Source organism: Euwallacea fornicatus, chromosome 1, assembly GCF_040115645.1.
Source record: "Euwallacea fornicatus isolate EFF26 chromosome 1, ASM4011564v1, whole genome shotgun sequence".
Lineage (NCBI taxonomy): Eukaryota > Metazoa > Arthropoda > Insecta > Coleoptera > Curculionidae > Euwallacea > Euwallacea fornicatus.
The window spans coordinates 6,413,599-7,267,288 of NC_089541.1; the positions used below are offsets into that span (position 1 = coordinate 6,413,599).

At 35.6% G+C, this 853,690-nt stretch overlaps 57 protein-coding genes, 7 long non-coding RNA genes, 4 other non-coding genes and 1 pseudogene across 123 annotated transcripts; 29 read left to right on the forward strand and 40 right to left on the reverse strand.

The window, feature by feature from the left end:
- Positions 1-4,596: 4,596 nt before the first annotated feature.
- On the forward strand, positions 4,597-42,716 carry Oamb (Octopamine receptor in mushroom bodies). The gene is made up of 7 exons (XM_066287714.1): positions 4,597-4,871; positions 24,404-24,640; positions 28,376-28,586; positions 34,158-34,402; positions 35,180-35,482; positions 39,719-40,027; positions 40,482-42,716. Exons 1-7 carry the CDS (start codon positions 4,605-4,607, stop codon positions 40,578-40,580), a joined length of 1,671 nt encoding a protein of 556 aa, XP_066143811.1. The 5' UTR covers positions 4,597-4,604; the 3' UTR covers positions 40,581-42,716.
- Positions 42,717-43,989: 1,273 nt separating this feature from the next.
- LOC136342177 (facilitated trehalose transporter Tret1-like) lies at positions 43,990-50,630 on the reverse strand. The gene is made up of 6 exons (XM_066287740.1): positions 50,339-50,630; positions 50,038-50,281; positions 49,810-49,985; positions 48,769-48,924; positions 45,789-46,042; positions 43,990-44,625 (listed from the first exon to the last, which is right to left on the reverse strand). Exons 1-6 carry the CDS (start codon positions 50,442-50,444, stop codon positions 44,098-44,100), a joined length of 1,464 nt encoding a protein of 487 aa, XP_066143837.1. The 5' UTR covers positions 50,445-50,630; the 3' UTR covers positions 43,990-44,097.
- Positions 50,631-50,765: 135 nt separating this feature from the next.
- LOC136342186 (uncharacterized) lies at positions 50,766-53,460 on the reverse strand. The gene is made up of 6 exons (XM_066287752.1): positions 53,309-53,460; positions 52,643-52,850; positions 52,366-52,583; positions 51,600-51,749; positions 51,298-51,521; positions 50,766-51,130 (listed from the first exon to the last, which is right to left on the reverse strand). Exons 1-6 carry the CDS (start codon positions 53,327-53,329, stop codon positions 50,869-50,871), a joined length of 1,083 nt encoding a protein of 360 aa, XP_066143849.1. The 5' UTR covers positions 53,330-53,460; the 3' UTR covers positions 50,766-50,868.
- Positions 53,461-54,399: 939 nt separating this feature from the next.
- On the reverse strand, positions 54,400-58,604 carry LOC136342195 (cuticle protein 18.7-like). The gene is made up of 4 exons (XM_066287764.1): positions 58,469-58,604; positions 55,277-55,499; positions 55,074-55,228; positions 54,400-55,021 (listed from the first exon to the last, which is right to left on the reverse strand). The coding sequence occupies exons 1-4, from the start codon at positions 58,478-58,480 to the stop codon at positions 54,611-54,613; spliced, it is 801 nt and encodes a 266-aa protein (XP_066143861.1). The 5' UTR covers positions 58,481-58,604; the 3' UTR covers positions 54,400-54,610.
- Positions 58,605-61,926: 3,322 nt separating this feature from the next.
- TRNAG-GCC (transfer RNA glycine (anticodon GCC)) lies at positions 61,927-61,997 on the forward strand. The gene has a single exon. It is a non-coding gene; the product is annotated as a tRNA-Gly (tRNA).
- A 1,950-nt stretch (positions 61,998-63,947) lies between these two features.
- On the reverse strand, positions 63,948-64,018 carry TRNAG-GCC (transfer RNA glycine (anticodon GCC)). The gene has a single exon. It is a non-coding gene; the product is annotated as a tRNA-Gly (tRNA).
- Positions 64,019-71,933: 7,915 nt separating this feature from the next.
- Positions 71,934-115,724, reverse strand: LOC136342138 (sodium-coupled monocarboxylate transporter 1). 5 transcript variants are annotated; one of them, XM_066287678.1, is made up of 9 exons: positions 115,470-115,724; positions 89,705-89,966; positions 88,605-88,927; positions 86,159-86,313; positions 84,442-84,582; positions 82,374-82,592; positions 81,399-81,672; positions 75,294-75,544; positions 71,934-73,156 (listed from the first exon to the last, which is right to left on the reverse strand). In XM_066287678.1, exons 2-9 carry the CDS (start codon positions 89,910-89,912, stop codon positions 72,766-72,768), a joined length of 1,962 nt encoding a protein of 653 aa, XP_066143775.1. In that variant the 5' UTR covers positions 89,913-89,966; positions 115,470-115,724; the 3' UTR covers positions 71,934-72,765. The 5 variants fall into 5 exon arrangements, with proteins under 5 accessions (XP_066143775.1, XP_066143766.1, XP_066143785.1 ...); XM_066287669.1 differs by lacking the exon at positions 115,470-115,724 and adding an exon at positions 100,547-100,872; XM_066287688.1 differs by lacking the exon at positions 115,470-115,724 and adding an exon at positions 96,654-96,811.
- LOC136342203 (uncharacterized) lies at positions 92,888-119,070 on the forward strand. 2 transcript variants are annotated; one of them, XR_010732611.1, is made up of 3 exons: positions 92,888-92,997; positions 118,452-118,631; positions 118,924-119,070. It is a non-coding gene; the product is annotated as an uncharacterized lncRNA (long non-coding RNA). The 2 variants fall into 2 exon arrangements; XR_010732614.1 differs by lacking the exon at positions 118,924-119,070 and having other exon boundaries at positions 118,452-118,847.
- Positions 119,071-122,558: 3,488 nt separating this feature from the next.
- Octalpha2R (alpha2-adrenergic-like octopamine receptor) lies at positions 122,559-251,150 on the reverse strand. The gene is made up of 5 exons (XM_066287726.1): positions 250,241-251,150; positions 144,180-144,384; positions 137,316-137,530; positions 130,254-130,792; positions 122,559-126,997 (listed from the first exon to the last, which is right to left on the reverse strand). Exons 1-5 carry the CDS (start codon positions 250,838-250,840, stop codon positions 126,910-126,912), a joined length of 1,647 nt encoding a protein of 548 aa, XP_066143823.1. The 5' UTR covers positions 250,841-251,150; the 3' UTR covers positions 122,559-126,909.
- An 8,984-nt stretch (positions 251,151-260,134) lies between these two features.
- LOC136350751 (germ cell nuclear acidic protein-like) lies at positions 260,135-260,929 on the reverse strand. Its single transcript, XM_066302798.1, has 4 exons — positions 260,826-260,929; positions 260,731-260,776; positions 260,294-260,679; positions 260,135-260,239 (listed from the first exon to the last, which is right to left on the reverse strand). Exons 1-4 carry the CDS (start codon positions 260,904-260,906, stop codon positions 260,231-260,233), a joined length of 522 nt encoding a protein of 173 aa, XP_066158895.1. The 5' UTR covers positions 260,907-260,929; the 3' UTR covers positions 260,135-260,230.
- A 293-nt stretch (positions 260,930-261,222) lies between these two features.
- Positions 261,223-262,718, forward strand: LOC136350759 (uncharacterized). The gene is made up of 2 exons (XR_010734200.1): positions 261,223-261,489; positions 262,174-262,718. It is a non-coding gene; the product is annotated as an uncharacterized lncRNA (long non-coding RNA).
- A 4,390-nt stretch (positions 262,719-267,108) lies between these two features.
- On the reverse strand, positions 267,109-272,286 carry LOC136350823 (uncharacterized). Its single transcript, XM_066302909.1, has one exon. The coding sequence runs from the start codon at positions 272,284-272,286 to the stop codon at positions 267,109-267,111; it is 5,178 nt and encodes a 1,725-aa protein (XP_066159006.1).
- Positions 272,287-277,909: 5,623 nt separating this feature from the next.
- LOC136350829 (regucalcin-like) lies at positions 277,910-281,124 on the reverse strand. The gene is made up of 7 exons (XM_066302921.1): positions 280,967-281,124; positions 279,322-279,733; positions 278,954-279,139; positions 278,693-278,896; positions 278,428-278,637; positions 278,183-278,370; positions 277,910-278,126 (listed from the first exon to the last, which is right to left on the reverse strand). Exons 3-7 carry the CDS (start codon positions 279,114-279,116, stop codon positions 277,950-277,952), a joined length of 942 nt encoding a protein of 313 aa, XP_066159018.1. The 5' UTR covers positions 279,117-279,139; positions 279,322-279,733; positions 280,967-281,124; the 3' UTR covers positions 277,910-277,949.
- Positions 281,125-293,128: 12,004 nt separating this feature from the next.
- LOC136345551 (para-nitrobenzyl esterase-like) lies at positions 293,129-297,415 on the forward strand. The gene is made up of 11 exons (XM_066294035.1): positions 293,129-293,231; positions 293,282-293,416; positions 293,465-293,617; positions 293,667-293,820; positions 293,872-294,069; positions 294,120-294,304; positions 294,356-294,527; positions 294,578-294,744; positions 296,675-296,840; positions 296,893-297,022; positions 297,103-297,415. Exons 1-11 carry the CDS (start codon positions 293,148-293,150, stop codon positions 297,290-297,292), a joined length of 1,734 nt encoding a protein of 577 aa, XP_066150132.1. The 5' UTR covers positions 293,129-293,147; the 3' UTR covers positions 297,293-297,415.
- A 24-nt stretch (positions 297,416-297,439) lies between these two features.
- On the forward strand, positions 297,440-300,022 carry LOC136345498 (juvenile hormone esterase-like). The gene is made up of 11 exons (XM_066293898.1): positions 297,440-297,574; positions 297,647-297,784; positions 297,835-297,990; positions 298,045-298,195; positions 298,248-298,445; positions 298,522-298,706; positions 298,759-298,930; positions 298,990-299,156; positions 299,221-299,392; positions 299,446-299,572; positions 299,631-300,022. The coding sequence occupies exons 1-11, from the start codon at positions 297,488-297,490 to the stop codon at positions 299,818-299,820; spliced, it is 1,743 nt and encodes a 580-aa protein (XP_066149995.1). The 5' UTR covers positions 297,440-297,487; the 3' UTR covers positions 299,821-300,022.
- A 309-nt stretch (positions 300,023-300,331) lies between these two features.
- Positions 300,332-301,841, forward strand: LOC136345981 (protein PET117 homolog, mitochondrial). The gene is made up of 2 exons (XM_066294799.1): positions 300,332-300,663; positions 301,485-301,841. The coding sequence occupies exons 1-2, from the start codon at positions 300,572-300,574 to the stop codon at positions 301,636-301,638; spliced, it is 246 nt and encodes an 81-aa protein (XP_066150896.1). The 5' UTR covers positions 300,332-300,571; the 3' UTR covers positions 301,639-301,841.
- Positions 301,728-305,367, reverse strand: LOC136345398 (uncharacterized). Of its 2 annotated transcripts, none has more exons than XM_066293771.1 (10): positions 305,023-305,367; positions 304,623-304,919; positions 304,265-304,573; positions 303,949-304,212; positions 303,232-303,433; positions 302,986-303,120; positions 302,765-302,928; positions 302,472-302,710; positions 302,153-302,417; positions 301,728-302,100 (listed from the first exon to the last, which is right to left on the reverse strand). In XM_066293771.1, the coding sequence occupies exons 1-10, from the start codon at positions 305,066-305,068 to the stop codon at positions 301,856-301,858; spliced, it is 2,166 nt and encodes a 721-aa protein (XP_066149868.1). In that variant the 5' UTR covers positions 305,069-305,367; the 3' UTR covers positions 301,728-301,855. The 2 variants fall into 2 exon arrangements, with proteins under 2 accessions (XP_066149868.1, XP_066149792.1); XM_066293695.1 differs by having other exon boundaries at positions 304,623-304,925; positions 305,023-305,364.
- Positions 305,368-306,761: 1,394 nt separating this feature from the next.
- On the reverse strand, positions 306,762-308,205 carry LOC136345676 (uncharacterized). 2 transcript variants are annotated; one of them, XM_066294322.1, is made up of 5 exons: positions 307,906-308,205; positions 307,703-307,851; positions 307,426-307,648; positions 307,246-307,369; positions 306,762-307,052 (listed from the first exon to the last, which is right to left on the reverse strand). In XM_066294322.1, the coding sequence occupies exons 1-5, from the start codon at positions 307,943-307,945 to the stop codon at positions 306,887-306,889; spliced, it is 702 nt and encodes a 233-aa protein (XP_066150419.1). In that variant the 5' UTR covers positions 307,946-308,205; the 3' UTR covers positions 306,762-306,886. The 2 variants fall into 2 exon arrangements, with proteins under 2 accessions (XP_066150419.1, XP_066150336.1); XM_066294239.1 differs by having other exon boundaries at positions 307,703-308,044.
- A 953-nt stretch (positions 308,206-309,158) lies between these two features.
- On the reverse strand, positions 309,159-310,281 carry LOC136345918 (uncharacterized). Its single transcript, XM_066294659.1, has 5 exons — positions 310,142-310,281; positions 309,934-310,088; positions 309,607-309,829; positions 309,426-309,549; positions 309,159-309,368 (listed from the first exon to the last, which is right to left on the reverse strand). Exons 1-5 carry the CDS (start codon positions 310,179-310,181, stop codon positions 309,254-309,256), a joined length of 657 nt encoding a protein of 218 aa, XP_066150756.1. The 5' UTR covers positions 310,182-310,281; the 3' UTR covers positions 309,159-309,253.
- Positions 310,223-315,025, forward strand: LOC136345800 (uncharacterized). 2 transcript variants are annotated; one of them, XM_066294446.1, is made up of 5 exons: positions 310,223-310,341; positions 310,397-310,539; positions 310,596-310,821; positions 310,875-311,004; positions 314,540-315,025. In XM_066294446.1, the coding sequence occupies exons 1-5, from the start codon at positions 310,311-310,313 to the stop codon at positions 314,667-314,669; spliced, it is 660 nt and encodes a 219-aa protein (XP_066150543.1). In that variant the 5' UTR covers positions 310,223-310,310; the 3' UTR covers positions 314,670-315,025. The 2 variants fall into 2 exon arrangements, with proteins under 2 accessions (XP_066150543.1, XP_066150629.1); XM_066294532.1 differs by lacking the exon at positions 310,875-311,004.
- LOC136350837 (uncharacterized) lies at positions 314,340-329,888 on the reverse strand. Its single transcript, XM_066302933.1, has 15 exons — positions 329,700-329,888; positions 329,019-329,286; positions 328,540-328,968; positions 328,290-328,486; positions 327,747-328,238; positions 327,611-327,690; positions 327,254-327,345; positions 325,098-325,123; positions 319,479-319,667; positions 318,745-318,795; positions 318,430-318,694; positions 317,868-318,214; positions 317,654-317,812; positions 317,035-317,236; positions 314,340-316,975 (listed from the first exon to the last, which is right to left on the reverse strand). Exons 1-15 carry the CDS (start codon positions 329,770-329,772, stop codon positions 316,183-316,185), a joined length of 3,663 nt encoding a protein of 1,220 aa, XP_066159030.1. The 5' UTR covers positions 329,773-329,888; the 3' UTR covers positions 314,340-316,182.
- Positions 329,889-330,095: 207 nt separating this feature from the next.
- LOC136345617 (uncharacterized) lies at positions 330,096-355,859 on the reverse strand. Its single transcript, XM_066294150.1, has 11 exons — positions 355,551-355,859; positions 336,319-336,472; positions 335,459-335,590; positions 332,816-332,940; positions 332,551-332,751; positions 332,323-332,500; positions 332,059-332,270; positions 330,859-331,042; positions 330,677-330,797; positions 330,452-330,621; positions 330,096-330,399 (listed from the first exon to the last, which is right to left on the reverse strand). The coding sequence occupies exons 1-11, from the start codon at positions 355,590-355,592 to the stop codon at positions 330,365-330,367; spliced, it is 1,554 nt and encodes a 517-aa protein (XP_066150247.1). The 5' UTR covers positions 355,593-355,859; the 3' UTR covers positions 330,096-330,364.
- LOC136346031 (uncharacterized) lies at positions 331,038-332,540 on the forward strand. The gene is made up of 2 exons (XR_010733256.1): positions 331,038-331,245; positions 331,302-332,540. It is a non-coding gene; the product is annotated as an uncharacterized lncRNA (long non-coding RNA).
- LOC136344561 (uncharacterized) lies at positions 340,742-345,799 on the reverse strand. Of its 2 annotated transcripts, none has more exons than XM_066292170.1 (2): positions 343,729-345,799; positions 340,742-340,819 (listed from the first exon to the last, which is right to left on the reverse strand). In XM_066292170.1, exons 1-2 carry the CDS (start codon positions 345,612-345,614, stop codon positions 340,750-340,752), a joined length of 1,956 nt encoding a protein of 651 aa, XP_066148267.1. In that variant the 5' UTR covers positions 345,615-345,799; the 3' UTR covers positions 340,742-340,749. The 2 variants fall into 2 exon arrangements, with proteins under 2 accessions (XP_066148267.1, XP_066148353.1); XM_066292256.1 differs by lacking the exon at positions 340,742-340,819 and having other exon boundaries at positions 341,708-344,704; positions 344,762-345,799.
- On the reverse strand, positions 351,484-353,244 carry LOC136350701 (uncharacterized). Its single transcript, XM_066302688.1, has 2 exons — positions 352,752-353,244; positions 351,484-352,695 (listed from the first exon to the last, which is right to left on the reverse strand). Exons 1-2 carry the CDS (start codon positions 353,167-353,169, stop codon positions 351,893-351,895), a joined length of 1,221 nt encoding a protein of 406 aa, XP_066158785.1. The 5' UTR covers positions 353,170-353,244; the 3' UTR covers positions 351,484-351,892.
- A 7,557-nt stretch (positions 355,860-363,416) lies between the features above and the next one.
- On the reverse strand, positions 363,417-365,041 carry LOC136347714 (uncharacterized). The gene is made up of 2 exons (XR_010733532.1): positions 364,415-365,041; positions 363,417-364,323 (listed from the first exon to the last, which is right to left on the reverse strand). It is a non-coding gene; the product is annotated as an uncharacterized lncRNA (long non-coding RNA).
- On the forward strand, positions 365,042-367,655 carry LOC136347208 (elongation factor Tu-like). The gene is made up of 7 exons (XM_066297010.1): positions 365,042-365,215; positions 365,306-365,596; positions 365,668-365,950; positions 366,307-366,515; positions 366,777-366,977; positions 367,031-367,232; positions 367,289-367,655. Exons 1-7 carry the CDS (start codon positions 365,179-365,181, stop codon positions 367,479-367,481), a joined length of 1,416 nt encoding a protein of 471 aa, XP_066153107.1. The 5' UTR covers positions 365,042-365,178; the 3' UTR covers positions 367,482-367,655.
- Positions 367,656-371,487: 3,832 nt separating this feature from the next.
- Positions 371,488-456,354, reverse strand: Epac (Exchange protein directly activated by cAMP). 8 transcript variants are annotated; one of them, XM_066294987.1, is made up of 21 exons: positions 456,182-456,354; positions 436,480-436,622; positions 424,192-424,283; positions 405,122-405,268; positions 397,970-398,021; positions 393,690-393,851; positions 392,973-393,143; positions 387,980-388,163; positions 387,463-387,608; positions 385,452-385,596; positions 385,127-385,309; positions 382,617-382,811; positions 382,456-382,533; positions 381,419-381,574; positions 377,380-377,504; positions 377,080-377,327; positions 373,755-373,867; positions 373,483-373,674; positions 372,207-372,349; positions 371,944-372,150; positions 371,488-371,751 (listed from the first exon to the last, which is right to left on the reverse strand). In XM_066294987.1, exons 1-21 carry the CDS (start codon positions 456,208-456,210, stop codon positions 371,627-371,629), a joined length of 3,036 nt encoding a protein of 1,011 aa, XP_066151084.1. In that variant the 5' UTR covers positions 456,211-456,354; the 3' UTR covers positions 371,488-371,626. The 8 variants fall into 8 exon arrangements, with proteins under 8 accessions (XP_066151084.1, XP_066151172.1, XP_066151257.1 ...); XM_066295075.1 differs by having other exon boundaries at positions 382,456-382,520; positions 382,604-382,811; XM_066295160.1 differs by lacking the exons at positions 436,480-436,622; positions 456,182-456,354 and adding an exon at positions 429,385-429,580.
- LOC136347763 (uncharacterized) lies at positions 382,308-387,466 on the forward strand. The gene is made up of 3 exons (XR_010733537.1): positions 382,308-382,520; positions 382,604-382,823; positions 387,291-387,466. It is a non-coding gene; the product is annotated as an uncharacterized lncRNA (long non-coding RNA).
- LOC136347581 (uncharacterized) lies at positions 414,277-414,949 on the reverse strand. The gene is made up of 3 exons (XM_066297742.1): positions 414,837-414,949; positions 414,523-414,780; positions 414,277-414,467 (listed from the first exon to the last, which is right to left on the reverse strand). The coding sequence occupies exons 1-3, from the start codon at positions 414,897-414,899 to the stop codon at positions 414,336-414,338; spliced, it is 453 nt and encodes a 150-aa protein (XP_066153839.1). The 5' UTR covers positions 414,900-414,949; the 3' UTR covers positions 414,277-414,335.
- Positions 438,066-444,795, forward strand: LOC136338763 (putative ankyrin repeat protein RF_0381). The gene is made up of 2 exons (XM_066281458.1): positions 438,066-438,232; positions 441,925-444,795. The coding sequence occupies exons 1-2, from the start codon at positions 438,067-438,069 to the stop codon at positions 442,893-442,895; spliced, it is 1,137 nt and encodes a 378-aa protein (XP_066137555.1). The 5' UTR covers position 438,066; the 3' UTR covers positions 442,896-444,795.
- Positions 456,355-456,783: 429 nt separating the features above from the next.
- On the reverse strand, positions 456,784-464,148 carry LOC136347011 (sedoheptulokinase-like). 4 transcript variants are annotated; one of them, XM_066296737.1, is made up of 8 exons: positions 463,808-464,145; positions 463,456-463,527; positions 461,748-461,976; positions 461,226-461,485; positions 460,909-461,174; positions 460,171-460,446; positions 459,924-460,119; positions 456,784-457,983 (listed from the first exon to the last, which is right to left on the reverse strand). In XM_066296737.1, exons 3-8 carry the CDS (start codon positions 461,964-461,966, stop codon positions 457,797-457,799), a joined length of 1,404 nt encoding a protein of 467 aa, XP_066152834.1. In that variant the 5' UTR covers positions 461,967-461,976; positions 463,456-463,527; positions 463,808-464,145; the 3' UTR covers positions 456,784-457,796. The 4 variants fall into 4 exon arrangements, with proteins under 4 accessions (XP_066152834.1, XP_066152914.1, XP_066152998.1 ...); XM_066296817.1 differs by lacking the exon at positions 463,456-463,527 and having other exon boundaries at positions 463,808-464,148; XM_066296901.1 differs by lacking the exons at positions 463,456-463,527; positions 463,808-464,145 and adding an exon at positions 463,000-463,124.
- LOC136347258 (uncharacterized) lies at positions 463,254-471,131 on the forward strand. 2 transcript variants are annotated; one of them, XM_066297149.1, is made up of 5 exons: positions 463,254-463,295; positions 467,498-467,656; positions 467,788-467,955; positions 469,656-469,823; positions 469,886-471,131. In XM_066297149.1, exons 1-5 carry the CDS (start codon positions 463,269-463,271, stop codon positions 470,654-470,656), a joined length of 1,293 nt encoding a protein of 430 aa, XP_066153246.1. In that variant the 5' UTR covers positions 463,254-463,268; the 3' UTR covers positions 470,657-471,131. The 2 variants fall into 2 exon arrangements, with proteins under 2 accessions (XP_066153246.1, XP_066153304.1); XM_066297207.1 differs by lacking the exon at positions 463,254-463,295 and adding an exon at positions 467,377-467,414.
- A 1,689-nt stretch (positions 471,132-472,820) lies between these two features.
- On the forward strand, positions 472,821-491,254 carry Lk6 (Lk6 kinase). Of its 2 annotated transcripts, none has more exons than XM_066296476.1 (7): positions 472,821-473,330; positions 480,562-480,792; positions 487,583-487,824; positions 487,885-488,184; positions 488,362-488,670; positions 488,726-488,917; positions 489,139-491,254. In XM_066296476.1, the coding sequence occupies exons 1-7, from the start codon at positions 473,288-473,290 to the stop codon at positions 489,304-489,306; spliced, it is 1,485 nt and encodes a 494-aa protein (XP_066152573.1). In that variant the 5' UTR covers positions 472,821-473,287; the 3' UTR covers positions 489,307-491,254. The 2 variants fall into 2 exon arrangements, with proteins under 2 accessions (XP_066152573.1, XP_066152655.1); XM_066296558.1 differs by having other exon boundaries at positions 472,823-473,330; positions 489,142-491,254.
- Positions 491,255-491,331: 77 nt separating this feature from the next.
- On the forward strand, positions 491,332-492,235 carry LOC136347650 (dynein axonemal light chain 4). The gene is made up of 3 exons (XM_066297873.1): positions 491,332-491,768; positions 491,831-491,914; positions 491,972-492,235. Exons 1-3 carry the CDS (start codon positions 491,697-491,699, stop codon positions 492,131-492,133), a joined length of 318 nt encoding a protein of 105 aa, XP_066153970.1. The 5' UTR covers positions 491,332-491,696; the 3' UTR covers positions 492,134-492,235.
- Git (ARF GTPase-activating protein GIT1) lies at positions 492,205-497,791 on the reverse strand. The gene is made up of 13 exons (XM_066295968.1): positions 497,619-497,791; positions 497,424-497,557; positions 497,211-497,320; positions 496,610-496,799; positions 496,423-496,553; positions 495,874-496,048; positions 495,743-495,815; positions 495,123-495,305; positions 494,870-494,982; positions 494,555-494,815; positions 494,246-494,404; positions 493,983-494,192; positions 492,205-493,606 (listed from the first exon to the last, which is right to left on the reverse strand). The coding sequence occupies exons 1-13, from the start codon at positions 497,674-497,676 to the stop codon at positions 493,409-493,411; spliced, it is 1,995 nt and encodes a 664-aa protein (XP_066152065.1). The 5' UTR covers positions 497,677-497,791; the 3' UTR covers positions 492,205-493,408.
- Positions 497,784-499,653, forward strand: Tfb4 (transcription factor B4). The gene is made up of 6 exons (XM_066297613.1): positions 497,784-498,288; positions 498,584-498,809; positions 498,866-499,081; positions 499,148-499,283; positions 499,343-499,379; positions 499,462-499,653. The coding sequence occupies exons 1-6, from the start codon at positions 498,062-498,064 to the stop codon at positions 499,523-499,525; spliced, it is 906 nt and encodes a 301-aa protein (XP_066153710.1). The 5' UTR covers positions 497,784-498,061; the 3' UTR covers positions 499,526-499,653.
- Positions 499,654-500,411: 758 nt separating this feature from the next.
- Positions 500,412-505,210, reverse strand: Miro (mitochondrial Rho GTPase). Of its 3 annotated transcripts, XM_066295694.1 has the most exons (13): positions 504,824-505,210; positions 503,368-503,671; positions 503,203-503,311; positions 502,992-503,144; positions 502,612-502,940; positions 502,360-502,553; positions 502,031-502,165; positions 501,848-501,978; positions 501,576-501,791; positions 501,328-501,524; positions 501,239-501,277; positions 501,074-501,145; positions 500,412-500,624 (listed from the first exon to the last, which is right to left on the reverse strand). In XM_066295694.1, the coding sequence occupies exons 2-13, from the start codon at positions 503,658-503,660 to the stop codon at positions 500,492-500,494; spliced, it is 2,001 nt and encodes a 666-aa protein (XP_066151791.1). In that variant the 5' UTR covers positions 503,661-503,671; positions 504,824-505,210; the 3' UTR covers positions 500,412-500,491. The 3 variants fall into 3 exon arrangements, with proteins under 3 accessions (XP_066151791.1, XP_066151872.1, XP_066151961.1); XM_066295775.1 differs by lacking the exon at positions 501,239-501,277 and having other exon boundaries at positions 504,824-505,200; XM_066295864.1 differs by lacking the exons at positions 501,074-501,145; positions 501,239-501,277 and having other exon boundaries at positions 504,824-505,202.
- A 622-nt stretch (positions 505,211-505,832) lies between these two features.
- On the forward strand, positions 505,833-507,365 carry LOC136347445 (mitochondrial E3 ubiquitin protein ligase 1-like). The gene is made up of 4 exons (XM_066297487.1): positions 505,833-506,194; positions 506,302-506,617; positions 506,671-507,155; positions 507,208-507,365. The coding sequence occupies exons 1-4, from the start codon at positions 506,090-506,092 to the stop codon at positions 507,325-507,327; spliced, it is 1,026 nt and encodes a 341-aa protein (XP_066153584.1). The 5' UTR covers positions 505,833-506,089; the 3' UTR covers positions 507,328-507,365.
- LOC136347361 (chromosome partition protein Smc-like) lies at positions 507,309-509,719 on the reverse strand. Of its 2 annotated transcripts, XR_010733491.1 has the most exons (6): positions 509,452-509,719; positions 509,202-509,391; positions 508,777-509,148; positions 508,620-508,730; positions 507,957-508,569; positions 507,309-507,897 (listed from the first exon to the last, which is right to left on the reverse strand). XR_010733491.1 is itself a non-coding variant. In XM_066297318.1 (5 exons), exons 1-5 carry the CDS (start codon positions 509,487-509,489, stop codon positions 508,012-508,014), a joined length of 1,269 nt encoding a protein of 422 aa, XP_066153415.1. In that variant the 5' UTR covers positions 509,490-509,719; the 3' UTR covers positions 507,309-508,011. The 2 variants fall into 2 exon arrangements, 1 of the variants encoding a protein (XP_066153415.1); XM_066297318.1 differs by having other exon boundaries at positions 507,309-508,569.
- LOC136346690 (uncharacterized) lies at positions 509,551-515,207 on the reverse strand. 5 transcript variants are annotated; one of them, XM_066296311.1, is made up of 8 exons: positions 514,272-515,207; positions 511,871-512,016; positions 511,457-511,812; positions 510,736-511,213; positions 510,456-510,686; positions 510,096-510,385; positions 509,948-510,041; positions 509,551-509,684 (listed from the first exon to the last, which is right to left on the reverse strand). In XM_066296311.1, exons 2-8 carry the CDS (start codon positions 511,904-511,906, stop codon positions 509,661-509,663), a joined length of 1,509 nt encoding a protein of 502 aa, XP_066152408.1. In that variant the 5' UTR covers positions 511,907-512,016; positions 514,272-515,207; the 3' UTR covers positions 509,551-509,660. The 5 variants fall into 5 exon arrangements, with proteins under 5 accessions (XP_066152408.1, XP_066152171.1, XP_066152245.1 ...); XM_066296074.1 differs by lacking the exon at positions 509,551-509,684 and having other exon boundaries at positions 509,784-510,041; positions 514,272-514,582; positions 515,106-515,207; XM_066296148.1 differs by lacking the exon at positions 509,551-509,684 and having other exon boundaries at positions 509,784-510,041; positions 515,106-515,207.
- An 865-nt stretch (positions 515,208-516,072) lies between these two features.
- Positions 516,073-519,589, forward strand: yellow-c (L-dopachrome tautomerase yellow-c). The gene is made up of 7 exons (XM_066301928.1): positions 516,073-516,332; positions 516,652-516,807; positions 516,863-517,046; positions 518,596-518,822; positions 518,883-518,997; positions 519,051-519,242; positions 519,294-519,589. The coding sequence occupies exons 1-7, from the start codon at positions 516,112-516,114 to the stop codon at positions 519,435-519,437; spliced, it is 1,239 nt and encodes a 412-aa protein (XP_066158025.1). The 5' UTR covers positions 516,073-516,111; the 3' UTR covers positions 519,438-519,589.
- Positions 519,590-519,808: 219 nt separating this feature from the next.
- Msp300 (Muscle-specific protein 300 kDa) lies at positions 519,809-654,983 on the reverse strand. Of its 10 annotated transcripts, none has more exons than XM_066301872.1 (46): positions 654,687-654,983; positions 651,622-651,910; positions 615,789-615,850; positions 612,496-612,591; positions 612,267-612,443; positions 611,851-611,877; positions 610,942-611,098; positions 610,631-610,883; positions 609,950-610,574; positions 609,638-609,839; positions 609,294-609,528; positions 607,679-609,236; positions 601,064-607,577; positions 600,609-600,897; positions 600,206-600,549; positions 599,937-600,152; positions 599,277-599,887; positions 598,620-598,694; positions 598,114-598,364; positions 597,341-598,052; positions 595,841-597,281; positions 591,663-595,717; positions 591,434-591,607; positions 591,208-591,318; positions 587,617-590,634; positions 582,313-582,414; positions 582,044-582,247; positions 580,653-580,804; positions 575,258-576,068; positions 575,046-575,204; positions 574,702-574,914; positions 574,465-574,647; positions 574,178-574,255; positions 554,153-572,596; positions 552,651-552,758; positions 545,896-546,069; positions 537,673-545,628; positions 536,654-537,610; positions 530,577-530,879; positions 527,777-528,034; positions 524,634-527,629; positions 524,507-524,545; positions 523,488-523,860; positions 522,896-523,300; positions 522,491-522,552; positions 519,809-520,942 (listed from the first exon to the last, which is right to left on the reverse strand). In XM_066301872.1, exons 1-46 carry the CDS (start codon positions 654,945-654,947, stop codon positions 520,711-520,713), a joined length of 55,962 nt encoding a protein of 18,653 aa, XP_066157969.1. In that variant the 5' UTR covers positions 654,948-654,983; the 3' UTR covers positions 519,809-520,710. The 10 variants fall into 10 exon arrangements, with proteins under 10 accessions (XP_066157969.1, XP_066157922.1, XP_066157930.1 ...); XM_066301825.1 differs by lacking the exons at positions 651,622-651,910; positions 654,687-654,983 and adding exons at positions 622,072-622,525; positions 630,709-631,002; XM_066301833.1 differs by lacking the exons at positions 611,851-611,877; positions 651,622-651,910; positions 654,687-654,983 and adding exons at positions 622,072-622,525; positions 630,709-631,002.
- Positions 646,969-650,558, forward strand: LOC136350343 (serine/threonine-protein phosphatase PP2A 65 kDa regulatory subunit-like). The gene is made up of 5 exons (XM_066301916.1): positions 646,969-647,124; positions 647,173-647,553; positions 647,610-647,804; positions 648,737-648,842; positions 648,909-650,558. Exons 1-5 carry the CDS (start codon positions 647,053-647,055, stop codon positions 650,537-650,539), a joined length of 2,385 nt encoding a protein of 794 aa, XP_066158013.1. The 5' UTR covers positions 646,969-647,052; the 3' UTR covers positions 650,540-650,558.
- LOC136343290 (uncharacterized) lies at positions 652,207-654,730 on the forward strand (annotated as a pseudogene).
- Positions 654,984-657,373: 2,390 nt separating the features above from the next.
- On the reverse strand, positions 657,374-660,091 carry LOC136350576 (zinc finger Ran-binding domain-containing protein 2). 2 transcript variants are annotated; one of them, XM_066302443.1, is made up of 2 exons: positions 659,931-660,091; positions 657,374-659,735 (listed from the first exon to the last, which is right to left on the reverse strand). In XM_066302443.1, exon 2 carries the CDS (start codon positions 659,729-659,731, stop codon positions 659,099-659,101), a length of 633 nt encoding a protein of 210 aa, XP_066158540.1. In that variant the 5' UTR covers positions 659,732-659,735; positions 659,931-660,091; the 3' UTR covers positions 657,374-659,098. The 2 variants fall into 2 exon arrangements, with proteins under 2 accessions (XP_066158540.1, XP_066158530.1); XM_066302433.1 differs by having other exon boundaries at positions 659,921-660,089.
- Positions 660,092-660,833: 742 nt separating this feature from the next.
- On the forward strand, positions 660,834-661,801 carry SNRPG (small nuclear ribonucleoprotein G). The gene is made up of 3 exons (XM_066302457.1): positions 660,834-660,992; positions 661,067-661,214; positions 661,632-661,801. Exons 1-3 carry the CDS (start codon positions 660,961-660,963, stop codon positions 661,680-661,682), a joined length of 231 nt encoding a protein of 76 aa, XP_066158554.1. The 5' UTR covers positions 660,834-660,960; the 3' UTR covers positions 661,683-661,801.
- A 2,383-nt stretch (positions 661,802-664,184) lies between these two features.
- LOC136342342 (probable sodium/potassium/calcium exchanger CG1090) lies at positions 664,185-672,518 on the reverse strand. Of its 2 annotated transcripts, none has more exons than XM_066288064.1 (13): positions 672,125-672,518; positions 670,581-670,763; positions 670,366-670,512; positions 668,886-668,945; positions 668,694-668,835; positions 668,531-668,641; positions 668,292-668,469; positions 667,820-668,109; positions 667,597-667,764; positions 667,358-667,543; positions 667,204-667,306; positions 667,020-667,150; positions 664,185-666,948 (listed from the first exon to the last, which is right to left on the reverse strand). In XM_066288064.1, exons 2-13 carry the CDS (start codon positions 670,758-670,760, stop codon positions 666,749-666,751), a joined length of 1,896 nt encoding a protein of 631 aa, XP_066144161.1. In that variant the 5' UTR covers positions 670,761-670,763; positions 672,125-672,518; the 3' UTR covers positions 664,185-666,748. The 2 variants fall into 2 exon arrangements, with proteins under 2 accessions (XP_066144161.1, XP_066144151.1); XM_066288054.1 differs by having other exon boundaries at positions 672,225-672,517.
- Positions 672,519-673,709: 1,191 nt separating this feature from the next.
- LOC136342387 (uncharacterized) lies at positions 673,710-678,086 on the reverse strand. Of its 2 annotated transcripts, XM_066288134.1 has the most exons (3): positions 677,940-678,078; positions 676,062-676,157; positions 673,710-675,600 (listed from the first exon to the last, which is right to left on the reverse strand). In XM_066288134.1, the coding sequence occupies exons 2-3, from the start codon at positions 676,117-676,119 to the stop codon at positions 674,366-674,368; spliced, it is 1,293 nt and encodes a 430-aa protein (XP_066144231.1). In that variant the 5' UTR covers positions 676,120-676,157; positions 677,940-678,078; the 3' UTR covers positions 673,710-674,365. The 2 variants fall into 2 exon arrangements, with proteins under 2 accessions (XP_066144231.1, XP_066144240.1); XM_066288143.1 differs by lacking the exon at positions 676,062-676,157 and having other exon boundaries at positions 677,940-678,086.
- Positions 678,087-678,329: 243 nt separating this feature from the next.
- Ctu1 (Cytosolic thiouridylase subunit 1) lies at positions 678,330-679,830 on the forward strand. Its single transcript, XM_066288155.1, has 5 exons — positions 678,330-678,552; positions 678,611-678,961; positions 679,017-679,205; positions 679,257-679,461; positions 679,519-679,830. Exons 1-5 carry the CDS (start codon positions 678,508-678,510, stop codon positions 679,827-679,829), a joined length of 1,101 nt encoding a protein of 366 aa, XP_066144252.1. The 5' UTR covers positions 678,330-678,507; the 3' UTR covers position 679,830.
- Positions 679,831-680,185: 355 nt separating this feature from the next.
- Positions 680,186-686,004, forward strand: LOC136342363 (uncharacterized). Of its 5 annotated transcripts, none has more exons than XM_066288086.1 (7): positions 680,186-680,735; positions 680,831-680,932; positions 681,197-681,441; positions 684,314-684,790; positions 684,842-685,117; positions 685,170-685,334; positions 685,514-686,004. In XM_066288086.1, exons 1-7 carry the CDS (start codon positions 680,696-680,698, stop codon positions 685,787-685,789), a joined length of 1,581 nt encoding a protein of 526 aa, XP_066144183.1. In that variant the 5' UTR covers positions 680,186-680,695; the 3' UTR covers positions 685,790-686,004. The 5 variants fall into 5 exon arrangements, with proteins under 5 accessions (XP_066144183.1, XP_066144191.1, XP_066144200.1 ...); XM_066288094.1 differs by having other exon boundaries at positions 680,187-680,735; positions 681,209-681,441; XM_066288113.1 differs by having other exon boundaries at positions 680,689-680,735; positions 680,831-681,086.
- On the reverse strand, positions 681,466-683,765 carry LOC136342497 (putative ankyrin repeat protein RF_0381). The gene is given in 2 exon segments (XM_066288360.1): positions 681,466-682,230; positions 682,233-683,765. Coding segments are annotated over 2 exon segments (1,140 nt in total). The 5' UTR covers positions 682,894-683,765; the 3' UTR covers positions 681,466-681,751.
- A 185-nt stretch (positions 686,005-686,189) lies between the features above and the next one.
- On the reverse strand, positions 686,190-692,711 carry omd (integrator complex subunit 5 omd). Of its 2 annotated transcripts, XM_066287945.1 has the most exons (13): positions 692,303-692,711; positions 691,763-691,955; positions 691,560-691,685; positions 691,261-691,496; positions 691,072-691,207; positions 690,935-691,014; positions 690,742-690,889; positions 690,536-690,691; positions 689,977-690,483; positions 687,523-687,728; positions 687,179-687,466; positions 686,802-687,113; positions 686,190-686,754 (listed from the first exon to the last, which is right to left on the reverse strand). In XM_066287945.1, exons 1-13 carry the CDS (start codon positions 692,531-692,533, stop codon positions 686,530-686,532), a joined length of 2,844 nt encoding a protein of 947 aa, XP_066144042.1. In that variant the 5' UTR covers positions 692,534-692,711; the 3' UTR covers positions 686,190-686,529. The 2 variants fall into 2 exon arrangements, with proteins under 2 accessions (XP_066144042.1, XP_066144052.1); XM_066287955.1 differs by lacking the exon at positions 692,303-692,711 and having other exon boundaries at positions 691,560-691,665; positions 691,763-691,887.
- LOC136342455 (uncharacterized) lies at positions 688,560-689,745 on the forward strand. The gene is made up of 3 exons (XM_066288289.1): positions 688,560-688,710; positions 688,768-689,044; positions 689,104-689,745. Exons 1-3 carry the CDS (start codon positions 688,654-688,656, stop codon positions 689,520-689,522), a joined length of 753 nt encoding a protein of 250 aa, XP_066144386.1. The 5' UTR covers positions 688,560-688,653; the 3' UTR covers positions 689,523-689,745.
- A 147-nt stretch (positions 692,712-692,858) lies between the features above and the next one.
- On the forward strand, positions 692,859-700,452 carry cdm (importin-13-like protein cdm). Its single transcript, XM_066287935.1, has 16 exons — positions 692,859-693,197; positions 693,763-693,930; positions 693,985-694,137; positions 694,220-694,338; positions 694,387-694,524; positions 694,577-694,772; positions 694,832-695,044; positions 695,097-695,541; positions 695,638-695,819; positions 698,845-699,009; positions 699,065-699,250; positions 699,303-699,440; positions 699,576-699,807; positions 699,864-700,016; positions 700,068-700,242; positions 700,295-700,452. Exons 1-16 carry the CDS (start codon positions 693,045-693,047, stop codon positions 700,386-700,388), a joined length of 2,910 nt encoding a protein of 969 aa, XP_066144032.1. The 5' UTR covers positions 692,859-693,044; the 3' UTR covers positions 700,389-700,452.
- LOC136342295 (dynein intermediate chain 2, ciliary) lies at positions 696,167-698,537 on the reverse strand. Its single transcript, XM_066287969.1, has one exon. The coding sequence runs from the start codon at positions 698,354-698,356 to the stop codon at positions 696,167-696,169; it is 2,190 nt and encodes a 729-aa protein (XP_066144066.1). The 5' UTR covers positions 698,357-698,537.
- Positions 700,453-700,767: 315 nt separating the features above from the next.
- Positions 700,768-702,788, reverse strand: LOC136342436 (pre-mRNA-splicing factor ISY1 homolog). The gene is made up of 6 exons (XM_066288251.1): positions 702,560-702,788; positions 702,475-702,497; positions 701,723-702,090; positions 701,520-701,669; positions 701,354-701,463; positions 700,768-701,277 (listed from the first exon to the last, which is right to left on the reverse strand). The coding sequence occupies exons 1-6, from the start codon at positions 702,560-702,562 to the stop codon at positions 701,116-701,118; spliced, it is 816 nt and encodes a 271-aa protein (XP_066144348.1). The 5' UTR covers positions 702,563-702,788; the 3' UTR covers positions 700,768-701,115.
- Positions 702,789-702,973: 185 nt separating this feature from the next.
- LOC136342440 (ras-related protein Rab-34-like) lies at positions 702,974-704,613 on the reverse strand. Its single transcript, XM_066288265.1, has 6 exons — positions 704,393-704,613; positions 704,034-704,135; positions 703,855-703,919; positions 703,647-703,777; positions 703,373-703,580; positions 702,974-703,143 (listed from the first exon to the last, which is right to left on the reverse strand). Exons 1-6 carry the CDS (start codon positions 704,611-704,613, stop codon positions 703,079-703,081), a joined length of 792 nt encoding a protein of 263 aa, XP_066144362.1. The 3' UTR covers positions 702,974-703,078.
- Positions 704,614-704,793: 180 nt separating this feature from the next.
- On the forward strand, positions 704,794-706,754 carry RpL23A (ribosomal protein L23A). The gene is made up of 5 exons (XM_066288168.1): positions 704,794-704,926; positions 705,243-705,506; positions 705,568-705,866; positions 705,947-706,068; positions 706,433-706,754. The coding sequence occupies exons 1-5, from the start codon at positions 704,890-704,892 to the stop codon at positions 706,698-706,700; spliced, it is 990 nt and encodes a 329-aa protein (XP_066144265.1). The 5' UTR covers positions 704,794-704,889; the 3' UTR covers positions 706,701-706,754.
- Positions 706,755-707,210: 456 nt separating this feature from the next.
- Positions 707,211-708,408, reverse strand: LOC136342461 (corrinoid adenosyltransferase MMAB-like). 2 transcript variants are annotated; one of them, XM_066288313.1, is made up of 5 exons: positions 708,284-708,408; positions 708,039-708,227; positions 707,877-707,980; positions 707,779-707,822; positions 707,211-707,726 (listed from the first exon to the last, which is right to left on the reverse strand). In XM_066288313.1, the coding sequence occupies exons 1-5, from the start codon at positions 708,349-708,351 to the stop codon at positions 707,496-707,498; spliced, it is 636 nt and encodes a 211-aa protein (XP_066144410.1). In that variant the 5' UTR covers positions 708,352-708,408; the 3' UTR covers positions 707,211-707,495. The 2 variants fall into 2 exon arrangements, with proteins under 2 accessions (XP_066144410.1, XP_066144400.1); XM_066288303.1 differs by having other exon boundaries at positions 707,779-707,980.
- Positions 708,409-709,483: 1,075 nt separating this feature from the next.
- On the forward strand, positions 709,484-711,368 carry LOC136342354 (probable tRNA (uracil-O(2)-)-methyltransferase). The gene is made up of 3 exons (XM_066288075.1): positions 709,484-710,200; positions 710,261-710,494; positions 710,561-711,368. The coding sequence occupies exons 1-3, from the start codon at positions 709,484-709,486 to the stop codon at positions 711,350-711,352; spliced, it is 1,743 nt and encodes a 580-aa protein (XP_066144172.1). The 3' UTR covers positions 711,353-711,368.
- Positions 711,359-712,379, reverse strand: Sbds (SBDS ribosome maturation factor). Its single transcript, XM_066288279.1, has 2 exons — positions 712,165-712,379; positions 711,359-712,104 (listed from the first exon to the last, which is right to left on the reverse strand). Exons 1-2 carry the CDS (start codon positions 712,293-712,295, stop codon positions 711,471-711,473), a joined length of 765 nt encoding a protein of 254 aa, XP_066144376.1. The 5' UTR covers positions 712,296-712,379; the 3' UTR covers positions 711,359-711,470.
- A 197-nt stretch (positions 712,380-712,576) lies between these two features.
- Positions 712,577-774,298, forward strand: ssh (Protein phosphatase Slingshot). Of its 6 annotated transcripts, none has more exons than XM_066287880.1 (12): positions 712,577-712,783; positions 723,638-723,690; positions 750,493-750,727; positions 754,647-754,822; positions 757,676-757,741; positions 767,720-767,942; positions 768,284-768,525; positions 768,589-768,751; positions 768,801-768,969; positions 769,028-769,297; positions 769,470-770,222; positions 770,520-774,298. In XM_066287880.1, the coding sequence occupies exons 1-12, from the start codon at positions 712,730-712,732 to the stop codon at positions 771,587-771,589; spliced, it is 3,474 nt and encodes a 1,157-aa protein (XP_066143977.1). In that variant the 5' UTR covers positions 712,577-712,729; the 3' UTR covers positions 771,590-774,298. The 6 variants fall into 6 exon arrangements, with proteins under 6 accessions (XP_066143977.1, XP_066143969.1, XP_066143998.1 ...); XM_066287872.1 differs by lacking the exon at positions 712,577-712,783 and adding an exon at positions 715,011-715,390; XM_066287901.1 differs by lacking the exon at positions 712,577-712,783 and adding an exon at positions 722,042-722,064.
- On the reverse strand, positions 720,365-722,033 carry LOC136342505 (uncharacterized). Its single transcript, XR_010732656.1, has 4 exons — positions 721,788-722,033; positions 721,492-721,626; positions 721,395-721,441; positions 720,365-721,035 (listed from the first exon to the last, which is right to left on the reverse strand). It is a non-coding gene; the product is annotated as an uncharacterized lncRNA (long non-coding RNA).
- Positions 774,299-774,817: 519 nt separating the features above from the next.
- Alg14 (ALG14, UDP-N-acetylglucosaminyltransferase subunit) lies at positions 774,818-776,547 on the reverse strand. Its single transcript, XM_066288323.1, has 2 exons — positions 776,123-776,547; positions 774,818-775,471 (listed from the first exon to the last, which is right to left on the reverse strand). The coding sequence occupies exons 1-2, from the start codon at positions 776,127-776,129 to the stop codon at positions 774,819-774,821; spliced, it is 660 nt and encodes a 219-aa protein (XP_066144420.1). The 5' UTR covers positions 776,130-776,547; the 3' UTR covers position 774,818.
- A 585-nt stretch (positions 776,548-777,132) lies between these two features.
- Positions 777,133-815,796, forward strand: Smg6. 5 transcript variants are annotated; one of them, XM_066287826.1, is made up of 28 exons: positions 777,134-777,394; positions 777,606-777,899; positions 779,151-779,321; positions 779,381-779,706; positions 779,759-779,976; positions 780,066-780,296; positions 780,645-780,778; positions 780,837-781,090; positions 781,140-781,294; positions 781,409-781,438; positions 781,591-781,677; positions 784,063-784,608; positions 784,664-784,980; positions 785,233-785,449; positions 785,503-785,581; positions 785,720-785,830; positions 786,069-786,086; positions 787,463-787,684; positions 787,737-787,798; positions 787,864-788,009; positions 801,307-801,577; positions 801,634-801,734; positions 803,342-803,619; positions 805,641-805,826; positions 813,446-813,593; positions 813,804-814,112; positions 814,408-814,620; positions 814,767-815,796. In XM_066287826.1, exons 1-27 carry the CDS (start codon positions 777,355-777,357, stop codon positions 814,539-814,541), a joined length of 5,085 nt encoding a protein of 1,694 aa, XP_066143923.1. In that variant the 5' UTR covers positions 777,134-777,354; the 3' UTR covers positions 814,542-814,620; positions 814,767-815,796. The 5 variants fall into 5 exon arrangements, with proteins under 5 accessions (XP_066143940.1, XP_066143923.1, XP_066143948.1 ...); XM_066287851.1 differs by having other exon boundaries at positions 777,625-777,899; XM_066287843.1 differs by lacking the exon at positions 781,409-781,438 and having other exon boundaries at positions 777,133-777,394.
- Positions 785,824-789,387, reverse strand: LOC136342510 (uncharacterized). Its single transcript, XR_010732657.1, has 3 exons — positions 789,097-789,387; positions 788,809-788,975; positions 785,824-786,071 (listed from the first exon to the last, which is right to left on the reverse strand). It is a non-coding gene; the product is annotated as an uncharacterized lncRNA (long non-coding RNA).
- Positions 815,797-844,065: 28,269 nt separating the features above from the next.
- On the reverse strand, positions 844,066-844,137 carry TRNAE-UUC (transfer RNA glutamic acid (anticodon UUC)). Its single transcript has one exon. It is a non-coding gene; the product is annotated as a tRNA-Glu (tRNA).
- Positions 844,138-846,467: 2,330 nt separating this feature from the next.
- TRNAE-UUC (transfer RNA glutamic acid (anticodon UUC)) lies at positions 846,468-846,539 on the reverse strand. Its single transcript has one exon. It is a non-coding gene; the product is annotated as a tRNA-Glu (tRNA).
- Positions 846,540-853,690: the final 7,151 nt, after the last annotated feature.

Here is an 853,690-nt window from a genome sequence, read left to right on the forward strand (position 1 = left end):
ATATAAGTTTAAATTTAAGAGGTTTGGTTTCAAATATGGGAATTATGTAGCTACACTATCGATTTCCTTATCTACGGGTTAGAGAATTTTTTACAGCTCTTATTACATAAAGCATAGACAAATATTTCGACTACAAATAAGAAAATCAAACAAACCTTTAGACATTTAACTCTGACTCGCTAGGGGACGTTTCTCCTGATAAACGACCTGCAATAACTAAACGTCCTGCTATAAATTCACACCACCTAAAGGCAAATGTCAAGAGAATTTGCCTTGAATTTATGTTTAAGATTTCCCAAAGAATTACAATCCTTGTCGAACACTATCAATTAGCAATAGTTTTTTTTTAAACAACAATCTTTCATTTTTTTGCAACTGGCCGCTGGCCAAAGCCATTGTAGAAAAATCGTTACAAATGCTGATATTTATAGACTAACGGGTCGTTATAATGCACTTCAGTAGTATTTAATTTTCGGGTTTTGTTTTTAGCTGAAATTTTTATATACCAGTTACAATAGAGAAAACGATTAAATGAATCCTGAACGAATCTCAATTTACTCAAACAGTAGTTGGTTTTGGGCAATTAATAAACTTGAAATATTGCAAACGACTTAATTTAGTTTTATTTAACCGCACTGCGGATTTTCTTCTAGTACTGAGGTCAAATTGTCCAAAGTTGTGAGGTAAAAATTTTTAATTTTTTTGAGGTAATTATATATTAATTCTTTAGTTAAAAGCATGAAAAATATTTTTAAGAGGAGGTTCTCTAAATTGATTTTTCATTTATTAAATAATAATTGATACACACTCTAGCTGCTTTTAAAATCTAATAAGCTTCTAATTCAAATACCTGGCTCTTCTTTTTTGAATTCAACTTCATTTCTCTCTCCCTCTTAGTGATTTATTAAAATTTAATCCAGACAGATTAAATTTAAACTGCAGGAATTATTTCCTTCGGCTTCAAATGCTTTTAATCGTCTAATGAATTTTTAAATATATTACATAAACTGAAGGTACAAACTTACGCCTGTTAGGAAAAGGTTCTATGGATTATTCGTAAAGTCAATGCAAAGTATTTGTCATTGATATATGTTTTAATGGAGACTTTATTTTAATTTTTTGATTGTTATGCAATAACAGTTAAACATGAGATGAGCATACAAAGAAGGAATTTTCAATTTTTAAATTAAATAACCTTCTTTTTGAATAGTTACAAAGGCATATTCTTCATTTTTATCATGAATCTATTTTTTTAATTCTTGTATAATTTTATGTAGATTTAATAAGACATAATTTTTTAGGAATAGAAATAGGCGTTCTAAAGCTTAATTTTCCCAAATTTGTATAATAGTTCCACCCATTTCGCAGATCTGCAAAATGACCATTGTTACGTTAGACTCACTGTACGAAACTACAAAATTAAGATCTCGAATGAGGGTCTCGAACGAGCTAATAAAAATCCTATCCCATTTGAAATTTTGCCCACAAACCCAAGTATTAATCCGCCTGATACTCTCAGGAAAAAAGTTTTAATGTTAAAAACAAAAAGTGTATTTATAAACTAGGCCGTTTCAATCCCGATATAGAACCGACCGACACTTTAACCGAAACAAACTCCCGACTTGTGAGCCACTAAATAAAAGTTTAATTCTGTCTTTATGTGGCCAGAACTGGTCAGGATTCTCCAATTGAAAGAAAGTTGAGCCTGTCCTAATCGGCTTTTCTTAAATTGAATTTTTAGCGGTGATAATATTGCTGTCCGCGTTTATCAGAGCAAGCTCAGAAGGTGACACATCAGAAAACGCATTTCTGTTTATGAAAATTTCTTTCCTAACAGAATACAAGGTGGAGAAAGAGCGCGCGTGCGTGAGAAAGAGAGAGGAAGTTCCTACTCGAAGGTCTAGAAAATTATCATCTCAAAATGGTTATGTGAGGTGTATATGGCGTTCCATGAAAAAAATTGGAATGGTGAGAGGAAACTAGACTCCGAGAACTTGTAGGTTACCACACGCCCTGTGGGTTTTTCTGATCGTTTGTATCGCTTAGAAGTGCAAATTGAAAAGCTAACCATATGCTTAAAATTTATCATACACAATCATATTTACTTCTCTTTTTATATATTTAATGTTAAAAAATACAATTAAATACAAGTTAAACTTGTAATTGCGCAAAAACAATAAAACATGGAAGAAAATTCCGTTTAAAATGTGAAATATCCAAAATAATAATCTTCTACAGGCAATTTTATTAAATTGGTCAACAAGCATGAAGAAAGCTCTCACAGGCTGTCGGCATAAACTGAGGATTAAACACTTCGGAGTTTGATTTTTACACAAAGCTATAGTTTATGCTTTTCTATATCTGCCGCAGGAGAAGTTCTTTGTTTCATTTAACTGCTAGAAGGAGATTAAATTCTCCAATGGAGTTTCTGCAGCTGGATATTAAAGTGAATTATTATTTCCATTTGTTTAGGAAATTGCACATATTTTATATCTCGTTTTATCCTTCACAGCTATAGTTATTCTTTATTTGAGCTGAAGCTTTTGTTGGGAGATTTAATTGTAGGTTCACCAGAATACCATAGAATTACGTTAATGTGAGTCAGATGATGCGTTTGCATCATTGTTTGTGACTGCACATTGGTATTTTGCGGCACAAATATAATCTTGATATCGAAAAAATCTGAAACAATTTCCTAGTTCCGTGATATAAAAAAAAAGTTAAAAAAAAATCTTAATATTCGTGGCTAATCTAGAAAGGGGAGGTTGCAAAATTCTCTTGGAAGAGGCTACATGAGATCTAAAAATAATTCAAAACTTTAGATAGTTAATTACGAGACACAGAACTACAAAAATTCCAGGGAAACGGACAGAATTCTTATGTGTATAAAATAGCAAGGCCCATCTAATGTCATAAAACTTTCTGGTCAATTGTAACTTATAATATAGCTGTAAAAAAATACATTTGAACTAAAATTTTCGGATTTAATGGATTTTCCGTAATTATGTTTGTTTGTTACCGACTTGAAGAATCGCACTTAAAAAATTTCGAAAATTTGTGAAAATTTCCAAAACCTACTTTTCTCCAGCTGTAAAACTTTAAACGCCTGTATCTCGGAAAACCGTGGAGGAGCTGCTTTAAAAATAGCGTAAATTAATTGTTTCGATGTATTCTACGGTCCTACATATATAAATTTTGAACATCTTAAAAATTTTAAGATTTTTCAGAAAAGTTCCAAAGGACGTATCGGTTACTTATTGTTTACTCTACAAACTGATCAATTTTTAAGATTACTTTGAAATGCAAAAAAAAATTATCGCTTTGAAACTCTCGAAACTCAACTTTTTCAAGATTTGAAATTCCAAATATGTTGATCTAGTTAAATTTTCTACTTAATTTTCTTCTGTCTCTTTAAAGGTTGAGAATTTAATTTTAAGCTGCTATTGAGCAAATTGTACTATGGGCCAAAAAAGCAAGAGCCTTCCCTTGTATTTTCAAGCTAAGGAAGGTCAACTTATAGGGGATATTTTAAAAGCACATTTTCTTCTACGGTTTTAATAAGCTTTCAAAGAGCAAACTCGAACTTCAGTTGGATTGCGCAAGGTTTTAATTTTCTTTCAGGTTTTTCTTTCAAGTTCGCAATAATAGGATTTCTTCTAAGACTTCGAGCTTTTACTTTTTTCCGGTCTAACTGAGCATTATTAATAAAGTTCTACTGCACCATATTCAATGATTAAATTATAAATTTTAAAAATTTGAGTTTCAAAAGATGACAGTATTAGGTAAACACAGTTGTTATTTTCGCTGTTTCCAGCGGGAACGCGGCGAGAAAGGAAACGGCAGTGGTGTTATCGTGGAGGTACATTCGAACGTATAGTCAAGTGCCTTCAATGATAAATATTGTAATCTGTTCCGTTGTTTCGACAATAAAATATACCCTGTACTGACCTCTGCATTTAAATAATAATTAGGTATGTTTATAAGCTTCTACGATTTTTGATTCTATACCAGACTGCTAGGCACTATTAGGATTTGAGGTCTCAACAGTTTATATTATAAATCTATAGAGCCATTTCAATCAATTTAGCATTAAAGATATTATAATTATCCGTAGCGATGGCTGATATATTAATAATATGGATAGCCGAAATTCGTCTATTTTCAATTATCAATTCGTATAGTTTTATACGGGCAACATTCCCGTCTAAACTAATCATAAATAAATTAACAGTGTACATTGGTATTTTCATCAATAATTTGACAATCGACCAGCGGCCAAAAAAAATTCAACAAAACCACACAAAAGGCTTATCCATCTTTTTCATCATCAGGCATTTTGCCAATATCATCACCTAGGTAATACAGCCGATGCATTGTTCATATTGTGATGGATGATTGGAGCAGAGTCACGTATTATATCCAATTTTTCCTATTTTACTTTTAAATAAGACTTCTTTTCCAGGACTACAAAAATGGCTGGAACTGGCACTTTCATCCTTCAAGCTGAAGACAACCCTCAAGCAGAGCCCGAAGTAGCCGACCATTGCGCGATACAACATGCATACGTTTAAAGGGTGGTCAGTTCTGGCTAATATGTGGATGTAATGCGAAATACACTAAGCGAGCCCGCATGCGCGGAGTTACTGGAAAACGTTCGGTGGTTTGATGCGACTGCATTGGCCAAACTGACCATTTTGTTGCTGATTGACGTCATGGTGATCGTTGGCAACTGTCTGGTTATAGCCGCAGTGCTGTGCTCGTCCAAGCTACAAGTGGCTGTCACAAATATCTTCATAGCTTCACTAGCGGTAGCTGATTTGATGGTCGGAGTTGCAGTGTTGCCATTCTCGTCGGTGTGGGAAGTGTTTAAGGTAAGATTGAGTGTAGCTGAGCCGTATGTTGAAAGTAACAGGTCAAGTATAGAGTAAGAAGATAATTCCTGTGGTTTTTCTGAGTTAATTTATATGTATAGGAATTTAAAAAAATCACATTTGCGAAATGCTTGGTGCAGGTTTAGAGTGTTAATAAATTCTTTCACACATGCATGAATTTTATTCAGAAAATAATGGGAATATTGATGAAGTTTGAAACCAAAAATTGATTTTAATGTCTTTATTGTTCTTTGTCGAAAAAAGGACTATTACGTGAAGGTGGTTTAAAGGGCATATAGTTTTGAGAAGAATTAATGAGAGACAATTGTAGGAATTCAGGAAAATGGTAGAAGCAAAAATATTATTTGAGCGATCACTCAGATTTGTTTATATTGGCAGCAAATAAATTTTTTAGAGTTTTTGGTGATAACCATTATTTTACAATATACGAAAAAATAATGGGACTTTGGTAGAAATACAATGTAGCTGATAAATTCAACGCAACTCACTTTTAGCAATTTATCTAAAATGTATTATATATCAGTCTATACAAAAATTCAAAGAAAAATGTAAAAAATGTAAAGAAATATTGAAGCGCTACGAACGATCAATTCAAACTAAAAGTTAACGGCTATCATTAATCATATCCATAATCATGTCATTAATACTGCAAAAGATTATCTTTTTCATACATTTGAATTATCCAGCTTGATGCCATTGCTAGGCAACTAGCAATATATTATAATTTAACTTAAACGCCTACAATGCATGTCAAGAGACAAGAAACAACTTTATTTTATGAAATTGTGAATTAATTATGATTTTGGAATTTTTAAATTATATTAAATGACGGTGAAGCCTTTTTGCGGTCAAATACAGTTATTGGAAATATTTACCGTGCATATAAAGTGGGAAATAAAGGTATTGCTTTCTGACGTTTCGTTCACTACTACAGTAGATGTTAAGAAAGGCGATGAGATAGGGGCAAAGTGATCTTGCGTATCTCTTGATGTTGACTAAAGATGTAACTTGAGAGTCCGGCGGATTTATTCGTTCGTTCTCTGTGGGGCGGAGCATCGGCGTATATAAAGTGCGCTTGCGTAAAAGGAGCGTGATGTAGTACGAGCTACAATTCAAGTTTTATTACCCTCTGTTTGTTATTGACGATATAAAATGTTTTAAATAAGACACACCTCTTAGATCCCGAATCTCTCCACAATTAATAGAAAATTGTTTCAACTATGATGAAAATATTTATAATACCCAACATGGAAATGCATTCAAGTTTGATTTCTTATGCATTCAGAAATTCTTGCAAAGACTAACATGGCATGATTGGAGTAGGTAATCGTTATTTTCAAAGAAACCACTTTTAATGGTGGCACTGTTGCCTCATATTTTGATGGCAGTTGCCTGACTATAAATTGAGTAAAATAGAACGAGAAATCAGAGGATTTCCATGTAAATTATTTAGCCGATACCATCAGGAGTGCATTGCCTTTGCTTGTAAATTGATTATACCTTAAGACACATAACACGTAGGGAAATTAGGTTAGTGGGATATCAATGGACGTTATTTCGGATTTATGATGGTTTGGCATGAAGTTGTGTTTAATGGCAAAATGTCTGGTTCTATGGATTTAGGTTTCTAAGCGACTTTTGTATTGTAGCAGTATTTAATCGAAGGATGATGTTTGACTCTGTATGCTGAGTTAACAGTGATATTGATTTTTATTTATAATATAAATGATGCTCATAGTTTAAATTTAGCAATTTATTCATTACGACTGAATAAAAGCCACACTCTATTTACCGTTTGAAAAATATGAAACACTGAAAAACTCAGAACTGTCAATAATGAGGCTGAATTCAAATAAATATGAGTTCGTAATCTATACTATCTGATAATATTATAGGCAAATAAATTCCTTAATGTTTCAACAAATAAAATGTCAGTTTGTTTAACTGTTAGAGCGATACAGGATAGGAGTTTTCGAAATAAAAATTTTAAAACTTTAGAGGTTCTCGAGTTATAGCCTCTTGGATTTGAAATAGGTACGAAATTAGAGGAAGAATTTTTGATTCATTATGACATGTGAAATGCCCTATGGTACCTATTTTATTATTCTCATCAAAAACGTAAATAAAATCCTCTCGACAATGCAAAACAATGCAAAATGAGAAAATGGCTGGGAAACAATTTATCATTTCCGAAAATATAAACCGTGTGTTTTATTTAGCTTTCTCCTCCAGTGCGCGTAACGAGTCCTGGATTTTCCGCATTTCTTGGACGAATCTCACAGGTGCCAGTTGGGGAAGATAAATAAGCCTAATATGATAAACAGTTTCAGGTGCAGTTTCATTCACTTTGGAGCCATCACTTTGAGCCGGAAGCAATTTGGCGAAACACTGCTTATAAATCTTAATGAATGTCAACCTAGCGACAGCCTTAATTGCATTTTAGAATGCTTTCGTTGCTTTAGTTACCGTGGATGAACCTGTTAACCAGAAAATGACAAAGAACATTGAGTACTCCATCTCAGTAACCGTTGTTGGGATGTAGAAGGCAATGAGTACAGGAAAAAGATAACAAACTAATGAATTAGTACACTCAATTTGGGGTCATAAAATACTCTCCAAGTGCTGCGGGGCACTGAATTGAAAGAAATATGACCGGTTTGGACACCAGATAGATGTTATTAATCTATGGGGTGCACGAGAATTTATCAGGCTCGTAATCAAGTATGTTGTTCTGGCCTCGAAACAATTAATGTTTTCTGATCGTGGAAATCGGCCACAGACTTCGACTTAATTAGTTGGTTTCTCTTTTCGGCAGATTCGTAAAAATAGTGTTTAATAATCAATATATTTGTAAATTTCTCGAAGTTAGAATTCTTATTAATTTCGAATTTTCTGCATTTTGCCGACAACTGCAAAACTAAGCACATTCGTATCTGAATAAATCCTGAAGACATGTCTCAAACAAATATTATTCCTTTTGTCTTTCATATCTCGTAAGGTGGGAGTGAAGCGTTTCGTAAAGCACATTTTAATCACGTTCAGATTGGAGGCGTGTTTGAATGCGAATCTGCTGTTTTCCAGGACACTTTCGAAAAGTAAGCGGTTTTCCCAGCATGTAAAATATTCAGGAATCTTGTAAGCCATTGTTTCGGCTCATTACTTTTATACATTATTAAAAAGATGATTTTTGTTCGTTGAACTGAACGCAGCGTCGAGCACACAAAATTCTAATTATCCCGTTTTCACTTCAGCGTCTGTGACGATATTATTACTTTCAGGAATTAAAACTTTTTCCAGTTAATGGGGAATCATCATACCCTGCTGGCCTTTGATGAGGTCCATTTAATAATACACAATGTCAAGAGGATGCTAATTTTATTTATTGGAGGAGCTAAAATTAATCCGAATTTAAATGCAAGGGAAAGGAACAATTACTTTAAACCAAGTGGTCTTTGCGTGCTTTAACATTTTATCTTGCTAAAAGACAAAAATAATGTTCGTTTATTTATCTCCTACAGTTTACTCAAAATCATCATTCTAATGAATTATTAACTCCTTAAACACTGTTATTGGCACTTTGATCATTAATCTTTCTTTACCTTTACCGAAGATTAATTAGCTCCAGCTCTCAAAGAATCAATTTTCGGAGTCGCGTCTTTTAATTTTAAATATTGAACACCCGGCAATGTGCTTAAGCCTTCACTGCTAGTAAACATAAACAGGTGTAGCGAAGCTTTAGAAATTGCCTCTGTAGTGGTTTTCTTAACTCGTGAAAAGCGCATAAAGGAGAGCTTTCCCTTGGGATCTTCCCGAGACTCGTGCCCAATAGATTCGGTTTTCTTGGAAATATAGGTGGGTCAAAACAAAATAATTTCTAGGCTTTACCTGTCAAGCACGTGCCGTAGATTTGAGTAACAAAGTCTTGAGATTGAAACGAAAAGAACGTGCGAGGGTCGAATTTATATTCGGAAAGACTTGGGAAATAAAACTTTTTCCGCATTACTTGACAGTAACTTGCGAGGATCGTGAGCAATAAGCTTGCTATTGTTAAGAACGAAATGGCATCTGGGTTATAGTGAAGGAATGTAAATTAGCTGCATTGGAACAGTAAAATTTCTTGTCTTTATATTGTCAAGTTTTCCAAGTTCGAATGATCTTACAAAGTTGGGAATAAATTCTGTAAAATTTAATAAATGAGAAAAATACTCCAGAACAGAAAAATGTGAGTTCTTTTAGGCTGATACAAATTATTATTTGTTTATTTAATTTGTTTTCCTAATATCCAATTATCCTAGTTTTGACCAAATTACTGAACATAAATAATAAAAAAAAACTTCTCGCTTCAATTATTTTTGGATTTTTAAGGCCTATTTATAATACAGAGTGCCTCAAAAACACTTACATAAATTAGTATGTTGTAATATAGATATATAAAGAGGGCTTTAAGGCACGTGTGATATTCCAGAACATTACGCGCAGTGCTTTATTCTGTAAGACTCACGGGCTTAAAAATTTCTTATACTCGAAGATAATACACTGTATCATTATACAAATACATTAAGATACAACTAATTATTGCTTTTAAGCGTCAGGAATGGTTGTTTTTGTGCGTTAGTGTCAATAGATTCGTCAAAGTGTTTAGACTATATTTCGAATGCACAAATTGATATGTATATAGATTTGTTTCTCTAGGAACCCCAAATGCACGATAAAGACCGTTTTATGCACTCTGCATCGATAAAATAACATGCAAATTAATGAGTGATTAATAATCTTGGTTTCTATTAAGGAATTCACTAAGCTTATGCGTTAAGTACTCTCGATTATTAATCGCCATCATTAATAGACATGTCCATTAAATAACCATTCCATGGCGTAAATATTACACCATTACATTATAATTTATTTGAGATTATAACAAGTATTGAAAAAGAAATCTAGTTTGAGGATTAATATTTTGGATCAGATGTTAGTATTAGAAACAGAAGTAGTAAGTAACATAAGAAAATTGTTCAGTTTTTCCTCTCTCTTTAAAAAATAATTGAGCAATAATAAAATACGAAAATAGAATAATTATGTTTTAAAATATGTCCGACAATATTAAGAATTCTAAAATTTTTGAACAAGTAAACTTATATGCTACTACCTAATAGTGTCATTTTGACCCATTTAAATCGGATCTTGTCTTACCATTCCTGAGATCATATAGTGAACTTCAAAATTAGTATACTCCATACAAAATTGTATTTAATATTTCAAAAACTGAAGAAGCTTTGAAATGATAACATTAGAAATTCTTTCGTGTTGCTCCTGCTGTTATATACAGGGTGTACCAAATTTAGTGCACATCATTGTTAACTTTATTCTGAGCAGAGATAGAACCCTAGTTTAAATTATAAAAAGTTGTATTTTCTTGGGCTGGTTGCGAAAGTGATGCTAAAAAAATTGAACACCACATTGCAAAGATAATAAAAAAACACTTTTGTAATGGAACACTGTGTATATTTATAAATGAAACTAAAGTCAATATAAATTTATACAAGAAATTTTAGTTACTTTTGTGTTTTAAATGAATAATTTTTGTTAGATATTATGTATGATTTTTACACGTGCGTACTTAATTTGGTACACCTAGTTCATTCTTATCATTTTTCTATTTCTATACCAATAAATGGTAAATTATATAACGATAACTTATAATCATGGTATAATCATTAAAACTTTAATAAGGTTATGACCAAATGGTTCGTATAGCTCTTATTCTAACGGTGTTATCGGACTAGGTAAGTCATAGAAAAAGTGCTGTAAATTACTCAATAACAAGTAATGTAACTCTTTTTGAGGATATTACTGACCTCGCATGCGGCTCGCTCGTGAACTTTCGCCTTGCATGTAATATGCTGCTTATTATATTTTAACTCAATGAAACTAATTATAATTAAGAAATTGGCTTTCATGCATGAGAACTTGTATAAATTATTTAGGATTTAAAAAAATGCTAAACTTTTGTTACTGGATAATTTATTACCTGAACTTAAGTTTTGTTTCCCAAATTTTTTACTTTTTTACCCGCATTTGGAAAAAGGAAGATTAGAAATGGCCAATTTGTTCGCAACTAGGTACAATATTAAAATATTTTAGCTTAAGCATTGTGCAATTTCAAATTTGAAAATTCTCCCCTGTAATAATGGGTCAGAGGTTTCATTGCTCTATTTCCCACTCTTTGAGGGCCAATAATAATACAAAGGCGATTATCTCTTCTGGTTAGTGTGTCATTTGCAGGTGAAATTGTATCCGACCTTTTTTCATTCTTATGGGAATTTTCGCCAGCTTTTATAGAACAATAGAGCTTTCCAATAATACGACTGATTTTCTAGGAAATATTTGTGGAGCTGTCTTCTAATGGCCAAAAATAAAATACGTTCCTACGTGTCAACAATGAGATTTCGATGATCATTCATGCAAATACAGAATAATAAAATTCAATTCCAATTCATCAGAATCGTGTTTTGTAGCAGGTTATTGTCGAAATCGGTGTTCGTTTCGAGCTAACGTGTTTACTAGCTCAGCTTCAGTCATATAATGTAATTAGTGGTATATTTGTTCCATTTAATTAACGCAGTAGGTGCTCTGAGTTTTGTTTTATTACGTACGTTCCTGGCTGCAGAACCTGATTCGAAGCTAGGTTGCTATGTGGAAATCGTCGCTCCCGATCCAGTTTCATTGGATTAATTCGATCTATTTTCAGCAAATTTGGTCATAATTAAAAATAGTTTTTAAAAAACTTGAAGTATTAAAACTGTTGACAGAAGACAGCAGAGGTAATCCGGCAATCGTGGTGGGACACTATAGATATCAGGGTATTAGTTAATTGAATTGTCTCTTTAATAGAGATTGTAAAGGAATTTCAGGGTTTCGTGTAGGTGTTTCTATATGTTCTTTGTTAAAGGTTATGACGTATTCATTAATCATGTACAGTTGTTCGTAACTTTTGCCTATTATATTATCTACAATGGCACTGAGTTTTGAATAAATAGGGATGCATTCGGAAATTTAAGTAAAGCCAAGACAAAAATTATTTCTATTATGTGATAGTAACATTTCCTCATTAGAAAATTAAATTATTTCACTTTGTCAACATAAAAACTTTTAAATTCACTTAAAATGTTATGAAACGATGTCAAAATGTTTTACTCAAACCGTCTGAACGTTACAGCCCATACAAATGCTAAAAATTCGATAATTTTTTCAGAAATTATAACTACGCTGACTTTCAAAAAAACCGCAACACCAAGAAGAACGCATTGTATGTATTTGAAATTTTGGTATGATTGTAGACTTGTAAAGAGAAAAAAATGATAAAAATTTCAAGTTCGTATTTTAATGCGATATGAAGTTTTTCTTTACTTTTTTATCTGTGACGATCGTCCTTTTTGCAAATTTTTTTACAGGCGGATAGCGATAAAGGTATTATTGTTAGTACCATATTAAATGTGTGGTAGGGCAAAATGCCTTGTGTACGCCAAAATACAGTTTATCGGCAGTTAACTCCCTTTGAAAGGGGAAGAATTGTTGGTATGCATGAGGCAGGTTTACCTTTCCGCGAAATAGCACGTAGATTGGATCGAAACGCATCAACAGTGCTAAGAGCTTCGAGAGATTGGTCTAACGAAGGGTCAGTAAATCGTCATCGTGGTAGTGGCCGTCCAAGAATGACGAACCGACGCGAAGACCGGCGACTTCGTCGTTCAGCGACAGTCGCCCCGTTTGAAACAATTCCGTCTCTTGGTGCTAACTGGGTAGCCACCCTAAATCGAAGGGTCTCCCTTGGTACGATGTATCGCAGAATTCGAAGTTTTGGACTAAATTCATATCGTCCTATGCTTCGGCTTCCATTATCACGAAACCACAGGGTGGTCCGACTGGAGTGGTGTCGTCTGAGAGTGCAATGGGTGGATGAGTGAAGAAGAATCGGGTTCGGTGATGAGAGTCGATTTTGTTTATGACGATCTGATGGACGGTTACGTGTTAGAAGGCGCAGAGGAGAGCGATTAAATTTGGACTTTTTGGAAAGGCGTCATTCTGGTTTAACACCAGGTGTCATGGTTTGGGATGTCATCCATTATGGTAGTCGGTCTCCTCTTGTTTTCATTTATGATAGATTAAATGCTCAGAGGTACATTAATAGTGTCTTAGAACCGGTTCTTGTACCATACATGCACGACCATCCTGGAAGCACATTTCAACAGGATAATGCGCGACCACATGTAGCCAACGATACTTTGAAGTATTTGGAATTTGAAAATTTGGATACTTTGCCTTGGCCAGCTCGGTCTCCAGATTTGTCCCCAATAGAGCATGTATGGGATATAATGGGTCGGAGACTTCAACGTTTAGCTTGCCCTCCAGAGGCCATAGATGAACTCCGCGAGAAGGTGCAGATTGCCTGGGATACAATACCACAGGAAGATATTGACAATTTATTTTTAAGCATGCCACGTCGCTTACACGAATGTATTAATTTAAGAGGAGATACCACCCATTATTAAATTATTATTAAATTTTTTCACTTATTCACAATAATTTTCTTTTGATATTTTGATCGTTTTTATCTATTACCCGACCCAACGTAATGTCAGAATTTCTAACGAATACGATGTGTTCTTCTTGGTGTTGCGGTTTTTTTGAAAGTCAGTGTATTTACAACTTATAATAATTAGTGTGGAAACTCTAAATTGGTCACGAACCAGACTTATAGGTTTGTAAAATAGGTCCTAGATTGTCCCACTTCCATATCTTGGTCATTTTTACATTATGCAGCCTATTTTTTAGCAGTTGCTGGTAAATAGAACAGTAGATATCAAATCACTATTTATCAGATCTCGGCAGGATTTTCGTTATTTATCGAAAATATACAGGGTGTCCTCGAATTACGTGGCCAAAATAATACCGCAGATTGTTTGAGTGAAAATAAGTCGATTTAACTAAACTTCCCTCAGTCCAAAAGTTGATAATTATGGAGCTACGGGGTGTTAAAGTTGAAAAAAAAATCACATTTTCTTTAATATCTTTCGATTTCGTTGAGTTAATTTCACGAAATTTCATATTTGAGGGTGTTTTAGGATACGAAATTCAAATTTATTAACGATTTAGTTGTTTCTTCTAGGGGGCGCCACAAGCGACCATTAGGACACATTTAAATCTCTGTAACTTTTTCGTGCCACGGTGTATATTATTTTGATATTTAAAAACCTTTTTCCCTACCTTTTATACTTAGAAAAGGTATACTTTATTGACGTCGCTAGAAGCAACGGTTTTGGAGAAAAACGCATAATTCTAAGGCGCTGCATATTTGCGTTAGCGCTTTTAAGTAAATAACTCAGTTGGCTATGTTTTTAATTGACATTTTAACACTTGAATTTGTTTCTCAAATGTCAGTTTTTTTATTTAGCCCTCAGTTTTTCTTGTCAGTTTCGCTTCTTGTTCCTGTAAATATCCATAGGTATGGCCAATAAATTCACTTATTCTGAAATGGTGGATATGCTGTTAGTTTATGGACTTTGCCGTTGTAATAGTCAAAAAAGTGTACGAGTTTACAAGGAAAAATATCTTTTCCGTAGAATTCCAAATCGGAAAACTTTTGTTAATATTGAAAGGCGTCTCCGCGAAAATGGCAAGTTTGAACCTGGGCATGCAGATTCTGGACGCGGACGAACAATAAGTACAGTAGAAATGGAGGAAGAGGTTTTGGATGCTGTTCAAAGAAATCCAAAGGCCAGTACACGAGGTGTAGGACTGCAATTGGGAGTTTCGAAATCACTAGTTCATAAAGTTTTTCAAGAACAATTGTTGCACCCCTATCATATTCAAAAAGTTCAAGACCTACAATTGCCAGTGGATTCTGCTCAACGTTTAAATTTTTGTCGGTTTATAATCCACAAAAGAATCGAAAATCCAAATTTTAGTAAGAAAATTTTGTTCGCAGATGAAGCTGTTTTTACTAGATACGGTATTTTTAATATGCATAATGAACATGTTTATGCTTATGAAAATCCTCACGAGACAACAGTGACTCATTATCAGCATTGATTTAAAGTAAATGTCTGTGCTGGAATAGTAGATAATTTTATTGTTGGTCCCTTTGTAATGCCAGATACGCTGAATGGTGATAACTACTTGAACTTTTTAGTACAAACTCTACCTATCTTATTAGAAGATTTGCCTTTACTCCTTCGTCGTGATCTTTGGTTTATGCATGATGGCGCACCTCCTCATTTTACTTTAAATGTAAGGCAACATTTAAATGAGGAATACCCACAACGTTGGATTGGAAGAGGAGGTGATGCACCTGTGAATTGGCCGGCTCGATCACCAGACTTGACACCCTGTGATTTTTTTTATGGGGTGCCTTGAAATCAAAAGTTTATGCATCTCCAGTTCATACGCGACAAGAATTGGAGGCAAGAATAATTCATGAAGTGGAATTATTGAAGAATACCCTTGAAATATTGTTTAGAGTACAATGTAATTTCTTAAAAAGGATGAACTTATGCATACAGGAAAATGGTAAACACTTTGAACATTTGTTATGATAGCAGATTAAATGAAAAAAATTAAACCAACAATTTCCATAAGTTAATTTAATTAATTAGTAAGTGTTATTCTCGCTTGTTGTTGTTTCTTTGTTAATTATTATTTTTGTTTTCTATTTAATAATATCTGATTTTGAAAACTTATTGTTATACCTTTACTAATAATTATTTTTGAAAAACTTAATTCTTTTTAACGGAAAATAATTTTAAGGTAATTTGCATGCATCATCAGGCTTAGATGCATTTTTCACCAAAACCGTTGCTTCTAGCGACGTCAATAAAGTATACCTTTTCTAAGTATAAAAGGTAGGGAAAAAGGTTTTTAAATATCAAAATAATATACACCGTGGCACGAAAAAGTTACAGAGATTTAAATGTGTCCTAATGGTCGCTTGTGGCGCCCCCTAGAAGAAACAACTAAATCGTTAATAAATTTGAATTTCGTATCCTAAAACACCCTCAAATATGAAATTTCGTGAAATTAACTCAACGAAATCGAAAGATATTAAAGAAAATGTGATTTTTTTTTCAACTTTAACACCCCGTAGCTCCATAATTATCAACTTTTGGACTGAGGGAAGTTTAGTTAAATCGACTTATTTTCACTCAAACAATCTGCGGTATTATTTTGGCCACGTAATTCGAGGACACCCTGTATATTATGTAGATCGATATGAGCCGAAAGGTTATGAATTCATTCAGATGAGATATAAAAACAGAAAATTTGACTTCGTATAAAGCACCGATTGCTTAATTTTTTTATTGTTTCTAAATAGTTTTCTGAGAAAAAGGTCAATACGTTTTTGATCGAAAGCTGAACTCATGGAGAAGAGAGCGGATAATACAAGTATTACTGAATTTCAAACTTACATAGTTTTTTTAACTTCCTATCGATTTTGATAATTTTTTGTCAAATTGTAGGATGTTTATTTTAGTCATTATTATAAATTAGTTGCGCCAAAAATTGTGATTATTTTGCCATTATATATGATTGGTAATGATACATCAATTCTTTAAAGAATTACAATTTTTTTAACAAAAAGATGCGATTTACGAAAAAGAAAATCAAAACATATCAAACAAATAAATAATAATAAGCAACATAAATTAATAACCGAGTTAAAGATAAATAAACACTAATAGCGCGTAGTTCCTCCTAGTGCTCTAATGACAGCTGCCATGAGGCGAGGTGAGCTTAGGACCTAATTAGCAGTTTGTCTTAGCGGAATATTTATATTTTCTTCAAGAAGAGCTACTCGAAGGTCTGCAACGTTTTCTAACTATCTGTTGTAAATACATTTCCCTATTACGTTCCACAATTGTTTGATTGGATTTAGGTCAGAGCTACGAGGAGGCAGATTTAACCTATGTAATTTCATTTCATCTAGGTATTTAGTGACAACTATTGGTTCTTGATTAAGATGTTATTTTTACTACTGCTTATTCGACAAGTACTAATTTTCGTTGGTAAATCGTATCTTTTTGTTAAAACAAAATTGTAATTCTTTTTGAATACGGATGTATTGTTATGAATCAAAAAAAAAAATGTTAAGGAAACATAAAGTTTTACAATTGCATACAATTGCCTTCAGATTCTTCCACAGGATGTTCAGAAATCTAGATCAAAAAGCACCTTTTAGTTTCACCTTTTATAATGACAAATTAATTAGAATTTTTGGTAATATCAATATCCAGTAATAATTAGAATGGTTATGGCCACAGTTTGTCACAAAAATGATCAAAATCGATATAAACCTAAAAAAGCTTTGTCAGATTGAAATTGAATCATGTTGTCCGGTTTTTTACGTTCAAGAGTGTAGAAATAACCATTACCGTATAATCACTCTTTTTCATTTCCTTATAATTTTAATTAATTTTATAATGAATACATCTATATAGCTTTTACATTTTCGGATGGTTTCATTAATTTTCGCACATATTTCGTATTTCTTTTTATAGTCAATTTCTCGCTTAAATTTTTTGAATGTCTGAGTATTGTCACCAGTGGCATTTATGTATATAATTAGCAGCCCAAATACAATTGTATAAGACAATCGAGCCAAAGGAGCTCAAACTCCATTTTAGAGCTGGGAAATGCAGCTTGCTTATCTACATTCAATTAAACTACTAACAATTAGCAATGTGGCTTTGCAGTTATTTGCTACAGGAAAACAGCTATTGTTTCAAAGCTATATGACTATACAACGCAAATTAAGTAATTGGGGTCCAATTGTATTACGCGCTTTACCATGTAGACTTCAGTCTACTGATTATTAGTTTAAAATAAAGGTGTAACATGGAAATATGTCATGAGAAAAAAATTAAAATTTTTATGTAGCGTTTCCTTGTCCTTCAAAACACGAAGCATTACCAATTCGTGACATCCGTTCCTCCATTTCCATAAATATTAACAGCTTAACAATAAAGAATAAGGTTTATTTCTATTTGCCAGTGAATTTGAATACATACTTTTATGCATACCTAGAAGCTTTCCGACAATCAATAGCATTACTCATATCGAAACTTTTGCAGTCACACATAAATTATTATCTATGTAAGTTCGCATCCATAATGGATTCGAGCATAAAAGATTGAACTTTGAGGAATCTACTCGGATATTTTATTGGTCGTAATCTCAAAAAAGTCGAACCAAGATTGTGAAATGGCTGCTTCGTTTCTTTTAGCATATTGACCGTGTCCTGAAGGAATTTTGCTCTTGGGAGATCAATGGGCGTAAATATCGGCTATAAAATAAAGTTGAAGTTGAAATTTATTATGAAGTCAGTAATAATTGCTACAATAAATAGTTCTGAAATTGTTCCGGAGCTGATACTTAAATAGGGAAAATTCTTTTATAGTTCTAAGCTTAATGAAGTAGAACATATGGAACTTCATATTCCTTAGGGGTTCCCCAAAGTTTAACTTTGTAGATCCGTTATTCAAAGGGCCCTTTTAAAAGAAGCAAACGAAATCACTGTAATCCTTATTAATTTACTGTTTTTTTTTTAACTTTTAATTGTCCAGTTGGAATTCATATGTTCCTTGTTTTTGTTCCTCAAACCCGCTTCCAACAAAAAATCAAACACGTTGAATTATCCAGTTGGAAATGGGAATGCAATTTCCCGTCCCACAAGATTGCGAATTGTATTTCTTTGATACGAATAGCGGCACGAATTGCATACTAACTGCGGTCTTAACGGCTTTAAAGAGGGGTAAATAGTTCTAAAATTTTATGATAAAAAACGGCTTTGATTTTCTCTTTAAAATTGGGACTTGACTACACATTAGATAAATTAGGAGAAAGTATATTAGCAGAATATCTCGGTATCTATACGAGAGAAATTCAAAATAGTTTATGATATATACAGAGTGTTTCATGAACATACCGACAAATTTTCAGGGGATATAGATCTTATAAAAACAAGTATTTAGAATGGATAAAGTTAGGTTCAAAATCATTCATTGGTTCATTTCCAAAATACAGGGTGTTTAATTTTTCATTTAATTTTTTTTTAATTTTTCAAAAACGGTTAGCAAAATGGATATAAAATTCCGGGCGCGCTATCACGGCATCAATGTGCACGTTCCCGAGTAGGCAGAATACTTTCATTTACACCAGTGGCGTCTGTGTGACCATTTAATGGGATGTTTCTGATAAAAGAAATGATGCGCCACTGACTTCTTTTATACGAATATTTCTTTCATAATATTTCATTAATTCTTAATAAAGACGGCCTCTTAGTGTTTTGTTGTTCAAGTGCCCCTTTTCGAAATAAAAAAAAAACTATTTCCCATTCATTTGCCTACCCAAAATACCAATGTAGGCTTCCAAGTGCGATTTATTAGAATCATTTATGAGGAATTAATTTGATTTTATTTTGACAGAGGTGAAGGACATGAAGACAAACAATTTTATGTCCGTATTTCTAATCGTTTTTTAAATTAAAAAAAAATTAAAAACTAAAAAGTAAATACCCTGCATCTTGAAAACAAAGCGATTTCTGACCTAACATTATTCGTTCTAAATACCTGTTTTTATGCACTCTTCCGAAAGGTTATCGGTATATTTATGAAACACCCGGTATATGATAGGCATTATTCGCTGAGGCAAACGTTTACTTCCCGAGCTCTAGGCGAGGGGACAAGCATCCCGAGGGAATAATGCTCATAAAAAGCTAGTATAATGGCATATTTTGTCCACTGCTTTTGTCCGTCCCTGGGGTATTAAAAGATAAAAAATATGGAAATATCTTTCGTCATAGAAAAGTTAAGAGCCTGTGCGAGTTTATCCCTCGATTACATTATTAGGTGTAATGTAGTATCATATCAAACATAAATAATGTGGTATCATATCTAACTCATATCCCTTCACTGATTTCCTTTCAAAATATCCGGAATGGGATTTGAAGGATCATGCCTTCAAGGTACCAAATATTTGCCAATTTTTTGTGGTTAAATTGCTATGATGAAATTTCATATATGTTGCGATTTGTGCCCTCAGGCCTTTATAAAGAAACGTCGTTCAGAAAGCTTCCGTATGAAACTTCTTCCTGATTAGGTCGTGTGTAAAATTCGAACTGCAGACGGGAAAATTGAAATTCACCTTCTTCGAAGCCACGAAGGTAGAATATTCCTGCTGAATCGATTTCGATAGGTATCGTTCTCTTAGGATTAAACAAAAAGCAATGCCTCGAGTTCCTTAAAAATAATTCAAAACCTCTGTCTGAGGAGGATTTAAATCAACAGCTATAGAGAATCTGACAACTGGGGTAGTTGGTTAACACATTAGAAACTAAACGGGCAAGTTGCTACTAATTATAAATTACAACTGCAAAAAGGAACATTCAAGTTATTCCGGAATTAAACGAGGCCCATTTGCGTTATTTATTACGGTCGGAGTTTTTTTGCTTTTTGCTTAATTTTAACTCCCATAAATTAGTCCTAAAGACGAGTATTTAAAAATATTATGAAAAATCTGAATTCATCAACGGTTGAGGTACACTTTTGCTCTTAAAAGTACCTACACATCAGGCCATTTGTTTACGGTTCGAAGGGCGCATTGCCTGGTGCATAAAAAACTTCCCTTTACATCCCTTAAATCCTGAAGCAATAACGATAAATCTCCGGGAAAGTGCAACGTGAATCAGCAAGGAAAACTAATATGTGCGCTTATCTTTATGCATGTCACAAAATGACGCAGATTAACTCGGCTGCTGCAGTACTAAGAGAGAAATATATAGTATTAAGATAAATTAATGCGCTGCACTCCTGCCGACACCCTAAAACTGCTGCATTGTTAATTTAATACTTAAAGAGTGAAGTGGAGTTTAAAGTTTAGAAGTTGCTCTCTTCATTTACTTTGTAATACAAATTTGTTTTGAAGTACTTGTCATTATAGTTCATGTTAGTTCTGGTCAGTCATGAAAAAGGATTCATCAAAAGGATCCGTTCGTTTACGAACTAATCGATTTTTCTTGACCTGCCACGAATGACTTTTTATCCGGATTTCACCTCACTGGCTGTACCGGCTAATTTAATTCCAATTAGCTTTGAAACAGTTTCAGCTCTCTATATTCTATTAACGATTCAGTACATTTAATTTAGCCCTTGCGCATTTCCAATATTAGGTATGATAAATTTTGAATGATAATTATTACCGTATCGTCATGCTTGTTTTTGACAGTGGTTTGGAACATTTTTGTTTCTCTATGATAGTGTTCTATTATCTCATCCCATCTAACTAGTGAGTGTCGCAATGAACAGACTCGTTTATCTGCCTGACGCAGCTAAATGTTAGTCGATTTTTTCAGATTTATTTCATTTCATAGCCTGAAAAGCATTTTAAATTGATTCTGTAATATTTTTCTATAATATTCGATCGAGAATTTCCAATTAAATGTATTAAAATATCAAAGCTAGCCCAACTATAAATTCAAGGGATGAGATTGATCGGAATATTTAATGGAAAAGTTCATTTCCGCAGGAAAGTTTATTGAACAGTGTGATTCGGAAGCCACTAAAGAAATTCAGTCTTTAATTTTAAAGAATATTAAATTTCAGTTTCGGTTAAAATTTGCTTTCGCGAATAAATTCCGGCTGAGCAATTATTTTTCTGCAAAGTTTCAAAGTTCCTAACTTCAGTTATGAAGAAAATTGGTTTTCGTTGAAGTTTAAATAAAATTTGCAATTTAACACTTCAATTATCGAACAACATGAGCAAATCTTTACTAGAATCATGGGGAAAATCATTTTCCATTTGCCGGACAGTCGAGAATTTGTAATCAAATTTCATACATCTAACTAATTATCGAGCAGAAAGTTTTGAGATATTTCATTTAACGCTAATAGGACCCCAATTAAGAAACAAGAAACTATTAGTTAGTGTTTTGATAAAGTTTCCAGGATGCTTAAGGTGCTGCCTGTGATTTACTGGCAAAGCATGTGGAGCCACGTCAATATGGATCCTATGCCTTTCTGATTAAACTTCGACTTAAAAGTATATGTTTTAAGCCATTATGCAGAGTACGGCATGGGAATCGAGTGCTTTTGAAATGATCACAGAATCTTTAGCTTTTAATATATAATTTGTTTTTTATTATAACAGCATGGTCGAAAACATAAAATTTAATAATCATGAACAGAAAATTACATTTGGCATGTACTGTCCACTCTTGTTGATGCAATGTTGAAATCGTTCGAAAAAATTTTCTTTCAGCCTTTTTAGCAGATCTTCATAGATTTCGGTTATGTAATGTTGGATTACTTCTTGTAATGTGCGAGACATAGCCTCGTAAACACGGGTCTTCATTTAACCCATTAAAAGGAAATTACATAAGGATAGGTCAGATAACCGAGGAGGCTACAAAATGTCGCCAAATCTGAAAATTAGATGGTTGGGAAATAATAACAAGCAAAGAAAACAAACAAAGCGTGGGAACAGAATCATGTCGATTAATATCGACTCTGCGACGAAACTCACGGTGAATTGCGGTCACAGAGTCACCACTCCTAACAAAACAAGCATAAACGAATATTCGATGTTTTAACGTTCATGACGGCTCCATGGTGGCAACGGAGAGATAATAATAAAATGCTATGAGCCATAAAATGAAATGTCTTTCGAAGCACAACCTTTCTATTGTAAACGGTCGAGTAGTGCTCGTTCTAAAAACGCTTGGTTCTCGTGCCGCACCCTGTATCATATTATTCCGAAACAATACTCTGAACGCAAATTTTGAAGATAAGCGTTAATTATGGCTTTTTAACAAATGAGATATCAAAAAACGCAATTCATGGAAGTGCGGTTCAATTTACTTCCAAAACCTGATTAAAAAAAGCAGATAAAAAAAGGCTGATAAAGTATTTAAACATGAAGGTAGAGACGTAACACAAAAGAGACGGGAAAACTCCTGCTTTTAGGCTCAGTCTTTGCAAAATTGACTGTTAGCTGATATGTACTGCCAGAAGATCGTTTTCAAGTTATTTTATGTTATTAACGGAGTATTTAAGGGTTTGTGTGTTTACAAAGAACCCCTTAAATCACCAGGGCAAATGATCGACACTCGTGAGAAATATGAACTGAAAGGACAAAAATCAAAAGATAACAATTGTCGCAACGAGCGTGGCCTTTGATCAAAACACTTTCTGCAGTTAAAATAAAGTGGGTAATGATCCGAACTGCAGGATCCTGGTTAGTTTGCTCCCAGGTTCCCCCGAGGAAAATGAGCCGTAAATGATTTGAATTACTCCCTTGGCCATTTCGCATTATTGATATCTGATCTATTCTTGCCAATGCGGTCCCAGCAAAAACTGCAGAGGAAGAATTTAATAATCTCTAAATGTTTGGAGTTTCCCCAAATTTTTTCTCCCCGAATAGGAAATTAAAAGGAGATCCAATAAATTTACCTTCTTCTGTATCTACAAAACGATATTTACCGTTCTATAAGAAAGTCATAAATAACCTTTTTGAATTATAAGCAGGAGAAACGAAGATAATGCCGCCTCTTTTGTTTCCGCTTCAGCGGGTAATTAAATTGATGACACAATACAGCAGCAGCAGGCGGAGGTTATTGTCACGTCTTTGAATTCTTCAGAGAACAAATCCCTGCAACGTGATTTATGGCCGTGGAACATTAAAAATGTAAAAAATCATCAAAGTTCGATAATGAACTCAGACCGAAAAATCTAATTACATCCTGAGATTACACAGGCTTGCAAGCTCAAACAATTTGCATGAAAATTCCATCGTTAAACAACTTTCGTCTGCCACTAAATCCCCTAAATCTCCTATGACAAATCGCCTACTAAGGCAAGTCCCAACTAACGTAAAACCCTGAAGACAGATAGAAGTTTTAGCTCGGCGAATCCCTTATGTTTTTATTACCTGACAAAATATTGCATTGGGAGATGGGAGAATTTAAAATTCATTCGACATACTGGTTCAGTTTAAAAAACTTCAATCTTAGAGGGAGATATGGAATAAAATTACTTGGTTTATGGCTCAGTGACGGATATTTACAGCCCACATTAAATCATTATTCTCGACTTCAATTTCCCCCTTTCTTGTCATCTACTAGTTTTAAGTGTAATAACCTGGATTATCTTGATCAAACATTATTGATCAGTTTCGCCAAGTCAAGTCCTACAGTCGATTGACGAACTACCAAACTAGTTGTTTTTACCATCATTCAAGTTGGATTCATATATATTTAATCAGATTTCGTCGGTTTAAGGGACAAGGAAAAATTGAATTTCTCGTCAGGTCGACATTTCGCTGTAATTTAAACATTTCCTCGGTGCTAAAAAGACAAATAAAATACAGACCGACTATCAAATATTCTGCAAAGTGGCAATCACAAATTACATTTTTTAAAATGACAAAAATATATCTAGATACTTTAAAGTTCTCCTTTGTTCCAGGTTTGGACTTTCGGGAATATCTGGTGTAGAATTTGGCTAGCAGTGGACGTCTGGATGTGTACAGCTTCCATTCTGAATTTGTGTGCGATTTCACTGGATAGATACGTGGCAGTGACCAGTCCTATCACTTATCCCAGTATAATGTCCAAATCTAGGGCCAAGATGCTGGTGGCTGGACTGTGGATACTTAGTTTCGTGATTTGCTTCCCGCCATTGGTCGGATGGAAAGATTCAAAGGTAACGTTGTAACGGTGGAGACATTTTCAAATAGGAAATTAGAAAATCTGAAAATAAACGTAGTCATCGAACAATAACAAGTTTCCAGGAGATAATGCAGCGACCCATTTAAAGCTGTGATTGAAGATTACTCAAAAACGGTATGTTGTATGAAAAAAAGTTTCAAATAAAAGTTGTCCGGTAAAGAGGAGGACACGTCATAAAAATAGTGACTTTTAGACAAAAAGTTATTTCAAGGGCACCTTTTTTTCAAAAGGCAACCTCCTGTTTTTTATCGATCCTTGCAAACCTTGATAAAATGAACAACTTTTATTTGAACATTTTTTTTATTAGACGTTTTGCTGCGAAGTTATCTTTGATTTTTGTCTAATTTTTGAGATAATCGAAATTATTGCATATTTCTGTAGAAAACTTTTGCAATGCATATTCAGTTTAAAATTTATAACAATCTTTGTATTTAATTAAAAAAATTATTTCTATGAAAAAATAATATGTTTTTTTATTTGACCAATTAATTTAAAATCCTAATTTGTGAAACTGATGGAGGCAAATGTTCAAAAGAGTGTCCTTCCTGCTTCAAACACCTCTCAACTTTTATTCGAAAAGAATTGTTTACTCTGCGCAAAATCTCCCAGTTTATCAATTAACACATATTTTCAATTCCCCTTTTCATGTCATCTGCAGTTATTGGCACTTCTGCATAAACGTTCTCCTTTAAAAAAATTCAGAGGAAAAAATCTGGTGTGATCAAATCAGGCGACCTAGGAGGACAGTTCACTGAACCGTTTCGTCTAATCCATCTATTTGGGTGCATCTCATCCAGAACCTCACGAGACATTCTAGAAAAATGTGCTGGACAGCCGTCATGTTAATACTGCATCACCCCTCTAATCGCAAGTGGAATGTTTTCTAACAATTCCGGAAAATTATTACGCAAGAAATTGCGGTATATTTCTCCATTGAAATTTCCTTCAATAAAGAAAGGCCCAATTAACTATTCCCCAATAATACCGCACCATGCATTCACCAACCATGGCCTCTGATGTTCAATTTCTCTAAGTCAGTGTGGGTTTACAGCACTCTAAAAATGCAGATTATGGCGATTCATTGTACCAAGGTGTGTGAATGTGGAGTCATCCGAAAACAAAACTTTGGAGAAGAAATTTGCATTTTGATTTTATTGCTTCCTTGTTCAATTACAAAAATTGACTCGGTTTTCAAAATCAGTTTCGTGGAGTTCCTGATGTAATGAAATGTGTAAAGGATAGTACTATTTCACCTTCAAAATTCTTTAGACACCTGTCTTTGAGATTCCTGAGTCAGCAGTAATTTGACAACAACTTATATGGGGATCAAAGGCAACAATTTCAAAAACTGCTGTTTGATTGCCTTCATGTGTTGCACTTCGGGAGCGATTGCGTTTTTTGTTTCCAACGTTCTCATTTCTTCCAGGCTCTCCATAAATAAGAACCATTCATAATTTCTCATTCAAAGTGTAGCAATCCATTTCGATTATTGAATTTTGATATAAAAAAAAAAATTTGAATAATTTCACACAAAACAGATTTATTGTCGAAAAAATAATCTCGATTTCGTGTAGCCCTCGTCATAAGGTAGACTCTCATAACAGAAAATTTTAGAAAATATTTGTTTCCATAGGAATAATTTTTTTGATTAGATACAAGGATTGTCATGAATTTTAAACAGAATATGCTCTGTAAAACTTTTTAGAAAAAAAGCAATAATTTCGACTATCTCAAATATTGGGCAAAAATCAAAGATAACTTTGCAGCCAAACGTCTAATAAAAAAATTGCTCGAATAAAAGATATTCGTTTTTTGAAGTTCTACGAGAATCTGTAAAAAAATACGGAGTTGCCATTTGAAAAAAAAATTGCCCATGAAAAGACCTTAAAATGACGGTTTGGCTAAAAACCATTATCTTCATATGGCTCGCTCTTTACCAGATAATTTCTTAATTGAAACTTTTTTGAGTAATTTTCAATCTCAGCTTTAAATGGGACATCCTGTACATGCAGCTTATGCTGACAGGTAATTTACAGAATATTCTGACTGCTGTATGTGACTTTTCCATTTAAATAGATTGCCGTGTAGGATAGCCGCAAAATAGGGAAAAAATTTCTGCCACTTTTATACCATTGGGATTGCCCTAATACTTTTGTACAGTTTTTGCCCTCCACATGAAAGAAAGCTTGGAGTTAATAAATTGAGATCATATACAATTGGTAAAAGCTATGGCTATATCACTCCGAAATCTGAAAGGAGTACATCCTTTTCAACCCTTGATTGCGTGGATCCAGGATCATTATTATTTACGACATTCCAGACAATAGTTCTTCCATTCCTTTTTCTGTTCCCTCGAGAACAGAGACGCCCCCATTTCCGCGTTTTATTTTTTCGCTTTTGATATACACCTCGCATTTGCGAGCCTACGACTTTCATTCAAGGAAAGTGAATGCAATTTTTTAGCAGAAAATCAATCCTGTACGTTACTAGTCAAGAGCAGTGAAATGCCAAAGGTTGTACTTCTGAGTAAATCCAGAATATCTCAATAAACAAGAGCTTTATATTTCTATTAGAACGTAGCCAATTTCGATAAGGAAACAGGCGTAACACTTTCCGCAGTTAACCCTAATGCTTGACTTATCAGCCCTTCTTACATTTTAGGGCCATTAGGCTCAGTGCCCACACACAAGAAGTGAATACTTGTTTTGAATTAAGTAAGTTGTGTTGTTACTATCGAGTAGATGTATATAGGTTGAGAATATAGGACCAATTGAAGGTAATAGAACATTCGTTTGAATTAAAAAATTAATTGAAATAGTGCTTCCTTTAAATATTTTCTTACCTTGAATGCCCTATAGGAATATTTACACAACATTCAAATTTAAACTTCTCAAATTACTGAAAAATTACTTATTGCAAGTCGAAGATTCATTTCAACATCATTTATAGTTAATAGATACGCAGACAAAACTGTAAATTGATATCCTTAACTCGAGAAAATGCACGTTTGGCATATATATGTATGTTATTTCCCTTCGAATACTCAATAACGTGTTTTAATATACAGGGCGCTCCAGAAAGGTTGTGCGAAACTTAAGGAGGTTGTAGGTAACATTGTGGTGAACAATTTTTGTATAGAGACTCAAATCAAAAATAAAAATATTGAATATCATTCAAGCATTCACTTTTTACTGTGCACTTAAGAAACGTTTCGTTTCAGATGTAGAAATTCCTACTAAAACGCTCTAAAGCAGTATTTTTCAAATTAGCACATATAGAAAACTCCTTCATGGAAGTAAATGGACAAGTTTAGAATTTAAAGTTAGTGCCATAATTCTTCCTGAACGTTAGCTGTGTGGGTTGTTTGGGTATTCCAGGAATTCTTAAACTCTTTATTGAAATAGAGCTCTGCAAACTTACTTTAAGTGCCTCTATAGAACTAGTGAAACACGTGCTTTCAGGAGCTCCCATAAAGGAGATTTTCGGGGAGATGTGCCTTTTGCGAGAGCTTTTGTAGAGTAGTGAATGAATAATTGAATTGTAACTTTGTTTTCTAAGCTATTGCTCTTTACTGGGAGTTTATTGAAGCATTCTGTTGAGCTTCCTTGCATTTGATTTCTAACCAGGAAAACTCATTACTCTTCATCTCCATAAACTGCGAGAAGCATCCAGAGAGATTTCCAGCGTTAATAGAATCTTTTCGTTTCAGTCGGGCGATAACGAATCGAACGCAACCCTTTTGGAAGACAATCCACACTGTCCCTGGAAATGCGAGCTGATTAACGAGTCTGGATACGTAGTTTACTCTGCCCTCGGGTCCTTCTATATTCCCATGTTTGTCATGTTGTTTTTTTATTGGAGAATATACAGGGCGGCAATCCGGACTACGCAGGCGATCAATCAGGGTTTCAAAATAACTGGTAAGTATAAACATGCTGCTCTGAGGCTTGGTATTTTGAACTTCTGGTAACTTTACCTATAAGGTAATTTTCGTGGAAATTAACAAATTGCCAAATGCCCCGGTCTAATTTCGTAGTTTCTACGCAAATTACCCTGCTGGTAAAGTCATTAGAAGTTTGACAAACCCGGTCGGATTACGTTGAACTACTCATAACGTTATATGAAACCTAATTTCTATAAAAACGAAGAAGTTATAGTTATATGCACCAATTTGGTTTTTAATGAAATTATCCTTTTTGGTTAACCTGAACTAACCTTTTTCAATAATTTAGAAGTAACTAGCAATTTTCACATATTTACCATCAAACGTTCTTAATACGAGAGTTTTCTTGTCTTGTCATTTTGTTTGATGTACTGAGTAAAATTTGATATAAAAAACGTATTTCTTGGAGTAAATTTTCATTTTTAACTCGAAATTCGGAATGACGTGAACCTTGGGACCATAGAAAAGTCTCTTTTTCAGATTTAGTAACTAACTCTGGAGCTATTTTAGTTCGGTAATACGGAAATATATGAAAAAAATTCGGAACTGGCCAATTGAACAAGATCGTAATCGCAACATTAATTTCGCAATCAAAAGTACTGCTGCATTAGACTGCGCTGCCTAGCGGCCAATAGGCAGCATTTTCTGGACCATAAAACCAAGAAGCTATGTAGCCATGTTCTTGCATTTTAATTTTCTGCCAAAGTTACCTGAGCATTGATTTTTCGACCCTAACTGATTTGAAGTTGGAAGAGTGCCGGATTCTTGGAGGGAGAAAGTTTAATCGAATCAACGTCTCAAGTTAATCTCTAGAAGTTTAATTTTTGATTCGAAAGAATGGCAACGCCCCACTGATTGAAGATTTACTAATTAAATTATTACACAAAGTTCAATGGAGCGCGAAAATGCTCCAGGCAGGTAGGACTCTCACCTCTAACAAACTGCCATAAAGCCTCTTAATTATCGCTGATCTAATTTTTAGGTCTCGTCACTTTCAAATGTTATTGTAGAAGGTAAATTGTCCAGTGTCTTACTTGCAAGTGACCCATGTCAAAAACAAACTAGGGCACCCTAAACAAACACACTAACACAAAGCGAAACCGTTCTAACAACTTCACCATTGCCCGAAAACCGGAGCGCTGTTTTGCCTTAGCTGCTAATGGTTTTGATTGGCGGAAAAGTTTAAAAGTCTTGATGCCGAAACTAAAACTTGAACCAATTTGTTCTGCCTTAAATTGGGAGATCCCGATTTAATTTATCCAGTAGCAGCATTTTAATTTACTAGAACGAAATGGAGCCAACAAATAAAACACCACCGAGTTGGACAGTGCATCGGTCCAGATGTTTTGCTTAACTCTGTAGAAACATAGCGTTGGCTCTTTGTTTGCAAAGTGAGGGACAAGGCAAGACGTCAAGTGAATTGGACGGAACAAATATCCCTTCATTTTCTTCGGCCATTCTGTAGGGCTTAAAAGACTGAACAAGATTACTTATTATCTATTTGGTTCGCCCTCTTCTGTATAGCTCCTAAACATTATACATGGGGAGGAAGGGCCGGGGGTGATTAATTTCCCACTCAAAGGTAAAGAGCTAGCTCTAAGCATCTTGTTTGTTCTTTGGTCAGTTTCTAATCCGCTACAAAAATAGATTTTCATTATACAGGGTGTCTCTAAAAGGTCTGTACAAAATTGTACCACAGATTTCTGAGGTCAAAACATGACGATTCAACCCAATTTACATTAGTCCAAAAATGGACGGTTTTCGAAATACAGAGAGTCAAAGTGAAAACAAAAAAAAGCAAAAAAATTAATTTCTTGGTTGGTAATGCTGCTATCTACACAAAATGTCGTATCGGGTGGTTTTTAGGGATAAGAAATCAGAATCCGTTTACATTTTCGATGCACAATGTAGAGGGCGTTGTCAGCGCTCGATGAACCCTCTTTAAAAGGGCATAAATTTTTCATCACCCGGTATAAAATTTATTTATGACTAAACTTGTGTTTTCCTACATTTTTTAAGGTAAAAAGGTCTCTTGTTAAAAATCTCACGAGGCTTCCTTCTTGAGATACTTGAAGCTTAAAATTCGCTGCATGTCTTGAACAATAATTTTAATGTACTACATATCTATTCTTACAGTTGGATCGAAAAAAATCAAAACTTAAAAATAGATTACAAATTATTTGAAAGCATAGATACCAAACATAAACACGAAAAAATTATACTTTTAGTGGATGTTCGAAATGACCACCATTAACATGCATACAAAGATTGATCCGACGCAAGAAATTAAAATGTACTCTATTCATCAATTCTTCGTCGTTCTTTAAAATGTTTACTGCATTTTGAATTCGTCCCCATAGTTCCTCTTCACTATATATGGCCGTGAAGTATACCATGGACTTTAGAGTCCTCCATAAAAAATAATCCATCGGAGTTAAATCCGGTGAGCGCGGTGGCCATGGTACCGGAGCATCATTTCCTCTATCTATCCATCTTTGTGGGTACTGTTGATTTAAATAGTTGCGCACATTTATAGTAAAATATGGCGGAGCACCGTCGTACATAAACCACATATCTTGCGAAGTTGTAAAGGAAGATCTTCCAATAATTCTGGCATTGTAATTTGAATATGTTGCAAATAACTTTCACCACTTAATCGGGGCGGCAAAATGACAGGACCAATAATAAAATTGTCAAATATTCCTGCCCACAGATTAATCTTAAATTCATGTTGATAATGTACCACTTTCGTAGCATGCGGATTCTCATCAGCATAAACATGTTCATTGTGTAAATTAGTAATTCCACTTCTCGAAAAACAAGCTTCATCCGTAAATAAAATATTAGTAACAAAATTTATGTTGTATTCTCTCTGCTCATGGATAAATCGGCAGAAGACCAGTCGTAGATTGAGATTCGGAGGCAAAAGGTCTTGTACTTGTTGGATATGGTATGGACAAAGCAGTTGTTCTTTTAAAGTTCTATTAACAACATCTTTCGATACTCCTATTTCTAAACCTAAGCGTCTGGTACTTAATTTTGGATTTTCAGTGACTCGGTCTAAAATTTCTTCTTCAATTTCAGGAACCCTTGTCCTACGTTCCCGTCCATAATTAACAGTTACAGGAATAAAGCTGCCGGTTTCGCGAAGTCGCCTCTCGATGGCACCAAATGTTTGGTGGTTTGGTATGCATCGATTTGGAAATCTTTCGTTGTACACCCTAACACTTTCGCGACCATTTCCGTGACAAAATCCATAAACTAATAACATATCTGTCATTTCTACATTTGTGTAAACTACGGCCATTTTAAAAATTGAACTTGCACAAAATTTGAAAATTTACACACAACTTTGAAGCACCTTTAATAATCCACAACACCTATCCTACTCATAATAGGTACGAGTAGGTCCAATTTCATTTAAGTAGCATAAGTAACAAAAAATTGGTATGCACAAATAAAAACATGAAGATTTAAATAAAAGGATAAGAATTGAAGACTATTTTTAAGTTTTGATTTTTTTCGATCCAACTGTAAGAATAGATACGTAGTACATTAAAATTATTGTTCAAGACATGCAGCGAATTTTAAGCTTCAAGTATCTCAAGAAGGAAGCCTCGTAGAGATTTTTAACAAGAGACCTTTTTACCTTAAAAAATGTAGGAAAACACAAGTTTAGTCATAAATAAATTTTATACCGGGTGATGAAAAAGTTATGCCCTTTTAAATAGGGTTCATCGAGCGCTGACAGCGCCCTCTACATTGTGCATCGAAAATGTAAACGGATTCTGATTTCTTATCCCTAAAAACCGCCCGATACGACATTTTGTGTAGATAGCAGCATTACCAACCAAGAAATTAATTTTTTTGCTTTTTTTTGTTTTCACTTTGACGCCCTGTATTTCGAAAACCGTCCACTTCTGGACTAAGGTAAATTGGGTTAAAGCGTCATGTTTTGACCTCAGAAATCTGTGGTACAATTTTGTACAGACCTTTTAGAGACACCCTGTATAAAAATTTGATTATAAAGTTTATGGTTAATGTGAATAATTGTAAAGTTAAAATGAAAATACACAATCCTTTTGAAACAAAAACTACCAGCAATGATTACATCCCGTTATTAGTTCAGAGTATCGCAAACAGTACACGTCGGATGATTTTAAATGGGAAAATAACTTTTCAGGAAATTGAAATATTTATTAATCAACTTCCAATTACATATTTCGATACCAAATAGTTAAGATAAGCTAACTGTCAGATAAATCTGTTACGAATTTGTTCTGTGTAATACGAGCTCATTGCTACCCTCATCGTGAGCAATATTCCCTAAAATATGTTAATATCCATATCATGGCCATTGGGGTCATTACTAAAATACCGAACCACCATCATGGCGAGCTGATATAATATCGAAACACGCCGTTATATTAGTTAGCTTTGTCGAAAATAGAAAGTTCGCGTGCGTTCGCCCATTCTCTTTCCATAATAAATTAAATATTATATCGTTTTAGGTGGCCTACTTGAAATCGACTTTGCTAGGATTGTCAGCCGATTTTTCTTTAAATTTCTCATCGAATTTCTCAAAAAAAAGATCTGCAGGCACTTTAGCTCGTATCGCCGTACCAACCACCATTTAAAGGCAATTATCACAACTGAGCCATTTTGTACCCCCTTTCCCCACAAGACAAACAAGACGACCCCGCTTCCTTACTGTCTTTAACTACTCTATCAAAGCGTTTCCAAATATATTTTTGTTGCTCCTTCTTGGTAGAAAAATCGTTGACATTCAAATCTAGTTGATCATAACTAACATTCCCTTAAATTATGCACGTTCATAAGATAAAAATGTACACTGATGCTGGTAATACCATAACAGCGCTATGTTTAAACTTCCATCGCATAAATATTTTATCGTGTTCTGATTTACTTGTAATAATTGATTTTGTCCGGTTTCTGGTTCGATTTCCTCAAAATTTCTGTGATCCACTCCTTTAAATATTCATCAAGCTCTAAGCTTTGAGTTCCTTGTTGTCTTGAATACTGTCTGTTAATAATAAATCCCCTTTCTATATTATAGGGCTCTATGAAGCCCAATCTTCAGCAAACAGGGACCAAAGCAAACAAATCTTTGACCTATGCTGCGTGATAAGAATCTTAACAACACGGATGGGTTTGTATTATATTCGGGCAACGTGACACGTGATTACGAAAGATACAAGAGGAGACATTAACTTGCCATTACCAACACAATAAATGATTAAATAAACTCCTGGGAAATAATGTCTATAGAAATGTTCTTCGATACATTGAAGTAGCGTTTCTGGCTTCGCTCAGAATGCAGGACTTACACCTCGCGCTCATTTGAATTTGTAATATGAAAGAGCCCTAGAAACTGGTTTCCCAGACTGCATCTCAAGGGCGCGGATACTTAGTTTGCCCTTTATGATACAATTAAATCAGACCATTATGCTTTGACAACGCTTCGCGTTCAAGTTAATTGGGTGCATTAGGCAAGAAGACTACAAGTGGGCATAATTTTAAATTCCAGGTTCCCCCGGGAATCGCTTCGAGCAGCAGCGGCTTACATTAAGAATTCATCGAGGACGTGGCAGCTCCACTAAAGCGCCATATGCTTCTCCTAATGGAAGCAGCTACACGGCCACTACTACCAGCAGTGCATCCCCTAGTCCGAGAAGAAGTCACGACAGGAAACACGAGAGGGTTAAAATAAGCGTCAGCTATCCCTCCAATGAAAATTTGTCGTCGGCCACGTCTAGTCCTCAACTATTAGCAGTAAGTATTACTCACAGTGTGTGTCATAAATTCAAGAATTATACGAACAACATCAATAAAAGAGGCAATTTTAAAACTTTCATAGCGATTTCATGGAAACTGCACCATTGAGGCAGATGCAGCTGATGGGAATTCTGGGCTTTAGAGCCACGTCTTCTGTGTTCCTAACAGTTTCTAAGAACGTGCTAGAAAGAAAAGCGCCTCGTAAAAGCAACTATCGAATAACTTTATTTTTTCTATTAAAATTACGCTTTACTTTACTAAAACTCGAAAATGTGTGGGAGATCAGTTCCACAATAAGGTGAAAGTTAGAAGGAATAACACTTCTCAAGTTTTGTTTTTTTTCCGGGAAAATTTTTTTTGACGATTGCTCTTCTTGTGTTGTCGATTTTCATAGGGCTACGTATATTTAGAATATATTTCTAGAGACAACATCTGTGCCTAAATAATCATATGTAAAATGCGAACAAAAGAGAAAAAAGAGAAAAAAATTGAATGGTAAGGAGAAGGGGGAAGGGTGAAGAGGTATTGCCCTGTTTGCCTTTTAAGCTAAAGAGGGTTCAGAAGATATTTTTATTAAATTTTTTCTCGGTCCTTGATCTTATGCACAAAACATTTTATCGAGGCATTTACAAGCATCTAATATGAACTATTTCTTGCTCAACAATTTCGGCTTATTTCATTAAATTTTTTTAAAGATAATGCCTAACATTTTCCTAATTTTTGGCAACATTAACAATATCCCTATTACAACATGACCCTCATTATTTGTTTCAGGTAACACCTACTTCACCATCGGGCCATCCCTCCTACGTGGTCCATTACACCGCCAACGGCAAAGATTCTTCTACCACCATGGTATGCAACCGATACCTACACAATAATGACGGCAACAACCACCTAAAAGTGAATCGCTGCAACTCGGGAAAATCTCCCAACAAAAGGCGATCCAGTAGCGTGGACAGTGGCCGAGAAAGGGCTCCTAGTCCCAGCCCTAGCGCGCATGATGATATAGGTCTGGGGAGTGGAAAGTCCAAGTTAACCAATAGGCGTATGGGGAAGAGGAATATTAAAGCACAGGTAAAATACTAATATCAGCTTTAGATTTAAATTTTTATCTGCGAACATCATTTTTAGTTCTGGTAAGTTTTTATATGTCATAATCGATGATTTCGCATCTGTGACCAAATCGTTTAAAAAATATTTTTAAACGAAATAGCCCACATAACACCAATTTCGGCCCTAATTGAAAACTTTAATTTTATTAACACAACTTTATCAGTGAGCATGCTTGGTTTTGTCTCGAAATTGTCGAAACTTGCGTTATACGTAGAGCGCATGGAGCGGCAAGCGTCTCCGACTCCTCGTATCGCTTGCGCAGTACCGAATATACTACTTGGTTTTCTACTTTTAGGGATATGCAAGGTATTTCCTGTAACATCAAGTGAATTTAATAAGCTGATGTGTGCAGTAACCTTCATATAATGTCTGTCACCAAAAGTACGTTCCCGAGGTACACAGCGTTAACATTTCATAAATTTTCACAGTAATATTTAATAGCAACAATATTTTTAACTAAACGTTCGAAATACTAAGAAATAATGCATCTTTGTTTGTTACGAAATGGCGAAGAAATATCAATTGCTAAGAGCATTCTTAATGTGTCTAAGTCTTTTTGTAAACAAAAACATCATTATCGAATAATCTCCAAACGAAAACACAAGAAGAACCGCAAGAACTAGTTTTTGGCTGCGTGAAAACCTTGGAACCTGAGAAACTCACATGTTCATCTTGTTGTGTGAATAAAGAAAACGCAGTTGTTATTTCTGTTATATTTGAAATTTTCCTTATTCCTGAATGTGTAGGTACTTTAATCTAAGCACTGAATTTAGCATGTTTGTTGAAAACACTAATGAAAGTTAATGCGCCAATGAAAGCGATGTAAACGCGCAACATTATGGAATAATGATTTGTTTGAAGACGTATCTCAGCAGCAATGTATTATTAGTTGATTTTCACGTATTTTTCTTACATTATCTGTATGCAATTTTTTGTGCTGTTGATGGAATTCATTTAGTGGATTAATGTCGTATGTAAGAAGAAGGCGTGGGTAGATGTTTTCGAGTTTCAATTAATTTTTCTTGATTGGAATGCAAATAATTAGAACCCATAACTAAGCAGTTGCTTGCCAAGCATGCATAGCCAAACAAGTAGATGTTTATGAGGAGAACAGGAGAATTAAGCGAAAACTAAACAGCGCAGTTTATGTTTGATCGAATTCGTAAATATTCAAAACGACACTGTAGGTAGATCAGGTTAAGCAAAATGTATGAATGAAATTTTGGAAAAATGTGCGAAATGAAAAAAAAATCATTTTGAAAAATATTTAACATTGCAAGAATTTCATCAAGCTCGATATCCGCAAAAAAAAACAATTGTAATTCGTGTATTGTTTTATATTAAAGAATTCCACAAACTGTCGTATCCGAAAATGTAAACATAAATAGGGTATAATATTTTAAAAATGTACGTTACGGTCACTTTTAGATCTAACCGGCAAAGCCGAGTTACTTGAGATAATATTTAAATAGATAACTTAGTTTCATTATCCAGTGCCCAAATTTTTCAACAATTCTAAAAACAGTTTTCCATAAAAATCTAAGGGACCATCGCCTATCAAATCCCGGGGGTACAACGATCGATAATACATTGTTGGTTTATCCCGAACATGCTAAATTCTTCCAGTCAAACCATACATAAGAGATTACTCTATTTATCCATTTGCATTTGCTGTGCTAAATTTATTACAGCTCTATAAATTTATACGAAGAGAGCCTAAAACTGGAATAAATTCAGATTTAGCTTTCATAAATAATATGTCTTTCCTCTAGAAGAAGCCCTCATGGAAAACGTGAAAACCTGTATTTTGAATGTATTTCAATACGTATTTAACAGGGGCTTGCGAGAAAATTAGTTTCCTTTGCGTAAGATTTATCATTATAGATCGTACCTTTTGAGACTAAATTTTAGTGGTTGTTAAATATATGGGAATAAGAGACATCCTCTCAAACTAAGGAAATATAATTTAAAGAAAATACCCACTTAATTCTTGTAAGTTAAATACGACTCGAAGGCCTACTCGGCTTACTTATATAACTTTAAAATGATATTTAACCTAACATTCCAGGAAAATAATTATCACATTCATTCAAGATTAATAAATAAACTTTGCCATATGATCAAGCCTGGAATTTTCAAAACTAACTCTGAGCAATATGCAGTTTCCTTCTTTTGTTCTCAATACAATGAAAAATCCACAATCGAATCCAAACTCAGTTTAACTTTTTATGAAAAAGGTGGACTTAGCAAAGTAATTTTTTCACTATATCACATAATAATAAAACGTAAGTTAAAATAAATCCTAAAAACATATGGAAAGCGACGTTTGACGTTACGACCCCAACTCTACGATTTTTTTTTCAGGAACATATTTAAAAAAAATGTACATCGATGCATTTTAAACGGGTTTTATATGAAACATTTTTTGAAATTTTTAATCATTGAAAAGCTGGAGGATAAATGAATATTACCATACTCGGTAATCTGGAGCCAAAATACTTATTATTGACGAGAGGAAACATTAAGATTGTCAATTATTTTTCCTTTCTTTATTAAACAGTCAGTTAAAACCATCAAGATCAGCAAACGAAAAATATTCTATTGTATATATGCATAACGTATATATAATTTAAAAAAGGCATTTTTCCTAAAAAAAAATGTATATATGTATATATATGTCGGAGATTTATTAGTCCTTTAGTGATAAAGTGTAACATTACGAGCTGATAATATGACGAAGGGCAGGCTGACAGGGCCACCTTAAGGAAAAGCTCTGTCGAACGAGGTCGCTACCACCAAGGGCGAAATCGAGAGGCCATGTGTGCGAGCCTTCGTTGGAAACAGGGACTAGCAGGTACCTTATCCTTCGGATTTGAAGGACTCGCGAGATCTGGAAAACCAGAAACTAAAAAGGGACAGGCAGATTAGATTGGGAAGTAACGAGAAGCGCTCGTGTGATAGCAAATTCGTTGGTTTTGCCCTTTTTCTATTCTTGCTATTAAAAGTGAACTAAATACTTTATATCTTCATGGAAAACCTTCCTATTGATGATCCGACATATACAGGGTGTTTCCTAACTACGTGTAAAAAATTTAAAGGCGAATCCTCGACTGATTTTGAGTCAAAAATGTCTAATAAAGATATGTCCGCAAATGCCTTGTTTCCAAGATACAGGGTGATGACTGAAAGACGTTGAAAAATGTTTTAAAGGTTTCTAAAGGTTTGGTGATATTTACTAACTTGTTTATTGTTAGTTTTTTTTGCTACTTCCACTACTATAAACAAGATAGTCAATGTTATTTTGGTGTTTTACTCTCTAAAGTGAAAGAATTTAGTTCTGTGTCCCAAAAATTAGATTATACCTCAGTTTTGAAAATTTTTCAAATGCCTAATTACACTAATCAAGAAATGGCCAATATGGTTTTTGTTTACGGCCTTGCTGATGGTAAGTGTTTGGCAGCGAGGCGCATTTACATGGAAAGGTTTCCAAACCACCAAGCTCCCAACCACCAAACCTTTAAAAACCTCTTTCAACGTCTTTGTGATACAGGATCTCTTATGAAGTAATGGTGGTCATTTTCAGCAATTCTTATAATTAACCATTAAAGCATTCTCCCAAAAAATTGTCTTTTCTAAAATTTAAACACTCAAATTGAGTCATTTTGGAAATAAAATCTCTTTTTCTTGTCACATTTCAACACCCTGTATCTTGGAAACAAGGCATTTGCGGATATATTAGACATTTTTGACTCAAAATCAGTCGAGAATTACGACTTTAAATTTTTTACACGTAGTTAGGAAACACCCTGTATATATATATATACGTATATAACGCACCTTTCATAATCAAGCAGTCTATGATTGCTAACCAGTATCATAACGAGACCTTTCAGAAGTACAAAGAGGTAAGAATAAAGTGAATATAAGATTTGCTAGTTTTAAAGTTTTAACATCAAACAAAAACTTTCAATGCTGGTTAAAAATTTTTAATGACATTGAAAATACGATTTATATATAGATAACAAAAAAATGTCAATAATTTAAAATAAAATTAAATTAACCCAAATGATTAAAGTTAGCGGAAGTTTTAAGGGTTGCTTTAGTAACTTAAAAAGAAGCAGCTTATCGGTCGAAGAATGTAGTTGTGAATTTTTCGTTATAGACTCTGTTTTAAACTCCAACTTATATTCCCATCAGGTGAAGCGCTTCAGGATGGAAACCAAGGCTGCCAAAACCCTTGGTATAATCGTGGGAGGGTTCATATGCTGTTGGTTGCCTTTCTTCACGATGTATTTGGTGCGTGCCTTTTGCAAGGACTGCATTAATCCCCTAATGTTTTCGATCCTCTTCTGGCTGGGATATTGCAACAGTGCCATTAATCCTCTTATATACGCCCTGTTCTCCAAAGACTTCAGATTCGCCTTCAAGAGGATTATATGTAGGTGCTTTTGCACTGACAAAGGATCTCATAATTCCCGGCGGGGCTCGGACGGGTCACAATTGCAGGTCTGTATTTTGGTCTCTTTCGAGTGTTTAATTAATAATAAGCTGCATTATTTTTGAAAGCTCTAACTTTTTAATTTTATTTAACTGCAAATGTATTATCACGTTTTCACAAACAAAATCGAAATGACTGCGCCGCAAGTCGTCACGTTTTTTCATCTAAGCTTTTACTCCCCAATTAGTAATGATGTGATGAAAATGAAACTTTAGAGTGGAATTAAAAGAACACGGTCAGTTTTTATTAACCGGAACATTTTTCTCTTCAGTAATAACAAACTTCACCACATAATTAGTGTCTAATTCAAAGACTATATAGATATTGTCGGCCGGGTTCCCACGTTCCCCTCTGTATTTACAGGCTAAAAAATAGCACGTGTATGATTTTATTGATTTTTTTTTAGGGTAGTTCCGATTAGCTTCTCATTTTCTACATCTTTTCACCATTTTCTTGCTCCAGGGTCGTCAAAACAGATCTCCAAGTTACAATGTTCAAGGTCACGCAAACTCCTTGGGAGAGGAGAGCGATGTAGGTAGGGACCAGTCCGATTCCAGGTGACGTAACCCGTTTGATGTAGACACGGGGGGAGTCTTTAAATTAGCCATGAGCGTGGTCATGGGGTGACAAATGGAGAACCTCAAGGGCGGAGCTGTGGGATACAGCACTGAGTTGTAAGGATTCAGATTGGCTACTGATCTTATTGTAATATAGAAATTATTGTGATTTAGCCCTAAGTACCTGTGGAGCTTGAAGGGTTATGAGTTAAAAATGTACGGAGATTATGATCTCGTGAAGAAATAGGCTTGATGTTATCTTCTTGCCATGTATACGTATTATATTGTAACATATTATAGTTTAAGCTACAATTCAAAAGTGAAATTCAATCAAATAAAGTATATAGGATAATATCTTCACGATCAATCAATTGGCCTGGAAACTGCTTGAAACTTACAGAAATGTCTCTCAGGGACGTATTTCTTTTCTTGCTACAAAGGTTACAAAGGGACACTCTCCGTAGAGCACCCTTCAACTGTTTCAAATCAAATCGTCGAGATTTAGCCATTGTGAATCTAAGAATATCGAATTTAAGTTGTTGAGAATGCGGGAATTGCTTTTTAAAGTCGAGACACTTTTCTCCTGTATATTGTAATACCTTGTGCAAATTTGCCAAAATAACTTGTGATAGTTTGTCTTTACACATGAAGTACATTAGTGAAACTAATAATTTTGTAATTAGCGTGTGACAAGAACCGTTTCCCACACACGTGTGCGTGCGAAAAAATGCGATTTGGTTTCCAAAAATTCTTCAATTTTTTTGGAGCGAGTTAATTTTTATTGTTGGTGAATTTTTCAAACGCCTACTAATAGGTGGTATATTTTTAAATAAAATACATAACACTTTAGAATTTAACTGGGAATTTTTGCATTCATGTATAAAAGCGTAAGAACTCTACCTAGGTACTGATTTCCTATAGAAAAATAAAATATGAACATCCAAACACGTATTTATTTTAATCAAGTATTCTACATCGAAAAATAAATGAGAAAAAGAAATAAATTGTTAATTTCTATATTATTTCCTATCACAGCTCGACAATGATCTTATTTCACTGCCTAAGGAGCACCGAAGGCATGTTTTTTTTCCGAATTATTCCAACCTTCTGAGTTAAAAACATTCTTCTGGATTCATTTCTTTGAAGTCTAAACGTTTTAAGGAAGCTTTTATTTTTACTAGGTTTTATTTCCTATATTTGTTAGCTGCATAAAGCCCTTAAGGGCGGGCGCAGAATGCACAAATTGTGTCAGACAATTCGATTGAAGGGAGCAGGCATCATTTCTTCGCAGAACCTGCCACCAACGTAAAACATTCGTTTCAGGAAAAAGGGCTGTCTCATAAGGTTTTCATTTCTCGCATAGCTCTATAATGGGAATACGTCTGAAAATGCAGCTTTCAGGTTGATTGAGCCGTATTTTTGAGTGCTTTTGAACAACACTTGACTGTATTATATACTTATTATTATGATTCCATTACTCGTTTTGGAGAGGGAAAGATTAAACGACTTAATATTGAAATACTAGCTAATAACAAAGTGTACATACAATTATTTATGTATACCGTTCTAGCTTTAGACCCAACTGTAACGTCTTCAACAACGCACAGTCAATATTAATATTGTATTACAGTCTTATAAGTATGTATTTCTAAATTATCAGGGTATTATTACTAATATAGGTCTATTTAGTATGGTTTCCTTTGGTACTCAACGATGTTTCTCATTAGGTACTGACGCCTTTTAAAGCATTGTTCCGTTTTTTTTCTAAACGTAATCAGTAGGTTTAGTAATGTTGCTTTATTGCGCAAAAATGGGGCTGTGTCGTAGCCAAAAACTAGAGAGCAAAGTTTGTACATAAACAGTTAATTGTATGTAAATATTATATTATTGTTATATCTCTGTTATTGTGAAGAAGGTGATACTATAGTTACTGTTTTAATATATGTGACTTTTAAAAAGAAAGCATCAGTGTTGACTTTTTCGACTACTCGAGGTTATAAAAATATTTTCCGAAATTTAAATTACGTTACTTTTTTGTATATTTTATTTATTAAGTGTCAGATAAATATTCAACTTGCGTCCTGCTATTGCAGGAAATATAATTATGTACCTACCTGTGTATGATGTATTTGCTAGAATAATAAAGGCATCATGAATATATTACTGCATTTTGCTTGGCTTGATTGCAGAGCGGAACATGAAATCAAAACAGGAATTTTCATTATTCTGACGTAAGATGCAAGAAGTTTTGAGAAAACGTAAAACAAAAAATATCGAATAGAGGACAATTCAAAGGCGAGGTGTGTAAAAGTTGTGATTTTCCCTACAATGTTCATGCTGACATAGTTAAAACGTAGCAACATATCTGGTTTGTAATAATGGAAACATCATCACCTATGTAATTAACCTGCATCCTGCAGCGGCCCTTGATTAAAAGGATACAAAAGCTCGTTTTTAATTCGGTGTAAGTGGGTTTATTTGCATCTGTGACTTCATCTGTCATTGCATTTCATCTGGGAACAAAACAGCGAGCTGCAAGGATATATGATGTAAAATAGGGGACGTTTGCTCCCCGGAAATAAAATGCAATTTTATCTCTGGATGTATTCCGAAAATTTTTGGTTTTATCGTACGTAAAAGAAGTGAAAATAACTAGACGGCTTATCAAAAGGTGCAAATAAAGTAAAGTTTAGTTCTAACTTTTTATCGCAATTAGTTACAAAATTATTGATCGACATTGGTTATAATCTTAAAGCTCTTAAAAAATTTCACTTAATAACTTATGGATGTGGTTTGTGAATGCCCACCATGAAAAGTGGAAAATAGAAATAACAAGAACAGTCTGAAAATATCGCTAAAGACATCTTATACACCTGAAAATCATCTTTAGTCATATTTGAAAAAAATATTGAAAATGTATTTTTCTAGTTTCCACTTTTATTGATTTTTGCATTTTGACGGAAGATTTCGCTTCTTTTATTCTCCCGTCGAAAAATTATAAAATAATGCTGGCTCGAAGATTTTTACGTATTGAGGATGAAATGAACTGAAGAAAAAGCAAAAGGCATTCAGTTCAAGAAAATAACGGGAAACTCATGTGTTTAATTGGCGATGTGAACCAGAGAGTGTCCTTTGTTAATATCGGAAGGCAGCTGAACAAATAGATAAATTAATGAAAAAAATGTTCCTATAATTTAGATTTCAAAGCTAAACCCCCAGAAAGTTAACTTCAATTTCAGGGGAATTATTTCAGATTAAATACTCGATTTACATGAAACCGATTTTTTCCCTTTCGTGTTCCATTATCAGATTACAATGAAACACTATTTCGTTTAAATGAATAGTGAATCAGGCCCCCTTTATATACCGTTCCACTCCTGAATGCCTCAATTACTACTCATTAAAACAGCGTATTGAAGTAATACACGAACATATATTGCATATACTGTGAACCAATAGAGCTACTTTAACAAATTAAAAAAAAAATCACAGTCAAAATTTGTAAATCTATCAATTAAATGTTATACGGTCGTAGTGGTTTTGTCACCCTTCCCACAACTCTTACTTAACGCTCTTTGGGGCTCTCCTCTTAAAATGTCTGTAACCTCCTCAATGGTCTTGCCCTTTGTCTCAGGCACTAATAATACCACAAACAAAGTCCCACATCCACAGATGATACTAAAAACTATGAATCCCAATCCAATTCCTAAGTAATTTGTTAAATTGGAAAACTGATTGGTCACCACGAAAGCTAGGAGCCAGTTTAGAGACGCTGAAATGGAACTGGCAGTACCTTTCACCTTTGGATGGAAGATTTCGCTCATTATCATCCATGGAATTGGGCCGAAACCCACAGAGAAGAAGATAATGTAAGAGGTTACACTGAATAATGGTATGAATGTGTAAGAGGTGATGCCCATGTGATCGCTGAGGTAGAAATAGGTACCGAGGATTGCGAGGTTAAGGCACATTATGGAATCTGAAAGGATGAGGAGGATTTTGCGGCCTGCACGGTCTATTAGAACTGCCGAGCAGAGGGTGGCTATAACCTGAAAAAACAAGAGTTTTAGAGATTATTTATATCAGAAATATTGTAAATAGTATTAAATTATGGTTCTATATACAGGATTATTTTATGTTTGCATATAATGTTTTGAAGAGGCCGATTTCACAAGCGCTTGAAACTGTATTCGAGTTTCAAGTGAGATTAAACTAATTCGTAATAAGAGGACCCTTCCCGTATCTGGCTTTTTTTTAAATTTTCTCCTCCATACTGTACAGGATGATTTAATGCAAATAAACGATCATAGTTTGGATATTTTTGAATTTTTGGATCCTACTCACTTGAAATATCTTTCTGGTATAGATATTCCTGTACCTACTTATTGCCAGTACGTACTAATGTGAGGTGCTGAAAGCAAAATTTTTGTGTTTAAAGTAGTCTCATAGCGTACTTTTTACATTCTTTTCATCTACTGTTTCGGAGGTTTAATTTAGTATATACCCATATCTCATTTCTGCATGCAACCCAAGATGTCATATGCCTTCAGTGTAAGCTTTACCTATAAAACCTTTCTGAACGTTGTTTAACTACAAACTAGCAACCAGAGCTTATAAACAGCACTGTGCTACGACCGGTTTCGACAAGACCTATGACTCTTCGAACCTTGTGTACTTACCCCAAGCTGTTTATTAGGCATACAGTTTTGGAAATGAATAATGCATGGAACAAACAAACAAACAAGAAACCTTGCCAAATTTCGAGCTGTAAATTTCTCTGATTTTCAAATAAACGTCGCGAACAGTAGGAACATATTTGAATTCGCAAAATGCGGTCTCTGCTCGAAACGGCCCTTTTTTCTCATTAAAATGATGCGAATCTCTTGAAATATTGCCCCACATAAAATGGTACGAATGCACCCATGAAAGTTTATCATCGTTGAGTTTTATTCATTGTCTAAAGAAGAAGACATTCGTCAGTTTAATGCGATATCTAGGGGTAAAATTAGCGATATGAAATCCCTAAGCTAATTTTCATCCTGTCAGTATTTCAACGACATACGTGTCGCATTGTATGGATCAATTCCTGTGGGATATATACGGCAGTTATTGACTCCACAAAATCTCTTTGGTGAATCACAGGGGAATGTACATAACCTTTGGAAAGTTATTTGATTGATCACAATACAGAGAATAATATTGTTCAAATTACCTGAGCTATTCCTATCAAAACACTGCAGGTTCCTGGCTCGAATATGCCTCCCTGTTGAAATATGTTATTGCTGTAGAAAAGCACTGCATTCACTCCAGACAGTTGCTGAAAAGTCATGAGTCCAAAAGCAATAATCAGCCCTTTGAACGTGGCTTTGCAGTTCAACAGATCTGAAAGACTTGTCTTGTTCTTCTCCCCCTCTTTGAGCTCTTCCGTAATATTCACCAGCTCATCCTCGATATTGTAGTCGTGGCCTGAAAATTTATAAATCCACCCCTGAATAGACAAACAGAAAAAATCTGGGGCAAATGCCTAAAGAAATAACTAAAGTACGTGTTGGTAACGTATTCTTAAGCGCAACTTTCCACCACGCTTTGATGGCGAAAGCTCCATTCTCTCCATTATTAAAAGTTCATTGTGTGCCTGATGTTTGAAAGCTTTCCCAACGATATTCTGGATTTGAATAAAAGTAGCGAATATTTCAACATTTTTTTGGTTGCCAAGTTATATGATGTTTTTCCTGTCTAACGTGCCAGTAAATTTAGTTTATGAACTAATCTTCACGCTTATTTAGAAAGTTGAATCCAGACTCGGTAAACTGTTCGAAAAGAGGGAAAAATTGAGAGCTATAAATTGGCAAACCTTGATGATCAATCTGGCGAGATGCGGCGGAATTATTTCCAATTCCTCACTTGACTTCGTGGTGTATGCCATCTTTACCTTATTACACTTGGTATGATTTATGAAAGGAAATGAAGGTAATATTTCATTAAAGTATTTTGGTGTGCGATTGTGAGCTTTAAAAACACTTTTACGATGAAAATAATTTAAGAATAGTGCTAGAAAACGCGGAAGTTATAAAGTGGCAATTGATGCAGACGGGTCAGCGCTTACCATTGGCTCTGGTTGGGCCACTTCCTTATAGTGACCTAAGATCACATTTCCTGTACTCCACAATTAATTCGCTCAAGTTTATTTTAAACGAGGATACAATTGTTAGTAAAATTTAACGGTTTTAAGAAATAAAAGAAGTAAATTCCTGTGAAGTTGCAAAATAAGGTTCCGTTTAAATATACAGCGCTTGTAAAAAGTATTGCAACACATTTATAAATTTCATGCACCCAATATTAAAAGAAATGTTTAACGAGTAAAACTTTATTTGAAAAAATATATTCAATGTATTTTTTCGATGTTTAAATTTATCACCCCTATTCAGCTAAGTTGCTACTAACTTTTATTTTCAAATGAAACGGTGCAAATTGTAATATATCAAATGAAAGGTAATTTGATACGAAATTCACTGGTATACTCAAAACTGAAATTGAATTTACAGTTTTCTTAAGAAAATAAGACAAATTTGACATCTTGAAAAAATTCGAAGTTTTAACCTTTGCTGTCTAGATGCACAATCCATTTGTATTTTATTTTGAAAGAAAGTGAAAAAATGACAATAAGATGTAGAAATTTCAAATGGTCTTCAATGTAAATAAATTTTTAAATACAAAATATTTTGGTTCTAATATAATTAATCAGTAGTTGAATTTAATTGTTAAACATTTAGCACAGTTAGAGTATCAAAAAAAAGACCGTTCATCTTAGAAGCAAAGGAATGAAATTATAACTTTTCAGGGTTGTAGAGATCGCAAAAGAACGTACGAAGAGGTGCCCCTTATATTTAATGAGAGATATCACGATCCACTTATTGTTATAATAGAGATGTAGTTTGTTGGAATAATAAAAAATTTCACCAAACTGGAAGTGTGAAAACTACTCCAAAATGTGAAAAACCTCGAACAGCAACTTGTCGCGATAAAGCACTAGCGAGTCTTTTATCTATCGATGAAAACCCCATACAGTCTACCATCACACTTGCCGATAAATTTGATGTTTCTGTAAAATCAGTAAGCAATCTTTTGAAACGAGAAAAATTTCATCCTTACAAACTTTTCCTTACTCAAGAGTTGACGCCTAAAGATTTTGATCGCAGGATGGAATTTTGTGAATTGATGCAAGAAAAAGGGATTCAGGATAATAGATTGTGTTCTAGAATTTTAGTTTTGGATGAAGCGACGTTTCGCTTAAATGGATCTATTCATCAACATAATTTTTGGTCTACAGACAATCCTCAATGGATGCAGACTCTGCATACATAATATCCGTAAAAACGCACTGTATGGATGGATATAATCGGGCACCACTTCATTCGTCCATTGTTTATAGAGCGGAAGTTAAAAAACGTATCATACTTGCACTTATTACAAAATGAAATAGTTCCATCAATCGCCACAATATTTCTTGGAGAAAACAAGGAACAAATAGCCAATAATATTTGATTCCAACAAAATGGTATATCACCATATTATACTATCGCTCTGAGAGAATATCTCAATGAGATTTTGCCCAAGAGATGGATCGGTAGAAGAGTCGCAATGGAATAGTCAATCACGGTCTCCAGATCTTATGCCCCTCCATTTTTTGTTGGAGTCACTTTGATAGTACCTAAAACATTGTTCACTTTGAAGACGATTTGGAATTTTCACGTCTCATTTTCATTTTTTCAGTCTCTTTCAAAGTATAATAAGAATGGATTGTCCACCTAGGAAGTAAAATTTTAAATCTTTTTAGGACATGGGCCTTATCCTATTTTTTTAAGGAAACTGTAGATACACTTTTAGTTCTCAATATACCGTTGTATCCCTTATTGAATTGCCTTTCACTTGATATACTATAATAGGGGCCTCTCCAATTAAGAATAAAAAATTAGTAGGGGAAGCTGCATAGAGGTCAAAAATGTGAACAACAAAAACTATGCATTAAACGTCTTTTTGAAAATAAAAATATATGTATTTTTAGCATTTTTTTGTATCAGGTTGTTGAAAGTTATAAACGTGTTGCAATACTTTTTATAAGCGCTCTATGCTGTCACCAAATGGATCAATAACACTTTCCAAACATTTTGAGCCTAAATTGAGATGCCTACCTCTAAACCAAGTGAGGCTTTTATAGGCTTCTTCAAATCTGGATTCCTGGCATAAATAAACTGGCGATTCTGGAATAAAAGCAAACGCTAAGAGAAAGACGATAGGTAGTACTGACGACACAAGGGACAATGTTCTGATGTCTGGAACGATGTCACCTGAAATTAAAAAAATGAAAATTGAAGAAGAGTATGTATATCTCATGTACTCTGGCAAAAATATATACATATTAATAATACAAATCGTTTTAAGAAATTACTCAGTTTGAGAAAAGCGTAATGAGCCACTGGCTTTAATGGACCGTGATGGTTATTATATCAAGTGTTTAATATTAAGTTAAAATTAATAATAGAGAATAAAGTTATAAAGCAATATTATCGCTTTTCTGAAGTTCTTCTTAGAAATCTCTTATACCACACAAAAATCACGAGCATGAAGAAAATTTAGCCACATTCGCCTTTCATGACCTGAAACCTTCCAATCCTGTTTGAATTGATATTCCTCACAGTAATATAACTAGAACTCCTCAAAAAATAATACAGTTCCTCTCTATCCTGACATGTTCCATCTCGTAAGTATGTGTGGCACGTAAAAATAAAAACCCAGGTCTTTTACAGTTTCTCTGTTGTATTCGTTTGGGCCGAATTTTGGACAAAGTCAAGATATCTTTTCCAGACAGACATGTGTGTGAATATATCATGAAGAACTAGGAGTGAAAATGCAGATTTGCTCCCCCAAACAAAAAAAATGTAAATTTGTTGTTCTGTATATCCAAATATGCTGATTTTTGGAGCACAACTGCTACTTTTGCTTTAACACATAAAATCTTTGTGGATACATTTTTTTCCTAAAAAAGTACTTCAAAGCGTTAAATTTAGACAAGTCAATAAAGTTAATTATGGAAAATATTGCACCCAAAACGTGTGAAAGTGTATTTGCTGCACTGTGTCAATGCGTGCGGTAAAGTATCAATTTCCGCGCTCGTTAGTTAAATAATTATTGGCAACAGGCTTTAAATCGCCCTCTGTAGGTAATTGTCTTACCTAACAAATACTCGATAAGTATTCCAATGGTTATCTGTACTTGGAAAAACGTTCCTAATGTTCCTCTAATCGATATATGAGCTAGTTCTGAAACGTACATTGGGGCGGCGACACTGACTCCTCCCGAGACGATTCCTGCCAGGAATCTGGCGAAATACAGCAGATATAAATTGTGACTAAAACACAAGTAACACTACTAACAAACACTGCCATAAATCCAACACTTACTAAAAAAAGGCGATTATGATCCATGATATAAAAAGTGGAATTATCAGCACCTGCAGGGTGGTTTTCCTGCCTAAAAGGTGACACAATCGGCCCGCAGGAATGGCCCCTGCGAACGCCCCTAAGGTTACCAAGGACCCCACCCAAGCTCCTTGTGAAGATGTCATTTCCATTTCTTTTTGTAAAATTGGAATTGCTGACGAAGTCCATGAAAAAACCGTGCCTAGGCATATTGCTGACATTGTGCCTGAACAAAACCGTTTTTAGATTAATCTTTTCGGTACTTTAAACACCGGCTACTTACTGACAAATGCTGCTATAAATTGTGGTAATTTGTTGGGTGGCACCACGCCAGCAGAAGTCATCAAAATACTCCTAGAGTTTTCACTTAACAAAACCGGCCGAGTCATTTTCAAGTCACCAACTTTCCTTCATAAAAACCAGTAACTAATTAAAGCGTTTCATCATTTCTTAATTCTTATATATCTTCTCAAAGGTTAGAGGCCACATTGATAGACTCTTTACTACAACATTCATTCTAGTCGAGCCCCTCAAGATAACCAGAAAGACGTTTATTAAGTTTGATATATTGCAAACAGACTTTAAAGTGTTGATTCATTAAGATGTCATTGTTGTAATTCCAGGGTTTCGAAAACTATTAACAAGAAAGAGCTAAAACTAACTGATGTCAAGGTTTGCAACCTTTTTTTAACGAGCTTAAAGGCTAAGGATCAACAGGACGCAACGTTGCTTAATTATATTTCAAACAAAGTTTATAAAGTGTACACAGGATTAGGGTAAGTTGGTATAAAATCACAACAGCCATAAATCAGTCTAATATTGCACACTGGTGGAATAAGAGGCAGGTACAACTACCTTCTTCTCTTCTGTTACTGGGGCTGCTGGGGCAACATTGGGCTGAATCAAATGGTTCTTGTCCACAGGAATATTGGTAGCAGCCACTCTAAATCCAGCCTTATCTGCTATGTACGTGACCGTCTGGACTGTGCCATGGGCATCTATGTAAGAATAGCCTCCTCTGACCACTCCATCTGGGGTCTGGGTCTCGGACTTTGCGCTATGAGGTCCAATGTATCTAAAGCAAAATTTCAATTGGAAAAAAATCCCCCTGATTATTCCTTTATCTTATCAGTCATATTTTTATTTTGAGGGCAAATGACAAATTTATAAAATAAAAAGTTGTTTACTTTTGGGGTCATTGCGTTATAAAAATAAAGATAAGGTTTACCGTGTGTAACTTACCCATAAGAATACGCATTAAATCCATATGGCTCAGGAGTATAACTTAGCTGAGCCTGAGGGGCTACGGGCAAAGGGTTTCCATCACTCACGTGAGTTTGAATCGGAACAACGTGTCCGTTTAAATTCGCAGGTACAGGACTTAAAGCCACTTCAGCTCTAAGTTGACTCTGAAGAGCCTGTTCTTTGGCAACAGCAGCTAAGTGTTCTTGTCTAGCTTTCACTACCTGATATTTCAAATTATGGAATTGTGTTCAAAACATGAGATTATGAAACTTAGATAAATACAATTAACAGAAACGTACTTCTGGTAGATCTTGTACCGGTAATGGTGCCTGGGGTAGCCCATACCCTAACTGGGCTCTTTGGGTATTTCTGTAAGCCTCATGAAGAACCGCCAAGTGTTGGGCTCGGGCCAATACCACTTCTGGAAGGTCAGTAACCGGTTCTGGAAGCTGATAACTTACGATTAGGAAATCTAATTTTTATCATTTAAAATGCTGATCAAGAGCAAACTGGTCAATAAATTTTAATAGGGGCCAAATTTTAAACTTTAATACGATTTATCGGATTTGAGTTTGTTCATTTCAACTTAGTTCATGTTATTGGTCTTATTACTTGGGTAATTTGCATACTGCCACAGCATATGTAAATCTGAGAAGGTATCACAAGATATTACTATATATATATGTGTATATGTTAACTTGCAGGATTTACCGTGAAGTAGCCGCTTAGTGAATGGAAAATCCTTCAGGTATTAACCTGCTTTACTCATATAGCTCATAAGGAAATTTATATTCCCATGATGGAAAAACATTTTCGATATTTTATCTCTAAATTTAGCACTATACAAAAATTACAGTCAATTTACGTAAATTTTTTGTCTAATTAGTATTAAAGCATACTTCTATTTTTTCGAGAATCTCCGCAAGTCACTGCCGTAATGGCCGTACACCTAAAATCATCCTATTAAAGAAAATTTGGTAAACCCTTTTGAAGTTTTCTTGGTAAACCTTTAGAGTTGACATACATTTCGTTTTACCAACAAGTTTATATGGTAAAGAAATTTACCTCAGGAACTGCACTCTGAGGAACACTAACAGGATTGAAATATGGTACCGGTACTAGTTTATTCACTCTCTCAGATTTAACAGCTTCGAATTCAGCCAAATGCGCAGCTCTGGCTTGAGCAACATCAGCAGCTTCAACTGGTAAGTTAGTAGCAGCTACTCTGAAGCCATTTTGGGAGTCTGCAGTGTACTGGACGGTTTGCAAGTGGCCATCACCATCTGAAATAACATTAAGTTTTATTTAGTTACCTATTAATTTAGTCGTGTCTAAATATTACCTATATACGAATACCCTCCATGGGTGACTCCATCGGAGGTCTTAGTTTCACTTTTGCTGACGGTAGGAGTGGCATAGCCATAGACGTAGTGACCCAGCTGGTCTTGAGAGTGGTAAAGAGATTGGATTGGGTGGAAATATTCAGGGGATAATTTGATGGGTTCTAGAGAAGGTGCTGCCTCGCTTGAGATGAGGGCGATAGTGGAAACCTTAAAGTTTTTTAATCATAAAATTCCAATTTGATGTTGAAACTTATAATCGATTTTTCAATATTGTGTTAAGTTTACCCTAGATCACTTCTACGGGTCATAACATGGATGACCTGACATGTTAAGTAATAAGAAAATAAACTTCCATGTAGACAGAGTGTGAATGTAAATTTTTATTGGTAATTCCCATCATAGACTAAATAACATGCGCATTTCAGTCTGTCGTGATACCGAAGTGTTATCAATTTTTCTTCTACATAACATACGTGATCGTTTCGGGTCTTCGCTTCTATTAACTATCAAATTAGACTGAAATCTAACATAGCAAATCGTCTGGAATGTTCTTTTGTCTAATAACATTCATGAGTACATGTAAGAGATAGGTCCGAAATAATTAAATTAGTCAAAAAATGATTACCAGAACCATAAAAACTGCTACTTGCGAAATCAGCTCTTACCAGTAAATATCTGATGATCATAATTTCCTTCAATATGCACCTACTGAACCAACAAAGAACGACTTATTAAAACAGTGACCTTAACACCTTATATAGCACGCCCCGCCTTTGGAGAAAGATTTTTCATATGCTTCCACGTATCGTATGGACATATCAGAGACAAAACTGTCTCGATAATTAAAAGTGTAGCAAAAAAGAGTTTATTAATTCAAGGTTGCGAAATAAAGTTATGTAAACGAATTCGGGGTAAGCCCCAGGATCCAACATGAACGCGCTTCCTGATGGGTGTGCCCCTGATGATCGTAAGTCTTCGAAGATCCTTGACAACTGAAGAATTTGTTATGGTCGGTTTACTTGTAAACGAGTGCTGATTTTCATAATAACGAGTCTAACTGCACTTTGCGATTTTATAAAAGTTAACAATATCCCCCACTTTAAAGGGTGAGGCAAAGTGCACGGATTATTTATAGGTGCATAATTATAAAATTGGTATTTCGTATTTACATGAATGAGCTGCATTTCGGGACAATGTTTTAAGGGTAAATAACATGATTTTCCGACCGCAATATCAGTCCTCAACCGAAAACAAGGAGAAAATCAATCTGCTGACTGGCATTACGGACATTATGAAAACAACTCAACAGTTTTAATATTAATTTTATCATTTACTCAAATGCAAATGAACAAGCTTGAAAACACCCAGACAATATTGTAAAATATTTTACTTCTACGTGACTGAATTTACAGAATTCGTCGTGCTGGTAGGTATCTACTTTTAATACTTTTTCATCATCATTATCCTCCAACAAGGCGGAAAATTCAATTTGACCACACCGAAATTAACCCGAATACCTGCATTTCTTACACCCATGTCTTCAACTATGTAACCGATATGGTTTATCTATGTTAATTCTCCTTTGGTTATATCAAATTAAATCGCAGGCATAAGGAATCAGCAGAGCGGAAATATTCATTCGTGCAAGATATGCCGAATGTGCCAATATATCGGTTTTGACTTGAGGTAATAATGTGAATCATTAGCCGATCAAATGATTATACTTAAAACCCGTGGGAAGGATAAGCCACAAATATTTTGAGAGAGATAATATTTATTGCTCTTAATTAATACAAAAATGTCCTAGAATAACGGTAACTGTGTTGTTCCCCCATATAATTAAGACTCAATCAATATATACATTTGGCAACAAGGGTGGTTTAGGACCGACTTAATTGTTAACTAAGGCACCGCCAATGTTGCCAAGCCATAAACTACTCTTAGATATATCTTAGAATCTACATCCATCAATAGTAGTGTCCAGGGTGTCCACTCAAAGCCTGAGAATACGCAGCGAAATGGTAGGCTTTCGCGGCCTTAACTTCTTGAGTCTCCCGTGGCTGTCCATCATGCCCGATCTCAGCATAAGGGCCATAGTACCGTTGATGGTCATCTACGTAAGCTCCAGAGTTGTAGGGAGCGTATTGGGCGGGTCCTCCTCTGGTGGCTGCTTCAGCGAGGGCTGCAAAATGGTGGGCTTTGGCGGCTTGGACTTCTGGAGTTTCTTGTGGAACACCGTTAGGGCCGATCACAGGGATGTGGTATGCTCCATAGACGTCACGGCGCTTGCGTGAATGGAAGAAGGTGAGTGGAGTGGGGCCTGAACGAGATAAAGCTTCTGCGTGGGCTGCGAAGTGGGCGGCTTTCGCCACTTGGACCTAAATAGGTCATTGAGCAATAGTTTACAACTTCATGTGTAAATGCGAATACCTCAGGTGTATCTGCAGGATAGTTGCCAGCAATTATAGGAGATGAATAGAGAGGAGCGTGAACCCCATTTCTTTCGGCTGCTACTGCAAAATCATGATAATGCTGAAGTTTGGCTGAAGCCACCTCTGGAGTATCCAAGGGAAGGGCATTGTGTCCTAAAAGGGATCTTTTCAAAATCCCATTAACCAACAACAAAATGTTACCTAAAGAAGGTATTCCCGAGAAGGCAGTGAAAGGTGCAGAGCCGTAATAAGGTGCAGCTACAGACACCCCTGAGTGAGCTGAAGCTAGAGCTGCAAGGTGGCTAGCGCGAGCTGCTTGTACTTCATGGGGCTCCACTGGCACCCCATTGGGCCCTATGACAGGGATGTGTTGCGGGCCTACGTAGATGGCGGAAGCCACAGCAAGGACGTAGGAAACTAGCACCTGAAACGTTTACTCATGTTAATACGCGGAAGCAAAACTTGTTCTGGCATTTGCCCCACATCTTGATATGAAAATGTACTCAAAACAATATTCTGCTATAAATCGTAGTATATTCGAAAGAAACTGGTCTTATGGACAGTGGCTTGAAAAAAATAATTTACCTTGCCTAAATAACATTAGTAGGGTAGAAATTTGAAAGATGCCATGTTCATAGGAAATCAACATGTGCTATCTGCACCCTTCATTTCATATTTTCTGAATTAGAAAATAATGTTTTAGTAATTAAAATTGAAGTTTCCGGACGCAGACCGACAATATATGTAAATTTCAATAGACGCTTTTATTACATTTACATTTTGATAACTACTCTTGGTTCAACTGAATCACAGTCGATACTTTCTGAATTGAAATTGATGCTTTTCGAATTAAAATTGACGTTTTATGAATTACGATTGACTATTCTGAATTACACTTGACGATTTCTGACCTGCAGCTGGAAAATACCGATGCTTCCAATATCGAATGCTACCAGCAAATATATATTAAGATTTTATTCACATCAATCATTATATTTGGATCTTTCCGCTTCACTCAACACAATCAAAACAAAAGCAACATTCCAAACAAGGTTTTCTCAGAAAGGTCAACAAATTAGTTTTCTATTGTATTAATAAAATATGTTAGTCTATTAAGTTATGATTTATGGCTGTCATTGATTGCAGACACTTGCTCGCTTTACTGCAGAAACTGCGGATAAAGTAAAATAATCGTGAAATGTCATTGATGTTTGATTAATGACCGAGTTTTGGTGTTGAGTAATCGGTAATTGATACAGATAGCGGTGATATATGGTTCTGACAGGACCTTGTTAGGTTGGTGTGATGTAAATTCAGTTCGAGAAAAGAAGGAAAGCGTGCGTTAATTTGCATAAGTAGGAGTGAGGGCAATAATATAAACTTGTAACTGTGTTTAGAATAAGTAGAGCTTCGATTTTGCATTTAATATCGCCTAGGAATTTCAAGTATGTGAGCATTTGGTATGTTAAGAAATATCTCAAAATTCGATCCTCCAAATAGAATGGTTAATCGAAATTATATTTTTCAATTTTTGATATAACCACTTAGTTACCCGCATATCTACAGGTTGTCTATTATGCACTTGTGCAAACTTCAAAGAGTGAATCATTGACTAATTTCAAGATTAAAAGTTCATATGAACGTGGGTCCGTATCGTCTTGGCTCTTGAGATACAGGGCTTCAAAAAAGCCTCTCAGATCAACAGATTTGAATCCATTGGATTATTTTCCGCTGGGTCACTTGAACTCACTAGTTTACTAATCTCCAGTCTACAATGAACCAGATCTAAGGAACAGGATATTTGAATCGTGTGCCATTATTAATCAGACCCCAGGTATATTTGAAATAGTTCGTTACTGAATGTTAAGGCGAACTGATTCATGCATTGCAGGATATAATAGATATTTTCAGCAATTATTGTAAATGTTATTCATATTACGTGCAAAAGAAGTTTAGTCTTATCGTTGTAAGTGATAAAAATTTGTTACAACATAATACAATCCACAAAAGGCCCATTTTCCGTTTATTTTTCAAAAAGTTTCACTAATTCAAGTAATAAATTTCTAACGTAGGTTTAAGTTTAAATGCGTTTTTCTTTTGAAACGACTGTTTTCAACGACAAGCATTTAAAGTTATGGTTACTTAAATCTAAGTAAAACACAACACATATGTGGCGCTCTCTAACGTTAATCAAAAAACAAGGTAAATATTTGAGTTCCTCACTACCGATATCCCTAGTAATCGAAATTTCTTCAAATTGACATGTTATAAATTTTTTTTTTGAAGCTCTGCATCTCAAGAACCAAACCAATTCATATCAATGTTCATATAAACTTTTTATCTTCAAATTACTCAAAAATTGACTCTTTAAAATTTGTACAAGTACTTAATAAACGCCCTGTATATTATATATGTTTATAATGGTAATATATATTGTAACAAATTATAATCGCAAATAAAGTAGTATACAAATTTCGGTGTCGAATCAAATGTGCTAAAATGAAGAAGCGACTTTACGAACATTTAAAAGAAAACAGTCGTGCAAGTGGTCATTTCTAAAAGTGATCCTGAATTTACTGCTTCTTAATAAGTGAATAAAAAATGTACGAAAATAAAACGTCTTTTTAGAGAAATGCAGTTTTTTACATTGTTCTAAATAGCAGATTAAACCTGAATTGTTCTTTTATTATAAGGAGAAATTAGACAAGAGTTAATGTAAGTGAAGTGCCTCTAACCTTGACTTTCAAAGAAAATGTTATGAACATGATGAATCGTTGGTAATGCATACTTGCATGTATTTGTAATCATGAAGACAGTGTAGAAGCAATATAGGATTTAATGATGTTTATACGGGAAAAGTTCTTTTGTTCCTATATAAATGTATTCAAAATATACATATACAAAACTAAATTAAAACTGTAAAAAAATTTGAATGCTAGATGGACCAAGTGACCAGATCATAGAAGAGTTTGGTATGAAATCCATAATATTTATAATGTTTAAACCAAAATAATGTGAAATAACCTTTGGACTACATATGGACCTCAATATTTCTAATTGAGGAAAGTTCAAATTAAGCGTTTGTAAGGTGTTTATTATAAATTCTATGAGTATCTTCCTGATTCTTCAAGAATAATTTCCAAAAATGTTCCCATATTTTTAGGGACAAAATAAAATAACCTAAATTTACCCAAATTATAACGAAATAGGAAACATATAAAATTACTTTTCCGAAATTCATAACTCATAAGTTTTTCAACAAAATCTCACACAAAGAATCACAAAAAAATTACTCACGAAACTCACTGAATGGATCGCACTGCTTCAAGCACTAATGCACTTGTCACAAAGCACCAATGTGGTACTGGTGCTAAATGGGTAGCGGATACTTACCAAAAATTTCATGATGGAATTGAAACTCGACCTCCTGTCAACTAGGACTGTTGAGTTGGTACTGTATGCTGATACTGGGACCCCGCCCGATATATATAAAGCCCCCCAGTGCGTAGCACCATCTGAAGAGCAAGGTCCCTTTCACTAAATGGATCTTGGATAATAATAGTTTTTGTTGTAGTGGAAATGGAAATTTGGTCTAAAGGAAAATTCAGTTGATTTTTGGACAAAAAAGTATTGAAATTTGAGATTTAAATGGAAAGTTTAATAATGCTGAAGTCTTAAAAAGTATGCTGAAAGGAATGGTACAAATACTGGAAAATTTCTTCTGCATGTGCAGGTTAGAAAATACGGAAACTGTCTGGGATCATAAAGATTCTTGTGACTTTCTATGTCGTTTTCCTTCACTTCCTACAGGTTTTAGAGGCATGTTTTAATTTTAAGTTTATAACTTAGGAAAACATTGAACTGTAATCAAAATACCCTATAATACGATTATTTTCAACTATCGCGGGGAAACATATCAGCGCAGTACCCACCCAATTAAATACTATAATTATCACGGGCGGTAGTTAATGAGTGTGAAATAGTGGGTAATGGTTAAGGTAATGATAATCATTAAAATTAAGCCTAGAAGGTAATTGGGCTTTTTAGTTTTGATTTCAGATTATGTATAATTATTACAAAATGTTTTCAAAATATGAAATAAATTAGTAGTATTGAAATATATCGCACACGAAATGTAAATTTTGATACCCCTTTTGAAAATCAGTTATTGAACAAGGTGACCACAATCACAAGGAAAACTAAAGATTTAATTTAAAATAAGACTTCCTCCGAAATCTCAAAAAGAGCACATTAAAGGGATGAATTCAGAACTAATCTCAAAAATTCACCTGAAATGTCTTGAAGAAAATATCTAGGATTATAGGAAAAAAGTCTTCTGAAGTAATCTGAAAAAATAGGGATAACCTCTTAAGCTCAGCTACTGGGTAAGAAATTTCAGAATTTTCCGATTAAAGTTATTTTATTCCAGATAAATAAAATTAATTTATAAGATTAGTCCGATTTACCACAAAATTGTAATACATTTTTCGGATCACAAATACACTTCAGGTGTGCTTTGATGTAATAGAATTTTAGTCAAGATAACACGTTTTATCGTTACTAGTTTTTTACTTCTTTTATAATGCAAAAGTTAGTACGATTATATTGTGCGGCAAAGTTCACATTTCCTAAAACATTAAATTCGTTCTGGTTCCTATAAATGGTACAAAAATCATTACAATGATACGTAATATCTAAGATAAAGTTAAAAAGTAATTGACGTAAAGCAATTTTCTTCTACTACTCGTCTAATAAATAAGCGCAAATTTTCATCCATCGTTAGCAAGGGACTAGTCAGAAAATCCAATGATTACATCTGTGATAATCAATGGTTTGCTAACAATCTATAAAATCTTTTGCTATAAGAGCAGCTAATTCTTGAACTCAAAATAAGACTAAAATCACTTCCATGAATTGAAAACCAAGCTTTAATGTAATCTCCAAGATTAAGGCTGCTTAACTTTGCAAGTCCAAGTTTTGATTCTGATTACAATGAACCACAAAGCAGAACTAATTAGAACACTATGCCATCGGGACTGTTACTACTAGTTACTAGTTTACAAATTCATTCATTAATGATACTTATTTATGCATTATTTTTCACTAGCAATACCCAGCAGAGTGAACCGTAAGTTAGGCCTATAATGCAAGGCAAAAGCATTTAGAGGATTTTTGAACATAATTTTTACAACATTTAAACAATAATAATAAATTGTGAAGGTTAATAAGTTCTAGTGACACAGTTCTTGAATTTCGAAACTATAAATCTTGCACCGCATTTTTTACTACTTTGAATTTTCTCACTTTGGATGAGGTGGTCATATCATCAGGACTATCCCTCATTAGAAGGATTTTTCCGTTAGTGTGCAAACAAAATCACCTTATTTTAACATACTCTTAATAAACATGTTTAAAAATCCATGTAGGTATATACTACATACGAATCATTAGTTGGGTTTAGTGTGTTATTGTTTTGTGTATTTACGGCTTGGCGGGCCTACAACATCAATTAGAGCATGACGAGAGTTATTATGGCATTTGCAATTTTATGTTATCCGAGATAATGCCATATTTAGAATCGATAAAAAATCACCAACGACCCGTGTTAATAGAATGATTTATGAAATTTTAATAAAGTTTTCGCTTGATTCGGACCGTAAATACACTTGAATGTGTGTTTTGATGTAATCGGATTTTGGTTAACATAACACGTTATGTGGCTACTACTTTTTGCTTCTTCTTCTATAATGCAAAAATCTATACCATCATATTGTTATCAGTAAAGTCCACGCTTCCTTTAGCATTAAGTTCGCTCTGGTTCCTATAAATGGTGTAAAACTCATTACCATTATATGTAACGCCTAAGATAACATGAAAAATGACTATAGCAAGGCAATTTTCTTCCACCAGTCGTTTAACAAATATGTAAATGTTCTGGGTTGTCCTTAGATAGAAAAAATTGATCTCAGTGTATATCCGGCTCGGCAAAATTAACGTATAGTATTTAAAGAATTCGATTTGCATTAGTTAAGAATCTAATTTATCAACGTTTTTGTCACATATGCCACATTAAGATCAAATGCTTGAAATTTTATAAAGTCGCTTTGGTCTTTTGAGAAAATTTATTGCACAATGTCGTGGTTAATGCCATGAGCTAGATTTCTAGGAGCGATATGCTCGATCGTGAAGGTTGGAGATTTTATTGAACTCTGAACTATCCTTATCCAAAACATAATTAAATCAGGCTTAAGAAAAGTGCCCCTTAAATGTATTAGAAGACTAATTTCCAATTATATGAGACGTCAACATTCATAAATTAAAGTTCATATTTCCTTTAGTAGATAACACTGAGACAGTTAATATCTGATTTACAATATTGTTCATATTGTAGCATTAATTAATACATGTTAAAGGATATGTGTGCACTTATATGAAAAAGGACATTCCAGTGTGACAATTTACGATTCCATTTGATTCGCTAGTCAATACAGTTAAGCACCACCATTTGTCATTTCGTAGTGAGCTTGATTGCGACGGCAGTCAAGTGGTCGAGTAAAGATTATAATTCCTCATTCATTTTCTTAGATAATGCACAAAATGTAATATCACGGTTTAATTATTATTATAGCTAATTATCAACGTTTAATCTAAGAATGTAGTAATGATATTGAGGTTTGAAAAAAGTAAATATGGACTCTTGCGGTCAATAGAATCAAGGTTGATTCCATATTCTTTATATTTTGTGGAGAAATATTGAAATAGAGAGTTTTTAGAATGTTAATTAACAATTTTTTATAGAATTATAAACCAATCTTTGAAAAAATAGGTCCGTAAAGAACACACAGGCAGAAGCATCGGTGGTTCAATGGTAGAATGCTCGCCTGCCACGCGGGCGATCCGGGTTCGATTCCCGGCCGATGCACTTTTTTTTAATTATTATTATAGATAGCCTTGGTCAAATGTGTTGAGCACCCCTATCAACGTCAGATATGTGATTTACCACCAGATAAATTAAAATGAAATTATTTTTATTCGCAAAAGGTATATGTTTTAATTAAAAAAATATTAACATTTTATGGGACCACCCTTAACCTTAATTACAGCAGCTGTATAGTTAGGTATGGTGTCTACAAGCTTTTTACACTCAACGGAGGAAATCGTTTCTCATTTCTTGTTGCAACACACTTTTTAAATGATTTTTAGAAGATATTGTGTGGTTTCAAATTTTTCTCTTTAATAAACTCCACAAATGTTCGATGGGGATGACATCGGGCCACTGTGTAGGCCATTCTGGAAGAGGAATGTAAGTTTCCCCAAACTACTTCATTGTATCCTTCGATTTGTGGCATGGCGCGTTGTCCTATTGATTGTAGTTCCTACGTGTTTGTGATGCCAAAAAGGTCCGAAATTGATAGTGCAAGGGCTAATTCCAAAACATTTCTGTATTTTGCGGAATTCATGCGTCTTTCACAAATCGCTAGTTTGTCCACTCCCGAAGTTGCCATTCACCCCCACACCATCACGCAACCACCACCGTATTTTACAGTAGTCACAATAAAATCTAGGTTGTATTCCTCTCTTTTGCTTCACCTGCCGTAAGTAGTTCCGGGGGTTGTAAATATCTCTTTAATGATAAAAATAATGATTATAAAGGGTTAGTAATTTTAGGTATTTACAAAATGTCTACTTCTAAAAACGATGCATTTCTAGTGAATATGCTTCAATTTTGCTTACCTAAAAGTTAAATTCATGTGACCAAATAATATTTGAACCTTCTTCCTTTGTCAAATTCCTGTATTTCAAGGCCTTGTTGTAGCGCGAATTCATATTGGTTTTTGTGAACAAAGTTTTTTTTTAGCTTTGCAGCCTTTCAAGCCAATATCGTTGCTACGTCTTCTCGCTGTGTTAGCAGAAATTGTTCTTCGCCTTTCCATTAAAAAGTCAGCAGCTAGTTGAAAACTTTTTTTTTTCAATCTTTTAATAAGGTTCTGATCAATTTTCAATTTTCGCGTTTTGAAGTCGTACGTTGTCGATCTAAGTTTGATTGATTCGCGTAGGACCTAGTTGTCTTAAATCTACCAAGAGTATATTGCACAGCCCTACGACAAACTTTTAAATCCTTGGCAATTTCAACTTGAGAATATCCTTGCTCAGACATAATTTGAGTTTGCACGCGTTTTTGACGTTGATCACTTATTTTGTGCATTATTTACAGAAAACAATAAAAATCAATCTCTTTCCCAAAAAATTCACTATAATACAAAAGATGTGTTTACAAGCGAAATTAAAATTCACAGTATTCAGAGAGAAATTATACACCAGAAACAAGTTTCATTACTGCCATTGTACTAATCCTCATAGCTATCAAATTTGTGGTGTTTATGTTGTTCATAAAATATGTATTTATTAATTAATATAAGCATTTTAGTATAATTTTCTTCTAATCATAAGACAGATATGGTGCTCAATACATTTGGTCAAGACTGTATATGTATCTGTTTTTTGAAGCTGTAATATCCAAAATTTACAAAATAAATTAAGTTTGAAAAACAAGTTCTCTTAAAATGGACTTAAACGATCGTTGTTTATTGAATGTAAAAAATGTAATAGAATAATAAACAAAATGAATTAATCTGTAACTTCGATTAAATATTAGCCCATCATAAAAGCTTAATTTCACCCTAATATCTATAATAATTGAACTGTGGGATTAATTAATGTTGTGTTGGTCTATTTTACGTTCAATAGATAACGAATTGTTTAGTAAAGTTTTACGAAATTTGTTTTTTCAACTTAATTTATTATATACAACATTTGCATTATATGATACAATAAATATAAGAATAATAAAATAAACATTGATAAAAAAAATTGCATCGGCCGGGAATCGAACCCGGATCGCCCGCGTGGCAGGCGAGCATTCTACCATTGAACCACCGATGCTTTCAGAATGTGTTTGTCTACAGACATATTCTTTCGAAGTTTGGTTTATATATACATAAAAAATTATATGCTAACATTGTTACATTTATTTCTAGTAATAAAAATGAATTGATATAATGACGTGAATTGAAATTAAAGCGTATCTATCTATATCATCCATTATTATTCATTAATTGAAACAACATATCAATAGAGGTATCTGTTATTTTAGCATGGATGATCGATGAGCCGATAGTAAAAAAGGTTTCTATATAATATCGAACTATTGAAAATATCGGCATATTGGGGATGTCCACATTTATCGGTAATACGAATTTCCTACGAGAGGCAGACATTATTTTTTCTACACTTTAGTATTGCCACAAAAGTTTATCAAAATCAATAAAAATTTTGTTAAGAGTAAGTAAACTTTTTGTTCCGCTGTGGGGCAGATCAACTGTTTATTTGTTTTAAGTAACTTAAAATGATTTGGATCTAAGTAACAATATATTGCACAAGGTTATAAAGTTCATTATTATAACCTGAACGCCATACCTTTTCCTTCTTTAAGCGAAAATGTTCCTAACGTAAAGTTACAGAAACTCATACATTATTATGGTTCCAGTGAGTTTTTGATGAGTACGTGTACGTGATTTCAAAATAATTTGAAACTTCATTAAGTTAGAGTAAAAATCTCTGTACAAGTCTTTGCTCTCATTAACTAAATTAGAGTCGTTTTCATTTTGGTTTTCTTTTTCTCTACTTTCCTAATCTGTATTAGCACACACTAAAGGAGAATAGTTCTCGTTCTAGACTATATGGAATTGAAGAGTACTGAGTCGTATACTCAACTTGCAACTTCTTTCCCTTAGTGACTGAAAAATTTGAATATGTAATAGATCATTGCTTCACGCCTCACTTATCGTGGGCGTACAAACCAACAAAACTAACTGGAGCATTAAATTCAATTACCATTTGCTCACACCCAAAAGAAAATGTAATAATACACAATAAAACTAAAACCATCACAACCATCTGGCACACCAAGTACCTCACTTTTTGTCGCAATACCTACGCAAAAATTACGAATATTTGGAACATTCTGATCAAAAAAAAATTCAACAGGTGTAAATTGCAAACTTCAGTTTGGTCTGATTACTTCAAGCAATTCTGACCTAAATACGTGATACCGAGACAAGTGTTGCACTTTATTCTGGGATTTTTTTCATATTGACTATTTGAATTGTTGTTTTCAAATACTGTACCTATACAAAAGGAAATTTGCGTCGGCTAGCGGCGTTTACGCCCTTATTTAAACAGACCATTCATTGTTAATTTTTCCCGTTAAATTCAAGGCATCAATTAAAAAGATTTTCACTAGAGAGCTTTACAGCAATTATTAAATCCAAGCTTGCAACACTTCATAAATCGTTAGCTGTTTAATGCCATTATAAAGGAAGCTAGAAAAATTCCTAAGTAGCGCTTATTTCACGGTCTCTATTCAACGTTGATTTACGTTTATTGCCAACCTGTCCTGTGCTTGATATAACTAGTTTGAGAAGGTCAGTTACAATTAGATCAATACCTCCAAAATCTCCTATGTAAGCAAGATATTAAAGGTGGGATTTGGTTTCAGGGTATGCCCAACTAATGCCGCATTGTTTTCCTTAGTGGATTCCTGCAGTAGGTGTAGGTCTAAGCGAGAACACCTATTCTTTGAACCTTGTCATTAGATTATAAACAATATTGCGACATACTGTCCTGGTATTTAGTATTTTTACGCCAAATTTCAATGCACAATGTGTCGCCACAAACAACCAAAAATTCTTAGCAATAGACAACAATAATTAGGTTACTGTTTATGCAAATAAAAATGTTACGCTTCTTATACGAAAATTTCTTTTCACGTGGGTCTAATGGAGTCACGTTGGAGGCAAGAATGATAATGGAACTAAATCAATTACCCGATGTAGCTTATGCATGGTAACGGGTGATCATGAAAAAACCCCCGCGCAGTAAGTAGTGAACCATAAACGTAGCGCGCTGATTAAGTAATTCCCTATTTATAATTACAGACATGATTGACAACCGATTAACGGATGAACTTAACCAAGACATTTGCCTGATATTTTAACTCCTACTTGAGATATTTTTAATGATCACCCTGTATAGCATTATGATAAGTTAGAATAAAATATTTATACCCCATAAACAGGCTCACAGTATGGAGCCAACATGGAATGTATAGAAATCATAATATTGTAATATGTGGGTATTAGAAAAAGCTGAAGCTTTTTATGTCAATAATCAGCATACTTGTTTGAATTTAATCTTACGCAACTCAAAAGATAACTTTCCTCTATGGAATATGACTGGCTTATAATGGATTCGAATCTAAAGGAGTGTACACTCTGTATATTACTAGATATAAGGACTGGCAGAATTGACGCCCCCTTCAAATTTCTAAAGAAAGATGAGTTTAATGCACGGCACTGGAAGCTATTTAGCATGACCTAGAGATAAAATTTTGTACAAAGGGAAATATCGGGAGGATTTGATTATTAACTTAAAAATACCGCGATAATTCTTATTAATATTGCTCAAAATCTCTTCCGACCCGAGATCTTTAGTATTTTTCACTTAATTCCACAGTGGAAGAAAGCGCATGTCTAAAATAGAATAGATATTTCCTAAATATAAACCGAAGATATGTGTAGCCGAAGCTTTAAAAAGAAAAAAAAATCAATATATCTATGAAAGATTGAGTAATATTTATCTACATTCCTATATTATCGCAGAGGAGTTTGAAAATAGAGAAATATTCAATTTAAGCTAATTGGAGATTTCATTTTTTACTTCAAAATTTTAAAACATTAACATCTTCATTGTAGTTTTATGCCTCGCACATTTTCTCTCACAGTGATGTTGAATCTCTATATCATTTCTATAAATCTTGTACTATTGGTGGGAATCTTTTTGCTACTCTTGTCCCGAAAAATTAAAGTCTAGGTTAGTTCAAGTTAGTTTAGATTAGGTCAAGATTAGTTCCTTCCTACATAGCGTCTTCACCTTGTAGTGGTGGGGGGGGGGGGGGGGGGGCTTGATGGCTCCTGCTCTTCTGTCCCCTCCGGCAAGATTCCTAGTGGAGAGACGGATGAGGAGGATACTGATAAAGAAAGACACATAAGGATGCAATGGGTGAACAAAACAAATTTGTATCCTAGGCGGGTGGCAACCCCGCCGCCGGCTTCGACAGAGTGAGAGCCCCGCTGGTCGGTGCTGGTTCCGTGCATTCTGGGGCGGGCCAAGGTTAGTGAAGGCTTCTAAGGGAAGTGTACATGGAGAGATGCTAAACGGAGCCCTCCATAGGGAGGGGAGAACTAAAGAGAGAAAGGTCTTGGACATATCTATGGGGCAAAAATCTTGGGGGAGAAGCATACAAGGAAAGGGAAAAAGTATGGAAACGTTTACATTAATCGAGACAATTGAAAAGGTTTCGGAGTTAATAACGGAAATTATAGGGTAAAATCGACGAAAAATATATAAAAGGATATTAAAAAAAATAAGTAAAAATTTAAAAAGAATACGAGAAATTTTCAACAGGGATATAATGAAAAAATTATTAGGAAAGAATAAGTATGACAAGACTGAAAGGATGACTTTTAACGCGAACGTACAAGCAAATGGACAAATAGAAACTAGAGATTAGGAGATACAAACGGGGATGGAATTAAATATCATGGAAATTACGGGTATTAAAAATTTTAGGGAATTAAAAAAAATACAACAACAAAAATGAGATACGATTTGGCATTGATAAAAACAGAAATTAAAAATGGAGACTTTCTGGAGACAAAAACAGACAAAGTGAAAGTGGTGATGGTTGACATTGAAAAGTGAATACAAAACAGGATCAAGGAAAGGTATCCAGAACTGATTGAGTGCACGGCAGAATTCGAAGTGATCGAACAGACGGTAAGATTTAAATATGGGATAGGCCAGAAACAGAAAAGCACGAGTATAGTGAGGATAAGTTGCACGGGGAGGACTGAGGACTTGTGGAGGAGTTGAGTAAAACTCAAAAGAGAAACGGAGCAAGAGGAGTTTGTGGCTATGCACGGATTGGAGGAGGCGGGCATGGAGAGAACTAAAAAAATGGTGGAAGCGGTATTTTGGATAGGAAAAATGAAGATAAAAATATATATGGACAATCGGGAAGAAGTGAGTGAAACGAAGAGTTCAGAGTTATTTAAGGTCATCAGGCCAGGGCAAAATAGATCACGATCAGTAAGGTCATCTCAGATCAAACCAAATCACTCTAGAGATGTGATGCATCAAAAAGCGATTTTCAAAAATAAAGACTTATTTATTGGTTAAAATGTCACATACCAAAAAGTTAAGTTTATAAAGTGTTAGCCCCTGGATGAAAACGGAACTATGCGTCAGAAAAAAAGAAGAAAGAGCATGTTCGCTGGATTGAGCATTTAGTCATAGAACGAAAGATTCCTTTGATATTTTTTAGTGCTTGTCATCGTTTCACTGTAATATTAATTCCTGTGTGATTTATTGCCCTTAAGCCGATTAGATCGGGTTGCAAATGCCAGTCATCAATCTGATATTACAAAAATTATAAAAAAACTGAGAAATTTGGTTTCAGATGTTTGCAAGGGGGTTCGATCACTAAGTTCATTACTGAGAGGGACGTTGGAAAAATTCGTCGAAAAGGCTATTTGAGACGCATCCCGTTCCTTAGAGCTCCACTTGTTAGAATTATGAAATATATTAAGGCCTTCACTTTCAAACAGAAATTCCGCATAGTCTAATGCTTAAGGGAATAAAACATCAATTTTTATTTAATCATCACGAGAATATATATTTCAGTTTCAGCCCGAATTTCTTTTTCAATCGGAAAATCAAATGCGATATAATTACATTTCAGTTTCAGCATCAATTTCTCTCCAATCTGAGCATCGTGGGACAACGTTTCAAATATTAACTGGAATTTCCATCTCATATAGCATTATTACCTTCAATCCAAATATCTGTTCGCCCTTAGCGTCGCGATAGGCTCACATTCATCACCAATTTGTTGTCAACTTGAGGATTTTGAAGCTTTTCGCAGACTTATAAATAATATATTGTCAATTTCAATTTTCTATCAAATTAGACTTCTCATCAATCATAACTTGGGGATCCACTATGATACAAATACAACTAAGTATTTAACCCCAAATTTCTTTTCCCGCAGCCTGTCATACATAAACTAACAAGTATATAACTGTTTCCAATTTATTTACAGCATCCATCTATGTACACCGCGAGGTTCTAAATTTTATATCCCTGGGTTAACTTAATTTTTTTTAAGTGTGTGTGTTATATGTGTAGGGTTACGTAACTAACCCTGCGCTTTGCTTTCGTGTCTAATCATTTTGTAAATATGAGTTAAGTGTAAGTTCGATAAGGATTAGACAGTAGGAATTACTTTTAAGTTAGAAATACCCCTTGAGGCACGGCACTGGTAAGCATTGGCTAGAGCATGAGAATTTCCCATGCCATGTCTTGTCGATGTTGGAAATCCCCGCAATAAACCTTGTTGGTTTCACAGCTGCAGTTCCAATTCCCGGTTAAGACGCCACGGTTTGATGCGGCTAATGGTGCAGATGGCACCCTGGTCAAGGTACGCCCATGGTCTATCACCATGGGTGTTGGTACTTAAGGATGGACAAGGCATGGAGGGCTCTCTTTTCTTGCCCTTTTTTTTGGGATACGGTCGGTCATTGTAACGCAGTCGTCATGTCCGCGCTCATTACATTCATTAGTCTGTATATTCCGTATTAATAAACGAAAGCTTGTATACCTTCTCTCTGACCTGTGATTTCATTACAAAGATATAACCAACATCATATATCTTAAGTAGTATCGAAAAACACCCGATGCTACATATGTTTGTAGTTTTTAATTCTTTCTGAAATAGAACTGGCATACTTAAAAAAAATTGTTTTATTTTCTATACTAGCAAAATCATTAAAAATTCCAAAAAAGTGTTTTACGGAATAGAAACTTGAAAATTTATTGTTGGGTTTATCTTTTAATTCTAAACAACTTTTCATAGTACATGTTTTCTCTAAAATTAAAAATAAAGGTAGTTTAATCAAGACCCATTTTCATAATTTTCGAATCTCCCTATATGAAATAATATATTCAAATTTTGTAAACTGCGCTTTGAATTTGCAGCTACGCACTAACTTTTACTAAGAATAAAATTTTCTGATAAATTCATATGAACAAAAGTGCCATATTGGGCGTACTTTCTGCAAGTCAGTGTTAAAACTTAAATCTTATATTCGTACGGGAAGCTGGCAGGATTATTACGTCATGGTTTTGTATATATCGATAAGACATCATAAACGTTGCCATGACTGGTCATTGTTATGGACAATGGACGTCATTCGGTGACACATTTTTTATTTCCGCTATCGATATTGAATCGAATATGGGGTTGGAAATATATTCAAATCCATAGCAATTAACAGAAAATAAAATTATACTCTAGTTTTATTGAAGGTGTTAAATGTGAAAAATATGTAATGAAATTGACGTTACTGTACATGGTAATAAGGTATTTACTTTTATTCTTAGATATAAAATTTATGTTCCATACCCGAGGAGACACGTATGGATGAGGACGGAGAGCTTTTAGCGGACACAGGAGGGTGAGGGCTGCGACTTGTACGGTAAATGGAAAGAGTGTATGGACGAGGAACAGCACCCTTCTCACGAAGTGATGCCTATTGGTGATTCCGGGGAACTTCAAGATGAAGATAGAGAAGTTTAATCGGTCGGTATCCCAAGAAATATCAACTCGATACTATATGGGCAAACAAGACCGCCATAGTGCCACGCCCACATGTCTGATTTACTAATCTGCTATAAACAAAATAAAAAAGAAGATATGAAATTTATAGCCTGCCTGTTTATGGGTTGAAAAAGATCATCAAAAATCTGCAATCAGGAACACTTTTTGTATCGATTTGAATACATATACTCGTACATGTACATGTGTCTATTGATTCTATTTGCAATATAACCTACCATATAACTAATATTAATTTTGCTGTCAGCTATAATAGCCATACAACATTTCTCCATTTTAATTGTTGTCAATATTCAATGGGTTTTAGATTATTTTTATCGTTATTGCTATTTATGACCAGTTCCTATCAGCTACAGCTCCAGTCAACACCTACCGCATAAAACTGTATTTTGTTTGAATTATGGTCCAACAGGGAGTACTTTTGGAGGGTTTAAAATGTGGTGTTCATAAAAAAAATTCATAAAAAATATATCTACTACCCACACTTAATATTAGTAGTCACACATCGTCAAGCGACACATGCAAATAGATTTGGACTTTTAAATGAAGTTTTTGCATCAACTGTAAAAGCATTTCCTATTGTATTCATAATAATTTTAATTGCGCAATAGCAATTCATAGGATATATAGCTATCTTAATTAAAGTAAGGTTCTTTCATAGTGTAATTGTCAGGATTTGGTAGTTGAATCAGCTCATTTGCCAGAAAGATTTGGCTTTAAGACAAAACAGACTATATAATAGGTTGAAATTTATTTCAAAATCTCAAGTTAATTCAATGTCAAATTTCATATAGGCACCTTAGATTGATAATTTTATACATTTCACAATTGTCTATTTTAGATATAAATATGCTAAACTAGCCTTGATTGCGTCCTACCGTGAGGCGTTCCTCATGTTATGAATAACCGAAAGGCTGTTGTCTTAGCATCGATTTGTTCTACATAAAAATTCGAATAAATGTCATCGGAAAAATTCACATTAAGCTGTAAGAACATCAAAGTTTATCAGCTGCATGGTCGTACTTCAGCTGTACTCAGCATGGCATATTAAAAAAAGACATATTTAAAATAAAAAAATGTATCTTTATTCGACCTACTTTTTTATTTGAAGGCCAACAGTATGTTTCTAATAAATAAGATTACAGGTTGGGATACGACTTACAGATAAGTACTTAATGCCTATAGAAACTTTTACATAGTATAGTACGTCTAGGAAGCCTGGATTTACAAAAGTAAAGATTTGTTTTCTTTTCGTTTGAATAAAATTTAATTACACATAAAAACTCACAAACTTGTTTTATTTGATGATGCGTTAGCAATTCATCCTTAAACAAATCTCGAGTGTCTCGGATATGCCTAACGATGAATTGGGTTAATTCATTACTTTCACCTAGTTCTTTCCTACTGACTCTAAAAGAGCTGCTACTAATTGAATTTTAGCAGTAATATTCAAAGTTTTACATTTTTTTTGTCATTTTCTATAAACGCTTTTCTCAACAAAATTCTTTCTAGACGTACTATACATTTATATATACTACGTACGAGTACCTATTTTGACGTCTCAGTTATGTTTTCTTCAATAGCGTAAGTCCCAAAAAAAGTAAAAAATCAGGGGTAAATTTGCTGATTAAAATTTTAAGAACAGTATCCATCAAAAACAGCATAATCTTCACGTCTTAAAAATAAATAGAACTTTCTTAAGTATACCTATCTTAATTAAAGTTACAAAAAGCGTTTAGAGGGCAATACAATACAGAAACTTTATTAATGTCTTTTATCAAAGTTATTAAGTACTGATACAGCTAGAGATCACAGACTTGCTAAGGCACCGAACCCAGTTCTGAAGAGCAGTTCTTATATACCGACGCTTTCAGATCAGTTACTCTAGCTCAAATCATAACTTTGTCTTGTAAGTACCATTGACTTCTTCCATGGGCATATCCGGAGAATACCCCGCATTCACAGTACCATTCGTAACATCACTCTTTTTCTCAACCTCTAAATCTTGTTTACTATGCGTGGCAGTACTGCTGCTCGCAACTGAGCTATTTCTCTTCATTTTCCCTTTAGGTTCTTCTATAAGGGCTTTTGAGACATATTGGCGTTTCTTTCCAGGAAACCAGTGCGCCATCTTACGCGCCCATGGATGTATCAGTTCTTCGTCGTATTGATCTGCTTCACTGGCAGTAAAGAAGGACACTGTCCATCCCACCAGGACGGTAATGATGCAACCCAGGATGGAGTAATACATGTAGGTTATTGAGTAGAGGGCTGTCAGTGGGTCTCTGCAATAAAAGAGGGGGTTTTAAGGAGTTTTAGGACCCGAAGTTGGTTATCTAATAGCAAAATCTTTTTCTAGTTTCCGAGTGAATTACAATAAAATCTGAATTTGTTAATAACATTTTTAGATGAAATTCTTTTAGTACAAATTAAGACTTCAAGAAACGATTTTAAATGGATAAAAAAGACAATGATAGATTGACAAATACAACTCAATTATTTCAAATTGTTTTCAAACAATGTTCGCCCGTTTGGGTACATTCAGCACAATGTTGACGTTTTTATTTTGTTTTTTACATGAATTAAATTCTTTTAATTCCGCATTGACCCTGAATGCCTCATTTGCGGGTCTCTTGCATTGTAGAGGTAATCTCTGGCAAATGGATTTGGACATACTTTCAAAATTGCTAAAAGAGGCATAAAAATTTCCCGATATCTGAGAAACTACATTACACATTAAAAAATGGTTTGCCATACATATGGAGCTCAAAAAGACGGTTAATTTGAAGCAATTTTTCAGTCTATTTTGGATATAAATCGTCAGTTTTTAATTGGAAATTTTTGAGAACATTTTTGAGGAGCTAGTTTATGTTTAATTTGGTTAATTTTTATTCTTTTTGACATTGCATAGCTCATTTTGATTTCGGATATATTTCGATAAATACGATTTAGACTTTGAACAGTTCCCGCTGCTTGTAGGTGCTTATTTTATAGTTAAAACACTATAAGCAGTGAGATACAAAGATATCTATTTTGTGGTTTTAATTTTATTTTTTATTTTTCATGGCATTAGCTATGATTAACTTCACATTCTGAAGTTCTCAGAAGTTGCCTACACGTGAAATTTTGCGTTTGCGTACAAAAAAACTTTTCTTAAGAAAACGTATTTTTCTTGAGAAGGGTTCTTTCCACATATGTTTAGTATTTGCTCTTTGTATTTCTCCTGTAATGTATTTAATAAGAAGATGAGGTAACTTTTTTTGGTTATGCACAACTTAAGAAGGCAGAGCTGCGCGCGTTCATTGGAACGCACTCCATGTCTAGTGCTTAAAAAGACCTTGTTTTATAATTGAATGTTTGTTGATTAGTATGTACATAGACATATAACGCAATTTCATCTCATGTCGTTTGGCATAATATCAAATTTAGAAGTAAAAATAAAATCCTATTAACTCCCTCAAATTTGATAATTGATTCAAGATTTTTACTAATAATTATTTTTATTAGTTCAGTTTGAGGGCTGTAAATTGGCCGTTAACAAATAACTGCAAGAAAACATTATTTCAAAGATTTATCATTCCAAAAGAGAGATTGATAGACAGTTCATCTCAAGGGCTGTAAATTGAGACCATTAAAAAATCACTCAAGGTGTCATTAATTTCTACTTCACTTCTAATCACTCAAGGTATCTGTTTCCAAATTGAAAACCATCAAAGACCCGATTTTAAGATATCTCCTTACAACTCGGTTATTTTCAATTCCACGACATCTTGTAAAAGGCGACTGATAATACAAACTTTACTGGGTTGTAAAGGGATGTTTAAGGAATAAACCGATCTTTTATATTTTCGAATGAAATGAAGAAAATTTTGGGTAAATATGTGACGCCAAAACAGTCTAGTGCAATTTTAATTTCTCTTTCTAAAATTACAAAAATTTTTGAAGATGTAATTTTCAAATTTTTTAATAATGTTATGATAATTTTCCATGAAAATATCAGAAAATAAATACTCTTAGCGGATTTTTCAAATTAAATAATCTGATCACCTTGGATTAGCGAAAACATACAATCCTGAAAAAGTTCCAGTCATTTTTCCCCAAAATCAATACTCGGAAGGGTAAAAACCCTCAAAACAGCAGATCCCATGTGTATGAACTCTCGGTTATTTATTGCCACCTGACTTCTGGACCCCCCCCCCCAAGAAAGATGATTAATTTCGTACTTTTCCCGAGACAAAAATAGCCGAAATTAATTTACTTTTATTTCACACACAAAATAATTTATTACACTTTTAGGAAGCGTAAAGCAGATAATAATTTCGGTTTTTCCTCGGTTTCGCGTCACGAACAATAAGAACTTTAGACAGGAATTAGTTTCATGCAACCGAAATTTATCTTTCAAAAGATTCCTCAAGTACTTACGATTTTTCAGCCCTGGTGGTATTTAGGGGGGCCAGGGGGTCGTTGTAGATCGTGTACGGTGAAATAGTGGTCGTGGGGGTCCAAGAAGCGGTCCTGTGTTCTAACTTCAGAATGTGATCGTTGAAGGAGGAGTTTGAGCAACCATCAGTGTGTAAAGGCAATTTGGCTGCTGGAGGTTTGTCCACGGTCAAACCACCGAAAGTTATCCACAGAATTATTATATGTCCTACCATGACCCCTATGGATGCTCCCTGAAAGTATAAAAAATTGCTAATCAAAGACACATGGGAATAAAGTAATTAATTTTTTTAATATTTGGAAGTCACCTTTAATCAGATAAATCATCATAAATCCCTAAAACAATAATGTTGACGTAAAGTGGGTGAAAGTGTACTTTAATGGTTAAAGTTTCATGATGGTTGAGCAAGCGAAGCGATAGAACTACTAAAGTATTTATCACCACGGACAATGAGGCTATGAACATGGAGAGGACTGAATGATTTAATGGAGAGATGTCGGCGATACTGGAATGTGAAAGGTTAACCTGCGGGTTCGCGTATGGGTGGATTTATGAAGATAATGCAAACACTTTAGCGGATAAAATTAACCATATGGGTAATACTTAATTAGGGAAGATTTAAACTCGGCTGAAAAGTGTCTTTACAAAATTAATATCTAGGGTGTGCTGTGGCTTCATGTTTGAGTGACTCCTCTAAGTTATACAAGTTTCCACGTAATAAAATAACTGACGATGTTAGTCAAAAAAGTTACAAGGAGCTCGTGAAGTTTGTTGATACTAGCAGTAACTTTATGTCGTCAACATCTTCGTCTGTAGTGCCAGATCTAAAAATAAACACTCAAACATAGTGATATTGCTCCTACAAGTAATGCAAACACATTTATTGATAACTTGGCATTCTTCTTATATGATTGACGGAACATGTTGAAGATCTCATATTTAGCCAAAAATCCATGAAAAAAGAGCCTCAGTATTCATTTTCTACTGTTCTTTTACTATATCAGGGAAACCTTACGACGTGGTCTGTAGATGTTGAGAAAGCGAGACTGAAGAAATTGTGTTAGCCTAAACAAGATTATGCAGCTTTTCAACCTCGTTCCATATGGTCTAGGAATAAAGGTTGTTTTCAGAGAATGGTTTTATCCAAAGAATTTATAGTCTTTTAAAGCACTTTTTATCACGACAGGTGTCTGATCCCGCTTTTTTTTATAAAGCTACCACGGACCCAAATTTTTGCAAATAATTTGTTGCGTTAGATCACATGAGCTCAAATTGCAAGCATAAAATTCGTTGTGGTGCCTGTTGTGGCCTACTCTTTGAATGGGCATGAATTTACCATAGAGCTCTATTCTTATGGTGACTGCTTTTATGATGGCTATTTCCCTCTAATTAAGTTTGCTTCTCTTATTCATGCCACGGGCTCATATCATACACTTCAGCCAAAAATTAGAATTGCAGAAAGCTCTAACACGTAGTTTTCCGTTGCACAAACGCGTCTATGCTAGACTGAAAAGGTCTGCTTAAGGTGTCTGCCACAGCTCCTCCATTATTTATGACTACATAACTTTTCTCATGTTGACGACATAAATGACGTGTGTAAAACTCTGGGGTCTTGGTTGAAAACCCTAATTTAGGGTTCGGACCGACACCGGTATATGTGGAAGGTTAGACATACGGTTAAGCTATCCTTCGACAGAATTGTCAATATTGGGTGTGGTTCGGAATGTGTTAGCTACGTTCACGAACTATTGTGTGAATATGGAACAAACGTTTTTTTTCTTTCCACACGTTTCTTTAATGAATACAAAATTATTAATTAATCGCTCCTATTAATGCACGGTTTGGCAAATTTGATAAATAGGCCGCGTTTGTAGTTCGCTATACTGACAAAGAGGATTTAGTATTATATAGAAGTCTTTTAACATCACGTACAGGGTGTGGCGCGGGAACAAAGCGTTTCCAAAACGAGTAGTACTTGGCAACATTCAATACGCATTTTATTCTTTGGCTCATAACTCTTTATTATTATCTTGCACTTGCCACCATGGAGCCGTCGTGGACGTTGGAACGTCGAATGTGTGTTTATGTTTGTTTTGTTAGAAGTGGTGAGTCTGTGACTGCAGTTTAGCATGAGCTTAGTCGCAGATTCGATATTAATAAAAGTGATTCTGTTCCCACCCGTGATACAATCATTACAGTGGGTTAAAAATTAGAGAACAAGAGGGTCAATAATGAAAAAAAGCCTTCCGGCCCTCAACGTATTGTGCGTACTCCAGAACACATTGAAAGGGTGAGGTCAGCGATACAGAGAAGCCCACTTTGTTCTGCTCGAAAACATGCCATATGTAATTTTCTGTTCATGATTATAAAATGCTATGTGTTGTTAAAATAAGATATGAATTACATATCACAAAACTAGCGATTTTATTATTATTTTAAAAACACTCGATTCCCATGCCACGTTCTGTATTATGTTCAATGGCTTTTATACTCTGTTTATAGTAAGAAGCTTTGAATGTTTCAAAATAGGCCGCAACCTCGAATTCCACCTTTTCATTATTGGCAATTCTTTCTACCCAGCCATTTTTTCAAGTTAGAAATAGAAAATAATCGGAGGGGGTTGAATCTGGCGAATAGGGTGGGCGAGGAAAAAGTTTGAAACCAAGGTGATTGATTTTGGCCACCGCGATGATGGAACTGTGGACTGATGCATTGTCTGGATGAAACAAGATTTTCTTTTTCGCCAAATGTGGTCGTTTTTTCCTAATTTATACGTCCAAATGCTACAGTCAATTTGTATAACATTCTCCGTTTATTGTTTTTTCTTTAGAGAGATAATCAATAAAAATTATCGCACGTGCAACCCAAAAAACTGACGCCATAACTTTCTCCACAAATGGAACGGTTTTCGCCTTATTTGGAACCGATTCTCCATTTTGACTCCATTGTTTTGACTGCTCTTTCGCCTCAGGTGTGAAATGATGGACCCATGTTTCAGCCATGGTTATGAATCGACGCAAAAAGTCCGCTTTATTACTGCGAAACTTTGCCAAACACTCCCTTGAAACCTCCTCACCGTGCTGTTTTTATTCAATTGTGAGTAATTGCAACATCCATCTTGCACACAGCTTTCTCCTATCCAATTGTTCGGTCTAAATGCGATGTATAGGATTTTTTGAAATGCCCATCTTCCAGTACAATTTCGCGGATTTTCATCACAATGGAGTGATCAAATCTGGAGTGTCATTGGGTCGACCACTGCAAAGTTCGTCTTGACAGCTGGTAGGACCGAGTTTCAACTCTACAACCCAGCATTTTTAGTTGTTAACGAAAGATCAGATTCCCCCATAGTAGAACCGGACTTTGCTTTGATGTTGGATGGATTAAGACTTTTCAAATAAAAATATTGAATCACGTATCGATAACCAATTTTTCCATGTTCACAAAATCACCAAAAGCGTTCACTAAAAAGGCTCCTATAGAAACATAAATCAAGGTAGCACCCTCCAACTTTAGACTTACGTTTGTAAGGTTAGGTCTTTGTACTATACGCAACTTTTTAATAAAAAAAACGCCATCTACATGCCCGTTCGCGTACTTCTGGGACTATCCCCTTATGTTTATAGAGACTTCTTTTCTTATTCTGATCCAAGAAAGATCTCCTTAAATTTTCGCGCTATGTTTAAGAAACACCCTATATATTTCTTCCCTTCGATGTTACACGCCAAGGGAAGAATTCTCGGGTTAAATGCGAACTTGACTATCTCGCTATTTGTAGCTAAAGCGGATTTTCCGTTAAATAAACTTAAATATTCTGACATGTGTGTGCAGTGTGCAGCCTGATTTTATTGCCAGAGGCAAAAGGTTTAAACAGTCGCTTTCGCGAGGGCACATGTAATGGGATTTGTCACTTCTATCGCTTCGTTGGATTAGTTGTCACTCGAAATGACATCGTTCACCCATGTCGGCATGCATGAGCTAAAATCCTAGATCCAAAGGGAGTTTTGCTCTAAAAACACCCTAGCTTTCGCTGCTAAGTCAGAAGTTAGTTAAAATTGTTCTCCAAAATATTACTTTAAAAATTTCGAACGTAGTCAACGCAGCGGTGCAGATATGTGCACGGGCACATGTATTTATAAATAGGATAATTCCGCATCTACCTGGAATCAGAATTAATTATTTTTTAAGCGCATTGCGGTGTAATTGCATGTATATGTGCGAGTCTATATAAAATATGAATAAAACAAGCTCCTTGTAAAAATAACTTGATACGCAATGCTCCCTTTGACGTTCCTGCAGAGGGCCAATTTCAATTACTATGCAAATTAATTATATACTTAAACGATCTGGATCATGTTTTCTGGAAAGTTCGCCTAGTAAACATCGCGATTTTTAATCAGGAAGTCTAGATTTAGGGCCACGAAATCCGGGAAAACAAATATTTACTTCTTTAGCTGATAATTGGCTTTGAACTTTACTCAGCTGTAGAGAGGTTGACGATGCGAATGTTTAAAATTCCCGAGTCACTCGCGAGGCTTTAAGCACCGCTTATCACCATTAATCAACGAACCTCCACTAACAGTATTGATTCGGCTTTCCACATGGACGTTTAAAAAATGACATTTAAATTATTATTAATCATCATAATGGATACGAGTCGAGTTCCATTTACATCCGAACCGGTTCCACGATTGATTAAATCCGAATTAGATTGATTGCCCTTTGAAACGCACGAATCATTTATGCAATTAGGAAGTTAGTATTAATCAGACCAAGAAATTTGACTATGTATATTCCAGCCGTTGCTCCCCGTTGTTACCTCAGGCAACTTTGGGACAAATAATTTACCCGGTTATGCCTTAATCATTGACGATGCATGTGGGGGGTGTGTGCGTGACTGAGTAACCCTGTCACTAATTTACTCCTTCCAACAACAATTAACTATTGTAGGTTACAAACAGAACTTCTTGTAGAGTAGAGTACCTACTTCCAGGGTTAAAAATTGATATGAAAATGTATGGCAGCCCTACCATCATGAAACATAGCCAGTATTTATTAATGGCACATTGTAACTTATCGTGAAGTGCTTCACAAGTTGCTGAGAACATCCCCATTTTAAATAAGACTAACAATAACAACCAAACGAGAATTGAGTAAAATTAAGTGCGCGTATTGCAAGTGAAGTTGCGTCGCAGAGTGAAATCGAATTCGAGCGTTGCAAGTGAAGTTGCGTCGCAGAGTGAAATCGAATTCGAGCGTTGCAAGTGAAGTTGCGTCGCAGAGTGAAATTGAATGTGAGTGTTGCAAGTAAAGACGCGCTGGAGATTAAAATGGAATATTTATGGCGTGCAGTTTCTTGAAAACAACAGCAAATTGCACATGTTTTGTTGAGTCCCCTCGCAAGATTCTACGACGATGGACATTTTCTAATACCAGTGAATTTAACTTTATTATTTTTATTTATCTATTGATTTTTTTTTAATTCAAAGACGAGTGAACACAAAATCGCAAACAAACCAATTTCTTATCAACAAACAAATTTTTTCATTGTTTACATAGTATTTAACTGAGATTGCATTGCATTTTTCGCTAAATTTATAGTTGTTTTTCTCAAAAACTAATCGATACATTTTGATGCGCAATACACGACTGAATGCAGTTTTGAAAGACCTTTAATGAGAGGTGTCACTTGATCACATTTAAAAAGTATCGATCATTTTGCACTATTGGTGACGTACAAAATTTTGAAAAAAAAACAAATCTCAAAAATAGTATGTTTTGTCATATTCAATGTTGCTTTGAATTAAAAAAAAATTATATATTTGTTAAAATACAAAGGGGGGTGAGCACAATATAAAGCCGAGCGGTATATGTTCTGAACGTTTGAGGCAAATAGTCAATTTTTTTTCTTCTATTTTGTTCGGGATTGTGTATCTGTCGTGAATATATGTATTTTGCTTCTTTTCCTTTGTTTTCTATAAGTAAACTAAAATAAAAAATACTTGTTTCTCGCGGTATATTGCGGTGACGTTGGGCTGAAATGATGGAGTGACACAGATAAATGGGGCGGTACAGGTGATATTTACCTTCCAGTTGGCCACAGGAATCAATATGGCCATAATGAAGACACCCAACAGTGGCCCTGAGGTGGCTGAAGTAACCAACATTGATGACTCAATAACTCCATCCAACAATCCAATCAAAAACGAGATGCCCATAATGATGAATCCGAAAATCACGCTGATGAGTTTAATACACAGCAGCTGCTTGGAGTCCGTCAACCCTTTCAAGAATGGCAAAGGACGCACGAAGTCCTCAAATGCCACTGTAGCTAACGAGTTCAAGATGGAAACGTTTAAGCTAAAAATAAGAAAGTTCTTATTTAATTTTGATGACTTATTATTAGATAAAAAGGACGTACATGTATGTATGTGCCAGATCAGTTTACAATGTTCAAAATTAAATTATAAATTAATCTTGGCGAAATGACGTTAGAGAAAATGTAGCCTGGCTCTTATGCTATAAAAGCCACACTTCCATTATTTTCCAGGGGTAATTTATAATCCTTCAACTTCAGTTTGATACGCAACAAAAGAGATAAGTTGAGCGAAAGTTCTCTACTATTCGTTAGGTTGTATGGTGTATTCGGGAAATATGGTTTTGAGAAATGTTTTGCAATAAGAAACATTCACTATATCAAGACCGAAAGGTTAAGGGATATCGGTATTTAATCACTAAAACAACAGTCCCCTTTAGTTATATCGCACATATTTGTGCATCGAGTCGATATTTTATTCCAAAGAAAGCATAATACTACAGAAGGATCTATTAGTGATTTAGGGCCTATTGTCCTTAAAGAGCATTTTTTATCGTCAGCCTTCGAAACAGACTCGTTCCCCGCTTTGCGATTGCTTTCGCCCTACCAACTCGCTTTTAGGATAGTAAAAGCTTTTAAGGAAATCAATTTTACAATTGTTTAAGGAAATGGATTTCCTTGCCGCGCTTTCTAATATAAATCATAATCAAATTTCTATGATATGTGGCTCATACATAGAACTTACCTGAGAGCCCCGTTGAAAAGACTGGCCATAAATAAGCCGAGAATCCCCGGCAAGTAGCTGAATCGGTCCTCGACGAAGAACGGAAGGATTTCGTCGTATTTTTTTATGTATCCGGATGTGAGGGGATCGCAAGAGGCGTATACTGCATAGACCACCATGCCAACCACCCAAGATAAGCTGAAGAGCACTGTTATGACTGGGATGTTCCACATCAGCGTCCTGAAAATTTATAATTTAGTAAAATGCAAATGAATTGAAGACATATTTAATATTGATTCTTTGGTGTGGTGCAAATCCACCGATCTTTCGTGAGCTCTGGTGAGATGGAGAATGAAGAAGAGAGGGTCAAGCCACCACCGACATTCAAAACTGTGTTAATTCGTTGTAACGACAATCAAGGTACTGAAATATAGGGAAATTAAGCCGGCTTCTCGGTGGTATGCTTTGGGAAGCCAAATTGGTATGCCTTTTTAATCGTACAAATGGAAAGGAGTAAGATCCAAGGTACTTGAGATCTTATGCGTCTACCAATTGCTGACCGCAATTGCGTCATGAAAGTTTCGATGAAAAATGTGGGTATTGATTCAAAACGTTCCACGAAATATTTTGATCTCGTATGAAAGATGAGTATTTCGTTTATCCCATATTTTGGTATGGGATGAATTTTTGGCTACTCTAGCTAACTTGCAATCCCAACTTGCATTTTTAGGTTACAATAACTATGTGAAATCAGAAACTTTAGTTTGCTTCGCGGAAGATCTATAGGAAATTATCTCAATAAATTATATGAAATTTGTCTAAACTTAAGTTCTTTTGTTTCGTTTCGTTCCAATGAAACGTATATAAATAAAACCAGTTAACTTTTCGAATAAATCATATGTAGCTTTGTTTGAAACAATATTCTTTCATTTTGCTACGTTCAGCTGAAATTGCTATGAAATCGTATTGATTCACTTCGCTAAATCGTCGCTATGAATTGTATTGCGAATTAATTTCCTCTTCCTGATTAGGCTGCAGAGAAGTTTATAAATTCAATGGATTTCATTTATTTCACTGGAAATCTAAAATACACGTTTGCTAATTAAATAAAATTTGGACGAAGTCAGTTTCTCCTGTTAAGGTTGTATATGAAATCGCGTTGATTAAGTTCGCTGAAACGTGCGAATGTAAGAAATCGGTGAATTATCATTTTTTGGAGAGTTAACTATTTTCTTTTACTTAGATTGCACATAACTGTATGAAATTAAACGAAGTTTGAAATCACATTATTTTTCTCTATTTAATTCACTCGATATTTTTTGTATATATTTCAATTGTGTGATGAAACTGAGAGTTCTATCCATGTGATGAGGACTCAAGTGATTTTTTATATAATTAGATCAGAGAGAAATTTGTGAAATTAGGAGCATTGAGTTTGCTTTCGGGGAGACCTGTGCAAAGCGTGTACCTATAAATCGCATGCAATTTGTGTGAAATTAAATTATATCGGTGACCTAAGGTTTTATGACCAGGTTCATACACATCTAGGAGGATGCAGTATCGGCTAGAAGACCTGTTTTAAATTGTGGCTATCGATATATTAAAAAATCTTTGTGGTCCGCCAAATTAGAGTGGGGTATCTATAAATTAAATAAAAAATAAACATATAAATAAGAAACTAATCTCTTTTGAGGGATTCTATACTTGATGCGGTAAATTCCGACAAGTTCAGGCAAGCACATTTCAAACTGTGCAGTAAAAAAGGAGACCCTATTACCCTTTAATATTAAATACCACACCTACATTACAAATAAATAAAAAGGTAATCCCAGTTGATGTGGCATTTTAATAAAAAAAAGTACACGAAATAACATCCCTTTTTTGACAGAAAAGTTATTGGATTATTTTCGTCCCTCGTTTTGCATAAACCCAACTGAAAACCGAAAAGGGGTTAAATTAGGTATGTTAAATACACAATTTTACTTGAAATTATGTAAACGAGCAACGAAATTATAATGTCTGAGCGAAATTAAAAAAAGTTTGCTTACAACGAAATAAGCGCCTTTGCTGCTCTTAAATTCTGACTTACTTTGTGACTTTTTTTTGAGAGTCCATGCTGCAGTATCTCTGGACGAAGTTTTGCTGACAGCCGAAGATGGACACAGACATGAAGAGCTGTCCGAGTACGGCGGAGGTAGTAGTGACGCGGGCAGTCGGATCAAGGTTCCAGCTATATAAAAATATAAATAAATTTCAACATTGTTCCATGTCTTTACAATAACTTACGGGCTAAAGGCAATAAATAAGGCCCTATTCCCACTATAACAGGAATTTGCGCAAATATTTTGCATTCTATTTTGGGCGATATCTTCGGAGATGGCTCCGCTTAGACGAGATGCAAATTCGCAATTTCTGGAATTTCGCTGCTGCATTTCATTACTAAACCAATGGTTTTACTATAATGTTTTTAAGATTCTTGAATGCACTCAACGTCAGGAATTTACACTCATTACTTTAAAGGAAATGGTTAGAATCAATTTTCAGGGAGGTTTATTTAATCACACACAAAAGGTGCGAGGTCGAACTGAAACACAAAGTCAAATGGGAGATTGAAATAAGCTGAAGCAGCTATTTGAATCATCTCCGATATTGGCAAAGACGCTTTGACTGATATTATCCTCGAGTGTTTGTTATCTCCTATACAGTTTGGAAGGTTATTGAAGAAATTTTGAAATTTGAAATTACAATTGAACGTTTTTGCAAAAGCTCGAATATTTGTGAGATATTTTAAATAAATTTATGTACCGAATCTGCACAGAACCAGAAAGATAATCTTTTCTGTTTCATTCATCATAATGTTTCGATTTGCAAAACAACATGAGAATCGATAAACTAAACGGCTGTAAACAGTCCGCTCGTATCTTGCCCATCGGCAAATCCATATTCATTGGGAACATCCATCAAAGCGTACCTATTTCAAAACGTCTATTCTGGCAAGCTGGGAAACAAACTTTAGTGCCTAAATATAAACAGCAATCTTTTTTGCAAAATCCCATTAATCAACGAATAATGTCAGTGATGTGGATCAACAAATATTATGTGACCCAAGTCCGGCGAGAGCTGCGCGCCATAGGATAGTAGGGGAGGTTCGGACACGAGGGGACATTAATAATTAATATGGCGTCGTTAGAAACATCGGCCTTGGATGCGGTCCAAACAATATATGAAATCCTTGTACTTGAAGCCTCATTAAAAGCACTGGATGGTAATAAATAATAATCAAAGCACGTCATATACTTAGACTGACAAGCCATTAACGAGGTTTTAGATCCTGATAATGATACGTCGGTTTTTAATAAATGCGCTTCGAAGGCCACGCAATTGCACCGAGCTCCCCTTTCTATGGGCACCATTTAACTTTTTAATGACAGATCTTATCTACAGTCGAATCAATCCAAACGCAAATTGATGGGTTCAGTTTTTTCTCTAAATCGAGTATCCGAATTGCATTTTAATTTAATGAATGTTTGGGCATTTTACTGACAGTTTAAAATTGGGGATGCGGTTGAAAAACATAAAGGCATTGGGGAGTATTATTTGAATTTGTATGATATACTGAGCACACGTGGAACGAAATATTAGGTTTATGAAATGTTATCTTACAACATTGTTGATTGTGCATAGTGCAAGTGCTGACCTACTGACCCTCACTGGAATGAAAAAAATGTCTCTTTCAGAGAAGTTTTTCATGTGTGCAATTATTATTAATTCGGTCAGTTGTTTGCCTAATAAGAAATTAAACTTACTTGAAGAAATTGAGCCTTCCATCTCTCTGTGTAATATTAAAGACATTCCCGAAGCCCCCAGCTTCGACGCACCCCTGGATGATGATGGCTACACAGATCGCGATCATGGTTAATCCCTGCATAACGTCGGCAAGAATGGCGGCTTTGAGTCCTCCCTGAAACGGCACAAAGTTAACCGTAAATATTTTCGACTTGTTTGAACTACATTGTTGTCCAGACGTTGCTTTTACATTATTAAAAGATGTGGTGCCTTTCAGTTTTGAGTATATTCGGGAGGAAAAAGGAAATTTCTAAAGGCAAACAATACACGTTGCTCCGCACCTAACGATTTCAGTAATATTTAAAGTTGTCATATGCAATATGATACAAATGATTTTTTTTATTTCGCTATATGACGAAAACATCATAAGAAAATGAGTTAACTTTGAAATGATTAAAGCTTCGCCCTGTATCTGCGGGAAGCTAGTTAAAGGCAAAATTTCTTTAAAACTTAACTTGAGGGAAAGTGAGCTTAAAGCTTGAGAAGTAAGAAGAAAGGCGGATATTCCAGGCCATCTAAAATTTCTCAGAGATATTCCAGAGTACGTATTTACTCTTTAATCCATTTTTCAGATCATCAATCAATCTCGATAACCCATTTAAGGGCTAAAATAGTCTTGGAAATGCCGCTTGACTGAAAGTGGGGTAAAACTTGAGAAATTACAAAAAGTGGACACTTCTGGCCTTCTGGAATTTTTTGGGATAGCTCCTGAAGAATAAATTTTCTGAGATGATATAATAAGCGTTATGAAAATTATTGATTATTTTTGGAATTTTTATTCTTAAGGTGAAATTTACAACTTAAGAAAAATTTGCAATTAAGTTGAAAAAACTGGGAATGTACGCAGTGCATAAATGTTTTTTTCAATTTAAGTTGGTGACTTAAGTTCACTTTAAGAAAGTTCTCTCGGGAGTAATGGTCCTTGCACTCTTACTCCATACGTGAAATCGGACAATTGCATATATATGCATTGGATCAGGTGTACCGATATTGAATTCCGCAGTTGTACTCTGTTTCTGTTGCTGTTTCTTGCTTATATCTACCAATTTGAATCCTGTGTCGACTCTAAACAACTCAATGGAAGTTTTGGAGTATTAGGAATTCATTTTAAGCACTTTTATTTTAGAGCTTCAGTGATAGAGTTTTGTACAGGTCATTTCGAGACATCTCGTATAATATACTATGCAATGTCTGCTCGCAATCTGCAATTCCTGGAAACTGGCATCGCTTAAGTATCAGTTGTGCTAAGATAGGGTATCCCGAAAATGCATGTCAAAAATGCTATCATGACATAATTTGGGCGGACACATTAAGATTTGGTTCAACGATTATTTAAAATCTCGTTTAGACGGTATTGATTGTGAAAGTTCTTGAAAAAAAAACATATTTTTTGCCATATCTGGAGAATGCTTCAATGGATTTTAACAAAACTCATGGTGCATTTATTCATTAATACAACGATTATTTTCGTGTCTATTCGCAGTGTGCAAGTAGTAAGTTCTTGGCCATCTTTGTACAAAAATGACCAGAATTTTTCACTAGGTAGCTGCATCGTGGTGATTTTTTTTCTGATGATACATTAAATTTTTCTGCAACTTTTTTTCTCTCGGAAATTTTTCATACCGTTAAAATTTGACGTGTTTTTTTTTCTGATACAGAACACATGACACTTGCGCACTGCGAATAAACATGAAAGATACACGAAAATAATCCCTGTACTAATCAATCGATGCACAGTCGGTTCCATTGAAATGCATTGAACTATTCTCCAGACATAGCAAAAATATGTTTCTTTTCAAGAACTTTGGCCCTTAATGGCGCCTTAGCGAAACACATTTTAAAAATAATTTTTTAAATTAAATTAATGTATTGGGCCAAATAATCTCATGTAACATTTTTGACATGCATTTTCGGGATACCCTGTGAACTGACAATAACCTTTTATCGACATCAAATAGAAATGGAAGTTCTCGAGTTAAATAGGCGGGAATGACAGGGATACTATCCTATGTAACGAAACGTGTCCTTCACAGATACCGAATTTAAAGAGTGAGTTGTTAAACCTGAATCACTTCATCAAGTTCAAATTCCAAGTAGGCAAGACAGCGAATCGTTATTTAAAATAATCAATTTTCAGCCTAGAAACCATACACATATTTTATTTCATTTTTATTCATTTCTTTGGAAATACCTCTGGGATCATATTAGGACTAGAGCAATCCAACAAAAAAGCCTGCATCTCACTGTCATCGCATATCTTCACACCAAACTCGTATGTCACTATTGTTCCGTTATTGAAATTCCTTATCCGCATTTCAACCGCGAAATACATTTGGCAGACCGGTTTTGCATTTATAACCACATAAAGGACATTTTGTACGCAAATATATAAAATTTCACGCTTACCAGAAGGTTAAATATGATGCTGATGATGGATATTCCGAATATGGAGGCCCAATACGGGATGCCAATCACAGTGTTCAACGCTACACAGGGAGTGAACACTGTGACGCCCTGATTGAGCATTTGACGAATTACGTAAGTTCCAGAGGCTAAACATCGGACTAGCCGCGATTTGAACCTCATATCCAAATATTGGTATACGGAAGTGATTCCTAAACTAAAGTACACAGGAACGAACACAAAACACACTATGGGGTAGGCCAGAACCATTCCGTAGAGGGTTTCCCACATTGCGCTGCCTCTATAAAAGAGCTCGGATGGATATCCTGAAATTAAGAAATGTGGTTACTTTCGGTTAATTCGTGTTCTGGAGTCAGTTTTAATATAATACTGCGAGACTAGAGATATGTGGTTTTCAAATGCAAAAATATACAGGGTGTTGCGTTTAAATCAATAAAGTTGCCTTCATCTCAAAACTATTGAGTTTTTTGAGTAGCAGATTTTCCCACAAAATCCTGCACAAAGGTTTAGTACTTTCAATATCTGGAAAAAATTTATGTTTAAAATATATAAGTTCGTCCATAAGGAGTGGCTCTACCAGCTCTATTTGCGTCTCGTGAGTGTAAGTAAGGATCTTTAAACTGCAATAAAATAAAAGAGGCCTTGAAAGCGCATTCTAGCTAACTGCACGTATATAATTTGGGACTAAGCTTTTAGAGGCAGTAAATGAGATTAAACACCTTAGCAAGCATTTTAGTATTAAAACAGCTATTTCTATGCCTGGTCCCTTCAGGAAAATAAATTCTTATTTACACTCAAGAAGAGTAGGAATATACGAATTTACATACGTCATTATTTCAGCAGGATTACCACGAATTCTCCTACAACAGGAAGAAAAACCATAGTAACCCTCGTTTTTTTCAAATTTGAATTTTACACATCTTTATAAAGCGTTTTTTGTACAAGTTTATTACGTCAAATTTCATACTATTCGAGTTTTTTTCCATCAGGAGATTTTTCAGCATTAGAATCGTATAAAATTTCCTGCCTAAAAGTTTAACTAACCTCCCGTATAATTTTTTTTAACCACAACTTCAACTTACCTAGGAAGGATCGGACGCCTAATGTTCCTCTTGCTATACTCAACATCATGGCGAACATGGAGACTTTCCCCGCTGCGAAGACATAGTCTGCCTTGGTCTTCTCTTTGGGTCCGAAGAAGCGAGAATATACGGCCACGAAAGAACTAGCAATCACGAAGATCACGAAAACTAGGTAATCCCATATCATCGAATTGTTATCTTTAGACATCTTGTTCGGTTTGTGTTCAGTTCGATAGAATTTTTGTAGAAATACGGTTCAAATCTGCAAAGAACAATTGTTTCTGTAAAGGAATTTTCATTTTATTTGTGACCTGATTAAATTAAATAAATTTACTTCTCAATAATTCAACTCGCTTAAAATTCTTAAGGAATCATATTAATTGGTTTTAGGATATGTCACCAAGACATTATATAAATTTTCCTGAAGATGTAAGAAATCAGCACCAAAGTTACCAAAATTAATTCTCAAAGTTTCAAGTATTTTGAATGCTCAAAAGACTTTCCACATCATTAAACTTTTTTCAAATAAATCTTTGAAAATATTTCACACTTTCAATTTTTAAGAAAAAAGAGTTTTGGATTAGATTATATCGGATACCGGTCATATTAAAACCTATACAGCTAATTAGCTACGGTCACGAAACTCATGATTTGATTGTCGAACAAAAAAGCTTCTTTGATTTCATACGTTTATAAGTTACACATATTTTTTCTCAAGCTACTGTTGTAACTAAGAAAAAGAAACTAAGAATGTGTGCCTGATATTTCATTTTATGTAGGTCTCCAAGAACGAACGAAACCACTAGTTTTTGGGACACATTTATTCCTTCGTCCAGTATCTAGCGATTTTACTGTGATAGGTATTTTTCAAAAAGAGAAGATTAAGAGTATTTCATAGTGGTCGAATATAACAGGAATGTGTTGATGATGATAGAGTTTTTGCTGGAACAGCCAGTGGCGTACATCTTCTACTTCTCTACACTACGGTTTAACCACAATTAACTATAAGACTGGTTACTTAATTTTAAGTAATGCCTGAGATATCGCGTAAAGTTTTAATTTTAGTTCAAATCATGCCTGATTTTCTTAGAAAGTGAAGATATCACACAAATCTTAAATTCGAACAAATTGTGTATTGTGGAACTTGTAGGTAAAATTACGTATTACCTACCGGCGTTGTAAATTGATACGTGAGCAACAGCCGAGTCTTGCCAGAGTCAAACGGCAAGAATATGATTTTCGTATGAGGTTCACATATTATTTTTTCTGCAATTTACTCGAATGTGTAAATTTTAAACGTCGATGCGAGACCAGCCAGCAAACACGAGAATATTTTTCCGGTCAGTTATGTGCCCTGGTTGCGGAGTTACAGACATTCCTGACCGCATATATGAGCAAAACCTGGACCTACCTGGAACGATGACGTTTACGACACCAAAACACGCCAGAAAGTTGTAACTTTTATACGAATTGCAAAAAAAGAACTTTCTGCGACGTATTGGATTTCCTTCTTTTCCAAGAAACATGAAAAAGTGCACAGCCTAACAATAGAGTCACGGATGGCCCAATAATTTTTCTCTTCAACTTTGAGACTATTGTTTTTCTTCAAAATCCTAATTATGGTGCAGCCAATGATGACGCAAATTATGCAGAGTATAACACCTAAATCACGGATTTTACAGTTGTAGACACCTAACAATCAATCGCTTTATTGATTTCGTATGTGTGATATGAAAGAAATATCTTTATTTTATTAGGAGAAATACTTTTTAAATGTGTTTGAAAGCACGTTGCATATCGTGATATTTCAAACATTTGTAGTAGAGAAAACATATCCTGAAAAGCAATGGTGAGAAACAAATGGAAAATTGAAATACTACGAAAACCATTTGAGGAATAAGAGCAAGACAGCGGTATTGCACTAAAAAATTTAATCGTAAGGGAAAAATATAGAATCATCAATGCAAATACGCAATTGTAATGCCAGCATCAACATATATTAAGTTTGAAAAATGTTTAAATGTGTTAATGGACTTTATTGAGAAATATGGAAAGTTTATTTATTTTTCTAGAATTGAAAAACATTGAAATGAGGAATCATTTAGTAAGAGGATTGTAAAACCCGATAATGACGGCAGTACAAAATTAATAAATATATTTAACTATGATAGGTCTTCTCAGACGATACAATTAATGTCTGAGAAGTTTAAAGTCTACGACTTTATGAGCCGTTCCAGCTCTGCGTTTATTGGTAAGCGAATTTAATCTTCTCAGATTTTTCCTGCGACTAATGCATTTATTTTCCATTGTATTGCATTGAACAGGGTGAACTAATAACAGTACTCTACTGCGACCTGAACTCTATTGTAGTCCACTAAATATAAATATATCCTCCATGAAGTGCAATATACCATTGTTGGTTCGAGACCTACGACAGGCCTCGAATTTTCGTTTCGTTGTAGTTATTCGCTCAAAAAAAAAAAAAAAATTATATTCTTGAATTTCACTACAAAAAAATTTTCACCTTGGCTCTCGTAGGTTCCTACAGAATGGAGCTCCTGGGAGCCAAATCACAACTAGTTTATGCTGTCTTAAAGTACTCTGAGCTCTGTGATTGTTCCAGATAATTCAGGGACTGCAGTTTTGGCACTATAGTAAGTCGTTTCGTTTTTCAGACCCAGGCTATAGCCACATATGTGAATATTGGTTTCGCGACGGTTACGTGGCTCCAAAGAGTTTACGAGGAGCGTCCCCGCACATGTTCATGTCATTTACGAACGTTCATATATTTAAATTTTTAATTACGTATGCATTATCTTCAAACTAACCACGTAAAAGTAATATATATATATAGCAATTATTATTAGTATGGAAAAATTAAACCATGAGAAAACTTATGTATGCAAGAAATGATTGAATTCGTGACTCTAAATGCAAAATTTTTTTAACTCAATAATGGGCAAATCTTTGAATGATTTATAAGTTACCTTCTATAATATTTCGAAGTCTATGGAATAATACACAAACACAAGAAACTTTCCGGTAGGAACTAACATTCCACTACTGGCACTTATACGATAATAATATGCCAATACGGTATTTATTTAATATTACCATAATCTGCGTCAAAAATAGCATGCAATTTAGGTAGATTTTTTTGCACGTAAGAATGGTTAAAAATAAAACCACCTGCTGCAAATTACTTCGTTATTAAACCCTCACTCTTATAATAGTTTATTGTCCGATTGTGAGTTGTTCCTCGTCTACAGACATAACGTGATTGCGTTAACCAAGTGAGTAAATTTCAAATATATCCTTTAATTTGAAATTGCGGTGCAATTGAAATAAAAAAAAAACACTTCAAATCTGAAATTGGTTCGATTTATTAATATACATAATGACCCAAATAATTTTAAAAAAATTCAAAAAAGCATTCCTCGAAGAATAATTGTTAGATAATTTGCAGACACTTACCTGCTAGTATCTTCTCATGATAGTAGGTACTTGTCTACTTATATGGGTGCCCGCTCAATATTAAAATATATACATTTGGGACATGCGAGTTTGTTTTAAGTACTGATAGTACCGTTTACGTAATTAGGCTTAAAACAATTAAATTATTGTTAAGTCTAGCTTTTCACTCATGATTTGTAGGCATGAACTGAATGCGGTGGAAAAAATGGGGTAAATATTTAAAACGAAAAAGCAAACAAAGACTGACGTCTTTAATTTTTCCAATGGTTTTGTTTAATTTATGTTTCGTTTTGTGAATTAGCTTAAGAGACAGTAAATTAACTGACAACTTAATGTGATAAATAATACTTTTAAAAATACTTTTTTTAAATGAAAAAATCTCTAAGCAGAAATATATTGACATCAATTTTTCGGCTCTAAAAATAGAGTTTAAAAGGTACTCTGAGTTATTTAATACTAATAATGTAGAAATTAATCGTGTTAATTCGTTCCTAAAAAAATCATTCAAGTTCTAAAACTGGCCACAGATATTAGCAACAATAACATCAGAGTTCTTAAAACCGTTATAGACTAATAAACTCTTATATATAAGTAGAAGATATAATGCCGATTAGAAATTCCATGGAAATATTTGTAAAATAACGCAACAAATTATAATCAATCTACTTTGAATGGTAATATATTGTGCCTTGAAGAGGAGATTACAGAGGTGAAATGAAAAAGATATTTGTGGGGAACGAACGAGATTGAAAGAAGAAGAATTGAAAAAATGTTAATTTTGTGTTCTTTACGTACGTGGTGAAAAATAAAATTGACAAAATATGTAGTCATAAAATAATCTGCAAATAGAGTCTTTGCATTAAAAAATTTTAGGTAGCACGATACCTTTGATATTGTGTATGAACAGTAAAAGGCTCATCTTCATTGGTCAAGAAATAGTATATGACTTGGCAAAGCGCGCTGAAAAGTTCATATAAAAAGTAAAATTTTCCAAAAAAAATATAAGAATCGAAAGGGTCCGCCTCAGTAAGTCTGCTCAATAACCACTAGTCTATAAAATTTTAAAAACATAATAAACTAAATATTGGACGTAAACAATCAAATTTACGTCTAGATTACGCAATAAATGTTTCACAATTTGATAATGCACAATTAAACAACTTTAGAAGATGCGAAGTTTTGAAAACCGAAATAGCGATTTAATAGACCTTCCAAGTAAATGGGTTTCAAGAACAACTATTCCTGGGGTACTTCTCGCAAAGATGGTAAAATTTTTAATATTTCAATTTTGTTGGCTAACAGACACTGGCGTATTGGGCCACAATATTATAAGCATTTTTTAAAACCATTTTTAACTAGTTATATAAACTTTTTATAAATTCGGGAGGCACAGGATTTGCCTTTGGAAGCTGACACAATCCATATGTGAAAGAGTACAAATTTAATGGGTTTTAGAAGTTTTGATTTTTGTTTTGTGGAAAAACCTGAGATTGTAAAAATATTTTCAACCTAACGTAACTTCTAGTTAAACCGGAAACTGACCCTTATCTAATTTTTTTAAATGGATCATGGCCGTTTTTTGAACGAAAAGAGTTTTTTTGTCGAAAATAAACATGTATAGTCCATCAGGTGTTCGATCTTTAAAGATAAATGGTCAGGAAATAATGCCGCAGGGGGTGGCATTTGAAGAACTTGATAAAGCACGCAAAGTCTTTATGAGAAAGGCAATTAAGTAAGATATCAGTCTTCCCTATAGATTCCAAAATTGTTTTTTTTTTTAAATAATTCATACAGCAAAATCAAATACTTATAATACTTTTTTTCTAAGTACATAGTTCCACGAGTCATGTATAACACGAAAGTCATAATCCAATGTTTTTGACTGGAAAACCCTTTCTAATACTTTATCAAACAGTCAAAAACAATATGCAGCTGATAAGTTATTCTAGCCAGTTTTTAAGTGTTTGTTTTATCACTAGAAGCGAAAACACGTGAAATTTGATCAAATATGTCTCAAAATAACATAACAATCACGTGTAGGCACAAAATTGCGGGGTACACTGTTCTGGGATTAAAGGTTGGTGAGAAACCGAAATTGTTCACGAAACAGCCACATGAGGAGTTGAAAATAATTTGCGTCATAACGTTTTAAATAACTTTTTTGGCTAATTACCAAAAGCAGTCTCATGACTAAATCGAACTAAAAAAATGTCACATTTGCATATTGAGATATGTGGCATTTTATGAGCCGTGAAATTCTAATAGCTTACTTAAGCAATACTATGGTATGTTGCTACTTGAAAATTCATTAATAAAGAATAACAATCCTTCCGAAGTAAGCTCTTTGTAAACAATTCCTAATAGGTCAGACTTGGAATTTTTCCTACTTTGCTCGTCGCTTTAGAACAAATATTGGCAGTATTTCAACAAAAATCGTTCGTATACATTGTTTCAAGGGCCGTTCAAGGTACGTTCGGCTAAAGCTAAATTACACTACTTTGTCCCAGGCATCACCAATGCTTTATCTGCGCCTTGAACCTCTAAAAACAACGGTCAATTCGTAATTTTATCGTCCAGCCGGGTCCAGGTGATATTACATTCTAAGTTCAATAAAGCACGGTGGTTTAATGACTGAAACTTTGTAGTCTATTCGCATCGGAGGTAGAAAAGTTGAAAAGAAATTCGTCAAATAAAAAAAAGGAACAAACTGCTGTCGGTCTTTGAATGTGAGTGATAAGGAAGCGTAAACAGATGGTTTTCCAAGTGGAAAGCCATGTTATTGTGTTTGACGACTACTGTTACACTTTGGTGACAATTGGTTATTAATTTAGTCTAAACAAACCGAGCCTGATAAGTAAATGGATTGAATGATGCAGTAATAGGCTTGTTGTAACAACAATGGGAATCACGTTGAGCTAGAGCCAGGCAAGAAATCGGGATTTACACAACAATGACTGATTTTGCGTCAGCTATTTCGAGCAAGTTTGAATAGATGGAAAAAATGGTTACGTCATCGAATAGTCTTTTTTTGCAAGAAAATTACTTTTTTTCACAACTGTTTTAGTCATTTACGACTGAGTCTCAGGAATAAGGAACGGATTTGTTGCATGACATCATTGTGGTAAAATAACAAATGGGAAATTTTCTAATCCCAGTAACATCACGAAGAAAAAACTAAATTGGGAATTATAATTGCCGAGCTTCGATAGTAAATTTTTGTTTTAAATTTATTAATTTTCTAAAAAATCTATAATTATTTGTAATATGGATGGTGAGTCCCTTATGTGTGTCTAGAAAATTAACCCTTTTCTTTCGATTAACAGTTAAGATTAAATATTTATAATTTCTTGTAGAGACAAATAAGTCTTTTTCCATGGAAAGGACAAATGTGTATGTCAGAAGTAGTTAACGAATGTTATTGTTTTATAAAAATATAGAAAGACAAACTAACTAATTTATTATTACTCAACCGCACCTCTGTCTTTCTATATCTCTCCTTCCTATTTTCTGCTCTCGCCTTTCCTTCTCTGTTCTCAAGACGTCTAGTCCCAGAAGGGATTCCCCGACAGTCGGTCAATTGGTAGCAGCGCTAGTAGTAACTTCGTTCAACCATGCTTCATCCTTAGATAATGCTGTCAGTTTGCCGGTCATTATCGTTTTATTAAGTCTATTGCCATAATACTAAAATTTAAGAATTTCTAAATTTCCGACAGATACATATATCATTACAGCTGATGCGGAAAATGAGCCGCGCTCATTCTGCGGATAAAGGGAGATCTGAGTTATTTTCGAGTCCCGAAGCTACTCGATATATGTACGTACAGAACCATAAACCTCTTTTTGACACAATTTTCTGGATCTGGAGAATGGTAGAAAAGACATCACAGTAAACTGCATGCCTTATGATTCTCTTTTCAGAGCGAGTTGTGGGATCATGTTTGCATAATTTCTTAAGCCGAACCAGAACTCTTACTTAGGCCGCTCTAAAACATTAGCATTCCTACTTAAATAATTTAATTTGCGGCATTTGGTGAGAGCAATGCTGGCCTAATTCTTAAAGTCGGTCGGTGTACAGGGTAACCAGAAAATTTCTACACAAGCTACTTGTATGCTTTAATAAATTATTCGTCAATCTTTCTCTTAACATACTGGAACTTGTGCTCAGACTTCAAACCTGATCTTCACCTACAACATGCCCTTTTTCGGTTTAAAAATGCGATGCCTTGTTCATAACAGTTTCCTTGAATTAAAATCGGAAAAAACCTTGTCGAAGATCAAGATATTGACATAAAACATCTTGTAGATATGTGTGGTTGTTGATGAGACGTGCAAACTAAAACCGTTATTTAATTCGCAATGGTTCGCAATTTTCTCGTATATTCAACGTCCTTGACATCAAGAATAGCATCATACTGTTATGTTATTGTATTTACATATTTTTGTCTCAGTGATGTTTCATATTATATCATATTTGGGTGCAAATTGTAAACTTTGCTCAATACTGCAAGATTTGAATAAGGACCATCAGTTTCGAACCAAAAATATGATTGAAAAAGCATTGACTTGGATGGGCCTCTTTGTTTATTTTGGATCTCACTGCCTATAAAAATAAACGTTGAAGCTGGATTTGTGCCAGTATTTTTCGGCAAGTGTACGAAAACCTTATTGTGGAATTTCTATCTTCTCCGGGCGCTTTACTTAGGATTTTTCCTAAGCAAACTTTCGTGGAATATTCCCGCAATGAAATTAAATACTCCCTGTTGGATTTCTCTTGTAAGAACTATATCAAATAAAATGAATAATTAATAATTGTTAAAGTTCTTAGCTACCTACCTAAGGTGCGTTTTTTGCTTTCACTCGCTATAGGGAAAGTGCTGGATTAAATTCAATGATTTATGACATGCATTCATAAGATTCTAAGGTCTATTTCAATAATAATAGAACAAATTTGATAACATTCTCAACTAAAGACGTATTTCTCTAATACTCGAACAAGGCACGTACCTTCCTATTGAAATTTGTTTGAATAATGAATTTTTATTTGGCAAATTACAATAATGGCGAGAGAAGCTTTTGGGTTTATTTCATTTTGGAGCTGCAGGTTGGTCTTTGAGTAAATTGTAAGGTGGATTTCAATTATACAAGAATTATAGGTTTTCGTTGTAATTGTAAGAATACCAGTGAGGAGGTATATGAAGTTACACTAAAATAGAAAGAATAATTTATGAGCGACATATCGAAAACTGAGAGCTTCGAGAGAGCTTCTTATTTTTCAGTTTGCTATTTGTTTCAAGGCTTCATGAGCCGTTACTGAGGAATTGCGTCTTAAAATGCAGGCATTGGAAAATTTACTTCAGACAGAAAAACCTGAGTAAGATCTTGAAGTAAATAGACTCTTTATCTTGTTCATACATTCCTTGTTGGAACAAGCAGACTAATAAAAATTTGAAAATATTATGTTAGATATATTGAAAGGGAAATGAGGCAAATATTACTATTTAGAGAACAAATGGTAAAAAGTTAAAATTAGCAGAGCAAATGGAGCTTTTGCTGATTTTTGTTAGATTGGTAGGTTCTTTAAGAAAATATGTAAAACTTAAGCAAGATTCAAAGGTCGAGGTAGGAAAACTGGCAGAATAGAGCTGATCCAAGTTGGAAACTTTCTATTATTAAAAGTTTGATTAATGGTTAGTTCTAATTGTAAGGTCGAAAAATCGGGCCTCAAATAAGTAATTTTTGCTAATTTTAATAAGCACATTTTCCACAGTAAATTACAGAGATATATCAATAGGGACGGGCGGGAGAATTGGTGATAAATTCCTTTTCAAGATCGATCTTTTCACCTTGGCTGAGCAGTCGAATCAGAATGAGAACCGCTTGAAAGAATCTAGCAGGAAACTAAGAACTTTTTACTTTAACACTGTCGAACAATTTTTAAGGAGGATTTTTCCACATATATAAGAGTTTTCATAGAGATAGTTAAAAAGTTTTAAATTTCGGTGATAAATTTCCGTTCATCTCGTCTATCTCCATGTTGGAAGGATTAGAAGCAGAGGCATGTACGAGTATATATGGAGTTTGTGGAAATTTATGGGAATCTTTAGTAACCCGAATTAATCTAAGAAAAAACTAACACAAGTGACCTTAACAAAAACTTTTCAGGGATCTTTTTCGAGCAGACTTTCACTACTGAAGTAACTTACATAAGAAATTCATGAGTAATTAAAATTGAGTCATTTGAAGAACGACGTTGGATTTTTAGTCACTTCAACAGATGTGATCAGGGAATATAGTGAAATATAATGAATCGTAACTTTAGATAATATTACAAAAGATCAAACTGAGTGACAAACTTTTAGATTTAAACTAATAAGAGTTAAACAGGTTAATCCGAATTTCTCTGAACTGCTTTAAACTAGTAATTATTGAAATTTATTAATGTAATTATTAATATTGTTATAACATAAACGATCCTTGAATAATCGAAACTGACTTAATCGAATTTTTTACCGAATTATGTATTAATCTGACCCTGACCTGGTCAAACGACTAGATATGACTAAATAAGTTTCTAGTTTAATTGGAATGGGAGCGAATGAAAAATCTCCCTAATCGTTATTTAATGTACATTGCATTCAACCTCAAATGTTCAGGATTATTAAGGAATTAATCGCAGACACCACAAATCACAATGAAAACTTTCACTCTTTTTTCTGAGTTAGGTCTGCTGAGGTTAACAGGTCTGACAAAAGATTGTTTAGAATTCTTGCCTGACCCAAACTAAAAATTTAAATGATTACTACTAAAAAGAACTGACCTACTTCAAGGTCTACTCGGGCTCTAACTAACCTAAGTTCCTTTGAATCCAAAATTTAGAGAGGTCCTTATTAACCTATATTTTCGGAAACCCGCGATTCAAGTGAATTGAACTGAGCGGGGACTTTTTAGACAGATTCGCTAACTTGAATACGAAACTAACATAGCTCTTGACTAACCGAAAAATGTGTATAATTTTTGAGAGAAATATTTCAGGTTTCTCCTATTAACTTTGATCTCAGTGAAAGCTTCCCAGATTTCTTCGTTGATCTGAATTGACCTTGTATTTGCTAAAATGTTGCCTAGTTTGACTGAAATTTGCAGGACTTTTCACTAACCCTAATAGAAAGATATTTTTTCACCTACCAAAAGCTTTAACATCAACCAATCAAAGTTAGATCCAAACCGTCTCGAACGAAAACGCATTCTTCGCAAATCCAAGCCATCGCAAACGAAAATGTTTCAAAACATTTGGCTAACCTGAACTAACCCGATGCAGAATATTACAAGACCCTCCTTTAATTCAAACTGCTTTAAAATTGAAATACTCACTGACTTTTGCTGCAAAGGGCTTTGCCTGCATCAAGTTTGGCATGCGCGCAATCACCTCCTCAGTCCTCTCTAAGCACCGAACCGAGGTCCTTCGCGAACCACAAATCAAAACAACATATCCGTCCTCATTTTTTTTTAACAACCGAAATCACTGAATTATGAAATGATATTCCGGTGTTTTATCGCTTTGAAGCTAAAATGACCCCCAATGAGTGGTAACAAAGCTTATGAAGACGAGTCGAGATCAAAAGTCCGTGCCCAACACATGAGCAAACGGTCAGCCTCAGGTAAACTGATTTGGATGCTGAATCGTGCGATTTGTTCGCCCTGATGGGAAAGAAGATAGAACTTGTTTGACTTAAGGAAGATGAGCCAAGGGATTTGATTGGTCGCTCGCGGCCGGAGTAAAAGTCGAAACCCGCTATCAAACGATCTTTTAAACTTGACCTCCTGCTAGTTATTCATGTGCGTCTCCTAGACGCGTTATAGACAATTCTGAAAGCGTTTTCAGAAGATTTTTTCCCTTCAAAAACAAACTGGCCTTTGCGGCTTATAGACAGCCAATCGACATAAAAACACACATAGAAATTACGTACTTAAAGACGAGGCGTGGCGGAAAATAGCCTGGTCAGTTTAGTGGTCATGTATGTCGACGGACCTTTGCTATTAATAGAGCAGTCTTGCTATATTTACCAGTCGGAACTGGACTGACTGGAGAGTTGGGGAAATCCAGTTTTTCTTTATTGCCTCTTCGGTTTATTTGTTTTCCCATCGTCCTCGAACGTCTAGTCAGAAATCTAGGTTTGGATAGACGTGCGACGTGTTTACGTTCTTAGTGGATACAATTCTGAAAGGTTAATTTTCCTAGTTTGTTTATGTAGAAAAATAATTTCAGTATTTGGTTAATGGAGCGCATATATAGTGGAGTAAGAGATATGTTTGTTCAAGGTGAAAAGTCTTTAAGTGCCATTCTCTACGTGACTGCAATTATAAACGTGATAGTTGGGACACATTAAAAATTGATTTGTTTTTAGTCGATTTGAATAAATATTAAGCCAAAATAAGGCTTCAATTTATGGGCTGAGAACAAAGAGAATGGGGAAGTTTCAGAAAAAGCTAGAAGAGTAAATTAGACGCGGAAAGATAATTAATTACTCTGCAATAGATTACTTCTTTCGATCAATTGAGATTAATCGAAAGCTAGGATGAATTAATCAATACAAAATGGAGCTACCGTTGATTGCAAATAAGGGAAGCATGCTTCGTAAAATGTTCGAATATATAGGGTCCGCTTTTGAGAGCTGGCCCCATCTATATATGGAGAATTACAAGTTTAATGCATTTAATGAAGTTTGTATTTTGGTTTTGTGAAAAAAAACCGGACATGGTAAAAATATTCTCAACCTGATATGACTTCCGGTTACATCGGAAACTGAACCATTCCTTTTTTTTTTTTAATGAAACACAGTAGTTTTTGTCAGTGAAAATGAGCTTTTTGTTGATAATAAGCATAAGTTTCATAATAACACTGTACCGATTCTAAATTTTTTTTGTTTTATTTAGATTTTTACGACTTTTTTCACACTTGCTAAGATTTACTAAAATTCAATTATTTACAAAATAATTTGATATAAACTGATGAAGGAAATTTTAAATTACTGGAAAATGAACACGTTTTTATAGGCAATTACCAGTGAAATTAATTTACATGCAATTAAAAAATTAAGAGAGATATTTGAAAAAAATTATTTGAAATTTAGATTTTTTATTCAAAAAAGTGATTTTGTCAAATAGTGTCCTACAATTAGTTTTGGACCGTTGGACTAGTAGGGAAAAATAAATATTATACGATACACTTTATAAGTACCGAAAACTAATACTTTTTGAATAAATCGAAAAAAAATCTAAACTATTTTAACCTGCGTAGGTAATAGTTACATCAGTGCGCCTTTACACGATCAAATTGCTTAATGTTTATTTTATAATAACATAATAAACCCATGTTTACTATCAACAAAAAAAACGCTTTCACTAAAAAAACTCCCATTTTCTAGATAAAAAAATGAAACAAGAGTCAGTTTCTGGTGTAACCGGAAGTTATATCGGGTTGAATATATTTTTACAATGTCAGGCTTTTTCAAAAAACAAAAATACATTAAACTTGAAATTTGCCATTTACGGATTGACTCAACTCCCGAAGGCGGAGCCTGTGTAAACCAATGAGTATAGCACGCTAGCGGATAAAATAATAGTGTGATGCAGTTAAAGTTGCTTTATGCGAAACTTGCTTGTTTTCATTCTAGAGGGTGCCAACATATTTTTCTATTTTGTATATTGGGGAATAAATCTAACAGTTGTAATATCCCAATTATAAATTGCTGATAACTTCAAAAAACCGCAAAAAACAAAATCCAATGAGCTTAAGTTTGGGCTTTGTAGTGCTTATAGATTGTCAATACCCACACTAATTCATCGATTTTTACTCTTATTCATTTACAAGAACTCCCTTACGAGTATATGGAAATGAGCAGGATTGTCATCTTGTATGAAACCAAAACATTGTCTTAAGGCTAGAGGAACAGCTTTTAAAACTAGAGGTAACTCGTTTCTCAAGAAGTTTAAGTACCATTCATTATTCAGTTTTGCCGGAAGTTCAACTGGTTTCACAACATATGATTTGAAAATTCATGTTGAAACTGATGTTCTCTCATTAAATAAGGATTTTCTGTCTTTGTAAGTATCGTTATTTCTCCTATTAAATATACCTTTCCTTGTAAATGTAGGCTCCTCGCTGAACAATATTTTATTAAAGAACGATTATTCATGATGTTGCTTTCAGAATAACAAATTACAGAAATCAATTCTGGGTTGCAAATACCTTGGCAATAAATTTTGAATAAGCGTAAAATGGTATGGAAAAGCAAATAGCTTCTCTTTGCATAGAGATCAAGAAATTAATTATTTGCTGACCTCCGTCGTCTTAGAGATACGTCTAGTGTTAGTCTCTGGATCCTCCAGCATTCAGACGAAAAATTCCTCTTTCTGATTTACAGTAAGAATTTTTGGTCTTCCGTTATATGACTGCGAACGAAATGAACTAGTCTGATCCACTTTATTATAAAATTGTTTGTGAGTTGGATCATTTCGTTGTTTACCATTGAGCTAAATTTCCAGAAAAAAAAATATCATTTGGTCTTTCTATTCTTTTGACGAAAAAACTTAAGTCTATTCATAAAATGCAAAAAAAGCTTTGAAAATGTTTTGATAGGGTTGAATGAAAAAGTAAGCGAATTTGTGCTATTTGTTTTACAAGAAAAAAAGTTCAATTTTACCTCCAAATTATTTTCTCGTGCCCTATCTTCCGAAATTTGAATTCCCTGTTCAATTTAGCACCATTTTTTACACATTTTTCCGCATTTATCAAGAAATGGTATATATATCACCTTGTTTGATTTGATAACATTTTGTGAGTCGTAGTCATATAGATTCTAAAGAGCATCTACTATACGCAATGGGGCATTATCAATGAGATTTTCAAATTTGATTGCCCATCCTTGAATCGAATCCTAAGTGAAATTTTATGACGTGATTTAAATCAGCCATGAAACTTCTCAGTCTAGATCTCATAATTCCACCGGAAAGATTCCACCCTGTACAGGGCCATTCATTCTCGGCGGTCCACACATTGGATTCAAAACCGGTTGGGCACAGTGAAAATGTATTTTACCAATCTAAATAAGAATGCATAAGGTACTACAAAAGCTCTATATATTTAAATTTAGCAAGTGCAGCAGTAAGCATAAATTTCAAGAATTTCAAATTTGGTTTTTAATTTTAATTTACGACCACTTCATTTTTTCAGAAATCGAGATAAAATTCTTTACGTACAGGGTCACTCAAATCTAAAATCACACGCATATTTTGCGAAACTGGTCGGACATAAAATATATTTTTTACAAAACTAAACCGGAACGTATAAGGTATACAGACGCTCTACACATTTAATATAGGAAGCGCCGCCGGGATTTAAGAAGCACGTAACATGTCTTTTTTCTCTCAAAACTTTGAAGAGCGACAAATTCCGGCCACGTTTTGTATATAAAGTTTTTTGATACCTCTTATAACGCAGATGATGATCATAGTTTTATAATAAAATTCAATATGTTATGATTGAATTTTTCTCATGTTTAAATAGTAAAAATTCAGAAGTGCTCTGCAAATTTACAATAAAAGACTATACTCATTCGCTCCATTATACAGAGCGTTTCATAATAGTACTCAATAGAGAGATTACATGCAAAAAAATTCCTACCAACATGTGTCCCTAAATGCTTTGCCAGCTACTTACAGGGTGATTTCCGTCGTTCGGTTTTGCCGACGATACAATTATGTGGCGTCGCCGAGGTGCTTCTGTGTTGGGATTTTGGTGAAAGTTGTGTTTAGAAGAATGAAAAAATGGTATTCCAGAAATCTCCATTTGCTGTAGCCTTAGTACGATTAATTATAATTTTTAAGTGTAAACTCAAATAATATTGGACCGCAATGCGATAAGTGGTAGTCTCTGGCTACCTCTGGCTGGTTACTCACTGGTTGAATCACATCACCTCCCCGTGTGGTCTAGAGCTAAGGGGTTCTTGTCGAGATCATTTAGTGTCTTTTTTTAGTGCTTTAGTAGTTGACCCTTTCGGCTTCATTTAAACTGGAAATCTCTTCTCACATGTACAGAGACTACCATGGATATATATACACACCAACGTTTTGCAAGGAGATTGCTCTATTACAGCTCTGCCAATCACGAGAATTGCTTTTATTTGGAATGTTATCTTCCACCGTTCTGTTCAGATGTTTACCATCCAGTGTCTCTTTTTTTAAGTCAACAAGAAATTATTTAAGTGTGTTGGAATTTCATTGATAAATTTTAAATTTGAAAATAACTACTAAATCACAAAATTTTAAATTCATCCCACCGTTCCTACTTCAAATACTCAATCTCGAAGGCTCTTTTTGAAGTTATTTTTAATCACATCTACAAACCAATTAAAGTCTTCATAATATTTATAATTCAAAGAATAGCTAATTTTAGCATATTAGCAATAACAATGCAAATTTATGCGCTGATATTAATAAACAAACGATAGTTAAATGACGTTCTTAATTTCATAAATAAATTTATTAAATAAATAGTTGGCTTACAAGATAATTAATTCGTTGCTTGTCAAACCTAACTGGTTATGCAACAATAATGATCATATTTCTTCGAAAATACATAGCTTTGGTATAGTATTAGGTAAATTAATATTCAATTAAGGATTTATTCGAAGAATATACTAATTTTCTTGTTAAAAACAGAAAGTGTAGTTTTCCGTCGGAGTAGTTACGATATAGCATGCAATTATAAACGTAAATTTGCGAAAAATGGTGAAAATATGAAATGTTGGTTATATTCAAACGAAGTTGATAAGAGGACCAAAATTTTTGTCTGTTCTCGGAAGTATTCACTTGTTACATTTTTTGGAAATGAACCTTAGCTTCACTACTGATGGCGTTTCTAAAAAGAAATTTTTTCCATAGATCACAATTCCATGCGACTGTTTCTGTAATTTTTAATTATTATTTATTTACATTACTTTTACATCAAACCTTCCGAAAACATCGACTACAGACCTGCATGGGAAATCATCATGTACATTTCAACACGGAAGTTAAACTACAGTAAGCGCCGTAGGACGCTGTTGATGTGAAATTCTCTCCATTTCTATGAACTTCGCTGTGATGAACTGGAAAGTGGCTATTCTCAGCAAGATTGTGCATCTACGCACAATACTGAACCACTTTTTACATATTCTAATACTGTATTCTAATGGCCGATAATCAGTAGGAATACAACTAATGATTGTCCACCAAGGTCAATTACTTGCAGTCCTTACAGTCACAAATTAAAGCCCGAGTCATTCGACGAGTCGAGCGAAGCTCACGCTCACATTAAAATGAGCGCGGCAACCATTACAGCCCGTTTCATTACTAGAAGTCTCACGACATTCGTGCTCATACTCCAATGAGCGCGTCCACCATTTGAATGCATAGGAACGTGGCGTTTACTTTAATGTGAATATAGTGATTACTTCTCAATGTATTAAATTTTGAGTTTCGTTTGAACGGAGCGTTAGCACTTAAACAGCCTCGATAATTCTGTTTTTGGTGCACCTGTTAGAAATTTAAACAATTTAATGTAATAAAATAGAGGAAAAAGCGATTAAATTAATGCGAATTATGTTATTTTGCATAATATTATAGGAAGGATTGAAAGACCAGAACGTTTGGGTATCGAAAATGAAGCAATACGTTTTAAATAGCTTCTACAACGTTTAATGTTTAGTTATTTGAAGTTATTGTTAAGTTACAGTTATTAATTAAATGGGCATTTTTTGTTTATTTCATAGTTTGAATTGTCCATTTGTGACAGTAATACCTAACGGGTGACCCATAGAATGTTTCTGGTCAGTAGAAGCTACTTCTTCGCACACTTATAGATTCACTACTTATTGCGGTTATAAAATGTAGAACACTGTGTTTTATATCGATCATAATTTTATTTCAGTTTTACTCAGGTTTATTAGAACATTTTGAAAATATTCCTTCATCTGTTCGGTAGTAAGAAAATCCCAATTCTCGTCTTGTATTGGGCAGTATATTTATAATTTCTGATTTACTACCTAATATGACTTTTTCCTCTAACAATCAACAGAATTATTTGTGGGCCAAGTGTTTACCGAAAACACATTTAACTTTTTTCGTAAATTGGATTTTAAATCATACTATTTACTATATGCAAATGTTGTTTTGGAAATCTGCACGATTTATTTTTTATGGGTCACTTTATCTCACACTTTGCAGGTCTCTTTGGCTATTACAATATTTACCTCACTGTTAAAATTCCTGCCTTCTCCTACTGAAACTTCACCACAGATAATTCTGAAAATCGCACAAGAAATAATGACTAACGATATGGCCGCAGTTGAAAATTTCCTAACAAAAAGTAAATTTATTTATCACCTACCTGATAATGAATAATTCTGAAGTGAATAAAATTCGAGACCTTGTTAGCATTCAAGAAGGTTTATTTGTATGCTAAACATATTCTTAGGCATTAATGCTTTTTTAAATTATTGCCAAAATTTGCTAATTTATGACGAGTTCTGTCGCTAAATCCTGATTTTAGCAAATTTTAACCCGTTCTAGCTATCCATCTCAGATTTAATAGCAGATTCATTTCAGCACTGCTTTAAAAATTCAAAATCTGGTTTTCCCCTTAATACACCGCAGTTTCGAAACTTGCACCAGGAGCTAACTAATAAACTTGTTTATCTATTAGAAGTTTTCGATTGAAAGTTCCGTGGAAACTTCCAGGATGATGGTGTTCCCAGCTCTCTGCATAATTGGCATACTTTTCGGCAAATTCGTTTAATAATAATCTGGCAAAATGTAACGTTGTTAGTTTAAAACATGATCAAAAATGCAAACTATGTCACTAATGTTATGCATGCGGACTGCAATGCAATGGAGAGGTATTCAAGCGGGAAATGGGTTAATTAAATTTCTCCTGGCCATGGCAGAAATCCATATCACTGAGTGAGATAAAAATGATAATTGTGCATGAGTACTCCTAATGTGGATCGCGAACGAAATGTTTTTGTAATTAATACCTTTGGGAATGTAAATGTTTGACTCAGGGCCGATTAAAGGGGGCGATAGCGTGTCAATTTAGAGTTGCCCAAAATGATGGAGGGGAAATCGATAAAGCGTCGTTATTCATTGAATTTTTAGTAAACATGGAAAAATGAAAAAACCCCATAAGGGTGGACCTTCGTGACCTAATTACTTAATGGGTGTAAATACCTAATTATATCGCTGTATTTATCAACATAGTCGTCATCTCCATACATGGACTTAATCGATATGTAGATAAGTACCTTCTAGCCACGTGTCTTCATTTGAATTTTAATAATATCCGCCGTCAATATACACTGTAACCTACCTCAGGGCAAGGTGAGATTTACTCAACGGTCGTTTGTAATGTACAATCTCGAACTTCAGAACTGACGTTGTAACTTGTAATTCGTTACAACAATGTAAGTTTAAATGGAGGTGATTGCTTCGAACGGCAAAAGATGCTGTTTGATCTAAAATTTCTAAGATGTTCAAAACAATTTTTATCGTTCATCTCAAATGTTAGGATTTCGGGGAAAGCTCAATTCATTTAGGGAAATTGTTGACCAGAGACCAGACAAATGTTAAAGTTACTCTACTAAAATGTCCGGAAAATGTTTAATAGCTATTAACTCGGTAATTCCTTCAGATTGGTCGGAGTAATTATCTGTTTGCTAGACGGCAATACTAGAACCTAATCATATTACCAATACACCATAAATGATATTAGCACAAACTTAGGAGGTAATGTTAATAGTTTCCGACAATCTGCCCAAGATAATTGCGCCATAATGTAATTGGTCAATTATGTTTAATACCTCAATCAAGTTCTCTTATGCATGAAGATATTTGACTGAAAAAAGGCAAACTTTGGTATTAACCCACGCCAATGACGAAAAGACTCAAATCTTTGTTTGTATATTCTCATCTGCAAATTTTAGTGATTGACAAAGCCTTTAGCATTTCTATAGTTTTTGTTAAACGACCACGTTTCCGAGTTTTCATCTGCAGGCATACACAATGAGCTGTGGATGATTTCCCAATTATTGTGAACGAAGCTGGGATTGCCGAATTCAAATTGAACTACACAAAACGTGAAATCCATGCAAAAAAAGGTCATTTATTTTTCCTTGTTTTTGTGAGCATCGAAATGTCTTGACAAATGAGCAATGAAGTGATCTCATACTCGCTTGATGTTTAAAGGAAATATTGCTTATTTTACTGTCTTTATTCCAAGAAAAGCAATGGCGTAATTCAACGGTCATAGTATCGCAATACTATTTTTCCATCGTCCATTACGGTTTTGCCTCAATTACTTGTACCGCATGTTAAAAAACCGGAAACTTCAGTTTTACAATTGCCCCCTCGCGAGTTCAAAATTTCCATTAACGCTAACAGAGAGGTTTGGTTTTAAGCCGGGGCCCAGGTTAACCCTGGACATATGAGGTTAACATGGGAAATCATTTTTTGTTTTTTTTCCGGATTATACAATTAAAAACCATTTTATATGGAAGTCATAGTATTCAAGGCCGGCGATCATTCCGCAGTTTGTCGAATCTGCTAAGTAGAGACAGTTTGGTTTAAAATATCTCCAAATTTCACAAATTTGAATATCTCACGTAACCGTTCGAGACCATGATTGTTCAAATTGGTTGATGGTCAATGTCTCTTTGAGCAATTGATATGAATGTTTTTACAACCAATGTTAAAGTTTGTCGTTTTTGTTCACTTACTTGTTTCGTTGAACTTTAATATGTAGGTAGTTGTTTAATTTATTTGTTTTCACTTTTTCTTTGTTGCATTTAAATTAAATTTTTTTTTTTAATTATTTGACATGGGATTTTTACGCTTATGTTACGGGTGACCTCATGCTTGTTTAATTCTGATCTTGACTCTCACCAATCGTCGCTTCGAACGCGGGGCATTAAATTTTTTTTTATTTGGAGGGGTTTAGAGCCAACACGGCCTGAACGCTCGTAACGATGGCCGGTCATGAGTACTATGAACTCTATGTAAAAGTTATTCAATTAGATAATTTGGGCAGGCGCAAAAAAAAAATAAAAACCGATTTCCCATGTTAATGTCCTAACTCCAGAGGTCGCCTGGACACCCGGCCAAAGACATTTCAAGTACCTATGCAACATATGAACTACTTAAGCGAGCTCTAAATTTAAGCCTTCAATTTTGATTCCTCAAATGGGCACTTAAATTTATGTAACGGCGGCTTTTGTATTTGAGATGCCAACATTGACACGGAGGAAGGATAAAAGAAGAAAAAAGCAGCTTATATGGTGCATAACGCATTAACATAATGCATAAGGTAGGAAGTTCATCCTTTCAACTTTCTTACTTCGCATTATGTTGTGCGTTATGCGCTATATAAACCCAACAAACACCTCTCAAACAAAGCACACAACCGTGCCCAATTTGAGATAGCTGCTTTTACGTTGCGAAATTTCCCTCACTGCGGTAAATATAAATTTAATTGAATCAATAAAAATTTAAAATTGAATAGCAGACCGACAGAAATTTTGACTAATACAGTAATGCATTTTATGCTAAGCTAACTTTACTAGAACAGAAAACAAATTTGACCTAAATATTATTTCCCTAATAGCCCTATGGGCATTCTAAAGTTACTAGGTTTATTCAAACTCATAAAGAGAATTTACTATTCCAATAAAATAGTTTTTGGGAAATACAATCTCAAGTGCCTCGATGGGGAATGTTCTTGCCCTAGATGCAGAAAGTGTTTTCTAGATCCAATATTTAACTTTCGAAAATACTTTCGTGTCAATATGTTGAATGTTTGTAAGGCTCTGCATTAGATGCAAAATTTTAAAAAATCATTACATTTCTGGTTTTTTTTTGACTGATGTTCCAATATCAAATGCACAATCTTAAATTGAGAAAGTAAATTCTTTCTGGGGGTTACTGTCCTTATCGTCCCATATCATATTCAATGATTCATCAAAGAGAGCTTAACAAGCAAATAACTAGGAACTTTCTGTAGATAATTGGAATTTGGGCAAACAAAAGACAACAAATATCTGGGAAAAGAAGGTTTGACGTATTGTATATAAATGAATTATTATGGTGTATCTCCAGATGGGTATAAATTATACAAAAAAAAATTGTTTTAAAAGATGTGTTTTATTATAACTAATAAACCTCCAGAAATGTTTCCCGATATACACTTAATAATTGGGTGCCTCAGTAGATTTGAAACACAACCCTAAAACTGTAACAACTTCTCCAAAGCCTGAAAATTTAAAAACTTATTAAGAAAAATCCCAAAATCGATAGGCACTTGGCGGAATAAATAGTAAGTAATGCCAAGGCTCCAAATAATTGGAACAAATCGCTTAACTATGAAACCAAATCATAAGACAAGAAGCTGAGCAGATACAAATACCACAAAAAAACGAAAAATAATGAAAAACTGAAAAAACGAGTAAGTAGGTCCTATCCAAAGTTAAGTGAGAAGAAAAGCCATTTATTGTAATGAATTCTCTTATGAAAATATGTATACAGAACCCTACTAAAAATGTTCTCATTTGTGCTTTGCAAAATTGAAATGTTCGAGAATTACTACAAAATTTATACAATGGATTGACGTCAAGCTTTCAATAATTTCACAACAGAATTTTATGATAATTCAAATATGATTTTGGAAACAATTATAGCACACAATACCTCATATACACGTAACAGCATTGCCCAACGTTCCTGAGCTATATAAAAAATATATTTGTTGAATTTCCTCCTATAAAATGAATTATTAATCTCGCAACATTCTAGAAGTTTTTCCATCAAAAACACTGGTAAAGCCAGTGACTTGCATCGTTCATTACACACACAAAACCCAATTCTCTATTTTTAGATAATAATTACACTACATGATTATTATTGCTTCCACTTTCATCTATAATTGAATTGTCTGATCAACTATGAACAGTGTTTTGCCCCATTCAAGATAATGAACATACCTATTGCAATCTAAAACCCATAAAATGTTTAATGCGTATTGATTAGAAAGCATTTCTGTGTTGCACACTTTGTTTTCAAGTCACATAAAACGTTATATCAATGGAGGGAGGAAAAAAAAACAATTATTTGGACATTTTTTGTTGCATACAAATCCAGCCCTGTATTTATTTGAATGTAACAATAACATAACTGATTTTTTACTGTGTATTTAGCGCAATATCAAATGATTTATCTAGCCATTCAAAAACAGGCATTGTGCATATACCTTTCATTAAACCGGCACATATGAGGTTAAAGAACATGCAATGTAGGCATCATTAATCATAGTTAAATTATAATTTTAGTTTATACCGGATTTTACACTGTTTGCTTAAACAATACTAGTCTTATTTGTAGCTGATGACAATAAGAAATTTGCCATAAAACTGTGTTCCATCGTTAAAACTATTTGCCTTTGTGATTTCAAGGCAGATCAAATTAGATTTCATATTCATATTTAACTAGTTAGCAATTTCGTAATAATTTTCAGTGCAAATTGATGAAAATCCGATATTAATGAGTGAACTAATTATTCAGAACGTGAGAAAAAATGTGGGATTTTGTATGCACAAAAAGCAAACAATAATTTGCAAACAATTTCCCAAATGCATGAAGGTGAAGCATGCAAGGCTGCACTTTAGATAGCGCCACGCGAGTTTATGACCGCATCAGCGAGATTTGGTTTGAAATTGCTGGCATTTTATGGTCCGATGGCACTGTTAAAGTAAATGGAACTGTAACCCAGAGACATCTGAAAATAGGGCATTACAAAGACTATTAAGTGCCAGGAATTACTTTGGGGAATCGTTTGGACATTTCGGATAAAGCTCGATTTTATTCGGGCTGTTTCTTCCTGAAGAGAACTGAAAAAATCTGACCGACTATCTGTTCAAGCTGACGAAAAATATTGCTGCGAACTCGAACTCCGAATGATCCCAGTATGTCCACTTGCAACATAAATACTATTTATTGACCCTTCAAATATCTACAACCGCAGCTGCAAAGCTAATAGGCCACTAACAGGCCACTATTTCACTAGATTCTAAATATTTTATTATTATTTATTACAATTGCTTCGTTCTTATAACCCAGTTGTGCTAGGAACTCGCTTTTCTACTTCATTCGAAGCCTCTAAAACTCTAATGTGGTTATTTAGATAGTCCGCAAACGATCTTAAGATCACGGATGGCTCCTTATAAATCGCAGATAAAAGAGAAGAACCAATGGCAACAACACGGCTTTTTATGCATAAATTAATTTACTTGAATTCAATGGCTTCAAGATATGGGAAAACCTATCAAAATGTTTGAAATTACCAAAATAATTTATGAATCAAAACAACAAACACGGAAAAAAACATGAGAATATACCGGGTTCAGTTAAACGGTATTTGATTTCCGTGCTTTCTGTAAACACGTGACTACTCTAGGTCTATTAAATCCAAAACACCGATAATATTATTAACCGGAAATGTTAGCTAATATTGATATTTGCTGTTGTGTCGCTTATTGAGAAGTTGTTATCAAATCTTTTGTATAAATTAATCTTATCTTGAAAAACTACAAATATAATATAATGTAATAAATATACGCGCACAATCAAAAATGATAATGGCAATGACTAATCTTAAGTAATTTTCAGGAATTATGACTAACTTATATTAAATAGTGACACACAAAAATCGATAATGGTGAATTTGAAGGCCGAAAAACGTGCACACTATCGGAAAGTGTGCGTGTGCTTAAAATTTAAGATATTTTTAGCAAACTTAACCATTTGTATTTTTCAGTAACTTCGAGGAATTTCCGAATTTCAATCATCACATTTTTGCACCCGAAAACGCACTATTTAGACTTCAAATATTTCCCTAAATTGATTTCAAATTTAGAGACTTTAGAGTATCTTGAGGCTTTGGAAAGGCAGTTCGAATTTACGAAAAATTTACAAATTTAACACGAAACCCCGGGATAACGATGATCAAGTTTTGAAATATGCCAAAAAGACTCTTTCATCGTTACAGACTGAAAATTTTGACAAACCGTCCCAGATCCTGTTATCTGCTTTTGTCACTTAAATCAGCTTAATATGAAAGATTGAAAAAAGGTTATCGGAAAAAAATTATGCAAATGTCTGAAAAACAAAGGGGAATAGATTAAAACTGTTACGAGCCTCAGTCGTTTAAGAAAATTTCAGGATAATCCAAAATACCAGTAAAATGCAAATTACCTGAAAATTTATAGAATCCATAGAGGATTGAGAAGGAAATCGTCTCTAGCAGTATTGCACCGAATAATTTATAAAATAGAAACAAAAAAACGCAAAATAATTACAATAACTGATAGATGATGGGTTTGAATAGAAAAAATTAAAAAGAATAAATACCAAAAATATGTTACATGTATATTTTAATAGTATTTATTATTTGAATCAAATTTCATTAATCCGTTTGTTCTCGTGATCAATAAAAATTGAAGACTCATATTTAACTTTGGCAGAGATGTAAGTACATATAATTTTTAAAAAAGTGCTGTTCCATTATTTCATGAATAGCTAGTAAATGGAAAAAATCGGATGGGATGGACTGACGAAGTGATCAAAGTCACACTTCGTGAAACAACATTCAATAAATTGAACAATAATGATTTAACCGCATATAATGAAAACATCCGCATTTTGAGAGATTTACTTGGTCTTAATTATTTGTAATTTATACTCATTAAAATATTATTGTTGAATGTGGAAGTAATTTTTGTATATTTCTGACAGAAGAATTATTTTAATATCCCAGGCAAATTGCGGTTAAAAAATACAAATGATTCCAATGGCCACGAGGCATGATGTTTATTCGTAAAACGTGGGTACATATACGTAATACATAATTTGGATTAATTGCTGTTTATTACATAAGAATTTCGTTATTTGGGAAATACATAATTCATACTAACATGTTTAATTTTTTCACATTCACATTAACTTCTAATGCGAAGCTCTTAATACGGTAATAAATATCTCATAAACACCCAATGCTCACTTCCTATCTAATAACTTTTTACTGATACTAGTAACTAGTACTGCAAGGTACGATCTATGATCGTATGATCTCATGAATATTGCAATGCGATACTCCATGGGAACTATTCGTTCATTTGCATTATCATGGAGGTTTTAAAGGTCTAATGAGTCTTACCTTGTCTCCCTCGTAAACTCAATCACATGGTGGTCAATATTAATTTGAAGAAGATTCTCTCACATTTTTAATTGGACAGTCCCAAGGCTATCCACTTCTATTTACTACTAAGAAGATGTCCGAACCGGCCGATTTTGAATCGGTTTTGGCAGCCGTTTCTGGTGTACTTTTGCCCGAATAAACTAGCGAAGCCGATTAAAGTATATCGGACAAGTACTTGTACTTTAGTTGCTTGTCATTTACAGTATAAACAAATAATGAGTGTTTTACACACTACTAATGTGGCTATCGGTCTAAGAAAGGGAAAGGTTGTGGGAGAATCGCATTTCAACGTGCGTCGCCGTTTACCAATGCCATTCAACCTAAACCCATGTTTAGTGTTGTTTATAAACAATGAAGTTGATTAGGATTGGATGGAATCACCATTTTCTACGAGATGACGTGGTCTTACCAGGTTGTTTTTACTTTCTTCTAGGATGAATTCTGAACAACGTTGTTTTTCCCAGTACCCTAAATGTCGCTTTGAGAATATTTTAGTAGGAATTCTCTTTTCTGAGATTTACTATTTAACTCGAAAAATCGTACGAAAGTAATCGTGTGCTTATTTTCTCTCTAGATGGGCTACACACCAATTTCAGAACGCTTATCGCTAGTCCTAAAATATCCATTATCGTGGTATATGTTCTTTCTAGCCGATATATTGCGATACTATCAGGAAACTCTAGATTTTGATCGAAAACGTTCTTGTCCCGATGACGATTTCGAAGCGAAAAAAGCTAAACGTTCTTTGCTAAATCAATCTTGGGTATAGTACACTACGAAGATGTGAAACTCTCGCCATATTTGTCAATAACCAACATTTATGTTGAAATATACTCAGTTTCACATGAAAGGCACCACCCAGTAATAATAATAATTAAGTCTAGCTATTTTGACATAATAATGTTTCATAATGGGCCATCAAATGATCGCAGTTTTAGTAACAAAGAGAGAACGTCAATGGTTTTTTTTTGTTATCAACTGTTCGATTTTTTAGTCAATATACTCGTATAGACAGGGTCATTCACAGGGAGTGTCCTATTAAAAGTTTATGGGGTTTTAATATAGCTAAAGATCTGAATTTTGGATGCTGATGTTATGGAGTTTGATCTGTTCAATTAAAATATGGTACCATTGCGAAGTTGCCAGATCTACGTGTAAATGGCGACGACTTTGTTATTTTAAGTGACACATCCTGCAATTTATTACATTTGTGAATTGCCAGGAAGATTCAAACTCGAATTGATGTATCATATGTCATAGCTATGATGATCCATTTTCGAAATAATAGTTTTTTATTTGGCTACAAACCGCTCTAAATTGAGAAGCTCACATTTTTTCAACTATTATAGCTGGAAAGCTCAAAATTTGCGCTACGGACTATTATTAGTTATCTGTATCTTGTAGTATTATAAATTGTATAGATTTACCTACAGAGCGTGGGAAAATTAGTACGATATCAAAACGATATAAATATGAGTGTTAAATCAGAACCTTAAATTGAGTACCCCATATTTTTGGACGGCATCTGAGAGATCAATAAATTGTCTATCGTAACTTATTTATTGTACTATCTATTGATTTATGCCATTCTTTCAGTAGTTTTTAAAATATTTTCAAAACTAAAACCTTTGAGAGTAAAGGTACCATTTATTAGTTGCTTTGATTAGCAGGCTATGGGTTACTATGGAAGCATTATAAATAAGCAATTGTTTTTTTTTGTAATATTCTCTATCGCAGGGAAAAATATCATTTTTGAAAATATTTGGTACATTTTGAGGTCGACAGTTATCGACTGTATACACAATATATCATTAAATTTATATAGGAAATGTTGGTATCAATTAGTGCTCACTGCACCAATAAAATGAATGCTCAACTTCTTTTCATATTTGAAGATGGATAGATATGACGTCTGGGTCCTTGGAATTGGCTACCCCGGTCACCAGATCTTACACCGCTTGATGTTTATTTATGGAATGTCATTAAAAGTGGAGTATACCGGGATGAGGTGCAAAATATTCAACAGTTAAAAGAACGGGTAAGAGAAGCATGTGACCTGCTTGATTCAAATGATCCCCACGGAACTACAGATATCCATATTATGAATTCAATCCACGAATGTCTCAAAGCACACGGTGGCCATTTTCTTTGTGTTATGTAGGTCTAGTTTATTATAAAAGATGTTAAAATTTCGTTTATTTTACGTTACTAACCCATAGTCTCGTCCTAATCAAATTAACTGGTAAGTGATACCTTTTACTCTTAAAGATTCTAATTTTTGCAGATATCTTAAAACGACTGAAAAAAATTATATCAACATACAATAATTTTTTATAGAGAATTTATTGATTTTTCAGATGGCGTCCAAAAATATAAGGTGCTTTATTTAAGATTGTGATTTAACACTGGCATTTATGTCCTTCTGATATAGCACTAATTTTTGCCACGCACTGTGTGTAAATTCAAAAAATTTATATTACTACAAGATACAGACAGCTAATAAAAGTCTGCAGTTCAAATTTCAGCTCTTTAGCTGTGATAGTTGAGAAGATATACGCTTTTCGTTTTAGAGCTGTTTGTAGCCAAATCGGCTTAAAAAAAATTATATTTCGAAAGCGGATCATCATAGCCATAGCATACAGTACATAAACTAAGGTTTAAATCTTCCAAATAATTCGAAAATGTAATAAAATACAAGATATGCCATTTCCAATAACAAAGTTGTTGTTAGTTACGCATAAATCTGATAACCTCGCAATGATAACAATATTTTAATTGAACAGAACAAACTCTATTACATCGACATCCAGAATTTTAAATCTCTAGCTATATTAGAACCCCGTAAACCTTTAATAGAACACTCACCATGAATGACCCTGCATATATTATTTAGTATTAGTATCCTTCGCGCAGCCTTTATCAAATGACATTTTCCGATAGAATAATGCAAAGCCACATACTGAGAATATTATTCGAAGATGTCTAGAGCAAGCACAAATGGAAATGCTGCCTTGGCATGCACAGTCATCGGACCTATCACCTATTGAATATCTCTGGAACATGATGACTAGCCTTTTTAGAAATTTCCTGAGACCTCCAAAGAACTTGGACGACGTTGAGGTAGGATGGAATGAAATACCCCCAGGAGGATAGTGATTATTTCTTGCAAAGCACACCACGAAGAGTACATGCTTGCAGTGCTGTACGAGGTGAAGTCACTCATTATTAACTTCTTAAATAATAAATGTTGTTTTTTTTTACTGTAACTCTGATCATATGGTATTCTATTGTGAAGTATAAATTTCTCAAAATTACAAGTCTTAATTATTATTTTTACTGGGTGGTTCATTCTATATAAAAGTGAGTGCATATGGTATCACTAGTAAAACGACTTTCTCTTTCTTTTTTCCAGAAGCTAAGTAATGTTAAATGGTTGAACAACGTTCAAAGAAAGAGGCTTTGGGGCTCATTAGTGACTGATTTGATTTCGACTAAGCGAAATTGACTCTGTCAATTGCTACTCCTGGGTTTGATTTATTTAAATTTGATAAAAGCCTTTAGTCACCTATTTCAATTGAGAAAACCATTGGCCATGGCCACGTTAGCTTCAGCATGCTTCGTATGTCCGTTGCCTTCCCTACCAAGGAATATAGGGTGTTCCTAAATTATTTAAAAAAATTTTACTAGGTGGTTCTACACACCAATTGCTACCATGTAAGGGAAAATACGGGAGAATTTAGATTACAAAACACAAGTCTCCAAAAATATAAAAAAATAATTTTCTCAAAAGGAGCTAAGTTTTCCGAAATTTTCTACTCTATAATTTTGATGGCATTTAATGTGTAGCACCACCTCCTGAAGTTTAGCTAGGTACTTCAGGGACACCATCTATATATGATGAAAAAGTTTTTATGGATAAATACAAATGTAATGTAGTAGTAGCAATTCGTAAAAGAAATTCAGAGTTTTAGCAAAAAGGTTACGAGGATGTTGGTAACACATATTTCTAGTTATTAGCTAGCCGGGGATTTCCTGGATGCTGGGGATGCTGAGAAATTATTAATTTTAACGAACAGCGTATACTATATAGCTTAATCACGCAGCAGAAGCTTAGTACAGACACAGGGCAATTCAGAATTTTGTAGTCGATTGTCTGTTTTCAGGTGCAAACATTGATTTATCCGATTAGAGGATGCAATATGACAGAAGCAAATTCAACGTTAAAAGTTAGGAATTAATCAATAGAATCTAGCACTATATAAGGATACCGGCATATTTGGAGATTGTCGCTGATGCACAGTTATGGTACAATTTTAGATATATATTTTAACAACACGCAATTACAGTTAACTATTCATACATTACTCATCATGAATAATTCAGCAATTGTAGTGAATAATGTATTCGTCCATCGGATAAACCATCATCAAGGTAAACATAGGCGGAAGTCTATTAAGCAAACCAAACCCAATTAACGAGGGATGATTCGCGAAAGTTTACATTAGTTCCCATTAATATTTGTTGTTGTACTGAACCACTGCCTAATTAACTGTGAGTTATTTTGTCTTACGTTTAGCTAAAAGCATCCTCAGTGTTCGGCACATATAGGGTCCTGTAATGGTGTGTCAAAGTTCCTTAGACTTTGTACCAATGAAATTAACAATTTGTTTCTTCTATGGGATTACATAGCACGTAAAGGCGTATTTCCAGAAATTATTTTCTAATTGAAAAGGTGACCCCAAAAAGTGTGACGATCACAACTTTGTTTCTTTAAATGGAACCACTCAAAATGTTTTTCCATTTTGAATTGCTCGTAAAATTTTAAGGTCAGTTTATTTGGAAAAATTTGAAAAATTAGCCTATTGCTAGATTTCAGAGAAATTGATATTCGAGCACTAACCGCTGCGAATTTCGGAATCAGGCTTCTATCTAATACCTAAGAGTACCTAATAAGCTACGTTTTGTCTTATTTTCATAAAAAAAAGTCCGTCGCAACCGCCAAAACAGGCCTCCGAAGTTTCATGATTTCAAAACTTAACAACTTGCTTATTTCAAATAGAATGCCCCAATTTTCTTGAGGGTATCGTGTTCAGAATTCAAAAATTTGCGACTTTGGTTATCATCACCCTACCCCTAAACCCAGCCATTGCTGAGTATCCGAAAGTTGCCCCTATTTTTCTCCTGAACGTTTTGATAGTTATAAAAAATATCAAAACAGCAATAGTATATAACAATTAGAAATTAATGAAAATATGGAATCGTTTATTATTTATTTTATTATTTTAGTATATTTTACACATGGGACCAAATTTTTTTAACGGAAAAATAAAAAAATAATGTTTAACGAATTTTACACTGATATGATATTTAAACTAATTAAAATCTGAAAATGTTTAAACTATATATTGAGTTATATCTATGACAAACGTGCAATTGCGATAAACGTACTTCATCAGCTAGAGATAAAAAATGTCATTGTGACATTTTTCATAATTATCAAAACATTTAGAGGCCAAAAGAGGAAACTTCCAGGAATTCAACAATCGTTGGGTTTAGTGATATAATAATTTGATCAAAAGTAGCAAATTTTTGAATACTGAGCACAATACCGTCGAGAAAATTGGGGCTCTCTGTTTAAAATAAGCAAGTTAGTGAAGTGTGAAATCATGCAAATTCGAAGGCTTATTTCCGCGGTTGTGGAGGACTTTTTTTTAAATTATAATACCTCCAAATATAGCTTATTAGGTGCTGTTTGAGCCCTCGACGATTAATTGCGAAATTCACTGCGGTTAGCGCAAAATACCGATTTTTGTGGGACCTTGCAGCTGTCAAATATTTCATATTTGTCGAGTAACTCGAAAACAATTCATTTTAAAATAGGACACCTTGCATGAACAAAACCTGTAATTTATCAAGAAATTTGAAGATAAGAAAAAATTGACAAGTTCCATTTAAAGTAACGAAGTTGTATAACGTCACACTTTTCAGAGTCACCCTGTACATTAGAAAACAGTTTTTGGAAATTCTTCCTCATGTGTTGTGTAATTTTGTTCATAGAGAAGCTAAGAAAATATGACGCATTATTGCAGGACCCTGTATGTGACTGCCTACGATTCAACTTTCCACAAATTCCAGACTAAAGTAGTTTTAAGCAGAAATATTCTTCCAGTCCAACTGACAGCCCAACGTGGTGTGAAATATTCTATCTTCTTGACAGCCTTATGAAGAGGTTTCAAAACTTTAAATTTTTCCGCCATTCAGTCTATGTATATGCACTTTCAAAGAATCGTTTCGTTTCCATTAGGAGTGATTTATTGTTGCTGCTGGGAAATGCTTTTCCGCTTCTTATGTGTATGCGAGGACAAATTCTTTAAAATTATGTTATTCCTAACAATTTAAGACTAAAATAGGAGATCACATAATTTGTCTTTATTTCTATGAGCGAAAGTCCCGGAAACACACAGTTATCATAGATTAATGCAAATGGAGGTAAAATATTCTAGTTCGAGCGAAGCAGCTGGCTCTTTCATTTCCATAAAACCGGAGTGACATATTGACAAACACAGACTCGTAAGTTTCATGTTTATTTGCATTTATTCAAACAGTTCATTAAGTTTTACTGGTGACACTGGTTTGAATTGATTTCGGTTTTTATATTAAAGTTTCGCATATAATAAATTGAAACTCGGGTACAGGAAAAATCAAATGAATAATAAACAAGAAAGAAAAAGCACTAATCCGAAACCAGTTCAGAGTGGGATATATCCACATTTAATTATTTACCGAATGCAAATAATCAGTAGGTCGTTACTGTATAACCAACGGGTCACAGCGGTTTGGTCACCTTGTCATAGCGATCAAACCAGCAATTTCCATTAGCCATTTTCATTTTCGCTGCGTTCCTATCATTGCTCTATGGCAAAACAAACACAATATAAAATCTTAAGGAAACCTGAGGGTTCTCCACGGGAGCTGAGCCCTTCATTTTTTTGCCCCACTCACCGTGAACAACCCTCACCCCTCCCAAACCAATAAAACGCAACTGAGAAATTCTTCAAGATGTATTTATTTTTTAGAATTAATTATGTCAATAACCTTAACCTAAATAATAAATATTTAAACGTACTCACGGAAGATGTACACACACAAATATAGGACAGTATTACAGATAGATATAATAATAATCATCATCATCTTGTTTCGTAACAATAAGTAAGTCTAAAGACGTTTAACAAGATTATTTGGAGAGCAGGGCCGGAGTCGCCGGAAAAGCGGGCTCAGGGGCGTATCCGGCGATCCGTGTGCACGAGGGCCCCTGACCGGAAACGGGACTTTGACATGGTCGAAATCACATTTCCGTTCGTCGAACAGTCATTTAGCACCATTAGATTCGTTGCACAAGAAATTAGTCAAAAGGGCCTCGTCATGCCCCCGCTCTCGTGGAAGACTTCCTTCAGAGACCTTATAAAAGGCAATAAATGTATACTTTTTCATGAGCTTTAAAAAGCTGTCCAGCTGATGCCTGGATACTCTGGAAGAATGATTGTCTATAATAATAATAATAGGTAATAATATATTATAAACCGAAAGAATGTATTTCAACTGGACATCTTTTTGAGCAAATTTAGGACTTCAGCCTCTAAAGGTTTGATATTGTTATGTGAGGGCCGCAAAAAAAGCTCGGTGGAAATCTTTGTATCGACTTTTTGTATTGCAAACAAAATTGATTAAACCTGAGTTATCTATGTATTCAATAATCACAGAGAACACATAGATAATAAGGCCTTATTGGACCTCGCAGTGCGTTGGCTTTCTTGAAGCGAATTTTCCATTAACCAAGGATTTGATAACAGCTTAAAACTTACCGAAACTATCACTATTTACAAATTAAGTACCCGGCAGTAGTAATTCTGCTATTCTAAGGCTTTGTCCCCTATAAAGGAAAATAAAAACAAAACCGTAACGACTCTATTATTGCACTTTCCGAAATTTTTTTTTTACATATTTTACATCTTACATTGGAATGTCCCTAAAAAAGTGTAACTATACCTCGAACCGTACCGTAATTATTTATTTATAACCCTATGAGTACCCTACTTAAGAGACTACCGGGTGTTTCGAGATCTAAGACATCAAATAGTATGTTTTTGGTACAAGTCATAGTTTAATTCATTTAGATACATAAATGTTATTGTTTTTTAATTAAAACCGCTTACACCGTAAATCTCAGAATAAAAGCGTTATATTATCACAGTGGTAGTCATTGCTCCATATTGGTTTTTTCACAAAAATAGATTCAATGGAGAATCACTATAGGGTTTCATCATTTAAAATGTATTTTATTTAGTATTCTATATTACTAGTTTTTGAAAGATTCTTGTGTGAGATGTTTGATTTGAACATGGGTTTAAATTATAATACAATTCACAGCACTTTGTTTGTCTAACTTATTATTAATATGATAATTTCATTGCTATCCTCAAATATCGCCATAACTTTACAATGTATGACTGACATGTATGTATTTTTTTAATTTAATTTGATAAACATTTTTGAAGAAGAGAGAAAAGAGTTTTAGTATGAGAAGAATGTAGAATTTAAAAGCTGTAAATTACTCATTAGTGATATGTTTATATCCAGAAAAATTTGATATTAATAAACGGTATGTCTTAAGTTTTTGCGTACAGGATGTTTGATTGGGAAACGGACGTATATTAATCATATAGAAGTTAGACCACATTTAGGTTTTATTCTCATACCTTTGTTGAGTTAAAATGTCTTTTATTGATATCATACTTTATTCTTACCGATTCCTAATAAAATACTCTGCATGTTGCTTTTTAATAGGCAACAATAGAAAAAACAAAGTTTTAATAAAAGTCTTAAGTAAAAACTCATCTGAAATTTTAAATTAGTGAAAAAGCCTTAGTCTTATTTGGTCAATCAGGCCCTGGATATTTTCTTCTTAACAGGGAAGCCGCTAGAATTGTGTAGCCTGGCACATATCAAACAAATCAATCGAATGGTTCATTATTAATCACCCCCAAGATAAAAAAAGTACAAAATTGAAAAAGGTTCAAAATATGTATATTTTCCAGTGAAACATCTTGTATGAGAGATGCCACTCGAAGGGAGTTATTTTTCAGTTTAAAATAATACCATATATTAATAGATACACAGAATAATTTTAAACAAATGGTTAGTTTAGTAATATCCTTCATTTTTTTTTACAGGATTTTCTGGATTCATTGTTACTGATAACAAAAGCATTAAATGAAATATCATGAATGGAAGAAATAGAAATGCGGAGGAGAAAAAGCAAAAATCCAAAACAGCATAACACCTATAGATCAAATAGAAGAGACAAGTTTGACAAGATTGTAATCGGAAGCATAAATCACCGTCAAATTTCTAAAGAAAGCTGCAAGTTAAATTTTGTATTGGTTCATGGGTTTGTGGTTCTAATATAGTGGACATAAAGTTATGGACGATAATTTAAAAAAACCGTTGTTCTGTTTGTTGATGAATTCAAAAAATGTAAATATTGAACATTGAAGAAGCAAAAATATCCGAAATCTGAAAAAGAACAAACGCGTTAAAGATATTTGGGTTTTTCTTTTGAGAGTATACTGATAAATAAATGATTAATGGATTTAAGGGCAGGAAGCATATATCTATTGTGAAGGAAATAAATTGAAAAATTACTTTAGAAGTGGACTTGACTTCAGGAATTGTAAGGCAACAGTACATAGTTATTATTTGAGAATTTTCTATGTCTTCTATGCAAAGAGGGGTATGTTTACCTTGACTAAAGGGTGGGTGCGCCACGCGAATATTATCTACTATTAACTAGAGAAATTCTACAAAGTGTCAATAAATAAGGATTAAAAGTCTAGAACTACAACAAATGTAATAACATCGTTTTTTGGTGTATCAAGTCTATCTCTACAATCGTTGCCAAAATACTATGCACCGTATACATCAGGGTATTTGTTTTTTTTTATTTGATCATTATTTTTTATTCAACGAAGATTAAGCTATTGTTGGATCCCTCTTGGAGGGCTTCAACAATATTTAAAATATTTTATATAACACTAAGTATATTTAAGACAATCTTGTTACGCACTAAAAATTGAATCATTCTCTTTCTAAGTCTCTCCTAGTGATTCTCCATTTTGAAACAAAGACTCTCTAACGAACTGGAAGTTATCAACAATGTGTTCTTCGGGATGGATTTGATATTTTCCGTTTGCTTGTTCTGGATTTTATAATTCCTTCATATATACTAGATGAGGTCAATTACCATGAAGATTTCGTGAAACGTTTTATCAAAAAAAGTGCCCATCGATAAGAGAGAGAAATGTCCCAAGTTTCCTTGAAAAACTTGGCAATAAGTAGCAATTTTCAACTTTAACAGCAAACGGATTTATTTAGGGCTGGAAGAGAACTGAGACTTTTGAAATGGAAACTTTGAGACGTAACGCGGAAAGTTGTAAGACCCCAATTTATTTCCTTTCCGGAACAAGCAAGACGAAGGTTCCTTTCTAACATCCCGTAAGATGAATTAAATATAACATGAGATGAGGATTGTCGACAGAACAATATAACAGTTAAGTTGTGCCCCTAATGGACTGTAAATGCCGTTCATCAATTTTGCTTCTGCCATAACGAAGGGTTGCCCTGGAAAATGCCAGACTATAAAAATGAGAAATATCGCATCTCTCCTGACATAAATTTTCATTCCAGTTTAAAATGTCCAGCTTCAAAGTGAAAAATTAAAACGGCTCCGTTTTTAGAAGGATTTAAATAAAGAATTATTCGCGCTAAGGAAATCTTTGTGTGCTGCCTTATTTGACGCTGGTGTTTTCATCCCACATTCGTTTTAAGTGCAATTTCAAAGAGAGTCTTACTTCCACATTATATAAACGACCACGTTTTTGGCCATGCTGTCTCAAAAACAAATCGGACGTGTCCCAAATTGCGAATTTTTTCCCCGTAAATTTCCAATACCCAAGTTTTAAAAGCCTTCAAAAGCCCTTTCGGGCGTGAATGCTGTTATTCACAGTCCCTATATATTATTTTTGTGCCTGAGTTCTCATTTGATTGACACGCCCTTAATATGCCTTTTCGGGGGCTCATATCGAAATTATATTAAATCCGCCATAATTTAATTTGGAGCCAACGAAATTAAATTCGGCTTCTCTACAGTCCACTCGAGGAACCTATTTAGATAGATATCAACGAATAACAAAAATAGATCTTTATTAGAATTTCTTCTTAGGGAATTTTGTTATTTTGAATAATGTTAATGCCTATAAAGAGCACTCGGTGCGCTGCGGTACTGCGCAGTTCGAACGCGTCGACTTACGCACTCGTAGCAGCACACGTATGCTAAACATCACTTGAACAAGATGCGTCGAAACGCTCTGCGAAAGTCTTTGTTGAATATCGTGTAGATGGCGGGATTTAGAGCTGAATTCATATATCTGAAAGGAAAAATATATCTAGGCACTCATGTATTTTTACAACTCAAAACGTTTCAGTCAACGAATATTCTAAATATCATAAAATTAACTAAAACTAGGTACCTGAAATATATGTTCTTTCGCCTTCACTTTTCGCCAGATACGCGAAATCGTTATCATAGTTGAGGCTAAAATATTTCAATGCTTATCAACTTTGGAATAAACTTGAGTCTTCGACGTGTCTGGATTTCACCAACTACGATAACTGCTGATTTATATCTGAATCCAATTTATTCCGAGAGATTTCAAGAGATGACGGTATTTGTTTTTATTCTTGGGTTTAGCAATTCAAGTTTTCTCCTTTTTAAGAAAAGCTTCAGTTCATTAAAAGCTGGATTCAAAAACACCTTTTTACTATATGCGACAGATTAAAACATAATTATCACGTTATAATCAGTTTTGGGACTAATTCCAAACGCGAATATGACCTGATCGGCCGACAATAAAGAGATTCAATGTCTCTACCTCTTTTCCATCTAAGTATCTAATAATAACTTAGTCTCTTTGGCAATTTTTTGTTTCTTAATTATTCACCAATATGCTTAATGCATAAAGCTTAATGCAAGCAAAACTCGTGTATTTTTCTATTCTGATTTTCATTGCTCCTTTTTGTTCACATTTGGCATTAAAATGATCGTCTTTGAATGCTTGCATCAAAGAAAATTACCTAATTTTCACAAAAGAATTTTACCATTTTCTTATATTCTCTCTGGCCATTATTATCTTTTTGTATTATCCCATTGCCGAGGCTTGATATATATTATTTCTTACAACTAGGATTCTAATATAATCTTTGCTTCTTCTTGGCACTTCTCTGCTCTTTACATTCTGTGCTTTTTTAAAATTAATTTGGTTGTAAAAGTTTCCATTCGTTAATTTTTTTTAGCTTATTTTCTTTAATTACTCTCAAAGGACTCCCGCCTAGTTCAACAATATTTTTTCTTGTTTTTTTTCTTTTTTGATTCGTCTCTCTTACTAACACTATATCTTTTTTTACCGATTTGATTGATAAAATAGCAATCTCTTTTTGTGGTTTACTTGCAAGTGTGTTTCAAATTTTTTTGAGTGTTCACACTTTCTTAATCTCATTCCAAGAAGTATTTGTCTTGGCTTCATTTTTTGTCCAAAATATTACAAATCTTTTCGTTTTACTTTATTGGTCACTTAGATTAGACAAAGTATTCATTCTTAATATTACTTTTTAGCTTGTCTCAGATTTTTTTACTTTCTTTCGATTCACTTCAAATTCGGCGACATTTTTATTTGCAGTTCTCTTTAATGCAAGTTTCTGTTCTTTTTCGTGTTTCTGCTGTTGTGGATTTTTTTGTTACTTCATATTCTATAGAAGTCTTTTCAGTTTTATTCAAGCTTCGTCGGTAATATTTAAGTTTTCCTCACCGCTTGTCTCCTTTTGAGGATTTTAATCGGATAAAAAGAAAAAGTCTCAATTTTCAGAGATAGTCATGGGTGAAAGAAGAAAGGATAATTTCTGTAATTTTCGCAGGTGAGTAGCATTGTTTGTATTCTAATTTAGTTTTCTGGAACTTCTCTTACAGACGGATTCCTAAAGAATCCTCTTGAAAAAAACAGACTGTTTATTTTTCTCAATACTTTCTGCTCACTTTGTATTGGTCTGGTACAAAATTAACGACGATTTTTTTCAACAAATTTTATTTAACAAAAACAATAACAAAATTTAACGAAAACATATTTAAATAATTATCCTGGAACATATTTATCATCGACTTCAATAAACGCTTCTTAATTGCTTGGTAAACGGTCTATTCTACGGGTAAGTAAGTCATGGTATTTGAAGGCAACTCAAGCTTACGCCACCGGCCACCAAGTCATCCAAATCGTCATAAATTTTATTTGTTTGGTACTTTTTCAGTGATCTATTGACTTGGTAGTCCGTACAGCCTTCAATCAGTGAATAATGAGGTTATGGGAACAGATTCCATCCCTTATTGGAGATGGATTCGACGACACGACGCTCAACACGAGGACATGATGAAAGACGATATGGTTCTTTTTACACGATCGATTCGTCTCGATTGCAGCATGAAGACGGTTAAGTTCACTCAGGTTGACGTCGCTCTTGTTGTTCATCCTTGTCGTTTCAATAACAAATGCCGTTTGAAATTATACCCCAGTGGATGATTCCACCTCTCCACCCACCAGATGCGCCACGTGACTTTCTTACAGTGGACGTTTTCCGATATTCCTTTGGATAAAATCATGGTCTGGCGATACGCCTCCTTTTTTTCTTTGACGTTTTTGAACAACTAAGATTCATCACCCGTAACGAAATTCTTCTGAATCGGATTTTGGTTACTTCGTTGCAGCAAATCGGTAAGAACAGGGACATGCTCGGCTTTATTGTTGTCGGAGAGTTCGTGCGAAATCCATCTCGTCAATTTCCTCACTTTTCCGAACTTCTTGAGACGGCGTATGATCGTGGATTCGTTGACATTGAAGTCTTCGGCCAACATTCTGCTAGTCAGATTTTCGTTCTGTTCTACGGCCGCCCGAAGTGTCTGATTGGCGAAATCCGATGATCATCCTCTTTTATCTTCATCTACGAGGTTTATATCGCTCTATTCGACCTTATTGAACCATCTTTCCATTTGTTTCTGGTTGATTGTTGCTTTACCCACAAATTTCGTTGAAATTATGAAATGAGCGTGTTGCCTTTTGTCTTTCCTCGAAGTGATACAGCATAATACGGTGGATAGCGAGATGACTTTTAGTACGCATTTTTATTTCCGAAAGAGGGAATATTACTTTTTTTTTTTAACTAAACAAAACGCCAATTTTTTCACGAAAAAAAGCGCGAAAAAATCATCGTTAATTTTAATTAACCCAATATTTTGTTGGTTTGGGTAACACATTTCTCGCCTTGTCAACAGCAAAATGCAGACCAGCTGCTGTCTATATTACGAGAATTTTTACTCCCCTTATCTTCCGAACGAACCCCTAAAGCTACACAATATTTAACGAAATAAAAACTGTGACAGTTTCATTTTCCCGAAATTAACTTAAATGGATGAGCCCATTCCGTGACTTTTTTTAATGCGCTCCATTTAAGTAAAACAAAAGCAAAACAATATTCCGACTGGAACCCATAAAGTAGCGAAAACATCATTTAATTAAGCTCGAGAGAAAAATTGAAATTTGCACGTCGGAGACTGTAAAACACCCTCGAGGGAGAACTTACCCTAACCAGAAGGCTGTAGAGAAGGCTATGGGTGGAATTTTATAGGCCAGTCTTAATATGTACATAAAGAAAAACGGCAGCCAACACGCTATAAAAGAACCCATGATAAGTCCTAAAATTAACGTGGCCCTCTTTTCTTTTTTCCTAGCTATCCGTCTTTTCTCCCTTTCAGGGTCTCTGGGTTTTTGCACCCGCGGCACTACATGTTCGACCACCGGTTTGCTTTCCGCCCCGTTGCTCTCGCCGCCCTTTCCGGACTTCTTGTCGTCGGTCCGGCGATTTTTCGAGTGTTTGCCACGCCCGAAGATCGGTTTACACAACCGGAGTTTCAGAGGTTTCACTGTTGTGCACTGGGCCACAACGCCACTGTCCGAACTACTCGGATCGAATTCACTGACCATATCGGTATCGATACCCATCGATGGTTGGCGACTTCGGGCTAATGCTGCGGCCTGCTGTTGCAGCTCCCCATTTACGGAGAGGGTTGATCCTCGGAATTGGCAGGTTGACAACGTGTTGGGTCGTGGCTGGTTGCACACCTGCAACAGAAATTTGCGCTTTACACACATAAAATATCCCATTTTGTGCAAGAATTGAAGGAAAAAATGAGCTCATTGTTGTGTCTTTCTGCACTCTTTCACATGTAAAATCCAATCTCATATGAGCAGAAGCAGAAATTTCCACTGTAATGTCTGTAACAAACAACTTGTGAACAAAGGTATTTCACAACATTGTTTTTTTCTTCTTTCATTCTGTATGAGAGGAACGCCTTAAACACAAGTAGGGGTTGTTGGAGTAGTGGAGTTGCCGACTACGCACAGTTAAAATTAACTAAATTCACCCTTTAGTAAGGACTGCGAAAAAACTTTGTTAACATTTCGGTGACAAATCTGTCCCCCTCTTCAGGGCCTAGGACCAGATTATTAGGAAGATGAAAAAATAACAAAACCGAAGTGGAGGAATTGCGAACATGTAAAAAATGTAACCAACTCTGTAACGTTTTGAAAATTCCGCGTCTCAATCGCTGAGGAATTATCGACGTTTTTGGGATATTATAATTTTAATATGGTTGAGCTAGTAGAGATGATCAGTGTTTGATAGTTTTACCCAATATACGATTCTTTTTTTTTTCATTTTATTTTCCTTGTTGGTGATTTAGTCTAAGCGGTATTTGTTTGCGTGTAATTTTTCTTTATGTGTCTGTGGTCGGTCTTTAAATCATTCATAGGAAATCAAGTGTAACCCATACGTAATGCTCACTGAACAAGACACCACACATCGATTTTATTAAGAAAAATACACTTTCGCAAATCCATTTCCCCCCTTTAATGGATGTTCGAAATTGTGAAAACATATATGGTTATTCTCAGCGTTATTTTCTTTTTCTTTCAATGTTGTTCTCGATTTAGATTAGTTCGGGTTTAGATCAACTGAAAATAGTGTACAATTCCACCATTTCAATGACCTCCAATAACACTTGTGTATGAGTTGCTATTCACAGGTTCTCTGTACGAAAAAACAAACTTTGCTTACTAAAAACAAGCAGATAATATGATACTAGTCCTGTATATATGTTCTACTCGTGCTCACATCTAACCTCTATCAATGTTTAATAATTATTTGCAAGCAATAAAATGACCGCAAAACAGATTTGCCTGCAAATTGCCATTTTGTAATTTGATTACTCATTTTAGCCAACTTAGCCTCAATTTATACTAATTTTCTCACTTCTCTGTAAATGTTACAAAAAAACCTAAAATACATATGACCTAAAATTGCATATAAATGCCCTCTCAGCTATCCTTTTAAGCTCCTAATAAGCATGGTCAATGGTCAAAGAATGAACCCCATTTACGAACAGCATCAAATTTCCTGTGAATTGTTAATGGAAGCTCCAAAGCCCGCTCACCAGAAATAATACACTTCCACGTAACAAACAGATTACAATTTCTCCATGTCGGACGCATACATACTATCTCCATATGGAAAGCATTTGGTGGGTTGTGATTCGCACTGCTCCGAGTTTGCATATTCAGTCGCCAAATTGTTTTAAGAGCCTTTTGATTAGTTTGGTTTCCATTTGCTGTGTATAAATCAATATCCCGTTTAAGGAATCAAACTGGATGTCCGATAGTTTCTTAATATCTCAATTTGGCATGCACTGGTTATGCAATATGAAAGTTCCAATTTGGCCATAGTAGGTCGAGAACGTCCATAAGGACGCGGATAAAGGAAAATTGGCTTCGTTATCAAAAGCCAGGAAGAGGTTCGATTTTTAGGGTGACTTAGTGTGCTTAGATGGCGACAAAAAGATTCGTTTATTTGTACGACAGTTGTGTATAATATCCCATTAATCAAAATACAAAGAAGTAAGAAAGGAGGGGGAAAAATATTTGTCGGGTCCACAGAAAAGAGGGCGACATATTTGTTGGGGAGTTTCTAAAGCCGCCCTTATGAATTTAAATCAACTTTCCGAGCAATGGAAAGTATATAAAAGAAAGGCGGGATTTCATCTAAGTTTAAAAGCTTTTGAGGCTGTAGAAAAGTTTTATTGAATTTTAATTTGCACCTGAACTACCTAAGTGCAGCTCTTCTAAATAAAGTTTCTTAATCTTTTGAGAACTTTCCTGTGGCAGATTTTGAAAGCCTACTTCGGAGCATCATAATTTATTCCTAGTTTAATGATTGATCTAGGACATTGTTTGCTCTTCGTAACCGAGCTTAGGACATACGAAATCTTTTTAATGTATTTTAATTTGGAATCGAACGAAATTTAGTTGCAAATGAGCGGCAATTCAATATCAATCTGTTGACAGTCGCGTATTGCAGACATCAACCGAAAAACCCCCTTTCTTCTATAATGCCTGGAGAGTTATAGGCGCATTTTAATGGGGTATTTCGTGTGGCTCTGCTGCCGGCACATCGATTTCGTATTCATGGCGAAACGCTCCGGCAGCACATTTTTAGGCAGGAAATTGCTTTTGTTGCTCCATAAAAAATCTCTTACTCCATTTTACCTGGCGCGGAATTTTTTATCCACAATAGAGTTTCTGACTAATCCACGTTGATGACCACCGTCCACCATAAACACTAAAATTCGCCCTTATCTGGGCTGGACCACAGCGCCGCTCTTACCCTTTTAAAGTTAAGCAGATTAGCAAGTTTACTTTACGTCCTTGCCTCCGTGCAGGACCGGACCTAAAACAGCAGGGCTTGTTTATTTATATTATTTGGTTAAAGGTAGGCAATTCCATAACTGAATATTTATCGTTATGGCCGAAGCGTGCTTTAACTCTATCAAGTACTTATCGGTACCATAAACGAGAGATATTTGGTTTCGAAGCTAGTTTGTGGGATCAAGAGAAATTTGTGGCTTATGTAAACATCTGTATTATCTTACGAATTCGGGCCAGACCAAATCTAGGTTAATCTTATGATCATTGAGATGATTTGCAATACAAAGAAATAGAGTCGAAATCGAAATTTTTTGTTTTTAGTAACGACGCTGGAGAATTATAAATTAACTCGTGAACTTGAAGAATTAAGTCAGAAGTACAACTTGCGAATTTGTTAATGAGCGGACGAGTAGAAACACGAGTTATTCAATTAACTCAGTATTAAAGAAGAATGTTAAAAAGCAAGATCTCTACGCTACTAAAATTTTCAAAGGAAGCTGAAAGGCACGCACCAAGTGGTGAGGGATAAAATCCTAAAATCAGCCTGAAAGCAAAATGTTCCCAGTAAACCGACAACTCAACTTCAACTCAGGAGAATCTTCTCGTAGAATTAGGATTTCAACTCGTGAGTTTGCCAAGTGTTGCTAGGTCTAGCTCAAGAGTTCGACCAGTGACCTAAGACCGAACTCATGGGTTAATAGATCATTAACAGATAGGTTAAGCCACACAAAACATGACTAAAGTTAGGAACGAGCCGTGAGAATGAAAATTGCCGAAGTGTCCAGTTGGTGAAGTACTCTATCAAAAACTATCAGAAGTAGCACGCAATTCTAATAGCACGCAATTAAAATCGCAATTGTAATGGTGGTGAAAGTTGCTTTCTTTGTTAGCAAAGAGCTCCTGATTTAAATCTGTAAATCGCTGGATTAAATTCCTGAGGGTGATTTTTTATCAACGGGGTGAATATAAAATGGCCTTTAATTCCGGCAACCCTTTCGAGGGGTGCGGAATTGTCATTTATTTTAAATAAAGCAGGCACGGTTTTTGATTTTATGTATTTACAGGTGAAACAGAGGGTAAATGCTAATTAAGGCTGGTAATATTTCCTAGGGGTGGAATGAGAATGGGCTTAATTTGGAGATTTAACAGGCCGAGTTGAAAGAAAGGTAATACGAATGTATCATCAATGCAATAAATGGAGGTGAGGGTAATTTTTGATAATATAATGTTTCTATGGTCCAATAAATGAAAGTCTGGGCTACTTAGCTCGAGCCCTTCGAATTTTTTCCAGTGGCCCCAATTTTGTGTGACATATACTGTTTTTTACGAATATAAAAGAAAAACGTATAATTTTTAAACTGTATGCTTTAAAGCAAATTACATTTCAGTTATCACATTTAGAGGGGCTATCTTGGACAGCCATTGATCGAAATATTTTTGCACTTAATTCAACTTCTCTGAGAAAACTCCATTACTCACTTCGCGCACTTTTCTTTTCCGTTACTATTAACCCGTTGATCACTCGTCTAGCTCTATTATTTAAGAGAAGACAATTTGCTTTTTTCCTACTGTCTCGGCGAATAAAAAAATCACTTTTCGAAGGTCGGAGGAGCCTCAACATATTTCAGGTGATACGTGAAATTGATTCAAAGATACAAGGGTTGGGATTTATTAGATCAGCCATAAATATTCACAATTGAAACACGATCCGTCCCAAATGGCGCAATCATCAGTCACATGCGATTTGGAGGCCGATATATCAGGCCTGGTGCTATGGAAATCACGGCTCTAGATGGAGATTACGACGAAATGATTTCCAGTCAGGATCGATATTTCAATACAAGCTAAACATATGGATGGACCATTATGCACGAACTGGTAATTTTTTTTTTGGAGAAATCTTTCTTATTTAGACTGCAAACCAATTTCGAAATTCTACACGAAGGACAAATATCTTAAACGAAAAAGGAAAACCTAAGCCGAACATCAATCCTTACTCAAATTGTCGTTTGGGGATGATGTTAATGGGATTCTGGTGGTTAAACGACCGCTGCAGACAAATTTCTTTGACCTTACTCGTTAGTTTTAGGTTTTAAGTGGGTAGTTTCATACTTAGTGGGATAAGAAATACCCGAATTTATTGGGGTTAAAATGGGCCACGTTTTGAGCGATATTGCAGGGTTTCTTTGCAGAAGTTAAAGAAATATAAATTATTCGCTTTGGGTCTATTAAATACAAGAGATATATAAAGATATACATATACATAGACTTATAGAGCTAATTGAGGCGAGTAATTTGAGCTATCATTAACCGCAATTACTCCTAGCGTTTTCGAGACATCCACGGTCGAAATTTTAAAAATAATGAATAGTAGGTTTTTCGATTTGAATAATCAGTTTTTTTTTAGTAATGTTTCTCGGTCAAATATAGATCCTACTTGAGAAAAGGTTGATATTGTATTATTCGGAATTCTGGGGACTTGAAAAAAAAGAAACATGATATATTCCCAATTTTGAATTGTTACATATCTTTGTAATTTTTTTTATTTTTGAGTTATGGGCATATATATCGGGCAATTCTAGATAAATGTGACAAACAAATGTTTTGAAATTGAGAGGACGTAAAAAAAAGTAGAATAAAATCTTTTTTATTTTTGGAGACTCAACTTTTTATACTGTAATTTTTTTTTCAAAGTAGTCTTCATCTTTTCTTTGGGGCCAACATCGTTTTTTTAAAGGGAAAACTCATTTATTTTCAAGAATCAAATTCTTTGTTGACAGTAAAAGTGTTTTTATTTGCAACATTTTCCGCTGAAAGTGATAAAAGTCATAATAATATTAGATGCAAAATGAATACTTTATTAAACTTTATAAAAATATTGAAGCAATTTTATATGTTTTAAAGTAAATTTTACTTTATTATAAAAAAAGATCAGTTCAGCAAATGTTCGAAATGATGCCCCTGCTATTCAAGACACTTATTAATTCTGTTTTGAAGTGTTTGTTAGGTAACTTTTAGCATTTAAGGTGAGATCTTTCGACAAGCGTTTACGATCCGAATTTTCATTTCTTCGGCACTCGATGATAAACGATACGTTTCAAATGACTCTAGAAAAAAAATTTAGTGAAGTCAAATTTGGTGATCGGACTAACCAGTTAACTGCACAACCAGGCCCAACCTACCTCTGTGGAAAATATTCATTTAGAACGTCTTCGCAATTTTTGGCATAATGAGGGGATCAGCCGTCGTGTTGCAACCACATTGTTAACCATCATCCTAAATTAGCTTCGTCAAGGTGTGGTACATTTTCTAGCAAAAAATTTCGATACTTGTCTGCATTGATGTTTTCATCAATGAAGTGTGGCCCAGTCAGGTGCCTACCTAAAATACCACACCAAACATGCAAAGTCCATGGTCGTTGTCTTTCCATTTCATGCAACCGATGAGAGTTCTCAAAACACCAATAATGCATGTTGTGACGATCCACTTGCCCGTGGTTTGTGAAGCTCAATTCATCCAAAAATAGTACATTTTAGAGAAAAATTGCATTTCCCAGGACTTTATTTTTGTTTTGTATCTAGTTTTATTACGAATTTTATTCTTTTCAACAAAAAATGTGTCAAGCGAAAATATTTTTACTATGACCCAGATGACAGGCGAAGGTGAACTTGGGAAAAAAAATAGACAGCATAAAAAGTTCTCGATTTCAAGATATTTGCTTATCCCATGTATCTAAAATTGCCCGATATATCAGGCAGCCTATCTATAATGCTCCTTACCAACTATTCTCTCATCCTAAAAACTTTAACGCTCTTAGTGCCATGGTTATATTATTTAAAGGAATATTTATTTTTGCAATTAATTTAATGAAAACTGGAATGCCTACCTTTAAGGTGTCCTTTTGTTCCTGTCCGTCCTGTTGGTCATTGGCATTATCGCTGGTTGAAATGTCGCTGGCCAAATCGCATGTGACCGTTGGAATAGATATAGGAGTAGTGACTGGAGGCGGTGCCTCTATGGTGGCAATTTGTCTTTCTCCATCCCGAGGTGACGTATTGCTATTACGGTCCACCGAGGCACTTGCTTCCACTGTATTATGACCTGAAACGATTTTAGCCTATTTATCCTGCACTCTGCCACATGCACGTTATAAGGGATTCGTTTCAGAATCCCAGCTTCTTCTCGGAATCAAGTTTTACGAGGCATAATACCTTTGGCACTGTATTGTGTTTAACAAAGACTTCCTTTGTGCGATGGAAACGTTTTAAAGGCAAACTAACGATAAGGCCCCAAACTGCAACATTTCCACTATAGTTGACGCCAAGGATAAATAATAAACGACTCTTTTGTCTCGGAAATATTACCGTTCAAAGGGTCTCTCTTTTCAAAGTTAAAATTTAAGGTTTTACCCTCCACTGTCCTTCTGGAAATGACACAGTTCATTGCGCAAGGTGATCTCTAACGTTCCACTCGAATTCATAGCCTTTCATCACCCTTTGAATCTGGTGTTGGGAAAAAACCCAACATAAATCAGCGTTATCGCTGGGTACCAATTAGGCCCTAAAGACGTGGAACAATCCCTAAAACATCTGCTGCATTGCACCCCGCGATGCAGCACTTACCCTCACGTGTTTAAACCCGGCCACCGTAATGGCACTGGTTCCTTGAATTATCGTTGTCCCGATTTATGGGGGGCACCAGATAAATCTGTCAAGGAAACCAGAGAGCCACATCTGGGTTTTGACCGTGAAGATTCCTAGGAAAAAACTTTCCACAGAACTAGGGGGCGGTGTCAGTTGGGATTGGTTAAGATCTTTTCGTGGTAATCTCCCTCCAGCCCCACCATCCCTGGGACGCAAATAATTTAGGACTCCCAAAGAGCATTCCCTCAAAGACAACACTCGCGAAAGCTTCTTCCCGTTTTATGGACACTCTCGATCCTTGAACGCGGACTCCCTCAAAATCTCTCACTTAACTTAACTTCAGACTAGTGCTCTCTCTCTCTCTCTCTCTCTCTCTCTCTCTCCCGTTTCTTGGACACTGCTCGATCCTTGAAGCGGAATACCATCAAACCTCTCTCACAACTTTACCCTCAATCTCTACTCCATAACTCTTTTACAAGACACCCTTCAATCTTTATACGTATCATTCTCAGATCTCGGGCGAACCAATACCGACTCTGTAAATATATGTATAAAAAGTGTATATAAAGTTGTAAATCGTAGTGTAAGTTAAAGTGATATCCATAGTAAAAGTAAATTACTTAATTCGTGCTACGGAGTTTGTATTCCCTGAACCCTTGAACCCCGGTTACAATCAATTGACGCATCAGCGTCTGGTCCTTCGAATTAATAACACACCAGCAAAATAGGAGATACCTCTTCGGGTGCCTTGTGAGGCAGTCGTTACTGTTAGGCAGTGACTAAAAGCCCCTGGCCTAAACATCTGGACTGGTCCAAATTTAGACTGGGAATAAAAAACTGTTTATGAAACATCGAAAGCCTCCAAGCGGGAATAATTCCCTTCCATCAGGTTCTTTTATCGATTGCCGCAGCTGATTTAATCCGTTTAAATCCCCAATCCCGATGAACTAACCGCAGCTGCTTTCGAAACTAGTTTTCAAAGTCCCCGGGCGAGGCGAGTCCTAACTGTGCGCACAAGGTTAATATATTATTGGAAGTTTGACTTTTCATTTGAAAATATTTTCATATTATTGCAAAATCATTCTGATAGTTTGCATAAAGTTTACAAATATCGTGGTATAGTCTAGACTTGAAGAGGAACTTGTACAATCTTTATTTGATTTACATGAATATCGCTTTACTGGATAATTAATATTTACCCTTAAGGGTCGAAGGTGCTCGACTGTAAGCATATTCAAAGGGCTTTAGGTCGATGGCCATTAACTATTGTAGAGCCAGAGGGTGAATAACCAAGAACCCTCTTAAATATTTATTAACACTACTACTAAATAGCTATATTATAATCCTTTGTTTTGTGAACACTTCAGATAAGGGATACTAACATGCATATACAGGGTTCCTTGTATTAGATTAAACACTTTAAAAGTCTAATAAAAACTTCCTAATCGAAGAAAAAATCTTTTAGTGAACTAATATATAGCTAATTTTACAGGATTTATTATTAATTTAGATAACTACTAAATTTTTAAAAACTATGCCTTCTAAATGCTCTCCATCGACTTCAATGAAATTTTTAATTTCAAGTATAAACATTTTACATCTCCCGGCGTAGTAAATCTCAATCTTCTCTTGCAGTTTTATTTCGAATTCGCTCTTTCCAGAATTGCTGCTACACCACAGGAAACAACAACTTTTGGACTGGGGAGTTTTTCAATAAATAGTTCCGAAAATTTCATTTAAAACCATTAAGGAAAATTAAAGTGATAATTGTTACAGAACTGTTAATTTTTAAGATGAATTTAAATCTTAACAAAATTGATGATTTTTTTTCATGGATCAAGATTAAGATGGAGATTTGCTTCGCCAGGTAATGCCGAATTTCTGTACTTAAAATTCAAAATGGCAATGAAGTTAATAGAGAGCACTTAGAAGATAAGATTTTATTTAAAAAAATAGTTATCTAAATTAATAATAAATTCCATAAAATTAGCTATACCGTTGCATAATAAAATGTTTTTTTACTTTGATTAAAAAATTTCTATTTTCTGTTTAAAGTGCATAGTTTAATATGACGAACCCTGTACAAGAAGCTACTACATGTTACAGGGTTAGTAAAAATTGTAGAGACGGCTTAGGCTCAGTTTAAATGAAGCAAAACTGGTACTTGAATCATTATTCGAAACAACATTGCTAGAGCTAGAAGAATAGCATCTCTTAGAAAAGTAATGTATTAAAACAAAAACTTCATAAATACGGTTAATATTAACAGTAATATTTTTCTTGTGCGGTGATTCTAATACCTGTTCTGGTTTATCCACAGTGACTTTTCAAGCACGATAGTCTAATACGGCCGTAATATCGCTTGATAGATCTATCAAAAGTAGCTGTTAAAATTACCAATTTAAGTTCCCACCACGAAACTGAGACTAACAAGGCATGCCTATGAGTTCCGATTCCTATTGGCAGGAACAGTTTTGACACGGCTTTATCACCAGTTTGTTCCCAAAATGGTGAATGGTAATATGGTTTAATTGATTTTCAATGAGATATAGGCTAGTCTAAAGACCCACATTATTCCTTCTTGTTTTATACAATCATTTCGTATTTAAAATAAAGTGGCACCATTCTGTCATAATAAAATGGAGTCTAAAGTTTGAGTGAAAAACATGCAGTCAATACTTTCAAAACTTTCCGCAAACTCGCTGAAGTAAGCGTATACGTTAGGTAGCACATTCGAAAGTCAATAATGTCCTTTCAGAAAACTTCTATTGCATCAAAATCAAATTTCTTAGTCTCTAGGAACAGTACACATTATTCAGCAGTCTTCTAGTTCATAAGATTTTTTACAGTGGCAGAATTCTTACCTAATAGTTACCGCAACTTTAAAGTAATTTTTAGAACTTAGCAGCCACCAACAAATGTTACGATAAAGTTCTACTGTGATGGAACTCATTGGTACTTCTTTCTTGTCGCGTCGCTGTTGTCATATTTCTTAGTAAAATTTACGGAATTTGAATTTATTGTGAATAGTATTTGCTCTAGTTGGATTATTGCGATCGTAAAAATAGTTTCTAAAAAAGACGACCTACAAATTATTACTTACGTACATAAAATAAGTTACAGGGCTGATACCATGAAAAATGTAAAATTTTAGCCGCTATTATCTCAAAAACTGTTAAATATATGGGACATTCCACATAAAAAATACTAAAATATACTAGAATAAATTAATTAAAGAAACTACATACTACTAAACTTGGATGAAACACCTTCTTTTGATGTGTTCAGGTTATTTTCGAATATTTTACTAATCCTATAAACGTCAAACAATCAGTATATATTTTCGCGACTCCGTTCTCGGTGATCCCAAGATTCGGGATACTTTATTAGTCTTAGTTTCGGGATTAGAAATGGAAGATTTTCCATCAATTTGTTGCTATGTTTCATTAAAATCGACTGATTTGCTACATAGCTTGAGCAAAACACTTAAACAAACTGTTTAACTAGATCCACTCTAAAACCGAAATTCCTGCAGCATAAACTGCATAAGCCGGCAGCCATTACTACTCATTCCAAACGTAATTGAAACTCGGCAACGTCGCTTGGATAACTCGCTATTAAAAGTAATGACGGTGTATGAGAGTTGCCTGCTTATGCCACTAATAAAGGTTCAAGCGTTGTAGCCGCTTACTACGCAATTTTTCAAATGTTCTTTACAAAAGTTTCACGTATGAATTAAGTTCGTGTTTGAAAGTTGACGAGATTTACAGAAAATACTTTATAATTATTCATGTAACGTGATATTGTCTCCGTTATGCAGGGTGTTATTGAATAGGTATCTCATCTTTCCCAGGGTGATTTTTCAATTAGTTTAAAGACGGAAAGTTCTTATATATATATATAAAAGAACTTTCCATTTTTATACTATAAAAAAAGAAAAAATATATATATACCGTCAAAAAACCGCAACAAAAAATAAGAATCGACGTGTCCTACCATTTTTTCAAAAAACAAATATCCGATGTGTAACTGAATTTATTCCATACTTTATGTACACACTATATAGTATTTATGATACCCTCTATGAGATACAACTAAATTACTGATAATTTTGAATGTCTTGTCCCCAAAAAACCGTGGGGACGAAATTTCGTTAAATTGGCAGGAAGAGATCTAAAGATAACAAAGTGATCAAATCTGATTTATTTTTTCAAACTGATATCCCGTATCTTGAAAACTAAACTAGCTTAGACACATATTTATAAGGACTTTGCATCTTAGAACTACTTCAAAAATTACTCTGAAAAATATCGAAAACTTATTCAATAACACCCTGTAAATGCAGAGTAGGGTTACATTTTGATAACCATAATTGATTTTTTGAAACGTCGAAAGATAAATAGTCATGTTATGACCAATATAATGAAATGGAAGAAACCACAAAGTTTACTGGGATGTTACAAATGGCCAGCGTCCTAAAAAATCGTGCTGTAATTAATGATTAGATCTGACGGTGTAATGAACAGTTATAGCACTATAACTTTCTGGTCGAGATTATTCGAGATCTTCCTCGAACTAACAATCTTTTTTATGTATATTTCTAGAGTGTAATTCTCCTTTAATTCTTTAAGAATGCGACTTTAAAAACGTTAGCTTCATACATATACAGGATTCGCCATTACTCCGGCCTTGGTTCCTGGTGTCTTTGTATAAATATCAATATGAAATGTTTAGTATAGTACTCATATATATTGGAAAGCTGCATGATTTAATAATATTTTTGTTAATACAGAGTGTTCCGTTTTTGCTGGGCAGCATGAAGTTATAATTTTTTAAATAGCAACCCATATTTTTTTTACGCCATTTGATGAAACCTTAATTTGGAAGGAAAATACACTAAACATTTTTTAAATTGGTTGCGGTGTTGCCATATTAGAGAAATTTCTTTAAAAATGCATCATTAGAAAAAAATTATCACAAAACCGGTGTTTTTTGAAATTTTTAAACTTGTTTTTGTAAATTAGTAAATGAAAATCAGGGGTACTTAAAAACTTTAAAACATTTTTTTAATGCACCATACTTTTTTTGTATAACAGCGCTAATTTGCAAATTTTACAAATTGCTGAAATTCGTTTTTTTTTATAATGGTACCCATGATTTTATTTCAAGTCCTAATGTAATTTTTAATTCTCTATTAATTTGCAATAACATCTTTTCATCTAACATTTACAGTTATGGAGATATTTGCAAAATTTCAATCAAATTGCAACAGGCATTATTATAATCCAATAGATTTATTCTAGTAGGCTTTGCTTCTATTTAACAAAAGCACAAATTACTTATTTCATTTAGTTGTCATATTACCTGTCACTACCTTCTAATATGGCAACGCCGCAACCAATTTAAAAAATGTTTAATGTATTTTCCTTCTAAATTAATATTTCATCAAATGGCATAAAAAAATCATGGGTTGCTATTTAAAAAATTATAACTTTATGCTGCCCAGCGAAAACGGAACACTCTGTATAAACAAAAATATTATTAAATCATGCAGCTTTCCAATATAAATGAGTACTGTACTAAACATTTCATATCGATATTTATACAAAGACACCATGAACCAAGGCCGGAGTAATGGCGAACCCTGTATATATATATATAAAAATTTAAATCCTTTATTGATCTTTACGACATGCGAGTTCACCTTATTGATTATGGAAGGAATATTTTAATGTCCATTTTCTAATTTCCTAGAAAGAGTAAAGACAGTTCTAATTTCAAGTTAAAAAAAAATTGAGGGTAAGGAATGTTAACCACCCTGTATGCCCTTGGTAGTAATAACGAATCCTTGCTGTTCCTGGGAGAAAATCGTTTTCCCGTCTAATTAATATTTATCCCTCGACGACCAAAGGTGCTCAACTCTAGGCATATTCAAAGGATTTCCGGCTGATGGTCATTAACTATCATAGAGACAGGACGGCTAACCAACAACCCTCTTAAATATTTACACTAGTCCCATCAACCGCCAAAGCAACTTTTTCTTGTTTACAAAGATACAGAAACTATATTTATACGTGTTTACAAAGTGCATATCAAACAAGGCTTACCGTTTTTCACCGATCCACCCTTGGGCGAATTTGTGAAGCTGGTTTGTGCGTCCACCGGAGGCTTCCGAGGAATTTTGCGAATCCCTCTTCTTGCCCTCGCTTTAGCTGCGTAATATATCCGGATATACACGAACACCATGATGCATGATGGAATGTAAAATGAACCTAAGGCCGAATATAGGACGTAGCCCAATTCTTCACTTAACTGGAAAGGAAAAAAGATAATTAGCCCCTATTACAGGTAGGTCCTTAATGGAATATTGTTTTCGAATATATAAAATGAGATATTAATGGCATATTTTTTTTCTTTTTTTTACTTTCAATTCATTCCAATTTATTCAATCCCTTCAAAGCATTCCTTTAATTTTTGCAACCCGACTGTCCGAATCAGATTTTATAGATTAACATTAAAATAACAATGAACCTATGTGATTTTCCAAGATCAAATGATCAAATTGTTACCCCTAACATTCTTCGGATTTCAGAGTTAATCTGGCCTTTCCAAGTTTCAATTTATAAAGCCCATTTCTACGTTGAATATTAAATCCCACTGTGACACACCCAAAATTCCACATATGATACGGGTGGCGAGAATTGAATAGCAGACAACATGCAAGCTCAATCTCCAATTAGGTGCGCTCGATGGCTCAATAATTGGGGCGACTGTTGAATTACCCAGGCATCTATTGTTTAGTAAACTACTCAAAAATATTTTGTAAACAACCTTGATTTGTTCGAAATCGATGAACTATTCGACTATGATTAAGTATAATCGTATTTTCATGGAGGTTTTTATTTCGCACTAAGTATTTGGGTCAGGAGTGGTAATATAACGCCGCTCACGACCTAAAGTTCATTGTCAGCAAAAGGTCCATTAAACTTTAATCAATTTTGGCAGCAAGGGTGGCGCAATGGCATAAAATTTAATAACGTCACCTCAGACATTTTATTTTATTGCTTTTTCCGTGGCAAAATACCACGTCTTGCCATTTTTTCCCCGTCAATTTAATGATTCTTTTTGGGGAGGGGTAATGGAATTTCATATCAGCTCCTAGAGACCCCGTGCTTGGATAATGCTGATATTATTAGATGTCTATATGATTTGACAACTTTACAAAGAAGATTAATTTTTTTTCAATAGAAGACTGACTTAATACGAACGAAACACAATTTAAATAATTGCAAAAGTTCTTTCGAAGAAAAGGAAAATGATGACGTTACATTAATCTAGCAATTTTAAAAGTGCATAATGAGAACGAAAAGTTAAAAATGTATTCATGCCCGTAATATAGATTAAAAACATTATTATTGCAACTTACTCAACTTACAGTTTTTCCAGCTAAACGTAATCTAATTTCACTAAAATCTCGGTCTTATTTGTATAAACAAGAATAATATATTTTGAAACGATTTTGCTTCTCGTTGGGAAAGTCAAAAGTTTAGCGTAAGTAGAAATCGCTATAGTGGAAACTTTATCTGAACTTTCAAGTAATCCAAAGCAGATTAACCCACATTAAAGTACTCAAACTTTCAATTTCTCCTTCATCTTTAGTAGGTATAACTTTTAATTTTCTTTACTAAATTTAGTAATATTGTACTTAACTCATTTCGAAGTCGAAATTAGCGTAGAAGTACTCTAACTTTAACATATATTCGTCAAACCATCCGCCAACTAAGAGTGGATATTTTTCGTTGTTGAATTATTTCCTTTTTTTGGTTAAATTGTGTTAGTATTTGAACCAAAGATTCAACAAAAATGGTCGTAAATTATTTCACAATCTGAGACAAAAACGAGTAAAAGAGCTTATGTGGCCCTCGTCACTGTTTTAAAGTGGACTTTTTGTTGACGCCCCCCTTTTTGCGTTTGTTCATACAGGTATTTTTTTGTATTTTTAGTACTTTCTTTTAAAAACCGCTGCTTTTTTAGGGCTGAAAAGACGTGTAATTCAATTTTTTAAGAATGCAAAACTTCAACAACAGCTTCCACGACACGCGTCTTCGGGATGGAAAAACCCGTTTCCAATCTACTTTATTAAATTGTACTTTAGGTTTTTCAAGCAAGAACAGGAACGGCAAGGGCGATACAGACAATTCGCTTGATTTAACACGGTAAAACTTTGATGAATGTTGGGAACGTGTTCTCGACGTGGTTGGGATTTACGGAAAATTGAACAGGCTACAGCCAAAGCGACGTTTAATTTTGTTTTTAGCTTACAAAGACTGCTGTAACTCGTGAAACATATGGAAACAAGAAAACTTTTTAATTTCCTTCTTTAACTATTAGGTTGTATTGGAAAGGAGAGTTGGTTGAGAGATGGGGGTATTGCGAACGATCCCAATCTACCCCTTTGCAATCCATATAGGTTTCCTCTCCTCGTGTAAGACAGTCCGTCTTTTTTTCGAGGAAGGTTATCCTACTCTACTCAAGATTCCGAAATTCCTTCCGGAAGAGAAAGGAAATTTCGAAAATCTATGCTTAAGGCGTATTTGCTCGCATTATACACTTCTAAGAAGTTATATGAAGATTCTTCTCTTGCTGATTATTTTTAGAGCGAGCTGTCCTTTACAGAGGATGCACATGTCTACTAAGTTTGCGATGACCTGTGAGGACTGCCATCGCGTCCTCTCTGCATTACTCAATTATACTTAGTAGCCACGATGCATTCATTATTATCATTATCATCATCATCATCATTATTATTATTATTAATATCATTGCCATTTTTATTATTACTATTGAGATTATTATCATCGTAATCGTTATTGCTAAACACTCAAGATTAAAACAATTTTTTTTTATATTGATGAGCAGTTGTAATAAATGATGTTAAGGAAATATCTCCATATCGAACGAGTAAAACGAGCACAAGGGTTATCGACAGTGTATAAAAGTTGGGCAGTCAAGACTACCAGTTTAAATGATGCCCCGTTCCATTGGCATTAAATTTCAAAGGGCGGCTCGAATTAATTACGCACAAGCGGTGGCTGCATTCCCTTAACGACGTGCCTATCGATTGACCCTTTATCTGGTTTACAAGCGTACTCTTGTCCATCAAGATATCTTTCCTATACATGTCCGACTGACCTCTATCGAGATTTTTGCAGGTTATTTGAGGCCACTTTTAAAGCGTATCATAAAAGAATTCCAACCATCTCCGACACTTCAAAGCCCTCAAAATTCCATCACAACCGGTGGGATGTACAGAATTTCCAGCTGACCTGAAGGGGTAAATTGCTAGATCCACGGAATAACTCGTAGGAAAATAAATGGGACGCATTTTGCAGGTTGACCGTAGGATCTTTGTTATTACACGTGAAATTTGCCAGGGAACAGAAACAGATGGCTCCAATGAAATGAAATATCGGAATAGTTAATTGGAAAATGGTAATTAGAACAGAAAGACATTTCATAAATAAAAAGGGATAAAAAGTAAGAAATGTGAGTCACACTGTGAAAAATTATGCGACCAAAAGTTCATATATATTATAAAGGGTTGAGCCGCATTAACTCCGGTCCGCAGCAAAAACATCCTCTTAAGGAACTCAGGACAAAGGTTTAATTAAACGAAAACTTCAATTAAAAACCCGCTTTAGAAACTTTCCAGAAACTGAACTGAAACAACAAAAAGCCGTTGACGTCCAATTTACCTCGGCAAAAATTGGTTGTTTTGCTTGAAACCATCATCAAATCTACTTTGCAAATTGTTTTAGATGTGCCCTTAAACACTTGGCCGCGCTAATGGTGTCAAAGAAGTGCACCAATCTCAAACCCATCTGTGACAGGATTAATTTAAACTTCTCTCGTATATAAACTTAAAGTCTCCTCCCCCTTTTTGTCCAAGTTTATTAAATCTTGCATCTCTTGAGACACTTTCGTCACTCATTTTGCAATTTAGTCCAAATTGGATTTCAGTGTAAAACCGGTTACAGTATAAAGAACGAAATCAATGAAACAATACGGTGCTCTGTGGCACAATTACGGATATGATCGTAAAATCAAAATAAATTGGATATAAGTGTCAATAAAACGGGGGAGTTTATTTGCCAAAAGCAGGAACTCTGCAACGTTGTGCCATTAAAGTGGCAGTAATGTAAGGTGGAATGGCACTTTTATTAACAATCCCGATAAAATTGGCTGTAGGCTAAAAAATAGTCACAGAAAGAAGGAGAGTGACATTGCCACATGAATATTAATGGGAACATAGAACTTTGTAGGTTCCGGGAATAAGGTTAATTTAGGTTAGAAAAAGAAAGCGTTGCTGGATTTTCCTATTAAACGAAGGTGGAAGGTTCTTCAAATTACATTTTTAAAGTTCTAGAGTTTCCAGGTTAACTTAGGATCCATATCTGTGCATCAGAGCAATAAACTTCAACTCAGAAGATTCTAAATTTGCTTAATCTGAATTAACCTTAAAAGTTTCAAAGAGACGGAAAATACCCAACTTTAACCACTTTTTAAATTTTAAGCGGCCATCTTTTTAGGTTCCCAAGAACAATTACTATATATGTAATTTTCTCTAGTGGAAACGGTCATCACTCAGAGGGCGATTTCCACTTCGTCCCTTGGACACTGCATGGTATTCAACAGCTTTAAAGGTTCCGAAATTATCATCCGCAAACTTCTCCATAAGTTTTCCCAATGAACGAGATAGGCCACGTTTAGATGTGGTCTCCGACATGGTGCATTCTCACATACTACCCTCCATTGATTAAACGTACTTTCCTGAATCGCTGAACAACTGTGTGAGTCATAAAGGTTTGTATGCATAGCCCTAGAACACGTAGAAACTTCTCCTTCGGCTTTATTGGAGGCATTTAGAAGATGGTGGCCGGCCATTGTCTTTCCGGTAACTTGTACATCTAATGGAGCCACCATGGAAAGTCTGGACACGCACTGTGGTGGTTTTCTTGTGTTCTAGAACAGAGTTCTTAGGGCAGCGAATCCCGTCTGGTACCTTTCTCATTAATCAAGATGAAAGGGTGCAATTTTGGCAAACCGTTGTGAGATTTGTCTTCTAAGCACTCCATATGTGCGAAAAAAATGGAGGATGGGAGATTTTGAAACGAACGCCCTATGTACATATATGTCATTTTATATTTGAACATTTAAAATCTAAAAAATTATTTTAGAGTTCAAACATTCAATTTCATTGAGGCAATATGTTGTAGAAATTTATTTTCATAAAACTTTGCGTTTTTAGCTCCTTGAAATTTCACTCAATTCCACAATTTATTTTTCCGATGAACACGACACAGTATTTCAAACACTCTAACTAAGCGATACAAATCACCCGCCTCGATCCAGCCAGTTTCATGCACTCTTGACCACTCTCTAAGTAATAAACAATACCAAATTTACAACTCACCCCTTGACCATTAATTCCGCGCGCCCTTTGCCAATCAATATCGGTCAAAAGTGAACACTGACCAGTGCCATAAATTCCGATCTGACCTCCGGCGTACAGACACTTTCGAAAACAATATGTTGCAGTTAAGTAGAAGTAAAATGAATGGCTATCTCGCAGGCACCAGCCCTGACCAACGTTTGTTCGTAAAGGTAAATACAACATAATAAATATACGAGTATGGACGTATTTCACTAGGTTGGTATAAATACTGGGCTTCAGTTCCTACCATAAATCGTTGAGGTGTGCTCACCTTTGTTTCACTTCGAGATGTGTTTGAGCAAATTCGAGAGGCAGTTTAATAAATTATGGTAATACCCCCAGAAAATCTAAACGTTCAAGAGGGTTGTTGTCCCTTGTCAACATATCCCAAACATAAAATATAACCGAGTTTAAATTCCAAACTAAAGGGTGCCTATGCATAAAAGATAAATCTCTCCCGGGAATATATTTCGGCGCTAATTTTACATTCCTCCGCAAGTTAAAAATTGCTCGGGGATATTGTAGACACTTCCATACATATATTTCACTAAAAGCCTTTTTAGATCTACTAGCATGAAGTGCACGTATTACTCCGGGAAAAAGGAGGAAAATACTGGAAAGAATTTGAGCCAGTTGTGGCAATTTCTTCTAGAGGTACAAAAAGAGCTTTAAATAATTTTACACGCTGGATATACATTTAGGTATACAGGGCGATTCATGGTGGACACTAGGTTAGATGTTTGCGCTAAACGAGTCACATGATCTTTCCGAAAATTCGACCGTGCGCGCATAAATGCAACGTTGCCGCGTGTCCTAGAAAGTAGGAGTAACTCCAACATATTAAATGTGACATAACAAGAATACTCTAGAATACCATCAAGATTGATATAGGGATGAATGTTTGCTTGCTTGATTTAAGAACAGTACTTTTTTACTTTATGGAAAGATAAAAGAACAAATTTACATCACACCAGTAAACCGTAAAGAGGAATAGCCCTAACGTGTAAGCGCATTCGTGAATTTAATGTAAATGAGATTCAGAGAGCCACAAATTTGTGTGTAAACTTGCGCGTTTTAAAGTCGTTCAAATCCAATGGCTGTCATTTTGAGCATCTAACGTAAATATTAAATAATTGTATTATTTCAACAAGTTATTTATGGTCCATTGTGGAAACTTGTTCCACATTTAATGGCATTATCTTGCATGTGTATAAACGCGTAAATGAATATTTACAACCCCGCTACCTATCAAATTGTTTGAATAATTGCGTGGTACTTTTTTTTATTTTAGGGTAGGTATAGGAGCGTATTTCATGAATTTGGAGGGAATTTAGTGGTTTTTAGCACATTTGCTGATATAGAGAGCGTTCTATTAAAAAAATGTGCTTTAGGCAGGTTTAATGCCTAATCCCGAAAGCTTGAATTTTGTACAAGGTAGATCCAGTACCACATTTCTATGAAACAATGTCCAAAATTTCAGCATTTTATGAGTTCAAATAGCAATTTAACCATAAGGTTTTATTAAGGCTTGTGTTTAAAAAAATATTAGAATATTAATTAATATTTCAAACACTGCTAAAGATCGTTACAGGAGATGTTAAGTAGAAATTATAGGGGGGTAGCAAACGTATAAATTAAAAACATACAGGATCTCCCATTTAATATATCGAACTTCCTATTGCTGTCTTATATAAGATGTGATTATGGCAACGGTAATGCTGCATTGTTAAAAAATATTTTAGATCGAGAGAGCAAGACGGATTACGTAAACGTCTCATGGCCCATGGACAAAATCGTCCTAAATACACTATATGGGGTGTTAGGGAAGTAACTTTTTAAAATTTAACCAATAATTAAGAACATCTTTTTTAACAAAAAATTTTGTTATGACAGAGGTCCAAACTCTTAATAGTTGAAAAAATATATATTGATAACCGAAAAGCTCTGATGAGTTTAAAATTTTAATGACATGATGAAAAATGTACTTGACAGATGTTGATTGTTCGAGGTCTAACGAAAAAAGATAAAATTATTCAACAATAACATTGCTCAGAGCAATTTAAGAATTCATTAATAACAAATAATACAACTTAAACGGTAAAAGTAAACTTATGGGGCAATGCCGCACTGAACGTGACCGAGGAAACGGCGTTTATTGTTGTTATGATTGTTTTTTGCAATTCCTTAATACCCGGTAGGTGATAAAATTTGATCTTTTATTAGTACGTGAATTTATTCGGAGTTATTAGCACTACCTACGTGAAAATATATTCTCGACGAGAATATCATGAGATGCTTTTGATTTATGGAGAGACGTTACAAAATTCCGAAGGTTACGCTAATCGTTATCCAGAAAGAAAACTTCCAGCTCTACAAATGGAATTTTTCATCGTGTAGGAGGAAATTGATTAAAACGCTGTCGTGCACGCATGGGCTCACATAGTGGATATTCCAAACATTTAATGCAGTAAAAACAATAAGAAATTTGTGTTTTGATTGTGATGTGGGTGGTCTAAAACGTGTAACGGAACGTGTTATGCTAACTCGAGATGACAACAATAATTAAAAGTGACTCTTCAAAATAATAAAATAAGAATCACATAATATTTAAATTTTAACTTTAAAACCTATCAGATCCAAAGAAACCGTGAAAAAATGCACACCCTGATGATGCGGCTATTTAGGGAGGTAGCGAATTGCAATATACATGATGCGATGTTGCCAATTCTCGAATGTTTGGTTTTCATTTTAACGGTAAATGTTGGTATTTACGACCATGTTGTAAGGAAGTTTTTTATTTAAAATGATATACTTAATCATCAGTTAAATTTAGGAAAGTCGTTTCCCTAACACCCTGTACAGATACAGTATACTCAAAGAAAAAAAATGTTTTAATCCTTTATTAATCGCATGCTATATTGTGACAAAAATTTCACTGTTATGTTAACAGTTTGACATGCTCAGAAACTTAGTTTGCCTCATAAACTGACCATATAATAATTTTAATTGCATTTGGCGATAGCATGTGCAGGCGAATTTTGAACTTCTAATTAGAAGGCCCCCATGGATGAGACTTCCATTTAAAGTCCAGGAAATTGTAGTTCCCTGGAGTGTTTTTGTTGTTTGGTAAATATGCCAAAGTGTGTAGGTGTGTATATTAATGTATTTCTTCAGACGTAGAAGAGAGGCTAATAACTAAAATGCCTAATAACTTCCAACAGAATAATTGAGTTTAAAAACAGTTTGTAAATTAGGCTAAAAACACACCTAAAATTCTGAAAGAAACTTAGATACCCAAATCTTATCATTCTCGTCAAAATATCACTAATAGCAACAATTAGGGTTACTGATGTTTGGAATTGAAATCTAGATATTAAGTAACTCTAAACAATTATGGCCCGCAATACATTATATATCCGAACTCCTTAAATTTTCCAGAATATCAATTTGATTAAATAGTACTGTTCTAACTTCTTGATTTTTCTATCCACTTTGTGTCATCGATATAAATATTTAGTTGGAAAGTTTGCATTATCAATCAAACCCATTTGACTTCGAGCCTAGCACGACAAGGGTAAAGTTAAAAATATAGTAAAGAGAGGCAAAAATATAATGAACAATATTGCACATTCGACCCAAAAATTTCGATTTACTTATAAATCCTTGGAGAAGGTTTTAGCGAAGATTCTGCGTATCCATTAGAAGCAGTTTTTGCATCCAATGTCCTTCCTTTAGATTGAAGCTTTCAAGAAGCTTTTGAGTAAATCATCTTCTTACAGATCGTGCCACAAAAAGCGTATAATCCAGATATATTGTTAATTCACGTCAACAAACAGGTAATAAATTTCACGTTCCACTAGGTGGTTTTAGATACTTAAATTGGCCAAATTTAAGACATCACATAGAACAAAGAGTTAACTTTCTAAATGGGTTTTCCAGGCGCTTAATTAAGAAAAATCTTTCTTAAGGTTTTTATCAGATTCTTCTAATTTAGGTAAACACTAATTCCAAATAACAGCTATTCGACTATAGTAGGAAGAAGAATGTTAATTAAATTAAATTAAAGTTGAAGGAAAAAATCGTCTTCGTCAATAGTTTTACCAGATGCTTGGTTGAGGTTATTTGGACAATAATATTCTTCTTATGAAGGTTCGGTTTAAAGCACTATATTTCTCTCAAAAAGTTAAACTGTAGAGAATATTATGCTGCTGAAGTTGTAGATATAAAATTGGATGAAGAAAGCGGCGACAATCAACAAAATTTGAAGCGGACTTCTAACCGATTCAAGCAATTTAACACTGCTGATAGCACAACTCCAATGCCCCCAAAAATCCCCTCATTTCATTCGCATACTCCATTTCAAACCGACATAACTTATCACATTATATTTTCTCCAAGTGTTCCTGAGATAGCCTTTCAAGTCGAGTTACTCAATTTGCCGGAAAACTTGCGCTTTTGGATTGCCAACCTTAGATGTCTTTAAACGAACTTAGATGTCTAGATTGTTATGTAATGGTGGGTGGACTTTAGAATCAATATTTATAAGAGAATCCAGAAAGTGCTTAAGTTTGAGCAATTTGTTTAAATCAGATAAATTGTCGGAAGGGCCCGGAGCAGCTGGAGAAGTTGCAGCCTGGAAATTAGTTAATTGCTTTGGAAATTAGGTAAATCCTATGATTAGCAACCCTTGGGTACAAAATGATGTTTCCCTAGTTGGTTGCGAAACAAAATAAACTTTCAGGTGAGAAAGTTGCATCAAGGCGAAATTAACCTTTAAACCTAAAGCTGAGTTCCAAAAAGAGGTCTTTTTTCGGGAGGGTACTGCATCATTTTAGCGGGCAGTAGAACATTGCCCTTCAAAGAAAATATGGGTTGCATGAAGAATGCCTATTAATAAGCATATAGACAAGTTGTTAAATTGCATCTATTGTCCCATTCTTGAGATATTTACTTGAAATATAGGATGAACATGAAACCTTCTATCGTACTAAACCTTGGAGGCCAGTGTCTACGGTACTGGCCTCACATAAAACTAACTCAATGTCACTGATATCGGCTGAGTTACATCCGTTATTCAGGTTAGTTTAATTTTATTTTCCCGAAGCGATAACCGTTTTCAAGCGATAACGTGACCCATTTTTCCTATTTTATTACTGTTTAACTTAAAAGATAATTTATTGATATTCAAACGTAACATGCATTACGTATTCGTTGCCCAACTCTGGAATATCTTCTCGGCACATGTTTGTCCCGAAAACGGAATGTATGTTAACAAACAGACAATCCTCAATGACTTAAGTAAGTCCCAATACGACAGCCATCCAGAAATGTCCTTAGAGGAAGGTAGAGGCATTCGGATGTCAGTCTGTTTAGATTGAAATAAAGTGTCTGCAAGGTAATACGTAGGAGGAATCCTTGAGAGTGTTCTTTTGTGTATACTCACTCCCCGAACAGTCTGCTTTATTTATAGGGTAGTTTTCCAATGGGTATAGTTAACGATTTGCTTAGGTGCGGTTTAGGGGTTGACAAACGAGCGGTTCCTGCCTGCTTAATGCAGAATCTATACACCTTTCAGTGAAATCTATTCAACACTCGAGCAGCACTTGCAGGATTGGTGTCAATGGAAAGTAATAAATTACATTTGAGGTTTACTGCGAGTTCACTCTGCTGTCGTATAAAATATAGTTCCATACTTTAAGATACACGGAGATTTTTTTTTACGAAATAAGCTCTTTTTATTTCAGCATGTTTACATTATTATCTTTTGTATGAGGGATCGATTTATTCTGGCAAGCTTGCTCATAAAATGAAATGGCGTCTCACATCGGAAGCAGTATTTTTCCGAAAGCCATAAATTACGTTCAAAAACAGTTTAATCTCGAATTGTTGTAATAAATTCAATAAGAGGTTTAGCAGTGCTATATTTGAGATAAAAACTCAGGGGATTATCGAAAGGGAGGAGTGAGTGTCTGGATGCACAAAAGTTATATTTTAACTTGTATATCAAGAGTAGCTGAAACTTTGAAAGCGATAAAGAAAATGTAATTCGTGCCTGACTTAAATAATCTGTAGATGAAATATTTCTGTATTTATTCAAAAAATTTATAGGGCAGAAAAGCATAGGAAAAAAAAAGTATAGGAGAAAACTGTAGTAGGCATTGAAAATTTTCGAAAAACGACTCATTTTAAAAATTTCTTCACACCTTGTACCATGTTTCCTCAAACATATGCAGTGTAATTCAAAATTGAGTTCAAATACTTTGAAAGTATATTTGAGGTCAAAACATAATTGTTAGTTGTTTTAAAAAACTCAAGACGTAAAAATTTTAGTTTTTTTTTGGTCTACTAAATGCTGATAGTTCAATTTAGAGTTTCTCGATGGAAACATAAAATGTTCTTCTGAAATTAGATTTACATGATTTTTGAAGTAAAAAATCAATAGAGCGCATAAAAAACAAGAGCTTGTAAATTTTTCATGAAATTTGATCGGTGACTCTATTTGACATAATCGATTTTATCGCCGAGCTTTCGATGACTCCAGTTCCGAAGGCTTACATTTTACGTCACAAGTTTGTGGGAAGAAATAATCTCATTTTGACCTCAAAAATAATCTTTTTAAATATTTGCACTCAATTTTGAATCACCCTGTATTTGTTGTACAGAGCGTTAAAAATTAGTAAGCCAAACCGTTAACGACAGATTCTTTCTATGAGAATAATTAGACTTTCTTAATGCGATTTTTTTCTTTGGTGGTTTGTACTCACTACACACAGTAGTGTTGTTCAAGTTCAAGTTTAAGAAAAAAAATTATTTTATTAATTACTTCGACGTTTTTTAACAAATTTTAATGCAATTTTCCAGTGATGCACAGTTCGGTGAGATGCACTTTTCCTACAAGTTGGATGACAAAAATTGAACCAAAGTAGGGAAAATGGGGGGTTTCGACCCCCAACTTTTTTTGCAAATGTCAGTAGTGTACGTGTTTATTTTTTTTAAATAAATGTTCCTTTACCTTACTTTTTTATTTTTATAAAATTTTTATTTACCGTTTATTCGAGAAGATGTCCCAGCATATTACCTCTCATTACACGGCACCCATTTTTCACTTATATCGGTAATATACCTATTATTAATTTCTGCACAAAAGCAATTCTGAGCTTAAACTTTTTTACCCAAATTATAGAAAAAGTGTGCCTCATCGAACTGTGCATCACAGCAAAATTCCATTAAAATACGTGAAGAAAGGCCGAAGCTGTTAACAAAATTTACAATTTAACACTCTCTATAGAAAATATAAAGCGCCGAAAAAAGTCGCATAACGAACGTCAAATTATTTTCGTTTACGTAAATTGTTTTTTTTTTTGGAAAAACGAAAATTTGCAACACGCTGTATCTGTTACATTGGTTCCTGTTCGAAGCATTCTGCTAACTCCCACTCCACCACGAATTTTTGATTCTTAATTCCAATCGTCGTTCCTCACTTAATATTAAATATCGAACTCGATTACGTTTATTATCTTACCAGAGAAATCCTGGAATACAGTTCATAATAAGAAACATTATTCTTTGAGGTAAATATCGCTGCTATAGCTTGTACATTAAAACCCGAAACAGCTTGAATAATATAGAGATCTCGTTGAATTCGGACTTTTTTACGGGTCACTACTTCCTGCCAACACAGCCAACTGGTGCATCCCTAATTAAATCTTGCCAGACACAAAACAAAGAAATGCACAAAGCGCCAGGGAACTTTTTAATAAAGGGCTTTTTTAATAGTTTATTTCTACCGCATTTGTGAACGCAAACAGTAGTTCTTTCGTTATTAAACATGCCTCAAATTTATCTATCCACCTTCCTTTATCCAGAATTCCCACGGCACTGGATAATTTTCCCCAATTTGGTAAGCGATTATCGGGAATGAATGTTCCGTTGTAAGTAACTTCCGGTCTGGACACCTGGAAAGGTTTGCGTGAGTTTGTCGCTGTTCCAAAAGTGCCTGTTGCTTCCACACGTAACGCGATTTATATTTTTAGATTAAGAGGTGAAAGTTCAGAAGGTCTGCCGTTATTCTTTAAATTCTAGAAACATGGGATAATAAACATTCCTCAAAACAAACACAGCCATGGCGGAAATCATGCATTTATTTTCAATTTCCTTCAGGTAATAACAATTTTATTTAGCTTAACTGTAAAATATTGTTTCAATTTTCTTGCGATGGTGGCTGCTACATGAAGAAATAAGTTCCGAGAGAGGGTTTAAGAAAGGAAATATATCCTGTATAAACTATAAACGATTGTATTCCCGCCATAAGCTTGTTGGTAGCGGTACAAGGGTTTCGTAAATAACTCCTCTTCTATGATGGATAATTTCCATTTCCATGACTGATTTGCCATTTTCGGCGGCGGGGAAATTCAATAAAGAATTGGCTAGGTAACGGATTCCTATTATTCTCCAACAATGGAATTCAGGAGAGATAGATAGGTATGGATGGACCGATGGCAAATCTAAAAACTATGTTCTTGGCGCTTATTCCTTAGGACTCAAGAGGGGATATCGCAGGAAATTCGATTGTAAGTGGGTATATAAAAGGAGATTTATAACATAATTTGGCAATAAATTGCCTCAATATTACAGTCGTTATCGAATAAAGTGTGCATTGCATTCTTTTACTTCAGGATTTGTGTGTTCCGCAGTTTTCGGTTTTTGATTTCAGTGAGTTCGGTCTGGTACACAGACAAACACGATTTACTTCCATACTTAATCTATCGACTCTGAACATAGAAGGAGCCAAAATATGTGGCAATGAAGTTGTTTACATAAATAGTTTTGCAGATGTTTTCTTCACTTTTGCAACGACGTTCAAGTTGCAAACTAACCAAAGAGGAAAGTTCGAACTTGTTCCAGAATAAAGGAATGATGATAAAACTAAATTGAACCTGGATATCTCCATTGATTTTATTCACATTCAGGATCACGACAATAGATATCAAAGTGATCCCATATTTCAGAATCTAAAAGAGTTATTACAACCTGGTCTAGTTCGGGTTACAGAGCAAGGCCATTGCTCTCTTAAGTTTTCAGGTATCGGTGTTTAAATGTTGGAAAATAACTGGAAACGAATAGATTTCCAATAGGTTTCCCTCATTTTAAATGTTTAAATTATTTTTTCGGTCAAAAGTATCATCATCAAACAATTTAACATTATCGTGCGAAGTTAAACTTCCATTTTACGAGTTTATATTTACAATTTTGTTTTATTTTCTTTCTGTTTGTCATCATCCCTTCATCTCCATTATAAAATTTTCCACCTGGCTGACTCATGAAATTTCCTCCTTTTTTTCATTACCAGTTAGTTTCTTTCAGAGGCATCTAAGGCTTCTCTTCTATTTTTATTTTCCAAAACAATCTCTTCCATAAATTTGTTCCTTGCCTCCAAGAGATTGGTTGCTAATTAGCGGATCGCCCAATTTCCAGAGCAATTTACTAAGTTCAAGTTTGTAATTTCTCCAGCTGCGTCGAGACACTTCAACGATTTATTTGATTTAAATAAGTTGTCTAGGCTTGGGTCTGTTGTGGATATCGATCCGAAGATATTTGCCTATGAGAATTGGACATTTAAGGGGATGATTGGGAACCAAATTAGGTTCAACACAATAAAAATTTAAATTTATGTTGGAAATATGAGCAATTATTGATCAAAGAGAACACATTTCTGGTTAGATCGAAAACATTTTTATTGTAGGGCACATTTCAAGGTACATACAAGAAGGTCCCCTCTGTTATTCATATTTGCATGAACCGATCTCTTGAGAAAATACTTCAGAAGCACCATTTTATTCACGGGCGAAAGCCTTTGTTGTTTGCATGATGTCCCACTTTACACTCCGTTTTTGTGTTATTCAGGAATCCAATCCAGAGGTGGAATTTGTGAGTCCTTAAGCCAGAATCTTCTCTCTCTCTCTCTCTCTCTCTCTCTCTGTCTCTCTTTTTCTCTTTCTCCCTGCCTCTCTCTTTTTCTCTTTTTCTTTCTCTCTCTCTCGCTTTCTCTCTTTCTCTATTTCTCTCTTTCTCTCTTTCTCTCTTTCTCTCTTTCTCTCTTTCTCTCTTTCTCACTCTCCCTCTCTCTCTCTCTCTCTTACTGCCATTTAATCAGGCCCAGTGAGACAAGCTATTAGGCAAAATGTTAGAGACGACCATGAGGATTCATTCCTCAAATATGATTAGTTCAAGGCTCTTGGTAAATGTCTCAATAACTTCCAATTATTGTGGTAATTCCTGCTTCTGAATGCAGGTCCGGTTGCGCAAACGTTCCAGAGGCTCCACTTGTTTCCTTGATATACCCTAAAGCACAGTTCAACCGCCCAATGCTAGGATGGATTTTAATTGTACTTGCAGTATTTAATTATATTTACTTAAAGCAAGGCGGCTGTATAGCTGCAGGAGATGGAATTAATTTGGGAACTCGTAATTTATGCAGAAGGATTCGACTTAATGAGATTTTACTGATTGTTGCCTTATCGATTAAGGAGTGGGGAGTTCAGTTCCTCAGTGCATTTAAGTATTATAAATATTTCCGTTTGAAATGTGAATGTCTAAAAATCGCGGTGCAGCCATTATGTGTCGACCATCTGGCTTTTCGGCCCTTGCGACAAAAATATTTAAATTGCCCGTGTGGCCTCGAATAGGTGAATCGACTCTTGTTAAAGGTAAAAAGTTTTCGATTAAAATTGTTATTTTATGAGGTTCAGCCACGCTCGTTTAAAAACTAATTTCTAACATAATTTCACTTTTAGAAAATCAAATATGTCTTGAAAATTTACAAAAAACCGATTTTCCGGTAAAGCGTCTTTTGTGTATCACTTACGATATAATTAAAAAAGTTGTTTAGAAGGGGGATTTCAGCCTATACGCATAATTTGAAAGTTCTCGACCCACTTTATTTTATCACATTTTGTTGTGTTTTCCAAATAAAAAAAAAAGATGTTTATTAATGTTTGTTTCGTTAAAATGGTAAACTATTATTATTCGGTAAATTTAAAAACGTATAACTTCAAGCTCCACTAAATCTCTTAATTTGCAAATTTTTCAATTCGGAGTCGAAATTCTGTAAAAGTTGCCTGTACGAGTCCTCTAAAAATTAATTGAACTGCCTGCGTTATCCTGTTTTTTTTTTTAATATTTATGCATAATTTGGAATATGTTTTTCATAATTTATTGGATTTATTCTTACCCAATCAAAGTAGTCCATTATAGTAAGGTCTGGTAACCTGGGTGGCCAAGTTGTCCGGCTCATACCCCCAAACCATCTTTCACTGAATTGACCATTTAGTTAAAAAACAGTTTAACATGAGATTATAAACTTTTAAATTTATCTTTTGATAATAGTTTATCATTTTAATAAAACCAAAATTAGTAAAAATGAAATTTTTTGATTTGTATAATGCACAAAAATGTGAGAACTCAAATTTGGTCGAAGACTTTCAAATTTGGTCTATAGGCTTAGGGCCCGATTCAAAACAACTTTTATTAATAACATTATATCGTATTTGACCCAGAAAAAATACTTAATTTTATAGGAAAATAGATTTTTTTTTAATTTCAGCAGAGGTGAACCCCAAACAATGAAAATTTAAATCGAAATATTTTTACCTTTTTCAAAAGTCAGTTTAACCTATCGGGGGACACGCGGAATATATAAATAATGATTTTTAAAATGCAAAGAAAAGAGAAAATAAAATTACATTTAGAAATGCTCTGTTGAAGTGGTTCAAGAAAACATCGAGCGGGATTATCTTGTTTGTTGCAGTTTTTGTTATGTTTCCTGAGTAATATCTATTCTCATATTTCGAACCTGTTTAGCGAATCTCAGCTTCTTCTCGATTGTTACTCCTAAGTATTATTTATCTATTTAAATCTTTGCTTCTACAAGTAGAAGCGGGCTATCGACCTTTAGATCTTTCAATCCTTGAGGGTATTTATGAGTACATTTGTATACAATAAATTGGATTATTTAGCTTACTGTGGAAAATGTTCGAATAGAGTTGTGTTGAGGAATCGGAAACGGAAATGTTTTGTAAGTTTGCTTACCCAGAGAGGGTACACCACGATCGAGTTGTGAGGGTGTTTTTTCTAGTTTTTCTATATTTGTATCAGTCTCTCCGTTATCTTTGTCATGTTTGTGAGTTCGGAAAGCATTTTCTTGGAAAGGATTCCTAAGTGGTTTAGCTCCTGTTCTGATTTCGTGACTCTCTGCTATTAATATTGTGGATTGTGCTTTAATATGAGAGTAGAAATTGGGTTTTGGTGGCGTTTGGTGCTAATCTCCATTTATAGAATTATGTTATTATGTGGTCCGTTGCTGAATTAAGTCTTTCTACCCCATTCTCAGTCATTTTGTCATGTACGTACAATAAATGCGGTATCGTCAACGTATTACAATATGTATGCAGTTTTGTCTATATATTTTTTATCCTTTAAGCCATGGTTGTGTATATCATCGCAGTATACAGTATAAAGGAAGGATGAAAGCGGCGATCCCTGAGGGAGCTTTTGTTCAGGAGAAACAGGAAAAGGAAGGGTACCGTAAATTCGTCTCTTAGTTGTCTGTCTTCAAATACGATTTTGATAATATAAAATAGGCATTTTGGTGTTAGAAATTTTTATAATTTTGTATAGTAGATTACGTGCCACATGCTGTAAATAAACTTGCAGATCTACTGTGTGGATGTGTTGTTTGTATGCTGTTCGCCAAAACAGAGAGCGGGTGAATAAAAGTGTTTCGGCTTAAAGCCAAATTAATATATTGAGATATGTTTTCCTAGAAGTTCCTGAAGGTTGTTTTATTATTATATGGCTAAAGCTCAAGAACCTTACTTATCCTTACTAGCCCGGGAGTGATACGATAGATATGTAACTTTGCGTCGGAGTTTTCTTTCGCCTTTTTTAATGCTTTGTTTTCAACATTACCCAGTGATTAATTGTATTCTGCGCTGTAATTAGTTTGTATGCCAGATCTGATGGTTTACCAAGATTACACCACAGTTTCATCGAATTCCAGTTCTGCTTACCAATTATATGCTTTGTCCAAAGTCCCGACGGATCTCTGAAAGCCTGCTGCATTTGCATCAGCTTTATCGTTGTCTGTTTAATATTTTGTTCCATGTTCGCCGATTTTTCCAATATTGTTTGTTTTTTTTTTGCATCGTGATAGTATTTTCAAACTCCCTGCCAGTATTTTGCTAGTGTTAGGGACTCTAAGTTATTTGTTTTTTTGTTTTCTATTTATTTTTTATTGTTGTTAATGTTAGGTTTATTGTATACTGTCATTTACTCCCTTAAGTTACGCCTATGTACTGCGATACTTATTCGGAGAATACCATCTGGGTGCCAGACCACATGGCCCATCAGGCCAAAGCTAAGGATACGCTTTGGTTGGGGAATGTGCTACTAGTCGAAGAAGCTTTCTCTATAGGGACTATTGCTTTGATGGTCAATTTGTTGGACCCGCAATATTCCCAGAAAAGCGATTAGTATAGATATTCCCCAGATGGCCACGAGTTATGGGATGCGTTGTAGCCATAGCTTATAATGGTTCTTGGTGGTGGTGCGCCCCTGGTTGGAATTCTTCGGGGTTAGTACTTAAGGGATAATCGGAGCAATTTTCGCTCTCTTTTTCTGCTCTTCCTGTGGTCTGGTCGGGTGAAAGCTACGTCGGTGACGGGATGTGATCCGCATCATATCGTGTACCCGCCCAATAAGCATTCTCCCTATTCTTCGTTACTTAGACCAAGATTCTTACATTCTTTTGAGATAAGTGCATAGTTAATACAGTCCATTTTTACATAAAACAAATTGTCTTTGTCGTGTTTCATTTATCGAAGGAACACCCTTAACAGCTAGTATCGACCTAAAAACCTCTTTAAATTTCTGTTGAGGTTCTTAATTGTCTCTTTTAAGTCACTATCACGGTGAGCGTTGTTTTTCCATTTCTAATATTTTGGCCTCAAACTTATCAGACATTCCTAAAACTAAGTGAGCAAATCCCTCTCCGAACGTAAACACAAAGCCACACAGTGAATATGTAATACGAGGGCAAATTTTTAATTCGCCGACAATGTTTTCTTAGTGCAAAGTAGTGTAAATTACTGTTGTTGCCGACAAAGTTTCTTTGGAACAATGCGGCATTGTTTGCTTCGAAGTCTTGGTTCCTGCCAGAGTACCGCGAAATTTGAGAGTGCAACAACTTCAAATTAATCCAAATATTTGCACGGATGTATTAGCTGAACTGGCGATAGTGTCGAGTTGGTTTTCGGACGATGAAGTTCCAGCTTTATTTATAGTCATTTGACATTTATTAAAATATAATATTCTTGTTTTCATGTTTTCACACAATCAGTTTTTTAGGCTTAGCCCCATGTACAAATTTTCCCATTACAAGCCACTTTGGGATATAAATTTTCAAGTAACGAAATGCACCTTGGAAAGCTGTGCACGTAAATGTCTGCAACAACAGGTGTTTTGTAACTTTGCCAATTGAATTCCGGATTTGGCTTAAAAAGGCGAACCTAATTACAGTTGAGCTCTGGATATCCACAGCAACTGATTAAGGGATAATTTTGCCAAAATCTAGGCAGCAACGGGGTTCTTTTTTTAAGTCTGTTGATCGTTGAAATTTGATCTTCTGCTGCTGCTGTGATTTTTCATCAGATCTTCACAGTTCGGATAACATAGATTTTCTACAGACACAATGCCATCAGTTGGCATCGCAAATAGCAATTAATTAATTTACATAGAGTTAACTATACTCGACTATGCACTTCAAATGTCATTAAAATTTTCTACTTAAAATTAAAAAAATCTTTTACTAGATTAATATACAGGGTTGGAAGAAAATCCCGAATAGAATTTATATCTTTTCAACGAGTGACTTAAGAAAAAAAGGCTAAAACACGTGAATTGATTTCGAGTTGTATATACCTTTTGGCAATAAAATGAAATATTTTCCATCAATCCCTTAGCTGCAATCCTACCCAACTTGTTTTTATGGAAACATACGTCGTATGTGGGTTATGAAGCAAGTGAAAAATAGAATCTTACCATACCCTTTTTTTCTCTTACCTACGTAGTTAATAGGAAATACAAAAAATCTTTTAATAACAAAAAAATGACGAATGCTTTGTTAGCCGGATCTGCACGTTATTTAACATACCAGATGCTGAAAATTACCTACACCCTGTACTTAGTATGCTCCCATGCGATGCTGAGCCCCAATAAAAATTAATATCGATACGTTTATGCTTTAAAACTGAATAAAAAAAATGTATTGTTTATCGAGGCAATAAACTTAGTGCAAAAAATTCAGCAATTTTTTTCGCTTTTTGAAGTGCATCTTGATATGCTAAATAGCACTTTGCTTGTTTATATATTTTATCGATGTAAAAAAAAGTATCATTCAGAATTAAAGGCAGAATATCGATATTAATTGTAATTGGAGTTTTACTATCGCCTGGGAGCATGCCAAATAAAGGATGGAGGACATTTTTAACATTTGCTACGTTAAAATTGGACACAAAAGGAGGTTTTTTAAAAGAGTTTTTTATTTCCTAATAACCAGATAACTAAAATAAAAAAAAACGTATGAAAAAATTCTATTTTCCACGAGTTCTTCAAGAAGCCCACACACGACATATGTTTCGATAAAAAAAAGTTGAGTAGGCTTGCAGCTAGGAGATTCAAGGAAAATATTTCATTTTATTGTCAAAAAATACGTAAAATTCAAAATGAATTCACGTGGTTCGGCATTTTTTTTTTAATCAATTCATCTGAGTCACGTGTAGTTAATTCTATTCGATTTTGAATTTTAAGTTCAAAGCAATTGTGCATCACTCGATGAAGTAAATTTCAATCTATCCTTGCAGTTGCTTTTCGAATTTTCTCTTTTGGGTCCATAATTGTTGCTATATCAGACCAAACAATGACTTATGGACAGTGGAGTTTTTTTGTAACCAGTTCGCCAAAATTTTGTTTAAAAAAATAAAGAAAACTAAAAAACAAAAGTGTTACAAAACTACTCATTTTGATAATTATTTTAAAAATCTTAAAAAATTCAATGAAATTTTCTTTCGTGGATCAAGATCAAGATGCAGATTTGCTTCGCCAGGTAATGCAAAATGTTGAACTTAGAAGTCAAAATTGCTTTGAAGTTGATAAAAGGGCGTTTAGAAGACATGATTTTAAAAATTTAGTAATTATCTAAATTAATAATATGTCAATTCCATAGAATTAGCTATATATTAGTCCAATAAAAGTTTTTTTTACTTCGATTAGGATTTTTTATTTGCTTTTTAAAGTTCATAGATTAACATGGGAAACCCTGCATAAAGGTCGGAACAATGTTTTCATGAAATAGCTTAAATCGCGTAGATAAGTGTCACCTTTATTGATTTTTAATGGTTTTATTGTAATAATTTATACTTAAAGTACATAAAGAATGTAACTGGGTTGATTATAAACCTCGGCTCCGCCTCGGTTTACAAGCTTTAGCCCCATATTTTATTCACTCATTATCGACCTTGTAACGTTAATGATTATATTTTTTCGACATTTTTTCACCATGTTTTGCGACTATCGGGCAATAAAGCTGAAGAAAACGCCATCGAGAAGTTGCTCCGAGGAGGAAAATATCCAATTCTCCTCTTTTAAGCATCTCTGTACACGCTATCGTTAAAAGTATTAATTTATCCGTTGATGTCCAGGTGCTTTCCTAACTAATTAAAAATTCATCCGAAAGAATGCATGCTCAAGGCAACAGGTTCGAGCAAAATGGGTTACGTGAGGGCGAGATGCAGGAAAACTTCGGCTTCGATTTTATTCATAATACATTATCCAATTCGTGAGTTTTATGTGCATAAATTTAAAGCAGATTTTCCTGTTGAAAAAAAACGAAGAAACAAGTCTAATAAATGTTTTCACAACACGTAGCTTTCAGCGAACGCGGCTTCAGAGAGAGTTGCAAGTAATTTTATTTTGCAAATAAAAAACCGGTTTTCTTGTCTGGAGCTTAATCAGATCACGACGCCCGGATTGGAATTGGAATTTCAGATTTCAGAGCTTTAAGATTGCCTTTTTTACCCTACATATTCATTTCAGCGAAAATAATATGTCACAGAATGGGATTTTTGTTTTTGAGGGATAATCTAACACCCGGAGGCGATGCTTTCTTGAGTAAATTGAAATGCTGATAAGAACGCTTCCTTAAAAGTGAGGAAGCAGCTTCCATGAGTCTTAGATAATATATCAACAATTTAAGTAGCAATTTGATTATTTTTAAAATACCATTAGATGAATTAAAGAAAAATACATAACTAGATATATCCAGTATTTGTGTGTTTTGGCATTTTAGAGTGTTAATAGTTCAGGTCAAATGGGGACAGTCTTAAATGTTTTTATAGACGACTGATTATTTCAAAAATCCAAAGGTGGGACGGAATAATGAGCCTTTCTGGATTTAAAATTTTGAGCAACAAACAACGAATTCTCTTCTATCCAGATCCTTTCGGAATGGGCCGTCGTCCTGGAATAAGCTCGCATAATCCGTGTCTCTGTTCAAGAGCCGGATACAAAAGCTGATGATTACTACCTATTTTAATCTGTTAAAATTCTTTGGACCGGTAAAACGGCCCTGTGTTACAAAAGGTAAAAGGTTACCGAATGAAAAGGGTTCGCACTGAATAGGTTATCCTTTAGTGTCTTATCCGGACAAAGAAAACGTTAGGATAAGTTCGGCCGAATTGTATACTTACACAGAGGCAATTTCGCCGAAACGGGAATAAGCCCGTGTTTTAAATTGTTAGGGGAGTGTTTTCATTGGCAAGTTTCAAATTACTTTTTAATTATTGCAATAAATCCCCTAAAAAGGAAATTTCGCGTATAAAGATTACAAGAAAAGCATAAAAGTGTATGTTCCAGTTTGTCATGGAAATAGAAACATTTTTATGTAAAACTTTCAGCAAAACCACTATCATATACGATATAATGTTTTTACCTTTGTTTCTCTGAAACACAAAGGTAGCACACGCTTCTAATATGAGTATAAAGTTTCAGGGGCCTTTTGAATGCCATACCTGAATCCCTTCCCAAACTTTGGCTATACAAATGTAGTAAAAACTCGAATTTAGAGATCAAATATCGTTTGAAAGGTTCAAAAAACAGTCAACGCGACGTGAAATTTAATATTTTCAAACCTAAACTACACATTATCTTCAATTAATTACAGCACTCAGTAGTGGATTATTTTTGTATTTAGAAACCGAGAGAGAAAATTCCTCGAATTGTTACCGAGGCTTAACAAATGTCACTGCATATTATATCATTAGGGCGAAGAAGAGAAGGAAAATTTTGGGTTTATAGGGGCTTAGTTGCCATTTCCTTGTTCATAAGTGGTAGCTGCTGGGAGAGACGGTTGATCGAAGAGATAATGATCTAATTTTGATAAAGAATTGACTATTCAAGCTAAGAAATGATGATTCGATGGTGCAAGAGACTAGAATGTACATCTTCCGTTAAACCATAAGCTTGTTCGTCACTCCATGACCGTATTTACAGTTTCCGTCAGTTCTACCTTTTAACTAGGAGTTTTGAAGATACCTTTCTGACAGTTACTTCACCAGGACCTTTTAAGTCAATTTTTTTTCTCTGTGTCGATTGGCATCGCTTGATTTTGCTATTAATTCTCGCATTTGCATTACCCTATTTCTTATCATCGTCACTTTTCGTATCCATTTTTATTGATCAGATAGTCGAACTTCAGTATTCCATAGACTGAAATTTCAATTACATTTTCCTGTATCGTACAAAATCCAAAAGGATTTTAATTAAATTTTTATGTTAACCTTTTCGGAACAAATTCTAACGATTCCGCGTCAAGCGCACTTTAGATTACTTTTGTAATTGATTTTGCCTCTCCAGGGCGAAAATTTCAATTTTATCGTCACGTTCACGTGAAAGTTCTATCCAATGCAGCTTCTATGGCAGCCAGCTTAGATATCCATTAGGAACATTATTTGTTTGTCCGAATGCTGGGAATACATGTACAATTTACGCTTTAGACAGCAGGATTGGAGTAGTACATCGGATTCGATCCCTAATTGCCACAATAAATCAATCAACGTACATAAATATTGACATATTTAATTCCCAGGTCGGTTTCGTGCTATTATAATAGGCATATGGGCAATTTATATTAAAGGGTCGATCATTTATCTTTGTGTTCGAAACATCTGTTCAATACGGTCTTTACTCCACCGGGGAGAAAGCGAAAATTGTTTCTCCCGGAGCGTAATAATATCGATTAGTTTGGAGAATGATGTAATTTGTGGGAATAAAATAGCCAAAACGTTTACCGTTCTCTTGCTTCAGTTAGGTTTGAAGGGAATAATATGTGGAGTCGAAGTAAGAAATCCCTATTTTCTAAATTGAAATTTCCATTGGAAGCCGGAGAAGCCCAGAAAAGCTAGTAGGATCAAACATTTCCAGATGCCACACACCGAGGATTTAGTAGTAAATGAGACACGCTCTAACACTCTCTGTGCTTTATATTTTAGTTCCTAAATCATTTCATATTTAAGCCCCAGGTTTATCTTCAAGGAAAGCGTGTGTAGGCTTTCGCCAATAAGAAATAACTGGAAACTTTGAAGTTATGAGGGGAAAATCCATTAAATACACCTTTCGAGCTTTGTAAGAATTTATTAAAGTAAGGGCTATGCTGATATTGCTATCGCTCTTCGATCTGACTGTTGTGAAAAAAGTAAACTTTTATTGTAGTTTAAAAATTAGTAAAGTTTTACAGGATTTGCATTAATTAGGTCTCTTTTGTCTTCAATGGAAAAACTTTCTAGGGTATCTTTCCGTTTAATTATAGTCGACTAATTACACTGTGCTTCCAACTCTTTGTGTTTAAATTAATTAAATTTCGAACTTCAATCAGGCAGCTTTTTGAATTTTTGACGTAACGATTGCGACGCAGGTGAAAGACAAATTCGAGTAAGAAGTTCCACATAAAATTGAAAATCTACTGAAAACCTTTCAAATGAATTATTTAGAATTCAACTCGGAAAGCGTAGACGAACCTAGCTGATGCTCTATTGGGATGATTTGGTAGCAACAATTTCGTTTATCTCTCCTCTCGAGAACAAAAAACGTTTTTTTAGAATTTCATTACAAAAGGGTGGAGACCTTTTGTGGATATTATTTAATCCTGGCAAGCAACTATGTCACACAGATAAGGAAAGACTACAGGTTTCTCATAGACATCACTGAATAACCCCAGAAATGGCGTTGCTGATTTTATTATTCGCTTGCACGACTCTTATGACCACACATTGGTGACACTTATCGTCTTTTCCCTGGCGAATTCGCTCTGTAAAATCTTGCACTTACTTTAACGTAATGTCAATCCATAACATCTACTCTTAAGCTACCACAAAATCCGAGTCTGCCCTGACATATCCCTCTTCACGATATAAAGAACGTCACGACTTAATACTTCAAGAAGGGCTGTCTTAAATTTTATCAATGTATATAATAAATCTCCATGGTTCGTTGTATATATGCTCAGTGGTTTAAGAGATAAGACTTTATTAACGACACAAAAGAAGAAGAAAAATAGCCTTTCTAACCTCCCGAGGATACATCGTCTGCCATATCAGCCTCCCTACTGAGATCATACATATTAGGAACGATTAGTAATTAATTAAATTTTATTTTGGTACCCACTCGGAATGCTGAATTCAGCTAGACGTGGACGGTCAGCATGTATTTATTTATTAAAGACGAAAGCCTCAATAATTAATCAATAGGCCGGAGTGACCCATTTCAGCATTGCATTGTTTTTTTCAGGATACTGAACTTTATTAAAGCGAGCTATTGAATTCGTCAATGATCCCATTAATTCTTGATAAACAATCCGTCAAAGGATATTCCCTTTTTAACGCTGACAGCTTGCCAAGCCGTGAAATATGCTTTCCAATCCCTTTTGTGGGGTGTTTTAGGGATAATTACACATGCAGAAAGTTGTGGGCTGTGCCGTTGAGTGATCCAGTGAAGTGACAGCCCTGCTGTGAGTAACATATTGATTTTTTTAAGAGGGATTTAGGCTTAAGCTATGCCAGTAATACCTATGGTGAATAGAAACTAACAGACTCGAGAGGGATAATCAGCTTTGAAGTGCATTTCTCTGCTTCTCTTATTTTAATATTTCCCTTTCTCTTTATCTTTTCTCTCCAGAGGCTTCCTGAGGCTTTTTCAAATAATTCTTATCTGAGAAGATTAAGGGCTGTTACGATATTATGCCTCATTTCAGCTCGTTTAATTAACTCGAGCACCCCAAAGACCGGTTTTGATCCTATTAGATCTCGTCGGTTCGGTTCATCTTGAGTCAATTAAACGCAAGCAGAAACCGGCATGTCAACGGCAAGTATGTTGGGCCTGTAGGGAAATATCTTACCAGCGCCATCTGCCGTGTCTTTTTACTGCATCTTAACCAACTTCTCGAGTGCAAGCAGCGGGAGTTAGCGCACAGGCCCTACCTATAGCAAAGTGTAATGAAGATTAATGCGAAGAGTTAATTCAAAATACGGTGTCTTTTCTCAGATTTTTTTCCACAGTTAGTTGCATTCGTCCTCAAAAATTCTTATTAAATATAATCCGGTGTTTTTTCAAAGCTTTTTTTTCCTCCCCGTGACCGATAGATAAATTTACTGTTGGTTGTAGAAGGCCTAAGCTGGATTGGACTTTATTCCTTTATGTGCAGTATTATACCTATTCCATGCGGACATTCAGGACAAGAATAGGCTCTTTTGTCATTGCCGCGAATTTGCAATTTCGTTTTATTTTATTATTAGTTGTATTTACTTTTATTCCCGTTGTTCCCGGCGAACACCCCGCGCGGATTCGAGATCACTAGTGATTCGTGACTCGCCTCTGCAAAACGTTCCTGACATTCACTGAATGAATTGCGAATTTGTATTCCTGATGTTTTCAGCTCCAATGTTGTATAGAAGAACTGAGCTGTGTTTTAACCGTCGAGTTGCATGATCTTAAAATCCGTCGAACTGTTTGGGCCTCTACGTGATTTAGGGTAAATAAATTTAAATTTCTGTTGTGTAGCCTTTCTTAGCTTTGCTTTAGCAAATATTAAAATACGTGTGCTTTTAAACTGAGAAGATTTTGAGCGATCCGAGTTTTGTTTTTCGATTCGAACATCATGACTAGGCGAGTCTCCCCGGTGCTTTTGAAGCTTACAGACAGTTGTGAGAAGTGTCTGCTTCTCTCACAGTCGCAATAATCTCGGGGATGGGCAAACACCTCCACTTTCGAGTACTGCTACGTGTTTTTAGGCAGATTCTAGGATATGCATTTTAAAGGCACTTGGTTCAAATTTGAAAAACAGCTTCAAAATATCTCAGAATTCTCCTCAACAGAGATTCCTAAAGTTATAAGGATAACATGGAACGACTTTAAAATCATACAATCCGTGAAAGCATAATAAAAGTATATTCCTTTATGACGCCCACTTAAAAGTTTATAATAAAATTTTTACAAAGTCACACGCCTTTTATGTTTAAAGAAGCCTGAAAGGCGTTGTTGAGAAGTGCTCGAAATATTCCGTAGAATGAACAAGGTATGTAAGTAATGTAAACGAAAGAAGTTTAACAGCTTGTATTCATTTATTTTCCAATTTAAAACTGCTATAAAACTTCGTTGAGTGTTAATTCTTTTTAATTTTAGGCTGGTAACTTACCATTCCGATTGGGCGCGAAGTTCCTGAATATTTATCTAACCAGGGGTGAAGCTATGCTTGAGGAGAATCATGAATTTTTAAAGGTTCCGTGCAAGCGCGCTTGCGTCACAAAGATATTTGAAAAAAATTAGCGTCAATCATCGAATTTTTTTCCATAACAAAAATCTCGCAAAATTACTCTAAATCTCCTAAAGTTTACTCGCCCATAATACTCGTACATCATTCGTCCCGCTGCTAGTCTTTTCCTTCAAAGAAGCACTGGTCCCGCAATTAACAGACCATCGATTTTTGTATTAGTACCTTTATAAATTTTGCTTGTTTACGGATAGAATACATAATGTTTCCGATTAAATTTGCAATGAAATCCATAAATTCTGTTTGCAATTAGAGAGTTTTGCTTGGGATAATTAACGAGCGAATAATTCAAACGTACCCTGCGATCTTGTTTCAGATAATTTGCATCATATATTTATGTTTATCATCAAATCGATTCTACAATAATCCAAAACGGAATTTTGCAATGTTTGCGAATAATGGTGATTAAGCGGAGAAATTAAAAAGTAGCGGATGGTATTGCAAGTATTAAAATTGCTTGGACTTTTTTTTTTTTTTTTTTGAAACTAGTAAAAATACAAATATTCCGAATGCAGCTATAAATCCGGGGCAGAGTGTATTCGGAAATATACTGTTGTCTTTAGTTGACCCAGAATCCCCCGGGGAAATATAAAACTCGAGAAGATTCGCCGGTCACCAGATTAAATCCGCTTCCAAAGCGGAGGGAAGCTATTAAATCGTCAACTAAAAGCGTTCTCGCGGTTTTATGATGCTTTAATCAGATGGTTTACTGCACTATTTCTTGCGTGAATTATTAAAGCTTTGTTTACAGCAAACCAAAAATTACGAGCAGCAAAATGCGGCAACATAATCTGAAAATCTTGGATCATCACAAACGTTAAGTTTTACGTGGGGAAAAATCCGTGGCATGTCCTCGAAAGGAATGTAGCGTTCAAACAGAAGTGGGGAGAGGATGCTGGATAACCCGCCGACGAATGTTTGATGTTTCTACTTATTGGCATCATCACACACATCACGCGGCGCATGTCCAAACACATCGACGCATGCGGATGTACTCGGAAATGGATAGAAAGGAAAAAAAGAGAAACCACAAGACGTCAGTTCAGCTTTTGTGGATATATTCAAAATTTCTTCAATTCCACGACAGCTTGCCAAGGATACCTGCTGTGATTTAGCCAGCCAGAAATGTTAAAAATACATGAAAGATCGTACGGATGTAGATAAATGTAAGGAAAAGTTCATGACGTGTTCGTAAAATGGAAACATGAAGAGGATGTTCAACGGCTCGGCGACGCGTGTTTGTATTTATTGGCTTCATCAGACATGCATAAGTTTTACATCGGAAACCATTAATAAACGGAGATTAATATATTAATTAAATTCCTCAGGTAATCCTGCAAGCTGTATGCCTACTGCTACAGATTTGTTTGCCTGATTAAATATATTTAGGTCCTCTCAATTTTTGCCGAGCGGAAAATTCCATCGAGGTATAAATTTGCGTGAGAACATTATATATCTAATAAAAACCGTGTTTTAAATCAGAATTACCATTTTTAATGTCGTTATTTTGTCCCGGGAGATTGCTATTAATTAAAAACACACATAAAGGAAAAGGTACTTGAAAGGATTTGTAAAACAAGCAGATGCCTAATTGGGTGGCATGCTTCTAAGCTTAGCAATACAAATTTTAATTTTGTTTTCTCAACCTTAACTGGTTGAAGACAGAAAAATTTCGAGAAAATCGTTTCCTGTATGTCCTCTCCTCTGGAGGGGCAAATCCATAAATAAAAAACGAAACTTATCACTCCCCGGAGAGAATGCGACAAAGTTAAATCTTCTACACAATAAAGTAAGAAGTGGTTTTAAGCTCACTCATAACGCAGTAAATATTCCTTCCTTTAAGTTCCGACGTACTCTAGGGCGATAAAGGGGCCACTAAATCGAGCATAAACACAAATGGGAAAGGTCCTACAATAACCTAGAGGGACCCATGATTTGCCCTTCTTTTATTCGTCCTATACGCCATGAGTTATCCTAATGGGATCTGGAAAGTGATGGCCCACAGGACTGCGAATGCTTGATTAATCGTGAGTTTCTTCTATTCGTTAATATCTTGATACATCAGGAATATAAATAATTTGAAAAGAATCTTTTTCAGTTTATGCGAGTTCGTTAAACTAAATATACTATTATAACTATTTTAATTAGTCTATTCAGGATGCAAGGGACTCGAATTTTATCTTCCAGCCTCAAGCTCTCCAAACTCATCCCTATATTCAAATATACAAAACAAGCAAGCTCTTTATAGCCAGAAAATTACAAATCCACAACTAGTAAAAAATTTTGTTTTTAGCTGTCGATTACATGATATTTGGCAGCGTTATCTGAACAAAGACCGAATAATAACAATGGAACAGCTTTGGCATTGTTTCAGGTCGAATCAGAAATTATCATTATGAGTGTTGGGCAAAAAGCGATAAAGCGCTATATAGCAGGACGTTGTCCCGTTGAATCTTTTCAGGACTTCACTAAGGCGTTTGACTGCGTCAACCATTCAGTCCTACTTAGTAGATTGAAATCCTACGATATCCCGGAGCTTGCTGTCAAATAGTCTTTATTTTTCCAGGAGCGCTGATTAAATTCGAACTCAGCTGTGGCTAGTCGGGATCATCTGCCAGCTTTGGGGGGCTTGATGTGGGTTTGTCGCAGAACTCAATTCTGGACCCATCGCCGGTTGGTAGCTGAAGGATTTTTGGGTACAGGGATTAAATTCTAATAATTCTTAATACAGCTTGTAGGAGGTGCTATATTCGACGCCTTGAATACATTTAAACGATCACATATTCCTTGTGCGTTGCGAAGTTAGTTTTTTTTTGGCGAAAATAATGTCTCTCTAAGAAATGTTTGTGGAAAAAAGTGTACTTTATAGAAGTCAATTTCAGTTATCGTTACTGACTTGTTTCGCATTTTATCAAAGACTACACGTTTAAAGTAACGAAACAAATGTAATGACAGTGGTGACGAACTGTTCAGAAGTTATTAAATTAATACGAAGTACAAATTGTAGTTAAAAATGTTTTCCGTTAGTAAATTAAAAAAAAAAAAGGAAAAAATATTAAATTTAGATGACCTGTATTATAGAAATTAGATGTTTGCGAACATTTACTAACTTAAGTACCTATGTAAGAGAAACAAAGTACTCTTTTGTGTACGAGTTTAGGAATATACACATCATGCAATGAGAGTAGAAACCTCAAAGTCGGGAATTGCAGAGTACGCTTAATTTAACATCACAAAATAGGATGATCAAAAACTAAAGGAAGGACATTGAAAAAAATGGAGGTTTGAAAAAGTTGTCTTCTTTGAAAACAATCCAGGGGTTTTCATTAAAGCAAGTTTAGAATCGCTCCGGTCTGGCAAGCACTGAAACGCTCAAAAGCTTTGTCATGAAACAATGGGCGTGGCTAAGTATTCTGTAGTATGCGGCGAGTTGTCTTAAGATTTAGCCCTATTAATCTTAGATGCACCTAATAGTGAGTAGAGATAGCACTCCTCGAGACGTCGCGCGAACACCTTAACAAAGATATAGAAAGTCCAAAAATTATCATTTAATAAGACCAATGTTCATAGAATCTAAATAAAAAACAGGAGAAGGAATATGTAAAATAAATATGTATTTGCAGTTTATTTCTTGATGTATGCGGTTAGTAATTTACCGGGATCTGCAAACCCGTTTAATTTATATTTCTGATATTTAGCCCTCGAATCAGTAACTTCTACGTTTGCAGCATTTCTCCCCTATACCCCGAGGAGCACAACAGTATTAGTCTTTTATTGGCTCGTTTATTTTTAAAGACCGGATTTTAAAGCAAACTTTTAAACTACACAGAAATTCCAATTTGCTCTGCTTTTCAGCAAAGAATTTACTGAAACCATTATCGAGAGCTTGAAATATTGATGTAGGTTCTTTTGCCCAACTTTTGCTGTAACAATAGAGCCAAAATTGCTGCCGTAAAGCACGTTTCGTTTATCGAAGGAAATTTTACTTAAATTAAGCCGTTAAAAGTTTTAATTAAGTCGTCAGAATTTGTTTTTTTTTTTATTTTGACATTTTGTTAATATTATACAATCGGCTTGCATGGCCTGCGGTAATAAATTTACAGGAATTACTGCATAGCTCTGGACTGTGTTTAAATTTAGTGGCTTAGCAACTTGTAGGGCCGTGGTTTTTTAATCCCTAACATCTAATTTACAGCCATATTATGCGGCATAAATTTTTTGAATTGCTAACGAGCTGGAAAATGAAGTTTCCAACTGGTATTTAGCAACGAAATTTGTTGTATTCCCATTTACTAACCCCCTAAAAATGCTTTTAATTAGATAGGAAACACCACAATAGTTCTGGAACTTTTCTCCAGCCAAGAAATAAGTGTTTGGGGAGTTCCGGACTGGATATGAATCTTGCGAGGAATTGTTAAGTTAAAACTTTCCGTCGAACAACATCGTAATTCAGTTTGAAACTATTTTAGAGGGGGTGCCAATTACAAAGTTTTGGATGGTGATGAAAACGGAGTTGGATCGAAAGTGTCACGTCGAATTCGAGATAAAAGGCATTCGGTTTGGGACTACCTAGGACGTATTCGGGCTTTGTGAAGAGTTTTAGACGGCAACTGCTGTTATCAAAACTCCTCCTACCGTTGCAAGTCCACATAAAGTTGCGTGTATTTCGTTCAAAGTGCGACAAATTCGGTTAAACAAACGGCGTCAGATAGGAAATGTAATCATTTAAGCAACTAAGTATATACTTCCTTAATTACCTCTAAGCACGCAAGTCGCCTGAATTTTGTGTATTAAGCGATTAAACAGCCCATAAATTTCGACTTTCTTATGACGTTCCCGGGGCGGGAACTTAATAGCTTGGAAGGTACATTTCGAATCCTAAATCGCCCTCAAATGGCTCATTTTTCATCGGACTAATCTGCCATTTAATGATTAGTCCTCCTGAAATTTTTCACTGGGAATTTCAGCGAACAAGGAGTAGACCCAAGATTTGCATTTCTATTATACATAAATGTGTTCGTTTTCATCGTAGACCAATAAGTGTTCAAACTGTCGAGAGTTATTCCGGGCACGAATTTAAACTTTTAGGGGTTTTCAAGGAAGTTTAAAGTGTGGAGCAGCTTAGCCTTTGATTTAATTTGCAAAGGGCCTTTTACCGTCGGATTTGAGTGAGATGTGAGAAGTAAGTTTATTTGAGACTAGAAGTGATCTAAAAAGCAGTTTTCGAGCCTGATTATTTGAAAGTTCAAATTTGCGGGGCCACTTTGTGACGCTCATTTCCATGGCCACATGTGAGAACTTCGAGGAAATTATGTTTTTGGTCGTTAGTGCTGCAATTTCTACTGCTTATGATCGACAGAAAACTATTTAATATGTGTTAATTTCGTTAAAAATAATTTGAAACAATTGTTGAAAATGCCTCTCTAACGATACTTGAACACTATATAAGTTGGCACATAGAAGGTGGAATACAGAAAGGCCTCACAGGCGACGAAGAAAGAAGGTGGGTTTAGTGAACGGGCGGGTGATGTAATGGTCGGTCGAATTCCACACTACCTGGCTGCACGATATCGGGTGTCTTAAGAAAATTCTCACATCCTCGCAAAAAAGTGGGCATATGCCTAAATGGAGATATATCGGACCAACTGATACCGAAATAATTCCGTGGAAGCTCTCACATACACCTACAAAAATAGAGATGGTAGAGATACCACAAAAGGCTCTTCTGAGTTCTTTAAAAGAGACTAGCAATAGCTCAGACTTGTGGGGGTCACTCTACATCTAATTAACGCCGAACGAAAAAAATCAATTACCGAATGATGAATTTTTAAAGTTTATTATTTTGGTAAATCAACAGTAAACAGTATTTTAAGCAAGTATGCTAGTACACGTAATGGAGAGAATTGTGAATTTTAGAAGCAATATTGAGTTACAATAACACGGAGTTGCCAGTTAGAATCACAAAGCAGTTCATGTAAAACAGGGGGATTTATTTACATTAAAATGAATTGACTACGTTTAACTCCTGTTCCAGTTATCAATTCCCCTTGGAGAATTAATGGCGGAACTTATTCCACCTTATCCTAACTAAAATGTGTTTCTTGCTTAATCAAGGATTAATAAATTTTAATATGCGGGGTGTCTAGACGAACCTTGGATATAGGAGACTAACATGGGAACTCGGTTTTGTTTTTTTGCTCCTGTACGGACTATCCAATTAAAAAAAAATGCATGGAAATCATTATACACAAGACCGGCCATCGTTCGGTATTTTTTTTATTCTTCTATTTAGAGCCGTTTTAGCCCGTAACACCTCCTAATTTTAAAAATTTGATTGTCTCGCGTAACCGTTAGAGGCAACGATTGGTCAGAGTCAAAGTAAAAATCCTGTTTCAAATGAATTTTCAATTTTTTTATTTAAAGTTTTATTTAAATGCAACAAAGAAAAAGTGAAAACAAATAAATTAAACAATTACCTACATATTAAAATTGAACTAAACAAGTAAGTGAACAAAAAACTACAACATTGTTTCGAAAAACATTTACATTGATCGAAAAGACCATCTACAAATCTGGCCAATCGTGGTTTCGAACGATTACGAGAGACACATTAAAATTTTTGAAATTTTAAGGTGTGTCGAGCCAAAACGGATCTACTTAGAAGTATGTAAACATTACCAAATGATGGCCGGTCTTAAGAACTATGACCTCTATGTAAAAGTTCTTCAATTAGATAATCTGTGCATGCGTAAAAAAATAAAAACCGATTTCCCATGTTAATGTTCTATGTAGAGGGTTCGCCTGGACAGCCGATACATAATTTTAACGTGATTTTCAAGAATGAGGTAATTAAATTAGTGGTTCTTGGCTTTTTGGGAAAATCATACAGCTTTGAGCAATTTTGAGAATTAGTGGATTACTAGAGGATCTGTTTCGGTTATACCAGAGATTTTCTGAGCAGATGGGGAATTTTAATATTTTGAAATCATTCTGTTCGGTACAGTTAAATATTTCTAATAACCAAATAAGTTCTAAGGAGGGCATTTCTAGATTCAGGATATATTTTTGCCAGAATGTGAATTATTCTGAGTAACTTAAAATGATCACAATGAATTCTTCATCGTCGATATTTTCACAAATATCACCCGAATGCCTCACGAGATATTTTTTCGTAGCAACTTGGAACACACCTTCGTGTTACCAAACGACCCCAAAGAAATTTTGAAAATGTCGAATCGAAAAGAATAAGCTCACAGGGCCCCGAAAATTTTTAGAAGAGCCGTTTTCCAAAATTTAAAATTTCAGGCCTCCTTCACAAATTTCCTTTCGATATTTTCATATTGCAGGAAACCCCTTTATCTTTCTCAATAAATTACCATAATCAATAAACGTGTATCTAAGGTACGAAGAAATTTTAAATTAAATTTGACCGAAACTTGGAGATACTGAAAACTGATCAAACATGATACATGGCCGAAATTATTCATTAAAACGTGAAAATGAAAGAAAAGTGCGAACAAAGCGAGTGAAATTTATGAGAAAATTTTCCAGGGACTATCTATGCACGGAGTTCGGACAGCGCACCTTAAAATGATATCTTGAGCTATAAATAATTTTCTTCGCAGGAAATTAGTTTTCGGCTTTAAATTTAAATTTGCGCTGCGTAATTAGTTTCAAACAACTTTTTTCATTTTCCCCTCTAACTAGGAAATGTTCAGGGAGAATTATTCATAATTTCGCTATGCAGTTTCCGGGAAGGTTTGGATAAGTTCTTGAGAGACTTGTTAAGGTAATTAGTTGTAGACGACACTGAATAAGTGTGATTAGCAAAGTTCTAAACAACGGCTCATCGCCTTATACATTAACCCACTGTAAGGAGGAAACACTACACTTTATCATCTTGTTAAAGTATTAAGATATATAGGACCGCATAAAACTTGCAACTCGTTAAGTTTGATACTTTAGACATTAAGCCTGAGTTAGTTGGCGAATTCAACAAAACTACAAAAGAATAATCTCGGGGGGTAAAATAATGACTTGGCGTGCACCATGTGGAACAGTTTTTAACAACCTCGGCTCTGTATTACCTTTTAAGCTAGGGAGAATTATATGTGAAAGGAACAACACATATATCTCCGTGGCAAGTACCTTTTCTCCTGAAATCGCGACTAGTCATTAGGCTAATGATCCTAAAGCAAATGCTTCAATAAAGTATGTAGTTAAGGGAGAAATTCCAACCTGTTTAGGTTACTTCGGGCCTTTGAACTCGAACCAGCCTAAGCAGCAAATCCAAAGGTTTTTACCTGATGATAAAGTACCAACAAGCTGTTCAAACTTGGGAGGAGAAACGGAAAGTTACCTGAAAGAAATGTATATAATATTAATATTGTTTTAAAAAGGGAGCTAAAATAACATTTATATTAAGATTTTTCAGCAAATCCAGCTTTCACCATTCTTTCAGGTTGTTTTTATTCACAAATTACCACCCAAGACGTTATTAGGATGAAACTCTCCCGAAAGTATCCCATAAATATTTCCTTCATTATTTACAATAATCCTTACATTTTCTCATCGAAAAAGGCAGTTACTTTTATAACTCAGGACTGTACGAACTTCCATTATTAAAATGGACATTAATATGATTGATTGCATCAAAATAAATGTAATCCCAAATAAAAGCACGCTATCGTTCTCCATTATTAAATGATTTTTCACGACAAACTCAATTTGTCCTGATAATTTGGATATTAATCCCTTTTCTGAGCGATTCGTTGTTGAAATTTCTCACATTGTTAAATAATTTAAAGCAACGTTAGCTCTTGTCGTCAATAGTCTAAAACAATGGAACAAATTCATCGCATTTCGAAATTTTATTATTAAAAAATCACACTTGACAAATGGATTATGCTGTTAAATCAATTGCATTCCGCTGTTATGGCTTTGACAACTCTCAAATTAAAGTGCCTAGTGATTTTGTTTCTCTTTGGATTTCAATTGCCCATTGGAAAGTGTTTGGATTTTAAATGGAATCAATCGGTTTTCAAAGCCATTTCAACTGCAAAAGGAGTCATTTGTGGGAAATTTGTTTGCAAATCTTTACTTTGTTTATTCGAGGAAATAATTTAATTTTGGAACATTTGTAAAATATGTATTCCATTAAACTATCTAACGGATTGAACGTAGTTAAAATGTTGCCGCACATTTAGTCTACAGGCCTTATACCCATTTACCTAATGAGGTGGGGAATTATGAGAACAAAGGTTATGAAAACATGTCGTGGATGTTTATTTGGCTTTGTTTGTCTTTCTTTTTTGTTGGAACTGTGTATATAAGCTTGGGGGGAAATTTATGGAAAGGCTTGATGCCATCCAGAAATAGGCCCACGCTGAGTAAAATAAAAGCGACCGTGTCTCCCATATATCCTGAAAAGGTACCAACCGAAAACGATCGCTTTAATTATGGAAAGTTCGGGAATATATTGTGTGTGTGTGTGTGTGTGTGTGTGTGTGTGGAAATTGCTGATGATTTTATTTCGGTTGTTAAAAATTTCAAAAGCGTAGAAAATTCACTGTCCATTTTCTAAAATTCTCAGAAAATTTCTATGAATTGATGAAAGAATTGATATTTTCGGAAGGGTCCATCTAGGGATTTCAAATGCCTTCTTTAAATTCAGTTCTGCATTCTCCTACAGACAACTCTTTTACGTTCTCTGTGGATTTCTAAAACGAAAGTTACTATCCTGATTATGAATTCAACATTCCATTGGGGTTCTTCTAATGGGGGTTGTGTTTTCTAGAACAAACTTAATTTCCTTCCACTTTAACATTTTCCATGAAACCAAACAATTAAATTCCAATTACCGAACTCAACATTACCTTAATCGATACGGTTAAACTTTCAGATCCCGGACTCCGCTCCTTAATAAACTCAACAAACCACGACGCTTTTCCTTTTACCTGATTTCTCATCGAAGATTTCGTGACTTTCATTTCAAGAAAGGAGAAAAGAAATATCGTTCATCAAGATTCTCTCGTACAAAACTTCTTGATTTTTTGTAAACAATTAACTTTTTGCTTATTTCTAAGATGACAATGTAAATAAATTTTGACTGGAAAGTAGTGAAATAATGGCAAATTCCGAGACGGTGCCATATTAATGTGGGATATTAAAATAAAGGATATAATGGGCGAACGTTAACAGGTAATGGAAGGGCTAAAAACCATAATGGCTATACAAGCGCGGTGCACAATAAGCTGGAATTTGCCTCATTATTAAAAGGTCGGTGCTCTATTCTAAATGGAGGAATGTGGTGAAACTAATAGGTTCTTGGCCTAAACTATTTAATTAATAGGCCAATAAACTTTAATAATACAATTTCTTGTTTTGGCTCTATCGTAGTACATAATTGCCATTTTCGGGTCTCTGATAGAGTCTCATCCTCTGCAAATAACGCTGACAAAAGGTCCTAAAAGGAAAAGAAGGGAATATCTCCAAATAGAGGTGTAAAAAGCTGAAAAGTTTTCAGGTAAGGATGTCGAGAAGGTCGTCTTAATTCACAATATGTTTCACCGAGGGTATGGTTATTTGCATAAGGGATGTCCTACGAAATAGTATACCAGTGAAAATTTCGAGGAATTTCGTTCTAGATGGAAGGATATGTATGAAAATTGAATCGCTCAATCTTCGATATTCTTGCTGATATAAGCGGATAAATAAAAGAGAGGGAAAGATACCTCATTCACAATTCGATGATAAACCGGACCTATACCTTCGTATTTTCAGCAATAAATTTACTTTAAATTGGAACAGAGCTTTATCAAGGGTCCAGCTGGACATCGCATATCGCATAACTTCCAAACTGGGGCAAAGGCAAGGGACCAACAAAAACTATTCAGAGGTGCTTTTATGCCCACATCCAATTCTAGACAAATAAATATTTTATCTGGAGATATCTTTATGTGTATATAATTGATTCGAGAGTGGAAATTTGGGCTTATATCCAAGGAAAGGTACCTACACGTCTCTTTTATAGCTGCAATTAAATGAAGCTTCGAAGAATATTCGGAAGGGACTGCGTAAATTAAGCCTGTAGAAAAAGTTTTAGTCTCGGAAAAGTTTTTGTTGGGCAGATTTATTGATGCCTCTGTAGCGAAATTGTTATTTTTATTATTTAATGTTCTAAATCCCTCATTTAAATTTTTTTCAACTCCACGATAGAATCATACATAGAACACGTTTTGGACATATTTAAGTTCCAGTTTCCTCTATTTGAAAATTCCTCCTCCCCGTATACATGGTAAAATAATTTTTTTCTCGGGACGCATTACATTTACCCCCGACCACAAATTCTAAGCTACCCCAGTAAAAAAATAATCCTTTTCGGAGAAAGGGGACTCCATAAAGGCATCCATTAAGACGGATACAACGGAGAAAGGGAAATCGCATTTTTAACTCCTACTAGCAATCAATTTTCATTACGAAGATTTATTTCAACTTTTGTTGTTGTTTTTTTGTGTGTGTGAGCGCGGAAATCCTTTTCGCCAAATAAGCAGCATATACGGCTATTATTCTTTCTCACTTTGTGGAATAATGCTTTAAAATATCGGGATGGCTATTTGAGCACACGCGAATTTATAGCCTTTTGTTTTCTCTTTATTTTCGATAGAGAGAAAATACGAACTCATCAAAGTACAAAATAGATTCTATTTAGACTTAGTTGTGAGTTACATTAGGATGACTCTCTTTGCTTTTAGTGTAGTACCCAATTTTAGTACCTTGAGGTTTCACTTCCATCACGGACGCGTTACGCCGTTTAAGCTGGGGGTATAATGATTCAGATTCCGTTTCATTTTAGTGTAATATCAATGTAAATCGCGCGACTTTCGTCTTACTTTTGGCAAACAAGGTTAATGAATTGAAACCGGTGCATATCTATAACAAACGTCATGGATAATTTAACTAAATAGCCTTTGCTTTTTGTGTTCGGATTAAGCAGGTTTAGTTGACAAGTGTTCGGCGAACAAAGGGCTTTTGTCTCTGTGTAACGGGTTTTCTTGTGTTCTTTCCATTTTGGACTTACCGGAGGAGGAAATACAGTCTTGAATAAATTAGTTTATCTGATGGAGCATTACTAGCACCAACATCTATAAATTATTCGCAGGGCATTCCGCTTTATGGCTTTTCATACTTATAGGACATGTTTCGAGTTTTTGGCTCCTACAAGGAATTCCCGTGGATGCTTAAAGCACAGCACTAAAAATTGCATTAGAGGAAGCCATTTTGCGCGTAAAATTTTATGATACAGCTGATTCTATTACGGCCACTTTTACGATGGAAATTTAAAAATTCAACAAAAGGTCCTTCCGCACTATAAATTCCAGTCCAAAAATTTCAGCTGAAATATAATAATACATAGAGCTCTCCCCTCATATAAGACTCGAAACTAATCGATAAGAGATTTGCGGCTTAATTAAATTCAAATCCTGAATGTTGGTCCATAAAAACCTCATTAAAGCCGAATTTCTTAAGCATAAAACTTTATTGCGCCGTTAGGGCCAGTCATATTGCTACTGCATTTGGCACTGTATAGTCATAGGAAAGAAATATATTCAAGTTGCCTCGCTTTCGCCAATATAAAGTCAATGGGGAACGTGGAACAAAAACGAGCACCGAAACTGATGGTTGATTCGTGCTGGGGCATGTGTTTGTTTTTGTTAATAAACAATGCGGAACGTCTGCTATGTATCCAGAATTCAGAGATGGTCAGAATGAAACTTAATAAGCTGCCCCTCTGGAATTGCCACACAGAACAATACCCGAATATTCTAAATGAATAGTTGGTTTTAGTTTGACTTTATGTCGAGTGTTTTAGGATCTCGAAGTAGTTTTTGTCCTATATAATAATATTCGGATCGAGATGAAGAATAGTTTTGATAAGGGTTGACATACGGGTTCTCGTCTTGTTTTCGATGGTTTATTAAGCATGATAGAGTTATAGTCCTTCTCCTTGCGTAACTGAATATTCCTCGACGTAGGGAACCTAAATGGAACATCAGTTGCAGAAAATAAAAATATCGGTTTACATAGGGCCTTCCATTTAAGAAAACTTAGCTTTGGTAAATAACTTTTTCTGAGCAACCTTGTGTTGTTCGAACAAATTTTATAATGCACTTATGGATCGTCACTGCGCTTCCTGAAACCGAGATAAAAGTGTAATGTGACTTCGCCACCAATCATGTGTTACTAAACAATTCTCTATACAAAAATTCTGAAACTTCATTGGGCATTTTAAAACTTTAATTTGAGTTTGCATCGAGTACTTCAGGATTCGTAGGTACCTTTTGCATGAGTCTGCCTAGACGGACCATCAAAACGTAACGCATAAACTAAAAAAAATTAAATCTTTGTTTTAAAAATTTGTTGCTCGATGCACAAATACCGAATATGGCGATTGAAAATAATTTCATTTGAAAATGATTGTCTTTTAACGGAGCTTGTAATACGAAATCTCTGAATAAACCCTCCGACATTCCGACATGGAAGTTGCAGCTGTGCTTCTATTGTAGACTTTATATGTAACTTGCAACTGGAATATCTTTTCATTTGAACAAATTAGAATTTCAGAAAGAATGTCGTCTAAAAGAAATAACCGAAACACATCCACGAGATTGGAAGCATTTTAGCCATACCTGAAGATCTTGAGGTTATGTAAACAACATTTCTTGGCGGGGGTTTTCTCTTTTCTTTTGTCACCGGATTATTGGATCATTTATAACGAACTTTTACGAATAAAGTCTCCGTCAAAATGTTCTCCTCATCTGAATCTATACTTTCTGTTTCAAAACTTTGACTCGAAGCATGTGGAAGCATTTGTAAAAGTATATCTCAGCGAAGGGAATCAGGAAGTGAATTACTTTCTTGTGCATCGTCAATGGTTTTCTTCCACATGGAGCCAGATGGAATAGGAATGATATTGCGTTTTTTGATATAACTTCCTAAATTTTATAACTACTTTCCCCTCAATTTCATCCAGAATGGTGTTCTTTTCACCAGTATTACCATGATTAAAATAATCCACGTCCATTTCCGCATCATTATCTTCTGTCTCCCTTATGTCATTAAAGTAAGTGGTGGTAATAATTTGCATTTAATCCCCGTCATTTAAAACTTGTTTAGATCTTAGAATTTCTTTTCCTGCCCTATTATGCTTCAAACAATTAAAAAATGGCAAGGAAGATACTATTTTATAATTATTAAAAATTAATGAAAGAAGAAAAAGGAAACACAAATGCCAATTTAACGTAAAAATGTTTACACTTACTTTTTACATCCACTTTTTACAACCAAACGGATTGTATTATTTTCAAGTCGTCAAAATTTCCGTTGGTTTATAAAGGACGACAGAATTTATCCCTTCTCATCGAGTCCCGCCCAAGATTAATAAAATTCGAGTATTATTATCTCGTATGTATAAAAAATAATTTGTTAGTAAGCTTCAAGATGTATTTTCGGATTGTTACCGTTCCAAAAAGTGAAAAAAAAATAAAGGGAAAAAAGTTAAATAGCTTTCCCGTAAATCCAATAGGCTGCGCTACTCTCTATTCGAAAATTCCTTACCTTCGTCCGTCTATTACATGGTCATAGTAGTATTCTAAGTAATGCTGGGAGAAAGATGGGGCATTCTATATTTGTAGTTTTAGCTCATGTGGAATTCTTGAAAATTTGTTCATTCTTTGTAGATTCTGATGGTTGATTAAACACGACGGGGTTTATCATTTTTCGACGAACCTTTCCAAGATTAAATTGGAGTAGTATTATCTCGTCTGTATGAAAAATAATTTTGGAGTAAGTTGGCACAAGTATTCGGCGTTGCCGCAATCATAATAAAAGCTCTTTCCTAAAGCAGCCGACAATATAAAAGACGATTAGAATGCCGCCTCCGACCTCAGCCGTTGGCGCCACAAATAACCGAAATATGCTGATGCGCATTAACGCGTCTCCTCGTTTCCTATCAGCATTGCTGCATGCCGGCCCACAGAATAAGCATTTCTCTAATAAGTCTAAAAGGTACAATAAACTATCTGGGTGACACACAATAAGCCTACAAAATCGAATCGAATCAAAGGAAACGAGTGGCTGTAACGCGATATAAAACAGTTCGTGCGAAACCAAATGCTCATTTCAGTCACTTAGTTATTGTTCTCCTGATGGGTTATTACATTTCAGTTTGGCTATCTGGATGCTGAATACATACTACAGGATTTGCATGATTTGCTCGTATGAAAGGAGTATGCAAACAGTGGCGCTTTGACTGAATTTTATTCCCTCATGAATAACTGGTTCGAACTAGGAAATATTGATCAATGATGGTGGTGTGTAATGCACAATTTATTTCACGTGGTCCTACCTAACTGGCTCGTTAAAAATAAATTGGATGAGGAAGGTCGAGGTCATTGGGATTGGTCAGAAGTGACACGAATAATATCCCGGCAATGAATGGAATGAATTTTTTTTTTTTAATTAGGGAATTTTTGATGATTATTAAATTGCGCGAGAGAGGGGAATGAACGTAAGCCATTAGAGATTATAGAATTTGATGCGTTTCGAGAATGGCATGTTATAGTAATTGCATCGATCGACACGCATTGGGGACGCAGCGATATCCCGTGAAATCCGTCACATCACATGTATTTGAAAATGTCTATCAGATAACATCAACATCAACAAATCTGGATGAACCAATGATGTCCTGGATGGATATTTCTCATGTGGTGTAGATGGGATAGGATAATTATTTGTAGTCTAGATGCAAACAACAAGCTAGAGGACAAGGCTTAGAGATATGCAAATATTAGATCAAATTTCAAATTCACTGAATGTTGCCCATCTTTACAAGAATGTCTCTATAGATCTATTTTGTGGATAAAATTACCTGACATACCCGCTACTTGAAAAGATGAATATTTAAATTTTCTCTATTATTTGCACCCTTTACGGAACACTGCCGAAATATTGGAAAGTTCAATTCACAAAACAATGGAATATTCCATTTTTGTAACATGAGTTTTTTCGTTTACTAATGGTTTAGAATGCAATCCAGCTTACTATTTTAATCTCTGTGCATGAAGAGAGCGAAAGTTGCGAATTCAATATCGAACCGAACAACGATTTCGAATCGAAACCAAAAAGTTGCGTTTTGATCTTCTCAAATTATTGAGAATATTTTTTGGAGATGTCTTGTAATTCTGTTTTAAAACCCATAACATCCTGACATGTCCACTCTAGAACGGCGGACTTGTGAAATTAGACGAGAAACCAATAGTCTTTGAGTTGAAATTCCGTGAAAAATTTAATTTTTCCAAATTTTTCCACAATTTTTTCCCCTCCATGGCACTCCTATATGTGAACTACTCATTCGTAAGGAAGAAAATTAAGAAAAAGCATTATTTTTCCTCTTTCCATTCTTCCTTCCCATGAAGGTCACGTTTCTCACCTCTATCCCATCTCCACAGTTCGTGAACTATTAAAATCCCTGCCGTCTTGGCTATATCAACTTTAAATTCAAAACCGTGAACTCCATTTTCAATCTCCATCATTCATTCCTTTCAATTGTTGTGGCCCTAGAAAGTTACTAGAAGCGTTCTGAAGTATGAACATGTTATTGTAGCACAATGCTGGAGTTCATGTTATAAATGCATTTGACACGGAGAGGAAGGAAAGTGTTTTCTAATTGATAAATGTTGTCATAGAATGTGAGCGTGCACCCAGAGGCTGATCTTGCAATAGACCAGTACAAATTAAACCAAATAACCCATCTACCTTTTGCCAGACTGTTTTTTACAATAACGATGGAACCAGATTCAATAGTTTACTTCTCTTTCAAAAACCAATTTCTTAATATGCCTCGATATTCTATTATTGCGTACATGATGGATCACGTTTCATCTCTGTTTCCAAACACACTTGTATAACTCAAATTGATAAATCAAAACAAACCGAACAACAAAGAGTGTTTTTCTGGTATTGGCCAGATTCCAAAACATATATTGGCCCAAATATTTGCCCGATATTGATACCGCTCCACCCTAACGACGCGTTTCCTCCTATTTTTTCTCTAGAAAAAAAATCATACTACTTGCAAAGAAACTTTTAAAAGCAAAGAAATAATGAAATGCAAGTTAATGTCAGAAAGATAATGGGATTCTATGCAATAACTGAAATATGCAAAGCTGTGTGAAGTTTCATCTCTACATAAAATCGCATAAAAGAGCAACAGAAAGCAGATGTGTCCTTCATTTTTAACTAAAATTCGTAAACACACACATTGTCGAACATAAATTTTACTGAGCTGTGTTGGTTTTTATTGAGCATGTAACACAAGTTATCCGGGCACGTTCCAATTTTCTCCAACCGTCTTCCATCTTAAGCAATCGATTACTTATAAGTGGTCATTTGTGATCTTCTTTGTTCACATCGAATGGTCAGCTTTGAATGTCATATATTTCACCGAAATCCGCTTAAAAATCTAGGTCATCCGGCTGACCGCATTCTACATCCCATTCGGACCACTTTTCTTCATTCGGGCCTGTCGAACGCGACAAGACTCTGATACGACCATTACCGAAAATTTTTACCATAGATTTTAAAAAGAGTTGGAAAGAATGGACAAATATGGCGCCACTCCAATCCGGGTCGATATAACTTTATGAAAGTGTCATGAAATGTCGAGCAAGACCAGTGAAGTTGGAGGTAAAATTTATCTATGTAAAAACTTTAAGCGAGCTTAAACAGAACAAAGTCATTACTTAAATTCAGGCACTTCTGGTTCTATTCAATATGCCGCGCAGTTGGCGAAAGTTACATATTTACTAGGTTAAAAGTTGAGTGATTGATATTCATTTGGATTGGAGTTAAGTGTATTAAATTAGGAGGATGAGGAGCTAGGAATATCGGTGATTAATGAGCTTTTCTAATTATTTCTCCGACTAAAAAAGATTTATTAATAGGGCTTTGCCCCTCGGAATTAGTAATACGTCTTAATCCTTGCATTCATCAATCTACCCAGACATAGCTTAGCTCCTTTCGGTTCCCAGCAAGTTGGGATTTTATTTTAGCTTTATACCAGAGGAACAGAAATTAAAAGTCCAACCTGAGGTCGCATTTATCAAGATGTTTCAAGTAATTATTAATAAAACAGGTTCCAATAATTAATCTTCACTACTCCCCAAGTCTCACCCGTACAATTTCAACTAACGTTAAATGGGCTAGACATCAATCATCCGACATTTTGTCTATTCCGGGGGTTCTATAAATCTTTGGGATGGTCTACACCTGATGCTTCTTGATGCAATTCGGTCTTTTCGATTTATCAAGACGATGTTGGAATTATTTTGAAGCAAATTTCAGCAACTGTAAATTGTTTAAATGAGTGTTAGTAATATTGAGGGAGGGATGCGTTAGGGGAGAAAGGACGAAAAAGGGTAACTTTTTGGTTTCCTTGCAATTATTTGATTTTTGTCCTAGTATGCACGAAAGCTTACTTTTTACCAAGCTTTTAGGTGCCGAAACTTGTACTTATTCACATTAGTGTGGGAATTTTTTTCACGACAAAGTAATCGGAAAGGCTAATACTGGAGAAGTGGTAGATTTAGGGGTAAGAGGGCCTAGGTGCAAATCGGACTCAGTAAACTTTTAATCATTGGGGTGTGGAACTTTTTATGCTCCATTCGCCATGACCATGGCAGTGAATGACGTACTGCGTTTTTCGTAGATCCTTGGAGTTTTCACATTTTTAAGCCATTTCGTCACAGAACTGATGTTATTCATATAAAATCAATAAATATGAGGTTTCGAAATTTTAACTATTTATTTTATATATTGATTTTGACTCACCATTCGAAATCAAATCCACTTTTTCTTAATTTATTAAATTATCTGTTTCATTTTATGGCTTTTGCACTAAATTTTATTCTCTTTCCATCTGTATTAATCAATTACAATCAACGCGATAAATGCAAAGCAAATGTACTTGAAATTTTGCTGTTTCACTTCTTTCATTTTCACTGTACTTCTGCGTAAAAGACCAAAAAAAATTTAATTAAAATTAAGTTTGAACATTCATTAATATCAGTAACTCGTTTTCAAAATCTCTACATACATAGTTTTCCCTGATAAGCCATAATAGTTTCCTAAACGTTTCGATCATTTAACTTCCTTCGATATAACTCCGGTTTTTGGTTGTTATTTCTGATTTTCTTTTAAAAATTTTGTTTTATATGCCTTTGTATATATTGGCTTGACCCCGGTCCAATCCATCAGCTAAACTGTCTTGGAATAGTTGAAGAACCCTTCTAGACACCTACATGGTGTTTTGCCAGCACAACGCTAATACAGAAGCCGGAGGTTCTTTGTTGTCATTTATGATCCTCTAGAGATTCTCTATAAATCTAATAAATTTGAACTATGTAGATTCTCAAATCTCCATGTTGCGATTCGAAGTAATTCGATGTAAGGTAATAAGAGTCAAAAAACCTAAAATTTACATAGCTATAAGAATTTCTAATTCGCAAATCGATTGGTTAACTTATACTTCTTTTGGCTCTATAAATACCCGTTATCCAAAAAATTGAAATAAATGCGCACTGTTAGATGTGCCTTTCAGGTCACAGCAATCTAAGTCAACTTAAGCAACTTTAATAAATGACCTTAGTTCCAATATCGACGACTTCTAGAGATGTAAGACAATTTCGTTTTTGAGATACCTTTTCCGGAGGGGCTGCCAATAAACAATATGAAAGTTTGTGATATAAAACTTAGAACATTTCCAGACTTGGCGATTGCGTTTGTCGAAGTATGGCTTACACAATAAAGTGTAAGGAAAAGGAAGAGTTTTCTGTCATTTAGCGCAATAAAAAACATATTGTAGTAAAAAGTTTATATCCACAGGGATTTTGTTGAGTAAAATGATGACCGTGTTAGGGCACCGGATTGGTCAAATTAAAAACTTGATGTTACATTTGTAAATAAACAATGAATTATACGTCCATATTACTCAAAAACGCAATAACGCAAACATTACGCCCTTTTTAATTAAAAGAAGAGTGTTATGAGCCTTAGAAAGATGGAAAAAGGTTTTAGAACTACCATTAGTGCCATTAGTACACATTCGCTTAAAACCTGAAAATGTTTGTAATAATAATAGATTGTCTGAAGAACCGCAACGGCGAGATTTGATAAAATGTCTGTGAGCTTTGGCATGGTTTACCGGCTGGCTTTATAGAAATTAATTAATTCAAGTTTTAAACGTGCGGCTTGTGGCAACTACAATGTATATTAAATGTAATACAGAAGGTTTTTTAATTACTGTCGTAATTGGTATCTCGAAAACGCCGAATCACGAAATCGGCTAAACGGGAGAAAAGTTGCACATCTAGGCTTTTGATATAGCTCAAATAGCGTTGTCAATTTATTATTGATTTCTCTGATTCGTCAAAATATATAAAACTCGTAAGCACATTAAATTGAAAATGTTTCAAAACCGTGAATGTGCTTACAAAAAGTTTTTTTGCTAATCTATTCCTCTTTACGGCATTCAGAGTGTTACAGAGGTCCAAGAGCATTTGGAATTTAAGGTGTCGATACTACGAGTTTTGTTTTAGTGCGGATACTGACATTTTACTTCTTATTTCGTAAACGAAGTAAACGAACACCAGAAAATGATGATGAATTAAAATATATAAGGATGCACAGTGCATTATCGTCTTGGTCTATCGCCACTCATCCATGGAAAGCCAAGACTCCGGCTTTGGATTTAGAGATCTCGTAAGAATATTTACGAATACTATAACTCGCCCTAAACAAAGTCGCTAATGCAAGCACCGGAAAAACTATTAACATGATTTAGAATTCTCAAACGACGTCGTTATTCCTTATTTACGGCTAGTTGCTTTCCGCCTTTGCGTTTTTCCTTAAATATGCCACTAAAGCAAGTTTTCATAAATTTCCTTGTAATCTCACCTCTGTAGCCCGTTTATATCCAACCAAGGAAAGATGAACGTTATTACGTTGTAATTCGGTTAAAGCTACATGCACTTACGGACTAGAATTGTTTTGATTTAAGTTTCTCTTATAAAACATTAGCGGGCACTTTTTGCCCCCTCCGCAGCTGAAACTGGAAGGAACTTCTTTGTTTCGAAACTAATTTGAAGCTTCTTAATGCTGACATCAACACTATTTCACATCTGGGTCAAGATAATTTCCCCGTTGTGTGCTGTGAGTTGAATTTAGTGTATTGTCGACGATTCCTAGTCTTGAGCTAAAATAAAAAGGAAAATATGCGAGACGTGAAATGTGAAATCTTCCGGAATTTCTGCCACCTTTCTCACGGAGTATTGTCCGAAACTTCTCTCTTTATATGTTCGACTACAGCGATATTTCAGTGCTCACATTGTAAATAAACCTCGTTGACAAAAGAAGAATCCAAAGGTTTAACTCCAATATCCGCTTTTCCGCATTTAACCAGGACGATTAAATTTCCAAGCAGGCCACAAACACACAGGAATACTAATAGGAAATTACTTTATATAGATCAAAGAATGTATTTCAACTGGATTCTAGGATGCTGGCTTCATATCTTATTCAAGCCGTGGAATGACCATCAAGCATTTCCAACTTATTGGCCTATTATCCTGAATTTCTAAAGACCCGAAACTTTTCGCCATATTGAAAGCCCAAGTTTACAAGCGTGACCATACACACAGAAGCAAGTATATTAAATAAAAGTATTCAGACACAACTTTTGAATATCATAACTTCGGGGGCCTGCCAGGCGAACTTGGTAACAAGATAGAAAGTCGAAAAGTTGGTGCTGTCAAAACACATATTTCCAGAAAAAGCTCCGAGTGTGTTATTAGTTTAGTTTTAAAAGTTTGGCTACGCGGTACGTGTAGACGGGCCCTAAAACCCAGTCGAAATAATTTTGAAAAATCGATTTCGGTTCAGATAAAAGGAATGTCTCGCGGAATTCACGAAAAGTTGGGATTTAATGACATTTTTTTTATTTGAAGCTATTGTGGAGGAATTAAGGCATAGATACCGATGATATTTCTGGTTGTTATCGTTAGATTGCCAATAGATTTATCGTAAAAATAGGATTTGAGCTTACAAGCTTCTCGCACTCGTTTTATATGAAACCTATCAAATTGGCACAGTTATGAACCTCGAGAGAGAGAGAGCGACAGTCACACACACAGTGCTCACAACTCGTATTGCATCAATCGCAAGTAGTCAGGGGTATTCTTCAGACAGAACATCCCTTTCGGACGTACATTCACGTATTTTTAAATACTCCACTTGTATTTCTCCGTATTCAAGAACATCTCGAGCAATTTCCTCCGGTACTTTTTCCAAGCAACATATTAATAACAATGTGGTGGGCCCGGAAAAGCGTCGCATATTTAAAATTCAAATTTAGCGCTCCGCATTATGGGGAAGCAATTTCATCTCGCTAAGCTCTGTTCCGCTGTTAGTTATTGAAAATATGTTGCGAGAGACCTTTCGAGCTCTATTAAAATATATTTTTGCCCATTTTTGAGCTCTCCAAGTAGAATTTTTCGGTTATCGGCTTAAAATGCAAAAAATCCGCTGATCAATCAACTTGGTGCCCAATTATTCGGTTGCTCAGCAGAACCTGAGTGATTATAATTATATTTATCCGCAATATTGTTTTACTACAATTAGAGGCAGATTTAATAATGGAACGAACAAAACACTAATTATAATTCTACTTTGCAACTTCCATTACTATTTCATTAATTTAATGCCCAAATCGAATAACGAATTAGTCATTATTGAGAATATTTTTGTTTCATCCCTACACTCGCTACGGGTAATCAAGGGTCATAATTAATCCAGCAAGATTTACTTATTAATAATTGATGGTTTTTGTCTGCTTTTTGGTTAAAACATTTTAATTAATATTGATCACAATCGATAAATCAAGGCTACGACAGAGCGTGAAATGGGCATTAAAGTGCAGACTGAAGAGGCGTTAAACCGTGATGGCATCTGGATTCACAAATAATGGTTATTCAACTTCCCTATGTCTATCCATACGAATAATTCTATTTAATGCTAGATATCGCTCATTATTTGGTTCACATCAGTGAAGCGATTGATGGGCTAAAACTAAGAGATCTCATCTAATTTGGACCTCAATACGGGGTCATTGAAAAAGGTAAAATTAAATTTTAGGTCGGGTTAACAAAAATAACTAAATAAATGGAACGGTTCGGGTCAGCGCCCCTGTTTGGTTTATATGGAGTGCATAACATAATAACAGTCTAGGGCATGGAGCTCCAGTATTTAAAATTCAAATTTACAGCTCGGTGCTGTGAAGAAGCCATTCCAGGTCTTTTCGTGTTAGTGTTGATTAGTTAATTGCTGATTTCTTGGTTTACACACTACAACAGCAATATTCTCCCCAAATTCCAAGAAATCAAAACGTTCCCAAAACAATTTAAGTAATGTGAAATGAGTTTCAAAAATTGCATCGAATAATATAATAACGAACTCGGGGGTGACCACCCCAAATTAATTTATTGATTTTGTCGTTGTTGAATAAATAAATTAGTTATTTGAAAGTATTATTTTTTATGTTCTATGGAGCATCACGAATAAAGGCAACATCTGCTATGCATGCATAGTACAGACAGTGGAGAATTGTCATTTTTTTAAATTCGCAAATTTACAACTATCATGTGTCTTCTCGAAAAAATGTTCGCTGTGGGAGACCGAAACGTGTTATGGCCTAGTTAGAATTAGGTCCACGCGACATAAACGTGCCGCATGAAACACTAGTTATGGGATTTGCCATAAATTCACTTTTAAATTTGTATTCGAGGAAGGTATTGCATTATGAATAATACCGAGAATTTTTTGATGAACATTGATGAGAAATAATAGAAAATATCGCCAAGAGTACTTGTTTAGCCAAGCCGTGTAGCCAAGAGAGACGGTAGATTTTGTCCATTTCTCCCAGGGAGATTGTCCGTTTTAGTATATCAGCGAATGACGTTATTGCAGGTCATTTTAACATATGATTTAACTTCAACTGACTTTATACGAAAAACCTCTTTAACATTGCGGAAAGTTACACAGTATTTCATTCCACGAGACAGCGGTCATATTTAGACATACATTCTATGAGCCACGCGATATGGAAATATGTTCCGTGCGTTCTTTTTCTCGTAAGGTCATCACTAATTCTCACAATAACTCTAATTGCATTGCAGAAAAACCGCATGTTTCCATAAAAAAACAAATACATTTGTCTATATCTCTGGTCACATCAAGTCGCTAGACCTGTTGGTAGAAGTGAATAGACTATTTTTTACAGTACACACACTATCATGCTCCTTAAAATTTTGTAAAATTTCGCCAATATTTGCTGGTGTGACAAAATTATTTTCCAAACGCTGATTCAACATCATTCTAAGGTTCAAATAGGCACGTATAAAGTTATCCATCTTTCCCTCAGACATATAAGAAACGAAATAGCCTCAGCTTTTTTCCACTTTATAATCCTTCAAAACTTCTTTCTTCTGCCTGCGAATAATCCAAAAGGGTGTGGGGGAGGCCGAAAAGCCTTACAGTTCGTTAAATCAATGTCATACACCTATCTTTTCACACACTCGAGGACTTCCGAAAATACCCCTCTATATTACCGCAAAAGTTCTATAAACTACGCTTATCCTCTTCCGAGGCATTCGCCTTGTAAACTGCCAATTCTATCCATTCTATTCATAGTGGCAGCTTTGCCAAATGAAGCTCACCGATCCCTATTCGTGGTTTTGTCTAACTTATACACCTCCTTAATTAACATCCTGACTTGAGCATAAATTTATGAAAGTATTGGTACCGCCCATACCCAAGACTTTACCCACCTCGATAGCATGATTTTTGCTTAGTGACGATAAATATATTTTCATTAAAAAGAATATTACAATTCCACCGTAATACTACTAAACATATGAAGTCCAATGGACATTCCGATATTACACACAAATATACACATACACACACGCATATATAAACACATACATATGAAATGCACCACCCAGTAATAATAATAATTAAGTCTTATAATTTTGGCAAAATAATGCTTCACAACAGAGCATCAACTGATCAGAGTTTTTATTAAAAAAAAAACAATTATTAATTAAAAAGTTACTAATAAGCGACATCGCTTCGTACAGCAATGTACTTCATGTAATCTTGGCGGCATGGTATGCAACAAATGATCAATATCTTCCTGAGGTATTTTGTTCTATGGTATCTCAAGGTAGTGTCGTAGGTCATTCAAATTGTTTGGAGGCCTCGGTAAAGTTCGAAACTCGCGACTCATTATGTCCCAAGGATGTTCGATAGGTGACAGATCTGGTGATCGTGCAGACCAAGGCAGCATTTTCTTTTGTGCTTGTTCTAGGCACCTTCGAATAGTGTTCGTATGAGATCTTGCATTGTCTTGTTAGAAAATACCTTTTGGTAAAATCTGCATAAAGAGTTTTTCTCTTTTACTGAAACGCTGATTATTTAATGATCTATTATGAAGTACTTAATTATTATTATTACTGGGTGAAGCATTTCATATAAAACTGAGTACAACATGGGCAAATATATATGTGATAAATAACTCAAAATTTTGCCACCTATAGCTATCAAAATTACCACATTGGTAGCTGTCAGAAGAGATAAGTGAGTCCCTTTTCGATCTCCCAAGCTATGGAAAAATACTTGAAAAATGACACAAACATCCGACCCGCTCTTCAACAATATCTCAACTTCTGGTCAGCAATAACACCCTTTATCGTTGATGCCTCAACATCCCCCTCGTTACATTCATCTTCGGAAATATTTAGTAAAACCTTCATTAAACAAAGTTATGGTCTTCATATTTCAAAATTTGTTTACCGGCACACGCACTCCGTTCACTTTCTCCATCTGGTTACCTCATGGTTTCAACCCTAGAAATTTGTATAATAATAATAATTATTATTATTATGGTGCTTTCATGCCAATTATTCCCCATAAGAAAACTTAAGTTCTCCCCTGTATTTTGCTCATCTAATTTGGCCAAAAACGTTCTACCTTTTCAAGTTCAGAAAATCCGTTAATTACAATGGTCCTTTAAATCTTGTTAGAAAAATTATTTTTTAACATGCTAATTAGCGTACTCTTTGGGATGGTTTCAGATAAAAATCAGATTCATGAAATAGTATTACTTACTAACTATCTTACTCGTGACCACCAAGTGTTGGGATAATTCCCTTTATGTTCCTACACCACCTGGAATTTGCCCTTAGAAGCCCCTACAAAATCATCTTCTCATACAAATTATACTGATCAATAACCTGAACTAACCTGCACCGATATTTTACCTCTGGCCACAATGACACTATTTTAACTCAGGATCAAAAAATGCTTGAGAAAAATATTTATTAATTATTGTTAAATTTTTGTTATGTCCCTAACACAATTCCCTATTAACCTGTTAATTTATAGGAGGTGTCGATTTAATTTGAAAAGGTGTGGAGTTCTTATTCGATATTTCAAAAATCCAATGAAATTTACCAAACGCTGTTTTGAAATTTTAATTTCAAAATCAATTTTGTTACAATTTGTCTAATTTCAGGAACATTATTGGAATTCCTGGCGCTCTGTCTTACATCAACGATCTTTTAGTTGAAAATAATTTTGAAATTCCTGTGATCAGGGTTTTGGTCTTAATATTTCACTTCAGACATATATTTTATCTAGTCTTTCCAATTAAAATATATTTATGTAGGTTTTTCTCTCGTTGTCGAACGGTTGATGATTAAAAGAGCTCCTATGTTGAGTTAAGGATCTTTAGGGACTTTGAAATAATAGTCGCGTGACCTTAACGATACGGATATATTATTCAAATTTACAAAACGCGGGCACGACCCTTGAGTGACGAGTCACCACCAGGAAAGACCGACCAAAAAAAAGACCATCCCCGTTCTCCCAAGCCTTAGGTATTGACATCCATGGTTGTAAACTATGAACGTACCATGACTAAACAATTCTTGAAGGTATCGAGGCTGTTCTCCGTATGAAAGCGTTACGTCCGCAGGTGGCACCCAGCCCTTGGCGAGGACTTCGCCAAAGGGAACTAATGTTTCGCTTCCCATGTCAACAAAACATCGTGGAAAAAAAAACGGGATACCGGGTAACGCGAACCATAGGCGTAACATGAGGGCAAATCGGTCTCGCGCCCCATTCCCTAAACCTAACTTACAGAATATTTACAAGCTATGTACAACTAAGCGATCTGACAAGCAGATCCCACATTTATTTAAAATATATTATTTTAATGAGACCAAAAACCACTGGTAATTCCTTAAGCTTTATGGCTGAGACAGCAAATAACAAAGAATTAAGAGAAAAATATCTGGAAAAAAATAATGCCAATTTATTAAGGATGCAACAATGGAGGAAAACAATAAAATGTTTTATCGCGTATTCGAAAACAAATTATATCTCTGAATGAAAGAAACTTTTATTGAAGCAATAGAGGTCATATCATCGGAGAGAGGGATATAATCATAAACAAGACACACAGAAATCTATTAAAAAACCTCATCATTAGTGACATTCCCACTGAATTCGGTGAATCTATTTGCCCCACCATGACTATAAACCATTCCTCCTTCAATGGCTTTGGAACGACGCAGCTCCTTCAATTCGGAGATCACTGATAATTATCGAGAAATTTAATCAAATATTTCACCTGAAAAGGAAATGAATGAATGGTAAATGTTGTTGCTTTGAATTGAATATCTCCCCTATTCAAGGGCAACAAGTATAGAGCAAAATTTAAAATTTCGGGTTCTGTGGTGTCGGTTGTCGCCAACACATTTAAACATCTATTAAGGGAGGACAAATAGAGGCGAAATTCCGAAAAAGCTCACCCAAAATGAGGTAAATTCGTTCGCTGTACACCCATTAAAGTAAATGCTCAAATTTGATTGCGGGGAATTCATTTGGTCGGTCGTTACTTGGCTTTTAATGGCGAATTGTAATTAAATATAACCACTCGGAATGATTTTCCAGTTTTTCGCAATTCGCGCCATACGATAGATTATACGCGAAATTACAAACGATTATCGTTTGCTACAGCGACATTTCCTGGATATTAATCCAGAAATCTGGCGTTTTAAGTAACTTCCCGGGGTATTAAAAAAGAAATGTCGCCTAGATTTAATGGAAAAGAGGGTCCTTCCGGTTTCAAATTAGTTCCCGCTTGTCAATAAACGATCGCGTGTTTAGGAGGGAATTTGAAATTAAAAATTTCCTTTTGTACGAGTCTTCTTTCAGCCTTTACGTCATTACGGTCATCATAAATCAAACCGATGTATTCGGAAAAGTCTCCAGTTACACGCCATTTCTCTTTACCGGATGCAGAGGGCTCATATCTGGAGCACGTGCACTTAAAAACTGTGTACATAAAGCAGTGCTGTTTTATTTACCGCATTCGTTGCTGCCTCAGCTACAGTTTTAAAGGAATTCGGGACGACGTATACTGAATATTCCTGAAAAGTTAGATTAAAAGAAGCGTCGGAGGCAGCCGAATAAAGGCAGTAAATTTTATTTCCCCAGTTGGTTCAACTTTTTGGTATGCTAAATAACGCTTTCTGTTCATGATCGAGTCGTATAAACAAACACTGAGGAGAATTTTCAAATAGATGAAGAAAGAATGTGCGAACTTTGCATGTGCATGATATTTTTTAAATCCCACCTAATCCCGCGAAAGCAAATTAAACCGAGTATATATGGCGGAAAACGTGCCTGGTCATAAAAGAACAAGCATAAAATTAATGGAGGTTTTTACTACCATAATATGCCAATTTTTTTGCTCCCCTGCACCTAATAAACCCGAACCCTGTGACACCGTTCATTTATATTTAAACCGCATACACTCAAAAATAGAGCTGAATTTCGCTCGTTTTGCCTTTTGTAATGCGTTTTACATTATTGCATTGATTAAATCTGATTTGTGTTTTGTTTTCACCTAAGCTTCATACTTCCATGTTTTATGGTACAAATATCTTCCGCGTTCTGAGCAAAATGAAAGTCTCTTAAATCTCAATTCTAACGTCGTTTATTTTTGTATGCCTACATTGCACGTTGGAATTCATTTTATTTTATTGAATTTAATTTTAAAAAAATTTAAAATATGCAATTAATGTTCAAATTGAAAGTTCTCCTATCAGAAAATTTTACTTCCAAAATCCCCAATAAAATATGCTTTACATTCATGGTAAAAATGCATTTCGCCGGAACAAATTAGGCATGTTTTGGTTTGAGATATTTTCAAAGCCGCGGAAATAGCTATAGGCAAAGTCTCCCCGTATCTCGGGAAGTAAAAGAGATATTACTCCCTTTATGCATGCTTCTAGACCACAATGGGACGATTTATTGATATTTTTTTAGATCATTTGCCTAACAAATTCCTGATATATCGACAACGGGGCCTGAAAATCGAAAATTATTTTTAGTTAATTCAGAAGCAACGTTGTCTTTGTCTCATTCTGGCCTGGTAAATCGAAATAAGCTTTGCAAAATGGAAATTGTTTTATATTTAATAGGTTTAAACCATTGCATTTTAACGAGTTCATATTGATTAAAAAATATATTGAGTATTGTTACGCAAAATTTAGTTTTCGTAAATAAAGCTGCACCGTATGACTTGAAATAGTAATTTTACACCATATGCAGTTCCGAGCTTCTATGGTTTAAATATGTTGATTTCCAAGACCAATCTCAGCTTTCACGAAACATAGAATCTAAATTGCCTCTGCTGGGAAAAGAGGTCGACAAATAATACATAAACTGGGTACGATCCTGGTGGTGAAAGTGGTGCTTCCTAGCGACTAACCTGAACTAACCTGAACTGCAAAACTAACGAACGTGTCTTCATCGTCGGTAAATCAAGTTTCTGTCAAACGTCAAGAGCGATCCAGAAATGTTTTGCGCAATCCCCAAGAGCTAAATAGTCATGGCAAGATCCAGATTTCAGGCCAGAAAGTAGATTTACTGAATAAGATCCATCTACTGCAATGCAACCTTTGAAAATTAATGTAACTGGATTCATAACGACTCAGAACTGAGACACTACCTGGCCTGGAGGAGTAGTGAAATAGCGGCCCAAATATGTATCTGTAATCCTTGTTATTTACTGTTAAGAAATATGATGTCTCGTGTGTGTACTCCACGTGTCCATATGTCTTATGTGCTATATTGAATTTTGAACATTGAAAAATTCAGACAGGGTACAAAGTTGGGTCAAGAGAACATATTGCAGAAAAAAACCGTATCGGATTTCAAAACAGACCTTTCGGTGGTGCAGTGGGGAGAGTGTTGAGTTCACTGAGAAGTCGAGAAACAAAGCCTTCTAAATATAGGTCTTCATACCTTTTTTAAATTTTCTTTTGTAGAAGAAAAAACCTTCATAAGCACCCACTCGACTCGTTGGTTTGGCAACCGGGTTATGTGGGATTCGTCCCTGAAGGAAAAACCTACCCTCTAAAGCCTCGTTCTCTGCCATGCACCCTTCTGATTACCGCTGCTAGGCATCCCTTCGGACGGTGGCAAGTTCTTAGGCCTTCACACTTAAATTGGGATACAGAAGTGGGTTTGCGCTCTCATCCACGCAAAAGCATAACCACAAAAGAAATCTCAGAGATCAACGAAAACTTGATGAAACCGTGTCAGTTTCTTTTTGCTTTTAAATTATGCAATACACTAGATGCTACTCGCTATTAGGACATCATTTTTCAAAACTGTTGAACGTTAATAAAAGGCCACTCTCGAAATTAATTGGTTGTTAAAGGGCTCTTGAACACAAAAGTTTTGCAATAACAGTTATCTTCGAAGGCTTCATGCAAAATCGTTATAACGAAAAATTCATAAAAGTTAAATTTTACGATGAAAGTTGCTGGTCTAATGTTCGTACTTCCTGAGCTTCGATTAAAAAAACTGCCCTTTCCGAAGCAAGCAGCCTTGTAATTTATCTTGTTCATTATGGCGTAATTATGTCTCCCAGTAATTTTCCTTTTAACTAAGAGCAGTTTAAAGTAAACTATTTAGTTGTAAATATCCAACGAAAAAAAGAAAACGATAATAACATTAAATTGGCCCTTGCTGACACGTGGCATGGTCTGTGGTGTAACTACTTTATGAATATCTTTTATACTTTTCTAAAAAGCTGTCTGAGAGGAAATATTAATCATTTTTAAGAGACGACGCTTTAGAGTCGTCACAGTTGGCTGTCATTAAAGAAAAGCAAGAAAAATTCCACAATATGAAGTTTAATGGTTTGTATTACGCAAAGTATAAGCTAAAGACCTTCTGGGAATTTACGGTGGTTAACTCGAAGAAGCATTTACTTACATAAATGTGGCATAAATTAGGGTTGTTCCACATTTTCGGGGATCTCACAACATTCTGATGGGAAACGCAGCTGAATAAAATGTGCTCACTGCCAATTAAACGATTCAATCCGAAACAAAGAAAATTAAATAAAAATACTGTCGAAAATAATCCTTCTTTGTGCGGGCATCAAGAAATTTCCTGCAAGTAAGGCCAGCAGCAGCAGCACATAACATAAATCTTTCTCGTCCAGTGACTGGTAGGCGAGCCGCCTAATTTATAACTCAAAAATTTAAACGAAATTGTCCATTTTAAAATCAGGTTTCTCACGTCCTATTGCTGGGGTAGTCAGGAATGTTGGATCTACTAAGTAATTGCTAACGGTCAACCTCAAGAAAAGGAAAATGAAATTTCGATGCGTCATCAGAGGAGTTTGCGGAAAGTCGATGTAAGAAAAGGCACTCGTAAAGGATTTAAAAGGATAATCCCGGAGAGAGAATCAGATTGAATTTCGTGAACTTGAGAGGATAGAAAATGCAAATTTGACTTAACATTGTCTTCCCAAAAGGGTCACTCGTATTAGTTGAATAGAAGCAAAGATATTTCAACAAAAAGTGCCACCGATTTGAATCAAATAGAGCAGCACTATTTGGGATTTGGTACCTCGGATATGGAGCTAAAAGAATTGTAGTTGCACAATCAGTGCCGCTGAGAACACCAGGTACACTAAGTTTAGAGCTACGAGAATCTAACAATACCAAAATTCTTCTGAAATAAAGGTAAGTGGTTCTAATTTTCTAAATACCTAAAAAACTTGCGAGATTTCGCTTTGCCTGGCTCGGACCAAGTGAGATTAAATTTACTGGTATATTTTTTACATGCAAGATTTTAATATGAAACTTTAGAATATGGACTCACATCTCCATTATATTTTAAATCCTTTCATTTTGCCAAATGTTAAGATGAAAAACGCAAGTTTTGTTCCGAAATGCATGATAGAAATATCTGGCAAAAATTTATCAGAGTATTTGATTTTTCATATTTTGTAAATGTCTGACTGAAAACGAGGTCGACGAGTGTTCGAGAAATCTAATTTCATAACGATTTGTCAAACAACAAAACTGCAAATATTTTTTCTAATTAATTTGAAGGTCCATTTTAACTTAAATTTAAGTAAAAAAGTCCGGATTGCATAGTCTAGTTTTAAATCGTTTCAAGTATTGGATTTGACGTATATTTCTATCCAAAGGGCTATGAAGATTTTCTTGGCTAGATTTGTATAAAGACTGTAATTAATATTTTTATATTAAAATATTCTTCATTTAAAAATGTGGCACCATAATTTGAATTTTTGTCGACTTCGCGTTATTGTAATTGAAAGACGAAGGAACCGAAGGAGTGTAAGAAGGACAAAAGAGTTAACACGAAGTACGCGGGAAAACAGGAAGACAGTTTAACAAATGAGTAACACGGGTTGAACATGTGCGAGAACTGCATTAATCACCAGTTTGATAAACCTTACTATGAAAATTTGCGTATTAACCGATACAATGAGGAACGCATTATGAAAACGCAATATAGAATTAGTCACAGGTTTGCCAGTCACGAGATTTCTTTCAGCATTGGGTCAGTAAATGACAAAAAGATTACAACTGAGATCTCTCCGCATGCTTTATGAAATACTTCCGGCGTGGATATTATCTGATTATATCAATCTCGTATCTGTTGGAATAATTCTTCAGCGTTGACCGGAATTCTATACACGAAGAACTTTACATGGCCCCAAAGGAAAAAATCTAACGGCCCTAAATCCGGTGACCTGGATGGCCGTGACTGCGGATCAGCAGTTTTCCCAATGAAGTTGCATTCAGAAGGTAACATGCTACCATGCGAAAGTGAGGTGAGGCTCCATCGTGCACGAATCGCATTACTCTTCTTTCTGATAGTGGGACATTTTTTAATAGTTCAAGTAACATAAATTAGAAAAAGTTTTAAAAAAATCAGTGAAAAGTTTTTAGAAAGTGAAAAAAAAGTCAGTGAAAAATAAATAACAATAATAACCATAAATAACACTGCCAAATTTCAACAAACTCGGCTAAGGAATTAGTAAGATTTTTACAAAAAAAAACATTTAAAAAAAGTTTGATATCCGACATCTTCAAAACAAAGCATTACTGGACCTCTATTTATACGATCTTTTGGTCTTCGAGCCGCTCACGGAATCCCCCCTTGAGGTTTGGTTATATCCTCAAAAAACATCCTGTATGTGAAACAGGACTAATATCAGGACAAGAACGATGGGAAAATCAGGAACATGTGGATGTTTTAATTTTTCTTTTCAACGGGTACTATACTGTATGTCCTCCGCTTCAAGTTTGGTGGTATTACATTGAATCATATCTACTTGCAACATCAGCAAAATGGTTTTGGGATAATTGACAAGAAGGTAAAAAGTCTAAAGCTCTTTTCGTCAATTTCCCCGTATTAATCAGCTGTTCAAAAACAAACAAAACATTTAGATAGGAAAACAAACAGTACTGAACCAAAACCCTTATTGATATTCTTAATATTTGCCCCACAATTCTGGTCGCATATTTTCCCTGCTGAAACATAAATTTCCGCTATTGTTGGCACACTAATTGCACAAGTTGACTACACCGAACCCTTATTTTATTCAGGGCTCTGTTTGCAATCAGAACCGGGGGATAATTGAAGAGCATTTTCTTATCGATCCAGCCTAACTGGAAGTTAAATACATGACCTCCAAGTAACTTGGAATCGCTCTCTGGAATGTAGTTATTAAAATTCCTTGAAAGTCTTGCATGGTCTTGTTCTCTCTTTCCGTCTCTCTTTGACATCTTCGCAAATCCCGTAGCTTCATAATATTATCATATTGGTGTGTCTCTTTAACGATACTCTTTGCTCTATAAACAGCGACTTCTGAGAATGCTTTATTAAAATTCCGGCGATGATGGGTCTGCTACTAACACTCTTGGCAAGCTTTCTCTATCCATTAATCGAGACATTACACAGTACTGCCTGGAGCAATAGCTCGCTAGGAATATTACCAGAAATTGAAATGTTCCTGCGAAATATGCAAACACAATTTAATGGCACATATGCAGAGAGAGGCGAAGCTATTTATGCCTTTCCAGAGCACTGTGATCATGGGTTTTGAAAGACAAACAAACTTGCAGATTTATGGGTGTTTTTCTTTAGCCGGTAATTTGCTATCCCACACACTTTTTAGTCTGCTTCAATTTCTTTGTAACAAAACAGAATTGGTGCCCCAGCGACAATAGTGAATTGCGTCAGAGTCAAAGAACTAAATAAGAATTTGATGATAGGAAATAAGGGCATCGCGGCCTTGTCAAACTGGAAATTATTGGGTTTTTTTTGAAGAGAAATAAGAATATAGTGTAATTTATATTTGTGCCATCGGAAATTGCTTTAGTGACCTAGAAAGGCAGGGCTTTTTTACGATTAAAGCTCTGTGTGTCATCTCTCAAAGTATGCAGCGTGGCCCATTTAAAACAGTCCACCTGAAATACCTTGAATGGAATTTTTTTCTTCAGAAAATCTCGAGACACGTCAATTTTACTTTTAACGTATAAAACGTTTTTAGATCTTATATTCATAGGTCCAGATTCATCCCCCTAAACGAGTTGGCAACTTCTTCAAGAATCTTAAGTGGCACAGGGGGTCAAGTGACACGTCAAATCAAAGGTATTTCAATTATCTGTACAAGTATGCTGAATTTCCTGCTCCGCCTTTAAATATTATTTTTAAAAAAATTTAAAACATCGGTGAAATAAATCGACAAAAACGACCTAAAATTAATGATAATAAACTCACCAATTCTACAAAAAATTATGTTTATCGTCGAATTTTTAATATAAGGTGATGCGTTTTGTTAGTATTGAACGGATAGTTTTATTCAGATTTTATACTGATCAGGATTGTACCGCGAAAATTGTTGATTTATCCGACGATTCAAAATATCATGGTTCACACCACTGCAGAGAGGATTAAAACTGTCACCATCTATTTCAAAGACAATGAAATAGCTCGAGAAACTGCAAGAATTTTTAATGGAAAGCATTCCGGTAAGAATCTGAACCGTTCCTACGTGACGAATTTAATATCTAAATTCGTGGAGACCGGATCGGTTGCTCACAAAAAACATGAAAGGCGACAAACCGTTACCAACAAGGCTCACAGATTTCAATTTTGGGATATATTGAACTCGAACATGTAAATCAAGAAAAGTTTATTTCCAGGACCTGAGAATTAGGAGCAACATCAGGTATTACGCATAGGAATATTCAGAGGATCGTGAAAAGCATAATTTCCACCCCTATAAGATGCATCTCATTTATGAGCTCATTGAATATAATCCAGATCGCGGTATACAATTTTGTGACGAGATAAATGAAAGAGTTTGGATCAATCTCAATTTTTTATATTCTACATGTTTTGCTGAAGAATACACATTCTTTATGAATAGTTTCGTCAACAAACATAATTGCAGATATTGGAGTGATGTCAATCTTAAAATTAGGAGAGAACAGCATTCACTGTATCTGGGAAAATTTAATGTATGAGCTAGAACGTCCCATTCTTGGACCTATTTCTCCACCTGATAACCTGACGGGTGAGTCTTACTTCAATCTGCTTCAAGAATTAATCTACCCCAACATTGTGGATATTTGAAGTTAAAAACGACGATCAGATCCCAGAGAAAGAAGCATTTTTAAACCAGGATGGCACTCTGCCACACTATGCAGTTCCTATACGTAACTTTTTAGATCCACATTTTTCCGAACACTGGATTGGTAGAAGAAGCTTCACTAAATGGTTCCCAAGATTGCCTGATTTAACACTCCTGGACTTTTTCTTATGAGGCAATTTAAAAACTCTTGTTAATAAAACGAAATCTACCCGTTTAAATGATCTTTGCCACCGAACAGAGATAGCATGTGGTGAAATAACTCCCAAAATGCTACCAAAGATTCAAAAAGAGGTCGAACAAAGTCTTTATTATTGCATGGAAATAAATGGATCGCAATTGGAATAAATACATAAATAAAACATTATTTAAAAATTAATTTATTTCGATTTGTTTCATCGATGTTTTAAAACGGGTTTTTTACAATATTTAAAAGCGAAGTAAGAAAATGTCAGCGTACTTGTAATGAAAATAGCAATACCTTTGATTTGATGTGCCTCTTGGCTTCCCGTGATATTTACGACTCTTAAAGGGGTTACCATCCCGTTCAAGGGAATGATTTCTACACCCACATATTCATGATCTAAAAATGGTCCCCTTAAACGTAAAATTGACGTGTCTCAGTGTTTTTTGAAGGAAAAAATCATTCAAGATACTTGAGGTGGATTGTTTTAAATGGGCCACCCTGTATAATTAGGCGATATGGTGAATATGAAATTTAATTCAAAGAAATTAGAATTTTGTGGTGATCTAATCTATATTTGGTACCATAAAGAAGACCGTTGAACTGCAGCAAACGAAACTAAAATCGATTGGTTTCTAAGGACCAGTTCTCGGATGTAATCAATTTACCCTCTCCTAGGAAGTTTGAAAAATGCATATTCTCAAAATGTAAAAAAATATTAGCAGTTAACTAACGAATATACTTATGGGTCTCAACAAAAATATTTAAAACCATTACTAAGGCAACAAAACATATTTCACTTCGTGGAAAATCTACACCAACTTAGTACTCATTTCCGAGAACGTCTATATTTCACAGCTGCACAGGGTGTCCAGCCGATTTAGCATGGGTCGTTTGGGCAAAATTGTTATAGTTAATTAAATTCTTGACATAATTTCTGGAGCGGTGATTCCCATCGAGGCAAAATGGACAAGGTTGGTCAGAAAAAAAACTTAGGTACCAAAATCGATTTTTTAATGGAAGAGTCTGCAACAAATCGCCTTAATCTTCCTTATGTTGAATAAGTGACATAATTTTCCCTATGTAGATATCGAACGGTTTCAATTTTTATTTTCCTCGCAAATCGGATAATTTCGATGGCTGAAACGTTACGGTTAAATGGGTAAAGATTAGTTCGTTGGAAGAGTTGTTTACATTTTTTAAGATGTTTAGAAAAATTTATTTCATTCCCCCCAACCACTTCGTGGCTTTTGATTAAATAATACGATAAATTAGGGGAGACACTGCGAAACGAAATTTTTACCTACTTCTCTCTAATGTCTTAATATTAGCCAGAGGAAGAAATATTAAATAGTTTTTAATGATTCCGTTTGCGTACAAATCACCAATCAGTTAAGAGATGCAACGAAAAAAAAAAGATGTCTGCTTGTGTATTTAATCTGTGTGGAAACACTCATATTGAAACACAAATTAGATGCTACAATTTCCACCAGGCATGTGTATTTAAGTATGTTTAAGTATGTTTACTATCTTCACAAGACCTCAAATACACGTATGAACTGAAAACTGTGTGGACCATTATCCCCAGCCACAAGCATTATTCAAATGATCTTTTTGAGCACAAAATCCCAAAATGTTGAACTGACTTTTCAAGTGGGTTACACTTAATGCGGTCTTAAAACTCCAATAATAGACAACCAAGAAGCGTATAAAACGAAATTTCGTTTTTAAAAAGTTTCCAGACGCCATAAAACTGTGCTTATGCTCTTATTCGGTTAAAAGTTTCAGTGTGTTTGTCTTTTTTGGGCAGTAGTTGAGTGGTTATGAATTGCACTTGCACCCACTGAGTTTTCATGTTTGTTCGATAAAATGTGACATTAAGAGCGTGGAAATGTGTCCATGAAATTGATTTTAGTGTGGAGATTAAATAACGGTATTCATCTTTTCCCACGAAAATTTAGCCCATCGCAATTAAATACGTAATTAACCAGGATATTCGTAGGTTAATTAATTTTTGATTGAACAAAATCCCAGTGCCACATTAGTTATTGATTTAATACAAATTGAATTCCGGCAAATACCGTTATGAAAATGAAGCCAGGGGTCCCCAGAGATTGATTCAAAATTTATCGATACCCAGGCTTTGAGTAATAAAAATTCAAATTTCAAGCAAAATATTTTTGCAGTGCCGGATATAAAATGGTTCATTTAAAAGTCAGAAGCTAAAACAAGCTACTTAATCTATCCCAGTTAGATGGAGAGATAATAGAGACGATCCCAGCGCTAAAAGCGTACATTTCCTTACGAATTACTTTGCGTTTATAAGGCTTTGTTGAGTGAAAATGAAAAAGTAGTAGACGCTCTCAAACAATACAAAACGAACAAGACCGTTTACTTTTTCTAAAGAATTCCCTCTCTGATATCTCCCGTGTATTTTGTATACTTTCGCAGGGGAGATGAAAGTTTCAGAGATACAATGGAATCGGGTTGTAAATGACCGAAACTTTACCTGGCTACCTACCCTCGAGATTAAGATTAGTTTCGGAATTTTTGAGCGAGCTGCGATCGGCAATTTTGGAATAGTTTGTTTCTTCTCGTTTTACGTCATTCTACATTTTAAAGTTTAAGGCCAAACTTGAGCCGCTGATTCCAAAGGGAGACCCTTCGAAATTTATCGCAGAACCGCAGAATTTAAGAAAATTCTGAAGCCAACCTCGAAAGAAACGAATGAAAATTTCAACAGTAATTTTAAACGTGGGGCTTCTGAATTAACGACTAAATCGAAATTTGTTGAGCTCAATTTATTATTATCTTTAATGGGAAATGTAAATCTGTGATAACTAAAATTGTGCTCTTGAATTTTCAGTGATTCTAGCTCACAATAAGCTAAGAAAGCAACTAATATACGACAACGCATTTTTTCAATTAAAAGTATTTTTGCGCTGATGGGCTCGATTCGGTTCTCGTCAGCAAAGAATTTTCTTTTGCTTTTACAACCAAAGGGATCACTCTACCTGTTGTTCATTCCCAACTTCTGTGCAATTCTTCTTTGTTTATCTTTCGAGTTTTGGCGTCCCTTTAGATTCTGCCTTTTCTTTTTCAAATCTGGTAATGCAGTTTATCTTCTATATCTCACCTATATCTATGATATTTTTTCAGTGTTTTTACGATAAACATAGAGACTAATTTTAAAGAGCAGTTTCTCTGAAGTGTATGTTTTTTCGGCTCTAACTTAGTTTCTTCAGCTAAAAACAGAGATCTGACCCGTCCAAACCAAACGTTGACCTTTCTCGTCTTCATTAATAAGCTCCATACCTATGAGGAGGATTGTTCATATTTTGCTTTATCTCCTTTGAAAATATCCACACAATTAGAGCGATCGAATTGCAAAGTACTTTCAGTTTAAACTGAATAATTCATGCTATATATTCGCATCGTGAACCTTAGAATGCACTAGACAGATTTTGTTCAACCATTCCTATTTTCCTAACCCCTCAAATAAGTTAGTTGTTCTCCAATATCTCACAGAAATCCTTTGAAGTCAATCAGATCGCAAACGACTTGCATGGTGAAAGGGCAGAAACGGAACCGAGGTCCCAATTCTGTTTCACTGTATGTGGATTTAAGTGTCTGAGAAACTCCCTCTGGCACATCTATACAAATCGGGCTCTAATACTTCCCTTTTCTGTACATCAAGACGATACATAGCAAGGTGACCCGCTTTTTTGAAAACATAATTCACATTTAGTTACCTGCTAAGAATCAAATAAATGTGGGTGATCTCAGTACCAAACCCAAGCACATGAGAGGTACCTCATTGCTTCTGGTGTACAACCTGTGAGGGTGTGCAGCTGAACCATACCTTTAATTTTCTTCAGCGTAGAATGTATTTCATATAAGTATATTTTCATATAAGTATCTGCAGATTGGTTGAATTTCGCAGGACCCTTGGAAAAGTTCACATGAGATTATTATGAGATTCCCGAAGGTACGAATTCTTAACAAAAATGTGAACTACAACAGCAAATCTTTTTGAGAAATGGTGTGATATCTGGTACAACTCGATTAACCACAGAACTTACGTGAAAAACTATAATAAGATGTGCTCCAATCTTATAAATCAAGACCGACCCAAACGTTAGGGGAGGCAAAATAACTCATCCAACAGTTTTTTCCATTTAACGAATTTTGGTTCCTTTAAACTGCATCTAATTAGCCTTCTTAATTTCCTCTTTTCCACCCATGTAACTCTAAAATTCATTAACGATGACAGTCTTCGTACATCCTTAATTTGTTAGATTGTTGTCTCGTAGAGCTCCAATTTACGAGTCCATTGTCAAAACTCCCTTTCCGGTGCACAATGCATTTTCCGGTCGAGAGAACTACCACATTTACTTTCTTTTTGAACATTGACTAATTCGGACAACTTTTTCTTTTTTTTTCTTTTTCAGAGAACATTCGCAGATCTGGAATAATATGGCATCGGCAAATAGGAGCTTCTGGCAACAGATAATTTGTCAGTTCTACTAGGCAATGCTGGATTTTATCCTAGAATATGGGGAGGGCTTCTGGTTTTCATTTCTGAAGAAATTCATCCATGATTTTGTATTTAAAAAGGAAGCTGCATTGTATCAGATTTCCTAAATCCGTTCCAGAATTTTATCCGTTTTCAAGTATCATCTTTCTGTTTCGTTTACTGAACGTTGTCGATGATAATGTAGTTTATGCAAGTCATTATTTTTGTTTACCACAAAAAGTTGAGAAGTATTAAGTATATTGGGCAGTTGTAGAAATTATCTATATCCTAGAAAAGTAGAGTAAATAGTCTTTGACAGTCGTTCAGTTTTTCCTATTACTATACTGATTTGAAAATGGAGAAAAAATTACTGCTTTTGTTCGCATCGAGTAACATTAAAATCAGCAATCAAATGAAATATTTCTGCATCTACAATTATTACATCAGCATTTTCTCTTTTATTATACCCTAATTGGAACAAACAATCACTCGTATATGTTTATAAACAATAATTTCAACTCAATATTGCATTACAGATCAATTTACCGTTCGTTGTTCAACTTCGTTAGTGAAATGTTGTTTTAGTGTGAAATTATTTATCCATTTATTCTATTCTCATATTTAACTCTAATAAATATTTTTGTAAAATGTTTTTTTTAGTCACTTAAATATTCCCGTTTCGGGCCTCGTATCTTGCGCAAAAACAGAAATTCTGGTCGTAGAAAAGTGGCCATTATGACCATCTAATCAATCTCAATATAATCACATTAGTGTTTTTAGTACTCCGTTTGCAAGCAAGGCCTCACATACAAGTAAAGGTTATTCGAGCGATGGAATTACACACTATTCTCAGATAGGTCTAACAGATAGAATAACACTCATCTTTTACTACGGGCTCGGACGGAAAATCATTACTGAAGTTTTTTCCATTGTTTTCCTACCGAGCCCTTAGCAAAGGGTGAATATTATCCTCAGTTAGTTCAACTGAGGATACCGTGTAATTCCATCGTTCCAACAATCCTCACTTTTGCGTAAGGTCTTATTCCGAAACAAGGTAAGAAAAAACAAATAATGCGCCACAAACGCATAGAACGTAGTTATATTAGAGCGACTGAAAAGCAAGAAATACATTACGTAGATTTAAAGTTGCCCTATTGTGTTGTTATTTCCCATTTATGAGGAGACGTTATTCTGGTTTTGCATTCCCAGTCAGCTGCAATAAATCTTAAATTTTCCTACGCTGCCTGGTGTAATTTAGGCTTTTACAGTGGTTTACCACCGAGTCGGTGAATGTGGTGGCATTAAATTTGGGCCAATTTCATTAGACAAGGTTCATTTCCAGACAAAGTGACTGCCCAAAAATTGATAAAATTTTTAAGGATTTTTCCCATATAACTTTAACCTACACACATTTCAAGATCAAATCTCAATTTCTTACTTAATTTCTTCAATTCCTAAATCTTCCAAATCATGTAATTTTTTTTTGTTTGTAATTGCAATTCGACACGTCTGAACGGTCAATGGATGTGGACACACAGTATTTTTTTATTTACATTTGAATCTATTTCAATTAATATCATTTCTCATCATTTTCGAAGCAAAGTCGAAAGACGAAGTCAAAATTTATTTAAATTATAAGCAAAAACATACTGTATTATATGTATTGGCTGACACATACGCACTCGTTTGGCCCTATTGAATTCGATGAGAATGCGTAACCAGATTCCAGCAGACGAAAGTTGGGAAATTCTCTAATTATTGATTTTTTGTTAGGAAACTTCAACTTGAAATTATAATATGTACTGTAACAGAAGAAAATGAAATTCCATTTCGTTCCTAGGAATATCTTTATCTCTATTTTCCATCCACAGCGGCTGCAAGGGCTGCAATAATAAAGTTTTATTAATGTAGAATTTCTGATAAAGAGAACTAAAAGTCCAATATAAAATTCTCGTCATAGCAATATTTTGAATGAATTAACAGACGTATGGAATATCCATTACAACGGACAAATTGTTAAAAATTCAAAATGGTGAAAAGTGAAAGTTTGCATTTCGTTTGTGATCTTGAACCATTAAACATCACAGTCTTCGATATTAGTGACATGCAAATAACAAACTGCCGTTCAAATCAAGAATATCATGTTACATGTTAGTGAGTTTCACTAGTTCGTGCAATGGAGCAAGGCGAGTCGCTCCACTGCTAATTGATCTAGGACTTCACATCTGCGACTGATGCTAATAAGACCTATCAAACTTCTTAGCTTCAAGTTACCTAAGCTTATGTGAATGGAAGCTAAGATTCCAACTTTTAAGTCGCTTAAATTGACGATTCTTGCGATTCTAAGTATTAAGTGAAACTCTCAGAAATTTTCACTTGCCGCAGGATTCTTATTCATAAGCTGCAAAATTTTGCTGTTGTCATTGGCATTTCTCTGTAACTATTAAATAAGTTGAGAATATATTAAGTATTTTTCATTTGAAGGAATAAACTGTTCTCTAAATCTTTAGAAATTTTTGTGTAGTCGTAATTTTTCTCTATTGTTTTTTACAAATATTTAATTAAAATGTCATTATTTGTTGCTTAAAGTAACAATATTCTTTCCGAACTAACATTAGTTTGCCTCTCTCTCTAGAGCTGATATTGGGGTTTATGAGATTTTTTTTATATGAGAAAGCGTACTTTCAGCTAAATTTTGATTTTCATTATCATAATTATCCATTCTACAAATTTCCATTTTAAAAGTGGTATTTGCTGCCAAAAGCAATGAGATTTTGGATCAACGAACCTTGGCATCCCTACAGCTTTTTAGGCACTGTTGGTTCGTTATAAGCGATTTTATATTTAAAATGTTACACTCTGATGTATATTACCAGAAACCTTCATTATTGTAACATTCAAATTTTCTACATTATAATTTTAGTTTAAAAATAAAATTTTGTGCTAAAAGCCACGATATTTCAAATCAGCCAAATTTGAAATGCCTATGGTTTTAAACGGGCTATTGGTACACTTTTGAGCTTTTATGCTCATATATTCACAAACTATTTTATATTTGAAAAGTTGCACTTTTCTTAATATTATTGGTAATTTTACTTGTCGTTGCTTAAAACTTTCCAATATGCAAATTTTTAGGTTAGAATTAATATTCACCGCTAAAAGCAACAAGATTCTCAATCAGCCGATCTAGCATGCCTGTTGATTTTGAGACGCGACAGATACGCTCGCGGGTGTTTTCTATTTGAAAAGGCGTTTTTTGGCTATATTTTCACAAAATTTCATGACAGTCACGTTAATGTTTTTAAATCTATAATTTTTAAAATTTTAAATTGTTATACATGCTGACTGGCGGGAAGCAATGGGATTCTGAATCAGTTGACATTGACATGATTGTAACTTCAGAATCCATGCTTGGACGACCATGAACTGCTTTTTAAATAAAAGAGCATATTTTTCTCTATACTGTGTGAAATTTTCATTGTTGCAATTCTTTATTTTTACCGTCAACATATTTTTAATTCAAAATGTTTGCACTGAACGTACTTTTCTATACACTCTCAGATATTTAATAATCGTAATTTTCTACTGTTCCTACCGACAACAATTTTAAAAGTAGAATTTCCGAGTCAGTCGATACTGACATGATTATAATTTCTAAGGGAAAACTACACCATTTTTATTTGGAAAGATACATATACATATATCATCACATATAGTGATATATTTGACTATCTTCTCGGAAATTTTTATTATCGCAGACATGGAATTTTTCCATATAATTTGTACTTTTCCAACACGCTGGATATTTAGGATCAAAACAACAAAAGTGTTTCCGGGAAAGTTCCAGTCACTTAAGTCCACCATAAAATAAATATTAACTAAGTACAAACAGATGTACGAAGTACAACTTTTGTATGTGGTGGTATACTAAATAGAATTAGGTAGTAATTTACACCCATATAATACAAATGAATATTTGCAGAGGATTAGTAAGTGTATGGTATGTGCACTAAAACTGACAAATTACTAGGAAGTTAGATTGATGAGGGGTAAGAGTTTTCTAATTATTGTTTTGCGAATACCGCAACATGCAAATAGTCCTAATTCCGATTTAAATGGAGAATGTCAGGTTTCAAGTTATCGACGTTTCGCTTGTTCTCTGCATGGAAAATCATGACGGCTTGCAGTGCTTCATCATTAATTTTTATAGAAGAGATCAAATCATACGGAATGTAACTAGCATTCATTAAAATCGACTACTACTTAAATTTGTTATTTTGCGTGGAAGATTACTTCATTTGCTATTGTGTATCTTTTATTCCTATGAAGAATCCGAAAGAAAACATTCCAGGCCGTCTCTAAATTGATCGATTTTCTGCTTCTAACAAATCCAATGAGGATCCTAATTTGACCTTCTCAATGTTGAGTGAGATTACTCCTCGACTTTCATTTCAGTAAAATATCCTCGGAACACATAACATAATAATGAGGAATTTTGTCGGTTACATCTTAATGGGATTTAGTTATTTACTTCGCTGTGACCTGGCATGATCTTTATAATCAATAAAGATCTTGGATCATTGTCATATTGACCTTAACTACTGCAAGGATTCTGTCCTCGCGATATTGCACGAGTTGACGTTAAGTTTTAGATTGTACAAAGAACCTTGATTCAGACAAACTCACTCTGGAATAAAATCTGGAATCCTCTCATTTTACAGTTTCCTGCATCTACCATTACACACATAAACTTCCGCACACACATGTCATTCGCTCAAGTACCCCAACATCTAACGGCAGGCCACTTTACTTTCTAAAACAGCTGGTTTGCTCCCCTTCCCATTTTATGGACGCCCTTGTGAGGAAAAGAAACTCTTTGCAAGCAAAGGATGCGAAAGAGAAGCGTCACGTGACTTTAAGAGCGTAAGTCGCCCATTTTCCATTCTCCGGCTTCCAGGCTGGATGCATAGTTCGATCGTTCCACTTTTTTCCGTTTCCAGAGCGTGGCGCGTTAGTTTCGTAATTTATGACTTCGGATCCCCGTTGCCGGGTTTCGCTTGAGGTTAGACTCCTGCAAATTAAAGAGGATTTTTCAGCGCAGCGATTGAATCCACTCCCCTGGATTGATTTATAACTTGTGTCTTGCTCAAATAGGAATTAAGGAACAACTAGAGGCGTGTCTAATTAACACCCACTCCCTTGAAGGTGAAGGTCTAAGATGGCGACGCAATTTAAAGCAATACTGAGAAATCTACTAACTTGAAAAGTCCTACTTTGCAAAATGGAATGGAAATCTGCAAAAATGATATTTGGACCTTTAAAACCGTGAAACTTTAGAACGCAATACATTGCCAAATCCAAGTTCAGAAATATAAATTGGGTCATCAAGATATATTAGGAATATTGCGCCGACATTCCGAGCTGGCACAGAAGCCAGATCCCTCATCGAATCTATTAATCCGTCTTAGAGCCGTCTAATTATGAGCTAATTGCTTCTAACAATTCTCAAAACTTACATTTTCGATCCAATAAACCATGCGTTCATGAATTCCACAAGAATTCTAAGTGTCCCAAAACTACCGGATGTCGAAAAAGTGCCGGGATCCATTAAAAAAAAATGTAAAATGCAACAAATTTCTCTAAATCAACTTTAATAAGGCATTAAAGCATATATTGTTCATCAAGGTATGTGTTTGGTTCGATCAAGTTTAATTAGGCCGCATCACACGTGAGGCATATTTGCATTATGCACACTACCCCCTCATGGCCAATATCGCTTGTATCATTAAGGTAAAACTTGTTATGGGCCCTCATTACCAAATATGCATTCGGGCCGATCGTATCAAAACTATTTTGGAGAGAACCCCAAAGCCGACATTACAGTTGGACCAATTGTCGGTCTCCGGTGAGTTACGTACGTGATATCGAGTTCGGCCATAAAGTGGAAATGATAGAAACGCATTAGGGGATGGTAATTTCTGTTCCGGTTTAACAACCTGCTAAAACATTCAAATCCCATTAGCATTGTATTGACTTTGACACAGTCAAAATGCTTGCGGTGCCGGTAATTAATGAGGAAATTGGAAAAGCTTGCGCGCTGTTATGTTTTCTGGAAATTTGAATTTTCCCATTAATAGGAGAGCATAAAACGATGTTTCAACTCAATTTTCGTAGTTCAAGAAAATATTCCTTAAGTTTCCGTTTCTTAGGAATCAGAGAAACCATGTCGGAAAAAAAACTGTGAAAATCAATAACTTAACCTTATTAGTCAAATTGATCAATTTTAAGGACGTCTCAGTAACAAAGATAGCTCTAGTTTCTTGACCCCTAGAGACAGAATATCCATTTACTATGTTTCCATGCAAATTGAAAATCTTCTAAAAAAGTTTCGAGCTTTGATTTTACCATATAACTCCATTTTCAATTCAATTTCAATCTCGTTTTGCTTCGGGGCTGATTCGCGAATTTTTGGGATCATATCGATGGGCGTACATATTATACTCAAATACTCCCTTTCTTCTTCGTTTTCCCACCTCTATACTCGTCTCAAGATTGTTCAAAGTCTTTCCTTTGATCTTTTTAGCGTATTTCTATCAAATCTATTATTTTAAGTATCTTTTTTTTTATACTTGCATTTCCTTTAAAGAGTTTTTCATCCTTATCTTTTTCTTTTTCGCTTTATGTGTAACCTTAGATTGTCTCCTCTGTTCGATATTATTGGATATTATTTGTTTATTTGCTTTTTAGCTGTAATATTCGTTTGATGAAAAGGACGCAATTTCAAATCATATTTTTGGCTCGTTAATGGATTTATTAATTTTTACTTCTGTATTTCTGATCCATAGGTAGTATTTACATCAAACTCTCTCTTCTCAACGTGTCAATATCTTAAAAATCTTCTTTCCCTTTTTATCTTTTTAGGACACAGGCAAGATTGCCTGGATTCTGAATGGTTTCCCTAGTGAACCCACTGATTTGCATGCTAGAATTATGTGTGGTTAAAAATATCAAATGTTAATAAAAATGAATATAACATTTTTCTGATTTGGTCCGAATAGCGTAAATAAAAAACCCACCAACATTCCGATCTATTTTCGCTATGGTCATCATCACCATTCCCTCCATACATTTTATACTATTTATATAGAGTATGTATATATATATATATATATATATATATATATATATATATATATAAACAGCATTAATACCTAAAAAATCAGGTACCCTGTTTGAAATCTACGATGACAGTGTTTCAAGAAAATTAGTTCGAAAGACAGCATTCGTCCCAATTTCAACATCGAAACAGCCTCAGAGCTTTTCTTTAATAGACTTTATTTCCTTAATCCTCAACTTGATCTAGACTAACGAAGTTTCCGAGTAATATTTCTAGAAAAATGCTTCTTCTGAATAGAAATTGATAACAGGAAAAACACGAAACAAAATACCCGGCTCTTGTAGTAAATAGAGCGGATAACTCTCTATTCTTTGCCCGGTTAATTTATAGTTTTAAGTGTAGATAAGCCTCAATAAGTTTGCTCCTAAATTACTCCCAAGGAATTTCTATTTAACTTGCTCTAAAGCGGTGGGCGGAGTGCCAGTATTCCTCGAGGTCTAAGGTCGGGATTACGACAGTTTTAGCCGGAGTTTTGGGCGGGATTAGTTCTATGCTTTATGAGCTGTAATTTTTAAAACTTACAAGTTTTTTTTTTCGTTGACAGCTCTGCTTAGGATGGAATAGATTCCATCGATTATAGGCCAGGCCGAACTGCAATCAATTCCCTTCCCTACAAATTAGTTTGCTGGAGCGATAAATTGGACAATCAAGAGCATATCCCTTTTGAAATATGAGCCAATAGAAAACACGAAATATCTTAATTTTTTACTGTGGAAGCTTGTAAATAGAATAATTATCCACACGCAATGATTGACGATTTATTTATAGAGCTTTCTTCATAATAGATTTTGGCCTGGGCAAAACTTCGTTTTTTAATTAGCTTTTTTTACAAGTTTACGTAAACAGATCGCGGTACACCTCACGCTACGCTCCATCTGCTTTCAGTCTCAAATAATAAAATTAAATAAAATATTAATCTGGTATTCACAATTTCAACATTAGGCGAAGATTCATTAAAATAGCACCAGTGGATACAAGGAAACTTCTGAACAATTTTTTTTTATCATATAACAGCGCTAATGAATGAAAATAGGATACAATTACTGTAGTTTTAAAAAGCGACTGAACAAAGACAAATTGATTCTATCAACGTATAACATTCATTTGAGCACTCAAAATTCCCCCTATCCCCTTCAATTGCTGAATCCTCTTCCATTTTTCCTTTGTGGTTCCCGTTATAGGATAACTTTTCAGGGTAAAGCATTATGTATTTTTTTCCGTTAAAGTCAATATTTTTTTAGATATTATAGGTATGGGCCTTAACAGCGCTCTCAAAAACTGTTTGACGTAATTTACTGATTGTTGGGAAATATAACAAGTACACATACCGACCCCAAAGGAAAAATAAATTCATTCGAATTTTTATACATCGAAAAGGCATAAACGTAGTTAAATTTAATTTTTATTGGTGGATCGTCCTTTTTTACAGCATTCTTGTAAATTGTGGTGCCAAACCGATAAGAGATTATCAAAAACTAAAGACCGCGACATCAATCAATTGATGCCCGTAAATCTGCAATCTTTTGAGAAAATCGTAAATTTTCGGAAAAAGTCTTGTAAACAGAAATACAGGTGTTAAAGTGTAAAAATTACTCTAAATCTTTGTTTGGCAGTTTTATAATTTATGAAATATTTAGTTAAACGTTCGGGTGACTACTACTCGAGTTGTATACGATATCATATATCGGGTGGAGCTGCCAGCCTACAGATTTTAATAATTATCTTAGAGCATAATGAGTTCGAAAACATAAATAGAGGCCTGACTCAAAAACATTGATCATCCTGTAGATCGTCAACTCTAACTAAAAACTTATTCTGCGTATCCTGCCTTGGCGTTGTACCCCGCGTTTGAACTAAATATCTCATAAATTTTACGACTCGGTAAAGCTAAATTGAACACCATTTTCCAACTTAGCATCCTGTTTACACGACATGTTTGTATAATTAGATGTAGATTATTCTCTAATAATCTTTGAGCCACATTTTGCAATATCCAAACTTTCTTCTTCCGAAAATTGCTCCAGGTATTAAAATTGGAATTTAACATATAAGACGAAAATAGTGTTCCAATCTTATCGTTGCTACGTGATAAAATGCCTTCCTGAGTCAAATTAAGTCAGGATTAAGAAGCTTTTAGCAAGAAAGTTAGGAGGGAATTGGGGCGTTCACTGTGTCCTTAATTCAAATCGTCTTAAAAGTCGCAAATTTAGGTCAAACATTTCAAAAGCAAGTTGAAAATTTCGGACACGCAACCCTTCTCAAACAGATGCGAACTGGCTGCTTGCTCGACAGCTGATTATTAAGGCCAATTATTAAAGTTGAATGGCTGCAAATGTAGTTATCTTCAACAGTTCAGCCTACCCTTGTAGTATTATAGATTTAATCAGATGTAAAATATTCCCTAGTTTGAAATCGTCCTTGTACCAGGTTTATGCCTTAATTCCGTGTTATTATCTTTGCGCTTAATGTCTTTGGCAGAACGAGCTCTATAGAAATGGAAACTGCTTTACGTGCAGAAGAATTGAACGCAATGCGCGCATCATGGTTTCATTAATTCCGCAGCCCGTTTCCACGTTGAATAAATTTTAATTTTTAGCAGACATTGTCCACAATAATGCCATTATTATGGTAATATTTTTTACCGAAAGGTATATTGTCGGAAGCTTCGGCGAGGTGGTTGACGCGAAATTAAAACGCGAGCGAAAATTTTGATGGGCAAACTTGCACCGCAAAGCTTTTTGCCACACCGACGTTTTGTCCCCAAATTCCATTGTCCCGGTAATTGGTTTTACTAGCTAAACCAACTACATTAACTCAATGCATACTCTACCTCCGGAAAAATATAAAGTTAACATCCCCAAAGCCGTTAGCCCTGGGTTGTTTCATCGTGTCCATGTCCAAATCCGCAAAGAACTTGAATATCAAAATCCCTTTAATAGAGATTTAAATTTTAAGTGAATATACGTTTTGCTACAGGGTAGGAATCTTATCTCTCAGACAGAGCATTTTCGTAGGCAATATAACTGCGGATTAGCATATTTATTCAAATGCACTCGTCTGTGCGCGAATTAGAATCAGGGGCGGACTGCAAATGCCCCACGATTAATTCGTGACGCCACTAAATTACTCTGTTATCAGATGCGCTTCTGTGTTTGCAGAGACAGCTGGCTCTGTTATCAGCAGAAGCGTTTTTACCTTTTTAGACTAACTTCTCTTCATGAGCCAATTCGCCAATATTCCTTATCGGCCAATGAATGTAATGGTCTCAACATCGTTACATTCCCAAACGAGGACACTCCAAATCCAACGCGAAACGTACACTCACTAAGGGCAAAACCACCTTTGCTTCATCCCAGGTGTTTTTCAGCGAAATTGTGCCAGGGAGTCGCATATGCGTGAATTTCCCAACTTTAAATAAGCAAATTTATCATTAAGGGATTCTTGAAGAAAGCTGTTCACCGAGAAATATAGCTCCGATATTCCTCATCGTGAATTTAAGTACCGTGGCTTTGAGGGACGATCCAGGGGGGAATTAAATTTAAAAAGTTTTTGCTTGAAAACGATGATTTAGGGACATAATTAGGCCCACGTATTTCCGCCCAAATACGCCCAATTCAGGTCGAATATCCGTTTAAACCAGGTCCGCATGAGGGAAAGAAGTTAAGTTTACTCTGTGAATTCGTTTAATTTGATAGTATTTTGGCTAAAGATTTGCAGCAAGGGTATTCATTTCAAAACTTAGAATCCCTAGTTTTTCTTAATTGTAAAACATTCCAGAAGTTCCTGAAACGCGCCAAGAATATTTAAATTATTTACATCCCGAATATTGGCAGAAGAGTTAACTTTTTCAAGGCAAACTCCTTAGACCGAAAGTCATGTTTAAAGAAATCTTTTAAAAAAATCTTACATGAAAAGGTTTATTTTCTCCTTTCGGCCTTTCAGAGAGACAATTTTTGATTACATTTCTTACCAATCTAATAAACGTATAAGTATATAAAAAAAACCTTCAAAATTTCAAGCAAAAAAATCATAGAGAAAAGTTTTTAAATGAAAATGCTGAGGTGATTGGCGGGAAAAATTAAAACCACTATTCGCTCGCTGATGATTAAATTTAAGAGATAACTGCTAAGAAATGTAAGTTACAGGGATCATTTTCCATTACGTATTCGAAAACTATACCGTCCATTTGAGGTTTCTATAAATGTGGCTCCGGCACTTAGGATTTTGCCCCCAGAGAGTTAAGTCCTATGCCAATATTCGTCCCATCTGAAAATATCAATGACGTGTCTAAAGATTTTGCCGGAATCTTTAAAGTAAAGATAAGATAGGAGTGGTAAGTCTCGAATGGGCACTCTGCATATATAGTAAGGATATTCCAGCAGTTCTAATAAAAAATAATATTTAAAGGAAATTGTAAGCTTCCATCTATTGTGCTAGAGTAGAGAAAAGTTAGATTTTAGGTACGTTTAAATCAAGATATTCATAACATACATAGTTATTTTCACAACGGGATAGGAAAGTGCTACTTTTACTCACGCGAATAATTTGAGACCCAACGCGAAGCGGAGAGGATCGATATTCAACGGAGTAAAAGACAGTGCCCTCCAGAGATGGATTTCTTATTTTTTCTATGCCTAATATTCCGTTTTATGAAAAAAAAGCAGGTGTCATTCGACCAAATAGAACGCAGTCTGTAATAATATCTAGACGTAAAAAAAATAGGCTTATCGTTCCTGAGGATATGATTATAAATGTAATTGTTTCCTTCATTATCAAGAAAACGTCGAAAACGCAATTCACCAAAAAAAAAAAACATTAAATTGAGCGAAATAGGGTTGCCCCGCTAAATTCCAGAGGGAGATATTGTCATTAAATCTACTGCCTGAAAATTGATGGAAAGTATAAAAGAATATATCAGATTTAACAAATGGATGAACTGAAAGCCAAGCAGATAGCACAAGAAACAGCTTTAGTATATATTTCAACAAGTTCTTAAACTTCAATCCACTAAGGTTATAGAGCACATACTCGATGCTGAATCCTGAGAGCCCAGTTTCAAATAAAAAATGTCATTCAATTCAAGATCAAGATGATTGAGGTGAGTGCGGACTCGTCTTCGTTTGTTAATTTGATGGCCGTCGATTGAAAAACTCTATCGAATGTTCCGAGCAACTTGAAGTTATTGTATACGAACAGTTATTATGCAGTTAAATAGTTCAGGAACACCCCGAAGGAACATCAACATACTTCCCTTTAAGCCAAAGAGCACCCATAACTTCTTGATGGTATAAGTTCGCCAAAGACTTGTTTGATTTAACGTAAAGGCGCGGACGTACGCTAACTCCCACAGAAGCTTTTTCCGTCTCTTCAAAAGATTTTATTCTGACATCGGTAAATTAAAAGAAATTTGCGAAATTTCTTATTAAAATGAGGAGTGTGAGGTTAAATGATTTGAACTCACGCGGAATGCTTCGTCTTCTGACTGATATACGGAATCTACTTAATGTGATTTTTTTTTTTACGATTCGACATGATTCCAATTAAAATTGCGGAATAATGAAGATGTTTTGCATAACGACTCAAAACAAGACATCCAATGTTCTTTAAGATTGTTTATATTACATAGCTGTTGTTTGCCTTATCAAGCTGAATTTTAGTAAAGTTAATTCGCCTTGCCCCAACAACGTTTCCACACTTTTGAGAAGAGCAAACTGGGAAACCCAATTAAGCACCAACCACTTGGGCGCAAGTTATAATTTAGAAACCCCTTAATAATTTGAACACCGAACTTTGTTTGAATGGCTGCGGCTGTCGGATCGCGAAACTTTTATTTCCGTTTTATCAACTTCCTATTGCCTATTGATTGAGTCGGTATAATTCACTTAATTCGCAAATAAATGACGAAGAAATTCCCTCGGTCTTGTCTCGATTTGCGTAGAAGTCGCATTTCGTTCTATCAACTAATCTGAAAACAAGCAGTTAGCGAAACGGCCCCGACTGAGAAGTACCTAATTTTCTTCCGGTAAATTGCTCATCCAAACTTCTTCATTAAATATTGATACTTAAGTGGATATAAGGATTTGTTTTTGAACTCCAATATTTGGTTATCGCCAGCTTAAACTGCCTTCGAAATAAACATCATTTATGACGATCGTTTATGGCATCATTTTTAAACGAATTCAAAACGAAAACTCGGCTGAAAAGTGGAGAAGTGAGCGAACAAAAGCCGCTTTCGCAATAATTGCCCAACTTAAAGCTGATACTACTTATTTGCCTACTTTCAGCTCAATGGCCGCCAGACTAAAAACTAACTTTGCGTTTGCAAAGTGCAAAACTTTACGAGTAATACTAAATTGGTAGTACAGAGTAAATAAACGCGAATACAAAATCAGCGCCTTTCGCGGGAATAGCAATTGAAACAAACTTTGCCATTCACGATATAAACGCGCTTAAATGATATTCAGAAAGTTCCCAGTCCAGTGTGGTTGAGGTTTAATTCTGTTACAGAATTTGTGCTAATCGAAACAGTTGATTAACGTAGAAATTTAATTTGAAACGTAACAGTCGTTATCTATTTTTTGTTTAATTCCTGGACTCAAGGAGCAGGGGAGAGACGAAGTAATCCGAGACCAGTTGGAATTGCCGCCTGTTATCCACGAGAATTGATTAATTTGGACACATTCCGAAGAGCCAAAATCAACAAACACAAAAATGCAATACAAAAAACTTTCAGAGCGTACACCACATTGACTGTTAATTTAGTCACGAGTTTAAATATGAATTGAAGTACGTCATTACCGAGAGGAAATCACTTACCTGCAAAATTGGTATTCGTAATGTGCACAGGATGAGTAAACATTTGCTTAAATATTGTAATTTATGTTGAGAACATTGATGTCCGCGAGTTTAAGTAAAAAACGAATGAGGATGTTGGGCGCTGCATGGACACAAGCCTGATGAAGCGAATGAGTAGAAACACGAAGAAAATAAAGGAAAATTCCCCTTACAAAAGACTCCAAAAACTTGTAAAAGGTGTTCCATCTGGTGGTCCTTTTTTGAACTATCAATTTTAGGTATGCCAGATTTACAAACTTTCATATCCATGGCAAATGTGAACTGTCAAAAGTATGCCATTTGCAGATATGGTTTCGCTTACGACACAACAACGCATTTTAGTTATCCAAATTTATTACGAAAATGGTCGTTCAAAAAAAAAATACGTTTCGCAAATTACGTGAAAGTTTCGGTCGACACGCACGTCCAACTGAACGTGCTATTGGAAAAATTGTTGCTAATTTTGAAGAAACTGGTTCAGTGGAGGGTCGCAGAGCATGCCAACATGTTCGTCCAGTTCGTAGTCGAGATGTTGGGGCCACAGTGAGTGAAAGTGTTCGTGATCAACCACCAACATCGATCCGACATCGTTCCCAAGAGTTAGGCCTCAGGCCAACAACATTATGGCGAATTTTGCATGTTGATCTTCATTTGCATCCATACAAAATTCAATTAACGCAAGAACTAAAGCCAGCTGACCACTTACAGCGGCGCGTTTTTGTTAATTGGATGCTGGAAAGAATCGATGGATTTTCAGCAAAAATCATCTTTTCCGACGAAGCACATTTTTATCTTTCTGGCCACGTTAATAAACAAAACTGTAGGTTATGGGGAGCTGAAAATCCTCATGAATATCATCAACAGCCTATACTTGCCGAAAAAGTGACTGTGTGGTGTGGCCTATGGTCTGGCGGAGTTATTGGCCCGTTTTTTTTGAAGATCGTGAAGAAAAAGCCTAAATGTCAACGGAGATTGTTATCGTGGCATGATATCGGAATTTTTATGGTCAGAAATTGATCGGATTGGTGCCACTGATCTTTGGTTTCAGCAAGACGGAGCAACAGCGCACACATCTCGCCAAACAATCCACTTACTGCATGAAAAATTTCCGGACCGCATAATTTCGCGAAATTCGGACGTCAATTGGCCCCCGAGATCGTGCGATTTGACTCCATTGGACTTCTTCCTGTGGGGTTTTCTGAAAAGTAAAGTATATGCCAATGCTCCCCAAACAATTCAAGATCTCAAGCGCAACATTCGAACCGAAATTACGGCCATAGACCCGTTAATTCTGCAAAAAGTCATTGAAAATTTTGATGTTCGGATGATGTCCTGTAAACGGAGCCGTGGTGAACATATATATGTGCGATGTCGTGTTCCATACATAAAATGGCAAAGAACAACCTACAACTTTCAATAAAATGTTTTGATTTTTCCTCTTAAAAAGTGCGTTTTCTTTCACAATTAAAAAAGGACCAACAGATGGAACACCCTTTATATCAAAAGACATTTAGGATATCACTGATTTTGTTCTTGAGATATCGTATAAACATTGGGTAATTTGTAGATCAAAATTTATTCCGTAGAGTGCTAAATGCTGCCCATCAATTCCGCTGATAATTCATTACAAACATGTAGTAAATGAGCAGGAAAACAGGGTAAATCTGGAAACATTACGTTTCGCTTTCGTATTAGTTAGATATAGCAATGAATGTAGTAAATGTTGCATGTTATATTTAAATGTAGGCGAACAAAAACTGGAGTAGAATTTACCACAATTTAATGAAAATTTTGCGTAATATTTAGTTTTTTGCAGCAAATTGATTGATTGATAGTATTTTGCAATAAATTGATAAGACTTTGTGATGTTTTATGATTATAATAGCAAAGACAGACGCAGTGAAAGAAACAATAGTTTCCAACCGCGATTGGACGTCGATTGGAAGAAAAGTTCCTGCAACAATTTAAAGCACAGATTTGAAAAAACGCAATAAGCAAAATTTTTAAACGATTTGTAAGCAAAATTTTTTCATAGCGGGTGTTATCCTCATGTGTGCGGACGTTTGCGTATTCTCTTGGCATACCTAATATCAAATGGCGACAGATCTCATAAAGAATAAGTTCCCATTCCTCCCAAAGAGCTTGTCGTACCTGATTTATGGGTAAAGGAGCAGGAACACGACCTCGCATTCTTCGCCCAAGCATGTTCCACATACGTCCCATTGGATTCGGATCTGGACTTAATGACGACTGGTGCATAACACAAATGATGACATTGACGTGCATTATCGTGCATTAGAAGGAAGCCATACCCCAACAAAAGCAGCATAAGGAAGAACACACCAAAATCAATAAAGCCTGAGTACAAAGCACAGAAAATACATCAATAGAGAATAGTATTATAACTAAATGCCGAATTTCGCTACAGGGTATTCTAAATTTAGATTAAAGTGCATCATTTCCGTTCCCCGTACATCAGGTATGCATTTCAGCTTTTTTGAAATATCTCGAAACATTGTATTAACCTTGTACCATGTTCCTCTAATCTGTAATAAAGAATTTTAACATAGGACTAAAAGTAAAAAAGTTGGACGTGATCACATACATATTGTTTAAATTTATAGTTTTTCCGTTTTTAATACCGACGAGTGTATGTGTTGCAATATTGTTCGAAGAGGATGATCGGGCACACGTTTTCCAAACGCGATTTCAAAACACACGATAATAGGGAACTTGACTGGACATTCGAGGTGATTGCTACTGACTAATGCAGATATTTGAGGGCACCTATCTGTATAATTTAATAACCTCGAAAGTCAGTCTTTAATCATCTCTCGTCTCTTTTCATTACAGTCAACAGAGGAATTCAATTAAATCTGATCACCGGGCGAAAGCGCCTGAAAGCAATTTAAGCGCTTTATTAACTGAAATGTAAAACTTTATTTCAATTGGCCAGTGCCACAAAGGCGTTACTCTTTTTTCAGGTTTAAATGCAGCTGATGCCAATAGGGGATTTCCTTTCAAAACGACATTTTACATAATAAACGCCGAGTTAAGTGCCTGTTACAGCTAATGCGTTTGCAACTAGACCGGTGCCATCACTCAGGGCCGAATTATGAATTTCTTGGAAACTTTATCATCAAAAGCCTTAATGCGACGCATTTTGTGACCTTTAAAATATTATTCATATCTGCTACTACTAAAATCGTGCTTTATGCTCTTCAACACATGCAACAGCCTTATTGCCATTCAACTCGCGTCCGTTTTTCATTTTCCTCATTCTCTTCCCACACATAGTGGACTCTGTTTTAATTTAATTACTCTCCTCAATTGGCTTTGTACCAGCGAATATAAAGCAATTTTAAATTAAGTGCACTCTACCTTGACCAACGTTGGAATCAATTCTATACAACTCTAGCCTCGAAAAAAGTAAAAAGTCGCAATTCCTGCCGATTCGATTCGTCCGATTCCGCAGTAAATCCTTTAAAGTTTGTTTAACCGGACGGAGTTTTTGTATTGAATTCCCCCTAGTTAAGTTAAATTGGAGAATACGATAAAAGATCGGGAGATTTGTCTTCGGGGGGAATTCGGTCAGGATTGCCACGTTATCCGTCTTTGTCGGACGGTGATGGCCGCAATGGTAACGGGACTATTTGTATTCTTTTTCTGCGGTTTACTTCCTGGAAGGAGGAATAGTCACATCATGGTGATTTTGGGATTTTAATACGGAACGATGGACATGAAATTGAATTCAATGTAAAAAAAAATATTTTCAGCTTCAGGCCATCGTTCAGCCTTTACTCTAAGTTTGTTTCCATGCGTCTTGACGTTTCGAGCATGTTCTCAACCATTTCAAAAAAAAAACAAAAACACGATAGGCCTGCATTTAAAATTTTAGTTCTGTGAGAATCTAAATAGTAGATCTTCAAAAAAAGCGAACGAAGCTCTGTGATAGCTGAGCAAACCCGTTTTTGAAAACAGGGATACTAATGACACTCCTGAGAGCCATAATTACATGCAAGTAAATTAATTTCAATTTACTGGGGATTTAGTACCAATTCCGTTTTAACAAGTAGCAAGAAGGATCAACAAAATCAAGGGGCTAAGAGTTGGTTTTACTTTATCCAATGTTGATCCTGTACACCTCCCTGTAGCCCAATCGCACACTCATTTACAAACGTGGTCAGTTCTTCTACTTAATTCAGTTTCCAACAAATAAATCTTCTGATGAAATGGGTGGCAACTTTGGCAACTGGAGCTCCCTCATTTGCATTAGCTATTCTAAATCGGCGCAGCGTTACCAACCGTAGGGATTTTTCCTAAAACTGCTGAAGTCTTTCTATAATCGCTGGCGACCTCAATTCCTATCTGCGATTGGCGTCGGATTTGCCAAAATATTAATTTTCTTCCTATTATCGATTGCTTATTGGTTCAAAACCATCATAATCATAATTAACGACGATTATACTGTAATAGTGTTTCATTGCGAAGGATCGGACCTCCCCAAATTTTCTCCAAACGGAACTAAAATGATTATGGAGTTCTGTGTGCGCCCTACTGACAAACGCGAGAATCGTGGTACAAATGATGTAGCTTCTCTCAGACTTGGGCACATATTAATTGCAAATTTGGTTAAGTGCATCTTCTCATTCCAAAAATGTGGCAATAAAAAGGGGCCTGACCTAACCCCTGAAAAAATATCATCGAATAGATTATTTGATTGATTGTATGCACCATGCCGCGCAGACTGTTATGAGAAACGTGGGCGTCAACTTTGAACTAAATATGTGAAACATCGGAAAACCACAGGGGAAAAATATTTAAAATTTAGCTTTAATGTATGTTGTTAACAGCTTATAAAGTAAAGAAACCCCGGGGCAATGGCGAAATGATTAATGCCATAAAAAAGGTCTTAAAGGAAAAACCGTATGACAACTATTTCCTAAAAGACGACATGCTTTAGAAGTTTTTGTAATGACGACGAAGCGAGAGTAGTTCCAGGCAACTTCAATCATAAATCGTTAAACAATAGGAAGAGGATCAAATTGAAGATGTTTATATACATCTTAAACAATGTTAAGGACGATGTGTCATAATAATCAAGACGAAGAAATATGACGTTTTTTTATTATTCGTCTGCTACCCATTTGGAGCTTGCACTCAGTAGAAAATTATGTTTTTCTTACTACTTTGATTACATGTTTTAAAAGTAAGTCAGACCTCCTCATCGCATATTTTAATAAACCATCTTTTGTGAAATCCATTCATTTACCAGCTTTCATTAAAATATAATTCAGTTATTATAATTTCAGAACTCCCGTTTATCCCACACGAAAAATTGAATAAATTAATTTAATATTTTATGAACAAACACTGGTCCTAGATAAAATTAGTTTATTCGCTCCATATACGATAGAATATTATTTGCCAGCTTTAAATTATAATTGTTGGCACGGAAAATTTTCACATATTTTTAGCGGTTTGGCCTTTTTATTTTATGAATTAATATAACAATTTTAACGTCCAGTCTACGGTACCCTACACTGTTTGTTGTTTATTAAAACCTGCATGACAAAACGGTTTGGAGTACTAAATAACTTTAAAGGCGGAATAATTTTTTTATCGCTAATGTTTATAGAACAATTACGAACACAAAAAAAAACATTGATTAAATGGAAATAATCAAAGCTAAAATTAGGGTCACTTTATGTCGGCATTTTCAGTAAACAGTCCTTTCATTTAAGAAGCCCATTTACCTCCAATTTTACGACCAGAGTTTTCCACCATTTATCTGAGCAATTTCGTTTTTCTTGAAATTTATTTTCAGCCCTCTGACTGTGACAACGATTGATGTATTAAATCTATTAGAGATTAGAAGTATCCTACACAATGTTTTCTTCTGACATCGAAGAAGCCAACTTTATTAGAGATGAATTGATGAAGGATAAGGTAATAAAAACGAGACGTTATTGTGTCTCAAGAGATCCCCTATAATTTTATTTTAGTTTATATCCTTTGAGCTTCAGATGCTATAAAAACTAATTAGTATGGTATGATAAAGTTGGAAATTAAATGCTTAGAGAGTATTTACTTCAAACGCGCTGGCAGTACCACATTTCTATTAACCTACATTGATACGTAATTAGTAACTAACGGTTACATGTGTGTAAACGCTCCAAATGAAAAAAATATAATAAAACTAAACACCTGTCTAATGAATTAACGTGTTCAATGCAAAATAATTCGACCAAACATTTATTACAGAATGTGCCCAAAACTTCTGCGCCTATCGATTTCCGGGAATAACAGAAAATACATGATAATTTACCGAATTTCCAGTTACTTATACGTAAACGATATTGGAGCTGCTTTCTCCAGTTTCAAATGAGAAATCCAATTAAACGTCAACTCCTAGAAGCGAAGTTTGAAGTGATTTAAGCGCATTATAAGCTGAAGTGTGTTCAAGATTACCATTCTGATCATTTTCATTTTGTGGAGCAGAATGGTTGATGTAAACGTCGAAGACGTATAACTCACATTGTTGCATATTAAAACTGAGTCTAGATGTTATCCGGATTATTTTATTAAGTACATCTCCTAAAAACTCCAATAAAAAAAAAAAACAATTCTTGAAGGAAAAACAAGAATTGAAAACACATGATTGTCCACTGCATCGCACCTCCCAATATCAAGTTCGGTTGGCGGAAGTAATGAATGGATGAAACAAAACCAGATGTCTGTTCAACATCTATCTGCTGATTGTCAATCAATTGATATTGTTACGACTGGAGGGTGGCAGCCGCAGGTAAAAACAGCGGTAAAAAATGTTTATCATGGGGCGTTCGACGAGAGATTTACTGCTTCTTTTGATGTATGCAGAATATTTTGGTACGTTAATATTAATGTTTGTATGTTAGTGTTTAATTAATAAATAGTGTTTACGTTGCAAACGAGCTTACTAGAATAATTCGAACCCCGATGTCGCAACAATATACAGGGCCTGTCAAATATATGGAATAACGGCAAAACTATTTAAATAATTTTTCAATCAAAAAATCTTTCAAGTAAAAATAGCAGGCTGATTTGTCGCCATTTTTTGATGACATTGAAGTTTTTTCCTTGCCCCATGACAGTCCAATGAAATCCAACATTCCTTTTTGAAATCTGACCCTCTGTTTCTGATTGGTTTTTTAAAATCTACACTTATTTCAGCTTAAAAACACATCAAATGTTATTGGGGCTAAATAAGAAAAAAATATTTCCCTTGTTCTATTAAAAAAATCCAATTCAGTCAAAAAAGCTAAAAAAGCAAATTACTGCTTATAAGAATTAATTTTTATTTAATATTCAAAGCATTTGCTCAAAATTTCTTCCGTCGTTATCCCAACACAGTGCCATTCCTTGCATGAATGATCTTAAATCAACATACCTGTCTTGCTTGATCGATTGCATTATACCGATAATACAAGCCCTCAAGTCATCTTCGTTATTTAGCCAATCCTTGTAAACTTGATCATTTAAATTGCCCCAAAGGAAAAAGTCGCAGGGACTTAAATGAGGTAACCGAGCAGGACACTCTATTTCACCAAGCAAAAAATTGGCAATGCTTTACTTTAAAATAAACATGGAATTACTGGACTGCAGTTTACTTGATGTTTGAAACATGCATAGAGTGTTTACGATAGTTTCCTTTTTTAATTGAATTTCATTTTTTTAATGAAATAAGGAAAAATTGTTTTCCTTAAAATTCTTTTTCTAACTCCAATAAAACTTTGTATTTCTGTGTGCCCAAATAAGTGCAAATCCCATAAAACAAGTAACAAATAGAGCGTCCGAGTTTAAAACGAGAAGTTAGACTTCGGTGGACTGTTATGGGGCAAGGAAAAAGAAATTCAAAGTCATCAGAAAAAAAACACAAATTAGCCCTGAAACTTTTAAGTGGATCATTTCTTTGATGAAACGATTATTGAAAAAATGATTGCCGTTAATCCATACGTATGACGGATCCTGTGTACACGTTTCTCTTAGAAATGTCACTAGTCCATGTGAAACCTACATGAAGCCGGAATATTTCTATTCATTAAGATCCCCATGAAAGCAGGCCAGTAAAATTTGTGATAATATACTGGTGATATCACGAGGTGGTTTAATTCCGACGAAGGCTGGGCTAAATCATGAATATTCACAACAAATCTAAACTAATATTCACTTTTTTCTGTTTGGATCAATATGACGTTACTACAGGTAAAATTATTTTTCTTTCAGATATTCACGTTACAATCCCAGGTAGCAGAGACACATTAAATAGGCATTGCAAACTGGCCAGAGAATAACGAGAAATAAGCAGCAGAATGACGTGAAAGTGGCGAGAATATGACTTTCTAATGCACGGACCGATAATAATATTAATTAAAATTTATTTTCACGTCAGAAATTTGACGTTTTTTTCTGATTTAGTTACTTCACCATTAATTAAAATAAAACTATTTTGTAAAAAAAATAAAAAGATAAATAATGGGAGCACAAAATCAAAAAAAAAAAACAATTTTCTATCAACAAACAAGTTTTTTCATTGTTTACGTACTCTTTAACTGAGTTTGCATTGCATTTTTTAACAAATTGATATCTATTTTTGTCACAGGCTAATTGCTGGATTTTGAATCATTGTACACCATTGAATAGTAGTTTTAAAAGACCTTTACTTTGAGGTGTCGCTTGACCCATGTTTCTATTTTTTAAAATCGGCCGTTTTGTCCTATCGGTGACGTAAGCAACATTAAAACAATAAACAAACGCTAAAAATAGTATTTATTTATCTATTTAATGCTGCTTTTAAATTAAAAAAAATATATATAATATGTTAAAAAGTTAATAGGGGGAATGTTAGGGACTTTAAGTTATTGTCTTTTTGTTGTTGTTGATTTTGTTAGTTGTTAGTTATTTGTACTTTATCCCTTAAGCTGTATGTACGCTCATGTACTGCGATACTTATTCTAAGAATACCATCTCAGTGTCAGACCACAGTGTCCATCAAACCACAATCGAGGGTGCTTTATGGCTGGGAAATGTGCTACTAGTCAAAGGAAGCTCTCTCGGTTGGGACTATTGCCACGATCTGCAGTTCGGTGGGCCTGCAATATTCCCAGAAAAGCGACTTAGGAAGTAATCGAAGTAATTCGGATCTTTTTCTCTTCTCTTCGTGTTAGAGCGATATCGGTGTTGGATATGTGATCAAAATCATAGTTTGTAACCCGCCCAATTAAGCATTCTTCCTCTTCATACTTAGACCAATAAATTCTGTTATTAGTTAAAATAAGTGTACTTAAACACAGTCCATTTTGTTATAAATCAAATTGTCATTTTCGTCGTTTGGTTTGTCAAAGGAACTCCTTAACAGGGAACAATGTAGAGCCGCACAGTATATTAAAATGTGTGTAAAATCAAGTTCTTTAAACATGCCCTATATCTTGGAGGTGGAATGTCCATTTGATTTTTTTTTATATCGTTCGACGGACGCTGTTGACCTAAAACCAATTTAAAAGAAAGCCCTTTTGTGGTACAACAAATTAACCTGAAGTCTATCTGTGGCAAAAAGTCCCTCTCTTCAAGCTTCAATTCGAGACTTCCATGAGCCGTGCGGGGTTCTCCTTTGATTGAAGGCTAAATGGCACTACCATCACGAGGCAAGATTCGAAGTCGAAAAAACTTAAAGGAAAATTTTTAGCTGATCCATTTCAATTAGTTATCGCCTCGCTACTGTTGGGACACAAAACAACATAGAAAAACCAGCTAAAAGTTGCAACGAACGCTGAGATCATACAACCTGTACCGGGAACTTTCATTATTAGACCGTCAAAGTTTTTCAGGTAGAGAAGCGCTCCTCTTATCCTGAAAAGTTCTTTGGATACATTGTGGAATTGAGTTTCGAACAAGTTTGATTTACTTTAAGGGAACGTAATGATTTATGGCTGTTAGATTGATTGTATCGTGCTCGCAGGGGACTCTATCCGAAAGTTTCGCGGGTTTAACTTTAAGCGAGAAAAACGTACTTACCGATTTTCACACGCTTATACATTTCATTTTACTTCTGCCGAGGAAAAATCCATTAGTTCGAAATTCATCTCCGGGAAATTTCAAACCGGCGACAATTAAATTGCGCAATAATTGCCAACCTTAAACTGAAATTGCAATTCGTTTCCAGACTTGCAAATCTTGGAATTAGAATTCCGACAAAATTTCAATTCGTCCTTTTAAAAGTTTAAGTGGAAATGAAATAGCTGTCTTCTCTACAAAAATATGATTTGTTCTCCTATCTGCTCTTTCAAAAAAATTTATAGCTTGAAGGCAAGTCCTCAGACAAATAAATTAAGGACAGTTAATTATTGTTCCCCAGACTGAGATCAGACACAGAGGGTTTTACGGAGACAAAAAGTCAAATGCAAAGGTAGAAGGGATATTTACACGCCTACTTAGGCCCTTTTCTTGAACTCTACAAATTGAAGTAGTTAGCAAAACGCCCAGTGTATTTTCGCTTAGCGTTCAGGACAAATACAGACAGAAATAAGAGAGAATCTTGTTCCTATCGAAATTTTATTGTTTTTGTAAATTCCAATCGGAACCTTTTGATTGTTTGAACAATAGAAGGATTGATAAAATCTAGCTTCTCTTGTTTATTTGGGAAATTGCTTGCGGCGTGTTGACAGAAAAGCACAAAAGATAATCCTTTCTATTTATTATTTGCTGCCTCAACTATGTTGAAATAAGAATGGAGAAATGGAATTGAATCTGCCAGGGGGAAGTGGGGTTATTAATCAAGAGATACGGTTTTTTTCCAGTTTTACAACGTGATGCGATCTCCTCAAGAAGTCCTTGGCTACAAAGAACTTTTAAAAGATCCAAAAGTTCTTTTTAGGAGGAGCTAATAAAAGATGATAAATATCGTCTAAAATTGATATCGACAAAGTTGGCAGAGTCATATATGAAATCACCTCAATTAAATTTTATCAAAGGTACAAATATTCAATTTGAGGTTATTATGACTACCCAGTTAAATCACAATGATTCTCTTCGTAGGACTAGCTAAACTTTAGATGAATTTTGTGTGAAATCCGGTTCACTCAGTTTGGTAAATCGTGCATGAAACCACCCTACTTCCATTTTATCAGGACTCAACTTTTTTCATGTAAACAGGCTCCAAAAACGATTATGTGATATTAAGAGGATTCAATTTCCTTCTCGGAAGATTTATGTAAAATATGTATCTATTGCTCAAACAAATTTATATGCAACATCCTTCTTTTGTTATGTTAAGTTCACGTGAAATTTGGGTGAAATTCCGTTCCATCAATTTCTCAATTGCTCCATGAAACCGGATAATTTCAATTTTCTTCACAATATCATCAAATTAAAAAAAAAGGTAATATCACAATAATTTAATTTTCCTCGTACAAAATTTATGTAGTACGTTTGTAATTACTTTTAAATTAAGTGAAATCCCTGTGAAATCTGATTCATTTGAAATAAGCTTGTTTCAACTGAGGTTTGTGTGATACTATACAATCATTCAGTTTACAAAAGTATCCTATTCGCCATGTCATAAATGATTTCAACTTTGTAAGGGCGCATGCGTATTCATACTGCAATAACTAGGTAATCATAGAAAACCAGAAACCCTACATAAATTCGTCAAAAATCTAAGGAAATATTTTTTATTAATATACTGGAACTCATCAAGTATTGTTTTTAATTGTGCATTTTTTAATTTAACAGACATGTATATAAAATTACCCATGTAGTAAACAAATGTAATTTTTAATTTTTTTTCTTATAGAGTCCTATGTATATTATGACGGATTTGAGTTCTTTGAGAATTTGTGAACATATTTTATGTGACATACCCATGTCTAAATTCAACAGTTATTGAAATATTTGCGCAATATGATAATTAGACTGGTATGCTAGGTTTTCTGCTCTTACGCCTATGGACTTTTTTATATGGTTTTCTGAAACGAAGGATGCATTTAAATGAGCTCAACAATATGGAAGAATTAAAAAATAAAATTACTAAAGAAGCTAAACAAATATCTCCTCAAATAATAATAAAAATTCTTCAAGAATTTGAATTGCGGCTTGCCTATTGCCAGAAAATCAACGCGGAACAGCTTGAACATTTAATACATTAGATTATCCTAATTTATAGTATTATTTTTTAAATATTAATAATTCTACCATTTTTTCTAGTTTTTTTATTTCTTTTCGAAACCTTTTGAATTTAGATACGGGTATGTTTCATGCAATATATTCATAATTTTTCAAAGAACTCAAAAACGTCATAATATATATGAGATCAAAAATACATTTACCTACTACATGGGTAATTCAGTACACATCTCTGTTACGTCGAAAATACTCAACCAAAAGCAATATTTCACATGTTCCAAAATGTTCATGAAAAACATTTCCTTCAATTTTTAACGAATTTATGCGGGACTTTTGATCATCTCTGAATGAAACCAATAGTTTTAGGATACTTTTTAATCTGAACAAATTACATGTGATTTGGTTGAAATCTCGTCATTCCACCGAGTTAAAAACGCATGGGAAGTCAGGTTAACACAATTTTGTGAGGATTAAAGCCCGTTAAAATAATCAGATCATGGAATCTCAGCGGATGAAGAGCGTTTCGTTCATTTCAAGTTTGTATTATTTCCTATTAATTCGTTCCATTTGGCATAAGAAGTAACAAGGAAGCAGTCTGTTCCAAGCCAAGTAAAGAAAAATATTTAATTTCAGAGCCATGATTTTAAATGCCCCTCAATTGCGGAAATGGCCAGTCGGTTACTGAAACAAACGTGGTTCAATTCCACTATAACGTCGGATCGGAATGTTTCGCTTCTATGAACGGAATGTCCAATCGAGAAAATTCAATTCCTCTTATTTATTTGAAATAGCATAGTGGTTCTCTAATGGAAACTCGAAATAAGTTACGTATCAAAATGCTCTGCACTCGATTTTTTCGAGAGAAATATGTTTCGTTGTAACTGTTAACTGTCTAGGGAAACATTTTGAAACCTTCAAAGTAGCTGAATGCACATAAATGAACAGTGAAGCGAAAACTTGCTAAAGCTCATTACAAATTTGTTTAGAACCTATATAATTGAAGCAGAAACCACCCTATTGAGACAAGGCTTACCAACAAATTACTTTAACATGTTAGACAGTGCTGATAGAAGCTTGTGTAATCACTACGTATAATCTTAGTAAGTTTACTACATGGGAACATCTCATGTAGGTATAATACATCGGTGTCTATGCAGCAAACTTACTAAGTACATTGCCAAGCCTGTTTACATCATATTGTAACATGCTTTAAATTAGGTATGCACACCTATTGCTCAGATTTACAAAACAAATCAATACAACTTTTCAGACTCTGCCAAAGTCCAATAAATCTCACTTATTTGATTAACGATAGCTCTCTATGAACTGTATGAGCAGAGATACCAGTATGAACAACAATTGCACGTATACTTTGATAGAAAGCAAATAGCCTTGGACAGATTTATGGGAATTCATCCAGGGAGGAAAATTGGCATGCCCGATATGTAGCTGATTTATTTCCTGTTTACTTTATGTTCGAGAGAGCTATTGAGGGCTCTAATATTGTTGGAAGGCAGTTCCGAATTTAATAAGTCATTATCTAGTGAGGAATTTGCTCAAATTACCAGATGTTACGTGATTAACAAGGCGCTAAACACTTAAATAAAGGAACCGATTAGAATCGAAAATATTATCATTTAGAGCATTACTAAATGACGAAATGAACCCGAATTACATGCTTTTATAGCTGCTTGTTCGCATGTTGCAATAGCTCAAACAATTTATTAATGTTTAGCACACCAAACATACAAAGGTTAAAAACGACTATATTCCAGTTTAAGCGGGTAAATCTTTTAAAATTGCTGGTCGCATCCCTGTTCCATTCCGGCCTTTGTTGCAGTGCTCAACAAAAGCCCGTCTTGTAATTAGAATCCGTAACCGCAAGAGTTCAAATTAACTTTTAATTTGCTGTCTTTGCCATTAGCGCTGCTTTTTCCTACTGCCATCATTCGAACAATTTATGGTACAGATTGAAAATTAATTTTTAAACACGATTTCGGCATTGAATGATGATACGAAATCCCGCATTAATGTATCGGAGGTTTTACAACAAAAATAGGAGTTTTGAATCGATAAGTGTGCTTGATGTATTCCTCAAGACAGAAATAAACAGGTAATATATTTTGAGAAACATTATTAGTACCTACTTGTTGCACAAGGTATGTTAATCAATACAATAAATCTATCAATCACAAGGAATAATTTTCCTTCAGTTATTATCAACTTGATTATCCTAAGTGTAGATGTCTAAAGTGGTTTATACGTCATTACTAAATTTCTTAGTTTTTAGTTTGCATTTTATAACAAAGTTCCTAGATACTTAAGTTTTTTAACAAAGTGAATTAACAATTAATCAAGTAATTAAGTACTGAAACCTTAAAACTAAAGTTGATTTAATGGTGATGAAAGTTAATGTAGCGCTGAGAAGAAAAAAAACACATTTTCTCCAGCACCTTTTGTCTTTTAAGTATACCGAAAATGCGGCACGAGATATTGATTTGCCTCAAAAAGTATTTTTATAATGTCTTAATTTCACGTTTAAGCAATAAGTAATTTTTAAATGAACCTAATTTTATTGAAATTCAAATCAAACCAGTCTCTTCGGCTTTAACTAACCGTGCACCTCTTACCGGTTACAAGACCTCTACGCTTGACCTCATTAGGTTGAGGACACTGTATTATTAAATATAATCAGTCTAGCGCTTAAAAGGAGCAATTCCTAAATACACTTTCTTAGAGCTAACTATCTTGACGTAGTTTCCAACGACAAAAATTCATATATTTATATTGCACACCAGATATATTATTCGGTATTTAACATCTATTTCCATTAGGTTTAATTCATCTATACAAGGGCTGTCAGGTGTGGTCACTATCTCTGTCTTCGAAATAGTGGGAGTTATAAAGATGTTATATTTTTTAAAAGTTACAATTTTTGGTGATTTATAATGTACAGAAAACAACATCGCCAAATTGTTTTCGATTTTCGACATTTTACGGAACAATCCAGAATGAAACTATAAAATTTGATTTTTTCCAAATTTGGACATTTCGACCTTCACACAATAATCGGGACTGACTCTTATTTATGTAAAATATTAATTAAATCCTGTTCCTGGAAACATATTTTACTGACAATGCGGCCAACTTGTACTGGGAATGAAATTACTTGATTTTGCTCAGTTAAGGCGAGTCTATACAGAAACCAGATTTATTTTCATATTTAATTTAAAAAGTTGATTTACTGTTCACACAACAAATCCAATTTATAACTTAATTTAAAAGTTGCCCAAATATTTTAGCATATAATTATATTAAATCTAAATTAAATTAAGATGAAATTAAGTTTTTACATAAACCCACCGTTAACTTATGATATATTTGACCTGGCGAATAATCATTGTTGTTTCTTGTCGTGTGAAAAGGTGAAAAATCGCCTAAATCTGAGACTGGTCTTATCAAAAATATGGTCCTAAAGCAAAATTCAAAGCAAAAATTAAATTTCAAAGCTGTTAATTAATAGAACATTTAATTAAAAAAATTGTACTTTCCAGATAAAAACTCAATTGTTCTAGGCTTTCAATTAGTATAATGCAATACAAATTGGTCAAGTTGATTTCTGCCAATCTGTCTGGGTTTTATTTGTTTAAGACTAAGTTTACAGTGATATGGGCTAGGAGTTTTGAAATTGTGATTTTTAGAATACTAAATCATTAATTGCACGTTTGATAATCATAAAATTTTATTTTTTCTCTAGAATATTGAAAATTCCTAGAATAGTCAGTTCCGGCTTCTGTTTAATTAAATTATTATTCCAAACTAATAAACATATCCTGCGAACCATACTGCCAACTTGAATTCCGAATGGAATTTCTTGATATTGCTCAACTAGTTAATTATGCATTAGACCTGTCGAAGGGATATAAACAACATTTCCATCAAACTAGAAAGTAACTGGGTAATAGGGTTTCCAAATTTCCAAGTTCATAACTAGAACCAATTCTTCTTAATATAAATGTTAATGTAACGCCCGTTAACGAGCACACTGAAACAGGACGCGGCAAATCAGATTTGTATCTTTATCGACCCTTCAACGTAGGAGTTGCCAATTTAATGTCAAAAAAGCGATAAAAATCGCCATCAATTTAGTTTAGTGCTTCAGGGATTTGAAAAGTATTTGCAACGCTCTGAAGAAATATTAATCGGTCCAAATGGTGGCTATAGGTTATAGGTCATTTAAGCTTTAAAACTTTTCTGTGGAAATAATACCGGGATCGCAGGGTCGCAGTAGTTACAGTTCAGGGTTAGAACAAATGCGTCTTCATTCTTGAATCAGATATTGAAATAGCCGTATAATGTGAATATCGAAATATTGATCTTTGGTAGTTTTTTATACTTCAAGTGTTGACCCTTATAACATATAAAAGTTTTTTGATTGATCCGTCCACGTTGAATGGATCTCTCGAAGCCCCCGAAGGGCACACGTCTTGTTATCTCTGATAAATTCGGATCTTGGGATATGATCCGGTCTTCCTCCTTCGGGCGCTTTGTTACTTTTTATCCTGACAGAACTCAATATATCTGAATAATTACTACGACATAACCCGTATTCTTTTCTACATCAAGGACAAAAAAAATTAATTAACAAATAGCTCTTCCTAGGTACTTTCACCTTAATTCCCCTTCTAAATGTTTGATTTAGTCTATTGCAAGGCAATGTAAATACTTTTTCTAATTGGCACTTAATTGTACAGCTCGCTTTACCCTTAGAAGGGGCGTTGAGGCCCGAGAGATTTTCCCAAAGTGTTTCAGGCCTCCTGGATCTCGTTAAGAGGCCCCAAAAGCTCCAATTTTTTGACTACAGCGCAAGGAATTGTTTTGGATTTACGGGTAATTTTAAGTTAGATAACAACTGTCCACTAAAAGCATATTATTTATTGATCAACAGCCAATGACGATCACTTGATATAAATGACAAATATTGAATGAACAGTGCAAAACGAGGATGTTTAAATGTTGACTTTCCAGAGTTTAACCAATACCGGAATGTTTTATGTTCACTTCCACGTAAAGCAGGAAAATTCATCTCTGATGCCATTAAACGTTACAAGGGTAAAAGAGCCGTATTTACCGCATCGTTTTTAATGAAATCATTTTAGTATACATCGTTACAGCGTAAATTTTAAATTGAAACGCCATTTTTCGAGCCATTTTGACTTAATGACCGGTCGTAGTTAGCGTCTACAGCTACCGTTTATTGAAGATGACAACTCAGTTTATGGCCATTGAATATTCCAAAAAATTATTAAGGTTTTATATCTGTTGTGTTTATATTACGCACGTAAAATTCTATGCAGGGTGAAATGTGGATTTGACCTAGATTTTGTAAATTTAATGATGTCAATTTGAAGCTAAAAAAAGTAAAAAAAAACAACGTATGAGCACAAAATTACAAATAACCACAAATCGTGTTATTTCAATTTTGCATTCCCAAATGTTGATATAGTATATAGTGGTACGGAGAAACGTACAAAGTGGACCTTGAGCGATGCGATACCCAATGATGGTTGTTTTCGCGAAAGATAGCTTGAAAGCGAAGATAAGGGGTGTTCGAAAGGCACATGAGAACCCTTCAGCGAACCAAGAACTGTTGAAAGAAAAACCATTTAAAAAGGAATTATTAATTTCCACAACATCAACACAGAAAAAAACTTAAAAATTATCCCATCCAGGATGACTTTTTTAGTAAAGAACTGCTGAACCGCTATGGTGAACAGTATCAAAGAATATAAGATAAAGGACGAAATGACCTTCCGTGTCTTTTGGTATTAACTGAAGCACTAAATGGAAAGTCCGGTTTACTTACCGTCTCTTCCTGCGGTATATGACCTCTGATCGATATAATTGTATATATATTGCTATATCAAAGCTACCAAGGATATCTATAGTTAGAATCAGAGATTGTATCTTTTCCATGAAGTATGTTAAGTTCCTGATCAACGACGAGCCATTTGGTCTGTTTTCGGCCGCAACAATTTCGTGAGTTGTTGGGAAGTTTGTGAACATATTTCTTTGCAGATATTACCACAGCAATATTCGCTTTAATTCTATCTCGGTGCAACATGCACAAAAAGGTCTATATTATCCACTTATTGTTACGGTGGAAACAGTATGGGAAATTGCAATTTCAATCTGTTGGCATAGTTATCTCCGTAACAAGCAAAAGAAGCAACTTTTAACGTACGAGCCTGAAATGTTGGACACCAGTCGTAAGTGAGAAAAATAAATGACACAAGTGGGTTAAGAAATATTCTTGCAAATTGTGCACGTTATTTATCTACTATTTATCTGTGAATTTTTGGAATAGTTTTTTACACTGTGTGCAGGAAAATATGATTTTTTCCCTAACACTCATGTGTGTTAGCATTTATTTCCGTTACTAAAACCATTATTATATATTATGTTAACTTTCAGGGAAGTCGTGAAAAAAAGTATTTTTCTGCAATTCTTCGTCTTCAAAGTTACGGTGACCTCCCATCGTTGCCGACGTCTAAGTTGATTTATCTGTATTTCCGAGGTACACATAGTTATACTATTTACAGAGCGATGGAAGCTAAAAGTTTTGGGACATTTATTTACATTATTAAGCCGTTAATAGCATTACTGTAGCCTGAAAACTAACAGTGGAGTTGGTTAATAAGTGGAACAAACCTTCAGAAATATAGCAACCCCAAAGTGAATTTCCAAAACAACTTGACTTAAGGGTCCTTAATAATCCCTGAGGCATTTAAACTTAGTTCGTTAGCCCGAATAAAGAAGTATTTGCCTCAAAAAGAAATGAGAGTAAAATAAATTTAAAGTCCAGCTGACTAAGTTAAATGGACCACCCTGCGGACCACAATAACTGAAAAAATAATTTATTTTGTGACTGAATTAGTAAATTTATTCAAAGGAAAAATTAGTAAATTACCAACTGTTTTAAAGTTTCTAAAATCTGAGAGGTAACGAAAGTTAATTAATTAAAAAAAAAAACAAACGAGGGTCAATAGTATACACAGTATTTTATAGATGCACAACACACAGTCGACCGGCAAATTGTTCGAAAAGGACCAAAAACTTCGAAAACTTTTAATTTTAGTTCAACGACACCCCTCTAAGCTATTTGAAGGCACCCTCCGAAAAAACAAACTTCTTCCTTCTATATAAAATGAAAATAAAATATGGCTAATTAAAGAGAATCTAATGCATCAAAGTTTTAAATTCTGGACTCGCTACAACACTTCTTTCAAAGTTTCTTGAGAAAAGTTAAAAAGTTTATTAAGAAGTGCCGGAGAATTTTGAGTTGGAGATTATTTCATACCCAATTAGTTCCGGGATTTCTAAAAAAACTCGTCGTTCGGTTATAAAAAATAATTCAACGAGTTTCGTTCAAGAAAATTAGCATTTAACTGGCTTGTATCCATGTAACTTTTTTTTTCTCAACTAGGACGGTTTCTCAGTAATCTTCTGACTCATGTAAACAGACAAATGTTGCTTTTGATTGGCATTTTTCTTTGAAAGTCTCACATTCGCAACAAATCATAACAGATTTATAGTCAGGTAATTATAAATACCGATAGTTTACACAACACAGAAATCCAATCCAATCGGCACAAATCAAATAAAATATTATTTCAATTTCAGAAATAGCATACCGCGTCCCGATGATCGATAATTTTAAAATATGGTTACCAGCGGGTTTAATTTAGATTCCGGCGACGATAATTCCAGAATTTCATGTCCAAACTTCGGATATTTTTTAACAGTATTGGAAGGTAATCAGGGCTCATCTAATGCCTGACTCAATTACAAGTTTAATATCTCGAATCTGCTGATCTGGACGGATCTAGGCGAAAGGAACGTAAGTTTTCATATCACATTTGCTTGCGATATAAATACTCCAGTTTAGGTCACTGACATTATCAGCAAATCCCAAGTTATTTAAAATACGGGCCAAATCGAACTGACTGAAGTAGATTAATGACACTTATAGCAATCAGTTCACCCAAAGCGGAAGCTCTTGAATCTCGACACTAAAGTTCCATTCTAAATTGGTACCGACATTCACCAGATTAAAGTTAACATCGACGGTGAACTTCAATCACTATTGGTATTCGTTTAGTTTAAAAAATATCAGTTCCCTATTACTCCCCGAGGTGTTGTAAGTTGAGACCGGCGAAGCATTCGAGTAGTTTACAGGTTCGAGTCTATTGATCAAAATAAACCATTGCAAAATCACCATATAACTAAATATTGAAGCCAGTTATAAAATATCTGTGCAGTAAGTCCCTTCCCTGCTGCCCCACTTTTAAACGGCCATAACATCTTTATTATTGCCTCATTTCACAACGAATTTGAATGTTTTTCCCGAGTTCGGATATGAAAAAACTCAACTTCTAGGGTGTAAAAGAGAGCTAGTCTTAAAATACCTTTACGAGAATTGAAAATATAAAACCTCCATAATTCCTCAGAAAACTTAACTAAGAGAAATGAATATAGAGAGATTTTTGGAGAAATTACTCTACCGAGAGATAGAGTCCAATATAATATCATTATACGAGCTTTTTATGATAACTGTCATTCTCTAGGGAAGGCCTTTACATCCCGAGCCTCGAGCGAGGGGCGCAAGTCTCCCGTGCAAATAATAGACATTAAACGCGAGTATAGTAGGTACTACACTTTCTCCACGGCCATTTTTCATTACCAATGATACGACCTATTAAAACATAAATAACATTAGGCTTCAAAAATCATTGAAATGTGAAATTCGAATTTGAATATGGGCGAGCAGGTTGCCATGGCAACATGCATAACTCGAATGGTCAGCGGGAATAAAGACTTTATGTCGCGCAGATCAATTTATTAGTCTCTCTGACGCTATATAAGCCTTATTTAACACCAGTCAACAAGCTGAATATTAGTTATTGACTTGCACACCAATAATGGTAACGAACAAAAATTAATTAATAAGTCAAACAGAAGCAAATTAAAACTTGATGTATTATGTCTCATTAGAACTCAAATTACCCAAACCATGAAACTTTCATTGATGTTTGTAATGAAAATAACTTCTCATTAGGTGTTATATTCCAAAAAGCGATTTTAAGATAGAGGTTCAAAAGGACCAATTTCAATCGAAATAATGAAGAAAAGGATAATTTTTTTAGGTCGTTTATGAAACGTTAGTAATTAAGCTTCAAGGGATGAAAGAAACGAATTAACATTTCTGTATTAAATTATGACTTTAGATATTAATACACTAATAGACCGTGCTTGAAATTAGTACGAAACAAGTTTTTGGAATATTTTACGAATCCCACGTCAAAGTTTTTCTTTTATTGTTTCTGATGAGTCTTCAAAAAGCCGTTATTCTAAGAATGGGTACAGAGTGCCAAGAGCAGTCTAGTTCCAAAATTTGAAAACATTTTTTAAAGTTTGTTAATTTCTCGGTCACTGAACTCTCGATGACGCGCGGGCTCATGTTTAAAATACATTCTCGAATTAGTATCTCAAAATGATGAAGATTGCAAATTGTTCATAAACATTTTGTTTTAAAAAACACCGTTAAAAAAGTCCAGAAGAGTCAAATCAGGTGATTTAGGGGACCAGAGTTGTTTCATGTTGCGTCCAACTGCTCTGCCCCAAAACAGTACTATAAGGTGCTTCTAAACGCGCCTTGAATTATGTATATGTAGGAATTCCATTGTTATAGAACACAAATCGTCCCCTACGGCCAAAGGCATATCATTCAGAGACATTTGTTTTGAAAGAATATTAATCGCAACACTCAGTTATAAAAATTCGATTTTTTCGAGGCCACCGTCTATAGTTCTGTGACCTGCCACGCCATTAGATGTGAAGGGGATTTGCTCTGGCCATAATATTTCAAAAGGAAACTGCGGATTTTCTTTTCATATATCTTCAAAGCAAAATAAGAATCCTAGTCTCATGAAGAAATCATGTCTTTTCAAAGCACGGAATTTGTTTCCATGTAAAACGCAGCTAACACCTGTTCCTGGAATGTCGTGAATGGTTGCTCTCTTCATGTATTCCATACTTTCTTGTAATTCTAAATCTTTAGGGTTCTTAATTGCCTACGAGGCCTTTTGAAATTATTACCTACTGAACCACTTGATATAAATTTAGGTATTAAGTGAGGGACAGTTGATTGCCGAACGCGTCTTAATAGATTCCAGACGTTAAAGCTGGCAGCTACTTCTTAGTGAAATGTATTTCCTCCACACAAATCTACACGTAATCAACTTTTGTCGACAACAAAAATTGAAAGTCGCCCGGTAAATTTGAGAATTGGCGTAGGGATAAAGAATGAAAAATGAACAAGATTTTTTTCTTGGTGGTCTTTTCAATTTTTGTAAAATAAGTAAAAAAAATTTCCATGTATTGTGTACTTTATATACGTATAAAACTGTAGATACAAACTTCCGAATAGCATTTTTCCATTTTGAACGGATTTTCAACAGGAACATTCGTTTCATTCGAAATTACCATTCGTTCATTACAAGCATTTCTGTTCAAGACGTTCGGTTTTTAAAACTCGTTTTCAACGGTCGATCAGGCGTAATTAAATCACTTAGGATTTTAAATGCAAAATTACAAAAAAATATAACTACGCTATTCAATAGACTGTTCTCACCTGGCATTGTGGATACTGCTCATCAGCTAGTCTCTCCACCTTCCATCCCAAAAGTGGCGGAATGCAAATCAAAGCCGACAACAACCAAACGGCTGTAATCATGATAATGGCGCGCATTGGAGTACGCTTTTTTAGGTACTCGACCGCCTGCGTGATACTCCAATACCGATCCAGCGATATCAAGCACAAGTTCATGATCGAGGCAGTACTTAGAAGGACGTCCATAGCGGAATGGAAGTCACACCACCAAGCGCCGAAAATCCAGTAGCCCATCAGCTCGTTCGCGAGTGAAAAGGGCATTATGACTAAACCTAAGAAAAAGTCAGCTACAGCTAGGGAAGCTATGAACCAGTTTTGGATGTTTTTCAAAGCCTTCTCCGTGGTAATAGCTATAATAACGAGCATATTCCCCACTATCACTACAATCATGAGAAGGGTGACCACAATGGAGGCCACGACAATCTGGGGCAGCGTGTATCCGCTGGGGTAATGCTGCACCGCCACTGTAGCATTAGTATAATTGCCGGTGGAGTTTTCGGTCATCATCAGTATGTCTTCGACGGACAGCGCCGTGTTCGCCGTCAGATTCGACAATGCCATTTGAGTTTCGCTATATTTACAAAAGTTGGTCCCTAACAACACTATTTACAGTACCCGTGTTAAACCGAAACTTGTGCCGCCAATACTATGACGGTCCGAATTGAGAAACTAAACCATACGAAATCAAGCAGTTTGTCACTAACTAGTTTAGAATATCGAGATCGGTATGTGCGTGCTTCGTGCGAAATGAGGCGGCAGCAGCGGCGTCCTCGTCGTCGTCTTCTGCGGGGCCCCGGGGCTCACAGGGCATGTTCTCGCCTGAGTTGACGACCGCACACTGGATGAGGGCGAGAGCGACGCCTCACGACGCCCGCCGTCGCCGCCGAAGGTGCCCTCTCGCATGCGTCCGGCTTGCCAGCGCTGATCTTGCTCTTCTCAAGAAGCTAATAATTATAAATATGGGATTGCCGTTATTTGCATGGACGCCCCAGGTGGATTCCAATTCAATTTGGAAACTGGGTTTTTGCCGCCTACTTTGAGCGTTATTTGTGGTACGGCGCCACCACTGATTAAACATATTGAAGGTAATACATTATTCACTACAAAAACACATAGCTAATCACTAATGTGCATCACTAACCTGCACTAACTTAAATTGCTTTGCCACTTGTTTTTCTCAGGTGGGTTGTGCTGCACATATAGGGTGTCTATAGCACGTTCCTATTTCGTGAGAGAACTTTTACGCAAATGGTGGGATTAAAAGAGCTCACCTTGAAGTTTGTATGGTGATGCTTCCTAATGATATTGCAATAATTACTCGGTGAATGCGATCAGATCAACAAGTCAGGTCACCTTAATTAATTCATGCTTAGAAACTTCGTGAAACTCAATAGAAATCTCCCGTATAACAAAAATAAACAATAATTCTATATATTTAAAGAAATTTACTTTGTTTTTTGTATGCGTTGACTATACCCTCAAATTACCTTTTTTTGCTGATTTATGACTCATTTGCATGTACATACTCTCATTCCCTCCTCCGCATGCGTGTCAAAATTCATTCTGCGTGAATTTTACATATTTATTCATATTGCAAAATATTATCCTGGCTCTAAACTGCTAAACTAACAGTTGTAACTATTCAGATGTACGAATTAAAAATGAGGTAAAAAAATGGGTGAAATTAATACAAAAAGTTAGAGACTCTTAAGCTGGATTTATAAACTTTCTTGTTATTGGTGCCGTTGGAATAACAGAGCAAGAAAACAACATACAAACTCATAGTGTTGAACGAAGAATTCGCATGAACAGCCAATGTTTACTTGGAAAAGGAGTTTATAGATCCTCGTTCAGTTATTGGAAAAAAGAACTCAAATCATAAAATTTGTGCCATTACGTAACGCACAACTTGAATTTCAGCTGTAAAGAGAAGGGCAGTGCCATTTAAATTTTAAGGCTCTGCTTGGAGCGTTATTGCAGCTTTTGCCGTTTTCAAGATATTCGCATTTAAATTTTTCTACATCCTCTTCTATTTTCACATTTTCTTCGATTCTCTAACCGTTCAATGCCAATTCTCTCCTATAAATAGTTTTCCCTGGATTGTCCTTTGTCTCGAAAACCAAAATTTGCATTCCAGTAATTTGAGGTACAAATAGGCTGAAACTCTGCACGTTTAATATTGGTAATGTAGCCCATTTACTAAAGTAAACTAAACGTAGCTGATCAATAATAATTGTTTTGGTAGCCGATTAAACGTGCCGCTGCAATGGTGCTTAATTCAGCTGTATCCATAATATGTGTTGCGTATCGAAATATTTAGGTTTCGTTCCGTACCATCAGGTGCAATCAATAATTCGTTGCCCTCAGAAGGGTCTTCGTTCAGTATAGTCAGGTCAAAATGTAAACTAGTTGATTAACTTGAAGGAAAAAATGGGATGGAAAAAATTTAGATAAGCTCGAAGAACCGGAAGATATTGCAACCGTGGAAGTGTACATATAGAATGAACTAGAGAACATTAACCCTTAGAGGGTTTTCAAATTTTTAAATCGTGTTGAAATATGATTTCATAATATGGTATGACCCTCGTGCAAGCACTTTAGGAAGGAGACGCAGTTCGAAGAACGAGTTTTTGTGGATTGATCTTATATGCCGATATTGAAAATGGAAGATTTTTTCGCAGGATTAAAGGATAGATAAATCCAAATTTTCTCTTGAAAGGATTATCAACTTTTATGACGTGCATTTTCGGACTAAAGAAAATCGCATGTGAAAAAAGAAGCTTCGTTTTAACATAAATTTAGCGTAAACGTATGTGCTGATTTAATATGTAAGCATTTTGGTTGGTCCATATTTTTTGCCAGGCCATTTTATAATGAAAAAAAGTATTTAAAATTTTTAAGAAATAATGTACCAGACATTTCGCCCATAGTACCTTTGGATGTAAGACCTGAAATCATATATCAATACCACGAATGTCTCGCCCATTATCGGAGAGCAATAAGACAGTTTTCAAATAATCAATATCGATAAAGATGGACGAAATGGACCAATATCACGGCCTGCCAGATCTCCGGATCTGACCACATTTGACAATTATATTTGGAGACGTATGAAGGAATCGGTACACAGTGAGGAAACTCATGTTTGAGAACATCCCATCCGAAAAAATTAATAGGGCAGCAGAAGTGATGGAGGCTAAAATAAAGCCAGGAGTACGTACCACAGAGATGCGATAAGGACGTCGACGTTGTATGAGAAACGATAGTTCTCATTTCGAGCATAATAATAATAATCATAAGTAAATAGTATAATATATGCATAAATAATAATTACTTATTAATTCAATTAGTTAAATTGCCAGATGAATTTTTTCTGTAATTCTTTTCCTTTTTTGGTTAAATATCTTATGCAACGTTATGTCTGCGTCTATTAATACATCATTGGGAAGAACAATCGTCAAAGAAAGTTTTGAAGCTATCTGAACAACTTTTCCTTTGGCATCTTCCTTTTTATTCGCTTACAATGTCGAAGTTTGATATTCAAGAAATTTATTTTTAGAATTTTAAAGGGCCGCAATTTTTTTCACTTGTAGATCCTATCGCATGTTAGCTTTCGCTAAAAAATAAGAGGTCTATACGAAAAAAGATAGAATCAGATTAAATGTTGCGCTAAAGTTTTATCGTAACTTGTACGCAGGTAAGCAACGAATTTAGCAAAATTCGGAAAAATGGCACTTTGCATAATAGTATATATGATCAGATACCTTCAAAATCACCTTCCCTACCACCCTCTTTCGGATGTATACCGCAAACTAAACACCCCGTATAAGTACTTAAATTGTAAATTCCGGATGCGTAGCCTGCGCATCAAAAGGAACTTATTATCACTGCATAACGTTATTACACAGATTTCACTTCAAAAGAAGTTAGTTAAATTGTAAGTTAGTTTGAAACCCTAGTCTAAAGGGGAGTACTCTCATTATACTTTGTGAGTTCTTGGTGCAATATCTTATAACCAGCTCTAGACTAAACAAAATTCATCATGGAGAATTAGAGGCCCATCGAATTAATTCTTTCATAGATCCATACTTGGAAGCAATCGGCCGCTTAATTCGACTTTGCCGATTTTCACTAACACACTACTTAACAAAATTTGAGGATGCTTTCACATTATACTCTTTCGTTTGATTGTTTTCTATTTCTTTCTCACAAAAAAATACCGAAAATCTCAAATCCAACACGATTTCCATTTGGATGTCTATTATCGACTCTCAACAAAAACTTCAATACACTCCGTGTACCGCGTTCGCTGAATATAAATTTTTCTCTCCGAAGATATTTCGTGCATGCAGTTGCTTGTGCTAGTGAAATATAGCCCGTATGACGTAGGTAGGGATATTGCTATATTATGATATATTACCCTTCCCCATGGAATACAAAACTGGTGCGATTATTTTTATTATTACACAGGCCGTTGAACTAGAACTCATACAATGTGAAATTCCTTCGTTTTTTCTCTATATATTATTATATATAAGTTTGGGACCCGTTCGGGGTATGTGAATGGGAATTCTTATTATGACGTTGGGGAATTGGGAAATTTTCACACAGTCTGATATTTACTTCGCCTAAGGGACCCTTAAATTATGAGTCTGATTTTTGCATTACTGAAAATTGCCGCTTTGTGCAGAAATAACCGGCGCCCACATGCGGTCGTTCAAACAGAATCTGAGTTCGCATTACTAGCTGTTGTTAACGAGCATTATCATCGACTAATTAGCATATTAAAGATAATTCGTGGTGGTATTTTTAGTCAGGCGTATTCAAATATATGCAAAAATTGCAAAGGGAAAAATTCGCAAAACACCGTGTTTTGATAAATCAGCCCCCAGTTAATGGCATGCGGTCTACGCGTATATCAACATTATGCACGAGATATATAAATTATATTATGGTTTCAGTCGATGATTTGTGATTTTGTCCTATGTTTTGCGTGGTATACTTCAGTCCGCAATTACATCCACTCGTACTAATTAAACGATAATCGCACAGTACTTTTCAGCTAAAAATCTAATTATAAAACACCCAGGGACAGGCAAAATCGATCGGTGAAAAACTGGACCGTAACGAGTGGTGTTTTGCACAAAGAAAAGCGTTTACAATAAAATCGACTTGGTCATTTCGGCGTAAAATTGAGGCCGCTGGATACCGATACCGAGGGTTCGGTTTACAAAGTTATTTCTGGAAAGGAAAAACGGTTCAAACGTTTGTTTTGTATGGATCGAGCCGTCAAAAGATAAGGAAGAAGAGAATGAGAACTGCCCTCTTGGAAACTGCCCCCATGTTTACTGCTTTGTATTGAAGTGAGTGAGACTGGAACAGGAGAGAGTTTTTAATTCAGGACGGAGTAAAATCTATCTTCGACAAAGAATGGTAGACTATTAAACTTTTTTCTCAATCTTTCAATTTTTCACTTCTTTTCAACTCCACCACATAGCGTGAACATCACTAAAATAACCGTCAGTATTCTGTATCACCAAAAAGCCTCAGAATACATCTCTGGCGATGACACTTCAGATGGTTTGTCCTTTTTTCTGCGAATTCCTGCCTAATATAAATGAAATTATTATGTCATGTACAATAAAACTTAGGAAAATCCTCCACAAGATATTCAAGTTCTCAATCGCGTCATTCTGCTATAAGATGAACACGATGGGAGTTTCTGGAATGGTTGGGAAGCCAGAACATTTGACCAAGCCGTATAACCGAAAGTTTAATTACAAACAGTAGTTCGGAAAGAAATAACAAATGTTCGGAAGTTGCCGCAGTTTAATGCCTTTCGAAGATAATTTGGAGTTGCCTAGTATTTTTCTCTATTCATCATTCTGCCAACGAGGTCTCGTTTCCTAGAAATGCTTTGAGCACCCTCTCACGAAATAATTACTGATATTACCCCCGGTAATTACTTAGATTAAGGGAGTTAAAATAAAGGAAATGCTTTGGAGGAACATTAGGCTCGTCTTTGTTGCAAATCTACCCCCAATTTCAATGGAGTAGCAGCTCATTCAGACTTCTTTCCATTAGTAAGATTACAAGTTTTTTCAACTATCTAGGTAGGGATTGTTTCGGAGATTGCGATTTTGCTGAAAACAAATTGCCAAATTAATATTATCAAAACTTCAAATAAAACTTGAATTTTTCAGTTTTATTGGTAACACAAAAATGCGACATTCGAGGCTTAAAAATAGAATTTATCGATGAATTATTTAAATATAATAAAACAAAAAAGAAGTACAAATTTGTGTGAAAGTTCGTGACCCGAAACCGCATTGCGTGATCAAGATTCATAATTCCGTGACAATATGTTGAAACGGTTATTTCCAGTCATAATTGTTCATCGATACTTTAGTTTTCATTACATTTTTATAATAGATTATCATTGCCCTAACCCCTTCACCCCCACATTTATTTCGTAATCGATATGAAAAAAATATTACACAATAAGCTTCTCAGGTGTAGTACGCTTCCGCGTTTACCAAAACCGGAGTGACGAATTTTAACAGACAGTGGCGGCACAAGTTCCTTTAAAATATAATACATTTTTAAAATCATACCGCTGAAAAATATTAAATAGTACTACAAATTTACCATAACCCCTAAATGTTCTTTGTTACGCCGTCAGTTTTTCAAAATTACAATTATCAAATTTCCAGAATGTTATAAATATCCCTTTATCTACCCTTAAATGTGATAGTCAGCAACGAGTCAAGTTTCTTTGAAATTCAACATTTTACTAACATACAAATTACAAAGGTAAATAATTTTAGATTATCATAATTGGCTAATTGTGAATGACATGATGTGTTAAATGATATATATATATAGAGTGGCAGAGCAAGGAGAAAAAAAAGAAATCTGAAATATTTCTATTTTTGTGTTGGATATACCTTTTCACAAGGAAAATCTTCAAAAGAACACCCGACCTGCGTGTCCTTCTGAAGAAGTATTCTGGTAATCGAGTAGTGTGAAACTCGCCAAACCATCTATCCTCTAAAAATCTCGAAACAACTGGCAAACCATCCATAACCCGGAACTATCTTTGAGAGATATATGTAGAGGACCAACAATCCTGCATAAATTTGTTCAAAACTGATGAAAATATTTTTCATGAAAATACTGGCACATGTTAAGTATTGTTTTCAATTTCACATTTTTCGGCGTGACCAATATGTATACAGAGTTACCTCCATAAAAGATAAAAGTACTTTTTTTCAGTTGTTTCACAAATTTTGAACCTATTTGATGTAACATACCCATATTATAATAAAAATACAATAGATGGATTGGATGAAGGAGGCAATTAGAACGGCCTGCTAGATCGCCTGACCTCACCCATATGGACTTTTTATAGGGTTACCTAAAACGTAGGGTGTATGTAAATAAACTCAACAATATAGAAGGGTTAGATCCTATATACATATGTTACGACGAAAAATTCATAACTAAAAACAATATGTGACGTGTTCTATCTTTTCCATGAAAAATATTTCCTTCAAATTTAATTAATTTATGCAGAACGTTTGGTCCTCTATGAATATATTCAGTGATCAGGACGCATTAAATTCTGCTATTTACAGCGATTTCTATTATATTTATAATGTCCTTCTTGAGTAGCGGCCCGCTTCAATCGTTCCTTTTCTTTGACCATCGCAGAAATAGCCTTCCTTCAGTGGTCCCACTTGATTTTGTTTTCCAATATCCCGTTGATGAGAATTGTTGGAGTCAGATTGTTCAGACACTCGTTTAGCGTTTCTCTTTGTTCTTCGTATAACGGGCACTGAAAAATGCAGTGTTTTGCGGTGTCATTGGCTCCAAAGTTCTTGCAAACGTTGGATATACCCACGAAATGTTTTGCAGACCGGTATGAATAATATTGAATCTTAAAAAAATTACTAAATCGACCAGCTGTGATTATGAATAAATTGCTTACAAACATTTCTTACCTGCCCAATCCTTCAGCCCTTCGCTGCGCTACTAAGAGTGAAGACGACCATTACTCTGGCAAAGGATTAAGCAAGAAATTATGCCTTGATGAATGACATCCAATTTTCTTCTCCGATTCTATCAAAAAACATGACAATAAACTGGAATCTTAAAAGTGAATTTTAAGGCATTCATATGCAAATAATGTGTCCTTATATTCTGACACCGTTATAAAAGTGTAACGTGAAATATGAATTTATATCTCGCGTTTATCCCTTGTTATTCAGGCCTATCCAACAGCCGAGTGGTATTATGACAAGAAAAATATAAGTATTCAAAATGATGGATCATCTTAGTTTATAAAAAGGCCATTCTTTTCCCCGAAGACACTTAAGCTGACGTTTGTCGACTTTACTTTTGATCCCTGTCGTCATAGTTTGTAATATTTCTATTTGTCGTCGAGGGGTGTTGTATGAAGCAAACGACCCAAATACCACATAATGAGAACTAATATAATTGTTAATATGTCGAAATTCCCATTTGTGAGAGGTTTTTATTAGTACGAAATCACATTCAATAAGCTTAATAGAATGGACATCAGCTGCTGTCTGAGGACAAAATCCTATTAAAACTGGGGAAAAAAGAAAAAAGAAGATTACCGTTTCTAAGACTGGTATATACCTAGATATTAGCCTTTTTCATTGCTATTTATTACATTTTTTTTTTGGAAGAAGACAAGGGGAGGATGAAAATAAGACTAAGCATGAAGTTTTGGGATATAAGTAATTGCTGAATTAATCTGAGGCTTAGGAATCGAAATATGTCCTTTTCATTTCTCAAGCTGTAAGGTCTGTCTGAGAGTAGGTTATTCTATTTCCGGAAAAATACACTGCCCTCTTTGCATCGTAAATCTAAATAATTTTTTTGAAATAATTATTAAACACTTGTAAGGTTTGCCTAAATGATTTGCTTCAAGAGTTACAGCTATTTGTATGAAAGGGAATTGATATCTCAAGGAAACGTTAAATTCCCAGGACCTTTCACTTCTTGGGATTCTCAATGAATGTTAGAGTTTTGGTCCTTAACAGTAGACGTCCATTAAGTATTATTATTTCTAACTTCTAAATCAATTTATCCCCTACTCAAGCTTTTCTGTAGCTTTCAGTAACAAAAAAAAAGTTCTCTTCATCTTACTATTTGCCACCATGTATCTACAAGAGATCCGCTTAACTATATGTTAAATCCTTTATGGTCCAAGGATCTTTCAAATTAATAATTAAAAAAACTCCTCCAATCAAAGTATTTCTAGAAGACGTCGAAACCTTTTCTCTTGAAATATAATTTTCTTTCTAGCACCCACGAAAATACTTAAATTAAATAATTTTTACGTTACATAGAAACTAGGCCACTCTTTGTGAGTTATATAAGCTCTCTTTCCAGGATCAAAACAGTTTGCTGAGCCATTCAACATTAATTGTGTTTTGTAATTTTAACGGAAATTGGCTTTTAGGTGGCGGGCATTAAATTGAAAGCCAATATTTACTACTTTTATAGGTTTCCAACTGCAAACTTGCCAAGAAGCTTCTTTGGAAGTGGAAAATGCGCGTTAATGTGTTTATCTTAAACATATTTTAGATTTCTGCTTTGTGACGACGAAATGCAAATTTACTCAATTGTTATAACCACTCGGATTTAGGGTTGAATCCTGGAAATTTGTCGGAAATGATTAATTTAATGCAGAGAGTTTCTGGATGAGCCACGGAGAGCCTCAAGCTGATAGAACGTATTTCCCTATGAGTATTTGATTAATGACAAGAGATGTTGTGTGTGATTACATAGCAGAGAGGGCACGAAGCCTCTTAAAATACAAACTTTATGAAGTGAAACTGAAATTTTAATAATACATAGATATTAACTGAACAAAATAGATATTATCTGAATTCCATTTTCTTGAAAATAGCTTCATGATTAGGGTCCCTGTTAAAAAAACAAAATTCAGAATATTTACAATATAAAAGGTACTTTACTTACAGTAGTAGTTGTCGAAGAATTACTATTACCATTATCATCATCATTATTATCATCATCATCATTATTATCATCAGCATCATTATTATCATCATCATCATTATCATCATTATCATCATCATTATTATCATCATCATTATTATCATCATCGTTATTATTATCATCATCATTATCATCATTTTCATCATCAGGCAATACCACAGGGTCAGGACCTCCATGAGGAGGACAATACCACTTCACCCCATCTTCCACTCCGCTATTTCGTCCCACCACAACTCCCCTTTCTGTGGCATCAGCTTCAGTTGTATCGGTTTCAGTATTGTCAGCGTCAGTAGTACTAGACTCAGTAGAGTAATCTTCATTCGGTTCTTCAGTTTCTACATAGTAACCTTCAAAATAATCGAATTAGCATTTTTCCTGAAATATCTGACATAACTTACATTCTACTGCCAGTATTCCCATTGCGATTAATAGAATTTTATGAACCTGCATAAGGTTATTTAGAAATTTTCAAATTGAATATTACAAAACTTACCCTCATGATGGTTTTGTACTTAAATTCACTTGAGGAAAAAACGCACACTGAGGAAGGCTGGCACCTTTTTATATGCATCATGGGGAATGCACTTAAGTTTAATTGAGTTTTGTTGCTAGGTGCTATCTATGGAGGTAATGGCCGTTTTAATCAACTTCAATAATTTCGTATCGACTAAATGAGTGACTAAATGAGCCTTAAAAATATTGTTAATTTCAACCAAAGCAAGCTCTAATGCACTTATGAAAAAATTCATTTAACCATTAAAAATGCTGTTAATAATACGGTTATCTTAACAAAAATTTAACAAATTTTTCGCCTATAAATGATGACCATCAAATTATTTTTATATATAGTCTACATCATAGACTTACTATTTACATTATTTTTTAAATAATACCAAATACTGATATTTCAAATCGCACATGTGTACCATTGCCTATCGAAACTATTAAGGAAAATTTATTTTCCTTTCAAGTTGCCACACATTTAGATAGCACTTTGAATTACGCACGTGTGCAGTAACTTCGATGAAGGACGAAAATGCGAATATTATGTCGATTTGTTTATTATGCGCTTGGTTTAGAAAGTAAATGGAAAATGCTTTTAATAATGAAGTCATACAATCTTCTTTATTAATAGACACCTATAAGATATATTCCTGGTGAGTTTACAAACGAATGATTAATAATATCTATACCTATTCTTGGTTTTCTCAAATTTTGCAGTCACCTAAATGAGGAATTTTAATTAAATATGTATTTATAATTATTTTTTTATTACACAGGTTTTACACTCGCTGCAGCACTACTTTCATTTTAATGCACTAATAATTAAGACTGTGATATATATAGCCAACAGGGCTATTGAACTCACTTCAAAGCTTGATATAAATTCATCACCATAAAGCTGTCGTTACAAATAATTAGGTTGAGCCAATAGCAAATAAATTAAAAGTTTCCATACATAAATCAAGTTTATTTAATAAATATAAAAATTTTATATAGAAACGCGGGATAATTCAGTTAATGAACTGAGAATCGCTCTGAAAGTTTATCGCAAATCTATGTACAGTTACTTTTTTTTAGGGATCCGGCAAAATCATAGCAAAGGATGGATATTAAAATGTATCTATATGATTTTATAATGATAATATAAAGTTCATATTATTAATTTGATTTTCAGACAATTTACCAGTTGTAAGTCAAAGAGATGAGGTGTTCTGAGACATTATAACACGAGTTATATAAAATAGTATTTCCTAATAATTTTTACACATATTTCTCTGTAATTTCGCTCTAGGGGAAAATCGTCAGAAGAATAAGGCCTCAATCTGATATTATTCCAGCTGTACCTCGTATCTGCAGACCTACCGCATCCATTCTTCCAACATTTTCCGATGATGAAATTATCATATATCAATGTGGTCAATATGGCCTATCTACTGCTACAGACGAAACTATTTTGAACGAACAGTTTCGATATAATTCGATGGAAATGTCCTACTATCCAGATTCAGGAAGATTATTTTTACGATATTGAAGGCTCTGTAAATTTAAGGTATTTTCAAGGGTTCAGCACCTCAAATGAGATTTCCTGAAATAGTATAGGAGCCATATATTTCCAGTAAATGGAACATCGCAACTTCAAAAATTTTCCGTTATAAAAAATATTATGCTGTTTTCAAAAACATTCTAAAAGGGTCTCTCAATACTGATAGTCACGTAAATTCCAAATCAGTCTCCAGATGTCTGTGCCCATACAGAAAACGAACGAGAATCAAGACTGCCGAATGATTTGCTCCGCTGCTGCTCGAAGTTTGTCCTGCCAAGAAGCTTTGAGTTATTGCCACTTGAGGCCAACGATCCAGAAATAAACACTTCTGACTCGGGACGATTGCTTGTTTTTTCCTCTTCTGCAGCTTACGTAGGACAAAAAATTTAAACCAACTTATCGTATTTTGTCAACCGGTTTTAACAAAGTGAAGCTGAAAAAGCGCTTTATAAGAGCAAAACTAACGGAACAATTTTAGAGCGATAAAGGTAAGGAATTTTGCAATAGCACTTGGGAAGCAATTCGACTCGGAACCAGGCTTAATGAAGAGGGCATTCGTGCAAGCGTATTTTAAAGGATCTAATGCAACACTATCCTGATACATAACGACCTAATTGGACCGTGCACTTTCGGTTCGGGTCATTGGTTTTAATGGTGTATTAAGTCTGATAAATTAGTAGGGACCCGTACACCACTGTGAGTTCGCATTGTCTCGCCTTATTCGGTTGCCGTGTTTTTGTTGGCCACGGCTATAATAAGCCGTTTAATATTCCGCACTCATTTCAATTTCGTTCCGTTTAATAAAGGGATTGAAGGGCGTTTTACGAGCCCTTTATTTGCATATGCATTTTTCATCATGCGGTCGTTGCCCCACATTCCCGTCGACGATTTGTCTTGCAGAAGTGACATAGGGCCCTATTAAAAATCCCGCTAAGTTATTTGCGGGAAAGCTCCGCTATCTGCAACTAGTAATTTACTTGGAGTGTAAATTGGTCATGAAAAAGAGCGAAATAAGATATTCCGTTCCGTTTTAATCGTCGTTTTGAAACGGACCTGGAATGAGGATTAATCGCCTCGTCTGCCATATAAATAAAATTAATCCCGAAAATAGTTGCCGTCAATCCAGCGGTACAATGGCAGACAAGAGGGCGTTTCTTAAAAGGATTTTCTGTGTTGCTGCAGGACTTTAATGACAGAAGTGCCATTAATCACTAGTTTTTCTTTTGCCGCACAAGTGGATTTTTCATCGAGGGGACGGAATAAGCACTCATGAAATTAATTTGACTCAATTTTATTAGACATTTAGAACAATCAAAAAACACAACACGTAAAGTGCTTTAAAGCACACTCAGTTTATTATATATGGGATTGCATTTCGCTAAAGGAGGCTGACATGTGAATGCCGACGTTCGACGGACCGTAAACACATCCAACAAATCAATTTCTTCGGTGCAACGCTCGTTCATTTCGGTTCCACTTAAAAGTTATTGATGATTTTTCATTTGAAACGAAACAGCGTTATCGAAAACGGCAATCATTTAATGTCAGCTCGGCTAGTTTAACGGTGCCAAAGTTGCGGCAAAATCCGGATTCCGGCCGGATCAAACTTTGACGGTTACTAATTCACATTCGCTCGATGAGATACTAATTTGGGTTTTCTGGTCGAGCTTTAGAAGCTGATTTTTCGATAAAGGAATGACATTTAAGCATGCCTGTTCACGATTCTTTAGATTTAGTATGCAATTAAATGAAGTTTATTTGGACTACCGCGCTTCTTGAGCACTAAAGTGGTGTTAAAACTTCAGACTCTCAATTCACAAGGTATTTTTCAAAGTTCTCTATGACTAAATTTTACATAAAATTACGTCCATTGCAAAACTCGTCGCTTCACTCCTCGTTTTGCAAACTTAGACGGATGCGACAACTTATAAAACTTGTATCTTAATATACTATTTCCAGTGCGGCTCCAAACAAAATTGCCTACAATTTTTAGCCAATGTGTAGGTTTAAATATCTGAAAAGCGGCTAGACATGCATTCATAAATAGTTGCATTTTTGAAATGGGAGAGACAGGATTTTTGGGGTAAAGTTTTAAAATTTCAAAATTTTGATAGAACCGATTGTGACGGAAACGTTCACTTGACCGAATATACTGAACCATCATATACGTAACTCATGGGCAAAAATAATGTAAACAATTCGCGAAGAAATTTCTGAATACGTTGCGTGACGGCCGCTCTCGCCTGCGACTGATGCGCTACGCAGTACCTTTTGCTACGCACATGGAGTTTTAGTGAGTGTAACCAAGAAGCAATTAAGCAATCGATAAGTGCGAGGGAGACGGACTATCATTTGCCCTTCCATTGTCAGTGGTCATCTAGTGTCGTTAACCAGCAAGCAGTACACCTTGATTCGAGCATGGATGCAGTTCCGCGTGTCTTTGGAGGACGCAAATTACGGACATACATTCCGTTTTATAATAGATTAAAATTTTTGCATTATAAACGGCAGCTACAAGAAAATGTGTCTTTTCTAAAAAAGGATTTTATAGAAAGTGCTCAAACCGACCACCCCTTTGTGCTAAGCAATACCCAAGACCATCGTTGTTAGGGACTCTAAGTTATTGGCTTTTGTTTCTATTTATTTTTTTATTGTTGTTAATGTTAGGTTTATTGTGTATTAACATTTATTCCCTTAAGTTACGCCCATGTACTGCGAAACTTATTCGGAGAATACCATCTGGGTGCCAGACCACATGGCCCATCAGGCCAAAGCTAAGGGTACGCTTTGGTTGGGGAATGTGCTACTAGTCAAAAGAAGCTTTCTCTATAGGGACTATTGCTTTGATGGTCAATTTGTTGGACCCGCGATATTCCCAGAAAAGCGACTAGTATAGATATTCCCCAGATGGCCACGAGTTATGGGATTCGGTGTAGCCATAGCTTATAATGGTTCTTGGTGGTGGTGCGTCCCTGGTTGGAATTCTTCGGGGTTAGTACTTAAGGGATAATCGGAGCAATTTTCGCTCTCTTCTCTGCTCTTCCTTTTGTCCTGTCGGGTGAAAGCTGCGTCGGTGTCGGGATGTGATCCGAATCATATTGTGTAACCCGCCCAATAAGCATTCTCCCTCTTCTTTACTTAGACCAAGATTCTTTCATTCTTTTGATATAAGTGCAAAGTTAATACAGTCCATTTTACATAAAACAAAGTGTCTTTGTCGTGTTTCATTTATCGAAGGAACACCCTTAACAATCGTAGAATTCTCTACGCACATTATTTAACAAGTCCGGCGCAATTGATTGACAGGCATCAACAACTTTTTCGTCTCAACCCTACTGAATCATGTAGCCGATCTTCCTCCTGTTGGAAGATTTTTGATAGCTCCAAAGGAAGAAACCATTTGGAGTTAATCAGGTGATCGGGAATTTATCAAAAACATGCCCCTGATTGGATATGAGGTACTTTTAATGATCACCCTCGATAAGACCTTACCAGAGCTAAGTATGGATTTGTCCTCTGCCCCTAGCAATCGCTTGGCTGATTAAATTATGACGGTTTACACAATTAGGCCTTAGTGCCAGTTTTTGGTAACGGCAACTTATGCTAAACTTCTGCCGCTTCTCGTTAGGCAAACAAAATGTTCTTGTCTCTCGCTGAATTTGTCATATCTCGTGTTTTGTCTCGAATAAAATGTGAAATAAACTATCAGACACTCAATCCTCATCAGAATTATTTAGCAACCCCCCGATTCAAATGAAGCACAACTACAAATCGCCACCATACATCAAAATGAAACACTGCCTTCTGTCGGGAGCAGAAACTTGCTATGGACCTAAATTACAATCGCTGCGTTTGAATTCATTGTTTCAAATTCATTAGGTTTACAATTGTTTATTACAGATTTTATATCCGGATTTAATATTCTCGCATCGATTTTTTATGCGTATGTGCCTCATTCGAGTGTTTTTAATTGGCATGTCCATTATTAACAAGTGGCAAATTGTTGGTAACATTGTTGTTTTACTTCATTCGATCTAGCAAATTTTTATTCAAAATAGTTTGATTCGGTTTATGCAAATTGTTAAGGGTGTTCCTTCGATAAATGAAACACGACAAAGACAATTTGTTTTATGTAAAAATGGACTGTATTGACTATGCACTTATCTTAAAAGAATGTAAGAATCTTGGTCTAAGTAACGAAGAATAGGGAGAATGCTTATTGGGCGGGTACACGATATGATGCGGATCACATCCCGTCACCGACGTAGCTTTCACCCGACGAGACCACAGGAAGAGCAGAAAAAAAGAGAAGAGAGAGAAAATTGCTCCGATTATCCCTTAAGTACTAACCCCGAAGAATTCCAACCAGGGGCGCACCACCACCAAGAACCATTATAAGCTATGGCTACAACGCATCCCATAACTCGTGGCCATCTGGGGAATATCTATACTAATCGCTTTTCTGGGAATATTGCGGGTCCAACAAATTGACCATCAAAGCAATAGTCCCTATAGAGAAAGATTCTTCGACTAGTAGCACATTCCCCAACCAAAGCGTATCCTTAGCTTTGGCCTGATGGGCCATGTGGTCTGGCACCCAGATGGTATTCTCCGAATAAGTATCGCAGTACATAGGCGTAACTTAAGGGAGTAAATGACAGTATACAATAAACCTAACATTAACAACAATAAAATAAATAGAAAACAAAAAACCAATAACTTAGAGTCCCTAACATGCCCCCGGCCTTGAAGCGCTTGCAGCGTCTTCAATGACAGTGTTCGTCGGCAGGGGACATATCTTGCTAAAAGAGCGCTTCACCAAACCACTAGAAGTTCTCAAAGTAGCCACACGATTCACTCCATCCTGGCCAGGGTGTACTGCAACTACTCGTCCCATGCGCCATTTGGAGGGAGGAAGGTTGTCCTCCTTGACAAGCACAAGTACCCCTTCCTGGACGTCCTGCTGACGTGCCTTCCACTTGACCCTCTGCTGCAGTTCGCTGACATATTCCTTGCTCCAACGCGTCCAAAAGTGCTGCTTGATTTGTTGGATCCTTTGGAATACCGACAACCGATTTGCAGGAATATGCTGTAGGTCTGGGTCGGGCAACTCCGTGAGACTTCTTCCAATCAGGAAGTGAGCGGGTGACAAGGGAGTTAAATCATTGGGATCTTGTGACAAGGGAGATAAAGGACGGGAATTAAGTATTGACTCAATTTGTGCTAGTAGCGTAATGAGATGTTCGAAGGTCAAGTTGGCATTTCCCGCTACTCGTTTTAGGTGGTGCTTTACCGACTTGACACCCGCCTCCCAAAGACCTCCAAAATGAGGCGATTGGGGGGGTATAAAGTGCCATTGCACCCCCTCCTGGGCATATGAATTGGCCAGTTTACTCGATTCTTTAATCAAGAAATGGCCGAGTTCTGCCAATTCTCGATTGGCGCCGACGAAATTCGTGCCGTTATCCGAGTAAACGTGGCTAGGTCGACCACGCCGAGCAACAAACCGACGAAAAGCAAGCAGGAACGACTCGCTGCTTAGATCGGACACCAATTCCAAGTGTAAAGCCTTCGTCGCAAAGCATATAAATACGCTTACATAGCACTTAGACAACCTTGAGCCGCGACCCCTTTTGTCCCGTATATTGAGTGGACCCATGTAGTCCACTCCCACAAATGCAAATACGCTCCCACCAGTTAAGCGACTTGGCGGGAGGTCACCCATAAGAGGCGCCAAATACTGAGGGTTGAATCGCGAGCAGGTAACGCAATTCCTTACAACGGCCCTAATCAAATTGCGCGCCGCGACAACCCAGTATTTTTCTCTTAGGGATGCGAGCAATAGCTGAGGGCCGGCATGCATCAATCTCCTATGCTCATGTTCGCACAACATCCGCGTCAAACGATGTTTTGGAGACAAAAGCATAGGATGTTTCTTATTGAATTGATAAGCCGAGTTTCGCAACCTTCCCCCTACCCTCATTATGCCCTCACCATCTAGAAAGGGACTCAAACTTAACAACTTATCCTTAGGGTGCAAGGCGACACCCCTGCTGAGGCAATCGAGCTCGACTGGAAAGCTACTTCTTTGCGCAGTCTTGACCAACATTTTGATTGCCTCATTTAATTCCGAACTAGATAATGGCGTGCTGACGATGACCCCTTTCGATAACCTTAATCGACAATTGCCAACGAATCGAAGGACGTATGCTACGATGCGACTCAATCGATTGAAGTCAGAGTAGCGCTCGAAGAAATAGTCCCCTATGGCAACAAAAACAACAACTCTCTTTGGAACGCGGACCTCGGGCACCTCCTTAGGTCCTTCAGACACACTAGGCCAATGACTTTCCCTGGACTGAAGAAAGGAAGGGCCATACCACCAAAGACTAGACTCCATGAGTTCACTGGGAAAGACCCCCCTCGATACCAAGTCGGCCGGGTTTTCCCTAGTGGGGACGTGACGCCACTCACAATCCATTGTAAGCGTTTGGATTTGTGCTATCCGCGCGCTTACGAAGACCTTTAGGTTGCTGGGAGACATTTTTAGCCAACTCAAGACGATGGTTGAGTCTGACCAGCACACCTGCCTAACAAATTGCAATCTAGAGGCCGCCCTTACCTTGCTTATAAGTTTGGCCATGACCAATGCACCGCATAGCTCCAAACGAGGGATAGTCAGGGATTTCAAAGGACTCACCCTGCTTTTGGCGCATAATAACCTCACGGTTATATCGCCGTTTCGATCGATCGATCTGACGTAGACGGCTCCACCATAAGCGTCCTCACTAGCGTCAGAAAAACCGTGCAACTCATGGCACAAAGCATCCACGCATGCAATGTGGCGATCAATGTGAGTTCCATTGAGATTCGGCAACTCACTTCGGAATTTTGTCCAGGCTGTATGCAAATGGGCAGGGACTGATTCATCCCACGACAACCCTTCTTGCCAAAGCCTTTGGATTAGGATTTTTGCGATGATTACAGCCGGACATAGAAGACCCAAGGGGTCGAAGACTTGCGATATACCTGACAAGATGGTGCGCTTTGTCACTTTCACGTTCGTGTCAAAGGCCTGAATTTTGTACGACAAAACGTCTGACGAACAATGCCAAGTTAAACCCAAAATCTTAGCCCTTTCGTCCCCGTGAAAATCTAGCACCTGAAAATCCTCGTTTCCTTGACTCACCGCACGCAATATAGCGGGTTCGTTGGAAAGCCATTTCCGCAATTTGAAACCACCCCCTGCCAATGCAGCGGAAACTCTATGACACATTCTAATTCCTTCCTCAACCGAATTTATTGAGTGAAGGAAGTCGTCAACATAGAATGACGATTTTATCACCGAGGCTACATCAAGTTCACTCTCCTGTGCTACTTGATGTAGACACCTTACGGCTAAAAAGCTGGCACTAGCTTGCCCGTATGTGACGGTGTTCAATTCAAAAACCTCGATAGGATCTGAGGGCGATTCCCTCCAAAATATCCGTTGCAAAGAACGTTGTTTAGGCTCCACAAATACTTGCCTATACATCTTGGCGATATCCGCCGAAACCACAAATCGGAACTCGCGAAAACGAATCAAAATATCAAATAAGTCCGATTGGATCACGGGACCGACCATTTGCAAATCGTTCAGGGATTTCCCTGTTGAAGATGGCATACTACAATCAAATACGACCCTCAATTTAGTGGTGCAACTTTCTGTTTTAATAACAGGGTGATGAGGCATATAGTAGGAGACACGATCATCCTCATCAAGCACCCTAGTCATGTGCCCAAGACTCGAATATTCCCGCATGAAACTGCAATATTCTTCCCTCAAAGCTGAATCCCGGCTGAGCTTACGTTCTAGCGAAAGGAACCTATGGAGAGCTTTCGTCTTTGAATTCCCCAAGTCAGCGACGGGATGCTTAAAAGGGATGGCAACCATGAAACGGCCGTCGACCGAACGCCTATGCGTTCTTTGAAAATGCTCCTCACATTCGAGCTCCTCAGCCGACCAGGCCTTGGTCTCAGAGAAATTATCTTCGACCTCCCAAAATTTTTTCAAATCAAACTCAATGTTTGAGCCACTTGGCCGCGAATTTGTACTCAAATTGCAAATGGAGTTGATGCTACCGGGATTCGCCATTGATCCGGAGACAATCCATCCGAATCTGGTTTTCTGCAAGATGGGATTGTGCGGTCCAAGACTAATTTGACCGACACACAACAACCCATAAAACAATTCGCTGCCAATCAGAAGATCTATAGGGCCAGGTTTGCTAAATTCCGGATCTGCCAACGTGATGTTGGATGGAATATTTAGCCGACTAATATTCACAGGAGCACCAGGAATGAAGCCGGTGATCCTGGGCAAAACTAAACACTTTAAGGAAGACTTATAGCCACTGTGTCGCGCACAAACCTCGATGTGGCAACAGTGTTTCACCTCTGACGCCTTAGATCCCAATCCCCCGACTATTACTTCGAAATCGCCCAATTTTGTCTTCAGCCTCTTGCATAATGAAGAGGTAATGAAGTTTGACTGACTTCCCGAATCTAAAAGTGCGCGCACCTTTAAGCGCTTACCCTCGGCACTGACAACGTCAACTAGAACGGTGGATAGGAAGACATGATTATCCGAACTAAGTGAAGACAACGAAACCTGATGCTCCAAACTCTCCACTGGTTTGGGGGCATCGTCTTGCACCCTGACGGGTTCAAAGTGCAACAAGGTGTGGTGTTTAGCCGGGCACTTGCTGCAATTTCTCAAGCGACAATCCTTTACAGAGTGACCCGGCTTCAAGCAATTGAAACACACCTTGAGTTGCTTGACCTTGCCGAATCGTTCGTTGGGGGACATAGCCAAAAAACTTGGGCACTTAACTAATGAGTGTTTGGCTTTACACACTCCACAAGAAATATCGCTCCCAACGAAGGTTTTGGCGCTCGTCTTATTAGGTTTGAGTCCTACATTTCGTTCTGGTTTACTATTATTGCCCCTCTGACGATCGATAGCTTCGAGCATGTCCGCCCTGGCGCTCAAAAACTCTCTCAAAGAGTCCCATGAGGGGACCTCTTTGTGGGTGCTCTTCGCCTCCTCCCATTGCCTTTCCGTCACGGGGTCCAGCTTTGTGCTTATGAGGTAGGCTACCAGAACACCCCAATTTTCGGGTTTTTGACCCAGAGCAGTCAGCGCAATTAAGCTCTTACTCACGCTGTCAATTAAACTCCTCAATTTAGGAGCCGATTCTCTATGCATCGATTCCACTTCAACTAGAGTTTTCAAATGGATGTGCACGAGCACCCGCTTATTATCATATCGCTCACTCAAGGTTGTCCAGGCGATATCATAGTTGCCCTCTGATAATTCAAGAGTTCCCAAAACCCGAGACGCTGCGTCACGCAGCGACGCCCGCAAGTAATGAAACTTTTGAATGCGACTCAGCCTATCGTTGTTATGTATTAGACTAAGGTATAGATCTCTGAACCCAAGCCAATCTTTGAAATCGCCAGAGAAAGTTGGCAATGAGATAACCGGCAATTTGATATTATCTAAAGGGCTGGGAGATTCCGCCCCTTGCGAGGTGCCGCCTGCAGTGGACGCATCAACCCTACTGAATTTTTGCAGTAAACCCTTTCCTTTGGCCTTAAGTTCAAAGTATCTATTCTCAAAGTCGTCCCGCTCAACTAATTCGTCGTCGTAATCGTCAGCATGCAGCTCCAACTCACTTTGGATAGTTCCAAACCTCTCGAAAGTACCTTCCAATTTGTCGAGTCTCTCAATTATCTGCCCTATTTTTTCGGCACCTAGACCGCTACTTACATCTAACCTTTCGAGAAATTTGCTGAACATAGTGAGTTGGGCTTTGCACGTTCTCCTAGCCACGTTTAACCCTTTTAGCTCCCCAGCAGATGCCATGATCACAAAATCTCGATACACGCGTCTACCAGGTACGATCTGCTCTAATGCAGGAGCTCACAACAACGGCACGCAATTTGTAGCCACGCCAAGCTTTGTAATATGCGGCTACAAGTCACCGTGTGCGCAAAGGTAAAGGTTAAGCAGTACGGCACACAATTTGTAACCACGCCAAGTCTATATAGAATATGCGGTTACAAATCGCCAACTTTACGATACGAATGATCTAATCACTAGCAAATAGCACAAACGAAAGCAATACGGTTCAAAGGCAATAGGACAAGGACTTACCCACTTCCCAAACAAAGCTCCCTGGCTTCCACGATGATCCGGAATCACCAAGATTTCTTCTTACTTAGCCCCAGACGAACAGCGATTTTGTTTGTTGTTCTGGCACGTGAAGCAACTTCTATCACGCCTACAGAGCAACTTCTCGGTTTTGCACGCGAACAACTTCTATCGCGACACAAACACCGACCGAATGATTTTCCACAAGCCCGAATCCGGCTCGAAGGACCAAAATGTTAAGGGTGTTCCTTCGATAAATGAAACACGACAAAGACAATTTGTTTTATGTAAAAATGGACTGTATTGACTATGCACTTATCTTAAAAGAATGTAAGAATCTTGGTCTAAGTAACGAAGAATAGGGAGAATGCTTATTGGGCGGGTACACGATATGATGCGGATCACATCCCGTCACCGACGTAGCTTTCACCCGACGAGACCACAGGAAGAGCAGAAAAAAAGAGAAGAGAGAGAAAATTGCTCCGATTATCCCTTAAGTACTAACCCCGAAGAATTCCAACCAGGGGCGCACCACCACCAAGAACCATTATAAGCTATGGCTACAACGCATCCCATAACTCGTGGCCATCTGGGGAATATCTATACTAATCGCTTTTCTGGGAATATTGCGGGTCCAACAAATTGACCATCAAAGCAATAGTCCCTATAGAGAAAGATTCTTCGACTAGTAGCACATTCCCCAACCAAAGCGTATCCTTAGCTTTGGCCTGATGGGCCATGTGGTCTGGCACCCAGATGGTATTCTCCGAATAAGTATCGCAGTACATAGGCGTAACTTAAGGGAGTAAATGACAGTATACAATAAACCTAACATTAACAACAATAAAATAAATAGAAAACAAAAAACCAATAACTTAGAGTCCCTAACACAAATTGTACAATTTTTGTGAAAATATATTATCGGAACAGGCATTTATATATTATTAGAATTGATTGTCTCAATTTTATTTGCGTATAAATTTCATAGCGGGTTGTGTTTTCCGTTTATCCGATTATGATAAAACGAATATTTTATTGGAATCATAAAATAAACCCCTGAGAAATATCAGTTTTAATTTTTCGACATTTTCATTATTTACCGGTGCATTATGATGGAGCAAATGACAGGAATATTTCCATAATTCAATGACTCAATGGTCACTATTAACATCTATGTTATAAGGCCATTAGTCAAACGACCATTTTCTTAGAGGTCTGAAAATGGCATTTTTACGATTGTGGCAATAATTATTAATAAAGGCATAGAAGGGATGAAAGGATTCAAAAATAAATCGGGAAAAAAAATTCAATTCAATGTATCTGGCACAAAGAAACGCAATCATCAAGCCTCAAAAGAAAAATATTGTCTCTTCCTTTTCCAAACACCTCGAGGGTTATTTGCAATATTCACATTAAAGAGGTGATGAAGAGCTCCTGAAAAGCAATTACCTTTATCGATTTTATCGAGGGCGCTCTCAAAAGATATTCCTCACACGTGGCGGTAAACGGGTTAACACTTTTAATTCTATTTTATCGGATCATTCTTTTAGTTTCTTAATAATTTAACGAGGTTATTTAAATCGTATCTGGAAACAGTCTCATAAAGCCCCAAACTTTCCAGCAAACAAACTTGTTATAATTGTAATGGGATTTCGACCGAATTATGCAAAATAGCGATGCAGATGGAGAAATGGTAAGGATTTGGGGTCATGAGGGACAAGAGTGTTTTCTGGGAAAGATAGAAATTTCAATATTCCCCACCTCAATCGATTAAGTTTGAAAGGCATTTAAATAACAAAGAGAGACCGGATCTTTAGAACCTTTTCAACTGAAAAGTACAACAATGGCGGAGAACAAATTACGGCAAATCATTGATATATTGTCCATTTTTGGCTTAGAACAATCCGGGATATAATATATTATTTTCCTAACGGAAATGAGATGTCTCCAATGTGATTCGGTTACGTGTTTCAATAATATTTGTGTGAGTACGTGAGCAGAAATGTTGTGCCAGTTGTATGAGCTTGGGGATGAAATATTGCCTTTCAATGCCACAGAGTGTATTTCGGCAATAGATAAAGGTTCTTGTGTTGGCTAAAGCTGTAAGAGAAATGACAGAGTGAGAGATGAATACTCTTGACCTGCATCTATTTAAATTCTCTTTTTTTGAATTATTCAATTTTCACCGCTTTGTCCTTTTAATGCATAGATTTCATCCTTTAAAAGTACAAGATGAATTTTAGAACAAAAATACTTATTTTTCTACCGGCTGCAGAAAATGATCATTTCCACATCGGGTCGATCAGGAAATCTCCAATTAATTGGAACATTAATTTAAGAGAAGTTAGTTTCGCATAAAATCCAGTACCGCGTTAATAAAAATTTCTGATGTTCCCTACGGAAATAGAAATTTCTCGTAGTTCACTTAGATTTCAATTTACGACGGTAAGGAAAAGTTCTCATAGAGCGCACCTGCGATGCGTGTAAAGCTGGATGGTTGTTACAATTTCCATTTTCGGTCAGATCAGATTCTCATTCTCCCTTGAAATTGTCGTAATTTATGATCACCCAGAAAAATTATCAATTTCTATTCCTGAAAAGTTCTTCAAATTCAAGCAAGTAAATTTTACTAAATCACAAATTTTTCACTATTCTAGTTATCCAGGGCTTCTAGAGGGCTCAATTTTCACGCATTGAGGGACGAAATTTAGTTTTTTCCACGGTTTCGTTGAGCTACCAAGTTTTAAAATTGTCCCAATTCTTGTTTATTCCTTGCCGATAGGTTATAGAGCATGCAAAGAGCATAAGACTGAAGATTTTTGCTAAATTGTTGAAAATTATGTTAAATGTCTTATATTCCCACGAAGACCGGTTCCAGATCTTTTTGCGAATTGTGATTTGACGGTTATTAAGGTAATTTCCATTTTCTGTCAGGCTTGATTCTCAGTCATTCCGAGCAAAAATTGCTTTGAAAATTGTTTTTTCGGGCTTCTAAAATACCTGGTCGCTATACAATTTATCACATCATAACAGCAAATTTCAATTTCCCTCAGTCAAATAAATTAATTTTAAAGCTTAAAACAAAAAACATATTTCCCCATACAAGCGAGGCTGGTCAAAGAAGGACGCCGTTTTTGTCCCCAAAAGCAATAAAAGCCTAAATATGATGAATTGAGGTTAGGAAAAAATTCAAGCCAGAGAAAAATGGACCAGACAAAGCTTAGGTTGGACTGTTTTTATTGTTATTTGTTGTTCCATTGTGTCTTAGACGAAAACCCCCATAAGTTCGGTTTTTCTTGCAGCAAAAAACTACCTTTGACAGGTAAATACAATGGGAAAACTTTACTACAGTCCTGTAGAATAATTTTCGTGGAGCAATAATTTTCATTGATATATTGTCGATAACAAAAAGGATAAATGATGTTTGCCACCATTATTGGAGTCCAGGACAAACTACTGTCAAGAAACGTGGTTTCGTCCATATAAAAGTTTTAAAAGAGATAATACCAGGCAAAGCTGGAAGTTCGCTTGTTACGATATCTAGAAAAATATAGAGGTCCTGATAGGACCTATTTTAGAATCTCGTGGACGACCAAAGCTAGGCAACTTTTCGAATAATATGCAGTTAACTTTTTATAAATTCGGTCCGATTTATCTCGTGTCAAAAACAAAAGTTTCACTCGTAGTTTAGCAAATTTTCGGCGAACGTAAACATGGAGGCTGAGCTAAATCCCACGCAATTTTTCTCATATATATTTAAATTAAATATTCGCTATCTTTGCGAAGTTAAAATCGATTTACAGACGGATGTACAGGAATAAAAACTTTTCCCCCAACAGCGTTTGTCTTAAATCTCTTTCTGGAAGCGAATTATTCTTTCTGGAAAGTTGCGGAACATGGAGAAAAATAACGGTACTGAAACAACCGATTCTGAGGGCTATCGTACCTTGCCGTCTGCATATTTAGTCAGATAGTTGTTAACACTTTTCCTTCTGAAAGCACCTCAAAATTTCTTTCTTTTTCCCTCAAAATTATTTATAATCCGTTTTCCTCAAGATGGGATTGGGCTATAGAAAAAAGCCCACAATTCTCTCTATGATCGTTTTAGGCCAATCCGGATTTGGATTACGTCCCAAATGTATAATTTTTACACTACTTTGTTACTAAAAGAAATTTTCCTGGGGCAAGTTAATTTCTTTATTCAAACTAAGACACAAATCAGAAATGTGAATCTAGGAGACATCCTAAACCTTTAGGGTCCGCTTGGGTTAGACCAACCTTTGCACGCACTGCTATGGCATTTCGAAAGATTAATGCAAGTTGTCCTTAAACTTTATTCCCATAATCATCCGGATTCATCCAGAGTTGGACACCCCAAATATATCTTGAGAAGCCAAAATAGATTTTTACATACAATTTTCCTCGTGAGGTTCAAACATTATTCGCAGGCTCTTTAGAGTCAGTTCTGGTTAGGCCACATTTAGAGATTTATTACGAAATAAAGGGACAAATATTTCAATCCCAACTTTCCTTACCTTTTATGTTACCATCAAAGTCTTCCCTAAACTGTATTTGGGCACTCTAGATACGATGTAACAACAGACTCAAACTTCTCCCTGAAGCATAAACTCGAAATTTATTGACGTGGAAGGTCCATTTTGAGAAGTTAGAATTTCGTGAAATTTGCGGTATTGGTAAATCTCAAAATAGAGCTTTGGATTGCTTTCAACTTCGACTCTACTAACTGCGCCACTGCATTTGTAGCAATTCGGAAGCAAGATTTGCTCTTCTTAGACGAACAAAAAGACATAATAGAGCTCGGGATTCATTGGTGTAACACCGAAGGTCTTCAATCTTGGACAAGAAACGTTTAAAAGGAACGAAAAGAGAGGAAAAATGTAGAATAACTTTTGCTTTGTACTAATTTTTCCATCTTTAACTCAAAGCCTAATTTGAGAAAAACCGAGCCTTAGGTGGAAATCTTTGGATTTGCACGTTCAAATCGTATTCTTCACATATGGAGATAGTTGAAGTTTGCTCAGGCTTTGGGTGGAACAAGACACAAAGAACACAAACACATTTTGAGCTTAAGCCGTAAAATGTTTTAAGGTCTTTGCTGAAAACGGGTCTGTATCAAAACCAAATATACCTAATGGATCCGCATAAGGGCGTGTAAACTTGTCTCCGGGCGCAGAAAGTAGTAAAACGCGATAAAGTGCCTGTATAAACTTGGAAAAGGTATGGCATTTTTACGTGCTGGTAAATATCCAATAAAGCGCGAAATGATCTGGATGCTTAGGTATTTGCAAATGTAATTGAATTTCTACTATTGCAATTACTTAGCTAATGGAGGATTTATTGTGAACGGTATAATTTTAGACCTGTTTGTACAAGACGAAATCATTGGGGGGTAATCCTCTGGCACCCAGTTGTGTGATTTTGTACAAACACCCATCACCTGGAGCGTTTATTACGTACCCTGGTAACGGCGTGTTTCCAGTGGTCACGAATAATACATCCAAATCCGGGCCTCCCCAGGCCATTGCAGTTACCTACGAAATAATAAAAATGTATCATGAAATATTTCCACTTTGAATAAGGGTCATACCTGTTTTACAGGGATTTCAATAGTTTGTAGAATAATTTCAGGCTTGTTAGGATTAATTTTAACTATTTTCTTTTGTCCAAACACCGCAACCCAGATATTACCATCGGTATCTAAAGTCATTCCATCAGGGAGCTTCTGCAAGTCTTTAACTTTTTCAGTAATGAATATGCGTTTCCTTTGGGTGGTATCTGAAATAACCTTCGATATATTTTATAGAAAAATGCTTGACAAAACTCATTGGTGACCTGGAATAATTGATCCACCGTCGAGATCAAAATCGTACTCATCCACGCATCCAGACATACTGTCAATATAATAAAACTTTTTAATAGAATCGTTCCAGGCCATTCCGTTGGATATAGAAACATTCTCCAAATGAGTTTTCAGGTGATGTTGGTATGAGTACAGCTTTCCAAATGCGACTGCTTCATTTTTTAGGTCCATCCCAATAGTCCCTATAAAATGTACTTCATTGTTGCAGTATCTACAACAAAAAAGGATGAAGTTTACCAATCCATAATCTGCCCAAAGAGTCGCATTTTCCATCGTTAAATTTGCCATCTCTATCAGCATTGATGTTTGATCCTGGCAATTCCTCAACTTTTCCCACTTTTTCGGAAACTCCATCCCAATTCAAAGTCACTATCTCCGTTTCTTGACTAACAACGAATTTGTCTTTGAACGTTTTGATTGGGATTATGAAAGAAGGATTTCAGTCTAGAACCAGATAATACTTAAAACCAAATTGATTTCTCTCTTGCTATTGCTTGCCCAATGTTGCTTTAGCATGTTGACGCGTCGAAGGTGTGTACTTGTGGATAGATTTTCCGATGATGTCCACGAAATAGAGGCTTTGAGTTTTGACGTCCCAATGAGGTGATTCTCCTAAAATTTGAGGTGGGACTTCTTCAATTATCTCAATTACGGGATTCATGGCTTCCCCTAAGTTTTTTGCATCTAGAAAAAAATGTTTGGTGAAGTTTTAAAGAGGTTTTCCATTACAGAAGTGGAAGGAATATTTCGTGAGTAATATGTAATTTACAAATTGAGAAAAATATATTTTTTACAATGAAGGGGTTTAAAAGAGACATATTAACCACAATTTAACTTGAATGAAATTTGATTAAAACACCACCTACCCTTGAAAAGACATTTTTAGCTAGGGGAGTGAGTTACAAATTCCTTAGACGCCAAATTCCCGTCGAGAAGATCGATTTACAAGTTCGATAGACTGCCTGCTTTTCAAGATACTGGATGTCAAAGTTATAATAAAAACCCGTTATTTTATTATTTAAGGCAAAGTCTTACTAGCGGCTTTAATGAAACTTTGAGTGCTTGTTAACAGTAACAAATGGCTTCTTGTGACGTAATTTAATATAATATAAGAATTCCAGTGTCATCGCAGAAAGGTACTTTATTGTGGTTTATCGTAAAAGAATCCTGAATGCTATGAGTTTTTGAGAGTGTACTGATGCGGTATGCGGCGTGATCAGTAGTAACCCAGCCAAGTGACGTAATGCAACTGCGACGATACACTTGTTACACCATCCTCTGAAAATAAGGCAAAAGTTATCGTATTTCTAATTGAAATAATACGGCAAATGCAGAATTTATTCAATAAAAATAATGCATCAGACTAAACATTCCGGCGAAATGGTGTCTTCACATTAATTCGACAACAATATGATGCAGGAATTCTTTAATTCCATTATTTTCTGTTCTTTGATTCTATGATGGCATGCATTGGTTTAATTGTATCCATTGTCTAGCACATTATTCTTATAGATCAGAACTTTTTCAAAATTTCACCTATGGATATGATCACACTCAGGCTATATAAAAAAAAACTAAATGAGGCGTGCATTGTCACATGAAGATCTTGTACTTGTTTGGAAGTTGCTAATAATAGTCATAATCGTCTACGAAAACTAATAAAAACCAATAAGGGATCAGTTTATTTTACGAAATATCGACTTTTATTAAAAATATTACTAACTGGTTGATTCTTAAGAGGTGCAAATGAGTTGTAAAACTTTGGTTAATTTTTTTTTTCATTAAAACTTTGGCACAAAAATATTCTGAAATTAAAATCATTGACTATGAAACGTGCTATTTAAAGGTCATTTTATTATCACAGATTACGCAATATGAGGAAATTTGTTCAATCATTTACAGATATTGCACTTATCACATAAACATCCAGTATGTTACTTACCCAAGTGACTGCACTATTCTGATGTAATTAAATTTAACAAGCACTTACAGTACTATTAATAAAATAACCTTCATGGGTATAGTTAAATGTATAATTTTATGTGGTAACCTTTGAAATAGCAAATACAAATGTGCAATATTTTATGTAAAAAAAATCGGCAATCACTAAATTCAAGAATATGAATTATAAAACCGTAATATGACATCTCAATGAAATTATTTTGATTGTACTTAAAAAAATATCGTGTAAATAATAATCCTTATCAATTTAGATTTTCTTAAATGTTGTTCTTATTCAGAGATATATGTTATCTATGTGTGGTAAAAATAGCTAGGAACGGAAATAAAAATAGTTCAGCTTTTTCAATTATACAAAATTTTAGCAAGGAAATCATTAAATCGATTTAAAAAATGCAAATATCGATTTTATATCCGATATCACATTTACGGTAAAAAATACGAATTATTTTTTTAATCTTTATTATTCTTTATCAATGAAGTAGACAATTTAAGGAATTGAAGTGTGAAATTTTGCTTAAAAAATGTTTTTCCTGCAATTAATTAACTTACCCAGTCACTATTTTACGAAAATGTGTTTTAAACTCCAAAATTCAAAATATGCACTTCCATCAAATGTGAAGAGGCTACTAGAGTTCAAGATTCTCTTAAGATGTCAAAAGTGCCAGAGGGGTCTTTGAGATAAAAATTACTGTTCAGCGTCAACGCTACGATTATCCAATATTTCATATATCTTAAAAATATCTGTAATTGATTGATAAGTTATAAATAAGTTTAAGCTGTCTGATTATACAAGGTGTTATTGAATAACAGTCCGACATTTCACAAACTGATTTTTCAAGTAGTTTTAAGAAGGAAAGTTCTTATAAATATTTGTCCTACCTCATTTAGTTTTTAAGAGACGGGATACCAAAATTGAAAAAATAAATCGCATTTTCTTGGATATTTTTCAATTTTTTCCAGTTATTTTTGCAAAATTTCGTTTGCCGAACTTTTTTGTGATAAGAAATTTAAATTTATCAATCATTTAATTGTATCTTTTGAAGGACGCCACAATCGACCTCTAGAAAATACAACTAATCGAACTAACACAACTATTTGAAGGAACCTTATTTTCTTTCATGAAGTTGCAATCTTTATTTTATACGAAATTCCAATTAACACAATGATAATTCTTCTCGCCGTGGCCCGATGAGAATCTCAAAATAATGATAAGGTCTTCCGAGGTTTCTGAGTTAAGGCAGTGGGCAGAATCACGACAGCACCATTAACCATATACATATTTTTAAAAAAATTGATTGAAGTAAATTAAACTCCAACATTTTAAACCCTCACCTCATTTTCCAACAACGGCAACTAACAAATATTTACATTTCCACGAAAAAGCATTTTCCTCGGTTCTTCTTAACAGGGAGGGCGGTTTTGGGTCGGCATTTTAATGCACCTTAATCGGTATTATGTTTCGTATAAATTCCACTGTCATTCTCAGCAAAATAAAGCCCAGAAAATTGTTTTGGTAACGAAATTATTAATGCAAAAACTTTTACTAACTCCAGATTCTCTAATGCGAACGAAAACTTCGTACTCCGTAAAAAAATGTTCTAATAGAACGGGGAATGTAAGCCTTAAATGAGGTCTAAAATATCCCCTGCCAAGGGATTATTAAGTACGTAAGCTGCCCTGAAATAATTGCACCTTAAGGTAAGTCTTCATTCAGCTACGCCGAGGTTTGCATCAGACAAACAATAAACTAAGGCCTTGTCTAGAGAGGAAGTTAGCGAGCAGCAATCTAGGAAAGACGTTTATTAACTATTTAGTTAAATAACGGTAATCGTGGTGCAGATTAATGGGGTTGTTGAGAAATTACCGACTTTAGAAAAGCCTAAACCCGAGTCTTGCATATAAATAGGTTTAAGTGCAAATCTAAATTCGAATTCGTTACCAAAACATGCTTTAATTAGACTGTTTAATTAATGATAATCGTTTAGTTCAGCGAGATAGAGGATGGGCAAATATCGATGTTTACATAGGAAATCTCGGCAAAAGTACGAGATAAGAGAAAACGAGTAGAGCACACGATGTTTTTTTTTGGAGAAAGTCTAGAGAATATCGAATATCTGGAGATTCTCAGCGTCCGTGTCTCATAGAATAATTGAGAAATCTGATAAAAAAATTCTCAATGCCACACACATTAAAAAACAAAACATCTTGCAAAATTATTATTGTAATTTTCAACCCACATTAGGTAGCTGCGGTTATTTTTTTTATTCGTTGTAATCTGATTTAGACGGTTCAGTACTTTCAAAAAGTTTATATTTTTTAATTAATTACCCTGTAGGACCAATCAATAGTATAAGCGACTGAGCAATCGATCGACAGATGGTTGATTTATCGTTGACCAACAGACGGAGCCACCAACTGACCGATGCACAGACCGATCAATCATCCAACCCGCAAACCGAAAGACCGATTTACTGTCCAACTGTAGATGTCATATAAAATTGTAGATTGAATCCTCAATTTTAAATCCAAAATTGCAACAATGAAAAACAATTGGGAAATTAGTCGTTGTCCTTCTACGTCTTTGTAAACAAATTTCTTGTTGATCTTATTCAATTTGGTTCCAACCCATTAAAATATGCGATGTAAATGTGCCCAATGCCTAAGTAAAAACTGCAAAAACATTGGAACCTCGTTACAAAAAAAAATGCGAAAATATTATCACTTCTTGTCCTTTAGAGCACGCGGTAAATTAATATTACCGTACTCTATGTCTCTTCATTACACTTACGACGTATTGTAATATAGGGTGATCGCTAAGGGTGTTCCGATATTTAATGAGCTGATTTTTTGGATTGTTCTGAAACGAAAATATTATATAAACCTATGTCGTAAAATGAGTCATTTCCCAGATACACGATGTTAAATACTGTACAGTTAGGTTATAGCGGACCCTCAAAGAGCTTAGTTTTAGTCTGTTATGACCAGAAATCCGTTATAAAATATTGTTAATTTAAAATTAAAATAATACAGCATAAAGGAACTTGAGACAAAGGCAAAAATTGAGAATTTACGGGGAATTGCAGCTGTAAAGATTTTGACCAAATATGGATGAATTTAGACCTTTGTCTTGATAAGGATAAAAGAGTGAAAGTTCCTTTATGCAGGGCAACCCTTACAGGAAGAAAATGGGTTCCCAACATATGGTCATCACGGATATGATCGGACGGATTGCATAGGCATAGGCGTAGCCTGAGGGTACATTACACACTCTAGAAAAAAGTACCTTTGCAGACTAAACTAAAAAATAAACTAAATTAACTATCTGATATTTTGAAATATCATAGGCAACTAGATACATTGGAACTTTGAACTAAAAGACGCCAAATGGCGCAAGGAGCCATTATTTAGTGCATTCTGCAAAAACGCGAAGACTTAGCTATGAACACCCTAGTACCATTCGATGGGTATTTAAAAACTACATATCCTGGTAAGTTAAAAAATATGGCATTGCATTTAAATTAATCCAGTTATAGCCACTTAAAGTCCTCATTTGAATAGTTTTAATTTTTGCACACCCTGTATAAGCTGGCAAGTTTTTCATGATTGGGATATAAAGTATGATCCATTATTACACTACACTGTAAATTACGCTTACATAACTTAAATACTGCTTAAGTGGTTAAAACATGAAAATTAGGCCAAATTTTTACAAAATTTAAATTATTTCAAAAACCGTAAGTGCTAGGTATTGTAAACCTTATTAACACACACATTTATTTTGATCGGAGAATCCAAAAATGCAACAATATACAAGGGGTTCCATTTAAAAAAACACGACTTTGATACTTTTAGCACTTTTGGGACACCCTGTAAAATATGGAAATAATTTTAAAAAGTAACCATAATAGATCCCCATATAACCCAAAAGAAAAATTTTTAGAAAACCTCGTATTTTGGCCACAATATTCCGAGCCGTATAGCGTGAATAACCCTGTATATATACAAACATTTTATTTATTATTTAGGAACAAAATGTAAATTCTTAACTAAAAACATTTAAAAAAATCAATGGAAACATAAAAAAAAATAAATAATCTTAGTTTGAATAGCTTTAGATTTTTGAAGTTCTACAAAATTTGGCCCTTTTAAAGCAGCATTTGTTATATCTTCGGAAGCACTGTTGTGAGTACCCTTCAAATAATTTAGTACTGTGTTTATATTAACCACTACATCTGAACGGTTCGGTACTGGTATTTCGGCTTCTATGTCACTCTCGCTATCCGTTTCAACTTCATATTGTTCATTAAATTTCACCACTATTTGGCGCATCAGTAAGTGGTTCAGACGTTAATAATGCATCAACTAAACTATGAAATTTGTCTATTTGAAGAAATTTAGCAAAATATCTTTTGTAAATCGCTTTCCTAACCAGTTACTAAGAAGTAAATCTGTTTCCTCATTATCACCATTAGCGGTTTCACTACGTTTTCGTCGCAATCGTTCTGCTAAAGGCAAATCATCATCTTCTTCAAACTCATCGGCTCTAATACCGGAATATTTGAAACAACTTTTGATGATGTTTTTTGACACCATTTCCCATGACTGTCCCAACATATGTTGTGTATATGTATATACAGGATGGGCCAACGAAAACGAAACGGTCCATGTTTAGGGTTCTTAATGTGGTTTAAAAAAAAATCGCTCGAGCACATCAATTGATTTGTCGAGGGGGAAACCTTTTAGACTTATTTTTAAACCCCTTTCTTTAACCCCTTGAACAGGGTGCTATTCACCCTTAAAATCTTAAATGGAAAGTGGCGTTGAGTGACACCTTGTTTGAAAGGTCTTTCAATTCTTTTTTCAACGATGCCTGCTTTTTGACATGAAATATCATTTTGACATTTTAAATTAGAAATTTTTGTGTTTTATTTACAAAGACGCTTGCAAAATCAGAAAAATCATTTAATACTTAGACTTTAGTATTACTTAATTAAATGTTTCAACTACCCATCTGATAACCATGAATTGCATAATATCTACTCCGTTGAAACTTAAACGCTTTTAAAATTACATTGAGACAAACTGAAAATTGTAACCTTAAGGCAATAAACTGAATTGGCGGAACATTAGCAAAACAATACATTTTTATAAAAAGTAGAATGTTCGTCTAATCTCTAAATTTAAAATCTACATAAACAACAAATAAATTTACAATGGTAGAATTGGGCAGTACTACTTTAGAGGATAGTAAGGCAGTGGTTTGTACTGTGTTTTCGTGATTGTGCATAAATGGTTTACACTACAGCTGAAAGAGTTGAAATTATTGCAATATTCTCTTCAAATAATGAGTCTGGGTACACATCAGCTGAGATTTTTAACCAACGGCATCCATACAAACATGTCAATCGAAAGTATGTCCTCGAACTAGTGCAAAAATTTACCCAAACTGGTTCGTTACTTAACAAAAAGCGTGATATTGTAAATCCAGTAGTCAATGAAGCAGTGGAGGTAACTGTTATAGGTCGCATGACTCAAGATCAAACTTTAAGTATGAGGAAGTTGAGTGATGTATCAGGTGTTCCGCGAACTAGCGTACGAAGAATATTAAAAAACATAAATGGCATCCTTATAAAATTCAATTGGTGTAAGAGCTGAACGAGGATGACTTCGACAGGAGACTGCAATTCTGTGAAGTTTTTAGCCACTGAGCAAATCAAGTTCCACATTTACTATTTAACATTTGCTTTTCCGATGAGTGCTCTTTTTTTTGTCAATGGAACTGTAAACCGTCACAACTGTAGTTACTGGAGTGATGTAAACCCAAGAATTTTTACGTATGGGCTGATATTTTCGAAAACCATCTCGTTGGACCCTTTTTCATACCCGGCACCCTAAATGGAGAAATGTATTTGGATCTGTTACAAAATGCAATCGAACTTACCATTATTCAAATAATGGAAAACGATGAGCGTTATTTACCAAACCGATTAATGTTCCAACAGGACGGCACTCCTCCGCATTATGCACAGCAGGTGCGAATGTATTTAAACCAAGCATTTCCAGGAAGGTGGATTGGCAGAAGGGGTGCTATTGAATGGCCACCAAGATCTCCAGATTTATCTCCGTTAGATTTCTTTTTGTGGGGACACTTAAAATCTAAAATTTATGCTACCCAACCAACTTCCCTACAAGATTTACGGCAACGAATTATTAACGAGTGTCATCTTATAACACCAGAAATGCTCAATAATGCAAGGAATGGATTTGAGAAGTACTTGTATCACTGTATGGAAATTAATGGACAGCAGTTTGAACATTTATTAAACTAATTTTAATTGCAAGCGTCTTTGTAAATAAAACGGAAAAATTTCTAATTTAAAATGTCAAAATGATATCTCATGTCAAAAAGCAGGCATCGTTGAAAAAAGAATTGAAAGACCTTTCAAACAAGGTGTCACTCGACGCCATTTTCCATTTAAGATTTTAAGGGTGAATAGCACCCTGATCAAGGGGTTAAACATAGGGGTTTAAAAATAAATCTAAAAGGTTTCCCCCTCGACAAATCAATTGACGAGTTCGAGCGATTTTTTTAAAACCACATTAAGAACCCTAAACATGGACCGTTTCGTTTTCGTTGGCCCACCCTGCATATGGAGCAATGTTATCTAAAATGTTTCATCTTCTTGAGACGCATTTAGCAATTTAATCATAAATTTTTTACGATAATGCGATTTAACACAGTGATCTACAGCGTGAGTCGGGAGGATCGTGCCAAACTTCAGGAGCATGTTGTACATGAAAAATAAATGTAAAAAAACTCAAATGTTGTTATCCGATTTTCGTTTGTTTACAAGTTATAGCGTAAATAAAATAAAAACATAAAATTAGAAAAATGTATAAATTTCATAAGAAATTCCATAAATTAACGTTTGGATATCATAGTAAATGTTCAAAAATATTGCCATTAGCTTCTAAACATTTTCGGCTTCGTCTACGAAGAGCATTCGTTGCGCTCCTGATTGTTTCATGTCTTTCTTTAATAGCAGCTGCAGCATTTCTAATGCGTTAAATTAGTGCACTTCAGTTTTAAACCAACCCCACAAACAATAGTCCAGTGGTGTGAAGTCTGGAGACCTTGGAGGCTAACTAATAGGGCCACCACGACCAATCCAAGGCCCAGGAAAGGTACGTTTATGGTAAATAGAATCCTAGTTAAAAATTTTTATTTACGCTATAACTTGTAAACAAACGAAAATCGGATAACAACATTTGAGTTTTTTTACATTTATTTTTCATGTACAACACGCCCCTGAAGTTTGGTACGATCCTCCTGACTCACCCTGTATAGGCTGAAATTTAGCAATATAATTAGTTTTTGATATTTTCCAATAAGTAGAAGTTTTCGTTTTTCGTTATCAGTCATATTAACATACACTAAAACTGTAAGACGTGACTTAGATTGTTTCCCACCGATACATCGTTCGTCTTCGAACTTAAGGATTTTCTCTGGGGCAAATTTGTAAAAAAAAAACAATCTTGTCACAGTTAAAAATGTCATTTTGTTTCAAGTCTTTCCAAACGCAATCAATCCAATTCGAAACTATCACGTTGTTGACACTTGCACCTTCAACAAAAACTTTTCCAACGACAATTCTAGAGCGTGATTTAAATCTCTCCAACCAACCCGTTGAACATACAAAATCACTGCCGGCAATGTGGGCGAGTTCTTCAGTTTCAGCTTTTAAAGTTGGACCGCTTATAGCGTTATTCAAATTTCTTTGAATTGTGAACCATTTAAGTAAAGCATGGTCCATGTCCCGTCGCACAAAATTTTGTATTTTCCTGACCGAAACTTTCTTACGTTTTTGTGGGGCTTCCGATATTTTTTTCCTATATATCCATATTTTCAATACGATTTTTTTCGGCGACCAATTTCGGCTTAGGTAACGCAGGCTTGAGTACTCTCAATAATTAGCACTTTTTCTTTTAGATATATTACACTACGTTATCTAATTTTTAAATTTTGCACTAGGGTAAGAATGCACTCAAATAGGTTATGTATATGTATGACGATCGAATAAAGTTACTACCAACGCCGCTACTAAATGGCCAAGTGTCGGGAAATTCCCTTCTGGACTGGGAAACTCACCAGTATGGAAAGGGAAGGAGAAAAATGCCGGGACGAAATTAATAGTTTGTTTTTTTTTCGATAATAAGACAGCAAAAACAATAATGCGATAACGCCGATTGATGAATAATCATTCTTACTCGATCTTTTTTAAAACGAACGATTGACAGTCAGTTCTGCAAAAACCTTCGAAATCTACATGATTGTTTACTGAAATCTGTTATAACAGGTCATTTATTATTGAAGGGATTCGAAAAATAGTCTGTTATATCGGAAGTGTCTGTTATAAAAGAGTTCGTTAAAACAGAAAATTTTACATAACATTTAAATTGAAGTGGGCACGGACCCGACAAATGGTACGTTATATCCGATATGTCTGTTAGAACAGGATCCGTTATAATCGGACTCTACTACATTAAAAAATATATTTTATTTTTCTTCGTGTTTTCAAAATAGCTCAGGATATTTTGTTGGAACTCAGTATACCTACACAGTAGTCCAAATAGTACAATTTCCTTCTTTTTAAAGAAAAATGGTGTAACTGTAGATGTGCCTAGGGGTTACCATGTTAATTGTAATAGGGTAATAGGCAGTACGTCACTGGTATTTTCCAGTTTTCCAGATTAGATACATTTTTTTAAATAACCGATTTAAAATGCACCAAAAATGTCACTTGTGATTTTTTTTTTTTTTTTTTTTTGATAAAATAGATCGTTTTATTAAGACATCGTCGAGTGGAACTATGTGAGATAATTCGCAATACCCCTGATATTTTTAATCGAGACTCTATACAGAAAAGAATAGACGTATGTAATAAGGCAAATAGTGGTCATTTTCAACAACTGTTATAATGTATCCAATTTGGAAAATCCCAGTGGCGTACCCTCCATTCCCCTATTAGAATTAACATGGTAACCTTCATGCACGTGCTTGACTAGAACATTTTTCTTAAAATAAAAGAGAAATGTACTGTTTGGGCTATTTTGTAAATATAACGAGTTTCAATAAAATATCTTGCGCCAGTTTTGAACATAAAAAGAAAAATATTCTGTGTTTGTTAATATTTAACAGCCTCTATCTCGCAAACAACTCGTTTTAAAATATACGTTTATATAACATTTTCGTCTTAGACCGATCCAAACATTCAGCTCCTTAAATATCGAACCACACTTAGAGACCACCCTGTACATTACTTCCCGTACTAGAATCAGTGCGGCTAATGCTACTTAGAGCACGGCTCTATATAAAAGGAATTTCTTGCAGCTGCCTAGTTGAATAGTCTGTACTCTGTATTTAGATGTATGTTAAATCTGACAGAAATTCGACCACGTAAATTAACTAAAACAAAATCCTAGTCGCAGCTGCTATATTCCCATTTATTCGAATTTTAGTTAGGGCGTACGCCTTTGTAACGAAGTTTTCTTGTAAATCCTCGAGAAAGGCTCGGATAGCAGTGCAAACACATTTAACAAGTCATGTCTCCTGCAGGCGATAACCCTGCGACAATGGAACTTGTGTTGAGTTTGAGTATTCTTGGACGTGATCCTCTTGGAATGCTATTCCGATGAGACGCCCCGAAACATTAAAACCCTGTCTCGCTCTCGCACGCTCCAGATATCAGATATATAAAATTACGTCCTCCGTATGTTATCAAAGTGGTAAGTAATTAAAGGGGTTTGCTGATCGGGTTTGGAACTGACAAATTTTGCAAATTTCCTTTGTTCGAAAGCCCACCCAAAAAAAAAGAGGGAAACTTTCATTTCATTACTTCTAGAGCTGTCACATATTCGAAGAAAGGTGCCGAAAGCCCGGCCACTATCCGGAGAAGTCGGAAAACTTATTGCAACTTGTCCTAAGTAATTTTTTACGACCTGGCATCCAATAATACGATTGTGGCCTGTAAATGGAAGATAACTTAAAGAGGAGAATTAGAAAACGGAAAGCTAGGGAGGTGACGTGCATTTTCTGGAAATAGTTTTTCCATTCGACCCGATTTTTATGGGAAACCTTCAATAATAATCCCAATCTGGCGTTAATGATTTTGAAATTGACTCCCAATATTTTTTCTCTCCCGCTCTTGAAGAGAAATTCCTGATATCACTGCACCCACGTAATAAATTTCCATATTAAACCCATTGATAGAAGGGCCAATATGTTTGAAGGGTCATCCTAAAAGGGTTTAATTAAAATCGGAAAGGGTTATTGGGTTTTTATTCCCAAGGGGTTTTGCAAACAAATTTTTCCCGGATTTTAGAAAGTCCGCGTTTTAATATGGTGTTTTGCTAGTTATTTAAATGTAAGCACGTCCTAGAGATACGAAAATTTCATAGAGTCAAAAGCTCATTTGGCCACACGACAAGGGTAGTTTCTCTTTGAATACCCGTTGATCCATCCGTGTCAAAATCCACGAGAAAGCTCGACTTAATTATTCCACGAACATGGAAACTTTAGCCTAAAATGGGAACTTACGTCTGGGGCTATAATAAATCGCTTAATTTTAATGCAGCCATTTTGCTTTCGAATGAAATCTGTAGAAAGCCATAGGCTTTGTTGTCATAAATAAATCATCCCACTGTTTACAAACTGGTAGTTTCTGAAGCAAACGCCTCTTCGAAGCGGGTAATTAGATTTCGAGACGGAGGGTTGATGTTTAGCCTCAAAAGCCCAAATCTTCTATATATTTTATTACGTGGCTTTGAGGTGATTTGTTATAAGCAATTTTTGCCCCGAATATCTTTTATCATCAGCCACTGGTTGGTTAAGCACGTTGGTAATATCTTGTTAAAATTTCAGATTTATGGGTTGTTAGACTGCAGTTTAAATTGGGCTAGGGGCATGCTTTCAAGCTTATACTCCTAAAGGAGGAACTCTTGATTCGAGTGGTAAAACAGGAATAATATGTCTAATTATTTCTGGTCTTATCAGTGCAGAAGCAATGTGACGCTTCCAGGGACTTGAACTAGTGGCACCTTAAAAATTCTTATATGGAGACATCGTTGACATCTAATGCCCCTCGTAAATTGTCACTCGAATTTAAGTAGATCAAACAGTTTTTAGATGAAATAATCCAAACATCCACAGGCAAGTTCCTATGCACTATACAAGGTCCTGCAATAGGAAGTCAGACGTCCTTAGCTTCTACACGAATATAATTAACATTTTTTTTCTTCTGTAGGATCACCCAGTACATAAATGTTTAACTAATATTTAACAATAATGTAAACTGACTTTAAAATTTAACGAGAAATCCGAAAGTAATAAAAACATTTAGGAGTTCCATTAAAAATACAAAAGTTTTATATTGTAACCCATTTGGGGCTCACCTTGTGCATTAGAAAATAATTTCTGAAACTACGGCTTTATAGGCTGTGTAACACTGCAGATGAAAAAAAATGTTAACTTTATTAGTATAGAAGCTAAGGAAGTCTGACACCATTGCAGGACCTTGCATGCATTAAATAGTTACCTTACATCCGGGCACAGGTGTCCTATATTCGACTCTCAACGTGGGGATGTTAAGGAAACTATAGGAGATACAGAGTAGGTTAAATGAACATAAAGTTGTGTTTTTACGAAAAGAGTACTTTACCTTTTTAATAAAAAATAATTCGATTACTTCCAGAGATATCCGAAAAAAATCGATAATTGCTTTTTTCTTTTTATTTTTTTTTCTGCCTTAAATTACATAGAACTATGAAAATGGAGAACGCTTTTTTAAAACACCCTTTCTCGCGCTGCAACACAACAATAGTTTTTCGAAGATACAACGTTTCGATTTTTCAATACCATCATCAATTTCCTTTTTCCAAATAAGAACTCGACCGTTTTTTACGATTTTGGCTAGTTATTGATAACTAAACAATAACCATATGTCACATTTGCCGATTTGCGACGTCTAGAAAGTGCCTTAGAAAAGCTTTCTCTATTTTTTCATGTTTCTATTTAATTTAAGGCAGAAAAGAATAAAAAGAAAAAAACAATGATCGATTTTTTTCAAATATCTCTTGAAGTAAACGGACTTTTTTTAATTTTAAAAGGCAAAGTATTTCTCCTCCAAAGACACAACTTTGCTTCGACTTAACCCACCGTCTATCTCCTACAATCTCTGAGATCCCCATATTGAAATCGAATATGAGACACCCTGTATATAAATACACATTTCATAGTGCGAAATCCTAAATATTGTCGATGAACACTTTGCAAAAAATAAAAGTCCGCCCAACATTCTTCAGATTTACATATATAATCACCTTTTATATGCCATGTAAACTAAATTTATAAAAATACCGTCTTTGAATTTAAATCGGTCCCACATAGCCACCATGAATACCTAAATACCTCTGCTAAAAACCTTGTCCTTCAGGAAGACTTCAATAAACGAGGATATGCTCGAAAAAAATTCAATTCTTATTATTTTAACGTGGATACAACTTTAAATTCTCCGAGCAATTCAACAAAATTGGCTAATAGTTTAAGTTCAAAAACGGCATTATGTGGAACATATTCGTTAATCTTCCCGCTTAATTATTTCGGCTGAAAAAAATGCGATATTTATGATATTTAAATTTTAAATTAATGTGATCTTTTTTCAGACCCGTCGCGATGATTTCTCACGTTGGATATTTACTAATATTGATGAGCATCCCTGAAGTTCTCGGGATTAAAAAATTATCTCTGGCAAAAATGGTAAGTTATAATAAATAATCAAAGCCCAAATGAATTATATTTTTTTCTAGAACCAAACCCTACAAGTGAAAATAACGAATGGGATGATACAGGGCACTGAAAATAGAGGAGCATTAGGGGGGACTTATTTTAGCTATCAGGGAATCCCCTTTGCTCAACCCCCAATAAATAATCTAAGATTTAGGGTAGGTTTGTGTGCACATTTCAAACATCTTTAAAAATGCATGATGCAGCCCCCAACCCAGCCATCTAATTGGACAGGAGTACTAGACGCCACTCAATTTTCAGCTTGTTGTGCTGGGCTTCAACTGGCACAGGTTCTAAAGCTTAATTTCGTCGCCATGGGGGAAGAGGATTGCTTGTATTTGAATGTCTACACTCCTCAGGTGAAATACTAAAAATTAAAAATTAGAAACCTCAAAGTTGCGTTTATAGATTCCAAGTAATCCGAGTAAAATAAATTTACCAGTGATTGTGTTTCTTCACGGAGGAGCCTTTATCAGTGGTTGTTCAAATGAATATGGCCCAGACTATCTTATGAAGCATGACATCATACTTGTGACCTCCAACTACCGATTAGGAGTCTTTGGTAATAGCTTAAACTCCAAATCACCTATTTTACTGAAAGCAAAAAGCCCAGGATTCCTAAGTACTGAAGACCTAGAATGCCCGGGAAACATAGCATCCAAAGACAACTTGGCGGTCCTAAAATGGGTCCAAAGAAACATACAATATTTCGGAGGGGACCCAAATAAAGTGACCCTTCTTGGACAAAGCGCTGGTGCAAGCCTTGTAACTATCCTCCTCCTAAGCCCTAAAGCAAAGGGATTATTCCAACGTAAGCAAGTTTGTACATAATAATTTTACCTTTGTACGATATTGATATAGGAGCAATATTGATGAGCGGTTCTAACCTGCCCTTCTGGACCTACCAGACCGAACAAAGAAGAATCGCTTTCGACTTGGGATTTTCACTGGGCATAGAAACAAACAGTAGCGAAGTGCTTTTACAAAAATTAAGAAGCATGGACTTTAAAACTTTGACTAAAGCCCAAAGTCTCGTTGAAATACTGGTAAGTATGTTTCATGCTATGAAATTAATTATTAAATATCAAAAACCGTAGAATGTTGTGCGGGTTCTCACACATGGTCTACCATTTACCCCGAACATAGAGCCTCATCATCGAGGGGCTATATTGACTGATTATACCTACAATCTTTTAGAAAAAGGAAAGTTTATCAAAGTGCCAATATTAGCAGGAGTTACTTCATTGGAGATTACCACTTTTGACGTTGGTAAATTTCCCATGAGAAATTTTGTATAAAGACTAATATTTTCGTTGTAGTCATTTCAAAGTTAAAGCCATTTCTTGTGATATTTGATGCAAGTCCCGGATTGTATGTCCGACTAACGAAATCTTCTGCAATAAAGAGAGTTGTGGGGAAGAAAATTGCTGCTCAATTCTTCCAACGTAGCAAGTTCTCCGAAGCTGATCTTCAAGAACTTAATGAGGTAAATATTATGTAGTAACAAATTGCAGTTATTCTTGAAAATTCCATTAAAAGGTAAAGTGGTTAACATGTAAAAAATCTCCTTTATGATTCGCTAAATTTAAGTGAAGGTTCTGGACCACAGTTTATCACTTGATTAAACCGGAAATTTTTCACTTATAAGTAAAATTAATTTTACTCAAAATTCCTTAAAATACTCAATAATTTAAGAAATAAAAATGTTCCAAACTTTATTTATCATCCTGAATAACGTAATTGTAGACTAGTGCTTTTCACGCTACTGTTTATTACCGTATTCAACGATATTATAAAGATGCACTATTTTGGTTATTTCAAAATTCCTCGAAAACTTAATCAATTAGGGTACTTTGTCTCTTATGTAGCCAGCAAAATTAAAAAAAAAAGAGATAACTTCGTTATCAATATCTCTCGATTCTTTTTTTCCGATTAGATACATAAAGAATTCATTTTGCCTCCAATTTGAAATATGTAAAGAATCCGTGCCAACTTAAATTCTGTTAAATCTTAATTTTCGTTGCTAGATGTTACCATCAATATTTTAGGCAGCAATTCTTGTTTTATATCTATAAAAGAGTTCGTATAAATTAAAAAATTATTAATTAGAACATAACAAAATAATAATTTAAAACATCTTCAAACCACAATAGGATTTGCAGAAAAGCTGGGTTTCTTGATGTAATGGCGAATAATTATTATCCTTATTCTTCGTATCATTTATACGATGATTCTGAAAAAACAGTACTATAAGTAAATACGTGTCGGTACGTACATACACCACGTTATAAAACATAAAGATTTTATAAACATTTTCTCAAATAAATTCTCAATAAACAGATGCACAGATCACAGTAACTGATATGTTTTTTTATTATTTAACATTCCAGGAACTTGTAGAGATAAACCAACAACACTCACTATATTACTCATAATTTTATTTAATCTTTATGAAATGATTAGCATAAATAAATACAGTTTTCCATATCCGGTGGAGTAGTGAGTAAAAAAATCCAAATTTGTTCATATGTACAGGGCGTTCTAGTTACGACTCAACGCCCCTTTCATTTGTTGATAATCCCATATTTAGTTCAAAAGTTGAAAATATCCATTTTGTGCATTATTCTCAGTAGAAGTTAAAGATATCGTCAAAAAAATGTTTTGATATATAACCAAAAAGCTGCAATATAAAATTTCGATTTTTTTGATTAGACACTCTATGTATCATTATTCCATTAGATTCAGTTCTCATTGCTGATTTAAGAAATATAAAAAGTGACATTATTTCTACTCGTTTTTACGTAATCTAATTGCTTATGATCTATAAGTAGAACTAATCTTATGAAGAAGCGAGATTGGGCAACGGACTTTCCTGGTCCTCGCTTTTTCTTGAGGGCAAAGAGGCGATAATTAAAAATTTAGCTCAGGGCGTCAGATGTGGTAAGGCCAGCCCTGTCTATAAGGATAATGTGTAAGAGAAGCAAAACATCCAAATTTAATTTATCTATTGAAATTGATGTAATTCATTTGTCTTCACCTTATCCTTATGGAACACAAATAATTCGATTAAGTGAAAACGATTAGAGATAGGAGGCCGGATTCTTGAAATCTCAATTCGATTGAAATTGCCATTTTATCAAGTTTAATTGACTGATTAATGGACCTTTAGCAAGATTTGGCAAAGACACTTGAAAATCTCTGCAGATGAAAGGTCTTTGCAAAAATATCGAAATTTCTTTGTCGACTTCCTATTTAGAAAAGCAATTAAACTTGATGAAATGACATCAGAGAAATCAGCAACTTAGCGATCAAAATAATCGAATATAAGATTAAATAGCTAAAAACTCCATACATCGAGACCACTGTAATAGAAGTGGGTATTAATATTTTCGCGATATAATCGTTATTTGCTTCAGCTCCTCACAGACGAAGCTTTCTGGAGGCCAATGCGTAAAACCATCTCTCTTTTATCCAGACATGTCCCAACTTACTTTTACCAGTTCTCTTATGACGGGGCAACAGGAAGGCAACTTATAAAAACCTTCACTGGAAAAAATATCACTCGATATGAAAGGCAGCATGGTAGAATTAACACAAATTCAAAATTAATATTTTTTATAAGTACTTATTTTAGGAGTTGGACACGGTATAGATTTAAGCTACTTATTCCCTTTTGCTCTCATAAAAGGGCATCAGCCGAACGAGGCAGATAGACGCCTAATAACGAGATTCTGCAAAATATTTACCAACTTCGCGAAAACTGGGTAAGCTCCCTGAGCAATAAATATCTTTTGTAAAGGCACGAAATTAAATTTTTTATATTATATTATGTTATACATTCAAGGAATCCGACCCCGACTCCTGACGTGTTATTGGATAACATAACTTGGCCTAGAACAACCCAGGGCAGATTTCCATACATGAATCTCGATGAATCTTTCAGAGTCTCCTCAGATAGCTTCAAGGAAGAGAATTTCCAGTTCTGGGAGAGTTTGTTTAAATCTTATGCAGATAAGCCTTACGTAGTGTATTAAATGTTTTATTCAAATACTCGAATCATTTTAAGTTTTATTAGGTTAATTAAACAAAAGTACTAAGTTCGGGCATATATTAACCTTTGGTCAATAATTGCAGGGACAAATTATTAGGTACAACATATGTATATTTAATTATCCTTTTGCTAATTTAATTTTTTTAAGATAAAAATTTAGTTTTCAATAACAATTGAAATGAAGTTTGTTATTGTGTTTTATTTGTCTTTCCTCCAATGCTTTTCGCAGTGTCTTTGCATAGGTACAGTACCATTAGAAAAATTGGTAAGATTAACTAACGAATCAACATAAGTAATTTGAACGGTTCAATTCCCATCACTCTCTTGTTTCTTTAAGAATCAATCCTTACAAATCCAAACCCTGAGAGGCATTATACAGGGAAGTGAGCATACAACATTCAATGAGAAGAAAAGTTTCTATAGTTTTGTGGGAATCCCGTACGCAAGGCCTCCAATCGGATATCTCAGATTTAAGGTCAGTTACTATTATTGTATTATACTGAAGTCTAATTAGGAAGATCACAGGATCCGAAACCCATGCCTAAATGGATAGGTGTTTTAGACGCTACGAGACTAGGCCCGTGCTGTGCAGGTTTGGATTCTTCAGGTGTGTCTTCATTGGACTTAAGGGCTAGCGGTCAGGAGGACTGCCTTTATCTTAATGTGTATACGCCGATGAAGGTCTACGTCCAGTTCAAGTGAAAACTTTTCTTTAATTCACAATGAAATTTGCAGAACCTCACCTCACCCAAAGAAGCCTTGGCAGTAATGGTATACTTTTACGGAGGAGCTTTCTTCAGTGGTTGCAGTAATGAATATGGAGCAGACTTCTTCATGGAAGAAAATGTGATTCTTGTAGTTCCCAATTTTAGAATATCAATTTTTGGTGAGAAATCTTACAAAACCCACACCTTCGACTAAAATTTAAGTGTATGTAGGTTATTTGAGTACAGATGATTTAGAATGTCCCGGCAACTGGGCTTCAAAAGATCAGATCGCAGTTTTAAAATGGCTTCAATTGAATATTTACAAATTTGGAGGAAATTCGAAAAAGATAACCATTTTCGGACAAAGTGCGGGTGCTGCTAATGTAAATACATTACTATTATCACAGAGGGCCCAAGATTTATTTCACAGCAAGTATATTATATTAATCTATCAAAATATACACAAAATCCAGTTTGCCAGGCCATAATGAATTTTAATCTCTAGGGGCAATATTAATTAGTGGCTCTAGTCTGGCATATTGGTCCTACCAATTAAACCCAAAAAAGGTTGCTTTCGACATTGGAATTGGTCTTGGACTTGAAACCAACGATTCTGAAATTCTGATGGGATATTTGAGATCCGTTGACGGGGAAGATCTTCAACAAGTCCAAGTGCCTACCATTTTAACAGTAATTCTAAGAATCAGATCAATATTGTTATAATGACACAAGAATACTTTAGAACTTACCGGAAACTCTACGCCTAGGGCTACCACTAGCTGCAGTAAAGGAACCGTTGCACAAAGAAGCAGTTTTAACTGACGATCCCTATACCATATTGGAAAAAGGTAGATTTAACAAAGTTCCAGTTATGATAGGAGTCACCACAAGAGAGGGAGCTTATTACAGAAGAAGTATGTATATTTCCCATGCTCAAATAAAACAAGGTTTTTATGAATAAATGTAATTTTAGTTATCCACGCCCTTCAACCATTCATGGACATGATAAACTTAAGTCCCGGCCTTTTAGTTCGAATTGGTAAAGAGCCCAGATTGAGAACCAAAGCTGCACTCAAGGTGTTTGATCGTTTTATAAACACATCCAATGTTGCAAATGCTCAAGAGGCTGATTTAATAAATGTAAACTGCCTTCTTTTTTTATAAATTGAATAGTTATATTGTTTTTAACTTGTTTTTTTTTTAGCTCATATCTGAAGATGGTTATTATAGACCATCCAGAAAAACTGCCGATTTCTTAGCCCAGCACAGCCCTGTGTATTTCTATCAATTTTCATACGAAGGTGAAAAGGGTTTTAAATACCGAAATAGGCGATTAAATTTGCATGAAAGTAACAGAATAAAAAACATTAGTGATGGTGTGTCAGTACGAATATTAAAATTAATTTATCAATACAATAACTTTTTTTAGGAGTGGTCCACACGGAGGATTTGGCATATTTATTTACCTTCAAAGATATTGGAATGAATTTCAGTAAAAAAGATTTGAACATGGCAAAAAAAATCACAAAATTATATACAAATTTTGCCAGAGAGGGGTAATTTTGAATTGCAAATTAATTAATTAGAAACATATTGAAATAGGTGAATTTTTAGGAATCCTACTCCTAAAAAAGATGCCTCTTTGGATAATGTAACTTGGCCTATAGTGATTCCTCCAAAGTTCCCTTATATGAGGATTGGAGAGCAGCTCGAACAAGTTTTGGAAAACTTTAACGATAATAATTTTCGATTCTGGGAACAACTTTATGAGGCATTTGCTGTTCAACCCTATAAAGTCTTCTGAGTGAATCAAAAAGTCAGAAAAACGTCTTTATAATAGCGCAAATGGCTAATTAATGAAAAAGCCATCCGTTTAATATTTAAGGAAGTTTTAGAAATAATTAATCAAAATAACATTTATACTTGGTACAATATATTAATTATATTAATTTATGGCTCTACATAATAATTATGAAAAAGTAATATCAATATACGATCGATTTTTATTTCTAGATTTTATTAATGGCACTTAAAAGCTTATCTGCATAACTATGTCGGCTCAGTTGAAAAAAGTTAATTGAGTTTATACTCTAAATTAAAATTATTAATAAGAGTAAATTACAAGTAACAAAATTTAAATCTTCCTTCAGACTGCCCTGTATCTTTTCTTCATTCTCATTCCGATCCTGTTTAATTAACAAAGATTCAAATTTCACAGAGCTCCACATAAAATAGTGAATCCAACGATATAAAATTTCATTTATTGCGGAATTGCGTCATTCACATTCATTGGTTAAAAATATCAATATGGCGCTTATCCCACCAATCAAAATATTATAGTTTATAGCGTTCGATTTCCTCTCTAAGGGAATATAGCTTTAGAAAGTCCATCTTACCTAACTCTAAGTGTCTAAATACGTACCTAACCTTAAATTTTTAAATGTGAATTTTTAGCAGACTTTATGTTGTATTTTTAAAGAATTTTCCTTCATAACTTGATTTAAATTGTTTCATTTGTTTAAATGTATCTTTTTAAGGTGTAGTGCAATATTAGAATGTCATTAGCGTCTAAAATTACATTGGCATCTGCCACAGCATTTGCTCTTGGGATTATTTCCTATGTCCACTATAAACAGGTCTCTGATAGGTAAGAAATTCCAGTAATTTAATATTAAACAACTGTAGAAGGTATATGCATTCAGCTGGTTCCATATCGACATTTTTCAGAAATTAAATGATCTCACCAAAACTTAAAAATCACCAGACAAATCTCTTTAGAAAGTTCATCAATGAGTTTGTTCGGAAACGTTCTTAAGTTAGCTTTATTATCATGGGAACTCTAAGCAGTTCGTTTGCTTTAGATATAGAATATTATAGCTAAATAACCTGAGATTACTAACAGTTATTTGTTGCCACATAGACAATTGACCTAAGTAATTTCCTGACTAAGCATAATCATTAAAGTAGATATGTACTAACACAGAGTTACCCCTGGCCAGCCAAAATGGTCTCAATATTTATCTTTGGGTGACATCCTATCATATAGCCATTTGAAGATTTGTTTCATAATGTTTAGATGTCATTGCCGATTTTCTGTTATAAATACTTAGATTATTCTTTGGCACATTATTTGTAGTTTGCTGCAGTTAAAATGAAATATGTTTCATCATCAAAACAAAAAGGTTTCAGAGACATGCACTAAAAAGGATATTAAAGCAAAAAAAGTGCATAAATAGTTGTTATAACCTTTTGGGTCCCACTTCATTGTCCCCTGATTTTGACTATTAAGTGGTGGTTACTTGTTTCCACATTTCAGTTTGTTTCCCAGCTTTTTTTTTGCTTAAAGTGCAGAACTAAATTTTAGTTTGCTATGTCTAATTACAGGTGAAAACTCTTTGCACTTCTAAACTCGTTTATTACTGGACATTTTTTTTAAAGACCAACTTCTATATAATTTTTTTTTGACAGAGAAAAGCTTCATCAAGGGGTATTAAACGACATTGAAAGAAGACAACGTCGGAAAGCTGAAAACATATATGTTTTGCAAAAACAAAAAGACTTGGAAAAAGAATTCAGAAAGGCTGAATCTGCTTTACAAGAAACTGAAACCAGTGTTGGGTAATATGAGTTATGTGCATATATAAATATGATCATCTAAGTAGAAGAATTTAAATTAAACCTATACTTATCAATAATTATTCAGTAGTAGAATTTTTTAATTAACAAAATTATTTATTTAACAGAAAAAATAAAAGCAATCATGAAATTATTGTGCCACTTAAAATTTAAAGCAATAAATTATATGAACTATACATAACAATCTAATTAATGATTTTTTCCTACAATAAGTCTTCCCCATTGTCTGCCCATCTCACTCTCCGATTCTCCAAGTTACTAAAGCCCAATCCAAAATTTTTATGTAGCTCCTCTAATGAAGCCCTGCTATATTCTTCTTTGTAATGGTTCTTGTATCGACGTATCAAAGATAGGCAGGCGATTATGAATATCAATTGAACAATAATCCATGTTACGATTAGTCCAATTACTAGAGAAAAGTCCATGCAAACCTCATTGGTTGTATAGTCTTAAAAATGTCAACATTTCCATAAAGCTTACAGCGTTATTAAACTACTTACTATAGCCTGCGACCAGAATTTTTCCATCTTTGTTGCCTAAGATCAGCCTGTCTGGCCTGGTATTAGAATCTCTGACTACCATAACATATTCCAAAGGCATTTGATTAACTACAGAGCTTTGTGTAGTTCTCTGTTTTATGATTTTTAAAAAGTTTTGTTGAGTCTGAGCTTGAATCCGTTGAGTTCCATTAATAGTTTCTAAGAGGTGCGATTCAATCTCACGCCTCTTTCTGCCGTAAGACTGAGCGTTGTTTTCGCATTGAATCTAATAGAGAATGGCTAAATATAGTTCGCAGTTTTAAAATTCGCATTCACTTACAGGTATGCACTCTTTAGGGCAAAATTGCACAATTACACTAAACCTTACTACTGGAGAATTTGCAAATTTAAAAGCCTGAAATGTGGCCATTAATTTTTTGCCGGTGGTGGTCGATATTTTCTGCAACATAGGGAATATATTCAAGTTTGTAGGACAACCTCTATCATCTAGTAAAAATATGGATTCATCTCCCTTTTCGGTCATCGCGATTAGATGGCCCGCCCAAATATCATAAGTGCCTAAAATTTTAATATTAATAAAGTTATTAATTGAGTGTTTTTTGTATTTTAAACCGGCAGTTTCTTTCAATTCTATAATAAGTTGTAGCTCCTGACCAATTTGAGTATCAGAGGTCTCATCTTGGGTTTTCAAATCCACAACTTTCATCTCAACCACGGGAGCTACAGTTGCGTTGGAAGTCGTATTTATTAGCGGGCTGCCCTTATTTGGGAGGTTCCTGTAAGATTTTCGTTATAACATGTTTTCTTGACTGAGCCAAAAGGTAGCTAATTACGATGTGATATTTATTCCAGTTCCCAATAAAATTTTGCTTTCGTTTCCAAATATGCAACCCACTCTCATTATTCTGTCCGATTGAGTCTGAATTAGCGGATTATATTGCAGAATGAGGGTTCCTGACATTAACGTTCTAAAAAAAATGTTTTAGTAAATATTTCCATTACCATAACAAGTTTGAAAGGACTAGGATAATTATTGTTATCTTATAATTTTAGAAAATTGCCCCCTTGACACACTTTACCTGTTTGTAGGACTATCAGCCTTAACAATACCGCACTGACTCGTAAGCAGTTGCAATTTCAGCGTAACCATCGTATATTTTCCTTGACCTACCACGAAGCAAGCAGGATTTTCCGAATTTCGTTGCATATACAATTTCCCTCGGAAATCTATTTCTGGCTGATAACGGACAGTCATATAACTCTGGCTACATGACACAGTAACTTAAAAAAAGTTTTAAGTAGATATAAATCATGAGTTATATAAACAAGTTCAGAAAAAAATGGACACTTTTTTGCTGCGTCTAGAAGAGGTCAAGTTATGGTCTTTCTGAAGTAGGAACAAAAAAAATTACATTACATTTCTTGACCGAACTAGCCTGAACTGTTTCTTCCCAAATTGCACGAGCAATTAGGTACTAACGTTAACTTTTCGACAGAGGTTTGTACCATAATACCACTGGTTTGTTAAAAATTGATTAGTGATGTGCTGGTATCTATGCTAATAGTGGTATCAAAATTCTAGTATTTATTTTACTGAATAATGCTTCTAATATTTACATGATTTCATAATATTATCGTCAGATTAAATAATGAATTAGAAAAATGTAACTTTTAATTCCTACTCTAGGGAACACTTTCGGATTATTATAATGTTCCCTATATAGTGGTCCATTTGATATGTTACTAAAAAAGGCACCATTTTTCCTCGAAACACCTTGTATATTATAATTACTCACTATTGAGGCATCTGGCTTTTTCATAGTAGAAACCTCCTTTGTGAGGTGCCAAGATTCTTGGACCTCTCAATTTTGTGTCTTCGCTATGTAAGATGCACAATTGAAGGTTTGAAATCACACTAAAACCCCTGCAGTTGAATCCTTCGTAAATGTCGCATTGTTTTTGACAATCTTCTTTGCTCATTTTCTCGTAAAGAACATCTCCATGTAATTGGACGACATCTTCGTATTCCTCATAGGAGCAGTACCCCTCGTTGTCAAAGGCTATTAAACATCAACCAATGCTAATGACATTTTTAGAATTTTTCGATATTACCTCGTTTTGTAGAATCTCCGCCTTGATGCTCTAAATAATAATCATCATTAGTGGACACCCTATAGGCCATAGGGTTTAAGTGCCGATCAGCGCTGCTTAGGGTGCATTTCCCTACAGCTTCGTTGTGGTGTTGAGTCATGTAATTGAAGGATATTTTGAATTTTATGGATCTACACTGAAAGCCCCTTTCTTCCAGGCATTTCTGTTCACACTCCCTTCTGGAAATATTTTGAATCCCAAGAATTCTAGTGTCATTACCCACAAGTGTAGCTCCACGAACCGCTTCAAAAACCCATAATTTGTTGCATTCTAAAATTTTCCTTCATTGATGACTATTTTTATTGAAGAAATGTAATACCTGTTTTGAGACAGCTCTTGACAAACCAAGCAGCATCATTATCCACCATCAAACGAGTGTCTTTAGTGGAATTCGTAGCATCATATTCAAACCAATAACACTGGAGATTGTCATAGTACAAGACGAAACTCTGACAGGCTTCATTGGATTGACACATTGCCAAACAGTCCAAAGTAATCGGCCTCCCAGTTTCATTTGGTTTTAATTGGAATAACAGTTGGGTGGCATTGATGGGCGGTAGCCCAATGATTTTTTCAAATTTGATTTCGTTTTTTGGACAGTTCAGTACGTGGGCTCCTAAGACTTAACAAGTTTGCGAAGGTGAATAATTTCTATTATTAGCTACACAGTTGATTTTATCACTGAAAACTGCATTAATATACACAACCTTGCAACTTACCTGAATTTGCTTTAATTAAAATAAGAGCCCACAAAACAGGAGACATCGTAACTATTACACATTATATTCAGTGTTTGAAAGGCGCAGTTTGGTGTTGATAGGGTATTCCTGAATCATCACTAGTCGTGAAAACCATGTTATCAACCCGTAAGGATGGCACAAAATAATGAACACCGAATTGGTACCTTACTGACTATCGTGTAAGTACCTACTACCAGTATGCGTTAAAAAATTGCACTGCATGATTGACACAATCGAGTATCTGCATTACGCAAACAATAGTGTCCTTGCTGGAATGTAGGTGTATGGGGTATATTCGTATTGTGATTTGATTTTTTTTTATTCGAAGAGGTGATTTTCATCAGAAGTTTCTGCCCAAAAACTATTTTTTCTTGATAGGGAACGATAATTAAAAATAAAGTTTAAACATTTCAGGTAGGACTTCTTCCTGTGCCCGTGTAAGTGAAAGTTGGTTGCTAAACAAGAATGTTATTAATCATTTTTAAATCCATTATCATAACCATCCATTTCACCACAACAATGCCTATCAACACCAGAATTTTTTAACGTTATTAATGAATCTTATTACAATTTTTACCGGATCCAATAAGGTCATCGAAATGTTCTATCAAGGCATACAAATTTCCAAATCCAATATTAGGCAATAATTCGATGATATTCTATTACCATTGTTGTAATTTTCTTGTCAATTTACACACAAATATAAATAGGCCCAACATTATGTGGGCGATTTTCATGCAATTCTAATGAAATGACCAAATCTAATAATTTACGTGTGTGTTATTTAGGAATACGACCTGTGATTATTTTTGCAATTGTCTGTAATGATTGCATATTTTTCAGGGAGAGGCATTACCTGATGACTTTTTTGTGTTTGTCTCTGGGATTTTTTTCTTGTAAGTGGTTGTCAGAACCTTTTTAATTTTTAAGCCTTATATTTAGCCAAAATTTGTGACCCTTTTTTCAACTAAAATTTGTCAATTTTTAAAATAATGATTTTGATATGTCAATATCCTCAGAATTGGTGAAAGTTTTTTTTAAACTATTGAAAAGCTTTTGATGTTAATTTGGACTTGAAAAATGTCTGACTTCAAAGCCTTTTGGGAATTTATACATTTCCGTAAAGGTTCTCCACGAGAACTCTGCTCCCGACTCAGGGTTTTTTTTCTTCAATAACTTTTAGCATTTCTTTAGAATATATATTGGAATTACGCTTTAATCCAACAAAATAGAATGTTGCCATATTATGCTGTAAATACGCTCAGTTTTAAAAGAAATTGATGTGCAAATTACAATTATTATTAATTAACTTTACACTTGCATAGTGCACCATACGAGCAATGCTTAAAAATTGAAATATAATGCAAATCTATTTTATTTCTTAATTTTACTGATGATTAACTCTGGTGCGATTTCGACTGAAAATGCTCAATTGTAAAAAGAGCTTTAGTTTTTTTTTTATTTGCGATATGTATTTAGAAAGTAGCAATCTGCACCCGGAATTCACATGTGATTTGTATAGTATTAAGGTGTGCTATAGTACACAATGTTTAAGCTTTTATTGCCTACCCATCCATATCCAATTGCAATTACACGTTGATTAGTTATTTTCATTACCATTCATTAGCTAATTCTCGTGCTGTTGATCTAACAGAGAGCAAGTGTCAACATTTTTGTCCTTAGAAGTGGTTTTATTATATAAATAAATAATCAACAAATTGATATTACTAAAGTTCTTTAATCTTTATAATATCGAACCCACATTACACTAATATACAGGGTATAGTTTGAAGTGCTCTATCTTTCCTCGATATGTGGTTAGAAAGTTAAAGAAGTTATTTATTTAGGAAATCTGTGATTCGTCTAGTTCGATTTCCTTCGTAACGATGTTTTTACATATAGACAAAACACCCTCTTCCACGAAATCAATGAAAGCTTCCCTTGTAGTGGGGTGGCGGCAGGATATTTGCAGATGGGAAATCAAGCATGGCTTCAATTTTTCTAAAAGCCTAAAGACAAAAATGTAGTTAGTTTCAGTGCTGGAGTACCAAGAAATAGATGTCCTAATAAGTTTGCCAAAAGCTTTATTTGCATAGAATGCAGAAAATTAAAGTTAATTTTCATGTTTCCATGAAAGTTATTTTCCAGATAAAGTTACCAGGAATTTGACCCATTGGTCCTAAGTAGCTTAGGTTAACTTACTCGCATACTTCTTTAGCAGATATATAAGAGTTGGATCCCATATATTTCTCTTTAGTTGTCTCGAATTTCTTCATGCATTTTATAAGTTGGATGGTAGGAGTAGTGAAGCACCGATTTTTTAATTCTGTGATTCATAATCCTACTGTTAGAACTTTTTTATAACACTGCAAAACACCTTACCTAACAGGTGCTCTCCATTAGTTTTACATATATATTTCATCGATTTCAGTCCCATTCTAACTACCATGGAAGGAATTTTTCTGGATTTTTTAGGAAGACATTCCTCGAAAACTTGAACTGTGGGTTGTGTGCATTTTTCGAAATTGCCATTAAATGCAGAACAGATAGTCTCGTTTTCCATGTCTATTGATTCGCTACACTCATACAGTGCCATTATCGCGTTCTGAAAAAATGCGAGTTTTCAGAATTCACTTATAATTAATTCTGATAGTTCTACCTCTAATCTGTTGAGATATCCTGAACAAGTTGTCTTGATCATGGATCTTGTGATATTATTTACTGCGTTCTTAATGTATTTCAGTCTGGTGTTGCTAATGGATGGGTTTTGCGATTCTACGCTGCCAAGATAAAGTTGTCCTTGTGAAACTGGATTGAAAAATAAGAAAAGTATGATTTTTGTATAATATTTTTGGTTCTTACCTGCCAAGGCAGCCAGAATGAACACTATGGACTTAAACATGTTGTGAGTTCAGCTGTGAACTGTCTACTGACAACGTAAGAGTTTAAGGGGAGCTTTTAAGATAGTTCAGAAATGTATTTTTTTCATTTTGGTATTTTTCTTTAAGAGAAAATTTTATTGAATGTATTATTGTAGTCTTTATCATATATACGTATATAAGATTTATTACAAGGGTTCTTTAATATGATTTCAGGGCTAATTGGTGCAGCATTTGACCACGCAGTGAGCATTACCTTTGATATTCGGGAAATGCCTCTGTAGCAACAATCACTGGAAGATTTCAGCATATATATATACTTAATAGTATGAAATTGTTTTTAATTCGAAACGATGATATAAGGAATTGATATAGTCTAGGGTTTTTGTTTATTAGAAAACAGCAGAGCTAGAATCACTGGGTCAAAGATGTCAATTGCTTAATTACATGTTTATTATATTTTGCATTTTAATTAGTAACCAAATATTTTACATTCAATTTATGTTTAAAGAAACCTTTCAAATTGGATTTTTGAACTTTCAAAATTTATCTATAAGACATTGTGATAAGTCACAGAGAGGAGGATTTATATAAGCAAGTAAATAGAATTTATCTTAGAACATTTTAGATGGAATGGAATTTTGAAAGTAAATCATTGATACGTCTTGTATATTCGCCGATGATTTTTTCGAGACATGATACACTAAGTGATTTCTACAAATTTTAAAATTTTAGTTGTTGGGCACACTCAAAATGGAAAGTACTTTCTTCGAAAAGGTCCTTAAATGTACAGAAAAACTAGATATATGACATTTTCAGTACCGAAGTGAAAACTCTTTTAATTACCGCTTAGTTTAATTAATTACTTGAAAGAGTGGTAAATTAGATCCTGAAGAAACTTCACCTATTAGAATTTCCTGAATTATTTGAGATTATTTATAACAAGTAATATCAATTGAAGCTAATATATCTAACTAGTTCAAGTTATAAAACAAAAAAAAAATCGTGTGTGTATCATGAAAACAAAGCTTTTGCTCCCTTACGTTTAGATTATCTATATTAACTTTGACTATGGCTAGAATACAAGCAGAAAGGTATGTAGTGAAACAGTTGTGTATAGAAAAATTGTATCTATAAATCATCTCCAAAGATAATATTCGTAGATCAAAAGGTTGCTCAGGTCTTAATTTTATTGCATTTCAAAAAGTTAAGGGTTGTCGTAAAAAAGAACGCTCATCAGAAGAAAACAGACAAAATTTATATTTTATTAATGCGTGTTAGTTTTTCCTAGTAGAAAATGCTTTGTATTATTGTCTTTCCCTATATTCACATTATTTCGTACAAAGAAAATTCTGGTATAAACCAATGTATGCTTCTCTGGTCGTAGAATCTTGGCACGATTTTTGCACATGAGTATTAAAACAATCAGTAAATTGATCTAAAAACCTGAAAACAATAAAAAATGTTCTCAACATTTTCACTAATCAATATCCAATAACTCACAAACATATGGCGGTTTTTTCGGGTAAATTTTCGTAGTTGTACATCTCCAGTTCCTCTTTGAGCTTTCTAATGCATGTTCTGCTATAAAGCTGTTTCGTGCTTAAAATACAAGGATTTTCCAGTTCTAAAGAGGGCCATTATACCTTTGTATGAAAACGAATATTTTTGACAACATGTTTACCTAAAATATGAGCCCCATTGCTAGCGCAAACGTAGCGTACAAGTTTCTGAATGATATCCAACAAATAGGTAGGAATCCCCTTTGCTTGTTTTGGTACACATGCTTCAAAGAAGTTGATAAGTGGTGTTGAACAGTTTTTCAAGTTCTGCTCAACCACTTTACAAAGCATCATGTCATCTTCATTGATTTTTTCCGAGCATGTTTGGAATTCTTTTAATTTATCCTAAAAATTAAAAATGGATAACTTACGTTTGAGTGAAAATAATTCAGTGTTCCGGGGTTATAAAGATACTAAAATCAAAATTCCCCGGGAAGATAATAGTTTACCTTAATTTGTGGCGTATGATTCGGACAGATCTTAAAAAAAAATTGAACTGCATTGTCCTTAGCTTGTTGCTTTGCTTTGTGGTAATTATGGGAATTGAAAAATATGTTCTTATCATCTTCTTCTGGTTCAATTTGACTCGAAACTCTCCATATCACTGAATCAAGCCTTAAAGATGCCCTAAATTCAATGAAAAATTTCAAGACTCACCTGCACACGCAAGAACAATAAATTGAAAGAACTTTGTCATTTCAAAGAGGACTTTAGTTGTTATTAGAGAAAATCAAGTCAAGCACTCATACGATTACTGCAGATTGATAAACTGTGACGTTGTTTAATTTATAAATTGACTCCAGTTGTTGCTAACGTCTTCTCCAAAATGCAAAGGTTAATTTTGATATTGGCGCTCGGTAAGTTTTAATTTTTTTTTTGCTCAACAAGTCGCACTTTTTGATGTTCTTTTAGCCAGTGGAATATTAGCCCTTAATTATGTGAACAATCACTTAAAAAAAAACATTACTCATGCAAAAGTTCATGAGGTATTTCACAACAAATACACTAGAAAATCATCTGTGTCTAAGTGCACCAATTTTGATTGGAAAATGCATGTAAAACAACAATACCGCAATTATTCTAGAAGAATCTAGAATAATTTAAATTTTAGAATGCCACCTTGACAGCCACCGAATGCCTGAACAGTAAATTTGATGCAGAGAAATTGAGTTTTTGCCATTACACCGAAAGAGAATTGAGAAAGTGTTTAGACAAACCCAAACTCTTGCTGGACCAGTGCATGCCATCCAAATCCAAAGGTCTCCCTGATCTTGTTTTTGAGATGCTATTTGGGCTTCTGGACTTCATTTGCAAAGCCGAAGGGTTTCGACTGATCGGTAAGAGATTTATATAGGTCTTGTATTTCGGAACAAAAATTTATATTTTACAGAGCTTACTAATCCATGTATTACTCTTACATTAAGTAATTTTTCACAAAACACCTGCATAGATGAACTAGATGCTCAGGCAGAAAAGTTTATGGGGCCGGAAATGTGCCTTTCAAAAAGTCAACTTTGCCAGTAAGTTTCTATGGATTTCAGGTTTCTGTTTTTCGTCGTAAACTTGATTTTTGTGATTTATTGCTCTCGACCGAATTGCACCGTGAACATCAATCATAAGACCAGGGACACTCTGTAGTTTTATTTTCCAAGTGGATAGTCCCTGTTCCTGTGTCCTCGAAATACAGTGAAAGTCGAATTTAACGACGGCGGGGGGACCAAGTATGAAGGGTCGTTATATCCGGTCGTTGTTATATCAAGACTTGTTTTTTTTTATTATTAAAGAAACGTGAAAAAAACACAAGAATTATTAAACAAATTAAAAAGTATAACAGATAAATAGTAAAATATAAGTAATTTATAACTTCTAACTTATTTATGTTTACGTATGTGTGGTAAAAACACATTATTTATTCAAATAGTCTATAATTTTCGTTTGCTTTTTGTAACGTAATTTAAAACAAATGAATGAATTTTTTTTGTCTATAAAATTGATTTTATTCAGAACCCTTTTGTTGCTGGAATAACTGTATAGCGCAAATCTGTTCAAGGGTTTTACAACTTGTAGGGATTCTACAATTGATGGTAGCTTAAAATCTTCACCACCCTGAGAATTTTCATTACTTTTATCTTGAATTTCTTGAGTGGTGAGAATTTTGTTTGCATTTCGTTCATCAGATACAGCACCGTTTATTTCCAAGTTAAGCTTAACATTTTCAAAGTCAGTCCTTAATTCATTTGATAATGTTAGGCGTTCTTTTTTCAACGCAAAAGGCACATCATCTTCTTTTTCAAAATCAATATTTATCTTTCTTGCCACCTCAGCTAAAGGAAGATCGTCCTCCTCTTCAAAGTAGTCAGCTACTTGTGCTAGTTGTGAATCTGCATATCTAAAACAATTTGTGATTGTTTGAGGTGATACCCTATTCCATTCTATAAATATTATTCATATTGCATCCAAAAGATTAATAGCACGCTTTGTTTTGCTTATTTTTTCCTGGAGCTTTCTAAAATAAATTTTCATTAATCTTATGAAAGTGGTCAACTGGATGCAGAGTTGATCTGTCATTTGATGGAAGATATTGAATATTAATGTTCTCTAAATTTGATAGTTTTAGGTGCGTTGGACAATTGCTTATCAAGAGCATTTTTTTAAAATTCAGTGCCGCAGTATTGCTAAGTTTTTATAACGATATCTGAAGTTATTCAGACTTTTTTATTAGACATGTAGGACTGAAGTAACGACTTAATATTCTTGAAAACAACGGGGTTTTTGATTTTTCAATAACAATCAATTTTCATTTTTCTGATCCTGTCACATTGGCAGCAACAAAAAGGGTAACTATTTTCTTGAACATTTTTCCAACTGTATTCTTCTCTTCTTTAAATTTCAATGTTTTGTTGAAAGTCATTTTGTAGAAATCACCTATTTCACCTGCATTAAACATCTCATAAGTCTGGTAAATTTTTACCACTGCGACTAGTGGCTTCACCACTAATTTTTCTATGTACAATATTACTTCTTTGTCGGAAACTTTTCACTCATCTTTCTGAACATTTATTTTCCGAGCTTTTATTCATTATTTTAGCCAGCTGTGTCGCTTTTGTCTGTGGTATTACACTCCTGATCGTTAATCCTTTACTACTTTTCTTTTTAAACCACTTAAATAATGTTTCATTAACATCTCTATGATTAGATAATCTAAGCTTTTTCTTTCGCAGCAAATTTTCATTAAAGACATTCTTGATATTTTCTCCGTTCTTCCAAATTATACAAACTGTCGAATGCGATAAGTGCAACTTATTTGTAATATTATTGTTGCTTTCACCCACTTAAAGTCTAGAAATTATTATACCTTTCTCCTCAACGAGCAAAACTTTTTTTTCTGGAAGTCATTCCTTAAAACACAACAAAATTACAATAACGCAAGCAAGCTGAATATATACAATGAACACAGTCTCTAATTTGCATTGTCCTCGTTTATAATTCAGGAATTTTCCCGATGATTCCTATTCTTTCTACATTCTTTTAAAAAAATTCATTTTTTTCAGCTATTTACCGACATTAAACATAAATGAAAATATTGACTCATAAAAAACTCAGATTCTATGGCTTTAAATCAACATACTCTTTTGTCACAATTTTAGTTGTTTAATGTCGGTAAATAACTGAAAGAAATTGATTTTTTATAAGTTTATAGTAATTGCAATATAAAGTCGACACTGCCAGCATTCAAATATACATTTCGCCAAAAGAGACCGGAACTTATAAAAAAACGGTATTTTAGTAACTTTTATACAAATTTCAGAAAAAACACAACCACACATACACTCATAAAACTATACATATATATATATAGATATATATGCTAATTATGTACATATATTAAAAAGAAACTCTGGAATTTATTTATAAAGTCGTTAAAGGCACTCTTTTTTTTAAATGTCGGTTACTCTTTGAATAAGTTTTCAAAGAATGCCAACAGTGATAGCAAACCACCAAAAATGTTTTTTTAGCGGATGTTAATAACGATTTTTTTGCAACGGAGCAAATGCGAATCCAATAAAACGTACTAATTTCTGTTTTTATATGCGACTTATCACTATAACCGATGTCGTTATTCACGACTTTCACTGTATTGTCTTTATGAACACAAGGTGTTACTGTTTTCTATTTGCTACTCTAAATCATCACTAGCGAATTTCAGCGATAACTTGCACTAGTGCAATCATTGTGACAATTTCACTGATCGCCCTAGTAATATTGTAACAAATTGTAATATTTCGGTATTGCGACCGTATTCTTCGAGGATGTGATCGGTTGACGATGCTGCAAAACGATTATTTGCGTGCTATCAATAACTGTGACAGTCAATGACGTAGTGTATTTTTCTCACATTCTAAGAACTTTGAATGGTAAATGGCGATTTTTTTTCCCTGGAGCTTTCACCCTTTTAACATATTTTGAAACCATTCTGATTTTGTGAATAAAAAATTATTAAATATTTATGAATATCAGGTGTTTGGTTCTATGAAGCTTAAACATGTTCAAAGATAACGAATGATATTTTGCCTTATTATTTTTTAACTTCTTTCGGTGCGATTTTTTGCTGAATTTAAGCATTTTAACATTAGCTTACAATATTTTTGAACATAATTGACGTACATTATTTTTCTCGGTCTCTATAACATAAATTTTTGCGTAATAAAACGACTTTTTCTTTCACATTTTAACTTTCTAACCCTTTTCGATTCCGATACGATTTCAACAAACGGAAACCCTTATAATTTTTAATATGTAATCCTTGGATCATTAGCATATCATAATGTTTTGCTTACAAAACAATTTCCTGAAATTAATATTTAACTCATTTATTTTTGTTTCTATTGCACAATATTGGTATTGTAGGTAACTTTTACGTTGCGACACGTGTACTCGAAAATCCATTAACATATCACAGCCTCAAGACTGCTTCTTTCTATCTCATTTTTATCTGCTCAAATTTATTTCCTGTTCTGTGTTGTATATTCTGCTTGTTCTTCCTTCTTATTTCAGACTTATGAGAAGCTTCAAAACCTGCCTTGACTCTATTCTTAAAACATACTGCACCAGCCCTGTTACCAGAGATAACTTCTTTAAGTTTTATGACGTCATCCTGGTACCCTGCAAAAACCATGACATATAAGAGCTTTACTATAGTAAAACCAATGTGTTTCTGTAATGTATACTGATATATTTTAGTTGTATAATAGTAGAACAACAATACTGTTAGGACTTGACTAGACTGTCTCTTAAGTTTAAAAAGCTAAATATTAATCAACATTGTTTTGATCAGTTATCTGGGAATACTCCATTTCTGCTTATATCTTTTGAATTAACTATTAGGTATACATATTGGCAACGTTAGAAAATAAATTATAATAATAGGAATTCACGTAGAAAGTATTGTTCTATATTAATAGACACCGGTTATTAAATAGCCCAGTGGAAAAAAACTGTACCTTTAAATGAGAATTTAAATTATATTTTTTGTTCGTAAAATTGTTTTTACATAAACCCGCTTTAATATGAGACAAAACTTGAGTTGGCACCAATTGAGACGTTCAACTAACAGGTTTGGAATTGTATCACAGATCGAATAATGCGCACCCATATATCAACTTATTCTACTTTCTACCTAAATCTTAAAAAATAAAAATTACTTAAATTGACTGGTAAAATGTAGGTCGCTGAATTACATAACAATAGGGTGTTGTGATTAACCTCTGAAGTAGCGAAAATTGACATGCAAGAGATAATTGAATTGTAGAGCTGAGTTTGCGAAACAATGATATGTTCTAAACCTTAAACCAATTAGCTAGAGGGTAGTAACTAATCAAGTGCTTTGGCTTTGCTAATAATTTGTACCAAAATATACAACTTAAACAATTTACAAATACTTAAAATAAATAAATATTAACAATATGTCCTTTAGGAATATTGTGCTTCTTGGTTAAACAACGTTAAGGCACTTCGAAAATAACGTACTTAAATCACATAAGTAATTTTGCAACAAAATTGCTATAACAGAATACCTTTTTAACAAGAATACCCACGGTAGTCATTGTACTAACAACATACAAATAACAAGACAAATACTAAACCGTTGCGACGTTAAAATGCGTTATTTGAAGCGTTGATTCTATAGATCTGTAGTTTTGTTTATGTTGATATAGTTTCCAAAGATAAATAATACAGAATATTTTAAGTTGTTTTGCAATTTTAAGTTCTGGTTTTAAATACGAATGTCGAAAGAATAATGTGGAAAAATTCTCATTTTCTATACCATGTAAACTAGACATGCTAAATTGCCATCTCCAACAAACAGAATCAACTTTATTTAAGAAATTTTCAAAAATTGATATTTCCGAAACGGCTTAATCGATTTTATTGATTAGAAAATATTTTCATCTCTGAAAAATCCCCTGATTTTGCAATCCCTGTTTAATCACCCTGTATATTTCCAATTATAAATTCAGCTTTCTTGTTATTTTTAAATAATTAAAATCACTTAAGCCTTTCCAGATATTAATTAGGTATTGAAAATTGCTCTCCAAAGTTTCTTCTTTTCATTTTAAAACCTGATTTAGAATTTCGACACTAATACCTTCCCTTCATAGAATCTACACTTGAACTTTACCTTCATCCTTCGTCACAATTTATTTGCAATAGCAGTATTTCTTCACATATGCATCAGTGACGCAATAACTGTGAGTCCCATAATAATCCAACCTACTTACATCCCCCGTTTTTAGAGTGCTATTCATTATGTCACCAACATAACTTATGGTAGTTTCAAATATAGCCTTCGGATGCGTTTTCATGATTACCAAAATATATGAAGTTTTCTTATAAGACATCTTCTTCGACACGCTAATACTCACATCATTAACTGTATACTTCAAGCATTTATCACTCCCCAAATGCAGGTGTCTCTGGATGATCTTGCTAATTGTGTCGAGGAAGAATTGAGTGACTTTCTTCTCAGCTTTAGGTTCGAGTTTAGTTTTGGTGTAGCCAGCGCAAGTGCACCAATGCTGATTAATGGCTGCTTCCTCACAAGATCGATCCTTTGGTACTTCCTCAAACAGGGAGAGACATTTGGGGCAAGCATCACTAGGAACAGTGGTGTGGTTAAGCCCAGACATGGTCAAGACATGTTGTAGAGTCATGTGTAAATCATAAGGGGTGGTGAGTCTGTTCACATTGTGCTGGAAATTCTGATACTCTGTAGGGAAGCGCTTCTTGAACCATGGAGGGAAACCAAAATAAATAAATGGTAAACGCTCCTCCAACCATCCAGTTTCTGTAGTCCTAATATCACCAAAGCGAATTCCGTGATCACTGAGGAAAATTATCAGGGTATTATTGGTGACTCCTTTTTCGTCCAGATCTGAGAGGAAAGTTTTTATCTTTTGATCCATCATTGTAGGGGTGTTGAGCTCATTGTGGCTAAAGCAGTAATATTATAATGTTCGATTTTAAATGTGAGGAATTGATTGTGAAAGTACCTAAAAGTATTCATCCAAAAAAATCCGAAGTTAGGATGGTCCTTAAAGGTGTGGCCGAAATCTCTGATAAGATTGAGTATTCGTTCTCCGCTAGTTTCAGGGCCTGTGCAGAACGCCATTGAACTTACACTGACCTTTTCCAATTTTTCTGTGGCCATTATATACGAGCGGAAATAATAGTCGGTTGGGGGTTTTATGAAGCCTAAAACATGAGGAAAATATGGGCTTAGCTTGAGCAACTGAAATATTTATTCATTTACGTTACAAGACACTATGAGCCCTGAAAACTTGGCTGCCTTATTCGTTTTTTATTTTATTTATATTTTATATTTCATTTTTCAAAACAGTGCCATAAATTTTTTTCCAAATACGTTGACGTTTTTAAAAGTGTTACAGTATTATGATTTTGATTGGCAAACTGTTATTTTTAGGTAGAAAAAACAAACAGAACGTGCATATTTTCTGATTGATTGCACATATAGGTATTTACATTAAAAAACCCATAAACAGTGTTTTACCAGGCGAGCCAAGTGCATTTCAGTGCGAGTCATAGGCAGAGAATCTTGACTAGGCCTGCATGCAACCTTATAACCATCCCAATATTGCTTAATATCCCAACCTTTTTTAACATAGTTGAAAGTGCTTATACTAGCCGCATCCTCAGCATATCCAGTGATATATCCTAAGTCTCGATACTTGTACCACAGCATGGGACACTTGTCCAAAAATCCCGAATCTTTAGGCTTACAAACTTTATAGGCTGTTGTCTGGTTAAATCCTGTTATAAACCCTGCATTAGAACACAATACCCTAAATAATAACTTAATCCTAACCGGTAAATATGGCCATAAGATTCGGGAAAGTATTGTCATCCATCTTATTGTATCCTTTCAAAGGGATCCATCCTTGGTCTTCCACGTACTTATGAGTCAAGGGCAAAGCCCTGATGAAATTAAGCCTCGAAATGCTGTCTATTCCAATGAAAAGAACGCTTACAGGTTTGTCGTTACTATTGTTGAAACTATTGTCATAAAATTTCATCTTCTTCTGGACGTTTGAATTTATCCTAACGGAGGTATGGACGTTTTCGTAGACTTTCTTTCCTTTATCCATGCATCGAACCACAATGGCATCTTGGGTAATTGTGGCGTTGTTTTGAAAATCTTTGCATTGGCTAGTCCTAAAATAAGTTGAAAAAATGGTTAAAAATTATTTTCAACCCCCTTCGGAAGGACGCTGCACGAAAACGTCCGATTTATTGCAGGGAAAACAAACCGCTCGAGAAACTAAGGAATATTCGCGAATCGAAGAATTTTTTATGCTCATATACTATCCAGAATTCACAGATCGCTGAAAAATATTTCCTTGTTATTAGGTGTGATTCAAGAAACTTACTTAATAGAATCATCAGGATTTTTCTGTGAGTCGCTCCTGCTGACATCCGAATAACAGCAAGATAGAGTGTTATTAGTATACTGGGGGATGATTTCGGGGTTTAGGTGAACCGTTGCAATATTGTCTCGCTTTGTCACGTAGGTTAGTAACTCATTTTTGGTACAACTCTTGTACTTCAGCGGTTTGAAATACTTTTTGGCCTCGGGGGTAAAGACGTCCAGGTTGACAATCTTACACTTTGAACTTGACACTAAATAGTTTTTGTCTGAAAAATGATTTTTAAAATTTTTCCCCCTGGAGTAAAAAAAAGTTTACCTCCAGAAGTCTCAGGAATCTCTGAAGTTGCAACAGCAAAGTGAGTTGAATCTTGAAACAAACGTTTATTGTGAATATTTTATTTTTAGTATTTACTACTATACAGGGTGGTCTCCACGTAATGGATCGACAAGGATGAACGTTAATTTTTTCTGACACTAAGCAAGATGTCAAAATATCGACTATTGAGTACTTTTTTTACTTCATTGATGGATCAAGTGGTCGTTAAAATATACAGCATATATTTTTCATGCTGTTAGACCCACACTCTTGTCTTGTGGAACTTTCGAAGGATTTTCTAAACAACTCCCTCAGAACAGTCGAAATTTTATCAAAAGTTACATGCTTAGAAACAAAGATTTTCAAAAAGCTTAAACTAAGCTAGCTTCTCATAGTTCTTGCAAATCCTCTTAAAATTTAATTATTAAGTTTGCAAAAATTAAACCGACTTTGCCAAAAGGGAATCTAATGCAAACGCACAATTTGTTGGCAGTTCGAAGAAACTTTTAAGGATCAATTTATAAACCTTTTGGAATGTCAATTTTATTAGTCGATATTATTTCAATCTTCAAAATGACAAAAACGGGGAATTTCTTAAAGTTTTCAAAAGTTGATAAAGACCTATTTCTGTGAAACATTATAAACATTATAGTGCAAATTACCATTAAGAGAAAAAAAGTGATAATTGCCGGTAAACCTCGCTACTCACCAAATGAGAATGTATTAGTACTTACTTTCAATAATACCATTTATTTCCACAGACGCATTTATCCTGGTAGTATTTGTATTCACTAAAACTTGATACTTAAGTATTTTGGCATAATCGTAGTAGGATATAGTAATCAAAACACTTGCAGTGATGAACATAACTAAAACAATCTTCTTCCACGCACTACTAGGTATAGCTTCGTGCATTTTTATGCCTGAAAGGAAATTTGTATAAACACCTTTATTTTATTATTAAAACATTTTTAATTGTTGTTTATGGTTGAAATAATAACAACAGAAATGAGGTAATTTTCATTTTTAAATTTAATTGTTTTAAAACAAGAGGTCTCACTTTTCATTATAATTTAACTAAACTAAGCGCCTGATGAAGTGGGACAGTTAAAAACTTACCTGACTACTATATAACTCCAATGAGTTATGTGAATGCACCCTGTAATTAAAATATGAAAAAGAAGTGATAAAGAGAGCGACATTTCAATTTTTTTAACTACTAAAGCCTTTGTTGACACCATGTAGAACTAAGAGGAACTGCAAATAATACTCGACGATAGTGTCGCAGATATCGAAGATGGCCCTTTGAGTCTTCAGCTAAAAATCCAACCTTGGCAGACATGTTAAAGCTACAGTTCGCCAAAGTTCGCTTTTCTCTGTTACATTTCATCTGGCGTTCAGTTTAATTTTAAAAACTTGTGTAAATATTTATCATCACCTTGTTGAATTCTAGGATGTTTCTACACCGAAGTTTCTACTAACTCCCTTATTATCTACGTATTTCACACTAAATTTCTGCGGTATATCTTAGAAAAAAATCTAAATAGCAAATTTTTGACATGATCACTTAAACATTTCATGATTGTTTTCTACATAGGTACTTACCATAATTTGCAATAATGAACCAACACAATCAACGAAAGATACTAATTTATTACCACCCAATAACGAATATAAATTGACGTCATTGATGATGAAAGATAATCCCCGGAAAATAGTTATTCTAATGAGAAACTTAGTAATCTTCATGATCTGTATGTTACTGGTAACCTTGATTACTAGTTCTTGATGATGGTTGCGAGTCGATGATTTCAGAGGGGGGTGAAACAACTAAAAGCGCCTCATCATGGGAGGGAGAATTCTGTCCGAATGAATGCCAGCGAGGGATGAAATCGGCGAATATCAATAAAGGGAGCCTGCGCGTAGATCAGCGAATTGATACCGTTTTCAGAGGAATCTACAGGATGGTTCATAAATTCATAAGAATGCATATTTTTTTATTTAAAGAGGAAGTATAAAGATGTTTAATGTGCAAGGCTATGTCATTGAAACCTCAATAATGAAAATATTTAATTTTCAAGAAGAATTCGCACACTGTAGCTACCATTTTCCCGCCACTTTTTATTCATACAATATTACGTAAAAACCTTTATAAATCTAAGTACGTTGCTACACGATTATCAAGGTTGCATAACGAAGAACGAAAGGACGAACTTCTAAAAAGTGAATCTTGTATTATTTTTTCTAATGAGGCCGCACTTGTCACGTTTTAGCACTAGCTCTTATGGGATGGCTTTCAATTTCTTTTCTAATATTTTCAATTTCAGACACAATTTTCTATCTACTTTGACATAGTTCGAGGCTGGTTTTCTCTCTGAAACTTCTTTAGTTGATTGTCCATGCATGGTCCCAACAAACAGGGATTTCCTTAAATTTTTACCTATTATTTAGGCTTAAATATCTCAGGAACAGTTAGAGATCAATGCATAATGATTAGATTTTTGAAATCACGGAAATAAAATCGTTTCGAAATGGTGTCATGTCGGTAGACTTGTGGTCCTCATATGTATGTTCAAGTAGATTCTGATGAGTTGAGGAACTGATCTCAAATTAAAGTTTTCGTAGGACCCTGTAGCTATTACGCAATTTCACATCAATTTTTTTCATGAAAACTTCTTCCTTCCATTTAGAATACCTGGTTTATCATTTCCTATACAATGAATTGCAAAATATCCGGAAGTTTCAGACCGTTCTATTGATCAAACTTTCTAGAACTGAAACTGGGACATGACTTTATACATATTTCATATTGGTAACGTATAATTGAGGAAAATAGCATTGCGTTAAATACTGGTAGTTTGGTGAATTAAAAATATTCAGTAGACAGTGCAGAAAAATTAGAATTTGAAATAAGTTTGACAGACGCTTTTAGATTCTTTAAATGTTGTATACAGGGTATGATAAATCATCATAGAGATATTTCAGGAAACGATAGAACTCTGCAAAATAATAAAAAAATGTTAATGGATCCATGGCCAAAAGAGTATCATTTTCGTTATACAGGGCGGCAAAGATTCCTATTTGTTTTTACATCTTGTGTTTAGATTTATTTTTATTTCCTCAGCTATAGAGAGTGTTGCATTGCCAGACCGACCATAGGAAAACCCATGTAAATTTCAATACAATCTAATATGATATTCCTTATTCGTTCAAGGACACAAATTGTATTTGACTTTTTCAAAGGCTTTTTACGACTCACATGTAAAACATAAAAAATGTTCTTTGTACCATTTCCGAGATATTTTGAAAAAACTCTCCTAAATCTTCAAGCTTATAATGCCACACCGATATATATTTCCCTAATTAAACCATTAGCAGCAAAATAATGTATTTAATAGTATTATCAAACAATAAATACATATTTCTAAATCAATTTCTAAGTTAGTTAATGTTCAAATTATCCCAACTGTTCTCAATGTAGAAAAAATTTCAATTTGGAAGCAAAATTCGTACGGGGTGTCCCAAAAAAATAAAAATTATAAAATAGCACACGATTCAAAAGAACATAAAACTCCATATATGGCTACCGATGATTTTGACATTTTGTCCTACACCAATGAGTCTTCTAGGGTCTTACAGAAAATAGACGCAAAATATGAGATAAAATATGAAATTATACCCATCTGTACATCGAAACAGACGCATTTTTGACGATGGGTTTATTAGGAACTTTTTGTTATATTGCGGATTACAATCGCTCTCTGATATGTAATTTATAGATAAGAATGTTCTTCATGTGTATGTGCTATCATGTGTATGTGCTATCATGTGTCATTGTAAATTAAATATTAGGTGGGAAATATGGTCAATTACTCCTTAAAAAGTAAATATTGTTATCTCTTATCAGATTATTGAATGATTTATTCTCCAGGGGAGATAAAAGTTTTCAATATTGATGTCCCAGAATAAATAGTGACAACAAATTTAAAGAAGAAAATGTCTGCAAAGTTCTTATTTTAACAATGTAGGATGTTGAAATTTGCAAACGACTAATGAGGCACACTTGAAGGCGGAAAATATTTTTTTAATAGATTTTTATTGGTAGTTACCTAAACCCGACCTTCTCCCTGACCCTTTCAGTTAATCTCCCACAGCAATATTAATATATTATACTTCACCTTCATTCTTGGTAATCATTAATTACCATTAACAAGATGCACACTTGAACTGTTTATTATCACGATTTTATATTTTACACGGCGTTATTATTGGTTTAATAGCAAAATTTTTGTTGTCCTTGTAACACATTAGTTCCGTTGTTATTGAATTTGCTTTAATGTTGTTAAATTTATTTAATTAATTATTTAATGATTGCATTGAACAATCTAAGACGAGATAAAATATTGCTGCAATTAAAACGGATTTCCGTGTGATATTGTGCTATGTGCAAATTGTCACTTCTATATTTAATTTAACAGTGAATGAAAATTGATAGAGATTCACATAGTCGCAAGTAGTATCAAGTGACAATGGAGTGAGAAAAGGCAATATGCCCCTCAAAGTAATGTTCAGTTCGTGGAAAATAAAACATGTTTTGCTGGATATAAATAAGCTATCGGGGTTATCATGCTTCCGTTTAATTTAGGCAGTGTGCAGAAGACGAATATTTCAAATATTAGAACACACCTAAAAACTGTAAGAAAAATCAAGAAAATATTGAGTCGAAATTCCATGGTGAATTTTAACTGTCATTTTTAGAACTAAGAACTCAAATTAGAAAAAAAAATCCGGCAATCAAGAACAAATTCAAATAATATTCTAATATTCTTTGAAGGCCAAAACAGCGATTATATTTCATACAGCTAAGGCAGCATTAAATTTTTTCTCAACCAGTATCCTGAAAATTCTGCTCAAAATCATATTCTATCCATGCCAAATAATAGTAGTTCAAAGGTTAGTAGAATGCGATAATCAGTGACATATTAAGTTTTGTTGGAACTTTTTGACCTCGTCAGCTTGATATCAAAAACGATTTTCATGGATGACGAAAGTCACATAAATTTACATGACGTCGTAAATAAACAAAATGTTCGCTATTTTGCCACAGAAGATATGGTTGAGGTCTGTTGAAACATAATTGGAAATCTCGCTTCACTAAATCGTTAGCATTTCCTGAAGACAGTTTTGCATTCGAAGAATTTTTTAAAATTTACTCTTCCTGCTTTTGAAAGCAATTGATAACACCACTTCACTGTTGGAGTAGATGTGGATCTCTCACTTTCTTCTTTGCCTGATTTCTTGTCGCCTGACCTCTTTAAATGTAAAGATAATTTATTCGGAAAGATCTTTCTCCCAAGGAGATTTCCCGGAAAAGAGAGTTTATCTATCCTACAGTATCTGCCTAGATCTGTCAGATGAAATTAGCAACCATTGAACTACCCCACACATAAATTATAGGTGTTTAAACAATTTAGGTCTTGAAGTAAGCGTCTTCATTTCTTTCTCCATTGCCCCTTATCACTAATAAGCTTAACAGCAAAAAAATGGGCCCACCAATAATTTTTTTCTTTTTCGGCTATGTATTATGAATATTATGAAGAATTATGTTTTTTAAGCGAAATGGAAAGTTTTAATTAAGAAATAATGCAAAATTAAAAAATTTACATGGCTATAGAAAATTATTTTTTTAAACGTGACCATTTTTACGAAATAGTAAAATAAATTTCTCCTTTCTTCTTAATGTATACAAGCAAAAAACAATAAAAAAAAAATTTCAGTATTGTGTTGAACCTCCTATGGCTTGTATTACAGCTACCAGTCTTCTAGGCATATTGCCAATCAAATGGGAGACCTTTTCCCATGGAACGTTGTCTCGTTCTTCCACTAACGTCCCATTAACATGTTCAAAATCCACTAGGTGATCCAGTCGCCTTTTTAGACGTCTCCCGAGCTCATCCCATAGATGCCCTACAGGACTGAGATCGGGACTACGAGCTGGCTATTGTAGAGTGTGTACACCAATGTCCTTGAGGTAACTGTTCACAATATTAACAACATATGGAGGTGCGTTGTCGTGCAGTAAAATAACACGATATCCTGAATGTATCTATCTCTTATCAGATAACCTCTATGACAAATATGGAGATCAGTTTTTGCTGCCCAAGTGATCTCCCTCCAAATTATGATTGATCCCCTTTGGTATGGAAGAAGTTCCGTGATAGTAAGTTGAGCAAATCTCTCTCCTCACCTTCTTTATACACGAACTCGACGATCACACGCAAATAAAGAAAATTTGGATCCATCCGATAGTTTTTTGCCATTGAGTTTATAACATAAATATGTGAATAACTTACTTTGACTCCTCTTTTGCACTCCACACCTAAGATATTATAATTATTACTTTGGTTGTAGCACATGTACTTATGTTTTTTCACTACCATGTTGATTCCTCACTTTACATGAATAAAGTTATCTTTTGTTGTTGGTAAATACTGGTGTATTTGTAAACAATCACGGCTTATTAAATATTACATTAAGCGAAAGTTGCATTTAACATTTTGGTTCGTAGACAGTTTGGATTTGATAATAATTGTTCATTGGCTAGTTATTCCTTATAAATGCGATTCATACAAGTTATTTTAATTCGTATCTAATTTAAATATTACCGTTTACAAACAGAATTATTGTAGGTTTTAATGACTATGTAGATACACAGGAAAATTTTTGCCTCACAAGTAGTTTTTCATAGATTTTAAGCGTTTTCGCTATATATATATATTTCAATTTTCAATTATGTATTTTTTTTTTAATACATTTTTGTCAGCAAATATAATTTTCCTCAATATTAACATTCGTTTAATATTTTAAACGTCGCCACTGCATTTTCCCACACTAATTCCGTTATCAATTTAATAAAAATATAAGAAGATCGTGGCAGTAATTCTTGTGGCAACGATAATTGCGACATTAGAACATAATATTTACTTAAAGTTTAAATTTGAGGAAAATTATAATTCATAAACAGTCAGATACATTGAAAACTTAGATATGAGCAAAGATCTAAAATTCTTTAGAAAACACTCGGTAATACGATAATTTTATTTGTGAAGTGTTTTTCAATAATCACACTTGAAAAGCATGTATCTAGAGTGAATGAGAGTAATATTTAAATAAAAATTGTCTACAAATTTATGAAAAAATAGTCTCTTCGTTTATTATTTAAGCGTCATTTGTTAAAATATTATTGATCATCTAATAGAATTTTGAATTAATTTATTTTCAACAAGGAACACTCTACAGAGAGCAACATGTTGCCATGAAGATATTTCGAGGGTGATAGTACATTGCAAAATAATAAAAAAATTCTAAAAGACCTATAGTCAAAAATGTACCATTATCGCTATATATTATGATAAATTTCACTTTTTTTTTCATATTTTCCGTTTTTCTCGTGTATATTTTAAGTTAAATTTTTAAAAGTTGATACGCCTATTTTCTTTAAAATCCTCTGCAACAAAATGTCTAAACAGTTGGCGGCTATATACAGTGTGTTATGTTTTTTGTGAGCCATGAACTATTTTATGATTTTTATTTTCATTTTTCAAACATCCTGTATGAATTTTGATACAAAATTAAAATTTCTACTTCAGTTCTTTAGTTTTTTAGTCCCTTACTGTATTTTCGTATCCTTTTCCATTTTCGTAGAATTTAAACAAATTAAGAATGTAAAAGAAGCAGAGAAAAAAAATCACCCGGCTCAGTTATCACTTATTTGAAGGAATTCGTAATATTTAATGATTTTTTTTTAATAAAAATAAATCTAAACGAAAACAAAATACAAGAAAATATATTAAACTTTGTCACCCTGTACTATGGTGCTAAAAAGTTGTTTTCCTTGTTATCCATCATATCGTCTCAATATAAATATAATGAAAATTGTAATACCAGGGCTAATAGTGCACATAAAAATTTGTGGCATATTTTTACAAGGTTTATAATAGCAATAATAGCAATAATACGTTAATTATAGTTCTAAATGTTTTTTTAATGTAAAATTGATTTACACTTTCTCTAATAGCTATAATTAAGAAAATGGCTTTACCTAATTATCTATTTATGATTATAAATATATCTAGCGCATGTATCGATCGTTCGCAAGAAAATCGGGGTGGTCAGCAATTTCCTGTAAACTAATTACATTATGGGTTAACATGTATTTGCCAGCAAACCCGCAGGGTGGGAATCTAATTAATTACTTTGAAGGTGTAGTAATTAATTAAAGAAGTTAGTGTAAAAGATAAAAATAGAACTCCAATATGAACGAAATTATTATCAAATTGTCTATATCCATGAAATTAATCAAATAGTGAAAGCCTAATAAATTCATACTAATTAGGGCGATATTAATAAGGTCTATAACCAATATTACGCAATTCTATTTATATTTGTTAAACGATTGAAAGATAAATTATAATGTAACAATCCTAAAATATGGAATATATTTTTTTACCTAGTAACATAATAGTTTTTATCTGCCCCTTTATGGTACCTTGGCTCTCTAGTAGTTACGGGACTTAAGCTGGTGTAATCCTCTTTTGACCTCTACATTTTAACACATTTATCCTTGCATTTTTGTTAACTATTGTTTTTAAAATCTCTATATTCACATTAGTTGTCTACACTTTTACTCACTCTTCAAAAAACACTTCCAAAACCCATTACAAGCTCATTAGTACACATGTTAACTGCCTTATCAAATTTATCACACCCACAGAATTTGCTCGTCAATTTACACGTTTCGTCCCACAGACTCGTCATATTTTTAAACATCTGCATGTTATATTTTTAAAGAAAAATATTTTTATTTCATCATGTAAGAATCATTTAATTCATCATAATTAAGCCCATTGAAATTCACGTTGCATGTACACCACGTGGAGGGAATTCCTGAAAATTGATTATTTAGTTATTTATTTATTAATTGTATTGAATCAAATATAAACCTGCTTCCACGCAGCTCCTGTCGTTGGGGATTTTTTCGAAAAATGACCTGCAGTGTGGACAAGTGTTCACTGGGGATATTGTGTAATTCGCTACAGACATTTTCAAAAGGTGTTGCAATGTCATATATAGATCGAAGTTACTGGTCAATTTCTCAGTATTCTCCTCAAAATTTTTCACTTCTACAGGAAACTCTCTCTTAAACCACTGAGGAAGGGAGATATAGTGCATGGGAAGCCGCAGCTCATAAAAACCCCTTGTAGTATTAATAATCTCCCCAAATCTAATTCCATGATCACTTAGCAGGATTACCACACTTTCATTCAAAACAACAGAATTTTTTAGTGCCTGGAAAAAGTTCCTGACATTTAAATCCATGGACATTGGAGAAGTAATGTAATTGTGGCTAAAAGTGTTCATCCAGAAAACTCCAAAATATGGGATAGTGCTTAGGGTTGTTGCGAAGCTTCTGGCCAAATTTAAAATGCGATCACCTAAGGTTTATGCACTAAATTGGTACAACAATCAAACCAGCAGCGACTTACCTTGAGTTTCTGGACCTGCACAAAAGGGCATGGTATCTTGGTTCAGACATTTCAAGTAGGTAATCGCATCCATATAGGGCTTATAATAATAGTCAGTGGGCTTGTCCCTGAACCCTTTTTTCATATAATTGAAAGTACTAATCGAACCCCAGTCTTCTGCATATGCAGTAGCGTACCCTAAGTCTCTGTACTTATACCTAAAATTTTGATTTTTGATTTGTCAAACTAAAACATTTAGAACCCACATCACCAAAGAAAAGGACAATTTATAAGTCCATCTATTTCTAAAGGTCTGCAAATGCTATTGGCTTCCCGCAGGGTTAGTCCTGATAAGAATGCCATGGCATTGGGGAAGGTGTTATCAGCCACTTTATTGTAGCCTTTAAACTCATAAAACCCATTCCTGGTGACGAAATCTTGAGTTAAGGGCATGGTCCTATAGAAGTTTAACCTGGAGATTGAGTCTATGACAATCATCATAATGCTTATGGGCCTTTTTGTGGTGGAGTTCCTCAGTTTTTTAGCTTTGCCTTTAATTATCGGAGGCACTGTGATAACCTGATGAATATTTTGATACACAATATCCTCATAATTTAATTCTGGAATTCTGCTACAGGACACCCAAACTAGATCGTGTTTAAGGACGTGGAAATGGAAGAATTCTTTACAGGGTGAGGCCCTATAATTCACTATAATATTGAAGAGAAACCTCATCAAACTTCTTCATACATTACTCCGACATCTGGATCTTCTTGTGAACCATTTCTGTAAATATAGCTGTAGCAACATTTGAGACTATAGGGCGTTCCAAAATATTTTTTCACAGCTTCATGGTTGATATGCAGTTTGGGTTGATTGTTTTCTAACGTAGTGTAAGTAAGCAATGGTTGGAAGTTGGTACATTCTACTTTTGGGCTTCTAGTAAGGTTTAAGTCTGATGAGTAAGTCGGGATGTTGGGTATTTTGCATTTTCTAGTGTTTATTAGATAGTTTTCATCTAAAAATTTGGTAGAGTTCAAGTCTTGTTCATTTGTTAATAGGAACGCTTTTTGAATACTTACAAAATCGGGTTCTATTAATTGCTTAGAAATTGAATAAAGAATGGTCTAAAAATAATTTTTTTTTCATTTCAATGCAAAAATGTACCAAAAAAGTAAAAAGGGTTATTTTTGAAATTGAAGACCCTTTAAATCAGTGGTCTAATGTTGTTCATTGTAACGCAAAACATTCAGCGTCAATGGTATTTCTGTTTAACCACACTGTATTTGTATACTGACTTTCAGACAGAACCCTGTAGAAACTCGTGCCCCACTTTTTAATGCAAAATCGATCGAAAAACATTTGGTTAAATATTAAAAAACACCTTTAAACAATAATGGAAATAAAATACCGATTCAATTAATTTCTTACCAATTGAGCATTGCTGAGACCTCAAAACCCATATTAGCACGATGAAAAGTAGGTCGAAAGGCACATCCCACATATTGGTAATAGGTTTGCAACTTTTTCACAGAAATTTCACTAAATTTGCAACGTTTTTAGTTCTCTTAAAGTGTCATTTCAACAATAACCAGACAGAGCAATAAGCTAATGTTACAATTAGTTAGAAAATTGTCTAAACCTACTTATCACAGGTCAAGGAAGTATTTTTAATGTTATTACGGTCAAGGTTGAGCTATCTTCCGAATAGCCTCAATGTTTCACGAATTATTTTGTTCACGTGCAGTCAATACTTTGTATTGCCAAATTTCATAGAAAAAAAGTTTTTGTTACTATTTTATACCTTTAATTTGCATTTACTTTTGTACTTAGAATCTATACAACTTAAAAGCTAAATATAAGCATTCAATAACCTTAACACATTTTTACATCCAAATATCTACCCTATTTACTCGTATGTACGCAGGTAAATAAATAACTCTATAAATTACATAAGAAGTATATTGATTTGAGCTTCGCGTTCGTTATTACTTACATATAAACGTGTAGCCTATCACTACGTATTATATAGCTTGGAGGCCTCGTTATCGTTACTTTTTGGCATGGTACAAGTAAGTGTAAGTTGTGCTGACGCCCTACGAGAAACTTCTCCCTTGCACAACTGGACAACCTGAAGATGAAAAATTGAATACCAAGAATATATTATTTCAGCATAAACTTACGACACACTGAGCAGTGACTTTCATCAGTCCCATCTCCACAACCATCCCTTCCAGAACATGCGATGGCTGTGGATCTGCACCGACCATTTCCACACCTTAACGGACAATACCCCTTTATTCGCCTTCGTGTCCTTCCTCGACAAATGTGCGCAGGTTCGTCACTACCATCACTAAAGGATAGAAAAATGTGATTGCACGGATTTTAAGGACATAGTATATAGAGACCTGCATCCAATGATGGCATTACAAAATTCATATTCTGGCAGGCATTTTCCGTCTGCGCATTGGAAGGTGTCTGAAGGGCATTTGGACCTTCCCAGAGCTTGGCAGTCACGTTCATCTTCACCTAAAAGGATTATGAATTTTTTTCTTTATTAGGTACCATATGAACCATTGGCAAACTTTACCTAAATGACAATCCTGAACTCCATCACATCTGCTGGCTTTGGAGATACATTTTCCAGAATCCCTGCATCTAAACGATTCATTCGGGCATTTTCCAGGTCTACATTCCTCGTCGGAACCGTCGGAGCAATCTCTACGGCCGTCGCAAACAAAGAACCAACTGATGCAGGTACCAGAGTTGTGACACTAAAAAAAAGATGGAATATAATAGGATTTAGCAAGAGTTCTGTGTGGAACACACTTTCAAAGACACACTTCAAAGGCTCTCTTAGTATATTAAAATACTGTCAATTTCTTTTAGACATTGATATCCAAGAACGCTAAGAAGGGATAGCCAGAGGCTTGCCTTCATTTGAGCGTTCCTATTCTCTTTGAAGCTTATGCTCTTGGTAAAGGGCATTGATTTTTCGACTTTAAAACAATTTAATTAAAATTTTACATCGAGATTTCACTGCTGGCATAAACATTACAGAAGGAAAATAAATAAATCTCGACATTATGGTGAAGATCCCTTTCCGAGCAATACAGCATGCCCCAGAAACATGATTACAAATGAGAAGATTAAACTGGGACAAATTTGGACATTGGACATCTGAGGACATTTGAAATTTGGTACAAAAAAATTATAAATTAGTTCCATTTCCAGCAGACTGACCAACATCAATTTTATTATTTTTTCGCTAAATTCTTTCAGAATGAAAACTCGTTTAATTCTTAATGAAAAATCGGAAAATAGATATTGAATTTTTTTATAAATCATGCGCAGAAAAATTCAGATGTTAGAATCTTGAATTTTTAAAACCTTCTGAAAATATTCTAGTAATTTTCCCATACTGGGCATTTCCGGTTTTTCCTAAACCTACATGTAATAACGGAAATTGAATCTTATCCTTAAGGAACTACTTTACTAGAGATTCCGTTCATTGTTGGATTCATTTCACCCATGGCAGTAAAACACAGAAATTGATCTATAATTTAAGCAATTATTATCCTATTATACAAAAATATAAATATTTAATATTGTTTCTTATTATCTCAAGAACTTATATCCGGGACTACATTAATTCAATTAAATTACTATCCAATTTGTGTTTTTCCAATTCAATAAAAAAATTGTTGTTACTGCCTTCAACCTACTATTATCGGGTAAGTGAACAATAATTATTACAGTAATTGCAAAACCTCATTAAATCGATTTTTACCTGAAAAGTTCCAGCCAAACATCCCCTATTAGTAGCAGAGCAAGCATTGGTCTCATTGCTCTTCACTATACAATCACACACTCCTTCAAAACACCTCGAGGAAGGGTCTGCCGCCCTACATTGAAGATCAGTAACGCAAGGGAGTCCCAAACTCACGGCCTCATCAGAAGTCTCTATTCTTGTCCTAAGCGCCATTTTTGTGATGGATGGAGCTACAAGCAAAGATGGCCATAAAACCAAAAGTGAAAAATCGGTAAAAGGCACCTTTTGTAGTTGTGGTTGTTTTAGTTGCCGTAGAGGACATTGGAGGTTCCATTGTTGTTATCCTACTTGCAATATTAGCTTTTGTGGTCCAGTCAAGCGGGTTTATGGATTCTGGTCCTAGGGATGTCATAGTGGTAGCTAGCAACTCTGTAGTTGTAATAGTGGGTGTAGTTGTGGTCTATAAGTTTTGCGAATCAAAATTAAAATAATCCTGCTTTTATTGTATACCCTTTGAGGAAGCCTAGTGGGTCTCCTACCAGGATTCTTCCTCTTGATAGGATTCCCTGGCTTCTTCTTCAAATTTACCTTCACCTCTGGCTTATGAATCACGTTGGTTTCCACATCTTTTTTAAGGGTTGTAGTATTCAATACAGAAGGAGAAGTTGTAGGTTTGCTTTGAAAGGCTGATCGCACACATGAATCACCCAGCTAAAGTGCGGTTTTCTCAATAATTAATTACCATTCCCAGAAAAGCCCATAGAGGAATAACTACCTGTTTAAATGGTGAGTTGCATTGACACCTCCCAAAGAGGTTCGGAATGAGGAAGTCACAGTGACTATCTGCGGTCCAAAGCTGACAATGAGCGTTGCTGTAGCAAACGTTGCCAGGCCTTGCAGCTGCAACAAATCATCGCAATTTTGGCTGACTATTACGCACTATACATCAACCAAACCGATTCTTACACAGATAGACCCGTTATAAGTCGTTTTGCACAATTTATGTAAATATATTGTAATGGATAGACGCGTGAAGACGTTAGGCAATGTCAAACCGTTATCTAAAGAGGAGAACAATTACTGCTTAACGAAATTATCATATAACTAGGAAACACCTTGAGCGCGTTTTAATGTTGAATTATTATGTAAAGTGCGGGATCTTAATTTGAAATTGAAAATGCGATGGTGCTAGGGCTGACTGCCTTCGTTTTCTTCCAAAGAAAACTGATAGGAATGATTGAAATGCTAAGCTTCGACTTAGCAAAAAACATGCATTCCGCAAGATGCAGAAGTAGTAGATAATCATAATAATCAATATGTTAGCTCTCAGGAAGGATTACCTACCTCCTAGAATCACCTAGATTCATCGGAAATCACAGTACTGGTTATTGCGAAGATAACAATGTCGTTAACTATAATGAGGTTGTTTATCCCGGCCCAGTCTATGTTCAGCCATATCTCATTGATATTCATCGAGTATCACCACGCTTGAACCCTACAGGTATAGGTTGTAATGCGTTTTTGCTTGGATTCTCCTCAGCTCAATAAACCAAATGCAATCGAGTGCTTCAAAGCTTGGCTTCGGAAGAAATTCAATTCGCTTGAAGAAACTTGTAAGTAATGCGACTTGAAAAAATTACGATAATGCATTCTTCTAACGTGTAATCACGTAAGGTATGCTTCATGTTGCGTTAAAATAGTAAACGTCAACCATAAGATAAAACGATGAAACGAATCTGAAGGAGTTTAATAACAATTTTTAACTTAAGATTTTTCATGAGATTCACCGAGTTTTCTGAGATGGGATGATTTAATTTGCCGAATACTTTATAGACATAGTCGAAATTCATGAGAAAAACTGCAATTAGTGCAACAAACCGCGGTGCGATATCATTTTCCGCATTTTGTATATTTTTTAGATAAACAACTATTTTCGCATTCTTCGGTCATTTTTTGTTTTTAAGCTTCAAGGCTTTAAGTTTTAGCCGTTGTGAGTTCAGTTTGTTTATAAAGGAAAGTTGCCGGGAAGTTTGTTACGAAGGCAATCTTAAACCCGAAGAACGCTAAACACGTTGAATAAACCGCCTCAGACATTCTTATCTAATGTAAAATGTGCCCTAAATTCCACTCTCAATTCGACCTCGTATCTCTCTTAAAGATGTGACAGGGAAAACTGTCGATTCATAATCTTCCAGAATCTCAGTTCCGGCCGAGAAATAAAGTGGAGAACGATGGTTGATCCTCTGATGGCGATATTCTGATTTAGTTCAAACTGAGAAGAAAGCGAAAAAGCGGTTACCTGTCAAAGATAAAAAGCTATAGGGTGGGTTTTTTTAAAGTATGGGTGCTCGTTATTTTTCATGAAAGCATACAAACAATGTTCATATTCTTGACAGACATTGATGAATGTTTCCTTAGAAGTTGCACAATTCTGTAATAATTCGCAGTCTTAACTGTTTAACTGTTTCTGATCGGATTTTAAATCTTACAGATTTCAACAGCCCCCATAAAAAAAATCTAAGGGCGTGAGATGTGGAGACTTAGAGAGCCACTTTATCGTCCGCCCCCTTCCAATCCATCATGCAGGGTAATTGTTATTCAACCACTGCCTAGCGAGTAAAAAAAATGAGAGGGTACCCTATCCTGTTGAAATCTTACTATATTTTCGTCCTGCTAATTCTCTGATTTATGGATTATCAATGGTTTAGTAGTATTTTCTAAAAGGTCACGATAGATTTACCCATTCAAATTCAACGATATGTTGTATTAACCATGCTATTGAAAAAAATTACTTGAAGTGGGTAATGAATTCATCATTCCCTCAATCATCTCGGAAGATGATGGCGGACCATCAAATTATCGTAGACGTATTTTTGAATTTTTTCATTACCGGGCATAATTTTCAATATATTGACGTTTATACTTTTAAAAACCCTACCCTGTTTATAACAAATAAACTAATCTGACAAATTATATTTATCTCACATATATTAAGTCTCCGGCAATAGAACAAAAATCATTTGTGATAAGACCTCATGAGCCTCTTAGATCGGGTTGGTAATGGCTGAATACACATTTTTTTCAGTACGCCCCTGCTGCAATGCCATTTTCCTATTCTATACATAAGTGGAAGAAGGATTTTCGATTTTAGCATTCGATATGCGTACTCATGCCCGAGACAGGTGCGTTTCCGCCATCATCATCACCGTAGCAGGAAATCATGCGGACGCCCCAACAACTCCCGAAACGTACTCCCTGGAGACCGCGTTGGAGGCTCGTTAGTAGGAATTACTACTTGTCTAAACAACACTTAAGTCCTTTCCGGAATATCGTCCTAACAGAATCTAATTGCTCCGTTGCTCGCAGTAATTAAATTGTCACAGTTGGACGAGATTGATACTGCAGGCTGTATACTTACGTCCCAGACAAGTGTGTTTCCTGAACTGCAGAAATCCATCCACGCAACGGCACACGCCATCCAAGCAACTGCTATTGGCAACCTTCAAGGAGCATTGTTCAGGCACTTGGCATTCATAACCCAGAAGAGTCGCTGCGAAATAATGAGAGATGTTCAACTAGCAAATAATCCCTCAGATGTTTGATTTTTACTTATATGGAAATAGTCTAACGCTCTTAAGAGTTCCGCTCTTCAAGCTGAAGAGTTGAAACTTGGAAGTAACGAAAAGCCAAAAAGTGGTAAAAAACAAACGCATGAGTCGAAATTTTGAACACAAGAAATGGAATTCTAATTTTTGAACGCAGTTGTTAATGTTTTTCTACTGAAGGTATAGAAGGTCAGTCAATTGTTTTGAGGAACTGCGTTCGAATATCCTCTTCTGTTACCAAATTTATTTTCAGGAAATAAATTAATATTGATAGAAAAATACCGTATTTTCCATTTCAGTAGTATCGCTTTGCATAATAATTTTTTGCATAACTTTACAACATGTCCTGTCATGAAATATTGTAATTGTTCTGAATGTGTGTCTCCTCTAGGCAAAACTATTCGCAACATAAATAACCTCCATTAGTCCTATCTTGGGGACAACATAACTAGTAGTAATACCACCAGACATGTCTAAAACTAAATCATGGGAAACTGTGTCAATCGTCAAAGCGAATGTAATAAATCATATTCTTCAATAGCAATAAACATGCAGATTTTTATCAGTCTGTTCCACTTGACTTTATTAGTTCGACTGTATTACACTTTATGTGATTAAATTATTTTCAAACGTGTGAATAAGGACTCTCGAAGAATTTTGCGTTATTACTTACATGGTAGACAAGAGGTTTGGTTCACTCTCGCATAAAAAGGTTGGCAAGAGCATCTTCCTTTCTGGCATATAGATCCAACGATGTGTTCTCGACACTCCCAATCACCCCTACATTCAGTGCCCAAAGTATATCCAACAGCTTCTTTCCCAAATATCTGCAATAAATTGCCTGTTCTCAGTGAAATTGACAATAAAATACAGGTAAAAGTTTTTCCCCTCTTGGTCTGTTTTTCGAATAAAATATTTACAAACATCTTCACGACGGGGTGCAAAACGCACATCATATATTTTCCTTAGGCCTGCGACGCAAGACGGATTGTGCTTAAATGGGACCCTCATCAAAGCGGGAGATGGGGGATAAAATAGAAAAGTATAACATTTAGATTGAAATGTAATGGAGCGATGGAGGGAATGCCATATAAGAGGAAATCGTATTTCCCCGTCTTCAGCTGTAAATTTTGTTAATTAAAATGAATGTGAGGCGAGGCCTGGTTAAGCTCTGATAAGACTACGAAACACAGAATTAGGGGCGAGTAACAATTCCACTCAGTGTCTGTCTAAGGTATGTGTTTCTAAAGAGACTTTCGGAATATGCAGGTTTCCTTCGAAAATTAACGCAACAATATATTTTTCAACGAGTGACGAAAACAAAATTTCTATCATTGGGACAACAGATTTTACCATGGGCAGCCAAGCATAGAAAAAATCACTAAAACAGTTAATCATCAACTTCCAACGATACTTCTTTGCAGCTGCGGTCACGCGTCACTACCAAACTTTCGATTCTAGAGAGGAAAATCAACGATATGGACTTCGGTACTCCGACTGCCGAGTCAAAATTAACAGAACTTGAGAAACAACAGGTCAAAAATTTCTTAAAAACGCTGAAGGCGTAGTCAAATATTTCAGTTTGTCTCCACTTTACAATATTGACGGAAAGCTTGCACAAGTGTAATTAAGCTAATAATTGCACTAGTGCAAATTAGCTCATAATTCAACAGTGATTAACTCAACTAACAATAAGATTACATTGTTGAGATGATTGAATTTGCAGTAATGAAATTCTCACTATAAAATTAAGTATTAATTTTGTTTTATTTCTCACAAATCATGTTGTCTTCATAGATATCTTTTCTCAGTCGCACATATAATATACGTTTTGTAATTTAACGCTCCAGGAACCCACTACATAAACCACTTAATTTGACCATCATTTTAAGCCATTTCACAGTTGAGGTGCCCCTGATGGTCAAGTCAGGGACGTCAGAGTCAGAAAGACAGATTTATTGCACGTTAGCTCCGACAAGGTGTCTTAATTTCATTTGCGGCCCCCCTGAAACTCTAACCATTACAGAAATTCCGCATTTCCATGAATTACCTTCCTCGAGGGCAAATTTGCTTCAGATGTGCGGAAATTAGATTGTACAGGTATAAAAGGTGAGAGTGGCGAAAATTGCAAAGAAGGATTTTATTGCCTAATTATAACTCTCCTCAGTACAACTCAATTATTACATACAGAGTGATAATTAGGAAATTATTCTGTCCTGCATCAAATTCTTTGCACTTCCGGCAAACCGCTTGGCTGGCATGGCAATTAAGTGCAATCGAGACTATGGCAAAGTTTTTGCAAATAAGCTTCCCGGAAACTTGAGAGGAATGTTTATGGCTCTGTCCAGTACCAATGCGTGGTACCACCATATTCCATAGGAAAATAAATCCCAGTAAGTACGCGGCTTCGTTATTTTGAATTTATAATGATCGTCCGCCGGATTTAGTGCTCTCCAAATGGAACCTGTTGCGTGACAATAGAAAACCACCATCCCATATATTAACGGAACTTAATGGTAGTTGAACGGTGAAGAATAAGGAAACCAAAATGGATTTTAATTAACAGCCTTAGTTTTTTTTATAACCACTATCCTAAAGCCATAGAGCTTTCACTAATAGATTATTCTTGTCAATGTTGCATGTTAAATTTTTCTATTGATTTATTACGTTTACCCACCGCTACTAAAGGCAGAGTGGTGAATGATGTTGCCGCATAGGAAGTTATTATGTATGCAAATACATAATATGATTTCTTTGAAATGGGCCACGTTACGGTGTTCTTTGAAGATAGCGCGTATATACCTCTTAGGTATATACGCACAGGTATTTCAACGATGATAAAGATAAACGACGTGTGTCTAATGTTGGTTATATAACTAGATAATTAATTAGAATTATACGCATCAAAGATATTTAGTTTAGGATCCAGTCAGTGGCTTATTAAAAACCGGTCTATAATTCGCAAAAGCTATAAATTCCTAAAACTGGTATCTCAAATGAAGCTAGACACATCAAAACATCATAATGTACCACTGATTTTAATCAAATTTAGTGTGAATTATTTAAAAAATCGAGTTAATTGGATTAATTAAATTGTGTGTGTTCTAGGCCTCTTGACACTCCAGACCCATGTTCATGAGACTTTGATTATACATAATTCACATTAATTATTCCGCACTCATGCAAGCCAACAATTTTATGTCGCATAGTCAATTTATTTCCTGTTTGCTTCGTTCCTCCACCAATGTAATGGTGGAAGTTCTTCCTTACCACCACCGATGTAATGAACAGGTGCTCACATCGCGCTTTCTGCCAGTGGTTGCTTAAAGCGTAATTAATCTTCAATAAATGGTAACATGGGTAAGTTATAAACACACAAGAAAGTTTTGGTATCGGGACCTAATGGGCTTCACTGCTGGGCACTATGAACAATACAGTTTAGTTCTACCTTGGCGACGAGAATATCCATAACATTTGCGAGACTGGTTGACGGTTATTCCAACCCAATTGCCACAGAGCCGACTAATTCTGATTAATAGTAGAACGGTGTGTCATGTACGTCATGATCATGAGACGAGATCCGCTTGCAATTACACAGAGCCTGCATGCAGCTCTTAATTTATCTCCCCTACATCTCTTAATCGAAGGGTCGCAGATATAATCTGATTTCAATTCACTAATCTCTAATTAGGGTCTACGGAATCAATAGTCGAGTAATTGATATGGACCGGTGTAGGTGCCGAGATAAATCTTATTTAGTTTTCCAGCGTTTTCTGCAGGTGAGATTTCAAATTTTAAATTTAGAAATGATGTAAAAAATTCAAAATAAAGTGCAAAAAAATTCAAAATCAACCGTCACAGTTGAAGTTTTGATTGAAGGCGCGTCGACTTCCTATACTTCGAGTTTAATTCAAAAGGGAATGAAATTGACAATTGATGATTTTCTTGTTGATGGTAGTGATGCGTGGTGTGTTAAATAAATTTAAATTTATCGCACTACTTGTCGGAAAATAACTAGAATCTGTTCAACTTCTGAAGCTAATAAAAGAGCCATATTTCAGGTTGCATCTACCAAAGACAAAGAAATTGCCAATTGAAGATGAGGATGTGAGGGAAAATCGATTAAATGCATTTTGGCCACGGTGGTTGTCTGGGGTTCGAGCAAATGGAATTATTCATTAATGTGTAACAGTTGGCCAGTCCTTTTCATCCCTCGGCGGCCATTCGGCCTGTCAAGCTGCGTGATATATGGCAAATTTACTCCGCACCAGCCACGATTGCTAATTAAAAATTTAGTGAGTGCTAATTAATTCGGTCCAGCTCTGTAACGGGGTTATGGAGATGACGATGTTGCAACTTGTAAAATAGAGAGGTTTCAGATTTTGCCTCTCTATTTTACACACATTGGGGAGGCCCATCCAACTGTATCTTTTCCGATTCCAAAGATGTTTCGCAGGTGATTTTGAGCTACATCACGCTGCATCACCACGCATACCTTAGTGAGTTGTTAAATGATTATGTAGTGAACCTGATCGTATCTCATCTACTTGTCGCTGATGGTGGCAAATGGCAGGTGTGCCCCTAGCACCAGATGACGGTCTTCGGAGGCCAAGTAAAGATGATTGATCTGCTTAAACACGCGTTTCTCCATTTTTCCGGACAGCCTTAGACTGTGGCAATAACTGATAATTGATATAATTTGTTTACATGCAGCTGCAAATTCCAAAACGGTAGTCCATTTACGAAGGAAAAATTCTAATTAGCCAATGTTGATATATTCTTATAAGAGAAAAAAAACGATTTTCGACTCATTAACACTGAAAACTTTAGCACCGTTTTTGCCTACAATTGTAACGAAAATAACCGTAAGGTTTTTAATTACCGCGGGCTAATTATCGTAAACACGTGCCTTTACAGGTAAATCCGAAGAAGTAAATGCCGAGTAATTAAGTGTTGGTCAGGATGTCACGGCCGTGTCGCAAGAAATATATGTGATAAATCGTGGGCTTACAATCCGCTATTTGAACGGCACATCTTGTTTCGAAGTCGTCTTGTTCGCCTAAAAAGGGGCAGGTTGACTGGTATGATTGCCTCGTCCGATGGTCTATATCGAGGCAATGAAATTCCTTCCTGATTGCATGCATACCATCACTACAACCAGCGTGAATGTGGAACTACAAATGTGTGACGTAAACTCACGTCCAACAAACAATAAAAATGCTTTATTCTTTAATTTATATTTTGTCTGGGTAATAAACCAAAGCATAGAGGTATAGAAATTCGAGATGTGTCTAACGGTCAGCCACGGGGGTTTGCGTAATCAAAAAAAAATCCGAGGTTTATTAAACTGGGGTTACGTAGCAAAAAGTTAAACAATTTGGAGTTGACAACTATGCCGTTTCAAAATTTGAAAAAAGACGAAGACCTTCGAAGGTATTCGAAAAAACTGAAATTTTAGAAAAATTTCTGAAATATTTCCGAGTAGAGCCAGTGGAAATGGTGAAGCCGTGCGTTGGACGGCACGTTCGCCAGATCTTCCGCTATTGGATTATTATTTATGGGAAACTATGAAAAACTTCATTTATAAAATTGCTCCCAGCTGCGTTAGTGAGCTGCAAAGGAGTATTAATGCGATTTATAAATCAAAATGAGAGAAAGGTATGTTTTTAAATCAATTTAGAATATAAGATGCACACAGCTGTCCTGGGAAGTGCGGAATAAACCTTTCGAGCACCTCTCATGATTTTCTTATTTCTTTTTGTGCTCTATTCGAGGCATTCTTTGCGAAAACGGGATTTTTTCCATTTCCACCAAGCAATAAAAATTACACTTAACATGTGATGCATCACCTTAGATCGGTAGAACAAATTTAAAAATGATTCTTCAACCTTCTAGTTATAGTAAAACAGAGATTGTATAATTTCTATACGATGATCGAGTATAATAAATAATAAGCCATTATCAGGATCAAAATCGGAATAGGAGAGGATTCATTGAAAATTTATACAAGTGTAGATATCGTTTAAGTTATATACCATATTATGCCATCCTGATTAGAATTTATATAAACATTAATCTAGTTTAAGCGGATTACCATACACTAATGAACAGCTCCGATCTAAATACTTCCCTTTTAATAGGTAATGATTAATTTATTGCCCTAAAACAATCATTTTAATTACCCTCTATTAGAAGAAATTTCCTGAATTTTTGCACATCCTGCTACTAAATTAATTCGGTCGCGAAGAACATCCACACAGCCTCATTTAATTAATAATTGCAATAATAAATGGTTTTGATAATAATAATCTTTAACGAATAAATTTAATAACTAAGTTGTTTAAAATTAAATAATGAAGAAATTCTCACAAAAATGAAGAAATTGGACACTTTAAACTGATATATAATATGCATGGAAACAGTACAAATGCTCTATCAAAATAATATCAAATAAACAAAATTTTTAAAAAACAACGGTATTTTTTAAAAACATAATTTCATAAGGAAATTTCAATTAAACCTTATTTATTTAAGACAAATGACTACAATACCAGGCCATTATAACCATAAACGGCTAAAATTCCAATTTAAAAGATATCGTAAATATTATGGAATAAAAAATGCACCTATGAAATATCCATACGTGAATTTAATGGATGTGAAAACGTCAATACGGGTTAGGATACATATACACTCATTCGAGCAGCACGCAAATCATACTAGAAATGAAACTGCAAATCCACATATGGCACGAGTCCGTGTCATGCGCAGTGAGGCTAAAGTACATGCGTCACGGATGCGTGAAGTGCGCACTCCACGGGTTAATAGCCTAATAGTCGCGCATTTTCATTCAATTCAAATTTCATTATCCTTAATTCGCCATTATTCAGCAAGTAGTATGTACGGCACCTGTCAAACGAAACTAGAGCAATCTTTTCACCTACAAAGGGGCTTGAAATGAAAAAGTAAAAAAATATAGTAAAGAAAAACCTTAGACACACCTTCATAATTATTATTTTATAGTGGACGTATCGTAATACTTCCCGACACCTCAGGTAAAGATACACAAGCATTAGGCGATACAAAAACAGTCGTTTAGCCACTTTTTAGTCATGTTCAAGTCGTTATTATGTTGCAGTTGATTGAAATTTATTGGTTCATCTAAAGATATTATCTGGAATACATTGAATTAAAAGTAATCTCGAATCAATTCATTATTGGATCTTACAGAACTTTTGATCTCTTCATGTTCAGATTTTATGTTCGTTTTGGGAAGTTCATAGAATGTTTACTTTTACATTCAGTTTCAACAAAAATTGAAGATGGATTTATTCCAAAAATAAAAAATAACCTATTGGAACCGTAACGAAAAAGGGAGTATACTCAGGTAGATCAGAAGCGTCAATTGACGCCCAGGAGAGAGAGGTCAGCAACAAATGTGATATTTGTACTTGCCGGCTGCTATGTAAACAAGGTCCTGGACATAATGAAGAAGCAGCGATTTATGTCTTCCTTGGTTTCGGTGAGGAACAAACAAATTTGGTTTTGCGCAATAGTGAACTTTTCCTGGACAGCTGCCATTTAAGGCTATCTGAAGTCCCTCAGTAGAAGTCCCAGCAGTTGCACAACTGTTAACTCTACTGAACTCTGCCAACGCAGTGCATCGTAACATGTCTATCCACTTTGGCATAAGTACTCTGAATGAGTACCAACGAAGAAAAACATCTTAGGAAGAACGACACACGCCATAGTCTCATGTAAATATGCAGTCAAGAAATAGTTATACGTTTGATCGATTTATTTAATATCTTGATTTTAATCCACTTCACCAAAAACGACTAATAGCCGAGACCATATACAGACCTACTTGCGCCTAACTCTTATATCTATATTTTTCTAACTGATTATTTTTTAAATCAATTATTAATTGCATCAATTAAGAACAATTTCGTTGAATATTATTTGCTAACGAACCAACTCCCTTTGAAACCCAATCCCTTTCTTATACCTAGCCCTCAAAATTTCCCCCGCAAAAACTACAACCCCTATCCCATATCCGACAATAACAAACAAAAACACAAACCTCAAGTCATTAAAATCCAGTATGGTGTTTCCTTGATCCAATTTTGAGTTTTCTACCAACGCACTTTTTTTTATCAAGTCAGGATTTTTGCCAACCCTCATCCATTTCGCCGCCAACCCCGAGTCCAGAGCCATAAGAATCAAATCGTTAACTTTGTCAAACCCCCAGAAGCCTTTTATCATTAAGAAGTTCATTTGGAAGGACACAACCGGTCTCGGAAGGGCCCTCAGGAGGTGGTCGTGAGATGGAGATAAGTAGAAGTCTTCCACATATTTTAGAACTGACTTTTGGACCAGAAACGCGGAGTTTCTGTACGTAGCAATATCAGCGAAGCATCTTCTGTTAACACCGCTCAAGCAAACCTTTGACTTATCGATCAGTTCTGAATCCAAAGTTTCGTTCGTCTTAAAGTACCTTTCGGTGTTTGGAGGTCTGTACACTATCAGATTGTATTTTTTTATGTCTTCGACTGTCTGATATTTCTCCTGGTATTTATCACTGTTAGCAAGCACGCTGATCAAATAAGTGGTGTATACAGCATTGAGGATGAGGGCGAACAAAAGCACCATGGAAAATACGATTCTCACCTCGTGGGTTTTAGGCAGGTACCCCACAGTGAGGTTCACATAAGTCAGCAACATGATCAACACAGCTTCTTCTGGACATTTATACAGTTCTCTTTCATTTTTGTTATGCTTGGCAACAGCAATGATGATGATTGTTGTCGTGGCAAATAACAGTCCAAGGACCAACCACACATCAAGTTTAATGATACTAGCTAGGCCAATCAGGTCGTTGACCGGAATGCGTTCATGAGGCACTACCCACACGAGGACTTCCATACCATAAGGGAAACTGCAATCAAAATACTTCAACCTTGGTGGACTTATAGTGTAGCCTCCAATTGCAATATGTGCCCTTTTCTCCAGCAACACTTGCAGAGCCCCAGAAGATGTCTTGTTAGCGTATATCTCCCCTAGTGCATTGGATCTCATGAATTTCAAGGTAATGTTCATATAAGCGAAAATGTTACTTAAAATGCCGATTTCTTGACCGTGATGAATAAATCGATCAGGTTCCAACTTATGGACCCTTGACATGTTGATTGTATAGGGAGGCACTTCAATGTAGACCACAGTCAACTCGCAGGAATGGAACACCTTCGGGATTTTATATGAATACCATATAGTTCCCTGCGCGAAAGTGCCATTATTACAATAATCCATCAAGAATACGTCTTTTTCTACATTATAGCTACAGGTGCTATTTTTGAAGGGTATCAACCCATACAATTTGAAACCCTTGGTATTATTGGGGTCAGCGGTGAGGAGAACAGCCTTAAGAATGTCATACTTCTTCAATGTCTCAAATACCTCAGTAACAATGGATCTATCCTTAAAGCGAGTTGATGTAACTATCAGGAAATTGGCGTGGGGATTCAGAACTTGCACATCACTCATTTGGTTAATAGTCTGGACCAATTCCCCCTTATGTCTAAAGTAAATGATGTAATTGTGAATGGTTCGAACCAACTTCTTATCGGGAGCCTCAATGGACCCCTGCGATAGATTCGCCAGAATCAAAGACCATTTTCGGAACTTGCTGAGCTGCTCTGTCAGCAAAGTACTGGACATAATAAAAGCGTGGTCATTTGCGTCTTGCTCGGTCGGGGCGAGGGATATTAAAATAGCCTTGTGTCTAACAGCGAACTTTTGCTCACCCTCCACAATGCACTGCACCAACACATTCCTGTCCACTTCCGGGATTAGGTGCTTTAAAAGATTGCCAGAGGAGAACTGTAGGGGCAGCAAAAGAATAACACACACAGCAAGTTTAGTCATGATGTTTGAAAGAGTATACTGAAAAATTACCTTTACGAGCTGCATGAGGTTTGCTTAGCTTCGTGTCTAGTTGTTATCTAGATGCTTGCCCTAATATATCATTTTTAATTGTTTGCTTTTTTAAAGGGACATTTCGGGCTAATGTGAATGATGTTGTTATAACGTTAAGGGATGAGTTATTATTTTTTCCTTATGTAGGTTGATAAAATATGGCACTCATTAAAGCTAGAGACTGTTAATATCCGGTACATCTACGAAAGTGCCCATATGAGGTTCTACATATATCTACATGGTGTTCCAGCGAAAACTTTCCGCCACATTCATGTTGTAATTGCAAGAATATCGTAAAAGACTAAGAAGCGTCGATTCTGATTTCGAAGAGGACACACGATAACGCGAATTTCAAATTCATTGAAACAACCCCCTCTGTGAGGGTGCAATCAACTTTGGAATTTCAAATAGGCCCATAGGTCGAGTGGCCCTTCGTTTTAAAGTTAATAATACTCTTTTTAAGATAATAACTATTTTTTTTTTTAATTTTTGAACTGACGCACATGCTATACAAGTTGATAATCAAATTTTGGAGTGGACTGAAAGAAAAGAAGTATTGTACGCGGATATTGTAGTTCTTAGTAAATTACGAACGTATACATTGGAAGGCAATGCTAAGCGCTAATTTAAGCACACTGAAATTGAAGTTTATTTTTCTTCTAATTAAAAAATACTTATCATTCTTAGAATACTTGTTTATTTATTTATATACACTGTGTACATAAATTATGAAATAAACTCATTTATTTGGTCTGGAATGTAAATAATAAAAAGTGGTTCGATACTGCGACTTTATAATGCCACATATTTTGGTTGGATAATATTACCTATGACATTATCATTGTTCCAGACAGGACGTTAATGTTAATTTTTTTAATCACTGTTTGTTGTTTTTGATCATTTTTTGTGGAAGAACGCACTTTTTTACGTATACGATATAATGTTTTTAACAAGTTCCATATTAAACTTTTTGACAAATTCTCAAAAACATATTCATCAGAACCGACAGAGAACGCACTAATCAGGAAACAATAAACATGGTTTAGCACGAATTTATCTACTGTTCGAAATACTGCCAGGCATAAAAAGGGTTTAAATTTGAACATTTAATTTAGTAAATATTTATGGTTCCCACTTGTTAAAATAATTTTACCGTTAATTAGAAAATGAACGTTAAAATTGTTGTCCCGTTACTGTAATGAAAAATTGGTTTTCGAAAATTTATCAAAAAAATTAATTTGTAACATATTAAAAAAGTTCATGTGAACCACATTTGGTTTGAATTAGTGCGGGTTCGTTCTGGTTCGTTTATGTTATCGAGCGTCTGCTGTACTGGGAAATTAGTTCAATCCTTTTTACCATAGAGTAGACCATTTTCAACAATACAATCGTAATGCACAATTAACGTAAGGTTTTTGGGTCCGAATCAAAGGAAGGAACAAGCACCAAATAGATTTCAAACTACTGAGGGAAGGGTGAATAATATCTTAAACAATTTTTTGCATGGTTTATTTCATTAAAGTAAAAAACGATAATAATGTACATTTTTTTTTCGTGTCGGTTAAAAGGATTTTATGAAAATTTCTTCACATCTTCGGCATACTTTGAGCGTTGTTTTTCTCAGTACTGATGGTCAAAAATTAAAAAACTGAATATTACATTAAAAAAAATGTTTACCTTTAAAATGAGGTGTCACTTGACCCATGGTCTTATTTAAAATTCCAAAGCTGATTGCTCCCCTGTACAAGGGGTTATATCAATAAATTTGAAATCCACACCATCATGTGTGCCTCTCGAAAATATAACCGACGTGTCTTGGCGTTTTACGATATTTTCGTAATTCTCCATCATAAATGTGGTGAGAAGTTTTCGATGAAACACCCTCTATAAACCCTTCATTATTGGATTAATTTCTCAATTTCTGCTAAGTTTTTTGACGGAATTATCTTGGGGTTGGTCTTTTTAACTTAAACCAAAAAGTAGCCAATTTCGTACCGGCAGGACAAAGATAACGGGTGATTTTTTGCACATTACTGGCCATATTGCACCGCACATCGGAAGGTGTCTGTAATTCTATGCCTAAATTTCTCAGTAATCGACACATTTTCCGCTACAGTGACTATGTTGTACTTTATCCTACAAAGTCACTCTTTCAAGTAATGGATTTTATTTAGACCTGAATCATCGCAAATCCAATTGACGTAGCATGGCAATACCTGACCATACAAGAAGTAAAAGAAATCCAACATGGGAAAATTTCTCTTCTATCCGTGAAAATATTTTAACTCGATTAATTGCTGTATATAATCATTTGATTCGAAGTTCGGGTCATGGAGAATAATCGGGGGTCTGTATATTGTAGAAATCGGTTTAAATACATGTTCGATGTTAATTAGAAAAAAGTTAATGCTGCAAGAAGCTAAAAACCTTTCTTGCAAGTTTTTGCCTGAAGTTTTGATCCCTGTGAGTTTATTAAATTATCTCGTGAAACGATGCGTGATTGACGCTTGTTGATTAAGAAAGGAAATTATAAGATACAATGTCGTACAAAGTTGCCGGCTATTTGTTTTTATGTGAATGTAGAGCATGGGAAATAATCATTAATAATTATTGTCATATAAGTATTAGCTTCGGCGCTTTATGGCAGTACAAAGAATGTAGCACATATTGTTGTTTTTTCATTCAAGAAAACCGTGTATATTATTCCAGTGTAGTACCCCGATAAGTGAAAAGACCCTTCGGAAAGATTCGGGTAATTATCGACTTTAAAATTTAAATTTATGTGCTTAGTCCTGCTTAGTTAGAAAATAGTTTTAATCATAACTTTGATTTTTGAAAAATAAGGTATGTCTCAGAAATGTGAAAAAATAATAATTTAATGGAAAGTATCTGTTACGTCCATGGCAAGTAAGACAACGAGTTGCTCAAAAACCTTATTTTGAGTTAACATCTATGCCTCTACACCAAACTTCGATTTTTCCCATATGATTTTATATTCATGCAGTAACTTTCCTAAAAATGTCTTTTAATTATATTGAAAGGAAACGCAAGAAATAAAAAACAGCCGAAGGTTTTGAATCATGGTGTAGAAGGAAATTTTTATTCTACACAACTTTTATTAACGACTTGCTGTCGTACTTGCCATAAAAAATATAGTACGGGGAGGTAGTTTAAATACAGTGAAATTTCGAGTATCTTGGCAACGTTGGCCACAGTTCTACCCTGCATAATTCAAATTTTTAAAGTGCAGCATTTTATTTCAGGATTCTACTTCATTACTGTTAAGGTATTTCTTTCCACTTTTAGGATTTGCGAGGATACAGATCAAGAGTTTAAGTAAAATTGGAAAAATTGTACCACTTCATGAGTCAGGCTCGGAAATCTTGTGTTCTATTTTCTATAACTCATATTTCTGAAATAGAAACCCACTAGATGTTTTACTTAAGGGAAGAATTATATTTTTGGAGAAGATTGGCGGCCTCACCATTAGACTTAGACTTAGATGGGGTAGGCCAATAATACTCGTAACGTATATTAACCTGTGTTAACCCAACCTTTTCACAAATTGCGCAACTTGTTACGAATTTCCTACTTCCTAATGTTCATAATAACCGCTCCTTCGCGAAGCTAAACGAAGTTGGACCCTATACTTCCCCAAACAAAATATGTTCTTATCTTCAAAATGTATTATTTGATATTACATAATGTTATATTTTGGGAAATTTTCACCAGTTAAACAAATCTAATATTAAACTAATGTGGCGCTTACCTTTATTCGGTACGAAAATGGAATACACAACTCATATTACTATTTCCAGAAATTGAAGTCGATAATAATTTTTTACGAATACTTCAAAATTTTTTCCTATTTGTTAAAACATCCTGAGCAGATCTGGTTATTATTCAAGGTTGTTGTTGTATACTATATTTTATTATGAAACTGGTTTTATCTGTCTCGGAAAGTCCCTATATTTTATAATGTAAACTGACCCGGATATATTCCAAAATTTTTATGCATATACCTGACCAATCTGACTTTGCCTCAGAATTGTGTATTAGCGTGAACCGCCACCAATGTCATTTAATGAAATTTATTAATTTTAGTGAAATACCTACTCAATCATATCGCAGGCTACTTCAATACCCTAAACTTTAGCGATTTTATTTTAAATTTTCGAAGAATCCGTTTTAAATTTTAACAGATTTTCTATGTACCTGACTCTGTATCAGAACCTGAACTGACCTGACATGCTACTATTACTACCTGAAATTACCTGTATTTGAGATATTTCTACGATTATACTTCATTCTTCCGGAGCATTTGGACTGACCTGTTTTTCCATGAGGATTTCCCAACAACCCGATATGACCTTAATTGTTTTCAACGCGTTTTAGCATACTGTTTTATGTTTTTCGCGTCTTTCCAATAATTTGACAATATTTTTTTTTTCGAAAAGGTGTTTTAATTCTCTCTCTTAATCACCTTTCAGCAAGTAGAACTCGTATAAAATTGTCAACTTCGAAGTTTCAATGATAAAAGAAAAAATAGTTTGTTTCATAATGACTGGATAAGATTCAAAGTATATAAACTTAATTACAGGAACGCTAAATTATAATAAGCATGTTGACTAGTTACATGCAAATTTAAAGTAATAAGAGTTCTTAAACAAGAAATTTAATAACCAGTGACGAGTTGTTAATCGTTAAATCAAATTAACAAGTTCAGCATACTAGAATATATCGAGTGTTATTTAAATACGTGGCCCATCTTCAATGTGTGATTCTAAGACGATAAGTTTATATAAACATAGATCCGGTAATGCTTCGTTCTTAAGATACACCATATTAAACTTTTCTTTTAATTATTTTTTTAAGAAAATCTTTAGCTAATTTTCTTGAAATTTGGTAATGTTAGTCATGGTTATTATTAATGTTTATTCATCATTGACTTTTTTAAAATGTTTATATTTTTTTGCATTAATCATAGTGTCATGTCCACCTACGTTACCGGATTTAATTCCATTACATTTTTTTTCCTTTGGGGCAATATAAAGTCCGTCGTTTCTAGAGGTCCGGTCAATGCTGAAGAATTGGTCCAGCGAATATTAGATTCCTATAATCAAATACGATATATACCGGAACTATAAGAACGTGTTCGGCAATCGATGTTAAGACGAGTCAATATCTTGTGTTGAAGTTGAAGGAGGACTTTTTCAGCATCTATTCCGTTTTGCGTTACTTATTGATAATTTTTTTCACAAAAATAAATGATTACCATTTGTTTAAGGGTAGTTTGAATAAAACATTTTTCTTGTATGATCTTTCTTATATTTCCAGCGTTATCCCCATGCACGACACCAGCAAAAGGAGACGAACAGTTTTTAGCTTATTTCTTTATACCACATTGAAAACCGTCACCAAATTTCAACATCATATCAGTTTGCGTCATCTTGTTATTTAAGAGTTCTTTCTTTAATATGTAATAACCTTTTAAGAAAATTTCTACACCCTGTATCTTAAAAACAATACATTACCGGACGTATGTTTGACATGTATGGCACGTACTTAAGTCAACACCCTGAAAAATACATTTATGATAACTTCGCTAAGCTATGACCATTGAGTATATATCCCAAGCAGGCAGTTTCGATGAGAAAACAATTCTTGAGTTTGCACAAAGGTTTTTGGGTGCCCAAATAAAGACACATGCACCTGGCCACAATGGCAACCTACCGAAACACACACCCTCGTGTACGGTGCTACTACACACAAAAGAACCAGAGACGGCCACTTTTCTCCAAAGAAATGGACATTTTGTAATAATCTTCTCAGCAACTCGATGATGGTTGGACATAGAAAGAGAGATCTTGGAATGTACTTATTTAAATAAAAAGTGGTTAAAATGAGTCACGTTCTAATTACAAACCCATGTCAAACACAAAGCAAAATGGAAAGTAATTTTTCAATAAACCTGTCTTTTTAATGTTAACACTGGTGTCACCTGGTTAGCGACGAATGCTAATGCACATTTTCGAAAGGTCATTAAACACTTCTTAGTAAGTAACAATATGTGAAGTAGCGATGATCTCGATCTAAAATATTTTTAACAAATTTCCGCTGAAGTTTTTGAAAAGTTTCAAACGGTACTTAATTTGCATATTAACCAGTCTTTCATATCATCAAACAAGTAAATGGTATGTTGACTTTTCGTTCTGCAAACACGTTTTTTTTCCTGTTATCTCCATCGAGTCACTAACCTCATTACGCACTATTTATAACCAATTATGGTTCAGGAATATCTTTGCTATATAGACATACTTCTCTTTCTGCTCCTGAGTGATATTTTGGAATATACGAAACAAATCATTTCGGGGATCAAAGTCCTCATCTGTAACATCCTTTACATTATCTTTGTGGGCCAGCACAATGGGGATGAAAAACATTATGTGAAACAGCTGCGGCAGAGCTTCGAGTTTCAGCTCTTTCTGAAAGCTTTCGTACGAGAACTGCTTAGTACTCACTTTCAAATTCTTCAGGTTTGCGATTAGCTCCTTGTAGTAAAAATCTATGAAACAATCAAATAACTCCTTAGCTACATTCGTCTGCACAGAAGTTCCAAGTAAGAACAGCAAATCTTGCACTGATGATCCAAATCCGCAGGTTTGCAAATCGAGGATGATGACCTTGGAGGGAACATTATTTTCTTCTTTAAGCATTATATTGTTCACCCAAAAGTCTGTATGTAAAACTGTGGCCCATGGTTCCCTACATTGGCTTGTCTGATCTGCAGATGCTTCAGACTTGAGATATTGAACTAAGGCTCTAATTTTCGGTACTGCTTTAGCGCTCTCGGGGTCATTTTCCATTATTTTAAAAGCGGGTTCAAACAGTTCCAATGAGAATTCCGGATCGAGGATTGTCTCAATGCGGACAAACTTTTTTACTTTATTCTCAAACTCTTTAGGCTTTAGCAACTTGAGAGCTAAAGTTGAGGCGTGAAATGAAGCCAAGCCTTGGATGGCTATTTTGGTTTGAAACTCATTAAATCCTAAAATTCTGTTCGCATTTTTGAAGCCTATAAACACAATCCATGAACTACAGATAGAACAAATTTTTATTTAAAAAAATTACCTTTATGCATTAAATTCTCAAGCAGCAATACTCCCCCGTCGTCAACCTCCTTTTTATTATCGTCCAGGCTAGTCCTGGCTCCAAAGATCTCAGTATAGTAGTCAGCAACCTTTGCCCCTTGCTCCCTTTCGAAAGCCTTCAAGGCAGGTATGGCCTCCTGGTACCATCCAATCTCATTTATAAAAGTCAAAGGAGTATTGAACACTTCTTGCATTTTCTTGTTTGGGGGTACACACTTAGCAACTGCATGAATGATTTCTTCTTTACCGTCATGGTTTCTCACTTTAATGTCTACATTCAGCATTAAACTTCCATAGTTCTCTCCTGGAGCTGTGAGTCTACTCACATTCTGGGACAGTATTTCCCCTTGGAGGTGGGAACCCAATAAATCTTCTAGTTTTGGTATTTCCGAAGCCATGCTTTTTGATGTTTACAGTGGCTACACTTATAGTGCAACTGATATTGTAACTACGTATATGTCGTTTTTAAATATCATTCTGCTGAAATGATGACATGATTGTTCTGCTTTTAGCACGCAGCTTTATCGTCAGATTTAGATAAGAAAAATACGTATACGTGACTAATCAATTTATGAGAGACTCGTGTAAGTTTGGTTAATAAAAAAAACCATAAATAATTAATTTTTAATTTGGAGGCGTCTCGGCGGTTCTAGCTAATTGTTCTGCTAGTAATTGCTGACGATACAATTTCATTCAATTTCTGGGAAAATCGAATCCCCAGTAAACTTTAATCTCACCCCCGATTATTTAACCACTTCGTAATATCTACCAAACATAAGAAGTATCGGATTTACTTTCTTGTATAATTATCAAAAAACAATCGATTTTGAACAAAAACTTTTGCCCTACGATTGATTGTTGATAGAAAATTCCCAGTAGATTCTCATTCCGTATTATTAAAATTAACTGGAGCTTTACGTCTTAACAGTGCTAATTGTAGGATAATTTATGAAGAAACCAAATTATTAAAATCGTTGTACGGCTGATTGGTATCGGTAATGCAAGTAAGTGCGCTTTTATTACTAAATGAAGAAAGCTGACATTGAAATGGAAAGCATGAATATGTTGGAGGAATGTGCAAAATTGGGCCAAATATAAGTGGCATTTAAGACTAATTTGAGAGGCGGAATCATTCTCTTCAGGTTAAAATTGACCCACGTAACAATTAGTAGTTGGAGTTAAACCACAGAGCAGAAACAAGGTACGTGATTGAAGATTAGGTAATGCTAAAACTTAGGCAATTAGGAGAAAAATATCTGTTCATCAAAAAACTTTTAAAGAAATTAATAACGATTTCGAGAGGCGCCATTGGGGGTTGACCACCCTTGAAATTCAAACAATTTACTAAAGTAAACATGAACTAATGTTGGATCAATATTGCAAATATCAGTAAATTGGGGCGAGTTTCAAAACAATTTTAAAATTAAAAAGAAAAGCCTTCAAACCCCGTATTACCCCCGATTTGAAATTCCGAATTGAAAAAGCAGGAACGCACCTAATTTCTTTGAACGACCCAAATGTACTGATTTGAACGTTTTCGTTTTTTTTTTATGTAGACAAACATGAACTTCTCTCGATCTTTTTCTAAATTTGGTTCCAAATTCTCTAGAAGATCCCTTGTAAACATTTTTAGAGCCTGCGAAAGGCATTCGCGTACTTTCTTCCTTACGCGGTACTGATATTTTAAAACACCGAATTGACATTGTTCAACTTTCTAGAAAAAGTCGAATCCAGTACACATTCCAAAAACACAAATTTAAACTTTTATTCATAAAATATCTCATTCTAAAAAGGGCACTTTGTCCCACTAGGAAACATACGATATAAGGAGCAATATTATTAAAGGGTAAAAACCTTTAGAAGTTAAATCTTACTTAACTTTAAAAAACCTGAAAATGTTTACCCGATATTGCAAAAATCTGGGCCGTGCTGCAAATATATAGTTTGAACACGATTCTAAAAAATGAGAAACAAGTCTCGGGAGACAGGGGCGCTATTCGGGGTTATAAAGGGATTATAGCCCTCAGAACAGCCTTTTGACACTAAGTTTTACAGTTTTACAATTTAAGTATCTATCCATACAAGTACACTAAAGGATGTTGTTATAGTCACTCCATATATTTAGGATTGATTTAATATGTAGAAAAGTCTAGAAGCCATTATTCAAACAAAAAGTGGCTTCAAAAGTTAGTCAAATAAATGAGTCATGTAACGACTTAGTTTCATTTGGTTTTGCAATCTTTTAAGAGCATTAGAAATCTTGCTTTTGCAGATAAATAAGGTTTCGAAATTTCAAAGGGCTCTTAAGACATATATTATTTTATTATCTGACTAAAATTTAAAGATTAAAGGGTGAATATGCTCCGTGTTAAAAATATTAATTTGAAAAATCTCTAGAAAATAAGATGGGAAAACATTAAGAGAAGTGAATTCTGTGAAAATCAGCTTTCAAGTTCAAGTCTCACCATTAAATACACATGTACCCTTGGTTTGACCGAACTGGTGTCTTAAGATTTTCAAGGAACGAATTCATGTTCATCTTCTTAAAGACACGATGTAATTTAAACAAACAACAATATCATAGGAAACATGCAAAACGTAGCTATAAAAAAAATAAAAATTTGCCACCACCCTCCATTTACTCAAAACGTTTCCTATAGATAGTTGATGGTAGAGCTCGTTTGACAACGAATCGCAACAATGATGACTTATCTGCTCAATTATTTATGAGCGAAATAAATGCTCTATAACTTGTGAATCGCTCGAACTCATAACTTACCAAAATAACGCTAAAAATCACCAAACTCAATTCAGTCCTCATCTTGCAACGCAACACCCCCTAACTGCTTACGCACCATAAACAAATTACCTTAAAAACTCTCGGACATACGCCTAGTAAGCTTTACTTATCTCAAACTATTTTCGAATAATCTAAATTTTCATGGACCAATTTAATGGAAATTTTTGATTTCCTCGTTAACAGTGGAACGCCGCGTTTCGATTTCGTAAAATTGCGGAAACGCATCTGCCGGTCGAGGTACAGTTCTTGCGTTCGTTCCGGCTGGCCAAAAGCGCGCACGATGAATGAATCGCCAAAAGAAAATGTTGGTGGCAGAAGCAGACGACAGGAGGACCCCTCTTTGATCAAGGGAGATCTGCACCAAAGTCTTCTTGAGCTTCGAGAGGCCTAAAAACAACGTTTAAGATTGAGAGTAATGAGAAAAAGCAACGGATTGTTTTAAGCAAATTAAAAAAAAAAAAAAGAAATATGTATAATAAAAAAAATATATGTATATTTAAGACTAAATTTTTATGCATACAATCGAGATTACTTATTTACTTTTTTCGATGCTGTAACAAGGACTATGAAGTTATTTAAGACTGACATATTTGTTAATTTTTTTATATATACGTATTGTATATGTTTCAGCACACACATTCCATGAGAAACGCCACTGGTTTCCTCCATTTGTGAAAAAATGTAATAAGGGTGCCTCTTTTAAGGTCGTATGCTCGAGCTTTAATTAGGCCACAGTTAAGTCAAAGCGTGGCTTAAATTGAGAGTTTTGTACGCAAAAATGGTTAATGACTAATCACAGCAATGTGCGGACCTTCCGATTTTTAAATGAAAAGTTTAAAGTTTTCGTTCTTATTCTCGGCCATTTTTATTGTTCCGGCGTTTTCGTCCTTTCAATGGTTCACCTTTTCCCCTTGCACATTTCTCATTTTCTTCCAAGTCCTGCGCCCCAATGGTCTGAACGATCCAGAGTTAAAAGTCACTCGGTTTTAAGTTTAAGCAGTTGCAGTAATCTGCTCTAATCGTCTTTCTTTTTAAGTTTAAGGTAGAATCTTAATTACAACACAATATTCACCTAATCAGGCCAACAAAACCGTATGGGTCATGTCCATTTCATTCTCACGGAACACATGCATATCACTCTCACGTGATTTCACGTAGGTTTAAAATAATTGTCCAGGCAATCCAAACAACAAACATTTGTAATTGAAGATGTCTATATTAAACCTGATTCATACGATTAGTGACCTGCGGACGCGGCAGTCCATACTGCTGATGACTATATCGATAAAATACAAATTTCCTAAGGCAGGGTCAATGTCGGACTTAGGTCTCTTCCTAGAAAAATAGATTGAACTATTAAACACATTAAATCTGAAAAATCGATGTTCATACCTTTAATTGCTTAATATTGACAGAATGCGTCTGATTAAAATTAAATTCTATAAATTGGATTTGGTGTAGCAATCTGAGGTTTAAACTGAAGAACCGATCTGACCAATCGGGAGAATTCTCAAATTAAGAAATAATTATTCGTCTTCCTTAATATAGCTCATTCTCTAACAGAAGAGGTTTTATTTTGGTTTAAACTCACTATTAGTCCAAATACAGACCTTTCGCAATTTTCTTCAATCCTCCATATGACGAATCCCGGAGAGCTCTTGACAAATACTAATTTGTTCATGTAATCACTGCAAGCCATGAAGCTGATTTAGTTTTGGAATGCACGGCTGTTTCAATTAAGTGCCTAGTACTCGTATCTAGTAAAGTCCACATTTCATTTAATTTTGTCTACTTAAACTCTCATTTTCCACCACTATTGGAATAGACCTAGGACTCAAGGCTAATTAATACCTGTGCAGCGTAATATAACCATCCTTGTCAGGTACGTGCACTTAAATGAAGGCAAAAGGTGCAACATACGTGGAGCACCAGGATAGATTCGATATCTTCGGTCTTAATCTAATCTTGTAGAATAAACCAAGACAGCTTTATGTTGGGGGCGAGATGGCGCTGAATATGGTTTGATGACCTTGATACAGTGGTGAAAAATGAGAGTTTCATCAGTAAAAGCAGCAATTTCTGTTATTGGATATACTTATAGGGTCAATAAATGTGTGTCTGAGTGTGCGGGAATCTTGGAAACTGTTAAAAATGTGAATGTACATTCGAAAATAATCCCTTCAAAATATACACCATTGGAATACGTACTAATGTTAAAATGTCAGCAATCGATTTTTGACTCATGCATTGAAAATCGTAGTGCCTCAGCTAACGAGGCGAATGTAGGTATACGCTAATCTCACCCCCCCCCCCCTTTAATTACATTTGAGTACATTTTAAATTATTAAAATAATTAATTTTAATTATTTTTAGGACTCGAGTCGTTTAGCTCCTCGTTTGTTCCCACCAGTAAGCGAAATTTTAATTGAAAAACGCACTTTTAATCCGGAACGCAACCCTTCGTCGGATCCTCAGGGAACGCGTGTCGCAGCATCTATTCTCCCTTTTCACAAATCAGGAGTATCCCAGACGATAATAAACCATTTTCGACGGTGCGTTTATGGCGTCATCTTGATGTCTCCACCAGGCTGATACATCGACATACAGAAGGGGAGAGGTTTTGTAAATTGGATATTGGGAAAAGGGGGGCGTCAAGAACATAGCGTAGTTTTTCTTATAGCTGGTAAGTTTGAAAATGGATGGACTCGAACCTGAATTTCTAAATGTCACGAATTAACTCTCAAAATTTTTCTCAAAGTTGAAACACCTAAACAATAAGATTTGGAAAAGAATTTTGCCTTCCTCAAAGCTTTCCCAGCATACCAGAAAAGTAAATCCTCAAGTCTTTGCTATGACCTAGGTCAGAAGGAGGTCGGTTTTGGTATAGGGCTAATTTGCTTCCGAGACACGTAGTCACTTCTCAAGCCCAAATTATAGTTTCAAAACACTTCTCTGTCTATAACTAACAGGCACATGGGGAAGAAACGGTACAAAATTCTTGTATGGCAAGTCGCCGCCACTATTAGTATGATTAAGTTGGTTAATATGTGATATAGTAGATTATATACGGGGTTCCGTTAAGTGTATTTGGTATTCCGGACATTGCTGCTTCCAGCGAAATAGCATCGAAGCAGGGTGAATTAGGAATATGTGGAATTTCTGTTATATGCTGATTATAATACTTTAACACACATTAGGGGCAAAGAGGGATATATCGAAGAAACACCTAATAGGGAATGAGAGGGAGGAAAAAACTAGATCAGGTTTCGTTTGGAGATTTTATGATATTTGTTCACATTGACTTGAAGGCTAATATGTAGTTCGATAAAGAAGCGAAATCGATTTTAAAAAAATCAGCTTATACTCTTTTGAAGTCATCTGTACATCTAGTGTTTTTTGTCAATAACTTTTAAGTCATCCTGTATAAACTTCGCCAAGACGAATTATTGGTGTTTAATAATATAGTGGTTTTCATAAACTGAAAGAAGGCCATACCCTGAGATGTACTCACAAGTATAAAAACTAATCCAGTATGAAAACCATCCACGTGACCTGGGAATTGCGCATCAAAGAGATATTTGAGGAATAATCAAGCTACTAGCGATCTTTAAGCAAGAAAATTCACTAAATGAAAATTAACAGGATGTCCGAAATTTCATATGCTAAACTTCAGGACATATTCCTATATAAAATTCATATATCTACCCCCAGCAAGTAGACATTCCAGAAGAATTATTTCTGTTCTCAGTCAAAGAAAGAAAAGAGAGTCTGAAGGGCAGTATATTACGTTAGTCTGGACTTCTGATTTGTGGACAAGGGGAGCTTGGAATGCGTGACGGGCAAAAGTGAATAAAAGGCTTTTAGATTTTATTGTAATTCCATTTTTATGGCTTTTAGTGGGCTTTTGTGGGGTTGGCAACCCACATGCAGGGGACAAATTTAGTTATGAACCTCAAGAGATGAATTCTGATTACAAGGCTTACTTGTGACAAATATTTATGCGAATTCCTAGTAAGTAACACGAAACTCAACTAACTCGTGCTTAGAAGTAATATCTTACGAAATATCTCTTGTGGCCTATATACCTCTCATGCAATGGTATCAAGATCACCACATATGGTACTGAAATATTACGGATGTTCCGTTAGGAACATAAATCTCTAACTTGGCCAGACATCATCAGAAAATCAGCACGGTCGAGACAGTTTCTCAAAGTTTAACGATAACAGTAATATTATTTAAATAAGTCGTATCTACATCGAGGAAACTGTATCTAGAGGAATAACGATGGGAATTCTTTACGTTAATAGTGGTACCAATTCCGGCCTTTTTAACCGGGCAAATAGAACACGGAAAAATCTGTTCGTAATTTTAAGAGACGAAAGCTCTTTATAACCTGTCGCCCATTGAGAATCAATTTATATAAATATCGATCTGTTTAGGTTTGAATTGTTGTGGGTTGAGGAATCGCGAAGAGACGCCCAATAAGGACGATGAAAACATCCTGCAGGAAACGATCCTGTCATGGACCATATGCACCAATTTGATTTGATGGGTAAAATTCATCATAAAGGTCCTCTATTTTAGGTTTAATTACAAAATGGGTTTAATCTTTAGCAGTAGCGAATCAAGCAGTAAAGGTGCCTCAGTGCAAACGATATTAGATAATATTTAAATGAAGTTTTCCTATTTGTATTATAATCCCTCACTAGAATTAATTTCGTGTTAATACTCTCCTTTTTTCTTTAGAACCTGGCAGTTCCAACACGGCTATGTATCGGCCATTGTTGAGGTACGGTAGGTACTGTGTTTTAGTATACAAATTTTTCAATATTATCAGCCCTGTATATTTTGTCTTTTAAGTCTGATGGGCACTTTATTACACATATACATTTTTTGTTAGAAACTGCGGAAACCCTTTACGGCACTCAATATATCCTAAATCATTCGCGTATCAGTCTTTAAGTTTTAGTTATTTTTCAAATTTATTTCTCCACCTTGATATATTTTTATTAGCTGCTTTTTACTTGAAATTTATATTCTGTATACTCCAGTTTCTATTATTAGACTAATTGTGTATTTTACTGGCTGAAAATAATACTTTTACTTCAAATTACAGATAACCCTATCTTACGAGAAACAGGGTAAGGATCTAGAGGTAAATGAAGAGAACCCCCGGTATGCTCCTTCCTGCTAGGCTATATATTTGCCAATGTACTTTTCAGTTTCGATAAGTACCCTTATGATGACAATTATAGAAGCCGTAATAATTAATTTCAATTCTTTTCTCTGCTATAACAAAATTATCATTATCATCGACTTAAAAAGGACTGAGGTTGTTTTTTCCCTTGTGACAATCAAATAACTCATAAATACATTGAAGAACCTCAAATATAATTACATATCGTCGTAATTACCTCTGACTTGTCGACGAGATGAAGATGAACTTTGTGCCAATTACAAGACAATGAAAGAAAGGAAGGCCTCATTAATTTAAAAGAAGAATGGGAAGAAGAAATTAAAGCGGTCCTGCCCTGTGTAATTATTTCATTTTCTTTCTTCAGATCTTTCAACCACAGTTAGTTAATATATGGGAAAAAAACTTTGGATTTAGATTCGATGCAGTTTCCTTGTTTGGTCGTTTTCCATAATCTCTTTTCAAACCACATAAGAATGAATCCACATACCTACATACTCATACAAACCCACGGTTGAAGGAACAAACTTAGAAATACCAAATTACCATTCATTGACGTTGAGATTAGATATTATCTTTTAGTTTAACCGCACGCTCTGGGAAGAATGGCTCTTATCTCGAATATAGGAAGACATTGTTTGAAGACATGAAATAGAGATAATTGTTTTCGTTCAGGTTAGGTTCAGGGTTTATTTAGGTTTAGATCTGAACTGCCTATTTAAGCTTTATGGAAATTTGCATGAGAATATAGGCAGGATGTTGTAAGGATAATTTGGTACTATGTTCGTGAAATTTTTGCTTTATTAATAACACCCTTGAAAATTAGAAAAGTCTTTAAATCTTTAGGTGTAAGTGGAAGTATGTACACCTATACTTTTTGTCGACTGAGGAAATGTTAAAATTTTGTATCTCAAAAAAGAAATTTTTTCGAAAAAAAACGCAAATTTCATCCGAAGACAAGGTTTTCGAACATAAGTGCAGATTTTGCCTAACATTGCCCAGTTTGATAAAAAAAATTCTTTGGTGAAATTGTTCAAAAACTTTATATTTCTCCATGGGTACCTACGTATACTATACTATAAGAGCTATATACTAAAATTTCATAATACTACTCATCAGTTTCATTTCATTAATTATGTTCGATGTAATCTCATCTGCTAAAAAATTTCATGGTCGTTTCCATGATGCACGAATTGTTCTATGAATTTAAAAAAATTAGTTTAAATTAAAAAAATCATAATATTCCAATGGTAGTTTGGCAAATCTATATCATGTGAGTCTATTGATGCGTAATTAATTTTAAATTAGACTTTTCTAGAGTCCTGAATTTACCCAATTTACATCCTTCATCCCTTATCCACTCTCGTGCTGTGTATGTATAAGAAGTTGCATACACTTCAGGAAATAAAACATCAATATTTCCACCCCCTTAATGCAATGTTGCCAGATCCGCATACGAATTGTCCATTTCTTTGTAATTAGTCTTGTGAATGCTCAAGACTTTTACGTATGAGGTACCGTGATTGCAGTAATATGGCAATGCTGTATGCATTTTATCTAATGTTAAAGCATGTTTTACTTTAAATTATAGTACTAATCACTCCTCTGTTAAGTACTTTTGGGTTTGAAAATTTCTTTAAATAATAAAAATACGTGAATATCCTTATTACAATTGCAAATCTCACTATAGTACAAGAGAGACATTTAAATTATCTTAAGAACTTTATTCTTTCCATACCAGGTATCAGACTGGTCACTAGCTGCAACACATTTCTTTAAAGTATTCTTCAACGACTACATCAAGTCTATCTTACAAGAAATCATTTTATTGGAAATTTAATTGTCTCCTTGAAAAATCACTTCTTTTAATCAAAGTCCTATGGGTTGTTCAGGAAAATCCATTTTACGAAATTTTCTTTCGAACTTGGTGAAAAGCTACCTGTAATGTCATAAAATCGCAAGTAAGTGGACGTTCTTGACTGAAAATGTGTGATAAGGAATTCTATCCCCAAAGACGGTAGAGACATCATTTTCGTATTTTAACATGAGAATATGCGAGGTTTTAGAAGATTCCTTCCTACTTTTGATCTGGACCAAGTCAGACTTCTTGATTATTGCATATCGTTGCGCATTTTTTTTCCTCAAACTTTCTTAACTCGTGTCTCCAGTAAGTCCCTATTCTGCTTTAATCTAGCCAAGATCCATATATTGCATTCACCTGATGAGCTTTGCGATTTGGTCTTCAGCGAAACTCCAGTACAGTGTTCCATATTAGGACTTTTGCTGCCAAACCTGGTTATGCCGTACTCACCCACGATTGTTGCCCTTATCAGGATTTTTACGTGGTAACAGAGGAATTTTCATAGGTCGACGTAGTACATCTGGCGGCTGCATGTTTTTCAAAAACTCTTGTTTTTTTGCATTAGGGTTTTATTTTATATATTTTTTTACTTCAATGCAAATATGCCCGCATATATTTTAATTACGCGTTATTCACAGCGTTTTTAGAAGCCTGTGGAATTCAGGAACTCTAACATGCACGTTAAATTGTTTTTAATCACTTTATTCAAGTTTTATTGCCAGCGTTAACGTTAGTTTGCCATTTATCATTCGACTAGGTAATTTTCCTTCACCATAACATCAAGAACTTCTCCTTTTTGAATTTTATTAAATTTGACTATAAAAAACTAAAACTTTACATACATCTCGCTCTCTTACAAATGTAACATAACCTAATTCAGAGTTTCTCACTGTATACAAACTTTTAATTACAATTAGTAAAACAATAAACAATCTTAACAATTTTGTAAACGAGACACTCTTGAGTTATCGTAGAGAATTATTAGATAACGCTTTTCACGTAGGAAGCAAGGTGCAATCTGATTATACCTTTGTAATTGTGATTACAATTAAATTTATTTCACGACCTCTGGAATGAAGGTGTCTCTGAAGAAAGAGATAAGAGCACCGATGCGGCAACTGATGCCGCCAACGTTGCGGATGTCGAAAACCACAGCGACGATGACGGCGCCGACGCCGCAGCAAGAGTCCGCGGGACGCATTATTCTTAATCCTTGCGACTACCAAAACTCAACAACTCAATTTAATGTTGGTGGGATTTCACGGCACGTTGGTACTGTAACTTAGTCTCGAAAGATTCCCTATTCCTATAGTTTGACGAAAATTAAAAGATCTTTACAACTAGCGCAGTAACAGTCATTAATTTATCACAAATTGAAGCCGAAGTAAGGAACTCAACAATTATCGCATTGTATGAATAAAATTACTACCATTGTTAATATTACTGTGGTAAGAGATTTAGCACACAAACATTTAATTTCCCTTACAAATGAGTATAATTACTTGCACATTGTATACTATTAGTATCTGGTGTATGTTCAACCAACATTTCTTCTGCAGTTTTCACAAACTATCAATGTGAATCAAAGTGATTATATGTGGTCACCAGAAAATGCAGAATTTTACCTTTAGTTTTTTTTTCCTTTATTTAGCATTCAAGAGGGTTTCTGGTTTGGAGATATTTCACATACCCGCCTACATTCAAAGTTATAAAGATACATTTATTTACCTAAAAAGCTTCGTAGCAATCGCCCAGATCCAATTTTTCCCCACGATTACATCTCACCTTAGGATTTTTAGCTGGCTGTGACAGTGAACCTTCACAAGCTAAAGTAGCCATGTTAGCGTTTACATAGTTTCTTTGTCCTCTATTTCATATATATTTTTAGTTTACTGTTACTCTCTAGTATATATTTAACCAGCTTTTCTTTATAAGTTTTTGCTGACTATCGATATAGACAACAAAGTTGCGGTCGCCATAAAGTACAGAATGTTATATTGATTTTTAACTCTTTCTTGCACTATTTTGAGTTATTTCATGTGCCCGATTACGTCTTATATTTTCTTTTTCGCGTGTTCTACTTACGGAGAAAATTTTATGTCTATTTTGCTACACTTATTTAACTCAGAGAGCGTCACCACAACCCTAGAGTATGAAAATGTCAAATTCGTGTTTTGTTAGATTAGGTAGTGGGGAAAATCGAGAAAAAACTGAATTCGTTTCAGGTATTTTTCTTAATTAAATACAAATTTAAAAACCTTTCTGGTTAGTTTTGGTCCCCCTTAACACACCTGCTAGATTATTTTTTTGATTTATAGATTCTGATTCACGGACAAGCGTCTAATACTTGGCAATAATGTCGTAGCCATTCAACGGCAACCACGCTTTACTTCAAACACAGCTGCCGTCAGAAGGGTGACAGTGCGTCAATGTTCATGTCACAAAAGTGATATAACTTTCATGTGTTTTTAGACCAAATTAAAAATAAGAAAAAATACTACATAATATAATATTTCACTGATATAACGTAGTCAAACCGCCTTCATACGATGTCTTCATTTGTAATTGCCCGTATCCTAGCTCCAGGTACGTAGTCTTCTTAGCCAAACTACCGGCGCAAATTTGAAGGTTACACCTTTTAACAAACTAGAAAGATTTTCACTGAAACACTTCTAGGGATCCACCGTACTCTCAGAAGCATCATAAATAAGAAATCAATAACCAAGTTTCATAACCATGCTAAAACACTGCAAATTATATTACCAAAATTTAGTCAAACAAGACTCTATTCTGAGAAGAAAGTATTCGAAAGGAACAAACCGCATTGTAACATTGGGACGATAGGGCACGTAGATCACGGTAAAACCACATTGACTGCTGCTATAACAAAGGTATTAGCTGATCAAAAATTAGCCAAAGCCAGAGGTTATGCCGATATTGATAATGCCCCAGAAGAAAAAGCAAGAGGCAAGTAAATATTTCCCGGTAGAAATTTGTGTTTTTTAAGTAAAGGAACATCATTATTTTTCTCTTCTTAGGAATCACTATTAATGTGGCCCATATTGAATACCAAACAGAAAATAGGCATTATGGTCATACTGACTGTCCAGGACATGCTGATTATATTAAAAACATGATCACTGGTACAGCTCAAATGGATGGGGCTATTCTAGTAGTTGCTGCCACAGATGGGGTTATGCCACAAACCAGAGAACACATACTTCTAGCTAAACAGATTGGAGTTAAAGATTTGGTTGTGTTTATTAATAAAGTGGACACTGCAGATAAGGAGATGACTGAGTTGGTTGAGATGGAAATTAGGTGGGTGATTTTTAGATAAAATTGTACTGTTTTGTTTGTGCTGTTTAAATATTTTGGTAATTTTTGTAAAAGTGAAGCAAGTAGATAAAGAATCTTCTAATCCAATCACAAGTTCCAGGGCTATGCTCTTTTTATTATATTTATTTTTAATTTGTCAGTTCACACTATGGCAATAAAGTACATTATATTATAAGATATACATGCTTTGCCAAGTGCAGTTTTTGTTGAAGAAGTACTAAGGGTGTATTAAAGTTTTCTTTTCTAACCCTTCAATTTCCTTAGTATTGATTCTACTAGTTTCAATCATAAGAAAATAATTAAATAATCAACTTATAAGACTAATATTATTTTTTCAGGGAATTATTGACTGAAATGGGCCTTGATGGAGATAATATCCCAATTATATTTGGATCAGCTTTATGTGCACTTGAGGGCAAACAACCAGAAATTGGAAAAGACGCTATATTAAAGCTGCTTGCAGCAATTGACGAGCACATTCCCACCCCAGTCAGAGAGCTGGACAAACCCTTTTTGTTGCCAATTGAAAACACATACTCAATTCCTGGTGAGATTTATATTTTCATTTCAGAAGCAAAACTAATTTCTTATTTCATTGTTTCTATTTTTGTGGCTATTTATGCTCAATATCATTTTCAATCTATAATTATTAATTATAACCAGTAGAATGACCCAATGTAGATTTGCTTGCAAATTTCCATTTTGTAATTTTATTACTTTCTTCAAACTCATTGGACCTACTTCTGGGTAAATACTTAAAATTTCAATTTTAAACATGTTTGCTTTTATTATTTAAGTCTTAACTTAGGACGTGGAACAGTGGTGACTGGGCGACTTGAAAGGGGCATCGTCAAGAAAGGATCGGATTGCGAATTTGTAGGTTTCAATAAGGTTGTCAAGAGCACAGTGACTGGAATAGAAATGTTCCATCAAATCCTTGAAGAAGCTCAAGCAGGCGATCAGCTGGGAGCTTTAGTTAGGAGCATTAAAAGGGATGATGTTAAACGCGGTATTAAACACTTTGTCGAAAACAAACCAAATATGTATTTTTGATATATTAAGGTATGGTTATGGCAAAGCCAGGCACAGTAAAGAGCTATGATAATATAGAAACCCAAGTATATGTGTTAAATAAGGATGAAGGAGGCAGGTCTAAACCTTTCACTTCTTATATCCAACTGCAAATGTTCTGCCGCACGTGGGATTGCGCAGTTCAGGTAGTTATTCCAGACAAGGAAATGGTGATGCCTGGTGAAGATTCAAAGTAATATTTCTCTTTTATTTATGCACCTGCATAGTAACTAAATTACCTTTTTATAGATTAATTCTGAAAATGCTAAAGCCAATGGTTCTGGAACAGGGCCAGAGGTTTACTTTGAGAGATGGTACGGTAACGTTGGGGACTGGAGTAGTGACCAAAATCTTGCCTCTTCTCAACGAGGAGGAGAGGCAGGCTTTAACCGAGGGCAAGAAAGCGCGTGAAAAGAAAGCAAAAGCAACCGCTGCTCAATAGATATCTGATTGTAGACCTGTAACTTTACTGTGAATTTTTAAATTAGGTTATATTTAATTTTGTACCACTTTAACGTATCGAAGAAAATTGCAAAGCAGGTTTTCATTATAAAATTTATAATGTCAATCAGAAAAGTGTATGTTATATCCATAAATAAGAATATGTTCTAAATTATTTATGTTGGAATTTTCTTTTGGTAGGTACCGATTTGCATAAAATTCCGGTACGACATTTTTGCCCATTCATTTACCCAAATGGTGAATCAATACCCGTAATTTGCGAAAATCTTATAATTTTTGTATTGTTCGTATTTGGAATATTGAAACTAAAGATCTCTAACTTTATGATATAAAGAAGTCTAATACTCTGTAAAATGTAAATATTGAAATTAAGGTACGAAACATGTTGAATTTTGTAACACAGTTCCTGAGGTAATTAAAATAAGCCACAACCATGCGGTTCCCATGACAAACAGACAACGTCTTACTTAAGGTAAGTGAAAAACAGACGCCGTCCAGCTAAAAATTAAAATGTACCGGATGACACAGAAATTATTAACCCAGCGCTTTTTCCTGTTTAAGAAAAGTTAGAGTTTTTGAATTTTAGTTAAGAAAGTTAGAATTTTAAGATATTTTATGGAACTTTTAATTCAGGCCCGAGTAACGTAAATGGGTTAAATAAACATGAAAACTCCTATTTTTCTGAAATAAATAATATAAGTCAAAAAATTACAACTATTCATACCAAGATATTACACTGGAGTTGAATTTTAGATTTAAACATTTTTCAACATGCACTTGGAGTTAACCTTACAGTAGGCCAACCTTGTGTAGTTGGCCAATTATTATTATTGGAGAAATGAATAAAATCTAATCTAAAGCTAATTCTAACAAAAACTATTATTTAAAAACTTAGTTTTTCATCACAACCATAACATGACTTGGAAATGCCTAGAGAGAAGTGTTGAAGAAATGGGGAAAGGTGATTAGAAAATTACTTAGGTAGTTATGAGAATTTTTTTGCCTTAAGAATTCTTTAAAGAATAATGTGTCTGTTTTTAAATAATTAAAGTTTCTAAGCACAAGAAATAATAGCTACTAAGTAATTCAATATTGTTACCTAGACTACCTTATTATACTATATCGGGAAATGTTTTGAATTATTATACAATAATCCATATCTTCTAGAGTTTAGTCTATAGCTAAAAGCTAATCTAAATTTTGATTCTGCTTGAGAAAATTCTAACAATATGCTTGATTGTCCTAACAAATCTTGATATAAAATTTATATATATATATTATTCTAATGAAGACGTATTAGTACAGATGATAATAAAAAAAAAGTGAAATATAATTAGTAACATATGCTTCCGAAACGTTGAGACTTTTGACTACAACAATACTACAAATATTTCAATCTGTCGTTGGTAGGAAGACCTCCAAACCTTATTAATTCTAAAACTACGAGTTTATATCACACAAATGGTCTACCACAAAAATAAGTACATTTGGAATATAATATTACAAAGTATCTACGTCTAATGGTGTACACGCAACTAGAATCTTAAAGCTATAAAAACGTATGTCTATTTTTATTCAAAACCTTACATAGTAGCCGATTTATTGCTTTTCTTTATTTCGCTTATTTCCTAGAAATGCCTGAAATCAAACCTTTTCATTTTGGTGTTTAAGAGTGGTCGAAGAATGTGGTTTAAAATTATGTCATTTATTGTGCTTGAAATTGCTTTGATAAAAGATTTTTAAGTATTTAAAGATGAAAGACACATTCATTTTATTTATGCTAAAATATGTATATTATAGAGGTTTAAAGTTCTCAGTAAATTACTAGTTAAAAATATAGAAGGTATTTATGTACAGAATATGGAATTAGTTAAAGTATATAATTACAGAATGTCTCAGATTCCATTCTAATTTGGGGACACCATGTGTGAGTACGATATTTAGTATGAAAAATAAGGTGCTTCTATACATAATGTGCGTTCCAGAGCCTTAAAAATTTTAAATATTTACAAGGGAGGAGCGGCGTTTTTCTGGCGGTTTCATTTTGCGGGTTATCCTCATTAGTGCTCAATATATCGATTTAGCAGCAGTCAAAAGAAAAAGGACGTTAATTGCGTTCGCCTTCACTGCTATAGAGTTATTGTCTTATTATTGCTGAAAAGCAAAAAATCAGCTCCGAACCGTGAACAATTCGAGGCAAAGAGATCATATACTAACGGTTGCTTTACTAACGAGCTTTTTTCCAATGAAATACATCCGATTCGCAAATTGGCAATAAATGGCAACAATAATTAAAAAAAAAACACTGAAAATTTTATATCAGTGGAGCTTTTGAGAAGCGAAATCTATATCGTTTCGTTTTTAAATGTTTTAATCCTTGGTTTATGAGAATCGATCCATAGTAGCCTTTCTACCTGACAATCACTTATCATTAAATTCCACAAATCGAAGCTCAAACAATTCAGGATTTGGAATAAACTGAGTGAGTTATTACTAAATGATGTTCAAAAAATTCAAAAACCAAACACTTATTTACGTAAATTAGTGCAACTTATAAAACTATACCACGAAAACTTTCTTAGACTGTAACAGGGCAAATTTCATTATTTGGAATTTTGGAGTCTTTTAAACCGTCTTCTCTAAACGTTCCAAGACTTTCAATATGCCTTATCATATATTTTTTTCTAATTTCAGTAAGGCAGCCTCTGTAGACGGACATCACGAGGCTGCTGGGTGACACACCCATCTCGTTAGAGTGGAGGAATCATCCTAAGAGTAATGATTAGGTGGATAGGTTTTTGGATCGTTCCACCCATTTAAAACACTTAGCGTAAATGGTGTCTTAACCGTGAGGAGATGTATCTATATTAAGAAGATAGGCGAAGAAGTACGCATTTTAGTGGTGCTATATATTCAAACGAAAGAATTTCTTTATGGATATAGGAAATTAAAAAGTAAAAGAGTAAAATAAACGTATTACGAAAAGATTACTTTAATGCAAACAATTAAAAACCGAGTTTTGCAGTGGTTAATTAGTAGATTTAAACTTCTATATGCTACGAAAATTAGTAATCACTTTTCGTTGGGCTAATTTGTATAGATACCAATTTCGGATGCCAAAGCAACTTTATGAGCACAATCCGCAATAGCCGCCAGCGATAAAAAGTCTTAGTAATATTTTTCAGATCTAATGGAAATGTAATTATTAGTAAAAATAGATTAAGTATTTCATACTTACATCTACAGAATGGTCTACAGAAACGAAAGGTAGGTTTTTCTAACTTTCAAACACGAATTAAGAAATTCGATCCAGTCATACTACTCATTTTGCAATCGTTTGAAACACCAATACATCTACTATTACTTCTCAGTGGCTAATACCTTGCTGGTTTGAATTCTTATAAGTATTGGTACAGAATGTCCATTAAACATACGGCAAATATTCAGTGAGTTATCCTATATCTTTATCCTATTCAGCACATTTTATTTCACTTCTAGCGTTCTTACTGTCATTACCAAATGCACGATGGTACACCCACGAATTTCAGTGTTGCTCGTAAATTTTGGCAATAACGTACGGAGATCGCTGAATTGGTCGAGGCGGACCTCACCTATAGATTGCTCGATCTCCGAGCTTAAATCTCCTGGATTATTTCCTATGGGGGCATCTAAAGTCATTAGTTTATAATACTACAGTGGAAAATATGGAAGATTTGAAAAATCGGATCATTGTTGGATGTAACTCAATAGGAAACGACCCTGGTGTTTCTGAAAGAGTTCGGTAATAATAAAAATTTTTCTCGCCCTTCACCGTCGAAATAAAGGGGCTTTTTGAAAATCACTAAAAGACAAAATATCCTTCCTTAAAATAGTCCAGAGAATAATCCTCTGAATTTTTGCCATATGTGTAATGAATACCTTGCATATTTCTACCGAAATCTCTACATAATTGTTTACTACCTACCTTGATTTTTTGAGTTCTATAATGCCTTCTTAAAATACATGATTTACTAACAAATATATTAGGTACCTATTTTGTATCTTAGAAGCTATAAGTGATGAAAGTGGTAAAAACGACCCGCATTTTTACCCGACTGTACGTGATATTTTGTGATGATATGAAGATTACGATCTCCTAGGCTCTAGTTTCTGCGACATACTTGTCAGAGTCCGTTGATTGTCGATTACCCTTAGGCAGGATATGTACGATTTCACTTCTCCTTCGCTTTTCGGGGACGGTGGATCCAAAACTAACACAAAACCAAACATATATGCTTTGGGACAAACCAATACTTCTCACAACTAATTACCACTTGCAAACTTTCACAAACTTAGTGCAAATTAAACCTTAAAAATCTTTGTGTAAAATAGCTATTGAAAAGTATTTAAGGGCAGATTTTTCAAAGGTATAAATGATCCTAAGTTCGCTCATCGATACTTACCTAAATGTCTACTCCTACAAAATCTAATGGTCCTCATAGTTTGAGCAAGCATATGCATCTTTTCGAAATTAACTAATCCATCAAGGGAGGTCTTATTGCCCTCGTGCGTGAAGGTCATATCTTTCAGCAAAAGAGGCATGAATGGTACCACAGGGGGTTGAAGCTTTCCCACGCTCACCCGGTACGCCCTATGGTTTCTACTAGGATCTAAATCGAGTGTTCAAGTATAATGATTTATATGTGTGTTATTCAAAGTATCATACCTATCATCGATTCGAAATCTGTAAATAACTTCCTAAATTTGGATGGCAGTTTGTCCCAAGTATTGGACAGGCGGGACACTGCCACGTTGCTCAGCCCCATGACTATTGCGCAAAAGGCATTCAAGTTCTGATACTCTCTGCAGCTGCAAATGGGCAGACTTAAGGATTTTGGGAAATGAAACGAAGAGAAGTGCGCGCAGAAAAAAATCGGAAAATGGGTTGTGAAAAATATCTTCGTAAATATGTCCGTCAGGGGTAAGTTTGGATTCGGATTTCTAAAACAGGTAACCAACAGGACGCAGCTATGAAATATATTAGCATCTCTAATACAGTTAGCACTCGAGGGTGGGGGATTTCGAGTGTAGAGAGACTGCCAGTTCTACTTCAACTCATTCACTCACTCATTACATGTGTGTGTAGTATTCATACTATGAATATTCATGTTTTAAACTAACTTAAATCCTTTGCTTTAAAGGTACGAGTTCGGTGAACCCCAGATATTTGAAACGACTCAACCAACAAACTAATTCTAATTAAACTTTGCCCATACATAACAACGTTCAATTCACGTCAGATAATTAGATTTAGAGTAAGTAAATAGATCTAAATATAACAGAGAGCGCGAAACAAATTCAATTAGCTTCCCCTTTATATAAATGGTGCCGACATTGATTGGTTTGATATTGATTGAATTAAAACTGGGTATTAAATCAACAAACATTTTTAACATTAATCTTAGAATTAGCTGTAAATTGAGTGGTAAATTTAAGGTGAGATGATGCTTATAAAAGAAATTTCTTAATTCCAGGAAAGGTTTGCGGACTGTCGAAAACATTTAACATTTAATGGCTTTTTCAGGCCTTTAGGTAAGTTGCCTTGTTCGATTATTGTAAACAGCAGCCTCTCTATTTCTTTGATTTTTTGTTTTTGCATGTTTCAATAATGTGCCCGGAAGACCCTTTCGGACCTGGGCGGCTGGGTTTCCCCACTTAGACCTGGACGGCCGGGATTCCCCGCTCTCACCTGTGGATTCGGGGTCTCCCTTTCTGACGTAGAGGGTCGTGGTCCCCCTTTCGGATAAAAGGGGGCGTTGCTAGAGTTGCGAGAAATTATTTAAGGTAAGGGAAATCAGTTTTAAATATTTAGGGTTGTTGCTACGATATTACTATAATTGGGACTTCGCCTAAAAGAAGTTTGACAAAAATAGGAACTACATCAAAAATAGCTTAAATCATTCTTAAACTGCTGGAATTTACAACAGAGATACTCGACTTACTATGCAGCGAGCTTGATGAATTTCCTCAAGACGGCCACTCTCTTACTCAAGCTGCTCATCATGCATATCTCAGTTGCAACCCAGAATTGAATCTCGTTGAAACGTCTGAGGAAAACGTCTAAATTGGCCGTAATTTGGCCAAAGTGATGTCTGCCGAATGTATGGTAGAGTAGCTCGTATTCGTGGACGCACCTGAATTATTAAACACTCGAATTGAATCCGGGAAATTTAAAATGGAGACGGAAGCTGGATTAATGGAATGAAAAGCTCACCAAAATAAATCCCAGTCGAAGAGTGTCATATAGTAAGCCAGCTCTTTGGTTCCGAACATTTCGATGTCGCCGTCTATACCCTGAGTACATTCCTCTTGTTCAGTCAAACATGTCTAAAATGAAGAAAATTGATAGTAATATAACTGAAAGGAAAGCATTGTTGATTTTGACAAAGAGAAGCATTAGCGATACGTATTAAAATTACCAGATTTTCTATTATTGTAAAAGAAGGAAAATTTCGGCCTTCCTATGAACTACTGGGTATTTCATAACTATGGCATCAAACATTTAGGGCTTGTTCAGTACAAGAATAGAAGACATCTCAATATAAGAACCTAGGTTTGAAAATTTCTCCCTATGCTGTTACCGACTTGTGATGCTTTAAAGGAGTTATGTGCAAAAATATTTTTATTGAGTTTTAGTACGTTTCGTCCTGGATGTCGTCAAGAAACTCCCTTGCACCTATTTAAATTACATATGTGGTTTCTGGAGATTTGACCATAAAATTTTTGATAATCGATTTGATTGACTTCAGGTGCCGCACTGATTCATGCACGGCGAGCTTTCTTTCCATCGACGTCTCATAAATTATAGACTTTACGTATTCCCATAGAAAGAAATTTGAAGGTTTTAGATCTGGTGACCCAGGAGGCCACGCAACTGGACCACCTCTGCCGATCCATTCTTGTCCGAACTGCTATGCAGCAGCAGCACAAAACGACCATTAGCGCCTTTTACTCAGTTTTATTCTTGACAACACTGCATCATTCTCTGATTTTGGGTTAAATTAATGTCAAACTTAAGACGGTGGTGCAAGAGTTCACGTGGGAATGCATTCATTCTTCTTGAGAGACAAACGTCAGTCTGAATAACTGAGTTTTCATAAGTGGCAACACGGCACAATTCTCATGCTTTGTGTTAAAAGTCAAACTAAACACGGTGTTGTCGGATTTGCAAGGAGGTCCTCACGAAAGGGAAATTCTGTTCCTCAAGAAAAAGGCGATTTTCTGTTGACTGAAATTTATCAAGTCACTTGGATATGCCCAGAGTCAAACCAAATATAAAAAAAATATTGACACAACGGCGAGACTTTTATCATCTTGTTCGCTCAAACAAGTCTGAAATTTAAAAAATCGGCATTTACTTGCTTAATAGCAAAGAAATTACTTTGTTTTGTTCATCTTTTAAAGCCCTCTGGATAGAGATTGTTAATTTAAAAAATAGCCTCTCTCTGGATGTTCAATTTTACTTTTCCCAATAGCCTGAAACCGTTTGGGGCTTAAGAAAAGAGTACCAAAGCCGGCTGTTTTTTTGTGAAATGGGGCTTTGTGTTAGTCTGTTTGATTAAGGATTCTTCAGGTTTTATGCCAAAGACAAGCACAAATTGAAATCAATAAATTTTTCATTATTCTAAAACACAGATATCTTTGAATATCCAACAAAAGATATTAAACTCTGTCGAAATTCTTTCGGATCCGATGCTTCTGGCCATTTGTCGTCGATTTTATCCAGTCAACCTATCATGTTTCTCGATTTATTCGCCTCAGTTAACCCGATATAAGTGCCAATCCATTGCAGATCCATGGAAACACTCTCTGTCCCTTTGGGGCTCTACTTTTAACCTGAATATATCTAGTTCGGTGTTCTCTGTCAAGATAAGTTTTATGTAATTTTAGATTAATACTCGTCGTAACTCCCCAAAGATAAATTCAACTTTCTTCTACAATTATCGAAAAGTAAAGGTAATTTATTAAAACGTTTACCTGATATTCCCCAAGTCTAAAACTTGCGGAAAATATTACTTGCTGCCATTAATCGGCTAATAAAATGTCTAATTTAGCGATCCAAAGTTTATGGAAAACCACGCTTTAAAGTTTTGATGTCTCAGCCAATCATAATTTAGTTAATTTGCCTTGACGCAGTTTCGATCTCCATTTAATAGTGTAACGGTGCTTCTCTGGAAATGGCTACATTAGGAAAGTTCGGTTCGTAAACTTAGCTAGAACTAATAACATCTCTGTTAAAGGAGAAGTAGAGAAGAATAGAAAAGGCAAAGTGGCCCTCATAGGGTGTTTGAACCAGAGGGAGCGTTACTTCAGACCTTTTAGAACACATTTCAGACGAAAAAAAATCATAAGCAGTTACGACACCATCGCCAAGAATATACTGTTTTGCGCTTAAAATAGCATGCTTGCAAGCAAAGTTGATTCCATCCCAAACCAATTAACCAAAAACTGATAGCCGTAACTTTTTCAAAGCTGATAGTTTATTACTCTGCCAATATAAGCCTGAATAAACGATGTTTTGCTCTGCTGCTCAGGAACCATGGAGCAAGAAAAGACATTTCGGAACAATTCTAAGATGTGGCACCATTGGTACCGTCTGCTCTTCTGGGCAAACCGATTGAGTAAGCAATTTAAATTTTATCTAGATCCAAATCTCAGCTTTTCTGAAAACTTAAGACAGCAGCTTCTTTAGCTGTGATGGTTCAAAATGTACTTTTTACGAACTTTTATCTCTCTGGGTGTCTTATACAATGTTATCACATCAAAATCTCTCCTTAATCAAGATTGACAAAGATTTTCATCGCCATTTGATTACATTTTTTATAACGTTTGTTTTTTTGGATTTAATAGAAATTTGTTTCGCGCTTTGTTTCTCTAGACATAGCAGTCGTTTTCTATTGTTCAATAATATTTTATTTTCTCCTTCGGTTCTCTTTTTGCGTTGAACTATTCGCTAGGAAGGCAAAGAAATGAAGCCTTCTTCAATCTTTAATCAATAATCAAAAGGAGGAAGAAGAAACAGCACCACTGTTTCCACACATCAAACGTTTGCACGGATTTCCCTACATTTCCAAAATAGTCTAAATAAAGACCACACAAAAAGGCCTCGGTAGTAAAACTTTACAACACATGGCAGAAGCAGTGAACAACAATGTTTGCTGAACAAACATGAACATAGCTTAAAAGCTGAATATGTTCCCCTTTGCTGATAAGCGAAAACCATCCGTAAATAAATGTTGGGAGAGCTTTGTTCCGCCCCAAAGCGTGAAGAAAATGCGAATAACAAAGGCTTCGTTAAATTTGAATGACAAATGGATCCGTATCGGTATGGTCTGGTCCTAACTCTATTTTAGTTTATTGAGAGCGTTCATCATTCTTTCTTTTTGTATATATCGATGAACTCCATCACACATTCTTTGTTACATTAAATCAAAGCAGGAGGAAACACGTGACAGCGGACAATTGAGACACGTGGATCATTTAAATTTGCATAGACTGACGAGGGCAGCGAGTTCTGCAACAATGAAAACGTTACATACCAGCGCGTCCAAGTGATCCTTCGGAGATACGAATATGCGTCCATTTATGGATAAAGCAGTGGGTATGCTGATATCATCATCCCGGAACACCACTCTTTCCCCATTTGATTTTACTTCCACCAAAAGCAGCTCTTCTTCTCGGATCTTCAGCTTGTCTGCAGCCACAAGTTTAATGGTTTCGGCTGTACTGTCCACTGGCAATCTCAGAGTGCAATACGTATGATCCGCGCAGTAAACTCTGAAAATGACTGAAAGAAAAATTTCTAATTGAGCATAAATTTGCGAGATGGATTGCCTCACTGTCATCTTGCGGCATTATAATGGTCCTATTGGTGTCATCCCCGGTGCTAAACAGACTTATGGGCTGACCCAGGGGAGGCAACTTCCATTTTTGTCCCTCGTGCGCCTTTCGATCTTCTTGATATCTGACGATGGGAAAATATTAGTATTTTTATGAAATTTTAGTTATTCGAGTGATCGAGTGGAAGTGGAATAATTTGCAAAGAGGCATAAGAAATTTAAGTAAATATGATATATGCTTTGCGCAAAGACTCGAAACATTATAATGCAACGTGAAATGTTTCGTGCAAACACTGCGAAAAAGAAAAACACTGAAACTTCCCTGGAAATTACATTTTAAGTAAATCAGTATGACCTAAAATTAAAAACTTAATGTAAACTTTCTTAAAGTGTACGTTGTGCAGAGCTATTTTGACCTCTCCGAACAATATTTATTGATCATATTTGACGACTAAACATTTGCTGTCCCTTTTAACCGACCTACATCAGACGGTTGCCGTATTCATTAGCGGCATGAAGAACTAAATCCCGATTTCTTGAGGTTGAGAGTGAGCATCGTGATTGCTGGAAAAACCCCTGAGACAGTATTAAAGTCAAGGGAGCGTGGACTCAATAGCCTTAAATTAAATTTCCGTGAAAAGTTAAAGAAGGCCGAAAGTGCGCCTACGGATATACGAATTGAAATAAATTTTTCTATGTCCTAAATCACACATTAATGTTAAAAGAGTTACGTACTTTTACGCAAAATAATAAAGTCGCACTCGTGTTTCTGTTCCAGTTGTTCGTTTTCCGCATTAAATATTCAGGGCCAGCAATTAATAAAAATAAACTTCAGGTTTGAAGGTAATTAAAATCTCTCTTAAATCTTTCTTTGGAATTAATTAACTTCGTTGGAACCTGAAAGAAACATCTCAACGTTTTATTAATACATCATTAAACATTTCAATTCCGGACCTTGCTTCAGCAGTTTAATGAGATGGCACACATTTTTCCTGGTTTCAAGATAAACCTTGCGAACATCTTTAGGATACAATAATGCGTTAAGACTTTCTTAATGTTCCACAGAGCAAAAGCGACTTTAAAGGCCTGCGGTATCTAAACGTGAATATGTAAAAACAAAATCGACAGTGCAGAAAGAGCCCGTAAAGTGCTTGTTTAAAACATGCACTATAAAGTTCACGTCTATCAGCACTTTCCATTCACATATTTACAAGAACCCCAAGTGGGAAATGCATGCAAAATTTCCTAATAACGACAAAGCACTAGGTTCACCTAACGACTTAAATCTTAATTTGAGGTTTTTCTTTTACTTCCCTGCTTGAAATGGATGTGGCGACTTAAATTTCGATGTAAAATGGTGTTATTGATTTTCTACGTCATGCAGGATGTTAATATTCTACACACTCTTAATGTCGATATTATATGAATGTGGGTTGACCCATGGATTAATGAGAGGTCGTTCCCTAATCACATTTTCCTTACTTAGGAAGCTTAATTCGTGATTATTGTAAGTTTTCAAGCTTGGAAGGAATAATAAATTAGCTGCGATCAACGCTGAGGCGTATATACGTAAAAATTTCCATTTCACTATAATAATTATTCCAAAAACCTTACAAGTCCTCCATGTAGCGCATAAAACTCGGAAACATCTACTCTGCGATATTTCAAATTTTACTGAGTTTCATGCAGGGATTAAGTGCCTTTACGCCCTAAAAGCTGAATCCGTCAAAGCCCTAATAATTTTATTATAAAGAGGTGCTTTCAATGGAACATGCTCCCTGTAACTGCATTTTCGATTTACAGAATTTATTCAACTTCTCGTGGTGAATTCCTGAAATTGAAATAAATTTGGGCACCTAAATTTCCAATCACCAATTTTTATAATAATAATCGATAAATAATTAACGCCCCTCTGTTGACCTTTTAATCTCGGTTAATTAAAATGTGCCAAAAAACACATTTGCCAAAAATAACTCAGAATTGAAAAGGGCGTTAAGTAACCTCAAAAACCATTTAATTTTGCGGACAAACGTTCTTATTTGCCTTTGAAAATAGGATTTGTGAATTGCGCCTTAAAACTCCTTAAAACAGCAGCTCCAGTTTATATTATTCTTCCTTTGTAGCTTGGTAAAAAATTTAGAAGCGTCGGAATAAACTACGACTAACAGCGAAAATGATTTAAGCATTTTTCGAGTATCGAAAACATTTTCAAAGGCGATATTGACTTTAAAGATTCTTTTATATTCGCATTTGAGAAGTTGTAGTCTTTTATCGAAAGTAGTTTTATGAAGTGGGGACGAAATGTAAATTTCCGTATTGCTGTGAAACCACGAACAATCGATTTCGCTGCTCGAGTGCTGTCCAATTTTGCACTGCAAATTTTGCTGATAGGAATTTGCATTATTCGATTATTCGACCTAAAATCGTATTGAGGTTGAATTAGAGAGGGAACATAGGAATTTTGTTCAAATCTAAAACTAAATTTTAAACGAATTAATAATGAAGTTGAAAGTTTTGATCCGGCAGCCTATTCGTGTACTATGATTTTTGGCATAAATTTTTCACTAATTTCCACTATTTCGAGGACGCTATGTATGTTCCCTACAGCAAAAACCTTTCATGTCAAGCACTTTAAATTAGGGTATCAGAAAATCTATAAAGTAGGCGAGGTAAACCAACCCATTTCAATATGGCGGGCGGAAAGATTCCTTCAATGTAGATGCGTATTATGGGTTGCGTATAATCAGGAATTATGGATATGACTCTTGACTAAGTTTATACCACCGAAGGTCATCCTGACCGGGAAATTAACGTGAATACATAATTTTGCAAATTTTGAAGTATAATTAGTAGTGGTTTTGAAAGTTTAATTAAGAATCCGTGTTTGGTAAACAAATTACGCTTTTCTCATTTGAATAAAAGAACCGGTTAATTTTAGTCATGTATAGTTAGATATCTCACATCAGTGTGTTTGATTTATACAGGGTGTTCAGGTCGTTTGTGGCAGCAATTTAACCACATATTCCACGTATAGAAATAATATTATTTTGCTGTATAAACTATATTAGAGAAATGCGTTGTTAAGAAATTACAGGATGTCGAACTTTTATATTTTTTTCAATTCATTTTTATAGCTCCCAATTTTTGAGATGTTTACCTCAAATTTTGGACATTAGTTAATGGCCTAATATAACGAACGTCCTTCACATTATTCCCTGGTGGTGAGGAACTGGCGAAATGCAAACTATTCACGGCAATAGGTAAGTCGTGGAGGACTAATTGCTTGGCCTCCCCGATTACCAGATCTAACACTTCTAGATTTTTATGCTTACAGGTTTGCGAAGAAAAATGTATACTCTACTCCTGCAAACTCTCAAGAAGAACTTATATTAACAGTATAATAAAGAAGCATCGACCTGACACAAACCGTGGAAGAAACCTGTATCTTTACATCTCTTTTGACAAGCTCTATATTACCTACTTGGGTTCCTCAAATAATTCTCTTAATAAACAGTTATTAGAATTTTCCCTTTAATAGTGCTCGAAATCCAGAATTTTTTCTACTTCTTGGAAAGAAACTTTCAGCGATTTAAAGAATTAATAAATTAGGCACGGATTATAGTTCGGTATCAAAGTGTCGCAAAGTTTAATCGCAATCTCTTAGAGGAGCTGTGACAAATTGATCTTTTTGTTTGTTAAGGGGATTAGAAGCGTTGGAGAGTTGTGAGCCTCGGGTTATTAGAGAGGTTAACTTGGATAGTGCACTTCACAAATTTGCTCAGAAATATTTGTCTAAGATTCGTCTCAAATTGTATCAACTGCAGTATCCCATTGTTCCTCTGAAAGCAACTGCTAATATCTCATCAATGTGCTAATTTCGACATTGGAGCAGACACCATTATCGTATTGTTGTCATTGACCGTGGGAGTATGTGTCCAACGTTTAATGTAGCTACATTGTTCCGTTTCTAATTAATAATGGTTGTTGCGGAGCATTGAAATTTAATTCAGATTGATATTAATCTGGATGAAATTTTTACCTTCTGAGCTGGGACATTACGTGATGCATTAAACTGGCCTCCTCTTGGAGAGAATTAAATTGCATTATGTCGTTTTCCAGGTTTTGTGCCAGATCTTCTAGAAAATCAACGGCTAAGTCGTCCTCGAAGACCGGATGTCGAATGGTTGTCACCCACCTAAAAAATAGAATAAATCTAGTGAAACAGGGTATCGAAAAACGCAATTTAAAATCTATTGCATACAGTGCATTTGCATAGGATTTAAATTGTAAATCAGGTTTTAAAAATAATGAAAACTTGGATCCTCGGGTTGCTTTTCCTATGCTAATGTCGGAGTTTATGAGCTTTTAGAACTAGCGGGGAGGCACCTTTATAATTTAAAGGGTTAAAATAAAACATATTTGTCATCGTTAGTCATGCGAAGCATTGTTTCTATTGTTAACTTCAGAAAATGAACTTCGCATGTTTCAAGAACGTGTTTTCGAACGAATGAATAAAAATTTATCGCTCCGTGATAAATTTATAAAATTGACTCATAATTTCAAGCCTTATGACAATATGCCCGCGTCCTTATCTCCAAAATCATATCAAATTGAAAGGAGACGTGAAGCTGAACGATAAAGAGCTTTTCTATTTTCTTTCTCCATATACAAGGTGGCCAGTCTATCAGCGGAGAAACTCAAAGACCCGGTTGCGCGAAACACCCTGTATATACTGGCGGCTACAATAAACCTGAAATTGATAATTTTACATTAAAGTAAAACACTGGATATGTGAACATGTCAGAAACTTGAGCACAGCGCACAAATTTATAGTTCCAAATGCTGTTAATGAAATAGGGGATAGACGACTATGGCAATTTGGTTCAGTTGGAATTGGCATATTGGGAAAAACGCAGGAAATACTACTCTTCTCCTCCGAGGGATAAATTTGAAAAGTCGCAGTATACGTTATTTTCTGTAATTTTTAGCATATTTTATTATTTTTATTATTTTATTATTATCTTTTAATATTTTTATTATTTAGATTAATCGATCATAGAACATTTTCGTTTTTACCTGTATACGAACTGTATCACCCTCCTTTTGCACGCCAACACGAACTCCTTGTCCTGATTGGAAAAGTCTATGCTATAAGTATGTAAAATTAAGGAAAAATTTGCTTTATTATTGTTCATTTTTAAACCCATTTCAGTATAAGAAATAGATGAAAAGGATATTGCTTGTCAAGCTCCTCGACCAGCTGATGGGTGGGCAGGAAGACTATGTGCGTCAACAAGAAATCGTCCAGAAATGGATCTTGGGCGGTTGCTATGATGAAATTATCTCCTCCGCCCATCGACCCTCTTCCATCTAGCCTAGTTTCGAGTAGGTGTTCAAGCATTTTTTGCGGGGTACCCGCCATCACAGTATACCTGGAAATTGAGGTAAAATTAGGATAAAATGCCTACTTTCGCTAATAAAAATATACGGTGAGCAAATAACGAGAAGTAATAAATACGCGAGCACGGAACAAAAACCTCTAAAAATCATCGAAAATTGTAAGTTGCATTTCAGAGATATTTATCGTCGAGCAACTTACGATCTGAATTAAATGAGGTGTGATGATTAAAATTTAGTTCGACGAGAAAAATCCTAGATATGAATTATTGGAGTAAGCCGGGTGAGGAATTTTGAGGTAAATAGTCTGGAAGTACGTGAGAAGATGGTAATATTCTGGCACACCAGTCGTTCCGCATCTAAAGAACTGTCTTGTCCCATTCAATTTGCGGAATATTGCATTTTAATGATACTGCAATTTCCTGAAAGACCTAATAAGTAAACTTTCAGTGGTTTTCAGTCATTTTCGTCTCTACGGGCAACAAATCCCGTGAATATAACTTTTCCCAACACGAAATCGATGTTAAATGCGAAACTGAACTTACAGGTTACGACTCTTTTCTTTCGCCTGTCTCGACGAATTTTCAGACGTTTTATTGGTGTAAACTTCCATTTCTTCGGAGTTTGAAATATCGGGGCCACTAGGGCCGTAGGGAATTTTCATCTGTCGGGACGTAGACAAATAGACGGGGTTATTAGTTGTCGGTAGAGCAAAGTGCAAGTTTCTCTCTGCTGAAGTAAAACAACGCACTTGTAATTACTTCCTCTCGTTAAAGCCGAGGTAATTCGTGAACAATTACTTTCCAGAAAGTCATTTCCAGAGAGCTAAAATTTAATTATAAAGCAATTTAAATAAGAATTTTTGTCCATGCTCAGATTTAAATACAAGCTCGTGCCTTTATTGCCTGCTTAGTTCTTTATTTGGCGCCTTTGTGCTATTAATCATCGATGCCCAGGAGTTAAGTCCGATAAATTTCGAAACCGAAAGGCACTTTGCTGAATCATTTGAAGCGTCTTACCTCGAACATTAGAAGGAGAAAATCCCGTTAAACTGCAAGATAGATGGCCGATGATTACTTATTTAAGTGCTGATTGCGTTTAGGGTGCTTCTCTAGGGGGTCGTGGAAGTGGAAAGTTTCTAAATTGTTTCTTCAGCATTGAGAGATTGAGTTAAATGAGGATAAATCCCATCTCAATTCATCAAAATTTATTTTGGCTTTTTTATAAAAAGAACAAAATTAAACAGTTAGCAAAACAAATTAAGCACACAATCGGTCAATTAAAAAAGAAATTTATCAACCACGGGGTGTTGTAACTGACTCCGTTCTGTATTTTTTGGACATCAGACCCAATGTAATTAATATTTTTCGAACCGTTTCTGCCCCTTTGCCCGGGAGATTTCCCCACAACAAGGTATTGCGGTTTTATCTAGGGACTCCAAAAAAGCAAGCACTCTGGACGGAAAACGAAGGATAATAAACGAATATTTCCGGTTTCACCCTTTTTCCATTCGATCGAAGAGTAACGAAGTTCTGTTTGTAATGAATTAATCTGTAATGAATTACCGAAGTATAAATCCGCTGGTTACTGTATAACGTTCTAAGAGGCCTTAGTTTCCCTTTTTTTCTTGCGCGAAAGAAGTTCACGGGGGGTAATATCAGTAAAATCAACTGTGATTAAATTCACCTTTGGCAAAGTTTTTTCATCAAAAATTCCCATTCGAGTTTTACAGCCTGTTTCCACTTCATTTCATCGAAACGAGAATGCATTAGCGTTAGTTAAAAATCAGGGAGCGTTTCGGAGATTTTTGGTATATTGGAATCTATTTTTACTAAATTTAAGTACTTCCACTTTTGTTGTGCAAAAAATACGAGCGTGATCAGCGGTATTTTTGAGGCTCGCCAGCTGCCTGGAAATGGCCACGTAATGTGTGTCCCTTACGTAATCTCGTAATGATCTTTCTTACGATCCATTTATTTCATAATTGAGCTGACGGTCTAGTAAATGCCTATCTTCATGACCAATCATCCTAGCGATCACTTCTTTGATCAATACTTAAGAATCACGTTCAAAACTACAAAACGATTAAAGCAATTTAACAATATTTTTATGAAAAAAAAAATCATTTTTCACGTTCCCTGAAATTTTCTTTGTTTTGAATATACATCTTTAAATAAGTTCCCCAATCATTGCCTATTTATTCCAGAGTTTTCCTCCTAAAAGTAGAATTTAATTTTGTCTGTCACAACCGTTTTAGTGGAGCGAACAATCGATCTATATCAGACATAAAAGGAGCTCTGAGAGCATCCAGCTTTTTCGGAGGGAATTTTCTGGAAACGATTTGACTTACTTAAAATGCGACGAGAAAACCTGTTTGCCGCTCGTGGTGATTTTTTCCAGAATAAGGACGTCCTTTCCATGCTCTTTCAACCGGACGGTGTTCGCTTCGACATCTCGCAGGATCCTGTTGAAATTTTCCTTGTCCAGGCGAAGAAAATGGCAGTTGTTTTCTCTGAGAACTATCGTTGCTGCTCTGAAAAGCAAATAAAAAAGTCGTTTCAGGATATTAAATGTATCGATAATTTAGCGTTAAACATCTCATTACATTTATTCACGTCTGAGACAGAAACCAATAATACTCAGTAAATCTTAATAAATTAACGTAAAATGCTCACCTCGGTGCGTCGTTTATCAAGGCGAGCTTACCGAAGTCGTCGCCTTCGTGTAGAGTATTTACTGTCCCTTTGCCATGAATTACGACATCCACAGATCCTCTAACTATGATATACCAAGACCTGCCTTCATCGCCTTGATGAAATACTGCAACAGAATGAAGCATATACGTTCGGCGAATTTCTGTTTTTTTAGCGGGGTGGGTTGGGGGGTTGGGGGGTGGATTAAAGGGCACGTCTCTTACACACAACAGGGAAGTAATATTTACCCTCTACTAAGGACTCGGATGAACACGCTTGTTAACGTTTCGTAGCCAAACTTCTCACTAAAATGGTCAGACTTTATTCTGAAACGTCAGTAAATTTACCCAGAAATTCCCCTTTGTATTGGTCTTCCTTGTGTGCCTTGCATTATGATCTCGGAAAATATTTTCTGAGCCTTTTAAATGGGCGAAATTCTAGACAATTATGTTAGTAACGCGATGGCGAAAAAAAAGCTTCTAACTGTTCACGTTATTATAAAATAATAATAAAAACGACAAACATAGACAGAGCCTCTCTATGTTTGTTGTCACGTTACTAACACAACTGTCTAATATTGTCACCATTTAACTGATTCCGTAGCTCCTACAGGGTCCGGGGTTTCAATATACGGAAGACCAATTAGGGAGACACTGTATGGAACAATATGATATGTGAAGGATCTAAAGAAGTTATTGAGATATGAAAGAAAAATGTTCAATATGCAAAACTCAAAGGCATTACGAGATCTCAACTGCTGAAAGGTTTCACCCTGGTGGGGCCTCGTTAGAGAAATGCACATTGGAGACTGAGTATGCGCAAAAGTTCTACAATTGTGAATTCTATTGAAGGAGTTGCAATGAAAATCTCCGAAAAATAATCAACTTTGGTTTGCGATTAAGGAAGTCCATATTCCAATATAATACGTCTATATCGAGCAAAAGTCCTTTCATCGTTATTTAAATATTATTAACATTATATTATCCAAATGTATAATGAAAGACAGGAAACATGCATGCAAGTTGTTAACATCTCATTAATCATAAAGTTAAAGACAACTTGCATGGATTGGTCGAGGTTTCCTAAATAGTTATTATTACGTTATAGTTTTCTGAGTACCCGAATAAGTAAAAAACATCAAATCCGCTCGCCACAGGTCGAATACAAGAAAATAAATTAGGACTAAAGTGGTCCTAAATCTCCTGGACGAGAGAGATTTGAAATTCCGAATTCAACTTTGATGTTGAGCTAAACATAGACTATTCATGGAAATAAACAGAAGCACACCTTTCTTGCGAAGGAATTATTACATCAAAAGGTAGATTGACACAGATACAGAGTGTTATTTAAGCACTTCACTTAAAGAAGTGATTCCTCGAGTGATTCTAGGATGAAAAGTTATTATAAACCTCGGTCTGATAATGTTTCGTTTTTAAGATAGAGAGTGTTCATCTTCTTTTTTTAATTCGTTAGATATAAAAAAACTTAAATAACAAAAGGATGCAAACTAATATGACGTTGATACTGGGTGATAGTTTTTAATACAATACAAAGGAATCTTTTAAACTAGAAATTCTCTCATTATGCTAGTGGCATGCGCAAGGCTGACGTCGTAAATTAAAAAAAATCTAACAAGAAAAATGTTTTATTAAAAGGACGCTTAAACAAATGGTACGCATTGTTTTTTAAGAAAAAAAGATTTGGCAATAAGTAACATAAAATTTTCAATAGGTTTTGAAAATATTTATTAAGACTTTTACGACAAAATTATTTTAAAACAATTTAACACCTGTGTTTAAATATAAAAACTTTTTGTTTTAGAATCGCCACTAGAATTTTAGCCATATACTTGAATAACACACTATACAGCCTTAATGAACCTTTTTCTTGGCCTGGCACAGCGGATCAGCAAATGGGCTATTTCCAGGATATTGCTCCAGGCGCAGAGAGTCGAAATAAATTATAGTTAGTGGGTGTTTGAAAAATATCTTACACACAGTTCCAGCTTTCGGATGAGCCTCGAAAACTATGACACTCGCTATTTCTCTTTTCACCGAATTGGACAGGTGGGATAACGCCCGTATGTGCAGCAGCTCTTCGTAAATTATTTCCAAGTCATCTGGGGTGCGTTCGTGACTTCTGCAAATGCAAAGGGACGTAATTTATTGATAGTGTCTGTCAAAGGTATAGAATGTTTCAATAGTTACTGCCTGCTATACGAATGCAAAAAAGCTAGATCTAATAAATTAAAAAATGCACTTTTATAGGGAGAAATACGTGAAAGGTAAGGAAGTGGATAAGCCCTATTTACGCCCTCGCTAAGCATGAATAATTCATGTCCTTCGAGCTTCTGGGATCAGCTACGATTTATCACTTGAGATCGTTTATTATTAGGAAACAATGTAGTACAGAAATTTCATATTTTAGAACAAAATATATTTCGACAGAGTAATAGTTAATTTAATTAGTTAGTGTTAAAACCTTGGTCCCTAATTAATAGAAATACTTACTGTTTTCTTAAAATCATCCTCAAATAAGCGTCAGGTCCCCTATTTACCAAAGTCCCTAAATTCTCCATTAATTGGTCTTCAGCAGTTGCCACATCTTCGGCCGGAGGTAGTACTGTAGATCCTTCTTCGTCTTGCCAGAAACGATAGAGGAAGCACTTGTCTTTGAATGGCTGTTCCTTGCTTACTATAAAAAATTGTATTTTGAGACGTTTTTAATAAGCATTGGAGCATATACAGGATGTATCAGATTATATACTATAAGGAAAAACCACAGTTTTCCAAAAATACGTTCAACACCGTTTTTCTAGATTCTACGTAATTTTATTATTTGGCTCGTTACTTAGGACAACATATAATCTCAAGTTCTATAGAGAGAAAATATTTGTTTGAGAAAAATGTATACTCGAATATTAAATTTTATGTCCGTTTTGCAGATGCTCTAGTCATATATTACCCATTTTTCATTATCAAATCCGATGCTCCTTTCGTTACTATTCAGGGCAAATATTTTCATGCATTTTCATTTAATGATAAATAGCAATGTAATGTTAAAATAATTTTTCGACTGTCATCCAAAAGCCCATTTTCTGAATAATAGCCCAATAAATCAACAAATCCCATGATTAAAACGTACGAAAACAGGATAGATAAGAGAATAAAAGCGGCGCTTGATTTAATGAAAAGTAAGCCATCATACTCCGTCGAGTTATGAGTCAAATTTTCTTTTGGGCTTTACTCGAAAGGTAGAGATAACTAGGAAGTAGGGAATCTCAAAAACGTAATTATGGGCCGATTTCCCGCTCCCACAAAATTCCACTTCGATTATACCATAAGACATCTTCAGATCGGAAACGGGTTTTTCCTCTCCGTCAGTTCGGTAATTCCCTGCATTTTATTTGGAGACCTCTTGACACGGAAAGGAGGATTTCTCCAATGCCATAATATAGTCGGTGCCGAATGGGTATTATCCGATTTGACGGCTGACTCCGTAATCACATTCATTTCGGAATATTGTAGGGAAAATTCTCAGGGTGCAGCTCTATTGAAATCTCAATTGCTAATAAATCATAGTATTCAAATTGGCTTGTGTGTTTATAATAAGGTCTCTTAAGAGAATATCAACGAAATGTCCGATGTGGATTTCTGAGGGCATTTCAATTATCTCCCATGCGGTTCAGAAATCTGGAAAAGCCAACAATGGCTCTTGTGAGTTTTTTTGGGGCAATTTTCGATATTTGAAGTCTAGTGGACGAGGGTGTTCAAATATAGGAGTAATTGAGTTATTGGAAGTTCCAAAAGAGTTTGCTGTCGTTCCAGTGCACTTGATTGATGATTATGAAAACATTATATTCCTCGGTTGGATTTTGATGTACAATTTGTATACAAATATTGTTTAAAAGCAGCTGTAAATAAGTTATTAAAACTCTAGTCACGTCTTTACGACATTAACTCAGAGAAAGGAGGAATAAAAATTATGTCGGCCGAATTTTTCACAAACATATTGCGGCGGCGAATTTCTTTCTTTGGAACGTGACAAATTTAATAATTTTGACACGAAACAATACTGCAAATATGAAACTGAGTCTCGATAAACGACTTCAAAGTGATACAAGAAAATAAGATATTTAGTTTCATAGCCTTATTCGGAAAAAATGGGCAGCTATTTCAGATGTTTAAGTTATTCCCCTAGAGAGAGATGCATAACGGATGAGATGTGCAGGGCCCATAGGTACGTTCCTTATTTTGTACCCAACAAGGTCTGGATGTGTATGCATCTGGGAAGTACGCTCTAAATCTGTAATATATGCAGGATCCGTTTGTCAGATCGCTACAATATTTTGTAAATATTAATTAATAAGTATAATTGTTGCCGTCTGACCAAATCGAGATGCAAATAGGAAGATGTATATTGTAAAGTAACTATAATTTAGGCTAAGTTAGGGGAATAAAGAGTGAGGTACCGTGATGATACGCCCAGGTGTATGGTCACTGAGTTCATGTGGTTCGCAGCATTACTGGAATTTTCCCTGTAATTACCCTTGGTCGAGAGCCACATGAAGTAAGAGAAAGTCGAGCATCTCTTTGTTAGAACCAGGAAAGAGGGTCGAAGGACAGTCGACAACGGTTCTGACAAAGGATGGTTCGTGATGTTCAGGTATGGCTGACTACATGGCGGATCGGGAATCGGTCTCTGGTTAGGGACGCCGCTGGTTTATTGCCCCAGTAAGTAGCATTTAAGGTATTGGAGAAACGGGGACGCACTCTCTTTTCTCGAGGTGATGATTCGGTGAGGTATCGGGAGTGTCGTGAAAGAACGCAAGCATCCTCTTAGTTAAGTTAGTAAGTAAGCCCCTAATTGTAACAACCCAGAAATAAAACCCTAGACAACTTAAGAAAAAGCCTACATATATCCTGTCCAGAGTTAATGATCTGGAACACCATCATACCCAAGATGATTGTTGGGAAAATACCCAACATCTTCACCCAGTAATGAATTTCTTTTTTTCGCCAACGTAAACCCTTAAGCACTCTTAAGGGCAGTGTTTACATTATTCAAATGCATACACATTCCACGTTCTTCCCACGTTCATAACTTTTTTCACTCATCATTTTCCTCACACCTTCATAGCACCGTATTGATAAGCAATCCTTATTCCTATGCACTAATAACTCACACTAATTGGTATGACTGTGAGGTAGTAAAAAATATATATGGATAAGATGAGGCTCACATTCGGTGGTAAAATTAGGATTTAGGGCAGTCTCATATAGTCTCTTACACAACACGCAACGCCCCTTCAACACCTCTCCAATTCTCTCTTTATACTCCTACAGCCTTAGTAGGATCGCAATACTGCTCTCAACTCACACATAACATTTGCCCTGTTCCAAAAGAAAAAACTTCCGATAGTCAAAGGTTCTTGATAATCGGTGGTACCTTGTGGTTTTCTAGTTTACCCTAATTTCATGCTTTGTTATGACCTTTATCACTTGTGCAATAGTGTTGGACATTTAGTTAAATAAATATAAGTGCGTTGTTATCAAGTGTGTTTTATTCTGCATCGATTCAGCACCAAATAAGCTGTGGTCCTTCGAACAAAATAAAATCTACACAAAAGAAATGCAGTTCACCTCGGCACTGCCATCCAACTGTGCCCCCCTTGTGTCTGGGGTGAGACAGTAAGCGAACGCAAACTTGCCCCGTTCAATGATAATATCTAGTTTCAATGTATATAAGCTAAGTAAAAGAACTAGTATAGAAACCGGGCTAAATAGTTTCTGTAGCATTACCTACGCCCTCAATAATATCCTCATTGGTAAACAAATGGAGTGTGTTTGTTTTTACTGTTAGCGAAGGTATCTCGGAAACTATCAGAGTTGCTTAAAAAACTCAAAATTTTCGATTTTTTTTCACATGGATCCGGCTCTTCGATTAGGAATTTTGCATCTTAAGTGTGTCCGATTTTCGGACAGTCATAACTTTATATAAACCACAGGGCAATCCGTTTTCTGCTCATTTGACTTTCATCTGAACAAATTCAAAAATAAAAATAGAAATAGTCATGTTGCAGGATTTATTGACAATAAATGTAATTTTGGGAAAAATGAATGTATTTCACACTTTATTTATATACCGAATGCCGTTATTTCTTTGCTCGAGTCTGTTCAACTCCCCGAACTGAAATCGAGAAATTTATGAAGTAACCGAAGCATAAAAAATGCTGTGCAACAAAATTCCTGCTCAAAGAACTTTGATCTAATTTGACTTCTAGTTAGTTAAGGATTTATCATACTGCTGCCCTTGAAAAATGTACTTATTTTCTTCAAACTTCTGCTCCAATTTTTCCGTAATAAAAACTTAAAATATATACAGGGTGAGTCTGGAGGATCGTGCCAAACTTCAGGAGCCTGTTGTACATGAAAAATAAATGTAAAAAAACTCAAATGTTATTATCCGATTTTCGTTTGTTTACAAGTTATAGCGTAAATAAAATTAAAACATAAAGGTTAAGCAATATTTAGACGAAACGTTTCCTGGACATTGGATTGGTCGTGGTGGCCCTATTAGTTGGCCTCCAAGGTCTCCAGACTACACACCACTGGACTATTGTTTGTGGGGTTGGTTTAAAACTGAAGTGCACTAATTCAACGCATTAGAAACGCTGCAGCTGCTATTAAAGAAAGACATGAAACAATCAGGAGCGCAACGAATGCTCTTCGTAGACGAAGCCGAAAATGTTTAGAAGCTAATGGCAATATTTTTGAACATTTACTGTGATATCCAAACGTTAATTTGTGGAATTTCTTATGAAATTTATAAATTTTTTTAATTTTATGTTTTTATTTTATTTACGCTATAACTTGTAAACAAACGAAAATCGGATAACAACATTTGAGTTTTCTTACATTTATTTTTCATGTACAACACGCTCCTGAAGTTTGGCACGATCCTCCCGACTCACCCTGTATTTATTACTAGAACAATGTTCGCATGAGTCATATTTCCCATGTGTGCAATGATATCCTACATAAAATTACGTTTAAAATCCATTATTATTATTAAATGCCTAAAACATTTCCTGCTAAGAGCAAATGATTCTGATTGATTTTTATTTATTTATTTATTTTGATTTCGTTTGATTTGATCTCCCGATTTAAACCTCAGCGCCATGAGACCTTCCTGGGCAATAATAAAACGAACAAAAACAAGAATTTCTTACAATACCTTCACTCCAAATGTCCATCATCCCCCAAGCTTGTTTCACCCTGACAACATGTCAGGCAGTAATTTCTGGCAGAGAAGTTTACCTTATATGGGCATATTAAATATTTAATACCTTAAGAGCTGGTAAGACAGTGCATTACGTTTCAGAGCGGTATTATGAGGTGTAGTTTATTATGGTATAATACATTTTAGATGAAACAACTTAATGCAGCGTTTTCAGTAGCAAATCGTTTCCAAAAATCTCGGTTTATTTATTGAAAAATTTACCGTGAGATATGACTCCTTCCTCTAATAATGCTTGCCACATGGCGGCCGCCTGGGCCCTAGAATGAATGCTGGGAGATAGGTCCAAAAGCCAATCCACTAATTCCGTACCAGGGGCGCATCTTCTTACCAACCTTCCCGATACTTTCCTGTCTTTCAGGCAGGTATTTTGGGCTGCAAAGAAACACAAGAGAAATGAGGGAACCCTCAAATATTTGAAATAAATTCCGTCGTAAATTTCATTGAAATTCCGGACACAGCCATCAAACTAATTTGTTTTGAGGCATAAATATTTAGGTCTGCTTTAAGCCCAATTTACAATTCTGTTTTAAGACCGAAAACGCATTTGGGGCATGAGCCCTGCTCCCAAGGGTTTATTCGACACAAACAACATGTAATCTAGAAATATGCTGAATCTGGATATTTTCTTGCTGCACTTGTTGGAAAAGCCAACATAATAATGCCGATATCAAAGTTGAGAATCTTAGAAAACTAATAATTCGTGAGGACTTTTTGCGATCGGCCCTTAAAGACCAAGATTTCTTTTCCCTTGCGAGAAACGATCTTTATTGTGTATTTGTTTCGGATTAACGTAGATAAACGAATTTGATTTTAAAGTCGTATGGGGAAAACTATCGTTTCCCTAAGTGTTTATTTCCTTTTCATCCAAGCAGGAACAAGTACAATTTGAGAGGGCGTGCATAGTAAAGGTAAACTTACAGAGAAGCAAAGTTCTCAATGCCCATCCTATGCGACCCATAACTTGGCTTGGTTGGTCGGTTATAGGTTCCGCTGGATTCGGTTGGTCGGGAGATAGCGATCTTCTTGGTGGGGGGGAAGCGGATTGGTTCATGTTTTTTCCCGTTACAGCAGATCCAAAACCTGGAAATAAGTTGTAATTATAAAGTATTAAGGTGATTAACATTAAAAGGAAGGATACTGTGAGGAAAGTCACGTATCAACTATATTTCGGATTTAGTGTGCAGAAAATTATAAATGCAACACCAATCACAAATACTATCACATTTACACACAGATACACACAATTTAAAAAATGTTTGCTGTTCTAGCCTTCAATGGAATTGCATGTCGATCCATGCCTTTTGTGGAAAATTAACGCCGGTAATGAAGTTTGAATTGCAATGAAACATGGAAAGAGTGATAATGGAAAACGAACACGGAAAGTCTTTAATTACATATATCCGACATTCGGAAACGTATTTATATTGCAGCCATGAGGACTATTTTTTTGATAAATTTGGTGTAACCTAAAAGTTGGGGTCGGGATTGATAAAATTTACCGCCAGCTCAATCATGGGCATCATGATTGAATTCCAGAAACGAATACTCTATACAGGGTTCGCCCTTGGGAACAGATACAATCTGTATATAAAAAATTTCAAGTTGAATGTATGTTTAAAGTTTCTATTTTTTTTACGGAAAAAACTTGATATTGTAAAAATATTTTCAATCTGATATGATTTCCGGTTAAACCCGAAACGAACCATTGCTTCATTTGTTTCTATGGGAAATGGCAGTTGCTCTAATGAAAATGAGTTTTTTCTCGAAAATAAATCCAAATTTTATAACACAACAGAGTAGCGACTCTCGACTTTTTGATGTATTTTAATTTTGACGACTTTTTCCACACCTCTAAAGCTTTATTAAAACTTAATTATTTACAAAATTATTTGACATAAATTGATGAAATAAATTTTAAATTACTGGAAAATTAACAAATTTTTAAAAACAATTAGAAAATAATGAAATAAAAATATATATTTTTTAAATTCAAAAAAACGCCTTTTTTCGAACACTATGCGACAATTATTTTTAGACCATTATCTTGGTAGAAAAAAATGAACAAATACGGAATACATCATACATATCAAAAATTTATTTGTTTAAATCAATCCAAAAAACTACAAACTACTGTATGCTGCATAGGCAATAGGTACGTCAACGCCCCTTTACAAGATCAAGTCAATGTTGATAGGTTACTTTAATTATTTTTAGTTTAGTCATTATGGATTAAAGAAAATAACACAAACAATCAAAATAAACTTTAAACAACTTAACAGTGTTAAGGGACACTGATACATCTATTACCTTCTCAATTTAAACCAGTTTATAGTTTCTTTGGATTTACTCAACACATGTTAATTTTTGATACTTATTATTTTGGTGCATAGTATCTGTTAACTATTTTACCAAGTTAATGGTTCAAAAATGATCGTAGGGTATTATTAAAAAAAAGACTTTTTTGAATTTAAAAACTAAATTTCAATAATATTTTTTTAAAACTTTTTCAAATATTTTTCTCGCTTATTTAATTATTTGTAAAAATGTGTCAATTTTCTAATAAGTTCTAATTTATTTCATTAATTTATGTCAAACCGTTTTGCACACAAATGACTTTTAATAAAGCTCTACAAGTGTCGAAGCGTCGAAAATGTTGTAAAAATTTTTAAAAAAAGTTAAGAATTGGTGTTATGCTATACTATGAAACTAATATTTATTTTTAACACAAAAAAACCATTTTTATTAAAAAGCTGCGGTGTTTTATTAAAAAAAAAAATAGAACGATTTTACCGAAAGTCATATCACGTTGAAAATGTTTTTACAACGTCAGGTATTTTCCATAAAACAAAAATACCAACTTCAAAAATAAATTGAACTTGTAATTTACACACGTATATTTCCCATATACGTATTGTGTTAATTGTCAAAGGCGAACCCTGTATACTTAATACTCTGTAGATAATTGACGATGCTCATTTGTGTCTTCTCTTCACAAACATAGAACCAACCAATTCTAAGATATTGGTCGTGCAAGTTCCATTATATCTGATATCATGAAAGCTTTGTGGTGGCATAGGTAATGTTTCTGGCTATTCCTGCCAGTTGCCTCTTATAAGGCTTATTCTCGCTTGTTCCTGTTGAATCAGCTAATTACTATCTGCGGTTCTTGCAGTAAATTCAATCTATTCTCACAGGATGTGCGCCGCAAATCCACTAAGAGCAAACGAAAAAACCGAATTAAGGTCCATAAATCGCTCTCCAGGGTCGTCTTACCCGCGCCCGGTGGCCGAGACTTGAATCAGAATTAATTTCGGTGATTTAATTTGTCGCATTGAATCTATTGCTCTTAGGGTGGCCCTTTTTAGCGCTGCCGCCCTTTTTCCTGCACAGGAAGGATTTAACAGGAACCCAAACATCGGTTAAATGCACGTACGCGGTCCTAAAGTCGGATAAGCATATTTTATTGTTTTTGTTGTCTGGTCGGTCACCTGGGAACGAATGGGGCAATAACTTAGAGCGATTTCAGAGGAAATAATATATAGGTGTCTAGGGTCGCTAAATTCGGAAAATCAGAGATAAACATTGTAGTATGAAACAACAATAAAAAAATTGCCGTTTTAAACAAATATCTGTTCGGTGATCGTACGCAATCAGTTGCAACGCACTTCCTCTGAGGTGAGAATTTTCATTGATTAACGGATTAATGAATCCAATAGTACGTACCCACCTAGTTTTAATAGAAATTCTAATTGCTCATTATGGATCGCCGCTGGAGATTTAATTAGGTCGGTAGTGAAGCCGCTTTAGGTGCAATTTTCCTCGTCATTGGGTTAGCACTGTGAGCTGGTGCTGTGTGGGATGTTCAAAATTGCAATTCGTCTATAAAATTGGTACGTTTTTCGATGATTTCACAAAGCATGACACTTTTTGAAATCGAAAGATTTAACCTTTGATTGCTTTAAGGTTTTCGAAAATTGAGTACAGACCCAGACAGGGCCTAAACCGAAGATTTTGAGGCAGACAGCTGTAATCGTTCCAATCAACACTATTTACACCTCAGCAGAGGAGCTGAAAATAAAGGGCCATTGCCTATTCTCTAGGACCAAGCTTGAAGGAAAAAGTTCTGCAGAAGCAGTAAATGCTACAGCCCACCTAATATAACGTTGACGTGGAGGAGCATGAAACAAGAGAATCTACTACAACATCCCAGCTCAAGGAGGTCGATGAGTACGTTCCGAAGATAACCTGGTGAAAAGACATGGAGAATCCTACTACTGTGGAGGAAGCATTGGCACCACCTGACCAGGTTTTTACCATGAGGGCGATAAAGGCGGAAATCAGACGTTCGAAGAAAATGAGTCGTGGAAGTGAGTAGAGTCCCTGCCGATAATCTTATTGTGGAAAATAAATGGATTTTTGAGAGAAAAAATGATTAGCGTAGAAAAAGACTGTTACCGAATGGAATTACAGGCTTCTTGCAAAAATATTATGATTATAAAGCAGCTGCTTTAATTTGTTATTTCTTCTTTTTCTCTTTTTATTTTTCCTGGTTCTAAAGATTAGAACAGTCCACTTTAAACATGTAGCACATAACTAAAAATAATCGGCACATTAATTATCTAGGTACACTCAAATGAAGTAAATAAAAATTTAATACGGTGTTAATGGGATTAATCTAGCACCAAGACTGGGATATAAGTTTAAGAACGCGATAAGATCTGGAATTTATATAGAGAGTTCGAAAATTATCCTCTCAATCTCAAAAGCAGTATTATTAATAAAAATATTCAATGCATTAATTTTTTGAGGTGCTTTGAGAGGGAAGCTTTGAAAATTCAATTAGAGATACGTTCGTTTAGATGCACTCTATGTTCTAATTAAAAAATGGAAAAAATGTAGAAACTTAAAAATTGCAAAAACAAAGATGCTCGTCAGAACGAATGGTATTTTTATCCTGGAAACGTTTCAGATTTTTTACTTTATTTCCATCCTAAAAGTATCCTTTAGACATCCATATTTTAATGTCTGGGGAAATCCAACAATAACAGCGGAATAAAATAATTTAAATCTCGCTTTTTCGCTGGCTAGACTAAACTGTGAATATTTCATTCCAAAAGAGATTGTTTTTCTAAATTTAATACATTTTTCTGCAATTCTTTAAGTACGGGATTATGAGAAATTTACGGTATAATACTTACCGTTCTTTAACTTGCAGTTGGAGACTAAGTCGTTCATCAGCTCCTTATTTTTCTGCAAACCACAAAAGCAACATTTCAATAAACAATCCATTCTTCTTGCGTAGTAATGCACGTGGTCCAAAACAATAGGCTGACAAATCAGCAGGACATATTTTCGATTCCTGATCAATTATAAATAGAAACATTCGTATATCACTGCTTGACATACATAATAAACTAATCGTCCACAAGGTGGTTTCATACAACTAATTTAGCAACTTTAATTCTGACCTTTCGCCCAATTTGTTTGGAAGTCCTTTGCCACATTACGAATATCGATTATTGTTTTGTTTATGGTTATTATCAAAACCATCATCCAATTATTGATGTATTATTCGCCTAATCGATGATACTCATCCACGAAAGCACCATCACAACGTTTTGTTACAGTCAGAAATATCGATAGCAGACAAACGTTTATCAGACTTGATAATAGTTAATCGTAGGTTTGTTTAAGGGTTATATCCCGTATTTACAATAGATTGTGAGTTGCAGTAAAGGGGTTGAAATAACGTTTTTGATGATAAATACTCTTTCACACCGAGGTGTAGTTATTCATATCAATTTCGATAGTAATTATTGCAAACGTTGGTACACACATCGAAAAATTTTAAGATTTTTTTTTAAATAGGTAGAAGTCTTTCAGAAGTTAATTATAAAATAAAGTTATGCATTTATAGAGTTACAAAGTATTTAATACTGGGTGTCCCATTTAAAGCTGTGATTGAAAAGTACTAAAAAACAGTACCTCATTTGAAAACAAGTTCTAAATGAAAGTTGTCCGGTAAACAGGGGAACATGTAATGAAAATGGTGACTTATAACCGAAATGTCATTTCAAGGTCATTTCAAGGGCAACTTTTTTTCAAATGGCAACCTCGTGTTTTCTTAAATATCCTTGTAGACCTTCAAAAAATAAATATCTTTAATTTGGAAAAATGTTTTCTTGGACGTTTTATTGCAGAGTTGTCCATGATTTTCGTCCAATTTTTGAGATAGTCGAAATTATTGCATTTTTTTCGAAAAAAGTTTTTGAATGCATATTCTGTTTGAAAATCCTTCTATATAATCAAAAAAATTTATTTCTATGAAAAATGTTTTTTTTTTAATTTGGTAAATTAATTTAAAATCCTCATTTGGGAAATTTATGGAAGCAAATGTTCAACAGAATGTCCTTCCTGCTCCAAACACCTCTCAAATCTTATTTGAAAAAAATTGTTTACTTTACGTAATACCTCCCCGTTTATCAATTGACATGCATTTTTAACTCTCCTTTTTATGTCGTCTGCAGTTGTTGGTAATTTTGCATAAATTTTGGCCTTATATAATATAAATACAATTATTTCTAACTTTCCATCCAAAGTGTAGCGATCAATTTCAATTATTGAATTGCGAAATGAAAAGAATAATGTTTGACTAATTTCATACAAAACAGTTAGATTGATTGTCGAAAAAGGAATATCGGTTTCTTGTAGACCTCGTTAAAAGGTAGACTCTAATAAGAGGAAACTTAAGAAAAAGTCATTTTCCATAGAAATAATTTTTTTTTAATTAGATAGACGAATTGATATGAGTTTTAAACAGAATATGTATTGCAAAACTTTTCTAGAAAAAAAAATGCATTCATTTCGACTATCTCAAAAATTGGATGGTAATCAAGAACAATTCAGCAACAAAACTCTAATAAAAAAATTGTTAAAAAAAAAGTTTCCCTTGAAATTACGTTTTGGCTATAAGTCACTATCTTCATAACATGTCCCCGTATTTTCCGGACACCTTTTATTTGAAACTTTTTTTCATACATCGTACTGTTTTTGAGTCAATCACAGCTTTAAATGAGACACCCTGTATACAACAGAACTAAGCGTTGTAGATACAGTTCTTAATTACGTAAATTTATTCATAAGTAATAAATATAACTAACAACGCCTTCCTTTGAACTTAAAAAACCTTTTCAACAACCAAAAAAGATGAACTCTAATACAAAGTATGGTTTCAACAGTTATTGATCACTGTCGCCCATAATTAAAATGATATTGTTGATTTCCCCTTGTGACATCTTTCCTCATTCTTCTGACGGTAGCTCATGGAATCGAAAGGTACCGTACATGTTGACCATATGAGGCAAAACCCTTCTTTGAAACATGTCCCAGGCATGCTCAAATAGGTTCAGATCTGGCGATTGTGTTGGCCACGGCAATATGACGGTTCGTTTGTTGATCAACTAGTCTGCCACAATACCGGCAACATTGGAAGAGCATTTCAAGGCACCTGCTAAGCGCCGGCTAATATTCAAAAAATGAAATTGAATCAACCTGAAGATTTACCATACTACAAAATTCTAAGTTTTTCGTGTGGACAAGAAAATGGTTTATTTGCTTTCAGAATTTTTCAATCAATTGAAATATGTACACAGAGTGACGGCTTGCACTAATACATATATATAGTATAGTATAAACTTCACGTAAAATTACTTGTAATCGGTTTTATGATTTTTTAAAAATATCTTTGGACTTTTCGATGTGTGTATGTGTAATAGAAATTAATGGAAACAATTGAAACACATCAAAAGTACCGTTTCATTACCGCTGCATTTCTCAAACTCAAAGTTCAATTAAAGAGTACATGCAACTAGTTCCGAACTTTAAGACAAAAATTTATTAATCTGACATTTGATTTAAAGCACGGCTTTAAGTTTTCCAATTAAACAAAGTTTACCGAATTTCGTTTGTTAGGAACGGCTGAAAACTAGTTGCTTTGTTTCGGAATGTTTGATAGAATTGTTGAATACTGTTGTTTAGATTTGTTTAAAGGAAAACATTTGTTTAAAGGGTAGATGCCTATCTTGAGCAAACTATTTTGTTAATTGCCGCATAGGAAGGCGTTTGAGGAAATGTGATTTTCTGCGGAGGAAGCAAGTGACTTGTCCAAGTCTAATTGAGATGACTACGCAGATTTAGGCTCCTGTGAAAAGTAGCATAAAAATCACCATTTTTCAATTTTTTTTTAACGTACTTATCGTTTCAAAGTATTGTAGCGACTTCGGCCCTCAAAGACTGTTGTATAGTGTTCTAAGGCAAAGACTGGTTTCATTGCAGCAAGTGTTGCGTTGTCAAGTGACAACGTCATCTACCCGACTAACTGACACTACTACTGTTTCTCTTTCAACTGTCCATTCCTTTGTACCTCTTATTTTTTTGAAAAAAACTCTTCGTTGAACTTTCGGCGGTTTTTTGTCACACGATACGCCGCATGCGTACCAGTGCCCTGAGATTTCTTTCTATCCGCCTTTGAAGAAGATTTAAACCAATAAAAAAGATATGAAAATGACGTTCGTAGCATCTGTGTTGCAGGATTCTTGGTTCCTCCAAGATGGTAACAAATGGAGCTGCAGATCTTTTTAAGACTTATTTCAATGAATACCTGAACACTCTGAAGCTTCAGACTGAAAATTGACATTGATCTTCTCCAAAATTTCTCTCGGAATTTCAATTGCACAGCAGTCCTTAAAAATAACAACTTAAACTTTTTAATGCGAGTAGACACCATGTCATCTATTATTATTCCGAGGAACCGCATTCAATCAACACGGTCGACTTTATGTAAATAACCAGGGAACTAACTTAAGTTCGAATAGCATGACTTTAATTTACTAAGCAAGCACTGCTGTTAGATTGTCAAAGGCCGAAGTCCTTACGGAAAGTTTGTTTTGTTGATTATTCTATGTAGCTTCGGTACAATACATGACAATGATATAGGAATTCTGTATCTCAATTAAACTCTAAGAGAAAGCCCGTTGAATTTATGTTACACGAGTAACGAAATGTTAAATATATTTGGGACCTTTTGGGCCGGGAATCACATTATCACCGTAACAGATGTCTCTCTACCGACCTCTCGATTTCGATATATCAGGCAGTTATCCTAAAATTATACCGATGGGAAACTTTTAGGTGTGCAGGAATTAGGAGGGTTGTTCCCGCAATCGAACATCAAAATGACTGTATTTTTTTTTAACATGGAAGTTCAGATGGTGGTAACAACTAGAGTAATAAGAACTTTTGAAGTACCCCTCACCTCTGCCTTCACAACTTTGCGTGTCTCACTAACTCAAGATCTACACACATTTCATCATTTAAAAAGTGTGAATGTCTGTCTATCCTTCTTCGTTCTCCTGCCAGATTTTTTTATGTTTTTGGTAATGATCGAGATATACGAGGGAGAGTCAAATAGAAATCTTAATGACGATATTAAACTTGATTTATTTAAACGATGTCAAAAATGAATATATCATTTCCCAGTGCAATTTCTATTACATTCAATACACTTCCTCCACGTGGTGCAAGGGCTCGATTGACAATACCCGAAGAAAAAAATCTTTTGGTAGTGTGCATAGCCACCCACGCACTGTCTAAATCATTTCATCATTAGTTTGAAATTTGTTCCCACCTAAAGCCTCTTTAAGACGAACATATACAATGTGTCCGGGTTAAGGATTTAACACTTTCGTAAAACCTTTATTTCTTAATCGATTTTGACATTTTTCTTTTTATTAATTAGATATTCAAAATGCGCATTCGTCTAATGGATACGATCCCTCTTTACCATAATCTTAAGCAATTGCGTGCATTTTTAAAGGATCAAATTTCGGAAAATACTATTAGGGCTTTTTTGGCATAAAAACGAAAACAGATTCTTAATTAGAATGACCTAAAACTTACCTGTTCCGATTTTTATTTGTCTACTGTACAGGATTTTCGAGAAAATCAATAAAACATGTTTTTTACGTAAACAAATTTTAAAATTGGCAAAAAAATTTATTTTAACAATAATTAACTAAATTTTGATATTTTCAATCAACCCCCCCAAATTCTCGTATACATTTTTCAATACGTCGACGATTGTTTCTCGGTACTTTACTTAGTTGTTGTGGAGTTATGCTCTGACAAGTCTCTCTAATACGCGCACAAAGCTCTTCTAGGGTCCGGGGTCTTGTGCCATAAACTTTATTTTTTATTGTTCCCCAAACGAAAAAATCCATGAGTGTGATATCCGGAGATCGTGGTGGCCAACGAATAAGAGGACTATTTCGTCCGATCCAGCGATTGGGAAAATTATCATATAACCAATTTCTCACATTAACCGCATTATGAATGGGCGCTCCATCAAGTTGTAAATGTAAATTGCAGTGATAACTCAGGGGAAGCTCATCAAGTGCGTCACTATACTCATTTTGTAAGAACCTCAGAAAACGAGCTGCATTCAAATTTTCGTTGAAAAAATATGGCCCAATAATCTTTTGATTTAAGACACCACAGAAAACGTTTACTTTTGAGGAGTATTGTCGTTTACATTCGATTATCCATTTCGGGTTCTGATTACTCCATATTCTACAATTTTGTGTCGATACTACACCATTTGTCGTAAAAGTAGCAAAATTTAGTTAATTATTGTTAAAATAAATTTTTTTGCCAATTTTAAAATTTGTTTACGTAAAAAACATGTTTTATTGATTTTCTCGAAAATCCTGTACAGTAGACAAATGAAAATCGGAACAGGTAAGTTTTAGGTCATTCTAATTAAGAATCTGTTTTCGTTTTTAGCCCAAAAAAAGCCCTAATAGTATTTTCCGAAATTTGATCCCATAAAAATGCACGCAATTGGTTATGATTATGGGTAAAGAGGGATCATATCCATTAGACGAATGCGCATTTTGAATATCTAATTAACAAAAAGAAAAACGTCAAAATCGATTAAGAAATAAAGGTTTTACGAAAGTGTTAAATCCTTAACCCAGACACACTGTATATGATAATCGCTAGGGACGAGGTCAGGTGAATATGGAAGATGTGGTTGACGTGCAAACTTCGAATTTTGAATGACTGGCGCCGTTGTGCGAGCAGTATGTGGTTGCTCGAATGTTCCTCAATTGCTGAAGCGACAGACGTAAATTTCCATACTATAACTTCATTCCATGGTAAATATCAATGGGTTTTACCCCTTCACTTCGCAAAAAACGAATAACAGAATGATGTTCCTCCCTAGTGCGATGCTCTAATAAAGTCCCCATTGTGTAATCGTGACTTTGTGAACAACTTCATTCGTTCCTACGTCACGATTTTTGCTAGATCTTCCATGAGTAAATAATAATATTTCCACCAATTCATAACGTTTAATTCCTCGCGTGATATTTTTTGGGCGCTTTTACGATTTTCATTTGACTCTGCCAGGACCCTTAATTATGATGTCATCCTGAAACGTTTATCACCCCCTGATGATCTACTTGATGGCCTAAATATTCCACAAAAAAGTATATTTTTATCCAAATCTCATTTATCAATTACTTAATTACTTAAACCGATGTTCTTCGTCTAACTTCCATCAGCCATAAATCCCAATTTTAACAGAGCAATTAAACCCATCTAATTCGTTTCCCCAGTTTGCCGGGTAGGGTAATCATTAAAATTGTTCGTTTTTGAGTGAAGATGAGGCTAATTCCAGAAAAAAATAGCTTGTAATGGTGAACAAAGTAATGGTGAGATGAAGGCTTGTGTAATGAGAAACTAATGTACATTAAATCCCTATTTAAAAGGGTTTGCGAAATTTCTGGTAAAATCGGGAAATTAATCAAAGCGTATTAAACAAATCAGAGATGTTTTAATAATTGGGATTATGAGAAAGGTCTGAACTCCACATTCATTTTTGGTAATCTTACAACTGCAGGTATTTACAAACGAAATTATAATATTCTAAATTCGATTAAAAATGTTTCGAAACCGCCAAAAATCGCTGTTACTAGAGATAACAGAAACCGCACTAGTTAGTACCTGCCTACTGAAACTAAAACGTGGAAACGTGGTTTTTAAGGGCTGCTCTGCAATTAAAATTTCGAGGGAAATATTACGGTGGTATTCTTAATTTCATTTTCTTTTCTGAGGCGCAAAAGAGTTTTGCATTAATTTAAATAAGTTTTCTGGAAAAAAATCCGCGACCAGAATGAAAGTTAAAATGATTTTCCCATCGGGTTTCTTAAGTTTTTTTAATCCACTTGAAAAACGGTTACTTGACACCCTTATCTTAGGGACAGAAGACGCTAAATCTGACAATTTCCTACCTCCCAAATTAGCTTGAAATCTTGCTGTTCGACCCGAAGCAATTCGCAGGTGGTTTGAGTTACCACGGTCGTGTCTCTCGGTAAATCCTGAAGAATGGACTCGCCAAAGGTGGCTCCAACTCCCAATGTACATAATGTCACGTTCGTCTGAAAAAAGAGGTAAAGTAAATCTACTTTTCCCCCTAAAAAGCTTTTTCTCCCGTAATCATCCATCCGCATAATTACAACCTTAAATTTGAAACTGCCATTTCCATTATCATGCGGTACCTTTATAGCCAGCAAAACTCAATAATAATAATGTTTAGCTTCAAACCGCTACGTTTTTTGAATCGTGTTGAATGCATAAATGTCTTCCTCCCCTCTGAGAAAGGATAGATGCACAAATCTAACCCAGGGTTAGTCAAAATTTAATTAAAACTTAAACGATTCAAAGTAGCAATTAACATGTAAATTGCCCTCTGCCAGTGTACAAAGCGACTTCGTACAACAATTTCTTTAATCTCCGTCTGAAATATTGGGAAATAGAGAAATTTGCACTAATCCAATTGGTATTGTAAGGAGAAATGACGGTATTTGGAAACCTACTTAAAAATTTAGATCATTATTACTGGGGAGTTCCATTTAAATACAAAATGAAATGGTAGAGAATCGACTGATTCTATTTCCGTTTGTTCTGAGTCAATGTCGACGACATCTGAGTACGCCCTCTCAGATGTCTGCGCATCTGCGCGGGCGTAGTTTTCGTCATAGTCTCAGAATTTTTTATAGACGTAACTTCGCAATTCATATATCTATTAATTTCACAATTAACTGTGTTCATCTTGTCGAGGAGAAAAACCCGACATAAGTCCTTTTGGTACATATGCTTGCTTAATGAACCAGAAGTTTGTGTAAGCATGAAGAGATTGAATGTACGTTAAAATTCAAATAAGACGCAGAAATCCAAAAAAAAAAAGAAAAGAAATATGTTTAATGTGAAGGTGCGCAGTTCGCGCTTTCCTCGAACAACACTCCATATATTATATCTTACATCGAAAATAGCGCAAAACGCAGGAAATTTAACGCTATGGAACGTCAATTTTTGGAAATCTTCAGGATCTCACCTTCTTTGGAATATACTTACCAATGAGAAGCTTATCTTATTTCTGAAATACTCTCGAAGGCAAAACGAGTTTATTTGTAGCAATTAGGTAATACAAAGGAAAGTAATGTCGTAGGAACCACACGAATGGTCCTTTGTTTTATCAGTTGAAAGAATTATGTTTGAGATTTTGAAAAATTGTTTATAATATTCTGTGTGGCATAGAAAAAAGAACACCCCGTAAAAATTGTTTTATTTAAATAATTTTTTATGCGCGTGTTTGTATATGAGAACACAAAAAATCATTAACTTTTCAGCCGTATTTATCAAAGTATTTAAGAATTATTAGGAATTTTAGGGTTTTTTTGCTATAAAAATTGCAATAAAATATCAACAATATGACTGCAAAATATCATTTATGGGTGTAGAATGTGCTTAAAAAGTGCTTTTAGATTAATCAAATATACCTAGACACAAAATGCAGCGAAATTTTCATCAACTGAGCGAGTTTGAGAGGTCGAATTAGTGAACCTACAAGAGACTAATCGGTCATTTAGGGAAATTTGCACTAGATTGAAACGTAGTGTAAACATTATAATGGCATGATTCCAAAGAGGGCAAACAGACATGAGGAGAGGTACAGGACGATCCCAAAGAACTACAGAACGGTAAGATCGCTACCTTCGAATTATGACCCTAAGAGATAGGTTCGTCTTGTCGAGGACGTTAGCGGATCAATGATTAGCTGATTATGGAAGGCCCATTGGGATTCGAACCATTTATGGCCAAATAAGAAGTTTTGGACTGATTTCCTAACGTCTCCATCTTGTGTTTTCCCTCACCTTAAATCATCGTCAAAATCGATTGCAGTGGTGCAGACAACGGATACATTGAAATCTGGAATGGGATAATATGATGTTTAATACCGAATCCAGATTGTGTTTAGATATGCAAGATGGTCGGACAAGAGTAAGAAGAAGATGTGGTGAAATACCAGATATTCGGTTTACAATACAAAAGCATGTTCAGCAAACTGTTGGGGTAATAGTTTGGGGTCTTACTGCATATGATAGCGGGTCACCTTTGCTTTTCATTAAGGGCAATATGACAGCCCAACGATACATCCAAGAAGTTCCGAAACCTCATCTCGTACCTTATCTGGAAACTCTTGTTAATCTATAATAGTTTCCTAGCAAGACAATCCACGACAACATGAGGGTAGAGTGACTATGGACTTCTTTCAACAAAATACAATCCATCTGCTACCTTGACCACTTCGATCTCCAGACCTCTCAGCGATTGAACATGTATGGAATATCGTAGGTAAAATGTTGCATAATTTGTCCTATCCCCCACAAACTCTAGCGACGCTATGTCATGCTGTCCAGTTAGCCTGGAATGAGATCCCCCAAGGGGACATCAATCACTTCATTAGAAATATGCCTAGACATGTACACGAATGTATAAGACCGCGGAAAACCGACAAATTATTTTTTATTTTTTTTATTTTTAATAATTCAATTTTTCAATGAAGTATTTGTTTTAGCGTAACAAACATGCATACCAAAAATTATTTCAATGAAACCATATTTACGGGGTGTTCTCTTTTTTATGTCACGCAGTATACACTAGCCCGCAATAGTCTTGGTACCCTTCTATCAAACGTATATTATTGCCTATTTCTTTTTAACAACTTGTATAATTTTTATTAATATTATTATAATTATTATTATATTAATATAATTATAATAATTATATATTTAACTTTACATATTAATTCATACACTTCTACTACATTAAATAATATATCTAATTAAAGATATAATTATCGGCATGTTACGAAAAAAATACATTTTCGTCCGGCGGGCAAAATACAACCTCACAAAATTCTTGGTACGCGTAAAAGTATGTTTATGTTTATTTTTATTCTTCAAAACAAAGAAAAAGAAGAAATGGGCTATCGACCCTATTGGTCTTTCCGCCCGTGATTACAGCCTTTTTACCGTTTGTTAGTGTCTATAACTAATTTATTTACATGTCTTCATATGCTTCGTAGAGGGTTTTGTTGGGGAACCGGAACTGTGCTTGTTTGGTCTGTCTAGTCAAGCAAAGTGGTGTCAGTATTGTCCAGTTGTCGGGGTTGTTTTTCCATTTCGTCTGTAAGTGTCGCAGTCTGACTGTTATTCTTTTCATGTGAGTGCGTTGGTACAGTAGGTCGTTGGATGGGTTGTATAATGGATTCTTTGGATGACGTATTTTGGTTATTAGTCTTAGTGCGATTTGTTCCGTCGCTTGTATATGTCGTTTAGTTTTTTCTGTGGAGTTAGCCCTTATTATGTGTCCATAGTCCAGTAATGGTCTACAGATGGATTTATATATTATTGTAGCTGTCTTTGTGGATATTCCCTTGTCTTTGTACGTCAGTGATCGAAAATATTTAGTCCTTTTCTTAATTTCTGTCCTCATGTTTTGTACGTGTTTTGCAAATTTGAGTTGGTAATCGATTGTTAGTCCTAGGTATCTGATGTGTTTGGTAGGTTTAGTTGTGTGTCCGTCTGAGACTATTGTCGGTGAATTGTGAGTAATTCTGTGGTTTGTTAGTAGAAGTTGATTCTTTGCTGGGTTCGGTGTCAATCTCCATCTGTAGAACCATTTCATCGTGGCGTCCGTCAGAGACTGTAGTTTTTCCGCTGTTTTCGTAGTGGTTTTGCCGTGTGTAATGAGTGCAGTATCGTCTGCGTATTGTAATATGTAGGCAGTTTTGTTAATTTGGTTCATATTGGGAAAGTTGTGGTTGTAAATGTCATGGCAGTACACATTATATAGAAAGGGCGATAGAGGCGACCCCTGTGGCAGACCTTGAGCAGGGGAGAATGGAAAGGAGAGTGTGGTATTTATGCGTACTTCCAGTTGTCTGTTTTCCAGTAAGTTCTTTATTGTGTAGAGTAAGTATTTTGGAGTTTTTAGCTTATGGAGTTTATACAACAGTCCTTTATGCCAGACGCTGTCGAAGGCCTTATTAATGTCCATGAAGAGACAGGCCGATGTTTCGTTTTTCAGTCTGGTAGTTTGAATGTTGTTGGTCAGAACAAAAAGGGGATGGATCGTAGAATTATTTGGTTTAAATCCGAATTGATAGGCTGGAATATGTTGTCCGATTTCTGTTTGAAGTCTGTTTCGGATAATGCGTTCGAAGACCCTACTAAGCACTGGAAGTAATGTTATTGGTCGATAATTCTGTGTTTGCGTGTTGTCAAGTTTGTTCTTTGGAATGGGTATAATTATACCCTTCTTCCAATTGTCAGGGATGTTCTTGCTGAGTAACCAGTTGTTCATTGATTGCCTAATCAATTCGTGGGTTTCTGGAGTTAGGTTTCTTATGAGTTTGGCTTTTATGTTGTCGTATCCTGGTGCGGTGTCTTTGATGTGTGCTAGTGCTTCATCGTATTCTTTGTCATTTATTTGTACTGTGTTGCACTCGCCTCCGTCCTTAAAGAAGTTGTTGAACCAGTGCGTCACATTTTCAAAGTTATCTTGATCGAACTTAGGGTTGTACGAGATATTAAAAGCTTTTTGATAATGTCTTGCGAATGCGTTAGCTTTGTCCAAGTCTGTGTGTAGCTCCATGTCGTTCTCAGTGAGAGTGGTGGTATATATATTTTTTTTATATGATGAGAGTTTTTTGACCTTCTTCCAAAATGATTTCCCTCGATCTTCCTCTACTTCCTGACACGCCTCCATCCATTTTTCCTGTCGGTATTGGTGTATCAACTTCTTTATGTCTTTGTTGAGGTTGTTTAACGTTGTTTTAAGATTTTTGTCTTGGGTTTGTGTGTAGAGTCGGTAAAGGTCTCTCTTATTTTTAATTAGTCTCAATATGTATTTAGGTAGTGTGTGTTTATTTTTATTTTTGATGATATTGCAAAAAAAAGAAAGAACAGCCAAGGTAGGTCTAAATATGTACATAGTATATTAAAATCAAATTTGTTATCAGTTTAAATTTACTTCTGTTCACTTTAAAATGGCACGAACAGAATTAAATATTAGTGAACGCAAAATTGCAATAAATTTGCATAAAGAAGGAAAATGCTATACTGAAATTGGAAATATTTTGAAAAGAAGTAAATCCAAAATTCAAAAAGTTATTAATCGACATAATACTGAAGGAAGAATTCAAAATAAAGTTCGCCCACGGAAGTTAACGCAACGAGAGGAAAGATGAATACTCATGGAAGTCAAAAAGAATCCCAAACAAAGTGCTTCAAAAATTGCTGCTGAGTTGCAGCAACAATATGGAAAGATAGTGCACGAAGACACAATTCATCGAGTATTACATCGAGGTGGTTTTAAAAGTTGTACTCCTCGCAAGAAGCCATATGTTAGTAAGCAGAATAGGTTGAAGAGATTGAAATTTGCTCAGGAGTACAAAAATTCTTCTCCTGACTTCTGGGATAAAGTGATTTGGTCAGACGAAAGTCGATTTAATGTTTTTGGATCTGATGGATGCATAAAAGTGTGGCGAAAGTCAAATACGGCATTGAGTCCAAGCAACACTATTAAAACCGTGAAACATGGAGGTGGCGACATCATGGTTTGGGGCTGTATATCAGCAGCTGGAGTGGGTAATATTTATATAATAGAGGGAATCATGGATCGTAAAGTGTATCTCAACATTTGAAAGACAAATTTAAAGCAAAGTGGCCAAAAGTTAGGGCTCGCTGAGGATGTTTACTTCCAGCAAGACAACGACCCCAAACATAAGGCCTACAATGTACGTCAATGGCTCATACATAACACCCCTCATTGGTTGGAAACACCTCCTTAGAGTCCAGACTTAAACCCGATTGAACATTTATGGAGTGTTTTAGAGTCTAAAATTCTTCGGCACCATATTCAAAATAAAGAATGTCTAAAACGGGTTATTTTGGAGGAATGGCCTAAGATAACCGCTGAAGTAACAAAAAAACTTGTTCGTTCAATGCCAAATAGGCTATTACAAGATATAAAATTAAAGGGGTACCCAACAGGGTACTAATACCAGGTCTGTAAATATGAAACCGGAATTTGCCTCCAAATATCCCTAGTAGTCAATATAGGTACTATCTTATCATGTTATTAGGGTACTATATCTCTTATTTACATCTAAGAATGATTTTCAAATCATAACAATACTGGTTCAATACTGCAGTACAGTTTGCAATAGCTTTGAGTATGTCGAATTTTGTGCCTACAAATTACGATTTGCGGACAGCATTGATTTTCTGTTACCACTTGAAAAAAACGGCTGCAGATTCACATCGCATGCTTGTTGAAGCTTACGGTGAACATGCCCTTGGAAAATCACAGTGCTGTGAGTGGTTTAAAAAATTCAAAAGTGGCAATTTTGACGTCAACAACGAAGAGCGTGGAAAACCACCGAAAAAGTTTGAAGTCGACGAGTTGCAAGCTTTGTTAGATGAAGACGATACTCGCACGCAACAACAATTACCGAACCAATACCAACCAATACAAAATACAATTAAATGTAACACGAGAAGCCATTTCCATTCGTTTGAAAGCTATGGGAAAAATTCAGAAGATAGGAAAATGGGTTCCACATGAACTCAATGAAAGACAGCAAGAAAATCGAAAAACCACTTGCCAATTGTTGCTTACCAGGTATAACAGAAAGTCATTTCTTCATCGAATTGTGACTGGTGACGAAAAATGGATCTATTTTGAGAATCCCAAACGTAAAAAATCATGGGTAACTCCAGGCGAACCATCAGCATCGTCAGTAAGACCAAATCGATATGGACGGAAAACAATGCTCTGTGTTTGGTGGAATCAAAAAGGTGTAATTTGTTATGAGCTGCTAAAACCTGGAGAAACAGTTAATACTGAACGTTACCGACAACAAATGATGGACTTGCATCGAGCTTTGCGTGAAAGACGACCAGAATACCAAGAACGGCAGCACAAGGTGATATTGCTTCATGATAATGCACCATCACACACTGCAAAACTGGTGAAGGAAACGATTGGGACGTTTCATTGGGAAGTACTATCGCATGCGGCTTATTCACCCGACTTAGCACCATCCGATTATCACTTATTTGCATCGGCGGATGTTTAGGCCAGGAGCTTTTAGTCACTACCTAACAGAACCGACTGCCTCACAAGGCACCCGAAGAGGTATCTCCTATTTTGCTGGTGTGAGTTATTGATTCTAAGGACCAGACGCTGATGCGTCAATTGATTGTAAACGGGGTTCAAGGGTTCGGGGAAGACAAACTCCGTAGCACGAATTAAGTAATTTACTTTACACTACAGATATCACTCTAAGTTACACTACGATTTACAACTTTATATACACTTTTTATACATATATTTACAGAGTCGGTATTGGGTCGCCCGAGATCTGAGAATGATACGTATAAAGGTTGAAGGGTGACTTGTAAAAGAGTTATGGAGTAGAGATTGAGGTAAAGTTGTGAGAGAGGTTTGATGGTGTTCCGCTTCAGGGATCGAGCAGTGTCCAAGAAACGGGAGAGAGAGAGAGAGAGAGTTCGCGAGCACTGGTTTAGAGTTAAGTTATATGAGAGAGATTTTTTATAGAGTCCGCGTTCAGGGATCGAGAGTGTCCACAAACGGGAAGAAGAGCTTTCGCGAGTACTGTCTTTGAGAGAATGTTTTTTGGGAGTCCTAGATTATTTGCGTCCCAGGGATGGTGGGGCTGGAGGGAGATTACCATGAAAAGATCTTGACCAATCCCAACTGACATCGCCCCCTAGTTCTGTAGAAAGTTTTTTTTTTCCTAGGAATCTCAACGGTCAAAGCCCATATGTGGCTCTCAGGTTCCCTTGACAGATTTATCTGGTGCCCCCCATAAATCGGGACAGCGATAATTCAAGGAACCAGTGCCATCACGGTGGCCGGGTTTACACACGTGAGGGTAAGTGCTTCATCGCGGGGTGCAATGCAGCAGATGTATTAGGGATTGTTCTAACATCTTTAGGGTCTAATTGGTGCCCAGCAATAACGCTGATTTATGTTGGGTTTTTTCCCAACAACGGGACACGCTCTTGCAGAACAGCACTTCACCTCTTACGAAACAGTTCAAAAATGGCTCGATGAATGGTTTGCCTCAAAAGAACAACAGTTCTTTTGGCGTGGCATCCACAAATTGCCAGAGAGATGGGGAAAATGTATATGTGACGATGGGAAATATTTCGAATAAAATATTTTTTATAATTTTTGCGCAGCTCAGTTATACTTTTTATTAAAAGATTCCGGTTTCATATTTACAGTCCTGGTATATCGCGGAATCAATATTGAAAAATTCTAGATTTAGCCGTAGTTTTAGGCCGTAGAACAATGCTTTCATTTGCTCCTTTCATTTTTAGGTCTGATAAGACGTACCGTTGTCAAAGTTTATTCCTTAATCCAGTAGAAGGATATCATTATTAGGGGCCTCACGATACTGAATAGAATAAAGCGCCATCTTTTCTCTCATCAGATGTGATTTCTCCGCTTTAAAAAACTGAATTCTCGACCGAATCAAATCCATTTTAAACCTTCTCACGAAGACAAAGGGCGAGCAAATCGTTCTGCAATTCGTATTCCCACTTGAGTATTCCTCCTCTTTCTTTCTGTTGCCCAAATGAAAAATTCATTTTACATATGCGAATAGAGCAACACCCGTTCCGGAATAAATCTCCCTTCCAGAGTTTTTGCGCTCGTATTTCCGGAAAATATCGAACTTTAAGCCTCGAATATTTATAATTCAATTTCTCTCTTTGGAACATATCTCGCTTCTTGGTGCAAATATTAGTTGAAATAAAATGGAGCAAGCATGAGTTCATTACGGCTTCTTTATTACTCACGATAAAGCTCGTAACTTGGGGCAAATAAAAATTGGACTCCCTGAGTAGGTAGTTACAGCAATTCTAGTTACGATTTATATTGCCGTCGTAATGCCATAAATCAGAGACTCCGGAACAATATTGTTGATTTCGAGCTGTTGAGCACCAACTACATTGTTTTCCATAATAATTTCGAACTCCGAAGAGTGGAAGGTGATGACAAAGGTGAGTAATTTTTGTATTTTTTATCGTAAAAGTAAACGAAGAAGTACAATTCGTATTATTTAATTTACAGTTCGGTATCAGGACAACCTTTGGCAATGTAATCCTCCAACCCTGAAAATTGTGCCACTGCATTGTCGATACAAGTTTGAGAACCGTCCACCAAAGCCTTGAGACCGTTGGTTATGCCAGCTTCAATCTAAAATCAACTCCCTGGCGATTTCGTCTTTTTCTCTCAGACTTTGAGTACTCACTTCATCTGTATGGGCCATGAATCGCGAAACTGCTTGTTGGAAACACTTTTTAACGTCCTCAATCCTTTTAACATCCCCAGGTTTGCAGCCCACTGGAAAACTGCCAAACAGCTCCCCGAAAATTTTGGTACTTTCTCGAGCTTCATTGACCTTGTTCTGATCCAAACATTGGGGTACGTGGTTGAAATCGAAGGCTTTGGCATGTTCCAAGAATTTCTGTTTGCATTGCTCCACGTTTGCGTCTGCACTCGCAGAATTCTTCACGAGGGAAATTTCATTGCTTTTTGGTTTTTCGAACAATATTTTCTTTTTACCTGTAAACTCAGCAGCACTAATCCCGCAACCATCAAGAGATTTTTATTCCGGCGACACTGCATGTTGATTATTCACTGTCACGTTTCTTCAAAGCTACCACAATTAAATAGTATCAGCTATCATTTGCTGCAGCTAGCGATTCCTCATTTAATGACGTCGTTGAAAATAATTTTTTATCTTTAGCCATGCAAGCTGGCTTCAACGAAACTATTAATTTTTAGGTATCTTTAAAAACGTAAAGTTATGTGACTCAGTCAGTTAATGGATTCTATGTAAACATGGGGGTTAATGTTAGTGCACGTTTCTCATAATTATAGATAATGCTTTACGAAAGGCAAATTAACTGAATGTATTTTTGCAAATTTAACTGTTGCTTAGCATCAAGTCCCGATTTGGTGTCTTTGTATATTATACATAGAAGACCGAAAGTGTCGTATAAATTTGTTAAAATCACAAAAAAATATATTTTTTATGAAAATATTGGAATACGTCGAATATTGGTTTTTGTTGTACATTTTTTAACGTAACAGATTTATATACAGGATTACCCATGTAACAGATATATGTACTTTATCATTTTTTTTCTTACGGAACTCCATGTATATTATGACGTTTTCGAATTCTTCGAGATACTCTGAACATATTTCGTGTAACATACCCAAATTCAACAGTTGTTGAGATATTTCCGCAAAATGGCAATTAGAGTTGCCTGCTAGATCGCCTGATCTCACCCCTATGGACTTTTTTAGGGGGTTTTTTGAAATACGGGTTGTAATTAAATAAAGTCAAGAACATAGAAGAATCAAGAAATAAAATTACGCAAGAAGTTCAATAATTACCTCCTCAAATGAAAAAAAATCTTAAGGAATTTGAATTGCGGCTTTTCGTCCTCTATGTATATTCGGAGGCTGCATGATGTAGAGGTTTAAAGTGGAAATTATGTATCCTGTATTTGAGGTAACTGTTCAATACTTGATATCAGGGAGGCAGTTCTTTTATAAAATACCAATTATTGAAAAGTATCACTGAAATATGAGTTAATAAATTTTGCGTCATCCTCCGCTTCATACGATCCTGCCCTTTTTAACGTGGCCAAATTGGTGAAGCCGACCTATTTTCGAATGTGATAGATACTTTGTGGATTGAAATACATGGAGCCAGTTTCATGACTGAAGTTTTTTCATTTTTACCGCAAATTATCGAAATATAATAAAATCAATTGTTCCTGGCTTTAGAATGGAGAAAAATGGAAGAATTTATAAGTTCAGTTTACCGTCCTTAGACATCTTTTGATCGTAAATTTTTAATGAATAACTAAAGAATCGGGGGCGTCCGAAGACATCGAAAAAAGGAAACTCGTGAAATATTAAGATGGAGCGACTAAAAACAAAAAAAAATTAATTTTTATTGAAGATCAGCTACTTGGCTACTTTAAATGCCGCTTGATGCTCTTAAATTTCCCCGCATTGACAGTAAATGGCAAAAAAGTACAAAAACCAGGAGTCTGCTAAACCTTTTAGAATTTGACCCATAACTTTTCAAGATAGCCATAACGATATTATGAAAAATGGTAAATACTGCAATTTGATATACTTTCACGACCCCTCAACAAATTCTCCCGATATCGAAAATGTAAATTTAAATGATACCTAATGATATTCTCAATGAAAAATCTGAAACTACTTACATCTTCAACTAAAACTTTGACTTCGTATTTTCCACGTTTGCACCATCTCCTAATACACCTCATCGATCAATTTCCGCTATACACTTCACTAGCTTTTAAGACCAGTTTAAAGGGAACATTTTAGCACAATGAGGAAAAAAATACTGGCATGGAGATTTAGCAGAATGAGTTCCGTTTATCAGGTTATTGAAAGATTATCATCCTAGTATCATGAGAAGATAACGCAATGAACATCAGCCATACAGAAGTCGATTAATACAGGCAAAACACGGTTTTTCCTTTATCAGAAAACCACTTCGAACTATAAATTTTGGTCTTATCGAAGCTTAAATTTTAAACCTCCAGTAAAATCACTGGTTGAATTGGCTTTAAATGTTCCTAGAGGCACGTAAAACTTTAAAGAACTTTTCCTGGAAGGGCATAAAAGTCACTTTTCACATTTCAAGGCTGCTGCAAGTTCTCATTTAATAAGTTCGCATGGGAGAATTTAACAACTTTCTAATACATCTGAAAGTAATAACATTCTAAACAGAAAACAGACAATGCAAGATCTTCTGGATTGGTATTACTGTCCCTTTGATCTTTTCGAGTTGAATCCGGCTGGCACAAAAGATTTCGTTTCAACAACGGCGAAGAGATAATAATTACAAGGTATGTGCTTTCACTCCGGAAATCCGAGGATTGAATCTCCTGATAGTCTATTAAAATTAATTAGCTACAATTGATTTATGGTCTCGAAAATGGAACGGAATTTCAGCGAACCGGATTTAATGAATATCAGATGCTGAGACGTTATTAATTGCTTTTGCGAGAAGCGATTTGAGAATGGCAGATCCATTTTGGGGATTATTGGGAATGGGATCGAAGATGCAGGCTGGATAAGAATCCACATGATCGTGTACGCAATGAGAAACCAGCATTGCATTGTTGATATATTAGATTTGTTAGACGGGTGAAAGTTTCAACCAAACGAAAAAAATCCCCGACATGGCCACTAACCAGGACAAGCCTGAACTCTTTTCTGCACCATAGCATTTATTAGGTGTATACCTATGACTCCGCGTTTTTATTCCTAGTTCTATTTTCTTTGAAAAAATATTTTTTTATTTAAGGAATTTTATTTCATTTTTTGCTCCGTACTACTAGCTTTCTATTTATATATGATAATTGCTATGTGACCTTTCAAAACTTTTCAATTAAGGTTTAAATATGTCCAATTTTGTGCCGAATAAACATCATTTGCGGGAAGCTTTGCTCTTCCTTTTCCATCTTAAGAAAAACGCCACTGCCGCTCACCAAATGCTCGTTGAGGCTTATGGCAATGATGCTGCATCTATAAGAACTTGCCAACAATGGTTTCAGCGCTTCAAATCAGGTGATTTCGACCTCAACGGCAAGGAGCATGGTAAGCCATCGAAAAAATTTGAAGACGAAGAACTGCAGGCTTTGTTGGACGAAGACGCCGCGCAAACGCAAGAACAGCTCGCATCTTCCCTTAACGTCACGCAGAAAACGCTTTCGGTTCGTCTTCACGCTATGGGAAAAATTCGAAAGGAAGGAAAATGGATGCCGTATGAATTGACGGAAAGGAACAAAGAGCAACGAAAAACGACGTGTGAGATCTCGCTTGAACGTTTTCAAAGAAAGTCTTTTCTACATCGTATCGTGACCGGAGATGAAAAATGGCTTTACTTCAACAATCCAAAGAGGAAAAAATCATGGGTGAGCCCAGGTGAGCCAACAACTTCGACCGCAAAGCCAAATATCCACGGAAAGAAGGTGCTCTGCATTGGGTGGGACCAGCGCAGCATACTGTATTACGAGCTTCTCCAACCTGGCGGAACAGTCACTGCCAACCGTTACGTCCAACAACTAGTGCAGTTGCGTAATCAACTCGCAGTAAAGAGGCCAGAATGGGCGGATCGACACGACAATGACATACTGCTTCATGACAACGCAAGGCCTCATGTCGCTCAACCAGTCAAGAACACCTTGAAGGATTTCAAATGGGAAATCTTACCGCACCCGCCGTACTCGCCAGATATCGCCCCGTCGGATTATCACCTTTTCCGTTCAATGGCTCACGATTTGGCAGAGCAGCGCTTCCAGAATCGCCAAGAAGTCCAAGAATGGCTTGATGAATGGATCGCTTCGAAACCGACGAATTTTTTTTACGATGGAATCCATAAACTGCCTAATCTCTGGGAAAATATTGTCATTAACGATGGAAATTATTTTTAATAAACATTGTTAATAAATTTATACAGTTTCAAGCAGTTGAAAATGCGTAAAAAAACGGGGAGTCATAGGTACACACCTAATAGTACATATTTGATTATTTTGCTTATTTTACAATTTTTATTTTCAACTTGTTTTCATTCTGATGTAAGCTCCTTAGCAATGGAAAAATCCCTTAAATTATCGCACGTTTAATCTGCCATTCCTAGCCGCAATGCCGCCTTAAACAACGCCTATTTACCATTTAAATTCGCATTATATGTATATGCACGGCATATTATAATAATTTACTGTTAACTGCAGAAACCACATTTCAATAGTACACAAAACACATGGTACACCACTAATGCATTTAATGCTAACCCGTATTCATGAGTTAGGTATCTAATTTAATAGGGTTTCAATCTCTCACTTTTACTCATTATTTACGAGAAGTGATGTCAATAATACTGTGTCGAAAAGTGTATATTGTCTTTCATTAACACCGAATTAATATAAGACATACAATTGTTTTAAGTTGTCCTTTTTTTGTCCTCTTTGCGGAACCGACACTGGGAGATTTCTGGAATTTTTTTTCATAGCAAAGCACAGTACTTCCTATTAGGTCGTGTAGTATGAAATGAGTAGAATTGAATTGAAACTTTAGTCATTTTTTTTTCATATGAAATGTTTTTATTGTCAATCGAAATATGCACCACCATTATCAATACACTTCTGCCATTTAACGGGAAGTTCGTTAATTCCCCTGTTGTAAAAGCCTGCAGGCCGGGAGTCGATAAACTCGTGGAAGGCAGCTTTGACAGCCTCGTCGGAGTTGAATGATTTCCCTACCAAGAAGTTATCCAAATTTTGAAAGAAGTGGTAATCAGTGGGTGCTAAGTCGGGCGAATACGGTGGATGACGAAGAGTTTTCAATTCCAACTCCTGTAGCTTGGCCAAGGTGACTTGTGCGGTGTGTGGCCGAGAGTTGTCGTGCAACAATAGCGGTGCGCTTCGATTGACTAATCTTGGCTGCTTAACCGTCAATTGCCTCATCATTTCGGTCACTTGTAGGCAGTAGACATCAGCCGTAATCGATTCGCCAGGTTTCATGAAGCTGTGATAGACGACACTTGCGTTGGACCACCAAACGGACACCATAAGCTTCTTTTGATGAAGATTTTTTTTCGCACAATATTTTGGTGGTTCATCTTGATCCAACCACTGCGATGAACGTCTGGTATTGTCATATAGGATCCCTTTCTCATCACAAGTAACAATCCGATTCAAAAATGGATCGTTATTATACCGGCACAACAAAGAAACACAAGCTTCGAGACTTCGTTCTTTCTAAATGTCGGTCAACTCATGTGGTACCCACTTGTCCAGCTTCTTCACCTCACCAATTTCAGCCAAATGAGTCAATATTGTTTTTTTGGTTACACTGAATATTAACGAAAATTCGAACGCACTTTGACGTGGATTCGCTTCCACCACGGCTTTCAGATGATCGTTATCCACTTGAGTTGCAGGTCGTCCACGTGGTTCATTTGTTAGGTCAAAATTACCAGAACGAAATTTCATGAACCAACGAGATACTGTTTGCTGTGAAGTGACTTCAGTACCAAACACATCATTAATATTGCGAGCCGTCTGAGCTGTTGTGGTTCCACGGTGGAACTCATATTTCATTAACACACGAATTTCACTATTTTGCATGGCTGCACAAACATTTTTATAAAAATAAAAGTTTTCAATAATTTTTAACACTTTAAACTCTGATCGAAAGAGGAAGAATGTGCCTTTTCCCCATAAAAAAAAGTCAAGTCCAAATATAGATTTAGAGTGAAGTTATTCGCAGTTGAATGTGGCATTTCGAGAATCTACTCGTTTCATACTACACGACCTAATATATCGCAGCCAGAAAAATTTGATGTTCCATGAAGACTTTGACGTTCCATGACGATTTACACACAATAAAATCGAACGATTGAAAATCTATGGAAGAAGCTTTGAAATGAAAACGAAGAACGGAAATGCACGTTTTGTTTGGAATATTTACAGCTAAAAACTGTGCGGTCTGTGTAAATGCGTTTCCGCCTAGTTTTGTACAGAATGTCAAAAGTAATAAAAACAGGAATAAACGTTAAAAAATCGTCACTAACATTTTTGCATATACAGTGTATTCGAAGATAAATGTAACAAAAGAACAAATGGAACAAAACTTTTGAATTTTTGATCGACATTGAGAGGGTTGAGTCCCCTTCGTTGTAAAGCTATGGCGTACAAAAAATTAATTGATTCCGTGTCATGTAAGGTGTTTTATAAACAAATTTGCAAAAATCGTCAGCCCTGAAGTGTCTTTACTTTACGAGATACGAAAAAATTCAGCAAAAAACCGTTGTTTAGAATTCGATCTTACATCTTCGTACTAAATTACAGAATTTAGTACGAATTTCGATTTATTTTGAATCGCAGAACATATACTGCTTAAACGTTACAACAGATAATAAACATTAAATTTAACACAACAGATTTATAAACTAAATAATTCATAATAGGTTTACCATATTGTAATAATTATAATATTTATTCGATGTAACCACCTACAGTGGTGGGCATAAGTATGGAATATTTTTTTAAACTTTATTTTAGCTAAAGGGCCTTTACTTTTTTTCTTCCATTTTGGTATATTTAAATTGGGATAGGTCAATTCTACATTTTAAACCATGCAGTATTTATAGAATGTTGCTATCCAAAATTTCACCGATAAACAAATTTTTTTAGATGGACAAAAGTATGGAATATCATAGATGTAAATTTATTTGGCATTTAGTATTCAGTATTGAGTGTTACAGTTCGATAAAATTTAAAGCCGAAATGGTTAAAAAAATATATCTTTCGGAAGATCTTCGATCACGAATAGTGGAGAAGTCAAATAAAGGAGCCAATCAGAAGGACATCCCAAAGACATTTAATGTGAGCCAGGGGTGTGTATCGAAAATTTTGAGAAAGTTTAGGGTATTCACCGACGTAAAAAACCATCCGAAAACAGGACGTCCCAGAAAAACAACAGCCCATACAGACCAACGTATTAAAATTATATCCTCCAAAGATCCCGAAAAACCATCGCGCTTAATAAAGGAAGAAATTACAACTAATAGTGGTATTGAAATTAGTGATCGTACTGTGAGGCGTCGTCTATGTGATACTGGATTGTTTGGACGATTGGCAGTGAAGAAACCATTAATTTCCAAAAAATACCGGAAGGCCAGAATTAAATTTGCACGCTCACATCTGTTTTGGACACCCGAAAAATGGAATACCATCCTTTTCAGTGACGAAATCAGAATCAAACTGTTTCATTCGGATGGAAAAACTTATGTTCGGCGACCAATAGGGAAGAGATTTGATCCCAAGTACCAAAAGCCCACTGTTAAACATGGCGGTCAGAGTGTTATGGTGTGGGGATCTTTTTCGAGATCTGAAGTTGGCCTATTAGTCAAAATTGATGGAATAATGGATCGGTTTTTATACAAAAATATCCTAGAGCAGCAAATGCGTCCATTTGCCGAGGAAGAAATGCCACTGGTATGGCGGTTCCAACAGGACAATGATCCTAAACATTCTTCGCGGTTGACTAAAAATTGGTTTATTGAAATGCAGATAGGTGTTATAAAATGGCCTTCACAATCTCCTGATTTAAATCCCATCGAACATCTGTGGGAACATTTGAAACGAAAAATTAGACAAAGCCACGTCTCAAATACTGAAGAATTGTAGAGGATCATACAAGAAGAATGGAAAAACATTTCTTCCTCAACGTGCCAGAATCTAATGGATTCAATGCAGCGTCGACGTCAGGCAACCCTAAATGCTAAGGGGTATGCCACAAAATGTTAAGTTTACTTAAGATGGCAGGCTCCATACTATGATATAAACAATATTCCATACTTTTGTCCAAGTGTAATTTTTCATTTTCATTTTTCTAAAAAGTTTTTCAATTAGAAATCTTGATTTTATGTTATAATTATAGGAAATTAAATAATTTTTTTTAATACTTTTTAATAAATATTTTATCAAATTAAAATAATATTCCATACTTAAGGCCACCACTACGTATCTGCGCACTTTTCGATCCGTTGTCTTAATTCCTTAAAACTGTTTTGAATATTTTCCATCGTTAAAGAGTTCACAGCTTTCATAATATTTTACTGCAATAGTGCTGCGTCATTAGGGAGTGGTTCAGCATAAATTAATTGTTTAAGTCCACTCCATAAAAAGAAGTCCGATATTGGAAGGTCTGGGATCTCGGCAACCACTTGATTGGTCCAATTCAAACAATCCAATTTTCTCGAAAATAATTTTTTTTTCGAAAAATACTTTTATATTCCTAAAATTTGGTGCGGAGATGTAAGATTGAATTCTGAAGAGTTTTTTTTGGTAGAATTTTTTCGTATCCTGAAAAATGCAGACACTTTCTTGTTGCAATTTTTTATAAATATGTTTATAAAACACCCTATATAACACAGAAGCAATTCATTTTTTGTATACCACAGTTTTACAATAAGTCGAACTCAATCTACAAATGTCATTGAAAAATTCAAAAATTTTTAATTTATTTGCCTTTTGTTATATCTATCTTGGAACACACTGTATATCATATAACATTCTTATAACAACAGAGAAAATGGATCTCTGGGCATAACATTACCTCGGTCCCTTTTGGGGTTTTCGCTTAAACAAGAAATAACCACCTTTTTTCTTTTGAAACTCCGAAAATCCCATAAGGACCGGACCTGAATAAAGCGACATAAAAAGGCTTATATTTCCTTTTTAGCTCTTCATTATTAAAATATCCAAATACAATCCTGGAGTGTAAGTCCCAGATCCGCAGCTATGACCGATTCCAATTTGTATTAAATTTGGACTTTTTTGCAAAACCGATCGTCCCGAAAGACCGAAAGTAGGAACTTGTATACACACTTTAAATTTATTGCCCTGGGCTTTTGGGCACTCCAGGTTTGTTTATGTGTTTGTTTTCTGATGCCGTATTTCTCCTCGAAACAATGTAATTATGTTCTTACAAAATTTTCATTCAATGGCGTTATCTTTCTAGAGCAGACTTTTACCTTTGGCCCCATTACGTGGTTATTTGGTACAATTCCAAGAACAAATTTGTGAACTAATGGATATTTAATATACGATTCCCTTAACGACATTTATTGCTTATCAATCAGGATAACCAATAGTAATCACCAGAAAATAAATATATTTTCAGCAACTCAGGTATTTACCCTTATAAAAAAAATTAATCTCAGGAATTTATCTGGGGATCTATATCAGCCAGAGATAATGGAGAATCATCCTTAAGCCCGGACTTTTATTCGCAAGCTCACCTGCTTCTTTCTCCTGAAAACCAATATGAAGTTAAAGTTGAATAAACCTACCTTGCCGTCAGTTTCTGGTTGAGCTACCCGGACATCAAGTGTTCCAGACATCACTGCGTACCAGCATTTTCCGGAATCCCCTTGCCGGAAAACTGGAAGAAAAAACCACATGTAAAGTCTGCATTGCAGGGAAGAAAGACTTATCCGAGCAGAAACAATATCGTCTCCAGGAATCAAATTGGATAGATAAAACCAGTCTGATGGAAGAACAAAAGAAAGTTAAAAGGCAGTTACCTCTGAGATGATAAGAACTGCGATAAGAGTTCTTAATAAGAAGCTTTCAAGGAGATAATAGGGAATTAAGATGGTGAAATGTATCATAAGTTTATGAGAAGCAATGTCAAAATTTGTATTTATTTCATAAGCACGGGAGTTGCCTCTGGAACGTGTTTAATTATGAGTTTGTAAAGTTGAACTTTGCACTCATTAAAAAAAAAGCAATTTTATTTTCAACTAAATAACTAAATATTAATATATTAATACTAGAACATCAAATTTTAAAAAAGAGCACATTGGCTCACAATTCTAGCTTGCAAACCGATAAGCAAAGCGATTAGTTGGCAATATACGAGTGCATTAATGCCCTTTCGAAACATGTAGCTTATATTATTTTTCCAGTTGAGGTCGAGGAATTAAAACAAATCTCGAAAATAATTATAAATTAAAATGTTTAGTAACTGAGAATCATTTTTTAAAATTTTCTGTTTGACTTGTTTACAAACTGTAGCAAAACACAACGAAAAAAAAACTATTACAGTACGGTTTTAAAGCTCATTAACAAACTATCGGCGGTGCGGTCATATAACCAAAACCGTTCTGAATAAAAAAAAAATTACTATACAATATAATAATACAACGAGGCGAGGAAATTTTGAATAAATTCAGAAAGATCTGGTCAGCGTTTTTGGAAATCTTCAAAGTAACGCAAGACGACTGATGAAATTGTACAATTCTTCGAAGAACAATTTCATTTGAAACTATTGAGAATTGAAATGTCGCTCAAGCTGGCCAGATCGGGAACTTTAAATCATTTTTAATAGTTCGGATGAATTTAATCAGAGATACTCGAGAATTTAGAAGTAACTCAAAACAATCTCAGTGAAGTGTTCAGTGAATAAATTTTAAGCCCACAAAACTATCCGATACGTGTTTTTTTATTCATAAAAACGTAGAGGAGACAATAATAACGCGTAGATGGTGCCCGTTCTCTCGGAAAATGGACGAAAATGCTTTGCATGTATTTGACATTATGAAAATTCAAAAAATATTACCAATTGGGGAAAGAAGAACTCTTTGGCATTCGCTTTTTTTGGCTATCAGCATAAGATATCCTAAAAAATCTTTCTCACTCACAACTTCATTCAGTATGATAGGCACGTATTAAATTCTGTTGGATTTCTGGTAAAAATCAATCACGTCCAAAATTCAACAGTCTTTACGTTTTCTTCTAATATACTAACTGGAAGAGACAAGTTTATTAGATTTATGACTATTTCTGCATTGTACAGAAAGAAGCGTAAAATAGGATAATTTAGTTCCTTTTATCTACTTGAAAGTAGACCTTTTCTTTTATGAAAACCACATGGCCGAGGTGGTAAATGAAAGGACGCCTGCAGTATTGGTCCCTAATTGCAGTGTGGTGGAAATCTTACTAATCTTTTGTATAGTCAGTTCTAATGGAACTTTGTTAGCGACAACGCGGGCGTGCCTCCTGACTGCAATAAATAAAAGCAGAATCAAAACTATTTTGTGGCGATTATTTCTAAATCCCATATCCAACAAATTCCATTACAAAGTCCTACATATTTTCGATATCCGCGTATATAAAAATGTCAAAAGTTGCGTTTGGTCCCCCTACATATACTACATATCGCTGTTTGCACATAAAATACTAATAAATATCCCGAAAACCGTAATCTCGAGAATGTAATCAAAACCTTCAATTTTCTAAACGGCCAATTGAAAGCGACTTCATTCCCTTGTGAATTCACAATGATGTCATCCAGTATAGGGAATATATTCCCGGAATACTTTCGGAAATTGGGTGTTTGGATAAGGTATGGATGATTCTATTATGTTGGCTACATCCCGTTGCACATTTCCTTTAAAGGGCACCTCCCGAACAAGCACACGTGGAGAAATGCCACCACCTTCAACTAAAATTCTACTTAATTTTCTAATGAGGTTTGCCACTCATATATCACCACCCTGCCACATAGCTTGCGTGCTCACATAGCTGAAACGTCATTGTTGAAATATATTCTAGACGCTGGTGTAATTCCGTGTAATCTTATTAACAACCCAAAACAGGAACGCAAATCGCTTGAGGTCTATTCAACTGTGGAGCAAATTAAAACCTAAGGGCCAACAAAAACCTTAAGTTCATCCTTGCGAAGTTTACAAAATTCAGATGTGGAGGGAAACAGTTTAATGCAATTTATGCGGTCGGTTCAAGTTAAGCCGGATTTTGATGGATGATGCTGTTTGGTTTAATTATTCGTCTTTCTGCTCGAACGACTGTTCCAATTAGGGGTTGATCCTACTTAGAACATAACTTAGAATATGCATAGTTTCATTTACGTTCTTCTGAGAGATCGTTGAATCAAAACTGAGGCAGAAGCAAATTGCCCGGTGGTTCCTTCAATTTGCTTGAATACGTCTATCCGCGAACGAGTGCCATTTTCCGCCCTTGTTGAATAAACTACATAAATATAAATTAATCAACCTTCATTCGTTACGACTTCAATCGCTACCACGGCGTAAAAAAATCCCATAAAGGAATTTCTCATTCTGTTAGCGGATATTTCCCTGCTTATTATTCAACTTTTAACGCGCAGCAACTGAATAACGACTTTAAACAAAAATTATCATAATTCATTCAGACTTCCCTCGTAAATCAGTCTGAAGGCACTCCAATACTGAGATTGCCCAAATTAACCATCCCTGGAACATCTTCTTACAACGAAAGGCCAGAGCAAAAGTTTTATTCAGGGTGATGCGAAAATAGAACTTCAACAAAAGTCGAGGTGGAAGTTTACCATCAAAATGCTTTAATCATTTTCTTTAGATTCTATCGCTTTTGTGTCCCATAAAAGGAAAATAATGATTATGTGGGGCTATCTTTTGTGGCCCCTTGAGTACCTTGCGAGGATAAAATTTACTTTTATTGTCTCAGCATCAAAGATAAGTTTATGATAAGAAGTTTCCTGTGTAAAGAAACCTAAATAAAAACCAAATTGGGTTAAAACCCTAATTATTCTAATGACTGAGGCTCAAAGGGACCAGGTTGATAATTTGGGTGTAGGGAATTTATAACTTGACCTACAATCATTTTTTATATCCGTACCGCATGTGCTTTTCCATACCCAAAACAAAACAGAATGCAGCTTCTGACCTGGGGAAAATTCGCCTTCCGTGCCGATTATGTAGGCTCGGCCTCACCTGAACTTCTTTCAAATTTCATGGAAATTAGAGATTCCTGAAATAAGTATAGGGTTGTTTCGGGGCCGGAATTTCACCCTTTTGTATTACACATTTGTTCAGAAAATTGCATGTTTTCAGTTGTATAGAGCGTCTCAAATTCAATGGTTTTACGGGGCAATTCAATTATTAAAGTTAGGAACCGTTTTCTCATTCCTGTGAAAGATCCTCATTTTTTTTTAATGAAAGGAAAATTGACGATCTCAGAGAAATGGCAGCAGTCTTGGTTTCGTAAATACGGGGTATTTTTAAAAGCTCAGCATTTTGGGACTCCCTTTCTACTTCATTTATCAAGCAAGATATCGAGAACCCCACGAAAGGTTTTTATTATCCTTTCCGAAGCAAATTTGCTTAAAATACGCTGGATGTCCCAGTAAAAAAATAAAAAATATATACAGGGTGTCCGGCAAGTCGATACAATAATTTTAGGGGGTGATAGATTACGTGATTCTGAATCGATTTAACCAAACATACCTATATACCAAGTGTTACAGTTTTCCTGATAATCCAGTTTTTAATATTTTTTAATTTAACCGTGCTCTTTCACAATTGTTGGAGGGTGAGAAGAACACCAAGCCTTTTAATCACAAAAATGTACTAAACTTTTTTTTTACCTATAGATAATTGTTTAAATTATTTAAAGGGTAAAATCCAAAATGGCTTTGTTACCTACTTAGAACTACATAAACATGATCTTCCGACCTTGTAATAAAGCGAAAAGTCAAATTCAAACGTGGATTTAATTTAAACGCTTAGGTGTAGGTTTATTCAAATTTCTTAAAAACTTCCTCAGGCAACAGTCTTTCGGTCATGGTGAAAAGATTCTTAAAAATCACTTTAAAAATGAGAGAAATTAACTTTTTATGTACCCGAGCAGCGCATTCACCAAAACGTTATCTACTAAAAATGATATTAAAAATGAAGATATTTGCTAAAAACGCAAATGTGCTGGATAGCCATCATTTTGAAAGAATTTGTATTTGATGACATTATCAAGTATTCAGGTAAAACAATCGTTTTTATCACCACCTAAAATTATTGTATCGACTTGCCGGACACCCTGTATAATGGTTATTAATTACGACTTAGCCATATGGCGCGGAATAGCAGAATATGCCTCCGAATTCTGTGGCAAAAACTCAATCGAAATGTATTTTTTTCTTTTTCGATATCTCATCGAATAAATGAAACACGGATGGGATCCCAAAATGCGAAATGTTTTTAAAAACACCCTGTATCTACGAAACCACGACGGCGATGACATTTCAGCCACTATCATCTTTCATTAAAAAAAAAAATCGAATGCAGAACTGCGAACACCGCACGGATCTCGCTTCAAAAATAATTGATAAACCCACCGAATTTAGGACACGCTGTAGATTTATATTAGGAAATTTCGATCGAAACACGGCATATAAGCCCAATTAGCGTGCATCTAGGGCAAACCGTTGGGGCCACAATTTAGCCACATTATTTGATGAGTTGGAAGACCTGTGAATGTGAATATTAAATGGTATAATTAAAGGCTAGAGCAAATTGGGTTTGGACATCATTCGTTACACCATGAGAACTATTATAATTGGACGATAAAGCTCTACGATAAATGTATAGAAAATTCCCCTGCCTGCCTGTTTGACGGCAATATTTTTGAAATATAAGCTCTTCCTGGCATAATCACTAAATGTGAATTAATGTTTGTAAACAAATACGTACGTGTACTCCAGCGAAATAATACGAAACTAAAATGTCCATTAAAGGGTACGCATTTAACTATAAAATATAAGTCACTTTCATTAACGTTGCGTGTCCAAGCAATAATTGGTTTCAGCATTTCACTTTGTGCGTTTCATCGATTTTAATTTATTAGGCAGCAATTTACAAAACGTCAAAGGGTTGAATAATAATTATATTACTGAACTCCGCGAGGCAACAAATTAATATTTTGTATATGCGTATTTACACCTAGTTAAACTATTTCAACAAAACTAATCTTAGTTTCTATTACGCTTTTGACATGTATTTTATTTATTTTGCTAGAGGGGCGAACAATGGGAATAGTTATATGACTGTTTACCCTTATAACGCATTAAAAGATCAACTGCGCATATTATTATTAGCGACAACAACAAATATCAGTCCAGACGCCGAATGAGCAGAATATTATTATAAAAATTAGGAACCTCCGATACGCAGTTTAGTTAATAAGTTGACTTAGGTGTTAGTACACGAACCTATAAGAATTTCGCAATCCTTTAAAAGGAATTAAAAACAAAAATTCTTCAGTTCTAAACAAAATTGAATCTAAAAACCAGCAGCAAAACAATGTAATAAATGTTATTTTTTAATATTCTTTTAAAAGATCCAGAGTGAGGTCTTCTATAGTTAAATGAAAAAAAGCTCTGACGTAACCACGGAGGCACCTCCTAAACAAATACTTCTGAACTTGTTGCGAAATAAGATCCCGAACTTAACAGGAACATTTGAGAATTATGCAGTTTCTTCTCAAACAGTTTCCAAGTTCCTGACGTCTCGGCCACGTCTGCGATCGACATTATCAAAGACGATTAGTCAACGGCCCAAGTGATGTCTCGTCCTTTCCGAGTGAGAGCTTGACTTTTAACCAAAGACACCATCTTGAAGAACTATAACAGTTTAAATTACAATAAATAAATTTGCAGCCCCCTCTCTCACCTGGACTTGCTGGTTAGAAATTTCCAATATACTTCGAATGATTCGGGACATGGAAGGAAATTTTCGAGAATTTTTGAAGTTCCTGGATGGTCTGCGAGGTCCTCATGAGGAAAATTCGAGAATTTTCAGTTATTCCTCATTAAGGAACTTTCGTTGATGTAATATAGAGTCGCCTAATAGACTCGGTACACTCAAATTTTTCATTGAGAATTTTGAAGTAACTGGATCCAGCTAATAAGAAATATTCGGGAATTTTCTAGTAAATCGGACCCCACCGATATCATGCGGAATTTTAGAGTTTTTTTTAAACAACCGAATCTAGCTAGTTAAACACTTTAGGGATATTTAAAATGACTTGCACTGAGCTAATAGGAAATCTTCGAGAATTTTCACGTAACCCAGCTGGATCTTCATTTGAAAGGTTCGAAGGGCTTCAGGTGGATTCGATAAGGAATTTTCGAAAATATTGATGTAAATCAGATAAAAATTTTTCGTCGAAGGTGCTGAAGCAAACCAGAACGATCTCGATGAATACTCGATTATTCCACAGATGGGTTTCGCAATAACCAACGTTTTTCGCATTAGTCTGCGGGATTGTCCTCTCAAGCAACCACATTTATATACATTGCAAATGCGGTTATTAATTAACAAATACAATTAAAAATAATGGTATAGTTAGCTGCTCTTATAAAATGAGAATGGTTACCAAATTTTCATCAGTCTCATTTCGATCTATGTATATTGCTTACTGAGCTTAAGCGTTTAAACGTTTAACGGGCGTTGGAAAGCACAACAAAATTGCGTTATCCGTTAGAGAATAATGTGCTTTTTTAAAACAGTGTTTAAAAACGAAACATCCGGAACGTGGCCAGTACTAAATATATTACAATCAGATTTGTATGACTAACAGCAATTTTTGAAAAATCCACGATTCTGTGTGAATTCTTTCTAACTTTCAATTCACAAATCAACTTCGCCGAAATTAAAATGAAAGCCCTTCTTAAATAACTTTATAGAATTCTCCAAGTTCAATTTGCAGCGAAAAGGTCTGGATGAAATGAAGGTTTTCCAGGGCAAACTCGAAACGAAGACATCTGGAATGACTTTTTAGAAAAATATGATTAAATCTCTTTTTTGCTTCTTTTAATAAAACAATGCGTCCTCCGAAACTGGGGTAATATTTATTGAATTTGTTAGATAAGCCATGATTTAGCGTGCTTCAAAATTTGCCTTATTGATCGGTGGTAAATTGCTATTTTCACGAGGAAATTAGACTCTTGCAAAGTTTATATTAGCTGGGGTGTAATCTTGGTGAGGATTCATGAGTATATGAAGGCGCGGTGTAAATTTACAAATAAAATTAAAGTTGTATCCTATCAATTTTATTTTCACGCCCACAGCTTTCCTCGCCATTAGAGGTAAATTGAAATTAGTAATTAGAAAAACAAAAATATAATTTTCCCTGTAACCGCGGAATTTCTGATAGGTAAATAACTATCAATTCACGTTAATTTACAGTTTTTACAGGAATAATTCATGTGCTTAGTGGTTAATTTTTGCCCCATAATTCTAACCCTTCGCTCATAGGAATGCAGACATGTCAGAAACAAATTTTGTATTCTGTGATTGTCCGAAAGCAAACAAATGTTTTCGTTATGTATGTAGTAATTGCAATCCAAATCAGAGCCAATCCAAAACGATTAACTCTAGCCTGTCCCATCGCCAGGGAATAATCTGTAATATTCCTATTGAGACTAACTCAAATCAACATAGTTAAACCGATATACCGAACAAATATTTGTCATAGAAACTTGCGTCGACTTAAGAGCTTTGATCTGGTTAGATCACTAAGTGAATCCTACACTGGCATTCACAATTTTGTCGCCTGTAAGAGTAAATACAGTTGTTGCTTTCACTGCACCTGGCGGGTGGGCGAGGCAGGAGGAAGACGCAGTCGAGTGATCAAGGATTCATTCAGTCGTTTAACCAAGTTACATTTCTGTAAGACGTACATGTTTTAGAGTAGAGTATATCATAAAACAGTTTTTTTGATAAGTTCAGGGCCCTATGCAGTAGTATAGTAAAATGTGTTGTTTTAATTTCAAAAGGGCGGTAGGGAACAGTGGTTCTTAATTACAAAAAGAAAGAACCGGGGTTCACTAAAAAGCTGCGCCACTCTGCCAATAATCCAATATCGCTACGTTCTGTACGCAGGTGTATGGAGAACAATTTAACCCGTTACTAACTATGAGTTAAGACATCGTAAAGCTGTTAGGATTACTATTACATCGACAAATCTAATAGTATCTATATTATAGCGGTACTAGATGGAGTAATTAAGTTAATCCCAGACAAATCCGCTCCCTGCCATATTACTCTCCGCAATGGTATTTACAGGAGGTAATGCTCGAGCTGGTACAAAAATCCAACATTTATCATTTTCCAGGGACAATTTAAAGTTTTAAACGATGTCACTCTAATTCTGTAGGCGAAGCGAAACTTTTCAATTCATTTATAAAAGTTTGGAAAATTCCGAAATTAACTGTCCAAAATTAGAGTAATGTGGACGAATTAACGATAACAATCATTGCTGCATATTAGACAATGATATTACGATAGCGGAAAATATGAAAAGTGAAAAGTTTCTGTTAATCTATGATGGTCAATAAAATTATTCCGCGTGGAAGGAACACATTTTTTTATTTTAATATTAAGTTTTTCGTTTTTTATTTCAAATTGTTGAATTGTTGGCATGTATTGTGCATATTGATAATAAAATGATATTTTCCCAAAAACGCTACAAGATACCGATTTAAGAAAGGTGCGCCTTTTTTGTAGGAAGATCATAAACTATGGAAAAAAATCCTTAACTCACTGAAACATGAATGAGATGAAATGAGAAATATTGACCTCCCCTGTATGGAGAAGACTTATGAAACATGTGTTTGCCTATGGAAATAAGCACAAATATGAGTTATTGAAACCGACCAATTTCCATTATTGCCATGATAATTGTTCGAAAGTTACAGCAAAAATACTTTTTTTCAACTCGTTACTTTGAGAGCAAATAACTCGGCAACAAAAGCCAATAGGATTTTTTAATATGAAGTACTAGTATTATTTTAACCCTCTCTATAACCTCTAGAATCTATGATATGACCTTTCCGGACACTCTGTATATAAAAGAGATCTTGAAATTGTCGATCTACTAAAAACACGAAAAAGAGATTAAGTGATTGTGGTGGGGATGTTATCAAACTCAAGTCAAGGCTCAGGTTCAGAAACCACACTATGCCTTTCCATTTAAAACGCATGGGACAGTTGTGAAGCATTCCCCAAACTTTTCTGTAATGCAAGTCTATTATGACGAGCGATTAGGGCCCAAAATCAGATCGCAAATTTGTCATATAAATCCATAGTAAGAGCCAATACATTGCTGATAGAAGTGTTGGAAATTGTAGCGACAAGATAAAATTCAGACACGCCAAAGTGCCTCTTTTAGTCAAAATTCTTCTGAATATTTCAACTATGTCTGCAAGATTTCAGAGACGTGAGAGGTCTCAAAATAATCTAAGTGAACTTTCAACGAGCACGTCAATTTTTGGGAAACTGCCACAGCTAAAATAATCGAGATACTCCGACGTGTTATATATGTTTAAAAGCCCTAAAAGCCGTTTCATACTATAGCGATATTCATGCTTCCCTCAAGCAAAGCTGAAAACTTAATACATCGAGAAGTAATCAGTGTTTACACTAATGTGAGCGCTCCGCTTCTGTGCATTCAAATGTGCGCCGCGCTCATTTGAGTGTAAGCGTGAGTGTCGCTTGACCTAAAGTACGAAGCGGGCTTAAAAGTTTCCCTGCAAATTGTTCTGAAGCTTTTAGCTTTATCTGGAAATATTCAAAGGCATAAGAGGCAGGGTCTCCAAGTAATCAGGACAAATACAAAAAGAAGCTCCTTTGCAAAAAAACAAATAACATTGAAAATCGGTATCTAAATTTCTACAGTCGTAAACTTTCCGCGAAGGATTATAACTCGTTGCCAAGAGCGATGGGCCATTAAGTAAAATTAAGAGATATTTAATTTTTAACCGCCGTTATTATTCCATAATAAAGGCGTAACATTATTCTACTTGTATACAGAAGAATTAAAATAATATAATATCATTTGGGCGTATAACGCTGTATGAACCAAGGGCCAAAAGGAATGCGCCCTCGACCGAATAAAGTTTTGGTTGGTTGGCATAGCGAGAAATAATTTCAGTTTGGAATTTTTAGGGTTTACGCAGAAGTAGATACAATGAATATAAAATCACTAATAATATTTAAAAATGGGAATTTGCAAGTTTTTTACAGTATTTGAATGAGCCGAAAGTAAATTCGTTCGCAAATTTCCATTTTGAAACCTTATTAATTTCTTCACAATGTTTCTACCAATTTCTCCGTAAGCGTTAAAAATTTCAAACTTAAAATACTGCTGCTCACAGAAAATAAATCTTCTATCCAATTAAGCTCTAGATATAGCACCTGACAGGTAATTTTTGTAAATTATTTTCTCATTGACGTAAACAGCGTACTTCAATGTCGGTAGAGACAGGATAGAGGTATGAGCCCTCGAGAGAATTGTTTCTATTTGTCTCCTTCTTACATCCTTTTCGGTGCTATCTTCCATTACGATCCACGAAATGGCCGCAAAACAGATTCGCTTGAAAACTTCTATGTTGTAATTTTTACTTTCTTCGTACTTATTTTTCCCCTCTTTTCTAATCTTTTTTCTATGACAACACAAATTGAAATTTCAATCGGCGAATTTTACAGCACTATTGACTCTCTTTTTCAAAACTTTAAAGCTCTCGGTGCACTTGAAAAATGACGGAAAATTGATTAATAGTTCAATTTCAACCTTATTCGGAGCCCCCAATATGTCAAGAAGAAATTGACAAATTGGAAATTTTTAGCAACTTAATATCTACACTAAATATTAATCGATAGTCAGGTGCCAAATGAGCCTAAAATTTTAATTTTTTAAGGAAATTTTGCCGCCTTTCATGGACGTTTTGGGCATCATCACCAGACAGAATTCGAATTAGAGTATTACATGATAAGAGGACGTTTACCAAGTAGTACGTCGACACAATTTTAATAATGATTTGGTTCCGAGCCATAGACTTTGGATTCACCACAATTTGCAATAAAATAAATATTAAACTCACTAAATTAAAGCCATTTTATATCAGTTTGTCGAAATATGCTGAAAGCAATAATTTCGTATTCAGCCAATGTGGGCGCTCCAATAATCTAAACAATGTATCATTTTATTATAAATGGGATCCAATTGTATAACCCAAACAGCCGAAAGGCGATTTTGATGTATAGTTTCTAGGTTAAAATCCTACCATAAAATTTATCAAATAATACTGATATGTTTTCTTAATGGAAACATGTTTTCTGCGATGGACAAAAAAGTTTTTTTTTCAATGACACAAAACGAGTTATAAAGTGCAAATTTTAACGCCTAGGTTGTAAAGTATCGCTTTTGCTGCCTAGCCATTAAAAGTACCACCTTGCAGCATATTTAGAGTAGTGAGTCAGTTTTCCACTGTATTACTTTTTTGTGAATAGGAGGACAACCACTCGATCGATACCGATTGGAAAAAACATATATTTTGTTAGATCGAAACGCCAATTTACCTCGTTGTATGCGATTCTCTTATGAATATCACTTCGGCAGTACGTTTGCAACTTTTTCGCCTTGTAAACCAAGTAACTGCTTCAGCTTTAACATGTAACAAGGGTCTTTAGATTGTGAGAAAATGTACATTTTCAAGGGTTCGCATACAGGAAAACAAATGGCAAGCCCCGATTATGTTGTTGAAGCACTAAAATCCAGGTAATAAATAGCTCTGCGTGAAAACAGGTAATTCCTCCTCTTACCGAAAAATAAATGCGACGAAAAGCATGTTCTAAGCGAAACCTGAGAAGGATCGGGCTATAAATTAGCTTTTTCGGGTCTGGGATCATTATTTCATTATTCTAGACGTGATAAATAATAAACGAATGTCGATTAAATCCAACTAAAGTCATTAAGCGAAAGGGATGAGAAAGGGGGAAACTTACGTGTTACTTCGCTCTCTAGATCCTCGTAATAGCCACATAATGCCAGTTGCTGCAAAACGGAGTTCGACAATCGACAAAGTTGGTCCACACGTCGTAATCTGGCACAGATTAACTCCACGTCCTTCACATTGCGATCGCAAGGCCTGAAAAAAAATTGAATTAATGATTTTAAAATGTATAAAAAAATATTAAATTCCGAATATTAAAAAAGCGAAACGTTTAAAAGAATACTTTAACCTCCCATGAGTATTCTGAAAGTCTCTCGATATTCGGATTATTTGGATTTTTCATTTCGTCGCACAGAAATTTCATCCCGATAAAATTTTCAAACCAACAAACATTTTACATCGGTAAAATTTCTAACGATATCTATTACTGTCATTAAAATTGTTCATAAAAGCTATGGGTCCCACTTTTTGTTCAAAGATATTTTCTTTGTACCTGTCGCGTTTTTGGAACAAGCTGTCGGAGTGATCATTCTAGCAAATAGCCCGAAGCGCATCAGTGACCAAATCGTCATGTAATCCAACGTTGCTATTTCACCACTTGCCAAATACGGGGTATTTGAAAAAGTTGGTCCGACACTTACTCTAAGAATGATAATCGTTAGAATGGAACCGTCAGCATGAAAAATGTCTACTATGCGAAAATTCGAAAAAATGTTACTGATCTGAGTCACACATTATTTAAAAAATAATTCTTTCTGACTGAAGTACCCAGAATTCGAAATAAAAGTGGATACATTTTTTCGTCAAAAAAGATCAATTCATTAAAAAAACTATTTTATTGATAATTTAAATGAATACTAGATATTCTCAATATTTCTGTGAAAAGTAGTCGTTAAACTATCCTCACTTGTAATCGATTTTGATGAAACTTATGACACTTAAAGACCCTTATGAGATGATTATTACCTACAACTTTAATTCCATTATCTTAATCGGAACAAAAGTTATATTGAAAAATATCCTCATAATTGGACCCCTTTGAAAGGCCATATCTCAGTAACGGTGCCCCGTCGGACCAATGTTTATAGGAACCATTTTTACTATTTTTGATTCGAGTTTCGCCTCTTTAAATTTTGCACCACCTTTTCCAACCACCCTGCACAGGGTGCTATCTATTGTTACTTAGCAACACGATTTCTGATTATTAATTTAGAATTAGCAGTAAATTAAGCTCTCATATGTAGCTCTTCTTTCTTTTGTGATTGATTGTGGATACAACTCTATAGCTATTATCACCTTCGAGATATTTCCAGTTAAAGCTATAGATTCCAAACCTAATCAAAAATTCAGTTTTCTACACAAATTATTTTGAGCACTTTTAAAACCTTTGTTTATCATTTTTTCTCAACTCCAAGAAACGCTAAATATTAATTCTTCATCTAATAATTCTGTAAAAAACCTGATTGTTCCTGAGACAAAACAAATAAACATTTGATAGGAAAAATCACACACATAAAACAAACAATTTTTCTGCTACTTTCTTATCAGACAAGTGTCGTTGTAGATATATTTTATCTTTTAAGTATCTCCGACCATGTCTAATCTCTTTGTTGGAATATAAATAACGATAAACAAAAACATGGAAGATCAGTTTTCATTTATGGATCTCGACTTGTTTGAAATAGCTTACAACGGTTGCTTCTCGGTGCTCAATCTAGCTCTAGACCATTTGGATATATACAATTTCCAAGTCAATTCCAAGGATCACCTGGGAAACAGCTTGTTGCATTATGCAGCGAGAAAAGGTATGTTAAAAAATGTAAAAATGTTTGTTAATTATGCGCCATTTTCAATTATAATGCATGTATTCTACCTTCGGCATAACAATAATCTCTAAATATTACTTTGAGATTTGCTGCAGAAAAATGGAAATCTTGACTGCAATCTCGCGTTGAAGAATATGAAATTTTAAAGTAAAAATAGTTTAAATTAGTTTTCAAGAGGTAATATTCTATCAAAAGAGGAGGGATAAGTCAAAAAGAACTGTGCTGGCGAATAAGCAGATCCTTCGCGTTATTTAACTTAAGCCGCAGGGAATGTGTCTTGTTTCCACCCGTAAAGTTTAAATTGCCAGGCATGGTATGCCTGGGAAGTGTTTTGGGACGTAGCATATGATATCCAAGGACTTAGTAATTAACCTAGTAGATTAAAAGGAACTAAAATTTAGAATAGAAAGTGTTATGAAAAACTCCCACATGCAACGAAACCAAAATGCATTTCATTCTATTGTTGTATTGTTCATTTTCTCTTCTCGCTTAGATGCAACTTTCTCCTTCCTCTTATTTGACCCCCATCTCCCTAATTTAAAATTTTCCTCCTTGTTTATTTATCTTTAATATAAAACATCAGCAAATAAACAAGAATAAATTCGAGAATATTAATGACGAAAACCTGGTAAACTCAGTTTCTATACAAATAAGTTTCTGAAGGATTTATTAATACCGACTCGGCTATTATTCAGAAATGTATCACCCTGTGGATATAATGCATTATTCATAGGAATACGGGTAATATATATTTTTTTAACATTAATTTATAGATTTATTGTTATATAGAAATAATTAGTATCTAATCCCGGTAATGCACGATATGCTAAACTGTATATTAAAACGTAGATAAATGACGTCAATTTTCTGCGAAACGATAATACAACGCAAACTTGTAAATGGGAAATGTTATGTTGAAACAAACTTCGATATTATGAAGAGTATTAATATCCTTCTTATATACATAACTCAATTTTTAAGTAATATCTTCAATTATCTGCTTTATTTTCTAACAACTTGTAATCAATTTTATTTTCTAGCAATTTATGATAATCCGTTACAACCACTGGAGTAGCCGCAAAGCAGATCTGCTTGCAAATTGCCATTTTGCAATTTTATTACTTACTCCACAATCATATTTACTTGTGCGTAAACACTAAAAATCCATACTTAAATTATTCCTCGCAGAAAGTAAATCTTCTATCAAACCTTATTTAAATTGAAATCTCAACAATTGTTATTTCGCCTGCAAGCGACAGCATCAATAACTCAGTTCATATAGGAATTTGATGAAAATCAAGAAAAATGCATGTTTTAAAATATTTGTTCGTGGTTGGGAAAAGTTATGCGTTGGTCCAAGAATCGGAATTTTTCTTTGGATTTTTTTTCAAAACCTCCAGTGAATTTAGAAAATAACAAACGAAGACTTAACTAAGAAAATCAGCACGAAAAAATTCTTTCTTTCCTCTCTTAGGAGACATGAAGCATGTAACTTTTGAGTTACCCCCACTAAGATCAGATATTCAATTTTTCCCTGTATCTCTGTGATGCTCATCTGAAAGAAGATGATCTCGTAGTCCTCACGAGATATCTCAATCTTGTGGTACCGAAATCTTTCGGAAGTGTCTGAAGAAGACAAACTCCGTGGCCTTAGAATTTGCTTGTTTTAAAATCTATCATGAGAAACCCTCTGAAGATTTTCCATTCGAGAGGATCAAGAAAAGGCGAGAAATTTACTTTCACCTTTTAAGAGAAATGATAACTGTAGATTGAGGTGTGTCAAATTTAAACTCTATATTCCATTCATTCCCGATTTGCAGCTCCAAAAACCACATTAAATATTGGGAAAAATGAGGAATAATTAATATAAACAAATTAAGAGTAGCGATGGAAGTAGATTTGAATCTACTTAGACGAGGGAATCAATTTCTTTTTTAAGTTCCTCATTTGAAGTGTAATTAATGTAATAATAAAAGAAGTGAATTGAGTTCTGGAGAAAATTCAAACATGATTAGGGTCTAACAAAGCTGAACTGCTTGAGAAAGATAAAGCTGATTATTTTTTTTACTCAAAAAATTCTTTATATGAACAAGGAGAAAGAAATCATTGACGTGGGAAATATATGAAAGGAGCCGCTTTGCCTCTACAATTTTGTACAGTTCTGCCCCATAAAAGAAGAAATTAGAAACTCAGTATTCGAAAACAATCTGTTCAGAGAATGCAAATGACAATTCTGAAAAAGGAAACCGATAATGAAACCAATTCCACTATATCATCTTCAAATAGAAACACAGCCAAATTTACTGCACCATACCATCTTTATTTAGGCAGATTGAGGTCGAATCCCACAATTTCTGAGCCACATCATCTGACTGTATGCAGATTGAGTCAACTGACCTCTCACTTTTTCTGTCATCATCTCCACGTACTCCAGTTGCTGCAACTGAGCTTGCAGAATTCCTGCAACCTGCTCCAAGAGCGATAGCTCACTTTTCTTGGGCAAATGTACTAACAGCTCGTTCATCTGCGTTTCCAAGTTTCTCAACAATCGAAACACTTGCTCAGCTAGTTCATATGAATTGCGAAAGCCATGATTGTCTATAGAGCATTTACAATCTACAGGAACGGTTTCCTCTAACCTGCAGATCGATTGTTCCGTAGAAGAGAGCTGGTACTTGATACATTCGAGTTCACGATTTAAACCGTCCTGAAGCCTCTTTAAGGACAGTAGCTTTTCTTCGATGGGTTTAAGGCAATTGTGAAGCTTTCGGATTCTCTGAAAATGGTAGTTTAACTCCTTCGTTTGCATCTGGAATATCGTTTCTTCTTGGATAAGCAGGGCTGAATAGAGGTCGATAAGTTCTTCAAGCTGGCTGAAGCTTAATTCAGAGGATCTTTGATGAGGACTAAAAATTTCGGTCATGTTTGATGACGTGACTGGGGGTGGTGACATTAAAAGTACATTCCCTGGATGTGAATTGGGCGCATTCAGGGAATTTACGAGGACCATGCGCGAAATACTGAAAGCTTTAATTCGATACCTAATGTTTATCTAAAAATTTCATTTTCGACCAGTAACTGTTAATTTCAAGGTTTCTAATCCGAAATTTCAGTCTGATTTCAGCTTTTACGCGCAATACAATTTAACGATTGAAATTAGCGCTACAGTGAAATGCGACCACTGGTATAAAGCGCTGCTGTCTCCCAAATACGCCTATAATTGCTCAATTCGAGTAATGAAATTACCCAAGAACGCGTAAATTTTTAATTAAATTGTGTCAGGGCGAATCAATAATCCTAAAAAAAATCTTTAGAGTCACTTGCGAGATTGAGTTAATTGAAAAGTCTGTATAGACAGATTTAAAAATTCCCTTCCATCCTTCCGTCCATATCTCAGTGAGTGCTGAAACATGTTACATTCCACTACGGGTAAAAATAGTTCCAGGTGTCACAGAACATAATTTGTGAAAAACCTACAGTGTGCTTAAAAACTGCCACCAAAGCAAGGGAGCAATAAATGTGACAATGCCTCGTGTCTGATAGCTTGCCTTTAAATTGCATATTTTGGTTGATATATCAGGATAACTTGGCAGCTCATCCCTTTTAACATTCTATATACTGATCAATAACAGCTGCCTCATGTGAAATTTATGAGATATTTTTATTTTCAGGAAACATTGAAGCGACTCAAAAGCTACTGGCCCTTAGTGCCTCTCCGGATATTTTGGACGAAAAGGGCAGTACCCCTCTACATTTGGCCTGTATCAAAAAGCACATAGCAGTGGTCAGGATTTTGCTAGACCATGCTGCAAAAATTGACATCAAAAATTACTTCGGATACACCCCACTTTCCCTCGCTGTTCGTTGTGGAGATGAGGCTTTAGTGCGATATTTAATAAAGAAGGGAGCGGACATAACTGCGACGAATAACGTCTATGAGTCCTTATTACACATAGCGGTAGCAAGCAGAAATGAAAAGTTGGTAGAATTATTTATAAGAAGAGGGAAATTAGGGGTAGATTCCAGAAATAGTTGCGATGAGACGCCTTTAATGATGGCTGTTAAATATGGTATCCCTTCTATCGTTGATATGCTTCTGGACTACAACGTAGATCATTCAATCAAAGACCACAATAAACGCAATTTAATACACTTGGCTGTTTATGGTAATCATTTACATATCTGCCAAATACTAATAATGAAAAACGTAAGTGTTAATGAGTTGGACAATGAGGGTAGATCACCCCTGCATGTTGCGGCCGAGATGAATTACGTGAATCTCATAAAACTATTAGTGAAAAATGGGGCGAAGATCAATCAGCAAGATTTAGATGGTTACACTCCTCTGCATGTAGCTGCCAGCAATATACATAGTGCAGACTCTGTAGAAGTACTTTTGAAGCTCGGTGCTAAAAGGGACTGGTTAACTTTTTCAGGTGAACTACCCTTCCATAGGGCTGCGGCTAGTGGCAATGACAAGGTCCTAATGAGTTTGTACAAAAAAGAGTTTCTTCAATTAAAGACCAAAGATGGGTACTCTGCCAAGATGTTTGCAATTGAATTGGAAAAGATATCAGTTTTACATTTATTAGAAAATTTGGAAAAGGCGGCAAACTTTCGTAGTTCTAGACAAGTGAAATAGATGTTACATTACATTAATATTTAAACATAAGTTTGAATTCAAATGGGATTCTGCTTTTTTTCAATATTTATTAGAGACTTTGAATGATTGGAGCACTTTGTCTCTCACACAAAGCAAGGAATCTCATAAATTGTACCGTTAATTCATAAGGTAGCTAATTGTCGCACTAATTCAAGTTTACGTCGGTTGGGCGTGAATTCAAAAAACTGCTAAAAACAATGAGATTCAATGTCCAAAAGTAAATCTTTTCTAGAAATCGCCTAGATTAACAATTTTTTCGAGACGAAACTAAACACCCGATGTACAAAACTCAGTAAAGTTCTGTCATGAGTAAAATGCTGAAATCATAAGGTTTTCGAGAAGAAACCTGATTAGTTTAGCAAATCGTAGAATACCATCTACGCGATGTTTTACATAATTTCAAGTATTAACATTTTTCACCAAAATACAGTGTACCCGTTGATTCAAAAATTTGATAAAACCGTAAGCTTTTGAAGTGGAAATCAAATTAGTTTTAAAACTCAGCGTGAACTTCCTTTGCTTAAATTAACCATCTTTAGGGCATCTGCATAAACGAGTAAATTGTCAAAACTTTGTTGGTGAAGCTGAATAAGTAATGAATAAAGCAAATTTTTGATGAATCATACTGATTAAAGCATGGAACATTAACATTTTCTTTTATAGATGGATCTATACCCTGTTTTGAGGAACATTTAGCCAGTCTCAGCAATTAATATCCAGTGATTCTTGAGCACTAGTGGTGACAAAAGCTTCAAACGAAAGTTTGAATCTGCCCTTTAGCTTTAAAACTTTAAGTGATGCTTGAATTTAAATTGACCCTATTCATCTTAATGTTTTAACACTTTCAAGTGAAATTACAACTGCTCCATAAAGAATTGGATCTGTTAACTGTGTATAATACAGAACTGTTTAAATGAAAAACTATTACCTTTAATCTAGGAAGCTCGTAATTAGTTTCTACTGGAATTAATTTGAGCAGTCGGATTATATCAGCCTACTTTTCAGAGTTAACCTTTTTGGCCTAAAAACATTAGACGCAATTTTAGTATAAAAAATACAAAAATAATCCGTTTGATACCAAAGGGAAAGTCTCCCCTGGATATCGGCTTTCCATGTTCCAGATGAATGGCTCTTTCTCGACGCTTAGTCGGCGATTAAATTTGTCCAAGGTTGGCCTATACACCCAACACCAAGGGCATTATGGATTTTGTAATTTGGTCAATGGTCTGAAAATATGGCTGACGCACGTTACTACTTTTGAACGTATAGGGGAGATAACGTTATTTCAAAGTAGTAACAATTAAGGATTTCTGTTAAATGTATAACGTTCGAAAAAATTCAAAACTGAACAAAGCTAATAATCTCAAGGAAAACATTAAATATTCACAAAGTTACCACGTCCGGAACTGTTAAAAAGACAAGGTAGGGAATCAAGCCACTTTTCGATTTTTTCACATTCGAAAGCAAAATGTACGAACTCCGTTTTTTCCCATCTTAATCAATTTTGTAACTCTATTTTGAAATATACAAAAATTATTGAAGAGAAAAGTTCATTGTAAAATATAAAAATTTTGTGTGAGTCTGGATTTCCTCAAAGAGTATTTTCCACCCGGGTTAAGAATGTCAAGTGATATTTCAAAGATATAAACATTTTTTCGGCCTTATGTACAAATTTACGCATATCTTCTGGAATGATACAATAAAAAGACTCTACGCCATATTTAATCTCCGACATGTTTTCCTAAAATTCGTTTTGACTAAAATGCAAATATGATTCCGTTTGTATACAGTGGGGCTTGTTAAAATAGTTCCATATTTTTCTTTTTATTTGCACTAGTATGTGGTTGTAAATAAAATAGTACACACACCACTGAGGAAATATTCTTTATCTGTCTCCTGCACCTGTTTCTTGCTCCAGGCTGTTACATGGAACTTTTAGATGTGAAATTTATGGCATTAAAATTAAAGTTAACGAGAGGAGTATCTCCTCTTGTGGAGATTTTCTTGAAATTTAATGTCTCAAACGAAAAATTCGTTAATAAATCTGGTATGATTGCTAATAGAAATTTGAACGTTTACAGAAGAAAATTTGAATTATCTGTGAAAATGATATTCCATATCTATCTATTCTATAAGAATTAAAAATATGATCCGCACTAGAGTTTTTAGAAGCATTTGCAAATTTTAGACAAAATTTGCTTTATTTCCTTAAAAAATCGATAACTCCAAATTATTCCTGAGCATAAGATTTTTATAAATTCTCGGAGATATTTATATGGAATTTCCGAAAAATTGTCGGTCAAAGCACACGTTTCTAGTAGCAATCTTATCAAATCAATTAATTACCTTTTCATTTGCCACTCGAAAGTTCATGAAAAACACCAAAATAGGATGGGAATTCCCTCTTTTTAACTTGGGTTTTAATGTCATTCACACTCAATCAAATTTCACTTCTAAAAGTCCCAAGTAAAAGCTTGGAACATAAAACAGATTCTCCTCTTTAACGATTCCATTGGGACTTATTCCTTAAACTGTTATGTTGACAAAATATTTCTGGATGTTCCAAAGCAAATATTACTGGAAATATTTAATAAATTAATTAAATAAATACTTTCCACCCCGTTTGTCAGGATCTAATTAGGTCGGGCCGTTTAGGAAATAGCCCTACTCCAATTTTGCTTAGGGATCGTTACTGGCCCCATATAGTTCTCAAGGGCTTCGCTCTTATCTATTTGACTGTCCTATTTAGTTTGCGATTATTGTTTTCCTTGGCAGTGATCTCCCTTGTCAACCTTTATAAATTTGCGGAAAGAGAACATTATTTTGCGACAATCTGCCGTCTTTAAATTACAAATTCAAATCAAATATTTATTTGTTTAGGGAGTGGAAAATGATTGTGGTTTGGGTCTAAATCTGGAATGTTTAAATATGCGAGTTGCCAAATGTGTCTTCAGCACCGGAGAGGTTTCAGTGAAATGATTCCAAATATAAAATGTTCCGTTTGATCACGTAAAAGAAGAAAATAAAAAAGACAATATTTATTTAATTTTTTAAAGAACATTCAATATAGATATCTACATCATCAATTAATCTATCTCTAACTCTTATATACCAGTCATGCCGGAAGTTTTAAACTAAGTTCGAAACTGCTAATTGGTCTTAAACTTCAAGTGGTGCTTGAACTTAAATTGTGTTTATTCATCATAGTATCTAAGATTTTCAAAAGGCATTATAACTCCACCCCAAACGCCTAATGTATCTGCTGCAGTTGCCTCTGTTTTTCTATCAATAGAGTTTCACATGGAAATTTGATTCTTAGGCTCCCACGACTTTTTCCTTTCAGTTCGACCTCAGTGCAGATTTTATTATATAGTTATATCTTGAAAGAGCCAAAAACAGCAAAGCGTAAAGAGATAAGTTAATTTGGAGTGAAAGTTGAAGGAAACCAGGCACGAGGAGCTTTTCAGTTGAGCGTTTTTACTTGCTTTACTTTGAAGAAGAGATGATAACAATCAAATGTCATTTGTTGTTTGTGATTAAGTTTCATCCTGATATTGAATATATTAGTTTATCACATCGAAACACATCAATAACAATTTTAATAGGAATATCAGGTAAATATGGGTTTATTTTTGAGGCTCAATTATGTATATCGCTGAAATCGGTTGATTTTGTTTCGTTATAAGCCTTGAGCGAATCAATTAAGTGTAGAATTCTTAGAAATGCATTTTAAATCATTTTCAATATTTCTAAGTAAAAAGTAGGTCTCGGAATTTGTTGGTATTTTCTCAAGGCTAATTGACTAACGTTCGTCCGATGATGCGGTCACGGGATTGGTCCGAAGCAATTTTGACAAAGAAAACGGCTATGATTTTCGGTTATTAATCAACTAGCATAGTACATTTTAATATTCCCGAATTCACCAAAATTGTTGTGTACAATTATCTACTAATTTGGACTTAGTCGGATTCACAGCTATACAAAATAAATATATACCTTTAGAAATAAAAATTGAAAAGAGCTAGGAAACGTCGCATCGTTTAAGGAATCGAATATCCACCCGTGTCTGGAAATTACAGAAATTTCAATATTGTTAAACTAATGATGCACCTATTGGTCTTTCACATCCCCACAAAAGGCCAAATGTCAGAGGATAATTCAAAATATTATGTTGCTGACTTATCATATTTGTCATTCGCTTTATAATATTGCCGCATAGAATACCAAAATTTAATTCCGATAGGGGACCCCTCCGGCTCCGTTCATCCTCAAATCTAAATTACCGGAATATCTTAGACGCCAGCCACGGAAATTCCCATCATTGAGTTAATATTGTGGTTAGCCTGCATAATTGGGTTCCCAGGATACACAATCCCTCCGCTTTAGATGACAGAAATTGGTTTAAGCTGACAAAATGCAGATATCTCTAACAGGGCTAGAAAGTTCTAATGTGGAAACCATCTGAAAATTGAAGTTTTCTAAGAAGCGAACAATGGCTGTGAATTACAAATTCGTTTGTTAAAATTCGCAGTTCCGTGAATATTGCCAGGAATATTTTATTAAAATAATGGTTTCATTTAAATTTTGTTGATTTGTGCAAATTAGTTGTGGATTTGCACAAGACATCTAGTTTTCCTGCAAAATGAAGTTATGGCATTAAAATTTTGTTCCTTTTTTACCGCATTAACACCGCTCAAATTTTGATTATGTGCAGAGATATCAAATCAAGTATCTCTCACCAACTCTAAAAAATCTAAAAAGCTGCCTAATGCAATTTTTCTCTTTTAGCCGGATCCATTGCTAGCCGTAGCTGTCAAATGTGACAAATGCGACATGATCTTGAATTTCTTTATTTCTTCCATAAATATTTATCCACCGGTGGACAGACCCTCGATCAGTTTTGAACAACACAGACTCTTCCAATTTAATAAAAATCTTGGTTTCCCATAAAATACAGATGTTTTCGATTGCGAATATACCAAGTTTTTGACCGTTCGATTATATGAGTGATGTTAAAAATTTTGACACACCCCCTCACTATACCCATTCGTCAAATTTGGCCTCTGATACTGTTGCTTATCTACACAGGGGTCAAATCTGCAAACAATGGCAAGTTGAGATTTTTACTAAGGTACAACAGCACATATTTTTGAAAATTGCCCAAACAAGTTCAACTACGGATTCGGCCTCAAAACTATATATGTATTACTGCAGAGAGGGTCTTTCAATTTTTTAAATAGTCAACAAGAAAGTTGTGATATAAATGAGATACTTAATTGGATATCGATGTAGGTACATCTAGTTTAATTCTATTTATAGCCTTGTCATGAACTATTTCGGACATGCATTTTTGATTAACTGAGTTCACTGTTCAAATAATAAAGCCTCCATTAGGAGAATTAGTTTGAAAACTTTGGTAATCTGAAAAGTCCCTTACTAAATAATTCTTAGTCAAAAGTGGTAGGCAATGTTTATTCGTTTATATGGCAACTTTGCTCAAAAACTATTACATTTTAACTTCTATTGGGGCTCAAGGACAATATTTTTTGCATAAAACAAACCATTAACCAAGTTAATATTGCAGCCACGTGTAAACAACATTTTAATTGTATGAATTAAAATGAAGGCCCCGGCGGGTTATAAAACAAACAAATTGCATGGAATTCTCTCCTAGTTTCAAAACACTCCGCAATTTCTTCTTACCTAACATGAAACTATAGTATTATTTCGAAAAGGAAGGTATAACAAGATTTCCCTCAAACCTCCAACCAATAAACCTCATTATAACGCTTAAGCATTATATAACAGACAATATTAACTTCAATAACTGCAATGTTTCGCTATCAGATACTTTGGATAATTTAAATTAACATCGGAAACAAGCAGAGATGGTCTTTTAGGAAGGCTAACACTCCGAAATATACTGGGTGTTGGTGAACTAGGTTGCATAAATTTAACCAATGATTAAGAACATTAGTTTAAATGAAAAAGTTCCTTACAACAGATATTATTTAGTGGCTACAGGATTACTTGCCATTGTGTGGTTGAGTAAAGTATGCGACATAACTGGAGTTGATATGACGAGAATACTCTTTAGTCCTTGAAGCTGGTACTAATAGAGGAAATTGAGAAAATGAAAACAAAATATCGAGGTAAGAACATTAAAACTGTGAACGTATGTCGAAGTATAATGATTGGCCAAGTAGTGTTTAATAATAGTGTCTGGGACAGAATATCGAAGTAAACCAGATTTACAGCTGCCTCATCAATGTCATCAAACTAGGACTGCCGCAATTACTCGACAATTGTAATTAAATTATAACCGATTAATTCTCAATTTGTGATATAATTAATCTTCCAATTAGTACTTACGAGATTTATCATTTAGTAATTAAATTATGTGACCGCGGAGGTTTTCGCAATCAGAAAAAAACGTCCAACCGGGGAATCTGGCTAATAAGTCTTAATCAATCTTTAGCGGAAATCAAAAACCGAACTGTTTGGGTAAATTTTCCTTAGTTTATAAACTTTCATACATTTTCAGGTTCCGTAAGGCTTCCTTTCCACAAATTTGTAGAAACTTTAGGTGTTATTATCCTGGCTGAAACCTAAATTAAGCTACAAATACCCTTTCATTTCCAGAAGTTTGAGATTTCTTGAGAACTCGCCGGATTTACCTAAAAAAAAAACACACATTTTCTGCGGATTTATCATAATTTATTTACCTAATCCGTAAACTTCCAATTTTCTAGTTTTTTCTGCTATTTCTGGCATTTCGCTATTCCTAGCTAAAGGAGGATTATGCGAATGTAGTGGTTATTCTTCTCTGTTAAAAAGTGGCTAATTAAAAATTTTTTTTGTTGAGTTCCTACCGAACGTATATACTGAATAAAAGATAAAATCAATAATTATAAGTTGCCCCAACTTTTGAGCAAAAATATGAAAATACGAGTAGGAACTTCCCAAGATAATATTACTTGAAAATTATTGCCCTCCGAAGTAATTCCCCCGGCAACTTTTTCGTACTGCACGCAAAGCAAATGAAATGGTTCAATAATGTGTCGTGCTATTGCATTGTCTTATTTATATCCCGCTTCCATGAAATTTTAGGCTTTATGGAAATATTTCAGAACGTACATTTAAAAGCATATTATTAACTAATTAATAATAAAACCGAAAAAAGTGGTCTATATCTCCGCGAGCAAATGAATTAATATTATTCCGTAACTTGAAATTTCTTGAACACGATGAGAAATGACGAACAAAACTTTCCAAGCACCACAAAAAGATGAAGAAAAACGATTTCTGTTTCATTAAAGTTATCTATTTTCATTGTTAAAAGCCGAAACAATATGTCAGTTTATATGAGACTAGACACTCTTAGCCGTACAGCAAACAATAAATCAGTTCCCAACAACTCATAATCTGCTCTCTCCGGTGTTCCTCTTACATTATAAATATTCAGACATGATGCATTTGAGCCTTAAGGGCAACATTCGGGGTCCCTTATTTCATTTTACCCATTTAGCAAGAGGTATATTGTGTACGCCCTTCTGCTATTTCAATGGCTCCATTTTTTGTTGCGAAGACACGGCATGAATATTTTTGGGTGGTTTTGGGGCTCATGGAAGTGCAGTTAAAATGCTGAATATGTATTATGCCAACGTGGCTGGTTTGGTAGGCCAGGGATGGCAAAATAAAAAAAATATATTCAAATTTCAGGGTTAGTATTTTTTTATAATTAGAACTCAGCACAATCGCGATTTATGAAAATAACTGCTCATCAATTCTTTGTTTATAAATTAGATAAAAAAATGTTTAATTCCATTAAAATTAAAAGGAAATAAACAAAATGTTCAAATTATCATTCTATCTATGTAGAAAAAATGATGCTGCTGAATTCAAAAATATCAGTAAATACATCATATTCCGTTTAAAAAATCAATTATAATGCTGCCTCGGATATCAAGCCCAAATTTAGAAATTTTCCATAAAAAAAAGCAAAAAAGTTCAGGTGTGGTTACTTTCTATTGTCGGCTGGTATTTTTTTCGAAAAAATTTACTTAATCTTTCAAGTTTTGCCTAAAGCTTCAACAGTTTTTGAAATATTCTTACCCGCTCTTTCGTCAGATACCTACCACAGTCTTGTTTTCATAGAATTGATTCGACATATACATACATAGATTTCACTCGATCTGATTACAACAGCTTCAATGCATAACAAAATGGTGATTTCATCTTAGCTACCTTTTGCTTCAAAAATCCACATCATGTGGCAATAAGAGTCGTATTCCTACAAAGTATTAAAGGTGCCATTCCTGTAAAAAGGCTACACATGGTGACCGTGAGTGACAATATGGACTTTAAAAAAATGTATTATTTGTTTTTACATAATTCTCTATCTACGGTAATAATCAATTACAATCAATGGAACAACCACAATGCAAATTTGTTTGCAAATTACCATTTTAAATTGTATTATTTAAATTATATTCTTTGTAGCTTCTTCGGAGTAAACGCTAAAAATTCCAAACTGAATTTCTTGCAGAAAATAAATCTTTTATTCAATTTACATCTCCTCTTTGGAGTTGGAAATTTTCGGTGACTCCGATTTAAGAGAAACGAAAAGTCGAGTTAGAACCCTTAAATCGACTAACCTTATTCCTAGATCTATCCTGGATGCTTAGACTTCGGGACCTTCTCTTGAGAAGCAAAGGAGACTTTACAACCCCTTTTATCTAGACTAACAGAAGTGTAATGAAATGAGAATGAGTTCTGCTTCAAACGTATCATGACTACTTTCTATCGATTTTCGTCATCATGCCCTTATAGGAATGAAACTAAAAAATTTCGAGGCGATAACTTGATCTGTCGTAAAGTTACTTCTGATCCCATGCCTTGAAAGTTACATCCAACTTTATGCTGGATAGACATTGCAAAAACTAGACTTCTCTGAAAGCTTTTCTGCGTAATTTTACCCTGCCTGAGTTACGGAATATTAAAATATTTTTTATTTTCCGTCTTCTCACCCCAAAGCTCCTCATTCCCTATCAATTTCCGAATAATGCAGATCGATTTAAGAAATATAGCCCCCTTTAACTGATGGATGCGTATTTAAACATCACCATTCTCAGATCTCCCCGTATATCTGATGTTCTTTCTTTCGTGGTTCGAATCTCCTTTTACGTTCCCGTAGAAGATTAATTCTAAGCCCCTTTTGAACTAAGCGAAATTTGAAGTCGATTCCTGGTTTAAGGGTACGGCCGAATTTATATCCATCGCCTTTCCAATAGTAAGAAATCGAATCCCAAGAAGTCTGGATATGGGGATTTAGCATTACTGCTTTGATATTCTTCAAAGATAAACATAAGCTTTGTTTGAAACTACAGCCTTCACAGCTGCAATATTTCTCTACACTTTCCCAGCAGGATAACAAGCGTCTTCAAACTTCAAAAACTTCTGGTTAATTACGAATTTAATTGTTCCCTTCGAGTGAAACGGCCCTTAGGAGTTTCAACGCGAATTCTATAATAGAGAACTTAACGTGATCCATCTTTGTTCCTTGTCCAAGATTTCAAGACAATTATTATAGTAACAAATACAAGTTCTGTAATAGCGGAAAGTTATTACCGACAGCCCTACGAAGGTAATAAAATGCTTTCAGCACATGTTTCGTGTGGCAGGACTGAAACTTCATTAGAATGTCCACATTGGGGCTTTGTGTGAGAGCCAAATGGTGCTTTATGAACTCTGGGCAAAACGAGGGCGCGTTTCTATGGGTTTGGCAATAAGCTAAAATAGTAAAAAACGAAACACACCATTCGTATGGAAAAGTTTTATTGAAATAATCGTAGAACAATGTAGAAAAAAAAATTGAAAAGAAGAGAAATACAGGAGAGAAAAAATTGGTTTTGGGCCATACTACTATTAGATTGGATTATTTGTTAATTTCGGTCAATCACGGATGGCTTTTAGAAGGCCTTAGTCAACAAGAAACTAAGTAAATTATGTGACAACGAAGAGCACTTAGAAACAAGTGAGTGGTTTAATAGTAGAATCGATAACTCTTTAAAGCTCCCGGTAGCTTCTGGATTGTAAGGTCTTTTGAACGATATAATTTGCAAGTTTCATATTGCCAATTTGATTAAAATGATTGGTGAACAAATAATGTACCTATTTTAAAAACCAAATAGGTACCAATATAGTTCCTATCTATGTTGCTCTGTGGAAGTTTGTCGAAAATTAAAGACCTCCACTTTTGTCTGTTTAAGCTCTCATTTACCTCCACTAGTCGCATCGATCCATAACCCAAAGCTTAATTAATTACTACGTATCATATATCCATCTTTTCCTGGTATACGTATTTTTGCATGAGAAAGAAGATACACTGTATATAGGAAATGCATCCTGAGCATGCTTTACTACTTAGGGTACAAGGATCAATTACATAACATTAGTGTTCTTCTAACTTTATTTAATTAACAAAGACGGCTACATTATGCGGGGTAAATGGCGCTGAATTATTTGAATTAGTTCACATGGCTAATGGGCACAGTGGTGGTAAATGAGAGCTGTATAAGAAAAAACAAAAAAATCGTCTAATACAAATTCGTGAAACTAGCACTACATTGAAGTAAAGTTTGCACTCGAATGCTCTCCTAATAACAAAAAATTAGTAATCTTGTGATTATAGAATTAGGTATGTAATTTAATTGTAACTTCGACTCAATTTTCATTTATATTTCCAAGGAATCGAGGGTCTGGAATGTGATAGCAGTATCACATCATGTTCCAGAACCTTGAATCCTTGCAAATAACATCTGGCTCAAACTCTTCTGTCACACAACTAAAATAGAATCAGCATTAAAATTTAAAAAATCGACATTTTTGCCAGTAGTGTTAACGATGTTCCTGCAAATTGTTTATATTTCCGTTTCGGCTAATTTACAATGTCCGCACTAGGGCCTCCATTGATGTTTTCATTTGGATGTTTTTATTCGTGTCCCTCGTTAAGCTTTTAACGAACATTCTGCTTATTTAATCTAATGGGAACGTTAAATTATTAATCGAGGAGGGAGTTATTTCTGAACTAGGTTAAAAAAACTTAGATACATAATATCCATTTCCTCCCTTTAAATATTTGTTTCGCGGGTGTCAATTGGATGAAATTGGTAGTGTGAAGTTGTTTTGAGTTTGTAAACAATTTCCAAATAAAAGAGCCATGGTTTGCATGCTATTTGAAAGTTAAAACCAATATTTGTCCTAGTTGCGCAAAAGTTTGGAAGTAAACTCCCAATAGACGTTTTGTGGTTGGTTCTAGGTCGAATGGCTCGGAGCGCGTGTTATTGGACAACTCTGGAAGCTTTGTTTGAGACTTATAGAAGGAACATGTTTACCTAATTTACTAAGGCTTAAATAACTATTAAAGGACGATCATTTTGGTAAAAGGATAATTTTCACGGTGACTAAAGGAAGGGAGCTATACACAACCATATTGCATTATCTATATGAGGGGCCTCCTTGATAAATTTACCTGAGCTGTAGTGATGCGGCTCTTTAACAAATTTTACACAAACATAGTTACTGGCGCCAGTGACCGTGAAATCACTGTCACTAGAAACTTCAATTTTTTACAGACACTTAAAAATTTTCGTATTTACATAAGTAAAACCACCGGTGCTAGTCAAATGGCGCCCATTAATCGCACGTGTATAAACCTTGCTTTACAATTTTCAATTATGAGATGCAGAAATAAATTGATTAAGAAAATGACATTAACTTTAAGAGGGAGTTTCCAATGAACACTTAGTATTTTTTTGTTCTGAATAATTAATCGAGGATAGTTCGCCTCAATTGCACTACGTGTTTATTCTAAAAACTGAATGTATTAATCATCAATTAAACTGGATAAAACACCGCTTTTATTTCCATATTGGTTTTCATGTAAAAATTATAACTAGCGAATGTTCTAAATAGTTTACCTGTCCATGCTCCTATACGGTAAACATGAAAGGCTGATAATTGTGAAAAATAAAAGAAGTTAAAAATTACACTTACAAAAAAAACACAGTAACAGGGAGTGGAAAAAAATCCCACAGTTATTTAGGAAGAATCTTAGTTTCCTCACGCAATTGCGTGTGGTAACTGCCAACTAATCGTGATTGTGGAAAAAATAAACCTTGACACTGATTTTATTTTTAAAGATATGTATACTATAGCTTTAGTTGGAAGTAGTTATTCAGACTGTCACTATCTCATATTAAAATAAGTACAGGAAACATTTGAAGACATGAAGACTAAAATAGTTAATCATTTTTCAAAATCGTCTTAAGTTACAGATGCAAAAACTTTTCTTTATGTCTTAACACATGTAATTGTGTAGCAGATATCAAAGTATTTGACGGATTTTTACTTTTTACTTAAATTTGACACTTATCAAAATTTGACACATAACAATTTTTTTAAAGATACCGCTTGTATACGTATCTGGCACTAGTGTTATAAAATGTCCAGTTAAGAAAATACATTTTGCTCTAATGCACAATTTTATAATAGGTAGCCAAATATACACAAAATCAAAGAACATAGCCAATACTTGCTGTAAATAAAAAAAATATTGCAATTAACTCGTGTATTAATGGGCCATTAATACTGTCAATGCCAGTTGCGTGTTCGCTTCACTCATATGTTAAAGTGTTTGGATTATTAAGCGCCGTCATTAAAACACTTATTGGTTAAATATTAATTAATTTCAATTCATATGTCAAAAGTGTCATGTGTCACTGACATTCAGGGTACATTGCCTAATATTATGTTAATATTGTCTCTTACTGAAGTTGACGGTCAAAACGAAAATATTCAAACAAACTCTATTTGACTTGTACGCCTTGATAAAATGTCTGTACAATGATTTACCAATCAGACATTTACCTTCTTACCGTATAAAATTTGACGCTAACTTTTCAAAGGCATTCTTGAAGATAAAATTATGAAAGCTTTCACCATGCTATATTTAACAATCCCTCTAATGCATTTGCTAAAAGCCAAACTTACTTTACCAATGCGGAAAAATAACTCTACCGCACTTGGTGCTTAGGAGTACACTTTTCCACAGCAAAATCAGTGCGGTTTCTTCCCGCGAGTAGGAAAAATTATTTCTTGGAAAACTTTGTGTCACCGTAAAACAAAGTGATACTAGTTTAAAAAAAATTAAATTCCTTTGGTACACTATAAAGATAAATGTGCAGGTAATATAGTTTGCTTACCTTTTATCAATGGAGGTGATCCATTCCATAATTTAATGGTACCGCGCCGCCCCGCGATTCAACCCTAATCGAACTGAGTAATTTACGATCTCGCGACGTTTCGACTGTTATGTCGACTGTCTGTTATATTCATAGCGGACGCATCCATTTCAGCGGGAAAGCAACAACTGGCTCCTTTACTCCTTTTCGTCACGTTTCGCTGAATGTTGCGGGACGAAAAGGTGGTGCGCAAGACGCGCCTTCGGGATGGACCTCTATTTTACCATGGACGGTAAAATAGAGGTACAAGTCCCGATGTAAACCTGTGGTGCATTTAAACGGGAGTCTTGCTACCTCCGCCGCACTCAATTCATTTATTCCTTTTTTTACTCATCGGTTTAATTACGACCGCAGGGTTAACGAGTTTTTCATAATTCTATATAAGGTCGAGAAAATGAAATTAATTGATGAAAAGTTAATTATGAGGATTTGTGATCTGCAGAGACTGCGACCAAATATAAATTTGTTATTTAGGAATCTACTGCTTTTAAGTATCATTCATTTGACCAATTTAAGCCAGAAAAATAGACTTGCAGGAATATTAAGAAATACTACTTTGAACATATTGATGATGCCTTTTTATTAACATGAATTTTAAACCTAATAGAATAACAAACAAGCCATATTTAGTAAACTATTAACAATTACCTAATACATCACAATAAGCATTAGCTTTTATGCTGGAGTTGGGGATTCAGGAACGTTAAAAATCCTATAATATATTATATACAAGTGTATGCAATTGGAACAATAATTAACATCCCCATTAGTAAAAACTACATGTTTTATCTCAGAATAAATTCGATGTTCCAAATAGATATTGTATTTTTTGTCGTATTTCAAATTAAAGCAAGTAGGGGTGATAATGGAAGAATAATTGGGAAACGCTTTAATAATTTAGATTAACATTGACCATCTAGTTGATACTACATTAAAGAAAAATAACCCATTTTTAATTGTCCAAATGTGTTCGCATAGATTACGTAATGTTATTTTTATATATAGTAAAAGCGCATTTTTTTCAGCAGAGATAGAACAAAATGCAAGATAGACTAAATTGTGTGCTTTTTTAGATAATATAAATTAATCAGAAGATTTTCATAAAAAATAAAAAGAAATATTCAAATACCGAGAAATAAATTCGTTTTTCGACCACAAGCTAGAATTAAATTACAGATTGAAGTCCATAGACCGAAAGTGTTTCAATATTACATTCCTAAACGGTAAATTGGAATAGAACAAATGAAAATTAATATGCGATCTACCCCTTTTATTTCGGTAGGGTAATTTCAAATGCAACAAACGCGCAAAACACCCATACGACAAATATGGAACTTCCCGAAATATCAGTGTCATCTCAGAATAGCACACCGATTGCCGTACGTTTATATGAAATATCACTCTATTCTATTTTTGCCATTCAGAGTCAAAACAGAATTGAGGATTGCATCCTAACATCGTCAAATTATCTTGCTTATAACGTAAGGATTTGTGTGGCAGCTACAGTAATTTATCTGCAAAAAATTTATTTTTAAAGAAACCACGCACTACTGACACTATTAATTCGAAAAAAAAACTATTCACTAATTAAAGCTACCGCCATGGCGGCTCCTTTAGCTGCATCGCCCCCTTTTGTAAACACCAAAGGAAGCTGGTAAAGGTGTTGAACCTCCTTTTGTAAAACGACATTTCGTGACAAACCCGATCCATTTCCTACAATTCTTGTTATTTTAGCCTCTTGCAGAACTTCCTTTGGCATCATACTACAACCAAATCATAAATCATACCATCAGAAATAACTCCCAAATCAAAGGATCATCATTAAAAAAAACTCGAAGAAACTAAAATATCGAACGTACAATAGTGGTCAAAATTATAGCAATTTTTTAAAATTTCAAATAATTTAGACTTAACGACCTAAATTCAAAATAGGTTTTGAAAATATGATTCTACAATGACTGTTGATGATAAAGTATATAATAATAAAACAATAATAATTTGTATACAAAAATAAAAAAATATATTCGTTTCGACCTGGACAAAAATATAGCAACTTTTTCAAAATAATTATAAAGAGTAAAAAACTTCAACAAATTACAAATTAATTGTTCAATAATTAATATTTTGTATAATACCCTCGCTGCTGAAAAACTTCTGCATATCTTCGTGGCATTGACTTTATTAAATTGTTGATGTAATTGTTATCAATACTCTTCCAGGCTTCTTGAAATGCCTGAAATAAATCCTGTAAATTGGAATATGTATTATTCTGATTTTTATTATCCACATATTCCCACAAATTTTCTATGGGATTGAGATCGGGAGATTGCGATGGCCAAGTAAGAATTTCTATCCTTTCCTCTCTAAACCATTCTGAAACAAGTTTCAATTTATGTTTGGGGTCATTATGTTGTTTGAAAATGCTTCTTAGTGGCATGGTTTCTTCAAGATATGGTTGTAAATGATTCCTGAGGATATCTCGGTATATGAATCGATTCATGCGACCTTCTATTTTGTGAAGCGTACCCATACCAAAACTAGAGGAACAACCCCAAACCGTAATCGAACCTCCTCCATGTTTTACGGTTGGTAAAACAAACTTTTTTTGCAACCTTGCGCCTTTGGGTCGTCTAACGTATAATGGGCCATCACTTTTAAATAAGTTAAATTTGGACTCATCGCTGAAAACTACCAATTTCTACTGTTCAGATGTCCAGTGTTGATAATTCTGCGCAAACTGAAGTCGGGCTTTGACGTTCTTCTTAGACAGCAATGGTTTTTTCGCTGGTCGCCTACCAAATAATCCATTTTCCACTAATCTTATGATCTTGGAAATGATATGGGCTAGGCCCGTTTCCTCTACATGTGATTCTATATGACTGGATGATAAAAATTGATTTTTTTGACACATTCGAATTATCCATTTATCAGTTCTTTTTGTAGTTTTCTTTGTGCGTCCTGAATTTTTTACAGCTGCTTCACTTCCTGTTTGTCTGAATTTATAAATAATTCGAGATACAATTGACTTATGTACACCCAAACTCTTTACAATTTCGCTTTGCCGTTCGCCACTTTTATACCGCTCAATGATAATTTTCCTGATCTCTAATAAGATTGTTTTACCTCGACCCACAATGAAAATCGTCGATTTAATTTAGAATATAAAACGTCTTTAAACACACAAGGCTGTAAATCAAGTGAATCTTTAAAATTCCAAGAGTTGCTATATTTTTGTCCGGTATTGAAAAAATATGTTTTGATAGTTTCTTATAGGAATTGTTGATATTTTATTTTGATGCATTTTAAACATCAACGGTTGTGGAAGATAAATAATATAAAAACGTATATTGGATTTAGCCGAATAGATACATTTCATTTAAAATTTTTAAAAGTTGCTATAATTATGACCACTACTGTAGGTCTTGAATATATTCGTCTGTTATCTGTTGCCAGTTAAATGCTTGATGGTAATTAGCGACTGGTTTAATCCCAGTCCTACGATTACGTTTCATGATTTATTGCGAAATTAGTCTTTAATGATTATTGTGTATGGCTACTTTCAGGATTTCCGACACATAACAATGTGGTATGTGATGAGACAATTAACAGAACTTAATCGTTCTGGATCTCCGGTTTGTTTCAAATTATGTATTCGGTCAACATCCATGAAACGAAAACTTAAGAAAATATACATTCTTTTTACCTGTGTAAGTTATCCAATAGGCCTCGGCAAAGGGCACGAAAAACGTTTCCTAAACCTAAATTTCCTACATGAATATTCCGCACAGAGGCACTGGCATCAGGCGCATGTCTTTCTCCTAAACAAGTAGGCACGATGACGAGATCGGACAATGAATTATCATCTTCACTGAGAGCTAAAATTTTCTCCCACACTTTCGCTAGAAAGGGCAATTCAATGTACAAGAATCCCAGACCATATTAAAACTTACATTGGGGAACACTAAAACCCAACTCTAATGTCCACTGTTGTAACATTTTGACAAAAGTAGCCAGACTATTTCCACCATTTAGTGAAGCAGCAATGGCGATGTATTGATGCTTAAAGTATGGGAAATATTCGACTGAAGAATTCACCGGCCGATCCGGAGGGTGATAATTTTCAGCCACGAAAGTAATTTGGGCTGATGTTGAAATATTTATGACTGCATCTGAAGGAGTTTCTAGAGTTGAGAGAACTGAGCACTGTATATCTCCGTAACCTAGACCTACGGAATTTTCTCATAATAATTTTATAGTAATTCCACAGTTGGGGACATTCTTCTACTAATAATCAAAATATAAATAACTCGAAAAGGGATAGTTGGAGTAATATCAACGAGTTGCACTTTTTTGTATAGAAAGTTCTATCATTAAATAGAGGACACTCTATAGACTTCGACTTCACTTAGAAACAGTTATTCAAATCACGAAAAACAATAATAATAACAAAACGGATAGTTGCGTAAGTAAGTGCTATCAATAAACTTAATTTTTCTTGTTAGGTAAATCAGGGAATAAACAAAACACATTCCAAGCAGTTATTGGTAGTTTCAAAATTACAGTCCGTAAACGTCAACAATTACATAATTGAATAATGGAAGCATTATTAAACCATTTACAACGACAAAACAATTTTCTTGCTAATGAAAATGTGTTTTACTGCTAAAGTACATGCCATTACAACAAACCTATAGGGGTTCCTTTAGGAATGCCATGCCAGCTGTCGACCAAGTGGCCAGCGATTTGACTAGAATCTCGAATTTCCGGCAAAATATGAATGGGAAATCCTGCCTTTTCTAAAATATCCACGTTCCATGAATTGGATTTGCAATCGAAATATCCCCAAGATGCTGCGTTTTGGTTGCACATAACGGGCTTTTCCAAGTCACATAACATGGCAATTAGGAAGTCTGTTATGGTGGCTGCACAGTTGAACTTTTTTAACTTTTCAGGTCTAAAACCATTATTCATAGACAATACTTCAAAGATATTACCAGAAACTAACTTGTGCCTAACCATCCAAAACAGGGTGGCACACCCAAAACCTGTAGCGACCTTCAGATGACTTTGCGCCTCAGGAAGAGTAGAAAGAAATGAGGGATCACACCTATTATCTTGCCAGGTATAAAGGGCGGAAACGCGGTCTTTTTTTACATCAAACCGGACGCTCTTTTCTCTGCCTACGATATCCCAAGCCTTTTCCTCAGGATCGTTCATCCATAGCATTACTCCATGCATTTGCCCGCAAATTCCAATTCGGCTTACCTGAGCGAAATTTATGTTGTCAGTTAATAAACATCACTAATTTATAATGTAACTAATTTTATAATGGAATAATAGTTTATGAATCTGCCGAACGGATTGCAATTAATTGCTTTGTAAACTATTGGCGCGAGTATACAAACGTCCTGTAAATTGTTTCATGCTGGCAGTATTAACAGATTAATTTAGAATGGAAAATTTTCTACAAACGTTAGTAAAAAAGCAAGTATGACAAGAAACAAAAAAAGAAGGGTACTTTACCTACTTTTTGCACCAATTGCTTTGGCAACTTCGAAACACATAAATTAACTGCAGAAATAATGGTAGAAACATCCTGCTTGTTTCCTCCAGGACCAATATCACTGGGCACATTTGAACGAGTATCTTTTCCATGGTGAGCTTCCAAGGAATGATCTTTTGTGTTTATAATGCATACTTTTACAGATGTGGTACCCACATCTATGCCCAGAAAATATTGGTTCATTTTTGTATAACTGTAATGAATGATAAAAAGAAAATGACAAAATATTCAACTCAATAAAGATCTTGATTTTATAAAATGTTTTTACAAAAATTTGGCAACATTTGAAATTTAATTACTGCATTAAAGTGTAATTTTTACAAGTACTAATTAATATCATTTTTAATAGAGAGCCTTTTTCTTTGTGAACATTACAATACTCAACTGATTATTTATTATTTCAATACTACTAGTTATTCTAGTTTCTTATTAACAATGCTGACAAGTACCTACTGAAATAAGGATCCTGTATATTACTACTATATAATTCAGTATCTATTGCCCTTAAATATGTTATCTAACCTGAACTAACCCCAAGTGTTTAAACATTGTGCAAATTCAAATTAATATTAATATGTATATAATGTAAAACTTGGCTGTGTAAGAGAGGGTGTTGGTGAATACTTTGTAAATATAAGTGCATCAGTTTTGGTGATCTTTACATTGCAAGATATAACTTTTGTTAGCTATTAGTAAAACCTGTGCAACATAGCACAGCAGTTAGTTTTTTCTACCCAATTTTGGCCATTTAGCCATAATGTCTTAAAATCTTAAAATTTATATTGACTCAACCATTGTAATGCCTTTTTTCAAGCATTTTTGATACTGAAAAAAATATCATATATTTTAACAGCAGATATTAAGACCAAAATTTAGTAATAATAATAAACCAATAAGGAACTAGTGTAAATAATTTTGATTTAAAATACTGGAGGTGTCTAAGCAATAATAACACAAAAAACTTAACTAGTAACAGGACTCAATCATGAGTTCCAAACAAAGAAAATTAATTTTGGAAAAAATACAGCTCCACACTTAAGTTTAACACTTATTTAAACTACTATTAATAACACCTATTATACTTCTGACAACTTACATTTGGTGCTTTAACATCTTCTCCCAACCTAAACCAAACATAAACTGACTGCTGCATATGAAGGACCCACACACAATGTCTGATATGAGTATATTAATTAAATGAAAGCACACTACTTACTAGCTATCTGTTTTGACTCCCCCTGAGGTTTCTCTAAACAAACTACAATATAAACACTTCCTATACTTCCTATATGGAATTTACTTAGTAATATTGTTTATCTAACTTATAGATAGGTAGATAGGCAATACTTTTTATCTCATTTATTGATTTAGTACCTTATAACATATATTAAGCTTATAGCAAGTGATGGGACATAAACCTTTCAGTAGTAATTTATTAATTCATTATTAATATAGTGTAGTCTTTATATAAGGTTTACATATAGAATGCCTAAGGGCACTAATAAACTTCAAGTAAGTATTGAGACTTGTAATGTATGAATATATATTGAGAACTGGATTTCTTAAGGAATTTCTTAGCAATACTGTGAATTATATTTACTACACTCTTACTTATTTTTTGTATGAATATATCTCATGTTTTATTTGGTGTTACAATCTCAATATGCCTTACCTGTTTCTCCAGAAGTCCAATAAGAATCTCCTTACATGAGAATATATAGCAGGATATTCTCTACTTATTTACCTAAAAATTTTAAATGAATATAATCCATAACACTTATTTTAACACAAATTTATTCCAGTTGTAGCACATACATACAAAAGTACATAAAAATAACAGTAGATCACAAATACTTAATTCCAATTATGTAATAATCTCTAATTTTGCAGATAAGCGTTATTTAGATGAACACTTATTCCTTAATACATTGATAATTTACTAAAATGGTATTTATATGTTTTATCTTTTTATAGATATTTATAATTAGGAATACAAGTGCCTATTATTTGAGAATTTTGTTTACCTGGTTAATCGAAGATTGTTGTAACCAAGCTTGTAGAAGCTATAGTTTGGAAAAAGCTGTAATTAATTGAATGATTTTGTAGTGGGGATTAAACCCTTAATTGGGCTACCTTATTTATAAATAAATAAATAGTAAATGTGTTCTTTTTTAATTAAAAATTGATACTCGTTAGGCTTTTTCGGAAATCGCGAAATGGTTCAAATTGCTCGTTGTCAACTAAATTCCACCCAATCGGATTTATTCCCGCTGATAGCCAGCCAATCCAAATGATTGAAATAAACTAATAAAGATTAATCCGATTCGCGTCATTGTTTCCGAAAAGTCTTATTAAAAATTGAGTAGGCGTTCTATTTCCTTTTGTGACCTCTCCGTCATTCTGTTAAGCATAATCAACTCCTCTCTATTTCGCTACATCAGTGCAACAAGGACAGAACTGTGCCCGTGCAGCTTTGACAATAGATTTTGAAAAACTACACATTATTGAGGTTGATATGAATACCAGTGAGCACATTAATATGTCAATACTATAGTTATTTATTAGCTATAATGATACAGGACGTTTTATTTCGATTTCCATTAATTCTTGTTCTTGCGATATATTTTTTAGAGTTTTCTTAAAGATCAGAAAGTCAAACTATTTTTCAAACTTTAAAGAAATGCAATAAAATACTTAAATTGCCGACGACCAATTAGACTGTCACTACCAAACCAGACACAAATATTTTCTACAAAAATCCAGAATCAATGGTAACAATTATCACGTAGTACATGAAAGTCGGTGCTACCATTGCAAATATTACCTTTGTAATATATATATAAATCTAGAATGATTACACCCTCATGTCAGGGGGCATAATGGATGCTACCTAATATTGGTTCTACTTTTCAAATATCCTAGGTTTTACCATGTTATCTACCGAAGATGACTAAAACGGATCTTAAAGAGCAAATGAGATTTTAATTGATTCTGGCTGACCGACAGAGGTCTTTATTTTTCGCATCGCCTTGTTTCTTTATATATGTTTTTTTCTTGCTGCTTAAAAATTTGTTAACTTATGTGTCAAGTAAGTCACTTTCTCAATTTAATCTGATGAAGTTACGTACGGTTCGCCCACTTGAATTACTGCCAAGTTTAGCTAAATTAACATTGTTTACTATTGATACCTTTCTAGGGATTTTTTGGTAGAAGCGCAGGAGTTTTTTGGCTAGTTAAAATTATTATTGTACTTCACTATAACATCAACACATTCGCCCTTGAGTAATCAAATAAAACTGCTAAATTGTTCTTAATATAGTTGACGGGGAGCAATTTGAAAATACCTCTGTGTAATAATGAAACATAATGTTTCTTAAAGCCAACCATCAACTTCACTTTTCACATACGTCACTATTTATTACTTGAGATAACCTAATTTTTTCCAGGGGTTTTAATTTTTAATGTAGTGTTCTCGTTTTTTCTCTCGCTTTTAATTGATTTTATTGTTTGCAACTGCAAAATTTCCTTTACATCCAGATTTCCGTAGATTTTTAGGAGATTTTACCTTTATCTACTTAGATAGAACCATATACAGTTTCATAAAGATACTATATTTCAATATTAATATATGTACATATATACATGATACAAATGGAGTCTTCAAATAATCAATCAAAAAAGCTTCTGAATAAAAGGAGTGCTCTTATAGTTTATAACAGCTTTTGTTGTAATTCTAATTTGTCTACATTTTTTAGAGCAATTTGAACAAACAGGCCTTAATTGACAGTATAATAAGTTAAACTCTAAACTACATTAAGGTGAAAAAATGAACATAAAGTCATAAAGCAAAAGATAAAGTAAAATCACGGAGAAGTATTGGCAATGAAGAAAAAGAATTGTCCAAAAAGCCAAGACGGAACACTCTGTGTCAATCAAATTTTTGATTTCTCTATTAGTAAGAAAGTTAAAGCTGAAAAATTAGAGTATGATGAAGAATCGCTTTCAAAAAAGAAAAAGAAAAGCAGGGCTTTTAATAAAAATTTCAGTGAAGATGGAAAACCTATTTGTTATGGCCCAGATTCACAAAAGAGTGACCAGCTGTAAAACTTGATTTCAAAAAATAGTGTCAATTTGTGGCGGAACCAGTAGCGCGATAAGCAGTCATCTGTTAGGCTTTGACAGTGCGACGTTCCCTAGGGGCGATCTTCCGGTTCTCTAGGTTGTTCGAACAGCCGGAGGAATCTAAAAGGCCATGGTCAATCACCAAGGCAACTCACTCTCTCTTCTCTTGTCACGGTGAAACCTAGTTTCCAACTACTAAGCTCTCACAATCACTTGGTGGATATACTCAATCATCTCATATTTAGTCATAAGTTTTCTTAGTTTATTGTGTACTGTTTAAATATACATATTTACAAGTACCTAAAAACTACTCTACATCCTAAAGATAATCTAAGGTCGGATAATGAAAACACTATCACCACATACCCGACAAATTCAAATGGTGCCAATGAGAAGGATGTTATGTCATAAGTCTAATTTAAAGATAAGTAATGTGTCGTGGTATACCGTTGTAGTGTTTTCGCTGTCCGACTTTAGATTATCTTCAGGATGTCGGGTAGTTTTTAGGTACTTGTAAATATGTATATTTAAACAGTATACAATAAACTAAGAAAACTTATGACTAAATATGAGATGATAGTGAAGTAGTTGGAAACTAGGTTCCACCGTGACGAGAGAAGAGAGTGAGTTGCTTTGGTGATTGATCATAGCCTTTTATATTCCTCCGACTGAATATTCTGGAATGTCCTGTCGGAAGTTCTGGAGGAAAGTTTTTCCGCCGGCTATTCGAACAACCTAGAGAACCGGAAGATCGCCCTAGAGAACGTCGCACTGTCAAAGCCTGACAGATGACAGTTTATCGTACTGTGGTGCACTATCCGCTCGAGAGCCGTCCACTCCGAGAACCCGCACCGACAAGTGACACACGTGTGGCAATTGACGGGGCGGGAAGATCAAAAAAGCCGTTAGCTTAGAGAGAAAAAGGGGAACCCCAAGAGATTCACGACTGGGGTTCTGGATAAAAGGAGGTTGGCGGCTCGCGGGAAACCAGAACAGTCTGTGCAACCACGTAACAATCATTTAAATAAATCTGTAAAAAGTATCGTCTTGTGTTCTGTTCCGAAAATCATTTTCCTTTGTCGACACCAACTGCTCGTTGCGTTACCCCCGATCCGATCGGTATACGCAAGCCCCTGGAATCTCGACAGTACTGCTGGTTCCGCCACAAATGCGTGGTCTAATCCAAAGGAAGACAGTGATTCTACTTTAAAAAATATAGGAAATAAATTTTCTATCACAGAACATCAGGTAAAATCGTTTTAGAGACACCTCTTAGACTTTAAAAAGAAATAAAGAATTGTGGCGTATGTAAATAATTCAGGTGTTACTTTTTAGTACCTGAATTATTTCATTTTTAGTATTAATGTTGACTGGTGGATTGATTATTATAATTAGTTTTTTGTTTCTATAGTTTTCGAATCAGACCACCATTCATTATTTTTAAAAATGGTTTTTTAGAATAGTGATCGGAATATTGAGGATACATATATATTAGATCGTTTATAAAAAGTTAGTTCTTAGTTTTTAGTTCTTGTTGTATATTGACCATCATCATCAAATACAATAAAAGAATAAAACTTATAATTTTTTAGGAAAGTAAAATATCAAATATGGTTGGAAATACTGTTAAAGCAAAGAAATCTAAGAAAAAATCAGATTCGGGAAAATTATTTAATGACTTCAAATCAAGGAGAAAGGACAGAGACCCTGAAGGGATGATAGCAGCTTTAAAAAATCATGAGTTGTCTATGGTACTGAGTGTTTTATCAAGTTTCAGTTTTTTTTTAATATTTCATAAACCCAAAGAAACTTCACAACACTGATTTTGGGTCTTAATTTATCTCAATTCTATTTTTTACATTATTGTATTTTTTTTTATTAGTTGACATCCGAGACAGATGACTCCAAAAGCAGTTCTACTATTGAAATGCCGCGGCCTAAAAAAATTAAACTAGAAGCACCAAATCCTGCAGAAAGCGATTCAATAGATGCTGCCCAATTTGAAAGTTCAGACTTATCATCTTGGGAAAAATCTCGCAGTATTAAAGAGGTAAGTGCAGATGAATATAACAGTCTTATGCACTTTGATTGTAAACATTTCACTCTTATTGGAACTAGGAAAAAATTTATCCAGGGTTGTGTTTCAATACATAAAGTTGATTACAGTTACCAAAAAAATCTAAAGTTTATAAAAAAAGTATTATGAAAAAGCAATTGTGGTTTCTTTCCATTTTTGATAATAATATGAACAAAGAAAGGTCAAAATGATTAAATTTAAGTCAAAAAAATAAATTTATGAAATTTGTTTCTTTTCTTTCATTATTTTCTAAATTAAACAACTCTGTGGCGGAGCTGACAGCGGAGAAACTGTCATCTGTCAGGCTTGTCAATGTGACGTACACTAGGGTGACCTTTCGGTTCCCTAGGTACTCCAGAACCCGGTGTAAAATCTTCCCCTAGCACTTCCGGCAGGTCATTCTAGAACATTCCGCCGGAAGGGTAGTAAAGAGCCTGGGTTAATCCGCACCTGCGCGGATCTCTTTTCTTTGTTCTAACAAGGGCCATCTGGGAACAAAGAAAAAGACAAGGACTCCCTCCTGGTTCTCGACACGGACGGTTAGATCTCTAAGCATCGCGCTACATATATTGTTTTCATTTTCTTTTCCCTTTACAATAATTTGTGTTAACTAATTTTTACAATATATACATTTTGTTTATTTACATAAGTGCCCAGCCTTTTCTACAACCTCCACAAACTCAAGTCGGTTATTGAAAGCGCCTCTCTCGAAAACCCCACGCGCACTAATCACCGACAACTCTTTCCTGTGTCGGAGGTTTGCTAGTTAGGCACTTTCACTACCCGACTTGCGTTTACGGAGGTTGTAGGAATAGACTAAGCACTTGTGTAAATATGTAAATATTGTACAAATTAGCTCGCAAATATGATTGTCAAGAAAGAAGACAATAAATCTCGCACGATACTTAAAACCTATCTCGCCGTGTCTGCCCTTGAGAATTACAACGTTTCCTTTTTATAGTCTTCCCAGATCCCCTGCTAAAAAATCCAGAAAAAAGGGGGGCCGTGCAGGTGCGGGTTAACCCAGGCTCTTTTTTTTCACCAGGTTCTGGAGTACCTAGGGAACTGAAGGGCCACCCTAGGGCACGTCTAGCCTGACAGGTGACAGTTGCTCCGCTACCTGCTCCGCCACACCTGTTTAACCACATCCATGTTAAATACTATTTACGACTTTCCCATGGTAGGTTCTGATATTTTATGCTTTGCAATTTTATTATATGCTTATACACACATGCAGGTTTAGTATTAAATATCAAATCAACTTTGCTGTTTGTTGCATAGTGATCGTCAGGGAGTATGGAAAAAAGAATAGAAAAATTTATAGAGATATTACGGAAAATAGAAACAATACATTTGACAATATTTTATTCAAATTTATGAGAGGTTTTCAAAATATTGGAAAGGTACTGTTGTAATTATGGTTAAATTGTAAAAACATCGTTGTCAAGTTCAATTTTTGAACACCTCTATCGAAACTTACATTATAATAATTAATAGCATAAAGAAAATTCAAAAATAAAAAAGTTAACTCTTCAATTTAACACCTTAATAACTCTGTCAATTTTTCAAACTGAATTTTTCTATTATTGTTGCCATACTCTCCGGCAGTCGTCCTGCAATGCATTGCAGAGCTTATCTGCCATTTAAAACTCACCATATATATTTTGGATTAGATGGTAACTGAATCAGAAGACTGTGAAAGTAGTTGTGATACTAAACCGCCGCTAGCAAAAAACATTACACTGGACGACCGAAGTTTTAAAGACAGTAATTCAGGAAATGTTTCGCAAAATAACAGTCCCAATGCATTATTTCATGATGAAACTCCGAATTTTAAAAAGGTAAGTCCAGTTGAATATAATAGACTATATGTAGTTATTATCAAGATTTCACCCTTTTTTAGATGTCCTGGCTGGATAAATTAAAGCATAAATATCCAGCACTTCAAGAACAGTCACACACTAATATTAGTTTCCCCGGTACCGATGTAAAATACTCGATATTATTGGTTCCAAAACATATCGATTTTCAAAATTTGTCTAACTTGAAAACGAAGCATTTCACAAAAGGAAAAACTGTGAAAGTAAACAATAAGGAGTTCATTTGTGAAGTCTTACCTGTGAAACCAGACCCAGTGATAGTTGCTTTTACGGCCCCTAAGCTTATTGAGCCTCAGAGTACATATTGTCTCAGAGAGTGCCTTCCGCCACTGACGCCTTTAAGTGAATTGAAATCGCCTGAGCCAGAAGGCGTAGCGTTACCGACTCAAATAAAAAACCAACGACATCCTCTATTTGGTGGTAATTACAAAAATAAAATGAAATTGTCTGAAGAAGTCTGTAGGCAGCTCCAGGAAGCTGTGGAACGGAAAAGTAAGGTGGAGAAAAAGGAAAGAAAGAGATGTAAAGTCAAGAAAAATCATTCATCTAGAGGAGTTGAGGAAAATGTCTTGAATATTTTTAATTCAATAGACACAGCTTTTAAGAACAGTACTGTATTGGCTAATTCGGAGGCTGAAAGTTTATATAATTCTAAAAGCAATCTCAAGAGACATAATAATTTTAATATTGAGCATAAAAGCAAGAAACGTAAAAGGAAAGATTTAGATGCAACGCTTGAAGATTTGGACTTTACGGTGCTAGAGGAAAATGACAAGAAAAGGAAAAGTAATTAGGGAAATGGGTGTTTTAATTTTGTAAATACCTATATAAAAAGTATTTATAAAATTTTTATTCTATGATGTTATTTACACAAAATGAAAATTTTGGAACTGATAATTATTTCAATAACTTTTCATATAATTCATAAAACACAAATAATTTACGTCCTTACCTTATATTGATAAAATCCGATGTCGCAAGATATGTATCTGCGATCTTTGATTCTATACAGGATCTACATCGATTATGGAAGAACTAAAAATAAGACTTTGGCACAATATTAGAGTCACTGAATTGGGAACATTCTTAAGGTATACTATTATTATTATATTATTGTTTTATAATCGCTTAAAGCGGTTCCCGGAGAATCACTTTATATAGGATTAAAAAAAAATACATGGAAATAGAGTGTATAGTCAAATATTTCTCCAAATCAATTTTATTCTGTTTCCGCACATTATTGTTAAATGATATCCGGTTTTTTTTAAATGGTTTTTATTTTTGGACCATTCAGATTTTTGCGAAATTTACACTGTGTGGCTGGATGCGTCCATGACACGAAATCATTGAATACTTGCCAGAATATTGAGCAAAATGGGTTTTGGATTCGGTGAATTCCGTTAACGACTGGCATCACTTTCACAGGTAAACCTTTGTCTCATCAGTATAATGAGTATTAGTTAAAAATATGATATGAGAGAGATACTTTTATAAAGTTATGGTGATGCATGGCTTTTTATAACGTGTTGTGAAATTTGGTCATGCACATATGTAGGTCCGTTACTGCATGCGGGAAAAGGTGCGTTGCTGACGTAAAATAAGTGTCCAGTTATACTTTCCCACATCATCCCGATCTTCTTTTCCGTTCTCTAGGGCGAGGAAGAGGGTTAGCTGCTATTTTGCAGATATTACTTTGTACAATTAATTTTGCACGGAGTTATTTTTCCGTGCTGGTTACTAGCCTATTCGTCAAAATAGCCGAATTCACAATACACTTGTAGAAAAACTATTCCCGGCTCTTTCGAAAAGCATCTTCTACCGTACTTGGCAACCTGTTCGCTCTTCGCTTCAAGTTCTTCATACAACGAGAGTTGCATGCGGAAAAATAAATCTCTGTGCTTCTTAGAAAAATAATTTATTCCTGGTCCGCAATATGGGAAAATTTTAATGGTATTTCAATTATAAAGTTGTGCTTTGATGTGCCCATTGGAATAAGTTTATTTGGAAGTATGACCGAAGTGTGTGTGCAAACATTCAATGCGTGATAACTATCCGATGTTATATAAGAAAGTGGCGCAAAAACGATTGGAGACACGAGATAATTACAAAATTGCGTACATGTTTCCTAAGTGGTTGTGCCGGCATTTGCTCATTGTTTGGGTACGCTTTGGAAACACGGTTGAAATGCTCGCAGCATATGGAAACAAGTGGAAAAGCCGTTATTATCCAGGCCCACAATATTTTAAATATCTGGAAAATTTAATATCTCGCTTTATGGGTTACTTACGCATTAATACTTATGCACTGAAATTTTGCTCGAAATTCGTGTGCAAAATTTGAAAGGGTAACTGAAGGCATGTAAAATTGAAATAATCGGAAAAATTGTCTCCTTTTTTTAAGTCTCGAGCCGGCATGCGCCCAACCATGAGAAACGCTTTGGAATTATGCTCAAAATGCGTGTTCGATAGGGCATTATACCAGGTGTTTCTGCAAAGTGGTTTCCCCCAAATGTTTAGCCACTTATTTATCTATATATAAATATGAAATGTTCACAATTTGCCATTTTTTATGTACGTCTATGACGTGGATCCGTTATTGATCTTTAAAATTGTAAAAAAATAGGCAATAATGTGACGTCGTAACGTAACTTTGAAAATGCTCAACTTTGCTTCAATTAACTCAAAAAATTAAAAAAGAAATAAAAGGTACTCCAAACATAAATTTTTAGGGTACCATCAAAATCTCAAAATTTTTCTTCTGGTCATACATGTTTTGTTAAAAACAAGCTGTTGCTGAGATGTTTTTTTTCAAAAACTTGCGATAAATCATCGGATCGAAGATAAAAAATTGTTCCAAAATGCGACAAAAAAATTTGAACTCTTATTTGAAATATTGAAGCTATAGAGCCAAATATCGCAAACTAAAATGAAAAAATATTCAATTCGAGTTGGGTATATAGGTGTGTGTCTCAAAAACTAATAAAATTTACCTATTCTATAACTTAATTATAGACTTATCAGACTCGAAGGATCTCTATCTGGGCATCCTGGGCCTTGTCGTTGCAATACACCGACTAATTTCCTCTAGGCATCCTATCTCCCTCGTAACACGGGGCCAATAAAAAACAAAATCATACGATCCAACAACGTAAAAACATCGAGGCACGGCTTCTGCGCTGTAGCCCATGTCTACGTGACTCGAGTAAAACAATCGTTTCGGCTTCAGTCGGAATTTTAACATCAATGGAAGAAGTAGTTAAGATGAGTGTCTAAACCAACGAATTTTTCTTTGTGCCTAACAAATTTTAGTGTACCGGCCGTTTACATCAGTTTGCCATAGGAGAGGTTTATTTTTTCGTTCCTATCCCGCCTTCTACAGTTCACTAGGTTTTATTTCGCCGATATTTCCCACCACAAAATTTCATCATGGTCGAGAAAATAATAGAAGAAACGGAGAACTACGAGACAGGTGTGTATTTTTTTAAATCGGAATTTATTTCTTTGCTTTTTTAGAATAATTTTCGACCAAAGAAGCCATTTTAAAAATGGCTTATTATTCCTTTGTTTTTCCGGTAATGCCATGTTTATATTTCGCTGTCAAAGATGTCCGTGTGCGTGTGTGTGTGTTTACCAACAAATTGGACGATCTGATGACGTGTCTCTTTCGTGAGTTATCTTAAAGGCAGGTGTCGAAGAATTAAAACGATTAATATTTCAGTTAAATTAAAGAATTCAATGTGTATAAAGTCCCTTCTTTGTTTCTTCCCCATGTACAGCTCATTTCAGTGGCGTGCACCGGCACTCTAAAATCTATTGCGTAATTGGGAATAATCCAATAGGGATTCTGATTCTAAAATTTTAGTAATTCAGGGTTTTGAAACTTTAGCTATTGAAGGAAAATAAAGAAGTATTCAGATAAATAAATCCTGTTTGAATTAGACCTATACAGATTGGTAACATTAGTTAGTTCAGGTTAGATGAATATGAGGGGAGATGAGTGAAAAACTGTAAATCGTATGTTCTTTATTTACAAAGGTAGAAGGGTTAGTTCCAGGTGTATCCATGTTTTTCCTTTATCGTAGTAGTTAGTTTAATTAAAAAAAAAAAACATCAAGGTCATCTGCTCATGTTGCATTGTGCTGAAAACTTGTGATAGTTTGTGCCTGTGGGAAATCTTTGATTAGAAATGTGTTAGTTTTCTGCTTGGCATTTTATATTTGAAACGTTATTCAGTACAAATTTTTCCCGTTTGCTGTTTCAATTAATTTAAAGAAAATAAATTTCTTGTTTTGTTGAGGAACCTGCCTGGAAAAAACTGAGATTCACAATTCGGTCATCAATTGGATAAATAGGGAATGGGAAAAATTTAAATTGTTAAGTTTAACTTTTATAAAACAACTTTCACATAGGTAATCTCCAAACTTGTACCTGTATGCCTTGCTTACTCCAACTTCGCCGAACTTTATGTCTACCTAAAAGATTTGTTTATTACTTTTCACAATTTCCAAGTTGAGCATGAATATCCTGCAGTTAATCCACTCTTATTTAAATGCTTAAATTGCTTTTATTAACGCATTATATTTTTTTTACGTAAAAGGTTCACTAAATACCTAGATGGATTTTTTTTTCGGAAATTGGAGTAGCGCCAATCCTAATCTCGGAATACTATTTTTAACTTTTCCCGAGGCTTTTCCTTTTACACTTATTAGAGAAAGACACGTGTATAAAATCAAATTCGAAATGTAGATAAAGAAACCTCATTATTACATCATTTTTATCAAGTATGTAGACATTATTTACCAAATGATAATGACATTTCTTTCTAACAGTAAACTATATTCTATAACCTGGTTCTTAATAATTCACACATGTTAAGTACCCACTTATTAATATTTACTATTAATAAAGCCACCAGTGGAAAACTTCATTAAATCGACAAAAATCTATAGAGATTTTGGCATGTTTTCAATTATAATAGGCAAACGGATGGAAATTTTCTTTGATTAACGACGGACTAATGATTTGTGACACAGAAAAAATAAATTTAAGTTGCTTCTGGAGTTGTTCTTCCATAATAGCTACACCATAAAATGAGATAACCTTGTAAACATCATCGCTTTACTCTGGAAGTCAAATGTAGTGACAAAGCATATGGAATATTCCTTTATTGTATATTTTCCACCCAATTGTGTATCATTCTCGTTGACCCTACATATTAACCTTGTTTGCACGTGTTTTTTCATTCTTGTGATTTTTGTAATTTTTATGATTTATGGCCCAAAGTGCAATTTAGATCATTAAAATAATTATACAAAGCTAGTTGCGTTCTCTTCGTTTACATAACAGTCCTATAGGAAAAATTAGATTCACACCTCTGGATCGGATGATGCCGACCATTTCGCATTGGGCCTCAAATTATCCATGGGAATTAAGAGTAGCGCTTTCCCTTCTAATTGTGCAAATCGCCATATGCAAATGGGGCATAAAACTGTATTTTACGCTCGTACATGTAAACATTTTTTTTGCACCAACGTTATAATTTTTGGTGATTAAGGGAATGTAACGTATATTGTGTCCGTGGAATTATCTAATTACAGATATATATATATAGAGGTATTTAAATACGTTGAATTGTGCCACGTGTACCTCAAAACATCTTAGTATTGGCTATTGAAATCAGTGCACCATTAACTAATCGCAAAGCAATAATAAACCACTGAGAATCAATGACTTCATTGCAGACCTTTCGGACAACTTCAAAACAAACCCCTTTCATCGTTTAGTTGATGCAATCGGTATTGAATTGTAAGAAATAGCTACTCAATAAATGTTTTACTATTTTTGAAAAGAACTGCCTGTGGTTTTGCTAGTCCTAAATGGTTTCTACATGGCCTTGAATGAAAGCCAATGTCTGCTTGTTAGGATAATGGTATTTTTAAGTTGTAAAATATTTTCTCACCTTTAAAGCTTCTTATCATTAGTAATTTAATTATTCCAATGTTGACTAATCCTTTGCTGTTACGTACTGACTAATGCGCTAATAATAAAAATTAGAATAGTGTAAAGTAGATTGGTATTGTGCAATCTCTTTAGATAAGCATTGATGTTGTGTTAATTTTATCATTTATAATACGTTTGATGATAGTTGTTATTTTTCTCTTTTGGGATTCTTAGTAAAGGTGGCCTAAGATTAATAATACATTAATTATTTTCAGAAAATTTAGAAGGTAGGTAAACACTTCACTATTGGTATAAAATTTTAAAGTACACTTCCTATTAGTCGATCGCTGAACCAATTTCAATTAAATCACTTTAAATACCTTACTCAATTTTTTAAATTGACCGAAGATTCTCATGCTTTTCTTTAGAAATTTCAATTCGATTAGATAAATGAAGTGAATAAAAATCTAAATATTTATTCAAAAGTATTTCCCATAGAAATTGCTATTTTCTTTCCGAACGTCGTACCTGTTTTTAAAAGTTCAATGGGTCTTCCAGTGCACTACTATATTTTTTAAGTAAATAAAGAGGGGGGAGGTAAACATCCACCATAAATAACATAACCCTTTGGCTACTCTGTTAATTGTATTAACATTAACCCCATAGGACTATAGTTTATGTTTATTGCCCTCTAATATTAATGGAAAATTAAGTTAAAAAATGGATATCTGTTGTAAGTCTAGTTAATTCAATTAAAGGTCGATAACGAAGTGGTAGTCATGATGACACCATTTTGGTATGATGTGGCTTTTTGAATTAGTCTAATTTTGTCTAATCATCACAACTTCGATAACTATAACCCATAATTTTATGATGCGTTGTTTTTTTATGTTTGTTTACCTAACTATGCCATTTGATCCTTAGTAGTTACAGGCAAAGTTGCCGATTATTAATTAATTTTGCTTCTTTGCGTAACGTATGTTTCATGTTACATAATTATACGATTGAAAAATGATTTTACTGTCTAACATGGTCCTTAGCAAAATGGTTTCAGTTTCGATTCTTGTTTTTTGTGTCATAAGTTTAGCAAATTCAGTTGCAGTAAAATTAAAATATTTTGAGTGTTATAAGCTTTTGTTGTGTCATGCGACACTAATTAAAATTCATTGGAGTTTCCGCAGACAGGCACATTTTTGCCTTTCTTGCAATATTTGATTTTATGATTTGAAAACGGGTTTCAAAGTTTTGTTGTTTCTGTTTTGTCTCGACTTTTAAATGCAGATGAGTTGCATGCCCACCTATACCTATTCCCTGGCCGTAATGTTTTAAGCCCTCAATGTACGGCCGTTGCATCGTTATCAAGAAAGTGTAATTGTAAAAAAAAAGTTAAAGATAAAAACGAACAATCCGCCTCACTACAGTCACAAAACGCGTATAAAATATTGATTCTTGATTTTCTTCATTATTTCAGCAATTTTTAAATTAGTTTTTAAACCTCCGACCTTAGGGCTGAGTCATGATTCCACGTACTCCCGTGTCCTGACTCTGTGAAGTTTGACTATTTTAATTAAGTGGTTTAAGTGTTGCCAGTGGATCATGATGAGGAATTTGAAATTTCTGTTCAATTATAAGTTTTTCCTTGATTTTAATCGGTGACGCAATATTGAAATAAAAATGTTATTACATATTTCTAATTTTTGCGTTTTGAAGTCTTTGTAAAGTGTTCTCATGATGTGGGGTCAACATTCTATTAACCTTCACCAATACCATTTTCATTGCTTATCAGCAGCGCAAAGAAACACGCGAATTGAAGTGCTTTCGTACATTTTTTATTATTAACCTAAATAATTTAATCTAATCTGCTTGAAATTTACGATTTTTACCCTTCTTTTATCATAAATCGCGGATGTTCTAAATTTGAAAATAGATTTGTTTCGCATAAACTAGGTAAACCTAACCTACCGCGTTGTGGAGACATGTGGTTATTTGGTTATTTTTAGCAAATTTTATTTTTATCTGGGTCATTGTTCACCTAGTAACGTAGATAAACTTTTTCACATCTTGCTCCAGTTAAAAAAATCAATACTACCTGCATATTTAAGCCTTTCTGGCTGTTACGTTTATTGGCCAATATTCATCGTTTCTATATAGTTATTTTTCTGAGAAATTGATTCCATAGAACACAAAACGCTATCCTATCCCCTCCTCATATGGTTAGGTTCACAAGATTCTGAGGGAGTAGGAAGTATGTATTTTTGGGAGCTGTACCCTTAGTTTAGATCTGTTGCAGATGTTAGGGTTTTTTTGTAAACAACGTGATGAGCATCATCTTGAAATTTTGCTGCGTTGTATCGTTCCAAAGTGGTGCCAAAACTTCAGTTGTGTTGAGCGTTTCTGGTATAAATATAAAGACAAAGTGAACGCGAAAGATTTATAATTAAACGACTAGTGACCAGGGGAAACAAGGAAGCGACACTTTATTTCCACCAGACTTTGCTGTAGCAGTTCAACCGGTGCCAAATACTTGTTTATTTTTTTGGTTCCAAAACTCAACCTTGTGTTACTTTTCCTCGATATTTTCTCCCCCATAGAACATGCCATTAACTACGAATAAACAAGTCTAAATGCATGATGTATTATGGTTCGATTTATTTTCCCTGCTGAGTGTCTGGTGTTATTGCTGATTTGAAATTTAACCATTAAGGCTTAAATAATTCATTTATGCTCCATCAGAATTCACAGCAAGAGAGTTGTTCTTGTAGAGGTTGTTTCGAAATGAACATTTATTCTCATTTCAGTCAGTTCATTTACAGACACGTTGAAGCAAAGGAATTATTGCGTATGTAGCGACGCAGAATGGTTCTACTTGTGTTTTCTAATCACATATTCATTACATTTAGTAGGGGTTTCTCTTGAGAGTCTAATAATGACATATTGTGTCGTTCCAGGCTCATACGTTCCATCGTGATGTTTGGGTGTAGCTTTCGATTTTCTTCAAATTAAATTCATTTGACCCTGTATCTGAACTTGAAGAACCAAAACACTTAGTTAAAACGATATCAATCTGAATTTTAACCGAACGATTATTAGCTTGTTGTAAATACGAGAGTGATACGTGCTAAGTCACCTTCAGAACAAACGACGTAATATTTTGTTGACACCCTGTATACCCGGCGCAGGCTAACGACCAGCCTCGAACACCGGGTCTGATGTTGTGTCATACGTTCTAGAAACTGTTAAATCACTCTCTCGGCTTTGTTATTTATATTTTGTTGGTTTGTAGAGCTCGTGCATCGGTTATTGGCCAATTAAATAATTGATTCTCTACGAATTTTTTAAATAGATTTAGTATCCGTTTTGGTCCAGTAGTATGTTGTTGTTTACGAGATCCGCGCCATGTGTCTACGTATACGCCTAGACGAACCGTTCATTAATGATGATTTCTCCAATTTTCGTACCTAGAAGTCGGTTAGCGGTCAATTTAGCAGCGGTTTTGGGTCAGAAATTGTCATGATCTCTATACTAAATTCAATGTGTTTTGAACTTTTTGTCATAGGTAATTTATGTTCAGGGTTATCATCATATTAAAAAAAGATTTTATCTGAAAATTTCTTCAAGCAGAAACCATTAGTATGTTGCATAGAAAATTTGAACAAATTTGGGTCATCAATGAGATCTTGATGTTCTCTATTTAATTAAGAAATTGAAGGTTACAACAAACTTAACCGAAAAAATAAAATAAATTAACTAACAACTCGTAAGTAACTTCTCGATTGACCCTTGACTTTGCCGATGAAACTTATGCTTTACTAATCCAACCCTAATTTCAAAAGAAAAAGATCACTCTGAATCTTAATCGAAAGAGGATTTATGTTGATTAATTGTATTTTGACTCATGTCAATTGGTAATTTGATCTCGTCAATCAAAAGCTGCTGATAACGAACAGGTCAGGCTTAGACCAATCATGCATCTACATGGGAAATCTATACATTGCATAATTTTTTACACTTTATTTCGATATACTGACCCATATTCAACCTCACCCATGTTTCCGGAACGATTAATATAAATAAATATTGAATCGCGTTAACCATTTTTTCGACAAGAGCCTAAAATGCCTGTCGTACAGTACCTGGTCAAATTATAATAACAGGTTTTCTCATAAACTCGCCCACTTGGTCATGATACAAATAAGAATTTCTTACGTAGGTATATGAAATAAAGCTGTAAGGATTAGTTGATAACCATCTGTTTCTCCTCCATGTATGCACATAAGTATTTGTCATTGCTCATTACGTGCCGAAAAATTCAATCCAAATAACTTTGCCCGGAGGATAATTTTCATAGAAACTACGAAAGAAAAACCGAGCAATGAAATTTCTTGATTTCCATAGGAAATATCTTCCAAGTGCAATTAACCGTACTTTAACCTTTTGGCTCTAAGGCATTTCAGTGTCTGTTGAGCATTGACTGATTTTTGGATATACTGTGAATACATAAACGTGCTCTTTGCCTTTGTCAACCTTTGCATTAGAATCCATTTCTCTCAACGTCAAAATTGGAAATCTAGATGTGTTTGTCAGAAAAATACAAATATGCCGTAACTTATATATTTAAGCAGTCTTTTTATAAGGAAATCCTTTTTATTTTTAAGATTTTAATTTATTTAAATGTACTTGAGGGAATGGCGATTTCGATCGGTAAGGAGTTTTTTTCCATCAAGAAAGGGAAGTAATGTTAGATTTTTTTCCTTTTTTAGACGCCGGCTTACAACTGACTAACACCCCAAAAAGCAGCATCGTAGGACGCAACGGGGCTTGCAGCGGCAGTAGCGGTGGCAATGGCAGTGCCTCGGACAGCGGTGACCAGGGGGAACCCCTTGATCCACAAACCCGGGCCAGGGAGATTGCTCGCCACAAGGAAGAGGCCAAGAGGAAGCGCCGCAAGAAAAAACGCACCGGCTCATCTCTCGTTTCGTCTTGTTTCCAAGGTTAGTGATATTCGTTAGAACGCTGCATGGCCCGGCCCCACCCGAGAGGCCACCAATCTAAGTAAGTTTTTCGGGTTAAAGTTGGAATGAGCCTTTAATATATCGGGTGTTAGTCCTGACATGTATATCTGCGGGATAACATCTTGTAGGAGGACTTCAGCTGGGTCGAATTGCCGTCCCCGTTCATGTCTGTAATATTTTCTTTCCGTACAAATCTCTTCTTTTTCGTAACTAGTAATAAATCATCATCAATAATACTGATAACCGGAGACATTAACTACACTCAAATATCAATTCGGAACCCACATGTCCATCAGAAAGTAGACATTTTATTAGCAATCTAACTCGCAAACAATACAACCTTGGATTTTCTTTTAATACCTCAGGAATTAATTAACTATTTATCGCATTGTCTTCGTCGGCATAGATAGAGTAACCTTTATCGTTAATAAATTAGCTAACTTTGGCCGATTCAAATCGTGCATCATCCGTTATTAAACCTTTGATAATTATGTGAAAGACCAATGAAGATTGTGTGTCGCACCCAATTATTTTCTGTTTCTAATTGAAATTTACCAAGACAAGTTTTGGTTGCTAAAAACAGGATTTCGAGGCCTTAACGATTTCGTGGATACCTGCAAATCATGTTTAATTTGTAGGAATCGTGGATCTAAGAAAAAAACTATTTAATTTTTTTGTGGATTTTCAAGCATTTTTATGCGTTTTGCATATTTTTACAGTTTCGGGTCATGTAGATAGCTGAGACTACACCTTTGCCTTTGCCAGGAGCATAAATTTTAAAGATCATACAGTAGTAGAGCTTAGTTCAAGCGGAGGAAAACTTCATGAAGGCAAGATCTCATATTCAATTCGGAATGTGTCGAAAATCCATGAAATCCCAAAAATAATCAGGGCTACATAATTAGTTGAAAAGTTTCTAGTTATGCAATTTACCTCTTAACTTCTGTAGTAACGGAAGATCCAGATTTTTTTTTTGTGTTTCTATTGCTAATGGCTGGAATTACAACAAACTTTGTATCATCATATTTTTCCACCATTTTTCTAGCACTTTTCCGTTTCGGCTTTCACCGATTCCGCATACCGTTAATGCCGAAAGTGAATGTTTTTTGATTAGTTAGAGTAAACGTACATTACCTGACCAAAGATAATGAATGACTTATAGATAAGCTTAAATAAGTGTTAAATGATTTATCCACAATAGTTTTATTGCTAACGGAATTAATAATGCAGAAATTATTGTTACAAAATCTGTTATCTCATCACCTGATTACTCAATACTGTCTGATAATTTATATATACGATGTGAGGTTCCGTATGGTGACTTTTTGGAGATTTTTGTTTCTTCATATCTTTAAAAATGGAGCAGTTCTTCATGATCAACGTTTGTATGTTCCTTGATAAGATTTTTTCCAGGAAAACAAACGAAAAAAGACAAATATAAAAACAAGATCAATAAGGATAAAACAAAGAGTAAATATAGATATATGGGATGTATAGGTTATATGTATGTACACTCTTGCAAGATACAAAAACAGCCTAATTCTGGTAAATAAGTTTACGTGCGTTTTCCAGGGTTTTCAATCATCTGAACGATAGAAAAATATATGCGCAGTAAGTAGGTCATGCATCAGTAATGATGATTATTGTTGTTTGCCCATAAAACAATGTTGCTATGGTTAGGTTTCAGATGCTTAACACCAGGCTATTTAAGTTTTTGTGGTTGCGAACAAATTTTATATCCCCATCATTGTTATTATTGACCAAACTTTGTTGGAAAATTTAAATTGTTAATTTGATTTTAGAATATGAAAAATTGCGTCGTAGATTAGAAAACAATAGTTTTCAGATACCCCAAGGCACCACAGACATTTCAACGATATCAATGTATATAGGAAAATATCTAATGAAATCTCGGATTAATAGCGGAAATAGAAATAACGCAGAAAAATATATATGTAATTTAAAATGTGAAAAAAATTTAATAAGGCGGGATAAAATAAAAAGTGTAAACGATCCGTAATACATGGCCATTATTAAGTCTTATTTCAGTTCGCTCATAAAAGTCTCACGTACCTAATTAATTCTTTTATACTACACTGTTGTATATACAAGAGGATGTTATAAGTAAACTTTTTTCTGAAAGATTCTATCAGAGCGTATCGTCAATTTCCTTTGCAATGGTTTTTTACCGACTATTTACCGGCCCAAGTCCACAGGACATTAAGAAAAGTATTCGCGTTTATTGTAAACAAACTAGCTAAACGTTAATGATGTAATAATTTATCGTTCCAATTAGCAACACAGCTTAGTCACATGAGATGCTATGCCGGTCCCGTATGGTATACTCGTATTTTGATATATTTCGAGGGCCTAAATATAATATTTGTATACTGATAAAAAAAAAGTATATACTACTTACTTAAAAACAAAATATGTTCCGGCTTTCAATCTGGACGGGCCTAGTTCTTAAAGTCAAAGCAAGATTACTAGTTCAAGGTTGTAGGGGATATGGCTTTGACAGCTTGATAACCTGAACTAACCGGATCGTATAGCAAACATCCATGGGACAGGACATGCAACACGACATTTTACAATAGTAATACTTAATATAGTGCTTAAAGATATAGCGCAAATCGATTGAATGTAATAGAATCTCATCTCGGGGATATTTCTCCAGGCAATGTAACTACATATCTCTCTGCATGCTATCTCTCGTCACCTGGTATGCGATCGGACTAAAAATTATGAATTAAAAATTTCAGAGCATTTTTGTCGTTGTAAATTTTGGTGTTTCGTCTAGATACCACCAATTCTCCTTTTTTTTTGTTAACTGGTCATATTCACAATACGACAATAATTATAGCGTCAATGCTTCTTCCTCATTCGCTTTTTATTGTACATTTTTATTTCTATCCATAGCAAGTGTGCAGTTACATAACTTACTCCTGGGTTATAATAACTATTATATTCCACGCATGATGTTTTATGGAGCCCTCATAAAATAGGGCTTAGAAGGATTCGAATTTAAACTCGATAATAACACAACTATTCTATGTGCTTTTTGCGACGTAGGCACACTTAAAGCAATTGAATATGTCCTCGAAATAAAATTAAATGCTAGTAAACACGGAACAAATAGAAGGATTTTTCGTAGGTCTGAACACAAACCTAGTGGTGAACATGAACACAATAAACGAAGCCGGTAAGATGAGGGTTGAAGAGAGTCCTTTTGTATTTTTTAGCCTGGGCAGTGTTAAATAATTGCAATAGTTTCTTTGTTGTTATCTCGAACGTGCGTTAATCGCACAAAATTCAATTTCCCTACGTAAAAAATTTGCAACCGTGTTTCGGTTTGAGTTCTCTTGTACTCAAACCAAAACACTGAATACTGTTGTCGGTACTCTAAAGACGTGATATCACGATTTATTGATAATATGGACGATGAAAAACAATGATGATTTACTAATACTAATCAAACTGTAAAATCACCTCGTTTGCTTCTAAAAAACAAAGAAAAATCACATTTTTTAACGAAGATTTCGATGCAAGTGCTAGTTCTGAATATTCAGAACAGACTTCTACTTATGACATCATAATTACGAGTTGAATGCCACTACGAGAGCTATCTATGTTTAACATGTGCTCAAACGTCATGATAAAACAAACACAGTTGAAAAATCGGCAGTATTACCGCACTGAATGCGCCCTGGAGCGGGTTCTTGAATTAGCCATGTGTCAACTGCAACCACAACCATTACCGAAAAGAAAACGCTCAGTGCCACGATTTGCGGGCACATGCAAGAGTGAGAATGAAACTTTTTTTTTTATATCTGCTGTTCGAAAAATTTTATTCACTAAAAATTTCAACTTAATATCCTCGCTAATGTGCCAAAAATTTAAATAGCTATTAATTAAAATTCAAAAGAAATCTTGAACTTTCACACTCGTTGTATCGATAACGAAGCAATTTGGAGCATAGTTTATCTAACCAAGTTGTACATATGTATGCGTATTACTTTCTGATGTGATTAAAATTTCGCTATTGCAATTCAGGGCACCGTATGTGTGGGATAATTTGGTACATAAATTCATAAATTTGTTTCAAGTTTACTCTTCTTTATTCACGTTACCGTCTCATAACTGATAAAATTGCGAATTTTCGTTTTATTCAGTTTTGTTAAACTCACGAGTTCAGCGAGATGCGTTGGACTTCTCATCTTCTAACTTAGTATAGCACATAGTTTTTTTTACGTAGATTTGAACTTTGGCAACAATGGTATATCAGTCGATTTAAAATTTCAAAGTCGTCATAGTCGTTCCTTAAAATATACAATAATGGATAAATATGTAATAAAAATATATCTAAATGATGCCCCCCTATCTCGCTATTGCTTTGCAAGGTGTCGCTTATATAAAACTTCAAAAAGTCGCCCTGTATGTTGACGGTTCGCGACAAATTAAATGAATCGTTAGTTCATTCCGACGAAAAAGGCAAGGCCAGTTGTATCTCTCTATACTAACAATAATTACATAGCTGGTTTTTGCAACCAGATAAGCCACAATATCCAATAAATAAATCGGAAGCAAACATTTTCCTTCTCGTACAGATTAAAGCCTCTTACGTTGTTGGCAAGCTATTCATTTACCATATACACGTTATATCCAGAACAAACATGCGTCATTGCAGCCATGTATGACTTCTTACACATAATTAATTGATAAACGCGCTTATGAAGATATGTATGCGCTAACATTAAACAATAGCTTGGTGGTAAACAGCGGTCCTGAACCCATTTAAATTTATTGTTAATTATAAATAATGAATTTGTTAAACATCAGGCACTCTATAAATAGATTTTATACTTATACCGATAAAAACAAGCTCTCGGCTGATTCGTGTTTTCGTTTTGGGATATTTTTACCTATAAATTGCGCATTTGGTACAGCCGGTCATATCCCTATCCAAGATAAACCAAGATTTAAGACAACAATGCGTGTTTCCTTTATTTTATCTGGACAAGGTATGTAGGTGTGTAATTATGCGTCGCAATAATATGGTTTTTTAAGTTTATCGAATATTTATGTATACTTGTTCCCACTAACAGCAATTGTTCACATTTTTCCTTTGGATATCGTATTATTCATTATCACAAAAGATATTAACAGTCAGCGATGCATATTACGGTTAGTAAAGTAATAATAACAATGATAATAAGGTGTGTTTAAGCAAAATTAATAAACCACATAATAGCGGTACTTCAGTCTCTTTTTTGTTTAGAGATTCAAATGATAAAGCATCTGCTTGCTTGCAAATTCTAAATTCCGCCTTTCAGACATAACAACTGATAAGAATCGTTATGTTTACGCTGAATAGGTGTTAAAGAGGTTTTCCTGCGGTATTGTCATTAACGGTACTAGTAATTGCAAATAAATAAAGGTAAACAGCTACAGGGGATCCACGTTGGTGTCAACATAGCTTACAGTTATATCTTTTCCAACAGCAAAATGGAAAATTGTGACATTGATTGTAAATATTCTTTCTCTCTATAGTCTATTATTGTACCTGGCAGTGGTTTCAAAGACAGAAACCAGGAACTGCTGTAGCAGATCGTTACGAGGTTATCGAAATAATAATTCTAAGCCTTGTTTACAGCTGAAAATATATTTTTGAGTTTTAAATAGTCTTAAGATCACTTTGGTCCAAAAGAAGGACCTTGGCTTTCAAGATCGCTGTTAGTTACGTTTTAGGAAAAAAGAAGGATTAAGTAACAAAGACATAAATAATAATTTGTTTTTGTAAACAAATACAGAAATTACGCAAGGAATGCTCATGTAAAATTATTCTTGCTCTACAAATGCATTCATATGCATTGACTTCGGTTTCCTGTTATTGTCTGCACGCCTATTGTGTGTCTTTTGCATTCCCAGTTCAACGAGATAAGAATTCCTTGATGATTATATTGAACTTAAAGGAATAGCTGCTATTATGATGCCAAAGGCTTCCTGTTGTGTTCACAATATGTCTCCGGCGCCTTCGGAAGTGTTATTTATTCAATTCCATTATTTTGTTGCTGTAAACACACGTTTCGATATAGTGCATGGATGTCGATACTAGCTTATTCTAGGAAACGTGCGCATGTTACATAATTGTCTTAACTTCCCTCGGTAATGGGACATTTATTCTGCTCAGCTTGGGTAATTGCTTTATTTTTATAAATAGAGATGTAAACTGCAAAGAGTGTAGGTTAGCGATTAATTCTAGTGAGTGGTTAATTCTGTATATGGAGAATCAGGAACTTGCAGAATTATGCGTTACATTAAGTCGCGATTTAATTACAGGACGAACTGGCATTCTCTAAAGGCCTATGTATTATTAAAATTATGTGTAATAAGTATTTTTAGTAATTTCAAAATTTCCACGAAGTTGCGCGTTGAATTCCCTACGGATATGTGTTTATTAGTTGAACAAATTCCAATCCCAAGTAATTTTGCTGTCTGTGTAATCTGTGACAAGTTTCTTAAATCAAATTGTGATGGTACATTACGATAGAAGTTTCATTAGACGATATCACGTTAAAGTGGTAATGCGATGAATCCAAAGAGGAGCGAAGCGACGAGTTGACAATAGATCAGTGTGAGAATGACCCATGACCTTATGAAATGTGTATCTTCTATTTCTTTTCTATTGAAATCGAATACTTATAATAACAAGAATTTTCATTTAAAATTTATTTGAAAAGAAGTAACCAATAGTAAATTGCCTTTTCAGATCTTTACAAGATGACGGGGGAAGTACTAGGGGAGGGAGCTTATGCCAGTGTGCAGACGTGCGTCAGTCTGTACACTGATCAGGAGTATGCAGTAAAGATCATCGAAAAGGTGCCTGGACATGCACGCGCCAGAGTATTCAGAGAAGTGGAAACCTTTCATTATTGCCAGGGCCACCCCAACATCATACAGTTAACTGAGTTCTTTGAAGACGAAGAAAAATTTTACTTGGTTTTTGAGAAGGTATGTTTCATCATTATACAATTTGCTCAAATACTAAATAAAATAATCCTGTATTTTAAGATTAATGGAGGACAGCTTTTAAGGAGAATCCAGGAGAATAAGTATTTCAGCGAGGCAGCAGCAGCGGAGATAATACGGGAAGTGGCTTCAGCATTGGCGTTCATGCACGCTAAAGGAATCGCTCATCGAGATCTCAAACCCGAGAACATCTTGTGCGTGTTTAAAGACCGGCTATGTCCCATAAAGATCTGCGATTTTGACTTGGGTTCCGGAATACGGTTCCAAGCCAGCGTTTGCAGTCCTTTGGCCACGCCCCAGTTGTTGACACCCGTAGGGAGTGCAGAGTTTATGGCCCCGGAGGTACGTAAAAGTTTTTACCAAACTGGGTCGGGCAGAGTTACTTTTCTACATGTGGTCGAATATTTGATAGATTCCGGAAATACTTATTTTAAACTAGAATGCTCATGGAAAAGAGCTAAAATTTGATGTATTGAAAAAAAAGTAATGAATGGTTCAACACATTATTTATATTTATAGGTCGTGGAAGCTTTTATAGGCGATTCAGACACCCAGGCCTACGACAAGAGATGTGACCTTTGGTCTCTTGGAGTGATAGCGTATATCTTGCTATCGGGTTACCCGCCGTTCTACGGGAAGTGCGGTGAGGATTGCGGTTGGGAACGGGGGGAAAACTGCGATGCTTGCCAAGAGCTCCTTTTCCACAGTATTCAGGAGGGCCGCTACGACTTCCCGGAACCCGAGTGGGCCAATATCTCGCCTGAGGCGAAGGACTTGATCGCGAATTTACTGATCAAGGATGCGCGCAAGCGGCTCAGCGCCCAACAGGTAATATAACTGTTCTCTTGTTGGTTCCAGTCGAAACTTGATGATTTGGGTTTAGGTGCTGGAACATCCGTGGTTGAAATGTGCCAGCGACGCGGCCTCATTGGTCACTCCATCCGTGATCAAGAAAAACAACTCGGCGCGGGAATTGTCTCAGTTCGCAGAGTCGGCCATGGCCGTCAACAGGGTGGTCCAGCAACATTTCAGCATGAATCTGGACTACATGGAGAGGCCTAATATTTATCCAAAAGTAGGATTATTTATTCATTTTATTATAAAAAATGTTAATAATTTCTCCATTCAACCTCGAGTTGTCAGGCGATCGGGATCTCCTACGAATGGCAAGATCTCAGAAACTTATTATTCATACTTAAAATTTAAACAAATGTATATATTTGTATCTATATCGATTGTTCCGAGAAATTCGAATGGAAAAGAACCTATTACATCAAACCATTTACCTCTTTTCAGGAGGGCAGCACCACCAGACCACTCCACAAAACCACGTGCTCGTCTGCCATCATGTTCGGTCTTAGTCCACCCAGCGAGAGCAAACTGATGCAGCGTCGTATCAAAGGCCGCTCTCTTTATTTGCAGCCACATCCGGCCTCGAATGCCATCTCCAGTCCCAGCTGTTAACCTCTCCGGCCCCACACGGTATGTCGCAGTTCATTTGACAACTAAACGATTACATAGCGACGTATAAATGTGCGGATAAAATCCAGGAGGAGGCAGACGCTGCTGGCAGTGAAGGACTACCGGAAACGCATCAAATGTGCTTAGTTCCGGCTTGGTTTGGGTGATGGTGGTTTTAGAAATATGTTTAAAGTAGGCGAACGTGATTATCTGGAATTTTAATGAGTGACGGAACTGTGCGCTGGGTTTGTTACCTTCTGCTTCAGCTAACCAATCCGGTTCTTTAGTGTATCATCTTGAGCTTCTCACTCGTTAGGATTTTAGTGGTTAGGTTAACTATTGTGTGGGTTCCTTCTATTGTGCGACATTCAAAGTCTTTGTAAAGGCTAAGGGGGGCAGAGTTAAATCTGCTGAAACGTTTCCTTAATTAGATCCTATTAAACCGCTAGAATATCTGGCATATTTCCTTCTGTTGATATACGAGTAGATCTAATGTTTGCAGAATTATTGTAATATTGAAAGTGAAAAAATGAAATTTTCTATATAAAATGTTAATAATTTATTTTTTACATGCGTCGATATTTTTATAGTTTCCATGATTGTCAAACAATCGCATCACCCAAATCTCGATGTAACTGGTTAGGTTTCCACAAAGCCATGGGTTTACTTATATATTATTAAATTTGGGTTGTCGCTTTCCTTCGCAAGCGCATCTCGTCAGAACTTTGTTTTTTTTTTATACTTTTTTTATATGTTAGGGTTGGGAATGCGGAAAAGTCGAAATATGGTTATTGTAGCCGAGAATTGAGGCTCTGAGAAAGATCTGCAGCTGGCGAAAAAAACTAAGAACTTCGCATATTTTGACCGTTTCGCATTTCCTCGTTGCCCAGGCCTAGTGTTTAGATACTGCGCTTGATTTTTTAATACTTTTGTATGTGTTGAGGTAGATGGATGTATCCAGTCTACATTTTGTGATAATAAGTAAGCATCTGACAGTGCGATTTACGCACGTGATAGACTGTAGACCGCCGTACCTGCTTTCAGTTCAGTGAGAAGAGATACGGAACTTTAAAGAGATCACGTACTGACAGTCCATTTATATTTTTACGAGTCCTAAGCATGTTTGGATATTTTTTTAAAAGAGATTTTTGTAACGTGGCTCAATACGTAGATTACTACTTATACTATCCTGGTTTGTATATCCATCGGAACGCGGGAATATATCCAAACTGGGGCTTAAAGAAATGACAAACTGGCAGGATAGTATTACGTTCCGGAATTTCGACCTGGTGTGTAAACCATGGAATAACAGAACGAGTAACAACTGATTACTATTGTGTGATATTTGTGAAGCAATAAGCTGGTTTGTAATTGGCCAGTTTAAAAAAAAAACGTGTTCAAAAACCAAATAGTAATTCTTTGCGAGTGTGCGTTGTGAACGCTGTTTATAGTACCCCAGTAGATACTGCCAGTTTGACATTTAACACCTTCCAACACTCAGGGTTGTTGTAACATGGAGGGCGAGTTGATTAAACAACAGTTAAGGAACTCGCAGTGAATGAATGGGCAGACGAATGACTGGAGTACCGAATGAATGCAAAGAATATCCATAAGTTTATAGGTTACTTACAAATCAGAGTATTGTTCTTTTTTAACATCATTATTATTACCATTATAAAAGCATTTATTACTGCGTTTCTTCATATCGAAAAAGTGAAATTTTTCTGATCATGGGTTTAATCCGTGAGTGCCATTTTTGTTTTTTTTTAATCTACTTAGTTTCTTTCCGGTAGTAGTTTTGGCATACAATCACAAGCATTGATATTGAAATAGAATTGTTTCTAATTCGATCATGTCTTCACTTTCAGCAGCCAACATGTTGGGAAAACAGGTATGGAAATTTCTGTACCAAGTGTGCTTTAATTTCTTATAATAAAGACCGATTTTTCTAGCTGTGTGGTATTACTTATACCTCTTTTCCATTTTAGCCTTGTTATTCCTGTACTAACTAGGCTAAGGTCGCATGTGACAGTCCCATTTATACATAGAAAAGGCAGCTTTTGTGCTTCCTACGTCTTTTAAGTAACAAAAAAAAAAAAAAAAACGTTAAGTCGAAACAGAAAAATATAGTGATTGAACAACATGTTCTTAAATTTGTAATTTTTCCACAAAAATAATTTGGCGAGTTGTACTAATACAGGATAATTCTCCCCCTAAAATCTAGCACGGTTTGAAATGAAACAGTTTGGTGTTGGAGCAATACCTAACGATTGCGCCTCTAGAAACAGTTGTCATGGACTGGTAACATTTTGTTTGACAGTGACGGAGTCACAACTTTTCCTTCACCAAATCAGCTAAAACCATAATTAACTTTGTTATTTATACCTTTATTAATGGGGGACATCGAAATTAAAGAACAAAAAGAAGAACCCAAGAAAATAGTTCATACATATCCATTAATAAGGGTAAGCAAAAATAGTTTCCATATCGATCCGATGCAAACTTTCCTGCTTAGACCGATTTTCAGCATTCGGATATGCCCGAGGAAACCAAAGCTGAAACGATGGAACTGGTTGTTACGGCTTGTGAGAAGTTTTCCTCTAACAACGAGGTAAAAATAAATTGCGAAATTTATTTAAAATCCGCCAGGCTTTTTACGTAATTTTAGGCAGCAGCTCGAATGATAAAAGATGAAATGGACAAAAAGCTGGGATCTCCTTTTCACGTTGTTGTGGGCGAAGATTTCGGTTTCGAGATTTCCTATGAGTGCACAAACTTACTATACATGTACTTTGGAGGAAATTTGGCTATAGTTATATGGAAATGTTAAAGCATCAATTTATAAGTGGAAACGGTCTGTGTGCCTTATAATAATAATAATAATAAATAAAACGCCAATAATAAAACTATTAACAATAACTATTTTAATTTAGTACATTTAACTCTTACCACTAATATGTAAAGATTAAAATTAAGTCAGTCGCTTAAAATCTATAACTATTGTATAAACACTTCGTAATAAATTTAATATAAACGTTGCTTTATTGTTAATACTATATAAAAAACAAGATATGTAAGCAGTTAAGACTTAAATCCTAGGGTACTTTATAGTGAGATAAAAAAATGAAAAACTATTTTGTATTAATTATTATTATTATTGTCGACGAGATCGGAAGAGTATGAATGGCATTAAGAATGTTCAAAGAGATGATAATACCCAGGAGAACGGTTATTAACAATATTAAAGCTATAAAAACATATGAAATATCAAGAACTAATCGGACCGTATAGGCTCCGTTAGGTATACATATCATCTCAAAACGCAATATAAGGAGAAGGGTAAAGTCAAATCTTCTCACTTACCCAAAATTTAAGATGTTTTCGTTAGCAATCCTATCTATCAAAATGGACTTCCACCATTTGCTGTAGATGACTTTGATACAGAGATAAAATAAACTTCAAAATATCGGTAATTTTTACGCAAATGTGGAGATTTGATTGTCTTCCATATTGCTTTTAGAAAGTAAGAAACATTGTTGGAAACTTATAAATTGGAATTAAAATTTTCATTGTTAAGTCAGTCACAATTCAACACACGTTCGTGTATTTATAGTTTTTGTCGTTTCTAGTGCATGCAAGTTTTCAATCCGGTATATTAAAAGTTTAACTCCCCCCGTAATTAACTCTATAATGTGGCAGATGAATAATACAATAGATTTAGGCCCAGTTTTTCAAACTCCTGGTAGCTTTATAGGCAAGACATTGTGTAGAGATTGAGAAATTTCCTAATATTCCTGTATTCATTTCGGCGAATCTATAACAATTATCTTGCCAGCAAAAATTCATGCCCGAGAATATAATAATCTGATAACGCTCAAGGCGAATAGATCAATGCCCTGGCAACTTTAATAAGATCGAGCTAAAGTTGCTAGTAGCATGATTTATGTCTCTGAGAGGAACTATTAATTAAAGTTCCGTTAAAAAAGTGGTAGCCGAATCATTAAAACAATTATCAATATTAAAGAAAATATCTCAATCAGCAACAATAACAACACACAGATAATCATTATTTTCTTGAAGCATTTCTACGCTACAAACTACAAGTTCACGAGTTCGACGAATATTTCGTCACGATTTCCTTCGTTAATTTGGCCAGGTGGAAAGCAATATCCCTGATGCTAGTAAAGTGAACGTCAACCGCCTTATTGTCGTTTTTAATTTTTGCCAGTTGTAAATTTGAACATTCTGGGTGCAGTCTATTGACGATTTCCAACATTGATTTGATTTTATCACCCTCTGATTCCTGCGAAAAATAAGTGAAATACATTTATATCATTTGCCAAAATAAGCAGTATCTAAAATGACAATTTTATTAATTTTCTAGAAGAGAGTGTAGAAACACAAACTGAAGTTCATGCAAATATTAGAACATTACCGTTCAGGCTTCAATTGTCGAATACAGCGTTATTCAACAAATGAATCCGGAAAGAACTCTACATTTCCTAAAAAACATAAAAGTAAAAACTAACGTGACGATAATATTGCTGATTTGGAAAAAAATGGCCTAAATGAAAAGTAAACGTATAGGAGAATTCAAAAATCAGCTAAAATATAAACATTAATTAAAAACCTGGAGCTGCTCTTTTTCACACACAACGATTCAATTGAAAAATACATACTTTTGACAATGTCCCTGCTAACTTCATTATCGCCACTTTAACTTTTTCTCCGCTGCTTACGCACTCCTCTTTTTCAGGTTCTTGAATGCATTTACACAACTGTTGAATAGTTCGCGTAATTTGTTCTGTACATTGCAAAACATTTTCCCTCTCGCGCGGCGACGAATATACCCCCGGTGAAGTATTCCTGACGTTTTCGTTTTGCTTCATCTGAAATCGGCTTGTGTTTAAGTAGCCAAAGACGTATCATATTGGATAGATACTTGTGATTTAATTGCATGCCAATTTGATGTTTTACTAAGACCCTCCCGCGTCTCGTACATACTAGTTGGTCTCTGATTAATTGGTCGTCTAAGTCTCAGACCGTATTCGATGTTGGTTTTGCCGTTGGAGATTCCGTGTGATGGCTCCAGGACTTGGTTCTACAAACATGAATTTTTCATGGAATATGGAGATTTTTGAACTTGTAAAATGGAAGTAATGTAAGTAAAGAAAAATTGTTTACCAACCTTTTTAAATGGCAAATCCGGTCCAAAAACTTAATATTTAAAAAGATGATAAATACATCTCACCTCACCAATATACTCCAGAGAATCAAATCCACTGTCCCCGTTCATAAATGGCTTTTGTGTCATGCGATTCTTCAACTCGAAATTCTCAGTTTGTAAATCCTTAACGCATTGCCTCAATTTAGTCACTTCCGAACGCAAGTCCGTAATGGTATTGTCTGAATTCCTCAACTGTTTCGTCAGCTGTTCCAGCATTTGATTGGTTTTGTTAATGCTATCGGTGGATATGCTCGTGATACTGTCAACATTGTTTGTGGAGGTTACCTAAGATATGTATGAATTGATAATAACTATAATAAACTGATCGGCAAGTCCTACTTCCTCGTCTTTACATAAAGGTACAGCGTAATCTTCATCTTCGGCAACGGAGTCATATAATGGATCGTCGCTGTCTTCAATTTCAGATTGTTGTCTTAACTGAATCATACTTGCTGCAATAAATGTATATCAATTGTAAGACTAAACAAGTTCATTTAATTTAGGAAAAAATAATGATAGTAGAAACCACATTACGCGAATGGAATTAATTTTTATATACCAAATTTTTTGTTACCACGACATCTCTTCTTACCTTTATCTGCACTTTGCCGTCGTTGTGTATCAACCAGAATATCGTAAACCAGGCTTTTGAGCTCCGGAGTCGAGAACCTGGCCAACTTTTGCCGACCTTGATTTCTCGTCGTAGATAGTGTGTTGTCTGACGGCAAGAATGGCACATCATTTAAATCTGTGGTGTCCGCGCAACTCAACCAAACTGAAAAGAAAACAATTATTATCAACCAAGATTATTACAGGCCTAATCATAGCGATAAAATCAATTTAATGGAACATGAATCATCCTCAATGAATCATTACTGCATGATACACACCGCTAATTCTTTTAAATGCCTTCATCTATCTGTGCTTGAATTTTTGCAAGAAAACGCTTAAACCGGTTGACGGTCCGATGAATTCTAAGTAAATACTACACAACACGTAAACATTATGCATTTTAAATACTTACGGCAGATTCCCTGAGATGTGACAGACCGGAAACAAAATGCGTTAAACAGAGATGGACGTAGTAACTTTTATTACCTCAATGCTAATAACCCGCCCCCACAACTACAGATATTTCACTAATAACTTCCTAATGACCGCCGGTAATAAAATGCGAATTTAGAACCAGTCTTTAAAGATTTGTCCACTTACTGCTTTCAGTTTCCCTTCGGTCTACTTCATCATATACGTCCATTACCAGTTCTTCAAACACACTATTTTGAAGCTAATAAGGGAAAGAAAAAGTGAATTTTATTGGTTTTTTAACATGTGCTTAGTTCTACCTTTTGTAGTTTGGCGAGAGAGGCTGGATTTGACTTAAATCCTGCAGAGGGCATAAGGAAATGGACGCCTGTGGAATGATCAGGTTTGCGAAGAGACAAATAGTAGCTAAACATGTCTGTTACTTCATACAGACTCTCAATTAATCGACTCATCATGTCTTTGTTATTGGCTTGCCTAGAAATGCGGAGAAAATGTATTATTTAAGCAAATGTATAAGCAATATGTAAATTTAAGTTTCTTATATTTTAAAGTGTATCAGAAATGAATTTGTATCTCATTCTGAGAAAAGTCTTCTATACCTAATTATATATGCCAAACCAGGCAAAAATGTTCAAAAAAATATATCACACCATTTTACACCAACAATCTATTGTGCACCTCCCTGCTCTAAACATTTTCAAGTATACTAGGTAGTCATTATTACCACAGCATAAAATCGTACATAAAATTCATCCCTGAGACAAACTTGGCAAAAAATAATCACTAATTATGATTGTGATAACTTCACTGTTTAAAATTAGTTAACTTCAACATGTTATAATACTCACCTTGCATAGTCTAAAGGTGTTCTTCCTTGATTATCTGGACAGGTGGGATCTCCACCATACACTAACAGTAATTCAACCTGTAACCTTTGGTCAGATTTTACTGCTACATGCAGAGGTGTTGAACCCTTTTCCTGAAGCACAAACTTATTTATTGCCAAAAAACCTATATCTAGAGGTAAATACACACATCATGAAAATAATTTGAATCTGCTCCTAGAGCCAATAACCTAAATGAAGTCTCCAAATTTGGAGTTCTAACACTAGCATGCAGTTGTTTGCCTAGTTCATTTTCCACACTGAGCAACCCATCCTCGTAATTTTCCCGAAAGGCATAGATACATTGTTGGTGTTTGGCTTTTATATATTCTTGTTTAGCACTGAAGAAAGAATATAATAGTTATATCATACAGTGCAGTGTAGTTAAAATAAAGCACTCTATGCTACTTAGTTAAGATTAACTTAAAACAACGGCAAAATTTATCAACAGTCATTATTTATCAAGGTTTATTGCAATATTATCTGGAAAAGGAATTAGAGAAAGGACATTGATGTGATACTGGGTTAAAAAATCGAACCACTATGCAATGGGTACTAATAAGGTTCTATGGATACAAGACACAGTTTGTTCAAATATCTGCTTTCTTTTGAGAATTCTCAATGTTACAGCAAAATTTGAACATATCATTTAGTAAAAAGTAGCCTAATTTCATTGTTGTTACACATTATATAGTGTACATGACAGGCTACAATATTCTTTATGATACATATTTTACAAAGTAGTTACCTACCTAATAGGATCTTTTGGACTAGGTTTCTTTTTCAATAATTTTGACCCATTTTCAAGTAAGGCATGTTCCCAAATATTATTGGCCCCATTATTGTTCAAAGTGCACACCATCTAAAATGAAATTTGATAAGGGCTAATGAGGTTTTAGATTATGTGAGCCACTGGGTTTAGTTTATTAGAACGCTTCTTAGATTACTCCTGGTTTAATACTCACATTAAGCTGATTAGAATTCCATGTACTCTTAAGTAATGATTTCACTTGACTGATGTGTCGCCCTAAACTCCGATGAATACTGCAACATTCCGTACACAATAATATGCCTTTATTAACTGACGCCCATGTAGCATCTAATAAAAAATAGAAATTAAAGAGAGCTTAAAGACAAAATGACTAATCTCGCCCTTTTACCTGGAGCACCACAATCACCACACACTTCGACATTTTGTCGAGATTTTGTCCGGGACATTTTACAATAACGTTTAAAGAAAAAACAGTAAGAATCAACAAAATTTCAAGAAAATTTGGAAAAACACAAATTATAACTTAACCATTTTTTATGATTTTTTTATCATTAATAATTCAAATGTCAAAGTCAAAGGTCACTCAATACCAAATTGAAGGATTCATTTGTCCAATGGGCGCTATATTGACGTGTTATATCTTCTTCTTTTTATCTTATATTGAAAAAGTGATTACAACATACTCGTTTAACAAAAAAATTGGGGCTTTTTGATATATCTCAGGATTATATTAAACTATTAAATCTAACCTAACAATATTTGAAGTTCTCTGCGGTTTATTATACCTGTTAGTTTATTATTTAGTTTATACTAATCAATTCAAAATAAATCATGAATAATATTGAATTACCTCAAGATAAAGAACCAGAAAAAATATTGGCCGATGAAGTGAGCTTACTGGTCATTGTTTTGGATACAAATCCCGCTCAGAAATTGCTTAGAGACAGACCAAATCAGCTCACTAATATCGTAGATTCCGTAATTGCTTTTGCTAATTCCCATTTAATGCAGAAAGCTCAAAATAAGTTAGCTGTTATGGTGTGCCATTCAAAGACAAGGTAGATGCATTTGTTTTTGTTGAAATGAATTCCTCACAAAAATAGTTGAAACTGCATATTTTTCAGAACACATATTTTAGAAATATCTGTAAATTTCCATGAATAAAAAAGCTTCTAAAACTTTATTTCTTCTAGAAATAATTATTATATCATTAAAATTATTCTTAATTTAGGATAGGGTTTTTTGTCACTGCAATATAAAATTCATGCCAGTATTTAAACAACAAATTGGTTCATTTATTTATCACAAAATCATTATTGAACTAGCTCTTGTTTGAAAACCTGAAAATTCTAGCCAATTTGTTTACCCTGCTCCAAGAAAAACTTTAGATGTCAGACAAGTAGATGGTCAATATGAGATCTTTTTACAAGTTGAGAAAACTGTGAAACAAAATATTGCTCAACTATTGGCGTCAGAGAATTCAGCTACTGTTGCCACTGAATCGTTATTAGCAGGTGCAATTGCTATGGCTTTATGTTACATTGCAAGAATACAAAGGACTAAACCAAGTGGAGTTAAGGTGCAGGCATGCTTTGCATTTTCACATATTTCGTTAATAATGAAATTGTCTTAAAGCTGAATGCAAGGGCATTAGTAGTATCTGGAAGTGGGGATTCTGCCTCTCAATACATGAACTACATGAATGTATTTTTTACTGCACAAAAACAAAATGTATTGCTGGATGTTTGTGCACTTGACCAGCATTTAAGCTTGTTGCAGCAGGGCTGTGATATTACTGGTGGACTTTACTTGAAAGTGCCTCAAGTGTCTGCACTATTGCAATTTTTATTGGTAATTTTTTTACATCAATCCAAGTTGTATATTATTTTAAAAAATGTGTGTGTTGTGATTTGTTAGTGGGTGTTCCTACCAGAACCTCCAATTAGGGAAAAATTGGTTCTTCCACCACCAGTCAAAGTAGATTACAGAGCTGCTTGCTTTTGCCATAGAGAACTTATTGATATTGGATATGTTTGTTCAGTATGCCTATCCAGTAAGTTTAATTAAATGTTTTTAACATTGACATAATTAATTTGTTGTAATCTTTTTTAGTATTCTGCAAATTCAGTCCCATTTGCACTACATGCCAGTAAGTAACTTTAAAAAATCTTTATTTAACATGCCCTATTTCAATAAGGTTAGAGAATTTTCTTTGATTGATTTTTTTTCAGTACTGTATTCAAAATTCCTGGTCCCCTTGCTGTGAAGCCAAAAAAGAAGAAATTAAAGCTTTAGGCGATATTTTATTAATAGGAAAAATTCCTTTGTTTGTTACTTTAATATTTAGTAGGTAGTTGCCAACCCTTTACATTAAACTATGATTTTTTAAATTATTTTTACAATATACATATATCTCAGTGGTTTGATTGATTTTCCCTCCTTTTTGATACTGGATAATATCGGCGCTGCACGTTTTGATGTAAGCTATCATCTAGATAGTAATGAAACATTTTCCATCTGAGTATGTAATATATTTTTGCTTTTTAGAGACTAATAGAACTAATTAAGCATATTGCAAAGGTATGTCTGTCTCCCTATAAGTGTTGTTTTTAGGATCACGGCTTTTTGGTTCGGTTCCGTTTCACATATATTAGAACGCTAGGTAAAGATGTACAAACCCCAAAACACAAATCAAGGGGGTATTCCTGAAGCAAACCGGCTTCAAGCCGAATTTAACGGTTATGTCTTTTAAAATATAGTCTTAATGACAAATTATCATCCAATATACAAGGTGATCTTTTTATTAAAAGTGGATTGCTGCTAATTTAACAATTTGCTAGATTTGGAGGGTAATAAAACAACGATTTTCTGCTAAAGAGGCGAAGGTCAAAGTTTTTACCATATTATGGACAGTTCTCGAAATATCCAGAAGCTATCTTCCAAAGAGTAGCTCCAAGTTACTCAAATCATTAGCCAAGCCTTGTGTGCTTGAGGACGTTCATTTTAGAACCATTTTTAGATTTATATTAGACATTATCGAGTGCGGCACCACCACATGTACAAGATTGGTCTAGCAAAAATAACAAATGTAACCTGCATCAAAAATTTCGATACATCCAAAGTGAATCTAAGTTCCCGTGGAAAGACAGTTTCAATCTAATGTGAGGAAATAAAACTACCATTCAATCGCTCCGATATTATTTCTTTATGTTACAATATGTATATTTGCAAACTACAGGTTAAACATGAATTTTTAAATTTTTATCTAACTTTATCACTGGTGTGCAGCACCTTTGCTACTATCAGTCCCAAAGCTGTTACGGCAGCCAAACTCAGGCCCGCTTTCCACCAAACTGTAGGGTCATTAGTCAAAACTCCGAATTCTCTGAAGTTTCTGTAAAATGTAAATTATATGTTTTTTTGCACTATTTATTACTTTGGATTGTTTGATTGCTAGATTAAAGAACTCGCTCGATGATACCAAACTTTGTAGAAGCTGCAACACTTTATTTTAGAATCATGCGACGAATTGGAAATAGAAAAAAAAATGACAAATCAAATTTAGCTAATAAAAATACAACTTAACTAATGATTTTGAAACATCCATGAGCTTAATATAAAATTCCAAACATGCGATAATTGTAGATGTAAGTCATGCTGACACATACAACTCCGAATTTCGATTCTTTCCACGAAATTTTTATTAGTAGGTAGTTAATCAATGAAATATTGTTAATAATGAGGGACTGCCAATTAAGCATCTACTCTCGATGTTAGAGGTTGTAAAACAGTCACAAACAAAAAGGGCGACAATGGCAATCGTAATAAATTAAAATCAAAAACCTGCAAAATTCGTATAACCACTCGGTAGGTTGTGGACGCACTAACAACATATGAACCATGCGCCGCAAAGGACTGGAAAATAAAATTACGTTGTCACAAACTTTCCCGACTTCAAAACAAAACAAGAAAATAAGGTAAAATTATTCGCAATTATATACGACAAACCTTGTTTTATAGAATAAAATCCAGGCTGCTTGAAACCGACTAAAATGATTTGAATATAAAGAAATCTGTTTTCGGAAATAAATACTTACGGAAAAGCAGCCATTGTTGCCAATTTAATAAAAACATCCTTTCTAAAGTGGCCTCTGACGCTAAACCTTTGAGGTGGTAGGATTTTGTATTTTTGGCAAAAAGTTGCTGGCTGCAATAGGTATTCCTGCCTCACCTCTTCTAAATCATCCTTGCAAGCGACTATTAACACTGGAATTTTGCTGTCAGCGAAATATTTCTAAAAATGGTTTTTATAGAAAAAGGGCTAGGCAACAGCTTTATAATGTACTATGTAAATACGAGCGATATACTCGAAACTTTTAGGATTGTTGATGTCATATACCAAACAGGCCACATCACACTGGACCTCGTGAGGTAATAATGGGTCAGACACATTTTTTACGTTGATGTCTCGTAACACCATTATTTTCTCTTGACCGTAAACCTGGACTGTGCTAACTAAACAATTTGGAGTTCCAGATTTGTCTGACTCTATGGTTTTTGACTAAAAAACTCACCAATAAACAAATATATATATACATAAAAAGTTTGTTAACCTACATCCACCACATTTTTGAGAAAACTTCTACAAAATGTCGATTTTCCCGAATTCGACGGACCAATTACGTGGCATTGATACACGTTTCGACTGGATTGTTTCTTTGCTAAATCCAATTTCTTTTCTCTAGTCACTAAAACATTTGTTTTGTTAATATAAACCCGGTATTATTGAAAAAAATATACCAGTTATGGCTGAGAGCTGACTTTCGTTTTCATAAACGTTATATCCTAAATAAGCTAAATATTCAAATGTTCTGGGCAAGTCAATCAGAGTCATGAGGGCCCATTGACACATATATCCCTGATATGTTATCCAACCTAAAAGAAAATAATGTGTTAGAAAGTTGAAAATACCCAAATATTTTATATTTAGCTAGCAACACAAATAATGAAAGAATAGTTCAAATTTTAAACCAACTTTTAAACCAATTTTATTCCTGTATAATATAGCAAGTGTAATAATAACAAATTAAAATGCATGGACAAAAATACCTGTAGGAAACAAAACCAACCTCTGTCATTTGTCTGCACCATTGAACTAACATCTGGAGGCCAAGCTGGTGAAGGACAAGTGGCAAAAAGCTCTTCATATTCAGTCGGCGACAATGCTTTATCTCTATCTTTGTCAAATCTTTCGAAAATATGCGTTAAAAACTGTTGCCCTCGGTATGAAAGTTCTGTCGTGCTACCCGAAGGAACTTTGATACTGCAAAGAATATAATTTTTTTTAATATACCTATAAATCTTTGTATTCTTAGTCTTACCTAGGATGTAAATATTCTTTGGAAATATTTAAATTATCGTTATATCCAAATTTCCTAAGCACAGTCCAGGTTGTCTCGTTCCTACCCCGCTGTATGAACAAGCTGTGCAGGTATAGAAATCCTTTTAATGTTACACTATTTTGGCACACTCCATCATCTAAGTTTTTTCTCAAAACCGCTTTTACGTCGTCCAGTACTTGCGGTTGTAGAGGTGCGTTAAAACAACGCGATTGGAAGTTATTCAGTTCTACATCGTTCAGTAAACCATCACAGTCAATGTCGCAGATTTTAAATATTCTTATTAAAGCTTTTTTACAGGGCTCAGTTAACTAAAAAGTATGAGGATGGTTTTTATGTCTTGGTTTGGGGAAAAATCTTACATCTGCTTTTTCAACTGAATATATTGGAGATGTGGGATGCAGAACAGCCTTTTGGGCATAATAAAACATTTCTGAGATGTTTCTCAAAGTTTTAGCTGAACATTCAATGCATGTTTCAATTTCCGAAAAATCCTCCATTATTTCATAAATTCCCTAAAAGTCACAACTTTTAAAACTCCCAAAAATAGTTTTTTGCCAAATGATCACTTACATCAATAGTTGAATATTCAACAACATCAATTTTATTGCCTACAAGCACCACAGGGCACTGAGAGTCTGGATGATTTTGTCGGATTAAAGGCATCCAATAAGATGATATTCTGAAAGAAATTGAACAAATAATAACGGGAAGCCAATTTCTATTCAGCATTCTTACCTTTCAATTGATTCATCATCATCCACAGCATAAACAATACAAACTACACTTGCCCTTCTTATTTGTTCATTCAATTCGGCCTCATTTTGCTCTGAAGTTGAATAGTCGACAATATTGGTAGGAACTTGTTCAGGAGTCACGTCGGCGGGTATTGTAATTTCTTCAGCTTTAGGTGGGACACTCTCTGGAAATTCCTCACTTACCAAAGAGAGTATAAGTGATGTTTTTCCCACACCCTTGTCTCCAAGTAGTAGGATTCTTACTGTGCGTTTTAATTGTGATTTGATGACCATTTTGTTTCACGCTAAAAGCAAAAATATTAGATTATCATATATGGAGGGATGAGTATAGTGCTTTTTTTAACATTAGTCATAATTAAAAAAGTAAATATAGGATTACATCACTGCTTACACAATGCATCCAAGACAAATGTAAAGTACCTACCAAAGGTGACATATAGGGAAAAGTTGTCCAATTTAGGTAATAATGGAATAGTCTCAACTAACTTCGAAAAATGGCTCTTGAATTTCAAATAATATAAAAGAAATCGAAATTTAGAATTTTGATTTACAGCTAATTACCTAATAACTTTAGTTACCTAACTCCGTAATTTAACTGACTTTTCATATCTGTATCCAAGGGGAGCCTACAGTCTATTTACCATTAACTACTAACACATTGAGTACCATAGCAGATAGCAGTGTCTGTTTTTGATATGCTTTGTAAGGCTACAATAAACAGCAGTGACTATTAATATTTTGTTGTGCCAGACTGCAAGTGTGCAAAACTTAGGTGTCTGCCATTGGTCTCTTCACCACTCCATTTGTGTCTGCTCTGGTCTCCAGGTTGAACATTTTCCCCACCAGATACTAGCATTTGTTAGTTGCTTTGTTGAGGAGCTCTTTGATAGAGCCCTTAATATTAAATTCTGATGCCAAATAGGTTAAATAAATATTAAAAAATATGTTGTATGAAAAATTTCATTACAATTATATATTCAGAGTTCAAATTTTTGAAGGTACTTGGAAGTTCAAAAATGTTTCTTTCCCTGCATAGTTTTTAGAACTCAAAAAGGGATGGTCCAGTGCCTTAGATAGTGGTGTGATTGTTTTCAAAAGTAGAGAATTCAACACTACAGCAAATCTGTTATAATATTACTCACATCATGAAAGTTTAGACGAAGAAATGTAGTCTACAGGGGGATAACATGGCATGATTTTGTTTTTACTACTGCCTCCACTGTACATCTTCATTTGAGGATCAAGTATGACCAGAGGTATAGCCCTAGATTCTTGGTAGCTAAAGGTGGATAAAACTTAGAGAGCAAGTGAGGAGGCAGTTTAAACCTCCATATGGACAGTAATGATAAATGATGCACAAGGATTAAAATATACAAATAACAAAAATATTTTGGTATTAAGAGGCAAACTAATTATAATTTAGATAATTTACTTGCCTGCCTTAAAGTCTCCCAGTAATTTACATGGAATTAAGCGGCTTCAGTGGCATAACAATTGTTAACACACACAACACTGTAAAGTTTACCCTAAACACTACTAAATTCCACAGTTTTAATGGTTCCTAATTAATTTTTTTCGGGGAAACTAAGGATCACAGGAGACAAAAATTTTCTTTTTTTTGCGACAACTTTGGACACTTGCGTCACTGCACATGTGACAATTAACTTATTCGGTATAGTCATTAACTGCTGGCAAAGATTTCTTTTGTCTACATACTTCACACGCTAGAAAAGGACGCATAGTAATGTTCGCTGTTCGGTCAAATTAATGATTTAACGTCAAGGGAGGTGAATACGGTTTGCCAAATTGTGCATATTTTCGGTTGGCGAGGACACTGCATGTTAATAATCACGTGTCATACTAAAGATGCCAAGCTTAAAAGACCTCCTGCAAAGTCCTTTGTAAAACGTAAACTAACCAGATAAAAAATAGAAAGAAAAATATTACGATGATTTCACGGGTGTCGTTCACGTGGCCCTCCCGCGCTGTATTAATTACGTCAAATAATAAACGTTGAAATTCTAAAAATAAATTCATTTCTATTAACAAAATAGGAATAGGAGAGTACCTTGTTTCAGGAAGATTAGCATTCATACTTAAAGTTATAAATAAAGCGGCTAATCGATAGTAAAGAAAGGAGATTTAACTTATTTTGCCTTTTCAAGTAATAAGCAATAAGCTTACCTGACATAACTTCAAATTTTAAGATATTTAATATAACATATCCTATGAGTTAAAAAGATAAAAGATAATGCTAATTAAATTGTGATTTATATTCACATACAAGTATTGTTTAATGAAATCGATTTTTAAACCTGATAATTAACTTCTCCAAACTGTCTTCATTATATACCTACAGGGACGTGATATAAATTATAGCAATATCGCATTTATCCTCGAGACCATAACAAACAGTGACAACTAATGACACTTGAAATTAACCTCACATTTTCAGTTTTTGACATCTCAAGGTCATCAAGGGTTGTGCAGATAAAAAAATCACGGCTACCTGGGTGATATAATAATAATAAACTTTTACCTTGTTTTAAAAGGAAAATCATTAACAAGTTGTACAATAGTGCGAAGCCATCATACGAATTTTAATTGTCTAGGAATCTTTTCTTTGAAAGAGAAGTTTATATCATTGGTTTAACTTTGAGCCAAAACTGAGGTTTTAAAACAGAAACTGCAATTTGGTATCAATGGATTACATTATTGAATTGATTGCCTTGGGAATTGACTCTATGGTTTTTATTACGAGCTTGAGACAATATTGTAAAAAATCAAATTCATTATTCATGATATCGGTAAGGAATATGCTTAATAATATGACAAGTTCTTGTAACAAGAATCATTGGAATGTGACAAATTTAAATTCATTTAAAAATCTTTTTAAACGCCCCATTTCTTACAGTCTGCACCCACCGTAACAGTAGACAAAAAACTGAAACAAACAATCAAAACCCAACAAGATTCCAAATTACCTTATATTGCAATTCGGGGTGCTGTGAAGTCTATAGGAGTTCCCATTATCAGTGGCAATAATCCTAAAGTGTCAGGTGTAATTCAATGTTTAAAAATCAAGGAACATGTCGTTCAAAGGAGCTCTTCAGGTTTTTGGTCTGACTCAGAAAGAACCATCCAAGAAGTCCATAATGTAATACCTTTTGGCCTTGAGTCAAAAGGAATTGTTGTAGAGGTTGTTGATCCATTAATTGCTGAATATTTAGGTTTGGGATTTATTGCCAAGAAGCGTTTTGACCTACATTGAAACGAGTTTTAGATATGGAGGTAATATCAGACACTTTCACACCCACAGTTCCCAGTATGATGGACCACATTTGGGGCTTCTTTTCTGGTTTCAGACAAAGGGGGGTTCAATCAACGGAGAAGATGTTGAGAACAGGGACTATGATGACAGGCATAGGTGAACTGGTTTATGAGCAAGATGGCTCTTTTAAATTACAATCTCCTTCGAATGGAGGCCTATATTGTTTGACTAGTTTACCTGTAGCAAAATTGCAAAAGAAATTAGTAGCATCAAAGAGGAATTACGGGATATTGGCTTTAATTTGTACAGCAATCGGGGCAGTGATCGTAGGAATAGTTATAAGGAAATACTTGAAACAACAAAAATTATTGAAAGACGAAGAGGAGAGGAGAAATCTTAGAGAGGAGGCAAGGAAGAAAAATAGGAGATCGACTCGCAATATGGATCAGTTATCAGACACTCAGTTATGTGTGGTTTGCAGATCCAATCCAATAGAAGTAAGATTTTTCACTGTCAATGAACATGTTTATAGTATAAGCAATATTTTAGGTAATTTTACTGCCTTGTGGGCATGTATGTTTATGCGAAGACTGCTCAGATGATATAAGCAGTCTGTGTCCTATTTGTCGTACCGTTATTGATCAAAAAGCACCTGCTTATGTTGTGTAGATAAAAGTTTTTATTCGTAAATAAATGATTTTCTTGCATATATTTGTTTAATTTTAATAGATATTTAAATTTTCTTATACAAAATTTCCCACAAGGTTCTAAAAAGTCACACACAGTCACACAATGAAAGTCTCTTTTTAAGAAGTTCAGCCCGGCGCCACGTGTAGGAATATGTTTTTAATTGGGATTGGCCTCAGAGTGAAGCCCAATCAATGAACTCCACTCTGAGAAAGGTCGATGGCCAGTAACCTTTCCTGTATGTAGGTTTGACCATCTTTGTTTTGCAATGCGCATGTGCTGCATTTTATAAGAAAACTAATTGAATATTTCATATTATACCTCTCACCCTTAATAAGTCTATATTATTTTTAATGTTTTTCTATCGTAATATTTTATCGATTTAGTATTTACTTTTATTAATATTTGATATGGGAGGATAGTCGGTATGTGCGTCACGAGAACTATTTTATTCCATGAAAACAGTTATTGAATATAGGTTAAAAATCTTTTCGCCCTTTATATCCTCAAAAGTATTGCTTTAAAAATTTTATATTCACTCATAAATTTCAGCTGCAATTAAATTATTTTTTGGTACAATTTTTTAAATTGAACCCTATAATTATACTTACAAAACTTGCATCTTAATTTATTGAATCTTAACATGCACCTGAAAACATACACTTATTAATAATCCTTTACTCTCCGCGCAATTTGTGGAGATGATTGCACTTTGACCAATCTCCCCCAGGTCTCTGTGGACACACTTGAAGAAGCGTTGGATACTTGAAAAAGGGCCAATTTAGAACTTGATTTTTTCGGCACCCTCTTCGCGTTCACCTGAATGTTACTGTCTTGACTTTTTGGAATGTGACCTTCTTGTTTTGAATTCTCAAAGTCGTTCAGTACTTTAATATCTGGAATTCCAGGCATCTGACAACGTTCAAATATTTTATATATTTCTTTATTATGTTGGTGACTGATTGAAAGTAAATGTCTTGAATGGTCAAAGGCCATATCTCCTTCAATACGCTCTTCCTTCATTCTCCCTATTTTGTGTTCTTTTTTTAGAGGTCTTTTAAGATGTTTGGGCTTTGTATATTCATTTTTGATGTACTTCAGTCTGCAGTTCGCTTCACTCCTCGATTTTTTAAGCTTCAACTTATCGAAATGAAGGTGCAAATTGTCTATCTCAAGCTGAAGACAAAGATTTTCGTACACTAGGCAACTGTTTTGTTTTACCAGCTGAAAATGTTTAAGTTAAAGTCGATTGGCGATAATGAGAAGTAACTTACGTGTAAATACTTCTTGCTGCTGAAGGAAATCGGTGCACTTAGTCTCTCCTGGATTAAGTTGTTTAGTTCTTCTGAAATATTTTGGATTTTAGTTTTATAATCGGCGACCAGCTAAAATCATAAAATTAAGAAGAGAAATTCGTGGGTCAAAAAACACCTTTTCATGTTCCAATTGCACAGTTTTCAGCTCGGTCTTTAGACACGTCTTAGTGTTTTTCATTCTCAAAAATTTTATGCTTAAATTATAGTTAGCTCCCAATGTCTGACGCAGTGTTTGCTTAATTTTTTCTATCTCGTGTTTGTAAAACTCTACAGGAAGCTCATTTTTTGAGATGCTGGTAGTGCTATTGCTCAAAGCTCGTTTCAACTTCTTAAATTGGTTCATTTCCTGGCAATATATCTCCTTTTCTTTGTAATAATATGTGCGTTCTTCTTCTAGCTGTTGCAGCAGGTTTTTGTTAGACCTTTGCTGCTTGAGAAGTTCTACAGTAATTTTTTCCTTATCTCTTGCAATCTTTGCTATTGCCACCTGAAATCGGATATTTTTAATGATGCGTAACAAAATTATGCTACAGCACCCACTTCTTTCTTTTCCGCGTCTTCTTGCAGGTTGCTAATTACAGCCTTAAGACGATCGATTTGGTCTTTTAAACTTTTAATTTCGTTTGCCAGTTGTTGCTCCTCAGACATGAATCGCTCGTTCTCCATTTTTGGGTTATTCTCATGTGACGATGAAGACTGCGAAAGGTTGGATGATTTTGACAATACTCTTCTGCAGAATTAAATTTTAATCAATTTTTTCTTGTAAGTTTATTAGGTTACGTTTGAGTACCTGACTAAGTTGCTGGGGCCTTTTAGGATTTTTTCCATCCAAACTTTTCTTCTGGGGAGGGAATTTGATGGGTTTGCTTTGGATTATTTCTTATCATTAGTTTTATTGACGCTTTTAGAGACAATACATCAAATTTTGACAGATTTACATGGCTAGTTACGGTGTGTTGAGGTAGGAAAGGACGTACCTATGGTGCTATGCTCTTTATTTCAGATTCCATGACACAGCGTGTCCTATTAAATGATAATATTATATGGATGCTGGTTATTATAGGGGAATGAATTTCGATTAAACAAGATATGATTTTTTCATGTGCTTTTACTATAGATTGGGAAATATTTTATTAATTACGTAAAATAATTTGAATATCATTACTTTTTCGTCGCTTTACGTAAAAATTTGTCATAAGTTCGAACGAAATTATAATCAAGCTCAACAAAACCCCAATGAGGAACACTTCAAAAGCAAAATAGCATTCAATTAAACCGACGCTTACGAAATTTTTACTTCTTCCAATGCATTTGGGTAGCTTGGAAAATGTTCTTCTAGCCTCGCGCGAATGAAGACCAGTTTCAAATAGTCTCTCCAGCCTAAAAACATTTTGAAATATTTCCGTTCGTTCATTTAGTTTTAAAAACTAATACCCGATCAGAAGATATTCGGCGAAGGTCGAGTTTATAGGGCATGACAAATAGGGAATATCTCCTTTGTAAATGCTGTCCACTTGTCTTATTGAACACACTTCTTCGCTTGTGAATGAGGATAATATGAAGTCTGAGGCTGTGGTATACTCAACGTGAAACGCAAAGAATGAGCGTTGAATCAGTTTCACCCCTTCAGAGGCTGAGTAAAATGTTGCTTGTCTGCCATTAGGGGCGATTTTATGGTTATAGATTAGTTTGCGCCATTCTTCGTTGGTTCTACTATTTGGCGTCTAGATAGGGGAAATAATGTAATATGTATAACCGAAAAAGGGTGAAAACACACAAATCGTTTTGACTTACACTGAAATAGTATATATTATAAGGAGTACGTTCAACCCCCATATCCATCTTCGCTTCGTATAGTGCCTTATAGTCTTGTAGGTCAGTTGCCGTGGATTGCAGCAGCAGCACTATACGAGCACAAAATGCGTTGTAAATGTAACAAAATCCGAGCAACAAGCTGAAAGTTGCAATTTTAGCTGAGGAGCTTCTTAGCTGAAGCGAACAACTCATTTGTGCCACTGCAGCAACCTAATAACTTTACTATTAGAAGAGTTTTAACCGCTATTTTACCTCTTACATGCCCCATTAACACATCCAAATAATTAATAGAGTTTTCCTCATTTTCTTCTCGAACCCTGATAAAATCCGAATTGCCATTCTCCCATCTTATTATTACACAAATCACAAAAGAACAAGTAAGAAGAACAACTCCACAGCCAATCCATGCTTTAATATTGAAAGGCATGGCAAATAGGTTACTGGAATAGGGCAGCGGAGGGGCCCTGAACATAAAAGAAACACTCATTTGCTTGGTGGTGCTCACTAAGAATTTGAAATAGTTGAATCGTTCTTTTGGAGTGAATTGAGTTGTTCCAGCTGCATCAGCCCTATCATGGCACAAATCCCCTAACATCCCCTTGTAGTACAACTTGGTTGGATGGAATTCCATGCCCCATTCCTTGCGAATTACTATCTGGTGGGTCATGTTCCAGATATCGACCAAATGGTCGTACATGTAGTAATTGATTTTTGTGGGTTTGTCGATGTGTTTATGTCTGGAAGAAAAAAGCTTTTAGCAACTCTATTGAGGCTCTAATTATTATTGTCTAAAGCAATATGCGCCAAATGTTGGTGGTGACGGTCTAGGGCAGCAGATCAGGAAAGGTGACAAACTTTCTTAGGCGGTGTTTTTTTGGGATTAGAGGGGTGGTGACTAACAATTTCCCCCAAGGCGCTAGGCTTGTTAAGGCCGGTTAGTTTGAAGTCAATATTTAATTGAAACTAGATTTTAGCATTACCTGTTATTTATCAATGTATCATACTGTAGGCTGCGATTATCTGTGATAACATAAGAGACTCTGAGCGGCATCCCAAAGAAGTTGGTCCTGTTTTTAATGGGGTTTATCTGATTAAAAAAGTTGAATTTTCCTATTGGGGACCATTCTGCAATGATGTCTTGAAAATACCCATAAGACTTTTTCAGTTGATAAATTGTATAAATGTAAATTGTATTATTTTCTGTGGTCGTTTCCGTGTCGATGACTACGATATTGCTATTAATTGGTAGGTAGAAACTGTGGCTTTTTAGGTCTTCAATTTTTCCAAATATAATCCATTTATTTGGGTGTATGAGCAACTTTTTGTCGAATATAGCCTGAAATAACAACATTGGTCTTCATTTGACGTTCATTAGTATCAGGGATTGAACGTACATCCTGTAAAAGTTGGTTGAACCATTTGCATAACATGTCTGTGATAAAAATTCGAGAAAAGTTGGTAATGATGGGAAAATGCCCATGCGAGTGTGAGTAACTGATTTCCAAATTTACCAATAATCTATGAAGATCAATGAGGCCGTCTACAAATATAAAACAAATATTTACAAGAACTATAAGCACATGTGCTACTTTACATCCATTTATATAATTGCATGTAATTTTCCATTTTCTCTAATTTTTTGTGTCAAAAGAAGATTCAGTACATTTGCATATTAAACTAAACCAGGGGTACAGTCGACGTTTCCATGATGTATTATATAATCGCTCTTATAACTATTAAGGATTCATAACCCGCAAATGAATTCGAGATCTAACGTAAATTAATTTAGATACCCAGGTCAATATTGTTTAATAATCAGACGACGGAATTAAAGATGTACATTGATTTATGAATTGCAGTTTTATTTACAGAATTTTCGAATACTCATTTTATAACAATTTGAAGAAAAGGTTGATGGTGCGTATTTAGAGTCTGCTTAACCTTAATTTCAATATAATTATATTTCAAAAGAAGAAGTTTATACATCAAAATAAGGAGAAGTTCTTATGTAAAAAAAATGAAACGTCGAACATACCATTACGAAATGATATCAATATGACACGTGTATTAGAGTATGCTTATTAGCAACTGCCCAAATGTGTGCCATTTTGACGTCAGAGAAATAATAGAATGACTGCATTTGAAATTTCAAAATCTTAGTTCCTGGATCGAAAGATTAATTTTATGATGTGAGATATGCTAGAGAGTGAAAATTACGGAGAAAAGAGGAATGTGATCAGATTTTTACCCCAGCTCTCATGTGTGAATTGGAATTCTAGACATCGTCATTTATATGTGGTTTTGCTGCTTTCTGAGTATGAGCCTTGAACTAACAAATTACACTCTTATTTACCTCGATTCCAACATAAATGTGTTTCAACAAAACGATTTCCATCGCCCTTGGCTAAATAGTCTCCAAGAATATCAATTTTATTAACTATTGCCAAAACCGTATAAAATGTCAATCCACTTAGGACAATATAAACCATGAGTTTCATTGTTTTCATGGAAATACCTTATCCTTTCCAACTTTATTTCACGTCTAAGTGCAGGTTTCTTGAATTGGAAATCTCTTAACTGTACGTTAACACTTGTAATTTTAAAAATTCGTGATGTATTATTGTAAAAGGATGTGTTTATGGATTTCAAACTATATGCATATCTAATTTGGTAATTTTATGTTGGACGAGTTCCTTCACTTATCCGAAATTACACACACAAAACACCTTAAATCTTGTCAATTAACTTAATCACAACACCTCATCTATTATTGCTTATATCCGACGTTTTAATTAATTGTTCTTTACTTAATAGACACTCATTGCCAAATTACAATAGGGTCATTGAAGGTTAAATGTAGTGGAATTGTGAAAAAATGCGAGTAAATATTACATATTTGTTCTAGGACATACATATTCCTAATAACGTTATGTAAAAATACCATTATATAAATTTTGACAATGAGCCCATTCAACTGAAGTAGGTTGAGGATATAATGATACAAAAATGAGATAGCAGATTTTTTCTTTAAAGCTACAAAGGGTGTGCCTATACCAATCTACATTATTTGTCGAAACATCTATAGAAACATGGGGGAATTACGTAAAATTTTTAAGATTTATTGCTTGAAGAGTTCACTTCTCAAGTCATTCTTTATTTAAAAGGTTATAAGCCATATTAATCTAGTGACGCATTGCTATTGGAATTGAAAAATCATTTTAACATAACGCTCATTAGCTTAAAAATTGATTTACGCAGAACAACGTTGATTTACGTAATAATTGCCTTCTGAATTACTTCACATCCAAATCTAGTTTATTGCAAGTCATCACAACATAATAATTATGAATTATATGGTTCCAATAGCAAAATAAAGTACGTATGTAGGTATTTGTAAATGGAAATTGCACACACACTGGTTTTGTTCTCATGACTATGTACAACAATCACTCTATACAATATCAGCACAAATTAAATGTATTTTATACTCTTTTCGATTAAAAATAATTACACCCAAAGGTCCATACTTCTTTATCCTTTGACTTAGAAGCCATTTAGCTAATAAAGTTTACCACCCGTAGCTTATACTCCCTTGGTTAGCTATTTAAAGTTCAATTAGAGATTTTCCTTTAGATTTAACATCAGAAATTCTATGTAAAACTCGAAAATCAATCAAAATATTATTAATTATTATATTATAGCATTAAAACAAAGACAAGGGAGAATTAGTTAGAGACGCGTTCCGCCAGATGGCGTCGGAAGTCTAGGTTTTCTCTGCGGCCATTGAATACCTACCTCAAAGAACAATAAGATCCATATGAGTTCATTCACCATTGTCAAGAAATGTTCATTAAATTTTGTAAATTTTAATTTTAAATTAATAATTACAGAATGTAGCGGCACTGAATCCCTTGACGTATCCAAGTCACCTATTAGTGTCCTTAAGAGCAGAAAAACATTTTCATATAATCCGTAATGCTTTCCACAAGGTGGGAAGACAGAATTTGAGTAATATTTGTTTTCGTTCACAGGATCTGGATGTATATGGTAACGCTAATTAGGGATTTTACCGTTATACCACTGGCATAGCAAAGCAAAAGAGAAGGCTAAAAATTAAAAAAGAAAAAATTAAAAAATAAATGTTCGAGACGAAATTATTCTCTCTCAGGTAATGATTTAGACTGAAACAGAAATTTATCCAACGCAATTAAATTGCTTGCACTTTTAAGCCCAATCAATAGTTACAGCTGCAAAGCAAAGTTCAACTGCGATCTTGCCTGCAGATACAGACATCTGTATGGTTGCAAGATAACAATTATTCCCTGATTTAAATAACGCACCTATTTCGTATGTTTCTTAACAGAATTTGCATTCTAATAAATTTTTTGATGAATTAATATGTTAACCTATCTTTTGGGTAGGAAACAAATAATTCGAATTGCTTCCTAAATTATAGCGAAATCTGCAGTGGATTACTGCAATTTAAATTTACTTTAAAGAAAAGAACCGAAAATAGTTTCAAGGTCTAAAATAAAGCCGGCTCATTCATATTATAGATGTTTTATTGAGATCTGTTAATTAACACTAATGATTAAGGAATTGCTTAATGCAATCGTTAACAGTACTTACCTCTTAGTTTGATCTGACTTTGTGATGACAACGAAGAAGATTAAGTTGTGAATTTTTAGCGCTTACGCAGAAGTAGGTACAATGAATATGAAGTAAACAATAACATTACTAAACAGAAGTTTGTAAGCAAATGCATTTTCCGGTTATTCCATTGGTTGCAATTAAAGCAAAGTCAACATATGAAAAAAATTGGTAAACATTTTCTAGATAAACCTAATATAAAATTACTTTCTGCCGAGGTGTAAGTGCGCCTGCCTTTTTCTAGTTAAATTTGAAAATACTAAATTTTTTGTTTAGCTGAAGAATATATTCCAATATAAAGGCAAAATTAAAGAAGCCCGACCTGTTATTGCATTCTCTTGAAAATCGTATCAAGGACGTTTTAGGTTGCTTCCAAACCACCGATGCAACTAACTATTGAAGGAATGCCTAAAAATGGCTGGCTTTTGATACCTTTGCATAATTAAATAATGATTTTCTAGTTCCGTTTAGTTTGAAAAGAGGAAAAAATATTTCAAAGCGTGAAAATAATAAATTATACGTTTATGCATAAAGTGTGGTGCCTGGGATTTCCAATTGCGGACTGTGAAATGACGTACAAAGTTTGGGCTTCGACTTAATTAGCAATTATTTTTAGGAATAAATCCTTGCGAAGATCATTAAAATTTAAAATTAAAACGGTCCCAACAGAAGAATGGGAAAAATGACAAAGACATTCTTTTTATCTAGTTTGCTCTTGAGCAACCACTAAATTCTGCATATTCAAATTTATTTAAATAGGTTTTATACTCATAGGAAAAAACTGAACATGTTATGTCCAAATTTATTTAAAAAAAGAAAAAAACTTTGATTCAATTTCCAAAAATTATCTAATTGTCATCAATGACCTTAAGACATAATTTTATAATATCTCAAAAATCAACAATTCGCTCCATCACCGCTTCTTATAAAACCACTCTCTTCGGCCAGGCATGACCAGTCTTTGGTACAGGCCTTTACCACCAACATGGTACCTCTGAAACAAGTTTTTCTAGCTGCAGTGTTGGTGTATCAGGTGTCGGCATTGGCCAACCTTGAGGAAGTTTTTGCTTGGAAGGAATTGTCCTTCGTTTGGCCCAGCGATGAGTTCCGCGCCAATGCCATTAAAAGTGGAGATTATGTACCTGAAAACAATCTTCCATTAGGGATTGAGAAATGGAAGAATAAGTTGTTCATTACCGTCCCTAGGTAAGTCATAAAAAGTGTGTAACAGAAATTCTGATGATGAAGTCGACGCAGTATTTCAAGCAACCAATCTCATATCTCTTGTATAGCAACCTTGAAATGTTGGCAGTTATCTGTAAGGACAACCCATTAATAATGTGGGCATGACCTAGTTACCATTTAGTTGAAAATATAAATATTGCTGCGTAAGAATACATTTTCTCATTTCTCATTGCCACAACGCGTAAATAATCGTTTTTTACGCAATTTGCGTAATTGCTCAGATAATTATTTTAATTTAAATGCGAATTCGTAGCTTTTCAAGCATTTAATCATTTTTCAGGTGGAAGAAAGGAGTAGCAGCAACTTTAGGGTATGTGCCCTTAGACCAACCCATCAACAAAACCGCAGCTGTTATCCCTTATCCAGACTTAAAATCGCAGATTTTACCTAAAGCCGGGGAAAAACCTGGAGATGGACATATCACTTCGATCTTTAGGTAAGTCATAAGTTCACAACATTGAACAATTGTAATATTTATACGGTTTATACAGGGTTACTGTGGATGCCTGCGATCGTTTATGGGTTGTGGATACAGGTTTGGCAGATATTTTGGGCGATCCGACTGTAATTTCTCAACCGGCCATATTAATATACGACCTTAACACCGATAAACTTATCAGAAGATATACCTTCAAAGATGACGATGTTAAACAAGACTCGTTCCTTGCGAACATTGTAAGTATCACTTTCTGGGGTTTAAGTACCAAAAGATCAAGACTAAAGTTCATATAGAAAATTTTTCATTGTACTTGTTCCCTGACTTCCGGGAAATCTTAAGAGACCCTGCTGCATAATGATACGCTTTGACGAGTTCAATCCTCAAGCGTTATTGAAAGATAAATGAGAATACTTGAGCTACATGTAAAGTTAATATTAACATGCATTATATAAATCTTTAAATAAACATTATAGTCTGTCAAAGACGTATTGTACAGTCACATACAACAAGCATTTGTAGCCAGTAAAAACAGAAGTAGTATTGAACATCTCCGAGGTAAACACAAGGAACGATGCGCTAACTGATAGCGCTTTGGGCTTGCTACTTCTAATTCTATCTATGGTTGCTCCATAAATTATCCATGACTTGGAAATTAAATAGCGGTCCAATTTTAACTGAAAAATTAGCAAAATTTGGAGCATGAAAAGCTCCATGAAAAGTGCAGACTGAATGATTGGAGTCACAACACATAATTTTGTAAAAACTTTTCGATCAGCCGAGAGCGCTCGAAATTAATTTTCTGAGCAGTTCTTAAAAAAATCGATAATGCAACTCGAAATGCGAGCGATTGACCTTTTAAAGTCAAACACGTGAATCTTGCATTGCGTGATTTCGAATTACCCGAAAGCGGTAAATCGATAACATTATTAGTTTGTATATGTGTGTGGTGAGTTGCCTAAACCCAGGAGGTATTTAGTACTAACCTGAACTAACCACCTTAAGCGTTAATGATAATTTTTTTATATCGATTTTCCTGAATATAGTATAATTTCATAATAAAATCGTGCGCTGTCAAAGCACAGTGCATGGGAATGCAGTTGGCGATTTTAGAATAATTCAATTGTTGAATAACTTAATTACCGTTTTTATTATACCTATATATGTTAGTACTTTCTGATAGAACCGGCAACACTGCATCGCTGAAAATATTTTACGTCGCTAGAGCAAGTTCATTTATCAATTTATGCAAATTTTCAGAAAGATCGCGATATCAGTCTTCCAGAAACGTCTAACCTACCATCGACCGTGAATCACCCGGTATATGGTCGTAGGAAAAATAAAATTTTCTCGTCGAACATTTTTTTTTCTGCAATTCTAGAACATTACCAAACTCAGTTCCTCCTTGTTGGTACTTGTGTAGGGGATATTGTCTGGTCTTAGGACAGATGCTTTTGCTAAGTTTTTCACAATTCCAATAATTTCATTCTAATAAAATTCTTCATCACCTTTTTGAATTTCAATTAGAACACGTATCTCTGCTAATTCATTCAACATTATATACATTCGTTCTCTGTTTAGATCGATTTATCTTTCTATTGTCTTGTAATCTGCATATGTAATATGATGCATGTAAATATCCTTATTAGAACAAGTTTTTTCCTACACAAAAGTATTAACATCATGACTTAGCAACTATAGAAGCAGTTATTTCACCCAATCTAACTTTCAACAATATATATTATATAAATCTCTCATTGAGTAAATATATATTTTTTCTTATTTCAGATTATCGATACCAATAAAAACAAATGCGAAGATGCTTACGGATACGTGCCAGACTTGGGAGGATTTGGTATTGTTGTTTATTCTTTGAAGGAAAACGATTCGTGGAGGTTCAAACACAACTTTTTCCATTTCGATCCTCTACAAGGAGATTTTAATGTTGGAGGCGTTAATTTCCAATGGAAGGATGGTGTGTTTGGTTTGGCTTTGGGTCCTGAAGATCAAAATGGGTATAGCATCAAACAACTACATTTTTGCATTAATACAGTGAAATTTAATTTGTGTTGCAGGTATCGAACAGTATATTTCCACCCTTTGGTGAGCTTAAACGAGTTCGCAGTCAATTCTTCCATTCTCAAGAACAAGACTCTGGCCAACGACCCTCATATCTACTATGAATTTAGAGTAGGTTACACTCAATATTTCAGTTCTTCTACATAGCAAACGATATTTTGCAGCTGCTAGGAAATAAGGGTGAAAAATCCCAAACCTCCTCTTCGATTTACGACAACCCCACCGACGTGCTGTTCCTTACGCAATTGAGCAAAGACGGAGTGGCTTGTTGGAATACGAAAAAAGATCTGAAGCCTGAAAATGTGGCTTTAGTGATCCATGATCCCGAAAAGCTAATTTTCACCAACGACATAAGGGTATGATTGGTGGATATGCTTGAAGGCGCTGACTGAATTGTTGGATTTCAGATTGACGAAGATAGATATTTGTGGATGATTTCCAACAAAATGCCCCAGTACAATTATTACGGACTGAATTCCAATGAAGTGAACTACAGGATCTTTAAGGTGAAGGTGGATGATGCTATCGCAGGAACGCCGTGTGTAGCATAGCTTAGACTTTAAATGGGTTGAGTGCTTAATATTTAAGTGAACTTGGCCATGGTAAAGAGTATATTTAGTAGGTTTGTTTACAAGTATAATTACCTTAAGATGAATTGGTATATGATGATCAGAGTGTGAATAAACATATATATATATATAAACTGCTTATCCTGCTAAACGACTGGGGCAAGGTACTTTTTGGGTAGTTTTTAGAGCCTCGTAATTTCAACAGGTTTGAACGGATTTAGGTGGGCATGACGGTGTTTTAAAGCAAATCGAATTCAATTTTTCCAAAATATTCAACTTAATGTAGAGTGATTCCCGAATGAATTGTACGGGATGGGTAAGAGAAACGCGTAAGTATATAAAAGACGCAAAAATAATTTTTGGAGATATGTATTATAAATAAAGATACAACTAATTGGATACAATGATGCTCTTACAAAAACAATCCAGCTTTAAGTACTTAAAAGTAAATAAAAATAACAAATTTCAAGCTGTTGGGTATAAGTAGTGGAGGTTAGTATCTATCGGCGATTTCGCGTACTTAAAAGGTAAATTTTTAACTTGAAACTGAAGCTATTTAGGAAATATAAAATATATTAAAGAAGCAACAATAGAACAATAAAATAATATTGAATTTACGGGCCAATTATTGACACACACGTGACAACTTTTAGAGGTAGTTGTATTTATAGTGCGAGAAAGCTTTGGAGAGATAAGCTTTGTCGCATTGTAATGTGGACAATTGGCCTGCAAGTCAACAGAGTATCTAAAAACAAATCTGGAGAGTGACTTGTTTCATGTACTAGTTCTCCAGAAGAAACTGCAAATTCGCGTGGAGAGTTCGAGTCAGTTGCAGCATCCCCCGGAAATTACGGGCTGTATTTCAACAGCGTCTATTCTCATACACAACCATCAATATAAATCAACAGTATAAAATATATATTAAGTCAGTAATATATTCGTGTGTGCGTACTTCCCAATATACATACGAAATTTATAATTAGCTTACTCAGAATATTCTATAAAAAGAAGACCAAAAGCTACGCGCCTCCTATAGCTAAAACACACTTCTAAGGCAAAACACAGTATCTCATTTTAAAGCTGCCAAGTCATTATATTTACAATTCGTAGAAAAGGAGCTCAAGTAATAAAATTATCAAAAAACTTTAACAGCCTAAATACAAAAACAATCTCAATTCTTGTTTCGTTTCATTACAAAAACGTAAGTATCAAATGGAATGGATTTCAAAACTTAAACTAGGGACCAGGATTTTTTTTAAATTGGTGGATTTCCCTCGTTATATCTTAAAGTAGGGGTGAGACTATTCGTGATTGAATTGACTAGAGAACATGCGTAATCATCTTCGGAATGGGGTACCAACGAGGCGGCGCCCAGCATCAGGAGCATGAGAGCTTGGATGGGCACCGAAGCCCGAACCACCCTACCCAAAAAACGGTAACCGCGCCTCAGAACAGATGTATTGATTTCTGAGTCATCGGTAGTACCACTGCAAAAGAAAGGCATTCATTAGGGCAGGCATTATTTTTAAGGAAATGATGATAATTGATGATAAATTTGATGATATGAGTTAGTGTGTGTTGGGTTTTGATTTCGTTGTTACATATTAATTGGTAAGTCGATACGTGATTCCGTTGATAGACAAGGCGAACGCGTAATAAACGATTGACTTGAGCATAAAGAAGTAAATACTTACGCATTTCTATAGCTAAAAATAAAAAAATATATATAAAATGTGAACAAATCAAAATGGTTTGATAAGGCATGCATTAGGATCACAGTAGAAATGCTTTTTGAACTAGTTAATTAAAAAATACAGCCATTTCCCTTATTAAGTTGTATTCTGGTTCCAGTTCATTATTCCAGAATACTGAAGCTTTTACCGAAAAATCCATAGAATTTCCCTTACAGTTAATTTAGATTACCACATATCATTTAATTACAGAGAATATCTAACATAGATAATTCTACTGAAACAGTACTCTTATGTTAAAAATAAAGAAAAAAATCATTAAGGCCAGTTTAGGTTATGCTTAGAGCGATAGAATACTTTCATTTAAAATCGAGAAAATCATGGCAAAACATTTCTATGAAAGTCTTGCTGGTAAGGTTACCGGGAGTTTGAACAACCAGGCTTAAAGACAAATAGACTAAAAAATTCTGAGCTTCTACATCTAGGGAAAGTGCCGCTGAGAGCGTTCCCTTCCTCAAAATTTCGAATATATGTATTCGAATTCCTCATTCCATAAAACTCTTGGAGACTAAGTTTAAGCGAGCATACTTAAAGTATTTAAGGATTATTATTTTCCAAAATTTTTCTTTATTCTGTAAAGATCAACGCTATAAACGTAGCCACTATTACAATAGATAACACGTGAAGGCAGGCCGCCAATGGTACACTCCGACTTGATAGATCGGAAGAAATGAATCAGGGATATTTTGGCTACGTTTATCTCGAAAGTGGTGAGAGGTTCCAGGATGCATTTTCTTCTCATTTCAATTGGGGTGAAAATTTGAAAATCTTAGTTTTTAAATTATTAAACATAACGAGAATGTGGTGACGGAAGTATTGACTTTTTAATGTTGAAAATTTTGACATTTTAAAGGCAGATGCCAGTATTACTGGTATTAGACTATATATTTAGGAAATATGTTGGGAAACATTGATTGATAATAAACATGATCTACATAAAATTATAGTGACATTCCTATAAGGGGGTTTTGCGATGTTATTCTATCTAAATAGGTAGGTATAGTAGATAAAAAAAAACCCTGCCAGGCCTCGAAGTAATAATGTACTCACTATCACTTACATCCCAACCCTTTCCTAATGTTCAACCCATGGTAGATACTAAAACTTAAACCTAAAATAAGCACGTAGTATTAGTATTATGTGAGTTGATGTCATGCATGACTGTCTATGATGAAATAAAGAAGCGATATTTCCAAAACCATGTTAAAAGGTTATTGGTATTTGTGTTAACTGATAAATGAAAAATTACCTCTATTAATAAAACAAAAAAAAAAAGATATTTACTTGTAAGCGGTTTCATCGAGTGCTGTGGTCAATGGCTGGTCCCCATCAGGCTGGTCCAAAAGCTGTCCAAATGCAAAGAAATGTAAAACAGTGCTCTTCGATAAACTTACTAGACTATTTTGTAATAAAACTAAGTCAGTGCTCCAATAAACCAAAACAAAAAAATCTACATAAAGGGCAATCCACATAGTTAGAATCTTCGACAGTTTAAGTCATTAACCATCATAAACGAACGAATAGTAAACCTCGAAAATCAACAGGATTTAGAACATCTTGGCACGAAATTATCACACTTTTAGCTACATCAAAAGCCTAGAATCTAAAGTTACAAACTTGAACATAACTAAACAGGTCTAATCAAACTCTCTCTTTTTACAAAATAGCACAACGTCTGGGCAAACTTACGTCATAGCTGAGCGCTTGCAACGGCGAACTATGGCTAGCCGCTATAGCCATGCCTATTTCGTTAGGGTCACGCCCTAAGACAGCTCCTAATTTCAATGTATATACAACGGTCAGTCTTATCAAGGATTGCAGCTTGAGCCTTAATTCCGTAAGCCTTCGATGGACGGTGCTTGAACCTTCGGGGGCGTCTTCAGCGCGTAGCAGCTGATTCGCAGCCTCCTGCAAACTGAGCACTCGAGGCTCGCAACGCTCTAGCTCAGCTCTCAGTTCTAGGAAATTGTGGAATTTGTGCTCGATGGTTTGTTTGGGTGCGGTCAAATCGACGGGTTCTGAGGACTTGATCTTGCGCTCGTTCTTTTCAAGCCACGTACAGAGCTCAGAGAGGATGGAGTGGAACTGTTGGTTCTGAAATTATTGGTTTGGAATGTTACCATCGATCTGACACCATATACTACTATATGTTGAAGAGGCAATAATGTAAGTAAGGTAAATTAGAAATAAGGTTAAACTTAGCTTATTTGAAATCGTGATACTTCCAACCGACGAACCTGAACAAAGCTCGATTAATTTTAACTTAAATTACTGTACTTACATCCATAAGAGCTTTCTGCAGCTGCACTTGCCATGCGGCAGCAATCGTACAAATGCTCTCCCAGCGCTTGTTATCCATCTCCAACCGAGCTCTTAGCTCCTCAGCTCTCGTCGTGTCTTCAGTATGGTCAGCCAAATGAGTCCCGACAATATTCAGCGACCTCACGATGCTTTTGTGACTGTCCAAGTCCAATAGGAATTCGTGATGATCCTGAATAATGTCCTCTAACTGCTCTATGTTGGAAGGGGGTATTCTTCTGGACTTCTGGGTGCCTTCGGCCACTTGGAGCCACTTCTCCAGTCGCCACAAGTCGTTATCCAGTTGTGCCCAATTCCGTTTAGTACAGAGTGGACACAGAAGGCGACCGGCCTCGCTAAAGGCAAACAACGAAAAGACATTGAGGGTCGTTGGTCGGCCGAGAAAAGTTATGGGGTTTAAAAATAGTGCAGGTAAAAATAAGTTGTGGTCTATAATTAGGAGGAAAATGTGCGGAGGCAGCCAGAGAGCAAGGTGCTGGATTAATGTTTGTCAGGCCTATATAAGAAGGTTTAATTAAATTTGACAAAATCGATGCTAAATTTAAAAACGATCGTTTTGGAACACTTCAAGCAGGGTGTTGAGGAATGGGGCTATTATTTTACAGTTTTTTTCGAAATTTATTCTAAATCGCAGTTGATTATAACGTTTTGACGATTACTTTATTGCCTATATGAAACGGAGTTATAATAATCTCGTAATCGTTTTTAATTTACCTTGAGTAGTACCTTACCGTAATCAGAGCAAATGTGACTCTCGCTTCTGAGTTCCGAACGAGCTCCGGTTGGTGAACCTAATTCTACGTACACCCGTAAATAATTGAAAACCGGCCTCAAATAAATTTTAAAAGGCTCTAGGTACTACCTAAAATAATCACCAAAGAACAATAGCTAAATCTCTAAACCCTCACCGCACTTTCTCCACCACAAAACCCCTGATTGCATGCTACAGTTATACGATTGGATTAGGAAGAGACTACTTACTGTTGGCATAACAAGTTATAAGCATCGGGCACAGTAGTTCTAAGGGAAAAGACGAAAAGAAAACGCCAGTTAGTACTATTACTTGGGAACCACACCTCTCCAACCACCACTCAAAAACCCTACTCACCTCAATTCCCTCAATTTTTGCTCCTTCTCCTTCGCCTTGATCAGCAAAACTTCAAAGCCTTCGATGAGGCTTTGGATCTCGTCACTATTGGCCTCAGCGTTGGTAGCATTACATTCGTTGACCAGGAGGTCATGAAGATGGTTAATTAATTCGGTACTAGCTTGGCATTTAGCCGACATTTTAGCGATTTTCTTGCTGCTGGTTGGGAGTTCTGGAGAGCCTTGTTTGGGAATTGCCTTGTTGACGAAGGTTTCCAGCTCTGAGAGATTAGTCCTGCATTCCCCGATAGCAGCTTCTAGTTCTACTGCATAAGCATCTTTGGCGCTTATTGAGGTCATGCGTTGGAGTTGTTCTGGAAGGGTGTTTACTTGAACCGCAGTGTCTTGTTCGAACTTCAGAGTCTCCACTTGGACACTTTCATCAACCTCCCTGAGCCCCTGTCTTCTAACTTCACTTAGAATATCAGATTTAATAGTTTGGATTCTTTGGGTAATTTCCTTGCACAGAATTTGGTACTCGTCGATCATCTCTTGGATCTTCACAATTTCTTCTTGTTTGCTCTTCTTCATTATTTGCAATCCCAAATTGTCGGCAGATTCTAGGATTGGGGTCTGAGTTGCCAGTTCACTTTCCAGGGCTTCTAATTTCTTTAGTCGATCCTGCGGAGATATAGTGGCGGAATCCAAATGTTGAATCTCTGTGAGAGCTCCATCGATTCTGCTCAATGTGACTATATTGTCTTCATGGGCGAGTGAAAATTCTTTGAATGGGGCTAGTTCGTTTTGCAGGCCCTTTAATATACTTGTCGCTTTAGGTAGTAGGTTTTGCCATCTGGCAATTACCACTCGAGCCCTGGAGGTAAGCTCCTGTATGTTTTCTGGATCAGTACCGCTTATTCTTACAAGTTTTGAGTAGGTTTGTTCTAATATCTGGAAAGCTGGAAGTCGGGATTCAATGTCTTTTATCTCTGATTCAACCTCGTAGATGGCTTGTTGTGTTTGTGCTCTGTCTAATTTGAAAGCAGGTATGTCGAAGTCTTTGAGCCGCTGCTCTTTGTCGGTGAGCCACTGCTCTTGCTCAAAGCTCAACTTCAGCACTTCCTGTAGAAGTTTCCAGGAGAAAGTTAGTTTCTTTTTTCGGTCAACTGACTGGCCGCATACAGTCTTCCATCTCCTTTCCAAATTCTGCACTGCGTTAGTTAGATTTTCACTTGAGAAATGCGCTTTGACCATGTCTTCATCACTCAAAAGTAACTCGCACAAATTAAGGACCTCTCCGATATCTCCGCTTTCATTTTCAATAGACTTTTTGAGCTTTTCGTGCTCTTGCAGCTTTCGCTCTATGACTTCCTTCGAGCTGTTTTCGAATGAGAGAGGTTTGGCCATTTGGTTCTCGATCTGTGTCAGCCAAGCTCGAATTTTTCGTATTCGTTCCTCAAGTTGCATCGTAGTTTGAATCATGTCGTGGATTTTAGTAGCTTTGTTTTTGCGTATCGCTACAAGTCTTTCCCATCTGTCCTGCACCTCGTCAGTCTTTGCCTGTAGGATTTGTTTGATTGTCACATCTGCGTATTCTTCTCCACAGCAGCTTACAAGTTCTGTGCCCACTCGGACTAGCCATTCATACTCTCGCTCTTTAAGGGCCATCTCTGCTTGTAGCTCCACTTCCAGTTTACGTAATAATTCTCTAGGATCCAAAGTTAAAGATTGCTGAGAGTCCTGATCTAAACGTTGTTCTAGTTCATCAATCCAAGTGATAAATCGTGCATGACGATTTTCAAACATTGATTTAATACCAAGTTTGTCTTCTAATTGATGGCAAATCGTTGCAAGTTGGTGATCTAAATCTCCATGCTGATGCCAAAGCAGCCACATTCTTTGGTTAACAGTTTTGATATCTGAAGGACTGAGACACTCCTTGAGCTGCTCTTGTGATAATCCCAATTGTTCCAGCTCTTTAACGGCTATCGTCAGGCGTTCTCGAGTTCTTTGAAGAACTTCGAGTCTCTGAGCAACCCCAGCATGTGAGGTGGGCATTTGACTTTGAGATTCATTAATCACAGCTTGAATACCGTCAAATAGTTTCTGGGTGGCTTGAATACGGTCCTCGTGTGTAATAACTAGCTTGGAAATACGCTCCAAAAATTGCTTCCATGTCTCAAGACCGGCTTGCAAGTTTGAGATTCTTTGTTTAATGGCAACATGCTCCATTCTAATAGAAGTAGCCAAGGCATCATCGCAGAATTGCAGCAGGAGATTTTGTTGGTGCTGTAGGCTTTCCGCCTGCTGTCCTCCTTGAGGGATCTTGTCCAGTAATGACTGAATTCTGCTCGTTAACTTGGGAATCCGTCTAACATGGAGGTATCTCAGCTGCATTTGCTCACGCTCCTTTTCTAGATTTTTCAGCCATTCCAGTAACACATTTTGGTCCATTCGGTACTTTTCCCAGGCTTCCAACCTCTTTTGCACTTCGCCGTGTCGGTCCATAATCCTGCTTAAAGTTTCGTTGTGAAGATTGGTCAAAGAGTTGAATTGCTCCATGACGCTGGTCTCCACGAGGTCTCCGGCCAAAGTGCTTCCATCGTTGGGTTTCAAGACATTTTGTTGGGTTGTGAGGAGGTTCTGGTGCACTTGACACAAGTGCTGATGTTCAGATAAGCTTTGGTAATCACCAGGAATTGTGCCTTGGAGGAACTGTTGTACGTTGAACAGGTATTCTTGCCAAAGCCTCAGAGCTGCAGCTCCATCTTCATTTTTGACTAGTCTGGAGCTCAGTCGGTGGTATTGTTGGAAGGTTTCTCTGAACACTTGCTGCCACAGTTCTAAAATCTCTATAACTGAGGTTTCGGTTCTCACTGTTGAAGTTTCAACGGTCTCTTTCCGAATTTTTTGGATCTGGCTCTCCGCTTTTCCTAGAGCTATGAGGTGATCGCGTAGAGCTTGCAATTTTACTTCGGTTTCACTTTCTAAATCGCCGCTTTGGATTTCGCCAATGCTCTGCAATTATTTGAAAAACTTGGGTAATGTCTAGACGAAAATCATCCCCAGTACTTAGTTATTAAAATACTGAACTTTTGTTCCTTACATATGTTATGACAATAGGGATATCGATGAAGTAATAGATTTTTAACAAAAATCACTTACCTTCTGCACTGAATCTAAGTAACGCCGCGCTCCAAGTATGTCTTTGCTGGACTCTGCTTTTGCCTTGGACTTGGCCTCGGCCACGTCGGCGAGGGTGGAGAGACTTGAGCGAACATCTTCTAGACGTTTGCCCATGGCCTCAACTTCACCCCCTAAGAGGGCCTTGGCGTCCAATCCGACTGCTGACGCAATGCTGGTCACCAGATCTTGAAGTTCGGCCAGGGTTTTGGAGTGGCTGGATAGAGCCTCCTCGCACACCTACCGGAAAACTTATATTTAAACTTCCTGCAGAATTAATTTATGGCTTGGCCGGGGGAAACTGTTTCGCGTGTCAATGGATATTAGGTCTTGCAATCGCTTGTTTCGATTTCCATTAGGGGTAATTGAAAACACGGGATAATGGAGGGCCAAGGTTAGGCGAAATTAGGAAGGCTCTTCGGGATTTATAATGATGCAGTAAATTTTAAAACTGTGAGCAATAAGAGTTCCTGCATACACGCAAATGTAAAGAATTTATCCTGTTAAACTTTGTTATTACGAACTTCCTCTTTGGAAATATTTTTATGCCATATTTGGACGGTTTGCGTGTGCACAGCTCTTTTAATTTGAATTACAATATGTGTTTTGGGAGAAGAATGTTACGTTAATGAGTCAAACCTGTAGTTCTTTGTGGGAGCACATTTCATGCAATAGCTAGAAAAGAAACGATAAGGTTACATACAGAATCAAACAGCTTTCGCGCTTTTTAGAAAACTAAAAGTCCTAATCTCAGTGCGGGAAAAATCCACGAAAATGTATAGTTATTAATAAGATTTGCACAACACTAGAATGCTCACTGGTTGTCTGTCTCTAATTTTAACTTTCTTGCTGAAATCAGGCCGGTTAGTGCGGATTTATCCTTGGGAATTCTCTGCCAGACCAGCCTCCGTTTTCGGGAATATATTAGAGAGGTTCAGGCCATGTTTCACTTCGGTTAAAACAGATGTCACCCCAGAAAAAAACTACTTACTCTAATCATATTCTGTGCAACTAAACATGTCTTTCCTTGATAATAATTTGCCATTGCTACAAACCGAATAAGATTGCTGGTAAAGAGACTGCTGCTGAAGCTGTCTAACGCAATCACACGTGTTCGATCCCGCACGTTTTTGGGGTGAAAAAATCAATACAAAATACTAGGGGTAAATTTAGATATTCAAGCTCCCATTGTGAACACTACAGGAAAGAAGAGCTACTGCCGGAATGGTAAAATTGACTTCTACAGCGCCTTTCTAATTTTAACTAATCTGTTTATTTCTTTTTTCTCTAATCTTTATCCTAAATCTAATTGTTTATCTGTGCTTCAATTTGCAATTATCTAGATTTACAGAGTGAATATTTATGTTGAGATAACAAGCAATATGAGTCGATGTTTGAAGAGACATTAAGCTTTACTCCATCGCCTTTATCTACAGGGTGATTTTTTTAGTGATTTCAACACGAAGAGTTCATATAAACATAAGTCCGATAATGCTTCGTTTTCTAGAGAGTGTTAAACTTTTTTTCAAGTTATGTTAGTTATGTCAAAGTAAAATTAGTTTTGTAAATTGTTTTCCCTTCCGTGGCATTTTTACTTGTCTGTTACTTTCAAAATATTACAGTAATAAATAACGTTATGGATTTTATTTTTATTTCTTTTAGTGAAAACAGATAATTTAAGAGAAAAAAATTAAAAAGATGACCTATTGATATATGAAAAAATAACAGGTACACTCAGTTTTTGATAGTTTGGTAGTTTTAATTTTTTACAATGCTCTCCTGAGGACATGTAGTAGAGTTTTTTTCCTCTAAAAACGAAACGAAATGTGAAAAAAATTCAACTAACAAAACAAAACTATTTCTAGTTGCTTAATGCGAAAAAATATAAAAGTTTAAAAAACGTCACTGGCGCATAGATAATAATAATCGTCATAAATAACGCTGCCAAATTGCAACAAAATTGGTTAAAGAATGATTAAGATTTTTATGAAAAAACAATTTTGAAAAAAAAATGTTTGACATTCTGTGCCTTAAAACGAAACATTACAGGATTTATATTTTTATATAAACTATTCGGCATGGCGCCACTCAAAGAATCATCACTTGAAGTTTGGCCACGTACTTAAAGAACACCCTGTATAGGTATCTACCTAAATAAAGGAGATAATAAAAGAGTTGTTTACATTTGAATAGGGAGATAACCAGTCAGGTCGAGCAAAGGGAATGGTAAAGTTATACAAGTTTGAGTCATTGAAAATTTTGAAACTGGAGCCAAGGAAGAAACTTAAAATAAACGCTCTAATAATTTTAAAATGTTAGAACAATGAAGTAGTATATAGAGGGAAAGCTTAGATACAGCTACTTTTTTCGAAGTACAGCGTCTCATTTTCGATGGTATTGCCGGGTATCTCAATTATTGGAGGTGGAAGGAAAGGAAGGATTTTGTGAAGGGAACATGAAATAGTTATTTTTGGAACTCAGTTGCGCTATCTAGAAGATTTTTATAACGTCGAATTACTTCAATGGTGTCATTAAGTTTCTACCATATCACGTTTAAAAACATTTTATGTGCGTCCCATTGACAAAGCTAAGTTTAGTCAGTATCTTAAAAACCATTGCAACCCCCTATGCCCCACGATTTTATGGTGAACACTCCAAAAATTTTAAGTTTTGAAACACCCCGTATGTATGAATTTTTTTTTCAAATGCTCATATTGACACGTACACGCATCATAAAACGGTTGAAAATTCCTCTTTTATGACAGGACTTTTGGATACCTACCCTGACTTTCTCGGCAGCCTCTTCTGGCGGCAGCTCATCAACAAACTCCATAGGATTCTCAATCCATTCTTTGACTAAATCACTCGCTTCCTTATATCTTTTCCAGAGGTCCGTCGCGTTCTGATACTTAGTGCACAGCTCCTTTAAGTTGGTGCAGGTGGTGTTGTACGCAGTAACGGCTTCATTTACTGCTGCGCCCACGCGAGCTGAGACTTCTGGTTCGCAGCTTTCTGACAAGGGCTGAGCTGCGTCACGGAGCTCGGTTACCAAATTCTCGCGGGAAACTAAGTCTCCTGATAGTCCCTGTCAAAAATGGGTTATTAGGATCGAGATACGTACATGTGGTTTGCTATAGGCAGTATAGCGGTACTTTAATTGCAAAGTTGCCATAATTAGAGTGAGTGTTGTGGTACTTGGTGTGAATATTAATTGTACTTACATTAAAATGTAAATTAATAAAGTACACTCAAACTCGGTTATAGCGAACTTGGGTCATAACGAACGGTAGCTTTTAACGAACAAAATATTAGGAATGTAGAAAGTGTTTGTTTAATTATGAATTACTCTTGTTCGGATATAACAAACACATTTATAATGAACGATCGGTTTTTAGCGAACCTTTTTTGAGGAGGAATTTACAGGATCGATTGGTTATAACGAATTAATGTCTATTAAAAAGACCATCCTGCAACATTTATAAGCTAGTTTTAGGGTATTTTTTATTGGGATGATCTCACACCGGGGAATCCCCATGTATTGAATCGTAGTCATTTCTGCGCAATTTTGGATTTTGGACAGCAAAAGGAACTCGTAGATCAATATAATGAAGAAGACGTTCCATTGTCAGAGTGGATTAAGAAGCATAATTATGTTGATCAGGAAACGTATACTAATATGGACAACGATTTACTAACAATCGATTATCGACAAATTATATAGCTATATTGAAAGAATTTTTTTTAGTAAGAACCAAGTGCAAAGTGAAATGACTGACTACTTTATGGTAAGCAATAAATAGTTTGTATGCACGTTAAAGTAATATGATGGCCCACATCGGTATTACATAAGTACAAAGAAAACATGAATGTTCTTTTGCTTTTTCTTCCTTTTAACTGTGTGTATAAATCTTAACTATATACATAAAACAATTTTAAGACGTAAGAACGTAAAGCGCACATAATAGTATGTACATATATGTATGTACATATTAACTGGACTCAGATATACCGAACGCCCCACTATAGCTAACACAATTTCTGGTCTCATGTTTTTTATAATCGAACTCGACTCTATTTTAGTGACTTGAACTGTTTGTAAAATTTGCAAAAATATCTATCGATGCAAATAAAGTATGCAAAGGAAGTAAGGAAAAAAATTATTATTCGGCCCAGTTATTAACTATTTGAAGTAATCGTAACATTGAATCAAATTTCTTAAAATCGTCATTCGTAATACTCCTAGAATATCCGACAGTTTGTTGGTTTATGGGGCAAAGAGTAGAGTTCTGCAGTAGTCCTTCGTAGGACAACATTTTCAGCAGTTTCTATAATGTTTTTTGTTTAGATTTATTTTTGTTTTAAATTAAACAGTTAAACAAAATTGGGCTAAAGGTCAAATTAGGCTAAAAGGGTTTCTTAATATTCAAATACCCATGTTCCATTCATAATCTACCGCGAAGGGCAGTTCAAGGTGAATACAGATGAATGAAAAACACATATGGCGCTTCCAAATATTATATCACATCAACATTCCAGACATTCCTCTGCGAAGTGTTTGGCGCCCGTTAAAGGGGATAGGCCATGTAATAAAGAGATAGTCCTGAAGAAAATGGGTCAATGTGTCACCGTAAGTAAGACAGAGCTTGAAAACGTCCAGACGAATGTCAGATAAGGATGGAACATATGTGACACAGAGAGAGAGACGGGATGGTAATGTTGGAGTCTTTCTCCCAGATGTCTCTTTTGGTCATCCCATTATAACCTCAAAATATTCATTTCAATTTGAGTTTAGTTAGAAGATTCTTAATATTACGTTATTTAAAATTTTAAACGTACAAAGTCTAATTCAAGTATTCACTTTTTACTGGGTACTATGTTGGAATCAATATTCGTTAATATCATGATAAACAATCCAGATTAACCTAAAGAAACAAACTTAATTACTTTAAAGAAGTGGATGATCGCTCCATTGCATGCTGCGGAAGAGGTTACAAAACCCAAGAAATAGTGGTAAGTGAGCCTGCTGTTGTATTTTTGATTAGTGTTGCGAGGGACATGTGAAAAATGCTATTCTCGAAAGGCACAAAATCCTTATTTAATGAGAACATTACTTTCAACATGAACTTCAGTTAAATGTACGTGGTACAAGTTGAATTTCCAGCAAAACTGATTAGGGAACCGTAAAAGAGCGGGTAAGAAACCTTTTTCAAAATAAGGTACCGCTAGTTTCGGAGGACCATCCTCTCGGCTTAAGACAATGTTTTCAGTTTATGCAAGAAGGTTCTGCTTAGGACCATATAGTATCTCAAACTCGATCATAGTGAATCTGGGTTATAACGAACAGTTCGCCTTTAACGAAATAAACGTCGGGAATGTACAAAGTGTTTATTTAATTACGTGTTATTCTTGTTCGGATATAATAAACATATTTATGACGAACGATCGGTTTTAGCAAACTTTTCGAGGATGAATTTGCAGGTCCGAGCAGTTATTACGAACTAATGTCTATCAAAAAGACCATCGTGGAGAATTTATTAGATTCGTTCTAGGGTGTTTTTATGTGGGGCGGTATTGAATCGTAATCGATTTTGCACAATTTCGGACTGCATAGCTGTACTTTATTACTATCGGATATTAAGACTCGAGTAATCTACAAATCCCTCGATGCCCATTTCGCCTATATAAAATTAATTTTGCATATGTCTAAGTTTAATTCACACCCCTAATCGTTCACCTCGCAAGTGAATGCTTGTTTGTGACAATTAAAATCTGGACTCCTTGTGTTCGTTATAACCGAGCTCCCTTTCGATATTCTAGTAGTGGGAATTGAAAGCAAGGAATTTACTAAATTTAAAGCGCTACATGTCAAATAAACACACATCATCAAAAATATGCGGTTGCTTTAAACAGATGTATTTTAAGCCTTCGATGGATGAACGAAGGAAGTTTGAATGCATTAACAAAAATAAACTCCACAATGTTATGGTTAGTAAGAAATAAGAATAATACCCTATTAATATGTAAAACTATAATTTTAAAGTACGTATGTCAAAATATCAAATAACGTGGATACTTTGAACAGATAATAATTGACTAAAACAGAAATTTATAATGCAAAACTTAAAAACGTTACGAACGGCATGGGTGCATGTATTCTATAGCTATTCATATGATTTGTAGTTCCCAAAATGAAAAGAAAAAAGCTCTTCAATCACAAAAATAACAACATTTCAGTATTTGGACAAAGAACTGAGCAAAATAGAAATTTGTTACTATTCGCATTTCAACACGGCTACAAAACTCAAAAATGCTAAGTATGAGCACGTTCATATTAGAATTATTTCACGAGATTTATAGTGCGTAACAATATGGGAGTCGCTCAGTGGAAACCACGCGATTTTTAGGAAGGTATTCTCAGATTCCAGGCTCCGGAACTTAACAACGGTTAGAGATATATAAGGTCGTGAATACTAGAACTATTCCTCATAGTTCGAATGTTTTTTAAATCCACAATACAGGGAATGCTCAATGAAAAAAAAATCACTTACTTTTACTGCAAGAATTAACTGAAATGTAGACTCTATGTAGTTTTGAAATTTTAACATCTATGCAATTTTCCCACCTACTCCGAACCTAACGGTAATAATAGTGACTCAACAGTAGGGGCCTGATACCCAAAAACTTCACGTTGAAAATGTAATTATTACTGTGTGATAAATTATCACATAATTAAGAAACTTAACAATTAAAACAGTCAAAGCAAAAAACTAAATAAAGTTTAATAATAAATTTAATATTTAGTAGTTGTTATTATTTTATTTTTGATTATTAATATATTTTTATTATTTGTATAGTTGAAAAACCAGAAAAGAATACTGCTAAATTGCTACTTTTTTTCTAAAAAAAAATTCGAATTATAGTAAACTATTACAAATTCCTCGGAAGTAATGGAACGTGTTAAATTATATAATCGGGTATTCACGCAACTGTCACATTTCTACTTTCTGTACTATTTTTGTGTTTTTGAGGCCTTTTTGAATTCTGATACTAAAGTTTTGAAAAACAATTCCAGCTTAAGTGCTATCAAACGTACCATGGACGGTACTAATTTAGTAGATTACATAATTAACTAAACAGTAAACGAAGTTTAACATTATCAGCATAATTATAATGATCCTTGTAAATATTTCCTCAGTAATTAAAACATATTGCCCCAGAAAAATCAAACGTAATGCTTTATTAATTGTATTTACTTTTGACCAATAACATTGAGCCATAAATACACTCAAAATATTATTTATGTTCGGAAAATTTTCAGAATGTAATGAAGAATTTAAAAAAATTATAATAAACTGTTGATATTAAATTCATTTTTATTCACCCTTGTTAAGAAAACTTTCGCGTTTTTTCATGACGTATTTTTGATTTTCTCCTTTCATATAAACTTAAACACTAAATTTAACTCCCTCTTCGTACCTTTATTTGCCTTGATCTATAAAAAAATCAGTTTGGAACATCTCCAATTGTTATTAACTTCGTACTGCACCGACACTTTCCACATTAAACTTTAATCCCTTGGGGACGTTTTAACAAATTCAATTGTATCGCTAATTTAAAACAGTTATATTTAAATTATACGACAACGTCACTGTACTTTTTAGAATTTCGTTTAATGTCCGCGAACGTTTCGTCCGTTGGAAGAGTGAGCCGGCACTGGTTTACTTTCAATTTTGTTGCCAACGATGGGATGCGTCGTTTGTTATCGGAGCATGAACTGCGGTGTTAAATGTTGTTGCTAATTTGTTGATGTGGCTTAACTATTAGCTTCTTAATGAATTAACAACACCGGTGATAGGGGTATAGATTTAAGAACTCAAGAGGCATTCAAAACCACTTAATAAAGCTCTTTTAAGTGTAGAATTAACGATACGGTAAGGTGTGCCTCTTGACTCATGGACGAGTTATCATGTCTTAGATTTTAATTCATGAATTTCATGGAAACAAGTAAGAAATTAGATCTTAAGAGTACTTGTCCAATGTAGGTATGTCACCATGCTCTAATGAATGATATTGGCCCCATTGTGGCGTGCAGGTTTGAGGGGGCTTTAATAATGGCGCAACAACATAGTTAGAAAATGCATAATTTTAGTCAAAGAATGCAAATTTCTGGAACGAGCGAAGCGAGGTCTCGCAATATCACACGATTTCATTCATTATTTTTTCAAATTTTGCTTTACAGTAAATCGCAAGAAAATGGCATACGATTAAATGTATGTAGGGTTATTTATATTTATCTTTTTATTCTTTTTTTTTTCAACCAAAAACTGTTTGGGAGCAAAAAATCGAAAACCGACAAGTTTTTTTATTATTTACGTGCTATTGAACCGAGTTTGTATTGCATATTTTACCAAATTTACACCAGTTAGAGACGCACGATATTCAAGTTTTACTCCCTACAGCGACTGACTGTTCTTTCCAACCGCGATTGTCAACAGAGTTATGAAATGAAGATATTTCCCTATTTCATTATGCAGCTAGTTACGAAATAAATCCTGTCCAGTCACGTGCGTCCATCACTAGAACTGTCGCATTATTTGTCAAAATTAGGAAAAACTTTCTTACCACAAGTGTAAGTTGTAGCACTTTACCTCAAATGTGCAGTAATGGTATATCGTATTACGAGAACTCTAAGAAAATTGAAATTAATTTTGCAAAATTGTCATACTTATTTGAACAGAATTTGAAATATAACAGAAATTCATCCTTATTAGAATTTGTATATCGCTATCAAAGTACCACCATCTACTTAATAAACAGCAAACCTCTTATCACCTCCACCCCACAACCATTTCCACTTACCTCCAACCTCTCGGTAGCCTTCCTCAACCTCTCATAATCCACCGTTCCCTGAACGGTAAGCAACTCGATCATGAAGTCAGCTTCCTGCACACTTTGCTGTACCAGCTCCAGTTGCCTCTCAAATCTCTGCCACAATGTCAATCTGCCTCGTAACAGGGCCAAAATTTGACCGCATCTTTTCTCCAAGTTGGTGTGGTCATCTTGTAGCTGCGAGATTTCCTTCTCTACCTTCAATGGGGAAACTGTAGCACGCAGCCTCATTGGCAACGTGTGTAGCAATTGCCTACAGCTCATCAAATCTTGCCATAGAGTAACTAGTTCTTCACCCACCTCGTAGCATTCGCTGATGGCTTTCTCTATGGCATCACTTCCCATTTTTTCAGCACTTTCGCATTGATCCAGATTCTTGCTCAGTTCTATATGTTTCCTGCGTACTCGTCCCAAACCTCTTTGAATTCCCAGGAGTCTTTCTCTGACTAGAATACCTCCCTCTAGTTCTTCAGCTACAGTGCTCTCCAGGCGTTTTGATAGAGCAAGGAGATTGCCCACTCTATCGCTTTCTTTTGCGGATAGTAAGCCGAGTTTTCCTAGTTCATTTTGAATGGTCTCAAGGCGATTAGACATGATTTGCAACCTCTCTATGTACAAACTCAGTTCCTCTTCGGTTTTGATCACTCCTCCAAGACTATCAACATCTTGTTTGAGCTCTTGCAACTCTTGCTCTAAAAGGGCCAGTTTTTCGTTCACAGATATATCAGTGGCAGAAATAGTGCCCATGATTGAAGACTGAATCTCATTGATTCTTTCAGAAACTTTTCCCCATTCGGTTTGCAGTTCTGAGTGGAATTTTCGTTGAATCATCTCGTCTGATATGGGAACGATTTGGAGAGATTTTTCTAGATGTTTTGAAGAATTTTGTCGGGCGGCGTTGTTCACCTCGTGTTTGGCTTTCAGTTCCTTCAAGGAAAAATCCATTAGGGTACTTGAATTTATTTCTACCAATTTATTAAAAAACTTACCCAAAACTGCCTAATATGTCCTCTAGGCCCAGTAGGAATCTCCATCTTCTTCAACTGAATTTGAGCCTCCCTCAACCACGCCTCTACTTTATCATTAAGAGTGTTGTAGGTAGTCCAAGACTCCCCAAAGGACAACAATCTGGTCAGATTATTTTGCACATCTTCATGCAGCCTAGTGATGATTTCCAGTGACTCAGAATATGCTCCTTCCAGTCCTGAACACACTACCAACTCTTGAAGATTCTGAGCTACCTCATTTAGATGGTTCAACTTGGCGTGGTGTAGCGCAATATCAGTTGCTAGAGAGTGGTGCAGGTCAATGTATCTATCGTAGTCTGAAGAAGTGACGCTGTTCAAGTCTGGAATTCGTTGTTGGGCCACTTGAAGCCACCTCATTTCTTCTCTGGAACCCTGTTCTAAAATAGTCCATCTGGATGCAGCTAAGGACATAAGCTGGAAACGCCCAGTCGATTTGTCCAGGATCAGTCTGGCGCTTTCGTAAAGGTCTTGGTGAAGCTGTGAATGGCTAGCTCTAGTTTCAGAGTCAAGGTTCTCTTCTAGAGATTCTAGGATGGCCCTGCAATGACTAAGGTTGACGAAGAACTTGCGGTGGTTTTGCATTTCATCCTCTAGATGTTCTAAATTTCTGACTTGCACCGGACTTTCCACTAAGGCTTCAGCGATTTCAATTATTTGGCTGAACTCCTTGAGGGTCTGCTCATAGTCGTCCGCCAAAGAAAGGAATTGTAAGGACTTTTCTCGCTCAATATTAATTTGCTGCTCTAGTTGCTTGACTTGGTCGTGATTGCTGTATACTTCAGCTGGAACTTGCCTACTAGGAAAATCTCTGAGCAAACTTTTGGCGGTTGCAATCAAATGAATAGACTTCACTACGTTGGCTCTGTTTTCACCCTCCATTTCATCCAATTCGTTGAGCTTGGTTTGAGGAGCATGATCGGATTCTTTGAGGACGCTAAGTTGACGCCGTAATTTCTGAATATTTGAAGACACTCCATCAACATCACAGACGAACTCTTCCCAACGCTTTAAATCTCCTGATGCCAAAAGTTCGTTTTCCTCAGTAACAGCCTCAATTATCCTGACTTGTTGTTGAAGCGACTCAATATAGCTGTGCATCCTCTGTCGATCTTCTTCACTGTATATGGGATCAGCTTGCAGTAGGACGCACTGAAGCTCATCGACTTTCTCTTCAATGTTCGCAATCTCTTGCTTCAGATGATTGAATTCTTCAACTCGTTCTTTGGAAGGTCCATCAGAGGTTTGCTGCCTGCTTAGGTAGATTCGGTATTCAATGGTCTCCAACCATGTAGTAATAGTCTCAACAGTAGTAATCACAGTTTGCTGGATTTGGTTCACGTCTGCTTTTTGTACTGCCTGTCTCAAAACTTCCAATTTTTGCTCTACATCATTGTTTCTTTGCTCCACACTCTGATCTACAATGATCTCGTTCAATGTGGCCATATAGAGCACACTTTTCAGATGTGTAGTCTTTTTAGCATTTTGCAAGTTCTTGATCCTCTCTAAGGACTGAGCCTGGTTCCATCGAATATTTATTTCATTGAAAGTTGCATTTTCAGGTTCTTCAAGAGGAAAATAAGCAGGCTTCCAAGTGCTCACAGCATATTCTGGAGGAGACACTGCGGAATCAGATACTGGAGTCAAAGGAGTATCTGATAGTGTTGCTGAAGTCTGTATTTCTTCAATTGTAACCGTTGGAAGGTGTTTGGATTTGAATTTGCCTTTTAAAATTTGCTTTTGCTTGACTTCTTCGTTGATATGGGGGTTGGTATCTTCAGATGTTTTTATTTGCGTAGGAGTTGGCTCTTTAATTGATTCAACTTCAACGAAGTCTTGACTAATTTCAGCTGTTCCTGCTAGGGTTGGAACAGCATGAGATTCTAGTAAAGACTCGGTTGTCACTATAATGGGAGTTAATGAAGCTTCAGATAAACCAGCTTCAGAAGTAATAAAATCTGCAGTTGCGGCTTTAGTTGGTGATTGAGGAAGATCCTCAATTCTAATGGGTTTGTCATTAATGATAATCTCGTCTCTTACAACATTATCCTGGGCAATAAAATCTTTTGATGTTGGTTCGGAAACACTTTCATCCTCTAATAGACTGTCCTTTAATTTGGTTTCAGTGACTATAGACTCTACAGTAAATGCAGTTTGCGGTTTAGCTCCTTCATCTTCAGTTACAGTGAAAGTGTCATGAGTGGTGATATCCAATCCTTTGGGAATATCTTTAGACATTTGGACATCCACAGTGACTTCGTACTCATGGTCGTTTGCTGCCTTAGGTTTATCAGTAGATTCAGTGGGAGGATTTTTCACAGTTACAATTTGTTTAATTTTGTCTTTACTGATATCAGTGATAACTTTGGAGCAAACTTCTGCGACTTTATCACCTTCAACTGAAACAGCTTTTTGTGTATGAGATGTATCATGTTTCTGTGATGGTTCGTATGGTACTATCTTTGTTATTTCAGCCGCAGCTCCAATGTTGTGGTTCTCATCTTCAGTGGTGGTTTGTTGGAGCTGCAGTTGACCTCGCACTGGAACAGATTTTTCAGTTTGGTCTTCTTTTTCTTCAGGCTGTTTAGTCAGTTCACTAAAAGTGAGACCAGATTTTGTAATATCTGAAAACATCGGCTTGTATTGAGGCGCATCCACTCCTGAAGCCTGCCTATGAAATACTGAGAACAGATCTCCCTCTTTTTCTTCTGAAGTCTTATGTGGAGTTTCCTCTTTAGTTTTCCTGCGCCTCCGTTTTCTCTTACATTTAGATTCACCCTTTTCAGCTTCAATAAATGATTCCACTCCAACGATATCAATTTCGACATCAAACTCCCCGGAAGAATACTCACTTCCAGATTTTTCTTCTTCACGTGGTTGTAGAGTAATCTCGGAGGATTCTGATAATGTGACGTCAGAATTATCGCCAGGAACAGTTAAAACTGCCTGTACTTGTACTTCATATTCTTCACTGGTGCTTTTGGTTGGTGTCGCTACTGGTGTGAGTGGTAAATCTCTGATATCTGTGATAATCACCGGACTGGTCTGGATGACTTGTTCAGAAGTCAAAGTGGACTCTTTTCGAATTTCCTCAATTGGTGATGTTTGCACTTCAGTGGTGTTAATTGCTTGAGGTAGCGGTTCAAGTGAAGTTTGACTGGAAAATTCAGAAATTGAGGGCATTGCTTGAGTGGCAATCTCTAAGGCAAGAATTGGCTCAGGAGGAATAGTTTGGACTGCATCCTCTCTACTTTCAGTCACGATGGTCTGCATTGCCGACTCATTCTTTGGTATCACTGGACTCACAGTTTGGACCATTTCATCTATCGAATCAATTCTTTCCGGAGTGACTGTTTGGTTTGAAGATTCACAGGTTTCAACTCTGCTCAGTTCAGGTTTTGGAGAAGTTTGAGTAACTTCTTCAAGGAGTTCTGTTACAATCTGGGTGGATGTTTCATCTACCTCTGGCTGGGCAGTTATTTCGATATCAATTTTGTCAATTCTATTAGGTTCGGTAGAAGCTTCTACAGTTTCAATGGTCGATTCTAGAGATGTTTGAGTTGCTGCTAGTTCAGTTTGAACATCGCTCGGATTTTTTATAATGGGTCCTGATTCTTCCAATACCAAAGGAAGAGTCTGAGTTAGTGTTTCTTGTGTCATAACTGCTTCAATAACTGGTACAGTTTTAACTATTTCAGTAGACATGGCTTGAGAGAACTCACTTTCAGGTGCAACGACTTCTTCGACAATTTTAACAGTTCCAGGTTCGGAAATCGTAGATATAGTGTGGTATGAGTCATTGGGTGATATAATAGTATCTTCATGGGCCTCAGTAACTTCTTGATCGGGCTGCTCAGTTTCGTCTCCATGTTTCTTTCTTCCTTTCCGTTTTTTCTTGCCTTTTTTAGTTTCTTCAGGGATTTCTTTAGTGCTGTCATCAAGTTCTGAATCTACAATAGGTGTAGTAGATTTGGGCATCTGGGACTCCTCAGTATCCTCCACTTTCACTTTCTGGCCACGCTTCTTTCTGCGTTTCTTGTTTCGCCCTACTTCATATAAGCTCTCATCTAAAGTTCTATCAGCCTCATATCCCAACTCTTCAGATTCACTAGCAGATTCAGTTTCTTCAATTTTAGATAAGTCTCCAATGTCCAGTTCTGGTAATGGAGGTTTAGGATTTGCTTCTGAAATCTCCAGTTCTTTCAGTATGGGCCTTTGTGCATCTTCTGAAATTTCAAGTTCCTCCAATGTAGGTTTAGGAGTTTCTTCTGAAGGAATTGAATCTTCTGGGATAATAATTTCCGTCGATTCTGCTAAAGACGTATTAGTTGAAGCCTCGTTGCTCACATCTTCAAGGCTATCTTCACTTTTCTTGAGCTTCTTTCTCTTTTTTCTCTTTCTGCCTCCGTGGTCTATGTCACTTGGAGTTGTCTCCTCACCATGTTCACTTTGCTCTTTTGAAAGGACGGAAATTTCTACTTCTTCAGAAACTAATTCCTCAGGGTTATATTCAGCCACAGGCAGCTGCACATTAACCTCTTTAGAGATCACATTGGCATTTCCACCAGAAACTTCATCGATTGTCATACTAACTGAAGCTTTAGGAGTAGTTATATCTGAGTTTAGTTTATCTTCTAATGAGAGATCTATATGTACAATTTGTCCTTCAGTTGTTGAAACTCCAAGAGGAATTCTTGCTTGTTCTTGCTCTGTTTTGATTGAACTAGGCGTGGAGTTTTGGCGTTCGGCCTCAAGAAAATCCGAAATTTTCGGAGTTTCTTGGGGAACTGGATGGGAGTCTTGTAGTGACAGGCTGATAGTAATATTCTCAGAAGGCTGCTGCATTGTTGAGACTTTAGTGACCTCCAATTGGGTGGAGGTGGCAGGCAAAACTACCCTCTCAGTTGTAATAGTTGTAACGTCCGGAAATGTTGAGATATGAGGTGCTATTGTGTAGGATTCTGATGACTGAGAATTTGTCACTTCAGTAGCTAATTGATTAACTGCGGAAGTTATTTCTGAGACTTTACTGACTTCAGATTCAATAGGTGGACTATTAGCTGTGATAATCTCTTGAGATTCTAATGATAAGACAGTTGATGCTGCAACTTCTGGTGATGGAGTTTTAACGGTTACTTCTGAGATTTGTGTGATTTCAGCTTCTGCAGTAGAAGCACTCACTTCTGTAATTTCTTGTGGTTCTAACGTCTGGAGGGTTATATTTTGTGATGAAGCTTCAATATTTACTTCTGAGATTTTGGTGTTGTCAGGTTGTATAGACTTTGTCATTAGCGCAAATTCTTGAGATTTCGAAGCCTGGGGCATTGTCTCAATTTTTTCGGTTGGTAAAATTTCAAAAGTTATTTCTGATGTTTTGGTAATATTAGCTTCGTCAACTGAAACAGGATTTTCTAAAGAGTTTGATGATTGGGGGGTGGTGCCATTTACATCTGTTGATGGAACCAAAATAGCCTCTGCGACTTTTGTAATCTCAGGTTCTGAAGATGAAATACTCGTTGCTACTGTCACTTCTTGGGGCACTGCTAGATCTACTATAACAGTTGTTTCTGGTGGCGGAACTACAATATTTTCTTTTGCGTGCAACTGTTCCTCTCTGATAAATTCTTGTAGCATTGCTGTTTTATTTGCTTGTTGGAGGTATGTTTCCACAACTTCCTCAAATGGTGGCGCTGTTGGAGTTATTTGTTCGGACTTAAAATCTACGCTTTGTGAAGATTCTGATTCTTTTTGGAGTAAAGATGACGCGTTTTCAACTTCAGATGTTGCTGCAGCAGGAGATTCAATAAGAGGGAGAGGCTCTGCTTTACCCAAAACAGAAATAATGTCATCAGTTGTTGAAGATGTAGGAGGCTCGGTACTTGGAGCTTTACTCTTTTTTGTTTTCTTTTTACGTTCTGGTGCTTTTTCAGGAGGAGGTGCTTCAGCAATTTTACTACTTTCAGATGAAGCACTACCGTATACTTGACTTTCTTGCTCAATGAACTGGCTGATTGTGGAAGTAACTACTTGAGGGTCTGTGATGGTTAACGACTCGTGCTCTGGTGCTATTGATTTTTCAACAACGTACCTCATATCTGGCTCTACTTCTGCAGCTTTAAGTTTCTCCGATTCATGTTCATCAGTGGGGTTTTTCTGAACTTTATCTTTAGATTTCCTTGATTTTTTGCGCTTCTCTGGAACTGGAGGTGTTTGGTCTGTGTCTTTTATTACGGTGTCAGCTTCCACTTTTCCAGGCATATTATCGGAAAATGTCTTTTCAGTTTTACTCAAATTGGCGATTTGCGGTTGTCCAAACTGCGGCTCCTGCACCACTTGGCCGTTCTCAGTTCTAGTGACATTGATGCTGACCCTCGGAACTCCTTCCTCGGTAACTTCGACCACTTCCGGTTCTTCAAAAACCTCCTCAGTCACATGTTCCTTTCCATCAATGATGACGACTTTGCGCACTATTTTTCGAGTAATCCTAGTGATCTTCCTGGTGACACGCTCAACCTTGCCTACCACACTAGAACTGGAGGTGTGAACTTGAGTGCCATCTAATGACAACTGCGCTTGATCTATTGGCACTAACTTATTTTGTTCCTTATCTAGAAGTGTTAAATCCCCTTGTTGTAGGTTAAGCCCTTGGATGTTTATAGGGGCAGGTTTGGAACCTTCTACCACAGAATAGTGCACTTCAGGCTCAGTTTGGAACTCTTTTACATCCAATTCTCCCCCAGGGGCACCGGTAACAACTTTTCCTCCATATTGTTGAGTAGTCATAGTCTCCCGCCTACCATCTCCTCTAGCTATGCTAGTGCTTTTTTGTTGGCCCTCAAGAGTCACCTGGGAGAAAGATTGAGTAACCGGAGGTCCATCTCCTTCGGTCATAGTTTTCAGTGTGGTCAATTGCTGCTGCCTCATCGATTGTTGTTGCCTTGTTACTGTTTTAGTCCTTCTCGTTACTAAGATCCTCTTGCTGCCATCAGCATCTACAATAACTTCAGTGGTAGTCTCATCGGGCTCAACAAAAACTGTCTCGAAAGGCTGGTTGGGCTGCACATTCGTGATATTGAGTTCAGCAATTTGAGTTTCAGATTCGGGCCTCCTTCTATAGTTGGCTTCTACGAGAAGGTCGTCGGGTTCTTCAATGATAGGCTCAGGTTCTGCCATGGCTTTGGTATCGATTTGGATGATATCTTGGTCACCTGAGGTGCGTTTGGTGATAGTTATGGTTTCCTTTCTAGGAGCTACCACTTCAAGGGAGGTTGGCTCAGAGAGTTGAGTTTGAATTTGCGCATCTACTGGTTGGTTGTACGTAACGGTGAAGTCTTTAGTGGTGGGCTTCTCTTCAACCCTATCAGGAGAGGAGAGGCTTCGCCCGGTTTGGGTTTCAATGTCTGCAACTGGTTGCGTTCCTTTTTCTGCCGTAATGAATTCCTGTACGATATTCTTGGCGGAGGGCTTGATTTCTTCTACGGGCATAGAAGCTGAATCAAGAGTGGCTTCGAGGGACAGGTCTGGGGTGACTAAAACTTTAGCTTTCTCTTCTTCTATGATCGCTAGCTCAGCTTCTAAATATTCAATCTTATGTTCGATCACTATTTTTTGTTCTTGGAATAGAAAGGTCAAAGTTTCGAGTTGGGTCAAAAGGGTCGTAACCAATTGTTGTAAATCTGGGTACTGTTTAAATTTTTCCAAGCTCTTAGTGTGATCTTGCAAAGCTGCTTCCTTCTCTGCAATTTCACCTTTTAGGCCGTGGTATTTAGCAATATAATCAAGAACCTCTTCTTCAGTCTTGGGTTGTTTAAAGCTTTTAATAGTTTCTTTGGTGGATTGAATCCAACTCTCAATTTCACGAAGCAGCAGCTGATACTGCTCAAATTCTTTCTGCTTCCGAGCTCTTTCAGCTTGGGCGTTCTACAATAGATAGAAAAACTTTACTTAGCTAGTAGTGTTTATAGGCGAGCATGAGATATAAATAGTGCGGACAAAATTAAGAATTTCGGCTAAACTAGAGTATGTAAAAATATTTATGCTGTTGTAAATGTAAATCTAAATTAAATTAGCACTAGTTGGGCCCAGAAGCGAAAGCTGAAATTTATTAATAGCTCATTTAGTGATATTTATACAGTTTCTCATATGCTAAAGTCATGTGTAGAATTTCCTTTGTACGAAGGTACCTACCGAGACTACAATCCTGCCGTTTTCCGCTTGGGACAGGAGCGTGGCGATTCGAGTTCTTATTCCTGCTAAGTGAGCCGCCAATTCTCGGGTTTCATGGTCAGAAGTCAAGACCATAACTTGTCCTTCCAGGCGAATGGCTTCGGTGGCATGTTTCTTAAGTTCACTGGTGATGTTCTGAAATAGAAAAGATTTAAAGTTTCTGTTAAGTAAAATTAGTTTTACAATAGGTGATATGGGCTCGCGCATTATTAAATCATCGCGAAAAAAATCTACTGAAACTTTAGGGATTCATGACTTTTTAGCTGGGATAAGGCATTGTTGCAAGTAGCCTGAGAAGAACTCAAAAGCGTTAGAAAATAAAGAAACGATAACAAATTAACAGGTATACATTCCTATAAAGTGGTACGTGAATAACTGACCAAAATAAGCCTCCTTATATCATGCAATCATAACCTTCTAGAAAATGGAAGCGTGTTCCTCATACATCCGCATTATATAATGCAACGTGGCAGAGTATGAAAACGGGAGGATTCTTGACGGATAACTAGAATGGCATTAGAATTTCTAAGAAAAAGAAAGCTAAAGTTCTATAAATTTAGTCTTGTCTAAATATTCATGCAAATCCGTACCATACATTTTGAACAAAGAGATTAACCAAAGCAGCATACAATGATTCACATTTTTATAGAGATTTTAATTTGTCAGTTAATTTCAAATACATCGCAATTTATGCTTCGAATTTAATTTCATATAAATATCACATGTGACCCGACAAAAAGTGATGAAATGCAAGCAATTAAATAAAAAATGAAAATCAAAACAACGTTGAAATTTTCAATTGAAATTTCAGAAAACTGAGTGATCGAGATCATACATCTCGTTAGCAATGGGTAGGAGCTTTCCAGAAGTAATATACCGCGAGGTTCTAAATTGTCCCCCTCCCCCTATTAAGTTTTTAACAAATTATTATATTTAAAAAATTCAAAAGCAGCATTAAATAGGCCAAGAATACTGCCTGTCCACGTTTGTTTATTTTTTGAAGTATTGTTCACGCCGCCGGTAGCGGAAAACGGTAGATTTTAAAATATTGGAACATTAGTCAAGTAACCCCTCAAATTAAAGGTTTTTCAAAAGTGCATTGAATGCTGTATTGCACTTCGAAATCGATCAATTAGTTTTTCAGAAAAAAGGGCATACATTTTTTAAAAGTGCAATATTAATTCAGTTAAATAGTACGTAAACAATGAAAAAACTTATTTATTTATAGGAAATTGATTTGTTTTGGATTTTGTGCCCATAAGCAGTCTTTGGTTAGTTTTATTTATTTTTTAATATATTTTTTTTCAACCAGAGAAACGCAATATAAAGCTTCAAATAAACAAAACCAGACGAATATTTATTTAGAATCTGAAAATGCTTACCAAAACAGTAATTGTGAAGTTTTAGAGTTTTGAATTAAGGAGATTATTGAAATCACATTAAGCGGGGTTATGATTTAGGAGGGGGAAGCGGAATATCAATGGTGATATTTGAGAAAGCTCAAAAAATAGAAAGTTCTTCATATTACCAACAACCAGATGCACAACTTCTTCGTCATTTTTATTTTTTCTTATTCATGTCATTTGAAAAATGAAAAGTAAGAGATTAATTTGAGTTTTTCGCCAAACCTCCATGCTTAGCGATTAGATTTACCTTAAAAAAATAAATCCAGGGCTAATTAGAAACTGGCACCAGCTCCTTTTCCACACAATTATAAATCAAGGAACCGAACAACTTCTCACTTAACAAAAATCACCTGAACATCGATCCTCTCGTAACGATACGAGTTCAGTTCGCGCTTTCAGTCCTCGCACTGATGATGATGACCGCTGTATTCTGAATGAGAACAGCGTTACACAGAAGCGCGCGAGACCACGATAACTTCAACTGACCATCTGCACGTGATTCTGATGTTGAATTCTAATATCAGAAAAACGAATTCCGTCCCGTGCCGGTCAGATATAAAAATAATGCAACCGGCAGGTTAATTCAAGTTGGAAAAACGCAGCTGAAATGTCTCCTGAACGAGAGATGAAAGTGCTGGCAATAATAGATCATAGCGAAAATTGTACAAATGTCTATTTGATTAATTTATTAAATGATGGTGCGCAAACAAAAATAAACGGCTATCAGCTATAGGAGTGACCCAGCTTGAAACTCGACCTCAACGTTAGTCAGAGCTTTTATTAGAAACAATTTAACCGCTTGCAATGCTAGGAGGATTTTTTTTTTATTATTATTATGATTGAACATTTATTTATTCTGTACTAAAAATACCTTCAATGAGTGACGCACCTTGACAAGGAATTTAGTGGTCAACGATAACGGAATCGATGATGAAACCTCAATATGAAAAGCTGAAGTAATGGTGTTTGTGTTATGCGTGAAAGTGCATCGGGCATAGTTTGATGACAAATTTTTCGAATTAACATAGGGAATGGAATTCATTTATCAGCTTTCATAAGGTTTTATTGGCGTGTAAGCACAAGAAAAACCGAACGTGAGTTGATAAGGAGAAACAGCACTTTCTGAAATGGAATATGAGAAAAAAATATTCACAGTTATTGTTTGACCTTGGACAAGTTGTGATTAAATCATTCTCCAATGGAACGTGGGAGATTAGCTCGAAATCTTACAATATTGTGAAAATAAAAGGCACCCGAGAACACTGTTTAGACATAAAAGTATTGAAAAAATATTGCAAAAATGAAAAACATTGTATTCGCACCTAAGACTTTTTCAAACTGGAAATTTGTTAATAACTTAGAAGAGCTTCAAACTTCCTTTTCGACTAAGCCTCCTGATGAATCGTACACATGATGAATGGCACATGTGACATAAATAAAAAGAGAATCTCGAAGAGAGCCTCCTTAAGACTTAAAAAACTGTCCTAAGAATACTCCGTGAACTTTCAACATCTTAGGGAAAAATATGCTAAAACTTGAATTAGAACCAGAAAAATACGCAGAAAAGTTCTTTTGAACTTTTGTTCACCGGTTGTGGTAAAATGTGAATTAATTTGATCTCGGCTAGAAGGAATACCGAGGACTTCCTGAAATTTCGAAAATCGGGACTAACCTGAACTAGCAGAACCAGCTTAAAATAATTTGACCAATGTTAAAAAAATAAGTATTTTTTCTTTGGAAGGATGATTTTATGCAAAATTATACAGTGTGTAACATTTAACCTGGAATATCGAAATATCTGAATCACTAGGCATTCTATAAGGAAATGTTAGTTATCAAGACTTATCACTCTGAGAAGAAATATATTGGTGCTCAAGTTGATTCCTCTCCACCCTCCATGTGAGCGAGATGGAAGTCGACTTTTTACTCTCAAATGGCCTTCCTTTTTTTTTTACAGATTCGGATAATTCGGCTGAAAATAAGAAAAATCTGTCCTAAACATTTTTTTGAATTCGTGCTAGACAACACTGTAATTAATAAATTTTATTCACATTTTGAATGGCAACCTCCACTTTAAAAAAATGTTTGTGGTATAAAAAAATTTTACGGTAATAAAACGAGACAAATAACATATAATAATAAATAAACAATAACGTAAACAAATAAAACATCTATTTTTAAACACTCGGTTGAAAATGCTGCTTCACGATGGAGTATTTGACCGTAGAAGAGAATTTCGTTAATTCCATTATTTTCTAGCATGAATCGAAAAAAATGTTTCGAACAAATTTTTCTTATTTTTAGCCGTATTATCTGAGTTCGTAAAAAAATGGGGATCGCCATTTTAAGTTAAAAACTTAAGCTTCCCCCGCCCACAAGGGGGGTGGAACGATTATTGTTCCAGGTTAGACATTACACACTCTACAATAATAGAAATCAATCTATAAGTACTTCTCTTTGCCTCTAGTGGGAAATTTAAATAGTCATTCAGGCCAAAACATTTAAAATCTTTGATATAAGCTTTAGCTTCCTGTATCCTCAAATATCATCATTCTACTTATGGTTACACCAGCACCTTCTACCATCACTCAGTCGGGTATAGGCAAAACCTCTACCAGCTGACCTTAAAAACGTAACATTTGTGACCCTCAGAATTACGTCATGATGTATACAGATTTTACTGTTTGTCGCGGGTCAATGATATACCCGAAGCGAATAAAATTTAAATAATGAACTAATTTGGCCAGGTCGAAGTATACAGTGTGCTGCATCGCCAGACCGACCATAGAAAATCCATTGTAAATTTCAAAGCCATCTAATATTATCTTCCCTGTTTGTTTAAAGCCAAAATTGCATTCGATTTTTTTGAAGGTCCTTATATGAGGAACTCGCCTGTAAAACATGAAAAATGGTCGTCACACCATTTGCAAGTTATTTTCAAAAAAAGTTTTATGAAATCTGCAAATTTATAATATAATATTTTCCTCAATTGAACCACCAGCAGCAAAGTAATATATCGTTTAATAATATTAGTAAACAATAAATACACATTCCTAATTCAATTTCCGTTGGTAAATGTTCAAATGATCCCAAGTGTTTCCAATGTATTAGGTTGTTCGATAATTAATGTCGTATTTTTTATGTTTTTTCAAAGTGAATGTACTTATATTAATAATAAATATTAATCAGTGATGTAGTGGCCATCTTGGTGGGTGACCTTTTGCCATCTTTCGGCAAGTTGGAAAATTCCGCGTTCGAAAAAGCCTTGATTTTTAGAAGTAAAAAATTCATGTAACTCATTTTTAACGGCTTGATCAGGATCGAAATTTTTACCATTCAAATGACTTTGAAGAGAACGAAACAAATAATAATCCGATGGCGCCAAGTCAGGGCTATATGGCGGATGAGGTATCAGTTCCCAATTTAGTTTCAATAATTTTTGACGCGTTATTAAAGACATACGGGGTCTAGCGTTACCATGATGGGACAGTACCGTTTGCGATTGGCGAGTTCAGGACGTTTTCTTTTGATTTTTTCGTTCAATTTCGATAGCTGACGATAATAAACATTCGAATCAATAGTTTGGTTTCTCGGAAGCAGTTCAAAATAACGAATACCCTTGTAGTCCCACCACACAGATAGCAAAATCTTCTTTTGATGAATATTGGCTTTGGACGTCGATTGCGCAGGTTTATCTTGTTTGGTCCATGATCGTTTTCGGACTACGTTATCGTAGACAATCCATTTTTCATCGTCCGTTATGACTCCTTTTACAAGCGGGTCGTTTTGGTTACGATTCGGCAAAGAATCGCATATGTTAATGCGTTGGGTGAGGTGAATTACCTTCAATTCGCGAGGAACCCGAACATCCAATTTGCTAACGTACCCAAGCTTTTTTAAATGCAGAGAAGCGGTTGAATTCGATATGTTCAACTTTTCTGCTATCTCTCGAGTTGTCATACGCCGATTAGCTTCGATTAAGGCCTTTATTTTATCGTTATCAATGGCGATTGGGCGTCCAGCGGGTGGTGCATCTTGGACATTAAAATTTCCGGAACGAAAGCGAGAAAACCAACGCTGGCGCTGGCGTTCAGTAAGGCAGTTCTCACCATAAACTTCAAGCAATTTCTTCTGAGCTCGTACTGCATTTTTGCCCTTTCGAAAGTAAAGTAATAAAACGTGTCGATGATGCTCACTTTGATTGTCCATCTTCAACTTAAATTTTAAACAACTTCTTGTTTACTAATCACGTTCAATTTTCGATCGAAAAAAGTCTAAAACATAACCGTTAAAGTGGCATATAATAATATAAGCGACGAGATCACTATTACTCGATATGTATAAATTAACCCATCTATGAGAATAAAACGACATTAATTATCGAACAACCCAATAGTACCATATAATCATGTTTACTTCATCTGCTACTGTGTAAGACATTTTTAATAAACTTTAATAAAGATGAAATTGCTTTGACAAAACTCATTGACATAATGTTGTAGAAGACGTTAAGAGGAGGGATGCTAGTGGTTTGATTCAGGAAAATATCAGGACGGCATTATACATTCGCAGATTTCAGAAAAGCTTTTTGTGAAATATCTTGCAAATGGTGCAAAGAATATTTTTCATATATTATACGTAAGCCTCTAATAAAAGGACCTTCAAAAAAGTCTATTAAAACATTGCCTTTAAACGAACAGAGAAGATAATATTAAATGGTGTTGAAATTTACATGGGTTTTCCCATGGTCGGTCCGAATATGCATCACCGTGTATGTAGATTTCCATTCTCTGACTGTGAATTATCGACTGTAAATTTAAGCAATTTCTTCATGCCAATTTTGACCTCTTTGTACCTACATGTGTAGCACACAAATAGTACAATATCAGAAAAGTTAATGAATCCTTGCTCGAGATGTGGTGATATAACATGGCACCCAGAAACTGGCCAAGTCCAGAATAAATGGCGCCCGAAAAAACATAATTGTTTTGGCCGGACTCATTGAACCCACCTCATGACATTAAGACCGAAATAGCTTACCACACATGCTTTCGGAAGTACTTCATTTTTTAAATTAGCGTGTGACGTAGTCGAAGTGCTATTCTTGCAAATGACGATGATTTTCTCATTTGCTAATTGAAGTGTCGAGCAAGGAAAGTATCACGTCTTGGCCGTAACATATTTTTGCCTTATAAAGAGTTTAAGTTCTCCTTGAAGGTGGTAAATGACCGAATTAATGGGAACAAACATATGGTGGCCCAGTTGGCTTTGTGGAAATATGACTGTTAAAAATATCAAAAACTGTCTTACCTCAAGAGCTTGTAGCATCTGATCGAATCCTTCTTCTGGTAGATATTGGATCGAAGTCTCCGTTTCGGATAGAGACGACTGGAGATCCTGCACGTGATCGGCAAGGCTCTATTTTGCAAAGAAAATCGCGTTAAGATTCATTTACTGGAGGAGATTTAAATAGAAATGATTAAAAAAATGACAACAAAGTTGTAGTATTTACAAATTACACACAATAAATAACGAAGATATTAAAATTAGTTATTTGTTCATTTCAAATGTTTATCTTTCAAGCTACAAAAACTTAAAAACACTCATATGGAGTTTTTTTTGGCCTGTTATTGCAAATATGTTCTAACATGCATTGAAGCTTTAAACTCTAAGCTTACACTTACTGCAAAAATTTCAAAATACATCCTGCTTAATAACCTTTGGATTTCCTGATACCTCGTGGAAGTCCACCTTTAAACTCGGTTTATTGCAAAAAATTATATGACAAATTTGCTCAATAAGTTTGAAATTAAACGTTCATGAGTTTATTGGCGCAAGCCCCTTTAAGGAAGTCACTAAATTAACTTCCAAATATGTGATTTTCATGTTGATTTTTTGATCAAAATATGTTAAAAAATACCCGAAGAAACTGGAAAAACAAGTTTTTTTTTCCTTTTTCTATGGTATATTGCTCACTATTTGCAAAAACCCACAGCACTCCCTCAAGGCACTTACTAATTTGATTTATTTTGTTTATTTTTTCATACTCTGTGTCTAGGCGAACCCTCGATATAGGAGATTAACATGGAAAATCCTCTTTTATATTTTTTAAGCTTGCATGGATTATCCAATTGAAAAACTTTTACATGGAGGTTGTAGTACTCAAGACCGGCCATCATTCCGCAATTTTTTCATTCTTCTAATTAGAGCAGTTTCGGCTCAAAACGCCTCCAAATTTCAACAATGTGAATGTACCCGCAAACGTTCGAAGCCACGATTGGGTTATGAATGACAGATATTCTATGAGAACGTAGCCCTTTATCGTGTTTTCTTGAATAATTATTATTTTGATTGAAAAACCTACTTCGTGACTATCAAAATTCAATTAACTCAAAACAGAGAAATATTGTGCCCTAGGGAGAAAATAAAATAATCAATTCATTTACCCTTATTTGATTGGCTTGTCCTTAATTGATTGACAAAATCGAAAAAATAATGTTACGTTATTTAATTTTTTCTTATATTTTTGGAATTTGCCGACTTAACAAAATTTTCAATTCAAAATTTCATTTCAAAATTCTACACTTGTTCAATGTAATTAGGACTTCCAACGTCAATAAAAGCATCCCCAAACTTAAAATCACAATCACCACCAAAATCACCCAATTGAAATCTACATTTATGTTTTATTGTTATGGTTTTGTTAAATAAAATTTGAAAAATAAATATATTCACATATACAAATAGACCAGATTAGTAGGGAGCATGCAAAACGACGGAAAACTGAGACAAACAACACAACTGTATTTCACCTTCTTCCGTTGTAGACCATCTTCGACACCTGCACTCGACGATTGCTGCATTGGGGGCCCTAGAAGGGGACTAGTATGGCTGGGCAGGAAATGAAACGAGTCAAATTCGTTTAGGTCACTGTCTAGGTCAACGGAATTAAGTCTACTGTTCTCTATTGATCGATTGGAGATAAGGGTGCAGGATTCCGTCCAGCCTGCTTGACCCTCAGGGAGATGATAACCGATTTGTTGTGGAGTTGGCTCTCCAGAGGCTCCAGTTCCCTTCAGGAAGGAATTACCGGGAGAAGAACCCTCTGGTGACTTTGTGTCATCATCGTCGTCTTTATCGTGGCTATCAGGGAGATTTAAAAGATCTTTTGCAGAAGTTGGTTGCGGCTTGAGAGATTGTTCTATGACCCATTGTTCCTCGGCTTCGTCGTAGATGGGCTTCAAGAGCCACACAGTTTCAAGAGGTGGAATAATTTTTAGAGGCTCAAATACTTCGTCGCGATCGTGTTCATACCAGACAATTTCAGCTTCATCGTAAATGCTTTTGGCAAGCCAGAAATCATCAAGGGATAGATTGTTAACCAATAAATCTCTGTTGGTATCTTGATGGGTTTCAGTTATAGATTTGTTAGAGAAAACATCGGAAATTTTATTCACAACGGTTTGGATTAAATTGGGCTTCGATTTGATGTCACCATCAGCACTATCAGTTGATTTTTGTTTCTCCAATTTCTTGTCCCTTTTTTTGAGTTCTGAAGTCAATTTTTCCGTAGAAACAAACTCTTCAATGATGCTCTTTTGAGTTAATGGTTTTATAGCATCATCTGGAACTTCAATAATTTTAAGGACTTCTTCAGGTTTTGCCTTTAGTCCTTCTGATACAACTTTATCTACAGCTTCTTCAGCTATAGATACGTCCTGAGGAATAATTTCAAATGTATCAATATTACATTCTTGAATCTGGATTTCATTAACAACTTGTAGTGTTGGAATTTCTACCGCTTCTTCAGCTATGGATACATCTGCAACTTGTATCGGACTCTCAGCATTTGAGCTATCGCAAGCTATTACAACCTCCGTTGTTATAACTTCAAATGAATCTTCAAGTTTGGGCTCTTCTAGTACCTTACCTATATCTTGAGAAACGGATATAACTTCAGCAGATTGCAGATCTTCTGCGAATTGGTGTTCTGATGTTAAAAATTTTTCGGTAATATTTTTATTATCTAGAAGCTTTTCGGTGGGTTCTGAAATGCCCAAAATAGTATTTTCTAATTTAAGTTGTATTTGCTGAGAGTCCACATTATTTTTTGGCAAAATTATTTCTTCCCCAGCTTCATTCACTGCCTCTTGAAGTGCACGTTCCAGTTGCTGAGCTTCTGCTTTACTTAAAATTGTTTCTTCAGTAGTTTCGTTCACTGCTTGTTCACTTGCAGTTCTTTGAGATTCTAATTTCTCCACTTCGTGAAAAATGATTTCTGATGAAGAATTTTTCACTTCTTCTCCAACTATATTGTCAAAGAGCTCAATTTCACTTTTTTCTTTCGATATAGTGGTTTCTTCAGAAGTCCTGCTTATTACTTCTGTAGCTGCAGGAATTATTTTCCCAATTTCCGCTTTCTTTTCTTCTAAAACTGCTTCTGCAGGCGTTTTTACAGCTTTTTCAGCCTCAAGTTTTAATCGCTGATTTTCCACGTTTTCTTCTTGGATAACGGTTTCTTTAACAGCCATTTTCACTGCTTCTTCTAGTACATCTACGTTTTCTTCAACCGGCTTTTCTGGCAATTTCTCAATTACTATATTATGATCAGGTGAAACATCATCCGCATCTATAGTTCGCTTCTTTTTCTTGTTTTTCTTTTTCGATTTTACCTTTTCGTCAGCCACATCGTCTTTTTTTCCAGATACGGCGCTTTTAACTGAAGAAACTATGCGGCTAATGATGCCAGATTTCTTTTTATCTTTCTTTTTCTTGGAATTTACTTCCTCATCTAATTTTGATACACTTTCCTCTGTTTTGAATATTGATTCTTCTTCAACCCCTTTTTCAGGTTGTGACTCTTCCAGCTTAACTCTCAACTCATTTTCACCAGTCACAACTGATGACCAAGATTTAACCAATGAACCCTCAACAGATTCTATTACTTCTTCTACTGTCTGCTTTGATCTTGATCGTTTTCTACTTCTCCTCCGTTTCTTATTAGTGTCCCTTTGAGGCTCTGTAGGTATTTCTTGTTCAGGAACTTCAGATAGTTCACTGGAGTGTTTCTGAGGTTGTTGAGGTTTTTCGGGTAAATCAATGAATTGAGGAATATCTTCTGCATGTTTAGGAGAGTTTAATGCAACTATTTTTGCATATGTGGTTCTGTTGTGAAAACTGGTATCAATTTCTGTTATAACAGTCTCTTTTGAAGGTTCTTCATAATGTACCTGACCAGTCGAAGGTGTAGATTCGACTTTTTCCTCTTCGACGTGTTTTTGATGGATTTTTTTAAGTTCAGGTGATGCTTTGACTTCTTGAATAATGTCAATTTTCTTAGGTTTTGGAGAGGGCTCTCTACTTTTAGCTGCCTTTGCAATGCTAGCATAACTAATCTTTTCATCATCATGAACTCCTTCTCTTACCACAGGTTTTTGTTCGATTTCTTCAGCTAATATCGATTCGTTAGAAGAAACATTAGATATAGTGAAAACAGGCTCTTGTTGTCGAGATGGAGGAGACTCTGGAGGCGTTCTAATAAGAGCCTTGTTAGGCTTCTCCTGGGGTTTTGTTAACGGTGAGCTTTCTCTCTTTAATGCTTCTGTAGAGATTTTAATGGGAACTTCGTTTTGTTTTCTGCTAGGGTTCGTCAAGGGTGAATTCTCCCTACTAGAAGCAGCAATTTTTGCCCAAGTAATGACATTAGGAGCCACAGGTTGATCCTTCATTTCAATAGTTTTTACTTCATCTTCTTTAACTTTATCTTCAACTGAAACTTGAGGATGTAACTCGACGGCAAGCTCTTCGTCAACTACCTGATCATTTTCAGGCCTTGGAGTGGCAGGCCTGGGCGACTTGTTTCTTTTCCTTGACTTCCGGGGACTTTTTGGGGGTTTTGCAGCTTTCTGCTCTTCCTGTTTTAGGTCTATTGATTCAGAATCTTCGCGGTCGTCAATTTTTAAAGCGACTTTTAAAGGAGCATTCTTAGACGTTGAGCGTGGTCTTTTTCCTTTTTTTGGAACTTCTATGAAGGCGTCCTTATTTGGGAGATCTATCTCTTTCATAGCTTCATCAGGAATATAGTTCACTATAATACCTACTGACCTTATCTGAGACACAGGAGGAGTATTATGGCGTTGATGTGACAAAGACCGTTCTCTGAGTACATCTTCAGGCAATTCAGAAGCTACAACTTCCGCGTAGGTCTTATTTGAGGATTTTAGTTGCTGCCAAACATTAGGACTTTTCACTTCCACTTCTTCGAACTCTGGAATAGGTTGCACCTCAATACTTTTCGTCTCAGTAACCACTGGTTCTTCGGTCTTAATTTTTATATCTTCTTTCGGTTCTGGAATTGGAACTGTTACATCTTCTTTCCTCAGTTCTTCGTCAGATTTCTCAGATGCCCAGGATGTGGTGATACTGTCACTATGGCTGCTAGTTTGAATTTCAGAGACTACATCTTTAGGAAGTAAATTCAATCGCTCTTTTTCCTCTCTATGGAAACTACTCCTCCTCTCAGGGCGTTCGGTACTTGCAGGTTTCAATTCATGCTGAGGCTGTTCTTCTTTGGCTACATCTTTCGCCCACACACTTTCTTCATGAGGACGTGGATATGCGACCTCGTCCTCGTCTACTAAATTGTAGACGACCTTTGTATACTCCCATGATGGCGCATAAACTGGTTCGACTGGGCTTGGTTCGGTGATGGGAACAAATTCAGCCGCATTAGGATTTAGCTTAAATTTGGGAATGAATTCTTCAGCCTCGGTGGACAGGCTGGATTTCGGTACAAACTCACGAGCAGTTTCGACGATTTTTACGAATTCAGATCTTTCGGGGTCAGAGTTACGCGATTCTTCCGTTATGAATGATTTTGTGGTATCGATAATGTTAGGGATGGTTTTAGGGATAAATTCAGGAGATTCGGGTGACAGAGAGGAAAGTGAAGATTCTGGTAAAAGACTGTCGATTGTTGTAATATCTTGTTCATGTGGCAAGTTTTCTTCCTCGTTAATACTTTTAACAGGGAATGCATCATCATCAACAGATATGTTCATGGAGTCCATACTAGGAACTTCTAAACCAGAATCTACTTCATCTTCTATAAGCCTTTCATATCGTTCACCTACTGATTCTTCTGGCATACCTATTGTCGATTCTTCAGTGATAATTTGGGTATTAAAATTGTCATTAATAACTTCTTTTGTGCCTACTTCACTGGATTTAGTTTCAGCAAGAGCTAATTTCTCAACATCAATAAATTTTTTAATATTTAGTGACACTTCAGGTATTTTTTCTGTTGTAGGTACAGCCATTTTGGCGCCTTCTGAATTGACTGATTCCTCAATCGCTTGTGTGAACTCTTCTATTGGTTCTTCGGTGTCCTCATTCGAGAAAACTGAAGGTTCATTTGCCATATTTAGGAAAACATTTGATGTCTCATTTATAGGAAGTCCTTTATATTCAATTTTCTGTCCTTTGACATCCTCTACCTTATGAGGTTCCTCAATTGGTTTAACCTCTCGGTCCTTTACTTTGCGAGGTTCTTCTTCTACTTTAATTTCTACTTCAGATACTTTCTCTTCTACTTCGATTTCCTCGTCAGAAAAAACTGGTGGTTCATCTAACATATCTAAGAAGGCACTGGACGTCTCATCTATGGGAAGTCCTTTATATTCAATTTGCTGTTCTCTGACCTCTTCTACTTTATGAAGTTCCTCAACAAATTTAGTCTCTTCTTCTTCTACTTTAAGGCATTCTTCATCTAATTTAGTTTCAATCCCAGGCACTTTCTCTTCGGTTTTCATTTCTACCTTAAAGTGCACTGGTAGTTTATCCAGTACGTCTAAGAAAGCACTGGACGTGTCATCTATTGGAAGTCTTTTGTATTCAATTTTCTCTTCCTTAATGTCTTCCTTGAGGGGTCTTTCAATTGGTATTTGAACATTCACCAATGATTCTTTTTCCTGATCAAAGAAAACCGGTGGTTTATTCACGTCATATAAGAAAGCACTTGATATCTCATCTATGGACAGTCCTTTATTTTCAATTTGCTGCTCTCTGACCTCTTCCATTTTATGAGGTTCCTCGACTAGTTTGATCTCTCCCTTCTCTAATTTGAGAGGCTCTTCTTCAGTTTTAATTTCAACTTCAGGTACTCTCTCCTCTATTTCGATTTCTTCGTCAGAGAAAACTGGTGGTTCATCTAACATATCTAAAAAGGCACTGGACGTCTCATCTATGGGAAGTCCCTTATATTCAATTTTCTGTATTCTGACCTCCTCTATCTTATGAGGTTCCTTAACTGATTTGACCTCTCGCTCCTCTACTTGAATAGGCTCTTCTTCTACTTTAATTTCAACTTCAGATAATTTCTTTTCTACTTCGACTTCTTCGTCAGAGAAAACTGGTGGTTCATCTAACATATCTAAGAAGGCACTGGATGTCTCATCTATGGGAAGTCCTTTATATTCAGTTTTCTGTTCTCTGACCTCCTCCATCGTATAAGGTTCCTCAACTGATTTGACCTCTCTCTCCTCTACTTTGAGACGCTCTTCTGTTTTAATTTCAATTTCGGCTACTTTTTCTTCTAGTTCAATTTCTTCATCAGAGAAAACTGGTGGTTCATCTAATACATCTAAAAAGGCACTGGACGTCTCATCTATGGGAAGTCCTTTATATTCAATTTTTTGTTCTTTGACATCCTCTATTTTATGAAGTTTCTCCACTGATTCAATCCCTCCTTCCTGTACTTTAGAGCATCCTTTAGCTGCTTTAATTTCAATATCAGGGGTTTTCTCTTCGATTTCTATTTCTTCGACTGAGAGTACTAGTGGTTCATCCAGCACATCTAAGAAAGCACTGGACGTCTCATCTATTGGAAGTCCTTTGTATTCAATTTTCTTTTTCTTAATTTCTTCCTTAAGATGTTCTTCAACTGGTGTTTGAACATACACTAGTGGTTCTGTTTCTTGATCAGAGAGAACGGGTGGTTCATCTATGATATCTAAGAAAGCTCCAGAAAACTCATCTAAAGGAAGACCTTTATATTGAACTTTTCCATCATCTATCTTGGCACATTCTTCAACTGGTTTGATGTCTTTTTCTTTTTCTTTGACAGCATTTTCAAGAACTTTAATCTCCTCCTCGACTACTTTCAGCGATTTTTCAGCTACTTGTTTAATATCTACTGGAGATTTGGAAAGTTCTTTGTGTTCTTGGGTTTCTGTATCTTTCCCCTGAAGCTGTGTCTCAGCTACCTCTGGTGGTTGTACATCTTCTTCTTCAATTTTGTTAACAACACGCAATTCCCTGCTTTCTCTGACTCTCTCTTCAACCCACAAATATTCCTGCTCTAGAAGATACGTTGTACTGTATATGACAATTTTGAACTCCTGCAGTTCTCTTTTCAAGTGTTCAGTTAGCTGGATTGTTCTAGTATTTTCATCAAGTGGCAGCGTATCTTTTATGGGTGTTTCAACTTCTTTCTGACACTTTCGTTCATGCCAAACCATTTCTGCTTTTTCCAGAGACAGCGTGTCGTAATTAAAGAGGCCATCAAATTGTTGTAGGTGATTTACTTGCGGCTGCTGCAATGTTATGTCTTCTTTTTGTTCTGGAGGTTTAACTTCTGCAATTGTTTCAGTTGTGGTGGAAAGAGGAATGGTTTCATAATAACTTCTTTCTGATTGAAGTAAGCCTAAGATATCGTACTTTCCGACAGGTTCCTTAAAGGAACATTCCTTAGTTTCAGACTTCTCCGAAGATTCAGCCTCCTTAGCAGTAAAATCTACAACGTTAGCTTCATACAATCGTGGCTCATCTTTACTGTCATTCACCACTTTAGCTCCCTTATACCCTTCCTCCCAATCCCAAATTGAGGACTTACTTTCCTTTTCAACATTCTCATTCTCGTATTTAAATTTCGATTGCGGGATTAAGTCTGGAGATGCAGATCTGTCCGAAATTTCGTCTTTGGGAGATTCTTCATTTAGTTGGATAGTAGGTTCTTTTACCAAAGCTGCACAAATTTGATCTAAAGGGGATTCTTTCAAGGTTTTGAAGCCATCTTCCCAAGCCCAATGATGTCTTTCAGGTTTCATTTCTATTTCGCCTAAGACAGGTTTAGTTTCAATTATTGTGTCAACAAATGTTAATTGACTAGATAAAGATTCAATATTATCATAAGGAGTATTGGATAATTTATCATGTTCTATTTCTTGAATGTTGACCTCTTGAACCTTAACTGGTTCTTCACTCTGTTCGAACTGAACCGGGCCCTCATGAGAGGAAATTGGTAATTCATTCAAGGCATTCAAAGGTGAACTTAATGTTTTGTTTACAGGAAGATTTTCTGTTTCTATTTTCTGCTCTTTAGCTTTTTTCTTCTCGACTTCGAGAGGGACAGCTGCTTTTTTCTCTTCCTCAGTTACCTGTAAAGACGCCTTAACTGCCGTTACATCTTTTACTACTTTAAGCGGTTCTAGAACTTGTACCGTTTTTAAAGGTTTTTCCAGTTCCTCATCGGCATAAACTGGTGATTCATCCAAAATGTCTAAGAAAGCACTGGAAGTACTATCTAAAAGAAGTCCCTCGTATTCCACTTTTGTTCCTTTCCACTCTTCCTTTGAAACTTTAACGTCTGCTTCATCTTCTTTCAGAGTATTTTTTTCTGCTTTTTTAACCTGCTCTTCCCCTTTTAATTCAGAAAAAACCGGTGTCGCATCTAAAACATTCAAGTAAGCACTTGAGGATTCATATAAAGGAAGTCCTTTATCTTCGACTGCCTGTGCGGTCACATTGTTGGTTTCATTAGTCTTATTGACAGTGCCTTCAATTGTCTGCTTGAATTCTTTCATTAGTTCTTCAGGTTTTTCATCAGACCACGCGGGAATTTCATCTAGAATATCCAAAAATGCACTAGACGTATCGTCAAGTGGAAGACCCTTGTACTCTATTTTCTTTTCAGAAAGTTTAACCCTTTCTGTTTTGACTGGCCCTTTATTCTTTTGTTCAACTTCTGCGGTTTCATCATCTGAGAATACTGGAGGTTCATCCAAAATATCCAAGAAAGCATTTGATGTGTCATCCAAAGGAAGTCCTTTATATTCAACTTTATGTTCTTTGGCGATTTCTTGAGGTGTTGTTTCTATTTCATCATCTTTATGTTTTTCATTAATTGTCTGAACTGGAGAAATTACATCACATATTTCCTTGACACTAGATTCTTTAACGATAAATTCAGACGATGTAACTATTTCCTCATTATTTTCTTCATCAGAAAATACTGGTGGTGTATCTAATAGGTTTAAAAATGCATTGGAAGTCTGATCTAATGGCAGGCCTTTGTAGTCGGTTTTGATATAAGAAGGAACTTCAGTTATCATTAAATCCTCATTTGTTTTGAGCACTTTAGCGGATTCATCCAAAATCTTCCCTGTGGCAGATTCTATAATTGTCGTTGGCTCTTTAGATTTATTTCTCTTCTTGCCTTTCTTTGATGATCCCGGCGTCTGCGTAATTACTGTTTTCACTTCATGCTCAGGAATAAACCTAATTTCTTCGGTAATTACAAAGGCGGGCTTCTTTTCTTTTTCCTCTTGACATTTCTTCTTTTGCTTCTTCTTTTTAGATTTCTTTTTCTCTGGAACACCTTCCTCATGACTAAACTCAGTTTTCTCTAATACTACAGCGTTCTGCACAGAATTTTCAACAACTGATTGTTGCTCTTGATCTTCGTGTACAGACTGAGATTTTTGTTTCTTATTTTGGTTAGCTATAATTGGTACCTCTACCAGTAAAGGTTTAGAGGGTGTTGGAACAATTCGTTGAGGAGGTTGAACAGATGGTTTTGTTCCTTTGGCTTTGGAGCCTACAATGTTGGCCCATCGCATGGTTCCTTGGGTTTCGATTGGAGTATTAGATTCTATGATTACTTCATCTTGTGACAAAGGCACCTGAGCAATATTTTTCGAAATTTCTTCGGTTTTTTCTACTGTTACTGCTTCTGGGTTTGTGGCTTCTTGTACAGGCTGCGTGACCAATGGATGTTCTTCAGATCCAACAATACTAGGCCATCTTCGTAACTGATTGTCTTTAGTGCTTACAGCAGTTTGTTCTGAATCCAATTTTGTATGAAGTTCTTCAGCTTGTTTTCCAACGAATTCCGAAGAAATTTTTACTTCATCAATAAAAGGCGTTTCCTGTTTAATCTCTTTGCCTTCCTTTTTCTTGTGTTTCATTGAGTGAGATTCCTTTTTCTCAATTGAAACGCTTTGAACCTTTGCCAAATCTTTATTGTGCTCGTCATCAACTACAACTTCAGAAGTTGTATATTCTGAAGTTGCTTTAGTACACTCAGGAGAATTTGAACTCACTACACTTGCATATCTCCGTAATTTTGGTCTAAGTGTCCCTGTAGCTTCAGGTTCTTCTAATAGATTTGTTTTCTCACCAATTGAAGGTTTTTGTTCAATTGGTTTTTCCTTCAACTCTTCAATGTGTTTGTGCTTCTTATGGTGCTTCTTCCGTTTTCGCTTCTCAAAATGGTCTTCTGAAGAAATTTCATAACTGACTTCTTCTTTCTGCACGTCCTCAATGGGAGTTTCAATAGTAGCCTCAGTTTTAGTGGCCCAATTTGATGAATCAACCATACTCCATTCTTGTTGTTTTTCCGAACTAATCTCAATATCTCCTTGAGCAATTTCAATAATCTTAGACGGCCGTTCAACGAATGGTAATGGTAACTTTATAGGTTTTGCAGTTCCTAACAGAGGAATTTCTGTTTTAGACTGTGCTGTAACACTAGCCCAAGTCTTCTCGTTTGAAATGAAGTCATGGACTTCTCGGGAATCGACTACGATCTCAGGATCTTTGATTGTACTCTCTATAACTATATCTTCAGTTGCAATTGGACTCTCATCCATTTGCTTATGCCATTTGTCACTCTTCCTTTTATGCTTATTCGAGATTTTGCTTTCTGTTTCCATTAATTCGGTGTTGGTATCTAATTTTTCAGAGGGCACCTCAGGTAAAGGTTGAATATCATCGTTTTCCACATATTCAGTTATATCTTCTGGGATAGCGGATGTTTTCTTGGAACCCACAACACTAGCCCAGCATCTCAAAGTTTTGTTTTCAGGAGCTATTTGAGGTTGAACTTCAGCTGTATTAGATATTTCAGGTTCATGTTGCTCTATTGGTGCCTCTTTAACTGCTTTTTTCCTTTTATTTCTCTTTCTCTTCGATTTGCCAGTATCTAGTTCAGTTGTAAGATTATCACAGTCGTCAGGTGGCGAATCTTTTGTAACAATGAAAAGGTCTGTTGCTGCTGTTGGATTTTCAAATTGTGTGTATTGAATTGGAATCTCTGAAGGAAGGAGATCTCTTACTGAAATCTTATCTTTATCACTTTGAAGTGCTAGAGTATCTTCCTTTAATTCTTCACTTGCTTCCTTTGAAGTCTCAATTTTAATATCTTCAAGTGTAATTATTTCTTTAGTTGCGGATTGTGACTCAGGTTCTCCAATCTTGGGCTGAGACTCAGGTTGTGTTACGTCAATTTCTTCAAGTTGGTGGTTTCTTATTTTAGTCTTCTTATTTTTATGCTTCTTTTTATGTGGCTTAGTGGTTTCTTCATCTGTCAATTCTTCCTTCTCTATTGGAATTATATTTTCCTCAGTTCCTTTCAACTCTCCCATATTGGGCAAATGTTCTAGACTAGTTCTTCCTTCTTCAAGATCAAGAATTGGCTCGATTCGGGCATTAACATCTTGAGATGTAACTTCTACTTCGAGAGGTTTTAGTATATCAGTGATTCTTTCTGTTTCAAATGAAGGCATTTCCGAGTGAGCAGTGGTTGTGCTAGGTGTTTTGTGCTTCTTTATTTTCTTCTTTTTATGTGGCTCGGAGCTTACTTCACATGTCAACACTTCCTTGTTCTTTGGGGCTAAATCTTCGCCAGTGTCCTTTAAGTTTTCCACATTAAGGGGCAGAGAATGTCGTTCAATTGGAGCTTCAACTTTTTTAGGCGGAACAGTGACTTTTTCTGCTGCAGAATTAAGTAATTCTGAGCTCGGAGTAGTTGTTGAAAGTTTTTTCTGTTTCTTGTTCTTCTTTTTTGTGCCAGACTTTAGTTCCTGTGGTTGGGTTTCTATTTGCAAATGATCAAGTCTCTGCCCGGATTCTTCTTCTTGTATTGTCACTTCATGTGTGACCATAAGTTCGTTAAGGGTTGCAGAAGTAGATATCTCTTGAGTATGAGAATGTTCCTCAAGATTTTTATTTATTTCAACCAAAGCTACTTCTTCACCTTTCTTGTCACTTTCATGATGTACCACAGATTTCACCCCTTCTTCAGTTATAGGTACATGATCCTCTATAAACAAATTCTCTATAGTTTCTCCCGAAACTATGATCTTTTCTACTTCTGGCGACTCGATTACTGTTGACAATTCAGTCGCCTTAACTTTCTCCGAATTTGATTCGCTAAAATTATCCAAGTCAGTGGTAATCTCTCCTTCAGGTTCATCAACTAGATTTTCACTTGGAGTTGGGACAAAAATAAATTCACTAGCTAATTCAGTATCACTGCTTTCTTCTTTAATATCAGGTTGAGTATCTTCAGGCAGAGGAATGACGCGAGGATGTTCTTCAAACGAAACAGATTTCTTCTTCTTTATCATGATGGGTGCAGAATCGACTTCGTCTTGAGAATTTTGTTCTTGAGTAATAAATTCTTGGACATTTGCTGTGAAGGTGGATACAGACTCTATGTTTTGCTGATATTTGGATAACGTTTCGGCCTTCAGTAGGCCCAAAATATTGGACATATTATGGTCAGTTTTAATTACGGGCTGAGCTATTTCAAATGAGGATACCTCTGGTTGAAGGTAGTCAATTTCAGGCAATGGAGTCACGGGAGAAAGGATTATTTCTTTAGTAAATTCTAGAAGTGGTTCTATTTTTAAGTTCAAAGTGGGCTTTTCATCTAAACTAAGATCAAGTTCAACACTATCTTTACCGTCCAATGTAACGTTTTCTGTTATAACCTCTTTTTTAATATCATGCTTTCTACTTTGCTCTAAAATATCCATGATTTCTTCAATGTTGTGAATTTCATTGTCAACGATTGAGTCAGTTCGTGACAGTGACACTGACTCCTCGAATATCGGAGTTTCGAAAGTTGGTAATAATGGTGTAGGTTCGGAATCCAGTAAAAATTCCAAAGGCAAAGCATGTCTTTTTGAGCTTTCCAAATCCGGCTTCACTTCACCGGACAAATCCAGATTCTTAACACGATCTTTCCTCTTTTTCTCCTTCTTTGCCAGTTGTTGAGGCCTCTGCTTCACTGAGCCAAATATAGCTTGTTCAAGGTCTATATCTTCCCCTACTGGTTCTGGAGTGATCTCGACAGTCCTGACTTCTTCAGGTATCTTGCGAGGAGGTCTATCTTTGATAGTCTCGAGTTTTGAGTCAGTCTCTTGTTGATATTTTGATAAAGTTTCTGCTTTGAGGAGGCTTAACACATCTATTATTAGTTTTGGATCTTCGGTAGATTTTTTATCGATTTGAAATGGACTCAGCTGTGGTTGGAGATATTCTATGTCAGGCAAAGGTGTTGTTGGTGAAGGAAGATTTGGTTTTACTTCTAGTGCCGCTGCCAGTCTTTCCTGGTCTAGAAACTCAGTAACTGAAGGTGCCTTTGCAGTGTGTTCCAAATGATCCAAAATAACATTCATTTTTTCTTGAAGCGCTTTACTATGTATATTTTTCAGAACCAAGGCTTCGCGTTGCGGAGGTATCTCAATACTCTCTTTGCTTGGCACGGCTACCTCTTCAATAGTACTAATGTCTGAAGCATCTTGTGCAATTTCAATTTCAACTACGGTATCCAAAGTCTTTTCCGGTGTAGGAAGAGAAGTAATCACATGCGAAATTTCTCCTTTTTCAACAATAGTTCCGTCAATATGTTCGATAGACGTAACTTTATGTGACTCACTTTCAACTGTGTTTTCGATTGCAGAAGCTGCTTGTGGACATTCACTGATTATATCTTTTATTTCTAACTCTTCTAGTGAACCTTTTTCAATGTGCTCGATTTCCTCTAGAGGGGTTTCTGTAAACTCCATTCTAAGCGAAACCACCGGTTTCATTTTCACTTCTTCATGAGTGATAAACACAATCTTGTTGGTGGGTTTAAGTTCTATTGTTCCAGCCCTTTGATCAACTTGCACTACGTGTGATTTATCTTCTTTATTGGTAAAATCAGATCCATTCTTTTTTAGCTTAAAGGAGTTATTAGGTTCTTTTGAAGCAGTACTTTCTGAAGGTTCGCCAATTGACACTGCTTCAGCTTTAGTAACAGTTTTAGAAAAACTATCCATTCCATCTACGTCTTTATTCCCTTGCTTCTTCTTAGATTTGTTAGGTTTAGTTGTAGCCTTAGTTTCAGAAATGACCTCTTCTACAAGTTTTTTGTGTTCACCAATAGTTTCAACGACATCTTCGACTGTTTCAGACATTTGAATAGTATCCTGCTTTTCGATGATCTTATCAACTGAAGGTTTATGTTGGAAACTCTCTTCAGGCTTCTGCAATATGATATCTCCAGACTTGTCGTCTTGTAAATGATGCTCCGATCTGGCGAGAGCTGCAATTTCTTCTAATATCAATTTGTTAGTTTCTTCGATGAGAACTTTGGCATGTTCAACTGCTTCATTTATTTTGGATGAAGACTCGCTGTAGTCGAAACTTGCGGGTTTGTATGTGGCTTTTTCTTCAATTGGCGTTGCTTTTGTATCAGACGAATTGATAATTGCTCCAAGTTGCTTCACTTCATCGATGGCATTTAAATCTTGTGGAAGAGGTTCGATGGAGGTGACAACCATTGGAACTTGTTTTTCTGATAAAATATGCTGCTGCTTCTTTCTCTTTTTCTTGTTCTTCTCTTGAGGAATTAGAACAGGAGGTAAATCAAGATCTTCATGAGTCAAAATTAATTCATCAGCTTGTGCTTCCAGAGCTATAGCTTCTTCAGCTTCCAATGAAGGAGTTTCTAATACCACCTCACCTATAGCTTTTTCTATTTTTTGAGTTGATATATTAGTATTCGTCTTAATGCCTGTCTTTTCAGTTGTTTTATTATCTAATGTGGATTCGTCTATGGAGATAAGTGTGGTGGCGACAGTTTCCACTAATTCAGCAGGTATTATAGAATTTTCAGCAAATTCGTACTTTGCAGTTGCTTGAGTTAGTTCGAGTTCAGTAGTTTCAGTATCAATTTCAGATGCAACGACAGGCACCAAATCTTCTACAGAAATGCTCTTTTTTCCTTTCCTTTTCCGGTTCTTTGATTGATTTCCATGATCAGGCAATAAATCACTTACACTAGCAATATTTTCTTGAGAAAGAGCAAATTCAACTTGCATTACTGGAGCTACAGATTTTTTAACTTCTAAAGAAAGGTTATCTAATATCACCTGAGCTGTAGCTTCCACACTTTCTTGTGTTGAAGGAATATTCGTTTCATTTATGGATATTTCAAGTGTTTCATCAGTAATATCTTTTCTGGATGATCTTTCTATAGAAACTGATACATCTTTTTCTTTAATCGTGTTGGTGAGTTCCAATTCAGCAGATTTTTGAGTTTCCATAGCAATTTCATTCAATTTTCTTTCTGGTAACATTGGTTTAACTAGTTCAGTGGATTCAGCTGGAGTCATAATTGCCTCACGAGACACTAAATTTTCATTAGGAACGTTTTCCTTCGCTTTCTTTTTCTTCTTGTTTAATTTGCTTCTACTAGCAGGCAATGAGCCACTTTGAGTGGAAATATCTTTTTCAGGAGGACTATCTTCAGCTTTTATTTCTGTAGTTATAGATTTGTCGACTTCTAATGAAGGCGTATTTAATATTGCTATATTTGTAGGATCTTTAACATGTTGAATACTTATCGTTTGAGTAATTATATCTAATGTTGAGTCATCTGTTGAGGCGATGGTCGTTACGTCTTTATCTTCAACCTCTGTTATGGGTTCTCTTTCAGTAGATATCTTAGAATCTTCGGCATCATCGTGTAATACACTTTCTTGAGATGATGGTGGTTCTACAACTTTGAGTTTTTCAATTGTCACCAAATCTTCAATGGGAATGATTTCTTTGGCTCTCTTTTTCTTTTTCTTTGATTTACTTCCATGCTCAACTCCTTCATGACTTGAAATTGTATTTTGTACTCCAAGTTCTTCCTGACGCGAAAATAAAGCTTCAGGTTGTTCTTCTTGGGTTGGAACCTCAATAGGTGGAGTTTCTTTGACAACAGTTACAGTGCTGTCTAATATTAAAGATTCTGATTCGGATGCCTCCTTAATTGCGTGATATTTGTTCTTCCTTTTCATCTTTTTCTTCTTTGGCATCGTGCCATGGTCTTGTGATAAGTTATTTTCACCCTCCACAATAATTGAAGACTCTTCAGTTTTAGTTTCAAGTATGCCTGGTAGAGGTATGTCAACTGTCAAGACTTCTTCAACGTTTTGAGATAAGTGGACTTCAGGCTTCATAATCGTGACTGTTTCTACGATATTTTCCAATATTTCGTTACCTTTAGGAACTCTTTCTGGGACATTTTTCTTTTTCTTCTTACTCTTTTTCTCTTTTGGTTTACTGTCATGGTCTGCCCCATCTTGCTTTGAAATGGCTTCATGGGTAATATTCTCTTCAATCTTTACTGCAGTGACTTCAGACATTTGAGCATCTGGATTAATTTCAACTTGCTCTTCTGCAGTTTCTTTTAATGAGGCAGTAGATAAACTTGTTTCAGTTTCTCTAATATGCTGAAGCCCAGTTCCTAAATTTATGGTTTGAGATTTGTTTGGAATTGAAATTTGTTCTTTTTCAAGCTGAGCTTCGATAGGTTCTGCGACAGTAACTGGAGTCTCTTTCATGAGTTCAGATATTTCATTAGAGATGAATACCAACTCATTACTAACAACACTGGTTTCAACCTGGTGGAGTTGTTCGTTTCCTCGAGAAGTATCTTCATCTATTGCAGATGTTTCTTTATTGGCAGCAATTGCAAGCTGCTTATCAATTATATCTGATATATTAGAGTCCACTGTGTGTATATGTATGGATACATCTTTGTCTGCAGTATCTTTGTTGACTCTAATTTTTTGCTTAACACCGTCCATTTCAGATTTGTTAATGTCTTGGCTAAGTATATCTTGATTTTTCTTCTTGCTTTTCTTCTTTTTGTTCTTAGATTTGACATTACTTTCAGCTTCTGCCGAGGAAGATTCTCCCATTGTACTTTCTTCTTTAGGAGTTTTGATTTTCTTCTCTGCCGATTCTATTTCATCACTTTGCAGAGGAATATTTACCACTACTGGTTCATTTGATTTGTCTACAGTAATCAATTTAGATTTACTCTTATTTTTCTTCTTTGTAGCTGTTTTGGTTTCAGACGTTTCGTGTTCTGGTAGAACCTTTGTTGGTGCAACTTCAAGATCTGAAGACTTGAATTTATTTTTTAGCTTGTTAGTGGGTTTCGGGGCAAAGTCTTCTTCTGAAGGAACTGTGGTTTGTATTAACACTGGGGATTCTATAGATTGTGGTGATGGCTCAACTTCTTTTGAAATTCTTAACGGTTTCTTGTTGTGTTTTTTATTCTTCGGTTCATCTAAATTTTCTTGAACTTTATGAGATGCTGGTTCAGCTTCATGCATGCTTACATTTTCTGTAAATTCTTCTACAACTAGAGATTGTTTTTGCATTTGCGTTTTATTTTTTTGGCGCGTATTCTGAATAAAGCTTTTCTGAGTATTATCGTCTTCACTATGCTTATTTGCCTTAGCTTTCTTCAACTTATTAACATTCATATCGTTATATTGGGAAGTACTATCTAAATCACTAAGTAAGTCTTGCGAGTAAGGAATATCAACAGTTTCTTTACCACCTAATTGCTTAGACTCTCCACGGTAAACAAACTGTTGAGAATAGTCGGATTCGACACGTCGTGGTCGTTTCTCTCTATGACTAGGTTTTCTATCTCTATTTGAAAAGGCAGGAGGTTGCTCCCTAACGGGAGGAGTTCTCCTGCTTTGACGATAGCTGCGTTCCCTCGTTTCATCCAGGGACGTGGAAGAAGTTCCAGGTCTCGGAGATAATTGTCTGGAAGCGCATCGCGTGGTCGTTTCTGGGTACACCGTAATACTGGATGGCTGGAGAGGTTTTTCACTTAATCCTTGGGACAATACCTGGGCGTAAGTAACTTGGCAGCTCTGCAGAGCACTGGGACCCTCTGCATCCTCTCCTGGAACTGCAGATTCTGGCTGCTTTTCCACAAGTTGTTCGACAACTACCACCTCTTTTTTTGGCTCATTTACTTGTGGTGGAGGAATAGGTTCCTCTGCTACTTCTTCAATTTGAGCATTCGCAAATTCCTGAGTGGAAAATTCTGGGATTTGGGAATACTGTTGAGACGGAGCAGCCGCGTGGTAGGTGCCTAGGCCTGAGCTCATTAGCTGCTGGCCTGAAGCAATGAAATTCACCATGTCCGGAATTGGCTGAATGTATTCCAGGATGTTAGGCTGCTGAGCCGCAATAGTTTGATGGTAGTAGTCGGTATTATAATCGTAAGGAACTTGCTGGTATTGGTTCCATATTGGAGTCGGTTGGATGATAAATTGATTAGGTTGTTGATAGAGAATTGCGCTCTCTTGAGCTATTGTTGGAGGATATTGTTCTGATTCTGTAGTTACCGCGGCAGGCTCTTCTACAGGTTTTGATTCAACTTTGGGTTTTAAGGGAAGTATTTCCAGTTGATTACTGGTAGGAGTTTGAGTCTCCATTTGCTGCTTCTTGATCATTTGATTTCTGAGTACCTCCGCGTAAGTGGTCGATCCAGGAGCCCACATGGGGCTTCTAGATCGAGTACGCATTTCTGGTACTCCTAACTGATTTGATTGTGGCGAAACTATCGTTTTCTCAGTGTGCTTCGCAGGTCTCCTCTTAGGAGACCGACTTTTTCTTGTATACGATTTGTTCCGGGCCTCTTTGGCTACCGGCAGGGATGTAGGAATGGGGCGGGACTCGGATATCTCGACATCATGGGGGCGTTCTTGAGACAAAGAACGTCTGGCGGTGATGTCAGCATAACTGACTTCTAGTATGGGACTGTCAATGAGGGCGTAGGGGTCCACGCGGCGAATGTAGGAGACCAGCATGGTGATTCGTTGTCGGCACTCTTCGATCCGCGCCTAATTCGTGCAACAATGCAAAATATCAGTATCCCGTTAAAAATCGCGCAAGAGGGTGGCTGAAACGCGTGTCATGGTCAAGTTTTCGGAGAGTCGTGATCGGGGGGTGGTGTCATGGTCTGGAGAAGTTTTAGGGGCAGGGGGAGGGGGGGTGTTCTACGTGTCTAGAGGCTCCAGATCGGGCACCCCTAGTTGAACGATTCGTTTGACTCGTTCGTTGCGAAGGGAGAGGCTGTGTTGCAAACCCCTTATTCGCTCTCTGCAACCCTGGACACGTGAACGGGGATAAGGAAGGGAATGCAGCAAAAAATCGAAAAAAAGAAAGAGAAAAACCATTTGATAAAATCAACAGTCAAAACAATAGCAAACAAGACTTAAAATCGATTGTGTTCGCTTCATCTGGCTCACCCAAAAGCTACTTAAACTGAAAATGAAAGCGTGATGCACGAGTTTAAGTGTGGATAGTGTACCATGAAACAGTGTTGGGTGAATGAGATAGACAGTGAACACAAACCAGGTGATAAGTAGTGTGAACTCAAGCAAAATGGCAACTACAAGCGTAAGTGGAAAATGGTAAAAAAGGCGATAATCAAAAGAAGAAAATGAAACAAATTATAGAGCCCGAAACCAAAACAAACACAATCCCCGCTGCCGGTTGGGAAGGGGGAGATGGAAACACCTTGATGATCGTGTCAGCCACCTCTAGAGCGCAAAGCTCATCAAAATGTTTCCAAAAGTTTCAGCTTTTCAAAGGTTTCAATTTTCAATTTGCGTTTCTGAGAATGAGGGTTGGCTCTAAATGTTGAACGGATTTACTGTATACTTTTTAGCTTCTACCGCTGCTGTGCACACTGTGACTCGGAATGGTGGAGGCGAGACCTTTATTTTTTTAATAGAAATTAGTGATCCTCTAACTGGTGTGTGATTAGTGACAAATCTACAGGGTCTTCCGGTTAGGACTGCGCACCCGCTTAGTTAAAAAACGATGTGAGTCAGATTTAAAAAAATATATATGGATATATGTGTATATAATATGAGCGTTCTTCAGGGTCAACAAATTAAAAAATAAATTTTGAACAAATTTATGTAAACACATACCAAAAATTATGCTTATAATACACTGAAGAATTCCGAGATAGGAGGGTACGCATACCTAGACGGTTCACTCTGCGTGGCCAAATTCATGCTCACCACTAAGATCTCGGAAACCGAAAGAGATACTATCCAGTTGAAATGGAAGTTATTTCCGGATATTTCGAAATTGTGGAATTTTTAACACTGAAAATTACACAATTTATCCCCATTTAATCCCGAGTATCGCTTACGATTTCTAAGATCTTCTCTGGAATTTGGTACACCCTGTTCAATAAGTTCATGTCGAGCTAAGTTCAAATCTAAGTTAAAACACAATCTAAGGTGCCTACGCAATTTTAATGCAAAGGCCACCAAGATCAAAAGTGATCATTTTGGACCTATATTTAGTAGTGTCCTCTCCTGTGTATTAAGAGGCCTTATCGTGCCTCCATCATTTTAGTCAAAAGTAAAAACTAAAACAGTCAAGTTAATCGTCACACGCCCTACCTCTTGCTCCCTGGTAGCTCCGTCTCTATCATGAGGTTTGTAGTTGGGAGCCATTGATGTACGTAATTGTTGCTCCACCTGTAACAGACAGTAAATGTTTCTCCCCTGTATTGTTTTCCTGCTTAATCAGCAAAGGGGACAGATAAGTTACCGTTAAACAAAGGAGCTCATTTTGGAATTGAACTGAACATTTCCAAACTGTCTTGTTAAATCTTTAAAATCGTCACAATACTAATCCCATTAAACTACACTACATCAATTAAAGGCTTCTTATTTATATACGATACCTGTACGATCTGCTGCCTCAACTGCTGCACTTCACCCTGATAGCCCTCAACTTGTAGAATTGCCTTCTCCAGCTGGGTTACCTGGCCTTTGATGGAGTCCTCTAATCCGTCTAGGTCCTGCAAAAGCTCACTGACCGATTCCGTGATCTTCGTGTCGGCTTTAATTCCAGATCGGAAGTGAAGCTAAATAATGCTCATTGCCAAATATGCTCCAAAATTTCTGAACGCGGAACGTACCTGGAGCTTCTCAATAGATAGAGAAATCTTAGTCTTCTGGATGTGAATGTCTGCCAACATCTTCTCACGGATTGCGTGCTGGTCTCTCAAAGGCTTCTTCTTGTTTTGAGGCGATTCCAGAGCAGTTCTGGCCTTCTCGGCCCATGTTCGGGCTTCCTTCATTTTTTTCTCACACTGCTCCCATTCCTCAGAAGTTTCTTGTAGAAGCGCGTTCTGTTGTAAACATATATAAAAACATAATAAAATGTAGGCAGCTAGAAAATCTCTTCAAAAACATTTAATATGTCTTAAACGATGTGTCTAAAATATATGGTGCTCATAGGGAAAATTTTAAGCCAACAAACCCTTTCTAAAATTTGAGCTTCAACTTCAGTTTTCACTTCTTCCGCATGCTCCATTTTCTTAGGTAAATCTCCTACTGTGGTCACAGTGCTGATATACTCCAATTCCTTGACCATGTCGCTGAGATTCTTGGTGGCCCCCTTGCAGCTTTTGACAGCATTCTTAAACACAGTTTTTAGCGATAAAAGTGTAATTTTTCTTCAGAAAAACTTACGTGGTAATCGTGCAATCTCTGCTTGACATCCTGCAGAGAACTAACATTCAAAGGCTCCTGCAAAAATATTCTCCTTTCTTCAGTCCATTGAATCACCAGCTCATACAAGGCGAGGAATCTTTGCCAGGCATCCAGAATGTCGCCCACCTGATCTCGTTTCTCCTCCAAAGACGACTTTACTTGACTGATTTGATCTGTTAGATTGTCGATGGTAGATTGCACTATATCTTTTTCATCTTGTTTGCGCGACTTTTCTATAATCGTCTTCCCATTCTTGATAACCTTGTCCAGCTTATCCGTAATGCTTCCAATCTCTGAGTAGATTTGTTGCAATTTCTCATGAAGTTGCTGAGGCGTCACCGATCGGTCCTGGATCTTCAGCTCGGAGTCCTTGATCCAGTTCTGCAATTCCTCCACATCAGTCAAGTAGTCGGTCCGGATGGTCTTCGCTTTTTTGAATTCCCTCTCTTTGTCCTCCATGGCAGTCACTACACCTTCAGTGAGCAATTCCAACTGATTAAGTTCCTGAGCGATGTCGGACGGTACGAGGTTCTGCGCTGCTTGGTACTTGCTCCTGAGGTCAGCCGAAAGCTGCCTCGCGTCGTTGATTCTACTCTGTACCTGCGAACTGAGCTTCCTCAATTCTTTCTCGGTCCGCGAAAGGTCCTCGTCGAACACGTAAAAATCAATTATCTCACTCTTCAAATCTACAAGCTCACTCTTCTTCTGGGTCACGTCGCGAAGAGCTTTCTCGATTGCCGCTAAGTCTTCTTCGACTTTGGTTCGCTTTTCCTTCAAGTTGTCCAAAAGCCTGGAATGAAAAAGATCGTTAATGCGTGATTAGTCTGAAGCAACGTGTTTTGATTTGGTTAGCGTGACCGCACAAATTTTGAAAGTACATCAAAAAGCACAGTGGTATTTTTAGAGGTTTGACCTCACGTAGGAGTTTTTGAACGCGGACCAAAATAACGTTTTGAGCAATCCTAGGCTTTTAATTTTAACTCGGGAATGTAAAAATTTGTATTGATTTTTAGTTAATTCGGTCGAAAATTGCGATTGTGTGAGTTTGAACTTGGACACCTTTTTTTACCTATTTCATATACAGGTTGTTGCCCAAAACGACCCATGGAACGCAGGAAGACACATAATAATATTGAGGGAACTTAAAAAAACATAACTTAGGAACGCCTTACGTTTTTGACACCACCTGTATATTTTCTGGTATTATTATAAAGTGTGACGCACTTCTTTCTATGTAGGTATTTTCTCGTGTGCATTTTCTACCTCTAATGTGTGAATGGTAAATGAGTAGCGACCGAATATACTCTCTTGAAACAGTTTGTAGAGTATACTGTGTGTATTTTTGTCAATCTTACTGTATATTAAAGGAAAAAATTATTTTTGCCACGGCGATCATTAATTAATCGAAATGTTTTGGCCATTCCGATTCCTACAAACACAAACAAGGACTGAAGAGCATATTTTAGAAAGCTCGAAAGTTCAAAATAAAAGTCAGCTCAGCGAAGAAATAAAAGCTTCTCTAGTTTTTGAGATCTTCGAGACATAGATCCAGTAATAGAGGCTACAGAGGTGGCAGTAGACGTGGATTTCCATAAAATGTTTATTTAATTAGTCGTTTAAATTAATAAATTACTTGAAGCGATGAAAATGTCGCTTTTCTCCAAAAGGTTACTTTTAGAGATTCTGAAGTATGTGATTCAAATTAACTATGGTTAATTTTTGAAAAACGTCCTCAGTAGCACTTGAGAGTTTTTCCCAGTGTAAAACCCAAAAAAATCCTATTTTAGGAATTGTCGTTGCTAGTGAAATTTGGACACCGCTTGCTATCAACCAGGTGGACAATTGATCTTAATTATCATGTGAAAAACTAAGAAATAAATTTTGTTGACTGAGGCGTTTTGCTTATGAGTCAACTTAATTTTGATTACAAAACTGTAGAAAAGTAAAAGGACCGAATTTGATAAGTACGCAACTTTCCAATACCTACAAGTTGTTTTTACGACCGTTTTCATACTACACTAAAATCACTTTTTCGGGACACCAAACACTACTGGCGTTCGTGCGTCGAGTGGGAATGACCAACAATGACTAATTAACATTTTCTTGCTAATTCCTCTGGCTCAAAGGATGTGGAGGCAAAAAAGTTGACAGCCTTGTTGTTTAACTATCTTCCAGAAAGAAAAGAATTCGCTTTGCGAATTTTGGCATAAACTTGAAGGCACGTGCTTCCTCTGTCGATCTCCGAAAACAAACTTAAGGCCTAAACAGGCAAATCTCGCTCGTGTAACGACTGTCCTGCCGCCTTAAATTAGCTCTGGCCGGCCAGAGTGGACGCGACGCGCGGTCAAAAATAGCCCCTCAAATCACTGAAGTTGTATTCACCTCAAAATTTCGGCTTCGAAGGCAACAACCAGTTCGTCTAATAATTAAAAAGCGCACTAAAATCGCACTCGGGGGGCCTCCGAACAAATAAGGGCTCCGAGCATGAAATGAAAATCACTAAAAATGCACAGAAAACTAAGTCCACCACTGTATTCGATTAGGGTGGGTCGTCGGTCGGTCGTCGGGGTTGGATCGGTACCAGGCAGTGAGAACTCCCCCTAAAAATCGAGGATTCTATCCAGCCATCCAGTATGTTCAAGGCGTGATTTTGATTTGAATTTGGGACGCCGCCGACGGACGTCAGACTCGCGGCGTCGCGACGCTCGCGCGCATGGCGCTAGGCGCGGTTTTGTTCATTTTTACATAGTGGAAGAACAAGTTTTTCGTAGTGTTAAATTGCGCTTTCATGTTAATTTAATCAATGGCAATGATTTAGGACAAAATAAGCAGCCTCAGAGGGTATAAAATGTTTGACTTGTATTTCTGTCTTCCTCAAGGCTGAGAGTAGGAAAACCTACCCAGAAGACAAAAAAAAATCATGTAAATATGAATTTATAAAATGTATCAATAAACAAATTAGAGTGCTAAAAACAGAATGTGCAGGCGTAAATTTGGGAAAACGAGCATTCATCAATTGGGGCTTCGTCGTGGCAGATATCAAAATTTCTAAAAGCGTTTTCATTTTTAAGGCCCTGTATTTGAGTGCCCGGAGGCTTGTGATTGGGACAAATCTCAAGCTCGTCCAGGGATTCACCTGTGTAATGATTATCGAGCACTCCATAAAATTACCAAATTCAAACTTTTTGTTGAAGTTTGCAATTTGGCCCGTTGCACCTCTACGCTATTCGTGCTCGTGACTAGGTGGTTTCGGTAAGGTTTATTTTAGTTGCCCCGACCAAATGGTTTCTTTGTAATTCGTCGAAGTTCCCGCAAATACGATTTTTTTAAACACAGCAAAATGCATCTATTAAACCGGTTGGTGAACATGCCATCCATTGGCACTGCGCCAAAACGGCCGTGGTTTCTAAATAAAAACGTGAAGGATTTCAGTTTTATTTACGGAACAAGAAATTATCTAATCACTTGTTTTCCTTTTTAACACAGTAAACTATAGGCCTACGTGGTGACCGTAATAAGTCTATTATTCCCATTAAAGTTGGGGGAGTTAACCAGAAATACAAAGTTTAGGAATGCAAATCAGATTCCGGCTAAACTGGGAGAAAAGGCTAACCTAATACGTTGAAAGTATTGGGCCAATTTTGAGGATTTTACGGATACCTCCTGCAAAATTAACAAAACATGATGGTCCTGGTATGTGATGACCAAGAGGTCTCAAGTATCGCCGGGTTACGTGCATGGGCGCCAGCAGCCCAAGTTCTTGATTAGTCCCGTCTTTTAAACCATTCAAACAGCGAAACGTCCGTTAGGATAGACAGCGATGAATGAAATATAATAATTTAACAAAATAAATATGCGCTGAATCATTTGTGCCAAGTTTATGTAAATTCTCAAGCAAACAATTTTTTTGTCGCTGGTAAATTAGACAGTGATAAAAGCACAGTTTACGTATCATCTGAAATTACACGGAGTGCCGCCTTTAGTAAGTTCAAAAATATCACATGAATGACACGTCATCCACATAGATCACAATTAGAATTTCATTTTAATATATTTTAACTCAATTGCGAATCACGTGAAAGTGAATGAAACATGAAAATAAAAATGATCGGATACCAGAGTGTCGGTGAGCGAAATAGAAGGTCAATAGATGTGTGATAGTAAGGTGTCCCTCAATGTTAAACATTTCTAATTTATCCCAAAACGGAATATGAATGTAATGTGACAGTGAGTTGGAATAAAATAGTAAGTGGGTGAGAATGGGTGTGAAACCTTTGAGTTTCAGTAACGATTTGGTGAACAAAAACACATAAACCAAGTAACTGATTTGTGGATTGAAATTATCCAATATGGTCAACGTAGAAAACAATAGGGATAAATGATGTCGAAACTTTCCGAGTTTAAAAGTTGCGATTTGGTGAAGAATCTAGTGAACCTAAACCATCGTGGTATCACTCTGGTCCAGATGAGCGAACGACCGAACACTAACATTCGCAGTTCACATGGTTTCAAATGGGACTATTAGTAATGTGATTTTGATTGATTTTAGAGAAAAACCTAAATTCTTCTTTATCTTATTTTAAGATAAGAAAGAGGCTTAGTTCTCCCGTTTCCACTTTTTGGTATTCCTGGTTATTCCAATTTTCAGGTTTGAGAATTTTTAGGCCTCAGTATCCTAGAAGAACTGCATGAACTTGAGTTGCCATAGCTGAAAGAGCTGTGAGAGCTATGCAAGCGTCTCATAGGCGTTTGCATGTGTTTTCGGAATAGTTCCAGTTAGTTCAGGTTGACACCTGATCAACAATTCTCCCAGTACGGTTCCCAAAGCTCCCGTCTGAACAAAACCGCTAGGATCAGAATGCTTTACTATAATTTTACGAAAATGTGTTGTTCCACTGAGGGAGCTTTTAGCAATTCGTTGATGCCAGAATTTCTTATTACATCTATGTGGCTTTTTCAGAATATCAGAACTCATCATCTTTTCTCACTGACGGTTGAAAATGAGAACATTTTTAAATCTCTACGAAGAAACATTAAAAAGCTGATATCAATAGGTATTTTCCCTTTTCCTAACAAATGAATCATTGCGAAATGAAAGTCACGATTATTCTATAAAAATTGTTATAAAAATTTTATTTGTTTCGACAGTAAATATTGTTAACGAGTAGAAGTGCAACAATATATTCGTAATGCTTATCCACATAACAAGGTCAATGCTTTGAAAATGACTCAAAATAAATAATATGGAAATTATACCATCAGTACTATTTCGATGTCGGTCGCATTGTATTAAAAAAGGTTCCCCGATAATATTTACATTTGAAAATGACCTAAACGTGTATTAATATCGGCCCCATTTATTTAATCTAATTACCTTTGGTAAGAGTTAATTAGCTGGTCCAGCTTCTTAGATAATGCTGAGGCGGATTCCGGGGAACATTCTCCCAGAAACAGGAGGACTACCTTGGAATGATCCAACACGTCTTTCTCCTGCGATTTGAGACTGGACGCTTCTGTGTATAATTCCTAAAATAAAAGGAGAATCATTGGAAACGAGGATCAAGGGGGAGAAAGACGACAAGATTTTGATTAACACAAGAAGAGAATTTGCGAACGGGAAAATTGTGCATAAATGCTCAGTTTCATATTAAATGCGCCACCCACTAATGATAATGATAATTAAGTGTTGTAATTTTGGCAAAATATTACTTCATAATGGAGTATGAAATAATCAGCGTTTCAGTAAAACAGAAGGACCGCTAAAGATTAACAATGTTCTAAGACCGGAATTAGTGTACTTCATGCAGATATGACCGAATGACATTTTACAACTGGCCAATGCAAGGCAGCATGCTGCAAATATTACTCGATAGCGTCTGCAACAAGAACAATTTGAAATGCTGCCTTGGCCTGCACGGTTACCAGATCTATCACATATCGAACAACTTTAGGACATGAGGAGTCACGGTTTTCGAAATTCACCGAGGCTTCCAAAAAACATGGATGATCCACGACACTACCTTGAGGTAGTATGGAATAAAATGCCCCAGGAGGATATTGATCATTTGTTGGAAAGCGTGTCGCGAAGAGTACATGCTTGCATTGCCGTACGAGGCGATGTCGCTCATTATTAACTTTTTACTTAATAAATGTTGTTTTTTTGTATTGAAACTTTGATTACTTGATACTCTGTTATGAAGCATTATATTGTCAAGAATACAACACTTAATTACTGTAATTAGTGGGTGGTGAGTTTCATATGGAAGTGAGTGTACATCGAGGTTTGTAATTAAAAAAAATTGCTACATAAAGAAATATTTTGGGAGTTTTGTGTCAGCCTGCAGCAGGTGCAGCAGTGATTTATTTTAGAAATTTGTTGCTCATTTCTCGCCTTCATAGAAAAGTGCTTCCTGACAAATTCTATTTGCCAGGAAGCGTTTTTCAAACAAATTTTTGATTACAAAAATAGACAATCAAGCCAACATCAACACATTATTATTTCCATGAATGCTGTTTGCCTACAGCATAATAACCGATAAACGACGCCTCAGATCTTATCAAAATCTCGCTACCTACATTTATTATGGCCGATTTATTTACGATCAAATACGACCATTGAAGCTATTTACCCAGATAAATAACTTCTAAAATTAGCAAGTGCATATTAAACAGATAGCGAATTTTTAACGAGACATCTTTGGAAATTCCTCATTTTCTAACGAATTTTTAACGCTCGAACATGAAAAATTATTTACACCAACTCACCTCAATTTGGGTCCGTGTAGTGACCACATGGTCTTTGTTCCTGACCACCTGATCAATGTGTTTGGTTCGGTCTTCAATTCCTGAAAGGGAGCGCTCGAAGTTCTGCAGTTTTCCCTCGAAACTGCCCCAAACATCTGCTAATTTAGTGAGGCTGTCTTTTCTGCCCTCCAAATTGGATACCAGCGTAGACCATTCTTTGGTCACCTAGAAAACCACCATAGTAGTGATGTGAGGGTGTTCGGGTTAATTTTGCGTTATCTCTATCTTACCTCATCAGACTGATGTTGAATCTGTGCGCGATTGTGTTCATTTGCCTCCTTTGACAATTCTGAAACTCTCGTGTGAAGCAAATCCAGCTCACTCACTTGGTTCTGGAATCGAGAATTTAGGTATATTAGTTCTATGAATGTTCGTTGCGCAATGTATGATTTTGCTTATATTTCTCTGGTTCAATGCCTTGAGTAAATAAAAATCCCTGAAGTTAAGCGCAATGCAGGTATCGTTAACTCTGCATGATTTTATGACCGGAAATTTAAGATAATGACTATGAATGATTAAAAGGGCGGCTAAGATTAGTGCAATGATGTTTTCATTATTCATCGAAACCCGAAGGGTTTGATACTGTTACCGCGTTGTTGTATCGTTGACTCATTTGAATATCTCAAAATTCAACGCAACAGTAGCTTTTCTGTCTCCCAGAAACCCAATCAGAGCAGTTTCAAGATACATCCAACTTCTTTCGAAGAACTTACGCGAAGACGTAGCAATGCCGCAGTATCACTTGTCTTATCAGTTGCCTGCATTTCCATCCCCTTTCTTCATTATTATTCAAAAAAAAAACAAACTTCAAAATTCACAATGTCTAACGAAAATTTAAGAAAAATTCACACTGTAAAGTCACTATCATCACTTGGAATCATCAACAGACATCCGCTAATGAGCGTAATGTAAACGCAACTAATTGCGATCCGACGTCCTTGTGGTTCCAGCGCTGAACGCATATGGTTCTCGACTGTGTGTGGTATCAATGAGGTAATCAGGCTCGAAAAACATTATGGTATGATATCATCACTTGGTTCGGTTTGGTTGTTCACCTTCCAAGGTGTATCGAGTTACCAGGCGGCCGTAGCCGGCTGATGGTTTCGGTCTGGCGGTTCTCAAGTGGTGAAAGTAGCAATGATAATTCGAAAAGTTGGAGATAGTTTTCGTCCGAAACTGATGGCAGAAGTTGATTAAATTAAAATATTAAAAATTACACACGTCGGAAAAGTCTAAGGATATTTTTATGAATAGATTGAAGTTTTACTGAAATAAATTTGAAAATAAAGTTACGCATTTGTAGCGTCATAAAATGTTTAATATGCAACAAAACTAAGCTTTTGTTGATATATTTCTAAGTTATATTGATTTATTCATAAATTTTAAATATAACTAACAGCGCCCCATAAAAAATATGAAAGTGTGGTCTCCACATATATTAATAACAGCCCTAATTCTGTCGTTCATACTCCAAATTATATTGTTGATTACCGCTTGTGAGTTCCTTCTCCATTCTTCTGAGAGTAGCTCCCGGAATCAAAAGACACCGTGAATGTTTGCCATATGAGGCGAAAATTCTCTTTAAAGCTTGTACCAGAAATGCTCAATTGGATTCAAATCTGGTGATTGTGCTGGCCATGGCAATGCAACGGGTCCTTCGTTAGTCAACCAGCCTGTCACAATACTTGAGACATGTGGACGAGCATTATGATGCATGAGATGAAAGTTTTGACCAACAACGCCAGCAACTGGTCGGACTGTAGGTCCAAGAATTGTACTATCGAGATGTTTGGTGTGGATTTGGAAACACGAGATCGCTTCTGTCTTCAATGATTATTCCTCTCGTACCATTATTGTATAACCTCCATTTGAGGAAGTATACTCATACTCTATCATGTACTTCCTGGACATATCGTGATCTGGGCTAAATTCAAATCTGGATATTCCAGTGAATGAAACTGTAACTCAATCAATTACGTTTCAATTTCGATATTCTTAACACCACTCTCATTTTGCATCGCGATTGCCTCTGAAATGAGGTGGACATCAACTTTGAAGATTGGCTTCAAGTAGACGATTTCCAACAAGATCTCGGCCTACAGTCACGATGCGCATTCGATGTAAATCTACAACAAATTGTAGTTTGCCTTTTAGCTGTCACAAGTAAAAATTGATCTTGAGCCGCACTTGTAATGCGTCCACGCCCTAGGTATTGTTCAGCCGGAGTTCTAGTGTTCCTAAAACTCCGTCAAAATCGACTGATTTGACCTTTTGGGGAACACCCATGCACTCAGCTTCCTCAAGTTGTGTCAAACGAATTTCATTAAGGTCTGCCGCTCGATTCATCTCATCCAGAGTTAAATGTTGTCATTTCATGGTAAAATATAGTATTTTAAAGCACCTGCTAAATACTAGCTAGCATCGAAGGAATGAAATTGGATCAACCTGATAATTTAGCAAAATGCAAAAATCAAACTTTTTGAATCCGTAAGAAAATTGTTTGTTTAATTCTACATTTTTTTTAAAATCAATTGAAATATGTATGCTGAGGGAGGATTTGCACTAATATGGTACAGTATAAACTACAATTGAAATTACTCATTATCGGTTTTATCATTTTAAAAAATATCCGTAGGCTTTCTCAGTGTGGTATTTCATCATAAGTTAGCGATAATTGGGGATAATCCGCATTATCGCCAAGAAAAAAATTCTTAAACATGGATTAATTTGATGAGGGGAATTATTGTTGTTTCATGGAAGACCACAATTGATAAAACGAAACAAGTTTTATTAAGAACCCAAAGTGGAGTTTCTGACCTAGTAGATACCCTCATCTGTCACTTCTTACTGCCGGTGCTTCAACGCTTTACATCTCAAACAACTTGGAGTTATAGCTAACTATCACTCAAGTGTTGCTTACAGCTTTCTTCTGATTAAAATGAACTGTAGTTTGCAAAATAGTTTATCTGCCAGCTAATTGTTAACTGGCAGTTGTCGCTTTCTAACTATACAGGGTGTCCCACAAGTGTTTCATTATATTTCAGTGAGTAATAGCACATTGAAAAATAATATGACTCCCTATATAAACCATATTCCAATAATGCTTCATTAAGAAGATACAGGGTGTTAAACTTAAAAGACACCTGGAATATTTCAACGTATCAGAGTATCAATGAACAGGCGAGCTCAATTATGTATTGAACAAAATGGCCACCAATTTGAACAATTTCTATAATGTTATAGCAAATAAATAATATTTAAAACAAACTTAATATTATTAAAACCATTTAGAGAATATCGTGCATATAGACGGTATTCAATTTTTTACTGGCAAACGATACGTCGGACGAAAAAGAGTCAAGTGAGCATTTTTCTTCTAAATAAAATTAAACTTCTAAAAATAATTTTTATTTTGATAAAAAGCAGTGGCGCACCATGTTTTTCTTTAAAAATGTGCTGAGAGATGTCCGTACGCACGTCACTGGTGAAACGAAAAATAGCCCTTTTGCATAAATAAATGCGTCTACATTAACTCTCAAAACATGCCAAATTTCACTTACATATCTCAAACGGTTTTGAATATATCAATAAAAGTTAGATTTTTTAAGTAAAGTTTAACACCCTGTATCTTCTTAATGAAGCATTAGTGGAATATGGTTTATATAGGGAGTCATATTATTTTTCAATGTACTATTACCCACTGAAATATAATGAAACACTTGTGGGACACCCTGTATATTAAAAAACCGGTGATAAGATATTCTGATAATTAAGGAAAGAAAGCAACAGTTTGCGAAAGATCAGTTCTTCAAGGGAAGTTATGCAGTGCATCGCGATCAGTTATGGATATAATATAAATGGGAAAAAATGGCCTCTCAGTCCGCAAATATCTAAAGTATAGTGGCTTTGTCGCCTACTCATCGGAGGAAACTTACATCCTGTATTATACAGAAAGATCTTTGTGGTCGATTACTGCGTACCCACAACTGGTACTAAACTACTGAAGCTTTAAGGCGAATGTTTCGTGTTTAAATGATAAAAAAATTGCTCATGTTGAATATTAAATAAACTGTCCCACAAAAGATAGTAATGTAGTCAAATATTAATAAATAAAAAATAGCGTGTTTGTAAATACATTTTTTCGTATCAGCCTTAACGCGATAACAAATAATACGTATAGACAAATTACGTTTATTATTATTTCACCAATTTTCCTTTAAATCTAATCAATACATTGATATCACATGTCATACCATTCTTCTTGCTTTACTTCATTGGGCAAAGGAATTCGGACATTTTTATAATGGTTCGGAGGAAGCCAAGTTCAGAAGAACCAAACAGGTCTATAAGTACGCTACAGACTAGATCAAAACAACAGGATGTTCCCGAATTTTTCTACATTCCTCAAATTGTGATATCCAGACTGTTAACAAGTTTTCCACAAATTTGCAACGACTCATAGGGCGACCGAATAAAGCCACGGCTGCACAAGACCGATTTGTTACAGTTTTTAAGCAGAGACTGCGCCCTGTCGACAGGTAGGTATTTAACGGGTAGTCCAAGCTTCCATTGCAACGATTCGTAGGAGACTTGAAGCAGTAAACGAGACACATTTTTAAGAAGAGTTCCTCTTATCAAAGAAAATAAACTTGCAAAACTAGAGCGGCCAAGAGAGCACATCGATTGGGGTGAAGAGTGGCGTTCTGTGTTTTTCACAGACGAGTCCAGATTTGACCGTTATTCTGATAGTCGGCTTGGTCGTATCTGAAGAAACCCTGGAGACGCGGAAACTTCAGAACTGTACAAGAAGTGCACCCGTTGAAGAGGGGCACAATAATGGTCGGGGGCGGAATTTGCTATAGTGCGAAAAGCGAGTTGTAGGTATGTGCACGAATCTATAGAAAAGATATCATCAACAACATTTTGCGAAATTTTCAAACCGCTCCAGGAGGAAATTTCCTTCTGTTCAAGAAATCGCTATAGATTCGATTGAAAATGTAGATATCGAACATTTACCGCTTGCGTGAAGATCAACTGATCGAACATGCGTGGGATATGTTGCAAACAAGTGTTGAAGAACATTGACCACGTCCCCAAACAATGCCACAACTTCGAGAAGGTCTTTCAGAGTCATGGGAAAACTTACTACAAGACAAAATAAACCATCTCACTGAAAGCAAAACAAGACGATGTGAAACTCCTATACACGTTAGAAAGGCCTTATGCCATACCGAATTTTTGAAGTGTAGTTTCATGTTATTTCCGATTTTCCAGAACTACTTAACTATTTTTTTTGGTTTTCTAAAACAAATTTAAAAAATATCATTAACAATAATTTTTTGCTTATTTTTTCACAAGGGTTGCAAAAAAAATCCCGTCGCCAGCTCTAATCGATATTCGAAATACCCTAATGCCCCTAACTTTTGCAGAACAGTTTATTTGGATCTATTTAAACCCACAGCAATTGTGCCCAAAAGCCTCCAGCGGTATAAATAAATAATTCCTAAATAAAAAAAAACAACCACAACACTCACCTGAATATCATTAATCGCATGAGTGATTTTTTGGATGTTGAACTGCAATCCGGCCAACGTGGCCACTGGTTCGTCACTGAATTTCGATCGAGCAATGAGGGCCTTGACCTTGTCCAAAACCTTCAAATAGCCTTTCCATATCTCCGCATCCTGTTCCAGCTGAGCTTTCTGAGACTTGGCGGAATTCACTGTGTTTTTGAACGTTTGCGTGTGATGCTGTTGCTCACGACTCAACTCCTCTTGCTCATACGGAGTCAAACTGGGCCATATCTTGTCAGCTGCCTGTTGAAGACCATGAAAAGCTATCTCTTTAACGCCTGATTCGGCCCCGAAGAAAATCTTGTGCTCTTCTAGGGCAGTGAAGATGTTCTCGAAGTCTACACCATCTTTGTGGAGGTTCAACCGAGAGTCTGCCTCCTTGATCCAGGCGTAAAGTTTTTCTTTGAGTTGGTCATATTCTTCTCTGAATTTTTTGTTGTCTTCCAGGTACTTGGCCTGCTCCTGCAGCTCCCTAGGAAGGGAATTGATTAAGGAGTTGGCTTCAGAGAGCTGTTCCTGCAGCGAGCCCGGCAAACTGTCATCGTTCTCGACATTGTTTTGAATCTTCCTCAGTTTATCCAAATGGTCATTGACGTCTTTGTTTAACTGGTCATGTTTGCTGATTTCTTTATTGATGCTTCCAATATCTCTGCTGAGCAGAGGTCTAGATTTGACACTGCCTTCATTAGTGTGCAGCCAATCTAGGATTTCCTCAAGCTCTGAGGCCAATTTCTTGTACTCAGCGGCAGTATTTTCATGCTCCTGCCTCTGCTTTTCTACAGCTTTTCTCAGATTATTAAGTGATTGTTTAAGCGCTTGCAACTGCTCAGTGATCTCATTCCTGTCCTGCACGTTACAATCTTGAGCAATCTGAAGCCCTTTATCAGTAGCCGAAGCATGCAGTGCTTCACATTCCTGAATTTTTATAATAATGTCATCATATTTTTTGATTTTTTCCTCGATAGTTCCTCCTGTCTTCTCAACATCTCTGACGATTTCCGTGTATTTGGTAATAAAGGTCATGATTTCGGTTATCAGTGTTAAGTACTGTTCTCTCAACAAAAGTAGTTGTTTCAGCTTGGATATCTGGTCTTCGATGGACTTTATTAAGTCTTCTTGCATATTCAATATTACTTGTAATTCTGTAGCATTGGCGCCGGGTACGGTGCTAAGTTTGGATTTATCAGCTTTAACATCTTTGAGAATCCTTTCGTAAGCTGAGAGAACGTTCTGCACATCCTCCACTCGAGAGCCCAAAGGCTTGTTCAACTCATGTAATTGGTTTTGCACTTCTTTGACAAAGGCAAGGCTTTCAGCAAGTCTGGCTTGTGCCTCTTTGATTTGCTGGATGTTGCGTCTTAAGTCTTCAGTTCTCTCTTTGATCACTGAGTCAATTCTATTATGACGTTCCTTGAGGTTGTTCAAGGTCTCTTTAAGAGTGATTTTGTCCGATTCGCTTATGGTAGGCAATATGGCTTTGCCTTGCTCCGAAATTTTACCTATATCCTCTCCAACTTGCTCAGAGTCTTTAATGAGCTTTTCATATTTTGCCAGCTGCTCATCCAAAACTTCTAGATTAGATAATCGTATATCCGTAGACGTAGCAACTTCGGCTTCTTTAAGCCAGTTTACTACTTTATCAATGTCCCCTTCGAATTGTTTCCTTCCTTGCAACAAATCAGTGAGTGCTTCCAGCTTCAGTTTAGATTCTTGAGTAAGTCCATTATACTCCTCCTGAACCTCGTCAAGAAGGTGCTGCAATCGCTCTCTGTCGCCTTCATCGCATTCCTTCAAAATGCTATTACCAGCATTAAGTAAATTCTTAAGGTCAGCTTCGCTGAACTGTTTTATTTGACCGTCATATGCCTTATACTGAGCAATTTCCTTCTCAACTTGATTAGCCTGAAGCGGTAAATAACCGCTCAACTTCCGAACTTCAGAATTTTTGTTCTTGAGCCAAGTTTTGGCTTTAAGTAAGTCAGCCTCAAAGTTACGCCTAGTTTCAGCTGCAGAGTTGAGTCTAGCAATTTCTTGTTTAATTTTATTAACCAAATCTGCTTGCTCACCACCAAGGTTCTTAAGAGAGCTTTCCAATTCGCTGTGTTCAGAAGGTTCTAGCTCATTAGACATATCGTTCACACGCTTTAAGAGGGAGTCCTTGAGGATTACTTTGTTTTCAGCATCCTTGAGGAGATCTTTTAAGGAAATTAGACCTTCCTCAACTTTATAGCTTTCCAAGCTAATTGGTCTGGTTTTTTGCAGGTCATTAAACTTGTCCTTGACCCAGTTTCTGGCCTCGTCGATTTCAGTTTTCGCTCCATCAATCCCCTTTCTGGTCATTTCCAGGACTTGCGCCTTCCTCTGGAGCTTCTTGGAGATATCATTGTACCTTCTATCGGCGGATTTTACTTGTTCTTCTACTTGCTGAGAATCTAAGTTGTGTACAATATCAGCAACTCGTGAGGCCAATCTCTTGAGCTCCTCCAATCTAGAAGGACCTAATTCATCAAATTCTTCTTGAATTTCTGCCAAAGCTGCCTGTTTCTGCTGGCAATTGAGACCAGACCCTTTATCTACAGCATCAATTCTTTTGTTCAAGTTGTCGAACCATGTGTTAATGGCCTGCAGTTGCTGCTTGTACTGGTTGATGATTTCCTGCTTTGCCTGTTTGTCCGCAATAACGGACATTAGGTTTTTTTCCAGTTTATCCAGGGATTTGGACAATGTTTCGTCAGTTCCGCTAGGACCAGAGAGCTCAGTGGTCAGTTGATTTCTGCGCTGGGATATGTTGGCTAGAAGCTCATTCATTGCATTCAGGTCTTGCTTAGCGGCATCAGCTCGCAGTTTATTAGGCCGATTCTTCCATTCCTTGACTGCATCTTCTTGTTTCTCAATCCAGCTTTTGAGAGCACCTTTTTGCTTCTCTATTTCTTCAAGCTGGGTGATTGACGAGGCGAGATCGCTAAGGTGGGCTTGCACCTGCAAATTAACAAACAGCAAATTAATTATCAGAAAAGTTTAAGTTTGGTATGCATTACACTCAACAACAAGTGCCCTCGTTCTCCAATGTACAGTCAGCAAAATTCAAGCGTAATAAATGAAATTTGGAGTCAACTTTAGAATAATTATTTACCTAGTAATATGACAGTTTCGCGTGTGTATAAACTAGCTTGCCTTTCGTATGTCAACTAAGGCATTAGCGTCAAGTGAAATGTGTACATGCGCACACAAAATTTTCTTCCACCTGTCTGTGTCAATGTCATTGACACAATGTCAAATACCTATAAAAAAAAATTCACAGTGACATATGTCACTTTGAAATGCGTGCAGTAATGTTTTGTTTTCAGCTCGCAGGTATGTGCGATAACGCAAATTAGCGCACGCTCGTTTCTAACTTTTTGCCGCAGATACGATTATCCAAAAATAAACCTATTTGTCTGATGATTTTTCTCTCAGTTAAACCGTTTCAAAGAAATATAGTTGACTGTAAATCTCATTTCTTAGCTTAACTACTTACCATATAACATTGTTAAGCAATTTTAGGCTACTAACCTTATTGATCTGAGATTCAACTCTGTAAACGAAATCTCCGGTAAAAAGCTGATCCAAAAGCAACTTCAGCCTGCTGTCTGAGTCTTCTGAACTTGCCGATCGCTTGTAAGTCTAGTAATGGTGTTCGCGAAGCAAACAAGCAGTGCACAATTAAATAAAAACCAAACGTAACGTGTTAAAAAGCAAACTACCTAACAGCACAATACTGCAAATCAACGAAACTCACCGGATCAATAAGGTCTTCAAGTCGAGCCCTGCATTCCAGCTCCTTAATAGGAACCGGGGGAGGTAATGCATCTTTGGGGCTGCTGGGTCTGCTGATTGAGGCTGTGGCATCTTCACAGGCTTGAACGGCAACTGCAAGTTTGTTTTTTTCTGCTTGCAATTTTGCATGGAGGGACTGAAAAATATTTTACAACATCAACTCGGCCTTTTAAGACCAATATTCTACCTACTTTAGCAACTTCCAGTGCTTCGTTGGCCTCTTTGAGGCTGTCAATAGGTCTGTCTAGTTCCTGATCCACAATCGGTTCGTACTCGTCCAAGTTCTTCATGATGCTTTCTAGGGTGTCTTCATACTGCTTGAACTTGGCCAGAGAGTCTTCAAGCCTGCTCTTGATTTGTAGCGCAGTTTGTAACAGTGAGTTGTAGCTATCTTGGACGTTGACCAGCTGTCTTTCGATATTGTCTTTAACTGCAGGAGCTTGCCCCACGTATTTGTCAATAAGGCTGCTGCCCTTGTCCTTAACATCATCTATTACACTGCGGTAATTCTGGATATCCTTCAACAGCACTTCGTGTTGGGCAATTTGTTCTTCTGTTTGCTCTCTGTTGGTAATGTATAGAGAATTGTGGGCCATTAATTGGAAGGAGACTTGCAGCAGCCACTTCTCAGTGTCTTGTAATTTTTGCTGGTAGATTATATATTCTTGTAGTTCCGCATCTACAGCATCCTGCAGGCTCTTGCAGAGTGAAGAAACTGACTCAAAACGAACTTCTAAGTTCGATATTTGCAGTAATACCTCAGGCTGCTCAGACAACGCACTCAATTCCCTCGCTTCGACAGTAATCCTATTCAAATCTTCCCTCTTCTTCGAAATCTCATCTTGTAGATGTTTGTATCTCTCCAGCACCGTTTTCATCTCACTCAATTCCCCTTTGGTATTCGGAACTTTGGCCAAAGATTTCTCCACTCCATTTAACCACTTCTGCAGGGTATTAACAGCCTCATTGAAACCGGCCCATCTGGTCAAAGCAGCCTTCAACTTGGCTTCAATAGATTTCGATTCCATGTTCAATTGGTCCCAGCTATTTCTTAAAGCAGTAGTGCTTTCACGCAATTCATTTTGCTTCTCTGAAGAGGCAGTATTGATGACTTTAGCAAAAGCATCCTGTAGATTTGAAAGCAGTTTCTGGCCTTCATCTAAACTTGCAGAAAGTAATTGGACCTTTATCAACTTGGCTTTAACATCTGATTCACTGCCGATATCTACGCACTGCTGCAAAATTGCATGTTTAGCTTGGAGCCATTCGTCCAAGGCGATTTTAGCATTGAGGAATTCTGTGTGGTCTGAAAGATTTTTCTCTACTTTGGAAACGAGGCTCTGAGCGTCGGTGAGGAGATTGGTATAAGTCGATTGTAGCTGCACAGTTTTATCACGCACCCAGTTTACTGCACTCAGCTCCATGAGGATTTCGCAAGAATCAGAGAGGGTTTCTAAGTTGGGCTTCAAAGACTCTATTTCAGCCAACAAAGCCTTACAACGCTCCAAGTCTTCCTGTTTCTTATTATCTCTACTTCTCTCTGTTTCAACTTGGCTACTAAACTGCTGAATGCTCTTGGCGACAGCATCGCTGCTGCTCTTAAAGTCCTTCCAAGCCTCCTTGCACTTGCCTAGATTCTTCTTAACTTCACTGCAAATATACTGAAGCCCTTCCCACTCAGAATTGAGCTGCTCTATTTCATCTCTGATAGTGTCTTTGCCTTCCTCCCCTGTGGTTTTCATTACATCAATGCTCATTTTGATAGTTTTGTTTACCAAGTCGTCTAGTTCTCCTAAATTGCTAGTAATTTGTTCAGCTTTAGCTTCTTTTTCGATGATTTGTGGAAGTTCGTCTTGAAGATTTGAGCAAGATTGGATATCAAGCTGCAACCGCCTAATCCATTCCACAGCTTTATTATAAGATGTTTTATATTGATCGTGCTCTTCAACTTGAACTTCCAAATCTGAAACTGCTTTCTGCAGCTTCTCTCTCAAGTTCTCATATCTTTTGGTGACCCTCTCTATTTCTTCATCAGGAATGCTATTATCTTCCTGATTCTTGGGTTGTAATTTCTCAAGCAACCCATTGTTGGTAGTGATTTCTTTTTGCACTTGCTTATACTTTTCCAGTTTTGCTTTTTTCTCATGGAGCTCATTGGCGTACAGATCATCAAACTGCATCTGATTCTCCTGGTCTTGCAGCCAATCCAAAAATTGGCTCAGAAGCTTCTGCCCCTCCTCCAGCTGACTAGCCCTAGCCTGCAGTTTATTCCTAAGATCATTCACGTCATTGACCAACTTCTCCATGTCCTGCTTCAAATTGTCTGTATCCTCTTGGATTTTACCAACCCCGGATTGCTCAGTGTTCATGATTACTCGCTCCTTCAATTCATTTATGTAGCGAAGAGTATTCTGGCCCTGCTCAATTGAAGTTCGAATGTTCTTCACTACTAATAGTTTGTTGTTGATTTCGGCTAAAGTGTTGGGGATATCAGTGCAGCCATTGAGCTTATCCCGGGTTCTATCTATCCAGTCCTGGCACTCTTGGTAAAGAGCGCTGTGCTGTTGGTGTTCTTGGTAGTAAAGTTCCAGGCGCCTCATAATTTCTTTTGCCATCGAGAGGATGGCATTGTATTTAGTAGAAAGCTGCATAATTGCATTACTAACACGTGAATCTGCGCATGTTTCTAAGAGCTGTTGGGCTTTCATGTTAAGTCTATCTAACTCCGATTGCCAGTCAAATAGGGTTTGCAGGTGCAGCTGGAATTGTTCTAATACAGCTCGTTTTTCCTCTAGACTGTCCTGCAGCTTATTGAAGGATTGCACTATTTTCTCCTGTTGGCCTAGCCATTTCAAGGCATCTTGGAATTGTTCTTCGTATTCTGTCCACTTAACAATGCCATTCTCCAATAAACTTTTAATGTTACCTAGTTGCTCAACGTAATTGTCGAACTCATCTTGGAGTAGGGCAACTTCTTCTTCAATAATCTCCTTGTCCACATCATCAGCATCTTGGTATGCCTTATCTCCTTCTTCTAGAGCAGTTTCTAGTTTTTTCTGTCCGATAGGAAGTTCATTGTGCAGTATTTTTACTTGCGATAGCTTGCTTCCTAAAGCCTCTTTGTCTCCCATAGGTTCAGCGCATTTTCCAAGCTTCTCCTTGGCTAAGCGAATCCATTGCACAAAATCATTAGCAGCATCTACAAAAGCTTGATGCTGCTCTACTGTAGCTTTTTGTTTAGCATATATCTCTCGAGCTTGCTTGGTTAAAGTTTCGTATTTGGATGAGATTTCTGAGGCTGGAGCCGCCTGTTTCAAGTCCTCAGCCTTCGATGTTACCGACTGGATCATTGGTTCAAAGGAAACTATGTCTTGAACAATACTACCTGTCTCCCTTAAAGTTGCCTTTCGCTCCCCAATTGGAAGAGCACTGAGCCCCCCTTGACCTTTGACTTTCACGGCCTTCGGTTCTGTGACTTGCTGCAGTTTCGCTTCTCTCTCAGAAATCCATTGTTGTAGCTGATTGTAAGAGCTGTCATAATCGGCCCATTGCAGCAGTGCTGTTTCTAAATTAACTTTCACTGTAGACATTTTCTTCACTATTCTTTCCCAATCGCTCTGAACCTCTTTGATTTCGTCATTGATCGCGTCTCTTCCATCAGATCTGGTATTACGCAACACTTTTTCTCCGCAATTTACTGTGGCATGTACTAAGCTCTGCCCTTCCTCTCTCTTGCCTATCAAGTCTTGGATTTGGTCTAAATGTTGCTGCAAATTGTCTTTGTTGCTATTGGAAATTGCTTCAGAACACTCAGAAATTATGTCTCGTGCATTGTCGATCCAATTCCGAGCTTTCTCCAAATTTCCTACATACTCCTTGTGTTGCTCATAATTAGTTTCCACTTTCTTGAGAACGTCCTTTGCGGTATTTAACTCTACTTGATATCGAGAATTGAGCTGCTGCAGCTGGTTGTTCACATGAGTTTCTAAGGGAGATTTAAGCAAAGTCTTGGCCGAGTCGTTGAGCTTATCGACTTGACCCCTGCCATCGACAAGATTCTGAAGGATGTCTTTGACGTCCTTCACTTGCTTTTCTTTTTCGTCCAAAGTAGAGGACAACGCTATTTTTTGGTTTTTGATCAAAATTGAGATTTGTTGCAGCCAATCGGAGATTTTTTCAAATTCATCTTTGTAATCGCGCCAGTGCACTAGGACCACTTCAAGTTGCTCGCGTTGTTGTTTCAAGTCTGGAAAATTAGAGTTTAAAAAAATTGCTGTTACGCCATTAATTTTTTTAACATGATTTTTGAAAATGTTTTAAAAAATATTAAGCAAAAAATGAATTTGTTACAGTGTATGAAACAACCTACCTTTAAACAATCGTTCAAAGCTCTCCCTTAATGCCCTTATTTCGTTCTTAATGGCTTCTTGACCTGGAGCGTTGGTATTAGGAATCACCACCTGAGCAGTATGCTCCAAATTCTCCAGCAGCACTTCCCCTTGAGCCTGCTTGTTCAACAAATGATCCAAAGGTCCTGAGAATGTCTCAATTGACAATTTATCTCCAATAGGCCTTTGCTTCAGTTGAGGCACTTTCTCTTGCGCTCTAGTCATCCAAACTTGCACTTCCTCATAAGCTTCTTTATAGGTCTTATGATCTTTATATTGTTGTTCTTTATCATGAAGCAGCTTCTGGATTTTCTGAAATATATCATCGAATCTGTCAAGCATTTCTTTTGCTTTAATTGCAGCCTCCTCTGAGCTCTTGCTCTTTAGAATATCGGCAGCTTGAGCTTTAAGTGCATCCACTTCGATCTTTTCGCATCGCACCTTTTCCTCTAGAGATTTGATCCTGTCTAATTGAGTCTTTTTTTCTGAGGCAGTTGCCAGAAGTTGACTTAGATCGTTATACTGAGATTCCAGATTTTCGATCTTCTTGTCCAACGCATTGATCTCTTCTAAAAGTCCTGCCCATTTGCGCAAAGCATCCTCGATCAATGCTTTGGTTTCGATCATGTTTGTGGCAATGTTAGACCATTCACTCTGCAAATTGGCCAAAGTGTGATTGATGGCATCGTGACCTTCCGGAGCAGTGTTAGCCAAAACGCTCTGCGCCAGTTCTACCAGTTTCTGAATAGTGCTAAAACCTTCTTCTTTATTCAGAATCAAACCTTGAATCGTCTCCAATTTGTTTTCCAGTTCCTTTTGTGTGGCAGTCTGTACAGCTGCACAATAAGAAAGTTTACTGTTCAAATCCTCAAGCCAATGCTCGCACTGCTCCACCTCATTATTAAAGGTGTGGTGTGTGTTCACATACTGTTGCCACTTAGAAGTTTGTTCCTTGACCTTCTGGCATATCTGTTGATATTTTACTCCAAGTTCGGAGATTTGCGAAGGCCTGTTGGAGAATCCTTGGTTCAACTGTTGAATTCTTTCAGTTACCTGATCAATCTCAAGTTCTTTCGCTTTAATTTCGCCTTGTAAGTTCTTTAGCACTCCAAGCTGCTTCTCCTTTTCGGGCAACGTTGGTTTTAAGTCAATAGAGTGCAACTTACTATCAGTCTCTTTCATCCATGCTAAGCAGCCGTCTCTAAGTTTCTCATATTCTTGCCAGTTTTGAAGTTTCGCCTCTAACTGGATGATTGCCTTTTCGATGTTGGACACAAGGGCCACCCATTGCTGTTGGGTGGTGTCTACTTGGCTGCGAATGTTAGACTGTCCGTGATCTATGGTATTTGGTATTACTTGGTCTGATAATGACTTGACATTGGCTAATTTGGATTCATCCTCTTCTATTGACACTGCTAATTTCTAAAAATTTTGATAAAATTATACTTGAGGGGCACCAATTTTTATACATTCCAACTTACTTTAAGCCTCTCCAAATTGGATAACAGAGAAACTCGTTCCAAATTGATGTCTCCCCATAAGATGACCGAAGCCTCCTTCGAGTCTACCCATTCACAGATTTCCTGCACCGCCTTATCGAACCGCTGATGATCGCTCACAATTTGTTCATACCTCTCTACGAAATTTTGAGCCCTCTTCACCATTCTGCCATGATGATCAGCAATACCGCGTATCTCTTTTTCAATATGTTCGTTCTTCTCCGGAAGATGTTCCACTTTGCTGCGCAAATCCACGACATTTTGTTGATGACTGGTGACGTCGTGCAGCAAGTTTCTGTAGGCCTGCAGCTGCTGCTTCTTTTCTTCCAATGTTGCCCTCAGCTCGATCTCCTGAGGAAGAAGTTTCTCTATTTCCTTGCCCCATCGTTCCATTGATTGCAGACTGCTATCGAATTCTGACCAAATGTTGAGCTTGGCTTTCAAGTCTCTGTCAGTCAGGCTGATTTCATCAAAGAGGGAATCGAAGGCTTGTTGCAGCTCTTCTAGCTGATGAGCCACGATTTCTCTACCTTCAGGAGAGGTGGCAGGATATAGTTTTTCTCCAGCTTCAATAGTGCCATTGAGGAGTAGTGAGGAGCTGGTTTTCTGTGCTAACAGGTCCTCTATGATCTTTGCTTGGTCAGACAGAGTAGCTTGAGTGGCGTTTCTCATGGTTTCCTGACTAGAATCAAACCTGTAAAATTATTACCAAATATTTTATGACTTCACAACTATTTAAGCCCAATAATTCATACTTCGCCCTAGCACTTGCCAGCCATCCTAAACACTGCTTATACTTCTCGTTGTAGGTTTTATGGTCTGTATAAGCCTGTTCGCACTTCTTAACAATCTCCTTGGCAGTGCCCTGCACCGACTGGAACCTGGAGGTGATCTGTTGGATGCTGATGCAGATTCTGGTGTCGCCACTGGTTAGAACCAGTTCAGCTGAATCGTCGGAGATTTTATCAAAATCGCTCTTGTTTTGCTTCAGGTTGGTGATGAGAGCCTACAATATCGAATTCAAGTTTAAGTTAAAATGCGTTTATAAGGGCAAACATCAACTTCGCTTCAATTATTGAGGAACATTCAAAACCACCACCTGGAAGAAATTCTAGAAGGAACAGAAACACATAGTGAGTTAGAAAGATGTGGAGACGTGGCATTTTACTGTGAGTTAAATAAAATAACAGAAAAGACTTCTGCATTTGTGAAGATAAGACAGAATAGAGACCAAGACTGGATAATTGCGACTTTGTCTTACTTGCTTGAGACGATCTCCGATGCAAATATACTCTTTAAGCTCCTGAGCAAAAGCCTCTATGGATTTTGATAAAATCTAAAGGAGAAGCAGTGTATTAAAATTCGCAATCATATGTCAGTTAATGCGTTAATTTTAATCTCGAAAAGAATCGAAATATGAGGCAAGATATCGTCTCTTTAGTAACTTGTTGGTTGCTTTTATTGAACAAAATTCGAAAAGCTGAAAGTATTTATAATCAAAAGGAACATAGACTCAAGATGATCCCAAAACGCTCCTCAAATCTTTAATTGACCTCATATAACCTCGACTAGGATAGATAAATTACTAAATTCTTAAAAATCACTAAAAATCTTAACACCTTATCTGAAAGTCAAAACCGGAACCAACCCGAATTGTCTAAATTAACTTAAATTTTCCCTGAAAAATGACAATACGAACTCAATGCAGCACTAATTTTAAAACCTCTCGTGAAGGTATGTAGTGATACTTTTGACCCTTGAATTTCTGAGCATTTTCTAAATAAATGAAACTTTCGTCAATATTCAAGTCAAGTCATCATGTACCTTTCTTAATCAATTTTCGAAGCAATTTGTTACTTACAAGATTCGGCATTCGAAGTTCCAAAAGAAAATCACTCAACAACAACTCTTTGCATACCTGGTATTTTCCAAATTGTTCCTTTTTTTCCTCCTCCGTAGATTTCGGCTCATAACTCTTTAACGCCTGCTCCGACTCCTTCAAGAACTCCATCAGCCTCTCCATGGAGATTTCGTAGTCATTCCACTGCTTCAATCTATTCTCCAGTGCACTCTTAACGTCTACTAAAGTACCATGGAACTTGTCCTCATCGGCCTTGAGATTTGCCACGTCCCTCTGCATCGCCTCTTGGGCCCGGGCAGGCAGCATGGATATATTATTTTTGGTATAGTTTTCCAATTCCTTAAGCTTGATTCCCACTTCTGGAAGACTGTCTTCCAGCTCATTTACATTAGAAAGTCTCTCTGCAATCATCGGCTTATTTCCGCTGTAATCCACGTAGCAATTTAACGTATCCCAAAGCTGCTTCTGGTTATCTTGCTGGGTCTTCAAGAGATCGTAGAATTGCTGGTATGATTCCAGACAGCTTTCCAATTGCTTAATATTGTTCTGGACGATTGAGAGGAGGTTGTCGTAGCGTTGATTTATGGACTCAATGTTATTCTCTATGTCTGTTATGTGGTCTTTGTTGTTGGTTAGTTTGATGAGTGACGATGCCTTCTCAGTAATTCCTTAAAAATACATTTTTTGACAAATACCTATAGAAAAGCTGGAACTTACCATCTACGACTCTCTTGTAAGGAACTATTTCCTGTAAAGACGTTTTCTGCTTAAGTAGCTTTCCCCTGACATCCTGGATGGAAGTCCAAGACGAAATGTCAAGTTTCACTTGTTTTTCCATCGTCTCCAGCCAAGCCAAGGTTTGCTGAAGCATGTCCTTGTAGCTGGACAATTGTAAAGTTTGCGCCTCTTGGTGCTTTTGCTGGACTATTATTCCTATAAGAAAGAAAACTTACCCAATGTGTCAAATATTATAATATCATTCATACCATCAGAGAGTTTCTCCCATCTCTCTCTAACATCCTTCAACTCATTTCTAATAGTTTCTCTTCCAGGCATCGCAGTATCGGGTAAAATCCTCTCTGCAAGCAATGACAAAGAACCGATCTTTGGTTCTCCTTGCTCCTTCTCAGACCTCAAGATCTGCATCCTTTGTGCAACAGCCTGAGGATTATCAGCTAATTCTCCTCTTTGCAGCGTTGCAAGTTGATCCTCCAAAGGCTGTAACCATCTTAAGGTATCTTCAAGCTTTTGCTGGTATTTTTTATGGTCATCCACAATGCTTCCCCATCTATCTAGGGCATCTTTGGACAATCCCAGCAAGTTTTGGTACCTAATTCAAATATTTCAATGTATTAGGTAATATTAAATTAATATTAATCACTTGCTAACCTGACACTAAATTGGGTTACAACCGGCTTAATTTTTTGCACGCCACTTGATCGTAAAAGGGCGTGAGCCCTATCAATAAACTGATCGACTTCTTTCTCCTTAACCTCGATTTCCTGGCGTTTCTGCTGATATTGTGCAAGTTGCGCGACTTTCTCTGGTAAAGAAGCCTGCAGTGGTTGATTTCTGAAAGCTGCCTCATTCTTTTGCAGCCACTGGTTGAGGTTCTCCAAGGTTTTCTCGTAGTCATCCCACTTTTCTATTGAGCTGTGTTGTTTGTCGAGCAAAGAGTCTGTAATAATTGGGCATGATGAGGATCGAATAAATAAAAACGGAAAGTTCTACATAGACAGATATTTATCTCAAAATGTCTTTAATCATGAATATTAACGATTTTTGTGGTTCTTGGATAAAATTTGAATGAAGCATGCACTGCTATGACACAGGTTTATACTCACCAATATCTGACAAGTGCTGCAGAAGTTGCCCTTGAAGCTCAGCCAATTCAGCCCTTATCATATCAACCCCTTTAGGTGCGGTGCTCTTTCCCACCACCACACACCCACTTTTCAGTCCCTCCAACATTCCCAATCCCTCATCCTCACTCTGCGATTTCAAAGCCTTTAAATTCTCAATCCTTTTGGCAATTTCTACCTTGTCCCCAGCTTCATTATCATATTGACTCAATTTCAAATTTTGCTGCGTCAACCAATCCCTAAATGCGTCTACTTCTTTGTTATAATCCTGATGCTTCTCGACGCAGTCCTCCAGCCCTTGCAGCAGCTCCTCGGACTTTGCTACAATGCTCGAGAAGAGCAGCTTAATCGATTGTAGATAGGCATTTAAAGACTGATCTTGAGTCTGATCTACCAAATGCTGTGCACGATCGCAAACAGTTTCAACGAGTTGTTGATGAGACATGATTTCCTGGTGCATGATTTTATGATTCTGGAGTTGAGCCCGTTTTTCTTGTAATGTGGACTTCAGTTCAGTGTGCTGCTTCATGCCTTTTTCCACATCCTTAAGCCATTTGGTTAGTTGCTCCTGAGTGGCTGCAAAGTCTGAGAACTGGAGAATGCACTGATCCAGTTTATTGGTGGCTATTTGCAAGTCGTCTCCTAAAGAATCCCAGATTGTTCTGATATTTCTGAGTTGCTGGCGAATTATCTCTCGCCCATCTGGAGATGTGTGAACATAAAGTTTTTCTCCTTTTTCGATAAGATCCTCGAACTCAACACTACGTCTGTTTTTCTCATCTATGAGATTTCGTACTTCATTCTGTCGTTGTTGCAACACATTTAAGTCTCCGACAATGTGGCATAAATCCTGAAGCTGTTCCGCTTTATCTGAAATCCATTGTAAAAATTCTGCATATTCCTTATTAAACTCTGAGTGATCTTTGACAAATCCGTCATAACGTAGAATATTTTCTTTAATTGCGTTTTTCAAGCTCTGGTAGCGAGTGTTGAGTTGCGATACCTTCGCATCGGTTTTTAAGTTCTTGATGGCATCAGTGAAATTTGCAAACTCAGGCTCTTTAGATATAATCTCCTTCTCTAAAACTCTCAATTTATCCAAATGAGTTCTTTTGGCTTCTTCTGTATTTTTTAGACTCTGGTCCTTCACTTGATTCTCCTTGGATTTCAGCCAACTATCCAAAGTATCAACCATCCTTCCGACTTCAGCAAATTGGCTCGAAATAATGTTCAGTTTTTCTTTAGCATCAGTGCAGAGCTCCAAGAACAAATTCCAGGATTTCAGTTGGTCCTGAAAACTGTTGATTAGAGGAGGATGCCCTTCGGGTGCAGTCTGAACCAACACACTTTGGAGCTGAGCTCTGCAAGCTTCAATGATCTTATCCCCTTCGTCTTTTTGGGCCAACAGATTCTCCACAATAGTCAGCTTGCTCTCAGTGGGCTCACTGGAAGACTCGTCAACTAAAAGAGCAGCCTCAGCTGTGAGGGCACTAAGCCAATCATGGCACTTTTCAATAGCTTGATTGTAGGACTCGTGGTTGCTAACGTAATCCTCAGAAAGCTCAATTCGTTTGCTCACATCTGAAGCTAGTTGGTTCACAACCTGAACGTTTTGCTTCAGCTTGTTTTCTGAATCTCCATCAGAAATGCTTAACAATTTTTCTTGAAGTTGTTGCAATATGTTTTTATGCAAGTTTATGTCTTGACCGATGGTTTTGTAGTTGTAGAGGGTCTGTTTCTTTTCTGAGAGAGTTGCGTCGAGTGTAGGTTGGTCAGTGAGCTTCAGATTAATGTCAGTCAGCCATAAGTTGACTTGCTGCAGGCTATCGTCAAATGAATGCCGTTGAGTTAGTGAGTTCTCAACGTTCTTGTAAATTTGATTGACCTGGCCAATCAAGTCCTCAGATCTAGTCCTTAAAGTCCTCAATTCAGTTCTAATCGCATCTCGATTTTCTGGGGTAATTCCGCTAAATAGGGCTTCGCCACTGCTAACAGCTTTGCCCAAAAGCAATTGTCCTTTTTCTTTTTCTGAATTGAACTTCTTTAGCTCCTCTAAAATAGCTTGATTAGGCCTCTGAGATGTTTTTGAGAAGCGTTTCACCTTCTCACCAACATCATCCAACCAATTCTCCAGGTCTTTAACGCTGTTCCTATAGATCTGTTGGTATTTGTCCAGTTCATCCAACTTGCTCAAGTACGTCTGCAAAAACTTGTTCAAAGATTGATATCTACTGTTCAAATGTTGAACGTATTGCGGAACTCTAGTATCAGGGATGTCTTTAATAAGCTCATCGCTGATTGCACTCAGACGATTAATTTCTGGCTGAAAGTTCTGGACTTCTGTTAAGACTCGCTTAATATCCTCTCGTTTTTCAGCCAGACTGTCCAAATCCATCTGCACAGAACTCTCAGATTTCACCTTATTCTCAACATCTTTAAGCCAATTATTGACTTTATCAGCCAAATCTTCGTATTGTCCTTGAATGTCTATGTTCTTGGTAAGAGCCTCTTTCGCCTTATTGAACTCTTGCTTCAAATTGTTCAACTCCAACAGGAGATAATCCTTTTCTGCTGTTAAGAGCCTTAGAGATTCTGGAGACTCTACTTGCCCCAGCATTTTCAAGGAGTTCTCTAGTTCTACCATGCGATTCTGGCAATCGTCTAAAGCAGTATCAATAGCATTAAGAGAGCCAAGTTTGACTTGGAGGTTATATTTATCGCTTGTAGTATCAGGTAAACACCATTGAATTTTCTCTCTTTGAGTTGTAATAATTCGTTGCAGAGCTGCATATTTGTCGTTATGGAACTTCTTTAGGAAGGCTGATAATGCATTATCAACTTTATTAGCGTGAGCCACAATGCCTTTATAGCGCTTCTTCAGAGCTTCTTGTTCTTTTATTGTAGAGCTCTCCCCGAAGTTTGAGTATGTCTCAGTCATGCGTCTAATGTTTTCGTCTATGATTCCCAAATTAGGCTGCTGATTCTCCAAGTCTTTTTCCAAAACTTTGATATTTACCAGCCTTTCCAAAATCTTCACATTATCACCAGAAAAGTCTTCACATTTAATAACCTCCTCTCTCAGAGAGGAAAGAGAGGTACCAACAGTCTTGATGTCATCTCTAATCGCTTTCTCCTGCTTTTCAAATGCTGTGCTGGCCTGTTCTAAGGTACTGGCATTCTCTGCAACAGTTGTAAATTGCTCCTTCAAGACTTTGATGAGAGTTTGAAGAGTGGGAACCTCTTTTCCATCACTGAACTTTACCAACTGCTCGTATTTGTGTGGGATGCTCTGAAATAATCTTTGATGCGCTGGAAGTTCTTCTTTGTATTTTGCCAATCTTGCTGCAGCCACTTCAGTCTCATTAGGTTTCTGAGCCGCTGATACTATAGCGTTATTCTGAGTGCTCAGCCATTGGAGCAAAGTGGTCTTCGTTTCATCAATATGTCTCCAAATTGTGGACTGAGACTCCGTTGAGTTAACTGTTTTGACAATCTTCTCGTATATCTTGGACCAAACGTTATTAACAATCTGCAAATCTCTCTTCACCTCGGACTCAATTCCAGGAATTTTCTCGGTTTTCCTTATTATCGTTTGGCCCTTGCTCTCTACGCGGTCCAGAAGTGTTTTAGTCTTTTTTATGGCATCCTGAGCTTTTTTGGCTTTCTCTGCGTTAACGTTTGCTTGAATTAGATCCTGCGGAGTTTCCAGGCTTTCTACTGATTTATCGATTTTTCCAATTTCAGTAACAATTTGGTCTTTGGACTCTTGAAATTCGTTCCAGGCTTGTATGATATCCGACAAGTGCAATCTTTCCTCTTTTATATCCTCGTTTACTTTGTTCCATTTGCCTTCAATGTCAGACACGGCGTTCTGAATCGGGCCTACTTGCTGAGCATCTTCCTTCATAAGTTGCAAAGCATCGCGTCTCAATTCCTCTTTAGTTGCAGATTTGGCCTGCTGGGATTGAAGGAGATTATTTAGCTTCTCTACAGCATGAGGCAGGTCGCTGGAATGCTTCACAGTGCTTTTGATGGCTTCAAGCTGAGTTTTAGTATTGCCGATCTCAGATAATAATTTCTCCTGCAACTTCGTAAAGTCGTTCCAGTGGGATTTTACTTTCTGCTTTTTCTCTAAGTTATCGGAGAGTTTCGACTTCAAATTAATAGCTTCAATCTCAACTTCTCTGACAATATGTTCTGCAGTTGTGGGTAGTCCCGTCTGCTTATCTAGAATGATCACAGAATGAGTTGCGTCGATTTTAGGCGCCTCTTGCTTCCAACTGATTATTTTCTCTACTATCGTGTTTGATTCTTTGATCATGTCTTTCAATTTCTCGGGAGTGCAATTTTCATTCTCCACCTGATACTTTAAGTGTTTTAACTGATTGACACTATCAGTGTGCCAGTTCAGCAATTCACTCCACTTCTGGAGAGAAGACATTTTGCTTTGAAGATTATGTTCCACTTCCTGATTCACCTGCACCAAGTGACTATACTCGGCATTCAAAGGCTCGTTTTCTTGTTTGGTAGTCTTCAGCGTAATCTCCTTCACATCATCGTAAATTTTCTGCAATAATGGTTGCTTCTCTGCATGTTCCTGCAGTAATGAATGTACATTTTCAATGGCGGATTCGATTTTATTCGCAGGAACCTCATCAAGCTGTGCTGTATTGGCATTCAGAGAATCCAGCCAGTTGCTAAAGTCAGCAACTTGAGCTTGAAAATCATGTCTGGCCAAAATGGCGTCAGAGAGTTGATTGATTTTGCCTCGTACACCTTGAGCAAGGTCTGTGACTTTAGTTTTCAAAGTTTGTATTTGATCTTTGACCACAGAGGCCCCTTCTGGGGCTATTTGGTAGGCGATATTATCTGCGCTTTGAGTTAATGCTATCAGTTTACCTTGCTGCTCTGATACTTCATTATTGAACTGTTTGAGCCGTATTAGCTCTTTTTCTAGTTTATCTACGTCGGTTACAGGTTTCTCACTCAACACTTTCTCATTAGTCGACACCCAGTTTTCCAAGTGCTGGACATTCTTGTCCAGCTCAACCCAACTTGAGATCAACTTCTCCAGTTTATGGCTCCATTGAGTGGTAGTTTCTTGAACGTTGAACAGGCGAGTTCTCACTGAATCTACCTCATCAGGAGAATCCAGTTTGGCAGCCAAAACCTCGATTTCTTTTAATTGCTGCAGCTGCTTTTGGCACTCTTGAGTAAAATTTTTCGTCTCTGATTGAAGCTTTATAGCCTCCTCTAAAGTAGCCGGCTTAGGGAGCCCCGATTGCACCTTCAGCTCTACTTTTTGCACTGCCGGAGCGATTTTCTCTAAACTTGCCTTATAGGTTTTCCAATTTTCTAAATCTTGAGAAACTAATGCTGCCTGACTTTGAACTGAGGATTTAAGCTCACTTACTCTATCTTGTAAGGCAACTATATCGGATTTCAATGTTTGAGCGTCTGCAGATTCTTTTTGGAACGTTTTTGAGGCCTCTTGAGTTAATTGTTCCAGCACAATTTCTTTCTTAGAAATCTCGGATTGTAACAGCTGAGTTTTCTCTACTCTTTCTTCTGGGGCGATATTTGAGTCGCGTACAGAAGATAAGAGCTGCGGAGCTTCTTGTGACGACCATTCTTTAAGCTGCCCTAACTGAGATTGAAAGCTGGTCCATTGAGATTTGTAATGCTGTAAAAGGGCTATTTGCTCTTGGATATTTGTTGTAGTGGTCTCTAAACGTTTTTCTACCTCAAGAACATCCTTCTCCAGTTGGGCCTTTTGGGGAGCAGTGATGTCTTGAGACAATTTTGAGGTTAGTTCCCTCAAAGGTGCTATTTCATTCCGTACCTCTTGCAGATGCTTAACATGCTGCTGTTTGGATATTAAATCTGTAGGAGTGCTTTCAATACTTAGTTGTTTTGAATCTGTTAGATCCCTTTCAACTCTCTCTAATACTTTATTAATATCTCTCCTATGTTCCTGATAAGTTCTATAAGTTTGCTGGGTGGTGACTAATTGTTGTAGTCTTGAGACGCTTTCACTGTAAGTCTGAGTCCAGCCAGACTCAAGGGTCTTAACTTCATCAGCAACGAAACTAGGCGCATGCGCGTCTCTAGTAAGCTCTTTTCCTCTTTGAAGCATGGTCATAACCAGCGGTCTTTGTTCATCTAGGTGTGACACAGTCATCTCTTGATGACGGACACTTTCATCGATTTTCTCCAGTACTTGAGGCTTGTGGGACGTCTGTTCCCGAACTTGTTTAAGCAGTTCGCAAATCTGTCTGACTTCCCGGCGATACGTGTAACACTTAGACATGGTTTCGGTCTTGGTCATGGTAATTTCGAGAGATGGAATCAGATTTTTGTATCTGAGAATGAGGTTTTCTAGGGTCTTTTGTTCAGCAAGGGCTTCGTGCTCAGGGCAATGTGATGCTAGATAATCTAGTGTTTGGACCAGCCATTTCATGTCGTCGCGCTTTTTGTCTGCGTCCTGGCAGATGGACTGAAAATTAAGAAGGAACGTAAAATTGAGATATTGAGACATCAAACGGAGTCGGGTCATATAATCAGGAAAAAAACAATTAGATATATATTTTTACTTACCCTGAAAGCTGCAATTTCCCTTTCAAATTCTTCAGGAGTGTTAACGTCAGTCAAAATGTTCTTTAAGGCACTATCTACTCCGTCCATCCAACGGACCATGTCATTAAACTTCGCCCGATACTGATCCCATTTCTGCGGAATCCTCTCCAGCTGTTGTTGCACGTTATCGATCTTCACATTCACATTGGTCCACTGATGCTCAGCTTTCTCCACGGCTTCCTTCAGGCTCTTGTCCTCAGGACAATTCTGAGAGTAAACCTCAGCTAAATGCTGTAAATTTGCTAAGCTTTGTTTAGTTTCTCTTAACGGGCCTTGAGGTCCGAAAAACTCCTTGTGTCTGGCAATAACAGACTCTACGTTCTCGCTCTTGTTGATTGCCAAGTGTTCGCTCTGAACCTCCTTTTCCAATTCTTTAACGTAATAATTGAACGTGTTCTCATCCAGCCTGAATTCGAGTCTCATTAGGTGCAAGGGAGCGAAAGAGAGAACTTCTCTCCACTTATTTTGAAGGTGGTGGACAGATGAGAGAATAGGTGCATGTTGTTCTTTTGGAAGGCAGTTGCATAACTCTTGCGCACTCTGTACTAAATCGTGAATCCATCTTTCATTGACCGATTCGAAGAAGTTCTTGTGTTCTTCAACAGTGCCTTTATTATCGATGTGCTTCTCAGCAATCAGTTTCTCAGCGCTGTTCAGCCAATTAGAAATAACTCGTTCGCTTTCAGAGAAATTATGCCAACACCTGATAGCTTCCTGCAATCTTTGCTCCCACAGCTGAGCGTTCTGAGTCACATAAGTAAATCTCTCGTTGATTTGATCCAAGTCATCAACCATTTTAATTACATCTGGGTTGTTAGCGTTGTCCACCAGTTTCACTATGTTGGTCAGCATCTTATTTTTGCTCTCCAACATCGACTTATAGTATAAAGTTCTCGTAAAGAAGTGCTTGATTTTGTCCAATTGATCCTTGAGTTGCTCCTTGTCGGCTTCTAAGGTTAGGGCTGTAAGCAATACTTCAGCGTTATCTAACCAAGAGTTGATCTCCTTCTTGCCGCTCTCCAGAGATTCTTGCTGGATGAGCAGCTGGTTGAATAAGTTTATCTGAGCGGGAATCAACGCCCTAACCTTCACTAAAGCCTCCTTCTCTTGCTTCAAAATATTCATCATTTTATCCACCTCATCTCTAGATAAGTCTTGGATGAGAGTCTGAAAGGCTTTGCTGATGTTTTTAAACAAATTTTCAATTTCCTCGACTTCGGATTGTAGTTTTATTAAGTTATCTCTGTGCAGTTTGACCCGGTCCATGGAACCTAGGCAAGGGGTACTCAACACGCCCTCAGCCTTTCTTAACCAGTTAGAGAGGACCTCCACGCCCGCCCTGAAGTCTTTGCGGTTGCGCAATATGTCCCCTGCGTGGCTGTATTTGTTGACATAAGGGTAGATTTTGTCCCATCTGTCCGTCATGTTCTGATAAGCATCTCTGAGTTCTAATGAGATGCCGTCCTCTACTGTGGCCATAAGGAAGCTGACAGTGTCCCCTAGGAGTTGGTATTTGTCTCTGAAATATTTATTATTTGTTTAGAATGTGTGGTAGAATTTGAAGACATTAATGTACCGATATACTGTGATGTCTTGGAAGAACTCCATTTTTTCCTCTTCATCCAGGTTGATGGCTTTTTCCGCTTGATTCAGCCAGTCGCCGAACTCAGGTGCCAGGGAGTCCCAGCGTTTCCAGTATGCTACCACTTCTTCAAGCATGCTTTGAACACACCTCAATTCCATGGAAACGTTCTTCCATCTTTCAGCGGTATCTCGCATAAAGCTGTCAATTTCCATTGACTCTTTCTTATCTGTAAATTTAAAAAAACTTGAACAAGCTGCATTTGGACTCTAGGAATCTGACGGTAAGTAAAGAAAGCTCAGGGCATGCGAGGAAACAGGAGGTCAGTGATGACTTACCAATATTTCCGTCACGTTTGTATTCATCTATAACAGCCTGCATATCACGGAAAGCTTTGTTGAACTCCTGGAAAATGTGGTTTTTGGATACGAAATTACGGTATTGGTCGAGCAACTGGACGACTTTATCGACCCGTCCATATTTGGCAGTCCACGCTCGGAGTTTGGTTTCGGTAAGTTGCAAAAATGCAATAAGGCAACACTGGAAAAAAAGCAAAAGCTCTAACTTTCGATACTTTTAAGTAATTTTTATCGTCAAGTACCGAACAGCTCTATGTTCTTAGACCATGTCAATGATCTTCTCCAACTTACTTTATGTTCAAGGAACTTAAGTCTCACTCGTCTTTGGGCAGCTTTAGGTCCAACATCGTTCAGTCTTTCAGCCATATTACTTAACTGATCAGAAGGCACTTGATTAGCTAAAGGACTCTGATAGGCCTGCATGAACTTCTGCTGCATGGCAGGCAAGTCCACGAAGAACGCCTTGTGTTCTTCCAATTTTCTGCTAATAATCGTCGCTGTTTCTTCGTTCATCACATCGGGAATTTCATCGCAATACAGAAGCTTTTCAGCCCTTGCCAGCCATTCTCCCACGACCCTCAGGTCTCCAGGTAAGGTGGAGTCTAACAGCCACAGCCAAAAGAGCAACTGCTTCCGCAACTTGTCCCACAGTTTCGTTATATCGAACCAAGACTCTTTGGCTATGGAAATCGGGCTTTGAGACTCTATCAGATGCTTTAGTTTGTTGTAGAGTCGGGATTTGTCGTCCACCTCTGCCTTGAAAGCTGCGTACTCAAGGTAGTTTTCAGGGAGGGAGTTGGTTTGCTGTAAGTGATCTAAGTACTGAGTCTTCTTGATTAGCCAGGAGAGAAGGTCACTGTACTGTTCTTGGATGGCTACAATGGCGTCTGGGCCTGTAGCTTTAGGTTCAGGATATCTGTGACAATAAAATGGTTTATCGTGAATGCTCAGGAAGAGGAAGATACGAAGTACCTGTGTAAAAATTGTGCAACATAAGTCATAATAGATTTCTCATCGGGTTTGGGGACATCCACGTCCACAGGATCCAGTATTTTTGGTATACCCAATTCGGATTCAGCAACATCGAAAGCAGTCTCTAGTCTGGCTCGATTGGACGCCTTCTTTAGTTCGGCAATGTTGACGAGATTCTTCTTAATGGCGTCGATAATTGCAAGAAAAGCGATGCCGTCTCTCCAACTGGCACCGAAGTCTTTGACTTCAATTCCTTCAGTAACAGAAATATTATCAATAATTTTTCTTAACTTTAATGTACTTCAACCCACCTGCATCATCAGGCAAGGCGTTAGCCACCCAATTAAGTAGCGTTTTTCTGGCACCTTGCTTCCATTTGTCTCTGGACGAGGTAGTACCAGCGCTCTCCAAACTGCTGCTACTGCCCCAATGGGCCAGATATTCTAAGTTTCTAGTGTTTTCTTCAATCTAAGTAAATGTTTGAATAGATTGTTAGGGGTAAGTTTCGTGTAATCAGATTTTTAGGGTCAGAATCGAAAATTAGTTAATGGAAAATGAACCCAATTATATAACGTCGTGAAAGCTACTGGACAACGAAAATTGCACGGAACCAATTTTAGAACAGAATTTGACGCTCTAAAAACATAAAGCGGTTCAATGAATTTCAAAAATTGTAATTTGATCATTTGTTGAGAGATTAAGACGGTTACTACGAGAGATTTTTTAAGGCAAATAAAATTTTCCCCTTCGAGTTCCTGAGATATCGACGGCCAAGATTTGAAGTGCGCCAAAAATAGGTCACAAAGCCCCGTCCGTTTTGTTTCGTTTTCAAAATCGCGAAAATAGGTATCAAAGTGATCTGTATCTGAGGACCTCAAAGAGACATTACAATCCGGTTTTGCAGCAATTATTCCGCCACCAGCCAAGGTATCGAACGTGTTACAACATCTCTCGACATGGAGCACTCATTTCCATATTCCCATGGAAGAGGCTCTTGTGCGTCTGAAAATTGTCGAAATTTTGAATATTCAGAATGACACGGCTTGAAATCGCGTCACAACAATCCTCTAAGCCGCCCTGGGGCTTCAGGGATTCAAATTTAATGCTAAAATTGATCTGGCTGTCGTCATGTGACCAGCAGTCTATGTGAGTTTTTAAGAGGTAAATACTAAATTACAGCTTTAGAGCTCCAATAAGCTGGTGTACCTACTTCTACTTACCAGTATATAAGCCCATTCTTTACGAAGCTTATAAAAAATTCCATTGGTTAATAACAGTGCAATGCAAATACAAAAAAAACTACTGTAAATTAACACTAACAATATAACTGGTTTGGTTATTTTAGTACGTAGAGGAAGCTATTTTTCGTTGTATTAACAAATATTAAAAATATCATATTACTTTTAGTTGAGCTCGAGGAAAGAACATCATAAAAGTTTATTTTTGTCATTTTAAGCGAATTCTGAAGATATATTTTTAATTTTCCCATATGATCGACCGTTATCGGTCTGAAAGATAACCTCGAGCTCGTTATAAGGGCTAATCTACGTTCTCGAGCATTCTGTTAATCTACTCTAAGAGGCGACATAGCTACATGAAGATGTGTCTTCTGGATACGAAATTTTAGTGTTATTACCTGGAAATACAATATGATGGTCCATATAAGTCCCAGAACAACGGGTGGTCTCCCATCCACCACATCGCTGGCGTTGATATTGACTAACTTTATTCGTTTGCTTTGTAGAAAGCGAAGAGCTGTATTGGCATTGCTGAGGAAGTGAGGTCTACGGAGGACTCGGCCCCTCTCCACGGGCTAAATAATTTTCCGTGTAAGATAAAACAAAAAAAAACTATGAGGCACCCACCAGTCTTTCTCCAGATAACACTTCAAGCAGAGCAAGCAACCTGGTTCCATCCTTCAAGTCTTCTATTAAATCTTCTACTTTTAACGGAGGGACTCTCTAGAAGTGGAAAGAGACGAAGAGCGTTAAAACAATGATAAACTCAATTTGAATTATTTAGGCACAAAAAATTCAAATGACCTTATTAAAGAATCAAAATAGGGCAAGGGACGCAAAACACATTTCCCAGTTAAAATTCGAATCATTCATCATGAAATTTGGCACGGGACCACTTTCCCTGCACTTTAAATATCGCCGCAATAGTACGAGGTATATCTAGAAATGTATCTTGATGATGTAAGAATTGCTGGTTAATTCGAAACTCTCGACAACCGAGGCAATTAATGAATGAAGCTCCTTGATGGGATCTAGACACGGATATTTCGGTACCAATCGGCAGCTGAAACTAGGCCCGTCATCAAACCCCCTTGACATCGGGATGTCGTGACTGCCTAGAGGAATCGATACACGGTAGTTTTCCAAATGCCATAAGTCATGACGTGGTTTGAGTTCATGATTTCCACCCTAAGCAGATGAAGCAAAATAACGTCAACAGTTATTTCTGTAAGGTCCGGTTTTTCGGACTCCTGGTAACTTTAACCGCTAGATAATGTCCACGGAACTTTAGAATTTGACAAATGCTCTACTCTAATTTCGTCACTTATGCGGAAATTGTCTTGTTGGCAAAGTTGGTGGGAATCTAAAAAATAGACCGGATCTAATATCGAAAAACCCAAGTCTAGATGGCTTTTCCAAGAGGATTATTTTCATAGGAACAATGAAAAATTAGGGCGCGTTGTTGGTTAATTTCGCAGTTTCCCTGGAAATTGTCTCATTCTTAAGTTATCGCAACTTTCATCTATATGCCCCTAAAGGCGAAATTATTAATGCGGCGTCAACTTTAACTACACGGTTATTGCCATAGACATGCTGAATAGAGCGTGGATACGGGTAAGATTCTTGGCTCCTAGGGAATCTACCTTGATTGGCTTCGCCCTTAGAATGCGTTGTCTAAAGCACTCTATCTGAGGGAGAAGGATCGTTTTCAATCCCCCTAAACGAGTTGTTCGTTGTACGAAATAAAATGAAAAGATGAAAGAAAGTCAGTTATCTTACATCTTCTTTGAAACAATTAGTTGAAAATGACAATTGACCGTTTATTCGTTTCTTTATTTGAGAAAGAACTGTCGTTTCAAATTCTTTGATCTCGGTAGTAGTTTATTCAAAAAACAAAACAGACGAAAAATTACATACACTGACTTTCAAAAAAACCGCAACACCAAGAAGAACGCATTAAAATTTTAGTATGATTTTAGACTTGTAAAGAGAAAAAAATGATAAAAATTTCAAGTTCGTATTTTAATGCGATATGAAGTTTTTCTTTACTTTTTTATCTGTGACGATCGTTCTTTTTGCAAATTTTTTTACAGGCGAATAGCGATAAAGGTATTATTGTTAGTACCATATTGAAGGTGTGGTAGTGCAAAATGCCTCGTGTACGCCAAAATGCAATTTATCGGCAGTCAACTCCCTTTGAAAGGGGAAGAATTGTTGGTATGCACGAGGCAGGTTTACCTTTCCGCGAAATTGCGCGTAGATTGGATCGAAACGCATCAACAGTGCTAAGAGTTTGGAGAGATTGGTCTAACGAAGGGTCAGTAAATCGTCATCGTGGTAGTGACCGTCCAAGAATGACGAACCGACGCGAAGACCGGCGACTTCGTCGTTCAGCGACAGGCGCCCCGTTTGAAACAATTCCGTCTCTTGGTGCTAACTGGGTAGCCACCCTAAATCGAAGGGTCTCCCTTGGTACGATGTATCGCAGAATTCGAAGTTTTGGACTAAATTCATATCGTCCTATGCTTCGGCTTCCATTATCACGAAACCACAGGGTGGCCCGACTGGAGTGGTGTCGTCTGAGAGTGCAATGGGTGGAGGAGTGGAGAAGAATCGTGTCCAGTGATGAGAGCCGATTTTGTTTATGGCGATCTGATGGACGGTTACGTGTTAGAAGACGCAGAGGAGAGCGATTAAATTTGGACTTTTTGGAAAGGCGTCATTCTGGTTTAACACCAAGTGTCATGGTTTGGGATGCCATCCAGTATGGTAGTCGGTCTCCTCTTGTTTTCATTTATGATAGATTAAATGCTCAGAGGTGCATTAATAGTGTCTTAGAACCGGTTCTTGTACCGTACATGTACGACCATCGTGGAAGCACATTTTAACAAGATAATGCGCGACCACATGTAGCCAACGATACTTTGAGGTATTTGGAAGCTGAAAATTTAGATACTTTGCCTTGATCAGCTCGGTCTCCAGATTTGTCCCCAATAGAGCATGTATGGGATATAATGGGTCGGAGACTTCAACGTTTAGCTCGCCTTCCAGAAACCATAGATGAACTCCGCGAGCAGGTGCAGATTGCCTGGGATACAATACCACAGGAAGATATTGACAATTTAATTTTAAGCACGCCACGTCGCTTACAGGAATGTATTAATTTAAGAGGAGATACCACCCATTATTAAATTATTATTAAATTTTTTCACTTATTCACAATAATGTTCTTTTGATATTTTGATCGTTTTTATCTATTACCCGACCCAACGTAATGCCAGAATTTCAAACGTGTACGATGTGTTCTTCTTGGTTTTGCGGTTTTTTTGAAAGTCAGTGTAGATATAATCAGGAATTTTCTGAAATTAAAAAAAAAATCTCTTCGAGCCTCTTTTTGAGATAAAGTTTGTAGTTTGGACCTTTGCACGTTTCAATTAAAGGTCAACATAAAATACGAGCGATGCCGTCTCAGAAATTTAATGTTTTTGGATTGAAATGAAAAAAAACTGGTATAGCAAAGTCAGGTAAAGACTGACGAGATGAACAATTAATTTGTAAACTAAACATCAGACAAATAAAATCGAAGTCACGAAAACTATTTATCGTTATACGGAACACAGTGAAATCATTTGCATGTATTGTGACGCCTCTGATCGTACTAGAATTGTAACAAACAGCCATGTCAAAAACGTATGGTTATACCACTATTATTAATCAACCTGTATACGCTCCCATTATCAATTTCGACCCGTTGGTCTAGTCTGTAGAAGACATGAATAATATATCTCTATCATCGTTATTTGAAGGTTGCGTTCCCTAGACACACCCTAGACACGTACGTGCTACCTAATTCGATACACACCCAATGATTCGAACTAAAAACTATAGTTGCGAGGAGACAAAATGCAGTTTTGACTTACCTTAAGCAGATAGGAATTTATCCAGTTAACGAAGGTCTTCTTCTGTACCCGTTCCTGTTCATCTGTAAAATAAGAAGACAACCCTTGAGTATGAAAAAAATTTCAGATTTGGAAAAGAAGCTTAAACCAAATTCACAGATCTGAAATATTCCAAGAAATTTTATGATCATTCGTAAATCTCCCTCTATTAGGGATGAGGAAATCAAATGTTCTGTTTATGACATTAATTAATTTACCTTGATTTGAATTATTAACGGCACAAAGCCTTAATTGAAATTCGTGTGTAGAAGAATTGCACTTAGAACTTAACTACTTAGAACTAAGTATCTCTTAAATCATTCCATGCTCCAAGAGATCGGGGAAGTTTAAGACAAGGAAAAGACTGATGATTCCGCTAAATAGCCAAAGCCACAACGTTATTTTCTTCTATTTCTTTAGATTTTCTGTTCCCATTCGCATGACTTAAACTGATTATCTCCGAAAAACTGCATTAAGCTCGGTCCACTATTCGTATTATTGGCGGCTTCGGACTTCGATTTTAGCGATTTCCGATAATTTAGGTGTAACTCGATACACAGAAAACCAACGATATATTTTAAAAAATGATCTCACGATTACTTCATACGAGAACATTTCGTTTCACAAAACGACATTCGGCATAAATTTATGCTGATTATCTTGAATACCTTGAATTTAATGTTCTCGATTCCGAACCTGTAATTTTATTCTTATCTGTTAACCGTCTGAATGGAACAGAAGGAAATAGCATTAAAAAAACCATTGGGTCCCTTGTAAGTTATCTCCACGCATAGTGGACCAAAAGTTCTTAAAAAAACACGTTTAAACACTGAAATTAAGATTCACTCTCAAAAGGGGAATACAGACATAGGGCCCCGTAGGTGGTGTAAACCCCACAACTTAACCATTAGAACCGGCTAAAAGCAGTTCTGAATTGCGCGTAGCGCTAACTTGAGCTCCCCTCGTTCGACTCGCAGCCCTAACCTGAACTAACCTCTTTTTTTGAAGAATTAGGAACCCTACCATAAGGACACATAGGCTTGGGTTAAAGGCAATCGCAGTTACTCACCCAATCTTAGGTTGTCTTTCTTCCAAAACCACCGACCTACTACTAAACTCCTTCCCTCTTTTCCGGCACCGCCGGTACTTCAAAGGCCTCGTTTTAGTCTTTATTTCCCATTTACTTCGGCTTCGATTTATGCCTTCATGACATCTTTAACCATACTCGAAATTACTTCCCAGTTTTCCTGGTTCTTTGTTAGCACAGTTCTAATTCAACGCAAAATCCTCATCGTGTTTGTCCATCCTTTTCGGACATACAACCCGTGGCCATTGCTTGGGTGATGAGAAAGTGATGTACTTCACTGTTAGAGATGTACCCTTGTGTTTCAGCCTGAGATCACCTGTGTTATCCTATGGTGATTTGGTTCTCATCCCATCTTGGATGTCATTATATACCAGGTCTACCGGTATGAAATGAGCGCTATTTTGTGAAAATAAAACACCAATTTTCACAAGGAAAGAAAAAAAAATTATTCAAAGTATTGACCGTTGCTTTCTACACATTTTGACCACCTTTCTGGCAATTTATGGATACCACGCCAATAGAAATGTGCTTCTTTGGCATCAAACCAATTAGACACCTAATTTTCTACTTCTTAGTAGGAATCGAAGTGCTGCTACAGCCAATGCATGTCCCATCGATGAAAACAAATGGTAATCCGAAGGAGCCAAGTCTGGTGAATACGGCGGATGGGGTAGCAACTCCCAGCCAAGTGTTTTGATGGTATCCTGAACCAGTGTTGCTTTGTGTGTAGGTGCGTTGTCATGGAGCGAAATTACCTTCCCGTGTCTTCTGGCCCATTCTGATCGTTTTTCGATCAATGCATTGTTTAAATTAATCAATTGTTGTCGGTAGCGAAGAGTATTAACGGTCTCACCAGGTTTTAAAAGCTCGTGGTGCACCACACCTTTCTGATCCCACCAAACACACAGCATTGCCTTCTTGTCGAATCGATGAGGTTTTGCAGTCGATGTTGATGGTTGTCCCGAATCAACCCGTGATTTTTTCCGTTTAGGATTTTGAAAATAAATCCATTTTTCATTTTCAGTAACAATTCGATGCAAAACTGATTTTCTTTCGTGCCTTTGAAACAAAATTTCACAGGTGTTTTTTCGGTTCTCCATCTGTCTTTCATTCGATTCATGCGGCACCCATTTTCCACACTTTTGGATATTTCCCGTAGCTTTTAAACGATCAGAAATTGTTCGTTGTGCAACATTTAACATTTCTGCCATTTGCTTTTGACTTAAAGTGCCATCTTCATCCAATATTGATTGCAGTTCGGCGTCTTCAAACTTTTTTGGTGGTCTGCCACGTTCTTCATTTTGCACATAAAAATTGTTATTTCTGAATCGTCGAAACCATCTTTTACACGTTGATTCTGATAAAGCACAATCACCATATGCCTCGACAAGCATTCGATGCGACTCTGCAGCACTTTTCTTCAAATGAAAGCAAAAAATTAATGTTTTCCGCAAATCATCACTTTGTGGTACAAAATTCGACATTTTTGACACAATGAAATAATATATTGTTACTTGTTCAAGGAGTTGAGTTGTACTAAATATGTTTGTCAGTTTGCATACCAATCAAGCAAACAAAAAAAAAAGGTTTATTTACAAAAAATGCCCTATATCGAGACATTTATATCCTGACGCTCACTTCATACCGGTATACCTGGTATATTTACCTGTGCAAAGACACCTGGCGCGATGGGCAAGAGAAGTCAACCATGGAAACAGCATCATTCTTACTCATAAATTTTTGTGAGCTTTTATGCTGCATATCTGATCGTTGTATGTTAGTTTTTTGTGCAACAAAACATTTTTTTAAAACCCATTGTGGAAAATAAAGTAATTTAATTCGATGTACACTTGCACCCATCGCTTAACGTCTGGGATGAACCACTTCGTTCATTACGTGTACTATTGAAAATTTTTTCTTGAGGTTGAGGGAAATCTGCTTTTCAGAGATCGCGAGCTTGGCTCTCGACGATCTAGTTTGCCCGCTGTGTGTCGGGTTGGGTTTCCTGAGCAGAAATCACTGACCCACTAAGTCCCCTTCCCCCTCGACCAGGACCGCAGTGAAGAATTTTTTCGGACCGAGTTTCGATTTTTCCATATCTCAGAATGTTAGTTCGTAGGCTTGCTTTCTCTTCGTAATTTTTCTAATAATTTGTACTATCCTGTTCCAATGATCTTAGGATCTCAGCATCGTATCCGCAATGCTCTGCTGAGTCATATCTCAGTCCATTTCGTTTTCGACTAATTCCTCCGTTTGTTCCCATTGTTCGCATCTAAATATTGTGTGTCCGGATGTATCGTTATTTTCGTTACAAAATCAGCACTTTGCGTTCTGTTTCTTTACAATTCTGCACAAGTAACCTGCAAACGTCCCTTGCCTTGTAATCGCTTGAAATAAAAAATAGTCAGTCTCCCTATTTTTCAAGACCTCGCCTCAATGTCTCTGACGAATATTTTTATCCATGTTTATCCACTGCTTTTGCCATTACTCGAGCATCAATCGATTTGCTTCCGTGCGTTTCATCTTGTTCCAGCTGTACCGTGCGGCTCTAAATTCCTCATTCTGATAAATTTTCAAAAATTTTTTTTTTAATTCAAAACCAGAATTAAATAGTACAAAAAATTCGATGATTTGAAGTTTGTTTATTTTTTTTAGATGTTTCTTACGTCACTGTTAGCACAAACTGGCCTATTTTTTAAAACTCAAACGTAGGTCAAATGATTCCCCATATTAAAAGTCTCTCAAAAATTACATTCAGTGGTGTGTTGCAATTCAAAATCCATCGATTAGTTTTTGAGAAAAGTAGCTCTAAACGTGTTAAAAAATGCAATACAAACTCAGTTAAATAGTATGTAAAGAACAAAAAAGATTTTTTCGTCAATAGGACATTGATTTGTTTTCGATTTTATGGTCACAATTTTAGATTATAACAAAAAAGAAGAATAATAAATAATGAAATGACAATAACCGTGTTGGTGATTTTCGGCCTTTATCAGTCTCATCCCCGCTAAGACCAGAAGGCTCACGGTGGGCGCTGTCGTGTACGCAGAAGTACTCTTGACCATAAGCTAACTTACACTAACCAGCGCTCGTACGATTACTTTCTACTACCCTTCCCATTTAAATTCGAATATTTCTTTGATGCCACAACAAATTGGGAAAAAGGTAGAACATGGCATCCTCTCCATTCAATACACAACCATCGATAATATCTCTTGTTTGTATTGTTTTATGTTTATGCGTAGGCACGCTACAGTTATTATTTCAAGTTGCATGCCCAGAAGTTATAAATAATCCCATTTAAAATATCTTCCTTATAGCGAGCCCATAAATCCTTCGAAAACAGTTCGTATCGATACAGCAAGAGTTCTGGTTAAGTGTGCCAAAACTACCAGATGTTGAAGATAGCCCTGGAAGCATGAAAAGGGGGCGAAGTTAAGTTAATTCGCCCAAAACTGTCGAACTGAACTTCGTTTAAGTTTAAACACAGAAAATTATATTTAAATTAATTAATAAAGTCGAGAAACAACCAGGCTTATTCCAGGCAAGCGGAACGCAACTCGAACGACCGACCAGAAACGGCAGACTCGCAGGTCACCACTAGCAGACATGGGACAGTGAACCAAGCAATTAATCGCTTATATAAATCTATGGATGTAGTGGAAAAATAGGTGTCTGAACTTCTATCCAGCTCAGGCGCTCAGCGGACCCGGCAGCTTCAAGAGCTACATCTACAGAATAGGAAAAAGGGGCCCAGATTACGGGAACCGCTCCAACATCTCTTATCAAGGGGAAATCAAAACGAAGTGGGCTCGCTGTAATAATGCCATTTCTGTGATGATTAGGGAAAAAGGGTGCGTGGGGCGCGCCACGCAAGAGAAGGGACAATAACCCTAGGCCTCAAGGGACGATAACTTTCGGCCTAAAAGCAATTGGCAGTCGGATCTCGAAGCCCGTCGATACGACCTCTTATCTCTCAGAGGAAGTTTCGGATCGTCGCATGCTGCAGGCAAAAGAGACTCGAGGTTTTAAGCCCCGGTGAATCCCACACTGTCTGGTCGCCAAGACACCAGGCTGGGCGTCTTTCGGAGATTTTCCTCGAGGCAAAGAAAAACGATAATTTTAGGAAATTCTCACATTTTCAACCCACAGCATTTGAACACAAAAGTCCCAGGCTCCCGGATCGAATACGCGTGTTTCTAGGAGTAGCTTTGCTCATATGATTTTGCTCGTTTCCCTGCTGCTGCAGGGTGTTTAGTTCAACACTATCAAGCGATATTTTAATTATTCCTGCGATATCACTTGTAGAAGCCAGTGGTGTGGCAATTTTCACGTACTAAATGTGTGGTAATCGATAGGAATTGATATGTCGTCCTCGAGCGGACAAGCAGAACGAACTCGACAATACCATGAGATAATTTAATTTAAAAAAATTGACTTCGCACAATACAGAACTTTGTATAGGGTCTACCAATGAAAACGGGCCACCTCGGATTTTTCTTATACTGTCGTGTTTGAAGAAATTTTTGCGAAATACGTCGATTGATTTTTTTACGCCTAAACAAGCGACCCCGTAAGAGGGGGCGGTATAACCCCTCAAATTTGAGTGGGGAGGAGGGTTCGTGCAACGCCTAGTTTTAAAGGTCTTAGAACGCTCTTTAGAACAAGCTGTGATGAAAGTAATATTGGCGAGTGATTTTTGTCAAAAGTTTACTTTTATTTGTCATCGTTAAATAGACTTGTAAGAAAAAAATCAAATTTTATTTGTAAGTTCTCCACTCATGGCGTCTGGACTTTATGTATTTTAATAAAAAAATTTCACACGACAAAATGGAATTTTTGCAAAAACGATTAGGCAAAATTAGTTTTATCATAGTCAAGATCTTTAAAACCAGGTGTCACAAGACCCCTCTTCCTTATTCAAATTTTGAGGGGTTGTAAGCTCCGTCTAAGGGGGTTGTTCGTTCAGTCGCCGAGTGTACGTCGAAACATGTCGCTTAAAAAAAATCAATCGAAATGTTTTGGAAAATTTCTCCAAACACGGAGTGGCTCCTTTCCATTGGGACACCCGGCATAATACTACTGAAAGTCATTTAAGCAGGTGGTTACATCGCGGAACAAGTGCTTAGAAAGAGTAGTCAGGGCCATCACCTATAAGATTGGTGCTACATATCTTACCTCTAATATTATCGATATGTTCCTCATACTGCGATTTACTCCTCACATACTCCAACTTACTGGAACCACTGTGAAAACTTTGAGTCCTGTACTCGGAATACCACTCTGAGCTCGAGTTGGTCACTTTACTACTACTGCTATTGCTGTCGCCCTCATCTCTCTGTCGCGAAGAGGGTCTCCCTAAGCTGTCCTCAGAGGGAAACCTCCCGGTTAACGAGGACTGACTTGAGGTTTTTGAGGTTGTGGCTAAGTTCCCATTGGACTGGGTGAGGTAGTCTGAGTCGTCTAGTCGTTCCTCTGAAGGAGTTCTACTGCTGGTGGGTTTCTTTAAGGACTGGGTGCTCAAAGAGGAACTAATATGGCGCACTTTTTTGGAAACGGTTACTTTTTCGATTTTCACCGTCCGGACACCTGAGGCCAGGTTTCCCTCTTCGGTGGTAGTCGTAAAGGATTCCTAAAATCATTTCAATGGACGAGAGAGTTCGCTAATGCAATGAGACTGATTGGATTAAGAATTGTTCTTGTTTTAGGGGGATTTTAAAGCTCGCTCAAACTCAAAAGACGATTTTAATTGTCTTGCAGACCAGACGGCGCGCTATGCGAGGAGCTTCCGCATAATTGGATAACTTCCCAGGAAACTATGCGCAACTTGATCATGCAGAGAGAAGTATGGATTTAAATGGTTGAACGACTTCGAAAAATTTTATTACAATTACAAACATAAATCAGGTGGAATATTTACCAAAGCATTTCAACCTCATTGTCGCACTATTTGCGGTAGATGACAATGTGGCGTCTACACATGACCGGCATGTCACGGTTAAAATTAACTTAATCAACCTTGAACGGGGAGCATAAATATTTGATCAGGTGAACTCAGGTGCGCCTTCAGTTTTAACCTTCATCAAGGTTCAAGAAAATTCATTTTCCTTTCGAACTGTATCATCAAATGTTAGCGTTCGAGATTCATTTTAATACAGCTTAGTGCGAGTGCTGTTAAAGATAATGTGAACAGCGCTGAATTTAGACTATTCTAGATCACCTTGTGCTACTTAGCAATGATAATGATATTTCTGAAAACTATAAAATATGGTGACCTAATCGCGATTTTAAAGTTATACACATGCAATGACCAAAATGGATTTATTTTTAATGGTCGGTTGCGAAAGTATGTGTGCCCGACCATAATCTGTTTGTCTCAATAGCCATTCAAGATAGTTTTGTAAGAGTTAAAAATAACAGTGAGCGGACAATGTCTCATTTGATAATTTCAAATAACATACTAGAAGTTTTTTGATCATTAACTAAATTAAGAGTATAATTACGAGGTAACTAAAGAGAAAATGAGGGTCTATTACTCAGAGTGGCGCCTAAACACAGGGATACATGTCTATTAAAATTAGAGGCTTCTGGATGCCGGATGCCTTTCCAGACCCTTGATCGCTAGATCTAAACTTACAACACTTTTAATCAAGTTATTGAATGGATCGGAGGTCATCCATATGACGACTTGAATCCGATTACGATTTAAATACCTTAAGATGGAAAGCGACCAGCGTCGCTCTACTGACACACGTCATACCTTATTGAGAAAGAAATGGCAAAGGAGGATGCAAAGAGACCATCATTATAACTATTTTAGAATGATTGATTGAAGTGAGCAAATACAATATGATATACCACAACGCGCCAACGTATAAACACGCCTGCAAGGTCCTAATTAACCCCCCAGTACAATTTATTAGTGTCTGTTAGAGTTTCTAAAATCTCCTTACATTCTCTTGAAGAAAGTAAAATATTGCCCGAAAATTCTGTGACATCCCAAATAACAGTAAATATCGGCAACGCTGCTCTTTTTATCCAATAATCGAGTTAGAGCGGTATGTAGGCCATTACAAATTGATTAAGGCGCTATTGTCGGTTGTCTCAGGGCTTATTTCCTACTGTTAACAGGACGCATTTCCAATCATCAGGTCCTGGTTAGGTCAAATTTGGCTCTTGAGAAGATATTCGATATTGGACCTGAAAATGCGATTTCTAATGAAAATTAATTTAAAAAATGCGACTCTGTATCTCAAAAACTGAAAGAGGCATTACAGCCTCGTTTGTGCAGGATTATAGAGCTAATTTAGAGACGATTAATTTCAAAAGCATTTTGACGATAATATTTTTTTACAAAAGGAACACATAAAGCTTTAAAAAAATGATACAATTATAAAATCGCGGGTACTCAACGCGTCGATGACGCGGATAATTTAAAATAAATTTAAGATCCTTCAGGAAAATTACATTAAAAAAAATTAACAAAGATTTCCCCCTTCAGATTTATTTCGAACCGGACTCTGGTTATAATCAAATTTACCATTTCAGGAATTTGCGGGGCCATAAATGAAACTTGGGACTGAAAAGCTGCATAAAAGACAGGAATGCCGGAAAAAATTTCGACTCGTCTGAAAAGTTATTACAAGAAGCCTACAAATGTTATTTCACTCCTTTTATTGCTCTTTTTTAAGGGTCACTTTTGAGATCATTTTCAATTTATAATCGAATTGGATAAACTTGAAAAGGGTTTTAAAACTGTCCGTGCACTCACTTCCCAAATTTATGTATATGTATCGACGCTAAGAGTCACTTTGTATTGAAAGGGACGTTTCAGTGTCCCCCGTGCTGTCCTGTGTTACTGCCCCGAAAGAGAGATTTAGGGTCGCCGATTTCTAAGTTTCGAATGTCTTTTATCGCTTTTGTAATAAATGAATGGAATGAAATTGGGAACCGGACTATTACAGTCGAAAACGCATCGTAGTGTGAAAAACAAAGGAAGAAGATGAAATGCTCCGACACAGAGAGAAGACATGCAGCAGAAATTAATTTAGACAAATAGATAATGAATAGAAGGAGAAAAAGATTAAATGGGCCGTAGCACGAAAACTATTTTTCATCTTTTATAGTGATCGATACGATCTGAATTAGAGAGTAAGTTTCATTATATCGGACCCAGTTCAGCGTGGCTCAAATTGGTGATCTATGTATTGGGATCTTAGAAACCGTAAGAAATACAAAGATGATCAATGTTCAGGGGAATTCTATAAGAAACTTATATTCGGTTTAGAAACTGCATTAGAAGCAAACTCGAAAATAGGAAGTCGGAGAAACAAAATTTAAAACTTTTTGCTCAATAGTTTTCAAGTCGACACGAGTTTAGGTCTGAACCGGATTCGGTGTGGAAAATTGTATGACAAATCTCCTCAATAAACAAGTTTAAATGTAAACTTTTGTTAAGTTTATTAGTTCAATTGGCTGTAAATCAAGTCTAACGCGATTTTTAAAGGAAAGCATTACATTGAGTCAATTTTTGCGTAGAATACGCTAATGTAACAAAAAATAATCTATCGCCACCTATTTCCGAATAATGTCTGGTAGCCTCGTGAACTCTTATGGAAGCTGTCTTCTTTCCATGGTCGAAAAAACTTCAAAAAAAGGCTTCAACACGGTACTACTGGTTACAATTTTCACGTTTTTGCATTATAAAATTAAGTATTTTTTATTAATGGAGGATTTTTCCCTCTTCGAAAATACAAAAAAAAGCCAAGATGACATTAATAAAAATTTGCAAAGTCGCCATAAACGGCTGGGATTTTTCGATGAAAAGTAAAACATCTTTCAAACCATCGGATAGGAGTAAAATTGAGATAGAAAATTCACGTTAACAATCAAAGAAACGATCAATTGATAATATGCAAATCTCTCAAGCTTTGTCCATTCCACCGCCTACGTAGTTCCAAATTTGGGCCACACTGTATATACCAACACAGAATCTTCATATTCTTATCCTTCTTTATGTTCAGCGTTTTCCCATTATAAAGAAAAATGTAATAAAACATGAGTTAGTGGCCATGATGGCGCCATCGAAATCGACTTCTTCCCAGAATCAAATCCCACTTTCGCGTTCTCATGTCTATTCGCATTCATACTAAAGCTCTGACCTTGGAAGTGGTTCGAACCACACTTTTAGCCGTCTGTATGTGTTAACACATTACATGTTATATTTGTGTGTTGTAATACCCGTTACATGGTGGTTTCCAGGTCATTAGACGATGTTTATATAATTTTATTTTTAGCCACACATTGACAATAATTTGACTAGTCCAAACATTTTAATAAAAATAAAACAGGTTGCACTAAGATATATCAGTACCCGTATTTCACCAATGCTCGTACGTGAAGGTACCTAGTGTACGTTTGATATATAAAGGAGCACGTACATAAGCGATGCCGAAAAAGATTAAAATAAGTAGAAAACATCGTTAAAATTCAACACTGTCGTTAATTACTTGTATACGGTGAAGATAATGATTTGATGTCATAATTTGGTTTGCTGTTACAACAGTCTTTTCCCAGGGAAACCGCTGAGAATTGTTTAGTGATTTAACAGGCGCTTTTCATCATGCTGACGCCAGTCGAGCTTTTAATTTCAATTTTAATCCCTAGGTATACTAAATATCTTTAAATTTTATTATTAGAGAAGCAATGACAAGACAAACGATATAGAACACAAACATAAGCCACCAATTCATTTTAGAACCGTTTAGACTCCAAAACCACATTTTGAAGCACTTTTTAGGGCAAATTTCCAGGGAGTGAAGCCAAAACTATCGATTTGGCATTTAAAGAAATGCGAATTCTCTTTTTGGACATTGCAAAGAGAGAAATTTTCTATGCACCCCTGGTCCTCGGTGGGACCTGAACGCGTGGCATTCCCTGGTCGGACCTGGAGGGCCGAGGCGTGTTTCTACATATTGGTTTCATCTGCGTTCATGTGCGTACATCAAGTCGGTACAGTTGAAAGCACTTTTAATTGATAGGTCGAAATGAAAAAAACATGCAATTACTGCATCGGATAACGTTATTTTCCGACTGAGAAATCCTCCAAAACCCATTTTTACAATGAGTTCCTCACACTGCTATGGTATAGATAAATATCTCAAAAAAATAGCAGCTGTGGCCACACCATCATCGTCCCAACCACCATTTTTTTTTAATTAGAAATTATTTTCTTTTAACGTACAATCCACCGCAAGCCCATGTCGAAACACACAATTCAAGAATGCCACGAATGATAAAACACCGTTATTGTTACACGGTAACAACGTCATAAGATAGCACTATCTTGATAGATTTCAAGATTACACATTAGCAGCTTCCAAAAGTAGCGACAATGCATGCTAAAATACGATAGAAACGAAGGACAAAAATATAGCGCAATATGCAGGCAGAGAGGTTAAGATCAACAGGTAAGTCAATATCAATACTGATAAAGATGTGCTAAAGCTGTGTTTTTCCAGAGATCATATTATGGCAACTCTAGCCAAGAGGAAATTCCTTAAAATGGAACATAAATCTGGATAACCGAGAGTTCTCATGTTAGATGTGAAGTGAATTTTATATTTAAGACTGACAGTAAAGAAGAAGAGGTGTTTATGGCAAACACTGGCAATAAATAAGAATTTTCAGAATTAAAAGGAAAAATCCCAAACTACTATGGTTTTCTGAGTTTCCAAAAGAACTCATTTGTCTGGTGTTTGAGAAAAATAAATTGGCGTTGCGGCACCCACTTTCGAGCGACAATTCCCCTTCATGGGGGTAGATTTGTTTGATGTAGATGGTGTCGGCAATTAAGAATTAATTACCGACGAATTAAAATCAAAATGGCGATTAAGAGAAGGGAAAAATGAGAGAGGGGGCTGATAGTTGAATGTGAGAAGTTTCCAAAAATTTCAGACTATCTATCGGAAGTAAAACAAATTGATACAAAAATCTCGTTCTGTATTTAATTAAGTGTGACAAGTTTTTAATTGGTAGATAAGAGAGAAAAGCTTAATACGAAATTGAGGCAATTATTATTGATTAAGCACACACAAAATAAATGATAATGCGAATGTCATATTTATTATTATTCAGTCTAAGTTGCAAGACGCATTAAAGCCATTTCAATGATGTAATAAAGGAGCCTACAACTTTGCAACTTCTAAAAAAATGATCCTCTTAAAGCTAATTAAGAATTTTACTCAATTACGCGATAATTTCTTGTCAGACAGTTCATTTGCACTATTTGTAACAAACAACAAATTGGATATAACTGGTTCTACCTGGTCAAAGTTTAGAATGAAGGAACCATGTTTGGTACGTCAAACAAAATAAATATGGAACGAACAACAACAAAGGATGGATCATAGAATGAAGAAATGGACGAATCCAAAGTTTTCCCGTTTCTCTGGATACACTTTACATCTTCATTATTCCGTATGGGGTTAGTTGTAGGGTTCCTCCGAACTTTTGCAGTATGTTCAGACGTTTTCACGCCGTTTGGCATCTTCATCAGTATACTGTAGCATTAAAAGCCGAAAGGAATGATAAAAAGCACTGAAAAAATGGAAGCAAAATATCGAAAATAAAACTGACTAAAAACAAATCAATTGCAGAACTTCGTAATAAAACTACCTACAAAACACCCTGAGGATATTAGTTAGAGGGAGAAAGACTTTTATATTTCCCTTTTTTTCCTGTCTCAAAATTTTTATTTTTCCCTCCACAAGGTAATCCAACTGCCATGATTCACCATTGTTATTTCGTAAACTGCTAAAGTTCAAAGGACGACGAAATGAGGCGCAGGTCGTTAAATTTAATAGTAATGCAGGATTCGGAAAATGTGCGCTGATTTCATTCGGTTTATGGAGAAAGAGTCAAAATCTCTGAAAAACGGGTTTTTCGAAAAGAGTAAAAAAGGTTTTATTCTATTTGAAAAACCCATCGTCACATATTTTTATGAAAATTTCACCGAAGATCTCAACAAATTAAAAAAAAAAGCGCAAAATAGTACTTCGGAAACAAATTTGGGTGGCGCCAATAAAAGCAAAACCTCCGAAAAATGAAGATTTGAGCTTTCACTTTTTTTCTTCTGCATTTCTTAAAAAAAGAAAGCAAAGATAGAAGTTCGCCGCAGTATTTAAACGTAGCAAGTATTAAAGGTGCCTTACTGCGAAACTATTCTGGTTCCATTACATCGCAATATTGACCTATCAGGAAAGCTTTTAATTCGATTTTAAAAGCGTATTCCGTAGCATTTAGGGCGAAACTTGATACAAAAAACAGTGATTCAACTAAGTTAGAGATGTGTATGAAATCGTTCGGAAGATGGGGCAATGTGTCTTTAAGGGAGCTGCCATGTTTTTTAGGGATATTTTAGCTATAAATGCGAACATCAAAGTTGGAAAAATTAGAAAAATTTAGCACTAATTCGTCTTCCACTTTAATGCGCAGTTTTAATGGAAATATGAAGAATCGCCTATACGTCTGCAATTGTAGGTCGTCGATATTCGCTAGAATCGTAGATTTTATGGCTCATACAGCAGATATGGTACATCACATCAGAACAACTCTTCCTGAAGAATATATGTTGATTTATTCGAGGATTTATTGAGAATTAGAATTGGGAATAGAAAACTCGTGAGAACTTACTGGAGAAATGATAATAATAATTTAACAGTTTTATGAGGTTTAATTAGAAGCAAAAGACTTGTCATTAAAAGTGACTTTGATTTATTGGAAAATTTTAGCGTGAAAAACTCACTTGTCGCAGACTTTAGTTCGGAGCAATATTAAATGAGATATAAGGAGTCGTGACTTGTTCTCTCGCAGAGTGCCCCGCCTGAAGAGAGCTAAATAAAAAAAAAACGTTTTTGTCTCTCTAAAGGAAGCCAAAAACAAAAAATATATAACTGTCGATTTATAACCGAAAATTTATAGGAAAAGCGCCGCGAAAAATTCAATTTTCTCCTACGTGTTTGGAGAATAAGGCCCAAACGTAGGAAGAAAATATTTAAAACAACGGTTGCACGGGCTGGTAATAATGTAAACTTAAATGACAGTACCGGAAAAATACCACAAAAATATTGTGGTAAAATTATTTTTATTCTTTCTACGAACTCCTTCCTTACCCAATACTCGCTCTACTGACCATTAACTACCACGGACCCTAATGTCCATTTCATGGTGGATCAATACGTCGCGGAACACAAGTTTGTGTTGTTAAAGAAAAAGAACCCTCTACAGGATGATATAATTTATGCACGATAACGGCCTAAAAAAAAGACCCTTTTTAATGGGTGAACCAACCACATTACCATCATTTCAAGTAGGTAGGCGCATTTGAGTTCAAACAAAACCAAGCTGCAGTTGGGTTCCGTCGGTCAAAAACCGGATTTGGACTTAGTAAAAATCACACTTGTTTGCTGTTTAGAACTATTGCATGTATGGGAGAGCAAGTTGGATGTATAACTATGTAAATGGTACAAGAGTTGAGACCTACTTTATTACCATCAGATTTTGTTCAGCTGCTATTGGGTGAGAATGCCTAGTGTTACAACTAGGGTTACTAAATAATAAGAATTTTAGGCATGTGTACTTGTGCTTGGGTTATCTAAGGAATTAAGTAAGTATTTACATTTCCTGATAATCCAATCCATACCCGAGTAAGACAGAATTATTTAGGGCGATTATCGACGGCGAAATATGACTATAGAAAAAAAATCCGGCAGTCTCATTGCGGTATTAAATTGGGAAAATTTCAGAGAAACATGCCTGAAAGCTCCCATCTGGACCGATTCCACTCCTATATTGCATTTCATGCCTCGGAGAGGACGGCTCCGTTCTCTCCGCCACCTCTTGGTGCCTTGCCCTCTCCTCGGCCAGCTTCCTTTCCAACTGCTCCACATCCACATGAACACCCTCACTGTGGATACCGGGCGACCCGGTACCCGTCCACACCTTCTCATAAAATCTCACAGTTTCACGTAATTTTCCACTCGAAGGGCTTTGGGGAGATTCGGGAGGCCGTTTCGGGCCCTCCCCAATATCTTTTCGGGGTGCACTCATGCTGTCATATCATTAAGAATAATCACGGGATGAATTTCGCCATCGGCGTCGCATCTGTCAACAACTGCGATAGGACTGCGTGCCTCTCTTTCGTCGTTCGCGTACCGTTCGATACTGGAGAGTGACGCCAACGTGGAGAAAGGACGAGAAGTCGATGGGGAGCCTTGGAGGGATCATATCGACGCAGGATAATGGGTTTAGTCTGGCAGGATAACGCGACAAAATGACGTGTATAGACGAGAAAAATTCTGCCCTTTTTAGTTTTGAATGGAAGGAAAAATACAGAAACAATGTATGTATCGTATCGCGTCTTGACAAAATGGTGAATTGAGATTTGGTGAAATCTATATTGGTTGCAAATCGATCGCTTAAAAAGTCAGCAGGTCATAAGGTGGGAACAAATACTGTAAAATAAATTCTTGAGTGAAATAAAATTTGTAATTTGCTAGTACTAACTACTCGTATTACGGTATTTCGAACACTTACAAAATCTGCGGGAGGGGATGTACGACCAATGTAAATTTTATGTTTGTTTCTGGAGAAATAGTAAAAAATTATTTCATGGAATGTCGTGTGGTTTTTCAGCAAAATGAAGACTGACTTCCAATTTAACCAATGAAAAGTGATTCCAATTTGTTAAATAAAGCACGTTACAGAAGGCTAACGTGGAGGTGGTATACTCCATTTACATATACTTAGGTATAGATTTAATTTAATTGTCTATGGAGAAATATTTCCTTCTTTGGTTTTAATGTTATGGTAAAAATGCAGATACGGGAAAAAATTACGTCGTATCGTATCCTGATAAAATGGTGTATGGTAATTTATCTTTTTGAAAAGAAGTTGTCGTTTAAAGACGGTCAAGCAAAAATAAGTTGAATAAATTTTCAATAATGAAACCAAGTGTGGGTTTTTTCTCAAGGCGGGGCTGCTGCACCAAACTAGGTTATGCTGGCAGCTTGTGTGGCCGCACTAGGCAGTTGCTTTGTGCCTCGGAAACATTAACTTGATGTAAACTTGCTTAATGTTGCTTGGCGGGTGCGAGGACCACAATTTTGTTTTTAAATTGTAGTGGTCGAAAATTATCGTTTTGAGGAGCAACTGAATGGAAAACACTATGCATAGTGTGCCTGACAAATTGGTGATTATCTTGGAGCAATTGAGGCGTTAGAATTGAAATTTACATTTCAAGCACAACTGCCCCAGCCTATATATAAAAGATGAAAAAAAATTGTAGTAATATTTGTAGACGTACGAATTTCTGACATTCTTGGCAACGTCGTTATATAAATTTACTGTTAAAATTATACCGATGACAAAATGACAAAATTACATAATTCAATAAATATAATTGAATCCTAGAATTTTGTCTGGGAGAAGTTTATCCTAATGCTTTGGCAAGTAGTAAAAATTGAATTGTGCATAGGTGAGTATTAAATTTCGTGAGATAAAATGGGTATTTTTTCAACGGAGCATCAATGTTTTATCGATCGAGTCCACTTATTTACGTAACAGGCAATATTTCAACTAAATCTCACCAATCGAAGCACTATAGGAAAATGAATTATCGTCAAATTATTGCATCAATTTTAAAAATTATCTTTTAAACCGTTGCCCTCTGTAATTTATTTATATAAACGTTAACGGTGAAAAGAATTATGGCACCCACATCGAATAAACATTCAGAATTACGATAATTAGTTTATATATTCTAATTCTGAACTGTCATTTTTTACATAGATTTAATGGAAGAAATGGAAAAACGATGTCACTAAACTCGGGGTAAAACGGGTTACGCGGATAAACTACCCGCGCAACAATACAGACAATATTTTTAGTGACATTTACTCTTTGTAAATTTGTTATTTTATTACAATCGTATTTAAAATGTGAACTTGGTTTTCTGAAAAGGAACAGAACGTTGTGTTAATCTTAATGAGGTGTTTTAATAAAGAAAAGAAGCAGTCGTCTCCTTTTACAGGTACCTGCAGTACACGAAGTAAGTACTTATCTACCGGTTATCTCACTTGGTTAAATATTTATACTTTGAGTTGTTATAGTTTTAAAATTATATACATATTTATTTTTTCGCATTAAAACAATGATAAAATAAATTATATAAAAAACTAGCTATGGGATTTTTGGAGTCCCTCATGAACTACAACAAATCCAGTTTTTTTTCTCAATTTTTAACGTTTTTAGTGTTAGAAACTCGCTTACGCATTAGGAGTATTCATGTCGATAATGGCTAAAATTAAATCACCGGGCATTTTAAGTCATAATTTAATATTTGATCAACTGCTTGAGAAAGGAGTAAAAGTAGGCATTTTTCCTTTTAGAAATGTTATACGTTCAAACCATATAGTGAAATGGTATGAAGACCTCGTAATTCTTAATTAAATTTTTCGTTTCTGCTTAGTCTGCATAACTAATTCCTTCATGGTTTATAGCTATATTTCCGCGCAAAACACCAGAACGAGTGTTTTCGTTTTTTACAAGGTTTAAAAGCCCACTAATACAGTCCTCGGATAGATATGAAATCTCATGACTCGTTTTATGGCTGAAAAAACGGGAATTGCTGGATGTAGCGAAGGAATTTGAATTACTGATTCAGGTTTAAAACTTAAGGACTCATTTTGATTAAAATTTTATGGCGTTTTTACTCCGTAGGTACGAGGATAGTCCCAGGAGCATTCAACCTGACACAGAGATGGCGATTTTTTTATTGAAAATTTCCGTACATTACTAAGACCTAACCTTAAAAAGTATAATGTACCTCCCGTATTATCTTAGTTCTCATGGAATATTTCTTTTGAACATTTAGACACATCACAGAACAATTAAGCTATTTGCTACATTTAGATATTATCTCTTTGTTCATATACAGTAAATTCGTTCTAACGTAACTTGCTGGGGCAATGTTCTAAGTTCAGGCTAATCTACATACTACCCTTAATGACAAGCAGTAGCATATACGTAACTTGGAACCCCTTGAAAGGACAGATTCCCTACAGAAGTCACGCAGATTCGTCCTCAGAAACCGATAGTTAGTGCCTGGTGTTGTCTTGCTCTTGTACCATTGAGAAGTTGTATAAAAGTGTTGTATCTTAATTCTCGTATAATTCCCCACGGTCACATTATAAAAGCTTAAGTTTAAAGTCAATTTGTGCTTGTTTTGAACCCGTTTTAATTAACGCTTTTAAAGATTTTGTGATCATGGAAAAAACTGCTCATCGATACGCGATTCAATACTTTCATCTGACAGGTCTTGGTCTATCCAACATCACAGCGGAGTTAGATTCTATTCTGGGGGAAATGTGGTCCTTTGTTAGCAATTGAAAAAATGTCGGGTGAGACAGTCTTAACGTGGTTGCATGAGCTGCCAAGACTAACTCAGCAATAGTCGACGCCATCACACTCCAGATATTGTGGAGGAAATTCCCAAAACTATACTGGAAGATGGGCATGGAAGAAGTACTGCATATCACATTTTGACGAACAATTGGATATGAGAAAACTGCACGCAAGATGAATGCTGTGATTACTCACAATTGAATAAAAAACAGCACGGTGAGGAGGTTTCAAGGGAGTGTTTGGCAAAGTTTTGCAGCAATAAAGCCGAGTTTTTGAGTCGATTCATAACCATGGATGAAACATGGGTCCATCATTTCGCACCTGAGGCCAAAGAGCAGACAAAAAAATTAACTCAAAGGGGAGAATCGGCTCCAAAGAAGGCAAGAACCGTCCGATCTGCAAGAAAGTTGATAGCGTCAGTTTTTTGGAATGCACGTGGGATAATGTTTAATGATTGTCTCCGTAAAGAAAAAATAATAAACTGACAAAAATTATACATACAGTAGTGGCCATAAGTTTGGAAACTTTTTTAATATCGCTTTTATTTAAAATGAACGATTATAATTTGAAATTGTAAATATAAAATAGATTCTATTTTTAATACTTTATCAACATCCATGGTATATTGGTATTTATTGGAATTTGATTTGGAGTAAATATGAAATTTAAAAAAAAATGCGGACAAAAGTATGGAAACTATTTGCATTTTTTGATAAAACGAATCAAATAAAAGCTAAATTTATCGAATTTACACAGTATACAGTAGAATTCAATAAAAGTGACAATTCCAAAGCGTCATTTATTTGAAGAATTAAAACAGCGAGTTGCACAGTTGTTTAAGCAGGGGCACAAGCAGTGTGATATTGCTAGTTCTTTAAACGTACCCAAAGTAGCAATATCGAAAATATTGAAACGTTTTCATGAACGTGGTACAATAGAGAGATTTCCAAGACCAGGTAGGCCCAAATAGTTTCCAAAACGCACTCAAGAATTAATACGAAGGATGTCGAAAAAAAATCCACTATTAACTTCAACGGGTATTTCATGACTTCTTGCTGAAGAACACAACATGGTGGCATCGAGTCGCACGGTGCGAAGATTCTTGGTAGCTGGACGTTTGTTTGGAAGGATTGCTGTCAAAAAACCACTGATTTCCAAAAGAAATAGAAAGGCACGTCTTGCATTTGCTTGGCAACATATCTCCTGGTCACAGGAAAAATGGAATACAATCTTGTGGAGCGATGAAAGTAAATTTCAGTTATTTGGTAGTGATGGTATTCGATACGTAAGACGTCCGAAGAATGCAAGATTCGATTCTAAGTATCAATTGCCTACTGTAAAAAATGGCGGTGGAAATGTTATGGTGTGGGGGTGTTTTTCTGCGTCTGGGGTTGGGCCATTAATTAAAATAGAAGGGACTGTGGACCGATTCGTGTGCAAGGACATCTTAGCGAACCATATGCTCCCTTATGCAGAATGGGAAATGCCCTTGTCTTGGAGTTTTCAGCAAGACAATGACCCCAAGCACGCATCAAAACTGGTTAAAAATTGGTTTGAAGAAAATTGTGTCGCGAAAATGGAATGGCCGTCGCAGAGTCCAGATCTTAACCCGATCGAACATCTTTGGGAACACCTTGGAAGGCAAATTCGGAAAGAAAAAATTCATAGTTCACCACATTTATTCGAGGTTTTGGAAAGAGAATGCAAATTAATTCCAGTGGAAGTTTGCAGAAAACTGGTGTATTCTATGAACCAACGGTGTCGTGCAGTAATTAAAGGAAAAGGATTTGCCACAAAATATTGACACAATTTTGAAACAAAGGATATATTTTATAAGTTGCTGAAAATACATTATTGGTTTCCATACTTTTGTCTGCAATTAAAAAAAAAAATTTATATTTACTCCAAATCAAATTCCAATAAATACCAATATACCATGGATGTTGATAAAGTATTAAAAATAGATTCTATTTTATATTTACAATTTCAAATTATAATCGTTCATTTTAATAAAAGCGATATTAAAAAAGTTTCCAAACTTATGGCCACTACTGTATTTATTACAGTATTTGAGCTAAGAAATTCTGAAAAACCGACTACTTTGGCGAAAAATAAAGTCGCGTTTCATCAAGACGACGCACCAGTCCACTCGTTCGTTATCGCGATGGCCAAAATCGATAAATTAGGTTTCGAACTTTTTCCTTATCCACCCTACTCGCCAGATTTAGCCCCCTCCCGTTATTTTGTACTTCCAAATTGGAAAAAATAGCTCGTTGCAAAGAGATTTGCCAATAATGAATAGGTGGAACTCGAGGTTGGTGTCTGTTGCGAAACATACGAAACCTCTTCATAGAACGTCGCGGCGAAAAGTGTGTCAGTCTCAAAGGACATTATGTCGAGAATAACGCGATAATTTCCAAATTTTTTTTCTTCAAGTGTTAGGTCGGGTGCTCCCGGGACTGTCCTCGTAACTTTCCATCGGGTAAAATTGTACTTCGTCCCCGATTTTCAAAAATGTGATAAATGGTTTATGTATGTGCTAAATTCGCGTTTGCCTTGGCTATAAATATCTAGTAAACAGAATCTTATGTCATAGTTCACTTGACCGCGAACTTGCTTAATGAGATACATGTTAGCGACATACTCACTGCTATCGTTTATAATTTTATGATTATTGCAGGGATTTATTATCAGCCCACTTGTCACGTTTTCAATTAACCATTCGACGACCGAATAAAGCGACTGCACGGACGAGCACAGTGAGCTCGACCACTTTTCGGCGTTTTAAAACTCAAACCTCAAAACTCGTTTCGATACTCCCAAAAAAACCGAAATTTTACCCCTTATCTCGAAATGCGTATTTTATGTCTAAAAACAATACAGCGTTATCGATTTTTCAAATTAAGGGTGATCTCATCAAGGGGAGCCCCATGAAATGGAAGGTTTTCATTGTATTGACCTACTGACCGAGCACTACGATCGATACAAGTGGCCTGTGGTCAACAACATAAATAATAGGTCTACAAACATTGAAATGGATACGAGAGTTCATTAACCATTTACTGTGCTCGCAATTATGAAAATGAGTCGCAGTTGTAATGGGCATCTCGGGCGATAACAGATTTGAAGAAAGGTCCGCAGGACGGATTTAAAAAGGGCTCAGTCCTATCCCTTTCAGTCGAATTTTCTCTGAAATTCGGGGAGACTTCTCATTTGAACCTCGGGACGCTTACCGCCATAACCCCGTCAACTGCCGTGCTACTATCGCTATTTCTACTTTCGCAGAAAGCAAAGTCATGTTAATATGTCGCTTTTACCTAATTTTCCGGCAAACTCTCCACTTCCCAGATTTCCGAATTTCAACCTTGAACTGAACACTATGAGGAGGAAAAATGATAAATCGAAGAGATAACGAGCTACATATGCATTGTCGCTTTCTGTGACACATGAATTGATAGGTGCAAGTTTTGAAACAATGTAAAATGAGAACAAACCGTAGATCACTATTTTTCATATCGTGGGGCCACTTGACTCGTTGCAGTTGACGCTCATGCATCCCAATTCTTCAAATTAGGTAGCCGAATTACATAGTAGGTACCCTTGACATCCTTTAGCTCTTCCGTTACCGATTAAACTAATTAGCTTTTATATGATTAGATCAAAGGCGCAACCCATGTAACAATTTTTGATTGGATGTACTTAACTTGAACTGAACGTTTATTAAGCTTGAAGAAACCTTGGCGTGATTGTACATGCAAAGTTTCGAGAGTAGAGGGAAAAAATTGGGAAAAGGCTAGACAGTCCCGAGAATAGTCAATTAGGGAATGGACACGAAAGCTATCGAGTATTTTTCAGGTGAAGCGGCAACGCGGCGATACTCGTTCGTTTCAGCTCTTGGAACGCGCGTGACGATTGCATTCGGCTTACTGGATGTTAATAAAACGCTCTAATTAAAAGCGATGTTGCCGAAAGTTCAAAAATTCATTATTCGTGTGGATGTATTAAGGTTGTTCAAGACACTGCGTGAATTTTAGCATTGCCGTGCGTTAGAGTTTTCACAGAAATCATTATAACAAAAAGTTGAAGAAACCATAGACATGGCGACGTCGACTGTGAATTATTCAGATTTTTCCAAAGTATCTTCCCCATAATTAGAGGAAAAAATGTTGAGGGTCTCATGCACTTTGGCCATTTCTAGAGAGACCAAAAACGTCATCGAAACTTAATGTCTTAAAACATAGTAAAATGAAACTAAATTTTTGAACTTTGCTGATTTTGTGAAAGCAATTCCCAAGTAGGATAATTGCATGAATGAAATGTGAAGCGGAGCTGAAGGCAGCTGCCCTTTTCCAGGTAGAAATAGGTAAAAGACTTACTATTCCGCAGTGAATGGTTACAGTTCTATGAATGTTACCCCTAGAACTGCCTCTTTAAAGGGCCTTGCGTGAATTTGAAAATTTTAGAGTTTCAAAATGATAATTTACCTTAATAACATTTTTAATAAACGTAGAGAAAACTACGCTCTTTCCCATAAAAAAAACACGCCTCCGGCGTATCAGTAAAGAATCAGGAGTCATACAACTATTTACGTAGGTATACTGCGTAATATAGAAAAGAGGACATTCCGTAAAAATGGTTATATTTAAATAATTTTTAGGGTAATGGTTTGGGATGCCATTGAATATGGTAGCAGATCGCCTTCACTTTTTATTAGAGGCAGTATGAAAACCCAACGATACATCCAAAAAGTTATGGAACCTCATCTTGTGGCTTATCTAAAAAATCTTGTTAATCCAGTTTTCCAGCAAGACAATACACGATCACATGTGGCTAGGCTGAATATGGACTTCTTTCAATAAAATGCAATCAATTTGCTACCTTGGCCCGCTCAATCTCTAGACCTGTCACCGATTGAACATGTCTGGGGTATTGTAAGTAGAATGTTGCATAATTTACTCTATCCCCTACGAACCCTAGCTACACTATGTCATGCTGTCCAGTTAGCCTGGAATGAGATCACTCAAGGAGACATCACTCACCTCATTAAATCCATGCCTAGACGTGTACAGGCATGTATAAGACACCGAGGAAGACTGAAAAATTATGAATTTTTTTTGGTTTTTCACAATTAAATTTGTTCATTTTTTTAATGAAACATTTGTTTAAGCATACCAAAAATTATTCAAATAAAACCATTTTCGCGGGGTGTTTTCTATGTCACGCAGTATATATAACATTTTTCACAGAATTCTTCTCGAATTGGACACGATTTGTCTAGTATATGTGAAGCTTTCCCAGCGGGAACATTGCACAAATAAAACTTTCAACGAAGGCGAATGAAACTACGTTTTTCTCAAATCAAAAATACGTCAGAGGAGGATCAATCAATAAATAAAGGCTTTAGATCTATGAACTCTATTTCAGAGCTTCTCGAAATTTTCTTAAATATGTTTGCGTATTCAAGGATTTGAAAGGGGGAATTTGCCTCAACGAAGTATTCGGCAAGCATAGAGAAAACTACGTTATAACAGAAAAAAAAACTTAAAAGAGTCAAGAATGAATTGGAAGAAACAGATACGAACATTTTTCGGCGAGCTCCTGTCGGCTGCGATACAATTTACCTCGAGAATTTGAAGATTTCCAAGAGTTCTTGCAACAATTAGAGCATAATACTTCTTTACTATTTTTATTTGACTTCTTAACGTGTCTTGTTTGATTAACTAATCGATGGCCTTGATTTTAGTGCGTAATCGAAGAACCCTTTAACCATTTGCAGCTAGCGTCAGCTGCTTTAGTACTTAAAGTCATGAATGTTTCCCAGGATCTGATTTATGATTTTTCGACGCTTATTAAAGTGTTTTTCACTCTCAGTGCCGAAAGGTCCCGATGAAGAAAAATTTTACGTTTCTACTTACCGACTTTTTGTATATTCACCACTTTCTCATGGCATAGAGTACACTAAATCTGCTAGTGGTTCCTTTTTCAGAAATTGACCTTATTACCAGGTCTGTAAATATGAAACCGAAATCTTTTAATAAAAAGTATAACTTAACTGTGCAAAAATTATAAAAAATATTTTATTCGAAATATTTCCCATCGTTACATATAGATTTTTTCCATTTCTCTGGCAATTTGTGGATGCCACGCCAAAAGAACTGTTGTTCTTTTGAGGCAAACCGTTCATCGAGCCATTTTTGAACTGTTTCGTAAGAGGTGAAGTGCTGTTCTGCAAGAGCGTGTCCCATCGATGCAAATAAGTGATAATCGGATGGTGCTAAGTCGGGTGAATAAGCCGCATGCGATAGTACTTCCCAATGAAACGTCCCAATCGTTTCCTTCACCAGTTTTGCAGTGTGTGATGGTGCATTATCATGAAGCAATATCACCTTGTGCTGCCGTTCTTGGTATTCTGGTCGTCTTTCACGCAAAGCTCGATGCAAGTCCATCATTTGTTGTCGGTAACGTTCAGTATTAACTGTTTCTCCAGGTTTTAGCAGCTCATAACAAATTACACCTTTTTGATTCCACCAAACACAGAGCATTGTTTTCCGTCCATATCGATTTGGTCTTGCTGACGATGCTGATGGTTCGCCTGGAGTTACCCATGATTTTTTACGTTTGGGATTCTCAAAATAGATCCATTTTTCGTCACCAGTCACAATTCGATGAAGAAATGACTTTCTGTTATACCTGGTAAGCAACAATTGGCAAGTGATTGTTCGATTTTCTTGCTGTCTTTCATCGAGTTCCTGTGGAACCCATTTTCCTATCTTCTGAATTTTTCCCATAGCTTTCAAACGAATGGAAATGGCTTCTCGTGTCACATTTAATTGGTTCGCTAATTGTTGTTGCGTTTGAGCATCGTCCTCATCTAACAAAGCTCGCAACTCGCCGTCTTCAAACTTTTTCGGTGGTTTTCCACGCTCTTCGTTGTTGACGTCAAAATTGCCACTTTTGAATTTTTTAAACCACTCACAGCATTGTGATTTTCCAAGGGCATGTTCACCGTAAGCTTCAACAAGCATGCGATGTGAATCTGCAGCCGTTTTTTTCAAGTGGTAACAGAAAATCAATGCTGTCCGCAAATCGTAATTTGTAGGCACAAAATTCGACATACTCAAAGCTATTGCAAACTGTACTGCAGTATTGAACCAGTATTGTTATGATTTGAAAATCATTCTCAGATGTAAATAAGAGATATAGTGCCCTAATAACACAATAATATTACGTATATTGACCACTAGGGATATTTGGAGACAAATTCCGGTTTCATATTTACAGACCTGGTAAATGTAAAAAAGTCTGTCAACGTTAATGAAAAAAAAAGTGTCATACTGCACCGTTGCTTCTTAAGGATGCAAAATTGGACAGTGTCATGCAGAATGTGTGCCAAAAACTGATATGTCATTTTATGACACTTTAAGAAGTGGCTTTGTTGTTTTGCAAACTTTAGACGTTTCAAGCACGGAAGAAAAAACTGCTCTGAATGATTATATCATATTGTATAATGCGTTTACGTATTATGATATTCTTTCTTTGAAAGTTTGAAGCTGCAGCTGTTGCGAAAGTTTTACAGAGGCTCAGCCTCTTCTTGCCCTATTACCATTTTTTTTTAATTCTTGCCTTTTTTTAATGATAAATTAATCGAATTTCCATTTCTCTGCAAAAAGGAGAGGTACTCTACACGGAAAACAGAGAAACACGTGTGCTGCAACTATTTTTTATTTCCTTAAAATGATTAAAAATGTGACTCATCCTCTTTTTGCACCCAGGCACTCAATGATTAACGCTAAAAACTGTTGACATTCACACTTATAAAAGTAAATCGAATTTTATCGTTTTTGCGCAAATTCGAAAATATTATATTTCTAAAAAGCCATCTTCAGAAGTCCACCTTCAAGAGGTTGTAGCCCCGTTAAGAAGCAATTTTCGGGCCACGTTTATAGAAACTTTTTTTACTATTTTAATATCTAGAATCACCCGCCGAGATATTCTACTTTTGTTTGCGGACACTCGGTATAATTCCCGCAGCATTTCTTCCCGTAAATTTTCATAATAGAAGTAAATACCTTAAAGGACGATTTTCCATCCCATCCCTGGATTAGCGCTGAAATATTTAGGCCTTAGTGGAATTCCAAATATAAATACATACAGCGATAGAATCAGAGTGAAACCGGAAGAGTTGCGTCATTCCTCGCGTGTTCGCGTCTATTTTCGTGATGACAATCGCATGTTGGATGAAATAATTCGAAAAGCCGGAGTTTCTGTGGTTCCACTGTCAGATTTCGATATTTTTACGAAACGGATTGCATTACGAAAATAGACCACGATATCTCCCATGAAAAGGACATTCATGTGCAATCATTCAACGATTAAAATTTACAACACATCCAAAATCTAATCCTCTCCGGCTCGTCCATAAAATGACGCACCAACCTGAATTCGGGACGGTATGGGTGCGTCCAAAAAGTACAGGGCCACCCTCGGCGTTTCCTTAATACGAATGAAAAGAATTTTTAAGAAATACAATTTATTTGCGCAGACTTGAAAACAACCAATGTCTACAAATAATTCACAGATTTTGGGTAATTTTACACGCTGACTTTCAAAAAAACCGCAACACCAAGAAGAACGCATTGAAATTTTAGTATGATTTTAGACTTGTAAAGAGAAAAAAATGATAAAAATTTCAAGTTCGTATTTTAATGCGATATGAAGTTTTTCTTTACTTTTTTATCTGTGACGATCGTTCTTTTTGCAAATTTTTTTACAGGCGAATAGCGATAAAGGTATTATTGTTAGTACCATATTGAAGGTGTGGTAGTGCAAAATGCCTCGTGTACGCCAAAATGCAATTTATCGGCAGTCAACTCCCTTTGAAAGGGGAAAAATTGTTGGTATGCACGAGGCAGGTTTACCTTTCCGCGAAATTGCGCGTAGATTGGATCGAAACGCATCAACAGTGCTAAGAGCTTGGAGAGATTGGTCTAACGAAGGGTCAGTAAATCGTCATCGTGGTAGTGACCGTCCAAGAATGACGAACCGACGCGAAGACCGGCGACTTCGTCGTTCAGCGACAGGCGCCCCGTTTGAAACAATTCCGTCTCTTGGTGCTAACTGGGTAGCCACCCTAAATCGAAGGGTCTCCCTTGGTACGATGTATCGCAGAATTCGAAGTTTTGGACTAAATTCATATCGTCCTATGCTTCGGCTTCCATTATCACGAAACCACAGGGTGGCCCGACTGGAGTGGTGTCGTCTGAGAGTGCAATGGGTGGAGGAGTGGAGAAGAATCGTGTCCAGTGATGAGAGCCGATTTTGTTTATGGCGATCTGATGGACGGTTACGTGTTAGAAGACGCAGAGGAGAGCGATTAAATTTGGACTTTTTGGAAAGGCGTCATTCTGGTTTAACACCAAGTGTCATGGTTTGGGATGCCATCCAGTATGGTAGTCGATCTCCTCTTGTTTTCATTTATGATAGATTAAATGCTCAGAGGTGCATTAATAGTGTCTTAGAACCGGTTCTTGTACCGTACATGCACGACCATCGTGGAAGCACATTTTAACAAGATAATGCGCGACCACATGTAGCCAACGATACTTTGAGGTATTTGGAAGCTGAAAATTTAGATACTTTGCCTTGATCAGCTCGGTCTCCAGATTTGTCCCCAATAGAGCATGTATGGGATATAATGGGTCGGAGACTTCAACGTTTAGCTCGCCTTCCAGAAACCATAGATGAACTCCGCGAGCAGGTGCAGATTGCCTGGGATACAATACCACAGGAAGATATTGACAATTTAATTTTAAGCACGCCACGTCGCTTACAGGAATGTATTAATTTAAGAGGAGATACCACCCATTATTAAATTATTATTAAATTTTTTCACTTATTCACAATAATGTTCTTTTGATATTTTGATCGTTTTTATCTATTACCCGACCCAACGTAATGCCAGAATTTCAAACGTGTACAATGTGTTCTTCTTGGTGTTGCGGTTTTTTTGAAAGTCAGTGTAATTCAGCATTTTTATAACGGCAAAATGAAAAGTTCCTGTCCGAACGTACAGTGATGAACATAAGTATGGAAACATCTTCTTAATCCAAAACATTTACTAACACACTGTATATGAACAATAAAATAGTAAAATGTAGTGTATTCTCAAATGCCTTAAAAATTTTGTTCATAAATATTGGGACCCTTATCTACTTTCGCCTCAATTGAATTTTTCGAATAAGTCATTTGGTCCTTTTCGTAAGTATGGAAACATTTTATCATTCGGCTTTAGAGTGTCGCATTGAAGTTGGTAAGCAGTTATTTGGCATCTTTCAACAAAATTTAAAGTAACGTTCATTAATTAAAATGCCCCTGTGCAAATATTTCAGTTCTGATTTGAAGAAGAAAATTATATTGCTGTACCAAAGAGGAATAAAACAAATTGACATAGCAAAGTCACTTAACATCAACCGAGGAACAGTTAGCGAAATTGTCAATAAATTTTTAAGAAGAAGTACTGTAGATCCGGCTTTGAAAATAGGGAGACCACGAAAAACAAATAGGAAACTGGATAAAATCATCATTCGAAAGGCAAGAAGTGATCCCATGAAAACTGCCGTTGATATAAACAAGGAACTAAAAGAAGAATATCAGGATGTAATGGTGTCAAACGTGACTATTAGACGTCGTCTTTTGTCAGAAAACCTTCATGGCAGGCGTGCGGTTAAAAAACCTCTTCTTACAAAGCGGCACAGAGAAGCCAGATTAAAATTTGCTAGACAACATAAGGACTGGACAACAAATCAATGGTCTACGATTGTCTTTAGTGACGAAAGCAAATTTAACCTGTTTGGCATGGATTCTACTGGCTACGTAAGAAGACCTGTTGGTCAAAGATGTGACCCCAAGTACCTAGTGCCCACTGTTAAGCGTGGAGGTGGCAACGTGATATGTGTGGCACGGATCCTTTGACAAAGATTGATGGCAGAATGGATGCTCAATTGTATGTTCAAATATTGGAAACTAATTTGATACCATATGAATATGATCAACTGCCACTGATGTGGATTTTCCAACAAGACAACGATCCAAAGCACATATCTCGTTTGGTGAAGAATCGGTTTTCCGAACAAAAAATCCGCATGATGAGTTGGCCTTCACAATCACCTGATTTGAACCCAATAGAGAACCTTTGGAACTATTTGGATAAACAAATTAGGAAAAGGAATATTAAGAACAGGGCCGATTTGTGGAATGCATTGGAAGAAGAATGAGGACTAATCCCACCTGACTTTTGCGCAAGGCTCGTCGACTCAATGGGCAGAAGATGTTAAGCAGTGATTGACGCAAGAGACTATCCTACAAAATATTAAATATAACGTTAAGAACTTATTATTTTTTTCAAGCTTTAATATTTTTTATGTTATTACGAAAATGTTTCCATACTTATGTTCACCACTGTATAAGGCCTCATAAATTTTTGGTCAAAACAGCCTCACAATTTTATGATTTCCCCTTTCCTTTGTATGACGTTAAATACTCGATCCTTTTAACTTTCGATTAACCCTTGGAAAATTTCAGGGGAAATGCCATACCACTCTTCAATAATTTCTCTCTTCACCTTTTCGATGGTGGTAAACTGGCACGGTCCCTGATCGTAAACCTCGCAAGATAATTGTCCCCATAAATTTGCCGTTGGATTTAGATCTGGACTCTTCGTGGACCACTCCATGACATTGATGCCCGGAACACCATTGTTTTATAACACTATCCATGTGAATTAGGCTATTATGCTACTGAAAAAGGTATTTAAGCGCTGACAAGAAATCATCAATAGGCAAAAAGTTGTCTTCGAGGTGAGATCCATAATTGGGGGCATTCATTTTAGTCGATAGGAAAACGATATTGATCCGACCATTAAAAGAAAATTCTGCCCAAGTCATAACCATGTTCGTGCTGACGCTGGGAAAAGAACTGTTTTTCTCTTCTCAAATCCTTCCAGTAGTCATCCCAACCATTTGACCCGTCGAGATTGAAATTTTTTTATCTGGAAAAATAACCGAAAGCCACTCGTTGGTACCAAGACATGACTTCTTATGCAAAAACCACTTGCACATTTTTATAGCGCTCAATAATGGGTGGATTTCGTTGTTTTTTCTTGTAAATCACATACTTGGAGTGCTTTAACGCAATACGAACTCTTTGTTTGCATACGTTTAACTGAAGCTCAGATATAATTTCTATTGGTGACGTATTTCCTTACACAACTTTTCTCAAAATTCTTTCGCCTCGCTTAGACAGTTTCCTTAAGCTCCGGTTTTTTTCGATTGATAATTTTACAACAATTTTGTTAATAAAATTGTGAATTAATGTCTTCGAACGGCCATTTTTTCCAGAAATTTTTCTTTGTGACCCCTTCAATTCGTGTTAAATTTTTATTATCCCCTTTCTTTAGGAAAATGCTGTTGATTCAACTTTATGTAGTTTTTTAACATTTCACGGATGTTCCTATACTTTTTGGACGCTCCTTGTACCTGCGAGTGTATTAGAACGCTACCGTAGATAAAGATTCTCAGATAAGTGCTGTATTGCTGTTTAAATTGATTTAAAAGATAAGATAAAATTATTCATGCATACGCGACAAAACTTTATATCAATTCCGTAGCAATTGTGCGTCAACTAATATTAAAGTCAGCAATGTCTGGAAGTATCGACGACCTGTATGATTTGGAAATATTCGAAAATGCTTTCAGTGAAGAAAACTTAGAGGTGAGTAAACCAGTCACTTATACCCTCGTGAAACAAAAAGCACTTTAGCTACACATCATCACAATACAAAACCTGGATCTACTAGCTAAGAAGTTGGGCCCCAGCACCACTAGAGAGGAACTACTGGAACTCATTAAAAAGCACTATGTAAACCTCCACGACGAAGCCCTTTTGCACCTCGCAGACCAACTAAAGAAGTTCATCCCTTTAGTAGGGGGTTTGGAACATTCAGAAATAATCTTCCAACTCCTTGGAAAGCTCTGCGTGACCGACGAAACCATCGTAAGAGAGAAAGCAGTAGAAACAATGGTTTGCATCCTTGAAACTCTGAATCTTGCCCAAGTTGAGCACTTCCTGTTGCCTGTCATGAACGACTTGATCAAGAACGATTGGTTTACCAGCAAGTGTTCTGCGGTGGAACTGTTTCCAGTAAGGATCTCAAAGGCACCAAGCAATAGCTCGAGTCAAGCTTGGATTTCTTCTAGTATCTCTATCCCAAACTCGGAGAGGAGAGGAGGTCGGACTTAAGGAACAGCTTCAAGACACTGATCCAGGATGATTCTCCTATAGTAAGGAAGGAAGCTGCAAATGCGTGCGTTGGGTTTGTGGGAATTGTAGAGGAGGAGTTTTTAGTGAGCGAGTTTGTGCCCATTTTCCAGGACATCGCCCAGGATCCCATGGTATGCATTACGCAGAGAATAGTTCAATTCAATGTATAAACGCCAATAATCTTTTTCTTATCATAATCATTTCTAGCTAGTCAGATTATTCTGTTTTTAATTCGTTATCTAGAAACAAAACATTCAAACTAACCTCAAATTAACCTTGTTTGACCGCTGATTAAGTAGTCACAACTATAAGGGCCAAGTTGCTCAAATGCTGGCAAGTTTAGGGGCTGCATGGATTTTCCGTTAAACTGGAAACAAGGAACTACTAAATGTATATAACTTTGAAAATAGAGATTTCACAACTGAATAACTTAACGGTTAACGTGCGTAGGAAGTAGATAACGAAATTGAATGAGTGATTCTCTAAGACACCCCAAAATTATTTTTCCAAGAAAAAGATAAAACTTGTGATCAACTGCTTTTCAAATTTTATCAAGATCCTCTAGTAGATAAAATTCAGTTATCTGAGAATAGGATCGAATTTCCTGAAATATTAGCTGTTTCTTTCTCGTCTAACCGCTCTTCAACTCCCCCATGTGAAGCATAGGACGTGTATAATTCTCCTCTCACGGGTTTCACCTGCTTTATAACTAACAAAATTTTAACTTTTCCGCCCTAAACTCTCCGGACCTCGACCCATCCTGTACCACTGCCAAATTGTTCAGCAAGACAGACCATTTATGGTGTTCATGAAACTCATTCCCCTTCCAGAAAATCAATGGCTCTTTGAACTGTATCTTCAAAAAATCGAATAAGAGGCCAGAACAATCAAAATATACATGAAACTGAACCTAAAAATATTAATAAAAATGTCATACTACTGAGTAGGTAAAATATTATAATTCCCATGCTAACTAGCCAGAGATGTCGAAAATATTGGCATGGTTTAAGTCAAGACAAATTGCAGTTTTCATAACACAAAATGGGCACATTTTCAATTTTAGGATTCAGTCCGAGCGGGCACCACTGACATAGCTCTGGCACTATTCAAACGAGTCAAAAAGAACTCGTTACAAGAGTCCGTCTTCAAGACTCTCGAGGACATCAGTGGTAAGCCACACCATTGAATCGAAGTAACTAGGACATCCATTTTAATCTTCTTCCATTCCCTTCTAGACGACATCTCTTGGAGGATTCGGCAGCGCCTGGCAAACAACATAGCTCTAATTCAGCAGCAAGTCCCCAATGGAAAGTATCGAGGCAATATTTTGGCCCTCATGCAGAAACTGGCTCAAGATTCTGAGCCTGAAGTACGAGTGTTGATAGCCTCAAATCTTTTCGGCTACTGCGAGAACTTGAAAAAGTCCTACGCAACCCACGGAGAGGACAACTTTGAGGCTGTGTTTGAGCAGAGTATCATGGCCGCCATTCAGAAACTGGCATTGGACGAGAGCGAAAATGTGCGATTGGCTTTGTGTTCGAACATCCTCCCTTTGAGTTCGCTGCTAGGGGAAGAATGCTTCAAAAAGAACATCGTATCGTTCTTGTTGGAGGCTCTAATCAATGAGGAATCGATAGTTATCCAGGCGAAATATCTTTTTGGTTTGAGCAGTCTGTCAGATAAAGTTGATCTAACAGACTCTCTGGATGCAATAAAGAACTCCATTAGAACAGTCATAGTGCGCTCTCACACCAACTGGAGGGCCCGCAGGAGTGTCGTGGCGACCTTTGTTGATGTCGCAAAATTCTGTAGTTCTGACTACTTTTCCACTAATTTTAAAGCGTACTATGCGACTCTCCTAGGAGATAGTATATTCGCAATAAGAAGGACTGCAGCTACGATATTGCCTGTAATCTCAAAACATTATGGCATCAAATGGTCATCGGAACACTTGATACCATTTTTTACAACCTTCACCAGAGACACAAGGTATTTATATCGATTTGTAGCCCTGTTCGGAATCAGTGAAATGGTGCGACCATATCTCTGTCCAGAGCCTGGAGCTTTTCTCGGCGATTGGAGGAGGTTTTTTGAACGAGATGGTGAAGAACCAGATAAAAATGTTCTACTGGCATTTGCGAAAATCATTAAGACTAGTCACTTAATCCAAAAAGAGCTGACGGAAGAAAAATATGTTTCAATGTTGAGTTTAAAAGACGAGCTCAGTTACGTCTCCCATTTAGACGCGGACATTTACTTGGAGCAGGATTTCGCCTACATGTCTTTAAAGTACAAAAACCTGAACCTCTACTCAGTCGAGGATGAAGAATTCAAAGACACCAACTGGCCCTATTTGCAAGGAATTTTGAACTTAATTTACAACAAATTCCTGCCGATTCTGGATACCCTCAACAAGGATCCTACAGAGAATGTTCAAATTGGAGCAATTTGCACCTTAGCCGAAATCTCCGAATTCATTACTAAACTGAATCAAGAGGAGTCGGAAGAGTGGGTCCAGAAGGCCTTAAAATTACTAACAAACGAGGAAATTTCCATGGTAATAGAAAAAATTCACCACGGATTAAAAACAGCCGTTTTCCAGGAGACAGATCTGGCAGAACCATTGGATACGGAACTCATGGAAGCTGAAAACAACCCGGATTTGACTAAAACGATATTTGTGGAAAGTTCGACTTCTGCAGATCTTAGTGATAAGACAAAAGATGAATCGTTGATTAAAGAAGTTAAGGATTTTTTAAATGAGAAACTTACAGAGTCAGCAGATAAAAATCTAGACCAAGAAAAAGTAGTGGAAGAAGGCGGCAATAAAGGACAAACTGAATTGCTAAGTGAAATGCGACAATAAAATGAATCTAAAGATAAAACTGAAATTTATTTATTGAAAAAATGATCGATTGACTAACCAGAGCTAACCGGTAGACTGGGAACGCGTTTCCAAACATTGCGGTTGTTAACCCAAACGTAAAGACTTGGCATGAAACCTTGTGGCTAAATTTAGATTTCTGATTTTGAAAATGGTTGTAACACAAATCGCGGAATTTCTGAAAGAAAAAATTCTGTCTGCGTGACTCGAGTCAAGTATAGAAATATTCGAGAGTTTAGTTGGGGAAATCCCCAATTGCAATGTCAAAGTTATTCATCCTTCATGGGATTCCGCACCTGTGTATCAGCTGGCCGTTTTCTCATATTTCTTTTCTCCTTTCTACAGTTCCTCCTCGATTAGAATAGCTTGTATTTTTCCATTTACTGAAGCTGCGAAGCAAATTTGTCTTAAATTCGAAGATTTTGAGAAAATTCCAACACCGTTTTAGATACGACCAGGCCTCTCACGTATTGCCCAGTCGAGGGTTAGAAGGAAACTGGGACGCTTTTCCAGGGTTTTTTATATTCTCTGTCCATCTAACAGAATTTGCTTTCCTAAAATAATTTCTGTACTTTCGTTGCCGCAAACTCATTTGCAACTCACCTCGAACTCGATAAACTAAGTACCAAAAACACTAAAAAAATCGACAATCCAATTAACGTAATATAATTTGCGAGTGGGTTTTTCGGGTATTATTAGCTATTATGTTCCTAAATCCGTTGTGACAACCCACAATATGTAATAATACCCGCTAAATATAACGATGACCATAGGCCAGCGACTTCAGACTATCGCACCAAACTATCATATTTAATTGTGTTATGGCTCGTTTGTTTTAGAATTAAAGTAATTAGACAGTATGTATGATAAAACCTGAATTTGTTTGGCTATTATTTGATATTTCAGAAAAGTAACCAAAAAACATTAGATTTTGAGCTTTTAGGCTCTTTTAATAACTGCGCGATCTCTTGTGGCTGAAACATAAGTCCAGGGGAAACAGGCGATCACTATTATAACACCTAAGAGTCCCTGTGTCTTCAACTATTAATATTTTTCGGTCTTACCTTGCAGTTGATAAATAGTCGCCTGATACTCTGCCAGCTTTTCATCGATATAATCCTGAGATTGATTGGCGATGATTTCAGCAGTGGACGGTCCAGAATCCTCCTCATCGTCGACTTCGTAGTTGCGAGGAAGGGGAGGAGGAGTCATGGGCATCCCAACGTATTCGTAGTCGAGATTGGGGGGTCCGATATCGGCATAGGTGACTGGGGAATAAGTTCTGGAAGAGTAGGGGTGGACCCCTTGGAAGTAGGGGTCTGGAGAGGGGCAGCGGTTTGGCGCTGGAGACGGCTAAAAAGGACAAATCTGTTTCAGAATTTCAAATCACACCTTTAAGCCTTAATTGTTAATTCTTGACAGCATCGAAAAATCTCATTTAGTATGTCGAAATTTGCATTTGCTTTGTCGTTATGGTGAGTGAGTCAATCCGCCCTATAAATTTCTTCATAGATTACTAACAATAGACATCAGAGAATCTTCAAAAAATAGAATCCGCTATCCTAGATCTCAACGTTGTGGTATTTTCTACTCACATAGACCCCTGCTGCATCCCTCTACAAAAAAATACTGTGATCTCCTGGATCTACATGAAACCACCAGAGTTAAAGTATTCGAATAATATCATATTAGGCGTTGGGGAACAGCGCAATTCTCCAGACTGGGCCAGGCCCAAGTGGATCGACTGCGCATTGAGCATTGTGGATCTTCCATGGCTTTAGAAAGCAACTTTGGGACGCAAAATACGTCCTCAGACGCAAGAATAATGTGTTATGGTCTACCACCATGTCAACTTTATCTGAAGCATAGTGGACTGTTTGTATAAATAATGATAAATGAGAGATGTTTTACAAACCACGGTGCGCCAATGAAGCTCAATAAGAGCAGAGGAGCGGTCCGCTGGGACATATGTCAGTGGCGTAGCTTTTCGCTGAGATATTTTCAAGAATTTTATTTTCAATTGATAATAATTTCTAAAGAATAACTGCGAAAGAGAGGCTACAAATGTCAAAAAAGAGTATAAACCTGGAACAGCGTTTTGCAAAGAGTTCCTCAAAGATGGCTTAATGTCCTTAACCCACTACTGCCATACAGTTAGGAAGATGAAAACCAGTATAACTAAACTGTACCTCGCAAACTAAGTCTATCAAATGTTTTTACAGCTGTCGCCTCAGTATCTAGTCAAGAAGTGATCAACGATATTCAACATCTGAAAAATAATCAATCGTCTGCAAAAAAACGTGAAAGGTGTGGGGTCACGCTGCTGGAAGAGGGCGATAAGAAGCACATTAGCCCCACGAGGAAGACTTTTATCACTGGTGATAAGCACACTGAAGTATTTCACATTAGAGCGAGAAAAAGCTTAACTACTGAAAAAAAGGCTGAGAGAGCTCCAGTTATGAGACGCAAATTCAAACCTTCAGCTTGAGACGTGCTTCATCTAATGAAGCATATCCGGTATTCATTTCTAGGAGGCATCTGGAATGACAATAGCAACCTACTCATACTTCAAACCCTCCTTATCAACCCCCAAAACCCTCTTCCCATGCTTTCAACCTCATATGGCAGGCGACGAATCAAACCTCATAGACGTCCGTCAGCTGGGAAAACAAGAGCAAGACCTATGAATTTTCGGCATGATAAAAACCACTCTGGATTTACTTTTGGATCTCCCAGAAACACCCTTTCTTATGGCTATTTTCGGGGGGCATTTGCACTCAGTATCTGAGCCTCACAGCCCTATAGTGCAGAGTATCAAATATGTGATGGAGAACACTGAACCTGAAAAGACCTTGATTATTGTTACTGGTTAGTTTTTGCAGGAAAGCAGATTCTATTTATATCAATAAATACAGAGAAAAACTTACTGTAAAATGAATGCGCAAATACTTCGTTACCGAGATACATAGGGCTGGACTCCATATTTCTTATGATTTATCAGGGATTCAGAAGGTACCCAAAAGCCGGAAAGTGAACTAAATATCAGATAATCTCTAAGAAATATAGTGAAAAGTGTGATGTCCATTTTCAGATGTTAACATCGTGTACTTCACTAAAGATGTAATTATTGTTCAGGGATTTTTTATTGTAAACTCTGCCCTAGAGATCTCTGAACGTTTTGTATGTTATTCATAGGATCGTGTGAAGATGATTAGCAGACAAAGATTGCAGAGGGGAGCAAGGATTCTTGTACTATTCCTGTATATGCCAAAGGTACTTGCGAAAGAATAAAAATACTGCAAAACATGTGAATTCAGACTAATGTTATTCCCGGAAGTTCCCCAAATATGCCTAATTCGGCCGTAGGGTGTATTTGGCACACAACAAAAATTTTCACACAGAAGTAAAACTGCAATTGAAAAAGCCAGATTTTCAAAAATCTTCCTGAAAACAAGATTTTAGTCTTCAAACCAAAATACCCAAAATAGCTAGCCTAAAAACAACCTTCGTATATCGCGAATAATGCTGCAATGTTAAATTGGAGGTGCCAATAGAATGCATTAACATTATACAGTGGAAGGAAATCCCATTTTTACAGGAAAAAGGTAATATTTTTTTGTTCTTTGAAAGACTCTTTCACCTGTGAACCTTTATAATTATATATTTTTTTTCATGAATGTTTCTGGGATTCCGATCAGGTTTGAATTCTGAATGTGTTTAGTAATAAGGTGAAAAAAGTATATTTTGTACTACATTATAAATGCTGTAGCTACGTATGTTGTTGGTTTGCCACGGTTTTGTACACAGACAGTTTTTGATGTCCTAATGACAACATCCTGGCCGAATGTAAACACCCATACGACATTCCTTTTATCATACGGAAAATCCTGGAAGTACACTCTGGTTTAGGCAAGTTCCGGATTTTATTTATCCCCCATCGTTATCATATTTATTTCACTTTCAGTGTTTTAGATTTTAAGTTACTTTTTCGAGCATATAACTGCGTCTTAGCAGATCCCTTTTGATGACATATCTTATTATGCATATAGCACTATGATGTAAATACACCGCGTCGTTTCCTTGTTAACAAGAACATATTTTGTCACTTTTATATACTACAGGTACTTACCGGATGCATAGGAAGTCTGAATGGTTTAGGTCCAGGGGAGAGGGAGGTAAAGGATTTCGGGACGGGAGATGCTGAAGGAACTCCGGGGGGCGGCATCGGCCATCTCGGTCTCGGACATACGGGCATCCGACCCGCGAACATGTTGACGCTAGGGCTGGTCAGGCGCGGAGGTGGCGACGGCGCGTAAGGGGATGACGGCCGAAAGGGGAGCGGCGACCAGGCGCCCCTAGGCGGGGCGCGCCCACCCTGGCCGCTCTGCATTTTAGGTTGTGGACGTTTGGTTTAAACGCGACAAAGTTCCATCGGTTCTGAAAATAAACAGAATAATACATGTACTTGGAGTATATAGAAAAATATATACTCAATCATCGCTCGAATTAGATCTATCAGCGATATATTCCTTTTAGCTTTAGCTCAATGAAATTTTGATTTATGATGCATCATTATAGCCTTTTGATCTCAGTCTCGCGATGCGCCATGGAAACCTCCTGGAATTTTTTTTAAGACAATACGAGCAGACCCGACCTACTTATTATTTCCATAATCCGGAGGGTTACCCGGTCCATCATCGTCAAGGTAAAAATAGCGCTCTCGTGACGCGGGATTATTTGATCGAAATTTTCTCGTCAGTGGCATATCTCCCGAAATAAACCGAATCTCGCTTTATAAAAAGGTGTTACAAATCAGACGCTTGATGTTAAAAAATCCATTTATTACAAAAAAAAAACGAAATTTGCAGAGCGAATAGCTCGAAACCGTATTTCCCTCAGTTATCGGTACCTGTAGAGTTGGCATAGTAGCGTAAACTTCTTGATTTAATGGCGGAAACAATTTTTTCTTTAGACTTTCAGGAATTTTTTCGAAAAACGAAATCAAATACCAAAAACGTCTGCTGATTTTAAACGATTAATGAAATCGTTCGTGCGTAGGTACAATACCTAATCGTATCTAATATTAACTTCCTTAATACTATTTAGTATAAGGAAATCGAAAGAAGTGAAATGGCCTTTAACATAAACAGTTTCCCAGAGATAAACATTCGATTATTCAGCATTTAGTAGAAATTAGAAAAAATAAAATAAACTTCAGACAAGATTCTTCCCAATAACCGTAATTCCTGAAATCGGTAGTAACAACACAACGTTTGATTTAATCCAGAATACAGTTTTATTTTAAGAGAAAAAAACTTTACGCTGCCTACTGCTTATGATGCTTGTCTACCCACCTTTAGAGTAAATTTACAAATTTACCTAAGACTTTTTAATTTATCGAATTAATGGCTTCCTCAGATTCTTACATGTACATAAAAGAAAAATATGGTGAAAAAACCGAGCAAATCAGATTTTCCTGAACACGCGCCTTTTCAAACGCACAAAATGAATATATACACCAAATGGATATTCTAGAAATATCGATTTTTTAAAATAAAATCTCTATTCTCAGCATTTTCCCATCTGTTAGATCTCCTATAGCAGTGGCAATTCCTGCGGCATCATCCCCTTATTTAGCTACCGTATATAGATCCCCGGTGATCCTTTTGACTTCCTCATTACCCATGGAGGGTTATTAGCGAATCAAATGTGATATCTAACATCGAAAACCTTCACCACAACTAGTCGAGAACTAAGCACTCAAAAACCCCGGGTATGTCTTACCGGAAAGTGATGACGGCGTGGTTCAGCACGGACAAGGTACCGAATAGATAACACTTAAAACTGCAAAAGCCAGACAGTCGTGACCCGAGCCCACGTAGTAGCTACCCCTTCCCACAGGAATAATTCTTAAATTTAGATTTTGGCACCCGAGACGCCTCGCGTCTCGACGCTAAACGATTCGTACTAAAGCGGCACGATTCCATTACTCCGAGTCACTGGAAAACTAATTTTGGACGATTTTTCATCTGGATTTGGAGAATCCAGAAGAATTTTGTCTGCAAGATGGAGAGTTACATGCGCTAGCCATATACCGTACTTAAGTACCATTTATGTATCTGGGTAAGTATGGATACAAGAGTCTCCAATATTTCATTTACAGAGACAGTATTATATCGCCCGTTTTATTGATTTGACTGCGTAAACAATATAATGCCCACTTTAAATGAGGTATCAAGTAGACGGGCGCAAACAAAATGATTAAAATTGGTACTCGATCTCAGGGATGCCTGGTGCCAAGTGTCAGCCATAGCTTACTTTATCGCTATAGGCATAACGTATAATATTCCTAATTTTTGGAACCAGGGAAGAATTTATGCAGCAGTCAGCATATTTTCAAATATTATTCAGGTTCTAGCTCTCTAACGGTACCTGGTTGCCTATAAACACAACGATTCTATGAGCAGCCACACAAAGACAGTTTTACTAGAAGGATCCATACAATTTTTGGTCGTTTTAACGCCTTTTCGTTTCATTTTGTGACCGTTCCTCATTATTTATTTAAATGAAAATTTGCATTCTTTAATTGAGCTATTCCAACTTAAACGTATCAATTATTATTTGAGGAACAACCCTCGTTTATCACGAATAATGCTGCAATTTTAATGAGTCCGCAATTTCAGCAGAAGGCGCTAACATCACGCAATGGAAGCAAATCTCACCTCCACAAGAAAAATAACGGTGAATTTCATATATTATTTTATTAAAGTCACGCTGGGCTTCGATATTTTTAGGAAAATATGAAAACTTCTGAACCTCATTATAAACAATTTTATTTCTTGAATGATTTATAGTTTCAATTGTTATTAAAAGATTTGGTATTAAAATTTAAAGTACAGGGGAGGTGAACCCTCTTTGTGCAGAACGAAACGGCGTGATCTTGAAGGCAAAAAATACGTTCGAAATTAGGTTCAGTTGGAAAGCGAGGAAGTATTTCCTCATTTCTATTCACAAATGGTTATAGAAGATTTTTGGATCTTTTTTCCTGGTTATAATATGGAAAATAAGGTGGAAAAAAGATACTTCTTAATATTTTAATGATTCGGCTAAAAAACGCAGAAGCATTACTTGACAAACAAAATTAATTTATATTAAAAAGACGTTTGTCTTGAGGACAAAAATGTGCATTTGTCATCAATCAAACCTACTGTATATCTCTTGATTTTCAAGAAGATTTAACTCTAATCTATATAAAAAATGACACTAATAACAGACACTTAATAAAAATACAATTTAAGTCTATATAACAATACAATTACACCTAGAGAAATTACAGTTGATACACGATTTCTAAAGAAGTTTGACGCTACTTTCCTTTGTGAACAATTACATGTGACTATACAAAACACTAAAATAAACCTTGGGTCAAAGTTAATTGCAATGTTTCTATGACAACATTACATACAGTGTGCTCCAAATTCTTGTATACCTTGGAACATTGGAAAGCATTAAAGCTACAACAAAAATTACATTGAGAATGTCTCAAAAGAGTTTATACTAACTTCAGATACAGTTTCAAATTTAAAATTGGCCATTTTGCTTCTGAAATATGGTTTTTCTGTTTCTTGACATTATCATTTTTACGTATCTCATTTCATTTCAGAATTAAAAAAGTGATTTATATATAAAAAAATGGCTATCACCAACTAAAAAAATATGACTCCAACCTTCTGAACCAGTTTTCTATGATTTGAAAGCAAAACCTCAGATTCCAAACAAACCATATATTTAATTTATAAACAATCAATAAAATCAACACTATTCCCATTTAATTTTATTATAGCTTTAATATTTTTTAACATCCCACAAATAAATCTGGGACACACTGTAAACAAGCCAATTATGAGTAAAACTCTCAATGTGAATGGCTTCTACAAATTACTAAAGACAAACTGATATAAAAACACAATTATTATTTATAAATGAACACAATACATGTAAAAGATTATTGAATAGAAGATTTCATTTAGGCGAGAAAGAGTTTAAATTTGAAATTTCTAACGTTTATGCTGAAGAAGGTACTGTGAAGTAATAAACTTTCAAAATTGAAAACTCACAAGTAAGTATGCTTTGTAATTAGTCCATTGATTACAAATAGACAGAGAATGTTATGGAGCATGATAACAATATGAAGCAAATAATTTAGGAAGCTAAGCAAAAGATTAATTTGATTGGAAACGTGAGTTTAGCAAACATATTTTTACTTTGTAACTACGCTCAATTTCATTTTTCATCTATCCATTTTAATCAACTGCAGCCACTGGACAAACAGCAAAGCAGATTTTTGTTCAAATTCCTATTTTGTAGTTTTATTACTTCATATTCATAGCACCTATTTCTACATAAATGTTAGAAATTCAAAATTTAATGTAAAAGGTAAAATGTTTCTTAACAATCACAGAGGACTAAAAATTTCTGAATGACAAACACTTTGCAAAAGTGTTAGGCAACAACTATTATAATTAGGTCATGGAATACAGGTTACTTCTTGTCTTTAGATGGGGAACTGGGCTTGGTTTCCATCTTATTTTCCTTACCTGCATCGGGTGCCACATCATCCCAATCAGAGAGGTCGTACTTTGACAAATCCCCATCATCATCCTCTTCTTCTTCCTCCTCCTCCTCTTCCTCTGCATCTCTCTCTTTTTTACCTGCAACAGCATCATCTTTATCATCTTCTTTGCTACTGTTGCTAGTTATTGAACTGCCAGTTCTCCTCTTCTTCCTCCGCCCAAATTCATCATATTCATCATCAGAATCAGGCCTCTCTTTGTACTCCACAACTCCCCGATCATTGTAACCTCCACCAAAGCCTGTTCTCTCTTCTACTTCTCCGAATTTGGGCGCATTGCAAACATTACATTGCTGACGCCGAGCCCAATTAACATTCCCACATTTGTTGCACTGCCAATCATCAGCACTAAACAAACCTCTGCTTTTTTCAGCGGCTGCTTTTCCTATTTCAGTTCCAAGCTTGCGTTTACTGGCAGTACTTGGGGCTTTGCCCTTCTGGCAGCGATTGCAGGAGGATCTCCTAGCAAAGTTGAGATTGCCGCATTCCTCGCAAGTCCAGTCTTCACCCATGGATTTGATGGAGGACTGTTCTTCGGCCATGGCACTGTGAAAAAAATGTAAAGTAAGGCAAAGTTAAAATGTTGATTGAATGATTGAAACTCGTAGTTTTGAGGTATTGTGGTGCTGGTGGTGTGGAGGATGTCGGAGTGTCAGGAGGTATTGTTTTGTAGCTAGGTGGTTGATGAGTGCACAAAATAACTGATACTTCCTTTAGGGGCGCTTTTATACCTTTACTAACCCAATGGGGACACGTATTTTAACACACAAACTTTAAATAAACAGACAACTACGTAATAAAATCTTAAAATTAGATAGAACAGGCTAAAATTCGGCAAAAAGCAACCAATAAACGAATAAACACTCAACAAATTTGTGGCTTTGTGGAAGTAGAGATAGAGATGGCGTCGATAGATCGAAATTTTTAGAGTAGTAGAGATGGGAGATATTTTTTAACCGGTGACTCGGATGGTCACAGTTATAATCGGCGATATATAAATGTATGTAATTAATTTAAATAAAATGCCAATTTAATAAATAAATGCTTTTTGCAAAAACTCATAAATTACATAACTATGTTTACTGTGATAGTGATTACTGACGAAATCATTCTTACTTCTTTTAGTTATCACAGTTCCATACTTTGTTATATAACAATTGAAAGAGTTTGAAGTTGGACAACGACTAACTAAACATCTAAACGGTGATTTAACTCCCATTTATACGCTCCCAATGACCGGATGGTCGTCATCACCGAGATATTAGCAATTTACACGCCACCGCTAAGGTCATCTCTATACAATATCGATACATCATAGGAAAAAACATCATTCTCTTCAAGCAACATGAGATTTTCCATATTTTTCCGACTTCACTATAACTAGTTTCAGTAAAAAATTCCCGACTCTATGCAAATTAGTTGTTTTATTGCTATATTGCTTTTTATGATCACATCGTGGATAGATGTGAATATGAAAGAATTAAAAAAATAAACTAAAGGAAATTGATATAAGAAGAATTACGCTAGTTCAAAATGTTTCTAGATTTTTCTTGGACCGTAAAAAAGTACTTATAAGAATCGCTATACACATATGTATATGTCAATTGGAGTCGATATCGATTTGAAAGTCCAATTTTCATAAGAGAATTCATAACCTAAAAATATTTTCTTTTTTTGTTGAAAAAGACGCGGCTCATTCTCTTTTGTAATATCATTATACTTCTTTAATTTCACTTCTTTTTTAATCAGGCATATCCCACATTAATAAACCATGTCCAAAGCACATCCACCAGAATTAAAAAAGTAAGTATTACATCGATTCGCTACAAGTTAACTTGAAATGCATCCCTACATCATTCATACCCCTTTTCTTTAAGGTTTATGGACAAAAAGCTGTCTTTAAAACTCAACGGGGGCAGACAAGTTACTGGAATTTTGCGAGGATTTGATCCCTTCATGAATCTCGTAGTGGACGAGAGTATCGAGGAATGCAGAGATGGCTCAAAGAACAACATTGGCATGGTGGTAAGTTCAATTTAAGAACTCATCAAATTTTTAACATAAACCTAGTAATTTACACCCAAATCATGCTTAAAAATTTGTTACAAAATTGTAAAATATAGCCAATTCCACTCCAACTATCATAATTTAGCAGATCATGACAGATTTTTACTTGGGATTTTGCTCATTGTGCCTTTTGGGCAGCTTAATGATGCATAAACTCTAATTATGACAAAAGACTTTTTGGAAAATGAAGACTTCTAAGAAGAGGACTTCAATTTTTTTTTATAAATTAACCAAAAATTAGAGTTAAAAATTTTTTCAGAAAATAAAGAATAATTCACATGCTTTTTTCCATTATTTCTTGTCACAATCCACATTATTATATTTACCCCTATATACTATAGCTTCAACCAATTTAATAGTATGTTTTGGTTTTAGGTAATTAGGGGGAACAGTATAGTAATGCTCGAGGCATTAGATAGAATATAGGACTGTCCTCTCTATGGTTCTAAAAGCTGAAGAATAGTTTTAAACTACAAATAAAGTTTTCAGCTTTAAGCACCTATGTATTCAACTGTGCTAGAATTAAACTGTAAGATATCCATGTAGTTTGAATTGTTATTGACACCTTTAAATATTCATTATAATAATATTTATTTGATATATAAACACTATTTGTGAAATGCAACACAAAATGATAACATACATAAATGTCATGCGTATTGCACAATCGTGGTGTACATACGCTTTTTCTACTACTAGATTTAACTAGCTTTAATAAAATTACATTACAGTTTCCTAAATTACAAATAAATGAAATCCAATGTATTAAATAACAATGCGTCTTGAATTTCATCATTAACAGAGACATTTTGTTTAATGTTGGTTTCCATGGCCTTAGTAAATGAAACAAGAATGGAGATGATGACGTTGTGGCCGATTACCAAATCAGGTAAGTCATGCGATTATGCGTGTCATTATTAACCTGTCATTCAACTGTGTTATAACTAGTACTTGAAGAAATACTTAATTGTAAAAATAAGTTCAAGTCAAAGACCATTAACTTCTCAATAAAATAATTTACTAGTGTATAACTAGTATATGTTATATATATATATATATATATATATATATATAAGTTTTTCTGGCACTTATTTCCAGTTATGTGGAAAAGTACTAGAAAAGTGATGATTTTTTTCGTGAATAAGTAATAAATATTTGCTTCATATGTTCTCACTTGCATTTTCAGATATGTAACAAATTACAGTAAAAATACCATTTCTTTTTCCCTTGATTTATTATGAGCTGGAAATCCAAATTGCACTTTAAGCAACCATTCACAAACGTAACTGCTCCATTTCCAAACTAAACCATATTATTTCACTACATCATTTCGTAATATTACACTTACAACAAAAGTAGTTAATAAAAGACTTTTATTGACTTTAAAACTTTATGTAGGTATAGTGCAAATTTAGTACATGGTGCTACATTAATAATATTGTTCACACTTAAACAAGAATCAACAATTAATACAATATACTTTGTAATACATATAGGTAACATTTAACTTTTTCTTGGACATAAGCTGGTCTCATTGCAAATTAAGAAATATGAAACTCAAATTAATTAATATCTGAAAGGAACATTTACAATAAAACTAGTTTAATGTCCATTGACATAAGCGTTTGCTAGAGGTTCATTCGAACTATTTAATACTGTCTAAAATACTGTCGTCTATTAAAGCCCTTAATATTGATTCTAAATAGAGCTCATTTATAATAGTTCTAGGATGATCAGGATCTATAAAAACTGGGCTAAGGTCGGTTTGGTTTTTAAATATATTCATATTATAGAGAAGAAGATTAGTAATAATATGTGAAACGCAAGATTTCCAGCAATCTTCAATGTACTTTACATAGTTCGAAAATAAGTGGGTTTGACATTTATAAACAGAAGAATGAAAATTCTTAAGCCTCAATTAATAAAAAAAAAGGTCCAATATCTACGATGATCCGTAGTTTAATTCTCACTCTCATCGTAAATAGATCCTACTACACACTATTTCTGGGTATGAGGTCCAGTCCTTATCGCATATACTCGCGACCAGGTAAATCCTCGAAATTCTCGATTGGCTCCGCCTGAGGCATATTTGGACAGTTAACTTTTTTGTAGATACGAGACGTCCCCATTATTGGCATGATTGCGTTAAGCCAGAATCGCTAGACAAAACCTAAGATAAGGACTACACAGTAACGCATGTAAGTACCCAAAACCTAAAATAATCATCGAGAATTTGTGGGCTTAATGAACAGAAGTGTCGCAGCATCGACCAAAAAGTCAATTAAATTGAAGTTTGATTCGTCTGAAGTCTCATATAGCAAGTTGACACTAAATTGCGGACTATCGCTGACCATGGACCTTTATCAACTATTTAACTTTAGTTCATGAATTTGTATTCATATATCGTTAAGTCGTCAAATCAGTTGTGATGTAACCTTATTCCAAAAATATAGTCCTTTGAAGATTGTTCCAAAATCTGCGCCACAAAGACTTGTGTCCAAATGATAGTTTTTGTAATAGTTGTTGCTGTGATAGTATATTTAAAAAGGTCTCACCAAGTAGACAAACGATAGTTGCCATTAAGCTGTTGCAGACTCTTGGTAGCTGTGGAACTATCACGACGACTGTCACCGTGTGTACAAGTTCGCGGCGTGATAGTTCCCTTCTTCGACCATTTTCTAAGCTGCAAGAAGCTCAGCATATAGACATCAACATCAGACAGTCTCGAAACAACTGTCAAAGTGACTCTCATGAGAGAGAGTTCGTGAAAGTTACCACGAAAACTTTTAGTAATTTTTTGTTACGAGTTAGAACAGATAAGTATATTATATATAGTTTAGTAATAGTATAATAGATATAGCTTACTTGTCTATATTCTATAATAGAGGTACTAACAGAAAGACCAATGATTTAAAGAATAATACTAGATGGTTATCAAACTAATTTATGAGTCTTTTTGATGATAGCCTATGAACATTTTTAAGGCTTTATTATTGTCACAGTTACTTTTACTATTTAGATTATTAAAAACGATGGGTCACCACATTGGGCTACAATAATAATCGTATTTCCTAGTCTTATAGTTGCTGCAAGGGAGATTTGTCCTAAGGAGAAATAGAAGAAGAGCCGCTGATCTACTTATATTAATAATAATTACATTTCTATAACACTGAGGCGTCTATTAAAAGCAAATGTCAATGTTTTTTAATAGATGCGTAGGTAATCGAATTTAAATTCACAAATTCGTGTAAACACACAATAAGAAGACAAATCCATGTGTTGAAGGATGATGTAAATATAACACATAATTGATTACTAATTAATTATTGGTAAGTAAAATTAATTACAGGACATATCTTTGTTTGGTCTGTGGGTAAATTTACATTCATACTTTATTATACACTCAAGTATTTAGATAAATATGCTAAGAAACACCCGATTACGTAAACACATTATAGCATAGGAGATCTATACTAACTAAAAAAATTGGCATAATTTTTTAAGTGAAATTTCTACACATTTCGATGTATGTAGGTAGGTCTTTAGATAAATAAATAACAATTTCTTTAGAACAGAGCCAGGCTGAATCAGAAGTTTTGAAGAAAATACGAACACTATATTGTAGTTGTACTTCTCAAAACTCAGTCTCAGTGTTTCATCGCTTCACCTGAGGCCTTTGCATGCTATATTATTGGCAGGTAGTTTAGTACGTATTTTTTAATAGTTTTTGTGCACACACAGCGAATAATCCAATTCGTGAAAAATTAGTTTTGTATTGACACTAAGTATGTTTTGTTGCCGTAGTAATTATTTGTTAATTGAACGCTGTTAATTTAAAATTATCATACCACACACTTTTAAAGGGATTTAATAATTTCTATCCCTTGGTACTAGCAGTGAAAGAAGCGAATTTGTTATATGCAAAGAAATTACAGGAGCGTGTTCTGAATGTATGTAACGCTCAGTATTAACAACAAACTTTCAGAAGAGAAAGGAACTTGAATCAAGCAACTTAAAGGAAGACTAATTAAAATCACAGGAAGCACAAATATAAAAGAATTAAAATTATAAAATTTTGAATATTGTTGAAGCATAATGGAGTAAATATGAATTCCATTATGTTTAATTCAAGTTCAAAACTATCGGGTTATTCAAATTGAATGTGTTCAAGTTTTCTGCACTGCAACACTTTATCTCGAGGTGATTCAGGGACTAAACTGTATCTATAACGTACAAGGTGGTCAGACTTGGATTGTTTTAATATGAAATCTCCATTTTCCGACTAAATAAAGAAAAATTAACTTATATACCATTAGCTCCATGTTTGAGAATTGTTTATCGCCGCAAACCTCGTTTTGATATCTATCGCTATTTCGAAACTATAGGGTGTTTTCTAAAATCTAAATATAGAAATGCAATTTTCCTGTTACTCAATCTTATTTTTCTCTATCTACCCGGGACATGGACGTGTCCTGTTAAAACAGACCAAATCTGACCAAAATTTTTGAGAATTGTTTCATACGAGTTGATAATGTAACATAATTGACAAACTCATTGATGAGAGCGGTGGAGGATAGTGCGGTCAGGAAGTGAAACAGATACAGAAGCCAAGTTTTCAACTCATCTAAAAATAATTTGAATTTTATATGAATTTTAGATTATTCCATAATTTTCAACCAGCATGTGTTTTTTTGTCAGCCGTATTAGGTTTCCAACTTTTATTATTTCAGTGGAAATGTTCCATTAATTCCTTGTGGTCAAATGGACTTTGAATCGACGAGCAGTCTGATTTTTCTACTACATACTTTTAAATTTTACCCTTATTTTGATTTATTATTTAATGCGTGTTATTAACAAACATTTTGATTGTTCGTGACTAATCACTTTTGATTCGCATGGTCAGTGAACTTCGAAGTCGCCAGTTAAAACCAGATTTGACTACTATTACCCACCTGTAGGTACTAAAAGTCTAGAGCACAAAATCATGCATCCGGAATAAAATAAGACTTGAGAGTACTTAAACCTGGAAGTACAAATAAGTGCGCAGTTTTGTGCTTTAAAAATTTAACAATTATTTCAATTTATAAAAATTTTTAACCACTAAAGCTTTCAGCAAATCAAGCCATATTTGATTTGTGGTATTCTAACTCGCTTTAGATCTTCCATTACAATGTTAATTGCACTATTAAATTCCTTTCATTACTACAAGATAATTGAACTTAAATTGACGGTTATTGCTAAAAGGACGGGTACTACATCCACTAATCTAGCGGTAACACCTGTAGATTTTTTTGTTAGAAACCTATACGTTTTCCCTGTGCGGAAATTGTCATTCTCAAAGAGAAGTGCGAAGAAATATTTTACTTTTTGTACAGCCATCAATATAGATAAAAAATAAATACTAATACGCCATATACTCCCTTGATCTAATAATTTAAATCCTATAATAGGCAACACCAATATCGATATACTTATATAATCTTTGATTCATTTTAATAGTCGGTCAGGCATTCTGGAGGATTCATGTAACCGAAAACGTTCAATTCGTAAAGACTAGCGAAAGTTATGAATAAGAGATACCAAATCATCAGGACTATTCCGAATTTTCTATCCAGTTTCCAGCCGTTGCAGTGAACTGCTATGACCAGGAATGCCACCGTTGAAAGGAGCGACAAAGTTGAATACGTTAGGCCTTATAAACCAGAAGGAAAAATTTGATAAACATTTTAGGACTTAATTCTAAGAAAATAATACAAGAAATACCTTTACTGATGACCTTTATATGCGATCCTGGGTACGTGAGGGCGGTCTTCATAAACCAAGGAAGTCCCAAACATACCAAGATGTCGAACACATTGGAACCTATGGCGTTGGATACAGCCATATCTCCATATCTGAAGAAACATTTTACCTGCAATTTTTATTGCTGGCTTTTGACGAGACTTACCCTTCTTTGATGACCGCTATACTGGATAAAGCGTCGGGAACTGAGACTCCAGCGGCGACAAATGTGAGCCCCATCACCGTATCCGGAACCCCCATTGTGTACCCTTAAATCCCACCTAATTGCGATCAAAGATTTTTTTTTTCGTTCATTATACCTATAATTGTGATCATCCACACCATAAAATACGAGTAAAACGATATCCAGAGCATTGACACGAAAAATGTAAAGGGGTACCAATTCCTGTATGTCTCACTCCTGCAGTCGGGCATGGTGTAAATGCAGAAAAAATGGATGGGATATAAAACGGCCCATTTGGTTTTCTGCCATAGCCCTGCTTCATCTAATAAATTGGGTCACTACTAGAAGTTTTAAGAACCTGAAGTTGGTACCTACCTGCAGGTTTTAACAAGGGATTAACTTTAGCGCTGGGATCGTATTCTTTAGGTTTATAATAATCCTGCTGAATTGGCGCTACTACAGGCTGAACTTGTTGCTGAGGAACAGGAATGTCTGTTGTTGCTTGATTTAAATCGGGCCCACTCAACGGTTCTGTGTGGAATGCTTTATTTCCAAAAGTTTATTATTACAGTTGTTAGGAGGAGACGATGTTTCATACTTTGTGCAGGATATTTTTCCGGGCTCCACTCATTTCCAGGGCTCCATTGAGAGGTTTCTTGAAGGGGCGGCTGGGGCTGCTCGAAAGAATTGTACTCAATGCCGTAACTTGCAGGCTTCGGCTTGTTATCGTTTTCCAGGTTTTTGTAGCTAACTAACCCCGATTGTTCGTTGGGGGTTGGAGATTTAAACGGGACAGGCAGCGTATGTGCCCATTTCTCCAGGACCGGATTGAAATGTAGGACCACGCAGTAAATTGCGTAGATTACCAGCATTACTGTAGACTCGAACCTAATAAAGGGTGTGGAGCAACCATTTCAATGAATTGATGTTAGTTCAGGTTGGATGTGTAAGTATATCTTCAGTAGGGTAAGAGCGAGGTGATTTTTATCCTAAAGAGTAAGCACTAAATATAGGAAGTCTTTTAAAAGCCGTGTCAGGGCATTCATCCATTTAATTCAATTTGAACGCACCAATTTACGTCTTCATCCACGATAACTGCCAGCATAACCAATATTGAGATGGCGTAGAACGTAGAGTCTCGTATAAGAGGCCACCAGTTAAGATAAACCATGGTACCAGTCGCTAAAGCGCAAACCGAGATGACAAACATTATATTGAAGACTGCAGAGCCAATCACTCCGGATATGCCTAGTGGAAATTCATGCATTTTTAATTGCCGTATTTTTGATAAAATACTAAATCAGGGTACCAATATCATCTTCTGCATAGAAAACTCCAATGATCACAGTGGCCAATTCCGGCGCAGAACTTCCAGCAGCCATAAAGGTCGCTCCTGCCACGTCTGGAGACATTTTCAGTTCTAAAATTTGTGATGTTTAGTAATTTCTCAAGTGATTTTTAATGCGATTCACCTTCACATATTCGATCGAGGGAAGCCACGAAATATTCATCGCATACTATGGCCAGACCTATGAACATGTAGATAGCCACAATTATATGGATGATAATGCCTCCATGCCTTCTTGTCTGCTGGGACATGATGGGTCTAGGAAACTACATAACAAATGAATTACTAACGTAACAAGGCAGTAGTTAATACCTACCTGACGTATTGCAGCAGGAGTGCACTGATGTGTCGAAGTAGTTTCATTGTCCTTTTTTACCTGAAATAGTGAAAATAATTTTCTATATTCACGTAAAGTTAAATTGGATTAATATTCTAACACGAATTTGTTTGTGCTCATAAACAATACATTTAATTATTCATATTATTAATATAGAGTGTCCCAGGGACAAGTGTCCAAACTGAATATCTGTTTTATTGTTTATTAAAAAAACGCTACAACACGGCTAGTTTCATAAGGAAGGGAACATCGTTTAGTGAAAAAGTTATTTTCGAAATAACATCTCTCTACCCTCAGAAACCAGCCCTTTGAAATTTTCAAATTTGGAACAAGGGCTGTATTACCTTTATTCGAAAGGTAAATTTATTGTCTACATATTGAAGCTTTTGTTTTTTATTTTTGTACGACGATCTGGTACAATTTAAATAAAAACGTATTAACTTTATTTTAATCGTTTTTACTGATATTTTATTTATTTTATCGTAAGAAATGTTGAAAGTAACTTCCATTGACTTTCATGCACATGTACAGCTGATACTCAAAACGGCATCACATATTACGTAATACTTCTGGTGTTATTCACCTGCACTTTTCGACGGTTTGGGTATGTAACTCAAGGGAACCAGTATGTGTGTAATAAACTTTGTTCTTCAAATGTTTTTATAAGAAAAAATCGAAGGGACTGAGGTCAGGAGATTTCGCGAGGCACTCCACCTCTTCTGCCAATCCATCTTTTAGGGAATTCTTCATCTACAAATTGTTGGACAGCAGCAGTGTTGTGTAAAACCAATTCATCCTGTTGAAAAACTAGTTGTTTTTCTAAGAAACGGTGATCTTGTCCAACTATTTTACATATCCTGGGAAATATGGTGTCTTGTAGAAGTTGCAGATAGTTTTCTCCATCTAAGTCTCCAGGAATGAAAAATGGTCCAACAATGTGTCCACCCAAAAATCTCTCATCAAATTAAAAATCGAACGAACTGCAATGCAATATCGTGCCATGAAGTACTAAACCCAAGTGCAGAGTAAAATATCAATAAATTGTTGAATGTGAGAAATGTAGTTATTGATAGATTTGGGACATCGAGACGTTTCGAGTCTAACTGTACACTTTTAGCGTTTATTAAAATAGTATTCATGGTTAAAATCGAGTCATTTAACTTATGTTTCATTTCTAAAAGATAGACGTATAAAATAAATAATAAATTAAAGCTTGATCATGTAGAGAATAAAATTATTCTTCGAACGAGATACGGTACAATCCCTTTTCCAATTAGAAAATTCCAAAAAGGTGATTTTTAGAGGTAGAAGGATGACATTTCGTAAATAAGTTTTTCACCAAATGATGTCCTCCTCCCTATAAAAGTTGAAGTGTTTTGGAGTTTTTTTTTAATAAACAATAGGAAAGATATTCATTGTAGACACTTTTCCTGAGACACCTTATATAACACCTACATACCATTTCACTAACTTTTCCAACTGCACTTTCTACCAGCAGCATTCCATGCTCCATTTTCGAATTTTCACTCGGGCTCACATCTAAATTAATTAATTCATTAATTTTCTTCGGGTAAAGTAAGGCATTTTCAGCCTTTGAATTCTGTTTCTAGTAAAAAAGATGCTGTGTCAATATGGTACATTTTCTTATAAGCTTAATACCTTGGTGTTACTTACATTTTTCCCGGGGACCATACTGGTGCGTATTTGACTTGTAGTTTTAGTGGCGGTAGTAGTGGATGTGGATTGCAATTTCGCATCTTTATTATCGGATCGTACTGAGACTATGTGAATGATTGAGTAGACTAGAAAAAACACCGATATCCTAATGAACTTGTGACGTCCGGATCTTCTCATGTTCTGCAAAAGTTATACAGGCATTATAATATCGAACTTTTTCCAGTTTTAAAACCAAAAATACGTGTCTGAACATCAAGAACAGAAGCAGAACCGCACAACCCCAATTAATTTACGAACTTCTGCAAATTCTCGTAATAGAAAAGTATGATTTTTTTCAGCCAATATTGATATTCCTTATATAGACACAGAATGAGACAAGAAAATCTTAGTAAACGTCATTTAAAGAAGTAATGAGATTCACGAGAAATCTGAACACACACTAAAAGAAACGGACTTGTAGGGCATAACAGGCGTCATACATTGAGTGGGCCGCAACAGACTTCAAGTCGCAGTGCAGGACTGAAAACAGTCCTGGACCGCTATGGTACATAAAAGTAATCAATTTCATGTTTTTTCACAATTGTAACAATTCCAATATTTTCCATTGTTAAGTGGAAGACTAATTTTGTCCACAAAAAACGCTAGAGGAAAATCAAATTTTAGTTCCTTTTGCATTGTATACGATTTTTGCCCTCTAAAATGACCTAGAAACCTCTCCATTAAGAAACGACGAAGAAGTCAACCAACTTTCTCACGTTACAAGGCGTAAGAGATGCCATTCAGTCGGGTAACTTATTGATTTAATTTCGTTTTTCAATTTCGGGCCATCAATCATTATTGTCCCTCAACAAACTGTACCTGCAAAAAATAACTTAAATATCTATCCCGAGTGTATTTATGCAGGGTTGAAATAGTGCAATATAACACTAAAGCTGATTGAAATCGATAGGTGCATATAGGTATTGATAATCGAGGAGTTAGTTTTCATTGAGATGCAACAGTTTACAATAAGTAAAAATGATACAGTTGTTAATACATTCGAGCACAAGTTGATTAATTTTTAATTATTATATTGGACAGGTGGTTGAGCTTCTTTGCACGTAATTTCTTGACAAAAAAGTGAGTGTTAAACCATTAGAAGGGGATTTTTTTAAATGATTTTATATATTAGTAGAAAATTATATAACAGCATGCTGTATGTAATAGAGCTAATATGTGTAAGAAAATACACATAAGGCCATAAGTACATTTGCTGTCGTGAGTCGTTCATTTACATCTCTCCCTGTAAACATCAATCTTCATACAACCTTTTTCCTCTCTGTTATCAAATCTACCGTGCATGTGTCTTATCATATAATCATCCATCATGGAAAATACTCAGTATTCAACATTATATCCAATATATCTGACATGTACTAAACTTATTCGTTATCCAAACCCCTGATCAATTTCACCCACAAAGAGCATCACTTACCGCAAATGTGCAAACTCCATCAAACGACTTACTTCTAAATCAACGTATTTACTTTTAATGTACTTACCTAACAGCCCTATCGACTCAGATCCAACACCGATTAAAATCAATCATCAAACCACTACCCTAAATGATTTTTTTACGTTTAACACCGAGGTTGAACTTACCTAGACCGAAATATTGAACGGATTGCAAGAAGGAAACTCTGATGGTTTTCCTCGACGTTAGGCCGATTGGGAAAACTAATGGAAATGGAAAGACGGCGTAGCCACAGCGGCTGCTAGCCGGAAAACCGACGCATGCGGAAGAATGGAAACTGTTTGGGATTGGAATAAAGCCCGATCGAGACAGTGGTGGAGCATCACAATCTCGTTAGCGATTTGGAGTTATTATTAATCTGATGGATATCGGGCGCATAGAGCTAAAAGGACTCGATTTGTTGAAATTAGTTTGTATACTGATTTCGAGTAGCTTGCTCCCACTCGAAGTGATATTTATTCTTGTTCAAGGACTTGGGTTGGATCTCGTTAAAACATAGCATATACCGTTACAAGTACCTAACTACCATGTTTGAGTTCCCGAAGAAGCGGGAAGAAAGTTTAGGTTTCTCCGTAAATTGAATGGAAGGATATGTTTGCTCAAGTTAGTGAGAAAAACAAAAAATCCCAATTTTAATAAGATCATTTGAGAGTCCGGAAAAAGAAGAAGTCCACGTCTCTGAATAATATTGCGGAAAAAATCGGGTATTTTTAGCACGGTGGAATTACACAATATTCTCAGTCACAGTTAAATATTATCTAAAGTTCCAGACCCACCAACCAAACATCGGCTTTTTATCAACTAAAACATATGCACATCCTTTGATTTTACGCTTCTCAGACAAATCATCATTCTTTACTAACGAAACAAGTATTATTCCGTTAAATTTAACGATCATTATCAAGCATCAAAGACGCGTTGGCTTATAAAACTTTATCTACTTTTAATGCAATTTTAATGTTAACTAATTTTTCTTTTTTTAACGGTTTCAGAGTTGCGCTAATATAAAATTTATCGCATTCGAAAGAAACGCAAGATCTACGCATATTTTTGTGTAAAAGTGTTGACACATTGCAAGATAAGCGAGGTGGTAAAATATGAAGACTCGAGTGCTTTGGTCACTATAATTGTGTCTACCTCATAAACAATAACCGATTCATTTGAAAATGTCGATAATTTGGAGTGTTAGCACCCTGTAATTATGTAGCACAGTATTTACGGGTGTATATGAACTTTCTTTGTCAATAAAGCATTTTAGCACAGAACCTGTAGCTGCACAAGTAACACATCCACGTAACGCGTTGTATATATTTCTAATTTTTCAAACGAAACTTTGAAATTAAAATGAAGGAAGAAAAATTATTGGATTATGCAGATTTGTAGGGTCAAAAAACCAATATGGAGAAGATAATACTATTCTCGATCTAATCGTTGCTGTCGTATATCATTATCAAAATTCAGCTGTTACCAAAGTCCCTCACATCCCTTACATGTTTATACAGTTTACATCTATACACTTTTGATCGCCTCTAAACGTTTATTTCATAAAAATTATCCATAAACTCTAAAACCTACCCAGACTTGGTATGTTGTTGACAAAAACTAAATATAGATACAGAGAATACATGTATTTGGACCAAAAAAAAAATTAAACAGAAATCTCCCACAATCAACAAATTAATTCGTCATTAGGCTATTAAATTTAGTTCAGTCATTTATAAAATCAATCATTTATAATAATGAACCAGAATGTTACCTAACGAGGATATGGAGGAACAAACTCAAAACAGACAACATGGAAAATTTCTAAATTCGACAAATTTATGCTTCATTACGCAATAAAGTTCTAATTAAAAAAAAATGATAACCAACTAGAACGTTACCTAGGGAGGATATAAACGACAAACCCATTATAACTACCTACTCAAAGAGGGAAAGAGGGCGTTTTAAAAACGGATTTATTAAAACCAAAGTTTTTTCTACACACTTCACTACGCGTAATCATTTTTGGCATCAAATATCCATAAAACATTACATTCCTATTCAACCGAATAATAAAAATCATGGGTATACCCTACTTTATGTCAATCTAATACTATTATAAAGGGCAGTATTGAACAAACTAAATACGGGTCTAGAATAGACATTAAACATCTGGCATTCATTTTACAATTTTCTTATCTTTCAGTTCAGTCATATACCGTCAAAATTAACTCTATGAACTTCATAGATAAAAATAACAATCGCACTAAATAAAGGTGCAATTCTCCTACATTACCACGCACCTGTTCCTTTTCTCTTGATCTTCGGAAACAACCTCCGAATAGGTCCCCTCTCCGTGGATCTCACTTGTACTGTCTTTATATCCAATAAGTTTCGGTGTGCTCGTGTTCTCTTCAGAAGTAAATTTGCTCTTCAAAAAAGTTAACGGACTCGAAATATACGACATGAAACCAGCGGTAGTCTCAGTTCTGAATCGTTTAGTTCCCTCGGGACTTTCACTTCTCTTCCTCTTAACTCCATAGATACGGTCAGTGGAATCTTGCCATGTATTTGGATCATTAAGGTCCGATTTGTTCAGGGCGTTCTTAAATGCCCTTTGCCGATAGGAATCGTTCAGAGGCCGGATTGTTCTTCTTGCTGAAAGCGGTCTGACGGTAACCCTCAAAGAGCGTTCGCGACTGACATCCGAGTAGTCTTTGTCACCACAAAGTAAAGACTCATTTTTCAAATAATCCACTCTAGTGGAATCGCTTTGTGTCTCCGCCCTTGTTGAAACGTCTTCAAGATCAATTGATTCAGTGGTGTCGTTGAGATTTTCTGGAGTTGGTGTTGGTGCCACAGAATTGTTTTCCGATTCAGAATCGATAGATTTCGGGGTTTTAGGCGTGGGTATATTTCTTGTATGAGACCTACGGGTTTTGCATCTGGACTGCACTGGTGATCCTTTAGCTGAATCCATGTCGGAATTTTCATCGAATTGGAGCTCTGGATCTGGTTCATCTGAGGATAAAACTAAAGTATCCATTTCCACTACCTCCTTAGCAGAATCACTGGATTTTGAATTTTCAGGTTGAGCTACCTCAATCTCTTCAGTCTTTGGTTTGCCATTAACATCTTCATGCTCACTTGCAGCCTTTCTGCCAGACTTTCTTCCTGTTTTAAACACTTTTTCTCCTTCAGAATGTCCGTTTTTCTTGACACTTTCCTCTTCAATTTTATTTAATTCAGGACTTTGAGCCTCTTGACAATTTGGGTTTTCCTCAAGCTTCGCCTTCGAAGTATCATTCGAAGATTTTGCAGACTCGGTCTTTTTTTCTTTCTTCTTTTGAGGAGTTCGTGAACGGCTTCTTTTCTCTCGTACGGGTATAGGTTTAGAGACAGTTTTTATTGTTTCTTTCCCATTGGTTACGGATTCGGCAGTGGGAGGATCTGTGTGGTCCTCTATTTGCGAACCATTCTCATGTGGTAGCGACGGTTCTACTTGGGTGTCCATTGTTAGCCCTTAAAAAAAAACTTGGATTACTCAACTTCGTGTTTTCTAGATTTCACAGAAATCATTGTTTGATGAAATTATAAAATAGGTGTGATGCGGTTATCTTAAATTCCCCCCTCATAGGGTAGACTCATTTTGTAAAAATAATATTTTTTTTATGAAAAAACCGGATTATTCAAAAAAATCAATTTACTCAATTTTGTCTTGTTGTCTACATTCGGAAACTTTTCAGTTGTTGTTATTCCCTTAAATTTAAACTGTATGTTTAGGAAACACCCTGTAGAGCCATTTTTTAACAAAAATTAAAAAAATGATTATCAATTAAGTAAGGATCTCCTTAATTCATTTTAGATCTGGGCAATAGATTTGGGTTAGATGAAAACCAACATGCTTCAAAATTGAGTACCTAGACTTTGAAAAACATTTAATTCAAAGAAAAATACAAAGATGTCTCTAAGCAGAAACGCACCTCGAAATCGTTTATCACAAACCAATTTCCTCGTGCCGTTACGTACAGTTTTCCTCATTACAAACGCGGCACGGCAAGGTCTTCGGCCTGGTACTACTACGGGAAACATTATTTAAAATTTAAAATCCCAGTCAGCTAGCATTTAGTAGTACTAAAACATGTAAAAGCTTCTACTTGATTGTACTAAACGAAAACAGAAATTATTTTTAGCGCAGTAAAAGTTGTACTGATCGGCGTACAATCTGAGATACAACAACCACTTAGAATGCGGTACTACTAAGTTTAGATTAGCCAGAAGGGTCTGAAATAAGTTGCGGCGTTGTTTAAGGTTGGGCATCCGCTTGCAAGTCATCAACGCGCTTAATTGCAAACCATGATTATTTTGTGTTTTCACATAACGACCACGCCTGTGTTGGCATTAAAAACCATACTAGATTGCTATTTGTTCATTGCAAGGCCTGCTTTTAAGTAATTTTATCAAAATTACATCGCCACCCTTAAACAAACGACTTGTGGCTAAATATATAAAAGAACTACAAAGGCAGTACTGCCAATTGCTGTTGATTATGTCAAGTAGGTAATTGCAGGTTTCTGATAAATATAGAGAGAAAATGGATAACATTATTGTAGAAATAGTCTGCGTTTTCTAACAGACCAATGTTATAAAACCTAAGTAGAAGTCAATCTGTGGTCTTATAATATTTTACGCATAAGACCCTTAAACTAAAATACAGAAACCTTAATTACACAAAACCGCCAGAAAAAAACAAATCCAACTCACACAGGTTGTTGCTGTGGACACCAGCACACAAAGAATCATACTAGGTCGAGTTCACTCATGGTTAGGCAGGAATGTACATTGCTCTCTGGTTTGAACCTCAATACCGTGATTAAGTGAAAACTCCCTCATCACTTGGTGAATTATAAAAAAATTAAAATTTAATCCAAGTTAAAAACATTATCACAATTATCCTCCAAAACCCTTTTTCCTTTATTCAGATTTTGCAAAAGATCCAACCACTTAGCCCCTTCATTGACCAACTCAAATGTGTTCTTTTGAGAGAAAACAAGATTGGCCAATAAGGCCAATGGTGTTTATGATATTTCTAACTGGGATTAGAACTTAAATTTTTGTAACTTACCAGGTGACCTTTAAGTTTTAAAATAATATATACAGATTTCAAACAAATATCCCAGTACACTACTCACCGACCTTGAATAATCTGACCTAGTCTAACTCTGTGTGCTTTTATCCAGAACAGTTCGTCCCCTCTGGAAGCTGAATTTGTTTTGAGCAGTATTAGAATAATTAAGGTTTCTATATTTTGGTATAACGATATAATAATGCCTGAAAATACGAAACTTGAGCAACTTATTATAATATCTGCAAAGCTGTAGACTGCGTTTTACTGCAATAAATGGATAAAAATGTTACAAAATCTTAGAATAGAATAGTACTTTATTTTTGTGTAGTTGTTTACCCCTATATAAGGTGACACTGATGCAAAACATAGAATTAGACAATTACAGTATTGAAGTACACTCTCAATATTTTGAATATGTATTATAAACACAATAGCTACTATCTCCTTACTCTTCTGTGAGATTTGCTAAAACTATTTACTAGACACAAATATATATATATATATATATATATATATATACATATATGTATGTATATACACTTAGTTGTTGGTTTGTCAAGCTACTCTTAATAAACCATAGAGATAAGGTTGAACCCCAATAAGTGATACAATTTAATGCATGTCCCGTGCTTGAAAACTATTTGAACGTTATAAGTAGACTTGGAAGTACATACTTATTTTGTTAAAAAAAACCTACCACAATCATCGTTATTATAATAGAGGAGATACATACCTCTTAAACTTGTAAGTTTTCTAATAAACCGGCAAATAATTCAATACAACTCAATATAATTATATCTATATAAACAAACAAAACCAACTTGGGAAATGCTAAAATGGCGACTTGGGAAATGCTAAAATGGCGGATTAATTAAAAAAATTAAAGGGATATGTCGTTGTGATTGACATGATTCAGTCATTTGTCACATTAAGATGTAAAAACAAATTGGAAATGTGGCGACACTGTAGTTGGTAAGTTATAAGGAAGTTTTAGTCAAAGTTTAGTTATTTTTTTCTTAAACTTGATATGTTAACACATTTTATAATCTGATAGCAATGTTATTTTTATTTTTAAATTAAGGTTGTTGTTTCCTTATATATATATATATATACATACCTTTGCACATATCTGAGATATTTCACAACAAAAATAATACTTCTAACCTCACTTTCATTTTACACTTCTGCTTTTCCATCAGGATACGAAAGGGAAATTTTGTAAATTGTCGCTCTTGTGAATATCTACTTACAATTTGTGACCTTTCCTTTTTACAACTTTCACCCAATTCATCTTAATCATTATGGCACCATGTTCAACAAAATGTGGGAAAAACGCAATTTTAAAAGTAAGTGACACAAATTCATTTGTCGGTTATTTTCTCTAATGCTACCACAATCTATTAGAGGCCAAAAACTGGGGACGCATTATGCAAAGAATGTTTCTTTGAAGCATTTGAGAATGAAATACATTTCACAATCCAAAGAGCCAAACTATTCCGACCAGGTGCCATTGTGGCAGTTGCAGCTTCTGGAGGCAAAGACTCAACTGTTCTTGCATATGTCTTGAAATTATTAAATGAAAAATACAATTATGGTTTAAATTTGGTTTTGTTGTCCATTGATGAAGGCATTACTGGCTACAGGGATGACAGTTTAGATACAGTTAAACAGAATAGAGATGATTATGGGATGCCTTTGAAAATTATGTCTTACAAGGATTTGTATGGTTGGACTATGGATGACATTGTAGCACAAGTGTGTTTCTAAGATATTACTAAATTTAGTAATTCGAGTTAGTGTTTGTTTGTAGATAGGGAGAAAAAATAATTGCACTTTTTGTGGTGTGTTTCGAAGGCAGGCTCTGGATAGAGGAGCCAATTTACTTAAGGTGGATTATCTGGCCACTGGACACAATGCTGATGACATAGCTGAAACTGTGCTTATGAATATTCTTCGAGGGGATTTGGCCAGATTAACAAGATGCACGTCCATAATAACTGTCAGTAAATACCATTAAAATTTTAATTAAATTTCATATGTTGCATTTCAGGATAGTGGGGATGGAATTCCTCGGGTTAAACCTCTAAAATACACATTTGAAAAAGAAATAGTCATGTATGCCTATTTTAGAAAATTAGTATATTTTTCAACTGAATGTGTGTTTGCTCCAAATGCCTACCGAGGACATGCTAGGGTACTGCTTAAAGACTTAGAAAAGATTGACCCAGCTATTATAATGAATATTATCCAATCAGGTAAGCTCTGTTATATCAGGTTTTTGTTTAGAATATCGCAGTGGGGGACATTTTAAGGTGAAAATCTCAAAGTTAATGAATCAGCCAAAATTCCCACGTTAACTCGATGTACCAGGTGTAATTATATTTCATCACAGGAAGTATGTAAGGCTTGTATACTGTTGGAAGGACTGAATAAAGGTCTTCCCCGGTTAGGGATTGGCAAATCTAGCAAGGTTAAAAGAACATTGAAAAACCACGATGAGAATGAGAGAATTGAAATTAACAAAAATCCCCTTAATTTAGTTAATAGTTGTAATACAGGAAGTAAAAGTGAGACACAAAAATCCAAGTGTTTGTGTAATAAAGCATTGGCGAGTATCACCTAAAGTTGTGTTTTTTTTCTTTTACATCTCCTCATCCAACATAAAGTCCTCAGTTCTCCCATCTCTGACTGTCGCGTTAAATGCAACATCGAAATTCGTCCTTTAATGGTGTGATCTCAAACAATAAAGAATGCAATGTTCTGTAATATCTAGTACTCCACATTCTTGATGTGTTACTACTTCTAATAGTGAAAAAAAAACACTTCCACCAATGAATGTAATTAGCTAATTTATCGGGATTCGGAATCAATTTCGTCCTCTATTGTTTCTTTTATCGTCCCATGGACTTTAACGTTTACGCATCTTTTTGCATTTGATTTCAGTATTTTTTGCGGTCTGTATCATATGATAATGTCTTTTCCTTAATGCATAGGTTAGTTGGTGATTAGATAGTCGTAAATTAGATGAATTTCGGGAATTCATTAAAAGACTTTCAGAGAATAAAAATTCTTCAATAGTTTAAGCTGCTGATAATCTTCTAAGGGTATAATTGAGGCATATAACAAATGCCTGAAAGGGGGTTAACCAAGCCTTGCAACATAACCTTAAAAATTACCCCTAATTTCGAAACTGACTCCGTTAAGCTCTAGATCAAATATTGTATTAATTGCATAAGAAATTCGACTGCCATTAGCTCTATAAACATACGCACTAAAACAGCGTCTGTTCCAGAAAAAAATCAAACCAAAAATAAGAACATGGAAGCAGAGATTGTGCTATAATTAGTTTCCGGCTAAAATTAGGTGAAACTGAATTCGTCGGTTATTTAACTTACTAACGTTTCACCAACTAAACTGGTGTTAAGAGAGTGAAAACACTTTGACAAACATACATCTTGTAGAAATTCTTACATCTATACACAAATCACCATGAATTCTGCTGGTTGGGTTGTAGATGAGAAAGAAGAAGGTAAGAAACAACTTTAGATCTATATTTCTAAGCATTGAAAATACCTACCATAGCTCTTCATCTTTAACTTCCTATCAAGCCGCATTTTATTTTAGATGTGAAAAATGCTCGCCTCGCTAAAACGGATAGACATCACGCCTTTTGCAAAAAAGAGTGGTTTGAAATGTATAAGTCAAGGCCGTATTCCGGAAGTCAAGGTAGTCAGTTCCATTTTCACCTAAGCCCTTTTTCTCTATACATGTCAATTATGTCCCAATGTAGTTTTCTTCTGTTGCAGTTTATACCTAACTCAAAAAGTGTAACAAGACACACTGTGATCTCTCATTTATGTCTGATCAACATTTGTTTGTGGTAGGTGTTTTCCATCAACTGAATTCATTAAACCATACTATAATATTAATATCACATTCACTAATGCATGCAGTTAGGTCAGTACTAAATCTGCTTAAACATTGTTGTAGCTATGTTTATAGACATAGATCAGGAGGAAACGTTAGCAGAGGAAGATTATTCCCAATGGAACGATCTGCCTGATTTACTTTTGGAGCAAATTTTTGCTTACCTTTCCATCAAGGAGAGATACTATGCAAGTTGCGTGTGTAGCAATTGGAATAGGGTATTTTACTTGCCTTATGTATGGAGAGAATTTATACTTGAGGACCAAACCTTAACTAGGAGCAAGTTCAACTATTACCTGGGGTGGCAGGTAAATAATAAATAAATTAGACACTTGTAAACAATAATTTTATAATGATAGTATTAACATACTCTATGTACTGCAGGTGTTCAAATTAGTGGGTGTAGAACAATAAAACTAACGTTTTGCGTGCCAGGCACTACCTTCTAACTGTGATGTGTGTGGTAGCCAGTATCTTTCACACCTCAAATTAAAAGGGTACCTGCATGATCCTACATATACATCTTCAATACAGAATACCATTGAGAAAGATAGAAATGGCAGTCCAAACGTCGGCATTTTCTTTAATAAGATAACACAGTATAATGCAAAAATATAATCAATCCTTTTTGGCTTCAATACTTTTAATTTTTGACTTTAGAAAACACGTTATTAGGTATTTGCCACCCCCCTCAACTAAATCTAATGGGGTATGGCCATAGTTGTTTTTTTCATGTATAAGAGCACCTTTACTTACTAAGAGCTTTACCATCTGAAGTTCTCCTTGGAATACAGCCAAATGTAGAGGGGTGAATTTATCATTATTGAGTGCATTTACATCAGTTCCATGGTCAATTAATAGCTCTACGACGTCTTTCTTTCTTGCTTGGCACGCAAAATGGAGGGCAGACCACCCGTTGGAGTCTTTGAACTCAGACTTAGCTCCCTTATTTAATAATAACTGTAAAACATTAATGTTGCCCCACACAACAGCTAATTGTAAAGGCGTTTTTTCCCGCTGCCCTTTGCTGTTGATTTCAACCCCTTCTTCTAATAGTAATAAAGTTGTTTCAAAGTGCGCATTACTCACAGTTAAATGCAAGGCAGTGTTTTTTGACTATCAACAGCATTTTTATTCACCCCAAGTCCAATAAAATACTTGATTAAATTCACGCGATTTTTTTCTGCAGCCATATGGAGAACAGTCCGATTTAAATGCCCCCTGTCAGTTATATCTCCTCCTTTTTCCAGAATACAAGCAATTATTTCGTGATGACCGTTGATAGCTGCGTTATGAATTGCAGTGTTCCCATTCTTATTTCTGCAGCAGGCCTTAGCTTCCTGCTGCAGTAACTTGCAGACAACAATCTTGTGACCGTTACTTGCAGCATAGTGGAGAGGAGTGTTCCCATTGGCATCACTCACATTAGTTTTAGCGCGAAAGTCCAGTAATTTTTGAACAATAGCTGTGTGGTTATTGGTAGCAGCGTAGTGCAAAGCTGTTTGTTTAGATTCCGAATTGTAATTAATTATTATACTGTTGTAGTCTAGAATAGCTGTTAAGACATTCAAATGCCCATTTCGCGCTGCCAAATGCAAGGCAGTAAAACCCCATTTATCCGTTAGTTTTAGGTTAGCCCCTTTCCTTAAAAGTAGCACTACTATGTCCTTATGACCTTTTTCTGCGGCCCAATGTAGGGCGGTTCTTTGATATTGCCCTCGATGATCAATGTTAATAGTATGCCGTAATAGTTTCACCATTTCAGCTTTATGGCCCTTTCGGCTCGCAAGGTGCAGAGGGTTACGCTTATTCCGTACTTGTACATTAGCATAGACAACGCATAAACAATTCGTTCTGTTTTTTTGTCCTTCATTTGCAGCTGCGAGTAAAAGTTCTTTTTTATTTTGACCAGCACTTTTGTTAGAGATGTGGTTGTAAGGCAAGTACGTATCCTTTATATTTCGAAACTGACCTTTGAACGTCGCTTCATACATTGCTCGAGATATCTCAGGTGTCTGTACCAAATGTTTTGGAATTTCTTCCTGATGTGTATTAAGTTGATTCACTGGAAGTTTTATTGCAATCTTCACCTTTTCCAAGCATCGGTTCAATATTTCATATTTTGGTGTGATCAAAATAAGCTTTGATCTGCATTCTTTTTCTAGTAACATACTCACTAAATTTTTCAAAACTCTTTCGTATTTTGTTAAGTGAGAATTCTGCGTCATCTAAAAAACGAACAGTTCCTTATTGAAATCCGGCCACTCCTCTTGTTCCTTGATAAAATCACATAACTGCTGCCATTCGGCGAAAACTTGATTTTTCCGATCTAAATATTTTAGAAAGTCCTTTTGCAAGGTCAGTTGCCTTAAGGTTTGTAAGATTAAAATTGCTACTGGTTTAGTATCAGTAGATTCTAAGACTAAGCAGTTTTTTTTGTCGTTGCATAAAAAAGATTTCACCAATTCAGTTAAACTGCTCTCAAAGTTTTCCAAACCGTTGATGAAAATTGTAGATAAAAGGCCTAATTCCATTTCACTTATTTGGTTATGTTACAAACACTAAATATCCGAATTTACAAACATTTATTCGACTGATTACTACACACATATTATAGTACTATCTAAGTATTAAGTGAATCATTCGCTAGAAACAACTATTTGTTTATTATTAAGGTTCGCAGCCGTTATCAACCCGATTCATCAGTTGTGTTTCGACAGATGTACAAATATTTATACTCTCATCGATAAGCTCGTATACTACATAACATAAATAAGAATATCGGGGAAACACAAAATCATCCTTTAAGGAAGCTGATGCCTTTAACCAGTTGCAGATACAAACTTTCTTATTAATCCGTCAAACAATTTAACACGTAACCCTGATTGTTGCCTTGTGTGTGAAAAATGTGTATTAATTATTCAGACCATCACGTGTTATTTAGAAGTTTCCGTTTAGATAGGAACAAGGAATATCAGAAATTTTAATTTCTCCAAACCGCGTGGATGTCCCAGAAACGTACATATTACTCAAGAAATCTTAAGGATTTCTCTTTAAATCACTTCAAATGAAAGAAAAATCTGAAAGAGTTCCTCGTAGTTACAACAATCAGGAATGTGACATTAACGAAAAGATTGTTACAGAATTCACACCATTAACGTAACTTATTTTTCTTTCCAGTACGTCCTCGACCATCTCAGAACATCCCTTTGCCTTCAAACAATTGGCCGTAACATCAAAAGACTCATCATCAGACCCATGTTCAACTTTTCCAACTTATACGAGTTTATGAACATTTTGTCCTGGTACATAGAGAAGCAAATCACTAGAAACAACGAGGTTATCGGTGTTGGCAACAATATCCATCATTTAAAATTTACATTTCCCTGCGACATGAACGAAGAAGATGATGAAGACAGAGTGCGACTCTTTGGAACCGGAGGCAAGTTGCTAGAAGGGCTCAAGAGACTCATGAGCAATTTGAATAAACTGCAAAGTCTGGAATTAGTAGATTTGATGCTGGAACCGAGCGAAGCCCAGTTTTTGTTAGACGAAGTCTGCCAGACTTGTTGTTTAAGCTTAAAAAAACTGAGTTTGGTTAATACCACTAAAACGCCATATCAGATATTGCATGTTGGAGTATTTTTGAATCTTTTTGTGAGTTGCTCACTAAGAAATAGTAACCCTTTGCTATAATGGCGTTTCTAGGAATTACACATCAGTCCTCAAAACCTGGGAAACGACTTGGTGGAATTGCTGGGTTTCACCAATTTAAAGCACTTGCACATAATACAGAATAGATATACCACAGACGGAGGTTTCATTAAACCTGTTTCTCCGTCTAGTTGGAAAAAGGTTCGATTGCAGAATCAAGGCCTGAGCGTGCATTTGCAGTTGGAAGGCAAGGAAAAAAATGTCAAATCTATGGTGTGGCAGGAAGGCGCCCCAATTCGAACCATCTTATATGATTCACCATATATTGGGGCAAGCTTTATTGCTAAAAATGCAACATGTGTTACTGAAGTTCTTGTTTCAGATATCGGCTGATACTCTAATAACTGCCATAGATCTGTTTGGACAAGATCTAAGAACTTACGGACATTTGAATATACCAAAGTTTCAAACGGACAAATCTTTTTCGGATAGAAACGATGAGAATTTGGTCTTACTTATGAGGTCTTGCAAATATCTTACAACCCTGGTTAGTTGAGACTTTTTATTATCGTAATTATTTTTTCATCGCAATGTTTGCGAAACTTTGCTGTTTGACTAGGCAAAAATCCAATTTTATTGCTTAAATTCAACTCATATCGGCTACGGAAAATGCGGCAACAGTAAATTTGCTAGATTAACAAATAAATGTTTTAATTCCTCTTCTAGGTAATAACGGAAAAAATCTCTACTTCAACGGTACTTTTGCTAGCTTACACAGGGCGTAATTTGAAATGGTTGCACATTCGCGAAAATGCAGTTTTTGACAAATGTGATTGGCCCAGAAGTTTGGAGTGGACCGATGAATTTTACAGTTGGCTAAAAACCAACAGCAAATTACACGAGTTGGTTGAGAAAGAGGTGTCTCAGATTTTGGGCTATAGATGGTCGTTTTTAAGCGATGATGAATTTAACAGGTTACAAGTAAACTTGCACGATTTTTAGTGGATATTGTCATTTATGTAAGGTTTAGTTAGATTTATAAGGGAGTGTTATATTTTGGCTGTGTTGAGTAAACGTGATTTCTAGTCGTAGATTTAAGTAGATACATAGTTATTTTTAAGACTGATCAATGTTATTAAAATGTCGTAGTACCTGTACTTTGATATATCGAGTGTTTGTAGTTTTCTTATTTGATACGAAATAAAAGCTCATTTTTACTTTAGGGTTTTTGTTGTCACCTTCATTCACAATCATTCGTTTACCTTACGATTATTTAAAAATAAATACGTCTCGAAAGAAATTTATTTATGTACATTTAAGTAAGATAAGCTGTTTTTTTTTCGTAAATTAGCCTATCAAACTTCAGGAATATCATAATGGGATAATTTGAAATAACGTCAAGCACTACTTGCTTTGTATTTATTTTTCACTTATTTTCCCTTATTATCGTATGAACTCCAGCTAGATACATCAATAAAATTTTTTTTTTATTTGCCAATTTTATTTTATCTTGATTTAAAGATTGACAACAATTTTATGACGCTACGTACAAAAGAAAACTTGGTTCACTTAAAAACGAGAAATATAATCCAGAACATGTCCTTTCAGAAAGCAACTGCATAATTTCCACTTCTCAGAACTTTGTCACAAGTCGGACAAATAAAACATAAATTCATCCACTCACAACCATAACAATATTTCAGCTGATAAGATATTTAAAAAAAAAAAAGTGTTGTTGAAATTTACTCGTTTCTCGGAATATTAATAAACATCTGAGAATACATATGACCTAAGTTTTCAATATTTCTCTGCATTATTATCCGCAAAGTATTCGTGTAACGTTCGGGGGGTCTGGCTGTTATGGGATCCCTCCAGTGAATCCCGTTGGTGTCGCAACCAAACAATGCCGGAGACGGAATATGATCTCTCATATAACACCAAATGCAATCCCGTAAAATATCCACTATCTGAAACCGAATCATTAAACTACAGTAAATAATGATACAGGCAATACCTCAAAACAGCGCAAAGAAGGCAATACATCCCGGATATTGCACAAAGGAGGCGGCAATAGCTGGCCTAAAGACATGACATCAATGACTTTGATGGTGGTGTCAAGGAGATTGAGGTAGTTTTCATGACCGCTTTCACGGCTTTGGTCACCCATACTTTTCCACTGATGGATCAGTGTTGCGGTCAAAGCTCGTATTAATACTGAACAGTAGCAGAGTGCCGGACGATACACTGCTACAAAGCTTAGTAGATCCCAAAGCAAAGGGGTGTTGGTGAATATTCTGCGTATGAACAAATCACGCTCTATCGTCACCTAAAATGTAGAGTTAAATTGATTTGTATACTCGGATATACCCCTAATTTAAAAATTGATCATACTTTGGAAAATTCTTCCTCGGGCCAAGGCAGCCCGTTATACATAACATCGGGACTGACGAATTGCACTAAAAGCAACGACAATAGTGTCATACTATCCAGAGAAATTTCGGAATACTTGTTCCCTTCTGGTAAAGAACAACAAGCTTTTAATACGCAAATTAATTCGGTAGTATTTGCTGCTACTACATCCGGCGAACGATTGTTCTCCACGAATGCTTTTCTCTTGCCTAAGCCGATGATGCCGCCATTGAAAACCGTAGAGTGTTTTGTCAACGGTATGGTTTTATTCTAAAATACTGGAATCTATGAAAATTCAAAAAACGATAATTAATTTTCTGGTTTACAATATTTTTATTTTGTTTTAGGAGCATTTTCTCGCTGCTATCATGCACAACACTGTTTTTAGCTCCGAATAAAACGTTGTCGCTTCGGAATAGAGCTCGTTCCAGCAATTCTCGTAACGCTAGTACTTTCGCTACTTTTGAATAGATGCAAAGTCGTTTTAAAATTTGGGAAGCCTTTTTGCAGCCTGATAGTTTCACTGTTGTTCCTAGAAATAGAGCGATTGGTCATTTCGTTAATATACCATAATTATCTATAAAAACATTTAAAATTAGACTATTGAATTGGTTATTTCAAATCTCAATGATCCCCTCAGAGAAATAAAACATAATTAATAACAGTTGCATTTGGACGATTGAGACTTAATATAGTAAAAATTACGAGAGCTGAAACTGAACAATAGAAGCATACCCAGAGTGCTCAAATAATACCAAAAAAAGTATGTCATCAAGAAATGGGAGCAACACGATTTCCCTTGATTAAGAATATAAGGAGGATTTCTAACTCGCTATGGATATTCAGTTTCAAACATTTAACAGTATTATTTACAGTATTTCCAAAAATCCAAAAATATTCTTAAAGCTGCTCATTTTCTTTGCTTGCATCCTGTTCACCTAGGCCATGTAAATTAGGATACTACTTATTAATATAATTTGACTAAATAAGTTAACAGAGAGGAAACCCTTTGATACCATGGTCAAAAACTATTTTGAAAATCACACTTATTAATTACTGTTATACTTCGAGAAAAACACTTAAAATTTCAAGTAAAAAAAATGTCATGACTAAATTTTGCAAAAAAAATATTTTGCGTGAAAGAATGTCGTCACATCGATATAAAATTGCGCTTTAATTGATGTATTTTGATATATGTGTATACAATGAAAAACACTCAGAAATTTACAATACTGCAAGCACTCAATCAAACAATTGCTTATGGGGCATCCCATTTAAAGATTCACATATGTTAAAACAGACTTTTATTATCTTTAAGTAAAATCTCAGCTATTGTTTGGAAAAAGTATAAATGAGTAAAACAGGCCATTTTGAAATCATACCATCTGATATTCTTAATAAGCTCTACTACTACAATACAATTTCATACAACCATTTCGGCAAATAAAAATTAAAAAATGATGTATTTAAAAATTTGTATTTTCTTCACGCTTTTCATAACTATTCTAGGCAAGGTAAGTAAAAAATTAAACAAACTTTCAATTTACAGTTAAATTAATCCATGTTTTCAGCAAATCCCACCCTCATCTTTAAAGGCTCGCCCAATGTTGCATAATTCAAATAATGCAGTGCAATTTGACAAAGAAGACGTCCAAAAGGCTTTACATGAAATGTTGCAGAAGGTAGATGCTGCCATAACAAAAGCTCAAGACGTAGTAAACTCTGCCTTTAATACTGTACTAGAGAAAGTTTCAGAGTTAGAAAAATCAGCGAATGTTGAAATTGACAAAGTTTTAGCTCCGTTTAGAAAAGAGTTAGATGATTTGATTGCGAAAGCTGAAGAAAAGGGTATGCATTCAATGTATATTACGAAACAGCTCCGTCAAATTTCAATTTGTTTCATATAGGAATCGACATAAGTGGCTGCGAATATATTGTAACAGACTTCGGGAACATTCCAAGTAACTTGACCTCCGATTTGGAAAATTGTTTAAATAAACAGGTGGTCCAAGCTCAAAATTACGTCAATGATATCCTGAACAATATGAAAAAGATTGTCGAAGACTTGGACACTATTAACCAGCAAATTGATGATTGCTCGGGTAATGTATTCTCTCAGGCGAAATGCTATGCCAAATTGCTAGCCACTATTGCCGAAGACGCTGTGACAATTCCCGCTAAAATAGCAGAAGACGCTACTAAAACTGTCGCACTCATCACTGGACTGCTTGAAAATCTGGAAATTTGCGCCATTAATGAGCTAAAAGATGCAGGAAAAGACGCAGCCAAAGATATTGCAGAGTTTACTTTGTGTGCAGCTCTTTAAAATTGCATTTTGTTCAGATTTAATACTTCATATTATTGTGCTTATTAAATATTTAATCTTTGACTTGATAATGTAATTAATCAGCGAGACTTCTCAGGAAAAATCAAGTTACGACAAATTAGTCGCATAATTTTTGTCTTGTTTATAGTAATAAGTAGTACGCTTACTCACCCTTATACCTACTAATATGAAGCTATTTTAGAGAATAAAATCTTTAATATTTCTTACCATTTTTTTGCAAATAAGCCATGGGCACTTTTCATAAGTTCCATAACTATTGATTTAAGATTTAAATAAAATCAGATATCCTGTCCACAATAAATTTAAATTAAATATCCAAAAAGCTGCATGAGCTATAAGCAATAAGCTTCAAAATATTTTTTCACCTCATTTTTAGATACAGAACACCCTCATAAAATGTCTTACACTAACTTAAATCCCCCCATAAACTTACCTTCGCTCGCACAGCACGCAAAAAAGTAGTTTACAGCCGACTGAGTCAAGTTCAATATAACTCTGATAGGCGGATTATATGAAGCATTCAAGGTTGGGATCTCAGTTTTATCCAATACTTCTGCTATAATATGCATATGATGAACTTCACTTGAAAACACTGAAGTTAAACTGATAAAGTTCTCTTCCAAAGCCCGGGATATGATGCAAGAAGCCAAAAGCGTCACTTTTCCATTTTTTTCCCATTCTAAAAGTATCAATAAATTAGTCCACATTTGGGACAAATCAAGAGTTTCCTCGTTCGACTGGGAATATTTCTGAATGTTTCTGCTTAAAATTTGCTCAAGCACTACCGAAAAATGACCCCCTTTATCAGCATAGGCTTGCACAGTTTTATCTACAAGTTCGTTAGTTAAAAGTTTGATGATTAACGCCAATTGATCGGGATTCGTTGCGTATTCTAGTAGATAAGTGACGGAATTTACTATCACTGAAGGATTTATACGACCTAAAACATTTGCTTTGTAAAGAAATATTTTTTAACTTAAATGGATGAATACCCAAATACAAAACCAAACGGAACGCAGTTGTTGAAACAACTTTACTCGAACTTAAAAGCATTTCGTTGATTTCAAACATATTTTTAGCACAAGAAGACAATATTTCAACTGGATTTGCATGCCTCACTGATTCCTCCATATCTTGAAGAATGGTTTCTACAAATACAATCATAGAATTTCAAATAAACAGACTATGAAAAGCTAACCTAACAAATCTAAAGCCTTTCCTCTAATATCTGTTTTCACCGAATCATTACAACCTTTCAACTTGGTCACCTGAGCGCAACTCATGATTAAATTAAGAATTTGCACTCCCCCAGTTTCACATTTTAATATAAGAGACACTAGATGATCCTAGAAGTTCATAGTAGTTTTAAAAATTTTTTCACTATTCCATACCTCTAAAGCTTCTGGAGTTCCAAAGTATTTGATCCAGTCATCAGTAAAATGGCACAATTTCCCAATAATATCAACAGTCACTAAATTTGAAATTGTTTTTAGTTATACATGGTTTTAAGTGTATAATTAGTACTTACAAATATTTCTAGTCTCATTGCAGATGGAGGAGAGTAAAGTATTGGATAAATAAACAAGTTGCAAAATATATGGGACTGTGGCCTTCTTTTGAGCTTGGATCAAGTCAGAGTCTGAGAAAGACTTCTTCAAACTCCACTAAAATTAAATTTGATACACAAAATTCAGAAAATAACAAACAAATTTAGTACCATAAACACTTCTATTATTGCTTGCCTAATATCTTTAGCATGACTGCCTGCTAAATGGCCTAAAATGCCTACAACAGATTTCAATTTTGGGGAGCTCCTTATTTGATCATAAGATCTGTTTTGCAGGAAATCTTTCAAGCCAACAGATAACACACGAGTGATCACTGTATTTGGAAAACAACTTCCCACATGTGCAACAACCCAATCAAAATTTGGAGACTGCTTCACTGAAGTGTCTGAATCAACAAAGTTTTATTTTAAGATCATTATTTACTTATTCCCGTGAAAGATTATTTTACCTAATAATGCACTAATGCAACTCTCTGTATCTGAATGAATAAGACTAGATAAACATTTTGTGTTTATATCAACCAATGTCCTGGTGGCTCTGCAGGCCATCCACAACTGCAATGTTTCATTTAAATCTGGAGTTAAACAAAATTGCATATATATATACATATATATTTTTTTTTGTTTAATACATTTCTAGATAATTACTTACTAGATGTAATATGTGCTCTTCTGGAATATTTGGTAGAAATTTCACCTAGTAATTCCAATGACCAGGTACTTATAGTGGGTGCCCAGGAAATGGTATTTTCTGAAATTAAAGTTACCAAGGCAGCATGGATATCTGATACAATCAGTTCATCTGATTCAGGTGGATTTGAAGGTTTGCCTGTATTGATTTCAGTCTAGGAGAAATGAAAAATAGCATAAGTGAATGTGGAAGTCTATCCTTCTGGTCAAAAAGCTATTTGTAAACATTTCTAGTATTATATAGGATATAAAATAAAATTGGAATTTTAGCACTCAGTATCTCAGTAAAGAAACTTGTGAACACATTTATATTCAAAGGAGTAGATAGGTAAATTCTAAATGAATATTGTTGTCATATTTTGTTATTCTTTACACTATAGAACATATTCCGTTTTATCTTTTAACAGGTTTTTTAATATATTAACTTTGGTTCGCAACCTTTCAAGACACATCTTACATGCCCATAAATTCAATTTTATTACGGTTTATACTAAATACCTACCTCTATTGCCTCAATATAATTAGAAGCTGCAGCATCAAACACAGTACAAAAGTATTCAAATATTGCTTCTCTGCTGGAGGGCAGTTTCCGAAGCAATATTAAAGCAGTCTTTGTCAATTCTACAGATATCTGCTTCTCCTTTTTACGTGTGCCTTTGATGAAAGTTCTTAACTCATTTAACAGGTCTTGCTGGGGCGCATTTCTAACCACGGGACACTCTTCAGATATCATTTTTCACTTTGTATCAACAACTTATGGTTTAACAATTAAATTACGTAAAAGGGATAGAAAAGACAACTTTTAACGAAGATATTTTTCCTTAAACTGTAAATTATAAAAATAAAATTCTAAAATTAAATGAAAAACTATTTGAGGTTAGGATAATGTTATGATTTGACTTTTATCTGTTTTTATCTAAAAATTATACTCTTTTTGCTCTATTAACACAATTTATTAAACAAAAAGCCCTAAAAGTCCATATAAAAAATAGTAAGTTGACGTTTATACTATTAATGACAGCAAGCGATGTCAAAAATCAGCTGTTTGTTAATGTTGGTCTATTTAGTTTAATTTAGTAATAAATAATAAAATAAGTAATTCCTGCATCGGAATCCGTCTATTAAAAAAAAAAGAACGAAAATAATGAAGAAATATAACTATTATTATTATTACTAAACCCAAATAAACCCTTCAATTATACAAGGGCTTTTTGTATTGATCTTGTAAAAATCGCTTTTCAATAATGGAATTCACAGTGCAAAATTTAGAAGAAGCAGTCGCGCTATTTTATAGAGCCGAGGCAAACCAACAAGCGGAGGCTCATCAGTGGCTCAATGAAGCGCAAAATTCGCGACAAGCGTGGTCTTTTGTATGGGACCTTCTTGACCCTCAGAGGGTAAGTGAAGATTTGTTTAGAGAACTGTACAAATTGTGTTCTTCAGTTATTAATATACACTTTGTTATTTTCCCAGTCCAGTAAGTCTCATAGCTGTGAGAATTTTCTTTATCATATGCAAAAAGCTAACAATGGATAGTGCATGATACCATATAAGTTGAAATACATATTTCTGACTGGAGTTGATTTGCTTCCTTTTTGGATGAATCTATATTACATATTTCCTCATTATCTGTTAACACTTTTAAGTTTTCATTTATTGTAGTACCTATACTGTGTTAGTTTATGTGCAGGGTGGAGAGAGCAGAGCCTGAGCTCTGGTTATGTTATCATCAGGTTTTTGGATTAGGCACTTATTTAAGAAATGTTTTTCCAAGAGATATAAGATTTTGTAGAATTTAATAGCCATAGATGTTTTAATGAGAGATAATTAAAAAATAAAATAATCAAATGCAAAGAAATACTAGTAATATTTCCTATACTAAAGCTCTTCTCTCTTCTACAGTGATTTAATCTTTATATAAATATTTAATAAGTGATAAGGAAATATACATTTTTGGGCTAGAATTTTCAGGTGCAATTTTTTGCTGCCACCACCTTACATACCAAACTAATGAAACACTGGGATGAAGTGCCAGAAGACCACTATGAATACCTTAAAAAGAAAATACTGGAAGCCATTGTTAACTATGCAATGGGGCCAAAAATTGTATTAAATCGACTTTGTATTGCTGTAAGTTTCTTCCATTATACAAATTAATATGTACAAAAATTGATGGGGTTGCAGTTGTCAGCATATGTAATTCACACTATACCAACCCATTGGCCCAATGCTTTTGAGGAGCTGGTGTCCAGTTTTCAGCCTCACAATCTACCAACTATTGAATCAGAGAGGGTTATTTGGATTTTACTTGAAATTTTAACAGTTATTCCTGAAGAGGTAAGATTGCTTTTAATGGAATTGTAGTTTTGTTTTCTAATAAGGTAGGTATTGAGAAAATCACATTTTAAACACATTTCAGTTCCAAAGTACAACTTTATCTAGAGTTCAAAGAAATAGAGTTCGAACAGTGCTCCAAGAGGTATCAAAAGATATTCTAAAAGTAGTAGAAATGTGTTTGATGCCTCTCCCAGATAAAGGGTAATTGTGGTTATTTTTATAGCAAAAAGATTATTTGATGCATTTTAGATTTGATATGATGAATTTAACAACTTACCTAACAGCAGCCAGATGTGGCTCAGCTTGGATGCAACCTGGTGGTTTGAATATACAAGAATGTGACTCAATTTGCAATCTTTTAATTGATCTTATTTGCTATGTTTATTGGTGAGTATTACAAATTTTCCAATGTCTTATTTTGAAAAGTATGGTATTTCAGGAATAAAAGTGACCCAGAATGTCTGTCTGGTGAAGAAATGGAACTGTCTGAAGTGGCTGTTGAGGCTCTAACTGCCATAGTGCAGCATCCAGATACTTCAAAGTACACATATAATGTTACCAAGTTTGTGGCTAGTATGCTTTATAAGTTTGAGAAAATAATTGATACTGAGATTCAAACTAGTTCATTAAATAAGGTAATTGATTAATCTCGAGGTTCAACAGAATTGAGACTAAAAGGCTGATTAATTTTTAGGATGTTATTACTAATTTGTATGGCCTTATTATTACTGTCGCAGACTCGCATTCAAAAATCTTTATTGATAATCTGAGATCTGGTAATACTGATGGACAAAGGATTAGTTTTGACCTCTTCAGTTCAATATTAAAATGTACAAATTTGCCTGGGCTTTATCCTACTGATGAATCCAGCAGTACCATGACCTTTGGTTTCTGGTACACTTTGCAAGTAAATTTGCAGTAACTTCAACAGTTTCATTAATTTAATTCTAAAATTTTAGGAAGATATTCTGTCCTTTTTCACGGCCGACTGCCCGAAATTACTGCTGATGGTCAAACCCTACTATAGGGAATTAGTGTGTGTTCTTTTAAGGAAATCTATGCTTCCTCTAGTAGATGATACTAGTTGGACGTTAGACGATAAAGAGGTATTTCGCTGCTACAGACAGGATATCGCAGACACTTACATCTATTGCTATAATACATTAAATCTGGAAATGCTGGATATTTTAAGCGTGAAACTGAACGAAGTTCTTAATAAGGAAGGACGGGATTCAAGCCAACCAAAATGGAATGAAATAGAGACATGTTTGCATGCGTTTTACGCCATTGCAGAAAGTATTGAAATGGAGAATTTGTACCTGCCTAAATTGATGGAGACTATAAAGGAAATCCCATTTAGCGATTTGCATGTGAAGGTTTTGGGCACAGCATTAGAAACAATAGGTAAAATTTGATCTTTAACAGTGATAAAAAAATTACCCACTATCTTTCTATGTTTTTGTATCTCCTTTTTTTATTTTTTATTTATTTATCATTTAGGTGCCTATTCTGAGTGGCTCACTGATCACCCTGAACTTTTGGGCAATGTCCTACCTCTTGTAATATCATGCCTAGGAAATCCAGAAGTATCAACTAGTGCCACATTAGCATTGAAAGACATTACCCATAGTTGCCAGAAATTGGTTCTGCCCTATGTAGATCATATTCTAATTACAGCACAGGTAAGTTTATATTTAACATTAAGCTAATATCAATAGAAGCCTATTTCAACGTTTTGATGGAGTTTAGCTTGCAGGTAAAGTTAACAATATATTAATAATATGATCCTAAAAAATGTATGAGAAATAGTTCCTACCAACATCTAATTTTACCAATAATTATAAACTGTAGTACTAAAAAAACACCTGTGAATGATCATAAAATTTTGCATCTTTCATTAATTGTATCAGTATCGTATGTCATATTTTGCCGAGTAGATATACGAAATAAAATTATTTTATTTCAGGTAATAAAAATATATTTCATAAAATTAAAATACTATATTTTACAATATCACGTAATCAAACGCCTAAGACTCTTCAGTGCCTGCTGCATCATCTGGTAAAGTCAAAGTTACAGGCTCCCTCACGAGTGACAGTAATTTATCTAATTTCATACACTGTAAAGTCCACTGATCCAAATGTTGCTGCTTCTTTGGGGCTTTGCACGGTATCCTTAAGTTGGGTGACAGTTTCAATGTTGTCACACATCCTTTATCATCCCCCACAATGATAATCGGCAATTTCGGATTAAACGAAATCCTGGTCAGTTTATTACGTCTCCTCGATACTACTGCCTGAACACATATCGGCTTGTATTTGTTGACGTTTAAATCAAAAACGTACACTTTCCCCTCGGTAGCGACCGCTGCGAAGACTGTAGATGAATACGGAGCCCATTTAACGTCCCCAACGCGATCTCCTAAATCGAAAACAAACAGAGGCTCTTTACGGTTGTCCTCCCATATTTTAACCCTCCAGTCTGAGCTACATGATATAAATATATCGGTATTATATCTGTTAAAGTCCAATCTGTCCACTGGAAGTAAATGAGCATTGTAAGTAAACACCGACATGGAACTGTAAACAGTGCTGCACTTGAATATCTGGCCCTCTTCAGTGCCCACCAAATACGTTAGAGGTTTTTTAGGGTGTAATCTAATGCAGGTGGCGCAGCCTTTCATCCTAAGATGGGTCCCATCAGGTCCAGGTACAGGTTCATTGTCCAGATATAAAGTCAGGATGGTAGTCACCACCATCTCGTTCTGCATCAAAACCCAGTTATTGATTAATCCGTCGGTGGCAACCGAATAGAAATTCAGTTCTCCGTCTGGAAGATCTGGGGCCCATTTTACCTCCCACACTACTCCTTTATGTTTGTTTTTCACGCTGTTGCTTTTATATGCTGGAGTTTTGCATGTTGTTTGCACGTTAAATACTTGCACATTACCATCATAAAGGCCTATGACCACCATGTAAGGATATTTGGGGTGAGTATCCACGCACATAACTCCCGAATCTGTCGTACATATATAGTCTGGAAAGGACGGATTTTTCAAAGTAAACATGCATACTGCGCCGTCAACTGTAGGCTTTAAAAAATCAAAAAAGCCAAAACAAACTTGAAACAAATCGTAGTAATAAGGATTCCATTCGAGGTCTGTGACAGTGTTTTTCTTGGTTTTTTCATAAGTGAATTTCCACAATGGCAGAAGCGTTCCTTCTTCCTCTCTGAATTCATCAGAAGGATCGTCCCAATATCTATAGTCTTTAGCAATGTCGTCGTAAGTATTTTGATTAATCATCCTCTCCAAAACCTTCCAGCAGTCCAGGACTCTGCCTTGAACAGCTTCACTTAGCTGCGCCCTACCCGGAGTTTTCTTCACTGCAAGTTGCCGCGATACCGGAGCTTTTTCTTTTTCTTTCTTCTCTCTTTCCAATTCCTTCTCGAGTTCTTGCGCTTCGAAATCTTTTTGATAATCGTCGTATATAACCCATTGCAGCACGTTCGCTGAAAAGGTGGCCATAGGCGGCGGGACCGTTTGTGTTTCTTGAGCCCTCATTAGATTGTTGTATGTTAGCGTAGCCCTCTCGCAAAAGTTAAACTGATTGGTCAATTTCCGTGGCTTCCCTCCTTTCATCGGCGCTTTGGTCGTTTCCACCTTAGCCTCACCCTCACCTTCTTCACCCTCCCCTTCAGGTTCCTCCTCTTGCTTATCATGTTTCGGAGCATCATCAGCTTCCTCATCCTTAGGCTCCACCATCTCACCTTCCTCCACATTTTCATCCACACCCTCAAATTTTGGTCCTTCTTGAACTTGCGCGAGAGCTTCGACTTCAATAGATGACTCCGACGAATTTTCAAAACTCTCAATGCCCTGCTCGATCATTTGCAATTGCGCTTCATCAGAATCCTTGCGTATGCATGTTCCTTGGGTCTCGTAGGCGATAACCATATTACCTGGAGGAGGTAAACTTACGAACTCACCTGAGGCAAAATTGAATTCCACCAAGCTGTTTGGTAGTTCAGCTTTGGCGGATGACAATTGCTTAGCGACGATTTCCTTCAGCTCCGACTCTGTTAAATCTAGCTGACTTTTCGGTTTAAGAAGTTGCTTTCCTCTCTTCGATTCTTCTAAATCATCGTACATGTCCGCGCTGGATTTGACAACTTTTTTGAGAGCATACACTGATGCTTTGGCATTTTTTGGGAGGGGCATTTTCAGAATTTTTTAATTTACACGCAAGTGACGTGCCGACTCAATATGATGAGACTTAAAATATAGGCGTTGATTCCGGAAACATTTAATTAGGTGGTTAATTAGATCTACGAGGTTATCGATACGGTAGGTTTTTTGTTTGAATTCTATTTTTGGGGAAAAAATTTATGACTACGTTTTCTCAGAGAACACCTAACAGAACGGAGAAAGTAAAATAAAACGGAAATACGGCTTTATATCCAGTAAGTGTTATCTTTATTAAATCAATATTCATATTACCAAGACAACTTTCCACGACTTGCAGAGAAATATTTACGGGGGCTCTTTCATTGTTTTACACCTTACACTATCTCTATATTAATAGCGGGCCTTAAGAAATTTTAAATGGCACTTTGAATGCAAAACTAAATTTAAAATAAATTAAATATAATTTGAGATCAATGGCTATGCCTAAGAAATTATGAAAACCTGCAGTATGTTGTTTACAGGTAGTTATCCAAAGTGGTTCCTTAAAGTTAACGGACAGCAAAAGACTGATGTACAGTATAGGTAGAGTTCTAAGCATTATGCCCATGAATAGAGTAATGGAATATCTGAACGTAACTCTAGCTCCCACTTTCGAGGAAATTCAGAAACTAGTTCTACAGGAACCGGTAAAGCAATTTCTCCACATCTCTCAAGTTGAACTACTAAATAACGTTATTTTAGTCTCCGAGTGTTGCAATGTCTTTGATATCACGCCTCAAACTTCTATCAGCCCTCTTTAACTCTCTTTACATCGAACCAGAGCCGGGAGTGAGCGTAGAGCAGCCTGTGTATCTTATAATGAAAAATACCATGTCGTTTTATAAGAAAATTGCCGAGAATTATTGTGATGATATGGATGTAATGTTGGTAAGCTTGAAAAAAGGAGATATGTTTGATTTTACAGGATTTTGCCCTATAGGATTTAAGCATGTTGTTTAAATACGTCTTGACTACTTTAAAAGATGATTGCAAGCCCTTAATAGAAGATATCCTGCAGATAATAGTGAGAATATACATAGATCGTCCTCAGATGCACATTTTAGTAGTGGCTAAGACCGTAAGTTTCTATACATTTAACACGTATATTGGTTAGTATCTTGGTTTCTGTGACATTTAAATACCGGATACACTTATCAGTACTTTCGCCTAATGACCTTAAATAAACGTATAGTCGAATTTCGGTGTGTTCCAGGTTTTGATATTATTTGGAAAAGAACCAGGTTTATATACGATTAATCAACAGCTAGTACAAGAAATATGCAACAGAACTTTACTTCTTTGTTCTGAGAGTAATAACAAAAATCAGCTGTCCGATATAGCAGACGTTTTAGAAGGGTTCTTTATCCTGCTAACGAATCTAATCAAGAAAGTTCCTCAGCTGCTGTTTGCCAATAAATTGGATACCGCCGCGTTATTTCAATGTGGTACTTGAGTTCATTGGATCGAAACATTTTTCAATCCTGAATAATTTTTTTTTCAGCTATATTATGCCTAGTTTTACCAGAAACTCAGACTGTAAAAGCAGTTTCCAGTTTTCTAGTAAATTTTATCACTCAAAGTAGGGAAATGTCGCAGGTGGATATAGTGCAAACTTACGGGGAAAGTCTGGTGTTAAGAATACTTTTAAATTTAGGTAGGCCTTGTGAGATGTTCCATATAACCTTTTAATTTTTTGTTTTTGCAGGAAGTACCACCCCTCGTTCGAGCATAGACCTTTTAAGTGATATACTTTTAGCGTTAAACAAGAAATACTGTGATAATTTAAGCCGGTGGTTGAACTCACTTTTAACCCAAGAGAATTTTCCGTCTCCAAGAATAAGTGCTCAACAAAAAAACAATTTTATTAAAATAGTGTTAAGGTGCGTATTTCAAAGCTAATATTAGCTAGAGCTAAAGGAAATTATTTTTCAGGGAGAAAGCCAACAAAATGAGACTCTGTCAATCGGTATTAGAATTCGCCTTAACTTGTAGGGGAATGTTGAAACATGATAGCACCTTACCATAGATTATAAGTCAGGTCATATTATAAATAAGAAAAATTGAAATGTATAAAAATGATTTTAAACAAACGTACGAAGCCTCTTTATTGTTCATATGTAATTCGATTATTTATGAAGTCCCTTCTTTATTCTTCTTAGTAGAGCATGCACAGTATCTATATAGTTAGTCACTTACAATTCAATTCAAAGTCGATATCTGTTCAAAATTGCATTTTCAACGATCTATTCCGTATATCCTCTTAAAAAGTGAATGATCCAAAAATCCACATTTTATGATACTAAAGTTTTTTTCTTTATTTCCGGGGTGCGATTCAAGTTACGAAAAGGTTATCAAAAATACCTTTATTCTCGATGCATCGACGACAAAACAAAATCAGATACAAATGAATTTAACCCACATTTCTATTGAAAATCAAGAAACATGTTTTTATTTACTGATATTTTCGGTTTTTGATGCATAAATATAATGAGTACACTTTAATACCATTATCAATAAGAAAACATTAATATTGTGTTGAAAAAGATGTAACTTTACATTTTGCGGTCATTTGCTCTAACTTAGAGTGGTGATACATAAGTGAAGTTTACAATTTTTTTAGAAAAGTATTTTTTTTATTACAAATTTAGTGATTTACTATTAAAACAGTAGTTAAAATCACTTTTGACCCAAGAAAATCTTTCATCTCTGAGTTTAAATCAGAATTTAATAACTAAATTAAAGTAACTAGCGTTTTATTGCTCTTCTGCTATGCCATATTTATTAAGAAGTTCTTGCTTTCTTCTCCTTAATAAGGCCTGCTCGATGTCTTGTTGAGAGGGCACAGGAACGTGGGCTACAAATCTTTGTTGGGATCCATCTAGGAGTGGATGTTGTGGCTCTTCTTCTGGCTGAGGCTAAAGTAAAAAATCACATAAAGATTGGCCTACTTTTTTGTAACACTTTAAATAATATATAACTTGATAAATATACCTCTCTTTCTGCATATATATTAACCTCTTCTACCTCTTCCTCTGAAGACTGGTCTGTAGACATTTTTGCCTCTTTTTTTGACTTCCAATCAGATACAGATTTTTGGATAGCTGTAAAGAAATATTAGTAGAAGTATAAATAAAACACTGGTTTAAACATATTCTACCTGATTTTTCAGCTTGTAGTTCTAATGGTATTAAAATACCATCATCATCATCCATATAGCCATAATAATCAGCATCAATATCTTTCATTAATTCTGCCCTGGTCTTTCTAGGAGGGGGAGGAGGTTCCTGTTCAAATAACTCCCTGACACCTTTAATGCAAATGAAAGTAACAAATTCAGGTATTATTTAAATAATGTCTTGCCTGGTAATTCTTTTGCAGCCCCAAAATACTTATAACCCCTATTTCCAGGTACTTCTTTCCCTTCGTGATCTAACATGCGAGGTCCTACTTTTTGATAATCAGGGCCCCCTACTTCTTTTATTTGATCTTCCCAATGCCTTTTCTCTCTTAGCAGTTTATTAATTTCATCATTTAAATCTCTTATTCTGAATTCTCCTAAACCTGCATTTTGGATTTGAGCCACTTTTTGTGCAATTTCTCTGATAATCTGCATTCTCCATTTCTCACATGCATACAAGCTTTTACAGTCTGATGCCAAGTAAGGTCTTCTCTTCTTCACCTTTTCAAGTTCTCCTGATTGGGCTGCCCTCCATCGAGCTAATGTTGTCCTATCAATTCAAAGTAATTAAAGTGAATGTAAAATAAATACGGACATATTGGAGATTACACCTCTCAAATTTCAGAGGTTGTATCAAGATTTGCTGCAAAGTATTCCTAAATATTTTCAGAATTATTGTGACTTCTCACCAATAGAGGGTTCCCAAAGGAGGAATATTCAATTTTTTTTTAATCGTCGAAAATCCTTTCATTGCAGGTAAAAACTAACTTATTTTTCTTTACTGAGTGTACTTGTGCAGAGTAGTTTGGCACAAAAATATTTAACTACATCAGCAAAGGAGCTAAATATAGATTGTCCATTTCTGCAAATTCTGACTATCGATGAATAGTTTAAATAAGACTAATTAAATTGTTTTATTAAAGTTTTTACTTACATTGCCTTCTCTGCATTTCGAGCCTAAAAAAGTTAATGCAGTAAGTAAATTTGAAGTTAATGGTTCGGAAATATACAATACTAACCATATTGTTCCCAGACGATAGGGTTTAAATTTGCAGTTAGCTGAAATGAAAATTTACTAGTTAAAGAGTGGAAAATGTATAGGAAATCGCAAGAAATATAAATGACATCCGATGCTTATTCCAAGATTTAATAATATTCTTGTTTAAAGCTAAAGGAAAAATGTTAATAGCGCTAAATTATTATTAAAATATAAATTGAAATACTCTAAAAATTAATACAAATTACAGAAAATGTGAAAATGTATCAAAAAATTAAACACAAACAACAATTTGAGGTTATGACATAAGTATATATGAAGCAACATATAATTCGACATGAAGTGGCAACATCGCATGTATCAATGAATATATAACGATTAAGTACCACTACAATTCAATTCAAAATTGAGAAACTCTTAATCCATTCTCTATAGCTATAATAATTATTTAAAAATCATAAATTTAAAAGGATGGGCATGTGAGAAAATACATTTTTCTTCTTTAATAGAAAGTATATAGGAATTACAATAATATAAATATCTAATTGGCACTGCAACAGATTTTTCCAACATTTCTATTTGTTTTTTGATTTGGTCGTCGCATACCTAAAAAAATTAAATTAAAATTAAACTAAAATTAAACGATTTTTCAAGGTGAATTTTTTAAAACTTTGCAAGGAAAACCATTAGACTATTTAAAATGAAATTTTGGGACATTAATATGTTAGAAGAGAATTGTATTTGGACGTCGTAATTGAAATTTTATGACAAATATCGAACGACATGATATAATTCGCACTGTATAATAATTAATAATACACATATTTTTACTTACCACTTAAATGATGACCTATAATAATGTCTTTATTGCTATTATGAGAGTTTCCACTTTGAGTAACTTTGTCAAAACACAAAGCTGCAATCCGTCGAAAAAGTTTAGAAACGTTTTTCCCAGTTTTGGAGGAAACACTCCAATACTCAGCATTTAATTCTTTAGCAAATTTAAGTGCGTGTAGTTTCATATTAGAATAGACCGCACGATCCTGTAATTGGAAGGATGAAAAATCTGTAGAAAGGGTTTAATTCAACGACTTCGTATTTAAATTTACCAGTAAATCTCTTTTTGAGCCCACTAGAAATATAAAAGGATGCAATTCCGTGCTGGCCAATGTTTCGGAGGCCCATTTTTTACAATTAGCGAGACTCTCGCAGTTTGTGAGGTCGAACATTAAAATTACCGCTAAAATATATATCACAATTTATATACGAACTCACTTCAACTTACAATTCTTTCATTTTAAATCTATTTATTTTTACCGTTAGCCCCTCGGTAATATGATTGAGCAATGCTTTTAAACCTCTCTTGTCCAGCAGTATCCCAACTAAAAAGATGATTGAATAATTATTTAATTGTTTATTGTAAGGCGCAAATTTGATGATCAATAATGCTCTAAAGCTTCTATGAGATTTAAAATTTTTTATGGGGTACAACTTACATTTGAAGATTAAAAGGGGAATCTAAAACTAAGAATTTTTCCAGCTCAAAGTCTACTCCTATGGTTGCTTTGTAATTGCTATCGAAATAATGTCTACAAAACCTATAAAAAACGGATGAAATTTTCATTTGAGAACGAAAAATACATAAGATATAAGGCACAAGAAAAAAAATGAGAAGTAAATGTTAAATGTATGTATATTAGCACTCAATCTCATGTAGTGGGAAGAAGTTAAGATAAAATCCATCAGATTTTTGATTGTCTTCATTATATACATTTTAAGTAAACAATAGCATGGAATGTGTCAATGTGTTTTACATTACTCGTGTTTTTAAAGATATTTATATTAATTATATTACCTATTGATTAAACATGTTTTCCCCACAGATACATCTCCCACTAAAATACATTTACTGTTGTTTATCCAAGAGTCTTCTGTACAGTTTCTCTTTTTCCATTCTTGCAAGCAAATCCTTTTTGTTAAATCACTGAAATCTGGCTGCACATAGGGTGTAGCTTCTAATGAATATGGCACAGGAAATTTATTTATTATATCGTGTTCTAGAAAAATATCTTCCATTTTATTCCAGAACTGTTAAATTTTGCACCTTGTCGAATATATCTCACCTTATATATTCATTCACGTGTTTTTTCAAGCGTAAAATGGATTAATCGGCAATGAAAAGCAGATGTAAAGAATGTTTGCATCGTCCTTTTCAAGTAATTAAAATTTAAAATTTACGCGCCATATGGCGCACGTCACTTCCTATTGTCAAAATTGTCAATTGTGAAGTCAGTTTCCGTGTGTCAGAACAATTTGAGGTTATTATCCTTTTTGTGAGATTTTTCCAGGATAATGGCACCTTCCAAACCGAAATCAGGAGAAAAACCTGGTAAGTATAGTTAATTACCAAGTTCAAAAGGTTGTAAAATATTGATCATAAACCGTTTTGGTTCTATATATTTAAAAATGCATCCAAAGCCCTCAGGGGATCGAAGAAAACATGAACCAATGCATGCCAAACTTGCAACCACATGGCCATACAGTAAAAGCTACGTTATTTACTAGAACGAAATATGTTATAACTATTGATACCCGGACTTTTAAATTTGAGCATCGTTTTCTTCGCAATAATTGGCTCATGCTTAAGTTCTTAATTTTTTGTTTGTTGGAAGAAATAAATATGTGATAAGTCAAATGTTTTACAGCGGGTAAAAAGGAAGAGAAAAAGAAGCCCGCTTCAGCGCCAGCAGCAGCCAGTGCCGCTTCTGGGTCCTCTTCAAAAACTCCTGCACCGGCTCCTAAAGCTGCTGCCAAAGTCGCCAGTAGTTCATCTACCAAGCAAGCAGAAAAAAAACCCACAGGGAAGGCTGCTTCCAAAGGAAGTGCTAAGACCCCAGCTGCAGCACCTAAGGCTGCAAAGGCCGCCACTGGTAAGGCAGCACCAAAGGGAGCTGCCAAGACAGCTAAAAGTATGATTTAAGGGAAAGTATCTAAGACGTTCTAATAATTCAACTGTTGTGATTACTATAGGTGCTGCCAAGCCTACTGCTAAAGGTGCAGCTGCCAAGAAAGCTGCATCAGTTTTTAATACAGTTTTACCTGTGAGTAAAGCTGTATTAAAAACTAAATCGCTCCAAAAAGGTGCTCGGGGCGAAATATTTCCAAAAGGTGTTCCTGCTGTAGGGAAAGCAGGAAAGCCTTTTGAAACCGCTTTCTTTCCCAAGAAAGCTGCTTCAAAGCAACAAAAGTTGACTGGGAAGGTGGTTGGTGGCAAGAAAGTTGCACAGTCTGCTCCAGCTGTTGCTAAAGCTTTGAATGTCAAGAGAAAGGTAAATGATTTAAAGAAAAAATATTTTACAGTCATCCATGTTGAATCGTCTCTTTTATGTGTGACTTTTTTCATTTATAGGTTATAAAAGGACCTCATGGAACTAGAAAGAGGATACTGAGAACATCTGTACACTTCCATAGACCCACCACTTTAAGACCTCCAAGGCAACCAAAATATCCAAGGAAGAGTGTCCCTACAAGGTGAGTAACATGGTTCATTGTGTCAATTTTCTATATGCTAAAACGGTAACATTCTGTATTGACAGACTTTTATATGTTGTACTGCTATGTATTACAGTAAATTAATAATATTTGAGTTAAGAAATAATAGACATATACCCAAAGATAGTTCATTATGTTTATCTTATGCAGTAAAGTTAACTATTTGGCAACTCCTAAGATTAATAATGAATGATATACTATCTTCAAATGCATTTGAATGAGACATAACTATTATTTTTTATTTTGCTTCAAATTTCAAATAATTGCAAAATTTGTTACTCCTTTGAAGAGGGTTATTATTTCTCGACCTATTTAATTTTCTACTTATGTCACAATTTGGCAGGTCTCGTATGGACGCATACAACATCATTAAGTACCCACTGACAACGGAAGCGGCGATGAAAAAAATTGAAGACAACAATACCTTGGTGTTTTTGGTCCACACCAGATCCAACAAACATCATATCAGGGCTGCTGTTAAGAAGTTGTATGACATCAATGTTGCTAAAGTAAACACCTTAATAAGGCCCGACGGTAAGAAGAAGGCGTACGTCAGGCTGGCCAGGGACTATGATGCGCTGGACGTAGCCAACAAAATTGGAATTATTTAAGCGCTTTGTGGTTTGTTTATTTTAATACATAAGTAAATTGAAAAGTGGAGAAAATGTATTGTTTGTTTCATTACATCACATCTTATTGTGAGGCTACTATAAAACCTAAAAAGGAAAAGAAGGAAAAAGTTTATTTGCAAGCAGCAGACAAGATTCTTACAGTGCTGTTTTGAAAATTTTACCTTTTAATATTAGCAAATTGTAAAAAAAAGTGATAGAAAAAGATAATATTGCACCCTGAATCTGCATTACAAGAATAATGGCAGGAATGGATTTCTATCAAAATAGACAAGAGTGATATGATCTTAATTTTCATTTTCACAATGCTGTTTAAAGAAGTTTTTTAAGTAACATGTATTGTTATTTTTATTTTCCATGTGGTGTTCACATAAATTATGTATGTAAACTAACAATGGATGCCAAATGGCTATTCACCACTTAGATATATGTAGGTATCCAGTAATTGCTCTGTGTACCTCTTGTGAGGGACAAATAATTATGAAACTAAAATTTGATAAATCTTTTATTTTTAAAAAATAAAATAACAAATAGCTGCTATAAATATGTAGTAATATGATTCCATTAACACTATCATTATTAAATATTACAACAAAGCATCCAACAGGAGATATATTTCCTCTATCTATAAAGTATCATTCACATGTCTTCTAGTTTTCTAAGATACATTATCCTAAAATTAAGGATCAAAACGAATTTAACCTTCCAAGTTTAAAACTAAGAAGTATTCAATTAAATTTGCAAAATAAAAGCATGACATACATCTGTATTTAAAAATTACTGAAGCTGCACTTTTTCATCAGGTTTTGGAATATAAATGCTCTCTGTCCTCTGATCGTGTTTTGCAGCTATTCTTGACACTGTCAATAAAAAATCTGACAGTCTATTTAAATATACTAAAACCTCTCTGTCTAATTTTTCACTTTGGACCAAAGGGCATATAACACGTTCAGTTTTCCTACAGATTGATCTGGCTACATGAAGGGAGGCACTTGGAACTCCACCTCCCTAAATAAATAAATACAAATATTGTATTCATTTACTAATCAAGTACACATACTGGAATAATATATTGTTCTACAGGTGGTAATTGTTTAGCATATTCTGAAATCCAGTCCTCTAATTCTTTAGTATAAACTGGGGGTATAGCCACCTTACTATTTCGAGATATTGCAGTGCTGATATCAATAATAATAGTTTGGATTCTTTTTAATTTGTCTGTGTACTGATGTTCTGCCTCATTTGCATGTTCCCTTGCAAGTCTAAAAGGCTTAGTTTGCAAAATTTCTTAGAGGTTTAGTGCACAATAGATTTTTTTACCCAATATAACTCAGCAATTCTTCAGCAGCTCCTATTGCATTGAAAATAGGACTGTCTTTTGGCAGAATGTCTCCAGTAATTGTCTTTGAATTTCCATTATCTCCCTCCCTGCTAAATATCTCCTGGCAATATTCTTTACTTAAACCTTCTTTTGGGATCTGTCTCTGAGTATCAGCACATTTTTCTGAGCTGAACTTAATATTTGTACACAACAAAGTATTTTACACTTATGCAAACAGACTTACCCCTTCTTGGTGCAAAAGTTACAAATCTGATATAGAGATCGGGAGCTAACAAATTTTCGAAAGACCATGTTGAGCGAAATATGCAATTTAATTTATTTTGTGCTTTAAAAAAGCTTTAGCCTAACCTAAAAAAATGACATTTTAGAAATGAAAATCACAGGTTGTGATTTATTATTTCGTTTTCTTTGAACTGATATTTGGCGTTAAGGTCATATTCTAACCTTATTTAGTGGATGTATTTGAATAGAGAAATACAATGCCTATAGGGGAAAGGAAATAAATCCGACTGGCTGAACGTTGTTGAGCATGAACACATATGCGTGTGTCAAAAAAATCAACAAGCCTGATTAATTAATATACATAAAATTTATTTATTTAATAATACGTATGGTTATGGTTTTCTTTAGTAGAATTTTTACGTGTATACAACGATTCAACACAAAATATGAAGGAAATGAAGGCATGAAATTGTACCGATATCTGCTAAGGCAATGTCAGAAACTACCTAAAGGTCCGAAAGAACATTATAGATTTATGGTGAAACAGGTTTGTATCTTGTTCTAAAGAAATTAGGGCTGCAGTATTTACATAAGAAAATCCTCAAACACGTGGTAGTGCTTCTTCATCACTGTCATTATGATTGCCAAGTTTCTTAAATAACTTTGTGTTCTTTTATAAATATTTAATTTTTACTCCTATTTGGAAACTTCTTTGCAATGGACCCAATTTTATGGCATTTAATGATTTCTCACAATATGGAAGATATATTATATTATAAACCTAATACAAGTTTTCTATACTTCTTTTTAAAAGAAAAATAATTGGTATAAACTGCATTCCTTTATTATTGTTTTTAGACATTTTTCTTTAAAATGATGCCAAGGAAACACATTACTTTTTTATTATCTCTTCTGGACTATGAGAAAATTTTAAATCCCATCAAATTTTTACTCCCTGTACATAATATTTTACTTACTTTTATATGATTTCTCCTTATCATTATTCTTCCATTTTAGAGTTTCAAACAACATGTCAAGGAATCGGATCCAGAAAGAGTGAAGGAAATAATTAAGAGATCTTATGAGGATTCTGAGTGGATATTAAAGAAGGTAAACTACTATAAATAACCCAAGCATAATCTATTTTTTAACTTGACATATTTGTTTTGCAGTATCTTGGAAAGTAATTTATTTATTCGGGATGTTTCCAATACCATTAGCAATGAGTTCTACCACTATACCCCTAGAAAAATTTTGGGACGCAGTTTTTCTATATTTTAATCGCCCGCATCTTATTAATCGCAAAATCATTACTACTTCTGTAAATTCATATTTTGAAGTTAGATTTGATTCAAATGGCTTAAAATTGCATGAGCTTATAAATAGAGCAGCTGTGTTGTATGAAGCAAGGAATTTTAGGAACATATCAGCTGATGATATAAAAAAAAACTTTTTAAAAAATTTACTCTATTGCTATGACAATAATCTAGAATTAAATGACGTATCCTTTGAAAATGTAAAGATTGCTCATAAGGGGACATTTTTATGCACAAGAATATTGTTTCCACGAATCAAGAACAGCCCCAATGCAATTGAAATAGTAATACTTGACAAAGAATATAACAAGGCAACATTCTTGGCAGTAACTGATTCAGAAAGGGTATTGATTGCCCCATCATGTCCGTACGAAATAGAGCTAACAAATTCTTCAAATTTAAGAGTTAATGTTCCTACATTTGAAGATGCAGATACTGCCCATGCTCAATGGCTAGCCGATAAATTGTTTTCAAAGCTTGTAAAGTGGGCAGCTGAAGATCTTAATGAAGGAAAAATTCACTCTTTATCATTAATTAATTCTGAGGAATATTGTTTTATGTATAATAGGCTAAAAGAATGTTATGGAGTAACACTTGTTCAGGTAATTACTGTAGTATTTTGTAAGGTTTAAACACGTTATTTTTCAATTTTGCTTTTATAGGATTGGCCAAAAAAGTCAGGCACCGATCCACAAAAATACGTCTTTGAAGATATTGCTATAGCTAGCTATTTGATGTGCTTGTGGAAGAATGAAAAGGACGTTAATTTTGTCGATTGTGGATGTGGAAATGGACTTTTAGTTCATTTGTTAAATAAGGAGGGTTATAATGGTTATGGAATTGATGTTAGAGCAAGACCTACATGGGATCTCTATGATAAGTCTACAATACTTCAGGCAAGATTATTTGTTACAGATAATATAACAACTTCATCTAAATTTAATTACAAATAATTGCTTTAGGTGGATACAATAGGGCCTGAGTCAACTTTCCCTTCAGCTACTTGGTTAATTGGAAATCACTCAGATGAATTAACACCTTGGATTCCAGTGGTAGCTCTAAAATCTGAAGCAAACTTTTTTGTTCTCCCTTGCTGCCCTTATGATTTTAATGGCCAAAAACACATTCGGAAAAACACCTCAATTAGCGCCTATGCCGACTACTTAACATATATTGAAGATATTTCAAAGTACTGTGGCTTTGAGTTGGCAATTGACAAATTACGAATACCATCAACTAAGAGAACTTGCTTGATTGGAAGGCGGAAAAGAATGTGCACAAACGATCGGGATAATACTTTAAAACGCGTAACAGATTTGGTAGAGTCTAAAATTTCTAAAAAATTTGTGCAGAAATCTGGAATTGAAAGAGTAAGAAATTGCACTCAATTAGACCAAAATCTTGTTTCAGACATCATAGCGATTTGCATTAGAACATTGTTATCACATGAGAATAATATACAGAAAGGTAATGGGGAACTATGGAACTTGGGGGGAAGTGTGAAAATTTCAAATCTCATACAAGAAATTCCAAAGAATCTGTTGAGACAATTAAAACAAGAGTGTGGGGGACTACAGACAATTTTGAGGAATCATAGGTATTTGTTTGAGATGCAAAATGGTTTAGTAACAATGAGAGTGCCTGTAAACATTAAGGAAAGTGTGAAATATAAAGAAAAGAATTGTTGGTTTGAAAAAAATCATCCGCAGGGATGTTTATATGATAAGCAGAATTGTGGATACAAACACAAATAAAGAGTATTATATGTTAGAGTTTTACTACAATTCCTGTTAATCATTGAAATAAACATTACCTTCATTAATATCACAAGATTACTAATAAAAAAGACTGACAATTTTTTGCTGCTTCCACCTAGAAATATTCATCCCCTAATACCATTTCCTTATAAGACAAAACTTCAATGAGCCCTGTGCCTTTTGTCTCAGACTTTATCAGACCATCAATTTCTTTAAAAAGGCCAGGATCTACAACAAAAACTAAAGTTATTTGAGCTCCATCCTGTTCTTCACTCTCAATTTCCATGCTTTCCATATTCTTCAATTTATCTCTCAGCTTCTTAGCCTCCTTGCCACCAAAATTAACTTTCAATCTCATTTTTGCCCTTTCTATTGGTATTGAGTCACTTTCCTTTAACAATTTTATTACTGCCATGGCTTGCACTTTAGTGGTTTGATTGGGCTTAACTGAATAATGGGCGTCTTTCATAGCTTTCTCTATGATAGTGATGGGATATGGTCTTTTGAGTTCTGGATTTATGCACTTGTTGGCAACTGTGGTGGCAATGTCTTTGAACATTTGATCAATCTGACTTTGTCTCTCTTTATCTGATACTTGAAGTTCACCTTTTGCTAAGATTTGTTTGCATATTTCTGTCTGGTCCTCTATACCAAAAGCTTTAATTAGATCTTCCTTTTTTGCAACTTGCCCTTTTGAGACATTGACGAATACTGTGTGGGTTTGCAGCACTTCGTCTATATCTTTTTCCCTATAATTTGGTGACTATTAGCTATATTTCAATAATCATTTATGTAAAATTATAACTAACACTTGATTACGCCATGACACAACTTTATTTTTATAGCAGGCGACTTCAAATCGTTTACCTGCCTTCTTTATTCGCACTATAGCGACGTTGGTTAAACGAATTTGATTTGTTGGTGTGAATATTTTACTCATTTTAATAAAATTTTATTATGAACTGAAAATATTCCGAATCAAAACACGACTCAAAATTATAAAATGAAATTGAGGTTAAATAGTTAGATGCTGCCGATAGTAACGTTTACCTTACCACTTTTGACTATTATCTCATAGATGGAGACATCTAAGAGAAAAATTGTCAAGAAATTCCGATTTTTTATTGGTCCACCAGATAACATACGGCGCTTTGATTGGTTAGGGGCTCGTATTGAACTACTGAATGAACATGGCTGAATTGACGTTCCAAATATTTGCAAGTTAACGTCAAACTTCCTCATAAACCATAAACGAAAAATGTCCTGAAATTGTAAGAAATAAATACTGAAGATATGTGAAGTTGTGGTAGATTTTGATGTGAAACTGTTGTGCATTCGATGTCGTTCGTTGTGTTCATGTTCCTCCTTTGAAATATGGCTTTGGTTACCATTCAACGGAGCCCCAGTTCGAGCAGCTCTCCAAGTCAGGTAAGTGGCCTATTCAAAACAGGGGAATTCTACATTTGGTGCTAATTTTAACCAGCATTTTCATATATTACCAGTAATTTTTATGGTTTTATAAAATTAACTTGCTACGAAGCATATCTTCATATTTAAGGCATTTAAGCAGTTAAATTCCAATTATGTGGTGAAAATATCTCATATTAGATCAATCTTCTTATCATTAAAACAACACAAAGACTCGTTATACGTGTTTTCATTTAGGGAATGCATAGGTGTATTCAATATTAGACATAATAAACCTGCCTTTTTTTCTTGTCATCCTTATCTTCTTTCCTCAATACAAAATGAATAATTTATATAGTTTATATAAACAATGGAATTATCTGCTTTTGTTTATTTTTGTATTAGCGTTCCAAATTATTACCCTGAATGAATTATATTCAAGTAGGCACATAACTAATAAAAATAATTAAAACGCGCCAAAAAAAACTCTTATCTGTCAGCAGAGCAAAGTGAACAGTGAAATGTACTTAATTTTGATTTGTTGAAAATACCCAAAAACTCCAAGTGCTGTGGGGGATTCCCATTCTACTCGACTAGGGTGGATTGGTTTCCACTCTATCTAAATACAATAGTTTATTTAGCACCTGTTAGCACCATACATGAGAAATAAAAATAAACAATTCCTTGCATAAGTGATTAATCGATAAATTCAGTATAAAGGAAAAATAAGTGATAATAACAAAATGTGGCTTTAAGCATTAGTGCTGTTAGATTAGAACCTTTTTTCTCCAAACTTGAATCCACTAAACTTTTTTTGCAGCTTCCACAAGCAAAACATGTAAAAGTCAAAATCCCAATCAGAAAGGAATGACCAGTTAGAATAACTAAAGCATGCGCAGAAAAATAAAAATAATAGAAAATTAAACTCAAAAAGCATCACTAGCAGGTATATAAAACTGACTGCACCAACTAGGAAATATATTCAGCAATAAAACAGTTTTTGAAATAGGAAATACAATATGTTCATAACTTACAAATACAAAACCGCAAAAAAATGAATATATAAATTTCTTTTGTAAATGTGAGAAATTTTATGTTAGCAAAACCTCTGGTTTTTCGGAGAAGGGGATTGAAAGATACCAAAACTTTATGTAAAATAGCGAACATCTAGGATCAAATATACATATATTAGTAACGGTCACAGAATGAAATGAAACGATCGTTACTTCATTACCAAGGAATCATTATCCAAGTAGTGTAAAATCAAAGAAAGTGCGCCTATTTTACTTAATAAAAATCAGTATGTGGCCTTTTGATTAGTAAGCATGGATAATGCTTGGTTATCTATGCTTGAGCAAGAAGTTAATCTCAGACAAAAAAAGAAACTAAATGCTAAGAAATACCAGTTAGAGCAACGATCAACATAAGAATCAATTACCTCAAATTCCTAAGCCATTGATTTATGAGTGTTTTACTTTTTTTGCACATTCACAATTCATACACTTTAGTTGTTACTTTTGTATTTTTTCATAATTTTTATGTTAAATTTTGAAAACTCTAAAAGATTTATTCCTCAAACGTTCACACGGGTTTTCGTCCGAGCCCTAAGTAAAAGTTGAAGGTTTTTATTCTCAGTTGGATGTAAGTGAGAATAGTGTGCATTTTGACCGTTCCAACAATAACCATAACCAACTTGTATATGAGGCATTATTCCCAAACAGAATAAAAGAAAAAAAGGTTTTGTTAGGAATGTACCTAGCTGCCGAGGACACACAGGCACATCTAAGTCAATGGCTTTGCGAGTGAATTACGAGTTTTCAAGTTTTATTAACATGAATGCTTGAAAAGCTTCACATTTCCTCTCTCCGCGACAGTCACAAAGTTATCTCCTCCGTAGGTCCAACTTACGTAGGTGCACATAAAGGAACGCTTAATAAAAAATGATAAGAACTGACCTACATGCTTGCTTACAGCTTGTGACGATTGCAACTATGCCTCGTGAAAATGTTCAATAGGAATTTACGTAATAACAACTTGATTGATTTGATTTCGCATTTTAAGCAGCCTCAAAAGGATGCCGATTGAGGCATCATCCAAATTGCTTTGCTAGTTAATTCCTCTTCCAAGTACGGTGCGCGCAAATGAATCGATACGGTGCTATCGGTCATCGAATAGAACTCCCTATCGATGTAGCCCTCCCGTCTCTGTGTGCTGTTCAGTTGGTTTGGTTTCAGTCAGTTTACGCCCGTTCTGTGTGCCGCCTGTTTCGGTTTTACTATCGCTATGTCGGATTTCAGTGCGGAACGGCGACCAGGGTAAATCGGTCGTTTCAAAGACTTCCTTAGATTTCATTGATGTTCTCCTTTAACGCATAATGTTGGAGAGAAATTCGGTGACAGCAAATGGACATTGAGTGCCACCAGAGTCTTTTGAATGGCGGAGATGTTGTACATTTTGCCGCCACTTAGAAGCCAAAATGCTCCAGTCCCCTGGAGCAATTTGGTTTGCGCCAGTAGGAACAATAATCCGCAAGAAAGTCTGGATAACCGCTCGACCAGTTGGAGAAATAACAATTCCAAACCTCCGAAAATTCAGCTGAGGAATTTGAAATTTGTTTCTAACAAAAATGTGAGTGAATTCTCGAGTTCCGAGGGCATTTTTTCCCGAATGTTTTCCCAGTTTGCAGCTGTCGACATAGTTAGGTCCTTGGAAATTTATTTTGAAGGAAGTTTTTTCCTATCCGAAATTAAAATCAAACTAGGAGCATTTCATTCTGTATCTTTATTTAGAACAGAAAATATTTCCATACGCATCTGTCTATTACTATTATATTTATCACCGATCTTCCTATCATAAGTCTTTATTTGTCGGCGGTACCAAACCAAATTGACTCCCCTGGTACTCAGCACAATAAAACCAATCAGACAGTGATTTAGTACATCATTTTATAAGTATTAAATTTGAACTCTTCCGAAGCTCTAACTGTGACGTCAGGAACAGTTATTTTTCGCTCAGCGAAGCCCAATCGGTCGTGACGTTCGGCTGGTTGATACAATTCATTCCTTCCTCGTTCCTTTCTATTCGAATCATCAACTCTTACGTAGGAATATGTATTTTGATTGGGACTTTGTACGAAATCAAATGGACATTTCCCAGCTGAACTGGCCGTATGTGGTCAAAACAGACTGTATAAAAACAATATTATCTGACTTATTCTAGAAATAAATGAATATTGCCCAGAACTGAATTCAATGGGTAATTTTAAATTGATCCACCAAGTTTGAAAGGATTTCTTAAATTACTAAGATCGAAGTTTGTTTGCAAATTGGTGTAAAATGTTCAAAGTCCTCAAATCCAAATTTGGCAGTGAGTTTTGGGCGTGCTCTGAATTTGCTAAGATTGAAAGTTGCGCTGAACATTTAAAAACATTCTAAATATATTTGGATTGGATATCCACCTAATGCATCATGTTTTACTTGCATTTGGGTCTATAACATGTTAGAGGACTAAAAGATTAGAATTCATAAATCGCTCAACTTAGGGGGTGTTTCTGATTTGATCGTGAGAACCTAAGGGAAGAAATATACACGCCACTTATAAACGTTGATATTGACCATGCCCTTTGCAGAGTCAATGTGTTAAAATGTTACAAAGAACTTTTAAGGTTTACATTTAAATTATTTAGGTTTAAAACCCTAAAGTCGTGGGAACCAACTAATCAGTGTTCTGATTGGTCAGTTCCAACGTAGAAGGCAGATACTAAACCCTGCTCATTTTCTCCAGAGTTTTTTCAAAGACGGAAACAGTTTGGGACTTGAGCCGAAAGGTCAAATTCATGAAATTCACATTTTCCTCCTAATCCAATCTTAACTTGTTTTCGTGCCCAAGTTATATATAGGAAGTAATCACTCTGATCTTAATACAGACAATTGTTGAAGTTAACGGTAGTGCTTTTCCTTGGTCATCATGCTGATATTCTGTGGCGGTACTCAAGTACATAACAATACCTGGTGTCAGAAAACTTTTCCTGAAGACTCCAACAATCTTCTTAATAGTTACGATTTTTTTAAAATGTTTTCATGCATAGATTTTCTCAAAAACTGATTTTGATATAGACAGTTGATTAAACCACTGTGTTTAACTACTTTTACCCAGAACTTGCCCACCTATTTCCTCCAACGTAAACTGGGGAGAACCATTTACACTTCTGAAGTTATTCCAGCGCCAGAGTCTTGGGAGTTTTTTCAACTCTTAAATTAAATTTCAAGGGCTATTAAATTCTAGCAAACAAAGGCTGGGGGTTCGTAGACCCCTTAAAGTTCATAGCGAGCTTGGGGATGGATGTCTCCCGTCTGGCGCCGCAAACTTGCTTAGGGGAATTGCTATGTAACCAAGTGTTTAAAGAAAAATCACTTAAGAGTCTTGCCTAGTTAAAAGGCCTATGTAACAACGTGACTGCCGCAAAACTCATCCTGAGCGTTTTACGTGCAGTTTGAAATCGATTTCGCAATATTTCGCATAATCACAGAGCAAATTCCTGCCTTGTACCATTATATTCTAAATTAGAGTTAAAATTGCAAGTTTCATACCATAACAGGTACAATGGCGTCGTGAAGAGCTGTTCTTGTCGGCCATGAGAAGAGCTTTTCGAAAAAAGCGCATCTGGAATGGGAAGACTTTAAACTGGTCTTCAAAAGCTTTGAGGTTAGTGATTTCATAACCCGGGACTTTTGCTTGTCTTATGCGAAAAAGATGAATTAATTAGGAAGAAATAGGATACGCATGAAGAACCGTATGTTAATGTCACTTTGTGCGAGTGTAACAACTTGCGTGACGTCATTAAGAACAACTCAAAAGAACTTGTAAATTGTGGTTTAACGTGCTTGACGGACAACGCACCGGTGGCGGAGAACAATTACAAAGGATCCGAACAAAGGAGGAACTTGACCATGAAACGGCACAAATTTGGGCTAAATCCTCTTTGTGTAGACCCACAGATCAAATGAGGAAGGTACTTGCACGGAAAAATCCCTTAAGTTTGAGAGTAGTCTGAGGTTTAAGCAAAGAGAAGAGATCGTATGTGTGTGCATAAATGATGAATCATTAAAGTAATCCGAGAGGTAATCTCGAGAAAGCACTTAAAGCCTGAGGCGTAGGAGCTAGAGCAGTGTACCAGTAATTAGAACGACTTATTCATTTAATTTGCATTGCTGATGATGGTCGTTATTAATTTTCTGATTGTGATGCTGATCTGTGGGTCACTTCCTTGTTCTTCTGCAATGGTGTCACGGAGTGGAAATTGCTCCTATCTCGGACCAACAGCCTTAGTGGCAGATTTAATGGATCAGCAATGGTATTGTAATTATTATAGATACATGAATATACAATTTAAAATAGCCCATACCATACTGCCACGAGTTTGAGGATTCGAAACTGATGCTCTTTAGTCCTGCGATTTTAAATGAGTCCCTAGGAGTTTAGAGCATTTTTAATGCGAGGGTTATCAGGATTTCTAACAAGAAGAACCATCCAGAATTTGAATTTCTACAAGGTAACATCGCTCCTAATATAGGCATTGGTGAAAATATTAATATATTAAGAAAAGATGTATACGATTGGGTAAAAATTTATGGTGATCTAAAAAGTTTAAAAACCTCTGGGACACCGTCAAATTTGGATTCAAAATAAATTTTATGACATCGTGAATATTTCTACTACCTAGGAAAAACTTTAAAATCTGTTTTTTTCATTATCAAAATAGCTTGAAAAACACCAATTTGGACGAAAGTAGTCTTAAAAACGTTTACGCTAAACTTTTTTTACAATCAAATCTCCTTACCTACCCCGCCCATTATACTAAACTCGAGTAAAGTTAGTTTGAAAAGGGTTCTCCGTTATCGTATTTCCCAGGAGATTAAAAACCCTTCGGATATTTGTCGATAACAGAATTCCAAGAAATTTACCATGTAAAATGTTTTAAATTGGTAGAACATCAGGAATTTATTTAAGAAGGATCATCCAAATTTTGAACTTCCTTAACCCATGTTAGAAATTCTTGGAAATCCTTCTGAGTCATCGGTTAAGATTTCTCAAAAAGCCTTCTGAGTTACTTTAGTAAAGAGGGTTTCCAGGATTTCCAGATATGTAAAATACAGCAGGTCAAAAAAGGATTTGTACACCCATTGGGATGCTGTATTTCGCTTTGTCTTTCCAATAATTTTGAGAAATGAAAACATACAAGGGGCAGTTATATAATAGGTATGATAAGGTATTCTCTGTGACAAAATAAAAACCAATAATACTTATTGCAAATATAAAATAAACAATAACTAAAAATTCCCGTACCAAAAAAGTTTTACAATCAATAAAATACTTTAAAACTCTTTTAGATATCTAACTAAACTGACCCGTTTCAATATTTTATCAAAAATACATGAAGATCATCAAAAGGGCCAATTTTTTTAGAGCCGTGCGAATACTTTTTTGTGCGTTAATTTTGAGTTATTATTTATTTTATATTTGCAATAAATATTACTGACTTCTATTTTGTTGTAGAGATTATCTTATTAACCTATTATATAATTATCCCTTGAACGTTTTTGATTTCTTAAAATTATTGGAAAGAGAAAGGAGAGAGGGGAGAAATATAGCATCCCAATGGATGTACGAATACGTTTTTGACCTACTGTGTATATGGTACTTCTTGAATATTTTAAGTGGAAAGATTGTTTAAATTTTAGCATGGAAACGATACTGTGGATGCTGATTGTGGTTAATCTCTATCAAATCTTGATTGCCGACCGAACAATGCGAGGTCGCTGAACTTCAATCAGCGTGCGGTAAAGCATAACTTTCCGCACTTGTTAGGTCAATAATTATTTCATACAATGTTAACATTCGTTTACGAAAAAGGAATATTCAGAATTTGAACCGCCATCGCGTGTGGCTTGATATGTTCCGGAGCGATTCCTTGATTAATTCCAGATTTTTAAGCCGTCAAGAAGTGATAAGCTCGTTAAGAAATAACATCAACAGCCGCAGGTATATCTCTATATCCATCCCTACAGGTTCAGGGGTGAAGCAAGGGTGAAAGTTTTAGTCAAGTTTGTGAAGAAATTAAAATTAATCAGTATTTACTATCTTAAGATAAAAATATTCAAACACAATTATTTTGTTTTTTGACGAATTAGAGTTGTTTGGTTGTATGCACAAAAAGTAATATTTCTTAATGCTTAAAGTATCTACTTGGCACGAGGAGCATATCTATTACACCAACGAAGCATTTACTGGACTTTACTACTATTTAACGGCAACGAATGCTTTGTTGATGTAATAGATACTCCACATGCGTAGAAGATACACGAAGCATTAGCAAATACTAATATTTATGCATTCGACCCGCTGAATTCAGTCTTTTGTGACCGCGTTTTCCAGATTTATTTTGCTTTTGAGCATTTACTTAATTGAAGTTTTTTAAATCTCTTTCCCTCTTAATTGTCATTTAGTTGTTTTGACATAAATACATTCACGGTTTGGGATTGGAGGAAGTTCTTGAAATAAATACGTCTAGATGTACAGACGGGGTTTTAGGCTTATCCAGGAGTATCACATTGACTCTAATTACAGGCAGACATTTACAAACAAACGGCCGATTTAAAATGCCAAAACGGGTCTGGGCAAGTGAGGTAAATTGCGATTTTGCATAAACAGTTAACAAATTCTTGCAAAACACTAAAATAGCGATAAATCTTTCGTTTTCTTTGTCTGTTTACATTTGCATAATTCAGCATTGAGTTTACACGATCTACAATCTGGGTTATTAATTTATAATTTGTTATTTCGAATCACCATGCAGGTGTGTCTGCGTATACGCCTATATTTGTGCAGTTTTGCGGTTATTTTTAGTTCAGAGACCTGAACTAAACATTTAAGTATGTAATTAACTAAGAAGGTCGCAGATAGGGGAGATTACCACTACCCTGACTGGACAATCCAGAAAGCAGCTAAAGTACATAATAGCAAATGAGACGAAGCAATAATAACTTCGCTATCGAGCTAATTTATCTACTGTTTGTAATGCGTGCCAGTGCCAATAAATATCTCGAAGCTTTATTAGATAACAATAAATAAAAACAAAGCCAATGACAAAATTATTAATGCGAGTTGCAACTCGTGGAATGCCTGGCAAACGAATGATGGTAGTGGCTGTGCAGCAATTTCCTCGAGCCGTGGTCATTCCAGATAATGTGTGTTAGTCTCAGTTGATGTAGTTCCTAAGAAATCTCATTAACGTGATCATGCAGAATTGATTTTTAATAGGAAAATTTCGCAGTTGCTGCGGTCGGCGTTACGAAAACCGTTCATCGTTTGCTTTAGAACTCATGAGTGTAGAAGTGCTTGTCACAAGACATCTTTGAATGTTATGGATTTTATGTAGGCTCTTCTATGTCGTTCACCACATTATCATGACCATAGTTTAATATTTATAAACTGGCGCATTACGAAAGACGTACTCGGCGTGTAAGCATGTCGTTCAAAATATATCACGAACAATTTGCATATATGAATATTAACAAAGCGCGAACAACAAAAAATGTACATATTAACAGTGTGTTTCCAATGAGTGCATTACCTTGATTCTATGGGATGAAGCGCATGTTTTGGTTTGAAATGTGGAACCTACACAAAGAAAATGCAAAGAAGGAACGAGAAAAAAATTTTACACTCACTTTTTGTCAGGCGTGTCCAGTGATTCTGTAGAGCAAAATCTCCGGTGTGGCTCGTTTCGATGATCTGAAGCACTAAAACACATTGCCGCTGTTATCACCTCTCGAGCATGTATGCTCCGTTGTTATTGGTCATTACTGTGAATCACAAAGATACCGTCTCCATTAGAGATGCAACAATAAGGTAGTTAAAATGTTTTGGTTCATTCCGGCACTCGATAAGAAATGCCATCTCTATTCTTATCTTATCAAAGCCCAATATAGGAAAGTGTAAGTAATAAAGAATTAGTTTCATTTACCTAGTTATTAAGGTTGTACTGAATCCGAGACGTTTCGACGCTACCATATAAGGCGATTTAGATTCACCGTGACCGAGGTGAAAGCTCGCAAATCATCTAGTTGTTCGATATTATCCATTTAAGGAGGAAAACAAGTTCAATGAGTGTTTTTCTGCAATGTGCATGTGCTTGTTAGGACTCTTGAAAAAGCAATGAACTAACCAAAGCGGTCTAACCGGAAATTATGGTTTAAATAGGCTTTTTGCTGGGGTAGACGCAGAGACGACTAATCCACATGGTGAGTGGCTATGTTGGTCTCTACGGGTGTATCGGATCATCTAGCCGAGTTACCGGACGCATAATTTATTGGAGGATAACTTTCATGTTCAGTCTTGTTTCACGCGTCAAGATGAGACAAGGACAAACCCGGTTCGTGGGCATTAAAACGATTTTTTTTTTTCGGAATTCATCATTTTCGCCAAAATTCTCATTTCAAATTTTGCCTCTCTTGCAACGTTTAGTGATAAAAATTACAGAGAAATAAATGAAATTGCAGCAACGAAAAAAACATCAGAAAAGCAACTTATTTATTAAGCGGGACAAACAAAAATTAAAGGAAATATACCTAAGAAGGCAAGAAGAACAACTCGGAAACGCTGTAAAAATTATAAAGTTGTTTTTCTAATTGGGAACGGACAAGGCTATTTTAGTGCATTGATAGCAGTTTAATGATGCTATATTACCATATCCCTATGGTTAATTTTTTCTGCTGCTAATCTATGACTAAGCTTGTTGTCGACAACTTAAATACGCGATGAGTGCGCCCATGGTCTTACGAAATCCTGAAATTACGCTAACCTTAATTTATTCTTATTTTCCTATTAATTATTAATTTCTATTAATAAAAATTTCTATTTAATTATAATTATTTTTCTATTGAGATCGAACTATTATATTGAAAATTCAATAACAACATTAAATTTGAAACATTTCGTAATTTTAAGATTGCCAAAATTTAAATTACGTTAATCGCAGTACGGTAACGTAGCTCATAAATAAACTGTCACAAGTGCAATAAAGTTAGTATAACCGTTTAAAATTAGTGAAAATAATATATGTCAGATACAAAGTCCCTAATGTCATTGGCGCACTCATCCTCTTTCGACTTTCTCATCCAACATCGATCCTTGTTTTTTAAGCTTGGATTTGTACGCCAATGTGCTGTCTTATGAAACATATCTTAATGTTGTATTTAAACATTGTATACTTACTATTAAAGTCGCCATGTAATTTGCTTTCGCCAGGTATAAAACGGATTAGACATGAACATCAGATTGCAAATGTGTGTAGTAATTTATGTGATGAAATTTACAGTCGCGCTTCTTTAATAATCTAAAAGGTAAATCTTTAGAACTCAAATGCTGAAGAGTAAAAAAAGATTTTAAACGAGATACGTTATTATTTAGAGACCAAGATTATAGCGATTTAACTTGATTGAAGGGAAGTTTTAACTCCACGTTTAATCGGTTTATGGTGATTGTAACCACAAACGTAAAGTTATACCAATCTACAAACGTTGTTACACCAACATGTCTGAAGCATGCCTTTTCTTTGTAGAAAGGTTTTTAGAACTATTTTTTGTCAATTTTAAATCAAAAACATTTTAATATTTTACTATCGAGAAAAATGCCCTCTAGAATCTATATCTATGTTCCAATAAGATTCGAATTTTCTCTCCCAAAAAGCTTTGCGTGCTACATCTTAATAGTTTTAGATATTCGATCTGTTGTGAGACACTGTCGACAGTGTCAATTTATTTGCTACTATAAAGTTCACAAATTCAAGGTGTAATTTCTAGTAATTTGTTTCAGGATGAACCATCAGAGTGCCATGACAATTTGGATGCAAATAGGAATGCAAAAAGGTAATAACATGGTTTTTGCAATTATCCAGGATATTATTGCCATTGGGTTTAAATTATCCTTTAGAAATTTCGTTAGTTTATAAGTCGGATAAAGAAGTTTGATGGTTCGAGGAACACCTTCAATTAGAATTAACAAGGCCAGGAGTAATATTCGAATTAAATCAAATGCAAATATCTCATGAAAAAATAAAAAATGAGCCCTAAATAATAATATAAATAATAAAAAAGCGAATCCTTTGACGACTGACAACAAGTTTTTTCCCAAGAAATAAAATTTGAAACATCTCTTAGTGTGGTTTACCAACAAAAAAAATATATATATTTTTTGCGGGTGCGCAGCTTGGAATTGAGTTTGAGATTTTGATACGATGAAGGAGTTCTTGGTAAAGAGTAAAAAGCAGAGAGGAGTAAGCGTTCGTCGTCAGCGGAAAAAATCCCGTCTCTTTCCAGGTTCGTATGAGGCTTGGGATTTGGTTTAACTTACACCAAATCTTTAAGGAATATATTGACTCATAGATAATTGCGAATTGAACAAATGTCGTGATGTGCTATACTTTTTATGGAAGCAACGAGTAGTACGTGTTCTTTACTAATAGAAAAAAATTCACTTGTTTTTCTTAGAAGCTAGTGACGTGTGAGTCTTGCGTTTGGATTTAACTTTGAAACAAAGATTTAAACAACAGTTTGAGACTCAGAAAATTGCCTTTTAAAAAAGTGCTATAATTTAAAAAAATAACAAAACGTAATTGCTGCATTATCCGCAAATATACACTGCATGACATAGAAAAGAGAACATCCGGTAAAAATGTTTTGTTTGAATAACTTTTGCTATGCATGTTTGTGTACGGGAGTACAAAAATTGATTAAATTTTCAACCATATTTATCAATGTATTTACGAGTTATCAGGAATTCAAGGTTTTTTCTTACTATCAAAATTGCAATAAAATATCAAGAATATGTCTGCAAAATATCATTTATTGGTGTATGGTGTGCTAGATTAATCAAATATGTCTAGAGGCAGAATGCAGCGGAATTTTCATCAATTGAGCGAGTTTGAGGGAGGTCGAATTCGTGGGCCTATGAGAGATTGGTTGGTCATTTAGGGAAATCGCCACTAGATTAAACCGTGGCGTAAACACTATAATGGCATGGTTCCAAGAAGAGCAAACAGGCAGAAGAAGAGGTCCTGGAGGATCTCGAAGAACTACAGAACGCCAAGATTGCCGATTTCGAATTATGACCCCCAAGAGATAGATTCGTCTCGTACAGGACGTTGGCAGATCAGTAGTTCGCTGAGCACGGAAGGCCGATTAGGATTCGAACCATTTATCACCGAATAAGAGATTTTGGACTGATTTCCTATCGTCTCCATCCTGTGTTATAACTCACCTTAAATCATAGTCAAAATTTACTCCAGTGGTGCAGAGAACATTGGAATCTCGTATGGAATAATATCGTGTTTAGTGACAAATCTAGATTCTGTTTGGGCATGCATGATAGTCGGGCAAGAATAAGGAGAATACGACGTGAAAGATGGCATACTCCGTTTACAATACAGAGCCATGTCCATCAGATTGTTGGGGTAATGGTTTGGGGTGCTATTGCGTATGTTAGCAGGTCTTCTTCACTTTTCATTAGAGGCAGTATGACAGTCCAACGATGCATACAATAAATCCTTGAATCTCATGTCGGACCTTATCTGGAAACTCTTGTTAATCCAGTTTTTCAGTAATACAATGTAAAACCACGCGTGGCTAGGATGACTATGGACTTTTTTCAACAAAATGCAATCAATTTGCTACCTTGGCCCCCTCGATCCCCAGACCTTTCACCGATTGAACATATATGGGACATTGTAGAAAGAAGGTTACATAATTTACCTCATTTCCCACAAACCCTATCGTGCTGTCCAGTTAGCCTAGAATGAGATCCACCAAGACGACATCAATCATCTCATTAGATCCATGCCTAGACGTGTACAGAAATAAGACACCGCGGAAGACCGACAAATTATTAATTTTTTTTTTTTTTTTGGTTTTCAACAATTAAATTTATTCATTTTTTTAATGAACTATTTGTTTCAACCTAAGAAACATGCATACTAAAATTATTTAAATAAAACCGTTTTTACTGGTTGTCTTCTTTTCTACGTCATGCAGTAATATAAACGCGAGAAAAGGTTGACATTTATTAAAATTTTCAATATTTTCTCTACGATTTTCCAACAAATAACCAGTTTCTATCTTGTAGGCCATTTACATTTCAAACTTTTTCAATGAAGGTCATTTGCACTGAATCGCCGTAATTATCGTCGTGACGCTAATTGCCCTTCAAAGACGTGTCTTATTCGTCGGTCTTTATTCTTGGATTATTAGAATTGATTAAAAATCGGTTAAACACGTGATGAAGGTGTTTATTGAGTTTCCTATATTCACACAAATATATCAAGTTTATCGATTGTGGATGTAGCAATCGAATCGTGGCAATATAGAGAGAAAATAATCGCCAAAGTGAAACGGATCTAGCACGAATGGTCGCGGCAATTACGCGCAAACCCATTGACATTACGTCACGAGAATGCCGTGTTTTAACAGTGGCTTTGGTTCAATTTGCCATTAGGTAATTGCCGCCATAATTTAATGACTAATCGAGCACATGGTTTCAGTTATTAGTCGATTTCTTTCCTTTTGTCGGTCACTTGCAGGTGGCGAAAATGGCTTATTTATCCGGGGTTAGGTCAGCATAGCACAATTCTCTTGCACTTTCCATTTAATCTGACAATCGACCATATGCTCGTAATTTTCAAAGAAAATCGATGTGTTTTTTTAGTGTGATTGGTGAAGCGCTTTTTTGTTCACTAGACCAATATCGTCAAACGCAGGCGTAGTCTCGTTTAGGATTTAAAAGATTTGAGGATTCCTTAGGTTTACTCCGGTGCCTTTCCTTTCGAAAAATTTTCTGGGCATATCCAAAAATCTTCCTTAATTTTAATTTTCTTCATTATGTGACCTTCGAGCGTGGTCAAGGGAGAAGAGACCATCGCGAATAGTAGTACGTTCATGTCTTAATTTCTTCTACGTAAGCATTGGGATTCTGAGATACGGTCCTTGAATAAGTTATTGATAATACATTGAAGTACATAAATTTATAACTAATTGTCTCTCTAGCATCCGTTTATTTATGATCCGACCTTATTAACAGTCTTAGTCCTGACGGCGATGAAATATGTTCAAAAGTTAGACGCTCCCGGTGTTATTTTTATTGTTTAAGAAGTTCCGTAATATAAATGTAATTATGAAATATTCAGTAAATCAACAAATAAAATTATGAAATCATTATGAAAATAGTCTCAAGTAAAACGAAAGTGCACATGTTTCAAACAATTTCGATTAGACCAACGACCGACGATGAAATAACTGATATTACTAGCAAATGCCCATAATCAGACCTACAAAGCAAATCGAAGATTCATGGTGATTTTAGAACTGATGTGGGACTTACATGGTTGCCTCGTTCCTTCTAGATCTATAGATTTAACCAACGGAATAGTAATTAATTTCATAATAAACTGTAAGATGCAGAAGGTTGTTGTTGTTGGTACGGATGCAAAGTAGTGTCAAGGCACAGTAAATATCAAAACCAATAAAAGTTTTTATACCTAAAAGGGAGCCGTATTTACAGCAAAATTTGATGTGCATATCAAGTACCATTAAGAATTTTTACGAAAAATATAAATTATAAAGTGCGGATCTACGCTTAAAAAAGGAACCATTTTACTGCCATTTGTTGTAAACGCATAATTAACCTTGGTGGCATCTAATCGAGTTGCGATGTCGATATCACAATTTTACATATTTTTTAAGCATTTTGGCATCCTTGTAGGACAAAATGATTAATTCTAATTAATATGACGAGTCTAAGCATAAGAAATTTGGCAATATCTCATACGGTGGTAATAACTCGAAATTGCAACACCTTCGTAGAGGAAATAGAGCCTGAACATATTTTATCTTAATTTTGCCCTCTTTGGTGGTCACTTTATATTGCCATCCTTAAGTAGGTTGTTTCAGGTTAGCGGCTTTTCAAGTGCTCCATTCATCAGATAAGCGAATTTACATGATCGAAAGCAGTATGTATTGCCCAATACAGAAGACGACACAATAGTGGAACATCTGCCATGGTTGTCAATTGTTTGGGTTGGGTCGTGAGATTATTTATTTTTATAACGTCCGATCATTGATAGCCCCTTTTACGTTAACTTATTACATTCATTGCACGTTTCCTCGAGTCGCAGAAGGTACCGAAGGACTTCCACTATTGGCAGTACTATCAATATCAATTGTCAGAGACCGGATTCTGCTTGAAAAAGACAGTCATGGTTTAAAAAGGCGTATACGATGTAACTTGTGGTCAACCTGTGTTATAACGGGTGATAAATTTTAAAAAAATTCGTAGTAAAAAACTTTACCGTAAACGGAGGCCCTTGATGAAGTCATTTATTATTTCCATCAACCTCTAATGTTCACAATAGAAAACAAATACATTAATCCATGCAAGGCTTTTGAGGTTTTAATGTCTTCTCAAAGGTTTTTTTTTTGAATAATCACCCTTTATAAAGTTGACGTCATTAAGAACTTTAGCATATAACCCCTATTTCCCTGCGAGCGATGAAGGGATCCCCCTATCTAGCATTCACCCCAATTTAGAACGGGGTAACTAATTTCTACAGGGATTTACGGCTCCGCATTGTATTTTCTCAATTATTTAAAATCGATTCCTGTACGGGATGGAAATATGGGGAAGTAGAAGAGAATTTTTGGTGATATCAAATTGTTTTCGACTCAGAGGATCCTCATATTAACGCGGGAGGTCGTAAATTTCTAACCGAATCATATAAAAATGGCAATAAAATATGTCAATGATTGAAAAAATGCTAATAATAATTCAGCATAATGACGCAGTGGTATTGAGTGTGTATTTTCTGATCTCGACCTCATCGGCAAATAATATGCTGCGTTCAGGAATTATACCACGGGTATAAGCCATCATCAAATTTTGAGAATTTTGTAAGAATATTTCTATTGTCTTATGTAATGTTGTTTCTAGCTAGTCTAATTGGTGAGTTTAGTCGGTTGATTTTGAAGTCCGTCGGAATTTTGGGATTAAAGCCTTATTTTTGTCCCAGAAATATTGCTAATTTCTCGAAAATGTCAGTTTGCTTTGAGGGTGACTAAAAATGAAAATGATAATTATGAGTCTAAAGAAGCAAGTGATTATGGATTTTGATGTTCGATGTTATGTTTTCTTCAAATATCAAAGTTGTCTTGAAATTCATCCCATAGTATATTTGTTTTATTACAAGCCAAGCAGTCTACCAACCAATAAGATTATTTATGCTCCTGGCCTTGAATGGTAATAGTATACATAAAATCCTGTATCTGTATTTATTCGATGAAACATGTGGTTCGTAATAGAAGTGTGTACACGGACAAACCGTCAATGTTGAATATCAACTTTAAAATCCGTATATTCCAACATCTACTACAATGTTGTTTCAATATTTTGCTTTTAATCAATCTCTGAGATCTAATTCTCAGAATTCAAAATGAATGGTTTGGAGTACCAAATATTTGAATAGCATAAACTTAATTGGAAGGGTTGACGGTCTTATCGTAGTTTTTGACTAAATTTGTGTAAACCGTGTCGTTAATTAAGCTTATGTGATAGATATTTTTAGTATTTTTTTTCAACTTTATTTGGAAAATTTATGAAGGTATCAGTTACAGGGCGATTTTGCTCAGAAATTGAACTAGACGAAAGAGCTTCAGATTAGGACCTGCTGGTGCTCGGGTTTTCCTTTCAATTTTCAGTTGAACATTCCATCTAAGTCTTCTAACAATTTACCTGATTCACGTCACATGTACTGTTTTCGTGTACTAATCAAATCCAACCATTAATTTATTTTTCAAGTATGCAATTCAAGTTTTACGTCAAGTATTTTATTAAAAAAAATCACAACTACCTGATGTGACGAATCTCTAGCTTTCTTATCTTTCGCTCGCTACTTAGGAACATGTTTTTGTCTGAAGAGCCGAGATGTGATTTACAATAAATCTCGTTAACTGTAAGTCGTGAAATATCTGGTAAATACAAGAATGTATTTGTGCTATACGTGCTATTAAGGTAGTAAAATGGTTGAAAATGCACGTAAATTCTACTAGGAATAAAGAGATTTCAAATTTGTGCCATAGCCAGCGTGGCTGTATCTTGTAAACTGAAAACCACCGATGAGTGTTCGAGTCGCACTAGACTTGCCTGGGTATCGAATACAGGTTTAAGCGATTTTTAATATCACGACGAGGTTTTGCGTCAAAGTATTATTTAAACAATAAAGACATTCCTTAAAAAAGTCATTGTTTAATCACAATGTCTGGCTAAGCCGTATCGTTTAAGAAATCTCGCGTGCCCCAAAAATAACGACCCATTGTTCAGTGATGACAGTCCTTTCAGGCCAATTTCTGCGGAGGAATTAAGTTCACTGGGTCACAGTATAGTAATTGTTAATTGTTTTGAAACCAGCCGTAGTAGAAAAGTTGATTTATGGACGTTTTAATAAGCGACTGAACATCTATACTAACTCTGTTTAACGTTGCGTTTTTGTCCGTTCTAGCGGAAAACCTTGTCCAATTCACACTTCATTTACCTTAATTAGCGGAGAGTTTACGAAATTCTCCGTCTTGCAAGAGGCAATAATAAGACAATGAGCAATGAGCAAGGAAACACTGGAATTTTCATAATGAATGAAAGGCGGCGTGAAAAACCAGAATCTCTTTTTTCCGTAAGGGTTACGAGATAGATCCATGGTGGAATAATCTCCGAAGCCGAAACGCAATAATAATTACATATTGAGCAATATAGACATTTTCCGAAAAAACATATTGACGCCCAGCGGCGAATGATCTAATGAAATTCATTAAAAAACCCAAATATTATTATTACCAAATATGTCTTAGACTTTACGGTCCGCCGGCCGCAAAGCCAACTTTAATGGCCTCAAATCTTGTTACCTAACATAAGCGTAATCTCATAATTAGTCAATTTTTGAGCAATAAAAGTAGGTTAAGATTAATGCAACGCAATTCTGTTTCCAATTACAACTACTATTATAGGTACGTGTAAAGCGTGAGAAGCAGAAAACAATATATCCTTTGGCTGATGGCTGCCTACGAGGTGTTCTTTAATGACAAAATAATGACCTGCAAAAACCTTTAAAGAGGAATGAAATGGGAGATTGTTTGGTACCAGCTCTGTGAGGATATTTTAATTTGATATGCAAGTTTTTGCTTTTGTCCTCTCATAGAGTCTGCGTAGGCACATAAAATTCGCAACTTCAGTCCGAGGAGTGGCAAATGTTACATTGTAGGTCGATTTTTCGCGGTTCGGTGTTTCTCTCACAACCAAACGCTAATAGGTTATTAGTTAGCTTAATGTATACCAAGCTAAAATTAGAATTGGGTTAAGCAAGTATGTACAGTCCAGTTGTAATCAACATCTCAATAAGTGCCACTGTAGCCTAGCGCCAGTTCCACTTAGTTGACGTATATGTTCCGAAAATACAAAAGTGTGAAAATATCGCTTAAGTGGGTAATCTACTATCAAACTTGTGCAAACTCAAACTTTGTAGATCACATCGCAGTTTGTGCAGAAAACGTTATTTGTTTTTCTACGTTATCTGCACTGTTTTTTTCTCCTTAGTATTTTCGAATTGATACATTCGCATATATATTTCGTCACATTTTTTTGTATTATATGCTTTTTTTAGTATTCTTTCCCTTTCAAAAATTTAAAGCATCTTTGTTAAAAAGTCCTAAAAATATCGACGTCTTTTTGATAATTTTTTTAGACCAAAAAATTAAACCAACGCTCATGATTTCCCACAGTGCAGAACCCGAGATGTAGCTCTCTAGCACATCCTTTAACGAAACAAAAATTAGCGGCTCGAAGAAGTCGATTAATTCAAATCATAGACGTACCTACTCGCCATATATTGAACTGGTGATGAAATAAAGCCGCAAAAGTTCGGTTTATGGAACATGTCCGCACACCAAAAAACGAACTCTACGGTTATGACTTCCCATAGGCAACCTAGTCAATGACCATGTAGACTTCTCATATTTTCGCATATCAGCCATATTTTCATGTATTTCGTATATTTTTTATTTTTCAATACACTTTCTTAATTTGCACACGATCTTTCCATCGACGGTTCACCTCGTACTGTAGGTACCGACGAAGTGATATACTTAAATATTGTTGCGACTGGAGTGCAGCTGTCGCAGGTAAAAGGCAGAAGGAAAAAAGAGTTTGCGTACGCATGGGTCAAAACTGTTTGTTTACATCTGAGATTCCATGGTGGAAACAAAAGGTTTCCGACAAGTGGGCGATGTTTTATTTTGTGCAGCCCGTCGCTCAAGGAGATGGCCCATAAAGTTGCGATAATGTCCGTCGCCGTTGGCAACGGGCCGTAAAGTTACAATAATGTCCGTCGCCCTTGGCAACGAGCCCTAAGGTGAAAATAACTTCTTTAAAATTTTTAACCGCTTTTAATCAAATAGCTAGGAACACTATTATTTTACTTGCATGTAGAAGATTAAAAAATATTGTTGCGGCTGGCAGGGGGCCACAGCAGGTAAAAGACACAGAGATAAAAAAATAGGTTTTATCGTGGGAGCTCGACGAATGATTTGTTACTTTTTATATATGTCCAATGTTCCGGTTGTTTGGTGATGTTAACGTTCGCATGGTTGTAAGAAACTTGTGGAATCTTCTAGTCATATGATCTTTAGCTACATGAGAAAACTGTTGTTACGACTGAATCTAAAACTAGTTAGTATAAAAGGACAAAGCCTCTCGAATCATAACATCCACGTAACAATGGGGATAACGACAATCTGGACGATTAGGTCGTTAGGTAAATAATGAGCCGTATTATTGAGCGCGTCATTTTTAACTTGTTATTCAACTGATTTAAAATAAAGTGAAAAAATGAACTCGACAGTAATTTAATACACCCAATAATAGGGCCTTTTGAAGCTAGTATTATAAACTAGTTTTTTCTCTTGGGAACTTTATCCATCGACACACAGTGTGTCATTACTAAGTTTAAAAAAATTACAGATTTTTTTCCCTCCGCCTTGTTCTGCGTTTGTTCTAAAAGAATTAAATAGCAAGTCTCTTCCCGTTATCTTTTACCCACGCTATGCATTTGAGCCATGGCGGTAGTGGCCTTGTTCGGTTGATCAAAGCTTGTTCGGATAATGCCATAGTTTTATTCCAGTTGGGGTAAGCCGATTTTCGGATATGTACGCATTCGGATTACCAAGCTTACACCGTAATGATTATTATTTTTCTGTAAGTTCAGGTTTAATATTGCTATTGTTTTGAAATATTTTTGAAAATATGAGTTGAAAGTATCTGGACCATCCAATCAATATATTCCATCACGAGTTGTTTATCTTAATGTCGACAAAATAGCCATACTTTACGCACATACCGAAACATGATAAGCTTCTATCAATATTTCATTACTAATCATAAGTGTCACCTGCCACATAATCCATTTGAGCTTAATTTACTCAGGTTCGTTTATCTATAAGCCAGGCTTTAATTTATTTAGTTTTCCATATTAGACCTACTATCAGTAAAGTGCATACTGCTCATTACAATTTCACACCGGGTAGATATGAGTAAAGGAAAACAAAGGCATTTGCATATAGGGGTATGGGCTGTTTTGATATGAGTTTCCTGTGAGGTCGTATATCCGCCAACGCTAAGAATTATATTGTTTTTTTTTTTGTAAAGTCTTCCTCAATCAGAACCCAAACAATTTTAAAATCAAAATAACTTAAAATTTCTTAGTTTCAAATTACAAATAACTTCAGAATCGCTGGCGATATCTGAACCAAAAATATGCCAAATTTTGGCGAAATTTATCTCGGTTTGATGGATTAAAAACAACTTTGAAATTAAAATTTTTTTTTTGAGATTTCAGGGTGCATAATTCAAATTTTCTATTGGATTTGACAGGCCAAACATTTTGCCGAATTTCTTTAGCCTCGAAGCACCAAGATATGTGGATACTTTTAAAATTATTTCTCGGTTTGAAAATAACTTGAAAACTTCCAAAAAGATTTTTCGAGCTCAATTCGAAAATGTTCGACCCTTATAAATAAGATTCTTAAAGGTTTTTTTGGTTCTCGTAAAGATAGGTATGTAATGATATAAATATTTCATGGTTTCCGTGTGTCTTTTCACAGTATGATTTTGGGTTTAATTTGAGACGTAAAACGTTTTTATGCGTTTTAATATCAACTGAATCAATTAATCAAGACGGGTGTGTAATTACATAAAGTTTTTGTGCTTTCCATAGAAGTGTCCTTTAATAATCGGAATCTACGTTTAATTTGAGATGTAAAATATTTTATGGGTTTTAAAATGAACTTACTCAATTAATCTCTTATGGTCGAGATGGTTTCTGATCATAAAAACATTCAATTAAATTCAAATTACACAGCATCGAATAAATAGGTTGGAAACCGGACGGAAATACTAAAGCTGTGATGTTATTGCCATTAATTTAGAATTGAGATTGTTTGTTCTTGCAAACGGCGTTCTTCACTCGTTTCCTGCCAATAACGATGTTGGATGCGAAGAAACACTGAAAGAACAATGAGGAGTTGGTTGTTTGTTGGGTACTCAATCTTGTGGGTCAATAACAACAATTATGATTTGTTAATTATGGATTTTCTCGACATCATTCCAGAGCAAGATATCTGCCTGAAAATCGTTTCCTATTCATTATTTAGTGTAGAAATGTGTGTTACCTGGAAAAACACCTTTGCTTATTTTAAAATGTAAAGGTGAATGCATAAGACAACGTCAGATGAATGAATTCACTACGTACAATTACGTTTACAAGTGGATGTAAGCATTTTTATACAACTTTTTAACTTTTTAAAAATTAACCTTGTCTGCATTGTGTTTTTTTTTTTTGTTTCAGGTAAGTCACAGTCAGTAGCCATCTTAACTCGGTATCGGTAAGTAGGGCTATAACCGAATTTCCTTTCTGTACCAGATAGGGAGATTGACCTACTTATGTAAGTTTCTCGAAAGCTGGATATAAGGAATCTGCAACGTTCGTTCGCCCTCATTTTGCCCTAGTTGGGCCACGAATGAGACGTAGTAACACTAACAAGAATTGGCACAAGCACACAGTAAGGGGTAACTTACCCTAGTTTTTCTTTCTGGATTTGGGTTATTTTTAGTTGGTCTTTGTCTATTCACGATCTTTAAATTTGGCGGAGCATCGTTTTAGTATTTTTTTTTTTTTTTTTTTTTTTTTTAAGTTTAATGCGTCACGAAACTTTCCTGTTATTCCGACCAATTGCTAATACACGGCTCTCGCCACGTTTCTATAATAATTTGTTATACCTCGCATATCTAATTTTATGACAATGATTAAATGCGCAATTATTTATGTCGCTGTTTGATGATTCGAGGTCGCATTTATGTTTAATTTATTTTTTCAGTGTTCTGAAATTTTGAAATTTAAGAGTGAGTCAATATAGTCTTTTGAGATAATTCGGTGACTTGAAAATTTACGAAAATAAATGAGGTCAAATAAGGTTTGGTAAACGAATATCTCATAGTTGATCGAAAATGATTTGGCCTATTCAACTTTTTTGAAATCTTGGACAAAAATAGGTCAGTTCAGGTTATTTGAAAAAAACCAGATAACAACCAGATCAGTTCCGGTTTGATTGATTAATTGAGACCCTCTCCCATGAACGTTGGACGAGTTTCGTTCCGCCCATTTGTAACGATTAATTATGTTCTATCAGCATCAACGTTTCGTTTGATTATTTCCTCGACTATGCCAACCTCAGAAAAACGGAAAAATCGTGGAATATTTTCGTAATCAGCCATTCTGCCATGTTTCCTTTTCAAACGTCTTAAATCACGACAATTTATTATCGTGCAGTTTCAGTATGCACGCGGACAAGTAAAAGCAAACGGGTATCGAGTAGGTACCGCCTCTTAATCGATGATAACAAACGAATTTCCAGTTGAACGAACTTGTTAATTTATTAATATTTGATGTAAATACACGTGGCTTCGCCATTTCCGAGGCTTGAATGAGCTTTCGTATTTGTCACCTATCAAACATTAATATTAATGCCTATAGGTGGCGGCACTTGTAAAATTAACTACATTTTTTGGCCGTTTTGTATATTTATTTATTGACTCATGTTTCCTAACTGCACTGCTATTGACCCTTACAACTGAAATGACGTAGTTCACAACCGCGTATGGAGGCTTGATTAATGACCCAACGGCCCCCGCATACACGACTTTCTCCTCTTTGTAGTATTTTTTGTTGCTTTTGAAAATGGCGGTGGCCCCATCATAAACTTTCACTCGTTCGCAGTTTTGGTAATCGGTTTTTTCGTTGGCATAACCTTTGCCCAGGGCTTGATTTACATATGTATATATGTAAACTACTCCGAGATGTGGGGTAACGATGGGATGGTTCGAAAGATAGATGACATATCGCCAAATCAGTAGAAAGTGAATGACTCATTCTTGGGTTCGACATGGGATGATTGATGATGGGCAAATTGATTCAAATTTGAGATCGTTTAATGTGCGGCGTAAAGCAGCGTAGTTTGGCAATTCTATGCATTAGATCAACATAGATTATAACTCCTTTTGACGCGTTCCCTTAAGGCGACCCACTTCACAAATTTAAGAATATGATGGCCTCTGACATGTTCAGGTCTTAATTTATCTCGATTGAGCCCTCAAATTTTAAATCTTCGAGTTTTTTTTACTGACATTGTCAACTGATAAAGGCTGGCGAATAGCTATTCTCATTGAGCTCGTCTACCTGAAAATTATTTCCCATCTTGTACAATGAACTCTAGCTTCCCTTTCTTATCACATTTCTCATTCTATTTACCCAAGTTGTTAGATCTTCGTCACAGGGTCGTTCTTTGAACCTTGCCCAAAGTTCAGACGCAGTAAGGCCCAGAGGTGCTCTTTTCTTTGGCCAATGTCGATATCTCATAAGCCTTCGAGCTATGAGAAGTGGAATGTCTGGAAACTGAAGAAACGCAATTTAGTGGATTTGGTGGGAAAACGCACGTGAAAAATTGCGTTATCATTTTTTGTGCGATTTAATACGAGATATATGCTCAGCAAGATTAGTTTCATTGAGTTTTAAAATTTGATTATAAAGTATGTGTACTTTACAATTCGTCGTAAAATAAAGTTAATGATTAAAACTGGTTTGATCTTTTGATTAAGTGTACAGGGTGTTTATAAAATTGAAATAACAAACACTTTGAAAACGCCTACTACGCTTATGGTACAAGGTGTCAACTTTTAAGTTCTTTCCCCATATTAACCGTTTGAGTTTTTTTGAAATTTAAAAAGCAGAAGATTTTCTTAGCAAATCCACTATCGTTCAAACGTACGTTTACTTACCTGAAAATCAACAAACTAATATTTTTTCCTCTCAAATACCATTTACTTTGCAAAGCAAATTCAGCAAGGGTAGGATGGCAATTGTTTGATTGGTCAATGACCGCAGAACCATGTGACTAACACGGACAAGTAGTCATGTCGAATTTATCTGGAAGGTTTTAAATTTGACAGCATTGACTGAATAAGTACCGTACATACGACGTAAATGACAGTAATAGTTGACAGTTTTGACAGATAAAACGAAATGGACTTTTAATTTATTGGACAATTTTTTGTCCGGGTATTTGGACCCTTTGCAACGCCACTCTGAAGATACAATTACAGTGTCTGTTATCGATTTTAAAGTCTGTTGCTACGAACTCGTCCATTGAAATACAGGCCAGCTGCTTGGCTCTGGCGAAATTTAACCACATTTTCTTACTATTCTGTTTTCAGTTTTCAGTCAGTGCTCCGTTTTTACTTCTCGTTGTGTGACGTCTTTGTTCGAATTTATTCCGCATCTTCGTTTTTCTGCGTGACCGTCAAAATACGGTGTGTGTTTTGCTTTTTTCTTGTTTTTGTTTTTTTTTTTTTTTAAATTTAGAACACGCTTGAGTATTTTTAAGAATTTTGCTCTAAGATAAATTGGCCGAATCGAGGTTTTCGCGCATTAATACGCGTCGGTTTTTCTATACTTTAATCGGCACTACTTAGCCAATTTTCTCCTGCTTTGAACAACATTTGAGTCCACATTAATCCGGCGTAATAACCTACTGTTCCTTGGATAATAAACGAGCGACATTTGTCCGTACGTCAGGGTCCCGTGGGAATAATTTGGCACGGTTCGTGTCGCTTTTGACAGCCCGTTGTTGCACGCTCTGATATTTCCAGGGGATTCTTTATTAATGTCCTGTCCCCGTTAGGGACATTCAACAGGGCAGATTTATCAATAGGACCTTGTACGAACGCGTTTTGTGCTAAAACCCCATCAAGAATTGCCAGCAGACAATTCGAATACAGGGCGTTCAAGACGCACACATAAAAGAGTCCCACGAAAAGTCTTAAAAAGTTCCTAGTTTTTGAGATGACATATCACTTTAACCCATCAACAACTGGTTTGTTCTTTGAAAAAATAGCTTCTTTGCTATTGTATTGAGTAATTTTTTTCTTATTTTACATATAAATATCTGCAAGCTTTCGGGACCGTGGACTGCAGAGGGGTACTGGGTGGGGTAAAATACCACAAAAAAAAACATTAAAAAAATGTATTACATAACATAATGAAACTTGAACTGACCATAGTCAAACTCGTATATACCTGTGTTTTAACTGTTTTTCAGTTACCACACATGTTTGCTTTTGTTTGGGTAGAATGGTTTGGTTGAGTTAGTTTAGGATTTGATGGGTTTAGTTATGGTTAGATTTGGTTAGAATTCATTATACTATTTACTATATTTTTCTGCTGTTTTTTTGTTTTATTTTACCCAACCTAGTACCCATGTTCACTCTACGGTCCCGAAAGCTTGCAGATACTTATATAGGAAATGGGTGTCAAAAAATCCCCAATTTTTTATAAAGAATCACGTATTACAACATCAACGAAGTCATTTTTTCAAAGAAGAAACCGTTAACGTTTGGCGGTGATCAAACTTGAAGTGATATGAACGCTGTTTTCAGATTGCCTTTATGGTAAGCTCTTCCGAAACGTTCTTTTCTGAACATGTAGTTAAAACCAAATGATTAATCGTTGTAGAAAGTCAAAACAGTCCGACAAATGTAAACATCCAATATGGTGTTCACACAGAAAACAGAAGCTTCTGTGTCTTTTGCACTTTGGTTGTCACCTTGTATAGTTCGCCATTATAGGATTGGCATCAGGCAGGACTGTCCAAGTCAGGTGTTTTGCTGTTGGTGAACGTATTAAATCACGTTTCACTATTCCTGTCATACCTCGAAATCAGCATGCCAGTCGTTAATTGGCATTTAATGTGTTTGTTAAGGCTTATTAAGCCATAGCTTTGCTCTAATGAATAAATTAATAATTAGTTTTAAAACTAGTCAAGTAGAGGTGTGTACTAAATTCAGTACAAAGCGAGCGGTAGTTCGGAATAATATCTATTGGTTCGTTAGAAATGCCACGATTTTATCTTTGTTTTTGAAGTTGAGTGGAATATAAATCTCGGTCTTCATACTGGAGAGATTTAGATATCGAACATCAATGCAGCACGTGTGCAATGAACTTGATGCTGTCTTATTTATCGTACTCGAGGTAAGTCCCTGGTGCGTTTTCAAAAGCTGATTATTGTTTCTATGGTTCCCTTTCATCTAAAATTTTTTGTTAGATTAAGTTGGAAGAGAAGAGGAGTTTTTCCTCCCCGTAATTGCTATTTTTTTTCAAAATCGATAATGACTAATGGTAACCTTGAAATGAAACAAAATCAAATCCGGTAACCCCAGAGGGGACAGTAACACTCAAACGAGTACAACCGACAAAACCGCGATCCGCTTTTAATCACACTCTAGTTACTCGGATAACGACAATTGTAATTTATGGCTATAGTACAAAAAGAACACCGATTATAACACAGTCCGCTTTCACCTTCTTTTGTGTTAATTTGCGATATTTTGTTTGCCGAAGTAATTATAGACACTTAAACAATAAACTTTTGGTTTTGAGCTTCAGCTCAGTCGAGGGAATATCCGCAAACTGTACGGGAAACTCTGAGCGGTCGTCGAAAAAATTCAAACAAAGTCGATGAGCTTTGTTGATTGAATAGAGGTTATTGAATTAGGAACAAAGGGGGGAAGATACAAGAACTCGGGTCGTTCTCCTAATCTGTTTTTTTTTTCTTTAAGAAGTTGTAAGCCTGAGAATCACATATTAATGAACAAGCTCAAAATTCTATAAAACATGCTATACAAGGTGTCTATTAAATAATGGCATTAATTTTAAGGAGTGATTGCTTGCCCATTTTATGAAAAAAAGTCCTAATTTACTTACGTCCTATCTCGCTTCATTTCCGTGATACAAGGTGTTAAAGTTTTTTATTGTTTTTTTTTAATTTTTCATAAATATTTTCGGATATAAGGGTAATATCTCGATGAAATTCAGTATTCAGCGGTTTTCCGAGACGAGAAATTCAAATATGATATCGGTTTTACCGCAATATGTAGAGGGCCATTGTTAAATGTTCATTAATAGATTAATGTTTTGGTCAAATGATGTGCAAAGAAATGCTTAATCCTCGATATCTTGAAAACCATTGCGCTGAGAGTTTTCGATTAAGTATACCTTTTTTGTTTAGAATTGACGAAGGACCAAGACGTATTCTACTAGAAGTCCAAGTACAGGGTTCTAAAAACTTTGGAACAAATTAAACACAAGATTACTGCACTACACGCCACCTCCATTAAACCGATAAAACCTATATCATATTTGAATTTTTCGTCTCGGAAACGCGTAAATACCGAATTTCATCAAGATATTGCTTCCTGCGTCCAAAAATATTTATGATAGTCCGAAGAATAAATAAAACTTCAACAACCTATATTATGAAAACAAAGCAAGATGGGACATACGTCTATTAGGGCTGTTTTTCATAAAATGTGACAAGAAATCACCCCTTGAAATGAATGTCACCATTTAGTAGACACCCCGTATAGTAACAGTTGTAGGATTATCATACTGGTCTGATTTAAATTTGTCCATTTTGCCAACGAAGGAGCTTCCAAAAGACTGCGATTTTTCAATTTCTTTTTAAAAAAATTTTCTCAGGTGGTATTTCTAGACAACTCACTCTGTATATATCCACTTAACCACAACAAATAATACAACAAAGAATACATTTTTGACCTTTATCTCTGTTAATTGGAGCTTAAGAGAGTATTATCTGATTGAAGATTCGTAACGAGTTGCTCTTTTTAAGGCGAATGTCTGCATAAGTTCTAAAGATCCGATCAGACAAGTTTACTTAAAGCCGTTTTCCTCCATTTCTTGAGTGCGAAGTTCATTCAGCTTTTTCGATAATTACAGTGCTGGGTTTTATTTTTATCTGGAAGCACCTAAACAATGCTGCTTTTTAGTGCTTTTTCAGACCAAAATGTGCATAAGATAGAGGCGAGTGCTTCAAAGTCGGTTTATTTAAGTTTGTTATGGGATTTCGGAGAATAAACCGAGTTTAATGCAACCACCAGAATTATTTGGGTGGGGCGACATCAAGGTCATTCCCTTTGGTATCCGCCGGTTTGAATTCGCTTTTGTGTCAAAAGATCTTAAAAATGTTTGAAAATTAATTAAAAAAAAACATGAAGACACAACTAAAATAAAAAAACCGTGGTAGTTCTTAAAGTTAAGCTGTACCGTGAAAGAAAAAAAAATTACTTTGAAATTTTTTTGAATTTCCTGAGAAGTGTCACCTTTATTGATTGATTTTTCTGACGCCATAACAGGAGTGGAGAGGGTTTGAAAGTATTTGAAGAACGTTCAATTAAGATAAGTTTCTCTAAAGATATAATAGAACCCCTTCACAAAAAGCAGCATGGCATAAAATTTTACTTCTTTTGTTGAAATTAATGAACTTCGAGAGCGATCCACTCAAAATTACCGCAAACAGGCGGACAAAACCCGAAATTATGCAGTTCTGAAACCCAGGGCCCATTAAAATTCCACGGGGCAGGAACAATAGTGAGACCATTCCGCCAAGAAGAGGTACAGTTCGGTTTTAGTGTCATGACCGGACAAGGTCATTTCTTTCCGGGTCCGAAGAACTATACACTGTTGTCGACAACAATTTAACGACAAATGTTATACGCGTGTGAGGCACTAGGAACAGCTTTGAGTAAACGAAATAAAATAAAAAAAAAAAAAAACACCGGAAAGTACAATTTACCGTTGATCGGGTGAACGACCAAAGAGGTTGACGATGATGGTAAATGGCCGATGGGCGATGGGCTCGCATTTGCACTTTCATCGCTAGATCGCTTTGCTTTAGCGGCTTTATGTGCACACTATTAAAGCAAAGTCAAAGATTGTCGAGTGGAAATCAATTAAACCAATTTTTAAAAATTGGAAGAGACTTTGACCGTCATTAGTCTGAAAGCATTGACCGACACGCATCGCGATCAGTGTGGTCGTTGCACTGTATTAATATGTTTTTTTTATTGCATTAAGGTGTTGGTATGTGTGGAGCTTAAGGAGAGTCGTTCAGAGATTATGCTATTTTCAAATTGTTACATTAAAATAATATTCGTAGGCGACAATTTGACTAAACCATTTTATCTTTAATTATAGGAGCACTAGGTATAACATTCATCGTTAAATTTCCAATAACGCAAAAATAATTTCCCGGTATAACATGTGACTGATTGCACCGGGAAAAACCCCGCAATCGAGTCTGCAATTTCAAAACTTTCAATTTTAGTTATTGATGTTGCCCATGTGACAGTTCCCGTGGTATTAAATGAACCATTGTGTTGGGTTCTCCCACTGAGACACGAAGAACAAGACTGTAATTTTGTATGCGTTATGAAATTGTTTTTGCGCTTGTTTAAGATTGGAAAAGTCTTAGGACTTGCAAACTTGTTTCAAGGGTAAGTTCAATGTTATTTTCCTGGAAACTGTTTACTTGTGTCAATTTTCAGAAGTCTAATCCATTTTTAGACATCTACCCAAAGATTTTTACCTAAACTTCGTTTTATTTTTTCAAGTTTGTCCCGATGCCGTTGACATTTTTCGGATTTTAGTAGTAGATTTTATTAGTCTCTTATTTGAGCAACATTTTTCTCATTTAGCCGGCCTAGCACCTCTTACCGTTTACAAAATCTCCATGCCTTTCATTCTTAAGCGGAGCAACCTGTACATCTGGGTTTGTCAAGAGTTGTTTGAATTTTAATTACGTTAAGGTGTTCCTATTACAAGCCTACAACACAATTACATATTTCAGTAGGGCCTCACCGCCGTACTTATTTATTTAGGGCATCTTGTTTATTATTGCGTGCTATCAATTCCATTCCTTATTTAACGAGCGTGTATAATGCGGTAAGGCCGACAACCCTTATATCGTGACATCAAAAACATCGCGTTTATGTGGCGATAAAAGTACAAGCTTGACTTTATGAGCGACCAATTCAAGAACCTGGCCATAGAGAAAATCAATAGCTTGTGTGTAATTATGTTAAAACTGGTATTTTATAGTGCTCACACCTGAAACAGGTTTAAATTTTTTTTTTTTTTTTCGATGAAATCCGGATTCTCTAGCTGTTTAATATAAAACAAATTACGTCACTTATGTCCCCATCATTGGGGCGGAGTATGAGCGTAAAATAAATTTGCCCAGGTTAGTTTTGTCGGTATGTAAAGAGCAACGCGCAGCAACCTACAACACGAAAGAAGATGCTTTCGAAACTCTATTGTTCACCAACTCTATTGTTCAGCCCCTCGTGAAGTTGTAGGAATGCGATAGGGGTTTCTATGTAATCTAAACAAAAAATCTTATCGATTCAACAGGACGTTCGTGTGGCGCCCTATATTCTGCCCTTTGTTCGTGGACGTTTTGCCCCTTCCTCGTAAATCTCCAAATTCATTTTTCTTGATTAGCTTCGTCCAGCAAAACGTGTTAAAAACATTTCTTTTTCGGCAGTTATAGTGAGTGGAAGATTATTACCACTCGATCGCTTTGCCGGCCATTCCTTACTTCCTCATAGTTGCGCCCTTTCGGAGAAGCCGTGGCTTCGTGCATTGCCTCAGAAAAAATATCTCCTGCTTTTTCGTTGTGCTCCAATATCTTTGATGTATAATACAATCTGTAAGTCCTTCATGAATCAACGTTCCGCTTTAATTTGGAACACCCACATTAAATCTCCTGGATCCTTTGTTGCAAAGCGAAAAAATCGAAACGAGAAGTGTCGGTTTTCTTTTTACGTCACCTTTAATCTCCTTTGGAATCGAGCAGTCTGTCGCTTTTACTTCTCACAGACTAAGAAATTCCAGTAAGTGAATCATCATCAGGAATCACCGAATTTTGGCCTTTGTTAGCGAGTTACTTTGTTTCCATTCCAATTCGCTTCCGAGATGTTGTGCAACATTTATTTAATATGGGATGGTTTGGTCGATGTAGGGTCGTACAATCAGTGCAGGATCGTTTAATCGCGATGTAGGGTGACCTTAATAACCTCCGTTTTGATTGAAACTGATCGAGCAACTTCAATTGGTGTGAAGTAGTTGAACTTTTTCTTTCACGAAAGTTCAAGGAACGGGATGTAACAGGGTGTTCGGATTTGGAGTGTTTTGACAGGAAAATCCAATTTCCCGGCTAAATGGGGAAAAACTAGCATATGTGGCAAGAGCTTGATTTTGGAGAAAATATTAATAGCGAAAATCGTATTTTCATATCTTTATCGTCCACTGCGCTAGAGGACGTTTATAAAATTTCTGCCATTTTTAAAATTCCTCATAATTCTTTTGTTTAGGATAATATTGAAGTAAAACAAAAACATTCTTATGGCACTTTTCCGATGTGATTTCAGTGGCGTGCTTAGTTTTTGCTACAGCGTACCGTTTTGTCAAAAAATGTCAATTTTAAATCATTTTCAACTTTGCAAGTATGTCTATAGTTATTTTCAAAAACCAGTGATATGTTTGGATCTTCTAAAACTTCTCTAATAACATTTAGTTTTTGAATTTTGTTATCTTCATTTAAATTGTAGAGTTGTGGTCTACACTTTTTGAAGTTTCCATAATTCTGCGAATTATTTTTCAAGTGCTTAAACAGTCTTCTAACTGATTGATGTCGTTCAGGATAGGTATGAAAGTATAATTTCCATACTGCTTGCGAGTTTTCGTTTGAACAATGTGAAACACTTCGTGATGTCAAATTTTTCATAGTTATCTATTATTTTCACTTGAAAAAACTGCACCAAACCAACACTAAACATTAAAAATTTTGACGGAAAAATGAAAACATTAAATAGATAATGTTACTCGGACAGCTGATGCCAAAATCAACTTGGATATAAACACAAAAAGTCTCCTACTGAAATTATTTTTGTAAATAACTTTAGACATACTTATGTAGTTGAAAATGGTAAAAAAGGGCATTTTTTTAAGTCATAGCCGACTGTAATTTTCATTTAATATGAAAAAATTATGTCGGTTTTTGACAAAACGGCACGCTGTAACAAAATATTAAGCACGTCACTGCAATCACATCGCAAGAGTGCCTTAAGAATATGTTTGTTTTACTTTAATATGGTCCTAAACAAAAAAGTTATGAGGAATTTCGAAAATAGCAGAAATTTGAAAAAAGCCCTCTAGCGCCGTGGACTGCAAAAATATAGAAATATACTTTTCGCCATTAATATTTTCTTATAAATCGAGCTCTTGACATGTATGCTAGTTTTTTTCCTATCTAGCCAAGAAATGGGAGGTCCCTGTCAAGACACTCTAACTCCGAACACCCTTACATACAGTGAGTTCCGGAAGTAATGTTTAAACTCATTTAAAATTCGGCGGTGTATTTTTTTCGAAAAACACTCGGACCCATCGATTTTCATTTTTTGACGCGGCTTTTTTATGGTAAGTTTATGCACACAGGTTGGTCCATACATATATTACGATCACCAACTTCATTTTTTCAAGTGGAAACGAGGAATTGGAATGTCAGGAAAAGTGATTAGAGTCAATTTTATTTTATTGCCCAGGATCACTTCCAAGAAGTATGAGTGACAAGGATTCAGATTCGTAAGTCTTACACAACATCTTTTTTATCTCTGTGAAATTGACTCGTCTCAGGTCTCCAGTGAACCGAAACGCCTCCGACGTGCGTGTGAAACCTTCTTGAAAAATCAAAGAGCGAAAAAGCCAAACACTCTTTACAACAATGGAAAAAAAAAGAGTGTCGAAAGGTCAGAGCAATTTGCAAACACTCTACCTCTGACCTTTGTTAATGGGCTAATGCGGATGATGGTGATGATGGCACTTTCGCAGCAAATGCGAAGAATTAACTTTGTCACCGACTTACCTATTTCCTGTTAAGCCGATTAGCAGTATCGAAGCCGTGGCCAATCCGATTTTTAATTGCCAACTTCGACTTACCTTTCGCGACCAACTCTTCCTGGTGTTACAGAACGTTGTTATTACACAGCCTTACCTAGGTCTTTATGTAACAAGCCTGATGGGAAAACTGACAAGTGCTAATTTCAAGTCGGTGCAGTCAGACAGGTAAATGGCACGTAAGCCTTCGTGGCTGCATACGCTGAAGCCAGACGTGTTATTAACAGGTACATGAAGGGGTGTGTCTTTTGATAGAGTTGAATTGGGGTTGTTGCTCTCCGATTACTCAACTGTCCGCTTTGCTGAGATATTGGAAAGTTCTTTATTTTACATCACAGAACTTTCACACTCTTTGATTCAGGGCTTACGGTCACGAATCTGAGCAGTGAGACGTTTCAGGGGAAAAGCCGTGAAATTACAGTTCTCTGACTGTTTCTCTAATATACAAGGTCCTCGCATTGGATTGTTTTGAGAGAAGACTCCGATTTGCAAAGTGATGGCTGAATCAGCCATACAGGGTGACTTTAAGTTTTAAGGAAATTTACTCGAACCTTTCTGAGCTCACCTTAGATTAGAACGTCGTAATAACAACACACAGTGTAGGTCGTTGCCCTTAGTCGCGTGCTCTAATAATTTATAACGAGAGTTAGGTGATTATTCTAATAAGTTGTAATGACCCAGTGTGGGCTGTCATTAAGGCCTATTTGTATGGGGAAATGTGGCGCCGTGAAACGATCGTGCGGGAAAAACCGAGTCGATGGAGGTTTTACGTGTTTTGACCCTTAAATTGCTGCATTCAAAATGGAATACAAAAAGCCGCTAAAAACGTTTTTCAAGGGATTTGTAATTAACATAAAGCAAGATATTTTTTGAAGCAATATCTCCACGTACTCCTGAGATATTGGAAATTTTTTAGGCGCTGTTATTCACTGTATCAACTGAAACGAAGATAGCCTCAGAAGTATGTGACGTGACATATAGATGATTATTTTGTTACAAATTTTCCAACATTACAAAGACCTAATCTTAAAAAGCTTATGTTTAAAGTTAAATTTTGTTTGTTTTGAACACGTTTTAATTCACGGTTTTAAAGATTTTGTGAATATGGGAAAAAGTGGTTATCAATACCTGGTTTTAATACTTTGACAGGTCTTAGTCCATCCAATATCACAACGGTGTTGGATTCTACCCTGAGAATATCTGGCCCTTCATTAAAGACTGTAAAATATCGGGTGGCGGAAATTAGTAAAAAGCAACTGCACTCGAATAAAAAGAAAGTCTTGTTTCGTCAAGATGGCGCTCCAATTCATTCTTCCGTTAGCGATGGCCAAAATCCATCAACTTCATTTCGAACTACTTCCTTACCCACCCCACTCACCAGATTTATCCCTCTCAGATTATTTTCTATTGTCAAACTTGGAAAAATGGCTTGGTGAAAAGGAATTCGCCAATAATGAGGAGGTGGAGTCCGAGATTGATGCTCATTTTCAAACATTCGAAGCGGCTCGAATGTTGAAAAATTCTTCAGCCATAGAACATCACTGGGAAAAGTGTGTCAATCTTAAAGAGGACTATGTTGAGAAATAATGTAGTATTTTCCAATTTTTTTTGTCTTTAACTGTTAGGTTAGGTACTTCTAGGACTATCACCGTTTATGCAGGGTATTTTTTTTATGTTGTCCGGATATATTTGAAGGTGAAATTCTACGTGAAAAATAATGATAGTTTATTATATAAGCTATGTTCCAAAAATGCTAGATTACGAAAATGCAGGGCTGCAAAGTTTGAGAAAAAATGGAATTTAATGAATATTTCTCAAACCGTTTGGGATATTTAAATGAAATTCGGTGTGTAAAGACAGCTTATAAAGGGGCATTAATTGCAATAAAAATATGCAATCAAAGCAAACTTACTCAAAACTATTTTAAAACGACAAATAAAACAATAAAAAATTTAACACATTATGGGTTGCCATCGGAAATGATTAAATATGAATTATAACTTCAATATTTCTAAAGAAAAAGAAGATGCGCCACTGATTTTTGTTAAAATAAAAATATTTGAAAAACAAAATTTGTTGTTACTGAAACATGTTCCTTCCTTTTTGTTTCTGATTAGTTGTAATTCATATTTCATTACGATGTCGACCTTTAGTGTGTTCAATATCCTATTGTTTTATTTTTCATATTAAAATAGTTTTGAATAAGTTTGCATTGAACTGCACATTTTTATTGCAATTAATGTCTCTTTATAACTTGTCTTTACATACCAAATTTAAGTGAATTATCTCACGCGATTTCGGAAATATTCATTTTTTTTTTCAAAATTTGGCATCCCTGTATTTCGGTAACGGAGCATTTTCCGAACGTAATTTGTATGACAAACCATCATTATTTTGCTATGTAGAATCCCACCTTAAAATATCCTCACATTGTTAAGGAACATCCTGTATAGTTCCTACATTAACATCTTCGCATTGACAATGAAAATTGGCCTGTTATTCCCCTTGAAGCGTCACGCTGCGTCTTTAAAGTGGAGGATATATTTCACTCATCATTATTATCAATTATGAATGTGGTGTCATCGGAATAACGCACATCCTTCGAACGGTCATTATTAACTTATACGTAATATGTTCCAATGAAAATTTCATTTCACAAAAAATATCATAGAGGAAGTAGTGATAAATAGGAATAAGCATCTCACATGGCATCTGCACAATTGAAAATTCGTCTCGACGCTTTCGCCCACGTCCTCTATAAAAAAATGGAACGTTAATAACCGCCGATGGTCGTACCAGAACAAACGTGACATACGTAGTAAACTTACTGGTAGAATTCGTATTCTCAGTCTGTTTGATACTCGCAGTCGTCGCGCTGCAGCAGCCACGTTCGGCTTTTTTGTGATCTCACGTCGTCTTTTGGTTGTGGTACCATACGCGAATCGAATTTCGGTTAACGGTACCCGGTTACCCGAGTAATGGTGCATCGTTAAAACTGAATCAATCAGTGATGGATTATTGAAACTGAGTCATCTATTAATTTAATTTTTTTTTTTTCCCAACCGATGAGAGTCATCGATTCGAGTGCCGATTTATGTGCCAGTTGAAGAGTGTTTTGGTGACGAGCGGTGACTGTCAGCCGTCCACAATTCCCAACTTTTTCTGGGTGTCCTCGGAGTTTGCCGTCAATGTCGGCAGGTAACTACCGCATAAGCTCATCGGTGCAGCATTGTGATCAAATTCGATGGGGCAGACATGTCCCCGAGGCCCATCTACATGGGCATACACTTATATGGTCGCGAGGCAGGAGCTGAATGAACGTCCGTTCTCTAAAAGGGTTCCTCGACCGAGTTTTATGTTCCGGTTCATAGCATTTCCATATTCGGTTGGGGAATTCGGAATTTTATGCGTGTCCTAAATCAACGCCTGACCCAGAAGAGAATATCTGTCAAAGTATTACGACCGTACTAAAAGTCATGTTTTACGATTGTCGTCGTAAACGTTCCATATTGGGAAAGCTTATTGGTTCCTTTGTTGTCACTAATAATAATAGATAAATTTATTATTGTTAACTAAACAGCGGGAGAAAGTCTTGGAGGAGATGACGATTGCAAAAAAAATCTATTAACCGAATTAACGATGAGTTTCGACTAGGTACAAGTTTGGCAGTCAATCGGGCCAAGTTTCAAAATTAGCACCTTCACCTCGTCTAGTGTCATGCCATTATATACACGCCACAGTGGATAGGTGCATGTGGATCTTTATAAATAACGTCTTTGTCCTTTGATAGTTGCGGCTTTTTTAGGTTGCGTTGGCCACGTGTTAATCTATATGGCAATTACATGAAATAACAGACCTGCGAATTCATATTTCATTCCCGGTCGAGAGATCAGATTTATCATTATCTTGATCAGTCGATTTTTCTTGAAACGACTTAAGGCTCTTTTAATTCTAACCGAATCATAAATTACTTAATTTCTATTTAGGTACTCAACGCCTTTTCGCACGCATTTTCGCCTATCAGCAGCCTAAACCAGTTCCGAGAACAAGTCGTTTTGATAATAACAATAATCGCTACTTTCTAATGTTAAACCGCAACCAAAACGAATTCTATTATTACCACTGACACAGAACTAATATTAATAACGAGGTCGGCAATACCTGTTTCGATTCTTCATGGAAATCACATGATAATCATATTTTAACGCAATCCTCGTTTCTTTTGCAGCCTCAGCGAATGTTACTTTGCGGGCAAAGGGACAGCGCTGGTGCTGCCCGACGCCGACGCCACTGCACAGTACCAGAAAAGCGTCGTGGACGGCTCGTGCGTCGCGACGGCGGATAACGGTTCCAATGGAAGTATCCAGGGGGACGTATACAACGGGGTGCAGGAAAGCAGCGCCATCCAGCTGCATCTGCAGTCCATGTTCTATCTGCTGCGGCCGGAAGAAACGCTCAAAATGGTGAGTAGTGTATTTCGAATGAATAAATAAATAAATAAAATTGCGGATTCAGTCTAGGGTGGACGCAGGGGGTTTATTAACTTTGTTGTTGGGTTCGGTATTCGGTTTGGTAACAATAATAGATTGAGAGATAAATCTGCAGTCAAGATGCTCTTTGCTTGGAATCGTTGACACCATTCTCTCTCGATTTGAATAAATCTGTGGTCTGCGCTAAACCAAAATGTCAAGGATGTAATTGCATCTTTAGGTTTGTCTAGTAGTATTGGAACCTTTCAGCACTCTTTGCTACCCTTTTGTTTAAGGTGTAGCCTCAGATTTGATTGTACTCCTATAAGGCGATCTTGCGCTTCGAGTCCTAATAAACCCTTTCGATGCCTCACCTATAATCAGACATAATTTTATACTCTTGAGAAGCTGGGCCTTCAAGGCTCAATGCAATTCACGGTGCAGTGGTTTAGATTGAATTTCCCGCTGATCGGCAATGGCGTAATGAAAATGGAAAGTAATTTGCAATTACCACCGATCTTGCAGTGTACGCACCCAGAACGTGCGAATCATACTAGTCTGACCTTGTCCAGTAAATGTCAACTGCTACAAGGGTGAGAACGAGAGGTTTCCGTTTGTTTTATAATTTTTTATTCCACATCCAGAATTGTGTCAAAAGTTTTTTCAAGATCAGGCAAAGCTCGACTCGTTCAATGCTGCTTAACGTCGTGTAATCGGCCGCGACGAAATCACCAACTTAATCGCGATTATAAGGCTGCGTTACTCAATCAAACCTGACCGAATAACCTGAGGTTTAAGAATATGGCGTATTACCCTGTTACGCGACTGCTAAGGTTTATTAAAATTCGAATCACTATTGCAGTGAAAGTGTTCATATACATATATCCAAACATACACGCATTCATCGGAGTGTTAGGCAAAGCGTGACAAAAAAAAATGTCGCACCCGGAAAAGTGCGACAACGCTATAGTGCTGTGTTATGAAACATGTGAATTTCTCCTATGTAATAATCGAAAATGAGTTGCAAGAGTGGTCGTTGTGAGTGTGAGGAAATTTCTCATGAAACAAGAGACGCGAGTCACTTTTGTACGGCATTTTCAAAATTTCACTATCATAGTTTGAACAAATAACCGGAATAATTAGTTACCGAACGCGTGCGTTGCAGACGCTTTCGCACTTGTTAGATACTATGTTTTTACTACGAGCGCAAATTTGTTAACTCATTGTCTTCAGTGAGTTCAATGAAATATTAGCGTGCGATAAGGTGTTTACATGTAGGCGTGTGGTAAAAATTTTACTGTCCGCGTCACAGCGGCAAGTGCCCCCAATGAGGCGTGACGCTTATAGATGCCACTTCACCCCTCGCACGATTTCTATATCGTTTGTATTAAACCTTTTTAAAATATTCTGGAATTTTCTACTTAGCTCTGATTCCGGTAAAACTGTCGACATTAGCTGATTTCCAAAGACCCAACCCGCAACTCAGTAGCTTTTATTTGGGTTTCTTCATCGAACCGAGGAGACCTACTTGTGGCCGATTTTGTGCAGTTTTCTACTTTTTTATGGGCCTAAGTCAGATTGAATATTTTGTTATCTTGAAATTGTGAAATCCATATCATAGACGATCGATCATCCGGCAGATAAGCATGTCGGATATATGATATTATTGAATAAAGCAGAGCACCATTAAATCCCCCCTGGAAAAATGAGAGAATAAATCATGCTTCCATTATTTGCGTACCGGCATTAAATAAGCAGCTTATTTACCGAACATAGATGTCTTAGTTATTTGAATATGTATTCGTGAATTGCTTTGTTGGACGTGTATTTTGTACGTCGCAGTAAGTTTTAACTCGTTAAAAACAAATAGTCATGTTTTTTTTTATTTCTACAGCTTTTTGCACTTCTGGCTTTCACTTCTAGAGTGGACCAAGTTTCAAATGAAAATTTTTATTTACCTTAATTTAAATTTAATCTTAATTAAAAGTTTTTAGTTCGTAGAATTTTTACCAATATAATCGATTTTTTTCGTCTTGCTACAGGTATGTCGGTGCCACCTTATAGGAGGTACATATTAGAAAGTTGGCGGTCGAATTGTTCATATAAGGCCATTAAAAACTCACAAAACAGCTGAATTTCAAGATTACTGCTTTGTGAAATCACTTCGAATTGGAACCATACTTGGTAAAGGTGTGGAATTATATAAATGTCGATTCCATATTAGTTCAGCCACGTATGAAGACCACAACTATACGTCTTTTCCACCTTACTTAATCACGATGTTTTAGCTCCCCGAAAATACTATATTTTTTTATTTAATGGGAGTTTTCCACGCTTGAAAATGTGTAATTTTCGTTTGCAAATTTCCTTCTTCTTCGTGTTAAGGATCAATAATGCTAACGACAACTTACAAATTAAAAGTCATCGAAATGAACTTTTTTCGAAGGACGTAAAATAGTCTCGCTGGCAAGATGTCAAGCAAAACCCACTTTTGTCTCTCCATCGAATAATCTCGAAGACGGAAGAGGCTGTTGAAATGGCAAAACCAGACAATTTACTTAAATGCCGCACTTGAGGTGCTTATCTAATGGCAATGTAAACTTAAAAGTGACGAGGAAGTTTAGGTTTAGGAAGGTAAATTTTAAAGTGCACTCAAAAACTCGTTTTTTAGCCTCTTTTGCTATAAGGACCATTTAAGTACATTTACTGTTTGTTGACTTAAAATCGGTCATTTCGGACTATTATAGTCTGCGAGCACGTGAAAAATAATGAAAAAATGCAATTTTATAATGGGGATTTTGAAATACCTCAAAGAGCAGTAACTTCGAAATTTGTTAATATAAATTCAATTCTGATTTACGACAGCAATTTAGGGAAATGTTTTACTCATTTAATGAAAACTGTAAATTTCGAGATATCTACAAGAAGAATAAAATTGGTTAAATTTTAGAAAATATTTAGGTGTGGTTTATCTTGGTCTGAACACGAGCATATTTTTGACACTCTCGCTTTCCTATGTTTACTCATATTTTTAACGCACAGAAAACATTATTTTGAAGGAAAGCTACCTATAGCTATTAGGAAACATGCCGGACATATGAATACGAGGAAATGTATTATCTAAGCGAAAGTTTGAAATATAAAAATATTGTATAATCAGTGATCAGGCACTATTTAGTCTCTGGAACTATCTTTGTACTAAAAAAGATTTATTAGAATGCTGCAAAGGAGAAGATGAAAAGGAAAGGAACTATTTTAAGTGTGATATGCAAAATTTACTAAAAATTAACCTCCAGGTGGCATAAAGCAAATTCAGAACTTTCCTCGCACTCATTATTATTTTTAAAATAATTTTAGAATCCATTCAAGCATAATTCTAAGAAATAAAGCTCTAACAAGAAAAACCGACACTAATCGAATTAATTACATTTTTCCCTGACGTCGTTGTTCAATGGCTGCAAGTTGTTATACCGTACCGATCAAAATCCCTATTGAAGAACAACTAATGATTGTGGAGTTTTCAATGAAACGATGACTTTTCCGTTTTAGGAAATTCTGTTTAGTACGGCACGATGATACGAATCCTTTTTAGGTTGGTTTTCCACGAAACAACATATAAGTTGCACTTTATCATGGGGGTTCAATAGAAACGAAGTTAATGTCGTTTTTATTTATTTAAAGGAGTACTTGTCTATCAGGTCGGCCATAGTAATTCATTTGGTGATCACGAAATATCATAATTGTACGTGTCATACGTATTTTTAAAGCTGTTAGAACGAAGAACTTACGGTTGTACAGGATGTTTCTTAAATACATGGGGCAAATTTAAGCAAATACTTTTTTATGATTTTGAATTTCTGCTTTCGAATTCCATCTGGTGGTAACCCAAACTATAAGTACCTCTTTCCTTCAGGCTGTAAAATTAGAAAGTGAACATTCAGGCAGAACCAGGTATCTGGTGGTGGTGTCCAGAATGGGGAGCAGAGGTGAAGAGTCCTGTCTATTGGGCATCGATTGCAACGAGGAAACCACGGTGGGATTAGTGCTCCGGGTTCTGGCCGACACCAAAATCACTTTGGATGGCGACGGGTGAGTTGTTTCTCTTTGTGGTTAATTGTAACACAAAGCCAATGAACTTAGTGCGACGTTATTTAGGTCGGCCTATTGAAGTCTAATCAAGCTGTCGTAAAAGCTTATAAACACAACTAAGGGTCGGAAGGTTAAATCCATCAATTTCGATTCGACGTCGATGTTTAAATATCACATCACCTAATAATGAACGAAGCGTTGTTTCTTTATTATGACATAAATGTTGTAATAAGTGGCTGATATGTATTGCATTCGTTTAAGAGCGCCATATGGGTAAAGCAGTGCTTGAATGTTTCGGTTGATAATGAGGTGCCTGTAAACGCATCCCATTCCGGTAATATTATTTTTTGTTTTGTGGAAAAATGGAACATTTCAAAACAATAAACAAAAATGTTTAATTATATATTTTCAAATACGTTGCTGGCATCGGTGTATTTGGGCCAGCTGAGGCCCTTCGTTAGATGTGGATTGCAACCGTTTAAGAGCATCACATGAAAGGCGAAATGTTTGATTCATGGTGAGGTGCCTATGAACGCATTCCATTCCGGTTTTGTTTTTGTTTTTGTTTTGTTTTGTTTTGTTTTTTGAAGAATTGATCATTTCAAAACTGTAAATATAAATTTTTAATTACATGTTACCGAACACGTTTCGTACATCGTGATAATTGGGCCAACTGAGGATCTTATGTCATCAGACTGCAGATGCAATTTTTTTGCGGGCTCTCGATTTGTCAGATGTGTCCTAAATTCAAACGGGTTCATCGCCTCTCGTGGTGTATCAATTATGCCTCTTGAATTAAACATGTTTATCTTGGGTGTTACGGTGATGTATGCAATGTGTGGTTGCATTGCAGAAGACCTACATAAGAGCAGTGCTTGTAAACATCAATCTGTTTTTTTAGGGCTTTTTATTGCGTTGAGGCATTTATGTTAAATCATCCATATATAGGATTGGGGAGAAAATATACTGGGTTTTCATACTTAAAGCTTTTCCAAGCGGGCGTTCCGGCGGGATCACCAGTATTTTTTTTAACTTTGGTCATTTGTTGGTCTCCACGCTCTTGGTTTCTATGGATATTATTATTGAATATTATAAACCTACCAATTATCAATCTCAAGGAGCCATTTCCTAATGCACTTTTATACAGGATGTCTACTAAATAATGGCATTAATTTCAAGGAGTGATTGCGTGTCAGATTTTATGAAAAATAGTCCTAATTTGCTTATGTCCTATCTCGCCCCGTTTCCGTGATACAGGGTGTTAAAGTTTTTTTTTTGTTATTTTTTTATTTTTCATAAATATTTTCGCATATAAGGGTAATATTTCAATGAAATTCAGTATTCAGCGGTTTTCCGAGACGAGAAATTCAAATATGATATCGGTTTTACCGCAATATGTAGAGGGCCATTGTTAAATGTTCATTAATAGATTAATGTTTTGGTCAAATGATGTGCAAACAATTTTTAATCGTCGATATCTCGAAAACCATTGCGTTGAGTGTTTTCGACCAAGTATGCCTTTTTTGTTTAGAATTGACGTGGGAATAAGACGTATTCTATTATAAGCCCAAGTACAGGGTCCTAAAAACGCTAAGGCACATTTGACACAAGGACATTAACGGTAAAACCAATATCATATTTGGATTTCTCGTCTCGGAAAACTCCCGAATACTGAATTTCATCGAGATATTGCTCTTACGTCCGAAAATATTTATGAAAAACTGAAAAAAAAAACTTATATCCTGTATCACGAAAACGAAGCAATATGGGACATGCGTTTATTAAGACTTTTTTTTCATAAAATATGACAAGCAACCACCGTTTGAAATTAATGCCACCATTTAGTAGGCACCCTGCAAAAGTGTTTTTGCCGGTTTTGTCTTAATTTCCCGTAAACATTATAAACCTTTATGATTTTTAAATCGGCATGTAGAGTTCTTTCCAATAAAATATCAACACGACGAGTTTCCATTTTAATCTTAAAAGATAAACTCACTTTTGTTTCAAACGAAAATTATGTTAAATTCAAAATTGTGTCAAAACTTTTGTATATTGTTCAACGTAAATTCTCTAAATTTCTATCTGAAATAATGCAGACTTTACAGCGTATACCCTGTTCTGTTGCTACCCGGCACAGATATACAATATAAAGAAATATTGATGAAGTCAGGAAGAACGGAAATAAAAATATGTTGCGACTTCTTGATATCTCAAATGAAGGTCATCATCTCACTTTATATTCTTGTCTTTCTTTTTCCTATGCTTTGTCGATATTCTGTTGTGTATACTTCCAATATTCTTTCCATTTTCCTCGGGTGACGTGAAGGGAATTTTGTCTCTTCTAACGATTCCCGATTGAACTAAAATGGTCATGGTATGGTGACAGTCTTAACACGTGAAGGTCCCTTTGAGGATCTAATTCATTAAAGCTCTAAAAGACAGTATAATTGTTTAAAAAGAACTTGGGTGAAGCGGGGCGCACGAATTTAATATTAAAGCTTGGTTGCAAAATCGTAGTTTAAGCTTGGTTCGATCGATTTTAGCCGAACCAAGATTAAGTCGTGATCCGTGTCTAAATTGTAGATCTGTAGACAGTATCTAGGCGTTTCTAAGCACAGTTTATGACGACTGGCAAATGCTTCAAATTCCGGAAATTTCTGTCTGACCTCTGCGTATGGTACACGACGATCAGAAAATTAACCGAGGGAACCTTTAGGGAAGGAAATTATTCACTGAATAACTTGTGGTCGTAAATTGCAAATTCAACCAACCCGCATTAGAAAAACGCTTGCATAATTACATTTTGATGATTCGTTGTTAGGAATTTACTAATTAGTAGTGTTTTGTTTGCAGAGGCTTCAGCGTCAGTATCTGTGATAGTCACCATATTTTTAAGCCAGTATCGGTTCAAGCTATGTGGTAAGTATTCTTGTTTATCCTGCAATATTCCAAACCATATAAAGTGTAAGGTTTTTCCTATACCAACGTTTTCAAGATAGTAATGAAAACAAACTTAATGGGACTGACCAGAACCATATGGCGTGGACATAAATTTTTCCTGGCTTTTAACTACATCTCAATGACCGGTATTGAACGCACAATTACTGCGTCTGTGACAATACTAGTTGTGCTTGTTTTTGCAATAAATCACGCCTGTTTATGTAGAAAACCTATCATTAGTTCAATAGTCCGCATATTTGATTTTAATTAATATTGCCCTGTTATCGATGGTCATTAATTATCGTCGAAAACATTTGTTATTGATGACGGTTAATTAACATATGGATTCGATGAAAAGTTGAATAGTTTTTGATTTCCATGGAAATTTAGAGTCCATACGCCGCGTTAAATGATTTATTGAAGATGTGACAGTAAACCTGTAGGTGAACTAGCGACTGTCGCATCGTCGCTTTGCTCCATTGGCATCAGAAGTGAAGAAGCAACGTTTTTTTTTTTTTTTTTGGAGATGATTGAGACCGATTTTATAAATACGTAAGTGTCCAACAAGGTCAAGGAATATTCTACTAATGCATGCACACAACTGCACAGCTCAGGTATTGACTGCGTCATTTCATCAACAATGCTCAGCAAATTATATGTTTTCTCTCAGTGTAGCAGCGGTTCTTTGTTGCTGCGGCGATTTAGAATATTTCCGTGAAATAAAATGCCTCGTATCGATACAAAAACAATGTTGCCTCTTTAAGTATACAATACAAAGCCCGATCCAGCTTCACGGTCCATTGCGTATTTCCACTCTCATGTCCGAAATGCGTCCACATAAAAAGCCATGGAGCGGTAAAGAGCGACGGTCGGTCTGCCCGAGCGTCTAAAAAAAGCGCCGCGACGCGGGGGAAGGCCGACGCTGGCGTGGCCATTTAAGGAATGGACGGCCTACAATTCGGACAGACGGCCAGAAAAGGTATGAGGAATGACGACATTAGGATTTGTAGTCCATGAGTTCAGGATATTTTTATTCTCTGTAGGAAAATTACGTTCTTTTATGATCATAACGACAGTAATTATATTAGGTAGATTAGTTTCGGATTAATTTCCGAAATTACGAGTTTTGATTCACTCGGATTTCACGTGAATACAAATATAAAATTATGAAGTGAGTTTATAAGATTTTAAAGTAACTGAAAACCTAAAAATAAGACGTCCGATGTAGATCGGGCTAACGAAATTATTTATTTTACGAATTGCGCGGTCCATCTCTGGTCAATTTCAAGGAATTTCGTTTGCGTATATTACGGATTAATCAGCTTATTGTAAGGTTTGGTTCTTGGCATAAATATGTTCCAGGCAACATCATCTTAACTTCGCTTCCCGCCGCATTGAACCCATTAACCTCTAATACTCAGCTCTGTGAACTTTATCAAACCAACTTCATCATTGAGCCAAGACGAAAATAAAAATGCCGATTTTCGAATGATCATGTTTGGGCACGTGCTGACACTTTTAATTTTTTTTTCCGAGGAAATGTGCGTTTTCATTAACACTGTTTGGTTATTTTTAGTTCACAAGGTCTATTTTGGTTGCTTCACAAGTCTGAAAATGGAAATTAAGCAGTGTCGCAGATATCTGCGTTCTCGATAACTCCCCAAGGATTTTGAAAAGTTGGTTATAACGATTTTTTTTTTGTTTTTGTTCTAAATTTTTTTAATATAGTAAAAGTTACGGTTGAGTATTTTTGTTCTTGGAAATACTTTCACTGGACCACTTTCTCATCTGTGCCATGTGTTTTATTGTAGTTCGCCTAATGCTTCAGATGGTTCAGAAACACTAAATATTTGCATATTTTAGATGTACTAAAACACATTCATTTTCAAACCACGTGCCTCGTCCGCTTCGATGTTTATTTTCGGTTTTTGCTTATATCATGCCGCTTTCAACAAATTCAATAATTATTGCTTATCAATAATCATTGCACGAGTTTATCGAAAACTGGCCCATTGGCTTTAAGGTTGTATTTAACTTCGACAGATTTTATGACGACTAGACATTTTCTCTCTAGATACAGCAAAATCGGTTTCTTTATGTATTTCCCTGGTTTCAAAGTTCATGAGCCTACAACTCTCGTAATAATTGCAACCCAACAATCCTTCTTTGTTTGTTGTTTGTTGTAAGTTTCACGTAATTACATATTACATAAATTCTTCTGACTCATGTTATGACTGCTTTGCTTATACAACGGTGGAAACTATACCTATTCTTCAAACGGATCTGAAATAAGCATGATTATCTGTAAGTCGGCTACGTAATACGCCAAATTCTCAAGGATATCCAGGTCTTTGTTTAGGTTTGGACCCAAGACACTCTAGAACCTACTAGGAAATGTTCTTTAGCATCAAATCGATACAAATTTTAAGAATAAAGAATTACGAATCCGATGTGATTCAGGAATATATAACAAATAGCCCTTGTGGTTTTAATTGTTCAGTATGTTGTGTCTATTTTTTATGCCTCACTAAATATATTTCCTGTTGAGATTAAATTATTAAGGGGCGTGTCGGTATTCCGAGTATAGGATAACCAAAAATAAACGTGAAACTAATTACGGTTAGAATGATTATTACTGGAATGGGTTGGGGTTACTTTCGCTATATTTTTCACCTACTTAACTTGTACTAAAAGGCTTCTTAACTATTTATGGGCGAAACAACACGAGGTATCGCAATCTTTGTTATAAGCTTACTTTCAGGAATGTCTGATATAGGAAGTCGGCGAAATTGTTTTTTGCAGGTTCTGTTCAATAATTTATATGACTTCATTCAACTAATCAAAAAGCATTAGCAATTTGCAATTAACGCGCGGATTGGATTGACCATGACCACGAAACCACTGAAAAATCATACACGAATAATAATTGCGCGAACTTTATTCCCTCTGTATAAGTTCATCCTATATAGAATTTATAATTGTACTTGAAATTGGTTTCGTAGTCGAAATAGAAAGAATATGTGCCTCGACTACGCAATATGAGAAACCCCTGGCTATAGTTCAAGCATAACAACACATGCAGTATTGAGTTAATACGTACATTCAGTAATGTAAAACAACAATTAACAATTTATCAATAATATACCGCGATGAAAACACCACGAGCGCTAATATGTTTGCTAGTATTCGCTTTTCAATAAGTGAGCTCTCGAGTGTTTCATAAGCGTAAAAGAACATTGATTGATCAAAAGTTTATCAATGTTAGCGTTGTTATCGATGCCAAACAATTGTAAATATTTAATTTGAAAGGATTTATAATTCGCGCTCTTAGGTAAACGAGTGTTTTTAATTGTCCATGGATGCCTGCCATTTAAGAGTCCTACAATTGATGGCATCGCTTATGATGTAAAAAAACAGCCCTGAGTGTGTTAATACAATTAACAAAAAAGGGAAAGCATAAACATTAGTCAGAAACTGGAATTCGAGAGAGACTTCAATAGGCGATTCAAAGAACAACTTCTTGCAAGTTTCACAAAGCGATCAAATAGTGGTCTTTAGTGGAGCTTCGATAAGCCAGAAGTTTGAAAAAGCCTCAAGACTTTGCAAAAATGCTCAAAGACTCCTAAATATGTTTCCTTGGAATTGGATACAGAAATTTAAATATTTAGTTCCAACCCAATGAACGTGCATCCTGAATGCCATCTTACTTTCAGTGAGAACTACGTGGTGCGTGATGCATTTTTTTTTATTGGTCTCCATCAAAACCAATACCGTGTGATGTGCAGTAACGGTTTAATTCGAACCAAAACCAGTAATTCCAACAACTTTATGACCAAAATCAGACCCTGCTCCATGATCAAATGGCGCTTAATAGCAATTCTCCGACTTTTACTTTGAATTGATAAATTTGTTTTAATTACCGTTCCTAAGAAAGTCGGTGAAACCCCAGACAATTAAAATTACGTGTTGTATATCTCGAACTTATCAATGTTTTCCTCAGCTAGCGAACTCGCACAAATCTCTCAAAGTGTTTTCAACTGTTGAAACTGGGCGAGCGGATGAGATTTATGGTGATAAGAAAAAAGATGGCTGCGTTACATTGGGTAGGTTCGTTTGAATCATTAGCGAATTTATGAGTAAAAGCGTCGTTAATTGATGTTGTCGTGAACAGACACAGTTCCATTACAACCTGGAAATAAATACATGAGGGGAAACATTACATCATCTTCCATTTTACTAGAGATCTTTGATTAAAAGTCAGCTCCTTAATTCGTTGCAGGTCTAATTCATATAATATCTAAATGAAATTAAGTATAGCATATGCATGCGGAGAAAGTGATTTTTAATGTATGTTAAAGCGATTATCGATTGATCATCTAAGATATGGCAAGGAAGTGGCCATTCGGTTTGACACACAAGAAAACCTAATCTGTGCCAGAGAGGAATTAGTTGAATTTCTAATAGACTAGGAAGAGAAGCAAACTATGGCTTAAAGCGCAGATTGAGGTCGACCGGTTGGGCGTTTTTGGAAAAGTCTAAAGATTACGATCGAGTTCTGTATTTGGTCATATTTGAGAGAGTGGTGATAAGCCACATCGGGACTAATCAATAATTACCTACTTGGAAAAAAGCTAGGTGTGTTTGAACCTATAGAAAGCTGTAATACGCAGAACTAAAAAAAAAATCATGGTAAAGATGTGCTTATTAATAGCAGTGACGTGCCTATCCAATTTTGCATAAACGTCGACGATGATTGATAACCGTAACTGGTATTAAAGCGAACCCGTCGATCATTTCCATTTCATTAACTTGTTTTCGGTGATCAATTAATCGAATACATAAGAGCCCCATGCATTATTCATTCTGCAAAGTAGAAGAACCCCACAAACTCAATACCAATCGCCTATGATAGAGCAAAGGTGCCAAGACCTTTTAAGGTGTTTAATAGTGTGCCAGTGCGGGTAGGACACCCATGTGACGGTTGATGCAAATGCGATGAGGCCCACCACCATCGAGCAATGAAAGAAGTACGATCTACTCATGAATTATTGAATACGCGGCCGGTCAACTAAATGCTCTAAGCCTAATTTGGATGAAGAAGGCTGTCATCTCCGTAAATGCAGACGGCTTGTTGCCGCAAATGGCCACGCTAATCTGGTCGTGGATTGGCGAGGACGGAGGAATTTCGAAAGATAGGAGTAGAATTTGCAGATTTCATGAATTGAAGAATGGGTGTCGCATCAAATATTTGGTTCTTCCATTTTTTTTTTCTCTTCACAATTGTCGCACCGAAGTTCCCGCATCTCCTAAAACTTGGCGCGATCTTGTCAGTTGAAAGTTCCAAAATTTTAAGTCTTTGACAATGTGCCTGATCATTCTCCAAGTTTGCTTCTTTTGTGGCATTTCAAATGTGGCACTATTTTCGTTAAACTATCATGGTTTTAATGAATTATTTGACGATTTGTGGAAGACATTTTGTCATGCCAATTATGGCGTAATTTTCTGAAACGTGAATTGACAGAGACCAGGTACGCACGCACCTTTATTTTACCATCTCGCTTGCTAATAAATGCAACATCTATTTCTAAATTTCCACAGTGAATCAACTTAGTTTTATTGATGCAGTTTCGTAGATTTTTTAAGAAACTTTTCAATTACTAATAAAATTACACACCATAATAATAACTTGTAGGCCTTAAACTCAGTCTGGTAAAGCGGAATTGCTTCATCGCAGAAACGTGCAAACTTTTAACCGGTCACTAACTCACTTACCAGTACTACACTGTTCGTTGATTCGAGCTTTAGGAAACTTTTCATTTTCCGACGTATTATCAAAGAAAACATAGAAGAATATGTGACTACTGATTACGCAGCCCATTTAAGACTGCATTAAACCTAGCTTTTATGGCGTTGTGAAGGTGCCTTTGCGGGCCGTAGGGGTTTTCATAAAGTGGTCTCGAATTGTTCTGTAAGCAATAATTGCACAGAAAAAAAAAAAGCATTTCCGCATTGTTTGCATTTCTTACCGACCTCCACTACCTGCTCTTCGAGAGGATTCATTAAACGTGGTTTTCATGTTCACTCTTACAACTGAATCAAGTTGAGGAACTTGTGAAAGTAATGCAAGAGACTTTGTGATCTTATGGATAATCTGTGGGACTCCTCTTTGAAATCTCGAGCTTTATCATATGTTTGTTTCAGGTGCTTTGTCATTCAAGTTTTGAGAGAGTTTCGGTTCCTTCGTCTCGTCAAGAGCTGCTCAGTGACTTCGTCTGAAAGTTCGGTCTTGGGCTGTAAGAACTGCGATACGTAGTTTTTGATGAATTAGAGATATCGAACTCCCGCTACAGAGCTACGAATTTTCTACATTCAAACGGGAACTACTAGCAGCATTCGCCATTCCAGGAAAATCATTAATAAACGTAACGCATTCAGCACACGCTATTTCGACCTGCCAAATGCTTTCGTTACCGACAGACGTCCTTTGGGGTTATCGGCACGATCGAGCGAGACAACACATCACGGCACGTCGCCATAAACCATATCTCGTCCATTCTGCACAACCATACCGACCGCCTTATCCAAATATGGTCCTTCCTAGCGTGGGTCGCCTTTTTCATGGCCGATTCCTTCTTTGCGTTTTTTCCGTCTTGTCTACAATGGCATCTCATTAAAGCTCGTTTCAGTGTTTCAGAAAATCGCGAGCGATTAAGTAGCGTGCACGCGCCATATTCTAATAAGCGTCTCTTTTCTGCTATGTAATTGACGACTGGCATAATAGAAATTGAGATTTTCCGGTTTCCAGAGGCTTTTGGTGTCGGTCTGGTTCGTTACAAAATTTGATGTAACGGGATTTTGACTGTTCAAAAGTTTCGGATTGCGTTTTTGAGGAAGAGGTACGGGTATTGGCGAATTGCGCAGTTGATGGATTGAGTGGTCTTCTTTTTGGTGATGTAAAAAAGTTAGTGTAGCGTGGTTGGAGCGTGATTTCCCACCATGCTTTTGGTGTGTGAGCTTGGAATGGAATCCACTCCTGCCAAATCAACCGCTTCTATTATTCTGACGGGAATCTCATCAAGTATCAGTTGTGGCAGCTGTATAAAAGAGTGTTTTATTTTTGGCGAGATCGAGTAAGGTGTGAAGTGCCCCATCGTGCTGAATTGAGTGAAAACAGACAGAGAATCCTAAACATACGGGTCAATGCATACAGTCCTTTTATTCTGGTGGAAATCTCTTCCAGAATATCAGTGTAGATTCATTTGGTGTAGAGACTTCTCTCTTGCATTTTTGAACAAATACCCTGCAGAATAGAATAATCCTTTCATTTCACTCTAAATTCCATATGAAAGCAGAACTGATAATTTTTTATTTCATATAGACTCCAATTAGAAGCACCGAAGACCTATACTCTTCAGTTCACGATTCTGTTAAGATTCCTTTCTTCTAACCCTTCAGTTCAGGAATTGTACCTTCCTCAATACTCGAGTCCTTTTTTCAGTAGTTTCTGCACTTCAAATCAGGCTTTAAAGAACATTTTTACGTCTCGAATGCACCAAAATCCATCTAAGAGTGTGGCAGAAATGTTTTACCGTTAAGGTCGCAGCTTTCTGTGGACTTTCTTTTAACCCCGAACCCAAAAATTGGCAAAAACCCACTCGATCCACCGACCGCATTTCGGTTCTTGCAACCTGTTTTAACAATCGTTTTTTCCAGCCTCAATCATCGCCCGGCCTTTCCTAATACGAAGCAGGAGCCCCCGTACCCCGCCGCTATAAATGGTCAATCACCAATACAAATTATACCGAGTGTTGGCGGGCTGAAGGTATCGCCATGTTCGGCTGATTGACGGCTGACTTGGACACACTGATCCCGGGTTGGATTGCCGAGTTATCCTTAACGAACAAGCCCTTAAAGTGTTTTTTATAATCGAAAATTTAAGAGTGTTTTGGGAAGTTTCCGAGTCAGTGGTTTAGTTTCTATAGTGATAATGGTTGTACGTGAAGGAAGGAAGCACTTCGAGAGAACTGCTTCAATGATATGGTTCGATGACAGGTTTGTGTTTTAAATATTTGAGATTTCTCGGATGAGGCTTAAGATTACAGATAGAGATAAATTTAAAAGTTATTTAACAAAAAAGTTTATTAAAGGTGTCGATAAATAGGCCAAACATTAGTAGAAAACGAGACTCAGAGTCAGCCGCATATTATGGAAAAATTAAATTTTTATTTGCGTTAATATTTAATATTTTTACGTTATGTTCCAGCAAGTAAGGAGGAAATTTTCCTCTCCTAAATAAGTTAATTGAAACTCTGTTGTTTGTCGCTCAAAATACTAATTTAGGAAAAGTAAATTAAATTTCCCTGTAGCGCAGTGCAGCCCACCCACTGTTAAGCTATAACTAGCAAAGTGTCTTCAAATTGTGAGACGGTTATTTCTCGGACTGATGTGATGTAAACATTTATAGTGGTTTTGGCAAGCGATTAGGTCCGAATATGCTTCGTAAGGTACAACCTTAAAAGTTTAGAGGCACACAATGTTGAAATCCTTCATTTAGCACCACCGCAACAGTCATTCTGCTAATGGGCAGGTGCTAGGAATAATCGTCATAAAAATAAATTCTGGCAATTGACATCAACCAAGTAGAAACAATGCAAAAGTAATAACAAATCCGTTATCAATTGAATTGAGCAACAGCAGTAATTTTGCAAGACATATTACGTCATTGTAGCAACCTCTCACCACATGTTTGAAGGTGAATGAGTGCTGAAAAAAGTTACTTACAATGACTGAGTAAATCTGTGATGTCAATTGATATACAGAAACGGTGCAATTAGACACGGATGGAATAACAGTTCTCTATCGTGACCTATGAATTTTTTCGAATAAAGACCTTGATGAATGAAGAAAGTTTCTCTATAGTTGCATTTACAAGTGTCAAGAAAAGGCATTTTTAATTTTATACGTCGAGCTCATTTTTTGGCACAAATTTCACATTACCGACATAGTGAAGCCCGCTTTTTACAATCTCGTAATTACACATATACCGGTGGAACCGATACAATGTTTGTCATTCATCAAAACATCCTACAGCCTCATTATCTGCCAATTTGCATTAGTCGACTTCCGGATATTCGCCGTATGGTAAAATGCAAATAAACCCAGAAACGTCGCTTTACCTACTATTCGCAATAAAAATACCTGTGACAAAATCGAGGAAGTTCATTCGTTTCAATTTCATTAATTGCATGTCCATGCAGGATACCGGCAAATCGAAACTGCCTACACAGAAAGATGAATATTGTGACAACGGCTATGTAATGAAATACGCTCAATCACTTAGTGCCACAGTGAGACAAACCTCCAAGTGTGATTCTAGAAAATATTTTAAATCATAAAAAAAATGTTTGTAAATAAATCAGCGTTATGAAATTGGGGAAGCGTGTTTACTTGGAACGAAATGTGGCAAAAAGTTCATAGAGTGTTGTTCCATACTATAGAAACGGATTAACATCCCGGAAATGACTTAAATGTAAATTTCTGAACTTCTCCTAGAGGGATTAATCATAATACCTGATGAACTACTATTACAGCAACACTGCCAAATTTATACCTTTTTTTAGGACGAGAATTTTCTTAATTCAAACACAATATGCAAGATACTACAATTTCTGCTTTTAAAGGTCATTTCAAGTATTTCCTATAAACCATGTTCTATACTTATCTTTTATGGACTTTGACATAATTTTTTATATTTAGAATATCTGGCACAAAAATCACATGAATTTTACGTTTCACTTTTTTTTTGGCAACTTAACTAGAAATTTCTTCAATCGAATATTATTCCGTTAATTACCTACTCGATGGGCTGTAAATTTACTTTACATATAGAAAAACCTTGCACTTTAAGTATAAGTACATACCTTGAGAGTTTTGAAGTCTAAAGTGAAATTGCTCTAGGTCAGCCCTTCAGACTTTACACAAAGTGAGCGCGAAAGCGCGAGAAGGCAATTACTATCCAGGAGGAGGCACCCACACATGGGTCGAACACTACGAGTCCAGGATAGCCTCTGACAGGTCTTGTCTGAACGAATGGCATGCCATGGATTGTTTGGAGTCTAGACGACCACCTTCGCCCAATTCGGTACGGGCTAGACCCACACAGAGGGAGGAAACTGAAAAGGTTAGATATATTTAAACATGTAGAATGATAAAAAATCTTTTGCACTGGATACAATTAAAAATTTGATGAATTCCTATTGTAAATGTGCCGTTTGTTGTGATAACTTTATTTCTAAAATTACTAAAACTAAAAAATATATTTAGTTGCTGCGGACTTGAACGATATCTTAGTGAGAGATCTACATAGTATATGTATACTTTCATACGCGAGGTTTTGGCGGTTTCATTTAATAAAATTTCAAAGTCGCAGTGAAACTCTTGTGCTTAAAGTTAGAACTAGTGTTATTTCATTTTGAACACAATTATGATTAAAAGATGAGGTTCCAATTTATTTATTTGCAGATAATAAGAACTACCTTGAAAGAAATAATGATGTCCGTTGACTTGGACGAAGTGACCTCCAAGTTCATCCGCTCAAGACTCGAGGAAGAATTGGACATGGACCTTGGAGAGTTCAAGAGTTTTATCGATCAAGAAATGCTGGTCATTCTAGGTCAGATGGACGCTCCCACTGAGATATTTGATCATGTATATTTAGGCTCCGAATGGAACGCGAGTAATTACGATGAACTTAGAAGAAATGGGTGGGGAAATACTTCTAACTAAAACCTTAATTTGTCAAGTTAAATGTTAAATTGTTTGGTTAGGGTTGGTCACATATTGAACGTTACCAGAGAAATCGACAACTTCTTCCCTGGTACTTTCGATTACTTGAACGTGCGCGTGTATGACGATGAGAAAACCGACTTGCTCAAGCACTGGGACGACACATTCAAGTACATCACAAAAGCAAGGAACGAAGGCTCAAAAGTGAGTCTGCAACAATCCACCACCGCTTGTTTTCCTAGCATTTTTATAGGTTTTAGTTCACTGTAAAATGGGCATAAGTCGATCAGCCAGCGTGGTCATTGCCTATGCCATGAAAGCGTACAACTGGGACTTCAACAAGGCTCTACTGCACGTCCGGGATAAGCGTAGCTGCATTAAGCCAAATACAAATTTTGTAGGTCAGCTCGAAACATATCAAGGCAAGATCTCATGTCGATTTCCTATTTTTTAAATCTGACTTGGGAATGAAATTTGCAGGTATATTACATGCAATGAAGAACAAGGAAAAATTGCAGAGATCAAAGTCTGAAACTAATCTAAAATCACCGACTAACATTACGAAAGCCGAGAAGACGCCTGTTGGGAATGAACAAAAGCAGTCAACAGTGGAGCCCTTGTCTCGGTCCTATGATCTCCATGCGATGCTCTCTGGACAGGACTTGCGCCTGATGGGAGCCCGACCCAAGTCTTGGTCTCCTGACAATTTGACTACAAGAGAGTTAAAGGAAGGGGTTAAGTCCTCGCCAGGTAATTTTTTCAATGGTGTTGTCACGTGCTAAAAATGGGTAACGTTATTTTTTTGTGATGCTTAAAAATTGATTTTAAAATATGCGGTAATCGAACTAAACGATTTTTTAAATTTGGCGGTGCAATCGTTTCGTTGCATAGTTTATAAAAACATTTTATTTTATCATTATAGGTTTCATGAGCCTGGAAGATTTGAGTCAGAAAAGCGCCTCCAAAGAAAGCGTACAAGAAAGCAAAGCGTCACTGGCCCGTCATGTGTTAATGCCCTGTGATAACGGGGAATCGTACAGCGTTTCCCCGAACCGAATCGTGCATTTGCCGGGCCACGACACTCCCTCCCGTCCCGAAGACAAGAAATTGGACGACCGCGAAACGTCTGAACTCAGTTCCTGTAGTAGTAGTAATAGTGGAAAAACAGCCGTGACGTGGGACCCGGGGGAACGAGAAGTCGAAGTGGGATTAGTCAGTGACAGTACAACTAGCGCCGTCTGTGATCAAAGTAGTAATATAGTGGCTCCCGTGTGGACCTCCTCCGCCGTGATAGTAACTCAATGTGCTGTGTCTTCTGCTAGTTTTAGTCAAGTTCCTGAATCTCGCTCCAAAAATGCTGCTCAAAGTGATCCGTTTTCGAAGCAACTCGACCGGGTGTTCGACAAAGAGGAAAAGAAGCAACAGAGACGGGCAACCATTCAAATCACTACCGAAAGTGTCGCGGAAGAGAAACAGCCAAGAGAGTGTCCGTCGAGGCAAAGTTCGTGGAGTTCCTATGATAGTGCGGTTGTGATGGGGTATTCGGATAAGAACGAACTATCCAGGCATAGCTCGTGGGGATCCGGAGATACCAGGATACTGCCAAGCAGGAACAGTTCGTGGGGGTCGTACGATATGAGGCCAAGAAAAAACGTTTACTACAATAATGAGAACGGTAAGTTGAATGTGATTAAGGGCTAATACCGATGGATGTAAGTATCCGTTATTGTCGATCCTACAAAAAACTTTAAATTAACAGTATTTCATAGTTTACTCCAAATTTGTTCGAAACTAAAGTCAAATTGAATAGCTGAGTATTGCAAATATATCAAAAGAACAGGAACGTAGTTGTATCAGTGACTTCAGATTTCGATACAATAGTAGGTACCCGTGATAATACGAAAATTTTATTCGGGTCAATGTTACCCATCCACTCAACCACACGTTAGTTCCATCCTGTTTCTTTTTCCAGGCGAAAAAATCCAGCACAGTGCATCGGACCTGCAACAGAACTTTGGTAGTCTCTTTCAGTACGACAAAGAAGACATTCCCTGGCACCCCGGAACGGTGAAACGTACCAAGCAACGCCTCGAGGGTACCACAATGAGGCGGCTAAGCAACGACAGCGCGACCAGCAGCTGCACGTCGCTAAACAAAACTCCCAGCTCCGAAACTCTGCTGTTCAACTTTGCACAAGCAGTAAACGAAACTCTGTTAGATAGGCGCAAAACCACCGCGGATTTTGAAATAACTAGAAACAGTGCCATATCGGACAAGATCGACATTCCTAAAGTAGAAAGAGATGTGTCTAGAGCGTGTAGGTTGTCGGCCAGCGCCCCAGAGCCGTGTTCCTTGGAACTTGTCGCGCAAGAATGTTCATTGTCGCGGTCCACTTCGAATGTTCCCGCATTATCACGGGAAAATTCTAAAGAAGCGGGAGAAAAATTGCCAAGGAACTTTTCGGAAAACGAGAGTCAGAAATTTGTTAAAAAAGTGGATGAATGTGTGGAAAACACAAGCTCGCTGGGGAAAGTACAAAATTTAATGAAGGAATTTGAAGCTAAGTCTAATACCACTTGCCTAGACCAAAATGCGGAACAGTCTGACAACTTGCGAGTAACGAAAAACCGCAGCCTTCCCTCATCGCCTGTGTCCGTTCACCAAACTAAAGAACAAACTCAAAAGCCGGATGTTAAAACTATTCGTAGCGTATTCGAGAACAAAAAAGAGGAAACATGTCAAGTGAAACTGAGGCACAAGTTCCCGAAACCCAGCAATCGGGCCAGTGCCAGGCATTCGTGCTTTGAAGTATCGGGGGATAAAAATTCTCGAATAGGGGGAGCGCAGCTGATCAGTTTAAGTAATTCAGAGGAAGTAGAAACTGAGTACAAGAGGCCTCCCAAGGTGCCTGCGGTCAAGCAAATAGCGGCTACGGTTATTGCAACTGCGGCCAAGAAACAGCAGCAATTTGGAAAAACTCATCCGCTGGCGAGGATTAATATTAAACCCAGACACAACAATCCTGTTTACAACACAATGTAACATCACAAAGGGACAAGAGAGAGTCATATTTTTGCGAAATTTATTTCAAGTAAGATCGCTTATGTGGGCAAAGGTATATTAATTGAGCCTATAAATATAAAAATCTATACAACTATAGACTGCGTACTGTACAAATTTGTAATTTTTAAGGGCAGGTTTTAAGATATTTTTTATTGCATAACAGTCAGTTCAATTTTTGTGTCATTACAGCGCTAATAAAACTTATAATATCTAGTTTTTTTCTGCGTTATTCGCTTATATCTCTGATAATTGTTCGAGGAAGACTCAAATACTGCTTTGTGACATTTTTTAGTCTGTGTCTTGTTTACATTTTACATACAGAGATCACCATAACTTTATGATTACGAAGCTTAAAATTAATTAAAATGGTTGGGTAATACCGATAGTCGTTCTTGCAAATTTCGCTTGATATACTTGTTTTGCTTTATAAGATTCGAAAATTCAGGAACTCGCAAGTGAATGTCCCGAAGTTTTTTGGTCTTTTTATGGACGTTCTTCCTGTTTCAGATTTGATCATTCATCCATTAACTGTTTGGTTCAAAATGTATTAAAATTTCGGCTCTCTCAGATCCCTTTTTTTTCTCTACTTCTAAATACTACTCATTTCTTTTTTTTTTTTTTGGTTAAAATTAATACTGTAGGAGGAGCACTAAATGTGTAAAGACTAAAGATCGATGTGTGTAGATTGAATAAACTTCTTGCCTTCTGGCAAATGTACAAAGCACAAAAAAGTATATTTAGATTAAATTTATCTATAATTAAAGGCCTTCCAAACCAACAATACGCAACAAAATTCACTACTGTTCATTGAACATGCTAGTAAATGTTGTCTTATCAGAGCGCAAATATGTTATATATATACAAATTTGCATGTAATTTGTTATATATACGTGTGGTGGTAAAGTAAATTTACCGCACGCTTTTGCGAATCAAAAAGTGATATTTCACAACCTATAACAAATAAATATAGTTTCAAGGTGGATTTTTAATGAGAATAACTATAGCTAACTTTTCGTGATTTCACCGCCTTTGTAACTTTCACCGTTTTGGAGATTTTAATGGTGGACATAAATATTTTACCACTTTTTATACATGTAATGAAGGAAGATTCTATGTGGTTGAAATATTTCTCACTTGAACTGGATGTATAATCCAATGGAAAGGTAATCATAAAAAAAATACCAGTTTACGGTGAAATATGAGAGGCATGACTTGGATAAATTTACGTTATCTAATTTCGATGTCACATGTTTGATAGTAAATGGCATAACCAACATCCTACGTACATGATTCACCGCCTATTGAATTTTTAACAAATCATCTGCTATATTACATGTAGAGAATCAAATATTCGGGTTCGGGATTCATTTTAAGGATTTCGGGACCAATAATTAAAATCCCAGGATTGAATCCCGAAATTTTATGATGGAAGTAAATAGTTTTCATATGTCGTGAAAGAACATATTAAAAAATTTAAAGCTACTACGGGATCCTTTGATTTCATGCTTAGCACTAATAACTGGAATCAAAGGATTCCGTAGTAGTTATCCAGTAGTTATTAGTAATAACCATAGAATCACAATACATAACTACTAAAAATGGTAATAACTTATTACACGGCCATTTGCGAAAGTGTATTCGATTTATCTAGTTTTCTTGAATACATTATTACGTGAGTTCGCTAAAAGAGATTACTTACGGAGGAAATCGCGATTTATGATAGTTTTTGTGCATTTCTCAATGTCTCTCTTCATAAAAATTAGCATTTCATCATAACTGTTTTACCAAACGTAACTCAAAATGTAAAGCCTTGCTAAAAATAAGACATGAATGTGTGGGCTATTCTCCTTTCTCTTTCCCATATAAAGACATCAACAACCGGAAATTTTTCGTTCAACGTGGAGTAAATTTTCCTGATATAGCAAAAATAACTGTCTACTACTATTATAGCTGACACTGACGCTTCTATGTGTAACAGTTAGTGAATTTTACATCTACGGAAGATGAGCGAGAACATTGTTGCGAACTTTTCGCCTCGGTTTGGGAAGGTCTTAAAATTTCTGATAAGTTGCTTCCTTGTCGTATTTTAGGATACCAACTGAAAACTCAATGTACATTTGACAATAAAACATTGCTCGCTCATTTATTGATGTCAACAAAATTTGATTGCCACCATTATTGCTCTCTTCGACCTATTAGAGGACATCACCCTGTTCATTCGTAGAGGGCACGCGGAGATGTGTCCTTTTTTACATACAAATTTGAAGACATTTTTCCGAACTGCGTATCTTCAAATTTATTTTTTTTTTACCTAACTAATTTATTCTCTGTGAGAGTTACTGCATCGCTACCCAATTTCTTTTAAATTAAACTAGAATTATTATTTGATGGGTATAACTGTGGTGCATTTATTAAGCTCTTCGCTTGTAGGGCCGCATAAACGTTTGTTTTGCTGTCATAAAGGAGTTTCTACACAACATGTAGACTTGTGAATTATTAGCTAAGACTTTTCCTAATGTTAAATACATGCGCTGTCGTTTTTCTGCTTTTGTGTGTATTTATGTGATAGTTAAAAAAAACTTTTTTGTACTATATAGATGTAAATTCTTCTACGATGTACCGCTTATGATAAAACATGAGAAAACTGTTTCGAACAAAATATACAATTAAAGAACATTTATTGTTTCATTAGTTGGTTTTATTTCGCCAGGTTCACAGGTAAAACCACCTTTAAACTTAGAAAATGAGAAGTTACACTTATCTAAAATCAACTCGTGACAACATGTTCCTCACACAAAGGCCATTTTTTGTATCTTAAAAATAGTTATGGACGCTCTATTTTTTCACTTTGGAAGACCGACGTTGAAACCATAAATCGGTCCAGAAAACCAACTGATTCGGGCTAAAGGTTTAAACGTCAGTTTCAGTGTGGTATCTTGCATTTGTTTATTTTGTGAACGTATTTTTTAACGTTTAACCTGGGAGGAAAAGTGCTGTTAGTTTTTTTATTCCATGTGTCAATTTTTATGTTAAATTTCAGTCATTTTTATTACTGCGCTAGGTAAATGTTAACCAAATCCATACGAATTTATACTAAAGGGTCAAATATGTCATAACATTGTCAATTTGTATCACTATACTTTACGCACTAGGTAAGCGACGATTTGTTAGAAAAGCAAACAAAATAGGGACAATAATACTGCACAATTTACATCAGCTGTCCAATATATTCTGCTCTCTTCAGTTTAGCTTTAAGACTAGGCCATTGTACAATAAAATTATCAGCGATATACATTAAAATCTTGCCTGTAAGGGAGAAAGTTTGAGTCCTACAAAAACTTTCAATAAACATTATCCTGGTTTCACAAATAAAACAACATTTCAAGAAAAAACTTAAAATACAAATCGGAATGCATGTTCCAGGTCCATTGCAAAGAATTAGATCTGGTCTTAATTTGAAGCTTACAGGTAAGATATATAAAATTGAGTAAATGGTTGTGAATATTGAAGTAATGTAACTTTGGCCCACAGATCGACTTCGTGGAACGTTTAAGATAAAATAGTCCTTATTAAGAGATGACTTCCTGGCTTCTTCAAAATCGGTCACTTTGCTTAAACTAGTGACATCACTTTTTGCAATGACATAGTATCTGGGAGTGTAATTATTAAAATGCAAGTTTTCTATTAAACGGAGCATTTCAGTAGTGTGTCCCCCAGACCCTATGCAAATTACAGTAGAACATGACTTCTGTCGTTTTGGTGCATATCTGCTATATCCGGTGGTGATTTTATGTATAAGATAGGCAATTCTTGCTACCACAAGGGCTACTATTAGAAGACCAAGTTCAACTTTTAGTTGCCCTAAAAATTATAGTTGAAATAGGTGTGTGTGCTGTATTAAGCTCAATGGGTAACTTATCAAGTTGTCAAGTACAAATTAAAAAGTAAGAAAATGTCAATTAGGAAAAGTGTAATGAGTCAGAATAAGGACAAATGGAAACTAGTCTAAGGGTTAGTACCCTACATTCATTAAATTATACTGATGGTTCGAAAGATTTTTGATGCAAATATGCGAAATAAAAAAAACTCTACAAATCCCTGTGTCTATTACATTCTACTTGGGTGTAATTTCCTGTGGTAAATGCTATTTATCACAGGAAGTTACACCATTCAAACATTTAAATAAACTGTTAGCCAAATCTATCCGATAATGCTAATTTTTTCTCTAGTTTTAAACATGGATAACTAAAAAAACGCAAAAACATATGCATAAGCTCTTTGAAACTAACATTAATGTGTCCTGGACTGGCATAATTAAGGGCATAACTAATTAAAGTAGAGCCTCAAAGATAATGGGAGCACCGTGATGGCTGGTGATCAAGAACTAATTGAAATAAAACTGAATTGATGGGTAATTTTTTATGGTTAGGTCTGGACTGGATTGGACGGGGCGCTAGTAAATAACATATTACTATGGTATATTATCTAGTTGTAGTTGTATGGACTGCTTACCATCCATAGTAAAAGGAAAACTTTTACACAGAGCTCTTGTTGAATGCCATATTTGATAATTAAATATGTCTGGAGTTAAGGTATAATGAATAGTTATATCTCTATGTTTTACTGCTGCATATTCAAGTTTTACTCATATTTCAATGTTTTTATTCTAGATATTAAATATTTACAATTATTTTATTTAATACCAAGGAACTCAAACTAGTGACGTGACACAACAGAGGTAATGGTGGAACTGAAAACTAGCAAATAATCAGCTGATAGTTTGGCATTGCTCCCTTACTTTAATTGAAATATTTCTGCAATATATTAATTATGACCAAGATCTTGCACTGCTCGTTTGAAACTAAAGAAAGAGGATAAAAACATAGATATTGACATTATTCATATTTTTTGAATTCTGCGCATGCCTTAAGTGAGCTTTCAAAATTGCACAGTTGTATTGGACAGTTTTGCGCATTGTACAATCTGGATTGGGTTACCTGAGCAAAAAAACAGCATCTACATCACATCACGCATGCACCCTCTACCCAATGTTGCCAATATTCACTTACACCAAAAATACTAATGAAGTAGTCCCTTTTTCACATTGACAACAGATAATGTTAATCAGTCTGTCCAAAAATTGGTAAATTTTTCTATCAGGTTGTTCCGTGTTAGCTTTGTTTTGCGTTTCAAAACCAAATTTCATTTTTTGCTTCTTCAGTTTCTACTTTATTTTGTGAATATATATGCTTAATTTCATTTTCTATTAATTTGCAATTCTTAATTAGAAGCAATGGAACGGCAAAGTAGATTCTATTACCTCATATTCTTTGCAGAAAATAAATCTATTCAACACTTTCACGAGTGACCACGACTTAAATATGGGGCTGGTATAAATAATCCCTCATCCGACTGATTATTGAATATATTAAAGATTTGGCAACAGCGCACACTCGCTGCGCGTGCTGAGTCGAGTACGAATAATGTCATTCATCCCTACTCTTTCCAACCAAGGCTATCAAAGATGATCAGCATTTTTTAGATGGATATATTTTAATTACTGTTGTTCTTTCCTTCTAATAAGTTCAACGACTGGTAGGTAAAGACAACGAGCTGCAAGATTGGACCAGTGCACCAATCAAGCAGTGTATTTTCAATTTGACCTTGTTACCTTTACTCTCAATACTGTCAATCAATGTCACGTCCATGTCATGGATAGAAAGCTGAAGTTGAATTAAGAATTGATGGATGGAATGGAAGATCACAAAAAGAAATTAGATGCAGGTAGGTTGTTATACAATTTTCCAGAAAATTCCTTTATTATCCATCTTTTTCTAATTATTTTTATAATATTTCATCTATTCTCAATGACCTCACATTTCCCTTTATAGTATTGTACCACAAATGTCACTATACCCGACCTAACCTAGTTTTCTAACGTTATCAAATCGCATGTACATAAACAATTTCCGACCCAAAGGCATTCCGTTTGCAGATTTTAGGCTTGTTAATAGGAAGAACATGAGACGTGGGAAGCCCCAGCAAGAGATTTATAAACCGGGAAGTGGCAAATTGCGACGTTCGCATCCAGGTCTGGAGGATTCCACATTGGAAGTTGGAGGATCACCCAGTCCTTTTGTTGCAAAGGAAGATACTAGAGATGAGTTTGGTGAATCGAACATAGATACTCATAAACGTATAAAGAAACCTGAAAGGGAGATTTATGTGCCCAAGGTTGTGGCTGAGTATAGAGGGCAGTTAAGCCCTCACAGTTTCAGTCATGAAGCAGGTTAGTATTGTCATTAGCTCAGCTGAATTAGCAAATTTTAAAAATGATTTTATTGATTAAATATTATTTACTGTATCAATTAATTAATTTATGATATGATTTGGCTTATCAGAAGTGATCTAAATTAACCAGGTATTTATAAAAATAAATACTTATTTGTCTCCTTTTTGCATATATCTCTGTTATGTGTTTTTTTTTAAGGTTTGTTGTTTCATTTGGTATAATTGTGATGTTAAGCCATGAAGTATGCAGGTACATGAGGGTGACCTGTATTCTGATGTTATAAACAATATTTAAAATATATATTTTTGTACATTGATTTGATTATGTCTTGGTTTAATTTGCTGGGGTCATGGTGTCATTACTCAGAGTTTTTTTAAATGTGTGACACATGCTCTGTTTGTTTGACCCAAATGATAATATTGACTATAAAGCAATACCAAACCAGTCTACCCTGTAACATTTTTTGTTGCTGCATATGAAAATGTTGGGAACACAGTTCAGTTTCTGAGAAAGGTAAAGAGTTTGAATCCACTGTTTCACCTACATAAACAGCTACTTCATTTGAACTGCAATCACGATGAAGTTTTTACAATAGTATTTTATAATATAACTAAGAGATTTGACTGTGTCTTTCATGAAACACTGCTTGGGAAATGTGAACACTATAGATGATTTAGGAGCAGGATTTTAGATTAGTTTCAGGGATATCTTTCTAATAAATTATATTTTAGTTAGTTATAGTTTCCATTAGACAATTTCTGGTGAGGAAAGTTTTGCTGTTAAGATTCGTTGAGGTTTGGTTTTGGTCTGTCTTTTTTCTTATGTGTATATGTCATCAAATCAAATATGTAACATTTTTTGTTCTGAAAACTGAAAAGACAGCAGAATTTTCAAAAAGTTGAGGATTCAATAAAATGTAATAAAGAACATAGTTCATCACTGAACATTTGTTCTCATATTCAAAACCTTTTAAATAAGAAATTCAAAATATCTAATAATATATAAGATATTCCATAAAAAATATATGAAAAATCTGCTATAAAACACAGACTAAGAATGATAAATTAAAATAACCCTGCACCACTGAATTCTGCATAAAAATTTATTGAATACCATTTTAAACTTTTTAGACACATACCAAGATAGGGAAGGCATAAGTATTTGTGTTTTCTGTGTTATGGCCAGGAACGAAACTGATTTTTGAACTGAAACACCTTTTTGGAATATTTCATATTATTCATTTTTCAGGAAGTTTAAATGGAACTGAGAATTCATTTCAAGACAAAATGAATAGATCAAAAAGGTATTCAAATAGCAGAAATGCTGGTGATAGTAACAATGGTAGGAGCAATAATCAAAATGAGTGGAGAGATAAGAGCCCTGGTAGGAACAATTTTAGAATGAGTTCAGAAGTCCGAGGTAAATAATTATCAATCAGAATTAAAGTTAATATCATTAGTTCTAAATGATTTTTTTAGGAGGGTATAATAGTAACTATTCTAATTATAATCATGAAAAGGATAAGGATAGAAATAGAAATAAATATAGGGAAAGAGATACTAAAAGTGTTGAGCCATCTGGAGGAGGTCATAGAAATAATAATCCTGAAGGAGGGAAAATCGCATCAGCAAAGCCTCCCAGTGGTAGAAGGCACAGTACTACTGGCAATTATTACTATCATCAAAATATGCTTAAGAATTTGGATAACTTACCACCAAGACTTCAAAGGAAATTTATGGAAGAGAATGGATTGACCCTGGAAAATTTAGGACTTGACCACAGTAGTAATAGTTCTGGTTTTTATGTGAGTTTCTTATGAAACTTGCTAAATAAAAAATTAATTCATATTTTTGTAGCCAAATACATCACAACAACAATATCTTCAAAATTCAGGGTATCACTCTTTGGACTCATATAGTACTTTGCCACATGCCGCTGCCCCGCCCGCCTATAGCCACAACCCCAATTATCACACGTTGCCTGGAAAAGCACGCGGAAGGGGTCGTTTTAACCATCATGACTCTGAACCTCAACTTGGTGCCGTAATTAGACCCATCACTCCAGATAGAGTGAGGTAAGTTTGAACATGGAAATAGAAGATTTTTGATATGTATTTTCAGTTTTTTGTTTCTTTGCTTTTTTATATAAAATAATATAAAATAGTGTTCCTCGAAGTCCTGGCAATTCACGCCCTGGCACTCCAACTAGGCGATTTGATCATAAACCGCCTAGTCGTCCTCCGAGCCGTTCTCGAACCCCTTCAAGTCACTATGATGACAATCGGTCTACTAACGAATCTTGGAACGATAGAAGCGATAGGCGCTCTAATAGATCTAACGTGGTTGATAGGTTAAGTGGTAGGGCTAATGATCCTAAACAGTCAAACCAAGACAGGTAGGATTTTCTGTTGCTTTAGTTATTTACTTTTTTAAGTTCTTAAATCCCATGTATTATTTTATACACCTTGAAAGGACTTTTCAAGGTTTTCATCAATATAACGGACTTCCTATCGCTGATATTTTTAAGATCCTAATGTTGAGTAACGAATTTAGACAAACCTTTTCTTTTATCAGAGATAATTTTCATTTGTTTAACTTTCAAAACAGTCATTGATTTTCATTACTTCATCTTTTTTTCTTTATTTTTTGAAGTACTATTCTTTGTTGGCACTTATGTGATATTACAAGGTTGTGGCGTGAACTAACTAAAAAATAAATTTATTTATGTCTATCATAATTTTAGGGATAGACGCGATGACGATATTTGCACTAGAAGAGATAGGAGAAACAACTCGGACAGAAGAGAATTTGATAAAGATAAATCGGATCGCGACAGAACAGATAATTACAAACGTGCGGATAGAAGAAAAAAGTCTGGTAGGTAGAACGTGAAATGATCGTACCCAAAATAATTTTCAAATATTTTACTATTCAGGACGTGAGAGAAGAAGTTCAAGTCGAGACTTGACGCTTTATGGCTCAAAAGATTCCGGCCTTAGTAACGATAGTGTGAGCACTCTGACAGAAGAAATTACAAATCGTTTGCCAAACTTAAAAATAAATGAAGATTCGCATGTCTGGCAGTCAGAAAAAGCTGTCAGCAAAGCTAACTCTGATCTGACGAAGGCAGTTGCCCCTAAAATTGAGAGTGCCAACTTTGAACTAGCTGCAATGGACAGAAACATATTAGTAAGAATATTTATTTTTGATTATTTGGGTTGTAATGATTAGTGTTTAGGATTGGAACGAGGAAGTAGAGTTAAATCACCGACTTGAGGCGGAAGCTTTGAGTGATGCCTTAACACGAAGTTCATCAATGGCGAGCTTGCATGATAACAGCACTAGGTCTATGCCTATTTTGGCTGAGGCTAGTCCAGGGATACGCAAAACCAGGTAATTTTGTTCTAAACTAAATTTATTTGATTGTTATATTAAATGGTTCTCAATGATTTCATACTGTTAAAGTTAATGTAATTTTCATTATGTTTAATCATCCATTACTTGCAGGAAAGGCAACAGAAGAAAAAGTAAACAAGGGTGAGTTCAAATAGGCTTTTTCTGGAGTTGGTGGTGCCCTGTCGTGTAATAATGCTTTATTAGGTGTTATTTGCTGAATATTTTGGGGGGGGGGGTCAAATATCTACGGCGTTTGTAAGCCTTCTTAGGATCTCGTTTTTATAATATTACAGAAGTGGCAGCGGCTATAGAGATCGAACTCCAACCAACAGAGATGGAAAAGATACTTATATTTCTGTGGAAAATCAAGACAATTTCAAGTGAGTAGTATATGATATCTTGTTGCTTTTTTATATTATGCTACTTGTAACTGATAATTTCAATAAATACATTCTACGATCGTTAATAAATAAGGAGGCCACCGAAAGCGGAAGAAGTGACTTATTTCTTTTTTGAATGGGCTGCATTTCGAGTTCTAAAATAATCTTATTACCGTTCGCTCAATGCTGGATGCAATTCCGCTCTGCCACTATTGCGAGCCTTGCCTTAATTTATAGTCACTACGCCTCAATAACCACTCTATCATATTACATATGTTGGTGTTAAATGTGATCAATTTATCTGAAGACCAAGCCCCTCGAGTAGATCTCGCGTCCACACTATTGTCCAATATCCAATGTTTTATAAGGGGATATAGTACTTCAAGAACAAGTTTTCCCAAGTTTGACTCTAACGGTTCGAAAAACCTGAACCTTCAGAATCGTATTTAATTGATACGTTTAGGTATGATCGGGTCTAAATCGAACCGGAAAACGAATACTGCCACAGGACAATATTAAATTTGTTGAATTTGCTAATTTTATATCACTAACACCTCAATTGATAAGAATTATTCTCACAAATTTAGGAGAATCGTACAGAGAAATGAAGAAATGGAATCTTCCAGTTTGTCAGGTGCACCCAACTTTTAGAATTTGGGGCTGTATAGTAAAATTTGATTTTATATTTAACTTATATTAACCATACTAAAAGACAATACTCCTAATATATGAAGAGTATTTGCTTTTATCAAATACGGCAATGTAAACCAATATAACCCAATTTTTAGGTGTGAACTACTGGTGAATTCAATAAAGTAAAAAAAATTCATTAAAATTCACGATAAACCTACCAACAACACCTGCCCTTTCAGCTACATACCTGCAAATTCCTCTCCAAAATTGAAGTCGTTCCAAACTAGTAGATATCGCATTTTTACCACTTTAAACCGCACTCTATAACTTACTACAACTTCAACTACAGCTTCCAACGAATCTTCATTATTCGGAATGGAGGTTTCGTGGAAAATCGCTAAAATTTTATATTGCGTTGAAACAATGCGAAAGAATTCGAACAACTAAACCGAACTGTAAAATGGTGGCGTGCACTGGAATGAGTCAAACGCCCAGTTGTTTTTCCATGGTCGGTTTTTTGCGAAATCGTTGTTGATGTTCGTTTCGCGTATATAAAAAATGTCAATTCAAACGCGTGAAGCAGAAATGTAGAGTTCTGCTGAATGTTCAGGAATTAATAAGGGAAGACGATTTCGGGAATGGAATTTCTTGACGTCATAATGGACCTATCTGATTTTGCTTATGTGGACTTTATTGTAAATTAGGTAGCATTTCAATGGATTTGTTCATATTTATGCTAAAGGGTTAATAATGTAATGAACGATGTTGTCTATACGGGGTGTATTATGAGCAAAAAGGTTGAATAACAACCCGAACTTGTAATGGTTTGTGTAATCTTAGAAATCAACTGCTATAAACGAAGTGATCAATGATACGGAGGGTCTCTCTGTTCAGCCACAGAGTTCAAATTTTATTCAGACACGTTCGTTGTATAGGGCTCTACTCGCCCACAAGATGGTACTTCAGCGTGCTAGAGAAGCAGTTAATTTTTGTAGTCTTCTAAGTTCTTCGAAAAACATTAGCATTCTTTAGACAAAAATATTTTTTTCTTTTAGTTTTTAAGAATAAAGTTGAAGCAGAATCATGTCTGTAAACTGCACCTGTATTTTGTTCTAGAATTTTCTTGAGATCTCATAGGTATTATTTGATGATGTTGTCTTGTGTTGTAAGACATACATACGTATTTTTGATGGCAATGCAATAAAGGATATTATTTATTTATTTAAATATTTGCTTCTAGAAGAAGAAGCTCGCCATCGACCTTTAGGTCTTTCTGCCCCTGAAGGTATTTATAAGTACATTTATGTGCAATCCATTGGATTATTGACGTTGTTGGTGAACATGTTCGAATGGAGTTGTATTGGGGAATCATTATGGATATTTATTTATATTTGAACCTACCGACATGAATTAATCGAAAACATTGTCCTGAGACATTACAAAATATTGAGATCACCACATTACCGTATTGAGCCATCCTTAAAAAGTTTTATGTGGTTTACCTAATATATGTGTTTATTATAAATGTGAAAATGTCGTTTAGTAGAAAAAATATAAAATGCATGAGTTGTACGACGAAATGTCGAACGTGCTGATCGCAAAATTCGTTGCCTTGTTGAATTTCGCTCCTTGTTTTCCAATTTGAGTTAGTGCTACAGTTATGCAATTTGCACCTTAACAAATTGTATCTAATATGTAGCGTGTCTATGATAACGATTGATTTCGAAGATAACATTTATTTTATCCCTCTAGGGTTCCTCAAGAATCGGGATCGGGCCGTCATGGTCGTCGTAGGAGGCGCTCCTCAAAAGATCATCGTGATTCTAGTTTTGAAAGATTTGGAAATAGATCGCGAGGTCCAAGTAGAGAAGTTAGCTTCGATAGATCTCAAACTTCAAACTCCCACAACTGGAGAGACGAAATTATTCGAAGTCGTCAAAACTCAGACCGCGAGGGTCCGGTTCTTAATCGCCCTAGAAGTCCTGTTCGTAAGGATTCGGTAGATGGGGAATCTAGGAAGGAACCTGTTGCTGACAGCACTGCGAAAAAGGGGGGAATTTTAATACTACCTGTAAACAAATCGCCGAATGCAGCAACTTCTAACTCAGATCGTCCCAAGTTTCCCGATATTCGACAAGCTCCATCTCTGCAGAGAACACTGTTTGATCCCAAAAACCCCACCAAACCTATATTAGTAAAATCACCCGGAGGTCGAGTATCTGGACCTGGAGTTGTGGATAGTTCTGATATCCCTAAAATGGATGCCGATAAATTACCTGTCTGGTATAATGAATCTAGGTGAGACACAATTTTTCTTTAAACTACCAATATTCCTGTTTATTGATTTGTTTAGTGAGGATTTCAAAATTTGCCACTTCCCCGACCTCCTCAGAGACATCAAGCGCGCGGACGTGGAACTTCAATGTATAATCAGCAAAGGTTTATTGCTTATGCATCACGATATGATGGAGAATTTGAGAAAATTTCTGCAAAGTGCGATGGAATATTTGCTCTCCAAATCCATTAAGTTTTGTCAAATCGCAAATTTGGAACAACACCTTTGGAAGTTGCTCTACTATAATATCATCGAGGTGACGAGAAAAGCTTTAGTGGACGATCCCGAAAATAAACAGCAATATAAGGCTTATTTATTGTATATTATTGATGATGGTGAGAGCTTAAAACAGGTTTTTACAATTTTATTATTAGTAGATTGGATATTTGGGCGTCTGGTTGTTGTTATTTTAATAATAAAAAAATGTTAGGTCATATTAGTTCAGGTTTTATATTAACGTATACATATACATGGTATTTCTGAAAGGTGAATTTCACATTTCAGGAAATTTGAAATACACAGTACATGACTGGCAAGAAGTGTAGCTGTACACATACGCTATACTAAATATGTTTTTTCTTCTTCAGGAACAAAATACTTTGAAAGATTAATTGGCATTTTAGAAGAAACTTATAAGTTTAAAGTAGTCAATTACGTGGGCAACAACAGCATGGTACAACATAAAGGACTGGGCCTCACAGGGTTGGCTCTTATTTCGGCACAGAAAATATATTTGTTTTTGGGTGATCTGGGTAGATACAAAGAGCAAGTTAACGAGACTAGTAATTATGGAAAATGTAGACAGTAAGTCAGAGTTACTTTTGCTGTAATATTCGAAATTTATGCCTGTCTTTTAGGTGGTACATCAAATCGCACGAAATCAATCCAAAGAATGGAAAACCTTATAATCGTTTAGCAGTTTTAGCTGTGTCTTCGGTAAGTGCAGTTTAAATTTTGGGAGATTTTATGGAAGCATCTGCAATATCAAATATTTTTTCAGTCTATATTTCTAACATAAATATTTTCAATAATGCCGTGAAAAATACTCTACACTTTTGTTCGTTTCGTTTCTAGCGAAGAAAATTAGATGCAGTCTACTATTACATGCGAAGTTTGATGTCGTCAAACCCAGTGCCGACAGCCAAACAAGATTTGGTTTCATTGTTTGATGAAAATCGCAAAAAGGTTTGTACTTATATTTTTTTATGTACCACCAGTTTTCAAATAATTGTAATATCTTATCTAAAGTGAGTAATACCAGCATAATTCTATGTTGGTTAAAGCTTTTAATTCACTAATTCTTGAAAGAAATTTGATCATGAATTAAATCGTTTTTTGTGGTGAAATAATCGAAAAATTTGTTTTGGAGCTCATTACTTACAAGTGTGTTTCTTTTTTAACATGCTCGCCGTTCGCACCGCAGTATCTGCAACAAATATACGTATGTATATGGATTTTGCCTAATGTAACTTTAAATGTTGCACATTCTCCAGCTTTAGCCTTAGAAAACACTCTTTTATTTAATTTTTGGAATTTGCCTTGACATTTGATTGCCGTGGCTGCTTAGGTGTGCTAAGGAAGATGATTACGGATAGGTGGTGATCTTTGAATATTATGCGGTATGAATATCTCTTTCTAATAGTAATAAAATTTTGTCTTTTGAGTAAAGATTTATGCAAAATTTATTGCCAGCTTCAGTCTCATGTACCAAGTTTTGCCGCCTACCTTTGAAGCATATGGCAGATAGTTCTGGTTGGATATTTTCCTGCAGGTTCAACATACTTACTATAAAAATTTTCAATTTTTGCTTATATTTAATTGGCAGAAAATGAACCATACATACGAGAGCTAATAGCATCGAAACCAGTCTTTGGGGCTCTCGAGTTAAATTGAATTTAGACCTGAAATGAGACATAAAACTGTAATAATCCTTTCGAATAAAATCGGATTAATTTTTTTGCCCAATGAAAACGTTTGTGGCCTCCGTGGAAAAAGAATTAAAAATACTATAGAATATTATGGACTGAATGTAGAAAAAAAAACTTAATGAATTCTAAAAGGAAAATCATGCAGGTTCGTATCAGGTGCACTTTTATGTATCAAAAATCGGTGGACTTAAGGCCAGCGGATACTTGAACTACCTCATAAATAGCATTGCTGTTAAATTAATTCCATTTGAGACAACAATGCTTTTCTTACGGAATGCTTCAACTGTCAGATGGATTCAACGGTACTAACCTTTGAACTACGGAAAATCTATGAGAATTGTATATAGTTGAGCCAAGTTTGTGCCGTGATTCAATAACTCGCTCTTATGTTTGGTTAATGTTTATGGAAATATTATTAATTTAGGTCAATGAAGTGGGAGAGGCTTTCTTATGAGACGATATGAGCCTAATATTCGCAATAACGTCGGGGAATCAATGTTAAAATCGCCACATACCACACTGTATGAATACTATCCCCACACTAAATTAACACTCAAATTTACAGAAATAATCTTATGTTAGTTACTACTTAATACTTAAGCTATCTTTAGTCATCTTCCAAATATGCTTTAAAAGGCTCTTTACTATTAATTGGGTACATGGAATTATTTTCGCAATTAATAGACCAGTAGCACATTCCCTTTATTTAATATTTCACATTTCATTTGTTCTGGCACACAGGTTTAAATATAGAGATCTGAGAACAAAAATACACCACACACTGTAGATTTTATTATATTCATTTTAATTTTTTTTGCAATGATGTATGAACGTATTATTAGATGAAAACCCTTATTAGTCATACTTTTATTATGATTTTGTTTCTTAGTACGAGCAAGGTGAAAAGAAACGAAGAGAGGAGAGATTAGAACGTCAGCGACAGCATATGAAACAAAAAGAATCGGAGGAAAATGGTGCCCCGAATTTCCTTCGCAAAGAAACTTGGATTCGTCCTGATGGCGGCAGAAGGTTGCATCGTACTACCAAAGCATCGCAGGAAGAGACGGAAGATTCCGAAGAAGAGGATTTGGCAGCATTGAGCAGTGTTGATGTACGCTATATTCAAAACTGAGAACTAAAATTTTTTGATTGGTAAATTGCAGGTCAACAAGAGATTCATTACCAGCTACCTTCATGTGCACGGAAAGTTGATTACCAAAATTGGGTAAGGAAGTTTAATGTGAATAAAAATGTGTTTAACACATTAATGTTCAAAATATTTTATTTCAGTATGGAAAGTTTCCAAGACGCTGCAATGCAAATGTTAAAAGAATTTCGAGCTCTGCTACAACATTCACCGGTATCGTTGCCCTGTAATAGATTTTTACAACTTTTGGCCCTGAATATGTTCGCTATTGACAGTACCCAACTGAAAGGTGAGTGGATTTCGGGATTACAAATTCGCCATTTTACTCGTAGTAACCGATCTGGCACACGACAATAAACTTGGGCAACTTGTCCACAACAACAGTTACAACGGCCAGATTCCAGCGTTAACTGTCGATAAATCTCCGAGAAATCATAAAGTTATAAAATCGAAAATGCCCGAATCGACATAAATTTGCGGGAGAATAACCGCTGCCGTCTCTTATTTTAAAGGAACGAACGAGAACTTCAAACTTTTATGGCGGAAGTCGCAAATCATTAATGAGACTCTTAAGATGTTTTAGCGCGGTTCATAAAATATGCAGTTTTGGTTTCGGCCTCTCCGTGAACAGTTAGCTCGATTTTATGGCGGGTTGAAGGAAGTATTGCACTCCATCGAAATTGGACATTACGTTAAGTGGTCATCAAACGATGACCTGGAGCGAATGCCCATTAGAATTGTTTAATGAAACAAAGGGTGTTAAACGAGTGTAGTCCGAATATGCCTTAAGTTTATAGCTTTTTTGCTTCCTCCTCGTCTTCATCTCTATCTTTACAATTACTTAAATACCTGAGAGTCATAAATTTGACATTTTCTTATCCTATCAAAACCACTATTATAATTTAATTAGAGGGTTTAATGCAAAATGTTAATGTTATGAGTATATCAGACGAGTATGTATGAGGGTATTAGAGATATTCACAAGCAAAATAATATTGTATCCGAAGTTTATTTATTATTATTTATTTTATTTTATTATTAAGAGTGGAAAATTTATCATTTAGTCTCAAAAAGTCTTGTTGACTTACCACGTAATTCGGATTGGGTCACTAATTTGGTCGTGCAGGAAATATCCACTCGTGGTGAAAACGTATTGATATCAAATGCAAAAAACCAAGAGTTTTGAACTGGCCATCGAAGGTTCCGTACAAGATACGCCTCTCTTGATACAACTCGGAGGGAGTGGTTCAGAAATCTTTGAAAATTATTTATAATTATTATAAGACAAGCCACCTTTTGGATAAATTTTACGCTCAGTTCGTTCGTACATCATGAAGCAAGATACAGCAATGAAAACGTGTATATATAATCTGTACCTGTAGCAGAACTTTCACAGAAATTCAGGTATGTAGTTCGTCTCCGTGTTCCATGCGCTCACCACTGAGTATTTACATGGATATATTTAAACTGCACATTTGGAGGTTATGCTCTAAAACTTCTTGAAAAACCCTACATGCAAATTACACTAATATCCCTTGTTCACACGTATGTAGTTTCTAAATTACTCATCACTCTACTAAATTACTGCTAATGACTGGTTCACACGCGGCCAGTGGTATAGTCAAGTCAAACGGAGTCAAGTAATTTAGTTGACGTTCACATGAGGCAAGTAATTTAGTAAAGTTTGTTTAAAGAACGCGAGCCAAATCGAGAACTCACACGATAAGAATATTTAGTTTAGTTCATAACTGTAACGTCGAGCCGTGTGTACACTAATGCAATTTTTGTTTGTCATCTTTCTTATGATGGCTTCTGGATTCGCGAGAAAGGATGATAAGACGGCATTTTGCTACCAATTTTACAACTTCTGAATAACAACACTGAGGATTTTCACGGAGTACACTCTAATCACGCAATAAGGAAATCCGTATAAAATCCAAATAATCGAGCTTTGCTTTTTTTATTCTTTTCCTTTTTACTATGTGTGTGTGTGTTTTTTTTTATAATAAAGTTTCAACTAACATTTAGTTACATAAATGGTGTGTTTAAAGAAATTGGGTTCTCTTAGCTGAAATATGTTTTTAAAAATTTAGTTTAAAGAATGTTCTCACAGAACAATCATATGATTCAAATGGGTTAAACATAACGTTGTGTACAGCATCTTTTATAAAATATGGATGGTTATAACGGATGATCGTTGAAAAAAAAATCTGCTATAGATGCTGAACCGTAAAAGTAAGACGTTGATTAAACCATTTGAAGGCATGCCTCTAATATTTTGAAAAATAATTTACCATTTCGACGTTAAAAACCTTAAAGAAGCAATTCACTTTTGATTATAAAAAAAAATTGTGACAATCATACACTTAAATCAGAATTTGTGTGGCTGTAGTAGGAAGTTCAATGTCCAAAAAGTTATGAGTTCTTTAACAATTTTTGGCTGTAGCCGAACTGATCACAATAATTCTTTTCCAGCGTATCACTGAGGAATCCCTTAATTAAACTTGAGTCAGGGCAACAATATACACAATAACATAAAAGCGTTCACTTTAAGGCCACTTCAGTCTTCGAACTTTTTCGCAAGGTCGATCGTGACTATACAAAGGCCCATCAGGCGTTCTCCTAAAGATTGCTATTCAAACTCGGCCGGTAGCAAAAAAAAACTAAATGTGATTCCGTTGCGAATGCCTACCGTTTCTTATGTACCTGCCAAATTATGTTGAGCTTATTATTCCGATTTGACGAGATAAGATCATAATTGATTTAGAGGGAAATTGCTGCCAAGCGATGCCAATGAACTCATCCGGTCCGGTCCGGTCCGGTGGATTTTGGCGTTTTGTTTGTTTGCAAACAAGGCCGCAAATAAATGTCTCGGCAACTTGCCCAAAAACGTAATATCCAGGGAAGCTTAGTGAGTTTCGTCGTTTCCGTGGAAATAATCTTCCAGGTAAAGTTGCCAGTACATTGATCGAGTGGCCCTAATAAGGTTTTCAGTAGATATGAGGAAATGTAATAGCTCAATCACTCTGCACATGACACGCCATCAATAAATATTGACACGCTCGCCTAAAGTGAAAAATCGTTACAATGGAAAATTGAAGATTGCGTTGCGGAATGCGGTAATATTGTAAGCGTCGATCAATTTGTCGAGAATAATGACCGAGTACGGTGGGAGATTGGCATATTCTAAGATGGAAAAGTACTACAAGAGATTGGTTGACACTGTTTTGGTTTTAAAGAGTTTCCGACAAACCGCTAAGCCTTTCTGACAATCTCCGACCCGTTATCTGCTGTATGGTCGAACAAAAAGACCTCAAAAATAAGCCGAACAAGTTATCAATATTGACAAGTAACACACGGAGTTGTTTATACTTAACCACATACTCGAAAGGATTTCTGTTTTGCGCATCGCTGGGAATGAACAGTTAGGTTGTCTCTTTGTACATCGTTATCGATTTCGGGGAATATAAACTCGAGGAATTTTTAGGAGCAAAAAATGCGGTCATTGTAATGGGCGATCGAACCGTTTTGTTTGCCTTTTTTCAAGCTCTTGCTCCATTTAAATCATGAGCCACACAAGTAGAGCTCACGAGAGCAACTCATACCATAATTTAATGGTTCTTCTTCCTGGATGGCACCGCGAGAGAAATAACGATTATTATAACGCAGTTCCGTAATCTTAGATGGGCATCGTCCGCTCCCCGTTGTTGCCTCCATCTAATTTAATGTGCGATTTTATGGGCAAATCTTTGACGATTAAATAAAATATAACTACAGGTTTCAGCCGATTGCATTGGTGGAACAATAATTATCAGAGATGAGACTGGCGTCATAAAATATAACGTTTTCGAATTATTATATTTGTCAGACGAAGCAGGCAAATAACGTTCATAAAAATTCCTCATTTTTTTGGCCTTCTTAATGGGTCAATAAAATCAAGAAAATAAGTAACTCAAGAAATAGACAGGAAAATCTAAATTTTTGAATTAAATGTTAATGTATTATATTGAATTTTTGAAAAATTAGGTGCAACTGCCCAGAGTATGATATATTTTTTTGAATTGAGAGGGTCATTACATATCTATCGCATCAGCATGGCATTGAAATTAAGCTTCAACTTGCACTAATATATTTCTTTTTTTAACTTAAGAGTGCCAAATTCTCATGTTTAAGGAATACTCGTATGGTACGCTCGAGTAGGAAAAGCTACAGGCAATTCCGGAAAAGAGACGAGCGTTCGAGTAGAAATGGAAAAAGGACTTTGGGCAACCCACAACACGTGCTTCTACTTTGTGTGTTTCCACAGTTGGCTGATTTGATGCCTACTTTTGGTTCATTCCATTTTTTCCCTTACATTCTTCCCAGGCTACACTCGCATATACGTCTGTTTTCACATGTGCATCCCATGGTGTGCGCTTACTTGCTTCGCGCGAACTTACTCCGATGAAGCTAATAAGTAAAAATACGTGTCGCCGGATCGTCCTCCTTCCATTTTTTACTAGAACATTGTTCTTTTTGCGAATTTGACACTAACTCTTTTTTCCTTTACGTTCATCAGCACAAATATTTCCATTATAATACATTTAAGATAAGAACATACTTAAAACAAATACAATGACTTGAATTTCAAATAAATGTTTTATCGTTTACGATTCCTCATATATTTTTAATTTGCTTGATTTTTTTCCTTAATTTCTTCAATCATTTGTTTTTCTTTTGTAATAATTTATGCTCGACTTTTTTTTCTACCTCTTCGTACTTGCAACTCATGAAACGATTCGAAACCGATTTACTCACAAACTTCTATTTTGCATTTTTCTTACGTTGTTTCCACTTCTGCTTAAATGCCAAGAATTCAAAACTTACACTGTTTCTCGCAGAAAATAAATGTTCTATCCATTAATTAATGGGAGCTAAGGAAATTGAGGGGTGATCATTTGAAAAACTTCAACTAGGCTTTAAAATATCGAAGGCATGTCTTGGAGAGATTCATGTGTTATGTATCCTTTATGTCAGATGTTTGATGGTAATAGTAAATGGCTTAATCGACGCCCTACGTTGGCAGTTCATGGCGTACTGTAAGATTTTTTTATTGATCACCCGTTACTTACGGTTCTAGATGTTCAAGAGTACAAAATTTCACGTTTGTTCTGCGTACTCCTCATAGGAAGAATTATAAATTCTTTGATGATATCCGTTCTGATAGACCCATAGTTTCTAATTTTATAATATGAAACAACATTATGCCGAACTGGCTCGTCTAAAAACGAACACTTGACTTACACAGTTTAACAGCTGAAAATAAAAACACTTGAGACGAGTTAGTAGCTTTAACGCCTTACTTATCATAATAAATTACATGGTACCTGGGTAATGATAGAGTGAAATTATTGAGGATAAAAGTTAATCTCGCATGACTTAAGAACGTTATTTCCATCGCTCCGTCGACGAACTTTACTGAACATTTTTGTGATCCATCGGACGTGGTGTTATAGCATACCTGTCGCTGAGGATGAAGCTTTTAATGGACGATTTATTCTCAGGAAGTCAGTGGTGTACGTCAACTCAAGAAACTTGTCACGATTTCAATACCAAGCTGAAGTTAGATTCAGCTTACCGATAATCTGACGTCGCGTGAATTAACTCGAAATTCGGGTTGAATTAAGTAATCCGAAGATTCAGGTTATGACGGGTCAATCCGAACAAATTTGGGTATATCCAACATGAATATTCGTGTCGCAGCAACGCAACCGAAATATTCGAGATTTATGTTATAGAGAATCAATTCGTTTGCGACCGTTTAAAACACTTAAAATTACTGATTTTCTTTATTGGGCGGTTAAAGGTAGATAACTATTTAAGCGCTTATCTCCGAGTATTCAATTAATTCAGGATGCACTGAAACTCAAAAGACTTGTGAAGAATGTTCTTATTGTGAGGGCCTATTATTCCATTGACCAGTTCTTGGCCGAGAAACGAGATAAGTACTTGTCTTTAAGTATTTTAATTCGTAATGATTATATTAATTTTGTGAAGTCTATGAATGATATGTGTGTAATGATGTCCCTTTAAATTGATTTTATTATAGTTTTTATTTATTTCGTCGGTATATACGGTAGTAGTAACCGTAATTTATAATACTCCAGAGGACAAAATTAAATTGCGTATGTGATTCTTATTGTCCGGCAGGTTAAGTATTGTGACACAGATTTAAAAACGGTGTTGTCAAATTTCGTATGCTTTACAAAATACTTAGAAAAAATAGACATTTGACAAAATGTTTTTTCAAACTAAATACAAAACTCGCGATTCTGCAAGAAAAGTAATACGAAATTTTATTCCTTTTTCAAGCCTTTACAGTAATATTAATAGATTATTTTTGCTGTTTAATATAGGCCCTACTTATAATTTTTTTAATTCGGACTTGATGGTTTTGATTGTATTTTGGAAATACTTTGTGTGGAAATACCGCAAAATTCCATCCAATGCCATTAGTGGCAAATATTTTTGCTAAATATATTACGGAGCTGAATCGCAAGAGGATCGGATGAAAAAATGATCGTGTTGATACCTCTTGAACACTCTAATTATTTTAGATACCTAATGTTGGAAATTTGATCTGATTTTATTGCTGAGAGCTGACGATGTCACTATAAAACTGTAAATTACTATTAGAATTCATCTGGGTGTCGTCTACAGTTTCGCTACGTCACTGGGAGTGCAATAAGCCTTTCACATGCATTGCACTTTTCGTTTCTACATTTTCCGCCTTGATTCCTTCGTCCGTCCGTCTGTACGTGAGGTGCCGACCGTCCGTAATTATCGGTGATGTATACGTAATTTACACGAATCAATTTAAACCTGATAGTGATGGGCGTAATCGGCTGATTACCGTAATTTAACGACTCTTTCAGCTCTTCGTCGTGTCGATGGGCACCTTCGAGCAAATCCCAAAGGGGCATTTTTTTCTTCATTTTGGTGCTCTATCGTTCATTGAGATTTACGGTTCCGGCAATTGATTGTTAACAGTAATCTTAAAGTTTAATGGAGAGAATGTCCTTTTTTTGCTACTCGGCACTTTAATTATAATTCACAATTAAATAGCTTGGCTTGTATTTCTGAGCATATTATTATTATGAAGAAATGACTGTAGAGCTTTAAAAACCGGGGATAGGCAGAGAAGAAGCGGCGATACGGCCAAATCCGTGTTATTACGTTAATGTACCGGGATTAACCGTAAATATAGCGAAAGCAGAGCCGAACAAAAACATGCTTATTATTAAACGCATTATTTGGTCATTACTTATTACCAGTTATCCACAGAGCCGCATTTCGAGTTCTTGCTTCCTTCGACCATGCGAGAGAGGAGTCTCCATTTTCTCGTTTTTCTCCTCCGAGTTATTTTGTTATTTGTTTACGCCGTAACATATTAATAGTTAACTGCATTTCGATTATCTGTTCGGAATGTGCCTATTTCGTTAGTTGGTCATAATTAAACAGTTAGTATGTATCATCTAGGATTCTCGTTTTTGTTTTATCAAGCCAAAGATTTTTTATAAAAACGAGTTAGAAGTAAACATAAGTAAGGTGAGTTAGTTACTTAGATTGTACGTTGGAAGGTCAATGCTATGTTAGCGGTCAGGTTAAAACAATTATCTAAAAGTTGCCGAAATAATTTAATGCCGTCTCTGCCCACAGCAGAGGAACATGGCTTCAAGCTACCGGGGGCATCTCTCACTTTTGCCAATCTTGTCAAGGTCGTTCATTTGAGGTTAATAACATAAGACGGCTCCATTCTACGGTTACCGCGAGTTACATACACAATAAAGAAATAATATTCACCAAGTGCCCTTTTTTCACTAATTCGAATTTAATGCCGTTCTAACCGTTTCGATACAGGGCCGGTGAAAGAGGTTTTTTTATGAAAGCACCGGGTTGAATATATACAGGTAGCACATATCAACATTGCGCGCGCTGTTATCGATGAGAAGATCGTATGTTTCGATTAAAGAAAATATTGTCAAATCGCGCAGGTTCTCAAACAGTTTAAGAGTCGATTCTATTGGCTGAAATAAACAGCAATACGCGTTCATTCAATTTCATTTTTTATTTTTTTTTATGATGCATTGTCAAATTTGTTAAATGTAGAATTATTGATATTAAACAAATAGTTACGCATCAATTTCTCCAAAGTATTCGCGACGATGCTACTTCCCAGCTTCGAATTAAAACAATAAAAAAAACTGAGATGTTTTACAGGTGTATTCAGATAGGGAGTATGTCGCCACTTGTACCTTCCGAAGTTTCACTTTCATTTGTTCCTTTTCTTCAGCTAGTGTCAAGTTGTGTTAACAACAACATGGCGAATATTTTTCAATACGAATTGAATATTTTATAACTAAACTTATCCACAAATTTATGTTTTAAGTCTATTTCCCACGTTTTAAGATTGAAATTTAAACACTTTTGATCATAATTTATTGAGAAATTTTCATGTTCCTTCTATTTGGTAAGTGGTAAGCAGGAAAATTTGCTTTAAAGTTTTTTTTTTGTTTTGGCCGCCTTGAAGACATTCTATAAGGATTGTAGCTAAAAAACGAGAATTCAAACAAAACTTCAAGTAAGCATTGAAATATCAGTCGCAGATCTTGGATAAATTCAACTGTTAAATGTCTGTCAAATGTTTCATGGTAAATAACAAATTGCTTAATCACCGCCCTACGTTTGCAATTCACCGCCTACTACGATTTTTTTTTAATGATCACTTGTTAGTTCTTTAAAATGTCACAAAAGGGCTAGAAGATGCCTTATAGAATAATGCTGTAAAGAAATGTAAAATATATCTATGGGGCGAGTAAACTTTCGGAATCTGCGTGTTGAAATTTCAGATATTTTTTGTATTTTCCTCACAGCTCCTATAGTTTGTGAGATAACTTGTTAAAACTTAAACGTTGAGTAATTTTTTTTAGTCTGTGCAATTGTTAGATGTTGGTTCTTTTCCCACCGAGCTCCATACAATTTGAGTATATTTCTGCGTGCGTACATATATCGACTTAATCGTAACCGGTTTTCTAACATGTTTGTGCTGATTCTCACGCACTCATCTCACGCATGTTAAAGAACGTCATCAAAGGACCTTTTTTCCCTCTTCTACATTCCTCCAACTAAATTTGTACAGGCAAACCAACAGGACCTTTGCAATATAACTGCATGTGTAACACGTGTTCTTTTCTCTGTGTTTCAATTGGGGCAATACTTACGTTTCCCCGTACACCTGTCTTATCTAATTGCGATCGTCAGTTAAAATTACCCACAACATTAACCTGAAGTTAAGATCAACGATTTCGTATGCAAATTCAGTTTGTTAAGATGGTAGATTATCGTTCTCCATCATTTCGTATGTCTTCCTTAAAAATCAGCCACGCGTAAAGTGTAGGTTAGTACAGGTCAGAAAACAAAGAGTGTATTGCGTATGCATTTTCTTTTCTTAAAGATCGACATATCAATGTATTGATAACTGTATCGTCGAGATAATTTAGATAGAAAATAAGTTTTCCAGCATTTACTCTCGCAACCATCCAAAGAGGAGAGGGTGTAACAGGAAGTTGAGAGCAAAAAAATGCTCTTCTCAGTAGATATTTTAGGGTGTGTTTTAGGGTAAATCTTTCAATATAGTGAACAAGGCTGCAAGTACACTAACAACCGGTTTTTCCTAATACCGGACCGGACGGAGTAGGTACTTTGTCTGCAAAAGAAGAAGCAAGAAGGAGAAGAGGTATCGTGGCATGAGCACACTCACGCAACGTTTTCTCAACTCATTTTTCTCTTTGCTGATCATTCGCTTTTTTTTTTTGGTTTTCTTATGGTTTTTGTACGAATTTAGCGCCAGTGCCAATACCAAACTTTTGCTTCGACAATAAAACTGGCAAAATGCTAAAAACTCTGTTGAAGTGAGGGAATATTTCGTTGTTTTTGGTGAGAAAGGTTCAATGTTGGGAATTCTGTCTTAAGGGCCGGTCCTCCTACAAATCGATCATCTTAATCAGTGGGCGTTTTACTGTAATGACTTTGAACGGCCGATGGGAAAGGTCGAGTCTCTGGGAATCGTTTTACGCAGAAAAGCGAGATCGGGAGATAAATTTTGGCAGGTTAAAATATAGATATTTATAGCCTCCCATCAAACCTCGATAAGTCTATGTCGGATAATTTTGTAATTGTTTGATTATCTCGTGAAATTGAATTGAACTATTCTGTGATGCCCCAAATTAATATTGACTTTGTCTTTCCATTTTAATCGACTTTTTTTCTTTCCTAATGGATCTTTTCTAATAACATCCTTAGGTGTGAAACTAGCAATTACCATTTGTTGCAGGTTTAAATTAGACTTCAGTGGAAATGTTTTCTGCAGTCGATCTAATCAAGACCGTCGCCAAATCGGCGTCGATTGCCGAAGGGGGGCTCCGCTGAAGGCTGTTCCAAGGCCGAACGTTGGCCGCCAGGCGTTCTTTCGAGGTCGTTTCTTCACTACGATGCTCCCATTATCGGCACGGTCTTTTTATGGCGATCACCTTTCCTCCCCGATGATGATGATCATCTCGATGATGCTAATGGCCGGTAGCGCCATGCCGGGTCAATGCACTCCCTTTACTATTATTGCGGATTTCGAATTCTTGTGCCTCGTTTTTTCTCTGTTTTGCTCCCCGTACTTGGCTGGTAAACATGAACCAGTTTGTCATGGAGTTAATGGTGGTTTTTTGTTGCTGCGATTTGGTTGTTAGGCCACATTGTGTCACTGAGGCTTTAGAAGTTCCATACCGGTATGGCATGTTTGTTCTTGAAATGATTTTCCTTCCTTCATCTGGTTGTTAAGGAGTAACATGGTTGCTAGACTGTATCTAATTGAATGTCCGAGCCCTAAGTTACGGTGGCGTCTATGGAAAAAAATAACGTCCCACAGAAGAAAATGTCCATTTTGAACTCAATAAACTGGAATACCAAATCGCTGCTTAATTAATAGGTTAAGAATTGCCAACTTCTTTTTTTTTACTACAATATTGTTTATGCACTTCCACTTCGTTTGGGTGTGTGTATTTACAGGGTGTCCCAAATTCGGCTTTCGGCAATTTCGAAAACCATAGAAGATGTCAACTATAGTGTTAATTTCCTTTGCAGTATTTTCAAAAAAAATGATTTGGCAGTGTTTTTTAGTTTTCCTTTGTTAATTTCAAGTTTTATTTAATACCTGGGTTATGCGTCAATATAGATTCATCCAGTGTGAACTCGCTTTCAGCTAGTTTTATTCTGGGAACTCACTTCACACAGAAATTGACATAATTTCGAAGTTCAAGTTTTCAGCGACATCATTAGTTATTTTGCTTTTCATAAGAACCTGATTGTTTTACGTAATCTGCGAGTTCTCGAAATTCAAAAAGTTACCATGAAATTATTGATAAAATTACGAGAAAAATGATGAATAGTTTTTATTAGAACGCCACAAATCGTCAAGTTACAACATACGGTAGGTTCTTAAATATCAAGAGCTCGGAGAATACGAAAAAATTGACGGGTCTGTATTAAAAACGAGAAGTTGATGATGACTCGAAGATGACATTGGAAAACGGATAGGTTGAAACCAGTCCTTCCATATAACCCGAAAAAATGAGCCGGGACGAATTTAGGAAAAAATATTCCTTTTAAGAAAATAATCTTCCTTTTTGGCTTCCTCGGCGATTTAAGAAAATTAATGAAAAAGGCAATTTGCTTCTTCTTTTTTCTTGTCAACTTGAACTGTCTTAAAAATATACATATTTATTTTAGGAGATATGTATCACGGAATCGGACACTTCCTAAAGACATTTTGTTGACTTGATTTAAACACTCATTACTAAGCCCAAGAACTTGTTAATCACTCTGAAATCACCGCAAGAATATCCGGCCATTATCCCTGCTACAGCTCAGCACTTTCCTGCAGAACTATTAGCCAAATTCCAACGAAAAATTATGTTCCTTTAACAAGCAGGTCTCGTTCCGGGAACTCCGGACTGTTAACCATTATTACCAAAATTTACTGCGTATTTAAAACATGAGCCCGATGACTCGGTGAAATTCTTAAATTACCGGGTACCGCTACTTGTCCATCAGCACCTTGTGGTACTATTTTAATTAAATTTTGATTGATGGTAGTTACCAGCCATGATTTGGACCGAACCAGCTAGGATTGGTGACCACCTGGTAACAGAACGTGAACCTTTGTGTTGTTCCGATTCGAAGGGGACAAGATTTGGGTCATTTTTTCTTATGAGCTCTTCTATTTTTCAACTAGATAATTTGAGGAAGTTGTTAAGTTTTTTTCACCAATGAAGCGTGATTTCTCTATTCTGCTCCTTCATTATTGAAATCTTGAAAAAGTCTTCGGTAGGAGTGCACCGCCTCATACTCGACCGGTGTTTGTCTTAAGCCGACCCCGTAATTAACCGTCCCACGTACTGGAATACTGATAATGCATACTTCCGATGGTTTTGTACCGTTCGCCACTTTAGTACCGAAACAAACCCATTAGTAGTAAAAATATGAACCGCAAATGCAAATTGGCAGTTTCCCAGGTATAGCGGTGAGGTGAGGACCACGCACTTGTCCGAGAACACTCCCTAGTGCGCACCGCGATGCATAAGGCGCAACATTGTGATTAAAATACCGTACGAGAAGTCGGAGAAACAAGAAATATTTAAATAGGCTCAAGCAGAATTCAATTGGTCGATAAATAAAATGAGCCGGGACGAATTTAGGACTTCCGCCCCGGGTAGAGGGAACACCACCACGTAACTTCGCTCATTTTCAATTTTCTTTCAAAGAATTGGCGGATGAGACCGAAGATTATTTATGTGCACACAAATATCGTACCGAGTATTTTCTAAAAATACGGGACAACTTTAAGGGGGTATTTTTCTTTTAAGCTCGATGTACACACGTATGGGTTTCATGACATGTAAAATGAACGTTAACGGTAACAGAAAAGTTGTCACCGCCTTGGTTTCGCAGACAGCACGAATTTTCACTGGTATTTTGGGACCCCTCTTATTCTCGAGGTCTTCAGCGGTGGATTTCCAGTGGATTATTACGAAGATTTCAGTGAGGTCCGTCGTTTAAATTAGCAATTTACAGCCAAGTAAATTGTCGATTAAAGTTAAAGATCACTAATTATTGGCCATCAATTATTACCTTTTATTGGACAAACATTTATCTTAATGAGAATAAGGTTTTATGGTAGCGTTCGCTTTACAAATCCGTGGAAAACGTCAGCGTCCATACTTCACAGCGGTCTGGTTACGCCGTTTTGGTCGTAATTTTGATTTAGACGTGACGTAAACGGTGCTTTTCAGTTGATTCAAATAGTCGCGCATATATTGACAGGCCAAGGAATAAATATGCGAAATGAACCTTTGTTGGTTCCGTTCGGGGTTTAACATTTTTAAAAGGCGCTGCCGTACAGATTGAGATGTTTTGAGCCGAGGTTGTTGCCTTTTAAATGGCTTCCTATTGGTGAACAATGGGCGCTTGTAAATTTTAATGGGAATTTGTTGGTATAGACCCGAATCTGCAGCAGTTGGCCAGCTATCGCTCGGAACTGCAAGAGAGGGCCCTTATAGTATCGCTGCAGATGTTCAATTTGATCTTGGAGCGATGCGTGTCCATTCTTGAGGATCATTGCTCGGACCAGGAGAAATCAGGATCGTCTCTAGATTCCCTACCCCACGATGCGAATGTGCTTTTACCGGCAATCAAGGTCTGGTGTGACTGGATGCTCTGCCATACGTCAGTATGGAACCCACCACCCAGTACGCACGATTTCAAAGTGGGGTAAGTTGGTTTCCACGCAACAATATGCATCTAACAACGTGATAATGTAAATTCAGGCCTCCCGGAGATCTCTGGTCAAGGCTAGGATTGCTCATGAATATCCTAGAACAAATGGACCAAGGGTCGTCAGAGGTGTTCATCAACGACCCCAAAGAAGGTGCGTATAATTGAACTCTCCACATTTAATTATGCTGTTGTTTATTTATCTTAGAGCCTGTTATCTTGTTAACAATCCAATCTGCCTTGCCAATTATTATTTCGCATAACTTTCAAACCGCCTACGCGAACTTCTCAATTATTATTACCGCATCGTGAACGAGCGCTCAAACTCGGTCGTGTACGTGAAGTTAGTTGAAATTAGTTACGATTAATTATTGAGAATTAATAGCGAAAATTCTTTGGAGCAGAGCCCAGTAGGGGACGAAAGTAGAGCATTAATAATTTCGGACAAGAATGTATTCATTTTCGTTGCATACGGCCACAATGGATCATCGCTCTTCTTGATTGATGATGCGGTTACCAAATTAAGCCGATTCTAAGGCCACGAGACGCGTGTAACCTTATGATTGTTTATTACACGTTATCGACTAACAAGAAAATTACCACTGCAGATTACCAGCTCGATTATTTCGTGCAGCCGAGGACAATGCTATATAGGAATAATGAGGGGTTTAAGTTGGGAATATTCCACCGTTAACGTTATTGATAATGATATTTTGGATGAAATTGGATATTTTCCACTTGCATTGGAGGTAGTGTAATTAAGGTGGATTCCAAAAAGCAAAGAGTTGTACCGTTCAAACTAATCCTGTTCGGAAAATAGCACTTTACGTCATTAATTACCGGTAATCTGTATATGTATCCGTAGGCGGTAAAATTTGTTAATATAATGATTAATGAAAATGTCAAAAAATGGAAACCATGATTGTGTTAATACAGATGAAATAAACGATACACATCCGTTCGATAATATTTAAAGCATTCATTGATGTTCCGCAAAATGCCTCGTGCTCTAATCCTCGACTTCTGGACTTACAACGAATGCAACGATGGATTTTCTGAAATGTGTATGTATGAAGAACCGGAAATGCGCCCTTTACTAGTTATATCTGTCATATTTGTTCGCTCATGAGGACCTACCATTATTCTTGGCTATAAAAGCTGTTACACATATTATTAAACATAATTATACATTTTTCCACAGGAAGATTACGGGGAGGAATGCACTTGCATACTCGTGCATTAGCAACTTTTCTTCATAAATAATTCACTCTGGTTGTGCCGTCAGTCCATCCTTCGGGCTCTCGCAGTGACTCGTACTCTCCACGTGCGGCTCTAGTTAATTAGGCCTAATTACATATCTAGATGGTTTTTTCTTCAGCCGGAAACCAGTCGGTGTCTAACAACTGTGTTACACGACACACATGGGAGCATTTTTTTCAGGCCCCGGCAACGTGTCAGTCATGGGAGGATTGAAACAAAGGAAATAATTGCCGCAAAACGGGAGGTGGCCTTATTATCTCCTGCTCGCCGGCTATATCGGGGCAGAAAGTCATTTTTACTTAATCCTAATCGTACTTTGTACGCCTCTTGTCGTTCTTTATGCGCAGCTGTTGCTGTCATATGAGAGATTTTTTTAACGTCTCAGTACCGTTATGGAGGGCTTTAAGAGGAATCCGCAAATGAGACGTTCGCAGATTTGGATAAGATAAATGAAATTTACTGCCGCTCACCGCTCAATCTGTTTAATGGGTGATATTTCAGGGTACGAGCAGATCAGGTTGCCAGAAGATGCGACGCTTTGTGGTTTTACGCCACTCATCTTTCACGACCGAGAACCATCATATGCGCCCTCCAGTTTGGAATCAGAGTCGGCGCAACTGCGGCTGAGGATCTCGAAGTTGATCTTCTTCGGCACCGTCTTCCTTTGCGGTTTAGAACCGCCGGTTCTTAAGTTGGAAATTGAAGATGGAAGGAGGGAGTACGTGTCGGCGGTATGCACCGATAGGGGGCGAGATTCGCCGAGGACAGAGGCTGTGTTGGTGAGTTGTCTTAAATTTAGTTAGTTTTTTTTCTCAAAGTAATTTTCTGATGGTATTCAGTAATGCGGCATCGATTTTGATCCCTTACTAAGAGTGAAGGAAACACACGTCCCAAAGACCGAAATCCTTCATTTTGTATTATTTGTGTCCCAATTACAACTGGATAACATCTCTAAGGACATTGCCTTTGATCGTAGTTTGAGTGCGCAGTGACGTTATCATTACAGTTATTGTTTCATTCTGACAGTAAAGTTATGCCAAACAGCTAGTTCATATTAACATTCGGTTTAATCTGAATTCTTGCTCTAAGCGATTGGGAACGACGAGAGGTACCTATTCTTGTGGGTCGATTTCCAATTTTATTCACAGCTCAACACGTTGCATATATCTGGATTTAAAACTGCAAATATGCAAAAGTTTTAACATTTTTCGAAGAAGGACAACAAGATTTTGCCCTTGGGGGAGGAAAAAATGTCATTTTCCCGTAGGTGGAAAAAATATTCCGCCTCTATACTCGTTTTTGCTGTCACAATTTGACACTCATGAAAAATTGAAACAATTTGATAGTAAATAAAGAATGACGTGACTGGTCTTAATTGGTGGGTGGGTCTTTATGGATGATCCGCATATGCGCAAATGTACACCGGAATATGGGCGCCAAACAAATGATTGAAATAGAGTAAAAATCAACAAAGAAATCGTACACATCTTCCGTGTGAACGTAGCTTAACTGTATTGTTTACTTTTGCATATTTTGACAGGGCTTGGGCTAAGGGAGAAGGACCGCGTTCTTTGTGTCGTCAGAGTTAGGCGATAGATATGATAGAGAATTGAGTTCTAGTTAACTTTTTGACCCAAGTGTAGCCTTTAGATGAACAAGGACATTTATTAGGAAAAGCCAAAAGTAGCGCGTATTTATTATATCATGCTTTTAACCGCATGTACGCAGATGAGGCTCCACAATGACAATGATTTTAACTGATTTTACACGAATGACCGAAGTGAAATGGTTTTTATCATTTTTGAGCGAAACGTTTTAGCGACAGCGGTTATGCAGTTGGTTATCATTTTAATGGCGTCATGAGTCAGCTGTTGTGTGCCAAAGTTTTCACATAATTTTACGGTTTTCAACTTAGCTCGGGAGCTGCTTTATTCCTTTTATACATCTTTTACAGACTAGATTTGGACGCGATTAAATCCCAAGATAAGTTGTTCTCGACTTTATCCAGAAGAGAACTGGTAGGGTTTAGGACTCATTCTATGACCAGTTACGAAATCGTTGGTTTTCGTTTTGTAAAGAGAATGTCCATTAATTGTGTAAGTTCTACGTCATGGACAGGCAGACGATGTTCAACAATTCCTTTATGAACTAGATTTAGCTCTAAAGTGACTCCTAGATTGTTTATTTACGATTTAATTTCTAAGAGGAAAAAAATGTTTTCGGAATTACTTATCAAAGCTTCAACGGTTATGCTTTCTATTTGCAAGAGATTTTCCATGTTGCTCATTTTATGTTGTGGAAAAACAGGAAATCTTCATATCTTACAAACGAGATTCGAGAATAAATTAACTCCAAGATTGTTTATCTGTCGATGTATTAAATCCATATTAAGCATCAAGTTATGTCCTTTAGAGAAGAACACTTTAGATCCAGATATTTATAGCTAAAAATAGACTTGATTAAACAACAAAATTAAGGAATATTACACACGTTCAAAGCGAACGGTAGTAAACAGTTGTGGAGAACGTCGACTATAGCAGAAAATTAAATTTGGACATTCTTGTAAAATAACGTTTAGTTAATTGTCCGGGCAATAATTTTCCGCCAGCCTTAATTAAAATTGTCGTTGAAAGGCAAGGACGGTAATTAGTTCCGAAATTTCGTTGACCCTAAAAGTTAGGGCTTTTAAGAAGTTCATTAAAAACGTTGCCGAGGACAGGCCTAGTTTTAATCTTATGAAGTTCCTGAAATAACAACGGTGAAAGGAAATTAAGAGTTCTAAGTATATTTTTTTTACTAGACCAGAAGCGATGAAGTTTTGCTCGAGACGTTTAGTGGCGGTGAGGAAGACGTCGAGGGAAAACCCGATGTGGCCCATGTAAATTCTCCTTTAGAAACATCGTCTGAAGTGAAGGATCTTTTGACCCGAAAGTTGGAGTTAGAGAAGAGGAATAGGAGTCAAGAGAGGCATCAACAACGTGTAATGGTAAGTCGTTATTATTTCTGGTACACTTCTGTTTATCAAAATTTTTTTCATTGTTATGCAGCAGTTCATGTGTCTACTTCCAATAAAGCTAAGGTGCCTCCAGCAAAAATTGTTTCTCATAATATATTATCTTTGAAAGTGGATTAATCGCGGTATTATCATGTGAGAACCATGCAACAATTTGCACAATAATAAGAACATTTAAATAATTCATTGGTCGTATTCGCTGTCAGGTGGTAAATTTACGACGTGTCTCTGGCATACGCGACTTATCAATAGCGCCAAGACAAGAAACGCTTTTGAATGGACGCAGGAATTGTTTCTCTAATATCGCTCTTGAAACTGAATGAGGTAACCGAACTTGTTCTTATTACACATGCAAGTAAAAGTTCAGTGGAGAAGAACAGCTTCCTACGTGTAGGATGTCACAATTTACGTTTCACGTAACCAAATTCAGTTCCCGTTACGTCCTCGGGGCGATAATCAGCGGCTACTTGCGTGAAGTACCAGGCGCGCTGTAACCCGATGCATCTCGAATCGAACAACCTGTTTGTTTACAAATATAATGGAAAATATGCGAGCGATTTTGATTAAGTGATTTTTTCCTGGTTCGGCACGATTGAATAATGTCTCTGCGTGTAGCTGCTGTGTAATGACGATGAATAGGGCGGTGGCACGGCGCCCGTCGGATCATCGGAAATCCGTCGTTGGTGAATAATACATTGTGAACCGCTGAAACTGTAATTTCGCATTCGGGCTGAATAATAATTCAATTCTTGAGTTGGAACATCTACCGAAATCACTAGCAAGCAAACTATTTAAAAATTTATTTTGAGGTTTTCTGAACTGTGAAAATGTCTTATAATTTTTCAAAGTTTTAGTATGAAATTTACAGAACCAAAGGTCGAGGAGTGCTCACGGATTTTAAAATGAGAAAGCACACCCAGGTCCTCTCTTTAGGTGTCCATGAGAGATGGTTTATCTCTATTAGTAATTTTTTTCGTTCGACCGTTTGAAATAGTTTCCTTCTAAGATTGCTTTCATAATAAAAGAACGGAACTGATAATTTTAAATAATTGTACACTTGGGACAATGCCTATTAACATCTGTATTTATAAATGCTGTTCAGAGTGATCAGATGTGGCGTTCCATTGTTAAAAAATAGGGAATACCCCAAGCACCCGTAAATATACAATGTGTCCCCGGATAAGCGAAGCTACTCTTCTATATGTTAAACAACAATGGATATACGGAGTGATTCAAGAAGGTGACTCGCCCTTATAACTTTTGTGTATGTAAACTTAGAAAGTTGAAATTTGTGGTGAAATTATATGAGAATAGATCCTATTCATTGGCATTAATAACGTTTATCTAGCACTTACAGTTTAACCGGAAATGACTTCAAATTCAAATTTTTGAAAATAATGCCCTATAAATTTTTACTTTTTCGAAATCTAGAGGTCAATTTTAGTCTAGAAATACCTCATTTTAAAGAAAATACCTTTTTTGTGAAAAAATTGATATGTTCTTAGTATTTGGGGAATAGCATCGGCGGCCTTCCGATGCTGCGCGATTTTATGTCGAAAATTTTCTACTTAGAAACCACCCGGGCCGCTACTGTTAAAAAAAAATTCAATAAAATAGAAACGGAAAATGTTAACGGAGCAGAAAACTTTATTATCAGTGAAGACAAAGAAATCAATGTTTTATTTATAGTAGAAATTAATTCAAGTACGTCAATTCGTTAGATAACTCCAAAATGTGAGATTAGCTATTCGTTAGGGCGTCGAGTTTCGGAAAAAACTTCTGTATTCTTGTGGTTATCAACCAGTAATTAATTGAAATGTTCAAAATGACCACCTTATTGTTCTCCACAAGCAAAAGCATTTCGAACCGTTTTTCTCATAACGTTGCTCAATTGATTTGGGGTTATATTATTTATCGCGCTACGAGCTTTTGCTTCTAATTCTTTCCATTTATTAGAAGGAGAGGCGTAAACTTGTGCTTTAACTGTAACTGTAACTCTGACTTGCGTTTTCAGGACTGTATATGAATTCTACAAGTAGAAATATTTGATTATTTTATTCTGTCATTTGAAAAATGGCACGTATTTTTTTCTAAATTTGAATGTTTTTAATGAATTAATAGTTCATTTTTAAGTGAACATAGGTTGTGTTTGGTATCAGAAAGTTCGGGAAAAAGTAATCTTTTAGAGAATCGCAATGAGCCACCACGTTTCTATTTGAAAAACGAGAGGTAAATGGGAAAGGCTGTTTTTCGGTATTTCAATTGCTTGTGAAAGAAAAAGCATATATAAAATAAAATGAGTAAAACCAATTAGTATTTTTCCCCATAATTCTGGCGTAAAATTGTGCCTAATACGTATGTCGCAGTGGCGCAGCTCGACGAGAGAAACCCACAAAACAAATATATATTACTTTCATTAACATATTTTTAGATTAAAAATGACCTTTAGATTCCAAAACAGTAAAAATTTATAGGGCATCACATTTAAAAATCGAAAGGTCCTTTCCGGTACCGGAAGTGCTAGATAAACGCCCTTAATGTCAGTCAATCGGCTCTATTCTCATGTAGTTTTCATCCAAATTTCAACTTTCTAAGTTTAGAAAAGTTGTGAGGGCGAGCCATATTTTTTAATCATCCGGTATTGCACGCAATAAACATCGTCCCCTTACGAGACTTGCCCGCCACTCACTTCCTTCGAGAGGCAAACTTCTCCGTTGGAGACGATAGCCTTCGTTATGAGTTCCTCCACGAATATACAGGGTGAGTCGGGAGGATCGTGCCAAACTTCAGGAGCGTGTTGTACATGAAAAATAAATGTAAAAAAACTCAAATGTTGTTATCCGATTTTCGTTTGCTTACAAGTTATAGCGTAAATAAAATTAAAACATAAAATTTAAAAAATGTATAAATTTCATAAGAAATTCCATAAATTAACGTTTGGATATCATAGTAAATGTTCAAAAATATTGCCATTAACTTCTAAACATTTTCGGCTTCGTCTACGAAGAGCATTCGTTGCGCTCCTGATTGTTTCATGTCTTTCTTTAATGGCAGCTGCAGCATTTCTAATGCGTTGAACTAGTGCATCTTGAGTGTCCACTTTTACTCTGTACACTTCAGTTTTAAACCAACCCCACAAACAATGGTCTAGTGGTGTGAGGTCTGGAGACCCTGGAGGCCAACTAATAGGGCCACCACGTACAAGAACGTCCAGGAAAGGTACGTTTATGGTAAATATAATCCTAGTTAAAAAATTTTATTTACGCTATAACTTGTAAACAAACGAAAATCGGATAAAAACATTTGAGTTTTTTTATATTTATTTTTCACGTAGAACACGCTCCTGAAGTTTGGCACGATCCTCCCGACTCACCCTGTATGTCTATTTTGAAAATCGCAAATTACGAACCGTCGCCAACAGCAAATCAAAGAAAAGAATGGTTCAGACTCGACAACAAATATTCTTTCAAGACGCAGTCAATAAAACTACTATATCCAACGATACAGGAAGATGCTAGTTGCGACTAAAAACAAAGGCATTTGCGTTAACGGTACTACTAAAGAGCAGGGTTGGGTGTTGGCCGAAACGGCATTCGATATGTAAATGCCACTTTGATTTGCACATAGAAATACATTAAAGTGGTGATTGTTTTACTGCGGCTCGTAAACCACGTCAGGAGTGACGTATAACGACTCAGAATTTTAAGCTGTAAATATGATAAAGAATCGGTTTTGGTAATAATATATAGCTGAGTCGGTTGACGTAACGTTTGATAATTAATTACGCAATTATCCGGCAATGCAGCCGCGACACACATATTGTCATTGCGCCAGGGGCGATGAGGTCAAGAGCGCTAGACGGAACCCATCTCCACGCATTATTTAACATCGTTTCCATTTTGCGTAGACGTAAATTATCCTCAGTAATACAGGCCCCTATTGGCTGGCGATGTTTAACCCGATTCTCACCATGTCGCCTCACGCCTCAAAGCTTATTGAAATTTACTCCCTAAATGCGTACATTAGTCCGGCAAATTTATGATTTAATCAGAAGTTTACGTATTTCGTATCTGCCGTACACAGTCGGGAAAAAAAGATATCCTAAAGCAAAAAAAATTCAGAAGATGTGGCGACCTATCGGAAACATCGAAGGTCTTTTCCTCGATGATTAACTTTTTGAAGGTTTGATTGGTTCAAATCGGAACTAATAATCGAACCATGTGTCAAACGCTCTGCTATACCTATTCTGACTCGGTTTGGTCAAAATGTTCACATCACACAAAAATGTCTTTTTTTCGGAAGCTGGATTTGAGATCAATGATTGATGTTTGATTATGTATTTGAGTATTACCTCTCTTTTAAATTTCATTTTCTGCGTTAGCGATTACTGCAAGTGGTATTTATTGGTTTTTAGTTTGCTCTTATGTGTCCGCGCTTGACCTTGTTTGTAACTCCATATATTTTTGAACAAGAAAGCGATGTGTGGCCTGTCGTTCAGTGAGCAAATATAACAGTTGGTTAATGACGTTTGAGCAAGAGATCAACCTCGGACAGAAAGAAACGAAACCGAATGCTAACAATTTAGCTAATCACAGCGGACGTCCCATACCGGAAGGCGGTGGCGTGTCTTCGGCTTTAAATAATGTACATACTTTTAACTTCACTTATTTTTCACTCCTTTCTGTCCTCATCGTTAAGCGAAAGACCATGTTGCTCCTGAGAAATATATCGTAAATCAATCTGACTGGACAATTCGATCATTTCTAACCGGACTATCAGCGAGACAATCACACTCGCTAATGTAAACGCAAATTACTCGTTTCATAAAAACGATAAAAGGTGCATCCATCTGTGCTGGTGTGAAGTATGGTCGCTGGGCGGTCAAAATAAGCAGTTAGAATGTTGGCCGTGAGAATGAGATGCCATTGTCTTATTTCTCGAATGCCGTTTCGACCAAGTGTCCGTAACGCGTTGGTGTGTAAACGAGTCTAAATAGTATTAGCGACGACTGTAAACCCTGGTCACATTTGACTAATTTGCTGTCCGTGAAAACTGTCTTATAGTGGTGATCACAGTTTTTGGATTTTGCATAACGTATTAATATGAGATAAAGATGATCGGCCCAGTTATCTAAATTCTCGATCCAAAATTAAAAATAATGAGTTAGTACATGGTAACAGAGTGCTGTGGTCTCACTTGTGAGAAAAAAGTTACCATGGAATGTTTTCCTAGAATTTTCCAACGAGGCAACGATTTTAACGCACGCTTTTGCGAGTTGAATGTAGCGCATTACCGCACGCAAACCGAAATGGCATGTGACAGTGTTAGTTTTAATTTTAATCATGTTAGAATGCACACAGTGTATGCAAGATAAGGACGTTTGCCGTGGGGATCTCGTAAACGGTAATAGGTACGGGCTTGGTTACTCGGGAGAAAAGTTGCACATTCATTGGAGTAGCGTCACAATACAAAAAGATGTAAAAAATATTTTCGTTTTCCAATTATTTGTAAAAAACCAAAAGTTTAAAATTTATTTTTTCCGGAATTGTGGTAAGAGATGGACGAAAACTAAAATCGCTTTCGTGTCGCAGTTTTTTAAGCCTCAACATGAAAATCTTCATTTCGTTTGTCAAGAGTAATCAACTTGTTTTTTTCTAGATGTGACTAGAAGGTTTTTGCGGATTTTAACGCGATCTTTAATTCCAAATTCATTGACATACCACACTTACTAATTTACGTTTCCTTCATATTTCTCTAAAGTAAAATGCAACGTTGAAGGTGGTAACGGCATCGGATATTAAGGTGGGATATCCGATGCCATTAATGAAATATGAATATTTTGTTATAAAACCAAACGACATATTTTTCGAATTCATTAACATCTTATTTAAATTCCTAAATAACAGTCGCTTTTCTCTTTACCGATATTCGTCGGTAAAAATGAACAAGAATATCTACTTTAAGAAATGGGCCGATAAGAAAAATGTACAATTCGCGAAGAGGCGTAGATGAGCAAACGCGATTTTCGCAAACTGTTACGCCACTAATGTCGGATGTAAATTGTTACAGAATCACATCATTAATCTAATATCCTTTTCAAACCTACTCATCACTGAGACATGATTTTCATATAACTTTAGTCAGAACTAAAAACCCTGTTTAAGGACCTAGGCCAACTTCACCTTCGAAGCTTTTACTGCAAACAAAACGGAAATATCTGCAATCTAAACACCGGCCATAATTGCCGGTCTTAACCCAAAAACCCGGTCACCAGAAGTACGTCCAATACGGGAATAATAAATGTTGTTTTAGTGAATTCCTCGGTCTCTATTCTCGGTCTTTATTCTCGGTCTTGTATAGACGAGACACTCGAGAGGCCAAGTGGCCCCTGCACAGCAGCGGCAGCGGCAGCAGGAAACGATCAGTTCGCCTGCTTTGAGAGTGACATTAGTGACACCGTTGTATGGGAGGATGAGAATCGCTTAAAATCTCATACGATCGGTATGCATGCAAAATGTACCGGGATGTGGGCGTTCGCCTTAATCTTCTAAATAAATCACTTAGCGCTCTTCCCGGTTACGATAAATTCCACGGCAAAGCGTTGTTTGGGTGTGAATTGGTCGTTTTGCTTTGACTATATGGGTGCTGCTACAGAGCTCGATAATTTTAGTGGTAGGTAGCTGAGCCACACAAACCTTTTTTCGAGAACCGTCAAAATTTGACACTATCTAGAACAACGCGCTTTTTCATTGACTTTTTTCCCGTTGTCCATGCCTGCACACCTATGGCGTTAAAGTAGCTGGGCCAAGTGCCCGTTTCGCACATTATTATCGAACTATTCAAGAGTTCAAAACAAATAGAGGTTTCGGGCGATAATATAAAATCCAGGGGGTAAAAAGTCAAGTTGATGACGTTTGCAAGGACCCAAAACTTCTGGTTCAAAATCGGATATCACGTCGGAAAAGGCAAGAAATACCATCAATTATTATTTACTTCCTTTTTCCTAAATTCTGATTTTTTACTGATTATTTTATCATCGTCGTTGTTATTGTTATTGTTGTTGTTATTAAAGAGGCCACAAAATTAAAAGAAAGCAAAGAAAGTCATTACATTAACACGCGTTTTTGGTGTTTGAACTGATGCATTTTGGTATGCGCGCTCGCGATATTTCGAGCCATTACTGACGTACATATTTCGGGGTATTTCCAAAGAACTTCGCGATGCTTCCAAGGTATTCTTGTGCACAAAAATCATCAGCGATCTACAGTCGGTTTGCGATGTTCTGGAACATTTTTCTTCTGAATGGACGAGATTCCCTTGCTGCAGTTGCAACAAGTCGTCCCGCTCTCGACTGTTGGCATTCCTGCGATTAGCTCGGATAAAGTATGAGCGACGCGAGGCGATAAATCACCGCTAACTATTGTCGCCTATCGCTGATTAGACGATGCTGAGCCCCCAGGAGATCTTAGGAAAACATTAAAAAGGAGAATTACACGCGCCGCCCCAGTAGCAGTACCGGTATTCGTTATTCTCGCAACATGTCACGGTTCTTCCTGTGTAATTTCATGGCTGAATGAGGGGTTTTGTTTCAGAAAATCCTTAGTCAATCCATCGTAAGTGTTCATCTAGAAATCCGACCAAAGTACCTAGTTCCTGACACGAATTGCTTCATCGACCACCTAGATAGTATACACACAGTAGCTAAGTCACATACCTATACTTTAATGGTGCCTACCGTCGGTAAGTACATATAATTTTGATTCTAAAGCAATTTGCCCGGTACTCCTCATACTCGAGGAGATAAATATCAAAAGGGCACATGTCTACTTCTCGTTAAAAAATATTTTTCTAATAAAAATATGAGCGAAATGAGAAAACGATTTCTTCAGAAATTGTTGGGAATTTTGTAGGTTTAATGTTTACTCCGTCAATTCCTATTTTTTTTTTCAGTTTTAAGCGAACTGGAAGGGCTTAGCAAGGGTAACCCTCCTCCCACCTCCAAGGGCAAGTTCTCCCCTAGTCCAGAACACGTTCAAAAAGTAGCAGAAGCATCTAGAGCAGCTCTGGAATTCTTGAAAACGCGCCATGCAGCTGTTAAATGCGTAACAACGAAAGGAGCAGTTCTTCCGTCAATGACGTTCAGCGTCGAAGATGACGCTACCTGGGACGTTACCGTCAAGAATGACGACAAAATATTGGACACGTGTTTGATTCTGTGTAAAAACCATGGGAAGGAACAATCGTCCGAAACTAAAGAGGGTAAGAATTTGTAGTTTTATGTGAGATAAAGCTCAAGTAGCGAAAAATTATTATTTGAACGGGAAAGGGGCATTAGTGGGCAAATACTTTAGAGATTTCTATTACAATAGAAAATAATAATTTTTCAACTAAGCATCTTCAGCCCACAATGCATACCACAGGTAATGAAGCTCATGCGATAGCTTATTAACAAAAACAACGTCAAACTTTTGTAAGTAGTGGAATAGTAGATATGGAACTTAACAAATGAGTGACGTTGACTGACTCAAATCAAAAGATGGCGTTTTTCTTGTAGGGGAACCCCGACGTTTGTTCCGCGAAGTGGTATTACTCACCGAAGATCGAAACCTGCGCGTGAAAGCGCATGCACGCGATGTACCTGTGCGTGCGCTGCCCGATTTTATGCGCTGGGCCAGTCTCGGAGGATGAATACACGATTCTGTGCAAGGCCGTTTTGGACCAGTCAGGATTGTTTTTGGCACTACGAATCGACCAAAATAAGGACGAGGTAAGTTTTGAATGACTTGATGTAATTCCTTAAGGTAAGAAAGGTTCCTGATTCTTCAGGTTAGTTCAAAAGAGTTGCAATACTTTCCATACCTACTATTTAAGTCCTTTAAATTTACGTCTTAACGATAAGTAATTCTATTACAGCTTTTCTCAGAACTCAGATGAATAGATGAACAGAATTTAATTCCGAAGCTAAAACCAAAATTTCATCAAGTTTGTATTTCTCCACACATACTAACCCAACATTACCTTAAAAAAAATGATCTAGAACGCCACTTTTATTTCGTTTGACACTAATGTTCGAAATTTATTAGCAACTATTATTGTGGTTATCGTCCTAACAGCATATTTTTTGTTGTATGTACCTCAGTCCGAAATTACACAAATAAGGAATATATTTGTAATATATTCGTTGTTATACTTATGTGTCATATTTTATTTAATTACGTTCGCAATTTAATGTCTTTATACACTTGTCTTAAAGTGCAAATATGAAAAAGTAATTCATAGTACTTATACAATTTTGTACTAACAATTTACGATTTTTTTAAGTTTATTGTTAAGTTATCGCGTAGATGGTCCTGTACAAATAGTTTTTCGACTGAAAATAGCGTACCTAAGCAAGTAGACTTAATAATTTTATTATTAGTGCAGCGAGGCTTTTTAGACGAATGTGTCAATTTTAAAAATAGGATTGTTTCGATTAACCATTTATTTTCTATTGTTTTAAATTACTTTGAAAATACTATAGCATTAAGGTCATTCTTGCCCTCAAGGACTGTTGTTTGACCGATTTGCGTTGACGAACGCGCCATGCCATTAATTACGTTTAAATTTTATATTTCGATTATTACATCTATTTCCTCGAGTATTTTCGAGTTATGAGCCGATTAATTACTAGTTATTGATATTTTAACTAATTATATAAATTGTACTTATTTTTTAGACATTGATTTAGTTGTATTAATTTTAAGCTATCGGGTATTGGTAAGATTCAAGTTTGAGGATTTAAAAAAATCTAGACAACATCAACGTTTCTAGGCATGATATAGGTAGATAGTGTTTTTTTGAAAAACTAACAATCATCACAATTTTCATATTGACCCTTTATATTGTAGTTGTTAACGTCTTTGCTCAGGAACATGTTTGTAAATAAAGATGGTTTATTAGAGAACTGAGTTTGCTTCCAAGTTCGTTTTAACAGAAAAGTAAACCTAAAAGTAAAGAATATGGCTAAACTGTAAAGGTAAGTAAAGTCACGGTACGGATACATTACAGTACGGACACGACCTTTGAGATAAAACACAAAATCCTGTTACCAATTCAAATATTGTCTCGACGGATATTTTCGATATTATGATACAACTGATTCACGTAGTAACTAGAAGCAAAAAATGTACACTTTTATTTAATGCAATTTTCAATTTATAACCTTCAAGTTATGCACATAGATGTCAAAAAAGCACGGTTTTAGATGCACCTTTAACTAGCGATTTGATTTACTCAGAAGATCAAAGCATCAAATTCGAAGTTACCATTTTCACAAAATAGGTAACGGCCATTTAATTTTCCAGTTAGATTCTCTCGAAGAACGCCTTATAGATTTTTATAATGCGTCAATTTTTATACCACACCTAGCAAGTATATTACATCACATCAAACGATTAGGAAATATACAGGGTGAGTCGGGAGGATCGTGCCAAACTTCAGGAGCGTGTTGTACATGAAAAATAAATGTAAAAAAACTCAAATGTTATCCGATTTTCGTTTGTTTACAAGTTATAGCGTAAATAAATTTTTTTAACTAGGATTCTATTTACCATAAACGTACCTTTCCTGGACGTTCTTGTACGTGGTGGCCCTATTAGTTGGCCTCCAAGGTCTCCAGACCTCACACCACTAGACTATTGTTTGTGGGGTTGGTTTAAAACTGAAGTGTACAGAGTAAAAGTGGACACTCAAGATGCACTAGTTCAACGCATTAGAAATGCTGCAGCTGCCATTAAAGAAAGACATGAAACAATCAGGAGCGCAACGAATGCTCTTCGTAGACGAAGCCGAAAATGTTTAGAAGTTAATGGCAATATTTTTGAACATTTACTATGATATCCAAACGTTAATTTATGGAATTTCTCATGAAATTTATACATTTTTAAAATTTTATGTTTTAATTTTATTTACGCTATAACTTGTAAACAAACGAAAATCGGATAACAACATTTGAGTTTTTTTACATTTATTTTTCATGTACAACACGCTCCTGAAGTTTGGCACGATCCTCCCGACTCACCTTGTATTTACTGATAGAACAGTTTTTAGGATAGAATACAAACTACGTTGAAAACTATAAAGACAAAGCGTAATAAAAGAAACGAAATAATAATAAATACAACTTAGAGTATTGCTCAATGCTGAAAATCAATAAAAAAAAAATTAAATTAGACACAATGATTAGACATCAATCATTTACCTCAAATCAACTGTTCGATTGCTAAGAAAATTATCATTTCTCGGCGATTGAGGGCAGGAGTTTTCAAATATCGCACATTTTACATAGCCACCTTCCATTAGCTTTAGTTAATTATTTTCCCAAAATTTCTAGATTGGCAAGAGTTTCGGACTGTGCCCTTAGCAGAACGTGAATGTTATTCTGAGCTACTTTTCACTAAGAATAGAGAGCAATTCCATCGCTCTAACGGCTCCCACTCGCAGGTGCCATGTACGCCGAATAGAATGAAAGAGAAATAAACAATCCGCCTCAAACGTATAGAACATATTTACAGCAGCATTACATACTACCATCATACAGGCTGACCTAAAAAAATCAATGCATTTCATCTGTGTCTCGGTAATGGTATGCGGCCGAGATGTTTGGAGAGGAACCCATCTCTTATTGAATGCAAATTAAACAGTTACGTACAAAGGCTGCTGGTGATGGGTGTGGTACCGGTAGCAGTTCCTGCTGCCGTCGACCCGCGACACGATGACAGGTGCATCTCAGATTGGGTTCAAGCCATTGCTTGGTTCTTTGATTTATTGATGGAATGCGAAGAGAAGTGCGGAATTTTATACGGGTGGTTTTATGGATATGGTTAGAGGAGAAGAGGTCCGGTTGTAAATAACGTCATTCGAATCGTATTATTACTCACAGTTTACACGTTGATTTGTGTGCCGCTTAAAGTTAGTGAGCTATTTGCCTATTCATTGACGTCTTCCTTTGGATTTGCAAATTACCTCTGAGACTTTTTCAGGAGGAGATTTATTGTACTCTGCAGCGATCGCACAATTAGAAGACGTTGCTTGCCGTAACCAAAATAGGCAAAATCCTTTCGACAAACGAGATTATTTGAGTCGCGTACAATGGATCTGTGTTGGAAGCCGCTTTTGGTCGGTAGCACTTTATGTTTTCATCTTTACAAGGCGATTGCTGAACCAACACCTGAGAATTTCATTTTTTTTTTAAGTGACAAGGGAACGAAGTTTCATTGAGATGTCAGTATGCGATGAACTGAAAATACGAGTGTTGTCGAATGGTTGAAAACTACAAAAAAAACCAAAAAAAAAAACCAAAGCGGATCGCATCAATTGCACGTTTTGCCAAAGCTTTTTCTGTAAATTATGCAAATTTTCAATTTTCTGGAATGGGTGCAGATTATTTCGACCAAGAGCAAGATTATTTTAAAGTGGTTTCATGCCACGGTGGCCAGGAAATGGTCTTGTTATAAAATTTGGCGTTTTCAAAAACGGGCAGTTCCTACATTGCACAAAGGTAACTTTGAACGCAAAAAGGGTTGACCATAGACTGATCTGAACTAACACGAATAAATAGAGATGTTAACAACAAAGGCGGTTTAGAATCTTGCCAATTTGCATCAAATATCTCTTTAAAACCGAAACGACAGGACTATTTAACTGAATTTTGAGTGTCAGAAGATTTAGCTCTATCATGGTTCACACAGGCCCATGTTAGTACCCACCCAGGCTGCGGCCATTAAGCTCTTCATTGTGCGATGTGTTAATGATCCTAGACGTAAAACAGGCAAATTTAACCACAGCCAAAGAGATTTTCGTCCCACTTACCATAAAAAGAATATGTGCAAAGTGCACTCCTATAAATACTAGGTAATTTATTTAAGCATTTTTCCCATAGACTAACTGTTATGTGTATTTACTTAAATTATTGGCTCTTGGCACCTTCTTTAGAGCTCCGGCCATTTGCATACAGGCATTTGAGAAAAACTGCGCTAATGATGATGACCGCTTCTTCCGCAGCATAAAATCGCAACCGAGACAAGACTAATTGTGCTGTCGAGTGGATGTACTTATACTTTTCATGGTTACAGAGTGCATCTCGGATGATAAGTTATTCAAGTCTGCTACACTTTGGGATCAAACCTTAAAATTCATACACAGTGTTAAACTGAGCATGAAAAGAGATTAACAATTGAGAAAAACCGTCTGTAACAACCTTGAAAACCGACTCGAATAATATATTATATAATAAGTGTGGTATGTAGTACGACTGCAAATCTCGCCTCACTGGCTTCTTTTGCAAATTTCACTCAGCGTCCGGTAATCAAGCACCACACTCATTACCAACAATATTTTATCTACAATGGGATCAATTACGTAAAACGATTGGCGTAGTAAATAAAATGATGTGTGGTAGCGTAACATTACTGCATACCGTGCGGTGATCGTAATAGTTACCACACGCATCTAAATAAAATATTTGATTTACAGGATTAATTTTTAAAATTCAACGTGATTAGATTGAAAAAGAATCGGAAGTTTTCAGAAATTCGGTATTTACTGCGTTAGTCTTCAAATCCAAAGTTGTCTCAAATGGCCCCAAAAGGAATTAAGAAGATACTGGATTTACTACCAAGAGATTGTTTTAGAAAATCTCTATTTTTCTAAGAGAATTTGTAGGATACAAAATCGTCTCAAACAGGGCCAAAATGGAGGCTAAATATGTGGGTAAACTGACTTGAACAGGCTTTCAACCCTCGGAGATTCGAATAAAAGCTTTTTGAAACGCAAGATGATTCTTCAGATTTCAGGTTAATCCTAAATCGTCTAAAAAAGAAGACTTAAACAGTTAAATTTTAACGGATTGCGAAGTTTCAAAACCGGATTTTGCCAAGTGTAAGGAAGGGTGAAAAAATATTGGAAATCTGACTTCTGTACAGTGTGAAATCTCAAAGATCCGATTAAAATATGTTTGATTCAGTGAAGGCACGTTCGAAATTCAGAATTTTCTTAGAAAACACGGATTTTTACAAAATCTGAAATTCCGAGACTCTTCTAGAAAATATGAATATCACGAAAGGAATTTGTTGAATAGAAAGTCGTTTCTGTGAAATGTAATGTGTGGGAAAACTGCCTTTACAAAGTCTGAAACTTTAGAGATTCTCGGCAATTTCCCAACGCAAAGTGCGAACTCCAACGGTGACAAGGAAATGGATAAAATATAAGAAAAACCGACTTTATAATAAAGCCCGGAACACGAAAATTTAAATTGCATTATTTCTAATATGTCTAAAATTCATATGTGTATGATTTAACACTAGTTTAACTACGTTCTACCAATAATATCTACGGTCTATCATAATCCATGTAAGTTAGATGAGGTGAGCAAAGTTTACTGAATATACTTAGTGTTTGTAGTAAATTTGCTATCAATATTCAGCGAACCTCTATAAAATTAAAGAACCCATCACAGAAATTTATGGGCTGCTGAACTCTCATCATTAAATCTTGGCGATATTAACTTTTTTTATCACTTTTTGCGATGGATGTTCAATAAGAGACATTGCATCGTGCAGCAACATTAACTTTTAATACTAGCTGTTATAGAGTGATTAATCTAATGCATATCTGTAACCACATTTAAAAGATGCGCACAAAACCTAAGAATAAATTCTAAGATAAGACGTTAAAAATAGTTATGACAGAGAACCAGGATATAAAAATCTGAAATTGGATTGACATTGTGCTTAAGGTGATGAAGATCGGTAAGTCGGTAATCGCTATATCGAATCTTTTTTCTTTCATGACGTCACGCACCAAGAGCAGTTCGATAAAACGAACAACTTGCTGATGTTATGTAATAATTTGTTTAAATGAATGAACAAGCCATGCTACAGACAAGCTCTAGTGGGTTTCTTGGAAATTGTCTTAGTCATTTCGATCGAATTGAATTGCTTCTAATTTAATGGTAATTGGATAGGTAATTTTCAGTATCGATATCGCTCTAAACAAAACCAGGTATCTTAATAAATGAATCATTTTGGAATTATGAATGTAGAACTACATGCGTGAGGGGATACTGCCGATCATGTTCCACTAGATTATTATAGTTTATACGCTCTGAACCGCCGCATCTATTCGGAAACCGAATAAAAATATTAAAATAATTCCTGTAGAAACCAGTGGCCCCGTTCGGAATAATCAATCTTCATGCATCTGTTGGGATTACAGCTGAATTAAATATTAAGAAGAAATTTTACAAGACGAGCATTAAATTAAAGGCTTACTAAAACTACACGTTCGAAAAGTAAGCAGCTTACCTTTGACTCGTTATTTTGGACCAAAACACATTACGATTTAAATCATGTGATTTTTGAACGTGCTTTAATCCGATGTCACAATTCGAAAATAAGAGCCTCTACCAAATATTCTAGCCGCCGTTATGCAAATGGCAATTTTATTAGGCGCAGTCTACAGGGAGACACATTTGCATATTATTCTCGATTTAGTTCGTATTAACCCCTTTCATAATTCTCACTTTTTCATATCGATTAAAAAAAAAAAAAAAAAAACGTTAACAGTAAATAAAGCCCATTAAAGCAGCAGTTGTAATTCGCATTTTTTGCTTAATATCCTCAATTGGATTGTTGTCCAATAAACTGCTTTATTTTCTGGCTGTTTATGCTCAATTTTATTCTCTATGTATCCGCAATAAACAATTGCGATCGACGGAATAACCGCAAAACAAATTTGTCCGCAAATTTCCTTTTTGTAATTTTATGATTTACTTCGTATTCGTTGTACCTACTTCTGTGTAAACGTTAAAATTTTCAAACTTAAATTATTTCTAGAAGAAAATAAATCTTCTATTCAATTAAACCGCTTAATGATATGCCAATATTACCATCGTTATCCCGTAACGACTGTAAAATTACAGATATCCCTAAGACTGATTTGAGTAATCTATCTTTAGTCTTACGAAGCCCCACATCAACATGTGTGATATTGCAGAAAAGTTGTCTTTTCCCCATTGGGTGAGTGTAACTAGGAGGGGGAAATTTTTGAATTTTAATTTTTAAGTTTAGTTCCCACGCAGGGAATTTACACTATGCTAAGTCTACGAATTGCAAGAAAATTACTTTAATGTTGTAAACTAGAAACCCCAGGTGCGTCTTTACAGTCATTGTCGAGCGTCTGCCGAGTGCTCCCGGTGAGTAGGTTGACTCATTCAGAATGTTTGCCCTCCGTTTACTTTGTCGAGCAGCGGGACTCAACGAATGCACTCGGCAAATGCCCGACAATGACTGTGAAGGTGCCCCAGCTTTGATTTTATTACTTACTTATTACTTCATTGATTCTATCGGTTTATAAGTTTTATTAACGTTCTTTCAGGAAGAGGATGTAAGAAGCTAGTTAAGATAAGGCTCGTTCTTCCAGGTTCCTTGAACTTGAAACCTCAGACTTAACACATTCGTGGAGCACACGGCAGGTAAAAAATGGAAAAATTCCTATCTACCCAATATCTCCACGACATTCCTCGCAACGATTCGTTTTAAGAGGGAACATTTTCGAAGAAAGATCTGATACGGTACTTATTTCGATTAAATTTCTTTGTCCGCTCGATTTATTTTCGTTTTCACCGTGCACCTCTCAATCCTTTAAAGGATCTAGAAAAAATGATTAAACCCTCCTCGGTGCTCCTTCAAGTAACTTTCCCACGTGGCGTTGTTGTATAACTCTTTCTCACAAATCTTGACTTAAACGGTTTTCATCAGCTTCAGACTTAATTAGTTTTGCATTGTCCAAAAAACATTTTTCCACGGGGTGACTCTTTTGGGACGATCCAGAGCGACTTTCCTCCAGTCCACTTGGATTTCCATGTTTTAAAACTTTTGAAATTCAAGCCGCCTAAACGGTTTTTTTCCTCCCTTCAAAAGATACTCTCGTATCGAAGATACAGTAGCCATGGTAGCTAAATAAAAGTTGCCCATACACGGGAATTAAGATGTGTAGAATTCCTGCAGTTCCCATTCTACACACATACCGGGCGTACATCGGAGCAAAAGAATTATGGACTATTTTATTGTGATCGAGTGGCATTCCCGGTATTCCTTAAGAAATAAATGGCGCCACCGAGCAATTACATCGGCATTCGCCATTTATGCCTTTGCGTTTTTCTTAATTGGTAGGTCGGGAGTAAAATATAGAGTGCACTAGTTTGTTTGGAGTAATTTAAGCAAACTTTTTTCGTTCCTATAAAAGCCTTTTATCTCACGGTGGTAATCTCCTATGCTCGCCCAATGATGCTCAATCATCATAACTAAGTAATTATTAATTAGCACTGCATATACGGGCATTGTAAACAGCTCTAGTAATACAAGTTCGTCTGACCGTTTTAAAAATAGTTAACTACTTTTCGTATGTGTGATATTAGGTAATTATAACTTTTTCTCGGTACCGTTACAGCTTGAGAATCCACTTAACATGTTTCATTAATCTACATTATGTTAAGATATGGTGGTTCGCGGTCGCAGTGCAGCGATTTTTAGGGCAATTACGATAAAAAATGAGTCGATATTTATCAGTGTTAGGTTAATTAAAATGCTATATAATAGATTGCTAACCGGACGAGACTCATTAACTCTGAATAAATAATCGAAACTTGAAATAGTTCGCTACATGTGTACAACTTAGGACAACAACCGACAGGTGTCGCTCCATCACATACCAGCACCTTAATGCCACCTTTTGAACGCCGGCCAGCTTTAGCATGCGTTTTCCCGTGGCATGTTTTTAATTTCCACAGAGAAACGAATTAATCTTCTCAGCTGATTTATCTCTGCCCGCCTACATACCAGACTCCGCCCTTCGTGACACCAATAAAAAATATTATCGATATAAAATATTTTAGCGACTTTCCGCGTCCCAGCGGGTTGTACAACTTTTTCGGTCTCACAACAAAGAAATCGAAAGACGTTTTTATTAGCCCCAGTCATACGGGCTCTTTATGACGGTACCCGTGTCATCATCATGTCAGCAGTACGGCGTGGTTTTTACATCCAGGGTTCGCTGTTGTGCGTGTCTTTGCATCATCTATTTTTATGAGGGGTGCTCGCAACACATATTAGGTATACAGGGTCAGACTTATATCTTCGGGCGGGCAATCTGCCCGTTGCCAATTTGACGTAAAACACAACTCGAACGCCGTTATCCTTGGGAATTAATGAAAGAAGTAATGACAGTCTCAATCGTATAATTCTCAATTTCGTTTTACTACACTCGCACACGATTTTTGCGGCCAGTTTGATGAGAACTCGGAGCAATTCAATGTCACACAGATAAAACTAGTCAAGTAGTAGTCATGATTATCGAAGCTTGCTGATTTCATGACTGGATTACACTTTACAAGTGCAATGAAATGAGTATTCATTTTCATTGCAAATTGTGCCGGGCTGACGCCATTTCATCAGTCGTGTGAGTGATTATAAAAATTTATCCACATGCGATTATTGGATTTTCTGAATTTATGGCTCTATCATTTTTAATTTATTACCATTAATTTAAGAAAAACGAGAATCAGTTTTTTCAAGTCCGGGAAGTTAGGTTCCAGGAGACACCCTGTATAATACTGAATTACTATAAAATGTCTACAACTATTTTGATGAGCAGTTTGGTTATAATCATTCGGGATGTCACCGTGCTAGTGATTGCCGATTCTACTCATCGTATTTTTACTAGATTAATTAGTGATTTTAGTAGTGCACTGTTAAATGCTCCTTCTATATCCATGGAGACTCTCACCGACAGGCCCTTCAAGTTCAGATATGCCCTGATCATAGTGGTTAGGTCGTTGAAACCCAAATCTGTCGGGTTGGTGGATTGCTACGCGCAATATTCGCCCTCGAGAGCTAGAGCCTCAGAGCACCGTCCTTTACATACTCGTCCAGGAGCTTTTCCAACATTTCAGAAATAATGACGTTGGACGTATCGGTCCGCTTGGTTTTGGCTTGTTTAGATCATAGAGGACCCGTCCTCCCATCACATTATTTTTTTTGCGTGAGCTTTTTTTCATGCCCTGCTGCATGAACAGTGGGAATAGGCTACTGATTATTATTTATAGATCTGCCAATCACAAACAGTTTCTTTTTGGCGAATACCTGAGAGAATTTATTGCCATAACAGCAAGTTTGCTATTTATGCCTAATGAACTTTAGCTTGACACTAAGTGAACAATAATTATTATAAATTACATAAATGAGATAAAAAAACAAAGTAACCAGCTCTGTAGCTTCTTCATAAACAAAATTCCCATGGTACTTCATGTAGGGTATACAGGTTATTGTTTACAAGTGACTTAATTTCCGAATGGGAAAAGCGCCATGAACGTGAACTTGCATTGTTTCTGCCAGGAAATATTGGCTTGTTCCACTATTGTCTTAAATCGTTTGACGTAACGGATACAATAAGATCAATGTTTCAGATAAGTAATCAGCCAATATTATGTAACTGCGATGGTCAGAGAAAATCATATTGCAAACTTGGATTCTGCGCAGGTTTGATTTATAAAACTTTAAAACCGAATCCGGGTAATAACGTAAAATGCCAATGGGCAATTACATAAAAATTAATTACGCCACTTCTAGGAATTGAAGAGTGATGTTCATTCATTGCCATTAGATAAAAATAAAAATAATTAATAAAACTCCACGTGTAAAAGTATATTGTTTGAGGGAGTCTGTGAATCATCCGATTTAGTTACTCATCTCGACTGGTAAATATTCATTCGTTATCCAATTTTTTTCCAATCTACCAAGGATATTACGTTCAGCGAAAACCATAGAGACGACAAAGATCGTGCAGAATGCATTTAAGGTTTATGTTATTGTTTGAAACGTTGTTTTGTTTGGAAAATTTGTAATCGCCATCACTGTGCTATTTTCCTGCTATCCGTTGTGGTATGTGACATGACCCTGATTACACTACGACTGAAAACACGAAAATTAATCAATAATTTTTTACGAGTTCCGCTAACATATTAAGGTAAAATTTGAAGAGTCATGGTGTGTGACTGTTCGACTACAACTTACCTGGGCTTAACCATTTCGAAGAACTGAATGTACCATCAATTTTTACAGTTTTGAGGCCCCTTTCTGACAAAGGAGACTCTAATCCTAAGCGGGGAAATTGGAAGACATGACGTCATCGTGACCCTCTACATTTTATATGCGCAGATTGATTACGAACTCCAAAATAACGTCATCAGGATCGGTCAAAAAAGTGCCCCACTTTTAAGTGGAATGCCGGCAATTATATACTAAATCCAATTCTTCTAGATCAGTGGGCCCTGCAGTGAGTCGACATAAAAATGTTAATTATTTGATGAAAACACTTCATGAAATGCTGACCGCGCCTAGCTTTTATTCGAAATTTAAAAAATGTGCTGAAAAAAGACACATCGATGTAATTTTCAAATTCGAAAATAAAAAAAAATTATTTGCCTAGTTGGAAAAATTGGCATTTAAATGACGTAACTATAGAAAATAGTATTTTTTCCCGAATTTCGAAACTTGCAAAAATGGCGCTGAAGTTCAAACACACATGGTCGACATTTTTTTCAGTTTTTGTAAGTTCAACAATTATGTTAAGGCGGAGAAATACGCATCTGAGTGATGTCCTTATTACGTAAGTATTAAAAAAAAAACGAAATTTGAGAATCGAAATATTTGAAAGTTAAAAAAATAAAATCGCAAGTAAATCAAGTTGCAGTAATTGTTTATTAATTTAACTACTTTCTTTAAGTATTGGGATGTTCGATAATTAATGTTGTATTTTTTATGTTTTTTCAAAGTGAATATACTTATATTAATAATAAAAATTAATCAGTGATGTAGTGGCCATCTTGGTGGATGACCTTTTGCCATCTTCCGGCAAGTTGGAAGATTCCGCGTTCGAAAAAGCCTTGATTTTTAGAAGTAAAAAATTGATGTAACTCATTTTTAACGGCTTGATCAGGATCGAAATTTTTACCATTCAAATGACTTTGAAGAGAACGAAACAAATAATAATCCGATGGCGCCAAGTCAGGGCTATATGGCGGATGAGGTATCAGTTCCCAATTTAGTTTCATAATTTTTGACGCGTTATTAAAGACGTATGGGGTCTAGGGTTATCACGATGGAACAGTACCCCTTTGCGATTGGCGAGTTCAGGACGTTTTCTTTTGATTTTTTCGTTCAATTTCGATAGCTGACGACAGTAAACATTCGAATCAATAGTTTGGTTTCTCGGAAGCAATTCAAAATAACGAATACCCTTGTAGTCCCACCACACAGATAGCAAAATCTTCTTTTGATGAATATTGGCTTTGGACGTCGATTGCGCAGGTTTATCTTGTTTGGTCCATGATCGTTTTCGGACTACGTTATCGTAGACAATCCATTTTTCATCGTCCGTTATGACTCCTTTTAGAAGCGGGTCGTTTTGGTTACGATTCGGCAAAGAATCGCATATGTTAATGCGTTGGGTGAGGTGAATTACCTTCAATTCGCGAGGAACCCGAACATCCAATTTGCTAACGTACCCAAGCTTTTTTAAATGCAGAGAAGCGGTTGAATTCGATATGTTCAACTTTTCTGCTATCTCTCGAGTTGTCATACGCCGATTAGCTTCGATTAAGGCCTTTATTTTATCGTTATCAATGGCGATTGGGCGTCCAGCGGGTGGTGCATCTTGGACATTAAAATTTCCGGAACGAAAGCGAGAAAACCAACGCTGGCGCTGGCGTTCAGTAAGGCAGTTCTCACCATAAACTTCAAGCAATTTCTTCTGAGCTCGTACTGCATTTTTGCCCTTTCGAAAGTAAAGTAATAAAACGTGTCGATGATGCTCACTTTGATTGTCCATCTTCAACTTAAATTTTAAACAACTTCTTGTTTACTAATCACGTTCAATTTTCGATCGAAAAAAGTCTAAAACATAACCGTTAAAGTGGCATATAATAATATAAGCGACGAGATCACTATTACTCGATATGTATAAATTTAGCCATTTACGAGAATAAAACGACATTAATTGTCGAACAACCCAATAATTGGTAATTCAATTACATTTCGGAAATATCCGTAATTTTTAGGTCAATTACATGACAAATTCAGAAGTAATTGGAATTGTATTTCACTTCTTTTTCAAACAATAACGACAGGTCTGACCATAAGACAACATTGGTAAAAACATTCTTCTTCAACAGTCTGCATAATCCATATTTGAAGATTATTCATTAGCTTCTTTGTCTATTATAAACATCGGGAAATCAGAGATAGAACACTTGACTTGGCTCTTAATGTGAACACTCCAAAAACAGAACAACAAATTCTTTTTATGGGCGTACCTAGAGTTGCCCTAAAAGGCATTCGTATCGGTACCCGACAACTTTCTGTTATGTTATGAGCTTTGCTGATACAATACCGAAAACATAAACATCTTTGCAACTTTTAAGATTCTGCGGTTTTTGTGACTTAATTGTCATCATTACCTTTTAAGTCTGTGGGCAATTTTCCGAATGAGAAATTAAACGGGCAAAAACTGAGAATCGAACGTGTGTTTTTCGCGTTATTGATACGAAGTATCGTTTTCAGAGATTTGCCCACATGACCGTTTGGAATGTTTGCGGAAATACTTCGATTGTATTTCGTTTCCTACTGTTTCACGGCATCTTTTGTGTTTAATATTTCTTGTTAGAATAGTTCTGCATACCGGCTGCAAGTTTGTTGCCAACGAGAAAATAATACTCGACAATGAGGAAAAAGGCATTAACACCCGCCTTTTGCTTTAACCACGGAGAACTTCAGTCACATGTGAAAGGTTTGTATAAGCTTTATGTGCCTGTTTGTGTTTGAAGCCGACGACGTGGTTTCAATTTGTTTTTAAGATACGCGATTACAGAAGAATGGATCGTTACATAACATGGACTGGAGAAAAGATAATATTCAGCACGTCTCTATTAGATGGAGTAAATTCAATATCTTCATAGTCATACTGGTCTAGCAGATTTGCCTTCGGTCGGATGTTCAATGACTAATTGAGATCCAAGTCTACGAAATCATTTTCTTATTGCGCTAATTAAGCTTTAAAGCAATCTATCGCGTCTTTTTCCATTGTCCCGTACTAATTTGTTTTGTTAATAATTTTTAATCCTTCCAAATTTTCTCGGTATCGAAACCTTTTGGTAGTTTTCACGTCGGCTTAATCGCAATTCTCATTTTCCACAGAATTGTATTTCCAAAATCAAGTGTCTCATACTTTTAGTATTTGGTTATGAGAAGTATCGATAATAAATGATGAAGATGAATGAAAATGACGATAGAAAAATTTGACCAGATTAACGCTTATTACGTGCTTTTATGATTTACTCCAGTTTTGCCTTTCAATCGTACTGTATCTCGTCAGTTTAGTTCACTTTGAGTCAATTGCATTCAAACAGGAATCGGCAAAGTTGTTGACTATATTGGATCTGCAGGAAAATAACTGTCCCAGTGCCACTTGCCGTGCCCTTTTTACCGCATCTCTACCAAATCTTCGAGTGCAGGCAAGAGGACTTATTTTTACTTGCATTTAGTTGACTCTAAATGAGCTGAACTGATGACATCCAATAGGATCGAAGCCGGTCTTTAGGGTGCTTGAGTTAATTAAACGCAAAGTTGGAATGAGTCATAAAGTCATAATAGGTCTCAATTTTCTCAGATTTTTCTTATATCTATTTGCGTTTATCTTTATTACCTCTGGCTGTAGGTCGGTCTGCCACTCACACTTAAGACTTTGGTCGAGATGAAGTAAACAGGATACGGTATATAGCAGCGTTAGGATATTTTCCTGGAGGCTCAACACATTTCTCGTTGATATTACCGATTTCTGCCAGCGTTTAAATAGCTCGAGATGAACCAATCTGGCAAGACCTAATATAGTAGTATCGAAGCTCGTCTCTGGGAGGTTCAAATTAATCGAAAATTATGCGGTGAAAAACACAGAGTTGGAATTAGGTATAAAGCCGTAATGCATTTTGGTTCGTAACTTTTTAATTTATTATATTAGAATTATAATATATGGCAAACACACAGATCTTTGCGTTTAACCACTCCGATTCGCTAAAGTACGTTGCCCTTTGAACCCAAGCTGATGGTTTCATCGCATAAAGCAACAAATATCAAGACTTGTAAATGAATGGACATTAAAATTTGCTTTTATACGAATTTTATCCGTTTTAATTTGGAGACGTTAAAATTTTATAGGGAACCCATATTCCCAAACGGACTCAAACTGCACTATGCAAGTATCGTTTGGGACTGACCGAGAATGTTTAGATAAAATTTTAACTATGTAATGAAATAAATGGGTTTTAAATCAGAAAATGTAGGAAATCCTTGCATTATCCTTAGATTTTCTTAGCTGAAGTGTTACAAGTGAGTGAAACCCATTTTGGAAATCATATTGGGTGGGGAGGGGGATGGTTCCTGTTGCACTTTCTGTGGTTCACAGATAAAAGGGCAAACACCTTCTAGAAATGAAAAAATTATCCGCACATTCAACATATGGCTTTCTTTGAAAATGAATAATCATGACATGCCGACAAGAGTTTTTCTCGGAAGATCAAATTAAGACCCGCCTGTCCCCTACAACAACACACCACATCACTACCATGTGTTCATTGTTAGCAGTTCAACGGAAGCGCGTTTTGCTTGAAACGTGCTTTTCAGGGCAGAGCCTATAATAAATCATATTACAGCAATTTTGAAAAATGTTTAAAAAAGCCTGGATTTAATTGGTAGAAAATTGAAATTGATTTTCGTTGGTATTTCTTTTAAGAAACAAAGTCTCGAAAGACCCAATAAGTGACTAGCAGAGGGCCAAGTTTACCAATAGGTAAACTCGAGAAAATATAAAAATGGTTTTGGCATATTTTTTTAAAGTTAATCTACTACAAATATGTCTCAGAAAAGTTCAAGAACCGCTCTGCAAGCGCATTGCGCATTTCAAGTTCGTATCTGCAAATGTAAATTGCTCAGAAGAATTTTCGAACCATTATGGGATGGTTTCGTGACGGGTTAGAATAAACCTATTATTTAACTAAATTTTTAGTGGCGCAAATGGCTGTACTTTGTCTTCAATTAGGGTTTAAAAAGTAGAAAATATTTTCATTTTTCATAGGTAGATACAGAAAAAAGTTAACTCTGCCACTGATATTTTTCTGTGAAGATCAATATCTGGTTCCCAACAGTTATCATTATAATCAACATTTTTTAGTAGAATATTCAATGCCGTAACTCTCTTTTTGAAACTTCTAAAAATGTTATTCTTTACATCTCCAAAACCACTGGAATAATCAAGTTGGACGGTTATTAAAGTTTTACTTGGACTTGAAAGTTTGTAGAAACTAAACGCGAGTTAGTCTACGGCATAAGAACTTACTACGTCTCAATCTCTAAGAGTTCCGTTCAATTTGTACAATACAATCTTAATCCAGGAATTGCTCTGGAATTGACGTTTAGCGAAGCCCTGCACATTACAAGGAGATTCCTTTGACATTATGCGGCACCCTAGCAATTAAACGCAAACAGGGGAGAAAGGTCTCTTCAAGAGCATCTTTCTTGGAAAGTTTCGCATTAAGGAAAGGGTCGCAAGTAGTGTGGGTAATGCACCGTATCTGGAAAGAATAATGATTAATGGATTCTGCCGTTGAGACTATTTATAATAGCAAAATTAAATATGTAAGTAATGTGATATTCAAGTGCATTGTTTTGAGATTTTAATTGTGGACCACCCAGCGAATGTGAACACTAAATTTCTTTTTATACGTATCACTATTCGGAGGTCATTACCATTTCTTCTAGAAAATCAATATGATCCCCTGAAAAGCGCACATTTAACTAGAAAACACATGTGTCTTCACGAGGGATTAGGTGTTTTTTTTTTCGTGTGAACATTATAAACTAAGATAACAATCGGGCCCACCCACTGTCACCATTAGCACCGAAAATAATTTAATGTTCTCGGGTATCGTATTTCAGTGAAGGGATCAACGATATAGAAACGTATATTCACATAACTGAACCTTCATAGATGGCTTCCTCGTTTCATAAAAAATCCAATGAAAACTTAATAATGAGATTGGCGTTTTATGTCTGTTTTATAAAGACCTCTCCCACGATAAATCCCTTCGTTTCCTTATAGTTCACGATGGGTGGCAAATATTTCTTCGGTTCTTAACTAAAAAAAAATTATGTCCAGTAAATGACTTTCGAATTACTGCCCAACGGCACAATTATTTTTATGAAGCTGATTATTTTGCAATTCGGAAATGCAATTAACATTAAATTATTAAATTGAAATAAGATTCTGGAGTATAATTTTGCCGATTTGTCTTTTTATACCACCGAAGACTATGGCCGAACTTAGAAGGCCAAATTGTCGGTATCCGGTATAATTCTTTAACTTGTCTTAATGTCTGCTAAAGTACGTATGTTGTGCTTCAGTGGCGTCCGTAAGTCCCTCTCTAAGTGTATAATAATATTATCGACGTATTAGAAGGGGGGGAGGATGTTTATTATTTATCGACTTTCACTATTTAACCATTATCGTATTTGTTACAGTTCTCAACATACCCACACATTTAGGCACAATTTGGACCATATGAATTGTTGCTATGTTAAATGGACATTGTAGCTTTTGTAAATTTCAAATAGAATCGACCGCATCCATCATTTGGTCTTTTATTCAATTTATCCATTCTCGCTTTTTTGAAACTGAGGATGAATCAAATCTGCTCTAAAATGGAATTACATTTTAGAGCAGCAAAATTTACAGCAAAATTACATATTTTTCATTAGATTAGGTAACACAAATCACCAGATTTGAAAAATATTTGCAAATTCTGAAGGACTATTTATTTTTGTAAACAAGTTTACTTACATAAATCCATGTGGCAGATTGAGATTTTAAGCAGTACAACTAATACCGTGGCATATGTAAGATGTGGGATGACTTGAAATTGTAATGTTCCATGGAACTTTCAAATTACTTGCATTATTTGTTCCAATTAAAAAAATCACGTGCCCTATTTCGTCAATAATTCCTACAGAAGTTCATTGCTTTGCATGTATTGGTCTCTTCCAATGCCGCGGCAAACTGTGAGCGCACAATAATATTAATTGAACCTTCTCCAAGTATGTTTTTCTACCCATGTGCTATTAATGTTAAACTATTACGTTTCGAGAGCTTTTGATTTCGATACGCTAGTATCCGTGCATGCTCAGCATTAAGTAAATTTCTTGATAACGCATCATACTATGTATGATGCTCTTAAGATTTTAAATAAAAGGAGCACCAGAAGCGTAAATTGTAGCAAACTCTAATTCAGTTGTCTTATCGAAAAATCCACTATCTATTAGATTTTAGTTTTAATGCGCTTAATTGACATAAAGAAATCGGAAGGATGAATTATTATTGTTACTAATCAACGTTAAAGGGATGTTATAATCTTCTGATATGCTTAGAATTACATCTTCGTTTCTTGTTGTTGGGGAACTCACGAGATGTCGCATTCTAAGCATTCTATTCCTTTTTTCATTCAAGTTGTGTTTGGCAAAGCATATTAGATTTTATGGCCGTTTTCTCCACATAAAATTTACGCTCCAACTAAGATGACGTGTCGTATATATTCCTAAGAGCCACGTAGTACTGTTCATCTTAAGCTTCTAAAATGAAAAAAATAGTTTTTAAACAAAACCTGTGACTTTTCTCGGATTTCGATTCTGCCCATCTTGACTAGCTTCCCAAATATCACCATTTTACATTAAGTTTGGATGCCGACGCCACTGTTCCTCCACAATTACAATACCAAAGCAGGAATCCGGCTTTTTCTCCCGAGTACCGTTCGACCGAATTTTAGCCGAGAGATTTTAAGGTAACTGACCCACACCGCCAAATAATTTCGACCTTTGGGTGGCAATTAACATCCTGAACGTCTTATTTAAATTTCGAAAAACTCATGGAATCGAAAAAATATGTTTCCATCTCCGTCCGAAATCCTAACCTGCTTCGATTTTCCGCGGAAAGGGAAAAACAGGAAGGTCTGGGGTTCAGTCATAACTTTTCGGAAATTAGTTGTAAAATTGCAGCCACGCTGAAAGTCGCGGTAAGTAAAAGAAGGAAAATGGAATTTGAATAAAATTGGAAAATTTCGAAAAATTGATCTTTCTTTTCGAGTTCCTTGTTTGGAATTTTTTACTTAATCCACTCTAATCCGCCCGTTACGTGTACCGTTTGCTCTCTAGAATGAGCAAATATAACCTTATATCGCGAAATCCAACCAAGATCTCATACTCCTGTTTTCGCAGAATGTTTGTGATTTTTGAGGCCAAAGTTCGGCCAAAATTTCAAGATATCAACGGATCGAAAATTGGCAAAAACCAGTAAGTATTTAAACCAATCGAAAATATTTTATGCATACCTAACTGGTTTAATTGAGATTCCAATTCCGTTTAGTATTCACTATTAACATATTTTATATTGAATTAACGCAACAAAGAATCGTGTAATTTGACGCGTAAAAAATCTCATACGAAATTTAAAGAATAAACCGGATGACCTCTAAAAATACAGATTCATCTTCGTCCTCCCGACAAAACTGGACGTTGACATCAAAACAGCGGTAAGTACTGTACTTTTTTAACATAAAAAAAAATACAGAATGTACTTGAATATGAAGTAAAGTTGCGTAACTTGCCTAAAAACGTACAGCTCAGTTTCCATAAGCAATGCTTGTTTTAATTTCCATTGGTGTCCTAATGATCGTTTTGTTTTATTTGCTTTCCTGCCTACCAGCTTTATAACATAAGGATTAATTTGGTATTAACAGCTCCTAATGACGAACTATTATTATTAATCTCTTTCTTGATAAAAATCTATATATTTATTATCGTTCCCACTTTTTATAATATTGAGCCATTAAACAATTAATGATCGATGATAATCGATTGTTAATAATTATGTTTTCACATTGGTATAGACGGCGAAACACAACTTCTACAAACCAAAGAAGCGATGTAATGATTTTTTTGATTTATTGAATGACTAATGCTATTATAACATAACGAGTACTCGAGACACGCTACATGGGGTCTGGTTCCGATTTTAAAGAATTCAATATTCCCTGGAAATGACGTCGAAATGACGTGGGTTTTTGCAGAAATTTGCATCGTCACATTAATGTAATTCCGGGGGAATATTCTATACCAGAGATTCCAAGATCTTCACCCTGATACTTAAAAAAAATTCTATTTAAAAGGCTATAATTCATCCACACTCTAAGTTACGGTTTTCGTTAATTTTAGGTTTTACTACCTACTCTGAAAATAGAAAATATCTTTCCAAAAAATTCCAACAAGGGCTTATTAGGTAAAATTTCAACAAATTAACGACGTTCCCAAGAGAAAACTGTTTCTATTTATAGATATTTGTTCAAAATGATGCTGTGTCAAAAACAGTTCTACCATGACAGGACTAAAAGCTATATTTTCAAAAATCTTCAATAAAACCATAAACGTTTGGAAGTTAAAAATAGAAACTGAATCATATTCACCATCATCATCATCATCGCCAGCAAAACAACCTTCGAAGGTTGTTGGAGGAATTCTGCTAAACTGGTCGGCTATATTTACATCGAGGAGTACTTAATTAAGATGATTCTTCGAATACTATAGGGATTAACTAACCAGCTCACTATTAATTCATTCATGCGTTATTTGTTATATCAGGCGATGACACAAAGGCGGATATATAACCTGATTTCGATCCTCTGAACAGGTAGTATCTTTCTGCCTAATATTGGTCTTAAGGGCTATTATAATCAAATGACCACTCTTCGGTAATATAATTATACAATGTGAATACATTTACGTAAAAATACTACATTTTGTTGGCTTGGTAAAATGTTAATGGGATATTATATTGACAAATTGGAAAATTTAAGGTCAACTTGTTTTTATTCGGATATTACTAAGGTATGTATATAGATTTATTCATATGATCCCTTATATATCCATAAAATAATATGAGAAACAATAAACAACAATGATGGTTTCAGCGAGGTCACTTGTCTTAAAAATTGAAAGATTGCTTATCATTACCATTATTAAGAAGCGTAGAAGAGAATTTTTGATAACCTCTTAAGCAGGTATATATAAGTATAAGTCAAATAATTCTATTGGTTTAGCGGTTTTCGGCATCACTAATTACTATCGCCGAAAATTCTCAAGGCCATTAGGAATACCAATAATTTATTTAATTAAAATGTATATTATTTATTTTGGATGTTCGTAAAAAATACGTAATTCTTCTTTTTGCGAATGTTTACGTAGTCTCGTGTTAATGCAAGGCCGCTTCCTCTTCTTCGCTGGGTAAATTATCATAATAATGATTTGATATCTTCTATTGGATAAAAACAATGGTTATTGCCTTTGGTTGTTGAGTCATCAATGCGCCAGTAAACATCTTTTTAGTTAACGTGTGTATTTGTCTTCATTTCAAAGTTTGTACTTCTTTATAGAAAATAGAAAACTCTAAATGAACTGCCCAATCTTTAGTTTTGTATTCTTTTCCGGCACTGATTCACAGCAGAGAAATCTTATGACGTATTCTGCGCATCTCTATATGTTTGCTTTTATGTATATTTCCAACCGCATCGACATAATGTTCTTCCTAAACCCACCTGGAAGTGGAAAAATAGATCATTTGATCTTCAGAAATGGAGAATTTTCTTCGTAAATGACGTAAAAAGGAATTTCTCAACGTCGTCAAAGAAATAAACCTCAAAAATATTCTTAAGATCACACCTAGTTACCCAGAAGTGAAAATTTCCTATCAACCAACGGATTCTTTCATTATAAGGTGGATGTTACTATTCTGGTCATTCAACGTTATCTAAAACTCTGAAAACCTACTTTAGATTGTCCTTCACGTGACTGCGTTTCTCAGACACCAACTTTTATCAGCCAGCTCTGGCATATTCATTTTGTGGGGAAGGGCGTGCCACAGGTCTTGCAGAAGGGGGGCAAGTTTACAGTACTAAACAGCAGAGCAAAGAAAGGGAAAATCTTTCCCAGGTTGCCCCTAGCGAATTTTTGGGGAACTCCGGAGATGGAAATAGAGCGAATGCAAAATCAGTCTCCAGATTAAATAACTAATATCGAAGGTAGCCGTAAGAAAGACTACTCGGACAGTACTTCTGCAAATAATCTTCACCACGAGTTCCGCTATTTATCTCATGGGAAATAGGTTTAGAAAAGAAGAATGCGACTCGGTTTTTATCCAGGAATCCTGGAAGAGATAGGACCATTGCCTGCATTCGAGACAGTAACCCAAGAGCGGCTGTATTTGTTGAGAAAGATATTTGGCGGGGTGGAAGAAGAGGGTAGACTTAATAGTCAGCTTTAAGCATTTTCCTGGAGAAGACACTGCGCCCAGATACCTTCAGCTGCAGTCGTTAGGAACTTGATTGACCACTAAAACAGGAAGAACCTCCTGCTGATTTTGAGATGCGATGCCAATGCACATCACACAGTATGGGACCGCATGTACATCAACGTGAGAGGTGAGTAATTTCTTAATTTTCTGTCAGAGAAATATCTAATTATCTGTTACACCGAGTATTGAGTAAGATTGTACTATAACTGGTATTTCATAAAAGAATTTCCCCACTACGAATTTCGCTCGAATACCGGTTTAATGAGTTCTGCTTTATTCTCCTCTCGTTGCGATGTATATCTTCGTGTAAACAAATGGGTCGAAAGTAAAGCAAAATCTGACACTTACCTCACACCTTGTCAAAATGTAGGTAGCTTTACAGGAGGACCCCGACTCTACTATCATCTCCTTTGAAAGCCCTGACCGTACTTAGCCTGCAACATAGAGTATATGGCTAGTTGACATATGTAGATACTGCGTCATTTTTCGAATTACCATGTGCAAAATTATGGAGATTTATGCAAAATTCTTAAATTTATTTATTTCTGATCCTATAAATATAAAAAAAACCCAAGTGGATGGTAAAATGTCAAAAGCATGGCTTGGATAAATTCGTTTGTTAATCTGTTGCTAGTAAGATTTTTGATGTTAAATAGCAAATGGTGTAATCAAGGTCCTGCATTTACAGTTGATCGGTCACTGCAAGATTTTTTTAATGATCACCCGTTAGGAAATATGAACGTGCAAAAACATGTGCCTGAACTCCTGGGGGTCGGTCCCTTCAGCAATCTCTCTGCATTTACATAACGGTCATCAGACGAATAATCACGTACTGAGCTATAGTTTGATTACAACAAACCAAGCAAAGTACTATAGGGGAAAAAATATCATTACGATTTTGTTCAAAGATAGAATAAAAAATGTCCATTCTGAGTGATGATGAGTTCTCGATACTGAGAAGAAGTGAAAGCGATGTTTGCATCCTTAAATTTAAGATATCGCCTTGATTGTTCAGGTAAAGCTGTGTGTTGTAAACAACCAATTCTTCGTATAATTCTCCCGTGTCATCTTTCCAACATTTCAACCAATTAGAGCCAATGTTTTCTGATATGTTTCGCATATTCAACATACTGAAGCTTTTTGGCCTGGCATCCCTGCTCCCATTCTTAAGCATCAGATGGAGATCTAGTGGTCAACTAGGACCACACCTGCCAGCACTCTTCAATACATCAGTATGACAATTTTTTCTGTTACAGAAAATGCCGTTTAAGTACACAATTCAAGGAATCCGAAGCAACAATGGCCGCGGGCTGTCCGGGAGGTATTTCCATGTTAGATTTGTCGTTTATATTTCTGCGGAAGAACGCCATCCTGGGAACCGTTTGCCTCTGAAGAGACCGAGAGATTACACCGGCTATTTATTATCGTTCTTGCCTACTTATTTGTTGGATAATTGGCCATTTCGGACAAGACGAACACCTGAACGCTTCCCTTTCTTTATCAAATAATTCGCGGACTTATACGACCTTATCAAGTTAATTTACTTAAAATGTTTCAAATCTCAATGTTAACCTGCTCTAAAAGGGATTCTTGTCTTAGGCAAAGTCTGTTCCTTTATCAGAGTCAACCAGATGAGGAATATCTAATTATTTAATTTGGTGGACTCTACCAAATCTCAGCTGCTAATACACCTCTGCAGAAGGGAGAATCTTGAAGTCAGGGTCGGACTCACGATTTGAAAACGACAAAATGAGCTTCGCGCACAAACGATATTATGGAACATTCAGCGTGTTTGAAAAATATCCGAAGATACGTAGTTGCTAAGCTAGTTGAGTTCGAGGGAGAAGAATTGCATTTTTATGGTAAAAAATTCACACATTCTCCATTATCCTTCGATTTTCTTATTTCTGTTGTTCCAACTTGTTTGTTAAATATTTAAGTAAGTTTAAAATCTAAAAGTACTTTATTCGATGTCATCACAAATTAGCGATGTGACTTGCGATTAAAGCTAAGGTTTTCTAGGAAAGCGGTGCCGTAACATAGCGGCTGCTATAAAACTTTGCTCGTCCTTTTCACATTCATGTGGTTTTTAGGTAGCGATAGGCAACACCATCATTGACGTTAATAGGTATTACTGACGCCGTAATATAACGCCATGCAGCAGTTATATTACGGCGCCGTTTTCTCATAGGAAGCCGCAGCTTTAACAGGAATTAAACAGGCTTTCTGATTTTAAAGACACTCTGTATATTTTCCGATATATTGAATCTCCGGTTCGACGCACGAATCTAGAGCTACAATATCGGAGCTGAGTTACGATGCTATTAGAATTTAGTAGTGTATAACCCGTTCTCCTCGAATAGTAACCATTATTTTCTAAACGAACTTACAGATTTCTCAAAGTCCCATCCTGGAATCCACCCTTACCCCGATAATCGCCTAATGGGGTTTTTCTAGCCCACAAGCGGTCCTGACAATATAAAAGCATCATCCTCCTGTAATCTGAAATGCAATTTTCATCAAAGCAATGCATTATTCATTGTCAAGCCCGCACATCTGTAACTCCATTATTATTTGCAGAGTAGGTACCAACGTTTCGTTATGGATTATGCATGTGCCTGACATTTTTTTTATTTCAAAAGGGATTTCAAATGTACTATTTCGAAAGGAAAGGTTTGTTGAATTGCCGAAAGGTCTTGTGCGACATTTAGTACCACTTGATGGTACCACAATTGCGAATGCACCGTCGTGCCCATGACCCTCGAGCCTCGAAGCTAACGAACTCTGAACGGCCAAGAGCGGAACCCGAAGAAGTCCAGCGTATCGTGCTGGACCGAGTGGACAACAGATTAGCCCATGCAATGTTGCATAATTTGCTACATTTTAAGAAAAGAAGTCTCGGTGATTTATAACTCGCAAACATTGTTTTTCCTGCCGTTAATTTATGGCATTTTCTGGAACTTAATAGGTCACTTGTCACTTACCGGCAAAAACTTGTTTCCACAGAATTAATCCTCCTTATAAGGTGTTTCAATTCGCAACTTTATCATATGGCCATTTGCGATAACGAGTCGGATATTCCTGACATTGCCATCAATTTTATCGTCCCATCTTACGATTCATATGGATTTCCATCACTGGAAAAGGTGATCTAATAGTTTAAAGAGAGGAAAAAATATTGTATTGCTTTTGGAAGTTCAACTTTCTCTAATCAGCAAAGATCACATTTTAAAATTATTTAGTGTAATATTGTAAAGTAGTTATTCTACGGATTTCCCAGATACTTGCTATCAGTGCTCTGAGTCAAAAGTGCAAAAAATAATGACGACTTAGTCCCATTGTAGATTTTTAGTAATAATACAAGTTATTTTGTGTAGGGTTAAAGATCTAATGGTGATGACCAATCTAGGATATTATTTAAGGAATGCTTTCAACGGATTCCCGAGATATCTGTGGTCAAAATTTTAAAACTGGCAAAAAATAGACATGTAACCTCCCCCATTTGGAAAATATCAGAAATATTTTGAAGTTTAATAGTTATTTTTAGCTTAACTTACTGATAGGGATACCGTATTGAGTCTACTTCACTTGAAGTTTTCAAATCTTTTCGTGCCTTTTAAACATTTTATATATCTATAACAATCAACGTTCAAATTGAAAATTAAATATTTAATTAGTTATTATAGTTGGCGACGACCATTGATAATAAGGTGTTTAAAACTCTGAACTCTATTTATTAGCTACCTGATTAAAAATAATAATTTACTTAATCGTATTCAATTTGATAAACATCACTAAAAATACATCACCGTAAATATTTAGTATAATCCCAGTCAATATATGGTAATAATTAAAAGGTTGTTAAGTTAATTAAAGGTAATTTCCATAAATTAATACAATTATGAGACAATTTTCCTTTTTAGATTTTTTTGATATTTGTGTATGTGTACACGTTTATTAGGAAATTAACATAAAATGAGAATAATTTTAATGCTGAACACCGGGATGGGTAATCAATACATTGGGCTGTAAACAAGTTTTTGAGCTTCTAAGCTTTTGACTGTGCTCGAAAATATGAGCAAAATCTGTAAATACCCATGTTGAAGATCGAGTTATATAGCAAACAAATGTTTAAAACAGTTGGTTTGTTGGATATTTTAGTTCAAATTCAATCTCAAAGTCAGATAAATATAGAAATTAAATTGACCCTATATTTCAGCAACTAAAGGACGAACCAAAATCAGATTTCCAAATACTCGAATTAAATTTCAAACAAAACGCTATAACCTCTCAGTAACTGGTTCTGTTCACTTCTCATCTTAGGCCTAACTGTGTGTCTACCACTATCAGATGTTCAAACCTGATAATTCACAAACTGCCCGGTACAATACTTTTGCATAAATTTGTCCCACTTAGGGACAGGTTCTTGTGTTAAACGGTCATAAATTTTACATAAAAAACATTTAAAGGTGCTCGAGGAAGATCAGAAAATGTCGATTTTTTTCTAGATCAGACGGAGAAATTACTGTATGTGAAGCGAGTTAGTGTGACATGGTTGAAAGTAACACCAAAATAGTTTTCACGATGGCCTTCTAACGGTTGATATGTTCGTCACTTGCAAAGTTGAAAGAATGCTGATTATTTAAATATTTTCGTAGTTATTTGATATGGACTTTGCTTTGACATGAGTGGATTGAAGTTGAATGTTATTGAAGGTAAGTGAGTATAGAAAATTCTGAAGCTATGCAATCTCAACTTACCAGTACCATTAATTCGAATTTAAGCCTTTTGGGTCATACACGTGAAGAGAAACACGACAAAAACTAGAAATTTGTAGTGAAGTACTTTCAGATCCAGAATGTCATGTGGTGTAAAATGTGACTGAATTTGGTGCTCTCACCACAGTAAAAAAAATATTTTCTGCTAACGCCAACAGTGAAGAAGCCTCTACACTTTCGATTTGCTTACTATGTTGTTGTGTATACCAATCACTATAACGTGAATTATCTGTTCCTTTCATAAGACACCTGATTAAATGATAATTGATGCAGCAAATCCGAACATGTAAGAGTTGTTTCAGAAATGACAAAAAACATTATCTACTATAGAATAAACTATTCATTTCATAATCTAAATTTCTGGCGAATCTTTTCCAGCAATTGAATTATTAATGTGTACTTGAAATATAAAACCCATGGCACCAAATCTGGGACGATCGTGGGCTATAGTGACACTGGCAGTGAACTTGCCGACAGTCACGCTCCGTGAAGACAGGTAACCACCCGCTGCTGCATGCTCGTTCGCATTTGATGCTAAACTACTCACTTTCTATGTCTGTAATTTTTGTTACACCTTGTTCTCATGCGAATTGCCTTGTTTTATTATTCAGGCATGGCGGAGCCGATCTAAATTCAGGGTCACAAGGTCAATTCTGAAGTCGGTACTACCGATTAATATCGGGGTTATTGGTATTTGATTTATGAGCTCTGACCAAGAAATACATATATTTTACATTTTTGTCTGCATTGAGGAAAAATGGTCGAGTCATGTTTCAGTTTTGAAAGTCACTGAGCACGAATTTTTGGAACCAGAAAAAATGCATATTCCCATCTTTTCTTCGGTTTGAGCGTTCACTTGTTTAAAACCGGACTACCAATCAAAAAAGCCCAAATTACAATCGTTTATCGGTCATTAAATATCTTGATCGAAAAAAGGCGAAAACAATGAAATCGCGTCCTCTTCGAATACGGACTGGAATTTTTTGCAGAGTCAGGGCACTCTGTAATTTGGCATCGTACACGCTTTGTAATTTTTAACAGGCGCTTAAAATTTCGGCCATCTTTTAACGAATTAATTGCGAAAGTCCATCAAAGACATAAAGAAATTGATGGGAGGTCAACGACTTTTGTGGGGCCTTACCAATTGGGATTCGGATTTACAAAAGTCGATGTTTTTTCTATTATTTTAAATTTTTCCTATAGGACTTTCTTCACAAAACTAGGGTTTATTCTAAAATAACTACCAACTCCATCCAACATTATCATCATAAGGTTCCTTATTATGTGAAAGTCATATGCACCATACTCGAGTGTATAATGACGGTAATCATCACTTTTAAGAGAGTCGTGATTACAATGATCAACTAATATGCGGTGTTGCGCTATAAATCAACCCGATTACGATGTCACTGTTCTATTCAGAGAAGTAATGTTGCTATATGCAATATTTATTTGTATTGATGCAATTTAACCTTAAGAAATAAACCCTCCATTACAGGTAATAAATTATGCGATGAAGAGTTTAAGGTTATTAATGATTGGTGGTTAATTATTATCTTTGCCTTACCTAGAAATGAGTATGTGTTCAGGGTGTTCCAAAAATTTCAAAAATATACGTTTGCACATTGAAATTTTAAATTAAAAAAAAAATACATTCGAAATCTGCTCTTGCTACTGAGTTATTTTTTAATTTTTTAATTTTTTTAGCTAGACATTTCTAAGGTTTTTGAAATATTTCGCTAATGGTGGTGACCACGAGTTTTTCGGGGAAACCGTCTATGTGGTTGGTGAGAAAGATCGTTTCTAATGAATTAAAAAGCGATAAAAAATGTGATTTGTCTCCTTTTCTCAAAGTAACATAATTTTTTGTCTTTAAAAAAAAAGTAAAAAAGGTGTATTTCCGATACCGGGAATCGAACCCGAGCCTCCTGGGTGAAAGCCAGGTATCCTAGCCACTAGACCATATCGGAGATATAGGAATTTATGCAGAAGCCCATGACTTCTTCCAAAACTGATTAACATATATAACGTGTGATTAAAATACATTTAAAAAATGCGAATTTCTTTTCGAAAATTAATATTACAACACAAACTGGTAATTTCATTAAATCTATTTAAGATCACATTGGATTTTTACTTTAACGAAGGTTGTTAAAAGCATGAAACCTTTGAGAGGAAGTTATATATATGCAGCAAAGTCCATTTTATGGTATAACATATTATGTATAAAGAGTTACCAGATATGCATGCGGGCATATTTGATTGTTCTCCAGATACAACTGGAATGCTCATCCATCATTTTATCAGTGAATAAAGTGAAAAAAATGTTTTCAGACTAGAATAGTCGACTCTCAGTCAGGAGGCTTCGTTTGCATTCACCCGGGATTAATTTACTTTTTATTTTAACTAAAATTTTATTTAACACAACATTTTTTGTATAATAGTTTGCCAAGTCAATATAATCATGTGTCTCTCATCAACGTGTCATTCATGTACTTTACTATTTTCAGGGCAGAAGCTCGATTTGGTAATTGGTATGCACGCAGCCAAAAGCCGATTCAACTAGTAATAAAACCAATTTAATTGATAACATTTATTATGCAGAGAGTCCGGTCTCCGCCTGTGCAAGTCGTAATTTGCCTGCACGTAAGTATTATGCACCTGGTGGCGCCATTTGCATTTTTTCACATATTTGTGATCGAGGTTTATTTTTATCGTGTCACTCCTCTCTAGTAATTACGTTACGGGTCTAAAAATAGCATTTGCTGCTTCTCTCATTATACGACTGTTATCTCGTGAAATATCTCGCAAACTAGTCGAGAGAACCCGCGCAAATCGAATAAAATCGCAATTGAATTAACGCGTAATTTTTCGATAACAGGACCTGTTGTGACCTACGACGGTTTTATGCTTTAAACGCAAATTATACATGTTTTTGGGTTTAATCTTCCAATCTAAAGTTGGTTTTGCCTAATTGAATAGGAGATATAGACGTTTGAATACAAATTAGTACTTTTGGTGTTCAAACTCATTTATGGACGCTTGTTCTGATGAGAAATACATTTTCCCAATTCACACAGTAGTTTCTTCAATATAAATAATCTCTTCATGATCAGGCTTAACTAACAGATAATACATTATTTATTACTTCAAAGTGCTCAAGCTATCTTGTCTCTTTGCCTTCACCAGATCATCAGATAGTGTCTATAACCACTTAACTATAATGTAATCTTCTACGTCCGCGATATTCATCCCGATATCTTTTCGATATGTTGACTTATTAACTTCAAAGATGTTATCTTATATCAATTTTGAGAAATCGCACACATGAATATCCTGGATATGATTCTTCGCATCTTCACCATAGCATTACCTCTTCTTTAGCTTGTCGCATGTGGTCTACGCATAAAGGGACATCAATAATGTCGTTTCAAATTACCAGTCGGTAATTGCAGAGCATTGTATATTGCGGGTAAATAGCTATACATCAATTTGTAAAATAGGTACCATCTCTCGAGGAGGAAACCCGTTCTGTATATTCAATCATCTGCGTGTAAAATCGATGGTAGTTAGTTGTTAGTCGGAATGCCTGCCTGACGACTCTAAAAATAAACTGGCAGGATTCTTATGGCAAAAACTTACTGCCATTAGATCGAGTTACAGTAACCTGTCTTTGATGCATTTATTGCAACTTGAGAGATGCTTTTGTAAATGGGACCACACCCGCTCAGACATTCCGAGCAAATTACCTCAAATAGCGAATAACCTTCCGACTCGAAAGCAAAAGCGTATTAATAAACTAGATTTCGAACGAAATATGTATCAAAAATCTAATAAAGTTTCGAAACAAGTGTGTCAGGTTGCTCGTGCCTACGTGAATTTTCGACTTTTACGAAGCGAACTACTATCTACCTAGACATCGGTAATATAAGTTAGTAGACTATGAAAGTTCTTCTTTTCGAGATTTTTCAAAGCAAAGGTTAAAGACAGCATTTAAATTTATGGAAAAGTCGATAGCTGCTCCCTGACAGTACAATCCAAAATTTTTGACATTAGTTAATAAAAAAAATGTCCATACTTATAAATGAACATTCTCCAATCTGATAGAACAATAACAAACAGAATCTGATATTCAGGTTGATAAAAAAAAATGAGAGGGGTGTTGGACTGAATTTTATTGTCTGCAGTGTTAAACCAGTGTTTAATAATTTTAATACTGTAATTCTTGAGTAGATACTAGTGCGCTATTACGTATGCTCTTTGCGAAAATACTTCAAAGATTTTTTTTCAAAAAAAATCTTTCCGATACCGGGAATCGAACCCGAGCCTCCTGGGTGAAAGCCAGGTATCCTAGCCACTAGACCATATCGGAGATACCGATCTGGCTATCAGTCAGCCCATAAGCGGGTGGTAAACACATTCACAGCTAATTATAAAAATAAGATAATGAAATGAGGAAATTAAAGACACGTACGAGAACAACACAAAAACTTATCGAAAGCGAAACAGAAGATATGCTAAATACGATGAAAACATAAGGTCGTATCGGTAATTTAACAAAAAATTACCGTGTTAATGACGGCGATTAATACTTAATCTGAATATTTTAATGGGAGAGACGAGATGATTAATCGCTCATTAATATACGTTTTTTTATTTTATGTTCATCAAAAGAATCTATTAACACTTAGGCGAGGAAAGAGAACACTACAGATATTAGAACATAATAAGTAGGTCCACAAATTTCACACCACTGAGGTATACTGTATTACAATGCATACATAAATGAAGAAATTGTCATTTATCTAACAAGTGCGGAAAGTGATAATATATGAAACTGTGAATGACATGACTTCAAAGATTTTTGACACTAACATATACTAATTCGTTTTATACATTTTAACATGCAACGTAAAAAATTTCACACATGCAATAAGATGTTATTTTTAGCTCGCTCGTTGGATTAAATGAGCGGGCTCAAGCCGTTGAAGCGCGTTGAAACGTTTACGCAGCGCAAATAATGCGCACGATACTAGAAGAGACATGTGAGTGTGAAATACAAGCGTGGCCGCTTTCAAGCGCTTAGAGGATCCTCAAATTGTTGATCGAAGGATCGAAAGCATTTTAGGCAAATTGTAATCAGAGAAGTGATAAAGCATCACTTTCTACACACGTTAGGCAAATGATTATTATCACACATGTGCTGTAACATTACTACATACTTTATGTAATAAGGGCATTTTTCCGCGCGTTCATAGGAAAACACAAAAAACACTTTGCAAGCATCTTCAAGTTACAGGTCAGGGGTCACCGTGCTGCTGAACGCGGAATTCTTCTTGTAAAGTGAATATTTATTATTTGCATTAAATGATTCTACGTGCCCAGACAAAAGCATTGGCATATGCCTTTATCGGAGAATTTTAACGTATGCAATAAGCGGGATTAATTGTTTGGGGAAATAATGTTAGTTCGTCTACGTTACCGTACTCCTGCTTAACAAGGGGCATTTATAAAAATAATGCTTAATACATCATCATGGTTTAACGTCACTGGTATACCATATCAAACCCTAGTTTAACCATCCTTAGGGCAATCTGGCGTTTGCACTTGGGAGGCAAACTTAAGTATTTACTCATTTGTGGCGCAACTTCATTTAAAGCTCCAAGATGAAGGAATGCCAATTTTGTTGAACAGTTAAGCTTTATGTATCGAATAATATTGTTAATGAGTTTCTTCTAACAAAGGATCAATGCCAATTTGTCTTCGACTTAACAACTTCCTTCTAATATAAATTTTAATACATTTTACAATAAGTGCATAAAAACCTTTATAAGTTAATAATTCCTGTATTACCAGCCCGATGCATTTGCACCTTTAATTATGACTCCACTCTGGTAATTAAAATTATTTAATCCAGCAATAATGAACTTTTGTACATTACGCTTTGGTTCATTACCGGCTGAGATTTAAATACAAATCGTCTTTATGTACCATTAATATTTATACGTGTGAAACGTTGCGCTCTACAAATAGGATTACTGTTTCAAACAACCGTTTCTTGCTGATCGATAGCCAGCATATTTCAATATTTAAAGCTTAATGAAACATTACAATAACATACTGCAATTAATTTTGTTGTGAGTTCTAATATAGCCGAGTCCACCCCTATATGAATCACCTTTTTATTTAATTTAATTATTTAATTTAATTTGATTTAAACCTGGCTAATTAAAAAAGAGCCTGGCTCAAAGAGCATATTCTGCGATAGAAAGTACCCGGTAAAGAAAACGACATAAATTATAGTGTTTTTTTAATGCTTGATGGCCTAAATATTTGCAATCGAGATATTTTAATAGGCTGCTCAAGAAATCGAAATCTACAGTTAGAAATTTTTAGACGACGCTTCCTTTCTCACACATAACTCTAGTTAAAGAGCAGATGCGTAGTCGATGATGTTATGATAATGATACGTGATTATTAAATTATATGGTCACAAATTCCCTATTTCGTGGGTCGATGATTTAAACACAAATTTATGATGAAAATAATATTGTCAAGGAATGTTTGGACGAAAATTTTTAATACTCTTCAAAAGATGCTACAAAACATTTTATATACGACCACGTATAGAATGATGTTATTTCTTACATATTTAGTGGGTGAAAATTTTATGATTTTTGACTAACATCATTCATTCATATTTAAGCTTTTCTTAAATATCGATCTGTTTCGCGTTTGAATAAACGGTTTATTTATATCATTAATGATTTCTAATAATGCACAGTGTTTTTCGGCATAATTGGACTTATTTAAATAATTCCGTATTGGTTTTTTTTTCCATTAAAACGCGGTTGTAAATAAAATATTCCACCTACTATGGTTGAAACTACAGTAACACTTTCGATCTGGATGAATAGTAATCTACTGCTGCAGTAGATTACTATTCAGTTGTCGGGATTTTCCTAGAATAACTCGAAATTTATCTTTGTCTCATGTTTAAAAAATACACGTGAATACCTTAACATATACGGCACATCTTTTCCTATCAGGTGTGACAAGGGTAAATGGAGGGTCGACATTGCGCTTACGCTTTTGGGGTTTTAAGTTTCCTCTTTTTCGTTCTCTTTAAGTAAAATCTCTTATATTTTTTATAAGAAACGTGGAACATTCTCGAAGTTAGTGGATGTATGGATCCGTACTGTGGCAGCTATCTTGTATCGTTTATCACATGTAAGTTAATCTTTTTCTCTTTACTAACCAGTGGATTCTTGTCAAATCTTCAAATCGGGCGTGCTTTACATGGAATACATCTAGCTTAAATCCAGGTTCGTTTCAAATATCCTTTTCCTGTTGTGAATATCGTCTACCCTCTTGTTGTGTTGCTACGTTTCTTCCAACTGTAGCATGAGGTCGAATATGTTGGCCTCAAACACTTCTGTGCCACGTTGTTTGACGGCTGCTTTTTTTTCTTCTAAGAATTTTACGTAAGAGAAAGTTATATGAGAAGACTCAACGTTTTTTTTGCAGGACCAGCAAAAAATATCCGATTTATGTTTAATACGATACAGTATGTGCCGAAAATCACATGCTCTGTTATTGTCTATGGAGTGCGAAAACAGTTTCTCTATACACATCCGGTGATTCTATTTAATTGCATCCTTGATAAACAGTTTGAATTATCCTTGAGGTTGATTACATCTTATATCGTGATGGTTGGTACTAGTGCAGTTTGAGAGTCTTCGATATGCAGAGGCTACCATTATGGCGACTCTTTTGTGTACTTGCTACAGATGAGATAGACACGAGTTTTTCCCACATAGATATAGATAGAACCACACTGGCCGGTAGTTTCCTGTCGTCGTGCCCAAAACCCTCCACGTTTAACGTCATTCTTGTGAATATGAATTGATAATATATCCGTTATTGCCAATTTATTTTACAAGATCTTTCATTTACATTTCTAGTCATTTTCTTAGCACTGCAAAACGTAGACCATAAACATGTTTCGTAAGAATCTTAGAAGGACCTCACGTTCAACTTCTTCTTTATACGCCCAAATTTTCGCTTTTAAAGTGATCTGTAGCATAGAAGTTTTCACAGTACGCACTTCGATCTATATGTGCCCATAAATTGCAATTGTCGGATTTGCAACTTGATTCAATTTAACATGCACATAAATTATTTTTAATTTTCGAGATATTGTCCATGTGGTAGCTATACATAATTTTATGCATAATTTAAATTTAGTGGCCGCAAACCGTACCAACACTAAAATGCAGATTAATGCTGGAAATTGATATTAACTGAATTTGCAGTACATCATTGCAGTTTTAATGAGGTTAAGTCAATTTTAATTTATTATGCACCATGTCAGTTAAGGATAACACTTTAGTGACGGATTTACGAGCCAATCACAAAGGCAGACCACCGTTCTGTTCGTCTTTGAAAATTAATGCTTTCGAGAATTTCAAAAATCACAAGTACTAATTTAGGATTTCTCTCAATAAATGGGTATCGTCTTCTTCAAATGCCGATATTGACTGCTCATTATGTTCAAAAGTGGCGGGGATGGGAGGTAATTAAAAAGCCAAGTGAAAAAACTAGACATACACCGGTGTAGATACCTGTAAATGTAATAGGAGTTTTGCGCATTGGATTATAATAGAATGTTATTTATACGCACTAAATATTCAGAGAAATAAGCTGCGTTCTATTTCCTGACAATAATGTTAGAAAACCGCTTTAACACTGAACTAATACTGTTTGAAATCAAACTATTCTCGGTGTTTAATAGGTTTCAGGAAAGGTTAAAAATGAATTCAACTTTTCCTACTTTAGCTGTGGATGCAGCGACAGAATCTCCCTCTCCTTTAGAATTTATTCACGAGACATATGAATTGAAAATCATAACGGAGAGTAAATCCAATAGTGAAAATTGATTATGTACTCTGGTGTAGTAATGCCCCGAATTCCACATGGCGGCGGCTCCTGTTGCCTTAATGGTCTGGTGTCAAGTCTCATTAATATTGATTAAAGGCGGTTGGGGATTTGATAAATGTTTCAGACACGACAATGACACGATCTCGATTGTTTTGTGTATCAGTTAAATTAGACGAGCTTTGATATAGATTATTGGTCCAGTGCTCGATGCCAAACCGGCATCCGTCCGTATAATTGCGTTCGTCTCAAGAAAGATGAAAGAGCCTATTCATGGTCGGCGTCACATAACCCAAATGATCGCTATTTCGAGTGATAAAGGGCCCCTATGCAACAATTACTGAAAATATTTGGTCTCCATATGTATACTGTCAATCATAATCTTAGAGTTCAGGCATTAATTGGGCTGAACCCGGACCACTTGTCGATCAGGATCGGAGTAATACTCTCAAGAACTATTCATCATTGTGTAATAAGTTTTTTTAGTCACCGTATGCGTTATAACAAAGCTTGTAATTACCGAATGCTCGTTTAGAACGGGATCGAATTCTTTATCTTGTGCATCAATCAATGTCCCAAACGAAATATTAGACCCATTTAGCGTGAATGCATATGAGGCTACTATTTTTAGAATAATGCGGCTTGAACTTCCTTATCGGTTTGTTTTAAAATTAGATGAGAAAATGTCAATGAGTGATTCACGGTGTGTCATCGGCCTGATAAATTTGTATGCGGGTTAGAAAAGTTGTGGGTGCACCAGGTTTCCCTATAGTCTGGAGCCCCTCAAAGTACATTATGCTTGCATGACTTTAGTGGCGCAGATGGTCACATCTGACTAATTTTAATTTACTCGAGGGATGTGGATTTTAACTGTCCATAGGGATATGGGAATTGCCAACAAATGGTGAACAGTAAAATCTTTGCCGATTTAATTCTTTTTTTCTAGTTTTATTGAAGTGAAGAGTTATTTCATACTGTTAGGTCACACCAAACTATTGTTACCCAATCGGCAATGGCACGAGACTTAAAAGGTATTACCTCCTAGTAGCGATCTGCTGCTATTACATTATTTTAAGTGAAAAATTTGGGGTTAACTGGTTAGCTACTTAATAACAAAAAGTTGTTGATGAGCAGAGAACAACCTACAATATCATAAAATCAAATAAACCATTTAGTCAACCTTATCTAATAAAAGAATATTTTGGATTCTTTGGCTGAGACTAGTAGAGCACTTTGTTGTCCTCATCTGGGTATATTTCTTAACAATCAACCGTACACGTGTATACACGTATATATATGTATACTAACTTATCTCGAAATAAAACATTGGGACAAGTCAGGTATGACACACTTGGCCCTAGATCGGGCAAGAATGAAATATTTTGTGTCATTTAGAAGGTTGTGGGGTAGACCACGTTTGACAGATTTTCAAAAACTCACAACTGCAGAATCGATTCAAACAAATTTCATTTTACGTTTATCATTTTGTCAGTATTTACTGTCATTGCGTAGTCAGGACTAAATATCTAATATTATTACTTTATAATGTTTCAAACTTACCGATTAATTACTTTTGAAGTTTTTTAAAGCCATGGTTTAAACAGCATCCATCAAAAACCGAATGTCCGACACGTCCTTGACCGTGTTTTCTAGGCCAAATCGCCGCTGTTACCGATCCATTTTTGCTGGGAGGTAAATAAACATTTAATTAATAAACAGTTAGAAAAGAATAGCTCTTGCAAGTTACGAGGTTTCATGTGAACCAAAAGAGAGGATCGGTGTTTTTACATCGGATATTCCATACACCAGTGACGTACTACCAGATTCAAACGGTTATTATTGCATTTTAATGTTCCATTTTTTGCTGGTTTGTAAGTTAAAATATGAAAATAATAAACATACGTTTTGTCTGATTTGAGAAGCTCTCATGATTAGATATATTGAGCTATATGAATATCTTTTTAAGAAAATTATTCTAAGGATTTTTTTTAGTTACTTAAATAAGTGAAGACCTTGAACGCGCAAAGCATTGTTTAAGTTCACAATGAACTTATATGCTAAGAACTAATTTGTAATGCCTTCATCGTGATTTGATTGTTGGTGTAGTGGTTCACAGTAATATGAGTATAATGCAAATGCAATAGTAGATTTTCGCGTTCAACTTCGAAATAGACACGAAACGGTTCTCCTCATATCCGGAAAAAATAGCAAAAATTAATATAGAGTTTATAAAGGAAACATAAGTTTACTATGTCGTTTGTTCAAATTAGTTAACTTGCAGTAACTAACCACAATGACTTTTTTACAGTCTTCAGTCAACAGTTTCTTAACTAGTTGCATCTTTTAGCTCGGTTATTAAAGTTTCTCCTCATCGTTGTTTTAGTTCCAAAATGCATCTAAAAACGCTCGGTGAATCTCCTGCTACTACATAATCAGCTCGGATAATGAGATACGTTTTTCCTACATCATTCTGAAACCGAATACGTCGATTACGGTTTGTTGTGATATAATTTAGCGAATTCTCTAGTGATTACGTCCCCAGCAACTCGTAGAGAGCCATTATTACAGAACGCGTATTAAAATTCA

Coding starts and splice junctions, on each gene's coding strand:
- LOC136345617 (XM_066294150.1), bottom strand. CDS start 355,592: ATGAGGACTGAATTGAGTTTGGTGATTTTTAGCGTTATTTTG. Junction 335,591..336,318: donor CCAAACCTCTTGTCTACCAT/GTAAGTAATAAC, acceptor ATTATTTCGCAG/CGACTCTTCTGGGTTATGAA. Junction 332,752..332,815: donor GCAACTCACCATTTAAACAG/GTAGTTATTCCT, acceptor ACCGCACTTTAG/CTGGGTGATTCATGTGTGCG.
- Smg6 (XM_066287826.1), top strand. CDS start 777,355: ATGGATGGAATGGAAGATCACAAAAAGAAATTAGATGCAG. Junction 781,678..784,062: donor GAAAATCAAGACAATTTCAA/GTGAGTAGTATA, acceptor TTATCCCTCTAG/GGTTCCTCAAGAATCGGGAT. Junction 805,827..813,445: donor GGCATCAACAACGTGTAATG/GTAAGTCGTTAT, acceptor GTTTTGTTTCAG/AAAATCCTTAGTCAATCCAT.
- SNRPG (XM_066302457.1), top strand. CDS start 660,961: ATGTCCAAAGCACATCCACCAGAATTAAAAAA. Junction 660,993..661,066: donor CATCCACCAGAATTAAAAAA/GTAAGTATTACA, acceptor CTTTTCTTTAAG/GTTTATGGACAAAAAGCTGT. Junction 661,215..661,631: donor AGAACAACATTGGCATGGTG/GTAAGTTCAATT, acceptor TTTTGGTTTTAG/GTAATTAGGGGGAACAGTAT.
- LOC136342342 (XM_066288064.1), bottom strand. CDS start 670,760: ATGAGAAGATCCGGACGTCACAAGTTCATTAGGATATCGGTGTTTTTT. Junction 670,513..670,580: donor GTATGGTCCCCGGGAAAAAT/GTAAGTAACACC, acceptor CTTTTTTACTAG/AAACAGAATTCAAAGGCTGA. Junction 667,151..667,203: donor ATAGCGGTCATCAAAGAAGG/GTAAGTCTCGTC, acceptor ATGTTTCTTCAG/ATATGGAGATATGGCTGTAT.
- LOC136350751 (XM_066302798.1), bottom strand. CDS start 260,906: ATGATGCATATAAAAAGGTGCCAGCCTTCCTCAGTGTGCGTTTTTTCC. Junction 260,777..260,825: donor AGTACAAAACCATCATGAGG/GTAAGTTTTGTA, acceptor AACCTTATGCAG/GTTCATAAAATTCTATTAAT. Junction 260,680..260,730: donor GGGAATACTGGCAGTAGAAT/GTAAGTTATGTC, acceptor ATTATTTTGAAG/GTTACTATGTAGAAACTGAA.
- LOC136338763 (XM_066281458.1), top strand. CDS start 438,067: ATGGAAGATCAGTTTTCATTTATGGATCTCGACTTGTTTGAAATAGCT. Junction 438,233..441,924: donor GCATTATGCAGCGAGAAAAG/GTATGTTAAAAA, acceptor TTTTATTTTCAG/GAAACATTGAAGCGACTCAA.
- LOC136350823 (XM_066302909.1), bottom strand. CDS start 272,286: ATGGCATCTGCTGGGGAGCTAAAAGGGTTAAACGTGGCTAGGAGAACG.
- RpL23A (XM_066288168.1), top strand. CDS start 704,890: ATGGCACCTTCCAAACCGAAATCAGGAGAAAAACCTG. Junction 704,927..705,242: donor GAAATCAGGAGAAAAACCTG/GTAAGTATAGTT, acceptor AATGTTTTACAG/CGGGTAAAAAGGAAGAGAAA. Junction 706,069..706,432: donor AGGAAGAGTGTCCCTACAAG/GTGAGTAACATG, acceptor ACAATTTGGCAG/GTCTCGTATGGACGCATACA.
- LOC136345981 (XM_066294799.1), top strand. CDS start 300,572: ATGTCATTAGCGTCTAAAATTACATTGGCATCTGCCACAGCATTTGCT. Junction 300,664..301,484: donor TATAAACAGGTCTCTGATAG/GTAAGAAATTCC, acceptor TTTTTTTGACAG/AGAAAAGCTTCATCAAGGGG.
- LOC136345676 (XM_066294239.1), bottom strand. CDS start 307,945: ATGTTTAAGTCCATAGTGTTCATTCTGGCTGCCTTGGCAGGTAAGAAC. Junction 307,649..307,702: donor GATATCTCAACAGATTAGAG/GTAGAACTATCA, acceptor GCATTTTTTCAG/AACGCGATAATGGCACTGTA. Junction 307,053..307,245: donor TCTGCTAAAGAAGTATGCGA/GTAAGTTAACCT, acceptor TTTTGTCTTTAG/GCTTTTAGAAAAATTGAAGC.
- LOC136350829 (XM_066302921.1), bottom strand. CDS start 279,116: ATGAATCCCGTAATTGAGATAATTGAAGAAGTCCCACCTCAAATTTTA. Junction 278,897..278,953: donor ACATGCTAAAGCAACATTGG/GCAAGCAATAGC, acceptor TGGTTCTAGACT/GAAATCCTTCTTTCATAATC. Junction 278,371..278,427: donor CGGTGGATCAATTATTCCAG/GTCACCAATGAG, acceptor AGGTTATTTCAG/ATACCACCCAAAGGAAACGC.
- cdm (XM_066287935.1), top strand. CDS start 693,045: ATGGAATTCACAGTGCAAAATTTAGAAGAAGCAGTCGCGCTATTTTAT. Junction 693,931..693,984: donor TAAATCGACTTTGTATTGCT/GTAAGTTTCTTC, acceptor ATGGGGTTGCAG/TTGTCAGCATATGTAATTCA. Junction 695,820..698,844: donor ATATTCTAATTACAGCACAG/GTAAGTTTATAT, acceptor TGTTGTTTACAG/GTAGTTATCCAAAGTGGTTC.
- Tfb4 (XM_066297613.1), top strand. CDS start 498,062: ATGAATAATATTGAATTACCTCAAGATAAAGAACCAGAAAAAATATTG. Junction 498,810..498,865: donor CTAAACCAAGTGGAGTTAAG/GTGCAGGCATGC, acceptor ATTGTCTTAAAG/CTGAATGCAAGGGCATTAGT. Junction 499,082..499,147: donor CACTATTGCAATTTTTATTG/GTAATTTTTTTA, acceptor GTGATTTGTTAG/TGGGTGTTCCTACCAGAACC.
- Octalpha2R (XM_066287726.1), bottom strand. CDS start 250,840: ATGGCATTGTCGAATCTGACGGCGAACACGGCGCTGTCCGTCGAAGAC. Junction 137,531..144,179: donor GGGTGGATCGGTGAAAAACG/GTAAGCCTTGTT, acceptor AAATCGTTTCAG/GTCATAATACAGTGGAAGCA. Junction 130,793..137,315: donor AACAAAAGGACACCTTAAAG/GTAGGCATTCCA, acceptor TTTCTGTTGCAG/GTGTGCAACCAGCCACGACC.
- Epac (XM_066294987.1), bottom strand. CDS start 456,210: ATGGAATGGATCACCTCCATTGATAAAAG. Junction 372,350..373,482: donor TTCATCAAGCTCGCTGCATA/GTAAGTCGAGTA, acceptor GCCCATTTGCAG/CTGCAGAGAGTATCAGAACT. Junction 372,151..372,206: donor AGATTTCGAATCGATGATAG/GTATGATACTTT, acceptor CACTCGATTTAG/ATCCTAGTAGAAACCATAGG.
- LOC136347650 (XM_066297873.1), top strand. CDS start 491,697: ATGGGGGACATCGAAATTAAAGAACAAAAAGAAGAACCCAAGAAAATA. Junction 491,769..491,830: donor ATACATATCCATTAATAAGG/GTAAGCAAAAAT, acceptor ACCGATTTTCAG/CATTCGGATATGCCCGAGGA. Junction 491,915..491,971: donor AGTTTTCCTCTAACAACGAG/GTAAAAATAAAT, acceptor ACGTAATTTTAG/GCAGCAGCTCGAATGATAAA.
- yellow-c (XM_066301928.1), top strand. CDS start 516,112: ATGGTACCTCTGAAACAAGTTTTTCTAGCTGCAGTGTTGGTGTATCAG. Junction 516,808..516,862: donor CATATCACTTCGATCTTTAG/GTAAGTCATAAG, acceptor CGGTTTATACAG/GGTTACTGTGGATGCCTGCG. Junction 517,047..518,595: donor ACTCGTTCCTTGCGAACATT/GTAAGTATCACT, acceptor TTCTTATTTCAG/ATTATCGATACCAATAAAAA.
- Git (XM_066295968.1), bottom strand. CDS start 497,676: ATGTCCCGGACAAAATCTCGACAAAATGTCGAAGTGTGTGGTGATTGT. Junction 497,321..497,423: donor GGAATTCTAATCAGCTTAAT/GTGAGTATTAAA, acceptor ATTTCATTTTAG/ATGGTGTGCACTTTGAACAA. Junction 496,049..496,422: donor ACACCTTTAGACTATGCAAG/GTGAGTATTATA, acceptor CCGCATTTCTAG/GCAAGCCAATAACAAAGACA.
- LOC136347208 (XM_066297010.1), top strand. CDS start 365,179: ATGTCTTCATTTGTAATTGCCCGTATCCTAGCTCCAG. Junction 365,951..366,306: donor TTGGTTGAGATGGAAATTAG/GTGGGTGATTTT, acceptor TTATTTTTTCAG/GGAATTATTGACTGAAATGG. Junction 366,978..367,030: donor AAGGGATGATGTTAAACGCG/GTATTAAACACT, acceptor TGATATATTAAG/GTATGGTTATGGCAAAGCCA.
- LOC136344561 (XM_066292170.1), bottom strand. CDS start 345,614: ATGCAGCTCGTAAAGGTAATTTTTCAGTATACTCTTTCAAACATCATG. Junction 340,820..343,728: donor CTGGATTTTAATGACTTGAG/GTTTGTGTTTTT, acceptor ACACATTTGTAG/TTCCACATTCACGCTGGTTG.
- LOC136347361 (XM_066297318.1), bottom strand. CDS start 509,489: ATGGAAAAAATCCTAAAAGGCCCCAGCAACTTAGTCAG. Junction 509,392..509,451: donor GGCCCCAGCAACTTAGTCAG/GTACTCAAACGT, acceptor TTAATTCTGCAG/AAGAGTATTGTCAAAATCAT. Junction 508,570..508,619: donor GCAGCAAGAAGTATTTACAC/GTAAGTTACTTC, acceptor AAACATTTTCAG/CTGGTAAAACAAAACAGTTG.
- LOC136346690 (XM_066296148.1), bottom strand. CDS start 511,906: ATGTTATGCAAATGGTTCAACCAACTTTTACAGGAT. Junction 511,813..511,870: donor TCAACCAACTTTTACAGGAT/GTACGTTCAATC, acceptor TTGTTATTTCAG/GCTATATTCGACAAAAAGTT. Junction 511,214..511,456: donor GATACATTGATAAATAACAG/GTAATGCTAAAA, acceptor TTTTTCTTCCAG/ACATAAACACATCGACAAAC.
- omd (XM_066287945.1), bottom strand. CDS start 692,533: ATGATATCTGAAGAGTGTCCCGTGGTTAGAAATGCGCCCCAGCAAGAC. Junction 687,729..689,976: donor TGCGTGCTGTGCGAGCGAAG/GTAAGTTTATGG, acceptor CTCTATTTCTAG/GAACAACAGTGAAACTATCA. Junction 686,755..686,801: donor CTTCTTTGCGCTGTTTTGAG/GTATTGCCTGTA, acceptor ATTCGGTTTCAG/ATAGTGGATATTTTACGGGA.
- LOC136345498 (XM_066293898.1), top strand. CDS start 297,488: ATGAAGTTTGTTATTGTGTTTTATTTGTCTTTCCTCCAATGCTTTTCG. Junction 298,446..298,521: donor GGCCCAAGATTTATTTCACA/GCAAGTATATTA, acceptor TTTAATCTCTAG/GGGCAATATTAATTAGTGGC. Junction 299,393..299,445: donor AATAAAAAACATTAGTGATG/GTGTGTCAGTAC, acceptor AACTTTTTTTAG/GAGTGGTCCACACGGAGGAT.
- LOC136342177 (XM_066287740.1), bottom strand. CDS start 50,444: ATGACTCGGCCGGTTTTGTTAAGTGAAAACTCTAGGAGTATTTTGATG. Junction 49,986..50,037: donor ATCATAATCGCCTTTTTTTA/GTAAGTGTTGGA, acceptor CTTGTGTTTTAG/TCACAATTTATATCTGCTGT. Junction 48,925..49,809: donor ACTTATCGAGTATTTGTTAG/GTAAGACAATTA, acceptor TTTTAATTTCAG/GTGACATCGTTCCAGACATC.
- Oamb (XM_066287714.1), top strand. CDS start 4,605: ATGCGAAATACACTAAGCGAGCCCGCATGCGCGGAGTTACTGGAAAAC. Junction 34,403..35,179: donor CTAGTCCTCAACTATTAGCA/GTAAGTATTACT, acceptor TATTTGTTTCAG/GTAACACCTACTTCACCATC. Junction 40,028..40,481: donor CGGACGGGTCACAATTGCAG/GTCTGTATTTTG, acceptor TTCTTGCTCCAG/GGTCGTCAAAACAGATCTCC.
- LOC136350343 (XM_066301916.1), top strand. CDS start 647,053: ATGTCTGGAAGTATCGACGACCTGTATGATTTGGAAATATTCGAAAAT. Junction 647,554..647,609: donor CTGCGGTGGAACTGTTTCCA/GTAAGGATCTCA, acceptor GATTTCTTCTAG/TATCTCTATCCCAAACTCGG. Junction 648,843..648,908: donor GACTCTCGAGGACATCAGTG/GTAAGCCACACC, acceptor ATTCCCTTCTAG/ACGACATCTCTTGGAGGATT.
- ssh (XM_066287872.1), top strand. CDS start 715,196: ATGGCGGAGATGTTGTACATTTTGCCGCCACTTAGAAGCCAAAATGCT. Junction 723,691..750,492: donor GCAAATAGGAATGCAAAAAG/GTAATAACATGG, acceptor TTTCTTTTGCAG/CCTCAGCGAATGTTACTTTG. Junction 769,298..769,469: donor AGGGGTTAAGTCCTCGCCAG/GTAATTTTTTCA, acceptor TTATCATTATAG/GTTTCATGAGCCTGGAAGAT.
- LOC136345800 (XM_066294446.1), top strand. CDS start 310,311: ATGCAAAGGTTAATTTTGATATTGGCGCTCG. Junction 310,540..310,595: donor ATTTTGATTGGAAAATGCAT/GTAAAACAACAA, acceptor TTTAAATTTTAG/AATGCCACCTTGACAGCCAC. Junction 311,005..314,539: donor TCAAAAAGTCAACTTTGCCA/GTAAGTTTCTAT, acceptor TTCTTATTTCAG/ACTTATGAGAAGCTTCAAAA.
- LOC136350576 (XM_066302443.1), bottom strand. CDS start 659,731: ATGGCCGAAGAACAGTCCTCCATCAAATCCATGGGTGAAGACTGGACT.
- LOC136342295 (XM_066287969.1), bottom strand. CDS start 698,356: ATGCCCCTCCCAAAAAATGCCAAAGCATCAGTGTATGCTCTCAAAAAA.
- LOC136342354 (XM_066288075.1), top strand. CDS start 709,484: ATGTTTCCAATACCATTAGCAATGAGTTCTACCACTATACCCCTAGAA. Junction 710,201..710,260: donor ATGGAGTAACACTTGTTCAG/GTAATTACTGTA, acceptor TTGCTTTTATAG/GATTGGCCAAAAAAGTCAGG. Junction 710,495..710,560: donor ATAAGTCTACAATACTTCAG/GCAAGATTATTT, acceptor TAATTGCTTTAG/GTGGATACAATAGGGCCTGA.
- LOC136342455 (XM_066288289.1), top strand. CDS start 688,654: ATGATGTATTTAAAAATTTGTATTTTCTTCACGCTTTTCATAACTATT. Junction 688,711..688,767: donor TCATAACTATTCTAGGCAAG/GTAAGTAAAAAA, acceptor CCATGTTTTCAG/CAAATCCCACCCTCATCTTT. Junction 689,045..689,103: donor TGCGAAAGCTGAAGAAAAGG/GTATGCATTCAA, acceptor TGTTTCATATAG/GAATCGACATAAGTGGCTGC.
- Sbds (XM_066288279.1), bottom strand. CDS start 712,295: ATGAGTAAAATATTCACACCAACAAATCAAATTCGTTTAACCAACGTC. Junction 712,105..712,164: donor GTGTCATGGCGTAATCAAGT/GTTAGTTATAAT, acceptor ACCAAATTATAG/GGAAAAAGATATAGACGAAG.
- LOC136347445 (XM_066297487.1), top strand. CDS start 506,090: ATGGATTACATTATTGAATTGATTGCCTTGGGAATTGACTCTATGGTT. Junction 506,195..506,301: donor ATTCATTATTCATGATATCG/GTAAGGAATATG, acceptor CATTTCTTACAG/TCTGCACCCACCGTAACAGT. Junction 507,156..507,207: donor GCAGATCCAATCCAATAGAA/GTAAGATTTTTC, acceptor GCAATATTTTAG/GTAATTTTACTGCCTTGTGG.
- LOC136347581 (XM_066297742.1), bottom strand. CDS start 414,899: ATGCAGTGTCGCCGGAATAAAAATCTCTTGATGGTTGCGGGATTAGTG. Junction 414,781..414,836: donor TAGTGCTGCTGAGTTTACAG/GTAAAAAGAAAA, acceptor TCCCTCGTGAAG/AATTCTGCGAGTGCAGACGC. Junction 414,468..414,522: donor TCATGGCCCATACAGATGAA/GTGAGTACTCAA, acceptor AGTTGATTTTAG/ATTGAAGCTGGCATAACCAA.
- LOC136342363 (XM_066288086.1), top strand. CDS start 680,696: ATGAATTCTGCTGGTTGGGTTGTAGATGAGAAAGAAGAAG. Junction 684,791..684,841: donor GAGTATTTTTGAATCTTTTT/GTGAGTTGCTCA, acceptor TGGCGTTTCTAG/GAATTACACATCAGTCCTCA. Junction 685,118..685,169: donor ATGATTCACCATATATTGGG/GCAAGCTTTATT, acceptor TTCTTGTTTCAG/ATATCGGCTGATACTCTAAT.
- LOC136342186 (XM_066287752.1), bottom strand. CDS start 53,329: ATGATCATCAGATATTTACTG. Junction 52,851..53,308: donor TGATCATCAGATATTTACTG/GTAAGAGCTGAT, acceptor AAAAACTTTAAG/GTTTCCACTATCGCCCTCAT. Junction 51,522..51,599: donor CGGTACAAGATCTACCAGAA/GTACGTTTCTGT, acceptor TTGAAATATCAG/GTAGTGAAAGCTAGACAAGA.
- LOC136345398 (XM_066293695.1), bottom strand. CDS start 305,068: ATGTCTCCTGTTTTGTGGGCTCTTATTTTAATTAAAGCAAATTCAG. Junction 303,434..303,948: donor AAAAGCCAGATGCCTCAATA/GTGAGTAATTAT, acceptor ACTTTTTTTAAG/TTACTGTGTCATGTAGCCAG. Junction 302,929..302,985: donor ACTGGAATAAATATCACATC/GTAATTAGCTAC, acceptor AAAATCTTACAG/GAACCTCCCAAATAAGGGCA.
- LOC136345918 (XM_066294659.1), bottom strand. CDS start 310,181: ATGACAAAGTTCTTTCAATTTATTGTTCTTGCGTGTGCAG. Junction 309,830..309,933: donor ATCATACGCCACAAATTAAG/GTAAACTATTAT, acceptor TTTAATTTTTAG/GATAAATTAAAAGAATTCCA. Junction 309,550..309,606: donor CAATGGGGCTCATATTTTAG/GTAAACATGTTG, acceptor GGCCCTCTTTAG/AACTGGAAAATCCTTGTATT.
- Lk6 (XM_066296476.1), top strand. CDS start 473,288: ATGGTCGAGAAAATAATAGAAGAAACGGAGAACTACGAGACAG. Junction 487,825..487,884: donor TTTACTTGGTTTTTGAGAAG/GTATGTTTCATC, acceptor CTGTATTTTAAG/ATTAATGGAGGACAGCTTTT. Junction 488,918..489,138: donor GGCCTAATATTTATCCAAAA/GTAGGATTATTT, acceptor ACCTCTTTTCAG/GAGGGCAGCACCACCAGACC.
- LOC136347011 (XM_066296655.1), bottom strand. CDS start 462,920: ATGTTTGGTTTAGGTTGGGAGAAGATGTTAAAGCACCAAAT. Junction 461,977..462,879: donor AAGATGTTAAAGCACCAAAT/GTAAGTTGTCAG, acceptor CATTCATTACAG/TTATACAAAAATGAACCAAT. Junction 461,486..461,747: donor CAAAGCAATTGGTGCAAAAA/GTAGGTAAAGTA, acceptor AATTTCGCTCAG/GTAAGCCGAATTGGAATTTG.
- LOC136342440 (XM_066288265.1), bottom strand. CDS start 704,613: ATGGAAGATATTTTTCTAGAACACGATATAATAAATAAATTTCCTGTG. Junction 703,778..703,854: donor ATATTACCGAGGGGCTAACG/GTAAAAATAAAT, acceptor TATATATTTTAG/CGGTAATTTTAATGTTCGAC. Junction 703,144..703,372: donor TATAGGTCATCATTTAAGTG/GTAAGTAAAAAT, acceptor TAATTTTTTTAG/GTATGCGACGACCAAATCAA.
- LOC136347258 (XM_066297149.1), top strand. CDS start 463,269: ATGCCTAAGGGCACTAATAAACTTCAA. Junction 463,296..467,497: donor AGGGCACTAATAAACTTCAA/GTAAGTATTGAG, acceptor ATAATTTTTTAG/GAAAGTAAAATATCAAATAT. Junction 469,824..469,885: donor AAACTCCGAATTTTAAAAAG/GTAAGTCCAGTT, acceptor ACCCTTTTTTAG/ATGTCCTGGCTGGATAAATT.
- LOC136350701 (XM_066302688.1), bottom strand. CDS start 353,169: ATGGCTTCGGAAATACCAAAACTAGAAGATTTATTGGGTTCCCACCTC. Junction 352,696..352,751: donor TGAGAATTTAATGCATAAAG/GTAATTTTTTTA, acceptor TTGTGTTTATAG/GCTTCAAAAATGCGAACAGA.
- LOC136342138 (XM_066287678.1), bottom strand. CDS start 89,912: ATGTCTAAAGATAACAATTCGATGATATGGGATTACCTAGTTTTCGTG. Junction 88,928..89,704: donor AGGCGTCCGATCCTTCCTAG/GTAAGTTGAAGT, acceptor TCTTAATTTCAG/GATATCCATCCGAGCTCTTT. Junction 75,545..81,398: donor TTCCTGTGGCCAACTGGAAG/GTAAATATCACC, acceptor TTATACTTTCAG/GGAGCATCCATAGGGGTCAT.
- Ctu1 (XM_066288155.1), top strand. CDS start 678,508: ATGGCACCATGTTCAACAAAATGTGGGAAAAACGCAATTTTAAAA. Junction 678,553..678,610: donor GGAAAAACGCAATTTTAAAA/GTAAGTGACACA, acceptor ACAATCTATTAG/AGGCCAAAAACTGGGGACGC. Junction 678,962..679,016: donor TGGATGACATTGTAGCACAA/GTGTGTTTCTAA, acceptor GTTTGTTTGTAG/ATAGGGAGAAAAAATAATTG.
- Msp300 (XM_066301825.1), bottom strand. CDS start 631,002: ATGAGTGCACCCCGAAAAGATATTGGGGAGGGCCCGAAACGGCCTCCC. Junction 582,248..582,312: donor TTCAACATCAGTCTGATGAG/GTAAGATAGAGA, acceptor GTGGTTTTCTAG/GTGACCAAAGAATGGTCTAC. Junction 520,943..522,490: donor CTCGATGAAACCGCTTACAA/GTAAATATCTTT, acceptor TTTCTTTTGCAG/TGGTACTACCGATGACTCAG.
- LOC136342195 (XM_066287764.1), bottom strand. Junction 55,229..55,276: donor CTCGGGAATACCTTCTTTAG/GTAACATTTTGT, acceptor GATCCCTTTTAG/GACACAATGCCCTTCCCTTG. Junction 55,022..55,073: donor ATCCTGCAGATACACCTGAG/GTATTCGCATTT, acceptor TGACCTATTTAG/GTCCAAGTGGCGAAAGCCGC.
- Miro (XM_066295694.1), bottom strand. CDS start 503,660: ATGGTCATCAAATCACAATTAAAACGCACAGTAAGAATCCTACTACTT. Junction 503,145..503,202: donor TTGAATATTCAACTATTGAT/GTAAGTGATCAT, acceptor TGTGACTTTTAG/GGAATTTATGAAATAATGGA. Junction 501,979..502,030: donor TCAGCTCTCAGCCATAACTG/GTATATTTTTTT, acceptor CAAATGTTTTAG/TGACTAGAGAAAAGAAATTG.
- LOC136342461 (XM_066288303.1), bottom strand. CDS start 708,351: ATGGTCTTTCGAAAATTTGTTAGCTCCCGATCTCTATATCAGATTTGT. Junction 708,228..708,283: donor AACTTTTGCACCAAGAAGGG/GTAAGTCTGTTT, acceptor TATTAAGTTCAG/CTCAGAAAAATGTGCTGATA. Junction 707,727..707,778: donor TAGAACAATATATTATTCCA/GTATGTGTACTT, acceptor TTATTTATTTAG/GGAGGTGGAGTTCCAAGTGC.
- LOC136350837 (XM_066302933.1), bottom strand. CDS start 329,772: ATGTGGGATGTGCCTTTCGACCTACTTTTCATCGTGCTAATATGGGTT. Junction 329,287..329,699: donor GTCTCAGCAATGCTCAATTG/GTAAGAAATTAA, acceptor CCAAATTTTTAG/ATGAAAACTATCTAATAAAC. Junction 318,215..318,429: donor AATCCTGATGATTCTATTAA/GTAAGTTTCTTG, acceptor AACTTATTTTAG/GACTAGCCAATGCAAAGATT.
- LOC136345551 (XM_066294035.1), top strand. CDS start 293,148: ATGATTTCTCACGTTGGATATTTACTAATATTGATGAGCATCCCTGAA. Junction 293,417..293,464: donor TAAATAATCTAAGATTTAGG/GTAGGTTTGTGT, acceptor TGCATGATGCAG/CCCCCAACCCAGCCATCTAA. Junction 294,745..296,674: donor ATCTTCAAGAACTTAATGAG/GTAAATATTATG, acceptor TATTTGCTTCAG/CTCCTCACAGACGAAGCTTT.
- LOC136342387 (XM_066288134.1), bottom strand. CDS start 676,119: ATGAGGAAAACTGTACGTAACGGCACGAGGAAATTGGTTTGTGATAAA. Junction 675,601..676,061: donor TTGTGATAAACGATTTCGAG/GTGCGTTTCTGC, acceptor TTTTTTTTTAAG/GGCTAACAATGGACACCCAA.
- LOC136342436 (XM_066288251.1), bottom strand. Junction 702,091..702,474: donor CGAAATGCAGAGAAGGCAAT/GTAAGTAAAAAC, acceptor TTGAATTGATAG/GACAACATTAGCTCGATGGA. Junction 701,670..701,722: donor GGCTGCAAAAGAATTACCAG/GCAAGACATTAT, acceptor TTTGCATTAAAG/GTGTCAGGGAGTTATTTGAA.